General features: G+C 42.7%; 11 protein-coding genes and 5 long non-coding RNA genes across 24 annotated transcripts in view; 9 read left to right on the plus strand and 7 right to left on the minus strand.

Annotated features, from left to right (window-relative positions):
- Positions 1–3,594, plus strand: part of LOC310757850 (uncharacterized protein) — a gene marked incomplete at its 5' end in the record, with an annotated part of 99,063 nt that extends 95,469 nt beyond the window's left edge. The window contains one exon of the mRNA XM_083603599.1: positions 3,149–3,594. Coding sequence (XP_083459725.1) covers positions 3,149–3,217 — 69 coding nt within the window. The 3' untranslated portion in view covers positions 3,218–3,594. The remainder of the gene's footprint in view (positions 1–3,148) is intronic.
- Positions 1–30,436, minus strand: part of MAPKAPK3 (MAPK activated protein kinase 3) — a 68,030-nt gene extending 37,594 nt beyond the window's left edge. The window contains exons 1-2 of the mRNA XM_083603506.1: positions 30,228–30,436; positions 26,882–27,263 (exon numbers count right to left, since the gene is read on the minus strand). Of these exons, the coding sequence (XP_083459632.1) occupies positions 26,882–27,106 (225 nt within the window). The 5' untranslated portion in view covers positions 27,107–27,263; positions 30,228–30,436. The remainder of the gene's footprint in view (positions 1–26,881; positions 27,264–30,227) is intronic.
- Positions 30,437–42,574: 12,138 nt separating this feature from the next.
- LOC310757886 lies at positions 42,575–48,517 on the minus strand. Its single transcript, XR_014545540.1, has 3 exons — positions 48,397–48,517; positions 47,832–47,984; positions 42,575–44,080 (listed from the first exon to the last, which is right to left on the minus strand). It is a non-coding gene; the product is annotated as an uncharacterized lncRNA (long non-coding RNA).
- A 70-nt stretch (positions 48,518–48,587) lies between these two features.
- Positions 48,588–59,958, plus strand: CISH (cytokine inducible SH2 containing protein). The gene is made up of 3 exons (XM_083603572.1): positions 48,588–49,802; positions 56,201–56,427; positions 57,210–59,958. Exons 1-3 carry the CDS (start codon positions 49,756–49,758, stop codon positions 57,704–57,706), a joined length of 771 nt encoding a protein of 256 aa, XP_083459698.1. The 5' UTR covers positions 48,588–49,755; the 3' UTR covers positions 57,707–59,958.
- A 1,051-nt stretch (positions 59,959–61,009) lies between these two features.
- LOC310757889 lies at positions 61,010–74,282 on the minus strand. Its single transcript, XR_014545543.1, has 3 exons — positions 74,062–74,282; positions 67,883–67,949; positions 61,010–61,327 (listed from the first exon to the last, which is right to left on the minus strand). It is a non-coding gene; the product is annotated as an uncharacterized lncRNA (long non-coding RNA).
- Positions 74,283–111,300: 37,018 nt separating this feature from the next.
- HEMK1 (HemK methyltransferase 1, mitochondrial release factors N(5)-glutamine) lies at positions 111,301–166,674 on the minus strand. Of its 2 annotated transcripts, XR_014545482.1 has the most exons (12): positions 166,540–166,674; positions 164,164–164,640; positions 161,789–161,880; positions 154,540–154,633; positions 134,503–134,664; positions 133,990–134,054; positions 128,421–128,470; positions 126,353–126,458; positions 125,798–125,893; positions 119,116–119,229; positions 118,049–118,282; positions 111,301–112,998 (listed from the first exon to the last, which is right to left on the minus strand). XR_014545482.1 is itself a non-coding variant. In XM_083603526.1 (11 exons), the coding sequence occupies exons 2-11, from the start codon at positions 164,413–164,415 to the stop codon at positions 118,228–118,230; spliced, it is 1,086 nt and encodes a 361-aa protein (XP_083459652.1). In that variant the 5' UTR covers positions 164,416–164,640; positions 166,540–166,674; the 3' UTR covers positions 117,989–118,227. The 2 variants fall into 2 exon arrangements, 1 of the variants encoding a protein (XP_083459652.1); XM_083603526.1 differs by lacking the exon at positions 111,301–112,998 and having other exon boundaries at positions 117,989–118,282.
- LOC310757884 lies at positions 143,054–145,576 on the plus strand. The gene is made up of 2 exons (XR_014545539.1): positions 143,054–145,242; positions 145,282–145,576. It is a non-coding gene; the product is annotated as an uncharacterized lncRNA (long non-coding RNA).
- A 2,515-nt stretch (positions 166,675–169,189) lies between the features above and the next one.
- On the plus strand, positions 169,190–180,716 carry LOC310757848 (uncharacterized protein C3orf18). Its single transcript, XM_083603595.1, has 5 exons — positions 169,190–169,342; positions 171,846–172,251; positions 173,054–173,079; positions 173,439–173,568; positions 176,863–180,716. The coding sequence occupies exons 2-5, from the start codon at positions 172,018–172,020 to the stop codon at positions 176,932–176,934; spliced, it is 462 nt and encodes a 153-aa protein (XP_083459721.1). The 5' UTR covers positions 169,190–169,342; positions 171,846–172,017; the 3' UTR covers positions 176,935–180,716.
- A 3,169-nt stretch (positions 180,717–183,885) lies between these two features.
- On the minus strand, positions 183,886–194,422 carry LOC310757849 (uncharacterized protein). 3 transcript variants are annotated; one of them, XM_083603596.1, is made up of 6 exons: positions 194,352–194,422; positions 193,559–193,709; positions 189,985–190,068; positions 187,989–188,036; positions 185,729–185,816; positions 183,886–184,160 (listed from the first exon to the last, which is right to left on the minus strand). In XM_083603596.1, the coding sequence occupies exons 2-6, from the start codon at positions 193,649–193,651 to the stop codon at positions 184,060–184,062; spliced, it is 414 nt and encodes a 137-aa protein (XP_083459722.1). In that variant the 5' UTR covers positions 193,652–193,709; positions 194,352–194,422; the 3' UTR covers positions 183,886–184,059. The 3 variants fall into 3 exon arrangements, with proteins under 3 accessions (XP_083459722.1, XP_083459723.1, XP_083459724.1); XM_083603597.1 differs by having other exon boundaries at positions 193,559–193,768; positions 194,352–194,401; XM_083603598.1 differs by lacking the exon at positions 194,352–194,422 and adding an exon at positions 194,013–194,236.
- Positions 194,423–400,013: 205,591 nt separating this feature from the next.
- On the plus strand, positions 400,014–913,464 carry CACNA2D2 (calcium voltage-gated channel auxiliary subunit alpha2delta 2). 4 transcript variants are annotated; one of them, XM_083603285.1, is made up of 40 exons: positions 400,014–400,654; positions 423,579–423,632; positions 441,167–441,248; positions 524,676–524,792; positions 675,671–675,730; positions 734,900–734,944; positions 765,796–765,934; positions 793,657–793,788; positions 794,781–794,838; positions 808,889–808,939; positions 809,211–809,310; positions 819,288–819,446; positions 821,212–821,319; positions 828,905–828,983; positions 841,013–841,062; positions 856,055–856,144; positions 856,624–856,695; positions 859,417–859,491; positions 859,895–859,969; positions 863,567–863,641; positions 864,292–864,363; positions 866,299–866,360; positions 868,542–868,618; positions 871,935–871,952; positions 880,107–880,167; positions 888,244–888,341; positions 890,338–890,428; positions 891,365–891,427; positions 893,261–893,364; positions 894,026–894,124; positions 894,652–894,746; positions 896,093–896,140; positions 896,653–896,724; positions 897,832–897,984; positions 898,619–898,671; positions 899,811–899,866; positions 900,528–900,651; positions 901,861–901,970; positions 904,863–904,951; positions 906,137–913,464. In XM_083603285.1, exons 1-40 carry the CDS (start codon positions 400,530–400,532, stop codon positions 906,263–906,265), a joined length of 3,420 nt encoding a protein of 1,139 aa, XP_083459411.1. In that variant the 5' UTR covers positions 400,014–400,529; the 3' UTR covers positions 906,266–913,464. The 4 variants fall into 4 exon arrangements, with proteins under 4 accessions (XP_083459411.1, XP_083459412.1, XP_083459413.1 ...); XM_083603286.1 differs by lacking the exon at positions 871,935–871,952; XM_083603287.1 differs by lacking the exon at positions 423,579–423,632.
- Positions 913,465–922,094: 8,630 nt separating this feature from the next.
- Positions 922,095–929,671, plus strand: TMEM115 (transmembrane protein 115). The gene is made up of 2 exons (XM_083603527.1): positions 922,095–923,638; positions 928,136–929,671. The coding sequence occupies exons 1-2, from the start codon at positions 922,785–922,787 to the stop codon at positions 928,341–928,343; spliced, it is 1,062 nt and encodes a 353-aa protein (XP_083459653.1). The 5' UTR covers positions 922,095–922,784; the 3' UTR covers positions 928,344–929,671.
- Positions 925,194–928,129, plus strand: LOC310757873. The gene is made up of 3 exons (XR_014545528.1): positions 925,194–925,375; positions 925,713–926,752; positions 927,691–928,129. It is a non-coding gene; the product is annotated as an uncharacterized lncRNA (long non-coding RNA).
- Positions 929,672–933,218: 3,547 nt separating the features above from the next.
- CYB561D2 (cytochrome b561 family member D2) lies at positions 933,219–942,520 on the minus strand. 3 transcript variants are annotated; one of them, XM_083603576.1, is made up of 5 exons: positions 942,155–942,520; positions 941,451–941,612; positions 939,475–939,769; positions 937,413–937,450; positions 933,219–936,824 (listed from the first exon to the last, which is right to left on the minus strand). In XM_083603576.1, exons 3-5 carry the CDS (start codon positions 939,599–939,601, stop codon positions 936,321–936,323), a joined length of 669 nt encoding a protein of 222 aa, XP_083459702.1. In that variant the 5' UTR covers positions 939,602–939,769; positions 941,451–941,612; positions 942,155–942,520; the 3' UTR covers positions 933,219–936,320. The 3 variants fall into 3 exon arrangements, with proteins under 3 accessions (XP_083459702.1, XP_083459701.1, XP_083459703.1); XM_083603575.1 differs by lacking the exon at positions 941,451–941,612 and having other exon boundaries at positions 942,155–942,490; XM_083603577.1 differs by lacking the exon at positions 941,451–941,612 and having other exon boundaries at positions 939,475–939,687; positions 942,155–942,297.
- An 82-nt stretch (positions 942,521–942,602) lies between these two features.
- NPRL2 (NPR2 like, GATOR1 complex subunit) lies at positions 942,603–951,518 on the plus strand. Its single transcript, XM_083603511.1, has 12 exons — positions 942,603–942,656; positions 943,255–943,340; positions 943,619–943,710; positions 943,839–944,007; positions 944,836–944,944; positions 945,907–946,040; positions 947,549–947,646; positions 948,339–948,375; positions 948,868–948,961; positions 949,123–949,240; positions 949,975–950,117; positions 950,931–951,518. The coding sequence occupies exons 2-12, from the start codon at positions 943,263–943,265 to the stop codon at positions 950,996–950,998; spliced, it is 1,140 nt and encodes a 379-aa protein (XP_083459637.1). The 5' UTR covers positions 942,603–942,656; positions 943,255–943,262; the 3' UTR covers positions 950,999–951,518.
- A 1,356-nt stretch (positions 951,519–952,874) lies between these two features.
- ZMYND10 (zinc finger MYND-type containing 10) lies at positions 952,875–971,046 on the plus strand. The gene is made up of 12 exons (XM_083603475.1): positions 952,875–953,295; positions 954,585–954,693; positions 956,597–956,713; positions 957,344–957,397; positions 958,242–958,394; positions 959,672–959,760; positions 960,450–960,550; positions 961,772–961,944; positions 963,236–963,361; positions 965,834–965,955; positions 967,432–967,557; positions 969,384–971,046. The coding sequence occupies exons 1-12, from the start codon at positions 953,198–953,200 to the stop codon at positions 969,493–969,495; spliced, it is 1,380 nt and encodes a 459-aa protein (XP_083459601.1). The 5' UTR covers positions 952,875–953,197; the 3' UTR covers positions 969,496–971,046.
- LOC310757865 lies at positions 969,033–974,043 on the minus strand. Its single transcript, XR_014545512.1, has 2 exons — positions 971,713–974,043; positions 969,033–971,614 (listed from the first exon to the last, which is right to left on the minus strand). It is a non-coding gene; the product is annotated as an uncharacterized lncRNA (long non-coding RNA).
- Between the last annotated feature and the right edge of the window lie 1,132 nt (positions 974,044–975,175).

Raw genomic sequence — 975,175 nt, forward strand, 5'->3', positions numbered from 1 at the left:
GGAGTCCAGACCCACATCTGAAAGGGGGCTGGTGCACAGCAATGATCAAGAACAACGTTCTCCTTAAAGGCTTCGTGCCTTTGGGGCCCACTATACTTCAAAATTGTACACAGAAAAGAAAACAGCAGAACAGCTTTTCACATAATTCAATTAAAAAATACTGAATGGAGAATTATGTAACCCAATATTATTTTTATTTTATTTTAAATTTTCTTCCAGTTACTTTTGACACATCCTATTCCCATCACATATAGGGGGAATCACCTCTCCCTTTTCGGCATTTCCAGCGTGTGATTGAATAATTTTAATTAATCTTCTGTATCTGGTCCGGAGTGATATATCTTGGAACATTTCCCCCTTATTCTCATATTTAAGGAGAACTTGTGTGGCTCTTGCAAAAACTTTCCCCAGATATCTAATTGTATGTCTTCTCTAATACTTTGAACTCGTTTTATCATGTAACCTTTCATTTGTTCTGGCTCTGTATCATACCTATTAAGCAGATGATATATTTCTGTCATCATGTGTTTCATAGTTCTCATAATAAGCTGTTCAAGATCTGTCGTATCTCCTACTTGCTGATTTAATCTTAAATATCACTGTATACAAGCTTTAATCTGGAAATACGCAAACCAAGGGGGATTTCTTCCCAGTAATCAATTCTGTATTGCAGTGCAAGAAATCATGGCACCATGTCAGATCTTCAGTCTTGAAAAGATGATTATTACTCTACAGCTGAAGAACAGGAGTTATGTCTCCTTTTATCTTATCCTGCATAGACTCCAAGGGAGAACAATCTGGGCTGTTGGTTTATAAAGCCCTGAACAGTTTGGGACCAGCCAACTTAAAGGACTGCCTTTCTCTATACATTCCTATCCATTCTTGGAGATCTGATGGAGGTGCATTGCTAACTTCCTCTTATGACATCTGTCCAGTGGCCACAAAGAATCGGATGTTTAGCACCACAGCACATATATCATAGAATTTATTGCCTTTGTATATTAGGCAAGCATCCTCCGTGCTTAGTTTTATACACCAGCTGAAAACATTTTCATTTCCACAAGCTTATCTTGCCACGCAACCAGTTTTATGTTCTTCTGATCTTTGCCTTTTTATATTTTTACTTTTGATTTTATAGAGCTTTTTATGTATAGCGTTTTGAGAAGATTTATTTTTCTTGATTTAGCAGTTTAGAAATTTATGTCTGTATGTATAAATATTGGTCCTTTATTCCAGTATATCACAGTATATTCCAGGTGGGATGACGACCATGTTACTCTTTGCTGCAAAAGCACCTTTAGAGCCTTATAGAATCTTAAAACTAAAGACATCTCAAAGAATTACTAATTTGTTATGGCACAAGCTTTTGTGGACTATAGGAATGAAAGTACAGTGGTACCTCGGTTTAAGAACAGTCAGGTTTAAGAATGATTTGGTTTACAAATTCTGCAAAACTGGAAATAGTGTCTTGGTTTAAGAACTTTACCTTGGTCTAAGAATGAAATCCGAACAGCGGAAGGGCACCAGAGGCGAGAGGCCTCATTAGGGAAAGTGTGCCTCAGTTTAAGAACAGTTTTGGTTTAAGAACGGACTTCCAGAACAGATTAAGTTTGTAAACCAAGGTGCCACTGTATGTTCTACAGGAAACAGGGATTAGGAAACTAGTGTGTATCACTCTACTTCAAGGGCAGTCAATGTGGTCCCCTCTAGATGTTGTTGAATTGCCACAGGGATGGCTAACCTCTGAAGGGCCACAAGTCAGCTGCCCCTAGACTACAACTCACATAATCCTTGACAACTGGATATGGTCAGCAACATCTGAAGAGCAACACATTGGTTACCTCTGCTTTTGAGTTACAGATAGGTAGCCGTGTTGGTCTGCCATAGTCAAAACAAAAAAACAAATTTTCTTCCAGTAGCACCTTAAAGACCAACTAAGTTAGTTCTTGGTATGAGCTTTCGTGTGCATGCACACTTCTTCAGATACACTGAAACAGAAGTTGCCAGATCCTTCTATATAGTGAGAAGGTGGGGAGGGGTATTACTCAGAAGGGTGGTGGGAATGGGTGATTGGGAGATGAGCCTGTTGACGACTCTTAATGACTGCAATAGGTCTTACAGAGACCTGGTCTGAACAAAGACATTGGATTCTTATCTCATTATACATGACAAAGCCATTTTTCACCTTCTCACCCCTTGCTTTTTCCTGTAAGACCTATTGCAGTCGTTAAGAGTCGTCAACAGGCTCATCTGCCAATCACCCATTCCCACCACCCTTCTGAGTAATACCCCTCCCCACCTTCTCACTATATAGAAGGATCTGGCAACTTCTGTTTCAGTGTATCTGAAGAAGTGTGCATGCACACGAAAGCTCATACCAAGAACTAACTTAGTTGGTCTTTAAGGTGCTACTGGAAGAAAATTTGTTTTTTTGTTCTGCTTTTGAGATTAGACTCATCAACTGTCTATCCACCTATCCACCATTCTAAATACAGTAAGCCCACAGCTTTACTTACAAGACCACAACCTTTCATGAGTGGGGGTGGGGGGGCAATAAATAAATGGAGAGCCAGGGAAGCCCACCACTCTCTGCTCTCCATTTATTTATTCCCCCACCCCACCCATGTACCCAGCAGGCTTTTCTCACTTACTAGGCTTTAAGAAGGTAGTGGGAGGGTTCTGACAGCATCCCAGAGCCCTCGCATGGCCTTCCCAAAGCCCAGGAAGCATGGAACCTTCCTTGCCAGCCTCTGGGAAAGAGGTGTGAGGGCTCCTGGGGCGTCCCAAGGGCTGGTAAGGAAGGAGTCTCCTTGCCTATCTGGGCCTTGGAAGGTCACAGGAAGGCACTGGGAATCTCTAACACAGCCATTCCTCTGGAAAATATTTAAGGAACACTCTCATGGATCATTTTAGAGATTGTGATGGCCTATAGAACCAAGGTATTTCAAGGGAGGATATAAATGTGTTAAATGTCTCAACTTCTCAGCCTGCTGAGCATTGCCCATAAAACAGCAAAGTCAGCAGCAAGGATTCAGGAATCCTCATTATCTATTTTTTCTGAGCACCCACCCACCCTGTTAAGAATTGTAAACCTACCATCTTTGTGACCTTGCTAAGATGCCTGTTTTCCTCCCCCATTCCATTCAAGGTTTTTCCATCTATGTGGAGGAGGGAAAAGACAAAAGCCATTTCCGCTTCTTCCAGGAGTCACAATTGATCCAATTTTCCAAGCATTAGTGGCAAGGCAATCTGCTTCCTTCCTCACATCTATTGGATTACAGGGGTACTGAAGGACATGCACAACATGTGGGAGGAAAGCATCAAAGCTTTTGTACAGGTGGAACAGTCCTTGTTCTGCATAAGAGAAATCATACTATAACCAAGCATTTCCTTAACAGGTAAGATACTGGAGAAAATCTAGTTATGTGAGGGATATGCGTGCACAGGAGAAGCAGATGCTTGCTTAAATATTGACTGAGAAACATCTGATTGAAAGCCGTCACTAAAGTCAATGTTTGAGATCAGTGGATTTTTATTAGAATTCAGATATCTTCAGCCTTCATTTTTTAAAAAATAAACCCTGAACAATTCTAACCTTAATGGCTGAAGAGAAAATCTACATTTCTTATATTCCTACTATTCCTAACGAGAATACACACTTTTCACTGTACAGTGGTGCCTCGCAAGACGAAATTAATTCGTTCCGCGAGTCTTTTCGCCTTGCGATGTTTTTCGTCTTGCGAAGCACGGTCCGTCGCAACTGCGCCTCTTCAAGCAGCTTTTTTTTCGTCTTGCGAAGCAAGCCCATAGGGAAAATCGTCTAGCGAAGCAATGCAAAAACCGAAAAACCCTTTCGTCTTGCGCGTTTTTCGTTTTGCGAGGCATTCGTCTTGCGGGGCACCACTGTAGTTGTTATTATGTAAAATATACATACAGTTATGAGTTTGAGGGTCTCAGACATACAACCCCACCCTCTAAACAGTACTTTTGCAGAAGATATCCCTAAACTTTAGGCTTCCAAAGCTAGCAGCATTAAATGGAAATGCGCCGTTAGCACCCTTATGCTGTTCTCCATTTCAGCTAAAGTCCCAAAACATGGACATGAGCTTATCAGGAAAAAGATAATGGGCTAGCCAACTCCTGATGTGATTCAGCAAATGCATTCTTCCAAGTCTTGGAAAGCAAAGAGAACATAACATATTTGCTTTCATCATTTCTAAGCATTTCCTGCCACCGAAAGGCTGACTCATCAGTTTTTCCAGCATTAGGGGCCATCAGTAAAAGAGCTTTCAGTTACGCCAGGAGACTGGAATGCTCAACTGATGGAAGACTTATATTTCAGAAAAATGCCAGCACTTTCCATGCTAAAAATGAAATGCCACAGAAGCCAGAGAATCATATAGCCTTTAAGGAGAAAAAGCAACCCGGACGCTGATCATCCCCCGACATCCCACTGAGAATCGAATTGTGCCAATTTGATTCAAATGGTGTTAATTAAATAAAAATGAGAAGTAGCTGCAGGTCTCAGGCTCATGAGCTCAAAACCCATGTGAAATTTAGCACATCACAAAACTGATGCAACAATGCAAGGGTAGCCAACAGACGGCCATCCAGATGTTGTTGGATTACAAAGGTAAAGGTAAAGGGACCCCTGACCATTAGGTCCAGTTGTGGCCGACTCTGGGGTTGCGGCGCTCATCTCGCTTTATTGGCCAAGGGAGCCGGCGTACAGCTTCCAGGTCATGTGGCCAGCATGATTAAGCCACTTCTGGCAAACCAGAGCAGTGCATGGAAACGCCGTTTACCTTCCCGCCGGAGCGGTACCTATTTATCTACTTGCACTTTGACGTGCTTTCAAACTGCTAGGTTGCCAGTTGTTGGATTACAACTGGCTGTTAATTATCTACCTGGCTAGGTTCAAGGTGCTGGTTTTGGTGAATAAAGCCCTATACAGCTTGGGACTAGAATACCTGAAACATCACCCCTCATATACCCAATCAATCACTGTGCTCTGCAGGTGAGGGCCTCCTGCAGTTACCATCTTATCAGGAAGTCCGTACCCTTTGAAATTCTCTCGCTTTGAATATTAGACAGAGGCCATCTCTGTTATCTTTTGGGTGCTTACTTATGATGACCTTCCTCTTTCAACAAACCCTTTAAGTAGATATCTTCCCCAGTCACAAGTGTCCATAGTAATCAATAAATTGTGAAGTTTCCCACTGGTCGAATCCTGAAAGAGAATTACAGCTGCATGGCTCCTTTTGGGTAAATATGAGTTAACGTGGCAATGTTTCATAACATGCTATCTGTATTCTCAGGTCACAGCAACCGCTTTAACAATATGTTTTTGAATCTGCAAACTTCCACAGCTACAGAGTGACATACCATGCCACCTTTCATCATTGTTCAGAACATGATGTGCTACAGAACTGGTAAACACGTTTCCATGTTAACTTGTGCTTATACAAAGGAAGCTTGACCAAGCCATGCAGCTGCAGTTCTCTAGAGGGGTTCAGCTGCCAATTTCAAGTGACAATAGCGATGGAGAAACGAAGTCCATGACATTATATTCTGTAACTGTGTAGAGAAGCGGTAGCCCATATGGTGCCCTCAAATTGTTGAGGACATCAACTATTACTTACTACTTAGCGACCCACATCCTACCGAAGTCACTGCTGGATTATGCTCATGTTACTGACTACGAGTAAAACAAAAGCTTACCAAAGAGTATGATAGTGTGAAATCAGTACTTGCCAGCACACTGCATAATAGAGACTAATTCTGAATAGCAGAAGCAAGATATGGCTATGCAGCCTGTGTTCCAGCATTCTACTGTTATCTGTGTGAAAATATTTTTTTTATTCAAGTAAATATCAACAGCTGAATCTAAAAGGGACCAACTATAACCTTAGATGGAGGCAGTTTCTCTTCCAGCTCTGTGGAGGGTACAAGGTTGATATGCCTTCTCTCCAGCCTCTGCCTTTTATTGCCTTTTAAATTAAATTTATACTCCCTGTAGTGACTATGCCCACCTACAGACTTCCATAAATATTAAGAACACACAGTGCCAATGTTAACAGTGCCATCATTATTACCTTTCCACCATCTCATCACTGCCAAACACACCTGGATTCAGGGTGTCTCTGAAACAAGCTTTGCTTTTTTGGAGTGGGGGAGGTACACATGCTATTATAGTTCTTTTGTTTTTTTAATTAGATTTTGAACTCCAGTTTACCCACTGCCAGGAAACATCTCTAGTAACTCAGGAGTTGAAAGGCCAAAGCTATTTTAATTCCAAAATAAGAAAAAACATAATCAACTCCTCAAAAATATCTTGAAAGAAGTCTGTCACAGAATAAAATGCATACTTTAAACCCCAGCTTTTGGTTAAATATTCCTCTGAAGTGGTAGAACTACAGAATTATTTTTCACTCTGCTCATTTTGTGGATTTGTATGGATTTATAGCAATTATTTTACAAACAAACACACACTTTCCTTTATGTCTCTTGGTTTTGTTTAAAAAAAACAACAAAACTCTGGTCATGCTTTCTGTTCAAAAGGCCACCCCATATCTTTGTTGTCTTACTGTTCTTTATACAAAATGGTTCCCATAATTGATGCTAAAATGTAAGTATAAGCATCCTTGGGCTGATTAGCTGCAATGAAAAATTGCATACAAACTCAACTAAGGCAGCAGTAGCATATGAAGCTAATTAAGTTAAGTTTTTTACCCTGACTTGTCTAACTATACAGTGATTCCTACCACTGAATACATAATTAAAAAAACAAAAAACAACAACCTTGTTCTAAATTTTATAACAAATGCAAAATGTGGTTTCACCAATGGCTTCACCACAATCCTGTACGTGTTTATTCAGAAGTATGTATCATTGAATTGAATGGGACTTCCTCCCTGTTAAACGTGTATCACAGCCCGAGTCTATGTATGTTAAAGATGTAAGAGCATAGGAACAGCCCAGTCACCATCTACTAGTCCAGCATCTTCTTCCTGGTGTGGCCAACCAAATGGAGTTAGGAGGGATGGTGGGAGTTGTAGTCCAACAACTCCTGGAGGGCTACAGGTTCCACATCCCAAATGGTGGAGGTTCTAGGTGGAATTAAAGTTTTTTAAAAATCAAATATAATTTTAAAATGCTGCTATAATTAATATTTGCAATACTTATTTTATCTCATGTTGTAATATTGCTACTTATAGTCTTTATTTTCCAAACAGGTTTAAAGTTTAAGTTTATAATAAGCTTAAGAGATATGATGAACTAGATTTCTGTGGCACAATTTTATAAGCATTAATAGATAAGTATTTTTTATGTTTATGATTATCTGTTTATGTCAGAGTTTCTTTAGGAAACTTGAAGTATATGCCCATAGTAGTATATGTATTGTGATCCAAATAACATAAGAAAACCAGCAAGGGAAAAAAGCTTGCTTCTCATCAAGATCAATTAGACACAAACTGAAAATAATCTGTTTTGATGACACTGATGTTTTCAGAAAATCCTGCCCAGAATTGCTAACTCTGAATACTAACTGCTGGAAACTGCAGGAAGGAAGAATGCTTGTGTGCTCAGGTCTTGCTTGACGATTTCCCACAGACATTTAGTTGGCCACTGTGACAATAGGAATGCTGGACTAGATGGAGCCATTAGCCCAATCCAGTAGGCTTATGGTATGCATACTTAGGGATAGGCATTGAACTAGAAGTTGTGGCACCCTCTGAAAATGGTGGCCATGTGTCTAGTTTCCCCTCCACCATCATACCAAGCACAAGTAACCTCCTGCCTGCATTTCTCTCCCCCTCATCAATTAAAATGTGTAGTGCAGGTAGAAAAAGGGTACACAGTGATGCCACGACATGAGGTCAGTTGTACTAAGTTATGCATTTAGTGTATGTTTGGCCCTTATTTCATAATATGTTCCACTCCAAGTAGGGCTTCCTGCAAAATAGACACACGTGGAGTTAAGCTGTTAACTTGCTTCCACTTCAATAAAGGAAGGTTCAGGATCTAAAATCAGGGCTTTTGTTTTCTTCCTCTATCTAGTATTTGAGATGAAAGAAATCTGAATTCTCCAAAAGGTTGAAGAAAAATAGATTTTGGGAAAACAAGCAAATCAAGACAAGTACAAAAGGATGGTTCAGATGACTTGAAGCTGCTTCTTCCAAGCAATGATGTGTGGTGCTTACATGCAGTTATAAACATGGGGTGAAATACAATGTGAACTCTAATAACCTATGTTTAAAATACTGGAATGCTGTAGTACACATTTGCTGTAACTATTATGTCAGTTTACATCAGCAGCACCATGTCTTGAGTTGTATTCACTTTCAAAGAATTATACTTTCTAGAACATCACTTTTTATTTTAAAAAGTCCAGTTATCCTACTCCTGTAGGATTGCTGATTCAAGACTTTTTCTACTTTATTAATCATGCATTTAATAAATTAAACAAATTTCTGTATCACCAAAAGCACATGTGCCTTTTTGAAAATGGTGGAATAAAGTCAATGTTAACATACAGCATTTTCTTTTTCAGTTTCCTATCACAGTTTGATGTTAGAGCCAGAATAGTTTAAACAAAGTATGCTTCTTTTCAATCTCCTCCCCATCGCCAGATTTACATTTGTCTGAACTGATGAATCAACCCAAGCATTGGTTGATTAATCTACTGATCCACTGAAGAGTTCATCCTTAAATCATTACTAAATATGGTTGTTCCACCAAATGTGCTTCAGCTTCTCATAATGTGGAAACAGAGATGGCCGAGGTGCTCTGACTTCCAGATATACTCCTCTACAACTGTTCCCCCCACGACAAAGGAACAGTCTGACATACAGGGCTGGCAATTCACAAAGACCGGGCACAGCATTGCACCGGAGCGAGCTTCAGGCTTATCTACCCTCTGTGGCTATACCTTAATTCTGGAATGAGAACCAGAGCCTAGACAGATTTCAATTGGTCCTACTCACATTATATGTGTACACACACAGAGGACTAAATATAATCCTTTTCTTGGCCATAATAACCACTTCGATATTGATTTCAAAATGTTCATTTTCATTTTGGTATGAATCTGTAGCAATACCCTCAGAGCATAATTTCCATTATTTTGCATTTGCCCCAAACAATTTTATTTCTCAGCACCAAAAATATCCCCCTCATTGAATGCATCCCTCATATTTCTATTCTCTCTCCCCCTCCCCCCGCCCCTCCCCACACGCTTTCAGCATTCTGTACAACAACTGCAGTGAACGCTTATAGATACCAGTCGGTTATCTGTATTGGAACTTGAAATTGTTTCCATGTGTGTGTATTTTTTAAAACTGTTGCTATATATGTAACTGTTCAAATTGCTTTTATATATGCAATGGTGTTACATAAGTTTTGAGATTTTTGCAAAGATGCTTCCTAGGAAGTGTTTCATAAATAAAGAAACCTTTTAAAGAATGTATACTTTTCTCAAATGAATACATGTTGACAACATGTAATTCTAAGGCATAAAGTTGAGTATGAGCAAAAAAAAATAGAGTATTGCTACTAAAATATATAAAAAATAGAATTAAGCTTTAATCTTGTCACATATATAACCATACATACAGCATATAAATGATATTTCTAAAATGTCTTCATTGTGAACAGAACAATGCAAGGTACTGCCTAAACATCAAGCCCATGTGACCAACAATTAGAAAATGGATGCTGAAGACCAGACGCATTTCAACCCACCCAAGGTCTTCCTGGGAGGTCAATAAATCATGAAATTGTCACCAGAAGTAAACAGTATGGCCACTTAATATAGATAGGGTAAGCTAACCAAATCATATCCATAGCAATACTGTGCACATATGGTAAGCCTGGATATGTATAGGTTAATACAGAAAGTGGTATTTTTCTAAGGTATTCTCCAGGTTTCTGGTTCCCAAAAATCAACCATCCCCCTGGAGATGCCATAAGTTTTGAATACGGGTGGTGACCATTTTTGCATGCATCAAATTGACACACGACCACCAACATGCAGGTCATTTTGGATCCAGAAGAGGGTGAAACAGGGGAAGAATGGGATGGGACAGGCTTATGTGCACTCCACTGACATGCATGAATGCCCAGAACGCAACCCTCGTACAGAGAGTTGTCTGTACTTGAAATGTCCTAATTAAAACACGCTACACTGAGTTTCTTAGGGGATGTGAAGAACAAGAGTTGCACATTTGCTTATAAGCCTTTAATCAATAAAATCAGTTTATAATACTGAACTTTTTTTCCATTGGTGACAAGTCAGTTATGCTTCTCAGATATTCAACCCAAAATGTTTTTAATAGTAATAGGCATGTAGCTTCAGGAGCATCTGTCAAATTCTGAAGCATAGCTGTCTTTCAAGCTACTCCAAATCTTTTCCTTGCTCATCCCACTCCTTTCACACTCAGTAAGCCACTGAGCACCTTAGCAACAAGAAGATAATACAGCATTGAGACCGGAGGAAATTTCCACTCCATATCAATCCATCATAATTGCAGCAGTTTCTAAATGAATTGACCTTCTCATCAATCCTTTTCTATCTATCTGTCTTTTCTCAGGCTGCTTTTGGAAATCCTGTGGGATGACATTTTGTCACTTTCCAAATTTAGCAAGCCTCCACTGAAACCCAACCCAGTTAATCCTTCAGCAAGCTTACCTGGTACAATAAATTTCAGAAGTACAGGCAGCTAACAGTTTTGTCCCTTTGTGCTTCACTAATTATTTGTGTACTGTAAATAATTGGAGGGCTCTGACAGAATGTAAGGCGCCTGTCTGAAGTGATTAACCAATACGCAGATAAATCCAACTTCAGAAGCGGCTGCCTTTCCAGAATCTGAAGCTCTTACAGCTGTTTATATTACTGTGAAAAACTAAAAGGGGATTATTTTAATTGTGCGTACATCTGACAATGTTTTATGCGTCCGAAACAAATGATATAAAAAAGAGCAAACTGTTTCTCACAAGTTTAGAACTAGGATTGTTGAGTTAGGGGGGGAAAACATAGCAGGAACTGTATGCAAGTAGCTTCTTCTAAAAGCTCAGATCAATTGCACAAAGTGCTCCAATATCAAGATTTTCAATTAACAAGAGCAATTAGTACTCTGCTGTGCCTGTCTTCAGAACAGATACGGGAACAGAAATGCACCCATACAGTCATACCTCAGGTTGAAGTAGCTTCAAGTTAAGTATTTTCGGGTTGCGCTCCACAGCGACCCGGAAGTAACGGAGCACCTTACTTCCGGGTTTCGCCGCTCGTGCATGCACAGACGCTGAAAATGACATCACACGCATGTGCAAAACAGCGTATCTGAACTGTGATTAACACATTAATTTCTTTAATTAAAAAAAACCTCCTCAAGTTTTATTTCACAGGTTTATAACATTGGGTATGAAATTTGAACTTCCTTTCTTTTCAACAATACTCTTCATTCCTAGTACTCTTTATTCCGAATGTTTCCCCATTTTAGTAAGTTTCTTGAAACCTTATATTAACTTTACAAAAAATAAGAATCCAATTTTCAAAAATATTACTCAAAGTGGTTTACTGGGCCTTCTTCCTGACAATATGCATGGAACTGTAATGTAAATAGATGTAAAATAATACACTATATATCCACAACCAACGCACTATTGTTTCATTAGTGATCTTCAGAATACACCCACAAAAAGCACCAGTATAGATGGGCCCTTCTTCTGCCCCATTTTCTTCCAGATGTATGTGCTCAACGGGACAATCTTAACAATGTTTCCTCAAAAGTAAGTCCTATTGAATTCAGTGGGGATTACTCTCAGGTAAGTAGGGTTACAATTACAGCCTGTGCCCCTCCATATGTTGTTAGACTCCAACTCCCATGAGCCCTGCCCCCATGGCCAATGGTAGGGGGTGATGAGATTTGCAGTACAAGAACATCAGGAGGACCTCAGTTCAGCTATATGTTCCCTTGCTCCCACAATAAACCATTTGCCAACAAACTCTGAACAGGACTGGATTGCTCAACAATACAGCTGCAATCAGAAACATAGCTTCTTGAAAACTGTCCCAGAAGAATACTTGTCATTTACTGCAGTTTAACATTTGTTAGGATTGTGCTTTGACTGAAGTCCTATACAATACATGTGAGAGTAAGCGCCCAATAAACCCACAGAATTGCAGAGTTTGCAGGTACCCCCAAAGGCCATCTAGTCCAACCCTTGAAACAAGAATCTCAACTAGTGTATCCATGGCAGAAGGCCATCCAGCCTCTGCTGAAAAACTTCCAAGGAAGTAGAGTCGACAACCTCTGGTCCACTGTTCAAATATCTGTTCTAGGACATTTCCTGGTATTTATGACAAGCTCACCATGAGTAGTTAGTTGCCCATGGGACTTAAATATTCACAGGACTGGGCTGAAATTTTAAATAATAAATTTATAATTCCCCCAATAATTCCTAAATATCACTGATACATCTATATTTAATATCCCAATTACAAATACAACAACTTTCCTAAAAGGCTATATGCTTTGATTTTGGGGAGTTTTCAAATATTACTTCAAGCTCTTTAACACCATTTATATTATCTCTGAGCTCTTCCTCCCGATGAATACCATCATAGTATTCTCTTTTGGACTGTAATTAATTGCTGTAGACTTAAATTGAACATGCTCTAAGCCTTCCCCATGGTTTACTGCCATCATTTATCTTGTGCACATATCTTCAGCGTTCCAAATACCGTCAACTTTATTTATCCCTCTATGCAAATTAAGAAATGTGGACATGTGAGCTCGTGAGTCCTTCCACCCCTCTCTCCTTTTTAAATACCAACAAAGGATTTAGAAAATGTTGATCAATTATAATCCATATAAGCTCGGGCTGCAATTCCTGGGGATGCTTTTCCTCTTATCCTGCATCTGCGCTCCTTGTGCCTGGCCACTGCCTTCAACTGCTGCTGCTTATTGTTCAGAATTCCCAAAGTGCAGCTAAACTTTCTTCTGTTGGAGGGGGCACAGGTGGTTGGGAGAAACAGGTTCCCCACCCCCCGCAAATCAAGAGGGGTTGCTCAATGTTCTTCTGATTGTCCCATCACCACAAGCATTTTGGCTTCTCAGGCAGAACAATCCCCCTTCTTTTCCCCTAGTGTGCTGTTCTGAGGGCTCTCTTGGTCCCTCCAGAGCCAGCTTGGTGGGTAGCAGGGCAAGCACAAATCCTTCTGCTCATAGGTGAATTCTGCCCAAGGTTTTCCTGCATATTCTTCCCCTACAGCATACTTACTGGTAGTTAACTATCAGAAGGAGGTGTGCATTTGACATCATACCTATTTTGGCCCTCGGTGCCAAAGCACATGCTTCACATGCAGAAGGTCCCAGGTTCAATCCCTGGCAGCATCTCCAGCTAAAAGGAACAGGTAGCAGGTGATGGGAAGGACCTCTGCCTGAGACTATGAATAACTGCTGCCAAGCACAGCAGACAATAGTGGGCTAGATGGACAGGTAGTCTGGCCTTGTATGTTCCTAAACCAGAAACTTATTCAGCTGACGTTATGAACAAGTTCATCTAGGTAATAAGGATGGTTTGCCAGGGCCCTTGGCAGTCCCCCATTGGCATTGACAGGTGGTGGTGGCAGCAACAGGAACTTGCCCAAGTGGCAGTGCTAGAAGTAGAGGAACGAGCACAGTTGCCCCAAGGCAGCAGCTCTCATCCAGCTCCCCTTACCTTGAGGCAGGTGGCACCAGCCCAACAGCAGTTCTTAAAAGGGTGGCAATCTTTTAAGGTGCCACAAAATGCTCTGTTGTTTGGATTATTGCCCGGTGAATTCATGGGTCAGGTAAACTTTGAACCAGGGACTCTCAGATTCACAGATCATTTTCCTGGTCACTACTCTAGTGTAAAGCAGCAAGGGGGGGGCGTGACCATAGCTGTTAACTTTCCCCTATTCGGAATAAGGGAATTTCCCTTTAAAAAAGGGAAAAGTTGACAGCTATGCCAATGACTTTTGCGGTTATACTCTACACACTACAAAGATTGCCAAGACAAACCCACTGGCTGCAGGTCAAGGCCTTTGAGCGTGCTCTGCTTTACACACGAACTCCCCATTTGGTCAGAAAGCAGGCCTGGCGAAGAGAATAGAGAGCTTCACCAGATCAAGCACCTTCCCAAGTGTCAAAGTGTGACTGTAACTAGATCTAAAAGGGAAAGGGGAGGAGGAACATTATAAAAAGGCTTTTGCTCATCAGACACAATAGGGCCCTTGTACTCTAATGTGGCTGCAATAGGGGTTTCTGCTGTAGAGACACAGCTGAGCCAGAGAAACCCATCCCCCCTTCTCCCTACCTTCAAGCAATGACATCTTTAGTGTTAACAGCTCTGTTGCTGTGGCAACCAGACTGCTTTTGACAAAGCCACATTGACTGAAAGCAACATGTGGGAAACTGGAATCGCTAAAGCCCTGTGAGAAATGGATTCTAAAAGAAAAATTAGAATTGAAATTTTGGGGGTGGTTAAAACACAAACACACAACAGCTCAGTCGGTAGAGCATGAGGCTCTTAATCTCAGAGCCATAGGTTCAAGCCCCAACATTGGGCAACAGTCTTCTGCACTGCAGGGGGTTGGACTAGATGGCCCTTGTGGTCCCTTCCAACTCTATGATTCTTTGCAGCATGCATGAGAGGGGACCATCTGTGCACCATCCAGAAGATAGAATTAATCCTAGTAATATTTTGAACAAGTTCAGAACAGGCCCCACAGTGCCAGCACTAAGATGATCTCTTGCATCTTCTGGGTCTGTGTAGGTAGAATAGCACAAGTGCCTATCACTAGCTGTTTACTCCAAAATATCTTCTTGTGTCAGCTATGCCTGGGGAAAAAACAAAACCATCACCTGGGAACTGGTGAGCTGGAATCATAATTCCTCTTGCCAGTAATAGCCAACCCACTGTTTTCCAGTGTTTTAATGTGTCATTTGTTTCATTCATGCCGTTCATAATTTCACCATAATATGGGTTAAGACTCATTGGGATGATACAAAAACATTATCTGGTCAGCTGGATTTTAATTCCAAAAGATTACTGGATGACCAATATTTAATATTCTTATTCCAAATATAAGAAATTACCTACAAGAATATGGTTAGCCACAGAGTGATTTGCTTTGAGCCACTTTCCTTTTCATATTATTTTGGTAAAAAGCAATGAATTCAGAGGTGCACAGCATCATAGCTGCAAAGAAAAGGCTTGACTCACAATTCACCAGCGAGCAAAAAAATAAATCAGGAGCTTTTTTAGCTCCTCCAAGAGTAGTGTCCGTTCTTTTTTTGTATTTTAAACAGTACACACTAATGATCATCTTTATCCCTGGATAAATGTAAACCAAAGATTAAAAATGACTCAAATGTCAAGCCCTGCATTCTCTCTCATGAATATCTTGAAATATGGACTCAGAAGAAATCATTTCTCGGGGGAAGCTTGAAACTATCAGGCAGAGTTTAAAGGTGATGACTATGAACTTGCTCCAGCTATCCTGGATTTGAATCAGCTCTCTGGAAGTTAGGAACCCCCACCCCTTCTATTTCTGAACTATACATATATTCTGTGGATTAGTCAGACAATGAACAAGAGAGGCCCTCTTTAATTAGATATTCTTGCCTTGCTTCCATTCCAAGGTAACTAATTGTCTAAATTATAGCAGAGGTTTCATCTTGAATATGTAAGGTAGAAACTCATTGCAAGCAAACATCTTGGAAGTGACTGAGGTAGCAAGCATGTGCTATTTAAAATGCTCAAGTATTGCATATCCATTTAAACAAGGGCTGTTAATTCTGTATAATCAACAACTGCAGAGGGGAAATGTATCAGGTATGCCATATTTATGGAAAGGGATTCAGAAGAGACATGGCTAGCTCGCATAATACTATTCATTGTTGCTTTAAATGTAACACTTTCAAATTGGTTTGTGGGCATTCTTCCACAGCAGTTTTTAAAAACAAATATTACATATATATTTGCCACTTCTTGTTATCTCTCCCTAAGAATAATTTGTTTAACATCCCTGCATGAGCTGCCACATTGTAAAGAGTCATATTATAGGAAGTGCAGAGCTAATTTGCATGCTGAACTACACTTCTTTCCCTCTGCATTTACAATGTATTAAAATGCAAGAGAGTTATAGCTTAATCTCATTGAGAAAGCTTTGAATCATCTTAAACACTTAGGGTGTCTTGTATAAAATACCACCAGCCAGATAATTTGTGTGCTTCCATAGAGAAAGGCAGCACCCCAGGTTTCTACTGATTGCAAAAAGGAAGTTCTCATTATTTTCCAACTCATTAAAGAGGCCATCTACTCTATTCCATCTTCATTGGATGGAGCACAGCTTGCAGTGGATCTAGAACCAGGAAATGTAGCCAGTAAGGGCTGGTTGAAACATCCCATCCCAACACATCACTGCCAGTGTTCCATGCATAATGCTTAAAATGATATTATCCGATATCCTATGTGTGAGGAGTGTCTGACCACAGGCATTTTACATCCCTGGCGGTGGTTACTTTGGTGTTCAGACAAAGCACATATACAGGCTCTTTCAATGGTGGAGAGCATTCTACCACACTGAGATAGTTCAGTTGGTAGACTCGTAATCTCAGAGTTGTGGGTTTGAGCCCCATGCTGCGCAAAAGATTCCTGCATTGCAGGGGATTGGACTAGATGGCCCTCATGGTTCCTTCCAACTCTACAATTCTATGATTCATAAAACTATAACCTGTGGCCATCCAATGACACTGAATGGTACAAAATTCAGGGAAGACAAAAGGAAGTAGCTTTTCAAGCAGCACCTAATTGCTAAGGAATTTGCTCCATAAACTGACAACCACCAGTTTGGATGCCTTTTTATTTTTAATGGGATTAGACAAATTCATGGAATATAAAACCATCAATGGCTACTAGGCATGTTGCCACAGGCTTTCCACATGCACCTGGTTGGCCACTATGAAAACAGGATGCTGGACTAGATGTTCTTATGGTAGAGCTGTAACAGTGGACACCCTCCTCATAGAAGTTTGGCTGGTGTCAGCATAAAACTTGCTTATTTTCCCAAGCATTGAAGCACTGGCAGTTTATGGAAGTATCCACAGCATTGCTGGTTCTCCAACCTTATTTGCGTATTTGTTTTAATTTCACTTCCCATGTATTACTATGATTTAATGCATAGAACATGGTGTTTTAATACGTTTGTAAACCACCCCGGGGCCAAGAAAGACGATGGACGGAATAAAATGCTCCTTTAAAAATGCCCCATTTGGCTTCTTTTCTACTGTTAAGTATAATCATAAACAATTACAGCAAAACAAACATCATCTAGGCAGACAAGGAATCTTCTGTTGCTTATTGCAACAGATACGCCAACATGAACTCCGTTTTCTGAGTGCAGGTTCTTATGTAGCTAAAAGGGCACCATCTACAAACAAGAGGGAGGAATGAGCAGGTTCGGGGTATCCCCAAGGTTTGCAGAAGAACAGAAAGTCTTTATGGAAAACACACTAAAGGGGTGGGTTGAGGGAGAAGCAAAATGATCATGTTCTGTGGACATGAAATGCTGGGAATGGAATGGAAAACTCTGAACAAGGACATTCCACATTGCAACACTTTGTTGCAAGTTCCACTTGTAACTTGCCCAAAAGTTGGTTGCCAACACCCAGTTATCAGTGATGATAATTTCAGGATTCCAGCTTGTGCAAGTTACAGAGGAAGTATGATTCATTCAGGTTTCCTTTGCTGTTACTTGTCTATAATGTGTGGTGCTGCCTAAAGTCACCTTCTAAAAGTCATGTGGCCTGCTAGTTTGATAAGGGAAGTGGCAAAAGGGTGGAGGGTGTTCACTGGTGACTGGTTGCCACTGGGACTTATAGGCAAGCTGTTGCTACAGCTAGTGGAGCTATGGTCAATGATAGGCAGAGCCGACCAATCCTAGTTTTCTCCCCATCCTCTCCCCTGCTGCATTCTAGAAAGGCAACACTGAGACTAAGAAGGAGGAAGCTAACAATTACTACCTCCCTTGGGTTTCTTGTAAGTAAGAAGGCAGGTAAGTGAGGCTGGACTTCCAGAAGACAAAAGTTAGTGGGGCACTGACCAAATGGACCAACCTCCATAGGCCTGGTCTTTAACTTTCCCCACATACCATACCAAGAAAAACCACAAACATAAGGTGGTGGGGAGAATTAAAACACACCAGCTCCTGCAATTCTTCCCTGAATGAATTACCTTAGGTCTAACACATGAATGAATGATACACACCCAACACACACATAGTGTGGTGCGATAGTTCAACATCCTATGACAGATCTTCAAATGTGCTGAAGCTGTAGAAAGGTACCTTGATCTTCCTAAGGCTCCAGCTAAGCTGTAAATCTGGGTAAACTTGTTTCAGTTTGTTGGCAGATTGGAAAATAACATAATAAAGGGAACAGCCGCATGGCCTGTTTTACAAAGACACGTTATGGTTTATACAGACTCTCCACCTCCCCCAATTCCTGCGTTTCCACTTTGATGAGTTAGAATCAACTTGCTTGAACTCTCTTAAGCAATTCTTCTTTTCTTTTCTTTTTACAAGGCAGCCAACGTCATAACTTTAAACATTTAACAATGCAAAACAGTTAATCAGTTAACTTGGGGTTATATCCAATGCTAGTCCTACTCACAGTAAACCCACTGAAATTAATGACCATGACCAACTTAGGTCCATTATTTCCAGTGTGTTTACTCTGAGTAGGACTAGCACCAGGCACAATCCTTCGACTCCAAACTATCTGGTTACTAATAGGATCGGATAGCTCCATTGGTTAGAGTGCGGTTCTGATACCACCAAGGTTGCAGGTTCGATCTCCATATGGGACAGCTGCATATTCCTGTATTGCAGTGGGCTGCTCTAGATCAGCCTTTCTCAACCTGTGGGTCCCCAGATGTTGTTGAACTACAACTCCCATCACCCCTATCTAGCAAGGCCAGAGCTCAGGGATGATGGGAGTTGTAGTCCAACAACATCTGGGAACCCACAGATTGAGAACCGCTGCTCTAGATGATCCTCAGGGTTCCTTCCAACTCTACAATTCTATGATTCTAAGGTAATTTAACCCTCACACCACCATCTGCAAGCACCCACAGCATCACCAGAATGTAGCATAATTAATAACATATCAAAGCCACAGGTTTAGGTGCTGCACCAAAATCATAATGAACTGCAGTGGCGTAGCGTGGGTTGTCAGCACCCGGGGCAAGGCAAGTAATTTGTGCCCCCTAACCCGTGGATTTGCGCCCCGTAACCCGTGGATTTGCGCCCCCTAACCCTAACCCCCAGATGTTGCGCCCGGTGCGGCTGGCCCCCGCTGCACCCCCCACGCTACGCCACTGATGAACTGACATAAGAAATAAGCTTTAACAGAAATGTATGTTGTCAGCCTTTGTAAGATACATTTTTAAAATACACCTAGGCAACTCCCCTGGAAGCCTTGTAAAGACTGGGATTTACTACATTAATATCTCTATGGGAATTATCACCTAGCTGTAAGATACATGTTTAGCATAATGAGAAATGAGGAGTGTTTTGCAAATCATACATTATAGGAAACAAGCATTTCTTACACATATATTATTTCCTTGCAGCCAAACTCTAATGTGCATTTGTAGCCTTTAGTAGATTGCCTGGGATCTTGGACAGGGCATAGAAGAGTTCAGTCAATCAGGGTTAGTCACACTACACTTCCTCCGCCATTTAAACTGGATTTCACCATGTTCATACCCATATGAAAGCTGTGGGAAGTTTTGTACTGTTAAGCATTTGAAATGTTTCACTCTAGATTTGACTGTTATTCCTTTGGCAGGAGAGGCCATGCGGATCAGTATCAGACCAGCTATAACAAAATTTCTTGTTCTGCAACAAGTCATTAGCTCATGATATATTAGCTCCCTGAAAGGAAGAGTTTTGATCTCTCATAATCAAAGGAGACTTCAAATATTCCATGAAACTACTGTTGAACTCATTATCGAGGGGCTGACTTCACCTGTACTAATCATTATTAGTGCCAAAATATGACCTTTTTTAAAGAAATGCTTATCCATATTTTATTTCTTAGGTGTTTAACCATCAATTACATATTGAGCAAAGCTAAATAAAAACATATGAATATATTCTTCAAAGGAGCTATTTCAAGATCCGCAATATAGCTTTCTGCAATACATATTGCTGAGTCTCTAACCTCTGCAATATGCTACTTTCATGTGTCCTGGAGTAATAGTCTGGATTTCATTGATAATTAAAAAGAAGATTGCCTATTATGTGTATGATTCAGTTTAATGATTTGTTTTCTTTCCTGCAAATCAAATCCTTTAATGTTGCTTTAGGGAACCACTGACAGGGCTAAAAATGCAACTGTTTGCTTGGTCCCAACAAATAATGTCATTTGGAGCAATAGAAAGACCCACTGCCCCAGCTTGCTAAATCTGGTTAATATGTCCCTTTGATTATTTATATTATTTTATCAGAACCAATAAGGGGGACCCCCTGCACACCATGCAATGAAACACACCTTACTCTAATGCACCTCTGCCTTAATCATTAAATACTGTGAATTATAATTCAGTGTATTCCATATCTGATAGACATTGTATTTTCCAAATAAGGAGAGAGTGGGAAAAGAAGGAGATTTTATATGCACATGAAAGTGCTAACCACACAAAAGCAGCCTGCTCTGAGCTGTCACTGAGTCATGTTAAAGCAATGAACAGGAAGAGGCCACATAAGAAGCAGTATGAGCCCTTGGCCATCATGTTGGCCTGGATGGCATGAACTAGCCATGCTTATCCTTCTGTCCTTTTAATTCCATGCATTCCTTCCACTTGGAAATGCTGCCCTTAAGTAGTTTGGCTTTCGAGCAAGAAAACCAGTTTGGGTTTTCTAGACTAAGCCAGCAGTGTGTGTGGCATTTCATTCGAAGGGAAACAAAGTTGACAGCACTTCTAAGAAGTGCATAGATAATTGCTATGCCAAGCGGGGCAAATCAAACCACTTAACACTTTAGGAAAATAACCAAAGCCACGGTTAAAGCTCCTGCAATGTCTTTGGGGAAGCCACATTTTATATTCCCAGACTCAAATTATTAGTGAGCATTTTGAAGCGGTTCCTCTAACAGGAACTATACGAAACAACATGGACCTCTCAATCACAATGTCCAGTGGTTGAGTGACATGTGGCTCTGTGGTTGTGTGTTTCAGTCCATTAAAAACCTTTTGCATCAAGTACTTAAGTAAAAAAAAATCTTTCTATTGAGTAGTCTGTCCAGATACAGACTGTTCTGATTTGGTTCCCACAGTGAAAGAAAGCTTTTTGGCAAAGAGAAGCCATCTGCCAAGTCCAGAAAAGCCTTGATGGGGAGAGTTTGGTGATGTCGGAAGCCTACTGTGAAACAGCATTCCCAGCAACAGAAACCACCTTGGATCTCAGAGCATCGGTTGTGTGTGCCCATGTATCTCTGCAAATAATGGATTTTCCCCACTCCTACTTTCTGAATACAAAGATGAAAACACAAAATGAAAGCATTTGTATTTTACTGTGTATTGAGTATTCCTTCCTACTTATAATTATCTGGGATTGTTAAGATGAGCTCAAATGATAGCGTTGGGACTATTTTAAAGTTGTGATTTTTTTAAAAAGAAAATAATTGCATATATAATCCTTTCAAGAGAGTGTGAATAAGACATTGAGAAAAGCTACTTGCTCTCCCAGCAATGCCATTCTTCTTGGCTTCTCTTTTTAGTCATTAAAGATTGAAATTTAGTAGGTCTAGACAAGTCATTTTGTGACCCTGGCCAGAACCCAAGGTCAGCAAGGTCCCACATCTGCTAAGGTGTCACATCCCATCAGGGAGACCACCGACAACAGCCTGCTGCCCCTGTTTGTCCATCCACCTTTCACTCTGCCCCAGACAATAGTGGTGGTGAGAAAGTAGAACAGTAGATACCACACTGCCTGCTTGCTGGTCTCTGCCTGGCAGGCAAGCAAGCAGACAGAAGTTATGGTGAGAAAGAGGACCAGCAGCTGGTGCTAAGGGCAGTGAGGAGGCAGATTCACCAAGGAAGTGGGGTGTGGGGTGTGTCTTATTTAGTTTAAAATATCTATCAAACACTCACATTATCAGACTAGTGCACAGAAAACCAAAGATAAGTGTAAAATATACACAAAAAGTTATAGTACAACACCAGAAGATGGTCACTGGGCAATAATCTAATATTTCATCCAGAAAAGCTTTAGGTAAATAAAAAGGCCTGGAGCATGCATCTGAAAGAGTAGATGGTTGGAATGTGCCTCATCTTGGATGTTAATGAATACCACATTTAAGGGGCTACAATACTCAAAGCTCTACCAGTGGTGGACTGCAAAATGAACAGTAGGAACTCTTGGTGCCACCAGAAAGTCCTCTCTACCATGGAACATAGTGGCTAGGGAGGGATGTAAGGGGAGAGGTGGCTTCTTAAGTAGCCTGGACCCAAGTTGTTCAGGGAGTTGAAAATAAGTAACAGCACCTTGAACCTGGCCTAGTAACCTATAGGCAGCCAGTGCAGCTGGTTTGATAAAGGTGTACAGCGTTGATGATAGCATCCTTAAAACAACGTTTTGCACTAACTGCAGCTTCCAGACCAACTTCAAGGGCAGTCACACAGAAACTGCATTGGAGTCAAGCCTTGAGTAGACAAATGCATGGCCACTGTGGCCAGGTTATCACTGTCGAAGAACGGCTACAGCTGGGGTTCCAGCTGGAACCAATGGAGCCTTTAGCGACAGAGATGAAATCGATGAGTACCCCCACACTATGAACCTGTGTCTTCAAAGGGAGTGCAATACTGTCCAGACAAGGTGAGTGCCAAATTTCCCAGACCCAGGAACCACCCAGTAAGGTCTGCATCTTGCCAGGATTCTGCCTCAGTTTATTGGCCCTTATCCAGCCTGCCACCACATCCAGGCACCAGTTCAGGACTTATTCCCAATTCAATTGTTACAGAGAAATAGTGGTAAGTGTCAGCAGCATGCTGAAGACATCATGCTCCAAATCTCCCAATGGCTTCATAGATGTTCAATAGCACTGGGAACAAAATAGTGCCCTGTGACATCTCACAACTTAACAGTCAGGGTGCTGACACACAGTCACTCACACTACTCTCTGCAACCAGCCCTACAGGTGAGAGAAGAACCACTGAAAAATGGTGCCTCCAACCCCCAACTCACAGAACTGATCCAGGAGAATACCATGGTCAACAGCATCTGAAGGGCCTTACAAAACCTGGAGTGAACCCTGAATTTCAGCATTCTGTATGCCAGAGGAAACAACTGCAATTAGGATATAGATTAACAGGATTGTCGTTTGCTCTCCCAACCCTGCTGCTAACTGTAGATATCAACATTGAGTTGGAGTTAGTGCCATGAAAGCACATTTCTCTTCCAATATTATTGTTGATACACAATTAGAATCAACATCAATATGTATAGACAAGGCTCCCAGGTGAGACAGAAATTGATCAGAAACAAGACCTTTGCTATGCCAAGACACAGTTTTCAGAAATCATGAGCATCTTAAGTTTTGAATATGCAAACTGAATGACACTGACTAGAATACACATTTTGAAACAAATCTTATTTTAACATAACCACTATTAAACACACCCAATTGACTTATTCCATGCTAAAGATGCTCTTAATGTCACTTGTGAAAAAATGTCCCCAAAATTCTAGTTTGTTTAATACAGAGAGGGATCTATAACAACCAGTTAGGAGAATGAATGAATATGTGAACGTTTATGGTTAACGGCAAATCAACTGAGGCCAAATAAGAGTATGGGCAGTCAGCTTCTTGCTGTAATAAACATAAAGAAAGTAATTGATCAGCATTTCTCTGTGAAAAATAATGATACTATCACATTTTATATAATACGAAATATGGGAAGGAAGGAGAGGGAGAGGGAGAGAGGATTGCACTACAAATCACTGAAGGGTGCGTGGCAGAAGGAATGTGCTTTGCTTAATACTTAACACACTGAGTGCAGGGAATTGCTTTGTGTGTAGCATCCCATTGTGTAAAACTCTCCCCTCCAGTTGACAGTATGAAGTGGTACAGTTCAGGTACAGAGTTACCTCATCTGCTGTCTGAGAACCAGGCTTCCACCTCTCTGTAGAGATCCAGCTCAACAGTCTCTCAACACTGCAATCTTACTCTCAAGATCCCCTGAGCAACAGTATTTATTCCAAATAAGTTTATATGCTACATGGGATCACAGCCTAGATGTTACAGTTGCATGCAGAGCCTTGCAAACAGAGCAGCATTTCTAATTATGAAATTGTGACTGAATGAGCTTGCAAAGAGCCCAAAAATAAATATAGGGCAGGGGTAACCAACATGGCGCAAGAACATCTTGATGCCCTCACACTGGCATATTCATTCAGGTGAAAATAATACTTGTGTCACCCATGCTTGTGTGTTCTTATGCATGTGCTTTCAGAAGAAAGCCCAACTGAGTTCAGCTTGACATGCTTCCTGGTGAAGGTGTCTAAATGGCAATGTTAGTGAACACTCACCTTATACATGTTTCCTCAAAAGCAAGACCCACTGTGTTCAAAAGGTCTTATTCCCAAGTATAAGATCGAAGCCTTAAATTTGCTTCTTTGGGTACAAAAGGGCAGATTATGTACTACAGATGTCTATACCAATCTGCAGTAGTATTTGTCTGAAGAATGAGGAGCTTTAAAAACATCAAGAAAACACATATGAAAAGGTGCCTCAGCACGCATGGAGACTTGGTTAACATCTTTCTTTGCACATCAAGTCCAGCCTACAGCATAATCAGGTAACACAATATTGATGTGACATTCAAGTGCATCAACATGCACATACAATGGGCTAAGCGCATATATAAAAAAAGCACACTACTACACTTGAGACAGATCTTAAGAGACTTACCCTACAAACCTATACATGTCTACTGAGAAAAATGTTTCATTTTTTCAGTGGTGCTTCCTTCCAGATAGGTGTGCAAAAAACCCAGCAGTTTCAGGCTGCAACCATATTCAAACCTACTAGGGAGTAAGCTGCATTGATCTCAAAGGTAATTCTGGGTAAGGATTGCACTGTGAATATATCCGCTACTTACTCTTGATTTAGCATAGACAAGGCAGTGCCAAGTATGATGGTGTCCTGGGCAAGATGCCCTCCAATGGCCCTTTGGTGGCCACCTGACCCAAGCTTACTAGAGGATGGATGGGGAGAAATGACAGAAGAGATGGCAGCCAGCAACAATGAGAGTAGCATAGATCCTACCACCTGACAATCCCTTAGCCCAGTGCTGTAAAGAGAAGCACTAGGCAAGGCAACTCCAGATGGTACTGCCACTGGCACCATCTTCCTAACAGCCGACAGGCTTCTTTCCCACCACCTCATATCCTCCAAAACATTGCTCATGAAATATTGGGGACACCTGCAGAGGAGTGTGCAATTTCATGCCTCCCCTCCAGGCCTAGAAGAGTCTTATTTGATCAGGCCGATGTCCTACCTAGTCCAGCATTCAGTTCTCACAGCAGCCAACAAGATGGCAAGTGGAAGTCTACAAGCAAGACACGAGCACAACAGTACTCTGCCAGTCATGAGCACTCTTCCACTCATGATCTGGTATTTAGAGGCATATTGCCTTGGATAAGGGAGAAAACATACAGCTATCATTACTAGGAGCCATCTAGGCAAACCAGTATATTCCACGGCAGTTACACTTCTTGTTTGCTTGCTTACATATATATGGCAACTTAGCCATATAATTTATTCAAGGTTATATCAGGCTAGAGTATATGCTACCCTCTGATTTCATTCTCAGCATCCTTAACTGCCCGGAAGGTTCTGGCCTAGCCTGTTAGTCACGACCTTGTTTTGTCACCAGTGTCAGTTCCATAAGTATAATAAGTGCACCATATAATTGGATGTTTACTCTTTCAATAATTAATGCAACTTAATTATTCTAATCATCTGTTGAAAACATTTTTGGCAAATTAAAAAAACAACAACAAAACTCTGTTAAACATTCCAACAGTGCTCCCCCAAAAGTGCTTTAAAGTATAGCAGTGGATTAACACTCATCCCTGCAGTGGAAATTACCACAATATTAACTATGTATGAAATATATATAGTTATATATCTTGAAGCAGCATTTGTTACACTGCACCAATGAAAATGACTAAGTTCTAACAGAATAAAAATGTAACATGCCGTTAAATGAAACAGGGTGCTAATAGACAGGGGTCATTGAGTCTCAGTACTATTGGTCTTGTTGTCAAATCCACATTAAAGTGTTGTTGGAAATGCATTTTTTGAGTTTCCATCTCAGATCTCTTGCACTGCTAAACTCAGTAACTCAGGCAATATTTTCCTGGTTCACCACAGTGTAGCATCATCAGCATTCAAATCACTATCTGACTCACTGGCCGGGGGGAGGGGGGAATAGAGAGAGAAGAGAAGGAAGCATATTTCAGCCCACGCAAAGGAGCAAAAGAATTTTACAATTAGTAATTTAAAAGACTAATTCAGGGACTACTTCAAAAGCCTTAAAGGTTTGGAACAACTAGGCCCTCAATAACATAAGGTTTCCATGCGATTTAGAGAATTTCTAATTCAAATTCTTCAGGAGCATCTAGACCGCCGCAGCAGAGAGCACAACACTTGTCTTTAGCCTCCAAATAAGGAGAAACAACAGCTTGTTGTCGTTGTTTAGTCATTTAGTCATGTCCGACTTTTCATGACCCCATGGACCAGAGCACGCCAGGCACTCTTGTCTGGAAACAACAGCTACTTACCTTTAAAGCACATTTCCTCCCTGTCGCCTTGTGAAAGCACTCCATTACTTTGCCATTAATGCCAAGGCCCAGCACCCGCTTAGAGATTTTGTAGTCATCTGTGACTGCATGTTTCTTTATTTCCCCCTTAACAGGGACAGCTCCAGCAGGCAAAGGTCTTGTGTTGCTTTTGCTGTCCTCCTGGCCCTCGGGTGGGGGTCCCTGCTGACTCTCGCCTTGTTCCATGGTAGGCAGAAGTAACAAATTCAGAAAAATAAGTGGCCAGCCCAGCCCAGTTCCGCCTCACATTCACCGTCTTCTGCAAGGTACCTCCATCAAGTAGGTCAAGACAAACATTTCAAGGAGCCTGGATCCATTTCCTAGGATTCCACTAAGGGATCACCTTAAAAAAAAAAGTGAACAGGCATTTTTGTTGATTATAAAAAGCATGAGAACATTAGCCCTGCTATGTTAGATCAAAGTCCCGCTTAGTCCAGCATCCTGTTTCTCAGAGCGGCCAGCCAGATGTTTATGGGAAGCCCTCAGGGAGGACATGAGTACAGCAATACTCTCTCACTGTTATTCTCCACCAGCTGGTATCCAGAAACAAGCTGCTTCCAATCAAGAGTGGCCAGGAGTAGAAAAGGATAGGGCTCTTGCACCTTTAATCATAGCTGTCAACTTTTCCCTTTTCTTGCGAGGAATCCTATTTGGAATAAGGGAATTTCCCTTTAAAAAAAGGGAAAAACTGACAGCTATGCCTTTTATGGTTGTATAAAAGAGTGAATTTTAGTATGTGTGGCTTACTAGACATAGCTTCTGCTAAGCAAATAAACTGCACTAACTGTAACCCTGGTGTGGCTTACTAGGCGTACCTTCAACTTACCAAATAAACTGCAGTAACCCTGCCCTCTTTTTCACCTTATCACCCTACACTGATCCTGGCGGTAGTTTGTATCAGGACTAGTAACCATCAATAGGAGAACAATGGACAGTTTTCCACACCAGTTCCTCTCCAGGTTCTGTAGTAGGCCATGTGGCTTATAGAAAGCAAGCAAAACAATTCACATAGTAACTTCATGGCATAACATGACTGCAGCAATCAGTTTGACCTGGAGCTCCAACGTTTTACAACGTTACAACATTTTGGCTATAACTATTCTGAAGGGATGCGGGTGGTGCTGCTGTGGGGTTGCGGCGCTCATCTCACTTTATTGGCCGAGGGAGCCGGCGTATAGCTTCCAGGTCATGTGGCCAGTATGACTAAGCCACTTCTGGCGAACCAGAGCAGCGCACGGAAACGCCGTTTACCTTCCCACCAGAGCAGTACCTATTTATCTACTTGCACTTTGATGTGCTTTCGAACTGCTAGGTTGGCAGGAGCAGGGACCGAGCAACAGGAGCTCACTCCGTCGTGGGGATTTGAACCACCAATCTTCTGATCGGCAAGCCCTAGGCTCTGTGGTTTAACCCACAGCGCCACCCGCATCCTGGGCTAGACAACCCCAAATCCACCCACTCTCTGACAACAAACGAGGCAGAAGGTTACATTGTTTGTCTAAGTAAGCAAATGTGTAGGAGGCTTCAATAAGTTGCCAGGTTTAAAGCTGGAAAACTCTCCTCATCTCTTTTCAGAGGTGTGTAGTGGAGAGTTTTCCCAAGTGCTGCTTTCCATTATCTCAGATCACACTGTTGGAAAAAGCTTCACTTGATTAATTTTTTTGTTTCTAGGCAGCTCCCATTTAAAGAAATGGAAACCCCTTCAAGGTCTAAACTGACAACACTCAACTTCACAGCTATACAGTAGGTGAATAATTCCAGTACAGGAATGGTAGGATGCCAAGCAGCTCACCTGTGCGTGAAGGAAGGTCAGGGAACAGTGCTGGCTCAACAAGGAGATGAGGGGAACCATCTGGATTAGTTAACACATTGAAAGAGTGGTGGGACAGGCAATAGCTTTCCTTGCCTATCCTCCTTTGAAGACAGAGCCAGGAAAGCTGTGCTAGGGAGGTAGCACGGATGACAGTAGCAGCACAGCATACACACATATGTGTCACATATCCAGAGGAGGGCAACATGTTTGGGATCTGACTGTTCATTCATCCGCATGTCTTGGCTGGGTAAGTTACTGGCAGCTGTTGAGACATCTATCTGCCTGCCCACCCCAGTATGCCAGCCACCTAGAGTGCCCACCCACCAGGAGGCAGCAGCAGAATAATGTGACGCCTTATCCGAATTGTTCCCCACATCGGATGGTCAGGCCAGCATTGCTCTTTGACCTGTCTCTACCCACAGGTGAGCTACCTGGTATGGTACACCCCCTTTCCAGGGAGGCAGCATTGAGGACTGCAACCCCAGTGGGTCACCTTGGGCCAGTCACAAGGGGGTTAAATGGGAAGAGGGAAAGCCATGTATGCTGCCATATGCTCCTTGAAGGAAAGGTGGGATACAAACGTCATCATTACACCTCAGTGGCCTTATCTACTGAGTTCATTCTGTGCCTTGAAGCTACCTGAAGGAAGGCAGAAAGAAAAGTGGGGAGGGGGGAAGAGATTAAGGCTGCAAGCCTGACTCCACCTACCTGGGAGCAAGCACTTCTGATTAGTCATTGCTAGGACTGCAGCCTTAAATAGTAAAGTTTCCAGGACTAGATGATTAAAGTATATGAGGAGGAGTTATTTTAAAATTTTAGTATGAGTTTAGTATGGAGTTGAGACTGTGTTCAAGATTCTGCTCCTTCCTTGGGGTTTCTAAGTCAAATCTCCAGTGTGCGTGCATGTAAATGGGGGCAAACAGTTTAGGCACCATGCAATGAACAGGTGGCCATTTTACATCCTTACTTTGAGCTGCTTATAAACATAATACCATTTACTATGTTGTTTATTTGTTCCTAGGGCCTTACATTTATTCCACACGAAACCCAAGGCAGTACACACGTGGTTCCCACACAGTCTTCCACCCGGGTAACGACCAGACCCAGCAAAGTTGTGTCCTCCTCATGTGCCCGCAGACCATACAGGAGAAAAAACGCGGTGGTGGACAAGATTTCCCCAATTTTATTTCTCACAATATCCACACGATGTTAGGTTTAGGCTGAGAGGAGGCGGCCCGGTGGAGAAAGCGGGAGGGGACCATCTACTGGGAAGCCGCAGGTACAAATATGCCCTGGCCTGCCTGGCACTGCCAGGGAGAAAAGTAGTTCTCGAGGCAAAGAGTCCTCCAACCCACCGAAGTCGCAAAGCCCAAGGAAAGGAGGTTTCCTCAGGTGAGCGGCCAAGGTGGGGGCGGAGGAAGAGAGAACAAAAGCGTGGGAGCGGAGCGCAAGGCGAGAGATGCCGGTGGCGGGAGGGTGGGGGGGTTGTATTACCTGCGTTAAGCGCATGCTCCTCACAGGTGGTCGCTCTGTTGCTGCTCCATCAAACGAGCGGAACGGAAGGAGGGGCGGGGATGGGGGCCAGCAGCAGCGCAGCGCCTCGCCACCTCCGCGGCCCAGCCGAGGCTTTTCCTCGAGCCGCGTAGGGCAGACTTGGGCGGCCGCTCATGTGACTCCCCGGCCCAACCCGGTCCCGGCAGAGGCACCCGCCGGGGAGGAGGAAGGGAGGGGCATGCGGGAGTGGTGCGGAGCAGGGGGGGGGGAGGAGAGCACGTGCTCCGGGACACCTGGCGGGGGCGGGCGGAGGGGGCTCCTCTGGTGGTGGTGGCGGCGGCAGGTGGGCGGGAGGACGGAGCCCGGGCAGCGCGAGCCGAGGCAAGGAGCGGAGGAGAGCAACCTTCGCTCACTGCAAAAAGGGGCAGCCGAGGAAACGGCGGCTCGGCCGGGGCTCGCCAGCTTCGTGGAAGCGACTCCCTGAAGCAAAGAGCCAGGAGTTCCCCGTTGACCCAAATGGACGGTTCGGCGGGGGCGGGGGCGGGGGCTGCGTTCAAAAGAAGGCGCGCGAAATGGGGCCGATGCTGTTCCCACCCCTTTTTTTTTCTTCCTTTAAGCACATGTCTGAAAAGGGCTTGGCCTGGGAGAAAGCTCCCCTTTGCTCTTCACGCTGTCGTGGTGAATCGCGCTACTGTCTCCGGCGGCTTTGTTTCGCGGTGACGCTTCTTCTCCGTGGCGGAGTTTGCACTGAGAACAAAGAGCCTGGCGGGAGGGAGAGGGAGCAGCGGCACCCTCGAGAGCAAAGTCTGCAACTGCATCGCCACGCTCCGAGGGCTTATCTTTTTATTTGTTTTAAAGGGGACAACTGGAAAGCGGCCGGGGGCGGGGGGGGGGGAGAGAGAAGGCAACCGCGAAGCGATTTCATGGGCCATGAGACTGCTCAGCGAAGAAGAAGCAGGGGGCGGGCTATTTACAACAACCCTCTTATTATTCTGTAGCTTTGGGTTCGCGCAAACAACACGAATTGTCTACAGCGCGCTGCGCCGATGGTAGCAGAGCAGCACCTGCTGGTCGGAAGTGGGCACGGCCAGGAAGATGCCGGAAGGCAAGCAAGCAAGATGGTGACACTTGCACATTTCAAAGCTGTGTCGACTGTGTGTCTTTCTCTTCCGTTATTTTGGAAAGCGAAAAAAAGAGCGGTGTGCTCTGGACACAATAGTTGACATCCTACGGACGTCCAAGGTTGGCTTTCCTTAGCGCCCCCAGGGCTGGGGGTGGGCTGGGCTGGATAGTCATTTGCCCCCTGCTGCTTCAAACTCAAGGTAAAAAGGTAAAGGGACCCCTGACCATTAGGTCCAGTCGTGACCGACTCTGGGGTCATCTCGCTTTATTGGCCGAGGGAGCCGGCGTACAGCTTCCGGGTCATGTGGCCAGCACGACTAAGCCGCTTCTGGCAAAACCAGAGCAGCGCACGGAAACGCCGTTTACCTTCCCGCCGGAGTGGTACCTATTTATCTACTTGCACTTTGACGTGCTTTCGAACTGCTAGGTTGGCAGGAGCAGGGACCGAGCAACGGGAGCTCACCCCGTCGCAGGGATTCGAACCACCGACCTTCTGATCGGCAAGTCTGTGGTTTAACCCACAGCGCCACCCGGGAGCCTCAAATCCAGACACTTGTTAATGTTTTGGCGTTTGACAAGTTTCTCAACTAGTTTTGATGTGCATGGAACTGAATTGTGAAAGACTCAGACAGGGGTGGCCTGGGCTAGTGCACTGCCTGTGGTGAAATGGGAAAGTGATACCTCGCCCTGCAGCTGCCATCTCCCAACACCCCACCATAGAAGGAAGGAGAAGCAGAGGCAGTGTCTACTTCCAGGTTCCAGCAAGATCAAACTGGAAGCTGCTTCTCCCATGGAGGGGTGGCACTGCCACTTCTCACATCTCTGGGAGCAGGGGGCAGGCAGGCGGTGAGGTGCCTGTGGTGGTGCCAGAGAGCATCTACAGCAGCACTGTGGGTGCCCCTCTGCCAGAGAAATGAGAAGAGATGGCAGCACTGACTTTTGGGTTCTGAAATGTTGCTGGAAGCTCCTTCTCTGGTGGTGGCCTTGATGGCATTGCTTCTCCAGCAATGCGGGGCGGGGGTGGGGCGGCATCCACAGTGGTGCCAGAGAAGTGGTGGCAGCAGTGAGAGCTCCCCAAGACTCCCTGCCACTGCTGCTTCTCTGGTCACAGTGCCGATGAGTGAAGCATCCATGGGGAGCTGCCCCAGTGGGGTTTCGCTGCCTGAGGCAGCTGCCTCAGTGCACCTCATGGATTTGCTGGCCCGGCACTCAGAGTGGCAAAGTTAACAATATATATATTGTTGTTATTAACTAATAAAGGCTTTGTCTTAATATCAGCTGTGTCAAAAGCGACGCCAAGGAGCTCTACAAGCTAATTAAGGCGTAGTATGCCTTTCCATTTTATAGTATTTTATTGTCATAGTGGTGTTTTAGCGATTGCTTTTTTTCTCCTTACGGCACAAGCTGTTATTTATGTGTTGTTTTTACCTGTATGGGCCTATGGCCGTAATAAATGATATTCTATTCTATTCTTCTATCAGCTGTGACATTCTCCCTCAATAATTCGTGCATTTGATAACTAAATTAATAATCACATTATGTCTCATCTTTTCAGCAGGCAAATATAGACATGATTCACCTTCATGTAAAGTCCAAACGTTGTAATTCTGAATGACCTGGTTGTGTCCTATATTTTTTCACGATTTCAAACCTGCTCCCCTACCTCAATTTCAAAATTTGGGATAAGCAGGTTTAGTGACTGGCCCAAGGCCACACAGAATGCATAATGGCAGATTAGGGCTAATAATCCTCAATCTCCCAGCTCCTGGTATATTTTCATTTTATCCACATTCTGGAAAGAAGGCATGGAAATGAATAAACTGGGAAGGAAATAAATCTTTTCACATAGGTCTGGAAGTGTAGGGAGCGTTTGTTAACAGTCCTGTGTGACAAGACTAACCAATTCAGGCTACAATTCCATACATCAGGGAACAATCCTTCTGGAATTCAGAGGGACTTGCTTCTGAGTTATTTATGGTTATTGTGGCATGAGCCCATGCTAGAAACTGTGACAGCAAGGACCCCTCAAGTATTAATGAAACTGCAATGTTAAAAGTTCCCACTACAGTCGTACCTCCGCTTACATATCCCTCTGGATACGTAAACTTCGGGGTGTGAACACAGCAAACCCGAAGTATTTTTCTGGGTTTCGCCGTGTGCACATGCGCAGAAGCGGTCCTCCAGTTGCAAATTCCTTGGGATGAGGTCAGACCTCTGGAATGGATCCCGTTCGCAACCAGAGGTACCTCTTTGTAAAGAAGAGGATGGGGAGAAAACCAGAACAGGTGGAGACCACACAATTTTTCTCCCAGCAGAAAAGCAGCTTTGACAGCAGGGACCACTTTTGAACCAAAGTGACACTTTTCAAATGCAAATCAACTTGTTCAAGCTCCTGTGACCTCATTGGCTACATCCCTGTGAACTAGCAGCCATACTGGGTCACCACAGGCTAGGGTCCTGAAAAGTTACAAGTGGCCTGAGCCTCTGAGAAGGCCTGAGCACAACAGCTCCTAATCCCACTTGGGTTGGGATCACTTGTCAAGTTATGAGGTACGTTATTAACTCTCTGCTATGCTCAGTTGCTCTTTGCATTTGCAATACAGGATACAAATCTTGCTAAGCCCCAGCTTCTTTTGTATTGTGTTAGGGTACAAAATGTTTGTATCCTTATACTGTTATTTAAAAGCAACACTTCATCCGTTTAACTGACTTTTGGACTGGCTTGGCATGCTACTTGGTTAATGGAAAAAGATGGACAGATTTGAGATATTTAACTGTGCTCTGTCAACCAGTTGATTGAACCAGTAACTGATCCTAAAAGCCACTGTTGCAGAATATCGATACATCCCCAGAGAGCCTTTCTGTGCCTCCCCCACCCCAGCAGAATCCTCTCTGCTTGTCTAGACCTGCTGGTAACCTCTGCCCTGGAACCAAGTTCCTCCCTAGATGCAGAAAAGGCCTCTGGAGATTAATTGGAGTGTTGTTTTTCCTCTCTAACGAAGCCATTAACCAGTTAGTTATACTGATTAATCAAGACATGCTTTCAGATTGAGGCAAAAATAATGTGCAGAAATTTGTTGGGGGGGGGGGTTAAATGCTCAGTGAAGACATAAAAGTTACCGTTTCCACAGCAACTGTCCATCAGCGCTGATAAGATTTTTACATCGTAGTAAAATTTTCAGCTTCTAATGTTCAGCATGTTAAACTTCACAAGGGAACAAATGATGCTACATTTTTATCAGAACAAGGAGGGCCAGCGAAGATGTATGTAGTCTCATGCACATGAATGTGTGTTTATATTAGGGCATTTCCCCAGTACTCATAATTCCACTTCAATGGGGAGGAGATGAGAGGAAAAGCAAACTATGTGTGACAGATGTTAATGTTGCTTAATGCACTAATGGGAGAGGCACTAAGACACTGATAATGAGAGCAGCATAAAACCCCATCGGGAATTCAATTAAATGCCTTGGGGATCAAACCGGATTTTGCATTCTGCACATCAGCAGCTATATGGGTTAGGACAGAAGTTACAAGTACTAATGAATCCTCTTTCCTTAAAATACAAGATGAGCACTCGCTTAGGTTACTAGAATCATTCTGTTGAAACTGGAAAAAAATAAAAACCCTGTACAGATGAAGGAAAGGTTGGTATGTCCAGGCTGTGAGAGGATCCCTATTAAATCTGTAATCTTTGCACAAAAGGAAGAAAGTGAGATGTGGGTTTTTCTGTTGGAATGCTGCAGCAATAGGAGAAACTGAATGGTGGACTTATCTATTTCGAGGCAACTCTTGATACTAGAGCCTTCTCACATCATTTGTGAATATGAGGTGTTAATACTTAGGTCAGTGATTTACTTTGATCAATAATTCAAAATTATTATTAATAGCTTCATTTTTATACCGCTTTATATTTTTAAGAAAAAAATCTCATTGGTTTACAACACATTAAAACATCAAATAAAAAGATCCAGAATAAAACATTACTAAAGAAAATCAAATATAAAGTATACGTTGAAAGCAACATAATTAACAGAAAACTAACATAAGATCTTAAAGATTTCAAAACATTACAAAGGATGTAAACGACAGAATGCACATTTATTGCATGATGATGAGGAACCATTAGTGAGCACGGTTTGGGTTTGATTAACCAGCTACAAATCCACCTAACTAACCTCATCCAGCCCACATTTTACCAGTTTCTCCACATAAATATGGGGAACTTTGTAAAGAAAAGAAAAAAAACTGATTGAAATCAAGATACACTACTCCCACAGCATTCCCCTGATCCACCAAGCTTATAACTTGAATCAAAAAAAGAAATAAGATTCATCTGGCATGGCTTGCTTTTGAGAAACCCATTCTGGGCCTTAGTAATCACAGCATCCTTTTCTAAGTGCTCACACATCAACTTTAATTATCTGTTCCATGACCTTTATTGGTATTGACATCAAGTTGACTGCTTAGTAGTTATCTGGGTCTTCTTTCCCCCCTTTTTGAAGATGGAGACAACATTTGCCAAGCTCCAGTCTGCAGGGACCTCACCTGTTCTTCAAGAATTCTCAAGGATTATAGACAGAGGCTCTGAGATTGCATCTGCAAACTTATTTAGTACCCTTGAGTGCAGCTCATCAGACCCTGGAGATTTGAATTCATTTAAAGTAGCTAGGTGTTCCCTTACCACCTCTTTTCCTATCTTTGGCTGCTGCTCCCTTCTTCCATCATATATTCTGTGATCACCAGGTTGGGCACTCCTTTCCTTTTGGGTGAAGACAGGCAAAGAAAGTGTTAAGCAGTTCTGCCTTCTGTCTGTCGCCCAATAGCATTTTTCTGCCTTCTCCATGCAGAGGACTTACTACTTGCTTGTTCTTCCTCTTGCTTCAAACATAGCCAAATAAACCTTATTATTTTTAACCTCTCTTGCAAGCCTGAGCTCATTCTGAGCTTTAGTCTGCCTGACCTGCAACTGTTAGCTAATGACTAGTGTATTTAGGATATAAGGTTTTTATTTACACACACATATGTATATAAAGAGGGATGCGGGTGGCGCTGTGGGTAAAACCTCAGTGCCTAGGACTTGCCGATCGCATGGTCGGCGGTTCGAATCCCCGCGGCGGGGTGAGCTCCTGTCTTTCGGTCCCAGCTCCTGCTCACCTAGCAGTTCGACTGCACCCCTAAGTGCAAGTAGATAAATAGGTACCGCTTTATAGCGGGAAGGTAAACGGCGTTTCCGTGTGCTGCGCTGGTGCTGGCTCGCCAGAGCAGCTTCGTCACGCTGGCCACGTGACCCGGAAGTGTCTCCGGACAGCGCTGGCCCCCGGCCTCTTAAGTGAGATGGGCGCACAACCCTAGAGTCGGACACGACTGGCCCGTACGGGCAGGGGTACCTTTACCTTTACCTATGTATATAAAACTCGATCATAGGATGCATGGGCTTACGGCATCAACATCTTTGAAGCTCAATCAGAGCAAATGGCAATCTGAAGAAAAACTAAATTGTCATTTGCTCCAATTGAGCTTTAAAGGGCGGGTTTTCGTGGGGAAAACTCAGACATGGAGCTTGGAAGCATGGACCTGTAACTGGAAAGAGCAAGGCAAAAGGCAAGTACAGATAACCCCTAGTTAAACTATGGAATTCACTTCCACCAGATGTGATGGCCGCCAGCTTAGACAGCTTTAAAAGAGGATTAGACAAATTCATGGAGAACAAGGTTCTCAATTCCTAGTCAAGATAGCTGTATATTCCACAATCAGAAGAACCATGTCTCTGAATACCAGTTGCTGGAGAGCAATAGGAGTAAAGAGCAATTGAACTGGTGTCCTGCTTGTGGTCTTCCCGAAGGCACCTGGTTAGCCACTGTGAGGAACAAGATGTTGGACTAAATAAGTCTTTGTTCTGATCCAGCAGCACTCTTTTTATGTTAATATATTCATTTTAACATGGGATGAAGCCCAGATATTCCTGCTGTTGCTCTTGTACCAGAGAACTCACAGAAAAACCTTTGAGATAAATGTGAGATTGAAGTCAATTCTTCTCAGTAAAATATATTCCTCAGGTGAGCACAAAGTCCTTACAGCATATTGCAAGGGTAGTACATTTTTCTTATCTCTGTTAAGGTCAAAGATCCAGTTTCTAATACTTCACCTATTACTACTGGCTTTTTATACTGGTGAATAATATTGTACATTTAGTATATAATAAATAGGTGGTATACAAATGTAAATGAGTATTACCAGTTGCTTGTATAATTTTGGTCTGCTCATATGAAGTCCTGCCCCTTAAAACTGATGCTGTTAATTTTCTTTCCACTGCCATATTGAATTCAAACTTGCTTCTTATATGTCCCTTGCTGACTTCTTGCGGGCGGCAGTGGGGGGGGGGGAGTTCAATCTGCACATCAGGTTTCGATTGCAAGAGCATATAACAGGATCAGCTAACATGTGACCTACTAGATGTTGTTGGATTCTAGCCCCAATGATCAGGCAAGATGGGGCTGTAGTCCATTTAGTCCATTCCAGGATACATGGATGTTCTCAGTAGCCGAGTTGCAGACCTGCTTATTAAGCCCCCCCCCAGCTCTGCAGGGGGGAACTGCTGCAAAATCTTACCAGAAAACGGATAAACAGTGCTAACTTTGGATTTCAACTAGGGGAAGTTTCTTTGGTGGTGTGGCCAACCTTCAGCCCTCCCCCTGCATCATAGGAGCCAATTCCTAGGGACCAAAGTCCCTTCACCTCCCCTCTAAAATATTTGAGGGGCAATGTTGATAGGCATTGCCATTCAAATGGTGTGTATGTGCTACGTATTGTGATCGATTATGGGGGGTGGGGCTTACCTGGTTTCCCCAATATTTTATTCAAGTTGGCACCTCCATCCCCAATCCATCTATCCATTGTTTTCTTTTGTGCAGATGCTCTATTCTCTGAGCCAGTTAACATTTTACCATTTTCCTGCCCAGCTTGTTCTTGCAGCAACAAAAGTGCTAGGTCATAAATTCCTTTGAGTTAGCAATGAACCATTGCCACTTGGGAACAGAGAGAAGACTAGCCTGGTTCCTTCGGCTGTATTTGTTTGCACCTCATAGGAGTATTCCCCAAATAGTGCTGTGACCTCAAATCCAGATCTCAGGTCTTCCTTTAGATATATATTTATTGTGATAAAAATCAAACCCTTTGTAATTTCCTTTGTGCTCATAGTGATTCAAAGAGCTAAGGATTCCTGTGAGACAGGGATGAAGGATATGTTGATGGGCCCATAGGAGTTGCGAGTGCCATAGGATCTTTTCACTCATTTGAATTATAGTTATTGATGTTCGCTTTTTATTTTTTTGAAGATTTGGAAAGTAGAAGTGCCCAGAAGGCGAAAGTTCCCTTTCTTCTTTAATCTTTCATGAGTCTGGAAATTAAATATTAATTTAAAGTTTATTTTGCTAAAGGCCCTTATTTGACAACTTCCAAACTTTAAATCAGTTCCTCTCAACTGTGTTAGTAGCTTATCACATTCTAGCTTTTGTAGCACAGTTCTTTGAGTCTTGATTTACAGGTAACCATGATATGTAATCTGTTTGTTTGAATGTCTGGCCCTAGCCCAGTAGCCCATTTCTCTGGCAGCAAACCACATTTTGAAGCCTTGGTTTGCTGTTGGCTAATGATCAAAGGCTTGTGTGAACTTTTGTCTGAACCCAACAGCCTTGTGTATCATTGGTTTGTTTGGCCAGCCCACTCCAGACGCTTGCCAAGCTTCAAAGCCAGCTAGAAATTAAACCAAGCTTTGGTGGAACAAGCAGAAGACAGAATCAGGATTCAAGATGACCTTAACAGATTGGAGAACTGGTCCCATACTAACAAAATGAATTTCAGTAGGGACAATGTAAGGTTCTACACTTAGGCAGGAAGAACTAGCTGTACAAATATAAGATGGGGGAGGACACCTGGCTTGCTAGTAGTACATGTGAAAACGATCTAGGGGTCTTAGTGGACCACAAGCTTAACATTCAACAGTGCAATGCAGCAACAGAAAAGCTAATGCTATTATAGGCTGCATCAACAGAGGTATATTACGTCAAGAGAAGTAATAGTACCACTGTATTCTGCCTTGCTTGGACCATACCTATAGTACTGTGTCCACTTCTGGGCACAACAATTTTAAAAGGATATTGCCAAGCTGGTATATGTGCAGAGGAGGGTAAACAAGATGACAAAGTTGGGAAATAATGGGAGATGAGGAGCAGGCAGAGCCGGAGCAGCTGGCTGACACATTACCACTAGAAAGCATTCCAGATCCACCATCCCCCAGAACCCGGTGAGCCTTAAAAGTAGGAGAGCGAAGAGCTCAGACAGGGGGCACTTAGCGGCACCCATAGAGGAGGTGATGATGTTGACAAATGAGGAAGTGGAACAGCAAGGGGGTGGATATTCATTCAGGAGAATGCCATTATCCAAGAGGCTGGGTTCTATAGCCACTCTCTGTAAAGTCTGAAATAAAGGAGGACTGTAATAAATTTTTGTCTTTATACTTTCCTGGGAGCCAGTGACAGCATCCTGACAATGACATGCACAATGCAGCAGCAGTCACCGACATACCTGAAGCCCTGTAACTATTGGAGAACCTCGGACTTAACCCTCCACCAGAATGGCAACCATCAGACCCACCGAACAACAACCAAGACGAAAATACAGCAAATGATTGGACGACAGTCAACAAGAGAAAGAAGAAACAACATGACAATGCAAACCAAGACAGTCAAGTACCGCTCACAGAACAGCCCTGCCAAACACACAACACAAGATTATGAACTAACCTCAGCTAAAGCCACACATCACAGATTGACAACCCTGCAGCATCAACTACTGCCAAACAAAACACCCAGAAACTACCTCAAAGCAATGGACTGGTGAACCCCCCTTTTTTATTTCCTCTCCTCCCCCTTGCTATCCACAGAGGCCCCTCCCACACCAACACCAACCCAGATGACACTCACCATTGCCACCCCTCCCACCCCATGCCTCCATAGGCCAACCCAGATGACACTCCTCCATTCTTTCCACCTCCACCCACCCCAACAACCCATCCCCCAACCACACGCACCCCTCGCTCCAATGACTATACACAAAAAATAAGCACACAAACAAAAATAGAGCCCACCTCCGCCCCCAACCTCTCCGTCCCCTTCCTCACACATGAAAAAAGCCAAATAGACAGGTAAAAGAAGGAAAACAGAAATAGGTGAACTCATACTAACTAAATCAACACCTCAACCCCAATTAAACAACCAGCAAACAGGCTAAAATCTGACAAATAACTAACATAATGGTGGCCCCTGAGCATGCCCATACTCACACCCCTAACCTAATACCCCAGCAAACCAATAATGTTGTTAACAATACTGACATTGTTTATAAACTTTATACCTAACACAAGCGCCCCAAAGGAGCTTGGCACTGTCTCACTGATCCACCCCTATCACAAGCGAAAGGGAGGATGGTCTGTTCTCAGACAAGGCCATCCATGTCAGCTGGGACACAGGACCAACCGGCTGGGAGCCAAATGATCCAAGCTACCCCAAACAAACACCTAGACTAACCTATAGGCTAGTCTCTATAACCTACCCCCAATATTCATCCCATCCCTAATTTTAACCCCCCCTTCCCCCACCCACCACACTATATGTCGGCACGACACACTAGGTTTGATAGACAATATAAGGTGAGAAACACAGGAGAACCCAGACGGGTTGGCAGGGAATCATCCTATAAAATAGACATACAGAATGGCTAGCTTAAAAGCAATTACACTAAATGTGAGGGGATTGATAAACCAAGACTACAAGATATTCACATCAATCCTTACTAACTGCCTAAAAATCTTCCTACGCAAACTAATCACCCCAGACCAGGCAGGCTTTGTCCCTGGTCGCAACATAACAGACCCCATTAGGAAACTACTGCATCTGAGAGAACACAGCAAAACGACCAAACTCCCTCTGATGATCATGTCCCTAGACATCCTTAAAGCCTTTGATTGCTTAGGATGGAAAGGAGTATTACCTAACATGAAATTTGGCCCCAGCTTCTTACAAATCCTCAAACAAATTTACTCCCAAGCCTTGACAAAATGCAGAATTAACAATATGGACTCCAGTACCATAGCAATCCAAAGATGCACAAAACAAGGATGCCCACTGTCTCCCTTTCTATTAATCTTGGCCCTGGAACCCCTAGCAGTCCGACTCCAAGCAGCCCCAGATATCAAGGGTGTGGAAATAAAAGGTAAAACCTACAAACGAGGGCTCTTTACAGATGACCTGATGGTCACAACACCAGACCCCATAAGCACAGCAACCACCCTAACTAAAGAACTCAACACATTTGCAATGGCGTCAGGTGTACAAGTAAACTTTGCAAAATCTGAGGCTATGTGCTTCAACATCCCCCACCTCCCGCATACCCAAAAGGAATTCACCAACACCACAGAGATAAAACTGCTGCACCGAATTCAGGTACCTAGCGGTTCAAACTACCAGAAACCTCAACAAACTATACTTCCACAATTACAAGCCCCTGTGGCGACAAATCAACAGAGACTTGAGGAAACGGAACAACACTAACTTCACCCTTTCAGACAAAATAGCCATGATCAAAATGATCATCCTCCCAAAACTAACCTATTTATTCTAAACCCTCCCAATCTGGATTCCCTCAACCCAACTCCAGAAGTGGCAGATGGTATCAAATTGTATGGGAAACGCCCTTATTAGAAAAGCTAAGCAATATTAGTATATGTGCTGCCGAAATAAAAGAGGGCACCTTCAACCCAGTATGTCTCCCCTTTATCACATACCTGAAGGAGCATCTCCACCCCCATCATTCAGCCTGGACACTGAGATCCAGCACTGAGGCCTTCTGGCGGCTCCCTCACTGCGAGAAGTGAGGTTACAGGGAAACAGACAGAGGGCCTTCTCGGTAGTGGTGCCTGCCCTGTGGAAAGCCCTCCCTTCAGATGTAAAGGAAATAAGCAGCTATCTTATCTTTAAAAGACATCTGAAGGCAGCCCTGTTTAGGGAAGTTTTTAATATTTAATGCTGTATTGTTTTTAACACTCGACTGGAAGCCGCCCAGAATGGCTGGGGAAACTCAGCCAGATGGGTGGGGTATAAATAATAATAATAATAATAATAATAATAATAATAATAATAATAATTATTATTATTATTACATCAACAAGACAACAACAAGAACCCACTGACAGCATACAAACCAATATGGCTTACCTGATCCAACAAACCCTCCCCCCTCACAAATGCAAACAAACCCCACTGCAGTCAACCACAGACAACCAACCCCACCCTGCCTCCCAATACCTCCCACTACCAAGGAAATGTAACAGATAGAAAGAGAACCTACCCAGTTGACGCTGACACAAAACCACACACGTACTCTATACAAAAGAATATAAACTCACCACCTCACCTCTTGTCGCCCCCCTCTTCTTCCCCAACCTTATCCTATACTCAACACTAATGCCTCACAACAAATGTCACTGATTTGTAAGAAAGACTGTACAACCTGAAAAAAGAGACAAGGCATGTGCTTTTGTAAACCAATAAAATCTTTAATAAAAATAGTTTTTTTAAAAAAAATAGTTATTGTGGAGCTGGAAAATGTCATCCAAGAAGAGTCAACCAAAATGATCAAGGGGCTGGAACAACTCCCTTATGAGAACAGGTTATATAGCATATGGTGCTTTAGAGAAAAGGCAAGTAAGGGGTGGGGGGACACAATAAGAGATGTATAAAATCTGGTGCGTAGAAAGTGGGTAGGTGATCATTATTCTCCCTCTCTCGTAATACTACAACCTGTGGTCATCCCATGAAGCTGAATGTTGAGAGATTCAGGGCAGATGAAAGAAAATACTTCACACAGTGCATAGTTAAACTATGGCATTCGCTCCCACAGAATGTAGTAATGGCCACCAACTTTGATAGCTTTACAAGGTAATTAGAAAAATTCATGGAAGGTATCAATGGCTACTAGTATTGATCCCTGCTGGGGATCACAAAAGGGGAAGGTGCTGTTGCACATGCATCTGACTGGCCACTATGAAAATAGAATACTGGATTAGATGAGATTTTGGTCTTAGCCAGTAGGGCTGTTCTTATAGTTATTTCTGGCTGGATGCCTGACATTCCTAGACATTCCATGTGCTTTGGTGCCTCAGAACAAAACAATCTTTAAATGTTGTACTTAACCTAGGGTTGAAGCGTGTTCATCGAACAAAGCCTGCTCCATCAGAATTAGTTGGATGTTCCCTATTGACATCAATAGATGCCCACTAAATATCCTGCACTACACACATAAGTACTGCAAATATAAATGAAAGTTGACCATGCCATATATATTATCTATATGCACTCACGTCCCAACTGATGTTCTAGTTCCCTAACACATATGTACTATTTGTTTTCACATTGAGATACTTTTACCAGCAGATGGTAGTATTGTAGTGTTGAAACCTAGAATGCAATGTGCAGGAATTATTTTTAGCTCTCTCTTTTTGGAACTTTCCAGTAATGTTGCTCCAAGATTTTCTCAGAATGTTTGCAATAGAGTTCTTTCTAAGTGTGTTTATCTGGTGAATCAACACGTCTTTCATTCACGACCTTGTATGCAATTGGATTGTTCACCGATCATCTATGATGTCAGCAGCAATATACCAGCAGACATTTAACCTGGAGGTAATTTGCAGAAATTAGAAGCCTGATGCATTAAACATACATGTGGTACAAACAATATGACTGCAAGTAATTCCTAGAAAATAGTTTTTGAGGTATGAACATAATAGATACTGGACTAAAAACTAGATTCATGAAAATATGACCAGACAATCCTTTCATTATGTCTGACAAATGCAAAAGCTTTCATACTTTCCTCCCACCAACAGGCAGAGAAATAACATGTATTTCTGAACCAATTAGAGAACTAGTCTGTAAAAGCTACCCAACTTGAGTATACACACATACTGCTGTCACAATTCACTCCCTTAAAAGGTTAATCAAAGCTACTGAGCTATTAACTATATTTTTAAAGAGAATGAGCATGAAACCTCACCGTGTAGAGCTGGAAGTCATTTGTCAGATTCTGACTACTAGACTGCGCTTTGCTAACAAGTCTAGGAAGTTTGCAGACACCAAGAGAAAGCGCCTCTGCTATACTTTTAGGTTCAAAATCAGCTGGAGTGATCATAGCATTTATGTGTCTATAATTTCAGAGAACTCCACTTTGAAATGGGAACAGTATGACTTTATGAAAGGTTAATTGGGGCTGCGGGAAACAACAGCCTTCACACAGCTCATTTCAAAATGTGATCTGGCTAATTGGCTGCTTTTCTTTCACTGAAACGAGACCTATTTATGAGTGTGAAAGAACAGGCTAGCTACAAACTGGCTCCCACAGCAGCAAGACTCTGCTGCCTTACCTCCTGTGCTAAAGGTAAAGGGACCCCTGACTGTTAAGTCCAGTCACGGACGACTCTGGGGTTGAGGCACTCATCTCGCTTTACTGGCTGAGGGAGCTGACGTTTGTCTAGGTCATGGGGCCAGCATGACAAAGCTGCTTCTGGCGAACCAGAGCAGCACATGGAAACGCCATTTGCCTTCCTACCAGAGCAGTACCTATTTACTTGCACTTTGATGTGCTTTCAAACTGCTAGGTTGGCAGGAGCAGGGACCGAGCAACGGGAGCTCACCCCATCGCAGGGATTTGAACCACCGACCTTCTGATTGGCAAGCCCTAGGCTCTGTGGTTTAGACCACAGTGCCACCTGCGTCCCTGTGCTACTAGGGCCTAATTCCTGGCACGTGCTTCCAGTCTAAGCTCTGTTTCTCAAGGGTACCATCTAGGCTTCAATAGCAAGCTGGCAAGGATCAGTCTGGCTCCACCAACCAGCCTCAGAATGTGATTTTCAGTCACAGCAGGGCCTTGTCCTCCTCTCTCATGCTAAGCCTCCCTATCCTGAACAATGTTGTCCACTAGACCTGGACTGTGCCACTGGTCCCATTAGACTGACTGCTACTTTCCATCCCCTAAACCCTGAAACCTGATTACTTGGGGCCTGAGACCTCTTGAATCAGGAGCGTACTAGCACATACACACCCACCCTCTGTAAGGGTTTCTGCACACAGGTTATTATGCTGGTGCTGTTACATTATTGATATGTCTTGGAGTCAAGAAACTTGATCTCCCAAAGGCCTTTGATGGTATCTTCCTGGACCAACTTAGTGGGATGGGTAATGGAGGCACTGTATTATGGTGGTTCCACTCATAACTTCAGGGCTGTGTCCAGACAGTAGCACTGGATGAGTGTTCCTTGGCCCCCTGGCACTTCTGCTATGCGGTTCCACAGAGTGCTATTCTCCCTCAGTGCTATTTAATATTTTCAAAGCCATTGGGCGCGGTCATTAGGAGTTTTGGAGCAAGGTGTCATCAGTACACTGATGATACACAGCTCTACTTCTCCATAACATCGGAATCAGAGGCATTTCAGTTCTTTTGCTACCAATTCTAAAAGATCCAGGTAGCTGTCAGCCTGGATATATAGCAGATAATTCCTTCCTATAGCAAAATCAGACTGAGGGCCAACAGGAATGTAAGTGGAAAGCACAGAGGAAATATATATATAATTTAATTTTCATAAGGTCAAGTGTATTGTCACTCTGTAGCAAGATTGTGCCTTGCTACACACACACACACACACACACACACACACGTTGTTGTTGTTGTTTAGTCGTTTAGTCATGTCCAACTCTTCGTGACCCCATGGACCAGAGCACGCCAGGCACTCCTGTCTTCCACTGCCTCCCGCAGTTTAGTCAGACTCGTGTTTGTAGCTTCGAGAACACTGTCCAACCACACACACACACACACAGCCCATATTCAGGTGAACCTCATAGTATACAGAAATACAAAACATTTTCTTTTCTTTTCTTTCAAATAAAAGGCACTGTAGAATGAAGTCCATTGTGGAACAGACAAACAAACATGTTCAGTGGATTCCAGGAGCTATGGAGCATTGAGTGACAGAAAATAAAACCGATGGCAAGGGAATGAATTTGTCTGTTTGTAAGGCACAATCTTGCTACAGAGTGATGATACATTTGACCTTATGAAAATTAAATATGAAAGAGATGTTTTAAAAATATTCTTCTCTCAAGGAGGAAATTCCTCTCAGAATGGATTTCCAGATTTCTCAGAATGTGCAGGATCAATTCACATGGAAAAAGCAGCAATGTCTTCCTGGGAACCTTGAAATGCAATCTGGCAGTGGTTGTTCCACATGTTGTCTGCAGCAGCATGCTGACCAACTCTGGTTATTTTCACTACTCCACTGCAAGCCACGCACCAATGAAAACATGTACTTCAAGATGGGAGGGATTCAACTAGCAAGCCTTGCCAGCAGAAGCCAGCACAATGGCTTTTGCTAGTGCAGTGAGGCCTATCTCGCCTCAAGGCTCCAGTTAACTCGGTGGCCAGGGAGGGGGGGGATCAGGAACAGTGCATAGTGAGAGGAGTAGACAGATAATATCATCAGGCTAGCAGAAATGCCTGTGCTGATGGAGTGATCTGCCTAGTGCTATACAGTGGTACCTCGGGTTAAGAACTTAATTTGTTCTGGAAGTCCATTCTTAACCTGAAACTGTTCTTAACCTGAGGTACCACTTTAGCTAATGGGGCCTCCCACTGCTGCTGCACCGATGCCTCGCAATTTCTGTTCTCATCCTGAAGTAAAATTCTAAACCTGAGGTACTATTTCTGGGTTAGCGGCGTCTGTAACCTGAAGCATCTGTAACCCAAGGTACCACTGTACTGAATTTCTTCCCCTACATCTGAAACTTGTGCTTTGACACTGGACTATGACCCTGCCCTTTAATAAAATGAGAAAACCTTGCTATATATGCACTCTTGAAAATACACCATTGTAGCCCAGTGTTGCCTGTTCTGAGTTGTAATGACTCCAGTCTATGGTCTCAGGAATGGGTGTTCTCCTGCGTTGCCACTGAGATCTTTTAAGTGGAAAGTCTAGGAATTCAATTTAAGGAAAGTCTAAGCTCCCTCTCAGCCAGGACGGTTTGAAACCACAACCCCATAGACAACAAGCAAACAAGCGTGCCACAATTTGTCCAGTGAGTCATGGGTGGAATAGCCTCCACATTGTGGCATTTCAAGCAGCCAGCACATGGCTGCTTATTCTTTGAACTGGGCCCGGGATGACATTCTCATTCAACTCTAACGAAAGCATGTGAAGAATCATGGCCTTTGGCCTTGACTCTCAAAGCAGCATCATGGTGCAAGTCTCATGGGCTGCCAGCAGAGTGCTTGTGGGGAAATAATAGACCTTGTGCTGCCTGGAACTAGGCAAGACAGTTTATTATTTTATGGGTGACTATACTATATACCCATCTAGATCTAAGACAAGCGACTCACTCTCATTCAGAAGTGACAGGGTGGGATGCTCCCTGCTGAGTAGTTTGCTGTCAAGGGCACCTTAAGGTGTGATCTTCGGGGCTTATTACGACCTAGTTCTACGTGGAGCACCATACTGGATATTTAGGATGTCTTGAAAATAAGGATTTCAGGCTGTTAAATAAAAAAAAAAATCAGGTTATGGTTTGGAATGGATTAATTAAAAAATTGCGAGTCGTCCCCCCCTTAAAAAAGGGTAAAGGTAAAGGACCCCTGACAGTTAAGTCCAGTCGCAAAAGACTCTGGGGTTGTGGCGCTCATCTCGCTTTACCCCCCCCTTAGGCATCTCAAACACACCCCACAATTCTTGTTCTTTTTTGGGTGGCTTGTAACTATTTCAGGTATGACATTTGTTGTGGCCATGTTCGATTCACTCCCAAGCTTTATGAAATTGAACTTGAAAGGGGTGAAATCACATGAGAGTATTTTTTTTAGTGGGGTGAGAGTATTTTTTTAGTGGGGTGTGTGATTCGATTGATCTACTCTTGAATTAAAAGAAGAGCGAAATTCCAGGAAGAGGACGTGCCTTATCTTTCAGCAGCAATGACTCCACTTTCTGCAGAGCGTTATAAAATTGCTGTCGTCCAACTATTATTTATTTCCCAATGCAGCGCCAGGAACAAACGTGGGGTGTAAAGCATAGGCTTTTTCAAAACTTCGGCGGAAGGAAACCATCAGCCTAATAAAAGAGACGGCCGGCAGCTGCCCCACTACTCAAGGCAGGGAAACGTGCTGCTGCTCCTCCGCCCTGTCTGGGAGCCTCAAGAAAGAAGCGGCAGGCGCTTGGCCCCTCTTGCCAAATGGCTACTAGCAACGCCCGCCAGGCTTCCCGCTGCTGCTCCCCGCCTCTACCGCCCTTCCTTTTCCGCCTCCGCGTTGGCGTGCGGGTTTCTCCGCGTGTCTACTGGGATAGGATCATTACAGCATCCGACGTCATCCGCCCCTGATTGGCAGGGCTCCGAGGCCCGGCCCTGCCCTCCTTCGCTCTGATTGGCAGAAGGACGCGGTCCGGCCCCGCTTTCCTGGAAAGTTCTTGGAAATCTATCAAAGGTATTTCCTTGAACGCAGAGAGCGGCGGCAGGCAATGCTGGATAAGCCTGAAAACAACCAGCAACTTTTTCAGCCGGATCCCTTGAAAAACCCTCTCCCTTTCCAGCTGGGGGATATTTTGGTGATCTGTTGGGGGGATTATTTTAACTCCAGGAGAGCAAGCCTGACAGCAAGGTCTCTGCTACGGACGCATCTATTTATATATTTCTTTCTTTTTTCTTGTTAATGTCGGCACAGTGATGTGAATACAATACAATTCCAGGAATCCACCACTTCCTGGAACAGATTAAAAGGGAGCAAACAAAAGATTACTTAGTAGTGGCTTCCCCCCTCCCAGAGCTTCAAGATTACTTCAAGAGGCAGCGTCGAGGCGAGCTGCAACTCTCTCTGCTCACTTCTTCCACGCGTTTAAGACAAGAGAGAGATTTATTTATTGAGACGTATTTATTGATTTTTCTTTCCAGTTGTTGCTGGTGATTTTATACGCCACCGGGAAGGAGATTTCTTTCCTTCTCTCATATTCTTTTCTTTTCCCCGTGTAATTTTTTAAAAAACAATTCACCTCTGCAAGAGTTCAGTGGAAAACTGCTAAGGTTACGTACCTTTTCTTACTCGTAACTTGCTGAGCAAAGACTTTCTGGATACCTCAAACTGTCTGCTTTTCAGCGAGTGATCTCCAAGGTGCTTTTGAGAAGGCTTCTGGGTCTTCATCCAGCCTTCTTTTTCCGAGTCACTTACTGGCCGATTGTGGTACCTCCTGTTTGGGAACAAAGACCGACCATAAAGAAGAAACCCAAAAGAGGGAGAGCTTTTCCCCCAGTTCCCCGAAGACTTGATGCTCTTTCCTTGGTCCTGGAGTGACATGATCCTCTGTGTTCAAGGGTAAGATCCCTCAAAGACTTTGCAATTTTCTTATCCCACTTTAAAAAGTACTGAAAAGGTATTGTGGAACAAGTCCTCAAACCCCCTTTTCTTTAAATAAGGGATTTCAATTCAAATCAGTGTGTGTGTTTAAGTTACTTTATTTCAGTTGAAGGTCACCCTTTGTGCAGGTTCCCATTTTTAAAAAGGTAAACATGCAGCACATCAAGTTAACAAAATTCAATACGCTTTTAAAAGAAGTGGAAGGAAGAGAGTTGCTGTTTCTATTGTGCGTGTTTGATTAAAGATGAACAGTGCAATCTTGTACATGTCCACTCAGAAAAAAAGTCCCACTGAGTTCAGTAGGCCTGACTTCTAGATAAGTGGGCATGCAATTGCAGCAAAGAGGCTTTATAATCTTACTTAAACTGAGGAGCGGTGTGTGGGGATCAGCTGGAAGAGAATTCCAAACATACAGAAAATACTCTTGAACAGTTTGTTGTGAGTAGTGAAGGGCTACTGTTTTAACCATCTTCAGATAATTAAAAAAAACCCAACACCACTGCAAAAATATACATAGATTGCTGTAACTGATAATAGCTTATCTACCCAAGACTCTGTGTGTGTGATGTATACATGGCACGCTGGTCACGCAACCATCTACATGTTACTGCATTTGTGAAACTTAAGGACAGCACAATTTTTCAGTTTGACTAGATGTATCCCACTGTTCTTACTATCACACCAGAGAGTCCCAACTAGAACTCATACTCGTGCCGCCAGACTAACATTTACAGTTACTTCAGATATCAAGGGGTGGTACCTGTACACTAAGACTGCATGTTGTCTGACATTCCACACTCAAGCAATGTAAAATACTTACCTAGTTATATAGTCATTAAGAGCTATGCCATTTAAAACTATTCCAAAAGAGAATCTAGAAGTTTTTGCCCCTTTCCACTCTGGCAGAGGTGGGGGTTTCCACCTCCTCTATTGCTTCTATGTATTGCTGGCTAGACACCACAACGATTTTCCAGTTTCTTTGTTTTCATTGCTAATACTTTCTGTTTGTGTGATGAGTCTCAAAACACATCTGCTCTAATTTAGTCTTTGTCCTCATTCACACCATACATTTAAAGCACTACAAGACCACTTCAGTCATGGCTTCCCCCAAAGAATTCTGGGAGTTGTAGTTTGTTAAGGGTGCTCCTCCCCCCCCCCAAAAAAAACAATTCCCTGAGTGATTTTACAATCAATCCGTCTTCACAGGGAACTCTGGGATGGGATGGGAATAGGGGTCTCCTAACAACTCCCAGAATTCTTTGGAGGAAGCCATGACTGTTTAAAGCGGTATCATATTGCTTTAAGTGTAAAGCATTTAAAATGTAACACATTTTAAAATTGCTATAATGGTGTGAATCGTTCCTCTTCCTCTGTTGGTTTACAGTTCATTTGCTTCCTGTGCTGGCTTTTAACCTGGGGCTCTCTAGAATTTTGTGCAGGTTAGAAGCCACTTGTCTCCTGCTCACTTAAGCAGAATTCCGAAGGGAGAATAGAAAAGCACTCAATAAAGCACAGGGCTGGAGAATTTCCTGAATCTTCCTATCTTGCCATTTAACTTTGGTTTGCTGGGGAAGTAAGCAACTCCAGAACTTTCAGCTTTAGTTTCGGGGCTGCTAATTTATTTTTTATTCCCTAGAACTAATAATTCTTTGGAGAAGGTTTGCAACCTTTCTTTAAAACTGTGGAATGCCTTTCATATTTTCCTAAGTAGCTCAGCTTGAGAAGTATACTGGTTGTTGTGTTAATTTCTGATTAAACCTTTGTTGCTATTTTGATAGGTTCACCATTCCGTAATTTAAAACTAGCTAATAGACCACATGGCTCATATCTCTTTAATCCTAGAAAGACTGACATTCCTCCAAAGGGCCCAGGTGATAGACATGAGGTTTGTCCTCAGAACAAACCTGCAAAGTACATAGATCCATTGGGCTTCATGGATATAAGCAGAGATGTGAACCAGTCCAGAATGATCAACTACAGCACACTGGTTCTCAGTCTGTGTCCTTCCTCTGAGCAATCACACTTTGATGATGTAGATGCTTTTCTGATACTCCCTAAAAGAGATACCTCTTTTTGCAGGGAGGGTACAATTTCATTTTTATTATTGTCCTGTCTGCCCTATGTTTATGCCCAGTCTGCTTCAGTTTATGTTCCTCTCAGATCATATTTAGAAAGCTACTACCTCATTTGGCATGAACATTTTTATCTTCTTATCTTCTTGCACACCCACTCAGAGATATTCCCCGGCGTACTACTCACACCAGCCTTTCTCGTATTCCCAGTTGCACTGGCAGAGGAAGGCGGGTGCGGTGCGCACCAGGTGTCAGCTGTGAGGGCGGGTGACATCGCTGTACCACACCCCCCCCCATGCTCATTGTGCGGGCGGCATGCCACATGGGATGATGCTGCGGTGGCAGCTCTCATGCGTCTTCATCGTTCCTTCTTTGCTGCAAATGCCTTTCTGTCACAGCCTAGAGCCCTTCACTTGGTTGAAGCACAAAATTTCACTCTTGTCTCCCTTTCATACCCTAGTTAAGCAGCCAGGATGCATGGACTGCAAGGACTGTTTCTCTAGGGACACCAAATGCAGGGAAAGACCTAGCAAAAAATGGTATTAACATCACAGAGCACAGCATCACTCCCCCTGCTGCAAAAACAAAACAAAACAAAACAAGGGGCAGACTAGAATGCTTTTAAAACGTTATTTTAAAGAAGGGACATGTGTTGCAAACTCCAGGAATAAGATTTAAAGGACTGGGATAAGGTTATTTATTTCTACAAACAATAGAGGTTTGGGTTCAGTTACAGAGGAGACCGTTTCCACCATGCCAGGCCCTTTGCCCTCTCTGCCTAGTATTTGTAATCCCAGCAAGCAGACCTATGGTTCAAAGAAGCCCATGCCAAGTATCCAGTTCAGAAAATAAGATGGGTTACAGGGCCTCATGCCCTCTTCTCCTTTTGGCCAAGAAACTCTGAGGCCTTTAGAGCCTGCCAGCTGGAGTGGCTGTTTTGTTAGCTACTATTTGGGGTTGGTGCGTAAGGCTAGCTCATTGTCCGTTTGCTCACATGAGTGGTAAACATCCATCTCTAGGAGGGTGAGAGGAAAGGACGACGACATTACATCTTGTGCAAGATGAAACCACGCAACAAAAGCAGAAGCTGATATTATTAGGATTTCCCTCCACCCTTACTATCAGAAGCATATATACGTCAGCTTATTAGGAATTGATTTGGCCATTCTGTTCCTATAATATATGGGACAGGGTTTCCTAAGAATCTGTGGATTTTGTTTTGTTTTTTAATCTTTTAAATTACTTATTATTTACATGTGAGCCATTAAAATATATGTAGCTCTACTGAGTTTCATAAGCAATGCAAAGCAATGCAGAAACAAAACCCAGACTGAGGGCTTACAGTCTAAAGTAGGCAAGGAAGAAGACAGAGGAATGGGTGGCAGAGACAAGGGCTGCAAGGGATTTATGGGCAGAGATGCTTAAACTTGATTCCAGTTGGGAATGAGAATTACCGGTAAAGGTTATGCCGAAGATTTAAATATTTAGATTCCTACGCATGCATCAGAATTCCCAGGACAGCTCAATATTTCCCTCATGAATCAGATATTTCCAAAAACAGACGGGCACTTTCATTTGTGAGCATGAACCCTCCCACCTCATTATCTCTAATTCTGTGGGACTCCACATCTCCCCTCCCACAGAAAAGTATTAAGAACAAAGCAGATTCAGGTAATTGTGACATTCAATGACATTTCTCTCTTCCCCGTATGGGTGGAAGCAAAAATGAGGGCATCGCAACAGAGAAAAGATCAGTCCAAAGTGTACAGTATTCCCTATTACAGGTACCGTAATCTTTATGGACTGCCCATTATAGTAACATTCAGGTACAGTGATGGACCTGAACCAACTGAATTTGGAACTGAGAACTCCTGTAACGAAGCCTTGCTGGTAATTACAGCTACTTCCTGCCTTTTCACTTTGTTAGTCATTTACTACCATGCAAATTACTGATACGTTCAGATTTGCCGGTTGCTATCACACCCACTTTGGAGAGTAAAGTGGTTACACAAGGTACAAAGAAACTAAGATCCCGGGCCAACATGCGTAGGTGCTTTTGAAAGGCGGCATTAGAAAAGCTATGGAGTGGAACAGAATTGAGAAACTGAGCTGGCAAATGGTTCTTGGCCATGGTTTGCCTGAGAAGGACTTTGTCTCATGGTTATGGAGGAAAGGTGTGGCCCACTGCAAAGCTTTAGCACTGTGAATTTCTAGCAATGTCTAAATTTAGCACACAAATCATATTTGTTACTGTACTGCCTGCCGCCTTGCAGTGGGTGTGTTCCAGATAAGGTTTTTGTGTTTTAGTGCATTTCCCCTTTTTGGGGAGGTGGAAAAGCTTGCAGCTCAGAAAACAATTGCTTAGAAGAAGAAAAAGATGATGATCTCGGTATTCACATCCCTTGTGGGTGATACATGCACTTTTCTCTGTGCTTTTTTTGTTGACTCATCTTTAGACTTCCATATTCAACTGGGTTAATTGAAGGGAGCCAAGCAGCAAGACCACCAGGCTATGTGGAGGGAAAAAATAACAACCAGCAGAATACAGTGGTACCTCGGGTTACAGACGCTTCAGGTTACATACGCTTCACGTTACAGACTCCGCTAACCCAAAAATAGTACCTCGGGTTAAGAACTTTGCTTGAGGATGAGAACAGAAATTGTGCTCTGGCGGCGCGGCGGCAGCAGGAAGCCCCATTAGCTAAAGTGGTGCTTCAGGTTAAGAACAGTTTCTGGTTAAGAACGGACCTCCGGAACGAATTAAGTACTTAACCTGAGCTACCACTGTACCGATGGGATAGGATGGATATGTAACCTTATCCCTTGTTTTCATCAAGGTGTCGTTGACACTGCATGCAATGTCTGCCATACGTTGGGGTGGGTTTTTTTAACCAAAAAAGTGGCAGGCTGTACAACCAAAGCAGAAAGGCCTTTTGCAAATGGAACTCAAACACTTTGACTTTGCTGCCTGTGTACCTCACCAGCAGAGCTGGATTTAGGTCAATGCAGGCCATTGCCCTGCGCAAGAATGCCAGGCAAAATCATTCTTCTTTAACCAGGCCTTTGGCCAATGCCCTTTTAAAATGTGTTGTGGAAGCGGTGTGTGTGTGTGTGTGTGTGTGTTTATTGGGTTGTCTTTGTTTTTATTACCCATTATTACCCTGTTTTTTATATTGTAAATTTATGTCCTGAGATCTATGGGTATAGGGCAGTATACTACTACTACTACTACTACTACTACTACTAATAATAATAATACTCAGAGTGAAAGAGGGGAGGGCACCCAATTTTGTCCTCACTCAGGGCGCCATATTACCAGAGTCCACCCCTGTTGCCAGTTCCACAGGTTTTCAGACAAGTTCACTTGGGGCTAATGAACGAGCTTCCAGTTTGTATTTCCTGATGGGTGCAGTCTTGGTGGGTAGCTGGAAAAGAGTGGTGGGACATGGAACTGGCAGAGGAGGAGGAGAGGGGCCAGACGATAAGTGTAGCAAGAACAGATCCGACTGTAGGCTGCCTGTAAGCGTATATGCTATTCTTTGACTCTTCAGCTCTTAGAGACGTTGCGTAAGACGCGTGTACACCCAAAATCGCTTCAACACTTTCCCCTGCGTATGTGTTGGTAATTATTATTCAGGCACAGTAATGTTTGAGATGCAGTAGAAAATAGAGCACTATATTTGAAAAGCATAAGAGTGAATTTTAAAACTTATTCCAAATTTCTCTTTTAGTGCATTTGATTTTTAATGGGATATAGTCAGGGAATCAAGTGAAGTTCTGTATGCATCTACTCAGAAGTAAGTGGATTCAGTGAGACTTGTTCCCAGCTAAAAGTTTATGGGTTGCAATCAAAGAGAAAGAAAAAGACTGGGTCTGTAGGACCGAAAAGCCACAGGCATGGAAAGAGTATTTGAGGCTGCAATCCTATATACAGTAATCTGGGAGCAGTTCCACCAAACTCAATAGGACTCTTTCTGAATAGGCATGCATAGGATTGTGCTGTCAGTTATCTTCTGTCTGGGGACAAGCCTGCACGACCCCATTTATGTTTATTGAAAAGCATATCCCACTCACTTCAGTGGGTCTTAGTCCTTTGTGTGCTTATTATCACAGTTAAGTGGTGTGCATTTCTTCCCTTTCTTCTTCCTCTGTTTATCTGCTTGTGCAGTGTAAGAGGCTGTCACATAGTGGGTTAGTACAGTAGGAAGCAATGCATTGATGCAACCTGGTTGCCAGGCAAGGTTAAAAACCCCCAAAACTAATTCTAAATGCCCTTCCTTTCAGATCCCATCCTTTGCTGGCAGAGGAGAAGATCAGAAGCCTATCGCTTGGGGGCCTTGCAGCGAATCTGTCAGAGCAAGTCATGCAGCCTCTGTCAGTCACACCTTTCCAAGAAGAGCCTGCTCCACCCTTTGTGGCGCCCACACCGGACAACAGCCCGCCTCAAGCACGAGACCCAGAAGAGGATCTGCTATGCATTGCCAAAACATTTTCATATCTGCGGGAATCTGGTAAGAGCCCTCAGAGACTTGGTAGTGGAGCGTGCCATGTGTGCTAGAGGTGCAAATAACAAGGAAGTGGAAGCATTCATGCGGTTGATGGGCAACAATGACTGTTGAAAGCTGCTTGCAGTGGAGATATGGATGACACACCATTGGGTGGCAATGGCGACAGTTCAGAAGGGCATTATGGGCCTTGAGAACTGGTTGGCTTTTCATTAGATCTCAGTGCAGCCAGGCAAATGGCGCCATGTTCTTCTGAAAAGCTGGCTTGGGGAGACTGGACCTGCAGCACTACACCATGAAACCCTGCTTAGCTCATTGGGACTTACCATGTGGGCTAGTGGGTAGAGGGTCCAGCTTGGGAAAATGGGATCTGGATTCAAATCCATATTCAGCCACAAGGCTGCCTTAGACTGTCAGCCTGGATAAGTGGGGAAATCCCATAGAAGCCACCGTGAACGTACTGCAGTGTGCAGTAGTAAACAAATACATCTCCTTTCCCTGTATTACTTTCCGTTATGATTGTAGATCAGGTTTTCTAAACTTGGGTCTCCAGCTGGTTTTGGACTACAATTCCCATCATCCCTGACCACTGGTCCTGCTACCTAGGGATGATGGGAGTTGTTGTCCAAAAGCAGCTGAAAACCCAAGTTTGGGAAACCCTGTTGTAGATCCTGCACTGAGCAGAGGGTTGGAATAGAGGACCTCCAGGTCCCTTCCAACCCTATTATTCTTTGACTAGTTTGTACTTTTTCTTCTATGTGTTTCTTATCTCTCTGCCTCTCTTCTAGGCTGGTACTGGGGCTCTATCACAGCCAGCGAAGCCAAGCAGCAGCTCCAGAAGATGCCCGAGGGGACTTTCCTGGTACGGGACAGCACTCACCCCAGCTACTTGTTCACCCTCTCAGTCAAGACCAACCGAGGCCCCACCAACGTGCGCATCGAATATGCCGACAGCAAGTTCCGGCTAGACTCAAACTGCCTCTCCAAGCCTCGCATTCTGACCTTCCCGGATGTGGTCAGCCTGATCCAGCATTACGTTCTTTCCTGCACCGTGGAGAGCAAAACGGACGCACCTTACCCACCTCCCATGCCTTTGCCTCCTATGCAGAAGGAGGTCTCGGCCGTGCACCTGAAACTCATCCAGCCTCTCAAGCGCAGGGACAGCCCTCCTAGCCTCCAGCACTTCTGCAGGCTACGGATCAACCGGTCGACTGCCGAGACAGACCAGTTGCCTCTACCAAAGAGAATGAATGACTATTTGAAACAGTACCCTTTCCAGCTTTGAGGGCGCTGCTGGTTTGCCTCAAGACAGACTATAGAAGCAATTTTTTTAAAAAAAACAAAAAACTATATACATAAAATAAAAATTTAAAACCTGATGGGACAGTGATGGGGCTTTTCCCCACCGACATGGTGTGGTATTATTTTAAGTGGGCACAGTAAGTTAACGGCCAGCAGAAGAGATGGCGTCCATTATACCCTCCCCGTATTTTCTCCCCAGCTATCCTAATTCCATTCCTGTGCCAAGGAGGAGGTGCTGGAATTGTGGTCATTCCAGTGCCCAAACCTCAGAGCTTCTCTTTATTTTCTGACTTTGTCTTTGAGGAAAACACACTTGGCATGTGCACACTACTTGAATTTCAGAGTCACCATCACACCAGGAATGTCGAAACATTGTTACTGTCGTTATTTATATCCATGGTAGCTTTTATTCTTTTTCACTACTACTAAGTATAATATAGATTACTACTACTACTATTATTATTACTACGTTTGCTTCTTTTTCAAACAAACCTGTAGCTATCCATAGTAACCCTTGGGGGACTTTGAATATCGACCAGTTAAGTTGTCTTGCTGTAGCCTTCTCCTTAATCTATGATAGTGCATTCGTACCCAGATGCCATTGGAAGCCCATGAAAGGTTGACCCTAGTCAGCTGTCAACATCTAGACTTCAGGTCCCATCATCGTAGCACACAGAATCCTTCCTTCCCTCCCAAACAAGCCTATTGGGCTCGGACAATTGAGCGTATTTTTGACTCTATCTTCCCCTCTTGAAGAGGACACACCCATTCTGAAGTAGCCAATTATATACTAATGATTTGCTTTTAAAAAAAATAACACAGTGAAGGCTCCTCTGCATGGAGCTGAAGCATTTGTCTTGGTGGGATGATCCCATCTTCAGTACTCAGACATAGCAAACTTCTATACATATATTTATATATTTATTCCCTCCTTCCTTCCTTCCTTCCTTCGGGGGAAGGAGCCCAGCAGAAAACAGGTTACCTTTCTTCCACCATCCCAATAACACCGCCAACCAGTTGGTTCTTAAGTTTTTATGTCACTGCTTTGTTTAGCACTATGTGGCTTCAGAAAGAGCTGGATTCTGTTGTTATTCACTACCTCATTGGCTAGGGGTAGCTTGACTTGTAGGTTGAAGCGGATAGTTGCTTTTTGAATAACATAATGAAATCAAAAAATTTAAAACTTTAATGTACCTTATTTTTTTTATTTTATTTTTTTTGCTTTCCTAAAGTTTGCCTGTGGACACTTAATCCACTTTTATTTTGATCCTTGTATATGGGGAAGGGAGAGGGAGAAAGAAGCAATCAAGTGATACCCCAGCTTCCATCTGGGGTACCATATCCAGGCAACTCTAGCACACTTTGTATTTCTTAAGGAGCTGGTGGTGCCCAAGACCCCAGAATTTGCTGTGCCTGGGCCAAGATAACAAGCTTGGCATTCATTCTGCCTTCCTCAGCCTTGTGACCTGATCACTGGGGGCAGAGGATTTGTACATTCAAACTAGAATGGTTGGTCTCCCATTATATATCTAAATCCTCAGGACAATGATGAATACACTTTCCCCATAAGCCTAGAGCTGAGCTGGAGACGAGAGATTTCTGCTATGTCAAGAGACTGAGATTCAGGTAGGGCTAAGGCCCCTTTGCATCAGAGATGGGGAACCTGGAGCCTTCCATGTATTGTTGAACCACAGTTCCCATAATCCTTGACTGTCGGGCCATTTCTGTTGGGGCTGGTATCCAACAACACATTGGAGAGCCACAATTTCCCTATCCCCACCTTAAAACAGGCTTGACCAACCAAAAGCTTTCCAAAGGATTTTGGCACACATCCACCGTCAGTGAACAGCCATGCTGGCTGGGGCTGATGTATGCTGTGGTCCAAAATGGCTGAAGGGCACCATGTGGACAAGTTCTACAGAGTAATTTGAAAGATATATCAAACCTTCTGCTCCCATTGCCAATCCAACATGACCTGGGATATTTAGCTAATGTCTGTTTCTTTTTGTGTCCCCCTAACCCCTCTGCCTGGATTTCTTTTGTATTTCTGGTTTTATTTTGGATACTTTGATGACTGACAGAGAATGTGTGCCTGTGTGATGTCTGGTTTGTTGCTCACTGAGCTCTCCCCTGTTCACTGTGACAGAGTGAGCAAGGGCAAATGAATGAGAACAGAGAATATATTTAAAAACAACAACAAAATACAATAAATGATATTTTTAAATATAAACAAAACACTGCAATGTTTTCTTTCTTCAGTGTAGCCTGTTGCAGAAGCCTTTTAAGCATGTTTCACTTTGCTCTACTAAAAGTATTGTAGTTACTTCAGGAAACTCACCTGCTAATATTGCAGTCCTAAATCCTGGCACCAGTGTGTCAGTTTTGGCAGTGCCCTCATATTGCTACAGTACAGGGATGGGGAACCAGTGACTGTCTAGGCTTGGCTGGACTGCAACTCCCATAATCCCTGACCATTGGCCATGCAGGCTGAGGCTGATGGGAGCTGGAGGGCCACAGGTTCCTCATCTCTGCTGTGTAATTGCCTATTGTGACATTGCAAGGTATTAGTCAAGGTGCCATAATGATTATAGTATAAACCTAAGGTCACTTTTCATTGAAGAAGGTTTTGCATCTGTCGTGTACAGGTTGGAAGCAGAGGAATGGTGGAACCAGCTGGGGAACCATCAAGGGAAGAAGGCTCAGAACCCAGGGAGTGGTGGTGGGATGACAGGGGTCAGAGGGAGAAGATGGAGAAGGCTGGGAAGAGGAGCTGAAGAAGTAACAGGGCTTGGTGAGGTGGGAGAGGCTGTGGCATAGAGAAGTCAAGAATCAAAGGCAGAAGCTGAAGCAGGTGTGTGGGAGGAGGGAGGCCAAGAGGCAGAAATGAATCAAGCTGGTGAAGAGTCACGAGTCTTGCCCCCTCCTGCTGCAACAAGCTCCCCTCCCACATTGTCTCCCAGAACGAGAAGAGGCATGAAAAGGAGAGAGGAGAAGTTAGCTATGTGAAGGCACAGTCTCTGATTGCTTGGGGAAAGCACTAAGGAGGCAGGGACTTTCAGTCTTGGCAACTGATTTTCATGCAGGAAGACCAGAAACGAACTGCTCTGCTCATTAGGCCCGACAATCAAGTCTGTAGAGATCATGTTTTTGCTAATAAAAAGTTAACTCCATCTTTGAACGGTGTGAATACTGGCCTGCACACTCCTGTGACAGCATCCCTACATCTACATATTTAGACCCTCTGCATGTTTAGAAGCTGAGGACAATTGACAACAGTCTCAGGCTCTTTGATGCAAAGAGATCTTATTTCTTTGGTGTTCCAATGGCACAGGGAGATCCAGTGCCTTAGTTAAATGGTGTAGAATTTACACATTTTCAGGGGCACTCTTGAGTCATATCAAAGGAAGTCATCTTGTTAGCACAAAGTCTTCTGCCTGTACAATGTGACTTCCTCTCCCTGTTCTTTTGCCTGAGAGACATTGCTGTAGCATCCAGGGGCTGCTGGAATCCTCATAGGGTGGGATTAGATGACAGACCCTCTGTCTCAGCACTGGTGGACTGGAGACCATGCATTGCCTGATGGTGGATCCTGCACAAGTAGATCCTGCTAACATGAAAAGCCACATCACCATAATAGCACAATTTCTTACAACAATAAAACAGGACAACCCCCAAGAGTTTTATTACATCTTTACATTATTATAGTAGATCTTCAGAGCTAAAGCAGCCTGTCTGGTCCTGCCTCCCTAGCTGATCTCCTATAGGAATATACCCCACATACCTTTGTGGGCAAACATCCAGGGGCCACATGCCACTTGATGGGTGTGGGTGGAGCCACAGGCAAAACAGATGGAGCAATAGATGTGATTCTTGCATTTGTGCAGTAGGCTATGCAGCAAACAGCCATGCAAAACCCAGACACACACGCACACCCAACTTCCAATCAGACAAGCAAGAGGGATAATCATAGTCAGTGGCGTAGCGTGGGTTGTCAGCACCCGGGGCAAGGCAAGTAATTTGCGCCCCCTAACCCGTGGATTTGCGCCCCCTAACCCGTGGATTTGCGCCCCCTAACCCATGGATTTGCCCTAACCCCAGATGTTGCGCCCGGTGCGGCCGGCCCCCCCTGCACCCCCCACGCTACGCCACTGATCATAGTTCAAGGGTACATTCCAATCAGACAAAAGCATTCAATGAGGGCATAGAGAAGGCTAGTGTGACAGCGGAATGATCCCAGGAGTGTCCCAGAAGCTAACTAAAGATGACTGGAGAGTCACATTTTACATCTAGGCCAGGTGCAGGTGGTTCTTCCTGCTTAAGTATAGAACCTTACATATGTCCCTAGTGAAATTCATTCTGTTAGTTTTGCCCCAGTTTTCCATTCTGTTAGGGTCATCTTGGACCCCAATTCTACCTTCTGCAGCACTAGCTACCCCTCCCAATTTGGTGTTATCTGCATATTTGATTAACATCCCCTCAATTCCTTAATCCAAGTTATTTATAAAGACATTGAACAACAATGGGCACAGGACAGTATCCCGCAGCAGTGGCGGAGGAATGGGGGGGCAGTGGGGGCAGTCCGCCCCGGATGTCCTCCCTGAGGGGGGGTGACATCGCCACGCCTCCCCCCTGGGACGCTTGCCATGGGTGGCACCCCCATGGGTGGCTAGCCCCGCCCCTGGGTGCACAGCATGTGCGCCGCTCCAGGTGTCGGAGTAGCTAGCTCCACCTCTGTCCTGCAGCACCCTACTTGTCACTTTTCCCCAGGATGACGAGGAACCATTAATGTCAGTCAACAAGCTGACCTAACTAGCCCACATTTTACCAGCTTCTTTGCAAGAATATCATAGGGGACTTTGTCAAAAGCGTTTCTGAAATCAAGATACACTATGTCCACAGCATCCCCATGATCCACCAAGCTTGTAACTCTATCAAAAAAGGAAATGAATTTTGTCTGGCAGGACTTGCTTTTGAGAAACCCATCCTGGGTCTTAGTAATCACAGCATCCTTTTCTAGGTGCTCACAGATTGTTTAATTATTTGTCCTAGGACCTTTCCTGGCATTGATGTCAAGCTCCCCAGTCGGTAGTAAACTGGGTCTTCTTCCCCACCCTATTTAAAAATAGGGACATTTGCCTGTCTTCAGTCTGCAGGGACCTCACCTGTTTTCCAAGAATTTTCAACGACTGCAGACAGAGGCTCTGAGATTTCTTTAGTACCCTTGGGTGAAGCTCATAAATGCGGGTATCAGGACCACACCTTGCTGCATGCACAGTTTTTACTCCCTGCCTTTTAGCCTTGGCCATGTTCCATTGCTCTCCTTTGAAGGCAAAGGAGTGGGGAGAGACTGAAGTGTGCCAGTTGGCTACTAGTAAAGGAAGAAACTCCCTCAACAGCAATTTCTGGCTTAGAAGGCAGTGTGCTCATCATACTTTTTCATATGGTGAATAGAAATCCAGAGACAGAATGCTGGCTTAAAGCCACAAGAGCCCTAGAAGGTTTGGCCAATATTATACTCCACACCAGAGGGGCCATGTTTGTGAGGGTGCTGAAGCATTGATGGTAAGGTGAGTCAGGGAAAAGCACACTGGGTCCAGGAGACCTGGCTTTGAATTCTAGCTAAGACAAGGACCTGAAGCCTACATGTGACCTTGGACCAGCCTCGGTCTTGCAGACTAACTTATTTCATGGGGTTGTAGTAAGGATAAAATGGGATGATCCCATGCAGGCCACTGCCCTGAGCTCCTTGGAGGAAGAGAGGAATCCATGTAATAAACAGATGCCATACTCTACTGGCTTCCAACATTTCACCAGGAAAAACAAAGGCATTCTTGTGTGCACATAATACAAAGTCTCATTTACCTGGGAGTAAATCCCATTAGACTCAGTTGTGCTGTAAACATCCACACCAAAATAAGAATGATTCCAACCGACAATAGAACTTGACATTGCATCGTTTCCCTCCAGCCTTTTCAATAAACATTAATAACAAACAGGGTGGTGCAGATTCTTACTCTTCAGCTGAAGGGCCTCATTAATTTTAATTTTCAAAGAAGTGCTATTAGGATCACAGCTTTAGCCACAATATGAATGTGGCCCCAGGGAAAACTGTATTGTGTTACATTGGTATAAATTTGGAGTAATTCAGAACAAAATTTGGGATCAAAACATGTAACCCACTCAGCTGCCCCACTTCTAAACATGTTGCTGCAATGTAGCAGAAACTGCAAAAAAGAAGCTTTGTTCTAATTACAGTATAGGCCCCTATTTTTCTAGATGCCAAAGGCTTCACATGAACACATTGCCTTGCTTGCTGTCACAATAAGTTGTAGAGGTCAGGGATGTATCTCTCTCGCTGACTCCAACTTATTTTATCTTTAATGACCATTTCCCATTCCTGCATTTGGGAAGTTCTTCCAAAGCAGGCATGCTCTGGATCAAAGAACACCAATTTTCAGTACAGACTGAATTTATTTGTACAGCTAAGTTATAAATCCCTGCAAACAGAGGTGTGAATGGCTATGCAAGCAGGCCTTTAATTATACCAGCATGAGATTCCCTGCTACAATATGCCTTTCACTGCGATAAGCTATTCATGTGATGTTTGCACAATGAAGCACACAAATTAGATTAGAGCAGCAGATTTCGCACAAGCAGTATATTGAATAAAGATTATAGGCATGTGGGGAGTGCATACAAAGCACAACTCAGGTTAGTTCATTGGGGGAGGAAGTAGGGGTAGAGGGGAGGCAGAGGTCACCGGGGGTGGTAGATGCAGCCCGACTGTCACTGTGCAATGTGTCTGAGTGGAGTCAGTTGATTTTCCTGCCAAATGGTAAAGGAGACTCACACCACTTTTCTTCACCTGATCAGAAACCTCTTGTACATGAACTCTAGAGGCTCATAGCGTGAGGTGACTGCTAAATATAACACAGAAATAAATAGTAAAAGAAATTGGTAGGCCCAATACAGATAACCAGTCTACTGCAAAGCAATTACTTGCACTCTGCAGCAAGCCACTACTAGGGAATTGCCTCTTTTATCAGGCCTGAGCCACATCTGTCCATGTGCTCATCCACCACTACCACCAAATTCTAAAGTGTCTAAAACTATTAGGGCTCGCCCACACTTCTTCTTTTCCCTAGAAAGCACAGGTCTGAGTGGTTTTGCGTTTGCCTTGCCGCTTCCCCTTGGGAAATCCACTCTTTAGTGCTAAATCGGAGCAAACATCAATCCAGAGAAAACCCTACTGACGTTTGCTCCAATTCAGCGGTAAAGAGCAGGTTTTCCCAGAGGAAAGTGGCAGGGCAGGTGGAGCGCTTTAAAAAGTAATGATTCCCTGCCCTTAGGTTTACACTCTAAAATCAGCAAAAACCAGTGCCAGCAGAATGAGGCCATCTCAGCATCAGCATCAGCATCAGCTGCATGTGGCCTGCCCTGCAGCCTAGTCAGCTGCCTTCAGGTGCACAAGAGAATGCTGCTGTCCTGTCTCCAGTACTGAAGAAAGACCAGTTGGCTCCTGAATATAGAACTGGGGGTGGGACACACGCCATCTTATCCTTTGCCTCAGGCAGCAAAGTGTATTGAGCCATTCCTGAACAATGCAATAAACTAAGAGGATTAAGAGACTAGGCGGGAGGGATGAGTAAACATGAGCTTATAGAAGACAATGCAGTGCAGAATACACAGGTGTTTTGTTTTTTGTTGAAATGTTGAAAAGAAGAAAGAGAGGAGAAAAGATGATAGATACCCTACTAAGTTCATATGCACAGTGTCAAGGCTGGAGTCAGATGCAGGTCAGAAATCCTTACTGTGCAGTTCAGCCACCAACGCACCAAGAAATCAAAGGGTTAACTCATCCTTACTTTGGTCTCATCTAGATTACATGCAACTCACATCCTTACTTCCCTCTGGGACATTCAACACTCAACTGACTAGTTACCACTTGCCATCAAAAGATAGGACTGGCTTTTTTTATAAGTGGCTTAGAGGTTTCATTACAATAGATTCATCATACCCACTTGCACAGTTCGGGATTAATTTCTGGGTTCATCTGACCTGCTGGGTAAGGAATGCCATGTGGTGTTTATGTTACTGGTGGAAAACTTGCTGGAGAGTATCATGTGTCAGTTGACACTGACAGGGTAACCCTATGCATATTCTCTCAGAAGCAAGTCCCAACTAGTTTGAGAGGGTGAAGTGGACATTGAATTGGGCTGTGAAAGCCATTTCCCAATCCCCCACAGTTCTTGAGCCTTGTGGAGGAGGAGCTCATAACTACATAGGAAGAGGCTGTTGGATCAGGCCAACAGCCCATTTAGTCCAGCATCTTGTTCTCACAGTGGCCAACGTGTGTGAAGACAGATGTGTTATTTTTTAAATGGTGATTATAAAACTGAAAAAAATAGATCAAAGGATTATTCAACACAACTTTTTAAAATGTACACTGCTGGCTACAAATAACTCGGAGAAAATACGACGTGTTAAGCCAAATCAAAGTCAATGGTGACTTGACTGACAGGAGTGCTCTGGACTTGCTCTTCCTCCTTCACTATTTTGGTCTTATTGTTCCTCGATCACTTGCTCTGGCCCAGATGGGCAAGCAAACAACGACTGTGGTGAGGTGGAGGAAGGGAAACAGCTGCAACTGCTGGCTTGCTTATTGGTTCTGGCAAGCGAGAAGGTGGCACAGCTGTGATGAGGCCAAGGAGCAGGAACATCTGCCAGCAATGGCAGTGGGAAGGTAGGCTCCCTGCAGGAGGAAGGGCCTATGGAGAATGTCTTGCCCAAGGGCCCCTCAAGACCTGGAGCTGGCACTGGCTTTTTTCCAACAGCAATTAAATTCCTCGCAGAGCTCCTTATTGCTGCATTCAGTTTAACCCGTTTTTCCAGACCACCTTGCAATTCTTGCTGCTTGCCTTAATTAAACCGAGATCCTCACAGCAAAGACTCTAATAGCAACAGAAAGTACTATTAAGTCATTCCTTGACTTAAGGAGATTATGCAGTTTCACCCAGGAGGCTTTCGTATTTGGTCCATTAATTTGTCACAGCTTCAGGCTTAGACCGAAGGTAATGTCTGCAGACGGTACGTTCCCCAACACCTGTCTCCATCTGACACGGAGGTCCTCCTGACTCTGAAGCTTCTGGGCCATCACAAGAAGTTCAAACTCACCCCCATTCCCACCTGCTGCGGCAGATGTCGAAATATATCGACAATTATTTCAGCTGAGCACTGTTGCCAGAAAGCAAGCTATCCATTTTTTGCTCCGAAATACAAAATGTCTGTTAGCTTTCAGTACAAAATGGAAGGAAAGCGGTCTTTAAGGAAGAGACCTATAGGCTGGGTAGCCTGCATCTGGTGTGGTGGGTGGGCCTCAGTCATAGTCCCACAAATTTACAGCGAAGATGGGAACAAGTTCAGCTGTGACCTGAAGCTTTAGTTAGTTCATTGTTCCAGAACCAGTGGCAATACCATGGTGGGGCAGCTGCGGACAGCCCACTGACACTTGAACGAGGCCTATTGCCTGGTCCCGAATTTACCAAATGGCTGCAGTGGTTTGGTAGTTCACTATAAAACAACCTTTTGATATCACCACAATGTCCCAGAATGATGCTGCACCAGGGTGTTAGGGGAGGGGTTGTGAAAAGAGTGGGTTGCTTGCAGGCACCTACTGCAGATCATAGTGATGCAGTGCTTCTGCAGACACTTACTGCAGATGTCGGTGTTTCAGGAGTTGGGACCTGCAGGATTTCACTTGGGGGTTGAAATTGCACCTGGAGCTGGCTTTGAATTGGACTATCAATTAAAACTTGAAGTTCTCCCTTCAGCTTTAAATGCACTGCACCCACAGTTATTTTGCACAACTAAAGAAGAACCAAACTACATGGCTACTCTGTCAAATGTGATCTATGACAGCAGCTCCTCAGTCATTAAACGACTTTACTATACGAATGATAACCAATGAAAAATAAGCAAGTAAGGGGGAGAGAGGGAGAGAAATGCTCAGTTTCCCGCAATTGGTTCTTGTGTCAGAATTTTTCACCTCATTGTAGTTTTATTTGGTAATAATTTCTAAAGCATTTGCACTGAGGTGGGTTGGGGGGGGGAATAGGTGTGGCTGGCATGGTGGTACAGAGCTGCCCTACAAACCACTTACCTGAAGGGTGAAGAGGTGCAGCGGGCAGGTGGAAAGATCAAGGCTGGGCATGGACACCTTTTTCAGCCTGAAGGCAACATTTAACACTATCAGCAATATTTATAAAGATCTTCTTATGGCTTTTCATTCTTATCTAACAACAGCCCAGTTCTCAAGGAGCCCTGTGGGTACAAGCCTGATTGCACTGAATTTCGTGCTCCTCCAGGTGGCCTTTTTCATCCCAATTTGCTTGCTCAAAACAGGGAGTTTATATGACAACAAGCATTCATCCTAATTTGCTTGCAGGATATTCCCAGTGCTGTTTTTCCAGAGAAAGAGGTGCTGGATCTTACCATGAATGTCTCCCTCGTTCTCTAATGATGGCAATGGCACCCACTTGAGAGGTGCAGGTCCCAGCTGAAAAAAAGGCCCTGCATCTTCCCATTAATTGTTTGTTCGCTGCATTTTCAATGACTTTCCCCATCACTTTCCTAACTGCAAAATTTGTGTTTCTTTTTCCAAAAGCAGATTTCCTGTGCTAGGGCAACAAAGCACTTTAATCCATTTTGAATGCACCAACTTCAGTTTCCCAATATGTGCTTGAATCCCTTCTGCCAAATATGGACAGTCTGGAGGCATCCTCAGTCATCTGAGGATAGTTTGCACAACAATCCTTCTAGCAATCATGAGAGAACCTGCTGCTATTGAACTCCTTTGTTAATCTTCGAAACTTTTGCAATCTAGATAAACTTCAAGACACCTCAAATCAGCATAAGTCTATAATCTGTCTATCTATATTTTGTTTCATTGTTCCATGGTTGCTTGTTGTCCTGATTGGTAGGTCATGATTGTGACACACTGTTTACAAAGTTTCAGCCTTCTTTAGCCCCTTTCTGCAGGCACATCTGGAGAACACAATGTGAAATGCCATGTCACACATTAAATTTTCTTTTTTAAAAAAATAATTTTTATTAAATTTTCCATTTAACAATCCAATAATATCACATTAGTTATTCCAAATTATACCAATACATATCATTAAGTCCAAAATATTTTGCCAAATTTTAAATTTTTGTTGGGGGTTCCCATGCTTCGAGTTCAGTAAGGGTCCAATCATCTCATATTTCTGCTGCTTTTGGTGTTCACAAGTCCCATCTTCTGATCTTCTTGTTGTTATCGTTTTTCTTTTTAATAACCTCTGAGTTATTTCCACAGGCGAGTTAAAGCAAGCATTATTATGTTTCTGTGTGAACTTTGTGAGGCTCTCTCTTTCTTTTCTTTTCAAAGCTGGTAAGTCTTTTGTTTGCAGTAAATCATCACACGCTGATCCAAAAGTCCTGCTCCGGCGGCAGGTGCCATTTTTGTCAGTTCCGATGAAATAAATTCTAAGCGTCTGCTCATTAATTTTCCCAGACCAGTTGCACCATAAATCAGTCTTTCCAGGGGAGATTTTGCCAAATCAAACTTACAATCCAAACATCAAAGCAGTGGCTCACCTCCCCCTTTGACTGTTAATCTCGCAATATAGTCTGTCTCATAATGGCGGATCCCGATTAAGATCTGCGTCACAGGAGAGCCTTTCATTTTTCTTTCCAGATCTTCCGAAAAACAAAGCCTTTAGTTATTATTTTTATTTCCACACAGTTTATTTTCTAATCTCACTTGCTATCAGTCATGTGACGGTTCTTCTAGGGGAGGGGTTATTAGGTAATACTGTAAAGAGAAGAAGAAGCTTCCCCCCCCTTTCCGTTCCGTTTCAACATACCAACATAGTTGTTATTCTTTGATGTTATCTTCTGTGCAGTCCATTCCATCACTCTTAACTTCTCAGTGGCAGGCTTAATTAGCAGCTGATAAACCCTTTTCTTCGCTTGAAGCATGTGCAATTACTTTTATATCGAATATTTTATCTTAAGTAATGCAACTAGAATCGCTCTCAGAAGCAGCGTCCGGGAGATCCAAAGCTCACTCAAGGCTTTTCCGTCCAGTGCCCTCACCCCCTCCTTCTTTCGAACTCAGGGGTGATTTATGGGCAACTACGGACGAGGCTGCATCTTCCCTTCCCCGGGAAGAATTTTGGGAGGTTGATTTACTTCCATATCAGCCTCTTAATTACCTCGTGTGAGCTGGAGAGATGGTATTGTCAGCCATCTTCCAAGGCGCCCCTAGCGGGCCCGTCACACATTAAATTTTCAGCACGCACACACACACACACACACACACACACAAAGTAAAATGGGAGTGCTGAAAACACATGGATCATATGGGATCTCTTATTACTGCTGTGATAGCTCAGCAGTCGATAGGGCATGAGACTCTTAATCTCAGGGTTGTGAGTTTGAGCCCCACATTGGGCAAAATATTCCTGCATTGTAGGAGGCTGGATTAGATGATCCTCATGGTCCCTTCCAACTCTACAGTGTTGGACTGGCTGCAGGTTCCTGGGTTTGCTCCCATGCAAGGTGTGAAGGGGATCTGAATTCATTTCTCAAAAGAAAGAGGGCAAGCAAGCAAGCAAGCAAGCAAGCAAGCAGGAAAGAAAGAAAGAAAGAAAGAAAGAAAGAAAGAAAGAAAGAAAGAAAGAAAGAAAGGCTAAGAAGTGAGTGGTAGCACAAGCACATTCATAAACAACCTCCGTGATTATTTTTTAGACCTTGATTTAAGCACCAGCCATGAAATCTGTTGTCACTTGGGAGCTTAGCTGTGCCAGGTCAGTAATGCCCACACTATTTTGTACTACCTGTTCCCACTGCAATTTGTCCATTAGTGCACAAGCCGTTCTCTCCTTTTTTTAACTGTGTGAGTAACTTCTTGTTAAATAAGCCACCTGCCCCCCCCCCTACGCTATCTGCTGCAGTCATTCATAGGCACTATGTACTCAATAACTCGCAGAAGTTGTAGCCATTCCAGCTTGCTGGTATCTTCAATGGTGCTCTAGCTATTCATTAGTGTAGCTCGGAAGAAAACTGGGCCAGAGACTGTAGGCCTAAGACAGCCTTACGCAACAGCCTTTGACTTCCTGAGAAAAGGATGAGGTCTGCTTGCCAACCAGAAAGTTCATGTAAAACATGAGGAGGAGGAGGAGGAGGACGAGGAGGAGGAGGACGACGAGGAGGAGGAGGTGGTGGAGACAATGTGACTATTAAGTATTTTACAGGCTGTTGCAATCAGACCTGGAATCTTATTCAGAAAAGAGCAATCAAAATGATCAAGGGGATGGAGCATCTCCCCTATGAGGAAAGTTATGACATTTGGGGCTTGTTAGTTTAAGAAATGGCGAGTGAGAGGCAGCATGACAGACATTTATAAAATTATGCATGACATGAAGGAAGTGGAGAGAGAGAGAGAGAGAGAGAGAGAGAGAGAGAGAGAATTATTGGATATCCAATGAAGCTGAATATTGGAAAATTTAAAAGAAAAGCACTTCTTCACACAGTGTGTAGCTAAACCAAGCATCCCCAACCTGTGGCCCTCCAGATGTTTTGGCCTACAACTCCCATGATCCCTAGCTAACAGGACCAGTGGTCAGGGATGATGGGAATTGTAGTCCAAAACATCTGGAGGGCCGAAGGTTGGGGGTGCCTGAGCTAAACCATAGAATTTGTTCCTACAGGATGCAGTGGTGGCCACCAAAAGAGGATTACATACTGTTACACAGGTGGTGCGCCAGCCCCTCAACTTCTGTTGAGTGGTAGCAAGAGTCCTTGGGGTTCCAGGTCCTCACCCTTGGGTCGTGTTGAGAATCAAGACACAGTGGAGGCTGTTGTAGCTTTAAGAAACAGAATCACAGAATGGTAGAACGGCAGAGACCAATCCCCTGCAATGCAGCCATTTCAATATGCAGTCTCCCATTCAATTTGAAACCATACTGGAACCTGCTTAGCTCTTCAGATGTGCTAACAGTTTTATTGCTGCACCGCTATTTGACATATTTAGACGGCTGGAGTTCAGCTCTTACAGAATGGTTATCTCAAGAGGGCCTTGTTCATGGGCGTAGCCAGGATTTTTGTTAGGGGGAGCAGGCCTTTTGTTGGGGGGGGGACAGAAGCTCAGTTTGCCATGTATTTTTATTGATTTTTTATTGATTTTTTGGGGGGGGCAGCTGCCCCTCCCTACCCACCTGGCTACACCCATGGGCTTATTCCCCACAGCAGTGCAGTCAAAGGCATTTCTCCAAGCCAGCCTTCTGCCAGCCTGCCAAGATCATTCTGGCCTTTGTTCCCCTTCTTCTTCCCAAGCAACTCCTCCTCATCCATCAATTATCCCAAGCCTTTTTTTAAAGAGGCACATTTTCCCTCTGAACACAGCCTGCCCCCTCCCCCTTGACAACCCCTGTCTGCCCAGGCCCAAGGATTCCTCTCTGATGTGGATCATCAACACCTTTTGTCATGTTAAGGCTTGGAAAGGAAGCTTAGCTTGTACTTTTCCACTGGCCTGGAATCTCCCCTTCAATTCTCCAAATATTAACTAGATTCTGACATTCATTAAATTCTTGGGTTTAGGGGGTCTTCCCTGCAAACCTACAATACATTCGTGAAAGGTAATGCTAACTATGGCTACTAGCCACGATGTCTATGCTCTGCCTCTTGTGTTCGGGTCCTGCTTATCATAGAACTGTAGAATTGGAAGGGACCTTAAAGGTCATCTAGTCCAACCCCCTGCAATGCAGGAATCTCAGCTAAAGCTTGCTGGTTTCCCATGGGCATCTGGTTAGCAACTGTGTGAACACAATGCAGGACTAGATAGATCCGGCAGTGCTATTTTTTTCGAGAAAAAGAGGTGCCAGAACTCACCATGAACGCCTCCCCTGTTCTCTTATAATGGCAATGGCACCCACCTGAGAGCGTCAGCGAGTTCTGGCTGAAGAAAAAAAAGCCCTGGCTGTTCCTATCTTCTTATGATTCTAATCTCCTCTGGCACATAAATAAAAAATGAACAGAGTGACATTTAGCAACACCGAGAGATGAAACAAATCCGTGGTGTTATATAAAGGCAGCAGGAAGATCGACGTTATGCTGTTGTGTAACTAGCTTTTCCAAGAATACTATCTTAGTCAGACGTCAGTTAAGTGGAGGCAGGGTGGAATAGGACTTGCCTTTGTAATATTATGAAAAGGGAGTGGCTCATTAATAATAGAGCTGGCTTTCCATGAGAAGCCCATTAGCTACCAAAAGCAATCCATCTGTGCAAGCATTTTGAGCACTGCAAAATAGTGACAGCTATGGCTGGAGGAATTCCCACAACACTTCTCCACATTCGGTTATGGATTTCCAAACTGCTGTCTCTTGCAGTTTTCCCTTTGAGTGATGTGGGGCTGGCTTTACAAGCCCAAGCAAGTGGGGGGGGGGGAACCCTATTAGATTTTAGAACTACAGCAGCTCAGTTGCCACTGGAAGGAAAGGAATAGACTTCCTAACAGGATGAATAAATAGGGGGTGGGCTGGCTCAGAAACAGATTTGTCTAGAGCTTCAGGACATGCTTGTTGATTTTTGTTAAGCAATTTCTAACAGGAAACTCACCAAGCAAAGGCAGGAAATTGTTTTGTTCCATTGTAGTGGGGATTCCCCAATGGAACTTTTTTTTTTTAAAAAAATGTTTTTATTATGTTTTCTGCAAAATTTTACAGACAAACCACACAAGAGAAACACTAACAACTTTATGAAAAAATAAAGGCAGAACAAAAAGCGAGTGCCTGCTATTTATATCCTGCTCTACAGGGGAAAGTTTGTTTGGAAAGCATCGACAAAATACATAATAAAATTAACAACAACAACAATAATAAAAGTTCAAGCTGGAAACCAACACATGAACGATCAGTTGGTACCCTGTACTGCCAAGGGTTCGTTTTTATTTTACTCATCTCAATAGTCCGTTACGTTATGTTAATTTATCTGCCATGGTCAAAAAACATACTTTCCTCAAATGGAACGTAAGAGAATATATGACGGGTGTTTGGAGAGTTTCCAGAAAATTGGGATGATGCCAGAGTCCTGAAACCCCACTGTGTTGTTTTCCTGGGAACAGAAAGTTGGATAGGACCATGGAGGTTATCTTTTCCAACCTACTGCTCAGTGCAGGAGATCCAGAGCTAGAATATACCAAAAAATGAATAGTTACTCAGTCTCTACCTGAAGACCTCCAATGGCAGAGACAGCTTCTCCCTGAATTGCTGGTATGTTGGGCTGGACTCCTTGCATACCTTACACAGCAGTCTTCTGAATGTTCAGTCATGTAGCTACCACACCATCTGTGCTCTCCTACTGGATAACTACGGTAGTAGCTTTGCTGGGAGTCACTTGATGAGGAAAATGGAGATCAGAGCAGGGTTTAAGCCCTCCTCTAACACCCACTTAGCACAGTGCACCCCAATCATATTTAAGCCCACCATTTATGATTTCTTCATGGATCTTCCAGTGTCTCTTTTCGTGGCTTCCACAGTGCGAAGACCTGTGGAATTCCCCCCCCCCCTTATATTGGTGTCACAGGCTCTGTGAAATAGCCAAAGACCCACAGGACAACAGCCCTTTGCCTCTTGCTCTTCAGTTTGTGCCGCAAATAAAAATAAAGCAAATCATTTGCTTGTGAGCTCTTAAATCTCTTTTAATAGTAGCCTTTCTGATTATCTGCCTTGCACAGATCACTGGCCATGTACTCTACTCTCATAAGCAGAGTAAAGTTGCAGTGGAAACCCCACATGAGCCTCTTCCATGAAGGGGTGGAGACCTCAACATGTAATATCTATCCATCAAAGTGATATTGTGATCTTACCTCAGCTCCGTCATCCTCATGTGAATATAACACTTGCATTGGCTGTAATTTGCTTTTGCAAGACAGCAGCTGATGATCATAGGAGCAGATCCTTCCATTATATTTTTGTTTCCCAACCTTATCCCATACCTGAGGTAATACGCACCTGGGATAGCTGTGGAAGATGTGTACCATCTTTTATCCATCCCACCCAAGTAATTTCTAATCCAGCAGGCTGTATTCTACTAGGAAGGACAAGGAGCGCAGACCATTAGCTCCTGAAGCTGGCCTGAGAAGATGTTTATAGCATTTGTAGTCCATGTATTCAATAAATACCGGTAAATAAATAAATTTGGCTTCAACAGCATTACCCCAGGTCATTGTGAATTCAGTTACTCCTAATTTTCAGGGCTCCCACTGCCTTGGCATATGAATGGTTTCCACTCCATCTAATACTATTTTCTTATGGTTATAGCATCCCTCTGATACTTTCTGCCATTTTATGTGGCTTGTATTTCTCTTGTTCAGGATATGAGATCAGGGCCTTTTGTTATGGTATGGAATTCCCTCCCCACAGAGTTCCAGCTGTCCTTTACATGAATTGCTTCTGAGTTCTAGCTCAAGACATAGCTGGTCTCTTGGGCCTATGGAATTGGTTGAAAGGTTTGTTTGTTTTTGACTGGCTGGAGGACTGCTTTAAATGTCTTGTTTTTGTTTTAATATTTGGCTTATGTTGCTGCTTTATGGCATTTCTACATTTTATATATTCTGTCCTGTACTACCCTGAGAACCTTTGAACGGAAGGGTGGAATATGAATTTACTAAATGATCATCATCATACAAAGTAGAGTGATTATATTCTCCATTGCTGGACCTGTGCCAGTACTCATGTCCATAGAATGGCTCCTTTCTGCTACACAAATCGGTGTGTTTGAAAAAATATGCCAAATGAAAAGCAAAGCTCTATTGGGATTCTGCTAATGCCATCTCTTCAGTGAAGTACAGGAGTGTTAGAAAGGTAATTCGCTGTGACATAGCTAGCAAACACTCAGTTGACAAAAGGAAAAACAGAATGAGTTTCTCGTTTCCTGCATAGACTTATACCTTTTACAAGAACCAGGACTCTAATTCCCAGAGTCAATTATACTTTCATCATTCATGCTTTTCCAGGAATTCTAACCAGATTACCGAAGGAACCTAATTAAGTATGTTTTATTGCAACAATGCCTTTGTTACTTCTTGGGAGTTTGTTTTGTGAGCCAATACCCTGTAGCAGCACAGCTACAAAAGAGAAGGGACTGTCCTGTTCTTGGCTTAGGTGCAGATGGGAAAGTCAAGCATAGTCGATAAAACATTGGTGCCCAAAGGTGTAAATGTGCACACACCTGTATAACCTCCCACAGCAGAATGCAGCAACTATTCATCAAGTCACAGTACCTTTAGGAGAGCCAAAGAAGAAATTAATAGCAGAATAATAATATAGAATGCAATCCCTTGAAGGCACACCCATTCAATAAGCAAAAGCAAAAAAGCAGTGACTATACCTATTTCCCCTAAGGGAGTTAATTAAAAATATCCTAAAGCTTAGGTTATTAACACTTCATCTGAATGACATTTTTAATTACACCTGCAGTTACACGGCAATGACCTGCCAGTAAGGACTCTGCTTCTTACTGAATAATAATTAGCCATTTCTAGAAAGTCTCTTATTTACATTACTCATAACCCTGCCTAATCTTGCCTAGTTGGATTGTGAGAAGGTTCACACCATGACCTGTCATGGCTGCAGGATGCACTGACTTGATTTTGGTCTTTTTTTCTAATATTCTCGGTTTGTCCAGACAAGCGACCTTGTCCCATGAGTGTGTATGTTGTGAATTTTGTAATCCAACCTTTGTATGTTTATTATCACATTTCTTATTTCGAGAATGGCATGCCTGAGGTTGTTACCCCACCACCATTCCTAATCAATGCTTGTTTTGCTGCATTTTCCAGAAATAAAGACAGATGACATATTGGCTAGGAAAAAGGGAAGCACGAGACATCTGTGCGCGTGGTGACAAAGTAGTGATGCTGGCGAGACCCTGACATACTTCCCCCTCAAAATGGCAGCCAAAGTACACTTTCCTTCTGGAGTTAGAGTGGAAACACACTTCACTTTATCTCCTGAACGAGTTTGCTTTCAAATTGTCAGAGAGCAAGGATCACTGAGAGGAACCCATTCCCATGTCACTGAGTCACTGATGTCGGTGTGCTTCCTTTAGTAACAACATCAAAAAGCAACAACACTAAAAGCAGTGGGGGAAAAACAACAAGAAAAGAGGTAGTGTAAAAATATTGGCAGTCTCATCCACAGTATACACAAGAATTCTGTTGCCACCTGCAAATCTGCCAGGCTTCAGGAAATCTGATCCCACCCACCCACGGCAGGCTGCCAGTAACAAATAGACAAGAAGATCTTACCAATGTATTTTTTTCAATATTCACAGAGAGAGACTTAGAAATGCTGCCTCTTGGAGTAATGGTGTTGATCCGAGTAAGCTCTACCCCCTTGCCTTCTCAATTGTCAGCAGCACCACCACCCTTACAGTAGCTGCTTAAGGCCATTTGCCTCTTAGCTCTCTGCTCTCCTACTTTCACTGCTCGCCAGGTTCTGGGAGAAGGGGGGTCTGGAATGGTTTCTAGTGATAACGTGTCAGCCAGCTGCTCTGGCTCTGCTTCTCCCCCCTCCTCTTCTCCCATTATCTCCCAGCTTTGCCCCTCTGAGCCGTGACCTTCTGCAAACCACTGTTGTAACTCTATACTGTCTTCCTCTTCTCCAGAAGGTTGAGGAGGAGTGGGAGGCGGTCTCCACCATTTCTCCTCAGTCTAGTCCCTGACAAAATCACAACACCACTCACTAAATGACACCCTGCATTATCCCTGCATAGAAATCACCAGTCAGCAGGAGGCAGTGACATGAATGCCAATATGACCATGCATTTCACACCCTCCCTCACACATTGTCCCGCCAGGAAGAAACCATGCCTCCCTAAATATACCATAACTAACACCCTAATCCCGTGGAAAGCCATATAATTAGATTTTAATTTGATCCTGACTTGCTTTTAGGAGGTAATTTAATTATTGTTTGATTTTATATCAGTGTTATATATTTGATGTTAGCTGCCCTGAGCCTGGTTTCGGCCGGGGAGGGCGGGATACAAATAAAAGTTGTTGTTGTTGTTGTTATTGTTGTTATTGTTATTGTTATCGTTATCATCCAGGGATTAGGTGAGAAGCAACCTACACCTTCAGTGGCAAGTCCCCAACCTCTGACAGGAGTGCCAATCTTCTAGTAGCCTAACCTCCACCTTTGCCAGTGACTAGAAAGAGATAGACTCTGATCATCACAGTCAGCAAACAAGAGAGCCCAGTATCATAGAATCAGAGAATTGAAGAGTTGCCAGTGTAAGGGGTTTAGTAGCCATCCTACTGTCAGCCAGCAAGTGTCACTTGAAGGTAGGACTGCACCATTCAAAACCATTGAAAGAAAGCTGTGAAACAGAACCATTTCCTGTGAGAACTGTGCATAAGAATTGATAGTGTAAAAACCATGTTACCGCTGCAAATTGCAGCTTGTCCTAATGAACTTCCTGCCATGTCACCCGCAGTGATTCAGTGGAATGGCAATCAATTGCACTGTCTTTCCTGTGTAGAAATCCACCACAGATTATATGCTTAGTGTTTGAGCCTTCACTGTTGTTTTAACATGAAGTACCTTTGGTGTAAAATGTGCAGCATGTTATGTAGTAGCCCGCTTACTTTTGGATGAGTTGTTTATTGTATTGATTTTTCCTCATTACTCTGTTGCAGATTTCAGATTGTTCCAAGGAAGATAACAGGGTATCTATCTCAGCTCATAGGAAATGTCCTAGCATTCTGAGAAATACGTTCCTTTCTCCATAAACCAGGGAGGGGGACTCTGTACTGCTCTCTGAACTGCTGGAGAGCAAATGACAACTGAAAGCGCCTTAGTGGATATATTACCTTAATTGCTTTTCAGTTTTTATGCCATTTCCTGCTCTGAAGAAAAAGAGCATGTGACAGTTGCCTGAATGTGGGGAAATGGTTGTAAAATTAACAGAGGGAGACAACATCAAAAAACAACACTTGCTTGAAGAACCTTCATCATGAAACACCCAGGTTCTCTTCACGTATTACATTTGTTGAGCTGCCTTCCTAAGCTGCTTCAGTGTACAGCTGTGAGAGGAGTGCATGAAATGGCTCTCAGATCACTTTTTGCAGATGAGACTTAAATACATCTTGTTGAAAATCTGCCCCTAATTTATTTTTTTTTTTTTATAATATATTTATTAAAGTTTTCAAATAAAGCATATATTAGATAAGCACTTATCATTGTCCATTTAACATCTCTCAATTGTTACATGGGACTCCCCCACACCTCCCGCATACACTTACATCATTATTAAATTAGTTTCAAACAAATTATCATTTAATTCATCTTAATTAATAATCTTAATTTGGTTTGACATATAATTCAACCTTAAATCTAATTTAATGGTAGACAATTGTCTGCACTGGCATCCAATTCAGCACTCAGCCAAATTACAATATTTTTGTAAATAAATCTTAAATTTCCTCCAGTCTTCTTCCATCCTTTCTTCTCCCTGGTCTCGAATTCTGCCGGTCATCTCGGCTAGTTGCATATAGTCCATCAGTTGCATCTGCCATTCTTCCACAGTGGGTAGCTCCTGAGTTTTCCAATTCTTGGCAATTAATATTCTTGCTGCTGTTGTTGCGTACAAAAAGAATGTTCTGTCCTCTTTTAACACACTCTGGCCGACAATACCCAGGAGAAAGGCCTCTGATTTCTTAGTGAAGGTGTATTTAAACACCTTTTTTAATTCATTATATATCTTCTCCCAAAAGGCCTTCACTCTAGGGCAGGTCCACCAGAGGTGAAAAAATGTTCCTTCATTTTCCTTACATTTCCAACATTTGCTATCAGACGAATGGTATATTTTAGCCAGTTTAACAGGGGTCATGTACCATCTATACATCATTTTCATCACATTTTCCTTCAACGCATTACATGCAGTGAAGTTCAGCCCAGAGGTGAAAATCTGCCCCTAATTTAAAAGCAAAACAGTGGCCAAGATGTACATTCCCATTTCCTCTTCAAATTTCTTTCTTGCATCAACAGCACCACAAACACCACAACTGGAGGTTCAAAAGTGCTTCTCATTGTCATGCATGAAATTATTTTGATTTTATATATATATATATATATATATATATATATATATATATATATACACAGTAGCTTTTATGTTGATCTTGTTCTGTGAACTGCCCTGAGACCTCTGGGTATAGGGTGGTATAGTTAGTTAGTTAGTTAGTTAGTTAGTTAGTAAGTAAGTAAGTAAGTAAGTAAATAAGGTTACACACACACCTATGATCCTGGGATAAAGACACATCAGTCCAACAACTCGAATGAAACACACAGGATGGATCAGCAGAGAGCAAAAGCAAGGAGAACTTCAACTGTCTTTGATTTAGCAAAGCCAGACATTAATTTTGGTGGTGTACAAGGTAAAAAAAAGTCAACTAGAGTTTAATTGTACAGTATTACTTAGTGGTTGGAAGGGAAATAGCCCTTCCAATGCAAATTCCATATTCAAGGAGAGAAAAAGCATCTTCCTTTGGCTGTAGTTTCGGCCCTGAACAAGCTAGATTCAGAATTTATTTTGATGTCGTTTCTGAAATGTGTGAGTAGCATGCGGACATGTTCCCTTCCGCTTCAAAACCCACCTCACTCCTAAATTTATTAGGTGGATTTAAATATCTCTCAGGCCTACCCTACATGCCTTGTCCTCATTTGCAATGCAGTAATACTGATCAGCTTTGCCGTATTGATGTGAGGATCACTGAGATAATAATGTAAGGGGAACACAATGTAATTGTGGCTATTATTATTTCTTTTTGCAACAATTGTGGCCACTACTTGATTTTTTGAAGGGGAAAGTGTGTATCTGCATGTTCCAGCATGCTCAGAGCACTGTTGACTGCTTAGAGTCTGCCACCCTGGCTAACCTCTCAGGAAGCTATAATCAATAGCTGAAAACCTTTACCCGTTAACCCGATATCCTCTTTCCAAAGTCCTGCACCCCTCGGGGGTTAAATCTTCCTTCTCCGTTTCCACAGTCTCTCAGAGTTTCAGAGCTAAATGAAGTAAGAACATACCCACACACACATCACCCCCGCCACTGCTTGGCCCTGGTTTTATAATTAAGCCAGCCAGACAACCAAAACAAAATAAACTATTCTGCCTCTTTTATCCCTCCCCTCCACTATAGGCTCTTAAAACTGCTTAAGGTCACTGTGACAGCTCTTTTGCATCTGCGTTCCATGGAATGGCAGAGAGGATTCCAGGAAGTTTCTCTTCAAGACCAGCAGCCACGATTCCTAGAACTGGAATTCACAGCTGCTGACTCCACAAAGCTCTTCCTAGAAAAACTGGCCTTTTAATTGCCTTAGGGAGGAGGCGGAGGGTGGGGTGGGGGAGCGGAGGAGAAAATAGACACGTCATGAGGGAATGGGAGGTCATTGGCTCCCAAATTGGAGGGGCCCCCTCCTTTTCAATCAAAACACAGTGGACATTCCTATATTATTTCCTTCTGTGTTTACTCCAGTCTCAGTAGAAATGTTTTTCATTGTATTCCCTAAAGCCTGAAATCTCTCAAGGCATGTCTTGGCCCTCAACTCTCCACTGGAACTTTAACACAGCATTATGGCATGCTTTTCGACAGGGTTCCTGTGTCTTTAATAGCTGCAAAACAGGCAGACATTCAGGAGGTGAAGCTTTTCCCCCTGAATTACATTGATTGGACTTGAGACTTCCAAATGTTCTGGGCCCTTGAATTTTCTGAAACAGAAAATGAAACAGTAGTGACAGTGTGTGGTTTCTAAGCCTGATTTTGAATTATGAGGCCCAGAATGGTCTGATATAAATCCTTCACTTATCAGTCACGCAGTGCCACAAGTGCTGTGTTTAATGCTCTGCTTAAATGTTTCCTGTGGAGGACAACAAATGGCTGATTCTGTGTGGCATAATCATAAGTTTGGCCTCAAATATAAAGGTTGCAAAAAGCTAATACTCCAATTCTAAACATATTTTCATTGATATGTGCAGTGGATTTTAGTGGAATTTACTTCCACGCAACTGACTTCAGGATCATTGTCTGAAACTGCTTTCACATATGGCACCGAAATGACATACCCTCCAATATTTCTGATGGAAATAGGGACGTCCCATTCCATAATGATAATTTAACCCTTCATATGTCACACATCTTACTGTGTTGCCCCAGCCACTCTGGGCCACTTCCAACATATATAAAAACATTATGAAGCATTAAACATTTTAAAAAAACTTTCCTGTACAGTGGCACCTTGGTTTACAAACTTAATCCGTTCCAGAAGTCCGTTCTTAAACCAAAACCGTTCTTAAACTGAGGTACGCTTTCCCTAATGAGGCCTCACACTGCCGGTGCCCTTCCACTATTTGGATTCTGTTCTTAGATCGAGGTAAAGTTTGCAAACCGGGACACTACTTCTGGTTTTGCGGAGTTCATAAACTGAATAGTTCTTAAACAGGGCTGTTCTTAAACTGAGGTACCACTGTACAGGATTGCCTTCAGACAGCTCAGGGTCACATAACTCCATACCCTCCAACATTTCTCCAATGAAAATAGGGACATCCTAAGGAAAAGTGGGACATTCCAGGATCAAATCAGAAACCGGGACAGTTTCTCTAAATCAGGATGTCCCTGGAAAATAGGGACACTTGGAGGGTCTGAAATTCTGCTTGCTTACCTTGCACCTGCAGTTTGCATGTAAATTTCACACAGACTAGAATGTAGATTTTATTTTTTAAAAATTTCTCTTCAGTCTTATTCACTGTCATGTACATGTACAAACAATATAATGAAGTCTGAAAGGCATATTTAGCATTGTGTGTGAAAATCAGGGCTGTGGAAGCTCCACCCAACATTTGGAGATTTGGATTGGAACCTGACTTGGTACAGATAGATTCAGATATGATCTATCTCAATTCAGACCCCAAATCTGAATCAATTTTGGAACCCAAAACAGCCACATTTTTTTTTGGATTTTAACAGAGGTGCATGGGATTCAGAGATGTGGCAGCCCCCTTAAGAGGGGATTGATCCTGACAAATTTCATGCAGGTGAATCCAGGGAGCTTTCTGTAAGTAATCTTTAAGCCACCCCCAAGCAACCTGTTTATTGAGAACTTCCGATTTTTTAGCACAAAATCATGCAACCTTGGCTGCTCATTGAGACCTCCCTTTTTTTTGCAGAGAGTGCATATTCCTGTCACTTTCCTTACTGCAAAAAAATCTGGGGATTTTTGCAGGGAAGTGTGTTTGTTGCACAAGAGCTCCAAATCCACTTTAATTGCGCAGCCTGAATTCACCGATATGCCACAGAATCCTAGAGATTAATCTGGAAGCTCCCAAGGTGAGGCAGTAGCAAAAGGTCTGGGAATCATTTAACAGAAGTGGGGAAAACAAATAATGATGATAAAACTCCTCAGCTCTCTTTATACAGAGGTTGGAATTTCATCAGTTGCCTGTGATATAGTGCCTTGTAAAAACTAGTATTCACTGAGAGGAAGTGCCTTGATCAGCGGACAGTAAACTCAGATAGCAGGCCTTGTCTAACCCTTTCATCTACCCATGCCAGTTTACACACATTCTTTTGCTTGCCCACTTGGAGCAGCTGCGAGGATTAGCAACCTGAGAGTGTTCTGTCCTCAATCACTTTAGGGGAGGAGGGATTACAAACCGTCCTGGGAGGTACTGTGTCTTAAACTATGCACATGGAGCAAGTCTTCCACCCCAACCCCTCCCACCCACAAATGGAATCTAGATGAAAAAACGACACCATTCCAATCTCCAATGAGTGAAATCTTTGTTCTTTACAGTGAGTAAAGAGAAGGGTATCAGGGGCAGCTGAAACAAGAGTGGAGAAAGGGAGGGCATCACTGATGAATCACAGCGACATTCTGTTTTTTGAAAAAATGGTGCATGGGTTTTATTCAGAGCTGAAGCTAATATTTACAGATTTTCAAAATTTGTCTTTTTTTTTAAAAAAAATAAAAGTTAAATACTGTATGCAATTTTGGGACCTGGACTTTTTACAGTGCAGTCCTATCTAGTTTTACTCAGAAGTGAGTCTCACTGGGTTCAGTAGGGATTACTCCTCCAAGTGGGTTTTCTTAGGATTTTTTTAGCCATAATATAAACATTTGCTTCCACAGCAGAATTTATAGTGTTTTAAATCACGTGGAATCTCTTGGATTGTATTGTAAACGATATCAAACACGTGGTGAACATTCAACATAAACAATTACTGAGGAGACTGTCAGGGAGCAAATATACTTGACCTCTGGTTTTGCTCATGCATAAGGGCCTTTTGCCAAACTGATGCTACCGATGTGACAAGTCAGACCTGCTACAAAATGTCGCAGTGTAGAGGATTACAGGCATTCCTTGGGGAGGGGGTTGTCCCTCCTTTTTGCATACTTCTGCAAACTCAAGATTCCCCCAAGGCTGCTGAAACATCCCTCTTGTGTGAGGGTGGTGCCAGTTTGGATTTATAGGTATCAGCACTCAATTACTGAGAATATGAAATAGATGAAACTACTATAGGCTTGCCATATGTCAGGAAAATTCCTGCCATGTCCTGGTTTTCGGGTGTAAAAATGGTGTGTGGGTGGGAGCTCAACAATTTGGGTTCGTTCCCTTAAAAAGGTCAAGAATCTTGGTGGTTTCCTTAGAAAAGCTCAACAATTTTGGGGTCTTCCTAAAAAAAAAGCTTTGCGGGTGTCAGGAACTTTACTTTTTGAAATATGGCAGCCCTGAGATAACCATGCACACATGCCATGCACATGTCTGTAGCACTATGTGATCTGGAATGAATCATTTGTGGCAATTATTGGGAGTGTTCCTTCCTTCTGGCGAGGGGTTGGACTCAACACTTTTTTTTGCTCCTTTCACACAATATGATTTATGAGCAGGCACCAGAATTTGATCTCTCATCTCTGGTTAGGTTTCGCTCTGCAGCCTCATTTTACACAGATGCCAGAGTCTGTAGGCAGTAAAGGATGCATAAAGCGCTACCCCATTTCCCCCGGTCAAGTTCGCAGTACAAAGTACAAGTATCAAGAAGAGTTGTCTTAACAACAGTTACCTCCCATGGCCATAAACACAGAGGGGCAGGTTGATGAAATTCCTAACTTTAGATCTAGGAGTTAAGGTTGCCTCATCCTACCACCACACCAGTCATTTTGGGAAGCTATAATCACTAGAAACTCAGTGAATCAACTTGGAAAAAATGCTGCTGGCTGCCAGAAGAGGAGAAAGCAAGGGATCTCATCCATGGCAGGCAAGGGAAAGGGATGTCCAACTACTTCAGAAAACCAGAAAAAGGGATGGGTCCCATGACTGGGCCTGTTTTGCAAAAGAAAAAAAGTCCCCCACTAACAAATGCTCTCACAAAACAAACACCCATTGTGGTGTACATTTCATTATCCAGATTACCTCTGTATTTACGAGATCTTCTGTGGCTGACATTCCGTTTCATCAGAAGGCGGAGCTTTTATTAAAGGAGATCTGGATATCTCCTAGTGTGAGTCAGTGCTGGATATAAGTAGGAGGCAAAAGGGGGCATAAGCACTGGGCTGTAGGTTGGGGTGGCACAGCAAAATTACTGAAATGTGCTTTACGTGGGGCTACCTTTGAAGGTGACCTGGAAACTACAATTAATCCAGAATGCGGCAGCTAGACTGGTGACTGGGAGTGGCTGCTGAGACTATATAACACTGGTCCTGAAAGACCTACCGTACATTGGCTCCCGGTACATTTCCAAGCACAATTCAAAGTGTTAGTGCTGACCTTTAAAGCCTCAAACGGCCTTGGCCCAGTATGCCTGAAGGAGTGTCTCCACCCCCATCGTTCAGCCCGGACACTGAGGTCCAGTGCCAAGGGCCTTCTGGTGGTTCCCTCCCTGCAAGAAGTGAGGTTACAGGGAACCTCCCTGTGGAATGCCCTCCCATCAGATGTCAAGGAAATAAACAACTATCTAACTTTTAGAAGACAGCCCTGTTTAGGGAAGTTTTTAATGTTGGATGTTTTTAATATTCTGTTGGGAGCCGCCCAGAGTGGCTGGGAAAACCACTGGGGTATAAATATATTATTATTACTATTATTATTAGCCTGCTAAAAATTGCAATTATCACTTTATTTATTGGGCATCGCACAGGAGGAGGGGAGGTGAAAGAGAAAGGAGATGGATGTGTGGGAGCACTCAGATAAATTATCAGGAGAAGGACGGAAAGCAATAGAACGTGGCAATATTGAGGCAGGTGTTTGGAAGTGGCATGGTGGGAAAAGCAGTAGGCACAGGGGGAGTCTCCATCTCTTCTAATCTGGCACAAACAAACTCCAGGTCTCATTGACTGGCTCCCTCTCTGTCTGTCTAAAGAATATGTCATAGGCCTGTTTCATGTTGTGGTTTTGCTGCCCTATTACCTTCTGAGAAAAACACTCGTTTACAACTTAAGGAAGTTCCAGTAAAGCAAGCCATATTCTGGCCACCAAACATACCGGATGAAGACAATTTAAAGAAATAATGAATGTTTGAGTAAGAATAATAATTTTAAAAACATATTTCCTTTGGCACAAGTGTTGGCATTTCGAGGCCAGCAGTAAGAAGCTCAAAAATGCAGAACAATTTCTTTTTCATACGATTCAGGCCGCAGGAGGAAAATCAAATTCCAATCTGCTATAAGGCATGTATGGAAATGGAACACGTGGCCTGGTACTATTGCTCATGTTTGCCCTGTAAGTACAGGTTGTTTTTTTAAAATGGCAACTCTCTAGAATCATTTTTAAAAACTCTGTCAGTATTCTTTTTACACACTTGATTATGGGTATTTGCTTATCCAGAGGCTGAAAAGGAAAGCAGCACTTACTGTGTCAAAAAACAGCCGGGGAGCAAATTCTGCTCTATTCTAACTGCTGAACTTGGCCAAGGAGCAAAGTTTGCCTGATTATGATTACTTACCCTTTTTGCCATTTGTGTACTGCCAAAGAGCCCACTCTTAGCATTATTGGGATAGGCAGAAATAAATAGCCTGAGATAGAAAGAGCTGGCCATAACAGGTTTCTAGAAAATCCTGTAATGCTATTAGCAAAAAGTTCCATTTAGGAGAGCTAAGTCTTGGAGCAACATTCCACAAGCCTGCCAAATTCAGCTTGAATGCTGGTAGGAACTTTTGGACCTATTTTAAGGTCAAAGTGACCCAGCACACATTACACAACTGGCATCTTTCAAGAAAATTTCTAGACACTTCCAAAGCATGTAAGACACAGAAAATCAAAACCATGGCATTACGCACTAGCTTAAGTAGGCCCTGGGGAACTGCTGCAATATGCCAATCCTCAGCTGAAACCTGTCATTACCTCCAACAGGCGTCAGGTGTTTTCTCTTGCTTTCATTTTACTCTCCCATGGGTCGCCAATTTTTGCTTAAAATGTATTGGCTCTTCTATTTTATAGTCCTATTTAGCTCCCCTCCTCATGTGACAGAATCCTGTTAGTATCATAGAATTGTAGAGTTGGAAGGGACACCAGGGGTCCTCTAGTCCAGCTCCTGCAATGCAGGAATCTCCACTAAAGCATCCATGACAGATGGCCATACAAGCTCTCCTAAAAAAAGCCCCACCCATTGAAGGTGAGTCCACCACCTTCCGAGGGACTCTGTTCCACCGTCAAATAGCTCTGTTTAGTCAGAATTTTCTTTCTTGTAATTCGAATCCATTGGTTCGGGCCCTACCCTCCAGAATAGCTTGCTCCATCTTCCATAATGAGGGGCCTTTAGATATTTAAAGATAGCTATCTTATCTCCTCCCAGTCTTCGCCTCTTTTCCAGGCTAAATATACCCAACTCCCTCAACCATTCCTTAGAAGGCTTGGTTTCCAGACCTTTGATCATCTTGTTTGCCCTTTTCTGTGCATGTTTTGTCATGTCAATATCCTTCTTATGTTTTGTCAATATCCTTCTTAAATTGTGGCGCCCAGAACTGGACACAGTACTCCAAGTGTGTTCTGAGCAAGGCAGAATAGAGTGGTACTATTACTTCTCTTGACTGGGGTACTATACTTCTGTTGATGCAGCCTAGAATAGCATTAGCTGTTTTGCTACTGTATCATGCTATGAACTCATGTTAAGCCTATGGTCTACTAAGACCCTTAGATCCTTTTCACATGTACTGCTGGCAAGCCAGATGTCCTCCCCCATATTATATTTGTACAACTGGTTCTTCCTGCCTACGTGTAGAATGTTACATTTGTCCCTAGTGAAATTCATCTTGTTAGCTTGCACCCAGTTCTCCAATCTGTGAAGGTCATCTTGAACCCTAATTCTGTCTTCTGCAGCATTAGTTATCCCTCCCAGTTTGGTGTCATCTACAAATTTGATGAGCATCCCCTCAATTCCTTCATCCAAGTCAACAACAACAAGTTGAACAACAAAGGGCCCAGGACAGAACCCTGGGCATCCCACTAGTCACTTTTTCCCAGGATGACAAAGAACCATTAATGAGTACTGTTTGGGTTCAATCAGTCAACCAGCGACAAATCTACATAATAGCTCCTCATCCAGCCCACATTTTACCAGCTTCTCCACAAGAATATCATGGGGGACTTTGTCAAAGCCTTTTAGAAATCAAGATACATTATGTCCACAGCATTCCCCTTATCCATCAAGCTTGAAAAGCTATCAAAAGAAAGAAAGAAATGTGTTTCATCTTGCATGACTTGTTTTTCAGAAACCCATACCAGGTCTTAGTAATCACAGCATCCTTTTCTAAGGGTGCATAGATCAACTGTTTAATTATCTGTTCTAGGATTGTTCCTAGTATCAATGTCAAGGTTGGTAGTTACTTGGGTCTTCTCTCCCCTCTTTTTGAAGTTGGGGACAATATTTGCCTGGCTCCAGTCTGCAGGAACCTCACCTGTTCTCCAAGAATTCTCAAAGATTATAGACAGAGGCTCTGAGATTACATCTGCATGATCTTTATTTAGTACCCTTGGTTGCTCGTCAGGTCCTGGAGATTTGAATTCATTTAAAGTACATAGGTGTTCCTTTACCACCTGTTTTCCTATTTTGGGCTGCAGCTCCCTCCTTGCATCATTTATTATGTTGGGCACTGCTTTCCTTTTGGGTGAAAACAGAGGCAAAGTAGGTGTTGAGCAGTTCTGCCTTCTGTCTGTCACGCAATAGCGTTTCTCCCTCTTCTCCATGCAAAGGACCTACTACTTGCTTGTTTTTCCTCTTGCTTCAAACATAGCTGAAGAAACCTTTTAGTATTATTATTTTTAACCTCTCTTGCAGTCTGAGTTCAAGGCTGCCTGACTTTCTCCTTGCAACTGTTGGCTACTCATGCATACTCTTCTTTCATGATTTTCCTTTTCTTCTCTGTCTTATATATTCCCTTTGTGAATCTCGGCTTATCTGTAAGCTAAGCATAAGGATGCAGGCACACTGGTTTCATTAGATGCCTTCCATTTTTCTTGTTAGAATTGTTTGCATTTGTGCCTTCAATATTTCACCTTTAAGAAACTCCCATCCACCTTGGACTCCCTTCTCTCTGGCCAAGGGATCTCACCCAGTAGTTCCTTAAGCTTTTTGAAATTAGCCTTCTTAAAGTCCAGAGTGCATGTTTGACTACACTCAGCTTTCCCTTGCCTCTGTATAATGAAACCCAAGAGCACTCAATCACTTCCTCCCAAGGTTCTCAGCACTTCCACTTCACTGATCAGAATTTAGGAATTTGTTGAACTTACATTTTTTGACAGTGTTTGAGTTCCAACAGATATGAAAAGCTTCATCAAGAGGAGATCAGGGACCTAGTATGCATGTACTCCTCAGCAGTAACAAATATCACCTTTTGCCAACAACCACTTTCCCATAATGCTGATCATTGCTGCTCCTTATTCTGAGACTGAAGTCATGAAATATCCATCACTTAATGAGCAGGTTAAATCAGCATTTGGTTGAATTTGTCAAGGTGGGCTTATAAAGTTCCTGGTCATCATCATGTTAAGCTCAAGGCTGTTATTCATTAGATATGAGGTTCAAAAAGCTCCTGGTTATGGAAGAAGGTTAGCCTTCACTTGAACAAGCCATGAAATCCCTTCCAAATTTGTTTTTAAGATTCTGGGAAAAATGCACCAGGCTGACTGCCAGGTACATACAAAGACATCCCACATGTCTGAGGTTCATTTGTATATTTATTTATTTGGGGTACTTCTATACTGCTGTTCATCAACAAATGATAACAGAGCATTATGTTAGGCCTGCATAAAACCACAATTGCAGGCCCCAGCTTAGGTTGAAAAACTCATGCTATAAATGGCATAAACTGCAGTGCCATTATGCCATGTTGCCACTGACATAACAGAATAACTTTTTATTTTAATGGATCTGGATTGCTCTGCATGTGAGACATGCAATATTTATTAGTGCTTGCATTTCTCCCATATTGAGATTAGCATGCATATATATATATATATATATATATATATATATATATATACACACACACACTAGAAAGCTTGGAACTGTTTAGCTGGTGCCCATTTAGAAATGCTATGGAGACCCTTTATATTGCAGGGATGAGTCTCCTGACAGCAGCTGTTTGCAAAGGCTGTACAGGAATGCCGCGCTCCAAGAAGTTTCTCAGCCAAAGCCCTTCTGCCATCAGCTTCCCTCAGAACAGTCCGTCCTTCTCCTTTTCGCTTGTGGCTCAAATCTTCCAGGAAACCTGGCAAGGCGAGAGCCAAACCACTCCTTGGACAGCTGTCCAATCAGACAGGACGGAGCAAGATTCTAAGAGGAACCTAAATCTCTGCAAAGAAATTGCCACTTGCTGCTTCTCAGGATTCAGCTTCGGTGTAGTGATAGCATTAACCTGCAGGATTGCAAGTAAAGTAAGGCCTGAGATAAGGAGGGGGGCACCTGTCAAATTTGGTTTCTCTGATTCTCATTTTTCCACTCTTATGTCCAGTTCTGTACATTTCCACATCAGGTTGTTTTTTTAAATACAGTGGTACCTCAGGTTAAGTACTTACAGTGGCGTAGCGTGGGTTGTCAGCACCCGGGGCAAGGTAAGTAATTTGCGCCCCCTAACCCGTGGATTTGCGCCCCCTAACCCTAACCCCCAGATGTTGCGCCCGGTGCGGCCGGCACCCCCTGCACCCCCCACGCTACGCCACTGAGTACTTAATTCGTTCCGGAGGTCTGTACTTAACCTGAAACTGTTCTTAACCTGAAGCACCACTTTAGCTAATGGGGCCTCCTGCTGCTGCGCCGCCAGAGCACGATTTCTGTTCTCAACCTGAAGCAAAGTTCTTAACCTGAAGAACTATTTCTGGGTTAGTGGAGTATGTAAACTGAGGTACCACTGTACTGTTACTACTACGACTACTATTTTATTTAATAGTCCTCATAAAATTCTTCAGCGTTTTAGTGTGCATCTCTCCTAATATATACAGTTTTGAAGTGCTTTTTTTCTGAGGGTACTCAAGGGTACGCAGTACTGGCACCTGCCCCCCCCCATTTTAAAAGTGTGACACTTACTGTAATAACTTCATGGTGAGTACCGGCACATTTTTTTCTTTAAAAAGCGCTACATTTTTGTATGCAATTCTGCCTAATAGACACTTTTGCAAAGCAATTTTCCCTAATAAAATACATTTTTGTATGCTATTTTCATCAAAATGCATTTTTATGCACACTTTAATATATACATTTCTGTACACAGTAGTTTGCTGGGGAACTTCACCGAAAAAGTCAGAGAAATGTGAATTTTAAAGGATGGCTGTGAATCAGGGGGAGAAGGAAATGTTTCAAACAGTGCTGTTGAGAAGCGCTTTAAGGTGGCTCCTGCCCTCGCCACCCCTATTTTGGCTGTGTGGAACTGCCTTAAATCACTTCACAAAAGATCTGTTTGCAGCAGCTCTCATGTTTCTCCTACCCTCTTACAGGAGAAGTTTGACTCTAAGGCTGGGAGTTCCACGTCTCTGCTATAAACATTTCCTCACAGAACAATTGCTCCAGCCCCTTGATCATTTTGGTTGTCCTTTTTCTGAAACTTTTCCAGCCCCATAAGATCTCTTTTGAGGTGAGGTGATCTGAATGATACGTAGTATTCCAGGTGTAGTTGCACCATAGATTTTCTAAGCAGCATTACTTATTTATTTCACAAAATTTTTTATACCATTTGATTGTTAAAAAATACGTATCTCAAAGCAGGTTACAAAAAGAATAAAATGATGGGATGATCAGTAAAAACAGAAAACTTTCAAAAAATAATAAGTAAAACAATAATGATACGGACAGTTTTATTTCCAATCCATTTCCTAATGATCCCTAATATGGAATTCACAAACTGGGTGACATTTTCATTGGGCAGTCTCCTGGGACCAAGGTCAGACACCTCCAGTTCAGACTTCATGACCTTCTAGATGTTGCTGGACCACAACTCCTATCACCCCTGACCATTGGCCATGTTGACTGGGGTTAATGGGAGTTGAAGGGCTACAATTTCCCCACCACTGCATTGTAAACCTTCCTCCTCCTCCCTGCTGTAATGTATTAAAACAGAAGCACTAGAAGATGCAGACATGCTCTAAGCATTGCTGCAAGTGTTTTGGGTAGAATGTATTATCAACTCCATGCTATTTTGGGACGTGAGGCAGATAATTTGTGAAGCAAATTCACAAAGCTTGCAGACACATCAGTGGATGCTTATGATGGGGATGTGAGAAACCTGGCAAGTTATTTAAACATATCTCTTGAGAACCTTGCGCCACACTATGTAAAGTGTGGGAGGCGGTGGGAAATCTAGGTGGTAGTCCAAACAGAAGTTTTTGAGTGACTTTCTAATGTCCTGAGCATCCAGATTATCACCCCAGTGGCCCTAATGCTCAACTGAGCTCCCAGGCTGGGGAAGAACACCTGCATCTCAAGATAGCTGTTATGACAGATATTGCTCAAAACGGTAGAAATCCCAGGGAGTGGAATGAGGGAGAAGAGAATAAACGCTCTGTTAACCATTTTATAAAAAACCAGCTGCTTCAATGCATCTTAGACTGGATGGTGAAGTTCCACAAAGGTATTTGGCTAGAATATTTTGCAAAATTGCTTCACTCTGTTGGGTTACTCTTACGCTGGTATAGTGTGCTAACAACAGCTTTAGCTGAGTGTGTTAGTAAAGAAGTATAAGCTTGCCAGCTTCCTTCAAAATAGTAGGGAAGAGGGGGCATTTAGCCATGGTAAGAACTAAGTGTGGGATCACTGTCGTGAAGGAATTTGACTACACCATTTTACACAGCTCCTTGTGGATTCAGACGAAAATGTCCTCCTCTCGGTTATATCAGAGAAATAGTTAGAACCCACAAAGAGCTATTATTTCTACTCCAAGGTAGGAGTAGAAATTGCTAAGAAGGGCATATGCTGAATACAAACTTTATTACTACTACTCTCTGTGTTTGTGGTCTCACTCAAGACTCACTGCAGGCCAAGTCATGTTACTTGATTTAAACCAGTCTAGAACCTTTAAGTCAAAAAGAGTATTCTTTTTGACAAACCATACAGAGAAAAAGACATGAATAAGTACATCACAGTTCTAAATTCTGTACTTGAGCTTCAAGACACAGAAAATTACTTTCTATGGGATTAGAGCTATAGGTTGGGGCAACCCAGCCACATGAATGGGGAATGAATGCATGAATAAATGGAAATAATAATCAGCACTGCCCCTAGTGATTTTCTACACCCCCCCATACACTCCCAAAGAGAACCCTCTCGCTTGCCCAACTCAAAGAGTACTTTGTGAGGTAGAACTTTAATTTGGGAATGTTAGCGAATGAAATATTGGAAGCCAGGCTTAGTGTCACATGCTATTTTAGGCCCAGGTAATGTGGTCTTTGTAGCTCTAGGAATTAATTAAATCACAGGAAAAGGAACAATTGCTTAATGGATAGCAATGGTTGGTAAAGATGGCCATTTCTTAATTATTTTTTTTTTAAAAATATGCCTCTTGCTTGCAATAAAACCTCAAAGTGGCTTACAAAAAGAATAAAACAGACTGTTTCTGGGAGTGTGAGTGATGGAGCCTTGCTCCCCTGAGGGAGCAGATACATCGTCTGGGGGATCCACAACTGCCATTGGAGGCCCAGGGAGTGCCTGTTGCCAGGTATGGTTGGTTTGCCAGCTATGGACATTCCTGGTCTGGAACAGCCTGTTAACAGCATTGCTCACTCTGGTAACCTCTCATCTCGATTACTATAATGTGTTCTGTGTAGAGCTTACCTTGGAAGACAGTGCAGAAACTGCAACTCATGAAGAATGCCACTGCTAAAGTACGGACGGGTGTCTCTAGATATGGTCACAGAATCATAGAATTGTAAAACTGGATGGGACCACGAGGGTCATCTATGTAGTACCTGTCTTCTGAGATCTGGACAGGCTGCTTATAGGCTCAATTTAAGATGTAGATGTTATTACACAAAGCCTTGAATGACCTGGGATCTCTGCGTGACATGCTGTGTTATTTTACGGGTTGTGTTGGAAACTGCATTGTCACAGTGGTGAAAAGTGTCTACAGATGCTGGAAATAAGCAAAGAACTCAATGCTACTTACTTTTGCATACTGTTATAAGATTGTAAGTGGCACAAATGTGCAAAGCATTATTTAGATGCTTCAATAAACCAGCTCAGAATTGTGGTTCCAAGGTTCCAGTGACTGAGGGAGAGGCGGGCAAGTTGAAACCTGACCTTGGTAACACAAGCCAGAGAGAATAAAATAGAAATAAACACTATTATTCCTGGAAAGAAGCTCTCCTGCCCCCTTGCTAAAGCACACTGCCATCCAGATCAGATTAGTCTCAGATTCCTTTCTCTGCTCCACCTCTCATTGTCAGGGCAATGTTCCCAGACCTGGACAACAAAACTGCCATTTTATTCAGACCTCTTTTCTACAGATTTGTCAAGTGAGAGAAACATCTGCACACAGGGCACTCTCTTTTGCTGAGCCAAGTGTTTGGGACACAAGCCTGCTGATCTTCTTATTTAAAAGGATAAAACAATATTTGACCCTACTAAATCATCAGGCCATGTCACTTGCCTTGCCATGGGTTTCCACACTGTTTTACTCTGGTAGTATTTTAGCACATTAAGAGCAGCACACATACCACACTGTACTTTTCAGCAGCTGTGCTTAACAAGCTTGGAGGTAACTGTAACGTAAACGTAGCTTTTGTTTTTGTTTCAAATCCTGATCCCAAAGTCTCAATAACCCTCTCAGAACACGCCACTTGTTTATGAACCTACGGTTGCCGTAGAAATTCTCTGCCATTTCCCTACTTACACAGAAATTCTCTGCCATTTCCCTACTTACACAGAAATTCTCTGCCATTTCCCTACTTACTGCAAGAAAGCATGGACATGTACACATGTAACCCCCTATCCCCATCAACACTTTCTGTCCTGTCCCAGGAGGATATTAAAATGTTCTGACAGCATAATTCAACGCAGAAGTAAGTTCCACAGACTTCAGTGGGTCTTACACCCAAGTAAATAGGTCCAGGATTGCAGCTTGAATCCTTGAACTCAATACATTATCCCAGGGGTCACCAACTTTTTTAGACCAGCAGGCACGCCTTGAATTTTGACAAAGTGCTGTGGGCACCACTCACAAAATGGCTGCCTTGGCTGCATGGCGTAACACAAAATGGCTACCATGGGGCATGGCATAACACAAAATGAGAGTGCGGTCCTTGTTGCTTCCTCCCCTCTACAGTGGTGTCTGCACTGTGGAACAGACCCAGCAGGCAGCTTCAGTAATGTGCTTCTTCCAGCAATTAAAAACACTTCTGTTTATCCCAGCATATGTGAATTGCTGATCACTGGATCATTTACTGTTTAATTGTGTTTACTGTACAGTTTCTTTTTGTGAGTGTACATTTTTATTTGCTTTAATGAAATTCATAATATTGTTTTAATTATGCTTTGTTACCCAGTGTAAAAGAAAGGAAAAAACCCAATAAATAAAACATTCAGTCAGCAGCCTGCTAATGAGATGCTTTTCAGTGGCCATGTGCTATCTGTCATCTCTCAAAACAATAGTTGACCCAAAACTTCTGGGTGGGCGGATGTGGGCTGATTCTTTCATTATAAGTCAAATGAGGTGACACAAAAAGGATTGTTTTGAAGGTGATTAGCTTTTCCTTTCAGGTTTAGAGGACAAGGCTGCCTGTTACCCCCCCTCCCCCGGTCTGTACTGAGCTTTGTGACAATATCCTTTTATTCTGCTGAGCCATAATGAAACAAGCATAGCTAGAAGGAAGTGAGTCAGGAACCCCGATCTGCTTCAAGGGAAAGTGTGATTCAATGCTTGCGACATCGGCCTTGTTCCCCAACAGGATGCTGCAAAATGAAATGAAATTGTGTAATCCACAGAGACAACTCACTGTACATCCTAAATCTTCTGATCTTCCCATAGGAGGGGTGCTTCTGCTGAGTACTGTATGTTAGCTGATTTCTTAGAATGAAAACACCCAAAAACTCTGTGAGCGAACTGAGCCGAAGGCGTTGGTGCTGGGCTGCCTGCCCACACTGACAGCTGAGCTAGGAACCACAGGCGTATCAAATTTAAGAAGAGCTCAGCAATGATTTGGCAGAGAACTCCTGAGTCCTGTTTAGTCTATGCTTTCCTCCTCTGCAATGTGCCAGGGCTAAAGGTATCAGTAAAGGAGATGGACTGACTGGTGGTACTTATAGGCCACTTTTCCACAACAAGCTGGGCTCAGTGTGGCTTGCAGCAAACAAACAAAACCTTCAAAATAGGGAAAACTGGAAATACAGAATACAGTGGTATCTTGGTTTTCGAACATTTCCATTGACGAACGTTTTGGTTTTCAAACGCTGTAAACCATGAAGGAAATGCTTCGGTTTTCGAACACACCTCGGAAATCGAACATGAAACATGACTTCCGCTGAGTGCAAGATCCTGAGACCTAGCTGTTGGCTATTGAGTTTTCAGTTTTCGAACGTTTCATTACTTGAACCATCTTCTGGAACAGATTATGTTAGAAAACCGAGGTACCACTGTATACAAAATACATAATAGTAAATTTAAAATAGCAGGAACCAACAATTTAGCAAGAACAGAATAAATTCAATATGACAAAGAAAAAAAAAACAATCTAGGTATTATAAATACACACAGAGAAAAAAGTTAAGCAACAAAACAGTTGGTACAGCTCTTTCTGTACTCCAAGGAGCCTGGCTTAAATGCTGCTGAGAGGCAAGGGGTAGAAGACATACAGCTGGCATGATGACAGGGGAGGAGAAAGTGAGGCTGAAAGGTGGATAAGGCAGCTCCAGAAGACATGTAGTGAAAGCAAGGCAGCTCTATAATACAATGCAGGGGGAATGGTAGTATCTCAGCGGCCGAGTTTCTGCTTTGCATGCAGAAATCCCCGCAAGGCAGCTCTATAATACAATGCAGGGGGAATGGTAGTATCTCAGCGGCCGAGTTTCTGCTTTGCATGCAGAATCCCCGGCATCTTCAGGTAGGGCTGGGAGAGACCCCAGTCTGAAACCTTGGAGAGCTGCTACCAGTCAGTGCATGCAATATTAAGCTAAATGGACCAGCAGTCTAATTCAGTATAAAGCAGCTTTCTATAATCTTATATTTCATTGGAATTTGTCAATCCATCAACTGACATGGGTGCAACACTTTTCTTAGTGTTATTTATTTAATGCCTTCCTCTGCATTGTCTCTAATATCATACCAGCTACTTAGTAAAATAACTACCATTTTGGAATTACTGAGATGGAGCAAAAGGAAAACAAGGAGTCAGGTAGCACCTTAAAGAAAAAAATGAATTTGTGATTGCATCTGATGGAAGCAGAGTCTAGTCCACAAAAGCTTACGCCATTAAAAATGGTTATTGTTTAAGGTTCCACAAGGCTGTAGCTTTTGCTGCAACAGGGAGGAAAAACAGACATGGACACACCTCTTGAAATTGAGATGGAGAATGTTGCCGAAAGGGTAGGGAAGGAAAGAAAGATCATGAGGAAGAATCATGGGTCCTGAAAGAAGAAGGAAAATAGAGATGTGAAAGTGCATTAAAGGGTCAAAGGGTAAATGCAGCAGAGGCACTGTGCGTGCTTCAACCAGACTTTTAGCAGGCAAAGGAGGGGCAAGTGCTATCTTGAGGTTGCCCTTTCAAGCCATGGCCATTTTCTGTCCTGATATTTGTGTGCGTGTATAATTCACCTTGACAAATACCAGATCAAGAAGACTTTATGAGGGTGCACTGCAATGGCATGCTTATTCCTAAGTAGACCCACCCAGTACAAAAGGTAGGGGAGTTTGGTTTTTCCTTAAAGCTGCTCTCCTTCTCCTCACCACCCCCACTGGGGATCTTTAGAGGGTAGCATTATTACTAAGCGTACAAATATCATTGGAAAGTATTGTCTTGGGCACAGAATTACTGAGAACCAGCAGCACCTTCAGCCAAACTTTGGATTCAGGCCCCTGTGATCAGCCATGAATTTCTGAGTTGCTTTGGGCTAATCACTCTCCTACCTTTTGAGCTTCAGGGTACCATGTGAAGAATTATAATGTGGTAAGTTTGGGTGGTTGGACGGGAGAGGATGAGTGGAGACTGTAAGGAATGCTGGGAAGTCCCTTAATGGTCTTGGCAAAGCTGCCAAGTACCTCTTTTGCTAGGGAGACTACAGGTAATATGTTTCTGTAGAAACTAGTTGTTAGAAAACCTTCCTGAAGTCTTCTAAAAGAGCAGAAGCAGAACTTTGCTCCTCCACCTCCATCTAGATGTAAAGGTAGATAGGGTTGCTGTGCCTTTAGTAGTTGTGTAGAAGGGGGTAGGATTTCATCAGTTGAAGCTCGTCCTGTGCCTTTCACACCTGACCGGATTCCCTCCATCCTCAACTAAGGATGATGCAATCTATGTGTCTCTGTGTGAAGAGACACAATAGAATACTGAGGTTTTGGATAGACTGAGACACAAGAACCATCTTCAGGTGTTCAAAGCGAATGTATGAAGGGGCAAGGAGGAATCTGCAGGATGAGCCCCACCACCTTGATGATGCTATGCGTGCCAGACACATGTGATCATTGTTGGTCTGAAGGGAACCGTTTTCATCAGGTCAGCTAGGGTTCCTGTCCCCTTTTTGGAAACCCTGTATTTGAGTAAGGCAGCCCCTTCAGTCTAACACCAATCCTGCATGAGCTGGGAAGCAGGTCTGGCATTTGAAACATTATGGGAGCAGGGCTTGCATCTTCATGTGTTCAAATGAAATTCCCGAAGAGAGCCAGAGACAGCCAAGCATTTGTAGGTACTGGCTTTCTGTATCTGGAGATCTGATGTGGAAGCAGTCATCTCTGGCTGTCTGGTAGAGTGCTTAAGCTGTCTTTCCACCATATTTAACTTCTATATTTTTAAATAAATGCAAACATTGCAAAACTCCAATAAAACTCCACAGACTTTCCAAACGAAGTGCTGCACCCCTGGAACTTCTCATCCTTTGGAGAAGCAGGGTGAAGCTATAATGGCTTGTTTTGCAGTGTTGTTGTTATGGCGAGCAACACTAAAACAATTTGTACAGAACAGTGCTGCTCCTGCATGGTAGATCCCCGAAGAGCAGGCAGGGCCTGCACCCTGCCCATTTTTCTGAAGAGCCACGGCTGCAACCCAACACAAGATTTGCATGTGTTTCTCTCAATGTCGAAAAAGAAAGGGTGGGTGAACAGAAAAAGCAGATTGAAGCCAAACCCCAGTTTGGAATATAGCCACCCGCAAACATCCTAAGGAGTAAAGAGTGGGCTCACAGTGGAAAGAACTAATCGCTCACTTTGAATACAATAGTATCACTCAACTGTCAAGAATGCAAATGTATTTTAATATGGTACTTTCCAGCTGCTTCTTCACACCTCCCACACAAAAGGAAACCCTGAGTTATGCATCACCCAAAGTGGTTCTGAGTGTCTGCCTAGGAAGTAATACTTTGTATAGGCCACACTGTAACTGCCACGTAACACAAGCAAACAGAATGGACTTTCCCTTCCCAGCAGTGCTGCTGGTTTGTGTGTTTGTGCTGCTGAAGGAAGGAGGGCTCTGCCCAATGTGTGGCAGTGGGGTTGATGGCAGAGGGAGAAAAGGAAGAGGCCTGGCAAGGAAACTTTGCAGTAGCAGGAGTGAAGGATCTGCTGGATAACCCACGCCACCCTGGGGTCGGGACCCACTGAAAGCTAAGGAAGGAAATGGTAGAAGAGGTCATGAAAGACTTAGTTAAACCCAAAGGAAATCCCACTACGCAGCAGGCCTGCACTGAACCGCCAACACAATCCTGACCACAGAGTATCTTCAGCAGAAATAAAGTACACTACGGGGGAGGAGGAGGGAAATGAGATCACTGAAGAACAAAGAGTTTGTCGTTGACTCAAATACAAAAAGGCAAGTCATGTGTTGCAGCAGAAAACCACCATCCATCTAGTAAGGTAGCAATGCCCCTTGCAGATTCTTAAATTTGATTCAGAGGAAAATATCTTTTGACCAGAGATATTGGACAGACTGAGCATAGCCGTTGATCAAAGATCACCAGTGTTGAAGCAATGATTCTTCAACATCAACTTTATTGGACTGGTCATGTTGTGTGGATGCCTGATGATCGTCTTCCAAAGCAACTACTCTATTCCAAACTTAAAAATGGAAAGCGTAATGCTGGTGGTCAACAAAAGAGGTTTAAAGCCTGTCTGAAGGCAAATCTAAAAAAATGTAGTATGAACACTGACAACTGGAGAACACTGGCCTGCGAGCGCTCCAGTTGGAGAGCAGCCTTTACCAAAGGTGTCATGGGCTTTGAAGACACTCAAAGGGACGCAAGGGAGAAACATGCTAAGAGGAAGGCATGCTTGGCAAATCCACACCATGATCAACTCCTGCCCGGAAACCAATGTCCCCACTGTGGAAGGATGTGTAGATCCAGAATTGGCCTCCACAGTCACTTAAGGACTCTTTGTTAAAACTGTGTTAATGGAAGACAATCTTACTCGGCTACGAGTGATCACCAAAGAAGAAGAGCCGTTGATCAAGGCCATCAGAATCAGCATCACAGACAGTATCATATCAGACTGCAGGCGAGGATTTGTTTGACTGAATGCTCTCCCGTGCAAAAATAATTCCCTGCACATAGAAAACTAGATGTGAAGAGGGAAAGAGTTTTAGCCCACCCTACTCTTGGACCTGCTGGTTTTAACAAACATTGTACCTTGACGTTTCATGACTGGCATGGTTACCTCACACAATTCTCCTTAGGGTGGATACGTTTGCACTGGCAAAAAGGAGAAAATGCATCACCAAAAAGGAAAGTAGAGGTTTGCACAAAACTGCACACATGCTATTTTGTATGTATAGATGCAAATTTAGAAATCATTACTTTAATATAAATAAATAAAGAAATCTCACATTATATTGGGAGGAGCCTATTGGGACCAAGTGACCTTTGTGTGGTAGGGATAGATGCGTCCATTTCATTTCTCCCAATTCTTCATTTTCCCAATGTTAAATTCAGTTATCCACATTTCTTCAGCAATTTTTTTTTAAAAAAACCTTCTGAAAAATTGTCAGCAATTTGGTGCAAAATTCCCCCAATAATGCACATTTTTGTATGCAGCTTTCTCTAATGTACACATTTCTGCAAAGCAATTCCCACCAATGTAATGCATTTTTAATGCACACTTTATTATATGCCCTTTTGCACACATTGCTTGCTGGAGAACTGCATTGCAAAATTCAGGGACATGTGAATTTCGAAGGCTGGCTGCTTTTCCGTTGGCGTATTGTTTCAGAAAGTGCAGATTTGGTAGGTTCACCTTTAAATGTGAACTTAACATCAAATTGCTTCCCCATCCCCAGGGCTTTTTTTCAGCTAGAACTCACCGGAACTCAATTCTGGCACTCTTAATTAAAATATTAGGAACCATGTTATACATTAGGGTAAAGAGATTCTGTCCCTCCCTCTAGTTATAAACCTACATTTAAAAAAAGACGAAGTAAGTATTTTATCCAATCATGCTCACTGCAGGTAGGTTCTGAAGGGGTTATTCATATGGAGCTTTCAAGCTTAAGGAGTCGTTAGTACACTTTACACTAATTATAGAGAAAAATAAACACCATCTCATAAAGAGAAACAAAGGATATAAGGTTTCTGAGAGGCCTGAAAATAGGCTGCGGAAAAATAGGCTTATTTGGTTTCTTTCTTTCTTTCGAACCAAAACACCCGAACTTTCTCGGTTCAGACTGACATAACCCAGAAAAACTGGGGAAAGGACAGTGGGAAGGGAGATGTCAGAGCCACTCGTTTTTTTCCGCCCAACAACCGTTGGCTACAGAGAATGCCTGTTTCTCACTTTAAGTCCCACGGACTTCCAGGAAGGAGTAGTGAGCTAAGCTGAACTGCTATTCCCAGGAAGAACTGAGGGGGTGGCAGGGATAGAACATGACTATGTTCTTGGAAAACCCGGGAGGAGGGGACCTATCACAGAGCTGTACAAATTCCCTTTCCCCTCCCTAAACAAACTGGACTGAAACCTCAAGCCTGCTCAATTTGACCAAATAAACACACACATTTTGGAGCTGATAGTGGAGATAAGCCGATGAAATAAAAATGCTCGGGAAGCTTTATCCAAAGCCATGTCAGACCTACAGACCCCTTGAGAAATACATTAAATGTATATAAATATATATATATTTTAGGAAACAGCTTGTGGTGGCTTTTTATTGGGCTCATCTGTTAAGTAAACCACGACTTAGGCTGCAATCCTAACCCCACTTCTGAGTAGACATGGTTAGGATTGCACTGTTGGTAATTAACTCTTGATTATATATATATATATATATGTCTTTTTTTTAACCTTTAAATCAGAAACAAAAAGTCAGGAGGCCATGGATCATGATGTTTATTAACACACTTAACTACAAAAATATATAATCATAGGTCACTTTTCCAGTCTTAAATTCAGTTCTGCACATTTCCACATCAGTATGGTTTTAAAAAGGCCCTCCTGAAAATCCACCAGTATTTTAGGGCAAATTTATCCCAATACACACATTTTATATGCAATTTTTTCTAATATAAACATTTTTCCTAAGCATATTTTATCTAATATAATGCATTTTATGTTCCGCCCCCCAATACATTATATACACTTTTTTTTTGTACACTTTAACTTAGTATATGCATTTTGTACAGATTACTTGGCTGGAGAAGTGTATTGCAAAATTCCAGGGAATGCAAATTTTGAAATGTGAACTGAACTGAATTTCTCCCCTTCCACATATATTTCGGAAAGTACAAAAGTTTGTACTATTGTAGTTTGCTTGCCATGCATTTGGGCACCTCTTTAGTTATCATAACCAAATGATGGTTCCTGAAAGCAAGCAGCAGGTTTTTGTCTTTGCTTGGATACAAGTCAGTAGCATTTTGAATCAAGATGGCGGACAGAACCTTTTAAATCTGTTCAGTACTGTTTTTTCATTTGTTGCTTAGAATTCCCAAAGCAATACTGCAGTCATTCTTTCAATGCTAGCTATTTTCCATTGTTCCAGTATTAAGTACATACTGATCTAGCACTGCTAGCACAGTGTTCTTCTGAGTTCACTATCTGATTTACTGTGAATGGGCCTAGCACAGAAAGCAATGCCAGATCAGAGACTGGGATCTTGCATGAGAAGATTTCTTTCTTTCTTCCTTCCTTTTTAAAAAGAAAAAAAATGTTTTAAGTCCTTGTAGATTTACAGAGAAGTACAGGGAAAAATAAAATAGCAAGTAAGTTCACAAATTCTTCTTGTTACATATTGAACCTACATGCATTTCAAAAGGGCCAAACAATGACCCAGCAAGAAAGATGAGCAAATGAGAGATTTTTAACACACTAGGAACTCAGAATAAAAAAGGAATAATGAAAAACAAGGAACTACAAAAAGGAAAGGAAAGCTGTTGCCATAAATTATCATGTAAGGGCTACTCTTTCTCCCTCTTCACTTTGCCCCAATTGATTTAGGTGTCCCAGGACATGAGAACAGAAATTCGGTAGAATGCACATAATTTAAAAAAGAATCATCAAATTTCAGTTTAGTGGATCCCTTGATTTGTGAGGAAATCTTATTTTGTATTAACACTTACCGGTCTTTATCCTCTGGTGTGGCCCCTACCAGCAACGCAACAGGGGACAGTCCTATGCTGGAGGCCTTCAGCAATGTGTAATATTGGGGTGGGGTGATAGGAGACAGGCAGGCAGTGATCTTTAGTGTAAGCTTAAAGGAGTTAGAAGGTTAAATATACTCGGAGCCGAGAGTGGATTTCATGCTCTTTATTCAGCTAATAGTGGTGAGGAGGAATGGAAGTTCCCCCAGAATGTCTGCTTTATATACATTATTTACACAATGGGCTCCACGTGATTGGCTAATTATGGGATTCACTTGTAGGCCAGTCCGGTTGTGGATTCACTTCCACCTGGAGCTGGATTGGGTGGCTCCTGTGGACCAATCTGACTGCTGCATTCTGGATCCGATTGTTCTAGGGCCAATCAGACTGCTGCATTCTGAATCCTCCTGTTCTAGGACCAATCAGACTGCTGCATTTTGGATCCTATTCAACTCAGTACATAACAGAAGGCCCCATGGGTGCCCCTAAAATGAGCTGTGACCTGTTGGATGGCAAAGAGAAGTCTTGGGGTTTGGGAGGCGTAGTGGAGAGAGGGCCTAGTTTCCTCAGGACACTCTGATCTGCAGAAGGGCTGAGAAGCAGATGGTGCCAGGGATGCTTAAAGGTTCTCACCTCATCTCTCTGCAGAGGCTGATGACAGCAGAACCAGCAGCTAATCTTCTGCAGATCACCGAAATGTCCTGAAATAGCTCAACCCCAAAAGTGACAACAACCAAGGCTATCAACCTCTGATTGGCCAGACCTTTTGGCTGCTGTAAATTGTCATTACTTCACTGACACGACAAAGTGATAATAAATTTAACCAGCAGAGATATCTGAGCCATTAACTTTAATTAGAACAGGCTGGCTAGAACTCAAGTCTACATAAATATTCTTGCCATTCAAAAGCTTAGGTTTGCATTGACACAGGTCTCTATATTTAATGTACAGTACTCTAAGTGAAGCAATCAAAATAGATCCCCAAATAGACATGCAACTCTGCAGTTAACGAAGGATATAGATGGCTTTCTTAGAATCGCAGGCAGAAAGATTTATGGGAAGAAGCCACAGAAGGGAAGCAAGCAAGTCACTGTGCTTACTTTTTTCAAGCCACACACATATGAACCATGTCCCAAAAGTTTGGATGAAATACTGGAGAGCGATCAAAACATAAAGCTTCAGAGATTATGGGTAATGCTGGAGGAATTAGTGACCACATAGATATTCAGGGAAACAACTGTACTTGGCAGAATTACCGTCAGTATGGAGGACACTTATCTGTATCTAGAGGCCTGGGTCAGTAGCTCCCCCAATAGGTTTGCAAGATAATTGCAAAAGCTGGAAGTTCTCTAAATTTCCAAGATCTACCCTCACAGTTTTGTGACACTTTGGATGGCCTGATAAAGACATTGCACTAATATGGATTTTGGAGATTTTCTCATGGGCCAACCGAGTTACATTTATATTTACATTCACAGTTCTGTCCCAGTGTGTTGAACCAAAGGTGAACTCCTTGCTGCAGTGTCTGTCCCGCACATGTAAAAGGCTAGGAGACCCAGCAGGCTGGTAAGTCTACACCTTTCTTAATAAAGCACTAGAATTGATCACTCTGTTGTCTTTGGCACCCCCCTTTTTTTTGGCATACCTGCACCCAGCCACTCCCATGAACCTTCCTCTTGGTCTATGGTTTAGAACACCCAGACAGTAGAATACAGAGTCTCTCTTAGCCTTCTTTGTAAAATTGCCATGTAGGTCACATCAAAGCTTAGATCCTCTAGAGAAGGGCTGGGGGACATGTGGCCCTCCAGATGTTGCTGAGACTCCATCAGCCCCAGCCAGCATGGATAATAGTCAGGGATGGTACGAATTACAGTCTAACATCTGGAGGGCCACAGGTTCCCCATTCCTGCTCAGGACAAAGGCTAAAGTAAGGGTAGCCAAAGCGGTGTCTTTTACTTTTATTTACTAGATGTGTGTAGTACAGCCCCCATCAACCCCAGCAAGCAAGGCATTGGCTCAGGGATAATACTAGTTGTAGTCCACAATATCAGGAGGAAACGACATGCTGTGAAGTCACTTGTTGTTACACATCACCATTTAAGCCATGCAGGGTGAATTTGCTGGGCATTGGGGCTGGCTGTGCCAGAAGAGGAACAGACAAGTTAAGAGTTGCAGCTGCTGGCCAAACATGTATGAAACCGAACAATCACAATTAAGGGGCTGCAACCCTAACTCCTAGCAGCACAAATGCTTTAATATTTCTGAGTCCTTAAATTAATCTGTTATTTCATGTGGATAGTGATGCATAGTTGCCTGCCCTGGGGGCAAGACCAGAACCTGCCTAGAGCTGCTGCCTGGCTGATCTCCCATCTCTCCATAACTGCTGGACCTATGGCCTCTTGGGGGACTTCCAGACCAGGACCTGCCTGCGGTTGTGCAAGTAGGGCAGGGAGCAGACCCCTGGGTGGGCAGGCGGCATTGGAAACACCTGCTGCCCTAGCTAGGCATGCACTAGTTGCTGGGGCAGCTCTATAAAGCCTACCTGCCTTTTATTGTCCCTTTGGGGGCAGCACTTTGGAGAGTGTTAAGCACTGAGAAGAGATTAGTACTATACAACAAATCTTGGAAAGTGGTCCTACGTGTTGTACCACTATCTTCTCTCTCTCTTTATTGTATGGAAATTTATGCATTTTACTAAAACAGCATGGCCAAATGTTCCTTTAAATTAAGGTGTGTAGGCACCGTGATCTTAGCTTTCCATGAAGGATGAATCATATCATTTCCAGGGATTACTTCATTGCACATCCACCCTACTTAATGCCCTTGTGGGAGGTGTCTGGAATCTGACTGATTTATCGCTTTTCTTTCCTTTGATGCAAGGAAATGCTGGGGGAATGTTACCATGCAAAATGGCTTTTATTTAGTTCATTTCCTATTTATATGGGTCAGTTCCCAATAGTTCCTATGTTTCCCGTCTTTGAGGAATACCTGAACGTAGCAGCTGTGGGAGATTGCACGTGTCCTGCATGTAGAAACCAGATCACCGATAAATGATCCATACAGCTTGAGAGGAATTGTGGAATTAATAAAAAAAGTGAGAAGTAAATGGAGGTCAAAACCAAGACCTCTTCAACCGCAAGTTGAAAATGGCTGCAGGGCCATATCTTTGAGCCTGTCCCTTGTCACATGGTTTTTGCTGGGATAGGGAACTTTAGGTTTGAGGGTCAATCAAGATATAGTACCAACCTCTGCCTACCAAACTACTTATCATGACTCACTGCCAGTCACTTTCACTAACCAGAAGCTACCAAAAGCCTGTATACACGAAAACTTTTACTGCCCTCTTAAAACCATACAGCAGTGATGGGGGAACTGTGGCCCACCAGATGTTTCTGAACTACAACTCCCATCATCCCTGATCACAGGCCCTGCTGACTGAGGACAATGGGAGTTGGAGTGCCACAGGTTCTCCATCTCTACCAAGAGGAAGTGCATCCAGCAGATTGATTTGGGGAGTACTTCTCAATATTCAGATCCAAGTAAATATTTGTGAGACGATGATGATCAGCAGTTAATTCACTAAGACTATATTCATCTCATTGTAACTGCTTACAGCACAACCGCACATTAGCCATTTTCTCGCAGCACATGGATTGAAAATGATTGTGTTAAGGTTTCATGCTACCCAGAGACATGCTGGGGCAAAGAAACATTCAAACTATTGCTGTTGCTAACTCTGAAGGTATGTTGCCTACACAGCAGGTTTCTAAGAAAAGGTGTGGATGCTAACGCATCATTTGCAAAGTGCTATTTTACCCCGTGTTCCTACATGCTCTAGAAACCTATTTCTCCATTTAAAGGAAGCCTTTACCCCTGGAAGTATAGCGACACAGAAATGATTGCTGTGGGTTCCATCATATAGAGTAATTCCTTTAAAACTATGCTAGGAATAGAAGTTCCTAATAGGAACCCGAAGTTCACAGCAGTTAGGCTTGGGACTGGGAGCTTTTGTAAATTTTCCCTCTTGGTGCTGCTTTCTCACTGATGCAGGGACAATAAAAGGAGTATTTATAATCCCTCCAGGCTGGCTTGTCTTTCACATGAAGCCCCTGTGACTTGTCCTTCCATGTTTTACAAAGGAGAAGAGAAACCAAAGAGAGGGAGGCACTGACTGCAATTTCAAGCTTTTCTATTAGGGATCAAGTTTAACTGGATCGCTGCCCATAACCTGTTCTCTAAAATGGTAAAGCGATTGCTTTAGCACATAGAAATACCTTGCATTCCCAACCTCCGCCCAGAAACATCTAGCCTGCTGGAGTAGTTTCTAGCAAGTATGAAGGTTATCAGAAAATAGGTATGTTAGGCTAGAGCTGTTCCTTCTATTATTATCCTGGTCAAGGGACGGAGCAGGCATTTTAGCAGGCCATTTTCTCCGAGCATGGCTGAGGTTGGAAAGCCCACAACCAAACCCAGGGGACATTGTGGAGAACAGCAGCAACCATCTTGCTCCATTATTTAGATGGGGATGGGAAGAAGGCAGACAGGGATGTACTGAAAGGGAGCCAGTCTCCCCCAAGATTGGTGGCAGCAGCAAGAGAGATAATAATAAAAAAGTAGCAGCTGTCATAGTCAAAGCTAACTGACGAAAGGATCCAGCTATCAACTGCACTGTCTTGCTGGATGTGTCTTGGGAGCAGAGCTTTGCTATGGCGGAAGGAGCTGAGCCAAGAGCTTCTGTCTGAAGTGTGAGGAACATCTGGCCCTCCAGATGTTGCCAACAAGCATGGCCAATGGATAGGGGTGATGGGAGTTGTAGTTCAACATCTGGAGGGCCAAAGGTTCATCACACCAGCTCTAGTTCTACCATTTTATAGTATTTATGAATGGTGCTCTTCACAGCGCAGGTGGCATTCCTTCCGGATCTTACAATATTAATTACATATTGGACTGTTTTGACATCCTGCCATGTTCTGCGCCTTGAAAAATATTTCTGGAACCCTTGAGAACAGATATGGCTGTACCCTTTCCATAAACAATTCAAGAAAAAAACCCAAGATTATTTGTTTAAAATATTTATATCCCATTGAAGCAAGTAACACCACTTCGTAAAATAGTACCTCAGTGAAATAAGAACGATGCTTAAAAATTGCAACACAGACGGCATCTGGCAGCAGCACCTCAGAGGCAAATCATCAAAAGTGTGCCATTATCCAGATGTCTGTGATTTAATCTAGACCGGCCAGGTTAATTACATACCAGCCCCTGCACATCGCAGATGACATAAATGGTGGTGTGTGGCTTAGAGGCCTCTGCAGATGCTATGCCTTTCCTGGGATGTGTCAGCTTCTTCCCACCCTAAATCAGTAGGTAGGGGAGGGAGTAGTCCAGAGGAAACGATTTGCACGCGAAAGGACACACAAGGTGATGGCAGATGTGGCAACTTCCAGCCACCTTAAAATGCCCATTGCACCTGGTCATGGTATATGTGACTTGTGCCTAGGCTGTTGCCTATTTGTGGCTATAATTATGGAAAAAACAAACAAAACAAAAACCCCACCTACCCACACACCCTCATTTCAAACATCAACTTTCATACCTCCTCATTACAAAGAATACAACAGCAAACAAGGGTTAAGGGCTAAGCCAGCTCTCACCGAAACATTATTCATGGCTAGGGCTGCTGAAAAGTCGGTACCAGTGGAATTGATGTGCCAGCCCCACAGCCCAGGTACATGTATTGTCTGGTACTGACATGTACTGTATGTGCCATACAGCTCATCACTGGCTTCACCCAGGGAATCTGCTTCCTAATATTCCTATGCTTTCTTGATTCAAACTTTCCATACAGAGGATTTCCCTTTAATGAGAGCTGCCCCACATAGCACCCCTTCCACACAAAAAGCAGATTATCCTGGGTGTTGGAACCTGGACCATTGTTTTTTCTTTAGAATATGCTGTCCTTTTCTGTAGGGCCACAATCTTCCCCCAAACACCGACTGGCATAGATCCCCTGCTTCTTTCAGCCTTTGCGAGCTGAAGTACATTTCCAAGCAGATTTGTTTCTATTCTCAGAAACGTTGGCTGTTGTGTAAACAGGGGTTGCTTAAGGTTGTAGAGAGAAAAAGGTTCTGTTGCTCAAGAGCTCTCACTCTTGCATCTGCATGGGAGATGGAAGCGTTGGCTGATTGATATTATACAGCCTTTTAAATGTGTTTGTGGAAGGGGGGGCTATTGTTTCATTGTTTTTAACTGTTTATTTGTCTGTTTTCTCTTGTATTTTTTTATCTTGTGAGATCTTTTGATGAAGGGCAATGTATAAATTTATTAAAATAAATAGATAGATAAATAAAAATTTCTGTTATCTTGCATTCAACTGAAAGCCAGCGAGGAAGGGCTCCAAAAAGTCAAGATGAAAGCAACAGACATATTGCTACTGCTGGGGCAAACAGTTCTAGTTCCACAATTACGCATGTCTAAGAAACAAATAGAGAGGAGTCTGAGGAAGGCTGCATGCCTGTTCTGTACTTCTTGCAAGAATCCGCTCTCTCCAAAGCCCAGGGCTACTGGGGCCTAGCACAGTGGAGTATACTGCACACTGAATAACTGTTTAAGTTGCACATAGCAACTGCAACATTTGCAGAATACTCAGTCAGGCACTGGTGTGAACCAATCAATCAACATGCTAACAGGCAGATCACTCTTCTCTGCCAATTACAAATATATCAGGCTATTTGGACGTATAGAACAATGGATGCCGACCTTTTTGGGCCCAGGGGCACATTTGGAATTTTGAGAGAATGTCACAAAATGGCTGCCATAAACTGGACATAAAGCTGGGATTTCTGGTAGGCCTATATAACAAAGCATCAACTGATTGGTTGACCTGAGAGAGGAGGGTTCAGATCCACACTTAATCATGATGTTCATTGGGTGTTTTGGTGCCAGTCATCACCTCTCAGCCTAATGTACCCCACAGGATTGAATGTGAGGGTGTAATGGGGAGAGGCATAACCATTATGCCACCTTGAGCTGCTTGGAGGGCTATTATTATTATAAATACAAAGCAATACAATACTCAGCATCTCAGATTACACATTTTCTAAGTTTAAATATCATGAGTTCTTCCTAGACTCCCACTTCTTTCTCTCACACACTGCTGGGCTGGGGCTTTCTCGGTTCCTCATTTATGCTTGGCTGCTGACCTTTTGATCTCTTCAGTGATAGCTGCTGCCTTTCCTGATCCATCATCCAGTCCGTTTCACAGACATATGCTGCCACACGGCTGTGCACAGCTAAGGGGAGGACGGAATGGGGAGAACATGGCACTCCTTTCCACAAATATTTTCTGTTTTTAATTATTCTGCTGCCAAAACACTTTCTGTTTTAATTATTGATTTGCTAAACTAGCTTTTATTTAATGATGCTCTGTGGTGATGTGCTGTATCAGAGGAAATAACAAACAGAATATCTCATACCATAAAATGGTTTTGCCACAAGGTCAACACTGGCTTCAGGTAGAATGTGTGAGTGAGTGAGAGAACTGGGGTGAATATTGGGTGAACGAGTGGATCAGACGATAAAGTAGGCTCTGAAAGCTTGACCAACATCCACCATCTACCCAATGTTGGTTGTAGTTGTTGGGGCTCTATTGAAAAGAGACCATTGTAACTTAGTGATAAACACACACTTTGCATTCGTAAGGTCTTGGCTTCAGTTGGTCACTGGGCTACACCATCATAGTCTGCACCACATCACTGCCATCCCTGCCAGGATTCCCCCTGTTCAACCTTTTCAACCTGAGGACCACATGTCTTTGTAGACAACCTTCCAGGAACCATAGGGCAGTGGTAGGTGGGGCCAATGCCAAAGGGAAGTGAGGCCAAAGCCACATACAGACCCTATTCACACACTCTAATCTCTCTCTCCCCACCCTCTCTGTGACAGCTTGTAATGTGACGGCTGAAGCAAGGATTCCCCAAAACTAAAATTAGTGTGTAGCAACATCTCTAGACAACAGGCTAGTATCAGACAATACCAGTCTATGTAACAGTTTTGAATAGTAAAGACTGATGCAATGCCTTAGAGACACACATTGCAAGTAGGCTACCACCAGCAGCTGCCGCCAACCTAGCAGTTTGAAAGTATACCAGTGCAAGTAGAAAAACAGGTACCGCTGTGGTGGGAAGGTAAATGGCGTTTCTGTGCGCTCTGGCACTTGTCACGGTCCTCCATGCACCAGTAGTGGTTTAGTCATGCTGGCCACATGACCCGGAAAACTGTCTGTGGACAAACGCTGGCTCCCTCGGCTTGAAAGCGAGATGAGCGCCGTATATAGTAGCTGGCAGGACAGACATGGATTCAAATCCTTAGTTGACCATAAAGCCCACTGGATATTATCTGGTCACTTCCCAACTCTTAACCTACCTTACTTCAGAGGATTGCTGCAAGAATGAAATTAGACACTTTTCCCTAAGGAAGGGGAAGAGAGTGATTTAAGGTAGAAATATAATTTTTGTAGCCGTATTTTATCGTGTGCAGCATAAAAAAAGCTAAAAGGCCCCTAAAGCCTGTGACACGACTGACAAGGTTTGTTGGTGCTTGTATTCCAACTGCAATGCATGCCTTGTTTGTGTTTGTTTATATGATTCATATAAGCAGGAGGTACCTCTGTTTTCGAGCGTCTCGGAAGCCAAACGTTTCAGTTTTCGAACACCGAAAACCTGGAAGTAATTGCTTCCGTTTTCGAACGTGCCTCAGAAATTGAATGGCTTCTGCTGTGTGTTTTTCAGTTTTTCCAATTGAACTTGCAACCAGCCCTTTGTGCCTTGGTTTTCGAACAATTCAGAAGTCAAACGGTCTTCTGGAACGGATTACGTTCGAGAACCAAGGTACCACTATATCGGAAAAGGATGTAGACATTCTCAGTATTGTGTGTAGACATTCTCAGTATTGTGAGATGCAATGATTTGCATTTTCCTGTTGTGGTCTTCTCACTGCTGTCAAGAGAGAGAGAAAATGCTTTAAAAAGTTGTGGCAAGAGGGCCACTCTAAATTCCCCTTTTGGTTTTATCTTAATGTCAAAAACAACACTGGAAGCCAACACAGGCTAAGAATATTTTGCTAAAGGTTGTGTTTTTAGCACTGGCAGGAACAAAATCTGAACAGCTGACAATGATTCATGCAGTAATTGTTAAAACTACATGTGGTTGTGTGGAGGGTTTCAGAATAAGTTTGAATCACAATTGCTCTTAGGGCAGTGGAAAAGTATTTGGTCCAAATAACAGGAGAAATCAGTCTGTCCTGGACAACTTTTTGTTATGGAGCAGCAAACAATAATTGTTGTTAAAAACAGTTACCCACAGTTTACCTGTCATATTGCATCAGGCCTACTTACCCATCACATGTAGCCTAAGGTAGGTAGTGAGAGTCATAACCCAACTCCCTCCTCTAAAAAAGGAAATCTAATACAAATCAGTCAACAGTTTAGTGCACCATGATACTTGACAAAGAGCAAAACTATCAACCTCAATTAAAAAACCTCAAACTGAAGTCAAGGTATTTGCTGAAGCACATCCATTCACTTCTTTGGAGGAAGTGTCAATTTCACTTCTGGGAAAGAAACTTGCCTCACATAGAATGCAGAAGGATCAGAGAAATATTTCTTGGAAAATAAAACACAGATGTCTAGTTTGCTCCCCCCCCCTTGGAAAAACAAACAAACAGCAGACGATCTTATGATTCACTACTTATGGCCCATTATCGCAATCACCTCAGCACTGTATGGAAAGAAAGTCTGCCCAGGACTGCAGCAATTCACAGCCTATGGAAGATAGCTAAGCCCACCTGCAGCTCTGCTCACACTTAACCAGCTTTCATACATTGAACCGTGTGGAACAGGTTGCCTCTCAACTACTTTAGCATATGGCAGCTAGATGAAAAAGCTTGCCCATGTTGGCTGCCAATCCATGCCAAGCAGATGATGCATACAGGCTTCAGATTTGGCACATTTATCTTTGGAGTGGCAGAAAAAAAAGCTTAATCCTGTGCATAGTGATATGTGCCCACAACTCGGTCTCTCCCCTTATCACCAACCATGTGGTGAGGTGGCAAGGAGAAGAGGCCCTTATTCAACATGTGCAGTTCATGTTGGCTACTATTACTGATCTTGTTTGTTACACTGGCCATCTTCCAAGGAGCTCAAGGGAAAAGGCCCAGTATTATTCCCCTTTCACTCTCAGCAATTATGTGAGGTAGGTCAAGGTGACAAGCAGTGGACTTATTGGCTGAAGGAGGATTTGACTCTCTGGTCCAACCAAATGCTCTATCCACTCCACCAAATTGGTTGGCTATGTCTATCTGTGCCTGAAAGCTGTGCTCCCAAGACGACTTCACATATACAGAGATTTAAGACTTTTTCTCTTACTCAGCCTGCAAACAGAGTTTGGTGATCCGTGTTGTGAGTCTCCACCATTTTTGGGGGAGATGGAAGGTAATGGCAAAGGCAATCACAAACATTGCACGGGTTTCAATCAGGTTGTGGTTTCAGTGTGGTGTAGTGGTTAAGAGCGGTAGTCTCGTAATCTGGGGAACCAGGTTCGCGTCTCCGCTCCTCCACATGCAGCTGCTAGGTGACCTTGGGCTAGTCACACTTCTTGAAGTCTCTCAGCCCCACTCACCTCACAGGGTGTTTGTTGTGGGGGAGGAAGGGAAAGGAGAATGTTAGCCACTTTGAGACTCCTTAAAGGGAGTGAAAGGCGGGATATCAAATCCAAACTCTTCTTCTTCTTCTATTTCTAGTTTCATTTCATTTCAGAATGGATGGCTCTGTAACAGATCACAGAGCAGCCCCGTCTCCACATCAGGGTCTTCCTGGAGAGGATCACCATGGGCCTGTAGTTGGAATTGCTGCGCCACCTCCTGGTACTCTGGCAAAGCCCATGTTATTTCCAGACACTTTTCCAGGAAAGCTCAAATTGTCAGATGCAGTGCGTTGTCCCCAAAGAAACCTAACCACCAGCAGCCTCAGGGGGGAAAACAAAACCCAGCCCTCTGCAAATTTCATTTAAGGAAAACACTCCCACCCCCTCCTTGCTGAGGCTCCAAGGAATTGAAAACATGTGCCAACTGACTAGGAATGAGTTCTATTAAATTATGATACAATTATGTAAAATGAGGAAAGCAGTAATATTACCTGCCCGCAGCTTTATGAAGCAATTAGAAACTCTCTAGTGAACTGGTTGTCAAATTGCAGACTTTCCATGGTGGAAGCTCCCCTCTTGGGAGAAGTCTTTGGCCTGGGGTGTCACTGGCCCCTTGGAGCCTGCCACGTTAATATGTTCTCAGAGGCTTCTGAGATGAAGTGTTTTGCTAAACGTGTATTAGATGCTGTGGCACACACAGTGCCGAAGAAGGCACGCTTCCTCTACCAGGACACTTTGGCAAAGAAACTCATGCAAAAGAAAATGGCAATTTTCTCCCCTCGTGTCCTAAAGAGGAGGTCAGCACATGCCATGTGAACTTAAAGATCATTGGCTCAAAAACTGTAACACAAACTTTTATAAAAGGAGACAAAATGGGAAGGTAAGTATAGGCATATAGCAGCATGGACCAGTTGGACTTGGGTTCAATTTCCCTCTTAGCCATGAGCTTGCTGGGCAGCCTTAGGCCAGTTTCTTCCGCATTGTGCCCAACTGTAAATTAGGACTAAATGGTCATCGACCTCTGAAGACTGTTGCCAGGAAAGAATGAGATTAATAATCGCAATTCAGGTTGCTTTCTCAAAATGCTTAAGAAGTTAGGAACGCTGATATAATGCTGGGATAGCTCAGCCAGTACAGCAGGAGACTCTGAAATCACAGTGTTGTGGATTCAAGCCCTGCATTGGTCAAATAATTCCTGCATTGCAGGGGGTGGAGTAGATGACCCTCATGGTCCCTTTCAACTGTACAATCCTATGCTGAGTCAGTCCAGCCGAGTACCATTTTGCACAACGTAGCCTAAAAGGCACACTGAAAAATACAGCAGTAACATGTTTAATGACTACATCAGAGTGTGAAATTATAAAGCTGATGGACAGAATAGTTAGCATACCTCTCAACAATCCTACAGGAGCATGTCATGTTTAGTGTGTGCTCCCTAGTTGTGTAGCCTGAAAATCCTCTCTAAAAAACCTGAACAAGTTTGTGTGTGTGTGTGTGTGTGTGTGTGTGTGTGTGTATCAGGGTTACAGCTAATAAGAGCCTGTCCTCAAGAATATTCACTGAAATGTTGCCTCTTAGTCCACTTCAGCCATTCTAATTGTGTGAATAAGATAGGTAAGGCGGCAGTATCTACCTGCTCTTTCAAAGAGCTTATAAGATGACTGGAAAGGAATTCCTGTCTGTGCTCAGAGGCTGCAAAAAGACTCGAACTTACCCCATACAAAAGATGTAGGGAAACAGTAGAGTTCCTGCTTGTATACACATGGAAGCAAGAGGTATCCTATCCCTTACCAAACTTTAGCCCACAGTAGGGTGGTATAGCATAAGAGGCACTTAACCAGTCACATGACCTTTAAAATGCACACTGGAGGGCAGTTTTTATGGATGCAAGGATGTAACCAGCATTTACTAAATCCAGAATAACCAGGATGATCTTATGACTGCCCTCCTTTAAGTTTCTGTCCAGATGTTTAGTCAAACCAGAGTAAACTGCAAAACCTAACTTTTGAGTAGAAGCCACAGGACATTTCTTTTTGTCCCATTTGTGCCTTCTGTTCGTATTCGGTCCGAAATCTTCTAGCTGGTTCCATTTAGGGAAGAAGCTTGACTATTGATACATGCACTTTTGTCCTTTCCTTCAGCAAATTCATCTCCTGTTTCTCCAGACATTCCTCCTGGATGAGTAATTTTCCCCTACCAAAAACCCTGGATAAACAAGTCTGGACTTGGATCTGAACTAGAGGCAGAGGTCTAAATTTGGTTCAAATTCACTGAGGTCAAAATCTCGTAAGTTAACACACCAGCTCATTCAGGGCTGGGTCAGACATTTTGCTGCAAACCCAAATGTTTTGCCCCGGCGTCTGCTGCCACATTCCAGTGGAACCTGGGGGCAAGCACACTTCTTGCATCACACACAGCATAATGTTTGCCTGCCAAGTAATTGCTTTGGTTGTCTTGCCCCGCATGGTTGGGCTTGCTCTGTACTTATATATTTCTGGTAGACTCCAGATTAAAAGATCAAGAGGAACAGGAGCAAGTTTTCACCCAGTCTTCATAAGCAACCTGTGTGCTTCACTCCCCAAAGATGCAGTGATGGGCCACCAACCTGGATGTCTTAAAATGAGATTTCCACAAATTCATGGAGGATAAGGAGGTTAGAAGGGTATGTTCTGCATCTGCTGTTGCAGGTAGTATGCCTCTGCACACTAGTTGCTGGGAATTCTAAGTGGGGAGAGTCCTGTTTCACTCACGCCCTGCTTGCGAGTTTCCCATAGGCATCAAGCTGGCCACCTTGAGAACAGGGGGCTGGACTAGATGGGCCTTTGACTTGGCCCAGCAAGGTTCTTCTTACATTCATTGGAAGGTTCAATCAATTTAAGGTCTTCACATATGAAAACTTGCCCCCTTGACTTTTGTTAATGCAAAGTTGAACCCTATCATATTTTACCAATATAAACTTCTATTTGTTTTTGTGAGGCTTATGCAAGCACAGTGTGGGCTTTACTTTCAATGATCTGCTTAACCATATTTGGAAAGTGGAACTATTCCACTTGTTGAAAACCAATTGCTGGCAAAAATCATGGCAGAAAGAAAGAAAGAGAGAGAAAATGCATCTAGGTTGGATGCAGAGCACACACCTCTCATGTGAGAACAGCAACAATCGTGTGACAGTTTGAATCATAGAATCATAGAATCAGAGTTGGAAGAGACCACAAGGGCCATCGAGTCCAACCCCCTGCCAAGCAGGAAACACCACCAGAGCACTCCTGACATAATAGAATCATAGTTTGACAGTTTAAAACTTTCTTTACATAACATCTATCACACAACGGGGCCTGCTGATCACCTGAATGAAGTGTCCACCAGCATGGAGTGTTCTTACTGGCTGTTTGAGAATATACCGTCAGAGTTCACTGATACAGGTTCCAGACACCCATCCCTATTGCAGCACTGAGGTCTAACAGAAGGATTCTTTTCTGTGTTGACTAACACTAAAGGCAGCTGTGCTGGGATGACAGAACTCATTCAGTATCTTCTGTTGTTTTCTCCCCCATGTTTCTGGATATGCAGGAACCTTGGCCTATATAGGAAGACAACAAAACACAGCATTGACCCCCATAGAGAGACCACAAGGGCTACAATGAAGAAGAACATATCTCATGGGAAAACCTCTTTTCCCATGAATCCACTTCATCAGATACAGGAAGTGTTTAAAGCACATTCATGATATGCCTGAGTTATTTTGGCGGAGAGCTGAAGGTGACAAGTGGTGTTCACCTTCAGTTACTTAGGCATGATGCCCAAAATGCATTAGGACAGAAAGAGAATAGAGTTTTTTCATGTGATTAATGGATTTCAAAACTGTTATTTCTTTTCCAAAGGCCGTCCTGCCATGGCATGCATGCCATGGAAGGAGAAAAACATGTGGCTCAAACTTTTGTAGCAGAATACGCATCAGCTGGAGCAGGGGTCAGCAACCTTTTTCAGCTGTGGGCTGGTCCACTGTCCCTCAGACCATGTGGTGGGCCAGACTATATTTTTTGGGGGGAGAACAAATTCCTATGCCCCACAAATATCCCAGAGATGCATTTTAAATAAAAGGACACATTCTATTCATGTAAAAACACCAGGCAGGCCCCGCAAATAACCCAGAGATGCATTTTAAATGAAAGGACACATTTTACTCATGTAAAAACACGCTGATTCCCGGACCGTCCGCTGGCCGGATTGAGAGGGCAATTGGGCCGCATCCGGACCCCGGGTCTTAGGTTGCCTACCCCTGAGCTGGAGCATCTTTCCACTGAGACTCACAGCATTCCAAGCAGGGGGCAACACTTGCCAGTGCTCATTACGCTTCTGTGAAACTACTCTAGTAGACAGTAGAACAAGAATGAATGTAAAACAGGCTCTTACTTTCCACAAAAGTCGTTATGGGTGGCAGACACAAAGAGAAGCAAGTCGGGGTGACTGCACAGCCAGTTCTCCACCATCTCTGGATGCCTGGGGTCAACTTCTAGAAACACACTCCTGAAAGCAGAGAAGCAAGAGAATGAGCCAACTTGATCAAAACTTCCTAATAGACAGGGCACTTCACATGATCAAATTGGCATGTTGAGAATGTGGGTTTAGTGGATCTGCACAGAGTTTTAAGCACACACTGAAGTGATTTGTGCAACTGCTCAAATACACTGAGCTTCCAAATGTTTTTGGCAACTTTGAGGCTGCAAGTTGAGCATGGATTAAATTAAGAGCTGGGTGAATCGTGATGAAATCACATGCCCAGTTCAATTAGGTCATGATAGTTGGGAGCCTCAAGCTACCATAAAGTCCAATACAGACTAGTCCAATTGATGCAGGCTCCTCATCTGAATACTCACTTCTTATTTCTGCACTTCAGTTCCTAACCTGACAGCATATAATTAATAGTGATTGAGAAAGAATGCTATGACTCCTTTAAACTGAAGCAATCAATGGTGTTGAAGGAATGGTGGCGCAAGCAGTATCAGATGGATTCTTTTGGTGGAGCAGGGGGTAAAAACCTGTTACTTGGGACCAGAAAATAGAATTCTATGAACCTAAGAAGTGCTGGTGCTGAATCTGACCAATGGTATATTAAGTTCAACACACCATCTCCAAACAGGGGCCAAGATCAAGCAAAGCAAGATTGAGAAAGACACTGTCTGCTTTTGCCCTAAGCACTTAAAACTATATTCAGCAGCTATGGCTGATAATCAGTACTTTTGGGTGGGTGTGTAACACTCCGTGCTAGCCTGAAGCACATTCTTTTTTCCACACAAAAAAGCACTGCCGATAGCCATTGGTGGACCTGCCTGACCTCCCCCAAGTTGGAGGCTATCAGAATCTCTGGTTGCAATTAATCCGCTACGGCAGGCACGTCCAACCTCAAGTTGCCTGCAATCTACCAACAAGTATCAAAAACTGGCAGTGATCTACCACCCTCCATAGTCATCTCAGTTTATTAAATAAATAAATAAACAAACAAATAAATAAATAAACTTTATTTCACAGATACAGTAGTTATGTTTGGATATCATTATGACAGATCCAAATAGTTACTAGATGGAAAAGTAACTAAACAAGTGAGAAAAGTCAAACTATATATTTATATTAGTTCACATGGAGTCAGCCTCTCTCTCTCTCTCTCTCTCTCTCTCTCTCTCTCCTGTCAAAGGGAGTCTTGCAGCTGATGGGGATACCAATAGTGCCTTGTGCCTCCCTCTGTCTCCACTCGCCCTCGTGCTGCTCAGTGTTGCATCGCTGTGGAGACTGGCAGTGGCAGCGGCTGCTGCTGCATCTGAGGTTGCAAAGAAAGGCCCCACGACTGAGCAGAGACAACCCGGCAGTCGACCGCGGGCTCGCGATTGACGTGTTGTACATGGCTGCTCTACGGTATGCATATTGTGAAAAAGTATTTTCTTTCATCAGTCCTGAGCCTACTGCCACTCATTGTCATGGAATCATCTGAGTTCTAGTATTATGAAAGAATCCTGGGGGCATCATTCATACATGCCTAACAATCATAATCCCCTCCTTATCTGCCAAATCAGTTATTTGTTCATGCTGAGCATTAAGCATTAATCTGTCCTTGAGTGCAACAAGGGCTAGAACACACAGTATTTTATCTGTGTATTATTGCATTTAATGCGTCCTTCTGCTGTTGTTAATTAGCAGTTGTGGTTGGGAAGGCATTCAGGATTGGGACTGCAGTGGAATGGAAGAGGGTTTTTTGTTTTTAAGAAACAAACAAACCAGGAGAGAATTTCTCCAAGAAAAAACAAGTGCTTCGGGGAAATAATAGGATTTTCCTCAGGACAGTGAAAGGACAAAGCACTACAAACCTTTCCTCTTGCGCCAAGGGTCCAGATTCGCATTCCACCTCTGCTGTGGTTGCTGTTTAACAAGAACTAACCCAGATACATGAAATGCAGGGCTGAAGTTAACATATCATGTAGTTTGGTTCCCAGAGGACATTTTCTATTCAGAGATTCAGGATTCCACACCTGTCACCAGAACTAATTATTTTCTGCTACTGGACTAGGAATCTTACAATCTAAGTTTCTAGTGCACCCTGATAGACATCTTAATGACTATACCCAAACCCATCCCTAATGATTCTCAGCTTGAACACAGCCAATGGCAGTTTTGCAGGCTAAATAATAAACTGATGGAGAATGAGCCAAGCCTAGGCAGTGAGTTCTTTCAGAGCTTTCCCACACGGAACATTCCCTCTGAATCAACCAGGCCCAGTTACACACACAAAATGGGCACGTGTGACCTTCAAAATGTTTTTCCTTCAATTCCTCCTCCACCTTTTTTGAGGGGGGAGTTAATAAATAACTAAAATAAAGCAAAAACTCCACAGATTCTAGGAAACACTGGTTATGCTTTGAGGTTAACAATGAAAAATGATATTATAAACCCTGGAGTATGAGATGGCAAGATTTGCGCTCCAACTTTGCAGGAGGGATTTCAAGTTGCTTTTCTTTGGCTGTTAAATCATCAGTGCCTTTTTAAAACCCACAAGAATGTAGCAATATAAGTGCTACCAGTTTTCATTTTCTCATGCTCTGGGAAAAACACTGCCATCCCAGCTCTCTCCCTCCCCATCCCAAGAAACTGCTTGGAAATATTTAGCCACCTTCCAATTATTCATCTAAGCTTAACAAACTTTGTTTATTATTAAACAAAATAAAAATACTAAGTTCTAAAAGACTTTAAACACTTTTCTCTCTTTTTGGTTAGTGCTTTATTGAAGTCTGCTGTTTGAAGAATTCTCTATGCCCAGAGATGATCAACTTCTTCAATACAGTCACTGCCACCATTACATCACTGCTAACCCTCCCTTCGGTTAGAGTAAAAGGTAAAGGGACCTGTCAGGGAACTGACATCGGAGCCCAGAGTGGAGGTAGGGCTCTCCGATGATGCAGAAGGGACCAGCAGGGAGAGGGAGAATACTTCCATTGGGGAAGGAAATCGGCGTGACACCAGGAAAGAAGGGGAGGAGGGAAGGTCTTCGGAGAGAGGGCTCCAAGACCCTTCCACAGGGTCCAGCGGGGAGAGCCCAGGACCTCCGCTGGCCACGCCCACTCTGCGCAGGAGACTTCCGCGCAGGTAGGCTAGGAGGAGACTTGGCGTCAAACAGCTTTTATGTTGGAAGAAGTTTAGGGAACGCCCACTGACGGATTCTGCCAGTGACTGAGACAGTCGCCTTGTAAGGGCTGTCAAATCGGGGAAAGGTTTAGCTACCCCAACAGCTGGGAGCAGTTTGGAATTTACGCACAAGCAACCCCAATTCCCATTACAGGACCCCTGACCATTAGGTCCAGTCGTGACCGACTCTGGGGTTGCGGCGCTCATCTCGCTTTATTGGCCGAGGGAGCCGGCGTACAGCTTCCGGGTCATGTGGCCAGCATGACTAAGCTGCTTCTGGCAAACCAGAGCAGCGTACGGAAACGCCGTTTACCTTCCTGCCGGAGCAGTACCTATTTATCTACTTGCATTTTGACGTGCTTTCGAATTGCTAGGTTGGCAGGAGCAGGGACCAAGCAATGGGAGCTCACCCCGTCGCGGGGATTTGAACCGCTGACCTTCTGATAGGCAAATTAACCCACAGCGCCACCCGCATCCCTTCGGTTAGAGTACTCTGAGCCAATAAAGCAGCCTTTCCCTTAAGCTCGGACAGGGACAGCAGGGAAGGAGGTGCCAGAACAAAGTTGACTTTGATCAGGACAATGTAGTATCCAGTTTCCCCAAAGTACAGTATATTCATCAGGAACAGCAAACACATATTAGACACAGCATGCAAAAATTAAATTAATTTAAAATGCATAAAATAAAATGAAAACCCTTCCTAACACAACAATAAAGTGTTTGTTACATGACAATCCAATGAGACCTAGTTACTGTAATAGTGATGAGAAGGACGGTAGCTCAGAGCAACTGCAGATTGAACCCCAGCTTCAATCCCCAGAATTGACAATTTCGGCTGAAACCCCAGAGAACTTTTGCCAGTCAGTGTAGAAAACACTGAGCTAGACGGATCAGCTGTCTGACTCAGCATAAGGCAGCTTTCTATGTATGTTCCTATTGTGTAAAATTGGTATTTAAATAGTTCCCAACTTCTTGTTTCAGTGCTATGTGGTCAAGGATTATTTCCCCCTTTTTTGCTTTTGTACTGAGTTTTCCTCTCTCGGCACCATTCTTCATCTAGTGCTGGGACTGGAAGGCCAAGGCATGGCCCAGCTCAGAAGGGACATGACTCTCAGGAACCCTGCACTGAGAAGCACAGCCTAGGTGCTGTGCACCTGGGAGCTGCATGAGATTTCTAAGCTACCCCTCCACTTTCCAGCACTAAAGGGCAAGATAGCACAGGGAAGTGATGCAGAGGCCTCTGGGGTATTACTTCCTATAGTGCTGCGAAGGCAAAGGGCTGGCTGGCTGAGAAATGCTTCCTCGCCCACCACTGCTGGTCCAAGTAGCACTGCCTGACGACACTTTTGACCTGTAAGGTGCCAGGAGTTAAGTAAAGGAAGATTGGACCCTGCCACTAAGGGCTTTAGGCTAGTTAAGGGGGCACACACAGTTTCCCTCTCCCAGTAGGAAAACAGCCAGGGGAGCTGCCACTGCTGCCCACCTCCCAGCATTTGTCTGAGCCAAGTGCGTCACACTTACATAATGGTAGGGACAGCCCTGGCATTGCTGCTGTTTACCGCAGATCAGATCTCTACATGTATCGTTCAATTCGCTTCCACTGGTGGCTGTTCCACTAACCATCCTTTGTACAGTGGTACCTCAGGTTAAGAACTTAACTCGTTCTGGAGGTCTGTTCTTAACCTGAAACTGTTCTTAACCTGAGGTACCACTTTAGCTAATGGGGCCTCCTGCTGCCGCCGCGCGATTTCTGTTCTCATCCTGAAGCAAAGTTCTTAACCCGAGGTACTATTTCTGGGTTAGCGGAGTCTGTTACCTGAAGCGTCTGCAACCTGAAGCGTCTGTAACCCGAGGTACCACTGTAGTAGCTGTGCTCCACTGAGAGAGCACAGAGCTGACTGCTATACCCCAATTCTCCCTGATCTGGTACACTAAAAGTAACTGGAGGCACTGAGAGAACTCTCAGCCTCCAGAGAGGTGTCCAAGTTTTCCACAACCACTACCCAGAAATATTATCTGACATTTTCAATTATTTGTGATTTGTGGGGTTTTCTTCAAGTATTTTGAAATCCACTGAAACATCGTAGTTGCGAAAGGAAGCTGTGGGTGGTTTCCTAGGATTGAGTTAAAACTGGACTTGTAATAATCTGGCTAATGAAGCAAACATTAAAGAGATCTTTCTCACGCTTGTTTATTACACGTACTGTGGTTTCTCTCCTCCCAATCTATCTTAATGGAGATCTTTGCCAGCAACGCTACGTTTTCTGGTGGATGGGTGTGTTCTTAAAACTACAGAGCCACAAATTGGAACATCTCAGCCACAGCAGGGTATTTTGAGATGCAGCTGGCTGCTGGCCTTTAAGTTCCCAAATGAACTTCCCCAAATGATCGCAATATAATATCTTAGGATCACTTCCCAAGTGCCACCTAATATAACTTCCTCAGCTCCAGTGATTCCTTCAACTATTTTTTAAATTATATTTTTGTAACTCCATCTCTCTCTCTCTCTCTCTCTCTCTCTCCATACCAGCTCAGGCGCCAAATAATAGATATAAGGTGCTGATATCTTTATGGTTTGTTGAAAATAACCAATGAATTAATGACACAGGTAGGATGGTCGAATGGTTAGGCAGGGGGCTGTAGACCACATGGGGGTTTAATTCCTCCTCCTATCAGTAAAACGGAGTCCCGTGGTGTTTCCACACCAAAATGCAAATTTGGAGGTGTACTTTAAAGGTGCTGGGCTAGGGCTTGGAGGTGCCCCTGTTTCACCCCTGCTGGCCTCTACCACCCACTCTCTGTGGAGTGAATGCTGAGCCTAGCTCCCCCTCCCACCTGCCAAACATGTGGGCATGCCAAAGCACTCCTGACAAGATCTGCACTGGCGGCAACAGAAGAAACCCTCTAAATTGCACTTTCTAGGTATAGGGATGAGCCAGCCTGGCTGCTGTCATGGGATGACACCAGGCCTGATCTGGACCTGACTGCTGCTCCTGCTCCAGGCGGACATAGCAGTCTGTCTGCCTCCCCTCTCTTCTGCCCTGGTCACTGTGTGCAACAGGGCAGTGGATGTTGTATTTGTGCCATGCCATGAATGTTTTTTTAAAAAAAACTTGGTGACTTTCAGACATACTAATGGTGGTTATACTGATTTTTAAGCAAGGGGAATAGGTAACAAGGGACGATTTCTCACCTCAGTTGTGGAGTTTTTCTCAATCCCCAATCTCTGAACCTGAGACAGAAAAGGAAGAGAACTGGGAAAGACAGAAACTGCTCTCATTTGCACACTCCTGTCATTCTCTTCCTCCAAATTATTTTAGCTGTGGTGGCAGATGGTGTCCCTCAGGAAGTCTTATTCCCGGTTCCCTGCAACAAAGCTCCCTTATTGTCGGAAAAGAAGCAGCCAGCATTAGCCAGAACTTACCTGCCATCCTTGAGGACGTATGAAGCCAATTTCAGAATCTGTTTTATTACACTCATCCCATCCTTTCCTCCATCCAGTGCACCAAGATCCTCATATCTAGAAACCAAAGACAAGGTCTAAAAACGAAAGCACTACCTAGCTTTACACACAGCAGCAAAACAAACAAGGCCGTCTGAAATATATGTTTGCTACTGACAGGCAGTGGCAGCTCTCCAAGGTTTCATTCAGGCAATATCTTTTCTGGCCCTACCTGGAGATGTCAGGGATTGATTCTGGAACCTCATGAATGCAAATCACGTGCTCTATCACTCAGCTATGGCCCATTCTTTCAAGGGAAATGGAAAAGGTCATGACACCTCAGAACCATGCCAGGGAGATGGGGAAGGGGTCCAGCAGCTGCTGCTATCTCTTCAAAAAATGGCGAGAGCCCCTTTGAACTCAAAGATCTCCCCACATCATAGATTTAGAATGCCAGCAGTCCTCACCAAAGAGCAAAAGGCGGGCGGGGGGGCAGAAATGTAGTGAGGAACAAAGAGGGGAGAGGTTTCTGGCTACCTGAGGATTTCTGCCGCCAACTGAGTCATGTCTTCATGGAAAATGTATGGTGGATTACTGATCATAGTATCTATCAAACCCCAGGGCAGTAGGCATTCCCAAGAACCTACATTGAAGAAAGAATAAGAACAAATGTTAGGTTGACAGAAATGATAAATATCACCAAAATTAATGCTACTGAATATTTTTGATGCAACCAATGTATACATATTGTCAAAAGAAATGATATTATATACAATCTTAGCAACACAAATTGCAACTCAGTGGAAAACAGCCAAAAAACTTGCACTGGACGCTTGGTACTGCTCACTCTGGAATATAGCTATAATGGAGAAAATCACATATAATTTGAGATTTCAGCAAGGACTAGAACTCCCAGACACTTTTTATATGGTTTGGCATTCCTTTATGACATATATAGCAGCAACATCATTTTCAAGACAAGCCTGGCAAATCTGGAACTAGAGTTGACAGTCCTAACTTGGGGTCTGTTGTTTTTAAATCCTGTGCAACTACTCATTCTATGTGCCTATTTTATAATTTTGTTTTTCACCATTTAATTTTTGCTTGCTCTTATAATTGTACATTATAGAATGAAATAAAAATTATAAAAAGCTTTACCAAAAAACAAAAGCAAAGCAAAACAAACTTTAGGTCTAATAACAGGCTCAAAGGTAACTTGCGAAATTGTATTTGTTTATCCCTCCCGACCTGCCAGAATAACTAGCAGGTTGGTCTGGATCACATGTGTAATCCAGCCTTCATAAACCATGGTTCATATATCAAGGGTGTCAAGCACTCCTTCCTCACTCCTCCCCTCCTCTGACAAAGAGAAGATGAAGGAGAAGTACTTGGTCCAGAGACTGAACAGCAGCTTATAAGGCCTACACTGATCATCTAAATGACACCACGGTCCCCCCCACAATAAAAAAAAAATTAGAAAACCCTTCCAAACTTATAAACTGCAAAACAATGCTTAAGGGAACTGTATACTGTTAAAACAGTGGTGTGAAAAGCAGCAGTAGTGCTCTCCCAATAAGTGTGTCCTGCTTGTCAGGACTGGGAAAGATGGTGGCAAGTTTGAGGGAAGCTACAGGTTGGTGGAAGCCCTGCAGAGGCCTCTACCACCAACTTGGAACTCCCTGGCCTCACTGCCTTGCCCCTCTATTCCTGTCCACTGGGAGGGCACTGCTGCCTCTCTGCTCCCCGCATGGGCTGCTGCTGTACCTGGCCAGATTATAAAGAACAACATATGAAGCTGTGGCAATTTTGGAATAAAGAATACCTGAAGGGAGCTATAGCAGCACAGGTTTCATAGCACTATATTGGGTGCTGAAACATGCCAATGGTTATATAATGGCAGCCTTATAACACAAAGTGTTTCCCAGCATCATGAATGCCAATGCCCTATAGTTCTCAAAAGCCAAATTCTGGTTATTTTTATGTCTATTCACATCCTGCCTTTTTCCCTGACAGGGACTCGTACCTGTTAAGTTTTAAAAATCTGGCAAAATGGCCGCTTCAGAATTTTGTGAAGACATTTAAAGTGACATATTTGAAAAAGGGACTTTTTCTTCAGGGGAGGAAAAAGGTTACTGAAGTGCAGCCAGGTTTGCTTACCTCAGCATTCAAATTGTTTACAAAAATCAGCAAGCCACTGCATTGCAAGTACTGTACTGCCATATAAGGCCTCAGCTCAACACATTTAACTCATTCTTCAACTGAAAATAATAATATACAGTACAGGGCTATTTTTTTTTACAAAAGCTCATGACACATTAAAAAAAAGCAATAAATCAATAAAATAATTGAAAAAAGAGAGCACTAAAAGGAATAATAAGCAGAATACAAAATATGACGGAGGTAACTGGGCAAATTATTGATGCATTTTGGGTACCACATACTGATAGAGTGTTGAATGTACAGAAATGGCAAAGGGCAACTGTGTTCTGCAGGTCACTTCTGACATGTGAGAATTAGCACTCCTGCATTTTAATACACAATGGCTCTTGTCTTTGACCTTCCCCTGGTACCAATTAACATGAGCAACTGCATATATGAAACTTACTTGAAGACACATCATGGTGAAGGATCTTAACCCTGTCCTGCAGATGTAACCTTTTAGAGAAGAGATCATACATGAGATACAGATCATCTTTTAATGTAACAATTGAAAATGGCATTAAAACCCATCACATCCAATCTAATGAAGAAAACAATTGCAACAATCAACAGCACAGTTTTTCAGTCTGAAAACTGTGAAGTAATTATTATGGTTCTGTTTGGCACAAGCTCAAAAGAAAAAGAGAGAGATGTTATTAGTGTAACCATCAATTATGCAAAACTTTGATTAAGCAAGGAATTTTGCACTCCTCACTGCAGTCCTCCTCTGTAGGAAGTCATTAGAAAACTAAAGACTATCAGTCTCCGTGGCTGGCAATTACCGTATTTTTCGCCCTATAGGACGCACTTTTCCCCCTCCAAAAATGAAGGGGGAATGCGTGTGCGTCCTATGGGGCGAATGCAGGCTTTCGCTGAAGCCTGGAGAGCGAGCCCCACAAGCTCGGGGGACAGCGGGGAGGCGGAACGCCGCCATTCCACTGTTCCCCAACCTGGTTTGGAGGCTGGCGGCGGGGAGAAGCCCACTTCTCCCTGCTGCCAGCCCCGCAAGGTCGGGGGACAGCGGGGAGGCGCAGCGCGCCATCCTGCTGTCTCCCGACGTGGTTTGGAGGCTGGTGGCAGGCTTCCCCTGCCCCCAGCCCCGCAAGCTCCCAGAGCGATCGCGAAGCTGCACGCAGCTTTGGGATCGCTCTGGGACCCGTTCTAGGGGCGGGGGAAGCTCGGGCTTCCCCTGCCCCCAGCCCCGCAAGCTCCCAGAGCAGGCTTCGCACAGCTGTCCGCAAGCTGTGGGAACCTGGAGCGACTTCGCGCTGGCCTCCAAAGGCTTGCGGAGAGCTGCCTGTTCTGGGGGCTGGGGTGGGGGAAGTTCAGACTTCCCCCTCCCCAGCCCCGTGCCTGGGGGGGGGTAATTTTTTTCCCTTTTATTCCCCCCCCCAAAAAAAATCTAGGTGCGTCCTATGGACCGGTGCGTCCTATAGGGCGAAAAATACGGTACCTTCTTTCTCCCCATCTCCTTTCCAACATCATAATATACCACTAAATCACCAAGTTTAGCTGGCAGTATATTATGATGTTAGAAAGCAGAAATCGCCACACCCTGGCTGCTGCTGTGGTATGTTCAACACCACCGTGTGTCTGCAACATTGCTATAGTGGGGTTTGTATATATTGTATATATTGTTTATAGTGGGGCATAGCAGCGGTTGTGGAGAAGGTGACCATGGGTTGAGTAAATGGCCTCACAGACCAAATTAGGACCCCTGCCAGGGAAATTTAGCCACAGAAATGTTTGCCTACCTCTGCCATTGAAGATGGGCAAAACAGAAATGTGATTAAACAAAACGAAATTTTGCAGCTGTATAACATTCTGCAGAATAGTTATTACGTAAGTGGAAGCTGAGAGAACAGTTGCTTGACAAGTCCTTACGTGGGTAAGCAACAACAGTTGGTGGTGGAATTTCGGAACTGAAAGAAAGGGATGCCAAGTCCCATGGCTCTGGCCAAGTTTCTCAGTACAGGGATCATAAGCACATGGCAAATCCTGACTAGGAATAAAGGGGCCCCTAAAAAGAAAATAAAATCCACCAGTCTGCAATCACATGCCTTTGGGAGATATGGGCGTGGGACTCATTAGCAGAGAATGGGTCTTACCCAAGATTTGCCCACAGGGGAGCACTAACATTATAACATGCCGCTTAAAAGGTGTAGCAAGCCCACAACTGGCTTAGATGGGAAGATAACGTGGCTTAATACGGTGGCCTTGTGGAAAACCGCTGCAGGGGGACAGGCCTTGACAGCCTCTCAAGATTAAAATGTAAAAATGAAAAGGTGAATTTGCAAAGCTCCATGTTTGCTTCCTACTCGCATCTCCTTATCAGATTCTCCAGCACTAGCAGATTGGGAGATAGTTCACCTGACATAACATCTAGAAGTCTGAAAATCCTGTGGCTGGTGCCTCTTTCACCAGCAGCCTGTAAGAAAACAGCCACGTGTGGGAAACAGGTGGCTCCGCTCTGCTACAGGCAGCTCGTATCTACTCTGTGGGCTAATTTAGACCCACAAGCTTCAGTGGTGGTGTTCATTTTCTCAGGGTTATTATCCTGAGACAACGAAATGTGTATACAAACTAAGGACACGTGCTTTAGCCACCTCAACTTATACTACAGATCACCATTCCTCCCCAAAGTGTAAACAGAGAACCAGGATGGGTGACTCTTTTTCAACTCATTTCTGGGTTGGCCTGATTTACCAGGGCAATGAACAAAAATGACTCAGAATCTGAAAACACCATTCCAAGACTATGCAAACAAATTTGTAGTCCTTTAGGACTCATTTACTCCACCAAATATTACTAATAGTCTTAATTTGCAAAACTATTTGCAGAGGGCATATCTTTTCTAGAAATAGAGGGATAATCTACAGTAGGATAAGGGAGTCCCTTCTGATAATTAACTCATCAACAGGCTGCAGTCATCTCTATTACTGCAAGTGCTCCTGGATGACACTGATTATTTGGATCCACTTCAGTCTTGGTTTAGGCCTGATTTCGGGACTGAATCAGTCTTAGTCACCCTGATGGATGAACTGTATCGGGAAAGTGGCAGGGGAAGTGCAACCCTGTTACTCTTACTTGATCACTCAGCAGCTTTTGATATCATTGAATATGGTCTCTTCCTAGATCAACTGTCTGGGATGCAGTTTGGAGGCACTGGACTACAGCGGTTCTGTTCCTACCTGCCCGGTCACCTGTCTAATTGTCCTCTTCAAGTATGCAAGTAGGGAAGTGATGGAGCAGAACCCTCCACTTGCCCTGTATGGGGCAGATGAGAGCCCCAAAACATCTGAAATGCCATTGGCTCCCTACCACTGCTCTAGGAAATTGTGCAGACTGGGTCAGAGGTAGAGGGCAAGTGAATAGATGGTGGTGAGGAGCTGACAGGCCCCCAAGACTTACAACTTGCACCAATAGCTGTGACATGCCTAGCTGGGCATATTCAATCTCAAGGATGAGAGAGAAAGCTGTCTCCATTACTGAAGCAGAGGGGCTGTGCTCTTCTCCAACCACTCACCCCTTATCTGATCCCTTGAATTTTTTTTGTGAAGACTTGTAAATAATAGCCGAAGTGGGAAGGGGACCTTTTTAGAGGGCAAAAATGCTTGTGACTAGCTCAGCAATAATTGGAGCAGAATGTGGTGGCCTAAAAGAGGCCCAGCAGTCTAACTCAGAATATCGGAGATTCCACCTTCAAGCTGCACTTTTCATGATCTTAAACTAAACTAATGCAACTGTCTCCTGTTAGTTGGTTCAACTTTCCCCCAACTCTGCTGCCATTCTGAATGGATTCCTCTCCCCCCACCCCCACCAGCACAGCGGAAAAGTAGTCATGCTTGTTAATCAGAAATTCACAGGTATCAAAATACTCCTCCTGTGAGATAGCTCTACTGTGTTGCACCCATTGTTATCTACTGATATTACAACACAATCTCTGAATTACTGTGTAAACATCCCAAATGGGTCTGGGTGCTACAGGAAGGGGAATAAAGTAAAGTCTCTAGCTGTCAGAAGAGAACAAAGCCATAATTAAGAAAGGGTAACGCTTATGAAATAAAAGGAAGGCATATGTTTATTGTTCCTTTCTTCACTCTTCACTCTGCAGTAATTAATGTAACTTGATCATGATGATAGAGCGAGCCCATGTCTTATACTGTAAAGCTTGTTTATATTTAAAAACCTGGGTAAAATTAAACAATGTATTAATAAGAATAAGAATAAGAATTTGTATACTGCTCTTCTTCTGAAGATCACATGGTGGTTCACAACATAAAAATACAAAATGAGAACACAAAATACATAATAAAACAAAAACAAACCAATAACCCACCGCCCACAATCAGATTTGTAGAATGTTAATCGGCCAAAGGCCTGGTTATAGAGAAATGTTTTTGCCTGGTGCCTAAAGATATGTAATGAAGGTACCAGGTGAGCCACTGCAGAAAAGGCCCTGGGGAGAGCATTCAACAGAAGGGGAGCCACTGCAGAAAAGGCCTGGACCTCTCATGGAGAAGACACACAAAGAAGGACCTTAAGGACGCCTCTCCCTGTATAAACCATGACAGATTCTGCGTCCATCATCTGAGGCCCTTTTTCATGCGCTAATTTCCCCCTCTGCGGAGGGGGAAAGGTGCTGAAAGCCTAAATTTCAACAGAAAGTAATCTGACCGTGACAAGGGACTGGTGTCAATATCATTCACTTTCAGATCACCCTTTTTCTGCTCAGTTGAGAGAATAAGGTCCAGAGTGTGGCTTGCCTTATCTGTTGGTCTAATGACATGTTGGGACAGCTCCATGATAATCATGGCAGCAATGATGTCCTGAGCCAGTTGCCTTGGCATGAATGTTGAAGTCCTCCAAAACCAGTGGTCCTGGGAGTCCTCAACACAGCTTCCAAGACCAGTTCTGTCACCTTAGGCAAGGAAACAGCTGGGAAATGGTGGTAAACTAGCAGACTCTCTAATCTGTCCTGACTGCCCAATGCCAGGAACTCAATTCTAGTTTCCCCAAACTGGACAGAGAGCCTGGAGAGAGAGAGAGAGATGGGATCTCTATGGATGACAGCAACTTGCCCTCCCTGTCCCTCAAGTCTGCCCTGATGCTTGAGAACCCAGGTGGGCACAGCTGGGTGGGACCACCTCCATCCTGCTCACACACCCAGGTCTCAGTGATACAGACCAGATCAGCCTCCTCATCCATTATCAGACCATGGATGAGAGGGGTCTTACTCAGAGCACCCCAGGCATTCATCAACAGGAGCCACAGAGCCAGGGGCTGACTGATAGGACAACCGCAACCTGCCAGGTTGGAGGAGGAGCTGGCACAGAGTACAGCCACTAACTGCCTGTGGTATTTGCCCTTTACCTGGCCTGCCCTTCTACCCTGAATCACTGTGATTGGGGTCACCCCTGTTATTCCCCGCTCTTCTCTTCCTAGGCATGTCTTACTCCCTTATTTTAAAAACAACGAAACCCCCAAATTTAAAAGGTAAAAACCAGTTAAAAACAATTTAAAACATTGTAAACAACTGGGGCAACACCAACAGCAACAAAATCCACTAAGCTATACACCAACCCAAGAGTTTGTTCAGCTGCCTCAGCTTTTGTAGCTGGAGTCAGTCAGGGAGCAGGTTCTCACAACCAAGCTCTTAATCTTGCCTTATTTTTTTAAAAAAATCTGATCGAGTTTCTCCAGTAATTATAGGTTGGTTGTATGATAGTTGATTTAGTAATGCTTTCTAATATACAAGTGCAATAGCGCTTGGAGAGTTACGGCAGAGTTGTTTACACTGCATCCCACGGTTTTAAATCCTGACCATTAAAAATGTTTGGTTATACAACCCAGATGCTTTGTTTAAACTGCCTGAAATTAGGAACAGAGCACCAGTAAACTGACCAAATGTCAGACACATTGGTAAAGAAAAAGAAAATGTTGGCTATTAGTATATATAGGGAGGGTGCTCTTACCTTGCTGCATTTTCCCTGGCGAGATTCACAGCAGCTTGTGATTTATCTGTGGCAATGACTCTGCTCTAAGAAAGAAAGGGAACAAGCACAACAGAAGCAAACATGAAATAATTTCTTGGGCACAGCTGGTGGAAAAAAAAGTCCTTTGGAGCAACTGAGATGAGCAAGGCCACTGTAATGCTTTGGAACAGAGCTCTTTCTAAGCCCCCTTCTGCACTATACATTCAAAACAGTTTCATACTACTTTTATATGGCTTCTCCCAAAGAATCATGGGAAGTGTAGTTTATTGGGCATGCTGAGAGCTGGTAGGAGATCCCCTATTCCCCTCACAGAGCTACAAGGCTGCTGGTGCAAAAAATTAATAAATGAATATGATGTTTGTTCTTGACTTTTAGACCTCAGGTGGCAAACTTTTGGAAGCAGTGGCTCGTCTTTCCATCCCTTGTTTCCTAGTGAAGCAGGGCAGGGGCAGGTCTTTCAACATTATTGTCATAAACGAAAATTTCACTCACATGAGGCAGCTTCTTCAGAAGACTCAGAGCAATCGCCCCTGAGCCACAGCCAACCTCCAGGATCACAAGCCCACTGTTCTCTGGAGACAGCTGGGGATGCTTGCAGTTTGCTGAGGTCGATCGCTTCCTGCATTCTTCATCCACAATAAGGGAGACCAGTTCCTACCAGGTAAGAAACAGGTTCTGTGATGAGTCCACAGAAGTCTGACCCTAATTTCTGAGTTTACTGTCTGAATGCAGAGCTTTCTGTATGATACTTTAGAATTAGCTGGTGTGTTGAGGCATGTGCTGAACACAATATATTATATATGATAAAGCCAAGTGCTCTAAAAAGGGTCCTCGTTTATTTCTTTAAAAAGGATACGTAGGAACCCTTAATAACATTAGCACAATAGTTTTGTATGCAGTGAAAACCTGTACAAAACCCCTTCAGCATGCAGAAACAAAGCCTGTAAGAACAACACAAATGCTCCAAAGTGCAAAGGCAAAAAAATGATAGGGCTTTAATAATGTTGAGTTATTGTTAGTATTTTTGTTGTGTTCATTAATGCCTGTGTTAGTGTGGAATGGAGACTTTTCAGAAGGGCAGCTTTCTTCACCTGAGTGGCTTTAGACCAAAAAGTTTTCCCCAGGATAGGCGCCTGTTTGCCTGTTACACCTGTGTATTTGCATACCTCCTCCTCTGGAAATTGAGCAACCAGAAAGTGGGTCATAATAGTACATCTGAGGCTACAGAAGCCTAGAAGGAATCCCATCTGTCTCTTCCAGTTTTCTCCCACGTGTTTGCAGCATGGCTGGTTGCTGTGGGAACTATTAGGATGTTGAAAACTGGTAATGAAATGTAGTAATTGGGGCAGAGGAGTCCTTCAGGGTTTGCTGCAAAACATTTACCCGTGGGGAGTGGGTGACTAGAGATATTCACACTGACATGGGGAAAAGGGAGGGATGATGCTCAGCATAGGACTCTTAGCCGGCAGGTTGCTCAATTCTATGAATGCTCTAGGACTACAGCTCCCATCAGCCCCACCTTGTCCAAAACATCTGGAGGGCACCAGGTTGGTGAAGGCCGTTCTAGGAGGCCCTCAATGCCTGAGGCCATGTTCATATGCATTCCAGAATTAAATTAATTTTCCTAATCTAAAAGTGAGAATAATGGATTACAAAGCAAGGGGAGAGGGGGACAGATGACAGTATGCAACAAGAAACTCTTCCTGGGCTACATTCTCACAAATGCAAAGCTGTAGTGATGAAAAGAAAAGGATTAGTATTTTTGGTGTAGGAGAGTTTCAACCTTTTTTTTTTCCTTCACAAGCAGCCTATGCTCACGCACAGAATATTCTTAGAGCTCCCACAAGAAGGCTGGAGATTACACAGAAACTCAGGAAACACAGGTCTCTAGTACTCTCTACTTTCATTTGTTTTGCTCTCTCTTTTTCAACTAAGAGATGGGAATTGTGCTGCCGGCAGCGGTCATAAAAGGGGCACTTCCATGAATTTGCAGGTGAAGTTTGTACCCATACTTAGAAAGCTTTGTCAGCAAAAGCACCCTTGAACGCGCTGGCCTTCTGGTACTTTGCAGCAATGTGTGTTGTACATACAAAGGCCTCAGCACTTCAGGAAAAATTTCAAGCACCAGGATGGAATGCTGAGATGTATAACATGAGCATACAATACAGGAGCTTATATTCACGGTGGTGTTTATATAACAGTTGCATAAGGAAAGGCCCTGCTTCTGCCCTTTTCCTTGTTAGCTTACCGCCTTAAGGATCAAAATTCCATATAAACAGAGGCAGATCCATGCAAACCTGGATCTGTGCCCAGTAAAAAATGGGTGGGAGAAAAAGGAGCACAGGGGGGAAAGAAGACTGCTAGATCTTCCACACTAGCCCTACCCATGTCTTAAACCTCCCATAGTTGGTCCTCCCAGAGGCTTTCCTCATCAGTTGGCTCTTTGGTTGGCTTATATGTGCTCAACATAGAGCCAGGCCTGCCATCACCAGGCCTAGTTTCATCCTTAACCAATGGACCGGTGAATGCCATTAATTTATGGGTATATAAGAGAGTGGGTTTAACTGGATTTCCCATTCAGTGTGCAGGGTATTTTGATTCACATTGCGCTGAATTTAGTGGGACTTCCAACTAGGTAAATGCAGACAGGACTCTAGAACTTGTGGACATCCAATGAAGCTGAACGTCGGAGGAATTCAGGACGTATCAAAGAAACTACTTCTTCGCATGGCACATTGTTAAACTATGGAACTCACTCCCATAGGAGGCAGTGATGGCTTTGAAATTCATGGGGCACAAGGCTATCAGCAGCTACCAGCCACAATGACTATGTCCTACCTTTGCTCTTAGAGCCAATGGGCCTCTGAATATCAGTTGCTGGTACACACACACACCATCTTGAATTTGAACCACTACATCTATGCATATTAGTAATTCTGAATTATAATTTCTTCTAGGAAAAGCTAAATCTTGCTGCATCATTATCTCAGAAACTGGTTACTCTCACTATCTCCATTAAAGGCTCCCCTCCCACATATATTTTTTTAAAAAGCAGACTGCATCGTATTTCTACTAGGGTGCAAATGGATCAATGTCAGAGATGCAGCATTTATCAAGAAATACTACTACTACTACAAATAAAACTATGCTGGTAATCCCAGGAGAACAAGGAGCTAGCGTAGGGCAAAATGTTCCAAGATTAGAAAAATTATGAGGTTAGAGGAATCAGTAGCACATTGGTCACAGTTTCTTCCATGTTGTCTGCAGCCTTTCCCACATGGCATGCTAAAACACTGAAGAGGCATCTGACCTAGTTTCATGTATACCCCGCAGCAACTGGATAGATGAGTCATCAGCGTGGTGGTAACAGACTCGACCTATGGGAATATCACAATGCACGTAACTGCTTAAGAGCACTACCTACTAGTCATTCACTATGAGCACATCCCACATGCTAGACACCCTGCCAGTCTGAGTCACTGGCACAGGTTACGAAAAGCAGTTTGAGGATTTTAGTACCTCTTTCCTAGAACTGGAGGCTGAGCAAAAGCATTTCAAAATGAAACCTCCCTCCCTCCCTCCCTTCCGGCCTTGAAAACAGCAGCACCAGCTTTTTCAACAGCTTTGCTCTGGTATATATTGAACTATCATTGGGAGAGACATTGAGGGAAGGGCAGGGGAGAGAGAGAAACCAAAAAAAGAGGACTACTTGGTTTTCATTTGCTTTAAACGGTGATCAAGAAAAACAACAGCATAAAATGCTGTAAGAGGAATGGGGCAGGATGCTGCTATAATAAAACAACAACAACTTCTTCTTCTTCTTACAGTGGTACCTCAGGTTAAGTACATCAACAAATTTATCAACAAATTTAAAGTGCTGGTTTGGGCCTTCAAAGCCTTTAAGACTTAAAATTGATTGTGACCAGCAGGGCCCTATCTTCTTTCAGATAAACCTCCTTGGTTAAAACTATTCAGTATGTGGAACAATATGTAAGAAAAGCCCAGTGATCAATTTCCTTCCTCTAAAGAAGCCTTGGAAAGGATACCCTGAAGTGGAAAAGGCAGTTACTGTGAAAGAGAAAGGGGGTTGCTTAACACTTTTCCAACTGAAATCTAGATTCGCATAATCAGGAAACAATATTTGTGATGTGCAAGGCAGGCCATCTGAATCAGAACAACTAGAATATGACAGCCCTATTTAAGCTGTGAATTTCTCTTCTTTTAAACTTCTCCCTGGCCTATTTGACGTGTGTGTGTGTGTATATAAAATCAATCATCATCTCCTCATTTCCATTTACTTCCCTGGCTGATTCAATTTGATTTCTTTAGTCTTTCCTACTCTTAGGTTAGATGGTTAACTCTTTCCCCTTATTTTACTGTCTCTTCCATCTAGTGCAAGGTTTCCACTTTTCTTCCCTTCTTTAGCCACAGATCTGTGTTTGTCTATTATTGTATTGTTAAGGGTTTAGTAGGCCATTACAATAGCAGGTGATGATTATGTTTTACTAGATATTTTTTTGATTATTGTGCTGATGCACAAAATATTTTACTGCCTTATACAAACATGTCTACAGTTTTAGTTTTAAATTTTTAGTTGTGGTAAACATGTATGTGTGTGCACCACTGTGTAACCTGCTTTTAGTGGAACACTGGCATATGAATATTCAAAGTAGAATACAGGAACAATGCTGAAGGCGAGAGGGCTGGAGCAGACTCTCTTAGTTCCATGAACTTTGTGGGTGCCTTCACCAGAAGATACATTCCTGGAAGTACAAGTTTCTAATCTGGAAAAATTTCCCCAGAAAGTTAATTCTGGGAGTTTTGTAAGGGAAGATCACCTCACCTGAACATACAATCTATGTGTCTCCAGATGTCGTGCCAACAACTTGCAAAGGCTTGACTGGGCCAGAAATTATTTAGAAACAACCCAGTAAAGCATTCTGAAATTTTTGCAAGTAGTATGTTGGCACTGTATGACAACATACAGTGGTACCTCGGGTTACATACGCTTCAGGTTACATACACTTCAGGTTACAGACTCTGCTAACCCAGAAATAGTACCTCGGGTTAAGAACTTTGCTTCAGGATGAGAACAGAAATCGTGCTCCGGCGGCGTGGCGGCAGTGGGAGCCCCCATTAGCTAAAGTGGTGCTTCAGGTTAAGAACAGTTTCAGGTTAAGAATGGACCTCCGGAACGAATTAAGTACTAAACCTGAGGTACCACTGTACACGAAAACATTATTTTCCCTGACTAAATTATTGACAAAGTGCAGTTCAATGAGATAATGCAAACTTATTTCATCATATACCTTAACTCTGCTGCTCAGGGGGTCAATATAGCATGAGCTATATATGAGCTATATAGTATGGTTTCATTTCATACCTCTGAAGGAATACTAAACAGTTTCTGCATATTCCAATTTGCTTCCCAGAAATACCAAGGCATTCCTCCTGTCCAGTTATTGGGGGGAGGGAGGGGAGGCAGCGGTCACACACAAAATCAATATCTCCTAGCTGTCTTATAGCTGGGTAAAAGGTAAGATGAAAAAAGGAAGTCTCTCGGTTCTCTAGGATGTAAAGGATGTTATGATGCAAAGCTAACATCCTAAACTCTTAAGACACCATTGTAAGAAACAAGAAGTGACAGAATAGCCATGCAATCTTTACTAAGAAAGAATAGTTGCATTAGGAAGGACCTTCACTGCTGTAAGAATTCCCCCATGAGAAAAGGCCACAACGTTTGGGACTTTTTAGCTCAGAAAGGTAGTTAAGGAGGAACATGAGAGATGCATAAAATCATGCATAGTGTGGTGAAAGGGATGTTACCTCCCTGCAAACTCCAGAAGTAAAATAGTTTGGCCAGAAAGCAATGAAATGTATTAGTTCCATAGTATGTAATGGTGCAGAACGGGACTGACACAGAAAAAGGACAGGTCCAAAACAGGACTACAGGAATGAAAACCGCTAACAGTTCCCAAGACATAGCTATACACAGGTAGGAATGGTTGATGGGGAAGAGCCATGGAACTGGCACCACTGCTTACTGGGATGGCAAGCGGCAGCAGCAAGGTTGGGGCAGTGTGGGCACATTGCCCAGTGGTGGCTGGTGCCCATTAGGAATGGCAGGGCAGAAATCAGGGAGGCTAAGGGTAGGTAAAGCCAGAACCCATGGAACAGAGAGACAGAGCCTACGACTGACCATGCCAACTAATACTAGTTTGGGTCTCTGATTAGTTATACAAAGACAACCCTAGGACTAAATAGGAGGAAGCTGAGAGCCAGTGCCACCCCCTGGACTGGCTGTAAGAAAGCAGGTAGGTGGGGGCAATTGAGGTTGGCGGATCAGTTCCCTGTTTGCCCTAATAGACAAGCCTCCACGGCCACTGACAGAGCCAATTCAGTGCTACTGCTGGTGCCTGCTATTAATGGCGGAATACTGATCTCTGGAAGTGGATAGATTCAAGCCTTTTAAATTCATGGAGAAGTTATTCAGGGGGGAAAACCTATGATTTTCTTTCATGTGAGGAGAAGGCATTTGGGTTGTATCCAGCTAAAGTCGTACTCAGAGAAGACCCACTGAAATCAACAGACTTAAGGTACCCATATCTGTTGAGTTTTAATGGGTTTCCTCTGAGTATTGCTTAGTGGGAGACCGCGTGCCGGGGCCCTTTTAAGTGCAACAGTGCTGTGCAAAGAAGTCCTTCATTTCATCTGCTCTAAATTTTCCAACATTCAGCTACATTAGATGATCCCAGGGTTCTAGTAGAGATATAAGAAAAGCCCTACTGGATCAGGCCAAAGGCCCTCAGCATCCTGTTCCCACAGCAGCCAGATGCTCCGTGAGAGCTTGCAAGCCACACCCAAGTGTAACAGCATTCCCCACACTTGTGAATCTCTAGCCACTGGTACTGAGAGGTGTGGCCTGTGTCTGACCCTGAAGGCAGTGCCCCCATTAATTGATCATTTTGGTTGCCTTTTTCAAGTGAAAAAGTAGGGCAGTCTATCCCATATTAAGAACATAAGAAGAGTCCATCTGGAGCAGGCTAATGGCCCATCTACTCCAGCACCATGTTCTCACCAGCTGCCTATGTGAAGTCCACATGTACAACCCGAGTGCAACTGCACTCTCCCCTTTCTCAGCAACTGGCATTCAGAGGCGTATTGCCTGCAACAGCAGCGGTAGCACATAACAGTTGTGGACAGCAGCCATGGATAGTTTTTGGCAGTGTGAACTAACATGCTGCTTCTTCAGATTAAACCAGGGTGGGTTTAAAACCATGGTTTAAACATGTGATGTGTGAACTAAGTCACTGTATGCCATAACAGTGCTCTGGTTCCAATGTCATCTCCAGCATAAACACTTGCTGATAGAAGAAGGCATTGCATGACACAGAGTCACCTCTTATCCTGGCAATCCCTACAGAAAACTTCCTTCAGTTTGCACACAAGATACAGAGCAAGGAAGAGCAGTTGTTGTTTTCTCCTGCTTCGGAAGGTAGGAACTGGACCAATGGATTCAAGTTACAAGAAAGGAGATTTGTGAAGGTAAGAGCTGTTTGACAGCTTAAAACATGACTGCCCTCTGGTGGCTTAACAAAAACCCGTAAACAGAAGACAGTTGGATAGCGTGTGCTGCAGAAAATCCTAGAAATATAAACAGCAAAGCTTAATTTAGCTCATAGATTCAAATCGTATACACAAATCCTTTGAGGCAGCTGAGGATTGACACCCTCTCCCCCAGCTCGGAAACCGAACAAATCGTAAGTAACAAGGATTGTTTTGGATTGTTCCAGGGGTCTTGACCTTGCCCTGATGCCCAAGAAAAAGCAGCTGCTGCAGCAGAAAGTGCTTACCGTGCCAAGCCGCTTGACCAGATCCAAATCTAAACAACTAAGTCTGACTGACTTCTCCGACTGGATAACTCCTGAAACAGCACAAGAGGCTACTGAAGGACTAGGATCAAGGTCGGAAGAGCAAACAGAGGAGGGGGATAATCTCCATAGCGTGACGAACAGTCCCCAGATAGTTCAAATTCTCAGCAGTTAGACAGGGTCTGGGAAGATCCCCCCCAAGCAGCCAAAAGGCCCTAGATCAAAAGGTTTAAAGAAAACAGACCTACAGGAAAGCTCTCAAAGATCAAAGCAACCCAAGCAGCTCAAGCAGCAGCCCATGCCACCGCCCAAATAACATCTCAAAAGCTACCTAAACTGCCTGAAGCGACAGAGGAGTTATTTACTGAAGAATTGCTAAGCTTGATTGGAGAGCAAAGCCTACTCACTGGAAGGTCTCTGGCGTTGATCTTCTGGAAGTTGGAGAGCGTTGGGGATCGTGTGGCGAGGGGTCAGAAGGAGGAGAGCCTGGTGTGATCCCCCGAGCCCCAGGGGAAGAATGCTGAGAATACTCAACCAAGCAAGCTGGAGCCCTTCAATCCTTCAAGGAAGAGCACCCAAGAAGCTCAGATTAAATTCTGTCCCCGGAATAAGACCAATGGCCCACATCCCACTGGAAGGTGTTTGCAGTTGGATCAGATAGCTTTGATCATCCGAAATAATTGGGAGAACAAAGGGCACTGGATTACCAGACCAAGAGTTTGCTCCTCCTTATCTGAACTACTGTGATTAAACATAGGTTCTTTGGACGTAAAAACAATAGAAAAATTGCCAAGCCATCAAATGTAATAAGACTGCTTCTCAAATTTCATAGCCATGCCATTCCCCTGCTGCTTCCTAAAATGTGTGACTTTTTAAGTAGATTTCACATTTCATTCAGAGGGGTGTTTGCAGACTTGGATGCTGTGCCTTTATTATCAGGCAGTCAAAAGCCTGCTAGTCGGCTAACTCCTGAGCTAAGAATAACATCACTCTCAAGGTTAAACCTTCCCAGAAATCAGCCAGCCCCTCTGGCTGATTCTGCTACAGCTCCGGTTAATCCAGAGAGGCCTCAATTAGTGCCTCTGAAGAAATCATGGCTCCAAATACTGAGGAAACAACAGTGATAATTAAAGCACCAACTAACACTATTCTAGCAGAATTAGAGGATTTAACAAACCGGGTGGCGCTGTGGGTAAAACCTCAGCACCTAGGGCTTGCCGATCGCATGGTCGGCGGTTCGAATCCCCGCGGCGGGGTGAGCTCCCGTCTTTCAGTCCCAGCTCCTGCCCACCTAGCAGTTCGAAAGCACCCTTAAGTGCAAGTAGATAAATAGGTACCACTTTATAGCGGAAAGGTAAACGGCGTTTCCGTGTGCTGCGCTGGTGCTGGCTCGCCAGAGCAGCTTCGTCACGCTGGCCACGTGACCCAGAAGTGTCTCCGGACAGCGCTGGCCCCCGGCCTCTTAAGTGAGATGGGCGCACAACCCTAGAGTCGGACACGACTGGCCCGTATGGGCAGGGGTACCTTTACCTTTATCCAAGTCTTGCTGTGTGATTTCAACAAGACCAAGGCAAAACCTCTGGATCCGGCCAATGTGGGCTGCACGAATATGAACACTAAAAGGTCTGTTAGAGAGGATATAGATATGGATGACAAGCAAGCTAGATTAGAAGTTACTCAGAAGCAAGGGGGATATTCTAAAAACAAACAAGAGACATCTCTCGGGATACTGGACGTCCTGGGCTCTGAGCCTCAACCGAACTCAGCCGAAGCCCAACTAGAAATTCCCCAGGAAGGAATCACAATGCCAAACTTGCTGAATTCAGTACATATCACTAATCAACTCTCTCTCCCCCAGTGTTCCAGGACTGTCCCAAAGTCCATCTACAGGAAATTGACATTTTAATACATCAATCCATGCCCCGACCCATAAATGCTGGCTTGGTCACCAGAGGTCATTTTAACAGAGGAAATCCCTCCAGGAGAAACTACAAGGGAGTACAATTCTGGCATTGCTCCAAGTTCTAGTGAACTTACCCTCCAAATTGACAACTCGAGTACGATCAGTTGCTAGTTCAAGAAGTGATGACACCAGGGTCCACGGACTAATAACCGCGGCCCCAGAGGTAGTGGAGGAAATACATCAGGAACCGTCTGGGGCTCCAAGCGATAGCCAACCTTTCGACATGCACCTAGATTGACTTTATGCCATGGCTGGGAACCTGGTGCAATATTCCTCTTTGAAGTTGTTATCGTGGAAGCTGTGTCTCCCTGACTTTACAAAGTTAATAAGAGCACATGATATTTAGGGGAAAATATGATGAGCCAATGGGAACTCCTCCTATACGCAGATGATATGATTTTGCTCTCATGGACAAGAATTGGCTTAAAATGATTGTTAAACTCCTGTATTGACTATCTGTCCAGAATGAAATTGTGTATGAACTTTGATAAAAGCAAAATAATGGTTTTTGGGAATTCACGCAAGAGCTATAGCTGGGCATTTGGTGGGAAATCCATTCAGCAGGTATTCAAATTTAACTATCTGGGAATTACATTCCATCATAGGCTTATATGGTCCTCACACCATGCAACGGCAGTGAATGCCAGTAAGATGTCTATGCAGGCCATAATGCGTTTCTTCAAAACAAGAGGTAATCCGAACATCCCCTCTGCCTTCAACGCCAAAATTATAGGTCAACTGCTCTATGGAATTCCAGTCTGGCTGCCAGGGTTTACCCAGCTGGTAGAATGAGTGCAGGCAGCTTTCCTTTTTAAGATTTTTGCTGTCCCACATTGTGTACCCTATGCAGCCTTGTGTCTAGAGGGAGGTCAACACAAGGTAGAGACCATTGCCTGGGCGAGATTTCTTCTATGCTGGTTAAACATCTGCCTCACAACAGATAAAGATCCTCTCCTCAGTGAAGTTTTTTTAGACCCCTTTCCTTCCCCAGGGCTACAACGGTTTAACATAAAGGTACAGCAATTTGGGTTGTCAGTGGAACTTTTGTGAGCGATGTCCCCGCCATCTGCCAAGGCTACAATAAAAACAAGGTTGTGGGACACTGAACGTCAGGAACTAACAGCAGCAGCAGCAGCAGAAAAAATATGTTCCCCTCTTCACTTTCAACTTTCTTGGGCACATGAAATTAACCATAATTATCTTGACGTTTTGCTTAACCCTCAAGAAAGAAGGGCATTTTCGCTGGCCAGGTTAAATTCAAATCCATCAAACCTCCTTTGGGGAAGGTTCTCTGGAATGGTGGAAGGAGACAGAATTTCCCCATGTGAAGATCATCAGGTGGAAACTCTTACACACATGGTCCTTAAATGTAAATTATATGCTGATCTTACACACATGGTCCTTAAATGTAAATTATATGCTGATCTCCGCCAGCAGTTCCTAGATCAACTCTGCATCCCCAAATAGAAACAAGAGTTGGAGGTCATACATTTACTATTACTGGGGAATGATTAGGAGCTCACCAAGTTAGTAGCTAAATAGCTTTATCTGGTTTTTTAATTGTTGAAACACATTGCTGATGTCTGATCTCCCAGGAGACCTAGAGATGTAATGTTAGACTGCTTTGCCTCTTCATTTGACAAATATTTTGTGTCACTGGGGAGGTGGTAATTCTGTATCGATTTGCTATGGATGTTTGTATGTGATGCCAATAAAAGGTTTGATGATGGTATACCGTATTTTTCGCTCTATAGGACACACTTTCCCCCCCTCCAAAAATTAAGGGGAAATGTGTGTGCGTCCTATGGAGCGAATGCAGGCTCCTTGGCTTCAGCGATAGCAACACGAAGCCTCCAAAGGGCAGAGGGAGCGCTCCCTCCGCGCTGCTTTTGCTGAAGCCTGGAGAGCGAGAGGGGTTGGTGCGCACTGACCCCTCTCGCTCTCCAGGCTTCAGGGATAGCCGCCTGAAGCCTTTGGAGCGCAGTGGGAACCCGCGCTGCGCTCCGAAGGCTTCGGGTTCCTTTTGCTGAAGCTGGGAGAGCAAGACTCTCCTGGCTTCAGCAAAAGGAACCTGAAGCCTTTGGAGCGCAGTGGGAACTCGCGCTGCACTCCGAAGGCTTCAGGGATCTTTGAGGCTGGCGGTGGGGGAAAGCAGCGCTTCCCCCCAGCCCCACAAGCTCGGGGGGCAGCGGCAAGGCTGCGCACAGACCTGCGCTCTAGAGGCTTTGGGTGAATGCACCTTGAACACACCTTGTTTTAGAGGGGGAGAACAAGAAAAAAAATTCTCCGTTTCTCCCGCCGCTTCGCTGAAGGGGCGCTGAGCAGAGAGGGGGAGAATTTTTTTTTCTTGTTCTCCCCCTCTAAAACAAGGTGCGTCCTATAGAGCGAAAAATACGGTGCATGTCTTCTCCCACAGAAAATTACTTCTGATTTTTTTTTTATTTGCCTGGACCATGTGTTAAAAATATTTGTGAAAAGAAAAGGATTCAACAATATAAGATTAGGCAAGTGAAACCTGCAACAAAATATTGGAGTGTATTCTCCACCTAAAATCTAATCATATGAAGGCTGTAATCCTGGGCACAGTCACTACAAAGCAAGTCCCACTGAAATCAGTAGGACTGACTTCCTAGTAGCCATGTATAAAATTGCATGCTTATTTCCAAACTTCTTCAGCTACCCAAAGCAAAACATAAGAAGAGCCCTGCTGGTTTAGGTCAAAGGTCCATCTGGCCCAACATTCTGTACAGTCAACCAGACACCTATGGGAAGCCTAAGGTAAAGGTACCTCTGCCCGTACGGGCCAGTCGTGTCCGACTCTGGGGTTGCGCGCCCATCTCGCTTAAGAGTCCGGGGGCCAGCGCTGTCCGAAGACACTTCCGGGTCACGTGGCCAGCGTGACAAGCTGCATCTGGTGAGCCAGTGCAGCACACGGAAACGCCGTTTACCTTCCCGCTAGTAAGCGGTCCCTATTTATCTACTTGCACCCGAGGGTGCTTTTGAACTGCTAGGTTGGCAGGCGCTGGGACCGAGCAACGGGAGCGCACCCCGCCGCGGGGATTCAAACCGCCGACCTGACGATCGGCAAGTCCTAGGCGCTGAGGTTTTACCCACAGCGCCACACGCGTCCCTAATGGGAAGCCTACAATATTCCAATTCTCTCCCCCGCTCAAGTAAAACATTATTTACACACATGCACCTACTCACACATACAGAGGTAGATCTGTATTGTGGCAGGCACTGAACAAATGGGTTTGCCCCCTCCCCTTATATCAATTTATCAACAAAGATCATCGTAGGAAAGTTTGTGGCAAATGGCCAATTATCACTCAAGTATTAATAAGAAAGTTTTCTAAGTATTTCACAGATGAAAACTCAGCTACCTGGGTAACAAAAATATGCTATATGATCCTTGAAATGCAATTTTTTAATCATCCAGAGTTCAAATGAAATTCCGGGGCAAGTACCTGCAAGAGAAATCCTATTGTTTTCAAATGCTACATAATGGCCTTGCAGCCCACGATCTTTGCTTAAAGAAATTGGTCAAGTACATAGCCTGAGCAACAGGTTTATATGTATAAATGAAATGCTGGCAATTACAGGACGTCACACATTCATACGGCATTATCTCACTGCTTGAACACTCACTCTCCCTCTATTCATATCCAAGTATCCATCTCTTAATTTGACCTTAAATCCATGTGGTTATTGTGCGGAAGATGTGGACATTCTTTCCACCAGACCTGTGCATCTATTTTTTTTTTTTAAATAATATTTATTAAAATTTTTCAAAAATACAAAAAATATCACTTTACGGGACTCCCCCCTTCCCCCACCCCTACCATATTCCCCTTTCATATTGTTGGCCAAACAAGTTCCCCATTCAAATTGAAACTTAATTTGTTTTACAGTAAAAAAAAGAAAAAAAAAAAAACCCAGTGTTCTTTCCCCAAGACCCACCCCATGTCATTCCACAATTTCCATTTTTTAATAAAAGAAGCACCCCAGATAATAGAAACAGAAAAGGTAGAGAATAAAAAAAATATAATGAATAATAGACCAATTCAGCAAAAAATAACCAAGTTGGCAAGCCTTTGGAGTTTTAGTTCTCCCCCCCCTGTCCCCGGTTTAATTTCCCCCTGACCATCAACCCCTGGTGTCTGCCTGGAATTCTTAAGACCATAAATCACAACTTTTCCCCAACTCCTTGCTGGCTTTTTCTTTTTTAAAATTAAAAATAAATTTTTTTGAAAATCAAAATTATTATTATTATCATTATTTTTCAAAACTTTAACTTCAGTCTTTAATAAAACTGTAATAGAACTCCCTCCATTGTTCTTTCCAGGTTGTAGTCTGATTTCCCTTTGTTCCGCTGCTAAAACGTTGTAGTTCGAAAGTTTGGTAAGTCTGCAGGGATGGTTGTTATTCAGGGGCAAAACCTTACGTTCAGTCCCTTCCTTTCTTCAATAGAAAAATCTATTGTCTCCTTTTAAAAAAACAAAAAAGAAAACACCCTGAAGACGAGATGTTATTTCCGTTTTGCAGCTTTCCCAGAAGATAACCAGTCCTGTAAAGTTCCATTGGTGTTTTTCCACTTTCCCAATCCTTGTAATGTCCCGAAACTCCTCAAGGGGGATTGTTGTATCTTTGTTTCCTCTAATCCAAAAGTCAATTTGTTATCCATATTCGCCATTTTGTATCCAAATTTTAACAAGTTGTAGCAAATTGTATCAAATTTAACCAGCCAAGTTCTCATAATAAAATCCACTCCGCTTTTCGACTTTGACAGCTATTTTGACAGCTGTCAAGATCTCCGACTCCTTTCACCAGGCTCTCTCTTCAGTCACCCCGGTTCCCAGGGGGGGGGGTTGCGTTTCCCTTCTCCAGTTCCTCCTCCAGCACAGTTCTTGTAGTTCCCCATCGTGAAATTTTGGATTTTTATCAGCAATGCAAGCCTTTTTGGGTCTTGGTTTCCCCGTCCTTGTTTTGGAAAGTTTACAATAGGGAGGGGACTGACTTCCTTTTTGGATCCCCCCCGCTCGTATCCAATTCGAAAAAAAAATTTTTTTTTTTCCTCCTTTTGAACCCGATTTCCAAATTTACTCACGGGTTGTTGTTGAAAAGTCCGAATTTTCAATGGAAGAAGTCAGCGCTCTCCGCCGAATGGCATGCGGCTTCGCTCAGCAGGGGAAGCAGAGAACTCAAGGCACCACGCTTCTCCCCGGCACCCGATCCGTAGCCTTTAAAAAGGCTCCTTTGGTTTTGGCACGAAGATTTAAGAAAGTTTTAAGTGAGATAATCCATAAAGACCAGGCAGGCTTTCTCCCGGGCAGACATATGTTTACTAACACAAGGAACATCATAGACATATTGGAACTTTTACAAACAAACATAAACACTAAAGCAGTTTTAATTTTTATAGACGCGGAGAAAGCCTTTGACAACATTTCTTGGAAATTTATGAAGGGGAATTTAAAAGAAATGGGAGTGGGACGGGGGTTTGAGAACGGGATTGAGGCAATATATTCAGAACAAAAGGCTAAACTGATAGTTAACAATGTGGTTACAGAAGAGTTTAAAATTGAAAAAGGTACACGACAAGGCTGCCCGATTTCCCCATTACTGTTTATTTCGGTTCTGGAAGTGCTCCTGAATATGATTAGGGGGGACCGGTTGGTGGAAGGGATTCAGGTCGGAGCGAAACAATATAAACTTAAAGCTTTTGCAGATGACCTAGTTCTGACATTACAGGAGCCGGAGTCTAGTTTGAAAAGAGTACTACAACTGATTCAAAACTTTGGTCGAGTGGCAGGATTTAAGTTAAATAAGCAAAAAACTAAAGTTTTGGGGAAAAACGTGACAGATATTGAGTTGGAACAGCTTCAGAAAGAGACAGAACTAAATGTGGATAAAAAAGTTAAATACCTAGGGGTAAATATAACAGCAAAAAATCTGAGTTTATTTAAAGATAATTATGAAAAATGTTGGTCAGAGATTAAGAGAGACTTGGATAGTTGGTCAAGACTAAAACTTTCTTTGTTAGGCCGAATAGCTGCCATCAAGATGAATGTATTGCCAAAAATGTTATTTTTGTTTCAGACACTGCAGATTGTAGACAAGACAGAGTGCTTCCGGAAGTGGCAGAAAGATATTTCTAAATTTGTCTGGCAGGGCAAAAAGCCCAGAATCAAATTTAAAATATTAACAGATGCGAAAGAAAGAGGGGGCTTTGCCCTGCCAGATTTAAAGTTGTATTATGAAGCTGCAGCTTTCTGCTGGTTAAAAGATTGGTTACTTCTTGAAGATACGGATGTTTTGGATTTGGAAGGTTTTAATAATGCGTTTGGATGGCATGCATATTTATGGTATGATAAAGCTAAGATAAATAAGGCCTTCAAGAACCATATTGTCAGAAAATCAGTCTTTAATGTCTGGACAAAATATAAAGACTTACTGGAGAATAAAACTCCGAGGTGGCTGTCACCCCTGGAGGCTAAGGCTCGGAAAAGAGCCAATATGGAGGCCAACTGGCCAAAATATTGGGAGATAATAGAAAAGGATGGTGACAACTGGAAATTGCAGAGTTTAGAAAAGATGAGAGACAAAGTGCGAGACTGGTTACACTATGCTCAGATTAAAGAAGTGTTTAAAAATGACAAAAAGCTAGGATTCCAAGTGGAAAAGTCAAAGTTAGAAACTGAACTGTTAGAACCTAAGACTAAGGTACTTTCAAGAATGTATAACTTGCTGCTGAAATGGAACACACATGACGAAATGGTAAAATCAACAATGATAAAATGGGCGCAGGATATTGGGTATAATATTATGTTTGAAGATTGGGAAAGGTTGTGGACCTCTGGGCTGAACTTCACTGCATGTAATGCGTTGAAGGAAAATGTGATGAAAATGATGTATAGATGGTACATGACCCCTGTTAAACTGGCTAAAATATACCATTCGTCTGATAGCAAATGTTGGAAATGTAAGGAAAATGAAGGAACATTTTTTCACCTCTGGTGGACCTGCCCTAGAGTGAAGGCCTTTTGGGAGAAGATATATAATGAATTAAAAAAGGTGTTTAAATACACCTTCACTAAGAAATCAGAGGCCTTTCTCCTGGGTATTGTCGGCCAGAGTGTGTTAAAAGAGGACAGAACATTCTTTTTGTACGCAACAACAGCAGCAAGAATATTAATTGCCAAGAATTGGAAAACTCAGGAGCTACCCACTGTGGAAGAATGGCAGATGCAACTGATGGACTATATGCAATTAGCCGAGATGACCGGCAGAATTCGAGACCAGGGAGAAGAAAGGATGGAAGAAGACTGGAGGAAATTTAAGATTTATTTACAAAAATATTGTAATTTGGCTGAGTGCTGAATTGGATGCCAGTGCAGACAATTGTCTACCATTAAATTAGATTTAAGGTTGAATTATATGTCAAACCAAATTAAGATTACTAATTAAGATGAATTAAATGATAATTTGTTTGAAACTAATTTAATAATGATGTAAGTGTATGCGGGAGGTGTGGGGGAGTCCTATGTAACAATTGAGAGATGTTAAATGGACAATGATAAGTGCTTATCTAATATATGCTTTATTTGAAAACTTTAATAAATATATTATAAAAAAAAAAATAAAAAGGCTCCTTCACGAGTCGGGAGGGCGCTAACGGTGCAAGCCGAGTCTCCATGTCCACGGCCTCCGTGGCCGTGGTTTCTAAGGGTCCCCGCATCGCCGGTGCGGTAGAACCCAGCCCCTGCCGAGCAGACTCCCTCCGGAGCTCGGAGGGAGTCCGCCATTCGGCGATGGCGCCAACCCGGAAGTCCCAGACCTGTGCATCTAAAGCACCAGTAAATGCATGAGAGCAAGCATTCCTAATAACAACAAAACAACAACAATATTTATTTTTAAATTTAAAGTGTTCAAAGTGTTTCAGATAAAGCCTCACAACGTTCCTGGAAGGTAGACTAAATTAGATATTGCTAGAGGGATGGAGCGCTGAGGCTACATGCAACTACAGCTGAGGTAAGATTTCAATTGAAGACTTCCCTGTTGATAGCTTGCACTATGTCTAGAAGCAGCAGAATAGAAAATGATCCAAAAGCAGATGGAAGTGGATTTGCTCTGCCTTCCAAATTTAGATCTGTGTTATTGCTTTGGTGCTTGGCAACCTGCAAATATAGCAAAGTCCAAGAGTTCAAAAACTGATGGTTTGGTCAGCAACTAAGCATGCCGTGATCTCTTCCCTGGGTGATGAGAGGACAACACGGAAAATAAAGAGGTGATGCAACAACCAATCATGTAGAAGTGTAGAAGCAGCTCTGTGATGGTGACACTGCTCTTTTTAAATTTTGAATCTCGCATGTAGTTATTTTGGAGGAAACACTTCCCTATTTATTTATTCTCTCCTCCACCACGATCATTTACACAGCTGCTGTTTTTTGTTAGCAAGTTACACCCCCTCCCCAACTCTCTCTAAAATTGGCAGCCCCAACTTCTGGCAAATTCCAGGTGTTCTCGTTAATCTGTGAAATATTCCTGGAAGGTCAACTGGCATCAGTCCCATACTGCTAGGTGGAAAAGAAGACCTTCAGCCATTCTACACAATCTGGTTCTAAAATGATGCCTTCAAACTACTGTTCCTAAGTCCCAAGGGGCTTAATGTGAATTACTGGCAAGCAGATCAGATATAACCCCTTACAAACTGTGCAGCCAGTTGAGAAACACTGACAAACTCCACAGGTTCAGATCAGGCCAAACCAGCATTTACGTGCTTTAGCAAAGAGAAGGATCAGGGAAGAAGTTCAAGGGCTTTGGGGCTTGAAAAGGAGGTCACATTACAAATACTTTTTTGCTTTTTTTTTAAAGTACAGAGGTTAGCACTTAGTCAATGGTTCACATCAAACACAGCATTGAATTGCAAACTAGGCTGGCACGGGCAAACATCGATCATGCAAGCATATGGGCAGAATAAGCAACACACTCTTGTGTTTACTATCAACACTTGCATCACACACAGCAGGCATTTGTTTAATGATTGTGCGGAGCGATATTGCGTGAAGATAGTGACAACACAGCATGGAAAACAGCGATATCACCAGATAGACTTGTGTTGGGCCATCCACTATCTTGTAAGTTCCATTTGGCACAGAAGGATTTGGCACCCAAAATATTAACATATACTTTGAACCTGGGATGTCTTTGTTAGAATAGTAGATATCTATGCAAAGGATTCCAAGGTTCCTGCTTTTGTATAGGACATGGGCATTCATTTTGTCTAATTAATAAACTTCAACTTCCAGTCCTGAGGACACAGAACCTTGGAAACTTCAGTGAACTTTCCATAGGTTGAACTTCAGGTTTCTAGGTCTTGTGATTTTAAGGAACAGCAAAATGCAAAAGGAACAATCAGAAGAGAAAAAAGCACATTAGAGACCACTTGGATAGAGCAGAGGAGAATACAGAAAATAACTAAAGAGGAGCCAGAAAATTATGAGATGATACTCCTACCTTCTTGAATGGCTCAAACCATATTTTGTGATCCCTGGGACCTTTGCTTCTGGAATATAATTTGCCTCATGGTTAGGCAAAACTGAGAAATAATTTGGACTTTAGAGGCATATGGTGCCTCTTTCATGCACCCAAGTTTTTGTTCTTTAGTCTAACCTCTCTGTTTAAGCTCTACCCAATAATGTTGTTTTGTTTTTATATTGTTTCAGAGGTAGCTTATACCTCAAAAGAGATATATACATTTTTGAAACAAAAAGCAGAATTTCACAATTGACAACTATTAGAAGAGCACCATCTTTACATATGTAAAGACCACCACATATGTAAAGATCACTGGACACCGGAATCCTGAAGGGTTGGAGGTTAGCAGGGAAGGGACTCTAACTTTGCAATTCTTAGGCTGTGCCAAGTTACTGCTGAAATTGTCCTGCCCTACTTTCTATTCCGCTCTTGGAGCAGAGGAATGTCAGTTTGGAAAAGGAGCATGAAACCCAGGCCAAAATCACATGTGATGCTCAGTCACATGCATTTCCAACCTCCCACCCCCTTCTAATTCTTTAAAAAAAAAAAAAAAGCACAACCCAAAAATAACAGGAGTGGCTGCAATCTTGAGTGGAAGACCAGTGGGAGGGGAGGAGCTGCTTGTTTTACTCGTTAACACACAAGCTGCAGCCAAGGTCTGTTCTTGGTTTACAGCTCATGGTTTGTCTGGAGCAAGACAAACTATGAACCAGGGTTTGGACAATACTTCAAGCCAAACCATGTCTTAGCTCACAGCAGCCAAAGCAAGACTGGAGAAGCAAAGTGGTCATGATCTTGTCTCCAGCAGCCTGGACATTCAGGGTCTGGCTTAACATTACACGAGTTGGGTCATTGCATACATACTTTGCCATTGTGTGTGTGTGTGTAAATCAACTACATATATTCTAAAGATTTTCTATCTGAGATTTGCTGCAGCCGACCAAGGTAAAAATATGTACCTCATCATATGTGCTTATGATAGTGCTCACCTCTCCCACTCTCCCCAGGCAGCAAAGACTACCCATAAGAAAGGAGGCAGGGGAGGAATGTCCTTATGGCGGCCTAATATTGTGCTTCCTGTAAGTGGAGGTGGGCGTACGTGTGTAGCAATGCAGCACTCTGGAGAAGAGCTGAGGTTTGTCCCTTATGATGACTTGCCTCTGTCTCTGGTCGAGGAATGAAGACCGGAGGTTTCATCTTGAGTGTCAGATCCTGGAAATCCCACTCACCCAGAACATATTGCACTGGCATCCTGGAACAGAGGACGTGAATTACACTGTGCACTTGGCCAAGAATCCACTTGCTTACAGTAACTCATCATCATGCTCAAATATACCACCCTCTTCCAAAGCACAAACAACTGGACAGGCAGTACCTTCCCTAATGGGTGGAGTGGGAAGGAAAAAGAACATTCAGTCCTATGACAGAGAAATTTCAAATGTTCCCTAATGCGAAGTTTGAAGCACTGTACTACTGAAGCTAAAACTGATACCACTGGTTTTCCATGACAGACTATCTGCAACTCTGCAAGCTACTGACCAGGAGCCAGATGAGAACGTAAGAGCCCTCCCGGATTAGAGCAAACACCTATCTTTATCCAGCATTCTGTTTACTACAATGGTCAACTAGATGCCTGTGGAAAGCCTGCAAGCAGGAACGAGTGTGACAGCAGTGACCTCTTTGTGCTCCCCACATCTGGAATTCAGAAGTCTCATCCACTGGAAGTAACACAGCCATCATGACTATTAGCCACGCATAGCCTTATCTCCCCTGAATTTGTCTAATCTCCTTTTGAAGCCATTCAAAGTTGGTGGCCAACACCACACCTGGTGGAAGCTATTTCCACAGTATCGTGCTGCATGAAGAAGCGTTTCCCTTTGTCTTTACTGAATCTCCCAACATTCGGCTTCACTGGATTATCTCGGGTTCTAGTATTATGAGAGATGGCCTATTTTTTTCACACTGTGCATAATTTGGCACTTCTATCATGTCCTCTCTTGATACGTTGCCCGCTGATCATGTCCCCACACAAATCCCCAAACTTTGCAGCCTTTCCTTACAGGGGAGTTGGTTCCACGCCCTTGAGCGCTTTGGTTGCCCTTTCCTGCAGCTCAGGTTCAGTTCTCTTCTCCGACCATTCACTGAGCAATGAAAACATTCATAATTCTGGATAGAAAGTCCCTTAATAACCACTTTGAGCAAACTGATCCAACCAAGCATTCCTCTTTGTTACACTTCCTTTTGTGGGTGCTGAATCCCCAGTTCCATGCATCGGAAAAAGTCACCACTGGCATATCACATGGTAGATTCCATCCAGCAGGACAAAACTTATTCTAGATTCCTGACTCTAAAGTCTGTCATTTCTGATGGTGCCTAGTATAAAGCTAAAATATGACAATCAGGCTCGTAAGGCTACAGTAGGGATGGGAAATCTGTCTCCCACCAAGCCCTCCTGGCTCTGTTACAACTCCCCACCATATCCCTCCTGCTAAGCTGCAGCCACGCTAGTGACCAGGTGTGTGTTGCTGCCCCTCCTTGACAGCCACTCCTGGAAGCTGGAGTGCAACATCTAGAAGGGCAGTCTCCTCACCCCTGTACTATAGGAAGGCCAGGCAGCTGTTATGTTACCATAAGCTTCTTGGTCAGGTATTCTTGCCATCTCCCCACAAAAAGCAAGCCACACATTCTACTCTGAGGAATCATAAACTAACCAAGGTACTATTCTCACTCCCCACCCCCTTTATCTCTCAATATGCACTCTTACTAGCGTCAAGATAAGGATCCAGCATGTTTAATTTAGAATCCAATAAGGTTATATATTTTAGCTTCCAGGTATGTACAGATCCAAGAAATGTAGATAAGAAATCTACTGGCATCTTTATTAGATAGGCAACACACTCTCTGGAAGTTAAATCATTCTTCATGGTTGAAAGGCATTGCGAATGGCCACTTGTCTTAAAGATATCCGCATTGCTTAACAGATCTGATGTGTACCTAAACTCAATCATGTGCATTTTTTTATTCTGTAATCTTTTCTTATAGGGAAAAAAGAAAAAGAAAAACTTAGAAGGCTGCATTGCCTTTCAGCTTCTGAAGCTGAACCACTGAAAGAAATATCCATGCTACCCACTTCTCTCTCGCTCTCACTCTCTCTCATTCTCTTGTAACATTAGATGGTTCAAGAACAACCAGGAACTGAAGCTTGGTGAGTTGGTTGCTTAGCTTGGCCTACAACTACAACTGCAACAATTATTGTTGGGGTTTGCATAGTTTATTCATACTTTGAATACCTGAGTCTCCTTCATGATTTCTGAGCAACTAGAGAACAAAGACAGAGACAGGAACTGATGACTTATATGCATTTCCGCCTACAGCAACATAACCTTGAACTGTTTTTGGTTCCAAAGGCTCACAGCATCTTTGTATCTCAACATCTGCTTTTTTAACTGCTTACTGAACTGGGAGAAAAGCTTGTGTTAACTTAACAATGGACTTTCCCATGTTGTCATTGTTGTCTTCTTTCCCAACTTTGCTGACAGGGTTGTTCTTTCTTTTGTAAGCCTCCACATATACAATTCACTTACATATTAAATGTGCTGTAAATGCAATCTTAACAACACTAAGTTTCATTGAACTCACTAATTAAGCATAAATAGAATTGGGCTGCATGTACTACTTTTGTGGGACTCTTAACTTTACATGCACTAATGATTGGGGCACAAATGAGCACCTGAAATGCACCAAGAATAGCACTAGGAGCCAGAACTTCTGGGAGGCTGGAGAAAAAGATGTAACCTCACTGTCTTCTCCTGCACATCCATTTTGCAGCTGCAAGTCTCCTCTGCAGGAGTCAGCTGTGAACCATTTAGCTTTGTGAGAAGGCAGTGCCCTCTCTGACCTGTTGGTCAGGCTGCTCTCTGCAGCAACACTAGCAATGTGCATTAACTTTATTTGTATATATTTACTTTTTGGTCACTTAATTTTGGTTCAGCTCTTGTTATATATTAAGTCTAGATTATTTCATTGTAGTAATGAACTAATCTTGTGCTTATTGCATTGCTGATTGTCTTATTTCAATTTTTTATGTCCTACAATACATTTTTCCAAATGTTATGTATCTTAATAATAAGTAAATATTTATTGTGAGCCCCTTTGGGAATAGTTAACTAAGGAAAAGCAGAATGCAAACAAACTAAAACCTAAGTACAGTATCTGGCTTTCATATCTTAATTTTGCCTTCATGGGAAGCAATCTGCTTACTATAATTAATAGCTGTGGCAACATGTACCTGGGCTAATAAATATTGATAGAGAGATCAAGGGTAAAGCTCTCCTCCATTTGTATATTTCCTTGGTAAGCAAATGCTTAATTCCCCTGAATGGGCAGAAAGAAGAGGCTGTCTCTTCTCACTTTGACCCAAATCTAAATGGAAGGTATAAATACTCAAAAGCTGCGATCTGCACATATCAGGAAGTATCCAGTGGCTATGCAAGAGGAAGATCCCAGATGCCTAAAGAGGCAGGTGATACTCAATTCAGATAACCATGCCAGAACTGGTGGTAGCAAATGCCAGCAAAAATATGTGTTTGTGTTACAGCGGTTAAGAGGGTTTAACTGCAATTGAGGAGACACAGGTCAAATCCCCACCCAGCCATGAAGCTCAGTGGGTGAGGTTGGGCCAGCAACTATCTCTGCCTAACCTATCACACAGGATTGCTCTGCCGATAAAATAGCAGGGAGAGCTATGTAAATGACCTGGAGCTCACTGAAGAAAATGTATGATACAAATGTAGTCAATAAATTATAATATCACTAGCTGCTTTGCATACATGGTTGGAAAAAACATTAATAGCTAGATGGCTAAAACACTCTAGCATGGAAAGCAATGCCTGAAGGGAAGCACAGGTTCAGAGTAGGCTGTACCTGCTGTATCTCTCCCATGTTTCCAGAAGTGCCTTGCTATGGAACAGAAGCATAACTCATGGGTGGGGAACCTTTTCTGGGCAGAGGGCCACACTACTGCAGTGGAAAGCTGTCAGGGGCCACATTCCAGAAGTGGGAATAGTGAGCACAGTGGGCTAAATCCAATCACATATGATTAACACATGCACACAGTGCTATTTCCCATGAATACAAGAGCGCTGAATTCTTAGTAACCCCACACAAGTTTCACCTTCCATTTTCTCCATAGGTTTCCTCCACCCCACTCCTCTGCAAAGATAATTGTAGGTTGTTGTGTTTTTTTAAGGAAGCTGAAGCTTTCCTCTGTCCTGAGTATTCAAAAAAGAACTCATTAATTCATACACAATGCAAATAATACCCAATGCACAGCTGAACAGCAAGTCTTGCCTTTCAGCTATAAAAAGCACCAAACTTAAAATATTTATTTCAAAAGAAAGCACCAAACTTCAGAATGCAATTGCACTCCAAAACTTGCACATCAGGTGGAAAATGCATCTGGTCTGGTACCCTGTCACTGTTTCTACCAGAAAGTAGACAAGAATAGCAGAGGAAAACAGCAAAGGAAACTACACAGACAGATTTCCTAAGCCCAACATGAAACAAACCATAGTGGTCAAGTATGGACTACGGCTACCTATATAAGACTGTAATCCTATGCCTACTTACTCAGGAGTAGACCCTGCTGGACTCAATGGGGCTTACATCTGAATAAGCAAACACACAGGTTTGCATTGAAAAGTTTCATGAACTGTGCAAATACAGCCTCTAGTGGTGGCCGAGTCAAAGCGCATATATTTCCATAACCAAAGATGAAGTGCAGCAGCTGAAAAATCAACTTCCAAACTGAGGCACACAATGTAAAAAGACACAGAGAGAAATGGGGAAGTTTGAGATCAAAAAGCTCTTCTTTTACCAATCTTCTACTGCACCTGAGGGAGGCTAGTTAAGGTCCCAGGGTAGGCTGTGTGGCATACATAGCTCACAACAGAGACAAAGGGCCTGGGAGGGTGGAGAAGACCTCAGGAGCAACAGCCAGGCAACCGCCCCCGATTACTGAAGTGGCTGCTTCTCTCTAACGGTGGTGAGTAACCTCCAAGCCACAAAGCCATTTCCCCCAAACCATTCCCACGCATCAACTGATGTCATTGGTGACATGAGCTGGTGGGCAAGAGGACAGAGCTAAATCCTGCACTGACTGTGCACACCTGCTTCCAGCAGGGAATAGATTTTCACAGCCAAAGCAGCAGGATTTAAACCCTACTCAAGAACTGATGAGCGGGGGTTAACTCCTGCTCAGTTTAAACAGCCCACATTCCTGTTTGCACCTCTGATTTTCTGAGGCTCATAGTGTGTGAGCGCTCTGCAAAAGAACTGCTCTTGCCTGGGGTGGGGGAAGGAGCCTTGTGTGATTTCATAGGTGGGTGGCTTTGCTCACCTGTCAAATGAGGCCCGCAAGTCTGATCCTGATAAGGATCTGACCTGCAGAGCCAAGAAGGTTCTCTACATGCTGCTCTAGACCTCATATAGGACATCAGGTGGTGGTGGTGGGGACAGGTAAAAATGTGACTGAGCCAAAAGGGGTTTTCCAACCACTGCCAATCAACTGATTGGTGACACCTGCAAAGTGCTTTGTGAAGCACTATGTGCAAGTTTCAGAAATCAGCTGATCATCAGGGCTCTGTGCACAGCGCTGTGCAAAAAGAGGTCACTTGACATCACCGTGACACTGGATGATTGACATGTGGGCAAACCTGTCCAACATGGCCCACCAGGGTAGGTGGGGAGAGATAAAGATTCAGCCCACTTTAGAAGTCTATTGATTGCTAAGCTTTCAGCAGCTATTGCTACAGCTGGCCCACCCATGAAACAAGGTGAAGCAACTGGCTCATGTGGCAGGATTCACAGGGGCAGCAGATCACACTGTCAATCCTACTTCCTCACCTTTTGGACCTTCCCTCACCCCTTCTTCTCTGGCAGGGAGGGAAGCACCATTCTGGGGTCCAACTCAGGTGTCAAAATGTCTTGGGCCAGCCCTGGCTATTGCCCTTCATCTTCAAAACTTTTACTCAGTACCCTCAAGAGCTAGATGCTATTATTGTCTTAGTGGGGTTAGAGTACAATAAGGGATGCAGGTGGCGCTGTGGTCTAAACCACTGAGCTTCTTGGGCTTGCCGATCAGAAGGTTGGCGGTTTGAATCCCCGTGATGGGGTGAGCTCCTGTTGCTCATTCCAAGCTCCTGCCAACCTAGCAGTTCAAAAGCATGCCAGTGCAAGTATACAAATAGGTACCACTGCGGCAGGAAGGTAAACGGTGTTTCCGTGTGCTCTTGTTTCCGTCACAGTATCCTGTTGTGCCAGAAGTGGTTTAGTCATGCTGGCCACAGGACCTGGAAAGCTGTCTGCAGACAAAACACCGGTTCCCTTGGCCTGAAAAGCGAGATGAGTGCCACAACCCCATAGTCGCCTTTGACTGGACTTAAACGTTCAGGGGTCCTTTACCTTTAGAGTACAATAAAACAGACCCCAGATTCAAAGAAGTCCAGTTTTCTGTCCGATTCTATATTGTGAAAAATATGGAACATTAACAGTGGGGCTATTTGTATTTCTCCTAAGTTTTAAAGCATAAACATATTAACACAGCAATAACAGCTTATTTGTTTCAACAGGAGGATTAATTAGTATGCAGATTGCTATAAAATCAGAACCAAAGAGACAGTGGGCAATTCGATTCACTATCCAAGACAATGAGTTCCAATACTGTACTGTCATTTTCTTAACCCTAATTGTTCTAAACTCACAAATAATTTAAGAAATTGTGGCTTTAAAATGCATGCAAAATTGTCGTTATGAGTGCTAAGAAATCTACAGAACTGATTCAGCCACCATAGATGAACACATTTCAGCGATCCAAGCCTTAAATATTCTCCATCTACCCTGGACATCTCTTTGCTGGAAATGCCTCATTTATTTAAATTATTTAAAGCCGCTTAATTGTTGAATGGCATTATGTAAGCCTAGCAGCCCAGCTTTTTACTTGCACCTCTCTGCTGGCTCAGTTCTTGCAAAGGCCCTATGGATTTAAAAAGGGATTTGCTCATGATTTATTAAAGTGCTAAATGGACGACTAAATGTTTGCTACTATACTGCAGAGTGGTAGCGATAGCTCAGCAGCTACTTCTAGCACTAGTACCTACTGGTTTGTCTTGCATTTTATTTTTATTACTAAGTAATATGTAAGGGTGCATATTTCTAAGCTAAACTGAGGTCAATTCCCAGTAAAAGAAATGAATTTAAACGTATCCCTCCAACCTTGAAGACAGGACTTGACCCCTGTCTTCATTTTAAAACTACTTTAGCTGCCTGACATTCCACAGGCATCCTAATAGAACAGTTTTTTTCTGCAAAGTCCTTGAGAAAGTGAAACAAATCAGCGTTAAGGACCCACCTTTGTAGCCGTTTTGCACATAGCTGCTGGATCTGTTCTTGTTGCTTTGCGGAGAGGGGAGTAGAGATGCTGCTGGCATTCAAGCTCTGGAACTGAAAAGTTATTTACAGGCATTTAGACTAAATTCTGGTAGCCCACAAAACTGAACTCAGCACCCAGGAGGGTTAAATGCTTCTCTTGATGGTCAGCCCACCTACCCTCTCCATTGTACTGTGATAAGAGCTCTGCTGGGTGAGACCAAAGGTCTACCTAATACAGCATTCTGTTTCCCAATAAACAATTAGATCTGGAGTGGAGAACTTGCAGCTCTCCGGACGTTAAAGGTAAAGGGACCCCTGACCATTAGGTCCAGTAGCGAAAAACTCTGGGGTTGCGGCGCTCATCTCACTTTACTGGCTGAGGGAGCCGGCGTACAGCTTCCGGGTCATGTGGCCAGCATGACTAAGCTGCTTCTGGTGAACCAGAGCAGCGCACGGAAATGCTGTTTACCTTCCCGCCAGAGCGGTACCTATTTATCTACTTGCACTTTGAGGTGCTTTCGAACTGCTAGGTTGGCAGGAGCAGGGACCAAGCAACGGGAGCTCACCCCGTTGCGAGGATTCAAATCGCCACCCTTCTGATTGGCAAGCCCTAGGCTCTGTGGTTTAGACCACAGTGCCACCCACGTTGCTAGACTACAACTCCCACCTTCCCTGACCATTGGCCATGCTGGCTGGGCCTAAAGAGAGCTGAAATCCATCAACCTCTGGAAGGCCACAGAACCCACTAAACTTGATTAATATGGAAAACCAACAAGCAGGGAATGAAGGAAATAGTCCCACAACCATTCACTGGCATACTGCCTCATGAACAAAGGTTCCTAATAGCTATTATGACCAAAAGCTGTTAATAGGCCCATTCTACATGATTTTGTCCCTTTTAAAGTAGCCTCACATTTAACAACTGTAGCCATGCAGAGGAGCAATTGAGCTGTAGAGGATGGTTTGTTCACAGAAGTGAACAAGGATGGTGGCTGAGGGATGGAGTTGTTACGAAAAAGGAGCAATGCTGCTGAGTGCTCCAGATGGCTGGAAAGCCAAACAGGATGTTGATGTTTTGGGACTGTACCGTGGGAACAAGGGACAGTCTATTGTGTGCACTGAGCACCGGATGTTAGCTCAGAGTGGCACATGACCCTGTACTGGAAGTACATGGGAGGAGTTATTCACTCTCTGCTATTGCTGTTGAAAGAGTGCAGACATGTTTTCTCTGCACTGCTGGAAAGACAGAAATAAAGGCATGTAAAGACATTTCTGTCTGTCTCTTTCCCCTCCCTGGGGATGGCAGGGAAGAGGGGAGGAGTGGTTGTGTTCTTCTCACGTTCGTGAGAAGGATCGGCCGATAGAGATCTGGCCTTGTCTTGCCGGGAGCCGAGACGGGGGAGATCAACAAGGAATCCAAGCCGGGCACCTGGAGAGTGGCCAATTCCTCTGACTGAAGGCTTTAGATTCCGACAGGAGTGTTGTGATTTCCCTCCACCATTCTGCCTTGCCATGCAGAAAGGAAAGACCCTTCCACCAAGACTAGCACAGAAACCAAGCGGGCCGGCACAGAATGAACTAAATGCTCCATCCCTACTTTTTTAGTTCACTTAATGGAAGGCACGTTTATACACTAGACTGCTAAGAGGCTACTAGCCTGCATTTCCATGCTGACCACAGAGGATTTCCACCAAGGAAATGCAGGCTACTAATCTCTTATTAAGCTAGAAAGGTTAGCTATTGTTTATTGGTTTCTTAATAGATTCATTCCTTTCTCTCTCTTTTTTTGCTGGCTAGTAACTGTGTGGGCTCATTTGCCAGTCTTGTAAAAAGTCTTCTGAGCAGTCTCTCCCTTTCTGATGGCATAGCAGTAAAAAATCTAAGTCCCCTGCAGTACTTCAAACCAAAAATTATGGGCTTATGAAAATTGGGGCAAACTTAAATGTCAGACATTTTGACCAAATAGCATGCTGCCAAACATCCACAGTGGTACAACTTATTTCCAGTTGTGGAACTGTTTAAGCAGTTATTTAGCCATTACAATTTATGGCAAACAGATATAAATAGCAATCCAGAAAAAGGATCAATGATGTAAACAGGATAAACTGTACTTGGATGCTACTGCAAACAGCCGACGTGCTTGGTGAACCTTGATCAGAGCAGAGCAAAGTTATTTAAAAGGAGGTCAAGGCTTAGCCTCTCTGTCTACAAGAAGCACTATTTACTTCATTGGAGAAGCTTGTGATATATTAGAGCGCAGAATTGCTGGCTAGTGAATCAGACATGAGGCAGATCTTCCAACATTCATTTTGGTGCTCTGCACAGACAACCACTATTTTACCCACATCACTTAACTGTTTTTGCTCCCAGGACATGAGAAACAATGTATTCGGAAGATGCCTGTGCTTCGGGGATCTCATTCACTTCAAACACGCCTTGCCAGTAGTTGACCAAGTCAGCAGCTGTAACCACACCTGCCTTATAACAGAAATACTTTCTTAGCAGTCTGTGACAGGGATTTAGATTGGAGCCTTTGGCAGGACTCTTCCCAAGATGAGGGAACAAATGCAAAAGCTTCCTGTACAAAGAGCTAGTAAGAACTTTCATGGCTCCAGAAGGTTATGGTTTCCAAGAATGAGAACAGGCTCAACTTTTTATAGGCCACCAAAGTACACCACGAGTCTCTAACACCAGCAGTCTGGTTTCAGAAAATATATCAACACAGGACACTCCAGTCTCATCAGTGCTTATACAGCAGAATGTCAACAGGAGATTCCATGTGTCCTCTTGTCCTTGCAGAGCACACAGGTGACTCATTCATCCAGTAGTAACCTAGAGAAAAAGAGACAACCAAAGGAAATCATCTCAAATTCAGGATAAGCTCACTTACCATTTAGGCTGAAGTAATTTTTAAAGAGGTCATTATAGACGCAGCATAAATGATGAACTCATATGACACATGAAAATGAAGAAGGCATAATGCATTTCACTTTCCATAATTGTGATTCTAACCACATTTGAATAAAATTAAGCAGTACTGAAACTGCCCAGATTTGCTTTTCACCAACACTCAAGCTACAGGCTAGTTCACAATCAGGAGGGTGCTAGTATGCTCATGTCCTGTTTGTGGGTTTCCAAAGCGCATCTTATTGACCACTGGGGGAACTGAATGCAAATTACAAGGGCTCTTGTTCAGGTGTTACATAATTCCTACACACCTTGTTTGTCACACATATACTATACACCAAGGGTACACAGACTATAAGCTTGTGGGATCTGGTTTGTTTTTTACTTGAACTCTGAGATCTACCAACCGGAGCTTAGCACAAAAGACTTAGAATGAAAGAAGTCTGAGCCCGGGAATTTACTCTGAGCCCGGGAATTTGTTTTGAGTAGCAGAACGGAATGGAACTCACAATATACAACTATGTCCTCTGTGGCTTTTCAAATAATTCAGAGAGCTACCAGTAGGTCTGGATCTTTCTTCTGCTAATCCCAGCTATATACATGATGCAATGGTGATATTGTCAATTATGGCTTCCCAACACAGTTATGCAGAGTATGTTTGTTGTGTATGATTGTCTTGACTACATGTGGATTTCCTTTTAGCAGTGCCTTCCGTGATCTGTGGCCTGGGACATTCACCCTAAATATGTCTACATAGGAGATTAGGCCCAATAAAATGAATCTAAGTGAGGTGTGGGTTCCAACCATGTGCAGTGGTAGGACTGATATTTGGCCAGCTTTAGACTGATTAGACTATAAAATATAAAAAAACACCTTTTTTAATTCATGCTTGACCAGTTCACAAATTGCCCACATGGGGAAAAATTATAATGGACAGCTGATGCAGGCAACAAAGCATAGTAATATAGAATAGGAGGTGCGGACAAAAAGAGCCAAGGCTCCTCTATAATAAAGCATATAAAAGGTATCTGTGCTATTTTGCATTTTTAAAAATGTCTTCCTGTCATGATCCAAGCAGATCAGAATGTTATCCCTTTTCTCCAAATAATCAGGAAGTAGCCACAGACAATGAGAGTTGACAAAATAGTCTGAAATAGTTGAAAGTAGTATGATACAGCTGTTTCCTATAACACACACACACTTATTTTGTTCTGGTGTCATTTCTGATCAAACAGGTAGCAACGACAGGAACTTGTACACATAGATGATAGTGGAATAAGCACAAATGCCTCTGGCAACAATCCCTGCCTCCATCATCCCATCACCTTCTTCTGTGAAGATACTATCCTCTGTGAGCAGTGAGAGTGTCACATACACTCAACAGGAGAAATAGGAACTTCCTTTCCCATAGTATTCCAAGCCCAGTAGGGCGCTCCTACGCATGCCTGCATGAGTTTAACGGGATTTACTTCTAGGTTAGTGTGCAAACCTTATGCTGCAAACGACTGCAGTTTAAAATACATTATTCGTTGGGTGGAAGAAGGCGAAACCATTTTGAGCTAAACCTTCACACAGCCGTTTCCGCCGCCCGATCAATGCAACTGAACAGCAGATAGATGAAGTCAGAGAGAAATTATGAATAAAGCGCGGGAACGAAGCTTGGCTTCTGAACGGTTTCCTATTTAAAGGCGGGGAGAATGAGGGAGACCAATTCGCAGGTCCTTCCTTCTATGTGAGAAGCCTTACGGAAGGCTTTTATGGACGCGTACAAAAAACATTATACCAAAATGTGGCGGCAATGAGATATTTTGTTCCTTTATTTACCTGCAAATTGACAAAGCACCAATGCAACTACCGCGCTTCTTTCCCAAGAGCAGGATGCGAGACTCTTAAGCAAATTACGAGACTGGCAAGCGACGCGCTTCCGGTTGGGGCCGCAAGCAACACGGCCTTACTCGCTAACAGCGACGGCGGCGTACAGTTCCGCCTGAAAGGGAAAGCCTCAAAGCGCCAATCTTCCGTAAAAGGCAGAGCGAACGAGGCAAGGGGGGCCCCGCATGGAAGCCTTAGCCCATTGCAGCAGTTCCACAGGAGTGGCTGCGGCAGAAAACTGCACGAAAGAGAGAAATAGAGTAGAGTCTTCCTTGCAAGTTCACTTGGAAGGAAGTCCTGCCGTGTTCACTGTTTCTTAGGATTTAAGGCTTAAATTTAGCACGGGGGCGGCGGGGGGGGGGGGGGAGAGAAAGCCTGATTGTGTTCATGGGGCTTCTTTCCAAACAACTGCGTATAAGTTACAGATAGGTAGCCGTGTTGGTCTGCCATAGTCAAAACAAAAATTTTTTTTTCCTTCCAGTAGCACCTTAAAGACCAACTAAGTTAGTTCTTGGTATGAGCTTTCGTGTGTATCTGAAGAAGTGTGCATGCACACGAAAGCTCATACCAAGAACTAACTTAGTTGGTCTTTAAGGTGCTACTGGAAGGAATTTTTTTTTTTTTGTTTTAACTGCGTATAAGATAGCCCACAGGTGCTGTTCTGCTGTTGTCTCAGCACCTGTCTCTTTCTGGAGACAATGGAGGAGTGTGTCAGGGACTGGCTGGAGGAAGAGGAGTAGGGGGAGGCATCTGCCAGGGAACCCCCAAGGGGGAGCCCAGGAGGAGGAAGGCTCAGAGCCAGGAGATCAGTGGTGGGACACTGAGGAGAGGACAAAGGGAGAAGATTGGGAAGAAGTGCCGAATGCCAAAGGGGAAACAGGGTTTAGTGAGCAGGGAGAGCCTGTGCCAGAGAGTAGTTCACATTCAGCAGCTGAAGCAGAGGAGGGGAGTGAGGAGGCTGCTGAAGAATCCCAGGAATCTTCCTGTCCTGCTTCAACAAGCTCCTCTCCCCTCCTCCCCCATCTCCCAGAACAAGCAAAATAATGAGGAGGGAAGGACAGAGACCAGAGGTATGCACACGCAATTTGAGATTGCTGGGGAAGAGCCTTAGAGAGGCATGGAAGACAGGGACCTTCAGTCCTGGCAACTGCTCCATAGGGGCAAGACCACTAGTTTGCTGAGATCACTAGGTCGAGATGTGTGTTTGTTTCCTTGAATAAAGAGATAATGGAGATCTGCTTCCTTTATTGCTGACCTGTGTCTAACTCCAACCCTGATAGAGTGTGCCTTTGTGAGTGAAGTCAAACTGTTGTAAGGTTACAGCGCCTGCTGTGGCAGTAGAGACCAATCCAGGAGATAGTTATATATATTGTAGCTGGGGCAGATGAAGGTGTCAGATTGTGCTGCTACAGATGCATCATGGTGTTTCTTCTCTCTGTGCTCCTCCCAGTGGTCATTCCCCTTTGGCCACTGCTGTGGATTCACAACCTGACTGTTTCCAGGTACTGCAGGGATTCCCAAATGGCAGGGTTGATGTTGCTAGCCTTCATGTCACATTTGCATACATCTTCGTAATCCAGAGTTGTTCTGCCAGCAGGCCTGATGCCTGAAGCCAGCTCCCTGTAGGGGATCCTTTGGGATCCTGTCATCTTCCATTCTGTGGACATGACCAGCGTAGATATCTGCAAACATGCTGGGAATGTGGGCTTGAGAGAGCACTTTTTCTTTGATATTCTGTCCTAAGTAGATTTAATTTGAGAACTGTTAACTATTTCATAATACTACTACTAATAATCACATACTGGTTTTCATAAAAATATCTAGAAAAACTAATGCAGGTTAGTAGCATCACTTTGCTAACTGAACTGGGCCTCAAGCCACTTTCTTGTCACCCTCATTGGGGTCTCAAAGGTAGAGGTTTGTCAATAAATAAATAAATAACTGAAGTGGTTTTGATAATGGACTACATGCATGCTGAGTGGAAGCGCAGATCCAGCAGGGGGGTTCAGACAACAATGAGTGCTGCGTTTTGGGTGGGGAGGAAGCATCCCACTCCCAGCATTTGATATCTTGCAAGAGACAACTGTAAGAATCATGAGATGGAGCCTCTGAGCATGGGCAGAGCACCCACCTCTCAAAGGTAGTTAAAACAACAGCAAATGTATGTTGCACACGTTAAAGAACCCGCCACCCCCCCAATTCCACACATACGCGTTTTCTTCATTGCTTTATTGTTAGGGAATTCGAGGATGGGTTTGGAGGCGCGCAGGCGGTAAAATACAGTCCTGTTGAGTAGGCAGTCTGACTAGTCGAGGACCACTTTGCACTAGACGATGGATTTGTCCCGGTCAAGGGCACAGCAATAAGGGGCAGCTGCCGAGAAGAAAAACCCTAGTAGAGTTTTCACCGGCTCAAGCGCCTGCTCCCTCGCCCTGCCGGGCACGCGAGCTTCCTTCGGCCGACCGCGAGACGCGCCCGGATCCAGGCTTCTCGCCGTTCATCTCCAGGGCTCGCATTGCAGCCCATCTCTTCGCGGTGGCATCTCCCCGCTGTGAGTGACATCCCGGCCGGCCAATCCCGAGCCACAGCGCTGTCCTCTACAGGCCAATCCCAGGGAGAAGGGGAGATCAAAGCGGAGCATCAAGAGGGCCGGTGACAGGAGGGAGGGAGGAAGGGCTTCACCCAGCATCTCGGGAAAAACAATGGCAAGTAAGACCATGGCAGCAGCAGCAGCAGCTCCTGCTTTCCTGTGCAGGTAATCCGAATAGCAGCAAAGCCCCCGGAGCCACCCAGTCTCCCAGCAACCAAAGCGATGTGCTGAGGTCCCCAGCCTAGGCGGCCATTGCATGGGAAGCGGAGAGGGGGGCAAGAGTCTTCCACGTCCAGCACAAGCGCCCCTGGCTGGTCCTCATCTCTTTGCCCTCCTCGCCAGGGCCACTCTCACAAGTTGCAGACGGGGCTCCGCCAGAGTGTCAAAAGAAGGGGGCGTGGGGGGGCTAACGTCTCCCTCCCTCTTTGGCCTCCGCGATCCTGGGCTGGGCGGGGGGCTGCATTCCCAACCCAGGCAGGTCAGCGTCTCCGGGACTTGCAAGGGACCCGGGTCCTCCTTGCCCGGCGATCGCCTCCGTAAGTGCTGGTGTCATCATCATGGTTTTGTTTAGGCTGCTGCTAACGGGGCCCGGCACGGCCACGCGCGCCCGGCAGGGAGCGAGGAGGTCGGCGCTGACCTCTTAAGCAGGCCACGGAGATGGGTGGAGGCGGTCGGGAGGAGCGCCAGGCCAGCCAGCCACCCCAGGAAAAAAACCCCAAAATCATTCTCGGTTCCCTGACATCCATCATGTGTTGCACCTTTCCCTCGAAGGCTTCCTTTCGCTGTCCTGGTCTGTCACATTGGAAATTGGGGAAGTGGGACGGGGAGCTGGATTTAGTTCAGAAGTGGCTGGGAACCGACTCATCCCTTGCAATAAGCAGAGCTCTGCCCGGACAAAGTTTCTCTTTGACTGTCTTTCTCTCTCTCTCTCTCTCTCAGTGCTTAAGCGCACTTCCATGCAAGGCCCCAGCCAAGCGGGCAATTCTTCTTGAGGTTCAACAGGGCCTTTGGGAATAGGGGTAAATAGCTCCCCACCCACCTCCACCCAAAAAACCCAGGCTGGTCTTGTATAACAATGATAATCAATATTGGGAAATGAAAATCCGTTTGCATGTTTGAGCCACACAGTTCTCACTACAGAGCAATTAAATAAGTGAATGAAAAGTCGGGGTGGAGTTTGCTTTAGAAAATAGACTTCTATATAAAAAAGTGTCCCAATGTTCTTTCCTGGTTTCCTTCATTCTCATGAGCATGCTCCTCTCCTGGGAAAAGAAGGACACCTGAAGTGATGGGGAAAGAGTCCTAACCACATATGAACTATGATGGGTGAGGTTCAAAGTGGTTAGGGCTACTTAGGGATGTGATATTGTGGTCACGGTTGAAAGTTCTTTAAAAATGTCAGCTCTGATGACAACTCAGCTGTAGCAATATTAAGGTAATAATAGTGTCTGGTTAAAAACAACAACCCTCAAGGGTTAAAATAAAATTGAGGCTGTTGCAATGCGCTGCACATTTACGAGAGAGTAAGTCCAATTGAACACAGTGGGACTGCTGAATAAACATGCATAGCACCTGAATGCTGGCATATATGTGCAGGGTGAGTTTCTAGTTTTCTCATTTAAAAGAAAAGCATGGTGTGGCAGGAGGAGGAAATGTAAAAAAGGGGGCAAGTGCATTCTAGGAGCTGGAAAAGAAGAAAGGTTTAATCATTAGGAACTTTTAGCACAGGGAAAAAAGGCATTTCAACGGCATTTTTTTTTAAAAAAAATGTAGTAATAAATACTATGGAGTGCCCAGGGATAAAATATAACTGCAGTCTTATGCCCACTACCTCCTGTTGGGAGAAGATGCCATTGAACTCAGTGAGACTTGCATACGAGTAAAGATGCCTAGGGTTGTACAGTCATTCTCTTAAAATTCAAGAATTCGTGCTCTTTCATTAAAACTAACTTAGCAACAAAAGGAAGTGCTTCACACAATGCATGCATGTAGTTTGTTTTTTGAACTTAACATCACAGGATATTGTTATAGTGAGAATATGTTTAAATGACTTGATTCAATTCAGGAGAACCGATCTGTTGTTAACTAAGTTTCATTGCCAAAAGTGCAGTAGTAAGGATTAATAACAGGCATGGGATATTGCTATTGAGTCTTGCCTTGAAGGCACCTCAAGAACTGTGCCCTTGTTGCTTGTCCACACTCAAGTCCACTCACATGATACTTCTGTAGGTCACCTGACTAGGCCATGTGAGATTTCAGAAGGTCAGCTGGCCACCTGGTGAGTTACTTGATACTCAGCTAAACTTATTTCTACTTTATTGACTCACATCTATGTTTATAGCACATGCCACCATCCAGAAGGCTTGAGCTGAGTAACTATAGTATAGCCTTCCTAACAAAACAGAATGTTCAAATTAAAAGAGGAATTCATTGAGACTAGCTTCTGGGGAGATGTGCCTAGGATTGCAGTATTAGTGTTTTAAGGTGGTTAAGAGTTTGGTTCAGGTTTCAGCTCAACCATGAATGAACTGGGCTGGTCTTAGGCAGCTCTCCCTCCTCAGCTCTTCATCTATAATATGGTCCTAAGAATACCAGCCTAATTTATAGGGTTGCTGTAAGGATACCTTGGAAGGTAACGACTGATTTATCCTTTCCCCTCTATTGCTAGAGATTAGCCAATAGGACTTCAGAAGAGCAAGGGAAGAAAATGCAAGGAAAGAGCTTTCCCATCAGGCTTCTTGACTGAAGAGGAAAGGAAATGCACTTTGCAGCAGAAAAGTAAGAACTTGGTTGTTCAAGACATCAACCAAGGAGAAGACAACCAAAAGCTCTGGCCCAAAATGAATTATAGCACATCCACTGCAAACACTTTGTACCACAGTGGTACTCGCACTTCCGAGCCAGACCATGGGATGACTGTGGACGGGGCTGGATCAGAAACTGCTACGCTGACCCCTGAAACCAGCAGCTTTAACAGCACCAAAATTCCAGATGTGGCTGGCAATGGTTCTGGCATGGGGACCATGCTGCTGTCCTTCGGCATCATCACTGTGATTGGGTTGGCTGTTGCTATGGTAAGACGGTGTCTACCATGTGGTTCCTACGGGAGGGCTGCAGATTGCTTAGTTCAGGAGCTCCACTATAATATTTCAAGGAGGGTACAAAAATGCCTAAGGCTGGGCTAGTCCTTGGGTGCCAGTCTACCTTGATCATATATCAGTTTAAATGGCATGGCTTTTCACCGAAGGACCCTGGGAATTATTTTCTCATTTGGGTGTTTAAAATCCTCTGTTAGAGATCCCAAGACACCCCCTCTCTCCAAAAGCACAGAACTACCATTTCCTAGGAAAAGGGAATAATTATTAAGTCTAGCTATAGGGTTGGCTTCAGAGAGGAAGTGCAAGCCAGTGCATGTCTACTCAGAAGTAAGTCATGTTGCGCTCAATGGGGCTTGCTCCAAGGTAAGCATGTGTATAGGGTTGCAGCCTAAGGTTGCAACCCCATTCATATTTTCCTGAGAGTAAGGCCCGTTGAACACAGTGTGACTTACTTCCAAGGGTTGCACTGAAAATTAAGCTGCAATCCAATATGGGCTTATTTGGGAGTGAGGTTTCTTTTGATTATGCATGTCTAGGATTGCTCTCTTAGTTACTGAGTTACCTCTTACTGAGGTAAAGTAAACTGGGTTTCCAACTAGTTCTTCCTAGTATGCATGAGTGTACATGAATGCCCCAATCCTACACCTGCTTTCCTAGGAGTAAGCCCCATTGCACTCAATGTAATTTTGCACTCCAAAGAGTATACAGTACTTGTTTTTCCTAGGAATTGGTGTGAAAAGGTTTCTCCAGTACTTACAACAACTTTCTGCTTTTCTAGGTTTTATATATCAGGAAGAGAAAACGGTAAGTGCTCCTTGCTGTTGGTAAAGCAATGTTTAGAGACTGATTGTTTCTGTATTTGAAAATCTCCTGTAATGACCTCTGCACTTAGGCAGCAGATACTGAACCAAGCCAAAGACTGTACCATTAAAGCAATCTTATACATGCCTCCTCAGAAATAAGTCCCTTTAAGTTCAATGAGATTTTTCTCCCAAGTACATACGTATAGGATTTCAGCCTAAATGCAACTTTGGTGATGTGGTCCCTGCTCAGAGTACTTAAATTCTAAACGGTTGCTGAGCAAAAACTGGAACGTTGATGTTCCTGCGCAGTCCGATAACTTCACAGTGGTGGAATTTTCACTGTCTGTTTCCCCTCTGTAGACTAGAGAAGTTGCGACATCAGCTCATGCCCATGTACAACTTTGATCCTGCTGAAGAACAGGATGAGCTGGAACAAGAGCTGTTGGAGCATGGCAGAGATGCTGCTTCTTTGCAGGCTTCACAGAATAAGGTAACCCCCCCCCCCGACCAAGGCATTGATAGTTTGGTATCTTAAAGGGATATTGTGATCATCTCTGCTTGCATGGCTCCAGGCTAGACCCACATCAGGTTAGAAGATTTTCTGTGCTGCTTTTCCTTCTGAAGCCATGACTCTTTTTTTTACATAAATTTTTATTAATTTTCCAACATGTATTAAGACACAATACAACTGACAATACATAAACATATAAACACGTATAATTTCATAACCTCTTTTTCTTAAACCTTGTTTCAACAACTTCCCCATACCTCCCTTTTCTGCATCCCTGTTTTAAAATTTTCCAGCAACCCCTAATTTCAATTACTTATAATTCACTTTCTTTAATCCTTTTTCTCTTACCCAATTATTTGTCACTGCAATTCTGTTTTACATTACCCATAACATTTTAGCACTCATTAATTTTACAACAGTTCTTAAGATAAACTTTAAATTTCTTCCAATCTTCTTCCACCGTCTCTTTTCCTTGGTCGCGGATTCTGCCAGTCATCTCGGCTAGTCCCATATAGTCTATCACCTTTGTCTGCCACTCTTCCAGCGTGGGTAGTTCTTGTGTCTTCCAGTACTTTGCTAAAAGAACTCTTGCTGCTGTTGTAGCATACATAAAGAACGTCCTATCTTTCCTTGCCACCAACTGGCCCACCATGCCCAGGAGAAAGGCCTCTGGTTTCTTATGAAAGGTACACTTAAGGACCTTCTTAATTTCATTATAGATCATTTCCCAGAAGGCCTTGATCCTTGGGCACGTCCACCAAAGGTGGTAGAAAGTACCTTCAGTTTCATTACATTTCCAGCATTTATTATTGGGCGTATGATAGATTTTTGCAAGCTTGACTGGGGTCATGTACCACCTATAAATCATTTTCATAATGTTCTCTCTTAAGGCATTACATGCCGTAAACTTTATACCAGTAGTCCATAACTGTTCCCAGTCAGCAAACATAATATCATGACCAATGTCTTGTGCCCATTTAATCATAGCTGATTTAACCATCTCATCCTGTGTATTCCATTTCAACAGCAAGTTATACATTCTTGACAAATTCTTAGTATTGGGTTCCAACAATTCTGTTTCTAATTTTGATCTCTCCACCTGGAAGCCAATTTTCCTGTCCTGTTTGAAAACTTCATTTATCTGGTAATAATGAAGCCAGTCTCTTACTTTAGACTTCAATTTCTCATAATTCTGTAGTTTCACTTTTCCCTCCTCTTGTTCTATAATTTCCCAATATTTTGGCCATTTAGACTCTTTCCCCCTTTTTCAAAGTACATATATGGGATTGGAATTTGTGATCAATTTTAGTGCCAAAATTAAAAGGTTTCTGTAAGTGATTATGAAGGATTAGCTGAAGTTATTGAAACAATATGTGTGTGCGCACATACACACAACTTTCTGATTTCAATGGGAGCTGCTCTGAGTAAGTGCACAAAGGATCGCAACCTCTAATGCTAATAAAATGAACTGAGTGGAACCTGAATGCAGGAGACACCTGGAAGATTCATTTGTTCAGCTGAACTGTTTAGATGGTAGTTGTAATGGCCCTATAATCCTTGTCCTAAATGTGTGAAACTGCTTTTATACTGCATCAGACCATTGGTCCACATAAGCCAGTATTGCCTACTCTTGACTGGCAGTGGATCTCCAAGGCTTAAGATACAATTCTTCAGACATAAGTTCTTTAAGTAGAGTTTCTGGGATTGAACCTGGCATTTCATGCATGTAAAGCAGGGGTGATCAGGCCTGCAGGATCTCCTTTGGGGGGGGTTGTGTGTGTGTGATTTTTTTTTTTAATTACCAGCACTCTGAGGTTTCCCAATGACAGTTGGGTGTAAAATAGTAACTCAGGCCGGCTGGATGCTCAGCCCAGGAATTTGCGATCAGCACCAGAACCAAACTTGCAAGTTCTTTCACTCAAAAATACATGCCTGGTTCCCCTCCCCCCCCACAAACATTTGCAGCAACATAATTTGTGGGAGTAAAGAGTTTTTGTTGTTGTTGCTGCTGTTTCACCCTTGAGAGTACTAAAACCTTGCTAATCTACTGCAAATAGGCAGCAATCATCCATTAGATCCTGACCTACCTTCTGCCTTCATTTAATGTAAAGCATGTATTGAAGTCAAGATGATATAGAGTGGAACCTATATTGGCTGCAACTCTCAGAGTTCTGTAAAAATAATGTTGTGTTAAAAAGTGACAAGGGAGAAATGCTTCACAAATGCTCAGAAGAAATCTTTACTATTGCTCTGCATGCTTCAAATTACCATAAGCTTTTGCATAGAAACAAGTTCCAGAACTGAGCCATGGCTTCCGTAAAGAAGGAGACGAGAGGAGAAGCGTTAGCTGATCTCACAATGTGTGTTTGTTTTCTCTTCACATTTTCTCTAAAAGCTTAGCCAGCGGGAACAGGAGGATCCGGTATGTTTCTGTGCAGGTGGCGGGAATGGAATAGAGTAGACACTTCTCTTGTACCTGAACCTATCCTGTAATAGATCAGTAGAGAAATCCTGGTAGCTTTGAGAAATTTATCTTGGCCGTGATCAGAGCGACAATCTCATGCCAGCAAAGAACCTGTTCACATTCACATTGATAACTAAGGAGATTACGAGCTACTGGTTCAGTGTGATGAAATCAGTTCTGCAATATTATAATTAAAAAAACAAACAAACAGCTTTTGAGGCAGTTTAGCGGGATTTTAAGCCAAAGTGGAACATGCTTAGAAATAGCAAATGGCTCTGGTAGGCTTGGAGCTGCCCCTGGCTATAGGGTGGTAGTGATTGGGTGCCACCAAGTGGGGGTTCTGAAAAGTCAGAGGAGGGTAAGGCTACCTCCTTACCCACCTGGCAGTGCCAGCTCCTTGGGTCCCCTTCCTGACAACACTCTAGCGAGGCGGGTACTACAGGGGCCTCTCCTAGTGTGATTTCCTCCCTATTCCAAGCCCAGGGCCATGACAGTAGCAGTTACAACACCTGCATTCAATTTTTGCTTCATTTCTCCCTCCCTGCCCACCTGGCGTTTTTCTTCCCCTAACAATATTTGTTTGTGGACAACCACTTCCTGCCACCCAGGCCACCAGAGAGCAAGAGATTAGTTGTGTGTTTATTTTTACGATACATGGAATCTGGCTCACTATTACTTCTGTCATAGGATTGCCTATGAGGGCAACATTTTACAGGTCCCAGAGAAGCAAATGAGGGTAAAGTACACACAAACTCCTTCTTAAATCTGTTTCCATCACTGTCTCTTTCTGATTTCTTTTTTTGTTACAGACAAATCAAGGGGTGCTCCAGAGACCTAGTCGCCTTGTGTTCACAGATGTTGCGAACGCCATCAATGCATGAGCAGTGCTTCCTCAGTCCGAGAGGCAGGAGGGTGACACCAGCCAGCTAGCAACTTGCCACGGACAGTGACCATTGATTCCAGCTGGGGGAGAAGGTGCCAGGAACCAAGGTGAAGCCTGTCGGGAATCTGTTGCCATCAAGAAGCTACTTCACTCAGAGCTTGATTGGTAATGTCAATACCGAGCTGTGTGTGCTGAAAAGTGCAAGGTTATTTGAGATAAATTGATAAGAACATGCATTGTGACAGGCTAGAGTTAGGAACGAGAGCATCAGTTTCTAAGGCCTTCCTCCATTGGGTTGTTGTCAGAGTATCCTAATGTCAGAATCTTGCAGGTTAACCCAATCCACTCCATGCAATAGACTCCCATTCTCAGATATGTGGGTGCATCTTTCTGGCACTGGAAGCCTGGGCAGTTGTCTCTGTTATCTGGACTGAAGCCTATATTATGATGTGCACCTGGTTGTCCCATCTCATGTTTCATGCGCATAAGAGGCTGACCTTAAGCATGAGCACAAGGTCCAGAATTTTCCTTGCGACCTTCTATTAGATTTCTCCAGCCCAGGTACTCTAGCTAGCTCACCTTGAGGACCATTTGCAAGCTGATGCTGTAGAGTGTGGCTTCTAGAAGCTGGGGACTCTCCCATATCAGAAGGGCTACCTCTCATGAGCACTTAACTAAAGGGAGAGTCTTAGAAGTAGGAGCAGCAATATGTAACTCATGGATTTTGAGATGATTTATCCCATCCTTCTTCAGCCAAAGACAGTAAGCCTTAGCTGAAGACCTTTGTGTGCACATGCATATTCTTGCATATACTTAATCAGATATGGGTTCATGTCCATACAGAACTGTTAAAAGCCTGATCTGTGTCTGCCACAGGATCTGCATTCAAGGTTCTTTTTGCATTCTTTTGAAAATATTCAAGAACATTACAAGAAAAGCAAAAGGCGCAGGACAGTTTTGTACATTAGGTTCTTGTTCTGACCTGGCTCTGTGTTCCATGCTGAAGATATTCCAAATTTTCTGATAGTTACTAAATCGAATAAATCCTACAATGCAGGCAAACCTCAGTACATGTAAGTTAACACAGTTTTATTTTATACTCCTGGTCGAGTGGGGAGGAGAATGTTGTTATTTATTTATATATATTAAGATAATTTATATCCCAGCTTTCGACTAAAAATAGAATGCTCGAAGGGCTCGGGGTGTAGAATGCAGATTTTGTTTTGCCCCCCCCCCCTATTTTCAGCATAGGACCAAGGAAGAGAGGGGATTACCATTCCTCTGGAACAGCCTTTTCCAATCAGATGCCCTCCATATGTCTTGGACTACACCTCCCATCAGCCCCAGCCAGCCTGAGGGCTGATGGGAGTTGTAGTGTGAAACATCTGCAAAGCACCAGGCTGGCAAATGCTGATGTAGAACACAAGGGAACAATAGTGATGCTGATGTAAAGGGTCGTGTGCTGAGCAAAGAAGCCCCACACTGTCTCTGCTGGGAGCTCAGGTTCCTTATGAGTTAACAGGGATATTTTGGGACACTGAAATTTTCTTTTAGAATTGTGAATATGATAGTTTTGTTCTCCTCCCCAGTGGTGGCTTACATACTCAGGAATTTGCAGTAGCAGCCAGGTGCTGCGTTAGGTCAGTCTTTGTGGTCTGATGATGTCTATGCCTGTTTCCGAAATCCTCTTGATATTTACGTATTTATTAGATTCCTATCCTGTCTTTCCACCTCCACGTTCGAGGAGACAAACCAAATAGCCATTACACGAAACTGCTGTAACAAATCAGTCAAGAAGCATCAAAGTAAAGTACAATCAAAGGGACAGTGTTTCTTGATGGAAAATGGGAGAGCCTGGTTTGGACCCTCCTGCTGCTGGCGGCTGGTTGTGCCCTACAATGTCATTAGTGTACAAAGAGAAAAGCCGAAGCGTGGGCAGGTAAAAAGCCCTTCTGCCATCCACAATCACTGTGCAGTTCAGCATCATAGCTCCTTGTACTCCTCCAGATGTTTTTGACGACAACTCCATCAGTCCCAACCAGGATGACTAATGGTCAGGGAGGATGGGAGATGGAGTGAAGCATAGAAGGGCCACTGTGCAAGTATTGACATTTGTGGGCATCTGTGCACTTTAGCGCAGGTTCCGAAGCTAACCACAAACTACTTATTTATGTGTGTGCTGCTTATCAGGGCAAAGGAAAGTGTAGTGCAGTATAAGTAGGATTTCATATTGAAGTGTTTGTGGGGGATGAGAGTATCCTGGCTGTTCTCTTCTGTGCTCCCAAGGGAGCTACAGCATCCGAAACGCACTTCTGTCACCTTCTTCGGTTTCCATTGGGAACAAAATGGGAAGCTGGGGGGAAAACGTTAGAGAAACCTCATTCCAATCCTTTAACCTTCTAACCCCAGTTTCTCTTTCCTCCCTTGATAGAATTTTTTTGCTTGGCACACTTGTTTCATGCAAGAGGCAGGTTGTGATCATGTAAAGCTGGATCCATATGATAGATTTGAGATGCTCTGCTGTCATGCAGATGAGTAAGTGGCCTGACATATGCAGAGCGGTACTGTTGATGTGTTGTCACTGAATGTGCCCCCCACCCCTGGCCTGTGCATGCAAGTTTGCCACTCAGGTCTTTTCTAGACCTGTAAAACGTGTGTGTAGAGGTGTATAATGCATATGACTGGCGACGTGAGTATATAGTGTCAAACTCCATGAATTAGAACTTTGCAATCAGTGTTAAGTCTCCCTACTCCCTATGTATCTTCTTCACTTTTGGGGTGTATAATCACATTGGATCATGAAAACTTTCTCATTCAATGATCATTTCCCGAGGGCATTCACACAAACACCAGTAACACAATTCCCTCCGCCAGTCCTACTTGACACTCCTTTTGAAAGAAAGAAAGACTCTCAAAAGATTCCAAGGGCTCAGCTGAATCTACAGTTCACAGATAGCTTTCACTGTGACTTCAATTTCCATTGCAACCCAGATCTATAAGACAGCAACCCTGGCTGGCATTGATGGCATTCAATAAGGCTGTAGCTTATAAAGTGAAGTATCTTGAGGCATTGGAGGTTGGCAGTAAGGCCTCCAGCACTGAATTATCAGGTGGTTCGTTAGCAGGCAGCAGCTGCTACTCAGAAGTTGTGCACCACCCTTTGCCAACCATAAGTTTTGGACTACAATGCTCACCTACCCAGGACAGTATATCCCCAAAACATTTGGAGGGCACCTGGTTGGCAAAGGCTGCTCTATTCTTTGCAGTGCTGGGTTTCTTTTTCTCACTGACAGCATTGGCTCTTTAGCATTCTCATCACTGAAGCAAAAAAATAAAATAAAAAATGACTGGAAAATGAAATTTGTTTCCAAAGGCAACAATATGCTCCATGAAGTGCCATTAACTGAAATCCTTGCAATTCTCAGGCACTTGAAAACATAGAGGCTGAGTGATTAACTTACTGCATATTTGGTAGAAACGTGCACTTTGATCATAGGCTGTTTCTGAAGGGCATGCTATATATAGTATGAATGGTTCTGGAAAGGAAATGGGATATTATTACCAGTTCCTTTCTGCCCTGCATCTGGAAGGCTTTCAGTAATGTAGTGCTGATGGCTTCACTGAAAGGGCAGTGCAGGTATTTGTTAGGCTTGTGTACCATCGTATTCTTCGAATGCAATAGCCCTTTCTTACATGGTACTTGGAAGTCTCTGCGTAATGTAGGATAACCATTGCAATATGTTCCTGTATTTGAAACCTTATTAAAATATTTATGTGAAACCAAGCGTGTGTTTTACTTGCTCTGCTTGCTGATCCTGAAGAGTATTACTTGGTAAATGGCTGTCAATGTTTTGTCTGGTATGTGACCGCTTTCGGTAGTAAACTCATAGGGTGAAAAACAGTTGGTGTCCTTGTGCTTATGGGAGGACTTTTGATTCAGCAGAGATGTATGCTGATAGGAGGGGAGATAATTCTTGCTCTATTTGGGACCCACCAGGATGGCGTGGAAGGTGGCCCCACAACCATCTGGAGGAAATTTTGAGGTGCACTAGTAGCAAGCATGTTTTTAGTCAAATTCAAAGTGCTGGCTATAAGGTCTACACCAGCAGATCTCCTAACCTGCCCCACTACTTAGATCAGCAAGGTTTGGGGAAACACAAGAGAGAGAGTCTTTTCTGTGGCGGCTCCATGGCTCTGGAACACCTGACCAGCTGCTCTCCAGAAGGCTACCTTACTTCAGACATTTTGGAAGGCCTTGGAGTCCTGCCTGTTTTATATGGCCTATTCATAATCAATGAATTTTGGGGGCTGGTATTTTTTATTTGAACTCCCAGACTTACAGAAAATATGTTTTGGATTTCGGCCTGAGTGTTCTTTTATTGCTTTGGGAGAGAGTCTGTAGAAATGTTTATTCTGAGTTCTTAAGAATACAAGCTTGAAGAAGGCAGTCTATATACATAATTTAAAACAAACAAATAACACTCAACAGGAAGCCTCAGCCAATCCCAGAGTCCTGCCATGTGTCCCTCTTTGATACTGTTTGCTACAGTCATGTTTTTACATTTTAAGGTGTACATCTAAAATTGTAAGGCTGCAAGTCACCTCTACATATTTCACGGGAACCATTGACTCTGTGCTGCCATAGTCATTCCTGTCTTTTGCATCCCATCTTCATCATACGTTGCCAATTCAAATAGGCAAAGCTCAGCTACTTTATGATGTGCAAATGTCCCACACTCCCACTGTGCTTATCACATCTTGTACGAAAGCACAAAGTCCAAGAGAATTAGGAACCAAAAGGTGGTGTTGGAGATACAGGCTTATTAACGGAGAAATCAAAGACCCCCGCCCCACTTCCCACATCTAAAGGCATAATCTTTCCCCTCTTTTTTGCTCTATCAGTAGATCAGTATCAGCTGTCAAAAGCTCCCCAAAATTTTTTAGACCTCAGATGAAACAGATCCTAGCTTTTCTTCTGCATCATCTCAAGCAGTGATCTTCTGAATAAACATAAACTCAATTTTCTCAGCTGTTTCTGGCCTGCTGCATTTCAAAGACCTTATCTTCATAAGAAAGTCCAGGGATCTTTGAGGTCTATGCCCATCTGAAAATGCGGCACATCAATGAGGATAAGGCATTCAGGATTTTACAAACAGCAGTGTGTTAGGGCCATGCTGGCTGGGGATGATGTGAGTCCACAACATCTGAAGAGCAACAGCTTCTCCCACCCTGCTATAAAACTGTACAATAAACAAAAGCCTATGTATTTGGATTTCTGTTTCTTTAACCAAAGGGTGGGGAAATCTGTTGCCCACTGCATATTGTTGGACTACATTTCCACCATCCCTGATAATTGTCCTTGCTGACTGGGGCTGATGGGAGTTGGAGTCCAACATCTGGAGGGCTATAAGTTAGTGACCCAGATCACCTAGCTGGTTCAGTTGGGCTGAAGAATTGCAGTGCCCCTCTCTAGATGGCGCTGCAGCACAGAAAACAATACATTAGCTGTCTCCTGAGAGTTGCGCTGGTGCTGTAGGACCTAGGCAACCCAAGTCACTTTTTCGGATCCCCCTACAGTGTGATAAATATGTAAAAATGACCTGTTCTTACAGATCAAGGACTAATCCATTTCTTGAGGAGGAGTCTTCTTACAGCATGATGCACCATCCCAAAGCTACATTTGCTCACAGAAGGGTACACTAGCAGGTACACTAGACTTGCATGGCAATCTTTGCAGTCCAAGCCATTTATGCTGAAAAGGTGAACAACAGCCCTTTATTGGACCAAAGGGATGAGAAGAACCCAAACCCAAGGGCAACTCCTGGGTTACTTTATTCCAGATCTTCTTTGAAAAGGGGCATGTTTACCTCTTGCTTCCCTCCACATGCAGACATAAACTATGTAAGGCCTTGCATTGACAATCATTTCTCTGGAATAACAGAAACAACTTTTTCCTTGTGGCTACTGTGATATTAACCTTGCTCCAACACCAGTAGCTTAATAACTGTTGGAAGTGAATGGAGATGGGTGAAATCTGTATGAACTAGACTCAGAGAAGCTTGGATTAAAATCCTGGCTTCCCTCCCACTCCCCTGCCAATCATCCCAGCCTCCAAATCATCCTTCCCATCACTCACCAGTTGTCCATAACACTTACCTCCTCCTTTATTTACTGTACCTGGCCAGTGCGAGTGGTGGGAGGAGCAATGGTGGTATCTAAGAAGGACAGAGGTCTGTCCCCACTGCCCCTTGCTGTATTACTAAGTTGAGTACCAGTAGGAAAGCTGTGGTGGTCCTTGGGATTTGTAGTTTTCCCAAGGCTACTTCCAGGTGGTGGCGGGTGGCCTCCCTCTTCTTCTTTCTCTGAACATCTCTACTAGCTAGGCAAGAAGAGGAAAGCTGAGGCTGATGGAGCAGGTGTTTAGTAGATGGGGAAAGGTGGCAAGTCAGCATTTCCTATGGGCAAAACCCAAAATTCTATAATAAAGCATCAAGCCTCTAAGAAGTGATTCTCTACTCAACTCAGGCCTACAGATTTAAGTTTATGTTCCTAGGACACAAACCCCAATGGACTTTTGAGTGATTGCACATAAGAACCTGCTGTTATTTGCCATTCAATTTTTTCTCATTTATTAAACTTATTAAATTTATTAAACACTTTGGGAGTGTGAGCATTCATCCTGACACAGTACAAAACGGTTTTTAAAGAGCATAATGTTACTTTCATTCCAGGCAAACCCTGATGAGCTCTAATCAACCTCCTTCAGCCCAAATGTACCATTTTAAAAGTGAATATCTGAATCTTGTGAGAGATGGCCATTGGACTGGGCAAAAATTGATATCAACAGCATGGGGGAAGAACAAGCACTGGGATTTGCTTGACACAGTTGGCCCAGAGAAGGAATTTAATATATTAGAACAAAGAGTTGGAAGGTCAAGAGTTGGATGGCAAGAGCAGTTGGACAATATAAACCAATTCCCTGGAGGGGTGATGGGCTCTTCATCACTGGAGGTCTTCAAACAGAGGCCATCTGTTGGGGATGGTCTAGCTCTGGATTTCCCACATCAAACAATGAGTCCCCTTCCAACTCTATGATGGTAATATATTTTACTTTAGAGACACATCAACAAGCCGTCTGCTGCTGAACCACAGCTGGAGAGGTGTCCAACGATCTACTGGGTTCTGTATTTCTGTTGATCCTGTGACATCCTTTTCCAGATGTGCCTAAATAAAGCATGAGACAAAGAGTACATTAAAACCATAGCTTTCCCCATAAAACTTTCCTCCTTCAGGCAACCCTTTCAACATTGAAATGTCTGCTAAGGAGGAACTCCTGTGAATGACAGAAGATTCTGGAGCAGCGGTGCATGTTATTAGGAGCACAGCCAGTTCTGATGGAATATTGCCAATAGGGCTGTGGGGCATTGCCACACTTGAACCAAACGTGTATCCCAGCACAATGTAGTAGAGAGAAATCGGCAAAGGGACTAAAGGTCACCTTCCAGGGAAACTTTCCCACTCTTTCTGACCTCACTGCATAGGCTGCAACACCTGCACAGTTTGGCTGGCTAATCTCCGTTTATTTCAGTGGGGAAGTGAGCAGGGGATTACAGCTACAGCCCAAGGCAACACTCAGCATTGTCAGGCAACTGCTTTGGACCAAATGTCCTGAAGCTATTTGGCTGGTACTTGGCCCTCTGACCCATCCATGTTCAATGACAGGAAGGTATTGGTTGCCAGCCAGGAGCTGCAGTGCCTGCAATGGGGGGAGGGGGAGGGATGTGAGTGTTGAAAGGGCCCCTCGAGTTGGCCTTGACCACCTGGTTAAAAACAGATCTGTGCTGGATCGGTTGGGTTATATTGGGTGCTGGATCAGTTGCGTTATATATCTCACTTACAGACTATCAGCCTTTTGGCATACATCTCTCAGCCATCTGGGTAGATGCTGGAGATATGTCCATTATAAAGTGCACCTTCCTAACCCCCCAAGAAAGCAGGTGCATTGCGAGCAAGCAACAGCACTGAGGTGCTCTTGCACAACAAACCTGTTTTCAACCCTCTACCCCCAACAGGATTTGTCTGTGGTAAGAAAAGTACTAATAGGAAAAGCACTGGCAGCTGCCACTTGATGATGACACTGTATAAACCCTGTGCAAAACAATCAGGGCAAATGCTCAAAAAATGGGCCCATCTGGCACGGGTCATCTTTTCGCAATGCACACTCTGTTGCTTCACCCTTTTGCATCTATGTTTTATCAAATGGCACAGGACAGGAGGTGCCGCATGAATGCGGCTATCCTAAGCAGAAGGGGAAAGCGCAACCCGCTGCAGCCGTGGTTTGAAGTGGCACGAAGGAGCTGCCTACCATGCAAACCTGACGCAGAACTGGGCAGGAAGTGAGGCCATCACAAAGGAGTCTGTGGCTCTAGCTGACATCACCGTGCGCCTTAGAGGCGGGAAATGATACGACAGCAGAAGTCGGAGAGGAAATGGACTCAAACAAGTGAGGTTAAACACCCTGGCATTTATCAGGTGGCATCTACATCAACTTTCTTAGAAATCAAGGCAGTGCTTGTCAGTCACCAGCTTACTTCATATGTCACATGATTAAACAAACCTAACAGGCAGCAGGGTGACACCTCTTCTGTCTCTTCCTTTTAACTTCAAGCCTTAACAACAACAACAAAACTTGATGAGTGGCTTCCTGCAATGCACTATGGTGCCTCCACCCCCGTTTATGCGAGGGCTGATTCTCATGTTATCTGCAGAAGCCCCACTTGAATGCCACAAACCTTCTGTGGCAGGGCACGATGTATTAGAACTTGGGTTGCTCCTCCCTTGAATGCTAGCTTTCTGAAATTCTTCCTCCTGGACAACAAGCTGCAAGAGAAATGTAAGCATCCGACATGAATGATAAAGCTATTGGCAGTTACTAGTCATGATGGCTCTTTCTGCCCCCATTATGCCGCTTAGTAACAGTTGCTGAGAATGACACATGGAGAGAGGGCTGTTGCACCCAGGTTCTGCTTCTGGCTTCCCATAGCAGCCCCAAGAGGCTCGACGAGGTGGGCCTTTGGTCTGATCCGCTAGGGGCTCTTCTGATGGCCCTGTGACACTGATAGGGCTGTGACCCTGCTTGCTTTGCTTGCCAACCATCTCTACACATTGCCAAACCCTCACTCCTCCCCACTAAGCTCTTTGCTCACCAAACCCACCTACCCCCCTCGCCAAAACACCACTTTCCACACCATAGGTGCCAACTCCCTGAGACCCTGAGCATCCACAAAATTCCCCATGAATGGGCTGGGCAGCCACAAATTTTGGTACCAGGGTCATGCATGCTGCATGGCACCCATGGCCCCGGGCACCCACACTTTGGGGCCAAGTTGGCACTCCTGTTCTGCACCCCTTTGCTTACCTGTCCTGCCAACCCCTCCTGTTATGTACTGAGTTGAATAGGATCCAAACTGCAGCAGTCTGATTGGTCCTAGAACAATAGGATCCAAAAGGCAGCAGTCTGATTGGTCCTAGAACAATAGGATTCAGAATGCAGCAGTCTGATTGGTCCTAGAACAATGCAGCAGTATGATTGGTTGGCAGGAACCACCCAATCATGCTCCAGATAGAAGTGAATCCACAACTTGATTGGCTTACAGTAGAATTCCGGAATTAGCCAGTCATGTGCAGCCCATTGTGTAAATAATGTATATAAAGCAGATACTTTGAGGGGACTTTCATTCATTCATTCCTCCTCACCACTATGAGCTGAATAAAGAGCATGAAATCACTTTGCGACTCTGAGTATATTTCACCTCCTATGTTGTGCTTTAAATGCACGGTGTGGACATGACCTAGGCTTAGGTATTACGGTAACAAACCTCTCCTTCTGCTTCAGATTCCACATTGTCTCCAGCAGTGTATCAGATATACAGTTGCAAAGCTATGTTGTGTGAGTCATGACGGAGCCTTTCCCCCTCTCTGTGTTGCTGGCAGTTTAACCACAGGCCAGCCTATGGCAGCAGGTGTCTTATTGCTAGTCACTGTGACGGTTCTGAATACTTAGCAAACAGCCTCCTCCTGTTTGTATTTTTAGTATGGGGTATTGTTTATGATTTTTAAAACTGCAAGTTGCCTTGACCATTCTGGAACGTGGGTAATAAGAGAGCTCTATGCACAGTTGATAGGAGCTAACTAATTTACTAAAATACTAGAAATGCGGGGGGGGGGGGGAGGTGATACAATTTTAAACAGATTATTAGGTTCTGTTGTTGAGAAACATCTCCTATCTCTATAGATTAATTGTCACAAAGCCCGAAGTAAAAGGACTAACGCAATTAGGGCACCAACTGATGAAGAATCTTAGGGCAAGCCTGTTCATATTTACTTGGAAGCAAGTTCTACTATGTTCAGTGGAGCCTACTCCCAAATAAGTGTGTTTCGGACTGCAGCTGTCCTCTTGGTTGCTAAGGGGTGATGGTAAAAAATGGAATTTAAACCACATGTAGATCAACACTGGAGAACCTGTGCCTTTCCAGATGTACTGGACTCTCCTTCCTTGGAGGTTTTTAAGCAGAGGTTGGATGGCCACCTGTCATGGATGCTTTAGTTGAGATTCTTTCCTTGCAGGGGATTGGACTAGATGACCCCTGGGGTCCCTTCCAACTCTACAATTCTATGATTCTATGAACATCTGGGGGACAACATTTTCCATTAGGCTATTGGAATAGACTGGCTGCTGGTCCATCCATCAGTAGCACAGTGGCTTGCCTCAAGATTTCAGGCTCATTCTTTTCGCTGGTTGATACGAAAGTTTGTTCTCAATCTCTTGCATGCAAGCTGATCTCGCACATTTCATGGCATTATTGATGAGGAGCAATTTCAAATGTCCCAAATATGCCGTGTGAATGGATGTGCAAGCTTGTCCTCTCCCCAGAATTTGGTCACTCCCCAGATGTAACGTGATCCCAGGCTTATGTGATCAGTCTTTAGGAACATCAGGTGCCTCTTTTTTTTTTTTTTAAAAAAAGGCACTTTTGATTCCATTTAACTTACCCATTTCCGTGGTCGACCCCTGGGCCTTTTTTCAACCGAGGTGTGTACCTGCAATAATGGAGAAACAAAAAGAACCTTCTGATTAGTCAACAGGTGGTCACAGAAGCAAAGGAATGAGAAACTCTATATTTTTTCCTCAAAGTGCAGTGCCTAAACGACTCTCCCTCTCTCTCTCTCTCTCTCTCTCTCTCTCTGTGTGTGTGTGTGTGTGTGTGAGAGAGAGAGATTTCTTTGGAAAGGGGCCACAGTGAAAGATAAACAGTGATACATGATAGCATGAGCATTAAGAAGATGACTGGGAAACCACTGACAGAACAAAGAAATTGAGGAAGCTGCCATATATAGAGGCCTGCCACTGGTCTATCTAGTTCAGTATTATTGTCTATGCTGACCGGCAGCAGCTCTTGAGATTTTCCAATCAGAGGCTCCCTAGGCTCCCTTACATCCTTGGCAAGGAGCTGTATCACCGCCCCCTGCCCTTTGTGGCCTTGGCAAGCAATGTTGGCTGCCCTAAGCAGCAGAGGAGCAGCTCAGGGAGCGCACAGGCAGGCGTTCCAGCTCCTAGTCACTCCAAGCCAGAATGGAGAGGTATGGTTTTTGTGTCCCTCTGTGCTTGCGCCCTTGGTGGGGCCAACCTGGCTAGCTCCTAGGTACACACCTGTTTCAGGGTCTTTGCCAGCCTTCCCTGGAAATTGAATCTATAACCCTCTACGTGCAAAGCAGATGCTCTACCCATGAGCTATGGGTCCTTCTCTAAGTAAGCTATTGGCAACAGAGAGGAAGGTGCTGAAGATGCTTAGGTCGATGCAGGTGCTGCAGTGCATTTTGCCTCAAGCACCAAAACGAGACATGTCGTCCCTAGCAGAGGCTAGCCTATGTCGGGTCTTTACTGAGCATTCATTCTGAATTCATCTTGGTTTGCTTGCACAGTGATTATGTGGCTTCCCCTTCATCATTCATTCATCCCACACTTTTCTGTGCATTTCCCTGTCACTTTCCTAACTGCAAACCCACACCTCTTTTAAAAAGTGGATTTGTTACACAATGGCAACTGAGCTCTTTAATGCAATTTAATCCACTAGGGGGCAGCTCATAAGAACCTGGCAGTGATTTATATTACAGAAGTGGAGAATTATGAAAAACAACTGGACAACAGCAGCTGCCCAAGGGAGACGATGTTGAGTTTGCAGCTGGTGAAATATATTTATGCAGAGGTGGTAGATAATTAAAGGAGGCTTCTACGCTGCATGGAATTTGCATGTGAATTTAATCATTTCTAAAGCTATAGGAATGAGAGGATGCCAAATACTTAAAGATGGGCACATATTATATCACAATTAATGCAGCATTGCTGGTGAGGTTATTCTTCAATCTTTGGCAGGAATGCCCTTGGGTTTCATTATTCTGGTCCCAAGCACACCAAAAAATAACTAAAATAATTAAATCACCTGTTCAGGCTTCCTAGTAACTGTTATTATTGAATATGTAGATGGACAACATGAGAGCTTGTTGCTCTAAAGAGCTCCTGACTTGGATGTTAGCTGCAGCTGGGATTTCAATAGCTTAGCAATGGAAAACCTTGAAAAATCTGCATTTGGCTGTGTGGTATAAGAACCTATAGAATTTGGCTATGGGGGGGGGGGAATCACACACAAATTGTGAGTTTCCAGGAGGTTGGAGGATCCAGAACATTTCTGTGCCATCTGGTGGAATTTTATTTCTTATGCTCGATAGTCGCCATCTACGTCCGCTCGGGAATTATCTATTTCTTGATTTATATTGGTGTGTTACCATTTCCTTTTCTTACAATTTATTGCTTATCAGCTTTTTATATGGTATGATGCAATGCCCAGCTAATAATGAGGTGCTAATAATGTCAATAAAATTTTGAAAATAATAATAATAATAAAGATGGACACCTTCCTTCTCTCCCTTCTCGGGGGATATGGGTTGAGTGCCAATCAGCATGAAAGCTCTTTCTGTCACTGGTTCTTACCATCTGTCCACTCCCAGCACTCAGCTTTTTGCTTCCTTTTGGCCTTCCACGAGGTTTCTTTGGTGGCAATGGCCCAACAGGCTCCTGTTCGGATAGGGAAGGGGCATTTACTTGTACAGTGCAGAGCAAAGATCGTGTATTTCACACACATTAAAAGGGCAGCAGCACCAGCACAAAACAAAAGCAACCAGAAATCGAACAGGAATTTTATTAACCCAGGTGCTTTTGAGCAACAAGCTCTTTATCAGGACAAACAGTAAGGAGCAGCTCATATCCACTGCAATTTCTTAGATGGATAGCTGCAAAAGGAGGGACAGTCCTAACCTACAGTAAGTCTCACTGACTTCAGTGGGGCTTATTCCCCAGTTAAGTGGGGTTATGGTTGCAGCCTAAGTCACACTCAGAGTAGAAATCATTTAAGTTCGCTGAGTTAATTGATTGCAATAGGCCTACCCCAAGTATAAGGGTGCCAACTTGAGTAAAATATTGGGGGGTGGGTAGGTAAGCCCTGCCCCACACAATTGATCAAATATTTTATTGGGCCCCCTGAAGGGACATTGGCCCCTAGGAGTTGGCTTCTATGCTCAAGTATGACTTGGATGCAGCCCTTGCATTGTGTTTGTCAGAATTCAAATCGGGCCATGCCTTAATCCAAGACAAAATGTTAAGAGTTTTTATCATATAAGCTTAAATAAAATAAAATAGGTATGCGATTATGCAAGTGTTTTCATTCTGTGGGAGAATGATGAATGCCCTCCAATGAGAAGAGAGATCTTAACATTATTATTTTTCTTTAAAAAAGGAAGTAGTGGATAAATAAAGCTAGTACAAACATCATTAAAGGAGAGGGAGAAAGAATAGCTGTAAATGAACATGGAGTAAAGGTGAAACGAATATTTACAAAGATTAGCAATTGTTCCACTTAAATCATGTATAATTTTGAATAAAGATATTTCAAAGTAAAATATTTTGCATATGCCTTTGAATATGTGACATTTGTAACTCATCATGCAAAACCCAAATGATTAAGAACTCTCGAGTGTTTCAGTTTTGGCAATCCAAAATCTCATAAGCAACCAACTGTCAGCTATTCATTACCATTTCATGTAATCCATACAATTCTATGAGATAAAAAGTGACATGCACAGTGACTATAAAACACAAGTACTCATTCTTCGCCAACCATCAAATACTGTCAACCAAAGCAGTGAATTGCAAGCCAAGTTCTTGCAATGGTGAGGTGCTTTGGAAGCCTATTAAGAATTTGCTGGTGTGGACTGAGGGCAAATGATATAGCCATGATACTGATGCTAAGCATCTTTGGATCTGGTTAGTGCCTGGATGGGAGATTTCAAGGGAAACTGCTGTATACTGCCTTAAGTTTCATGGATATAAAGCATGGTATAAATGTTCTAGATAAAGATTTCCCAATGAGAAAAACAACACCTCGTCCATCATCAGTGTTGGATTTACATATAAGCTAAACAAGCTATAGCTTAGGGCCCCACTATCTTGGCCCCCCCCCCAAATAATTAAAGTAAAAACAACAACACCTGGATGTACATTTCCAAAATATAAGATAAAAAACAAATAAAATAAAACCTACATACAGAAAATGGCTTTAGATACCTATTAGGTCCATAAATTGCCATATAGCATATATTCAACACAAAAAACAGTGACAATTTGTTGTTGACAAAGGACAGCTGGACATATAAACGGCCCCATTACCTTCAGTAGCTTAGGGCCTCATCAACCCTAAATCCGGCCCTGTATTGATATTCTACTGTGCGGTACAGCAATAGGGGGACACTATGTATATCGGGGTCAGCAAGGTTTATTTTGCCTGGGCCGGATTGGTCCTGCGGAGGTCCCTCCATGGGCTGGATCATGCGCACGACTGCGATTTTTGGCATCTACGTACGCGATTTTTGACGCCCCAGAAGCGAGTCCCTGCACCACGCTGCGGCGACTTAGCGCAGTGCATGAGCAGGCGGCTTGGTTCGGGGGTGGCTTGTGGGCTGGTCAAACGACCTCTGCGGGCCTCTTCTGGCCCATGGGCCTTAGGTTGCTGACCCATGGTATATATTCTAGGATGTTCTAACAGTGCATGACAGTTAGGTGAATTGTGCTCCATTTGGAGTATGAACTCTAGAGCATGCCCCAGAATCCTTTGCAACATGGAGCAGTTCCTTGGCAGGTATAGAAAGTGTTCCCTGAAAAAAAATAATGAAAACCCCTGCTATATACTAAGTGTAGCAATGCTGTCAGATATTTAAAGACTACTATCCAAATGCTTCAGTGTATCAACTCACAAATATCGAGAGAACATTTGAGTGACCAGGAAACTTCAAGAGAGTATTTGACATGGATATTTGCAAAAGAGAATTCTGAGGAGAATGTTGTGAGAACAACTTCATTTTCATTCCAAGATGGGGCAAGAGCAGTGCAAATGTTGTTGAGCATCACTGGTAAATTTCAGTTCCCTTTAAAAACAGGTTTATGGTGAGAAAAGAAATTTCCCAGGGCATACAGGTCAGCAGATAAACAAACATATGTCACCCTCCACCTAGAATTGAGTCATTGATGTTGCACATCAAAATGTTTAGGGTCATTTTGGCAGTCCAGTATTATTCAGAATTCAATCCCTAATTTTGTCTCACCGTGTTAACCCTCACAGTCTCCTCCCTCCTCAAAGTGCACCAGCATTGGCAAGCCTGAAGAAACCCAGGGAGACCAGGGAGCTGGGATATAGTCCCACTCTTGCTGGTGGCACTGGCAGGGTCTTGCAGACCTGGAGTTCCTGACTGGGAGTTGCTCTGACTGCTCAGGCCAGGGACAAACAGCACCAAAAATTGGTGGCACTACAGCTGCCATTCATATGTTAAACTGTACAAGTTTGCTCACAAAGCAATTGCCCTGCCAACTGAGATGCATTTATGTGCATTTCAATCTGACTGCAAGCCAGGTTAAGATGCCACCCAGACTTCCCCAACCTGGTGCCCTCTAGATGCTTTCAACTACAACTTGCACCAACCCCAGTCGCACAAAGTCCAATTCCTGGTTTCAAGAAGGAATGGGGGTTGGAGACATCTCCAGACCTTTTGGCCTTCCCTTTCTAATCTTCAGCCAATCTCTCAAGGTAAGGAGACCCCCTTTTTACATAAGATGTGCCCCTTCACATGCTTGTGAAGGTGGCCCCAGCTGTCTCAACCATACTCAGTATTAGCAGCTGATCCTGAAGAAATGAATCATGCTCCTCTTTGAAGCTGTAAGATATTCTGCTAGATATGCCTTTCCCAGTTTAGCGAAGGTGAACAATCAACCAGTCACTCACTTAACAGTAGACAGGTTAATTTCTTGCCTAGTAGAATGTCTTGCCTAGTAGAAAAAAGAGCCCTTGAACCCAAACATTAGAGCTTTCTGGACATGCTGAACTGTTTTGAGGTGGGTCACACCTAAGTTTAGTCATTCTAATAATACCACTTTCTTTATGTCTAAAAAACTGTCACCAGCTTCCTTCTTATAAATCTTAACATGGTGAGAAGGCAAAGCGCCGAGGCTGAACACTTACCTGCGGCTGCTTCCTCGGCCGTCCCCTCTTTCGTTTGGGCAGCTCGGTCGGAACAGTGGACCCTGGTCCTGCCTGCTTCCCAGTGTTGCTCATAGCGGCACTTCAGCAGTCTCTGGAGATGATCAGCCAATGGTTTTTCCCACGCTGCAGCCTTTTAAAGGAACAGGAGTGAACAATCCCACTTCTACCCTGCTTGTTCTCAGCTGTACGCTGCAGAAGGAGGAATGCAGGCACATCTGACAGAGCACTCCCCTCGAGGCTTTTAATACCCCACCGGAAGAATCTTAGGACAAAGTATCATCATGTTCTCCCACCTTTTCCTTCCATCCTCAGCGAGTCCCAAAGTCTTTATGGAGGCCCTCAACAGCTCCTATCTGTGGGTTGTGTTAGCTCCAAAGGGCTCAGGGATGTTCTCCTGCACGGCTCCCACGGAAGGCTCCACACAGCAACTTACCATAAATGATGGAGGAACCAACTGGAGGTAGCCAATTCAGTGGGGTTTATGCAGAAGAACTTTTCAGCTCTGTGCAACTCAGGCTAGTGGCCAAATATTCAACAAAAATAAGCTTCCTCCCCAAGGAAGATAGAGAAAAGCATCTGAAAGAGGAGGGTATACTAGGCAGGATCACCTGCAGCATTTTAACACTATTTCTTGTCCCTCCCTCTGTACCAAAGATTCATTAAGAGAATCATCTGAGCAGCAAAGGTGACTTCCCAGTTTCTTTTAACAGGCAATCCACATGTGCATTTTAGATACAGACCCAGAAAGGTGATGAAGAAAGAGGAAGCTTACCTGTCAAGAACTTAGATAGCACAACTTGCTCTGGCCGCAGTACACTCAGACACCTAAGGAAGGGAGCGGGGAGTAGAGAAAGAGTGGTTCAGTGAGTCACCCTTTTCCTGCTCGGGGTGGGGAGGGGTGGGGAGGTGGATCGCTAGTTTTGAGAGCTACGTATGTTCATTTCAGGAGCCTCACTCTTCACAATGCCTGTCTGCAGTTCACTCCTGGTTAGTGATTTGGAAAGCAGGTTGAGTGCTGCTGCCTATGTTCTAGTGATGGCAGTCTTGAGCTGTGGCAGCAAGTGAAACTTGAAAACGTTCACTTTTTAACTCAGCTAGACTCAGACAGGGAGGGAAACCCCACCAACCCAACCAGAAAGCACTGGTTCTCTCAGCTTCCCCATTTACTACAAATAAAACCAATTTCCTAAAGAGCGAGCAAGAGGGATCTGAACAGAGAGGACATAACGTTTTTACGCAGCAGCAGCGAAAAGAGGGTGATTCCAAGCATCGTGACCTTGTTTCTCTAAAACTTCTTTCTCATATGAAGAAATGAAACGTACACTGGGTTTGAGATGAGGCAGAGTGGTTCTAGGTCTGCATGCAAAACTCTTTGGGGCTTTTGTCATACGTCAGCCTTCACAGTGACACACAGGACTGGAAACTTACCCAGATTAGAATTAAGTAGGCACAGCTAGGGATTTAAACTAAGGTCAGGCCTGCAACACAGATGCCTGAGTTTCTAGTCGGCCACTGATGTGAGCAAGTAGAAGCACAAGAAAGAGAGCACTCGCTTCTCCCCAAAGAGCATGTGAAGCTGTCTTATACTGAGTAAGACTAGTTAAACCTGCAGTCCTGTTTTCCTATCTCTCCAGGGACTCAATCAGAGGTCATTTGCTACAGGAGGCTTTCCACTGTAGAAGCCAGGAATTGAACCTGGGAACTTCTAATACAAAGCTTGTGCTCTTCCACTGAGCCATGAAAGGTCATTCCATAAGAGAAAAGTCCTGCCTTTTAGTTTTTTGGATGGACCTGCTTACAAAGTGCAAGGACAACATCTGTTATCCTAGGTAAAGGTAGTCTTACTCAGTATAAGACAGCTTCACATGCTCTTTGGGGAGAAGCGAGTGCTCTCTTTCTTGTAAAGGGATCCCTGACCATTAGGTCCAGTTGTGACCGACTCTGGGGTTGCGGCGCTCATCTCGCTTTATTGGCCGAGGGAGCCGGCATACAGCTTCTGGGTCATGTGACCAGCACGACTAAGCCACTTCTGACGAACCAGAGCAGTGCATGGAAATGCCGTTTACCTTCCCTCCGGAGCGGTACCTATTTATCTACTTGCTCTTTGACATGCTTTCGAACTGCTAGGTTGGTAGGAGCAGGGGCCGAGCAACAGCAGCTCACCCTGTCGCGGGGATTCGAACTGCCGACATTCTGATCAGCAAGCCCAAGGCTCAGTGGTTTAACCCACAGCACCACCCACCTTATCCCAGCATGTACCAAATAGCTACACATCACTGCTAATATTTCACCCCTAAGTCTATTGATGATGTTTTACTCTGTTAAAGAGTGAGGCCGTAAGTAGACTTGCTTCCCCCTAAGAGAGGAAATAGATGCCCTGCTTAGGATCCGCTGGATCCAGATGCAGACAAAAAGAAAGAGTCAGTAAGTGTGTGTGAAACATATGAATTCTTCACCCCAAAGCAGAAAGATCTGCCTTATAGATCTGGGGTTCTCGGCAACAGCTGGGGAGTGAGTCTGGTTTAAGCGTTAACAGCATATAAAAACCTACAGTGTTGTAAAAATAGTCTCACCCAGCAGGAGCTGAGGAGGGTGGGAAAGCCGCTCAAAGTCACACAGGCGGGAAGTCATCTATCTTTGTGAAATACAACAGTTAAGACACTTAGATGGGTCCTTCCAAACTCAGTGTGGTCTTTATTTCATTCCACATCCTCAGCAAAAACCAACAACCCTGTGGCCTGTGGTAGTAGGATTTCCAGTCTTTGCAGACTGTACTGGAAACAATGACGGCTTCCTGATTTCACTCACACCAAGTGATTTATGGCTGCACACCACATTTTGCAGAAGAGAATGTTTTCAAGTTATTACTCTCTGAACCTGTGCAGATAAGGAATGCAAAGAGGACCTCTCCAGAACACAGAAAGCCAGGTGCAGAGGCTAGATTAGCTAGGCTAGATGAATATATGTATCTGGAGATGCTGGTAGACAGGGTGAACATGGAGCCAGAGGCAGCGCTACTCATGTACCCAGTTACCCCAGGTTCTCATGGGATTAATATTCTCTCTCTCTCTCCACTCATATCGAGACTTATTTGGTCACTCAAATGAAATTAATCTTGTGATGTGAATCAGAATCCCTGTATCAGCACTCATCATATCACAAACATCTTTTCAAAATACACTAAGATTATTCTGGGAGATCCCAGATCAAGAACGGGGAACACACACACTATAATATGAATCCTTGCCTTGCTGAGGTCCCACGGCAAAGCTCACAAAACTCTTTGCAAAGAATCATTGAGGGGCTGTAAGGGTATGGGAGCCCCCTTCTTTATTAAATAGACCTTCTGTTACATCCACATGACCAAATTAAACACCCTCTCCCTCAACATTAACAAACCAAGTAAGAAATCTAAATTAGAAGAAATCATTTGAATCACTTTCTGCAGACAGTTTTGGGGGACTGATTACGACTTGCAACAGCTCTGTTTCATGGAACACAGATTTCTTTTGAGCTTTAGACATTTTCTAGATTGCACGTTTGCCAGATTCAACTAACCGGTCCTGCGGGTGGAAGCCAACTGGCACAATGGGGAGTCTGCCCCTCTTCCCTAATTGCTCCCTCGCCAATTGGCTCAGGGGGTCAGGAGAATCCCCAGAGCAGTATGCAAAGAGAGGAGAAGGGAGATTGTTCCATCGGGCTGTTCTCAAATGGCTGAATAGGTATAATACAGAATAGGGTTCCTGTCTCTGTTGACAGCTGTGTAGATAGAAGAAGGTTAGATATGTCAGGAGTGCTGAATTTCCCCTTTCTACATAACTTTTAAAGGTGCAGCAATCCTGACCTCCTTTGCATCCTATTCTTTCTTCTTCTGGGATGTGATGGGACATACCCCACAACTCCCTTGTCTTAAATGAGCTGGCAAAGGCACCATTTCCCTCTTGGGAAGCACCTGGTCGGGCATGCTGCCCTTTACGTCCCCCCAAATCCCTGCCTTTCATATGCTATACAGTGATACCTCAGGTTAAGTACTTAATTCGTTCTGGAGGTTCATTCTTAACCTGAAGCACCACTTTAGCTAATGGGGCCTCCTGCTGCTGCCGTGCCGCCGGAGCATGATTTCTGTTCTCATCCTGAAGCAAAGTTCTTAACCTGAGGTACTATTTCTGGGTTAGCGGAGTCTGTAACCTGAAGCGTATGTAACCTGAAGCGTATGTAACCCGAGGTACCACTGTAATGTTTTTGCTTATCTGTTCAGAATGTTTTGGGACAAACTGATCAGAGCAAAAAGTTGACAAGATATTTCTTTGCTATCTGCATTTGCAACTATGAGAATGGGCACATCAAAAATTAAATGGTTACGTTCTAAGGTGCAGGAGTGGGGAAACTCTGGTGTTGGGACTCGAGTTCCCATCAGCCCTAGCCAGCACTGCCAATGATCATGTATGATGGGAGCCAGAGTCCAGCAACAGATGGAGGGTTAAAGGTCTCCCATCCTTCCTCTGTGGGTTTAAACTGTTTTGTGGCATCTGACTTGAGGGCCCAGATGAAGGTGAATTTTCCAATTAAGTACTGAATGAGGTTTGCAGGAAAAGTTAATTCCATTGTAGAAAATGGAAATAAGGAATAAATTCCTGATAGCTGAAGAGATTCCAGATAGCTTGTGGCAGCAATTATGGTAGGCATATATGAAATCATCCTTGTGTATCAATTTGTTGGGGAATTACTATACATTGTTAACATGCTGGTTTGTAAGACGAAGGAGATGAAAGTAGAGCTGTCTTGGTGCTGGCTCTTCTTGTGGGTGACATAATCAAGAAAGTGGGAATCAGGTTTTCTAGATGAGAATTATTGCAAAACATTCCAAGACAGCAAGGATCTTTGCTCCATTACACCCTCAAAATATAATTTTTGGATGTTTTAATGAGTTAGGTATGAAACAGGAAACAGTTTCACTTAGTAACAGCAGCAATATGTTTAATTGCTCATTACTGGGGAAGAAAGAGGTGCCATCTATTCATGTGTGTGGAAATAAGTGGTGGCGCATGATTAGTTGTTTCAAGTTAACTCATTATGTTTGGTATAGAGAAAAATAAAGAAGATTAGAAATTGGCATTTGCTTAACAAGTTTTTTCCGTATTGGAGTAAAAATAGTGGTAATGTGGATAATGAAGATGAACTAAATGTACTGAATTGAATTATATTGAGGAAATAAGAGTTGAATATTTGCCAAACTGATATATTTATTACTGACACTGTATATTCATTATTTTGCATGCAATATACCATTTTCCCCAGTACATTTATTAAAGAAAAATGAAGGTTTGGGGATGGAAGATCTGATCCCTATCTTTAGGGTAAGATGGAATAGTTCACCTCCAAATGATGTGATTTTCAAATGGGAATTTGTTCTGTTGAGGTATGAGGAAAGGGAAAATTGGGGTATTGTTGTTTATTTTAAGCATTTTTCAACCCTCATTTTCAGTCAACCAACTTTACAGATGAAATCCACCAAATTAGAATAAATAATGAAATTCCAAGGAACTAAAATAACATGATGCTGGATTCTGTGGACATGACTAAGTCAGCACAGATGTTGCTGACACAAATAGAAGCCAACTCCTAGAGTCCAAGGCCCCTTCGGCCCTTGCAATAAAATATTTTGAAAGGGTACCCCCTCCCCAGTTAATAGGCATTGCCGTTCAAATGGTGTGCGTGTGCCACATCTTGTGTGGAAGAACACATCCATGAGTGAGACTCTATCCTGCTGTTTAATACCCAAATTCTTCCCCATGCAGCACGTTGAGGCGTCACTCCTGATGGTTGTTAAGTTGCCCACAACTCACTTCCACAAAGCAGTGTGCTCAACACACAAGCCCGGTAGACTTTTATCATGAAACGTAGTGTAAAATTGACTTACAAAAATCTTAAATGCAAGAGTGACTCATGGAAGAAGAAAACAAAAGTAAAAGGCAAACAAAATACTGATTTCTGATTTTTTTTAAATTCGGGATGAGGGGGTGGATGGAATAGCCAACAAACATTATAGCAGTGAATGAAATACTCCAATTGTCCATGGGGTGGTGCCCTTCCATCACATATATTAGAGGGGTTTTCTGTCTCTGCACTTTCCACTCGAATAGTGACAAATATAAACACAACCACGTCATCTTTACATTCCCCTGGTGAAAGCGGCTGCATTTTGCAATGGGGTTAATTTATTCCTAGGGTTCCTGTCTGGCTGAGTTTTAAAATGGCATAGCTTTTATTATTATTTTAATTATGTACAATCCACATCTGGGTGATGGTGGTGATTTGGTATATATTTAGTGACCGAGCACATACAAATGGGTAATAGTCTTCTTTTTTATATGATGACCCTAGCTGAAATATTCACAGAATATCCTGAGCACAGATAATTGGCTGCTGGGGGATGGTTAGTATTCACAGGTATTTCTCATATCTTGACCACAGCATCCATTGACAAGATACATAGAACATGTGCTCTCTATAATATTGGACGTGCACCCTGAATGTTCCCCCTATCCCAGGAGGGGGGAAGGCAGCAGGAGCAGAAGAAAGTTGATTCACAAAACCGCTCCCACACCTGTGTTCACCTGACTGTGTGTGAAGTGCAGGGGCTGCGGCGCGGAATCACACTGCAATTCAAAGGAAGGATACATACCTTTTTGTAAGGGGATGCAATGTGTGATGCAGAGCCAAACACCTCCTATGGTAACTCCTAGGACTACTGTCAGATCTAGTCCCTAGCCTTCAGAAACTGTCCAAATACTCAGTACCTTCAGACTGTTACCCATCATGCTTGGGCACTGCCAATGGTTAGAAGCAACTGCAGCATGTTCATCAGCCTTTTGATAGCAATAGCCTAGGGGATTTCACTTCCAGCATCTTCCCTGGCTCTTCATCCTCCTGGGCAAATTGTTTGCACAGTAAAGGTTTGGCCTGAAGATGCAGTCTGACCCCACCTTCCTTGCTGGTCTACCCCCCAGTACTACCTTGATGGCCATGTGTGGGCCAATTTCACATGCACCCATTTGAAGGAGGAGATAGGAGGAGACGTTTGTGCATACCAGCCAATCAGGGACAGCGGTGCTTATTGAAGGTAGATAATCCCTCTCCTAAAACTCAGCTACAGGGCCGGATTTAGGTTTGATGAGGCCCTAAGCTACTGAAGGTAATGGGGCCCTTTCTATGTCCAGCTGTCCTTTGTCAACAACAATTTGTTGCTGTGTTGAATATATGCTACATGGTAGTTTATGGCCCTAATAGGTATCTAAAGCCATTTGCACATAACAAAATATGTATTTTATCAAAGTAATTGTTGAACTGAAATGCAATTAAGAAGAAGTATATTAATAGTGAAATACAATTAAGAAGAAGTATATTTTTGGGGGGCCTCCAAGAGAGTGGCGCCCTAAGCTATAGCTTGTTTAGCTTGTACGTAAATCCAGCACTGCTCAGCTCTCAGTGCAGTGACAGCCCACCTGCCCACCTGACCTCTTTCATGTCCTCTGCTCTGTCACGTAGCATGAGTTTGCTAATGGGTTCTATTTGGCCTTGCCATTAAATAAATTACAAGTGGCAGGTTCAGTGCAGGTCGGGGGAAAATACAGAAGCATCAGAGTGGTGAAAGGATATTTACACACTGTTTACTGACTTGGGGGGGGGATTTGGGGGCAGGGAGCTAGTCCTCAAAGCTTATTGGCATGGGACTGATGACTGAGAAGCAGGTGGCGCTGTGGTCTAAACCACAGAGCCTAGGGCTTGCCGATCAGAAGGTGGGTGGTTCAAATCCCCGCGACGGGGTGAGCTCCCATTGCTCGGTCCCTGCTCCTGCCAAACTAGCAGTTCGAAAGCACGTCAAAGTGCACGTAGATAAATAGATACCACCTGGGCGGGAAGGTAAACGGTGTTTCCGTGTGCTGCTCTGGTTCACCAGAAACGACTTATTCATGCTGGCCACGTGACCCGGAAGCTGTACGCCGGCTCCCTCGACCAGTAAAGCAAGATGAGCGTCACAACCCCAGAGTTGTCCGCGACTGAACCTAATGGTCAGGGATCCCTTTACCTTTACTGGCTTGGGGGGGATTTGAGGGCAGGGAGCTAGTCCTCAAAGCTTATTGGCATGGGACTGATGACAGTGGTGGACTTCGGGCTTCAGTAGTGCCCTGTGCAACACCAAAATTCTGTCACTCAACTTCTGTTGTTCATCATTTTTGTGGCATCCCCTGTAATATCCTCTTGGCTTGGTGCCCAGTGCAGGTGAACCAGTCATGCTCCCCTAAATCTGCATCTGCTACTGATGCTGGTGGGACACCCTCCCACCCCTTTAGGTGCTGTGATCCAGTGCTTGAAGGCAGGGTGGATTTGAGAAACAAGGAGAGATGGCCTAGCTCTCACCTTCATGATAAGTTGTCTGCTTTGACTAGTAGTTAAGCTGCAAATCAGACAAGCAATACAACGAAGTTGTGAATCCAATTCCACCTTCATTCCAAGGACAAGCCTTGCCTCACCTTTTGAATAGTCCACTGGTGTACAACCTGCTCCCTGTCTTCTGGATTAAGCCTTGGTCACACCTTTAGCCTCTTAGAGTTGACACCTTGCCCTGGAAAAGAAAATATATATACTCATTTACACAGGCTTGCGATGCCCCTGAGATGAGGCATGCTAGTATGGGATTTGCTGCAGCTGCAGGTGTTGATCTGGCTTGGCCCCAAGGTGCTTGGCCCAGCATCCTGTTCACGCAGGGTTTGTGGAGGAGGTTTTGCAGCCAATGGTGTGTGCTTAATCCCCAATGAAGGCTTCCAGCTGGGGCCCAGTGGAATGATGCTTCTAAGCAGTGCTGGGATATAATCCTTCTCCATGTCACTCCTTCTGCATACTAGTTTGCACAGAGTCCAGCAACAGAATGAAGATTTTATGCTTGCTGCATAAAAGCTGTGCGAACAAGTCTAGCACCTGCACAGATGGTGGATCTTGTATATATAGCTTATTTGAAAACAGCTGCATTGGCCATCCATGTACAATTCAAGATGCTGGCTTTCACTTATAAAACCTTGCAGAGACTGGGGCCTGAATTCTATTTTTAAAATGTTGATCATGGGTTGTTGTTTTTTGTGGGGACGGGCAACTTTCAATAACTCCTGAACCACCATAACAAACACTTTATTTTGAGCTGTACGTTTTAAAGAATAAAATAAAACTAGGGAAAGAGAGCCACAAACTGTCTTTGTGTATTCATAATACAGTGGTACCTTGGTTCTCAAGCGCCTTGGTACTCAAATGCCTTGGTTCCCAAACGCTGAAAACCCGGAAGTTAGTCTTCCGGTTTTCAAATGTTTTTCGGAAGCTGAACATCCGATGCTGTTGTGAGCTATTGTTTCTGGGGTGCCTGCACCAATCAGAGGTTGTGCCTTGGTTTTTGAACATTTCAGAAGTCAAACAGACTGCTGGAACAGATTAAGTTTGGCGCTTTTGTTTTTGCTATTTATTTTGCGTTTGTGTTTTTGAGGCTTAATTTGTTTTTGTGACTGTGTGGAACCCAGTTCAGCTACTGATTGATTGATTGTGTGACTGTGGAAATGGATAAAAGCCTCCCATCCAAACAATGACTACCATCAGTGCAGGTAAGAAAAAAATAATAATTTATTTTTTATCATCTACGATATTGTCTTATTTATTTTATAGTACAGTACATTGATTTCATTTTATGGATCAATGGTCTCGTTAGATAGTAAAATTCATGTTAAATTGCTGTTTTAGGGTTTTTTTAAAAAAGTATGGAACGGATTAATCCATTTTGCATTACTTTCTATGGGAAAACACACCTTCGTTTTAGAACGCTTTGGTTTTGGAACGGACTTCTGGAATGGATTAAGTTTGAAAACCAAGGTGCCACTGTACCTTGGCAAGTAGGATAGTTTAGGCTGAAGCTTCCTTCAGGTGGGGGTGAGGTTGACTGTGAAAAGGAGAGGAATATTTTTCCTTTTTTTAAAGTCGTGCAGTTAGCAGCAAGTTGACATGCAGACATTTACAAGGTGAAACTGCTCCTGGCACGGCAAATCAGCACTGGATTAAAGCTTTGCCTAGTAGATGTCCATCAAGTCACTGTTTAAGAAACAGGAGCAGGGCCATTAAAAATGTAAGGCGACCTTCTTCTATGCACCTTGGGATGCCAGAGATGCTGCAGAGCTGCTCTGAAGAGTATTTTGCCTCAGCATGTTCCAAGAGGACCCCTGGAGACAGAGCAGATCCCTCTGGAGATTGGCAGAACAACCCCATACTCGCTTTGCATGTGACTGGGAGTGGGGTGGAGAAGTGCCATCCAGGGCCAGATTAAGACATTTAGAGGCCCCCAGCTCTGGAAATATGATGGTACCAGCCATACGTAATGCAAAATAAAGATGACACTAAACCATAAAATAAAAAATATATTTTTTTGAACTGACACCAAGCTTACATGTATGCTGAAAATACAAAAGCTTCTTTTGAAATTTTCTGATTGCAAAATTCTGGATAAGTTCATCAAACCGACTTGATGAAGCATTTCCGCTTCCATGAACAGGAGGAAAAGTGAATCAAGTCTGTCCTGACACATTGTTGTTCTCCGAGGATTATTATTTCTACTTCTACTTCTACTTCTACTTCTACTTCTACTTCTACTTCTACTTCTACTTCTACTTCTACTTCTACTTCTTCTTTTCAGCTCAGAAAAAAGAGGGCTGTGTGGAATATTTAGTAAGCATCAACGCTAGGAAAGTATGTAGTGTGGTCTCTGCATATGGACATACACATTGTATTCTGTCTTTCACAATTGTGTCATATAGCTCAATGTGACTGCATTTTTCTCTATTTCATTAGATTTTGGGCACATGTAACAGCAGAACTGCTATACTGCTCTACAGAGATTCCTGTTCAAGACAAGAGCGTATGAGTCAGCTAGCTTTTGAGGACCTTGTGCATATTGTTCATCAGATAAGTCTATATTGTTTAGAAAAGAATCTACTTGATACTTCTTCGTATGCTTCACCATATTATCCATACTTTAGCTTCAGGTGTGTCAAATATGGTGTAGTCAGTATACACATAATTTATCTCTGAGATTCAGTGCTGTTTCTGGTGCGCTGCCATCATTTGCATTTTTTTCCTGATTCGCTTGTAGGACTGGGCTTCTTTGTAGTCAATATCAGGAAGATTGCTTTTTGATATGTCTTCAAATCTTTTGAGATCGTTCCTCAAAGTGTGCAAGTGCTCTGCTAATGACTGGCAGAGGTCTGCACATGTTTGCAAGTCCAATTCTTCTTCTCGGAGAGCTTGTCTTGTGCAATAAAAGCACTGCAGAATTTCAGTCCATGGGGTCAACATGAACACAAACTAGCTCTTGCATCTTGTTTGCAGTGCTTTCCGCCTCTCATACAGTTTCTCCCTCTTGTAATTGATCTTCAGCTATACTATCTAATGCACCCACAATCTTTGAGCAGGACTGCACTTGTTGCCATGTGCCTCCCAGAGAGAGATTTCAACCCTGAAGTAGAGTGTAAGGAAATTTAACAAACTCTTTATTTTCCCTGTGGTGGCTTCTTCAGTGCTTTTCAAATGAAATCCTTTCACATCTATCACATCACATCTCTTTCTTCCATTGAAGTCAATAGGGAGGGTTTTTGGTGTGCTGGGTCTGGGGACAGCTGTGCTATCCACACTTCCTGTGTTGCCTATGCCCTGTGCATGACTCTGCCCCATTCCAGCCATTCTGTCATGTTGCTTGGCCAGTGGAACATCTACACTGGCATCAGCATGTTCTGACAGCATAGCTGTTTTGGTGGCAGAGTACCTGGTGTTGCACTCATGTGGCAGCGGTTTCACTGAATGCTATGGCATCTCAGCTAGGTCATCTAGAATACAGGACTGTGCCTTATGCCTTCTAGTTGCTGAAGGACAAAATACACTAGGGACTTACACTCTATAATTCATCAGATTATGCTAATACCTTGGAGGCCAAAGTCCGTGAATTGATGTTGTTGTTCATGCCTGCTAATAGTTTAGGGAGCTGCTGCATCTCTGCCAAAGAGAAGGGATCTGTGACTCTTCTTGGTTCTTGTTTGCTAGTGAAGCCAGTGGATGCATCTGGAATTCTGAATTGCCACAGTTAGCGCATTGACCTTGCCTGACAAGGTTCTACCATAATCTCCTGTTTGATGGGCATCAGCTGTACTGGATTGAATGGCTTTAGAGTAGGAGTCCTAAAACTTTTTAAACAGGGGGCCAGTTCACTGTCCCTCAGACACTGTTGGGGGCTGGACTATAGTTTGAAAAAATATATGAACAAATTCCTATGCACACTGCACATATTTTATTTGTGGTGCACAAAAAACAGGAAAAACAATACAATATTTAAAATGAAGAACGATTTTGCCCCAAGCAAGCTTGCTTGCAAGGGGTGTGTATGTGTTGCTCTCTGTCCTCTTCTTTATAATGTAATAAATGATTTAGTTGCCCCTTTCCAGTATATATTGAGGAATCCGCTCTCAGGGAAATCTCTTCCTATACCCCAGGTATTCCCCCAGGTTGGATTTCTCCAAAAACCCCACATAATCCCAAGGATCCCTCTGCATTTCTGGACTAGTGAGCTCTCCTTAAAAATAGAACATCAGCCAGGAGCATCGTGGAAAAGGAATGAATTTCACCAGAATGAGATCTGAGGGTCTCTTTTGACAAGCATTCCCTGCAGGGAGCCGGCACTCCTCGCGTGACAGCGCGCACCACTGCCGCCCCATTTACTGAAGTGGCTGGGGGGGGGCAGGCGCGACATCTGGCTTGCGCTTTAAGGAGAAAGGGATGAGGATGCATGATCGCTTAGGGCCAACCACTCAATCAACCCCTTACCTGCTCCTGTGAGATCAACGAGGCCTGCAAGAGGGGTGGGGAACTGTCTCTGCCCGGTTTCCCACCTTGGGATCGTAGCATGGAAGGGGCGCCATGGAGGGATGAGCCTCTGGTCCTTCGCCTCCCCTGCTGGCAAAGTAGTGAGTGGGCGGGGGGTAGGATGTCTTCTCCCACCACCCTCCCACCACACCAGGCAAGGAGGAGCTCTCCTCTCCCCTCATCCCAACGGCCTGTCTGCCCAGGAGATGGAGGCACCAGGCAGGTTTGCTTCAGCGATGAATGGCTAGGTCACTGTTGGGATCCCTCCGCTTGGAGCTGCTCATTGGCGCAGTTAATGGGTCTTGGCATAGCTCGGTTGCAGCAGGCACGATGGCTGGGGCGCTGCTGCTCCCTCTTTTCCCTATGGGTGAAGCCATAAACGCTGTACTTCCTTTCACCATGGACCTGTTAGACAGCGGCGGGTTCTGCAATTGCCGGGCGGGCTGGGTTCAGGACCCTGGTGGGCCGGATGTGGACTGCGGTCCATAGTTTGAGGACCCCTGCTTTAGAGTAATGGACGAGAGAGGCACTAGGGAGATTCCCCCCTTTTCCTTGCAGTGGGCTGAGGAGGGGGAGGGAAAGAAAGGAAAAGATTATGTTATGGAAGGATGAGCAGGAATCATGTTCTAAGGTCTGTGTCCTACAATGGGCTGGAAGGAGAATAACAGCACGCCGGTAAAAGAATGCATGGGTGAACTTTAGCAGTGCTGTGAAGGCTTTGTTTGCTCTGGGCTGACAATGGCTGCCGCCGATGCTATCATAATAAGCAAGCCAAGGTTACTGTCTTAAAATAAATTGCCAAAGTTATTACTGCAACAACCGCAGTTAAATATAGAAGAGCCATAAAAAGTTGCAATTAAATAAAATTACCTTTAAACAGCTATTTCAGAGCTAGTCACATGAAGGCAGGATGAGAGACAGGCGTGCTGTTGTCTTCAACATAGATCTTCTCAGTGGGGAATTTCCACCAGATCCGTTGACAGCACTAGGCAACAAACATATTATTGTTTTTAAAATGCCATCCAGTTCTTGAGAACAAACACTCTCAGGGTGGCTAAGAATAGTACAAAAAACAAAAAAACAAACCTGGTTCAAATGATAAGACGACCAAGGTTAAATTAAAACAGTAGAAGTTGTAAAACACAACTATGTTATCACCAAATTCAGTGAATATTTAAAAATGCCTTGCGGGTGGGAACTATTTGCCAAGCACTAGAAAGACATAAGTAGAAGCATCAGACCCTCCCTGGAGAAAGCATCCAATAAAGAGGGCACCTCTCTTGAGAACACGGACATTTTGGATCTGGAAGGTTTTAATAATGTTTTTGGGTGGCATGCATACTTGTGGTATGACAAGGTCAAAGCGCATAAATCGTTTAAAAACCATATTGTCAGGAAAGCACTGTTTAATGTGTGGATAAGATATAAGGATTTGCTTGAAAACAAAACCCCAAGGTGGTTGTCACCAATGGAAGTTAAGGCCCTAAAAAAACTCAATATGGAGGCAAATTGGCTGAAGTATTGGGAAATTTTGGAACAAGAAGGAGACAGATTAAAACTGCAGAGCTTTGACAAATTAAAAAACAAAGTACGAGACTGGCTTCATTATTATCAAATAAGGGAGATATATAATTTGGAAAAAAAAATTGGTTTCCAGGTGGAAAAATCAAAATTGGAAACAGAATTGTTAGAACCTAAAACTAAGAATTTGTCAAGAATGTATAACTTGCTGTTGAAATGGAACACACAGGATGAAACGGTGAAATCTGTTATGATTAAATGGGCACAGAATGTTGGACACAACATTATGTTTGCTGACTGGGAACAGTTATGGACCACAGGTATGAAGTTTACGGCATGTAATACCTTAAGAGAGAATATAATGAAAATGATTTACAGGTGGTACATGACTCCAGTCAAGCTTGCAAAAATTTATCACCTGCCCGATAATAAATGTTGGAAATGTAAAGAGATTGAAGGTACCTTTTTTCACCTTTGGTGGACATGCCCAAAGATTAAGACCTTTTGGGAGATGATTTATAATGAAATGAAGAAGGTATTTAAATATACCTTCCAGAAGAAACCAGAGGCCTTTCTCTTGGGCATGGTCGGCCAGTTGGTGTTAAAAGAGGATAGAACTTTCTTTATGTATGCCATAACAGCAGCAAGAATACTTATCGCAAAGTACTGGAAAACACAAGATCTGCCCACCCGGGAAGAATGGCAGATGAAGGTGATGGATTACATGGAATTGACTGAGATGACTGGCAGAATCTGAGACCAAGGAGAAGAGTCGGTGGAAGAAGAGTGGAAGAAATTTAAAGTTTATCTACAGAAATATTGTAAAATTAAGGAATGTTAGAAAGATGTTGGAATAAAACTATGTGGTTTTAGCAGAAAAGATATAAAGGATTAAGTAAAAATGAATTGTTAACAGGTGGAAATGTAAAGTTACAATATATTAAGATAAAATATTAAGATAAAAGCAAAAAGGGTAAGGACTTGCTGAAACAACTACTGAACTAGAATACAAAAAAGGGAGGTGTGAGGAGGTCAGGGAAACAAGCAAATGAAAGATAAGACATGGAAAGACTGATTTGTTTTTAATTGTTTTTCATTTTTCTGTATTTTGTATTTTTTGTATTTTGTATTTTTTCTTTTCTTTTTTCTATTTTTGTAATTTCTTTGAAACTTTAATAAATATTATTCAAAAAAAAGAAGGAAAAAAAAGAGGGCACCTCTCACCAGTCACTAAATTTAAGAAGAGATGAAGCTCCTTGGCAGCTTACTTGCTCTGCAGGTAGAAGGTCCTATTTTCAGCTCCTAGTATCTCCAGGTATGGCAAGGAAGACTTCCATCTGAAACCCTAGAGAGCTGCCACTACCAGTGAATATAGACAACAATGAGCTAGATAGATCAGTATAAAACAGACCCCAATGATCCTAAGGAATAAAGTTTTCCATCTTCTGAAATCCACCAGAGTTCTAAGCTGCTCATGGAGCCTCTGCAAGGACAGCAGTCTCCCCGCTGTAGCCGTTCTTCCTCCAGTGCACCTAGAGAGGTGGGGTTGGGCACAGACATGCAACAGAGAGGGTAGAGCCAGCCAGTGTGACCCCTCTCTTACCCCGCACAATTCTGACGAGTGCCCAAACCAAACATTGCCAGCATACCCATAAGAAGACTTGTGGCAACATGTGCTGAATATAAGGTTCTATTTATTAAATGCAACAGTCTGAAAGGTCTGCAACCATTCAAACCGATTAATCAAATCCCAGCAGCCCAGGGAGGAGAGGTTAAGTGTCTCCCCTCTGCTGGGCGTCAGTCTGTGGCCATTCACCAAATGGTTGGAAGTAAATTCTCACTCCTTGCTATGTGAACCTTGGGTATGCAAACCTGACATGCACCCTGTGGCCTTGTTGTCTGAGGTTCACCAAAGTGCTCATGCAAAGCCTAAAGGGCACCCCCAAGCACCCCCAAGCCAAAGGCTGTGGGAGGGGATGGAGAAGGGTTTTTAACTCAACATTGCCTTCTCGGTAGTGGTGCCCACCCTGTGGAATGCCCTCCCATCAGATGTCAAGGAAATAAACAACCATCTGACTTTTAGAAGACATCTGAAGGCAGCCCTGTTTAGGGAAGTTTTTAATGTTTGATCTTTTACCGTGTTTTTAATATTCTGTTGGGAGCTGTACAGAGAGGCTGGGGAAACTCAGCCAGATGGGCGGGGTATGTATGTATGTATGTATGTATGTATGTATGTATAAATAAATAAATATAACAGTGCCTCAGGTTTAACCAACTGGTTTGTCCAAATTACCTCACTTGCCTAGACTAAACCAATTCAACACCAGGTATGCTATTCCAAAGCCAGTTAGACAATGTGAAGTAGGAGAGAAAGAGGAGTCCTTTAAAAACCCTGTAAAAGACAACCAGCAAAGCCCACATTAAACAGGGAAGGAGGGCGCTTCAAATGAAGAAAGAGGTAGAAGTTGAGATGGAACCAACTTACGAAGCCAATCTACTGCCCAGTCGCCGTTGGGAGCATGAGCCCCTGCACCTCCCAGTAACTCCACCCCTGGGCAAAACCACACAAGGTTTCCCAATGGGTGCTGGGTGAGGGTGCTTGTGGCAAATTTTAAAGGCAATCAAGCACTGTGAGGTAGGCTTCCCACTCGTTTTTAGGACAAGAATGCAGTCTTGTGAATGCGCCTCCTTGTGTTGCTAAAACACACAAAACAGTATGAAGGTACTTTTCACAAGACCTCTTTATCCTGCAAACACATAAGGGGGAAATTCACCTCTAGGTGGCTTTCTGACTAGGAACATGGTTGTGTGAATCAGTACATACTGACTTTTTTTTTAAAAGAAAAGAAAGCTCAGACATTTCTTCCCTCCTTGTGAGGGAGGCTCAGAGAGGAAAAATGTATAAAACTGCCCATTTTAGCACATTTCATAGCAGTGCTAATTACACAGTTTGAAAGCCTTTGCTCTGGCGCATTCCAAAGCCTAATTACAGCATGTGTGGAAAAGCACTTTTCATCAGAGTTGATTTTTGCCACCTTTAAATCTGGGACAAAACTCAACCTCTTGCCCACAGATTCCCGCGACTTCAGACAATCCCCCCTCGTATGCCCTTCATTCCATAATGACAGCTGTGTTAAACTTGCTGATATCGCCATTGTTAATGCTCCGTATATACGGATCTGACATCTCCTGCAGGGCCCAAGTCCTGCTGCTGGTTACCCCTCATTACAAAGCTGAATTCCCCTTTACCCTGTGCAGCCTGTTTTGTTATGAGACGTTCTGTGCCTGGGAAAGGGAGCTCAATCTTGAGGGGGTTTCATTTTTTTATCCCCCCCCCATTGTCTCTTTATTAGACTGACCCCTTGTGAACTCAGCTGCTCTTGCTCTCCTGTGGTGCCAAGTGTAAAATTAATATTGACTTGAAAATCTGGGCACCACTTTCTGGATTTAGAGCTGCTGTTTGGAGTTAATAGGAATGCAACAGTGTTTCACACCCTCCGCCAGCTATTCAGTGACTTTAAATGCTTGCAGATCATTTATAACTGCAGTGATTAACTCTTAATAGGCTCCAGGGTTTTAGGATGCACAGGCGCTTCCCCCAGAGAGCTCTTTCCAGAGACTCTCAGGTTCAAGGTCAGGATCCTGTTGACGTTCCTTAAAGAGGTTCTGGCAGTTACTCTTGCCATCATTCCTTGGCAAGGCTCTGTGGAGATGCCTTTTGTGAAGCCTGCCAGGGGGGAAAAGAGAGGTATCAGGCAATCTTTGGGGATACTAGGGTCTGAGAAGCCCTAGTCGCATCGAGCTACCATTTGGCTTTGCCACCTCCTTTGGGCCAGATTGTAAGAGGCCTTGCACTACCCAGAAAAGCTCTGCTGGATGGCATAGAAAGGATGCAATGGAGGCAGCAAAGTATGCCTCCTTTGATGGCTTCACTGCCACTAGGTAGGATCGACGATGAGCCCTCACCAGTGTTCAATTGCATTTGTCTGACATTTTCCTCCACTCATGTTTGAGCCATCTATTTCCTCACCCTAAACTCTGGAGTACACCAGGGAGCTAAGCAGGCCCCACAAAGCAGGCAAGGATGCTCAGGGAAGATCGTGTCAGTGGCCCAAGCCATTCAGATGTTCCAGAGATGAGCCAGGGCTTTGACAGGGGACCAGTCATATCAGCCAGAAAACGCCCCAGAGCCTTCTGGAAATGCATTGGATAAACCAGCCTGTGAGGGTCCAACAAAAACCCTGAATTTAAAAAACACACAAGTTAAAAACAATTTAAACCATTTTAATCAATTGGGGCAATAATAACAAAACCCGCTAACCAATACCCCAACCCAAGCGTCTGTTCGGCAGCTTCCGCTTTTGTAGCTGAGGTTAGTCAGGGCCCCACCCTCCCAGGCCAGCTGGAAAAGGCCTGCAAGGCAGGGAGCAGGTCCCCCAGACTCACAGCCAAGATGGACTTACGCCATAAGCTCTCATGGACTACGGTCCACCTTACCAGATGCATGAAGCGTTATCTTGACTTGCAGGTATGGATATACATAGCTGGGTGAGGGGGACTGCACAGTTTGAGGCCAGAGGGTTATCCTGACAGTTATTCTGATGCTGGTTCTTCGTAAATATTCATCAGTATTACAAGCTGCACTCTTCAGCCTTTCAATGTGACATTCAAAGAGTACAAGGCAAGGGGACTGTTTTGTGAATAGTCAGCTTTAATCCCAACATGTGACCTGTCCCACACCCTAGGTCTTATTCTCATTTAGTAACCAACTTTTAATTAAATGACTATGTATCCTATATACTCAACATTACCCATCTTAAGTTCAAAACCATTAAATATATTTTAAATACTTGTGAGACATTGCTGCTGGGATGACACGTGAGATTGGGTCAAGGGGTGTTGACTACCACATTAAGTGGTCATATCTTTTCTGGTTGGTATCTGATGAATACAATCAGCCTTAATTCACATTTCATGTAGATTTTTTTCTTCTTCTGTTAATTTAGATACAGCACGTCTGTATTTGCTGATAGTTTTCTAATTGTGGGGCTTGGAATCTTAATGAAGAATGGTCACTGATTGCTTCCATTTATCATGTTTTCCATCTAATCAGAAGTGTAAGGAGAGCATATTATTCAGGAGACTCTCTATGGCAGAAACCAAGGTGGAACCCAATGTGAGATACTTAAAAGAATTTTATTGTCTGTGAGAAGATGGGATTGATTCCTTAAAAGACTACTGAGGTGATTGGGGCTATTTCTTTCTCTTCATGATGCCTCTCCAGGTAAAATGCCTGAATATCACTTAAGCAGAACCTTAGCTTTGAAATTATTCTTCAGTTCCTAATGTGATCATTGAGAGGCATTTCACAACTCTTCTTTTGTCATTGAAACCATCATTTACAAAGCGCCTACAATCTCCTAAGTGTTGTACTAAGGGATAACAACATCGGCTCAGCTAACAGGCTTATGGCGCAAAAGGAATAGAGGAAGAGGAAAAACAAGCAAGTACTGGTACTCATTGTTAAAGTTGCATAAAGTCACAATTGTTGTTGCAAGCGGGACCCACAGCAACATGTTGCAGGGTGGTTGGATCCTGTTCAGGATGCCAGCCAGCCAACCATGCCTTCTTTCAGGCTACTCCATTCCATTCCACAGTCAAGTTAGCATCCCCTGGCCACTAAGCGCACAGTCTTCACTGGGTGTTTTGTGGTTATTTCCCCTAAAGCTTTTTTTTTTTTTTTTGCACTCCTTGTTTCTTGGTAGCCCTATTTTGGCTACACAGCCACCAGCCATTCTATGCTACCAGCTCTCTATTGATGCATTGCCTGTGCTCTCCATCTCACTCTGGAGCACCACGTTTGTGTTTACTGCTTGCTGATGGTGTGCAGCGTTCTAAAAAATTCAGTTTGTTTAATTGTAGCAGATTCACCAACACACTTGTAAGTGCAAGGTATCCAAAAAGCCTTAGCTATTTCAACTGAGCAAACAGCTGTGCCACATAAAGGGAATGGCTTCAAAGAGACAAAGGTACAATTTCCTGCCCCATTAGTCAATTTAACATTAATGATGTTGCAGAAGTGACTATTTTTGTAAAGAGCATTGTCCAAGGGAAAGGTAGGAGTCTCAGTCTAACCTGTGAGCTTTCCTCGCTTTTGCACCCATGGAAGAATTCAGGCCTTTTTCACAGCACTTTCACAAATGCAACAGGAAAATGGAGACAGCTGCATCAATAGGAGACTTCCAGGAACCAAACCTCAAACCACAAAAGCATATTAAAGAAATGAAGGAGGGATCAGGTAACCTGCTTTGTCAGAAGTCTTGATTTGAATTTGATGGGGTTGGCAGAGCTATTGGTGAAATTAGAACAAAGAGCCATGAGGTGGTTGAACATTTTCTATTTCCTTCCCTAGCTTTTCCTTCCTTGTGCATGTTATGTTGGCAATCTATTAACAGTCCAATGGTCACAGTTATATTCTGTGCATATCGCTCCCATGATGAGCAGAAAGCCAGCAGATCCTTTATGTCTCAAAGGCACATAAATCGGAAATCATTTCACTAGGGTTTAAATCTTCTGATTTATTTATTGCTTTACCTCCTTGTCAATGAGTGATCACAAATTTAAATGTTGGAAATGAATTAATGGGTGCAAGTGTGCCATAAATATCTCACCTCCCTCAACCAGAGATGTGGCAACTTTATCTGTGGAACTGTCATACCAAGAGAGCCTAGATATATGAGTGTTTTATCTCCCAATAAAGGCCGTGCAAATGGTAGCCTCCTGTTATCTCTAAGCAGCCTGTTGACTCACTATTATTTATTTATAAAACATTTCCGATTGCCTTGCTACCCAATAGGAAATCAAGGTCACAATTCTTAATAAGAACACAATTAAAAAATGAATGAATAAATAAATAGATAAAAAATATACTAAACTACAAAGCCAGTGGATTTTAGCAATAGCTACTGTGTTAACATATGAATCCTGGATGTGATAACAAAAAAAATCAGTCCTTTAAAAACATTAGGATACCTATCTCCCTAGCTTCTCTAGACTCCATCTCTGGTTCCCCCATCTTTAGTCTTCATGTTTGTTCTGTTATTCAGATAACCCCTTATCTCAGGTGAGGGGAACCTTTTGCTCTCCAGATGTTGCTTAAATTCTTACCATCCCTGGTCATTGGCCATGCTTGCTAGGATTGATGGGAGTTCTACTTCAGCAACATCTAGACAACCAAAAGTTCCCTGACCCCTGCCTTATCTCTACTGAATTCTGTGACAAATGCGCATAAGGTTTTTACTCTCCAATGAATTCACACCAGAGGTGGACCAGTTGTCAGTAGACCACATAGCATGGCTAGCTGGCTTCAGGGGGGGGGGGGGATGTGTGGCAACTCCACCATGTGCCTCTGAATCCATAGAGAAGATCAGCAATGCGGGAGGACTGATGCAGACAAGCTCCAGTTCTGACTTTTATCTTTCATCAGCTTGGGTGGACTTTATGATGTTCAACGATATGGGAAAAGGTCATGCAAACAATGTAGTTCTTGCAAGGGGACACCAAGTGGCAAGCTGGAAGCATGACCTTCAGGCCTAATGTTGTCCAGGGAACTCATTTACACATGCAGCAAATACTAACAGTTGGTGGTTAACGTAGCCAGGTTCCCTTTTAGCCAGGGGTTGATGCAAACACATTTCAAGCCCTGGTTTCTAAACTTGATTGCGACAGCAATCCTGGATATGTTAAGCATGCTTGCAGCACTGTGTATGTCAGGGGTTGGGGACCTTTTTCAGGCCAAGGACCGCCTTCCCTTGTGGGTCATTTTCTGGAGGTTGCATGTCAGTGTTGGGTTGGTGCCAGAGGCCAAAGTGGGTGGAGCAGCAAAGGCAACTATTGCTTTGTACAGTAGAGATCGATCCAGCTACACAAAAGTCAGCTTCAATATACTCCTCCCACTCACAGCACTTCATCGTCCATCTGCATAAGCAAGAGGCATTATATCAGTGCAAGGACACATTTAAGCCAGGCAACAGCACTTAAGGAGAGATCAGAGCAGGGCTAGGGAAGGATGTAGAGTTGGGGAAGGAGCTGGGGCCTGGGAAGAGTCTCCAGGGCTGGATAGGGAGCTTGTGGGGGACACATTTTGCCTGCAGGTCTGAGGTTCCCTGTATCTGGCATACATAATGCTTAATCCAGGCTAAGATGAACAAGGGAATTTATACTGTGATGTGAGGGGGCATGCATTCCAGGGCTATTGCTCCTATGGTAAAAGAATATCAAACAGTACTGTTGGGTAACGGAGGATTAATATTTGGAGAAGGAGCCATCTGCATCCTAGTTCACCTGCTAGTTTGCAAACCATGGTTTGCAAGGAACAACAGCAATGCCTGCACTGGACTTTTAGTTTCTTTTCCATAACTCAAACCATGCTGGTAGCAAGTCTGAACCTCAACAGCAATGCGGGGCTAACCTTGTTTCACTTTAGTTCTTCCCTATATTCATAATCTGCTTTCCACTGATAGTTAATGAATGTTTTCCTTTATTCCAGTGTATGCCAATTTAAAACTGCCTATTTGTGAAGCTAAGCTATACACACAAACAAATACAATCTGACTGGGAGGCAGGAAGCCTGGGTTTCAAACTAACCAAGCAGCACCCTAGATGACGCCGACTTTCAAGTAATTTGAGCTAAATTCTGAGCCTGTAGCTTTAAGACACTGTTGCACAATACTAATTTTCAATTTATGGTAAATAAATTGAGCAACAATTTCCTCTCCAGCTCCCAGGCTGCATCGTGCTGTAACCAGGATTTGACAGGTTTCACGGAGTCACGTAGCCCTCGGAATTTGCATCTTATTCCCTGAAAGATTCAAGCCTAACAAAAATAAATGCTAATGCAGGAGCCCGTGTTTGGATTGGTGAAGCAGATAATCTAAGATTAATTACATCTGACAATTAGAAAAAGCAACCGTACAATTCCAGTGTCAAACTCTGGTGCAGGGCTAGTAGCTCTGAGCTAAACTGGAGATGGAACTTAATGTCTGTGCCTCTATGAACACACATGTTCCTTGGCACCTCCAAGCATCTGCCCAGGGGAGCACCAGTTCCAGACAGAGGAGCAGGACCATGGACAGCTCAGGGTGATGAGCAGGAATTCCATGCTACAGTGCAGAGCAGTCAAGCTAGGAAATTGCTCTGGATTTAACTGCGGTCTTAACTCAGCCTTCCCTGACCTGGTGTCCTCCAAATTAAAGCCAGATTTGGCCAATTGCGGCAATGGTGGAGATGGTGGGAAGAATCTGGGCTTCAACCAGGTCAGGTTGGGCTTCCTGGAGCCATCCCTAAGGGTGTGTGAATAGGGGTGAATGCCTCAAGTCTCATGCTGTGCACCTGCCACCAAGAAAATATGGCCAGCAGTCCCTCAGTTTGGCTGGCCCTGCCACCTCCTGCTAACCAGAGAGGCTGTCCACCTCCACCCTCCAGTAAGGAAAACAGGGAGAGAGAAGGCAGAGGACAAGAAGCAAAAGCAAAATGAAAGGGGGGAGGAGAGAGGTCACATCTGCTAAAGTACAGCAAAATGACAAGAGGGGAGGAGCTACCATCATAATCCTGTAGAACAGGGAGAACGGCAGAGGCAAGGAGGATTTTAGCTGCATACACACAACATGTGTGCATTTAAAGCACACTTCCCTCCCAAAGAATCCTGGGAACTGTAGTTCACCCCTCACAGAGATTTGATTCTGAGCAACCTGAACAAAATACAGTTCCCAGAATTCTTTTGGGCAGGGGAAGTGTGCTTTAAATGTGTGGTATGTATGGAATCACAAAGGTAATGGGATGGTGGGGGGCACACAGAGTGGTTTGCCCCAGGCCCCTTACTACTCTAGGGAAGCCCTGATTGTGGATCAGGCACAGTTGAAGATCATGGCTTGGAAATCTTGGAGGAAAGGATCTACATTTGTTCCTTCTCCCCCCTGCAAAAAACAAACAACCCCCTCCCTCAAAAAAACCCTGCCTTTAGAAGTGACCCACAAATGAAAAATTGATGTTGGAGCCTGATAGAGATACTTGTCCTTCCCATGTTTAACTTCAGTGTCACATTAGCTCAGCTCGCTGTCAAAACAAGTTCCGTTTTGCTGCTGTCAGCACAGTGGGTTTAACGTAGCTTAAGAAAAACATCTCACAGTATTCTTTATACTTCATACATCATCTCCAACAAGCCTGATAGCAGAAAACAAGCTGCTACTGTGCAGATCATTACTGGTGATCATGTACACAGGCAGGCCTGATGATGGAAGAATAATGCCTGATTTCTTAAGGTCCATTTTTACCTGCACAAATAAGCAATGAAAAACTGTTATTGGGTTGGGTGTAAGAGGCATATGTGAAATGTACAGAACTCACGTCTGTGGGGGGGGGGGGAATGAGCCCAGAATTTCAGCGTTGAGAAGAAAATTGTACCAGAAAAGCAGCTTTTGAACGTTGCCACTTCTCTGCTCAGCAGAATGGATTTCAGGCCACACAAGTCAGCTTCCTATTGGACAGATTAGTGATGCACACAGTATCTTTTTCTGTAAGATTTTATTTTGTAAAAAACAACAACACACACACTGTTTACATCAGTTCTGGAACTGAGATGTCACAAACAGTATGCTGAGAACTCCTGTAGAAGCAATCCCATTTTATGCTCAGATCCAGAGACTTAAGGGAGAGTGAGTGCAAGAGAGAGGGAGAGAGAATCAACATAGGTTCTGAATCATTTTTATAATGTAGGGACATCTCTATTGAAATAACAAAGAAAAATAAAACTTACTTTCATGCAAAGAATAATAATTGCATAAGAGGACGTGGGTGGCGCTGTGATTTAAACCACTGTGCTGCTTGGGCTTGCTGATTGGAAGGTTGGCGGTTTGAGGCACTGCGATGTGGTGAGCTCCCATTGTTCAGTCCCAGCTCCTGCCAACCTAGCCAGTTCGAAAGCACGTCAAAGTACAAGTAGATAATTAGGTACCACTCCGGCGGGAAGGTAAATGGCATTTCCGTGTGCTGCTCTGGCTTTGCCAGAAGTGGCTTAGTCATGCTGGCCACATGACCCGGAAAAACTGTCTGTGGAGCAGACAAACGCTGGCTCCCTCTGCCTGTAAAGCGAGATGAGCCTTGCAACCCCAGAGTCGTTCACGACTGGACTTAAATGCCAGGGGTCCCTTTACCTTTAACATACTGGCACTGCTGCAGGTGCCACGCAATACTCATTCCACATTTGTAAGAAATCAAACTTTCACTGTGGCAGCTCCCATGCTTTGGAACTCCCTTCTTATTGACACCAGCCAAATAAGTGCCTTCCCTGTAGTCCTAGGCTTTATTCCACCTGGTTCAAAGACCCAGTTTGGCACCCTCCCCATGTGCATTTACATACACACACACACACACACACACACACAGGCTGGGAGCCTTAATGGCACCCCTCTGGAGGCTTCACCTAGGACATATAAAACCCCAGCTAGCCACCCTCCGCACCCTCGTAGCTGCAGCTCTGCTTTGACGCACCTAAAGCAAGCTTGAGTGCAAAATCCAAGGACAGAATTCTATTTTGACACTCAAGCGATGGGCGTCTATGAAAAAATCCAGCCCCTCTCCCTTTTAATACACAGCCATAGATCCTTCTGTTAGGCATGAGGGTATAAACCATAGTTCTGACATTACACTTTCATGAGCCAACGATGCTAAATGAATACTAAGTATTAGCTGTATGTGCAGTTCTAGAGTGTGTAAGCCATAGATTTTGAAAGTAATATAAGGAGCAGTCCCTGGATGGAACAAAAAGAGAAAGCCGTTGGCTTAACACTGCACAGGTTATTATAAAGTAGAGGATTGCTAATAAACATGAATGATTTATCATATCAGCTCATCTCAATCAATTTGTATTTCCCTCTGAAACTTGGTGGTTAAATAGAGGCAATAAATCATTCCATTTGACTCTATTCTTCTGCTCTGATCAAGCCCCATTTCTATAAACTTTATTTCTTTCTGCAATCATTTGTGCCAGTGGAGTGCTTTGAGGAACTAGCAGTTAAGTTCATTTCAAAGGAATGGCCTTGTCCTAAATGATTGCTTGGATGAAAGGCCCTTGATTGCCCATTCCCCAGAACACCTTTGTTGGCTTCAGCTTTGACCATTAGATATAACGGCTGCAGACAATAGCATCTCAACTCAGGAGAATTGTCCAAGGCCATGGTTCCACAATGCAGGAGAACGGTCTGGGACCATAAAGAACTGCCCAAGACTGTAGGCAGGACAGCTATTTCCAGTAACCCATGCCTCCATCTTCTTATATCCATTTTCCAATCTTAATGGCACAGTGCAAAACAATTAGAAGATCTGGGTGGGAGAAATAACAAAACATCTTCTGGCAAGCTATCTAGGAAAGACGTTTCAGCTGGGCCTTCTCAGAATTTTACCTTTTTGTTCTCCCCTGCCATTGGTTATTTCCAAACCTATCTCATAACTTCACCCGCATGGAAAACTGTATCTAGCCATTTGTTAGTGTTGAACAATTGATTGTACGGTTCTTGTCACTCTCAACCCCTCCTTATGCGTTATCTCCCAGAAAAAAGCTGCCACTGAAACTTAGGTGGCATTTTACACATTGTCAACCTGACAAGGGTGCGCACTAATCTATACAACCAGCCTCTAAAGAAATGCTAATTTATCCAGCGGAACAGACAAGGGCAACTCCATTCAGTTCTCACCTCTTAGCAGCACATACAACTATTTCTTAATGGATTTCCTGTACTCACCTCTTGCCAAACATGCTCCTGTTCCGTCTAAGCAAAACACACACAGCGGCTGCGGTGTTTTCCTCAGATACTCATCAGCAGGCATTTTCCCACCTTTATTTTAAACTGTTAAATCTGTGCCTTGGTCTGTTTTGATCACTTCAGGAAGCATTTAAAAAGAGTTAGAAGGATGCTGAAGATGCTGCAGAGTGCAATTTACACCCACATATGTGGCCGCTCTCTGCAACACTCAGGTTTCAGGGAGGGGTTTTAATGAAGGGCTAATTACACACACACACACACACACACACACACACACACACACACTGCTAGAACTAAAACATGTTCTGTAGTCCCCAACTCTCTGTCTCTTCATGCACCTTCCTTAGTACGATATGCAGTTATCCATGTTCCTTCCCACTCCATTAGTAAGTCCCGCAGCCATCCCACTCCATTAGATCTTCACAAAGCATATAGTTAATCTGCAGAATCCATAGCTGATGTGATGATGGCCTCTAGCTTAGGTGTGTTTACAATTCATGGAGGATGGGTGTGTCTATGGCTACCATTCATGATGGCTTCACTATACGCAATCTCCAGGTTCCATTCCTCTCGGTACCAGTTGCTGGGGAGGGGCACCAAACTGAGGAGGGCTGTTGCTTTCACAGCCTGGGTGGTGGAACGCCTCCCCTTTCAGCAACTCAGCAGCAGGGCAGGCATTCTGCAGAGCTTTGCCGCAGTGGAGCGGGGCAGTGGAACAGGGGTGCCACCCCTTGCAGGGTGCCAGCTGAGGCAGTCAACTCACCCCACCTCATGGGCGTGCCAGTTCTGCTCCTGCTCCTTTATGCCCACAGGCATTTCAGCTCTTCTGAAAAGCGCCTTTGCATGAAGAAGGATGAACTTCTATCAAGCTTAGGTTGCCAGCCCACGAGTGGAAGTGGAGCCTCCATTTTTCAGTGCAGGAAGGCCTCTGAACCCATTCTGAACCTTAGTGGCCACAGTAAGTGAGGGAGGAAGACTGTGAAATGACACAGAGGTCCAGGACACGAGGTACAGAAGCAGCAGCCTTACTTGTTTTCTTGGTTTAAAGAATAGTATGATGAACTTCATCTCTGGGCAAAGACCTGACAACCCTACTTAAAGATGAAAAGGGTAGACTGAATATAATTTTTCCTGAAGCCAGCTTTTCTGCAGCTCATTTCCCAAGCACCTCAGATCAGATTTGTTTCACTGTTTGGATTTCTGAGGTTGTGTGTGTGTGAGAGAGAGACAATCTCTGGAGGCATCAGAGATGGCAAATGTTCTGCATTACTAAAACTAACAGTGTGATTAGATGTATTAACACAAGTTAAAAACCACCATACTTACCCAACCGTTTGGATGTTTCTCTAAATTTTGCTTTTCCGATACTGTAAAAGCTTGCCGTCTTCTCCCTCAAGCCTTTCCGCTATCCATTGTAGAATTGCTCCCATGCCTTCTTTGAATGAATGTCCTGATCAACACTGGCTGTGCTTCAGAATCTGTTGATCTTCTCAGAAAACAAAAGTTCTGGAGCACCATGGATTTCCTCCACTAACAAACTTCTCAATACAGTGGTACCTCGGGCTAAGAACTTAATTCGTTCTGGAGGTCCGTTCTTAACCTGAAACTGTTCTTAAAGGTACCACTTTAGCTTAATGGGGCCTCCTGCTGCCGCTGCACCGCCAGAGCACAATTTCTGTTCTCATCCTGAAGCAAAGTTCTTAACCCGAGGTACTATTTCTAGGTTAGCAGAGTCTGTAACCTGAAGCATCTGCAACCTGAAGCGTCTGTAACCCAAGGTACCACTGTATTAGGATCAGGATTAGTTTCATCAGCATATCAGTACGGTAGAGATTGCTTAAGTAGTTTGATGATGATGACCCTCAGCTCAGTCTATATGAGGTAAAATCAGAAACGTGTCTTGGATTTTCTAAAAAAGAAAGAAAGAAAAGAAAAGAAAACAGCAAGCTGATCTCATCCACTTGGTACTTCGATATGAGAAATAATGTCTTACAGCACAATTCTAACCATGCATACTCAGAAGTAAGTTCTACTTACTTCAGTGGGGCTTGCTCCCAGGTAAGTAGGTTTGGGATTGCAGCCTTGCTGTGTGAGCATACAACGGCTATCGCTGTACATAAACTCCCCTGACAAAGAAGTCAGCATGGGGTCAGTTTACTGGCTATGCACTAATTTACCCACTTCTCTATTTTTCAGCTACTTGAGACAGAACCTCTTAAAAAAATAGCCCAATTACATAGACATGTTCTGGATGCATAGGAACAAAATGTGAAAGTAGGGAGGACATGCCTCTTTTGTTTAATAATGTCCAGCTAAGGTGTGGGGAAGTGGGGAACGGGCGGCCTTTAAAAAATACCCGAGAACCCTTCGTTCTACTTCCTTATCTCCTCCTCTTGCTCAGGAACATGGACTCTGAGCAGGCAACCTGGCAGGAGCCGCAGAAGGAAAGGGAGGTCCCTTGCCTCCACTATCAGTCTCTCTCTGTGACCCTGGAGGAACCGGTTGCTGCAGTGGAGAGGCTGGAGGCAGCCGATAAGCCTCGGCAGGGCGATAGGCATCGGCTGCCTGGTTATCAAGGGAGAACAAATACCAAATAGATTTTGATTTGCTCGTTACAGCTTTTTCATTTATCCAAGGAAAAAGAAAAGATGGAAAGGGAGGTGGTGTGGGAGAGTTTTATCCTACACACACACACACACACACACACACACACACACACAGGTTTGTGACGTCAGATCTCTTTGGTGATAGACTCTTAGGGCGAGTGGTTATCCCACATGAAGGCTTTCAAGGAGGCCGCTGCCGCTGCCACCACCAATGAAGGTGTTTGTGGCAGGCAGCAGCTGCCCAGAGCTTTCATTCTAAAGCCAAAGCTGCTTGTGAGGAGGCTGTCAGGCCGAGGAGTGTGGCAGTGGGAAGGCAAGAGGCACGTTTGCAACCCAACACACACTGTATGCTGCATCCAAGTTACATAGCAGGGTTGGCTAATGTGTGCCCCTCCCCCCGATTTGCTGAACTCCAGTTTCCCTGAAAGTTGGCTATGCTGACTGGAGATGAAGGGAGCTGGAGTACAACTGGAAGGCACTAGGTCTCCCACTCCTGTTAGACATGGTGGAGTAGCGGGCAACTTGCTGCACTTCAACTATGCCAGAAAACCAGATTCAAAGGCTGCTGAGCCATGAAGCTCATTGAGTGACTCTGAGTTAATCTCCATCTCATAGCCTGGCCTACCTCCCAAGGTTGTTGTGATTATACTGTTGTTGTTGTTGTTGTTGTTGTGGATCTATCTGCCTTGCCATAAGCTCCTTATGGGCCCTGAGCTCATTGCAGGAATGGTGGGGTAAAATTATGCATCAATGTAAGCAAATCAGAGCAAATAGATAGGATTCTAAGAATTGATTTGCTTTAGCTGAGATTTCTACATTGCAGGGGGTTGGACTAGATGACCCTTCCAACTCCAAGATTCTATGATCATAACAGGAGGAACTTTGCCAACTTCCATTGAAAATACTGAAGCAGGCAGACAGTGGCTTCTAACTGCTATGGAAATCAGAACAATTCAGGGGGAGAAATACTATTAAGACAAAGCTATCTGTAACTGATTGCCTTTGGATACTAAATTCCGTCCCAGAAGACTGAGCTGTCCTTATCTGACACTTTTCTTAAAAGACTTGAACTCACTTATTAATTTAGTGAAAGCGCTTTCATTTTGATGCATTGTCTGAGTTAATTGATTTGCTATCAATAACTTGCATTGATTAGGCCTCCAGATCTGGCAGCTGCTAAAGACCAAATGATGCGCATGCACACTCATGCTTGCTTTCAGAGCAGGAGTTCAAAAGACCAAAATAATTTAAAAACCAGAGGGCAACTTCAAAATGACTGCAAAAAGGTAGATGTCAATTTGTTCCCAGGTGAGGAGGATAAAAGAGCTATGCATAATTATCTCTGAATACAAATAGGTTGACCCAGCATTGTTAGATAAACTGAAAATTTATTTTGTTATACCAACGTCACTTCACTTCTTTTACAAAATGAATCCTTCTGTTCCTAGGGTTGCATACCAGAAATTTACATTCACACAATATTTGGATTAAAGCACTCTGTCACCCTAGCTCAACAAATCCACTTTAAAAAATGACTCTTTGTAGTTAGGAAAATGATAGGCCGATGCATTGAGAAGCGTGGGATAAATGGGTGATTAATAGGAAGACAAGCATCTCATAAACAAATCAGAATGAATAGTCAGTGCCATGAAACCGCCATACAATCAAATCAGAACAATTACTTGATAAAGTCCAGACATTAGGCTGCATACACAACTTACATTTAAAGCACATGACTTCCTCCAAATGACAATGGGAACTGTAGTTTACCCTTCATAGAGCTGCAGTTCCCAGCAGCCTTAACAAACTACAGTTCCCAGGATTCTTTGGAGGGGCACCATGTGCTTTCAATGCACCGTGTCAGTGTGTAAGCAACATGTGCGCTTTGCAGAAGCAAATCAGGACAAACGCTGAATAAATTGGTCATCTGGAAGAGCCCTGCGTCTTTAATAGCAGTCTGACAAGCAGAGATTTAGTGGGTACAGCTCAGTAAAAACAAAAAGTGGTGGCAAAAGCTTTGCCGGCTAAAATCCTACATCAGATTGCTGTTAAATGCACTGGAACATAGCCACCATGGTAAGTGACACACACAGCTTTATCAAGCACTGCTGATGTGAAGTGTTAACTGCGGTCGGTGGAAGGGCAGAGCTCAGGCGTAGAGCACATGCTTTGCAGGCAAAAAGACCCAGGTTTAATCCCCAGCCCCAAATCCCTGAAAGCCGCTACAAGGGCGCATCCACACTTCCGCTTGTCCCACCGCTTTGCCTCAGGCAAACCCGCTCTTTACCACCAAATTGGAGCAAACGTCAATTTGGTTTCCTGCAGCGGGGTCAAACAGAAAACCACTCAGACCCATGCCTAGAAAGCAGAAAACCTTCCAGACCCATGCCTTCTAGGCAAAGTATGGACAAGTCCCAAGTCAACGTAATGCTTAGCTAGATAAACCAATGGCCTAAGGCAGTCTTGTATGTTTAAAAGGAGAGGGCTAAGGGCAGTTTCAAACACGGCTAGTGAAAAACCCTGCTGTGCAGTTGCGCTTCACTTACCATTGTGCATCCATGTCAACCTCAAGAATCAAGATTGCCAGGTTTTCAACCAGAGATAGCACGTGTCCCTTTAAACGAGGGGTGGAGAACCCTGTAGCTCTCCATGTATTTCTGAAGTACAACATCAGCCGTTCTTCACCATTGGCCATGCTGGCTGGAACTGATGGAAGTTGCAGTCCCACAATATCTGGAAGGCTACAGGTTCAAAACTCTGTGGTCACAAGGAAGCAGCAGGAAGGAAATGTGGTCACAAGGAAGCACAAGGAAGCAACTTCATTTATTCTTTTGCATCTTTTTTACCTGTTGTTAGTCGCTCTGAGCCCGGCTTTGGCTGGGGAGGGCGGGATACAAATAAATAATAATAATAATTATTATTATTATTATTATTATTATTATTATTATTATCCGTTGGTTGGATAATAACAAGGAATAATACTGTCCCCCTGTCCTCTGCTGGGCTGCAACCTTCTCAGAGCAGTTTATAGCAACAAAAGATGTGTACAATAAAATGTAGGGAGGTTACCTTTCCTAACAGGGCTCCTGACAGCTCCATGACAAGAAGTAACTAACTGAGGGGATGGAGAGCAGGGCTCCACTAGCTCAGCTGAGAGACCAGTGCTATTTGGTTTCTCCTTTCCTTGAACCATTTCCATTCAGACAGGTCATTGTAAGAACTTTGCAACATTAGAATCTTCCCTCATCATCCATTTTTCCTTTTATTTCCTTATTTCATTTCTTTAAGATCATAAGCTTGTGGATGGGGAGTGTCTAGCTTGTTGCTGATGTTATGCAAGACCCCTTTGGGCTGAAATGTGGAGTAATAATGCATAACATAAATAATGAACTCAAATAGGTGCAACATTGAAATGCTGACTTCACACCCCCCTACAGTGTTACCTCGGGTTAAGAACTTAATTCATTCTGGAGGTCTGTTCTTAACCTGAAACTGTTCTTAACCTGAGGTACCACTTTAGCTAATGGGGCCTCCAGCTGCTGCTGTGCCTCCGGAGCACGATTTCTGTTCTCATCCTGAAGCAAAGTTCTTAACCTGAGGTACCATTTCTGGGTTAGCGGAGTCTGTAACCTGAAGCGTATGTAACCTGAAGCGTATGTAACCTGAGGTACCACTGTATTAGACACCTGGGGAAAAGGAAGGATATGCAATAGACAGGACTTATCTTAGATCTTGAAAATTGTGGATATGAAATGGTATTTTCTGTGTTCCACACCTTGCATAAGCCCTGCTGGCACAGACATTTAGCTGACCTTTGCAGGAGCATGTTCCTAGAGAGAGGACAAGCTAAGTGCGTGTTAAGTTCTTATTTAATATAAGACAAGCTGACTCACTTTGTATGCCCAGAACAACAGGCTGTTTATTGATGAACAGGCCGAACACACAACTATATCGGAAAATGAAAGCAGTCAGGCTGCAGCCATCACAGGCACTGTTTTATTCTTTATAAACAGTCCTCTCTTGTGAGGATGAAAGGATTCCCATACAGATACTGGTGAAACTCCTTTAGGCTGAATAGTTAGGCTTTCCCTTTCCAGCTGACAATAGGCCCATTCTGCTTTATTTAGAGCTCATCCATACTTACCTTTCCTCCACTCTTTTCAGGCACAGTCTGCTCCATTTAAAGCTCCATGTCTAAAGTGCCCCTGTATTGCTCCAGAGCTTTCCCCATGAAAACCTGCTCTTTAAAGCTCAATCGGAGCTAAGATCAATCTATGGAAAACCTGAATTAATGTTTGCTCCAGTTCAGCTTTAAAAAGCAGGTTTTTGAGGGGAAAGCTTGGGCCACCCCCACAAAAGACTAAAACCCTGCTCAGACATGGAGCGTTTAAGCACAGACCTCTGTGGGGCAAAAGGTAAGTGTGGATAACCTCTTAGTGTCCTGGGGGCAGAACCAATAGACTCTTCTTTGGCTGGATATATTTTACAGGACAGAACAGGCCCCAGTCCACAGGATGAAGCGTCACAAAGGTCAAAGTGGACCAACAATTCTGTGGATCTGAGTTGCTTCTTAGATTCTTGGAAAGTCTCTCCAGGATTTCCTATAAGATGTTTTCTGTGTCCCTTTGGAATCTGCCTGGTGCCGACAAATCTCCATGGGACAACCTGTTACACTGGCACAACCCTTTGTGTGTATCAATTGAAGTATTTCATGCAGTCCTCCTCAAGTTCCATCTTCTAGTAAGCCTGGGACATGTCCAGCTTGCAAAAATGTCTGCCTCCTCCAAGCACTGCTCAGTTTGTGGAATGGGCTAGTTGTCTTGTTCAGAAACTTGCTTGCTTGTGACTTTGTAGTCCTCACAGATGCAGACACTCCCATCAGGCTTAGCCACAGGCACTAGGGGTGTTGCACTGCCCATTCTGAAAACAGCACAGAGGAAATGATGCCTTCTCATTCCAATCTATCCAGTTTGATTCATTTCTCTCTCAGAACATAGGGTACCATTCTGGCTTTTCAGTATTTTGGCTGGCTGCCCTCCTAGATATAAATCCTGACCCTTATTCCTTTTGCTGTACCTAACCCTTCTTGAAATATTTTAGGTCCTTGTAGGTCTGACATTTTACGTACCTCTACTTTCCAGATTTGGTCCCAGTCTAGTTTTTAGTTCCTTCGGCCATTTTTAGCCAAACAACTTTCTCCCTTTATGACTAACACCTACAAGATTTTATGCTGTCCTTTTTGTGTGACTGAAATAATCATTGATCCTTGGACTGGGGTACTTTCCTCAGTTTAAAACCTTAATTAATCATTCTTGTCTTAGCCAATGGATTCAAGCCTCCTTTATATTGTTGGTAAGTCTCTTCATTGTCTATTTTAACAACAGCTCTTGTATCCATTTCCAGGCCTACTGGATGATTGGACTGTAGTTATTTTAGAAGGCTCCACTTTCCCCCTTGTTAAACAGAGCTTACTGATCTACCTTCTTCCCACTCTCCTCCAGTAAATGACAAGCATTTTGTTTTCTTGACTATCCCTTGGCCCGTCTCAGTTGTGCAGCCCTTTGCAATTTATTGCTAAGTGCCCAGTTTTCCTGCATATATAGCACTGAGGACATTCTGAGTCTTTAAGCAGACAGTGACTGCATTCTTCCACAAATGACAACACCTCTCCAGACCTCTAAGTCTCTGTTGTGGGCTGTGCACTTTATAGACTCATTTTGAATGTCTTAATTACCAAGATGCAAATCCTGCAGATTTCTCACTGCTTCTTCCCACGGCTGTTGCAGCCTTTGCAGATTTGTTGCAGGTCAGCTCCCCATCAGCCAGTAATTGCTTTGGGATTTTAATATCACCAGCTCCACACACAAATCTAACTCTTCACATCTTCTCCAGAACATTTCCAAAAGAAAAAGGTCCAGTCAGCTTTTTGAGATCAGCTCTACTCTGTGCTATAGATTAGCCTTCTTTCCTTCTCCTACTATGGAATTCAAAATGTTCCACAATTATGCTTGGCCTTGGAATATAGTGGTCAGACAAGATCTTTTGCAATTCTGCCAAACTTTTGTCCCTTGGCTGTTGTGGTTGCACCAAACTCCTTTAAAGGAAGTAAGTTCTACTGCTACAAGCACTGAGAAACATTGCCTTTTGCCACCCTCTGTGATTTCATTGGCAGGGAAATAGTGGTCTAGTCTTTCCGCTTATTGCTGCCATTTTTTAACAAGTTGTTCTCTCCTGTTAGTACTCTGAGAATACTCTCCTGTCAGTATTTTTAGTTGCAGCACGGCAGGCAGAAATCCAATTAGTGTGGCCTCTCCCAGCAATGAAGTACAATCCAGGGGGAAAGCTACTGTTGTTGAATTCTTCCTGTCATGCATCTGTTAAAAATGCAGGTCCATCAATCAGAAGAAGAAAAATCCTGCTAATCACCAAATGGGGTTCCTGCTTTCTGAATTGCTCCTCTTCCTGTGCATTCTAAAGTAATGCTATAGGCAGAAATTTAGTTTGCAAACCTTTTCTTGGCAATGGAGAAAAGTCATTGAAAAACCTTTGCCTGCCAAATTTCTTCATGCCCAGCTGCTGTTAGAAGACCAGCTTCAGAGCCAATAGAGGAGGTGTCAAATCTAAGGTTTGTATTGGGCTACTAATACACAGCAGGCAACAATTGATCAGTTGGCCTCCAGGCTGCCGTCTTGCTGCTACAGATTGAATGGCTGCTGTCCTGAAACTGTCCCACACCAGGAAAAAGCTGAAAATGAGCAAATGGGACTTTCTGAAATAGATCAAAGGAGACTGGAATACACTTTGACAGTTGCATTTAGTATTGGCCACTGTCAGAGGAAATGATCCAGATGGTTGTGTCACATATTGGAGGGCTCTTAAGAATTTCCCCTTTCATCAGTGAATCCATCCATGAACTAAGGGGAGGTGTGTGTTGTTTCTTTGTTTTTTTAGCAAATTGTAAACTTGGGGCTGGATTCAACTAATGGGTCCTGCTAGCAGATGCCAGGGCAAGGACTTCTGCCACCTGAAGCAGGGCTTCCCCTCTCTCTTCCCACCATGTACCCCAAATTTTCTCAGGGTGTGTGTGAAGCAGGGGAACTCCCAGGACAGTATGGGGGGGGGAGGAGCTTGCACTGGCAGAACAATATCCTTAGCACTATGTTGAATTTCTCCCACAGTGTAGGAGTAGCTGGAAGAAAGCTGCATGGGAAAATGTCTGGGGCGTTCACCTCTCAACACAGTTATAGCCAGGAACAGGAGACCGGGCCAAAAAGGACTACTGATCTGACTCAGGAAGGTTGCTCCAATGTTAAGAGTCAAGCTGTCCCAGCTATTGTACATAATAACAAAAAGATACAAGTAAGATCCTGTATCTATTCAGGGGATTTACTTCCAGCTGCAATAAGAAATTCAATAATGCTTCAAGGTCTCCAATGTCATAATGCGAAGGGAACATGAAACAACTGAAGACAGTCACATATCATAAGCACTGCACAGATGCTTCATTTCCAAGCAATTATATACAGACATATATATTATTCTGCAGAATATATTCATTAACTCTAAGTTCGATTAGCTCAGATGTTCTTCCCATTAACAAAACTGCTAACAGTGAAAGACCTGTGAGTTAATACTAGCATAAGCCAACAACTTTTGTAGATTTAGCATCCTGCCAACATTCTAGATGCTAACTCCAATGCTTCCATTTCATTTCCACCATAGTCATTCACATGACGGTTTTATAAAATTATGTTCAAACCCCAAACCATGCTGTTTGGCAAGATTTAAGATATAACATGACACTGGCTGTACGTGGGCACAGCCATCCATTTGTTGTTGTTGCTTAGTCGTTTAGTCGTATCCAACTCCTTGTGACCCCATGGACCAGAGCACGCCAGGCACTCCTGTCTTCCATTGCCTCCCGCAGTTTGGTCAAACTCATGCTGGTAGCTTTGAGAGCTGGGCATGTTTAGCCTGGAGAAGAGGAGGTTAAGGGGTGATATGATAGCCATGTTCAAATATATAAAAGGATGTCACATAGAGGAGGGAGAAAGGTTGTTTTCTGCTGCTCCAGAGAAGCGGACACGGAGCAATGGATCCAAACTACAAGAAAGAAGATTCCACCTAAACATTAGGAAGAACTTCCTGACAGTAAGAGCTGTTCGACAGTGGAATTTGCTGCCAAGGAGTGTGGTGGAGTCTCCTTCTTTGGAGGTCTTTAAGCAGAGGCTTGACAACCATATGTCAGGAGTGCTCTGATGGTGTTTCCTGCTTGGCAGGGGGTTGGACTCGATGGCCCTTGTGGTCTCTTCCAACTCTATGATTCTATGATTCTATGCATGTCCAATTCTTGCTGCCACATTGCACACCTTATCCTTTAAGGTGGATCAAATCATAGGAATTTAGTGTACCTTCATATGCCCTGAATCTCAAATTATATCATATATCTAGGTGGCAGGCATGTGCACACTTACCTGGAAGTAGGCTTCATCAGATGCATTGAGACTTACCTCTGAGTAAACAGGCACAGGATTGTGCTGTCAGTGGGATTCTGCATGCCCGCCCACCACCTAATCAGGCACTGACTGAGAGCAATTTTCTGCTGCAGGAGGTTTGTAGAATATAGATGTAATAAATAAATAGAATCAGACATATATAGCCTTGTCACTGTGACTCATGCATCGGCAACTTCAGGACTGAACTATTGTAATGTGTTCTGTGTGAGGCTGCCCTCAAGGCTGCCCTAGAATCCAGTGCAGAATGCTATGTTGCTGAGTGGGCACATGTTACACCATTCTTAGAAGTGGTTCAGCAGCTACCTGTATGCTACTGGGCCAGGCTTATGGCTTTAGTTCTGACTTACCTGAACATCTTGGGGCGAGGATTCCTGAGAGAGCACCTTTTCCCGTCTCAACCTGCCTGGTCATGTAAGATTGTCAGTGGTACCTCGGGTTAAGAACTTAATTCGTTCCGGAGGTCTGTTCTTAACCTGAAGCACCACTTTAGCTAATGGGGCCTCCTGCTGCTGCTGTGCTGCCAGAGCATGATTTCTGTTCATATCCTGAAGCAAAGTTCTATTTCTGGGTTAGCGGAGTCTGTAACCTGAAGCATATGTAACCTGAAGCGTATGTAACCTGAGGTACCACTGTGTATACTGAGAGAGAGAGAGAGAGAGAGAGAGAGAGATTATTTGATGAATTACCTCTGACCACTCTGCAACCTGTAGAAATTTATCTTGCAGCAACCAAGGGAAGAACCTTTTCAGCTGTGGCACCCTTTTTAACACTTGTTGAAAACTCATTTGTTTTTCTCAGGCCTTTCTAGGCCACGAGTACCTGTCAGTTGTATTGATTCATTTTATGTCTGCTCTGGCCTGTTAGGTGCTGTTTTATTTTATTTTGCATTGTATTTTTTTAAAAAACCGGTACGCTGCCTTGTAATTCCAAATGAAAAGTGGTAGAGAAACATTTTAAATAAATCAATAAAAACATTTGCAGTTTTATACACTTTTCCGTTGCCAGCCTTAAGCCGTTGTTATCACCCTATGCTTCCTTGGCTACAGGCGTAAAAACAAAAATGAAAAACAATAGTGACATTTCCTTCTCTGAAAAGCAATTTGCTACAAAGAAGACCTGTAAAAAGGCCGGTGTTTCTGACAATGCAACATCTTGAGATTCTAGAATGTGTAAGGCTCCATCAACCTTATTAATAGGAGAGACATGTTTTCCTAAGACATGTTTCCCTCCCACACCAAAGGTCCAGGCAAATCATGAAGCATTGGGTTTTCTAACCCTAAAATGATGACGATGATGCTCCTGCTCTGTTCTGTATTTTCACTTTCCATACTTCCTGCTGCAGAGACATTGTTAAGAGCCTCCTGTGGCTCTGTGTGCACCGAAGCGCTTCAATGCGCTCGGCAGGGTGCTGTTGCATTGCTGTTGCAGCTGCGGTCCAAGAGGCTCAGAGAGCATAGGCAGACAGAGAGTGCCTTGGTGCAAATCAGTGATCAAACTCCATTTGGAGAAAAGGGAAATAAAGTGCACATTGCATGCTACCTTACATTTCAATTACTGCTTTATCTCCTGATCGTTGTGCAATTAACTTGTGTCACCAAGCACTGCGGGTGTCAGGCATGCCCGGAATGAGAATTGGAGGTTATCTTTGCATGAGTGTCGCAGGAGGTCACCTCTCTTGTGCCGTGCTCTTCATATTTAATAAATATGACTCTGCTGGGATAATTCTTTCCTGCGTTCCCTTTTATTGACTGCGAGGGAGAAGTGTCTCTTTCTCTTGAAAAAGAAGAGGACCACCTGTCCTTGTTTTCACACTTTCCCCACACAGTGGCATGGAACATGGAAAGGTTTGTCCGCATGAGGCATTTGCAGTGTAAGCCAATGTGTGCTTACTCAGAAGTAAACCTAAGTAAATGTGCATCAGATTTCACTGCGAAGTATGTAAGGGCTGTAAATGCTCTCCATTGGGACATGCAGTTGGCTGACTACGTGTCATACTTGGGACTTGACCTGATTGCCAGAAAGTGTAGACACCATTGATATATGTATTTTTAAATATTAATATTCAGTATGAAACGTCTTTCTTCCTCTTCAAGGGAAGGACTGTAACTTGCATATAGAAAGTCCCAGCTTCAATATCTGGCAACTCCACATAGGGCTTTGAGAGAATCCTGTCTGATACCCTGGAGAGCCAATGTCAGTCATTGTGGACATCACCCAGGAAGATGGACCAGTGGTCTGACGTAGTATAATGCACTTCCAACATTGAAAGGTACTCAGCTGGGAATTGATAGTGATGCTTGCTTCTCTTTGGTGACTCCTAGCCAACCATCTGCTTTTTCGCAAAACTGTCTCGTGACTTATAGTGGAAAGTGGCCTATCAATATCTTAATAAATTAATCCGTAAATGCCAACGAGTTGAAGCCATGTTACTTCATGGCAGCTCTATGGCATTGTATCATTTGCCCCCATGCTAGTGGAATTATGATCTAGAGCCCTGCTGGATCAGGCTGACAGTCCAGCATTCTCTTCTGACAGTGACCAACCAGATGGCACCAGAAGATTGCTAAAGAAATGTCACGGCTGGTTCAGCTGCAGGTCAGCATGGAGACACAGAGATGAGCAATGAAGTTAATTCTTTATTCAAGGAAACAGAATGCAAACAGAGAAACCTATGGGCAAGACTTGCTCCCAGTTAAGCAGTTGTCAGAACTGACAATCTGTGCCCCCCATTTCCCTCTATATCTCCTCCTTGGCCGGATGTTTTCCAAGCAGTCTTAAACTGCATCAGGGAGTCCCCTGTGCTTTTGGTTCTGCTTCATGCAAGGCCCTCCGTGCCCTTGGAGACAAGGGACAAGAGGAGCTTAATACAGTGGGACCGGCAGGCTCCCATGAAGCTGCTACAGCCTCTGCCCCGTCCTCCTCCTCAGCTGCCTGTCCTGCATCTGCAGTGCTTTCTGCCTTTGGTTCCTCTTTCTCACTCAAGCTTGTTACTTGTTCATCTTCCAACCATTCTGCCGCCCCTTATCCTCTGACCTGTCTTCCGGGCCCCACCACCACTCCCTGGCTCAGATCCTTCTTCCTTTTATGCTTCCCATGCAGGTTCTCCAGCTGGAGCCTCCCACCAACCCTCATCATCCAGCCAGTCCCTGACAAGGAATCCTTGAAAGAATGTTGAACCCGGAGCAGTTGCAGCAGATTCCACCCACCCTTCTGTGGTGTCACACTCTAGAACTCGCTTTCTACGTATTATCTAAATATTGGCAGTGCTGAAAGGAGGATTAGAGTCAAATACCATTGCCTGATATGTTGAAAAGGGAACTGACAATGCGATAAACCTAAAGTGACAGGCTGAGAACGTTCGTTCTTTTCTCTCCACAAGGGATACTAATTTTCTTCACAAATGGAAAGTGTCTGACTTTTGAAGGCTCCTGTAGTGTTGGAAATGCATTTGTTCTAAATTTTGTGCAGTTTAATTTGCTTTGCTGAGCTATCTGTGCATTAGCTCACAAGGCCAACAAGCTGACCCTTTACCTCATAATTGTAGCGGCTCCAGATGCCGCCCAGGATAAATGCACAAACGTCTCTTGGCAACTCTGGCTTCACATGGCCCAGTCATGTGAAGAAGATGTCTAAAGCACAGTCCCCATCTTAAGGGAGCTACCACTTGCATGTGTTAAAAGCTACCACAGAGAAAGTAAACATTCTGACAGCAGGCTTCAAAAGAAGTGCTATTACAGTATGTGCATACACAGACAGACAGACAGACAGACAGACAGACACACACACACACACACACACACACACACACACACGTGTGAAGCTGCCTGTAGAGAAAAGCAGGCACTGTCTTTAAAACATCAATTTCAGTGACCTCCAAATGGTGGGACTCAATACTTTTCAGGTATTGCTGGGCTGCAGATGGGGAACACTGGGAAACAAGAGACTAAGAAGGGGCTGGAGTGTGTGCAACTCAAATGGAGTCCTAAACTAAGACTATGTTATCCAGTGATAACAGGATAGAGCTTGTGTTGCTTTCATAGCTGTATATATGTGAACTTTTTGGTTGGATGAGACTTGTTGATTCTTTCAGTACTATGGCATCATCAGCTTCACTTGCTGAAATTTTTAGCTTCTGTACCACATGTATAAAACTACAGGAGCATTTCCCTCTGTTAACTCTGGGTGGCCATGAGTAAAAGAAGAAACGACTCCTGCACCTTTAATGGTTGTGTAGAAGAGAAGATTTTGCCATGCATACCTTGTCAGAAGCCCTATCCCCTTTCACATCTGGTCACCCTATTTTGACTAGACATGTATGAACCCCGTGGGCTGCTAGTAAGTTTAGAATAGCAGTTTAACATCCATCACCTCTGCCAACAGGAATCCTGGTGTCCAGATGTGGATCTAAAGGGTTTGGATACATAAATGATCCTGTGGTATCGGAAATGCTAACGACCTTGGTTGTTATGAAGCAGAAGCTCATATTATCAGATGGAAGCAGAACTTTCCCTCTTCTTACAGGCAGAAATTGGGAGCCTAGAAGAGCCAGAAATCAGTCAGTGAAGTTTTCCCCATCATCCAGGTGCACCTTGGTACCTGGAAAAATCTTCACCTGCTGACTTCTTCCTGCTGTGTAGCTCCTAAGGGCACAGGGTATCTTCTCACAAAAAGAGGACAACCTTAGATAAAGGCTCTTGCTGATGGTAGGAGAGGGGGCTGTTTGTTAGTTTGTTTATTATTTTTCCTGGCCCGCAAATGTTCGGGAATCGAGTGCTTTGGTTGGATACCACATGCACCCACCTCACATTTAGTAAGCTAAAGTATATAATAAGAGCCGTGGAAAATAATGTTTTGCTCCGTGTTTCTGAAACAAATACGGCACCACACTCCCCCTTGAAAGAGAAATCAGCAGATCAATGAAGTTTTCATTTGGCTGTCATGTGCAGCGGGTATGAAAGGGATTGGTCCTTACCATAACAGAGACAGGATGCTGAGATTGTGCTATCAGCTGGAGAATGGAGCATCTGACTGGCGTACTGTTTTATCCCTTCCAGAGAGATGACTGCAACAAATGAAGTGCTTTTGTTATATTTTTGTTCACAGGCAAGAAAACTGATGAGCCACCTGAAGCCAGACAGGAGGGGTTGGAATAGTTGGCAGGCAGCACATAGAGAGCAAAAGAGAGAGATTACCTACCCAACCCCTTGCTAGCATAAATGAACAGGAAACCCAGCATGAGATTCTTCCGGCATCTTATCTGGAATGGGTATTTAGTGACTTGTAACCAAAGTGTGTGTGTGTGTGTGTGTGTGTGTGTGTGTGTGCGCACGTGTGTGTGGAGGAATGTGTACACTTTTCCCCAGGTGCTGTGGCTGCTACTAGAGAAAGAAACAAAACCCTCAGTCTCAGACAATATCCTCCCAAGACTTCTCAGTCAGGGGATTCAGAACGTGTCCCCCTGACTGATATGGCCATCTGCTCATCTTCAGAAATCACACACATCAGATTTCATTATCAGGGAAGCTGACTGGAGGTTTTAAAGAGATGGGGCTGGACTTTTTCCAAGCAGGGAAAACATCCACATCTTTTGTGGAGGAATTTACCTAGAATATACCTGAATCCTTTCCACCAGAGGGCTGGGAGGGATTGGGTACAGTCAACCAAACATTTATGATGCTGTCTTCCTGTGTACAGTCATACCTCATGTTACAGATGCTTCAGGTTGCACATTTTCGGGTTATGGACACGCCGAAACCCGGAAGTACCGGGTTGCTGCGGGTTGCAGATGCTGCAGGTTGCGAACGTGCCTCCCGCATGGATCACATTTGCAACCCAAGCGTCCACTGTACTTAATAAGCTGAGACAGGTGTAAACCTGACTGTCATTATCGCTCCATGAAGAGAAGACTCATCCCATCCCAAACTCCTTTCAATTCAACCATGTGACCCAACAACCCAACCCAGTAGAAGTTACCTTGGCAAAAAGTTTGGTGTAAGTCACACCTGCTTTGGCAAGCATTGCTCTGAATTGGGGAACTGTTTTATTATTTTAACTGATTTAAATGTCGTGCTTTTACATTATTTGTTTAATTGTGTATTTTAATAAATGATGCTTTAAAGTTATTGTGTGTTTTAATTGTATCTTGACTTAATAGTTGTTAAATGCTTAGAAGCCATTTTGACATCTAACCAGTATGGAAAATTAATATGATGATGATGATGATGAAAGCAGCCTTACTTCTGTGTCCTAGTATATGTGAGTTTGACCAATTACATTATTAACCCAAGCAGTTGTACACATTTAATATACGATATGGCTTAAACTTAATTTTGAAAGCAGCATGCGTGGATCCGATGCATTTGCATATAAGTTCAGCCAGTTGTGAACACTGAAATTTCAGGCTGAAATAATGATCGCATTTCTTTCTAAAAGGCTCATGGTCCAGCACTTGGGACTAAGAATTTGGGAGTTACAGTCAGATTTTACAGGTTATAATCTAAAAGTAATGTATATGCCGAGGTTCATACATGAATAAAAAGAGCTGAATGTGTGTCTTCAAAAAAGAAAGACCAGTTTCCTTTGTTAGCTTTGCAGGCCTCAAGGAGTCTGATTGAATGTCATTTCAGGACAGTAGCGCCTATTTCCCTGCCTGTACTTCAAGGAGAACCATCTGACATTTTCTTCTTCTATTACTGACTTACGGCATGATGCACGCTTCCTTAGCTGCTCAGGTAGCATGGGGATTTAGTGTGTGGTGCTGTTTCTCCTTTCTAATTACATTTTTCTAAGAGCTGTGACTGTGGTGAAGAACTTAGGAAATACACTCAACTTTCCATTATTGGAAGAATCATTACCAAGACACACACCGAGAACCTCCTGGTTCGTGAAAATTTGGGGAAACAGAGTGTTGTTGTTTGAGGGAAAGCGAAAAAGAAATAGCTTTGTTGTCCTGAAATAACCTGTAATAATTCTCCTCTGAGACAAAAGAAAAATAGAATAAATTACACAAGTAGACTTGAAGGAATTAGGGGTGCTCATGAAATTCTCCCCAACCAAATTTCTCCCTGGATTTTGGAGCTATAAATTGCCTGATCTTAGCAACATGCCATTTTTTATTTTCAGACTTCATTCAGATGGATGAACAGAGAAGCAGTGTGGAGCTCACATATTCCACCCCTCCTTACTATACAGGTAACCAACATGCACAAACCTACTGTACATTGATTAAAACACTGCAAAAAAGGAAGCTTTATACATTGGACAATAGCATCAAAAGTCTTTGTTCCATTGTGATTTAATAAATGCAGAGATGTGCATGTGTGCATCAGGACCCTGTAAGGGGGCGGGAAGAGATAAGACTTGAAAAGTGTGGCAAGATGAGTATTGTTCCAATGCTGAAGTTAATTTTAGAAAATCTCCAAATTAAATCAGAGAACAGGTAGAGCAGAACATGGAGAGGAATCCAACCACAGAACAATAACAAAACTGAACAGTAAGCATCCGCTCATCCCTAGAAGGAATCTGTAAACAGAAGAGAGCAAGTAGAAACTGCAAGAAAATGTTGCACTGTGGAGCCTGCCTTCACCCAATCTTTCCCCACCCCCTCCTCCACAACAGTCAGCCAGCATTCTGCAGCCACTGGATATACTCAATCCATAGTGGGCTGTCCCACTACCACACACACTTGGGGTGAATTCCTCTTAATTATTTTGTGCAAACCTCAAGAGTTTCCCCAAAACTACTGATACCTCCCACTTGGTAATGATTGGTGAGTTATGGTTACACAAGCAACAGAATTATGCTTGAACTTGGAAATAGAAGAAATGGTGGCTAGAAACCTCTGTACACAAAAGTATTGCATACACAAGCACAAGCACAAAAAGGAGCTTGTATTCATTGAATGAATGCATGGAATCTGTTTTTGGTGATTCCGTCACAAACTGCTCAAGAGTTTGTTAGTGAAGATCACAACTAGGTACATGGGGCTGATTGTGTGACTCTTTCTCACATGACCCATTTCCCCCTTGGGATCACACTATTCCTTAAAAAAAAACCTATGATTAGCAAACAAGTACAGTACTGCACCCCCCCCAAACTGTAAAATAAATTAAAGGATCTCCCCTACTAGAAGACAAATTTCCCACAAGGATTTTTGACACAGAAAACGAGCACAGAGAGGGATGGGGGGAAAAAGATTGTGTGATCAAGTTGCTTGTTTTTCCCACAGGAAGAGGGCTCCATCTAAAAATGCCCCTTAAATTGTTCAGTAATTAGTTGGCCATTGTTTTCAATGAACTGATATCTCCAGATTACCCAGACTTCCATCAATTTCAGGAAAGAAATCTTAGACAAGCATTTTGCAAAGGGAATGTATATATATAAATAGCTATGCTTTCTCTATTAGCAGAAAAAACGTAAGTACGGTCTTGGATTTGCATTTTTAATATTATTTATGCTTTATACATAATATAATATACAGCCTATATTGTGTGTTAGGGGAGGGTAGAACCTTAGGTAGTTTGTCCACTTTTGGTCCCCACCCTGCACTCAGGTCTCACCTGTGGCTCCTAGAAGCTATCAGCATGCAACAGTGGCCACACCCTGGGAAACAGTTGGACTGGCTAGCTAAACCAGGTGAGGGTAGCCAATGGGTCTCACACCCTCAGTGAGTTAGGGACTTCCCCAGCATGCAAAGACAGGCTCCAGTGGATTGAGTGGACAAGACCAATAGTGGACCCAATGGTCAAGAAGGTGATTACTGCACGTGCTGTAGAGGGAGATGAGGGGCAGATGGGAATTCTCAACTTGGGAAGTTGGCCATATAGGAGAAGGAAAACTCTAAACCTTCACTGCCTTGCAACTATCCTCGTTCATGAGAAAGGTTTGGGGAGTAAACCCTGGAGAAAATCTTTACCTGCTTCCTTGTGGGAGAAGAAAAGGCTAAGGAATTAACCCTACATAAATCTGGACTGGAGTCCCTAAGACAGTTGGATGGTGTCTTGTACGTCGCCTCCCAGCAACTCCTGTAGCCAAGCTGATGTCAAATGCATTGCTCTGCTTTCCGTTGGACAACACCAGCAAGGCTGAGATGAGGGTCTTGTTATCTTACACCTCAGAGAGGAGACACACTCTACTGTCTCTCAAGACAGATGGATAGCAACAACTGCACTATTCCTATGCAATCACTAATGATGTGAATATGCAGCTAGGGTCAGTTGCTCCACACCAGGCTTCCTCAACCTCAGCCCTACAGATGTTTTTGGTCTACAACTCCCATGATTCCTAGCTAGCAGGACCAATGGCCAGGAATGATGGGAATTGTAGTCTCAAAACATCTGGAGGGCCGAGGTTGAGGAAGCCTGCTCCACACTGTTCTATGTGCATGAAGGGACTCTAGATCTGTGCTAAATTGGTGCAACTCCCCAGGTATTAGTCAACTGTGTCAGTTCAGACTTTTTATAGGGGATGAAAGATGGACTGCGCAAGTTAATTGTGGTATTTCCATGTACAAATCATGTCAACGCTCGCTGGTGCAGATATACACAAAGAGCATTAGTCACATATGCAGCAAGGAACCGGGCATGTTTTGAAAGGCACATAGTTTCATTCTTCATCTTTGCCCGTGGCTTGTAGTCTAGTTGGAGAGTGTTATGCAGGTGTGTTAAGGCAGGTGAGCAAGTTAATCACTTCAACCCTGCAGAAATATAACTACCTAAATCAGTCTAATGGACAAGCTGCTCCCTGCAATCAATTTCCTAGGATTCTCTTTGTACTGAACTAGGCAGACTAAGAAACCTTCTCTTTGATACATCTGTAATTTGACTTAATCGGAAGTTGACCATCGTGGAAGAACATGCCTCTGTAAAAGATATATCTCCGTTGTAGGCAAGACAAATCCATCAGCGAAGGATTCATTTAAGGTTAAATATAATCAGGAAAAGACACCTGTTTTTGAAGGCTTAACCAGAGTTTTACTTCTCCCCCTAAGGTCTGAGAGATCACACACAGACACAGACGTGAACACACACATCAGCAAAACCAGCAATGCTGCAGGCAGTTCATTCTAAAAGTCGTAGCATGGGCTCAGCTCTACACTAACAAATCCCAGGCAGCAAGTCTGATATAATGACAGGATAGGATGACAACTTAAGAGGAACATGTGCGTGGGCAGGAATTAAACTTATTCCCAGACATACAGACTTGGCACTTAAGTCATATGAGAAGAAGTTGGTGAAACAGTATAAAATTATCTAATTGTATTAGGAAAAGAGAACAAGTTATCTAATTCTTGTGTTGTGCTGCCAGAGATCCAGATCAGAGCTTACGGTGTCAGAATTTGTCAGATGCTGAACAAGGTGGAAGAGAAACACAATTAGCTTGTGCCAAAAATAACAGAGTGAGGCAGATTTCTTCTTCTTCCTTTAATTCTTCTAATAAACAAGATTTCACCTTTTTCCAATCTGGGCATACATTGGTAGAAATATTCTAAAGAGAAATGGAAGCAGTCAGGGTCATTCAACACCTGCAAAAAGAAGAAAATGCAACTGAAATGGCCCTACCTTTTCCATTTATAGGAGCAATGATGGCTGTTACAGCCTACCTGGGATCCCAGGCTTTGCCTTTGACCACATACTTTCCCTTTGACAAGTTCACTGACTGCTGGTTCATTAAGGGAACTTACCAGGTTCTGTATTGATGATATGGGAGGTTATCCCTCAGAGGATATAATAGATGACTCCACTTATTAGCCTGCAGCCACAAACCAGCCACCTACCTCTTTACAGCTGCTTTATTCCCTCTTCTGCACAATCCTAGTACCAAAGGATATGCACCCATGTACATCTATTGTCTAATTGCCTTGCCCTCTTCAGTGCCTTTGCAAGAAAGGCAGGCAGGGAGGCACTATGGGAGCTCGGATCCCCTCTTTTCCACCCAGAACCTGAGGACACACTCTTTGGCATTCTAACAGAAAGCTTTTTCCAAGGAGTGAGGAGAACTACTGTGACCAATGATTGTACATTTTCCTTGTAGGATATACACTCAACACTTAATTTCTAAAATGAGGGATGCAGAGACACACAGCGACACCTTCTGCCTTGGAAACCCTTCCTCCTAGTCCCAGGTGTGTGGGGCCATTAGTAAAGATCATACTCTAGCATCTTCCTATATGGAGAAATAGGCTGTGGGCCATTCTTCTGCCAGGGTGGATATTGATCATATGTTCTCCAACAGCACTTGGCGAGTTGAGTGAGAAAACTTTTCATCATCAGACATGTCACTTTTGAATGTTGCTAATGTAATATAGCCAGCAAAAGGAAATCATTTCTAAATAATCCTGGCCTGTGTGTCTCCTTCGTCCAACACATAAATGTGGGGAATTTGCATACCAACTATAGTCTGCAATCCTATACCTATGTATTTCTTTGAAGTATTTTTATCCCACCCTTCCATTGTGCTCCCAGGATTCAGTGGGACTTACTGCTATGAAAACATGTGCGTATTGCACTGTGCTGTTAGTGTCCTTTGTGAAAGCTATGCATCTCCGCTTGGATCCTACAACTGCTGAATATGGGCAGCATATTGTGCTGCAGCAACACCTGGTAAGGCAACTAGTAAGTAACCGGTTTCTGTACACTACAAAGATGAAAGCTATTTACTTCTAAGGAAATGCATAAGTAGCAAATGCTTTGCTTTACAGGCCATTCTCACTTAAACAAAATAAAATTCCTTTCCAGAAGTGTTTCTGGCAGGAGGAAATCTTTAAGGTGACAGGGCTGCATTATTATGTGTTAAACTTTTCATGAGAGTTTTATACCATTCAATGCTCTATGCAGTGTAATAATCTATGCCAAGATGTATTGGCTCTGGTATAAGTTATTTATGTTATCTCTATATGAAGTTGAGTGTGTATACATTTTTATGTTATCTTTTTCTTTGAACATGATTGATTGTTTACCCCCCTTCTCCTCTCTGTTTGTAGAATTAATGTAATTTAGTTTATGTTTATACATTGATAAAATTTGTTGCTAAGAGAGCACATTCCCTTGCTATATTGAGTGGTTTCCCTCCCAGAACCTAGACTAAAAAAAAAATAAAAATCATTATGTGAAATATACTCAGAGTCGCAAAGTGATTTCATGCTCTTTATTCAGCTCATAGTGGTGAGGAGGAATGAATGAATGTCCCCTCAAAGTATCTGCTTTATATACATTATTTACACAATGGGCTGCACATGATTGGCTAATTCCGGAATTCTACTGTAAGCCAATCAGGTTGTGGATTCACTTCTATCTGGAGCATGATTGGGTGGTTCCTGCCAACCAAGCATATTGCTGCATTGTTCTAGGACCAATCAGACTGCTGCATTCTGAATCCTATTGTTCTAGGACCAATCAGACTGCTGCCTTTTGGATCCTATTGTTCTAGGACCAATCAGACTGCTGCAGTTTGGATCCTATTCAACTCAGTACATAACATTATTATTTAGTTTAGTCTGGATACGAGGAAATGGAGAGGAGATATGATAGCCCCCTTCAAATATCTAAAGGGTTGCCACATGGGTAGGACTCAAACCAATGACTTCAAGTTACAAGAAAGGAGATTCCAACTAAACATCAGGAAGACCTTTCTGATGGTAAGAGCTGTTTGACCGTGGAACAGACTCCCTTCTTCCTTGGAGGTTTTTAAGCAGAGGTTGGATGGCCATCTGACATGGATACTTTAGCTGAGATTCTTGCATTGCAAGGGGTTGGACTAGATGACCCTCAGGGTTCCTTCCAACTCTATAATTCTCTATTATTTTTAAACTGTTGCCTCCAATGTCCCTTAGCACACAGACTGTTATTTTTATTTATTAAATTGATTAGTTGCTTTTTCTTGCAAAAGGCAACTCAAAGCGATTTACAAACAACCAAACAGCCTCAAAAAGAACTCCACATAGATACATTAAAATCAGTGCCTTGAGGCCTTTTTCTGTGTTACAAGAGACTAACATGCTCAAATGGTGATGACGATTTAAAGCAATATGTCCTAAGCAAGCATGGTAGCAAATTATACCAAAAAAAAAAAAGGCAATGCTCTATTATTTTGGAAGTAATCACGGATAGTAATCGCAGATATTTGGCACAAGTTGCCAAAGTGCAATCACTTTTAGGTCTCCCTGGTTTAAATGAGAAAATGAACTCTCCTGCCTACATCAGTTGGAACTTACAATTGTTCTGTTTTAGAAGAACCCTGCCCACTCTTAGTTCTGGTCCATCCAGGTTCTGATGGTAGTAAGTCTAATAAGAAAGCAATGCACACAGCCAATAAAAGAACACTAACCCTGCTTGCCAAGGGACACGTCTATACCCAGATTAATTTACCCGGTGTGAATACAAATGATAGAAAAATGCCACTGGGAAATAAATGCAGTTTTATCATTGCTCCTGGGCCAACAAGCTCTTTTTGTGTGTAATTGCTTTATGATGGCACTTGCAATCTAAAAAAAAGCAACCCTAGAAGGCAATGGTCATTAGTGGAATACTACTGAAGGTCCAGACCAATAGGTCATGGGTAAATTGACAGTCATTCAAATTAGGAACCAAATAGCTCCACAAATGCTAGTATGTAAGGAAGGAAACACAAACCAAGAAGTAGAAAGAAGTCTAGAGAAGCCTTTTAATATATTGTTGCAAGAAGCACACAGGGCTAAGTAAAACCCCATGTTACATACTCCAGTTTCCCAGTAAATATGATTATTTTCTCTTCTGAACGTCACATAAAGAACTTTTGCCTCATTCCATGTTGATGGCCCTTGGAAAGTTTGTCTTACTAGGCTAGGCTAGCAGTAGCCTCGTGGTGATTTTAGTTTCACTCTTCCACCTGAAACATAAAGCACACACTTCTCTGAGCCATTCCTCACTGAACATGAACCTTATTCCTTTCAGTGTACAGCAGGCAAACACAGCAAAAAGAGTCTCGCTGTCTCTGGAGACCTGAACTGGTAATGGAAGGTGAGAAGCTGACAATAGCACACTTGTTTCAGTGGTTCTCCAGGGAACCTACAGAGAAAGCAGCTGCCAGAGGGCACCATCACTATATGTTGGCAACAGAGGGAATGTCACCAACTTACTGAAAGGTCCCCTAACTTACAAGGATTCGGGTTAGCAGCAGATCAGCTGTCCTGTTGAAGGGAGCTGTGACTGCAGAGGAGTTATGCAAGTTCCCACTTTGGATGTCACAGAAACCCAAGTCACTTGCCATTTCTGTCTCCCCTTGTTCACTTCTGTGGCTCCCTTGGGATATGAACTTCCCTTGAACTGAGAACCACAAGCTTGTTCATTTGTTGTTGTTTGTTGCAGCAGCAGCAGGCAAACAGGGCTACCTCCCTGGAAACATGTGTCAAGTGATGCACACATTGGGGCAAAACCTCTGAGCTTCATATATACACCAGTTGTCAGGCTTGAGGAATCCTCTCCCTCCCCCTCATGGCACCAAGCGGCAGGGAGGAACAAGAAAGTTATTACGTATGATTTATTCAGCCATCATGGTATGAGACAAAGAATTCTGGTCATTCCTCCATAATGGAGTTGCTCGCACTGAACTCCTCCCCCTTCCCCCTTTAGCAGCAACACTTGCTTCTACGGCGTCTGTCCATGGACCATTGTCTTTGTGCTCTTTCTTCTTGCACCCTTAACGAACGCCGCGTTTTGGGAGAAGGGTGTGTGTGTTGGTTATGTTGTCCAATGACGTGTCAGCTAGCTGCTCTGCCTCCCCTCCTCCTTCTCCTAACACTGCATAACTGTGCTGTTCTCCTGTCTCAGAGTTGCTATCTTCCTCAAAGCCCTGCTGTAATTCGATGCTACCTTTCTCCTCTCTGGAAGCTACAGGAGAAGGGGGGAGAGACCTCCACCATTCCTCCTCTTCTCCAGTCCAATCCTTGACACCATTGAGGACTGAGATGCTGGTGAGAGAGCTTGGGGGTCAATGGTGATTTGGTGCAGATATGGAACAAAGCCTTATCTCAGGTGCTTGACTGGAGAGAAGTGTGTGTGCAATTGTCCTCATATCCTTGAGGTTTCAGTGGCCAACCAGTGTGGATTTCGGATAGGTGTTTCTTTTCTTCAAAATCAGGAGGCTGATATTGTTCTACAAGAATTGGACCTTCACTCAAACAACTCAGCAGCAATTGTTGTCCCCACATGTCTCTGTAAAATGGCATACCTGCTAAGTGCCCCGTTTGAAGCGGGACAGCCCTGCTTTCTTTCAAGGTGCCCTGGACTCTGCCTTCAACCCAGGGAGCCTGGATTTTGTGGGGTGGTCAAGGGCAAGAGCAAGAAGAGGTGGGATGGGTGGGTGGTTGAGGGTGTGAGGGAAGCAGCAGGGCAGGCGGGTGGGCAACGAGGGTGATGGGATGGTGGGGAGTTGGTGGTCTCCTGCTTTGCCCTCCTGAAATGTTGGTGGATATGAGATGGATATTTGACAATAATCTGTGTGGGTTTTACATGGTGACTTGCTTCTTGATGCCTAAGGGCCTAGGGCAGTTTTCAACCATTAAAACACAATATTAAGAAGCTTTAAACAATTTATAATCACAAAAATAAGGTGGTACCCTAAAAAAATATACATCTCAGCACTGCATATGGGTATGTCTATTCAAGCTGTCTGAACACTGATATGCCTTCATCAACCCTGAACATGATCTCTAACACATCCAGTTCAAAAGGTGGATAGCCAGTTCACCTCTGGGCTCAGCCTAATCCTGAGCTACTGGAGAAACTGTATGTCTGGTTCAATTACAAGCAGGCCATTTGCTGGGGTGGAGAGCAAATAGCTCTGCTATTTGCCTATGAAGCACCCATTATAGTTGGTGCCAAAAGCTGACTAAAGTCAGTGTACAGAAGGCTCTCTTGATGGAACAAGATGAGAACTTATTAAACTCCCTGTTTGCGGCTGTCAAATGTATTGTAATTAGGTGCAGGGAATCAGATAAATACATCATCCCAGACAAGCAGTTAAGATAGCACAATGAGGCAGAATGCTTTTAATCTGCAACAGGAAAGGGTTACAGAGTGTTCCCTCAATAGGCTACAAGGTGTTAAATATGTGAGAGAAGAGGATTTCTGACACATGGCAGCATGATGGCCTAAGCTGGTTCAGGAAGGCTTGTTTAAACCTGTGATACAAATGATACAATTGGTTTAAACAAACCCAATATACATTTCATGAGATGATAGTGCTTAACATGTATTATATGCCTTCTACAAAACTGTCTCAAGGTGACAGTGCTAAAACATGCAAAGAATTAAAAACACAACCAATAGACAATAGTTCCAGAAACCTAGCAGTGTTAAAACCACACCATCATCCCCCATTATCTGCCCCTCAAAACTGTTACTGGAAAAATCTGAGGGCTCCCTTGGACAAAAACAAAGACACCAACCAGGATAACTTGGAGCAAAACAGCAGCCTGTAGGCTTGGCCTTTATTGAACTGTTGCAACAGGGTATTCCCCTCACTTGCAGGAGAGAGGAAAGACACAGAAAAATGGTGTGCAAGACCTTATAAAAACTTTTGAAATTCCCATCCTGTAGGTCAAGCCCACCCCCAGAAACATCATGCATACATTACAGAAAGGAGGGGTTGAGGGAGGAGTTGTGGTGATAACCTGAGAGTCCTGTCACCTGGCTGATTCCCTTCTCCCCCTCCCCATGAGTCATTTTCAAAAGACAAAAGGTATTCGCAGTTTCCTGCCCCCTGAGGGAAGATCTGATCATTGTCCTTTGTTCCAGTCCATGCTGAATCCACTCCCATATGGAAGTTCTTTGTGATCTTGATTGTCTTCTGTCTAGGACCATCAGGGTTGGCATAGCAACTGGGCAGGGCTCCTGTGGATGTGCTGGGATGTTCAAGGGATTATGGCTGGCCTGTATCAAACCTTTCCCATTTTGTAGTCCTTCCTTCATGGAGTAAAATAAAAGTGGAACAGTGCAAATCCAATGTATGGTTGATTTTCTATGAATTTATAACAGAAGCATAGTGTATGTAGTGTGTGAGTGTGAGTGTGTGTGAAGTTTGTACAAACTGAATGATGGGGGGGGGGTTTCCTGCTACAAAACGTTTCCTGGGCCACACTCTTCCCTGCAGTCCCACCCACCACTGCCATGCAACTTTCTAAACTTTGTCCATAAGTGAATGTGACCCTCAGTCTGAAAAAGATTCTCCCACCCCTGCATTCGAATGTTGGACTAGAACCATGGAAACTGGTGTCAAAATCCCCACCCAGCTAAGAGGTTCACTGGGAGACACTGGACCAGCCACTGTCTCTCAACCTAAATCTACTGGTAGATGAAGGGAACGCAGTGGATGTAGCCTACCTTGATTTCAGCAAGCCATTTGACAAGGTGCCCCATGATATTCTTGTAAAGAAGCTGGTAAAATGCGGTCTTGACTATGCTACCACTCAGTGGATTTGTAACTGGCTGACTGACCGAACCCAAAGGGTGCTCATCAATGGTTCCTCTTCATCCTGGAGAAGAGTGACTAGTGGGGTGCCACAGGGTTCTGTCTTGGGCCCGGTCTTATTCAACATCTTTATCAACGACTTGGATGATGGACTCAAGGGCATCCTGATCAAATTTGCAGATGACACCAAGCTGGGAGGGGTGGCTAACACCCCAGAGGACAGGATCACACTTCAAAACGACCTTGACAGATTAGAGAACTGGGCCAAAACAAACAAGATGAATTTTAACAGGGAGAAATGTAAAGTATTGCACTTGGGCAAAAAAAATGAGAGGCACAAATACAAGATGGGTGACACCTGGCTTGAGAGCAGTACATGTGAAAAGGATCTAGGAGTCTTGGTTGACCACAAACTTGACATGAGCCAACAGTGTGACGCAGCAGCTAAAAAAGCCAATGCAATTCTGGGCTGCATCAATAGGAGTATAGCATCTAGATCAAGGGAAGTAATAGTGCCACTGTATTCTGCTCGGGTCAGACCGCACCTGGAGTACTGTGTCCAGTTCTGGGCACCACAGTTCAAGAAGGACACTGACAAACTGGAACGTGTCCAGAGGAGGGAACCAAAATGGTCAAAGGCCTGGAAACGATGCCTTACGAGGAACGGCTAAGGGAGCTGGGCATGTTTAGCCTGGAGAAGAGCAGGTTAAGGGGTGATATGATAGCCATGTTCAAATATATAAAAGGATGTCACATAGAGGAGGGAGAAAGGTTGTTTTCTGCTGCTCCAGAGAAGCGGACACGGAGCAATGGATCCAAACTACAAGAAAGAAGATTCCACCTAAACATTAGGAAGAACTTCCTGACAGTAAGAGCTTTTCGACAGTGGAATTTGCTGCCAAGGAGTGTGGTGGAGTCTCCTTCTTTGGAGGTCTTTAAGCAGAGGCTTGACAACCATATGTCAGGAGTGCTCTGATGGTGTTTCCTGCTTGGCAGGGGGTTGGACTCGATGGCCCTTGTGGTCTCTTCCAACTCTATGATTCTATGATTCTATGATTCTACTTCAAAGGGTTGTTGTGTGGATAAAATAGGGAGGGGAAAACCATATAAGCCAGCTTGCTCTCCTTGGAAGAATGGTGTGGTATAAATGTAAATAACAAATAAATACATTGCCCAGTGGTTCAAATCATATTCATATACCCCTTAACTGCCTCAATTAAATCAGGACATCCTGTTTTGGGGCTCCATACTCTCTTATGGGTCACATAAGTGTGGTCCAAAAGACACGCATCCCAGTTTAGTAGTTCGAAAGCACATCAAAGTGCAAGTAGATAAATAGGTACCGCTCCGGCAGGAAGGTAAACGGCGTTTCCGTGTGCTGCTCTGGTTCGCCAGAAGCGGCTTAGTCATGCTGGCCACATGACCTGGAAGCTGTCTGCGGACAAACGCTGGCTCCCTTGGCCTATAGAGCGAGATGAGTGAGCAACCACAGAGTCAGGGGTCCCTTTACCTTTACCTTCTTATGGGTCATGTGACTCACCTGGAAGTGTGGTCCAAAAGTCACGCATCCTGGACATGTTGGAGAGTTTGTATTAATGGCTTGGTCCTCAATGTTCAAGGCTAAGTTGGAAGCTGCATGTCAGCAGCTGTATACATTTTACATAAATGAACCCTGCTTGTTTGTTTTTAAATCATGTGTCTAAGAGGAATATGCATCCTTCATAAAAGCTAGCCTTAAATACCCAATGATGATAACGACAGGGTGGTAGAAGAATGCAGGGTATTTGCATAGCAGGGTGTTGGACTAGATGACACTTTGGATCCCTCCCAACTGTACAATACTTTGATTCTAAGAAGAGTCAAGGCGTCCAAATATATAATAAGGAAAGAAGCAAAGGAATTAGAGACAACATGAGAAGAGGAGGAGGAGGAGGAGAGCGAGAGACATAGCTTACTGGGTGAGTTATTTCTCCCTTCATCAGAGAAATATCTGAAAAATTAAGAAGTATTTTTAGTGTGCTGTAAAATTACTCTGGCTTTGCTGGAAATAATGGAAACAAAATCCAGTGAAAAGATTTGTGTATCTGAATAAGCAGATCAATTTTATTTTATTTTTTAAAAAACAATGTTGATACACTCTAGAATTAGCCACAAACCAAACCCGCAGAGCTCCTTTTCATGATCTATGGCATATACTCAAAAGCCAATGGAGCAAGAAATCCAGCAATGGGGGAAAGGCACTTTCTCTCCCCCCTCTGCCCACCCTCTCTCTCACTCTCACACATGCATCAGGAATGCCTAAATCCATATTCATTTAGCATGGTAGCAAATCCCATCAGCAGGACACTGCAGTGGAGAAATGAGATGGTTGCATAGAAGCAATCAGGGCACAACTGAGCAGCTCCCATGTGGCCCAAAGCAGGCAGGAAAACCTTCCCTGTGCTTGCCTTGAGGTCCCAGGAATCAGCACGGCTGTGACTGTACGACGGAATGAGGTGGCATCTATAATGTGGCTACTTGAGCAAGATCTTGAAGAAACCCAATGTTCCTTGTTCTTCCTTGCTCCTTTTAAATCTAGGTCGCACAGTTGCAAATGTAAACCAATCCTCAGGGAAGAAACGGCTATTGGTTGGCTGCAAGCCATGATGGACTGTGTACGACCCACAATATTGTAAGTGGCATGCCTCTGAATATCATTTGCTGTGGAATATGAGTTTTGTATCTAAAAGAGGGGAGTTTGTAGCAGAAACAACTGCTGAACTGGTCAAGCCAGTTTCTTCACTGAGCTAATGGCGTAGCTGGGATTGTAAGCATACTCATCTGCATGACAGTGAAGCTTTGCCATAGAGACAATTGGGTGATGATACTTTCCAGGAGCAGATAGGCTTCCACCAATACCCACCTGGCTGGAGGCAACATCATCTTGTAGGTAGGAGAACCATAGGCCACATTTGTGTGTGTGTGTGTGTGTGTGTGTGTGTGTGTGTGGCTGGTTGTGGACGCTGGGTACAGAGAGACTTGACTGTGCTGGAACCAAAGCTATGGCTTGCCCCCTCCCTCCAGAAACCTAATGGGGAGGCAAGATTGGGTGGAGTGTTTCTGCTGTGAGACCTTCCATCTTGTGCTCAGGTTGCATATATATGTGTACTAGGGACTGCCGCTCCTGCTCACGTTGCTTGCCAATCCGCCCGAATCCTCCCCTTACAGTTCACCCAATCTGCACAGCTACTTTACTCCCCCCCCTATCCATCTCAGAAACCCCATTCCTTCACAGCTCCTTTAACCACCATTTCCCTCTCAGTTCCTTTACTCAAGCTTCTGCTGTTGTTTTAAACCACCACTTTTGCCCTCTCACTTTTCCCCACCCTGACTTCATGCAAATCCAGAATTGTGATGAAGCACTATAGATCCATCAATGGAGGCTGTGTGATTGTCCTGCTCCACAGGCCCCAAGGCGGGCCTGTGCAAGTGGTTTGGTGCAGGAGATCCAAAGAAGGATGTCCAAAATGCCAGAATGATCAATTCTAGTGCTTTAGTATAAGAAGGTGGAAACTTACAAGACGATACTAGAGACCTTGCAATTACAGCTCAGGGCTGGATCTAGACAAATCAAAGAAGATGTTTCAGTTAAAAGTGTTGTAAACTTTATATGAGAAATCAGGTTGGCAAAAACATATACAGCACTTTTTCTTTGCCAGTGTAGCTGAGTCCCAGGATGGACAACTGAAACAGCAAGCATTTGTCATGAATGTCAACACCCAGGAAGGATTTTATATGTCACTTATACAGAAAACATCATACATCAGCTGGCCAATTAAGTCCACCTGACTATGAATACATGGGTGGCAGGCCTCCAAAGTACACTGATAACTCCTCTCCCATGGCCAATAGCCAAGTGTCCCAAGCCAACAGATAAGCATAATATCAAAGCAAACCAATAAGCATATATCAAAGCAAGTGAATAAACATAAGTGAGCTCATTCTTGCAGCAAATAACAATATACTGACTACCAAGATGGTGTTTTCAGGCCTTCTGGGGCATTTTCAGTTTGGTTTTACACAATGAAATCTATGTCTGTCTGTCTGTCTGTCTGTCTATATCATCTATCTATCATCTATCTATCTATCTATCTATCAATCATCATCTATCTATATCTATCTATCATCTATCTATCACCATCTATGTATCATCTATCTATCATCTATCATCTATCTATCTATCTATCTATCTATCTATCTATCTATCATCTATCTATCATCTATCTATCATCTATCACCATGTATCTTAAAGTCAGTCTCTATTGACCATTGCAAGGAAACTGAACCCTGGGTAAGTACTGGCACCTGTGAGTCTCCTGTTGCTTGGAGACTCGGTGGTGGTGGTGAGGGTGCACACAACAATATTTTTTTAAGTGGAATGGGAAGTGGGTCTTGGCAGTGTCTGGTGTCCTCAGGTGCCATGTTGAAGACCCCTGGCCTAGACCCAGCTCTCTCTCTCTCTCTTGCTCTCTCTCATGGGCAGTACTTTTTTTTCTTCTTAAAAAATGTTTAGGGGTATTCTCATTTTCCTACTCATATTGAAATACTGCCCCTCAATGAGGCCAAATTTATATTCACAATATGTTTAGGGGTATGTGTACCCCTGCGTCCCCCCAGAAAAAAGCACTGGGAGTCTCTCTTCAGATACATATCCTTAGATCACAACATCCTTAATTGGAGCTGGGTGGGGGTGGGAGCTTTGTCTTTTGCCCCTTTCAGGTATTTCCTAGTCATTTAGAAAACTAAAGGAAACTCTTTAACAATTAGTTCCCATGGAAACACATCACCCAGCTATTAACACTCATTTGTCAGGTCAGAGGTGCTGACCAGATATTGCCTCAGAGCAACACCAAATGGAGTCCTACTCACACAAGCCTGACAGGAAACCCGTATCAAGGCTTGGGAGATGGCTGCACAACTACAGGGCTGTGTAAGGTTAGCCACCAGGCTCTCCATACCTACAGAGCAGTTACCATTTCTAAAAAATCAGTCGTTTGAGGTCCAACATGCTTAGCACAGTATGAGGTAATTATTCCACAGGAAAATATTAAACTCCTCTGTAAATGCATAAATATTAAAAGGGAACACTATTTTGTGTGCGTGAATGATGGTGTCATGCTTACAGATCTGGTTGTTCAAATAGGCAAAGAGCAGTTGGGGGGGGGATTAGCTTTAGGGAATTGCCATGAGGGGAGGGTTAATGTCGCTGTCTGCATCCACTGTGCCTCTGCCCCAGTATAAATTGGGAGCCCTTTTATGGCTGCTTTTTGAGAAGAAAAAGGGAGCACCTACAAAATGTCTAGTTTACTCTTCCCCACACCATAGTCCTAAATCCCTCGCTGTAAATAATTTACCACAAGATCATTGCTCTGTGAAAGGGTTCTCTTGGGATATTAAAGCCTTTCGACAAAGGAATCTAAAGCAAGGTAAAGCAAGATAGACCGGCCACCCCCCTTATTTTGTCACCATTTCCTGATGAGACCCATAATGTGGGCTTCTGAGGCAGAAGCAATTTGGAATGAACTGGAAGGGGGCCATGTGTCTTGTTAGAGCCTTCATGCGTTCCAGCCAGCCGGTTTGTTTTGCTGCCATGGAAAATAGACACATCCATTCCCCCCCCCCCCCGAATGCTGGGAGCTGACCAAGGGAGACAGCGCACATTGCCGAGCACAGGTGTTGCTGGCAGGTGTCCTGCTTCTGCGGAAGCTGCAGTCTGGCTACGCTGCTGCTGCTGCTGCTACCTCCTTGCTGCACCTCCCATTCTCTCCTGCCCAGAAAGAAATACAAGCAGGGCTATTTACAAACAGCAAGCAGAGCAATGAACACATCAGGTAATTAAATGGCAGATCAACTCGACTCGACTCCTCCTGGGAAAGCAGCCCTTGGGAGAAGGAAGAATGAAGTAACAGGAGACAAAAACTAATGCAGCAGGAGCACAGCAGTGACAAAAACCCGCAAAGCGAAGAAGAATAAGCTTTCGGCAAAAGCAGTGCCAACAGTTGCAGCCCACAGGAGGTGTGCCGTGTGCTCTGAGCTGCCAGTGCTGCAGGGCTGGCATAAGGAGGTTATGGAGGGAGGCCGCTGTATACTCCATGTAAGTGCAAGCACACACGTTGCTGAATGTGAAGAGGGAACGGCAGGTGTTTGCACCACCGAAGATCAGCGGCACGTGTAGGAAGTCACTTTTTATCTATCTATTTTTATTTATTAAATTTCCCTACTGCCCTTCATCCAAGAACCACAGAGCAGTTTACAATATAAAAACACAAAGATACATAATGTAGTAACAAACGAAAACAATACCCCACCCCCAATACTTCCCCAATAAATAAATAAAGCAAGTGCTAGCGCTTTCTTGGTCAGTAGTGGGTGACCCAGTGGCGTAGCGTGGGGGGTGCAGGGGGGGCCGGCCGCACCGGGCGCAACATCTGGGGTTAGGGCAAATCCATGGGTTAGGGGGCGCAAATCCACGGGTTAGGGGGCACAAATTACTTGCCTTGCCCCGGGTGCTGACAACCCACGCTACGCCACTGGGGTGACCTGTGGCACTACACCCACATACATACATTGCAACTGGATGCCTGCATGAGCAAAATGAAAATAAGCAAAGGGAAGGTGTCGGAGCCCTCTAACTTGAGGCCTAGTCAAGGCACCTCAAAAGTCCTTGCATGGAAGAAGCTAGCAAGACTTCTGCTCCTTCTAGCATCTGCATCCTACCTTCCAACAAACCAAAGGTAAAAACTTGGACGCCATCTTCCCATTTTCCCCCATGAGAGAGCAGTGGCCTTTTAGGGTGCTGTGGTCTTGTGTGATTTCAAGCTGTGATTTCCCCCTGGAAAAAGCACTCTTTTTCAGGCATGGGACCTGAAACATGTGTTTCGGGGCACCAAGCAAAAGTGTGGCCCCTAAAAAGTGCTTTGTTCAGAGGGAAATCACGGTGCGAAATTGCGTTGGATAATGGCACCCAAAATGGCCACCGTCCTCTCATCAGAAAAAAAAATGAGATGTCCCAGTTTTTCCAGGACACTTGCATACCCTCCAACATTTCTCCAGTGAAAATAGGGACATCCTAAGGAAAAGCAGGGCATTCCGGGATCAAATCAGAAACTGGGACGGCTTCTCTAAATCAGGGCCACCCCTGGAAAATAGGGACACTTGGAGGGTCTGCACTTGTGGGTGGGTTTCAGTCCTGCTTCCTGCAGCCACATCTCCGCCTAATCTACATGCAACATCACATATGACATCAGGTGTGGGGCAGTTGGGAATGGTTTCAGCAAAATGGCTTGGCAGGCCAAATGGGGAGGTTCTTTTTCTCTGGAACATAAGCGGTAACCCTAGATTTTGAGCACAGCATGTCTCTAAAACCTGAGTATAAAGAATGCACCATTTAGTTGCACATAGGCCAGGCATCCCCAAACTCGGCCCTCCAGCTGTTTTGGGACTACAACTCCCATCATCCCTAGCTAACAGGACCAGTGGTCAGGGTTGATGGGAATTGTAGTCCCAAAACAGCTGGAGGGCCGAGTTTGGGGATGCCTGACATAGCTCTGAAGCACATTCAAAACACATTCTTTCCCCTCAAAGGATTATGGGCACTGTAGTTCACTCCTCCTAGAGTTAGAATTTCCAGCAACCCTTAACAAACTATAGTGCCCAGACTTCTTTCAGGGGGGAAACGTGCTTTAAAGATATGGTATGCATGTGGTGTTTGACTCCTGTTGAAATCAAAGTCCTGGACTTGAACTTTGGAACTCCTGCGCTGCAGCTGCTTGCTCCTGCCCTCCCGAATGTGCTTTATGACTGATGCCTTGTAGTGGTACAGGCCATTGTCATTCTTCAGGCAGCTACTTGCAGCTGGCATCCTGAGCTCAAGAAATAACTTCTTGAAGGGAAAAGCATGAGCGACGCAGCTAAAGATAAAAATAGCGATCATTTCCCGAGATGAAACTTCATGTTAAACACTTAAAAAGCAATCAGAAGTCAGATTTCCCCCTTTCAATTATTGTGTTTATTCCATTCTAAAAAGTTCCAGCCTTGTGAAATGCATTTGCTCCCCCCCCCCACTGCAACAGCTCCCATCAATAACGGCTCACCTCCCTTCCCCATTCTCATACCCCCACCTTATTCCTGCTGGCTCATCCTCTGGGCTGGCCAGGGTGTAACTATTCTTCTGGGAGCAGGCAAGGAAAGAAGATGTTGTGATATGTCCCTAGAAGGGAACCCAAGAAGAGTTAATGAGGGAGCCCTGTGCTACCTGACTTGGCACAGAAGCACCTTTTCAGAGGAAGAAAGATAAAAGACGAACAAAGGCAGGAATTAATATTCTAGTACAAAATATGGCAGGTTCACAAGAGCAGCATTTAACACTTAATCAAAATGGCCCGACAATGCAAAAATTAGGTTTTCGAATGTCATTAGTGTTTTATAATAGGTTCAATTAATATCATTCCCATCCCTGTTTCATTCTTTGCTAATTGTTTTCATTCGGTTCCTTTCATTTTTTATGCTGTTGTCTTGTTGGTTTTAATATTTAATTATAATAGCCAAGGTCTCCCCCTCCCAACACATTGTAATTGGTCTAGGTTTTCAAAACTAGTCTTGTCATTCTTGTTCTCTTTCTTTCCATTGCAGAAAGTTACAGAGCAAAGCTTGGCTCCCATTCTGAGTGAAATCCAAGTCACTTCCAGGCTTTTAGGGTGTCCCCCCCCCATTATTTTTATTTATTTACTTCTTACTTATTGAATTTATATACCGCCCTATACCTGGAGGTCTCAGGGCAGTTCACAGAACAAAAACAAAATATAAAATATATAATCGAAATAAAAACAACAACCCAATAACCCTACTCAGAGTAGACATATTGAAATTACGTAATGGGCCTTAGCCTTGCCACCTTTTGTATTTTGTGGAAGGGGTTTAAGTTCATTCTGGAAATTTAGGGTGGCATTCAACTAAGTGTTAACTCAGAGTAGATCCATTGAAATTCAGGGACCTGACTTAGTTGTGTTCATTAATTTTGGTGGGTTTAAGTAGAATTTAGTTGAACAGCACCCAATGTGTGTGCAATTAAAGATAACTCATGGATTAAAGTTTGTTGTCTCTTGCAACAAACCCTTAAAAACAAACCCTTAAAAAAAATTCCAGATATTTTGTGGTTAGAAAAGTGATGAAGGAAATGCACTAAAAAGTGTGAAATGAATAATGGGAAGATGGATAACCACTGCTCAAGTGAATCAGGATAAACGCAGCACGAATACTCACTGCCATATAACCTTTCTGCAAACAGATCAGAATGAACTCAGTAAAAACTGGACATAGTCTAACTTTTGTGTGAGCTTTGTGCAAGCAAATGGTCAATAAATAGGCCATTTGGAGCAACCCTCAGTGCATGGGAGCCACACTGTCCATGTCCTTCCAGAAGCCAGCACTGTTGCCACATGGTGAAAGAGTTATGTTCATGGCACAGTCACCTGCACAACAGTGTGAAATGACAAGCTCTCCAACATCTCTTCTTGTGACAGAAAAAGGCCACTTTGTGCCAACCTGAGCTTGTGTATTTGCATGCAACAAAGCCCATTCAACCCCCAGCAGAGCAATTCAGCACAGCTTGATTCAAAGCTACAGTGGCTGTGGTGTTGTTCAGGGCTGGGAGCATGGAGTCTCACTTTTGCTTCAGCAAGATGAACAGTTCAATTTCTGGGTTAACATGGAAAAGATTTGTGCAGGCAGAATGCATAGGGGAGATCTCCCCCTCGCTCGTGGATATTTTTATTCCTCTACTCTGGGTTCTTGCTCTGTTGAAATGCCACATAATCCCTGAGCTGAAACACAGAAGGTAGACTTCAGACACATATTCTAAATTAGAAATATCCGGGACAAATCAGTTAATAGAGAGATCGTCGGAGAATTGAGCACTAGGAGCTACTTTGGAGACTTGTGATGCGGTTGCTCTGTATACACACTTTAAAAAAAAAGTGTTCCAGGCATAGGTCTGTGACTAACCCTCCTATGGAAAATTTATTGCTCAAATCAAATTTTGGCCTGTCCTAGATGGACTTCCATTATCTGCTTCCTCCATGGGTTCACTCTAATCAAAGTTTCTAGGAACTATTCTTGTATGGATGTTTTGCCTACAGTTTCAATGCATTATGGGCTTGCATTATCCAAACAGCCATTTCCACATATGTAAACAGTGGTACCTCGGGTTAAGAACTTAATTTGTTCTGGAGGTCCGTTCTTAACCTGAAACTATTCTTAACCTGAGGCACCACTTTAGGTAATGGGGCCTCCCACTGCCGCCGCACAATTTCTGTTCTCATCCTGAGGTAAAGTTCTTAACCTGAGGTACTATTTCTGGGTTAGCAGAGTCTGTAACCTGAAGTGTCTGTAACCCGAGTTACCACTGTATTTCAATTGAAGTTGTTACAGACTATAACTGTTATAGTCTTAAATGAATTCAAAACACTAATGGAATAAAAACATACACAAGGTTAAATGGGCTTAGTCAAACATGCAGCATCATGAGACAAGACAGAACCATAGGAGGTGTTTTGGCATCCTTCTTAAAATATCACAAAGAACTGTGCAACTCTTAAAAGTTCTTTCATTTTGCTCCATGAAAATGCAGATACAAGTTACGAACCTTGGTAAACTTGCAGTCCCTATTGCTCTCCTTTATCAGACTTGCTACTGATGTGGTATCATCAAGGCATCCCTTCACCAGGGGAGAAGAGGGGAGTGAAGACCTACATCAAGAACAAGGGGAGGAATAAATAGCAATATGGGGAATAGTGGGTGGAAGAAGATCAGCAGTGCCTCCTATTCACCAGGAGGCTGCAGCAGAGGCAGCAATGGAGGTGAGGTGGGCAGGGGCTACAGATAGGTGACAGATCCAGCCTTCGGGGGCATGCTCCTTGGAGGCCAGATCTGCTATCCCTGCCTCACCTGGGTGTTACAGCTGAGGTGACAGATCACCATCTCTTTCTTCCTTTCATTTCAGACCACGGCGATGCTTTTACTCACATCTTCTTTATAGCAGAACGTTGTGACCTATTTATTTGCACACACTGCCCGTGGTTCATCACCACTTATAGATCTAAACTAGCGTGCCCAAGCAAAGGAACAGTCATAATTGTGATTCTGACAGCTTTGGGGTTTATTGGTATTCATCACCATGTGGGTGCAATTGGTAGAAGAGGTGGATTTAGGGGAGCGCACTGGGTGTGGGGTCTTGGGGGCGCCACAACTATGGTGTAGAATGGAAGGTGAGAGGCAGGGGGTGCTGAATTTTGGCATCACACAAAATAGCCCTAACAAAAACACCCTAGCCCTAATAATTAGTCTGTCTGGTTAGTTTCTGAACCAACTACCAAGCATAGATGCTTTCAAACAACTCCACTAGCAAATTGCTGCCGGTGAAATCTGTATGGTGCTTCTCTATAGAGAAGCTTTGGGTGTGTGTCCACCCCCTTTCCTACCCTGGAGTCTCCCTGCCTTTACCCTCTCTCTCCCGCCTGCATCTCTCCTTATAGGCATTATTCAGAAAGACCCAAGATAGCTCAGTAAATAACACAGAGCAGCTCCCAAATCACACCTTCTGAGGCTAGGAACATGTTGATGTGCAGAACTCTACCTTGACAAATTGCCAGAGAGTGTGCTGCTTTGGCCCTGGGAGACTTCTCATTCGGGTTAATCTATTGCTGGCTCTGCTCTAGGAAAAACTTGTTTGGCTTTGTCAGAAGTTCATTAGAGCCTTAAATCAGGAGCAAAATGCTACTTTTTAATGATGGGTTGGCAAGACTCTGCTATACTGCTAGCAGGAAGGCCTCTGCCTGATGTTTTGTTATATTGACTGGAATGGATAGAGGTGTTTATGGAATTTAGCGAATGCCATGTTACTGTGGTCCATATTCCTATCACTGCCACCAACGGACAGGGAAGATTTTGTAGTAGAATGATCAGAATGGGGATTGTGCTGTAGAAATGTTCTATAAAGTCAACAGCCATTATGGGCAAAAGCACATTGCTCCTTGCTCCATAAGCCACACAAATATAAACATAAGCCAAAACATCCCAGGAATCACAAGCTCTCCTTCTGGAGGCCTTCAAACGAAAAGCAAAATATTGTTGCAATGCTGGCCTTTGATTCCCCACCCACCCACCGAAAGCACAAGATCAGAGGATGCTTCCCATCTATACAAAGCACACCACCCATCAGAATTAGAGCCAATTTGAAAATCAGGACTCAAAGATGGAGACAGGGAAAATAAGGTTGCTTTTGGAATTCGCTGCCCACAGCCGACTGTTTACGTCACTTCGTGCTAAGACTGGCTCTGAGTTTTATTAAGGGATATCAGCTCACATGCCCATTTGGAAAAAAAAAATTGGCAAGTCATCCCCATGAATAGCTACAATGCACTGGAGGAGCTGCTGTGTCCCGATAAATAGTGATTGAAAGCTAAGGCAGGAAGCCACAGCCAGACCACCCAGGGTTGTGAACTTGTCAGATCCTATAAGTTAATTAGCATCAGATCCATGCTTTACATAGATGGGAAATTACAGTAGAAGGCATTTGCTGCAGGAAATAGGCACTTTCCCATTTTCAAGTGAGTAGTGACTGGATTCTTTCAAATGGCGTTTAAGCAAGATCCAATTCCAGGCGCTGTTTTATGCTAATGGGGCAGGGGCAGGGCTGGCCCACCCATGAGGCAAGGTGAGGTGACTGCTTCGGGCAGCAAGATATGCAGGGACATGAGACCCAGCATCCAAGGAATGCATTGCCTGCTGTTGCTGTGATGGCAGTGACAGTTGCAGCATGCCCCTTGCAGCCCGGGTCTGCCACCTCCTGAGCAGCTCCCCCATGCCACCTCCACAGTCAGTGTGGCCTCTTGGCAAATAGAAGGCACTGCTGGTCTCCTCACACCCCTAGGGAAAAAATGGTGGGGGCTGCCCTCTGGGGTCTCTTGGGCTCTGTACCCACACAGAATGATTCAGAGAGGGGGGGAAACACCATTTTGTGGTTCACTTCAGCTGCCAAAATGTCTTGGGCTGGCCTTGTCAGAGGACAACTGACACAGCCCACCATTCCAATGTTTGTGCAATTAAGGTCTGTGCTTGTCAGGCTGGACACTGACGAGTAATATATGGATTCTCATGCGTGGGCACTGGGAGAAGTGGGGTTGGAGATGTGGGTCTTGGAAGAAGGGTACAGTGATCTGGGGAAAACTGTGTGTTATGTACTGAGCTTGGATCCTAGAACAACAGGCAGGTAGGATCCTAGAAGGCAGCAACCTGATTGGTCTGCAGGAGCCGCCTAATCCGGCTCCAGGAGGAAGTGAATCAGCAACCTGATTGGCCTGCAGGAACAGTCCAATCAGGCTCCAGGAGGGGAGTTGAATCAGCCAATCACACGAGACCTATTGTGCAAATAGATTTTTGGGGAAAGCACTCACTCACTGTTTACTATGAGCTGAAATAAAGAACATGAAATCAACACTCAACTCTGAGTATATTTCACTGTAACAGCCAGGAGATGGCCAACAGGTGCAGGAGGAGGAATAGATAGGTCAGGCTGGTGTACAGTCAAGGGCTTCCACACCACACCACACCACACCTCCTCCTCCTGACCCCACTTCTGCTGCTCCATCATCTCCCAGGACCAGAAGAGGACTGAAGAGGGAGGAGCAGAAGCAGGTTACACACAGGTGGAGTCTGCATTTGTTTGTGCACAGCTCAGGCGGGGGAGATACATAAGCCTAGGTTGAGGGCGGGTCCTCTCTGTTGCTGCACCTGCCTTATCAGGTGCACAGCTAGGAGTAGCTGAGAGACCTAGGACCAATGGACATGCCTTTCCCTAACTTGTAACTTGACAATAAAGAACTACTTCCTCACCCTGGACATTCCTTGCCTGACAGTGCCTTAAAATGCATGTTGTGCTTCCAGGCCATCATGGAGTGCTGTTTACTGGCTGCTATTGCGAAATGGAGGTCAAGTTATGGGGCGGGGTCTCATTCACAAAGTTTGAGCGCAGTGGTGAACATGTGAAGAGCTGGTATCATTGGTGCATGCTACCAGAGGACTCTACACGGGTAAGAGACACCCATTATATGCAGACTGTGCTGTTCCAACCTCCTTGACCATAGTGCAGCAGTGGTAGCCTGGAAGATCAGCATACACCCCTACATGGGCTGTTGTTGGCTCTAGGCTGCATTCTAATTTAGCCATTGTGCAGAGCCTTCCTTCAAATTTCCACCCTGCTGTGTCAATTGGACACAATGTCTTGCCTTGACTACCTGCCTTAACCTATTAATGGCATCACCAGGAGTTTTTAAAACCTGCCTAGTTCAATTTAACCCAGGGACTCCTGAGGTTTTGTGATCCTATTCTAGCCTGGAAGAATTCCTTCTCTCTTTGGAGTGAAATGACCAAACATAATGTAAGAAACGAACACATTTTCCTCTAGCTATCTTGCGCTAGGGTGATGTAGGCTTGATGCAATTCAAGCTACCTAGTCAAACTAAGACTAGAGGAGATAATAGTATAAAAGTAGAGCCAGATAAGGTAAATACAAATCACAGGCAAACAGAAGTGTCTTCTAAAATAATAATGCATTGCACTCTGGATAGGATTCTCAGAAGCACACAGTGATGCACTGATTGTATCCATTGAAGTCAATGGAAGACTTATTGATTAAATTTCAGTCAGAGGCTAGGTTGCCAGAGTGCTTCTGAAAAATCTTCATCTGTATACAAATAGCAGGGACAACTTAAAGGTTCAGTGTAGCTTTTCCAGTTTAATTCAATTTTTCTTCACAACCTTTCAAAATTTACCTTCTCCCTCCCTCCTCCCCCTCCTTCTTCCTGCCTCAACATGGCTGGCTTAAAGAGCCAGGGAGCAGGCCAGAGAGAAGGCTTCGTCTCTCTGGTCCACTCCAAAGCTACTTGCACAAGAACGCTTCCCAGCTTCCAGTGTGGTTTCTCCCACCTCACTGCAGCTGGAAGGTGGAAGAGTCCCATCCATCCATGGCCACGCTAAGCCACTATCTCTGCTTTCCATGATTTTGGAGGCAACAGCCATTACTATCTCTGTTATTAGAATTTATTAGTTGTTTGGCACATAAGAAGTCTCCAACAAGTGACTTACAAAATTTTAAAAGCATAGAGCAGGGGTGCCCAAACTTTTTTCAAAGAGGGCCAGATTTGATGAAGTGAACATGCGTGAGGGCCAACCGAAGTTGAGCTTTTCTGGGAATTTTACCCCAGGAAATAAACTGCCACAGGGGCTGGATTAGGCCCCCAAAACCGACTTTGAAAATGCCTGGCATAGAGCATAACTGGGGAGCTGCTCAGAGTGGCTGGGGCAATGCAGCCAGATGGGCAGGGTATATAAAATAATAACAACAACAAATCAGAAAAAAGAACATTAAGGGTGGAGGAAGTCATGGGTAGCTTTACAATCTCCCAGTTGATGTTTGGATGTTGCTGGTACAACGTCTCCTTCTAGCCTTCTAACCAATCTTTCACACAATTAATGTTGCCTCTTGCTCGCGTCCTCCCGTGCAATAAATGGCACAGAATTTTACATTAAATTGTCGAGATTCCTCTGACAGTGGCAGAAAGAAAGCACAGCTGTTACAATTTGCTGAGAATCGCAGCAAGTGTGTGTAGCACGAGAAGCATGCACTTCTGATTCACACAGTATTTCCAATCCCGTCTCTATCCACAGCGAGCAGATCTGTGGCCTGGCCTTTAGCATCTGTCAAACACTTTCCCCTTTACATGAATGCAGTCATATAGGAGCCTGAGGACATGCGCACGCCAGAAATTCAGCATAGTTGTCACAAATGATTGTGAACTAACCGTTTCAAATGCAATGAAGAGATATCTGCAGTAGCGTGGAATTAAAATAGGCCATAACTTTTATTTAAAAAGCCGTAACTATAGAAGGCTTATGACTTTACAAACACTTGCAAATGCTGCAGTAATTAAATTTGGCCAGTGATGGAGCATGGCCCAAATTCTCCCTGTGCCTCTGGGGCAAGGTTGGCACTTCCAGTGAAGCAATTTCCCTCAGGCAGCAGAACCAACTGACTCCCTGTTCCTATCGCCCCACTGCCTGCCCCCATGTAGCAGTACTGCTGCCACAGCACTCTTGCTCTCACCACTAACACTACACCTTTGCTTCTGCATCGTTGTAGCAACGTGAGTGCAGCTGCGGGTGCAGTTGTGGTGCTGAGCAGTGCTGACATGACAGCAGAGGCAGCGAGGGGGTCCAGATCTGTGGGGGTGGTTGGGAGGCAGCGGTGAGGTGCGTGTGGCGACAGGGCATATTGCTTACAATGGCAAGACATCCAGGGCCACCCCTCCTCTGAGGCCTGGGCTTTCTGTTCCTCCAGCAACAATTCTCTGAGATGCCCCTGACTTTTTTGCTTGAGGCAGGAGAACCAGCCGCCCTACCATCTTTGCTCCCCACCTCGCAACCTCTGTAATCCATGGTTGCTCATCTAGAAGTGCTAAACGTTCCTAACTGCTCTCACAAGCTCTGGCTAGGAATGAATCGATCACTCTTATTTCTGGGCTGAGTCAATTTTACATGTATGTATTCAGGTCCATGTCAATTTTATATGTGTTCATTTATAGGTCCACCCCATTTCCACATTATTCTGAGGACTTAATTTTTTATATATAAAAGCCCATACTCAAACCCATATTCTATCACAATATACTATATAAATATATATTTTATCCTTTACAATGCACACTTCTTTTTTAAAAAAAAACATTTTGATATGTGAACTAGATTGCAAAATTTGGAATATTCCAACGAATAACGTGGACCGAACAAAATTCTCCTTCATCCCTCTTTTTGAATGGCTTTTCTTTCACTCAGTGGAACTACCAAGTTGGGATAAGGGGGAAAAAAATCAAGTGGGAATTGCCAGACCCCTGCCCTGGAGAAGGACTAAAGCAGGTCTCACCCAGGGAAAAAGCAAAACATGGAAAAAGTTATTCCTGGTTTTTCTGATGACCCAAGATGTTGGGGGCAAGAGATGCAAACCCAGTAGGAATGGTGTATGTGTGCAACATGGGACCCCAGCTGCAGATCCACTAGAACAGATTCAAGAATAAATGCCAATGCATTTCCCCCCCAATAGGGAGCAGCCATGTCTGATCTAACTGTGAGAGCTGCCTCCTCACACATCACAAATAATACCCACCCTGTCAGCTATGCAGCTCAGGTGAAAGGCCCTGTGTTTGGTCCTTTTTGACAGCAGAATATTCTCTGTGAACTGTATACTAAATAAAGGATATGTTGACCTAGTGAAGCATGGGACCTCGGGGAAAGAAGATTGAAAAATCAAACTAACAGAGATCCTTAATGAAAAGGGTTTTGTGACCTTGAAGGGATATTATCTTTTAATAGAGTAGAGCAGGAAGATATTTTTAGAGCTTTTTCAGCTTGAAAGAGAGGTCTCAAGTACGTGCGTCAGGTAATGAAACCACTACCTGCTCAACTTTTTGCCATTGCCACCACCTGTTTAATCGTCCTGTCTTGCGGTTGTGACTATGATTCCAACTTCTGCTAGGCAAATCATTGGGAGAAGAAGGTGTTACCCTTACTCAGGTTTAGCTTCAGACAGTATCATGTGACATAAGCATGAAGTCAAATTAGAGTGAAGGTAATGGGTGAAAAGGATGCGGGTGGCGCTGTGGGTTAAACCACAGAGCCTAGGACTTGCTGATCAGAAGGTCGGCGGTTCGAATCCCCGCGACAGGGTGAGTTCCCGTTGCTCGGTCCCTGCTCCTGCCAACCTAGCAGTTCAAAAGCACGTCAAAGTGCAAGTAGATAAATAGGTACCGCTCCAGCGGGAAGGTAAATGGCATTTCCGTGCGCTGCTCTGGTTTGCCAGAAGCGGCTTAGTCTTGCTGGCCACATGACCCGGAAGCTGTATGCTGGCTCCCTCGGCCAATAAAGCGAGATGAGTGCCGCAACCCCAGAGTTGGCCACGACTGGACCTAATGGTCAGGGGTCCCTTTACCTTTGTTAATGGGTGAAAAATAGAGGAGATAATTACAGTGCCCCCCCAATGTCTAGGGGTACTCTCATTTTGACTCAAGAAAACCACCATTTTATAGTTCAAATCGGGGGGAAAAATACAGTAAATGGACAAAATTACAAAGAACATGCATTACCTCATATCACACAGCTGACAGCTCACAGTTACTTCCACATTGGCATGAGGTGGCGTGCACTAACATCTTGCTGATTCCACACATCCACATTCTACACTGCTTCACACATTAAACGCTCACTTCCGTCTGAGACTCAGGAAACACCGGAAAAGGAAATGAGGCCACCATCGTGGGTAGTAACGGAACTGACGATTCACCATGCTAGAAAACAAACTTTTTTTTTTAAGTTTCTTCTTCCGTTAGATTTACAAAATGTTTAGGGGTATGCATACCCCTGTGTCCCCCCAGAAAAAAACCACACACTGGATAAATATATACATCGAAGCAGTCAGGATCACAATTAACCACCACTAGTAAAAGCTGAGGCTCCAATACTTTGGCCACCTCATGAGAAGAGAAGACTCCCTGGAAAAGACCCTGATGTTGGGAAAGATGGAGGGCACAAGGAGTAGGGGATGATAGTGGATAAGATGGTTGGACAGTGTTCTTGAAGCTACCAACATGAGTTTGACCAAACTGCGGAAGGCAGTAGAAGACAGGAGTGCCTGGTGTGCTCTGGTCCATGGGGTCACAAAAAGTCGGACACGACTAAAGGACTAAGCAACAACAAGTGCATCTGTTCATGCCCCAACCCAATTATTAAAATACTCCTGAACTTTGCCACCTGTGAACAGTGTGTGCGTGAAGTTAAGCTGTGGGGATTTCAGGTCAGACCTATGTTGTATAACCTGTTAAACTGTGCCCATCTTTAACAGACATCTAGTGGTTAACCTTTATCAGCCAGAGCTGCCATCATCAGCACCCACCACAGCCCCGGACTCAATGTGTGGCCAAACCATCATCTCTCAGCCTGCATCCTCCACCTGCAAAATGTAGATAATAATGGCCTACAACACAAAGTTGCAAGATAAAATACTGCTACACATTTTATGCATTGTGGTGGTATAGAAATTTTAAAAAGCCGTCGTACGATTTACTGCCCATTATTCCCACATGGGCACTTAGAATCATGTGTTCCCAAGCAATTGTCAGACTATGTTATTATGATTTCCACCCCTCTCAGGCAAGCAGGGTGCTTTTTCTTTTTCTTTTAAACAAACCCTAAAAACACAGGCAGCTGCAGAAGAGAAAGGGTTAAGTTAGTCATTTTTGCTGCAGTCCCTGCCGGGCGGAGAAAAATGAATCACATTTCATTCTGCTCTCAGTCAGCCAAAATTGCTCTATAATTTTGTTTTTAGTCATTCGTGACTGAGACCTTCTCTGGGAAATTTAGTCACCCAGCATTTTTGCAGTTTGGCCCCAGTTGGTTTAAGTCTTGGGAGAAATGGCTTCATATTGCAGCAGCTGAGAGAGGAGCAGAAGGGAGAGCTGATGGATGTTGATGGCTCAATCTGCTGACATTTGCTATTGTTTCTCTATCCCACCTGGCCACCCAGGGTCATCCAATGCACTCCTTTATGACCTTCTGCAAAAGATTCCAGTCTTTAATGTCATAATAGCTTATGGCCTCAGACAGTCAAGTAGTTTAGGACCTCAGTTTGACCTGTTTTAGAAGCCATTATAAACTAATGTGAATAAAAACAACGCGTTTCCCCCAGTGCCCTCTTAATGCTTTGTAAAAATATTTATGAACACCCAGCAAAGAAAATAAAATCCAGACCACTTTTCTTGTCTATCATCACCACATCCAATGATCTGAAATCCTTTAATGTATGTATGTGCATGTGCATCAGCCCTGGTGTGTGGGGACGGTCTCACATATATATTATTGTGCCCAATTAATTAGGCGAGAATTGGTCATTGCTGCCCAGATAGGCTATATTATTTACATGCGTAAATGGTCTACAACTTTTTAAACAATTTAGTTTTTGGGAAGTGAAGTGTGTATGTGTGAATGCAAAGACAAGTGTTTGAGGATGTGCTACTGGCCCTGATCCTGTGCCTTACAGTGAACACCTTGCGGAGACAGGGAGGCTTCTCTCACCACTTGTCTCAATGACAGGCTGCTGGTTAAAGGCACAGGAACAAAGTCAGGGAAAAGCTGGCAATCAAGACCTGGAACCAGGGCTGGATTTAGGTGTGAAGAGGCCCTAAACTACTGAAGCTAATGGGGGTGCTGTCCTTTGTATGTCTAGCTGTCCTTTGTCAACAACAAATTGTCGTTGCTTTTTGTGTTGGATATATGCCAAATGGTAATTTATGGACCTAATAGGTATCTAAAGCCATTTGCACATGCAGAATGTAGGCACCCTATATATAGAAATGAGCAAACCAGTGATATTGTAGGGAGCAGGCTAGCAGGCAGGGCACATTACTTACATCACAGGAGCCTACACAACACAAAACACTGTTGCTGTATGTAGGTTTTATTTTATTTGTTTTTAATCTTATATTTTGGAAATGTACATCCAGTTTTTCCCCCTTTAATTTTTTTTGGGCCCCCCAAGAGAGTGGGGCCCTAAGCTATGGCTTCTTTAGGTTATACGTAAATCTGGCACTGCCTGGAACCACTGGGCAAGGGAACAAATGCAAGAGGACAGAGAGTAGCCATTTCCTTATTGGCTCAATTCTTGTCCCTGGCATGGAGAAATGAAGCAGGTAACATTCCCCACCCCAACTTAACTCTAAGCTTAAACCCCTGCTTAATTTCTGGATGTCAGGCTTCCCAAAATGTCATTGATGGAAGCAAGGACACTTCCTTCATTTTAAAATACATTTTATTTAAAAAATACATTCATATCTTACAGACAACTGCGACAAAAAAAGAATCATATAACCACAGACCAGCAGAGAAAAAAAAAGTCTGTTTACATGTCAGCAGAGATGATTCAGATGTCATATCAGCCAGTGGCCCCCAGGAAGGCAAAATAAAAAATTGCAAGGTAAGTAAGTACATCCACCTGTCCAAAATAATTTGTGGGCAATTCTTGTGTGCCATTCCTAGTCTCCCAGCAGCACCCCCTCCCTCTCCCTCCACTATTACGCCCAGCTAATAGGTCTCTTCCATCTGCTGTACACTGAACCAGGTAGGGGTCAGATGTTGGGGAGGTTTTCCTCCTCAAGCAAACAGCAGATAGGTGGGATTAATTCTCTTTAAAAGACTATGTGCACAATGCTGTTGGATCAGAACCATTTTCTCTACAGCTGCCAACCGCCTCCTAAAGCAGGTGTCTTAGTAACCTAATCATAAGTTTCGTTTTATACAAACAACCACGAAGCATCATATTTACTAAAGAATAGCTGGAACTCAAACATATCCAGCAACATTTAGTATCTTGAAAGGCAATTATGCGGGGGATAGCAGAGATACGGCACACTGTCATTTTGTGTTTAGACAAGCAAGCAAGAATTAACGTAGTCACCGTCTGGGTCTGCCCACATGATTTAAAAGCAAAAAAGTGTACAGTACTATATAGCAGGAGGGGCAGGTGGGATAAATCGCAGCGCAGCATATTGCCATGTCTGATAGTTTAAACAAAAGGCAAACCAGACAAGCTGCTAAACACATCATTGGCAACCACATTAATTGGAAAGGGTAAGTCCGTGGGCCCCTGATTTTGGGTGGGGCCACAGAGCAAGGAGGAGAGCTTTCCCCTTTCCTCCCCTGCTGCAGGCCTGACCAACATCATCCCCACATCTCCTACTAGGCCCATGTGGGTAGCACTGTGGTCTAAACTACTGAGCCTCTTGGGCTTGTCAATCAGAAGGTTGGCAGTTCGAATCCCCGCAATGGGGTGAGCTCCCATTGCTCGGTCTCAGCTCTTGCCAACCTAGCAGTTCGAAGGCATGCCAAAAAGTGCAAGTAGATAAATAGGTACCGCTCTGGCGGGAAGGTAAACAGCATTTCTGTGTGTTCTGGTTTCTGTCACTGTGTCCCGTTGCGCCAGAAGAGGTTTGGTCATGCTGACCACATGTCCCAGAAAGCTGTCTGTGGACAAATGCTGGCTCCTTTGGCCTGAAAGGAGATGAACGCCACAGCCTCATAGTTGCCTTTGACTGGCCTTAACCATATGGGGGTCCTTTACTAGGCCCACAAGGGAATCCTACATTAACTTCCCCTACATTAACTTTCCCACACACTACAGTCCCAACAGAAATCTCCCCTGCCACTGCACACTGGCTGTGTCCAACTAATGCATGTGGGTGTGGCTTTTAAAAGGCACCCCCAGTCCTGCCTTGGAAAGCAAAAAGAGCACCAGGGACTCCTGCAGGCTTCCTCTAGAATACACCGCCCTCATATGGAGGGATGCCATAGGATATGAACTCTTTTCAGGTGTTACTCAGGGGACGGGGAAAAGCAAGATGAAAAGGACCACGAGGCTACTGGGGGCAGCATACATTCAAAGTGGGAGTCTGCTCTAGGCGTAGAGGTTCCCAGCATGATTTAGAATGAAAACAGTGCAGGGGGTCTCCAAGTTGTGGGATAGCTCAGTTGGTAGAGGACGAGACTCTTGATCTCAGGGTCGTGGGTTCGAGCTGCATGTTGGTCAAAAAGATCCCTGCATCACCGGAGTTTGGACTAGATGATCCCATGTGTTCCCTTCCAACTCTACAGTTCTATGACTATGTGGAGAGCAACAGATGGGACAGCCCCTTGCACAGCATGTGAAAGCAGAAAGTCACCTTAGGTTCTCCAACATTTTTACGATGCTCTTCATCCCCTGGCATTTTCTGCCTGAGGCAGTCTCCTCACATTGCCCAATGCTAGGGCCCGGTCACCATGCTTGCCCCTTTCACATAACTAATCACTGAAGAGGGCTGTGGCCAATAAGAATGCTGATGATGGCAACGTTGACCATAACGGCCTTGATAAGGTTTGACAACCCTTCTTTACTGGCCCTGCTCCTGTGCATTTCAAAGCCACACGAGGTGCTTTTTCTGGGCATGAAGTTCAGGGATGGGAGAACGTAAGACATTTCAGACAGGGGTGTCTCCCAGTCCTGCTTGCAGATGCTGGGAACCAAACCTGAGACCTTCTGCGCGCACAGCCAGATGCTCTGTCACTGGGCTGCAGTCCTTTTAAAGCTCCAGCTGTTTCTTTTCTGTGCCTCGGGCTGGTGATCAAGGCAGTGGGGCCAGGCCAGTGGGGCTGTCTTAGCTCATCATTGGAATTCTCCGATGTGTTTGTACGGACCCCCTCCGCCCCCACCCCTGCTTCCCAGTGGTTGCTCATGTAATGATGCTCTCGGTGAGAGCAGCAAGCTCCAGTGATTTCGGTGGAGACGGCATGCTTCCTAGATTGGGCTGTTAAGTCAGCATTTCCAGGCAGTTAGTGACTGACTGACAGAGGCAAGAACCTGAGGCCATGATTGCCATTATAAACCTCAGAAATATATAAAAATTCAGAGGGTGGGGGAGGATAAAGGAAATTGCCTTTTTATGTGCTGGAGAATTTAAAGTTGAACGGCATGTTGCCATGGCTACAGTATTTGGTTTGCTGTGTTATTGCTTAAGACTGGGGTGGGGTGGGGGGTGGCACGGATCCTGCTCCCTGCAAAACTTTCTGAGTTTCGTGGAGCCTGTTTCAAGCTCTGTGAAGTTTGTAATGGGTGGCTCTTAGCATCCAGCTCAGTTTGCTGTATAGACCAAGGAATCGCCCACATGGTGTAGGGAACCACACTGCACCTGCCTCAAATCACTTTTTAAGATTGGGCCATTGTCCTGTTTGGCACCATGAGGCCATTGCGGGGGGGAGAGACTGCCGAATTGTTCCATGCGTTTCAGAGAGGGTGCCTTTTTCCTTAACCCCCTGCCTGATTCTTTTACATTCTCCTTCTTTACCCCCTGCAAAAAAAGGACTGATGTGTCTCACTGAGGAATCTGCTTCATCCCTTCTGTGGTCTCTGGCCTTTCTTTCACAGCCAGGGGTGGGAGGAGAGCTTGCCAAATCAGTGCCGGCCAGAGAACTTCTGCTACCTTGAAGTGAGACTAGATAAGCAGGCCCCCATATGGAGACCGAGCTGGGAGGGTGTTTTATCAGGGAGGAACACAAGCTCAACGGAGGCCTTGCAGTTTTACTTCAAAGGGGGTCAGGACAATAGACACCCCTGCGCTCCTGGAGACAGGGTGGGCAGGCAGGTATTAACATCCCAAATAAAGAACAAGGAGCCTTTCTAACATATGTCACTTGGCCAGTTGTGGAGACTGCATGACAGAGTGGAGAGGACAAGGGAGGATATCTGTGAAAACAACTAACTTGTCTCCCGCAACCACTCTGGAAACACAGAAACACAGCACACCTCCAACATTTTCTTTCAATAGGCAAATAATCACAAGTGTGCATCTACTAACTGTTTGCATCTGAATGGGAAAGGCCCTTAGGTAGATATGTGAGCCTGCAAAGGACTCCCTTTGTGCCCACAGAGCACCCCCCCCCCCGAAATCAGTCTTGAAAAAAGCATTCATAACTTATTGAATATGTTCCACAGTGTGTGCTTGGTTGCCACGCAGGTGAGGTGCTCACAACAGTGTCTCCAGCTTGCAAATGTACCCACAGGCCCCAGAAGAACTGTTTTCAGCCCTTGGGTCACATTCCCTTGTGGAGGGGAGGGGATATGCAAGTGGCAGGCGGGGGCACAGCCAAAAGTAGGTGGAGACATGGCAAAAGTGGACAGGGCTGTGACAAACACACACATACACACACACACACACACACACACACACACACACAGACCCACAAATAAACTCTTTTTCTCTCTCACACACCATTTTGCTCTCACACACACCATTCCTACCACATAGAACGATTGGGAGAGGGGTGGGCAGGACACTAGCCAACTTCCTTAGGAAATGTATGTAACAAAGTTACAACGTATGCTGTATTTTGAAAATCCAAAGGCAATATTTATTTTATTTATTTTTATACTACCCTTCAATCGTATTCCCATGGCAGTTTACCAAACAAACAAACAAACAAACAATTAAAATCCAAATTCAAACAAATGAGACGAAAAGGCCACAAAATCAGACGGACAGCACAAAAGAGCCAGCAAGATTAAAACTGATTTTAAAAAGCTTGGAGAAACCACATTGTCATTTTCCCCCCTGATGAGAGGCGAGAACTCTGCTTGTCTTGAGGAGACTCGGAACAGGTAAGAAGGGCAGAGAGACTGGTGGATGAGGCCTTCAGGAACATTATGGCTGTGCCCTACTCCAACGATGACAGCTCCCTGGCTGTCTGGGAGGATGAGTGTCTCAGGAAGGGAAGCATCACTTTGAGGCAGAGGAAAACATTCCCTTAGGAAAAGTCCTTTCTTTGTGGGGCAAACCACTATCCTCTCATGCCGAGGACAACTTCTTTGAGGGGTGGAATGATCATGGCAGTGGGCGAGTCAGTCATTAAGAACACAGATCGTTGGGTGTATGGGTGTATAGATAGAGAGTTGCCCATTGCCTAGATACTTTAGCCTGTTAGATGGTATTGAAGAGGAGTCATGGCACATGCTGGCACTGATGACATGGGGAAATGTTGTCAATTTGTCAGTTTTTATTTTGTCCATTAGGCCTAGAACTTAATCTGTTGCTACTACGGCCTGCCTTAGCTCCTCTGTATTTTTTATTCTAGTGTTCTTCTCATGTTTTTGTCGGTTTAATGATGTCTTATCGTTGTTTTACTCATTCTTTGTTGTTAGCAGTTCTGTGCTCCAGACTCCAGGAAGTACCCAATAAATAAATAAATGCACAAAATAAATGTCTCCCCCTAGCATTGTGTATGTATTCTTATCATTACATCACAGAGAGGGTCGTTGCTGCTTGTAATACGATGAAAACTCACTTTACCGAAATGAATGTATGTGGGGATCCTCAATGTGCTCCTGTGACCCAGAGTAAGAGCTCTGAGACATTTTTCTTATCTATCCATCATCCTCTTTTATTCTTCAAGGAATATTTCCAGGTTCCCAGCCCTTATGCTAACATTTCTTTGAACAAAAATAAGGGATCTGCTTTAACAAATAAGAGATGCTTGGGAGTCTAGAAAGAATGATTTCCCCCATTCATCAAATCAAAACAGCCTGTATCGGGAAATATTGAATTTTTACTTAAGATGGATAGTGCAATTGAATTTCTTTTTATAAATGAGTTATATTTTGCTTACTCCTTCTGCATTTGTGTGAGAACATTGGAGCTTATGAACTGATGCAGGGCTGTTCAAAGTCTTTAAATCTATCTGGGTTCAGCACTGAGACCACAAAGGATAGGTTCCACAACTTAATTTGCTAGAGGTACTCTAAAGTAATACACAGGGCTTATTTTCAGTTTAGATTCACCAAGACTCACTCCTGGAACCCATTTAAATACCCTGATCCCTATCATACATGAGCTGGGACTTTTGTGTTTTGCAAAGTGGACCTGAGCATGTACAGAATGCCTTACCCTCATCACTGGGTATCTACAGCCAGGGGTGGAGCAAGGTGGGGGCGGACTGACCCGGGTGTCATTGCAAGGGGGGTGGTGACATTTGGCGTGTTGCCTGCACGTGACTCCCGGCTACCCCGATCCATCTGGGGAACGGCGGGAGCTGCACTGTTCCCCCCTTCTGCCTTTGTTTTTACAGCCCTGTGCTCGTGGTCTGGTGGAGGAGGCATGCAGGGAGAGGACGCGAAGGAGGTAGGCGAACGGAGGGTGGAGGGAACTCTGGACCCAAACCGTGGAAACTCTGGACTCCCAAAAAAAGCTCAACAAAAAGATTTCAATGTGTGTGGGGGGGTGACAAGAAATCTTCTGCACCGGGTACCACCTGACCTTGCTATGCCTCTGTCTACAGCTAATCTCTGGCATCTGGAATTAGTGTGTCAACATTAGTGTGTCACTTGGCTATCCGGACTCTGCTTAAATGCCTCGAGTGAAGGCATTTATTTCCAAGGGCTTCAAATTCCAGTCATGATGGTGACTAGGACTGGATCTACAATGACCTGCTTAATGTTATTAGACTGATATTAGATATATCATTCTAAAATGTCACAGGGCATACTTGTAAAATACAGTGGTACCTTGGTTTTAAGAACAGCTTAGTTTATGAATAACTTGGATTAAGAATGCTGCAAACCCGGAAGTAGGTGTTTTGGTTTGTGAACTTTGCCTTGGAATAAGGCAAAGTTCCACTTCCTGTTGAGTGTTCCACTTCCTGTTGAGTGTGTTCCATTTGTTCCACTTCCTGTTGAGTGTTCCACTTCCTGTTGAGTGTGTTCCATTTGTAAACTGAGTCCCCCGCTGCTATGGGAAAGCACGCCTTGATTTAAGAACGGACTTCCGGAACGGATTAAGTTTGTAAACCAAGGTAACACTGTAAAATGTTTCTTACCTTTGTTCTTTCTGTCAAAACAGCTATCTCCCTACTGCTGGTGGCCGGTTGCTCTGTGGCACCCTCTGGTGTCACATTTTTATAACACATTATGAACATTAAAAGTAGAACATCATGTGTCTATAAGGTCTTCAAAACCATCCCTTATCCCTTACTTAACGTTTAAAACCATGACTGTAGATTTGCCCTAGGTCAGTTTGAGGTTCCCTATAGTCCTTTTATTTTAGCTTTAGCCCTGCCCACCCCTCAGAGGTACACGGCTCCTCTGCCTCCTTCACACATTCACGGTGAATGTCTGCAACAGGGAGTGCAGTGTGGAAGCTCCCCCGAAAATGGGAGGTACCATCTTCAGTTTGCATGGGGAACCTCTATGAATACACAAAGCTCCCTCCATGTTGCCAAAATTCTCCGTGAGGGCAAAGGGGCTTGTGGACTTCTACTCTTCCCAGGGATGAACACAGCCCTACTCTACCTGGGTTCCTCCTTCAGGTGATAATGCCTGAAGAGGTCTTGCATAGGACTGGGTTTTCAAGACATCTCACTTCCAGTGGTTCCATGTGATCATGGTGCAGTTTAACAAAACATGCAAATTCTATGTCAGCATTAGGTACAATTGGATTTCTATTTTACGTGAAACACCCACCAGTTCCTGTTTTGTCTCCTCTCCCTTCAAAGAGCTGAGAATGCTGAGTAAACAGGAGCTGAGCCTTTTCTTCTGAAAATGTGAGCTTTGGCTTAGTGCTAACATCTTTCCCCAAATGATCACCCTTAAATGAATCCTTTGACAGCGAGCTCCAATGCTTTGCAGAGATACATGCATATACATTTAGATGATTAGGCACAAGCTCCTGAAAGTCAAATGAACAGCATTGCAAGCAGCATGTTGGTAAGTGCCTGGACTCAACCATGAAACCAAGTGAGTTTCAGCTCAAAAAAGCATTTCCTGTTTGCCAGGAGACTAAGCTAGAACCTATTTGCTCTGTCCAAGCAGCAGGTAAACCCAGCCTTTGGCCGCTAATCAAAAGCAAGCGCATTACTAGCTTCTAATCTAATCTATCCTACACAAGCCACGAATAATAGAATCACAGTGATGGGATGGGCCAATCTGTCAAGTTGGGTTTCTCTGAGTTTCTTATTATTCCAGTCTTAAGTTCAGTCTCTACGTTTCCTCAATTGGCAATTAAAAACAAAAAAATCCTCATGAAAATTCTTCAGAACTATAGTGCAAATTTGTCCTTTTAGTTTGCAATTTTGCCTACTATGCACATTTTTGCAAAGCAGGCTTCCCCTGATATAATGCTGTTTTGAATGTTTTTTCACTAATATATGCCTTTTATGCACACTTTACCCTAGAATGTGCATTTTTGTACTCATTACTTGGCTGAAGAATTGCATTTCAGAATACAAAGAAATGTAAATGTTAAGGAATGACTGTTTTGGTTTGGGTATTCTTTCAGAATGTGTGGATTAGGCAGGTTCACCTTCAAATATGAACTGAATCAAATTCTTCCCCCATCGCTAAAAGGGAATCTGTTCCAACCTCTGTCAATTTGGGAAATCTGCTCTTTCAATAACCCTTATAGCTGAGCTTTCCAAACTGTGCGTTGCAACACATTAGTGTGTCGGCTGCAGTGTGTAGGTGTGTAACACAAACTCTCCCCACGTTCCTCCCGGGGCTGGAAAGGTTTCGTTTAACCTCTGGTTTGCTAGTAAAACTGAATTACTGTGTCACAAAATGATGCGTGTCCAAAAAGTGTGTCACCAACTTCAAAAGTTTGGAAATCTCTGCCTTATAATATCCAAAGTAAGTGCAAGAAAAAGACTGGACAAGGAAAATCTAAATTATTCTTCCATGTTAGCAGAGTGTTACAATAATGGATGGACTGGGGAAGAAACAAACATACCAGTGCCCTAGTTATACTTTCTTAGGCAACCTCACCTGTGGTCACTCACTGTTTGATTGGCCCCCATGCAGCACATCCTCTCCAAAGAGCAAAAGTGGAACACAGCCCACTGCAAGGGCCCTTTTATACCAGCATGAATTTCCATCTTCATTAATTTTAATTTGCAGCTCACCTACAAAGTAAACATTTCTACTAGGGCTCCTACCTGGAGACCCAGGGAAGCTCCTCCCCCCAACTGTGTATAATGGGAGCAATTAATCACAGTGCAAGAATGGCCATGCATTCCCCAACAACGGCTGTGAGAGGAGATATGCAGTACCCACTCAAAACGGTCAAGATGCAGAGTCCAGAGAGGGACTAACACTCTGGAATATGTACACTTCTGTTTTCTCACTTGGCAAAAATGTTTCCATCTAAAAGTGCATTATCTATAGAGAAGGCAACCACTCGCTGCTGACTGCTGCTCATTCAAACACATAATAATAATAATAATAATAATAATAATAATAATAATAATGTATTATTTATTATTTATACCCTGCCCACCTGACTGGGTTTCCCCAACCACTCTGGGCAGCTCCCAATAGAAAATGAAAAACACAATAAAACATTAAACATTTAAAAAAACTTCCCTAAACAGGCCCTCTGCCTGGTTCCCTGTAACCTCACTTCTCACAGTGAGGGAACCGCCAGAAGGCCCTCGGAGCTGGAGCTCACAAACACACACATACTTCAGTAAACAAATAGCCTTAAATTAAGTTATGACTTCATTATCTTTCAGCTAATATAGTCTTCAAAATAACTTTATGCAGTTATTGTGAGCTAATATTATATATCAGGAATAGGGGAAGCTATGGTCCTCCCGTTGTTGTTGGACTCAAATTCCCATCAGCTCCAGCCAGAATGGCAATGGCCGTGGATGATGGGAGTTGTACTCTAGAAGACAACAGCTTAGCCACCCTCATGTTGAGCCCTGAAAAATGTTAAAATACAACAGGTGTCTAGATGAGAAGGAAAGCTTATGAATCAATTAGTGTACTCCAGAATCACACAGTTGCTGGGTGAGCTAAGGTCATATCTATCTAAAACAAGTCTCCATAACTAAACATGGGCAGGATGTTAGCTTTCAACTGGATGAGCTTCCAAGTAGGGTGAGCCAATCCGGGTCTGGGTCACTCAGTTGCTACTCCTTCCCCAGGGGCAAACATCTTTCATGGAGTTGCGGAAGGCCTGAGCCACTCCTTCTCTCCAGGGAGGTGACCCAAGTTGGTTGCTAAGGGCATCCATACCCTTTATCTCCATAGCCTAAGGGGCACCCCCCTTCACCTCAGACACGCTTCTTAATGCTCATCAAATTCTGACATTTATTATTATTATATATTATGCTCCTAGCAAAATAGTAAAAACACGACAAAACTTTGAACATTAAAAAAACTTCTCTAAACAGGGCTGCCTTCAGGTGTATTCCTAAAGTCAGATACTTGTTTATTTCCTTGAAATCTAAAGGGCGGGTGTTCCACAGGGAGAGAGCCACTACCTAAAAGGCCCTCTGCCTGGTTTTGATGTTTTCCCCAACATAACCTTGCCAGTTATGGCCAGAGAGGGTGAATGAGGTTGGTTCGCCTTTAAATGCAAACTGAACTGAATTTCTACCTCAGCCCTCCCTTCAACTCAATATCTTGAGTTGAAAGGGAGGGTTGGAAATTTTCCCAGTCATAACAGCATTAGTCCCTCTGATATTTCAAAGAGTGGGGATGGGTTGTGGGGCTGTTCTGGGGTGGTGGTTGTTGTTTTGAAAGCAGGAAGCAAAACAACTGTGGGTAAGAGCACGATTTATCTGAGTGGAAGTCTTAGCAGCAAGCCTTCTCTTCTCCCACTCTGTCTTTTACTCACAGGACTTTCCTGTAGCATTTCCACTTTCCCCACTATTGCTCAGAAAGGTCAAAGTAAATTAGCAGAAGTGGGAGGTTAGGGATAGCAGAAGGAGGTCTCAGCTGGGTGCCAATTAGCAAGAAGTGCAATTGACTGCGTTTGGAATGTAGGAAAGAGTTTTGGCTTCATTTCCTAATCCTTAGGGTGAGAGAGAGCAGCAAGCGACTGGGTTCCTACCATTGTTCCGATTGAGGATCCATGCCTATCAGTAGCATGGCAGGCAGAAGAGCAGGGAGCACAGCTCTCTCCCTAACGGAGAATTTTCGTGCATCATACAGTTTGTGTATCATATGGGCCACCTACAAAGAAGGAAATATAGATAATGGTGATAATTTATATCCCTCCCTTCCTCCTAAAGGAGCCCAGAGTTGCATCTACAACATTTTTTAAAAAAAAGCCTTCTAGAAAGTTACAATTTAGAATAGCTACAGTTAAAACATTCTAAAAACAGTCGAACATGTTCTCTCATCCATCTCAAAGATACATGGAGGACGTTTCTCCTCCACACACCTGGCTGCTCAGTTGTTGGATCTGGTGCTGCAGCTGTTTAACTCCAGATGGATTCATAATAAGATCCCACTCATACTTGACAAGTTGGCTGGCCATCCATCATGGATGCTTTAGCTGAGATTCCTGCATCACTGGGGCTTGGGCTAGATGACCCTTGGGATCCCTTCCAACTCTACAATTCTATGATTGTAGGTACGCTGTACAGATCTAACCTAAGTTAGAGGGCTGGGAAATCAGCCTTGGCTGCTCTGCTTTGATAGATGAAATTGCAATGGTTATCTGGAGAGGGACTATCAGCCGCTGAGAGAGTAGAGAGCACATTTGGAAAGAAGTGTGTGTTTGCTGTTTTCTTACCTGTAGTGTTTTGGTATCAATTCTAGTGCTTCTAAACCTGTACTCGCTGGAGCCCTCGCCTCATTCAGTTCACGGACAATGCAAGACAATTTAGTTCTTGCAGCTCTGACAAAGCGATGCAGCCGATAAGAGAACTTCAAGGTTAAATCCACAATTTTCTAGATGAAGGAGAGCTGGAAGGCTTCTCCAGACAGCAGGGTGGGCAGAGTTCAGGTAAGGCATAGATGCAGGACTAAGCAGGTAAGGGGACTAAAGAGGGCTTGTATATCCTCCTCACGTGGTGTTTTATTTATGGTCATTTTGGCACATTTTTCTTCTTCCAGGCCTGTTACGATACCTGTGTTTTTAGTATTCTGAATCATTATTTACCTGCTTTTATTCTTCAGTATGCAGGAAGTCTCCCCCCACCCCTTTTGCAGGAAGTTTTCCTTTCAAGTGTATTTTACTCTGTGAACTGCCCAAAGAAAAATGCCATTGGTCACCCACACATAAGTATAACAAGTAAGTATAACAACAACAATAACAACAGCAACAACAAATTGCACAGGAAGTTTGGTAACAGAGGCTTTATAAAATTCCTGCAGCATTATGATATGATTGGTAGCACCTAATGAAATTCCTTCTTTAACCCAACTATTAAATACATGCTTGCCCTGCCCTCTATGACATCAAGTCACTCTCTACAGACAGCTTTATCTTTCTCAGCGGGCCAAAGAGTGTTTTAAGATATGAAAGTTCTATGAATGTCCAAATACCAGTCATGAGATTCAACTTAGAAAATATATGGGCAACTTCCTTTGTTCCTGAGCAATTAGCAACCCTGAGATGCAGGCTAGCCTGCCTTTTCTAGAGTCGAAATACATTTGGTAATGCATATGAAGAAGTAGCCTTGAAACAGGCACTTTGGGAGAGGTGGGGTTTCCAAGCTGAACACACATGCTGAGATGAATTAGTTTTTGGTGCTTTATTTGGTGATTGTTTATCAAGATAAAATAAAACAAAATTCTGAGCAATCAGCTTGGGATATGCCTGCTTGCCTGACTCCAGGGTAAGTGTGTATGGCACTTAGATCATAGATCCTAGAGTTGGAAGGTACCCTGAGGGTTATCTAGTTCTACCCCCTGCAATGCAGGAATATGCAGCTGTCCCATACAGGGATTGAACCTGTAACCTTGGCGTTATCAGCACCATGCTCTAATCGACTGAGCTTCAAAATTACTTTATCATCCAAATGCCACTGTGACCAAGAGTGTTTTCAGTTAGATAGCCTGGGCCAGTGACATGTAAATACAAACACAAATTAATGTGGGTGCACCCAGGATGCACAATACCTCCCCAGAGATGACAAGAACAGATGCCTTTCAGTAGATTATAATTTACAGGTGCAGGAGATGAGTTTTATCATCCAGGCTTTTTTGGACATCATAAAGGAAGTCATAAACTTACCTTGTTCTTTCTTCCCTCACCCCCTTCTACTTTCTGGGCCAGGGCTGCTGCTTGGCAGCCCAGGAGAGCTGTAATGCTGTCACCCCTCAGTGACTGCGGCATGAGTAATTGTGTTCTCTGTTTGCCTAGTATTCTTCCACTGAGGAAGAGGCATGCAAACTCAAACAGAAGAAGAGAGATTGAGAGAAAGCAAAACAGATCCATCTCCGTGGCCTTTTTCAAAATCTTTCTGAGGAGAGAAGACCCACCTGGGTCATTTGGAAAGGGTTCCAGCTCAGACCCACAGACGCTCCAAGTGTCCCTGTTTTCCAGGGACAGTCCCAGATTTAGAGAGGCTGTCCCAGATTCTGATTTGTAGCTTTGAGATGAATAGAATCTAAAGAGCAAGTCCATCAGTTAGCTTGTTCAGATAAAGAAGGTTCAGTTCAATTGATGGGTGCTGTACATATATGGATGTTAGCTTGTCAATAACGTATTTTTAATCTTTTGTTGGAAGCCGCCCAGAGTGGCTGGGGTAACCCAGCCAGATGGGTGGGGTATAAATAATAAATTATTATTATTAAAATTATTATCTGCTCGAAATGACTGCATTGAACCCGGAACTTCAGGTTGAAGACAACGCATGGTACCAGGAGTAAGACACATTTGTGGGAAAGTACTGCGGGATGTTAAAGGTGTTAATTAAAGTGGAAATGGGTGGAAAGGTTGATGGAAGAAGTATTTGGGACTTTCTCTTAATGGCGTGGTGTTGTGGTTAGAGTGTTGGACTAGGACCTGGGAGACCAGGGTTCAAACCCCCACTCAGCTGGGCAGTCACTCACTCTCAGACTAATCTGCCACACAGGGTTGTCTTGCTGGGATTAAATCAAGCCCCCACCCCCACCCCATAAACAGCACCTTGAGCTCCTTAGGGAAAAGGTGGGATATAAATGCAATAGAATAAATAAACAAATGTTTCTATGATTCACAAATGACACAAAAAGGCAGCTCTTGTATGCCACAGATGCTTGCCTGCTGTTTCCATGTCAGCCACTGCTGCCATCCCCATAGAGCAAATATCAGTAGGACATGGAAGCTAAGGGAAGATGCCATTTTCTTGCCCATTCCCACTACCCCATTGCTTGTTTTTGTGTTGATATACATGTCCAAACAATAGAATTAGGAGACAGAAAGAAGCATGGTGTCTCCCTATGCCACCTTTGGTCCTCAGGATCCTCCCCAGGTCACACACCCCCCAGCCATGTCTTCCCTGAAGGATTTTACCTAGCTAGAATGTGCCCTTGATCTGTTGCTTTCCTGGATGGAAGATACTGTCACTTGTGCATGATTGGAATGCAAATAACTGTACCAAAGGTCTGAGACACATAGGTTGCCCTGCCCACTTTTTCATCTGGTCATGCCCACCTCTGGTATATGGTCCCTAGGGGGTTGCCAAAAGGGAATATATCCCTTGAGCTGAATAAGGTTCCTCACCCCTCCTCCACACAAATGCTTGCTAAGGTTGAGCTTGGTGGTCAGAGGAGAGTATGTTGGTTGTCACCTTGTTTTGGAGACAATCACCTGTCATTTCCTTCTCCCTAACACATTGCTCATTTTAATGGAATCCCTTTGCTTACCTTCAGTGTGCCTGGTAATGTTGGCATAAGTCACTTTGAGCAGGCCAATTGTGCAAATAGAACACATGCCTATCAGTGCTTGAGCATGCAGTAATGCCCATACTCTCACTGCAGTCGAACCATAATTTTTTGGCCTTCTGTTTCAGGTCTCCCTGCTGCCCCACTTGTTAAGGTTGACAGATCTCAGCTATCTACTCAGTGATGATTCCTAGCACAGCAGGGGCAGTCCTGGTTCTGTGAAAGGACCAGTGGAATTCAAATTGCACCTTCACAAAACTATAATTCCCAGAATTAGGGCTTCAGTCTTAACTATGTCTATTCAGAAGTAAGATCCATTGTATTCAAATGGGTAAGTGGGATTAGGATTGCAGCTTTCATTAGATGAAGTAATTTTCAATTTGTAGGTTAGGCAGATGCATTGTGTAAGCATTTCCTTCATTAGTGATAGGTTTTTGATTTTAAAAAAAGTTTCATTAGAAGACCAGTACTGTAGGCTGGTAGGTACCACACAAACCCCATAAATTAAATTATTATGCAGTGAAAGATTACTCACAAGGTATACTTTTGTTGGGATGCAAGTTGGGGTTAAACTATGCCTTCCTTAGCTGCTGTGGTCCCTGTGAAACTGCTCTCCCCCAGCCTAGTCAAAAATGAAAATACCCACTGGCATAGTTAACATAAGAATGTCAGAGTAGCCCTGCCAGATCAGAGCAAAGGCCCACCCAGTCCAGTCTCCAGTTCCCCACAGTGGCCCACCATATGCCTTTGAGAAGCCAACAAGCAAGGCATGAGCTTCATAACTGGCACCCCAAGGAATTCTGGCCTCTGACAATGGAGACAGTAGAGAATGATTCTGACTGCCAGTCATTGAGAGCTTTGTCCTCCATGTATTTGGCTAATTCCCTTTTCAATAAGCTGGGGGCTGTTGCCACATCTAGTGGTGCTTCCTTTAGTCTGTCCAGTTATTTAAATACGTGCACAATTACCGGTAGTCTTTTGAAACACTACCTTGGAGGAAGGTAGAGTTTGTGTGCACTTGTTTGTACCCAACTGCCCACACTGATCTTTGCACATTTGCGGAGGACAGTATTAGTAGTTCCATGGAAACTTTGAGAGTTTTAGCACTTTTCAATCGTTCATACTTTTCACCCCTTCTTCAAGTTGCCGACAGCTAAGGGGAACAGATTAACTTTAAGGACCTGTGAAAAGATACATAAATCACATAGGGAAACCTCTGGGCCCTATGACTAACTAGACATCAAAAATAAATCTTAGGAAAAGCTTCATGATGTTTTGTTGGTTTTATTTTTAATAGAAGCGAGAGAGGTGAAAATCCATTATCCATCAAACTTGGTGGCAAGAATGGTGGCATGCAATCCTGTTTGACTGGCGAAATCCCACTGCAGTCAATGTCAGTTAAGCAGTCACACTGTTCATAGGACCTCAGACATGCGCCAGTCAAACCCAAAGCATGCTTTGGGCATTGAAAACCCCACACACTGTATTAATGACATAAACTCATGACTGCTTGTTATAGACCTTTATGATATGCATAGTGCATTTTCTAGAAATTAAAAAGCACAGCTTGCTAGTGTTGCCCTTATGTGCAGAAAGTGAATGGCCTGTTGTTTAAAACAGGACTGGGCCAGCTTCAGATTTGACAGATCCATTTTGCTTTTTTACTAACAAAAATTTTTTTCCCCTTCCAGTAGCACCTTAAAGACCAACTAAGTCTTTGTATCTGAAGAAGTGTGCATGCCCGCGAAAGCTCATACCAAGAACTAACTTAGTTGGTCTTTAAGGTGCTACTGGAAGGAAAAAAAAAAATTATTTTGACTATGGCAGACCAACACGGCTACCTATCTGTAACTGGAACTATGGAAGGCACCACATTGAGCCGCATGAAATGGAAGTCCATCAACCTCACCAAGAAACTTGCACAGGTACAGACTGATATCTTCTTTCTTACTAAATGCAAGAACCTGGACATTATACCCAAGGGTCTTAGAATTAAGAACCCTCTACAATCCACGTATCCCACTGAATATGCAAGAGGTGTATCTGAAGAAGAGTGCATGCACACGAAAGCTCATACCAAGAACTAACTTAGTTGGTCTTTAAGGTGCTACTGGAAGGAAAAAAAAGCTTTTTTACTAGAATCCCAAGATATAGTAACCAGAGCCTGCTGCAAAATATATATTGTTGTTGCCATTGCTGTTGCTGTTATTATAATAATATTTATATTTATACCCCACCTTTTCCCCTGATGGGACTCAAGGCAGAAAACAGAATAAAAGAACAGGGGGCCTCTGGTCGCATTCAGACCATGTACACACTTCCATTTACTCTGCTTCCATTACTCTTACTGCTGGTTTGAGAAGAAGTGTGCACATGTAGTTAGCCACAATCCAGATCTACTCTGTACCTATCCTGTTGTTTCTTATGGAATACTGCATTTTGATGCATTCCCCCCCCCCAAAAAAACCCCCAGCTTTGATCTGAAATGAGAAAAAGAATGACTTGTGTTTTAAGCTGATGGTGTGTACACAGCTCAAGCCTCAGAATCAGAACTGAATGGCTCTTGCAGCCCTTTCACCCCAAGTCCACTAAGCTTTCTTCATTTTGGCAGCCTGATTTAGGTGAAAAGAATCATTTTGTTGCTGTTGTTAATCAACTTGGTGATCTGCTACAAATTACCCAGAGATCTGCCAGCAGACCCTGATCTACCTTCTGACCACCTCTGAGTTAAAATATATTTCTGATGCATTGTGAATAGGGCATCAGTATCCTGTTGCTATCAGTAGAATACTTGAGGCAATAAACCTGGGTCTGGGCTATACCACATCCACATTGCAGGTGGCAGCTCACATGATTCCATGTTAACTCTTATATGCTCACCTCCCTCCTGAAGTAGTATCACCCAATGACAACTAGACTATGGAAACCATCATGGGTCCTTTTGCCCCAGAACCCTGCAGATGCACTGGGGAATTTTTATTCACACAGGGAGCATCTGCCAGTGGGAGATGGAAATATTCCAGAGGGTTTTGTGCCAAAAATGTCAGCACAGTTAACAGTGCCAGAGATGGGGTGCTGGATGAACCAGATGATCCCTACAGGGACCAAAGGTAAGAGTTGCCCTCCTGCAGCTAATGAGCTTTCCAAGGCTTTGTGCTTCCACTTCACTGCCCACTCGACATAGATAAAGAAGGAAGGTTAACGAAATTTACCTGCTGCCTTTGCCAAAGGAACAAGCAACAAGGAGCCTAGCCCTGGAGTGAGAATGGAGAGAGGGAATTGGATGTCTGTGTCTAATTAATAAATTCCCCTCTGGTAGTTTTTAGATCACCTGAAGCTGATCAATACCTACTGGGGAGACTTCCAGCAAGACCCACTTTTAATTTATCACCCAATTTCATCTAACCAGCAGATCTAATTACATTGTTGGTTTATTGGTTTTGCCTTTTGTGTTTTCTCCCTGTCTTCCAGGTATGGGAATGGTATTGCAGTATCTAGCGGAGAAGCAAAGTTATCACAATGCCAAAAGGAAGTGCTTAGCCCAGGTGCTTTGGACGACTCATGCAGAATAACACACTGTTAGCCACAGTGCCTCTGAATCCTATAATTACTTGGTCTAGAATAATGCACAGTTGATTTACTAATCAGGCACCATTTCCTCCCAAAGCCCTCCAGCAGCCTGGAATGGTTGGCGGGCTGCTGCATGCCCACAGTCTATCAGTGTTCACCAAATCACTGGTGCCCCAAAGCCAGCTGCTCTGGTCAGCATATGCTGCTTGCCCTGGAGCTCCCAGGAGCTGATGAAATGGGCATTGATGCTGCAGTCCTACACACACCTGTGAATAAGCCCTGTTGAACTCAGGGATGCCGACTTCTGAGCAGACCTGCAAAGGATTGCATTGTTCATCGGAAAAGCAATGTAAACGCTACCTATCTTGCCTGATTGAATGGCATCACCCTTGCATGTTAAAGAAATCTCATGTTCAAAATAATGTTCTGGCAGTTCTCTCTCATGGAATTGCAGAGCTCTGACTGGAACAGTATATAGTTGGCCAAGAAATGTCCACTCTTTTTGAACATGCTTGTTGTAAATCTTTACAATCCCACTCTCTGCCTTATGGCTGTCATAAGGACGTTTTCCCTTAGAAACAGTGGCAAAAACACTGCCTCATTTACAGGAGGCAAGCAGAATGAATAGCAGTGCAGCATCTATAGTATTCACTGTGTGACTATTAATTGTTACTGCCTGGTTGCTGCATTGATTGGGACTTTAGGAACACAGATAGAGAGATATTTGTAACAGAAGCTTTTAAGTGGCTAAGTGATGGACACTGCAATTTACAGCACAGCTCAATGTTGCCTTTTTTGTGCTGTAAAACAGCATCCCTTATCAGAAGGCCAGTATTGCCCCAAATGGTTATTACTTGAATGTTATGTGCTGTGCTTCCTTTCCTGGGGAAGTGCCAGTCAGTAAAATAAATAAAAAGTCACTGATATATAGGAAAGACCTCCAAATAATCCCTGACCCATCTCAGAACGGTGAGGAATATCTGAGATGCAGCTGGATGGATTCTGTCAGCGCAAGGAGTGTTTACTGAAGAAATACACCAGGGTTTTGGGCTCTTGAAAACTTATTGCAGACCCACATCCATATGGTTTGGAACTAGCTGAAAATGTCAGACTTTAGATGCCAACATCTACCTCAGCTTTCCTTCCTTCCCCCCACCCAAAAAACCCACTGAAGACTGTTCTATTTCTTGGAACTCTCAGACAAGGCTTCTAGTACAGACTCCCTATTTCTCTGTGGATTCCAAGCATAAGAACTCTGTGTAGAGGCTTAATTGTAAAAGATAAATTCACCAGAAGCACCCACTTCTGCTGCTCAGCTTGAAATATCCTAGAAACACTGGGTAGTAGGTCAACCGAGACCTCTCCAAAGTGACAGTGCACATCCACTCAGCCAGGACCTTCCAGATAAGAAGCGTATTCAATTGGTAAAAAGTATGGAGTGTGTTTCGTGTTTCTGAAATTCTAGTAGAAGCTGTAAGAACATAAGGATTGCCCTGCTGGGTGAGACGAAAGGCCCCTCTAGCCCAGCATTCTGTTCTCCTGGTCATTAACTTGGTGCCTCTGGGAAGCTCATGAGCAGATTATGAGCACAAGTGCACCCTCCTGCTTGTATTTCCCAGCAACTGATATTCAAAACTATGCTGCCTCAGATACTGGAGGTAGTATGTATTGCCATTAAGGCTAGTAGGTATTGCTACCAATTGCTCCACCAGAAAACTCCATGCATTAATGCACCTTGGCATAGGATGTTGGTTATTTGTTTCCCACCCAGTGAATGACCCAGTAAACGTTGACCAACATACACAACGAACAGCTGAGTTAGGTCTGTAGGATTTAGCCAAGCATTTGAATGAGCCCTCTATTTCCAGTTTTTCTGTTCTTTCCCTAATTCAAGTACTTACTCTATTTCTGCATGGACTATTTCTTCAGCCTTTGCCCCTACATTGGGTACCCTGTAAACAGCAGATGTGAGTCCATTCAGGCTAACAGGGCACTGCCCTATCAATTTCACTTGACCCCAGCCAGTCCCCACCTCTTGCCTTCCTAGTTACCAGTCAAAGAGGTGGCAGTGCCCGTTGGCTTCCTCCTCCCTGGTTTCAGTTTTGCCCTGGGGGAACTTAGCTGGGAGGAGGATGGTGGCAAAACCAGAATTAGCGGGCTCTGGCTCCCCTTGCTGTGGGCCTCCCTGCCTTCCACCCTCCCAACCCCAATGGCCACCAGCCACCACAGCGTGCAAATACATGTGTCTTCTTAAAACAACAGGCAAGAAAATACCTGAGGATTCCCAGTTTCCTGGACTGTGAAATATTCTTTCAACAGGCTCCAGCCATTTTTGACCTACATCTTTAGCCACCCTCCTCTGTTCATGTCCTGATTACAGAGCCTCCCCACCCCACTCCCCACCCCATAGTGTTGCTGTCGAGGTAAACGTTTGGAGGTACCAAAGGGCAGATCATAATACACCCAGGGAAAGAGAAGCATTGCAGAGGGGAAAAAAATAAGTGACCGTGAAAGAGGGACATGGTGCCAAATCACCAAGTGGGCTTGTGCACATCATCAACTGAAGAAGAAGCTTCTGTCATTAAATGTTCAAGCTGTGAATACAACCCAAAGGTGTTTAATAAAGCCATGTGGCTTACTGCCTGTATAATGACAGTGCTTGGCAATAATGCATGAAGGAAGGGGACAGAGTGCTGCTGCCCACTCGGAGGGAGAGAACAGGGACTTGACCTACATTGAATCCAGAAGGCTTCGTGTATTGAATTCCAGGTTCTGTTCAACCTGAATATTCAGTTAAATAGGAGAAGTCTAAATAGTGGGTGTGGGGGCGTTATGAACGGTATCCCCCCCACCAACTGCTTTCAAAACTGATTTCTGCCAGTTGCATGCTGTAATTTTATAGCATCTTCCTGCTGAAAATTCCCCAGTACAATTCAGGTGCATTTGATTAACTTCCCCCATTTCTCTCCATGTTTGGCACACATCCCTCTGTGCCTGTTTCGCAGATGGAAACTGGCACAACACAACGCAGGGGGTTGCAACTTGGGGGAGTGGGGAGAGAAATAATATTTTCATTCCACCTCACTAATATGAATGAACTCTTAGGCAGTGGGACACATCTGGATATTCTACTTAGTTGCACAATGAAGCCAAACAAAAGAGTTGCGTTCAATGTGCATACTGGTTACACATACAGATAATGATGATGATGATAGACTCAAGTCAAAAATATCTCATTTTTTATTTTGTATGCATGTATATTGCAGCCAGATTTAATTTTAACGGGGGTGGGGGGTGGAATCAGCCAGGGGAATTGAGATTTACGAATATTAAAGAGCTTCTTAAAGGTCATGTGGAAATCTAAGACAAAGCACACACACACAATGTTTATGTAAATATCTTACTTTGATCCATGATTCAAAGTTTGGAGAGGGGGATCACTGATGTGTAAATGGGGTTCTATGAGATAAGAGGTATCTTCATTTTCCTGAGTGGATGCCACCCCATTCTGCACACAAAGCAGTTCTCACTGATGAGAATAGAGAAGCTTCCACTCAAGCTGTGCTGGGGAGATTGTCAGGAGTGATAAAGGAAGAGTCAGGAAAAAATACATGGCAGTATTATAATGCACCTCTATAAACTGAGTATGTACATCTCAAATATTGGCTAGTGTTTTGATCAATGCGTGCAAAAAATTGTATAGATGAATGGAAAAAAGTTCAAAGAGGAATATCAAGTGAATCAGAGATTGACTGAAAATATGAAGAAGAAGAAGACTACAGAGAGATCAGTATGGGGCTGGAGAAAATAAAATGCAGAAGGAAAACATTGTTTACCTTGCTTTATATCGTCTAGTAAGGGGCACCCAATGAGACCAGCAAACATCAGTCTCAGAAGAAAAATGCATTTTAATATAAGGCAGCCAATATGGTTTCTCTCACAGGAAGAGAAAGTGGTTAGTTTCATGAAAGTTTCTTTTCCTTTCCGTCTTTAAAAAGAGATGGTAAAATTAATAGAAGATAAGAATATTTGTAATTAGGGACACCTGAAATTTAGAGCAGGGGTTGCTAGCCCCTGCTCTAAATTTCAGCTCCATTTGCAAGCCGGAGAAACTGTTGTAGGAACCATGCTTGTGCCACAAACTGCACACATGTGCCTTGCCAGCCACACATGCACATTCACCCCCCACTCCAACATTTAGGCTTGAAAAGGGTGGGGACAGGACTCTCTAGGCACCAGGGAAGCCCTTTGTGGATGCATGTGTGCCGGGAGGCACTACACTGGCAGGCTATGGTTTCTAGCACCTGCTGCTAAAAAGAGCAGGATTACGGTCCTCTCTCACAACCCTGTGCTACATCACCATGGGTTGGAGGCTCCTAAGCCACTGTGGGCAGGGAATGGCTTCCACAAAGACAACAAAACTTCCCCTCCCTCTCCACTGCATCACAGGTCTCCTAGATATGCTCTTCGGAATTCCCCAACCCTCCAGAGCAGATTTGAGGGTGGTGCAGAGGAGGGAAATTTCTGTCATACTTCTGATTATTTCATGCATGCGATAATTTAGCTGGATATAAATCAATTTCTAAAACACCTTGATCTAACCCAGGGCTCAGCAACCTTTTCCAGCCGTGGGCCGGTCCACTGTCCCTCAGACCATGTGGGGGGCCGGACTATATTTTGAAAAAAATATATGAATGAATTCCTATGCCCCACAAATACCCCAGAGATGCATTTTAAATAAAAGCACATATTCTACTCACGTAAAAACACCAGGCAGGTCCCACAAATAACCCAGAGATGTATTTTAAATAAAAGGACACATTCTACTCACGTAAAAACACGCTGATTCCTGGACCATCCACGGGCCAGATTGAGAAGGCGATTGGGCCGCATCCAGCCCCCGGACCTTAGGTTGCCTACCCCTGATCTAACCGTTGTCTGAGATCAGGGTACTAATGGACTGCTTTGACCAGATCTTGTAGGACTATTCTTTTAATACTCATGCAGCCTGGTCCTTTACTCAGAAACAAGCCCCTTGGTGTGGATAGGATTTTAGCCTTATTATTCATGGACAGCCCGACCCCACCTCATTGAAGTGTTTTTTGAACAATGATGTCACCGGTGGCATAGATTCCCCCGAGGGTGGGAAATCTCTCTGATATGATTCCATACCATTCAGTTAGGAAAGAAAAAGAAAAACCAAGCAACAGTAGAATGAATATAGGGAGTGAGATGAACAGGGAATGAAATGGACTTAGATTCAGACCATATCCTTCAATGGGTCCCAAAGGCTGGGTATGCAAGTGTTTGTGCTTTTTTTCCAAGAGAGAATGAATAAGAGAGAACTCTCAAGTGGAAATGCAGTCAGTCAGCAATGAGCAATTTTCAGTTTGTCATGAAGGTATTCTGCTATGGATAGGCTGAGAAATCAGAATACTGCTACACACCACCCCAAGCTCTGAGCGGTGCGAGATTGCAGGGGGTCCAGTTTCCTTGGGATGGGGGACAGCAGAAACTGTGGTGTCTTTATGATCTATGGTTTATTTACACATGTATACTACCAGAGCAACAACTTTGGTTATACTAACGACGGTACTGAGATGGTACTTAGGTGGCAACTAAGGCCATTATCTCACAAGCTTGCCTGGCTATTACAGCAATGGAGCCCTCCATTAGATTTTAACCCTTTCTGGATCCAGGACCCCAGGAATTAGAAGGAGCTTGGGCATCGTGCAGACTAACACACCCACCCCAATTTGTTGGCTGCTTTCATGAGATGCAGCTGCCCTACACCTAGGTGGTTGGGTGAGGAGGTGGGTCCCTATCCATCTCTTCCTGTCCCTTGAAGCCCCAGAGGCTCCCTTCAACCCATTTCTCCATTTCTGCTCTCTAATATGCCTATGGTGTAGATTTTTTTTCCTAGCTGGAAGAGCAGCAGAAGGAGTGTCACCTGTGCCAATATGTTAACTATAGGCACAAATATTGTAAATGCCGTATCCTCCCTGCCCCCCACATGTGCTCCTCCTTTTTGTCCTGTATAATTGCATGCTATTCATGAAATTTTGGGGCGCACTCGATATGAGCTCAGCTTCGACTTCCGGTTAGCGCCGGCGCTTAATGGCGGATCTCACCCGGAGCTCCGGGAGAGATCTGCTTCGTGGGTTCGGGTCCTGTCAGCTACGGCGAAGCGGGGACCCTTAAAAATCACAGGCGCGTTGCCTGTGAACTGGAGACTCGGCGGGCACCTTTGCGCCCCCCCGACGTTGCGAAATAGCCTTTTTAAAGGCTGCGGAGCAGCGGAGGGGTTTTGGAGCGGTGCTGAGAGTCGTCTTCACCCAGCCTGCGAAGCGAAGCCGCGTCGCCATTAGCGGAGAGCGCTGATTTCTTCCAGTGAAATTGGATTAAAAGGACAACTATCCGTGAGTAGGATTGATAGCTAAAATATAATTGGACTTCAAAATAAAGAAATTGGGCACCGAGACGGACAAGCACTAAAAAGGAAGTCTGCTTTCCGTTCTGTAGCAAGATCAAAGCAAAAGGCACTCTAGCTGTAACTGCTTGAGAGGAAACTTGCGGAATTAAGAAATCCACCACCAAAGCAAAGAACTCCCTCCCCGAAGGCAGGAGGGGGGGGGAAGAAGTTTTTAAAGTGTTTCCCTGCCAATTTAAAAGAATTAAAATAAGTATCACTGCTCTTTTTACCTGGGATCGGACTGCCGGAGAAAAGGAACCGGCTAAGGACTGTTGATATAAGAAGGCTAAAAAGTATCTTTAATTTGACTTTGGCTACTTCCAACCTGAAACATTGATATTGTTGCATTTTAAAGTTACTTATAGGACACTATTGATTGGGATCCCCCTGAAAGAGAAAAGAAAAATTGGAAGGGACTAGGAAAACTTTTGTTATTTTTTTTTCTGAAGAGTGTGGGACTATTTTAAGAAGTAAAGAACTGACTCTACGCCCTCTAGAGGACTTACAAATTGTTTCAGCAACAAGTGGAATTTAAAATCTGGGAACTTTGTTTGACAGCTTCAAAGTGTGGGAATGACCTTGACTAAAAGACTTTGTTATGGCAGATGGTAAAGAGAAAGGGGATTTACAAGAAACAACCTTGAGATCTGGCAGACAATACAAAACTGACCCTTCCATGCAAAGAAGGGCTTCTGTAACAGGAGCCTCTGGAACTACAATTGTTGCAAAGTCAAAAGTGAAAGCAATGTCTACAGAAGAATCATTTGCTAAGGTACTGGAGAAGATAAGTGACTCTTTGGAGGAATTAAAAAAGCAAGGTGCAGAGACTAAATTACAAGTTGCTGAAACTAAAGTACAAGTTGCTGAAACAAATAAAAAAATTGAAGAAATCTCTGGGAAAATTGACTTAAATACAAAAAGTATAACTGACCTCGGGAACAAAGTGAACTCAAATGCAGAATCAATTGGGAAACTATTGGAAGATTCATCTACAATACGAAAGATAGCTGAGGAAGCTAAGGAAATTGCAACTGCTGCGGAGGAAAAATTTCCACCAGTGTATAAGAAACTGGATGAGTATGAGTTGGCACTCTCTATGCAGGATATGCAACGCAAGGAGAGGAATTTAAGGATCAGACTTGTGCCGGAAAAGGAAGGAGACAACTTGGTGGACTATTTGACAAAAGAATTTTCTGATTTCTGGAAGCAGGAGTTGGAGAAAGAAGACTTTAAGATAGAAGGTGCATTTAGATTGGGAATAAGACAGAAGAAGAATCGACCCAGAGATTGTCTTATTACTCTAAGATCAAAGGAGGAGCGAGATAAAATACTGAACCTGCATTACCAAACAACCCTTCGAATTGAAGATTCTTACATTGAGATCTTTAAAGACATCCCTAAGAGTATCTTGGACGCAAGAGGACACTATAAGGACTTGGTGATACTGCTGAAAAGGAACTACATACCATTCAGGTGGGAATTTCCCCAAGGCTTGTCTTTTAAATACAAGGGAAAGAAGAGAAGAATAAAGACTGTGAGTGATAAAGACAAGTTCCTGGGAGAACACGAAGAAGACCTACAGAAAGAGACATTTCCAGGACAAGGGCATCCGTCATTGGATACGAACACGGTACCACCGACAGACGAGGAACAAAAACAGGGAGCTGTAGGAGGAAGGAGTAAATAATCCCATCATGGCTTTGCAACTTCTAACTTGGAATTGTAACGGTTTGAACATTCCCAGAAAGAGAAAAAATATATTTCATGCTCTAAAGAAAGACCAATTGGACTTGATTTGTTTACAAGAGACTCATGTGACAAGAGCACATAGAAAATTACTAATAAATAAAAGATTGGGACAGGAATTTATATCCTCAGACAGAGTAAAAAAGAGAGGAGTGGTGATCTATGCAAAAGAAAAGTTGCAACCGAAACAAATTTTTAAAGATGATCAAGGAAGATATTTGGCAATTGAAATCCAATCTCAAGGAGAGAAGTATTTGATAGTGGGAATTTATGCACCAAATGAAGGGAAAGCCGAATTCTTTAAGAAGTTGCATGAAATCTTGATGGACCATATGGATTACAACTTAATTTTGATGGGAGATATGAATGGAGTAGTTTCAACAAATATGGACAAAGCACAAAGACAGGTAATAACAAAAGATGGAAGACTACCAAAGACTTTTTTTGAAATGACTGACAATATGGACTTGATTGATATTTGGAGAACAAAACACCCACTAGAAAGAGAGGGAACCTTCTTTTCTGAAGCCAAAATGACATGGACAAGGATTGACCAAATTTGGGTGACTAGCAGTATGGCGCCGAACATAAAAAAAGTAGAAATCTGCCCAAAAACTTTCTCCGACCACAATGCTGTAAAGATGGTGATGAGGCAAACAACAACTGGTTCCTTCAGATGGAGAATGAATGACACCTTATTCAGAGATGAGGAGATCTGCAAGAAGGCCCAAAAAACTTTGAAGGATTATTTTGAAATTAACTTAAGTTCTAAAGTAGAAAAAAGAATAGTATGGGACGCAAGCAAAGCCGTGATGAGAGGGTTCTTGATTCAGCAAAATACTTTAAAGAAAAGAAAGCAAAATGAGAAGAAGGAGAGAATTTTGGAAAAGATAAAAGAAGGGGAAAAACAATTAAGATCGAAGCCAAAATCCCAAGAGATTTTAAGAGAAATTAAATTCCATCAAACACAATATATGGAACTGATGAATCAGGAATTAGAGTGGAAAATTAAACAAATGAGACAAAAGACCTTTGAATCTGCTGACAAATGTGGTAAGTTATTGGCTTGGCAAATAAAGAAGAGACAAAAACTCAACACGGTGACAAATATAGAGGTGGAAGGAAAGAATATAAGCAACCCAGTGGAAATTAGGAACTGTTTTCAGAACTACTTTAGACAACTCTACACACAAGGGCCGCAGAATGAAATGGATATACAACAATTCCTCGAGAAAAACGGGCTGAAAAAGGTTTCGCAGGAAAGTAAAACAATTTTGAATCAGGAGATATCAGCACAAGAAATAGAAGATGCCATTCAAGGCATGACGCTGGGCAAATCCCCGGGGCCGGATGGATTGACTTCTAAATATTATAAAGTTTTGAAGGAAGGACTGATACAGCCTTTGAAGGAAGTCTGTAATGAGATTATGGAGGGGAAAAGGGCACCTGATACGTGGAGTGAGGCCTATATCACACTTATACCAAAGACAGAGACTGAAAAGACTCAACTTAAAAACTACCGACCCATCTCGTTATTGAATGTGGATTACAAAATCTTTGCTGATATTTTAGCAAAGAGACTGAAAAGAGTTTTGATGGAGGAGATTCATGGGGACCAAGCGGGCTTTCTCCCAAAAAGGCATTTGTCGAACAATGTAAGGAATATAATTGACATTTTGGAAAAGCTGGAAGTGAATATAAACACTAAGGCGGTTTTGATATTTGTGGATGCCGAGAAAGCCTTTGACAACATTTCTTGGAGTTTTATGTTGAAGAACCTCCGGGGGATGGGGGTAGGCCAAGGGTTTGAGAATGGTATAGGTGCAATATACTCTGAACAGAAAGCGAAACTTATTGTAAATAATGTGGTTACAGAAGAGTTCAAGATTCAAAAAGGGACACGTCAGGGGTGCCCTATCTCCCCACTACTTTTTATATCGGTCCTGGAGGTTTTGCTTAATATGATTAGGAGGGACCAGTTGGTTAAAGGGATTCAGGTCGGAGCTAAACAATATAAACTGAGAGCATCTGCAGATGATTTAGTACTTACATTGCAAGAGCCAGAAGCTAGCACGAAAAGAGTTTTGGAAATAATTCAAGAGTTTGGTCAAATGGCAGGATTTAAATTGAATAAGTCTAAGACAAAGGTTTTGGAGAAAAATTTGACACAGATAGAAAAAGAAAGGTTTCAGAACGAGACAGGGTTGACTGTGGTTAAAAAAGTGAAATATTTGGGTATAAATATGACAGCTAAAAATGTGAATTTGTTTAAAGATAATTATGAAAAAACTTGGAGAGAAGTGAAAAAAGATTTGGAGATTTGGTCTAACTTAAAGCTTTCCTTGTTAGGCCGTATTGCAGTTATAAAAATGAATGTATTGCCAAGAATGTTGTTTTTGTTCCAAGCATTGCAAATAATTGATAAAATGGACTGTTTCAAGAAGTGGCAAAAAGACATATCTAAATTTGTCTGGCAGGGCAAAAAGCCCAGAATTAAATTTAAGATATTAACGGATTCAAAGGAAAGAGGGGGGTTTGCCCTGCCAGACTTTAAATTGTACTATGAAGCGGCAGCTTTCTGCTGGCTGAAAGAATGGCTGCTTCTTGAAAACACAGACATTTTGGATTTGGAAGGTTTTAACAATATTTTTGGGTGGCATGCATATTTGTGGTATGACAAGGTTAAAGCACATAAAAGTTTTAAAAATCATATTGTCAGAAAAGCACTATTAAATGTCTGGGTTAGATATAAAGATTTGCTGGAAAATAAAACTCCAAGGTGGCTGTCGCCAATGGAAGCTAAGGCAGTTAAAAAGTTAAATATGGAGTCCAAGTGGCCAAGATACTGGGAAATTTTGGAAAAGGAAGGGGACAAACTGAGATTGCAGAGCTTTGAGAAATTAAAAGGGAAGGTGAGAGATTGGCTGCACTATCATCAAATAAATGAAGCGTTTAAACTGGACAGTAAAATTGGCTTCCAGGTGGAAAAATCAAAACTGGAGACAGAACTGTTAGAACCCAGTACTAAGAATTTGTCAAAAATGTACAATTTGCTGCTGAAATGGAATACACAAGATGAAACGGTTAAATCAGCTATGATTAAGTGGGCTCAGGACATTGGTTATAATATTTTGTTTGCTGATTGGGAAAAGTTGTGGACCACCGGGATGAAATTTACGGCATGTAATGCCTTAAGAGAAAATATTATGAAAATGATATATAGGTGGTACATAACCCCAGTCAAGCTTGCAAAGATTTACCATTTGCCTGACAATAAATGTTGGAAATGTAAAGAAACTGAAGGTACATTTTTTCATCTCTGGTGGACTTGCCCGAAGATTAAGGCATTCTGGGAAATGATCTATAATGAACTTAAAAAGGTATTTAAATATACTTTCCCCAAGAAACCAGAGGCCTTTCTCTTGGGTATTGTCGGCCAAGGGGTGTTAAAGACGGATATAACTTTTTTTATGTATGCTACAACAGCAGCTAGAATACTCATCGCGAAGTACTGGAAGACGCAAGAGCTACCCACACTGGAAGAATGGCAGATGAAGGTGATAGACTACATGGGCTTGGCAGAAATGACGAGCAGAATCCGAAACCAGGGAAGAGAAGCAGTGCAAGAAGAATGGAAAAAATTCAAGGACTATTTAAAGAAATACTACAAAATTAATGAAAGTTAGAATGATGTTGGACTGGAAAGCAAATGGTTACTATTAGCAATGGTTAAGACAAGGAGAATAAGGAAGATTAGTTTAAATTTAAATTAAAATAAGGGAAGATTTGCTGAGTAATTGATAAGAAATTGGAATACAGAAATGGGAGGCATGAGGAAGTCGGGGAAGAAAGGTATAAGAAATCAGGATATGAAATGGTACATGTTTTTTTTGTTTTGTTTTTGTTTTTGTATGTTTATGTATGTTATGTCTATTTGGAAAAAAATAAAAATATGATATGAGCTCAGCTTCTCACATATACTTCCCAGATGAAGTGTGAAGGAAACAGCAAAAGGAAAGAGTATAACATTTGGTTGCTCTCATCTAATTGTCAGGTCTATTGATCCATTTGCTCTGCACTCAGGTAGCAGCTGCTCTATGTGGGCTTGAAATGACTCCTAAAACAGCTTGAGTCCTTCTACAGCTTGTGCAGAGTATCAGGCTCATACACATCTCCTTTGGGTCCAGCATTGGATAAGGCAGCTTATAAAAGAAAAAGGAATTTGAGGCTACAGTAGTGTGTTGGCCTGCAGAGACAATAAGAGAAGTACTGATCCAAATCTTCTGCTACCTAGCTCCAAACCCTTCCTGCTCTCACCATTGCTGTGCCAGATGCCTCTCCTCACTCCTTTTACCTGTGGCAGAAGTAGTTCTGAGGAGTACTGGCTGCCCTCTGGGGAAAGAGAAGTGGTATCTGTCCACCATCAGAGAACCATTAAAGGACAGCAGACCCCAGTTTTGAAGGCCTTGTAATCACTGCCTCCATTCATCATGCTTTAACCTTGTTTTGTTTTAGGTTGGGAATTCCTGAATGAAGACAGCATTTGGCCGAAGACTACGAGTGGGTGCTGTAGTCACTGTGGCTCTCCCTCCACTTCTGGAAAGGTGGGTATTCGGGATAATCTAATAAACTCCCTTCTAGATAAATAGCTGTTTGGCTTGTATTAATGGTTAGTGTCTGCAAAATCACCAGTTGTGCACAGTGCCAGTGGGAGTAAGGTGGGGCGATGAATCCAAGAACCTAGTCATCAGAACTCTGATGATGGAGTCACCAAATATAGTCCCCCCAGTTAGAGATATGCTATTAGAAAGTGGAGCTGTCACCTCAAGGGCAGAGCTGTATGTTACATAGACACACAAATATATATTTTTTCTAGGGAAAAGAACCTTTTGGAGGGGGGGGTTTCTACTGCGGTGGGTGGGAAGCAAGTGTTTAACTCATTCACAGAGAAGCAAAGGGAAGGCAGAGTCTCACAGCGGGTACTAAGCAATATTTATTCAGGGGGCAGTTCTGGGGAATGCATTTGATAAAGTTGATAACCAATTTAGGGTTCTGCCTTTTTCTTTCTTTCTTTTTCTTGCCCCCTTTTTCTTCACTTCTGTTGGTTTATCATGCCACCCCTCACATTTACCTCCAAGCCATTATTGGCTCACTACTTATTCACTCTAGTTTCCCCCGCACCAAATGCTGGTTTTCTATAGGAAAAGCATCCATTGGGCTTTGTGATGCACAAGCTAATGTGGCATTAAAAGGTAAAGGGACCCCTGACCGTTAGGTCCAGTCGTGGCCAACTCTGGGGTTGTGGTGCTCATCTCGCTTTACTGGTTGAGGGAGCCGGCGTACAGCTTCTGAGTCATGTGGCCAGCATGGCGAACCAGAGCAGCGCACGGAAATGCCGTTCCCCTTCCCACCGGAGCGGTACCTATTTATCTACTTGCACCTCATGCTTTTGAACTGCTAGGTTGTTAGGAGCAGGGACCGAGCAATGGGAGCTCACCCTGTCGCGGGGATTCGAACCACCGACCTTCTGATTGGCAAGCCCTAGGCTCTGTGGTTTAACCTACAGCACCAACCCGCATCCCTAATCCCGCATTAGTTAGGTCCTAAGAGCTGGAAGTTGCCATCTTGACTGGTAGAGAGGAAACAGGCTGTTGCAGGTGAAGGCCATTCAATCAAGTTTAGCTGCATGTTACATCATCTTGTGCTCGTATCTGAAAATAGCTAATGGTGTCTGAGTGCTTATTCATAAGTGATGGCATAGTAATTTACAGAATGAAGCCAGTATTCTACAATACTCAGATGTATTATCTCCCGGTTGGGAAAACTATAATCAGCAATTGAAAAACTTCAAAAGAAAAGCATAATTCATAGCAGAATTTTATTTCTTTATAGTAATAATAATAATAATAATAATAATAATAATAATAATAATAGTAGTAATAATATTGTAGGTATTTCCTTTATATAAAATATCAGGATATTGTCCTTGAGGCCATATGATATTCACACTTAAAGCTGAAAAGTTACTAATAATTCCAAATAGTAGCACATTTGACAGGAAGCTTGAACACTGTTATTCTTGACTATTGGCGGGGGCGGGGCAGCTTGCTTCTATTCTTGTAATAGAAAAGTGTATGATAAAAAGGGAGTAAGTGGGGACTGGATAGGACAGAAATATTGTTAAGCACCTGAGTCCAATATGCCATATTCATGGAGCAAGGGACAATCTTCCCAAGCCTGTCAATGAAGGCATTATCCTCTTCCTTGCAAAGCCAACTAGCCAATTGGAGCACATTTTCTTCTATCTTTGTCCTTCTAAAAATAAGAACATTAGAAATTTCCATTTCCCAATACAAATAATGCATAATTCTGCATAATTCACCACACGGACATATCAGAGTATGTACCCCATAACCACCTTTAGCTTAGCTCAGTTGGTTACAGCGTGGTGCCAAAGTTGCAGGTTCAATCCCCATAGCAACCTGCATGTTCCTGCATTGCAGGACTAGATAACCCTCATGGTCCCTTCCAACACTTCCATTTTTTGATTCTATGAACCACATATTACTTTACCAGCACTACTTTTTAAATATAATAATATTTATTAAAATTTCAGAGGAAATACAAAAATATGAAAAAGGAAAAAAAGGAAAAAAAGAAGAAAAAAATGAAGAAAAAGAAGACAAAAAGATACAAAATACAGAAAAATAAAAATCGTTAAAAATAAATCAGTCATTCCATATCCTATCTTTCATCTGCCTATTTCCCCGACTTCCTCACATCTCCCTTTTCTTGTATCCTGATTCAATCATTGTTTCAGCAAATCCTTTCTATATTTTAGCTTATAACCAATTAATTAACTCTATATATCCTATCCATCTTTCACCATATTCTGTTATTCAATTTACCTTACTTTATTTAACCTTATCTTACCATAAAATACCTTGACCTTATCTTACCATAAAATACCATAAAATACCTTAAAACTTAAAAAACTTAATACTTATTTATCCTTATATCATTTCTGCTAAAGCCAGACAATTTCATTCCAACATTCTCCCTAATATTCATTAATTGTACACTAATTCCCAAAATAAAAATTTTTCTTTATAGACTCTTCCAATTTTCATCCAACGTCCCTTCTTTCTGGTCTCGGGTTATGCCAGTCCTTGCTATCCATTCCATCTAGTCCATCAACCTGGTAGTCTGATATCCGAGGCTCTTAAGTCTCTTCCATGCCCCTTCTGCAGATCTTTTTCTTCTTGTTTATTTTTGCACTTTTCCTTGTCTTTTGTTGGTCTCTTTCTTAGTTTCTTTCCTTTCTCCTTAGGGAGTAGGTCTCCGGGGAATTTCCACCCATACTCATGTCCATCTCCCCGCATCAGACCAGCCCATTCCCCATAGTCCCACTCCCCACAGTCATCAATATAATCCAAAAGATCTTTAACAGCATATTTCAAAATCTCTCCAAAGTTGAGAGCCTCCTCAGCTCCCAACTCCCTCTGGCCTAGTTCAAGTTCATTCTTCCAAAACAGCGACTTATGCTCCTGCAGGGCCTCGGGTCTCTCCATTTGTGTTGCTTGAAATAGCACCGTAGCTTCTTTTATTATTGTCTGCCCTTGCATTTGCCCAGTCGAACCAGTTTCCTGAATTGGTCCCTGTATGATTTCTATGTCAATATTCCCTACTTGTCCACATTCACTGTTTACAACAGTCATCAAATCCAACTTCTCATTCATCAAATCCACCTTCTCATGCAACTGCTCCAACAAAGCACTTGTCTTGCAAAAAGCAAGCACCAGGACTTCTTCCAAACACATTTTTATTCAAGGTCACAGTCTGGTCCCACGATGTTAATCTCGCAGCTGTGAAATCTCCAAGTGAACTGCAGCAACAATTTGACAAGCTCCCTCTAGAGGATACAATTTCTATTTGTGTCCATCTTTTTTAAATCATGTCCAACAAAAGAAAGTTACTTTCAATTTTCAAATATTTTGTTTCTTTAAAATGCAACAGGCAACATTAGAATCAATTTGTTTCTCTTTTTTCTTACTATCTGTCAAAATATTCCATTCACAGTCAATGGACGTCTCCGATAATTTCTGTCTCTGACACCCCATTCCCAGGTTTGAGACGGTGGAAACTTATTCTCCTTTACTCCCTCTCCAGCAGGCTTAAACAATTTAGTTTCCCCCCCTTTTCTCCTGCTTCCAAGGGGGTTTTAATGGTTATAAATGAAGGAAATTTCGACCTTTGTAAAGCGACTTTCCAGGCTATTAGCTTACAAGATTTTTGCTTCAATCTATTTACAGAAAGTGGAAGGCGGACTTCCTGTTTTGAACCTTCCCGCTTCGGTGCCAGATTAAGATATTTCTTGATCCAATTTTCCGTTTCTACTCACGGGTATTTGTTTAGAGTCCAATTGTCGACAGGAAAAAGTCAGCGCTCTCCAGCAATGGCAATGCGGCTTCCCTCCGTGAAAATAGCAGTCCGTTCGCAGCACCGTGCCGATCACCTCACTTCACTCCGGAGTCCCAAAAAGGGGTCCCCCGCGAGTAGGGGAGGCGCTCCTGGTGCTCTGCCGAACCCCACGTTCCCAGGCTTCTTCCACCTGGGATTTCTAGCGGGTCCCCACCTTCGCCGTGGCGGGTAGACCCAGTTTCCACGGAGCCAGTTCCTCCGACCGGAGGAACTCCGCCATTACGCTGATGGTGCTAACCCGGAAGTCACTTTACCAGCACTACTATGCAGTTTGCCCCCCACCCCCTTGCCACCTTCCCAGTAAACCTTAGAGGCATGCTTTGCAGCTCATATTGCACAAAGGCCAGATGGAGTCCATTAAAGTCATTACATGAAAAGTGAAATAATGCCCAGCTTTTGCTATATTCATTCATGTTGATTAAACATTATATTCTGTGAATTGTACTCCCACAAAAGTCACTGGGATTTTTCACAGAAGAAGCTAATTCCCATCACTGGTAAACTTCGCACAATGAACATATTGCGTATTATGGACATGGGATGATTATCTTATCATTCATACTGGGTAAAATAGTTGCTCGATGGAATCATATTAATGTCAGACTTTTAAGAATGGGCTTGCACAATACTTTTCTTCCCGTCCCTAGGGACTATTTCTCCAATTTCTTGGTTGTAGTAGACCTAGTGAGAAACAGTGATTCAGAAGCGGGGAAAAGCGGGGAGAACACTGTGAAATTGACATGACATTTTGAGAAGAAACAGTTTAATGAAATTGACCCACTTTGTTTTACCAAATCGTATTACCAATTTGTCAATTTGGGGATAAATCCCTGTGAGCTCAATGGAGCTTCCTTCTGATTAGACATGCATTGGTAATTGATCCTCGCCCTCCTACCATTTTTTTAAATAAAAAAAATACAGCATGGGACACTTTGAAAACCTTTGGGTCTGTTTTCAAATAAGGTATACAGTAGTACCTCTGGATGCGAACGGGATCCGTTCCGGAGCCCCGTTCGCATCCTGAAGTGAACGCAACCCGCGCCTGCGGGTCACAATTTGCTGCTTCCGCGCATGTGCGTGATGTCATTTTGAGCGCATGCACGAGCGGCAAGACCCGGAAGTAACGTGCTCGATTACTTCCGGGTCGCCACAGAGCGCAACCTGAAAATATTCATCCCGAAGCTACTTCAACCCGAGGTATGACTGTATTTGGGTTTTTGTAAGACAATATTTATAAAAGTAAGACATCCCAAAGTAAAAACAAAGTTTTTCTTAGTATTTCCGGTTTAAAAGTATGGTTGCATGGAATGACACACTGTGACTTCATATTTTTAACAAGCCTCCTTCAATCACTGCCCTTTCTTTGGAGGGGAATTTAACACAGTGCCTCTCATAGAAGATGAAATTCTGGGGGAAGAATCAACTGACTGAATAAAAGTGTGTGCTTTTTTTGTATATAGCCAACTGCTGTCTGCTATAATGGCAAGCCCAGTGGGTGACAAATGAGTCAACATTATTTTTTTAGTGGTGGCAGAAATTTTTAATTCCTCCAAATTCAAAAAGCACCTCAGAATGGAGCTCTCTCAGAAAAAACAACAACAAAATAGTGGCTGCTCCAATTCTCTTCCCTGCAATTTTTCCCCACTTCCTCCCCCTACGTATTCAAAGAGCCAAATTTGAGGTGGATGAAACAACAGAAAAATATTATTCATTTCATTTCTATAACACTTTATATTTTTAAGAAATAAAAACTCAAAATGGTTTGCAACACATGAAAAAAAAATACAGGGGTACCTTGGGTTAAGAACTTAATTCATTCTGGAGGTTCATTCTTAAAATGAAACTGTTCTTAACCTGAGGTACCACTTTAGCTAATGGGGCCTCCTGCTGCCATCATGCCGCCACCACAGGTACTATTTCTGGTACTATTTAACCTGAAGCATCTGTAACCTGAAGCATATGTAACCCGAGGTACCACTGTATTAAAATTTAAGCAGGCAGCAATGCCTACAACCCATCCACCCACCCTTTGATCTGAAGAGTGAAAGTTTCCGAAAGTATTTTTTTAAAGCCCACAGAAATGTGGGCATGACAATTTTGCCATAAACCCACACTAGAGGTGGGGGGAGGAGGTGCAGAAAGTACACCTGTCCTTAAAGTGAAACAGAAGTATGCGGAGTCCTGGGGAGTGCTAGCTAAGTTCTGACCAGTTAGAGCTAGAAAAGCTACTGACTACAGGAAAATCCTTTGTTTTACAGTGGTACCTCGGGTTACATACGCTTCAGGTTACAAATGCTTCATGTTACAGACTCCGCTAACCCAGAAATAGTACCTGAGACAAGGCTTGTACCAAGGTCAAGATGGAGAATCTCATGTCGTGTTTAAGCTGTGTCAGTCTTACACTTTTGCCACGATTTACAGAGACAAAGCCATGGTTTTCCCAGTAGTGATGTATGGAAGTGAGAGCTGGACCATAAAGAAGGCTGATCGCTGAAGAATTGATCCTTTTGAATTATGGTGCTGGAGGAGACTCTTGAGAGTTCCATGGACTGCAAGAAGATCAAACCTATCCATTCTGAAGGAAATCAGCCCTGAGTGCTCACTGGAAGGACAGATCGTGAAGCTGAGGCTCCAATACTTTGGCCACCTCATGAGAAGAGAAGACTCCCTGGAAAAGACCCTGATGTTGGGAAAGATGGAGGGCACAAGAAGAAGGGGATGACAGAGGACAAGATGGTTGGATAGTGTTCTTGAAGCTACAAACATGAGTCTGACCAAACTGCGGGAGGCAGCGGAAGACAGGAGTGCCTGGCGTGCTCTGGTCCATGGGGTCACGAAGAGTCGGACACGACTAAACGACTAAACAACACAGAGACAAACCATATCATAAGTTCAGATTCACACACTTGTTCACAAAGTGTTTGGGAATCCCACTCCCAACAGCAGAACAGCATGAATCTGTTGAGCTGCAGGAATAGATGAGTGACTCTCTGCTCACCCCGCTATGCACATCATCTAATTCTGCAACACAATTGCTGTAGATCACTGATGGCCAAGGTTTGGGGCTATATGTAAGCTGCGCTGCTTCGCTGCCTTACTGATAGGCACTGGATCACCAAGTTGGCTATTTGTATAGAGATGATGATGATGATATATAATGTAATGTTCATTGCCAAAATTCTAACAGTGTCATGCTAGATCTAATGCTCAGCTTCTTGGCTGGAGTTTGACTGGTGTTATGATGAAGGATGATCTGACCCCTCTTGTACATGCACTGCTAACTTTGCATTTCGATTACTGCAGTGCACTTTAGAAAGGGTTGTCCATAAAGACCATCTGGAAGCTGCGGCTAAAGTGTGACATCCCAGTTGGCTGCGGGGAACTCATTACACCATTATGGATTATCGTCATCTGGGCATTATTTCAAGGTGAGCTTCCAGGCTGGTTCTTGTCCCCCCAGTCCTGCTAAATTACCCACTACAAAGAGACACCAGGATCTCTCCTTTTGAATATGAACCCTTTCCTCCCACAATCAACACACCAGTCTGTTAAGATCAATTTGTGAGACGCTCTTCCTTGTCCAGCCTATGGAAGATAGGCTATTGGCTAAAAGGAGTGGAGCTTTCTGAGTACTGGCACCCATCTTTGGCTGCTCCCTCCCTAAGAAGGCATGTGGGGCCTATTTTGCGGCTACTTTTTGACGTATGGGGAAGACCCAGGCATTTTTTTCAGCTGGAGCACACTGGAGTTCAGCTCCTGCACTTCTCAAGTGGGTGCTAAGAGAACAAGGGTGAGCTCTGGCATCTCTTTTTCTAGAAAAATAGCACTGACTAGAGGTGCTGCTATTGCACGACTGCCATAGATGTTGTCAGGGAGCTGCCATCGGAGCTTGAGGCGGAGGCAAGGCTCCACAGCGATGCTGGAGAAGGGCCCAGCAGGGAGAGAGGCAGCTCTTCGGCTGGGGAAGGAAATCAGCGTAACACCAGGGATAAAAGGGGGGGGCGATGGGGGAAGCGGAGAGGGGGCTCCAGGACTCCTCGCAGGAGACCAGCGAGGAGAGCACGGGTCCTCCGCTGCCCACACCCACCCTGCGCAGAAGACGTCCGCGCAGGGAGAGTAGGCGGCGACTTGGCATCAAAGAACTTCTTTGCTGGAAGAGGTTCAAGAAACACCCACTGACGGATTCTGCTAGCGACTGAAACAGCCACGAAGTGAAGGGCTGTCCAGACAGAAAAGGTTTAACCAGGCAACCTAGCCAGGAGTGGTGGCAACTTACGCACGAGCAACCCCTATAACCATTACAGATGTGTAGATGGCTTTTGTGACTGTCAAAGCCACCAATATTAAACAGCGCTCATGATGTGTGTGACACTCTCCTCTCCTATTTTCTCGCTCAGAACAATTCTGGAACTTCTTATGGGCACGTTTTGTAAATGTTTCCCAATCTCATGCTGTATTTTGATATTTATTTCATGATCATTTTGAGTTGTTTGGCATGGCCTTCCTTGAAAAAGTAGTGTATGTGTAAGCTATAGGGGTTCTCCTTTTTTTTTTTTTAAAGTGAAACCATGGGTTCCTGTCCACATGCCTGCAGGAATTCATGGTTTTATCACCATTTTCTACAAGGTCCTGACATTCAAGGGCAGGATTTATTATTGCTGTTCCTTATGACTGAAATTGACTAGCACAGAAGCTGCTTACTCTCCCGTCTACTTAGTTTAATGACTCCCTTGGTTTATATAGATTCTAGGGAAAGTAGCTGCAATAAGGAATTAGGAAAGCAGAGTAGATAGGATTCCCTCTAGCAATGCCTGGCTCCCCTCACTATTAAGCTACTAGTCTACATAAAAGAGTATATGAAATGGAAATGCACTTCCCACTTTATGGTTTGTATGTAGCCTGAGTAAAGGCCACTGGAGCAGAGTCAGTAGCACAGCCTGTTCCTGCATACACACAATGGATAGCTCAGTGGGTAGAGCATGAGACTCTTAAATCTCATGGTCATGAGTTTGAACCCCACATAGGGCGGAAGATTCCTGCATTGCAGGGAGTTGGACTAGATGACCCTTGTTGTCCCTTCTATGATATGCATGGCAGCCATAACAGAGCGTAGGGTGCCACTTTAGCTGTGGTGGCACAAACCACTGTTTGGTGCCACCACACCAGCAGATAAAGAGGGTGTTTAGGGCTAGGCTGTAAGCTGCATATGTAATGGGCAGAGTGGAGAACAACAACCCACACTTTTCTGAGTGCTTCTGAATACCCTCAAACCAGTTTAACAGAATGCAATATTGCATATCAGTGACCGGTTGCTTCTATTGCAGGATACCTCTAGGAGCACTATGAAAATCAACAAAACCAGAGAACATGGCTGGGTAGGAACCTTGAAAAATTCAATGCCATCCCTTTGAAAAGCTATTGCTAACGTCATTATACATAGCTATAGACTGCTGCTGCCTAAGGGGGGCATTGAATAACCATTGTGGACTGCTGCTGAGCTGAAGCTATGGTTGAGTCTCTGCAGTCTTGGAAGTAAAGTTTAAGACAATCTTAGCCAAAACTGAAATTGTGCAGGAGTTTTCCCTGCTTCATTTGCATTTCCTGCATTTTGATTTTCTCTCTCACTTCCTCTCTCTCTTCCTGCCCCCAAAAGCAAAGTGGAGGGAAGCCTTAAACCTGGAACTTGTAGATTAAAAAGCAAAAAGAAAAAAAAAGGGGGGGGGGGAGCCAAACTGAAGGCAAACCACCAATTCCTCATTTACTGCTGATGGTGAGTCAATCAAATCCTGCTTTCCCACTGTTTCCTGGCTTTCCCATCTGTGTGAATTCATGACCCGGTTTTTGATATGTTCCACGCTGTTACATTTCCCCCTCAGAGTTTAATTGTTTCTGTTTCACATTTGGGTGCTGAAAACTTGACAGAAGCTGCACAATTCCCTCCAGCTACAGCTCCTATTTATATTGCTGTAAACTATGTTTGCAGTGATATGATTAGTAATAAAGGGGAGAAAATTAAACAGGAATTAGCAGCTCTTTATATAGAATCTGGTTGCCTCCCAAGTTTTTCTTCCAGTATCATGGGAGACAAAAATGTTGGAGAAACCCCATTACACTATCCATCTCTTTCTCTTGTGAGGGCAGAATCTAGTTGGCTTACAGAGGAGATATTAGGTTTTCATCCAGTAGCATGACTGACACTGGCCAAAGGACTTTGCCAAGTCTTCACTCAGGCCAAAAACGTCAGGATGGAGCATTCTTCCTGTGCCACCACCATCCTAGTAAAAGTTGGGAAAACAGAAGGACATACTGTTTGCACCTTTACTCCATGAAATGTCCCTGCCTGTACGCATAAAATGAATCCACCTAGCCTTGTAAAATCTCTCCCCCACCCAGCTGCAGCTGTTCTCAAGGACACATTGAGGACCTTTGCAGAAAGATGCCCAGGGTCCTTTTCAGTGCATCTAGTAGTAAAAGGGAGCACAGAAACTGCTTGCCATGTTGAATTTGCCCTGCTCAATGTGGTAATTCATGTGCTTTAAGTGGGATACTACCAAATATATCTGACATCTAGGGCTATGTCCAGTGTTCCTTGCTGTATTGGGTTCATACGTGCATGGTTAATGCTTTGACAATATCCAATACATCCTTGGGAAACAAGGGGGAGATAGATGCAGGCCCCTCATTCTCCCCTCCACACCTCCAAGAAATCATTTATAGGTGCTTTCACACTCAATATTATGGGGGGGGACATGTGGCCCTTTGGGTCTCTATTTGGCCCTCAGGAGTCTTCCCAGGCCACACCCTTCCTGAGTGACTGGAATGTGTCCTTGGACTGTGATATTATTGTAGAGTTGGAAGGGATCCCGAGAACCATCTAGTCCAACCCCCTGCAATGCAGGAATCTCAACTAGATCATCCATGACAGATTGTCATCCACCCTCTGCTTAAAAACCTACAAGGAAGGCGAGTCCACAACTTCCTGAGGGAGACCGTTCCACTGACAGTTCTTACTGTCAGAAAGGTTTTCTTGATGTTTAGTTGGAATCCCCTTTCTTTGAACTTGAAACCATAGTTTCGGGTCCTAGCCTCCAGAGCAGGAGAAAACAAGCTTGCCCCATCCTTCATGTGGCAGTACAAACCTCTGACTTTTGCATGGCTACAGTCTTCTGTAGAAAAGTAAGAGTCGCATCCATTGCTCCGCCCACTTTCACAGAATGGCCTCCAGGAACAGCCCTCAGGCTGAAAAGGGGTTCCCTATTCCTGCCACAGAACCTCTGTTTAATAGTTGTGCATTAAGTTCACTGTACTGCATGGCAACATTGTAGAAACCATGACAGATATCCGATAGATGTGGTTGAGAAGGGTTCATCAATATGAGCTAGACAGAGCTAAATAGCGCAGGGGACTTGGCTCACACAGTCCCAAATGGGAATCCCATGAAGGCACACTGTTTCCCTACCTCATTTGGTATGGCACTTGTCTTCAGTGGTGCTTAATTCCTGTGATTCTTCCACTCCTTTTTTTTAAAGACAGAAGGATAAAACATCTGATACAAATTCAAGAACTGATATAACCGAATCACGTGTCTAGTAGGGATGTTTGTGTTTTAGCTTGTTTGTGTTTCTGGTTCTCATCATCCTGGCTCTGTTCATACCAATACTTAGCCCACGTTTGCAGTATGGGTGCAGCCCCGTGAACTCAGCTCTGCTGTTGAGTTGAAAATGTTGAGTTCAAGCTCTCTAAAAGGTGACTGATGTTGACTCCCATGCAAATAGTTTGCCACCTGGACACACAAGTAAGCCACAGAAAAGAACGGCATGTGTTTTAACTTTATATATTGGATATTCTATAATATGTCCCCACCACAAAATAAATAGTCCTGCTTTGCCATTCCTCCCTCCCTTGATGTTATGCATTATTGTTTACATTTCCCCTCCAGTTCCTTTTGCCTCAACTAGCCACCTCACCATTGGATCCTTTCTTTGCTTGCAAGGCACACACATATAAACAAACAACAGTACAGTGGTACCTCGGGTTACAAACACCTCGTGTTACAAACACCTCGGGTTACAAACACTTCGGGTTACAGACTCTGCTAACCTGGAAGTAGTACCTCGGGTTAAGAAGTTTACCTCAGGATGAAAACAGAAATTCCATGGCAACAGTGGAGGCCCTGTTAGCTAAAGTGGTACCTCAGGTTAAGAACAGTTTCAGGTTAAGAACGGACCTCCAGAACAAATTAAGTTCTTAACCTGAGGTACCACTGTACAGTTCTTCAACTTAGCCTTTTCTTTTTTGTGAGGATCACCAAAGGAACAACCCCACACACTGCTCCTGCCCTTTCCCTGTGCTCAGAGAGACAGACACTTAATCTTTTAACTGCTAAATAGGAATCTAAACAAAGGTCAATGACCTTTGTCAGCCAAATCTAATGTTAGTCACTCTAACATCAGGCATGTCCAAAGTCCGTTTTGGGGGTCCAATCCAGCCCGCTGGTCGGTTTAATCCAGTCCCTGCAGCAGTTTATTTCCTGGGGTAAAATCCTAAGAAAACCTCAACAACTTCAATCCTAAAAAAAGCTCAACAACTTTGGGGAAAAATATAATAAAAGCTCAACAACTTCAACTTTGGTCGGCCCTCACAGCCCTTCACTTCATCAAATCTGACCCTCTTGAAAAAAGTTTGGACACCACTGCTCTAATTGTTAGTTTACCATGCTGCACTCAAAAAGAAAATAATAGTACAATAACAAACATTTGGCCACCTTCACATTTTATTTACAAATACAAAATATTTAATATTAGTAATAAAATGTTAAAAGTATGTAAGCATTTAATTATCCTTGACTTTTATTGAACAAACACCTGCTTCCTAAAAACAAAGTATATTCAATTAGTAAATGAATATTTTCTGAAGATGATTTTGAACATTTAAACTAATACAAAACATTTCTTCTTCAGAAGATTAAAGAAGAAAAATAATGTGCATGGTTCTAAATGAAATAAATATATGATACCATGATCATCAGCAGTAAAATATTGCTTATTTTTTTCTCTCTTTCTGCTTTGGGCAATACATGCTGCTGATTGCTGACACATAAGGAGTGAAGAGAATGTGCATTTAAAAGGGGGGTTTCTGTAACTTAAATTTGTTGTGTAATGCCAACACAGACCACAGAGCACACAGACAGTTCAGATATACATTTAACCACATTGGACCAGACAGGGACCACAAAAACCATGGCAATGGGTCAAGCAAAATTATGAGCTTAAGCCTGGAGATCAAGAACAGTGATAAGAATTTTAGGGTGAAATTTTATCAGAAGATTGGGATCAGAAACTGATAATGAGCTCTCACATGTAAAGATTGATTTCTGGCCATCAAAGCTCACCCTTCCACTCAGTTTTAATAAACTTCACCGTGATACCTGTAACCCCCAGTTTGATATCAGTTATTCAGTTGGGGGGCACGCTGCAAAGTATGGGGTTTTCGCTGCAAAATGCTGCAAAATGCTAGCAAAACTTTGGCACCAGTTTGGAGTGAATTGAATAATGTTGGGTTTCTGGGTGCTAACTACACTCCCTGGTTTGATGTATCAGTTACTCAGTTTGGGGGTTGCTATAAAACATTGCAAAATGAATGCAAAACTTTGGCACCGGTTGGAGGGGATCCCATATTTTGTGATTCGTAGTTAATGAAGTTTCAAAAGCTTCATTTTGAGTTAGGCAGTACCTTAAAATTGACTTCACACACTTCTTATAGAAAGCACCTTGCAGTCAAGCTAGGAGATTTCAAAGGCATGTGTGGCTTTGAGGGAGATATATTTGAAACAGGCTCCGCGACAGTATATTGACTATAAATGCAGAAGATTAAAGGGACTATGTCACAGGTCCCTCAAGACCCAGGGGGGAAAGGATGGCTCCTTAAGACTTTGAGGATGCTGGGACATATCTCCTGTCTCAACCCTCACTCCCACCTTTAAACATGTCTCTTCAATGGCAAGAAATGTTTCTGTTTGTTTTCCTGGGTGAGCTGTGGAGAGGACACCTCATTCATGCCTCTCTCATTTCAGATGGTGGGATTGATGATCACACTCTAAAGGCAAGAGGTGAAAATAAGTTATTAGCAATATTATCCTGCTCCTTCTCCCCACTGGTGGAAGTTGCAAGAAGATGCTGTGTCCAGACCCAGATGAGGGGTTCAATATCACATCTTATAAAAGTCCACCATCACAAAAGAAACTGAACCTACAGCTCCTGCCAGGGATTAATGTTCACCCGGGATCAATTAGCATGCAATGCCCTGTTGTTCCTTATCCCCAGCCAATAAGATATGCCAAATTGTTTTCCCATCTATGGATTGGAAAGTATTCAGCTGCCATTCTGCTTCTAATGCTGGGGTGGGAGTTTTTATCACTCTAATCAGTTTATTAAACATCATTGTCCACAATCCCTCTGCTAATAATTTGCACTGCAATGCTAATATGCTGCCAAGAGTTTTTCAGACTGGCTTCTGTTCCCAGAGGGAACAAAGTAAAGAAAACGAGTCCCCACATTCACTGCTCATCCCAGCAGGAAATCAACATTTTGTTATCACTCAGCCACTATCTTTTGTTCAATGCTCTTTGTGGGGGATACATTTTGCAGTCCCTGTGTGCATGCACACATATCCATGCTTGCATAGCTACCCATCACATGTGAACTGTGTTCAGCCCAACACTTTAGTTATTTAAAATCATTTACCAGAACCAATATTTCTATATGTCCAAAACACAGGCCATGTGGGTCACGCACAGGGCCCTTTTTCCCTGGGGGTACAAGGGGTGTGGGGCACCCGGGCGCTGAATTCTGGGGGACGCCAGGCACCCACCACTGAAACCGCCTAAGCACTTAACTATCTACCTGTTATGAAATAATAAATAATTTTCATCAAGCTAGAAAAACAAAATTCATATATACATACCGTATTTTTCGCACCATAGGGCGCACCGGACCATAGGGCGCACCCAGTTTTTAGGGGGGGAAATCAAGAAAAAAATTTCCCCCCCCAGCCCCAAAGAGCAGCGTACAGGCTGCACACAACCTCTCCTTGCGGAGGGGTTGCGCGCAGCTATGGAAGAAGGCAAGGCAGCGAGCGGGATGGATCCCGCTCGCTGTTTTGTCTTCCCCTTTAGCCCCGTGCAGCCTCTCCTTGCCGGGAGACGCTGTGCAGGGCTAAAGAAGCCATAGCCCCGTGCAGCCTCTCCCTGCCGGAGGGGTTGTGCGCGGCTATGGCACAAGCCTGCATTCGCTCCATAGGACGCACACACATCTCCCCTCAATTTTTGGAGGGGAAAAACTGCGTCCAATAGAGCGAAAAATACGGTAGGTATTACTGAAATGTATATCTACTGTTTCACTAAAGGACTTTCAACTTTGTGCACTCTACAAAAGATGCACCACGCAAGCGGCGGTGCTTGTCATTCACAACGGCAGCGCTTGTCAGACTCAACGGTGCCATGCACGCAAAATTAACTCTTACAAAATATTATGTTATGTTATGTATTGTATTGAGCTGCTATGTGGCAGTGGGGTCAGCGGCACCTTTGACACAACTGATGTTTCTCCTAAGTAGGTTCCTAAACCATACAGTGGTGCCCCGCAAGATGAATGCCTCACAAAACGCGCAAGACGAAAGGGTTTTTCGGTTTTTGCGTCGCTTCGCAAGACGATTTTCCCTATGGGCTTGCTTCGCAAGACGAAAACGTCTTGCGAGTTTGTTCGCTTTTTTCCTAAAGCCGCTTGAAGAGGTGCAGTTGCAACGGACCGTGCTTCGCAAGACGAAAAACATCGCAAGACGAAAAGACTCGCGGAACAAATTAATTTCGTCTTGCGAGGCACCACTGTACTTATAAGTTTAAGTGTGGTGGTGTTGTATACTTAAGTATAAGTGCATTGTAAATAAATGAGCAAATAAAACAGTTTGTTTCTTTTTCCTCCCTTCTTTTGTAAACAAGAGATAAGGCGTAAGCGTGGTGTCTGACATAAGCATAATAAAAGTTAATTTGGGGGCTAAACTAAATTTGGGGGCACTGGGCAGATCTTTGCACCCCAGTGGCGCATATGCTAATGACAGCCCTGGTCACACATATTTCATTTTTCCATGTAGTTCTTTCAATTGAGCTCTGCCTCAGTGTTTCTCATCCACATTAGTGGGTGGTGCTTGATAAGAGGCATTTGCACTGTGTGTTGTTGTCCTCCTGTCCCTGCTAGTATTTGCCCCCACCTTCCTGAACTCCAGAAGCCTGAGGTCAATTGTGGACATGTGCACTAGCACAAAACAAAGAGGTGAGCATTGTGCCTGGTTCCGCCAGCATCTCACTGCCTCACCAACAGAAGCAGGGGGCATGGTGATAAATAGCACCCAGCAAAGCATCGCCACACATGTTTAAAAAAACCACCCATCCACACAATGTGCTTCAGTATTTTCACAGTTGGGTATTATGCAATTTTATGTTGGATTTCCCTCCATTATCACATTATCCATGAATTGGGAAAATCTGGATTAAATCAGTGGAATTCTGGGCTGCCACTTGAATGAGGACCACATTTTGTGGGTGAAGTGAAAAACACGCACACCTGAGATGCATCAAGTCCACTCTGAACTGCCGTGTGTGTGCACGAGCATCATAGCTTTTTTAAAAAAATTGATTTAAGAGCATTTAAATGCCACTTAATATTTCAAAAATCTGTAAGTGGTGTGCAGTCTAAAAAAACCCAACATATTATTACACGATTAAAGCAGCAATAGACATATAACCTAAAGCCAGTAAAACAGCATCATAAAAACACATAAAAGTGCAATTCAGATGATTTTGTGCTTTTATACTGTATCTTTTTGTTGTGAACCGTCCTGAGATCTGTGGATTAAGGGTGGTATACAAATTTAATAAATTAACAATTAAAATTAAAATATGCAAAATTACACATTCTTTGCTGTATCAGTACATTTGGCAGCTATTTATTTATTTATTATTAAGTGACTTAACACAAACTACCTCTAAGCAGCATAGAAATACATGATAATGTATATCAAATACAACAGGATTACACAGCCAGATGGGCAGGGTATAAATTGTTGTTGTTGTTGTTAAAACATATTTTAAAAACCAAACAATCCACTGTGACCACAGCAAAAACCTTAGTAAGCTCAAAAACAACAACAATAAAATCCTCTAACCCAGTGACGTGCTTCATTATATTGTATTGAGCTACTAAACTAAACAATTATTTAAGAAACAGCAAAAGAAATTTCACCAGTAAAATGCCTGGGAGTAAAAACAAAACCCCAACGACAACACCTTTTTGTCTGGTGACAGAAAGGTGTCAATGTTGGCATTAGGTGAGCCTTCCTGGGGAAAGCACCCCACAAATGCAAGGTGTGGGGCATCACTGATAAGGCCATTTCTCTTGTTGTCATCTTCAGGACTACTGCCAGAGAGGGCACTCAGAAGAGTTTCACCAGTGGTGACTGGTGTATGGTCTACATAGGCTCATATGGGAAAATGTATTCCTCAAGGTATTTAGGTTCTAAGTTGTGTAAAGTTTATAGGTTTAGATCAGTATTGTAAATTGGACCACGATATATATTCAAAGCCAGTGCAGCCAGGATGGAATTGGTGTAATATATTCGAGTCACGTGGTTCCAGTTAACTCTTGGCCCACTAAGTTCTACACCAGTTGCAATTTCCAGACCATCTTCGAATGCCCGTCATAGCATGATTTCTTGTGATCTTGTATCTCTATCCTGTCTAAACATAGATTTTGGGGTGTTGTTATAGTCATATTGCTTAGCAGATAATGGAATACTTTATATTTGACCATATAGAAATGCACATGCCATAAAAGTGATACCGTTGCCAAGTGGCTTTGGAAGGTGTTGAGAGACAACAAAGTCCATATTTTTGAATAAACTTGGCCAAATAAAAACATCACCTCACAGCTTACATAACATCTTTTGTCAATTTGCTGTGTCAATCCTTCTTAACGTGCTGTTTCAGATTGATGCACATAATAACTTCAGTGAATAAAATGTCATATTTGATGATATTAACTAATTTGATGGATATCTGCTTTAAATAACACTTTTTACTGGAAGGATTATCTGATTCCCCCTGCCCCCCCTTGGGCAACAGCCCAAGAGTGGACTTAGCTGTCGTGTCTTTTATGAATGGTTGGCAAAAATCCATTCCCAGTTTGCTCCTGTGATGTTTTAACTGGTTGATATTATCCTTTAAAAAATAAAAAAGGGGGGAACCTCATACTTAACAAATCTATGGGTAATATACATTGGGAGGGATTGGAAAATGTCTTAAGGGGATATGCTAAAAGTTCTAAGTGATGTAAAGGTCTTTTTTTTAGTAAACAAAACAAAGACAAACGTTAAAACCTAATGTTCAAGTATGAAGTAGGACTGTTTAACTATACATCCAACAGTGGGTAATGTGTAGCAGCACTTAACAACTGATGTGACATTATCACATCTGACATTTTCTCACCCTCATGGGCAGCAGCCAGAAATATAGAGCAGGGCATGGAAATGCATGATGTGGTGATATTAGCAAATGCTAACCCACTAAATAAGGGATTGGGAAAGAGCACAACAATTGAAGCAGTAATCTCATGTCTATAGCAGTACCACCCTCACTATTCCAGCCCAGCCAAAGAACCTGCTAGGTGTATTACGTTCAACTCTGAGGGAAATAATGGCTAAAAATAGAAGCTCTCAAGCTGAGGGGGCTGGTGATGAGCTATCCATGGTACTGAAACTGAGATCTGTGTAAAATCAAGAGAGTCTTGTGGCACTTTAAAGACTTTTGGTATTATTATTATTATTATGGCACAAAAATGGCTGCTGATTTTATTATTATACCACTTGAAGCCAAATTAGACTTCTAGTCAATGGACTGGAATCCACAACAGCCGATGCCTCTAGTCCAGGTCATACTAAAACCACCTTCTGTTGGTTGTGCTGCAATTCTGCAATATGGGTGAGGCGTTAAACACTCCCAAATTGTTTCCTGCCAAAAGCTGCTTTAGGTTTTGTTTTTAAACAGCTACTGTGGTAATGGATAGAACGTCTAATCTGGTGATGACAATTGTCAGTTTGGGGTTTCTAAAGTGAAGATTGATGGCAGTTACCTTATGAGATCAATGTGCTTTTATTAAAGAGGGTGCATCCTCACTGAAACACTGTTACGCCTAGGGTGTCTTTAACATGGAAAGGGGGAAGACCCCTCTGGAGCAGTTGCTGGAACTATGACAGGTTCCTACAACAGGAAAGCAGCTGCTGGTGGAGCACTTTTCGACCTCAGAATGGATGCGGCCATATGTCTTGACTGCCAGATTTCTAAAACAGGTGCTCTAAAAAGTGAGGCATCACTGTAATCAATCCTTGGTTGCAGCTCTATGATTGACAGTTTCACACCATCATTGTAATTGCACCACTGAGCCCATAACAAGGAGTTTATAACTTAATTCCCATCAATACATTCTAATCTGCCTGTATAGACCTTTGTAAAATGGAAGGAGGGATATTTTTAAACACCATCTTACCTGAGAAATCAATATTAGAGGTTTCTGTGGCTGATGAAAGGCCTTGACACCTACTCTGTGCTTGACCTTGGGTAACCTACTAATCTGCTTGGTGTTCTAGTGCCCTGTGTAACACCACAGAATGACACGAGCCTTAATTAATATTTATTTTTAAAGTGATCAAGCTCCTTACATGAAAGGCACCCCAAGAGTGTGAGTAATTATTAAAACAAATCAACCAGTCTGTTGCCAAGAAATTATTAAACTCTGAAGGCTGACGCATGAACAGGCTATGTCACCGACCCCTATTTCTGCGTTTATGTGCCAAACACCTGAGCACATCAGCTGCAGAAGTAAACATAATCAAAGGTTATTAGCGAGTAAGGACTAATCTCCTAAAAACACGCTCTCTGAAACATGTTCTCAGAAATGTCGGCTTCCTCATTATTATGCATAATGTCTGCAGCTCTTTTCAATGTGCAAAGTGCTTTACTGCTATTCTTTATTTTGTGAGTCATTGCAGCCCAACTCAGTGCATATTTACTCAGATATAAGTTCCTCTGAGTTCAATGGGGCTCCTCCTAAGTAAACATATGTGCAATATAGCCTAGAATAAATAAACATTGCCGCTGTTATGAATGTCTTGCAAATCTTGGCGCACCACACGAAATACACCAAATACATGGATGAATATGATCGCACCATTGATGGAGATAATTATGATGGTTTTTTAAAGGGGTGGTGGCCCTAACCATGTCTACTTGAAAGTAATTCCCATTGTTTTGAATGGACTCATTTCCAAGTTAAGACTTTGAGGTTTGCAGCCCAACTCAATATTCCTTGCTCTCAAAAGCAGAGAACTGCATACAGCTCTTACATGGCTTCATGTCACAAAATCAACAGCTTTAATACCTGTCTAATGCATTTACCATTCCTCCCCAGAACAGAAAAGTGTGGGGAAGCTGTGTGCACAATTCCAATTCTCCCCTTCTGGCCCAACAAGCTAGAAATAAATCTAATAGACTGTCTGGTTAACTGCCTTGCCTTGTTAACTGACATTATCTATTACACGAAAGTGTCTACCTGGAAAAAAACCATATACTGGATTGGGAGTTGAGCAGTCCATGGTCACATCATACCCTTGAGATGCTAACAGTAGGCTAGGTCCCCCAAGGTCACTTAGCCAGGGATGCCAAATCAGACAGGACAGAAGATGCACCAAGATCCAACCATGAGAAACGAGTCAAGACAGGGATTAGGAAAGCAAAGCTAAGTGAGGCCATGATAATGTGAGGCAATGCAGAGGCGGGACAAGCCGTGTTCTCTTCCTTTGATGAAACATACAGCATCGTAGATATCTACTGTAGCTTCTATTCCCCTGGATTCGCTTCTGTGTTTCCCAGGCATGCTGCCATGATCTATATCCTGGAGATAAAAATCCCCTCCCTTCTGGAAAAGCATTTAGACCTGTGTATGAGAAGTATTATTAACTTATTTATCATCAGGTTTAAACTGCCGCTCCTCACCTTCCAGCTCTACATAAACTCTCAGCTTCTTTAGGAAGAGCAATTTCATTTTTATTATAGCTTTCACATAAAAATGGCTTTAAAATGATATTTCCTGGGAAATTCTTCTGTACAACTCTGGTTGCTAGGTAAGCTGTGGGAATGAAGGTGCCTGGCTTTATTTCAAGCTTACTGGTTCATTGTTCGCTGCTCCTAATTCCTCAGTAGAGAACCAAGAGCTGCCCCCCTTTTTTCTGCATGATCCGGGGGCTTCTGTTTGTGTGAGTATTAACAAACATTTGTTTAGGTTATGTGATTTTGGATCGCCGGCTCATTGAAACCCTCTAGGCAGCTAGCTAACTTTAGAACCTGGATAATGGCTTTATGGGAGGGTGAGGGGGTGCTTGAAATGCCCACCTGCATTACTTAGTTGGGAAACATATATTGGCATTTCTCATTTCTCCCTTCCCACCCTGCCCACACTATTCCATGCTCTGCAACAGCTTCTACATTCCTGATCTCTCACAGATGGGGTGAAGAGGCTTTCTCAGCCCAAGCCTCACATTCCCTCATGGAGAGGTTCTCATCCACAGGCCACACCCTTCAGTAAAGGGTGGAGCCAGAGGGGGAAGTGGAGGAACAATGGATTTAAATATTACCTTTGTACAGCAGGCTACTTTATACACATTCTGTCACATCCCTCTGTATCCACAACCACCCAAAAGCTTGAGGGTACACCCACACCTTTTCCCCCCATTCTCCATCTAGGCATGCAAGAGGCATTGTCACAGGGGAAGGGCACATTCCAGTCAGCTGAAAGGGTGTGGATTAGGGTTGGTGAGAGTACTGAGGGCTGGATAGAGGGACCTGTAGGGGTGCATTTGACCCTTGGGCCTAAGGTTCCCCATCGCTCTCTCAGAGCACCAAGCAAACAGTTTGCCAGACCTTATAAAACAAAAGAGAGAGAAATGCTCTGAGCACATGCAGGTTCATGTTTTAAGCTCACTTAAATCATACAGCTATCGGGATACAGGAGGGTTTGTTTCTGCCACCCTGGTGCTCAGCACCAGGGGGCACCAGCCTTTTAGAATTTTGAGAAAGAGCCATGGTCACTAGTCACAAAAATGGGTATGTAGCAAAGCACAAGGTGACATCTGAAAGAACAGAAAAAGAGACAGGATATCAAAATGGTATGGTCACGACCCTCCCCACAAGCCCCCCTTCAACGAGAAAGGGGACGTTGTCAGCAACCACTGCATTCACTCACAGAGAGAGGCTCCAGGCACCTCTCCTCTGTTCAGAACAGATGGGAAGATGGGTGTCCTATCCTGGCATCCAATGAAATTTGGGCATGTTTGAGGGCATGGGGGCTGTGAGAGGATGTTTACTGAGCCATTTTGTGGGCACTATAGGAGGTAGTGGCAGGCACACTGGTGCCTGTGGGCGCTATGTTGGTGACCCCGGCAAAATACATTTACTTGGGAAAATGCACCATTTTCTTGTGGAAGAGGGATATTTTTAAAGTAATTTTTTTTCCCCTTCCAGTAGCACCTTAAAGACCAACTAAGTTAGTTCTTGGTATGAGCTTTCATGTGCATGCACACTTCTTCAGATACACAGTAAAAAACAATAATAAATCAACCATCTGTAACCATGTGCTGGCCCAGGTGGCTGCTCCTGACTATAACAAGAAGAGGAAGAGGAAGAGGAAGAGGAAGAGGAAGAGGAAGAGGAAGAAGAAGAAGAAGAAGAAGAAGAAGAAGAAGAAGAAGAAGAAGAAGAAGAAGAAGAAGAGGAAGCAGCAGCAGCAGCAGCAGCAGCAGCAGCAGCAGCAGCAGCAGCTGATCTGGGGCATGTTTATTTGGACTTTCATAATCTGCTGCTCCCTGAGTAGTCATTTTCAGGAGACATGTGGGAGGGGAATTTGTAAAACTCCCCTCGCTGCCCCCTTTCTTGCTGCTCGAGTGCAACTCTGGAGCCAGCCCTCTTCATGCCTGCAGCAGAAGACTCTCAGAGCTGTGCTTTGGGTTTCTGATCACAGCTCTGCCTTCTTGCACTGGGTAAATAGAAGATGATTAGTCATGTAGCGCCTATTGATTTAGTAGTCTTCATTTTAAAAATTATGTTTCCCAGTATTGTTCTTTTTTTTATACTATTACTCAAGCAAATTGTATCACAGTCAGCTAGAAATTGGTTAACTCCTTCTTGCCGTTGCTGCGCCGTGTATGCCGTGCTTATAGCTCAGTCTCGCCCTGATGGAATAGCAGCCATAAAGTGAAAACTGTTTTCTTTTTAATGTATGAAATAAAAAAAGAGCTGGAGGTAAAATTCTTATAGGACATATATTAGTTTAAGAAACCTGTGGCTCAGAGGCTTCAAAGCCTATACGTGCCGCTGGAACCCAAGGGAAGGCAGCAGGCCATAGTGCTCAGCCTTAGTGAGCTCCCATGGAGTCAAAGAAAGCCCTTCTGTGGGAGAGTCTCCAGGAGTCACCTGGGTCTCTGAGCAATGAACTGTTGCCAACAGAGCTAAAGAAAATATCGCCCTTACATTTAAAATAATAATAATGCTATGAAAAATATGTCAGGGTTTTGTTTTGTTTTTAATGTAGGGTTGGAGCCAGACCATAGAAGCCAACTACTGGGGCCGAGGCCCCTTTGCCCCCACCCCTGCCATAAAATATTTGAGGAAGCCAACCCCCTCCCCCAAAAAAGTTATTGAACATTGCCATTCAAATGGTGTGTGGGTGTGTGGTTGATTATTTGGGGCAGGGCTTACCTGCCCCCCCCCATTCTCTTCAAGTTGGCACCCCTGAGCCAGACTTAGTCCTACATGGAACTTCAGTCTCATTTATTTCAATGGTTTTATTCTGAATAAAACCAATACATGAGCTCTCTTTCAGCAACTGTGCTGCTCCTAGAAAACGTAAGGAGATGCACAGAACAGCAAAGGGTTTATCCAGACTTACCTTTTGCCCCACTCTTTCCAGGCACAGGTTCACATATTAAAGCTCTGTGTCCAAGCATGTTTCCCCTTAAAAAACCTACTCCTTAAAGCTGAATCAGAGCAAATGTCAGTTCTGGTTTTCTGCTCCGATTCAGCTTTAAAGAGTGGATTTTTTGTGGGGAAAGGTCGGTGTGTGGGGGGGGAGGGGAAGGTGCTCGGATGTGGAGCTTTAAAGCAGGTCCAGCCTACTCACAGGGGTGTTTGTTTGCTTGCTCAGTCCTGAAGCACGGGACGACAACCAGGCGACTGACTGTGCCCACCTTGCTCTTCAGGAGGGGAGATCATGGGGCATGTCAAGCGTTGGGGTAACAGATGAGCTTATGCCAGAAATGCTAGAGCTCTGCTCTGAACGTGTGAATTGTGTAAGCTGTATCCTGATGTATCTTTGAGCCTTGTAGTGAATTTTGGAATAAAGCCTTTAGCAACAATCACACTGTGAGTCTGATAGCTGCATCTTCAAGTGGGAGCCAGGACACTGTCAAGTTGTGAGTTAGTGAGAAAGGCAGGAAGCAACTTGATAGGAAGTAACTCTGAAAAGGGGTGGGCTATTTCCCTTTTCCCATCCACAAACCGCACTACCTCCTGAGCAACCTTCTAGCAGGGAGCACAGTTGAGGTTCCCCACCTATGCAATCAGCCCCACACGCATGGTGCTGAGACTTTAAGCATTGCTACAGTGGCTAATGACCCAACCGTTGGATGAAGCCAGCAAGAAATGGATCTTGCAACACTTTCCTAATGTCAGGAGGGATCCCCAGGAGAGGTGAAATCTATATACATGCTCTGCCAATAATTATTGGCACCAGTGCAGGACTGAGTAGATAAAAATCTGTGACTGATGTCTTAGAACATCTGACTCAGTGATCATAACAGTACTTCCTGATCTTTCAGTCTATAAAATATAAATCCACTATATCAAGCAGATTCCCCCCTTTTTTTTCCAGAACTCAAGACAGGAAGCCAATCTGTAGTTCATTACCTCATTTGGCACAATTCTTTGCTTGTTAGAAAAATTATCCTCAAAACACAAAGAATAATCAGGACACTGAAGTAACAAAATAAAAACACAGCAAATAAAATAATCGGTGGTTAAAAAAACGAATAGATCCTTTTGTTTCCCAGCAGCAGCACAGTAGCATCAGTTGTGCGCAGACACAAAAGCAGTCCTGTGTGAAGAGTTCATTTGAAGGCATATGCTGATGGTGCTACACCACTCGTACTAGGGAAGACATTCCAAAGTGCTGGTGCCAACACTGAAAAGGTCCTGCTCCTTGTCTCCACATGACACATTTCATTTAATAGGGGAACCTAAAGCAGGAGCTTAGCCATTGAAGGAAAGGATGGGAGAAAAAGGTAGTGGAAGTGAATCGGCATGTGGTGGGAAACCTTTGCCCCAGTGGGCCACATCCTAATCATCCCAACCCCAATGGGCTAACTTTGACACCTGATCACACCTATGACACAAGGTGCAGGGCAGGTGGGTGTGGCTTCCCTGAAATCACCTTGCAGGCCAAATACGGAAGCCTGCTAGGCTTTATTTGGCCTGCAGGCCAGAGGTTCCCCACCCCCAGCCCTAGACAACAATCTGGCAGCAGCTTTAGGAGACATGCCTTGCTGCTGAGCCTGGGAGCCTGGGTGCTACATTAGTTCCATCCTGTCTAAGATTCTGTAGCCCCCGATCGTTTATTATTGCCTCTTTAGCCTCCAAATGCATTTGATGGCCTGCGTCATTCCTGCATTTGGGGGAAATGGTAGTTTACAAGCCTGGTTAAAGGATATGTTCTCCCTTGTGGGAGAACTTGGTAGATTTAATCATTCTGGACAATGCAAACTGAGGACTCAGTTCTTGAGGTCAAACCGACACTACAAAAATGACCCCATTCTGGTAGATCAGATCTCATAGTAGCATCCTTGAGTTGTTGCTTGTTTCTTCCTGTAAATACAGATGGTGCTTTATGGCCAAATCCTCTGAGCTTCTGTGCTGACAAATAAGAAGACAGTCTTGGGCACCAGGACTGCTGTGCTGACAAAGTGCCACAGCTTGCAGCATTGCACTGCCATTGCAGGCCCTCTCAGTGTCCCTTGCTGGCACAAACGTTGAGGCTTGCGTTACCCCTCTGGCAGCAGCAAACCTTGCCAGGTGTGGCACAGTGACTGCCGGTAGTGCTGATACCTGGCACAGATGTGCGGGGGGGGAATGGCAAAGTGAGCTGGGGATGAACCACTTATGCTGAATCTTAAAACACCTCTCAGCAGTCACAGAGCTTGTATTACTGTATATCTTGCACAGAAGTGATGCAATTGAGTTAATTTGATTTAATGGGATTGCAACTTAAAAGGCAGCACAGTAGACCGAACTTGGGTTCAGTCTTGGGTGAAGCTGCTATCCAAACACATGCAAGTCTCTCTCCTTTTGCTCCATCACAGCTAAGGGGCTATGCAGGTTTTGGGTTGATGCCTACCAATGGATCATCTTTGAGTGTCATGGCCAACACCATTTGCACAGCCCACCTCCTCGACATTATTTCCATTATTCGCTCAAGAAAAAGAGGATAGAAATCTTTTTTCCTTGCCCCTCCCTCTTGCCTTTACCAAAAGGGTTGCTCTGTTTGTTTTTTTAAAGCTTCTAACTTAACCAAGCAATTGTTTCCTCTATCTCCAGCATCATTTTCTATCTATTTCTTTTGACATTTTATTTTATTTTACATGCGGCCTCCAAAAGGGTATAATTTCACACAGTTAATACTATGCAATCAGAGACAATGGCAGGATTCCTGTGAGTTGAGCAATCCCTTCTCTTAATCATGATTCTCCTGTGCTGTGAAAGAATCAGTCCAAAGCTAAAACAGGAGAAGTCTACAAGGAAAAAGCATCTCCTGTGTGGCAACTAAAGTGCCATTTGTAAAAGCCTGTGGCAAATGGAGTCCTCTGTCTCACAAAAAGCATTGCACCCCCCACTCATTCTAGAAAGCTCACCTTGCATGCAAAGCACACAAAGTGTTTTCAGGTAGAAAAGATGGCTTTGAAATGTATGAGCTGAGGAGATACTTGCCACCATAGTGGCAGAGGGAAATGTCTGTGGTCAAATTGCTCAAAGTCCAAGTCAAGCTCAGATCCCTCATTCACACAGTCACTTGTCACATAGCTCATTGCTTCACAAATCCTCATTCTGTGAGCAGTTACATTGGGGAGATTTCTGGGAATCATTTTAGAAAAATATGAATCACTGCCTCTTTTAAGAGGATGCACCCAAAAGTCAAATTACTCCAACCTCTTTCCACAGTATTCAAAGGGCAGACAGGGGAATGTTTGTAGCCGAGATCATAGTCATCGTGCAACATATCTTCTGTGGAATCTCACCAAGTGATTTCAAGAAAAAACCTCAGAGGTAATGTTTTGTTTATAGCAGACAGTGAGCAGGAGACACTGTATGGACACACACCTTCACATGTGACATTCAACAGGCCACATTTTAAACAATATGGATCACATTATTTCCCCTTACAAAAAAAGGCAGGGATTAGCTCAGTGTAGGAAAAATATAATGTATAAAGCACTCTGAAGATATAAGAAAGATTTTCAGGAATGCTCCCTTGTCATAAAAGCATAATGTGGGAAGTGTTCAGAGTCAGAACCCATACAGAACGCTGCTAGAAATTATTACACAAAGCCCTTTTCTATAGTGTTTAGATGTGTGAGTTTATATTATTCACCAACAGGTAACAATCAACAGGACTGGGAGATTCATTTATTCTGTCCTGTGTAGATTGTTTCTAGCGATGGGTTGGGCTTTCTTTAAAATAAAATAAAAACTTCAATATATAGCATTGTTATTCTGTGGCAGTGATTTAAATGTGACGGTCGTGCCAGTGACAGCTTAAATGGCTCCAGCCCCCAGCCTCCCCTTCCCATTCTCTCAGCCTGCAGTTAATCTCTGTAACGGATGGGAAGCTGACAAATTCTATTCAGAAACAATGGGAAGTCACAGAGTAGCTGGGGAGCCTTGTAATTTGGAGGAGTGGGAGGCTGGTAGATGTAGCTGGTTTAAGAAACAGAACCATTTCTCTTTCGCTGGGGCCAGGGTCAGCTTTCAGGAGAGGCAAAAGGGCAAAACATCAGAATTTCCTGCACTGTTCAGAAGCTGTCCGTTTCCGATGCCTTGAAGAAATAAGGAACTTGATCTGAATTCCCAAGGAGGTTGATTGCATGGCTGGTTGCCCAGTTGCACCTGTTTTTCAGATTAGAGGGAGGCCTGAAGGCTGCTTTTCATCTCTTCCTTCTTGCTCTGCAGCAACAACCTTCAGAGAGCAGAGAGACATCCATTGCTGTCTGATCTCTTGCTCCCCATTCCCTAGATTCCTACGGCAAAACATCTCCTATTGGTAAAACTGTACTTCAGATTTTAGCTCAGAACCCCCTCCTTTTTTATTTTATTTTTTACTGAAGGTTAGTCAGATATGTAGCTCTGTCTGTAGACCTGCAACAAGCCTTTCAGGACAGGGGCTTCTGGAGCAGAGAGGTAGCAAATGATGGGTGGCTAGTGGCACAAAGGACCAGGTTAAACACTGCAGAGCAATTCCATGCTGGATTGATGAAAAATTTACTATCAATCCTGCTATAAGACAGGCTGAGTAAAAACTGTCAATCAAACATCAGAGAAGCAGAATAAAGGCAAGGTGGGTTGGGGGGGGGGGAAATCAGGTGCATTATTGAAAAGATACAGAAGTGTACTGAAGGCTGGAAAAATTCAGGGCCCATCAGAAAATAAAGCTGCAAAGCATAGACCTCTTCCCCACCCTGCAGTGGAAAGGTCTAAATCACAAAGGAAGACAGAAAGAGCTGAAATATAATTCTGATTTATGATCTACAGAGATACCTTCCAATGCATGCCGCTCACTTCAGAAAAACAGGACCATGCCTAATTGTGAGTGTGTGTGAGAGGAAGAGAAACAGAAAATATTATATCACCCTGCAGTTGGTTAATTGTATTGATCACAGAATTTTAGAGATGAAAGAGACCCAAACGGTCATTTTGTCCAACCCCATGCAATGCAGGAATCACTGCTAAAGTGACTCCTTACAGTGATTCCTTTACAGCTAAATGATGCCTTGATTGCTTCTGTCAGGAATAGATGAAGTAGTGGAAGTGACATAAGGCAATGTGGTCGGGTGTGGCACAATGGCAAAACACTGACTGACTGAGTTCAGGAATTGCATGCTGGTTACCTAACCCAAAGAGCCATAGCATGTTGATGTATCCAATTCCCTTTGAGTTTTTCCTAAGCCCCTGAGATGCAGCCTGGGTCTATGACCAGCCACAGCAAGGGCTATAAGGTAATTTAATGGGCTATTACCGGCATAGGTTCAACAGCACATTGGGACACCTGTAGTATCCTCCTGTTCACACATGAAAGATTGCTGTCAGGCATAGGTCAGCAATAAAAAAAACCCACAGTGTCAATGATGTTAGCTCTTTATTCAAAGAAACCAAAACAGTGCAGGCCTAGTAATCTCAGCAACTCTTCGCTGTCAGTCTTGCCCCAATGAGGCAGTTGCGAGGACTGAAGGTCCTCATCTTCCCACTGCTCTCTAAGGCTCCTCCTCTCCAGGGTCTTTCCCAAGCAGTCGCAAACTGTGTATGCACACAACCAATCTCTGCTCTGGCCTTTTCATTTGTCTGTGTGTTCTGAGAGACTGGGGGAAGAGAGCTGGGTCGTGGCTGGTGGGGGAGACTACCTAGATTCTTCAGCAGCCTGTCTCAACTCTGCCTCTTGGCCAGCCTCTTTTCCAGCTTCCGCTTCAGCCTTGGAGTCTGAACTGCTCTCTGCCACAGCTTCTTCCTGCTCACTAAACCCTCTTCTGCTTTTGACACTTCTTCCTCCCAGTCTGCTCCTTCTTCTCCCTCTGACAACTCATTGTCGTCACACCACCAATTCCCTGGCTCTGAACCTTCTTCCCCTGGGGGTTCCCTAACTGGTACCTCCCACTGTTCCTCTGCATACAGCCAATCCAGGACGGTTGGGTTGTGTCCCTCATTTGTTATTTATCTAAGACCATAACATATGAAAATGTTCTAAGAGGAATATATTCAACTGTTATGGAAAAGGTAATGTCCTAGGTTAGCATAATCAGTGGTTGTTCAGTGGTTGAAGAATGCCTTGGACAATGGTCAACAGTTGGTGCTTATTGTGGTAGGTGCCATCATAGGACCTTATCATCTTAGGACCTGAGTTTAGATCCTGACCATATTAGGTGGCCTTTCGTGAATTATCAATGATTGGCTTTTCCAGCAACAAACAAGGAAGTGTGGGCATCATTTCTTACTGTTGTAATCTTTAATTTTATTACATATTATGCAGCTACTGGAAGAAATACATTTTGTACTCAAACAGAGGTCTTACTATTAATTTAAAAAATACTAAATAAACATGGGCCTGATCTTTTTCCCATCTCCACTTCTATGTTAATTGTATGTGTATGTGCTTTGGGTTTATTCTGCCCTTTAAACCTGGTTTCTTTAAGAGTGTGCGTGCACACACACACACACACACACACACACACCATGAATCAGCTTTAGGAAGTTGACCAGTGTTCCAAGTCATTGGTTTGGCAGTTGGAAGGCAACATGTGACCATTGCTGCTTCCAGGTTGCAGAAAGAACTCTGCAAAGGGAATTCTGCCAAAGCACTTTCAGGGAGAGGCAAAATGAGTGAGTGATACTCCTGGCTGCTTATGTTTCAGATCACAATGTGCTTTATTAGGGAAGAGGAAGAAGTGTGATGTAAGCCGTGTGCTGGCTTTTGTGCATGCCACTGTGCGTATGATCTCAACACCAGCTGCCAGCTCTCCGGATAAGAGAAAATAATGCAGTCCTGGAGAATCCAATGTGCACGAGAGCAGGCAGAGCACTTAATGCAGGGAAAGCAGCTGGCAAAGAACCTTCGCTATCAGCATGCAAGCACCATGGGAAGGAACCCAAAAAACTTCATCAGTGCACTCAAAATGTTACTCTGCCCCCGCTCTCTCTCTCTGTGTATGTGTCTGTGTGTGTATAAAATTTGGATGCACTAGACACAGGCATATCTAATTATAGTCACTTCAATAGTTTTCAACCATTTGTCCCATTTCCCCCCAGGGAAAACTGTAAAGAAAGCGAGGACTGTTTTTGTCCTGATTGTTTGGCTATGTTAGAAACTGCCAAGTCCTTCAAAACAGGAGAAGCATTTCAAAGGACTGATGAAAGAACAGGAAAATCCAAATCATCACATAGGAACACAGGAAGCTGCCTTCTACTGAGCTTGATCCATTGGCCTATCTAGACCAGCACTGTTCACAGTGTCTGGCAGTGGATCTCTGGGGATCCAGGCAGAGAAAATTCTCAGTCCTACTTGGAGATGCCGAGGATTGAACCTGGGATATTCTGCATGCAATGCAGATACTCAGCAATTGAGCTACAGCCCTTTCCTTCACTTAGCTCCCTCTCTAACAAAAACCATTTAGCTCTAATTGCAGCAGCAACAGCAGCAGCAGCATCTCACGCTATTATGAGGCACAGAATACTTCCAAAAGAATCCAATGGATGGGGCACTAGTCTGTAACTTGGAAAATCTGGGCTCTTTCTCCCCTCCTGCCACTGATTTGCAGTGCCACCCAAGGTCATCTCAGTTTGCCTGACATGACAGGGATTAATCCTCTTGTTCCATTTGCTACTGGAAGGTGAGAAAGACCCTCCGGATAAGAGTGAAGATTATGGAAACTGATCCTACACAATATCAGGCATATCCTTACATCTGTGAAACTATTTGCTTCTTGATCCATCTTCTCATTTGGAGGCTAAGTTGGCTCAGCTACCAGCAGAATCAGGACTTGTTCTGACAAGCAAATCTCCTCACCGGAGCGTACGAGTAGGCAAGATTTATTTATTAATTTTGCTGTTTCATGACTCCATTCATTTTCATTTTAAAGACTTCTTTGAGTTACTTATTGATTTGTTAAAATCACATTTGTTTTACTCTTGATTTGGTATAATCCCATTCATTTTGTTACATACATTTTGTTGGCACCCCCCCCCCACTTTGTCTATTTATGGTAAAACTGTCTGCGGACAAACGTCGGCTCCCTCGGCCAGTAAAGCGAGATGAGCACCACAACCCCAGAGTCATCTGCGACTGGACTTAACTGTCAGGGGTCCTTTACCTTTACCTTTTTATGCCAGTGGCAGCAGAGTTGATCTGAGCAGCAGCCATGCTTGATGGCCACCATGTTCTTTTCTCACAATGCCTGGTAGACTGCACTACTCTGGGCAATTTGTGAGGGAACAGAGGCTTCCCACTGACACATCCACCATTTTTCTCTGAAATGATCTAATGACTAGACCATTCTAGAAAAATAAGATGCCAGAAAAATAAGAGCCACCAGCAGCCTGCTCTGAAATCAGCTTTGCTGCTGCCTTTGCTACTCAAACAAGACAATGCATGATAAATGGATTGCCAAAACCAGTAACTACTCATAACCATTTGTTACCTATTGCATTTATTTAAAAAAAAGGAAAAGTTGATCAAGTCAGATTGCTAGGAAGAACAAAAGAATACAGGAAACTGCTGTCAGACCATTGATCCATCTAGCTCAATACAGTCTACACAGATGGCAACAGCTCTCCAGGTTTCAGATGGGAAGTTTCTTCCAGCCTTACCTGGAGATGCTGCAGATGGACCTGGGACCTTTTGCATGCAAGACAGATGCTGTGCTGCTGAGCTATGGCCGTTCCCCATTGAACATTGGTTCAATTTTCATTAGTCTCTAAACAAATGAACACCCCTACTAGGGAGGCTCAGTTAGTCCTATCATTTTTCTTATTTTGGAAACATTATTTTTCAGAGTTTCTTTTTCACGATTTTTATTACGAGGATTAAAGTTTAAAATGATTTGGCATTTCTTTCTGTCCCCCAAACTTGTGTTTTAGAATATTTTTATTTTTTGCCTTATGCATTTGTATTATACTGTAAACTGCTTTGGGCATCCATCAGGAGGAAATGACACCATCTACATTTTTAAGTGGCAAACTTAACTGAAAGCCTATACATGCTTACCTGTGAGTAAGCCCTGATTTACACAGTGGGACTAACTTCTGAGTAAATATGCATAGGATTATGTTGCACTTAATATACCAAGCAAGCCAGAAAATAAATAGTAAACAAATAAAATATTTTAAAAGTAAGGTGTAAGGGGAAAAAAAGTTTTCCTTTTATTGAAATGAATGACACCAAAAGTACAAGCATAGCTCCAGAAAATGTCAGTGAAAGCTCAGGGATAATTAAACAACTGATATGATTTCAGAAAGAGAACTATGGGCATGCAGAAGGTTATCTATGTCATTTAATTAACCGGTGTACTGAAGAGGGATTCTTTGCCCTTATCTGTTGATCCCAGTTATATGATGTCTGTGTGTTGTCTTTTAAAGCTAGGTCTCCCGTCCCTCCCTCCGCCGAAACTGGATAAAGCTAAAAGAATGTTGACAAATCTGATCAGACTTTAAAAAGAAAACCATCCTTTAGGAATGGAAAAAAGTGGTGTAAGTCACTTTCCTGATCATTCCCCACATCAGAGACAATGGAAGAAAAAGGCGGGCAGAAACGCAAGGAGTTCTTTAATGCACCTTCTGGGGCACCAATCAAACTTGACTTTTCTGCAAGCTTGTTTCCTTCCTCCCAGTTGTGTTATACACAACAGTGCCCATTTCAAAGTTACATTTTTTCCGTGCGGTTTGACTCAGCCATTTGCACACAGTCAGATGCTGATGCAGAAGAGGGGAGAACACCATATAAGGCCCGCTGAACAGATCCAGATAGTGATCTGGGAAACATGGCATTAGCGAAACCACATAGCCCTGATGAACTTGCAAGCCTGGTCCAGAGAAAAGCAGACGAAGGAGGGTATTTTCTTTGCCCACACAGGAAATGTAACTCCTTGAATCGCCCTTTAAAAAGTTGCATCCTCCAGGTTAGAGCTTTAGGTATCTTCTGAATCTAAAATGGACTACCAGAGCATGTTCTCAGGAAGATTACCAGGGAAATATACGTATGAAGTTGCCTTGTAATTGATCACTGGTTCATCTGGTCCAGTACTACATATCCTTCAAAATCATAGCGACAGGGTAACAGGATTTGTAATAATACAGTCAAGAATGTATCCCTGTTTAATGGATCTGTGCCAGTATAATAAATGGTTGATTGCAAGTGATATCAAACAAAAGGTGTTATGCTCCCAATTCTGACCAAACAAGTTCTGCAGATTGACAAAATTCCAACAGGGCTAGTGCTTGACTTCAGGGGGCACATTGTTGCCAATAGGCTTTCCTCTCCCAGCATACACACATCACTCCTCTATTGTGGCCAAGATTTCATAGATCTATTGACTGGGGGGTTGGGGGTAATTAAGGTGGTGGGTAGCCACTGTGGGCGGAAGCTGAGGTTGGCCCCCATTCCAAAATAGCACCACCCACCTGCCCACACAGCTATCTGAGAACTCAGTGGGGAAGGTGATGAATAGTGACACAACCAGGTTGGGCCAGTGAAAGACCATTCTGATCCCCTGGGATTGTCAGCAGTGCCTGACCCAGCCAACCCCTGGTGATAGACCAGAATTCAGAGGTTGTACCTTTCTCCTGGGTCTAATTTTTCCAGTTATAAATGAAATAAGGCAGGAATCTATGGTGATGAAGATCAGGTGCCAGTCTCACCCACTATTTCATCCATCCAGGTATTTTAAAAATCACTCCAAGCCATGCATATCCTGATTTTTATTTAAATAGAGGCTGCAAAATGACAATATAAATCATGAGAGCAATGAGTCTATATATAGCAGGCAAGGAAGTGCTAGGATAGAGAGGAAGAAAAGGAAGGAGATCGACAGATAGATGCAGAGGCACGGAAATGGTTCTTAGAACCATTTGACAGTGCTCCTCTGTCTTTGTCAAGAAAAATGGGAGAATGTCTGAATGCTTTGGCATAAAAAGGCGACCGCTTTAGCAAAAAGTGCTATCTATGTGTTCTCTCTTTAGTGCTCAGAATGCAACTTGGATCATTTAGCGCATTCATGTACTGAATACACTCCCACAGGAAGATTGCAGAAATCTGCACTGGCACTGAGAGCACAAGTTGGCTCTAGTTAAATTGAAGTAAGCCAGGAGAATGCAGGGAGAAGAAGTTTGAAGGTGACAGGTTAATTGGATGCAAACGTAGGGAGCTGGGCTGGATTCCTTCCCTTAACAGAAACAAAGAAGGAAAGGTTATTCAGCCAAAGGAAGTTTGTTAGTACAAGCTTTCTTCTCCAGTGCATCCTTAAAGGTGTCACAATCTAATGAGTATTAAAGAGATGGCCAAAGGGGGCCATGGTGCCAATTTCATTTCCATATATTAGCTTAAGGAAGTTGCCCAGCCTCAGATCTGATGATCTATGGGGAATTTCTTGTAGATTACTGTGGCAGTTGCAGCATGGAGGTAAAAATAGAATGTTGAGCTATGTCTGAAAATGAGAGTTCAGGGCCAGAACAGTTCAGCATAATTCAAGGCCAGAACATGGGGTAACTGGCCTATCTGTTAAATATAGAGTGGTTTCAGGCATAGGACTTTGTGGATTGTTAGTGCTCTGAACCAGCTGAGAGACTGAGCACAGTTCGTACAATTTATAGCAAGGATTCCCGAAATGATCTATGATAGTTCACATGGGCTAGCAGTTCCGTACAGGGCAGCACAGCTACTGCTCTGCTACCCCCAAGCAACAATGGCAACTCCCAAATTCCAAGTGCAGCAGGAAGTACTTCTTCTTGAATAGGAATTGCTCCTAAATCTTAGAATTCAGTCCCACAGTTACATCCATGACAACATGGGTGCTCTTCAGATATCACTCCAGGCATTCCTGACCATTGGCCAAGGATAACAGGGCAGTTTATGGTATAAAATACACAGTATAATAATAAACATTGGCTACCACTGAGACAGACAACGGACGGAGGAACAAGAACACAAATGTACCTACACAGGCACACATTTATTTTGGACTTCTCACAGAACATCCTATGAGCCAGGCCTCAATCCTCCTATGGGAAGGAGAAGACCCAAGCTAGTATTCCTCCTCCTCCTCCTCCTCCAGAGGCATATATCTGCAGTTTGACTGCTTGGTGTTGTCTACAATCTGACTGCTGGCAGAAACTGCTGGCAGAAATCATGCTAAAATTATGACAAGGAAGAGAAGTGGAAATGCAAATGGCTGTGCATCTGTATTCTGCAGTTTCTATGTGATGCTTCTCTTCTCTTCTCTTCTCTTCTCTTCTCTTCCTCTTTCTCTTTTTTTACATAGTGAACTGGTCCTCTGCAATGACTGTGCTAAGTCTGTTGTGATGGAAAGACCCCAAAAAGCAATAAGTGTTATGTAGTACCATGGTGAATGAAGAAATCAAAAAGTGCTCCTTATAAAGTGCTCATAAATGTGTCAAGAGACACTAAACACGGATAAAGGCTATAAGAAGAATGGGGAAATCAGTGACAAATCATAGCAGCTTTAGCAAAGATGTTTTCTCTCTTGCCTATGATACATGAAGCATGCCTGTTTTCAGCCAATGGGGGACATTTTCCATCCCTCTGCAGGACTATAGTTTTCAGGTGCAATGGGGCAGGAGGTGGGGCAGGCTTCAGGACCAGAGGCTGCTGTGAAATCTTGTGGAATACCGGTACTTTGTACATGTCTGGCTGTGCATGAGTTATGTTCCAGGCTCACCGTGGCTGTCCATCTCTCCCATCACAACGTGTCCATGAAATATGGGTTGAAATGAATGGCAAGCAAAACATCTCTCAAACAGAGCATCAGGAGAAAGCAGACGCAGGAAGAGTGTGTGACAGGTTAATAAAAGTTAATTTGCTGCAGGAAGATATTTTCAGAAATAGAATGACTACAAGGCCCTGGCTCTGGTTGTATCCCCCACAATGCTTTGCCCCTGACAGAAGTGACAAAGTGTCAGATTCCATATTTTACATCAAAGTGACACCTTCCATGCAAAACACAGATGAGAATTAAAATGGAACTGACAATAGATCTGCATTTTGCTGTCATTAATCTTGGGGTGCCAAGTCTCATGTTGATGGGGTCTTTAGGAAACAGGCAAGCAAATGAGCTAGCTTTTGACCCTCTTTTCAAAAAAGAAAAAAAATCTAAAATAACTGTTGTTTCTATGCAGCAAAAATGTGTTAAATTCTATGTAACTGTGGCAAAGTGTATACCTCCATGCTATCAGATGGTATGAATTAAAACCATTAATTTCTATATAAATAAATGTGTCTTTACCAAAAGTGTCCTCTTGTTTGGGTTTTAGTCCTGTTCTAAACATATTTGTTGTTCTTGTGTTTCTAACTGTTTTAATGTGTGAATTACCCTGAGAAAGTGTTTTAGAAGAAGAAGATGATAAAATAATAATAATAATAATAATAATAATAATAATAATAATAATACTATAATTCATTGTATATGCAGGGTGGGGGAAATGAAACAGATGGGAAAAGGTAGCCTAAGTGACAGAGTAACGAAAGGATAGGACATAGGGATGGACGGAAATGCCTGTTCTGTCATTTGTTCATTGCAAAGCAAGCTGGTTTCATTTTTGTGCCATTTCATTTCTGTCTAATAGTTTGGTAGCCGTCCCGCTGTTTGTTATGGTGGAACAATACATATTTATTGCCATCATTGTGTTGTGATCAATGTGTATTTTTAACAGGCAGTGGAATTATACATATTTATTTGCATGGTTTATTTCATTGAAGTCCCCCCCCTCCCTATGTCTATCACATTAGCTTCTCCATATTTTTCCTTGTGTGTTCTCTTTCAAAGTAATGAAGCAGCTAATGACCCACCAAGCAGCCATCTCCCTGCGGTGCATTAGTGGTTTCCCATGTATAAAAACCTTTAAAACGATCATGGTTTTGTAATGCCTCCTTCCATCCCTGGCATGTGATCTTCACACAACAGTCCTGCAAGTTAGATCACGGGCATATGCCAAGTCCAGGAGAAGGGGCAAATCTTCTCAACCTTTGCAAGGCAATCCTGGGCAAACTTACTAGGAAGTAAGTCCAATTGAATTCAATGATGCCTACTCCCAAGAAAGTGTGCATATACCATCACACTGTTAGTTCAGCGATCATCTGCATATGCTTAAAACAAAGAGCCTATTTTTCAGGTGAGAAACTGGAATGACATTTGCCAGGGTCTGACTCAGATAATGGGAACTGTGAAAGGTAAACTCCCAGAAACCATTTGAAAGCCAAACCGAAGCCTAGATAAAATGTATCCCTCCAGCACAAATATGGTTAATACACCATGAAGAGGAGAATTTATTCCACCAGAAATAAGCTAAACCCACTCTCAAGGTAAGAGAGGAGAATTTATTTTTATGTGAAAGGCTAAATCCCGCATCCCAGTCTTAAAGAGTGCTGCAGGGAAGCACAAACCAGTTTGCAAGTGCTGGGCAGAAAGATGACTAAGAGGCTCAGAAAAGTATTACAAAGGCTGACCAGCTACTAACTCCCTAACAACTAACTAGGTCCCACAACAAGCAGGAATCTGGTTAGTCTTCTTTCTCCCTGCTAATAAAGTCCAGGTTCAGTGGGACTTAAGCACATTTCTAATTTTGTTTGTACCATTTCACTACTGAGATATTCTTTGAGAGATGTTTTGCTTTCAAGATTTTGCAGGGCCCTTGTTATTACTCATTTCATACAGACAACAGAGACAAGCATTCAAACTCAGATCTGTCCATGGTATGTAAAGTAAAAAAGTAAATGACCCCTGGATGGTTAAGTCCAGTCAGAGGCGACTATGGGGTGCAGCGCTCATCTTGCTTCAGACCTAGGAGCCCAGAGCCGGCATTTGTCCACAGACAGCTTTCCGGCTCATGTGGCCAGCATGACTAAACTGGCCATCATGACTAAACAGAAGTCAGAGTGCACAGAAATGCCGTTTACCTTCCACCACAGCAGTACCTATTTATCTACTTGCACTGGTGTGCTTTCAAACTGCTAGGTTGGCAGAAGCTGGGACAAAGCAATGGGAGCTTACCACCACCACACTCCCTGTAATAAGCAGCCTCCATACCACTTAGTGGGATCATGCGAATGATCAGATCACCCCAGGATCATTTGCTTTGTGGCAATCTGGTAATGCTTATAAGTTCATAACATCCACCACATGATAAAAAATGTCCATATAGGATGTTAGAGCTTAGAGTGATTCTGGAAGGAGATTTAACAACAACTAGTACTACAGCAGAGCTGGAGAACATTACCTCCAAGCCCCAGGAGCTGTCTTCTCTTGGAGGTAAGTGGTCAGAGGGGTCATACTGCTGATGGTTCACAACCCATAACCACACACACATACATAGGGGGAATGGGGTGTCTCGGCAGCCACTCCCAGTCACCAGTCTATTTGCCGTGTATGTGATTTTGACTGAGAAAGTAGCCCATGACTACTTTCAGTTAAAACCTTACATCTAACCTTAGCTGTTCACCTGTGAAGCAGCCCTGCCTATGGATCTTCTCACAGAGAACTTTCCCACGTTAGCAGCATATACATGGCAGGCAAATGTTATTCTCTCTGCAAGTGTCTTGGCACATCAAGACTTTGGGAGAAGGAAGGAAGGAGAATGCTTCTGCTGCCTGTACCGCTGAAGATAACATTTAGGTAGTGCTATATAGAAGAGGCCCATTAAGCTTTTATGACCTTGAGCAGGAACTGCAGCTTGGGTCCATCTCCTAAAGACTTTAATAAAGTGAAAAATTGTTTCAATACAAAATGTGATATTGGGACATTGTTCGTGAATATATTGAGCTTAAGTCAAATACTCTGCGTCCTCAAATCCAACTGATTAATAATTAGGAGCAGAAATTCTGTCTTTACTCTAATGTGTTTAGGAAAACTGATGGATTTAATTTTTTTATCAGCCTAAAGTAAGAAAATGTAATCTTTCTTAAAGTATCTAATACAACAATGCAGAATAATTAGTTTCTCTGGAAACAGGCATAATGGTACAGAATAATAAATCATGTTCCATTTTGTGTCGGTTCATCTGATGGAGAGGGCACAGGGCCTAATGCTGGGGAGAACAAGGGGCTGGAAATAAATTAAATTGGTGAAGGCTGTGCCCAGCTATACATTTTAAAGGGATTGTTCATTTTGATAGACGTGCATACCCTCCAACATTTCTCCAATGAAAATAGGGAAGTCCTATTCCATAATGATAATTTTAATCACATCTTACTGGGTTGCCCCAGCCACTCTGGAGAGCTTTTGAAATATATAAAACCACAATAAAACATTAAACATTTTTTTAAAAACTTCCCTATACAGGATTACCTTCAGAAGGCTCAGGGGTCGGATAATTCCATACCCTCCAACATTTCTCCAATGAAAATAGGGACAGCCTACCATACCCTCTGGGATGCGGGTAGTGCTGTGGGTTAAACCACAGAGCCTAGGACTTGCCGATCAGAAGGTTGGCGGTTCGAATCCCCGCGACGGGGTGAGCTCCCGTTGCTTGGGCCCTGCTCCTGCCAACCTAGCAGTTCGAAAGGACGTAAAAGTGCAAGTTGATAAATAGGGACCGCTCCGGCGGGAAGGTAAATGGCGTTTCCGTGCGCTGCTCTGGTTTGCCAGAAGCAGCTTAGTCATGCTGGCCACATGACCCGGAAGCTGTCTGCGGACCAACGCCGGCTCCGTCGGCCTATAGAGCGAGATGAACGCGCAACCCCAGAATCTGTCATGACTGGACCTAATGGTCAGGGGTCCCTTTACCTTTACCTTTACCATACCCTCCAACATTTCTGCAATGAAAATAGGGACGTTCTAAGGAAAAGCAGAACATTCTGGGATCAAAGCAGAAACCAGGATGGCTTCTCTAAATCAAGGATGTCCCTGGAAAACAGGGACACTTGGAGGGTCTGGATACGTGTGTTTCTGATCACCACATATTCCCAGTGGAGAATATACATGTGTGCATTCTTAACACAAGAATCCTGCTGGGTCAGATCAAAGGGCCATCTAGTCCCGCATTTGGTTTCTCACAACAGAGAAACCAATGCCTCTGGGAAGCCCATGAGCATGAGTATAAAAGCACTGCTGGTGTGCAGCGGGTTCTTAAAAACTGGTTTATGATTGGTATTGCAGATAGGTCCTGAGAGTGTGATTTTGCCCCGCTCCTATCAGTTCTTTAATTTCATCCTGTCACTTATTTCAGTACACATCTGTAATCCCGTTGGGGAGGGAAGCAGCTGTGGGAGCAGACTTTGAGCAGCAAAATGGCTGGAAGGGAAAGGATTAAGTGATGCCTGCCTGCCTCTGCTCTTCCTCTGAAGATCACAGCCTCCTGTGGCTGCTTTTCATTACCAAAAAAACCCCCCTTCCGAATCTGGAATTTCATTATACAGATTTGCATGTAATGTGCAATATGGCATATACTCTTCAGTTGTTCATATACATTTAATACATGAAAATACCCCATCCCACCCCCACAAAAAAAAACCCTGGACTGAAAGCCTAACTGCTGGGGGGGGGGGTAGAAGGGTATAATATTCATGGAGAATGCGGCTGGGGTAGAAGAGTGAATTTCCCCCTAGAAGCTGTAACCTCCAGGAATATCACCCACCTCACAATTAGGCTTCCAAAAAGCTAACCTTCAGTTTCTAACCCTCATTACTCAGTGGGTGGATGTGGAAGTGGGGGCGGTGTATTAATGGGTGTGAACTGTGTGTGTATGTATGCATATGCTCACGTGTATGTATGTATGTATCCCATGGACTGCAAGAAGATCAAACCTATCCATTCTGAAGGAAAACAGCCCTGAGTGCTCACTGGAAGGACAGATCCTGAAGCTGAGGCTCCAATTCTTTGGCCACCTCATGAGAAGAGAAGACTCCCTGGAAAAGACCCTGATGTTGGGAAAGATGGAGGGCACAAGGAGAAGGGGACGACAGAGGACGAGATGGTTGGACAGTGTTCTCGAAGCTACTAACATGAGTTTGACCAAACTGCAGGAGGCGGTGGAAGACAGGAGTGCCTGGCACGCTCTGGTCCTTGGGATCATGAAGAGTCAGATACGACTAAACAACCAAACAATGCATGTAAGCACATGTGCGGCCATATACCCACTGCTGGCACGTGGCCCTCAGAGGACTGGCCAAGAGGGGATGGAAAAAATCCCCCAACCCAGATCTATACAGTGGCCTGCACTGCATCTATGAATGCACCTAGATGCTACAGTGAAGATACAGTATTGGGTGTTGTTGTAGTGGCAGTAAGGCATTGACTTGCAGTGATGTGAAAGCACCTCAGGGGGAATTGAGGGATTCAGTGAAGGTTACCACTTCATTTAAAAAGGTCTATCTAGAATATATCCTATGCTTATATTTTCCCTTACTTTCCATTCTGACCATTCCAAACACACTGAGGCAGACTCTTCAAAAGGGGGAAAGGAGAGGACAAAAGTTCAAATGAACTTTCAGTGTCTGCAAATAGGAGAGTGAAGGGAACATCTATTACAATAGGGCAAAGCAGTTACTTCACTGCTCCCCCGGTGCTGTTTACTGCATAAAGTGCCCTGCAGTGGTGAAGCAAGCAAGAGGGAAGTGCGGTAGCTCGGTTTTGAAGGGCATGGTTTGTGTGCAAAAGTTCCCAGGTTCAGTTCCTGGAAATACTATCTGCAGCATAGGGACTGGGAACTTACAGTTCTTGCGATTTAGGCAGAGCTGCAGAAATATTTTTTAAAACTTCCTACACAATAGGAGTGTTAGAAGTCTGATTTATTTTTTATTTTTAAAAAAGGTTGAGGTTGTCGCACACATTCATAACATCTCATAGTGTTATGCTTTAAGAAACCATCCGGCACCACGAAAGCTGCGTTAAAACTGCAAGAGTCAGCAGCTCTGCGGAATATTTAGTTTTTACATATTTCTGGTGGAACAGCAGGCGGGCTCTGGGTGGGGGTTTGCTCAGTGTTATCAGGTAACAGCACAGCTCCTTAGAGGGTAGTTACCATCTGCTCACACTTTGGTCTTTGACATCAAGACAATGATAGAGTTGGATCAGCAGGCCAGAGCTTAGAGAGGAGGGGAAAATGCCTTTCCTATGGTCCTTGTCAGAGGCGTATTACACAGCGCTGGTGACCTAAAATAAGGTCACATGGTGGCAGCTGAGCTGCTAGACTCAAACTCCCCCCCCCAGTTGATTTGACTCAATTCATATGGAAAGTCCTCGGGTCCACATAATTCTTGCTGACTTCTCTGGAGAATGAGTCAAGGTATGTTTATTTTTTGCAGGGTGATGGTAAATGGTAAGCATTTCTGTCTCTCTTTTTCCTCTCCCTCACCCCTCTCTCTTTCTACGGCAGAACAGCTTTAAGCACTCTTGTTCTCCCCAAATCATCAGGCCACTTCTGTGGAGCAAAATTTTTATCTTAAAAAAAACAACAACCAACCTAGGTTGTACAAGTTCAAAAACATCAGGACAGAGAAGTTTTACGGAGTACTCTACTCTTGCAATCATGCATGCGTGCACCCCAGGACTGTAACATTTGCAGCAAGAATTATGTGCAAGGATAACAACTAATCTGGCCTGCCATCACAGTAGTAGTAGGGAAATATCTTGGACGTATGATGCAACGGGAGCAGGAAACCTGATTTTAAGAAATTGTATTAAATTAAAGTAATTTGGTTCGATTGGAAAACAATATAAAAAACTTTTTAATCCTGTTGCATGGCAACAGCATTGAAATGTGCATCCAACTGCAGGTGGTGGTGTGTTCTGCTGCAACTTCTCTCCTGCCTCCCCAATTCATTTTCTGAACAGTAGCATCTTAAGAGAACTATACCATGCCTGTAATCTGAAATCATATCAGCTCAAACTCAGCTCCACTAAAGCTAAAGTATTAAAAGTATGAAAGTGCCCTCAGGTTAAAATAATTAGCGTGACATATAATGTTCCTTACTATGTTGTCCCATCAGGGTGCAGTCCCAAGATAATTCTAGCACTGGGCTTGTTTTCCATTTTAGTGGCTACCATCTCTTTCTGCATGCTCTTAGTTTGTCGAAATCAGTGTCACTGGAAAATAATCTCATGGCATATGTGAAAAGTCGCGCCTACGCAACGTTAAAGGCAAAATTATGCAGCAATGTGTCAAGCAGATCAAATCCATCTCTCTCACCCAATAGGTGTAGTTCATTAAAAAAAGAGGGGGGAAACTTGACATCTCTGTAGCAGCCAAGCAAAAATATAAATTACACTGGAAATTGTCAGGTTGATTTTACCAGCTATGCCAGGGCACTTCAATAAGACTAACAGAAGAAAAGATATGAGTAAAAGCCTTAGTAAGAAGGCTAGAAGGAAGCTTTAACCAGATTAGTGAAAAATGACCATTGCTTTAATATTTGGACTGCGTCCATATTTGTAAGGTTAGCTGGACCAAAAGGCCATTCGGTTCAACTCCAGCCATTAAGCAGGACTGTGCATTTATTGGGTTCTTCCAGATCGGGCTACACAATTTAGATCACATCATGCAACAAAGCCAGTGCAGGGGTGTACCCCCCCAAACCCCTGAGAGCATTTCTTTTCTCCAATCAGTAATGTATATGAATACATAACAGCAAAGAGAAATGTTGCTGTGAATACCATCATTGTTGGTTCTGCTTCCTGCATCTAATGCTTTCATTCCCAACAGTGTTGGTGTTCTGAGCTCTTCTTGAGTACACTGCCAGTGTGTAACATGGTCTACTTTCAGTGTGGCCTTGTGTCTTAAAGATGGAAGCTGTTTAAAAATGGCCAATGTCAAGAGCCTTCATCACGTCACAAAGGTCAGGTGCAAGCAGGGCCGTCTTCACCCAGGGGTGCAAGGGGTGCAGGGCATCTGGGCGCTGAATTCTATGGGGCACCAGGCGCCCACCACTGAAGCTACCTAAGCTCTTAACTACCTGTTATGAAATAGTAAATAATTTTGATCAAGCTAGAAAAACAAAATACATATATACCTGGGTATTACCGAAATGTATACCTACTGTTTCACTAAAGGACTTTCGACTTTGTGCGCTCATTTACCAAAGACATGCCGTGCCAGCAGCGGTGCTTGTCATTCACAATGGCAGTGCTTGACTCAATAACGGCGCTTGTCATTCTCAACGGCATCCTGCATGCGAAATTAACTCTTGCATCATAATAAAAGCTAGTTTGGGGGCTAAACTAATTTTGGGGGCTCTGGGCGGATCTTTGCACCCTGGAGGCACATATGCTAAAGACTGCACTGTGTGCGAGTCAAAAGTCTGGGACCTGTGACAGGTGAAGCAGCTCTCTCTGTTCTCAGTGCACCTGCCTTTTTCAATGCGATTGAGGTTCTTAACTTTCGTTACTCTTATTTCCTACATGCAGAATTTATCATGCGAAAGGCTGGGCTGGATGAATCCCAAGCTGGAATTAAGATCGGCGGAAGAAATATCAACAACCTCAGATATGCAGATGACACAACCTTGGTGGCAGAAAGTGAGGAGGAATTAAAGAACCTTTTAATGAGGGTGAAAGAGGAGAGCGCAAAATATGGTCTGAAGCTCAACATCAAAAAAACAAAGATCACGGCCACTGGGCCCATCACCTCCTGGAAAATAGAAGGGGAAGAAAAGGAGGCAGTAAGAGATTTTACTTTCTTGGGCTCCATGACCACTGCAGATGGCGACAGCAGCCACGAAATTAAAAGACGCCTGCTTCTTGGGAGAAAAGCAATGACAAACCTAGAAAGCATCTTAAAAAGCAGAGCCATCACCTTGGCAACAAAGGTCCATATAGTAAAAGCTATGGTTTTCCCAGTAGTGATGTATGGAAGTGAGAGCTGGACCATAAAGAAGGCTGATCGCCGAAGAATTGATGCTTTTGAATTATGGTGCTGGAGGAGACTCTTGAGGGTCCCATGGACTGCAAGAAGATCAAACCTATCCATTCTTAAGGAAATCAGCCCTGAGTGCTCACTGGAAGGACAGATCGTGAAGCTGAGGCTCCAATACTTTGGCCACATCATGAGAAGAGAAGACTCCCTGGAAAAGACCCTGATGTTGGGAAAGATGGAGGGCACAAGGAGAAGGGGACAACAGAGGACGAGATGGTTGGACAGTGTTCTCAAAGCTACCAGCATGAGTTTGACCAAACTGCGGGAGGCAGTGGAAGACAGGAGTGCCTGGCGTGCTCTGGTCCATGGGGTCACGAAGAGTCGGACACAACTAAACGACTAAAAAACAACAACACACTACTCATATCCTTTGAAGGCATGTTCTGAGGTTAAAGAACTTTGGGTTCATTAGATTCTCACCCCACCTACATTCGGGCCAAAATAAACCAAAGATGTGTTTTAATTCGCAGGATCCTTTATCTCTATGGGCTCGTTCAGAGTGCCTTTTATGCCATGTTTCTAGGCATAAGTCTGGGCTTTAAGCTTCATGTCCAAGTGTCTCTGTGTGGGTTTTTTTGTCCCAGCACTTTCCCCAGCAAACACCACATTTTACTGCTGAATCAGAGCAAACGGCAATCAGGTTTCCATTTGTGGAAGCCAGATGCAGCTCTTCTTTGGTACCTAAGCAAGTGCTAGATGGCCTTGTGTCAGAGATGTTGCAGCTGCAGCTTGCATTGCAGATCCTGCATTGAGCAGCCTCCTGGACTGGTTGACTTCAAGTGTCCTTTCTACACCAGATACAGTACTGCCTTTGTCATGGTATTAGAGGGAAAGTTTGAGTTTACCTCATTCTTTTTGTTGCTTCCTTCATCCCAGAAGTCTTTCCCCCTCACTCCAGCAAAACTCCCTCAGAAGCAATCTCAAAATCTTTTGATTTTGGGATTTCCTTCCTTCCTTCCTTCCTTCCTTCCTTCCTTCTTTCCTTCCTTCCTTCCTTCCTTCCTCTCTTAGAATTAAAATGCTTCAGTAACAATAGATCCAGTGGTTGACCTGGTTAGCTAGTAAAGTTAGCATTGCATTCATTTTTTCTTATGATGCTGAAATGAATGAAGATCAGAGGAAATATTATTCCTTGGACTTTTGAAAATTTAAACAGCCACATTGTTTAAGTGATAAGCAGAGATTCTTTTTGAAGTTGGTGATTCCTTGCAAGATCACAACAATTCAGTTATAAATATGAAACTTTAATGCCCATTGAGCAGGACACTATCAGCTACTTCTCCACCTGGACTTCTCCTTTGGGACATCTAGAAAGATTTTTTATTTAAAGCCATGCACCTTAGCAATCCTTAGAAAGCTTTTGAGATGTTTTTCCTTGTTAGCACCACTAGTATTGTATTGTTGTCTATGTTATGCTCTCACATCATATCCTCCATCGTGTAAATATTCTGTTTGATTTTTTTAGAAGCAAAGTTTGTGTTCATAAAGACTTACTTTCAGGCTGCTTTTCAACATTTTTTAAGTACCAAGACCCATTGTATCCACACAGAAAAGACAGTGAGGTGGTGCTCCCTTCAAGAGAGATTTCATTTTGGCCTAGTTGGCTGAGTAACTTAGTTTTCTAGAAATACTGGTGGTAGGAATGTTTTTTTTCCGAAAGGGGTGAAACATGATATATTGTTTTGGCCAGAATTATCAGTTAGCTTTCTTGTAATGCTGCTCCTCTTCTGTCACAGTCTTCACCTTTCTTCCATTGCTTCTTATCTTGTCTTTCTGATACACATTTTGTAATATATAACACATCTATAATAATAGAAGACACAGTAATTGTGGTTGTCACAGAGGTGGTAGTCATAGCAGAGTAATAATAGTAGTAGCTCCTTGCAGTAACAGTAAAAACTTTAAGCATCCATTTGCAAATTGCTCTTTGCAAGTTATATGCCAACTTTACAAACATTTATGGCAAAGGTGCTAATAATGTGACATTGTTATCTTTCCTTGGTAGTGGCACTTACTGCATGTAATAAACCAGTAAAACTCTTAGCATTTACAGCGCTCCAGATGTTTATGTGTATAATTTCAAACACTATTTCAAAAATAAGACCCTCATGCCTAAGTGAAAAAGTTCACTGCCATTTTGCCTCTGCCTGGATGACATTAACTTTTTCTGTGCTGGTCTCAAATTGCTGTGCTGGCAGATTTGTGCTGAACCCAGAGGAAAGCAACATTATGCACTTTCCCTACTGCTAATAAGGAAGATGTATTTTGCCATAGCACCCAAGGGACAGGTTTTGTGCACATACGAATAAAGACAATACCCATGGAGGGATGTCATTTATGATTCTGGGAAATGGGATAATGATGATGATGATGATGGACCTAGTTAAGGCAGTTTTCAGGCCTAACTAAGGCAGTGATCATTCAGTGGTATATATAAAAAAGCTACCACCAGGCCCACAACCTGTTCAGGGTTGTGTGAAGTCACACTTAACAACCTAAGAAGAGACCTGCTAGATATGCACAGAGGTCTATCCCATCCAGCATTCCTTCCCCACAGTGGCCAACCAGATGCTTATGGGAAGCCAACAAGCAGGACATAGCCCTCTTCAGCTGTTGTCTGCCAGCAGTTGGCATTCAGAGGCATTCTGCTGTTATGGTATGTATCCAGAATACCTGAGAGGATTCTGAGAGTGAGTCCTTTGTAAGGCTTGCACTTAATTCAGAGAGAGCAGGGTGGAGCACCCAGTCCTGTCGGATGGTTTGCAGCAATGCATCCTATGCTTTGCAGTGGTGCTGAAAGGAAAGCAGGTGTTTTCATCCCAATGTTTGCACGCGTGCCAAGCATCCTTGATGCCATCATGGTCCTGAGCCTGCTGCTTCAGCTGAAACTACGGGGGATTTTTGCCATCCCCTTAAATAAAAGGAGGGATGAATCAGGGCTGGCAAGAGACAACCTCCTTGGCATCAGCATTTCTCTCTTTCTGAAGCTGATAACAAGGAAACCCCAGGATGAGTCTTTGCGGCTAATGAGAACAGATGCTGGGCTTAACTCTCAATTAGAACTCTCACATCTTCTCCAAAGGCATGATCTCCTGCAGCTGGGAGGGGAAATCCTGACTTTTAGAAACATTTTCCACTGGCCTTTTCCACTTTGCAAACACTCTCCCTTGATGACCACTTATATCCAGAAGACAGTGGATTGCTCAGATCCATAAGAGCTGGGGCTTATTTCCAGCTCACCTATCAGCCACTGTGCTGTGCAATAATGGGGAAGCCATGTTCTGCATTTTACTTTCTTCCTTTGACTCTCTCCTGGATTGTAAATTCTCAGGGGCTTATCAGCATATCCCCAGGGTGTGCTCTACTTCTGCAGGCATAATGCAAGAGGAAGTGGAAGCATCATGCAAACGGAGGTATTGTCATCTAGAAAACTTTATTTCATTATATGTGCACAGCTATTGGAGGTAAGCCAAAGGTGTGTAGTTTCACCTGCCACATTATTCTTTGGTGCCCTTAACATCCTCATTTATGTGTCTCTTTGGCAGGGGAGAATAAGAAGAAGAATTAAGCTTGCGCTTCCTAGGGAATAAATCCCACTGAACTCAGTGGGTTCTATATATTTATTGGTGGATTTTATGAGCTACCCTCCAGCATAAACTCCTATGCACTGCACAGTGTACAGTTAAAAGTGTACAGTGTACAGTTAAAACAATGTGCTTGGTTATATTTCTATACCACATTTCATTCAGATGAATCCCAAAGCAGCTTACAAACAATAAATAATATAATAGAACAACACAAATACAGCAGAAATCATATAAAATAATTAACAAATCATCAGTGAAATAATTCTATAATTGTTAACTAAACAATAACTAAAGTGTTAACTAAACAACAGCTAAACAATAAGCTAAACATCACAATTAAAGTAAAAAATCATATTATATGATATGATATAAACACAGAAATAGCATCCATTCAATAAATCAGGCTTAGCCATAAAATAGCAAACAAAACTAAGATGCTGAAGTGCCTGGGCAAATTAGGAAGCCTGTTTGGCATCAAGAGACATCAGAATAGGCACCAAGCAACCCTGAGCACAGCAAGTGCAACATGTAACATCTGGGAAGACTCCTCCCTCTTGTCACCACCTGTACAACCACAGTTGGCAGTGGGAATCAGAGGAGGACCTCTGAGGATGCTTGTAAGGTTCAGGCAGGCTCATGTGATAGAAGGTGGTCCTTCAAGGAACTAAGCCATTAAGGGATTTACACTTCGAAGTATGACCAGAAACCAGAAGTCAGTGCAGTCATTGAAGAAGTGGTGAGATATACTATCTTCCAAATTAGGATACACTTTGGAAGATTTAAAAACAACAATTTTCATGAGTGATCTATTCTGGAGGATGCTCTTTCATGGAAATATCCACAAGAATCAAAAGCTTAATTTCCCCCTTGTGGTTATCAACATTCCACTAAGTGTGGCCTGTTATTTCTGGGAAAACTGGGGTGATTCTTAATCCAGCTCTTGAGTGCACAAAATGAGGGAGCAGGAATTTGACTCACTGCCATTCAATAAATGGTAGTGTGGGGGTGGGGGTGGGGATTTGATTCATTGCCATGACAACAGCAGTTGTATTGGTGGGGTATTATTGCTCCTTGTCATTGAATTACATAAAACTGAATGCTTCAGGGTTTCCTCAGGAAATTGCCTGGAGGAAGCTTTTTGAGGGAGATACCACTCTGTAAGCTCATCAGAGCAAGCCTTCCATTTATTATGCCCGGTATAATAAGGGCTTGATCTCATTTGGAGTCCCTGAGCCCCCTGCTACAATAATAAATGAGTGACATAACTTTGGCTTGATGTCATTGCACAAGCTTTCCTCCCATCAACCCACCCACCCCCTCACGAATACCAGCATTTTACAAGTCCTAATTCCTTTCTCTTTATGATTGTTATTATTTATATTTCCCTGCTGGAGCTCCAAGCCATTGCAATGGAGCATTGGGTAATGACAGGATAATTGTTTGTTTTATTGATCATCACAAACCCGTCTGCATCTCCGTATGATTTATCATTTTCCCAGCCTCTTACTCCTCCTCCTCTTACTTCCTTAGCTATGGGAGCAGCAGAGCAGAGCTAATCCCTACTGGCTACAAACGAGCCAATTAATGACATGGAGGGAGAGAAGTTTCAGAAAGAATGAGTCCTTGTGCTACTTCCTAATGATTCCTCATTGATTCTGCTGAGCCACAGCAACTGAGTACAAGTCACCAGACAGAAATGGGAAGCTGTGAAGGAATTTGTGATTACTTTAAGTGAGCAAAAGCTCAATCTTAAAACACAATAGGATAGAGAAACCAAACACTACAAGTTTTTGGAGAGTGATCAAAGTACTCCTGTAACATAGTGGTTAAGAGAACAACCTGAGAGCCCCCCATAAGCCTTAGAACAATCCTATAATTTAGCCCATTATTATGAGATGCCACCGAAGTTCTCCTGAGCCAGGCCTGGAAAAGAATTTAGGAGACTTTGCAGAAACCACTGTGCGATACAGCATGCCACATAAAGACATAAGGGAAAGGGAACAACCTTTCTATTTCCTCTCCTTTCCTGGTGCTCCAACATTACTGCTGGCCAGAGAGATGAAAGGAAGTGAGGTGTTTGGGGTGGCAGAGTGGGTTGGTCATAGGAATTTTTCCAGGTGTTGGACTGGCTTGGAAAATGTGGTGACGTCCAAATCTGCTCCCCTGCACTGCCCCAAAGAAGACATTCATGAGTTATAGAGACATACTCCCGCCCCAGACACACATTATGGAAGAAACTTTCATCCCCTGCTCTTACGCCATCCCAGTCTGTAAATGTGGCCTTTCCACCTTCCTTGAAGTCAAAGAACGAGTCTCCCACACTGTCTCATAGATACCAGTAGCTGCCAAACCAGACAAGGGCCCTTTAAAAAGTACAGCCAGCTCCTCCAAAGGGGTGGAGTCAGCTGCAAAACAGGCCTTGCCAGTCTTCAGATAACTTCCCTCTCCATTGTCTCAGCAGAGACTACAGCTAGCCCGGCTCTCTGGAGAGCTTTCCATGGTCCTGATTTCCATGGGTTCCCCAGGTAGGGAGAAATCTCCCATCTACCATTATCATAATTCCTGTTACAGTTTGCAGCGGGGAGGAGCCAAGTTTTAGAAGATGGTGCCTTAAGGCACCTTCTAGATTCATTGAGGTGAGATTCAGTGTGGGGCGTCTTGGCCACCGTCAGGACCATAAATAAAAGAAGCTGTCTTATACTAAGTCAGACCATTAGTCAATGTAGCTCAGTGTTGTCTACCCTGGCTAGCATTTCAGACAGAGTTCTCTCCCAGCTCTATTGGAAGATGCTGAGGATTGAACCTGGGACTTTGGTATGCAAAATGTATACTGTCCTTTTACTACTGTCAGCTGTTAAGTTTCACAAATTGTTTCCATGTATTACAACTGCCTGACATGTTATCAAACTCGGCTGTGGAAGTCATTGCCATCAGTTGGTCCCAATCATGTGAGACACTATGTGTACTCCATGTTGTACACATACAGGTGTGTAATTAACACAGCTGGAATACTGGAGTTCCAAGAAGGACCTCGTGTAGAAATGTGTGAATAAATCTCTGAAAGAGTAAACTTTTAGAAAGGTGATCTATTCTATTCTATTCTATTCTATTCTATTCTATTCTAAATTTCGATATCACACTTCATCTGAAGATAACAGGGTGCTTTACAATATGAATTGTAATATATGAATTTTGGTATATGAACCTACTTATCTGGGGATTCCACTTAACACAGTGGGGCTTACTTCTAAGGACATCACAGTTGGCCCTCTAGGAATAATTGCAGGGAGCAAAATGCTTCAGTCTCCTCCATATGCCTACTAATTCAGCAACTTCTAACTGGGGGACAGTATGATGTATTGAACCCTAAGATCTTCATCCCGCATAATGGGATTTTTCTATAATTTGATCCATAACAATGTTCCAGTTGTCTAACACTATAATAACAGTATTATTGTCTTAACACTTCTGGGATGTTCGCTGTACTAGAAAATATGATTAGCAATTTCCAAAATAAAGAGTGTGTTCCCACCACCTGCATTCTAACCATACCTAGAAGGCATCTTTTTCTATTGAAAATAACTTCCTGTCATCTAGTATATATCTGCACTCTGAATCACAATAAGATTGTAATCACTGAAATAGAAGGTTCTTATTATTAATACTGATGCTGTGTGTTTCTGGATTTGAAAGTAAACTTTGTTATCGACTCCAAGTTTCTTAATCTTATTTTTGTGATGCCATGTTTTGCTGTAGCAAATCCATCTGAGCATTCTTCAGCTTTAATTGACTAACCTTTTTATTTTGACTATGGCTTTCTTTGTCACACTCCCTTGTTTGTCCGCCTGCCTCTTTCCCTTCTTATATATTGAATCTACAGAGTCTCCATCCAAATCACAATCATTCTCTTTATACCTTCTAGTGTCTGTTGATGCTCAAATCTCTGCTCCCCGCCTTTTACCATTTTAACCCATTGCCATCCTGGTGCCCGCCAGATGATTTGGAATATATATATATATATATATAGTAACCGACCATAAGATCTTATAGTTAAGGGTGGCTTAGAAATCTATTATATTACTAATAATAATAATAATAATAATAATAATAATAATACAGTTCCTATCAGCCGCAGCCAGTACAACAGTGGAACTGACTGATGGGAACTGTATCCAGAAGGCACCAAGTTGGTAAAGACTGCTTTAAATAATAACATTTTGCAGAAGATCATATACTGGACAATTGTATAACAGAAATGAAACTATTACAGTAAGTCATTATAGCATCAAGGCATGCTATTGAGAAATGTTTTCGTACACACAAAACAAGTGAAGAGAAAACTAGAATAAAATATATTGTTTGTATTATAGCAGCCTGTTACAAATGAAGTGGAAGTCAGCACGGTATGTTATTTTAGCCCAGTCTTAACTTGTCTTTCTGGGTGACTCATAGCAGTATGTAGGTTCTTTTCAGGTGCTGGCAGAACATTTGAAAAGTAAAGTATGCCGACATAAAGGCTAGACTAGTCGTGCCATGTATCACCATTTATCACTAACCATTTATTATCATTTATCACTCTCAGGTTTTACCTGCTTGGAATAGGAACCACTTATTATTTGGCCAGTAAACTGACAAAACCACTAAAGCAATCATCTTTACCATTCTGTTTTCCGGGTGACCCTATGGAAGGGAAAGAGGATTTTCCTAGAACAACCTTCCTCATCTTGAAACCCTCCCAAACACTCCAGAGTTTTTGAGTGATGACAACTTCCATCAACTCTGACCATTGGGCTAGCTGAGTCTGATGGGGAAGACCATTTGAAGAGGCAGAGATTGTGTGGGTCAGGGTGAAAGCTTATGGAACCAGAGGCCTGGCAAAAACAAGTGTGTTCTGAGTTTGTAAGATTATGGATCTGCACGGTTTCTGAACTAGGACTAGCATGACTTGATCCTCTTATTTCTTTCCAACCTGGGCTTGTCAATGGCCAGATAAAACACAGGTCTCTCCTCCAGGAGAACCTCATTCTTCCAAGACTTCCCTGTACGTCACACTACTAAAGGTTCCCAATAAATGCAAACAAGTATGTTATGAGCAAACACTATGTTCATCTCTTGAGGATCATTCTAGAGAATATTGTACCATTGGTGTCACAATCTAGTCAATACAATTGAAACACCCTTTCAGTATGGAACTGAATGGGATATGTTAGATAGCTTAGCATTGGGTAGTTGTTTTAAAATACATGATTTCCCTAGAGGTAAATCCAAAATCCTTTCAATACAGATTTCTGAGATCACAAGATGAATTTTGAATCCTAGATTTGCCTCTTGAAAACTATGCATGCTACTCTTGAGCTCCCAGCTTCTTTTCCAGCAATTTTATTCCATTTTCTCTTTAAAATTTGGACAAATTATCTTCTTTGGTTTGTTGGCAGTGAGTGCTTTGACAAATTAAATCCAGTGGGAAGATGGAAAAATGCCATGTTTGAATAGGGTTCCAAGAAGCTAGGGCCTCAAGATACAAAACCACAAGAAGTTTAGCAATTACATTTTGCAGCAATTACCTTGATTGTCTCTTGGAATCTTAGCCATAAATGTGCCATGAAAAAGTATAGCTTTTAAAATAATGATTTTCCCCCCTTTCTCTTCATCACTTTCATCATACCAGGGGATAGTATTTAACAGAATTTATATACCGCTTGATTATAAAAAGCTCTAAACAACAACAAAAAAAAAAACTAAGATAAAATTATCAATTAACAACAATTAAAAACAGATAATTAAAAATATTTAAAAAGATAGTTAAAATCTGCAGTAAGCTAAACAGACATAAAAACACATGCCAACATCTTACATGACTGTATAGGCTACCTAAATGAAAATGTTTTTAGGTGCCAAAAAGTGTACAGCAAAGGCACCTGCCTGATAATCGATAGGCAGGAAGTTCCAAAATACTGGTTCTATGCTAAAAAAATCGTCTTCTTACAAGCATGGAATGAATATTATGTGCCACCTGTAACAGTGCCCATGCCACAGATCAAAGGGTTGTGTTGGCATCCGTCTGTCTCAAGAGACAATGGAGGAGTGTGCCTTTTGGGTGAAGTCAATCCATTGGAGAATTACAGCGCCTGATGTTGCTGTAGAGACCAATGTGGGAGAGACATGTTTTATTGCAGCTGGGGCAGATGAAGGTGTCTGGTTGTGCTGGTGAAGAAGCACCATGGTGTTTCTTCTCTCTGTGCTCCTCCCAGCAGTAATTTCTCCTCTGGTCACTGCTGTGGATACATGGCCTGACTGTCTGTCTCCAGGCATTGCAGTCATCTGCAAGGGATTCCCTCGTGGCATTGATGTTGTCAGTCCTCATTGATGTTGCCAGCCTTCATGTCACATTTGCAGACATCTTTGTAACACAGAGTTGGTCCGCCACCGGACCTGGTGCCTGAAGCCATCTTCCTGTAAAGCACTTCCTTGGGGAACTTTCCATCTTCTATTTTCTAAATTTCTCTGTGTTTAATTTGTGGGTACAAGTTTTCCTATCTGAAAAAAAGTATTCAGCACTGTAAACATCTTAGTTTTTTAAAAAAAGGCAGCATCCATATTTTCTAGTCCTCATGATTATGATAATTTTAAAAAAGCAAAACAGAAATGACTTCCCCTATTGCATAGCCCTTTCTCACCAACATCCTTGTTCCAAGGTCTAATTAAATCACAACAAATTAAGTAATGTTAAATATTGTTGTTGTTGTTGTTTAGTCGTTTAGTCGTGTCCGACTCTTCGTGACCCCATGGACCAGAGAACGCCAGGCACCTCTGTCCTCCACTGCCTCCCGCAGTTTGGTCAAACTCGTGTTGGTAACCTCGAAAACACTATCCAACCATCTCGTCCTCTGTCGCCCCCTTCTCCTTGTGCCCTCCATCTTTCCCAACATCAGGGTCTTCTCCAGGGAGTCTTCTCTTCTCATGAGGTGGCCAAAGTACTGGAGCCTCAGCTTCACATTCTGTCCTTCCAGTGAGCACTCAGTTAAATATATACAGCTATAACTAATTTTCATATGCCTGTTGTCTTTGTCCATGGAGTTTTCTTGGCAGGGATACTGGAGTGGCTTGCTGATTCCTGCTCCAGGTGGATCACGCTGGGTCAAAACTCTCCACTATGACCTATTCATCTTGGGTGGCCCTGCACGGCATAGCTCATAGCTTCTCTGAGTTATTCAAGCCCCTTAGCCATGACAAGGCAGCAATCCATAAAGACAGGCGTGCCTGGCGTGCTCTGGTCCATGGGGTCATGAAGAGTCGGACACGACTAAACGACTAAACAACAGCAACATAACTAATTTAAATAATTTACTCACCACAAATTTTGTAGCGGTTTTGCTTAAGGCTCTCCAAACCATAACACTTTTAAACTGGGTAAACCAAAGCACGCTACTGCATCCTAGGGAAGACCTGCACTCTGTTCCAATGATCTACATATGATGATTATTTTTTACAAGTGTTGAACACTTTGCAAGTCTCTACCAGGCAAAAGGACAAATTATCTCTTCTGCTAGCCCACTCATTGTTATGGCCTCTCACAGCTCCCATGTGGCAAATATTTCCCATCTAGAATCTGTTTCCTTCTCTGTGGCCAGGAGCAAAAAGAAAGACAGCAAATGCTTTGGACATCTTACAGCACTGACATATTTTGCTAAATCTGTCTGTTGACTCGACACACTGCTTCCCAGCAAATGAGCTGGTGCCATCAACCTGGAAGAGGCATTTGAACAAATGCTCTGGCTTTACAGAAAGCCCTTCCGCTCCATTCAGCCAGGCCACTTAGCACAGTGCTCAGGTCAGGGACAAGGATCTCGGAACTGTGTGAATTAAGCTCTGATGGTTTGTATGTAGCAGAATGGAAATTTCGGTTTCTTGAAGAGTTTTCATAATGCATCAGGGCACATCGGAGGCAAAGGAAACAGTCTGGCAGAATTGCATTAATTTTCATGAATCCGACGGCTTTGGAAAATCATGAAAACTGCAACATAATGAAAGCCTGGAAGGGAAAAACCTGCCCTCTTTCTCACTGCTGGAGAATCTGCATGTGGATTTCATCAAAGGAGAGCGCTGATGAGATTCAGCGCAGGGGGGTGGGAATTAACCCATTGGAGCACAAGTCCGGGTGTAGAATTGACAGGGCACCAGCAGCTCCCATCCTCCTGTAGGGACAAAGAAATGCCTCAGAGAAGGTCTGGGCACCATCGCTGCAAACTCATTGTGTGACATGGCACAATGCTACCAGCAGAAATTAAGAGATGTGTTTCTTTCTTTCTGCTCTCCGAGGTGTTTGCCCAGGGCTATGCTTGGCCCGTAGCTCTAATGCCATGCATGGTGAAGGCAGTGCAATGGGGTGGGTTACAGTGGTTGCTGGAAAATCCTGTACACCCTTTTGTTTTAGCAAGGTTTTAGTTTGCTTCTCTGTTGCTAATATGTGAAATTGAAAAAACCTCATTCAAATATCTCACCTTTCCTGGAATAGGGACATTATTTAGATTTGTGTATTTAACTCTCTCTGCATTGGAATATCAAGACAGCAAAGAACAGGATTAAAAGCCAAGTCAAAGCCACTCAAGTTCCTGAAAATATTTGCCTCTCAGTGTTAATTTTTTGGAGGTTCATGCCCAGCCTCAGTAACCAAGTTTCTTTCTGGGAGTTGGGGCCAGCTTATAAATAGGGGGTGGAGCCGACAATAGCCAGGCGGTCGGCTCTGGAGATTCAACATCCCTACCCTCCCTTTGCTTAATGTTTCTTGTTTGCAGGTTAACTTTTTCTTCCTGTTTAGAGGGTGCTGCTATGGTCTTTGACCGGTTGCTGTTGAAGGACCGGGAAGAAATTTTCCTGCATTGGCAAGTTTTGTCTTCCCCATAACAATTTGTCACAACTTTGGCGGTTATGACCTTGGGTGGAATCCTTTAGTCTCTTCTTCCCTATATGGTGTGTGTGTGTGTGTGTGTGTGTGTGTGTGTGTGTGTGTGAAGTGGTGATTCACCCCCCTGTGGCAGTGATTCCATGGTCCTCCTCTTAAAGGGGTTATATATATGGGTGTCACTGGCCATACACTGAAAGGTCGTCAGTGAACTACCCTGCATGCGGGGATATGGGCTGGGCTGCCTGCTACACTTACATCTCGCAGAGCACCCCCATATCCCATTTACCCTGATAAGCCCCAGTCCTCCCCAGCTGGGGGGCTGGGAGGGATACACGCCCAAGGCCTAAGGCAAGGTCTTCCTACACTCAGAAGTTTAATAAAGTTGTGGCCTAATTTTAATTCCATATAACGTTGTCAGAGTCTTTATTCCTTCCTTATGATCCCTGGGGGCTGGGGCTGTTGCTGCCTGGTCATGCAACAGAAACCCTGCATCACCTCTCTTATTTCTTCATTACATGGGGCTTTCTGAAGTATGCACAGCCTCTAGGGGACCCTACATTGAACCAAGGGACAGATACCCTAACATTGACATCAAGAATAGGTGAGGTGATGTAAGGTTTCTAAACACTTTACTGCAGTGATGGCCTTCTGGCATGGCATAGCGTGAACTAATTCATACCCCTTGTTTCACTCATTGTGATTTGCAGAAGTTACAGGCACTTCCCAAGGACATGATATTTCTATTTTTTAAAAGGCATGAGATCAGATACAAAAGTCTTATAACATCTAGCTTGGAAAAGCATGCTGGGTGGATCTGCGTTTTTTGTGGAGGTCTCATGCTTCCTCTCACTGTACTTCTAGGGTTCATGCAAATGGGGGGGGATGCTTCTTCCCCTGCCTAAAAATTTACATTCTCCTGGACAAAATTCAACATTTCTCCAGAGCAGATATACTAATTTTCCCACAGCCTTTTGCATGAGCCTCAGAAGCGAGGAAGTCTGAGTCACATAGAGGTGCGAAGTCACACAACAGCCACAGGGCAGGGCAGGGCCTTTGTGCACCCAACACACTCTGCTACCACTTGTTCAGGCTGACCATAGGATCCTATAATAAGGCAGATTTTTTTCCCTTAAATAAACCCAAACCTGAAACCTTTTTGAGGGTATTTTTATAGGGTGTACAAATGAGCATCGTTTTGTTACTGCTCTTGCTGACTGTGAAGCAGCCAGCAATTAACAGCCACTCTTCCGGGAGCTTTGCTGACATCATCACTGATGCCGAGAACAAACAAAGCTGGGAGTTGAGGATTTTTTTGTTTTTTGTTTTGTTTCTTTGCAGGATAAAAGCACCATATACATGGAGTTTGTTGTTGTTAAATAAAAATAACCAAGCTAATTTCAGCTTCATTTAAAAGACATGGGGAATAATGATTGCTTACTGAAAAGAAAAGAACAAAATCAGTAAGTGGGGGAATCATTTTTCAGGCTTCTGGAATACTTTTTGCGAACAATGGCACAATAAACTATATTCAAAAGTGCTACTCAGTTCCCTTTCAACTCATACTTTCATGTAATTGAAAAAAAGCAACTTTTGGGTCAAAATCTTCTTCTCCCTCTGCCCTTTATTTATGAGGTGGTTGGTTGCATTGCTTTATCAGGCTATTTGGGTTTTTTAAGGCTAGTAATAAGAAGTAAGTTCCACTTAACTATTAAAAATGTTAAGGATGGAGATTTAAGTGCTCTCCCCAACTCCTTAAGGTGCCTATTTCATCAGTCAGAGCCATCACTTTCGACAAATTGAGACATTACAGAAGACATGGGTCTACATAGAAAACAGCATTCTCAGGCAGGCCTAGGTCTCCCCTCCCCCCCCCCCCGCCTTGATGGGACATCATAATGCTGTCAGTTTCACAGCAAGAAACAGAATCTTGGGCTACTTGGTCTGATCCAACAAGGCTCTTCTCTATTGTTCTCTTGGAAGGGCAGCAGCTGCTCATCAAAAATTTCAAACTGTGTGCATCACACATCCCATCCACAAACGTCTTTGTTGCTTTTTCCGTAGGTGACAAAGCACCAACAAGGTCTCCTGCAGAAGTCCAATGAATTGTAATTTGCCCTGTGATCTTCAAATGAAGGGCAGTATAGAAATTAATCATTAATCATTAATTAATTAATTAATTTCTATACGGCCCTTAATTAATTAATTAATTAATTAATTAATTAATTAATTGAAATGAATGGGAGCTGGACACAAGCACTGTTCTGCATGATAGTTTCCCAGCAGATTCTGCCCACTGCTCATTGCATTCCTGGCAAAGTCATTAGAGAAGCTATCAAATGACCATCTCAGACAAAGTTGCTGTGGTTCCCGGAAAGAAAGTAGGTGATTTCAAAAAGATGTCCAACTAATATTCTGCTGTAGTTTTCCACAGAGTGACAGATTTTACAAGCATTTGGCCCAGTATGCACGATGCAATTTCGGTATTTTGCCTACCTAGTGAAACCTTCCCAGTTGGTTTACTGAGCGATTAAGCCTATTCCTCTGTGTTACCCAGAACCATTATGCAATGTTAAACAACTGTCACCACCTCGGAAACAGTTGCACGCTCCTAGATAGGACAGAAGAGTCTCATTATGGAAGCAAGATTAATCCTGCGAGCTAGGGGGCGTGTGGGGAACAGACATTCTCTGTCTCTTCTATGGAAGTAAAGAGAACAGGAATGCCACATAGCTGACGACACACTGCATTTGCATTTTGTTCAGTGCAGAGCCACGAAGGTTTCGATGCTAGCACAATCCAAAAACTCAGGTCCCTTTGTGGAAATGCATGTTGCTACTGTAACTTTGACACAAAGGACAGTACGTGTATATATGAATGTTGGAAAGACAAATTAGATTGCTTGGTTTTGCAAGTAAAGTTCCATGATGGGAAGCAGCAAGGGAGAACTGGGCTAAGAATTTGAGCCACTCATAGTTCTTCTGACCTTAGGCTTGGGACAAATGGTGACATTTTGGTAGAACAGAGTGGGTAGTGTCATATATAAACAAAATATATTTTGGGCTGTATGTGATCAGGCTTCAAGAGTGCCTATAAGATTGTTCTCACCTGATCTCCGCATGCAGACCAAGTACAATGCTGTAAATCACTATTAGCCAGGATGGCAATATATTGCCTCTTTTATAAGGAGCATTGAAAATCAGGTATGAGTCGGAGAGTGCTATTGAACTCAAATTCTGCTTGTTATGTTACCAAAGACATGTGATTAGTTGCTGTGAGGAGAGGATTCTGGAAGAGATGGAGTTTTGCTTGATCCAACAGACCTCTTCTTATATCTTTATGTATTTTTGTAGGCTCTCTATGCAACTTAGAACAGTTGTATATGCACACCTTGCAACAACCCCCAGTCCCACGCTTCAGATTATTCCTCCACTGCCCCTATATATTTGATCAATTTAGTATTCCTGGAACTGGTATTGAGGCTTCCTGCCTCCAATCGGAATGAATGCTCAATAAATAGCCAACATAATTGAATCTCTCCTGAAAACAAATCAGGATCAATGCTCAATAAACAGATCATCTGGAAGCGCCCAAGTCTCCAAATGGCCACTTAATCCAGTCCTTCACCCAAGTCTCCCACCCTTTGGTTGTTTATGTATTTCTTGGCTCCATCACAAGGAGGCTATTTCATTTGTTTAACCATCTCACCTCAATGAACTTATCCCTCAAGCTGCTACTCTGCTGTATCAAGCTCTTACAGACGTGCAGAACCTTGCAGAAAACTCCGCAAATCACACTAATGTTCTCTTAGCAGTATAGCTGCTGCTGCAGCTCCTCTGGATGGAACAGAGAATGTCTAAAACCAGCTACTCTTGGCTTTATCTCACATTTAATGAGAATCTAAATTGTAACTATTCCAAATTCTGAAGGTTCCCTGCTGATAGCAAAGGAGGGGTCTGTGATATCATCTCACCAGGGAAGATTAGCTGAGTGAGACAACCAGAAACTTTAATAGAAACTAAAAAACCTGCTGACCAGCAACACCTCCTTACCCCCTAAATATGACTGCAAGGCCAGCCTCTCTGGCTTTCCCCAACTTTTGTAAAGGAGGTGAAGTAGAAAGAACTTTCAGAAATCTGAACATACAGCAACACTGCGGTGGCTGTAATGTGTAGTCAAGATCTACTACTCCATCAAACCCTCTATTACAGTAAAGAAACGCTTCATATTTTAATTTTTGACCTGATTTTACACAAGCATGTCTTATTTTAGATGATTTCACAGAACACAATTAATGTCCTATTTTCAGAAACACGCCTCTTCCCAGGCACATTGCTCAACAGTGTCCTCCATTTTGGAAATGCTGATTTGATGGTCTTTTCCGCATAACTCTGACAACTACCACATGGGAACTGGACAGTAAATTTTCAGTTACCACCCAGAATCCAGACAATGGGATTTGCAAAGTCCACAGACGACACTATATTTGGAAATAGCACAGGACCCAAAGGTAGCTATTTGTCTAGGCAGCAAATCCCATGTGGAGAAGAAAGCAAATTGAACTGGAAAACCTTATTAAGCATTTTACCTGATTTTGATCTCATTTGCATCAAATAAATCCAGAAGCAACTGATACGAGCAAAGGAAAATCAAGCCCACTGGTGATATAGTACAGCATTAATGTAATTCCAGCAAGATTTACTCTTAAGCTGCGCCCTAATTATTAATAGCTTTAGGACACCTTAAAATTCTCCAAGATATGATTGACATATCCTATACTTGATGTGGCATCTTATATGTTCCTGTGAAATTCACTTGATCACACATTCATTTCTTGATCAGAAATGTCAAATGCTATGCCTTATATCTTGAGTGTATGCTGTCCTACTCCACTAAACTCCACTGCTGTTGAAATGGTGGTTAACTTTATGCCCCATCTGTTGCTCACCATGGCAAAGCCTGGTGAATTTTTTTATGATCTCACAGTACTTCTTAAACAATACACGACAGAATCCCCAAGGTCTGCCCCTGACCCATATAATACATTTTTTTCTATACATAATTGTTACAGTACTAGGCAAATATTTAGTCTCTTGGAAATCAGTACCAACCAACTCGTATTTAGTCAAGGATTACACTGTAGTTTAACAATGCTACATTTTTGTCTGGTATTAAAGCAACAAATCTTGATACTATTAATTGCCATATTCATTTTTTCAGGATATTTAAGGAACAGGGATTAAAAACGCCAATGGATATGATGAACACAACCCATTATGTTCTGCATTTTCTTCCTGCACTGCCCCAACATTGCAATCAAATGCCCTATCCTGTTTTACAGTACCATAACCTGTACTAACTGCCAATTTCCATAAATCACACACATTAGGAGAAAAGAACCAGCCCCTCAGACATATGGGGGGGGGGAATCTAATTTGGCTCACCATTTGATCAACCTATGTCAGTACTGTGTACCTGAGGTGAGAGAGTAGGTGATGAGAAAACTACAATTGGCTGATGGGAAACACGGGCATGACTGGTGGATACAGCCTTAAATAAGTCATCTGAATCCCTACCTCAACATCAACTGTGCATGTATATAGCATGGAGTTTAGTTTGACCCAACCATAAAGTCATTATGGGGCTTGAGGGGAAGGGCTGGGGCAAGTGGCATTAAAATAGTCGTGGCTAGTTCCTCTTCCTTTCATCCCTTCCTCCCTTTCATGGATGAACGTAACAATATTTTATTACGTTTTCCTGCCCAATTTCTGGGGAAACATTATTTCTGTCACTGTGTTTCAGCAGGTGGTAACTTCTTGTTTCTGCTGGTCCCTTCTGGAATATGTTCAAGGAGCTACAGCTGCAGGATTTTCCAGAGTTCTTTTATTGAAACATTTAGAAAACCCTTTGGGAAGTGTGTATCTCTTGTACTTGCAGCATGGGAAAAACCAGTCACTGATAGGTTCTGGAACAGAAATACCAGGGGCATTACATCAGATTTCAGTGGTGGGGTAGAAAGAGGGGGTTGGGAATCAATAGGGGAAAACAAGATTCACAACAATGCTCAGAAGCCTTCTCTTGGATATATTCAATACTAAGTTGCAAAAACAAAACCTCAGTATGTTTGGGGGGCATGCATTCTGCTTTCTTTTGTGTTTCATTATAAGTATAGATTCACATAAGGGACATAATTTCAGATAACAATGTATGTTCATTTTTCTTTTAAAAAAATTTGCAAAAAGAAAGAAAAGACAATAAAATAAAAAGAATAACAGCAGATATATACATAGACCCCTTTGTCCTAAAAGTAACTATTTATCTGATTCTTAAATCACAACCAAGTAGACTCTCTTCTGTTTTCCCACTAATCAGACTGCCTCTTTTACCCTCCGTGTATTTTAATTAATAGAAGTTGCTGCCTGGGAGAAAGCTGTGTGGGGCGGGCCAAAGCTCAGTGGTAGAGCATCTACTCTGCGTGCAGAAGGTCCCAGATTCAGTCTCCAGGTAGGCCTGGGAATGGCCCCTGCTTGAAACCCTGGAGATCTGCTGTGTATATGATACTGAGTTAAATGGTATGGCGTGACTTGGTATAGGGCAACTTCCCATGTTCCTTCTGTGTTCCTAAGTTCCCTCTCACCAAATAAATGACCATACTCATGACCTGCACTATCAGGTCAGTCTTGAGGGTTATCTCCAGTATTTTGTCTCCAGTCATGGTCGGCAAGACCAGCATGATAGAATACGTTCATGTGGAGTTATGAGTAACAGTCAGAACAGATCACCAGAATTCTGCCGTGTTCTTTATTCTGGCATTTGCTTCATAAGCATGAAAAAAAATGACTTTTCTTTTCAATGCCCTGCTCTTGTCTGTTAAAGTAGGGACATTATTACTTATTTGCCTACCTACCAGCAAGGGTATGAGTTTTAATTTATCCCTGTTTGTAAAGTGCATACAGATCCTCAGGTGATGAAAATGATTGACATGTATATGACTCACGAATAATATTTATCCCAGCAGAACAGCTGTCAGGAAAAAAGTGAGGCTTGCTTTTTGCACTTTAGGAAAGTCAGTGTAATTACCAAACCTTGATCTATATTTTGAAGCCATGCATATCAAGCACACTCAAGCATTATTATATTTTTAGCTTTTCTTACATCAGTATCTTTTTTTAACTAATCGGCTTTGAATGAGTTAAATACAATAACCTGAAGTGATGGGTGGGGTTGTTGTTGTTGTTGTTGTTGTTGTTGTTGTTGTTGTTGTTATTATTATTATTATTATTATTATTATTATTATTATTATGTAACATATAAGAGAGGGAGAAGGTGCTTGAACCAAGAGACAAGAATATGCAGTCTGCATTATTCCAAAGAACTGTCAGGATTTTATGAGAAGAGCTATTTTGGAGCCTTGAGACTTTCACATAGATTTCCTTGTATATATTCTGCTAGTGACAACTCCTAGTAACAACTGTGTCCAAGATAGGGCAGATTTCACTGGCCGAAGCAGCCTGTATGGGCCAAAATGAAGCAGAAAACGGAATGTCTCTTCACCTGAGGAATATGGTTTCAAAAACATTTCAATATATACTGGTGATTCTGACATTGTTATCCCACAAAATGGCCAACTATTTTCTTATGTCATCTACATACGTAACTTGTGGTCAATGTTTTGAATTGGTTTTTTAAAAGAGAGAGAGAGAGAGAGAGAGAGAGGGGCATCCACATGGTTTCTGCTTAGAATGAATTCTGTAGTCCTAGACTCTTACAGGGGTAAGATTTATTTCTGGGATATTTTGGAGTGAACCAGCGATACAAAGAATGCTTAACAACAACAACAATCATACTTAAATATTTAATAACTGCAACTTAATAATGACAGAATAATATGCTATAAGTAAAATTATATAACTCCGTAGTCACTCTTTCGTAAATCCCTTCTAAGTTCTCAAATGTTCATAACTCCAGCACTTCAGCTGTAATTTCTCTCCCTCTTTAATGTACTCTCCTGTTTCCCTGCTAATCAGTCACACTCAGCCACTCACTCATTGCCCAACTGGTCATGCCCTATATAAGGTTCACTACACATGTAGATCCCCTTCATGGATCACTGACTTGTCATGGCAAAGGGGCTTGAGTAACTCAGAGAAGCTATGAGCTATGCTGTGCAGGGCCACCCAAGACGGACAGGTCATAGCTGAGAGTTTAGACTAAATGTGATCCACCTGGAGAAGGAACTGGCAAACCACTCCAGTATTTTGCCAAGAAAACTCCATGGACATAAAAAAAGGAGAAGCTTTGAGAAGAAAGTGAGAGTTTCCAAGGCATCCTCTGGTTCACGGGGTCACAGAGAGTTGAACACAACTAAGATGACTAAACAACAACAACATATGTAGATGTCATATGAAAGGTCAAGTATGAGGCTTTTGGAAAGATGCTGTGCTTCCCCAGGTTGTGAGAGCATTCTAACCTTCAATGAAAAATTGCAATGAAAGACATGGATGGGCATCGATTAGGCTGCAACAGCCTTCAGTTCATTTTCATGCCCATGAAGTTCAATTTACAGTGACACCTTGTTCACTCTTGAGTGATCTGCCATCTATCAGGATATTATCACAAGTGAACTTGGCAATGCAGATAGGGCAAAATTGAAACTATTTTACAAATATATGCATAAAATAATTGTCTCCAGAGGCAGAAGGGTAACATTGAAAGGAACACACAATGCCTTTTGCCAGGGCCATAGATGGGGACAAGCAGGTGAATGTAGTCGGTGTGAACCCTTCTCCCCATGAACTGCAATGGTAGTTGAAATGGTAGCTATTTCAACTGAAGCGGCCACAACTTCTAAAATATATAGGATGCATGCTACAAGCTGCTGAAATGTGACTGCAAAAAGTCTAAGACTGCAAGCAATCTCAAGAACACCCTTTTTACCATGATGTGTGCAAATTTCAAAAGCAACTGTCAGTTTTGATGTGTGCATATATTCCTCATATGAAAGCACAAAGTTTCAGAAAATTCTATTGGGTACTAAGTATTAAACTAAGTTTTACTTGGCATAGACCAGGCATCGGCAAACTCCGTCCCTCAAGATATTTGGGACTACAATTCCCATCATCCCTGACCCCTGGTCCTGTTAGCTAGGGATGATGGAAATTGTAGTCCCAAACATCTGGAGGGCCGGAGTTTGCCTATGCCTGGCATAGACCTACTGAAATTAATAAACATGACTAAGTTAGGCCATTAATTTCAATAGGTCTACTCTGAGTAAAACACAGTTGGATACCACCCATTGATTTGAAGTTATATCTGCATGTTATATCCTAATGTAGTAAATGACATTTTTACATGTATTCTTCATGCATTTTCATAATTCTAGATAACATATATTATGTAAAAGAAGTGAAATAAGGAAAACAATACAGTTAAAAAGATAAGGAAGAAGTAAGAAGCAGCAATAAGGTGGAGGGAAGTCACTTGTGAAGAAGTATTGATTTATTTTGGTTTACATTCATGTATAAGTTAACATATTTTGAAGAAAGAATGGAAAATGTATATAATTAATCAATGTAAAACTCAATAAAGAATATTTAAAAAAGCTAGTTCACCTTTAACAAGTGCAACAGGTTTGAGTTTTCCCATTACTTTTTTTGAGTTGAAACAAACAGTATCTTATTATGATTGTTTGACTGTTTTATTTTAAATGTACATGATTAAATATTTATTTCTGTTATTTAAAATATTTCTGTACCAGCTTTCTAGAAAACATATTCAACATACCAAAAACAGCATATATGATATAGATTGGTATGCAATCATAAATAAACCCTCATCTGTTTTTACTTTAAACTTATCTCTGTCCCCCCGTCAATGCACTTCTTTGTTTTATTTTCTATTGGGTTTTATAAACAAGAATAATGTTACACAAACAAGTATACCAAGTTTTCTGATGTCATCTGTATATCACAAAAAATTAAACAACAACGACAACGGCGACAACAGAGAAACAGCATTGTGTGCTTTCTAGTCTCAGGAATGAACCCATTATGTAGGCAGGTGAGCTGTTGCAGCACCATGGAGAGCTCAAAGTGACCCATTTGCTTCAGCAAGGGCTGGAGATGAACCATGTGTTTGTGAGTCTCTGCCTTCAGTCCACCTCTCTTCTACTCTGCCTTCTTTGTTGGACAATGGTTCTGCCTTGGAGATGGGTGACTCTCCTTCACTTCATGGCCTCCCATAGAATCTACGGCCTAGAATAGAATCCGGATAGAATAGAATCTGGATAGATAGAATAGGATAGAATCTGGTGTGCTGCCTGCACCATTGTACTGGCAAGGTAGTGGAACCCTTTGCCACTTAATGATATCAACAAAATTAAGTGCCTGCTGTCTAGCACGGCTATGTCTGTTATGATCAACACAGCTAAGTTTTCTCTTAACGCTTCCCAGCACAGGAAAGCATGAGAGATTAACCATGTGACCTGGAATATGGGCATGTATGTTTTATGTATTATGTGTGTTTTATTATGCTGTTTTTATTATCATCACTTGGTTGCATACACCAAACAGACAAATAATATACACCTATGCATTATGAGTCAAACCAGGCTTCTCAGGGCAGGGCTTGTCTCAGGATCCTAGCGAGGAAGGGGCATTAGCCGGGGGAAATCAGTGTATAGAAAGGTGTGTTTTGCTATTCTCTCCGCTACCAATTCTGCCCTGCAAATGCCACCCTCCCCATCTGTTTTTAAAAGTTTCAAAGACAAGAAATAGCCAGCCATGGCAAAAACTGCCAAGAGGGCATTTTCAGGAGAGGATCAGTAGATGTGGGAAGAGTTAAGTGCACGCACACACATCCCGCAGTGTGTGTTCGCTGAGGGGAAGAAATACAAGAGAGGGGACAGTTTTCAGCTGATGCCCCCAGCCTTCATTGTCATCACAAACTGTCACAGCTTTGCCACCCTCTCCCTCAAGTCCTGACATCCTTGATGAATGACATGTCCAGTATGTGTCAGCCCTTCAGCCACTCTCTCCGCACTCGTTTCAAAGCCATTTAACACCACTTTAACTCATCATGTACATTAGGGACAAGCAAACAAGTGTACTGATACTGGCCCATTTTGTGTAACGATTCTTTTGTCATGTGGATATGTTACTTTGATTTACAAAACAGTGAGGAACACTTTGGGAGAAAGAGCTACAGTGGGAGGACAGATCTGAAAAGGGTTTGTGAAACAGGTGGGGGAATGTTTGGAAGGGGGGTTCTGATAATTAAAATTATATGCAAATTATTTTTATGCTTTATGGTTAATCCAGTCCTAGTTACTTAGGGATAAAGCCTGCACTTAATTCTTGAAGGAAGTCTTATTATGCATTCATTTGTCTCTATTCACTATTAATTCCTCCATTTATTATTAATACACTATGCGTAAGTCATTAAGAAAAACTCAGTCAGGACTTTGGATTCCTCTTGATTTGCATGCAGCATAATTTGCATGCAGAATAATTTTTGTTAACATTTGAAATCTCAGGGGTTTCTCTAAAAAATTACTTTTCTGGTGATTTCAAACATACCTCTCAAAGGAAATCTGAATATAAAAAGATGGGGATTTGTATTCACAAGAGTTCTGACTCCCATGATTTTATCACACACTAAAACCCTGAAAATTATGAGACTCACTGGAATCATGAGAAATGTGCCTGGCAGCACTTCTTGTAATCACTACGACTGTGTAGGATAACAAGGAGAAATATGTTTCTTTACTACTTCTTTATATGGATCGACATGGGATATGATGAGCCACAAATATATTAGAAAAAGGTAATCATAATTTATTTATACAGTTCATAAATTTACTAAGGACAGTAAATATTGAGCATAGGAGCTTAGCCATTTTTCAGAAGGCAATGTCTTCCTTACAAGTTCACATTGGTCAACCGTTTTTTCTGATAGAATGTCAGTGGTAAGTGATCTGCACAAATTTAGCAGATGAAACTTTCATCATTCCTTCCATCTCCATGCTAGGGAAAACATTCACCTGCTAACTTTCTCTGTGATACTACTGTCACAGGAATCCTGCTGGGCAAACCTACTGGCAAAGCATCTTGCTCTTGTATTGGTGCAAGTCCAATTTCTAGGAGTGCTGAGGAAGAGACATGACTAAGGCTTGATCTACAGATGCAGCAGAATGAGAAGCTAGAAGAGCACTATTTCACACTGCAGTACAATGTGTGCTGTAACATTTCTGAATACTCCTCCTTGTCACAATCCCCTGCATTTAGAAAACAAGCATACCAGGCAGAGAGATTTATGGTGTTGTGGATTGGTTGGACACAGAAGAATGGTGGGAGGAACCAGCTGTGGAACCACCAATGGAAGAAGGCGCAGAGTCATTGTGGGATAGCAATGAGTAGACACAGGGAGAAGAGGGAGAGGACTGGGAAGAGGAGGTGTCGGAAGCTGAAGGGGTAACAGGGCTCAGTGAGTAGGGAGCTTCTGTGGCAGAGAGAAGTCAAGAATCAGAGGCAAAAGCTGAAGCAGGTGAGTGAAGAGGTTAAGAAGCAGAGATGAGTCAGGCTGGTGAAGACCCACAGGTGTCTCCCCTCCCCCCACCTGCTGTGCAAGCACTACCCCCGACTCCTAGAACCAGGAGAGGTATGAATCAGGCTGCACACATGTGCGGTCTCTGATTGCATGCAAGAAACCCTGGAGAGATATAGATGGCTGTAGGGAGGTGGGGACTTTTAAGTCTTGGCAACTGATTTCCTGGAGCCTATTCCAGAAAGAACTTACAGGGCATAAGCTACTGTGCTCATTAGGCCTGACACTCAGCCAAATCTGGGAAGATTTAAATCCGCTAATAAAGAGTTAACTCCGTTTTTGAACTGTGTGATTTACTGACTGGCTTGCTCTGTGGCAGCTGGCCCAGAAAGGTTCTCTATCAAGCTGGCTTTCTATTTCCGGGGACTATTTCAGGTATTTTGGAAAGTGTGGGACTGTACTTTATGTCACTTTTATGCTGTTTATTTATGTTTTATTATTTGCACACAGCCTTGGGATTTTTAAATGTTAAGATGACTTCAAAACCCAAACACTCTCGCCAGCTGGGATTTGCAGAACAGTGAAACCGCTGCCACATCTGCAGCCTGTCACTCCTGGGGCTCACAGCAGAAGGTGGGCAGAAGGGCAGGGAACAGGACAATTGGGCCCAGTCCCTGAGCCAGCTCCAAGCTGGCACAATGATTCAATCTGGCCTTGATGCTGTAAAGCAACAGCAGTGAGAGAGCCACTAAGGATCTAGCAATTGGGGGTTTTCTGCTAGACTCTGCCAGTAGAGAACACACCAGCAAGAAGAATCCATCAATACTAATTTAAACATACTGTACATATTAATATAGATAGTCCATATGTCCAAATGGATATCCAGATGAGATTGATGATCATAAGATATATGCTCAGATGTGGAAAGGACAGTAAGATCTTCAAACTATTGAGCAATGGATGGTGGGCATTTATCCTTGAGGCATAAGTCTCTTTGCAAACATAAGGGCTTATAGGATCCACTTTCATTGTCCATCTGTTAGTCCCCACATCACAGGAATATAATTTAAAAGCACGAGAACATCCACAAATATAAAATCATGTGAAAAGCCATATAAAACTATGAAAGAAAGAAGGACAACAGCAGGAAGATTTAAAGAAGAAACTATTGGAAACTCAAGGCAATAGAACCATAAGATGATTGGACCCCACTGAACTTGAAGCATGGGAAGCCCCAACAAAAATTTATAATTTGGCAAAATATGATATGATATGTATTTGTATAATTTGGAATATTTAATGTGATTTGATTGGATTGTTAAAATGGAAAACTGAATAAAAATTATTCTAAAAAAAGAAAAAAAGAAAAGCCATATAAAACTGTACAGTGGAAATATTTTTAATATTTGTAATAAATAAAATAAATGTAGAGGGACATTCAAAAAATGCGATTCCCCGCCTGCAGTGTAGCAGCAGGTGAAACAGACACCTTCTGTTTGTCACCCCATTCACAGGTGACAAGTGGTGCCCTCATTGTTCTGCCACCTCCTTAAGTTAGGTATTTAGATTCCCACCCAAGGCTCAGTCTACACATGCAGAACAATGAAGTGACAGAAGCACAAAGTGGTGGATTGGACCACTTCAGACTGCAGGAGAGAGATAACATTTGATTCCACATGTAAAAAGATTCCTGCAAGTAAAAAGAATACATGGCACATTAAAGAGAAATGCTCTAACCTGTTGTGCTAGATTTCTGTTTTCGTGAAGTTTTTCATATAGGGAAGCAATCCAAAAAGTGGCGTCCCACCTGCAATCTAAAGTAGTACAAACCATCCTATCGCCTCAGTGTTCTACCACCTCATTCTGCTGCGTGAGGTGTGACAAGGCCCAAATCGGCAAGCTTTTCAGAAAGTGTCTCCTATGGGCAAAATCAGCAGTTGTAAGAGCTGTGGTTCTGTGAACAGAAGCTGTTCAGCATGCAGCCTCAGCTGTAATAGCTGATTAATAGCAAGTCAAGTGATAGGATTTGGGAAGTCGCTGGAGTAATTAATAAGATAAGTGCAGGTTGCTTTGTGCCTCACATTCATTGATAACAAAAGCTTTCTCCCTGCAGGCTCCCTGTGATAAATAAGGGAAATAATAATAATAATAGAGCAGGTTATAATGGCAGGTATGCAATGTTCATTTAATGGAAAGAGAGATCAGAAAGGTTGATTTGAGTGCACTGTGCTGATGGCATCTGACTTTCTTGCCATATAAAACAAAGTGAAAAAATGGAGTCAGAGGGAGAAAACGGGAGAAGGGAAGGTTAGAAGATGAGGGAAAGGTTTTTATTGCCAGATATGATTTCTTAAGGCTTCTTCTAAGATTTTGTGTTAATGGATTTACTTTTTAAAGGAGAGTTGTGTGTGGGAAGGTGCTGTTGGAATTGGTTACCCATATAATTTTAAAATAATCAATTGATGAACATGATACAGCAGCAATCTAGGATACTAGCCAGAGAGGTTTCTGAAAATATGTATCCAGCAAAGTAGTTAGAGGGGAAGGGCTATAGCTCAGGGGAGGAGCACTTTGCATGTAGAAGGTTTCAGGTTTGATCCCTGGCATTTCCAGGTAGGAGTGGGAGAGACTCTCCATCTGAAACCTTGGAGAGCCCCTGCCACTCAATGTAGACAATATGGAGCTAGATGGACCAATGGTCCAACTCAATAAAATGTAGCTTCCTATGTTCCTAGTTCTGTTCATTGAAAATACTCTTTTTGGCTGTGAAATGGAGCATCCCCCACTTTTCTCTCTCTGAGTGCTCCTGTGTTTGCTCCAGAGAGTTGGGGGGGGGACCCAGAGAGATTTAGGAGACACACAGGGAGAGAAGGGAGAGGAGCTTCCATTGTGCAGGCAGAAGTCTTTGCACTAACACCCTATAATTCCAAATTAATATTGACTGGGTCCAGACATCATAATCTCATAAATCATGTCTTATTGGACTGGGAATGAGCTTTCTAACAAGGTGGCTCACTCTTCTGTGTACACTGCCAGTATTAATGTCAATCTCCTGACTTGTTGCACCACAATTTCCAGGGACTTTTGAACTGGGGAAATGTGGTTTGAATGCTGCTTACAAGCCAGAATATCACAACAGATGTGATGGCCTAGTTTGGAGGAAACCCTTAAACCACAGCTTGCTAAGTTGGGTGTTTCCTGTGACATGGTTTTACCGGAAACTGTGGTTCAGCAAGTCAGGATATTAATGCTGAAACTAAACATGTGCAGCGAGAAGGGAAAGGAAGGAGCACGGTTGAGAGAGGAGAACACAGACATAAGGCTCATTCCAAGTCTGATGAAAGAACTCAAATGGTCACCTCAGACTCAAATTTTGGGTATGCAAAAATAATTTTAAAATTGTGGACTCTTCCCTTACATTTGAAGTGGGCTTTTAGGTAGTCCAACCCTACAAGGTTTGAAAATGTGCCAATTTGCAGGAACTGAAAGATAACAAATTTGGTGCTATATATATTCCTTTTTTGTTCTGATTACTTAGAAGCCTGTGATTAATTACCTTTGGTTATTCATATTGGCAACTGCATCTATTCCAGCTGCTGGCTCTCTAACAAGCCTTGAGATTTCATAGCTTGATGGTTAGAGAACCCCTGATCACAGAGAGCTTGGCACCATAATTGACAATTGTGACAGCACATCTAAAGCACTTGCAGCATCAATTCAGCAGTTTTGTCTTCTGGGTGGCTGTGTCGACATAAATGCTTTTAGGACACCTTCCTGAGAGGCCAAGCTGTGTGTACAATAGGCGGGAAGCTCTTGAGTCCCCCTGAATGTTTTGTAAAACAGTGAACAAATCTTGTCACTTAACAAAACGTCTTTAAAAGAATGCAAGGCTTCAATTGAAGGACATCTGGAGTGTGGTGACTCTACTGGCTGCGACAGGATGCAGTGCAGTCTACATTCTAACACAGTTAATGGCAAATCTGCTCTGGCTGATTCAGATTTTCTAAAAAGGCTTTTTGCATTCTCCTATGCAGAATCCCCACTTGATAATGTACTTCTGGCTGATAATGCCAGAGAGAAAGAGAGAAGCTCTTCCATTTGTTGGTGTTTGGTATATATATTGCAGTGAAGTGCAGTAATAAATAGTCTGGTCAGACTTCTGGTTAAAAGAATAAATACCAGTAAACCCAAGGTTTATTACTCCTCCTGGTAAACAAAGCTGATCTGAGTATAAGTTTACATGCGGTCATCATGAGATTGAAAATTAGCACTGACCGACTTGGAGAAGGAGCAGGACAGACGAGAAAAACCCAAAAAACAACGAGCTACAGGTAGTTACTGAAGGAGGAGTAACTTTCTGTCTATCACTCCTGACTGGTTCAGATAATCTTAACTACAGTGGTACCTCGGGTTAAGAACTTAATTCGTTCCGGAGGTCCATTCTTAACCTGAAACTGTTCTTAACTTGAGATACCACTTTAGCTAATGGGGACTCCCGCTGCCGCTGCACCACCACCACGCGATTTCTGTTCTTATCCTGAAGCAAAGTTCTTAACCCGAGGTACTATTTCTGGATTGGCGGAGTCTGTAGTCTGGTACCACTGTAATCTTTCTTCATCTGTCTACTCAGGAGGGTCCTCCAGATCAGGCAGGAGGGTAACCACCAACCATAACCATTCCATCCCTCTCACCAGGAAATCAGTCCATCTGGGAGTCAGAGGCAAGTGGTGTTGGGCCAGAGAAGCAGAAGATGGGTCTTGTTGGTGTGCCACCCATGTCATTGTCCAACAACCTATCTGAAAGATATAGCAGAGGCAGTCTCAAACATGACTTTGCAGAACCTGAACTTTGCAGTATACCCGCACAGTATACCAGAACTTTGCAGTATACTTGAAGGAACGTCTCCACCCCCATTGTTCAGCCCAGACACTGAAGTCCAGCTCCGAGGGCCTTCTGGTGGTTCCCTCATGGCAAGAAGTGAGGTTACAGGGAACCAGGCAGAGGGCCTTCTTGGTAGTGGTGCCAACCCTGTGGAATGCCCTCCCATCAGATGTCAAGGAAATAAACAACTACCTGACTTTTAGAAGACATCTGAAGGCAGCCTTGTTTAGGGAGGTTTTTGATGTTTTATCGTGTTTTTAATATTCTGTTGGGACCCTGCCAGAGTTGCTGTGGAGGTCCAGCCAGATGGGCAGGGTATAAATAATAAAATTATTATTATTATTAACCCCCAGGTGTTAGTTTTAGGACTGTGGGAGCAGCTCAAAGGCCACAGAACTTTGAAGCTCTTAAGCCTAGAGAAGCTCTATGGAAACAGTCTTAATGTGATTGGAGCTCCTTCTGTGTAGACATGTAATTTTAATTTCTTCAGAAGTGATAAGGCTATCGATGGCTGTTAGCTGTGAGGGTTATGCTCCACTTCCATGGTCAGAGGCAGCAATGCTTCTGAATACCAGATCCTGGAAGCCACAGGAAGGAAGAGTGCTCTTGTGCTCCCACCTGCTTGCAGAATTCTCACTGGCATCTGGTTGACCTCTGAGGATATGATGCTGGACTAGATGAACCATAGGCTCTTCTTACGTTTTTAAAAATAAGTAAATAAATATTTGAAATATTCATTTCTATTTATTTTTTTACATTTATATCCCACCTTTCTTCTGTCATTGAACCCAATGAGTTATGCATGTGGTTTCAGGGACTGACAAGACCTGCTTAGCTTCAGCAAAGTGTGCCTCTACACCATACAGGGACGACTTTACTCAACAATTAACCAGGCAAATATTTCCCTGTGTGAATGAGGAATGATGATTGAGTTGTGACTTTGGATTTTGGCACACACAGAATAAGTGACCAAGTACAAAATGGAATTTTTAAAAGGGAGAGGGAGTAATATGATACAAATGGTGCTGTTTGACAGCTGCTCATTTACTGAGAATGTTTGATAACATTACAAGTGCTTTTAAAATAATCTCATTTATATGGAATATTTCTTACTAATTGAACCTGTCTCCTTTTTTATTAAATAGAAAGGGTCTCTCTCCCCCCGCCCCCCGAATTACATTTGACAGTTCAGGAGTTATTCCTCTTAGGAGCTATTTAACTGTTAGGCACAGGGCTTTTCATAAGGCAAATTCCTATTATCGTGCAGAAATATGGTACTGGGAAACTCAAAAAATTATTTGTCATGGTACTAGGCATTGCTTTGGACTGTTGCTTCTCCTTTTGAAATGGTCCCTCTTCAAAACTCCAAGGTTTGTTTAGCCTGCAGTGTTTTCATTTATTTCCCCAGCTTTCTCTGGAAGCAGAAAGTTGGAAAAATGAAAGTCTTTCAAGAACAATTGTTCTCTAAGCACTTAATGCTACTGTGACAGCACTCTATGTCACTGAAGATTTAACTTTGGAAATCTACATAAGTTAGGGGAATAAACCTTATTTCCAATTAGGAAGGGCTGGAGACAGATTAAATGGAGAATTTGGGAGCGAGGCCCGACAATGCACTTGTTTCCTTACTTATTTAAAGCATTTATTTACTTGAGGCATAATTAAGGCTCCCCAAACATAACAAGTGCTTAGACGGATGTCACTTCTCTGCTTATACGTGCCATCTTATGTAGAAAAATTCACATACATCTGTTTGCCCATATGAACAACCAACATAGATGCACTGCCAAGTAGGGATTCCAGTGAGATGTATTCACAGCTTAATAGACGTTGTGTGTACTCATAATTTGTGACACTGTATATACAGCACATAAATAATTTTCTGTAAGGAAGTGACACCTGTACAATAAATCATTCATGTGTAAATATCAGTATTAGAGGTGCCTACACTTACTACCATACAAAATAAGTAGATAGAATCAGGTGGCACTAGAATGTGCCAGCATATTTGCAACGTATCTGAGATATTCCACTCACTCAGTTCAGCAGTTGAAGACACTGAGAACCCTCCCCCTCTCATCCTCTGCAGATTGACAACTTAAGTATATCAAGAGATGTATCCAAAGATGGCGAAGGTGGTTTCTTCGTGGTTTTTTGAACAGATTTTTTTATTAAAAAAAGAAAAGAAAAAAGGTTTGCGTGGTAAGGCTCCACACATAATTCTTATTTATAATAAGAATGATAATAACGGAATAAAAATCCTTATTTATCAGACTGCCAGTCAAACAGCATAGATTGCTATTCTCTTAGGATACGTTGATGAGTTGTCCAACATCTGGGTGATCCTGGATCACCTCACCTTTCCTGGCTCAGATTCACAGTCGACACATCTCAGGGATGTGTAGAGTGAAGCCTGGCCACACCATGGATCCTTGGGTAGATGATCTGGTCACTTTGGTGTCACCCATGTTTCCAGAAAGCTATGAGTTGTCAGGAGAAGACCTCTTCATTTTTTACATGCTTCTTAATCCTTCTATCCCATATCCTACCATGCCTCTGCCTGTTGTAGTCTATTCAAGTTGACCACAGACATGAAACCCAACACCCTAGGTATTTTCCTATACATTACACTGCAGGAGGTGGGGGACTACTACTTTCTGATTCAGGACAATATTTTAAACACGTTTGACAAATCTAAATAGGAATGGAAAGGAGATATTTCTGCTCCCTGCCCCCGGTGTGTGTGTGTGTGTGTGTATGTGTGTGTGTGTGACTAACTAACTAACTAACCAGTCTTTCCCTGCAATGTCAATGGAGATGGCAAATGGGTGCCCCACAGAGTAGCAAGAGCTTAGAAAGGCCTCAGATTGGCTTGTCCACATAAGGCAAAGGCTGCCATCCATGCCCTGCCCTCAGTTACTTGCATCTCCACTCTCTTCAAAGCTCACCACCATCACTTGCAACATGGTGGAAGGAGAAGGGAACGATAGTCTTTCTCCAAAAATTAGGTCCCATTTTGTTCAGACTGTTTTGAAAGAAATTTTCATATATCAAAAGCAATCTCAAAACAGCAATCTCATTTGGTTTACATGGTGGTTATTTTGTACATTTAGCACTTTCTTATATTACTTTCTCGGATTTTATCTTTTGCATTCTGAGCTCCTGATCCTTTCAACTTTTTTGTATGTGGAATTCTTTTATGTATTCTGAAGATTAACTAGAGCATTTAATTTGCTGGAGCAATATCAAATGGGTTTTAAATAGGGGGAAGAGGCAAGTTGATCCCAACTTTGAGGAGGAAATGTTGGGCTCCTAAAATGGGATTCCAAGCAAAAAGGAAGAACAAGAAATGGAATGCTCCTATGGCATTCCATAAAGCAAAACAGTAGTGAGCATAGTTTTTGTAGCCTCTACATTTGTCCCAAATGCAGAGAGCCTTGCCACCATGTATGCAGGAACATGCATGCACATAGTGGGTGCTATTGAACAGCATACTTATAAATGCATGAATCATAGAATGAGGTTTCGCAATGGGATTTCCCCCTCTCCTTCCTCCATCCTGTCCCCAAATCTGCTCTAGAGGGTAGGGGGAAACCCCGGAACATATTTGGAAAGGGCACAGGGAGAGGAGATGGGGAGCATGTTCTGTTGCACAATTGTAAATCCTTGCACCGATGAAACATTCTCCTTAGTACTAAGTTGAATACATCCCAATGGTATTTTTACTGCTTTCTCTGAAGAGCAGAAGGGAAAGTCCATTATAGTCATTTTTAGTAATTTGTTTTAACTGATTTTAATATTACCGTATATTGTTATATTGTAACCCACCCGGGGACCTTATTGTTAACGGTGTGTAAGACAACCAAGTAGCAACAATAATAGTAAGTGTAATGCACTCAACACAGCCCCTACCATTCCAACTCATCCTAGGTGACTGCACCCCAGCACTGCAGAGAGGAAAATAAAGATATTGCTAAAAATTGCAGGATGCAATCCCCAGCAATATTTGCTTAGGGCATTAGCATGAAAAGACTGTGGGTAGGAGGAGGAGGCAGGGAAACACCAGTTCCTTAACCCATAATAGATTTCTGATTGAGAAATCATTAAGTACGTTTGAGTAATGGGCTGAAAAATTGGAGGCCCTTTGGGTAAACAAAACTCTGTGGCACTTTTTTATATTGAGTGTTAAATATAAGGAAAAATGCTTTGGCTTCGTCTAATTACAACTAGCAAATTTTCACCCTATGTGGAACTTTCTCCAGTTCAGTTTCTCTGTGCATTTCAGTAAATTTGTAATAATGCTTAGAGCAAAAGAATGCAACTCCAAGCATTCAAAAAAGAATCCCATATAGTCTGGTTTTAAATGGACATAAGTCATAAGATCTTTGCTAAACTACAGATGAAGCAGTTGAAATCCTCACCCTGCAGTGGTTTTAAAGCGGGGGGTCTCCAATCTTCTTACGCATGGGGGGGGGCATATTGGAGTGCTCCAAGCCTAAGGAGGGCTGCACCTTGAATAAAAAGGTGACTTAATGTTAATTTACACTTCCTACCCTGTGCACATGGCCAGATTTTGTTCCTGGGTTTGCCTCTTAATTTAGGACCTGATATGTCAGGCCCTGCAACTGGAAACAGTGGCATGCTGGGGTTAACTCTTCCATTTCCTGATGCATTCCCAATGAACCATCACCCATTTGAAATTAGCAATCTTCTCCCCCTGCCCCCAATATTTAGTAAAATTTGCACCTCATCTGAGTAGTTATGCTGACTTTTTCTGGCCATGCTTAACGTTTTTGCTGAGGGAGCTGTGCCTGCCATTCTCCACACCCCAAAGCTCTGTGAATGCGATGACTGCAAATCACAAAGGGGTTTCATTCACCACTTCCCAAATTCCCAAGATGTGTGTTGCAGGTCTATAGGATGCCCCTTCACTTCTTTTGTGCCTCAAGGTGCTCATCCATTATGGTTCACTCTCTTCTTCTTCTTCTATCTCCCAACCCCTGCAGTTCCCAGCCTAACCTATCCAACAGGCACCACCCCTACTTTTGTTAACTGCCTTGCCTGCAACTGGAGGCTACAGAGTAGGGGGGGGGGGAAAACAACAACAACCAAACAAACAACAAACGCAGATTAATGGGAGAAATTGCAACTTGGCCCAAGGCTAACGTTGCACTGCATCCAGGGTTGGTGGAGAAGTGCAAAATGAAATGTAAACTGTGCCAACAGGGAACAGGTGGGCATGAGGCTTATATAGCTCCATTTATCTCTCTCACATCTGTGTCTGGCTGTTGGTCCTGTGCATGGACCTTAGCCTCTGCACAATGCTGGATGCAATGTCACCACCTCCACCTGCTTCAAAGATGCATGGGAATAACGGAGCAATAATCTGTGAGCACAATGCAAAGTGATGACAATGTACATTGGTATACAATAAACAAATGGTATTTTGTTGAAGACACAGACGTAGTTCCTCAGCTGCAGGCATACATATACTCTTGTTGATCCTTAACTGGTTGTTTGTCTCCAGAGAAGAGGGATTATAGCAGGCATAGGCAAACTCGGCCCTCCAGATGTTTTGGAACTACAACTCCCATCATCCCTAGCTAACAGGACCAGTAGTCAGGGATGATGGGAGTTGTAGTCCCAAAAACATCTGGAGGGCTGAGTTTGCCTATGCCTGGATTATAGTTTTCGGGTGATATCCAGCTAAGATACTCAGAGGAGACCCACTAAAGTCCACTAATTTAATTAGATCTACTCTTAGTTGGGTAACAACTAAGGGCTACCACTAGCTCAGCAGGGCTTCCCTTCCTCTCCTCCCTTGTGTGTCCCCTGAGCCCCCCCCCCCAATCTCCTCTAGAAGATCAGGAGCAGCCCCAGAACACCACTTGGGGGGAGAAAAGTAGAGATTGTACTGCCTGGCAGGCAGAAATGCTTGCACTGAAATTACAACCAGAAGAATGCAGTGTTTAATTCCTCCCAACAATTTTAAAGATCCAGCTGGTGGCTACATGGAAGTAACTATCAAGTCTTCTTACCAAAACTGATTGCAGATGGCTGAGTTAAGCACAAGATCCCTTGTTTGATACTTTTGCACTTAAACCTCTGGCCCATCCAACAACTAGTTACTTGCTAGAGCAACACTGGTTTGGGGAATTCATTCCTACTTCTCAGTCCAGTATATTAAAAAAATATGCCGTCTTAGTTACTGAGCAGGCTTTGAAACAGCCAGTTCACTGCATTGCTATCATTTCTACACACACTCCTTGTTCATTTATGCAAGGGGTTTATACAGTTTGCTGTTAAAAAAAAAGTTGTTTCTCTTGTATGATGTCTCTGTTTTCTCATTCTCTTAATGGGCTCCTTGTGAAACTGATGTTTCAGCAACATTTCTGTTATTAGTTATGATGCTGGTAAGCGGAAGTCTCAGCAGTGGATGAAATTTAAATTGGGTTTGAAGAGTGCTCAGATAATTCAACATCTTATTTTTTACCCTGCAGTTTGGTTTGTGCAGTCTATGATCCAGTTATTCACTTTAAAACTATTAGGCTGATTTTGTTTAACACAGATCTTGTTTTGCCTGAATCGTGACTAAGGAGTAACATAAGGTCATTTATAGTCACTAGTATGAAATTAGTTGTGCTTTATGAACTCCACTGAGGGTTATAAAGTTAGTTACACTGGGCCATGCTGCAGCAACACCCATTTTTAAAAAAATTATTCAGCAAAAGCAACCTCCTTTTTATGCATAGATATGTTTTGCTCTGCAGGAATTTGAAAAGAGAAGGAATCAGCTTCTCAAAAGATCCCTTAACCAAATGTTAAAGTCTTCAGGCATAACTTTAATTAGTAGGAGGATTTTCTGAAGTCCAGTATTCACTATATACCTAGACAAAGTAACATTTTCACTGGGCCTCAAATTATTAAAACCTTAAATACATGCTGTGCAATCCTATACTCAAAGGTAAGCCCCACTGTGTTGAGTGAGACTACTTCACTTGTTTATAGGACTGCAGTCTTAGGCCTGGATTAAACTAAGCAGCTGCACTAGTAGGAGCCCATGCAATGGGTCTTACTAGTACAACAGGGCCTCCCTGCCTCTCCTCAGCTGTGCCCCTCAGTCAGTGCTTGCAGGTGTGTGTGTGAAGAGAACCCCCAGAACAGCACATAGGGAAGATAGGGGAGGTTGTTCCATCTGGCAAGCTGAAATGTTTGCGCTGATGGAACATTCATAACAACGCAATGTTGAATTCCTCCCTTAGTGTGAAATGTAGTTAATGCACGGTGGTATTCAACTACATTTTACTCAGTGTATATCCACTGAAATTAATGGACCTTAGTCGTGTTCATTAATTTCAGTGGGTCTGCTCTGAGTAAAATGTAGTTGAATACCACCCACAGTGTTGGACTTCGGGCTTATCCACATTTCCTCTTCTTCCGCTGCTCCCACCCCCCAGAAAACTGCTCTTTAGTGCTCGGTTAGAGCAAACAGAAGTTTGGGGTTTCTCTGTATTGAGGTTTGTTCTGATTTAGCACTGAAGAGTGGGTTATCCCAGAGCAGGTCAAGTGGGAAAGAAGCCTGCACCCATGCTTTCTAGGCACGAGACATGCAACAGTGTGGATGAGCCCTTAGACTGGGAAATCTTCAGTTTGAGATTGGGGAGAACGTAAGTCTCTGCTGAACCATGAAACTCAAGGTAGGACATTGGGGGCAGTTGCTTTGCTTCAATCTAATCTACCACCTAGAGATTCTTTTTGGGTCTAGCCGACCAGACCTTTTTAGCCTTTATCCCGCAGGCTAATAATGACATCAGGTGGCTGATAATTGGGTAATCTTGCCAGCTAGTTAAAATTGGCTCACAAGGTGTGTGTAGAGGGGTCACCATCATGTTCCCTGCAGGGATCTAAGCAGGATTTAACGCCCAGTTCATTGACTGGTGAGTGGGGGGTTAAATCTTACTGCTTTGGTTGTGCATGCCAGTTCCCTTTGGGGAACTGCAGGCTGCAACCATTGGAGAATTGATACCTGCTCTCTGTACCCATTATCTGAGGAAAACACCCACTCACAGGTGGGTGTGGTTTGGGTGAAAATGTCTTGCAGGCCAAATCAGATACCCCGGTGGGCCAAGATTTGGCATGCAGACTGAAGGTTCCCCACCCCAACTTTAGAATTATTGTAAAAATAAAATGGGATAGCACACCTGAATGCTGCCCTAAGTTTCTTAGAGAAAAGATGGAGTAATTAACATTATCATAAAAAGTCATAATGTTATTAATACCTTTCAAGTGTTCCCATTGTGATGGGATATTTATCCTGCAGCCACAGAAAAAGGTAGCAAGGTTTCCTTTGTTCCTCAGCTTTTCATAGAGCCTTTAACTCCAGACCTGAAATGCTAATGTTCTTATCTCACTCTGTCTAACAGGCAGAATGGCTGTCATTCAGATGGCCAAACAAGAGCATGGCAACAGCTTAAAACAAAATACAGTTGCTGGGTACTTAATATAAATTGTGTCCTACAAGCTGTACATCTCATGATGATGATGATGATGATGATGATGATGATGATAATAATAATAATAATAATAATAATAATAATAATAATAATTTTGTATCCCGCCCATCTGGCTGGGTTTCCCCAGCCACTCTGGGCGACTTCCAACAAAGATTTAAAATACATTATAATGTCACACATTAAAAACTTCCCTAAATAGGGCTGCCTTCAGATGTCTTCTAAATGTCGGGTAGTTGTTTATCTTTTTGACATCTGATGGGAGGGCGTTCCACAGGGCAGGCGCCACTACCGAGTTCTATATTGATGCTTTGGCTAATACAAGTTTTGCAGGCAACTTAGAATACCACCTGAGGCAGTGAGCTTCTCTGGAGTGGAAGAGGATGAGCAAAGCATGAACAGAGTGTGCTCCACTCTTAAGTACACTAAAGCCTCTAGCCTGGAGGCAGACTTCATCTATTTATGTATATAAAGACACCACATGCATTTTCTAAGTGAATATCTGCTCTGAAACCATCCAGTGAAGGAACTGATAAAACCAAATCTTGTACGGGTAATGAGGAAACGAGAGGTCCGTTTTCTGCACTACAGTTTAATCTTAGTGCTCCTGCAAGTTACTTCGGTGAAAAATAAAATAAAATGGTTTATATCAGTGCCTATTCATACCAGACACAGATAGACTAAGGAATTTCCTGATTCTCAGTGTGGCCATGCATGTCTTGTAAGTAGATGGAGATATAAATGACTCCCCACTTGACAGTTTTCATCACGGGAATAACTTGCCAAAGTACAGTCCTGTGGATGAAAATTGCAATATGGTGGCATTCTCCATAGCTTTCTCTGCCCTGCCGAGAACTTGAATGCTGGTGGCAGGAGCCTCTGCTAACCTGTACTCATGGGAAGCAGGAGAAAGTAATGGGAGTTACTAGGGTCAAACCATTGAGAATGAGGCTAAAATTGGGTCCCTGATGGACTTGCATGAGACAAATGATTTAGCCTTTATACTCACAAAAGATATTCCAACCTATTAATAAGATGCATTTCATTTTAACTGGAAATTTTGTCCAATGGCCTAATTATGAGCTAATTTATACTTGAGAGAAAAGGGGGAGTTTTGATTTATACAGTTTTCATATGTGATTAAATCACCAGAGGAGGAAAGGACAATTTTCAGACCTTTCTTTCCTTTGTATTTTTTTGAAGCCAGTATTTTTTTCCTCCTAAGAAATTCTTCCCACCTTCACTTACTGCATTTTTTTCTAGTTAAAATGGACTGCTGTGTTTTTATTTATCTGCTTAAAATGCTGATATTTTTTGCTTGCAGGGTGGTGTCAAAATCCAGTATGAACTTTCTGAAGCACCTAATGATCCATTCTGTTATCCCCCAGGACAAATCTAGTTTCAGTGATTTCATGGGGAACTGATTCAGAAAATACCCTTTTTCTCTCTGGCAGTCTCCTAGGCCTTTGAATCATTTTGCTGCTTAGAGACTTCTTTTCTTCATAACAGTATGGTGGAGTAAATAGCTGGAGAATGTCAGAAAGACCTGAGGTGAGGGGGAAGAAAAAAACATATTCACTGTATGTAACCTATCAAATGGATGCAGTTTTTTTATTGCATTTCAATAAAAACACTCTATTTAGATGCTATCTTATTGTCAGACAGTTTTTAAAATTAGATTTTTTTTAGTTTACAGGCTTTATATCTTTCTGGCAATTTAATATTATACAGTATTTATTAATTTTCCTTGTACAGTGTATATTTACAGGCAAATCATGTAATTGTATGATCCAGCTGCCAATAAAGGTTGGGGCAACCCAGTCAGATGTGCTAGGTACAAGAAATTACCTATTATTATTATTATTATTATTATTATTATTATTATTATTATTAAACTATAGAGCCTTAGGAGCCTAGTAGCAAAATCCTAACCACATCTATGCAGAAGTAAGTCCTATCAGATTCAGTAGGATTTAATCCTAGGTAACGAGGGTTAAGAATGCAGTGTTATTCACTGCACTGGAGATGGTACATTGGCGTCAGGGTTTTACTAGTGTGAATAGTGACATGTTCACATCTTGCCTTATCATATGTAATTTCAGGGTGGATGCTTTTATTCTCAGAACCTTTTCAGGTACTCTTCCTCAGATGTCCAGACTCAGGATATTGCAGAAACACCCACTTCTCTCCAGCAGCTTAAACTGCTTAAACATGGATGGCACTGTGGTCTAAACCGCTGAGCCTCTTGGACTTGCTGATCAGAAGGTTGGCAGTTCAAATGCCCATGACAGTAGTGAGCTCCCGTTGCTCTGTCTCAGCTCCTGCCAACCTAGCAGTTCAAAAGCACACCAGTGCAAGTAGATAGGTACCACTGTGGCGGGAAGGTAAACAGCGTTTCCGTGTGCTCTGGTTTCCATCACGGTGTTCCCTTGTGCCAGAAGCGGTTTAGTCCTGCTGGCCACATGACCCTGAAAGCTGTCTGTGGACAAACACTGGCTCCCTCAGCCTGAAAGCGAGATGAGTGCCACAAGCCCACAGTCGCCTTTGACTGGACTTAACCATCCAAGGGTCCTTAATCTTTACCTTTTTACCTAAACTGCATTGACATCTGTATTACTGGCCCCACTCTCTTCACCAACAGGTAGATCCCCCGATGTGAACAGCAGAAGTTCCACCAATGGTGGAAGGAAGCTGAGGCAACAGCACCTAGGCATGGACACCACTTTCACTCCCTCGCTTGCTCTGTTGCAACTCCTGACAATGACTTATTACTGTCCCTGTGCATCTTCCATGACTCTTTCCAGGCAGCCCTCCAAGAGTTGCAAAAGCAAGATAATTCCTCATACCCAGCAAAATGCAGACCACAAATGAGACCTACAGCAGGGATATCAGCAGTGACTAGCATGCATCTAGCTATTATTGCTGTTGTTTTAGTGGAACCTTTGTAACTTGCTCGGTGGACAATTATACATTTATGAAGCCAATATCGCAGCAGTGAGAATGCAGCAGTGGGGAACTGCCAATTTGTTGTTCATCTGTTCTGCTTTCCAAACCACCTCTATCACCAATGCTGTTCAGTAAAAGCTTTGGCATTGGCATCTGAGTCATTGCTTGACAATATGGGGTAGGTAGCAGATGAGGACCCACCTTCTCTTCCATGCTAACTCCTCAGTTGTCTTCAGGATGGATCTTTGGAGGCGGCCAAGGCTTGATTCACCATTATCACCACAATGACGACAACCCAAGGCCTGCTTCTTCCCCACATGCTTCTTTTGTCCACCTGAGCAAGGGCTGAAAGTCAGTGCCTATCACTGGATAAGCTCTGGACAAGCAGTAGGTATTGACAATCAAACAAATAACCAAGGGGAACTATGGTCACTAATCTTGTGGTAGCAAAATCCATAGGTTAACTATGGAGTATGCATAGAATCATAGAGTTGGAAGAGACCACAAGGGCCATCGAGTCCAACCCCCTGCCAAGCAGGAAACACCATCAGAGCACTCCTGACATATGGTTTTCAAGCCTCTGCTTAAAGACCTCCAAAGAAGGAGACTCCACCACACTCCTTGGCAGCAAATTCCACTGTCGAACAGCTCTTACTGTCAGGAAGTTCTTCCTAATGTTTAGGTGGAATCTTCTTTCTTGTAGTTTGGATCCATTGCTCCGTGTCCGCTTCTCTGGAGCAACAGAAAACAACCTTTCTCCCTCCTCTATGTGACATCCTTTTATATATTTGAACATGACTATCATATCACCCCTTAACCTCCTCTTCTCCAGGCTAAACATGCCCAGCTCCCTTAGCTGTTCCTCATAAGGCATCGTTTCCAGGCCTTTGACCATTTTGGTTGATGGTGATGTATGCATATGAGCATACATCACCAGCTGAGCCTTTCAAGCTGAAGAATACTTGGATAAAGACGAGGAAGCTTCCAAAGTCACATTATGCATTAGCCATTATCATCTGTTTTCTCTTAATTACCTCCTGTTCTTATTTGTCTCACTTTAGTGGTATGTCAGCCACCATTTCCCATACTCTCACTCAGTAGCTGAACTTGCATAAGAGATTGTGGTAGGTATACTTGCAAGCGCTGGAAGCTATACAAAACCTTATTTTGAGGGCATTTCATCTTATGGCTGCAATTGGGTAGAACTGGGAGTTTTTAGTAGCAAATTTTTTATTTATTTAAAAAAGTACATATTATTATACATGCAAGTATTTTAGCTGCTTGTTTCTAATTGGTATCGCTCACCCTGAGCCTTTGGAAATAGGACAGGTTAAAAATCCAAATAAACACATAATTAAATCTTAGCCACAGGGGCAAATCCTGTTCTAAATCTAGGACACCTCAATAAAGTTACTCTAGTGTTACATATAACAACTTAAAGCTCAGTCCTTGAGAGGCAGTTTTGGAAATAAGTCCCACTGAGTCTGCCAATGGGTGTACCAGAATAGGCATGCAGGTTCTGCACATGAGTGGGTGGCACACTTGGTACAATGCATGCGGTGTTATCACTTACACGAACAGATCTGCCACAATGCAATGTTTAATCAATGAATTGATTAGATGAATTAATAAACATTGTTTAAATTTGCTAAAAAGGTGAGCTGATTAGAAATTCTTATTTTTAAAAATAAAAGTACTAATATTAATATTTATAAATACCGCAAGTGGTGTGCCTCTTCTTCAGAGTGACATTACAAAGGATGGGGTTATTATTATTGTATTACTTATTTATAGCCCACCTTTTTCCCTGACAGGGACTCAAAGCAGCTTACAGGTAAGAAGGGCTACCTCTTCTGAGATGATGCCTACCCTAAAGCATGCATGTATAATTTTAAAACATTAGCAAAGGTCTCTTGCTTCAGAACCATACGCATATTTATGCATATTTAATTGCTAGATTAAAAAGGTAAGCTTACATTATTTATGAACTAAGGGGTTGCCAGCCTTGGGCACCTGGACATAGTGGCAATTTGGAGAAAGTTTAATGGGCACCACACACACTCCAAACACTGCAACCTGCTCTATGGGCGTCAACCGGATGCTCCTTTCCAGCCTAATTTCAGGATAGGGAGAAGGGGATGGAGCAGACCCTGTCCCGTCCCCAGCTACTAGAGAAGGCCTCCTTGGATTCATGTGTACCTGCAGGTCTCACACCGGAGACCTCTGGCTCAAGTTTTCTTTTGTTGTGTTGTGTGACAACCTAATCCCATGCAGGAGTTTCTGCAAGCAACCAAGGGTAAAAAGGAACATTTGAATCGGCCCTTAATTTCTGATACGCTCTTAGCTCAGAAGTGCAACATGTGCTGGAGCCACCCTGCAGACCCTGGACTGTCACTTGCCTGGACAGAGCTGGGGCAGGCTGGAATTGACACTGAGGCTGTATGGTTGCTGCACAGGCCCCTCTACTACCACCACATGGCCATGACCTTGCCACTGCCCCATCCCTGTTCAGGTAAGCAGCAGCGATGCAAGTGTCAGAAGAGTGGCTCTGCAGCTCCACCTCACTGCAGGTGCCACTTCTGCCTTAGTTCTGCTCTTAGATAAGCCCAGATACACATGGATGGAGATACCTTTGTGACAATTACCAGTGCTCTGGTAACCTCTTGGTTAGATTGTTGTAATATAGATCAACCTTTAAAAATGGTCCAGAAACTACAGTTGTTCCAGCAAACTGCCTAATTTCTCTCTCAGGCAGTTCTGCCTTCCTTGGTGTTATGTACTGAGTTGAATAGGATCCAAATGCAGCAGTCTGATTGGTCCTAGAACAATAGGATTCAGAATGCAGCAGTCTGATTTGTCCTAGAACAATGCAGCAGTATGATTGTTCCGCAGGAGCCACCCAATCCAGCTCCAGGTGGAAGTGAATCCGCAACCTGATTGGCCTACAGGAGAATCCAGGAATTAGCCAATCACATGCGGCCCATTGTGTAAATAATGTATATAAAGCATATATTTTGGGGAAACTTCCATTCCTCACCACTATGAGCTGAATAAAGAGCATGAAATCCACACTCGACTCCGAGTATATTTCGCTTCGTTCCCTATCCTTCTCTAGAATGTTATGCCCCCCTTTCACTTATCCTGCACCACCCAAGAAGGATTCGCCAAACAGGCATTAACCAACCTCCGTAGAAGTGTTTTCTGTCTTCCACTCCACATACTCAATGGAAACCATGAAAGATGGATCTTCTGGAGAAACAGAAATAAATGCCAGTACTTCCTTAGCCCTGTGTAAGAAGAGCCTCAAGGTGTTTGTGTGTGCGTGTGTGTCAGTAACATGCCTCTATCCAGTATAGTTTTTATGCTGGTAACGGATGTGTGCACTGATTGGCCATAAATTTACAAAGTTTGCATGTATAGCTGTCTGGGTAAAGATGATAGTATATGAAACCCTCTGATGCATTAATTCACATTTGCAGCCTGGGCAATGGATTCTGGCTGCGTGCAATGTCAGGGCTAATCTAGAAACAAGCAGGTGTAAACCAGCATGTTCCCTGTCATATATTCTAACTAATCCCTTCAGTCCTCCCTCCAACATATTTTTGATTACTTTCAAACAGTTCCTTTTCTGCAGATTGTCTGCTCCTAGACTGCCAAGTTCAAAATAAACAAAGTGTAACCCAGTTAGCAACATTGACAACCACAAGTGCAAAAGGCTGAATGATTAACTGGGGGGTGGGGCAGGGCGGGAGAGGAGGGTGACTGACATAAGAAAATACTGAAATAAATATACAAGTGAAGTATGCAGCAAGATTTCTAAGAGAAACCTCCCAAATCTGGTGTAGTCTCAGCAAGCAGCAACAATAAATGTAGAAAGATTCTAATGCAGGCAAAAGTGCCTCTTAAACAATTTGTCCCTTGAGTTGGTGAGGCTCGTTTGACAGCAATAAACCAAGCCTTTGATGTCATTGACCCAGTCCTGTGGAACACCCCTCCAACAGAAATTCAGCGGGCACCTTCTGTGCCAACTTTTAAATGCCTGCTGAAAACTTTTCTATTCCGCCAGGTAGAATGCAAGTAATGAAGAGCACATCCCCTACAGTGACCTGCTGATGTTTGTTTTTAATTATTTTGCTTTTAACATGTTTTAGATTTTTATGGTTTTCCTTTATGGTTTTGATATTGGTAAGCTGCTATGATACACAGTATCTCTATGATACAGTGGTATATAAACATTTTTATGAACAAACAAGCAAACAAACAACCAACTAAGCCCCAGAGCTGGCTTCTCTGCTCTGTCTTACCTACACATTACCTCTGTATTACTCTGATGCAGAGCAATTGCTAGTAGTACACCCCATGGGCAAACTTTGTGCTGGTATTCTAGTGTTGTTTCGTGGCAAAATGTTTGATATGGTTTCATAAATAGTAATTTGGTTGCAATGTTTCACCAAGGACTGTTCTGCCTTTCCTTCATGTACAGTCGTACCTTGGTTGTCGAACGCCTTGGTACTCGTATGTTTTGGCTCCTGAATACCACAAACCCAGAAGCGATTGTTCTGGTTTGCAAACGTTCTTTGGAAGCCGAGTGTCCGATGGGGCTTCTGTGGTTTCTAATTGGCTGCAGGAGTTTCCTGCAGCCAATTGGAAGCTGCACCTTGGTTTTCGAATGTTTTGGAAGTCGAACGGACTTCTGGAACGGATTTCGTTCGACTTCCGAGGTACCACTGTATTTCTGAAAGTTACTTCAAAACGCAAGACATTGGCCTAGTTTTTTTATTAAATAAATAAGTAAAAGTATCTGGTAACAGTGGCATATGGTGAATCTGACCCATGGGAATGCCAGAGCAGACTTTGAACACTTTTGCATTCTGTCATCACTGTATTTTTATTCCCGAGGACAAGAAGCAGAGATTAATTGCCAAATCTTGTCCTTATTTACCTGGTAATATGTCACATTGTATTCAGTGGGTCAAAGTCACAGGTAAGAATGCAAATTTGGAAGTAAGCCCCATTGAATTCAATGGGATGCACACCAAATAAATACTGTTTCTAACAATAAATAACTATGAAATGGTGCTCAATTTTATTCACACATAGATTAAGATGGTGAGGCCAACTGCTGGAATGGACAAATGTCCTTTATAAAAGAACACTTGTGAGTCCATAGGACAACCTTTCTGCATATCAATGATTATGCTATTTTCCCCTCTGGTCATGGTTCAGTCTTAGTTAAGTGCTTAACTCTCATTTAAATTAATGGGTCTTTTTCAGATTGATCCCATGCATGTTTACTTGGCAGTTAAGTTCCACTGAGTTTAACGGGATTTACTCTCAAGAAAGTGAACACTGGTTGCTAGCAAAAACAAAACAAAAAAGTAAATAAATTTAAGAGCAAAATTCTATGTGCTGAAGCATGACTTGATCATGACCTTTGTGTTTGGAAGTCCTGTTTAGAATTCTCAGTTCATCCTAATCATGGATAGGTTAGATGTGAAGTAATTAGAAACAGACTGCTGAAGAACAGTAGGAGAAGAGGCAATGAAATAGCAAATGAAATGCAAGGTTGATAAATTAAAGTGATGCATAACCAGAAAATAACACTAGTTGAGCCTATAAAGTGAATTAAAAACATTTCTGCTCAAGAAAATAGATATTGGAATCTTTTAAATAGCTCATTGGGGGAAGGGGAACAGCTCGGTATGTTGCAGCCTTCAAATGGATAAATACAATTGTAGGATTTATTAGGCAACAGGTAGAAAATAATGCAGACAATAGCATTTGTCCACAGTATTAGATCTTTGAGCAATTCTGCTCAGGCCATCCCAAATAAGATTACTAAATGTCCAGAGAAGAGCAGTAAAACGGAGCAGGACTATGGAATGTATTTCATGTACAGAACAAAAGGTTTATAAGGACAGTTTAGCTTAAGAAAAAGTCAGTCAAGAAAGGCTATGTCTATAGGATATAAAATCATGTCTGCATGATTATTTATCTGCCTTTCAGACTACAGTGGTACCTCGGGTTACATACGTTTCAGGTTACATACACTTCAGATTACAGACTCCGCTAACCCAGAAATAGTACCTTGGGTTAAGAACTTTGATTCAGGATGAGAACAGAAATCATGTTCCGGCGGCGTGGTAGCAGCAGGAGGCCCCATTAGCTAAAGTGGTGCTTCAGGTTAAGAACAGTTTCAGGTTAAGAACAGACCTCCAGAATGAATTAAGTTCTTAACCCGAGGTACCACTGTACAGGAACGCAGGAAGCTTCTCCTACTCAGAGCACATCCTTTGAAATTAATGGACTAAAGTTAGCCATCATCATTAATTTAATGCATGGGTAGGCAAACTAAGGCCTAGGGGCCAGATCCAGCCCAATCGCCTTCTAAATCCAGCCCGTGGACGGTTTGGGAATCAGCATATTTTTACATGAGTAGAATGTGTGCTTTTATTTAAAATGCATCTCTGGGTTATTTTTGGGGCATAGGAATTTGTTCATTCCCCCCTCCCCAAAAAAATATAGTCTGGCCCCCCACAAGATCTGAGGGACAGTGGACCGGCCCCCTGCTGAAAAAGTTTGCTGACCCCTGATTTAAGTGGTCCACTCCGACTAGGACTTACCGTAGATTGGATTTAGTTCTTTGTCCCCCTGGCCCAGTACTGTTCATTCTCACAGAAATTCTTGAGGGTCCTAGAGCTAGGACCTTTTGCATATAAAACATGATGCTTGTCAACATTTATTAAGTAGCCCAGGCTAAGGATAACAGAGCCATTGAAGGGATCAGCAGCCGCCTGAGAGAACTGTTGGGCAGCCCCACTGTCATCTTCCCTGAGGCTACTTTAGACCTGTGTCCCCTGAAGAAAGGCCGAAGCCAGGCCAGGGAACAATTACCATCAGCCCCTGAAGCAATTCTTGGTGGGCTGAGGTAACTGTTAAGGCAGCCCTACCCTCCAATTTCCCCAGAGCTGCTTGAGACCTGTATACCTTAGTCAGAAGACAAGGAGCCCATGCCATAGAGCTACTGCCAGCTGCTCCTAAAATTGTCCAAATAATATTTTGTATGATTTGTGTTAATATTTCAAGTTGCAAATGGTCTTGGGTTCTTTGGCAGATGGTATATAAAAGCAATAAATAAATAGGTCCACAAGGCATCTAAACAGCTCTTATAAACATTTTTCCTTACATGAAATCCTTCTCCTGAATGAAGCCAACTATGAGGCATAGAGAAGGGACTCAGCAGATCTTAGACAGCAGGCAGAGTGGTAAGGGAGGAGGTCATCACTAACACTTTGATATCTATTCCAGGGTTCATCTCTCTCCTGAACAGGGCCACCTCAGTTTTTTTCTGGATTAAGTCTCAATTTATTAGCACACATCCAACCCTTTACAGCCTCCAAAGGCTGTAAGGCAGGCAAGGGCCCACAGCCCAGCTCCCGAGGTGGCCAGGTGGGGTTTGCTAGCTCTTTGAGGATGTATGTGATTCCTCAGCTGGAGTAGGCTCAGAACAGGTGAGGGTCACATGCCTCATCTAGCTCAGATGCTACAGTCAGCATGGGTGGTATAAAAGGGAAGCACAGCTGTGTCTGATTAATTGCCCACATTGATGGACCTTGGTTTGAATGTTCTAGGACCTCTGCAGGGCAGTTCCTTGGGTTTGACTCTGGAGTGTGTTTCCTAACCTTTGGAATTTGGGCTTCAAATACATGCATTGACCCTGGACCGTGTTTCCTGGCTGTAGAACTTGGGACTTGACATACTGACTTGCAAGGAAGTAGGCAAAGGAGTTCAGGACAATATAATACTCAGGTACTCTAGACTACACAGGTTACAAAGAGAAAAGTCTTCCAAATAACTTTAAAGTACTTAAAAATACACATGAACACATACTGATGTTAAAATTATTTGAAGCATTATAATGGCCCCCATATGCCGCACTATATTATGGAATATGTTTCCAGTTTTAGTATATGAAGTGGTTGTTATCCCAGTGGTCTATGAAAATAAGACTGGCAAAGAAGGTAATGTGTTAGTTTAATTTGTTTGATTTCTAGCCTTGCTCCCACCTCAATGGCTTGGGTCAGGTAACAATTTAAAAGCAATGCATATAAAAGTATCTAATCATATAAATAACAAGCAACAAAGCCTGATTTAAAGTCCTAATGTATTCCAGGACACTCTTGAATCATGGCAACTATAGTTTTCATGCGCAGAGTGACTAGTATAAGATGTACATGCACAGAAGCATTAGGAGCTGCTGTGGAGCCTGCGTAGAGCAGTGGTAGTCAATGTACTGCTCTCTAGGGTATTTTGGACCACAGCTTCCTTCAGCTTCAGCAAGTGGTCAGCTTCTGTAGTGGTCAGAACAGGTGATAGTAGACTCCAGTAATAGAAGAACCCATGATGAGAATTTGGGGTAGCTTACTTTGTTAGATACTTGGAACAAAGGGTTCTCCTGTTGTAGGGAGTACAAAAGTTTCAAAAAACTTCTACAAATGTTTGACATGATGACATCACATGGAGCCCAAATGACGAGTAGAAACAATACCTTTCACATTGTCTTCATACAAGCTACCTTCCACTGTGGAAGAAGCCTATGGTGTTTATATACTCAGTATACAATGCAGTGTGACAAGTGAAGCTCAGGATACTGCAAGATTTAACACTCTAAACAGAAGTTATGTTTAAGGCAGCCCAGCACAAAAGTATTTTGAAAGTGCCACCCAATGCGATTTTTTTTGTCACTCATTTTGTTGACTCACACAAACAGCATTAATTTGTAGATAGAGCATTGTCATGCTTCTACTCATTCAGCTGAGCTCCCGCAAAAAAAAAAAAAAGGAAAAGAAAATTAAGAAATTACACATATATTTCCAGAAGCAACACTTGACTCTGGCAATATGTAGGGCAGACTCTTGAGGCTGCACCATTTAAGGGGAATCCCTTAGAGTACTGGGTTTGTTTGGTAGGCCACAGTGAAATGACTCTTATATCCTCCAACTATACCTATTAAATAGGTACATTGCTATTTCCCCCTCTCTCTATGGGATTAATTTGCACTGAGTCTTCTAAGTTACTTTTCGTGCTGGAAACACTAATGGTCCTGAAGAGTTTGTATTTGTCCGGTTTTAAATGTGTGCTAAATGGCTATATATTCAGCTTGGGTAACCCCTTTTCTTGTTCCCTCCCATCTCTACCACGGAGTCCTAAAATTATGAATCCAGCAGAGAAAATCTCATCAAAGTAGCCAGTCTGTCGTGTTAATAAATGCAGCATTTCAGGACTAGAAAATCAGCAAGATATGTAGGATATATGTGCTTCTTACTGTGAAGCTATGTGTCTTTGCCCATTTACATTGTTTATTGGTTAAAATAACAAGGCTTTTAGATCAGTTGCAGCATTACACATGTGTAATTGGTGAAAATAACAAAGCTTTTAAATCAGCATTACAGCCTGATCCTATGTATATCTATTTGGAAGTGAGGGAACTTCCATTTTGGGGTGGGATTCAATCACATACTGGCAAATTGACATCACACAATTATAGCTGGTTGGGTAGTCTTTCACAACAAACTCCCTTTGCCAAAAGATTGAACTTTTTGGGATGATGGGAAAATGCAGTGGAAAGTGGGGGATAATTCTTGCTTTGATGCAATGTCACCTAGTCTCGCAAAGATGAATGCACTATAAGCAGGTCTAGAAGCACCTTCAGTCACACATACTTCAATGTAAACTACTCTCAGGTAAGTATTCATAGGACTGCAGCTGAACAGCACAACTTGAAGCAGTCTTATTTGGAAGTAAATTCCACTGTGTTCAGTGGAACTTACTCTCCACTCAGTGTGTTTAGGATTGCAGTGGCCTACAGTAGGGAATAAGCCCTATTGGGAGCTATTTAAGCAGAATCATGCATAGAACTGTTGTCCTACGTTGGGTACATTGAAAATCATGTACCACTAAATCAGCGGGATTATGCACTCTTTGTGCATAGTTGCTAGACTGTATGGAATAGAACGTTCACTGTGTTCCTTCTACCTGTTTGCCCACTAAAATCAACTCCTACCTTTCACAACATTTTCCCCATATTCCATTTTAAAATTCCGGGGGGGGGGGGGTGTCACATTTGAGAATGGTATTTTTAACAAGGTACATCGGAAAATAGGCAAATTTGCAGTATATTTCAAAATACAAATTTGAGATGGTAGAAGAATACACTTCTCAAAGTTAAGGTGTACATGCAGCCTTTGGAGCATTATGTCGCCAGTTGCTGTGGAAGCAGGTAACCTGGTATTTTCTCACTAATGCATTATGAGGGGAGCTGCCAAAAGTACACCCAGGAACATATTTGAGATTGGTCACCATGAGGTCTGGAGGATTCTGTCTGTCCATGTTTGGTTAAAATTCAATTCGTAACCAGTTTCAAAAATCAAAACTAGCCAAACCAAACTCTAGGCTTCAGGAATCTCGTCGAATTCTAAATTTGGTGAGGGTTATCTGAAAAAGTGTGCATGCACACGAAAGCTCATACCAAGAACTAACTTAGTTGGTCTTTAAGGTGCTACTGGAAGAAAAACTTTTTTTTTGTTTTTACTCCTAAAATGGTATAGCTCCGACGAATTGCTGAGTTGTACCTTCTCAGGGATCGGCCTCAAATTATGTACAGTGGTACCTCGGGTTAAGAACTTAATTCGTTCTGGAGGTCCGTTCTTAACGTGAAACTTTTCTTAACCTGAAGCACCACTTTAGCAAGTGGGGCCTCCCGCTGCTGCCGCACCGCTGCCTCGCAATTTCTGTTCTCATCCTGAAGCAAAGTTCTTAACTTGAGGTACTATTTCTGGGTTAGTGGTGTCTGTAACCCGAGGTACCACTGTACAGAATTTCTCCTGCCCCCGCCCCAATTTAATTTCCTATAATAGCAGCCTAGAGGAACTCGCAGCTGATGAGTCAGTTTGATTGGCAGGTGTTAACTTTCACGGTCCAAAACAGTGGATGTACTCCTGGGGTAATAATAATAATAATAATAATAATAATAATAATAATAATAATAATTTATTTATACCGCGCCCTCCCCAGCCAAGACCGGGCTCAGGGCGGCTAACAACCAATAATTGTTGTTGCGCTACCTGCGTTAGAGAGGTGGGGGAGAAGAGCTGGGCGCAGATTCAAGCGGAGTGACCTGCATTAAACTGCCTACACACCGAGAGAGTTTGCCAGGCTGGGGTAACTGGTACGCACCAGTTGTAGAAGGGGGAAGCGGTGGGGGCGGGGGACAGAAATCCGCTTCGCTAGCACATGCGGGGTCAAGAGGAGCGCAAGTTTAATAGGACCCGGCCAATGTGGCTGCACCGACTGCCTCGCACGTGCCCTGGCGGCAAAGGCACGCGAGCGCGCCAGCCCCCCTGCTGCCACGAGCAGGCGAGGGCGAGTGCGTGACGCTTGGCGGGGGGCGCGCGCAGCAGCTCGGGCCGCCTGGGCCCAGCGAAAGGTCCAGAGGCTGAGAGGACGCTGGTTCGCCAGGCGCCGGCTGTCTCGGGAGCATGCGCCGTGGTGGCTGCCGAGGATGGAGAGCGTTCCGAAGCGAGGGGAGGGCGGCGGGAAGAGAGGGATGCGGAGAGGAGGGGGAGGAGGAGGAGGGATGCGAGGGGAGGAGGCTGGGCAGGTTGGCCGCCTATTTGAGGGAAAGTAGCAGTTTGTATTCGCTCAGTGTTTGCCACAACGGAGCCGAGCCCGCCGCGTGAGGGCCGGAGCGAGCAGCAGCAGCAGCCACCGCCGCCGCCACCCGCCTGGCTGGCTGTGTAGGGAGCCCCAGCCGCGCTATCCCGACCCCCTCCTCTCTCGCCTCAGCCTCCCGAGAGCTGCCCCGCTCGTGGCATTTGAGTGTGGGGACGGAGGGCGGGAAGGAGGCTGCGGCCGCCACCACTTGCTTATAGCTGACTGACTGGACTCTTGCGCCTCTCTGGAGTAGCCGGAGGAGATCCAGCGGCGCCGGTCCCTCAGAGAAACCCCTCGCAGGTTCCCAGCCCGAGCGGGGAGGGTGTCTTTGGCAGCCCAGCGCCACCGCCGCCGGGGAGAGGGTGAAGAGTTGGTGCCGCCGCTGAATTTTTAATGGAAAAATGGCGTTCTCCGCTCAGACCTGCGGCGCATCTTGCATCGTCCCGGCTCTGTGCAGCCAAATAATCCTGTGCCTCGTCCTCTCGGCTCCCGCCGCGGATGGCTACAGCTTTCCCCAGCAGTACACGTAAGTGAGAGCCCCTCACCCATGTAGGCTGCCAGGGCAGGCAGGCAGGCAGGCAGGCAGGCACCTGGCAGTCGTAGCAGCAGCAGCAGCAGCCTCCGCCGCGGGCGAGTGCAGCCTCTGGCTGGCTGGCTGACGGGAGCTCGCCTCGCAACTTGATTCGGATTGCCTGCCGGGGGGCGACTGCTTTGGCACTTGTCCCACTCCAAGTACCTGCAGCGATACTACTTCAGTTGTTCTTAGGGTTTTTTGTTTATTTATTTATTTATTTATTAAAGAAATAGTGCAGCCGATCTGCATTGCCCAGGGCTACTCAGATGTCGAGGGGACGTTTGGGGGGAGGGGGGTCCCATTTTAGTTGGGGCGGATGGGAGAAGTTGGCCAGCGCGCAGGTTCTCTCTTCCCTCGACTCCCGCTCGCCCAGAGGCTTAGGCACAAATCAAGCGCTGTTCCGGATCCTAGCCAACTACCCCTTCCGAAGTGGTGGGGTGAAGTTGTGTGTGTACCATATCTCTATGTGTTCCAAAATGCCTGACCGAGATAACTCCTTTATCATTTTTTAAACAATACCTAAGAAACCCTTTCCTTAAGTGCTGAAGAAGCACTTAAGCAACTGTAAACAAGCAAAAGACCAACAGGACAATATATTAGCGTTAACACTTCGCTGGAGAACTGTTAATATGTGCAAAGTTTCGAAATATCACACGAAGTAGTGAGGAACATATTTAGTTGTGCTCCATTGTTTACACCTATATCTGTGTTTGAAATAGCTACGACTTCAGTACGAATGTTGGCAGCAGCAAATTTCTATTTTTAAACTCCTCTTTGCTGTGGCTTCATCAGTTTCTGCATTCTCTCCCCCCACCCTCCAACACTTCTTTATATAAAACTGTTGGCGTGAGGGTCCTAACATAATCTTCTTAGGAGTGGAATGAAGGTTGCTGAAGTTCTTAAGGTTTTTGGTTTCTAAGTGGGATTTTTTTTTAAAAAAAAAGAAAAATACATATTGAAATTTTAATTTGAGTCATGGAAGAAACAGATGTCTTTTATGGCTTACAGGTGCACCCACACAAACTCTCCAGCCCAGGTATATATAGCGGAGTTTTAAATGACTAATGTATTGATAGTTGCATTGCATGCAGCATCTATGGCTCTATTGTTGTTGTTATGCCTGAACTGAGACAAATTGATTCCAGTCTGCTGAGACCAAAGATTGGAAAGCATCCTACTATGAGATTGGGAGGTGAGAGGCAACATATCAAATGTCTTTCAGTAGCAAATGGTTTGCCGCTGAGGAGATTGCCACATTCATTGGGAGCCTATTCTCCTAGACATTTCTGATCATGGTAGCTGCAGGAAATGCAGCATTTTGAGGCACAAAACATCACTGTTCTTGGGGCTTGGAAGTTGTCAGTGTGTCCATTTGTCACCTGCTTCTTTCAGCGAAGAAATGTTTTCATGACACAAATCAATAATAATGGTCACATTGACCTTAACATCCCATTGGTATTTCGGGTACAATAGTTTAGATTGAATCCTTCAGAGGGCTTCAATTATAATAAATTGGTACAACTATGATAACATATTTTAGCAATATTACTTGGAAAAATATTTTTAATGTGTGTGACCTGCTGAAGGACATACTTGGCATTGAATGCTTGCTTAAAGACCCATGTAAAGATGCAATGTGGGTTCTTTCCATAGTGAAACACTTTTCAGTCCTTATTTTCAATCATTATGGCTTGCTACAATGGTTTGCAGCCCCTAATGGTGCCCTCCTCCCCTTTTAAGTTTCCTGCATTATTTCTTTGCCCACCACAACTCTCTCTCTCTCCCCCCTCCCTCTCCCTCTCCTCTGGAGGTTCCATGTTACATTCCTTCTTTCCTTTGGAGCTGAGCCTCCACACACTACTGACCCCTGAGACTTAGCGGCAGGGCTCCCTTTCTGTCACTTTCCCTGCCAAACATGCATACAAATTCCACTGGGATATAAAGTTCAGAGAGGTTTCTGCCTGGAGTGAGGGAGACAAAACACTTGTTCATTGCTAAATGTTTAGGGTTTGAACTTGCAGCCTTCCTGTTTGAATGAGTAGTCCTTACTCATGCAAGGAGTCTCTTTAGAAATAACCAGTTTCCCTCTCTGTGTGAACGATCACTAAAACAGCCCAACCTCTCAATCATTCTGTGTCAGTGTTTTCCTAGAAAATGAATTCGGAACATAACACGGTTAATTAAAAATGAATTACTTTGTTGTACTTATACAAGTTGTAGTTCCTATTCAGATTTCTTTAACTTAATATAGTTTATAAATAACTTTCTCATACACAAGAAGTTAGAATTATTGCAAGATCTGTTCTCAACCTTTAGCATGAATTAATTATTGGGGAAATGGGCGTCGTGGTTCCAGTACGCACGTACTTCACCTGGGAGTAAAACCAAGTGAGCTCATCAGGACTCATTTCTGAATAGACATAAATAGAACTGAATGGCACAAGATGTGTTTCCTTATCTGCTCTCCTTTAGCAGTGTCAGTTGTAGAAGTCACTGACTGTCAGGTGTGCTATACAGTAATTCATTTTTGCCAAGTAAGAATACTCAAGTAATTTATAACTATTTTAGACAGGGGGGAGAGGGATTTATCCAGACTGTGCAGTATAACATGAGGCCACATACGTTTTGGGGGAGCTGTGTTAGCTGATATTACAAATCAATACAAATAAGCAGATTTTAATTTGCCCATTTGGTGCTTGGATGTTCCTTAAAAACCTCTCTTCTTGTATCTACAAACCTCATTGTAATGACCCTTGAATTTTTTTTTTTTAAACTGTATTGATAAAACAGGTCAAATTTTGCAGAGATTCTTGGTCTTCTGAGTATAAGGTAATTTTTTGTTATTTTGTACATTGCTCTCTCTATGTTGGAGTTGACAATGAAGATTATGGGGTTAAGCCAAAGGCCTTGTGGAAAAGGTGGGTTTTGAAGAGAGGTTTGAAGGAATATTTGAGGGGATATTGTATCACAGCTGAGAATGATACTGAGCTTTTAAAATTAGAAACACTCTTAACTTTTAGAGATTGTTCCTGCTGAATTACTACCTCTCTCTCTTTCTCTCTCCACACGGATGTAATACATATATATATAAAATTATCAAGTATAAGGGCTTAGCCTTCATAACTATTTCTAGAGCTGCCTCCCATTACAGCAGGCTGTCTTGCCTGCAGCATGCAGAATGATTAGAGTATTTGCACTTGGATTGCTGCGACTCAGATATGATTTAAACATTCACAGTGGTTTTGCATATCAGTTCCTAGTTCTGTCCCCTAGTAAACCTCTGGTGTTTCATATTATCTCTCTCTTCCTGGGTAGCATGGTTTTAATCATCTTATGCTGAGCTAAGGAAGGCTTGGCTCAGCCTGTTGTCTAACGTAGAATTTCTCATCGAGATTTAAAAAGCAAAATCCGAGATTGGAACAGGCCCATTCACTTGGGCATGTTGGGTGGTATGCACTTGATTGACAAGTTGCTTTTGGTGACTGGGTATGCCTGTGTACACAGATGGGATTAAGGGCTTTGCTCTTTGATGCTGATTCTTCTTTTAAATACTTTTCAGCATTGGCTAACTGGTACTAAATAGAAGCAGGATCTTGTGGAGGCTGATGTGGAGTGAAAGAGGATCCTGTATAACAATTGATCACTTAAGAAGCTATTCTCATGTTTGAGTCCACATTTAACTTATACAAGACATTACTAGGAATTAAACTATGCGGGAGCAGAGCGGAGTAATCCAAATCCAAATTCCAAAGCTGCAGTTATGTTGGTCTGTTTCAATCAAAACAATATAGATTCCTGTTGCACCTTAAAGGCTGACAAATATATTCAGACATAAGCTTTCATGGGTTAGAGTCCACTTCACCAGAGACAGAAAATATAAATTGTTATCAGCATTGTAACCTTTAAACAAGTTGGTTATCTTTTGTATTTGAAATAAATTTTCCAAAGGCTGGAGAGCTATTTCTGATTAAGGAAATGAATATGCTTTGTACCTACCGCTTTCCATAAATGTGAGATCTTTATTAGTTTATCCTATTGTCTGGCAGTATGGCTTATTTGTTGCTTTGCTTCAATTCCCACCCCAGATATAGTTATTTATTCCTATAGGATGCATAGTATTCATTTTTTTAAAAAAATGGCAGTTAGAAATGTTGTGTGAGGTTTTGTCTGATATTAGGCATCACACATTTGAAAACGGGTGATATAATATAAACGTGTAAAACAAAGATCACTGTGAGATCAGGATGCTGGACTAGGGCTCTTCTCATGTTCATTGACTACCTTTAAGACCCACTGAGAAATGTCCAGTCTTGCTGCTTGCAGCAAACCAGATGGTTAAGGGTCAAGCATATACTGTATGTACTTGGTCTAACTTCTCCATGCACTCTGTCTACATCTTCAGGACCAGCAACCTGAAAGGGATCCATGAAAGCTTGGTGAGACAGCACAATAGCACCATCTGTCTCCAATCTTGCTTCAAAAGTAGAATCAAAGTCTGAACTGATGCAAGTGATTTTACCTGTGAAAACTTTCAAAACAGTCACAGTGGTTCATGAGTTGTTCCTTCACTTCCCTGACTTTACCAAGTTGTAGAAAGCCTTTTACCACTGGAGAGGCTCCACTAGATGACACTGAGCAGATGTAATGGTGTCAGAGAAGTGAGATTTGGTAGCTGTCACCACTGACAAAGAATAGATGATGATGATGATGATGATGATGATGATGGTGATGATTTATTTATATGCTGTCCATCTTGCCCCAGCCCCAGCCACTTTGGGCAGATCCCAACAAAATATTAAAAACACAATGAAACATCAAACATTAAAAACTTCAGTATACAGCACTGCCTTCAGATGTCTTCCAAAAGTTGTGTAGTTCTTTATCAATTTGACACCTGATGGGCAGGTGTTCCACAGGGCAGGTGCCACTACTGAGAAGACCCTCTGCCTGGTTTCTTGTAACTTCACTTCTCCTAAGAAGGCCCTTAGAGCTGGATCACGGTGTCTGCGAGACACTCCTTCAGGTATCCAGGGTTGAGGCAGTTTAGGGTTTTAAAGGTCAGCACAACACTTTGAATTGTGCTCAGAAATGTACTGGGAGTCAATGTAGATCCTTTAGGATTGGTGTTATATGGTCCCGGCGGCCACTCACAGCCACCAGTCTAACTGCCACATTCTGGATTAGTTGTAGTTTCCAAATCACCTTCAAAGGTAGCCCCATGTAGAACGCCTTGCAGTAGTCCAAGCAGGAGATAACTACAGCATGTAACACTCTGGTGAGACAGTGCACAGGCAGGTAGGGTCTCAGCCATCATTCCAGGTGGAGCTGGTAGACAGCCGTCCTGGACACAGAATTAACCTGTGCCTCCATGGACAGCTGTGCCCCCAATTGACCCCAAGGATGCACACGTGGTCCTTTGGTGGCACAGTTACCCCATTCAGGACCAGGGAGTCCCCCACACCTGCCTGCCCTCTGTCGCCTAGAATAGTACTTCTGTCTTGTTGGGATTCAACCTCAATCTGTTAACTACAATCCATCCTCCAACCTCCTCCAGACACTCACACAGGACATTCACCAGCCTCACTGGTTCCAAGTTAAACAATAGATAGAACTGGGTATCATCTGCATATTGATGAACACCCAGCTGAAACCCCCTGATGATTTCTCTCAGTGGCTTCATATAGATATTGAAAAGCATAGGATAGAGCCGTGAGGCATCCCACAAGTGAGCGCCCAGGGGTCCGAACACTCATCCCCCAACACCACTTTCTGGACACCCCCAGAAGGAGCGGAAGCACTGCATAACAGTGCCTCTAGGTCCCAACCCCCCAAATGGTCCTGAAGGATAAGATGGCAGATATTTATACTGCTCCTGGAACCTTGATGAGCACAGCTAGGATGGGTTAAATCCATCCTCTACCTAGGTTGGAATTCTCACCCAGGATTAAATCCTGGACTGTGGTGATGATACCATTCAACCATCTAGCATCGAGGAGCAGCACATTAAGGCTTAACAAATTACTTAGAAGTCTTCCAGGAACTGTAGATCTAGAGTAAGGATTGGACCTCAATAGTAGGCCTCTGTCTAAACCACATTCTATGTTTATGCAGATTTTCTTTCACAACAGAGTGTATGGAAAATGCAGCACCATGGCTAGCACCCCCTTTGTGAATGGTCTGCAGAGATCTATCTCAGAATTTGTGGAACACAGTATGTTCCTAGTCTATACTGAACACAGTTTGGAAGGACATTGTATTTAATAAAGGCATGTCCTCCCTGAAGCACTCTGAGACTCCTATGAGTATTATCTGTGAGAATCTTGGCTCTGCCTGAAGGAGCATTTTGTGGAAACCTGAAAGGTTGTAAACTCTTATCAACTGAAGTTGAAGATGGTCCACTAAAAGCTATTATCCTATCTGCTTGCTGAAAGTCTTGGCAGTCAGTTATGCAGCACAAACAGAAAGAAGATAGACAGGAAAAATGGTAGGCAATATTTTACCTTGCCATTAAATCTCCTTTCTTTTAACTTCCATCCAAGCTTGTTTTAGATGTGACTCGTTCGGAAAATTAAATCAATACAGAAATAACTGATGAATCAAATTACTGCCAAAATCTTAAATAGTTCTAATGATACTTTAGTTTCCCCTCATTTTAAATTATCCACACAGTTCTTTGCTTAATATAAAAATGCTTCCTTCTCTGGCAGGTGAGAAGAGGATTGCGATTTTATTCATGGAGTTCAGAATGTATCAAAATGGTCGGCACCTGGAGCAAATAACCAAGAAAAGTTGGTTGGTTATCTATGGTGTGTTCTGCAGGAACACATTGAACCATGCATCCGCTCACCATCAATTAGCTCCTGCAGCCTGGCATCTTGGAAAATCAGCATAGGTTCTTCAATGAACACTAATCAATCAATCAATCAATCTTTTGTCTCTTAGTTTAGGCTGTTAGGCTCATAAATATATTTGAAGGTGAACTTTGAAAGCAAAAAAGGAATAATTGAGTCTAATGGTGGTTTATATTTATGGATCTATTAGATTAATTAATAAATTAGATAAATAAATTAATTAGATAAATTAATTAATATTTTTCAGTGTTCAATATTTTTGCACACAACTTGCATGAGTTGACAGCTAATGAAGCAATAAGATTTCCTCCCCTCCTGCAGCTCTCTGCAGCCCCCCCCCCAAAAAAAATCAGCTCCAGGTATCTGGGAGATCCTTCAGAGCAGATTTTGGTAGGATGAGGGGAATGCAAGGCAGGAGGAGAGGAGAAGCATGTCCATTTCACTCACTTGGATAGCACTGGATGCAATCCCTGTTCAATACCAGTGTGTATTTTTTGTAATCTTTTTTGTAAACTTCTTGAAGGTTTTATGACAAACAAGCAATATAGAAATTGTTGTGAAATAAATAAATAATAAAATAGGATTGAAGAGGTATGCCAGGGTAGGCAGTGTAGGGTTGTGATAATAATTTTGAGAACTGGGATATAGTAGGGACTAAAAACATGAGTTGTGAGCCAAAAAGCTCCTGCTTTAGGTCCCACCTCAACCACAAATCTCTCACAGCTTCATCTTCAACTACTGTTTGCAGATAGAATAGTGGCCTGTCTTACAGGGCTGCTGGAGAGAACAAAAAAGCTTCATTTGCTGCTCATGCAGCCATGTATTCTGACTGTAAAGGTAAAGGGACCACTGACTGTTAGGTCCACTTTCGGATGACTCTGGGGTTGCAGCAGGGACTGAGCAACGGGAGCTCACCCCATCACAGGGATTCGAACTGCTGACCTTCTGATCGGCAAGCCCTAGGCTCTGTGGTTTAACCCACAGCGCCACCCACGTCCTATTCGGACTGTAGTGAGCCACAATAAAACAGACTGAAACATACAGTTGAAAGTAGTATGTAAATACATCCTCACATATTTAAAGCCAAATCACTCCACTACCTCAGAGGCTTTTTTCCTAAGATCTATGCCGAGCTGGAAATGATTAATGGAATATTCATTCTGATTTGATTTTTTTCCTGTTTGTTTTCAAATCTGGGAACTAGTCATGCAGTACACTACAAAGTTTTGCTTACTTGGTGTTTAGTATGTGCCTTCCATTGTTGATCATACTGCTCCATGTACTGGAAAATGTTCACCACAGTACCTTTAATAAAAACTCCTGGTGAACTGAGTCTTCTCATTCCCTTTCTGTGCTACAAGCACTTTGATAAGAAATGGCGGGTGAAGAAGAATGAACCTTGGTTCACAATGTTTTGTAATGAAATAAGGTCCAAAGAAACATTATGTTGAACGTCAAACCTTTGCAAAGGTGTGGGTGTGCGTGCACACACACACACAAGTTGTGATGATTTAAAAGCAGACCTTCACAATTTGTGGCCAGCCGAGCTGGACAACCCAATCTATTTTGGCCTGTCATTTGCTTGATAATCCTTCCCTGCCCCCAGGCACATACAGCTGAGCTGAGCTGAGCTTTGGATACCTTGATGGCAAGCTAGCCCTTCAATACAGCTCCTTGAGTGACCTTAAGAGTTTAAATGAAACTCAATGGAATCCCACATCAGGTGAGTAAAGAATCAGTTCTGTTGTGCCAAGTGGACACACAGTATTTCAGTGTCTTGAAGCCTTTGGAACTGGCTGTGGATTCACCCACATGAGTAGAAAGGAAAATGCTAAGTGGCACACATTGTATCTTAAGAAGACTCTTCAGTGAAGAGAATTCAGACTTCAGATAAAGCAGAATGCTTGCCATCAAATCTTTGGATCTCCCATATATAGTAACAAATAAATACAGTTCACAACCCCCAAAATGAGTTGTCTGATACTTTTTAAGGCATTTCTGGATTTCAGACACAGCCATTATTAGTCTTTACACGCATTTTAGAATTTTTGGCATTGATACTGCTTTCATGAATGACTCCAGAACTCCCCCCCCCATTTTCTTAGCAATATATATTATATCTCAAGAAAACACAGATACAACAATCAATGCTATAAGAAAGAGAGGAAGTTCAGGTATCCCGAGTGCTACCCCACCAGCCCCATAGAAAGGAGAGCAATATAATACTTCCTGCTGTTTTGAGAGTATGGGTCTTTTGTTTTCTAGAAGTTGAGTTCTTCTGCTTACCCATCTCCATATATTATGTTTATATAAATTTTTTATTGATTTTCCAACATATATTAAAAAGCCAATACAAGACAATACATAAACAAACAAACATATAAACATGTATAATTTCTTAACCTCTTTTTCTTAAACCTTGTTTCAACGACTTCCCCATACCTCCCTTTTCTGCATCCCTGTTTTAAATTTTCCCAGCAACCCCTAATTTAAATACTTATAATACAATTTCTGATCTCATCTCCATATATTATGTATGGGGCACTGGCTAGTTATTCTGGGATGCTTGGATGAGAACCAAAGAAATGGACCTCAGGGCTGGGAACAACCAGGAACACAGACTGCATATCTAGGCTCTCAAGTTGCTTTCCCAGTGTGATATACTGTTGTAGATTCACAGGTGTTCATGTTATAGGGAAAATGAAAAATCCAAGTGTCTCCAGTCAGTCCAAATTGGGAGAAAACTATTCCATGACCTCAATATGTCTTTCACTGTGGAAAACATTTGTTGAACACTACTGCTTATCAAGAATGTTCTTTAATACCCACTCCATTCAATTCCAGTACCCCCAATGTGGTGTCTCAGTAGGGAAGTGAGGAAGTTTTGGGTAAAAGATTTATTTCCAGATACATACAGGCTGCTAGTGTGACCATCTGTCACTTGTACTATTTATCCAGTTTTAAAAGTATTTCACTTACTAATTAAGAGATCTGAAGGTGGCTCATGACCAATATCCTCTGCTGTGACTGAGGCATATTTACAGTGGAGTAATGATGTGTGGACATGGGTGGCGCTGTGGGTTAAACCACAGAGCCTAGGACTTGCTGATCAGAAGGTTGGTGGTTCGAATCCCTGCGATGGGGTGAGCTCCCGTTGCTCGGTCCCTACTCCTGCCAACCTAGCAGTTCAAAAGCACATCAAAGTGCAAGTAGATAAATAGGTACTGCTCTGGCGGGAAGGTAAATGGTGTTTCCATGCGCTGCTCTGGTTCGCCAGAAGCGGCTTAGTCATGCTGGTCACATGACCCGGAAGCTGTATGCCGGCTTCCTCGGCCAATAAAGCGAGATGTGCGCCGCAACCCCAGAGTTGGTCACAACTGGACCTAATGGTCATGGGTCCCTTTACCTTTACCTTTTTAATGATGTCATAATCAGCCTTTCCCGGCTGAGAACTACAAATTTGTTGTGCAGCAGGACAGGACAGGTTTGACTGATACCAAAATTTCATACACAGAGGCTTCTTTAGATCTGTGGCCTTCTCAAGCAAAGATAAATCCCTTCTCTAAGAAATCAGGAGAGTTTAAGTTTTTGTTTTTAGTGTGTTCAAATATCACATGAGAAAAGGGTTCTTGCTCAGTGGTAGAGCATCTGATTTGCATGCAGAAGTTCACAGGTATGGTTTCTGACACAGCCAGGTACAGCTCAGAGAAAACCCTGTCTGAAATACTGGAGAGTTGCTGCTAGTCAGTCTAGACATTACTAAGCTAGGTGGACCAATGACCTGACTTAGTATAAGGCAGCTTCCTATGTTCCTATAAAATTACTCTTTAACTATGGACTTTAATTTTTCTTGGCCCAAGAACATCTCTAAGAAATGAAGTTAATAGGGCAACAGACTTTTTGTTCAGGGGTGGGCTTCTTTCCCTTCAGAATTGATTTTGGATGTGCAGTCTCTACCCCACCCCCTGCAAATCAAAGGAGAGGAAGTTTCTGAAAGAAACTAAAGTTTGAAGCATGAAATAACTAAACCTGAATTAAATACAATTTGGATTAAATAAATTTAATCCAAAAAATGAAATAAAGAAAAAATTCTTCCCCAATGTTCATCATTACTTCTTCTTCTTCTTCTTCTTCTTCTTCTTCTTCTTCTTCTTCTTCTTCTTCTTCTTCTTGTACTATTGCATTGTTGCTCTGGAATGAACTCTGTAGTGTAGATGAATACAGCCCAAATACCATACTGACACATTGGAGCAAAATATCCTGAGTACATGCAGTCAACACTGCATTTATTATGCCGGAAGAAAAGATAAAATCATATGTGTTTGAACTGGGGGAGGGTGGCTGGTTCCATTCTCTGGAGAAGGGCTTCATCTCACTGCAAAGGTAAACCTAATGCAGCTGCTCACCATGTACAACAGCATAGGAAACCACATTTAATTATTGAAGGCATGGAAGCCAGTGAGTGCTGCAGGATTCTGAACCTGAAGCCAGTTAGATCTGGATTGTAGCTTCACTGAGTGCACCACCCCCACCCTCAACTGCAGGGCCAGATAAGACACAGTGCTGTACTCTTTGGAAAATACTTAACCAAATTCTGTTTTTAAGAATTTTGTGAGCTTGATTGCATTTTATAATGACAGTAAAATATATAGTGATGTTACAGGTTTAGAGGGTCAGTCAGGTGGTGCCCTGAGTCCCTTCCTGTTCTTGGGGCCCACTACCCAGTAAGGGTTAAAAGCTGAGTGGAGGATTCCATTGCTAACTAGGCCTTAGCTTGCCACTTAAGCACCATCCTTAGTACAACCAAAGAAGTTGCTCTCTGTGTAGGGTAAATGGGTGGGGCTTTCTCCTTCCCACCTGGCTGGTAGTTAGAAGAATAATAGTAGTTGTATGTGAGCTAAGCAGAGAGGCAGACGAGAAGTTGGTGAGATAGTTTTGATTTGTGTGGAATCCAAGCTGTGACTAATGGAGAAGCAAGACCTGTTACTACTGTGAGCCCTTCCATCTTAGGCTCAGTGTAAATAAATCACACTCTGTGCTGACCCTCATTCCAAGGAACCTGAACCCTCGGTAAGTGCCTGGAACCCCTGGAATCTCTCACCGCTCAAAGATTGGGCTGGTGTGTAGCAGTATTATCTTTCTTACCAATGAATGTGAATGTGAAGCCTCAGGAGAGTCAACATGAACTCAACAGAAAGAAGTGTGTATCTGCCTACACATGAATGAGTGTGCAGTCTGTGAGGTATTGCTGTAGAAAATAATTTTTCTCCAGTCTCTCATGTTCTTAAATGAAAAAGTTCAGTGTTTGGTAAGTAATCATCAGGATGTTTTAGAAAGCTGATGTTGAATGTGACTCTTGTTTGTCTTGATCAATTTGTACTTAAGATGAGTAAAGCATTGTCTCTCTTTATAGCCAAAGACCACAGAAATCCCAGGGTCTTTTGCAAGGCACACTTTTAGTCTGTACCTATGACTTACACTTACAATCCTCATAAATCAACCCACAGACACATTATTTAAGCTTCAACAGCCATCACACATCTCCATCTATGAATGCTCTGTGACTGTCTTAAATTTCACAGTGTTCCCAGGAGGATTTTCGTGTTGGGCTTGTGTTAATTTCCTTCTATAAGGGGAAATATAATCCACTTTCTGTATGGAGGTCTTAACTTTGGTGTGTATGTGCATGGGATAGTAGATGGGTGAGTGGGTAGCCTTTATCTTGGAGGGATGACATCTCACAGGTATTCAAATATACTCCTCTATATACTGAGTACTTCTGAAGTTTCACTACTCCAATGCAGATTTAGGATTTATAGTTGTAAGAAAAGTGGGATTGCTGAATGTGAGCAGTGCCAAATCAGGGAGAGGATAGATCAGAATATGCAGAGATTGGGCTTCAGTGCTCTCAATAGTTTTTTGTGCCTCTTTCATTGAGTAAAAGAACTATAATTATGAAAAAGCAGTAAATGTAGTCATATTTCGCTTATTTGCATGACATATTCATATGGCTGTGTTCGATGCTTTTTGGAACAGAAGTTGAATCTTCTTTTATGAGGGTGCATATAACCCACATGGAGTTCATCTGTGGTCCTCCTGCTTGCTTTTCTCATGTTGCATTGTTGAGGTAAAGTAGAACTGTAAATCATTTATAAAAGGGACAGAACGAAGTGTCTAGATTTCACCACTACTCTTTTACTTGGCTAAAAGGATTTATTCTGCTCTTTGCTCTGTGGTATCTTGTGTACAGTGCCATCTTTATGTGTTTCATTTCCTGTGGAAGGTGAGATACTATCTACTTTGAATTAGAATGCACCTGTGGGTGAGGGGTATGCTCTAAGGGTGTGTATCAGCTTCGTGTGGGAGCCAATAGCAAGGCCACCCAGAGCCATTTGAGGGTGTTCTCCCCTGTTGCATTAAATGTCAATGTCAAAAACACCCTCTGAGTCAGTTTAGCCCCAAAGCCACAGATAACTCGGGTCACTGTTGCTCTGTTTTTAATTACAGAATTGCTGTGTTTTCTATTATTCCTATGTTTCTTGAAATACATAGGCTCTGGAAGAAGTGAGACTGTCCAGAACGTTGCCTGCAAAGCAGTGAAGAGCTCTAGATATTAAGCACAGTAGTATATGATATGTAAAAAGTTAAAAGCTTCATTAAAATATATATCATATATTGCTCTTCTTTAATAAAGTTATAAAGAAAAGTTAATTCTCTTTACTCCCCCACCAAAAGGTCCTGGACCTATTTATCTGCAATTTCACATGCTTAATCAACTCCAGAGTAGTTTCCATGTCTCTAAATTCCATCCACTTTGGCCCAAAGTGGGAAATGCGGTAACACTTTTTATATTTTCCGCTATAGTAACAGGGTGGGTTAGGAGCCAAATTATAGACTGAAGCACAGGACAACTTAGAAACATCAGAAGTTTTAAAAGCAAGATGAATTTGGGGGGTGGTGTGGGGCATGCACACCCTAAGTATGTGCATAGCATCCATACGTACATATTTTGGAGCGGAATCTTTGACTTAATACTCTCTACCAGTTTTTGGCAGTGCATGAACCTGATTATTTGCATTGAATTCATCTTTTAAAAATAAAATAAAAAGCCAGTTAACAAATCTGCTCTTTAGCAGCTTTTGGGAAAGTAAGCATATGGCCTTCTCACTGGAAAGTGGGTCTGCCATGTCATATGGGAATCACAGATGAGTGGAGGATGTGCCTGCAGCCAAGATGAGCATGTGAACAATTTAATCTACTTACTTCCATCTATAATTATATCCATCTTTTCACCAGCAGCCCTACCTTATGTTGCAGCATTGACTTTTTTTGTCTTATCTCCAGGTTTTGAGGGGCTCTTGGGCAGGGATATCTCAGTAGGGTTGTCTCATGGAGTGGGCAATCTCCTTGGCACTGTCAGCTCTACATTGCCTTCTCCCTGCAGACCTGTACACTTAGAAGGCAGGTGAAAAAGCAGCAAAAGTTAGGAGGCGGGCCAGGGGGGGTTAAGTAGTGGGGGACCTGTTGAAACGTGGGCCTTGGAAGGTGCTGTATGATGTCAACCCCGGACACTGTTCTTTTTTAGATGGAGTATAAACCCTGATCTTGACTGCTTAGTTTTAGAGCTTCTGTCCATGCCTTGTTTTTGCCTTATGTTATAAAGGATTTTTGTCAGTACTTTGGTTTAGAGGTATATTGTTGCTTGGTGTCATGACCCATGAAAGCTACCTGCATTGTGTTAGTGATTTTATATAGTTGTCAACTGATTAAATACTTTTTCAGGAAAAATGCCTATGCAGGAATGGAATATTCCTGATTATAGTCAGAACACCAGAGCCAAGATACCCATCAATATTATGGAAGGCCCAGGCTTAAAACATGCATTGTTGATATTGACTTGAACTGAACTGAACTTTGGCACCTTTGTGGTGTAAACTCCTATGCATGTTTACTCAGGGTGGAATGTCCCACTGAGTTCATCACTCAAAGTGACAGTGATCCTATGCTTCCAAGTAAGGGTGCACAGGATAATGATGGCTTTTGATGATGGAGGAAAAGCCGTGAATTTCACACTGCACTGTAACTACTAAATTTGACTAAGGGGAGTAGGAAAAGATCACCAAAAGTGGATGTTTGGAAATTCAGAAGTCCTGAAGAATTTTTGCTTGTTAGCAAAACAACTGACTGAACAGTTTATATATTTTAGCCTGTTACAGCTCTAATTTTTAAGGTGCTTTGTTTGCAGCACTCTGAAGGTTGCAAGAGTTAGTAATCCAAATATAGAAAGTGCACAATTTACATGTTTAGTATTTGGAATAAAGCCAATGTACCTTGCATATAGTTTCTTTATTTGTGGTTCCTTCCACTGCAATTCTTAACTGCTTGAAAAACTGCACTTAAAACAACAAATTTCCACAATGACAACCATTTCAGCATCTGCTGTTACCTTGAACCTGTACATATTCTAAAAGTGAGATTGTATGTAGTGTTTTAATCTGAACATGAAATGCAAAGCTTTAGTTTATGTTGCCGTTGTTACCATAATTATAATCCAGTGTTAGAAACTGAGATATGAAAGCTAGGATCTAAGTGGCACCTTAAACCTAGGTTATGGGTTCAGCAATGGAATGTCTAGGCACACTTTTTTATAAGAAGGATACAATGCTGAAAATGAATAAACTGCAGCTACAATATTATGTTCATTTTTCATATGGTCTAATGCTTCCCCTGCCCACCCCCCTAATATTCTTAAGAGGGTCTCTTCTCCAGTCTTCAGAGAATAGCTGGAAGTGGGGAGGCAGAAAAATGTCCTCCTTTCCTTCCACTCTGCAGTTTTAATCTGAAATCTTAGGCGCAGTACTGCGCCCAGAGCTCAGAAACTCCTCACACTAATGAAATTCCTTGTCATAAAATGTGCCTAGAACAATGGGAGTTTGAACACTGTCACAATCTAGTTAATGGAATTCTAAACTGAGATAGTTTGGACATTTTCTGGATTAACTCCATATCATTCCAATTTGATTTCTTATTTGGGTCAAAACCCAGTCTGCTAAATATGAACCTCTGTTTCATCTTCATTGACTATCACCGGGAATCTAAAACCAACCTTTTCATGTAAGTGGATGAAATTTGCAGACAATTGAACCCCCTCCCCGCAGTGGATTAAGCCTACCAAATTTCAGGCAGATCCATCTGGAGTATTCATGCAGTTTATTTATTTTTTAAAGAAAAAAAATCTACCTTAAAGAAAATTCTGCCCAAATTAGATGCAACTTGCAGGCATGGCTGCCCCCTTTAAATGGATGAAGGCTGCCAAATTTCAGTGAGCTGATTTTTAACTGTTGGGGGGAAAACAATTGGAGAAGAAAAAGGCCACCCCAGTAGTCTAAGTCAGCCACCTGCACCCTGCTCTCACAGTCAAATGTGGGGAAGAATTATGACCTATGTGAAGAAGAAAAAAATAATTCTTTTTTTTTTTACTTGAGTATCTCTCCCCCAAATCGCCATGAGTGGAGTAACTTCAGAAAATGATTCACTGTGATTACAAACTGGACATAGCCATCAAAATTCCCCCTCCCCTCAACACTCAACCTATGGGCCTTTTCCCAGTCAGTTTGGTTTTGTTTCTTAGAAAAGAAAGGAGCCAACTTTTTGGAAAAACTGAGATCACAGAGCAATGTGAAAGCTTGGGAGGTTCCCAGTGTGCCTCAAGCTGCCTTGTTAGGTGCAATCAACTCTGGAACATGAGATCATGATTCAAATCACTCCAATTCACCATATTATTGGGGTACACACAGAGCGTCCCTACTAATCACCAAATTAAAATGGCCCATGGAGTTCAGCACAATCTCTTTCATTATGCAGCTAAGAAGATCGAGGCTACATATTGTGTTATTTAACATTCTGTAATATTAGGAGCATGTAAATTAAATGAATTGTGCAACATAAGCTATTTACATTTGGCTATTTACCCCTCCCCACCTTCTCACTATATAGAAGGATCTGGCAACTTCTGTTTCAGTGTATCTGAAGAAGTGTGCATGCACACGAAAGCTCATACCAAGAACTAACTTAGTTGGTCTTTAAAGTGCTACTGGAAGGAAAAAAATTTTTTTGTTTTGACTATGGCAGACCAACACGGCTACCTATCTGTAACTACATTTGGCTGTTTGTGTTAGGATATTTCCGTTCCACCTTATTTTGTACACCGTGTAAAATATGGCTAGCCCTACACACCCCTCAGGAAGTGTGTTTATCTTAGCCTCGAAGGGAGCCAGAGTTTTCCTGGGGAAACTTGAGTCTCACAACTGTTATCCCCCATCAAATACTCACCTGGTTCTTAGCATGGATCCTATGATATTTTCTGAACATATCTGATTTGTGTGAGAATGTGTGACTGAGAGAGGAAGAGAGAGAGGCAGAAATTCCAGAGGCCATTAAGCTGGGTAATTTACATGCTTCTTGAGCCTGTGCCTAGGGAAATATATTTCACAGGTAATTTCAAATCTCTTGGCGTGTGGAAGAAGTCATTATTCTAAATAGAAAGGGTTGATGATGTCATACGAACCATCATGAAAAGACCATATTAAGAATCTGTTTTGTCTTCTCGAAAACAAAGAGAAACCTCAGAATATTATCTGAACAAGGTGTTTGGGCTCTCTAAAAAGAAAGGTTTGTTTGGTTTTATTAGTTTAAGAAAGTGTTAGCGCTAAAAATAGAAACAAATTATCCTTGTTTTGTCTGTGTATGCGTGTTTAATCTACTAGGATAGCAGATAGCAAAGAGCTATATTTTAAGAATCTGTCTTCAAAGAAAATCAGTTTGCTCCTAATAGATACATTGAACCTAGAGTCTTTAATAAATTTGCAGAACATATGGGGGTTCTGAGTTTTTTTCTCAGATTATCACACGAATTAGCTGATACCTTTCCCTCACAGTTTTCCAAATTATGTAGCTTTAACTCTGCATTACCTGGCTCACAGTGTGATTGTATCATCAACTGAGACCCACTAGGAAAGGTTATCCCCACTCCCTCAACCAGCAGAGGCCAAAATACACCACCCACCCTCCAGTCCCAAATTCAAAGCTTCCCATAGCACAAATGACACAAGCTACATGAGTGTGGCTAATGGTTATTGTTCATCACAGTGCAGCATTGCCACCTCTCTCCTCGGCTGGGCAGCGCCACCCAAAGCTTCTGCTGAGGCAGCATTCTCATGGCCACCCCCCACCCTAGAGTGCGTGACCCCGACACAAACCTTTCTGGGTGCCCAGCCCTGTCATGGGGAATGTTGTGAGGGGTGGAACAGCCATGGCCCCCTGTGCATGGGCCCCTCTGCAGAATTTCTTGCCTTTTCTCAACTCTCTGTCTGGATTCCACTGCCTGAATCATGGTTCTGGTTTTGGATCATCTCACTTTGCTCCTGATCCTGTAGTCTTTCACATTTAACATCCAGTTACTTTCATAATCATTTATACATCTGATAGGTACAACATAGTCACTTTTCCCTTTCTCCTCTCCCTTTTCTGGTCCTTGATTGCAGCCAATTACTCACCCTAGCTGATGGAAGGAGGAGTCTGAATCACTGGCTTGGAGGGGGAGGAGTCTGAGTCACTGTTGGCTGCAAGGGAGGAGAGCAGGGGGAGCAGAACACGCTCTCTCCTTCCTCCAAAACCCCATTCTCATTTTACTTAAATGGCAGCATTGATCATTCAGCTTCTGGCACAATCAATTCCAGAACAGATAGTGCCAATATAAGCTAATGTTTTCAGACTGAAATGGTCTTTATAAAAGTGGGTTCGTGTTAACTTCCCAGTTTTAAGAAGTCATGATATTATTCAGAATCTGGTAAAGCTTTTATTTTATTTTTAGAAAAATGTGATGATCTGAAAGGGAGTGAAGTTCCGTAATTTAAGTCAAATCACGTATCCTTACGGTTCTAAATTCTGTGGCATTAAGAGCTTTTCCCCCCATGGGAGTGATTTATGAGTCAAGAAAACAGCAGTTCTGTACACGTAGCACATTGACCAGACTTCTTTTCTTTTCTTTATAATGCTCTTATGTGACTGTACAAACCAGGCCTTCTTTCTGTCTGCAGCCATTTCCCCATTGACTTCCCTGTGCTTGTAGCATTAATAAATGTACTGGGGAAGTGAGGAGGGAAAGATGTCAAACTAGAAAAGAGCTATAAGAGAGAGAAAGGGAGAAGCAAAGCAGTGGTGTGATGAAGAACAACAAAAAGCTCTTGGATCTTTTGGAAAACATGAATGTGGTATGAGGACTACCAGCTTCTCCAGAGGATTGAAGGGGCCCAATGTGACATTGCATGCACAACTGTGCAAGGAGCCAGGGGGCAGAGCTGAACATCCTCTGAAAATTGAAGGGGCCTGGGCCCCTCCAAAAATACATGGGGGGGGGACTGCCTCAGCCCCTAGGAGTTATGCCTATGAGGACTACTATGATTAAAAACTAGTAGATGTCAATTTTGAAAGACACCAGCAGTCACGTGGAGACTAGGTAGAAGGGGCAGTTGTTCAGTGAAGCAAATTGATGCATTCTGCATAATCGAAGAGAGACTGCAGATCTTCCTTTCCTTTCCTTTCTTGACATCTCACTACTTCTTGAGCTGCAGAGTAAGTTGGCAATGGGGAGGGGATGTGACACTGGCAGCAGCTAGTACTGCTGAATGACATATCCTCAGTACCTCAAGAGGAATCCATGGGTCTTCTGTTCAGCCTCTCATTCCTTTCCATGGGAACATAGTGCCCTGTTTGTGGCCATCACTACCTCTTGTGCAAATGAATTCCATATACTTTCCCAGATATCTGTCCCAAAACAGCTGGTAACATCCAAATAAGTATACATGTATCGCTTACTGAATCAGGAAATACTTGTGTACATCAGATGTGCATCCACACATGCATGTTGGGGTATTGATATTGTATATCCACATTGCATTGCTTGAATCCACCTTCTGGCACAATAAGTCACTTATAAATAGCTTTTCAAAAAGTGTGACTCGAGCAGATTGAAGCAGTCAGGTTTTTGAAAACAAATAGCTATGGCCATTATCCAAATTCTACTATCTCCACCACTCACAAAGAGGGGGAGGATGCAGCAGACAGGAAGCTAGGAGTGGAAATGTGGCTGGAGTTGGAGCAAAAGTCTGGGAAAAGGAAACTCTGCGCTTGCCAATCCCCTTTTCTCCTTGATTGAGTTCATGCCTGCGGAGCATTTGGTGTGTGTGTGTGTGGTGTGTGCATATGCATATGCATATATGCATGGGGGGGGGAGGCGGGTCTGTATGAGGGTGAGTGATAGTGGGGTGGACCAGTGGCCAATAAAAGGAAGAAATTTCCTTTTCTAGAAGTTCTTTTCCTTTCCAGTTTTCTTTCCCCAGCTGGTAGGGCTGCTTGGAGACTCCACAGCTTCATAAGTCCGAGGAATGGTTAGATTGTGGTAAGCATTTGTCACTGTGGCCATTTACTACCTTCATCTTAAGCAATACTGAGATTGTGTGTGTGTGTGTGTGTGTGTGTGTGTGTGTGAGAGAGAGAGAGAGAGAGAGAGAGAGAGAGTGAGTGAGTTTTGAAATAATTATATCTAACAGTAAAGATTTGCAAATCGTACTCTACTTTTTTGGTCATGCTGGCTGGGGCTGATGGGTGTTACCCAACATCTGGAGGGGCACCACTTTTCAATAGATTATTCTCCCCCCCCTTTATTTGCACAACAGAAGTGCGTGTCTCACTTACACGTAGTGTTGAGTTAACAACTTATATCTAACTTATGCAGAAAGTCTACTTTTTGTCTTCTGAAGTGTCTGTTGGCATTGATTGGATCCAAGGAAGACATGTCATGATTGCAAGGTAGTGATCAGCAGGGTTTTGTTTTTGTTTTTTTCATTATGAAAAAGAGCAAGGTCCCCTTTCCTTCCAAGAAGTGGGGGTTCTCAAAGATAAATATATATATATGAAAGGGTCACATTCTCAGATCATTTGGACCTACAAAAACCAAAACCATACAAGCATTGTTGGAGATACAACAGGAAGCAACTTGGTTCATCTGTAAGTTTTCCTTAAGCATGTTTTGTAACCTCACATCATTTATGCAACTGTCTGTTGGTCTCATTTTTAGAGACTGTTTTAATGTAAGCAATTTTGCTAGAAGACCAACAAGAGATGCAGCTGGAATGATCCTTTAGCCTGTTCTTGCCAGCTTCAAATCAATTTACCCATGCTGGCCTGATGTCAAGAATGAATAGTGAGCAGGTGCATCCTGGCAATCCACATAACATTTGGCTTAAGCTGTCTTTAGAGGTGCTGTTTCTCATAGAGTTTGAATCAGTCTTATAGGTGGCTTTTACTACAAAGTATGTTTCCCCTCACATCTATGGCAACTGTGCAATATTCATGGTTTTGCGCCTGAGAAACTTTATAGTTTCATATTTAGAGCACTGGCTTCTCTTTTATGCATTCTCGTTCTATCTTGTTCCCATTTTGATGGCTTTCCGTCATGTTATTCTGTACATATACCGTATTGGCCCGAATATAAGGCACACCCAAATATAAGCTGCACCTTTAAAATTCAAAGGGGGGGGGAGAGAGAAAAAAAAGACAATGCCCCAATATAAGCCACTCCCTTAAAATTCCACAGGCACTATTTTGAATAAACACTCACAAACTTTTTATTGATAACAACCAGTTAGACAAATTAAGGATTCATACAACTTTGTAACATGCGGAGAATAGCTTTTATAGAGAAACCAGAGATTGGAACTGAGGGAAGTCAGGGGTGGGGTGGGGAGGGTGGGTTGTTGTATGGGAGGGAGGGGACGGGGGAAATGGGGGGGAATTAAGGATGATATGTGTTTAAGATAATATGTTTTGTTTAAATTCCTAATAAAAATTTAATAAAATAAAATAAAATTCCACAGGCACTCACACCCATTCCGTTTTATTGTATGTCTGTTTTAGCAGCGATATCGTAAAAGTCAGTTTTTGTAAGGTTGCGAATTTAAGCCACACTTAAAGTTTTCACAGTCAATATTTGGAAAAATAGTGAGACCTATATTCAGGCCAGTATGGTGCACACCTACCACAAACTCAACCTGATTAATGTATCTGATGCAATACACCTCAGTTCTTTATGCCACTGTAACAGTGCAATCCTAAGCAAAAGTTAGTCCCACTGGGTTCAATGGGAATTTCTCCTCAAATTAGCTTAAATCAGATAGTTTCCAAGGTGCCATAGCACTCTTTATTTTAGTGTTTGGTCTTCCCAAAAATGGGAGTGACCATTCTAACGTTGAGATTGTTGAGCACCACGCATAGCAAGCACTTATATTTCCATAGTGAATGGATTCTGGAAAAGAGCCATCTGTATCCATGAGATCCTCATCCTGTTATCTATGTACAACATCAGCATTCCTCTGTGACAAAAGGAGAAGAATCATGTCTCTCCATTGTTGGCTATTGTGGGAAGCAAGAAAATGGTTTAGATGGAAGAGTGTGCTATTCTTGTTTGGCATGTTCCATTTGGATATAGGCACCAAATTATGTGGGCCCGCTTTGGCTAAAATCCACCCATATGGAGGACAGGCTGTTCTCTAAGCTGCCTGATCCTTGTAAGCCCTTTAAAAATTAGCATTCTGGGCTTCTGTGTATTTGGTTTTGTCCAGTTATTTGCCAGGTATGATGGGCTAAGCTTGGTTTCTGTTGTGCTCACAGTCCTACTTGGGGACAGGCCATTTTTGTTTGTTTGTTTGCATTTACTTTGAAGGTGAGAAACTTGCCCAAGTTGAGGGCAAAGTAAACTGAAAATTTTAACAACCCACCCCCACCACCTTTTACCATGCTGGAGGATGATGAGGTGATAAACACTCATTTCTCTAAATTGATACTAAATGCTATCTTACATAATGCAGACATTCCATAGTCTTGACATAAATGGCAATGATCTAATAGCAAAATATTCAGCAAGTTGTTTTTCTCTCCCCCCCCCCCCCCATTCTCTCTCTCCACAGTCACTTTCTGGAAAGTAGCAATCCTACAGTCTTCTCCTTGGAACAAAGTACCCTGTATGTAAAATGACAGGGTTCTGCATGCTTGGCTATCGAGAGAACTGAGTGAACATTGCTAAGTGCTTTATAATAACTATGATTATACCACCCTCTCTTAATGATGCTGTTCTTAGGAGCCAGAAACTTTTTTCAGGGAAGCAGTAGTGGGGAGAGCAGTTGGTAGATTAACAAAGGACACATCAAGCAGGTTGGCACTCAGTATCCCAGGAATATATGATATGTAAGCGGGGAGGGGGGAGAAGCAAACTAGCACAACACAGCCAGTGGATTAATGTAACTGGAAGCTTATACAACCCAGTCACTTAAAATGGCCAGAAGACTGCTAAAACCATATACTGAACCCATGCAAGAAGCCACTGCTTTGAAATTTGTACTTAAATGTCTTCTTTAGTTCTCTCTTGCTGCTAGCCTTTTTACACACAGAATATCTTTCGGCCTTTGGAGGAGATTTGCATTTTGAAGTCTAAGTAACTACTTGAGATACTCCATGCCAAGTTAGCTGAAGTATGTCTACCTCCATGTGTCCTTGCACATGGCCAATTTTGTGCCTAAAAAGCGGAAGTTGGCAGGAGATATCTTTCCCCCTCCATATAAAAAGTGTTTGAAAGACTGCCACCATAGAGTGATGCTAGCCTGAAAAGCACTTGGGTCCTGGCAAGATGGAGGCACTGTGGATGAGTCGTTCCCATGTCGAGTAAACTGCTCAGCTGCCAACCCTAGGTGGAATTGTACTTTCTCTGAAGGAGCAGGCTCACAGTTTGGGTGTGCTTCTGGATCCAGCTTTGTCGCTGGAGGCTCAGGTAGTCTCACTGGCTGGAAGTGCTACTGAGTTGTTTCTTATGTGTTTGTGTGTGAAGCTTGTTTCTTGTATAGTCACCAAGTTTAGAATTCTGTAGTAGAATTCCCTAGTTCTGCAATCAGCATCAGTTATGCTAATTTTTCAAAAGCTGCATAATATCATATCAATGAAATATCCTTCTTACTCTTTTGCCCATGTTATTCCAGATCCTTGAAATATTTTCCTAACTTTACAAAAGCTGGATCTGCAGTAATAAAGGCAAAGGAGGAAGAGAAGTTTTTAGAGCACCAGTGCCTGGGACTGGCAGGGCTCTGACAGGTGTGTGACAGAGGCAGGGGAGCTGGAGGCTGACACAGGAAAGAGGGCCAGGTACTTATGTGGGTTTGGTGCTACCCACAAGGCAGGAGCCAGGGTGGAGGGAGCAGGAAAGATCCGAGCAGTCAGAGATGAAGGTGGGGGGCACAGGATGTGTCTGAAGTGGAGGAAGAGGCTGTTCGGGTGAGGAGCAGGTCAGTCAAATCCCCACTGTACCCTACTCAGCTGTCTCCTAGAACCAGCAGGGGCTTGAAGAGGGAAGCACAGGGTAGGTACAGGAGAAGTGTCAGGTTGCATGCATGTACTCCATCAGACAGGGGTACAAAAGCCCTGGGGGTGGGCATGGTCCTGCTGCTGCATCAACTCTGCCATGCACAAACCAGAAAAAGTTAAAGCCAGCTATGTAGATGCTGGAAGTGTGCTTGTGTGTTTGTATCTGGTATACTTTAGGAGTTGCTGTAAGGGTGTGCTTTTTTCAATAAAGAATTAATTTTCAGTCATTTGCCTTCCTTGGCTGGGTGTGTTCAGAACAGCAAGGGACTGCTGGACAGGGGCTATCAGTATTGCAGAAGTCCCATTCTGTACACCAGAAACTCCTTCTGTGCCCAAGATCTATTTTGTATCTTTATCAAACTGACACCTAAACATTTGTATAGGTTTCACTGCACTTTAAAATGTAAGAATTAATTAATTAGTTAAACATTAAACTTGACTTTGTTTGTTTGTTTGTTTGTTTGTTTGTTTGTTTGTTTGTTTGTTTTAATGAAAACCATCTCATGCTTTGGTAAGTTCTGTGCTGTGATATTCCATTTCCATCTTGCAACTATCCTTTCCCTCTTTTGCTCCTCAAGAAGAAACACAGACTCTCTTCTTCTTCTTCTTCTTCTTCTTCTTCTTCTTCTTCTTCTTCTTCTTCTTCTTCTTCTTCTTCTTCTTCTTGGTATCACCTCCAGTTTATGTGCTGCATTCCCAGTTTTTCTCTCTGTTGACTGCATCATGCAAGCAGCCAGGTTGTCTTTTATAACAATTGCATCACCATGTAACTTTTTGTTGCCACAGTTACAGACATCATTATAGATGTGCAAAAGAGCTGACCAGCAGAATGATTAAGAAAGTAGTATCATCTGCCAGGCATTGCCATGACTTCTGAGCTTTTGCCAGCTCTTTCAGTGCCAGCTCTGTCTCTTGGCTAGCTCTGCAAGAAGCGGCTTCTGTGTTCCTATCTTGTCTGAGACAATAAATTCCCAGGCCCTATCTTAGTAGTAACTGGGCTGTTCTTCCGGATTACTTAGCTTTCTCATGCTGTTCCTTTCTGTGATGACCCTTCTGTTTCTCTTCCACCTCCCGAGAGAATTACAGATTATACACAGAACAAACAAACAGTCTAGTGCCTTAATAATTCAAACATCTTGCTGAGCTTCCATTAGATGTGTTATCCTGGAGCCCTCAGTCTTTCTTATCCTGAGAGTTCAGAGGAGATGGCATCTTTTCAACCACTCTGTCCTCATAAGAATACAAAATAATGCATAGATGGAAGCTTTGAAATAAACTTCTGCCACTGACTCACATTGAGGCATGCAAAGGTTCTGAGTGAGTTGCCACTGAAATGGATAGAGAATTCTGTTCAGATAGTAAGTACTATACAGTTGTGCCCTCCTCACTTATTAGTTCAGATGGGCAGACTCGCCTGGTCCTACTTATTTGTGGTCTATGCTTACTGAGTTCATTTCCCAGGAAACTTGGGAAAGCTTCATGGTTCATCATGTTGGTACATACACACTGATGGTGCTTCACCCATGCTCACAATCTCATTGCTTTTGTGGATTTATAGAACTGATGCATTGAATTTATAGCGTGGTATACAATGATAGACTTGCTTCACACTACACCTTGTGACTGGTTCCGTGTCTGTGTTATATGGGACAAAATGAAGCAATTAAAAAAGGCCAAACCAACTTCAGCTTTGACCTTGTTGCCTAAACAGCATGATGATGCTGGGAAGGAACATTGAAGTGGATATCCCATTTGCTGAATTATAATGCAATAGTAGTGAATTGTGTGAATATTGAAAAAAGTTTTCCTTCATAGAAATGGGTTAAATAAAAAGCAAGGCTGCAACACTATGCAAACCTGCTGGGGAATAAGCCCCATTGAACACAGTGGGACTTTCCCTTTAGGATTGGCCAACACATATCAGCTTAGTGAATTACTGTCTGCATGCATCTTTGCCCCAATCATACACAGCATGAGTCAGGGAGGAGGCACTGGAAACAGAAATGAATTAGAATGCCTTCTGCATCTTATTCTGCAACACTGAGTAAAATGGAATGTCATGGCAAATCTCCCATGCTGCATGTAGGGATGCTTGAAGAATTCAGTCTTTGAAAAAACTGATATGAACTGACCTTATTCTCACCTCACAGACTAATATGCAGATCAGAATGTAGTTACCTGCCAGCTTATACACTTCTGGAATGTTCTGAAGCAGTTCCTGACAGAAAAGCTGAGATAAAATATGTTTAAAAATGAGTATTTTGAGAAAACACATGCCTATAAATCTTTTTTTTTTCATATTTAAACAAGTATTTTCATGAATTAATGTGGAAATGGGACAGAACAAAGTTATCAATGCACACCTTAGAAAGTAGCATGGACACCAATTCACCCCCCCCCCTAGTTGCATCCCATTATTGCTTTGCATCTTTGCAACCGGTTTAATTGCACATGTTCACTGTGATTACACTGTGAATTTGTTACTCCTTTGAGGGTGTGAGTGTACACTTTGCATTAGGATGGCAATAGTTGTGATCTAATAAAAAACCGCAAACTCAGATGTGTGATATGATGCGCCTGCATGTGCTCAGCATACACATACACATGAACAGTTAATGTGAAGTACAGTATGCTAGTGTGCAGAAGGTTGTTTAGCTTGGTTTTGGCCATTGAATGAAATAGAATCCTATGTCACAGCCAATGCTATTGGTCATTCAGTGCAGGTGTGATTGTTAGCTTGTTGTCTTTCAAGGTACCTGGGAGCCCTGGCTATTGGGTTTCTCTTTCTTTGCCTGGATATGTCACTATTAACAGAAGAAGCTGAGGATGGCAGACTTCTAAATATGTCTGACCCCAATTTCCTTGTTTTCATCCAGCTATAATTCCATAGATGATTCAAGCGATTAATGAGATGCCCTCCTTGGCACGCACACACACACACACACACACACACACACACACACACACACACACACCACTTCTCTCTCTCCCTGTTCCCACTATTATGATTGGGTGGAAGAAGTGCACCTTCTTCAGTTCTCCCCCTTTTTGCTTAGATTCCAGGAACCACAGAAGCTGCTGAGCAAAAAGAGAGAGGCAATAATGAAGAATACCACGTGGAACTTCTTCAAATGCTGAATAAGCTGTTGCTGGCTTGCACATTTGGAATAAGAGTGTTCCCCGACATTAAGCCTGCATCGGAATACACTTTCTTTTGGCTGCATTTTACAAAACAGTACAGTATGTGCATAATAGAAGAAGTTGAGTTGCATGTGACGTGGGGAAGGGTTAACCCAGATTTTGGGCAGGACTGTTTGTTTAAAATATTGTTATACTGCCTTTAAAGACAAAAGTCCTCTCAATTTGACTTATGAATGACATATGTAGAGCAATGGTTGGCATCCATCTGTCTCAGGAGACAATGGAAGAAACACAGAACAAGAAGAGCATAATATACATTTAACTTAAGGTGGCAGCATAAATATCACAGACACAAATGTCTGTCCTAACCTGAGAATAGTAGTGTACACCTGAGAATAGTAGTGTATGCCCCCTTCACTTCAATTTGTTTCTCAGGTTAACTGCAGCATCAAGAAGTTCTCTTCCCTGCTGTAAACTACCTGCCACCTTCTGAGATGTTTGCCACTGCCTCATGGAGTCAGATTAGTGTCATCAGCTGGGTGACCCAACCTTTTATTTGCCTCACTGTGTACCATGAATCACTCAACCTTCTGAAGTGCCAGCCACAGCTCTCTAGACCAGGAGCAAACTCTGGTTCAATTTTGGACTGTTTTCTGCTTGCTTTCATCTACTAACCATTATTCCCACTCCTTTTGAATTCATGGAGCATCATTTTAATGTTCTCTGAGAGTACTGCACCACCACACAGTTGCCCCTATTTCCCTTGATCTTGGAACTACCCGGGAGGGCCCAGAGCACAGCAGCAAACCACTAGAAAGCATTGCATAAGGTTTTCAGACTATTATGTGCTCTCTCTGCCATTTCACTTTTTAAAAAAATATTCCACATTCCTCTGCTTTTACATCTGTGTTTCACAGTTCCAGCAGCATTCTGAGTCTTCAAAATTGGACCTTTCAAACAGTAATTCTTTATCCTTTGCCAGATTGCAAACGGCATTTCTAAATTTTTAATAGAATTTGTAATCGTTGTTCCAGAAATGCTGTCTCTTCTTTCCCTTCAAAGTCCGCCAGTCATGTGGACTTCCTGCCAAGAGAGAGAGAGAGAGAAATTGGTAGTGAAAAAGAGTCATCAAGTGATGACTAGGGATGGGTGAATCTATCAGTTTCATTTTCTCTCGTTTTCTCACTTTCCCCAATCTTAACTTTTGTTCTCCATCTTTTCACATCAGTTTGTAATTTATTTATTTTTTGACACAAAGAAACCCCTAATGAAAAATTCATCAGCATTTTAGTGAGGCCAGCACCAGCAGCTGGAACTTCCTGGACACTGGAGAAGAGGATTCATTCTCACAACACTTTCCTTTTCTTGATGTCTGCCTTCTCTGGGGTAGAGGTGAGGAAACCAGTTGTAAATCATCTAGCCTGCTGAGAAGACCTCTCTCCCTCCAGTTTTATTCATTTATGGCCTGCAAATTTTCATTTTGTCCAATGCTTGTGTATTTGTAATGTTGAATTTATTTTTAAGCTCATTCTGAAAAGGTGGCATATACATTAACTTGACTAACTAAAAAAATGGAAAATCCAAACTGGAATATGGATACCTATATTCTTCCTCTGGACTGGGAGGCAGTGTGCCTCTACCATTGTGGAGTAACAACTGTGGGAGAGTGCTGTTGCCCTCATGTCCTGCCTGCGGGCTTTCTAGAGGCATCTGGTTGACCATAGTTGGAGATGGGATGCTGGACTGGACAAGACTTTGGCTTGGTCCAGGGGGCTATTCTTGTATTCTTAAATATCCACTGTATGGTAATACTGGACATTTTTTTAAAAAATAATTTTTATTAAGTTTCCATTTACCAAATTAAGCATATCATACTAATTAGTCCATACTAATTAGAGCTGGACCATAAAGAAGGCTGATCGCCGAAGAATTGATGCTTTTGAATTATGGTGCTGGAGGAGACTCTTGAGAGTCCCATGGACTGCAAGAAGATCCAACCTCTCCATTCTGAAGGAAATCAGCCCTGAGTACTCACTGGAAGGACAGATCATGAAGCTGAGGCTCCAATACTTTGGCCACCTCATGAGAAGAGAAGACTCCCTGGAAAAGACCCTGATGTTGGGAAGGATGGAGGGCACAAGGAGAAGGGGACGACAGAGGACGAGATGGTTGGATAGTGTCTTCGAAGCTACAAACATGAGTCTGACCAAACTGCGGGAGGCAGTGGAAGACAGAAGTGCCTGGCGTGCTCTGGTCCATGGGGTCACAAAGAGTCGGACACGACTAAACGACTAAACAACAACAAACTAATTAGTCCAAATTGTATCAATACACATAATAAAGTCAAAATAATAATAATACTGGACATTTTTTAAATATGTACCTATTATATGGTATTTTTGGTCCTTCTTAGCAAAATCATCAGTTTTCCGGCTTGAAATTTGTTTTCCATGAACCCTCTCGCTTGCTTCCCTAAAATTGGCTCTCTATCAGAGTGCATTGCATATTCATGGTAAACAAATGTAAATGAAATTGTACATGGCTAAAGTTAGCTACAGAATGTGAAAGTGTATTCACCCAGCTTTGGGAGGCTGGACTTAATGTTGTTTTGCTTACCGTCATCTCATTGTTCTTAGAGAGACAACAGAAGTTCACAGCCAGTACCAGTGCTATTTTGCTAGATGCTTTTCCATTGAGAGGTCCAGGTGAAATTGTGATTATGAGTGGGGCAGGAAGAACGATGGGGAGGGTGCAAGCATGGGGCTGCATACTGGCATCACTGCTTGGGGACATCCTCTTTAGTCTCCAGTTGTCACCCAACCTGCCCTCCTTTTGATATAAGTACGGGATTTGCTGGTTGCCTTTACACGGACAAACAGTAATTTTTGCCTTGCACTGAAATTTGCTGGATAGTGCAGGGTGAAGAACAGGGAGGTTATAGGCAGTAGGTGTTGGTGTTTAAAACAGCTGGTTGGTTATTTGGTCACTTGGCAGGAATCTGTGGTGAAAGGGAATGGGAATAGGAAAGAGGAATAAGTGAGCATCCTGTGGCACTTTTCCAGGTGAATGGTGATTATCAAGACTTGCACACAAACCTTGGTGACTCATGGACAGGGTACAGACCACTGTTGTGGCTTTTAACACTCGCTCAGTGTTATGGGTCACCAAGGATATAATAATTAAGAAGTTTTCCTCACCTGAAGAGGTGTGGCATGGGAAAGGTGAGACATCTTCAGCAAGCAGAATGGCTCGCCTATAATATTGGGCTTTGTATTCTATTCCTGCACATGTTCAGTTCAAGCAGAGCCATTAGATTATTAAAATTTATCCCAACTAGTGGCTCTTTATTGCCCTCCTTCACTTTCAGACTGCATGGTAATTTAGGCTGCAGTCTTCATTCCACTTACCTATGAGTAAGCCATTTGAGTATTAGTTTAGGAAATCAAGGAGTATCAAAATCAAATAAAATGGCATAAGACTGTAGAAATGCCACTGGACAGATTAAAAAGAAGAAGCAGCCCTAGAAGAAACTTGTTCACATTCTTCCTTTCTGTGGGAATGGGAAGGAGTAGTAAGAGGAAAATGCATTAATGGAAATCTTCAACTGAAAGAAGGTAAAGATTCATGGAGGTAAATGTTCACCCCAGAGACGAATGGAGTCTGATGGATTCCAGAGAGCTTTGATGTTGTTTTGGGTTGGTTTTTTTACCAACCGGCATGGCTGGTGCTCCTACCAAAGTCCTGGTCAATTGGTAGAATATGGAGATGGCCCTGGTGGTTGGCATGGTTACTCCTGAGCATTCGCTTCTATTTAGTAGAGCTTTAGCATTTCCATGGGGTACATCTGAGCTGAGGATGAGGCAAGTTGAAAGATGATAGGGAATGAAGCCGACAAATCCAGCTCAACACAAGTAAGAGTTCATTATTGAGCTGACTCTGTGGTGGTGAAGGTGAAGAAGTACCAAACGGTGGTGGAGGAGGGCCATAGTTTCATACCATTGTTGTGTGTTTCCTAGAAGCATTTGATTGATAATTGTGGGAAGCAGGATGCTGGGCTAGATGGACATTCTGGTAATGTACAGGGTTATGAGTCCTACGTGGGCCTCACATTATATTTGACTTTACAAGCTTGTTCGGTGGGCTTTCAAGACAAATTTGGTGGTATATTTCACCCAAAAGGTTGCAGATCTATTTAAATTTGGGGAAATGCTTCTATAATCTAGACACAGCTGAAGCTTTCTAACTGGTCTTTATGGTATTTGTCTAAAAGTTGCCAGCAAACCTTGGCACTAAATACACTATCAAAGGTTGTACCCATTGCTGCTGTTCCACGAGCTCAGATGACTTCCACTTGCACAACATAACTATCCCTCCCCCTCCCCCCTCCCCCATATACCTTCAGAATCTGCTCCAGAGAGCGGGAGGACCATCTGCCTGGTTGGAACTCTGCATGCACAGCATTGCATGGAATCCCAAGAAAATTTTAAAAAAACCTTAAAACCACAAGACCTGCATCTGTGTCAATGGCCTGCTGTGGAAAGTGCCCCACTCTGGATAATTTTCTTCATATATTTGATACTTTGCAAAAATGGTAAGAAATTTCAAGGAATGGTGGTTTCTTCAGCCCTGTAAAACCACCCGAGGCATACTCCTAAAATGCAGTGATTGCCATGTATTATATTCTCTGTACAGATTTGTCATAGAGTGAAAACCACACATACATAATGACATATCTGCTGCTTCTGTCCTTTTCCTCTTGACTATTCACTTTCCATAAAATGTAAAGTACATTAAATAGGTATAGAGTTAGGTGACAGGTCAGATAAGACTGAACAGAAATAATAACTAAAATAATAGTAATCTTGTCAGTGTGTTGCTACTGCTATGTAAAGTGATAATATCTGAATCCTGGTCATGAGATTCACTGTTCTCTACATCATATGTCATTCAATATTTGCAGAAATGCCTCATGGTGCAGTAGTTAATAAACTACTCAAATTGATTACAGATTCCCCCCCTCCCATCCACATATTCAAAACATGTTCCCATTTCACTTTTTCATAAGCCTTTCTTTTCTCATTTGCGTGTTCAGACCCAGAGACCCCCCCCTAAATAAATTCACACTTGACTCAAATTTTAGTTTGGTTTTTGGCAGAATTTAGGCCACAGCTTTATTGATTACAGAAGGTGCTCTGGTTCGACTAGCTCCCTGAACCATTGCAGGGAGCGCTGACCCAGGGCACCAGCATAGATCAGCCAAGGGTGAACACCTGGGTAAGTAAAAAGCCGGGAACAGACTATGTTCACCACCCAGATGCCCCCCTGGACTCAGGCATGGGCACAACCCGCTCTCAAGGGTTGACCAAACCATTTGAATCCCTGGATTCCTTTAACGGAATACCCTTCACATAGGGATGGTGAGAGCGTTCCCCCATCCCCCATCCCTGAACCAGGGCCGATCTGCCACACGAACACCCACGCTCACCGCCAACCACTCACACCTACAACCAATCCCTTAACACAGAGGTCAGCCACAGATCATTCCCAGTCACAGACAGATGAACCCCATCAAGCCTGTAAAGGGATGCATCACAGAAGGTAATGCCTGAGTGACAGATCACCGTCCCGCCCAAGGCCAGAACCTTCTTGGCCACTGCGCTCTGGACGCACTTCCTGGCCCTCTCGGTGGCAGCTGGGCATCGGCTACCATGACACACATGTCGCTGCAACAGCTGCGACCAAAAAATTTTGAGTCTGGGAAGAGCTGCCTTCAACTCATCAAAGTCCTCCTGCATGCGGGTCGGCAGGCTCAAGCTGGGAACTTCCGGCAAATCATTCTTGCCCAGCTGCACCACCACCACCGCAGGCATGCCTTCCACAGACATCTTTGCCTGCACCATTGGGAGAAGCTCCTCCCAACGCATTTCTTGTCTGGACACCCAGGAGACACACGTGGTTGGGGAGTCCGAGCCTGCGTCCGAATCCAGACTCCACCTCCCTCCTGCCGGCCCAGTGGACAACGCTGTGCCTGACTATCCAGATGTGCAGGGTAGGCGGACCTAGGAATGAACAAAACAACATTAATATCTGCACCTTAGTTCCAGTTACAGATAGGTAGCCGTGTTGGTCTGCCATAGTCAAAACAAAACAAATTTTTTTCTTTCCAGTAGCACCTTAAAGACCAACTAAGTTAGTTCTTGGTATGAGCTTTCGTGTGCATGCACACTTGGTATCTGACGAAGTGTGCATGCACACGAAAGCTCATACCAAGAACTAACTTAGTTGGTCTTTAAGGTGCTACTGGAAAGAAAAATTTTTGTTTTGATCTGCACCTTAGTGCGGCATCCAGACATAACCCCTATATGCATCAGATTTCCAGCAGCCCAGATCCTTGATCCTGTCAACGGACAAGCCCTAGTGTGCAGCGGTAGTAGCTGTACCAATGCAGAAAGAATGAGGTGCAAACTCACTGACCAGCAGGCCACATGCTGCCAGTGCCTTGCGCATTACTGCAGCAAATTGATGCCTCTTTAACAGGGACCCATCCTCGTGATCCAGGAAGGGACCACCCCCAGGCGGGCGAAGTGATAAATATCTCTCGGCATCTTTCACTGGACAAGGGCCGGGCTTACCAGTGGCAGGCAGCCTCATCAAGGCACCTCTGCCCAACTGGTCCTTTTTGGAATTTCGAATAGTGAGCACCAGCTCAGCATCAGAAAGCTGAATGTCCTGCAAAAGCAAACCCCTGGGAGCCCTTCCCTGTGCTGACTCCCGCACCACTTCGCCCACACGCAGTGCACCGAAAAAGGCTATTGAAAAAGCTGCCGCAAAGAGTCTCGCCTCATAAATTGACCAGCAGACAAGTCTTAACTTGCTGCACACCAAGAACAAAATGTCAGATGTGACCAGCCTCCTACCTGGTGACTTTGGTGGCTGCAACCTGGCCCAACCCTCAAGAGCCTTGCACACTACAAACTTTGCACAAGGATCTCTGGAACAGAGGGATTTACAGAAAAATGAAATGGCAGAAGACTGAATTCTGATGGTCTTTACAGCATGACCCATATATCGCAGGTGAGCCAAATACTGCAACACCTGATGTGTGGATGGTGACACTGTACTGTCAATCATCAAGTGCTGTGCTCTGAAAGCTAAAAAGTCCACCCATGCCTTCTTATAAGACCTCAAAGTGGAAGGAGAAACAGAAGCTATTACTCCCTGAAGGACTAGCTGCTGCCAAGGTTCAAAAGCTGAACCAGGAAATTTTCCGGAAGCTGCTGGGCATCCGGAGCCAGGGATCTGAAGTGCTCCACCTGAAAATGGGATAGGGCGTCAGCAATATCATTAGTAGCGCCAGGAATAAAATGGGCAGAAAACACAATATTAAACTTGAGGCACCGCAGCACAAATGAGCGCAATAGGACAGAGACTCTGCTGGAGCGTGACAACTGCCTTGCCAAAACACTCATTACGGCCTGGGTATCGGACCAGAAACAGACCTGCTGGTCCTTGAACTCCATGGTCCAGATGTGCACTGCTACTACAATGGGAAAAAACTCAAGAAACGCTAAATCATAGGTAATGGCTGTACCCTGCCAGTGCACACCAACTGAGCACACCAACAGCCACGGAAATAAAGCCCAAAACCCAAGGATCCAGCAGCGTCTGAACTGATCTGGAAATCAAATTGCAGATTCAAAGTATCCTGCCACAAGGATACACCATTGAACTCCTTCAGGAATTCAAGCCACACCTCGAGGTCCGACCTGACCTCACTGGGCAAACAAACCCGATGATGGGGTGACCACAAGCCTGCAGAAGGTTTTGCTAAGCATGCGCAGAAAAGGGTGACCAGGGGCAACCACCCTGCAAGCGAAATTCAAATGGCCCAACAGAGACTGAATCTGCCTCAAGGTAACCTTTTCCCATGGCAAAAATTCCATAATGATGTCACGCAGGGCCACCTATTTTCCTTCAGGCAAAGAGGAAGTTTGTGCCACAGTATCCAACTGGATCCAAAGTAAGACGACCTCATGACTGGGCCCTCAGTTTTATCGGCCGCCAAGGGAACACTCAACTCCTTGGTTAGGTTGTTAAATGAATGCAGTAATAGCAAGCATTCTTCAGAATTGGCTGCAGAATGTAGCAAAAAGTCATCGAGGTAATGGGTCACCTCCCTTAAACCTGTCTTGGTACGCAAAGACCAGTCCAAAAATGTACTAAAGGCTTTAAAAGCTGCACAAGATATAGCAGCCCATTGGCATGGCCTTATCCACATAATATGCTCCATCCAACAAGCAACTTAAAATCAAGTAGATGGACAGGAAATAAGCAGAACGCAGATTCCACATCACACTTTGCCAAAAGTGCACCCTTCCCAAAGCTCCTAATCGACTTGACTGCTTGGTCAAAGGTGGCATACTTGACAGAACAAAACTCAGGAGGGATAGCATCGTTTACTGATGAACCCTGTGGGTAAGATAAATTGTGAATTAAGCGAAATTCCCCAGGGACCTTCTTGGGCACCACACCCAAAGGGGAAAGGTGCAAATCCGGGTAAGGAGGGCACTCAAATTGTCCAGCCATCCTTCCCAACACTAATTCCTTCCTGATCTTTTTCCTGGCATATTATTATTATTATTATTATTATTATTATTATTATTAACAACAACAACAACTACAACAATAAATTTATTTATATCCTGCCCTCCCCAGCCAAGACCGGGCTCAGGGCAGCTAAACACCAGGTATAAAAACAATTGATTAAAATACAACTTAAAAACAAGGTTAAAATACAACATTAAAATGCAGCCTCATTTCAGTAGAAACTCAAATCAAAAACTTTTTGGGGATGAAAACATCATGTCTTCACCAAGGCCAACTATCCAGACTGGTCCTACGTGGGCCAGAAAAAAGCCAGGGAAGTCCCCAAGTAGGAGTTCCATCACAGAAGGAGAAAGGAAAAAGGAAAGAGGGGAAGGGGATCAAGTTGATTCCAAGCCAAGGCCAGGCAGAACAGCTCTGTCTTACAGACCCTGGGGAAAGAAATCAGATCCTGCAGGGCATCTGAGGGACCATGAGGCTCATAAACAGTGGAAGACATGGAGGGGCCAGGCTGAGAATCAGGCTGCCTCCCAAATTGCTGGGCCAGCGACTCAAGTTCTGAATTGAACCTAGCCATGGCAGCAGGGTCTGGACCATAATTGCACTCAAGCGATACAGCGTAAGCTGAGGGACCGCAGGGGCTGGAGCTGAATGCAGTGACTGAGATGGACCTCTAATCACCCTCTTAGAAAGGAGAGCATGACTGGGATTCCTTTTAATAGGCATCTCAATCCCTTCCTTACTGGATGGGGGGCACAAAATCAACGTTCTCACAAAACCAATGGGACCCAGGCTGACTAAGATGGCGCTCCCGCCAAAACTAGGCAGGGTTGAACTTCTCCTTGCAAAAGGAACCCAAATTGGCGGCCAGAATGAAAAGTAGGGGGTTTTCTGCCCTTAGGCAATACTCAACCAGCCTTTCCTCAAAAGGGGCATACAGAAATGATTTTTGCAATGTAGAGGGAACTCTCAATACAGCGAAACTACTCAAAGCACTGAACGAAAGTGCCCAGAGAGTGACAATTGCAAATTGCCCAAGTTGCGTTAGCTAAGAAACCCCAAATCTGCAAACGCAGCCAAATTACAGGGACACCAGCCACTGCAAGGGGAGCCGAGTGGGCAGAGATCAACAGGCAGCGACAAGCTCCGCAACCGGGAGCGCTCAGGGGCTGAAGCCCCAGTGGGGCAAAGCCCCGCTAGAAAAGGGAAGGAGAAGGAAGGGGGGGGAGAAGACAACTGAAAAGGGTGAAATTAACGAAAGGATTAACAAAAGGGAAAGAATAACGGAAAGAAATTACCAAGACAATCTGTCGAAGGTAAGTCTCACGGCTGCACAGAGGACACGCTGTTAGCTTGTTCTGAATGCACGAGCCGAAAGAGGAAGCTCTGGGTATATATAGGTCTCTCAATCCGTTTAGACTGAGCCCCATTGGTCAGATTGAACCCAACATCAAGGGACCTACCAGTTGGGTGTTCTGGCTAACCAATCCAACCCACCCACAACACGGGAGGTCGGTCTCCAGGTCTCACCGCAACACATGCCCTCTTTTTGGGAGGACATGATTTCTCTTTGAAATATAATTTTGATGGGCATTTGTCTTGTTCCATGAAGCTGTCACAGAACACATCAGGATGGATTTTTAGGGACCCACCTATTGCTTAAGTTATGGCGAAGAAACTGCTAGATCTGCTGCTTACTCATGAATAGCCCAATCAATGATCAGCCAGGATGGGCTACATGTGAGTAAGGGTGAGGTTTATAAGAGGCTGCAAGCCTCAAGACTCCTCTTGATGGATTACAAGCCTCAGTAATAGAAAAGAGGGAGAAGGCTGTGGCTGCATCTACATCTTGCGGGAGGAGAAAGCAGGTGAGGAGTGATAATCCTGCCTAACTAATTCCACCCCACCACCATTAGGAATACCTCTCAGGTGTGTTCTGGAAACAGAGAAGTGAGTATAGTTTCCCCCCCTAAATAAAGCAAGGACTGGCTGTCCTAAACTCTGTGGGGCCTGGAATTTAAAATTAGCAAGGAGTGGACCTAGTAATATAGGTATCATTAAAAAAAACAAACCAAAAAAACTGAGTCAGCCTAATCCTCTGAAAAAGCTGCCTCTTTTGTGGTCTTCCATATAATTAGATACAATAAACTATCATGCATTGGGTAGTCTAGAAGTCATTTTCAAGGACAAAGGGATACTAGGAAAGGTGAACCAACGACCTGATCGGACATCACAATCTGTGTTCTTAGAAAGGCAAGAGATAGACATATGTTGATATGTACATAGATTCTACAGGTAGATAAATCTCAGTGGAAATACCAGATGTTCAATCCTGCTACAGGCAGCCCAAAATCTGTTGCTGTCTACTGCAGTGCAATGGATTGTGAAGCCTTCTTTTCCTGCATCTCAAGGAAATTGTACACGGGTGCATTTTAACGCCCCCAAATCAGCATATTAAAAACAACATGCTTCTACTCTGTATATTTTAATTGTATGCCACACACCAGATCAGCTTTTTAAAATAGCCACCCCTCCCAACATTGTTACAAATGATTAAAGAAAACAAAAATCACTCTCAAGAAACATGGGTCGCTGTCACCCTTGACAAATCTAAGATAAATTGCAACCTTTTATGGCAAGTCCCAGTGGACTAAACCTAAGTCTGAATTAATTATGTGCAACTATATATGGCATGTTGTGGTATCCACATTCACTAAGAACAGTACTCTTCTTAATGGCTCAGACTTCTCTAGAGGGATGTAGAAGGGATATCAAACACTTCTCCTTGCCCTTCAAGACTTTCTTCCTGTGTGGTATAGTTCTAGCCAAACTGGACCATTTTTATAGCAATAAAAGGACTGAACACAGAATACTCAGGTCTGCAGAATGAGAAAGGGGAAGACATTTAATAAAGATTATTTTATAAAGGGTGAAAGGTAAAGGTAAAGGACCCCTGGATGGTTAAGTCCAGTGAAAGGTGACTATGGGGTGCGGCGCTCATCTCACTTCAGGCTGAGCGAGCCGGTGTTTGTCCACAGACAGCTTTCTGGGTCATGTGGCCAGCATGACTAAACCGCTTCTGGCACAATGGAACATCGTGACAGAAGCCAGAGAGCACGGAAACACTGTTTACAGTCCTGCCACAGTGGTACCTATTTATCTACTTGCACTGGTGTGCTTTCGAACTGCTAGATTGGGAGAAGCTGGGACAGAGCAATGGGTGCTCACTCCGTTGCGGGGATTCGAACCTCCAACCTTCCCATCAGCAAGCCCAAGAGGCTCAGTGGTTCAGACCACAGCACCACCTGCGTCCCAAAGATTCTTTAATAGGTCAAGGCCAACCAGCAACTTTTCTTTTCCTGTCCTCTGTTTTCCTTCTCCCCTGCCCCACCACTGACACACAAACATTTAGTGATTAGGCTGCTCTCAGTCATCGACTTGATAGACTCACACAGGCGGCCTAACTTGTGGGTTCTTATGTCCAACCTCCCTCCCCCTGCCAATGGCTCAGCTACCATCATCACTCTGCAAGCTCACAAGTTCCTGTCAGACAGCTTTCTTTCTTTCTTATAATTCAGAAGCATATCATACCCTCCAAATTTCTCTGATGAAAATAGGGACGTCCCATTCCATAATGATAATTTTACTATTTATACCCCACACATCTTATTGGGTTGCGCCAGCACTCTGGGTAGCTTCCAACATATATAAAAATATCATTAAACATTAAATATATATAAAAAAACTTCTCTATATAGGATTGCCTTTAGACAGCTCAGGGATTGTGTAACTCCATACTCTACAACCTTTCTCTAATGAAAATAGGGACATCCTAATGAAAAGCAGGACATTCCGGGATGAAATCAGAAACTGGGATGGCTTCTCTAAACCAGGGACATCCCTGGAAAATAGGGACACTTGGAGGGTCTGGCATATGTATTGTTGCACACATGGGCATCTTAAATTTTTGTGTGGCTCTGCTTGCTTCCGAACTGATAGGCCATCAGCCAACTTAGTTTGCTATTTGAAGGAAGGATATTGGGAGTGTTGGGCACAGAAGACAAGGTGTTATTGTGAGGAGCTGGACCAGCTTGCCCCTCCTAATCTGTGTTAAGTTTTTGTTACCAGAGAAGAAAGGCAGCTTGCAGCTTTTATGTTGACTTTATTTTTTGTTCTGTGTGTGTACATTTACAATTTTGGAAGCTGGTCATCTGATAAGCTTTATCATTCTAAGCTTATCATCCTTATCTTGGAGGTCAGGCATGCTTGGTATTCTGCCCACAGCTGGAATGTCAGGAGGCGAGTGTACAAGCTAAGCCCTGGGCACTGATTTGTAACCATCTCCCTTTTTGTACCTCTTTAAATGACTCAGTGTGCCCTCTTTCCCCCTGTCTTGTAGAATGCAGTATTGGGCCAGAAGACTGGAGCAAGAGATTGATGGCGTGATGAGGATATTTGGTGGTGTTGATCAGCTGAAACGGGTAAGTTTTGCCTCGTTCCTGCCTACTCTTTCCTTTCTTTGTGACAATATTTCTGGATAAAGCTGGTTACATCCAGAGAAATAATGGACATTCATTGGCGTCTGGGTTCTCATGTTCATATAGCACCACAGTCTTGGGGTGATGCTGTGTTTGACTCACTCTTGCAACCAGGGCACACCTCACAGTGCTTGCTTTCAATCTGTAAGCTATTAAGAGACTTCAATCACATATGCCTGACACCATCATCACTGTTCTAATATATATAGTCACTGACAGCAGCCTCTTGCCCACTCCAACCTCACCCAGTGATTCACTTCAGATGTAATGGGGGAACATGGTATCCTGTTACATTATTGAACCTTTGGCTCCTTCTCCTCTCCTCTTTTACACTTGCAAGGAGGAGAGTGAAAGTAAAAGCTTATGAATTTGTTATTATTATTTCTAATTTATTTTTATTTATCACCTGAGGATCACAGGAAGGGTTACAATATAAAAACACAAAGTACCTGTCAGGGGAGTGCCATTGAAAGGGGGGAGGGAGGCAGAATCGCATGAACTTTGGACTTCTGCACTGTATATATAGTTTGCACCCAATAAAACCAGTAAAAAGGCAAGTTGGAGTCCTGGCTGTTTACTTGTGAGCAACCATACACATCCCTGACAGTACCTAACATATATAAACACAAAGGACATAACATAGTCATAAACTAAAACAATAATCTCTCTCTCCCCCACCCCCCATTTAAAGGCCTGGTAGAAGAAGAATGTTTTTGCCTGCCACCTAAAGGTATGTGACGAAGGTGTCAGGTGAGCCTCCCTGGGGAGAGCATTCCACAAATGAGGAGCCACTGCAAAAAAGAAGAAGTCTATTCTCCTGTTATCACCCTCTGAACCTCTCATGATCGTAGGGTCTGGGTCTTTCATAGGCAGAGGCAGTTCTTGGGGTAACTGCAGTATTTTAAACTTAACTGCCATCCCTCATGATGTCTGAACTTGGAGAATTATACTATGGTTTGTGAAAACAAGCCAGAATCTGAAACCATGATTGCCTCAGCTAAATGTTGAACTTGATATACTGACATTCAGCCAAGATGAGGGCCGCGTTTAGCAAATCTGACAGGGTGAGCGGCAGTGTTGTTTTCCTGTTCTTGGTCCTGATGCTCCGCTTAGAGAATTGCTAATACAAATAGAAGTTGAGACAAACAGAAATCTGAATACTAATAATAGCTCCTAAGCAAAGCCCTAATAGGAATCTCTTTCCTTGTGCATCTGAATGACGCTTAGCACAGTCAGAGCCATGATACCTGCTTGGGTTCTCTGGGGCTCTGTCCTTCCTTAATTTTGTGACTCAGTCTTCTGTGTCTTGGTGATTAAAAATAGAACTAAGCATGTCAGAGGAGATAAAAGTCTCAGACCTACAGATCTGTCACACACCATCATCTGCAAGTTCTAAATTCAGTTTTTGTTTCTCATAGCTTTTGTATGTGAGACACACAGACACACACACACACACACAGAGAGAGAGAGAGAGAGAGAGAGAGATGTACAGTCTGAGAGGCAGAGCTGCTTCTTTTCCCTTTTAATTCAGGTCTAACTATAAGCAGTGGCATGTTAGTAAATAAAAATTATAATACCTCCTTCATTATTATTTTTTAGATTTTGTTTCTTAATTTCTTCCTCTTTTCTGGGTGAGGATATGGACCTGCGCATTGGTTATTGACTGAAATCTCATAAATGCTTTGCCACATGAGGCATGAAATTTATTGTCAAGAATATAGTGTCAGAAAATGTAATGGTGCTGATATTTTCTCTGACAGCTGGCATATTAAAAACATTATTTTTAACACTTTCTTTGTTTCCAGAAACATGGGCTGTTGCTTACTACAACAGAGCTATTCCTGTTTTCAGGAATCATAAAAAGGCATTTTTTCTGCCAGTCTTATTGACCATCTATTTATTTTCACTTTCAACAAAGCAAGTGAGATTCTGATTATGTCAAGAAATATGGACCAGATGTAACTGGTTCTGAGAAAGGTATATCCAATTTCATAGGGAACATATCTGTTAAAGGCCTGTGAAGTATCTATACTGTGAAGGCTGCAATTCACTGACCAATGCCAGTGATCCTTGACCAATAGATTTTGAAATATCAAGATAAATGAAGCAAAACTCAACAGATATTGGCAAACTAGAGCATCAGTGTCCACCTCTGTGAAGATGTACATAGGATTCTTACTAATAAGATTATAATAATTCTAACATTCCTTCTTTGTGTAATAAGGTGAGGTAGTTTGGATATGCATACACTATATTCAGTAACAAAGGATGCTTCAGATCATGTCTGCTTGGGAGACAGCCAGTGTTAGTTTTACACAGAGCTGATCCATTAAAATCAATTTCAATAGGTCTACTGTGAGTGTGACTTAGATGGGTATCAACCCACGCCTCCCCTCCACTCCCCCATGTAGTAGCAGCATACACTTCCATGGGGAAGAGTTGCTCTCAGACTTTCAGTTTCACACAAAACTGTCAAATGGCAGAACAACCTCATGTGGCTAAACCTCTAAGGGTATTGCTACTGTTTGCCTTGTTAAAATGGCTTAAAGGAAACCACCAGATCCCATGAACTCCAACGTAACAAAGAAGGGACCAAGCTGAATTGACATGAGGGATTGTTTACTCATCAAATTGTCCATATAACTTAGGGGTGTGCACAGAAAAAGAAATGGCTTTGGAGCCTGTTTCATGTAGGGGGCCATTTCACTTTGGATTAATTCAGACAACACCTCGTTTGCTTTGGTTTTGCTTCAGATTTCTGAAGGACTCCCCATTGATTATACTGGGGAAATAAATAATGGGTATAACTTTTCTATTTGTTGGCAGAATTAGCTAAAATTTGCAGGCATAAAAGCCTATTATCAGAGGATGGAACAGTTGAATTCCAGACAAATAAAATACAGAGGAATTTGTGCAAGGAGCCTTTAAAGTTAAAGGCTTTAAAAAAATAATAATAAAACATGACAGGTATCCAAAATCTTTCGGGGCCCATGGACAAAATTTGGAATTTGTCAAACATGTTGTCGATGCTACCACTGAATAGCAGTTGTAGTAGAATAGCCACTCAGATTGAGTAAATAAATAAATGAATCTGGATGTGGCTCTCTACTCTGTTCCCACTAATGCCATAGTCCAATAGGAAGTCTGCTCCTGCATGCTTCTGACCAACCAGAATGAAAAGGAGGTAGGACATGTGTTGGACATTGAAGAAGAAGAAGAGAAGAGTTTGGATTTGATATCCCGCTTTATCACTACCCTAAGGAGTCTCAAAGTGGCTAACATTCTCCTTTCCCTTCCTCCCCCACAACAAACACTCTGTGAGGTAAGTGGGGCTGAGAGACTTCAAAGAAGTGTGACTGGCCCAAGGTCACCCAGCAGCTGCATGTGGAGGAGCGGAGACGCGAACCCGGTTCCCCAGATAACGAGACTACCGCTCTTAACCACTACACCACTCTGGCTCTACTACACCACTACACCACACTGGTGGGGATATTTACAGAATCAGCTGACCAACTAAAAAAACAATGAGGAATCGGAGATGTGAAGGAAGATCTTGTTGAAGTAGTGAAGGCACACTGCCTGGAGAGAGAGGAAAGTGAGTTAGTGATAAAGAGAGAGATAAGAAGGGTTCCATGTATTTGTGAGCTCAATTCAGTTTTTTTGTGAACCTGAATTTTTGGAGGGGCCTTAACACTTCAAAGTTATGCATGCTTATTCAGGAACAAGTCTCCTGAGTTCAATGTGGGAGAGAGCTGCTGCACTCAAGTCTTGTTTGCAGGTTTCTCAAAGGCATCTGGTTGGCTACTGTGAGAATAGGATGCTGGGCTTATCCAGCAGGTTTCTTCTTGTGCTCTTAAACCATTCCTGATTACTATAAGCCATTTTCTGGATTGAATGAGCATTTTGGTTTACTACCATTGAAAGATGTTCTGATATTGTCCTATGGTATCTTTGGTAGTCAGTTCTATATAGCTAGTTATTGAAACAATTTCAAGAAACATGTTCCTCATGAAAGTTGTAGAACACCTGGAGGCATTTGAGAAGATTCCAGATTTGTATAATGAGTTAAGAATCTAGAGGCTGACTTAGATGAAGAATCTTTTTGCAAAGTACTTCTGATAATGTATCATAAATATTTGTAATATGGCACGACAGTAAGGTTCAATATAGTGTTTTGCTGGTGGGTGTGTGCATGTATATCTAAATTTTATATGCAAATTTTAACAAAAGAAAGGGGGGAATTTATCAAATTAAAAATAGGACTAATACTAATAGCAACAAAAAAGCACCATCAATTCACATTACGGATATATTGCTAGTATTTCCTAAGCTCCTACATCTTGATGCAGCTAAATCTTATAATACTGTCTCTTGAACTTGATAACACAAGAGGCACATTATATCATGTCATGTTAACCCTCTCCAATTGTGGCAACAATAATCAGTAGTTGTTGCAACCAACCATCTGCTGTTGTGGACTTCAGCATGCCTCTGATGCTAACAAATGTGTTGATGGAAAACTAAACATGTCTTACTTGTTACAAACAAAAATTATATGTTATGTATAAACCTTACCCCGTTTGGACCTTTTTTTATATAAAAAAGAAGGAGATTCTGTTTGTCTTTAATTAGTACTGTAGAACAGCTCACAGTCATTAATTCCAATTATGTACAAACAGAGAATTGAGGCATAAAAGGACTGATCAAGTAGGGAGCTGATCAGTGAAGGAACAAGAAATTTAACCCATCCTACTAAACTCAAATTCCTATACGGCAGCCCCAGGGGCCATTCTTTACCTGCCTTTTCAAATCAATTGGAGTGTTTCTTAGCAGCCATTGAAACAGTAATTGAAAATGGAGTAATCAAAATGGGATGGAAAATGGCTCTTTTATTCTTTATTGCATCTTACCTTGCTTTTCACAGTCAGCCAAAGGATATGCTCAAGGGTTTAATATCAGACTAGGGATGGGATTGAATCCTTAAAAAGAGGTTTGGGAATACTAGATTTCTGATGTTTGCCTTCCTGCTCCTGGAGACAACTGGGATTGGCTCTAGATTCCTCTGAAGTCCTATGATCCAACTGGATTATTGTCATATTACACACACACACACACACACACACACACACCCTGGCCACACCACAAGTATGTGCCTTTAATGCCACACATTTTACCCTAGTTTCCTCAGCTGGAAGTAGAGAGGGATGCCAAACACTGTAGGTCCAATCAACTCTGGACCCAATTAGATAGACAGATTTATTTTTCCAAGTGAGCTCCAGAGATTTGGAAAAGTTATCCAGCTTTTCCTAATTATCTTCATAGTGGGCTTGGTTGTGTGTATCCACTGATCACTATGTAAGATCTCTATGTAATAATGACCATTCTATGTAAGTAAGAGTCTGCCAGAAGGTGGTTTACAGGGAGACATTAAGAAAAAAAAGGTGTAGCAACTGCAAAGAGTTTCCTCTTTGTCCATGCCAACAGTTCAGTGTAATGTGTGTATCTGACAGCCCTCTGCTGAATTTAACAGACCTGATCTCTTGTCTTTATTTCCTCCACCCCCCTCCCTGTCATTTTCAATACTAGGGGCATAAACAATGCTGCTATTTGGCTTGGCCCCATGTCCTTATCATCCAATGATGGTATGCTGAGTAATGGACAGTATTGGCACATTCTCATACATTTTGAAGAGGAAAACACCCAGTCCATTAAAAGGTCCAGATGGCCTGAAAGCTTGTGCCATTGGTTGGGAGTGGTGCACAGCTTGTTGGCAGTGCTCAACAGCCGACTAGCCTGCAGCTGAGCAGCATTTGATCCTCCTCAACAGGTGTCACTGCGACTCAAAGAAAATCGCATGGAGAGGGCAGGAAAAAACAGTCGCTAGCCAGGACTGCTCAAGCTCTTCCAAAGAGAGGCTCCCTTCTCTTCTTTTAAAAACAAGGTTTTTATGCTGTAGAGCCATGCACTTCTACCCTTTCCCGGGAGGCTTCTGTGGCAAATGCAAGAGATTGGACAGAGCTGGTTTGGAGTGCCTCTCTAACTGACTTGACATTTCATTTTTCTTAAGTGGCTTTTCACAAGCATTCACTGCATCAGTACTTTTATTCTCTATTGTGGTTTCTGTTCCTTGGCTAATTACCTCATGCTGACAGTCTGGCATGTCTACTTGCCACGTAGTTCTGCTCTTTATTAATTTTGTTGCCTATGAAAGTGAAGAAGGACTAAAAGCATTGGCCAGGGGTTCAGCAATCATGTGTATGCTTCCCTGGCACTGTCTTGACCTACAGCTCCATCTGCTGTTTTAATCTCAGATATCTTGCCAATGTGCTGCAGTCTTGCCTACTTTCCCTTTGTTTAAGGGCACATCTGCACAATGCACATTTGGATGGATGAACAAGATGTGGTCAGAAACCACATTGGATTCCTGCAGGGTACATGCATCTGAACTTGGCCAGTGATCAACCACACCGCCTGTTCGGAAGATGGAAGAGAATTACAAGCCGGGCTGGCCAAAGTGATATTGTCTGCACAAGCCACTTAGCAATGTCAGCCCTGTGTTCTATGGAGTCATACAGAACCTGAAGTTTAGGGTGATTCTTGGCTTTTCAGTTTGGGGCTACAGTACTGACCTGATTCTGTCAGAATCTGTTCCTGTCAGAAGGGAGTGGGGGAAGGTAACCATAGACAGAAGCTAGCTAGAAGCAGAATCCCCTTGCTGGTTTTATAGGGGTCAGGCAATATTCTCTGATCTGATCTGGCCTATTGCGGTTGAGCAGCTTCTTTCCTGGTGTGATCATCCCAGCAGTTTCCTCCCTTTGCCAGAGCTGCATGCGGTACACATGCTGAATCTCCCTTGCCCACATACTTGGTGTTCTAAGTACACAGATTAATGTGGGCTCAAGCCCTGGCAAAACACGGTAATCTGCCATTTAAATCCACCTCGGTTTGTCTAACCACCCTCCCCTACATTCTTTGCATTCTCATCTTTCTGAACATTTCTCGAAGTGTAACTTTAAATTAGGGAGGTGAAACCTGTGGTAAAATGGGTGATGGATTCTGGACAGTTTACATTTTGTCACTGCATGAAGATTAAAACTTGGCTCGGCAGAGCTGAAAGTCAAGTGCATCAGCCCAATGTCACTAGAGCTCCTGTAAGGATATTGATAAAAAAAGAAGGAACATATTTTTTCACATGATAAAGCTGCTTTTGAAGCTGAAGACAGACACCCAGTTTTTCAGGGATGATAATTCAGGGTAATAACTGTGAGATTTGTGTAGCAGGAGACTTTATCTGGAGCCAGGCATTGCTTTACTTGTGACCCTGAATCTTGGAGCAAGAGATTCTAAGGGGTATTAAGAGCTGGTGAAAATTTTGCTCTTGCTATGTATACAGTGGAGCTTTGAATACGCTAGTGGAGGGGGTGCTGGGCGTTTGATTTATGCAGATTGAGTGACGGTCTTTGCCCTTGTCCTTTCTCTTGTGTGTTCTTATACAATCAGTGCTGCACCAAACACTGATCACACTCGCTCCCAGCCACCTGACTGACTGAGCCACCTGAAAAAATAGCTCCCAAGTCTTCATAGATTTGAAAGAAACACTGCAATGGTGTCTTGTGAACTCTTCCTGAGTCACCTCTATTGACCAATTAATACAGGCAACATAATTGCAGAGCAACTGTTGTCCACAAGTGTGCAGTGGGGTTGGGTGGGTTTGCTTGAATTTAACCTCATGGAAAACTGAACATGGAAAACTAACATGTCGGGGGGGGGGCACTAGGGCAGACCCACTTCCATAATATATTAGTTTTCTGTGTGCAGATTTGCCCCCCCCCTCCGTAGAAACATTCAGACCTACAGTACAAGCTCCTACCTGTAGCAGAAAGTGGTATAGTATAGGAAAATAGGCTTTTCCATGTTTCCGTTGATTCTTTTATAGTGTTGATCTGAGTCTTCTGTTCAGAATTTTCCTGGTCCATTTTAATGGCACAGTTACAACATGTCACACACCTGCTTTAACTTAAGTGTTACCAGGAGATACAAGAAGAAGATATAGGTTGATGTCAACTCAACATAAAGGTGACATGGTCCCAAAAAGGTGAACAGCAAATCCAGATCACTGTTGTGAAACTCTCCCTTCCCCATCCCAGCCCTGGAGTTGGAACTTAATCTTAGATTTTCTTCTCCTATATCAGGCAAGTCCTCCTAACCAACGGTGGGTAACCTGTTGTTGCTTCTGTAGGCTTGACATAATCTGTTTTGATAGGAGGGTGGTTTTGATGCCAGTATATGTGATCCAGCCCATTTCTCCCCTGAATTTCTGTGTCCAGTCTGTTTCTGAGTGGAAGATCCTAATTGTTCCCTTTCTTTCAGTGGCTTGATTAGAAACATGGGTGGCTCTTGTTGTCCCACTCTACAAAAGAAGCTGTGGAGGATTCTCACCTTTTCCTCTTTGTCCTTTCCTTCCACTTGCCATCCATCCTAGGAAATGTCAGGAAAGCATATGCTCCAGTGTTTTGGTCGTTTGCATAATGAGGCTAATGTGTATGCATAATATATAAAGAATATCTGCATGGAGAGGTTCACTGTGTGGTGTTTGTGTCCCTTATTAAATTCTTTCCAGTCAGGAATGCACATCCTGAGATATTGCATATGATATTTGCCAACAGAAAGGAACAACAGCGGTTCAGCAGCAAACATATCTGGATATGGTATAGCATTGGTTATTGTTAGTAGCATTAGCAGTATTAACAGATACATCTGTATCCAGACATTCTTCCAATGTGCTCAGTATGACATATGTGGGTTATCACATTTTTTAAACAAATCTTTACAACTCTAGGATCTCGGCTAGGCCAGTGTGGTATGAGAGCCAGTGTGGTGTAGTGGGTAGGAGTGGTAGACTCCTAATCTGGTGAACTGGGTTCACTTCTCCGCTCCTCCACATGCAGCTGCTGGGTGACATTGGGCTAGTCACACTACTCTGAAGTCTCTCAGCCCCACTCACCTCACAGAATGTTTGTTGTGGGGGAGGGAGGGAAAGGAGAATGTTAGTCACTTTGAGACTCCTTCAGGTAGTGATAAAGCGGGATATCAAATCCAAACTCTTCAAACTCTTCTAGGCTTTTAGAGATCAGTGACTAACTCATTATGACCCACTGAACTTCACGGCTGAGTGGGGATTTTAACCCAGCTCCCATAGTCAACATCATGCCCCAGGGACTTAGGGGTAAGGGCAGGTGGTAACGGTGGTGACAATAAACAGATGGGCGGGGTACAAATAATAAATTATTATTATTATTATTATTATTATTATTATTATTATTATTATTAAACAGCAATAATAAAAAGCATTCTTTTAAAAAAATTCCAGTTCAAGATAGATTTGTGACCTTGCCTCATTCACTTCCAATCCAGCTTTTCACCAGAAGCAAAAGGTTTATCTCACTTGCACTCTCACATTCTCCTCCCCCACACTTTGCTATTTACTGAAGCTCATTTTAAACCAGCCAGAAATGAAAAGTGGTACTTCTGAAGCAGCTAGTCCACATCACTTCATGGTAAAGGCAACTCTGCAGACATGATGGCTCTTCTTGCGGCAAGATTCATATTGGGAGATGCATTTTTCCTGCATTTTGTTTTTACTCTTAAAAACAAAGCATAACTCCCACTTGTACTCCAATTCCATGAAGACCCAATGGATGCATACTGTATCATTAGCAAAGCTTGCCTCCTTAAAAACACAGATATATTATTATTTAATGGATATTTAATTGTCTTATTATTCTCTCCATATGGTTCTTTTCCTTTGAGCACAGCATGGGAGCTGATGTAGCTTGGGATGCAAATTCCTATGAGCACTATTGATAACTAAAAATGTAGCTTTATCACTGGCAAGAATCAGAATGAATAAGAATTTTAAAATTCTAGCATGGCTACAGTATCTCTATTTTCCTCCCCAGTGCCAGAATTCTACTTGGTAGGAAATTTGTCTTTACTGCCCTTGGTAGGTTTCCTCTTTTCCAGGTGTAAGGAACCTGTTCTCAAAATGGGAGATACTTACTCTTCTGTTCTCTCAGAAAATATAGGCTAGCTGCAGAGCTTTTTTTTCCCAGCAGAAACTCGCCAGAGCTCAGTTCTGACACCTCTCAGGTGGATGCCATTGCCATTATTAGAGAACAAGGGAGGCGTTCATTGTAAGTTCCGGCACCTACTTTTCTACAAAAATAAAACTGGCTAGCTGTTAGTTGACTTGAGCTGAAATATGTAGCAATTGATTTCTAATGGTATAGAGAGGAAATGCTGCCACTTTGACAGAAAGTGCAAAGGTTTATTAGGGCAACCGGCCATTCTCCACCTGCACTGATCACTAACTGTCTTAGGACTGCAGTCTTGTACTTGCTTAACATTGAGTACGGGCTTACCCACAATTACCTTTTGCTCCTCTCTTTACAGACAAAGCTCCACGCTTTAAAGCTCTATGTCTGAGACTTCCGGGGTGGCGCCATCGGCAATGGCGGACTCCCTCTGAACCGGAGGGACCAGCTCCGCGCGAAACGGGTCTTTTCCGCTACGGCGAAGTGGGGACCCTGTAAAAAATCACAGGCGGATGAAGCCTGTGACCATGGGACTCAGCGGGCACCTTTAGCACCCCCCCAACCCGCAAAGGAACCCATAAACAGGCTCCGAAGCGAAGAGGGGGAAGTGGCGCGGTGCTGTGAGTCTACTGCTTTTTCCGTGGAGCGAAGCCGCATAGCCGTTGCCGGAGAGCGCTGCCTTTTTCCTGGGACAATTTGGCATCTAAAGAATCACCCATGAGTACTTAAAACTCGAACAATTGGACTTTAAATAAGGATTGGCCAGTAGAGAGGAATTGGACTTAAAATTTACTTCAATTTGGTACTGAAACGGGAAGGTCTAAACAGGAAGTCAGCCTTCCGTTTCTTTGTAGTCAGAATAAAGCAAAGACAACGTAACTAGAGCATAGAAATTCACTTTTAAAGGATTGGCTTTCATCATTTAAAATCATGGAACCCCCCTTCGGTAGCAGGATAAGAAGGGGGACCTCTTTTTGGATTGTTTAAACCTACAGAAGTGAGTTTAAAGTAAAGTAACTTTCCACCGTCCTGATCCTGGAGCGCAATGTCAGGACTGACGTTTGAAGCTCATTGACCAGAGACAAATGTTTCTGACAGATAGTTAAAAGAAAAGTAACATATTGACTCCATTGTTTCCTTTCACATTTCAAAGGAATAAATATTGACTGAATATTTTAAAAAAGAAACTTTGTTGCCATTGTTCTTAAAAGAAAGAATAAACAGAAGTTTTCCCCCTAGAGGGAGACTGTGAAATTGTAACCAACTTCAGGAGCTGGCAGCTGTTACAGATTACAATCATGAGAAAGGACTTCTGACCTTGCAGGGCAATGTTTTCAGAAGCTCTGTTGGGTGCTTTCTGTAAAATAAATGCCCTATTGGATCAGCTAAGCCAGAAGACGGACTTGATGACTAATGCGACCAGAAATTTTGAACAGGCAGTAGGAAACTACATGGAGCCAACCCAGGAACTAAAACAGGAGTGTGCTATGACAGCACAGATGAGAGAAGAGGATACTGCTGAATCCTGGGTGTCAGAAATGGAGGGAGCTGCGGCCCTGCAGGATCATGAGCCTTTGGATTTGATAAATGAATCTGGTAAAAACCAGATTTGGAAAGATAAAGTTAGGTTTGGTTTGGAAATGGGGGGTTGGAATGACCCTCCCATGCGGGGATGTTTGGGCTTTCTGAGTCTGGTAATGGGCCGTCAGAGGTTTGGAGCTGTGGGGGCTTTTAATTTTGGAGGGAATCTGAAACAGGTGTTTAAATATCACATGGAGTTTAGTCTGGACTATGGAAATGGGGCTGATCTGTTGAAAAGGGTCAAAAATATTACTAAGCTGGAGTTCCTACGAGTGGAAGGAAAATATGAAGAAGAGCCGCGGAAGGGACATGGAAGAGACTTGAGGGCCTCGGATATAAGGACACCAGGTTAATGCGCTAGATAAATGGGACAAAAAGGACTGACAAAATCCGGAACCAGGAGGAAGGGACGCTGGATGAAGATTGGATTGTTTTATTTGTTTTTCATTTATCATTAGGACTGCTTTAAAATAATTGATGAATGCTAGAAAAATGTTGAAATGGGGGGCCACTAGGTGGCACATCGGAAGATGGCTGACAATAACATCTCTCCGACCCACATGAGGTAATTTGGAGGCTATGATGGGGGTAATTAGCCTCCTTAACCCCCCCAGGATTGTGGGGGGGACGGCCCTTGCCTGCTGTGCCCTATACCACCCCCGAATTTGTGGGGGTGGGGCACTAGGCACAAAGCCCTCCTGTGGGATTCCGGCACTCCTGGACGCCGCCCCTGATTCGCGCCGCTAGTTGCAAGCATCTTCAAAAGAAACAATTTGGACGAGATAAATTGCACATGCTTCAAGGAAAAAGGGGAGTAAAGACTGCTGACAGAAGAGATCTCTGATAACAAGACAAGAATAAAATATGAGAAGATACGTCAAGATACGGTATGACAAATGACTGAGGGGGGAGGGGGAAAAAACCTGCCTTCCTTTTTCTTACGTGATTTAACAAGAATCCCCTCCCCTAATGAGTCAGAAACTAAGGACTTCAGCTGTGGATTTAAGGCTGTGTGGAGATAAACTTTCGAACCAAAGCAATGTTTCAAGATGAAGCTGGAAAGCTAAGAGTTTTGGAATGACGCAGTTAAAAATGCCGTCGCCATTTTGGGAGGCATTGTTGGCGCTCTTGGGTCTGGGAGGAGAAAGAGAGAAATAGAGTTGTTTACATATCGTGGATCAACTTCTCGGCGGGACTTAAGAGCGACAAATGCCAAATTTATGATGGAAAGAGCGATGCTATCTACGAAGGAGATATATGGAAACCATCTGGACTTAGTGGAGGAACGGGAAATCCACACAGGATTATTATTTTGCTTATCGGCTTAAGGAGACTAACAGAAGAGATTGTAAAGGAAAAATAGAAATTATATGAACAAGATATGATGTGGAAACACCAAGATAAGACTGGATAGAATTATGAATTTTGTTTGGACCGATTGGGACTGATTTGGACATTAACGCAGTAATAAGAAGATGACCTGAATCCCCCTTTGGATCTTGAAGTATGGGTTCCCCCAACAAAATTTAAAAATTTGATTTAAAAAAAAAGAAAAGAAAAATGTTGAAATGGAACTACTTGGTTCTAGTAAAAATGTTTAAAGAATTAGGTTAATGGTATGGTTATGAGAAGTCGGTAAAAATAAGATTTAAGTTTTAAGTTTCAAGGTTTGCTATAAGACAAGATGAAAATAGATTAAGATAATGTAAGGACAAAATATTATGAACTATGGATAGGATTTGCTGTGATAATTATTAACCAGGATACAAGAAAGGGGAGGGGGAGGAGGTCAAAGAAAGAAGGTAATGAAAGTTTAAACTTGAGAATGATGGATGTATTTTTTCTTTCTATTTTTCTGTTTTGTCTTTTTTTCTGTTTTTTCTTTTTTATAATTTTAAAAAATCTTTAATAAATATTATTATTTTTTAAAAAAATAAAGCTCTATGTGTGAGCCCTCTTTTTTTTCTTTTTTCTTTTTTGCCCTGGAACATTCTCCTTGAAAACCCACTCTTTAAAGCTGAAACACAACAAAGGGCAATTTGGGTTTTCTGCAGATTGCCCTTTGTTCCGATTGAGCTTTAAAGAGTGGGCTTTGCAGGCATAGCTCTGGAGCAAAAAAAAGAAAAGGACACTTAGACACAGTTATATTTATTTATCTGCTTATTTTTTTGTTTATTTAGTATACCGCTCATCATCTGTAGATCTCAGGTCTCTTCACAATATAAAAATACAGGACTAATAGCACAAAATACATAATAAAAACAATAACAAAAACAAACCAATACCCCCCCATCCCACAAATACATTTAAAGTGCAAACTGTGCCTGGAAAGCGCAGAGGGAAGGTAAATGTGGAAAAGCCCTAACTCCAATTGGGCTGAATGGAGATTACTTCTGAGCAGCCATGGACAGTGACTTTTTAGACAGTGATTTTTCAAGAGGACCTCCTTTTCATTTGAAAAGTAAATTAGGTGGCCATGGCAGATTAAGAAATAATGGGCCCAGGGAACAAAGTCCTCTGCTCTGCCAGACAGCAGCTACAGTGCTAGGGATAACATGGAGGCATCGACTGGAGGAGAAAGAGGAGCTTGATCTCTTGTCATCATCAGTTCTTACAGACTTTCTGCTAGGTAGGTCTAGTAAGGTCATTATAGATACTAGGGCAGCCTATGCCAAAGAAAACAGGAATCCTGCACTTTTAATTGTTGTGTAAAAGAGACAGTCTTGCAAATGTGCAAGATCTCATTTACATTTGGCCACTCAAATTTTAGCCAGGTCAGAGTGTGGGTCCATATATAGAGAAAAGACTCTGTGGATGTGTGGCAGAAGGCAAAAGGGTCCTCTAGCTTCCTGATTTTCTTAATGTCATAGTAACATTTTTTTTTGTAAGCGCACTTATCAGAGCTCAAGCTGTGTTTCAATTTCATATCCATTTTGAAATGTGGCTTCAAACAAGGCAGCAAATAACCTTATTACCATTATAAATCATTTGTACAGCGTTTGTAATTTGCAGTGTGCTTCACAGTTTCGTACCTTGTTCTTCTCCCCAAATTCCAGTAAGATAGAACTGTATCCTTCTGATTTGGGAGGGAGGGGGAGACATGGGAAGGCAACTTCCAAGTGGGGATTCCCTTATTGGATCCAAAATCACATGTGCAGAATGGATACAATTGTACACCCAGATAACCATTTTTGTTGTGCTGTACATTCATATACGAGGCATCTAATGTTGGGATAACGTGGTGTGGCTGAATGTGCTCCTCTCCATCCATGGTGCAATACAAATGAGTGTATACATCCCCAGTCACAGTCTTGGGTGGCACATGTTGCATAGCACTCAACTATATCTTGATTGGGGACTGTTGTGGTAGAAACATAAGAGGCATAACAGCCAAGATCATTCAGCTATCTATCGGTTCCCAAGACTCATTTGCCAATATTAATTTGTGCAATCCAGTAGGACCGGTGCATCCTGTTCCACCGCTTGATGCAAAGTCAGAAGTGCCACCTTGCTCTGCCATGCAACCCACCCTGCCACTCCCGCCTCCACTGGCACTGCTGTGTGCTGATTAACCTCATGAGATTTTGACAAGCTCTCATGAGATCTTGCCAGAAATTGGCAGCAGGGTGCCCACAGGGAAACTACCTCATTGACTGCCTGAGGTAGCTGCTTTACATGAACCTCATGAGTGGGCAGGCCTGCAGTGCAATCCAGACTACATAGTGCTACAAGGAGGGAGAGTTGTACCACCAAAGGGCCCGTTAGATTTCTAGGTAAGCTGTGAATCTTGTTGAGACTAAGATATGTTAACATGCCCAACGCTGTCGAGCGTGTGTCCATTGCTGTGCTGGCATTTAAGCATAGGCTTCTATGTCCACACTTATGCACATTGTATCATGTTGTTTGTTATCAGTTCCTTGGCAAATCTGGAAGCCATTGAAGTGCTAAATTTGAGTTTCTTGTGCTGTATTTGGTACAGTTGCAAGTTGAAAGAAAGTTATTCCCCCTCATCTTTATAGGTGGAGTGAAGCCTAGACATTAGGCAAGCATGTTTTTTAGGCAGCTACTTAACCACAAGCAAGTTAATGTGAACTTGTGAAAGCATACCTCTTGGTACTAACAGCCAAAAAGAAATACCATTACAAAATATGACATTTGAATGTGAAAGAGTTGCATTGTGATTTTTATTTTATTTTTATGATTTCTGCAAGGCCACACAGAGGGAAGAAAATGTGGCTTCTGCTTGCTATGCAACAGCCTAGCACTCTTCTAAAGGGAGTCTTCTAAAAATGTGTATATAACCTACATGGCAATTTGAATCAATGCACGAGGCTATTGATATATTCTCTGCGTGTGGAGACATGTAACCTCTACCTCCACTACCATCATCACTAAAGTTAGTTTAATTTTGTTCCCTTCCATACCAGGTTAACAGCTTCATCCTGATTATGTTTACTCAGAAGTTCATTCTATTGATTTCAATAGGATTTACTTCCTAAAGAAGTGTTTGTAGGATTTAAACCTTAATTATTTTGTGATCTCTTATCAGCTTAATGCAGGCCAACTATTTTTTTAAAAAAATTAGAACACAGTTACAAGGCAAATAGAATATAAACCTATATGTAGGCAATCTTTGATAGCAGGGGTGGGGGTGAGGTGTGTTACTGAATTCTAGAAAAGATGGTTTGCAAACTGTAATTAGGGAAACTGTAATTAGGGAAACTCAGAAAACTATGAATGTCAAAGTGGAGACACATAATGGACTTTGAGGAAGCAAATTCTCCCCTCCATTCCTCACATGTTGCATGCTTTTCATTTGGAAGCAGATGAATGTTATTGCTAATCTTGATATGGGGAAAATGGTCGATGAATGTTATTTGTCTTGGTTTTGATGGTATTAGCCATGCAAATTAGTTCTTAACAGCAACATCTGTGAATGTGTGTGTGTGGAGGGAAATACTTTGAAAGATTCTGGCCTTGTTAGGTTATTCAGGTAGAGCAAGGAACGTTAGAGGCACTAAGTGAAGGGGAGCAATAGATGCTGATAGCTCTGTGTCACAGATATTGGGGGGGGACTACTTAAGTAATTAATTAGAGGCGCTATGAAGTCTTGATCTCTGTGGCAACAGTCACTGCAAATGCACACAGGCGCTCCCACGAGCCCAAGTGCAGGATAAATATTACCCAGCGGACTGATGGGCTACCTCAACATTGTTAGATATTAATGCAAACAAAACTGATACAGTATCCTCTCAATTTCCCCTGTCATTGGCATCCGTTATGCATGTGTGAAGCCTGATGCATATGTTTCTCAGTGTTTGCTTATTTAAAGAGTGGGTGGCACGCAGCATAACAACATGCCACTTCAGAGGGTTCCCTGTTGGAGGGAATATCTCGAAAATTTGAACACATTTGCCACTGAAGCTGATGAAAAGTAGATGTTTTTGTCCCCACAAGCCTTGCCCATCTTGTAAAGCCAACAGTTTGCAAACTATTGATTCCTGGCCAATAGGTGGCTGATGCTGTGACATGTGCCAGAAGCCTTTTGACTGGCTGTGATCATTTGTTTGGTTTGCATGTTTCCAGAGTGCTGCATGCAAGTCTGACATTATCATTATGCAGCTTAAATGGCAGTAATACCACATGCTCATGCTCAAGCAAAAAGATAGAGTAGCACAGATAAGGAGAAAGTGGGAGTGGAGACAGATCTAGAAAAACAAACACATGTAGAAAAATGAAGAGTGGTGCCTATGGTGGTGTGTGTGTGGCCTGTCTCTTTAAGTGACATGCCCGATCCGTAATTAAAACTCCCCTGCCCTCCTTATGTGTGATTCCCTTCATAGCTCAGTGGGAACCAGTCTTGTCTTTGGAGCAAGCCCTAGCTTCTATGCTGAGTGTTGATCCATTGGTCACCAATAAATACAACTGTTGAAGTTATCCTGACTCCTGCTGCTTTCCTGGTATTAGAGCAGACCCATTGCAAGGTCTCTTCGCACAGTAAGCACCTTTCCCACAGCATGCACCATGGGATGCTACATATGGTGAAACTAAGGTAAATGTTGGGTCTGGGTAAGAAAAGGGCAAAGACTGCTCATCTAATGTACCAAAACTGTTCCTGACACTCTTGAAACCTACTTGAACATTTAATATTTGGGGTGTATGCAGTGCTTTCCCCCCTAGAAAAATAGGTGTTGGTACACACCATGAAGTTGTTACAGAAAGTACCACACTTTTTGAAAACAAAAAAAGAGGTGCCATTACTACATGCCCTTGAGAACTCCCTGAAAAAAGTACTGAGTATATGCACATATCCATAGTCTTCAATCCACACACACACATGGTGTTCCAGCCAGTATATATCCTCTGCTTCTCATTATTGCTTATGAGGATGGCAGCACAAGACCAAATGACCCCCACCCCGGTTAGAGCATGTCCTTTGATGCATCCAACTGGGCAGTCTAGACAACTGTAAGGCAGACATGCCCTCAGTAAAGTGTGTTTGCACATCATTTAAAGGCACAAACAAGAGTCTTAGGTCTCCTTCCAAACTTGACATGATGGATATTGGGATCGCCCCAGTAGGCTCATTGACAGCAGGTATATCCTCTCCCCAAGTCTGAGCAGGATGTTCCACAGAAAGTAGATGTAGCTGATGGTTTCAATGTCAGTGAACTGCTTTGGGTGCAAGATTCCCAACCTCTACACTCATGTTTCTTATAGGTTGTGGCAGTACTTTAATACATTTCTAGAAAATCTGAAAACGATACAAGGCCTGACTGGCTCAAGGCAACCAAGGAACAGATGGCAGGATATTAGTTTGTAGGAGTTTCAAGCTTGGGGTTGGAGTAAGAGGACTTCGAAGGTTCAGTCTAAAATGTAAATGTAAATAAATATGGGGAAAGTTATGCATATCTGGGGCTTTCCCCTTCAGTTTACCAATCTTCTAAATGGGAGAGAAGGGGTTTTCATGGCAGGAAGAAATGGTCTATGCTTGCAGAATGCAAGCTGATTATAAGGCTTATGAGCACCTGGAGTTGCATTTAGAGCCCAGTCAGTTAGATGGCCAGTGTGGGCGGAATTATGTCTCGTAATTAGCAAAGGCATAACTCTAGGCACTGCAGAAGCATCTCATGTATTTGAAAGAGCTTTCATTCTGCAGCATCACAGTTGGTAAGCTAGATGAAAGATCAGGTAGTTGGTGCATGGTGTCCTCAGTTTGACATCATTTAATACAGATGGAATAACGGTGCCAACATTTACATGTAAATATTAGGATGTGTTGTACCGTATTGGCCTGAATATAAGCCTCACTTTCCCCCCAAATTCCGACCATGAAAAGTTAATGTGCGGCTTATATTCGCCACCTTACGGCATGCAGCCAGGAGCGCAGGGTAAACAGCACCAGGAGCGTGGCAAAGCGGCGCCCGCCCTGCTTGTAGTCCCCTATCCTCTCCCCCAAGGCCAAAGTGAGAGATTGAGGAAAGGGAAAGGCTGCTGGCAAACACAGTGCCCCCTCCCTCAGTATGCAGCCAGGAGCAGGGAGGAATGGAGTGGCTTATATTCGGGTATTTTTCTCTTTTTTTTTTCTTTCCCCCCCTCCAATTTTAAAGGTGTGGCTTATATTTGGGCCAATACAATAATATAGGAGAGAGAGAAAGGATGGAAAGCAGGGCTCTGTGTATTCATGCCCAGAGTGAGCATAAAAGGTAAAGGTAAAGGGACCCCTGACCATTAGGTCCAGTAGTGACCGACTCTGGGGTTGCCGGTGTACAGCTTCTAGGTCATGTGGCCAGCATGACTAAGCCGCTTCTGGCAAACCAGAACAGCGCACGGAAACACTGTTTACCTTCCCCCCGGAGCGGTACCTATTTATCTACTTGCACTTCGACGTGCTTTTGAACTGCTAGGTTGGCAGGAGCAGGGACCGAGCAACAGGAGCTCACCCCGTCGCAGGGATTTGAACCATCAACCTTCTGATCGGCGAGTCCTAGGCTCTGTGGTTTAACCCACAACACCACCTGCGAGCATACCTACCCCCAGTAGTTTCTGCTGGAGAAAAGCTATATGAAAGACACTGAAGTTCTGGCCCCAACAGCTATAAATCTTACTCAATCCCTTCTCTTGCTTCTAAGGATCTTCTGAGTGGTTAGAGTATCAGGCTAGAACAAGGAAGACCCAGGTTCAAATACCCCCTTAACCACAATACATCTCACTGCATGACCTTGGACTTGTCACAGTTTCTTACTTCAGAGGGGTGCTGAGAAAATTGTGTGTGTGTGTGTGTTTATATGCTGCTCTGAACCGTTTGGAGGAAGAATAGGTTGAAAATGTATTAAGAATAAGATCTCACCATGCATTTCCCACAGTTTTTGAAATCATTTTTTTGTAGCCACAGACAATATTTTTTAAAAAATAAAGCTAAGGTTGTCAATTTCTATACTCACCACACAAATTTTCAACTTTTTTGTGAATTCGGGAAATTTGATGCACTGAATTTGAACCTGTGCTAGGCTGTATGCAAGAGAAAGTAAATGTTTATTCCTTCTAAACGTCCTGCTCAACTTTCCCTGGACACAGAAGGCACAAAACCATTTTCTGTTTGTTTTTTTAAATGGATATCATATCTGAGTATGATACTCTGCTTTGGATGATAGCTGTAGCCAAGAACTAATGCATTCTTATTCTCCAGTGATAGTATAGTTATGGCAATTCAGCTAAAAAGCAGGTGGGGGAGGTGGAAGATGTACATGTTCTAAACCACTGGGGAGTGGTGATCTCTCTCTTCCAAAGAAATATTCTTAAGTTTCTGTGTCCTGCAGCAAACCACCTTTTTGGCTCAGTGAAAGATATAAAACTCTAGCTAAAAGGAGCAGCTTGAACTATAGATTAGAAGCTGTCTCCTTCTTTCTGTCTCTTGGGCTGCTACTGTGTATTGTAACTCTTGCCACTAGGTCTTGCTAGGAGCAGAGCCCTTCCTATAGCCCTGTGTGCCAGCATTGTTGAGGTTCCTGCTATTTTGCATTAGAGCACCGTGTCAAGAAAACCCAACTCCTGAGTTCAAGTGCTACCTATTTGTTCTTTTTTTATCAGATATTTACTTAGGAGGATTTCATTATGCTGAATCTACAAGCTGTGAATAAATTGGCATGCAGTAAATTTATTCCTTTTGAAAGAGAGACTTCCACCCTGGGTAGAACTATTTAATAAAAAAGGAACGTTTATACAAAAAGCAATTACTTTGTCAGTAATTTTTTATATATATTCTCATACCTGCTACTGTAGATACATTCTGTTTGTATTTCAATATGAGCTTTATCCAACTTGCTGCTGCACTGCTTACAAGCTGCAAGTTTGAATTTGTGATGTCAACCATGCAACTAACTTTTTAAAATGGATTGTGAAGTACATTCAGGTAGATTGGCTGACTCTAATCCTTTTGATGTGGACATTTATTGGCTACAGTGGACTGTTCTCCTCTGGTAGATCCCAATGCTACCCTCAACACTCTCTCAGTTTAAAATTGGATTAGATTGGTGGTTCTCCAAGGGTGTGGTGTGCCACATTGGTGTGGCAGGAGAGGAGGGCACCTGGGGTGGGAAGATTCAAGGACAAAGTATCAAAATAATTATATATACAACCAGAAACAGTATCCACACTTCCCTTCTTCTACAGTTCTCCACAACATATTGTTGTGAATAGGGATTTTCAACCCTGACAAATATAAAAACTCAGAGAAGAGAAAGGCTTCTTTGTGTTGATGAGATGAGTGTATCAAATCAGACCTCTAATATAAATGGGATTTTTATACGTACTTAAGGTACATACGTAAGAGGCTCATTTATAATTATATTTTGGGAATGATTCATGTTCTTATGTAGCTGCATTGTTTTATACTTTCTGACTGTCCTATGATCTTATTGTAAAATAGTTGTGTTCTATGTTAGAAATCAAGAACTGCTAGGAGTTGTTTCTTTTTGTTTTCCAATGTATTTCTTATCAATAATATAATAAATTGGCATGGTGCAAGCAAATTTTTATTGTGAAAGAGTGGCCCAGAGAAAAAAGTTTGAGAACTACTGGATTAGAGGGTTGGCGGTTCAAAAAAGGGAGAGAAGTATGATAAACTGCGATGTGTGCACGCTATGGCTTCCTTGCAGGCTCAACATCTCCAGATAGAGGCACTATCAACTATACTCAGTTGTTAATATGATTCCTTGTATATCATGTAAAAACAAAAAACTGACCTGAATGCTGAAAAGCTCATATTCTTTCTCACATACATGCACTCCTACCCATCCACCTACCTATCTGCAAACCCACTCACCCCAGTTCGATTGGGAGGACGCAGTTGCCTCATGAGGTAAAATAATGGTGACAGTGCATGAGTACTTTGTGAAGGTGAAAAGTGTTGGCACAATGTGAGTTCAAAAATCAGCAATGAGCAATGAGTAAAAGTAGTTGTTGTAACACTGAGTCAGAAAGACTCTTCTGCCCACCATTTACTATATACTGGAATGCACATGCATACACAGTAGTTAGGGAGATTTGATTTTCACCGCCTGTGTACTACTATATTATTGAACAGCTGGCAACACAGAAGCCAATGCAACAACAGAAAGCTATCCATTATGAGAGGTTTTTGGTTTTTGGTTTTTTTAAAAAAAAACGTGGATGAGGACACGTTGTGTTTTTATTTATTTATTGATATTCATATCCTATCCTTTCTTCCAAAGGAGCCCAGAGCTGCAAAAACATGAGCGTTAAAACATCTAAAAACAACCCCAATACAGATGCAGACTTAATTACACAACATTGTAGTTATACAACAGTGTAGACTTAATTACATGACATTTCAGAAGAAGTCACAGTTGGATCTGTTTGTCTTATTTTTGTCATCTTGGCAAAGCTCTCCTGGAGTTTTAGGCGACCTCTCTGGGGTCCTGTAACAGATGCCATCCTTTTATTGCTAACTTGCTTACACTTCGCTTCTATTGTGTCTCCTACAGTTACTGCGCCTGCACTCCTTGTTATCAAGTGCATTTCTGTTTATCTCAGAGTAATTTATGGCACAGTATTTCTTCTCCTGTTCATTCTTTCCGCTGCAGAACTTCTGTATAATTGGTGTTCTTAAAATCACAGAATTGGAAAGGATCCCAAGGGTAATCTAGCCCAGCCCCCTTCAAGGCAGGAATCACAGCTAAAGAGTCCCTGGCAGATGGCCATCCAACGCTTGTTTAAAAACTGCCAGTGAAGGAGATTCCATCACCTTCCAATGTAATCCATTCAAGGGTGTTGGCCCCCTCCAAGGGTGCAGGCCCAGGAGGGGGGCACAAAATTGTGCCTCGCCACTCTGGTTCAGAGTGGCTAGGACCCTGCCTGCCCATGCACTCTCCTTGCCAAGGGCACAAGGGATGGGGAGGTGCTGGTACAGCTTCTTGCCAAGGGCTCAAGGGAGCCTAGGTACAGCTCTGACTCCATTCCACTGTTAAACAGCACACTGTCAGAAAGTTCTTCCTAATGTTTAGTCAGAGTCTTGTTTCTTGTTCCTTCTTCCATGTGATAGGCTTTTAGATATTTGAACACAGCTAGCATATCACCTCTCAGTTTTCTCTTCTTCAGGATAAACATACCCAAGTCCCTCAACCATTCCTCAACAGCGTGATGCAGCAGCAGAAAAAAACTAATGCTATTCTAGGCTGCATCAACCTAGTCCTAGAGTGTCCAGATCAAGGGAAGTAACAGTATCGCTCTATTCTGCCTTGGTCAGACTACACCTGGAATACTGTCCCCATTTCTGGGCACCACTCAGTCATGTATGAAATGCAAACTCACATGAAAGATTCAGCCCCCCAAGGCATATTTTCACAAGTCCCCTGGACTCCACCATTTTTTTGCGGTGGCAGCAAAACAAAAATTAAACTAGACACAGTGTTAGGGGGTTTGAAACCCAGCACCTTCATGGAAATGCAAATTGTCCCCCTCCCCAATCACTGGGCTAGTCGTCTGATGACCAGAGAGGGGGCAAAAATCCCCTTCTCAGTTGATCTGCACATATTGACTGAGGAAGGGGCCAGGTGCTTGTGTGTGTGTGTGCATGTGAGATTGGGGTAGCCACACTCACTGTTGGAATGTGACCCCTGAAGGCTTGGCCTAGAGTGAACATGGCCCTAGAATCAAACAAAGGCTAGTCACCACTGATATCAGACATATCGGTACCAGTGTAGAGCTTGCCTCTGGGTTGGCATTGCTGACATCAGAACCCCCCTTGTGCTTTGGGTATCTTATATGTTAATAGAATAGTGTGATTATAAGGAAGTGGCTGCCATGCAGAGGTTCACAAATGTGCTCATGCGAAGCCTTGGAGAGACTAAAAAAGGAATAGGACATGTCACTGCTTTTCGAACCTCTCTGAGGCATAGCATCACAGGGACAACTGCCCCCTCTACCGTACTCTGGCTTCTGTAACAGTGTTCCACTGCACCAGAGGTGATTTAGTCATGCTGGCCACATGACCCAGAAAGCTGTCTGTGGACAAACACTGGCTCCCAGCTCCTCGACCTGAAACGAGATCAGCGCCACACCCCATAGTTGCCTTTGACTGGACTTAACCATCTAGGAGTACCTTACAGTCACTCAATCAGCATGATACATTAGTTAAGACCCCCAAACCCCCCTGCTCACCGGAATGTAAACATTTTGGCTGGTTACCAAGCCGAATCAAAATTTGTAGACCTCTATAGCCATATATTTGAAGCCACCCGTGAACCTCATTAAACGCTGCCAGGTTGTGTGCATGAGTGAGTGAGAGAGACTGCCAGCAGATGTGTGTGCTGAGTGTGTGTGACTGTTTTGTTGATTGCTCCTTTTGCTCTCAAGGAGATTAAGCTATTTTTAGACCCAACTATTGGTGTGAAGCCAGCAGAAACGTTACATCTTTTAGATTTATGAAAGTTGCTGGGCAGATCTCTAACACTTTCATGGAGCTGCATTTATTTGTGTTTCCCCAATCTTTCTTTAATTTATTTTTATCTGAGCACCAATTTGCATAGGAACCCCTCAGCACTGATAGAAACCCTAGTAGGGATGGGAGTTTGTCAGTAATCTAATTCATTTGACGTTTGGTGGTAATGCTGTGCTTTTTTTCCCTTAAAAAAGTAATTTATTTTCTAATTATTCCTTGTCTAGTACACCCGTGCATTGCTGAAGTGTCGCTATTTAAAATATTTATCTCTCTGCGCTGTGTGATCTGCTTGAAGGCCATAGCAGAGCAATGAAATAAAAGCACTCGTTCCCAATGCAGGCACATTACTTTGACTTGTCTTGGGCTGTTTTGACGTCTCCCTGTAAATACATTTGTTTTTCGTTAGGATGTTTTGGGGTTTGTGGAAAAGCCAGAACCATTATGCTATTTATACATTACACACAGAATGAAGGAAGATAAACAAGTGTAATGAACTCTTGCAGAAGCGATTCCTCTGCTTTTCCTACTTATCAAATGTGTTTCTCTGTGTGCTCCACCTCTCTCTTCTGTGCAGTTTCATTCTGTTTGGACTGCCATCAGCACATGTGTTATTTGTGATTCCAGTTCAGCTCTCTTCTGCTGGAAGATCTTGATGCCCTTTACAAACATTAATGAAGTTAACCTCGCAGCACTCACCCTCTGTGTTATCCTCAGTTACATAGCCTGGGAGAGTGGCTTGTTAAAGACAGCATGGTGACCTTGAATTGGAAACTAGTTTTCCTTCTTATCATGCTCTCAACACTTCCCTTGTTTTCCAGATGCAGAAGGGCTGCCCTTTCCATAAAACAAGGTGACGTAGTCATGGGAAGCAGCCCAGAGGGACGGTACTGTTTCCCTCTGTCTGTCCTCCAAGAAATGTCATTCTGAAAAATAAAGAAGAGGGGTGTCATTTTGACTTCAGGTTTCAGAAGATCTAAGGCCAGCTTTGACAAGTCAGGCATTGGGTAGATTGGCATTACCGGAAGAATGTTCTGCAATATGAAGAGGCTGCAGGAAAGCTGCTATATGGTCTTCCATGTCCTTCTGCATGAATATCTCTTTAAGGACCTTGATGTGCTGAATCAGTATAAAATTATCATGTTTGGCACAACATTGTTTAGACCAAGGACAATTGGACATGTTCCAATTTGGGAACTTCGCAGATGTTTGGAAGATAACAATTCCACTCTAGAGGAATATGAAAAGGAGGATAAAAATGTTAAATAAGTGTGTTCATTTTTCTAAACTGGCAGATTCAATGATCTTTCTCTTTCCACCCATACTTTCTCCTTTTATTTGGGCCCTTACAAACTGATGCCTTCTCAATCATTCTTTTTAAGCTCATTGAGTCTGAGAGTTTTAAAATAACTTCTCTTTTCTTCATCTTTGAACTGCTAATCTCCTGAGCTGAAGGATGCTGGGACAAAGAGGAGTCCTCAGAGTGCAACGTCATAAAATTAGCTTTTGCTGTATTAGTGTTTGCTCACTTATAGATTGATGACTAGCATTTTACTGCATTGACTGGCAGTACACCTTTCTTTTGGGCAGGAGATGCATGCGGTGGGCACCTCCCCGTCTGCTGCAGCCAGCTTGGCTACACTAGAAGGATGCAGACAGAAATGTTTGTTATCATTTGCAAGTGAAGTGATTTCATCAGTGCTTCTGATGTAGTGCAGTTTTATCAGAATTGCTAACATTCTCCATATTGCATTTGGATGCAAGCTATTTAAGTGCTTTCACTTCTGTAGAAAATTCATATTTGTGAATCATCTTATGTATTGAGTTCTTTCATGTAAGCCACAATGAGTGTATAAGTGCAAAGGGACTCTGCAGTTTGCAGCAAGTGCTGCAAATTGGGACTCAGATAAATGTTTGTGCTTGGAATTTTTTTTTTTTTGCAATTATTAGTATTATTTTATTATATTTATATCCCATCTTTCCTCTAAGGAGATCAAGGTGGTTTACATAGTTCTCCTCCTCCCCTTTTATCCTCACAGCAACCCTGTGAGATAGGTTAGGCAGAGAGTGAATGACTGGCCCAAGGTCACTCAAGGAGCTTCATGGGTAAGTGGGGATTTGAACCCTACTCAGATAAATACTGTAACCCTTTTCTCTTACCCTTTCTTAGGTTCACTGATGTATTTGCAGATCAAAAGAGATCTAAGTTGTAAATAAGCACAATCTCGGTCATCAATGAACACAAATATACAATAAAGATTATTTTATTTATTTTGTCCTGTCTATGACCCAGTAGTCAAAGAGTTGTGGACAAGGAGTTTCCTCTTCTTTGTATAAGACAGTAAATTTAACAAGTCACCTGCCAAAGAATGAAGCATAAGCTCTGCAATTTCTTCCAGATTTTGTCTTCTTTTGGAGTTGGTAGTAAGGGGACTTGGATGGCTATAATTATTTATTCATTATATTTGTATACTTCCCTTATAAATAGCTTCTCTGGGTGCTTCACAGAGAAATTAAAAGCTACGAAGATTTGCATAATAGAAACACTAATACCAGTTATAGAAGCCACAGAAACAAAATCCATCTAAAATAAGCATTGTAAACAGCAGCTGAAAACAATTTGAAACCAGTATAAAACCTGCAAGGAGATAGCTTGGTGCAAGAATCTAATGCACCAGACTGATGTATGCATTTCAGTTAAAAGACCATAGTGTGAGCTTCAATTTGCTCTGGGAAGCATATTCCATAAACGGGATGCCACAACTGAAACAGTGCCCACTTCATTAGGTGGGGCACCATGGTAAGGTGGGGGAACATGGTGAGGAACCTCAAGATGATGATCCAAGGCAAAACATAAATGTATGTATGGGAGAAAGTGATCCTTCCAGTATCTTGGTCACAATAATTTAGAATTTTAAAGGTTAAAACCAACATTTTGAATTGGGCCAGGAATGGACTGGAAGCCAGCTCAGCATAATATGATCATGTTTACCAGTCCCCAGCCTGGCCAGCTGACATTTCTGGACCATTGACAAAGGCAGCCTGACAAAGGTAGCTCAGTTGGTAGAAAGTGAGACTCTTAATCTCAGGGTTGTGGATTCGAGCTCCACGTTGGGCAACCCCCTGCATTGTAGTCCTCACCCTGTACTCCCATTTATCTGAGGCAACCCAGCAGGGTACCATATTGTGAGCATCAGCCTGGACAAAGGTTTCACCAGGTAGTAACCTCTCCCAGACATCTTGCACTCTTTGCATGGGAATGTGAAGTGGGGTGAAGCCTGCCACCACCTCACTGGTGTTTTGCTTTGTCCCAGAGTGGAACAGCAGGTCTTTAATGAAGCTGGAGAAGAGGATGCTAAGCTGCTTGCACTCCTCAGCCACTTCCTTGAATTCCCTCCCTGACTTCTTCTCATTCTACTTGCTGCTGTTTAGACCCTGTTCCTTTCCTCTTTCCTCAAACAAATACCCCCTGCTAACTTTCTCTGTTTCACATCTTTAATCTATTTGTATCATCTGATTTTATTCTTCCCTGCTTTAATTTTGGTCTTGTCTTGCCAATTATTTAAAAACAAAACAAAAAACCCATTCCCACAGCCCTCTTTTTCTCTTGTTAACCATCATCCCATCTCTTTGGTTCTTTTCCCTCTAAGATTCATTATCAAGCTTTAAAATATGTTCTCTGATAATTTTCTCCTTGATCCCTATCAGTCTGTTTTTTGTATCCCTATCTGGTTTTTTATCTGCTCAAGCGACTGAAACTTCTCTAATCCAGATCTCAAAAGATCTTCCCTGTGCTAAATCTCATTTGTTTCTTTTCTCCTCTTCTATCTGTCTTTTGCTTCAGACACCATAGTGTCATGGATATTAATTGAAAATATAGGTTTAATTCACCTTTTCACTCTTGCCTGATACACCTTTCTACTAGTTAACTTTGGCCACACACACCCTTGCTCTCCTAGCAACCTATTGCCCTAGCAACCTGCTTACCTATTTCACACTGTTGACACAGTGGGATCAAAAGGAAGGAAAGAGTTTTAGATGAGATGGAATTCAGTAGAGGATGCTAGTTAAGAAGAAACAATTCATTTCAAGATGGGGGAAAAATAGTCATAAATTTGTTTTATAAATACCACACATCAAAGTGGAGGGTGCAAATTAGGGGTGTGCATCGGGTTTGGACAAACCCTAAGCTAAGGTAGAGTGTCTTGGAGGGATATTTTGTTTGCTTGAGCTAAAGTGGAATCTGTGCGAAGCATCCCAAGTTAAAGAGGGATCTCTTTGTTGTTCCTCATTGACTCAAATGCAACAAAACAAAACAACACACTGAGGACACGTTTGTGAAAAGCAAAACTAATTTCTCCAAGCTTAGTACCATATAAAGAAAATGCCAGAATGGGAAGAGGGTCTGACTATTTTGACTGGCAGGTGTAGCTTGTCATAAGAGGGATTGATTTCACCAGGGCTATCCGATCTCAGTGCTTTGAGAGAGGAATGCTTATGACAATAAAAAGTCTTGCAATGAATGTGTCCCTTGCTGTTTTGCAAGGCTGGCATGTGTTAAGAGTTCTGAACTGGTGGACTTGGAGGCATCCATCCAATACATCCTTTCCGATTGTGTTACCAACTTCTTTTCATACCATTTTCTCCCCATTTATTTTATTTTGAGTCATTTGTTATCATTAGCAGTCACTGACACTGTTTCAGTCTGAGTTTGTTTTAGCAGTATACAGCACTATCCCCCTTTCTCTAGTTCTGAGTCTGGGACTTCTGTCTGTGAATGCTTGCAAATTTAGTCAACTTCTTTCAAAAGGAAACAAAGTTAAAGCTGTTTTTGATTCCCCACAATGGATGAAAAACTAAGCCGAATCAGGCAGCCTCTGAAGTGCTGCAGATCAAATAGGACTACCTTCTGAAGTTCTTTTTAAAGTACCAGTTCAGGTTCTGAACCAAATGTTATAGTCTGTGCACATCCCAAACTCAAACATTACCCCTAAGTTATGACTTTTTTTTTTAATCTTAGGAAGTAATGTTGCTGAAAATTCTATGTAGGATTCTCTTTAGTTTTATCATTTCTACTTAAGTTTAATATAAATAATTTGTGAGTCCAGTAAGGGATCGGATGCTTTCAGTACCTCACCTGCAGTTTCTAGTAGCTGTCATAATATTCTGAAATTAAGACTAGCTCCTTAAATGCATCTTTTTCTTTGCTAAACTCCTTGAAATTACTTCCTTGGGTAGTGTGTAATGCTTCTCATATTATGTATTATTCTGTTTGATTTTATGAAAGTGAAATAGTTGTCTCCTGAGTTCTTGATAGAAATTAGTGTCAAATAAAAACTTCTGCAAAAACTACAGGAATGATGTCTTTTCCTCATTTTCCAGCACCAGGGAAAATAAAAACACTCATCCCTGCCACTTGGACTCTTTACACCCTTCCATTGGTGCATTTTTATGCCTGATAAATACTTGCTGCTTCATACTGTCTTGTTCTTACCTTATACTTCTTACCTTTGCCCTGCATTCTCCTCCTCTTTCTTGTCTTGTTTTTTTCCGCTTGTAAGCCTGAGGTCGTAACCTGTGCCTTATTTTTCTTTTATGTAAAGTACCTAGCCTTTGTAAACAAGTTAAAAATAATTTTAATAGTATTAATACATTTATTAATACATTGTGGAACAAGATTCGCTCCATGAGTGAGTGGATCACCACTGTCAATACATGCAGTGGTATCCTATTTGTGGCAAGAAACACACATCTAACTACTATACTGTGTTCATCGCCATATTTGGGGACCTTTTTCTGGCAGCTTCCTTGCCCCATGGAGTCCACACGCTTCCGTGGCGTGACTCTGTTGAACCCTCCGGGCACCAGCTCCAGTTAGCAGAGATTAACACAGCGTCAGAAGCAAGCAGCCTTGGGTGCAGCAATAATTCAGGCAGACGCTCGGTTTCTTCCTTATCTTACAAGTAGCTTTAATCTCGTACAGATCAACAAATCGTAAATCTTCCCGGTGAAACGCAACTCATGTCGCCCCTCTCCGTATGCGACTAGGCTCACACTGCGTGTGTCTTTTCCTCTCTCTCTCTCAGAGATACTGACCACTCCCAGTGTTCTAAACACGCCTCTGAAGAATGTGAGGCGTCACTCAGAACTTCTTAACCCTGTAAGTTCTGACTCTCTCAACACCCCCTCTCGCATCACATTCTGAGAGGACTTGTGAGCACACCCTTACAGATCTCAGTGTGTCCCACACCTTCCCACCTGCCTGTTGAGTCTCCTCACAAATCTCTGGTTCGCACTGTGCGAGACCAACCCACGCATTTGTGACTTGAAACCTCTCAGGTGGAATTCCCTTTGTTGCCCGTGAAGACCGCCTGGGCACAAACTGGGGTTCTTCTCCTGACCCACTGGGGCCAGCAAGTGCGTCTTCTTCATCAGACTCCCCCTCTGACTTGACCCGTCTGTGAGCTTTCTCCATCACTCTAACAGGAGATGAGGGCTCACTCTTGGACACTCCTTTCACAAACTGTGGAGACGCCTCCCCCTGGTGCTGATCCTGATCATCGACCAGATCACCATTACCTGGCTCTCCCTCCTGCTCAGATTCGGACAAACAATCTGAGACAATGTCATGGCTGACTTTGCGCCTTGAACTATTTCCCTGCTGCTCTTTGAACTCAGCATGCTTACTGACCAGAAGCTTGGTCTGATCACCTTCTGGGTACGCAAATCTCCACCCCTTTGTCGCGGGTTCATACCCACAGAAGATCATTTCCTGGTACCTTGGACCACCCTCTTGCTGCAACCACTTTGGTACAGGCACCATGGCCCTGCAACCAAACGAACGGAAGAAATGCACCTGTGGCTTCTGTCCGTTGAGCAAGAAATATGGGGTGTCACCTACCACTGCATTGTAGCACCTGTTCATCGTGAAATTGGCCGTTTTTACTGCCTCCCCCCAGAAACTGTGAGGCAACCCAGAGTCACTCAATAGGACTTCTGAAACTTGAACCAGAACCCTACTCCTCAGCTCTGCCACGCCACTTTCCTGAGGCGAAGTCACCTTGTGACGTATCCCCCTCTGGCGAAAGAAACTCTTTAGAGCAGACCCAGTGACCTCTGAACCACGGTCAAACTGGAAACCTTGCACCTTGGTGGAGAACCTCTGTTCCACCGCCGCAACCCAATCTTTGATCAGTTGCGTTGCTTCCTCCTGCGATTTCAGCGTAAAAGCCCAGGAGTTCCTAGTATAATCATCGATCAAAATCAGCAGATGCCTGGCTTTGCCCAGACCTGGCTGAGGCATAGGCCCAAACAGGTCTGCGTGCACAAGCTCAAAAGGCTTCGTGGTTACCCTCTCCACCCTGGGATAACTGCATCCCTTGCTCTTGGCTTTCCTGCAAGCCCTGCAATTTAGGGTTTCACCACATTCTCTTACCTTGCACCCTTTGGTGCATTCTGATAACATCTGCAAGTCATCACAAGACCCATGTGCAATCCTCTTGTGCCACACGCATGCACATGAAACATGAGTGTTCCCCACTCCCTTTCCCTCCAGAGGTGATTCCAGAACAAAGAGGTTGTTCTGATTTTTCTCAACACGTACCAGTTGCTTCCCCCCTCTGGAAATTGTACAGACATTGTTCTCAAAACAAACCATGTACCCCTCCTGTAAAAGACATGGTACAGACAAAAGACAACAATTCAGTCCCGGCGTCACGTAGACTTCCAGCTGCGCCTGCAGGAAAAAAAGATAAATATTCCCAGACTTTTGTACAAGCCTTTGTGACCCATCAGCAAAACACACTGATTTCCCAGCTGAAACAGCTCTGCAGTTTTTTAACTGGACACCAGGTGACTCAGGCACGAGATGTCTATTAGCAGCAGAGTCAATGACCCAACGTAACACATTGTCCTTCGTTGCCTTTGCAACAGAGTTCCTTCTGCCCCCCTCCTTAGGGCCTTTGCAGGCGTCTTTCAAAACAGCCATAGACGCAAACATCTGATAAGCCCCTCCTTCCCCTTCCGGCCGACCCTGGGACTTTCCACGCTGGCCTCTTCTCCCGGGCTGGTTCCCATGGGAAATGTCCTTGGGACTTTCCTGCCCTTTCTCTCTTTGTGGGCAGCTTCGGCGCAGGTGCTCCGGAGAACCGCAAACAAAACAGCGACGAGTGGAAAAAGCCTGAACTGAGCACTCTGCTGGTCTGGCCCCTCTGGATCCTGAAGAGCCGCCCGTACCAGCTTTGCCCTCTCTGATACGTCGTTCTTCTTCATCCCCCAAACGCCCTGCGATGTACTCCATCGTCAGCTGTTGTGGGTCCATCGACTCCAGAGTTAGACACAGATTGTCGTAACTCTTGTCCAGAGAGCTGAGCAAAATATACACTTTCAGCTCCTCTGAAAAGTCCACGTGCAGCAATCTCAGCTGGTTGAACACAGAAATCATCTCGGTTACATGCTTCCTGATGCTGACCCCAGGACGCAGCTTCATCTCAAACAAGCGTCTGGTGGTGTGAATCTTTGCCCCAGCTGTTGTTCTATGATGCACTCTCTCCAGTGCTTGGTAGGCCTCCTGCGCAGTCTCAAGCCCCTCAACCAATGGCAGTTGCGACCCCTCCAAACTGAGCACTATAGCTCCCAGGGCCTTTTGATTCTTTCTCTGCGATGCATGTGCGTTCGCAATTTCTGCTGCCGTAGCTCCGGCTCCTGGCTGGGGTAACGGAGGCTGTTGGACGGCTTCCCACAGACCCTTGGCGACCAGCCAGGCCTTGAGCTTCCTACTCCACTCCTCCCAATTCTTGCCGTCCAGCTTTTCAAAAGGGACGGAGTACGATTCATGGCTGTCTGCCATCTTCTCCCCCGGGGCCCAGCTTACTTACGACCAGTAGTAGCTCCCAGCACCCGGTATCAGCACAGCTCCTCCCAGCGAGCTCCTTGCCTCACGATCAAAGGCACAGCTCCCAAGCTAGCTCCAGCTGGCTTGGCTTCACAGCGTCAGCTGACACCCATAACCTTTGGGGACCTTTTTCTGGCAGCTTCCTTGCCCCATGGAGTCCACACGCTTCCGTGGCGTGACTCTGTTGAACCCTCCGGGCACCAGCTCCAGTTAGCAGAGATTAACACAGCGTCAGAAGCAAGCAGCCTTGGGTGCAGCAATAATTCAGGCAGACGCTCGGTTTCTTCCTTATCTTACAAGTAGCTTTAATCTCGTACAGATCAACAAATCGTAAATCTTCCCGGTGAAACGCAACTCATGTCGCCCCTCTCCGTGTGCGACTAGGCTCACACTGCGTGTGTCTTTTCCTCTCTCTCTCTCAGAGATACTGACCACTCCCAGTGTTCTAAACACGCCTCTGAAGAATGTGAGGCGTCACTCAGAACTTCTTAACCCTGTAAGTTCTGACTCTCTTTGCTATATGAAGATTATCTTAATAACATAAGAAGAACCATCCTGGATCAGTCCAAAGGTCCATCTAATTCAGCATCCTGATCTCATAATGTCCAACCCCAAATCAGATCCTGAGCAGAACAGCACTCTCCCCATTTGTGATACCCAGCAACTGGTATTGTCTCCGACTGGAAGTAGAGTACTATCCTATAAGAAAAAGTGAATGAAGGTCTCTGCCATCAATACTAGCAATGCTCAGTTCTTTTCTGAATCTTCCACAATTATCTGAGGGAGATTTATCGACAGGAGTCTCAAGATGCTGGTGCTTCAGATTTCTAGGCCGGGTCAGAAAAAGCTTACGCAAGTTTCGATATTTTGTTCTAAATTTGTTACACTGATTACTTATGGGATGGGGACTGAAAATTATTTGATTGGAGATGGCATTGTAATATAGGTGGCATGGAGAGAGATAGGATAGAACCATCCCAGCACCTGGACCTGGTATTTTCTGTGTCATGTGTTCAATTTTTCATTGTTAATGGTTTGTTTTCTTTTTCTTTTTTTGCAAATGAGACATGTGGTTTCAGTTTGACTTTGCCCTCTGTGGCCTTTACAGCTTCTCTTTGTGTCTGAGCTGCCTTCTATATCTGCTCTTTCAATAGAATTACTCTTTGGCAAAAGAAGCGTGGCCTTCAAGAGGCCATGTAATACCTGATCCAAATTGAAATGTTGAGTCTTGAAGAAATTTACCATACTCAGACTGCTTTTGTGACAACATCATACCCAAGAGGTGGGTTTAAACTTTGGTCTGCCAGCACTGATTCCTAGTTGCAATAGACTCAACAAAAGATATGAATATTGATCCTCAGAAATTTCACCTTCTCCTGTTTTGCATCATTGTGGCACATGGACAGTTAGGGAGTTTTGCCATTGACTTCTGCCAAGTCTGGCAGAAAGAAGCCAGCATTTGTTCAACCTAGTGGGTACCCAACATAAGTCACTCGGCCTTTTCTGTGCTCTGGTCAGTTCTTTCTGTTGATGGTGCTGCTTTTTTCTTGTCTCTGGTGCTGCCACCTCCAGCTCAGTGCTGTTATTGCCTATGGCAATAAATGTGCTGATTTAAAACTGCATTTCTCCTTTAACTGGGCTTCTTCTTGCCTGTGTGCTCTGCCATTGCAAGCCACAAACCGGCTTTTTAGTCCCAGATCACTCTTGGCTTTGACTTCAACTACCAATGTCTTGTCCATGAATTGTCTTCTGCAACAGTCTCCAAGCTGTGTTGGAGATGCGTGACATTAAGACAACTAATTCCAGGAGGCACTTCCTACTAGGGATGCAATGTTTATCTAAATAGATTGATTAAAAACCATTTGATTGACTGAAAACTTCTTCCTGATTAATTAGGTGACAGACTTTTGTTTTGTTTTTTAAAGGAAAGTATTTTAGTATGACTGCACAGAGAATGCTATGATGTGGGTGTGCAGGAAATGCAGATATAATTAATTAATTAATTAATTAGTCTGTTGATTGAAACGTGTGATGAAGTAAGCTTTCTTTTAAACAGGTGACAGCCCTACTTCTTACAAACAGAATAAAAATGAGGCACCGGATAGCAAATACGTTATTCTCAGCTCCAGTTCATTTATGCTGTAGTTAATTGTGAGATGGTCGTAACCGACTAACAGGTGCTTGGTAACCCATGCAAGATTAGTACCTCTTTCTGCCTAGCTCTTCTTTTTCCATTCCACAGCATGGTGGCAATCATACCAGTACCAAAGCAGACTGAAAATGAATTCCTTTCTCCTTCATAGCTGAACTATTGTACAGAGAAGAAGCTTGATGGACAAGGTTTATGCAGAGAGAAACAAGTTACTAAAGATTATTTGGAACACATTATCCATTTTTAGTTTGGGTTGTAAATCTGAAGAATGTTTAGGCTGAGAGTCTGGTCTGCCCAGACCAATATGGTGTACTATATCTTGAAATGTTTCCTCTTTGTAACCCACATAGCGAAATATTGAGAGACTTATTCCTATATAAAGTGAAAGGCTTATTCCTATATAAAGTGTTTTTATTTTGAGTTAAAAACTCCTGTTGTTGTTTTTTTAATTCCAGTTTGTTTTATCTTCCCTTTAAATTATTAAGTTTTTAACAACTTTTAACATGGAAACACAAATAAGGTGTCACTTTTTAAAAAGCACTTTGTTGTTGAGCAAATCTTCAGATACTGAGATTTTGACTAATGTGTAATGTGAAAAAATAGGTTACAGTGAAATACAGAACTATCACTTGTTGTTTGTCCTCTTTTAAGTTAATATCCTAATTGAAAAATGTATTTGTCCAACACAGTTCCACCAAATGCCCCTGGAATTTCAGATGCGCTAGCTGGGAACTAAACAACATTGAAACTCCAGTTTTGATAGAAATCTATTTTAGTGCTTTATACATTTGTTGTGTGTCAGTTGATTTTGTAAAGCTGTTTTGAATACTCAGAAGTAGAGTGGAAGTTAATAAAAACAAACAGGCTGTAGGAAATACCAGGAAATACTGGATTTGTATGTCATAGCCAAGTTTGCAGAATTGCAGAGCTGCAGGTGGCAGCCTTCTCTGTAAAGAACCATCATGCACTAGACTCTTTCCACCCAAGCTGGCCATTGGTTTTCCTTGACAGGAAAGAATGCAAAACAAACTTCCTGTTGCAGTCAAGGGTGTGAAGGAGTAAAGAGGGAAGAGTTGCCTTCAACTCATCCAAGTCCTCCTGCATGCAGGTCCGCAGGCTCAAGCTGGGAGCTTCCGGCAAATCATTCTCACCCAGCTGCCGCAGGCGTGCCTTCCGCAGACACCTTTGCCTGCACTGTTGGGAGAAGCTCCTCCCAACGCATTCCTCATCTAGATATCCAAGATACGCACACATGGTTGGGGAGTCTGAGCCTGCATCTGAATCCAGACTTTGCCACCCTCATACTGGCCCAGTGGACAGCCTCATCAAGGGGCCTCTGCCCAACTGGTCCGTTTTGGAATTTCGGGCAGCGGCACGCTCCGCAACAGGGGCAAAAGACCCGTGGGCGAAGGCCCTTTAAATGAGCAGCGGGGAGCTCCGTAAGCAGGAGCACTCAGGGATCGAAGGCCCCGTGGGGTGAAAGCCCCCTTAAAGGAAAGGGAAGGGAAAGGACTAAAAATCAACAAAGGAGGGGAAAGGAAATTAATTTAAAAAATGGATTTGGGAAAGGAAGGAATAATGGAAATAAATCACCAGGACAATCCGTCGAAGGTAAATCGCTCTCTCTCGGCTGCACAGAGGACACACTGTTCCTGTTCCGAATGCATGCTCCAAAAAAGAAAGCTCTGGGTCATGTGTATATATAGGTCCCTCGATCTGTTTGGACTGCGCCCCATTGGTCAGATTGAACCAAACATTGAGGGACCTACCAATCGGGTGTTGTGGCTGACCAATCTTACCCACCCACAACACAGGGGATTGGTCTCCAGGTCTCACCGCAACATGTGCCCTCTTTTAGGGAGGACACAATTTGTCAACCTTAGCTGAGGCTTTCAGTGCATGGTACCCTCAAAAGGAGATGAAAGGCTGTTGAAGATGGGGCAAGGGGGAGGATGTAAAGAGAAGTTGGTGGAGGAAACTATGAACTGAAGGGGTCCCAGAAGGTTGGTAACAACCACTTCATTTGCAATTTTGACAAGGATAGGGGCCCCCAGCTACTATATGAACAAATTGCAGACGTGAAACTAGTAAACCTTTACTAAAAGAGAAATACAACTACTTAATGGAAGTGGAAAGGCTCAAAAGCAGTGATTAAGAACTGGGGGAACTGGCTATTGTTGCATTGAGGGATAGATTATTATTATTTTTTTATTAAAGCTGCTAGTTGCAAGCCATTGCATCTACCATTTTGTTGAAATTGTTTTTTCAACCTGGCTGGAGAGAGGTTTAATCTTCTCTGTTGGCTGTAGGTATAGCAGAGTGGCAGAGATCTCTCCCTGATCCAAGTCTCATGCCCAGTACCTCATTAAACCCAAATTGATGATGGCTTCCCTCCCCTCATCCCCCTTTTCTCTTTAAGTATTTATGAACCACCTTGGAGATGAAACCTGCTATTTAATGTGCCAATCTTTTCTAAAAAAGAAAATTGGTATAGAAACACATCATTTGACTACAGTAGCAGTCTTAATATACTGTAATATCAAGCTGTGCCTACCCTGCCCCCTGCGTACACTATTGCCCTTCCGCATTGCTTTTTTCCCATTGTAGTCTGGATGCAAAAGCTAACTGTGAGAAACAAATTTAATGAGAAACACATAAAAGGCCTGTGCAGGCATTTTATATGATATGTCCCCCCCCTCCTTCTTTAAACATAATTCACATCACTAGAATTCTCAGAGACTGAAGACCCCATTGTTCCAGGGAACAATAAATGAAAAGGAAAAAATAATGAAGCATGCAAACAGATAAACCTAGCAGAGGATGGGAGTAGATGCAGAGAAAGAGAAAGACAGGGCCGTGGTCACACAATAGGTCATTAAAGTGACATGGAAATGTCACTTAGCTGTCCTGAGAACTGAGGGCAGTCCCCTCCTAACATATCCCGACAGCACAATAATTTCTCCTTGCGCAAGAGGACTTCCCTCTCTCCTTCCCCCTGCAAGTACCTCATGATCTACCACAATCTGCTCTGGCAGGTTGTGGGAAACCCCAGAACAGATTTAAGAAGTTGCTCTGGGCAAGGAGAGGAGGAGTACTGTTGTGCAAGTGGAAATCCTAGCACTGACAAGAGGCTTAGCACTGCATTGGATGGACCAATACAAAAGTCTCTTGAAATGTTTCAAGAAATACGATGGAGGCAACATGAGCTCCGGGAGCAGGCTGAGTTTTCTTGAAAATGTTTAGCCTCCCATGGGATGCCAAGGAAGATATAGGGGCTGCTAAAGACAGCATTGGTAGTGGAATAGTTATTTCTAAAATCATACACTTTGGGTTAAAAGTACAGTATGAAACTTGGCACAAATACACAGTGAACTACACTAAACTATTTTTTGGTAAGAATCCCAGTAAACTGCCTCTTGGATGGAGGGGCAGCAGCAGGAGAGTGGCAAATATGTATTTCCATCTTTAAGTTTTATACCTGGAATCAGCAGGGACTCTCCTTTCAATTGTTGAGGAGTCATGCTCATTTTATGTGCATTCGAAGGCCTCCATGCTCACAGAAAGCCATATGGGAGCAGCTGCAGTATGTGTGTGTGAGAGAGAGAATAGCTTGACCACATACACAGAACTGACTGCATGGATCTTTCCAATCTAGTCATCATGCATCTTCCCAGTGGTTCATCTAAGCAGCCCTGGCCATGCGCCTGTGATATTATCTCTCTCTGCCTCTCTTTCTCACATACAGCTGCATGAGATAGCTGTTTGCCTGTGAGTGTGTGTGTGTGTGTGAGAGAGAGAGAGAGAGAGAGAGATTGGCTCTTGGTTTAAGTTTGGCGATTTTTCAGAACAAGTAGGGAAGCATTATTGTATGGGGGCTAAGTTTTAAGTGAGCACAGTTAAGTGGGAATATGTAAGGTATTTATTGCTTACAGAAGATAAGATGGGCATCTAAATGGACAATTTCCATGCTCTGGTCATGAGTGAATTTGTAAGCTCATTAACTCTTCTCTTAAACTGAAGGCTTTTGATTCTAGAATATAGATAGAATATGTCAAACATTACACGCCAGCTCCCGGGGAAACATCACCAATTGTTTCTGCATGCACATAAAGTATAGGGAAGGGATAAATAGATGGAAAATGCTATTTACTGTGCTTGCCTCTCATTTCCCAGTTAAATTTCCATGAAACAGCTTACTTATCCATTCACTTTTATGGAGCTCAGAAAACAATATGCCACAATCAGCAGCAAGACAGTTGCTTGTATGCTCTATTTTGTTTTAAAATCACGAACTCTAAAGGGGTGTGTGTGTGCTCAGCATACTGCATATCAGACCTCTTACAGCAGGCTTAATTTGAAAAGCTAATTTGAAAATGCAAGGGATGCACATATAAATATAGAAACCAGCAAGGAGAATTTTTATTGCAGTCTCTAGTTTCACACTGCATCAATAGGGGATATGGTGCCCTGAGTAGAGACATGTTTTAGAGAGTAGGCCTGGCACTTTATGAGCAAAGTTCTCACATGGCAGGTGAGGACTAGATGGAAAAGGAACTGGGAGTTGCAAGGTAGCACACATGACCGTGCAGTTTGTTCGATGAAGTGATGTTGGAGCTTGAAGGGATCAAAGATGTTTTGATGGTTATTCACATGAGTAAAGAGGAGAAAAAAGATAGGGAATACTGCCCAAAGTAATATTTCTCACATCAGCTGTGTAAAAGAAACCAGTCAGAAATCAAGCCCTAGTTACAGGCTCTTGGGACTGTATAGCTTAATGGGGTAGTATTTTCATTAAGTATTTTTACAGAGAAACACAGGAGCATCCAGAATTTAACCTTGTCTCCAGGCAGCCTTGATATGGTGTTGTAGGAAGAAAGTAAGGCAGTTGGTGGTCTAGTCATTTTTTAAAAGGAGCATTTCTTTTCTTGCTAGTGGACATGGTTCTATAGAACAGGGGCCTCTAATCAAGTGGGAAACTCAAGGGGTGTGTGGGAAGAAAGCAGGGAACATGAAAACCTCCTTACCTGATAAGAGGTCTGTAAGCCGTAAAGGCTTGGACTTTTTTCCCATTGTGGATCAATGAAAGGGAAGAGTAAGGCTGTAGCTCACTGTCTGTTGGCAATTGAAGTGTTGTAGGAGACCGGGATGTGTTGAACCTAGGGGAAGTTGTGTGGGCTGGCTGGGTTCTTGGCAGAGGAGTGAAATGGCACAGAGGGGGTGCTCAAACTGGGCCAGAGAGGTTTCTAGAATGCAGCTGCCTGTGACCAGTTTTCAGAGCCTGTTTCTTATTTTGGTGACTAAATGGAATCTGTCTCTCCACCCCCCCCCACCCCAGCTGAGATTGTTTTAGGCAATGGCATTCAGCTTTGTGAGCACATTCTAAACCATTTCTGAACAATAAGGTAAGTGGGGCTGATGCCACTGGGTTAGGAGTGGGAGCAGTTTCAGAAATGCAAAGATGTAAACATGTAAACACCTCTGCCATAATACAATAGCATGAATGTAAGTTGTGGAGGGATTTCGGTTGCCTTTATTGGTTACTTTTCCAAAGCTTTTGGCTTGTACCTGCCTCTACTGCCAGAATACCTTTAAAACAACAACCCCACTCTTTGTTAACCCCTTCAGCTCCCAGTCAATGCCCAAGAACCACTATATGGCTCTATTAAGGCAGCTGCTAATCATTATAATTTTCTAGATGTGAGAGAGACTCCAGTAATAGGAGGAATGGCAAGATTTGAACTGTAGCATTTGTATTCTCTCTAGTTGCATCAGTACTATAAATGCAGGGGTGAGTAGAGTACAGTGGAGTCTGCTAATAGATCTCTAGGTGATTGCAGCAGGTTTCAACTCTGAATTGTCTAAGAACAGCAACAACAAAATGACACCATTCATCTAAGCTGCTGAACTGAAGAAAGCCAACTACTAATGGACTTTTGGGTGAAAGGACTGTGACTCCTGGTACTAAAAACAAATTCCTGAAGTCTTATTTGTCTTCTCATTGGCAGACCTGGGTACTATGGCACCCTGTGCGAAGCCAAAATTTGGAGCCCCCACTGCCAGGTCCTCACAGGCAGGTAAGGAGGCGCTCCTCTTTGTTAAGGAGGAGCAAGGGCTCTGGCAGGGTCCTAGAGCCCTCCCACCTCCTCCTCCAAAGTGGGAAAGTGCTAACCTGGCTTTGAGACGGAGGATTCTAGGACCCTCAGAGCCTCATGCCTCCTTCCAAGCACCTTGCTTACTAGATCTGCCTCTGCTCTTCTTTAGAATGTAATATTAGATGCCAGAGGTGCCAACATGATTAAACTATTGGGGGGGCAGGTAAGCCCTGCCCCACATAATTGATCACATGATGTGGTGCATGCACACCACTTGAATGACAGTGCCTATCAACTTGGGAGGAGTTCAAAGACCCCTCAGCCCCTAGGAGTTGGCTCCAGGTTAAATGCTGAGAGCATCAGATTGGGGAAGGCTGGTTTACATACTCAAGTTGATGACCTTCCATTAATTTTTGTTTGCCAGCCTTTCTTTCTTTCTTTCTTTCTTTCTTTCTTTCTTTCTTTCTTTCTTTCTTTCTTCTCCTCCCCTTCCTCTACCTTCATTCTGCTTGCTGTTACTTTATTTCTGTCCCTTTCTTTGCTATAACTTTTTTTGTTAGCTATTGGGGAAAGTTGGGGGGGGCAGGTTCGGATAGGTAAGATTGATGGTTGTTCTTGTTGTTGTTTTATTAGGCACATTTGGAATAAATTAAAAGTAATCACATTTGCCGATAAAGGACATATTGTTGACTTGGCTTTCCTTCTGCATGTGCCCTTGCCTCCTTTCTGTTCCACGCTTCACTGGCATTTATTCAGCTGTGCCCTCTCTTTTGCTACACTCTGGCACTGTGTTGTTTGCAAGGAACGGAGAAGGGTAGAGAGAATCAAGAGGGGGATGTTCTGTTGGACTTCATGCTGCAGAGCTGCCAGCTCCAATTTTGTCATCCCTGCTGTTTTCTGCGCCCCTAAGCCAGAGTTCAGCAAAGGGTATATTCAGAGACATTTACTGTAGATGCTGTCATGGAATGCAAAGGTAACAGTGGGCAAAGGGAAGCCTGGAAGGAGAGAGAAGGGTAAAATGCTCCTGGCTGAGGAGCACCCAGTGTGTAGGTCAGAGCTGGGGGCTGTGAATACTGTCATCACTTGTTTGAGTTTGCTTTTTTAAAAAATTCTATTAGTGTGTTTCTGTATGTATGTAGGTGCTCAACACAAGGGCTATCAAAGAGTCCAACATAAGTTAAAAACTATTAGAAACAAAACAAAAAATATAACTACCATGCAAAAAGATAAAAACTGACAGATTAAAAACAATAATAGCACAAGTAGTCATATCCTACAGCAAGCCAAATGCTTTCCTGATAATAGAAAGCCTTACAAAATACATGAGAGACCCTGAAGATATACCTCCACAGGAAGGGCGTTCCACAGGTAAGGAGAATTTATTGAGCTCTGGCTACTCTTGCACATACTTAAGAGGACTTTAAGTAGGTACTTTGAGGATGAGCTCAGAGGCCCAGAGGGAACATCAGTAATATAGGTTGGAATCATTCAGTGTTACCTATAATGCTGGAATTATTCATATGTGCAGTGCTTTTTTTTCTGGGGGTATTCAAGGTATGCAGTACCAGGACCTTTTGTCCAGAAGGTGCTTAGATTACTGAGCCTAAGAAGACAATACTTGCTAATGAACTATGTTGACTAAGTATTCTGAAACCAATCCCACTTTTGGTAAAGAATGCAGAAGCATCTTTTACGAAGTGCTGAAATATTCAGTTCTACCAGATTCTTTCTTTCTTTCTTTCTTTCTTTCTTTCTTTCTTTCTTTCTTTCTTTCTTTCACACACACACACACACACACACACACACACACTGGCAAAATGGAGCACAAATCTTAGAAACATCTAGTTACATTTAATAAAACATTTTGTCTCTGCTGTTTGTAGAATGGTTGGGCATCTAATATTTACTTTTTTTTAGTGACAATTGAAGGAACATTCCCTGCATTTTGAAAGTGAGTTTGTATACTGGGTTGTTCCTGGTAAGTAAAGTGGTGACCTCTCCATGTATTTCAGAGGCTGTGCCAGAAGTCTGTCTTCTTTGTGATTTTCAGAATGCTCACAACACACACCTCCCAAAACGTGTAAGCTGAGAAGAGCTGCTGAATGAAAAGTTTACACACATTATACATGAGGAAATGGGATTGAGAAATTAAGAAGCATGAAATTAATAGCTCCTACACTCTACTGCAAAGTAAATGGTGTTGCAAAAACCTGCCTGGTTATTTAATTTAGTTGCATTTCCCTTTGCACATGTTAGTGCAATTATCAGATGAAAATTAACTAGCATGGGTGAGGACAATGGACAGGACTCTCACAACTTGCTGAATCACAATGTTTACTCTGGTCTAAAACTTTAAATTCTAAAATTCAAATGCAAAAAGACTGGAAATCTGGACAACTGTGTTTAAACTAACACACAACACCTGAATTTCAGTTCCAAACTCCAGTAATAAAACCTCTAAGAGTGGTCTTTCATGGCTCCAGCCTTTTCCCCACAATCATTTATTTATCCCTCCCCTCCTTTGAATTTGGCATCATTGTTATTGTCCAATTCTCCAGAAACACTGATAAAGAGGATTATGATTCAGCATCCATAGGTGTAACTGGGGCGGGGGGCAGGGAGGGGCAGCTGCACCCCCCTAAATCAAGTAAATCAATACAAAATTCTTAACTAACTCAGATTCTCCCCCCCCCCAGCATAAAGCCTGTCCCCTAACACAAATCCTGCTATGCCCATGCCAGCATCCAATCTTCTTTCCCTAGATTCAGCTGCTTAGGTTAAAAAGTAGGGAGACAAAGTGACACAATCAAGGTACATGGAAAATATTCTTAATTTTTATATAGGATGTGGTTTTGGCACCTTTGTTAAGGATAATTCATGATGGCTGAGCTCTCCTAGGCTCAAAATGAAAAGCACATTTCCCAGAGGCATTTTGTTCCTGGCGTGTGAGGCATCCAATGGGGAAGAGGCTTTATTCACTATCCTTTTGCTTGCCCCCCTCTGAGTAAATAGGTGGAGGACAGAGTTTGGAGGATTGTTGGTGGCTGAGGAGACAAAAAGTGGAAATGCATGTTGGGAGCGGGTATCAGGAGCAGGGTATCAGCAGTAAATGGTGTCAGTGAATTTAACTCTTTATTCAAGGAAGCAAGGTCTGCTCAGGAGGCCAGGCCTGGTGAGCGTAGCAATTCGTTCTGATCTATCTTGCCTCTATGAGGCAGTTGTGGGGACTGAAGTTCCCTGTTTTCTCACCATAAAGTCTCCTCTTCCTCCAGGTCCTTCCCAAGCAATCTGAGATCCCATCACTGTGCCTGTCTCTGGTTTTTGGTGTAGTGGTTAAGAGCGGTGGACTCGTAATCTGGTGAACCGGGTTCGCATCTCCGCTCCTCCACATGCAGCTGCTGGGTGACCTTGGGCTAGTCACACTTCTTTGAAGTCTCTCAGCCCCACTCACCTCACAGAGTGTTTGTTGTGGGGGAGGAAGGGAAAGTAGATTGTTAGCCGCTTTGAGATTCCTTAGGGTAGTCATAAAGCGGGATATCAAATCCAAACTCCTCCTCTTCTTCTTCTTCTTCTTCTGGTTCTGGGAGACCAGTGGGGATGGGATCTGGTCTCAGCAGGAGGGGGAGACACCCTGGCTTCTTCACCAGCCTCTTGACCTCCCTCCTCTCCAGCCTTTGACTCTGGACTGCTCTCTGCTGCAAACTCTTTGTGCTCAGTAAATCCTGTTACCTCATCAGCTTCCAATACCTCCTCCTCCTCCCAGTCTTCTCCCTCTTACCACCCATCACCATCTCACCACCCCTCTCCTGGCTCTGAGCCTTCTTCCCTTGAAGAAGATTCCCCAGCTGGTTCCTCCAACCACTCTTCTGCAACCAGCCAGTCCATGACAGTGCATCACCAAAAAAAGATGGTACTTACTAGCACAGCATTTGCATATGTGTCAGAGCTGCCCAAGGTCCCAGCTCACAAAGGACCAACGCTGCTTTGTTGTTAAATACAAAAGTCTTTATTGAAGTTCAGTTTCACTTCCAGAGCTGCAGCGCGCAGCCCCACGTCTCAAGCTTTAGACCGCTGATGACCCTTCTGAATCTCCTCCCCCTGTACACCAATTTAAGACCCTCGCCTTGCTCCACCTTTTCCGCTGCTCCTTCCTCCTCTGGGTCCGCCTGCCCGCCGGGGTCTCGCCCTTCCTAGCCTCTTCTGACGCTGATTCCCCTGAGCCTTCTCCCTCCCTCCGGCGGGCTTTAGGAGCTGGTTCCCCATCCGGGTCTCCTGCTGTCCCGCGCGCCTTTACGTTTGAACTTGGCGCGCGCGCCCAGCCAGCAGTTTTCCTCCTAACCGTTTCACTGCTGCTGTCACTGCTTCCCCCTTCGGGTGGGCTAGCTGCAACTGACCTCCCCTCCATTCCCCCACTCTCTGATGGAGGCGTGGTCAGCCCTGACTCACTCTCCCTCCCCTCCGGAGGAGACGCTGGCCCTGACACATGTGACTCTTCCCCCCCACTACGCTCTGGTGGGGAAACTGGTCCCGATCCTCCACTGCTGCTTTGGGGTTCCCCTCTGGCTCCTTGTTTCTGGTGCATCCCCCCTGGGACCCCCCTTGCCCTGACCATCGGAGCCCCCTTCTGGGAATCTTCTGATTCGCTGGAGAAGCTCATAGAATCTCTCGGGCCACTGTCATACTCCCCTACGCTTCCCTCGGATTCTTCCCCTTCGCTCTCCAATTCCTCTCTCCCCAGTGCTCCTGCTCCTGATTCCCTGACAATATGCTAATTTCCATCTATTTATACAAATATAAAAATAATCACCAGAATTTAAACAGACACACAATTCACCTCCCCATAGTGGGAAAGAATGTAGATTACCCCTAACAGTGGTACTGTTTCCAGCAACACTTAACCCTACTGTGCCCAGAATTTTGATGGTGTGTGTGTGTGTGTGTGTGGTCTGAATTTTCCTTAAAGTTATAGTGTGAATACAGCCTCTATAATACTAGGGCATTTACTGCATATATTTTTTTAATTAAAAGAGAATCCACAATCACAGTATCAAGATGTTCCCTTAGGCAGCAAAGGCAAAGCACACAGCACTTTAGCTTCTCATCCGTGCTCAGCCTTTCAGTCACACACAAATAACTCCAGCAGTTATAATAAACTTAGGACTCAGCTATACAGCTGCAAATAAACTGCTTTAAATGTGTTTTAAGTGCAGTATACAATGTTGGCAATGGCAAGCCTTATGGAAAATTCGATGTATTTTTAAAAACACTTTTTAAAAAAAGCATTTTCAGAACGTTTTTTTATACGTGTGTAGATTCCATCTTGATTCTTTCGGCTGTAACTCAGGTTGCTTTCTGTTTTTTGCAGTTATCGCTGTAGTTCCCCATTCACTTTTGGAATGATTTGAAACCTCTTGCTTTAATGTTTCCTGGGTTTTCCCAGCTGCCAGGAGAGGAGTAAGCCAAACAGCCACTGCTGGTAATACTTGAGTAACTCAATTGCCAAGTGGTTATTTTTTTCAGTTGGGAGAGGAATGAAAATGTTAATTGAAATCAATTGCCAGCAATAGAGTAAAACAGAACAAAAAACAGGATTACGGTAGCTCAAGGCTCAGCTGCCTAAAAAGCACTACAGAGAACGGAAAGTAGCACAAAGCTGGACTCATGGTGTGTTGGGGTTTTTTGCACAAAAATCTGCACCGTGAGTCCAACTTTGTGGTGATTTCTCTGTCTACTTGATATGAATCTCTCTCTCTCTCTCTCTCTCACACACACACACACACTTCTCTCTTCAGTTGATTAGGAAAAGAAAGGTGGTAAGGGAAGTCATTCGTTTTAATGTTGAGGTCTTTGCTTGGATAGAACTACATCCAATATTGCTGTGAGTGTGTCTGTGTGCACATGCACACATATTAAGGCTCTTATAAAGTTAGTCTGTTCCATCTCTTGGGGAAGATTATTGAAAAACCACTAACTTAGTTAATTTGAACTAGAAAAGACTGACAGAGGTGTAGTCATTTTGACTTGTCTTTTGCACTTGGAACCATTAGCCCACTCTTTTAAAATTACAAGAGGGAGAAAGAGAGGCGAATTGCAGTTTTGTATTCTGCAGGTTGGTAATTAATCAGCCATTTAGAAACAAAAGGACCTGCTGGCTTATAAACCAATTAGAGGGGAGCTGGTTTCTGGTGTAACTAATTTAGTGGGGTTGCTAGGAAGTTAAAGATCCGTTACAGAGGAAGCAGCTAGTCGCCGCAGGAATATGTCTATATTACAAGGATTTAAAAGAATGTATTGGACCTACTGGAGCATGAGGAACATCATTAGCAAGAAGTCCTACTTTGTAGATGAATGTTCTATAGTGAGATTTGCACATAATGCTAAGCCAGACCATTGCAAAGGGTGTGTCTGGGTACCCACTCACAAAGAAGAAACCTTGGCTATAGCTTGTGGATTGTTCTGGAGACAAATTATGACCCTATGTTCAGGCATTGTGTAGTAACAGCAGCAGGACCTGAGGAGACTGTGATTTGACACACACACACCCCGTCAGTATGCACTCACTAGTTCACCAGAAGTCCACATTTTAGCAGGCTTGCCTTGACATTGTTGGATGTCAGATCTGGAGACATAATCCACTTCTATGTCAGACTGATGGACACCTCGATCCTAAACAGTTGAAATCAATAGAACTTAACGTGTTTAGGGTCAGGGGGAAATAGGAAATAAGGCTTCCACAATGTTTTTCAATTTTTTCTTCTGTAGATGGTGTTTGGGAGCAAGAAGATAATCTGTGTCTGTTCAGGTGCAGCAGATGTCAATGTGCCAGGTGCTTTCTAAAGGAGTTGAATCAAGTTTATCTTGTGATCCTTGAGTCAGTGTATGTGAACATGAGGAGTTGGATACATTGGACTCCAAGTGGTTTTCTCCCCCCCCCCCACCTGAAGCCTTTAAATCTTACCTGATGATAAACATGTTCCACTGAAGTTGGATGAAACTTTTTTCTGAATAATGTGTTGATAGCTGGCATACTAATAACATTTATAGCAAAACCTGATATGTGTCTACTCAGAAATAAGTATCATCTGGTGGTATTCAACTAAGCTTAACTTGGAGTAGACCCACTGAAATTAATGAACAAAACTAAGATGGGTCCAATAATTTAAATGGGTGCACTCGGAGTTATAATTAGTTGAATGCCACCCATTGATTTCAGTGGGTATAGCATTGCAGGCTTATTGTGTAAACGTAACATTGTGTGCTATGCAGAGGGCAGTTTAAAGTACTTAAGCTGAAATGTGAATCTGAGGTGTGTGTGTTTGTGTGTTGATGAAACATGTTGTCTCCTAAGAAAAGCCCCCTCAATCCTAGCAGTTCTCTCATTGTACCTATCCACCAACCCATCAAGTGGCAGTCAGATCCATTTACCACGAAAGGCCTGCCCCTTTACCGTTCAGCTAAGACCAAATAATAAAAGGGCCTTTGCTTCCCAGTACAGCTGTACCCCATGTACCCCATGTACAGTTCTACCTGGAGCTCAGCTGAAACAAGGATGTATGGGGGAGGGATACCTATCAATTCCTATCAATAGAGAAGCAGTGTATGGGAAACAGTCAAAACTTTATTGATCAGCATCCAGAATGGGCCCAGATTCCTGTTAGGAATACCATTACCATTATATAGTCCTTTGTCATTGAGGATTCATGTCTAGTCAAGTTGGGAGACAGAGGCAAAGTAATGAGTTCCATATAGTTAGTTATTTATCTGTTAGATTTTCACCCCTACTCTCCTCAAGGAGCTCTCCATTTTATCCTTACAACAACCAGGTGAGGTAGGTTAGACTGAGAGTGAGTGAATGGCCCAGGGTCAGCCAGTGAGCTTCATGGCTGAGTGGGGATTTGAACCCATGTCTCCCAGGTCATAGTCTTAACACTCTAACCACATTGCCAATGGAATAGGAGTGTTGGATTTGCTCTGCTACCATGCCCACACCGTGCTGAGGTCCCTGAACCTCACACCTCCCCTTTTAGTAAGCGGCAATGACACTCAAGTGTTCGGAAACTAGATGTGCAGTGCTGTCCTTTCCTACTGGTCCTGCTGGTGGTCATAACAAATTTGCCTTTTTCACAGCTGCTGCGCATTGCGGTGGCATCTTCGTTGAGTTAGCCCTGCAGAACCTTAATCTCATTTCTAGTCAGTCACCACCAGTTCAGACCCCACTAACATATATACTCATCAAATTTGCAGATGGCACCAAACTAGGAGAGTTAGCTATTGCCGCAAAAGACAGAATTGGGATTCAAAATGACCATAACAGATCGTAACTAGGCCCCAACTAACAACATGAATTTCAATAGGGACAAAAGTAAGGTTCTGCACTTAGAATCATAGAATCATAGAGTTGGAAGAGACCACAAGGGCCATCGAGTCCAACCCCCTGCCAAACAGGAAACACCATCAGAGCACTCCTGACATATGGTTGTCAAGCCTCTGCTTAAAGACCTCCAAATAAAGAGACTCCACCACACTCCTTGGCAGCAAATTCCACTGTCGAACAGCTCTTACTGTCAGGAAGTTCTTCCTAATGTTTAGGTGGAATCTTCTTTCTTATAGTTTGGAACCATTGCTCCATGTCTGCTTCTCTGGAGCAGCAGAAAACAACCTTTCTCCCTCCTCTATGTGACATCCTTTTATATATTTGAACATGGCTATCATATCACCCCTTAACCTCCTCTTCTCTTAGGCAGGAAGAGCCAGCTGCACAAATATAAGATGGGGGACACCTGGCTTACTAGTAGTACATGTGAAAAGGATCTGGGGCTCTTAGTGGACCACAAGGTTAACATGAGTCAACAGCTTGTTTTCTCCTGCTCCAGAGGATAGGACTTGAATCAATGGCTTCAAGTAACAAGAAAGCAGATTCTGACTAAACATCAAGAACAGGCATAGGCAAACTTGGCCCTCCAGATGTTTTGGGACTACAACTCCCATCACCCCTAGCTAACAGGATCAGTGGTCAGGGATGATGGGAGTTGTAGTCCCAAAACATCTGGAGGGCCGAGTTTGCGCAAGCCTGATCAAGAAGAACCTTTTGAAAGTAAGAGTTGTTACACAGTGTAATGGACTCCCTTAGGAGGTTGTGGATTCTCCTTCACTGGAGGTTTTTAAACAGAGGTTGGATGGTTGTCTGTCTTGCTTTAGCTGAGTTTCCTGCATTGCAAGGGGCTGGATGAAATGACTCTTGGGTCCCTTCCAACTCTACAGTTCTATGATTCTGTGTGAAGTCAGGATTTTTTGTCCCAATGTGCATGACTGCACTGAATCACATTTACTATTTCAAAGCTTACTCATCCAACCCAGAGATATCATTTTGGAGCTCCTAGCCCCTCCAGTTGGAGTGGAGTGCTGAGTGTTGGTGCTGGAGGCAGGGATACTTGTTTGTATTCTGGGCACAGAAATGTTAACAATGTACGCAAAGTTACATTTTTCATAGTATCCTATCACCAAGATCACCCTTTGGAAGCTTGAGACCAGACAGAAATAGTTCAACTCATCTGAGGGCTTATGCACACTTCTTTTTGTTCCACAGCTTTCCCCCAGGGAAAAGCACTCTTTAGTGCTCAGTCAGAACAAATGGCAATTTGGGTTTTCTCCAGTTTAGCACTAAAGAGCAGGTTTTCCCTGGGAAAGAAGCAGGCCTTGGGGCCTATGTCTAGAAAATGTGGGGCAAGGGGGAAATCTATCAGACCCTTGTTTTCTATGTACAGTACAAACAGCAGTGTGGACGAGCTCTGAGTTGGGGTGTTTTGTGATTAGGTGCTGAGTTTACTATGTTGATGGCATGTTGGTTGACCTAGGAGTTGCTTTTTTAAAAATTCCATGCGGTAGGCCTGAGGCTGGTGCAAAGTTTCACTGTTGAAACCACAGGTATGGCCATGGATGGAAAAGGGTATAGTGTATGACACAAGTGTGCTGCTCTGCGGAATGTGTAGGACTCTGCCCTCTTTCAGCTGCTTGGTCACTGGATCTTCACCAGTGAAATGGCTCCAGTGTTGGGCTTTCTGCCAGGAGATCTGAGAAATCCTGTTGTGCTAGTTGCGTATCTCATGTTCTGCCAGCACAGCAGGGCTTCCACCAAACCATAAAGCTACTCAGAAATATGAAGCATGATCCTTTCTCCCTCACATGGAATTGATACAAGAGTGTGTTGTGTTTCATACAAAGTTCAAATATTTCCTGTTTTCCATCTTCACCAATTTTCACTACTGATTTATTTAATAGTCTTCTCATCTAGTTTGTAGGTGTTTAATTTAGCAAAGCATCAGAGTAAATTGCCAAACTAATTCAAGCACAGGTTGGGGTCACATGATAGTGAGCGGATTTTAAGCACATTCAAGCATTTTGCTGAATCCAATAACAGTTACTGTAGCAGGCAAATAGTGTAGGTTTTGTGGTGTGGCTAAAGACAGAGCTTGTTGAACTCTCTTCATTTGTACCTTGTATGCCAGACCTTCAGAGACAAAAGGCCAGTGAATTAACCTGCTGAGTGAAACATTCAAATTGAGTTTGAAGTTGTTAAGTGGAAAAGAAAATTTCCATGACAAGTGATTTCCCTGATCAGATGACAAGCTATAATGAAGCAGGGCAGTTTGGCTAAGAAGGTTTATGATGGCAGCTGTGTGCAAGGCAGTCTCGGTCTCCTTCAAGAGATATGAAAGGGGGAGGAATCAATAGAAATCTTTAGCTACTCAGACTGTATTATATCTTGTTATACCTTTTGGCCGTCATAATATTTTCCACAAGTATTGCTATAGGTTCTTTATAGCCCATTATGGATTTGCAGTCTAATAAAAGCCATTGTCTTATTTCCTAGTAGGTTCCCCCTCCCCCTCCATAAAAGCAGTGCTTGTTGCAATTTCTGGTGTAGGATTTTCTCACTAGACTGGGGCTTTGGCACTGATGTGCATATATTAATCAAGACTGGTTTATCTGAGGTATCATTTGTCCATCAGTCACACATGGCTACTCTGGTGTGCAATATGGCTGTATGTATGATTTGTATGAGGGAGTTTCTGAGCCTCGCTGCTGAATTCTGCTCTGGTTTCAACTTCTGAACCATCTTACAGGGCAGGCCTACATATACAGCAGATTGCAAACAGTCCAGTTTAGGAATGTGTGTTTTTTAAATGTATAAAGGAGCCCTACCACTGCTCACCTCTGTCCATCAGTAGATGTGAGTGTAAGATGCGGCTGTCCTTGAAAAGTTAAACAGGGACACAAACCCTTTCCCCAGGAACTCCCCCCCCCCCCGAGCACTCATGTTGTGGCCTCTGGCTTTGTCTGTTTATTTGTGCTTTCTGCTCCTCACAGAGAAGAATCTTCATGTCCCTGCCCCCTTCAGCATGCAGATCACTGAGTAGCTGGAACTGCTTTCCACACTCATCTTCGTGCCACAACAAGCAAAATCCAACACAGACATAAACACTAATATGTTTAAAAGTGGACAATTATAATTAAAAACACAAAATGAATTTAATTAATTACAGCAAATTAAATTTGTAATTAACTACAAATAAAGTTTAAAATCAATTTTGAGGTACAGGTTAACTGAAGCATATGTATATAGTAATTGTGGGCCTCTATGGAGAAAGAATTTGAGAGAGCTGAGCTTTCAGAGAAATACCGTAGTTAGCGGAAGACTTGATTCCACATATCCCTTCATTAATAGGACAACATACTAAACCACTGTTAATGGATACCATTGAACCAGAGGAGCTTGCAGCTCTCCTGTCTATTTTTCTACTCTTTTTCTGCTCCATATTTTAAATGTACAAAGAAAGCTAGAGTCAACTCTCATTTTTCTTCCCCGTGCACCAAGCTCTGTCAGATTTCTTTTTGTGATGCTTTGAACTACAGACCATGTAACATTGTTCCTAATACACTGTGATCTTATCTTACTACCTGCTTAATGTGATTCCTTCTGCAGAAGGTGACAATGAATCATCTTGTCTGGACACTGTTCTGTCTGGGACAACCAGCAACTGACCTTCAGGGTGGCCAGATTTATCTCTTTCCCCAAGCAAGCATAGGGAGGTACTGACTAGCAGCTGCTTCAGCTTACTTCCCCACTTCCCAAATTTAAACAGTATTAGATTTATTCACTGCCCCTTAGTTTCAAAATGTACTTGGCTCTGCTGTGCTACGCATAGGTTTTCTCATAGGGAATAACCCAACCTAAAGAATATATTCCCTGACCAAGTAGTAGATGCCGAAAAATAAGGTCAGGGTGCTAAATGAACATTGTATATTACAACAAAATGTCAATGAAACATATGATTATTAACAAAAACCTTGTTCAGCCTCACAGTAATAAGATACTAAAACTGTGTGTAATTACACAAAAATATATTCTAAATTACCTGACTATGCTGACTAAATATGTAATTCAAATAAATAACTACACTACAGCAATGAAATATAATGGTAGAGGGAGGAATTCAACATAGTGCTAAGGCGGTCACCCCATCCATACAAGCATATTTGCTCACCTGGTGGAACAATATCCCCTCTCCTTCCCCTGCATGCTGTTCCAGGAGTTCTTAAAACAACAACCCAGACCCAATTTGGGGGCACAGGGCAAGGAGAGGGGAAGAGCCCTGTTGTGCTAGCAGAAGTCCTTGCACAGGCTTCCACTAGAAGGACTCGTTAGTTGAATGTAGCCAATGGTTGCCCAAAAGAATGTTATCCTACCTGCTATGTTGGTACTGCTCATTGCAGTATCAACCCTTGAATTTCTGCTTCCATTAATGGGATTCAAGGAAGACTAGGGAGCTATATCTTTCTCAAGGTTGGAGCCATCCTACTCCAGCAGACTCTCAAGCATCTAGTGGCGTCACATGCTCCCTCCCCTTCTCTCTGGTTTTTGCTTTTTTATTTTTCATGTTTAAGAAGGCGGCTGGTGTCCACAGGCAAGGGGCCTGCACATTCAGTTAGAACGCATGCCACACAGGCTTTCTTCTTTTTACATAGAGAGGCTGACTAAATCATGTGACGGCAACAATGGCTGATGAGAGCAATGGCACATGGGAGCTGCTAGGTGTATGGGCAGTTTGGCTCTTTCCTTCTTGTCCTTTCTAAATAGTTCATTGATCATTAAGAGAGGGCTTTGGAAGTGTCTAAACACAATTCCCCAGAGTAGATGTTAGGAGGAAGAGTCTGTATGGCACACATCCAATAAGGGGATTCTTTCGAATGATGCTGTTTCATTATTGTGCGTGGATGCAATGGGGCAACATGTATATGTTATCTGAAGAGGAGTTTTTTAATTAAAAAAAACACATTCCTTTTGCAGGATATTTACAAAATCTATGCTGGTATAATTCTGCTTTTGCACATAAGCAACACTCACTTATACATTTTTCAGAGCAGGCTAAAGTTGTTCTAATTAAGGAAAGAGCTGAATGTTACACACTGAAATGGATAAAAGACTTAGAGCCTAGTAAATTACAAAGTGAAAATAAATAAATCACCCAGTGTTCTCCTCCCTGCCATTCAACATACAGAAGTGATCTTGCACATTGGGTAGGTGAGGGGAGGGGATACCAATTACTATGTATACATGTATCCAAGGGCAATGCATTTGCATTTACTAGGCATATTTCCATAGAAAATAGAGTGGCTGTGTTGTCAGTCAATGGTAACTTTTCTGAAAGGTGGTTTATTAATTCATTTGGAGTAGTCAATATTGTCTGATGAGAGAAAATAGGGTTCAAGTCACGCTCAGCTATAAAGCTCACTCATTCAATGACTGTGAGCAAATCTCTCTCTCATCTATTTGACCTGATGGCGGTAGTGTGAAGATGAGTTGGGATAACTGCATGTAACCTTCCTGAATTGCTTAGATGATGTAAATGTAATAAATAAATTTCAGGTGCTAAATGCTCATTCATCTTCAGTTGCTTTGGAACCAGAGATTTGTTTTCATACTGGCAGTTCTAAGAAAAAGCATCTGTCTAACTTAAAACCCCTCTTCTCCTTCTCCAGACATGGAGGCTATTAATACAGCTGCTGTGTTGCTGCCTCCTACCACCCCTTCAACACGACAGGAAAGGACAAGGAAGGAAGCAATATGAGGTCACTTTTGCCTCACAAATCAGAGACCATGTGGTGACGCTGTGCAGATTTAATGACAGTGATTAAAGCAGGCTGCAGTTGGGATCCTTTTGAGGCACAATGATGTGCAGCTGACGTTCACTGCTGAGGACGTATTGGGTGTGCAGTTGCTAAACTGGCCAGTGGTTTTTTAGCAAAGGCAAAAAAATTGTGTGAATGTGTATGTCATCTTCATGTAAGTCAAATGGTGTAAGGCAGAGAAACATTATCTCTGTTTTTACAATGGTACCTCGGGTTACAGACGCTTCAGGTTACAGACGCTTCAGGTTACAGACTCCGCTAACCCAGAAATAGTACCTCAGGTTAAGAACTTTGCTTCAGGATGAGAACAGAAATCGCACGGTGGTGGCACGGCGGCAGCGGGAGCCCCATTAGCTAAAGTGGTACCTCAGGTTAAGAACAGACCTCCGGAACGAATTAAGTTCTTAACCCGAGGTACCACTGTATTTCAGTTTTTATAATAGCATTGAATAACAGGGCAAAATACAATACAATACAATTCATACCAATACTAGTAACAATATTATGAAGCCCACCTATTCTAACAATCTGGTTTCTGGAATTCTGAGAGACAGCATCATAAGATATCAAAGGTTTTTGTGACTCTAGCTTTCATGTTCTTGCCTGGGAGTCAGAAAATAAATACATCGGTCTGTAGTGTTTTCTTTAAGTAGATATATTTTTATTTAAGAACTTCAGTTCAAAAAGCCTAACTCAAAAATTTTCAGAGAATTCAATTGGCCTGTAATGTTGTGTTTGGTTTATGCGACGTTATTAGTAAAATTTTCCATAACAATTCAATCAATTAGAACAATACATTTCAATCTTAGGTTAGCCCCCTGTGCGTAGCAGCTTCTTGTCAAAACAGGTAGGATGTTATTGACTGATTTAATAAGTCTTTGAAATAACACCTCATTTCAATGTCCTTAGAAGCATGGCTTTTTCCGAGTTTTTCACCAATATGATTGCTTCTTGTCATCCATCTTGAAGATTATTTTACCTGCAAACCTTAATACTTTGAAATGGTTCCCTTTAGATGTCTTTGCTGGTGGAGGTTGTAAGGTTTGTTTTCTACTGCTGTTTCTGTTCACTTGATATGTACCACACAATTTAAGTTCACATGTATAATGCCTGCCAAACCATGAAGGATTAGGAGAACTGATTTGAATAAACTGCAATCTAACATCAAAGCTCTTTGTCTTGTATATGTGAGGTGTACTTTCCATATTATATTAGGTGAGGGGATGTAGCTGAAGGGAAAAGGGTCTAGTTCAATGGTATTATACTCTAGTTCAATGGTATCATACTCAAAATGCATTATACTCAGAAATCCCCAGGTTCAATCTCCAGGTGGGGCTTAGAATGAGCCCTGCCTGAAACACTGAAGAGCTACTGTCAGTCAGGTTCTGGCCTGGTTTGGGGGCCTGTGGCTGGGTCTAACACCTATGAGGATTCCATCAGGGATGGATTTTGGGGAGCACGACTGGTTTGGTCACACTGGGCATGGAGCCTTGGGAGTGTCACAACTATAATGTAGAATGGAATGCAAGGGGTGGGGAGGGTGCTGAATTTTGGTGTTGCACAGGGTGCATTAAGCCACCTGTGTGAAGGACTTCTCCATTTCAGCATCTGTTGCCTCCAACTCTACCATTTCACCCTCTTGTTCTCTGATGTCTCTGCTTCCTCTTTAATTCAACTTTCTATTTCATCTGTCTCTGGTCTGCCCTCATTCATCATTTCATCAATATCCACTCTAATCACTTTTAATTGTTCATTGAAAAATTGCTGAAGGATGGCAACAGTGAATGGAATGTCCAACGATGTATTTTCCATATTGAATGCTCTTGTTCTTTTAAACAATTCAGTATCCACCTTAAGATCTTCAATCTCCCGTCTCCACTTTAAGATCTTTATAGTGTTATGTCTTATCAGAACACATTTCTTTCTCACAAAGGCAATATGAAGTAGCAAAATTACTTTCAATTTTCAAGGCAGCATTTTGCTAGGAAAACAAAGAATAAAAAATAAAGGAAATAAAAACACATAGCATTCAGAACTCCCTTAACCATTTAAAACTTTCTGGGTTCAAAAAGTTCACTCTTACCTCCAGAGTGAATATGATAGCCAAGATTCATGTTCCTCCCCTGAAAGTCCGAGTAGATCTTACATTTCTGACCAGGCTCACAGTCAATACCCTAAGAACTGACAGTGAATGCAGAGGTGAAATTAGCCCTACCAGTCACAAACTTTTTTTCTTTTCTTTTTTGTAATATCTAATATTATAGGGTGTATAAAATCCTATGGTTTTATAGAAGGGTTCTGACTCACTGGCAATATCATGGAAATAAGAATCATGATAACTTTGACATGTTATGGTGATGTCTCTCAGATTTCCAGAATCCAGATTTATTAGATTTATTAGAAAAGGTTGCATTGTTTTTATAAAAGAATGTGGAAACCTGGAAAAAGAAAGTGATGCCCATTTTTCATATGATCCAGATGTGGGCCTAATTTCACGTAGGCCTGCATTACAATGTGTAACTTTATTTCTGTTTATGCTTTTACTGCAAGAAGACTTCAAGGGAATGCAGCCTTAAAAGCAAAAAGCAAAAACAAAAAAAGGAGTGTAGTGGACCATTTCCACAAGCATTATAAGCAAAGCCTTCAATGTAGTATGACATTTTGAGTAGGAAACTGGCATGTTTTTCTAATCATATGAATGAGCAAAGTGGATGTAAGTCTACCTCATAAGATTCAGGTCACAAACCAGTGAAGTGCTCAGCTTTTCTCTTCCTCTTAGCTGCTACATGTTTGTTACTAGATAGAGAGTGCTGGCAAAGAGATAAGGTGAAAAAGTTGTTGCTACTGCTAGTTGGGAAATGGGCTTTCTCTGTTCTGTTGAAATGTTTTTCCATGCTGTGTTGGAATACCTTTTTTTACGGAGTCACAATTTGTATGAACACTTTATGAATCTATGCTGTTGCTCACATGAGCTAGTATTTTTAATGTTTATTTACATGGCATTTTTTCATGATACATGCTGCTAAAGATATTTTGAAAGCAAAGACTCTAGGATGAAAAATACCAATGTGGGGATATATGCCCATGCTTTATGAATCCACATAAATTTGTACAGTAAACCTGCAGTTTACTTGGGGGTTATGTTTTGGGGGTTGTTCCTAAAGTTAATGAAAGGCAGGTCCCGTCAGTTCAACATCTCTCAGCTACTCCTAGGTGTGCACCTAGTTGCCACAACAGAGAGGCCCCACCCCCAACCTCAGCTTATGTTATCTCTCCTATCCAAGCTACGTGCAAGCAGGTGAGGACTCTGCCTATGTGTAACTTTCTACTCTTCCTACTTCAATCCTCTTCTGGTCCTGGGAGACAGCTGAGCAGGAAAGGTGTGGAAGCCCTTGACTCTATACCAGCCTGACCTATCTCTCTGTCCTCCCACAGCTTCTCCTTCCCCTGCCTCTCACCTCCTGGCTATTACAGTTTCTCCCAGTTCACTGATCCTTTCTTCCAAGTTAGCCTCCGGCTTCCTTTCTCTCAGTGCCCACTCATAAGAATCCAGCCACCACTCTTCAGTGTCCAGCAAAACCCTGATGGTGAACAGTACTGAAGAACATATTCTGTCTATCAGGAATGGGGAAGAAGCTTCCTGGTGTAGCAAACAATTTTTATATAGCAAATTATGTTTCCTCTAAAGCAGAAGCAGGGAATATACAGCTTACACGTATTTTTAAAGCACTGCATTAGAACATTTAAAATATTATGGTTATCAACTGGGTTGATAATTACAAAAACAAATTGGTTAACTGTTACTGAAAATAAATAAATCAGCTTTAAAAAGATGAAATGAATTTATTATAGATTTTAGCAATGTTAGGTGCTCTGTTCAATGAAAATCTCTTCTCTTAGGCTGAACCTGGTGTTCCTGGATGAAAGCCAAACAGTTAACATTTTAAAAATTAAGTGTAGCTTTTAAAATTAATTAAAATATAATTACAGAAATAACAAACTATTTTAATTATTTAGAAAAATCTGTAAACCACTTAATATAAAAATTAGGCAGTATACATTAAACAACATAAAACAATTTTAAAACACTAGTTTATTCAGCACAATTGTGCTGAATAGGAAGGAGGCCAATGCATCACCAGCATAATGACAATATTTGACTGTGGTCAAATAGCAGGAGGTCTAATCTAGCATTGGTTGGTCAATAGGCTATCATACCAAACCTAGATGAGCCACATTTAGAAGGATCTTCCTGTGGCCTGTACAGTCCATGCTACTGCTTTCAGGTGGGGAAATATTATTTCTAAATTGATCCTGTTTACTGAGTGGTTGTGAACATAAGTAAAGTGTTTATTTCAAACTAACCTGGCATTTAACAACAGTGCAACCAGGCAGGCCATGGAAACTAATGGAAAGGCAATGAGGTGCTGCCACATGGTGAGAAAAACCAGAGAGGGGAATGGTGAGCAAACACCTGTGTGTACCACATCTCACAGTATGTTTTTCTGCCTGTATCTACTGTGATGGTGATAGCATCATTGGAACATGTTCCTATCAACTCAAACGTATCATTCGCTCACCTAACAACTTCACTGCTCAACATTACAATTCACCCAACAAATCAACAACTAGGACATACAAGCCTGCTTAGCACCCACTCAGATCTCTGACCCAGCAATATCAAGACTTTCAAGATAAGTAGATATTTTTAAACGGAAATATAATCAGCCACAATCCACAGGATCTGCCTGCCAATAAAAGTTAAGTGAATATATTTATTGCAAACAAATCTGTTTCAAATCTTGTATGCACAACAAAATCCTCTTAGGTGAACATCTTTCTGATAAAAGATTAAAGCTGTTAAATGATTAAAATTGTTCTCTGCCAACTGGCAGAATGTGCAAATTTATGCCATGCTTTCTTACTTTGCTTTCCAGTTTGCCTTTTCAATCTTCTTCCCCAGTCATGAAGCCTTTCTTCTGCATGATGGACAGAAGTCACGGGTGTGTTCTTGTTACAATGAACTCCTGACCCTCAGGGAATGGGTTATTTCCCTTCAGGCCAAGATGGCTGACCAGGAAAAGCTGAGAGAGGCAGAGAGGTTGGTGGAAGAGGCTGTTGGGGACATGATATTTGTATACCTTTTCCAGGGTGACAGTTTGCCTGCTGTCTTGGAGAATGAGTTATCTAGGAATGAGACTTTGTTATTCTAGTGGGTAGCCTGATGATGATATTGCCCCGGTAGCTGTGGAAAAAGCAAATTCCATGTTAGGGATCGTTAGGAAAAGTGATTCAAAATAAACCTGCCAATATCACGATCCTGTTATACATATCTGTGGTGAGACCACATTTGGAATACTATGTTTAGTTCTGGTCCCTATAGGTTTTTTTAAAACACACACAACCAGAATTAACAAGGTTATGGGGCAACACTCCTTTGAGGAAGGATTACAACATTGGAGGCTTTCAGTTTAGAAAAAAAGCAAGCAAGGAGGGACATTGTAGAAGTGTATAAAAGTATGACACTGTATGGAGAAAGTTTTTCTCCCTTATAATACAAGAACTTAGAGCTATCCAATGAATCTGAATTGAGGACAGACAAAAGGAGTACCTCACACAATGAATCATTAAACGATGGAATTCGCAGTTTCAGGATGTAGTTATGTTTACCAACCTGGACATCTTCAAAAGGAGATTAGACACATTCTTGGACAATAAGGCTATATATATTGATAGTTACTAGTCACAAAGGCTATATTACCTCCAGTACTGAGGGCAGTATGCTGAGAAAATGAGCACAGGAGAGTGTGAGTGTGCTAATTTCCATCTTGTGAGTTATCTTGTCGGGATTAGATGAGTCAAAAATGGACAAAAAAAATGTTTTGACTTCTGAAAGTAATGTCTGTGTTAAGGTGTGTTTTTCTTTCTTTAATTGCATTCTTCACAGCTGTTAAATAATCAGAAAGCACTCGAAACACTTGCAAGTGACGAACTTGGAACTTTAGAAATGAAAACAGTATTTCCCCCTCTCAATGAAATCTTTCAACATCTTGAAATCTGCATACTTCACAGTTTTCAAATACTGATTGTTTTTCAGCTGTTGAATGTTTGAAAATTGTTCATAAGTGAGAAAATATTGTGGGTACAAATATTTCATTCTTTGTTATATTCCTATTGGATAACTTTAAGGATAGAAAGTATATTTTTCCACATTCAACTGCTCCTCATTTTTGCTTCTTCCATGTTTATTAACCCACACACATCTATGATTGTTTTCTCTCCCCCCCCCTCCTTAACACGACTTTCTTTGTTGCAATGTGGGGAAAGCTACAGTTTTTGTTTGCGTGCCTGTAGTCTAGTGTCATCAATTCCCCTCTTGAAGAAGGGACCCAGGGTCAAATCGGACTTGATAGCTTCTTGTTTAGCATAACCCTGATTAGACAGTCAGAGGTTATAACTGACTCTGAGTCATTAGTAGCTGTCAGCAATGAAGCATTCAAGTGGAAGGACTACAAGTGGAAGGAGAAAAGGAGATGCAGTAAGAGCTAAAGGCTGCTACAGCAAGAGCAGCTTACTATTTATGAGGGAAGTAAGACTGACTGTGGCCCGTAAGATCCTGTCCCTCCACCTCCTGGCCTAGTTGATTAGATGTTATTGTCTCAGGGGTCCAATGGTGCATCATTTATGGCAGCTAGCTTTCTTCAGGATGTTTGAAAGTCCAGGTCAATACCGTCATCGTGCTAATGATAGGAAGCATACATCCTGTGCTGTGGGCGCAGGTAGCATGAATGGAGTGGTCCATTTATATACATTGTTTAATGGCTCCATTCAGATTTTCAACTGCCCCTCCCCAAACTCTCTAAATACATTTCCCTCCATCATTTAAAATACTTGTTCCTGCAAGGTAACATTCTCTCAAACCCAAGCTGTGGTAGATAGAGAATTCAGCATGTAAACAGGGGTTTCTTCAGCCAAAACTCAGTTCACAAGATAACATTTCTAGTCGATCACTTCTCGTTTCAGGGATTTTCACGGTATTTCATTTGTTTTGTGCAGAAACTCAGTTCTGGCAGCTCTCAGGTGGGCACCATTGCCATTCTAAGAGAATGAGGGAGGTGTTCATGGTGACTTCCAGCACCTCTTTTTCTATAAAAAATAGCACTGGGTATAAACTATAACAGCTCCAGGAGGGAGAGTCTAAATGTAAGGATTCTATCACTGGAAATTGTTATGGGTTATATTTAGAATAAGAAATTGCACAAAAACCATCAATCTATCACTGGTGCCCATACAATACTGTTGATTTTAACATGCTCTCAAGGTGCTATGTGGCTATAATGTCATTTGTTGGACCAGAATTAACTGCCCTGAGTTAATTCTGCTCATTTTGGGCTGCTCAGGGCAAGGGCAAGAAACATGCCTTTGGTTTTTTTTTAAAAAACTAAGAGTGTTGGAAAGGCAAACTCCAGCAAAAAGTGTTGAGAGAGTGTTTCGGAGCTTCAAAACATCTGGGGTTAGAACCAGAGTAAGAAGAGATCTTGAGCTTGAGGGCAAGGGTGGAGAGAGAAGCAGTGGTGAACAGCATTTTGTTCAGTGTTGTCATAAATAACCATCTTCTCTTTGCTTCTGTGCCTTGTTTGCCATGGGGAATTTGTCAATCAACCCCCTTGCCACCTCCATGCAGGCTGCTGGTGGTTTATCTGAGCAGGATAAGCCAGTTGGCCTGATGGCTGCTGGCATATGCAGGCAGAGGGGGCTGTCTACTGGGGTGACATGGCCATGCCAGCAGCACCTCTAGGCACTGCTAATAAAGTTCACTGATTCCATGTTCCACTTGGCATAACATAGCTAATGAACTTAACAAGCTCAAGGGGCAATAAAACCCTCTCTGCTCTTGTTAGCAGGCACCATCTGGGAGCATGACAAAAGGGGAGGTGGGAACTGGCAGAGTCTGGAAGTTCAGTTTATGAAGAGAGAGGGAAGAATGGTGATGATCCCATAATGCTAAGTGAAAGTCTGGACTGCATTGGAAATGGGAGAGTACTCATAGCACTGCAAAGTAGATATGGGCTGCAGACTTGTGGCAAGTGTGTACTGGTGATAGGAGATTCCTCTTGTGTGTTTATAAGGAGAAAATGGAAGTAGATTCAGGGGTGTCCTGGTTGCAATGCAGGCTACAGTTGTGCAGGCAGCAGAGCATGGATGAGGGGGAAGAAGGAAACCGAGGGAGCTGTTGCAATGCTGCAGTGCAGTTCTGAGCCCAGGGAGTGAGGAGCATTCAGAACACAAGACTAAGCCCTGCAGAACAGGTCTGATCTGACACTTGAATTACTGTCCTTCACTTGGAAATTGCATTCTCTTTAACTTCCTATTTCATTCCTTCTCTTCCCCCTCCCTCTTCCTGGAAACCTTTGAAGCCTCTTTTCTTCACTCATGTGAAGCAGTAAAGCTGTTTCTTTCTAATTCAGGGGGAAGTGCTGGCATTCAGCTCCTGCTGGGAAGAAAATGCTGGAGACCAGCTTCTGCCAGCTCCTGATCTTTCTGTGCCCTGATTAGTGACTTGTGCTGCATCACATGAGGTGAGGACCCTCAGGGAGTAGGGAAAGCAAGCGCTCCTATCACAAAGCCCTCACCTTTAAGACACTACTAGCCTCTTTTACAAAAGCTAGCACAGCATTTGGCCTGCAGCGCCTCTTTGTGTCATCTCTTCGTAGTGACAGCCCCAAGTCTTGCTTGGGACTCGGTTTGCCCTCGTGGCAAATTGGCCAGGTTTAGTGGGTTGCTTCTGACTGCTAATGTCTCCTCTGTGTGTCATTAATTCTAAGGCACAGGTGGTTTAGGTATATATTCTTAAGAGAAGCCTGTGGGTTTGTAGAATATTTAGGAGTGGGTTATGGGCCCGTGCAGGACCTACTTAATTTTGGTAGGTAATAAAATATTGAAGAATCTGTCGAGGCAAGTTCGAAGGCAGGTGTTAACACAGAATTAGTTTCAGAGCCTTTCAAAGGAATGTCTTCCCCATGTACATTGTAATTGTGCAGCTGTGTCCATCTCTAATAAAAACTTATTTCCAACATAGCTCTCCTTCCCTATTGGCTACAGATGGGTCATCATATAGGAGGTGTAGTTCTCATAATGCTCAGCTACTCTGTATGTACCATACATGTGTGAATGCTCAGCAATATCCAAGGAGTGTGCACAGGCACACTCACTGTCCCACTTGAGATGGATGAGACCCTTTCCATGGTAATCCAGTAAGTAGCATAAAGCAGAAAATGCAGGGGAAGTCCTGCTCATGCTGGCAGGCATGGTGGCTGTGCCGAGGTCCTGTGGGCCCTACCACACAACGCATTATGCTGCCAAGAGTATGCAGCAGGGCCAGTGAAAATCGCCTCTCCTTCTCCCTTTTCACTGGGAAGAATATATCTTGAGCAGAAGTACCCTATAGAGACTTACCCTCTAGAGCCTTGAACCTTCTCCCCTGGTCTGCTTATAGTTGTTAACCGAAAGCATGGATGACATTCTGTTAGATGAGAAGTAGGTGTTTCCTTCTACCTTTATATGGTCTGAGCAGATGACACTACCATCTTTGAGAAATCTTTCCTTGGGGCATAGGAAGGGGGGGCGAGGACTGCCCCGGGTGCCCTCACTAAGGGGGGTGACATTCGGTGCGCCGCCTGCCCGCGACTCCCAAACCTACCCCAAGCCATCAGGGTAAGTGGGGGTGCTTTGCCTCTTTGCCGACGGCATTCCCCCCTTCCCCCTTTGTTTTGACAGCTTGGGGGAGGCTTGGGAGTCACGGGCGGGCGGTGCACTGAATGTCCACCATGGGCAGCTCGCTCCACCCCTGGCTGCAGGATGTGCGTGCCGCTCCGGCCACCTGAGTGGTTATCCCGTGCCTGGGAGGGCACCCTCCATGCCACACACCCTTCAGGAGCACACCTGCCCTGGGCAGCACTGGCATATGCTCCACCTTTGATCTTTCCCCCTTTAACTTGTGAGGGATGAGGTTGTTTTGGTGGAGATGGGGTTGTTTTGCTCCTTGTAATGCTAGTTCTAGATTAGGACAGTTCTAGAATCAACTGCAGGGTCTTTCTTGCTCCTTGATGACTTAATCTACTCTGGGTGAGGCAGCTGTTGCTGTTGTATGAGGGTAATACTTTAAATGCCAATATTAAGATCCCAAGGGTACTTATACGTCTGCCATACACAACTTCTCTGCTTACTCAGGTTCACCAAATTACAAATTTGAGCCCAATTTTCAAATGTTTCTGCCTTTTCCATGCAACTTTTGATTTTCCTCACCCCGCCCCATGAAGCCAGTATGCTATGGCAGATAGATTATTGGGAGACTGGGATATCAGTGTCAAAACCCAGTTTAGCCATATACCTATTCTTTCTCATCCCAATCTGCACTGCAGGGCTGGTGGTGAGGTTAATCTGGGATGGCCCCATGTATGCTGTCCTGAGTGCTTGGAGGAAAGGCAACAGCATAACGCAGTGTGTGATAAATGAAACTTGCAATCCTTTGAACCCACCAACTTTTTCATTTAAACCTCTTGGCAATATTTCCCTGCTACAGAATCCACCAAAAGAATTGTGCTGATCCTCATAACTTCCTTCTCATCCTCTTGGGATTATGATTTTGCTGCCCTATAAACAGTAGTCTGTATTTGCCATGCTACACACCCATCTTGGGCCAGCAGTGGCAAATTATGCAGATTTCTCTCCTCCCTCCCCTCCCTCACCCTTTCAGTTTCCATTATCTGGTTTGGTAGAGGCTGTAATTTATTACAATTGGCAGCCTTGTAATTTTGGGCTCTCTTTTTTATTATTTAAAGCTTTCAGAGACAGCATCTTTGTGTATTCAGTGCATTTCACCATAGCGTCTCGGGTCTCCCCAACCTAGCTCTGCTCCCTTTTTTTTGTGAGTTGCTCATACACTAGCGCAATTATTATTGTGCACTCAATAAAAATGCATTTAAAAAGTGATAACTGAAATGACATTTAACATGGAAAGCACTTAAGCATAATTATACTATATGCATTACATCATTTAGTGTCACAGTTATTAAAAAATATCTTAGCCGTTTTGTTGTTGGAGACTCTGGAGGGAATAGAAGGCATGTGTTTGGCATTTCAACATTTCAAGGAAAGTATTTTGCATTTCTACCTTTTTTGTCATTATAATTCCAACCTGCCTTTTTCCATTTCTAAGAGCTGCTCTGCTAGTAGCACTCCTGACTGTTTTTAGGGTGTGTGTGTTTTGTGGTATGTGTGTGTCTGTTTAATTTTAAAAAGCTTTATGGGAAGAAAGATGGGTTTGGGGTTAAAACTAACTTCTCCTTTTTAACTCCAGTGATCTTGCAGCACCATGTCTTTCTTCTGGGGAACTGTTGCCATGACTCAACCTCTCTCTCTCTTCCTGCCTCACTCAGAGGAAATGCCAACACATGGGCAATAAGAACTTTGCCGTATCAAACCCAAGGCTCATATAGTCCAGTATTTTCTCTATAGCAGTGCTCAGGAAGATGCCTCTAGAAACTTGCAGGCAGGCCATAAAGGTAGTCATCCCCACTGATTTTTCCACAGGTATCTACTTCTTGGATATTTATGGAATTGTAGATTTGGAATCTGGGGGCAATCTAGTCCAACCCCCTGCCCAATGCAGGATCTGCAAAAAAATGATGCATCAGCAGCATCCCTGACAGATGGCTCAGTGGCCCCACTTTCTGAACTCCACCAAAGAAGAGCCTGCCCCTTCCTGAGTAGGGCTGCCATACGCCCAGACAGAGCCAGAATACAGCAGTCGGAAACAGTATCTGGGTGGAAATCACAGACATATGGCAACCCATGTCAGAAGTTAACAAGTTTTGTGTCCAGATTTCCACTTTTTGAAATATAGCAGCTCTGCTCCTGAGGCAATCCAAAACAGCTCCTATTGTTAGGAAAATTCTCCTAATGTTTAGCCAGACTCTGCTTCCTTCCAGTTTGCACTCATTGGCTCTAGTTGTACCCTCTGGAGCAGGACTTAGTTTGCTCCATCACTGTTTCTGAACTCATTTAGCTCTTCTGAGAAAAGGAGATTGCAGCCACACCCTCTTTTCCTTGCTGGTCAACTGGAGGGGACATAAGTTGTTTAAAAGTAGGCAGTGGATTGCATGCAGCTTGAGGCAACAGGCTGCCCAACTCTGAATGAAAGAAACAAAGAATGTTTGCCTAAAAGGTAAAGGTAAAGGTACCCCTGCCCGTACGGGCCAGTCTTGACAGACTCTAGGGTTGTGCGCTCATCTCACTCTAGAGGCCGGGAGCCAGCGCTGTCCGCAGACACTTCCGGGTCACGTGGCCAGCGTGACAAGCTGCATCTGGTGAGCCAGCGCAGCACACGGAACGCCGTTTACCTTCCCGCTAGTAAGCGGTCCCTATTTATCTACTTGCACCCGGGGGTGCTTTCGAACTGCTAGGTTGGCAGGCGCTGGGACCGAGCGACAGGAGCGCACCCCGCCGCGGGGATTCAAACCGCCGACCTTTCGATTGGCAAGTCCTAGGCGCTGAGGCTTTTACCCACAGCGCCACCCGCGTCCCAGATTGCCTATTTCCCAGATAATGTGCACATTGGCTGGAGAATGTGCAAAATGTCAAGATATGCACATTCCTGCCAGGCAAGGCCTGCCGGAGAGTTTGCATCTTGACTGGGAAATGTGCATAATTTGTGCTTCATTGGCAGATTATGTGCACATTTTCCATGAGGAATGTTCACAGTGGCAGTTGTTATGCACAATAGTTAGCTGCCCAGCTTACATCACCCCTAACATATATACTATTACATTTCTGCTATGAGGCAGGAACTTTTGCTGGGGGGAAATGGAAGAAAAACAAAGATTGTGAAGAGTCAGGTGGATTCCATTCCAATCAAGTCAAACTCCCTGGCTCTTGGAGAGAACTGCTTTCCTCTACTATTCCATTTTAATTTTATTTCTTCAATGCAGCTTGCTCTTTGAGTTAATAAACACTTAATCACTTAAAGGTTTCTGGGTCATTTAATTCAAAATGTTCAGAGGCATCTCAGGGCCTAGATACAAGCATGGCATGAGTTTGGGCATTTTTCTGTTTCCCTTCTCTTCCAATGCTCACATAACTAGAAACCATGCAGAGGCAATAATAGCAAACATAGCTAGGAAAGGCATCTCCTGCCTGGAGAGATTATTCTGTTTTTAAAGGGGGAGGGGGAGTGGTGAATTCATGTTAGATGGTTTTGTGCATCTTTGCAATAAGGATTCTAAAGAAAAGGGGGGAAGTATGTGTGGTGTGCTGCGGGGAAAGAGATTCTTTTTTTTCTGACGCAACTATAAAATTCTCATCAGCTTTATGATCAGTCTCTGCTGGGAATTATCTGGCATTATGTTGGCTTAGTTCATTAGTAAGGCTATAAAGACTGGAGGAGGAAAAAAATGGACATCTCTGTCAATAGCTTTTTTAATTGTGGAAGCTAAAGTCACTTTTATAATAGCAAGCACTGGGAGAAGAAGCCTGTAGACTAATTTTGCTTTGAATCTCTCACTGGAAATCGTGTAACTTTGGGTCAGGGTCAAGGACTGAGATGCAATAAAATAATTGTCCAGTTTATGTCAGCAGAGGCCACGCTGAAGGGAAAAACTTGGACGAATGGTAACTGTCCAAAGACCTCAGCCAAATTGTCCTAAAGCTGTAATATATTGCTAGTATCCAGCGGTAACCCAGTGATGGGGAGGAAAACAGGTAAAAAATAATAATAAATTTAATGCAAAGCATGGTGCTATTTCTTTCTTTGCAGCTACAAACTAGAAGGAAGCAGATTTCATCTCCTCTAGTGCTTCTTAAGCATTTGAATTTCTGACGCTCCTCTCTACATTATTTCTTTTCAAATAATGCTCCCTCTGACGCTCCTCTCTACATTATTTCCTTTTAGCATTAACGATAACAGCGAAAAGCTCACAGTATGTACTCTTGCTTGGAATGCAGCTAATCTATGCATATCATGCTTTCGAGGAGATAGGAGTATAACACAGGAATTTGGCTGCATTATCTCTGCTTTGTTAAACTGCATTTCTGGACAGCACAAAACACTGAAGCACATTTTTAGTCCATCTGTCACCCCACCACCGCCAATTTTATTTTTGTAGGTTTCATCACCATAGCTCCTGGCCACCTTACCTTTCTCTAAAGTAGTCCAGGTTATCCATGTTGCCCTGTGGCATGTAAATGTCCTGTCCTGTTAAATTTAAAGGATCAGTGTTTGTGGTGTGCAGTGAAACTGAGGGAGGGATTATCTGTTAATCACAGAGCCACAGAACTGTAGAGTTGGAGGGACCCCAAGGGTAATCTAGTCTACCCCCTGCAATTCAGGATTCTTAACTAAAGCATTCATGATGGATGGCCATTCAACCTCTGCTTTAAAACCTCCAATGAAGCAGAGTCCACAACCTTTTGAGGGAGTCCGTTCCACAACTGAACAGCTCTTACTGTCAGAAAGTTTTTCCTGATGTTTAGTTGGAATCTCATTTGAATCAATACTGGTTCAAGTCCTACCCTCCACAATGACAGCCCTTGAGATATTTGAAGATGGCTATCAATTTCCTCTCAGTTTCCTCTTTTCCAGGCTAAACATACTCAACTCCCTCAACCACTCCTCATAAGGCTTGGCTCCCATACCCTTGATCCTCTTGGTTGCCCTCCTCTGCACATGTTCCAGCTTGTCAATATCCTTCTTAAATTGTGGCACCCAGAACTGGGCACAGTATTCCAGATGCGGTCCAACCAAGGCAAAATAGAATGGTACTATTACTTCCCTTGATCTGAATACTATACTACTGTTGATGGAGCCTAGAAAAGCATTAGCTATTTTTTGCTACTACACCACATTGTAGAGTTAAGCTTGTGGTCTACTATGACCCCCAGGTCCTTTTCACATGTACTGCTAGTAAGCCAGGTTTCCTCCATCTTATTTTTGTGCAGCTGTTTCTTCCTATCTAAGTGTAGAACCTAACGTTTGTCCCTACTGAAATTCATTTTATTTGTATGGGCCCAGTAATCCAATCATCTTGAATCCTGATTCTGTCTTCAGTGGCATTGGCCACTCTGCCCAGTTTGATGTCATCTGCAAATTTGATGAGCATCCCCTTAATACCTTCATACAAGTTGTTTATAAAGACATTAAACCACAACAGGCTCAAGAAAGAACCCTGCAGCACCCCACTTGTCAGTTTTTTCCAGGATGATGAGGAACAATTAGTGAGCACCCTTCGGGTTCAGTCAGTAAACCAGCTACAAATCCACCTGATAGTTACCTTGTCCAGCCCACATTTTATCAGCTTCTCCTCAAGAATATCATGGGGGACTTTGTCAAAAGCCTTACTGAAATAAAGATATACTCCATCCACAGCATTCCCCTGATCCACCAAGCTTGTAACAATATCAAAAAAAGAAATGAGATTAATCAGATATGACTTGTTTTTGAGAAACCCAAGCTGGGTCTTAGTAATCACAGTATCCCTTTCTCAGTGTTTACAGACCAATTGTTGAATTATCTGTTCTAGGACCTTTCCTGGTATCAATGTCAAGCTCACCGGTCAGTAGTTACCAGGGTCTTCTTTTTCCTCTTTTTGAAGATGGAGACAATGTAATTATTCTCTTTCTCAATTGCATTCACCTGTAGTCTGATCTTTTACTGCTTTCACATTTCCTCAGTTTTTAACATTGATTTTAAGGAAATGTGGTTTTTAAAACCCTATTTGCACATTGGTTTCTTAAAAATAAAAACAAAAACAAAAATTTATCCTCTATAAAGAACAAAGAACCATAGATTCATTTAAAATTGCCAGCCTTTACCAATCCATTGCCCTCCATATGTTTTGGACGACAACATATGTATGTCTGTGACTGTATATGTATACATGTATTTGCATCCTTCAGCCATCGTGTGGGGTGAGCTGACATAGGGATCTATTGTTCTCTGTACTTTTTCTTTCCTTTTCTTTTTGATAAAGTATTAAGCTAAGAGGGTCCATGTCACACATTTCTCATTCCCTTGGCAAAAAAGATCAAGGCAAGAAAGGATGAAATCGGAGACAAGCAACATGCTGTCAGAAAGGATTAATTTCTGCCACTGATTAACTTCGTTCTAGAACTGTGGGAGAGTAATGCCAAAACATGGGTATGGGTTTTTTCCACATCTGCAACCTTAAGCAACATTACTCTCAATTGCTTTAGATTCTGTTCTATACAGTACTGGAGCAAGAAGCGCTAGATACATGTTTAATTGGATTAGGTCATTAAAGAAATCTGGTCCTGCTTAGGACACATGAGGGTATTTTATAATGCTTATTGTAACTTAAGTGCTTAGGCTTCATCCTTATAGCTCTAGAGATTTACACCAGAATATTAACAGCACATTTACAGAGAAATTATGGGCATGTTTGCTCAGAGGCAAGTCCTGCTACATACAAGGAAGCTTACTCCCAGGGATGTCTGCATGGGGCTGTATTGTCTTTTGACTTCTTTCTTGTGGGGTGAGGGGGATGGGACTCTAATGCTAATGACACTTTAGGAAGGATAATCACTTTATGCTCATTTCCAAAATGAGGAAGTTGACCTATATAGAGGTCATGAGCTGGCAAAGAACAGTGTCAAGCTCAGAAATAATAATCCACAAATCCTGGCTTTCTGATACATGTGACCCTGGGCTGCTAACACTTGCTTTTGGAGTCTGGCAAAGCATAAGTGAAATAAGTGTAGCAATTTCAGCATCTTGTAGTGGTAATTCACTGGAAGACACAGGTGCAGAACCGAAATAGAATTTGTCATATGTCAGTGTTAAAAAAACCTTTGGCAGAGTTTTGAGGAACAGGGAAGCCCATTATTTACTACAGTAGCAGGAAGAACTGCAGGTCAGGGTTTATGCATATCGTCAGAGTTGTGGGAAACCCTAAGAAAGAAGTCTATGCTGCAATTAAAAATGAAGATAATTATTTTTCTCCCCTTTGAACTGTTTAAAAAGTTGATGGTGTTCATGGTGGATGCATTTAGAGCCTAGGTGAATTTGGTACCCATTCCATTACCACACCCATCATTCCGTTTTTTCCCTCGGCACGATTCATGCAGATCATCAGAGCTGCTATTGTACTGTCTGCCTTAATGACTGCCTTATCCTTAGCTCCTGCACAACAGGATACATACCCAAGCCTTTTTGCATAGTTTTCACATTTTGCATAGCCACCTGCACTTATTGTGTAGTAGTATTTGCAGGGTGAAACTTTGAGGGAGTACCTAATCTCAGACAAAACTATCATGGGAAAGTTACAGTCCCTCCTGTACCTGCCTCTCAGCAGCTCTGAGACCATGGTGAGCTGCAGAGTAAGAATGGTCAATGTTGGGCTAATTACACCTGTGGGGTGACTCAGTAAGGCAACTTCATGTTTAGGGACCGTAATAACTGCAGCACCTGAGACTTCTGAGCTCATTGCTGCCATGTAGTATGTTGTCATAACCTCTCAACTTGTAGTGAACTAAATCTTTTTTTGGGGGGAGGGAACCCTTCCTAGTCCTTACCATTCCAGCTTTGGAATCTCACATCCCTGTTGCATGTGATCTATTCCTTCATTTTAATGCCAAATCTGTCATAAATACCTCTTATAGCCGTGCTGCTGTACACACATTACACATAATTTTTGTAATCTAAGTAGACCTGTACTCTTTCTGGCTATTTCATGATCTACAGCACACAGGAAATGAAATTGCATTTGTAAATTCATGTACTTGCTTTCCACCCTGTGCCAAGTGCACAAAGTTCATTTCCTTCATAGATTTTTATTTGCTTTCAGGTAATTTTTACTTTGCAGCTTGGGTTACATTAGTGCTTTTTGTCACTTTATCAGATAACCCTTTGTAGTCAGCCACCAACCTCCAGAATAAAATGAGTGGATTAGGAAAATGGTACTTAACTAATAAATGTATAGTAGTCTCCAAAGCTCATTTGTTTTTTCAGTTTCATAACCCTCCTTTTTACAATGGTTTTGAAACATCTGGAACACTGTTAAATGTGTGGAATTCAGTGGTGGCTTTGGGTTTTTAATTTCGGCTCCAATCAAAACTTAGTCATGCACTGGCTAATTTGGGAGTGCTTCCAAACGAGGTCTAGAAAGGAATACACCCACTCAATTTACTACTTGTGGCCTTGATCAAGTAGAACCCAAAGCAATGCTTCCTTGCTGGAGGGAGTGTGTTCTCTCATTTTCCCCAGACTTGTGGAATGCATTTCATAATTTCAGAGGGCGGCTTCTCTCCTTGAGCTGGGGGCAGTTGCTATGGTAACCTCTAGGCTAGATTGCTGCAACATGTTATATGTAGGGCTGCCTCTGAAGATGGTTCAGAAACTTCAGCTAGTGCTGAATTCAGCGGCCAGGTTGATCACCAGGGCAAGACAGTTTAAGCATACAACACTGATCCTGGCTAGACTTCACTGGCTGCCAGTTAGTTTACAGGCCCAATACACAGTGCTGGTTTTGACCTTTAAAGCCTTAAATGGCTCAGGACTACAATACCTCAAGGATTGCCTCTCCCCATATGAGCCTACCTGGATCCTGTGATCATCATCAGAGCCCTTCTTTGTGTGCCTCCTCCATGTAAGACCCAGCAGGTGGCAACACAAGAATGGGCTTTTTCTGCAGTGGCTCCCTGTTTGTGGAATGCTCTCCCTGGCACCTTCATTGTACACCTTTAGATTTGTTTTATTATTGTTTTTATTATGTATTTTGTGTTTTGATCTAATGTATTTTTATGCTGTGGAACACCCTGAGATCTTCAGATGACATGTGGTATACAAATTTAAATAAATAAATGCTTTCACAAAGCTCTCAAAGAGTGTTCATCTACTCATCAATATGACATTTTTTAAAAAATTAATGTGTTTGTCATTCTGATGTTATTTCACATTGAGGAAACTAGTAAATCTCGCAATTTAAACCAAAGAGTATAGACAAAAAAGCAAGGACTGCTTGGAGATAATGAGGAAATGACAAGAGCTGCTCACCAATGACAGTTGTGATGTTCCTGATATACTTTTAGGTGCAATAATAATAATATTACTAAGTGTACCATTTGTAGAATTTCCATACACACACTTTTTATGAAGCATGATGAATTGCCTTTCAGACTGCTACAATTTACGGCATGTTGAATCTATGTCTGCACAGATTTGTATATATATATATATATATTATGAATACTGCAAGCAATGCGGGAATAGATGCACAAATTGTGTGTTCGATTTGTCACTGACCAACAGTTGAAAATCCACGCTAAATGGATGAACAACACTAGCAGTACCATCAGTGACACAATGCAAATATTTATTACACTAATTAAATTACTCCGTTTACTTGCTCATTAAAAGGGAAGACAAATGAAATAAGGTATCATAAAATCAATAAATTAACCCAGGCATAGGCAAACTTGGCCCTCCAGATATTTTGGGACTACAACTCCCATCATCCCATCATCCCACCAGTCCTGTTAGCTAGGGTTGATGGGAGTTATAGTCCCAAAACATCTGGAGGGCTGAGTTTGCCTATGCCTGAATTAACCCTATTCTGAATTGGCAGCTTTTGATGTCATCAGTCATGAGGTCCTTCTGGTTTTGACAATTCATCTCCAAAAAGACTGATTCTAGATGGTGTTGTTGGGAGGAGGGGCAGAGGGCTATAGTTTGGTATCATAGTATTTGGACCCCATGGAATCAAGATTGCATTGGTGGGCACTGCTTCATAACATCTACCTGAAATTAATGAGCAAGGTTAGGAGCTGGGTGTCACTGATATGTAGATAGCACTGTCACCTCTCTTTTATATGAGATCCTGAAGAGACTGCGGAATTGCTAACAAACTGAAGCTCAGTTCTGACAAGATGGAAGTGCTGTTGATAGGTGGTTCATATTGTCAAGGTGGTGATGTTCAACCCATTCTGGATGTGGCTGTATTCCACCTAAAGATATCCTTGAAGTTTAGGAGATTGTGGCAGCTGGATAGAGCTTAGTGGTTGCCAGTGAAGGGCCGTGAAGGCTGGTGGATACTCATTGTTAATTTATGTCCTCTTGCTGATGCTGAAATGAAGTGATGCATGTGTTTATGAATATCTCAGAGCATCAGAGGAATGCACATGTTGGTTGGAGGCCAAAAACATAGTAAAGTCTCCCTTGAGGATGCTTTGTTTACTATATAGATATATGATTTCTCAGCCCAGAAGAATAAAGTCTTCAAAGAAATAGATATGAAACAAAATGATCTAATTCTGTGAAAGGCCAAGAAACTTAAGCAACTTCTTTTTTATCACTAGAGCCAACATATATACAATGGGATCTGCAGCAAAACCTTCCACTTTAGAGTTCAGGATTCCAGCCAGCCACTCATGCTGCCTTTGAAGATACTCCATTCCATTCCCCTCCCATGTGGTTTTCCATTTTCCCTCTTCCAACTATCAGTTGGCATTGTGTGGCCACTGAGCACTCTTAGTCCTCCTTTGGCTGGTTTTGAGTCCCTGTCCCCCAGAAGAAATGACAAGTCTTATTAACTTGCATCAGGCAGTTTTCTGGGCAAGTGTATGGAGGGGGAGAAAACAGTAAGAAGGTTTTATTATTATTATTTCTGCGAACATTGGAGTTGCCCAAGCATTCCAATAATTTCCATCTTATGCATGGATGGTACCATTTTGGCTAAGGAGTAGCACTTGAAGAATTAGAATATATTTTGTTCTCTATAAAAAACCACACAGGTGTGTATATTGGTAATGGTATGGTTGGAAGATAGTTCGTGTTTATCTCTACCTTTGTAAGCAACCATCCAGATTCATGAATGCGCGAGGCGTGTCAGGTTCATTATGAATGAATCAGTTACAGGATCCAAATCTTTACATCTCAACATTGTGTCCTTAATTCTCACCCTCCAGATTCCTCCTCTTGACATGATAATTGACTCTTTCCCCTCATTTCTTCCACTCCCAGTATCATTGTTTCTTTACACAGAGCCTCAGTAACCAAACTACCGGTACCTTCTTGTTGTTTGATTCTAAACATCATTTTTCACAGAATCTCTCTTCCTTGCCAACAGCATTGTTCTGTGCTGCCAGCTTACAATTAACCCTTCCTCTGCTACTCCCTATTGTCCGTTTCTCAAATCCTGTCCTCTTTTCTCTCTTTTTAAAAAGTTATTTAGATTGCAAGGCCATGTGGCTGGAACATCACTGCCTCTCTTCTGGCTCTGGCACCTAGCCCACTGTTAGGGCTGAACAAAATGTTTAATAATTATTCAAACTAATTAGTTCAGGTATTGGTAGCTGTCGTTTTGATATGCACAGGCAGTGCTTGCTTGTCATAGGATTGTCATCTGGTGACATTTTAAATTGGCCTAGCTGCATCTTTTGTAATCTGGCTGGTGCTTTCAGGTCAGCCCTATGGTAAGAAGTGAGGAAATGCTCATTTGTATATATTCAGATACATATGTAAATGAGCAGTGGTCCTTTCCTCTCATCCCTCAGGATAGAAATGACAACTCTTATTAACTTGCTTCAGGCAGTTCTTTGGGCAGGAATATGGGGAGCTAGTAAAAGGTAAGAACATGGATTTGTATAGGAAAAAGCACAATTGCTTTAGGTAAGCTAAACTCCTAGCATCTTCTCTTTCTCCTGTTACGGCTTTATACAGTGTTGCATGATTTTTTGTTCATTGGGTTTCTTGTCCCTGAGGATCAGTTTAACTATACACTTCTTTCCACAACACTCTCCCTGTTTCTCTCTCATTTATTTATTTTGCAAAGAACTGCTAGAACATTCTTTTTATTGTTCAGTAGGTAGGAGGAAAACTGCTTGCAAGGTGAGTGAAAAGAAAGCATTTTCTTTAATGTCAGCCTCCCCCCATCTTTTCTTTTAATCTCTCATGAACATTCTAGCTCTCCAGGATCAGGTTTCTTATTTAAAGGATGTACTACTGCAGGATGCAGTGGCAGTAGGTTCATTCTCCAGGCCTGTTTACGTGGCAGTAGTTTGGTCCCTGAATCATGTGCATCCTGTCTAAAATTGGCTTATACTCCCCTCTGAGAGTGGAGAGCAACCAGCATCTTGGACTGGCATGACTGAGGCTGCGGGAAGACTTGGAGTGCTGCTGCAGCTTGGACTGATGTCACATGATGCAAGAAGGGGGGATATGCATTTTCCGAGCAACACAGACTGCAGCAGCCTAAATCTGCCACCGTTTTGTCTCTTCTTCAGCATTTGTTCTCCAGAATGCATGTGTTTGCTTATTTCCCATTCCTGCTGTTGTTGCCCCCTTCCAAATAGCTACTTCTTTCCTAATTCCTCCCCACCTGCATATGTCTCAGTCTCCATCTCAGCTGTGCTGAATTCAAGGTAGTTTTACACCAAGCGCCCCCAGACTTGGCCCTGCAGCTGTTTTGGGACTACAACTCCCATCATCCCTAGCTAACAGGACCAGTGGTCAGGGATGATGGGAATTGTAGTCCCAAAACATCTGGAGGGCTGAGTTTGGGGGTGCCTGTTTTACACCTTCAACTTCCTAGTCTCTCGGGTACCCCCTTTGGGCAGCCTTGTGCATTACTTCTTTTCCACCACCATTCCATGCTTTACAACTAACTGCTTTTGCATCCCTAATATGTCAGAGTAAAAAACAAAAAAACCCATATAGTTTGTCAGTTCTGTGTTAAAAAAACAACAACACTCTGAGCATGTGACTTTTGCATTTTAAACTCACTTAATTTATAGCACCATCATGGCTGCAGGAATCAATGTGGTTTGCTTCTGCTGCCCTGGTGGTGAACATATCTACTTGGGAATAAGCACCATTTGCTGTATTAAAAATATAGTGCATTTTTATATTAAAAATAAAACAGTGAGCATCTGTGATCATTTATATGTCTGGCCAGTTGTCTCCCCACCCCCTGCCAAAAATATATATAATACATTTAAAAATAAGGTTTCTGCAGTGACCACTATCAGCCCCAATAGACACTGGCATATCCTTGCTGACCTTTTTGTCACTGTCCCCTTCATTTGCTGCTATTTGCTCATGGGGGAGATGCTGGCTGTGGCCCAGCCCTAGCTGCACCACTCCCCAATTTGCCACTACAGTGGTATGTGGCGATTTCCACATAACAGGCTACCAGCAGCAGAAACTGTTCCGGTATGCTGGCAATGAAGCCTGCTGTCACTCTTGCCACTTCCTGCTTCATTATCTCTGATGTTACACAGAACCTGACATCCTGTTAGCATAATATAGATGGCACTATGCTTGTGATCACACCTTGAGATACAAGTATCAGCTGATGAAATTTAAGAACACTATGGTTATGGGGCAACCATGAGATGGGAATCATGTTATTTCTGACATTGGCTCAAGTACTGAACACTGCTTGCATGTGGGAATAGTCTGGTGTGTGACCTCATTCACCCATTGCTAAGTTGATTCACTGGTAGTGAAATAGTAGGATAGAAGAATCTCCAAACTGGACCACCCAGATCCATCCAGTCCAGCATTCTGTTTCCAGCAGTGATCAGTTTCCAATAGTGATCTATTTTTAATAGTGTGTCTAGCAGCTGATATACCAGGGCAAGGGGTTGATGGCCTTCCCTGATAGTTGGCTCTCAGCATCTGGTAACCAGATACAGTACTTCTGAATATGGAGGATCCATTTAGCTATCCATTTGGCTAATAGCTGTAGATAGACTGATCATTTATTAACTTGTCTGATTATTCTAAAGACATGTAGGCTAATGGGCATCACTGCCTGTTGTGGCAGAGGTCTCCAGTGTCTGTAAGGAAGATAATTTCTGTCATGCAGAGATTTTTTTTTTTTTAGAACAGTTGGAAGCATACAACGTTGGCAGCATAGTTTTGTTATGTTGTAACTGAGGCTACAATGGGCTAAGATTACATACTGAGGCAATCTTGACAAAGCCCATTGTTTCATGATGTGATATTTAATTTTTTTTTAAAATCTCACCCAGGCTTTCAGAAGATATAGTATTTCTATACTACTATGCATGTTAGCAACCATTATGGTGCAAGCATTCTTACAGTAAAACCTAATGCCAAAATGGCTTATTTAAAACCATGCTTCCAAGATGACGTTGTTGGACTACAACTCCCATCATCCCTGAGCCAGCCTGGATGAGGGTAGTAGGAGTTGTAGTTCAACAACATTTGGGGACACAAGGTCAAAGAATACTGCTTTAAGGGATATTGTGTCCGCTGCAGGGGTCAAGCTTGAAATTCTCAAGACATGCAAACAAGGGTACATATTTTAATTAGAGTGAGTTGTGCTTTCTGGAGGAAATCCATTGATCACAAGGCATAATTAATAGCCAGGTTAGAGACCTCACCTGCATTAGATATGTCACTGGTTTGGGGGCGTTTAATTAGGCATGCGTATACATGATTCATTATGCATATCGGTTACTGTAGGAAAATTCCTAACTACAGCAGGAACTTCTAAATAAATGATACTGGGCTTAAGCATCACTTATACTTGGCTTTGGCTTCCTCCAATTACTTTCTCTAACACCACGCTCCTTGCTTAGAGTGAAACAAAAATAAACACATGGTCTTGGGTTTTGTGGAGAGTTCCAGTTGAACTGGCCTTCTTGGTACCTCTAATACTCCTCCATTGAGAGAACTGTCCATTTATTCCTACTTTCTGCTTCATGCTCTTTAACCAGTTGTCTGTCCATTACAAGACCCTTGGTCTTATCCCTTGGCTGCTAAGTTTACTTGGGAGTCATTGGTGAGGGACTTTGTCAAAAGCTTATTGGAAGTCCCAAGTATACAATATCTACCAGTTCCACTTTTCAGTAGTTAGAGGGGCATGTAATACTAAGGACAAGGATTAGGGATAAGCTCAGTGATAATAGTCACTGGCAACATAAGCGTCATTTTCTCTGTATGAGCATCCATACTGCTGGCTGTTTAACAAGAGCAATCTGTTCTGCAATAATGAGCACACTCCACTATGTTATTATAATAGTTCAACGTGCCCTCTATAAAAAATGCATACAATATTTGGTTACTGTCACCTTACTGAAATGTTCCAGTAAACCCTACTGAATTAATAGACTTACCTCACCATTTAAGACAGACAGCATTAGGGCACAATGTCATAAAAGCACAACACACCCTCATCATTTTTCATGGGCAAGGCTAGCTACAACCAATGGGAGCAGATTTGCCATTTCATAATAGGAAAATACTGATGTCAGGATGCCCTCTGCATCTGAAGCTTTCTCCTTGAAGATTGCTCCATTTCTTTTGCTTCCCTAATTGCTACTGCTCAGCTGGAGCCAGTGTGCCTTCAAAACACATTATTTTGTTATGCTGTTGTTTACCCAAGGAATAATAGGGCATGGGAAGAGAAAGGAAGTAAGAGAGACTATGAGAATCAGTTATGTTCAGTTCTGTTGTTTAACAGCTTCTGCAAAGTATTCCCCCACCTTGCATGCATGCACGCATACACACACACGTCTGGCATGCAGAAGGACTAAGGTTTGTTATTTAGACACATCAATTCACTTCCAGCTGCCTTTACATTATCAGGATGGAGCTTGCTGTTTGCTGAGCAGCCATTTCACACAGCAGGTCAAAGGCAGTTTCAAGAACTGTATGGAAGGGGCAACTAGCGATAAACAACATCTGAAAAAACAAAACATTGCCATGTTGGGTGTTCGTAGCCCTTCATAAGCAGCTTGGATTGCAAACTTCAAAAATCTATTTCTGTAATTGATTCTCAAAGCTTTCCTTTATTTTGATAGCAGTAGCCCTATTCACATGCTGAGCACACTTTGTAAAATAGATGCACAGTTGTGAAATGGGATTGCGCTCACCTGGTTTGTCTCTGCCTGATTGCCCCTAGGCAAGCTGACCTCTACAGATTGAATGTAATGTATCAGTGACGCATGTGTGTGTAGAGTGCAATGTGTATTGGCTACACATTTTATCCTAAACACACACACACACACACATTTTGCCAGGTAAAGATTGTAAGTTATCAGGTTTACTTTATTCACACTGAACTCCTGCACACATTTGTTTCACTTGCTATGGCCAAGGCATCGCAGTGAACTGGGTCTAAAAGTGAGGACAATCCTGCTGCCACACCATGTATTGATTCTATTATTTCCCAACCTTTCTGTTGGCCACTATTTACACCATTTGTATAAGTGGTATGTAGTGTGGATGTTGGTGAAGAGAAGCTTTAATTCTGAAGCTTAGTAATAACACTGTGAGAGGAGTCCGTTAGGTTGTTGAATTAGTTGGTTGCTCTGGTGCAAAATGCCAATCTATCCCCATTGCTGAATTTGATCCAAACATATTTCACGTCACCATCAAATATAACCCAAGGGGTATGACAGTTCTTGTGTTCTATGTAATCTATCTATCTATCTATCTATCTATCTATCTATCCATACAGACTAATGTTGCACTGTTTTGTATTTATTTACCTGAATATTTCCTTCCCTTCTTGCAGGCCTTTTATCATACCAACCTGTTTCCGTCTGTTTTAAGCTCTGCTTACTCTTCCTACCACCTTCAGCCATGTACCATCTGCTGCTAGTCTCCATCCCCACTAAATTATATGCACAGTGGGAGGGATGAGGGCAGTATGCTAGTTTTTACAAAGTGGGTTGGGCATACGTGGCATTTCATGAAGTGCTTTTCTGATTGAGGCTTGGGGGCAATCTGACTATCCCAAGAAAATGAGAAACTCTGTTTCAAAGGCTTCTGGCTGTGTGGCATGCTCAGTCTGTGACAGTGAAAGAATATTCAGAAAAGAGGGGGGAAAGTGGGAAATCTCACGGAGGTTAGCAAGCTGAACTGGGCATTCAGGCACAACCTCCTGTTTCAGAGAATTATTACTAGTCTCCTTTGCACCTTCAGTGCTACCCACCCCACCCCCTGCTGGTTGGTTGGTTATTTAAGGCTGCCTTAGCATTGGGATGCCAAATATCATTTCATTTGTCTTCTCTCCCACAGTAATTCATGATGGCTCCCACCGTAGTGGTCTGAACATCTGACAGCCATTCATTTCTTTACTTTTTTTGCCTTGTTTCTGGGACAGGGATATGGTGGATTTTTGTCTGTCTGTCTGTCTGTCTGTCTGTCTGTCTGTCTTTCTCTCTCTCTTAATCCATGGAAAGGCATGACATTTCTAACAGTATTTGCAGGTCTTGGGCATATGATTGCTATTTGTATGAACACTTCATAGTCTATAGTTCCTAAAATACATTTTCTTAAAGCTGGTGCGTATGTGTGTATATGCTGTTTCTCAAAATATCCATTTCTCTTCTCTCCCTCCCCCCATCTTAATATCTTTAAACAGATCTACGATGAAAAAAAGAGCCTGTTTGATGTAAGAGAAAATGTCCCAGAGAAAATAGTGGAAAAGGTGGCAGAGGACATTGAGAGTCTGTTGGCCAAGAAAGTCCAGGCATTGAAGGTAAGGTGGCTTCTTGGAGCATTAGCCTTGATTGGTGTGTCTGGTGGAAGAGGGAGTGAGCAATATGGAACTGGTATGTATGACAACATTCCAATATTTGCATAGTCTCCAGCTGATGAATCCTTTATTCAGAATGATTTAAACAATGTTTGTGAGCCATAGAGTTGGGGAATTTTATGAAATTCCAAGGATAACTGCTATTCAGCCCAAGTGCCTTTTTTGTTCTTGGTATCTCTGTCATGCAAGGGGTTGCAATTAGAGATCATTTTTAACATGACTAATGAAACACTCTTCCCTGACATGTCTGAATCTCAGTTTCCTGCCTACCCTGAGTTCTTCAGAGAAGTGACCTTTTATTCTCCTTTGGGAGCTGTAATCCATTGTGCTCACATGCAAACAACTCATGGGGGTGAGGGGCAGAAAGTATTCTGAGTCCTTTGATAAGATGTGCAGTTCATTCTCATCTTGGGGTTTGGGGTACATTTTCAGTCTAACTTTCCACAGTATCACTTCCTTCCTAAATGAAGGAATAAATGTTATATTACTGCTGAAGCAAGCAAGCAAGATTAAGCTATAATGATAGGTGAAGCTGACCCTTTATGTGATGATGGGCAGGTATCTGGCATTTCTACTTAACTTTTTCTGATTAGAAATCATCACATCGAGGACTTTTGGGTTTAGCAAAGGGCTTTTATATTTATGTGGTCCTATGCATTATCTGTTTCATTTGCTCTAACTGAAGCTTCTGCATATATAGTTTTCAACTTATAAGTATCATAAAGGTGGTTTGTTATCATCATTATTATTACAACTTCCATGCTGCTTTCCCACAAAATTCAAAGCAATTCAGAAAATAGAACAGCAAGCATAAAACAGTACATATCAGTTTACTTTTTAAATAAATGTTTCAATGGTGATAGCAAAACAGCAATAGGCCATGAAATAAAAAACTGTGAAGCCTCAGCAGCAAAAGTTTGTAGGTGGGAAAAAAACAATCAGTACTGCCAAAACAGATCAGCCAGATCCTCAAAAGCAGCAGCAGTAAGATAAAGTACCTACATATTAAGGTGCAATTATGCAAAAGTGTGGTCAGCACCAATAATCTCAGCAATGGAAGTTTTCAAAGCCCAGCAGTAGCACATGCTACTTCCTTCTCACTCATATATATATATATATATATATATATAGAGAGAGAGAGAGAGAGAGAGAGAGAGAGAGAGAGAGAGAGAGAGAGAGTATACATATAAATATATATAGAGAAAGAGTATATATATCCAGGCTATATATATATATATATATATATATTTCAGTTGGTGTAATCTTTTCACACCATTCCCTCTTTCACACCTAACATTCTTAATCACAGCCTGTATTCTGTGCACAGCAGCTGAGTTGATTAGTATGAGTTAGCCAAGGTAGGCAAAGCTTAACTGACCAGACAGTGTAAGAATTAATGACGGTGACTACTGATATTGATACCAGTAGACCTAAGCCTTGTATTCCTGTCACCTCTTCTGTTCTTTATACCTAGTTTTTAGTTCACATGGATGTTTCAAAGGAGACAAATACATCATGTGTTCCTAATAATTACTACAGCTGCTACTAACATTTAGTGTCAACGGTATGCCTGGCACCATGCAAGACACAGTAGTGACACCATTCTCCAAGCCAAAATGGCCCATGTTACAACAATGACATGTGTCAAATGGATTTTGCCCTGGTAAGTTTCCATGCAACACTGTCCCACTGCAGAGAAAGAAAAATATTAAATTTCCAGTTACCAAGCATGGCGCTAGGAAAGCCTTTGCCAGCAACTAGTGTGAGGAGAAGACAGAGAATGGTCAAATATCTCTCCTCCTCCCACCTTCCGATCCACCCAAAGACTGCTAGGAACTTCTGATGCAAAAGCTACCATTCATAGAATCACAGAACTGTAGAATTGGAAGGGACCCCAAGTGCCCTGCAATGCAGGGATCTCAACTAAAGCATCCATGACGGATCACCGTTATTTCTACAATGATTCTCTTGCCCCTAGAACTTGAGGGAGTCAGGAGATACTTTGGGGAAGCTGGAATTTACTCTAGCTTCTGATTTCTAGGCCAGGCTTTCCACGTGTGAAGAGCAAACAGGCTTGTGCATCTTTAACCGCTATAGAAGCGGAAATTTTAGTGAAGGTAGCTCGTCATGCAGCATGTGGAGAAAGCTGTACCAGCCAAAATTCTCTCTTCTACACAACTATTAACAGTACAGAAATCCTGTCCTCCTTTAGAATTGGGCACTACAGGGTTACCTTGGGTTAAGTACTTAATTCGTTCCGGAGGTCCGCTCTTAACATGAAACTGTTCTTAACCTGAAGCACCACTTTAGCTAATGGGGCCTCCCGCTGCTGCCGCGCCACCGAAGCACGATTTCTGTTCTCATCCTGAAGCAAAGTGTAACCTGAAGCGTCTGTAACTCGAGGTACCACTGTATATATGTGAGTGAACTACCGTATTTTCCGCTCTATAAGACGCACCAGACCACAAGACACACCTAGTTTTTGGAAGAGGAAAACAAGGGGGGAAAATATTCTGAATCTCAGAAACCAGAACAGCAAGAGGGATCGCTGCACAGTGAAAGCAACAATCCCTCTTGCTGTTCTGGCTTCTGGGATAGCTGCGCAGCCTGCATTCGCTCCATAAGACGCACACACATTTCCCCTTACTTTTTAGAAGGGGAAAAGTGAGTCTTATAGAGCAAAAAATACGGTATGTAGTTTGCAAAGCTTATCTTCCAAAATGGCCCCAAGGCTTTGAGAACATCCCAGTTCAGTTAGGAATACGTCAAGACGAAAACCTGCTTCACCTTGGGAGAGTCCCAAGACTCTTTGAATCTGCCCAACTTGGCTCAGAATTCATTTGAACTGAATGCACACCCCTAGTTGTTATAGCCATACTTTACTTCCAACACAGCAGCACAGCAAGTTGCTAAGGAATGCAACTGATTGGGTTTTTCTTAGATTTATAAATAGCAAGGATCAGGGTCTTGTTTCTATGGCACTGTCTCCCTCCCAAGCGAGAATATATCTTGACCTCACTCATTCTGCTTATTATATCCATGACTCATGAAAGTGGTAATTAAAAAAATAAAGTTATATTCATTGAGTCAAGTTGGGATGATGAGCAGGAGTGAATGCAGGGCAAGTAGTTTTGGCAAAGGTCTTGGGACATCCGTTTCACCTCATCCAATGCAAGCATTCTTCGCTCTTTTCCATTGTTCTGGTGTAGGAACTGGAGGGCTATATTACTGTGGGGTGTGCTTCTGATAAGCAGTAGCAGCCAAAACAGGAGCTATAATCCAAATTTATTGACGATTCAGTGCATTCAAGTCCAGAGTGCATCCGGATTAAAAGTATTTTAATGACTGGTTTTTCTATGTTTTAGCAGTACTTCTGCAAGCCACCTTGAGCCTAGTCAAGGAAAAAGGAAGGGTATAAATAAATTAATAGTAGTACGGTAAAATTAGCATACCATAGCATAGCATAGTATAGTATAGATAAGCTGCATTCTTAGAATTTTATTAATATTTGCTATCTTTCCCTCTCCAAAGGGTAGATTGCTTCTAGTTACACCTGAAAATGCTGGTGTAACAGTGCAATGTCTACTTACAAGTAAGCCCCTGATTCCTATAGGACTTACTCCAGTGCATTCAATGTGTTGCGTAAAAGTTGTGCAGAAGAATGTGGGATGGGCATTTGAAGTTCTGAATTAAATATGTGCTGATTTGAATATAATTCTCTCCCCCTTCCCCCATGTCTTGTTTGACAGCTGATGCTTATTAATTTTTCACGTAATGTGTTGGGCCGCAGACAATTTACTTTGCCTTATGAATTCTGCATATTCCATAGTTTACTGGAGGTTATGCCTTGAAGTGTACAATTTCTGTTCTGTGACCTGAATAAAGACTGCTGTCTAAGTTGATGTTTTTATCACCGGCTTCATCTTGTCCAGTAATATGAGACAGAGGAATTTGGGACTGCAGAGAGGGGCAATAACAAAAAGGCCCCAAGGTGTTTTGTGCTCTCTTCAAGATTCCCGCTCTGTCCTTAATCCAGTTTGGCAGCTGAGCAGAGTCACTCTGGCTTTATCTCTTTGATAGCAGAACCTCTGATACAAGTCCCTCTATAGTTGGAGCTCAGCTCTGAATTTGGATTCTCTTTCCCTCTTGCACTGTGGTTCAAGAGAAGGTGAAGTCTGACTCTCACATTTTCCCAATAACAAAATATCTAGGAAAATGTGATATCCCAGAAAGAAATGGGAGAAGAATCTTAAGCAACCAGTTAGTAATCCTTGTCCCTGTACTGACCAATCACGGGAAAGTTCTGAAATCATCAAAATTGGTAGTCTGTTTCTGCTTCCTGTATGCTTTGGGTGCAGTTGAAGAATGTTTGGGACATGTTCAGTCCAGGAGTTCTTATGTGGTCAGCTCAGGATTCTCTTTGTGGCAAAAACAACCAAATTAAAGTGCATGAATTGTTACCCCATCAAAATGGATGTTGTAACTGGAGCACTCTGAGATGCAATTTCACACTTCAGCAAGAGGTAAATGTGTTGTCTAAAAGCATCCTTGCTTTGTTTTTAAAATGCAGAAAATGTGTGATGTTATATTTGGAGTGCAGTTTTAGGAGGAAACTTGTTTTTACCTCATATTTACATCGACTGTGACTCTGAATAGCTTACTTAATCATGCTGTGCCTCAGCATTGTGTTGGCAGTAGTTATCTAGATTATGGTATGGAGAAGGATGAGTGCGAACAATAAAAAGCATCTATACCTTTACCTTCTGTTGGGGGGAGGATTGGAGTTTATGAGTATGTGTGTTCGTAAGGTGGAGAAGGGAGGGTGATATGTCTTGAACCTGTGCTTATTTCTGTGTTTCTAGTCTGCCAACACCAAATGCTCAAAGCTTGGCCGGTTTATGCAGTCATTAGTATCAAGTAGTGCAGTTTTTTATTTTTGTTTTTGGACTATACACAGACTGGGTGCAGAGAGCTGTATGTATGGATGCTCTCCCTCAAAGAACCCTTCGCATAGAAAAATGATAGATATCCAACCTTCCTACCTGGTGTAGTTAGGAATGGATCTGTTAGTTTTGTTTTGCGTGACCAAGTGGTGAAAGCCCCAGCCCCCAGGGATCATAAGGAAGGAATAAAGACTCTGACAATGTTATATGGAATTAAAATTAGGCCACAACTTTATTAAACTTCTGAATGTAGGAAGACCTTGCCTTAGGCCTTGGGCGTGTATCCCTCCCAGCCCCCCAGCCAGGAGGAACTGGGGCTCATCAGGGTAAATGAGATATGGGGGTGCTCTGCGAGATGTAAGTGTAGCAGGCTGCCAAGCCCATATCCCCACACACGGGGTAGTTCACGGACAGCCTTTCAGTGTGTGGCCAGTGACACCCATATATATAAACCTTTTAAGAGGGGGACCCTGGAATCACTGCCGCATCCAACCTTCCTACCTGATGTAGTTAGGGATGGATCTGTTAGTTTTGCTTTATTTCAGTTTCTTGTTTTTTCCCCAAACCGAATTTCTCAACCAGCAGAAATCTGCTGCCTCTTCAGTCTGTTTTAGTTCAGTTGGAAGTTTTCAATCTCAAGCTCAACTGTTGCTTCTCTTGTGCATTTAGTGTGGGCAGGTGCATCCTTTTAACAGCACTTATAATTCTATTATTTTCCTTACATGTATTAAGTGACGTCTTTCTCAGTCCTTCAACTCTCTGACAGGAAATTGTTTTTAATGCCATGAAAAAACTGGCGTGTCACAGAATAGGACTTGTCTCGCTCTTAAGAGTGCCTTGTCGCCCTATCATGGTTAGCAGCTAAGAACAGGCTGGCTCATTACAGAGATGGTTGTGCTGCTGAATTGGGGGTGAAAGCCTGCTCCAAGCTGGTGTGGGTAGCTTGGTGTTGTACTTTTCAAATGTAATTTGCTGAGGTTTTGTTTTGCTTATATTCTGGAGGAGTAAGATAGAGAGGCCGTGCAGTAGAGGGGCTCTAAGCTACTCGCCCAAAAGCTCGAAATGAACCCAGCCTAGGTTCTTTGCACTGTGCCTTTGCACCTTTTAAGCTACATAGAGAAGCTGTACAAGAAGAAGAAATAATCTGCAAGAGCCTGTGCAGTGGTTAGCGTGTCCAGCTAGGACGGGGAAGACCCAGATTCAAATCCTCACTCATCCATGAAGTTGATTAGGTGACTTTGGGCCAGTCATTCTGAGCTCTGCCTCACAGAACTGTTTTGCAAATTAAAGGTGTGAACCACGTTCACTGCCTTGAACTAAAATTCAGGTTATGGATAAAACAAACATGTTTTCTTTTTCAGTTGCTCCACACTTGAGGGCCAACTGGTTTTGCACATCATATAGAATGTGAGAGGCAGCAAAGTACAGCCAAACAGGTCAAACACAAATACAGTACAGATAACTGGGAGCACTGGAAGTGACTTTTTTCAAAATTACATAGGAGGCCAGTGGCAGGCTTAGGTGAAAACTCTAGCTTTCAGAATTACGCCATAGAATTTAGACCATGTATAAGATTCAGATGGAGTAGCAAAAAAAGTTTGTCTTCTCATCACATTTCTCCTGAAACTTAGGAGGCAGAGGTTCTATTGACACAATACACAGATGCAGTCTCTGGAAGCACATAAGCCTACCCAACAATAGAAATGGAAATTAGTCTCTTCTGCTGAGCACTTGTCTTAAAAACCCACACAGCCTAAATTGGAGAAAAACAACATTTAAAGGTATAATCTCCTTGTTTTGTTAATTAATAGTGACAATTCATCCCTTTTCCCACTTCTTCTTTAATTGCTGGTTGGTTGGGGTTTTTTGTTTTAATTATATTTTTAATTTACTCCTAATCAAATCCTGGCTTGTTGTCTCTGTCTGTGTGTTTATTTTGTTAGCGTATGTGTTCAAGTGTGTGTGGCTGCATACTTCCCTCTGTTTTCTCCAAATTGTTTTTCCCCCACCCTTCCCAACCTGGACCAGATCCAGTAATCCAATTTGAATCCAATCTCTGAGGTCTGGAATTCTAATTTACAGATTGCAGAGTGGGAGTTGAACAATGCAAACACCAAGACAGGAGTTTATTGTCTAATCTAATCAGGGGCAATCAGATGTTTGTAACAAGTCTATCAAAACTGCATTGGGCCCTTTCACTGAACAGTGTAACCAGTCCTTTAATAATACTAAAGTGATTTAGGGTTTCATGTACTTTCATACAGATTAGCATGTGTATTTTCCTTTCTTTTTCAGGGCAGGCTTGGCAAAAGCCCAGCCCACTATGTTTTTGGAATGTCATAAGCGGCTTCATGCTCTGTGAGGGTTTATCAACATGCTTGGGGTTTGGGCATGATTCCTGCAGTGTGTGTGTATATGTGTAACAAAATAAAAAAAAAATTCTTCCAGTAGCACCTTAGAGACCAACTAAGTTTGTTATTGGTATGAGCTTTCGTGTCTGAAGAAGTATGCATGCACACGAAAGCTCATACCAATAACAAACTTAGTTGGTCTCTAAGGTACTACTGGAAGAAAACAAATTATTTTGTTTCGACTATGGCAGACCAACACGGCTACCTACCCACCTGTATATGTGTGTTATATTTATTTATTTTGTTAACAATTAGTAATTAAATTATTGTGTGGAATTCAACATAGTGCTACGGAGAGTGTTCTGTCAGAACAAATTCTTCGGCTTTTCCCATGGAATGATACTCACCCTCCTCCCCTGTATGATATTCAGGGGGTTCTCCCAATCATTCAGAGTGGATTGGGGGAAGGTGTGGGGGTCACACAAGAGGGAGGGAAGGACGAAGTTTGCTGCACTAGCAGAAGTCCTTGCACTGGCTTCTATCAGCAGAATGAGTTAGTCAAATCCAGCCCATTACATTTGAATTTATTCCTTCATACACAAAAAGAAGACGGTGTACAACAAAAGAGAAGTAAAATAAAATTACAATTTAGAATAGAATGGCATCCATTAGGTCAATGGCAAAATAAGCTTAAAAGAAAACATCTTGTTGTTTAGTGCCTTGGAAAGACCTCGGAAAATAGATTACTTTTCAGCAACTGCTTCCCAGCCACACTCCTTCCTTCCTTCCTTGGTGATTCAAAATGCTAGGTGGATGGGAAATTTCATTTCTCCAGCAGTCATAAATATAGGTGCCTTGCAACTGCTGCTCTGGATGTCTGGGCAAAGAGGGAGATAGGAGTTCAGATCCTCCACAACAGTTTCATAGTAATTGCACATTTTTGCACAGTAATCCAGAAAGGTAAACTGCTAAAAAAGTTCTATACTATCCGTCCCTTGGATCTCAGTTCTTCTTCTTACACTGTTAGGGCCCTTTTTTCTGGGTCAGTGCCCCATTTGCCCAAATGGACCAGCCCGCACAGTTCCCAGGCTCTCTTCTGTGCCCCACTTCCTATGCAACAGGATCCTCCATTGCTTCAGGATGGAGAGCAAATGCACATGTATCAGGGAATCTTGCAGAACTATCAGGCTAAGCCAGGCTTCCTCAACCTCGGCCCTCCAGATGTTTTTGGCCTACAACTCCCATGATCCCTAGCTAGCAGGACCAGTGGTCAGGGATGATGAGAATTGTAGTCTCAAAACATCTGGAGGGCCGAGGTTGAGGAAGCCTGGGCTAAGCAGCTGGTTTGGTCCTTCTCCCAGTCTGTGCACACAATGTGCTCCTATTGCTGTCCCTATCTCCATTGGGAAAAGGAGGTTCCAGCAGCAAGCAGTTCAACTAGGCTGGCGCTTCTTTTGGGTGCAGGCAACAACCAGGACTAGACTCCTTGCTGCTACTGTTCCTACTTGAAGGAAACTTCTGGTGCCAAGCAGAAGCATATAAAGTCTAGAGCAGCCTTTCTCAACCTTGGGTCCCCTAACGTTGTTGGACTACAGCTCCCATCATCCCTAGCTAGCGGGAGCAGTGGCCTGGGATGAGGGGAGTTGTAGTCCAACAACATCCTGGGACCCAAGGTTGAGAAAGCATGTCTGGGATATCTGATTTTTATGTCTGACTCTGCAAGATTCTTAGACTATTAATGGGCCCCAAACATGCATGTAAACATGTATTTAAGAGGTTTACATGCTTGCTGAGCCTGGACTTCTGCAATTCTACCTCTCTGTACAGTCTTAGATTACTGTTTTCTAGGTCACTAAGGATGCATTTCAGTTTCAGCCCTGGAGAGAAGAGTTGAAGCCATTACCCTCCGAAGGAGACACCTGATAAATATTTGAAAGATATATTTTACTATGAGCCCTAAGATACTATGCAGTAAGGAAAGATGTTGCTGGGGAATAAATAAGTAAATATATAGTATCTAGAGTGTGTGTGTTCTGTTTTGCTATGGGCAACATTAAACTCGGTGCACCGTATCTATATATCTTTCAACAGTCTCTTTCTAGACCTAGGAGTCTGTTTAGGAGCTGGACTATCTATTAAGGAAATACTCTGCTCACTGCTTTTCCTAGTGAGTAGAATCGAGTGTGTGTTCATCAACAAAATCCTGCTTCCCTATATGGATTAAAGGCCTAATTTAGCAAATTAAATGTAGGTGACAGACTGGAGGTGGGCAAATATTATTCACATCTTCAAAAAGAGGGGAAAGGAGGACCCAGGTAACAACCAACGGATGAACTTGACATCAATACCAGAGAAGGTCCTATAACAGATAATTCAACAGTTGGTCTGTGAGCATTTAGAAAAGGATGCTGTGATTACTAAAGCCCAGCATGAGTTTCTCAGAAATAAGTCTTGCCAGACCAATCTGAGTTCTTCTTTTGATGGAATTACAAACCTGGTGGATCAGGGAAATGCTGTGGACATAGTGTATCTTGATTTAAGTAAGGCTTTTGATAAAGTCCCCCACAATATTCTCAAGAGGAAGCTGGTAAAATGTGAGTTGAACGAGGTAACTGTTAAATAATTTGTAGCTGGTTGACTGACTAAACCCAGAGGGTTCTCTCCTGGGCCCACTGTTGTTCAACGTCTTTATAAACAACTTGAATGAAGGAATTGAAGGGATGTGCATCAAATTTGCAGATGACATGAAACTGGGAGGGGTAGCTGATGTTGCAGAAGACAGAATCAAAATTCGAAATGTCTTAACAGATTGGAGAACTGGGCCCAATCTAACAAAATGAATTTCAATAGGGACAAATGTAAAGTCCTGCACTTAGGCAAGAAGAACCAGATGCACTTGGCTTACCAGCAGTACATGTGAAAAGGATTTAGGGGTCTTGGTTGGCCACCAGGCTTAACATGAGTCAACAGTGTGATGCAGTAGCAAAAAAGGGAATGCTCTTCTAGGCTGCATCAACAGAAGAATAGTGCCCAGATCAAGGGAAGCAATAGTACAGCTCTATTCTGCCTTGGTCAGACCACACCTGGAATACTGTGCCTAGTTTTGGGTGTCACAATTTAAGAAGAATGTTGACAAGCTGGAACGTGTTCAGAGGAGGGCAACCAAGATGATCAAGAGTCTAGAAACCAAGCCTTATGAAGAATGGTTGCGGGAGCTGGGTATGTTTAGCCTGGAAAAGAGGAGACTGAGAGGAGATATGATAGCCATCTTCAAATATCTAAAGGACTGTCACATGGAAGATGGAGCAAGCTTGTTTTCTCCTGCTCAGGAAGGTAGAACTCAAACCAATGGCTGCAAGCTACAAGAAAGGAGATTTCAACTAAACATTTGGAAAAACTTTCTGACAGTAAGAGCTATTTGGCAAAGGAACAGACTCCCTCTGGAGGTGGTGGACTCTTCTTCCTTGGAGGTTTTTAAGCAGAGTTTGGATGGCCATCTGTTAGCCGAGATTCCTGCATTGCAGGGGGTCAGACTAGATGGGTCCCTTCCAACTCTAAGATTCTGTGATTCTGTAATTCTAGGCACATATTGAGTCACTTCACACATAATACTAAACCAGGGATTCCACATTCTTGTGCCAAACCATGACAATGCTAATGTTCATGAGCTGGACTGAGCCCAAGAGATATTCGGCCCTGTTTTCTCCCTTCCCCTCTTCCCCAACAGCTGGGAAAATGACTTTGTCAGTGTTTATGACAGGTTGTCATGTCATTTGAATCAAGGACAGGTATTTATAACAAGAAGACAGGAGTGCCTGGCATGCTCTGGTCCATGGGGTCACAAAGAGTCGGACACTACTAAACGACTAAACAACAACAATTTATAACAAACTCTGATTAGTTTAAGAAACCAACTTCAAAATCCATAGCTTAAGGTTTGCTTGTTTTGAAATTGACAATTTGTTAAAACCACAGTCAGTGTGGTGTAGTGGTTAAGAGCAGTGGACTTGTAATCTGGTGAACCGGGTTCGATTCCCTGCTCCTCCACATGCAGCTGCTGGGTGACCTTGGGCTAGTCACACTTCTCTGAAGTCTCTCAGCCCCACTCACCTCACAGGGTGTTTGTTGTGGGGGAGGAAGGGAAAGGAGAATGTTAGCCGCTTTGAGACTCCTTAGGGTAGTGATAAAGCGGGATATCAAATCCAAACTCTTCTCACAGTCCCACATAACAAGCTGACATTCAAGGAAGCTGAAAGCAAATGTCAGTTTTACAGTGGGAAGAGAGGGAAAGGTGGAGTGTGTGCCTCTATCAGACTCATGCATGTAGCACAAACTAATGTTTAGCATGACACATTACTGTGACCATAGTTGCTCTTCTGTTTTGTCTTGAATTTCCCTAAATGAACAAGCTAGCTATTGCTAATGCCAGCAACTAACAACAGAAAACCTTCTCACTACTCGAGTGGCAGTCACACATGTACAGTGGTACCTCAGGTTAAGAACTTAATTCGTTCTGGAGGTCCATTCTTAATCTGAAACTGTTCTTAACCCGAGGTACCACTTTAGCTAATGGGGCCTCCCACCGCGTCGCCACCACTCAATTTCTGTTCCTATCCTGAAGCAAAGTTCTTAACCCAAGGTACTATTTCTGGGTTAGCAGAGTCTGCAACCTGAAGCGTCTGTAACCTGAAGCGTCTGTAACCCGAGGTACCACTGTACTTTCCTATTATGGTTTTTTTTTTAATGCTTTCTCCAGTATAATATGTTGGCTGCCCTGTTAGGAAGAGTTCATGAATGAGGAGACAGTGGTTCTGACCTGCTCTTGCTATTTCCATGTTTCTTTTGTGGTTTCCTCCTCTCAGAGTTCCAGTTTAGTTATTCTGCTCTATTTGCCCATCCATCCCATGCTTCCTTATTTGTTGCAAGGTGACCTCTGTGGTTCAGCACATTCCTGTGCTCCTAACGGATCTTGAATCTTGCTTTTGATACACATTGACAGCCATTGCAAAAGCAGTACATTTGCAATCACCCATTGTTGCTTAATTGCATATAGAAGTTTTGTGTTCCACAGGTCTCAATTAGTTGAAAGGTACATTAGAGCCGTTTTTTGTTTAAACTAGGGAACTTGTTTTCATTTATGGTAAATCTTTTTAATTGCTCTAACTATAAAAGCTCATACACTTTATTGAAATTGCTGTTCTTCCTTGATGCAGTTGCATGAAGAGCCCTTTGTAAGATATGGAGTTGCTAAGTTGTAGCTGTTTAAAAAACAATGATGATCAAGTTATCTCCCTGTTCTCAGCATGTAATGTCATCACCAACATTCATGAGCTCCTAACTCTGGGAGCTCAAATCAGGTAGAACATCTCTGAGGGAGGAGAAATTGTAAGGATCCTCACACCTAGGCAGGAGCAAATTTGGGGAGGGGGTGGGGCAAGAAGGGGGTGAGGTACCATCAGGCAAGCGGAAGTATCTGCACAAATGGATCACATTAGTAGAATACTGCCCTGTATATTTACCGTAACCTCTGGCACCTCAGCAGATACAACAAAATGAAAAATAGCAAGAAAAGTCCTATTATTCTTGGGGGGAAAGACGACTTATTATTGCCTACTTCCCATCATATCTGCTATCCCCATTATCTGCCACTGGGCCTTATGCTAGGCAGACAAAGAAGACCAATTTGAGTATGCATTTATCTTAATAAAGATACTATTTAATGACCAGTAAGCATACTTTTTCTTGCATATGATGCAATCTAAAATACATGAGCCTGAAACATGATTGCATTTACCCTATTCCCACAGAAGAGCTTTTCTTTCTTCCTTTAGCAGTTGATGTCCATTAAATCTTTTGAGTGATGCTGGAACAATGTATGGAATATCTCAGTTTGGTATCTCTTAAATCTTAATAATAATAAAAAGCCCAGAGCCGACAAGAATGTAAATTGCACATACAATTGTGATAAAAAGCTGCAGATAACATTAAAGAGATTGTATCAGTTTAATGCAAGTTTAGTGCCAAACTCTGTGATCCGTTCTTTAAAGAGCAATCCTTGTTAGCCGGCAGAAAGTATTTAAATTGCCTAAGCTTGCTCTACAAACCATCTGTAAATCCACAGCCCTTAGTTCAAAACACTCTTTGCTTCCTAGGGATTAGTGAAAAACCTGTCTGACTGTCATATATCACAATAATAACCTACTTTTTCTATTTATTTACTGGTTGCCTGTGTCTGTAGACCTTTGAGTGCCTAACAAAAAAACATACCATAATTTTCTGTGTATAACACGACCCCATGCATAATTTTGGGAGCCCAGAATTAAGAAATTTAAAAATTAAGAAAGTTGTTGAGCTTGTAAGTTCGCTGAGCTGTTGAGCAGTTTTTCGACGATCCCCCTGCTCTGGCTGACGGAACTGGTGCCGTAACTCACCGCATACTGGCACTCACAGCATACTCTTCCTAAGCCAGGAAGAACAAGTAAGCAACCTCCTCACCAACATTCCCTGCTACCACCGCAGCTCCAGCCTCACTTACTTACTGTATTAACCCATTTATAAGACGATGACCCCCAATTTATCACTAACATTTTTCAGAGGAAAATGTCATCTTACACATGGAAAAATACTGTAATTAAAAGCATAATTTTAACAGAGAGGCAGCACAGCCTAGTAAATTCCAAAATGCATGAGCAAAATTACTAAGAGTGTATCTGCCAACCTGTATTGAAGATACTGCCTATAAAGTAGATTAAACTGATGTGAGAAAGGCTCTTAGGTGAACATGCATATTATACAGTATTTATGTAACAAAACTTTTAATCCAACAAAATCTAAACAGGGGTGCCAGTGTCTTTGGATCTCAAGCTTTGGGGTGCTGATTCTGGTGAATCATTTTAAATCACTGTGGATCAAGAAGGTCAGACTCTCTGTAGCATCAGCAATAAGATGCCATTTTAAAGTTGATCAATATGTGCTGCACGAGATCTGTGGTTGTATGTCGAAACTTGTGTTTTTAATAGGAAGTCACTGTGTGAGGTAAATGTAAAATGGACTGAAGGAGCAGTGATGTTGGAGGGGGCTAACCCTCCCCGCCATGTTGTGTGTTTTGCACTTATTGGTCCTTTGCAATATAAACATGGGTGTTCCTCAGAAGCCAATTGTCTCTGCAGCAGAGTTCCTCATTCCTACGTTGGACCAGATCAATCAGCCGCAGCCTCCCGAACCATACCTTCTACCTAATCTCCCTTCTGTTCCCAGCTCTCCTCTACCTGTTCCTGGCTCTTATTTCCAGCCTTCCTCCTTCTGCCAATGACTGCACCTTTTCAACCAAATGAAGGTGATGATCACATTGCTCTCTTGTCCTTATCTCACTGTGCTGTCTGCTAGAAATATGAATTCCGAATCTCTTGTTTTTCATGATTTGGGGGGCTACTGAACTACAAATGCCAATGAATTTCTCCCCAGACCTGCCTCAAAATGAGACTTAAGTTTTACAAGCCCCAACCTTTCACTCCTATTGGGATCAAAATCTGAATCACAGAGGATTTACTTCAGTGATCCTGTCCTTCTTCTCCTTCATTGGCCAGACTGATGAGGCACAGTGGGTTATGATAGACTCCTTGATTTAGGAGGAACTAAAGCTATAACAGTCTTTTTCAGAGGGGGTAATGGAGGGAAGTTGGGGGAGAATTCCCTTTTACTCCTGCTGCTTCCACAGCTGCTTTATATTGCCAGTGACAAAGAATGGGGAAAGGTATATTTTGGGCATGGGCAGAGGTTGTGTATCACTTAATCCATGGTGATTACTCCTAACTAAATGTGTGCTCTATCTCTGTTGAAAGGTATTATGCTTGTGTTGGCACTGAATTACACTGATTTTTTTGCCTGTGGGGATTAAACTGTGTAAAAGTTGATTCACATAATGAATGATCCCCATGCATGTGTGAATTGGACCTTTAGAAATTGTGTGGGCACTGTTTATCCAACTTTTGCCTGGAAAAAACCACAATATAATTCAGTAAAATGTTGATAGAAGGGATGAACTTTATTCTCTCGTTGCTTTGTAAACTTACAGGGATCTGGATGTGTATGTGTTTAATTCAAGAACAATGGAACATGTGAAAATTAGTAAGACCACTCAAGGTCATCTGTACCTTGAATTCTCCATTTAATTGTACCCCCCACAAACAAACAAACAATACCTTCCCTCTGCCCTGAACATCTAAATTCAACCATAATAAACCCTTTCTAAGTGTGCTTTATTCCGTATATACCCAGCAATTGTAAAACCTGAACCATAACACTATTCCTGCTAATTGTATCACTTCAGATTTATTTCTTGGCAACATTATCACTAGCCTCAGGCACCACCACAATCATCAGGAAACACGGAATGAGTATAACTCCTTCGCTGTTTCCATTAAACCTGAGCTAAGCGTCTGGTCCTGTTTTGATGAGAGCCAAGACTGATGAGCCTTTGTGGCTTGCAGAATACTCCCTTCAGGGATTCTTGTTTCGATAAAGCTATGTACAGATGGAAGGATCATTAGCTGAATGTGTCTGGATTTGTGAGTGGAGGGGAAGAGATTATTCTTGTGTTTCTATCCTTTTAACTTGTTTGGTCAGTTCCTGGCCTCTCCTTTCCGCATTTTCCTTCTGCAAATCCAGTTGTGCGGTTCACTCACTTGTGCACATGTCAGATGTTGCAAAGTAGTCTAGCTGGAAGTCTTGGGAGCTGATAAATGGAACTGCTTTAGCTCAAAGCCAGAGATGATGTTTCTACTGTGACGAGTTTGCCACTTTGCAGGAATATCATTAGTATTGACAGGCTGTGGAAGCTGCTAACTTAACTATTGAGCCTGAACTCAATATATATTCAGTGTAGGGATCATTTCAGGTTGAACTGGACTGAAGCAGAATGGCAAGTTGTGTGCATGTGTAATGAACAACTTTTTGTTCGTTTGATCCATTCCTGCCTTGGCATTTGGTGTCCAACAAAGAGAAGCTACAATAGTGATTATCTCTGTTGTCTTCATCCCCCTTGAAGAGTGCATTGTACCTGGCAGCTTATAGGCTGCTGGAAGGAAGGAAGGAAGGAAGGAAGGAAGGAAGGAAGGAAGGAAGGAAAAGACACCATTGCCCCCCTCCCCCAGAATTAAGAATAGCAATTCCCCTACTGTCTCTTCTTACTTGTTAGTAATCAGGCACATTTAGACTAGGGCGCCAACTCTAAGGGCCCCAGGTCCCTTCAGCCCCCCCCCAAATATTTGGGGGGCATCCCAATGAATACGGTAATAAGAAATGACTAAAAAAAGTGCAGAACACACTCAATGGCTCCGCAGCTGTACCGCACTTTATTTTTTGGGGGGGAGGGAGTAAACTAAAGAAAATATTCACGTGTGAAATGGGAAGTTTTCTTTGTTCTGCTTTTGGAGCCAGCTACATTCCACGCTATTATACATTTGGAGCCAGCTACATTCCACGCTACATTCCACTATCTCTCTCTTCAACACATATCCCCCCACCCACACCACAGAGGAAAGAGGGAGAAGGCAGAGGGAGCAATGGGGAGAGAGGAAAAGCCTATGAAGAGTGTTTGTGCAGTGTGGGAGGGGGGGAGATCACAGTCTCTGCCACATGTACTTCCAGCAGCAAGATAAGCTCCCATTGACAGTTGCAGCTGCATGGTCCTCTCATTTAAATCCCCCAAACTTGCAATTTAAACTACATAAGACACGCTGTAAGAGTCAAGAGAGGAGGGAGGGACATTGTCCAGAGCTTCACCATTTATTATCAAGTTTCTTTTCTGCTGCCCCTTCTTCCTCCCTGTGCCCCACCCTCCCTCCCATATCAGTGTCTACCTGCTCCCCCCAATATTTTCTTCAAGTTGGCACCCCTGCATCTAGGTAATGTCAGACACACCCACACACACCCAGCGTGCAAAACACCAAAGTCAATCTGGTTTCAAATTCAGTATAGTACTAAATCATCATTTGTTGTTATCACAAGTGACTATGACCTGGAGGTATATAGGGACTCTAATGCCCTTTGGGGGCCCTTCAGATGCTGCATGACTGGTTCTCATTGGTTTTATCCATTTTTTAGTATAGAAGTATCAAGGTGCTGGTGATCAGGTGCTTATTGATTCTGTGGGACCTTCCCAACTGATCTATCTTAGGGTTGGCATTTTCCGGACAGATACAGGATTTGGCCATCGGAAACAGTGTCTGGGTGAAAACCACTGAAATATCTGGGAAAATCCAGACGTATGGCAACCCGTGTCAAACTTCCTTAAAAATAGCTCAAAAACTTCTTTTTTGAGATTTTGCAACAACTTTGGGCACAACTAAAACAAAGCTTAACAACTTTGCCCAACGAAAAGCTCAACAACTTATTTTGTGTCTGGATTTTTTCAAATATGGCAACCCTAATCCATCTTGTTCCCTGTTCCTCCTCTGAGCACAGGTACGATTTGCTACCGGCAAACATCATGTTATGGATCACAAAAAATTGATTATAAATGCCCATTCATCCATTAGCAAAGCAAGACATGTAGTTTAATAAACATAATCTACCGGGATGTGTTCATTATATTTATTTATATATAAAAATATCTGCCCCACCTTTTTAGTGCCCACATGCACTACTCAGGACGGCTTACAAAATTTAAAATCTCAATGCAATAAAAAAAATTAATATACAAAGAATAGAACAACACATAAAACACTCTTCATTTAAAAATTATTTAAAAGCTACAATGGCAGCAATCACAGGTGTGTTTTTTTTAAAAAAACCCACCTGCTATTTGTTTTAGTAGTCAAAACCCTGCTGGAATGAAAATGCTTTTACTAGCCAGTGAAAAAAATATTCGGAAAAGGCGGGCATCTGCACTTCACAGCACAAGGTATACCACAGTATTGGTGCAGCCACTGAGAAGCCTCAATTGCTTCTAGTCATCACTTGGGACTGACACATTATAAAATATTTAGCTAAGTCTAGTGACAAAAGGGTCTAACATTTTCACCAAGATATAGAGAGAATTGGGAACTGACCTATCAGTCAATAGTTCCTGCCAGAATCCATAAAAATAGCTGCGTTGCTTTTGATTTTACTATCTATGGCTATTTATTTATTTTTTTAAACCCCTCTCGTATGACTGTGTAAAAAAAAACAACACACAGACAGTGGGATGGACATGCCAAGAAGCTCGACTGATTGAAATGGGATCAATAAATTATATGCAGACGAAAAGGTACTTATGCTTTAGGCAGTGTTGAATCTCCTTGTGATTTCAGCAACATACCAAGAGCAGAAATATGCTGATAATTATTTAAATTAGACTGAGATCCTTGAATTCTCTCCCCCTCCCCCAAGTAGCAGCATTTCAGTACTTGTCCAGATGAGTGGTGATTTTCTCAAATGGAAAGGTTTATTAAACATGCCAGGCAGTGCTTTAGTAATATTTAGAACACCAATTAACTTTATTACAGTTTTCAACAAAAGATGCTTCAACAAGGGTGCTCAGGTCAGATCAGAAGGGCTGATTCACCTTTCCCCCATTCTCTTGGAGGTTTCAGGCTATAGTTACCTCCTTTTATCTCTATTCACTCTCCTCCTGACAATGCCAGCTTGGGCAGTGGTAAAGGCCTCAACATTGCCAGGGAGGGGCAATGATGGTCTCTCAACTGCTACTGCTAAGAAGGAGGGTTAGGCATCACTGCGTGCTCATTTGCCTTCCCTCTTGTCTCTGCATGATTGGGAAAGGGGGTATTTAGTCAAGGAGGTGACACTACCTTGTCCCTCTGGATGGCAGATCGAACAATTAGAAAGAGGAGGTGCTGCCATAGGTAGTTGTAGTACACAGAAGGGATGGAACACAGAGGGACTCAAAGGAGGATATTTTGCCAGCCTCCCCACCCCTTTCCCCACTCCCCAAAAAAGAACCTGGAGCGACTCTTCTTGACTAAGGGGTCATCCTAAGCAGAGCTGAAGACACAATCTCTGTATCTCTGATCAACCAGTTTAATACTGCTTCTGTAGTCTTGCACAACTGCTTCATTTTTTGCCTTAAGCTTGCCGTAATGAATTGGCTAACTCATTTAATATACTTTCCACTACAGTACTATGCTTCTACTTCCATCTGCTTCCCTATCACTATAAAAAAGCCCACTTTGCCCCACCAACATCACTGGCACTCATCCCAAATATGTGTGAATAGGTGTATAAATGTAGCATGCTTATACACGTGAATACATGTGTTTGAGCATGTGTGTGTGTGAGAGAGGGGTTGTTTTCAAAAAGGGCAAATTCTCCCAACTCCATCTGGCTGCCATGTCTCTTTTGTGTGTATGTGTTAATTTGCCTGAATTCATGTGAACATTTGTATGCATTGATTTGTACGAGAGAGAGAGAGAGAGAGAGAGAGAGAGAGAGAGAGAGAGAGAGAGAGAAACAGACAGACAGACAGAATATGCATGAAAGGAAGTGGATGATTGAGGAAGCAGGAGGGAAATGGAGTTTTGGAGGTATTTCTGCACAAGAGGGACAAAAGTTCGCAGGTGTCAGGGTGCTGTCAGAGGCTCCCTGGAAAGTATAAAGACAAGGAAAAGTTTCTTACCGTCCTTTTTTATTTCAATATTACAGAGAGGCTCTTGGATAATGGCGTTGTCCCAAGTGAATATCCACACCGATCTCTCCCACTTCCTCATTTGTCACTTCTACAGGTGCTGCTACATGCCCTCTGTCTTTGAGATCTTTGAGCTCTTTGCTCCTGCTTTCAAGGGTTGCTTGGTTCTGGGAGGGGGAGTCTGGAATGCCTTCTAAAGACACTGTGTCTGTCCCCCCTGCCCCCTGCTTCCTCCTCCTCTCCCATTATTTCCCAACTTTCCCCCTCATCTGCCCCTGAGCTGTGACCTCCCTCAAACCCGTTGTAAATCTAAATTGTCTTCCTCTTCCTCCTCCCTGAAATGGTCAGGCTGGGGAGGGGCCTCTACCATTCCTCCTTTGCCCAGTCCCTGACATCAGGAAGGATTAAGGTATATAGCAGAAAGTTTTGCACAGGAGGGTCAAAGGTTCAGCCCTAGGAATCTGGTGATTGAGGGAGAAATAAAACTTACCCAGGACTCTGCTCTCCCGATTGGATAACTATATAAAATATGCCTAACTATGCATGTTTACCCCTTCATTTTTATTTGATTTTATGGGTAATTGCTCAAACTACAAAGTTAGGTTCCACCCCTCAATCTTTTTCTCAAAAAAATCTACCTTGCTGCCTTACTAAAACTACAATGCTACCTCAGGTTAAGAACTTAATTCGTTCTGGAGGTCCGTTCTTAACCTGAAACTGTTCTTAACCTGAGGTGCCACTTTAGCTAATGGGGCCTCCCTCTGCCACAGCAGCGCAATTTCTGTTCTCATCCTGAAGCAAAGTTCTTAACCCGAGGTACTATTTCTGGGTTAGTGGAGTCTGTAACCTGAAGCGTATGTAACTTGAAGCATCTGTAACCTGAGGTACCACTGTATAAGTAAAAGAGTGTTTGTTTTGAAAACAGTCTGGGACTTTATTTACCCCACACTTAAGTGCTATTTGCTCCACACCATTGCATTCTACCTAGCGTAGGGACTGCCTCTTTTCCTTCTCAAGGAGCAAACTACAGTCCATGCCATCACAGAGTTTTCCCCACATTGTGCAATATTGTTGTATGCCATATGCCTGCTACATATGGATGGCCCTGCATAGTTTGTCATAGTCCTGCCCTGACAGATGATTTCTGTCACTGGGTAGGAGAGGGTGGTGGAGACAAAAGATCACAGCTGCCCTTCCATATTATGCATCATGCACAAACGTTTAGCGATCGTGGTCTTGTAAACCAAAAACAAACCTTTAGTCCAGATGACTGTGCAGAAGTGATGCTGTGTTTTCTGTTTTTTGCATTGTGACAAATGGTTGCAAATATAAACATGGCTGCTGACATTGTTTCAAGGCATGAACATCTCTGATGCTATTGATTTCACATTGTGCAGTCCCATGGCTATTTATTGTGTCTGTCAGTTATTTGAAAGAAATATGAAATTTTCAGAATACGAAGCATAAAGCAAAAAACCAACAAAAACAATTGAGAGAAACACACAGCAGCTTATTGTGGATAAGGCTTGTGCTGCATTGTGGCAGCAGAGACTGTCGTATGCAAGCTATAGTGTGATTACAACTTGAACTTGTGATATATGGGCAGATTCTCATCATTCCATTCAGTCATTATTTCATGTAAAGTGTGCAAATTGGCCCTTTAATGGTCTGGGTTTCTAATATTCCATTTTTTAGGACAGGCATGATGGCATCCGAAGACTTTTATTTTGACCCCACTTCTGCCATGTAACTTCTTGATGGATGCTGAAAATGAGAGGAAAAGCAAAAGGACTGATTGAATGCATTATTGCAGAAGGCTGCTAGCTAATTTACTTAATCCTCAGCACTGAGGAAACTAAAGTGCCTTCTCTCATCATACTGCAGCTGCAATTTATATTGGAAGAGAAAGTGGGTGAGTGCACACGAGAGGAAGAGGCAGACTTGATTTTTGTGCAGCTTGATTCACCACACATCCCGCCCCTCCAAAACTCACCTTCTCTCCCTTTGGGTTTAGGCTTTAAAATGTTTTCTTCTTGCATGTGATTCTGTTCTTCCCACCGCAAATGAGACAGTATGTGCGCTGCAGGTTTATTTGTCACAACAGGAAAACTACAAGGAATAATAATAAAAAATGGCTCCTCCTATTACTAGGTAACATTTTACTTCAAGGGAAAATCTCCATAATGAAAAGCTGCAATATCTGCTCTCCTTCTTTTGGTATTCTTAACAGGATTAGCAGAATTAAAACCTGCACTTTAAAAGGGCCCCAAGATATTTGCAAATAAAATGAATTGAAAACAACACTTTTTGTTGTTGTTGAAGAGCTGAAGTTATTCGTTCTTCTTGCAGAGTCTTACTGTGCAGACTGAAGATCCGCAGTTTAAATGTTTGATGCATGGAAATATGGCATGCAGTTATTTCCAGCTGGAATATCCTGTGCAGTTCCATATAAGCTAGCTTTCTCTACATTATTCAGTAATAATGCTTACTTTAATAGCACAGTGTTGCGGAACGGGACTGGCCCACTGCCATGGCATCTGTATCACCGAGTCTCCCCGTTGGAGGGAGATGTATCAGCCGTCTCCCTCCAACTAGAAAAATTTGAATCTGGTCCACCTGCAAGATTGACCTATGGCAGGTGGGCTAAGGGGCAGGCTAACTCTGTAGGACAAACCTGACCAAGTCCCCTTGAGGACTTCAGATAGGTTCACTCCCTAGGGATAAAAGCAGGCCCACCTTTCACCTGACACCGCAAACCATTGGTTTGCTTCCTCTACCTTTTTCATTAACCCTGTTGCACTCTCCTTCGTCTGCCTGCATGCACCCGTTCCTTTATACATGATCCAAGAGTGTTGATGCCCATGATTTGGACAGAAAATTCCCCATGGGAAAAGAATCTGGTGCTTTATTTTTCTGTGGAAATGTCTCTGTTCCATAAGTTTATTAATAGCAATCAATAGATACAGATATTAGACAAGCTTGGCAGTTTCAAAGTTTTTAGTGTTGCTTACATGTAAAATAAACATGCTAAATCAGATCACTCTCTGGGACATAAGAAAAGTTTCTCTATGCAAATGACAGAAATTTACATAGGAAAATTTCCCAATTCAACACCTCCATTAAACCCACATCACTGCTTAGTGCCTGAGAGTGTTCCATAAATTTCAGTCAGCACAACTGATGGTGAGAACAGAATTATCATTTCTATACTATGAACTGAATTATTTAGGGGAAAGATAGATTGCAGTAGTTAAGTTCAGCACTAAAAGGTTCTTAAGTAGGTGTCAACAATACCTACTTTGCACATTCCTTTCCCTTATGCATTAATTGGTGTGGAGTTCATGTTTCTTGCACACAGTCTTTAAATGTGTTATTTTTCTTTTATCTTCTTGGACAGAACACCTAGCAACCTGTGCCAGCTTAATTAAGTTAGTCTGAGGCATCTCTCAGTGCATGAGAATGGGGAGATCTAGTGGAAAGCCTGGTATAGCTATTATTTGCTGGACTGAGCCCTCAGTGGAACAATTGGGCATTAGGTAGAATGCAGTGGAACTAAATGGGGCCACAGGTAATGCCAAACAGTCATCAGCAATGCATTCAGAGCACTCTTACAAACACAGTATTGCTGAAAAGGGTGGCAGAATCCATCATGGGGAGTGCTGATGGGATTGCAACAACCTGTGGAGAATATTGACTGGGGAGGCAGTGACCTTGAAATGTTTCCTAGTAGGACAAAAGGAACTTCGGTGATGCCCTTCTACCACCAGCAAAATGACTGGGTATGCAGCAATTATTTTCTTTTGTAGCACTGTGAAGACAGTGGTTGTGCTGACCAGGTCAAGGTGAGAAAATGGCTAAATGAATTCAATACATAAGAGCAGGCCTGTGCTGAACTTGTCGGAGCATCCAGGGCAGGAGTCTTATTAGAATTTAGTTACAAACTCAGACAAAAGAAGCAGTTGGTCCCTGCAGCCCCACCCCCACCCCCTGGCCAGCTTAGTCCTTTGAGGTCTGGGGCAAGTGTACCCAGCATTCACCACCCTCTGCCTGCTTAAGAGAGGTACATACCATATAAGTACTACATATCTTTTAAGTATTGACAGGTCAGATCCACTAGATAGCAGAGTTGCTAAGGAAGCTGATCTTAACAGCTGCCTTGTTTAAGCTTTCTCAGAAACTGCATTCAATTAAATGATGGGATTTTGTTGCATTCTGGATAAGGTTAGAGTCTTTATAGGCTAAAACAGCGGTGGGTTCAGTTGCAGTGGGCACAGAGCCTCAGAGGTGCTGCAGGAGGCACCACAACTATGATTTAAAATGGAGCACGAAAGGTGAGGGGTACTGAATTTTGGCGTTGCACAGGTGCCGCTGAAATTTGAGACTGTAAGATTCGGTCTCATGTCAGCATTGGTCAAGAATAGATTCACAAATGCATGACAAATTGTTATCTTGCCAGCCATGGCATCATCAGCATCATCACATTGATATGCTGCTTATTATAATATTTTATATTATGCCACAATGTAGTCTCCAGGCAGCCTTCAATCTAGCCACTCACCTGACTCAAACCTGCTCAGCAAGGTGAATGCATGATTTACCTTCAGACCATATCCTAAGTTTGTACCTCTATCTCTCCCCTTCTCCACCCTCTTTTTTACTTGCAGTGTCATGTGGGTTTCTGAAGAATAGTGCCAAAATGGAATGAATTGAGGGCAATACATTTTTTTAAAGTTGCTCTAATTGGTTTTTAGGCTTTCCCTCCGTGGCTCACTTTTATTTTTCATCTTTTCGCTCTGAAATTAAAGATAGTTTTGTGAGTGTGCATTTTATCCATTTTCTGCATTTAAAGATCTTGACCTAGCCGTTCCCTTTCCCTGGAAGAAAAAGTAATACATTGTGCCAATTAGTATAGGAAATTAGGTGTCTGTGAAGACATTTTCTCTCTGATTGCTTGCATTTAAGTCTGATTATGCTTAAATCAGCCAAACACCACAGAGTACTATGCATAGTTTAGTAATTTCTTGTCTGCAGCAGGCACTGACAGGAAGGGGCACCTTCCAAGTTTGATAAGAAAACCTGAAAGCATTTGTTGTTGTATGTAGAGGTTGAGGTATGTTGCACATTCACTTGTGCAATCTAACACCTGAAGGGGGATCTATTAGACGCTTAATCGCTCAGCGCTTATTCATCAATGGGAAATAAATCAAGACTTCCAATACACTTAAAAGTTATTAAAATTAAAGAATACAAGTTAAAAAAATGATTCTAAACTGGAAATGTTAGAGTTAAAACAATCTTAATGATGCCATACCAGTGTTTCTCAAACTTGGGTCTCCAGCTGCTGTTGGACTACAACTCCCATCATCCCTGGCCACTGGTCCTGCTAGCTAGGGATGATGGGAGTTGTAGCCCAACAACAGCTGTGGACCCACGTTTGAGAAACACTGCACATTATCAAGTCACTTCAGCTGGTAAAATATTGTTATGTACTAGTGTAATAAACTCAGGAAAATGCAGAACCTATATATTACTGGGTTATATATAACATTATATAATGGTTAGATTGTCAGACAAAGACCTGGGAGACCAGGGTTCAAATCCCAACTTGGCCGTGAAGCTCACTGGGCCAATCAGAATCTTTCAATCTAACCTACTTCACAGGGTTGTTCTGGTATTTAAATGAGGAGGGGGAGAACCATGTAAACCACCTTGACTCAATTTGCATTTAAAGGTGAACCCACTTATTTCACACTTTCCAAAACAACATGCAGACCAGAACACAGCCATCCTTTGAAATTCACGCTTCTCTGAATTTTGCACTGCAATTATCCAGCCAAGAAAAGTTTGCAAAGTAGCAAGGCAAAGTGTACATAAAATACATATATTGGTAAAAAATAATGAAAATGCATCATATTAGGGGGAATTGGTTTGCAAAAATGGGTGCTTTAGGCAAAATTGCATAGACTAATGTGTAAATTAGGAGAAATGTGCACTAAAATACAGATTAATTTTCATGAGGACTTTTTTAAAAGTTGCAAATCAATGTTTAAATGTGGATAACTGAACTTAAGACTGAAACAATGAGAAACAGAGAAAAACTGAAAGTGACAGATCTGCTCAACTCTAGTTCAGTGTCTTTTAAGGGCAGAAATGCCTCTCTCTGCTGGCACTCTAAGCAGAACAGGAAACAAAAATTCTTAGGCTAGTGAAGACAGTGCACCAATGTGAAGAGAATACATTACTCCTTGCAACTAGTAAGCACTGAGTGGCATTCATGGGCCTTCTGTGGGCTGTTCTGTACTTCTTTTGTGCACATTTAACAGCGTAAAGGTGCTTGGAGAAGCTTTAAACTGTGGTACCTCTGCCATGTAGGGTGAAAATGCTCTTGCAAATGGTAAAGGAGTGTTCCTGTGCTACACAAAGAGCCAAAATGGCTGGAAGTATGTACAACATGGAGACCACATCCCGCCCATGAATGGCTGAGTGTAACTGTCAGGCACCTGAACTCTCTCTCCTTATTCAGATAGAACAAAGAGCTGGAGCCAGATAGACACTATAGTGGCTGTAGCACCATCACTCCTAAATGTCCTCCCAACTGAAGAGTTATCACTGCTTCATGGTATTTTCCAGAGCTGAGATGATAAAATGTCTAGAGCTCACAGAGCACAGAAGGCAGAAAACTCAGAAGACACACTTGACTACAAGTCTGGAATTCAGGTTCCATGGTCTTCATCATTTATACTTGATTAAAGGCCTTACCATGAGCCATAACTTCATTTGACCTGTGAGATTCTCAGATACTATAGTAGGCACAAAGCAGTATTGCTAGACTGCTGCTTTCTTAGCAGATACTCCAGGAGGCAGTTGCCTACTTAACAAATGGCTTCTTCGTTCAGATCAGCTTCCTTTGGAGGCTGAGTGAAAGATGAGACAATTAGTTGTGAATGTTTGCATTACTATCATATGTTCCAAGACAGAATTTAGCACTTTGTTGTTTTTTTAAAAGGAAGATGGTATTTTGCAACTATACACACACACACACACACACACACACACAAACTCATATTTCACCCACCCATTTATATCCAAGAAAGCAAGGAAGTGATTAACTTGTCTATGTTTGCCATCTCCCTCCCATGGTGCTGGGATTATTTCTAGCCAAACATGTACAATTGCACACTGATTTCGAGATCCCAAAGAGTTTCTAAGCCTCAAGGGAAAAGAAGAGGCTGAAGTGGCAACCACAGCTTCAAATTTTCTTCCTCTCTATGTTGCTGGCGGTGATTTAAAACTGTCAGCTTGATGCATTCATTCATTAATCTGTCCCCCCAAAATATGATATTTTTAAAGGAGGGGGAGGGAAAATATCACACTATGAAATACAGTGATAAGCTGTGAAAATCACCGCCTTATTGTTTTCCTTGTGAAAAGGCCTAACAGCCCTTTGATACCGCCTGTGTGAGTTTGAGTTATAGGCCTTTCAACCCCTTGAAAGAAAGTATTGCCATCATTCTTCAACTAAGCAAGATTCCTTGTGTGTGTTCAAAAAGCAAAATGTATCCTGGAGTCAACAGCGGGCTACAGTTGTATAAACAACACTTTTACAACTCCCACTGAGCATTGCTTTCCTGTTCCTTTAATGATGGAAGGCAACACAGCACTCAGTGACAAATGCCCTCTGGTGGCCTTCTCCAAGTCCTGGTTTTTGGATTTCAGTTCTGTGCTCATTGGCCACACTGCTTAGGGCTGGGAACTGTAGTCCAAAACATCTGGAGGGCGCCATGTTGGGGAAAGAAATTGTACCATTGTAACAGACCATTCCCTGTGCTGCCAGAAAGTGGAGTAAGTATATTGCCAATGCATTAACCCTGCCATAGGTAGTTCATTTTTAATTAGCAAAACACTTGGATGCTATCAAGAACTAATCACCCTTACTGGCAGGGCTTTTCCCCCAGCCGGAACTCACTGGAACTCAGTTCTGGCACCTCTCAGGTGGGCACCATTGCCATTCTAAGAGAACAAGGGAGGCGTTCATGGTGAGTTCCAGAACCTCTTTTTCCAGAAAAATAGCACTGCTTACTGGTAACATTCTCTGGCTTGAATGACTTCATTTCCTGACTCATTTTCCTCCCAAAGGATCCCAGGGTGGCACACATCAAAACGTTAATACAGTTTAAAACAAAGCATACAAAATGTATTTTAAAACAACTAAAAACCAACTAAAAACATTTAGATAATCTTTAAAACATTTAAAAGTGATCGCATACCCTAACAGTGGGAAATGGGTTACCACCACTGAAAAGGCCTTGTCATGGTTCAGTTCTAGTGGTATTTACTAATAAATTGGCAAAAAATTGGAAATGTTTACTAATGGTAGAAACTCTGTTACTGTTGGTGGTTGACATATGTTTTTAAATATAGCACAACATATAACATGTTGGAAGAACACACACACAAATGCACACGCACACAATGCACACAATGACGGAGAAGGGTCTAGCTCCTTTCTGCTGCCCGTTTCCCCTGTGACATCACTACTGCTGTTTCCAGAATGCCTTTCCCCTTCGTGTTAAAGAAGGCCAATTCATGATGATAACTGCCATGTTGAAAATGTAGATTTAGATAGCAATCTAAACCCAAGATCTTCAATGATGAGTGACTTATGATCCAGTGGGTCTCTGACGTAGCTAGGCTATGTCAACTCCTTGATCCTGACTGAGCCAGATATATACTGCCATAACTCCCTCAACCTGTCTTAGATGGGATTAAGCCAGCTGAGCTGGGGCTGGCAGAATTTACACCAGCATAAGCCCTAAAAAAATAGGTGTTCCAGGGGAGTGGTTGGGGCAGGACTGGGCAGGAGAACACTTAGGCTAGATCCTATGCTTAGCTCAGTCATGTGACCTGCAGTGGGTTGGAAATTATGCTGGTGAAAAGGGTGGTGTCAGTCAAACTCTATTTTGAATGTTTGTTTTCCCTTTTCCAGACTTCACTTGGCTCAGTCAGCAGTGGCCCCACTTCTCAACAGAGTTTGTATCTGACATACTTTACACTGGCATAACTTAAGCTAACACAAATTATGCTGTCTTCTCATACTTAGCAACTGGTATAGCAATTTGTCCAGTGCTATACCAGTTGCATTGGCTCCCGGTGGAGTACAGGATCAGGTTTAAGGTACTGGTTTTAACCTTTAAAGACCTATACGGCCTAGGACCCTCGTACCTATGGGACCGCCTCTCCTGGTATGCCCCACGGAGGACCTTATGGTCCGCAAATAGTAACATTTTGGCCTCAAGGAAATTAGACTGGCTTCGACCAGGGCCAAGGCCTTTTCGGCTGTGGCCCCAGCCTGGTGGAATGCTCTGTCACAAGAGACCAGGGCCCTGCAGGATTTGACATCTTTCCGCAGGGCCTGCAAGATGAAGCTATTCTGCCAGACCTTTGGTCAGGGTCCAGTTTGACTTCCCCTCTCTCCAATTTGCATGAAAGTGGCCCCCCAAGCTTTCTCACAGACTTATATAAGATCAGTATAAACCAGGCTTCCTCAACCTCGGCCCTCCAGACATTTTTGGCCTACAACTCCCATGATCCCTAGTTAGCAGGACCAGTGGTCAGGGATGATGGGAATTGTAGTCTCAAAACATCTGGAATGCCGAGGCTGAGGAAGCCTGGTATAAACAGTTAGGCCTGGTGAGCATTTAAGGTCCTCATTCCTACTTTGCGGTTTGCCATCTGATTGGATTTCACTTTGATTCTGACTTGATTTTAAGATGTATTTTAATTGATTGCTTGATTTTATGGTAATGTGTCATATATTTGATGCTAGCCTCTCTGAGCCTGGTTTTGGCCGGGGAGGGCGGGGTATAAATAAAATTTTATTACTACTACTACTATTATTATTATTATTATTATCATTATTAATGTTCCATAAGTAGATCATTGCCTTGGCTTGCATATCAACTTGTATTTACCGTGCCATTGATCAACATTCATTAACTGGGTTGCAAGTTGGGCACGCTGCACTGGAACACTTTAATTACCATTTCAAACCATAAAGAAATCTCTGTCAATTCAGCATGGTAATTTGGTTGTGCTGCTTCACTATCCTGCTGGCTTTGACCTGGGTGATTTTCACATTAGCTGGTGTTATATATAGGTTTTATTTCTCCCATGGTTCATGTTAAGATATGCCTTTGTTTTTATACTACTACCGCCTATGTGAATCTATGAGTCAAAACTTTGGATTATAGAATATTTCTAACTGAAAGTGCTAAGAAAACCTAATACCTATAAAACACTAATCCCATCATGTGTGGGTTTGTTTTGATTTAGTTCATTATGGGAACCCACGTTCTGCCACTGTAGCTCTATAGTACAAGGATGGCAGTGTTTTCACCACGAGCAATTTATCTTGCAAAGTAAGTGTCCTGAGGTTAAAAGCTTTGCTGAGGAGGTGTGTGCATTGTCATTTGTTTTGGAATAAATGAAATCCATGTGTAATTTTAGCATCAGCTACTGATTGTAAGACACAATCTTTTCCCCCCCTTACTCAAAGGATTCTTACAGATAGTCATTTTATATCTTGCCATAAATAGGCAAATTTGTTTGTGTTTTAAGGTTTGTGGAGATTTCTTAAATTAAAGACTAGGCCCACAATATATAATTGCAGATTGGAAACAGTGGGAATGCTTAATGGCTATAGCTATCATCTATTCAGTAATCATTTGATTATTCTGATATGACAATTCAAATTTTTCTACAACATTTGTCTGTGAAGAAATTTCTCTCTCTTTAGCTTCTACTGGCCCCAGTGATCATGCCTTAAAGCCTTAAAGATTCAAATTGCCTACCATTTCCCTGGGCACTGAAATATTACTTACTCATTTTTGTTATGTCTTTTAAAAGCCTCTGAAGAATCTTATTTATTCTGATTCAGTACATTGGCAGGGACTCTGATTGGCATGGACTCTGATGCAAACACAGTGGCGTAGCGTGGGTTGTCAGCACCCGGGGCAAGGCAAGTAATTTGCGCCCCTTAACCCGTGGATTTGCGCCCCCTAACCCATGGATTTGCACCCCCTAACCCTAACCCCAGATGTTGCACCCGGTGCGGCCGGCCCTCCCTGCACCCCCCACGCTACGCCACTGTGCAAACATGGAGCTTCCCAACCCACATAAATTTCTGTATTTAATTTCAGTGGCCAGGGAAGCTCTTTATATGCAAAAGGAGCTTCATCCATTATTGTAGTAAGTGGAAAAACCCGCAGTGCTGTGTACACATGAACCTTTGGACTGGAATAAGATAGAGTATAAGGTAGCCAGCTTGAGTTGCTGTGTCTGTGAGACATAATTGTCCCTAATGTGGAAGGCTGATGCAGATGAAAGCTCCCACACTTTTATTTTGAAACAGGGACAGGGGAGTTTCAGGAAATATCTGGATGTCATAATATCCACTGGTGACTAATTCATAGTACAGACATGTTCCATTAATACTCTGACAGTGCTCTCATGTCACAATAAATCAAGGGTTACCATGATTGCAAAGATGAGCTCTAGTTTGCTTCTCCCCTAAGTGTAAGCAACAAACTATGAACCTGAGCTTAGGGCTATATGGCCGTGAATTGTTTTGCTCCGAACAAACTATAATGTTAAGTTTCCCTAGGGTTCTAATGCATTTGTGGTCTGTTGCTTCTGCTCATGTTAGGAGAGGAGAAGAGGAGGAACAATCTCTACATTCATGGGAAACTATTAACTATGATTTACCATAATGTGTGAACTGGGCCCCTAAGAGATAACAGACTGACTTGGGAATATAAACATTGTTCAGAGTTGGCATCCCTTAGAAGCACCACCAAATTGTATGTGGTAGATGGGCTGTGAGGCTTTATGACCGTGTAAGAGGCTGTTTGGTTTCCCAGATGTAGTCTTTCAAAGTGTTAAGAGTTTTCTCATTGCTGAAAAGGTTATGTACCAAATTAAAGTGAGCATAGTAGAACGAAACCTTGGGGACTTTTTTGTTTACTTGGGTCCATTAATTGAGTATGTCAGGGACCTTGGCCAATAAGCAGCACAGCCCCAAAATGTACAGGAGAATATTGCATAAAGTCTGAAATTACAAGGCATATGTGTGTGCGTGCACAAGTCTTGCAATTTCAGTCTCTGGCTTAGGTTTGTGGTTTATTTTAACTGTCAAATTTCTTAGCCTGGCCATGCTTTATTAATCATTGGTCCATCTTCCTTTATTTACACCCAGGTTTTATTATGTGTACTGTAGGGTTCATTTCCTGGTTCTTGTGCGTATAAACTCTAATTATTTTATTTTTGTTAATATCTACACACTATCTACAAAACCCATGAAAAGCAAATAATCAAATTCTTTACAAATTAAGATGTAACTGTATAATGTTGATACAGTGGAAGGAAATACATTTGAAAAATAGCGTCTCAGAAAATTTTCTGTAGTATGGGAGTTAGAGCGGCAGTGCACATGTGTGGCACATGGTGATGACTTGCACAATGAAGCAGGCACCCCAGTGTGAAGAAAAGCTTCAGAGGATATCTGGTGGAATAACTCTAGATGCATCAAAGGTGGGATGCATTTGTTATACAAGGTGATGGTGGTGCGGAAATGTCTTGCATTTGAGTTGGCTCAAAGTGTTAGCAGAAGAAAAGAGAGCACCTGCACAATTGTTGTTTTTGTTTATCTTAAAGGCAGTCACATTTACAGTGATTATATCATAGGGACAGACTCCACATATAAAGAAGGCAGAAAGTTTCAGTAGCATCGTGACCCTACTTGCCCCTTTAGCACCCTCTGTAAACATGAGGAAAGGATGTTAGTCCTAGTGAAGGATGGAGATCAGAATGCTACAGGTGACAGAAGGAAACTGTCTGGGTTGCTGCTGACCTTCTAGATCAGCACTTTTCTGGATAATGAGGACCTTGGAGTAAATAATGACTATGCCGCCACTTCCACAGGAAGCAACTGAAATCTAACAGGCCAGACCATTTGAAAATTGTCAAAGTGTCTCAAGTATGTTTTCTCCCTTTTCATTTTGCAAACCTCTTTCATACTTCCTCTTCATAATAGCAATCTTGGGAGTGCTTGATTTCACTGCCCCTCTTTTTTTCCTTAGAATTTTCAAGCATATAAAAGGTAAATAGTTCAATTAGTAAAAGAGGAAAGCATTGTAAGAGGAATATGTTGGAAGAAAATACTGAAAACAGGCGTAGAGGGGGCTTTCTACATTTATGTTTTAAATTTATCTCCAAGAGTTCAGATCCCTCTCCATATAAATGGATTGGCTACAACAGCAATCCCTTGTGGACTCGACAAAACTTCTGGTTGCCCTATTTGATTGTAAGGTTGCAGGAGTTTTGACATGTACACTCTGGCTGCCAGAGCCAGGTCCCAGAATGTGATCTGATGGCATATGATACAGCTGCTTTGCAGAAGCTAAGCAGATCTGGTGCTGGTCAGTGCTTGTGGCAGACTGCCTGGGAGGTCCATGTACTGTATCTTGAGTTCCATGATGGAAGAAAGGTAGGATATAAAATCTATTTAAATTAATAAGACAAATGAATTACTCTTTGCACCATGATGTTAGCTTGTCAGAAGAGGGAGCTGTTGGCCTTGCTGTCTGCTGTGCTTAGCCACCATTATTGCAGATGGCCAGGAGGCAATGCCGCAATTACTATCTCAGAAGGATCAGACTCAGCCTGAGGAACATGTCTTCTGGGATAAAGATCAAGCTATAATCAAACTGCTTTCATTCACTTCTTTGCCTACCTGTTTTCTTGCCTCTCACCTCTCTGATCATCGGCTTTTCGGCTCATCCGAATGACCTTTCTGGCTTGCCTCACCTTCCCCTGAGCAGCCTGATTCACTAGCCCTAGTCACATGATATATCTGTGTTCAGTGAATACATGGAGGGGGAAATGAGAACGTGTTCAGTTGCTCTGCCAGTACAAGCACACAGTATTGCAGATATTGTGCAGCATGAAGTATTGGTTACATAAAAGCTGACTCCTTTTTGAATAAAAATAGTCCAGACCCATAGGTATTATTCAAAGCTTTACTAACAGAGCTTCTTCAAAACAGGTACAAAAACATCAATGGTACATCCAGAAAGTTGTATAAAGCATATGCACATTTGGGCATAGGTTCTTCTTCTTAAATATATAAAATAATAACTCAGTCTCCCCCATAGCTTTCATTACCCTGCATCCATCTTAAGGCTTTGCAGCTCCTAGAGAGGCTCATTTTCACACCCTTCTCCCACTGTGTCCGGGAACAAAAGATAAAGGCAACTCATTTTCAAAATGAAGATTTGCAATTGAATACCCTCACATGATCTAAACACCATGTGAGTGCTAGCAGAGACTATCAACAGTTAATTATCAACTCAGTTAGAAGCTTTGAGAGCTTTTTCTTGCTTAGTATACTGCAGCGGAATTTTTCAATGTTAAAACCTTCAGCAATATACATATAGGCATTTTCTACTTCAGTGTGCAATTAAACAATTATACTTAACACACTCTTTATTCAGACCTTCAGCTGAATGCATGGAGTCCAGGAGCAGGGACAAATGTGTGAATGCTCTTTCTTCATTTAACTTGTGAAAAGGTCTACTTGCAGGGGTGGTGGACATTTGACCCGCAGAGCTTGCTAGACTAGCATCCCTGACTATTGACTATTGTGGCTGGAACTGATGAGAGCTGGAGTCCAGCAGCATGAAACGGGAGCTGCAGCTAATGCATCTGTCTTGGGACTCAATCTATGACACTCCCTTTTCAGAGACATTTAGTGGGGCCGATCAGTTTGAAGAGAAGGGTGTGTCAAAGTATAGTAGTATATGCATGGAGCTGTGGACTGATATAATGGAAATGCAAATCAGAAATTGTTCTGAAAGCTGTGTGCGCCTTTGTTAAGAACATATGCTTTTTGTTTAAAGCATAGATTTTGAACAGCTTTTGATTTGTCTTTATTGAAAAACATATTAGCTAATTAAAATCTTAATCTCTGTTCTGACATGCAGAATATGCACTCCCTTTGTGGAGCATCTCAGCACATTGTTAATAATTAAACTAGTCTTACAAATCCTCACATGTGTTTAAATTCAAGCATACGACTGACTCCCTTGTTTTGCGGCATCCAGACTTCGGTTCATCTTTCAGAAATGAAACTTCAGAGAAACCCTTCTGAACCATTAAATATGCTATGCTGTTTTTATGAAAAGACATCAAATACACTTGGAGAGATGCTCAGTTATGAACACAAAAATGCCATTGTATCAGCGATTGCTGCAACACTCAAAACATTGTTAATGTTGTTCAAGCTTCTTCTAGTGAGTATTCTTGCATTCTAGGTTGCAATCAGGCTGTTGCATCCTTTTTTGCATCTGTCATGCTTGTAAAACAGATAACTTGAAGAAAGGTCAATAGATTTTTCTGCCCAATGTTGGGAATTGGACTAGATGGCCTTTGAGATACCTTCTATCACCATAATACGGTTCTCTGTTATATTCTCCGTATTTTGTTATTTTAGTGTGTATGAAACCACACACTCACACTTAATGTGCTTGCCTTTATATTCTCCAGTGGGAAAGATGAAGTAAATCCCATATCCCCCTTTTATAGCCAGGGAAATAAAGGGCAGCAAGATTAAGAGAAAGATTTTTCAAAGGTTAAAAGGGCATGTATAGTCACATAGCTCCAGCAAATTTTCATGAAAATCAGATGCCCAAGGGCCCTTTGTAGTTTCAAAATATCTACCTCTGATTGAATTGAAAGGTCACACGTTAAGACTGTGGCAAAACAGAAATGAATCTAGGCATCCTAGAATGACCTCACACTATGTTTTAAAAGTACTTTAAAAGTGTAGCATTTAACTATTTAAGCAGTGTTTATATGCTGAATGCTTTTGGAAGCTCTGCATGAGGCTATCTTACCATGCTCATTTAGAACAGTCCTGAGAGTTTTACTCCCTGCCATTAAAATAGGCGTAACAGAAGGAAAGAAGGAAAGAAAAAGAAGAAGAACTAAAATAAGCAGGGTGATAGCTAAATCACAGATAGGAAATCTGTGGCTCAGGTGTTGTTCAACTACAGTTCTCATAGTTCCTCCACCTTCTGATGGCGGTTGGGAGTCCAGCAACATAGAATCATAGAATTGTATAGTTGGGAAGAACCCAAAGTGTCTTCTAGTCCTGCAGTGCAGGAATTTCAGATAAAGCATCCATGCTAAAGCATATGGAAGGCCACTTGATCTAAATCTTTCTCAAGGGGAAAAAGCAAAATGATTGGGACTTTCGGGATGGGAAAACTACTTGGGCTTCACTCTTCTCTGACTTAAGTTTCCTTTCCCCAGTAAGCTAAGGTGCCCAGCAGCAGCTGATGCTAAGAAAATACAATTTGTTGAGGCAGTATGGTTTGCTTGAAATTCTTGTTTTGTTTTGTTACTGGGTATATAAAATAGAGAGTGCTTATCCCAGGACCACTGATGGTTGGATGGTGTTCTCGAAGCTACCAGCATGAGTTTGACCAAACTGCGGGAGGCAGTGGAAGACAGCAGTGCCTGGTGTGCTCTGGTCCATGGGGTCACGAAGAGTCGGACACGACTAAACGACTAAACAACAACAACAACATCCTAGGACCAGCTCTTGAGTTAGATGTCATTCCAAATACTTTAATAAAATGTTGTTGTTGTTGTTGTTGTTGTTGTTGTATTTCTACTCTACCTTTCCTCCAGGGAGCTCAAGGCACACAGTTCTCTCCCCTCCATTTTGTCTTCCCAAAAACCTTCTGAGGTAGGTTAGGCTGAGAGACAGTGGCAGGCCCCAGGTCCATGGGACTTCATACAGATTCAAATAGTGATTTCCCAGTTCAATACTCTTAACCACTGAACTATGCTGTGTGTGTAGAAAACTTTGCACATGTGCACATACACACTTAGACATATCTGATTAGGTCCTTGTCAATGAGGCATCTAGAATTGGAGGTAGGAGTTAATGAAGCTATTTGTTTATATGAATAAATGAAGCAAGTAAGTGGATGGAATCAATGAGATGGGTTCAGTTAGTTAAATTTATTTCCTAAAAATCATTAACCATCACAAAACTACAATCAAGTTAAGAGATGCATTTGGTCCCTGGTACACTAAATCTCATTTTGTGTGATACATTTTAATCTCATCATTTGAGCTGCTAGAGCAAAAGCACTGTATATATTACATAGTTAACCCTATCAGATTCATTTTATTTTATTTTATTTATTATTTATTTATATCATGCTTTTTCCCTTGATGGCACTCAAGGTAGCTTCCAGATAAAACCAAGAATCACTAAAAACAAAAACAAAAAAAATCGTTAAAAACAATTAAACATTAATAGAATTGAAACGATATACATATTATTATTATATACTTGTTTATAGGCTTTATCAATACTGTTCAAAAAGGAAACAGAAGGATATACCATATTTTTCCATGTATAAGACTAGGGTTTTTTCCTTTAAAATAATGTCAAAAATTATGGGGCATCCTATACACAGATAGTGACTCCCCCATTTTCTTAAATCTGAGTCCCCCAAAATAGGGGGTGTCTTATACATGGGGGCGTTTTAAAGACAGAAAAATACGGTATTTCAAAAATTCCCCTCTTGGGGAATTATACAGGGAACATTGTGATACATATTGGGAGTCTGGATAGTTCAGTCAGTAGAGTTTGAGACTCTTAATCTCCACGTTGTGGGTTCGAGCCCCACATTGGGCAATAGATTCCTGCATTGCAGGGGGTTGGACTAGATGACTCACATGGTCCCTTCCAACTCAACAATTATTTGATTCTATGATCTTCCAACAGCCTAAGCCTGTTGCTTAGGCTAGACGTCATAACTCAGTGGTAGAGAACATATTTTGGATGCATAACATCCCAGATTCAATCCCCGGAATCTCCAGTTAAAAGTTCAGGTAGTACAGTAGGTGATAGGAAACACAGCTGCCTGAAACCTTGGAGAGTGACTGACAGTCAGAGTAGTTGACAGTACTGGGCTAGTTGGACAAATAGTGTCACCTGGAATGAGACACCTTCCTCTGTCCCTGATTACTCCCACTAGCTGTCATGGATGCTTGAATGGCATAGCCCCATCCTGAAATCTTTTTTCACCCTTTTTTGGTCATACTACAATATAATGGACAATTAGGAGAGTGGGGCAGAATGTTAGGAACTGTCTTTTATAAATATAGATGACTGATATAGAGAAAATGTGCAAGGGAAAAGTTCATATAACATTCAAGTTCCAAACCGTATTCCTTGCCTGAAACTGACAGACTGTAGGCTTATGAAAAATGAAAAGATGAATCACTCCACAAAATGCTCAAATGATTATTTTATGACATTTATTGCTACAGAATGCTATGATGGCAACTAGCATAAATTGCTTTTTTAAACGTTGGCTAAACCACTCTTTTAGCTTCAGCTCTCTTGGTTTCCTTTGGTCCTGGTTGAGGAGCTCAGATTGTCCAGAAATTATTAAAGATTTAAGAACAGTATATGAATATTACCATCGTGTTTTGCTTTTGATCCCCTCCATCCTCACATAATCTGGATCACCATAGTCAAAGGATGTGAGCTAAATGGACCTTGGCTATGACCCAGCAACAATATTTATTAAAATCTTCAAGGAACCATAATACACTTGTTGGTGTAGTGTAGCATAGTGGTTAAAGTATTAGATTAGGAAAGAGTAGAGCCAAGTTCAAATCCTTATACAGTCATGAAGTTCACTGGGTGACCTTGTGTTAGTTCCTCCCTCAGCCTAACTTTTACAGTGTTGTTGCAAGGAGAAAATGGATGGAGGGGAGAACAGTGTATGCTATACAGTATTTCATTCCTTGCATGAAATATGGGATGTAATTGTAACAAGATGTAATAATAAACAGGAATTCTTTAGTGATTTCTCCTCTAAGTTTATTGAAGCATTGGCACTATAGCCTAATCTTTATTGAAGAAGTAAGCCTTTGTCCTGTCTGTACCACTTTGGACTGCATGTTGTGGGTAGGAACTCACATGACTGGCTGTTCCTTCACAGAAAAAGCAATGTCTTCATAGAGAAAACTAGCATATCAGGGAAATAGCTAGGCTAGAACTTTTTCTCCCAGTGTTTAGTTCTCTGTGTGAAGAAAATATTTTGTACGGAGGAGCATTCGGTTACGTTTGCTATCCAAGTATGAAACTAGCATGGAGTGGGGAAAACTAAAAATTAATTTTTGTTTGTCAAACTACTTTAAGGCATTTGTGTCACATCAGTCACAAAGCCAACATATTTATTGTGCCATGTGGAAGCTACCTTGTAGGCACAAGTACTATCTTTTTCCATTGCAAGTACTCACCAAATTCATTTTTTAAAAAAACTAAAAGGTTTTTGGTTTTTCTAATAGCTTACAGAAGTAATGGGGGGGGAATACTCACTACTTCATGAGGTTGGAGACTTTTAATAGGTTTATATTGCTCTGCTGGCTCATGTGTCTACAACAGGAGAGTACTCTGTTTCATCGGTAAACAAATTTGGGTATAAAACCAATGCTTGCTAAAGTGACAGGTTTACCCTTCTGAGGCACTTTCATTTTGCAAGTTTGAGTCCATGTGTCAGGTAGCTCCTTGGATTGTAACATGGATGAGTGTTCACAGCGATGTTCTCCTGGTGACATTTCTAATCTTTCATCTTTTCCAGTTAGTGCTTTCCCCCTGATCGCTTTGCCAGGCAGAGGATTGAGTTTTCCTCTTTTCTCTCTCATTTTATATGCGCTGCCACATGGCTTAACAATTTGCAGGGAGGTTGTGAATAATTTGTTCCCTTCACGTCAAACAGACTTTGTGTCACTCCACTGCAGTCAGCTTTGCAGAGGAAAACAGTCAAATGGACAGAATGGTTAGTGACACAGATTATATGCAAGAGCTATCTATCTCTCTGTACACCTCTCTTCAATGTATGTCTGTGTGTGTTTGTGTATCACACCCACACACAATCACTGTGTGTAAAGGCTCATTCAGTTTTTGTTCTCAAGATAGTATTCCTCAGGTGTCATTTTTGTTGGCAGTGGTCAGTGTACGCTATGTGTACACCTCCATTGAATCCTCATAATGATATTCTCTAACATTACCTGTGAAATCCCGTTTTGCAAATGTTCATATAACTTTGGTGTTCCAGCACCTCAGTTAATGTTGATGGTATGGCTGTCATGCAATTTGCAGTGCTGAAAGTTTTATTTCCTGAAATCTTGAGACTTTATAATTGGTTTAATAAATGGATTGATTAATTGATTGATTATTTAAGTAACTGTGTGCAGGATCCAAATGTGGGCTCAACGCATTAATCATCAAAGTGACTGATTCTGAAGGTCAACTTTAAGTTTATTTATTTATTGCCTACCCTTCACCCTAAGGTCCCATGGCAGGTTACAACATTAAAAAGTAAAGGGATCCCTGACCATTAGGTCCAGTCATGACCTACTCTGGGGTTGCGGCACTCATCTTGCTTTATTGGCCGAGGGAGCCAGCGTACAGCTTCCAGGTCATGTGGCCAGCATGACTAAGCCGCTTCTGGCAAAGCAGAGCAGCGCATGGAAACGCCGTTTACCTTCCCGCTGGAGCGGTACCTATTTATCTACTTGCACTTTGACGTGCTTTCGAACTGCTAGGTTGGCAGGAGCAGGGATGAAGCAACGGGAGCTCACCCCGTCGTGGGGATTCGAACCGCCGACCTTCTGATTGGCAAGTCCTAGGCTCTGTGGTTTAACCCACAGTGATGAGCCACACATAGTAAATAATCACATGAGTGATTGACCTTTTCATGTGTTTTCACTATATGTTTTCAGATAGCAAAAGGAATGGTTTGCAATTGTTTAGGAAAACTACAAAATAGCCCCAATTTGCTGGATTTTATTGGCTTTGAATGGCATTGAGCTTCCTGAATTGCAATAGCATCCTTCTCTCTTTTCTTGTTGCAGCTTCTTTGTGGCACAATAGTTAAAGTGCAGTGAGTGCGTCTTGGGTATCAAATGTTGTTATTCCAGCCTGCTGAACAGACAATGTCAGTTGTTTGTTTCGCTGGGCTCCACGGGCTCCCTTGTTTGTATCAGCTCAGATTCTTTCATCTCACTCTTCCTTTCTCTTTTTGTGGGCAACCATTGTTGTCCTGATGAAGCCAGTCCCTTCTGATCAGCGCACTATTCATCTGGCACCCCCTGTGGAAACTATGAGGGTCCATGTAATTGCTTTCGATTGCCTTTTCTCTCCACCGGGCTGGCGAGTGGGTGTGATTTCCACTCCCCTCTCCAACACATCCCACCACACTCATCTTCCCGTGTTGACTTGATTTCCAGTGAGCAGTGGAGCATCAGTCCATTAGGTTGTTTTCTTGCCTCTTGCCCCTCCTCTCTGCTTCTGCTGTTTATACTGTGGGAAGTTTATCTACTCTGGGTTTTTCCCTGAGTCCACAAGTGCAAGGATAACTAGCATTGACAGGAAGGTCACTACACATAGAGAATGAAAACAAGGAAACATGTCCATCCCTCCTATGTGCCTCCACCCCCCCCACCTGCTCAGTATCTCTGTCCAATGTGATCTCATCAGGACACCAGGGACAGCAATGAGCCCGCCCCCCCTTGAGGCTGCTTCAGGCTGCTCCCAATTACATTTCCCCAAGGGGGGTGGGTCGTCTTGTTTCACATCAAGCACTCTTTAAAGATACTTTAAGGTCCTTTATTTATTTAGTCATTCATTTTGTTTTATTTATATGTGTCTCTTTGAGCATATCATTTCTGGCAGATGTGATGGGCGTGTGTGAAATTTTAGGGACAGACTCTATGCCAATAATTGGGAAGAATTTTATTCTTTCCCCTCATCCTTCCTTCAGAGCCCAGTCCTGTTCCAGCAGCACCTGGCAGACACAAATACGTGTGTGTGTGTGTGTGTGTGTGTGTGTGTGTGTGTGTTTTAAAAAGTGGGGATCTCTTTTAATATGGTGGACAGAAGGACTCTACAGTTCTATTAACTGGTTTTGATCTATTTGCTCGCTTGTTTTTGGGAATTGGAGACGTTCATTGCAGCTAATCCTTATAAACTGACAATCAATTGGCAATCCTTACCTCCACTCAGATGTTCTAATCCCCCAAAGCCTAGAAAGAGTTATACTATGCTCTCATATAGTGATACTACGAAGCAAGCACTTAAATGTTTTGCTGCATTGAGGATTTGGCAGCATCAAGGCAGAGCACTCGAGCTGGGAGGGAGGTGGTTCCATAACAAGTAGTAGCAGTAGTTGTAGTGGTAACCAGTGCTTTCTTTCTGGGAGGATGGGGACGCAGGGTTACACATACCCCTAAACATTTTGTGAATCTTTCTACTTTTGTCCATTTACTGTATTTATTTTTCCCGATTTGCACTATAAAATGGCGATTTTCTTGAGTCACATTGAGAGTACCCCTAAACATTTTTTAAGAAAGAAAAAAAAAGCATTGGTGGTAACCACAATCAAACCTGCAGACAGAATTTTCTGTATGTGGATAGGTGGAGTGATGCTGGCCCACTTGCAAAAGAAAACACAGATTGGCACAAATTTGCATGTTTTGTGTCATATTTTGCAGGTGGAGTGGAGGGTCCAAAAATGAAACAGTAGCCACAAACATTATAAAATGGTTGATAGACAGAATGCAAACACATGAAGCTTTCTCCATAACTGAATGTCCATGCTTGAAAGATCTGAATCTTGTTGAATGTCTGCCTTCCACACAGCTGTTAAAGGCACAATAACCCTGCTTTACCTTAGTGCCAACCTTAAACCAAAGCCTAGCCTATAATCCTTTACTCGCTTACCTGAGAGTAAGCAGGTCCCATAAAAGACGCAGAGACTTACTTTTGAATAGGTGGGTTCCTAATGAGTGCCTGGTCTTTAGCTCCCGCCCAGCAAGAGCCATACCTAAAGCTCTTTGCAAAGTTTTCCCATTTTGCACTTCCCAATTGGGGATGGGATTATTTAACAACCACCCACAGTTATATTGCAGTAGTATTTGCAGACAATCGCAGCCAAAGCCACCACAGGAAGAATGCCAGAAAATAAGACAGACAGAAACTGGAAAAGTGCACTGGAAAAGAAGAGGGGAAAACAGCAGCTCTTTAGGACCCTAGAGATTCCTATCACAGTGTCCAAACAACTCACTCATCAATCACAACTCTAACTTCACTCATTGGCTTGAAACACTGAATGGTGGGAGCAGCCAGGTTTGCTCATTTTGCATAAATTACTTCGAAGGGGACATGCACATTTCCTTTCATAGCTTCCCCCCCCCCCCTAGGAGGGCTATAGACCTACAAAGCAAGCAAGCAAGCAAGCAAGCAAGCAAGGAAGGAAGGAAGGAAGGAAGGAAGGAAGGAAGGAGAGAATCTGGTGGCGCTGCTGGTTCTAAGGCCCAGTAAATCAGTGCTTGCTGTACTTGTTGGTGGCCCTGACCACAATTGAACTCCAACTTTTGTTGCAGAGAGCATAAAAGGGCTTAATAAATTTTATCCTGTTAGATGAGTTAAAAAGAAATATAGACAGTGGTCCAAGATTATCAAGTTCACTCTGCATAGACTGCTGACGTGTTTACACAATACCCTCAAGAAAAAAAGGTGGGCGGGTGGGTGGGTGACACTTAGAGCATAATTTGATTTACTTTTTGCATTGTAACATAATGTGTTCTAGCTTTGCTTTACATTACTGTACAAAGAGTGAGCCCACACGCACATTTCCTCTATTTTTCCTAATATAAACTCAAGAAGTGCATTGGGAGCTCCAGGTCAGACTTGTAGAACCCATCTGACTCCTGTCATCCTCTCTCCAGCACTAAGCTTTGGGCGAGGTGCCACATGTTATTGATGAACTTCTTTAGTGTAATGCATGGTCTGTGGATGAGGGCAGTGTGCGTAAAACAGAGCAACATCCTCTTAGAAATGAAAAGTGAAGGGGAAGGGGGAAAAACCCTGCTGTATCTTCTGATCCATTCTGCTTCCTGATGGGCTGATCTGACTGGAGCTGTTCCTTGCCCTTTTGCAGTCTTGCTGCAAGAATTTATGAGCATTGCTCTCAACATATATATTCTTGCTCAGAATCTATATCTAATCTGAAAATAAATCACTATATATTTTATTAAACCACCAAGTGCTTTTCTTTTAGCAACAAAACAATTGAATTGGGGGATGGCTTGTTTTATTTTAACCTCCAATTGCTTAGCAACCCCCATTCCTGCCTTTGTAAAGACTCCCAGGAATCATGCAGCCTCAAGGAATGCTTCTGTTGTGAACTTGCCAACATAAGTTTATTAGGGTGGATAAACACAGTTGTTTGAAATATATAGATAGGCAAGATCCGAACGTGTTTGCATTGCTGTTGTGGGCAACCATTGTGGCAGCTTTCCAGCCATGAGTTCAGCTGAGCTTCACCGTAAGTGCTAGAAGCTATTTACCCAATTCCTGTGCACTGCTACAGTCAGTTGTGTGACTCTACTATTTGTAGGCAGAAATGTAGCGCAGTCAGGCTGAAATTTGTAGTTTTCAATCCATCACATGTTGCTTGCTGGAGAGGAGAAATTATAGATGTAACCAATTCTCTAAGGCAGAGCTGTAGCCTTTTGTTCCAGTTTCATTGAGGGCAAATATTTCCAGCAGCTATCAGGATTTTGTACTTTGGAATGTGAAGTTCTCAATAGTGGAAACAGGTAGATGACAAAGTCCAAAAGGTGAAGCTTTAGAATAATATTTTAATGTCCACTTCAGTACCCCAAAATGTCAGCTGCAAACCTGAAAAGCAGAAAGGAAGTAAATCTTGTCACAGTGAATGTTCAGGATGAAGTCGATCACTGGGGTCCCGGTTTCTATGTCTTATCAGCTGTATTAGGAATATGAAGATATTGCCTACTATGTACTATCTTTATATGTTAAATATATCTGGCATCACATGACCGAAGGAGGCAGGGTGGACCTTGATGAAGCTACAGTCTCATATCTATGAGAAATGTATGTCCATATGGTACAGGACCAAAATATTGTTATGCTTAAGCTTGCAGTGCTATGTTTTGTACATACTGTGGAAATGTGAATATAACAAATACTAGCTATGGGCAGGCATTCTGTTCTGTCTGTATATGAGAGCTAGTAATCTTGTTTTGTTTTGGTGGTGGGTGTTACTGATATACCCCTGAACCAACTCTGGCCAACACTTATCAGAGCTGTTCTGAAATAAGTGGAAAGGAGGGCTTTGTTTCTCCTCCTCATTTTCCAGCCTCTGGTTATTGTGTAAGCTCTCCTCAGGTATTACAGCAGGTCATATGGCTCTCTGCCCTGCATTTCTTGCTTGTTGTGAGAAAACTAATTTGAGGTCACGATGGAACTTGGTGATGCTGCCAAGCAACAAATAGCGGCAGACAGCAGCCCAGAGACCTGTCCGTCTCTGCTCTCAAAAGCGCTGAAATACCTACTGAACATCAGGGTTGCCACCTGTCCCTAGCCTCAAAGGACAGGAGAAATGTTAACAGCTCTTTCCCCTTGTCATGCAGTATGAGTCTGCAGAAATATCAATCTTAGGATCACTGCTGACATTACTGTTTACTTGAGTGTGGCTGCTTTTGAAAAGAAAATGAGTACAGGTGAGCCGATCTCATTTTGTCAGAGGGCTTACATTGGGAACTCTGAGATTCAGACCAACCAAGCCTTGTGATCATCCTGAGACTGTTTGTGTTCAGGCCTCGGAACTGGCTATAAGGGCACCTAACATTAGCCCCTGTGACAGGCAGACAATAATTAGGCCTTATGTATATCCTGGGACTCAGCTATACAGCTGCAAATAAAATAAAACATAAGCAAATAAGCAAATAAAACATTTTAAGTGTGTTTTAAGTGCAATATACAATGTCACACTAGATGATAATGGTGAGCCTTATGGAAAATTCAAAGTATTTTTAAAAATGATTTTTAAAAAAGCATTTTCAGAATGGTTTTTATACGTGTGTAGATTCCACCTTGGTTAGCAGAACAGGTCTTCCTGTTTGCTATAGTTACAGAGAGGGCTCTTATCTAATGTCTAGCTCCTCCTCACTTTTTTTTTTTTTGCACTCACCCTGGCCTGGATATCACTGATTTCAGACCTAGTCATTATTCTGCACTTAATTTAAGTCCAATTCCTGCACAATCACTATGATTAAAACATTCAAGCTCTTGCTGCAGCAGCAGAACACTTGCAAGTGTTCCTGTTTTCTTTCTTTATTCATCCAGTTTTCTCCCATGAGGAAATGAATTGGACTGCTTCAGCTGCTTTAGTAATGTGGGCCGAGCAGTGCTCTTTGTTAAGCAGTATACTGTCCAAAATATGCATGCTAATGAATTATTTCAGAGTAATGGTTAACCCTCCCCAGGTTCCTTCTCTTCTCTGTTCCCCTTGAAACGAAACCTCTAGAGCTTGAATATACACATCATGTAGTCTGCCCTCAATTAAACTGAATATGCCTGTTGGTGCTTCAATGTGTTACACTGGATATAAATGACCAGAAACCAGGCTGTGTTTAAATTAATAACTTCTATATGGCAATGTGCTGTCACTTATCTGCTAGAGGCAGTTACAGCACATTGCCAGGATTCCAGAGTTAACCATTCAGAGCTTCAGTGGAGGGAAATCTATTCTCCTTCTAAGTATGTAAATGTTTACTGAAAAGGAAGCCATTTGTAGTATGTCTTGGGTCTGTGTGATTGACATATTTTAACCTTATATGCTCATAACAGAGAATATAATTAAACATTAATGTAAGTCAGGGTTTTTTGGGGGGTGGGGCAGGTGATTCCAGGTGGGGCAGGAGGAACTTCAGGGAATGGAGCAGGAGGGGAAGGTGCATGTTAAACTTTAAATGACAATTATTGGATTGGATTGGAACCATATGCCTTTTGCTCTCCATATCCTCTGGTCACCCAGATGATTACTGCATTGCAATCATACAGAACAAATTATGCAAAACTGAGCCTATTTTTTTATTGAAGAAGTTGATGTTGGCTTTCTTTCTTTCTTTCTTTCTTTCTTTCTTTCTTTCTTTCTTTCTTTCTTTCTTTTTGTCCAGGACTATTGATACCCTTTAGTGCATTTATTTGACAGAAGTGATAAGGGCAGGTCTGTTCTATTTGCAGCTCAGTTGCAGGTTTGCTAGATAATCTTGGGCAACTCACTCTGCATAGCTGTCTCTTGATGTGTCCTCCCTATTAGACATCTTGCCTGCTCCTGTCTGTGATGTGTTATCATCTGGAAAGTATGGGGTAATCTCTAGTGAGAATGGTGACATTTAATATGTGAAGGCTTTATTTTTTAAATGGGGATTGCACTGATGGCCTTTCAAGCCATGCTAGCAATTATCATTCAATAAAATGCTTCGAGATCAGTTGCAGAAAAGTTTTAACTAATAATTCTTTTTAGTTATAACAGTAATTCTAAACACAGAGACAAGTCTTTATATGATACCAAACTTCTCATACATATATATTTGAGACAGAGTTTTCTTTTAAGTCAGGCTTGGTCAAAGCAGGTAACGATGATGCCTTGAAACCAATGAGGTTTGTCCCTGAGGAGTGTAGGATTGATGTTGTGATTGCCCTTCACTCACCGGAGGCCTAGCTACCAATCCTGCAAATGTCAAGGTTGTATAGTACCCTTTCTGACTCTTTTGGGTGGCCTTCCATACATCTCTTGAAAACTATCGAATGTCACTTGTTGTCATTATTTGTTTTCTGCTTCCACAGGTCAGAAAAAAAAGAAAAGAAAAAGTCTACACCACTCAAACGCAGCGAGTTTGCCCTTCATCACCCACCCTCCACCCTCCAGACACAAAGCTATTATGTACTAGGAATTCACTCATACAGATGTTCTATACTGTTCTTTCAGTTAGGGCTACTATTTAGGATGGGCTTAATAGGGTTTGGTGTAACTGAAAATTCCATATCAAGTAATGCCTATATACTGGGAGATTCTGAGACTCTATGGGCTTAAAGTATAGTCCCAGGTCCTATAGCACTCAATGTGGATTTCCTCCAAGATAAGTATGCTAGGAATTTGCTGCCATGTGAAGATGAGTTACTTAGAACTTATTTTTGATCCCACATGGGCAAGGAAAATCTATTTGGCATGGTTTGGGGGAGTGGGTTGGGAAGAGCTTTCTGTATTAAACTTAGCTTCCTCCTGCTAAACATGCGTCTCAGCTGAGAAGCGTGTTTTTGCAAGGGGAAAACCAGTTGGAATAAATGGGAAGTTTACTCTCATCGCTTGTAATAGACACGTCATATCTTCTAGTATCATCTTTTGGAGTGCCAGTTGCCTGAAAGGTGCCTGTTGTAATGAAGCAAGGAGGGGTGATAATGGGATTGGGGAATAACTAGTGGTCTGTTTTCTGGGCCCCACAAATACCAGGACTTTGTCCTGATTGACCTTGTTTTTATCCTGCTTTTTGCTTCCTGTGCTTCTTCTGGTGGGTGACTTCACATTCTCTGTTTGGTTATGAAGTTTTTGATTCTTCTTACCAAAGGACCTTTGAGAAGGCCAGATGAAAAACTTCTAAGAGCTGGATGCAATTAGCAGAAGCAAATTGTAAACAGTTCTTTCATCCATCGCAGAATATAGGACAAAGATAGGTTTGCCTTTTGCCTAAGGGCACTGCAGCGGTACATTTTTCATTACTTGTTACTACAGTTCGTGTCTGGCAGGACACTATGTTATGTGAGGGATAAGAACCATTGCTATGACTTTTTAAAAAATAAACCTTATCTCTTTAAACCTAAGAGGCATCTTTCACTCCAAACTAGAGTCGCCTTTACTTGGAGAATGATGATATGTGGATGCTCACTAGTCATACTCATGAAGAAGAAAATCAGTAGCAGACAAGGTGATGCTCTCACTTCTTCTGGAGATAGTTGGATTCCAACCCCTTCACTATTTCATTGTTCCATTAACCAAACTCAGTGGTGTTTAAGTCCCTAACTTGGCCTAAGATCCTGGCTTGAGCTGAACAGACTGACTTATTTAAGTTATTTTCATGGTGTTCTTACTAAGTTGTAGAACTTGGATCATTTATGTTAGGTGTTGGAAAGCAGAAGGCTGCTTGGCCTGAAAATGAACTCAGCCAAAGGGAGCCCCAGTCTTCAAGCACTTATTCGGGGTTCAAAAAAAATGCCGGAAGTGTACTGATTCCCCCTGCCAGCTGGCATTGTCCTCACATTCAAAGACATCTCATTGCAGACTGGCTTGCATGGGGCAGCCTGTGAGCCCAGAATGGAGCAGCTGGCTGACTTTGAAGGTACAGTTATTGCTCCACTTCCTGTCCTTTCCCCTCACACATTAAACCTAATTTAATTATTTAAAGTATTTATAATTTCCCCTAACCTGAAGGCCTCAGGGCAGGTAACTACACAGTCCAAATGAAGAATGAAATAACAACATTTTAACAGTGTCTAAAAATATAGAATTCAGTTAGAAATAAAACTATTACCAGCAACAAAAATTTGCATGCCCAGTACATCTCATCCTTCTCCCAAACGATGAGCAAAGAAGTATGCCTTCACCTGCTTGTGAAATGACACCAGCGTCATAATGAGACATAGCTCCGTGGTGAGGTTGTTCAAAGGCACGGAGGCCCCCTCAGAAAAGGGCCACCCATAGGCTCTTGCCATTTATCTGGACAAATGATTATTAACATCTCCCTCCTGCTCCGCGGGTGGCGCTGTGGGTTAAACCATGGAGCCTAGGACTTGCCAATCAGAAGGTCGGTGGTTCGAAACCCCGCGACGGGGTGAGCTCCCGTTGCTCGGTCCCTGCTCCTGCCAACCTAGCAGTTCAAAAGCATGTCAAAGTGCAAGTAGATAAATAGGTACCGCTCCGGCGGGAAGGTAAACGGCGTTTCCGTGCGCTGCTCTGGTTCGCCAGAAGCGGCTCAGTCATGCTGGCCACATGACCCGGAAACTGTACGCCAGCTCCCTCAGCCAATAAAGCGAGATAAGGGTCGCAACCCCAGAGTCGGCCATGACTGGACCTAATGGTCAGGGGTCCCTTTACCTTTACCTTTACCTTTACCTTTACCTGCTCCGCAATCTATGCTTGCTCTTTTGTTATCTGCGTTCATTGCTTTTGGAACAACAAAATTAAGCCCATACTTCTGAGAGCAGGAAGTGTATATGCATATGAATTACACTAAGTTTTATTGTAACACATGACAGGGAAAGGGTGGGCAAACAACCTGGTTGCAGCCACAGAAATGAAACAGAGGCACTCTCATTATCAGCTCATCTTGTCACTGGTGGCAGACTCTGCATTTTTAACTAGAGTTTGCATAAAATGTATATACTAGGCACTCTCCAGATATGACACAAGCTTCCCCCCAAAAAATCATGTCCCAGCAGAGACTAATAAATTTCACATTGTTATTTTGAATTGGGTCAGCAGAAACTTCAAAATATTCTGCAGATCGTTTGATACAGGTTACTTAACAAGGGAGATAAACTAGCACTTGAACACAATTGTAGGAAGAAATGGATTTGCAAAGCCTGAGGCTGTCTCCAGCACGGTAGAATCCATTCTGATATGTGCTCTTCAAAGCTTTATATATTTTGCCAGCCTTAGCATTTTTAATCATTTCACTGGTTACACTATCAAAGCATTTTTTTAAAAAAATGAGCAAAATATTTGGAACATTTTATCACAACTATTTACCCTGTTCGTATTTTGCATTTTAAATTGAAGGTCCAAACTATCAGCATTTGTGTACTTTCAATGGTCTGCTATACAGCTCCCAAGAGGTTAAAATAAAATGCAGTTTTCCGTTGTTTTTCAGTTTTAAGGTTTTGTTTTTTAAAATTAGCCTTGAAACCAAGAACTGAAAATTCCTGGCTCTGACTGCTGAGCATTCTCACAAGGATACATTAAAGAGTAGATAAGTCAAAGTGTTAATGGTGCCCAAAGGGAAACATGGCTAACTAGAAGAGACTTGTAGATAGCAACCCTTCAGTCTTTTTCTTTTTTTTTAACCTAGTAGAATCCTTGCTCACAAAGAAACACCCTGTTCTGCTAATACATTGCAAATTCAACAAAAATGGATCTCTTATGGCATATCTCTGCAGTAATAATAATAATAATTTATTATTTGTACCCCGCACATCTGGCTGGGTTTCCCAAGCCACTCTGGGCAGCATCCAACAAAAGATTAAAAATACATTAAAGTGATACTTCCAACCCCTTATAGAACAAACCAGGTTGGATAAATTACCATTTTTTTATTTTTTTATTTTTCTGTATGACCGGCTACACTTCTCCCATAACTTCCAACATCCTGTTGATCAAAATCAAGCGTCTTTTGGTCCAGCACCAAAAAAAGTGTGTCTTTTGATTCAGCACTCAAAAAATGAGCGTCTTTTCATCTGGTTCTCTGGCACCAGCCTGCTGACTCACGCCAGAGTGCTGGACTAAAAAACGGGACAATCCAGGATTGAATCAGAGGCTGGATGGCTTCTGCGATTTTGGAATGTCTCACTGAAATTGGGTCTATTGAGAGGCATGTACTCCCATGTTTTCTGCATTTTCGGTTCACAAAAGTGGACACAAATGTTTTTCCACCAAGAAAATTCAACTTTACATTAGGGGATCTGAGTGACAGGATGGTCCATAATTAACATTGCACCTTGACCTGGGGAACTACTGCTTTGTAGATGTGAGGGTGGGAATTTGGTGAGGGAAAGTATCCAGTTAAGTGATTGGCAGCGTGTTCAAGAAAGTTTTTTTTCCAGACTTGTATACCATTTTTCATGGCTTTTAATAATACAAAATGTGGTGCTGGCATTCAGCATAGACTGTTTTAAAGATTCTGTCAACAGCTCTTGGTGTTTAGTAATGTCTCACGCTATGTGTGTCACCATTGTGTTTTACTTTAGAACAGGCCTGGGGACCCGTCAGCCCTCCAGATGTTGTTGGACTACAACTCCCATAATGTCTTGCCATTCACCATGCTTGTGGGGGTTGATTGGAGTTGGAGTCCCCCAACGTCTGGGGGGGGGGTCCAGGTTCCCCCAGCCTTTAGAACTCCCCAAGGATATCCACTTTATTCAATCCTGGGCAAGAAGGATATTGGCATTATTTGCATTTTAATTGTTTTTGTGTTTTCTTCTAAATTCTAACTGCCCTGGGAAAGCTATTGAGGGGAAGTACGCAAATAATGAATCTTGAGGATGGCGGCGTTGGGGTTGCCAGCATTGGGGTTGAAGCTGTCTGGTTATGACAGGGTAGATCAGGGTAGATAGGGGTGTGGCCCTCAAGCCCTTTTTGGCAGCCCTCAGAAAACATTTGATGCACCCCTGTTGAAGCCCTCACACTGCTTTCCCAAAACTGTGAGGGCTCTTCCTGCCTCCTCCCCAAAGCCTAAGTTGGCACTTTCCTAACTTTGCGAAGGAGCTTGCAGGCCTCTAGGGCCCTGCCACAGCCTCGGGCCTCCCTCCCAAAGCTGGTTTGAGAAGGCAGCACGAGGGCTGGCAAGGCATCAGATCCCCCCCCCCCCCCCGCTCCATGCAACAAGGCAATGAGCTGCTTGCGGGTTCTGTGTTGAAGTATTCCTGCAGCCCACTTGCTATGGAAAGTTGGGCTGTCCTGGGGTAGATGATAACAGTGCTGAAATGGTTAAAAAAAATCATATTGCAGTGGATTACAGGCATCCGCAGAACTGAAGTGCATGCTGCTGCAGAGAAGAAAGCCAGACTGTGGGGTGCTTGAGTTTTATTTTTTTACTCAACTGTAAACTACCTGTTTACGGGCTGAGTAACAAATCACTCTCTCTGCTGAAATGGGTTTGCTATTCCCTGTACTTTTCAGTGCATAGAGGTTTCATTTATTAATATATGTAAAGCACTCTGGGATCCTTGGAGGGAAGCAGGAGAAGAACTGCATCTGAAAAACCTGCTGTGTGCATATCAAATCTGCACTGCGGACCAGAGAGCAGGATCTTGTGCCAAATATGTCTGAACAAATTCATTCCTCTTTGAGTGCACATCATGGTTGCCTGCGAAACACGTGCTGCCCCCTTGAGGTCTCTCATTTCAGTGCACCCTTGGGAGCTTAAAAAAAAAATCAAAAGGATAGATGCTTCTTAGACTTCTATTAGTAGGTGGGAAGCAGGGCCACCAAACAACTGCAAATTAGAATCCCCTATCGTGATCTTTTTAAAGTTGCTGGAAGAAGATTATATCTGAAATAGTTTTCTGCATGTAACCCAGTAGCAAGCTCCTTATAGAGAATTCATACATGTTCAGATTCACTTCTGATATTGGTTGTTAGGGTTGCCAGTTTGCCAGTTATATAGGCCCAATCTGAATACTATTTAGGCCAGGAGGAGGGAAACACTAGATTTTATTTTATTTTTATTTTGCAAATAATGAATGTGTAAGAAACAACAGGGCACACAATTGCAATTCTGGTGGTAGTAGAGCGAGTGCACATCTGTGTGCATCATAACATGGAATAAAAGTAAAGAGACCCCTGACTGTTAGGTCCAATCACGGACGACTCTGGCTGAGGGAGCCGGTGTACAGCTTACTGGTCGAGGAAGCTGGTGTACAGCTTCCGGGTCATGTGGCCAGCATGACTAAGCCGCTTCTGGCGAACCAGAGCAGCGCACGGAAATGCCATTTACCTTCCCTCCAGAGCAGTACCTATTTATCTACTTGCACTTTGACATGCTTTCGAACTGCTAGGTTGGTAGGAGCTGGGACCGAGCAACGGGAGCTCACCCCGTCACTGGGATTCAAACCACCGACCTTCTGATCGGCAAGCCCTAGGCTCTGTGGTTTAGACCACAGCGCACCCTTAACATGGAATATTCACACCTTAATAAGTGGTAAGATGGTCCTCTCCCCTAGAATATCATTCTATATCCCCTGATATATAGTCAAAGGTGGCAGCAAAGCCCACTGGCATCAGAGGACCCTTAGTGTAAGAGAGTCCCCCCTTTTGTTTGTTTAGTTTGTTTTTGTTTTTATTGCATTTTTGAAAATTTTAGAGAGAGAGAAATAAATTAAAAATTACACCCAAAACTACAAAAAGAAAAGAAAAAGAGAGAAAAATAATAAAAGAAAAATTACAAGAGAGAGAGAGAGAATTAAAAATATACACACAATTGTTCAAAGGATACAAGCCATAATTTGAATATTCTGTGCAAAAAGCTCCCAGAAAGAAATTACATTAATATTTCTTCTTTTCTTTATTTCCTTACAATCACTTTCTTTCTGTTCCACTAAACTTGTTTGAATCCTTGATATGTTAATTGACTTCCCTCTATCTCTTTGCGGCTTCAACACTTCTCATCAGCTATCAATAATCTGTATTCCTTTATTCAAATCAATTTTTTCCATTATATCTGTGAAATTAATCTAAGCACAACCAAGTATTATTTTTGGAACCATATTTAGTCAGATAGTTTTTGAAGCAAACCCATTCCTTTTTTACCTTGTCGCCTGAGTGGTTTCTTATTAGTTCTGTCATTTTGGCTAGTTCGAGGTACTCACACAACTTCAATTGCCACTCGTCTTTTGTTAGTATTAGCTCACTTTTCCAGGATTTTGCTATTAATATTCTAGCCGCTGTTGTTGTGAAAGAAACACTCCTTTATATTCATTTGGGATGCTTATCGTTAAAATGCCTAATAGGAAAGCTTCAGGTTTCTTTAAAAATGTATATTTTTGCATTTTCTTTAGTTATTCATAAATCATGTCCCAATTTTTTTTGATTTGGGGACATGACCACCACATGTGGAATAAGGTTCCTTCATTTTGTCTACATCTCCAACACTTATTACTGTTATTTTTATTTATTTTGGCTAGTTTGCTTGGGGTCAGGTACCATCTGTAGATCATTTTCATAAAGTTTTCTTTTATCAGATAGCACACGGTGAATTTTAAATCTGTTTTTCATAGTTTTTTTCATTTTTCCATCTCGATTGGATAACCAAAACCATGTGCCCATTTCACCATCACTTCCTTCACCTCCTCGTCCTTAAGGTTCCAATCCAATAGTAATCTATATGTTTTTGATAATATCTTTTTATTATTTAATAAAAGTTATTTTTCCAAATCTGATATCTTTGTGTCAAATCCATTTATTTTTTTGTCTGACTTGAAAATTTCATTTAACTGGTGATATTGTAGCCAGTTCACGCCTACCTGCTTGAGTTCCTCGTATTTTTTAAATTTTCAATTGATTATTTTCTTCTTCTAATATTTCCTTATAAGTTGGCCAATTAATGTCCATGTTTTTCTTTTTCACTGCTGTTGCCTCTACCAGTGACAACCACTAAGGGTTTGGGGTTCCAGTAATTTTTTATTTCTTTCCCATACTGTGAATAAAGATTTCCTAATTGCGCAGTCAGGCGGAGACCCCCCCCCCCAACCCCAGACGACACCTTAATGGAATAATGACTCAAGACAACATGCTATGGGATTAAAATTTGGCCACAACTTTATTAAAGCTTCAGATGTAGGGAGACCTTGGCTTAGGCATTGGACATTTATCCCCCCCCCAGTCCCCTGTCAGGGATTTGGGGAACATCAGGGTTATCCAGAATGTGTGGGGATTGGGCTGGCTCTGGAGAATGTCTGTTCAAGCAGAGAGCCCGCCCCCCATTTTGCCACCGTTGCAGTGGAGAGCAATGTCAAACTATTGGCATATGGCCAATCCCCTCAAAACAAACCCTTTAAGGGGGAACCCTGGGATCGCCACCGCAGGGGTGGCGTGGGTCACCGCTTCACCCCCCCCCAATTTAGGGAAGATAGACTAAAGGATTCCGCCCAAGACCTGAAACTGCCAAAGTTGTGACGTTTTGCTACGGGGAAGGCAAAACCTGCCAATGCAGGAAAATTCCTTTCCAGCCCTTCAACAGTGACCATGATGTGGAGAAGAGTTTATCCTGCAAAAGAAGGCTTAACTGAGGGAGGGCAGGGTGGGAGAAGCTCTGAAGCCAACTGAGAACTCGCAGGTAAGTTCTGCCCACTGTTGTGTCGGCAGGGCAGTCCCTCCCCTTACCTGGCCAACTCTTTCCTGGCAACGCCTCCCCAGCTGGGATTGGGTAACTGGCAGAGGTAGGCGGCTACCTTCAGGTGTCCAGCCTGGGGGGGGGGCGAATCCAGGCTGTACTGCCAGGAGCCTCATGGGATTGGGGGGGCTGTGTGCAACCACGCAAAAGGCGCCCCCCATTTGATGTAGGGAGCGGTCATTATGTGATTGAGGAATCCTCTATGGACTTTAACTTTATGATATCCCAGATAACTGTGCCAGCCGAATCTGTTGTCCCAGCCTACAATGTCTAATATGAGAGTCCTCCCCTTTTGGATTTTGCCTCTGCAGCCTTTAACATGTGCAGATATTACAGACTGAGGATGGGTTCATTTTCCCAGACCTTAACTTAGTTTGAGGAAATAATCCAAGTCATTCAAAGGGGAGTTTGCAAAGTGGTTCTCCAGCTAGATCCCTCGTCTGTCCCCAAAGTCAATTCACTATTTCATAGGTCCCAAGAGGTCAGCCTGCCTTCATATTTTCCAGATCCCTCATCTCCCAAGGAAAAGACCTGGCACACATTGGATGTCTATAGGGCAGGCGCACAAAAGCTTATACCCAGAACAAACTTAGTTGGTCTCTAAGGTACTACTGGACAATTTTTTAATTTTGAGTGACTAAGATGGTTGTAGTCACTGAATGTCAAAAGGTAACAAGAAGAAATATTCTTTGTAGCTTCTCTCTTCTTCTTCTTCTTCTTCTTCTTCTTGCGTTTACATTACAGGTTCATATTTGCATCAGTAGCAAAAAAAAATCCCAATTTACGGGTCAGATCCTTCTTTGTGTCCTTTGGCAATATTGAGAGTGGAATGGCAAATGTATTTTGAATGCAGTCCTGCATCTGAATTAACGTAGTTGTATTTGTGGGTGGAAAGTTGTGTGTGAGTCAGAGAGAGAGAGATACATCTGTACAAAATAATCCTATTATTTGCGTTTGCAATAACAATAGAATTATTGCAAGTATTGAAGGCTGTGTAGGTCATAAGCATTTTGTTTCATAATCTCATGAAGATGGTGATGATGATGACCTTTCCTTTGTCTGGGTTTTCATGTACCTGTGTCTCGTTCTTATTAAATGTCCTTGTGTTGAAATCTCTTACTAATCTAATCTCCACATGCGGCTGCTATATAATTATCTCATTTTGCAAAATATTGCATCTGTCATCTCCTCTTCCCTCCTCCCCCCTGCTTTCCCTAGAAAGGAAGGTAGAGAGAGAAAGAAAAAGGGAAGCAGAGAGACTGCTGGGAGAAGGAGCAATAATTGCACTTAAGGAACAATTCGTACAATATCAATTTATGCTTCAGCACTGCCAATTGGGTCAGGTAGATTGCCAATTTCTTTATGCTGCACCAAGTTTTCAGCAGGGAACGACACAAAAAGGATCTCCTCGGGAACAGCATCTCAGGATCAGTGCATTTTGTGCCCGTTATCATTGTGCTGAAATGAAAAGGAAGATGTCGGGGGTGGGGAAGGTGTTCTTAGCTGAAAGTACGTTATTCGGTGGTTTGGTATAGGTCTCCAAATATTACAGATTATTATTAACAAAACGATGCCATTTTAATCATTTGTAATACTCAATGTGGTTTGTTGTTGTTTTTTGCTGTATAGTAGCAGAGAATGTGCTTCCTTATTTGTTGAAACATCAGGAAGGCATGCACAGCTATTCTGAATTATATCTTGGTGTTGGTGATATACAGTTACGCTTACGGCACTTCCCAAGAGGTGATAAGGAGCATAGTGCTTACCCAGGCTTAGGTCCCTTCAGAAGGAGGTTGCTGGAGGTTATTGGTATTGCATTATATTGGTCTTTATTTACAAATACCCAGATTGAGCACTGGTAGAGCCCAAGCTGAAAAGAGTCAAATGATAGCGAAAGTTTGCTGCTTCCACATCATCTTCAGGAAGAAAGCCAACACCCTAAGATACTTACAAAGCTCAAATTGAGCTCCCATCTCTTCCTCTGGGTCTTACTTCAACTGCAGTGTATTGTTCTTTTCGCATGCAAGATACCTTCATTACAAACTTAGCTGGGGGCAGGAGAAATGCCAAAACAACTCTTACTTTCTATAGGAGCCTCAAGCTGTTTCCCAGTCATTCTGGACCATTTACTTGTGGCATCTTAAAGCACCCTATTGTACACAACCCCAAATTTCAATATAACTATTTGCAGGTAGATAACAGAAAACACTGTTTTCTTTTCAACTTGTGGCAACAGAGATAGAAGACGCATTGACGCCTGGAGATAAAATTGAAGCATTAAAAAAAAATTCATATATTCCATTTACTACTATGAATTAAGGTTATGTTGGTCAAGGGCATTTTCTCATCATCTGTGGGGCTGCATTAGTGCAGTGTGAATAAAGACTAGGGGTTTAAAATGTAAGTACTACCTGACTATAGTCCACTCCTGATTTTTTACTACTTATAATGGGAGTAGCTTATTTCTGCATTATGTAAAAAATAGGAATTTTGAATCACACAGTCAAGCCACAGTTTAAACAACAACTTCTGTGAAGAAGAAGAAGAAGAAGAAGAAGAAGAAGAAGAAGAAGAAGAGTTAATGGTCATGACCTAGAAAAAGTTAGGTATCTTCAAACTCCATTCAAACCAATGAGATTTGAATTTGTGGCAGCCATGTTATCCTATTGATGGGACACATCCAACTAACTTTTTCTGGCCTGATGCCAACATGTGAAAATACTTAAATTTCTATCAAGAGACTGCTACTGGAGTAGAGGATTGGATCTCTTTTGCAAGTATTCACCCTTTTGAGATGTTTACACACACACACACACACAACCCCCTGCCTTAAATATAAGTTTAAGCATAACCCATCTTCAAAACTGAAAATATTATAAGCTGATCCATGGTTTTATTTTTTAAAAAATAAATAAACTGGCTTTTTAAGAACTGTAACTCTTACCAGAGATCTACTTTCCATTACATGTGTTCATTGCTCCTGACTAGATTGTGCCTTTTGTCTTTGAACACATTCCGCTTCTGTGTTCTGGCATGATATGAAAATTTCATCTGCAGTGAGAAATGATAATCAGACAAAACATTCTTAGGCTCTGGAAGATGTCAGTTACATGCCAGGATATTTTCCCACTTATCTTTTAATTCTAAAGCATCTTTGTGTGACAGTTTATAAATTAAAAATGTTTCCTACATGACACTTAGCTTCTGTTTCCTATGCATTTCATATAAAGAATTTTCATGTGTGGAATTCAAGATGAATTATGCAAAACCAGAATATCTGGTTTTATGTTCTCCTGAATACTTTTTTATGCATTTTGTGTAGCTAAAATTAGGCACTGTATATGTGCATTAAGAATACAGAAATGTGTTCTTCACTACAGATGTCTGTCAACTCAAAAACACTGGTAGGAAATTATGCCAGCTTTAACACATTCACAAATAAATGTTTGGCTAAATCGGTATAGGCTGAATTTCAGCTCCAGATCTAATGGATGTTTCTTCATGAAGCCAAATAGCTATCCCACCATCACCAGATATCCTGGCTTCAAACCATTTTTGGCTTTATAAATAAGAAACAGCACCTTGAATTTCACCCAGGAACAAATGGAAATCAAGTACATTTTGTGCAAGACTGGTGTAATATAGTCAACAAAGGGCACACCGGAAAGCAATTTGGCTGCTGCATTTTGCCCTAGCTGCAGCTTCCAAGCACTCTTCAAGGGCAGCCCATCATAGAGTGCATTGCAGTAATCAAAATGGGAGGTGATTAAGGATCAAATCATAGCAAAAACTGGACAAAGATGCTGCTGGCCACTGCAGTTACCTGACCTTTCAGGAACAATGTTGAGGCATGAAACAGCCCAAAGGTGCAAACCTGATCCTTCAGAGAGAGAGAGAGAACAGGCTGAACCCCAAAACCAGGAATAGCTTGTGTAGTGACCAACAGTACGACTGAGCCTCAAGTTGTTAGCCCACACCACTGTTACCAGACAACAGTTCAAGACTTCAACTCTCTCCTTGACATACAGTGTATGGAGGGCATAAACATGGGTGTGTGCACCTGGGTATATACACACGTGTATATGCCATTCAGGCTTGACAAGCTTTCTTCAAGAAACACTAAAACGTATTCAAAAATTTTTTTGCCATGCAATGTGTTTTTTTCTAAAGCTGTATTGAAATCTGCAAGTATGTTATCTGTGATGACTGCTGGGAATGATTAATGCAGGTCCATGTTTCCCATTTGAGAAAAATAAGATGGATTATATATTTACAGTAAATATAGCTGATTCTTTAGCAGTAATCTCAGTTTCTGTATGGCTAAGAGAATACTCTGGAAAAATTCACATTGGAAATGTGGTACTGTGTTGAGGGTGTACACATTTGATGTCTCATGAATATGGGGAGAACATCTGTTTGACTGATCTCTGTATCCTGTTTCTGTGCCCATTCCCTATTGCCTGCAGGGGTTTCTCAATGATACTTAATCTCTTTTTAAAGAACATATGGGCTGAGAAATGGAGCGTTTTGGCAGCTTTGCAATCTTTTTGTATAATCTGTTGCTGAGAAACAGAATTCTTCCCATTTTCCTTTTCCTGCAGCTTCTTCCAGTATCACCATTAAAAGGTTCTAAACTAGATGGAGAAGTTCCGTGTTTGCTAATACTCAGGATGAATTGCTTTTATTTGCCTATACAGTGGTACCTCAGGTTACAGACGCTTCAGGTTACAGACACTTCAGGTTACAGACTCCTCTAACCTAGAAATATTACCTCGGGTTAAGAACTTTGCTTCAGGATGAGAACAGAAATCGTGCAGCGGCAGCAGGAGGCCCCATTAACTAAAGTGGTGCTTCAGGTTAAGAACAGTTTCAGGTTAAGAACAGACCTCCGGAACGAATTAAGTTCTTAACCCGAGGTACCACTGTAACTGCTAAACAGCATGGCTAGTATGATTCTAGAATAGATAACACACATTATTCTTAGGTGCAAGAACTGCACAGCAAAGGTGTCTTGGAAGGAAGGACATGAGAAATGAATGTTTGGTGGAAATGCAGATGGAGCATTAGTATAGTTAAACAGGAGAGGATTGTGGTACTTCCAAAGGACTTTGCAGATCTCTTAACAAGAATTGTGCTATGATGGAGCAATGGCCAGGTACAACTTTTCAGGGTTCAGCCCTTCTCAAACCAGAAGTCTAGTCAGCTGAGGAGGAAGTGGAGCAGGTCCCTTTACCCCCAACAGATGGGTCATTCACATCCCTGTACCAAAACTAAAGGTAGTACACACCAACTGCCTAGTTTCCTGGGCAGGTCTCAAACTCCCCTTCCTCTCCTCCAGTGCCAGGGGAGCAGAGGAGATAGTGAGCCAGGCAGGAATTTCAGAGTCCCTGCTGAAGTGCCCAAATAACTATATGTGTATAGTTACACACAGTGCTTTTTTTCTTCTTTAAAAATGTTTAGAGGTACTCTCATTTTGACTCAAGAAAATCACCATTTTATAGTTCAAATCGGAAAAAATAAATACAGTAAATGGACAAAAGTACAAATATTCACAAAAGGGGTATGCGTACCCCTGCGTCCCCCCAGGAAAAAAAAACACTGGTTACCCATAAAACCATATGTGTGTGAAGGAGAAAATGCATGGGCAAAACCACTCATCTTAGGACCAGACAAATTTATGGATGATAAGGCTATCAGTGGCTACTAGCCATGATGGGTATGCTCTGCCTCCATGATCAGAGGCAGCAGTGCTTCTTGAATACCAGGGATCTGGTTGACCACTGTGAAAGCAGCATGCTGGACTCAATGGTCCATTGCCCTGAGCCAGCAAGCTGTTCCTATGTCCCACATTGCTGAAATAGCTGCTGTTTCCCAGCCTCTGTGCTTCTGAGTGCCAGTTGCTGGGAATCACAAGTGGGGAAAATGTTGTGCTCAGGTCCGGTTTGCGGGTATCTAGGGTGTCCTGCTAGACTATATGGGTCACTGGCCTGATCCAGCAATCTCTTCTTATATTCTCTAGCCTTCCTGAGCCAAGGAAATGGACATGCACTCATCTTTCCTATAAGAATTTCAGATGGCTTGTCCAACAAGAAAAACCAAATAAAAAACCCAAACACCTAACTTGTAAAGTAGAATTTTTGCTTGGTTCAAAATGAGCTTGAAATTATCTACTCTAGAGGGCAGAGAAATTCATGGGGTTGTTTTGTTGAATTCCTGCAGAGGCAGAAGAATGTCTCCAACAATTTCTTGGGAGTGGGGCATACCATTAGGAGTGGTGCTAGCACAGTCCCCTGCCTCCCAAGTGACAGCAGCAACAACTATGTTGGCTACCTGTTCTCTGTATTGCATTCTCCACAATGCCCTGGAATTGGTGCCATTCCAGGGAATTGTTAGGAAAGAAATGGCAGCCAACCTCCCCCCCCCCCCCAAAAAAAGGTGGAGAATGGTTGGAAAAATTCTGCAAAGTCACCTTCTTGTTCTAAGAGGGTGAGAAAAAGAAAAATCTCCTCCTTACAAAAATACCTGCTGAGAAATTTTGGCTCTGCTCTAGGTATAGAAATCTGTGCATTGCTTTTGAGCACAATTGTTTTTCTTTTTCCCTGCTTTATCAGCTTTTTGTGTCTGTCAGCTACAAATATCCTTGCCAAGGGAAAATATTAATGGCCTTTTCAGCTTTGTCCTCTGGTCAGTGGTTCTGGTAGAACCGCCAGGGCTGAATTTGATTGAATATGGGACTTTGGGTAGTCAGGGATACAAGAACAAGTGCACTAATCTCAACTTCATTAGCAATTTAAACAAATTTGTGTGGCATAAAAGGGGGGAATAGAATAAACAACACACCCATCTGAAATCTCTAGGAGTGTGCAGTGTTTTGTGACTAATGTGAACATAATTACTGTCATGCTTTTAACAAAACTCTTTCATCTTGGAGACAGACACATTCCTTTGGCCATTAATCTCCACAATTGAAGGTAGCAGCTATTCAAAAGATACAGCCTTCACAGTTGAGTATCAATCCGAAGTGTGCATTAGGTGGAATGGTGTGGAAAGGGCAAAGCAAACTTGCTGCATCAATTACCACAAGTGTGATACACATTCTGCTCTTATTCCCACTTCTTGATGTAGGTTCTGAGAACTACACTTTGTCCTATTGTCTAGCTAAGGAATCCTATAGAGATGCAGGTGGATATTTATAATCAGCCATTTGGCCAGAAGATTAAAACCTGAGAGCTGTAGGCAACTAACCTTTACTCACAGCAGACCCATTGAAATGAATGGATTAATGCATTTCCACTACACTGACATCCCTGCCACCTCATCCCAGGTGCTGTTGGGACGTGTTTGCAGGAGGTAAGGAAGTTAAGAGCTAAGCGGCGCTTGATAACTTCCTCCCCATTACCCAGCAAAAATTATCTTGGTTTGTTTTGCCTGTTGCTGGCATTCACCTGTTGAGGAAAAAAAATGGGAAGGAAGAGGTGGTGGCCAAGATAGGAGCAGCTGGTTCCCATCAGACCGATTGGCCTATGGCCTTATAAAAGACACAGCACCAAGGTGTTGTGGGTTGCTGATGCTTGGCTGCCCTGGCTAGGGCAACACTGAAGTAGAAGACACCAAAGGGAATTTTCACTCTGAGTCACTCCTTCAGGGAGTAACAAGTTCACGGGCACAACCTTCTGTGATTTCTGAGAGAATAGGTGATTCCTGAGTTCAAGACAGGAGTGACAGTTGGGAACAGCTGCTGCACTTTGTTGACAGCCTGAATAAGCTGTTAGTAGAGGACAAGTGTGGTGGAATGTGGTTGAGTAAGCATAGGAGAGGTTGGAGGAGTATGAGCATCCTGCTTCAAGTCAGGAAAGTGTGATGTGGTCAAGAATACAGATCAGAAAAGAAGAAGAAGGGGACAAAGGCTTCTGGCTGTCTCCTTTAATGATCCTATCTGGCAGGGAGCTGGTGACTGGACTGCTGATACCCCTAACTTGGTGGTGCTGTTGTTCAGTGACAGTTTTGTGCATTATAAGACCACCCTTATCTATGATTTGATTATTATGGATGAGGCAGCTGGCCTGGTTTGTATATCTGAGACCTGGGTGGTTGATTCCACTCAGTTCTGCCCCCCCTACTTGGCTACTCAGTACAGCACCATCCAAGCCCAAAAGCAGGATCCAAGTACAACAGACTTTACTCACCTGCCACTCCTAGCAACTGGTATTGAAAGGCATAGTGCCTTCAACATTAAAGGTTTGATTTTCTTGAAATATATTGTCATAACTGACAGTATTTGTAATGAGGAGACCTGTCACTATATCTTTCTCTGATCTGCTCTTCTTACTTACCAGTCTTTCTCCCCGGTACTAGCTGCTTAACTTGAGAAGATACCCAGAATTGGTGTCACACAGTGGCCAAGAGATTGAGTTGTGAGCCAGAAAACCCGCCACATTTTTTCAGTGGGCTGTGAGAGAACCTCAAGCAGCCACTAGGTCAAATAATTGTCTCTAGAATGCTGCTGCTGCTGCTGCTGCTGTTGTGTGATAATTTTGGCTGATTGGTCAGAGAAAGGGGAGACCAGGCCGTAGGTGGATGGCTGCAGGAATCTGGTATGCCTGCTCTCCCTCTGCAAGGCAGTGTCATTCATGGTGCCCAGAGCTAACTCTCAGAGCAAAAGGATATCCCTTGCTCTGTTTTACTCTATTTTTGTTAAAATGACTTGATTTGACAAATGAAAAGGAAAGCCATTGTGGAAGGAAATAGTCAAATATGCCTTCCTTTCTCCACTCCTCTCCTTAAGTAATGATAGACATACTGTCAGTTCAAGCTGTACTCTTCAGTGGTGTCCTGGGGCTCATTCCATGGACAGATACTGGAAGGCGTTTTCCTTTGCTGATGAAATGCTTCTGCTCACGCAGTCATAACAATTTTGACACTTTGGGCAAGGAGAGAAATTTTGCCCAGCATTGCCCATGGTTGGCAAAAATACAGTTGACAATATAAAGGAAGAGGAACAACTTTGCTTTGGTTCTAATGCTGGCACATATTTATTGTCTGCAAATGACAAATTTCCAATGCATCACTTGTCTGTCTGTTTTGTTTTCAAGTTTCTCAAGTTTTGAGATTCTCTCTCCCCTCTTGTAGCTTTGTAGAAACTGTAATCATAATACAGATCTGAAGTAGTGCAGCAGACTTGGGCTCTTGTAATTTTGTAAATGTTCACATTTACCAGCAATTCTTAAGATTTCAGGAAAGTAGTGTAAATGCCTGGAATATTTCTGTCATCAGACGATTAGTCATTTACCATTTCTGCAGTGAGGAATAGACGATTCCTCGCCCTTTCCCTTATTGTACACAATTTGTGAAGCTAAAGAAATACGATGATCTACTGTAATGTTTTGGACTTCTAAGATATCCCACCGCCTCCTGTTGGAAATCAGATGGCTGTCTTCTCTCTCTTGTCTTAATATCTTTTCATTTTAATGAATCACTGAACCAGCTCATTAATCAGGGATCAATCAGTGGATTTTTAATTTGATTTACCTGTGGAAAATTGTGCAGTGGTGACTGTAGTATTGGAGACGATGTTGTATTCAACATAGCACTAAGCAGATGATTCCATCAGCACAGGGATTTCTTCTTGTGCAGCAGACTGATCTCTCAAAAATCTGATTTGGGGGTTGCATGGGGCACATGTAGTGGGAGGCAGGGAAATTCCTGTTGCACTAGCACTCTTCCTAGTGTAGCTGTTTAGCTGAATACCATTTTCATTTTAAAAAAGGAAAACCATGCCTTGGAGAGATGTAAACTGCCACATTCATCTTAACATTCCTATGATTTCCTTTGACAACATCACCCAGTGATGTGTCACAGTGCAGGCTGTGACTATAAAGGTGTATCCTGTATTATAAGATTTCAATGTTGCAAGGTTTTAGGCTGTGTAGGCATGCTCTTGCAACTCATGTTATGTGTTTAAAATGAGAATGTAGAAACATAGACTATAGTGTGAACTGAGAGAAAACTGGACTCATTGCTTTGGGGTTTCTTTCTGCCCTTCGGCAACTGAATTGCTTTTCTTTCCAGGCAGCCATTTTTTTAAAAAATAAAATAAAGTATTGGCACTCTTAATCTGACAGGTGCAGGATGGTGGAGGGGAGACATTTAAAAGATCTTTCCATGGCTGCCAGATGAGAAGTTCTAATTTAAAACGTGGGAAATCAACAATATTTTCTAAAGGGCATTTTTTTAAAAGCACCTCTCCACCATTTTAAAGCCTCCATCGCATCTCTAGAATGTTTAAAGAGATGTGTAGCCAGTGGCATTTCTTTTGCTCCCACTCTCTGCCTTTCTCTGCACCCAAACTGCCTTCTTTAGGAGAAGTTAGGTTGGTGACCACTAAAAGCCTTTTTCGGTCATGATGCTCTCTCTCTCTCTCTGGAACTTGCTTCATTCAGGTGTTTGCTCCCTTGTTGATTTTCAGGAAGAATGTCAGGGCATTTTTTCTCTTCATCTTCCCTAAACCATCTTCTACAGGGGTAGATTAGCACTGGTCACTGCTAATTCCTCACCCCTGCAATTCATGGTTGCTTTGCTGATCTTTTCCACATCTCCTGATGCTAATTCCTATGGGCAACCTGTGTTGCTTCTGAGGAAGGGCTGCATTTAGTTTTTTAAAAAGCTTCTCTGGTTTACAGTGTCATATGGGGCCACGTCATCAGTCAATTACAAATTCTTCCCCTATCTAAATTAAATGATTTGTTAATTTGGGTGAGTGATCGCTCCATGGCTGGGGAGCTTTGTCTGTGAACAGCTTGCATCCTTTCAGAGACGTATAGTGATTTGGTGCCACTGGATACTTTCCGGGGTTGTTTTCAATTTAGATGCGAATTGAATGAGGAGAAAAATGTTTCTCTTGGCAATTTGATAGGCACTTGCTTTTCTGACAGATGCTGGAGTTTATTATCCCACTGGGACAATGTTTTGTAGTTCAGAATTGCTAATTATTTCAAGAGCCCAGCTATGAATGAGGAGTGGGATGTGTCTGTTGCCAGATAGTGTTTCTGGTCTCATCTGTTTGTTTGTTTGTTTGTTTGTTTGTTTGTTTGTTTGTTTGTTTTCTCCGGTGCTTGCAGCACATGTAGTCTCTGCTTTCTTGTGTACATTGGGGACACACTGGCTAATTTATACTTGAGTGTTCGGCTCACTCTTTCCTTCTGCTTGGTGGGTGATTCCAGATCTGTGGATGGGAACTGTCTTGATGGTGAATTTTTATTTATTTAATTACAAACTCTCAAGGTTTTTTCTTGCTATTTGTAAGCTGGGTGGTCCACACCTTTGCATTGAAGCTATTTTTTAATTTCAGTTTACCATAACTTCGGTGGCTCTACATCTAAAATGGATGGCTAAGCACAGTGCACAAGCACAAGTTCCCTTCAGTTTTCCTTAGTCTAATCCTTAAAGCTTTGCAAGGCCTCTTAAAATTCCTGGAACTTAGGCAGGTGGAGCTTAGGCTTGAGAGTAGTGGTTTGTCTGCTTGATTGTGTGATGTACAGAGGCATCATAGGATCCAAGCCACAGGGTCTAAATGCAAGTACAACTGAATCCCATTGTACCAGTGATGGGACCCGGCTCAAGCCCAGTATTGGCACAGCAATAGAAACGGGTGCTGCTGCGTCAGCATTCTCTTCCAACCTTATTCATGACACACTTTCCCTCTGAATAAACATTTCCACTCTATAGTGTGATAACAGGCTATGGCTGTGTTAGTTTTTTTTTAGTTTTTTGCCAATCACTTATGCCTGGTATATACTGAAAGGGAACTTGGCAGTGCAATCACTGATATTGCTGAAGTCTGCCACTTCCGCAGATTTTAAAAACCTGTCTCAGAAGTTTTGCTGATTTAGCGTGTTTGCTTCTATGTGTATTACACATCTTAATCATCATTAATTTACTTGTTGCCTTTTACACAATCATCTCAATATGATATACAATAAAAACAGCAAAAAATTAAAAAGAGGTAAAAAAAACCACAACAAGCAAGCAGATACATTTAAAACAGGCACAGGCAAACTTGGCCCTCCAGATGTTTTGGGACTACAACTCCCATCATCCCTAGCTAACAGGACCAGGATCAGAGATTATGGGAATTGTAGTCCCAAAACATCTGGAGGGCCGAGTTTGCCTATGCCTGATTTAAAACAATGCAAAACGGACACTTGTGGCAAGGACCCATTTTTCCAACTGGGAAGGCCTGTCTGAACAAAGATGTCTTAAATTGGTTTCAGGAAAGTGCAGATAGTGGGCACCTGTCATATCACAACAGGAATGCTATTCCATGGAACAGAGGCTGCCACACAAAAAGCCTTGCTCCAAGTTACTGCTGGATCCACGATTAAGAGAAAAAGCTGTGCACAAATTGTCTATCGAAATTATCCACCCTGTTTGTGGACTGAGAAATTGGTGGGACCAGTTAAACCCCCAGAGACAAGAGTAATTCTTCAACTGTTTCTTATAAGTGGGTTTCACCATTAGCTGTAGTAGAAGCCTACAGCCTGTTTGAGGTAGGAGTGGATCTACTCTGAAACTAATGAAGCTTAAGTTTCAGAGCTGCTAATCCTGGAGGAGCCCCAGAAGTGACTTTAGTCTACATTGCTTAAAAATGTTGGGTCTAGTAGGCCCAATTTGAGCCACATGATTGTTGTATATATTTCAACAATCCCGAAGTCTGAGAGTCAGTAGCACAGATGTTGTAAAGTTGTGGTGATCTTGTGAAGGGCACTGTATGACAATTCAAGCTTCAGGACCCCAAGAATTTAGGTCTGCCACTGGTTGGGGGAGTTTTGGTGGCTTCTACACAAATAATATTTAGAAGAATATTTAGAGAATATTCTGAAAAGTTGGCTCTTTTCTAGAGGAGTGAGAAAAAGAAAAATAGAAATTTCTTCAAGAAAAATATACTTGCCTTCTGAGAAATGTTGTCTCTATTTCACATGGCAGTTTATTTGACCTTTGAGCTGCTGCATTAGGTTAGGCATCTGGGTTATGATAGGAACCTATATTTAGGAATTGTCGTATTTTCCCCTTTGAGCATAGAAAATGCTGTGCCTCTGCATTTCTACATGCTCTACCTTTTCTGTGATCCCCTAAGGCAAGGAGCTACAACAGTGCTCAAATTATGACAGCAGGGCTCTAATGCTGGACTGCATATGCCAACTCCTGGATGTGGTTGATGCTTGAAAGCAAAGTTTGTAACCACTCCTGACACGATGGGAGCCAATGCACTTACTTCTGTGGAATAAAATTAAGCATGCTGTGTGCACAATAAGAGAGTGAGTGCTATGAACATCTTACAACAGAGTAAAAGCTACATAAATTCTCTAGCCTTTTTTTCCTGGAGCAGTGATTGAGCTCACCTGTATACATGTCTTGCTCTCCTTTTGCTTTTGGGTGAATAGCCATGCTAAGTCTGCTACAGCAAAAAAGAAAAGAAAAAAGAAGGGGGGAAAGCCAAACCAAACCAACCAACAATTTAAGAGTCCTCCTGCCCCTTAAAATTACAAATGTCATGGCATAAGCTTTTGTGAAGTCTGCTTCTGAAGTGGACTCCAATCCACAGCAAAATAAATTAGCTTTTAAGATGCCATGGCCCCTTTTTTCTTTCCCTTAGTTCTTAATATATTTCTCTGCACAACAGGATTTGTGTAGGCACACATACACACGTATTGTGCATGCAGCTACCTATGCACAAATTCCTGATTTGGTTTTTCAAGCCATAGCATAAAGTATTTGTTCATCAGGCTTCTCATCATCCATTCTGTATTTATTCCCCCCACTCTAGCCAGAAGCTGGATTTTTTAAAAAAAATTGTTTGTGATGTCCAAAAGCTGACACAGTGCTGAACAACAAATAAATCCCTTTAACATATATTATTCCCTACCAATATACAAACCAAGGCAGGCCTGGACCTCTGGGCAAAGATGGCTCTTTGAATAAGTAGTTGGCAAATATCAAAGTAATGAATTCTGCATTCTCTCTTCCACGGAATACTGCTTTTAATCACTATTGTAACATGCAGTATTATTTTGTTACCAGTTCTATATGGAAGCTCAGAGAGGTTACTAAGAATTTTGAAAAGGACAGAATGATGTGAACAGATCTGGTGGGGTCTGGACTCCTTACTAGTGATGGGATAACCAATGCAGCTATTATTTGCAAATTGCTCACTGAGTTTTGAATGCAATGTTATAAACTGAGATGAAAGTGCTGTGTTCTTATAAGTTTCTAAAGATATCTTTGAACTTATACTTAACATTACCGTTGGGTTGTCCAGAGACATTTTATCCAATTTCCTCAAAATAGCTCCTCAGTTCAATTTCCTATAACAGGACACCCTATATGTGATATAAACTTGATGTTATTACATGTGTTGGTATATGCCTGTGCATGTACTTCACACACGACCTTAAAACACACTTATGAGAGGCAGGAACTTTTGCAAGAGAAACAATCAAGCGCTCTTCCAATGTGTGTTTACCCAGTCTTTATTACCCTCAAGAGAATGTGCTCACATAAGAGTGCTCAAAAGGAGGTTGTTTATTACAAGAAAGATAGGATACATTTATGAAATGTGCCATAAATATCATGGGCAGCATAAAGCATACATATAAAATCAATAGTTCCTAGCACATTCACACTCCTAATCTAAAGAAATGAAAGACTCTAATCTACAAGGAAACAAAGTGGGCGAGTGTAATGTTTGTTATGAACTCTGAAAATAGAGATAGGAGCAAAATTACATCTTTCTCAGCTCTCATTAGAGCGATTCTGCGTTTGGAGGAATGAAAGGTGATCAGGAACCAAGGTCTGGATTCCGGATTCCGGTAAGAGTTAATCTCTCATCTTTTAAAACCACCAGCAACCCTTCCATGGTCTGAGGCACTAAATGTTGAGAGAGATGTGAAAGGGTGTGGAATTTTTTGGAGCCATAATGTGCTGCTTAATCCATGGAAAACCTCAATCTTAAAAGGGATTTTGGTTCTAATAGATCAGGGGTCAGTTTTTCAGCAGGGGGCCAGTCCACTGCCCCTCAGACCTTGTTGGGGGGCCAGACTATATGTTGCCATGATTATGACCCGCATTTTTGGCAAAAACCCTTATTGGGACCAACCCCAACGTTGCCCAAATGTGATTTTTTTGGGGGGGGTGTTTCTCTCATACACCCTCGCTGCTTCCTTTGCATTTTACGCATTGACAGTTATTATTTCTCTCGTAAGGTGGGGTAGAGGGTGGGGGGCTGAGGTAAGCGCAACATTCCTGTCAGCCCTGGAGAGCATTTGCGCATGCGTGGGTAAAGGGGAAAGCTGTTGGCCATGCTAAGTCAGGCCGGCACCACTCAAGCAAAAACATTCTTTTCCCCACGTGAGGGAAGACGAGGCGGCAGCTATTTACCTTTCCTTGGCTCACACCATGTAGCTAATGAGCGGCCTCCCCAGCAGAGCGCAGAACTGCTTTAGAGTGCAGCCACCCAGGCGCTCCCCGCTTCCTTCGGTGGGGAGCACCGCTGCCACAGACACCGGCAGGCATCACTCCCAAGGCACCTCCGAGCCCCTGCCGCCACAATGGCCCTTCCTGAGGTCAGTCGCTGGCAGCTCCATGGTGGAAATCCTGTGGCTCCTTTTCTCTCTTTCCCACCCCGGAAGAAAAGATTGCTGCACACGACAGATGGAGAAGGGGCTTGTCTTGAGCAGCCGCCCGTCTCACTTTTGACCCCCAAGCCTAGCTGAGTCGCAAAAACCATCGCGTGCACGCACTATGCCAGCTGCCTGGATTCCCGGATCGTCCGCGGGCCGGATCTAGAAGGCAATCGAGCCTTAGTTTGCTGAACCATATCATAGATTCACATATAAAATGGTAGTGGGAATCACAGAATCACAGAGTGGTGATGTGAAACAGGAAAATAAAAATATTATTTTGAAGCAGGAGTTGGTGACTTTCCTCAAGATTGTCATCTTGTGAATGTGAAGTACCTGGTGTAAATTCTAGCATTTAAAGGAAACAAGGTTTGCCTAATATGTCATAAATTATGACTGGGACTGGTTGACACTTGTTTCTGTTTGGAGGAAATCTGTTCCCTGAGAGGCTGATAAATTACTGGTTTAGAAGCCTTTCCCAGTCACATTCCTGATTTGTCAGCAATTATCAGTGCTCGCCTCATTGCAGTTTCTGGTGTCGGGAACCCTGACCATGCATTCTACCGGTATGTCACAAACAGGAGTAAGTGCCACAGAGACTATTCCCATGATGCAACGCAAACAGGCTAATATAGTGGCTCACTGATATGAACCAAATTAAGTTAAGTCAGGCATTCTCCCATTACATTGTTACACATACAAACTGTTTTCCATGACAGAAAACTGTGTCTCTAAGGCAGGCTTGCATTGTGGCAGCATTGTGTGCTTTTCTCCCTTAATCTGTGATGTTCTCTCTCATCCATTCTTAATGTCTGCTATATCTCATTTCCACTCACTTTGGCATGTCACTTCACACTGATTTCTCTCCCTGCATTCTCTTGTGCCCCTTTTCTTCCTCTTTCCTTGCTCTCCCACCTACATGTACTTCCCTTCACAGCTCTAATTTTAGAACAGATTTCACCAAGTTACTATGTGTGAGAGTAGGGAGCGAGAAGGTGTTACTCCAGTATTTTTTAAAGCATGTCTATTAAGCTAGTTGTCTTAGCAGATACAATAATTGCACGGCCACACGTGTCTGACAGATATCACACCAAAGGTTCCAGAGTAAAATTGACAATTGGAAATATCTTCCAGCATTAGGCATGAATGAATAATGAATACAAGACTGCAGTCTTCTAGAATTACCAGTACTGGCAAATGCATATTTTTGTTTTTTACTAATTTTGGTTTCACCAGAATGGTCTTATTGCTACCAGAATAGGCAGCATATTCTATATGTACTCTCTCTGTTTGTGTGTGTGTCTTTCTCTTTCACAAAATAACATGTTTTGAATATTGGAGTTTCTAGTCCTGCACAGCAGGGGTGTTGAACATTAAGAATGGTGGTCTCCTTATGTATCCAGGTGTAAACCCTGGAGAGTACATAGTTGCATTTGAGTCCTGCCAGTTCCTGGGCACATTGGTTGATATTTTAATGAAGTGGGATTTGGTGTGGGCAAATTTCCGTTCAAATTTGAATAAATAGCAAGAAGGCTTTCCATTCCATTCTAGTGTCTGTAGCTTGTAATTTATGTTACAAGTGCTAATCCAATCCTGCTGACGTTTTAAAATGTTTGGAGTGCTCCTTCATATATGTTATTAAATTAATCTATTCATTTCTATTTTTTTATCTTCTTGGTGACTAATCTTCCCAGTCAATTTCGCCATTTCTGCATAATCCATCAGCTTCAATATCCATTCTTCTTTCGATGCCATTCTTTCTTCCTTCCAATCCTGGGCATGTTTAGCTTACCTTTTGGTGGGCCTACAGAACAAGGACAAGGAGGGGAGAGTAAAGAATGCTAGGATAGTAGGATATCCTAAGTGGCTACAGGAGAGATATGGGGAAATGGGGAAATACATAATACAGAAGTCTTTGACCATATAATCATTTTGTGGTTCTCCTTACATCTCCCTAGGATAAAGCTTTACCGTGACATCCATTCCATTAAATAGGGCATGTTCAAAAGAGAAAATTGCTACTATTTCCCCCTTTTACTTTACTGCCATAAAAAATTGATCCCACATCACATCTTTATTTCAAAGAGTGCTACAAAAAAATTCTCATTTTGCAGTGACAGCTTTATAAAACATCTTTTTTTTAGAAAAAGAAACATGAAACATGTAAAAGGATCATTTAATAAACAGGTTTTCTTGCAAGATGGCCCCCTTTTGGGCAGAGGAGGAGAAAATCACAACATAAACTGTTTTAAATTGCTTTGTTTCCCTTTTGCACATTGGGCAGACAGGGGAAAGGGATTCGTTGGTTGTGACGGCAGTTGAGGAGCTCAGAGAAGGCTCCCTCTAATACTTAAGTTACTGAGTTCGTAAGGCAGTTCTTCATCAGAGTGCTGGAGGGGTAACTAGAGTACACAAAAAACAGAATTGCATATTGAACACTGCAAGAAGTGCAGGTTTAGTCAAATATATGACTCTGAGTCTGTATGGATGGTATATTTTAGCTGCAAGCCGCCTTGAGTCCCTGTCAGAGAAAAATGTGAGATATAAGTAGTAGGAATGATGCAACCTGGTGCCTCTTGATATTTTGGGTTATAATTCTCATCAGGCACAGAGGATGCCGGACTGAGGAAGCTTGATCTAGGAAGGGGATCTGGGTAGATCAGCATTCTTCAAGGCCGCCCCCTCCACTGAGTAGCACTTGGATTTTTATTCCACACAGATTCTGCCCCATTTCTTCACCTATTAAAGGTAAAGGTAAAGGGACCCCTGATCATTAGGTCCAGTCGTGCCCGACTCTGGGGTTGTGGCGCTCATCTCGCTTTATTGGCCGGATGTGGAGCACTAGGCTGCAGCGGAGCAATGACAGACCTGTGGGTGCAAGAAAAATTGGGTTTTTAATAGGAATGTGAGGTGGAATGCATCATGGTACAATGTGGGATCTTGGGGGAACGCAGACCTGTAAAGGCAACAGAAGCATCTAATGGTGGAAACAGGTAGCATGGTGCGGAAAGAAATGTGGCTGTGGGCTGCCTGAATGCTATTGTACAAAGCAATGCCACAGAAATCTTATAATCATAGAATTGCAGAGTTGGAAGGGACCATGAGTGTCATCTATGGCAGCGCACTGCAATGCAGGAATCTTTTGCCCAATGTGGGGGCTCAAACCCACAACCCTGAGATTAAGAGTCTCATGCTCTACCAGCCGAACTATATGTGTAGATGCTAAGTAATATGAACAATCCTCTTCAAATAAGAAGTCCTTTAAATCAATAGTATTCCACACCAAGTGTCTGTAGCCCCAGAGCTGGCAAAGTGAGAGGAAGGGCTTCTGAGTAAGGCAGAGATCCTGGAAGACAGCAAGCTGAAAGGAGAGAAAGGGTGCAGAAGACAAGGCTGCTCCTTCTTCTCAACCACTTTTTTCCTGATTTCTTAGTGCACTATTACTACAAGAATCATGCTGGCAGTGACTCACCAGGAAAGAGAACTTGGGGTCATGGTGGATAGTGCAATGAAAACGTCAGCACAGCATGTTGCAGCGTTGAAAAAGGCAAACTCTATACAAGGGACTATTTGGGAAAGGAACAAAAATAAAACTCCCAGTACTGTAATAAATCTGCAGCTGCATACAGTGCTGGTTGCCTCATCTCAAAAACGGAAAAAGGTGTAGGAAGGGCTGGCTGAAACGATTAAGGGGTTAAGCAACAGCATTTGTTTATCTATCAATTTGAGACATTTATACACCACTTAATTGTTTGCATTTCTTAGCTGTGTACATAAAAATAATCCACAGAAAATGGGACAAAAAAAATTATCATATTTGGAGTCAACCAGCAAAAATGTTTGGCAGTAGTTCTAAAACAGACAAATTTCAGAGCAGACCAAAGAAATTACCACTCCATATATGTGTGTGTGTGTGTGTGTGTGTGTGTGTGTGTATCCCAGCTGTCAGTGTCAAGTGATCTCAGGGAGGATACAGCTGTAGAAATGCAGCGTAAACTCAAGTCAGTAAAAACTGAAACAAGAGATAACCAGTTCACTACATAAAGTGTTTCCCCTGTCCCTCTCACTCCAGTACAGGCCAGCCACTAGGTGACTCTCTCTCCAAAAGCCAGGAGGAAGGCGTTCAGCTAGCACTGAAAATCAAGCAGCTGTGCTTAGATGTGAGGGGTGGAAGGAGGATGTTCCGTAGCCAGGGTGCCTCTATAGCAAGTCCCAGCACAATGTGCTTTGATTAGTGGCCACCCTTCGTACAATATATATTTAACTTATGGAATTCATTACCAAGATATGTGGTGATGACCGCATGTCTTTTAAAAGTGATTAGATGAATTCATGGAGTATAGGTCAATCAGTGGCTTTTAAGCATGATGGCTAAAGGCTAAAGATTACACTTAACACCAGCGGTAGGGAAGGACAGTTGCCTTTGTGTGCTCCTTGAGGGCTTCACTGAGTCACTTATTTGGCCACCTTAAGGAGCAGGATGCTGCAGTGGAGAGACTTTCTATTTGATCCTGCAGTGCTCTTCTTTTTTTCACCCTTTTACACAAACGTACAGACACACTTATTTTAAATTTAATGACTGCAAATCAGTCATTGTGTTCTGTAGGTCCTTTTATGCTGGTATGGACACCTTTAATAGATTCCCATTTTTTTCAGAGCAGTTAATCCTCAAGAGATTTCTTGGGGGAAACCCTGCAGCAATGGTAACATTTTCTTAAATAAATAAATATGGACACATTTTAATGATTGATGCCTGCCTAGAATTCAAGCAAGCTTGAATATGGGAAGAACCATAGCACCAGAAACAGTCCAAAGTGTCATTTCTGATTAATTTTCTCATAAAACCTTTCACCGAGGTATGCAGCTGTCCTTCTTTGCCATGTTTCTGGAAAGAACAACAGTCCGAAGCACACAAATATGCCTTACTAATTTGTGATATATTTATGGTAACCGGAAAGATAGGGAGAGCTTATAGGGGTTATGGGCTCAGAACATCACTCTAATGACCTTTACTTTATTCTTCTATACACTGCATGCAGGGACGGGTTAGTGGACAAGTAAAGGATGCTTAGGGTGGCATCTACAGGGGGAGGGGTTGCTGGGGGATTTTCGGCTTCCCATTTCCATCTCTATATGTTATGCAGGAAAAAGAAGAAAAGCTTTGGTCCAAAGGAGTGATAAAGAGTGGGTGTCAGTTTGGCACTCTGCCAGCTTCATTTGTGGACTTTTGCCTCCATCCATTCTCTGCTTTGATTCTACACTAGCTTTTATTGTCTGGGAGCAAGAACCTACACCTTCTGGGAGCTCAGGAAGATTTGTGGGGAAAGGTTTTCACAGGAAAGAACTCTACATTCCATGTATATTGACAAGTTTTCATTTACTGTAATCCTGTTTTGTCCCACTCAGACATGCATTAGAATGCAGCATGCTGTGGCATTGTACATACTGCTGAAAATAGTCTCCTGTCTTATAGGTAGATGCTAAATCATTTGAGAAAAGAACTATGCATTTTTCTCTCTTTGTACAGTGCCTAGCATAATGGGCCCCTGGTGTGTGTTTAGTGCTATGGCATCTGGGATTCACATAATAGTTTGATTTAAAATCCCAAATGTAAACAGCCTATGCTTTAGTTAGTAAGCTGGGGTCATGTTTGTACCTTTTATGTGCTTTAGCTAAATTTGGATTAAAGCTGATTTGCATAATAGCAATTCCACAGTTGTGTACAGCAATACTGCACCCAAACAGAGACTGTGGCTGATAGCAGCCATATAGTCCATTTTCTTTATTATGGATTAATGCATCTGGTAGAAGAAACTGGGGTTAGTGCTGGCATAGCTAAGTACACAGTTCCAGCTTCTTTCCAGGCTGCTCCATCTCAGGAACTATTTACAATATGTGAATAATAATGTGTGGATCAGTGCCTGGAACCAGTGATGGACTGGATGATAGCCAGTGAACTGAAGCTGAATCCCAGTAAGAACGAAGCCCTGTGGGTGAGCAGTTCCCAAGTTCAGAAAATTGGAAGATTGCCTGTTCTTGACAAGGTTGTCTTCTCCCTAAAGGTGCAGCTAAGTATCTTGGACCTACTCTTGGATCCATCACTGTCAGTGAAGGCATAGGTGCTTTGGGTGGCCAAGAGTGCTTTTTTCAAACTTTGGCTGCTGTGCCAACTACAGTTGCTCCTCTACAGGTATAGCTTAGCCACAGTAGAATAGGCATTGGTGCGCTACACCAGACTGTTGCAATGCACTCTACATGGGACTCCCCTGGAGAAAGGTTTGGAATTTGCAGCTAGTGCAGAATGTTGCAGCCCAACTTTTGTCCGCAATAGCTCTTTGCAATGATTCATCAAGGTAGAAGTGTTTTAATTAATAAAATTTAAAAATCACTATTCTGTGCACTTGATCACAGGCCAGTCAGATTGTATCCGAATGATAGTCCTTTAACACCAACCTTGCAGCCCTTTCTCTCCTTTTTTTAGGACAGCCCACACAGAAGAAGCACATGGTGAGTCTTCAGAACTGTCCTTGAAGCTGCCTGCTTGTGACAGGCTGATGGGGGTGGGGAGAGAGAGAGACTGCATATCAGATGACTTTCCTGTACTCTTGGAGGACTAATCCTCCATGACAGTTCCTGTGCTAGAGGTTTCATGACCTGGCATAGAAATTCGGTAGACTTGCCTTTTAAAGAGAAAGATTAAATCCAGTTTGAGGCGTGCAGCTCTGCACCATATCAGAAGTAAAAGGAATGAGAGAAATTGCATAGAATGTAACCGCAGTATCATGATGCTGGAGGCAGTTGAGTTATACAAAGCTTGTTGAATATAGGTATGGCTTTCAGAAGCTCTAGAATATGCAGGCAGTACTTACTTCCACACCACAGGCCACAATATGGCCCTGTACATTATTCCTGGCAACATGGAATAAAAGAGCCTGATATGTCTTCATGAGCATGGGGGGTGTATTTTACACCTTACCTTAGGGTTGGACATACAAGAAAGAAATCATACCTATCAAAAGCATTTCACTAGGCATCCAGTGTCTGTTCTGTAAGAAGTAACCCATGCCCTCTTCTTCTGATTTCTTTCTTTGTGCGTAGAACTGCTTATTTGCAACAGCTCAATGCTTTGGCTTCAGAATAAGATGAATTCATTTACTAGAAGAACTTTGCCCTTATAAACAGGAATAAGAGATACCACAAACTTGGGGTGGTATAAAAAATATTTAGATCTTTATTCTATACCATCCTAAGGAGCAGGCAGTTATTAGGACTGCAACTTCAAGTAACTTATTAGGTTAATTGATCAAAGCACCATTTTAATTGACAAGAAATACACCTTCATTTAATTGGGAAACATACGTGGGGTTTTTTTTAAAAAAAAGTTAATTAGAGCTAGAACAGGAGTCCTCATTAGCAAGTATTTGCTCATTTGTTGAGCCACAGTAATAGTTTGAAATGAGAATATCTATAGAAAACATGAATATTAAGTCAGGAAATCTGTAAGCGTATAAGCCAACTCCTAGGGTCCAAGGCCCCTTTGCCCCCCCAATAAAATATTAGAGGGAGCTGCCCCCCAAAGTTGATGGGCATTGCCATTCAAATGGTGTGTGTGCACCGCCAATATTTTATTCAAGTTGTTATCCCTGTCAGGAAAGGCTTTACAGTGGTACCTTGGTTTAAGAACAGTTTAGTTTATGAACAACTTGGATTAAGAACGCTGCAAACCCAGAAGTAGATGTTTTGGTTTGTGAACTTTGCCTTGGAATAAGAACATGTTCCACTTCCTGTTGAGTGTGTTCCATTTGTAAATTGAGTCCCCCGCTGCTATGGGAAAGCACGCCTTGGTTTAAGAACACTTTGGTTTAAGAACGGACTTCCAGGATGGATTAGGTTCGTAAACCAAGGTACCACTGTATTTACTGTCAGTCTTGGGGGAAACAGTGGGGACTTCTTAGAGCCAAGAGTTGGGATTTGACCAGTGATGAAGTAATATTTTTAAAGTCCAGGAGCTCAGCATGACAGCCACCATGCACACATCCCGAAAAGTCCATAGTCAGGCAGGTTTGGGGCTTTCCCTGCAAGCCCCAAAATGCATGCAGCTGTGTTGAGCCTTATTTATATATTCAATGAAGCAACAGTAGATAGCATAACTGAAATTTTATTAATATCACTTACCAGAGGGAACTGGTAAAAGGTGGTGTAGTGGTTGGTATGTTGGAATTTGCACGGTGAGATCTGGTTCATATCGCTGATCAGCCTTGGAAGTTCGCCAGGTGGTTTTGGGTCAGTCACTGAGCCTAGCCCACCTAATGAAAGGGACCATGTGCCAGGGCAGGCCTTGCCTCCAACACCCCCAAATACTGCTCCAACAGATGGCATAATTGCTTTTACTGTGAAAAAAGTACTGGGCACAGCCAACAGTGAATGTCCTAGGAAGTAATATGACTGGTGTTGAAGTGCCAAGGCTGTTACTAGTTCAGCTCAGCAAAGGAGCCAGAGGCTGGATGAACAAATATTTCTACAGGGGTATATGGACTGGGAAGCCTGCCGAAAAAGAAAGGAGCATTCAGTGGCAACAAGCATAGCAATATATAGCAGGGGGATTCTGAGGGAAGTATAACTCAGAGCCAGAAGGGGAAATTGTGGTTAAGGGAGAGAAGGGTTGAATCAACCCAAACCCAGACTTTGTAACTGTAGAACTACCTACAGTTGTGTTGGAACTCAGAGTACCTCATCTTTTTTTTTTTTTCAATATACTTTTTATTAGTTTACAGCAAAAATCATATATTTCTAACCAAATTTTCACAAATTATACTTTTGAGACTTCCTTCGATTTTTCTGGTAATCATCCATATATACTCCTAACTATAACGCATTTCTTTTTTTGCATTGTCTTTTAACTTTCACCTTTACCAATATATATTTTCCCAAACAATACATCTTAACCTTTACAGTGCTTCTTGAAACCCCACTAGCGTTGTTTGTGAATCACATAGATTTTTCAGATAATCTACAAAATTCCCCCAGTGTTCGATGAACTTTCGATTTTTATAGTATCTTATTTTTCCAGTCAGTTTATCTAGCTCCGCATAGTCTATTAGTTTCGTTCTCCACTCTTGAATTGTCGGCGTTTCTTCCTGTTTCCACTTCTGGGCTAGTAAAATTCTTGCTGCCGTAACTGCATACTGGAATAGCTTACAGTCTTTCCTTCTTATCTCTTTTCCTGTGATACCTAAAAGAAAAGCTTCTGGTTTCTTGACAAAAGTATATTTTAACATTTTTTTTAGTTCGTTATATATCCCTTCCCAGAAGTTCTTAACTTTCTTGCATTCCCACCACATGTGATAAAAGGAGAGAGAGAGGGTTGAATCAACCCAAGGTTAAGGGAGAGAAGGGTTGAATCAACCCAAACCCAGACTTTGTAACTGTAGAACTACCAACAGTTGTGTTGGAACTCAGAGTACCTCATCTTGTCCTGCTTTTCTTTGATGTACTTTGATGTTGACCTGCTCCCAGCAATCCCAGATGTTGTCGTACTACATCTAGAAACATCTTCTTATGTTACTCTTCCTTACATGTATTTTTCAGACATTTGTATGATAACAGAATAAGATATGGAACTTGGGTATATTTCTGCCTCTGAAAAAAATTAACAAAAAAGTGCTTGACAGTTGGAAACTACTTTTTGAAAGAAGTATGTCATTGTTTCTAAGTTTCAGTGATGCACATCTTAATATTTGGAGTGTCCCTAACAAATGGACCTCTGTGGAACTTCAATGTAGTGCATAATCATTGAAATGACCCCATTGGTGCCATGCTTTGCTCAATCAATGATGAGAACAAATAATGAAAACTGCTATAATACATTTACATTTTAGAAATCATAATCTTACTGAACACATATCTGGAACTATTGAAGCTTCTTTTCCTTTGTTATCAGTCTTCCAGTTCCATACCATTTCACATCTTTTTGTAGAGTTTCAGGATCAGAGATCTCTAGTCATCTGAATTATATTATTTGACAGTGGCAGATGCTGATCAAAATGTAATTGGGGGGTATGTTAAACTCTTGATTTAGAAGTTGTGACCTGTGCTGAAATGTGATGTGTAACTGGGATTTGTAATAAGTAGGCAAGGAGGAGAAATTCAATTTAGTAAGCTTTTAAAGACAAAATAACAAATCTGCACTCTCCAAAGCTACATGTGAACTGAAATACAGCTATCTTTTGAAACTGATACTTTCCCCAAAAATTTTAATGCTGTTTTCCAACTAGTGTTGACAAAAAAATGCATATATTAAGGAGAAGTGTGCATAAAAATGAAGAAGGTAGGAGCCAAACTAATGACTTTAAATTACAACAAATGAGATTCCAACTAAACATCAGGAAGAACTTTCTAAGAGTAAGTTCTGTTCAACAGTGGAACGGTCTCCCTCAGGAGGTTGTGGAGTCTCCTCCCTTGGAGTGTTTTAATTAGAGGTTGGATGGCCATCTGTCATGGATGCTTTAGCTGAGATTCCTGCATTGCTGGGTTGGACTAGATGACCCTCGGAGTCCCGTCCAACTTCTGCGATTCTTGTTTCTTGTCTTGTGGGTTTGTTTGTTTTCAATGGTAGAAAAACTGGATGGCATTCAACTACGTGTTACTCACAGTAGACTCATTGAAATTAATGACCAGGTTTATTAAATTCAGTGGCTTTAGTCTGAGTTAAAACTTTGTTGATTTCCACCCAAAGACTCATTGGTGCAGGCTAGGGCAGCAACTGATATGAAGAGGTGTGGCTGAGTGGTAGAAGGCATGCTTTGCACTGCTCTAGGTTCCATCACTGGCATCTGTAGAAATTTGTGTTTGCTGGTACCCTGGAGAGTTAATGCCAGTCTGTACAGACCAGCCTTCCACAACCTGGTGCCCTCCAGATGTTGTTGGACTACAGCTCTTATATTCCTAACACCCATAATCTAATTATCTACTCCATGGTTCTTGTTAGTTCAGTTCCATTGTGTGTTTCAGAGAAATCCAGCAGAAGTGCTATATCTGTGCAGCAAAGTCTACATTCAAGACATCTAAAGGAAGGAAGGGGTGTTTGTTGCAGGTTAGAAGAGAAATGGTGGGGGGAAGGTTGCCTTTCTGCATCTTGTGTTTGGTTGTATATGGCAAACAAGCCAGCAATGATCAAACATCCCATAAAGAAGAAAGTTGTTGAAAACATCTGCCTATAAGAATTCAGCTATAAAACACAACAATGCAAGTACTTTCCTCCTGCAAGTACCCCCACCAATCTTTTCTCCAGTAATGTATTTCTACTGGAGTTTTACAGGCTGCAATGCATTACATCCGAGGAACATTTTCAAGCACGGCCGGAAATAAATAAATATATAAATAAAATCCCCAGACCTATCCAAGGCAACAGTTTAATTCTATTTCCTTGGCTTTGACATTATATCAACTGACACCTGAGAATTCATGATATAAAGCCACAGAGCTAAAAAGGGAGAAATTGTGCTGCTTAGTACAGCTCTCTGCATTCTTGCCATCTCTATCTTTAGTTATCTCTAGATGGTGATGTTGAATACCTCTCTTTTTTTAAAAGAAGGAAAATAAAGCACAAGTCAGCCTCATGTGCTGCCTGTAAGTGTTCATAAAAATATACACTTACACTGACTTTGAAAGAGAGGAATTTACTCTCAGTGTTGTTTGCCATAGGGGCATGACCTTTAAAAAAAGCTCTGATGGTGAGTGTAGTGTTGTCCAGCTGCCTAAGAAAATCATCTCTTTATTCCCCAAAGTAAGATTCAAGGAGCTTCCCATGCAGGTTCAGACTGTGAAGATTGACAGCAAGAGAATAGAGGTTCCCTTTCCATGACCCACTGCTTGACAGTGAAGAATCCTCCTGTATGTATACAGACAGCAGGCATAGGATCCTTGGTTGGTTCTTTGTTGTCTCATAGGTCATGATCAGTTTTGAAACTTTTATCATAAAGAAGGCTATCCCTAATTATGGATCATGTTAATGTGTTTTAATGCAAGCATATTCATTTTTATTCATTGCCTAATTTTTAAACCGCTATTATATTGACCTCTGTCTTGATAGCAAAAATCCTATCCAGTGTTGTTTAAAATTGTGCCGAATGGTGCAGAGTGAAAATGGGAGTGGATTTCTTTACCCTGATGAAAATTACTGAGAAACGTGCAATAGCATCTGGATTCTACCTTTAAATACCTTGCCTCTAGGAGTAGGGGAAATCCAAACCTTATATTTCATTGGCACTCCTGAACTTGGAGACCAATGTCCAGAGTATCTTATGGACAAAAATGGTGAAGAGTTTCAGAACACCAGCAAGGGAATTGTGCTGATTTTATTGGTGGCAGTCAGGCAGCTGGTAGGGATGAAGGGGTGTCTGCCACTGGCAAACAGAGTCATTTATGACAGCACTACAGTCTCATAAAGAGAAGAGACACAGTAGGTTCTATTAGCACATATCCAAAATCTCATTTTAGAGACTCAGAAGTCAATACCAGAACAAGCTAATGCCCTGTTTATTCAATTACCCTGAGTTTCCAACAGTGCCCAAAGCCAGATGCCAAGGAAATAAGTTTGAACTCTCACCATGTGTTGTTCTATACTGATTGATTTGAAAGGAAATTTCCCTTACCCTTCGAAGGCAACAAAGTAGGAACATGTATATGCCTGTGAATATGTCAGAGTTACCCACTGGATTACACTTTGTCTCCCTTTTCTTCCCATAAAGTTCAGCCAAACTCATATTGTCCAATTAGCATTTTACCTCTGTGCTCAGTGACAGATATATATGGCTCAAAGGAAGCAGGAAGTAGAGTAATTAATGGAGAAATTGTTTTAAACTGTCAGAGATATATGATGTGAAGATATTTTCATTGTAATTCCTCCTTGAAATAGAAAATGGATAACACACAATTAGAACATAAGAAGAACCTAGTGGATCAGGACAATGGCCCTGTAAGTAACCTGTAAGGCAGGGGTAGCTAATGTGGTTCCTTCTGGATGTTGTTGGACTCCCATCATTCCTGACCATTGGCCATGCTGGCTGGGCTGATAAGGTAAAGGTAAAGGTACCCCTGCCCGTTCGGGCCAGTCTTGCCAGACTCTAGGGTTGTGCGCTCATCTCACTCTATAGGCCGGGAGCCAGCGCTGTCCGCAGACACTTCCGGGTCACGTGGCCAGCGTGACGAGCTGCATCTGGCGAGCCAGCGCAGCACACGGAACGCCGTTTACCTTCCCGCTGGTAAGCGGTCCCTATTTATCTACTTGCACCCGGAGGTGCTTTCGAACTGCTAGGTTGGCAGGCGCTGGGACCGAACGACGGGAGTGCACCCCGCCGCGAGGATTCGAACCGCCGACCATGCGATCGGCAAGTCCTAGGCACTGAGGTTTTACCCACAGCGCCACCCGCGTCCCTAATAAGAGACGCGGGCTGATAAGAGTTAGAGTCTAATCATAACTGGAGGGCACCATGTTAGCTACCCTTAATCTAAGGCCACAAGAGTTAAGTTTTTGGTTGACTATAGTTAACTGCTCATCTGTAAAGATCTGCCAGGTGGACATTAGTTTAGAGCACATACTTTGCATGTTGAAGGTTTCAGGTTCAATAATCCTTGACTTCTCCCTTCCTGATCCCTTAAAAGGGCTGCTATCAGTCAAAGTAGGCTGTACTGGACCAATATGCACACACATGTAGTAAAGAGAATTTCCCACACACATCTGCATCCAATAAGTAGCAAAGTTTTCTTCACTATTTACAGATAACCAGCCTCACTTCTTATGTTCATTTTGAAACAGTACAGGAGTAGCTTTCTTGCAAAAGATCTACTGGGGAGTTACAAATGCAGTGGTACCTCGGGTTACAGATGCTTCAGGTTACAGACACTTCAGGGTACAGACTCCACTAACCCAGAAATAGTACCTCGGGTTAAGAACTTTGCTTCAGGATGGGAACAGAAATCGCGCAGCGGCAGCAGCAGGATGCCCCATTAGCTAATGTTTAATAGGTTTTGTATTTTAAAATTCTATTGGAAGCCGCCCAGAGTGGCTGGGGAAACCCAGCCAGATGGGCAGGGTATAAATAATAAATTATTATCATTATTATTATTACCTTAGGTTAAGAACAGTTTCAGGTTAAGAACGGACTTCCAGAACGAATTAAGTTCTTAACCCGAGGTACCACTGTACAGATAAAAAGGGGCTTACATACATACTGTAACATGATAACTATTTACTGTTTGGAAAATGTTCACTGGTATTCACCATCTGGGTCCTTTCGCTGAAGTTTCTGAGGAGATTACAAGTGCCAAGGAACTCCACTCCAGCAGAAACTCCTGTCTTTCAGGAAAGCTTCTAGGAACAGGTTATTTCAAACTCTCTTAATGTAGTTTGACATGTTCTCTTGAGCTCTTTCCACTTTCTCACCTCACCACCCCTCACCATATTAAAAAGGCTGAATATAAGATTCAGCATTTTCAGAATTCTTTAAATACTGTTTCTTTACTGATCCACAGTTACTTTCTGTGTCCAGTCTCTCTGTAACCTTGTTTGAGTTTGTGACATTTCTTGGGAAGAGTACAGGCTCTTCCCACTCCCTCATGTCCCAATGCTGTCTAGATATGGAGGGCCTGCTCTTTATTTTGGCTGCCATATGTATGATATGTCTACTTATGCTCTACCAACACTATTTTCTTGCACTTCCCCTCTTTCTGGTTACTTCTCTTTCAATGTGTAACAACACCTGTTTAGAAGAAGTGAGAATTTGAATCTGGAATATATCCTGGGTTCTTTCAGAGTATCCTTATCTTTCTGATTTAACCTGTACGTCCAGGAGGCTACTATGTAAGCCCATGTAAAAAGGGAGTTTGAGTTGCCTGATCTTTATGACTGGGACTAAACCTATACTTAACTATCCCAAGAAATTAGTAGCAGATTTGCTTATTGAATCTGACTGGGATACTGAGACACCACTCTGCCAGTTCCCAGTATGTGTCCACCCCACACCCGGAAGGGTCAACCTTTACCTGTTCAGCAGTTTTCCTGAGAAGCCCAAGGTAGTAATGTGGAATGAGACATATTCATTCTGAACAGAGCACTTTGGATTATTTAAACCAGAAAATGCATGTTTATTAAGTAAAACACAGGGTTAACATTGTGACTCATTCAATAAACAGAATAATATACCTAAAACTTGTACATTTAGGATTGGAATATACTCTACCTGATATAACAGACAGGTACTTTCCTTTCTTACACATTGCAGAAGAGCCAACATATGAATCAAATTTTAAAGTCTCTGTATATCTTCCTGGCAGAAGAACAGCTTAGACTTCAGAAACAGTGACTGACAGGATCCAGGTGGAAACTGGGGACCAGAGGCTAGGTAACCCCCTAGATCTTAAAGTTTAAAAGACTTGGTTCTTTATTTATAGGAACTTGCCTTTTGAAATTGACTCAATACTAAGCCACAGGTCAGATTATTCAGGAGGGTGAAACAAAGGTCAACCCTGTTTGCAACATCTTGCCTCTCAGAGGCAAGATTACAGATCACATTTTGTTTGTATTTTCTGCAATTTAACTTTTCAAATCTCCAAGACAAAGATCAATAGGTTTGAGTTGTATGTACCCATAGCTACCTAAATGCCTGTGTTCCTCACAGTTGCTTCCCCTGTAGGCAGAGCAAATAGAGCAGTGACCTCATTACCCACCAACTTCCAGTCCCAAGTCTAAGCCCCACACACACACACACACACAGAGAGAGAGAGAGAGAGAGAGAGAGAGAGCGAGCGCTGGGGAGGGCAGTTTCGCCTCCAGTGGAGCCACTGACCAAAATCTACTTGCAGGCCAAATTAGGTCCACCTGTTAGAGGTTCCATACTGCTGCAATAGATTTAAGGTGGTGTAAGGTGCCACATTGATTGGCTGTGATATTTAGTGGTTGTCCTAGAAAAGACCACCTACAATAGGCATTATATCATTGAACATCACACTTCAGTGCTTGCTACAGTGTGCTTTTGCAGCACATACTGAGGCCATTGTTATTCTGATAACACGGCGGCTTCATTCAGGTGAACTGATGAAGCAAAAGTGCGGGGCCACAGCAGACAGGTTCCCTGGTAGATGAATGCTCCCTCCTCCGCTGCATTCACCTGCCAGCATTATTATTGGTTGCTCTTCCTATTTTTAGGAGGCCAGGACTAGAAGCCTCTACCAGAAATGACAGAGTGCTTGGGGAAAACCTTATTCACAATCATTTGTTCATATGTTCTACTGTCACTATTTATGTCCTTCCCAATGCCTTTCTGAGGCACTTACTGCTGTAATATAATGTCAGCTACAATTTGGCCAAACACTTTGCATGAGCAGTTGATGGAATTTTAAACCTATGCTTTGTGAGCTTGGTTCTACAGAAGGATAAGCAAACAGAACTATTTGAAAATAATGTGACCTGCAAATGGCAAGGATTGAATTCCCCCTCCCTCTCACTCTGCATTGAGGGTAAAAGTACAGTATGTGACACTGGCAGTCAAGATGCCAAGGAACACAATTTGTTTCCCAACTATATAGCACATGTGTCAGCCAGAGTCTGGCACAGACATAGCTGCAGCATCAGCCTCCTCCCTCCCCTAACTTCATCCCTTGTTCCTTGGAGAAATCAATATCATTCACCCAAACAATAGCACAAGGCTCTAAGGAGATATTGATCTATAGCAGAGTTGGAGAGGGGAGTGTTTGTAACATAGAGATGCTCTTTTGTAAGTGAAAGATAATTACCAGATCATAGGAACACTTGCTGAATAGGACAACATTAAATGGACATCAAGGTGAAGGCCACCAGTGCCCGTGAATGAAGCACTGAAATAACACTTTTCTCCTGGGTCACTGCCTGAACAAAAGCCCCTCCTCCTCCTTCATCTCTGTCCTTGCCAATTTTTACCCTGTATGTCTGATAAGCTCTCCCCCCCCATCTTAATTTTGCATTGTTATATCCCTGTCTTTTTGCCTTCTGCTCTCCTGTATTTTATCTCCTGCAGTTTGTAGAGCTGTTATACTCATAGATTTTTGCATCAGTAGAAATAAACTAGTTTAGAAACTGACCTAGCCCACCTAAGGCTCAGCACTTTTTACCAATAAGCATCCAATAAAGGAAAAGTTGTAGCGCACCATATTTTGAGAGGAGGACATCAATAACTCTTTGCATTACAAAGAGTCAGACTAGAGTAATCATTCTTTTAAATTGAGGTAACCTTCCTAGGGAGCCTCAACAAATGTTTATCCATTTCATTTTTCAAGGCAAACACAGAGCTTTTGTAGTGCCAAAGTATTTCCCAAAGTATCCTCCTTGTTTTCTTTGTGTGCTGTCTCTGTTCACTGTAATCTCTCCACCTTCCCAATATGCTGCTGCTTCAAACCGCCCCCCTTTTTTTAACAAATGCTACTGCTTTTTGGGAACAGTCATCTCAATTTTCTTTATTTACTTAGATTGTCCGAAAAGAAGCATAGAACCAAATGACCTTCCAAAGCAGATTGGGGGGGGGGGGTATTCAATACATTTTAAAAACACAGTAAAGCAACAAAGCAGAGCAATAGAAAAACTAAAAGCAGATGGAACACACAGTAAAACGAAACACATAAAAAGTTATACAGTATTGCATGCTCGGGGCAGTGAGCCCACTGCCTGGTGTCTTGCATAACTGTATAAAGAAACACAGGACAATGCCCTTGGATCAAAACTTTATTGATTACAGATATAAATTAATTTGGCACAGGCATTGAGTGGTTTCTCACTCACTCAGTCTGCCTGCCTGCTGACTGCTGTCCAGGGGGGGGGGCTCAAATCTGGGATAGGATTGCCCTATGACATACATCAGTTAGGAGCAGCCCATCAGAATCACCAGCTTGGGGAGTGCTATGGCCCTCAGCCCCCACCTGGGTTTATGGCAAAAACATCTCCCCTAGTATCCCTTTAATAGGGCACCCCACTTTCCAGGAAGTGTAAGGCAAAGCCAGACAAACCCCTTTCCCTAAAATTACTGTGGATCCTACCCAATATCTTAAACCACCAAAGTTGTGACAGTGACTATGAGGGAGGCAAAAATCTCCAGACCACCCTATTAGTCTGGATGCAAAATTCCTTTCTGGCCCCGAATATGGCAACTGCTAGTTCCATAGCAAAGTCTTAACCATACAATAATCCAAGAAAATTAGGGAAGGAGAGTGGGAGATCAGAAAGCTGATTGTGGTGCCAGGCTAGGAGATAGATCCCTTTTTATGCAGGGAGAGTAGGCCCAAGTGGAAACCAAGACAAGTTTTCCTATTGGCTCTGCCCTTCCCAGCAGCCTCCTAATATCTGCCTGTGATTGGCCAATATCACAGGCAGCCAAATTTAATTCCCGGGGCCAGAAGGAGAGGAGAACATCTCCCAGGCAGTTGTTGGGAAAGCCAAAACAAGCCAAAACAAGCCGGTCAGGTGAACAGAATTTAGAAATCACATGTGCAATATGATGATGCCATGACACAATATAGCTAGTTGCATTTGCCTAAGTGACAGTATTACAAAGCTGCTTGAGAGTGAAGGCAGTACTTCCAGGATCAACTTTGTTCTCACTCTAGTGAATCCATTCAACCTGTTTTGGGTCAGTATCTGAAAAATTACTGTGATGACATTAACAACTTTTGCCATTGCCATAAGTCTTGCAAAAAAGCACCTCCCCTTTGACTGAGTTCTAATCAAGGTAACGAAAAGTTGCTTGGGAAATTATGCTCTCCTTTGTAATCTCATTGATAAATGACTGGATTAGTAGAGAAGATTGCTCTCCAGTCTTTCCCCTCTCCAAATTAGTATAATGAAAAGTTTGTGGTCTGCTCTTTGATATGAGTACTGGCAGCTAATGAGTCACATCTTCATTTGTTGTAAGAGTTTAGCTTTCTCTGAGGTCACTTCTTCGTGAATTTCTTTGTTGACTTCTAATCGGAGAACATCATATACTGAAATAGCATTCCACAGAAAAGCTCGTGATGAAAGAGGAACAAACTAGCAGTTGATTTCTGGATAAATCTTTAGAAAACTGTGTTGTTGGGGGGACAGCCCTGCCTTTCCCCAAGTTCAGATCATCTGTTCAGCAGATTTTTGACAGCATATTGTCCTTGGCATTATTCAGAAATGGTGCCATCTTAAAGCCCTTTATTTAAGGAACATTTAAATCATCACGGGTATCATCTCCATGTAGCACCCCACACTGGATATTGACTGCTCTGCAGTCTTGAATCTATGCAAAGAAGACTCCTGGGCATACCTTTGCAGAGTGATGAGCACCTGGTCTTTGTAAAGAGCTTCAGATTAGCTACATGGCTGAATAACAACACATGTCCCAACAACTATCTGTGTCCCAATAAGAAGAGGTAATTATGGGAGTTCTGGAGTCATTCCCTTGCTTGCTAGTTTGTCCTTTTGATTACAGGTATAAATGAATTCCTTGTCAGTAGCAGTACTTATCACTCAGTCTGCTTTTTTTATTTAAAGATCCACTAACAAGGTTCGGCAAGTGTCATAATGTTAATCTTCAAATGGTTAACGTAGCATTTAAGTGCCGCCTCTAGTGCATTTATGTCAGCTCATTATTAATGACCTCTTGAGTTGCTCCTAAGTAGCTTCAGAGCAAGGAGAACATTCTCAGAATGAAATGTCTCCTAGCAAGACAATTCAGTATTTCTGGCCAACCTCCCAGTTGTATCATATAATGAAAGGGCGTTGTGGTGGCTTTGAGAGCTTACATGGGACATACAAAGATATGGTTCACTATCAGTAGGCACAAATACAGAATCTTATGGTAGTAGCTTTCTCCCCTTCGCTACATTTTTCTGCTTATCCAGGTATCAAAGGAAGCTAGAGCTATCACAGTGCTAAGGGAGAAATTGCTAAGAAAATGTTATGCCTATTTATGCAGCTTATGCCTAGTACATTTAGGCTTAGAGATAACTGAATTACTATGCAATAAAACCTCATGGCTACTAGGTCCAGGTTGATCATTGATTTTGCCACATATGAAAATTACATCCATGTTTAAAAAAAGAGAATTAGTAAACTAAACATTTTTGTTGTCCAGATGTTGTTATATTTTTGTAATACATAGACTACCTTCCTTAAAGGCCTGCTTCACAAGGTTTGTTCTTGGTTACACAGCTCATGGTTAGTCTGCAGAGAACTCAGCCACAGACCTGGGTTGATTATGCTAAGCCGAAACATACCTTAGCTCCAGAAGCACCCGGGGAGGAACAATGCTGCTGCGAGCTCCTCCTTGAGAGCCTGCAGGTTCAGGATTGGTTTGTGTACCGAGCAAACTAGGGCCATTGCCTAAGACCATTTATTAAAAGTTTTTCATGCAACTATCATGAAATATATCAAATATATGTGTCTCATGTTGGTTATAAATAATGTACATTTTGTAATGTCTGCTTTTCTTGATGAAATACATAGAGCAACAATCGAGAAAGAACTTGGCCTCTGCTTATGCACATTTTTCTGAAAACAGCATCAGCTGAAACATGCCAAATCCATTCACAACTGGCATGCGGGTGTTTCGTAAACATGAATCTGTGCAGAAAGTATCCGAAAAAGCAACCCAAAGGTTAGAAAGCATCCTCCATTAGGAATAGGTATTATCATCTGTTTTTATTTCTTTCCCATCATAAACAGTAGGTATCTTCCATCATGACAATATGCTGCTTGTACTGCTAGATTTTGTTATTTTCAACCAGTACGTTTCCTTGATAACGAGCTTCCTAAGGATTTGGGTCAAGTCTTATTTTAGTCATAAGTTCTGGAGTTGCAGTTCTTTGTAACTCCTGGCACACTTCATAGCAATTTGTGATTTCCTCTAGCCTATGGCCAAATTCTTGAAAGGAAATGTAACTAGGGAGAAAGGAGGGAGCCTAAAGAATAAGTTATAATGTCTGTGTGTCACTGCCAAGTCCTTATATGCATGCAGTTTCCAAAAGGCCTCTTGCACTGGCGTTAAGTGCCTGCCATCTCCAGGCAAGCGCTGGCTTCACAGCCCGATCAGCATGACGTGAAAATAACAGCAAAAAAGAGAACAATGTATCTTAAATAGGCCATTACTGTTGTTGAATACAATCTTGACTTTTTTTATATTAAAAAAAACTCTTTTAAATATTGTCGCTGTGTTTCCAGCTGTTAAAATCAGCCATATTTAGTTATCATAATAACCAAATGCAGCGGTTGATTTGAGCAGCAGGGAGGTGGCCCCATTACTCAGAAGGGTTTTTAAATGATCACGTTTTCTTCATCACAGTGGTGTTTGGTTGCCTATTAAAAATCTCTTTATAGTCTTGGCACCTCTAGCCTGGATGACTGATGTGGCATCTTCCTATTGGCTCCAGGCCACGGGAGGTGCTTAGCAACGCTCAACTTCTACGCTGCTTGAACAAGATGCTAAAGAAAAATGCTTTACAGGCATCTTGTAAGGAACAAAATGGGGGGGGTGAAAAGGGGGGGGGAGAGAGAGAGAGAGAGAGAGCCTGCCACCTCCCCAGAACTTCTGAAAGGAAGTTTAAAAATTATAAAAGAGTGGAAATTTGTTCAATTGCTTTTAAGCTGGATTTTGTAACAGGGGGGAACCAGAAGTGAACAAGTGGGAAAGATGTGGGGTAGACAGAAAATGTGGGCAGAGGAAAAAACAACAACAGGATGGAGGCCCAACTTAAATAAAATTGGCCAAATAGGTTAGAAGTAGCTAGGTATGAAACTCCTGGAATAAATGGATTCACAGTGTAGACTTTGTATGGATGATGCCTCCACGGTTGCCCTAAATTGGATTTGGATCGCTCTTGAATGTCTTTTGGCATCTAGTGTTTCAGGAATTGGCAGTTCATTTAGATACTATAATCTCTTATTTGTGTGTGCGCGCGTGTGTGCGTGCAAGTGTTTTTATAACGTTTCTCCATAAAGTTCAAAACATTAAAATGACATATTAAAATTCCTACTGGTAGTAATCCAACTCTTGTGCAGCTATCAATAGGTGACTTTGAAACTACAGCTGGTAGTGTCAGGTATTGGGCTCTTGTGTAGTTGAGCCAAACCGGCTCCTGGGGCTCCAAGAGCATTGTTTAGTTGCAGTGCCACAACTCATTGACACCCTCCCACTTACACTCCTAGCTACTGGAACAGTCCTCTTCTCTGTACTTTTTTTTTTGTTTGCTTCTTTGTATTCTTGCCATTGTTTATGGCAACAGGCACGTTCTTTACCCATTCTTAACAGCCTAATTTAAATTGTTGGCTGTCTCAAATCCAGCCTTATGTGTTGATAACAACAACTGATTCTATTTCCAATGGCTGCTTCCTTTGTGCAAAAACTAGTCAGTTTTAGATATAACTTTATTCTGAATCTGCGATTCTAATTCTTGCTGGAGAGGAATGGCTTGACCTAATTTTTAAATCCAGTATTCTCTGCATTATTTACTGCTTTCAATTCAGCTTTCTCTGCCAGTATGGTGCTGGCAATAGTAGCAGCTGAAGAATCCTGGACAAAATAAAATGTCAGTTGAAGACATTTTGCAGCAATGTTTTCGTGTTTTCTTTTTTGCATTTCTTTTAGCATTTGGCATCATGCACAGACCTCACTCAAGCAGCTTTGCTACAGATTTAGTCTCAAACTGGGACCTCCTTGCCTCTCACATAGAGATAGGGTACACAAAGGTGCCTGCTTGCACTCCAGTTAGTTCTTTGCATTCCAGTAAAATCTCCCTCTTAGCCTTAAAGGCTGGTTATTAAGGGGGGGCAGATCAGTTTGCAACAGGATAGGAAGTTACATAATGGACCACTCCATAATGTATAGCCGGGGATGGGGAGAGGGTGAAAGGGGCATACCCTACTCCCCCATTCCTGTAGTACTGGGAACAATAGAAATGACTGGGTATAGGACAATTTTATTGATTCTGCCCACTTCCTATTCTAAGATAGAAATTTATTCAAGTGGGCAGTTAATAGCTCATCGATTTTTCATCATGTTTAACTTTTGAGCTTGCATTCATTTCCAGTGGAGCTTTGTCGTGTCATTTGGTATTTGCTGTTCCATTATCTCCAGTGGGCCTCTGGATAAGATCCCATTGTTTTCAATTAGCATTCTTGCCATTTGTTTTAATAATAATAATAATAATAATAATAATAATAATAATAATAATATTTATTATTTATACCCTGCCCATCTGGCTGAGTTTCCCCAGCCACTCTGGGTGGCTTCCAATCAAGTGTTAAAAACAATACAGCATTAAATATTAAAAACTTCCCTAAACAGGGCTGCCTTCAGATGTCTTTTAAAGAGAAGATAGCTGCTTATTTCCTTCACATCTGAAGGGAGGGCGTTCCACAGGGCAGGCGCCACTACCGAGAAGGCCCTCTGTCTGGTTCCCTGTAACCTCACTTCTCACAATGAGGGAACCTCCAGAAGGCCCTCGGCGCTGGATCTCAGTGTCTGGGCTGAACGATGGGGGTGGAGATGCTCCTTCAGGTATACAGGACCGAGGCCATTTAGGGCTTTAAAGGTCAGCACCAACACTTTGAATTGTGCTCAGAAATGTACTGGGAGCCAATGCAGATGTCTGAGGACCAGTGTTATGTGGTCCCGGCGACCACTCCCAGTCACCAGTGTAGCTGCCGCATTCTGGATTAATTGCAGATTCCGGGTCACCTTCGAAGGTAGCCCCATGTAGAGCACATTGCAGTAGTCCAAGTGGGAGATAACTAGAGCATGCACCACTCTGGCAAGACAGTCTGCAGGAAGGTAGGGTCTCAGCCTGCGTACCAGGTGGAGCTGGTAGACAGCTGCCCTGGACACAGAATTGACCTGCGCCTCCATGGACAGCTGTGAGTCCAAAATGACTCCCAGGCTGTGCACCTGTTCCTTCAGGGGTACAGTTACCCCATTCAGGACCAGGGAGTCCCCCACCCCCGCCCACCCCCTGTCCCCCGAAAACAGTACTTCTGTCTTGTCAGGATTCAACCTCAATCTGTTAGCCGCCATCCATTCTCCAACAGCCTCCAGGCACTCACACAGGACCTTCACCGCCTTCACTGGTTCTGATGTAAAAGAGAGGTAGAGCTGGGTGTCATCTGCATACTGATGAACATCCAGCCTAAACCCCCTGTTGATCTCTCCCAGTGGCTTCATATAGATATTAAAAAGCATGGGGGAGAGGACGGAACCCTGAGGCACCCCACCCTCTGCTCTTGTGGTGCTCTGAACAATACATTTTGGAGGGGCAATTTGAGCTTACTGATATAATAATAATCATCATCATCATCATCATCATCATCTTTATTGCAGTCCAACGACCCATAACATGGATTCAGAATAAAATACAGATTCATACAGACAACCCCCCAGGGAAGGGAGACTGAAGCGTTATTTATTTAGTCATGGGTATGTTGATCTTTGATTTGTATGACTGCTGAAAGAAACTTTGCCACAGCCACTGTGATATCATTGGACTTGTCGTCCAGAAGATATCTGGTATAGTAGGCTTCAGATTGACCCGGCCGATTTGCAAATACTGGTTTAATCAATAGTTCCCTAGCTTGATCATATTGTCCGCAATGCAATAAAATATGCCTCATCCAGTCGACGTCCTGAGAGCATACACAGATCCTATTTTGATAAGGGATGCCTCTCAGTCTTATTATATTTATAATGTGGGGGTGCTAATACAGTTGTACCTTGATATTCGAACACCTTGTGAGTCGAACGTTTGGCTTCCAAATGCCACAAACCCAGAAGTGAGTGTTCCAGTTTGCAAACTTTTTTGGGAAGCCAAACATCTGGCGCAGCTTCCGCGGCTTCCGATTGAGTGCAAGAAGCCAATCAGAAGCTGAGCCTTGGTTTTCAAACGTTTTCAGAAGTCAAATGGACTTCCAGAAAGGATTCCGTTCAAAAACCAAGGTACGACTGTACTAGCATAAATTGGAAGGATTATGAAATAATGTGTGCCAACTACTTTCTGTGTGGCTAGGTTAAACACTTCCTAAACAGAACAGCTTGATAACTAAATGCTTACTCTGAAGTAAGTAACTGGGTTCAGTGAGTCTTTCCCCCAGGTGTCATGGATTGCTGCCCAATTATGATGCAGCCTTAGCCTAAATCCACAGGTCTGATACATCAGTACATCAGATCTGTGACATTATGCTTCATATCATGCTCCCAACCTAGAAGTAGATAAATCTTTCCTGTGCACTGCCAATAAAATGCATTATGTATACAAATTAGCATGGAATTGTTGCATGCCACACTTTGGACAGAAATGGCCTATTTTATTCCTTCAGGAAGCTGTATTGGCTCTTATGATGCCAATTATCCCAAGTCTGAGCATCTTAGTTGTGAGGCTAAAGAGAAAAACTAAACTGTGGCTGCAGCCAGCATCGTAGATCATTAGGGCTGGAGCCTCCTTCAGGAAGGTGGTTGTTTTAATGCAAGGATATTGACCTACCATGCAGCAGTAGCTTAAAACCATAAAATAAAGAACTCCACTGCAGGACTAGATGGCAAATGATTGGGAAGGAGCATCACAGGCACTGGCAGCTGTGATATGCACATAGAAACTTGTAGGCCTGTTGTAGAAATCACAGTATAGGCTCCAACATGACGTAGGTCTGATTTTGCATTTGGCATCAGTGGAGCCAAAAAAGTTTGAAAACTCAATGGATAAAAAAGGGGAAAAATACATCTACTTCATAGTTGTGCTCTAGAGTTAAGTCTCCAGGCATATCTCAGCCACTTCCATGGACCAAGGAGATCTGAAAATAGGCCTTTTCAAGGGTTTCACTATGTTAAATTCATGTCAGCTCCTGTAACCATATTAGTCCAAGCCCCCACTCTGCTGTAGTGTGCTCCCCAAAAGGTTACATTCAAAGAGTAGAGGATTGTGGGTAATTAGATGCAAATTGAGAAAGACAATATGCCCATATTGCAAGTGCTTGTGATGGGGGCTAGCTTTTAAAAAGTCAGCCTGATTGCCTCTCTGACAATTTGCATAGCATTAACCAGATATATTTTCTTTTTAAATTTGAACTTTTTTTCTTCCAGAGGTCACCTCAAACTAATTACATCCCCAATGCTGCTTCACAAAAGAGGCTCCATGGATGTGATTGCAGGGTTTGAAGTGCAACCAGGAGATTTCCCAGTACTGAGGAGGGGAGGGGGTAAAAGGCCACTATCTCTGTGAACTCGGCTAGCTTTTAATGCATAAATTCAGGTACTTTAATTATAGGATCCTTGCATGTGGTTTTGTTTGTGTAGGCTTTGGAATGTGGCACTTGTGATGAGTGCAACAACAACAACAAAGTTCATGCCTCATTGAAAATAAACAAAAGAGTCCATCCACTAATCATACATTTGACTCATGCCAAATTCCAATTTCCAGCTGGGAGCAATTTTACACTGGAATTAATGTAGCCAGGTTGAAATGAATCGGTCATTATTGGATGTATGAGGATAATCCAACTTCTAACCAGTCTGGTGTTTTCTTCTCATGCTTGACTCCATCCACACACACACACACACACACATGCACACACAATCCCTTCCTCAGTGTTCATCAAGGGAGCTTAAATTTTGCCGAAATGGTAGCAAGTATAATGGAAGAGGATTAATCCACACCTGAGGCATTTCTTACTGAATAATACCTGGAAATGCATACCTATGAGAAATCTTATTCTAAAATTCAAAATCCTTAAGTAGACTAGGATCCCTGCCTTCTCTGCTTCAAATAGATGTTGCATTCCAATCTTGCATTTTTCAAATAATACTGGCTCCCATAGTTATCAGCATATAGCTGAAAAATTATTCTTGAGCTATAGAACTTCAACCACCTAACTCCACAACACATTTTTGCCTTGTGCCATGGAGAAATTATATTTCAAACTACACTGTTTGGAAGCTGGCGTTTAAAAAGCATTTTAGCTAATATTGAAGAACCACAGCATGGTAGTGCCTTGCATAGGACCAAGCAAAATGTCGCAGTCATGAGCAAGCTTTGGAGTTCTCCAGAACCATTCCTCAGATTGTATGCTAGAAAAAAATATATACAGTGGTGCCTCAGGTTACATACGCTTCAGGTTACAGACTCCGCTAACCCAGAAATATTACCTCGGGTTAAGAACTTTGCTTCAGGATGAGAACAGAAATTGTGCGGCGGCGGCAGCAGGAGGCCCCATTAGCTAAAGTGGTGCTTCATGTTAAGAACAGTTTCAGGTTAAGAACGGACCTCCAGAACAAATTAAGTACTTAACCCGAGGTACCATTGTAGAGGGAAGAAAACGCAGGACATTACATCAAAGCCCAGTGTCTGCAGTTTCTAAAAGTCTTGAGATGAAGTGCATAAGGAGTTGTGCAGCCCTGATTACATTAGCCTCTGTAAGTAGCTAGAATGGCTGTTCTCCTATTATTATTATTATTAGTAGTAGTAGTAGTAGTATTTTAGTATTAGTATTATAAAGTGTTTAGCCATTATTGCTTCTTTGGCTTGTCACTATGGATAAAATATTGGGTTTGCATGCTTCCCAGCCACTCTTCTCTGATGTGGTCATGAGAAGGGGATAAGAAGTTTTTGCTTCCATTTTTATCCTACCACAAACCTAGATAAACTATGGTTAATAATAATAATAATATTTATACCCCACCCATCTGCCCCCCCAGCCACTCTGGATGGCTACGGTTTACTAAGACAAGCTAGTTTCAAGCCATAGTTTATGCAGATGGACCTGTTTCGATTAAACATATAATGATTAAATACAGTGTAATGCTTGACTATGGCTAACTGAAAATGAAATTGAAAGCTTCCACTCTCTTCCTCAGAGCCATGCCTGAGTATGGAGGGGATGGGGAGTTCATGAGCCCAAGGCTCATAAACATAAGAACAACCGCAAGAGTGTTACTGCTTTCTCCAAACCTTCCCCTTGTGTCAACAGCTGTTGGTGTTTCTAGCCTGCTCTGCATAAGAGTCTGTCATCTGGTCCTCAAGGAATGGAAGGAAAGGTTAGAAAATGCCCATGTCCATACATGGACATTTAGACATTCTACTACAGTGTTCCCCAACCTGGTGCCCTCAAGAATGGAAAAGGCTGTTCTGCTAGTACAAATTATTCTTGCTCTGTGACCAAGTTAATTTATGTCTAGCAGCAATATATCCCTGGAACTGGGTGCCTGGTTGGCTAGGGGTGCAGTTTATAATACCCTTAAAGGAGCAGCAATTTTTCCAAGTAGGCCAAAGTGATGTTTTAATCATGCTTAACTCTCAGTAAAGATAAGCTGTAAAAATGTGAGGGGCACAGCAGGATATATCAGTGCTACTTTTGTAAGAACATAGAGACTTTCAGAAGTTAAAAGCAATATGCATTTATCTGGCAACATCAGTGGTATTGATATTTTACTCATCTGATACTCTCATCATATCCACCTGTGGAAGTGGTTGCCAGAGGAGAGTATAAAATCAGCTGCCCTCATGGCTGACTTTTGAAAGCCATCTGCATAATGTGATGACCATTAACAATGCCTGTACTTATGCAGACCGTGTCTAGATATGAATAATCAAATCTCATGCTTCAATGCAAAAGCATCACTTGCTTCAGTTGGAAATGAATCTGCTATGTATGGCTTTGCAGTGTTGGTTAGGTATATTGTCATTATAATGGTTTTATTATTTTCCAATCCTTTCTCTGGAACATCAGCTACCATATAAGCCATTAGAGCCAGAGGAAACTTATAGACAGAGATGAACCAACAGTGTGATCTAAATTGACTGGAAACAAGATATTTGACTAGGTAGATAGTGGAAGTATCTGCTGGGTAGTTATCAAATCCCCATGATAAGGAACTAAGTAGTTATTTTTCAAAGATCCAGAAGAAATTACAGGACCGAGATACAAAGAAAATGCATAATCTCAAACTAAAGTTTACATATTGGGAAAGAATTTTAATGTTAACGCTCCATTTAGCAAACAGTAGGACCATATCACTTCTGGGTGATTCAGTAGGTTTGTGCAGCAACCATAGGATCTGCCTTGTATCTGTACCATTTGGAAGCAGCCTGATCTGTTTTGGATCCACTACATGCCATTCTGTGTTGATTCATTATGCGGGTCCAAATCTAATCTGTTGAAGCTGAAGCTCTGTTTTCCCCTATGTACTATAATGGGGAATCTAAAGAATGGTCACAAGTCCTTTTCACATAAGTGGCTGAAATTTGCAGACAAATGACCTCTCATCATCTAGAGTGGGTTAGCATACCAAATACCAGGCAGATCTATCTATGTGTTTTCTTGCAAGGAATGTTTTAAAAAACTAAAAGGAAAATGCTGACTTTTTATTTTCTTCCGCAATTGGATGCAAACTGCAATGGTGCTTTCCGTTGTGGCGGGGGGATGACACCCTTCAAAACTTCAGAAAGATAGACACACCAGTTGTCCTGCAAGGACAAACTTTACTATTTACAGGTTGGGAAATAGAGATTATGTTCTCTCTCCTATGTTCTCTTGATGATGTTGGGCAGGGTGGAAGTGGACAGTGATTTTGAAACCTAGAGGCATGAAGGATGTGCCCCTGGCTATAAAACCTACCAAAATTCATACAAATAGGTCAAGGGGCTATCGTGTTGAATAACATTATCTTGTGAGATCTTCGGATGAAGAGCAGTATATAAATTTAAATTTAAAAACTAAAAGAAACCTGAAAAAATCTCCCATCCTAGAAGTATGCTCCATAAAGACAAAAGTGAGAGGTTTTAATTGCATCGTGAGAAAAAGACTAACTGAGAAAGAAGCAGGACACCCCCATAGTCTCAACTCCACTGCTTTCACACTGCTTTCACAATCAAACGATGTAAAACAACTTTGTTTACTTTAACATCAGTCCCACATATCACTGGGATTGGAGTGAATTTGGGAAATAATTCACTGTAATGAAAAGCTAGACTGGCCATGAGAATGAAAGATAATCCCACCTCTCCACCCTCTTGCCCACCCTTTACATGCCCTCCCTCTTGAGCTCTGGACTAGTTCCCTATTTCCCATTTGTTTGTTTCTCAGAAAAGGGGAGGGAAAGGTTGCACATTTATCTTTTGGGGGAAACTGAGGCAACAGAGATTATTAAATGGTTGGAGACACCTGGTACACCTTGACACAACTTGTCAGTGGTGCAATTCCACTTAGGAACATGATATCATGACCCTAATCACCCTGTTTGTCTCTATATTCGAGGAACACAAAGAGCTGATTCACCCCTGTTATTCAGCCACATTGGTTTAATAGGTGACTGTGACATTTTGTCTTCTTGAGTTTCTGAGGGGATTAAAATTGTAAAAAGTACAAGCTTTCTGGGTGTATGTCTTTCTTTCTTTCTCTGTTCTTACTCACTTTTTTTTTCTCCTTTTCCAAAGATTGAGGATAATCAGAGCTAATCAGAAAATTATGAGCTGCCTGATTGCTGATTAGATTCCTAATGTTAATATAGTCAAGAAGCCTCTCTTAGTGTTGTATTTTAACAGAAGTGTAAAAATAATGTCTTGGAAGGTGAAAGAAAACTATGGTAGTAGGAGGAATACATTTGGCCTTGAAAAACAGGGTCAGAAGGAAGTACCAAATATCTCTGGGGTTGGAAGGAACGATGGTATTTGCACATGACTAGGCTATCAACCCCTGTGGGATAAGTGCTTACTGTTTATTAAGAGGCTGGTCTCTCACCAGAAAAAAATACTATAGAAATGAGTGGCTTCAGTGCCCTGAGAAAATAACTAAATGGAAGTGGTTGAGTAGCTCTTGGTGGACAGCATGCAATTCTTCCTTCCAGTTAAACCAGAAGTGGCTAAAATTGTGCCCCTCCAGATGATGTTAGAATACAGCTCCATCATACATGACCATTGGTTATGCAGCTTGCAGCTTGTGGGAGTTGGAGTCTAACAACGTCTGGAGGGCTGCAGATTCTCCAGCCATGAATAACTCAGCCACTCGGGAGAATTGCCCACTAACACTATCTCAGTCTTGTCTGGATTAAGCTTCAGTTCATTGGCCCCCATCCAGTTCATCATCTTGACCAGGCACCAGTTCAGCACATCCACCATCTCACCTGCATGAAAATGATGAAAATGAAGATGAAAGATGAAAATGAGAAATAATGTTATCAGCATACTGATGGTAACACACCATACGACACCTTCCAGGGTTTAACATAAATATTAAAAAGCATGACAGACAAGACCAGTTCCCAGAGGCCCCCATAGCACAGAACCTACAGGGCCAAGCAATATTCTCCAAGCACCACCTTGTGGAGCTGGGTATCCAAGTTGGAGCAGAACCACTGTTATGTGGTATCCCCAACTCAGCTAGTCAACCAGAAAGATGCCATGGTATATGGTATCAACAGGTGCTGAGGGAGCATAGGGTCATATTCCCCCATCTCTCTTCTGACACAGGTCATCATACAGGGCAAGTATGTTGGCATTAGTATGTGAAAATTAGCACTGATTGAGGTCCTGACTGGAAATCTGTAAGATTTTGTGTCAAAGAGAGAATGAACATAATGATTGGGTCCATTTCTCTATTTTTCCTTTGAGAAAACCACAGAAGCTGTGCCTTTTAATTATATTATTTTTGAGTAGTAAGGAACTGTTACCTGGAAGGATAACCAACACTGGAATGGATCACAGGCAGTTTCACTTAACACTGTGTCTCTTAACACTGACACAGAGCTCAGCTCAAATGGGTGGGGTATTTTGCAAACTCCTTTTTGCAAAACTCCTTTCTAGTTATTTTTCCACACTCCTTGACGATAGAGTTCAAGTGTTTGCAAGATGGGAGGAAAAATGGAGATATTGCTGTTGCCAAAGCTGCTGAACCTGCACTTCATCTCCTTAAACCTGTAATGCATAGTTTACTCTTTGGGTTTGGGGTGGAGGGCATACATCCAAAGTGTTCAAAGTAATGCAGAGCGAATGTTCAAAGTAATGCATTGCATCCAGGTGCCTCTTCCCATCTGCATTTTGCCCCAACTAGTCACATGTAACAGTGTGCCACTGCATCAGCCTTCCTGAGAGTTGGAGGAGCCTCCCCTGATGCCTGTCGCCAGATGCAGGTGGGCAGCAGATTATTGTGGTCACTATCATGACCGATGCTGGTGGCCTGGAAACAAGCCCAAGCTGCAGTTGTTGCCTGGTGAGTCAGGGGATGTGTGGCTGCCTCAGCAAAAGGCCTCTCCAGCGGGTCAGATAAATGTGGGCAGAGATGGCCGTGCTTGAAAATGGAGGCAGAGAAGAATGGAGGAAAGAAGAGATGGAGTCCTGCAAACTGGGGATAGGCAGGAAAGAGGTGTGAGGAAGCTGGAGAACACTGAGTAACTGAGGACAGATTGAAGACTAATGAGTGGGGAGTCTTGGCAGGCAACAATGGGTTGGATTGAGGAGAGGGAGCTCGGGAAGAAAGACTGGGGAAGATCTGAAGCTAACCAGAGGGGGAAGGGCTGCTCAGAGGCTGTTACAGAGGCCATACTCCAAATATAAGTTCTACAGGGAAGAGATGGAAGGAGGAGGCTACAACATCTTCAGGGCCAGCAGAAGGAATCAGCCCTCCTTTCAGCCTGCAGCATGAGATGGGTCACAGGAGATGCTTCCACACCACCAGAGGCACACATCAGACCATTTGGCAAATCATATCCAGTATATCATGGCACCAACCTGTCCTGTCACTTGCCAGTGCCTTAAAACTAACAATATAAGATTCTACAGTGCTGTGTGCAAATCTTGACTGGCTAATAGCCAAAGGAGATAGCTCAGTGCTCCCATGCTAACTTCATGTAATTAAGATGCCTGTCCAGTGCCATATTTCAATGATCTTGAAGGGAAGCCCACCAACCCCGCCTCCCAGGCCGCAGCAAAGTTAAAGACAAAAAGGGAAAGACATGTAGTGCAGTGCTGGTGGGCAGTGAAACAGCCACCTCAGCATGGAAACTCAAAGAGCACCAGTTCGATTGCCTGAAGGATATTGACACCTCTATTCCTGCCCCATCCTTTAAGAGTGAGGACAATGGGAGATTTTCATTTGCCCTCAAAGACACCATCACATGGTTGATTCTGGTTGTCTGTATGGAGCTGATTGGTTGTTGCATGATCACTAATTGCCTTGGATCACACAGTGAAGAAAACCTTTAAATTGTGTGGGGTGAGGGTTGTGCTGTAGCAGTATCAAATCTAGGAAACCACAGTTGCCAATGAATGTGAAAAATATGTGGCTGAATGGAAACAGGGGTTGTAGGGTTTTTTTTAATGGGCCTTCCCCATTCTTCTTAACAGGCAAACCTCATGTTGAAAATCAAGTAACAATGTTTTTTTCAGCATGGCTCTACACCTTAACCTTCACTGGAAAGCTGAGCTGGCTGGTGCAATCTATTTGCCTTGTGAGTTGTTCTGCATTGGTTTCCCAGTGTCTGTGATTCTCCTCCTTAGAGAAATAAAACTGAACTCTATTAGTGAAGAAATCCTTTTTATGACTCATTCAGAACCATCACTTAAAATAGTGGCTTAAATCCCAGCTGCCCCGTCCAAAAACTTTTGCTGATACCAGCTATTTCTGCTGATGAGCATGGAGCTCTTTAAAGCTGAGTTGCAGCAACTTGATTTTAACAGCAGGCTTTAAATAGAAGGAAACAATAAGAATCAGTGGAAGATTTATCCAATGTTATTTATTTATTCATTCATTCATTCATTCATTCATTCACACATGCATTCATTTATTTCTAGGATTTCTATACAGCTGTTCCAGGGCAGTTTACAATAACTAGTAAAACTCAGTAAAAGACAATAGTAGTCAGTGCAGAAGGCAAAACAATCACAGCAGCAAAAGGAAAATACATCAGTGGGTAAAAGACATTTTGGAAAACTTATTTGGCACCTAAAATACAATGTGTAAGTGCCAGCCTAGTTTCCTTAGGGTTATAGTTCCACAAGTGAGACATCACAACCAAAGAAAGAAAGATTTCTATCCAGTGAGAGAGCTGGTGGAAGCACTGTGAAGAGCATCTCTGTGCAATAGTAGAGGCTGAGGCTGATGTAGAAAAACACCTGTATGCAGGTATCAAGGCATGTAGGGCTTTAAAGGCAAGCAGGGCACTCTGAATTGTGCTCAGAAACCGGAAGGAAGTTATTTTAAGCACTGGTAAACTATGTTCTCAATGACCAGTCCCAGTTAGCAATGTAGTAGCTGTATTTTGAACTAACTGGCATTTCTGGACAGTCAGAGGCAGTCCCATATACAACACATCACAGTAGTCTAATCATGGTGTTTAACAGTAGCTAGGCTACTTCTTTTCAGGAGGGAACACAGCTGGCACATTGGTCTTACCTGTTGAATGACATTCCATGCCACTGGAGCTCGTGTCTAGAACAAGGGTAGGGACCCTTTTCGCCTCAGGAACCCCATGGACAGACTTGAATGTATGGGTGAGACAAGCCACCTATCAATCGCATGACATCATTATGATAGGTTGGTTGTCTCACCCATCTGTCCAAGTTGGCCTGCTAAGTGCATGGTGAATTTAGGGCACACGTGGAGGGGAGAAAGAAGCCTCATTTTATGAGCCTTGGCTACAAGAAGTCCCTCTCACAGCTGATGACCGCAGGAAAATGGGGCTGCTGGCTGCACCTGTCTGTTCTCCACTCTGTGGTCCTCTTTTTTCTCTTTTCTGTATTCTTTCCAGTGCTATGATATTGTGTTGTATAAGCATCAGACGCAATTGTACATAGTATTCCAAAAATGGCTGCATTGTACATTCATAGGCTTTTACTGATTAATCAAGGCAGTTCATCAGTTATAGTTGCAAGGGAACATTTCCCTTTTGATTAATCAATTCAGCAGATGTAAAAAAAAAACAAAAAACCAACCCTCACCTCCAGGACTCTGGAGTACAGAGCTGTGTTGCTTTCCTGAACCAAGTTCAGTAAAGTGAAACTTAAGGGAAACAAAGCAAAACTGTGGACCTTAACCTCCCCATCACCTTTTTTGCTATCTCCCTCCTTCCCTGTTGCCCTCATCTCACATTTCATTCCTTTCCCTTTATGTTGGTGTCATTTTCTTGATATAAAACAAAGAAAATCTCAGACCACATTTTCTTCCTTAGCTAGTCAATAATGTGCTTTTTGGAGTGAAGCTATTGTGACTTTTCTTTGCAACATTAAGGAAAATGGAAGCTAGATAGTGCTCGGCTGAAATAAACATTGATATGCTGAGCAGATGCATTTGAGAAAGTATGCACTAAGAGAACAGCATGCTTTGTGTCTGCTCCTGATATGTGGCGTTCTAATGCACATTGGGCAAGATCTAAGGCATATTTTCCAGATAAATGGTGGCAGCTGAACCAGCAGGGGGAGCTTTCATTCAGAGACATGATATATCGAGTAGCCTGAGATATGCCAAACCAGAAACGGAAAGAGTTTGCCATTTCACTTTGTTTACAATTCATTTAATTAGCTGTTCCATGCAAACAGAAAAACTCTTGCAATTATTTTGAAAATGTCTCAGAATATTCCCCAACACAGCTTAAACAGATGTAAGATGTCAACAAGCTGACTGGAGCGGCAAAAAGTTTGTTTACTGTGGTTTTTACATCACACAGATCGGAACAAACATTTGCACCTCTTTCCCCATATAATTTGGCTTTAGGAATCAAGGCCCCATCTGCTGAAACCAAAGAACTGACAGCCAGCCTGTCTTTGGTTCAGAGCAGCTTCCTTTGAAGATGAGTGGAACTGTGTTCCTTTAAATCACACAGCGCTTGTAGGGAGGGTTTAGGTGCTGCTTGTTAAGACAAAGGAAGGTTGCTGCACATGACACTTCCTGCTGCTTCTCCTCTTTAGCATTCCAGATTGCTGAGCAAACATTTGCCTCCTTTTACCATCAGTGTACATATTTAGAGCTAGGGCAAAAGTTTCTCACTGAACTTGTTTGTGCATCTTTGAAGAGTATTCAGGTGGTCTAAAAGGCAAGGCATCTTCTTGGAGAGACGGGGTGGAGAAAAAAACAACAATAAAATTGAAATATACTCGGAGTAGAGAGTGGATTTCATGCTCTTTATTCAGCTCATAGTGGTGAGGCGGAATGGAAGTTCCCCCAGAATGTCTGCCTTATATACATTGTTTACACAATGGGCCCGACATGATTGGCTAATTCCGGGATTCTCCTGTAGGCCAATCAGGTTGCGGATTCCCTTCCACCTGGAGCTGGATTGGGTGGCTCCTGTGGACCAATCAGACTGCTGCATTCTGGATCCTATTGTTGTAGGACCAATCAGACTGCTGCATTCTGAATCCTATTGTTCTAGGGCCAATCAACCTGCTGCATTCTGAATCCTATTGTTCTAGGACCAATCAGACTGCTGCCTTTTGGATCCTATTCAACTCAGTACATAACAAAAATATAGGCAGCAGTGACAGGCTTTTCCTTTCCTTTATAAAGACTTGTTTTTTGTGTTTACTGATGCAACAGCAATACTCCTCTAAACAGCCCAGCAGCCACATCTTCCCCACAATGCTTCCTGGAGCAGCACTAATGCAACATAATTCTGGACCCATTGGTGGTGGACGGAAACATGACACCCAAGGACCATTGTTACACAATTTGCCATATGCAGCTGGGGAACTGCGTTTGACTATGTAGGTTAGAAACTGTGTGCAAAGTGCCAAGCATAAATTGTTCTGAGTGGAGTTTTTCAAAAACTCAGCTGCACACACTGAGGTCTGGGACTTAAACAACCCTTCACAAAGTCAGTTTTCTCCACAAACTGCTCAGAGCACATGCTGAAGGTGCATTTGATACAAATCTAGCCATTGTTTGTTGTGTACACACTGAAGCAATCAAGGAGGCGACAGAGCACTGATGTATTTGCGTGCCTTATTTGTTCTAGAGGTTGAAAAAGCCAAGAGCTAAATGTGAAAATAAACAATTGATATGGGAAGTATGAAATTTACAGTTCATTAAGAGTCATACATCTTTTTTTTTTAGAAAAAAGCTATCACAAAGTTAATAGTTAATAGCTGAAAATGAGCAGGGACGTTAAAGTGGAAAGACATGCAAGCATAATTGTGTTCCATTTCTAGTCCACTTCAGCAAAAAGCTCACAATAAAATGTTAATATATCCAGTTGTGGCTTAAATTGCACTTTTTAATTAGAGCATATAATGCTTCCCCTAAAATGGTCAGGCAGAGCAGTGGACCAAATTCAACACATCTACCCCAAAGTTAATGACTTCGAAATCTCATTGCTCTTAGTGAGGAAGATTCAAGCTGGTGCTTAACTCTCCCATGGTTGTCAATGGGGCTTAAGTGTGCCCCACTTCAGCTCTAGAGGGCAGCAACAACAGCATTTGCTTAGGGGGCCTAAGAGCAACAAATGCCCCACCACCCTAACAGGACTGCTATTTCCGCTTTACAATAAGGCAACAATGTGAGAGCTCTTAGTGTGCCTGCCCCACATCTCCCAGGGTAAAGGTGGGAGATGTTGCCTGAGGGCTACCAAAATCTGGAGCATTGGTGCCCTTGAACATATTGCTGCACAGTCTGGATTATGCATGGGACTGCTGAGTTGGCAATATTACAGTGGAGCTTCACTTACTGAAGTCCTGCCAGTAGTTCCTTCAATTTGATCAGCAGCCTTGTGGAGCTAAGTGTTAAGTTGTGGGCGAACATATCAGACGACACAGCGATTCTTCAAACAGCTCTTCTTTATTCTGAGGCCAGAACTGAACTGAGCTGAAGGGCTCAGTCAGCCTGCTTATATAGAGCTCCAGTACCTTGTTACTGTAACAACTTTCTAAAACTATCCAATCACTGAACGTCACTTTCGATCCTTCATTTGCATAACTATCTACAGTATCCCCCTGCTGGCCCAGGGTGAGAACTTCAGTACATAACACTAAGTATTTATCCTTAAATCGTGGAATCGAGTAACTCGTGCAACTTGTAGATCCATCCAGACCTCATCTAATGCTTGTGAACTTTGATGTTGTGAACCACCCTGAGAACTACAGATGAAGGGGTCGGGAGGGAAACTCGAAAATCTGCACCAAATACAAAGACTGATGAACTAGATGTATTTGCAATATCTTTAAAATTGGTTTCTAAGATTTTCAATGCATTTCCCAGTATCTTACTGAATTATAAATCTAATTTTTGTTAAAAGATGGCCTGGGTATTCTTGCATTAGTGGGTCATAAGAATAGCTACAGTATGATGGTACCACTTAGAAGTGAATGCATGTTTCCCAGTGACACTGCACCATGCCCCTTCCCCCTGCCAACTGTATGGAGCATAGAGATGAATACCCAATCCGAATGGCAGGTATTATATTCTGCTACACTAATGTTCTGATTAATGAGTTTTTCCCCATCCATTGTGTGCTTTCAGTTTGATTCATCCTGATGGCTATACTGTATAATAGAGTACGTACTGTAATTCTCTCTCCCCCCCCCCCCCCCCCCGCACACATTGTTATTGCTTAATAGCTTGGCATGATGTTATCGGTAATTTTTGACTAGCATCAATGAATTACATTTTGTTGTAATTCAATAAAAAGCATCCAGAAGGTAGGGTTTAAAAAAAAAAAGTACCGGGTATTCCTTACTTGTCCATCACATCTATGGCTATTATTATTGCTGTTGTTGTTGTTGTTGTTGTTAATTATTATTATTACTTCAAAAAGTACTCTGAGAGGGTAGTCTCTATTCTGTCTGATGGAGACAGACAGAATAGAGTCTTTGGGGGTGGGGGGACTACTAAAAAAATTTCCTTTCAAATCTAGAAATAGCTTTTGAGAAACAGTGAACTGTTCACTTAATTTCAATTATCCAAAGGAGGAGTGGTGGCGAACTACTTTTAAGGATCAGAGGGCTGTTTTTGTATGCTGGGTGGCCATCTGATTTTGTCAGGATTTTCCAGAAAATCGCTATGGTGCTCTTAACATCTAAACTATTCCTTTCTGGACAAAGAAGTCATAATAAAGAGATGGAAATGGACAGTGATGGAACTGTTATGTGTGCCCTTAATGTTATTTTGCAACACGGCTGCATCGATACACCCACTGTATACCTCCACAATTTGTTCAGAAATTCATAGGTGTTCTGAGAAAGCCACAAGTCAAACTGTTTTCAAACTGGCAGCAGAACAATAGCTTACACGCAAAACTACTACGGAAAAATAACTAAATAACTAAGGCATAACATTTGGCATAATGGGTGTGGCTTTCAGAATGATTTCTATGGAGGTATATGTGTAAAAATGTTTATGTCTAAATCCTCACAGTAATCAAATATGCTGCTCACATATATTTTTCCTCAGAAGTATACCTACAGATTCCAAAAGCATTCTCATGGAAAGAGTGTCATGTGGGAGACAGGACTGTTGAGCCAGGACACTTTTTGGAAACATTTTGGCTTCCTGCAAAAGGTTTCTCCTTTCCTCTCTCCTATTTGGACAGTGTTTGCACTTCTTTGTGAAACTAAAGTTGCAGGGGGACACTTCTCCATACAACGAGGTGACATTTCCCCATTTTGAGTCAACTGGTCTGACACTGCCTCTCACTGAGGTGCACAGCCCAGTCTGAAAGAACATAGGTGGGGAATCTGTGTAACCTTGGCAGTGGGAAAGACGTCCCTTATCTTGATCTCAAGCAGTAGCAGATTGGACTATGGCTGTGAACAGGTCCCGAAGATGTGCAAAAGAGTAGACACTAAGATCTTCCCGCCCCTCTTGTAACTTTTGCAATGAAAATTGAGCCATGTGAAGATTCAGTGTAAGCAAAAAACTGGCTTTTTGCGTCAGCTTCCAAGCTCATAATGTTGGATAGAATAGGGAGTCGTAGTCAGAAGGATTCTAATTGCAATCTGCAAGGAAATGTCTGACCCTCCTGCTTTCTTGCTTTACACCCCAGTGTTTGGCGTGGCTACTTGAAAGTAGCTACAATATCTTATTGGGGCGTTCCTAACATACACATTTTGCATGCAATTTCCCCATATAGAATAGATTTTTCTGTGTTATTTTTTGCAAATTACATGTGGTTTTGTGGAAATTTTGAAGGATAGCTGCATTTCGGCCCATGCATTGTTCTGGAAAGTGCAAATTAGACAGGCCTGCATTAAATGCAAACCAGACTTGATTTCCAGCCCATCCTATACTCAGGACATTGGTGAACATGGTTATTGTGGTGCTTGCCAATGCCTCCTGAAAGTTACATCCTGTGTGCGACAGCAGACAGACACAACCAGTATGCTGTGGGTAGAAGCCCAATGCATGTAGGGTTCTCAAGAATATTTCTTGGAGCTGCCTGCCACACATCACCCGATAGTGATGTAAACTGTGCCCCCCTCCCCAGCCTCTGAGGGAATGTGATTATGTAATATATGTTTACCATCCAATAGCCAAAGGGTCCTCTTGAGAAAACGGTTGGCTCCGAGCATGCCCAAGGGCAGTTGTTCTTGGGAAATGTTCCAAGATGGAAGGCAGAGTAAAGAGCTGTGTAACAGAAACCAAGATATAAAACCAGTTCTTGTTCTTCCTGCTGGTGTAGCATACATTTATTCATTATTTGCTGGTTCCCCCTGTGTTCTTCAGCTACATTTCACTAGTTATGGGATGCACCCCAGCATTTATCTGCCACCTCCAAGTGATTAGTAGTGATTATTTAATCAGTATTTGGCTGGTAGGGGGAGAAAATCCCAACCTTCTTCAGGCACTGAGTATGCTGGAAGCAAACAAACAAAAATCGATGACTCAAATCCAGAGACTGCAGAAAGGTTTCCTGGGGAGGAGGGGAGCAGAACTTCTGCTTTTGAGAGGCAGAAGGTAGAAACCTAAATGAGTTTTCCCCTGGAACACATGTCCTGACCTTTTTTAAAAAATGAAATCTATTTTATTAATTTTTTCCTTTTATCAAGTTCACCAGTGAAACATTAAAGATATGACTGTCGAAAAGGTCAGAGAATGTGTAGTTGTAGAAATCTTGTTTCGGTTGATGGCGTTTCCCTGAGGGAAATTCTCTCTCTTTCTCTCATTCTCTCTCTCCCTCTCCCCCCTCCCTTTTAAAATAAAAAGTGTTCCAATTTGTTTGATTTTCCCCCCATGTTAATGCTAACAACTGGATTTTGCTTTTAAGAACCAGGCAGAAAATGGGGGGGGGGGGGGGGAGATACCAGAGAAACTCTGTTTCTGTGGCAGTGGGTTCAGTTGTAAAACTCATTTTTCTTCATGTAAGATGAGGGTACTATATTTACAAATTCTAAATATAGTAGGATTTAGGTTTGTTTGTTTTTTACTCACCTGAACCCTTGAGTTATATACACTGTGCAGGATAGGATCGTGTTAAGTAAAGCCTGCTTGGAAAATTAATTGTTATATGGCAGAGAGAGAGGTCATAAATTCATGAGATTCCTGCTAGCAGAGCCTGGGGGAAGGGATTATGTTCCCTGTACAAATTTGCCACAGATTACAGTCATGTTTATCTTGTCCCCTTAAAACTCAGTGTGAAGCAAAACATTTCAGCCTATCTTGGTCACCCTGACAAACAAAAGAGAACCCAAAAACTAATTGTCTTGTCTGTCTATCTGTCTAAATGGATCAGGCAAGAAACAAAAGCCAGCCTCTACAAATCTAGTGTTTATGCTATTTGGGGGCTTATAAGAAGAAAGCAGGGGAACTAATCAGGAAAAGGAAGTTACTAGAATTTGCCTACCAAGGGATGAAACAAATAAACATGCTACAAAGCAATCTGGGACAGGGCCTATTACTCCAGAAATGTTCTACATATGTAACACAATGCAAATCCTTCAAAGCTGTTTTTCCTCAAGATTCTGATAAATTTCCTTCTGCTGCATAGGACACCTAAACAGCTGCATTTTTACATATCCTAGATTAAGAAAATAATAAGACAAATTCCTTTCCTCCTTCCATTTTGAGGGTGAGAGCACCACATGACACCCTGCTTCTGGACCAAGACAGACCTAGAGTCAATGAATCTTTGTTTAAGGAATCTTTGTTTGCCTTGGAAATAAGTCCATGATGAGATTCCAATATGGAAGCCGCACATTGTTGTGGAAAGGATGGAAGTCTATCTCCCTTGGCTTCTGAATATGGCACAATCAAATGTGCAAAAGAGAAGGAGGCGGCTCTGAATTCTCATTACAGGCTGCTTTATAATTTTTGAGCACTATGTCCGCAGAGTAGGAAATGTTCCTTAAATGAGAAGCACTGAATTCTCAGAGTAGAGGTATTATCTTTTAAAAAAGAAGAAGACAAAAATCAAGTCAAAAATTATCATGCATTCAAACTACCGGGCAACAATTACATGAGGGGAACATTAAGTATCTGTGATAGATGAAGAATTTGTAGTGAAAGCAAAGAGTCCACATTGCATATTCCATCTCTGTGTGAGCCCAGCCTTTTCCTGCTTGGGTCTTTTATGTTGTGAACTGCCCTGAGATCTACAGGTATAGGGTGATATACAAATAAAATAAAATAAAAATAAATAAAATAAAAATTTGATGCACTGAACTAGCTATACCACTATTAGGGAGGCTGGAGCAATCTACTGAAATTAGGATATCAAGCCAATTTCCTTCCATTGGTCCATGCAACCCCCATTACAGCACAAACTCTTCCTGTGAAAGCTTTTCATCTTAGTCCTCTACAATGAACATTGTTTTTTAATATGCACACATTACACACACACACACACACACACACACACACACAAAATTATATCTTCATTGATGTATACAGGTGTCTTTCCCCTCCCCACCCCTTTTCTTTTGTTCCTGAAGTGTTTTATGTTGCCAAAAGCAGCTGATATACAATAAGACTGGGATCCTGTCAGTTTCACATGTTGAAATCCAGTTGAAAGTGTCTTTACTCCACAGCTAGCTCCAATGGCTCACTCTGTTGTGATAGGTACCAGCTATTAAAAATGTGAATGCACATTCTGACACATTGTTTAAGTGTGTGAAACTGATCTGCCAGAAGCACAACACTGTTGACTTTCTAACTTAAAAAGTTCTTACTCCCATCATCATCCATGAAGCCACCAATGGATGTCAGCTATGGCCAAAAAGAAAAGTAAATGTAGATACAAGTCCAGGACAGATTTGTATTGTGTGTATTCGTAATAATGGACTTTCAGAAACAAAGCTCATGATTTGCTTTAGAGTATTTTTGTGTACTTTTAACAAAGAAGTACAGCAATTGTCAGAAATCAAATAGGTCAAACTATATGTGCTTGACATATAGGGTGGCACTGTGGGTTAAACCACAGAGCCTAGGGCTTGCCGATCAGAAGGTTGGTGGTTCAAATCACTGCAACGGGGTGAGCTCCTGTTGCTTGGTCCCTGCTCCTGCCCACCTAGCAGTTCGAAAGCACACAAAAAAATGCAAGTAGATTAATAGGTACCACTCCGGCGGGAAGGTAAACGGCATTCCTGTGCGCTGCTCTGGCTCGCCAGAAGTGGCTTAGTCATGCTGGCCACATGGCCCGGAAGCTGTCTGCAGACAAACACCGGCTCCCTCGGCCTATACAGCGAGATGAGCGTGCAACCCCAGAGTCGTTTGCAACTGGACCTAACGGTCAGGGTACCTTTACCTTTATATGTGCTCCACACCTTGCAGCTCTTGGGAGGCTGTTCCTAGAAACAGGCTGCTCTGCACTTATTATGTCCAACATACTTTTCAGTGTCCCAAATGATGGGATATCTATGCAACCTTCAGGGGACAGTTTCCCTGATCTCACTGCTGCTTTGTGTTGCTTTAAATTGCATAGATGCTGTATTGGCTCTGATAATGTTCTTTCCCCTGATATCTAATAGCATATTGCACATGGTGCACTATAACATCAGTATGCAGTTTAGGATACCCATGGTAGTGGGTATAAGTTGGAGTATGTGCACATATTTATCTAGTATAGCAAGTACTGAAGGCAAGAGGCTGCCCAGGATGTAAGCACGTTCCCCATCTTTTTTCTGGACAATTGGGCTTGGTGAACTTATTTATTTCTCACATTCCTCAACTGCTTCCCAACTATGTTTCCAAAGTGGTTCTGCAACTGCAATCTATAGGAGTTTTGTTCCTGTGAACAGCAGATGCAACGTTTGGCTCCTTCGTCCTTTCACTTACTTGCCATCCGTTGTTTTGTTCCATCATACATTTTTTTAACTCCCACCCAACTCTTTCGGAGGTTACTTCAGGTTGTCTGCTTAAGGAGGTACAGTGATGGGAGATGTATAAAGCATCCCAGCTGGGTCCCCTAAATGGATTCTATAAAGAGCAATTAGACCAGGCCTGCTCTGCGGTGTGTATGTGGCACAGAAGCACAGGCAAAATTCTGTACTTACAGCTGCTCTGTGATTTGTAGAACTGAACCCCTACTGTTCCGCATTGAATTGTGGCTGAGTTTTGTTGCTGAATTTAGTGCAAAACCTCTCGAGGAGACAATAGATTTTCCCCCCTCCCTTGATGTACTTTTGAAAAAATATATTCACCAACTTGGATGGTAGTATTTCAGCAAAATTCAGTCTGAAGCTTGCTTAGCGTTTGACTCTTTAGAGTTCTCTGTTTAGAGACAAACATGTGCACTTCTGTGCATTTCATTTCCTCCTCAGTGGGACACTATCCATTGCACAGGTCCCATTGAAATGAAATGATCTACTGTACTTCTGTGCAGCTCCCAGAGTTGTTGTCAGGGGCAGCATGGTTGGTCACCCACTGAGGCCCATTCTGTAGTAGTGGCCTGACTCTAACCCCTGGGTCCCCCCTGGCCCTGCTGCCACTACCACTCTTCCTCCCTCTGAAACATTCAAGGACAGAATCAAGGAGCAGGAGCCGCTGCTTCTGCTCACCTCACCCTCCCCTTCTGGCAGTCATGAAGTCATGAGTCCAGGAGAAATGAGCAAGTGATTGGGCAGGGGTGACACATGTGAGGAGGAGTAGACCACTGAGAGCCACTTGAGGGAGGACCTTGTAACATTTGGAACCAACACTAATAGCTCCCACTCACTTTAAATAGGCACATGCAGGAGAACATCTGAAGGGGTTTGTGTCCACAGAGAGGTGCTTATGTGCAATCTCGTCTATCTAAGAGAGCAGTCCTAAGTATAGGAGGCCAGTGGCACATAAACTGGCTATTGCAAACTCTGTTCAGGAGTGGGGCTACTTCAGGTGAGCCAACCCAAGCCTGACAAAGGGAAAACTTACACCACCCTTTTTGCTGGCATAAGATCTGTTGAGTGGCAAGGTTAGATGCCTTAGCTGAACAAAGTTAGGATCCAGCATAAGTCTTGCCCTTTCCTGGTATCTCCCCACCACCCTCCCAGAACACCCATTTTTCAGGGCTTACGTTGGTTTAAGATCCACTGGTCTTAGCTGAGCCAGTTGAGCTGAGGTGAAGGAACCATGCCAGCATATCTTCAGCTGAGCAGGGATGTAGGGTTTTTTCAGGCTGAGCACAGCTGAGCTGAGAATGAGCCAGCTGAACTGGAGATCCAATAGATCCCAACTTGCTCTTTCTAGTGGAACTTGGGTTTGGATTGCTCCCCAATACATTTAGAAAACTTTGCCCTTTTTTCTTTTTTCTTTTTTTAGAAGAATGGTACACATTTGCTACATTTAAAAAGAAAATCTTATAGCTTATAGAGCATTTTGTTCAGGATAAAATTTCCTCCTGAAAATGATTAAGCCCCCACCCAATATAGTTATTTCCCCCTTTCAGATAGAAGTAAAAATGGTATATTGGGTGGGATTATTATTATGAAGTACTAAGAAAATGCCATCTGGGAAGAACTTGGTGGATTAGTTCTCCAACAGGTCATCGTATAAGAAAATGGAGAGGCATTTTTAGCATTTTGCAAGAAAGAGAATCCATATATGCTCTATGTGAGCTAGAATAATTTGCATATTGTTTATTGGAATTAGTTTATTAGGATTGGTTTTATTTTTACAGCAATAAAATAAAACACAGGTTTTTAGTGGGATTTTGGATTTGATCAGCCATAACTCTTAACTATTTGTCTTTTTTTAAAGATGCAAATGCTGCCCTTTAGAGTTACCACTCCAGGTCAGATGACATTGGCCAATTAGAACAGCTGAATCACAATTTTAAAGTTTTGGAAAAATAAAAAAGTATTTGCCCAGCACTTAAGTAACCTCAGAGTGGTCCCCAGGTGAGCATCCCTGGTGAGAGTATTATGAAGGCAGAGTACCACAACACAGAATGCCCCCTCACAAATAGCCATGTACCTAGTCTCTAGAAGTTGGGATACCACGATGGTCTGGTATCCTAGCCAGCCATAATTTTTGGCACCATCATTCTCCTCCTTCAAGTTGTTTGGCATGCATCTTGGGCTTGGACTTGGCATTAACATCATTTGAACAGGTTATGGAGAAGGTAAAAAACTAGAAATAAGACATCTTCTATAGGGATCTGTGTCATGTTGGGATTGTTTATCTGTGCAGAAGGTTGGAAAAGCTGGTATTTAATTGATAGAAGCCTTTATTCAATCATTTGAGTTATCACATGATTAAAGAAATATTAGTTGATTAATTGATGGGTTTGGGGTGGTTGACATTTGCATATATATAGGCAAAAATATCGTTTTGAAGCAAAAGACACGTTGTCTTGGTTATTAGATGATGCATATATGTATCATAAGGTCGCGGGTGGTGCTGTGGAAGGTCGCGGTTTGAATCCCTACGACGGGGTGAGCTCCCGTTGCTCGGTCCCAGCTCCCGCCCACCTAGCAGTTCGAAAGCACGTCAAAGTGCATGTAGATAAATAGGCACCGCTCTGGCAGGAAGGTAAACGGTGTTTCCGTGCGCTGCTCTGGTTTCGCTGGCCACATGACCCGGAAAACTGTCTGCAGACAAACGTCGGCTCCCTCAGGCAGTAAAGCGAGATGAGCGCCTCAACCCCAGAGTAGTTCGCGACTAGACTTAACTTTCAGGGGTCCTTTACCTTTATATGTATCATAGAAAGCATCAAGAGACATTAACTCAAAAGGCATTTTTGTGGAAGAAGAGAAAATACTTCTTAAAATAATTTCAATATCTTCCTGATTCACCGAGGCATCTCGTTAGCAGGTTGAAATGCTTGCAATCATTACTCTAACCAATTAATTGATTAGATATTACAGCCTTAATAATGAGGGCATCAAGACTATTTACTTTTTTGCCTTCTAGGTTAATTGCTGGGTTGTGAAAGCCCATTGAGGTTTTGCATTTCATACATGATATTCATTGCAGGGGCCGCACAAAACATTTTGCTGCCTGAGACAAAGGGCAAAATCGTTTCCATCCTCCCATTCCATGTACCGAAGCCGGCAATTGAATCTTACTTCAGCACTGGCAATGGGACAATGCCAAGGTTGCAGGTTCAATCCCTGTATGGACCAGCTGCATATTCCTGCATTGCAGGGGGTTGGACTAGATGATCCTCAGGGTCCCTTCCAACTCTACAGTGCTATGCTATGCTATGATTCCACTAACTACATCAGAGGGAAGTGGTCTAGTTTAGGAGGTGCAGCAAAGGCACACACAAGCTTTGTCCCTCAACAGAGAGCAATGGCTGATAGACTCTTGCCACAGCTGCCTACTGAGGTGATTGCGTAACTCTGGCTAATGGCAGGGCCAGCTCTGATCCATTGTTTAGTAAACTGATCATTTAGAGCTTTCAAGAACCAGCAGTGCTCTTAATATTTAAATACTTAGTGTAGAGGTCTTTTAAAAATATGGCAAAAGCTCACTTTTAGTACTATTCTTGTTTCTGTTGTGAAGCAAAAATCACCAACCCTTTGCTAGGCCATAAGAAAAAAACATTTATAAAGAGGGCACAACACAACAGGCTCCCATGCTTCTATAGTGCACAAGTAAGACGCACTGTACAATCTAAGAAGGAGCTAAACCGTATGGGGCCTTATTTCATTCCCATAACAATGAAGAACCCCATAGTATCACTTATGAGCAAATAGATACTGATTCATTTGCTGCCTAATTTAGCTGGCTGGCCTTATAGTGCTCTTCACCATGCTGTCTTCTATTGGAAGTAAATAGTCCTGTATCCTAATCTAACCTCAGTACTAATTGCTCAGTGGTACCCATGGTGATACGAGTCCACTCTGCCAATTGCCTAACTGTTATTTGCTAATACTTTCCTCTGCAGCCTCTTGGTAATAACAGGCTGTCATCTCAAATGATCATATTCAAAGTTCACACAAGATAAATGACAGTTGCCAGTGTAACCAAGAATTGCCAGTTTGAGATGCACATGCAAATTGGCAATTCATCCATGGAAATTCCAGCCTGGGAGATCAATGACTAGGTAACCTGGTTTGACCTTCCAGGCACATGACATTAATTTTATTTAACTTATTTCACTCTGCTTATGAAAATTAACTTTTTTTAAAAAAAAAGAATCAGTTTATAAAAATATGTATTGTATTACTTTTGAAAAGGGGTGAAATGAATGGTTTCACATGGTACCATATCATAATCTAAAACAATGTATCAGTCTCTTAATCAGATCTACCCAGATGTATTCCTTGCTCTCTTGCCCAAAAGGCAGGCTCTGTGTATCACTTTTTAAAGAACTCTTCCCCTGAGTGCTAAGTAAAATTGATTTTTAAGTGAAACTATCTCTTATAATTGGAGACAAAATGCCTTGTGGTTATTGTAATGGATTTTGAACTGTGACAAGTCCTGCTTGATGATCACAACTAGAGCGCCACAGATTATTTTAATATGATTTAGTAAGTGTTGTTGGATTGAATGGTTTGAGTTTATCTGTGATTTTCCCCCCCTTCTGACTAAGGAGATACGTCTGGAGAAATGGCCCAAAGTGCTGACTAGCTCAGTCTCTGTGCCTGCTTTCTCCGCATGCACCTTCTCCAGATGCTGACTGCTCTGCAAAGACTAGCACTCCAGGTTCTTCCTGCCTTTCAGGTGAACTCTATTAACCTCTCTGAGAGGTGAAGTGTGCTTTCTCTTACCCCTTGATTCATGACATTTCAGAAGGCAATCTGATGTCAGGTGTCTTGCCAAGCAGGACAGCCTTCTCAGCAAGAGAAAAAAACAGGCTTAGCAAATAACTACTGGTGCATATGGCATCCTGTGAGTAAATTTAGAGTCCAGCTTTTGTGAGGATAGACAGTGAGTTTGGGACTTGATCACAGAGCTTGTTTGTGTACATCCCACCCCCAATCTGGATACATTTATTGACAGCCTATCCTAACTGAAGGCCTAAGGATGAGAAATAGCATTGCACAAATATAAGCACCAAACTCTCTTTTGGAGAGTACTCAGGCAATCATTAAACAATATAGAAAGATGGAGGGTGTGTGTGGCTTAGTGTGGGGTTTGCAATCCTGCTACTGATTGTTTTCAATATTTTAAGGCTGTCTGTAAAATACTTGCCTTTTTCCAGGCAGTCCTGCACTTGGGCCCCATACATGTTATTAGGATTTATTGCAGCTTTTTAAAGTACCCAGTTCTTCAAATAGAGCTCAAATAGAGCCAATAATTATTTATCCAAGAGCCACTTTAAAGGGGATAAGAAATGTGGAATTAAGGCATTTGGGGAACTTGGAGAATTATGGCCCTGGAGCCAGACCAATCCCTGACAGTTCACATTTCCTATGATTAGTAAGCTAGTGGCATGGTTTTGTCAGGGAGCACTAGATCAGGACATAGAAATGTTGGTTTGTGGGTCAGCATCCTTTGTTGAGTTGTAATAGTTTAGAAGCCAGGGTTACAATGGGCCAGTGGAAGTGTCACCCTCACTTAACAAGTTATGTTGCTGAAAATCTTTTAAGATATCAACGGAAGCAGCAGGCACTGCAGTTTATTGATGGCATCTCTCTCTCCTTCACACACTCTCACGGGTGTTTGGAAATCTGTGTCACACAGCAAAGAACTGAGATGAGCCACCAAGCTTCTTGTGAATTCCAATTATTCATTTTTTAAACAGAAGCAACCAAAGCCATTAAATACCTCATATAAGTATCTCTTAAGAAAGACTAGGCTGTGAGGAGTAATTTGAGGTGTTACAGAATACACCATGCATAATAGGTCATCAAAGCTAAAAATGAACAGTGGAATGATTATAGCTAGATTACAGTTTGCATTTCTTTCATAAGAATAGGTGACTGTCCTTGATGGAAGTCAGAGGACACCTCTGAATCTCTGCTGCAACACTGAGTTATAGCTGGAGCAGAAATTAACTAATGGTTTCATGTTGGTGTTGCCCTGATCAAACTATTTTCATGGGGGGCACTTTAACAGAAATACTGTGCTAAGCACTATGCAGATGTACAGATACTCTTTTTGGCAGATTGGATGAATGTGTGACAGATCCTTTTGAGGGAAAGCAATGAAAGCAATTGCCTCAGTCCTTAAACATGGAGCAGAACACACCAACACTGGCAGCAGTCTTTCAGTGTTTGATATGATTGGTGCTGGAGGCATCAGCCCAACAAATAGTGGAAACAGATATTGGTACTTACTGGCTGCATTGCATTGCCGACACTACTGCACTGAAAGGGAAGGCCTCCTCCAGGCCAAGAGGCACCCTTGGAAGATGCAAGGAAGAGTTTGCTTTCTCTTGAAACTATCTGAACCTCTCACGTAAGCCTACCTTACACTTGGAGAAATACCAATGAAGCATCTGAGAGTGGACCATTTTAGGTCTTGCGGGTGGTTTAACTGTGTTTAATTTTAAACTTGAACTGTAAGATTACATCAGTATTTACACCATAATCCCAAGTGCAATTGACACAGTCCAGCCGCTTGTAATTCCCAGTGAAGAAAGTGACCTGGTTCAAATGTCACACTAAACCAGAACATGGCTTATTGTGTATGAGAAGACATGAGGATCACTAGTGAAGATCACAGTCACTTGGCTCCTCACCTGGTCCTGCAGCTCTTGTGCTTTCCAAGCTCAGCTTAGCATTACGTGTAAACCTGGGCTTGTGATTTGTCTTGCTCGAGTCCAGACAAACCATGAGCTGTAACCAAGGTTTGTTCTTGGTTTGTCATTTATGGCCTGTATGGAGTGAAACAAACCATGAGCCCAGGTTTAGGTGTAACAGGAAGCCAAGCCATGGTTTAGCCCTGGGTTGAATGACAGCGACAGGACTGGGGGAGTAATGCAGTGGCTGTGATCTTCACTCACAAACCCACATGTTTACTTGTGGTTTGGTTTAGCTTCACATGCAAAGTGGGACAGTGATAGAGAGTTGAGCACACACATAATTCTCCTATTGAAATCAGTGGAACTTAAGTTTGCATAATGTGTATAGGATTGAGTTGTCCTTTTGTAATATTCATGCTTTTCCCTCCAGTAACCCATGCATGAGCATAAGATATCTAGGTGCACTGACTCACATTCCGTGCTGTTGCTGCTAGGGCAATTCCTTAACAGAAATTACTGTTGCTTTAGAGAGGGTGAAAGGTTAAACAGGCTGCGGAGCAGAAATGCATTGTGCTTCAACAATAATCAGCTCTTCATGGCACCATCTGAAATTTTTGCAACAAGGCTTCATGACAGAAGTGCCCCCTTAAACTTAAAACTCAGCAATGTGGAACACTTTCCATTTGAATGTGATCTTTCTATTTACTGAGGGAGAGCAGAGGTGAGCGCAACACTTTGCCAAAGGTAGAGTACTGACTGGTGCGTGTTCCCTTCCAAGTGCCTGCCTCCCAGAACAAGTGGGCTTTGAAGAAAAGAGTGTCTGGTGGTGCTTGTTAAGTTGCATAAGTTATAAAATCTCCCTGGCAGCCTATTTCCAAAAAAAGAGCCGTTTGTGGAAAATTACCCAGAAATAGCAAGATGGGTAATGAAAACCTTTTTGCAGTGCTTGCCCGCCCATAACAAATGAAATGTGCCAGGAGTAGGTTTGAGCAACAATTGATGAAAGGAGGGAGGGTGGAGGCAGGAGACACACAGGGTGTGGCTGCTAGCATATAAATGGCAGCGCACAGGCACTGCTAGATCCCCGTTAGCAAAAGTAATAACTGTAATAAACAAAGGAGCAAGTATGGCCAGGAGGAGCAGGAAACTAGATTAGCACTTGCCAACAAGAGAAGCTGCCACTCAGCTGCTGAGCATGAATAAAGGGCTCCTCTGGACATCCCATTCTACTTCTGCTCAGTAGCAAAAGGAGAGCTATGGCCCAAGAGTTAGAAGCAGTGCTCTACGGTGCAAAGAGCATTTAAGTATTTTGTAATGAGAGCTCAAGTACAGCAGCAGCCACCCCTAAGCTTTTAGCTCACAGTCGGCTCCTGTGCAAACCTTTGGCTGGACTCTCATTAGAAGGCAGGCTTCCAGCCTTAAAGGCATGGGGAGCAGGATGGGGTGGAAGCTTAATGTTTTATCAGCACCATTGTTCTGCATGCTCTTTGCCATGGGTAGGCAAACTAAGGCCTGGGGGCCAGATCCGGCCCAATCGCCTTCTCAATCCGGCCCACGGGATGGTCCAGGAATCAGTATGTTTTTACATGAGTAGAATGTGTCCTTTTATTTAAAATGCATCTCAGTTATTTGTAGGGCATAGGAATTCATTCTTTTTTTTTTATTCCAAAATATAGTCCAGCCTGCCACAAGGTGAGAGGGACAGTGGACCGGCCCCCTGCTGAAAAAGTTTGCTGACCCCTGCTCTTTGCCATTAGAATGTGGGGAGCCACCAAGTGCAAAGCAGGGCTGCTTGAGAGAGGGTAGCTCTTGCATTCTCCTGTTGTGTATCTTGATTGGGTGAGATGGCATGTCAACCTCTCTGCTCTTGTACACACACACACACACACACACACACACACACACACAGAGAGAGAGAGAGAGAGAGAGAGAGAGAGAGAGCACATACATACATTTATACATACTGCCCTAGACTCTTTGCAAGACTCCCTGTGTGCAACAGTGAGTCCTCTGAACATGAGCAAGGTGCCTTTTTCTTCCCCTCTGTTCTTTTCACCACCCCACAAGAGTCTCATTTATTTATTTTTTAACTATTATAACTACTATTTCTTATGTGTACTCCAGTAAATTTGGCTAGGCATCCCTTCAGTAATCTATGTGGCTAACTGGTGTACAGCCCAAGCCTGTGCAGGAAATGGAGGCATGTGAGTGGCCAGCAGTGTTGTGAATTGTAAGACATTAGCTTCTTGGTCTCATCCCAGTTCTTCTTCAGCTTATCTGCTTTTCAAAAATTCCCATGTGTATTGATTCAGACGGTTGGCTTTGTTGAGAATCTCCCTTCTCTGTTGGGCTGCTGCATTTATATCTAGCCCTGGCAGATTTCATACCTAAACATGGAGACATTATGGTTGACAGAAAATCTATTTCAGAAATGTCTGAAAGGCAGGAAGTTATTATTTATCTTCTCTGGGGTCTTGTGTTTCTGGACACCATGTGTTTCTTCACAGGAAGATACTAAATGTGGTTACATTAATACAGCCTCTTCAGCAACAGATGACCTCCAGTGACAAAGATTCACAACTCATCATAACACACGCCCATTTTCAATATTATAGAAATACGCTGGATCCCACTGTTACCAAAGTAGAGTCCAGGGACAGAGTGCAAAGCTGTCAGCATTTGCAGTTTCAGGGAGAAAACCCAGGCAGGTGTGAATTGAGCATATGAAAATTGATTGGTGTGTGGATAGTCACTTGCTCCTTCATAAAATGGTGCCAGGTAGAAGGACAGCCAATATTGGAATTTGGCACTAAAATAGAGTTGCACTTTAAAAATAAAAAAAAAGAATCCGGAGGAAGTCAAGCACCTTTGATTCCCATTTATTTCAACAGGGAGAGAGAAAATGCTTATATTTGGCCAGTGTAAACCTGTAAGTGGCAGTTCCCAAGATTAGCTTTTTCTTTCCACACCTGGAGACAATACAGGCTTCGCTTCATATATGTTTTATATGGGTATATATTTATATTTTGCTTCCTAAAATACTACCAAGTAGTTATGTCTTTATATATCTCACAGTTTACCCCCACTGCACGCTGCCATGCGTACAGCCTCCTTGCAGAACCAGGTGGCCAGCATTATACACGTTATAAATACCATATAATCAACAGATGAGAATCAACAGAGAAATACGTATGGTACTGGGGAGGATAAGACAGCTATGAAGAACGCACTGTAGCAATCTGCATGCCTGAGCATTGTGAGAGGGGTGAAATGGGAACAATTTGAAATTGTGATGCTTGGATTTATCATACACAAGGCAACCTTTGAAAATCCATTTATGCTGAAGCGCTAACCGTACTCAGAAGTTACTACTTCATGCAGCAGGAGAAAGCATGGAAAAATGAATTAGACCTTTGATTCTGTATCACAGATGCAAAGCACAGCACCTGAGACTAGCTCTTTGCCACCTGTACCTGTCTGCTGCTCTGTTCTCAAATACGTTCTCCTGTTTAAACTGGGGATCTGTAGTGCTCTGTGTCTCTGTATTCTCTATACTCTGTAGGGGATGAAAGTTAAGATACAGCGGTGAGAAAGGATTTTGTCGTTTCTGTTTCTTCTTTCTTTAGTTCCTTTCTTTATTCCTTGTAGATTAATTTGTTCTTTTAATTGTATTGTGAAAACTTCAAAAAAAATCCTAAAGTAATAATGAGATAAAAATTGTATTTTGACCTGCTCCTTGTCCCTTTTAGATTTTCACCCATTTGCAGGGTTGGTCCAAGACTACTTGAGGACAAACCTGCACATCTCTGTCCCCCATTCCACATATGGAAGCCAAGCAGACTAGCCACTGAAATCTCACTTCAATGTGATGGGACAGCATTCTTCATCACACCTGAAGGCAACAGGCTAGTTTAGGGAGTGAAGGTCAGGTCAAATGGCACACATAGTGCTGTCTTCCAATTCCTTGCTGCTGCCTCCTGCCCTCTGTCATGTGCTGCTTTCCACTTGACTTGGATATTAGGTTGAAGAGACAGCTAGGTGGTTGCATGTTTTCTCTCCAGACACCCACGCACAACACACAGTTGTTACAGGAAGAACACCCAACAGCAGGGATGGGGATAAAACGGTGGTTCCAAATAAGTACTCTGGTGTTAGCACAGATATGTCCTGTATACAAGTGACGCACAAATAGGCAGCTTGTGGTCCCCGGTTGAAAGCTGAGCCCCACCCTGTGGAGTTTGGAGTTTACAGGGTTAAAACTCCTTGGTGTCCTGTATCTGGGGAGTGGCCTGACGCAGGGCCCTACCTGACAGACAAAGACGGACGGCACAGGCTTTGTCCATCTTTGTCTGTGACTACGGCCCTGCGTCTGCATTTGAATTGTTTTTAAGTGTTTTAATTGTTTTATTATTTGTGTGTTTGTTCTCTGAGGCTCCGTTTGGGAAGGGTGGGGAATAAATTTAATAATAATAGTGATTTCTTAATTTTGCTGCTGATACCTCAAATAAATGCTCCAAGTCTATCCCACATGCAACAGTGCTGGGCCAAAGAAAATAAAATGCTTTTTCCCAATTCTATGAGCAGGTCATCTAATCTTTTCCCATACGTTTTACATTTTCTCTTGCAATTGTCAGTCACACTCTTCTACTCCAGGAAGGGAACAACCAATGAAAATAGAAATATTTCCGTACTTATCTTAGGAAAAATGTGACCTCCAGATAAGCCTCACAAGCATGAAATGCACTGCTGGATCAAGACATCTTGCCTGACATTGGTATTTCCCCCTATGGGATAATATAAGGTCCATTCTGGAAGACAGATATTTTTAGAATATGGGAAATTTTTTGGGCAGATGTCATTCCTTATCCATGTTTAAAGTCAGGTACCCTGCAGATGCACACACACGGCCATCTGCGAAGCAACCGTTTCTATTCCAAGGGACAGAGCATTGCCTTCATGGAATGTCACAGCCATCACACACCCACTCCCTGTTCTATCTTATACATAGCAGCAGCATATTTATGGACTCAGATTCCAGGCTCCTTCAGTGCCAGCTATTATCTAATCAGGTAATAAAGGTTTCTTCAGATCTTCCAAACAGCCACACCCAGAGCATAAGCAAGAGGGTGTTTTGTTTGCAAGTCAGCTAAACACAAGAGAGCACTTTTTATTTTACTTTTCATTCGAAATAACCAATGCTATTTTTTCTATATATAAAAAAGAGGCACTGGAACTCACCATGAATACCTCCCTCGTTCTCTTAGAAGGCCATAGTGCTCACCTGAGTTCTGGCTGAAAGAAGCCCTGCAAATAACATATATGTGATCTAACCCCCATTTCACTAGTACTTTACAGAACAATCTCTATACATGTCACTTTACTCTCAGGAAAGTTCTGTGGGGCTTATTCCCAGGAATGTAGGTAAGAAATAGTCTTAATCTCACATTGTTGTTGTTGCTGCTGCTGCTGATAATAGTTATTATCTGTATTCTGTTTTGCAGCTCGATTACCACAGCAAAGCAACTCCCTTTTTTCATTTCATTTTTTATTCTGATGCTAAAAACAGGATACATTACCACTGTGCTTTCAGGTTGAGGCCCGGAAGATCACAGGCCTTTAATATCATAATATGCAGTGCTTTTGGGGTGCCAGTAGTCACAAATATCAGATTGAAGCCCAAGTAGCATGAAAAGACTTTCATGCATAGAACCACTCCACTGCTTCCATAAAGTGGCTCTGTCCAATTTTCAGTTATTCCCTCTTGCCCCACCCTGCCCCACATCCCCTTTCTTGCTGTTCTGGCGCTTTGGAGAGACTTTTAAGGGTCTCAGGGGTGCACAAGCTCCTTTTCATCTCTCACTCCTTGGGAGCCGAGCCAACATAAATATACAGCAAAGACATACAAATCCGGATCTAAAAATTTACATCTTCTTCTTAAACTCAGCTCCCGCCATGCAAAAGAGAGAGTTATTGACAAACAAGTTAGTGCCTTGAAAGAAAAATGTGGCAGTGTTTTGTGAAGCTGCCTCCTTGATCAATATTTAGCCATGGCTCAACCTGCTGTCTAGTGGATTTCAGATGAGGGCTGCATGCGTAATACGAGCCCTGGGATCAGCTGTCTCAGAGATTAGCACAGGACAAGATTGTTGGTTGCTTTACAGTGTTTACTGGTGATTTATGTTCCCTATGTGTACAGAAGGGGGTTGTCCCTCTTGTTTCTGATTGATATTATTTTTTTTATTTTGTTGTACTTACTAGTGTTCATTTTGGTTTTCTACGAGTATTTTCTTTTGGGTCAGGGGGCTGGAATGCCCATGCAGGACCCTGTCAGATGCAGAAATCAAGGGATTGTGCACTATCACTGTCCTTTTCTTATTCTGTGAAAATATCAGGACCAAACTGCCTTCCTTTTGCCCATGGTAAGGTATTGTCAGCAGCTGCTGCGCCTGTATGTAGAGCCCTTGTGTACAGTATGTAGAGCCATTGAACTACAAGTTACAGTTCATCAAGTGACTGACTCCACTCAGTCAGGCTGACTATTGGATCCTTCTGGGCAGGAAGAATATAAGGAACGTCTTGTTCTAGCAGGGCTTTGGTTGAGCAGCAAGGTCTGGTTGCTATGCTTCAGTGCTGCCTCCTGGTTTGGCCTCTGGTCCTGACTTGCTCTTTGACTCTGCCTTTTAGTTAGCCTTTTGCTCCTGGCTAATATCATGTGCCCTAGCTCCTGACTTAACTCATCCTGCTGGTCATGATCAAGCCCTGACAAATATTTTGAGGCAATACCATTATTTCCTTAGCTGGTGGGGCTCCACCTATTTGGAATGCTGTGTGGAACATATTCAGACGAGCATTATCCTAAGAACCTGGTGCCCATGACATCACTGATAAATGATACCACTCAATTCTGTTATAAGAGCATCTTCTCTCTTACCTTCAGCTCCCTTGTTGTTTTCACGGTAAGCCAGATATTTCAGGACACACACATCTAGCCTGAAGCCATATCTGTGCTGCTTTCTCTCAGTGCTTGAGGACATTTAAAATCATAAAAGTTATTGGGACCTTCAGAATGCAATTTGGCAAGGAGTGGTGGTTTTTCAGGAGAAGAATTCTGGGGGATTACCAGCCACCTTGGCAAGCCATCCCAGCCTCTCCATAGAGGGTTTTATATATGGATTATGGGCCAGACTAGCAAATAATGCCAAAGGCATATTATTTGTTATAGTCCCTTCATAACACCTGGTAATGCCTTCTCTGGAGGGCCTCCTGCATTATACCAGAAGGGTTCATAATCCGTCCATAATGATCTCTTGTGTGAGATAGTTGCTGTTGTTTTATACTGGAAATCATCTTGGTTGTTTCATTGAAAGAGGGACTTGCCTCCTTGCCAAGAACACAATGCTTTATCTCATTTAAGCACAAATCAATTATCCAGCCACTTGTTTAATTAATTTTCTTACCAGCTACTTTCCCTGAAAAGGGAAGAGACAGAAGGCACCCCTGTCCCCTTGATCCTAGGAGGGATGAAGGTCACTTCAAAGTAATTGGGGTTAATATTTTATTTGTGGCCTTGCATTGCTGCTGTCATGGAACGTGTGATGTCTCAGATGGAAGATAATGGTCAGATCCATAAACATATGTGAATGTTTTAAAGGTCCACTGATTTAAATTGTACTTTGTAACTTTATGGCAGGAGCTCTGTCTCTAGAGGGACTGTCTTGCAGTTTGGTTTTCAGCTAGAAAAGAGAAATCTCTTTATTCATACCCAGTAGAAGGGGTGACACACACAGCCCAAGCTTTTACCATCAAAGATGCCTCTATATTAAAGTATTCACTTTTAAAAGTAACTTCTAATACAAAGTGATGAACTGTCCTTTTTGGCAGCCCAACTCTTTAGAACTACAGGACCCTAAAGAACAGCAGATAATGCCCACTGACACTGTAGTCCAATTCTTTAGAACTACAGGACCCTAAAGAACAGCAGATAATGCCCACTGACAATCTCCAATGTCAAACAAGCTTTTCCATCTCTTACAGATATTGCTATGTTCATTCACTTCACTAGTTTGTAATGGCAATACACACAGGTCCTGCTATGCAAACGTAATATGTTCCCGAGATATGGTTTGTAAGGTGAGTGTTTGCATGGTGAACTGACCATTTCAGTTATTTCCTATGGGGAAAATCCCAATGTGTTATCAACCAAGAAGAAATGATTTAAAAATCCATCTCCCTCCCTCCCCCCCCCCCCCATCTGAAAATGTTGTTCCTTAGAGCTGTTGTGTTATTTTCGCTGAGATTGCATTTGACTGTAGCAGCTGCTCAAGATCGGGGGGGGGGATTTATTAGCTCAGGTTCATTGGGAGTGTGGTGCAGTGGTTAGAGTGTCAGACTAGGGCCTGGGACACCGGGGTTCAAATGCCCACTCAGCCCTGAAGCTCACTGGGTGGCCTTGGGCCAGTCACTGCCTCTCAGCCTAACCTACCTCACAGGGTTTGTTGTGGGGATAAAACGAGGAGGGGGAGAACCATGGATGCCGCCTTGAGTTTCTTGGAGAAAAAGGTGGGATAGAAATGCAATGAATAACATTTAAAAATAAAAGATATTTGCTACTCTTCTGTGCAGAGAAGCTGCTCATGAAGGAGCAGAACTCATGAAGGAGCAGGTCCTCCCATCGATCTGATTCTTTGCCTCTGAAAAATATCATGTATGCATGCTGACAATGCTATATAAATAAATAAATAAATAAATAAACGGAGGGCCAGCTTAATACACTCTTATTTTTGATCAATGGAATAAAAATTAGTACACGGCATGTACAAGTGACGAAGGCACGCAGCCTATTATAATGTACACAAGTTGGGTTACTGCAGAGGAGAGTGGGAAGGGTTTTTCTACACCACTTGACAAGCATGAGTCCTATTATGACTAGCCAATTGCTGGCTTTCTTGCAACTCTCACTTTTGTCTAGAAAACCCTTGTACAGCCCAACGCTATACATAGATATTCAGAAGTAAGCCCCATTGAGTTCAATAGGACTTTTTCCATGCAAGTGTTTCAACTTGTTCCTACTTAAGTGAACATATGATTGCAGCTTTATCCTTTTCAGCCACTGCTAAAAGAAAAGAAGGGAGGAGGCAGAGGCAGAACAAACAGGCAACTTGGCTTTCAGTGTTGCAGAACAGCATCCCATTAAGACGTTTATTACTTTCCTTACCAAGTTTTCCCACAAGGGTGACCAAACTGAAATGTGCCTCTCACTTTCTCATAGCCCAGCTGAAATGTTTACCAGCCAATGCTTGAACTCCTCAGTGAAGCAAAGAAATGAGTGTCATGTAATCGCATATGGGCATTAGACTGTAGGGGCAGTTCCTCTTCAAGGGAAGGGTAGTTTGTATTGCAAATTGAAGCAGGGGCATGCAGAGAACTGTAACTGGCTTGATTTGGCATGCGTTTTGATAGGCAGTTAAGATACTGTTCCAGATGTATGAACTAGAGTAACCAGGTAATCGACTATGTGTGGCATCTGGTTAGGTGGTGTGGAGACAATTGCAAAGCCTTTGCTACTGGATAGCATTTTGCAATAGGGGGCTTGACACTGTCGGCATCGCTTGGCAGCAGTGGAGTCAGGAATGGGTGATGATATCATCATCCCATGCTGGGCACTTCTGGCCATTGGGTATGAGTATGCCTGCACAGGGCTGCTTTGGCCTCTCAGCTGCCACTATACAACACATTCCTAAGACCATGGGATCCCCCTCCCTCTTGATTGCCACTTGGTGGTGGTGGCGGCAGCCTCATTCTGCCCTCTGTCCCACCTCCCCAGCCACTACTTGCATGCTTCAATGGATTAAGGAACATTGAATGAGTTAATGTGTGAACTAAAGATAGCAGGAATACCATAACTCCACCTGATAAATAAATGCAACGTATGGCCCAAGGGGAGATAACTTACCTTTTGTAATATGTTATTGTTCATGTCCAACTCTGGTTTGTGGCAGGCCCTGTGCAGTGAAGGCCCACCATCTTGTCATGTAGGTGCACACAGACATTTCTCCTTTTATTCACTTCTCCTTTACTTCTCTGTTGTTTGTCTTAGTTCTAGAAACTTAGCTTCTTCCATTTGTCCTAGCCTGAGTTCTGAATCAGCACTGAGATTCTTTAATCCTGGACTTGGAACTCTGAATAGAAAGCTCAAACTGGATTTGCCCAAGTGATGAATGAAATCAAGAAGGTGTGAGAAGAATATTAAAGCAGACAAATAAAATATAGTAACCAGCTGCATGTCCCCCCACCCTCAATCAAGCCTGTCTAAGCTGGCTGCTGACTTTGAAGAACTGGCCACCCTCTGGTCTGTGATTGGCCTTTTCTGATCTGCTGGCTCATGTAAATTCATTGTTCTCAGTCTCTAAATCTCTCCTACTTAGCCTTCAGGGATGCTCTTGGTGAGAGGGGAGGTAGAATTCTGGAGGGAGGTCATGGAATGTGTTGCACATTAGCATACACTATTTAGTCCTTTCTGACTTGGCAGATATTTCATTCTTTTGCTTTGCCTTCTTTAAAGCCTCTAATAGCCCCTTGGTTTTTCTTTGATCATTGCAATCAAGATATTTGCTACATGAAGTCTGGACATGACAATTTGCCTGTATGTTGCCATGGAGATAATTAAAGCACCACACACAAACCATCCAAGATGCAGAAGGAGCAATGTGTGAGTCAGACTTACAAGGGAACAGTTGACTTCTCAAGAGCTGTTGTAAGAATGGAAAGAGCAGTGGTGGCCCATTTCAATCTCCACCTTCCTTTCCTCTAAGTGCTAGTGTGACATGTTCTCCAAGGCCAATTCCATATGTGTTTTTGAGCTTCTCTCATTCTGTGGGTCTACAGATGTGAAGGGCAGATATGCAGTTTTATAATATATACAGATATATAGATATGCAGGTTTATAAACTAACTGATAGCCATGCTAGAACGTGGATTTACAATTGCATTTCAAGCTTCCTGTATTCTTCTGTGTGACCTGGGAACATAGCTTTAGCCCTCCACCCACTATTTTCTCCTCCATAGAACAGAAAACTTTTAGAAATGTTTTTTTTCCGTGTTTTAACTTATCCCCATAAAATTGTGGCTCTTTTTTCATTATTGAAAAGTGAAATGCAGCTCTTTTACTGAATTCCTCTTTCTTTTCCATGTCTGTGGGCATTTTTTATATGGCTGCGGTTTTTTACCACCATAGCCAAGAGAAGCTGGCTTCAGTGAAACTGAAACTTGACCATGTGGGATAGATCAGTTGGGACTCTTAATCTCAGGCTTGTGGGTTCAAGCCCCACGTTGGGCAAAAGATTCCTGCATTGCAGGGGGTTGGACTAGATGATCCTCATGATCCCTTCCAACACTACAACTCTATGATTCTATAACACAATAAGGGGACATTTTAGTCTATCTCACTAATGTCTCATGAGTGGTTCCCCAAACTTGGGTCTCCAACTGTTTTGAACTGCAACTCCCATCATCCCGAGCTAGCAGGACCAGTGGTCAGGGATGATGGGACTCGTAATCCAAAAACAGCCAGAGACCCAAGTTTGGGAAACATTCCATGAGCTTATTTTTTAGTTAAAGTATTACTCCATGCACTAATGCTGTGGGCATATACGTGCCCTTCCATAGAAAAAGGCATAGTTAAATCAGTTTCCTTGCTCTAGCCTTTACCAGCTGCACCAGGAAACAGAAGCTTGAGGTGGTGGTGGTTTAAAAGAAGGTGAGGTGGATATTGACATGGCTTTCCTACAATTTGTTAATTTCATTAGAGACAGTGACAGTGAAGGAAATTATACTGTGGGCGGGTGGCGCTGTGGGTTAAACCACAGAGCCTAGGACTTGCCGATCAGAAGGTTGGCGGTTCGAATCCCTGCAATGGGGTGAGCTCCCATTGTTCAGTCCCAGCTCCTGCCCACCTAGCAGTTCAAAAGCATACAGTGCAAGTAGATAAATAGGGACCGCTCCGGCGGGAAAGTAAACGGCGTTTCCTTGTGCTGCTCTGGCTCGCCAGAAGAGGCTTAGTCATCCTGGCCACATGACCCGGAAGCTGTATGCCGGCTCCCTCAGCCAATAAAGCGAGATGAGCACTGCAACCCCAGAGTCAGTCACGACTGGACCGAATGGTCAGGGGTCCCTTTACCTTTTACATACAGAAAGGGGGCATTGCTCACTGCCAGGTTGTCACCAATCAGGTCACAAGGTAGCATGCGCTCCTCTGCAGCATGGGCAGTCAAACAGTACCTTCTCCCATGCTAGAAGGGGATATTCTGACAGTTAAAGTGGGGAAAGCATAACATGTGAATTGCGCTTAAGCCCATTAAATGAAGGTTAATGAGAAGCTTTCAACTTGCATTCACGTGTTATTTGGGGGAAATATGTGCTGATTGCTTTTTTTATTTTTCCCGAGGAAACAAATGTTTGTTTTAAAAATAGTAAACCTAAGGATGGAGTATATAAAGCACTTATCCCCCTGAATTCAAACTCAAAGTGGCATACCACATTGACTATATATATGCAAATTTGAACCTGATCAGCGCTTAATGCAGCATTTATTGCCAAAGATTGCATTTATTTATTTAATGTATTTAGACCATGTCCTTGAATACATATATTTCAAAGGAGCGTACTAAGAGCATGATAAAATAGTAAAACAGAATTAAAACAATGGCAAAAGGGCAAATGTAAAGTGGCATAAAAGCACTGGTTTCAGATATCAGCTGGCCTGCCTACATTTCCAATAACCAAAGCAATCTTCTTGATGAGAAGAGGATCTTTCTTCCATTGGCCTGTGCAGCCTGTAAATTGTTTAGTGGATTCAATATGTTTGGGGGTGGGGTTTTTTTTCTTCACACCAAGCTTAGGAAATGGTGGTATTTATCATGAATATCATGTGCCCGCAAATGTGTTGGCATCTGCATACAAATATTTTGTCAGTGTGTTTGCTTCCTCCTGGCACATGCTGGCTCTGTTTATATTCAGAGCCATATGGTTATTAGGGATGTATTTTTATGATGTGCCCAAAAGTAGGATAATGTTAACTTCCCCAAGAGGAGAAAATCTGGATTCCCCTGCCTTGGGAATGAGATGTTATTGCAACAGGAAAGGAAAAGGCGTGTGTTTAGGGTAAATTCTTCCACTCCTCCAAAGAGGCTGCAGGTGATTTTCCTCTCCTCCTGAAAGTATGACAGTAAAGTATGGGTCTTGGCTGATCCATGCAGTGCATATCATATCATTGGTACTAGATAAGAACCTAGGAGGAACAGGTGAAGTAGATTCATGTACCTCTTGCAATACGCTTTGGGTGCTCCCAACTAGGACAGTCAAGTGATTAACTAGATTCCCGTACACTCCCCAAAATTGGTATTTCTGTATTCCTTTAGAATTGAACTCTGCATATTATCTGTAGTGGAAATATGGAAGAATTGTAATCGAGAAGGTGTAGGTGGGCTTGTGCAATTAACCCTTCATTTAATACTGACTGAAGAGCTTGCAGGAGCACTACTGTTCTTGGAAATGACTCATGGGAGCCGCAGACCAGGTGTGGGTAGTAACAATCAAGCCAGGTGGAAATAGCTGGGCCATTTAGCCTCATCCCTGGAGCAGCTAAAAACCATAGGGCTTCAGCCAGGAAGGCCGGGGGAGCTTTGATGCACCTATGTTGCTGTAGGTGCTGCAAAAACTGGCCAGACTGAGATCCACTTTCCTGCTACATATGGGGCTCCCTGCAGCTGGAAGGAAAGATTCAGGTGGCTGTCCAGTATTGTATGCTTTGTGGGCTTACTGTCTGTTTTTGTTTGTATCTTTATGAAGAGGGAGGGGTTGTTGGTTGTTTAGTTATTCTGCATGAAGGTTTGTGTATTATTTGTGCATCCTTGTACAAAGCAGGAACTGTTATTTGAACCTGGGTGAGGGGTGTGTGTATGTGTTTAAAGTTAGGTAAAGGAAAAGTGACCCTTGACCATTAGGTCCAGTCGTGGCCGACTCTGGGGTTGTGGTGCTCATCTCACTTTACTGGCCGAGGGAGCCGGCGTACAGCTTCCGGGTCATGTGGCCAGCATGACTAAGCTGCTTCTGGCGAACCAGAGCAGCGCACAGAAACGCTGTTTAGCTTCCCGCCGGAACGGTACCTAGTTATCTACTTGCACTTTGACCTGCTTTCGAACTGCTAGGTTGGCAGGAGCAGGGACCTAGCAATGGGAGTTCACTCCGTTGTGGGGATTTGAACCGCTGACCTTCTGATCGGCAAGCCCTAGGCTCTGTGGTTTAGACCACAGCGCCATCCGCGTCCCTTGTTTAAAGTTAGTTTGCTCAAAAATTCAGCCTTTCTACCCCACTAGTGATCTGTCTTTGCTTCAAAGACCCTTTAACAAAGAACACTTTTGCCTTTGGCAAAAATTACTAAAGGTGTTTCTATTTAATTCTGCAGTCTCTTTTGTTCTGTCCTTATTTAGTCAGTTCCCTGCGCCACACCTTTCTTCAGGACAGCTGCCCTGGAGCAGCATTTTTCTTCCTCCTCTTCTTGCAGTCAGCCTCCAGTTAAGGAAGCAGGAGGGCTGCTTTTCTTTTCTGCCATGCGTTTGGCTGCCTGGCTCCAGTACATCTTGCAGTCTGTGCACGCGGTGCACCTTGAAATGAACCGATTGATCTGCCACACTTTAAAAAGTAATGGTTTAATCATTGTTAGAGCTTAAAAGTAATCCTTTGGCGCTATTGATCATGATAAGATTATTCATGATGAATTCATTTGGCATTAGAATGGCTGTCCTCAAGCACCACCTGCAGTTCCCCTCTTCTTGTTTACCAACTGCTGCCTCCTAAGTGAAGGGGAGAGGAAAGAGTGGCAGCTCAGGAGCATAGCAGCTCAGATTGCTGGCAAAGCTGAACTGGGCCATCTCGTTCTAGTCCTATTGGGATTGGATTATTAAAAGCCCACCACCCATTACAACCACATTGGAAGGCTTTGCTAAAGAATTATGCTGTTAAGGCTAGACTATGATATTGCAAATGAATGGTATGGCAGAAGAGTAGATGAAATGTGCAATGTAACTGAGCATTTGAAAGGATCAGTGGAGGTGAGGGCTGGCTTTATAGCTGCTCTGAATTTAACCATGGACTATCTTAATTCCTGTGTGGGACATGGGTGGCGCTGTGGGTTAAACCACAGAGCCTAGGACTTGCCGATCAGAAGGTCGGCGGTTCGAATCCCCACGACGGGGTGAGCTCCCGTTGCTCAGTCCCTGCTCCTGCCAACCTAGCAGTTCAAAAGCACGTCAAAGTGCAAGTAGATAAATAGGTACCGCTCCAGCAGGAAGGTAAACGGCGTTTCCGTGCGCTGCTCTGGTTCGCCAGAAGTGGCTTAGTCATGCTGGCCACATGACCTGGAAGCTGTACGCCGGCTCCCTCGGCCAATAAAGCCAGATGAGTGCCAGAACCCCAGAGTCGGCCACGACTGGACCTAATGGTCAGGGGTCCCTTTACCTTTATCTTAATTCCTCAGTAAATGACCTGGGCATGCTCAACCTTGATATCCCAACCACTCAAGAAGCCCTCCCTGGACCCAGAGATTTGTAATAACCACTATCCAGGCCCAAACAACCCCTTTCAAAGCTATTGTGGATATTGAGTTTGATGTCTTAATTATGAGAGCTATTCTATTCTTTCGCTTTAATAACTTGTTAAGATGTAGCCGGCACTAAGATCAATGCAATGAAAGAAGGGCAGGATTAAAACTGAATGAATAAATAAACAAAACTCTATTCAAATCACTTCCTTCCTGCAGTCTTCTGTTCAGCCCCTTCCTTATTATTCCATAACAGAAGAGATTGGATCTCAAGCACTTAAACAGTAAAGAACCAGCCGGCTGCTCTTCCCTATTATCCATACTTAAGACTTATTTCCCCACCCCACTTTAACAGCTTAATGAGTAGTAAAAATGTAATGGCGAAGGGGTTGGGATCTGCATGTCTTGCATCTTTGACCAGAAATTACATGCCTGTTGAATATGTGCTTGTTACATAGCTTCCCATAGTCCTCACACATTTTTTCCTTCACCTGCTATTGTAACTTTAACCCAGGTGTACACATAGTCTTGGAATCTTAATGAGGTTGACCAGGAGTGGCGCAATGGTAGGGTGAGCTGCAGATGGAAGGAAGAGGCGGCAGAAATCAGGCCTGCTCCATGTGAATAGTGGATACCTTAGAATCCAAGCCTATGTATTTACATGCAATAAATCCCCCATATTAAAATATTCCATTTCATGATCTTTGTTCTGTTCATGAAAGGGAAGCAATAATGCATATTTACACATCTTCCATGAATGTAAGAGATGTACATGGCAGGACAATATGACAGATAACAAAGAATACAGCAACTGCATGTTAAATCATTGAGAGAGGTTGAAAGCTAGGGAAGAATAAGTGATGGGGAGAAAATTCAGGTTGTGGGAGAAAGTCTTTCAGTTGGTGTTTTAATGTGAGCCAACCTAATTTGCACTTTCTAACCAATACACAAAGCAGAACACAGCTATCCTTTGAAATATGCACTTCTCTGAATTGTGTGATAAAGTTCCTCAACCCAAAAACATGTGTGTGAAATGTTCAGGGACATTTTAGTGTGTGACATTTTAGTGTATTTTTGGTCTCTGTGGAAGTCGTCCAGAGTGGCTGGGGAAACCCAGCCAGATGGGTGGGGTACAAATAATAAATTATTATTATTGTTGTTGTTGTTGGAAAGTATCTGCAAAAATACATATATTAGTGAAATTAAAGTAGAAAAAATGAATTATATTTGGGGAAATTGCTTGCAAATATTACATACAAAAATATGTTTTAAAAAGGAATGTGCTTGAAGATGCAAAGTAAATTGCAAGCTATAGAAATGTGGGAAACTGAATTTAAGTTTGAAAAAAAATGCATAACTGAGAAAAATAGATTTATCTGCCCCTAGTCCCTGTCCTTAACTGCTACAGATTATTACCCAGGGATAGCTCAGTTGGTAAAACATGAGACTCCTAATCCTCAGTGTCATGAGTTTGTGGCCCACATTTGGTGAAAGATTCCTGCATTGCAGGGAATTGAACTAGATGACCCTCGTAGTCCCTTCAAACTTTACAAGTCTGTGATCCAGTGACATTCAGTAGAATGTGAATATGCTGAAAACATGCCAAGCCATGAGCAGCTAACTCATGGCCCATGAGTTTCATTCATCCCCCAAAAGGTTTTTTTGTGGTCCCTCTCTCTCTTCCAAACTGTCATTTTTAAACGTGTGTGTGTGCGTGTGTGTTACAAAAAAAACCTGAAGCTTTTCCTTAAACAATTTTTGAATTGACCACTTCATACTTAATAAGGAGCTCCTGGAGGGTTAATCATGCTACCCTTGGCCTGGAAAAGTTTAGCGCCACTTGTGCTAAGCTGAGAGAACATGGCTCTGTTGTGTTACTGCTCCATCCTGTCCTACTCCATTCTTATGTTCAATGACCCTGGATATGAAGATGAGAATAGGATAAAAGAGGTAGTTTCTGGGGAGACAGTGTGCATGTGCCTTCTCAATAGCATCACCTTCCTGCTGAGGATTCTGCAGCTGGAAGTTGCAGTCCCACCTCTGCAGGGAAATGTGCTGCACTGGAGTCTGAGAAGCACCTACCACTGCCTTCTCATGAACTGCCTCAGTTGAGCTGCTAGTTCAGGCTTCCTCAAACTCTGCCCTCCAGATGTTTTTGGCCTACAACTCCCATGATCCCTAGCAAGCGGACCAGTGGTCAGGGATGATGGGAATTGTAGTCTCAAAACATCTGGAGGGCCGAGGTTGAGGAAGCCTGTGCTAGTTCCTAGCACAGGTGGTAGCACTTGCAGGAATGAGGCAATTGGAGCTCCCCCTCTCCTCCTTGATCATGCTTGCAAACATTTGAACATGGAAGCTCAAGTCGGTGGGAGGCTCATGTTCAAATACCTGTGACCTCCATTTCAAGTCCCCAGGCTGGTCATTTCCCAACATAACAACTCAATTCATTGCTTTATTCAGTCTGCTGAGGAAATCCCATGGTTTATGCACCACTATTTTTGAATGTGCTATATTTGAGGGGGTTTTCTATCGCACTAGAAAGGTGCCTACCCACTTCAAAGACCAACTGGTCAGAAAATGTGGCCCGACAAAATGTAAGCATCTTGTGAGCCAGATGTTCAGCCCAGCCCCCTGCAAATATAAAGCTCTGAAGTATAAGTTCTTTTAAAGCAGCAGGTACAATTTCATTGCAAATTAATTTGTTTCACACCATGGGAAATGTTAAGTGTCTTCTCAGCTATATCTCAAGGGAATGACTGGGAAAGCGCATCTGTTTATTTTTAGAGTTTACTCTAGTTAATCAAAAGAATGCTTAAATAATTTCTGAAATCATGTAGCTTTAGTTCTTGTCAGGAGTACCTGTAAGATTGAGAACAAGAGGCTGCTAACCAAGGCGAACCAAATTATTATTGTTTATAATAGTTTTTATTAAATTTCACATCTTAAAATAAACATTTTACATACTGTTAGGTATCCAATGACTTACCTCCTCCTCTTTCCATGGTTCATTTTATCTTTAATTCCTGCATATTTTGCTATAACCATTTTCGTCAGTTCTCCACTTTTACATCCCTCAAACATTAATTACACTGTTGAATTTATATTAATGCTGCCAGCGTCTTGAGCTGTGTACAATTATTTTCCATATGCCCAATAAATATTTTCCACTCTTCTTTGGATATATGTTCTTCTTGCTCTCTTATTATGTTAAACCTGCAAGCTCTGCATAGTCTAACATCTTAAGTTGCCAGTCCTCTTTGCCTGGGACCTCCCTCACTTTCCATATGGGGGCTAACAAAACTCAGGCCATCATTGTTGCATACATAAATAAATTTTGCTGACACTGAGGGACTTCAGTCTGAATTATTCCCTACAAAAAGGACTCCAGTCTTTTTGGGAAAGTTATCTTAAACATTATTTTTCAACTCATTATAGATCATTTCCCAAGGTGCTATGTGTATTTCCCAAATAAGCTATGTGTATTTCAGAATGAATAGATTGAATTTACACAGCACCCGCAAGTTTCAGCAAAAGGTATGGATTCTGAACACATGAACAGGGATGAGTATACAGTGGTACCTCGGGTTAAGTACTTAATTCATTCTGGAGGTCTGTTCTTAACCTGAAACTGTTCTTAACCTGAAGCACCACTTTAGCTAATGGGGCCTCCTGCTGCCACCGCGCCGTCGGAGCACAATTTTGTTCTTATCCTGAAGCAAAGTTCTTAACCTGAAGCACTATTTCTGGGTTAGCGGAGTCTGTAACCTGAAGCGTATGTAACCCGAGGTACCACTGTACTAAGCTTCATCTCCATTGCCTTCTTTGTCTCCTCCATAAGTTGGTGGACAAACTTCTGAAGCATTGAGCCTTGTATACTTGAGGAGGCTCCCTGCATGCATTAAAATCCTGGTCTACAACCATGTAACAGTGAAGGCCAAATGCTTTGGTCACTGCAGAAGTATACACACAAAAACTAGAAATCCAAAGCAGTTCCCAGTACTACCACCCCAAGAAACAACAACAATCCAGGGGCTGTAGAATGTGAGCATCAGATGGAAAAGAAAAGAGGCAGGTTGGAGAGTGGAATGACCTGCTTAGAAGTAATGTCTGGCTGAAACCCTGAACAGCAGCCCACTCTTAGGTTGCGATGATACACTGCCACTAGTACTCCTGTTTCACCAACAGTAGTTGGTGAGAAACTGTAACAGAAGTCCTGATCTTCTCCCTCTATATTGCACAACAGAGCACGCGATTCCTCTGCCTCGAAAAAATCCATAAGAAAATACAAACACCTGCAGACACTAGAAATACAACAACTAAAGCCTTTGCACAACTGTAATGCATACACATTTGGCCCACAAATCAATAGTTAGATTCCTTTTTCCTATTAAACCGCTTGCTGTAGACAACATTATTTTCCCAGAAAGCATAAGTACTTATTGCCCCCAAACTTGCTGTCAATTGATAATATATTAACTAATATTTTTCCAGCTTAACAGTAACTCTGGAAGAAAAATATACTTTGGATACTAAAAAAAAATAGCAAAATAAAACCATTAAACAACAAAAAAACCCTCTGTAACTCACATTTGAAGATGAAATATGCATTTCTTTTTCCTTGATAAGAATGAAGTGCACTTTATATGTAGGGAATGTGAGAGTTATAGCGTCCTTAGCTTATTTTTGCCCATTGAGCTATCCTGACTATTCAGCTCACACAAGAGTGCTAGGCTGAAGTATTATTTAATAAATCTGGAGTGTGGTGTGGCAAAAACAGCCTTCCAACAATGGATTAGTCTTAGAAGAATTATCTTTAAATGTGACATGATCAAGGATTTTTTATTTCATTCTTTATCACCTCACCCCACCCTGGGCTTTTAAAAAAACAATAAAAAAGCCTTGCTGCCACTTTTGGCAGAATCTTGGCTGCTCCAGCCTCATTGCTTGGACGAAGAATCCTGCAAAAATGCTACTACATCATGGAGTAGCATTTTCCCAGGGTTACCTTAAGAACCCATTGTTCCCCATTGGCTACCTAGTATTTTAGGTAAGATTGAAATTCTTGAAATGTGACTGCCCCCAGTAGTCATTGAATTATTCCCTTCCCCTCCACCTGGGATGAATGGCCCCACAAACGTGGGAAGGGCATATTTGTCACAGCTTTAATCAGGCTGACAGTGAGAAGTGGGCTTCTCTAGGAGAATAATTGCATGATGTAGGCATGGAAAGGATGGCTTGGGGTGAATTATGCCAAGAAACCAATTATGTGGGAAGAATGATGTTCATGGAGATTGGTGTGGGAGCTAAGGTGGCTGCTTGCCTATGATTAAGCCAGTGTCTAGAGAGAGAGAGAGAGAAGGTGGTTTTGCTCCACTCCTAAATGTCTTGACTTATGCTCACATACTTATGGTACATATAACTCCAGAGGAGCCATTAAGAATTAAGCCAGATGCTGCCCTGGTTTTTGTCTCTTGGTCATGCCAGAGCATGACAAGATTGTTAATAACTTGAATTGGTGTCAATACAGATCAGTTCCCAAAGAGTCCTGAATTCAGTAGCACTGAACTCAGCTGGCACCCATACTACTATTTATTGCCCCATTATTTATTTATTTTGTTTAGTAATTGCTTAGAAAAAATAATTCAAAGTGGCTTACAAAAGTAAAATCGGCAAATAATAAAAATGTAAAAATATAATCAAGAAAATTGAAAAGTAAAGCAGTAAAAAAAAAAAAATACCCCAACATATCTAGTATTACTTACAAGCACTCAGTACAGAAAAGTGTTTTTAAAAAACAACAAAACACACTAAAAAAAAATCACCATTTTCAGCTGGCTGTAAACTATTTTGCTTATTAACACTATCAATTACTAATTCAACAGTAATTTTATAACTACCCTCATATCTAGTGTTAATTGTTAATTCGTGGCAGTTATAATTACTTTTTTTGTTTGACTTGCATGGCTCTGTTATTATATCTGAATAAAATTTCCCTCATGAGAGGGAACCATGGGTGGCTTTCCTCTGTGGGGAAAAATGTAAAAATGAACTTTGCTATGTACAGATTCGCAAGCTGCTTAGTCCCAGGAACCTCTATCCCTTTAAAAGATGGTGGTACATCTCTGGCGAGAGATCCAGTCGTTTTGGGTAATTATTTGACAATATAGAGACAGGATGTCATTTCCCACCCCCATTAAAGGCGCAAGAGGCAGTCACTTTTCTTGACCCTATTTAGGTGTGGGTCTGATTAGTTTCTACATGTGAGATCTCCTGCAAACCACATTATGTCACCTTGAATTACATGATGGGTGGGGGGAAAACCAGAATATAAATATAATGAAATAAATTTTATCAGTAAGATTCATCTCCAAAATATTCCTTTTGGGTGGCACTGTGAATAATTTTGCTCATACAGAGGCTCTAACTGATCAGTTGGGAATCAGGAAATGGATTGTCTTATGTTACTATTGTGCAAGAACCTTTCTACAGTACGGCGCACCACTTTGCTGGCAGTGGTGTACACTGTGGTCTCGATTGCATGGGTAGAAGGAGGTAGGGTTGGTATGTGGGCAAGCTGTCCTGTCCAGAGAGAGGAATTGCCCAGAGCATATCTGCACAGCTTAATCCACCAAGCCAAAAACAACCCCACCTATGTCAGATACTCAGTAAACCTCTACTTGGCACTGGAAAAACAGTATTTGACAGATCACAATAAGGTTAGTAGGGCACATTTGGTTTTGTTGGTCACAAATTGTGTGGAGTCTCTGTAATTGGTGAGATATTAAAGTAAATAAATGAATACATTTTGTTTATGTTAGAATGGTGTGTGCTTTTTTTGTCATTGCTAGCAGTCAGGGTGCCTACTGTGTTCAAAGCCTGCAATAAATGTTGCCTTGATGGATTTCAGGGAGGTCTGATGCAGTAATGTGTTAAATAGGTTCCTTGAAAGGTGTTTATCTTAGTAGATTCACAGCTATTTTCCTGCTCATTGTCTGGATTAGCCATAGAGCACTGGATAAAGCACTGTGCAAGATGTTCATTCCATAGCATGTGTGAGTGAGTGAGTGTGTGTGTGTGTGTGTGTAAAAGCAAGATGTTCCCAGTTTTTGTAAGGTTTGCAGTGAAACGCACTTGTGATTATACTTCGTGCAGATTCCTGCCCTGAGCTAAGGGCAGGCAACAGGATATTCATGAGAAATACAGTCCTTGTTATTCTTTAGTCCTACTTAAGAAAACAATACAGTGGTACCTCGGGTTAAGAACTTAATTCGTTCTGGAGGTCCGTTCTTAACCTGAAACTGTTCTTAACCTGAGGTACCACTTTAGCTAATGGGGCCTCCCACTGCCACCGCACCGCCACCGTGTGATTTCTGTTCTCATCCTGAAGCAAAGTTCTTAACCTGAGGAACTATTTTTGGGTTAGCGGAGTCTGTAACCTGAAGCGTCTGTAACCTGAGGTACCACTGTAATCAAATTCAGCCATGCTCCTGTGTGGTATTGGTGAGAAATACGTGCTGATGCTAAAACCAGGCCCTGCAATTAGAAACATGCTATGGAACTTAAATAAGGGATTGTTGGGTGGGTGAGGGGACACCAAAAGCAAAGAGCAGCTACTACTGCATTTCTTAAACTGTTCTTTATGCTGTGAAGAATTCAGCACATTGGAGAAACTGAAATGAATGATGTGTGTGCCCACATGTATAATTTTAATACTGAATTGTAATAAGTGCTGGACAAAATAAAGATCTAACCCTACAGCCATCCACATTCCCTTCCACCCTTAGGCTGTACAAAATGGGCCATAAAGTAAACAATGCTTTCATGTTCTTCTTCCCTAATCTACATCCTTGTGACAAATGGTTTTGCCTTCCTGATTGACACCTGAACCCTCCCAGGTCAAGGCTGGCTCCATAAGCACAGTTGCAATTATTCTCCTTACCTGGCAGCATTCCCTTTCCTGAACTGAAGCAAAGACTGACTAGTGCCAGAAGGGGGCTGTCATTTAGTTTGCTTTCTGTTTTTAATTTACTTGCTGGTGCAAAATTGATCCCCCTGGAAGTCTCTGGCCTCTGTATATTCACACCTATCGGCTTAATAAAAATAAGAAAGAAAACAAACCCCATCCACTGCTACTTCTCAGCAATTTCATTATACAAATCAATTCTCTGCACTTTAATTTCTTTATCCCCCACTTCCCAGCTTTTATTTTGTTGAGCTGTTGGGCACGGGATTGTGGGAAACTTTCCTATCTGCCATAGGCTGCCTCTGAAACGCTTCCATATACATTTGCATTCAGCTGAGCAACAGACAACAAAATGGCAGTACTTGGAGAGAATTAAAATAAATTGTGTTTGGGTGGCAAAGAAAGATTCTGATGCATTTCACACAGCTCTGTAAAGCTTTAGCACAACAAACTAGAGGCAGTGTGTATTTTGCTGGATAGCAGAGAAGGAAAAGGCATTTTCTAGATGACACCAATTTAAATCATTCCATCCCTGCCCCATGATTTATAAATGCTTATGTATTTTATTTTATTTTAAATCCCCTTTCTTGAAATGTTTTCCAGGATAGTCCTCCAGAAAAAGCTGTGGTGCCATGGCTAGGAGAAAACTCCTATATGGAACTGCAGGTGGTATACTCTGATGTAGAGCAACTTATCACCACTTAGGATCTCCCCACTCATGCCTACTGTGTCTTGCTGTAGGCGCTTGGGCTGCATTATAGCTGCAGCAGCTGAGAGCTGTACACCCCTGGTACTTGTGAGCAGGCTCAAGGACAAAGATATACCAAAACCTTCCTTTAGACATAAGCTGATTTAAAATTATGAGCAGCACGACTGACATACAGGTCTGGTGCTCTCATCTTGCACTCTCAAGAAACAAAACCCTTAACATTACACAGCCCCCACCCCAACCTCTGCACAATAAACCATAACCCCAAAAATTCATTTTAAAAAAAGACTTGCTTGCTTGCATTTGTAAGAATCTGTGGTATGAGGCAAAATATACTGGCACCCTTTCTCTTCTTTCAATGAAAAGCTAACCTATGCCTCATTTTAAGTGTGGTACTCTCCCCTGCTGCCCTAGAGAGAAAAAGTAATGCAGAGGCCCATGGTACAAATCCCTTGTACTGCAGTGAATCTTATACTATGTGCCAAAAAGCTCAGAATGTTAGGACTTGGGCTTTGTACACTTGTAGTAACGCCTTGAATTGAGCCCAGTAGCGCACAGGCAGACAGCAATGTGCTTTTAGAATGGGTGGTATATGGTCACATTTCACTGTCCCCTTAACAGCTGGGCAGCATCATTCTGCACCCACTGCAGCTTCCAGATTGTCTTCAAGGGTAGCCCCATACAGAGTACACTGGGATAGTTCAATCATTAGGTTATGGTACCATAGGTTACTATCCCGGTCCTGGAAACAAGCAGTTCATACCACTAAGGCCACCTGAGCCTCCACTGATGGCATTGGATAAAGGAGTATCTCCAAGCTTTGTACCTCTCCGGTCAGATGCACTTCCACCAATAATATATTGTGTTTCTTCCTTTGGAACACATACTAGAGAACCAAATGTTTTGCAACTGTGGGACGGGTAGGGAATATCATGGCAACAATTGAGCAGATGAAAGCACTTCTCATGTAACTCTTAAGAGCTTGGCAAAGGGCTGGGGAGAGTGGAAAATCTGGAAGGGTGCTGTCCTGGAAACAATCCCCATCTTTCTTGGAAGGCATCTCTCACACCCCAGAAACCTTTCAACAAGAGTTTTTAAAGAGTAAGTGCTGATAATTCCCCCCCCCCCAATGAGCCTTCATTGGAATAGCTGCTGTCAGGCACAAAACATCTTGCCCAGGCCTTGGATATTTGAATTTTCTGTTTGAAAGATAAATAAAACAACACACATATTTCCCATGCCATTAGCTGCTTTGAAGCAAACCCAGGTTTTGTTTGTGTTTTCTTATCTGATTGCGATGGAACTGTTTTCATCACTGATTTTCAGCTGGCTCCTGTATATTTTGGAAATAGGCATTAAATAGATAAAGCCATAGGAGAAGAGTGCTGCATCCCTGGGAGGAGAACCGTTTATTGTCCCTAACCTCCTTGAAGAACTTTTGAGCCTCCTGCCCTTTTAAGCTCCTGATGGCCAAAGGGGCTGGGATGATGAGGCTTGGCGGACAGATGATGCACTGCTCTTGACAGTGCTGAAATCCTGCCCCATGGCTTCCTGCTAAGTAATGAGGCATGCTTCTGCAATCACTTCAACGGCAAACTCTACAAAATCACTTCGGGTTTTTCTTTCCTTCCCTCCCTCCCTTTTGCCCCCTTTTTAAATCTCATACATTTTAAGCAAAGAAGATGGCTCTTGCATCTGCATTTAACATCCCGCTTGATTAGATCTTGTCAGGCTGTCTTTAAATGCTATCTCAGCCTGGAGGTTCTTGCTGCAGCCTGTAATTAAAGGAAGAGCTTGTTCAGATATCTTACCTGATTCCTCAGCCCCTTCACAGCTTCACAGGAATGGCTGGCGCATTGCGACTGGTTGGATTCTATGCATACATACACTGGCTTTCCTCGGAGATTGAATTGGCAGTGTAAAAATAATCTGTCAAAGTGAAGGGAAAGTAAATAGGCCTCGGACAAAAATCACCACTCTGGTAAATCCTGTAACCAGCAAATTAGAATGAGTGATCCTCTGTAGACAAAGACTTTTATTTTCACCAATAACTCAGCATGTTGGCTTGGTTCTAGCTACATGGGTGTCCTATAACTTCCTGCTAAGCAATGAAATCTGCTCAGCAATTGATAGCACTGTAAATTCTGCAAAAATCACTGTGAGCCTTCAGGCTGGCAAGAATGTTATTCCACCTCTGCAATAAACAGAAGCTCAGTTTGCAAGTAATACCAAACCATGGTTTAACATGATGTGCACTAGCTGGAATGAACCTGACTTTACTCTCTTCCTCCCAGGCAGCTGGGAGAAGGACTTCACCAGCACTGTCATGTCATACAAACTAGAGATAGTGGTATAAAATGAGGATGTTTCGTCCCAATGGGCTTCATCAGCTGTGCATGGTACTGTATATAACAGCTACATGGATCTTATTCATGATAGATTCTCAGTTGGGGCAAAACGGGGGAATATCCAGGAATTCTTGTCTTTGTTTACCTGTGCTAGCATCTACCAGTGCCAGTTTCTTATGTCTACCAACCTTATCATCCTCATTAGACACTTACAAGACTATTTCATGGTACTCTTCTAAGGAATATGTCAGATAGAAAAATACAAGAGAAGATGAAGAAAATAGAAATGAATGTACTATGGGACTGACAAAATAGGAATTGCATTTTGTACATACTGGATTCGGTGGTTAACTGAATAAGCTACATTTTAATATGTTATGTTACGATGTTGATTTTGAAGTTAGGAGAAGCTGTATCTAATTTTGAGAAGTAGTTTCTAGTAAATAACTTTACAATTGTTATTATACAGCCTATTATGTTTACGTGTTTTTTCAAGTGGATTTGCGTAATATAGGCATTCTGGCAGAACCTAGTTCCCATGCACAGTTCTGGGGCTTCCCCTGCCCAACCCCCTAGAAGGGAAATCAGGGGGGAGAGTGAAAGGAAAGCTTTGTAGTGCCAATAGGAGTCATTGTGCTACCTTCCAGTAACAGAATGGGCTACTTGAACCCAGCCCCGTGTGTGTGAATAAATGCCTGGATAGGATTACTATTGTTAATGTATCTGTTGTGAACCACTTGAAGTATAGTGTTTGCAGAAACCTGACTTGACTAATACTCTGTTTCTCCCAGGGAATAAAATGGTTTGCATTGACTTCTATAGGCAAGAACGCATTTGAGATAGGAGCAAATTAGGGTCATTCCTAAACTACAGGCAGGTTGAATTATGCTATAGATTGTATCCCACCCCACCCCCTGCATTTTATCTTTTGCGAGTCACTCAGACCTTCTTGGTGGTGGGAAGCGATGCATGGATTCAATTAACTAACTAACCAAATTAACTTAAATGTGGGAGAAATGAAGTTGCTTCCATTGCAGGCATTACTGAGGTGAAGGCAAATCCTAGATCCCATGAGCAGCTCTCGCATTAGGGACAGAGGATAGATTTTGCCCTAACTTCAACATCATCACAGATTGCAGCCCATTTTTGCCCACAAATGCCAATGGAAGCCAACCTCCCTTATGAAGGAAAGTAAATTCACCTCATAAAAGACTTTGAAGCACAAGGCTTCTCACAGGTTTGCTCCTTTAATTAAACAAGATCAGATTTGCATACAGAAGATGGTCATGGGAACCCATAAACCTTTAATTAATCTCTTTTCATAACAAGAACTGCTTTAGTAAGGGTGCTGAAAATGCTTTGTTACCTTGTAAGCCCCAGGAATGATGTAGCTGGTTCCATATGTGCTAGAACAGCTTTAAAATAACTCCTCTTTCATTATTGCAGTTCACATTACCTCTCTGTGGACTTACCCTCTCTCTTTTCCATTTTCAGAGACTGGCTGATGCGGCTGAGAAATTTCAGAAAGCCCATCGTTGGCAAGACAACATCAAGGTAAACCTCTTTTTTGTGGCCTCTAATCATATCAAGGATTGAACACACACACACCACACCACACCACACCACACCACACCACACCACACACCCTGCCTGTCTCTTTGTCTGTCACACACAAACACAGACACATACACACTTACACTTCAGTGTTACATGTGCTGTCAAACCCCTCCTTGCAAGTGAACTTTTTTGAAACCCAGATGCAACGGGTGTTTGTTTGTGTGTCCAACACAAAAGAAGCACAACTGATGTAAGTGCTTCTATAAATACATATGTCTGGTAAAAGAAAGGCCTTCACATTCCAGCTGCTGCTCTGCAGTTCACAGGTCTTCTCTCACTATGTTTACAGCAGGGTTTGTATTACATTCCAGGCACTTTAGAGGTGGGTGTGGCTCTATCAATGTGCTTGCTCCTTTTGAAATTCATTGTAGGTCAATATAAATATGAAGTGACCAAATTAAAATAAATTCTTGAATACAATGAGGTCCTTAAAATAAATCTTTTCCCCTCTGCTTCTCATTCTCAGAATACTTCACAAAGCCATTGTGTCTTCATTCTCTCTATTTTCCACTTCCTTTTTCTTCCTCTGCCCCATCACTCCTTCTTTCCAGCTCCTTGGTTTTCCAGAAAGCTCTGTATTTACAGGTGCCCTGCTATTTGCTTGTTAGTATCCCTGTGCTGGCCAGCCAAAATGAAAGTGAATTCAGTCATTTTGAGCTCACTTTCTGTATCGCCTCTATCTGCATGTGCAGGTAATAAGACGAGGCAGACAGCAGGAGATGGAGGTAAAACTAACAGTTAAAAGCTTTGTTTTTGAGTTGCTGTGGAGAGCTCTGTTATGAACGTGCCATCTTAATAGCGCAAGAGGCCTGATGTGCTAAGAGGTGGCCCTACAGGCAAGGGTTTGCTCAGTCCAGTTGTGGGGGGCAGGGCGGTTGGGTTCTCGCATATAAGAATACAATGGCATTCACATTTTAATAATATTTGATGCAACTCATTCCAGTTGGAGTTTGTTCAGGAGGAGGTGAAGAGCAATCTAAGATGGTGACAAGCAAATGTTGCTGTTTTAATGATTGCATTTGACTTTGTAATTATGGCGGCGCTAAAGCTCAGCAAGAAATCGTGGCATTCTGCTCGGAAATGCATTTAAATTGTTACAGGAAGACAAAAGAGAGGGAAAACTCCCTTCCTTTCAGAGACAGCATTAGGACAAATAAGTTTCTTAAAGAGCCAGTGTGGTGTAGTGGTTAAGAGCGGTAGACTCATAATCTGGTGACCCGGATTTGCGCCTCCGCTCCTCCACATGCAGCTGCTGTGTGACCTTGGGCCAGTCACACTTCTTTGAAGTCTCTCAGCCCCCCTCACCTCACAGAGTGTTTGTTGTGGGGGAGGAAGAGAAAGGAGAATGTTAGCCGCTTTGAGACTCCTTCGGGTAGTGATAAAGTGGGATATTAAATCCAAACTACTACTACTACTCCTCTTCTTCTTCTTCTTCTTCTTCTTCTTCTTCTTCTGTCTCGTTTCATATTCTAGCTGATAGATGCTACAGGAGAGCAGTTCTCCGCTTCGGGGGGCATCAGAGTGTCCCCACTAGACACCGTCTTCATTCTTCTTCTCTGCTTATAGCACAGTGTTATGCAGAATATGTAGGGTAATCTGGTGGGACAGGCAATGAGAGAGCCTTAAGGAGGTTAGGCTTGATAAAGCTTGGGATCCCTTTCCACTTTCTTTTTCAGCTTCCTCTCCTAATATAAATGAGCACCTTCGTCACCAGAATCAACATCCAAACCTGCTATCTGTGAAAGGATATAATGCTTTTCCTTTTGCTGTCTCTTAATAAAAGGAATCCATATTCTGATAAACTTATTTAGAAGAATGAGATGGTGGTTGTGGGGAGCAAAAAGCTCCCTGCAGTGAAGTTCACTAAAAACAACAACAACATTGAAATGCTGAGTCCCACCCCCTTGCCAAAACAATAGTTCTCCCACAGCAAAGGGCACATTCCACAGCTTGCCATTCTGCTTGCTCCAGTGAGATAGATTATTTTTTATAGAGGTAACTTGACATTCCTTTTACTTCTTTAAAGGATCAAAGGGCAAGCACTCTGAGCACTGCTAAAGTCTGTGGTTATAACTTTACACCTGAGTGAGTTCGAGACCTGAGAGTCAACCAGAGCATCATTTGTGAAAAGACAAAGGGGTGAAACACACACTGAATGGCAATGTGCAACCCACTGAGACCTCTTGTGGCACAATGGAAATTTCTATTAAGGAAGGAGGAAGGAGGAAAGAGGAAAGAAGAAGGCAAGGACATTAGGGCCTGTGGTGAATGGGAAAATATGGAGTGTACATATGTGGAAAACAGGGAAGTCAGGCAGGAATGGAACCTGGAAGGACCCCAAAGAACATGTGAACATACTCATGATTCTGGGTATTCATAGAACCCTGCACTGTGCTTTGAAGCCCCAACAATCAGCAGATAGTCAGGATTTTGAATAGCCTTGCAAAACCCCTCTTTGGCCCATCCATGACTTTACCTTCCCCTCACCAGATGTCATGTGTGATGTCAGGTGGAGGACAGGAAGGCGTGTCTTGACTAAAATTGGCCTGGCAGTCCAAAAGCAGAGGACTGGTGGACCTAATTAGGCTCACAAGCCAGAAATTCCCCATTCCTGCTATAGAGGCTGCCTTAACAAGTAAGCCTTGATTTCTCAATAAATCAGAAGCTAAAACCTATTTAGGGAAGGGAAGAGGTTCATTTCTTATGAGAAATATAAAGTGGTTGGTCATTCATGCACAGGATCCAAGGGCCTTTCCTGAAAAAATGTGTTTCTGTCCTGCATTTCCCAGCACCGAAAATAGTTCTTCCATTGCCCTTATAAGCACTGAGTGCAAGGTGGTTGCACCAGTGACATGGGCATGGTGACTCTTACACTACTGCACACTTTATCAACATAATCCTGCAACTTTAACATGTCTAGCAATAACAGCAGTTTGTGGTAGGCAAGGTTTGCTACCCATGTGTTTGACTTCTCTGCATTTTGTTTCATAAGCCTAGATTTATTCAGTGTTTTGCTGGCATGCCAAAGGCACAAATTGCTCTGCTTCACAAGTTATTTTCCCGTGTTGGGTAATTTTACTGTTAGTATGAATTATTGAAATATACAAAATGTCCATAACATGTGCTGCTAAAGCAAACTGGCTTCCAGATTTTAGGCTTTGAAAAATTAGCTGGCTCTTTATAGGAATTGCATCCCACCCATCACCTCTTCCTCTGCAATCTTTAATGGTATCTGTAGGGGAAGCAGCTTTTAAAAATAGATCCATGCATCACAATGAGGAATACTTAAAATACCTGCTTCTTCTCATTCAATCAGACATGGGGTAAGATGCCTGTGAAGAGTAGGTGTGAAATTCACTTTTTTTTCTATTCAGGTATCGTTCAGATTTGTTATAACCCTAATGTAAGAGATTCTATGTCACTATTCAAAACTGAGTAGGTTTGATTTATTTAACTCTCGTTAACTTTGGTGGCACTATTTCCAAAAGCTATGCTGAGAATGAGAAACCTCTGGCCCATGCACCTAACCAAGCCCAATCTTTGGTAAAATCTTATGTAAAATCTTTGGTTCATGCCAGAATATTCTCCCCAGTTTCTAAAATTAGGCATTGTGTGGAGAACATACATGGGAAGAACCCAGGGTCAACTTAGGAAACCTAAGGGTCATTAATTCAGGAAAGACAAAAGAATGTAGTACTTCACATGGTGCTTAGTTAAACTATGGACTTTGATACTATAATATGCAATAATTACCACCTACTTGGATGGTAGGTGGTAAGGTTGGATCCTTAAAAGAGGATTTGACATGGAGGATAAGGCTGTTGATGGCTGCCAGTCATGATGGGTGCAGCTTTTGGGTTCAGAGTCAATAGGCTTCTGAATGCCAGTTGCTGGAGAACATAATCAAGATAATGCTATTGTACTGATATCCTACTGGTGGGCTTCACATGAGCATCTAGTTGGCCACTTTGGAAACAGAGGGCTAGACTAGGTAATCCTTTGGTATGATCCACCAGGGCTTTTCCTATGTTCTTAACTAACCCAGTGTTACAATAGACACCATAGTTTCCCTCTCCCCCTCCCCCTCTGCTGTATGTAGCAGTGTGCATACCATGGCAACTATAGCTGACTTACTAGGATATATTAGGAGCAAAGGTGGCCTTGAGCCTCTTCTGCCTGTAGCAATAATAGAGCACGATTCTTTCCACTTGGGTTATGCTTTCATCATTCCAGCTTCCATTTCCTTAAACCAAAGCCCACAACCAAGTGGGTTTTATTGTTTCAGTTTACAAGAGAAATGCCCTCAGATGCCCGTTTTCTCCTTGGAAGGCAGACAATATCTCTGGGCTTCAAGGTCGCCTCACTGACAACTCCAAATTGCTAGCTCTGAGCCTGATTCCCATAGGAGCATCTCCACTCCCATCAAGATATTATTAACATCACTGGAGCACAAGCACAGGGAGCCAGAGGGCAGCCTCTATGCTTTTCTGCATTTCAAAACAGCAAGACTAGCAGGCAATGGTTGACTCATGCAAGCAGACATGAAGTGAGCAGCTAAAGTTATTGTTCCAGGAAAGACAGATGAGCCCCCACAGCACTGAGGTTAGCATGCTCCACCTTGACCTGTCCCTTGATTTGGGTGCCTTGGAGCCTAGCCCCTCTTGACAACATCAGCATCAAAGAAGGATTTTCAGCTTTACAATTTGGCACTTGTAATGGGCACCTGTCTGGTAAAATCTTTGGAACAGCATAGCAAATAGATTTTAAATGTATCTGTATTCTCTCTTTATCCACTTGCCACCATGCTGAGTGGCTTAGATGCCAGCCTGCCCTTGCCTGGTGTTTTCTTTGATGTAGCGACCTGAAGGATGTTCCATATTAGTCAGCTACAAACTTCCATTTCTGTGGATTATAATCAGTGCTGTATAGACTTTGGATCTTCAGGGCAATGCAAAGGTGGCACTTATCCAGAAGGAAAAAGCTGCCAGTCAAAATAATAATTATAAAACCATACAGTAGAAGAAACAAAAGCCTGAGTGATTCTGAGATTTGTGTAAAGTTTAAATAGAATTTACAATTCCATATTCTTGGGATTTCCACAAATATTTCAGCATGTAGCAGCACAAGTTCCTCCTCCTCAATTTCTCCAAGAGCTATTAAGGATTTTGCATGGCTTTTTAAACAGGAAGGGTAGATTCAAGGTATGGGATTTGCATCTTAATAGATTGGTACTAGAAATATGACATAAACTTGTAAACAATCAAATTGATTAACAATTGCACCAGGCTACCTAGAAAAAAAGATAGATAGATAAATTAGGACTGAGCATTTCTATCAAATTGTAATCTAATCATTAGTCATATAATTGATTCAAGAGTCTTAATTAATATCTTGACATACACAAGGCAGGCTAGATTATCATAAGGCTTTCACATGAATGTGCAAATCTTCTGCTCAAAGCAGTCTCACTGCTATGAAGTTAGTTTATGTACCTGGCACAGGAATAATTTGAAAGATTTTGAGACCCCACTGTCTGTGTGCAGCAGAGTCTAATCAAAGTGTCACAGGCTACTGCTGCGGGGTTGGGGGCACACTTGCTGTGGGAGTGAACAAAAGCCGTCTTTGTGGGGTGACACCATGCTGGCTGTTGTTATCTGCCATTGGCAGGAACATAACCTTCCTCCTGGGCTGGTGACAGCAAGAAGCGCTGACCTTAGTGAACAATGCAAAGGCCTCTGTATGTGACTTCCTTCCCCCCTCCCCCCAAAAGCCATAGATGTTTTCTTGCCTGTTGTTTGTGACCCATGGGGCATTGTGCCATCATGCAAACATTAGCGAATCATATTTCATCTCTGTTATCTCAGGCATTCAGAACCCCCAGTATAAAGAAGAGCTTAAAGACTCTACTCCCGCTCTCCTTCATCATCTCTGCTATGCCTGGTTAATTCATCTCCTACACCACTTCTAATCTATTTTTCTCTCTTTCTCTCTCTCTCGCTTTTCCTTCCTTATTCTTCCTCAAAATTATTGGGAGCTTAGGAAATTTACAAGGAAATAGCACCTGACCCCTATAAGATACAGGAAAAAGAAAGTAAGGGAATCCACTTGTCTTTGAAAACAGGGGCCAAACAAGAGGCCAAGCAGTTGACCAAGGTTTGTTTGGAAGCGTGAGGGTAATTTCAATATCTTTGCAACCCTGATTTCCCACCTTTGCCCTGAGAGCTTGTGTACCCGCTCTTGGTGCATTTTGGAAGGTGATCGAGCTGAAAGCATCTTCCCCAGACTTAACCTCCATTTTCCCCATTTTATTTTATTTTTGTCTATAAATGGGGGAAGCTGCAGGTAAGAAGCTGCAGGTAAACAGAGACCGCTCTGCCTTTGAGCCTACTCTCCCCCTTTCTCACATTTCAGGGGCTTTGTGCTCCTTTTGTCCTTCTGTTTCAGTAAATCCTGGTGATGTTCTTTTGGCATCAATGGATTCATTGAGCCCAAGCCTATCACCGGCAAAGTAAATATGGGGTTAACTGCAATGCATGTGGCTCCTCTCCATTGTAGCAGACCTATGGGCAAAACAGAAAATAAAAGAGCAAGAAAAATGAACAGGAAAGAGAGATTCTCGTGGATCTTTTTCTCTTCTCGAGGATCTCTTTCTCTTCTCTAACTGCACCATTGATTCCCTTAATCTTCCTTCTTCCCCAGCCCACTCTGAATACTCATTCCAACTTAAAAAGAAAAAAACCTAAATGATTTTAAAATCCTCTTACTGCAGTTGCTGCCGCTGCAGCTGCTCTCTGCTGCTAGCACATCCTGTGGTCCCTTTGCTCCTCTGAGTGTGTCCTACGAGCTGCCTGCCCTGATTAGCAGGAGATGGTGCTGATTCTGCAGAATTACAGATAAGCAGCAGTGAAAGAAAATTTCCTCTGGTACTGGAAAGCAACATTTGGATGATGGCTACAAAATCCGTCCTCTGACTGTGCTCCCTGAGTCATTGTCAGGCAGGCTCATTTCACCACCAGTCCAGGAAAAGGGGTTTGCTCTTCTCTTCAGGCCATGCAGATCAATAAGCAAGCATTTCATCGTTATCATCACCAGTCGCACCTGGCTTTTGTGGTTGCTATAAACATTTATATCCAGCTCATTTAAAAATAAAAAATCAGGTTGTCTTACAACAAAAAATCATAAAGAATTAAACAATAAAATTGTAAAATAAATAAACAACAAACAGCGACACCAGAACATTTAGCAGCATCTGGAAAGAGGGAGTGCAAAACTGCAAATAACAATCTTCAGTCATTAAACATCACTGAGTTCATAGTAAGAAATATTTACAATGTTATGTAAAAACTTGGACTCAGAATGAGCAGTGGGGAATGACTTTGTAGTGAGTTTTGTATTACTGGGGCCACCACTGAGAACCTCCTGCTACAATGATGGAGTCTTAAGCAGCATCACCTTAAATGTAAAGGGAGGGACCCCTGACCATTAGGTCCCATCACGGACGACTCTGGGGTTGTGGCGCTCATCTCGCTTTACTGGCCGAGGGAGCCGGTGTACAGCTTCCGGGTCATGTGGCCAGCATGACTAAGCCGCTTCTGGCGAACCAGAGCAGCACATGGAAACTGCGTTTACCTTCCCGCCAGAACAGTACCCATTTATCTACTTGCACTTTGACCTGCTGTCGAACTGCTAGGTTGGCAGGAGCAGGGACCGAGCAACAGGAGCTCACCCCGTCACAGGGATTCGAACTGCCAACCTTCTGATCGGCAAGCCCTAGGCTCTGTGGTTTAGACCACAGCGCCACCCGTGTACATCTAGTAGGTCTCAAAAGGCTGAGGAGAAGAAGAGAAGAGAGGCAGTTACTGCCTCCTAAAAGTCTTTCCTCTATATTTCCTTCTCATACAGAACCCGAGCTCTCCTCCCTTTAGCTATCTTTGATCTTCCTTCCATTCCCTCTGTGCTCTGGACCATGCCAACCTCTCTTATCCATGCACTGTGCCAGGAGAGAAATGCCAGCTATGACTGGTGGAAAATGCCACAATTTTCCAGACTGTTACTTGCTGAGACATTGATCCTTTGGCATACTTTTCAACAGCAGTCCATTTTCTGTTACATCTGCCTGTCAAATCTCTGTCCCTATTTTGCCTTTTGTACACTATTTAGAGTTGTGTGTTTTAAATATTTTTGAAAAATCACTATATATGCAGCAGACTGTATGCAGTTTCTTTCCATCCTTCTCCGCCACCGCCCCCCCAAAAAAACCCTAGCTGCCTATCTAAACAATAAATATTGCTGAATGCATTTGAGTTCCAGTGGGCCTTCTATAGCAAGGACAGACGGAGATCCATTGTAAGATTAAATATTCCATCAAGTTACTGGAGATTTTTTTTAAAAAAGCAAACTATTGCACTCTGTTTACTATCACAGCTGCTTCAGACGCTAATATGGGACAGGCTGTTAAAGAGTAAATGAGTGCAACATACAGCAGGGAGAAAAGAGCCTTCAGCAATAGTGGATATGTGTGACAGTGGAGTGCAGGCACTCAAGCAGGGAGCCCTTGATGTGAGATGTACACAGGTGTCCCTATTTTCATCTGTGCAATGTTGGGGAGTATAGTGCGAATCCTTTTTATTATCCTGTATTGACTTTTACTGGTTTCCCTCACATCCTTTTCGGTGGTTCCCAATGCAAAGGACTGAGGTGTCCTGAATGCCTTGCATGCTATTAGGTACTTTCAGTGAAGTGCCTTTTTATTGTTTTTATTCTATTTTATTGCTATACGTTTCTGTAAAGATGCAGAGCGCCGCTAATCTCCATTCCCTAGCTGAAGAACAGGGATGCGGGTTATCTTGAAGCATATCTGTATTGGTTCCTTTGCTGAACAGAGGGAGAGAATTAAAACATTCAATCCTTTCTTTGGGGCATGGCTGCAATTGTTTTTGTTCAAAGTCCTGAGAAAAGGGAGACGGCATTAGGGACAGCAGTCTTGTTACAAAAAGGAAACTGTCTAAATAGCTAAAACTAACTGTTATGCTCTCTGAGGATACATAATAATGGTTTTTTTAAAAAACACAACCAGCCTTTGCTACAGTATCAGAACACCTCACCAATTTTAGTGTATACAGTGGTACCTGGGTTAAGTACTTAAATCGTTCCGGAGGTCCATACTTAACCTGAAACTGTTCTTAACCTGAAGCACCACTTTAGCTAATGGGGCCTCCCACTGCTGCTGCGCCATCGGAGCACGATTTCTGTTCTCATCCTGAAGCAAAGTTCTTAACCTGAAGCACTATTTCTGGGTTAGCGGAGTCTGTAACCTGAAGCATATGTAATCTGAGGTACCACTGTAAATAGAAAGTATTAGAATTGAGCTTTCTAAACTCTTCATGTTGGTGACACACTTTTTTTACACATACGTCATTTCGCAACACAGTAATTGTTAGTTTTACTAGCAAACCAGAGGTTAAACTAACCCCTTTCCAGCCCCGGGAGGAGCACGGGGAGTGTTCACATGACACACCGCGATGTCATGACACACAGTTTGGAAAGTTCTGTGTCAGAATGGCCCTGCACTCAAGAAGGACCCTGTTCTCTATAACCAAGGTATTGACAAACCCACAACACATTCCTATGCTTATCTTCATTTCATACATTTCCAAACTAGCGTTCGTAGGACTGGAGCTGCAAGGACTTACTTTTCCTAGAATTGCATACAGAGCAGACAAGAGAGAACTAGTCAGAGTTTTTGGAACTGGAACTTATAACTCTAAGGCTGGGCATCTTTCTGTATAAGCCATAACTGCATGCCAGCAGGGCATGTTGTATTAATAGTGAGCAAGTGGCAAGATGCTTCCTAAGGAGCATCCCCCATGGGCCTTATTTTCTCATTTGGACACATGCCTTCTCCCTTGGGCTGGTAACAGCTGTTCTCTTGCTGGTATGAGAAAAGGTTTGATTTTATGCCTCCGTTCTTAAAGCTGTTTCTCAACAAGGAAGAACAGGAATGGCCTCCGCTCAGAATCAATGTAGTTCATAACACTGTCCTGAAAAACACACGTTTCCTGCTGTTTCTCTTGTTGGGTCATTATTCTTCTCCTTTTCCTTGCTAATGCCCCATTGATGTTATCATTTCCATCAACATTTTACCTTGGTACTTCTGTTTTTTTGTTTTTTTTTTATAAAATTTTTATTAGGTTTTAAACACATAATAAAAGACAATACAAGACAATACATAAACAAACAAACATATAAACACGTATACTTTCTTAACATTTTTTCCTTAACCTTCTTTCGGCGACTTCCCCATACCTCCCCTTTCTGCATCCCTGTTATCAATCTTTTCAGCATCCCCTAATTTCCATATAAGACTTTCTTTAGATCTTATTTCTCATATCCAATTGCTAGTCGCTGCAATTCTGTTTTGCATTACCCAAAACATTTTAGCATTCATTAATTTTACAACAGTTCTTAAGATAGATTTTAAACTTCTTCCAATCTTCTTCCACCGTCTCTTTCCCTTGGTCGCGGATTCTGCCGGTCATCTCAGCCAGTCCCATATAGTCTATTACCTTAGTCTGCCATTCTTCCAGTGTGGGTAGTTCTTGTGTCTTCCAATACTTTGCTAATAATACTCTTGCTGCTGTTGTAGCGTACATAAAAAACGTCCTGTCTTTCCTTGACACCAATTGGCCTACCATACCCAGGAGGAAGGCTTCTGGTTTCTTCACGAACGTGCATTTAAGCACCTTTTTCATTTCATTATAAATCATTTCCCAGAAAACCTTGATCCTTGGGCACGTCCACCAAAGGTGGTAGAAAGTACCTTCAGTTTCCTTACATTTCCAACATTTATTATCGGGCATGTGATAAATTTTTGCTAGCTTGACTGGGGTCATGTACCACCTATAGATCATTTTCATGATGTTCTCTCTTAAGGCATTACATGCCGTAAACTTTATACCGGTAGTCCATAACCGTTCCCAGTCAGCAAGCATAATGTCATGGCCAATGTCTTGTGCCCATTTAATCATAGCTGATTTAACCATCTCATCCTGTGTATTCCATTTCAACAGCAAGTTATACATTCTTGACAAATTCTTAGTATTGGGTTCCAAAAGCTCTGTTTCTAATTTTGACCTCTCCACCTGGAAGCCAATTTTCCTGTCCTGTTTAAAAACTTCATTTATCTGGTGGTAATGTAGCCAGTCTCTTACTTTAGACTTCAACTTCTCATAACTCTGTAATCTCACTTTCCCCTCCTCATGTTCTATAATTTCCCAATACTTTGGCCATTTAGATTCCATATTAAGTTTTTTCACTTCCTTAGCTTCCATTGGTGACAACCACCTGGGGGTTTTGTTTTCCAGCAAATCTTTGTATCGAGTCCAAACCTTATACAATGCTTTCCTAACAATATGGTTCTTAAAACCTTGATGGATTTTTACCTTGTCATACCATATGTATGCATGCCAACCAAATCTGTTGTTAAACCCTTCCAAATCCAAAGTGTCTGTGTCTTCAAGAAGCAGCCAACTTTTCAGCCAGCAAAACGCCGCTGATTCATAGTACAGCTTTAAGTCCGGCAGGGCAAACCCCCCTCTTTCTTTTGCATCAGTTAATATCTTAAACTTTATTCTGGGCTTTTTGCCCTGCCAGACAAATCTAGATATGTCTTTTTGCCACTTCTTGAAACAATCCATTTTGTCTAAAATCTGCAATGTTTGAAACAAAAACAACATTCTAGGCAAGACATTCATCTTAATAACAGCAATACGGCCTAACAAGGAAAGTCTCAAATTTGACCATACTTCTAGGTCTTTCTTAATTTCTGTCCAGCATTTCTCATAGTTATCTTTAAAAAGATTCACATTCTTAGATGTCAAATTAATCCCCAGGTATTTCACCTTCTTTGCTATTATTAAACCAGTTTCACTCTGGAACTTTTCCCTTTCAACAGCTGTTAGATTTTTGTCTAGTACTTTCGTTTTCTGTTTGTTCAACTTAAAACCTGCTACTTGACCAAATACTTGTATTAGTTCTAAAACTCTTTTCGTACTAGTGTCTGGCTCTTGTAAGGTTAAAACTAAGTCATCTGCAAATGCTCTCAGTTTGTACTGTTTAGCTCCGACCTGAATCCCTTTAACCAGCTGGTCCTCTCTAATCATATTTAATAGAACCTCCAGGACAGATATGAAAAGTAGTGGGGATATTGGGCATCCCTGTCGTGTCCCTTTTTCAATAGCAAATTCTTCAGTGACCACATTATTTACAATCAGTTTTGCTTTTTGCTCAGAATAAATTGCACTTATACCATTTTCAAAACCTTGGCCTACCCCCATCCCTTGGAGATTCTTTTTCATAAAATTCCAAGAAATGTTGTCAAAGGCTTTCTCCGCATCCACAAATATTAATACTGCCTTAGTATTAATATTAACTTCCAATAACTCCATAATGTCTATTATATTTCTCACATTATCTGACAAATGTCTTCCTGGAAGAAAGCCCGCTTGGTCTTTATGAGTCTCCCCCACCAAAACTCTTTTCAGTCTTTTTGCCAAAATATCTGCAAAGATTTTGTAATCCACATTGAGTAATGATATAGGGCGGTAGTTCTTGACCTGGTTCTTCTCCGTCTCTGTCTTTGGTATAAGCGTAATATATGCTTCTTTCCACGAATCAGGTGCCTTTTTCCCCTCCAAAATTTCGTTACAGACCTCCTTCAACGGTTGCATAAGCCATTCTTTCAAAGCTTTGTAGTATCTGGAGGTCAGTCCATCCGGTCCTGGAGATTTTCCCAATTGCATATTTTGAATGGCTCCCTCAATTTCTTGATCAGTTATCTTCTGATTCAAAATCACTTTGTCTTGTTCCGAAATTTTTTGTAATCCATATTTTTAAAGAAATTCTTCAATTTCTTTGTCGTTCACTGGCCCTTGTGCATAAAGTCTCCTGAAATAGCTCTGAAAACAGTTTCTAATCTCATTAGGTTTATAAATGTTTTTTCCTTCAACTTCTAAGTTGGTAACCGTATTCTGCTTTTGTCTCTTCTTCAGCTGCCATGCCAAAAGTTTCCCACATTTGTCTGCCGATTCGAATGTCTTTTGTCTCATTTGTTTTATTTTCCATTCAATCTCTTGATTCATCAATTCCATATATTGTCTCTGATAAAACTTGATTTCCCTCAGGATTTCATGAGACTTTGGTTTAGATCTCAGTCTTTTTTCTCCTTCTTTTATCTTATCCATGATCTTGTCCTTTCTCTCATTCTGTCTCTTCCTTTTTACGGCATTCTGTTGTATTAAAAATCCTCTCATGACAGCTTTACTTGCGTCCCAAACCACTCTTTTTTCCACTTCTGTTCTCAGATTTATCTCAAAGTAGTCTTTAACTGCCTTCTGGGCCTTTTTATATACCTCTTCATCTCTAAATAGGGAGTCATTCATCCTCCATCTAAAGGAACCAGCTGTTGTTGAGTTCATTTCCATCTTTACAGCGTTATGGTCGGAGCAAGTCTTTGGGCAGATTTCCACTTTCTTGACCTTTGATGCCATCCCACTAGTTATCCATATTTGGTCAATTCTTGTCCATGTCATTTTTGCTTCAGAGAAGAAGGTTCCCTCTCTCTCTAGAGGGTTCCTTGTTCTCCAAATGTCAATCAGATTTATATTGTCAGTCATTTCAAAAAATGTCTTAGGTAATCTCCCGTCCTTGGAGATCACCTGTTTTTGTGCTTTGTCCATATTTGTAGAGACCACTCCATTCATATCTCCCATTAAAATTACATTGTAATCCAGAAAGTCTGTTAATGTCTCATGCAATTTCTTAAAAAATTCCGACTTCCCTTCGTTTGGTGCATAGACTCCTATTATCAATAATTTTTCTCCTTGTATTCGAATTTCAATTGCTATATACCTTCCTTGTTCATCTTTGAATATTAATTTCGGGGCCAACTTCTCCTTTGCATAAATCACCACTCCTCTTTTCTTCACTTTATCCGATGAGATAAATTCTTGTCCTAATCTTTTGTTGATAAGTAATTTTCGATGTAACCTAGTCACATGGGTTTCCTGTAAACAAATCAAGTCCAATTGTTCTTTTTTCAAAATGTGGAAGACTTCTCGTCTCTTTCTAGGAAGGTTTAAGCCATTACAATTCCAACTTAAGAATTTCAAAGACATCTTGTTATTTATTCAGTTGCCCCTCCAACGGCTCCAAGGAGATCTTCTGTTGATTTTCTAGCTCCAAAAGATAAATTCGAAATGTCTGGTAGGTTTTCTAGGTCCGTAGGTTCCGCCGTTTCCTTAAGAAGGTCCTCCTCGTTTCTTGTCAGGAACTGTTCTTTGTCTTGCACTGTCTTTATCTTAATTTTCTTTCCTTTGTAGTTAAACGACAGACCTTGTGGGAACTCCCATCTAAATAGTATGTTGTTCTTTCTCAATAGGGTGACCAAGTCCTTATAGTGGGTCCTCGCTTCCAAAATATTTTTAGGAATGTCTTTAAAAATCTGCACACGTGAGTCTCCAATTTCAAGGGCTGTATGGAAATGCAGATTCAATATCTTATCTCTCTCCTCCTGAGATCTCAGAGTTATAAGGCAATCTCTTGGGCTCTTTCTGTTCTGTCTCCTTCCCAGTCTGAAAGCAGTTGTTATCTTAAATTCCTCCTCTTTCAAGCTGTCCTGCCAAAATTCCAGAAATTCTTTTGTCAAATATTCTATCAAGTTGTCCTTTTCATTTTCTGGAATCGATCTCAGTCTTAAATTTTTATTTTTTCTCTGTAGTTCCAGTAGAGACAGAGCAGCCTCATGTTCTTCCAGCTTTTTACAGACTGGTACTATCTGTTCCTGTGTATTTCCTGCAGAAAGTTTTGCTTCCTCTGCCGAAACTTTTGCCTCCTCTGCAATCTTTCTAGTTATCTCATTCTCTTGAACTAATTTATTTATAGTCTCTGTATTCAAATCCAATTTTGTTGACAATTGATTCAGCTGTTTGGAGTTTTCAGTGCTCTGCTTTGTTAGCACTTCTAGGGTTTCATTTATTTTGACTAATGCTTTGGTTATTGTTACTGTATCCATGGAAGGAGCTGCAGGTGGTACAATTGAGCCTCTTCTTTTTTGTTCAGCTTTGCTTTTGGCCCTTGTTGTTCTCTCCTCTATTGGGCCACTCATATCCCAAGGTCTTTCCCACGGGAATCACTTTCAGGTGGAAAATTCCACAAGTCTGTTTCTTACAGTAAATAGTAGTAGTTATTTCCCTTTAGCCTCTAGATGGAGCAGTTCAAAATTTCCAGTGTAAAGTAACAAAGTTCCCTTCCCAAGCAAACAAAGGTAGCAACCAAATGTCCTATATTCTTCTAAGTAGCCAAGTTGTATCTTTCCAAAGTATCTTTCCAAAATTCCAAACTTCTGTCAAATCAAGTCTTTAGTTGTAATCCAGCAGAACACCTACTTTGTAGCAAGTCTCAAATGACAGCTCTCAGTCCCGGTAGCTCACTCCCAGGCAGTCCTCCCCAAGGGTTTAAAGCGGCAGAACTTTCCCTTCCAAGCCTCTCTCGTGCAGGCAAAACAGTTCATAAATCTTCCCCCCCTGCCCCTGCTTGCTAAGGGGGGAGCTGGGTCCGATGCCTGGGTCCTTCACTTTTAAAGCCTTTCTGACAATTGCAGCTTCCTATTTCGATGCTTTATTTACATGCAGTCCGGAGAAGGCAGACTTCCTTATTTTAAACCTTCTCCGCTTTCAGCCAATTTACGATTATTTCCTTGTAAATTTGTTGCTCAATCTTACTCACGGTAGTCCAATTTGTAATCCAAATGTCAGGAAGAAGTCGGCGCTCTCCGTCAATGGCGACGCGGCTTCACTTCACGGGCTGGGTAGCGGCTCTCAGCCCAGCGCTCCCCCGCTGCCACTCCGGAGCCTTTAAAAAGGCTCCCTTGCGATAAAGAGGGGCGCTTTAGGTGCCCACCGAGCCTCCTTGCTCTCAGGCTTCTGCGCCTGAGATTTTAGGGGTCCCCGCTTCGCCGTAGCGGTCGGACCCGAACCCGTGAAGAGCCTCCCTGAGCGAAGCTCAGCGAGAGGCGGCCATTAGCGCTGGCGCCAACCGGAAGTCTCCTTACCTTGGTACTTCTGGCCTTGGTAGCTTAGGCAGCATTTTAGATTTGTCATTTTGCAGCAGTCTCTCAAAACCAAGCTGCACCGAGTCCTGATGATATAGAAATGCAGAAGCGTTTGAGTCAAGGTGTTAGCACAGGCTTCCTCAACCTTGGCCCTCCAGATGTTTTTGGCCTACAACTCCCATAATCCCTAGCTAGCAGGACCAGTGGTCAGCGATGATGGGAATTGTAGTCTCAAAACATCTGGAGGGCCGAGGTTGAGGAAGCCTGTGTGCCCAGCTCTCCTCAGGAGGAAATAGATGTGTGCAGAAGTCCACAGATGCACTCACACAGAGAGAAGGTATTTGAAATCCTGCACACTTGAGGCACTCCAATGGCATCAGAAGGTCTGAGGGCAACCCCCAGGCTCCATCCCAGCATCAAGCTTGAGAGGAGGCTTGGGGCTTGCCCACATCATGCTATGTTTCTGTGGCACTTGGGGTTTCTTTAACTGATAGGCTAGCCTGTGTTCTAGAGCTGTTCAAAGTGCCTAGGCAGAGCATTGTAGATAAAGTGGTACCTCAGATTAAGAACTTAATTTGTTCCGGATGTCCGTTCTTAGCCTGAAACTGTTCTTAACCTGAAGCACCACTTTAGCTAATGGGGCCTCCCGCTGCTGCCACCGCCGCAAGATTTCTGTTCTTATCCTGAGGTAAAGTTCTTAACCCGAGGTACTACTTTCAGGTTAGTGGAGTCTGTAACCTGAAGCGTTTGTAACCCGAGGTACCACTGTATAGCCCTTGTCTGAAGCTTGATGCTGTGAGAAATAGTAATACATATAAATACTGAGATCCTGGTCTTCTGTTCTTGCCTGCTCAGTACAATCTGCTAGTTCTGCTCCTGGCCCCAGCCCCAGAGACAAATGTGCAGTGGCGTAGCGTGGGGGTGCAGGGGGGGCCAGCCGCACCAGGCGCAACACCTGGGGGTTAGGGGGCGCAAATCCACGGATTAGGGGGCGCAAATCCATGGGTTAGGGGGCGCAAATTACTTGCCTTGCCCCGGGTGCTGACAACCCACGCTACGCCACTGCAAATGTGACATTGCAGATCTGTATCCGGAATGCTCATTGTTTCAGTGCAGTGGCAGCACAAATCCTCTATTGTACAGGTGAGGCTTCCTGTGCTCCCAAATAAAGGGGGGGGGTTCCTTGACAACATAAGATTCTGTGTCAATCCCCAGAATGGGAAGGTATGTTGGTGCATTCCTTCTCCCCCCTCCCCTTAAGAGGCACCTTAGATGTCAGTGCTGGATTTTCCTCTCAGATCTCCTTCAAGTAGATCAACCAGCACTCAGCATTTGTTTCAATAGGACTACAGTCCTGTGCATATTGACTTGGGAGAGGCCTCCACTGAACTCACTAGGATTTCTGAGTAAACTCACTTTGTAGATGGACTGTAAGATCCATGGGACTCACATGTGAGCAAGAATTACTATAGGTTAAGCTGAAGAGGTGCAGGTTTTATCAGGGCCACCAAGAAGTGGCTACAAAAGTACTGATGTACATGTCCCAGAGCCAGTTTTTATCTTTTAAATATGTCTCTAGCCCACCTTTAAAAACAATGTTATGAAGCAAAATGAACAGATACACTTTTGCAACTTCTGTGAGATGAACCAGCCTGACTACTTCTACCCTCTACCAGCAAATGAGGACATGAATTTGCAAATGGCACAAAGAATATGGAAACTTGATGGTGGTGGTGGTGATTATAATGATACTTTTATTATTTATATGCTGACCATCTGACTGGGTTGCCCCAGCCTCTCTGGGCAGCTCCCAACAAACTATTTAAAAAACAACGATAAAACCTCAAACATTAAAAACTTCCCCGTATGGGGCTGCCTTTAGAGGTCTTCTAAAAGACATGTAGTTTTTTTATCTATTTGGCATCTTATGGGACAATGTCCCACAGGGTAGGCGTGACTACCAAGAAAGCCCTCTGCCTGGTTCCCTGTAACTTCACTTCTCACAGTTAGGGAACTGCCAGAAGGCCCTTGGAGCTGGACCTCAGTGTCCGGGCTGAATAATGGGAATGGAGATGCTCCTTGAGGAATGTAAAGATGTGTCCTCTTTTGTGAGTGGGTTGGAGAGCCTAATCTGCATACTGTGTTCCAGCTCTCATAAAGTCCTGCTGGCATCCCTGGGCTTTATAGCTGATTTCTATTGTATTTCTCCTTTTCTATGGAACAGGCACAAAGAAAGAGGAATATGTAATATCTTGACCAGCAGGCTAGAAACCGTTCCTTGCTCCATTGGTAGCCATCGCCTCATTCCACACAGACCACTAAGCATCACACAGATGGAAGGGGGTATTTGGTCACTGCCAGCATCAACCGTATCTGATTCAGTGTCTATGAGGGGCATAAAGAGGTTAATTACCTTCTTTAAAATGATTTTTCATGCCTGTGGGCCACTAGCTGCAAACTGTTCAGAAATCCTCTGGAAAATATTTTTAATGGTACCAATCGTACCAGTTAATCAGGATGCAGGTAATTAGGAACAAGCCACCCAAATCGGATATGCTCTGGCACCTCTCTGCAAAATGCAGAGCTGCTTTATCAGGATAGCCCAGAGCTGCTCACTTGCATACCTGGGTCGCTCTTCACAGAACACCCCATCCATTGAACCCAGCCCCCAAACTGGTGCAGCAGAATAATTTCTAGCTCAGGAAAGGAAAGACTGGCAGCTTCTTTATTATGGAACTGCAAAATACATAGGAGAGAGGAAAACTATGCGTAGCTATATAGATGATCCAAGCATTCATCACAATGTTTGCAATCACATATTCCTATATCACAGTCTACCGGGGGTGGAGGAAAATGTATTATTTAGGTTGAATATATTTTTGGAGAGATTTTAAGCTTCACATAATCTCATCTACCAACTCATGGAGTTGCTATCAATCTCATAATTTTATAGCTGAAGCATGTGCATATTTGCTCAGTCCCACTGTGTTCAATGGAACCTATTCCCTGGTAATTATGTTTCGGATGTCAATCTAAGTCAATTCTTAGCCCTACATAAATAAATCAAGAATCTCTGATAGCAGCATTACCTGCATGCCAAATATCCCCCCCCTCCTTTTCGTCAGAACAGTTGTTGAGTAGCAGTTGTTGGGATGGCACTGCTTACCTGGCCTCCTGTCATTGCTTCCATTGCTGTGGCATGCCAAAAAGGGGGAGGCCAAATTGAGGACTGCCAGCATATTTGTACTGCGCTGGCCTCACCTTCCTCCTCTCCCCCCATGGCACACCACAGCAAATGCAGTGGCAGGAAGTCAGGTAAGCAGTGCCACACCTCCAACCACTGCTGCATTTGTCCCTGTGAAAATAGGGTGGGGGGGATATTCAGTGACTTTCAGGGGTGTGCAAATGTAAAAAATTCTTACTGTACCTTTATCTAACAAAATTTGTAGACTGCCAACTGTGGGGGGGGGGAATCCTCTAAGTTGTTTATGAGGGTTTTTCTTTTTTTTCTTTTTTACACACACACACACACACACACACACACACACACACACACACAGCTTCCAGCTATGGCAGCCCACCCATGTTCCTAAGACAGAATTTCCCTGCTTAGGATGCTGCAACATCACATAGCATCATTCCAAGAAAGGCATTGTTATGTGAGAAATGACACTGCCTTCCCAGGGACATTCCACACCAGCAACATGACCAGGCTGCTACTAGCAGCTAAGGCATCACTTTCACCATGCCCAGTTCATACCTACTCCCAAATTTACAAAATGCAGATGGGCTGAATAGTTCAGCTGAGAGCTAGTTCAAAGCATTAAAAGCAATAACAGGAAGCCTTGTTGGAAGAGACTCCGAACAACTTGTTTTGTTTGACCCATTTCATCTAAGTTGAGAAGCAGAAGTTCTTCCATTTTGCAGGCAGCTTCTCTTCACATGCCTAATTAAAGCTGAGCATAATTTAAATGTTTGAGATAAATAAATGCAGTTTTTGTATTTGGTTGTGTTTTTCTTTTAATATATTTTCTCTCTCTTTGGACAACATCTAAAAAGCAATACTGAATGTATTAATAAATTTAGTAAATGAGTACATATTTTAGCACTTACGTGTTAATAGCATTGAAACTCAATGCATAACCTTGGGCCAGTCACAGTTTTTCAGCCTAACCTACCTCACAGGGTTGTGTGAAGATAAAATAGGAAGGAGGAAAACCATGCACACCACCTTGAGCAACTTGGAAGATGTAGATGAGATATAAAAGCAATAAACAAACAGGCCATTCCCTATTTTATTTTGCCCACAGCAAAACACTCCCACTCCCACTAATAGAGACCAGATTTCCTCATGTGTGTCGTCTTTAACATGTTTGCTGAATATAAGATATTTTTTCTGTTCCTAAGGTATAAAAATCCTATTCAAACCAGCCTCAAGTCACCTTAATTCTAAGTGCAATTTGCAGGCCCAGTAGTGGCAATTCTGCATGCAAGTTCCTTGATCTTCAGCAATTTTATAAGAGGTGACTATGTCAGAATCCTTCTTATCTGAACCTATTTATGCCACAAGAGTTTATTTCTGAATAATTGTGTCCTCTATTTGTATTCTGAGTTCTGTTCACATTTAACCAACGTGCCCAGCAAATATTAACTCAGCACCTTGGAGAGCAACCATGTCTCTGCTGTTTCTCTGGACGGCTCTGGGTGGATATATCCAACCCTGTTCTTTTCCAGATGTCCCTTTGCATCATGCATCTTCCTTATTTATCGATTGTGTATTTACATTCCTCTCTCTTTCATTCTTCCTTTTGTTTTTTAACCAAGTGACTTGTTAATTTTGGCCATTTCTCTCTTTCCATCTCCCAGTATGTCATTTTATAACCTCAAGCTGGAATTTATGACAGATTGCGCCGAACGTGGTTATTTTTGTGTTTCCATCTGAATGCGCGACAGCAGATGCTGAGTGTTTGGAATGCATTAGTGCTAATGGCAGGACCATTAAACATTAGAGTCACTCACTGCAGATGGGTTGCTATGGAAGTTCAGGGGGAAATGAAACAAGAGCTGGAGTGAAAGCGACTGGTAGGCTGTTTCCAGCAATCATCGGCTGGGCAATCAGTCAGAACTGTGATCCCTACATGGAAAGTTTCTTGCTTTTTCTTTTTCTCACCCCCCCTTTGTTTCTCCCCTGTATTAACCATACACCAGCATATTCTGTTTTCAAGGTTCTGATTACAGCAACACCCTTTCAAGTGACCTTCAGTTGTCTACTTAGGAAAGGAAGACAGGCATTCCCTGCACTCTGGCTGTATTCTGTTCTAAATTCTAACCCACAGGCCTGTGTTTTATTTTTATTTTATTCTTCAAAATTTCTGCAGTTAAGAAGATAAGCTAAAAAATAAATAAAAAGCCAGCACATTTGGGTAGTTAAAAGACCATCTTCTGCAGTGCTGTAAAGGCCAGTTGCCTCTTTGAGGGTATACGTTATTGTGGAAAGGTAGGCAAGAGTAATTGACTTTCCCTTCACCTTGAATATGCATGCACTCTAGGCTGGAAGTCCAAAGGTTCCACAAGCAGCCCTGCATCTCCTCTGCCTCTCCTGCATAACATGTAAAAATACACAACATTGGAGGCAATGTCTCTGTGTGGCACAATAGCCCCTGCTCCTGCTCCAGTCCTTCATCTGCAGCTTACAGGAGTGAGTAAACAGGCAACAGGATTGCTTCAAATCATGCATTTTGTGTTATTAGATGTTCCCAAGGAAAGGAGGAGAAAATGACCTGGAGCTGTCAGTGGCGGTGGCAGCAGCACACATTCTCTTTAATTCACGTTCCAGCTTCAGTGGCCAGAAAACCGGGTCAAGTCTTTCACTACTAAAAAGCAACACATTTAAAAAATATTTCATCTCCTCCCCACAACCCTGTAAATTTCCTTGGATATGTTAAGCACAGAACAATTCCCCACATAGGGGAACTCTAGCTTTCATCAATTTCAGGTACTTATTCTTTTTTGTTACTTTAAAAGGGTTGTTCCTATATAGTTCTGGCACTGTTAGCTAGATTATTTTTACTCATATACACAATTAGCATCACTGATGCTCATAGATGATGTGTTTTGTTTCTACAAACTAATTATGTAGCAGCAAAACAGTATGAAATGCTGGGGGGGGAGGAGGTTAAGAGAGGCCAGGTCATCAGTAAAACTCTCCTCTCCTCTTGGATATTCCTGGACAGCTGGCAAATTAGATGTTTTTGATCTGGAATGAGTGCTACAGTGTTGTTCTCCAGATTTCGACCATCCATTTACCACTTCTTTTAGATGAGAAACAGGTGCAAAATGTACCTATAAAAATTACAGAAGGTGGCTTTTTTGTTTGCAATTTTCTTTTATGTGCCCCTTGCAAATGAGGGAACACTGCAGAGCTGAAGAGCCATCTCTCTTTTTTTGGTAGTTTCCAGCCAACATCTGCAGATCAAAAGTATCTGTTCAAAAGGCTATTCTGTGTGCTTCTTAGTACAACTAAACCTACTAAAATCAATGAGTGGGGGACAAATGTCTGTGCTGTATCCCCTCAAATGTATTCTGCACTTTGGGGGCAGAATACAGTTTTCCTTCACATGAATGCAATTGCATGTAGATGTGTGACTAGGTTCCCAGTCTGCCAGTTCCAGGTTTGCATATGGGGCAGATTCACATGTATGTGCATGAGCTAGTGAATGAGACTCCTTTGGGGTTTGACCCTGCAGGAAAGAGTGCTGAGCATCATCCTTGGTGGGAGACGGGGTGTCAAACATTATATGCATTTGCACCAGAGGGCGCTAAGACACAGGAACCGAACACAACTGATGCTGTGCCCTCTTTTTGAATGTTGTCTTAGCTGCCCAGTGTGGGGCAGCAGAGTTTTGAGTGCCTGAGAAAGGAGCCTACAGCTGGTCAACCAATTGCTAAGGTTCTTTCCAACCCTTAAATGATGTTGTGGTTCTGGATATTAGGTTGGACAACACGGGAAGACCATGGAATCAAAAAATCCATATTATCATATTTTCCATTCCCTTCATCTAAGACCTTATCCCTAAGGTCCATATGTTTCTGTCCTGCTGTGCTATGGATTATTATTTTTTTAAAAAAAGATTCTGCATTCATCCTTTGCTGAATTCTGTTTGATTGTTAGCACGTCTTTCCTTATCTTAAAAAAAACCCAACCAAAAACACCCCACAACATTTTACCTATTTACAGTCTTCATAGGCAGAAAGCAAATTTGAAACCACAAAATGAATGTATGTTCAAGTTCAAGACATAATGGAAGGCATCGTAGACTCAACAACCAAACATTAACCTCATACATTCAAAATGCATTTAAAGCATGAGGATCCTCCAAAGAATCATTGGAACTGTAGCTTGTTCAGAGTGCAGGGAACTCTCCTTGTAACAGCAGAATGTGCCCAATTTCAGCATAATCTGACATATGCCTTGCTTCTTTTTACATTTGGTCATTTCAGGGTTTCCTTGTTCAAATTCACAGAGATAAAAGCTGTGCCTTTCAAAGTACTAAAACATTACTTAAAACCTCAAATTCAGCTCTCTAGCACCTCCGTGCAAAATGGCACATTACAAGTGCCCTGATTTTATTTCTGTTTTTAAAGATTTATTTATTACATTTCTATCCCACCTTTCCTCCAAGGAGCTCAGTGCATGGTTCTCCGCTGCCACCATTACTTCATGAGTTATTGAGAGAAATCTGGCCTTTTTATTAGTTTTATTATTTGCAACTGCTGCTTGCAAATCTTGATAGCAAGGGCCATCCTCCAGGCTCTCCAAGACAGAAGGAAGAAGTGATGTCCTAGGAATCCAAAAGGGAGGCATGAAGATAGCAATTGCGGTTATTAGCTTAACATGTTTTTCTTTTGGCTTTGCTAGCCACTCTCTGTCTCACTCAGCCCAACAAAGAAGGTAGAAAATGGGGATGGAGCACTTAGCTGAGTGCTAGAAATCTTCATATGCCTTCAGTGGATACATTCTTCATTTCTCCAGATGCCACACTTCTCTGCTGAAAGTGGGTTGCCTATCATTATCAGCATTCTTTTTAGTAGCTTGGTTTGGTCATTCAAAACCCTTTGCTGAAGCTATTTGTCCCATTTAAAGAAATGCTTAGTGGTTGCAGAGAGAGCTATTTCCCAATTTATGTGCACTTGGCAGGATTATATAAATTGCCTTTAAAAGTTGACTTCTTTATAACCCATTTTCTGCTTCATAAAATGTTTATTACTGTTGTTTCTCTCCTGCCTTTTTTCCACTGCCTTCTTCATTTTCAGTCTCCCATCTTTTCGCTCCTGCTGCCCTTTCAGTCTCTCTTGTCCCAGATCATACCCATGAAGAAATATATTGTGTGAGTGTCCTATTTGGAGCGAAACAATGCATTTTTGCAAGTTGCTCACTTCTCTGATATACTGATGAGCAGCATTCACCTCCACGTTTGTTCTCCTCATTAAGCAAGGTGCTCATATAGAGGAAGTTTATACATAGTAAGAGCTCCATGGTAACACACACACAGCGGTATTTTGTGATATATGCATTGCCTCCAGAACTAGAATACTCCATTTGCTGAGTTGTGTCATGATGCCTACCAGAAACTGACTGATTTCCCCAATCGAAATGGACATAACATCCCACAATACACAAGTTGGTTCCGTTAAGTATCATCTAGAGCAGGCATAGGCAAACTCGGCCCTCCAGATGTTTTGGGACTACAACTCCCATCATCCCTAGCTAACAGGACCAGTGGTCAGGGATGATGGGAATTGTTGTCTCAAAGCATCTGGAGGGCCGAGTTTGCCTATGCCTGCTCTAGACCACAACTTAACGTTCCAGTAGGTAATGGTTGGAAATATAAGTGGGAAGGGATTTCAGAGAATCAGAACAACACCGTTGTTTTGTGATTGCAAGTTGTTTTAAACTGTTTTTAACATTGCGTTTTTATTGTTGTAACCCACCCTGGAACCTTAGAGTGAAGGGCAGGTAATAAATTATAATTATAGAATCCAATCATTTATTCTGCTTTTTCAGAAGAAAATCCCATTTCATTCAATGGGATTTACTCCCAAGTAAGGGTGTATAGGATCAGAGCTTCAATTCCACAAGCAATAGCTATCTAGTTTAGAGGAGGCAGAGAATGAGATGGATATTAAACCTGCAGTCTTGAGGTTTTTCATAGAATCGTAGAATCACAGAATTGTGGAGTTTGAAGGGATCACAAGGGTCATCTAGTCCAATCTCCTGCAATGCAGGAATCTCAACTAGATCATACATGACAGATGGTCATCCAATCTGTCCATAAAAACCTCCAAGGAAAGAGTGTTCACCACCTCTCAAAGGAGTCTGTTCCACTATCAAGCAGCTTTTAATGTCAGAATGTTATTCCTGATGTTTAATCTCCTTTCTTGTAACTTGTAGCCATTGGTTCAGATCCTAGTCCTCTGGAGCAGGAGAAAACAAGCTTGCTCCATCCTCCATGTGACAGGCCTTCCTTTAGATATTTGAAGATGTCTATAATTTCTTCTCTCAGTCTCCTCTTTTCCAAGATAAAGGTAAAGGTAAAGGTACCCCTGCCCGTACAGGCCAGTCGTGTCCGACTCTAGGGTTGTGCGCCCATCTCACTTAAGAGGCCGGGGGCCAGCGCTGTCCAGAGACACTTCCGGGTCATGTGGCCAGCGTGATGAAGCTGCTCTGGCGAGCCAGCACCAGCGCAGCACATGGAAACGCCGTTTACCTTCCCGCTATAAAGCGGTACCTATTTATCTACTTGCACTTAGGGGTGCTTTCGAACTGCTAGGTGGGCAGGAGCTGGGACCGAAAGATGGGAGCTCACCCCGCCGCGGGGATTCGAACTGCCGACCATACGATTGGCAAGTCCTAGGCACTGAGGTTTTACCCACAGCGCCACCCGCGTCCCTAGCTTTTCCAGGATAAACATACCTAATTCTCTCACCCATTCCTCATAATATGGCTTGGCTTCCAGTCCCTTGATCATCTTGGTTGCCCTCCTCTGCACACATTCCAGCTTTTCAATGTCCTTCTTGAATTGTGGTGCCCATAACTGGACACAGTACTGCAGATGTGGCCTGACCAAAGCAGAATAGAGTGGGATTCTTACATCTCTTGATAAAGACACTATACTTCTTTTGATGCAGCCTAGAATAGCATTAGCCTTTTTTTGCTGCTGCACCACACTGCTGACTCGTGTTAGGTTTTTGGCCTACTAAGACCCCCTCAATCCTTTTCACATGTACTACTGACAATCCAGGTAACCCCCATCATATATTTGTGCAGCTAGTTTTTCTCCAATGTGTCAATGTCATATTGAATCCCGAATCTGTCTTCAGAGGCATTGGCTCCCCCTCCCAGTTTGGTGTCATTTGCAAATTTGATGAGCATCCCCTCTATACCTTCCTCCAAGTTATTTATGAAGATGTTGAACAACAAAGGACCCAGGACAGAAGTCTGTGGCACCCCCACTTGTCCCTTTTTTCCAGGATGATGAGGAATCATTAATGAGCATTCTTTGGGTTGGGTCAGCCAACAAGCTATAAATCCACCTAACAGTTGCCCTGTCCAACCCATATTTTACCAGCTTGTCTGCAAGGATATCATGGAGGAATTTGTCAAAAGCCTTTCTGAAATCAAGATATACTATATCCTCAGCATTCCCCTGATCCACCAAGCTTGTAACTCTATCAAAAAAAAAGAAATGAGATTTGTCTGGCATGACTTGATTTTGAGAAACCTAGGCTGGCTCTTAGCTATTATAACATCCTTTTCTAAGTACTCACAGACTAATTGTTGAATTATCTGTTCTAGGACCTTTCCTGGTATCAATGTCAAGCTGACTAGGGACAGCATTTGCCCACCTCCTGTCCTCAGGGACCTCACCTGTTCAGTTCACCACAGCACAGGAGGGTGTGTGTTTGAAACATTTAAATTTGCACATTTACAAATTACATTTGAGGGTTCTATGGGATGAAGCTCTGAAATGATACAGACCGCTTGCTTGGTCCTTGGAACTAAAAAGAAACAGTTGCATGTATGCTGGTGTACAGATTATAAAGATGAAGGGTACAGCAAGTTAAAATGTAAAACATTTTGATCAAATGCCACTTTATTGTCTTGTACATGTGTGATTGCTAAGCGTGCCTTTGCACCAAAAGAGGGAAGCAATAATATATTCCCATATATGCCTTGTGAAAATCCAGAGTATTTCTCATTAAGCTATTTTAGATTAATATTGGATGTAAAACCGGGAATAGAGTACAGCTTTGTGTATACAGTAGAACAGTACTTTAAATGTCTTATGTAACAGGTCAGTCTAATGGGTCTCTCAAGGACTTCACATTCTTTCTACTCACATTCGCTCTGCAAGGAGGAATCCCTTTCCCCTATAATGGAACACAGCAACTGTTAAACAATACATCACACAACAGTCCAGGAGATGAAGTGACAAATTGCATCTCATCCATCTGATACTGCTGGGAGAAATTAGGTTGGCACTATAATTAGACAAACTGGAATTTTACCAGGACAGTTATCAACAGAAGTACCTAGGGAATCTTACATAAATGATTGACTAAAGCTACACCCAGACCTGAACTCCATTCTGAATGTGATTTTGTGAAAAGTGATAAAAAGGTTGAAGCTTTAACAGATCGAAAAGTTTGAACAGTCTCAGAAATGTCAGACTACTTTCTTTCAATAACAGTGGTGATTTAGGAAAAAGATATTTGAACATCCCTAAAGCAAAGACAGAGGGGTTTTTTTTCCTTGAGTCTGACATGAAAATTGGCAGATCCCCTTAAGCAGCTTCATTTCCTTGTAAGTGTTGAATGCAGAAGATGTCCTAGCTACCTGCTAACCCCCTGGGACTTTCAGACCTCATCATCCCTGAGGCCTGGTGGAAACTCAAAGCAATCATAGTTTTTCATGAGTGCTTCCATTTGGAAGTGGTGAATTGTTCCTTCTCTGACAAGAGGAGCTTGATATATTTCTAGCCATCTTTAGTCAGTCCTTATAAAGCTAGGGATCCTTGTTGTCAAGTTACTCTGCATTAAAAGCTGTGGCAGATATGGTGTTCTGTGAGGTATCTATCCCTCTCTTTCCCCATGGAATTTTCACTATATACTTGTATCACAACTTTTCAGAATTTGGGTTTGTGTATGCATTTTGCCACCTGTACCTTGGGTGCCTTGATTTTTAAACATCATTAAAACTAAAAAATTTTATCAGAGGGCATAAAAATATAAAGCAGCAGAGATTGGATGGCCATGCGTCAGGGATTATTTAGCTGTGATTCTTGCATTGGAGGGGTTGCCTTGAGGCCCATTCCAACCCTACTGTCCTTTGTAGAGTGACATCAGCACGCCCCATAGCATGCACAAGTGATGTCTGCACGCAGCAGGGTGTGCACACATGGTGTGCTGATGTGGTGCTGCCCCAGCCCTGGCCTCCTCAATCATGGGGGCAAGGCAGCACGCTTGCCCTGAGCCATTTTGGGGGAGCATGGGGGCAGGAGGGAGGACTTGATAGGTGAATCCCGCCCATTGTAGTGTTACTTTTATTATCTCTCTCATTTTATTCATTTGGATGAAGTTTGTCGGAGAGTTTTGTAGGAGCAATTGTGCTCCAATTTCCTTTTGTGGTGGTGTTCCTCAAACCATGGGGCAATGTACCACCACCATCTTGGGCTCAGCGAAAGATATTGGACGGGAGAGGCATGCAGGATTGCCAGCTTGACCATCATTGACTGAACAATTGCAGTTTTCCTTAACTGAGTGACCGACTGGGGGCATCCCACCAGTTTCTTTAGAACCCACTCTGTATTGGTGGCCCCAGAGAGTAGAGTACATTTAGAACTGAATTCCACCTTGCAATGAATATTGAAGTTCAACTTCATGAAATTACTAGAAGATAACATTTGTCCTATATGTTCTTCATCCTCAGCAGCATCTATATATCAGGTCAAATCATGGGTTCTACTAAGTGATTATGTTGTTGTTTTTTAACAACAATTAAATGTGTCTCCCAATTTGGTGCCCTCTGGAAATTGCTTGGCTCCAACTCCCGTCAGCCCCTAAAACAGCCAATAATGTTTACTTGAGGGTATCATCATTTTGCACAAGTGCAGTAAACAATTCCTGCTTTTACAGGCTGCTCGGCAGTGTATTCCAGCCCTCTTTCCTGTCTCTGGTACCCCAGACCTTCAAGATAACAAAGAATAGAAGTGTAGATAAACTCCACACATATGAGAACACTGATGATTAATTCATGCTGTGATCAGTGTGCATCCCTTCCCATCACTATATTAGCCAAAGGCTAATGCTAACAGGTTACCTAATAATTACGGTATTATTTTGGTGTTTTCTTTAGGGATATGGGTACAGTTCAGGTTTAGCAGAGATCTTCAAATGATGGTTCAGGGTCTGTTCTAGTTCTGAAGTGGTGTGGGGTTGGGAATAACATTTTTGGTTTAATTTTCAGTGTTGTCTTGGCCCAATATATACAGCAGCTGCAAAAGGTTGTCATTTTCATAAAATGCCTGGAAGATATGCACACCATATATATTGGGCGTATGTGGTATGTACAATAATTTATGTATACACATGATGCCTATCATCTCGTTATTTTCAGAGCTGCATTACTGAAGTCTGTCCTTTGTGTTCAAAGCATGTTAAGAAGGGCAAATGCAGCTCAGCACCCCATTCCATTTTTTATTCTCCCTTAATTACGGAGCCCACTTATCGGCATAGAACAGAAAGATCGTCTCTTTAACCTTCTACTTGCCCTTGTGGAAGGTTTACCTAAAAAGCTAGAAAATAAAACCAAATGCTCTAATTTGCAATCATCTTGCCATTTCAAACCCAGTTTTCATTACAGCACAAAAAGTGCATTGAAGCTGTGTTTATAACTCCCTTTTAGATAACAAATCACATTTTCTTTTGGCTGGCGAGTGTGTAGAATTGATATTTTTTCTTCGGTTTAATAGGTTTGTGTGTTCAGGAATGATCTTCATCAACTGAGACTCTTTATTGTGTTTGATATAATGTCAGCTTTCATTATCCTGTGAGAGCGCACTGCAAATTTCTGTGTTAAAGCACCAACCTTGCTGTAGAACCATTCTGAAAGAAAGTAAAACAAGAAAAACCATTCAGCAGGAAAAAGCACACACACACGTCTTTGGAACCACTTTTAACAGAAAATGAAATACCATCAGGGAAGGGGCTTTTCTTTCTCCTTTTGATACAACAGAAAAATCTACTTTATAATGTTATTGGCATAATAATATGGTCTGGGAGGCTCCACATTTCTGGCCATAAGAACAGTTTTATGCAAAGGGCAAAATGAGATCTGCCTGTCTGTCTGCTATCTATAAAAGACCTGGTTCCTTTTAAAATTACTGTTTTATGGCAATTAATCTCTAAATATGATTATTTTCAAAAACTCGTCCACACCTACATATGCATTTTTTTCTCTCTCTCTCTGTCTCTCTCTGTTTCAATGACTCACCGCTGGATGTGTGAACTTGATCATTTGAAAAACATTATTCTTTTCGTTGAATCTGAAAGTTCTGTCTGTAGTGTTTTATCTGTGATGCTCCAGTCACATGTTCATGTTGTCACTTGATAGTGCTTACAGTCATTCAGGGATGAACCTGCATCTGTGAACAAGATCTACTGTAAGTGGTGTGAGATGAACCCCACAATTCCCCACCCATCCAGCTTTTTCTGCTGTCTCTATGCTACATAGGACGTTTGTCACTTGGGAGTATAACGTTGCTTTTCTTTCTTCTGCCTTTTAAAAAAATCTTGTTTCTCATAAATTATTTGCATGCACTATTGAATTTTCAGTACAGTTGTTAGCAGTAGCAATCTTTGCTGCCTACACAACATAGGGCCTCAGTCTTCTGCAGGGAAGATTGCTGGCTTTCTTCTATAGCAGTGTGAACCCAGACAAATTGGGCTGACTTTGAATAGAACCCCTTGCTTTATTGGCAGACGGCTAAGACAAGATGTGTTGCATAATATGGAGAAGAGAGCTCCATAAAGGGAATTACCCAGTTTTCATCTTAGCAAGTCTTAAGCTGATGCAGGTAGAGAAAGGCTCTATCAAAAGAAAAAGTAGACAGGAACGCAAGATCAGATAAAATGTCCTCTCCAAGGGAAGAAAAAGCCTGTTGATGGGTCACTTAAATATTTCTCCAGCTCTGTCAGAGAGGCAGAAAGAGAAAATTGCTTTTTGGGGGGTGGGGAGAGAGATGCCAAAGTGGATTATGCCAGCTGTTTCCACCTGTGTGCGGTAATACATTTTGCATTTCAGGTTGTTGAATGCAGCAGAAAGGAAATATTAGGCATGAGTTTGTGGGAGAGGCAGGATGATTTTAGACCTCACTCATGCAGTGCTCAAATTTCCATTAGCCAAAGTACTGTGACATGTCAGGCAACAGACCAGCCTAGCTTTGAATGTTATCATATTCTGCTAGAAACAGATTTGTATTACATGGTATTGTGCATCTGCTGCATCTGCATATCTCAGACACTGAAATTTGGTCCTCCAGTGTTCAACCAGATACCCACCTTGATGAGGGGGGCTTCACCCTCACTGGCAATCACAACTCACACCCTGACTGATCCTTTTGCTAAAGGATCTACAAAAAAGGGAACCTTCACGTTACCTACTTGACTATGAAGCAAGCCAAGCTCCTAGCCAAGCTGTCTGTGTTATCAGGACCTGGGCAGGTCCATCAGGATGCTAGGGAGGGGAATGAAATCTGCCTCCTGCCCCACCTTAACATTCTGCACTTTAAACCCTTTCCCCCAGAGATGTCTCCAGTACCACATGAGCTGAACAAGGAAGACATTTCTTAAGTGCGAAGGGGAAGGGAGAGCAAAACAGGGGAGGGAGGAGTTTCTGCTCATCTGTCCCATTGTACTTCTTTTCAGAAAAGGAGTAGATTCCCCCATCCTCCTTCTATATGGGGCTGGCATGTGCATGAGTATATACCTCATGACATCTAGGCTGGCCCTTAGTAGCTCATCAAATTAGGTTTCAGTTCATGTTTCTGGGTAAGTCATCCAGCAACTAGCTTTAGCAGACTCTTAATGGAGCCTCACATCCTGTTTGACCTTCCCACACTTGTCTTGCTCCACTCCTGCTGATGCTTCTTTTCCTGAATGCCCAACCTCCAAGTCTTACCTTCTCTGTTCTTGCTGCTTTGCCATTCAGCCTTTCATTTCCTCCTTACTATGCTCTCTGGTTTATCAGCCTAAAAGAACACCCCATCATTCTGTCTGTCTCAACTAGTTTGGATGAATTCAGAACCCTGGGCTGAATTGGGGTCAGTGCAGAGAAATTTGAAGCAAAGCAGGTGGTCTCCAAGTTGTTTCAAACCAAATTGGGCAGCTCCCGAAACCTCAGGGATACTTCAGAGATTCAGACTGTCTGTAAGTCATTATATTTCACCAAGCTCTTCATATAAGTACAAGGAAGAATAGGGGAAGAAAAAAGTGGTGTCGTTTACTGACTGACAGCTCTAGCTGCCAACCAGGGAATAAGAGCATATTGAAAAGGTTGTAGAAGTAACTCAACTTATTCAGGTCTTGCAAACTGAGCAAAAAGAAAAACAAAACAGCAAAGTATTTTTTATTCACTATACCTCTCTTACCCCTGTGCCTAACCATCTGAAATATTAAATAGTATGTACCTTTAGGAACCAATACAGTGCATGATAGTTTTATAAAAAAATTCTTGAACCTAATGGGGTGTAAAAAAATCCCTTTTTACATCTTCAGCTTTAAGATTCCCCCTTGCACAAACCTCTCTACCTATCTGTCTAAAATCTGTCAGCCTTTACTCCCTCTCAAGAGGGTACTAGGCCTACAATATTCATCCAGTTCCCCAATAAATCAATAGGCACCTCCCTTTTAAAAATATATTTTTTAAAATTTACCTAACACAAAATCCCTGCACCTATAACTCTGAAATATGGTAAGTGTAATTTGGAAGGGACTAAAAATGTATTACATTTCTATCAAAAAGTATCCTGATACCTCCATTATAAGTCAATGGGATTGCACTAAGCTTCAGATTTTCTGAGGCAAGGCTTTGGATCTGAGCCAAAATGGGTTATGAAACATTAAACATTACTGCATAGTTAGCTGATGGCAAATTTGGATTTGTTTCAGTGGTGGCCAGTATAACTTCTAGGAAAGATAGCCATTACTGTTCAAACTTGGCATTGTGCAGCCTGAGTAAACAGTTTAAAGTGAAAACATCAGAGGCAAACAAATATAATTCCTTAGATGTTCTCTATAAGTTTTCAAAGACTGAGAGCAAATCTATGAAATGCGTCTTGTGAACTGCAACACATGAAGCAGATTATTAAACAGAATTGGAACTTCTGCAGCAAACAAATACAATTGAGAATAAATTGACTCTCTCAAGACATACATTTGAAGAGAGCATTATGAAGAGTAGTCAGTGGAGCTCAACCACACTCCTGAAGTCTCTGGCAAAACTGACAGAAACAATGACCTAAAGTCTGCATTCCTCAGCTGTGATGTACAAAATTTAACACAATGTGATAAAATAGGGCAGATAAACAACTAATATTTTAAAATGGAACTTCAAGAACTGAAAACTCTAACAACAGAAAGGGGACATTCAGCTGACTGGAAAAATTGTGCAGGTCCTAATGTTTGTAATCATTACAGAAGAAATTACATTCAGTGTAGAAAAACTTTGCTTGCTTGCTGATCAGTAGACCTATGTAATGCAAAGCCACACACAAAAGTTAAATGTGTTTCCAAAGAAACTAGCACCATGGACAGCTCACAACTTGCACCCACAAGAGTTGGGAGCAAGCTGGTCATTTTGAATGATCAGTCTATCTAGGTTCCACCTAGAACTACCGTAGTCTCTTAAAAGTTGACCATCTGGCCTGAAGACAGGTGCTTCTCCTGCCTTCCATGTCCTCCAATCCAGGGCACTCCCTACACCACTGGACTGGTAAGGTGCTGTAGGAGGCATTCTGTTTGCTCAGATCCAGGGGGAGGTGTTGATGAGGGTCCTCCCTCTAACTCTTTGGGCCTTGGTGCTGTGACACCTGCTTTGTTGTGCTCCTGCCTGCAAGCCTCAGGTTCAGTGGTCCCTAATCACAAGCATCAGTTTCAGAGCCAGGAAGCCACCCTGGCTCCTTAGCTGGGCAGCACTGTAGCCTCTTACTCTGTGTCCAAGTCACTGCAGGACTCCAGGGTCATGACAGACAGTTGCTTTTTAGCATTCAATTTGCATGAAATGTTCTGAACCTATAAACAACCATACCATATATGGAGTTTTAAGTAACTTTTTTCTAAATTCTCTTAGGGGGGGAGTAATTGAGGTTGCAATCAGAAGCAGAAGAAGGACAAGTCAGAAGGGGATTGTTAAATCTTCCCAGCTGTTTCCCCACTCTCAAAATCACCCTTGTAAAAGACATCAGAACCTGTAATGTTCAGTTTGGTTTTGATATACTGAAATTTCAGCTTTCATAAGAGCTGGAAGCTTCAAAACAACAAAGAAGGTCCATGTGGCCCAGGGACTAAGGTTGAAAGACAGCCCACTTTATAACTTACACATCTTACACATGCCTCATTGTTGATATATCATAGGTAATTTTAAATTACCACTTTCCTCAGTGAAAGAAAATGAATTGGGGTTACTTTTCTATCCTCTTTCAACCAATATGAAGTACATGTACACGGCATTCAGGTAATAAAAGCCATGTAGACTGAGAAGCATCCCTTAGGGCAGCTTTGCTCCCTGTGTTGCCACAGCATCATTTGCTGCCTATGTGAAGTTCCTTAGGGACAGGGGTTTTTTTAGGTTCCCTGCTTCAAATTATACATTTTCCCACTACTTTGAAACCAGTCTTTACATGGCTGCCTAATTCTGTTAATATCATAGGGCACTTGACACAAGGATCAGATCCCTTGGTGCCACTTGCCACCATTCTTTTTACTTACTCTGCCTAGAATATATGAGTACTTCACCTCTCTGTGCAGCTGTCCCTCTGGAAATTGTGCACAGCAGATGTCAATTTCTCCCATCAACTGATCAAACTAAAGACTGAGCATTTCAAGAGATTATTGTAATGCCCTCTGCACCCTTTCTTATGTCCAGACTTCAGTCCCATGGACCATTCATGGAGTTTTGACCTTTGCATATAATTCAAAGCTATCAAACAAGAGTGTGTGTGTGTGTCATTTCCTAGCACTTGGGCAAAGACTTTGGAACAACCATTGATTTCCCAGGGGCCATGTGATAACTGCTTTCAGTCACTCCTGCCATGAGTCAGTGACTCTCTCACTGAAATGCTGTGTGACATGGCACGTTTATCAGCATTTGGGGGGCCAGTTGCCACTTTGTTTCACCCTCCCTTTTTTATTTTTAAAGCTTTTAATGCCTGAGGCAACACGAGAGTTACAGCTGTGCAAATAGCAGCCGCATTGTTTGCCCACGCAGTATATCACTATCAAACACATAATTTTGCAAAGCGTCTTGCATAGTGAATACGCTGCCATATACTAAATTCTGCCCTGCTCCTTATTCAGTCCCAGGGGGGCATAACTATTATCTAGGAGGCAAACACCTCCGTATTTACCTTTTCACAATCAATTCCTGTGAAAGTAAAAAAAGGCCTGGTTGGGAGGAAGCCAGGTTATGCCTTGCAGGCATGCCAGAACCCATCAGATGTCTCTGCTGACTGAGGAATGGGGCAGGTGAGATCCTCAATGTGCTGGATGTCCATCTTCATTTCAGTCCTGACATCCAGACATGAAAGTTAGCTCCATAGGCTGGTTAAGATTAAACAGACTGTTTTGCTGAATGGATACAAATTCAGGTCTGTGGGTTTATGTTAATCATGAAGCACATATTTGGATTTGAGAATGCTATATTTAATTTCATTTTATCATTACTACCTCCACGTAAAACAGACCTGAGGAAATGTACAGCTTCATGTAAAAATTAATAATTTAAAAACAATGAAATAATATGGTCCCAGCTCATCTAAAATTCCTCATCAAATGGGGAATCTCATTGGAAAGAGTGGGGCATCAGTCATGACTTTTACATTTCAGTGGAAGTTAGTCACAAATAACTTTAGCTCAACTGCATGTCTCAAGATATGAAATTTGCGCTGACCAAAACACAGACACATACAGCATGCAAAAATAAATACAATATCCTTGGAAGCACTAGAAACATTTTGGTGGAAGTGTGACAGATTTCAGATATATTAGATGCATCCTGTATCATCTCAGAGAGAAAAAGCAACATCTCAAAGATGGTTACGCGTAGTCAGCTTGTTCATATGCATTATATACCATGCTTTTTGTAGGAAATCCTTGATAGCCTACTTGGATAAAACTACATTGGGATTCTGAGGAAAGCAAAACAAGTTAAGACTGGCAGTGTTTCTCGGTGAGTTTTTCCTTACTGCGTTTCACACAAAGTAAAATTCTATACAATTTTTATTTTGTCCACTTAATATTTGCAGCTATAGCCTTCCACCAAACAGCCCCAGGATAGGTTACAAAAATATCACAATAAAAATAAATACAATGTACAATTACAATCATAAACTAATACCACAAAAAAGAAAATCCTGTTTGGAAAAGCGAAGTGCCTTTCAAATAATCTGAAATCTCACATTTCCATGCCTTTAATATCTTTATATATGTAACAGTTTTACAGAGAGAGAAAGAGTTGGGGGGAATTTAAAAACCCAAACTGCAAGAAAGAAGCGGACACGGAGCAATGGTTCCAAACTACAAGAAAGAAGATTCCACCTAAACATTAGGAAGAACTTCCTGACAGTAAGAGCTGTTCAACAGTGGAATTTGCTGCCAAGGAGTGTGGTGGAGTCTCCTTCTTTGGAGGTCTTTAAGCAGAGGCTTGGCAACCATATGTCAGGAGTGCTCTGATGGCGTTTCCTGCTTGGCAGGGGGTTGGACTCGATGGCCCTTGTGGTCTCTTCCAACTCTATGATTCTATGATTCTATGATTCTATGATTCTATGTACATGCATCCCAGAAAGTGATTCTAAAGCAATGGTTTAGGTGACTTAAGCAAGGCAGCCAAGCTACATGCTACCCTCATTATGTTTAGTTGCATGCCATTTTTTCCTTGGTAAACTCAAAGCAGCTTAAAATAAACTAATAAGACATAATAAAATATTGCATCAATGTTCTTAAACAATAAACAAACAAGTGAAAACATATCAGCAAAATAGAAGAATAGAAATAACATTTCAAAAGACCATCAAAACATCACATATTAATAAAATTAGTATTAAATTACAACTGCCCAATCCACTAATTAGTGCAGAAATAAAAACACAATACAAATTAAGAGCAAAATAATATATATTGACTCATACTACATAATTACAACAATAAAATAGTAAGAAGCAAAACAAAATATTTTATTTCTAACCATTTCAAAAAGAATATGTGACTCTATAGTTAACATGCCAGACAGGAAGATTCTTCCTTAAGTCCACTAACCAGTCTGACATGGTCAAAAGTTCTTTCCAGTTCTGATATTTCCTCTCCACACACCCCCACACCCCACAATCCTGAGTGCAAGCTAAGCTTTCTTGGAAGGAACTTCGAAGGAGGGCAGGTAACTGCATCACCCAGCATTGTTCTTCTATTTGTAGCCTTGATACCCAAGAGAAGCAGGGCAGGTGGGGGGGGAGGGAATCATGCTATAGGTTTTCAAAGGACTGTGAAACTCTCTGCTGTCTCTTTATGACTTTGATGTCAGTATCCTTTGTAAAGGTGTAGAGAGTGATGGGAGTTACCAATGTGAGACTAAGACGGAGCTGAGCTGTAGTAGCCAGAGCTTTGTTTACTCTGTTCTTTTTATCCAGGACAAGAGAACACAAAATTAAGACTCCCTCTGTAAGCCAATTAAACCTCCAGAGAGATTTTGTACAGACTGGGGCCATGCTGCTTGGGCGAATGAAACTCACAGCTGGGGATTATGAGACAGACCCAAATCAATACAACACAGCAGGAATTGGTGGAACTGTCCAGATCAGTTGCTAAAATGACTGATTAGCAGGATGACCCTTGCAGGACTTTGGGGGGAGGGACTTCCCTGAAGATATATTGACCCGAAGCAAAGGATTATCTCGTTTGATTGGCCTTTCAGAAGAACAGATAATAGAAAAAATATGTGGATTCTAGATCCTGCCAGCAAAGAGAATGGTACAGTGGTACTTAAATGTACACAAGATCAGCACTGCAGTAAATTCAGACTAGGTATCTGGGACAGCATCTTAATTCTAAACCACCTCTCCAAGGTGTTTAGAATGGTTCTCAGCATCTGAGCATCTTACAGACCTTAATGGATTTATCCCAACACAAAATTAACTTATGATAGCATTTCATCCCTTCCTCATTTTACATGAACTTGTACAGTTAAGAATTGATTAATTCTTGACACACACCTGAGCCTTAGATCAATATGAAATTGGAGTCCAATATGTGGATGTTACTCCCATAGAATTTGCTAGTTTTGCTCTGATATCCAGCACACACACACACACACACACACACACACACACACACACACAGAAAATGCCCCTGTTTGTACACAAAGCTAAGCTAACCCAAACCATGGCTTGGTGTGAACAAGCAAATGCACAAGCTCCCAGACAAGTGATGGCAGATTCTGTGCTTCTCCCTGGCAATTTTGCTGTTGCATTGCACTGAGCTAAGGTGTGCTTTGCCTTAGTGTGTTGCCCAAACCCAAGTTCATAGTTTAGCGCTCCCAGATAAGCCATGAGCAGTAAACCATAGGGAAACCTTTAGTTATAGCTTGTGGTTTGTTTGAAGAGAGCTAAACCCAAGTCCAGGTAACATGCTAAGCCAAACCATGGCTTAAAACAGTACAGTGTAGCAATAGAATAACTGGTAAGGAGAAAAGCAGCCAGGGACCTGCATGTTTGCTCCTTCAGCCATGTTTTGTCTTAGCATTATGTGAAGACCGGCTATAAAAGAGATTATTCAGATTATAACAATAAACTTGCCCCTACTGAGTGACACTTCACTAATTCCTCTGGATATCATTGCTTGGGGGGTTGTTGTTGTTTTTACCACTGTCTTTCTCTTCCCTTCGTTTTGGGCTGCTTCATATCAGCAGATACTCTTTCCAGGAACATTTTCCTAGGCAGCTGCTCACCACATGGGTCAGTCCAATTGCTTGAGAAGTCTCCTTCCCAGCACCAGATCCTGCCAGGTTCAGTCACAGCCTCTCTTCCACACAGTTCAGGCTGAAATAGGAGGCTCACCTGAGCAGAAAAGGGGGGTGGCCCATACTCCAGTTTCCAGGGAGATCTCTCATTTATTTTTAACTAATCATTTATTGGCACTTTAGGGTCTGTCGTGAAGGGCAGGACAGAAATTGAAATGTAGAATCAGAGTTACTGTGGCTTGAGAGGCTCTCTGTGTGTGCGTGTGTGTGCGTGTGTGTGTGTGTGTGCGTGTGTGTGTGCATATCAAAGACACAGGAAATAAATAGGGAGGGAAGATGGCCTCATCATTGCATACCACCCACAGCAAGTATCATTGCTACAGGCTGTGGCTAATGGCTTTTCCTCAAAAGGCTCTGAAACCATTCAGTGAATTTGCACGAACCAGGTGTAATTCAGAACCCTGTGGTAGGAATAGCAGACATGGGGGCCCTCCAGATTTGTTGGATTACAAATTCCGTCATCCCTGACCATTTGCCATGCTGGCTGGGAATGATAGAAATTCAATTCCAAGGACGTAGCTTCTTAGTCCTCCATTGCTCTGGTCCACTGTAATGTGTATCAGACCAAACCAGCTACCTGTTGATAGAAAATACAACATGTGGTCTGTGAAAATACTAGTTGGTCCAAAGGTGGCTGTTACCTTTCTTTCTCTTACAAGCCTTCATCCCCAGATAATAGGCTAAGCTTCTGTGATGACAACGAATGCTCATGAGAACATATTTTATATGACAAAGAAATTAAAAGCTCATGCGCTATTTATTTGACTGCCAGCTTTCAATGAACCCTCTACAGCTTCATAAGACAGTTTTGTGTAATGCTTATAAAGCCACCACACTTTAGTATCTTCTCATTAAGAGTTAGCCCCATCTCTCATACTTTTTTTGGCCTTGCCTAGTATGACAGTAAATGTGAATAAGGGAGAAGGACTTGCCTGAGACTTTCATTTCACTCAGGAGGCCAATTAATCTGTTAGACTGCACTGAGTAATCCATCTCTTCTCATATCTACACCCCCTATAACATAGTAGGTCTCATTCTTAAATATCTTGCTGGCCCCATTTCCCTCTGTAAAGTGGATGTATCCACTTTCAATTTCTCACTACCGACACCCTGGAACCAGCAAGGGTCACAAAGCCCAACTGCTTCCGTTAGTTCTGCTGATGGTAGCAGCTGCTGCTTCCAGGATATCTTGGATGGCTGGCTGGTTGGCCGGCTGCAGTCAGTGGGCCCTGCGGGGCTGGCTGCAGCTCGTACTATCAAGCATCTCGGGCAGAGTGTGCGAGAGTGATTCCAACTATCAGATGGTTGCTTTACTGCATATTTAACCACAGCCCTCACACCTTTCTTGTCACAGTGGGAGCAATACACACACACCAACAGATGGACATTAATTGGATGGGTTTGCTTACGAACAGCTGAAATGGAAACAAAAAGGGAAAGCCGAGTGGAAGAAGATGATGAGGGGAGAAAAGTAGCAAGAAAATAGTAATGAGGCTGTGGTTATTTTTATTAACAATGTGAGTTTCCTGGTCTTACAGAGGCTTCTAACACAGTTAGACGCTCCCTTTGTGCTCAACACACAAAGGTCAGCTATGGAAATCAGGGTGTTTGGGACAGGGCTTGCAAACATTTTATGTGCTCACTTTGAATGTCTGAAGATAACCGCATTGACTAGGGATTCTGGAGTCATTTCTCTTTTCCTGTATAGTATGGTTTAGAACACTTGCTTGAAATGTCTTCAGCCAAATCTTTGGCAGGTGTACCAGTTTACTTGTGCTCTCTTCAACTGCCCCCAGGGCTCACTTCCCTTTCAGCCCTTGGTCATAAGAGGAGGTGGAGTTAAATCTCTCTGAGCCTCCCCTCACCTCGTGTTCTCAGCTTGGCCCTCTCCTGTTTTCTCTGGTGCATCATGGCATTTCTTCTCTCTGTGATCCTCTGAGCCCTCATTCTTCAGAAGGCCTCAGAAGGCTTCAGCCTGCTGCTGGCAGTCGTTCTCCATGTGTGCCTTCCTAGTCAGTCCTGGCATTGTAAATTCTGCAAGGTTAGAATTTGGAGCACTGACTTTGACCCAACTACTGCACTTTCCTTGCCTTGACCCTGTTGCTGCTGTTGATATCATTTTGATTTCCTACCTGCCCTTCACTGTAAGGTCTCAGGGCACAATGCAGAAGTTCAAAAATACAATATTATGTAAATTTAGAAATTTACAGAATAGCATGGGGTGGGTGGGTGGTGTCAAAGGCCAAGGTTTTGAGATGTGACCTGCAACCTGTAGTAACCTGGCCTGCCCTGGGGCTCTAAGTTGGAAGAAGACAGGAAAATCACCCTTCCTGGCGTGTAGGGGGCATTGATATACTTTGTGCCTCGTATATATGTGTGGAAAATAGACATGGGTTGATGTATGTGTCACCAGGGAGATATTTTAAGACAACAGATTTAACTTTATTCACTTTGACTACCTTCAAACTATAGCTAGAAACTAAGTAAAACACAAAAGATGCAGGGCCAGGTTCACATGGGAAATGACAGAGCTGCAAGGTTTCATCAACACTTGAATTATATGTGTAATCTTATCTCAGGACCTCATATGTTCATTAAGCTTTCAGTAATTTATACATTTTGAATTTTTTTTGAAACCACATGCTTTTAAAACTGAATTAGAAAAGGCAATTTTTTCTTTAACATCGACATGTTCTTTCAAACTCTCAGTCAAAGAGATGTGTTGTGACTCAGAAACTAAAATCAAAATGAAGCATTTCAGTTTGGCATGTCAAAATGTTTTATTTTTTAAGTTTTAAAAATGAACATTTTAAGCTTTGGCAATTTTTTTTTTTTTTTAGTTTAATGTTGTTTCGCTCCTGCTGAATTTTTGATGCTATAACTCCCCCACCCCACCCCCTCTAAGCATTTAACTATGTCTGTGGACCACAGTTCTGATTATCACATGAAATGTAAAATCCATTTTTGAAAGCGCTGCGCCCAGACATCTTTATGGTGCATCAGTAGGTAGCAAATTCCAAGGATTCTTGGCAACTGAGCATAGCTGGGATTGTGCAGCAAGGGAACCATAGCCATTCCTGGACACCTGTGCGGTGCTATGTCAGTAGATGGCGATTACTCTTGGAAGGGTGCAGCAGGCAGGAGGCATAGCCCAAGCTACCCTTGCTTTCTTTTAATTCGTTGCTCTTTTAAAGGGAAAAAGGGAGGGATTTCTATGGAAACCAAGTACTTAGCCAGAAAGTAGGAGGTAATGGATGTTCCCTGGTGGTTAGCATTATAGCTCTGAAATGGATTGCAGAAGAAAGGAAGGAATACAAACTCCCTCGGCTGCCTTTCCTCCTTCCCTTCGGTCCTGTCTATTAATCTGCGCTCCCATCCCTTGTGCTGATGTTTATATGTATCTAGAGACAGGCTGGAGGGGGGGATAGAAAGAGAAATGTGTCAAAGGGCATCCCACTGCTGCCGGAGAGATAACAGGCGGGGAGTGTCACTGTCTGCCAGGTCCTCTGATAACCAGCTGCAAATGGATGGTAGTGATATTTAGCAGAGGAGAGCTCGGCTTTGCACCGCTGCTTGTTCTTCTCCCACCTCATTACTCTGCTATAGGCACAAGCGTGCAGTCACCTGCTGTCACTGGCACAGACGCCAAGGCACAGGGCTTGGCCACAGCGCTCACCACGCTGGCTGAACATGACATCACTGGAGCAAAGACAAAAGACTCTTGTTTTCTCACCTCTGTGCTGATGCTCTGTGCAAGTCACCTCTGTGAGACCTTCATTAACAGGGCAATGCTCACAATTCTTGCCAAGCAAGTACATACACACACCCCCCCTTCAACCAGGATAGATACTTATGGAGTGGACCAATTTACTATTAAACCTTTTCTCCTTTCTTCCTCAGTTGGATACTTTTTTTTCCCCCTTACTAAAAATAGGATCTTATTCCTGAACTTATTATGGAAATCTCTTTCATTATGTACTTCTAATATTAGAGCAGCCATATTAGAGCTCTACGTAAGTCTTCTGTCATATCTCCTGGGGCTGAACGGTCCTCTACTTCCTAATTTTAAACACTGGGATTGTTCTGGAGAGAGTATGTTCAAATCAGACTTCACTACAGGCTTTCAAGTTGTTTGATGGCCATTCTCTTTTTCCATGAAACTCTGCGGCTAGGGATAGAGATGATATTAGTTTGTAGTTAATGTGCATTTCCTGGCTTTGGGTGAGTCTGCCTTGTTTTCACAGGCTGCACTACCACTGTGGTAGTTTGCTGATATTCTCAGTGCTTGCAGAACCAGGAACCCAGAGTGCTGGTTTCAAATCAGGACTAAAATGTTATTAATCATATCACACAGGAGAAGCACAAAAATCTTCTTGTCCTGTGGCTACTTCCCCCGTCTGCAGCATTGGGGGTGGGGGAGGAAGGAGCGATATTTTGTACCGGTATCCATTGCATCCTGGCTTGTTACTATTTTAAAATTTCTTTCATTATGTATTATTTTCCTTGTCCGTGTTTTACATAGGGCCTAAACTACATGTGACATTAATCACATCATTTGTCCTAGACTGTAGGATTTTTCTTGCATAAATAGCCAACGGCAGCTTTTGAATCATGCAGATTTCAGGTTCAGAGGGCCCAATCTGCATTGGGTCCACCTTGGGAATTAAAAGTGTGAAGCCAAATTCGTTTTTAAAAAACATATCCCCTACACCAGGGTCCTAATCTGGATTGGAGGGCCCATGCTGGCCGCCCCTGGAACAAAAATCTCACACTCACCAAATGATATAATTAATGTCATGTGGCCCTAAGAGTGTTTTGGTTTTGCCTCTTCCATTCAGTGTATTTGAATGGTTGTTTCCAGGAAAACATAACAGAGAAAAGTGGTCAGCAGTTTTATTGGGGGAAAATTGCAGTACACACTGCTTTCCTACCACCAACGCATCCACGATCAAAGATGGATCCAGAACCATCCCCCAAATTTGCTGTGTCTTGTGTTTAGCAACCCTCCACTTTTGCAATTTCAGGTAGCAAGAACATGGCAAAGCCCCTGAAGGTTGCATACAATTCAGAGATCAAAAATCATTTCCAGTCAAAAGGACCACAAGTAGCAGAGCTGGGAGCCAACCTCTGCCTGAGACTAGAGAGATCAACTTCCAATCAGAGTATATTATAATTAGGCTGTGTAGACCAATGGTCTTGATGGAATAGGGCATGTTCACAGAAATTCAGTTTGCAACCCTGCTTTGTAGAGTCATTCAGTCAACTGAAATCACATTGGAAGCAGCAAGAGAGTGGTATTTTACACAGCCTGCTCTTGGATATTCTCAGCCTGCTTGGCATTGCTCATCTCTTTAATCTTCACTTCATTTTGTGGCTGCACTGCTACCGGCTTTATTCTGTGCCTCTGTAGGAGCTGGGTCCTCACATGTCAAAGCAGAATTTAGGGTTTTTGGAGGGAACGATGGAAGATAAAATGAACAACAAAGCACCTTCTGGATGACTGTTGTTAGTCACACTCACTTCTGATTAAAGATCATTAAACATGAAATTAGCTCGTTTGTGTTACGGGTCCCCTGGGGATTCTTTTAATTATGAAGTGCAGATGGCCGAGAACCTGAGGAAACTCAGCTTTGGAAAAAGGGGGCAAAGCTTTGTGCAGGGCTGGGGGAGGCATGGAAAAGGACTCGGGAATTGGAGAGAATATAAATTAATTTATTTTTACTTTCCTTGTTGTTTTAAACCCCTCAGCATTTCACAACAAATCACAGATAATTAATAAGTACACTTGCCTTAATGACTAGGATTTTTAAGTAGCAGAAATTGGAAGATGCCACATCAGTTTATTTCCACACACGCCCTTCTTCCCTTTAGGTTAAAAAAAGAAAAAGAAAAATATCACCATTCTAATTTGAGTCTCATTGGCTGCCGAACAACCCAGACCCATTGCAGGGCTTCCTTTTCCCAGCCCCCATTTTTGTATTGGCTTGTCTATTGTACTGAATCAGCAGAGAAAACTCCCAGCCAACTGATTCTTATTCAAATAGGAAATACTCCATTTGAGGAAGCAGGTCTCCCTCTGGCTTGGACCTACCAAGCATAATGGAAAAGTGACAGCAGCAGCGCTTTAAGGTCTCTTTTGTGTGAATGGCTGGGCTAATGTGAGGGCTACTTCTTTTGATGGCTGCCAGCACCTGGCAAGCCAGTTGTGAGGCATTACCATTCAGAGAAACGTTCTGTTGCTACACTACTCCTTGTGGCTGGTTCAGGAATAGGAACCTTCTCCATGTGACAGGTCACTCTAGGGCAGGGTTGGGGAACTGGACCCAGGTGGTGAGCCAGATCTTGATTTTCCCAGCTCCTTATAGGCCAGATTTGGGTGGGTGAAGCCAACCACTTGTAAATGACCCATCATCACTATTATGTCTGGTGACGAGCACTTTGAACCCCCAACAAAATCAGCTGATTGATGGGACTACAAAGCATCACGCAGGACTCTTTCAAAAGGGATTTGAAATTCTAACACTCAGCTGACCATTGGTGCTTCAAAAGCCAGATGCACATAACTGGTGAAGTTCTGACCAGCAGGACTTCATCACACCTGGCCCTCTGAAGCACTGTCAGCTGAATGGTAGCACTCCAGAAGCCCCCTTTTTACCTGCCCACAGTTGACATCATATATGGTGTCAGGTGACTGGCAAGTGGGTGTGGCTTGGCCAAGATGGGCTTGCGAGCCAAATTGACAGGCCTGGTGGAACTAATCAAGTCCCCTAGCTACAGGTTCCCCACCCCTTCTCTAGAGCATCCTTCCCCAACCTGGTTCCCTCCAGATGTTGTTGGGCTGCAACTCCCATCATTGATAACCTTGCATCATACTTGCTTGGGCTGATAGGAGTATGCTCTTGGTTACAGCTCAAAGTGAGGAGAGAGCTTAACCGTGAGTCCCAGTAACCCAACATTGACTCAGTTCAATGTAACACAAGAGCAAAAAAGGACTAGGGGGGGAGAATAGTGGCTCTTAGGGAGCTTACATGTTTGTGCAGACTTGCAAAGCCAATGTGTGGCTTAGCATGTCATGCGAACTAGGCTGATATATTAATTCATGCCAGGATATCAGTGGCAGTTCTGATATAGTAATATGGTTTTGTGAGAAGCAGGATTCCACCCACCCAATGTTAATATTCTGGCTTTTTAGTGTAAACTGCGCCACTCAGTGTGGTCACCAACACATAAAAATAATGTTTTTATGATTTTTGTAAATGTTTTGAGCTGTTTAGTATTAACCTCATAAAACATAAGGCTGAAGAAATAAAAAGGCAAAACCTTGGCGGCAAAAAAAAGGTGATAAATGTGGCCAACTACACTTCACAGGGCAAGGTCTGGGTAAGTGGTGGGATGGCCCTGTCTTGTGCTCCCATCCAACTGTGGCTCCACATTATGTAGGACACAGAGAAGGTGCTGTGTTAAGGAGTGAGAAACCAGATTCAACTAACCAGTCTTGCTAGCAAAAGCCCGCATTAGCCATCTCATCCTACCATGTACCCCCTGAGCCTCCACAAATTGGGTGGTGGGGGTTAGGAGAACTTCCCAGAACAGTATGCAGGGGGAGGAGAGGGGCGATCATCCCATTAGGGAAGCAAAGATGCTTGTGTCAGTGGGGCAATCTCCCAACGCTACACTGAATTCCTCCCACAGTGCTATGTGCATGGCTCTCTGCCTTTCTGTATGCAGCGTTATGTGAGCCATGTTGGGGGAGGGGGATGGATAATTTATTACTGAAGAGGCTCCTCTTTTTTTTTATTACTCACTGGTGCTTGCAATGACTCCCCTGTGCCTCACTGGGTTCCTTTGCCTCTCAGTGTGGAGCTCCAGCATTCACTTGTGTAATTAGAAGCAGATGCCCCCACTTAGCAGCAAAGTTGCAGTTTGTCATTCTGCTCCATCATGATGACAGGTGAGCCCCCCACGCAGGCGAGTTGGTAATGTGCTGCAGGGAAGCTAAAAGTAGCACAGAGGCTCCTGAAGGTTCCACCTGCTGCAGTTTAAATAGGTACAAAAGATATCCTTTCATTTCCATTTATTAGCTGGGCTTCAGTTACCAGAGCTGTGGCCCCAGGGGCAAAAAAGGACCACGTGACACAGAGTTATGGGAGGTGAAAAGGGGTGATTTGATATAGCAGAAAGTGTGACTTCCCCATTAAGGTGGCATTGTGTCATGACAGCAAGGTTTCATCAAGCCCAGACTGTCAAAAATTTGCTTAGAGGTTTTAATCAGGAATGGAAATCTCCATCCTACTATGTCATCAGACAGGAGAGTGGAAGATCTATAGTACCCAATGTGATTGCAGTGCTGCTGGTTTTCTTTCCATGTCAGAACCTTAGTGGTGTTTGCGTGTCATGGTCCTCATAGCCCACTCCCCCACCCCCATGAAGAGAGCCTCACCTATATTTTCTCTCTCTCTCTCTCTCTATATATATATATATGAGATGCTATAAATCCCACACCAGATTTTGGGAACCAGCTTCTCTTTATATTACCATTGCTTGTGCTTAACTTGGATTTACAAAGAGGTGATTTGACAGAACACTGTGCACAGTGCAGTCTAGATCTATTATCAAGGAGCTTAATAAGTTCTACATACTGTGTGTGCCAAAAGCTACAAGCATGGGATAGATTAAGGTCTTGCTCTGCATTGTATAATTTGAATGGTGTGATAGCACCAAAGCATAGAACACAATCTACCACAGTTTAATAGAACACTGTCAATTTCAAAAGGGAGTCAGGAAACACTAGCGGAAGGATGTTATCTGCCAGTAGGTTAAATCCTCACAAACCAGGAAGACAACAACTTTAAAATCTTCCTGGGTAACTTTGCCTTTGCATTCTGCAGCAAATATTCTCATCTCATGTTACTTCCCAGACAATCTAATAAGTTTTGTTAATTTTGCTCTCATTTCCATAAGCTTTTGCCACTATCAGCTGTTACATCCTGACTGGCCCAAGACTGGTGATTTCCAGAAGTTTTAGACCACAATTCCCATCAGCCCCAGCCAACACAACCAATGGTCAGGGGTGATGGGTGTTGTAGTCTGGAGACATCAATAGAGCACCATATTGCCTTCCCCTGGCTTAAAGACACATCCTAGGTGAAATATTAAGCTGACCTAAACTAGGCAATGCTTTAAAAAATTGCCTACAGGAAGTGATGCAGTCGGAATTCTAAAGGTTTCCTAGAATCATATGTGTCAAATATTCTAGGAACAGCCAATATACCAGTAGCAAAAGGTCTTAGTTTCTCCTGCTGCAAATTATTTAACTACTTCTGAGGTTTGGTTTCAGAATGTGCTTGTATGAACATATATATTCTATACTGATACAGGTGCTGGGGGAGGATATCAGTTTAGCAATGAGAACCCAGTCAGTTGCAAAGTCTCCAGACATTTCTGCACAAATGCAGTTACCTTCCACCCAGGTTCCTTTAGATCTGATCTCACAGCTTGACAACATTGCACAACTTTCAGTTGTTGAGGGATTAGCACATCACAAAGGCACAGAGGCAGTCAATAAAAGATTATCATGTACCATACAACCAAGAAATATTAAAGTCAAGCTGAGGATTAGGAGAGAGGAAGTGTTTGCACCATGTGAAAAGGGTCTTTGGCATGCCTTCTCCATGAACCACAGATGGGAAGGTTCACAGATGGAAACAAATTGGAAAACTGCAGGTTTTTAATGTGCTGTGAGGGAAAACATAATGCCCAGAACTGGGTCACAAAATCAAGGCCATTTTGAAATTATGTGATTTGAATGGGAGAACGTTCTTAATATTTAAATGTCCAACCAAGAAAATAAAACATGTTGACAATGACACCTTTTCTTCACTCTAACTGCAGCACAAGCAACCTTCCCTCAATTTGAGAGTGCTGTCTCTCCCAGTTTCATATACATTCCTTAAAAATTATCTTCTGTTAGCTCTTATTATCGTGCACTTGTTGAGTGAGATTGAACTCACCCATTGATCACCACAGCATAGAAAAATTCCATCTGAAATGCCCCCAGGCATATTTCTGCACATTAAATTAGTGGTTGGCTGACTTAAGTTTTACATTGTTTACTCTCCCCCGTCCCTTCTGGAATACCCCCAAGTCCATCAATGAGTCCTCAAAATCAACAAAGTAAGTGTTCATACTCAGGATCCCTTAACAGTAAAGACATATTAATGTGTTAAGTGGTGCTTAGTATATACACTTGCTTAAGAACATTAAGGGACAGAGCAAGACACACCTAGGTCAATGTTCTTGGAATAATCCCATACAACAGTAATAATAATAATTTATTATTTGTACCCCGCCCATCTGGCTGGGTTTCCCCAGCCACTCTGGGCGGCTTCCATAGAAACCAAAAATACACTAAAATATCACAGATTAAAAACTTCCCTGAACAGGGCTGCCTTAAGATGTCTTCTGAATGTCAGGTAGTTATTTATCGCTTTGACATCTGATGGGAGGGCGTTCCACAGGGCGGGCGCCACTACCGAGAAGGCCCTCTGCCTGGTTCCCTGTAGCTTTGCTTCTCGCAATGAGGGAACCGCCAGAAGGCCCTTGGCGCTGGACTTCAGCGTCCGGGCAGAACGATGGGGGTGGAGACGCTCCTTCAGGTATACTGGGCCGAGGCCGTTTAGAGCTTTAAAGGTCAACACCAGCACTTTGAATTGTGCTCGGAAACGTACTGGGAGCCAATGTAAGTCTTTCAAGACCGGTGTTATGTGGTCTCGGCGGCCGCCCCCAGTCACCAGTCTAGCTGCCGCATTCTGGATTAGTTGTAGTTTCCGAGTCACCTTCAAAGGTAGCCCCACGTAGAGCGCATTGCAGTAGTCCAAGCGGGAGATAACTAGAGCATGCACCACTCTGGCGGGACAGTCCGCGGGCAGGTAGGGTCTCAGCCTGCGTACCAGGTGGAGTTGGTAGACAGCTGCCCTTAATAGTCCACTGAACATTGGCCAATGGACTACTAATGTGTGAGGGGTCAGGTCGGTGCAGCGTGGAAGCATCTACTATCCAATGCATTCCCTCCTCTACGCACCCACCCACCAGTGGTTTTGTAAATATTTTATATTGCAACCCATCATAAATGAATAAAGGGTAGGCACAGCCAGTGGGGGGAAAGGGGGGCAACCCAGAGAAGGTAGCACTAGACCTCTTCCACAGCAGAGGCAAAGACTGGGATAGAGGGTACTGCTTGGTGAGGAACAAGATGGAGGGAAATCCAGAGGGTCTGAACCTGGAGGTAAAATAGTTTATGGAAAACAGCCATGAGGATATGAGGGAGCCCTGACGGCATGGTTTACTGGAGGAGGTTCTCATTACTGGAGCTGCTGTGATGAATTTGGTTCCTAAAGTGAATTTTCTCTTTAATCCAGCCCTTCCCCAAGGATTTGAAACCAAAGTTGATCTGCCCACCCATGATTCCATTGGTAGGGATAGATTGACTCTTGCAGTTTAATTTTTTTCTATGCATTTACACCAAACCTGCATTTAGAGATTAGGGATTGAGAGCATGGTGCAAAATCAGGCAAGTCTGTCCCCTCTGCCTCACCTCATTTAGAGATCTTGAATTTCTCCTCAACACATACCTGTAATTATCAGAACTCATATTAAAATGAAACTAGGTATGCTTCTAAACTTATTTTAAGCATCTACGTTTAGCCAGTGTTATCACTTGATTCATATCACCCTCACTGACAGCCATGTAAGTTGGGTAATTTTAGACTCCATGTTGTATTCAGTGTAGTGCTACGTAAATCCTTGTGTGAGTAGAGTGGCTTCTACTTGCACAAAAGGACTTCCCTCCCTCTCCTCCACTTATGTGCCCCTAAATTTATTCCAGGGTTTCCCCTTATCCTCCAGAGCAAATTTAGGGACAGTGCAGGGGGAAGGAGAGAATGAAAGTCTAATTGCACAAGCCAATGTTGTTCTGCTCGCACAAGGATTTAGTTGAATTTGGCTCTCTGGTTTTATTGGCAGAGGAGTGTTTAGATGCAGTGCTTCAAAATGTATTAAACCAGCATTGCAGTGTTTGGGGTTCCTCCTCATTCTAATAAATGGAGGTCTGCCCTATCATGAAGACACCATTCTGCAGTCCCCCATCAAGTCTCTTTCTTTGCTACTCTTGGATTTTGGTGCTGGCTCACTTCCCCCCTCTAGTCTCCATGTTTCTCAAGTCCCTGCTTTTCACCTCTCCCCTCTCTCCAAAAAGAATCTAATATCACCCACATAAAGTCCATCCTGCATTGATGAACAAGTCTGTTGTCTTCCATAAGAGAAATAATGCAAAAAGGAGAAACTTGTTTTCAAAAGTGAAGCAGCTTATATAAAAACCTATCTGGCCCCGCAAGGAAGCCCCATATTAGCTGACCACTTCTGAGCATCAGTTTCTATGTTCTGCTTTCTTTAGGGTTTATGTGCTTCCCTCCTCTTTTTTCCGTTCTTTGTATCCCTTATCCACATTGGTTGAAGGGGTCAGTTTGATCTAAATACCAATAATATCCTTTCCAAACTATAACTAGGCCAGGCTAAACTGGTGAATGCATTTATAAGTTGTCATGAGAGGCACATACATCTGAAAACATGGTAATCTCTGCTGAGGAGGGTGAATTTCATGCCAAATGTTAAATATAAGCTTATGCCTAGTCCTTTATATCCAGCTAGCAAACATCTTCCCATTGATGATTTTCTTGCTCTCTGCCTAAGTAATTGGCACAGATCTCCCTAAGCTGAAGCATTTTGTCAGCTTGAGTTTTAGCAGTCTGGGGAAGGAAGAGGAAATCGCTTTAGCTGAGCAGGTTTTGTCTCCATGATAACTCCAAAGAGGAGTTAGTCTCTCTCAGCTCATTGTGTAAGTTCCTCAGCATGACAGAACCGGTAATACAGACAAAATACAGAGTTCTATGTTGGAGAGTTTGTAGTTTAAGTCTTAAGTGTACAATAAAAGTTAAACTTGTGGTCAATAATGTAAATCAGCTAATATTTTTGTGAAGTTATAAGGGAGTTATGCTTAATGCGATGCTAGAATTGTGTGTGTGTTAAAGGGAATGTAAATTAAGTGGTTAATGTACATAACAGCCATTGTGCACATTCACCAGGTCTCATGCAGAATCTACACATAATTTTCCCATGAAGAGGGAATTGTGCACATTTCCCAGTCAATACATGTAAATCTCCAGCAGATTTTGAGATACATGTTTATATCAACTGAATTTTGTACATTCTGTAGGCAGTATACACAATCACCATCAAACCTTGGGCATATCTCATCTGAATTTTGTACATGCTGGTTGAGGTACTTCACATTCTTTCTCATCCAGCCCTTTTTTACCTGCTGGGCAACCCTTCATCAGCTGGTTAGCTCTCTCTTCTGCTGTAATTCCCATGAAGATTGACCAAATGCTTCTATTAAGCTTCTTCCTGAGCTTCATAGCATTTCCATCAGAATCAGGAGAGTGGAGTGGGGATTTAAAATTTCCCCCTCTCTGCAATTCTCTTTGTGCTATTTAACTGACTGATGAGCAACTGAAAGGAGGTTGAGCTGCGGGCGGGGTGGGGGAGAAATGATCCTGATCTGGAGCCCCCTTCCTTCTTCCTGATGCTTGGCTCATCATTGGGAGAGGATGTTGAGGGCCATATAAGATTAGGTAGGGGGCCAGATGCAACCCAAGGAGCGCAGATAGCACACTTCTGAAAAGGAAATGGGGAGGGGGAGGCAGGTTTATTGGAGGCTATGTATACTCACCGGAGAATGTGCATATTGCCCAGACAATGTACAAAATCCAGTCGAGATATATGCATTCCCCAAGTCCTGTTGAGGATTATGTGTATCGACCAGGAATTCTTTATTATTGTTTTTATTTATCACATTTGTTAGTTGCTTTATCTAGCCCAGGTCAACCCAAAGCAACTGACAAGGAACAAAAATGTGCATAGTTCATGAAGCTTGGCGAATGTGCACAATGCCAAGCGCTGTGAGGTACCACCTATCTCTGGCTAGAAATCCTTCCTCAAGGCAGTGGTGATCATGGTCCACTTGATTTACATTTCCTTTAACCATCCATTTTTAGTGCAGATGAACAGTCAAAGCAGAAAATTAGTAAACTTTATAGTGTAATTTAAAAAAAATAAAACAGCAATTAAAATATTATAACAAACAACTAACAAACCTTGATCATCTAAGCATAAAGGCAAAAACCAGAGTCCAATCCTACCACATTTAGTGATGAAAAGCTTCTCTAAAAAGAAATGTCTTTATTGCTGTGAGCAGACTCTGGGGGAATCACTCAGCCAAACCACTCCGGCCATGTGGCAAAACACTGCATTAGGAGAGCAGCAAGAGACAGCATCCAGCGAAGATGGGAGCTGGACATGCTGCTTTCTTGCTAGCCCACCCAATGCGACTGACAAGCTGCAGCTGCAGTCAGTGCAACAGAAAGAGGCTGTAGAAAAGAAAACCAAGGCAGTCATCGAAGGGTTCTCAGTTGAATGCCATTGGGAGAAGTGGAGAACAGAAAGATGGGGTAGGGCAGTGCATGCAGGAGCAGGTTGGAAGGGAGGAACTGAGGCAAGAGGGAGAGGCATGAGAAGAAAGAGAGGAGACAGGAGTGCTATCAGTAAAGTCACCCACTGCCTTGAAGAGAAGCTGGCAGAGTAACTTCAATGTGCTTGTGGGAGAGAGTGCTTTATGTGTGGTATCTGCACATATCTGTGTGTGGTGTAGGCAGGGGGAGTGTGGTATTTGTGTGTGCGTGCGGCAGCTTCGGTCACAACCGCTGATGGCATGTGAGTGTCCCAGGGTCAGCCCACAGGCCAATAAACACCTATAAGCATCAAGCATATTTGCATGCTTCCACCAACCTTTTTATTTCCCTTAGGTGTGACTAGCCATGTGTATTTCAGTTGACTGAACATTTTTTGCATATGTTTTAATTTTATTCTCCTTTATGTAAAACGTATGTTTTTCCCCACTTAGATTTTTTTTTTATTAAGCAATATGCATACTTGTTTAATAAACAAATAAACAGGTTAGCCACCCCTCCTTTAAAGTATGCTGGAGAAATGAAGCCATCTCTCTCTCTCTCTTTGTAACAGCAATTCACAATGCCATCTTATTTTTTAATTTGCCTTTGACCAGCTTCACTTTGCCAAACTGGCCGCGCTATTTTAAAGATATCTTAGGCTGTTTGTAGATTTGTTTCACCCTCCTCTGGTGTCATTCTTCTAGTTACCATGTCATTTAAAGCAACACCCCTTTGAGAGTTTAACACTTCAGTCAGCTGTGAGAAAGTGTGTGGCTTAGCAGCTTAGTTTAGAGATAGAGTTGTGAACCGTGACATCTCTGATTCATGAACTGAACCAGTCGTCTTGGAGCTGTTCTCTCATAGCCCCCTTAGTAGTGACACAAAGCTCAGCCCACCAGGCACTACGACTGTTCAGTTTTGATTCATTCAATGGGATTTGTTTAGGGCTCCCTGAGCAAACCTCATTAAATTAATGGGAGCTGTTGAGCATTAGGACTTGGTGGGTTGCATCCAGAAAGGGGTCTTTTACACATTCATTATTGATGCACAGTTATTTAGATCCTTCTGCTGCTATGACTGATAATAATACGGACACATGGGGCCATTCCTTGCAGCACTCCATCTGTTAACAGATACATCCTCTTGGAACAGAACAGCATCCAAGTAAACAAAAAGATGTACCCAGCTCCTTCTGCCTGCTTCCAGCTGTCTTCACATCTGCATTGATGTGTCCCTCACTATCAACTGATTTGTAGAGCTCTTGATACTGATATCGTGGTGCATGGGTAAAGGGCAGAAACTAAATTGAGAAGCACCTTCAAGTAGAGGAAGCACCTGTGCTGCACTTCTGAGAAAAGATGATTTCCCACCCACAGCAGGGATAATAACTGTCGTTCCACAAAAATGTTCATGGTCTTTGCAGGGGTGCAAATCTAAATGCACATTCAAACATGAATGGACTTCTTTTTTATGGAATATCCACTTGCATGTACACCTGAGCAGGGTTTCCATCAAAAGCAAAGCATTGCCAATGTTAGTGGTGTCACTCAGGTGTGTACTGAATACATATCAGAATGCATTTACTGTCTGCACTACATTGCCTTCAGTGAATGCACATCCAAGTGTGCAGTTCCACTTAAATCAATGCAGTGTGGATAAGCGATTTCTGTGCTTGGATGCCCACTTCAGTGGGCATTCCATTTATTATGGCTCTTGTTCTAAACAATACAACCTCCAGAGCCAATCAATACAACCTCCAGAGCTGAATCTTTTCAGCTATGAGGAGATTATCTCCCTCACCTAGGCTCAAGGGGGCTCCTGCCCTCACCCTTCAAACTAAGAAAAGGCAATTCCCTTTGCAGCTTAAAATATTATTTTTGGGTGGCGGGAGGAATCTGGGTAACCCACTTCTGCTCCTCTTTTAGTTCGCAGGCAGAAGAGAAGCAAGTGGCACACTGCTTGCTTCCCCTCAGCCTAACCTATATTCAGAGCAGCGTGACAACAGCAGATACAGTAAGTGTGCCTCTTAGTCTGCACAGAGTCAGGCAGTTTGGGGCATGTGGCTTGTTTCTTTAAAAAGACATTTTTTCCTGCATACCTTGGGGGTCCTCTAAGAATTGAAGAAACCCCTCCTGGTCTGGCCTGACTCCATAGCAAGTTCCATATGCAGGATACCCGCAGTAGTGAGAGTAATTTGAGAATACTGTTTGAGAATAGCATTCCAGAATTTCAGGTCCCTAGAAAGACGTTCTTCTGGTGAATGGCAGAACTGGTGATGTTGAGCTTGCTTCAGGAGGAGAATGTACTGCCATGACTTCTGCATCCCCACTCCCATTTTTTGCATGCAGAATGGAGAGTCCAACTGCCCTTTAATTATCCCTTTTGATGGAATGTGAACTTCTATTTTGACAGTATTACTGCTCTCTGAATTGCCTGTCCCTTTATGAATTTTATCAGCTGCTGCATGTCCTAGCACAGGAGGAAGAGGGATTGGAAGAGACCTTTCTATGTAAATAGTTTCTAAATACTGCAAATTAATGACATACAGTTCTTCACTGGAATGATGAAATCACTCTCTAATTTTTCATTGCCTGTTTTGTGGTTTTGAGTAGAAGAGGTTATTAGCATCTCAGATCTCCACCATTAGCACACATTCCCCTCCAGCAAATGATAATGTATTTCTTGTTCCCATAGATTCAGAGACTTCAGAGTCGGGAGAGAGAGTATTATAAACCTCCAATGTGACCTTCCATAGAATAGCACAGATTTGGAAATGTTAACACTTGGATTCCTGTACCCATTCTTAGATTACTTGTAACTGAGCTAGTGTGACCTTCTACTGAGGTATGCCATAGTTTGTTTCATGATGAAACATTGGATGAATGCAGATGCCTATTTATCATGGGTGGAGGTAAAAGGTAAAGGAAAAGGACCCCTGGACAGTTAAGTCCAGTTAAAGGCTACTATGCAGCACTCATCTCGCTTTCAGGCCGAGAGAGCCGGCATTTGTCCACAGACAGCTTTCCAGGTCATGTGGCCAGCATGACTAAACCACTTCTGGTGCAACAGAACACTGTGACGGAAACCAGAGCACCCAAAAATGCTGTTACCTTCCTACCACAGCAGTACCTATTTATCTACTTGCACTGGCGTGCTTTTGAACTGCTAGGTAGGCAGGAGCTGGGACAGAGCAACAGGAGCTCACCCCATTGTGCAGATTTGAACTGCCAACCTTCTGATTGGCAAGCCCAAGAGGCTCAGTGGTTTCCTACATGTTTCAGCCCCATAGCTTTGAAGTTTGCCTGCTTCTTCTTTGCAAAGCAAGTTAAGGGCAGACAACATGTCCATGATTCAATCTCTAGGTAGGGCTGAAAAAGACTCCTGTTTGAAACCTTAGAGAGCCAACCCTGTCTGGCTTATGAGTGATAAGGAAAATGTTGCTGGCTTTCTCAACTGATCAGAAGTCTAGGGAAACTGAGTTTCTTGACCTAGGGAAACTGAGAAGTGGATTCTGCTGATCAGTTGGCAGGATGATGCAGACAACTTCCTTATCAAATGATGGTACACTGTACTAAGTTTCCAACTAGTAAATGGTTTCTGTATTCTGGTACAGGAAACAGGCTCTACAGTCTACCCAATGTAAAAATATGGGGTGCTTGAGGAATTCTATCTTCATGGATCCCTAATCAAAATGTCATCCAATTAGATTAATGTGTTGATTGGAACATCACTATCAGTAGGATTTTGTGGTTCTCCAAATATTGTGATACAGTTTTCTGTCATTGAAATATATCAAGGCATGCATTTCAATACTGTTTTGAGGAAGAATATACATTTACATCTTAATTATGAAGAGTATTTTTAAAATAATTTTGACGATCAATGTGGAGACAACAAAATTGAATTATGGGCAAACAAGTGTGAGAGTGGAAGAGAAATAGATCCATTTCACCAGTGGCATAGTGGGGGGGGCAGGAGTGGCTGCCCCAGGTGCAAAATTGATAGGGGGTGCAAATTTTCAATAGCCAGTGCTGCCTCAGTACAGCTGTGTGCTTCCATCACTGGGCTCTGTTGAAAATGGCTTCCCCGTGCAAACCAGGAAGTGACCTCTCTAGATAGCAGAACAACTCTTCTTTCCTTATCTCTGTGACTGCAATCTCCTCCGTGATGTGGATGCCGCTAGGCAGTTGAATGTGTGTGCCCTTACTCCCACCCACCCCTCTGCATGGCTCCAGGCGCTGGCAACCCTTGCTGTGCTACTGCATTTCACCCCAGTAAAAATGCCCTAGTCTAAAGGAGAAAAGGAAAAAGAGTTACTGATATCATTGACATCAATGTGGTTCAAACTCAGAAAAGAATTTATTTTTAAAGTAATGATTTTTAAAATACCTGTAGAGTCGGACACGACTAAACAACAACAACAATTTTTAAAATAAGGAGTTACTTCTGCCATGGGGGGGGCGGAATCAGGTCATGCCATCCCTTAGTTCCCAGGAATCCTTTCTGTATGCCAGCCTTAGCATTTGTCTGAGTGTTTGGGTTGATAATAATAATAATAATACCCAAACATTCTCGGCAAGATTCAGGTAGGTAGCCATGTTGGTTTGACGCAGTTGAAATATATAAAAATAAATAAAAATTGTCCAATAGCACCTTAGAGACCAACTAAGTTTGTTCTTGGTATAAGCTTTTGTGTGCATGCACACTTCTTCAGATACCTTCAGATATCCTCTGCAAGCTCTTTTGAGCCAAGGTAAACAGAACACCCAAAGACAGAGAATGTGGCCAACTTGCAGTGGCCCCTGTGGGGGCTGCTCTCCCATCATGGTTCTTTAACCCTTCAGTGGAATCCAAGCACAGAGTTAACCCAGTGTGCCTCCCCATACCAACATCATAAGTGCCCCAAAACATTTTGCAATGAACTTTGCCTTTAACATGCTAGAACTCACCAGAAACCCCAGCCCCCAGACAAGTCACAGTCTTGTTAAAATGAAATGCTGGCAAGCCTACTGATGACATTGAAAAACCTCTTTCCTGTGGCCTGGGACTGTGTACTGTACTAATCACACCTTTTCCCTTTTATTCTGTAGGAGGAGGATATTGAATACTATGACTCCAAGGCTGACACAGAATATGTAAGTGTCTTCCAGTTGTCCTTCACTTATATTTTATGCACTGAATGAGTTTCACATGTTATTTCCTTCAAGTTAGAATTCCACTGCCTACTTTGCCACCTTTGTTTAGAGCTCAGAGTAATTTGACTGGCTCCAAAGCACAGGATCTACACTTAAGGCAGTGAACAAAATGGGGTTTTGTTATAGAATTGCAAGTTCTAATATTTCCTCATTGGGTGGTAATAGAAAGAAGCAATAATGGTTAAATTCAGGAGAATTCAGAACTCCTTTTACTTATGACAAATATTTTCCAGCAAGGAGGCACTTAGAGAATAGAAAGTGGGATAAAGTTGTTTTTATTGATCTTGGGAACTGAATTGGGGGAGGGAATCACAGCAGGCATACATTTTTGTGTTTGCTTCATTTCATAAAAGATTTGGCAGCGTTATTTGACTATTTTAAACTCCTTTTTTCTCTTTAAATTGTGTTCATCTTAGACACATTCCCATGAAGCCTTGTGAAAAATACAATAACACATGTAAGGGAACATGTTTCAGTCAAATATAGGCATGGAATACCACAGTAAAATCTGCAGAGATGGGCAGTGTAATTCTGCTCTGGGTATTGAAGCAAAATGAAGATTTCAGATCTTTCCACCTCTTTTCATAGAATCATAAAACTGTATAGTTTGACCCCAAAGGTCATCTGGTCCAACTCCCTGCAATGCAGGAATCTCAGCTAAAGCATTGATGACAGGTGGTCATCCAACCTCTGCTTAAAAACCTCCAAGGAAGGAGAGTCCACCACCTTTCAAGGGACTCTGTTCCACTGCTGAACAGCTCTTACTGTCAGAAAGTTATTCCTGATGTTTAGTTGGAATCTCCTTTCTTGTGACTTGAAGCCGTTGTTTTGAGTCCTACCCTCCAGAGCAGGAGGAAACAATGTGACAGCCCTTTAGATATATGAAGATGGCTATCACATCTCCTCTCAGTCTCCTCTTATCCAGGCTAAACATACCCAGATCCTTCAACCATTCAGCATAAGGCTTGGTTTCCAGACTCTTAATCATCTTGTTTGCCTTCCTCTGAACACATTCCAGCTTGTCAATATCCTTCTTAAATTGTGGTGCCCAGAACTAGACACAGTATTCCAGGTGTGGTCTGACCAAGGCAGAATAGAGTGGTACTATTACTTCCCTTGACCTGGACACTATACTTCTGTTGATGCAGCCTAGAATAACATTATCTTTTTTTTTTTTTTTTTTGCTGCTGCATTACACTGTTAACTCATGTTAAGCTTATAGTCTACTAAGACCTCTAGATCATTTTCACATGTACTACTGGCAAGCCACATGTCCCCCATCTTATATCTGTGTAGCTTATATTTGTGTGTAACATGTCGTTTTATTGCAAACATATAATGACAATGGGACCTTGCAGCAAACACTGGAATCACACAGGAGCTCTTAAATTAAGAAACAACACTTTCATCCAAATACATGAGACTTCTGATGAAAATGTGTGCTTTTCCTTTCAAATCCCTATTTCAGAGTGAATTGTGGAGAGAAAACCCACCCCCTTGCCAACTGAATGCTGGGGGGGGGTCTCTTTGAATGCTGCTTGAAACTCTAAACTGTAGAGTCTACGAGATTACATTTGATCTCATGAAATGATGACTACATTGCCAATCAAACATAATGAAACATATGACTGATGCATATTCCCTCTCTTGACTGATTATTCTGAAAGGAATATCTTTCTTTCCAGAAGAGAGATCTCTGTTTGTCAGACCCTTTCACATAGCATGGAGCAAGTCATATGTTGGCTCAGAAAAGCAAGGCCAAAGAGATCTACTGCAATCACGTTTGAAAGCATACCTGTCCACCATTGTGATCTTCTGTAAGTTTAACTGGGAGTAAGTTCCCTGACAACAAGGGACGCGGGTGGCGCTGTGGGTTAAACCACAGAGCCTAGGACTTGCAGATCAGAAGGTTGGCGGTTCGAATCCCCGCAACAGGGTGAGCTCCCGTTGCTCGGTCCCTGCTCCTGCCAACCTAGCAGTTCAAAAGCACGTCAAAGTGCAAGTAGATAAATAGGTACCGCTCCGGCAGGAAGGTAAACGGCGTTTCTGTGCACTGCTCTGGTTCGCCAGAAGCAGCTTAGTCATGCTGGCCACATGACCCAGAAGCTGTACACCGGCTCCCTCGGCCACTAAAGTGAGGTGAGCGCCGCAACCCCAGAGTCGGCCACGACTGGACCTAATGGTCAGGGGTCCCTTTACCTTTACCTAAGTTCCCTGAAGTCAGTGGTGCTTCCGTCTAAGTAGATATACATAGGAAGATTTCCTTTACCTGAATGATACTTCCAGAAATCTGACAGGCAGTAGGTCTGCCCCTTGGACCTAGAGAAGGAGTGACAGTGGTTGGCTCCACTCTGTGCTTATTTTGTGACAGCCCATCAGACAAAGCCTGAAGGAGCCAGGTGCACTTTTGCTAGAGAAAGTCACTATGCTTCCTGGGAAAGTTTCTAAAATTAAAGCTGGCATCTGAAATTCAAATGAAGAGCAAACATCTAATTAGAGACAGAATCTAATTCTCTACCCTCCTCCTGGCACAGCCATCCTGTAATTCTGGCAATCAGCATGTTAAGTACAAACCAAAGAGCTTCAGTTCCCCAAGGAAATAGGCCTTTGCTAGTGACTGTGTGCAATGTGAATAGAGCTCTGTTCAAAACAACTCCCAGGCATTGGCCACTGGGCTTAACTCATCCCAGAAATGGCTGCATTTTATAGAGCTTTCTGGAGTGCTTTGGAGTCTTCCTGGGTGGCCTAAATGCTGAAGCAAGGTGTGCCCTTGGGCCCTCTCCTGTGGCCAAGAAAAGGAAGCACAGATATTAAGCTGCCTCAGCTTGCTGAGAGGACACAAAGCCTTTGGTGCCTGCTTTTGACAAAGCTGTTCTCCTTAAACTTCATAGCATTATAAATCAAAGACTGAGGGGTCCGGTGTAGTTGATGTTACATAGCCTTTAAAAAGTAGTAACACAGGACCACCACTGTACTAGATAAGTCAGTACCTGTTGGAATGGAGTAGATACCAGCTCTTGGCAGTAAGTGCCTGAAGAGCCATTTCTAATACCCTTTTCAAACCTAATTATATGAACAGTGGCCAGCTAAAACCCAAATGGGCAGCAAACAGAATATGAGAGAGAACAATCTGTGTTCTACATCAAAGTAACCCAATATCTGAGGCTATGGTTTTTGGCACTTGAGATGTATATTTTTAGGACCCACCTTATTTCTGTAATTTTCAGTTGTTTAAAACTGTATTTCATATTTCATTGTATTTGTTGTAACCTGCCCTGGAACCTTAGGGTGAAGGGCAGGTAATTAATTTATAATAATAAGCCAAAATATGGAGAAAGACCACAGGCCCAACCAAGAGCATTTCCCTATCACATTCAGATATGTGTATAATCATTCATACTTCTGAGCACAAGGTGGTAAATCTTTAACTCTGGCATGCCTGTTCCTTTGCTTTTGAGAATTTATGGTGCTGTAAAGAGCAGAAATGTAAGATTTCCTACAGACACATAGTGTACAGGTGATTAGTTTAATAATAGATGGATTTTTAAGGTCAACCAGGAGCACGCACATCATTTAGCTCAACTTCCTTAGGATGTCCCTATTTTCATTGGAGAAATGTTGGAGGGTATGGAGTTATCTGACCCACCCCCCAAGCCATATGAAGGCAGCCCTGTATAGGGTAGTTTTTTAATGCTTAATGTTTTATTATGTTTTTATATGTGTTGGAAGCTGCCCAGAATGGCTGGGGCAACCCAGACAGATGGGCAGGGTGGGTAAGTAAGTAAGTAAGTAAGTAAGTAAGTAAGTAAGTAAGTAAGTAAATAGGAAGGACATCCTTATTTTCATTGGAGAAATGTTGGAGGGTATGATGCACCAGCACACTTCATAACTCCTCAGCAGTTAACTAACCTCACTGATAGTAATAGCAGTGATCGGCTCACTGCTATCTGCTTTTGAGGCTGCCACAAAATTCCATCCTCACAGCAAGCAGAAGGCCTCACATCCACGTTTGATAGTGCTGAGAATGCTGGATCAGTACAATGCTGGTAGGGTTATATTGCATGAAGAAGCTGCAACATGAACATTATTTTTATTCAGGAAGCTTTGTGTTGAAGGTATAGAATACAAGCTTAGACTGCGTTGGAAGAAACCTTTGGGCGCACATAACAAGATCACATAGATTAGAAGCCCCCAACTAGGGCTGGGTAATATTTCATTGTAATTGTTGTAACCTGCCCTGGAACTTTATATATCATCCAAATCCAGTTTGAAGTCCATATCGTTATATCAGTTTCATAAATTTTAACCCGACAATATATTGCAAATCATGGTGTGTGTGTGCGTGCGTGTGTGTGTGTGTGTGTGTGTGTTATGTAAAAATCACAATGTGGGGAAAACTGTGAAGCCAGCCAATGCTTCTCTCGATTCCTGAAGCCTCTGTTAGCTCTGCTGGCTCAGCTCTCCCCTGCCTCCTGTGGGGGGCAGCAAATTACATGAGCAGGCGCCGGCAAAAATCACAATGCAGAAAAAACTGTGAAGCCAGCCAATGCCTCTACATAGCTCCATCCTTATTGCAAACATTGAGATATATCAATATATTGCAATGTTTAGCTGGTGATGTATTGTCATGTTGAAAACCAGGAATCACCCAGCCCTAGCCCCAACCTCATGAACCTAACTACTCTACTCCAGGAGACAATGCAGAATTAAGACAGGAGGCTTAAGAAAATGAGACTGACTTGGTACTTTCATCAGGGAACCATCACTGGCAGACCTATGGTGTCTATCAACTTCCACGGTCAGGTTTGGTTTTTTTCCTGCATAGCTCTCATGAATACTAGAGCATGAAATCTCTCAATGTTTAAAAATTAATCAACCTTCAGACAATCTGTGAACTCTGAAACTGTAAGAAGGTGGAAAGGGGATAGGAAATCAGTTTCCAGGACTATTAATATCTCAGAGCAGTATATTTTATGCTTGGTGGTGGTGGTGTCTGATATTATTACAGATTCAGATAGGTTTTTGTTGGTTTTTGTAAAATGATGGTCCTTCACCTATTGAAAACACATGTAGCGTTCTCTGCCTAAGCCTATTGCTTCACACTCAGCAATATTCCAGCTAATTTTCTTCCAACAAATAAAGAAAAGATAATGGTGAAAGTGATGATGGTGATGATGAAATTAAAAAGATACCGAATTGTCTGCAGTAGAACTAAATAGAAAGAAACCACAGATCCTCCATTTTTGTTAACATTCATTTTAAAATTTAAATTGAGCATGATCTCCCTCAAATGAAGTTAGTTCAGACAGACAAAGCCTATTCAGTAAAACTGTGACTTTATTCAAGAAGCTTATGCCAGATATAAATGCAGAAAGAAATAGAAATGAGGTTCCTATTCACTGCACCTTTAGTTCGCCCCAATGTAATTCTGATTGTGGACCTCTAAAAAATAATAATTTAATTTTAAAAGGTACTGGGGATGCCAGATTGTGTGTAAATGGGAGCTCGAGATATACAATATTTGTAAAAAGAAAGAAAAGGGAGAGGAGAGGAGAGGAGAGTTTAAAATTCCTCTTTACTCATTCTTCCAGCAGGAGAGGGTTTCAATGTTTATTCACAAAGAAGTGTTTAAATTAACTAACATTCGCTATAGGATGCCACTAGCAAAACGGGAGAAAATTACAGTTATTTTTGCAAGTCTTATTATTATGTTTATGGTTGGAAGACAATGTTTAAATCATAGAGGCCAAAATTCTCCAGCCAGATCCCCAGCTCTATTAAGTTGCCACTATTCTGCTGCTGTCACTAGAACTTTGTGGATTTCTACCGCACCATATGCAATAGCTTTCATTTTCTCTACCTGACTCTGGTGACTGATAAATTGTTGATTTCCTAGTTGTTGTTGTTGTTTAGTCGTTTAGTCGTGTCCGACTCTTCTTTTTTTAATTAAAAAAATAACAGGTGGGCTTTTTTTTCTTCCTGGGCTGATCCAGGATGCATGTGTGTGTGTGTGCTAAAACAATGTGCTCTATGGTATAAATGAGGGGAACCTTTGTATCTGCCATTCCAAAGGGTCTGATCCTTTAAATCACAGAATAGCCCGGTTCCATACTTTAGCGAAATATGAGTACGTTTGTATTTGATTCATTTCTCTGTCATTTTTTGTGGCCTCACTGTGCTGGTACAAATGGCCAACTGATGTGAGAAATTGCAGGCAAAAGCCTGAAAGCTTGACCCTTCATGCAGAAGCTGCTGAAGTTGAAAGTAATGGCTAGAGGCCTCTTTAATTCCACTGCATCCAAAGACGTTTCTCTATCTATTTTCCTTGCTATTTGAGACTATGGAGAAAAATTCCCTCCTAGGGAAGAGGGACCTCGCTAAAGTCAGATTGATCTTTGCAATCAAATAGGATCCGTATAATCTGGATTTCTTTCTCCTTCTTAACTGGCTAGCTGTTCTTGCTATCATCATCAGCTTCATGGGGGGGGGAGGAATCTTACATGTCATGTAATACTTTTTTGATAGGCTTTTGTCTTTTAGACAAATCAGATGCTGAAGCTGAAATCAGAAGTAGAGGACTGGTGCCGAAGAGAAAAGGAGGCTTTTAAACCCTTCTCCCTTGCATTGCTTTTTCTGCTGAAAATTATTCCCATAGGGAGAAAAGCCACCCACCCACCCCACGCACAAGAATAACAGCAGCTTAGGGTAGGGTGGGAAAACAACATTGGGGAAAGTGTTTTAAGAGCCCCTCTTCTTCCACAGCAGTATTCAGACTGCAGCCTTAGCCTCATCTTGGAAAGAGTCATGGACGTACATGTCATGTAGTTTCCTAAAGGCTGCTGCAATCCTAAGCATATTTAAAGGTGAAGGTAAAGGGGACCCCTGACATCCAGTCGCAAACGACTCTGGGGTTGCAGCGCTCATCTCGCTTTACAGGCCGAGGGAGATGGCGTTTGTCCGCTCTGTGGACAGTTTTTCTGGGTCATGTGGCCAGCATGACTAAGCCGCTTCTGGCACAATGGAACACCAACACCAGAGCAGCGCACGGAAATGCCGTTTACCTTCCCGCCGGAGCAGTACCTATTAATCTACTTGCACTTTTTGGTGTGCTTTCGAACTGCTAGGTTGGCAGGAGCAGGGACCGAGCAACAGGAGCTCACCCCGTAATGGGGATTCGAACCACCAACCTTTTGATCGGCAAGCCCAAGGCTCAGTGGTATACACCACAGCGCCACCCGCGTATTTGCCTGGAAGTCAATACCACTAAACATGTTTAGGATTGGGCAGTCCAGGTATGGTACAAACAGTGGCGAAGCTGCATCCTCCGCTACCGGGAGCGGAGAGCAGGTGGGGGCATGGTATGCCGCCCGCAGGGGTGTTAGGTGCGTTTTGGGGGCATGATGCGCCACCTGTGGCACGCGGGGAGCGCAGCGCATGTCTGGGGGGGGGCGCAGCGATGGCACCCTACCAGAATAGTGGTGCTGGGGGAGGTCCGCTCCCTCCGCACTCCCGTTCCTCCGCCAGTGGGTACAAATAGAATAACTTTCCACATATTACCATTGCAAAGGGCATGGGACAAGAGAAATTGCTGGAAAGTTGAGCAAATGGACGTTACTATATAGCTTCCCCTCACCCCCACCCCACCCCCGTTTTCGTTTCTTATAAAGGAAGTTGAAATTCAAGTCACAAGGAAAGTGATTGATGCATTGGAGGCGGCCACATCAATGGGTGTGTTAAGCAATGCAAATGGATGCGTTTCCATACAATCAGCAGGAGTTTGTGAACTGCACTGCTGAGGACTCCAGAGAATGGGAGGCACTGGAGCTGTCAATGCTTGCCTGAAAATGGAGTTCATAAATGTGATCAATTTCATGGCAGCCAGACGGTCTCCTTAGAATCATGAATTGATGCTGTCGGTGTAATTATTATAAATATCAGATATTTATACCAGGCCAGCAGGAAATATATAAAAAAGCACTTTACCAATAAATCATAATATTTCCGCCACTCTGCTTAATAGCATATCAAACACAGATAGAACAACATGCCAGGCAGGATATAAATAATGCTTCGTACGTTTGGGAACCCTGTGAGTCACAGCTAGTCTTCTCACACACTCAGGGGACATAAACAATCCCAGATCTGTTAATGGAGATCAAGGCACTATTTTGGAAAGAAAAATGAAGATCAGTGCGGGGCCAGCTTTGCCATGAAGTGACTTGAAGCAGCCTGCTTCAGTAAGCAAATTCCCATGACTGTCCCTTTCTTGCTTCCAATTCTATCCTAGTGTATCGGTTGTGGTTGTTGTTGTTTAAAGTGAAGCCAAATTGAGATGAGGACTGGGCGGTTGTGGTTATTTCAGACAACACCAGCATGCCTCCACTCTCTTTTTGGTGAATTTCTGATGCGGTAAAAATGGCCACAATAGCACAAGAAGCTTATTCTCTCAAGCACCATTTCCCACTAAGAGTTATTACCTGAGTTATATTCTTGGGGGGAGGGGGGAAGGCTACCACTTTGCAGATAACTGGCCATGCTGAGAAACAAGACCTAGTTTTGATTTCAACAGCATCAGTTTTGTACTTCAAAAACAACTGCACACAGAGTGGACCCTTTTTCATCACCAAAAAAGACGACAAAAGAGGATACATGTTTGTGTATGTTAATGCATAGGTATAAATGCAAACCTAGAAATAACTGCAATGATTTAAATGGACATGCATTGCATCTCGACACAGTGTGGAAGACTGTGATCAAGTGATCTGCATGCTTTCTCAAGTCTACTATCCAGGTGCTCACTCTTGGTGGGAACCTTAAAAGCCGATGCACTCCCTTCTTATGGTTATTTATCTTTAAACCATACTTACGACCAGATAGCTCAAGGCTGGAGACCCTATGGCCCTCCAGATGTTGTTGGAAACCCAGCTCTCATCACCCCTAGTATGGCAAATAGTAAGGGATAATGTGAGTTTTAGTGCAACATCTGGAGGACCACAGGGACACATTAGAGGACTGCTGATGAAGATATTGGCTGGTGGTGCAGCTCATAAGAGAAAAGGTGATCTTTCAAATGTCCTGGTCCCAGACCCTGAAACACCAGCACTTTGAATCGTACCTGATTAAAAGTCACTGCACTTTTAATAAGGGAGCCAAATGTTTCTGATAGGCACCATCATTCATGCTGCTTCCCCCTTTTTGCTGCAGCCTCCAGGTTGGTATGGTACATGATGCTCCAGGAGGGTGGTATGTTCAGATATGATGGAACAGAATGATTGGCATGGAGCTGTAGGTAGATTTGCATTAACAGGATATGGGCCATTCTCAGAAACTGTTAATAACTGACAACTTGGGGAGAGCATGCTGAAGTGTTCGTCTGCATCTCACTGCATTCCAGGCATGGGAGAGGATTGAGAGAAATGGCTGCATGCTCAGTGGTGGATTTGACAGGACTCTAAACAAAAGCAGCCATCACTTGCCAAGCGCTCTCTCCCAGTCTCTGCAAATCCATGAATAATTAGCTAATTATAGGAGAGTTATCCAGAGAAGGCAAGTGTGTTGATAGTAACACTGTGCTGAAAGTTCCAATTGGATTTTTTTATTCTTACTATTATTACTACTATTTTGCACATGGGTGGGTGGTTGTGGAGGACACAAAAGAAGGTGGGGAAATCCATAATCTTATGCAGGTAACAAATTCTGAGGGTGAGGGATATGCATTTGTAATACCCAGCAAACAGCATATATATATTTTTTCTTCCTCAACTGTGTTTGCCAATGTGGGAATGCGGTGGCAGCACCCCTGGTGCTGTCCAGGGTCAAATACACAGAGGTACTGGAAATCAAGTGTCATTGTAGTTTTGAAGCAAAAAAGGACAACAGAAATCTGCTTCCACAAAATTAAGGCTGTTGGGATCTGGCATGGCAGGAGTTAATTCTAAAATAGCATACCATTATTGCATGGAATTTGCAATAGATGTGATAAAGTGTTATTACCCTTTGGCAGCCTGACACAGCTAGCAATGCTGATTTTGTTGTGAGATTGATTGTGGGTGAGGCTTTTTTCCTTTATTGTTGTTTTTTTTAATCAAGCTACTGCTTGGAATCACAAAATGGTATTAGAATGTCAGTGTTCCTTTGCAAAATTATTTCCTGCCCTTTACGGTAGAAGGGAAAGCTTGACTGACTGACTCCATCACCTGAAACAGGGAGGCCAAAACAAAACAAACCCCACTTGTTGCTTTTCTTCTTAAATTCTTCTTACTGTAAACCAACCTGATTAAAATAAAAATCTGATGAGGTATAGGCTGAAGATGGTTTTCGTAGTGTTGTGTTTAATAATACTGTGGCTCTTCAACAGATGGAGGAAAACATGCTGAAAGCAAAGAACCACAGGCCATAAGCCAGCAAACATTCATTAAATGATAATAACAGTGGACCTGCTTAAATTAATGACTTTTTTTAAAAAGCAAGGTTTCCAGTCAAAATCTTATCCCACAAAGCTTACAAGTACCTTGCATGCGCAGTCACAGAGCCAGATGCAATCCTCAGGTCAAAACTAAAGCCTACCAAAAAAGACCACTTCTAAGAAGCTTTCTAACATTCAAGTCTGCAGAGCCATCTCTCTTGTGCAGGGTTTGTTTGGGTTTTGTGTGTGTGTGTGTCTGTGTGTGTGTTTAAGATATTAAGGCTGAAAAGCAGGCGCTAGAGGGAGGGAGGGGGGAGCAAAGCTCCCAAAATGTCAACAGCAGATGAAGGGCATTGGAAAATTTAATCTCCCAACTTTCTCAACTAATGTGACATTTGGATTTCATTCTGATAAGCAATTGGTCTGAGATTCCCCCCCCCTTTTTTTTTCCTCCTCTCCTCTGGCTGGTAATTTAAAAATAAATGGTCTAGAAAGATCTCTAAACAGTACCTTTGGCAAAGTGTGTGTTTTTCCCCTTAAAAAAAGAGAAGCAAACAAGCGAAAGAGACTGATTGTTATTTATAACCAGTGCAACTATAAAAGCAGAGATGCGGCAGTCTAATAGCAGGCTCTTGTTCATTTGTTTCTGCATATTGTTCCAACTACCTGAAATTCCAATGCAGTACACACTTCTGAAACTAGGTGCAGCCTTCTCCAACCTGGTGCCCTCCAGATGTTTTGGATTTCAGCTCCCACTATCCCAGCCAGCACAGTTTATAGGAGTTGCCGTCCAAAACATCTGGATGGCAGTAGGTTGAGGAAGACTGTGTTGGAGGAAATGGAGGGGAGGCATTCCACAGAGTTTGTTTCTGCTAACATAACCCTCAACCAGTTGTCTTCAGTGCTGATACTTAAGGAGGCACCATTTTCTCTGATTTAATACCCCATGGAGATGAACTGGAGCACTCTTCGGCCCTTAGGCACAGAGCTGGCTCAGCCATGAGGCAGGTTGAGGCGGCTGCCTCAGGTGACAGAAGCCTCCAAGGTGGCAGCTCTGCAGAAGTGGCACTGGGATCAGCCAAAGTCACATGAGATCTTGCAGAATAAGCAAGACTCCCACCAAAGTTGGACAAGATCTCACCCAAAATTGGTGCCAACGCCAGTGCTGGTGCTCCGCTTGCGGCAGAAGCGGCAGGGTGAGTGGAGGAACTGCAGTGGCAGGAGCGGCAGGGCATGGTGGTACTTCCCGTTTCACCTCAAGCGGAGAAATGGGCTGCAATGCCCCTGATTAGCCACTGTGATTTCAGACCCGATGGCTGTAATTAGGACAATACAGGCCACAAACGTTGTTATTAGAATTGCAAACAGGGTGGCCATGTAGGCCTGTACAGTGTTACTGAAGTGTACAACAGCACATAATCAGTTGCCCTGCATGCATGGATAGCATAGCAAGTTGATGGGCTAGACACAAGTTGATTTCATGTGCCTAAACCAGCATGAGCCTTAGCATTTCATCAGCTTTCTTACTAAAGGTTGATCAGGGCTCACCATATAAGAGTGCATGGACCAATCACCTCCCTATCCACCCACCCCATGTGTTTATGCACACATTAACTCTCGCCCACCGACACCTGTTTTTCTGTATCAATTTATCATCTTGTATAACTCAAAAACAACAAATGTGACAAATTAGATATTATATAAACAAACAAACACCCCTCCGCCCTGCCTTAAAATCGCTTGCATATGCAAGGAACACAGAGGCAAGGAGGTATAGTGAGGGAGAGGTGAAGAGACCCAAAAATGAAGACCCAAGTCCTTGGCAGACTGCAAACTGGTGCACACGTTCCTGGGAGTAAGCGCCACTGGGCTCAATTGGGCTTTCTTCTGTGTAGACATGCATGCGGTCACACAGCCAGGCATTCAGTCCTCCTGGCACCCCATCCTTGCATCATGGGCAGCAACAGCAATAGGGTTTTGCTCTTAGAGCTAAGCTAACAGCCTTTAACACTTGCAGCAAAGGAAATCCCTGTTAATTATGCATTGTGGAAATAGGTACTTCCTTTGACCTCCTGAATCTACCACCAGTCATTTTTATAGGGTAGTCTTATTTTATTCCATTTCTGATTCCCCTAGCAAAATATATTCTCTTGGCTGCATACATAATAAAAGCAACAAAATACAACTTAATAAAACCATAAATCCGTAGAAGTAACCCAGAAACAGATTAAATCCAGCTGTAAAATCCAACAGAGAGTGACGCAAATTAAAAACCCAGCAATGAATCCAATAAAGTTCAGTTAAGCTACAAAAGCTATTTAAAAAAAAGAAGAACCAGCCAAACTGTCGTTATTCTGCAGAGGTGGGAAATTATAATATCAATGATATTAAAGGATATTAAGAGATGCTTAAAAAATGTTTAAAAGACTGAGGGGGGAAGAAGTCTTTTGACTGATAGTGAAAAGACATTAAAGTGGGTACCAGGCAAGCTTCTCTAGGGAGAGCATTCCACATATTGGGGGGGGGGGGGCTTCTAAAAAGATATAATGAGAGAATGAGAAAAATGTATCTTTGTCCACTTCCTCCGTGCTGTGCAACGTGTGACTGAGCCCTCTGAGCAATCTTCAATTTACACATGGCAAATTTCAGCCTTGTTTCGTTTCTCACTTGGAATTCAGTTCCTCGTTACTAGCTTAAATTAATTCTTATAATAACATCAGTGCCTCTCTGTGGGGATTCCCATGGCAATACAGTTGTGATAGAAGAGACAGGTGATTTCTGTAAAGCCTGTTCTGATGTCAAAATCAAAGGCAGCGTCAAGACAAATTAGAACGCTTTTAGGATCAGGACTAATTCATTAGTGAAGAGGATGCTCATCACTTAGTAGAAATCTATACATGACAAAGACCAGGTAGTTTGCAAAGCATCAGAGAAATACAACTTTTCAGTGATGCTGCTGTCAAACATCTTACAACTGTACTGCCAGCAGCCTAATTAGGCTTGGTAGAATTGTGTGTGTGTGTATGCACGTGCGCACATGTGTGTGTTTAGTAATTCAGATGGATATTGTGGCTTCATGGTTTTCGAGAAGTATGCTTGGTTGCAAAGACATTAGAACAGCATTTTTTTTAAAAGGATACTGAGATTCAGAAACATAAAATTGCATTGCCAAATATCACCCTTATAAATCTCATATATCAAATATCTCATATATCAAAATATATACATTTCAGGGAGAAGGGCTATCAGACTATCACCATTCCCTCTATTTATTTTTTAAGAGAAAATTATTGTTGGACTCCAACTCCTATTAGCCCCAGCCTGCAAGGCTAATAGTTAGGGATGCTAGGAACTGTAGTCCAGCAACATCTGCAGGGTCACTGATTCCTGTCTGTGCAGTAAAGGCTGCTCTAGAAGGTGAGAAATGATACAGTGCAGGGCTTCCTGAGCTGTACTGCTATAGATGTTGGAGAGATAGTCCAAAACAGTCACTGTGGAGGAGAGCATAAACTGTCTTAGATCAATTGGGAATTTGAGTGGCTGTTTCCCCTTCCCTTGAAGTACCACGATTCCACTTGGAAACCAAGATTCTTGGTGCTTCAGCTGAGCTCCACCAGTGTTTTCCTTCAGCTTGTATGCGTAACTATATTCACATATGAATGGAGACAGCCAGATTGTACCAAGTCCTAAAGAATACAAATTAACCACTCACAAGTGAATGTTGCAACAGAATAATGATAAACGGGGGGGGGGGGCGGTCTGTAATTGCACACACTGGTTCCGGCACTTTGAAGTAGTGAATAAAAACGATAACGTTGGGTGGAAATTAATGAACATTTTCTTCTTAGAGCTGAAAGCAAGAGCAATGGCACATTCCGCCATGAAAGAGGCAGGATGGTAAAAAGAAACAGTGGGAAAGGGGTGTCAGTGCATGGGTGCTAGAAGCAACACAGGCAGCTGGGGAGGCGACTTTTTTTCATGCACCACACAAAAATTACTTGGGGTCTCAGCAGGCTACTTAGTAAACTTTTTATGTTGTTGTTCTACAGGTCATACCTAATTCAAATACTTCATTATATGCCCAGTTTTCCCAAGCTAGTGTCCTTCAGATATTTTGATAGAGTTCAATAGATGTCACAACACATTTCCAATGTGAAAGATGTGCCTGTTTCTGTAGACTTTGGGGGGGTTTTTTTGTTTGTTTCTTTATGTTTCTGTAAGCCTTGTACTATGAAGCTCACGGGCACTAGGCCAGGGCCAGGACCTGAATGGCCTGTTAGAGAAATCTGTCCCTGTTCTAAACTTTCTCAGTCTTCATCATCAGAAAAAATAAAGAGTAAGGCCAAATAAAGATACTCTCAACTGTTCCACAACCTGGTTGAAGGCACCCTGCTTTACTTGTGTTGTGTGTGTTTTTCAGAGGGTCCTGTTCATACAATTATAAATGTATGTTACCATTAAAATCGGGGGGGGAGAGCTTAGCTCAAGGGGGACAGTGCACCCCACTCTGGCTACAGGGCTGGCTGGAGCTGATGGGAGTTGGAATCCAACAACATTTGGAGAACACCAGGCTCTTTATCACTGCTTTAAAGCAAAAAAAAAAAAGGTATCTCCCTTTGTAAATAAAAATGCTGCCGGTACCGCATGTAAAAGTGCACCCAACAGAGTTATGCTCAACAAAACTGAACATACAGAAACAAATAAAATTGTGTCTTAAAATCAGACTACATTTAACAAATAATTACACATGGCTAGAACTGAATCATACCATAAGAAATATTGAATATCAAAGTGAATGAAAAGGTTGCAAGCTTCTAAGACGGCAATAGCATTATAGATGATCCAGTATTTTCAAATACATACTGCATTGCCTTTCCAGGACAATAATAAAATGTTGCAAGAAAAATAGTAAAACGTTCTAAAATATGCTATCCTTCCTGACTCTGGTAAAATGTAAATAGTAGTTTGCTTTTAAGGAGTTGCTCTTTTGTTAACCAGTGATTTGCTTTTGAATCTTTAGCTTTTGAGTGTGTACTTTTGTTGAGTACTGCTCAGCTCCTTTCCTTTCTCTCTCTTTGGCTTGTTATCAACTCAAGCTGGAAATGACAGAATACAGTGGTGTAACCTCTGATATGGAGGACAGCAAATTAGATAAACCTAGGGGTTCCTTTGCCCATGAAATCTCAAGTTGTTCTCGTCTCTAAATATGCAATGCAATAATATAGAAAAGATGAGAATCTAGCTCTGTGTTATTACATTGTCAGATTTAGCTTACTGAGTTGCCCCTTAAGGGGAATTGCAGCTGTGTTGTATACTGGTAGAGGCTCCTGAAAACATAATTGGGCTCTGAATCTTTCCATGCCACTAGAGCTGCTCCATTAAGACCCTTGTATATGGTGCGTTTACACTGAGTACATCTGCTGGAATTAAAAAGTAAACATTGCATAGCCAACCTATTATTCTCCCTTACTGTGGAAAAAGCTATTGCTAGGCTTGTAGTGCTGGGAGAGCATTATTTCTACACTTTCTTGTGCATGCTATAATGCAAGAAGAGAGTTTTTCCCCCTCTCCTATTCATCCACCCGGAGCAAAAGTGACTAGTTGCAGAGTCCTAGTGGAATCTGAGGGTGATCATCTGAAGTGAAGTAAGAAAGCAGCCTTAAAAAGACAGCCAAGAGACCTAAACATAAACAAGATGAGTTCAAGTCCCCAAGAATGATTCTTTTGTGGCCCCATTGATGTTAAATGGAGCAGTGCTTGATGGATTGTGCCTGATAAATTTTATTGACTGAAGTCAGCCTAGAAGTGTTTAGGCTGTCAATCTGCACAAGGCCCCTTCTCAGACAAAGGTCTTAAGAACAAAAATAAAATAAGATGGGAGGGAGGGAGAGAGAGAGGCCTCTTAACGTATCTTGACTTGACTACAGATATCCAGCATTTTCTTTCCTTTAAAATGGTTTCATTTAAGGTTGAACCAATCAGCTTCCCCTCTTTAACAGTTTTCCAGCACTCCCTATATATTTTTTAACTTCAGTTTCTATCACACTTTCAGCAGTCTTCTCAAACAGCCAGATCTGATCAGCTACATAGTGTTGTGATGACATTTCCCTGTTCACAACCTGGTTCCTGATTAGCTGCAAACAGCCATGTGCCAAACCCAGGAAAAGGAAAGCGGCAGTGAGGTACAAAGTGGTATTAAAAAAGCAGTAGTCAAGGGAAGCAAGGAAGCAATGGACACACATTTCAGACCAGTGTTTTTCAGGAGAAATTTCCATGGTTATTGAAACTACAATAAAAAACAAACAAACAGAAAATACCCCAAAGTGCAAAATATCTGGCACTTCTCCCTAAATCTTAAATATCGGATTGTAGTCAATGCTAGTATTACTCAAAGGAGACCCATTGAAATTAATAGAGATGACTAATTTCGATCCATTAATCTTAATAGGACTAGCATTGGATACAAACCATGGTACAGAAATTGGTTGCTTCTTCAGTACAGAATACAAAATTCTGGACAAACAATTCCTGCTCTCCTTTCATATTAATATCAGTCAGTGGAAAGACGACTTTCCCTCCTTCCTGAACAAGTAGGAAGAGATAGGCAAAAATATTCCTACCATATTTGTTCACTGTCTGTCTGCATACATACCATCATCCAAAGCACACATCCATGTACACACACACACACACAGAGAGAGAGAGAGAGAGAGAGAGAGAGCTTCCTGGGAACTGCAGTTTACCCTCACAAAGTTGCAGTTTCCAACACAATTAACAAACTACAGTTTGCCGGTTTCTTTGTCGATCAGGAAATGTGCTTTCAATGTCTGGTGTGTACACAGTCTCTGTATCACAATCTATTGCTTCAATGCTTCAAAGAGTACCTGCCAGTTAACAGAAAAGCTTGAAAATGCCATAGAGCTGAAGCACATATGTGCCTGCCAAGCCAAGAATCCTCCTATAACTTGGCTGCAGGCCACAAAACAGTGACTGAGAATCACTGACCTAGAGAATATTGAGTCCCTGACATCTAGGGTTTGTTAAGTTTGAGAGTCAATGATCTGATAGGACTTCACAAGCCGCCTGCTGCAGCATCTGCTTTGAGATCCTGCGCTGTTCAGAGCATTGACCCAAAGAGGCCCATCATTTTTCAGAATTACCAAAGAGATCAGTCCCTGTTATAACGGCCCCCCAACGAAAAAATATGTTGCGAGGGAAATTTGGTCTGTGTCTCCCTCATTGCAACAAGGAGTTGTGAGGAAGCATTTGCGCTGGAAAACAGCGTTTTCTGTCTGAGTGCGGGTGGACATTTATTCGTACATTTTATTATGTGCAGTTTAAAGAGAAATTAACGTTGATTGGTCCCTTCTCTCTGCAAATGATGCTAGAAATACACCAGTGATTGTGCAAAGGAATCTTCTGCCCTTGGCCGAAAACTTCTTGCTTCCCACCCCTAACATTTCAGACTCTGTTAGATGGAAAGGTCCTGAATAAAAACATCAGTTCCTATAAATGAGTGCACATGTGTTTTGGTAAGAGCAAATCCTAAGTGTTCACAGCTCTAATGTGCCAGTTCCAAACTCAGTCCAAAAGAGATTGCAAGTATTTCATGTGTGCTTTCTGTTCATGATTAAAACAACAAAGAGTCTTGTGGTACCTCAAAGACTTAACAAATTGTAGCACAATCTTCTGTGAGCTAGAGTGCACTTCATCATGCACGAAGTGTAACTCTCAGTTCTAGGTATGGAGCTGGGGGTTGGAAACTGTGAGGTCAGAGGGAAATGCAGAAAGCACAAATAGTGACAATTCAACAAAAGCTAGAACATAGGCAAAATAAATACAGTGTCCATTTACAACAATAGTGATAGGTGATAAAACTGTCAACTTGGCAATTGTAAGTTAATTGATCTCTGTAATGGGAAAGGTAGCATTCACAATAATCATTTTGCTTTCCTTGATTTCACCCATTCACAACGTAAAGAACTAAGGGTTATTCAGTGTTATTGGGCCAGGCTCTGGCCCATTTCTACTCTAAGCAAAATAACATGCAACTTCTTTATGAAATGACAATTTCAACAAGAGGCAGTGTGATCATTGCAAGGCATGTTACTAAGTTGAATCATTTTCAGCAGCACAGCCCTGGCAGTGTATTGGACAGACTCCAGTGGGTCACTCATCTTGTTGACTTACAGGAATGCCCAGTAACAGCTGAGAAGTGGTGCAGAGATAAGGAAGACAACAGCTTCAGAACTCATCTGTGCAGGTCATACGTGCAGACTAAAACTAGCTTTTTTTACTTTGTGGTGTAGTGGTTAAGAGCGGTAGACTCGTAATCTGGTGAACTGGGTTCACGTCTCCGCTCCTCCACATGCTGCTGCTGGGTGACCTTGGGCTAGTCACACTTCTCTGAAGTCTCTCAGTCCCACTCACCTCACAGAGTGTTTGCTGTGAGGGAGGAAGGGAAAGGAGAATGTTAGCCGCTTTGAGACTCCTTTGGGTAGTGATAAAATGGGATATCAAATCCAAACTCCTCCTCTTCTTCTTCCTGACCAATCTTCCCTGTTGGCAAGCTGGATTTTACAACTGGAGAAGAAGTGTCTGTGGACTCTTTGCAGCTAGAGTCTGTGGACTCTTTAGGAGTGCTGAGTGTAGATGAAAGGTAAAGATCTAGAGCAAAGAATGATATAAAATACTCTCTTTCATTTCAGGATTTGGGTAGCTGGGTCTTTTTTTCAGCTTCACAGAATGAGCAAATTTAAGAAGTTCCTTCCCCTCTCTTCAGAATGTTCGGCATTTTAAGCAATCTCTCATTTCACACTAAATTCCCATTCTTTTCTTTGTGGGAGAGAAGCAGAACCCTACATTTACTTGGAAATAATTTGATTTCAGTGGGAACTGCTTCCAAAAGAGTGTTACTGTATAATTGGAAGCTTAGACCAGAGAGGATTAATGGAGCCAGAATCACTGCTAAAACTCCATTAGTAGTTGGTGACAAAATCGCCAGGTACATATTTTGTTAGGGAGATTGCTCTTTGCTCTTGATTCAAATGGGGCTAAATATTCCCCCACCTCAATTTTCTTTTTTCATTCTTTTTCTGTCTGGAATGGGATTTCGGGAGCTGTCTTTTACCAGGTCAGACCATCTGTCGCCCAACAAAACTGGGTGAGAATTTTTGGCAACTTTTCAGGGTGACTCTTGGTGAAGCATTTTTATTTTCCTTTCTTTCCTTTTCTTAATAATAATAAAAAAGGCTTTCCAACACGGCAAGCAGCAACCTGGTGCCTCTAGCAGTCCTGCTGCATTTCTGGGACAGAACACCCCTGGGAACGATGCTGTGTCACCATACAATATCATTCCCAGGGGCATTCTTGGCTGGCCCCATGATGCCCAGTGGTGGTAGTCACCTCCCCCTCAACCAATAATGTGCCTGGACATAGTGTTATGTCACAACTTGAAATGCTAGCAGGTCTTGAAGCTCTGCAGAGTCACTCCATCTGTTTGGCGAAATGAGATGATCACTTCAGGGAACTAATGGCCAATTAAACAATTGATGGCCCTTTAAACTGTAGAGGGGCTATTGTTTTTTGTTTGTTGCTATGCTACATATTCTGTGTTTTTATATTGTAAACTGTCCTGTGATCTTCGGATGAAGGGCAGTACAGTGGTACCTCGGGTTACATATGCTTCAGGTTACATACGCTTCAGGTTACAGACTCCACCAACCCAGAAATAGTACCTCAGATTAAGAACTTTGCTTCAGGATGAGAACAGAAATCGGGCAGCGGCAGTGGGAGGCCCCATTAGGTAAAGTGGTGCTTCAGGTTAAGAACAGTTTCAGGTTAAGAACGGACCTCCGGAATGAATTAAGTACATAATCAGAGGTACCACTGTACAGAAATTTAATAAATAAAGAAGCTAATGTTAAAAAAGAACAACAGATGAGCATAACATATGCTTAACGATTGAAACTTTAGTCTTTTCTTCTAAAGGTAATTTCACATATTATTCAACAGAAAAAAACTGGTTTATCCTTGGCAGGGAGCCACAGCCAATCAGCTCTCTGAAAAGTTTGCCTCTATGGTGCATGTATTTGCAAAGAGATCTGAAAACCCCAAAGGACACAGGAGATTTTTGATCTGATATGCAAAAATTCTGAAATGGATTCCCCACCATCACCACTTCAGAGCAGGGAGTCAGTTTTTTAGGTTTTTGTTTTTTTGGCAGTAACACTGGAGGATGGGTATAATTAACCCTTTAATCCTGTGCCATTTTCCCGATCTAAATCACCCCCTTCTACCAAGCTGCTGTTAGCTCTGCTGGGGATTGCTGGGGATATAAGACACGATACAGACTCTTGAATGTTCCCCCATCAAAGCTAATAGCTGCATGGGGATGAGATGATTTTGACTGGGAAAACGGCAAGGCTGAGAAGGACTGATCTTCCATCCTAGTGCTGAGGCTCTGATGAAGGTTGAAGTACGTTGTGACTGCTTTTTTTTAATTATTATTATTATTTTTAAAAAAATAATATTTATTACTTTTCCAACAATTTAAGCAAAACAAAATAAACAATACAATACAATACAAAACACTACATAATATAACATAAAAACACTACATAACACTAACACATTGAACTATGCTTTTTTATTATTATTATTGATCACCAATGAAAAATCTTCCACATTATGCCTATTGTGGCCCTGATTTCCACCTTAAAAATGTAACATGTTAGGAAGTCGAGACGTACATAGTTCCAGCCCAGTGATGCTTTTAAGCAGGGATGCGCAAATCTGTCAACTTTGGTTTCTCTCTTGTTTCTCATTTTTCCAGACTTAAGTTAAGTTCTCCCCATCAGTCAGTGATTATTCTTAGAAGAAGAAGAAAATCCTCATAGAAGTTCATCAACATTTTGGTGCAGATTTTTCCTAATATATACAATTGTGCATGCAATTTTGTCCATTATAATGCAGTTTTCTCCATTCTAATACAGTTTATCCATTTACACAAATATATGCATTTTTATGCACACATTATGCACATTACACAGATAGAGTAACCCACATTTTCTGGGTTTCGGTTTGCTTATAGTTTTGGAAAGTGCAGATTGGACAAATTCCCCTTTAAATGTGAACTGAATGAAATTTCTCCCCCATCCATTCTTCAGAAACAGGGCCATGCAAGCTGCAGTCCACTGAGCCACCTCTAATGCCTGATCTCACCTTGCTTGTAGTCACAGCTGGCCTCAGATATGGCCACTGCCAATTATGGGGTGCAGAGTGGCAGCACTGAGTGTCTGTGCATTTTTCTCTGTAGCCCAGAAACAATGTACAGAAATACTTATCCTCTTTACCTCTCCCCACACTCTCCCTTTTACACACCTGCAGGATTAAATTGCTGCCTCTTATCTTTCTGCTCTCCTCCTCAACATCACTCCAATTATATCGTTAGGCTCTGTCATTTGAGACGAACTGCAGAGTGGGCGGTTTGCTCCCTTGCTTGTGTCTACAGTGGTGCGATGCCATAATTGGCACCTGTCAGGGGCAGGCATGACGTGGCAGGGAGGGCAGGGGCTGATTTTAGAAATGTAACTCTTTCACTCCTTCTGATGTAAGTGGCAACCTCTTACCTAAGGAAGTGTCCTCTGCTATAAATAAGCTGCCTGCAAGCGTGGAGGTGCTTTAGCTGTGGATCCACACAGGTAGCAGGGGAGGGGCAGGTGTGCAGGATCATTTGGCCTGTTTCTGGAGGCTGCGTTGACCAAGGCTTCTTCTTCGGATGTTATGTGCATGCTAGAGGAGCAGGACAGAAGAAAGAAGCTGTAGGCTTGCATGACTGGATTACCACCTCTTGGCTCCAATTTGTATTCTCACCAGTCCACTTCTGGTTCCCCTCATACATCCCTACCAGTGTTTCCGTAGATTCAGGTCACCACTGTGTAGCTCTTTTGCACGTATGGAGCAAGGAGGAAACTGATGTGGAAATGTGAGAGAACTGTACTTGAAACTGGGGTGGGGGGATGAGAAACTGAGAGAAACCAAAGCTGACCTATTTGTCCATCCCTAGGTTTAGTGTTTTGGGACTATCCCTGATCAGGGATGCAAGAATCATTCACTTTTTCCCCAAATCATTTTGCAAACTGAATGCGCAAGTAAGGATGAATTCTTTATTATGAGCAACAAGAGGACCTACCTGACACAGAAATACTCTGCAGTCTAGAATAGCTAACCAATCGCAGAAGCTTGTGCAGGTGGCATTGTTCAGAGGAACATGTATTTAATGAATTCATACAATCCTATTTCAGCTCTTTTCACACACAAAAATAACCTTCTGTACTTTTACTATGCAGCTTTTATACTTAGTGTGTACCAGTTTCAAGGCCGTAAATTATCTTCCATTTCATTACATTCATTGATTCAAAAGGGAAGCTTTCAGTTTGAAACTGACTTTATACATAGTTTCATAAACTATACCATTGTGTGTTTTATGGGAAACCAAGCCAGATGGGTGGGGTATAAATAATAAATTTATTATTATTATTATTATTATTATTATTATTATTATTATTATTATTATCATTATCATTATCATCATCATCATTACTAAATATAACTCGATTTTACTAGATTGGAAACTTTTAAAAACTCCCTACACCTTCCAGCTCATAAATGTCCTCTTGCTGATTACCACTGCACGATACAAATGCATTGCCCTAGAGCATGAGGTCCCTAATGAAGTCTCTGTTGCCAAAGAGTAATAGTGTATTTGATCCCCAAAGCAGTTAGTGCTTGTCCTTTCAGAAATGCTGAGCTGTGCCTTTAACAGCCCTGGACTTGTCTATATGAGAGTAGGGTTCTGTAGGGTCTTTTGCTCTGTGGAGCACCTTTGCTACACCTGCTGCTCAGTGGGAGTCCAGAGGATTCTATGTTACATCTCTAATATTGAGGGCAGCAGTCTTGCGTTGCTCACCTGATTGCCCTTTGGCTAAGTCACTGCTGCATGCTAGGATGGAGGGAGAGATGAGGGAGAAAAGGTGGTCAGGTTGGCAAGGTGCAGATGCACTGGGAGAGCCTATCTGCTGCTCCTGCTGGCATGTTTTCTGTCAGGAGCTCGTCCTACACTTGAGTAGGACCCTTGTAGAGACACATGCCCGACTGGCATGTTCCCTCCCTCCTGGTCAATTGTTCGGGTGCTTCAAAAGCTTTCTTCTGCCCGAATATCACAGTGATTGATGCCAATAGACATCGGCACACTTAGGGATCCGCAGAGTCTTCGCAGCTTGCATGGCAGACCTCAGCAACTCAGCAGTTTGGCTAATCTACTTTATTTACATATAAACACACACGGAGCACTGCAACATTGCTCCCTCTCTGTCTAGCATCAGACAGCAAAGAGAAAGAACAAAGGACAATAGTCCCACTTCACGGAACACAGTAACACAAACATCCTGTCTCTGTCACTTCCCACTTTGTGGAGTCAAAACATATACCGTCATGTGATAGACAACAACTCCATGACTGCAACCACGGAGCAGGAATTCTAACATTTTCACCATGCCCACCTCACTGCCCCCTCACCCTTGCCAACCTGTTTTGCAGCTGCGACTCAGACAGAAGGAGGCCAGCTGAGGGTACAGCCCCAACACACCATCCACAACTGATTTTGCATACTTTTGTCCAAATCTTATCCCCCTTTACCACGGGGATAGTGCTGGTTCTGGCCACTGTAGTAAAGGAACATTTTGTTTGCTTCTGTCTGTCATGCTTCTGAGAGGCATCGCCATCAGAATGCAGAACAAGTATTACTGTATAGCCTTGGAGGTCTCTGAGCTTTCTGCTTCCTGCCCTGTTACGCAGCATCAGTCTGAGATGTCATCTGTCCAGCCGCCACAGAAGACTAGATGGGCTTTATGCCAGATCAAACAAAGCAGTACTTCTCTTGAAGACCTGACCTGAGGCCTGCTTCTGTTGTCTCAAATGCATCTGATTGTTGCAGCTGCAATCAAAAAGAACCATCAGGTGTGAAATACGCTTGGAGAAGATTGAGAGCAGAAGCTGTATTATCTGGACTTTTCTTTCTAAAGCCCCTCTTGGCGTTTCTACTTGACTGCAAAGATTCAGTGGTTAGAATCAATGGAAAAACTTTTTTGAGATCAGATGAGCATTTTAGTTCATAGTAATTACTTGTGTGTCTTTTTCTTTCTTTTTTTCCTTTATGGCACCTTTGGCTGGGTCTCTGGCAGTAGCCAACCTGTTGGGAGGCTAACTCTCAAACAGTTAGAATTTGCAGATCATATAGCACACTCCAGTTTTTCAAGAGCTGTTCCAGAACAGAAAAGAAGCATCATACATACATCACAGAAGGGGTGTAACCTAAGACCACCCCTCAGATACATCATACCTACATTACAGAAAAGGCGGTCTTAAAACAGAAATTTGAATGTTGTTTTTCTCCTGTCGTTGTTTATCTCCTGTCTGGCAGGTTACTTGATTGGATTGCCTGGGTAGCCTGGCCAGTCTTTTGTAATGATAAATACTTAGTTCCTGGGCCATGTCACAGGCTCACACCCTATTCGAACACAGACATGCCCTTAAGACAGGATTTGTGAAGGAAAAGACAATGGGGAGGCTTTTCCATTTTGCTTTGACCTTGCAGAGAAAACATTTGGTCAGTTTGGGACAGTTTAGGAATCAAAATGGTTCCAGGTCGGTCTTCCTGTGCTGATCTATGTATGTGCTTGGTTGGTACACTTTTGAACATTTAACATATATCTAAGACCTCAAAATTCCTATCACAGTATGGACTACTCCAGTCTGATTCAAATGGAGGAAATGTGGATTGGCAGCTAATGAATGCTCAAGTGTGGACAAGCCTGCAGTCTCATACAGCAGATTGCTATAAAGCAGAAGCTATGCACAGGGAAATGGATCATGCAATGAGTGCTTTCTTTTCTCACAGCAAAGGGTCAGAACTAAAGAAAGCTTAGCTCTTCTTACAATTTGACTGTTCTGCTCTGTGCCACAGAGTCCAGAATAACTTAATTTAACCTTTCTCTTTTTAACAAATTCTTTCATTCTGACACAAAGCATGAAAAAATAAGTTTGTTCTAACCTGCTGTTTGTGAGGATGGCATCCAGGAAGGAGGTCTTTGCTGGTAGCTACACGGTTATACTTCAGTGGGCTAAAATTAGCCTTTCCTCCAATGCTTTCAATGTCATTTATGATTCCAGTCTGTGTCCAGAGCATCAGTAGAGAGATGATGACAGAATACAACAGAATATTAGCCTGGCTTTCTGCCAGCAAAGAAAGCTTGAACATCTTGTTGCTAAACAGTTATGATACAATATTTGCAAAAGTGTATAATACTTAACTAGGCACTGTGCATAGATAAAACAGGTCCTAGCCCTGACGTCTCAGAATCTAAATTAGGCTTGGACAATTTATGGCTTGCCAAACTGAAAGTGATCCGTTGGCCACATATTGAGCTCCTGCAAGTTCCAGAGCTTTCTAACAAATAGTAGGGGAAGGGCTATAGCTTGGTGGTAGAACACATGTTTGGCATACAAAAGGTCCTCAGTTCAATCCCCAGCATCTCCAGGAAGAGTTGGTAAATAATCTAGTCATGAACCCTGGAGAGTCACTGCCAGATAGTGTAGAACAGGGGTCAGGAAACTTTTTCTTTCTTTCTTTTTAAGAAATATTTATTAAGATTTTACAAAAACAGATATACAAAAACACATAATAAAAAAACCAAAAAAAAAATAAGAATAAACACACAGAAAAAATACAAAAAATTAAAAACAATTCTTTTCCATAACTTAAAACTCATTTGCTTGTTTCTTTGACTTCCTCACACCTCCCCTTCTTGTATTCCCATTTAAATAATCAAATCAGCAAATCCTTACCCTCTTTCGTTTATCTTATCTCTATAACTTAACATTTTATAACTCAGTATTTTCATCCATTATCAATTCATTTTTGCATATTCTTATTAACTTTGTTACAAATACCACTTATTTCCAATCCAACCCTTTTTCCATATTCTTGAAGCATTACAGCTGGAAACCACTTAATTTCTATCCAACATCATTCTAACATTCATTAATTTTACAATATTTCTGTAGATAGTCTTTAAATTTCTTCCAATCTTCTTCCACTGCCTCTTCTCCCTGGTCCCGGATTCTGCCAGTCATTTCTGCCAATCCCATATAGTCCATCACCTTCATCTGCCATTCTTCAAAAGTGGGTAGATCTTGTGTCTTCCAATACTTTGCAATAAGTATTCTTGCTGCTGTTGTAGCATACATAAAGAAAGTTCTGTCCTTCTTTGGCATTGTCCCATTGTATTTCTCCAACCCAAATCTTGAAGCTATGAATTGGCATGCAGAAGCAGAAAACAAGCTTATAAACAGGGACATTTTCCTCCCCATTAGTTATTTCAGTTGCTGTCTTTAAAGTCCTAGAGAAATGCTAGTCTTCTGCAAACAATGTCTCCATTTTTTACTTGGCAGAGAAGTACTCTTTTTCTAAGAAGGTTTTGGCTATTAATTGTTTAGAAAATATATCTAGCTTTCAGTGTCACAGATGAAGCCTTTTGTTACAAATTATCAGAGAGTTTCCATGTAAGTAGGTGTGGCACATGAGATGAGGCACTGCCGCAGCACTTGGCCTCACACGTGGCAGCTGCATGGGGAAGAGGGGACTGAAAGGAATGCATAGCAGATGCAAAATGAATAAAAGTAGCATGGGAGCTATACATATATACCATAACCCTGGATTTAAATAAGCGTTCACTTCCAATTTTAAGGAAGGCTGCAAACAATCGGAAAGAACCCCAGCAGGAATCGATGGTAGTGAAATGAGGCTGCTGAAGGAAATGCTATGCATAAATAAGAACAGCCAAAAGGACAAATTTTGGCAGTGTGTATCTGTAGTAAGGGAAATCAGCCAAGCACATTTCAAGAGTAGCTGCTAAAAAAAACCTTTATGTGCTCCCTTCCCAACCCAGAAAAAATATTCCCAAGGCAGATCAAAAAAACTGAACGTCTGCTAGGAAATGGCTAGACCCATTAGGGTAAAAGCACATTAAAGAAAGTTATGGTCAGTGCAGCGAACCTCTGGTGCAGGAAATCTTTGCATCAATCTTCACTGCAGATGACATCAGGGAGATACCAGCAGCAAAAGAAATTGTCACAAATTGACATGTCAGAAGAGCAAATAAATGAAAGAGTAATATGTCACCAGGACCAGATGGCATTCATCTGAGAGTTCTGAAGGAACTCAAATATGAAATTGCAAAATAGCTAACTGCAATATGTAGCTTTCTTACTAAACTCAGCAACTGCATGAGAAGACTATGAGAGGAAGCTAAGATAACAACAGGCTTTTGAAAGGGATAGGCCTACAGGCCTATATAGTGGTACCTTGGGCTAAGTACTTAATTCGTTCCATAGGTCCGTTCTTAACCTGAAACTGTTCTTAACCTGAAGCACCACTTTAGCTAATGGGGCCTCCTGCTGCCGCCGTGCCACCAGAGCACGATTTCTGTTCTCATCCTGAAGCAAAGTTCTTAACCCAAGGTACTATTTCTGGGTTAGCAGAGTCTGTAACCTGAAGCGTATGTAACCCGAGGTACCACTGTATACTATACCCAGATAAATGAGTAAAGTTTCTAATAAATGATAGGTGATGCAAACTCTTAAGTTAAATGCCATATGCTAGGGAGGAGGCATGCTTTTTGTAAATAGAAAGCATTCCTCTTAGAATTGTTTGAAGGTGACAATGAACATACAGCTAAACCTATTACAGTAAACACACATGCTCCTTCACCAGCAGCCCACAGCCATGACATGAGTGGAATGGGGCATAGAAGCCAAGGAAGAAATGAATGAAAGGGATAAATAGTTAAGAAAATCAATGCAGGATCAGTCCAAATGCCTATCTAGCCCAGCATCCTGGGTTGTATTCTTTTACTCAGAATAGACTCTGATGTTAATGGTCTTAACTAACTGAAACCCGCTAATTTTAATGGGTATAATCTGTGTAACAGTTACTTAAATACCACCCCCTACTGCCTATGGGAAGCAAGCAAGCAAGGGCAATAACTTTCTTCAGCTGTTGTTCCCAAGTGACTGGTGATCACAAGCGTGCCTCCCTTCATCCTGGAGATAGCCTGCAGCCATTGTGACTAGTAGCCAGGTTCATTTTTATTGCATTTTTATTTTCCCCCCCCCTACTTATAATACGAGGAGGGAAACATTGGATAGCAAGGTGGCATAATTGCTAGGGACAGAAATTTATTCAGGGTTAAAATTAATTTCACACCTACAGAAATTCCTGTAATATATTTTCTGAGTAAGAAAAGTCACAGTAGAAGGGCTTTCTTGCAAATGCCCACTGTGGGTAGTATGAGAACATCTAGACCAGTGTCTGATTTGGCCAAGTAGTCAGGCGGGAGTCCAAAAGTGTGCCTTAAATGCAGCAGCTTTCCTCTGTTACCTATCCCCAGCCAGCATCTAGTATTCAGAAGTATGGTATACTGAACTTGGAGGTTCTATTTAGGTATCAAAGCTAATGGCTTTTGACAGAACTGTCCTTTACAATGCTTGAATTATTGGCGTAGGAGGAGGAGGAGGAGCCTCTTAATAGCATCTTAAAGCTCCATCTCTTGTTCCATAGAATCATAGCCAAACCATGGCTTTCCTCTAGCCCACTAAAAACATTGACTAGAGTAAAGGTGAGGACCCTGTGACCTTCTTGACCCTGCCACAATGAATTATTAAGTTTTATTCTCTCTTTTTTTAACCCACCTCTGTGTCTAACACACCAAACATGTGTAACAAACAAACCGTTGCTTAGAAGAAAGCATCTTTCAGAGGGGAAGTGTTTGGATAAGAGGGGTTCTTAGCTCTCACTGCCAGTCACTTCCCCACTGCAGCTCCTCCCATGAGCCACTTCCCCCCATACCCTGTCCAAACAAGCTGAAGTTGGGAAAGGCTGGATTCGGAAGTGCCATGTCCTACACATCTTCTTCTTGCCTGCACTGGCTGATCAAGATTTCTCAGTTCTAATGCTCCAGGAAGAAAGCATGTTTGCTTTTCCAAACAGGTTAAATCTCCTCATACAAAGAACAAAAGAGCCCTCAGTTTGTTCGATTTGACTGCCAAAGCTGTGGCAATCTGTACAGGGAAGGGAGAGAGAAGCGGAGTGTGAAAGAGCCTGCGCATATTCCAGCCTCAGCAGCAGGGAGTTTGCCATCTCTCTCTACCATAATTAAATATTGTTTGCATTGCTTATTGACAAAGCACTAAGCTCCACTCAGTTTTAATTTGTTCTTTGATAGTCGCCTTTTGCTGCTAATTGATTTTCAAGGGGTTTTTGTCTGATTTAATACCTGCCATGCTACTGAAAACAGAGAGGCAAGGTTAAACAGAGCCAAGAAATGAGCCAGGAATCAGTGCATCTTCTCAACCAGTTTGCTTTACAAGCCACCTCCACCTGATGCACAAAGGCTGCATTTAAAAAAGATTTAGCAGCTCTTCCACTCCCAGCCCCTTCCAGGCACAGCTCCTGCTGCTCCTGCTGTTGCTATGGAGTTTACTTGAAGAGGGCTCAGAAGTATAAATGTCCTGGTTTCCCAGCAACACACACTCCAGGGAATGGGCCAGGACCATTGGCTGCAAGGGAAAAACTGCTAGCAGCAGTGTCCTGTGGTGATCAAGGCCATGAGCTATAAGCTGAGTGTGTCCCATTCAGAACTGAACTAAAGAACCAGATTTCTCATGCTCAAGAGAAGACTGCACTAAAAATAATATCTACCTGCTGAACAAGGAGAGTTAGCTGTGGATCTTCCTGCACAGCTGCCATGTTCAAATGGAAGTTACTGAAAATACTAGCATTTTCTTTTTAAACATGGAAGGCATCTGTAACCAACCACGGGGGTGTCCAGAACTGTGGTGGGACCTATTTCAATACCACAAGCAGCAGCCAGTAAGGTGTTGTGGCAGGTAGCATATATATTGCTACCTCTGCTGAGCTGCTGTCAAGTGAGATGAAGCCCTTGCTCTTATGGGAAGTATAAGGTCAGCACTGAGCAAGCAGGTAGCTGCTGAATGGCCAGTTACATCCCATGCAGGCATGAGCCAATGATGTCAGCAGCCTATGTAGGGTGATGATGATGGTCAATCAACAGCTGTGTGCCCACAAAAAGCAGTCTGATCCGTCCTGTTCCTCCTAGATTACAAAGCAACTCCAGCAGATAAAATGGGGACTCTTCATATTGGTTGCCACTTAGCCGCAGATGCCACATACAATCTGCCGCACCAGCTTGCTGGCTGCTTCTGTATAAAACTGACCTGAACTTTGTCTCCTTTTTTTCCTCTCCAGGAAGATCCAGATGGAGAAGAGATTGAAAAAGAAAAGTCCAACTCCCTGAAACTGGAGTTCACAGAAGATGCCAACTTCAAAACGAAGGTTAACTACTCTTATGCAGCTGTGCAGATACCTACAGACATCTACAAAGGCTGTGAGTTGCCCCTTTTCACAGAACTCTTCGTTTTAAGTCTGGAGACAACCCCTATAGATCAGGAGTGAGGAACGCTTGGCCTGTGGGCCAAATGCAACTGGAGAGTTGGCCTTCTAGAGCCCCTTCCACCCACCAGTTGTTCAGCAGGAAGCAGCTGAGAGGGAAATGAGGTTCTGATGTTGGGCAAAGTGTGTTTGATTGCAGCTCCTCTCTCTGCAAGAAGGGAGAAGTGCCTCAGCAGAGAGGCAGACTTTTTGCATATTTCCAGGAGTGCAAGCATCCATGCAATACGCAGTTGCACGCATGCAATTTTGGGGAAGCAATTGCAGTTTGGAGTTTGAGTCTTTGACTGACTGTAAGGCAGGGCTTGCAGTTCAGCTGTGCATAGGTGTTATTTGCAGTCTTCTGTTGGGATTACCAAGTTCTTTTTGCCTTTTGTATAGTCAGCAGAGACGAAGGCTGTTAGCTTTTCCTTTTCAAACTTTTTTCTAAGAGTCTGAGGAATTTGAATCATTTTTTCTCTTAAATTTACTTATTTTTTAAAAAAAGGTTTTGACTGTTTTTACTGATAAATTTAATATTTATTGTAAACAGCTCAGAGGTTTTACTGCAACCAAGTGGTACATACATTTTATGAAATACATGAAATTAAGAGAAAATGAAAGGTGAGGCTAGAGTTACTGCAAATTAAATATATGCTTTTGTTTCCATGAAAAGTAACTGTTTGTGTGTCTATGTGAATGTGCATATTAAGGGTATGTGATTTTGTGTGCATCTCACCCCACCCCTTTTGGATCTGAGCCAGCCACTGCTGGAATGTGGCCCATGAAAGCTTTCCCCCAGGGCAATGCCACCTGTAGACCCCCAAAAAGTCCCCCACCTCTACCATAGATTAACTATTAAAGCTTCATAATACACAATATAGTTGGGTTAATTTATCCTTGCACATAGATGCTAGATAAACTATAGCTGAGCTTAACCAGATCTGCCCTTCCCCAAACAATAGCCCAGCCTCCACTGAAAAATGAGCACACATCCACACACACAAAATCAAAGTATTTTTGCCTCGCTCTACACTAGAGTAATCTGGGATTGTTTCATTACTGCTGCCTTAGTATGGTAAGGTCAGGGGCGGACTTTGGTAATATGGTGCCATGAGCGAGGACAAAATTTGGGGCGCACACCCCAACTTTGAGTAGCTACTCATCTAAATACAGTGGGACCTTGGTTCTCAAACGTAATCCATTCCAGAAGTCTGTTCGACTTCTGAAACGTTCGAAAACCAGGGTGTGGCTTCCGATGGGCGCAGGCACCCCGGAAACAATAGCCGACAGCCGCATCAGACGTTTGGCTTCCGAAAAACGTTCAAAAACCGGAACACTTACTTCTGGGTTTTCGGCATTTGGGAGACAAAATGTTTGAGTACTAAGGCATTTGAGAACCAAGGTTCCATGGTATAGGTATTATTATTATTATTATTATTATTATTATTATTATTATTATTATTATTTATTATGCACCTCCTTTGCTTGGTGCCCTGTGTGAGGGAACTGCCTAAACCTGGTGCAGGTATGGTGCCAGTTTGCTGTGTAGCTGCACTGCACCAAAACCACCTGTTGCTTTTTATTCTGCTGCTGTTGCCTGCATCGCTTTTGTGATGGGCTACATGCCCTTTGGCAAGCTCTGCAGCTTGATCCTCTCTGAGAGTTGGTATTGATCAGCCTCGCCTTTATAGTCGCACTCTCATGGTGAGCCTTCCTTCCCGTGGACGTTACAGAGAACAGCTTTCGCCTGGGCAGTTGTTTTCCAAATAATGGTTTCTGGCTTTTGAAAAGTGCAATTGCCATTCTAATTAAGGTGGGGGCACGGGCAGTTTCTCTAGCACCATACTGAAGATGCCTCTCCTGCGTGTCACAGCGCTGCACCTGATGGCTTGTCATGGTGCGCATGCCCATCAGGCTTGTTACGCTGCATCTGAGACTGCCTTGCCCTTGTCTCTGTCATTCCCTCTGGCTTTTGCTTCCTTTTTGCAGAAGAGAAGACGTCAAGTTCGTCTTTGCAAATGCTCAGTCACAGAACAGTTTGCTGTGTGCATAATTTGCACGACAGGCTATCAAATTTCTATTTGATACACTATTTATTTGCATTGCTTTTTTGCATTTATTTCTGATTTTCTGCTGTTATAACACACCCACTCCCACTCCCCCCCCATGTAACTGTAAAGTAAGTGGCCTATCCCAGAATAGCCACAGCTTTTGAATCAGGGGAGCAGAAAAAAAGAAGGGTGAAGAATGACAACTCCCATCTGTAGGTAGAGATGAGGAAGAAATTAATTAGGCAGGTTACATGAAATACAAACCTGATTCTCACTTCCCAAACCAGTAAACAAAATGAAATATTTTCCATTCTTCAAAATTTGCACTTCTCCAACCAAAAAGTGGGCACAAAAATGCATTGAGAACATTGTGCAAAATTATAATAGGAATAATTTCTTACAAAGATGTGTGTGTAAGGCGAACTTGCATACAAAATTGTATATTTTAAGAAAAATGCAACAAGAATGCATACAGGTTTTCACATGAACTTTTAAAGAAAAAATCACAAATTGACGTGAAAATGGGGTGAGCTGAAAAAATGAAAAACCAAGAGAAGCTGAAATAGCCAGATTCATTCATCCCTACCTGCATATGATTTCTGTAACATCCAACAAATAGGAGTCCAGTCCGAATGTATTTTTTAGAGGGATAAGTTGAAAGGAAGTGTTTTCATATGCACCTTTCTAAATTACAGTGGTACCTCGGGTTAAGTACTTAATTCATTCTGGAGGTCCGTTCTTAACCTGAAACTGTTCTTAACCTGAAGCACCACTTTAGCTAATGGGGCCTCCGGCTGCCACTGCGCCACCGGAGCCCGATTTCTGTTCTCATCCTGAAGCAAAGTTCTTAACCCGAGGTACTATTTCTGGGTTAGTGGAGTCTGTAACCTGAAGCGTCTGTAAATGAAAGAGAGATTTGTTGATCATAACATAGGATCATATGGGATCGTAACATGGGATCATATGGGATCGTAACATGGGATCATATGGGATCATAACATGGGATCATAACATTCCTGCACAATCCCGTGAGATTACAATATGCATCTAGTCTCGCCCATCATAAAGGTTTTTATTCTGGAAAACCTTCACTGTGTAAATGCTTCCAACAGATTTGCGGTCTGGTGGGAAAAGGCCCTAGGTGTTTTCAAAAGCTCTTAGTGATGCTGCCTATTTGCAGTCCAATTAGTGCTTTGTCCCTGCATGGCTCATCACTGGGTAGAAAACTCATTCTTTCTCACTAGCTCTGAAGCAGCCACAGCAAAGCCTCGAATCTTCACCAGGAGCTCTGAGTTCTTTGTTACCCCCCTAAGGACTAGTCTCTCTGTTGCCACAGGAAGATGGGAGGGGATAGCTGTTCTTAAGACTTGGCTTTACTCAGCTGAATTGTAGCTGAGGGCTCACGAAGGCTTTTTCTGCCTCTGCACTTGCTTCTGTTTGAGGGAGCTTTGCTGGCAGACAAAAGGAGGTCTCAGAGCATCCACTGAAACGCAATATAAAAGCCTAGCACTATGCTTAGATTTTTGAAAGCTACTTTAATTTACATTCTCCGTGGACAGCAACAAATGTGAATGAAAGCAGGGTAGGATCCAGGCACTTTGACAAGTGGACACTTGCCTCCACAAGCCCATCTAAGAGGAGGGAAAGCACTGTGCCCAGATATGCGCACTCCTATGTATGGCAATGTGGAGTGGTGGTTCAAATGCAGAAGCTTCTTTTTCCAGGTGAAATCTGGAATGGAGAATATGCCATGCATTCATAGTGTTAAAAAATATAATAGAAAGATGCAACCTAATTCCAGGCCTCTTCAAAAAAAAGGCCAATGTTTGTTTAAACCCATTCACAACAACGATCAAAGAGGAATGCAAGCAGCCCTCTTCCACAGATAAGATGTGAATCTGAGCTGGTCTGTGCTGTTGTTTATATACACTGGAAGTCCTACATTGAAAGAAATGCAACCTCTTTCCTCAGCCCTGCAGCTGACCTCTCCAGCAGCCACAGCATAGTTTGCATTGACTATATCTCTATGCTGCTGGTCCTTATATTCAGGCATAGAGCAGGTAAGTGGAACAAGGAGCAGCAAGGAGCAGTGTTTGCACAGACTATGAGCAGGGTGGAATTGTGCTCCCCTGCCATTTATGCTCTAAAGACTTTTTGTGCACAAATACTCCCTGAGCCCACATGGCCCCTCCTTATTCCAACCATTTTGTGGCCGTATATTGGGGAGAGCTCAGAGGGGCTCCCATGCCTTGTACATATAACACATACTAGAAAGTACAGCTCTCGGTCTCCCTTTAGTGGCCGCTCTGAATATCCACATTGTTAAGTCTCTGGCACCTGCTTGCTTTGAGACTTTAATATGCTTTGAAAATTTCTCCATTAAGTCACTTAGGAATCTAATCAAAAGCGACATAGAAGCTTAACTTTTACTGCCTTTCAGCCAGACTGTGAGCTAGGAAAGGTGTGTTTTCGCTTGAAACACTCGTTAATATCCTTGTGTAGAGAGACTAATTCCACCTAACTTAACAGCAAAATAGGAAGCATGGCGTTAACCTTAGAAAGCTGAGTCAAACTAGCTGCCTATCCTCACGGTATAGTGTGTGATAGCTCACTGGAATGTGAAAGTCTGTCTCCTGATGTAACATGCATGTTCTAAATGTTTTGATTGCTGCCACATTAAAGAATGCCGCTAATCCTTATGAATCTACCTCACCCACATTTGTGACTTTCCCCAGAATAGGAAACCACACACAATATCTCACTGGCTCTTTGGGTCACATTTTTGGGGGGTTTCAACAATGGTTGCCTCTGTGCCACCCAACATCTAGCTTGCATTGTTCCTTTGGCAGTGTATTCCAACATGCACTTATGTTGGCTCGTTAATGTGTGGAGAACGACATCAGTAGAATGATTTCACTGCACCGGCATCAGTGGATTAGAAATGGCAATTAGTTTTATTACCTACCTAGTCCAGGCCGAGCAGCTAATGAACCAAATCATGAGATGGGGGGAGGAGACCTTGGGGTGGGTGAGCAGGATGAAATATTCATGATTTCCAACCTCCTGCTTCTAATGCAGAACAAGCACTGGTGCCCTGCCAAAGCCACATAAATCAACACACAGTGCCATGAAACAAAATCAAATTGGAGATTAACTCACTCTAGGGTGTTATGCCCTGCTTAATAATAATAATAATATGATGGAGGAAAACAAGGGTGTGGGGTGGATTTTCTATAGGGAAAGCATCTTACTATATGGAAACAATGGTTTCAAAATGCTTTAAAATAAATATTACTTCCACCACATGACGTATGGGTAATCTTTGAAATGTGGTCTCCACTCCACTGTCAGACATTTCCTGCTGGTAACTTGAAAATGATGCCTACTATGGGATGAATTTGCATGGAAAGGCAGCTGATATCTTATGGTCACCACAGGTGGTTTTTTTGGTGAATGTATTTGGCTCAATGGGTATCTTGGGTAAAAACATAGTAATAAGACGACCCCTCATCCCCAAGGGTGGCAAGGTATGTTTCATTTCTTATTGTCAAACCCAGAGACTGTTAATAAGGCTAGCTACCTCTAAGGCACCTGTATTGCTTTCTATTGCTTCTTCAGCATCATTAGTGTTTGCAGTTCCTCCCAAGTTGTTACTATCGGTGAATCACAGTATAAGTTATCTGCCAGCTTGCTAATGCAGTTGTTATCTCATCAGCTAGAATCACCCATGATTCCAACAAGCCTTTGTCACCTAGCAAAGGTTTGTGTGCTTCTCTGATATATCACTTAAATTTTTCGTTTCATACAATAATGCTGATATTATGCCAGGCTGAATTAATTTTGAGAAGATCTCCTGAGAATTATATCAGATGCTTCGTCAAGCTACCTAATTACCTTCATGTCTACCTTAATGTGAACCCATAGTATTCACATCCTGACTTTGCAGCGCCCTCTTGCTCCTCTGCTGGTTTAAACAATAATGTATTGTATAAAATGCTTTGTACAATAACCATTAGCCAGGTGGAACCTAAAAACTGCTAGGTTCCACTTGGCTAATGTTTTCTCCAATACTCAAAAAGAGAGAGAGAAAGAGAGAGATCAAATAAACAGGGTGATTGTATCTCCAGCTGGAGAAAAGTACCATCTTGAAGTGAATAAAAGGTAAAGGTGAAGGACCCTTGGACGGTGAAGTCCAGTCGAATTCGACTGTGGGGCTCAGTACTCATCACGCTTCAGGCTGAGGGAGCCGGCATTTGTCCACAGACAGCTTTCTGGGTCATGTGGCCAGCATGACTAAACCGCTTCTGGTGCACGGAACACCATGACAAATGCCAAAGCACACAGAAACACTGTTTACCTTCTCGCCACAGTGGTACCTGTTTATCTACTCACACTGGTATGCTTTCGAATTGCTAGGTTCGAAGCTGGGACAAAGCAACAGGAGCTCTCCACCGTCAAGCAGATTCAAACCACTGACCTTACGATCAGCAAGCCCAAGAGGTTCGGTGGTTTAGGCCACAGCGCCCTCCACATTACCTTTTACCTTGAAGTTAATATGCAGGAGTGGGACCTGCAGTTGCCAGTATGCTTCTGTTAGGGATAGGGCAAATATTCAGTTCATTTCACCCCAACCCCTACTTTTGCTTTTATGGATGAAAATGTAATGGCCAGCCTAGTATTGGTATTACTGTTCCGCTGTGTGCATCCTAAGATCAGGATGTACACTTTCAATCACTCAGTTTTAGGAGCAGTAAGAAAGCTTTTATGCTTCCTACTGACTGTTTCAGGCAGAATCTTCTGTATCTTGTAGACCTCACTTTGAGAACTTCCAACCAAAGTTTCCAAACCCTCATTGGTTATATGATTATTCCATACATTAGTTAAGGATGCAAGAATGAAGTGCCCTAAACAAGTACTATTGTTTCTAGTGCTATGTGTGTCACTCTATTGTAATCCTCTCCTCAGCAGGGAACTGTCAGAGGAATAAGGCTATTACAAGAATTGATTGTTCATGCCCTGCTTTTCCATGTATATTAATTTTTCTGGGCCTCAAGATCCCATGAATACAGTTGTTGTTGTTGTTAATAACATTTTCTTGTGCATATAACTTTACATAGTGTTTGATTAGTGCCCTAAAGCAGGAGTGTGGACCCTGAGAGGCAGATAGCCTATTACATTGGGAAATCCTGGAATGAAAAATAAGGAAGTGAGCAAGGAAATTGGTAAGAAAATATAATTGAAGAAGGAAAGGAAGCATTACATTACCGGTATGTGTTATGGGGTGTTGTCTATTATTTTTGAATAATAATCCAGAACAATCATAATAATAATACATTATCACAATTTCAGGAAATGCCCTAGTCCTCTATTAAATGCACTAGCCCTATGCATAAGAGAACTGTAGACATCAGCCGTCTCCTTTGCCAATGCACAATCAGCATCAGTCTGAAAGGGGGCCTATGGGTGCAAAGATGTACACAAAGCTCACTCAATGGGGATGGGAACCTTGACTGTCAAGGGTTTGCATCCTCATAGGCCAGGCTTCCTCAACCTCGGCCCTCCAGATGTTTTTGGCCTACAACTCCCATGATCCCTAGCTAGCAGGACCAGTGGTCAGGGAAGATGGGAATTGTAGTCTCAAAAGCATCTGGAGGGCTGAGTTTGAGGAACCCTGTCATATACTCATTGGGACCATTCAGACCGATGCCATTGATGTGACTGATGTGCATGTCAGTGTCTAAGGCTATCTACTTATTCATGAGAGCTCCTTCAATTCGAAACCCCTGTAGAGCTGATTGCTATGAGCTAACTGGGGTTTTGGCTTTTGCCACCCTGCGTTTTCTTCATTGGTTGGCCCAAAAAAGCAGCGCATCATAGTAACTTAGGGAACCTTCACGCAGTAAGTGAAGAAAGGAAGGCGCAAAACCCACTTCATCGGTAGAGGTTAAGATATAAACAACTACCAAGATGGATGGTGAAGGTTCTGCAGTGTGTGTACTGTGTTTATTTTCTCACCTGAAACCATCATAGATCACACCTGCAGCAGGTATAAGCTAGAAGGCAAAGTAAGAGGTCTGAAGGTGTAGCTTTCCATACTTCGTGTCATGGGAGAATATAATGATTTTTTTTGTACAGTATACAGGGCTTGCTACAGCAAGGACTAAAGAAGAAGAGGCTTGGAGCTGTGGCAGGGAACAAACTGCACAAAAGACAGCCATTAAATTTTCTGAGGGTGGGGGGAAGCATATAACTGATTCATTTGTCTATAATATAACCATATCCCATTCAGCACACTGCAAGCCATAAGCAGTCTCTAAAACAAGAGGTACTGCAACACAAGGCTACTTGGCTCAGAACAGGGTAATAATAATAATAATAATAATAATAATAATAATAATAAATTTATTATTTGTACCCCACCCATCTGACTCAGTTGCCCTGGGTAGGCAGAGTGAGGTGGCCACCTTAGGCAGCAGGGCTTTGATATCATGAAAAGGCAGCAAATGGTTAGATATTGTTGTTAAGATTACCAGGGGGTTGGGGATTTTTTTGTTGCCATGGAGAGAGACAGTTGTGAGATTTTCTACTCCAAGTGCCAATATATTCTGGCTGGGCTTGGGTACTGTATGGAAAGAAAGAAAGAAAGAAAGAAAGAAAGAAAGAAAGAAAGAAAGAAAGAAAGAAAGAAAGAAAGATGGTTGGTGGGCCAGTTCTGCCTGAAGCTTGTGTCCTCTTCCTTGGAAGCCTGTCTCTCTAAAATAAAAAATGGTGAGGTCTAGTTATTGTTACTCAGTGGATAAAACAAAAGCATTCTGAACATGCTTCCAAGCACACTCTTCTTTATGGCTGCTTCCATGTTTCAGAGCTAAGAGTTGGCAAGTTGTAGCTCAAAGAAGTGGAAGTTGTGGGAGTGATGGAAGTGGTGGTGAAGAGGAGATTCAAGAGCAATCAGTGGAGAACCATCATTTGACTGTCAGCTGATTTGGGGGTCCAAAGATGGATTGAGTTTTGGAGGCCAAGTGGCAACTGATGCAAGATGAACTATCATATGAAAAGACTTGGGTGTAGCTTGTTCCCAGCACTAACTTCCTTTTATAGTAGTTTGGAATTAGATTTGTAAGAAATCACAAGCAAGACTTACAGAAGTGACAAGTTTGTGTGACCTTTTAATTGGATAGATCCTCAGCAACTGCTCTTCAAAGTAGCTCCACTGGTTTCAGTAGAACTATATCAACTGAAAATAGGCAGCGGCTGTGTTTCTGGCTTTGTTCCCAGGCAAAAGGTACCAAATTCTCAAGGGGCAATGGAGAATAACAAGGTAACCTGTCACTTTCGTCACATCTGGCAAATGCACTTAAGAAGGGGGAGGAGTGGGCAATTTGCTGGTATTTTTAAAGTGAAAAATGTGCTGCCTGTAAGAAGCCTAGGCAATAACTATGATCTGCATTCCAGAGCAAGCAAATTAAGTGATCAGGTATCTTTCAGAAAAGAATGAGGCACAGCAGAAGCGAAGGTTTTAAGGAAGCATTTACAGTACAGTGAGGTGGCTTGATGAGTAGGAGAAAATCCTCATTTCCAAGGAGGCTGCGTGTGTATATGCAATAATGAGGGTGATTCACACATGCATATTCCTTATTTGATAACTGCTAGTGATGACTCGCATGCATGAAAGAGCTCTCCCAAAACAAACACTATAGAGTGCTTATGTTATCAATTATCACACAACTTTTTTAAACGGAGGCTGTTCACATGCTGAACTATGAAGTATCAAGGAGGGAGAATCACTTAGGCAGTAGTAAGAGACAAAATAGACTTTAGCTGCAGCAACGAAATCAACATGTGGCAACTAAACTGCTTAGTAAACTAAACGACATAGCAAATCAGAAAGGAGGACTGGTTGCAAAAATGCAAAGAGTCAGATACAAATGTGTTCATTGCTAATTTCTCATCGCAGCCAAAAGTCTTTGTTATATGCTGAATCTACTTTACCTAGCATACTGTTGGGGTAACTAGCATGGGGGCTGGGGGTGCATGTTGTGATGCCATTTTATCCCTCATGATTTTGGACATCTATATGAAGTTGCTGTGTGGGTTTCCTCTGGGAATGTGGAGTGACACACCATCAGCAGGCTGTTAGCATTTGGCTCTATTTTTCCTTGTTCTCTCAGTCTGGTGAAGCTGGGAGGAGCTGAACCAGTGCCTGGATGCTGTAATGGGCTGGATGAGGGCTAATAAACTGAACCCTGACAAGACAGGGGCACAGTGTGGAGATTATTCCTACATTATTCCTATTTGACCTGCTTTGGATGGGGCTATACCACCCCTGAAAGCTGATAGCACAGTCTAGGGCAGCCTTTCTCAACCTGTGGGTCCCCAGATGTTGTTGGACTACAACTCCCATCACCCCTAGCTAGCAAGGCCAGAGCTCAAGGATGATGGGAGTTGTAGTCCGACAACATCAGGGGACCCACAGGTTGAGAACTGCCGGTCTAGGGAATCTTAGGAGCCCAGGTGGCAGCTGTGATATGGAATGTCTTTCATCAGTTTTGTCTGACTCATCAGCTGCAGCCATTTCTGGACAGATGCTACAGCAGTGATGGACTCTCAAATTTCAGCAACACCCCTTGTAACACTAAAATTTGGTGTCCCCTGCCTCTCACATTCTGTTCTACAGCATTGTTTTGGCACCCTCTGCAGCATGGCCCCCAGTGTAACCGCACCGGTCGTGTCACCCTAAAACTGCCTCTGGCCGTAGTCTATCACAGTGATCCAAGCTCTGATAACTTAGATGCTTTAGCTGTGAATCCTGCACTGCAGGGAGTTGGACTAAATGACCCTTTGGTCCCTTCCAGCTCTAAGATTATGTTAACTTCCCAGCTGGTTTGTGTTATACATGGGGCTGCTTCTGAAAGCAACTTAGAAGCTTCAACTGGTACAGGAGATGGCCACTAAAAACTGACCAGTACAGCCAGGTACTGAATATGGATGTCATGCCAGTTTTTTTAAAAGCACACAATTCAGTGTGACTTTATGTCCTCAATAGCCTAGGTCCCACAAGCCTGAAGAAGAAGTGCTTCTGACAATATCAGTCTTCCTGTGTTCTGAGATCATCTGCAAGTCTCTTTTCTCTTTGTCAGAGGTGGTTTTCCCAGTAGTGGCTCACCAGTTGTGGAATGCCTTCCTTGAAGAGGCTTGCTTGGCACTTATGCATCAGTCTATTCAACACAAGACATTGCTCTTCATGTTGGCATTTTAACTTGTAATTTTAGCTCTTTGGGGGCATTTTAGCTGTTTTAAAGTTCTTACCCTGCTGCTTTATTGCAGTATTCGTATTGCAGTACAAATGGTTGCATAGCGTCCTGAAATACTAAATAGGATGAAGGTCTCTGTGCATGTGTGTGTGTGTACAAACACTACACACACACACACACACACACACACACACACACACACACACACTGCACTGCAGTAAAAGAAAGGTAAACAACTATAAAATGTGGAAAGACCACCTCAACACTTGCAAAACCACTCAAAGGCACCCAAGATAACATAATGATATTCAAAATCCACAAATTTAAAAGTCACAGTGCAATACAATGGATTTAATACATTAGAACTAAATAGCTTCCAATCAAAGCAGTACACATGAACGACAAAGTAGCTAAACCATTTGGGGATGATAGTTTTCAATCTGTCTCTTAAAACATGAGATTTAAAAATACTTGGGGTTTTTATGAAAATGCTAAGCTTGTGCTCTAGAGCAGTGTTCCCCAACCTTGGGCCTCCAGCTGTTTTTGGACTACAATTCCCATCATCCTTGACCACTGGTCTTGCTAGCGAGGGATGATGGGAGTTGGGCCAGCTGGAGGCCCAAGGTTGGGGAACACTGCTCTAGAGGACAACCTGCAAGCATGGAAGATGATGGGCAAAAATCTCAGCTCAGTGGGAATGGTGGTCCAGTGAGGCAAGGGGGGAATTGGGGACAGTGCCTGAGATGATCTCTACTGCCAAGGCCAGGCCCTGTTTACCTATCGGACCAGCCCAAGAGAGATGAAGAAAGAGCTGCATGTCCCCGAGGGTCTTCGAATAACTGTGTTGAGGGGGAGAGCATCTTACTCCATCTAACTCCTCCTTTCCAGCTTCCCGAAACCCCGTGTTAAGTGATGGTGTCTTGTATGGGCTGCATAAACTTTTTGTGTTGTTCTTCCCCTCACGGTTTGATCTGGCAGAGGGTGGGGTGCACCTCCAGAGCTGTGTTAACTCATAGAGATAATTGAAAATAACTTTCAAAGAGAGCTCCACTTAAGAAGTTAACTACTTGCTCATGATCAATTCAGTATACATCCATAATGGCATTTAAAGCAGAGCATTAGGAGCAGCATAATTTACTTCTAATAGACTCATTATTTGTAAATGTATTTATTTTTAAGATAAAAATACCATTTTAAAAAAGCAAGTTGTGCAAAATGTTAATATCCTTGTGGGGAAGAGAGGAATTAATGAGAACAATGAATCTCTTGCCATTTCATCATTTGATTCATTAGCATTCAATTTCCTACCCCCAGAACCTGGCATTACTGCAGTCATCAGGGTTTCTTTTTGCAGGAGACCAGAGGAGATTGATTCCATTTTCTGCTTCACCCTCTTATGGGAACTGGCAACTGTGACCCGTATAATAGCTGGTTTTGAAACTTGTTGAGTTGTGAGCTGCTTCTTTTGTAGCCTCTGACCACACAGTAAGGCCAGAACTGTTCAACCACTTGTCACTTCTCTACATTTCTGAAGGAGGGGGGTGCTGAATCAGAGGCTACAGATTATACTCTCTTCCATGCAGCCAAAGTCACCACAGCAGTAAATTTTAAGCTGCTACCACATGGTATCCACTCAAAGAATAATGCCATAGAAACTATTCATAGAAAAGATCTGAAGAACATGCACCGTTGTTTTCAGCAAATGCCCATAATTGACATTTGGGGCAATTTAAAATCCATTTAAGCCACCTGTATATTAAGCTATTGCAATAAAGCTCCTGTGAAGCAGATTGAGAGTTTTCTTTAAGTGTTTTGCAAAAATATGCTTCAAAGAGAGTTGGGACACATTTCTCATTTTTTTTTTAAAAAAAGAAACCCAACACATGCCCCTTAACATTCAAGTGCTGTAAACCATAACTGTTTAGAAAATTGAAAAGTCCTTGGAACTAACCCCCTAGAAAGTTTCATTAAGATTGATCGTGTATTTTTTGAGATATTAAATGTTTTAGCCCCCATTATATTCCTGATGCAACCTTAATTATTCTGGTACTACTGTGCCTGAATAATAATGTGAAATTTATACATTTTGAAGGCAACACATATTGAATGATAGTCTTACGCAGAAGCAACCTACTTTTTCTTCTTCAGCAAGAACAGGAAAATACAGAATGCTGTTATGGTCCTTTATAGATAATTGTGCAAGAAAATGTTATATATGAGAATGGTAATTGGAATATATTTAGCACTGTGGCAAATTGTTCCTCTCAGATGTTTTGGAGGCAAAGGAGGGGTTTTCAGAGGGGTACAAAAACTTCCTTCCTAAACTCCAAAAAGGTAGCTTTTAAGTGGAAGCAAGTTGCTTCTCCCCCCCCCCCCCATTCCCAGTGTTCTTCTTTTCCTCTTTTTAACCCCAGCATTCTTCTTTCCCAAGTGGTCTGAGCCCATCAGGGAGCATGGAGAAAATTCAGTGACCTCACAACAGCATTATGCAGCTAATCAGATTGGGTTGCATAATCACGTTACTGAGGGCAAATGAAGTCAATTATGTTGCCCCTCACTCTCCATGGGTGAGGAAGGAACTATGTCCTAGTTGTCAAATACATCCATGCTGGACTGGGCTGGGCTATTGTGTGGTTTTTCCATTGCCCACATTTACAGTGCAGTACAACAAAACAAGGAGCATTGACATGGAAGTCTTGGCAATGGGGATGCCCTTCACAAACATTTATATGAGCTCTTGAACCCCTATGCCCCAAAAATTATGAAAGGAGCCCCCCTTGTTGGGCGAACAAAAGTGTTTTTCCCATGTTCCCCCAGCTCCATAATTTATGCAAGTTTCAGATGAGGTTTCCTCCATGTTGAGATAGCTAGTTTGCTTCTACTGAACACCTGAAAGCTGCTGGTTTTCTAGCCCTTGGGAATTGGGTCACCGGCCAGACGACATTAAGTTTGTGTGGGCCGTATTCAGCATTTATCCACAAAGACATTCTAAGTAGTGGGGTTAAATGAGCCTGAAAATTGTGAGTATATTAGCCTGTGACAGAGCTCTTCCTCATTAAACTTCATCTTATTTGAAAAGGAAAGTGCTTTTCCGTCTACAGGCTGTAGCTGTCTTTTCAGCACCAAGGACAGCCCCTGCCTATTTAATCTTCCTCTACCTTTTTCACCACAATTGCAAAGAAGGAATGTCCCTTCTTTTGTGTTGTACTCTAACCTGTCCCGGAAAAGAGTTATGAAAGGTGCAACTAGGCAAGGATTTATTTATTTTTTTTGCAAATATGCTAGGTTCTCCATAGTGCTGCACAGAATGTACTATAAAAGAATGTGGCATGAAGTATTAACTACATGCAGCCATATCAGTGATGCTATCTCTCATGCATGTCCAATCCCCCTGATGCTGCTGAATTAACATAAAGGAGAGAAGTGATACATGCAAGCTAACCACTTAGTTGGTGCTGGGAGAGGGGCAGGGAATGTGAGCCCACAACACAGACAGGAAGACAGGGCTATAAGATCTGGGGTAGCATAGTGGCTAAGAAACTGAGCTGCAACTCAAGAAGCACTCGGGTTTGAAATGGAACTTCAAATCAAGTTTGAATCTTGTCTCTGCCATGCACTCACTGGATGGCCTTTTGCAAGTCGCTCTCTCTCTCATCCTCAGTCCTTATCAACCCCATCCCCTCATTTGCAATATGGGGTATGAAAATACTGACATTGTCGAAGCTTGATAAAGATTTCAGCTACATTTTTTAACATGTGAACAGTTGAAAGTTATTACTTTTTGTGAAATAGAAGTGATGATTTGTAAGCAAATGCATTAAATATTTGATTGGCAGATAGAGACTTTGTAAATAAAGTTTCGGAATCTGTAGCAATGAAACATGAAAAATACATTTCATATTGGCCATAGTAAACAAATATAATATGCTGTGCATATTATATTTTGATTTCACTTCTGTAAAGACAAGCTACCTTACACAGAGAATGGAGTTTTCAAAACTCTCATTGCTGTGTGTAAAGCAAAATATCCCTAATATCTATCCGTTGATTCGCCGTTATGGGTGGTAGGAAGCAGCAGTGGTTTTTGCAAGAGACACAAGCAGAGGTTGTAATGGGATTGAAATGAACAAACTGTTCCTCTTGACTTGCCAACCCAGAGCTTGTATGCCACATTCCTAGTCCTCCACCCTTGTCTGAGGATTTCAGCACTGAAGCAATCGAGGGGCACTATCGCGAGCTGGCATGCTAATTAAAACATTTAATAATACACCCTCCATAGTCACCCGTCGCTACACACACAAATTGCATTTTATATGTTTTTTATTTACTGCGCCAGTTTTAATTAAATCTGTAATCACTTGCCAGGGAAGGGTGGGGAGAGGGCGTGGCCTGGACTCTTGTTCTCCTTGCCTGGCTGGAGGGGCTGGTTTGAGCCTTCCAGGTTAGGCCCACAATGGGGTCCCTTCCAAGGGAAAGAGCACAAGATGGATGGGGGGGGGAATCAAGTCCAAGTTGCAAAAACATTCAGAAAGAGGAAAACCTGGGATATGTCTGGATGAGAAAGGGGCTGCAAGAAACAAGGTTCTCGAGCGACATCTCAGGCTGGAGAGTTTATTATCTTGCTGTTCAGATGAGTTTTTAGTGATATTAGATTAGAGGCAGCCAATGATGATTACTGAGCATGATAGCTCTTAGCCTGAAGGATGACTTTGTTTAAAAGGAGTTTCCCAAGAGACAGATTGTAACATTTAAAGCGGGGAGGTTTCTTGGGGGGAGGGGAAGTGTAAAGAGTCACGTAGCTGTGCTCCCAGTGCAGCTGTGCAAGGCTATGGTATCTCCCCACACCGGCATTATCCCCACCCACCATTTGTCTAGCTAACGTGTGTCTGTGTGTTGCACGGTTAGCAACTTGCATGAGTTACGGGGGAAATGTACTGATCACACTCATTGGGCAATTAGAGCTAGATTTTTCACATGATTTTACTCTCCTTAGAAGGGACTTTCCTTTGGATTATTTTTTAAACGTGTTTTTTGCACAGGTATATCTGGGCTCTTCTGAAAGGTTGCCTCTATGCATTACTAACAGTACAATCCTGTACATGTCTATTCAGACATGAGCTCCACTGACTTCAGTTTGCCTTACCCCAGGTTGGTTGTTCTTGTTTTTTACTGTGGCCTAAGAGTATGCTCAGCATCGAGTATGAATGCCAGAGTTGTTTGCTCCGCTATGCTGTCAGAATAGTATTAGTCACATAATGCTGGGTCGATAAGCCAAGAGTAAATGTCAATTCGTTATGTGTTTCTTCAGTTTTGGCGTTATAAATAGTCTGACATACTATAAAGCCATGTTGCTTTGATATCTGTCTGTAAACTGTTAATACATTTAATCTTTTCTCATGAAACCAGCCATTTTGTTTCATGAAAACTTACACAAAATAAGATAAACAGGAAATCATAGGCTGATAACATAGGGAAGGGTGTGTTTTTCTCTAAGAAACATCTACTGAGATAGTGACTCAATAAGCTACTGATCAGAGGTGCATCTGTCAGCAGAAATACAATAGCCTCTTCCCACTGTAATACATTAATAGTTTTTTAAAGAAGAAAAAGATTCAGGAGCAGATCTGAAAGAAATGTGAACAGACTGTTTAAGTAAACTCTGTGTCAGTATGGGTTTCATCTCTGAGTCAATAAAAATATATGATGGTCATTAGGTAAAGAATAAAACAGTAAGTAAAGACATGATCGATCACATTTTTAAAGCTGTAGAAAAAGAGTGTGGTGTTCAGTGCACTTCACTTAGGGTTGTCCATATTTTGCCACCCCAAACCAGGCAGTGTATGTCTACAAATGTCCATTTGGAACTCCCACCTGTGTAGGCTTCCCCATTCATTGGGCAGAGCTGTCCGCTCCATGGAAATGACTTAGACTGTATATGCAGCTAAGGTGTTCCCTGCAATAAGCAGCTGTGTTAAGAAAATATATTGGCTCTGATCCAAAGCCACAGGTACATGGCCTACATTGCTTACTATGGCAGATATAAATCCCCAAATGTACAATAATAATCATCATCATTTATTATTTATACCCCGCCCATCTGGCTGGGTTTCCCCAGCCACTCTGGGCGGCTTCCAACAGAATATTAAAATACAATAATCTATTAAACAGTAAAAGCTTCCCTAAACAGGGCTGCCTTCAGATGTCTTCTAAAAGTCTGGTAGTTGTTTTTCTCTTTGACATCTGGTGGGAGGGTGCCACTACTGAGAAGGCCCTCTGCCTGGTTCCCTGTAACTTGGCTTCTCGCAAGGAGGGAACCGCCAGAAGGCTCTCGGCACTGGACTTCAGTATCCAGGCAAAACAATGGGGGTGGAGACGCTCCTTCAGGTATACTGGACCGGGGCCGTTTAGGGCTTTAAAGGTCAGCACCAACACTTTGAATTGTGCTCGGAAATGTACAAACCCCAATCATTAATACATCGATTTAACAGATTCAATTTAACACAGGCGGCCCTGCATTTCCTTCTTCATTATTATTTTCCTGTTCTGGATCTGATACAGAAGGCCCATGTGCCACCTTTTTCTCAAATCTACCTAAATGTCAGTTATGGCCATTCCTAGTGACAGGTGAGCTGGTGGCTACTGCTGTCCATTATGTCCAGCCTTGAAGTGTTGTAATGTGCTCTCTGTGGGGCTACTGTTTAAAATAGGGAAGGCTAACCTATAGTATTCTTGATGCTGTTGTACTATAACTCCCATCAGCCCTGGCCATCTACCATGCTAGCTGGGGCTAATGGAAGTCAGAGTCCATCAACGTCTGGAAAGGGCTGCAGGTTCCCTGCCCCTGTTTTAAGAACTGCCAAGTCTCTAGTTTTGTGATGACATTCCATGCTATCGAAGCCAGTGAATTTGGGGGTCTTTGTGTGTGAGTCAATATGCACAGCCGCCTTCCAGCACACTGCCGTCATGCATGCATGTGGGTAGGGACTACCAGCATGATCACACAGGTCCATTAGAAAGCTGAAACAAGGCTGACACTATGTGTTGCTTCGCTGGAGAAAAGCCACAGTGGTTACTGCCCATTCTAACTGGATGCAATGAGAGAGAGGCTGCTGGAGATTTTGGAAAGATTAATATTTTGCTTTCCCTTCTCCACTCCATTGTATAAAATGATTGAAGGAAATCGATACATGAAGCATTTTTCTCAGCCTTGGTAATGCAGAATCTTATACCATGTAATGTTTCATTGATTGACTGCAAGGAGGCAGGAAAATCAAAAAAGGGGGAAAGAGAAGGTGTGCTAAGAAGGCAAAGGGCGAAGGAGCCTGGCGGAACGCCACACCTCTGCAGAGGCCTTTGAGCTTACCCAGTCGGGGATCTTAGGAAGTCCTCTTTCTATTAAGCATGCATTTGTTTTATTTATGGATCGCTTTCCATGAGGCATCCTGAAGCAATTCACAATATAATAAAGCACACATAAAAGCATTTGCATATATAAAAAACAGTTAAAGCATGTCACACTCAAGAGGGGAAGCGCCTGTGTATTTTTCTCTAGGGACTGATTTGTACAAGCCACAAAGTGGACAAGAGCATTTACTGACGCAGGGTTCAAGCATGCCAAAAACTCACTTGGCCCCAAACTAGCTATGATACTAAACTTGTCATTAGCGAATCATGTCTTTGTGGCTTTTAAAGCCTTTTGAGTAGGTATTCAGAGAGGCTGTTTCATTGGAAATGGACCTTTCCCCCACTACCATAGCCCCGGTCACTCACATGCCCTGAGAAGCTGCTGTTAGCCCCAGGAGGAAAACTCCCGTTGACATCGTTTCTGTTGTTCACCAGCTCTTTAACATGTGGCATCCACACACAATAGTGGCCTCCTTCTTGGCATAAATCACTCACCTGCAAACATTGCAGATGAAGAGGATAACAGTACTCAGGGTTAGAAATGCTTTTGAATGAGATGCTGGGGCATATGAAACCTGAATGAATGAGTAGTTTCTCTTGGCCCATACTTGCAGATAAATCAGCATTAGAAAGGAAGGATAAGGGGGGGAGAGAGAGAATAAATGCTCTATGTGCATGTGTATTGCATGCCTGAACAAACTTGAATTAAATAGTGATTATTTTAAAATTTTACTATGCCAGTAGCAAGAAATGTGCCTATGGAGTTATTTAAATGGAAGAATTTCCTTTATTTATTTGTAGGAGTTTTGTAAAGTGCTTGACACTGTAAGGGCTGCGAACCTAACATTAACAGGTTTATCATCAAATCCTGCCTATGAGGCAAAACACTATAGTCATTAGGGGAAATGAGGCACAAAAGGCCACTAATATTTGAGGATGCAGCATGAGATATGTTAAGGCTCATTTCAGAAATTCTGAACACCTGCAGACGCTCTTAGATTTCAGCTGCTATTATGGATGCTCTGTAGGCCCAAAGCGAAATTCACCAGGGAATTGCACAGAACTCTTACAACTCCCAAACATTTAAAAGAGATTTTTACAGAACAAGTTCTCAACAGACTGTGTCTGAAGTGCCTCTTTAAAACAAAACAAGCCCCCTTAAATTTAAAGAACATTTTGCTGCACTAGTTTTCAAACAGAAATCAGGTGTGATTCATTTAGATGGGGAAATGATGTACCTGTCCCTTGTGCCCCCAAATCAGAAATTCATAGATTTTTCAGATGTACGGGTAGGTGCAAGATCAGTGGAATACTTGATCCTTCCTCTAAAGTTACTGATACGTGGCAACTGAAATTGCCTAACCTTTGATAGGCTGCAAAACCTATATGAATTTCCTATTAGGTCATTGGTCAATCCTCAGCATTCTGATCAGAGAATGCTGACTTCTGAGGTTCCTTCTTCTATACTACCAAGCAACTTGTGGGCACACATGCACACCAGTCCTTTGCCCTAGTTCACCTTTGCTCGAGCCCCTACCTCAGGGCCGGATTTAGGTTTGATGAGGCCCTAAGCTACTGAACATAATGGGGCCCTTTATATGTCCAGCTGTCCTTGTTAACAACAAATTGTTGCTGTTTTTTGTGTTGAATATATGCTGTATGGTAATTTATGTACCTAATAGGTATCTAAGGCCATTTGCCACTGTTGCTGTATGTAGGTTTTATTTTATTTGTTTTTTATCTTATATTTTGGAAATGTACATACATTTTTTTTTCCTTTAATTTTTTTGGGGGTCCTAAGCTATAGCTTGTTTAGCTTATACGTAAATCCGGCACTGCCCTACCTTATACCTGCTCTCCCAATGCTTGCTTAGCTGTTTGGCTTCAGTAATTGTGTAGCTGAGAGTGATTCTGGACTCTAACTAGCACTTGGCTGTGACAGCCAGGTGTTTGATAGGCATTATGCTGCATTATGGGAGGGCCTTCTACAACTCATCAAATTTGGAGATTTGTATTCAAAAGTCCAAATAAGGAGGCATCAACCTTATCTTTGTTACTATTGTAAAATGTTTTCCGACAATGTGCAACAAAAACCCAAACCCTAAAGAGAGATCTGCAAACAGTATCACCAGGAACGTAGCCCTGATACTATCCTGATCATGAAAGCAAAAATGCCCAGCACATCAGGATTGTCAGAACTGTTGTGGTAATCAGAATAAAGTTATTTGAGTAAAGAAGCAGAATTCAGTAAAAGTATCTGAAGTGTGATTCATCTGTCTGTAATGATCCTTAGGGGTTTGATCAAAGGGTAGCAAGAATAATGAAGTTCAAGGGAGGAGAGGCTGCTGCAGGAAGAATTTCTGGAAGTGCTAAATATAGGCTGTTTCTAAAAAAACACACACACACACACACAAACAAAAAAACCCATGATGCAATAGCATGTCCTTTTGCTAACCAGCTGTCAAAGAAACAATTTCACATGGGTTTTTCAGGGTTTTGAGAGAAGAATGACATGATGATGGTGATGATGGTGATGGTGATGTTGATGATTGGCTGCCCCCAATCCAAGGTTCTGTGTGTGCTCTGATGGAGGCTTCTGATGTATGTGCAATGAAGATGCGCTTGCAGAGCTCCACCACCACTTTGAAGTAAGGGGAGGATCCGTTGTGCCAAGAGGCTAAGCCCTCCAAGTGTCAGATTTCAAAGAAGCCAGATAGAATTGATGCTATTCGCTACATGAGATGCTTTCAACCTCATGCACTCAAACTCCTGCAGCAAGCAAGCTGTGTGAAAGAATCGCATTGGGCAATTGTCACCCTCTCCATAAATCCATCCTCTTGACAGCGCTGACATTTGAAAGTGACTGGCCCTAAGAGCATTTTCATTATTCACTGTGATACTAGCTGCTTTTGTTTGGAAGCTGCTTTATTGTTGATATGGTTTCACCAACAGCCTGTGAGGTCAGTATCTTTTGGAACAACTCTATGACACCATATTCTTCATTAATAGTTAGATTAGGAATCTGTAGCTCATATCACCAAAGGAATTATACTTGGACGGATTTGCTCCTATCTCCTCAGGGTCCCCAAAGCCTTCTCTTCCTGTATGGGCTCTGTGTCCCACTCAGTGTCCAAGCTGGAAAAAAAATAGAATAATCTTGCTGGTGCTGCCTTGTTCTGAATCCAAATCATACAGGACAGTGTGCTTATTAATCAGCCAGCCAACAAACCAGTGGGTCTTTCTGCAGGTTACTCCGTGCTGAATCAGCCAAATTGCAGCTTTATCTTTAGTTTGGAAAACTGGGTATTTATTCATAGCAATATTTATATGTTGCTTTTCAGTCCTATACAGCACCCACAAAACGGCTCATTAAAAAAAACTAATAATAGTAAAAGTAAAAGGAATTTAAAAGGAATAACTAATTCAGTAAAAAAACAGCATTATAAACTCTGGGAATCAGACAAAAATCAAAGGTACATCTAAATGGTTGGCATACATATGTCTCAGGAGACAATTGAGCAGTGTACCTTTGGGGGTGAAATCAGACCATGGGAGAGTTACAGTGCCTCTATGGTGGCTGTAGAGACCGATAAGAGAGAGACATGTTTTGTTGCAGCAGGGGCAGATGAAGGTGTCTGGTTGTGCTACTGCAGATACACCATGGTGTTTCTTCTCTCTGCAGTCCTCCCAGCGGTCATTCCTCCTCTGGCTATTGCTATGGATACACAACCTGACTGTCTTCAGGCACTGCAGTCATCTGCAAGGAATTCCCACATGGTGGGATTGATGTTGCCAGCCTTCATGTCACATTTGCCAACATCTTTATAATGGGCCTGGTGACTGAAGCCAGCTCCCCGTAGAGAATTACTGTTTCAATTATTGTTTTGAAATTTGGGAGAGAAAAGGTTTTCTGGGAGGCATTTAGACACTGGAGGGAAATTTTCACCATAAATGGAAAAGATGTAGCCAATAGATTGTCTCTATGTGTGCCTGATACACAAGCAAAGAACGTCTAATATCACTCCTAGGTTCATGGCTCAAAACTATGTGCAGTTGTATAGCATCAGTCTAGCATCTGATGTGTCAACCAAGACTGTAGCTGTTGGATTAAAATGGGGGGATATGCAGTTCTGCATTTTTGAGCATTGTGGGGCCGGGGCGCAAGATAGCAGCAGTCGCTGCAGTGCTGCAGGCGGCGTCTCATCAGATCTTCCGCATACCATGTGTTGGACAAGTAAGGGGTTTTTACGTTGACTGGAGGATGGTACGTGACGTTAAGAGAAGGAAGGCAAGTTATATAACTTGAGGCATGTAAGGAGTGGGGGAGAGATAGACCTATTGGTAGAAGACTCTTAGCTAGAAGGGGACAACCTTGTTTAATTTTGTCAAACCTTCCACACTTGCTCCTCTTGCATATTTAAAATTGACATGGAAAAATAAAGCAGTCCCACACTTGGGGGGGGTGTATGTTTTTGTAACCCATTCAAGAACTGCTTTTCGCAATGAAGAATGGGCTAAAAATAGTTCAGATAACATAAAATTCTCTGAATCCCAAGTGATCAGTTACGACATAGTTTCTAATTGCTGCATTTTCATGTTTCAATTGAGATGTCATTTGTAAGAAACAAATTATGATCTCCCCTAATTTTTCAGTAAAGTTTTCCTGATTATATAGATATAAATTAACTACACATATAAACTACACATTAAAACACAGCCACATGTAGCACTAGCCTGAGGGACGCTTCTCTGCTTTGAAAGCATTCTCATCAAGGAGTGATTTGCAACTGCAAAGTCCTGGCCATGTGCAACATTTATCCTAAGACTCCTCATACCACTTTTCTCTAGCAGGATTCCAGGCTCAAGCTTGGGAGATAAACACAGCCTTGGAACCTTTAAGGGCATAAAAGAAAGGAGAGCAGGAGATTGCAAAACAGCCAAACTGAGAGTAGTCTAAAACTATTCTAGCAATAAATGTGAAAATACCAAATGGTCCTCAAGCTATCAGAACTCTCCACACATATCCCCCCCCCCCGGTTCATAGCACTGCCTCACAATGGAATTGTAGAATGAAAATTAGCCATACTGCTTTGCACAAGGAAGGAGTCAGAAGGCAGGAGATGATAGACATGTTGTTAGCAGCTAGTTGTGGTCTAAACCACTGAACCTCTTGAGCTTGCCAGTTGGAAGGCCGGTGGTTCGAATCCGCACGAAGGGGTGAGCTCCCATTGCTCTGTCCCAGCTTCTCCCAACCTAGCAGTTTGAAAGCATGCCAGTGCAAGTAGATAAATAGGTACCGCTGTGGTGGGAAGGTAAATGGCATTTCCGTGCACTCCGGTTTCTGTTACAGTGTTCCATTGTGCCAGAAACGGTTTAGTCATGCTGGCCACATGACCCAGAAAGCTGTCTGTTGGGCAAACAGCGGCTCCCTCGGCCTGAAGCGAGATGAGTGTCGCAACCCCATAGTTGCCTTTGACTGGACTTAACCGTCCAGGGATCCTTTACTTTTTTCTTTTTAACCAGTAAAAGATGGGCATGAAGCCAGTAGTTCACCTTTGAAGTGGAAGCTGAGCAGAGTGAGCTGAGCAACAACATTGGCAAGTTGTAACTAGCTACGTTTGATCTTGGCTTTACACTCTGATCCACCATGCTGGCAGTTGCTCTACATTTTGAAGTGTGCTGTCTTCTTTTCCATTGACCTCAGAAACAACAGCATGTTACTTAAGTAGTGGCTGCATTAGAGAACACCTGAAATAACCATTTAGCCTGCCTTTGCATACAAATAAAAATGATTAGTTTCCCACTCATCTCATTCCATTTCTCCAGCAGTGTGTTGTTTGTGGTTTTTGCCACTGTCTGTTTAGAAGGCAGTTCTTAAGCCATTGCTTAAAGCCCTCTTCAGAGCTGGACGGTGTGGCATGCTTGCCCATGTTCATGTGTCACCACACTACAGCTCTATAGATAAACTCTTTGACACTAGCTAGAGAAAGGAGTATCTCTTATGTTTTATTTTAACATTCTGGCATGGTTGTTAGCTTTATGAAATCCCTTCTGAGTCATCGTCCAAGCACTGAAGAGAGAAAGTCAAAGCCATTTCCCCTTCTTTAGGGAGTGTGATCTCAAAGGTGCATGCAAAGGGAATGCCTTTACAGCTCCAGAAATGCATGTGCATAATAATGGATACAGCGGCTGGACGTACATGAGTACATCTAGGAAATCAGGCCAGAGCTCACACCTAATAAACTCCAGTATTCCCCCACAGGAACTGCATCAGGAAGCAGGAAAGGAGTTATTTTACCTGTGCTTTGAACCTTTCCAAAAGTGTAGTTGGAAAAAAGAGCTTTAAGTGTGAACTGATGAAGTCATAGCATAAGTCTTGCATCTATCACCTTGACCATGACTCTTGTTGTTGTTTAGTCGTTTAGTCGTGTCCGACTCTTCGTGACCCCATGGACCAGAGCACGCCAGGCACTTCTGTCTTCCACTGCCTCCCGCAGTTTGGTCAGACTCATGTTTGTAGCTTCGAAGACACTATCCAACCATCTTGTCCTCTGTCGTCCCCTTCTCCTTGTGCCCTCCATCTTTCCCAACATCAGGGTCTTTTCCAGGGAGTCTTCTCTTCTCATGAGGTGGCCAAAGTACTGGAGCCTCAGCTTCACGATCTGTCCTTCCAGTGAGCACTCAGGGCTGATTTCCTTCAGAATGGATAGGTTTGATCTTCTTGCAGTCCATGGGTCTCTCAAGAGTCTCCTCCAGCACCATAATTCAAAAGCATCAATTCTTCGGCGATCAGCCTTCTTTATGGTCCAGCTCTCACTTCCATACATCACTACTGGGAAAACCATAGCTTTTACTATACGGACCTTTGTTGGCAAGATGCTGTCTAGGTTGGTCATTGCTTTCCTCCCAAGAAGCAGGCGTCTCTTAATTTTGTGGCTGCTGTCACCATCTGCAGTGATCGACCATGACTCTAGCGATTGCTAATGCATGCTGGGGTGCTTGTCTGTGATACTTTGAGCCCTTCTCAGAGCCTGCCTGTATGCCCCGATTTCTTGGCTGTGAAATGCCACAAACTCAGCTGCCCTCAGGTGTGTTTCCTGATTGTTCACAGAAAGCTCTGAAATCCTCTGCTGCAGAAGAATGTGTGATCTTCGAAGAATGAATATGAGAGGATGACTAGAATGATGATGATTGGTGGGGCTCACACCTCTTTTTCATCTTGCCAACCTGTGCTCAAAAAACTGCTTCTCCCACCTCAGCTCTGACTGCAGCTCTCTAGGAAATTCTCCACTTGATTTTCTCCCCTTGAGTGCTGTTAATAGAGGCATGTTGGAGGGGAGAGAGGGTTTTTTTAAAAAATGAAAGAAAGAACAGGCTGGCAGCGACAAGTAACCAAGTGCCTGTTCTTTTGCACATTCCTTAAATCCTGGCCCCAGCTGATTAATCACAGAGTCAGGCTGCTCTGAGCTTATCACTTTCCTTAATAGCTGAATAATTTAAAACCTCTGTTTGCTGGCGTCTTAATTGCTTTTGCATTAGACACGAGGGCCACCATGAATGCAGAATGGGACCAACCCCAGTAGGGTCTTTCTCCCCCCCCCCACTTCATTCAATGTCTCTTTGGAACTGGCTTAGAGGGGAGAAACTGGGATGTGGTTCCTAAAGGGGATGCAGGCAATTTATTTCCCATCTGCTGTGGGTGGCCAGAGGGACAAATGCACTTCATGGTGCACTGACTCTTATTCTTCAGAAGGCTTTGATATTCTTCATGCCTGGAATATAATTTTCATCCAGTCAGGGGGAGGGTGGATGTTTTACTTGTGGATTTGTGGAGTGGCTTCACATGAGCAGGGTATGACAGTGTGCATATCTGCAAGGTGCTATGGGACAACCCAAAGCTAATCTTCAGTCTCAATAGTACAACTGAGTTCATATTCCTAATAACTGGCGCGAGTGGCACGAGGAGTTCACCGTTCCGTTTGCTTATCTGTGTGTATCACATGCTACAAATAAGGCAAAAGAAGGCAAAAAAAAAAAAAAAAACCCCTGCCACTGATCTAATTGTGTAAACACTACTGGGACTGGGTTTGTCTCCATTTTTGAGGAAGAAATGACAAAATATTGTCAATTTAGTCTTATTCTAGTCCTATTTGGGGATTTTTCTGTGCTATTTATTGAATCTGATGGGACAGATAATGTCATGATTTACACCAGGGGTCAGCAAACTTTTTCAGCAGGGGGCCGGTCTGCTGTCCCTCAGACCTTGGGGGGGGGGCCAGGCTATATTTTGAAGGGGGGAGAATGAACGAATTCCTATGCCCCACAAATAACCCAGAGATGCATTTTAAATAAAAGGACACATTCTACTCATGTAAAAACACACTGATTCGTGGACCATCCATGGGCTGGATTTAGAGGGTGATTGGCCTGGATCCGGCCCCCAGGCCTTAGTTTGCCTACCCGTGATTTACACCACCTGTGACACATTAAAACCAACACCGAAGTATCAGCTAGTTCCCAGTACTACATATAAATACATTTGATGGTGTTTAGTGATGTAGACACATTCATAGGTGTTACTCATGAAGTTATTAACATGGCTGGTCTTCCTACTACTGCAGTTGTAGCACTGGTAGTAATGGCAAGGTGTGGTCATGAATACACTTGATGCAATTCCTGTGCAGCCGCTTCTTGTGAAAGGACTGTTGACAGTTAGCCCAACAATCAGGGATAATGAGCATTGTCAATCATAATTCTTCAACTGGAATTATCAACAACTCAGCAAATTATTACCATCTCAACAACTCCATCAATTGGGCTGTGTAGAAAGAAGTTCCGCACCTCTGTGGCCATATAGCTTTGTGGAAGCATCTTGTGTGTTTTTCTTTCTAAATTACAGAGAAGGGATACACCTGCCCTTTGGTGTCCAAATTCTAGGCACACTGATCTTGTTTTCTTTTTGTTTCTTGCAGCCACAGTAATCCTTAACGAACTCAACTGGACTGATGCCTTGGAGGATGTATTCGTTGAAAACCGAAAAGAAGATCCATCTCTGCTATGGCAAGTCTTTGGGAGTGCCACAGGCGTGACTCGCTTCTACCCAGGTTTGTGACATTCTAAAGTGAAAGAGGAAGAAACCTACTGATATGGGCCTGAGCAATGACACCACAATTATACATGTAATGTGTCTGGTGTAGTTGGAGTAGAGGAAGTGGGGGGGAACAGCTTTTCCCATTGTGTCTTTGTCCTTGAATATTAGTCCTGTTTGGATTTCATTATTGGGTTCAGTACTAACAGGAGCTGCTTAAGATGGAGGCTAGTGATAGCTACACATCCCTTCCTTTCCTGTCTTCCCATTCCATCCAGGATTTCACAATATGAGCCAATGGCTAGACGTGATTAGTGTGATTTGTGGACCACAATCCTCTGCCCCTACAACTGCATGTACCCCTCTCCTTAATAGCACCCATATGAATTCATACTCACTGGCTGTAGTATTGTTTCTTGTTGCCAGATAACACCAGGGGCGGACTTTGGTAATCTTTCATAATATGCAGGGGCAGAGGAAGGGGGGTGCGGGGGTCCTGAGAGAGACATGGTGGCTTGGGCACGTGCAGGCTCCGCACTGCCCAAATGGTCTGCCCGCTGCCTCCCCCCCCCCAACTGTAGGGCGGCTGAGTGGGAAGAGGCAGACAGACTCCAGAGGCCCCCGCAGTGCACCCCACCCCTATGGGAGGCTCACCCTGCCCCTGGGCATGCCGCCCCAGGCACCCAAGCAGTTTCCTCCGCCGCTGATAATATGGCACCCTGTGCAAGGCCAAATTTTGGCTCCCCTAAATGGATCTTCTTGATTATGGATCTTCTCAATTTTGTGTCCCCTCAGCTGGGTGCCCTATGCAGAGAAACCACCTGCACCAGCCTAAATTAGCCACTGATAACACTTTTTGCATAATCAGCTCTGTTGCCATTGACTTGTAGCAGGTGGGCTTCCACATGTACCCTTTGCTGCCTTCCTTCCCCACTGTTTGTATTTCCCTGTATAGGCATCAGCTGTGCTACTTCTAATGTTACTTCTAATTGTCTCTTCCAATTGAAGCCACTCCTTGGAGGATGCCCAATAAGATTGACCTGTATGATGTCCGACGAAGACCTTGGTAAGTGAAGCATAAAAGAGTTGCACTGAAGTAGGTGGATCCTGGGTTGCATACCACAGGAACAATAGTCTCAGAGTTGATAACAGGGGGCCTCTCATTAAAAATGTAGAGTTAAGCACACCTAAGCACATTCAACTAACTTTTACTCACCATAGTCCCATTAAAATTTATGATCATAACTAATTTAGGTCCATTAATTATAAAGGGTTTACTCTGAGTAAATCTTAGTTGACTACACCCAGGCATGTTTTTCAAATTACAGTTGCACCTGTTCTTCCACCTCTTACTCTGGTGCTAGCTGATCTTTAAAAGTGCTTCACTCTAGCAAACTGTATTCAGTGTTAAGCCTTAACCAAAGTGGAACAGCTGAGCCACCATGACTCATATCAGCAGAGCAGTGCATACACACACATGATACCTGCTGAATTGCACGGTCCAGGCTAGAATTCTCTCAGCCTGCTCACTTGGTCCAAGGGACCATCTATGGAAAAAGGTGGCAGTGCGTAGAACCAAATGATAAAAATGTTTTGGAAGGCCTGTAAACACCATCTTGGTAGTCAAGATAACCCTGAGACTAATTGTTCATTGCTGCAAGAATGGCCGCACATGCTTTGATATATTGCTTTGATATATGCTGATTGGCTTTGATGGTATATTTATCTGCGGGTTTGGGATGCATAGGCGAGGGGCGGCTTCGCATACTGGCTGACTGTCAGCTACTCCCTTTTCTGGGAGATGGATGGGAGTTGGAAAGGGCTATTGATGCCAGCTTCCATAGCTTGCTTTATGTATAAGTAATGCTTAAATGCTTTCCTGTGTGTGGGAAAGTCATGAGAACTGCTTGCTGCTTCGGCATCCATCCTGAGCCTATAAGGGCAGCAGGGCACTGCAGGTAAGTTTACACATTTCTTTAATAAAGCACTAGAACTGGCACTTTTGACATGTTTCTTTAGTATCCCTGCATCAGACTAGTTGTGCAGGCATTCCTTTGGACCTGCAGATCAAGACAGTCAAGCAGCCATTCCTGCGAAAACCAAGAATCCCCACCCCACCCTCAGGTACCAGCTCTGGAGGAATGGCTCAGAAAGCTGACACTGATGCTTCCCAGCAAAGGCAGCCTTCTCCCTCTGCCTAATGGTAGGGCTGAATAGCATAGTATTCATCCATAGTTGTGATATTGGAATGCACAGCTTCTGGGAGAAGCAATAGACTCACAGTGGAGAGAAGGCTTTGTCATGGAAGGACATTTTCTTCTCACTGGGCAAAAACGTGTAAGCAGAGCTGAGGGGAAATGCTGTAAAGAACTGGAAATGCTGGAAGCGCTTGAAGGGAGGGAAGGCGGAAACACACAGCACCTCGTGGCAGAGATGCAGATGAGGACTCTGATTTGTGAAATGCCAAAACAGCAAAGAACGGAGGGGGGAAAGCCACAAAAAAAAAAAAGTAATGCACCCACCCAAAGCTAGTGCTGTTATTGCTGTGCAATTACTGTGTTAAAGGTGATTGCCTGCGTGTTGCAGACAGCTATTTGAGGCCACGTAATTCCCCCAACCCACACATTCCATTTCCCGGCAACAACATTAAGTGCTAGAAAAGTGCAACATCTTCCTCACCTTAAAAGTGCCACCTGGAGTGAATGCATCTACATCCCCTTCAACAAGGGAGCGTCAAGTGTGCATTTATTCGTTGTGCAAATAAACGAGCATCTGAACAGGCCTTTGGAGCAGCTGTCTCAGAAAAGGGCCAGACCCTATTGGCTCTGGGTGGCACCTGGGTGGCAGATTATCCCATACTTGGTGGTTAAATGGTGGAGACCATATACGAGCACAGAACCTCAATCCTATGTGGCGGCCTTTAGAAGTGTGCTTGCAGGAGGTGGCACAGAGCCTCAGCGTTCTGCTTAGCAAAAGGCATTGCGGGTGGGGAGGGGATAACTCCTGAGTGCCTTCAAGTTTGTCTTCAACCTTTCTGCCCCTGTAAATTGTCTCAGCTACCAGAAACTAACAGAGCGTTCTGAGTAATGAAATGTAAATGAGCACAGTATGTTCAGCACTGCCACTACGAGGGTCTATTAAACTGGAGCGGGATTTACCCAGACCATGGGTGCATGGAGCCATCCAGCAGGCTCTCCCTTTCCCTCCCATCTCCGATATCTTCTCTGTGTCTCTGCTCCCTCCTTCCCTCAACTAGTCTGTATGAAATTCCAGGTCTGTGAGCAGCCAGCTCTGTCCAATTTTCATTTCACACATCGTTGCCATTGGAAAATGGATACAATAACACAGGCAGAGGCATCCAAGCTGCGGTTCTCATCAGCTTCCTCCCCCTCCCTCCCTTTGTATATCTTTGGAGAGGAGAGGCAGAGGGGGTTAGATAGATAGATTATAACCTTAGATACAGATAAATGGGGCAGGGTTCTTCCGCCCTCCCCACTGAAGTTGCAATTGTAAATTTAGCCCTTATTCACAGACAGCTTTAGGTAGGGCTCTCATCTTCTGTAAGGGGGAGGGAGGAGAGAGAGAAATGGAAAAGGAAAAACAAATAACTCTCAAGGAGCAGAGCCAGAAGGACAGGAAGATAAATGTGGCACACGGCGACAGACTACATTTAAGTGAAAGCTGCAAGCGTCAATTTAGCCACACACCAAGTTAAGCATGATTGAATCAGTTACGATTAGCCCAGGTAAAAGGCACTAGCTTGGCAGCACTAATTACGCCTGTGCAAGTGCAGGGTGCTTAGGATTTAATTTTCCTCCATTTATTTTGGAGCTCTTGTATATGAGCAGAACAGGTATGGCTTTGGTTCGTACAGAATATTCATGTGTGCGCACGCTCTTAACATACACCGGGGGGTGGAATAGAAATTACGGTGCCTTTGTTTTGTAGCATGCTACTTTTAGATTGTAGGTAAACATTGTTCTTATTTTACATTGATTTTGCCCATGTCCTAGACGGGTCTTTCTCTCTCTTTTTCCCATGGAGTGAATGACATTCCTTTTGTTGCCAGCATTTTCTCTCGCCCAAAAGGCTGCTCAAACAAGTTCAAACAAGTATTTACCAGCCACGCAGAGACAGTGGGGTGGGAATGGGGGATCTTGAGCAGGAAGCCCTGGCTGGGCAACAAAGAGAGAGAAAATATCTGAGTCGGAGGCAGTTTTCTTTTTTCCCTTTAGCCTTCATATACATAAACAGCAGCAGCTCCTTTCAAGTCTGTCCTTTAAACTTCAGGTCCCCGCTTATCGGGAGACGGACAAAGCACAGTCGCCACAGGGCTGCCTGCAGGATGGATAAGGCTCTCTCTGTGTGTGCAATGTGGGTCTGATCTTTTCCATTCTGCACATGCATTAATGCAACTGCATGGTGGTAGAGTTGAAAGCACAGGCACCTGGCAGAGAGGTCTCAAGAAGGGACTTATTTTGGTTCTTCTGCACATCACCTATGAAGAAAATGTTTTCTTTTAGCAGGTGGATCTTTGCACCTGCCACTCAAAAGAGATGGATCTGAGTTTTTGAAACAGCTTAGCTTCATTCCATTTAAGCTCCAATGAAAGCTATGGAGAGGGCCTTCTTGGTGCCTGCTCCCAGACTGAGGAACTCCTTCTCACAGGAGGCTAGGTTGCCCCCCCCTGCTTTCCCTTTAAAGAGTAAAGAGACCCCTGACCATTAGGTCCAGTCGCGACCAACTCTGGGGTTGCAGCGCTTATCTCGTTTTATTGGCCGTGGGAGCCGGTGTACAGCTTCCGAGTCATGTGGCCAGCATGACTAAGCCGCTTCTGGCGAACCAGAGCAGTGCACGGAAACGCCGTTTACCTTCCCGCCAGAGCGGTACCTATTTATCTACTTGCACTTTGATGTGCTTTCAAACTGCTAGGTTGGCAGGAGCAGGGACCTGGCAACGGGAGCTCACCCCGTCGTAGGGATTTGAACTGCCGACCTTCTGATCGGCAAGCCCTAGGCTCTGTGGTTTAGACCACAGTGCCACCCGCGTCCCGCTTTCCCTTTACCATCAGGCAACTAACTTTCTGTAGACAGACCTTGGGCCTCTAACTGGTTGTTGTGGCAGGATATTTTACTGGTGGGATTGTTGTTGTTGTTGTTGTTTTCCTCTTGCTATGCTTTTAAATGTTTTGGTGTTTTGATTCAGTGCTGTTTAAGAGATGGTAACTTGTTTGTTTGTTCGTTTGTTTGTTTAACAAATATAACTGATCAGTGTGGGTTTTTAAAAACTATATCTGCTTTTCGTTCATGCTGCGAGCCTCCATGAGTCCTGCACTGGGATGTAAATAAATAAATGAGTACCCCAAGTTCTTGGACCTGTAGAACATCTGTCCCAGCACTGCAGGCCTTGACCAGCCATAAATATCTGTGGTCTTGAGCAGGAATCTCTCATAACTACTCTCCATAAGGAAATGTGGGCTAGGCCCTATTACAAGGATGGGAAACCCATGGCCTTCCCAGATGTTGCTAGACACCAACTCCCATCCACCCCAGCCAGCCAGCAAAGCCAGTGATGATGTGAGTTGTAGTCCAACAACAGCTGGAGGGCCACAGGTTCTCCATCTGTGTCATATGGGGTAGGCTGTCACCTTCCACCTGTAGTTATATAATTTGTTGGAAGCCACCCAGAATGGCTGGGGCAGCCCAGTCAGATGGGAGGCATATAAATTAGTAGTAGTAGTAGTAGTAGTATCTTGTGCATGTGAACATGTAATTTGTCTGCATTTGTGTTTATATTTGCTTAGAAGACAAATGACCGCAGAAGATCTATAGGCAGCCACATGAATGGAGCACTTGGCATATACCACACATTGTAAGGCACCAAACTAGATGCTTCCTCTTTTCTAAAAAGTGAAAACCGCTTTTAAAAAAAACATTCCTTCTTTTAAGAGCACACTAAAGAAATTGCCTTTTCTGAGAAACTGCTGCCTAGGAGCCATAAATAAATACCTCCCCAGTTTACCTTTCACTGTGGTCTGTTTCATTTTATGTGCCGTTCTAACAGAAAGACATCTAATGCAGTTATTTGTGGAGCGGCAGCTTCCTGCAGATTTTGTTAAAGAACCTTGACAAAGATGGCATATTGCAGCCTCTGTTCTGAAGGCCTCCACTCTGGCACAGTGCAACACAGATATTTTAAGCCAAGGCTAGCTTTATCAACACCATCCTTGGAGGTGCCGCAAAACAGGTTCTAGGAGACAGCAGATCATTTTCTCTGCCACATCCTGTTGCTCAGCTTCTCTAGGGGAGGGGGTGTACATAGTTATTGGTTGAAGGAAAAAATAAGTACGGGGCTGAGGTGATTATTTGACTTTGAGACCAAGTAGAATATGGCTTGGTTCAGATTTATTGTGCAGCTGCAGGCTACTCTCATGGGATCTCTGGCAACCTCATCCTGTGTGGAAAATCAAGGAAGGGCTCTTAGGACCTCTTTTCTACTGAGCGTGTGAATGGGATGTGTGAATCACATTGTTGCATGAATGATGTGTGAATGGACCAAGAGCGTGTGAACAGTGGGGAGGGGGGAGTTGTGTAAATGGATTTGTCTTGAGCGGAGAGCGCATGTGAAATGATACATAAATTTACAAATAATAGGCACCAGCAAAAACAGAAAACAATTATTCAACTGTTTATTTTCACTGTATATTCACTTGTCTTACAATCCCAGACATCAGCTGACCAAACGGGCAATTTTACTTTAAGCCATGCTGTGTCACCTCCTTGACAAATAGCGTTGAGTGCTTGCAGTGATTGGACTTCCTTTGTCAGAAAATTAATGACTCTGCCACTCTGGTTAATTGTTGATGAGTGTTCCACATTAATTATTAACTTTCCTCAAGTTATTAGGGATAGAGCAGAGAGAAGACTGACAGGCCTTGCATTCCATTATGATACTAAGGCCTTCATTGAATCTCGGTGGACCGGGATTAGCTGGGCCATAAGAGCAAAAGGGACAGTAACAAACCAGCAGCAGACAGCTGCCACCCTGCCCCTAACCTCATTCTCAGCTCCTGTTTCAAGTGGTGTTAGTTATCATTAATAATCAAGTTTCTCTCCCTGCCTGCTGTCCTAACCTTCTTACCTTATATTCCTGCATTGCATGGGGTTGGACTAGATGATCCTCACGGACCCTTCCAACTCTAAAATTCTACGATTCTGTCATATACCACCAACCCCAGAGGTTGGGCTCACTCTCGTTCTCTGCAATCTCTGGCCAACCGTCAACACTCTACACATTCTGGTGCTAGCCTACTGTGTGACTTATTTACAGTCTTAAGCGTTTTAAGCAGAAATATTTCTAGTGCATTGTATATTTTCACACCAGTGACGCTGGGATAACAGCAAGGAGAAGTCACACAACATCAGATTTATGGATTTGATAGAGTGCAAAATGATCTGGATCTGTCTCTAATTGAAATGGGATTGGCTCAGTCACATGAAACTGAATTAAGGTCTGATCTGATGTGGACAACCTTAATTCCTTTGCGCTGTTTAATGGAGGTTCTCTGTGGTAAATAAGACAGAAATAACTTCCTCTTCCCCTGAAGCATAATATACACACAGGGGAACATAATCCAGTTTTTCTGTTCCTGTTTAAACTACATTTATTTTTCATCTGGTTTTATCTTCCCCAGATACAACAGAAGAGCCAATTCTGCTAACTCCAGAATCAGCCTAATGTTACAGGGCAGGGCAGAGTTAAATTACGGCAGTACCAGAAACAGAGTTGGTCTCTCCAAGCCAGACTTGCTGTGCTGATATCCTAACTTCCATCTCTAATCTGGGCAGGAGGACATTTGGTGTCAGTGCTGTGTCTGTCCGTTATAATAACTTGGGAACATCCTTTTATACAAAATTATAAACATAGCTTTGAACTCCTGGTTTCAGGTGTTGCCATTGTTCTTTTTCTTGCTTAAATTCAACAGGCAGGACAAATTATTTCTCCAGATCAAACATTTCCTAGAGCATTCGCATGATGAAGGAGTTGCTTGCTGCCACCCCCACCCCCCTTCATCTTCGTTAAGCAGTATGAGCCAGGCCTCCACACAAACTGCCTGATCATGCAGAAGCCCTGCTAATGGAATTTCTCTCCCTCAGAAAAATGAAGGAAAGAAATCATGCAAAGGTGGTGCAGAGGTTTCCATGCAATCAGGCAGCTGCATGAAGGCCATACATTGTCTCAGGGTCGCTATTCTTCTACCATGAAAGCAGCCCAGGTTACACATGTCCTTTGGGGCTACGTCAAAAACCTCGGGCAGCCTTTGCTTCTATGATTCTAGATGAATTCCCACATGGTCTGTGGCACTGCAGTCTGGTCCCAGAAGGGGACAAACACAGGGAAGGCATGGTGGGGAGGTCTGTTTCATATACATGAAGAGAGTGCAATGTGTTTCTTTGCCGCACATGAAGCATAAAGCCCCGCATCACACCGAAAGAAAATATAATCACTCCCAATTAGATAACATTAGTAATTGGGATTAGCAATCAAAGGCTGTCCATTTGCAAGCAATTCCCAGTAATGCTGAGTAATTGACAGTAATTAAGCACTAATTAATTCATGCTGGGACTGATCCTGTTTGAGCCAGCCAGTGCCACCAAATCTCCCTCTAGCTTCTTTGAAGGAGGGATCAGGCTCTGTGTAGACATCGGAGGAAACATCAGCCAGTTATGTCTCAAGCTTTACTTATAATTTAACAGCGTAATGAATTTTTAACACAGCTAAGTGGAGTTTTCCTTACCCTAACCCTCCTCTAATGCACTCACATTAGATAATAAGTAAATGAGGTAATTTTAATCCCTTTTAAAGTATTTTAACTTTTGTATGTTTTAAAGGAGGGTTGTAAATTTTTCTTGATTTTATTGTCTTTTTGTAAACCTCTTTGGGGTTTTCTACAGTCAAGCAGTATAGAAATGTTATGAAATTAATAAATGAACTATTGATGGTCAGTGCTCAGGCAACTGTAGTTCCTAGGAAATAAATAACACATAGTAATAGACTAAGCACTGCAAGGGTGGGTACCACCTGTCCCTCAAAGCTACTCTTCTCCCTTGCTTCTAGCATTTCTCAATATTCATTTCTGAATATTCATGACACTGACGCTCTTCCAAATATTAGGAGGAAGTCCATTTGTCCTCCTCCTTCCTCTTTGCAAAGATGAAGACATGTGGAAATGTGGCCCTGTGTGTGTCACCAACGCTCAGCATGTGGTCAAAAAGATGCACATGTTCATAAGGTGGCACCACTCTAAAGGAAGTCTCTTCAGCTCAGGTGTGGCAACTCACCCACCTGCCCTGTAGGAAGTATGGGATTAGCCAGTCACTCCATTAGAAACTGAGCAGATTTGGGAGGGGGAGGGGGCTTCTAAGAACTGGCTATAAGATAGCCTTGTTCTCACCTAGTCCATATTATATGAATGGTGTGAATAAAGTTTATTTGATTTAATTGACTTTACCTGTGGTCATAGCTGTCAGGTGTTGAAAGTAACTAAGTTGGTAAGTTAGGCTACTGTCAGGCTTCGGGAAATTGGCTTCCTCCCATGGCAGTAAACAAAGGATCAAACGAAAGTAACATCTTGCCAGTTAGAATCTTTAATAATTGCAGTGAGAGAACAAAGAACACATCTCCTAGAATGGCGATGCTCCCAATTAAGGGTCACTACCCCCTCCATCCCTATTAATCTATGTCACTCCTACATTTTGTAATCTGAGTTTGTAACCTCTGCGCTTTCTGTTCTGACACTTTCTGAGCTCTCCATGACTTTGGAGAAGGAGGGTGAATACTATCCAGAGAGTGAATCTGTTAACTCTCTCTCTCTTCTAGTATTTCTTCTGCTAGCTGTTCCCTTTCCAGTATTTCTCAGCTTCTGCTTTCTGAACTATGCCCTTCTGCAAACCACTGTTCCAAATCTATACTGTCCTCCTGCTCCTGGGAAGATTCAGGATCAGGATCAAGAGGAGGGGGTGGCTCCCACTATTCTTTCTCAGTGCAGCCCTCCTCAGCATGGTCTCTGACAGCTAGCCTGGTGAACACCCTGAGATGTCCAGTGGATTTAGGAGTGATGTTCCAACATATATCTCATTGCTGCCAAGTTGAAGAGAATGGGCTCGGCCACACTTCCCATGCCTAAAAAAGCACAGCTCCAAGCGGTTTTTCACTTCACGTGCACTTTCTAGGTATGGGTCTGGGTGGTTTTCCCTTTGCCCCACTCCTTTCCCAGGGAAAACCCACTCTTTAGTGCTAAATTGGAGCAAACGTCAATCTGGATGAAACCTAAATTGCCAGTTGCTCCAACTGACAGCTAAAGAGAGAATATTTAAGTATTGCTAGTATCTAGTGGTACCAACCAAACAATATTTTTTCCCATATGGCAAATAGTAGATTCAGGAATGATTTAGATCAGAAAACTGACACTTGGTCCCCTAGTGCAGCTTCCCTGATCAACTCAGCCTCCTGCCAGTTGCTTTAGACTAAGGAAGAAACATTGGAGATCTTACAGATTGCTCTATCCCTTGTCTAGTCTGACTCTCAGTGTAGCTTTGAGTATGTTCCACATATTTTAGGAGGAATTCAACTAGTGAGTCTTATCAATGGAGGAAGCCCAGCAGAATGACTTCCACTTGCATGATGCTCCCCCCCCCCAAACTGGCTAAGCATCAAGTCAGTAAAACCCCTGAAAAAGTACTGGGGGCAAGGAAAGTGGGGACCATTCCATCTAGAAAGCTGAAATGCTTGTCCTGATGGAATGATCGCCTTAGCGTGACGTCAAAATCCTCCCTTTGACTTTCTGTGCACACATTGCTTTGTGCATGTTGTGTGCCATTTCTGGCTGGGTTTTTTCCTCCGTCTCCATGCATTTCTGCACTCTGATGGAGAGTGCTCTAATGGAAGGTAACTCAGCTTGGCAGGCAAGCAGTACTACTGTATGCTTCTCGGTCCATGAGCAACTTTCCAGAGGGTGTCTTCTGTCACGTAAAAACGAGGAAGCTGTAGAAAGAGGGATGAGCTGAGTGTAAGAGCGAACCAGAGAGTGTGAAAAAGAATACACATTCTTGGACTGTCAGTTACTTTTGAGCATCAAAAGGAAAAATGTGTCCCCTAGAGCCACTGTTCCTGATTGTCACCCCACTCCACTGAATTTGCACACATTCACCCCTTATTACCCTGAGGAAGTGGTTAAGCTGGAGAGCATGTTACAGGATCAGCTGAAAGGAAATCTACCAGACAGGCTACAACGTGTGTGGAAACTGGAGCAGCCTTTTAAATGGAGCTCAGTAGAATGATGGTCCCACGTTGTTCTTTGGAGCAGAAATCAGGCCACATTGTTAGCATGTGGAAAAGATATATACTAATAACTTGGCTAACAAGTGGCCATGCTGCTGTATTCTCCCCATCCTGCTTCCTATTAATCTTCCCAACCCCATCCACCTTTATTGGTTCCTTAGGGCCTGCTCATGGTGTTCCATTATTATACTAACTCTTCTTACTATCACCCAGTCACGGCTCTGGTTTTGAGGTGGCCCTCAGCAAAGTGACTTCAGGTGGGTGCCCAGTCTGGTGGCAGCAGTGAGAGACATCCATTTTGGGAAAACTTGAGTGTGAGGTTATGCTGGAAAAACACAATAAAATTGAATAGTGAGGGAGTGAGAATCAATAACTATTATCTGAGTAAGCTGGTTCCCCTATAGTTAATTCCCCTATCGTTAAAAATAATAGTTAATTTTTATATTGTTCACGACATTTCACAGCAGAACTGCTCACAATACATTGTCCTCACTACAGAAATACACACACACACACACACACACACACACACACACCATAAAACCCCAGGCAAGTTCCTAAATAGTTTACACTTTTATATATAGATAAAGCCCGGAACATGTGTGTGCATAGGGCTCCAATTCACACAACAGCTTTTTCCACATAGCTTGCCATCATAGATAGCTTAGGCAAGGGGTTCTCAACCTTTTTATGGCCCAGTGGACATGGATAGAAATCTAAGAAACTAGATTGGGGACCACCCATTTCACAGTAGAAAAACTGTTGATGCTCAGAACCACCCCCAAAAAAACAGGGCAAACACCTACAAACACACACACCAAAGAAACCCAACTAAAACACAGCAGGCAACACTTTGTCACCAACATTGAAAGACCATGTTGAGTGCCAAAGGGTTAATGCCATGGTACCCTCTGGGGACCCCAGGGTTAGACTTAGAAACTAATTACTGGTGCAAAGTGGGTCAGTGAGACTCTTGGTTGAACTCAGGTCTCTCATGTTTGTATGTGTATTCATTTCCATATTTTCACATGACATAACAAAATGGGGAAAAGGTCAAAACAAACAAGGAAAAACCATAACATATAGGCAGATTTAATGTACACTGTTTTAAAAATGGATGTCATTTTAAAAGATTTCATTTGCTGTTTACAAAGGAAGGTGCTCTTTTCTCCTACCAATTGCTAAAAATATCCTAATCAGGTTTGGCCTTTGAAAGCATCAGGGGTTGGGGGAATAAAATCATAACATATACGCCTGTGTCAGCACAATCACCGCTACTAAAAAGGGATTGTGATTATGGAAGAGTTTTGCATTTAGAACTCGTTAAGCTGACACAGTGTTGAGTGGCAGTCAGGTCACTATCGGTGTCTTTGGAGAGCTGAGCCAAAAATACCCTCTCACTTTCATAGGCCCAGGTGCAGGTCACTAAAGGAGGGGCAGGGAAAACATTCTCTGCATTTTACAGAGGGGGCAGGAGGAAACAATGAAATTTTCAGAAAGGTGAAGTGCATCATTGAAAAGTGACAACAGAGGTTTCCCCTCTCCATCTTTCCTTCCTTCCTTCCTTCCTTCCTTCCTTCCTTCCTTTTTTTTTACTTTTGCTTTTCTTTTTTGCTGTAGCAGAGTTTGCAGCACTGTTTCCCACAATACTTCCTCTGAATGGTGTTACGTCATGATCAAATGCCATTTTGGTACATTGTTTTGAGGGAGCAGATGTTTCCCCTTCAACACCACACCAAGTACATTCCCACCCCACCAACACCAATTCACCTCTCAGGACTCCCCTCAAAGTTCCACGGAGAAAAGCTTTTGAGGAATACTTTGGCTCAATCTCCACTTTCCCTTCTTCTCCTTTGCTTGCTTTATCTGGTTCATATATGTTCTTTATTTGTGTGTCTGTAATTATTAAAACATTGGCTATAACAATATACACTTACGTTAATCATATTGAATGCTCTGCCCTCATAGCTCATGCCTCGCCCTGCTCTAGAAGTTTGTGGTCAGAATACATTGCTTTTCCCTCTCTCTCTCTGCTCAAATTCTTGGGATAAAGCTTGGGGACCATTAATGAAATCCCCAAGGCCTACCTCTGATTCAGCTAAATCTTCTGCCTCATGTGCCTGTGGCACTGCTTCAGAACCAGTTGTATGGGCCTTGAATGGGCTTCTCTTCAGCCAGAAGAATGACCATAGAACAACACTCTTCTTCTAACTGGTGCCTTGTATCTAGAATGTAAGAAGTCCCCTGCTGGATCCAGCCAATGGCCCAGCATCCTGTTCTCACGGTGGTCAACCAGCTGTCTATGGGAAACCCTCAAACAGAACCTGGACACAAGAACACTCTCCCCTCCTGTGGTTTCCAGCAGCTGGTATTCAGAACCATGCTGCCTCTGACAACCTCATTCTCCTCTTTGCTTATTCCTATTTTAAAGGCATCCATGTTGATGGCTATCATGATGCATTGTGGAGTGAATTCCATAGTTTAATTATGCAATTCATGGAGGGGTACTTCATGCTAGAACATGCCTGCATACTTTGTTCCCCACCAAGCTGAACACAGCTGACCATCTATGTACGGCAATGCACCGGAGACTCTGTAAACCTTCTGTTTTTGATGCTTGATTGTAGGTACAAAAGAGGGTGGGGGCTGCCATGTACCCAGCAGACCATAATATATTGTTCATGGGCTGCATTTAGCTTGGCAGGTCACAAGTCGTGCAAGCCTGATTAGAATCAGTGCAGCATACTTCATTCTGATTTCAATTGTCAGGATGAAGTTCTGGAAGTACTAGGATGATGAACCCAGTATCCATTTCTGCATAATTTGCTCACATGCTGTATGCTGGTCTTAATAGGTGTGCCATGTTAAAGATTGGCCTTGTTGAAGCAAAATGCTTCTCCTCCCTTTCCCTTCATTTCTGCGAATTTCCTGAATGCTTTCTGCAGACTGCCAGGGCATTGAATGCAGGAGGTTACCATGCAGGAGGTTCTCATCCTGAAGCAAAGTACTTAACCTGAGGTACTATTTCTGGGTTAGCGGAGTCTGTAACCTGAAGCGTATGTAACCCGAGGTACCACTGTACTAACATTAGATGTACTTCAGTAGTGCATTTCTTTTTGTCATCTCTGAAGAATCTGAATGTTTCGTGATGGAAAACAAAGCCTGTAGTTTAATAATCTCACAGACACTTTATTGTACATTATGTATAACTTTGATTTCACAGTAATATTTTATAGATGTAGAGAACATGTCAATCTCTGACCACAAAAAACCCCAGCAAGTACATTTATTGAATTAACTTCACAGGTATTATAGAAAATGTGTGTTTCGGAGTTAGAGCTGATAGATTGTTATTAAAAGAAATACATGGATTTATCTGCCAAATGTTAACATAGCAATTAAATGATCAAATCATTTTTACATTACGTGTGGGGTTTTTTTCAAATGCCACAGGCTTTACCTGCGACTGAACTATACTCATGGTTACATAATAAGAAAAATATTCATTTATTAAGTACAGTATTTAAATGTTTACAAAATTGCTTAATAGCTAACACAGTTGTTTGTGAGGCAGAAATTCTAGTGGTAAATATTGAATAATAAATGAAAGAACACTGGTAGCTAACTTGCCTTTAACCATATGCCAAAACTGGCCCCCTAGATGTGCTGCCTCAGCCTGCCAAATGGTGTGCCTGCCATTTTTGTGGTGCTCTGTGGGATCATCAAGGCTGTTGGATGCCTGGTTCTCACTTTATCTGTGTCTTTCCTTAATGCAGGTACATTCAAGGCGCCTCATCCCCAAAGGACATGGTGATCATCGTGGATGTGTGAGTGTCTTTCCTCAAAATCAGCCACTTTCAGTGGCATTTGTACCTGCTCAGTCCAAAGGCCACGATTTATCCTATAATTCTATGTCTTACTGTAAAGTCTGCTACACTTCAAAGACATGTGGGGACCCGGGGGTTGTCATGGGGCCCAGCTCAGAAACCAGGGAGGGGTTCTTCAAAATGGGAGGGCAGTGGGTTTTAATTTTTAAAAAATGTTTTCCCCTGTAGTCATAAAGTGGCGGCATGAGCTGTTTCTTCCTTTTATTGACAGGAGTGGCAGCGTTAGTGGCCTGACACTGAAACTGATGAAGACGTCAGTCCATGACATGCTCAACACTCTCTCAGATGACGACTATGTCAATGTGGCTTCAGTGAGTGTCTAATTAGTGGTTGGCAGAACAAGAGGCAGGTGGTGGAGGTAGAATGAAAGATGTAGGAAATGAAAGTGGTGAAGGCTTCATGGCACCTAATATCCCCCATGGATATCAGTGGTGATACACTCTAGAATGTATACCTCTAGGTTCCCAGTTGTTTCAGTTCCAGTCAGTGGTCTTTAGGATAAAGATGAAAAATTCAGAAGAAACAATTACTATTTTTGAAAGGAAAATGCATGTAAAGTAAGAGCCTTTGCAGATCTGCATCCTGTGATCCAAGACTGGTTTTCATGATGTAGAATCTATTATATTTAGGAACAAAATTCCAGTCTGTACCCTCACTTGAGGATAGCTTAGAGCTGTAAAAATCAGATTCAGCACCTAATACACTTATCTTGGGGACTTTGTTGTGTGCACACTCTATTAGTTATGTCTCGTAGTATATATTGTTGTTTAGGAAAGAGATAAATCGAGTGGCACTAATTATATTGTAGCCTTTCTTTCTTGCTAACCAGCACACCATAATTGTTATGCAGATAGATCTGCGGTATAGACAACTAACCTCAGTGCTCCTCTGTGCTATGAGACAGTGGATTGCTGAGCTACTAAATAACTGTAACGAAGATGAGAGCTGTGTGTACAAGTCTATAAGGTATCGTTACATGGTAATTTCTATGTACCATAGTTTAAGTGCCCTCTAATTGCAGTCTATTTCCTCACTGCAAAAGAACCGAGTGTGGCAGTAAAGATGCATGGGTCCGTTGTCGTTGTGAAGGTGCTACATGATAATCAGTGAGTAAGTTGCTTTGCCATTTCTACAGGGCACCATTATGCCAAATAATTGGCATGGGGGTGTCAGGACACATGTAACTGAGTGAGAGAGGCTGGTGTAGGTATCAACTCACTCTCTCCTTCTCTTCTTCTTACTTAGAAAGAGACAGAAGGGTCTACTTCTGCCACATCCTTGGCATGTTGTCCATGTGTCATCTTTCATCTTCTTTAGTGATCAGGACTAGGTTCAAAGTTGTCCAACACTTCTTGATATCCTTATGGCCACAAGACGATATGCATATCTGTCCTGATGGCTGGAGGGTATTGTCCAGTGACATTCTAATTTGATTGCCAAATCTATTGAAAGATTGACTATGGCTGCCTGGCCTGCAGACTTGCACTTTAATATAGCCTTAGGGAACTACCAGGTAGACATTCTGTCCCAGATCTTTAGTCCAGTGATTCAAAGAACTCAACTACATTGCCATGTAAGGAAGACAGCTTTTGAGTTATTTTGGCCTGAGGAATGTTTGCTACCACATCCTGTCAATAGTTGGTCCAATTAAATGTATAATTGAACCTTTTTGTTATATTTTCCTTGCTTCCCTGATCTGATATAAACCAGAGCATAATATAAACCTAATCCAAGCATTCTTAAACATTTGATAGAACTAAAGCAAAAGTTCTACATAGAAATAATCTAATGCACAGAGTACTTATTATTATTATTATTATTATTATTATTATTATTATTATTATTGTCGTCGTCGTCGTCGTCGTCGTCATCCTATAAATGGCTGAGAATCTACTGCTTTTCCTAGACAAAGTGTTTCATTAATTAATTTTCCTTTGTATTAATAATGAGCACCGTTTTGAATAATCTGAATATGCATGGTACTTGCTCAAGACTTTTTAAAGCCAATTTCATCATGGGCAAGTATGATGGTGCTGGGCAAGGGGCAGGTAAGAGTGGAATGACAGCCACTCAGGAGTGAAGAAAGTGTATCACCAGTAAGTGAACTGCATAATGAGCAAAGCTGTTCTCCAGGGTTTATATGGAGTTTTCAATCCATGTTCTTGCACTTACCAGCCTCCAGGAGTTAAACAACAGGTTCTCTAGGAAATGAGTTCTGAAAGCATCTCAAAACAAAATGCCACATCAGCCCTGTGAAAACAAGTGTGCTCTTTATTCTGCTGTATTTATTGCTTCGTATAATGGGAAAGAAGAGGGAAACGCCCGTCAGAGGCGTTGGCCTCTGCCTCGTGCAGCTCCTGCAGCCCAATTTACCATTTCTGTCACCTTTCCTTTTCCTGCACTCCCGACTGCTCTCTGCCTTTGATCGATTGCAAATGACAAAACACACCTGCAAGAAATAAATTACATCCTTCCACTGCCATTTCCCCCATGCCAGCTTTGATGGACTATTCTGTTTGCATGAGGTGTTTATTGTGGGGGCAGGTTGATGGTGAGGGGAAGGAAAGCTTTGGCAAAGAGGCATACAGCCACAGAAGACCAGTTAGCTTTGGAGAGCATGTTTCTCAGTGGGCCTGAGCTGTAGCAAGCTTAGACTAAACACAGGTAAGATTCTTGGGGGTTTTTAAGCATGCAAGATGATGCATGAAATAGGCATCATTAGCAGAACTGGGCTCCATTCAGAGTGATATATTTTTAGGTACAAGTAATGATATTGCAATGTAGTCCTTCAGTATATTAGTATATTAGTATATTTAAGTAATCCAGAGTAGTCAGTGACCATGTGGGTTGTTGTGGAAATTTTTTGCTGTACAGCTAATAAAGCATATTCTGTTCAGTGTCTTAAGGAATAGCACCAAAATTCACACTTCCTTCCATGGACTTAAATGGCTCAAGAAATCCGCACAGGTTTCTAATCTCTCACCTTTGCCTCGCTAAGGCCCTTGATGGATACACTTGCCCATGGTATATACCAGGTTCAATGATTACAAGGAGAATCACTGTTGTGCATAGTGGATAGAGAATTGGTCTAGGTTGGCTGGGCTAAGCCATGAAGTAGAACCCTGAAGGATCAGACCAAAGGCCTATCGAGTCCAGAAGCCTGTTACCACAGTAGCCAACCAAATGCCTATGGCAAGCCTACAAGCAGGACATAAGCACAAAACCACTCTCTCCCCTTGTGATTCCCAAGGAATCTTCTGGTGAATACAGCCCCTTATCTGGCAGCCTCACTCTACCCAACCATATTTCCATCCCTCACATAAGATTGAGGCCATATGGGTGAAGCGTTTACACACCCATAAGGCAGTCTGTTTCCATTATTCTTCCCAGGCCAGGAAAATGGAGGCAAAGTTCAGTCTTCCCTATCTGCTCTGCCGAAGTGGCATAGAGAGGTAATACTATAATCAGCTGTCAAATTGCATCACATCAACTGCTCAAATGCTTCCAGAATAAAACCTCAAACCTCAGGGGGACAGATAGAAGGAACACAAGGCCTGCTGCACGCATGAGTGAAAAGTCTTGAGGCAGGCTGGGCAGAAGGGTCAGGGACATTAAGCACAGAGAGGCTTGAGCATTATTCATAATGTGTCTTGGGGAGGATAGAAACATAGGAAACTGCCTTGTGTCCAAGTTAAGGCCACTGATCCACCCAGCTCAGTATTGTCTACATTGACTGTCAATGGCTCTCTAGGGCTTCAGATGGGAGTCTTTCCCAGCTCTGCCAGAAGATGCCAGGAACTGAACCTGTGACTTTTTGCATTCAAAGCACGTGCTCTGCCTCTGAAGTTTGCCATTTCCCTTCTGAAGGTGTATACCTGCTCTAGAAAAGAGGCATACCCCATCTTTCCGCCAAAAGTCTTCTAGACAGCTTGCATGGAAAACTAAAACAATTCAAGAGCAAAATACAAACCAAGGCAAGCCTAGAATCAACAATAGAAATGGCATCAGCATTAATAATGGGTAAACATACCACAAACTGCCAAAGAGTGTACAGAAGCTTATCTCTTATGTGGCTAAGCACCACAGCGCTGAAACTGGATATAAGCTTCTGTCCTATCTTAGCGCTGTGAAATTTAGAACTAAGATTGGAGCTAAGCGATTGCATTTCTTTCATCTTGGGCCTTAGTGGTTAGTCAGAAGATAACCAGATCCCTGTGGCATTATAGAACATCAGGTGACTGACAGGTGGTTGTGGTTTGCTCAAAATGGCCTCAGGACAAATTCAGGGACCTGGTGGGCCTAATTAGTCCCATTGGCCACAGAAGTTCCCTACTACTGTTTTAAGAGTTTTAAAGCTGCCAGCTTTCCCAGCAGCTCCATTGATTGCATCACAAGCTGAGCTCTGACTGTCATCATACTTCCTTCCCAGGTGCCCCCCCCCATCAAATGCACCATGGGGAAGGAAGCACTTTTGCAGCCAGAATACCACTCTTTTTGTTTCCCCGAAGCCACAGGTAGAGCCAGCAGCTTTAAACCATTAAATCATTTAAACCATTCAAATAAAGAACATTTTGAGGATATCATGTTCAGCAGCATGGTTAGTGGCCTGTTCCCCTCTCTGGTATTTTGATTCCCAACCACCCTTTGAAATTGTAGACCCTGATTCAGGATGGGTTAAAATACCTCTGAAACCAGTTTTTTTTTGGTGGTGGGGGGGGGAGAGTCCATAGCCCTAGTAATAATAAGAAGAAGAGTTTGGATTTGATATCCCACTTTATCACTACCCGGAGGAGTCTCAAAACGGCTAACATTCTCCTTTCCCTTCCTCCCCCACAACAAACACTCTGTGAGGTGAGTGGGGCTGAGAGACTTCAAAGAAGTGTGACTAGCCCAAGGTCACCCAGCAGCTGCATGTGGAGGAGCAGGGAATCGAACCCGGTTCCCCAGATAACGAGTCTACCACTCTTAACCACTACACCACACTGGCTCCCCTGCTACTTCTATCCTTATCCATAATGCTGTGCTAGTGAGATCCTGTGGGGCTGCTGAGAGCCCTTCTCATCAGGAGACAAGGGGCACTCGCCACCAGTGAGGTAGCAAGTGAAATGGTTGATGCCTGCATGTCTCCCTTTCAAATGCTAAAGAAATAGCTGCTGTGTTGTAAAAATGCCTGGAACTCACTCTCTCTTCCTGCAAGGTGTGAAGCCATCCTAGAATTCTATATAACCCACTACATTCTGCCCAACTAAAATAAAAATCAAAAATATTTTTAGAGTTTTCAGGGACATCTGGAAGTCCTGCAAGGGGAAGAACCTTTGAAAAAAAAAACCAAAAAATATAATTACAGAAATACAACACGTATTTGCTGCAAAGATCAGACAAATGCCCCCCAAATGGCTTGTGAAGATCTTGCAATCTGGTTACGAATCAGTATTATCATTAATGCATTTGGCCAGTTAGATATCAAGATAGATGCCTGGGGGGAAATATTCTCTTCCTCACTCCACTCATAAGACCATTTTGTTAAACTGTTGGCAGCTGTTGTGTCGGGAAAGGTGGGCACATAACTCCTATCTTCCTCACTTCTGCATACCCGAGAGAGTCCGATATGAGCCATTGCTGGATTGCTGCCATCATTGTTATTGATTGGTTTATCTTGCACCAGGGACGGGGTGTGCTGGGCTTTAAACAGGCAGGTAAAATTGGCAATATTTAGATAAGGGAGAAAGGAGACAGAAGACAAGAGAAACAGACTGTGACATGGTGAGGGGCTTATCATCAATTTCAATTGATTGTTAGGACTGTGTTGAGAACATATTCATTTGTTGGAAAAGTATCATAGTATAATAGAATTGTAGAGTTGGGAAGGATCCTGAGGGACCCTCAGGAAGGGGCCCTGACTAGAGTCCAACCCCCTGCAATGCAGGAATCTCCACTAAAGCATCCATGACAGATGGCCATCCAACCTCTGCTTAAAAACTTCAAATGAAGGAGAGTCCACCACCACCTGAAAGTATCCATTCCACTGTCAGAATCTACTTTCTTGTAACTTGAATCCATTGGAGAAAAGGAGCTTGCTCCATCTTCCATGTGACAGCCCTTTAGATATTTGGAGGTGGCTATCATAGTAGGCTCATACTGTACATTTCATTGCACAGGAGTCATTTGTTGAAAGTTCTCTGTGCTTAACTTTCTGGAAAAAGCTTTTAGTTGTGAGAGGCCTTGTTTTGTTTCTCTTTTGAGGCTAATTAATAAAGGAGTTGGATAGAATTCTGGAATAAAGAGAAGGAGACCTTTGGGCATGTGCGGGTGGCAGAGTTGGAGGAATAGGCGCCAGAGGCAGTGACATATCCAGATGCACGGACAGAGAAATTTGGGTGGGATGGAGAGTCTGTGAAGGGCTTTTAAAACCACAGCCAAAGAGTTGAGAATGAACAGGTAGCCAGCGCAAGAATTGAAAGAGGGCTGTCACAAGAACTGAGAACCGAGAAAGATGAATGACTATGGCAGCTAAGGTGCAACAACAGAAGGCTGGGGAAAAGAAGGTTGCGGTTAATAGGGTGGGAGGTGATTAGAGCATGAACAGGTGTTTTAGCTGAGGGGATGGAAAGGGAAGGTGTTCTGTGCATTGCAGTACAAGGGAAAGTGATGTAGCTTATCAACAAATTGAATTAACCAGAAATTGTGTTGGACCTTCTTTGCCCACCTTGGCTTTTGAGTAGTAAGAGTGTATAGGCTTGAACTGGCCCCATCTGTATTGGCATTCTACTGGCTTTTGCAAATTCACCTGTTTACGCAGACATTTCCTTGATCTCTTGACCCGAGTTTCCCATTTTGATTGCTGTAATGCTTCAATGGGATTGCTTTATTGCATATTTTAAGTACAGATATTTCCATGTTGGTGGTTTATTATTATGTATTTTAATCATGATGTGTTTTTAATTGTTCTGTATCCTAATAGCGTTGGGTGGTTGATTTTTATGTTTTGTAAACCATTTTTAAGCTATCATGACATTAAGCCATGGGTAGGCAACTTAAGGCCCGGGGGCCAGATCCGGCCCAATTGCCTTCTAAATCCAGCCCGTGGATGGTCCGGGAATAGCGTGTTTTTGCATGAGTAGAATGTGTCTTTTTATTTAAAATGCATCTCTGGGTTATTTGTGGGGCATAGCAATTCGTTCATTCCCCCCCCCCAAAAAAAATTATTATTTATACCCCGCCCATCTGGCTGGGTTTCACCAGCCACTCTGGGCGGCTTTCAACAAAATATTAAAATACAATAGTCTGTCAAACATTAAAAGCTTCCCTAAACAGGGCTGCCTTCAGATGTCTTCTAAAAGTCTGGTAGTTGTTTAATAACTGCCGCCCACAAGGTCTGAGGGCAGTGGACTGACCCCCTGCTGAAAAAGTTTGCTGACCCCTGCATTAAGCGGTTAACTAATTAATCAATAGCACAGGCGGCAGCGGCAGCTACAGCATTTTTGTTTCCTACAATTGTCTATGCCTGGTTCTGCTCTAGAACACAGAGGTCGCCTTTAGGTTTGGGCCCCCAAGCCCCAGGGAGCCCTGACCACTTTACCCCACTGAACAGCCGGGCAGCCATATACCGAGCAGCAGGGGTAAGGCTACTGTTCCTGCAGTGCTACACAGCAAAGAGACACTGGGATGGGCTGCCGTGGGGGAGATTTTAAGCACATGCAGTCAAAATCTCTGTCCCCACAATGCTAATAGCAGCATAGGGGACAGTGTTATTTTACTAAGGGAGTGCATAACCTCCCTGCTCCTCTTCCCCACCCTGCCCTCCTCATGCAGCTTCTGTGTGTGTGTGTGTGTGTGTGTGTGTGTGTGTGTGTTTAACATTTGCTGGGAATGGAAGGAGGGGGTTAAGGTGTCAGAGAGAGAGCAGGCCAAGTGTGGATGGATGAATGGGTGCATGCATATGTGACTGTGAGCCCTTGATCAGCCTCCACATACAGCCCTTGGCCCAAAAAGGTTGCCCACTTGTGCTCTAGATAGTGATCCCACAGGCTGAGAATAAACTTTGTGTACTGCCTGCCTCAGATGAGTTTTTCAAGGGTAGAATGTCAAAAGAACAGGTCAGGACAACCCTTATCTTTGATGCTTCCTCCTATGCTCTGGAGCCACTATTTGCTTTCTATAATGCTAGAGTTAATGCCTGCTTGGAAACCATCCCCTTTGCCCTGGAAAGGGTTGTGGTTAGTGGTAAGGCAATTTTCGTAAACACAAAGGTATGTCTTCTTTACTGCTGCTTCATGTTATAGGGCAGACGTCTATATAGCATTGCTGCTAAGCCCTGATCAGCTGTAGCCTTGGCCCAAATTAAGTCTGCTCACTGAAAAAAGTTCTGCAACTTTATTTCTCTGTGAGCCTAAAGAAAGTCATATCGGGAAGAAAATGAAGAGCTCTTGTCATTCTCTGCGTCACGTGCCTGCTGTCTGGCATGGAACATGCCTGTGCTAGGGCTCTGCTAATTAACGAGTCTAGCCTCGTTACTTTTGCTGGCTCACTGCCTCCTAAATGAATGTTCCATATTTCCAGCAAACTAAGCCATAAGCAAAAACGAATGCCTTCTCGCTTCACCCGCCTGGCCAAACTCTGAGTGGGAAGTCAGCCCTCTCCTAGCAGGAGCTTAGCACAGGGCATGCTCTTAACTGGGCCTGTGACCTTGTGATAAGCCACCGAAATGTCCTGCAGAAAACACGCCTGAAGGTGTTCAGGTAATCACAGCTTTCTCTCTCAGCAAATTCATTCTGTTCTCAGTTGCGCATTGAGTGGTGGTTGGTGTGTGTGTGTGTGTGTGTGTGTGTGTGTGTGTGTGTAAATCACATCATACCATTAACGCCAAAGAATTCCTCCACAATCTAAACCTATAGAAGGGGGGGGCAATGTGGCCCTCATTATTAGAAGACCCTGTCCTTTAGCAGAGGGGCTGAAGAGCATGTTTATGCCCATTGTTTATTTCCCTCTTCTCCTCACACCTTTTTATTCAAACTCCTTGATTCGCTTTCTCGCCTTGTGCATTTGGGACAACAGACTGTGAATATTGCATTCACAGAGGGGGCAGATGCATAGGAGGGCTGCCCAAAATATCTTCCATAAATCCTTTGTTCTTTTGGAACCATCAGAAGGTTCGTGGTCATGCCAAGGCAACTTGTTCAAATTTCTACTTGACCATAACGCTTACTGGATACCTTTGAGTCAGTCACCATCTCTCAGAGTAACAAACTTTACAGGATTTTTGAGAAGATAAAAGGATGGGGGTCACCCATCTTTGCCACCCTAACTTCTTGGAAGAAGTACAGGATAACTATTAGATAGTTGGAGGCTGTGTACATTTAAAGCACACCCACTCACATCCAAAAATCACGGAAACTGTAGTTTACCCCTCATATAGCTTTGATCCCCTGCACCTTTAACAAACTACAGTTCCCAGGCTTCTTTGGGGGGGAGCCATGTGCTTTGAATGTATGGTGTGTATTCAGGCAGAATCTTGGTTCCCTTTGAGTCTCTCATTGTGGTCATATCTACATTACAAACATATCCATTTTATATACTCTCTCAGTTGCCTTTCCCCAAAGGGGGAATCCTGTGAACTGCAGCTGACAAGACAAAGAGAAATTTCTGTTTGATGTGCCCAGCTTTCCTTCCATCCCACAAAAGAGCTACAACTGCTAAGGTTATCTGCTTTAATTCTGCTTAAATCTGCAGTTTGGATATGTCCAGTGATGCAAAAATATGCGGCAGATCTTGGAGGAGCAAAACCATTGTCCAGTCCCCAAAACAGGATGGCAAAAAATCAACACCAGTTGAGCTGCAGTTGAGCTACAGTTTCAAGGCACCTCCTCTCACAGATGTGCTAAATGCAGCTTATCACCACTCCCAAATGTTTTGGGAAGGAAGAGCAGACCTCTGCTTGACACCGCTCAGACCCAAACCCAAAGTTAGCACATCTGCAATTGCCTTGTCACTAGGAAAAGTCCCAATGAACTGAGCTAGAATGTATGTGAGAAGGTAGCAAGTGTCTACTGACAGTAGCATCTGACTCTTGACCTTGCTTGCCTCCCAACTAACTTCCTCAGCAGTCCACGTAGGTTGCTGAGATTGCTAACAGAATAAAAGATAGCCTTGCATCTGTATTGCTGAAAACATCCATGGTTCCATTGTTAACTAAACAAGACATGGCTTTATGGGGTGGGGTGGATGCGGTTCACAACTTTTGCATTGCCTCCTTTAATGCACTGCACCTCTCTTACCTCTTGTCTTCCAGTTCAACCAAAATGCACAGCCTGTATCTTGCTTCAAGCATTTAGTCCAGGCAAATATTCGCAACAAGAAGGTCTTTAAAGAAAAGGTGGATTTAATGGAGGCCCAAGGAACCACGGACTACAAGGCCGGCTTTGAATATGCCTTTGAACAGTTGCAAAATGTAAGCACAGGGTGTGAACTCAGAGTGGGGCAGGGGAAGGACTACAAAGAGAGGAAATCTGGAATTCAAATAAGATGTGTGTGCCGGAGAATATGGGGCTGTGAAGGTGAGGATCAAACTAGGCGTGAAGGTGCATAAACAGGGCTAAGATCATTAACGTCATGGGATGGGGAGGGGCTTTAGTTTCTCCAGAGCCCCTATCCAAATTGCTCCCCTGGCAGGTGCTTGGGGTGGGGGAAGACGTTGGACATGCATTCGCATCACTCCTCTAGTTTGGCCCTGAGGTGCATGAGTAGCAGAGAAGCTTCCCAGGTGTGTCTCAGACTTGCACATACTATTGCAACATTACCACATCACCCACCTTCCAAATTCTTCTTCACACATCATGAGAAATGGCCTTTATGGCTCATCCACTAATTCATGGCTCCTTTGTTCACACAGCGAGTGGGTGTCTGTCAGGCTAGGACCAGGGAGAGACCCAGATTCAAATCCCCACTCAGCTGCAAAGGTCACAGGGGATCTTTGTGCTAATCACTGGCTGTCATCTTAACCTATACCTCTTTGGATAGTTGTGAGAATAAAATGGGAAGAGGAAGAGGAAGAGCAAGGCAAAAAAAAATGGGATGAATAACATTCTGAGGCATTGGCATAAGCAAAGAAAAAGAAACAGTTGTTTATGAGTCTAATTTGGAGTAGCGGATGCTGTTGGAATTGGAGGAAATTCCTCTGTAACCAACAATCCATCTCTGGAGATTGTTCTTACAGCACTGGATTCCCAATGACACAGCAGCTGCAAAGTGGTGAGCTGGGCTGGGAGCATCCATGTTATTCTCCCTGACATTGTAGGGGGGGGAGGTCTATGTGCCTTAAGAATAGAGCTATACTGGGACAGGGCATTGGCGTTGCCTGCTTCTCCCCAGATAAATGAAAAGCATCAGTGGCTGACACTTAAGTTTTAATGGCGGCAGCAGCTGCCTCTTCCATTTCATTAGAAAGGTAGCATGGCCTATCTGAGAGGGCTCGGCTCAGGCAGGCTACGGTGACGTTGGGCAAAATAAAGACGGATAGCCCTATTAATCGCTGAGCGGTAATAGCCACAACATAATTTCCGTCCAGACAACCCCTCCTTCTCCCTGTTCATCTGCACCACCTTCACCCCTGGAGAAGCAGCTAAAGAAAACAGATCCCTCACTGCCAGTTTCTTGGGCTGAAGACGCAGCTGGGAAAGGGCAGGAAACTGTAGTCCCAGCATTTACTCTGCGTACGCCACTGTGTTTGCAAGCACATCTATGTCTAGCGTCTGCCATTCTCTTTTGCAAGTAAAGAACCACGTGCTTGTGCATACAAAAGCCTGTGTGTATCTGCTGCCACTAATTTACTGCAGATTTGAATCCTACTTTTCCCTTCACTAGCCCTGACATGCCTGTAAACCCAGTAACTGTGGGGATTTATCTACTGTAGAGATTGCTTCCATGTTTAAAGATTGTGAGAGGAGAACTGCATTTTTACATATACACATACCTCACTCATTCATATTCTCTGTCTCTCTCACTCACACACTCATCAGCCATCCATCCAACCAGATCGTTTCTCTGAAAAAAATGCAATCACGATGCTGATGCTGCCCCTCTACGCTTTATTTTAAGCAAAGGGTATTAAACATACATATATACATATTTGGCATTCTCTTCCCACAATCCTCTCTAGGGCATTGCCTTTGGTTCTGAGTTGTGCACTCACTCAAATGTTTGCTTCCCATTTGCAGTCCAACATCACGAGAGCCAATTGCAATAAGATGATCATGATGTTCACTGACGGAGGAGAAGATCGAGTGCAAGATGTGTTTGAGAAGTACAACTGGCCTAACAAGACAGTGAGTGTTTAAACTGGAGGGGACCTAGTCTAATCTCAGTTGGAAGGGGGTTTCACAGAATTGTACTAATTCTGAATGCACAGCTTCTGGTGGATCGGGGGGGGGGGAGATAAACAAAGACTACCCCAAAGACCTCATTGATTGGGTGGGGATATAAAGGATTAGGCAGTCCTTAAGGTATCCTGGATCCAAGTTGTTAAAAGCCTTGTAAATTAAAACAAGAATCTTAAAATTGACCCAATAACATATGAGCAGCCAGTCCAAGCTTTTAATCACCAGTATTATGAGCAGGCAGTAGTCTGTCCCTATCAACAGTCTAGCCAGAGCATTTTGCATCAGCTGGAGCTTTCAAATCAGGCCCAATTGTAGCCCCACATAGAACACACTACAATAATCAAGTCCTGGGTTACCAGTGAATGAATCTATTGCTGTCCAGAAAGAGCTGTAGTTGGCATAGCACCCATAGCTGAAAGACACTCCTGAACAAATGCTACCTGAACCTCAAGGGACAGAAACAGATCCAGGATTATTCCCAAACTATGGACTTGCTCTTTCAGAGGGAGTGAACCCCTGTCCAGAACAGGCAAATGGCCCATCTCTCGGACATGGGAAGCACCCACACACTGTGCCTTCCTTTCCCCAGGGCCCAAACTCAGTTTATTTGCCCTCCTCCAGTTCACCACTGTGCCTAGACCATGGTCCAGATCACATTCTGCCTCTTCTGACTCATGTCCATGTTATGGACAGAAAAAGCTCTGTGTCATCAGTGTACTGATGGCACTTTGCCCAAAACTCCTAATAACCACTCCCGAATGCTTCATGTAGATGTTGAATAGCATTGGTAGCAGGATCATGCTCTGCAGAACACCACAGCACAAGGATCATAGGGCTGAGACATTCTCCCAGTGCTGTTGTCTGGACATGGTCCTGCAGCTGGAGTGGAACCACTGTGAAACAGTGCTCCCAATACCATCCTACAGAGCCGATCCCTGTGGATACCATTATCAATGGTCTCAAAAGATGTAGAACATAGAATCTTAGAATTGGAAGGGACTCATGGGTCACCTGGTCCAACCCCCAGCAATGCAAGAATCTCAGCTAAAGCATCCATGACAGATGGCCATCTAACCTTTGCTTAAAAACCTCCAAGGAAGGAGAGTCCACCACCTTTCAAGGGAGCCTGTTCCACTGCTGAACAGCTCTTAATGTAATAGTCACATTCCCCCTGTCCTGCTCTTGATACAGGTCATCCAGCAGGGTGACCAAGGCTGATTGAATCCCAAAACCATGCCTGAGGCCAAAATGAAATGGCTCCAGATAATCTGCATTCTTCAGGAACTTCTGTAGCTGCTCTGCCACCACTCTCCATCATCTTGCCCAAGAAGGGGGAGATTGTCACTAGACAGTAGTTGTTATAAACTACAGGGTCCAGGATGGATTTATTTAGGAATCTATGCACTACTGCCTGTTTAAAGACAGCAGGCACCACTCCATTGCATGTTTACCACAGCCTGGACTCACCTTGCCAATCCATTTCCCCCAACTGGCTTTCACCAGCCAGGATGGACATGGGTAAAGAGAGCAAGAAGCAGGTCACATCATTGCAAAGGTCCTATCTACATTATTGGGTCTCAAAAACTGAAGCAGATCCCATAAATTCTGTACTGGACAACCCCAACAGTATTCGCAAGAACTACTGCATTGAAAATGCTATGGAGCTGAGCAAATGTATCCTTGAAATGCCACGAAAACTAGTCTGACTTTGACAACAGGATTACGACCACCACTCCATATCAAGATCCCGCTCTTACCATTACAAGAAAACCTAAGTCAAGTGTAATTGTCAAGGAGTGGCTGGATGAAGAGGAGCAGTGGGAGGCGCCAGCCAAAGAGCCCCCTAGGGAACCAGGAGAGAAAGAAGGCTTACAGCCAGAATTGTGGTGGTGGGACTCTGAAGACATGTCAGAGGAGGAGGGAGGCAGGGAGGCAGAAGAAGCAACAGGCTTGAGGGAAAGAAAAGAGCTAGAGGCAGAAAGCCTTTCAAGGGCAGAACAGGTTGCAGACTGAGACAGGCTGAGACCTGAAAGAGAGGAGGAGGAAGTCACAAAAGCTGCACCAGCTTCTCAGCAGCTGCCTGGTCCCACTTTAGTAAGCTCCCCTCCCCCTTTGACTCCAAGGTCACACAGGGCTTTGCATGTAGCTGAACAGAAAGCTCAGAAAGCCCATGGGGGCACCCTCCCCACTGGAGTTTACACCAGTTTGAGAGACATCCAGAGGAGGAGGTTTAGGAAGAAGCAGCAAGGCCCAAGAGCCAATATTGGCAACATCGCCACTGAGGAAAGCTGTGCCTCCCTGCTCCCTGCTCCCAATGCTCTCTGCTTGTATACTATTTTCTTGAATAAAAAACTGGGTTTACTTTGAGTCTCTGTGTCTCCATTCTGATCTGCCAATGAGTCAGCCCTGAGAGTACGCCTCACCCTGTGCTTTGGGGTGATAACTATCTGAATTAGTCCCATGGCTGCCATGGATGCCATGCAAACTCAAGCTAGCCCTGAGGCAGCCTCAGCATGATGTTGATGCCACCCAAAACAATAGTGTCCAATTTGACCCCGGAGACAACCTTGGTCAGGCAGGCCTTTGGACATCAGGGTGGGTCCTGCAGTATGTGCAGTTTGACCTTGAGGCTCCACCATAGCATTTCTTCTGGCTACTCCCGGTTGCCTCAGTTCCAGCTTCTCTGTCAGGAGTTGCTCATTACAGGGGCAAGTAGCTTGGCAAGGCCAAGGATGCTGTTCACTTCAGAGTTTGCTTGCAATTGTTGTTCCACCCCCAGCCCCCATGCCTAGCAATATACTGTGATTCACCATTTAAAGATACTATAAATATATCCCGTTATTATCGTCAGTTATCAGGCAAGAGCTAATTTTCAGGCTTCTCTCTGGTCCCAAGAGTGTTTCTCTGAGCTATAGGCTGCAGGCCTGAGTTTTGACCCACTTAACAGTTGTGCACAGAGAGACCTCATTCTCTATGGATCTACAGTAGTGATAGCAGTAGCCAACAATGTGCCTTCCAGATAATAGTTGGACTATAGCTCCCATCATCACTGTTGCTTGGTCATGAAGGCTGGGGCCAATGGCAGCTGTAGGCCCATAATGCCCAGAGGGTGTTATTAGCTATCCCTGATCTGCAGCAAAGCTTGGAGGGGGATCACATGCCATTATTTTTTTTGTCACTAGCCGACTCTAGGCTTTAATGTATCTAGATGGAGTCAGGGATTTTCTGTTTCTGTGTCTGTTCTCTTCTTGTTGAAGGGAGACAACTAAGGGAGACAGTTAAGTCTTCTAAGCCTTCCATCACAGCGTTGAACCTGTCTGCAGAGCAATGAGACCCTTCCCCACTGGAACCCCTGATTTCCAAATTCTCCCCTCACACACAATATGCACAGGCCTTAATCCAAATGTTTGTGTTTTTGAATATCACAGGACACAAGTTTAAGCAAGCAGGTTCATCTAGGTAAAACCAGAATATAAAGTACTGCATAAGAAAATGAATGCAAAAATAGCACTCTGCCTTAGCTAAAATTCTGACAGGGCTGTTAAATGCATTACAGTTTTCCAGCATGTAATGTCATAATGTGTGAAGCAGCTCTTAGCTAGAGATGGAAAACGCTGTTGATTCCGATTAAGGTAACTTGTTAGTTATGAAGTAAATTACCATGCCATTGTAGATAAGTGTTGCTGGCTCTCAATCAGTCAGAGAGCAAAACAAGCATCTGGCAAGCTAGATTCTCGAATGGTCTCACTCATGTTGCTGCCTACAAGGGATGGGGGGGGGAGTGGGATCCACTCGCCTTTATGGGAAAGAAATTCCCAATTTCAAGTTTCAGGTATAGAAGGGTTCGTCATTGTTGTGTTGCCAATGCAAAAGCATTGTAAATTTGATTTCTACCTGGGAGCAGGAAAGGGAAAGAGATTTTTCTGCTGTCTGTTAGGAAAGAGCTACTTATGAGTAGCTTCCCATACATATTCCATAGAAGTCTTTGTGGGGGATTTAATGGTGTGCTATTACAGACGCTCCATCTGCACAAGAATAGCAGCTTGCCATATGGAACAATCCCCCTTCCCCTGTGCAATGTTCTGGGAGTCCCCCCAAGCCTACTTGGGGGGTGGGTGCAGAAGGAAAACCCCATTGTACAAGTGGAAGTCCTTGTGTCAGGCTTCTGCTGGCAGGGTTTGTTAGACGAATTTGTCTTTCTCTGAAAGTTTAAGCTTTGCCTCTGACAGACCTTTGTTACACAAAATGGCTGTATTGCAGCCAAAACATATACCAGACAATACAATAGTGTGCACTGTGCCTCCCTTATTCTATGCTTCTTCATTTGGCACGAATGTACCATATGGAGGCTTGAACTATGCCAGGGAAGGGGGCAGGTGGAGTCATACTGTGCTTCTTCTTCACCTGCTCAAACTGTTATTAGCTTTTCCAGATAGAATCTGTGCATGAGCCAATGAGGGGTGGAAGACAGCACCAACCTGCCCACATCTTTGCATATGGAACCTTATAAATGAGTCAAGACACAGCACCGAATAGCTGAGGAACCAGCTGTGTGACCTGGATCAGCTCAGTCACGGGAACAAGGGGAAGTGGCTAACTCATGCTTTATTGCAGGATTCCGCCTCATTTGATGTGAGCTATTTAGACAGTTGATCTTCCTGCCTGTCTGCTCCCGCACTGAGCCACTGCCCCTTTAATGGGGCGTCTAACATGCTGGCACTGTTTTTATTACCTGCACCGACCTTGAAGTGCCAAAAAAGGTGGACAGAACTTCCTTTGAAACTTTGCACAGGCTGTTGCTACAGGAAAAGGTGCATCTTTGTCAACACTCCTGAGTTTGGGAGATATTCCATCACATGGGTGGGTGGGTGGGTGGGTGGGTGGGTGTGTACACACACACACACACACACACACACACATATGCCTGCTGGGTGGAAGTACTCAAATGGCTTGGGCTTATTTTCTCCCTCCCTCCCTATATACAAGAGGGAAAGGAAATGGGTATGATCTCTAACATCTGCTGCTTTTAAACCAGATGAGAGATCTCAATTGTGAGAAATGGGATACTGTACTGAAACATCATCTTCCTCGTCCAGCAGTTTGCAGAAGAGTAAAGATCAGTGAAATGCTACACCAAAGCAAAATCCAGTTTCTGGCTCATAAACGTCTTCCCTACTTTCACTAGTATTTCATAGCAATCCCGATGCTTTTCAGCAGCTGCACAGTTCCTTCGAAGCATCTACACCTTCTGATTCATGGGTTGCACACAGAAAATCACCTTTTCCATATTTTTATTCTGTTTCCAAACTCATTGTACCTGCATGCAGGCAACAAAGGAAAGAAATTGAGGGAGTGGGTACTGCTTACAACAGTAGCAACTCTTACCAATAGTAGTCAAATTTATTCCCTCTTGATCCCATTTGATGGAGAGTCCAGTCCTCTAGCACTTGTGTGATAAGACCCTTCCCAGATAATCTATAAATAATATGCACAAATTTTCCTGTGGGCCTGTTGATTCAGGGGATAGAGGTCTCTCCACCCACATAACGGGTTCAGGAATGGCAGTCCATTTAGCTTGCAACTCATCTCACAATGATAAATGTGTGCTTGGCTTGGACTCAGAAATCTCTGCTGAGCCCAAACTCTGCATAAGACTTAAGACTGGATACAACCATATGTATTTAAAACCGAACAGTTGGACCTAGATCCCAAACGCATTTCATTCAGGAATGTGGTTTTGTCAACTTGTTGCTTTTCAATCTGCTTACTTCATTTTGCTTGAAAACTGAGGTTTCTTCATTGTGCCATTGGGAAACGAGTAGCTCCTGGCTTTGACAACCAGACAGAATAGTTCTTTCTGTGACATGCATCTGTGCAAAGGTGTTGCTGAAGAGCAGCACAATGATGTCCAGCATAATTTAAGCACTTTATGTTAGTGATGCAAATTGTTAAGTGATAAACATGAACTGCTAAGTGATGAACAGCCATATTCACTTGCACCAGGTACTTGATCTTAGGACAAATCCAGGTGGCCAATGGGTTGGCGGCAGCTGCTTGAAAATTCATGGGCAGTTGCCATGACACACAGGGTTATGTTTCTGCCATACCACTGCAAGAAAGGGTTTAGAGTGGCACCTGCTTGCTTGTGCCGAAGGGTGGGCACATCACAGTATCTGGTACACACAGCTGATGGGAGCCATCATGTGTTAGCATTTCTTCTACAAGTGCTGCCCATCCAGTGGTTGTAGGAACAGACCCCCTAGTGTGAGAGCCAGTGTGGTGTAGTGGTTAAGAGCGGTAGTCTCATAATCTGGGGAACCGGGTTCGCGTCTCCGCTCCTCCACATGCAGCTGCTGGGTGACCTTGGGCCAGTCACACTTCTCTGAAGTCTCTCAGCCCCACTCACCTCACAGAGTGTTTGTTGTGGGGGAGGAAGGGAAAGGAGAATGTTAGCCGCTTTGAGACTCCTGAAGGGGAGTGAAAGGCGGGATATCAAATCCAAACTCTTCTTCTTCTTCTTCTAGTTAAGTACATCAAGGGCTTAACATTGTTGATGGGTTTTATAGTGTTGTGAGCCACCTTGGTCCTTCTGGAGAATTTGTATTTACAAATAAATAATTTCCATTTTACTATTTAACACGGTGTAAGCCGGACACGGGTGGCGCTGTGGGTTAAACCACAAAGCCTAGGGCTTGCCGATCAGAAGGTCGGTGGTTCAAATCCCTGCGATGGGGTAAGCTCCCGTTGCCCGGTCCCAGCTCCTGCCAACCTAGCAGTTCGAAAGCACATCAAAGTGCAAGTAGATAAATAGGTGCCGCTCTAGTGGGAAGGTAAATGGCATTTCCGTGCCTTGCTCTGCACATGGCCCGGAAGCTGTACGCAGCTCCCTCGGCCAATAAAGCGAGATGAGCGCCACAACCCCAGAGTCAGCCACAACTGGACCCTAATGGTCAGGGGTCCCTTTACCTTTATGCTTTGGCTGATTTGCTGGTTTTCTAGTTATCACTACAATAGGAGCAATGATCAAGAACTGTGCTTCCAAGCAGCAGGCTATAAATTATAGAGTACATGAAGCCACCCAGCTGCAGAGCATGTACTGCACCATTCAAGCATTTATCTTAGCACAGGGAAACTGGAAGGCATGGTAGCTGCTTGAACATTCCTTTTTTGTGTTTGATTCCTCAGCTAGTTGGGTGCAGCCAGCTGCCACCATGTGCAAGATCAAACTTTTTGCCACACCTTAGAAAATGTATTTTTTAAAAATTATATTTGGTGCAGGAGATGCATGGCCAGAGGGAGGGAGGTGCCATGCAGCTACCATGCAGCTAGTGGTCATACAGATAAGTCCCTAGGAAGTACTTACCTGTAGAATCTCTATCTGCCATTTTCCTTTACAGGTGCTTGCATTTCAGATGCAAAATGTGTGCATTTATGGGCTTGGGTGTTGGCAAACCCTCCACGGTTATTGAAGGATGCTACTAATCTTATTTTCTTTATTAAAAAGAAATCACTCTTTTTTTCCTTTTCACAGGTGCGAGTGTTCACCTTTTCTGTTGGACAGCATAACTATGATGTCACTCCTCTGCAGTGGATGGCGTGTGCTAACAAAGGTAGGGAGAGTGGCTGAAGTACAGAATTACCTCTTGTTAGCCTGTCAAGCAGAATGTGAGAGGGGAGAAACTATCCTCTGCTGTCAGAAGAGTGGAGGCGAAAGTTAGCTTTCTGTTTTCCAGAGTAGACCAGTGTAAGCAACTCGCTCCACTGAGCCAGTGATGCTCAGCTATTATTCATAGTTTAATTGGTTTAGTTTTACATAATCAGCATGATTAGTGTGATGAAGACAGTGAAGGCCAAGCAACATTTCTTATTCAAGAACCGGTAATCTCTGATGTGAACAATCTTGAGTCAGCCCACCCGGCATCCAGAATCAAGAAATGGTCTGGCACGTGTTCTAAGTATAGTTTTTAAAGGAATGTTGCATGTGGAACATGGTACTGATAACTGATGTTTGCATACCCTGTATCTTGCATAAATTGACCCTAATAGTTCCACATTCCAAGGCCCTTGTCTGAACTTACTTATTCCACTTCACCTTCAGTCACCTGTAGTTATGCATAGCCATTTGCATCAGAAAGTGGATGGAAATCCACATTCAGATTCACATCCAGGTGTTGATAGACAACATCTCCGTCCACCGTTCCTGATCCTAAAGTGAGGCCAACATCTCTCTCCAAGGGAGCATCACCTTGTCCGGATTGGGACAACCATTTTTATAGCCCCTATTTGTTTAACTTTATACTTACTTCAGCTGGATCTCCTGGTCTCTAAGCCATCAGATTAATCTAGTGAATAGTCTTCAGCTATTACATCAGACCTTTTTCAGTCACCTCTCCTAATTGTACAAAAACTATTCAGGTACCCAGTACCTGAGAACACATCTTCGCAACATAGGTAGCAGGGGTTGTGAATTAAATCACTTTCATTCATACCTTCTTAGATCTATAACCTGCCCTGTCCCATCATTCAGGACAACTTACATGCATTAATGAGACTTCCATCCTCACTGTCTGTTCTCCCTTTTCTCTCCTTCCAGAACACTTAACAGGGTTTTTTTCCTGATAACCCAAAAGCTGAATTTTAGGGGAACATTATAATGAAACTCTGGGGTATATTTTTGGTGGACATGTACTTATGTGCACAATCAACTTGTGTTTTCTAGTTCAAAAGAATCACTTCGTTGTCTAAATACTATTTTGATGGAGTCCCCCCCCCCATCCACTTTAAAAATAGTTTGTGAAAATAGATCATAGATGCTCTTGTCTTCACTCGCCATTCAGATATGCCTACGGAGAGCTTCTCTCCACTGGGCTAACTCTTTCCATGGCTACCAAGAGCTCAGCCAAGAGAACCAGCTGCTGTCTGTCTGCTCACCTAAGGAATATCTCAGCAGCAAAGTATATAAACAGTTTGGGCAAAGCACTTTGCTCTTTGGCAAAGAAAGGAAGCCTACGAGAAACAGGGAGGACGTTTCCGTAACAGCAAGCATTCTGTCACAGTATGTACTGCTTGGCTGAATATTCTGCACAGCTGCAGCACAGAGAAAACAAGAGCCTTCCCAGCACGCTGCCACTAATTATAGCTGCAGATAAATATAATATTTTTGTTTGTTTATATATTTTAGCATTTACAGGCCATATTTCTACTGAGAGGTGGCACCCAAAACAGTGTATGAAAGAGAGGTGGGGGAACCTCTGGCCCATGGGCTAGAGGCAGTCTTATGGGGACTTCCCCATCCAACTCCCTGCGTCCCCTTGTTGCCTCATGCACTTGTTTGCATTAGCCCTACCTAAGACTGGGATGTGGCCTCTAGAAGGGTAGCTACGCGGGTGGCGCTTTGGGTTAAACCACAGAGCCTAGGACTTGCAGATCAGAAGGTTGGCGGTTCGAATCCCTGCGATGGGGTAAGCTCCCGTTGCCCAGTCCCAGCTCCTGCCCACCTAGCAGTTAGAAAGCACGTCAAAGTGCAAGTAGATAAATAGGTACCGCTCCGGCGGGAAGGTAAACGGCATTTCCGTGCGCTGCTCTGGTTTGCCAGAAGCGGCTTAGTCATGCTGGCCACATGACCCGGAAGCTGTACGCCGGCTCCCTCGGCCAGTAAAGCAAGATGAGCGCCGCAACCCCAGAGTCGGTCATGACTGGACCAAATGGTCAGGGGTCCTTTTACCTTTACCTTTTAAGACTGGGATGTGGCCTCTAGAAGGGTAGCTACAAGGGAATGCCTCCCCTTGTTGTAAAACAGTCAAAATTTTGGACTCTAAGCCGCAAACATAAAGAAATCATTCATCGACATCATCAAGAAACCAGACACGCAATAAGAATCATGGAGCATCACTTGATAAAATAATTCATAATCGGGGGGAAACAGCAGCTGTTAAAAACATCCAGGTAATCCTGTGGGGAACATACCAAGTTTTCCCTTGTCAATGAAAGGTAAACAGGGTAAGGGTCAAATAAAGACCAAGTGTTCCATTGTGTAGGTGCCACAGCTCCATAGCTGCATCTCCTCACAGCTCTCATGCCTGAAAAGGAAGGGGGAATAGCAAGGTGCGGATCTGTGTTGGAGGGGGAAATGGCACATGTCCCATGGGCTAGAGGCTTGTTCGTCATCATGCATGAAGCATCTAGTGTTCTGCAGTTTACCTCTTGCATTTAAATTTGTACAGGACAATCATTTGCCATTTATACTTTTCCCTCAGGGAGAAAAATGGGATAAAGCACCGTGTGTGTGCGCGTTCAAAACATTTTTTGGCTTCCTTTCTAAATAAATTCAAAAATCCACAGTAGGGCAACGCCTTTATTAGGCAAACCAAAATGTCACAAAGTAACATGCAAGCTTTTTGAGTTCTGCAGAACTCTTCGTCAAGCTAGATGGTGAACAAAGCAATGGAGGGAAGAGAGGAGCAAAAAGGTGTGCAGGGTTTGAGGTTGGAGCCATGCAGTCTGCATCAGGCCACAATTATAAAGCACAAAACTGAAAGATACAGTGTTGTTTAAACTTTTTAAAATTACAAAATTCAGAGATAAGCAACATCTTAAAATATAAAACAGCCAGCAAAAACAAATGATCAAAACCCCAACGAAGCAACAGTAAATCAAAAGATCAGCAGCATATTGAATAAAATAAGACCACGCCAGTTAAAAGCCATTTGGATCAGTGGTAATTTATTATACTGGATCTCTTTCTGCTTCTTTAAAAGTATGCAAGGTCATATGTTACACAGATGAAAGGTTCTATGTAACTTAAAAGCTTGCATGTTGTTATGCTAACAGATTAGGATATCACTTTCCATATTCTGTCTCTTATTCTGCAAGACCAGTATGGCAGCATCTGCCTATGCTTTACAAATGCCTCCCTCTTGTTCCCTGCTGTCCACCCCTCCCATTCCCTGCCGTCTGAAGTTCCCTTTGTTCATCACATTCAGTCCCCTTTAATCTCCTTCACCTTCCTCTGTATCTGAAGCCTCCTGTCTCTGCCTCTCATTTATCCAAGATTGCCTCATCTGCCCTTTTGTTCAGCAGCTCTGGCTTTCCTTTCACACCTCCTGTATCTGTCAGCAGATGGTGGAGGCCTGTGAACCTTTGGGCTTGCAGTAATCCATCTTCCCATTGTCCTGTCCCATGAGAATACCTCTGGTCATTCATGCTCAAATTCTTATTTCTCTTCTTCTCTCCTTCGGTTCCTGGCCTTTTCAGCCTCACCTGAGTTGTGGTGACTTTCTATCAGCTGTACATGTAGTAGCTAATTCTCATTGGGGTTCGAATTATTTTTATTTATTTATTTATTTTTATTTACAACATGGTCCACAACAACTCATACATACAAACAAACCCACCACTATTGACAATTTAACTATCAAAATTAAACTCCTATCCCCTTACACACACAAAATAAAATAGAAATAAGAGACTTCCTTTATCCTGTAAATAGCCTCCTTATTTACTTCTTGTATACTGTTTCTTTTATATGTGATTATTACATTTTTTCCAAATTATGACTTTAAAAACCGCAAAGTCTCCTATAGAAATTAATCAAAACAAGTCCAGGTGTATATTTTGGGGCACTGTTTGGTAAAGTATTCTTCATTTTCCCCATTCTTTTTAGAATTCTTGTCTCAGTTGTCCCCTAATTGTCGCTATTAATCTGGCCAATTCAGTATAATCTGTTAATTTACCCTGCCATTCCTTTTTTGTTGGCACAAATTCTATTTTCCAATTTCTGGCAATTAAGGTCCTTGCCGCTCCTGTGGCATACAGGAATATTTTCCAATCCTCTTTTGCTATACCTGTGTCTGTTATTCTTAATAGGAAAGCTTCGGTATTTTTCACAAAGTTATATTTAAACTTTTTTTTAAATCATCATATACTATATTCCAGATTTATTACTGTTATGTACTGAGTTGAATAGGGTCCAAAATGCAGCAGTCTGATTGGTCCTAGAACAATAGGATTCAGAATGCAGCAGCCTGATTGGTCCTAGAATAATAGGCTCCAGAATGCAGCAGTCTGATTGGTCCACAGGAGCCACCCAATCCAGCTCTAGGTAGAAGTGAATCCGCGACCTGATTGGCTTACAGGAGAATCCCAGAATTAGCCAATCACGTGAGGCCCATTGTGTAAATAATGTATATAAAGCAGACATTCTGGGGGAACTTCCATTCCTCCTCACCACTATGAGCTGAATAAAGAGCATGAAATCCACTCTTGATTCCAAGTATATTTCAATTACAATGCTTTTTCAGGATGCCTTCGTGTGTATGTATCAGGGCATCTTACTTAGCAGCCTTTATTGCATGTCTTTGTATGCATGGAAGTGCTTTGGTTTCTTCTGCATCCCAGCACAGGAGCTTGCCAAGAGAGGCATCCCAGAGCTTTGATGCGTGCACTCATATCAGGCAGACATGTGGCTGCTGCCATTTTCTGACCACTTCCTTGCACATTTCCCCCACTCCCACATCATCACATCAAGTGAAATAATGTCAGCAGCAATTGTCATAATCTGTTTTCAGCGTTTCGTTGATCAGGCTTGAGGAGCTCTTCACCAGAGGCACAACTGTTTCCTGCCTCAACTGCTTAACTTGATTAATTAATTTGTACTAAGACAGAGCTTGCTAGGGTTTAGCCCCAGAAACTGTTGTCAGTGTCATGGCTCAACTCCAGGGCATTTGAAGAAATGATGAAGAATAAGGGGCTTTTGATGATGAATGCTTGTGCCAAAATAGATTTCTTAGTCTTTAAGGTGCTACAGGACTTTGTCACAGAGCAGCACAGAAATTATCTCCCTTGTGCTTGTGAGGGCCGCCTTTTCACCGAGTAAACAAACCCTTCTGCACCCAACTGGCATTAATCGGGAGGCCCTTGTAATCTGTTTTAACTGTTTTTAATATTGCCTAATGATGTAAGCCACACTGGGGCATCATGATGAAAGCCAGCAAGAAATCTAGCAAATAATAATCAGAGTGATTTCCTAGAAGACATCATTGCCAACACCTTCATCTTAGAAAGCAAGGTCATTTTGGACCAGTGGCCACATATTGAATTTTTAGAGAGTGCTGTAGGCACTAGTCACAAAAGGCCTGCTGTGCAGGCATGGCAAAATAAAAAAGTAAAGTAACAACCCCCTCAAGCAACCTTATACATACAGTATGAAGTCAGCTATGTTCTGCTGACCCTGACTGTGGTGATCACACAATTTTGGCCATATACAAACCCAGTTATGTTGTTGATTTCTAATAACAACAGGGAGCATTCCTCAGCACCTGCCCAGAGGCGCCAGTGAAAGCCTTTGTGGGCACCAAGATGCCTTTGGGTGCTGAGTTGATGACCTCTGAACTAGACGTCACATATGCATATCATAAAACACCAGTGGGTTTTGTGTGGGTTTTTTAAAACAAAAAGCAGCCCCAGGCATCTATTTGGATTGAAGGGGTTGGGGCAGGAGCTGCTTAACACTTAACTCTGCCAACCACATTTCTGCTCCAAATTGTTCCTTAGCCACATTCCACCCCACATTTCCTTGGAAATGCTACTTGTCTTCTCAAGATTTTGGTCTTCCAAGGCTGATTTCCATTTTTTACAGCCGCAACTTCTTCATTGTATATAATTGCATGTAGCATCTACTTTACCACTGCTAAAGGTAAAGGTAAAGGACCCCCGACAGTTAAGTCCAGTCGCGAACGACTCTGGGGTTGCGGTTCTCATCTCGCTTTACTGGCCAAGGGAGCCAACATTTGTCCACAGACAGTTTTTCCAGGTCATGTGGCCAGCATGATTAAGCCGCTTTTGGTGAAACCAGAGCAGCGCACAGAAACGCCGTTTACCTTCCCGCCGGAGCGGTACCTATTTATCTACTTGCACTTTGTGCTTTCGAACTGCTAGGTTGGCAGGAGCAGGGACCGAGCAACGGGAGCTCACCCCGTCGCGGGGATTCAAACCGCCAACCTTCCAATTGGCAAGCCCTAGGCTCAGTGGTTTAGACCACAGCAAAGGAATAGATTTTGGCAGCCATTTATGTTATCAAGGTCCTACTGTTGGCTTTGGTTTCCTTTCGTTATTTTCCTCCCTGACAACTATATGACTATCCCAACTGTGGCTTTCACTTGCCTCCCTGTATTTTCTCGGTGACCTTTCAGAAACCTATTTAGTGCCCTCCCCTATGGATGAAGGCTCTGTTCTCCCCTTTTCTCTCCCTGTGCCCTTTGTTCTGAGTGGCATGAGGAGGAGGAGCTGAGCCTTTGCTTCTTGAGAGCTTTGTCATCTCCTGCTGCTAGTGCCCCCAGGCCTCTGGTTCTGACATCAAAGGCATTTTGAGAGCAATAGTGACATCACATGCAGGAAGGAGCTGCACTGAAAACAGCAGGTGCTCCTGAACCAGAAAGAAATGAGTTTAGGCAGATAAAGCAAGAGGGATGTCCAACTGTTTGTTACTGGCTACCACTTTAAGTTTACTTACCAACAAGAATAAAAGGGGCATATAATTTAAGAATATGAGGACAAGGGAGTCCACTCTCATTGTATTCCAGCAATTGAATAGGACGCAAAAATGATACAGTTAGCAAGAAGAAGCTGTAGGTCTAGGAGGAAAATTTGTATTGAGGGGAAATTCAATTCGTTAAAGCACCATAATATGAATCTGGCCTTCTTGATTGCCCCCAATAGTAACTTTTTCAACCATTACAACTATGGCCTACTTCATATTATGTAATGCTTCAGTTACATTACCAAACAGGAGTAAGTTCCAGGAGCAGCTTTCTATGTGAGCAGTAAATATTGAGACTTTGGGAAGTTTTGCAGTATCGTTTAATTTACATTTATACACACTGGGCATGGTAGATTAGCATACCCCCCAAAAAAAAATTTGGGAGAAAACTTTGGGGCACTCCACACCATCCCACTGACCCCATTGCTCGCCACCTTGCCCCCTCCCTGCCGCCGACCCCTTGTAGGTTCCAAGCCTTTACCCAAGGTTCTGTTTCCGTGGAATGAAGGATGGTGGAGCCTGTTGTGTCCTTACGATATATGCTTTATTTACAGAGCATTGACACCCCAGAAAGGTCTTGCTTCTCCCATAGCCACAGCTATGGGAATCAAACAGGAATCCAGCATAGCTCTGTCTCCCCCAGATGTCCAGCCTGCCGCTTCTCACTTCTAGCTCTAACACATAACTCCCAACTCTGGCCTTTGTCTTTCTAACTACCAGGAGTTTTTTTCTAGCCGGAAATCGCTTCCGGCACCTCTAAGGTGGGCACCATTGCCAATATAAGAGAACAATGGTGAGTTCCAGCACCTCTTTTTCTAGAAAAATAGCACTGCTAACTATCATTTTTCATCTGGCACAGAGCCACTTCCTTTGTTCCTTTAATGGCCCAAACTTAGAGGGCCTGGCTATTCCAGGAATTAAATCCATGCTGGATCCAGAAATTAGAAGGGGGCTCAGGTATACAATCTACCTCCCACAAACTCATAGCAATAATGTATTGCAGTGGTACCTTGAGTTACAAACGCCTCAGGTTACAAACGCTTCAGGTCACAAACTCTGATAACCTGGAAGAGTTACCTCGAGTTGAGAACTTTGCCCCAGGATGAGAACGGAAATTGTGTGCTGGCGGCGCAGCAGTAGCAAGAGGCCCCATTAGCGAAAGCACGTCTCTAGTTAAGAACAGTTTTAAGTAAAGAACGGACCTCCAGAACAAATTAAGTTCGTAACTAGAGGTACCACTGTAGATCCAAGAGAAGTACTAGCCTTTACTTGCATGCAGTGCAGCTTGAATGTTTGTATTACTATTTCCCCATATAGCCACTTAATTGCTGGGGTAGACAGCCTTAGAGCAGCATTTTTGTAGATCGAGTAGTACATTGGGGTCTGGGATGATAGATAGTCCTGTGCTACTTATAGCCAAATGCACATCTCAAGGATGTACTAACATATTTAAGCATTATTGTTCCTCCACTCAGCCAAAAAAGTCTCCAGAGTGACTTATGGGTCAGTCTTTTTAAAAATCAAGGCAATCCCAGTCCTCAGGTTTACACAATGAAAGTAGAAAATACTGTATAAAACAACTTTTATTGGAAAAGTTCTGCCTAACAGCAACTATTTCCAAGAACATTAAACTTGAAAAGCAACAGAAACCAGACAAACTTTAACAAGAAACTAATGACCTTCTATGTGAATAAATAAAACAAAATAAATTACACATTCAAGTTTTGTGCAATGCCTTTGTGTACAAAGAGGGAAAATCATAGTTCTACAAGCTCATCATGTCAGTAAATATTTTATACAATTAAGTTCCTCAAGGATTATTAAAACATGTGAACAGAAAATGTGTGTGAGAAATGGCCATTGTATCTTATTCATTCTTCCATCATTTGGCACTTGTTTTCTGTCAGTACCTCTATTTCCCTGTCTACAGAAAATAATGGCACAGTGTCCTTCATTTATTGTGGATGAATTTACCATAAATGAGGGAAGTCGTAGAGAAATAGATAAAGATGTCATATACAGAGTTCATAAAGGGGCTGCTAAACAGATATGGTAACTAAATAGGCAGATGCTTCAGAGTGATGGGCAGCACTGTGGACAGCTAGGTTCACAGATGCTATAGATGGGCCAATAGTTGCACTGGGTAGAGTAGTCCACTAATGTGCTTGATGGACAGATGCCATAGACCAGTAGATAGAGCAACAGACATTTGCTGTAAAAGCCTCGGATGCTAAATGGACTGTAGTTATTATTATTATTATTGCTGCTGCTCTCAAGTTGGCCTCGTGCTCTTTCCATCATGTGGCATTCCCCTTGGAAAGACGTGGAAGGTTTTAGCTACAACCATCCCGGGCAGCAGCTGCAGAGCAAGCAATGCAGGTTCAGCGCCCGCTATTTGATGTGCATTTTGTTTGTGTTTGCAAAAGGCATCAGGCTGCTGGCCAGCTCTTCCATGAGATCAGTTAACTCAGGGAGAAACAAGCTGGAGGTGTTTTTCCCCCTGCCTTAAAGGAAAATCTCCCTCTGCTGGGTAACTCTCCTTAGACGCTTTTTTCAAAGCTACAATGAAATGCAAGCTATATTTCTTTCTGCCGCTGTTGTGAACCTTTTACTGGCTTCAGAAATGCTGGAGTGACATTACTGAGGTTGCAACAACAAACCTAAAAGCAGGAATTGGACTTCTTCATCTCAGTGTTTGCTTGACCTGTACGTTCATGGTGGGTGCAAGCAGGCATTAGCTACGTGGTTGGGGACTGTAAAACAATTTGAACTATTGCAGGAGTAGCTGAAGCTGCTGTTTTCCAAGGGCTGTTTGCTTGTTGTTCACTCAGTATTTATAGGCTCTTTTGTAACAAAAAGTTATCAGGTCAGGGTATACTCTGGTTTCTCTTCAGATTGTAAAAAGCTATCAGGGCAACTTATGGAATAAAAACAAACATGTTAAAAACAACACGTTAAGGAGTATGATAATAAAATGTACAGAAAGGTCAATCCTCCGGGTACCATGAGTCCAAGCTATGAAGGGCCTTGAAGTGAAAAAGCAGCACTTTGAATTGGGCTCAGAAATGGAATGGGAACCAGTTAAGATGACAATGGCATATTTGTAAGCTCTGGCCCTAATTGTTCCCCTACGAAAAATTTCACCTCACGTCACTCTTCTGGGGACATTGTTGTGGGGGCCTGGTTGCCTTATCAAGCATATATACATTTTCCCTCAAGGGAAAAGATTCCCTAAAAGGAAGCTACATTGTAAGGTAATGTCCTTACCCGGAGCCATTTCATCTCACAATGCCTTTGGGGATCACTGTAAGTGGCACCAATTACAGTGGTACCTCAGTTTTCGAACGTAATCTGTTCTGGAAGACTGTTCGAGTTCTGAAATGTTCAAAAACCGAAAACTCAATAGCCGACAGCTAGGCCTCAGGGTCTTCCACTCAGTGGAGGCCGTGTGGCATGTTCGACTTCCGAGGCATGTTCGAAAACCAAAGCATCTACTTCCAGGTTTACGGCATTTGAAACCCAAAATGTTTGTCAACGTAGACGTTCGGAAACCGAGGTACCACTGTATTTCCTACAACGGGAAAATCTGTTTTTAAAAGGGAACTAGGTGAAAGATAAAACTTTGCTACCAAAATCCCTTAAGCGTGACTGGAAAGCCCTCTTTAGCCATAGATGTGGTGGAATCTTCTGAAAATCCCGATGTCTAATTTATCTACACAGATTTTTTTTCCCCAATTCCTGTATCTCACCTTCATCTTATCAGCCAACTTTTTTTCTCTGGTTCTGCTAAGACCACGAACAATTCCTCCATATTATATCCATATGTACTCCAGGTTTCCTAAAATAACCAGCACATAAACAGATACATATTACGATGCAAATAACGATATAAAAATCATATGTATCATAATCATACAGTTGGAAGGAACCACGTGGGTCCTCTGATCCAACCGCTTGCAATGCAGGAATCTTTTTGCCCCGTGTGGGGCTCAAACCCACGACCTTGAGATGAAGAGACTCATGCTCTTACTGACTGTGCTATCTTGCTGTGGCTAAAATTATGCTGCAGAAATATAGTATAGCATGAAGCCTGACCCTTTTATATATATTATGCATATAATACACACTTCTTACATATAATTTTGCATAAATGCAGTTGGTTTAAAAAACAACAACAACCCTGACAATGCATGAACAACTGAGACATAGGCAGGATCTCAATACAAGAGGTGTTCTGATGTGAACAAAGTTTGATCGGTTTGGAACCACCAAATTATGAGTATAGATTTGTTTAAAATGGGCTCCTCCTCCATCCCTGCCTGTGTGCCAAGTATGTTTCCAGTCCCCTGTGACCTTTGTTCCTCCAACACTGTGACCCCCAGACACCTGAGAGACTCCTTTTGTCTTCAGTGCCTTAACCCATTCTCCCTCACTGCCCCAATGCCTGGAAATCCTGTGCAGAACACCCTCATGGTTTCATCTTATTTTCCTCGGATCCCAAAGGGATACTTACCTCAAGCTGAAGTGGAACCCAAGTGTGCATAATTGAATTTGCCCCCCACTCCTCCTTTGCTTATCTCAAATCCCATTTCTCTCTTTTGTTTGTTATCTGAACCTCTCCCCTCCACACCGCTGCTGAAAGTTAGATTTTGAGTTCCTCACAGCAGAAATCTATTTTTCTCGCTTTTGGGTATGAATGGTGTCTCATATATATATATATATATATATATATATATATATATTCAATTCTTCACTTTCCACTTATTTGTGAAGGATAGGAATTACATCTCCACACCTTTTTCTGGTCCTTTAATATACACAATACATATCTCTTAGATCCAGTTGTAACAGCATGCAATGTGGCTTACCTGTGATGTGGCAAGCTCTGAGATCTGAAACAGGAGGCTGCTTTGGCCACAATCTAATCCATACTTTAGACTAATTAAAAACAATAAGATTATTCACAACTTGCTTGATTGTGGGGCTGGTGTGCTGAAATTGATGGGACACACAAGAGGGTTTCTTGATGAGTGAAGAGGTGCCATGCTAAAATGCACTTCTAAAGTTCTTTGTGTCATGCCTTTCTTGTCTCTTTTTTTTAAGGATATTATTTTGAAATTCCCTCCATTGGGGCCATCCGAATCAACACACAGGTAAGGAAACGAAACACAATTTGTCCAAATATATAATTTAAAGTACCTTTACTGGCATCTAACCTGATCTTTTGCCTAGCATAGGGCAAAAAATGTAATCCATATTATTCTTTCTGATTAGGTTGGGATGTATATTGTATGCCCATTTTTCAAGACTGCATTCACTACAGAGCCTGTAATGGCTAATAATAGCAGACTCAACTACCGTCTTGCTAAACATCTGCTCTATCTGTTAGGGAAAACCCAGTCTCTACTCCTTGGGTAGTCTGAAGGAATTACAGAACATGAGGGGGATAAGAGCGGATGAGAGAAAATTGCGTGCCTTTTCAAATCTGGCTCTTGAGAAAAAGCGAAAAATGTTGCTTACAGCCTTGTACCTTCTCTTAGGAGACATTTTCATGTCCCTCTCGAAATGGCTCAACATTCCACTTAATGCAGTTCTGAGTTCAGCATCCAACAAAAACTCAAGTGCTGACATTGCACCCTCACATGTCCCAAGGGAGAGTGTCAGCCTAGTTATCAGTGTGCATTCTGCCAAATATGTGACTGGCTTTATTCTATCAAACCAGGGGGGGAAAGGATATACTGCCTTATAAAAATAAAGAGATATCTTTCAGCCAGTCAGAAATTATTAGTCCATGTAGCAGCAGCCTTGAGGTCTTCGGGAGACGTCTTTCCTAGCTCTGCTACCAGGAATCTTTTAACTGGAGAGGCTGCAGAAGACTGAACCTGGGATTTTGTCCATTCACACCATCTGTGCTCTCCAACTGAGCTGGAGCCTCTTCCAGTGCACTGCCCATGCTTCCAGATTAGCCTAATATCACCAAGTTAATAAAAGGACGAACAGCTGAACATAAATTCAAGTACAGTGGTACCTCAGGTTACATACGCTTCAGGTTACATACGCTTCAGGTTACAGACTCCACTAACCCAGAAACAGTGCTTCAGGTTAAGAACTTTGCTTCAGGATGAGAACAGAAATCGTGCTCCAGCAGCACAGCGGCAGAAGGCCCCATTAGCTAAAGTGGTGCTTCAGGTTAAGAACAGTTTCAGGTTAAGAACGGACCTCCGGAACGAATTAAGTACTTAACCCAAGGTACCACTGTATTCACTACTAACCCGCAAGCCACTGTTATTCCAGCACTGGGTCCTCCGGGCTCACAAAGCCTTAGTTACTTACCCCACAATGCTCTGTGTTAGCACAGCCCCCTGTTATTTCGGTCTTAGAAACACAGCCTCCTCACACAAAGCTCTGCTAATATCATAACTTGAAAGGCCCCCTGCTGTCGCAGCACAGCCTCATCCATGGAGAAAACTCTCGCATCCTTGTTATATGGACTTGTATTTATGTGGCTAATTATTAAAACTTCGTGCTTGAATCAGCACGCAGAGGAGCAAGCCAAACTGCCCGATCTATCAAGCTATTAGAGTCGACATGCGGCGTGTGAGAGAGGGAGCTTGGGATGAGTTATTAGTGCCCTGGAAATGGGGTGACGAGGCAAAGCTAATAGCTTTCCATTCAAATGATGCCTAAATCTTCAGGCCAAAAGCCAAGGGGAAAATGGGGAGTAGGGTGGGGTGGAGAGAGGCAGAGACAGGAAGCGGGGGAAGATTGAGAAAAGGGAAATGCTATTCTTTTTTTTCTCAGCTTGACACTAGCTAACTGTAGGTAGGCTGGATGCTTGGCTATAGTAGCTCTAGAAGCTTTCAGCACTAAAAATCGTCGGCATATTAGCCCCACTGACAGACACTGTATGCTTCTTTTTCCAGCCATTAGATTCTTGGCAACGGATGCATGCAGCATTCTAATAAAAGTCAGCAAAAGCAGACGAATGACAAAATAAATGTTAAGTTGTGACAGTCTCCTATCTCAGGAAGCAGGAATTTATTTATTTATTTAATTTGTGCCCCACCCTTTCTCCCAAACGAGCCCAGAGCGGTAAACATATCCACATTTTTTTTTGTAAATAAAAGGCATTCTAAAACAGTTTAAGACTTCTAAAAATAGTTGCAGTTAAAAACAGAACTGAAAGCAGAACACTTCCTTTCTACCTCCCCCATCATAATGTAAGATATTTTTGCAGGAGTGAGGTGAATGGCACCCAGGGCATAATTTCTGCATGCTAAACCCAATCCAAACTAGGATTAGGGGTTGTGGAGAAAGCTAACTGAAATGCCACTATCCCTCAAAATTCTCACTTCCCTGCAGTTCTCCAACCTCAAAATATATGCAAAAATTTGTATTTTAAGGGAAGAGTGGCTAAAATACATTTTTAGGGAAAACAACATACAAAAATACATTATATTAGAGGAAATTGCTTGCAAAAATACTTGTATTAGTCAAAATTGGCTACAAATATGTGCATATTAGGATAAATACACAGTAAAATATGGAGGAAATTGTGAGGTTGTTCTTTTTTTTAATGACAAACTGAATTTAGGAATGGAAAAATGAGAAACTACTAGAAAACAAAATGTACTTATTTGTACATCCTGAACTGGTTTAGGACTAGGGTGCTCCTCTCTTTCATTTTTCCAAAGCAAGACCAAGGCATCACGCTGCTCTGGTTTCAATTCAGTGAAGAGTGGGGGGGGGGAATTACCCTATAAATTAATAAGGAACTCATTCTCTGAGTGTGGGTTCTTATGTAGCCAAAATGGAACCATCCACACATAAGAGGGAGAGATGTGATGAACAGACTTGGGGGAACCTCAGTGTTCACAAAGTACAAATATATTTAAAGAAAGAAAACTAAGGCCAGGCTGGGTGTGGTGGAAGACTCATAGCAGCCCACTGAAGACTGAGCATGTTCAGCAGGCATGGACTGCTGGTTTAGAATTTCAAATCCCTGGTGTTCACTGGGAATTGTACCACTGTGAAGGAGAAACTACAGTTCCCAGGATTCTGTTGGAGGGGAGGGAGAGTCCCCTAGCCTACCAACCAAGGCTGTAGTGAGGATTAAAGGACTGAGCTCACTGGAGAAAAATGTAGATGCAGATTAAACAAATAAATCCAACAGAAAAATTGAGGAGTGCTGGACTCGCCTCAATTTGTTCCCCAGGGGGCAGACCCAAGCAAGGGCCATTGGCTGGTTGAGCCCGCACCCGGGGGAATCCCTGGACCCAGGCTGGCCTGCCATAGGCCCATCTGCAGCCAGGCCTCCAAGCCTCCCCAGCTGACTGCCCAATCACTGGCCAGGCCCGTGGCCAGGCCTCAATGCCGCCTGACAATTTAAGGTAAACAGATTTAGATGCAGATGAAACAGATAAATCAGTATCGTAAAGTATTTAAAGATTGTTTTTTAAAATGTGTGGTGGTGAGAAAACCTCTGGCAGAGATTGGCTGAGCTGCTGTAATGCTTAGGAAGGAGGAATAGAAGCAGAAGGTATTTGCAAAGGGGGAAATGTCTGTGTCTCATGAAGCAGCAGGTTAAGGGAAGGCAGGGTTGGAAAATAAAGCAGAGGGGAAGTAATGGCTAAGACATAGCTGTCAACATTTCCCATTTTTAAAGGGAAATTCCCTTATTCCGAATAGGATTCCTCGCAAGAAAAGGGAAAAGTTGACAGCTATGGGCTAAGAAAATCCAAGGAAAGAGGAGGAGGATTCTGAGACAGGAAGGGTGGGCTGGTGGGAAAGATGTGCATGGCCAGGAACTTCAGCAACAAGGAAAGCAGAAATTCACCTCGACTGATTTGAAATACCCAGCCAGATCTTTGGCTCCAGGGCTCCAGAAAATCTAAAGTGTCAGAAAATGTAGATACTGCATATGAAGGACTCCAAAAGGGAATGAGGATGGGTAGTATGTTTTGTGGGCATCGTTCATTGTGTTTACTTTTGCTTCGAGCAAAGTGAAAAGGGAGTGTGTGATTCAGGTTTGAGAAGTGAGAGGCTGGTAGGCAGATAGTGTTGCCCTGTGATGGTGTGATAGTGTTTTGGTGCTTTCAAATTCTATGGCTGTTTTCACACTGAGCATTTACTGTAAAATAGTCTTGCTTTGTTTTCTCACTTTTTATGGAGCAACTGCATGACATCATGAACAAAACACACTGCTCTTAATGGTTTTTTTTCAGAGCTAAGAAAATCCCAAGTATTTTAACTTCATGGGACAGCTCCATAATTTCCCCAGATGTAGAATAAATCAGGCAGCTGTTCAGTAAATTTTGGGTCTGGTTATGACTTGTATAGATTGCTTTTGCCATTTTCTTCTCTGTGGTTCATCTCTCCTTTCTAGAAATCAACTCTGTCTCTCTAAACCTTGCATTCCCTCCCCCCTGGCAAACAATGCTTTTATTTCACACAAACACACAATATGGTCCTTCTAAAAATTATCCCCAACATTTATGACTGGGGAAAGAAGGACTGCCCACTTGGCTGCAGAATGCTTTTTGAATTCCAGAAGTCTGGAAGCGCAGTCTTTGCTATTCCTCTTGAAGCTCAGAGCAAAACAGCAATGCTTGGCCGCTGCTAAATCATCCGTGTCTGGAAGCATCATATGATTCCTGATGTGGATAGAGTATAAATGAAGAGGGAGCTGAGGAGCTGAAATCAAGACATGAGCATTGCTATAGAGAACAGAAAAGAAGGGAGTGGGGGGTCGGTCATCCTGGTCCAGTATGGGTCCTCTTCCTTTTCCTCTGCAATGATGCCTGAAGCTTATCTGAATCATTCAGATCTTCTTTCTCTTGTTGTTCTTTCACACTAATCACAGGCTTGAAAGCCCTATGCAAGCAGGCTTTGTCTATCTCATGCTTTTACCCAAGCCCACACTGGAGTTTGATGCTGAGGAGCCTCTGGCCTGGAAGCATCCTGCAAAGGTGCGCTTGTGCGCAGCTAAGCAGGATCCCGTGCAGCTTTGTAGTATCGTATTTAGCATGTCCCCTCCCCATGCCCCCTTAGGGAACCATAAAGGTTAATAGCTCATTACTGAATATTTATTTCTAGTGACGTGAGTCAGGATTTTGACAGGAGCTTCCCCTCTGGGTTGCTGATTCATTTTTCACTCTGTATTGCGCAGAGAGCACAGAACAGTGTGTCAGTGCCATCTGGTGGGTTTCTCCCAACACTGTAGGAGCCCATTATCTCTCAAAAGTCCCTGATGTCACCTTGAGAATCTTACCTGACTATTTCTTTATATGTGACACGCAATCACATCTATCTTTCCCCCATGGGTTATTTGTGTCTGTGTGCGCATGATTGTTTTCCTTTGTATGGAGGCTGCGGATTTAAGCAAAAGGACAGCAAAGAGAGATGTTTCTTAACCCTTTCCCCTTTAGCTGTTTTTCCCATTCAAAATCTCCCCACTGCCTCCCCCGCCCCCCACTTGCTGAGAGAAGCCAGCTGGAGGGGAAAGGGTGGTCTGCAATCCCTTCCACCCCCATGCCTGTTTCTTAGGTTAAAAACAGAAGGAAAATATACATTCCAGTAGGATCTCTCTCAGCCTTCAGTTCATGAAACACAGGAGCTCATTTTAAAAAGATCTTAGGTCTTCCTCTCCACCCTGTGGGTCCATAGGTGGTTGATGAGAGGGGCAGCTTTAGTGTTGTTGCTGCTGCTGCTGCTGTTGTTAACATGATCCTAAACCTCCGCTGCCTTGTGGGATATCTTCAGGAGAAGAAAAGGCTAAGGAGTAAACCCTACGCAAGTGGAGTCCCTACAACAGTAGGATGGCACCTTGTATGCTTCCTTCTGGCAACTCCTGCAACCAAGCTGGTGACAAACATATTGCTCTGCTTTCTTTTGGACCACATCAGTGAGACAGAGAAGGGGATCTTGTCCTATGGGCAGCTCAGGACCTCCATGCACATATTGTCGGCTCAGTCTGCCGGAGCCTGTATTCACATGCTGGGGAAGTCCCTAACTCACTGAGGGTTTGAGACCCATTGGCTACCCTCACCTGGTTTAGCCAGCCAGTCAAAGCCATTCTGAAGGTGTGGCTACTGCCACAGGCTGACATCTTCCAGGAACCATAGGGGAGAGCTGAGCACAGGGTGGGGACCAAAGGTGGACAAGCTACCCCAGAACGAGCATGATGTGTGCAACAGTTTCACTTCACCCCCTGGAGGCACACTCCATTGTCTTTCAAAAGCAGACGGATGCCAGCAACAACAACAATATCCCTGACTGCAATGGCACATCATTACATGCTGTTGCTCACAGAGCCATCTCCACTTCCACTCTCAATGCATGTGGCTGCAGTAGTGCATTCTGCCTTAAGCAGCTAGTGCCAGTTTAAAAAGAAAGAAGCAAAGGCAGACCAAAATCATGAAATTCAGTGGAAGTGGATTTCGAAGCAGACCATGTCCCAAACTGCATGCTAACCTGGGAGGTGTTGACCAGATGAGTCCACTTTGAGATTCAGGCCCACCAAATTCCACAAGCATCCCTGGCTGCCTCTACTAAAAAGTGATGCTTTAAGTTCCCAATTAGCTAAATAATGTGGACCCACTGTTTTCCAAAAGCCAAGCCCTGGACCTTTGAAGATTTTGATATCTCACTGGTATTTTTTGTTATGTAAATAATGCCACAGACTCCCCCCCCCCCGGCTGCGTTATGTGGACCCCCCGAGGTCCGCGGACCACCAATTTGGAACCACTGCTTTAAGTGATGTCTTGTTGCATGAAAACTCTTTCTGAACTGGTGCTTCATCTGTGACAGCTGCTTTACACATGCAAGTCGTTATGTGTTGTTGCAGTTGTCCAATGATGAGGAGGGTATGAAGTTACTCTGTTGCAATAGGTGGGTATCAAGTTTCTCTCTCTCTCTCTCTCTCTCTCTCTCTCTCTCTCTCTCTCTCTCTAGCTAGTACTGCTGTTCATAACAGCATTGGGGAATAAATGATGTCTGTTTTTATCTTGACAGATAGTAGTAGTGCAACAATCAATATGTTTGGAAGGCAGCTGTCAGTCTTGATATGGATTCTCGTACGGGTGGATACAGCGTGTCAGCTGTAAGCACCTGCATGAAGGTTTATGATCCCTTAAATGTCTGGGCAGCCATGCATCTTAGCATGTTATTTATATGAATGCCCACCTATCATTAAAATACAAGAGTTGGAAGGGATCCCAGGGGTCATCTAATCCAACCCCTGCAATGCAGGGATCTCAAGTAAGCAGCCATGACAGATGGACATCCAACCTCTGCTTAAAAACCTCCAAGGAAGGAGAGTCCACAACCTCCCAAGTGCCTTCAGTATTGGAAGCCCATTTTTTGACAAGTCTAATTGCCAGGGAGGGGGCAGATTCTCATTAGAATTGTGTGCAGTTCTGACAAGAATCCTCCCTGCAGTGGGACAAGGGAGGGAGGGCTTGTTCAGCACCTAGGAGAGGGCCGGGAATGAGGAGAGGCAGATCGGCTGAATGGAAAGATCCTGCAGGACACCCATTCCTCCCTCGCTATCAACATGTATGTAAATATGTTTGCTCCTTTATGAATACCAATATAGCCATGCAGATGAGTGTGCACATTAAATGATAAAGGTGGTGTACATATGCCTGGACGTAGGCATGCATGCACACAAAAAACATGGCTCTATGTGTGTCCATTGCTGACTTCGGGTACTCATTTGTGCAGATGCCCCATCAGCATCGCTCCTAAATCAGCTAAGTAAATGTCCTTTTCTCTCAGTTAAGCTTCAAATCACCAAGGCCATCGTACAGCTTTGAAACCCTGCCACCCTCACTTCTTTTCCTGGCTGCACACTGCTCTGTTTAAAGATGAAAGCATCTTTGGAAGGAGAAGGAAAAAGTGTGGGGAGCTGCAGGGCATAGCAGATAATTATGTGTACAGTTGGAGCTTGTTCTAATGAAGCCTTCATCCTGCGTAGAACATCTGCTGTCCCCCACAGAGAGCACCACCTAGAGACCTGTGAGAGACTGTGCATCAGGCCAACATGCGCACTCCCCCTTGGCTTGCTTCTAAAGCTCCGGTGGGAATTGCCAGCAAATTGACCAGCTGATTCCTCTTTGTGCTCTGTGGCATGCTGCCCTCTTTCATTCAGCAGCATCCTTAAGTACCTATTCATCTCTTTGTAGGGCCAGGCAGCCCGTTTGAAACCTTCTCCGACAAAATGTGGAGGAACGGAACCTGTGATTCTTCAGAATGAACCACAGTTAGAAATTCCATGCCAAGCTCACCCCACCCCCAAACACACACACACACACAGAGAGAGAGAGAGAGAGAGAGAGAGAGAGAGAGAGAGAGAGAGAGAGTTCTTAAAGTAAATGTAGATGGCAACATGCAGCAGGAAAAGTATGGTTTGGGGTTTTTATTTTAAAAATCTGGATATGTAAGAAAATGGATGGCTACCAAAATACTTGTTTCCCCCAGCCCAAAGGCTTAAACTTTTTGCAAAGATGGTTTCAGCCAGTTGTAGATACATTACATCTCATTTGCACACCAACATGAAAGCCTCTGTAAATCCAACCTTTAAGACATTACAGATTTAAAGAAAGGCAGGAGGAGTTTTAGATAGGAGTAGGGATGGGTGAATATGCCCTTTTTAGCTTCTCTCTGTTTCTCATTTTTTTTCAGTTTTAAGTTCTGTTCTCCATATTTCTGCATATCATTTTGCAATTTAAAAAGTCATGAAAATTCACTTTCAGTGTGATTTTCTCCTATTGTACACATTTCATACTCAATTTTGCCTAGGGCACACATTTTTGCAAAGCAATTTCCCGTAATGTAACATTGTGTATATGTTATTTCCACTAATATATACATTTATGTGCACATTTTACACAAGTGAATGAATTTTTGTGCACATTGCTTGGCTGATGAACTGCATTGCAAAATTTGGAAATGTTCAAATTTCAAACCAAATTTCAAATTTGGTCCACATCTTGTTTCAGAAAGTGCAAGTTAGGTAAGTGAATATTTAAATGCAAACTGAATCGACATTTCTTCACCATCCCTAGATAAATGTTATTTGGTGTTCAAGAGGGCTGCATTATAAACCCCGAAGTACAGTGGCTAACACTAAAATGAGTTTGTTTATGAAGAGAAACTAACCAGATGAACAAAGGGCCATAGGAAAGCATGGAGGTGGTCCTGCTCTGTTAACAATCTTATGAACATGCAGTCCATCCTGCTCATTCCATTTCCTACACAGGCAGAGCAATTCTAATCCTGCCCAGGGAGCCACCAGGCAGACTTAAGTGGCAGCTTTATTGCTGCAACCAACCGCTGCCACTCATGCCAGGCAAGGCAGAAGGTGAGGACACCCACACCCACCCTGCTTCAGCTTCTTGCCCTCACCCCTGTGCCAAAATGCCCCATTTAAAAGATTTCCACTGGCTACTGCCCACAGGAGAACTTCTGCAGGTAACACAAACCTTGGGGTCTCAAATTTCAGCAGTGGCCTGTGCAATGCCAAAATCCCCCCCCCTTCTTGCACTCCAGTCTAAATCAAGATTTCAGCATCCTCTGCAGCATCCCTGACGCTTGGTTCCCACTGCGACAGATCCAGTCTGCCTCTGTTCTCAGCCATCAGGTTGAAGCTCAGGGCCTCCAATTCAGCTGAGCCTCCTCCTTCCAAAATGGTGTTCCCCAGAAGTCAGCAGAGAGTCAACTACTTGCCAGCCTAACACCCCACCCCCCACCCCTGCCTGCCAACAGTATTGGGGATTAGTATTGCGCTGTCACTCTCATTTCATTGGCAACAAAATGCTAAGTTCATATGAGCTTAATTCGGTTTCATACAAAGCTGCCGTAGTCATGTATTGCACATTTAAGCCAATCTCAATGCGGTTTAAATGCTGTGCAGTGCAGCCCTGTGCACATCTGATAAAAAGTAAGCCCCACTGTATGCTCAACACAGCTTACAACAGGAACGTTGATGCAAGACTGCAGCTTAACATTCAACCTAGGAGCCCTGGAAATGGCAACTGCTTAAAGAACTAGGGATCCCTAATAATACTTTCACAGCACTCTTAGTAAAATAAATATTTCATAGTTTTCTGAGGTAAATGATGGTGGGTACAAATAGTTGGATATCTGTCTACAACAGGCATGTCCAACTCCCAAGAGACTGCGATCTACTCCCACTATTAAAAAAAAACTGGCAGTGATCTACCCATTGGATTGACCAAAGCTGTTGAGCTTTTTTGGGACAGGAATACCCAAAGTAGATCTCAATCGACCTGTTGGACATGCCTGGTCTACAATTATAATGCAGATATATATCCTTAATCATAGGTGTTGTCAATGCTTATTTTATTTAAAAACAAATGAGGTGCCAGTAATTATATCTTGATAAATGTCCTGTGGGTGCCAGCACAAAATGTCTGCCATGGGCAGGAAAATAAAAGAGGTGACAATACTTGGTATCAGTGAGTACTGAGTACTGTCACCAAAAAGCACTGGGTGTAGCCATTAACTGGTAATGCACAGATTATTCACTGATGAAAGAAAAGGCGTCAGTGCTAATTTATATGAGCAGACAATCTGGCAGGAGCGGTAAATAGTTTTACACAGCCTTAGAAAATATCTCTTGGCTACTGTCACCCAGCCAATTGTGACAATTTTATTGTACAATATTAGTTGCTTAATTCTTACCACCTTTAACACCTATTAGCGCAGATTTGCTCAAAGACATACCACAGCAGAAACAAACATTGATGGCATTTAATCATCCTGTCTCTCAGCGGAGCCTTATATTAGCAAGAAGCCATTTGTGTTTCTTTCATTGATGCACAAACGGGACAACAAGTATGCCCATCAAATAATCACACTTAACTGGACTCTCAGCTGCCTTAAGTCTCTAGTCCAATTATGGGAGCCTATGATTAAACTGCCTGTCATCAAAAACGTCAGATTTCATCTGCCTGAGGTCTCCGAGAGAAGCAGATCAGGCAGAGTAATGGAGCCATTTATATCCCAGATCCGAAGCATTTGCTACAACATAGAAATTAGTGTAGTAAAGCCAGGCTGCCATGAAGCAGTGCCAGATGTTAAGTTATTGGCCTCATTTGTGCCTACGATTAAGTATGGTTTTTAAGAGCTGTATGCATCTACTTGTCCGTCTGGAATAACCAAAAATACAATATGTGCCTGGCTAACCACAGCCTCGGATGCACCACACAGGCACTTTATGCTGTTAAGTTTTAAAATAAACACCCCGACTGCATGCAGGGAGAGTTTGGAAAGTTATTTGTGTAAAACCAAAGACAAATTGTTATAACCACAGTGTTTAATTTTTAAAATGTCCCAATAACTGGCTGACTAAAAGCATAAGTGTGGGATTAGTAAACTGGTCACTTATAATTATTTATTTTTACTTAATTATTTAATACATTTATATCACACCTTTTCTCCAGTGAGCTCAAGGTAATGTACATGGTTCCTCATTTAATCCTCATAACAACCCAGTTGTGGTAGGTTAGGCTAACTCTATGTGTGCACCACCCTGAGCTCCTTGGAGGAAGGGGAAGATATCAAAATGTAAATTAAGTGAATTTTGGAGCCCAGTATTGAACTAAGTTATGGTCAGAGAAGACCCATTAGAATTAATGGACCTAAGTTAAGTCAGACCAGGGCTATCATTGGATAGAACCCCAGGTCTTCTGATGGCCTCAGAAACTAGGTTCAGCCCTTTACCTTCATAAATATCTCAGTTTACTAGCAGTTAGTAAGAATTTCCTGTTACGTGGCCAGCCACAGTGGCCACCTATGAAGGACTCTTTACAGTAGGGGTAGGGAACGTGTGGCCCTCCAAATGTTTGCTAGACTCCAACTTCCATCAGCCCCAATCAGCATTATGGGAGTTGTAGTCCAGCAACATTCCCCACCCCACTTTATTATTTGCCTCTGAAGAACAACAATCACAGGTAACCAACTGTGTTGCTGTGTTTACAGGAGCAAGAAAGGTAGGATGTTAGTTTTCCAAGAATAGCAATCAACCCACAGTTCAAGTGTGTGATCTTGAAAGTGTGACATGACTTTCCCTTTACTCCCCCTCTCCCCTCTCTTTTCTGTTTGTATCTCTGCTTTTGTTCCGCTTTCCCCTTCTGCTGCCTATATCTCTGCCTCCTCTCTGTGATGCTGTTTTCCCTTTACATCTCTCTCCCCCTGTATTAAATCATCCGGAAATAATACATTCCCCATGCGCTTCAGGGCTGAAGCTCTTGCCTGCCACAGCGCCACACTTCACCATGGCAACCTGCAGGGAGGGTTAATCGATTTGGGGAAAGGGCGTGTTTCCTTCATGCTGACAGCGAGGGCTGATTGGCACATACTGTCCCTTAACATGCTTACAGAAGACAAACAGGTGGCAGATACAGCTCTCAGCACAATGAACCGCTGTCACCATTCGTTCCCCCAGCCCTCCCCACGCCTTACATGGCATTCCTGTAGGGATAAAGGGAGCAGGACCCCATGCATGTTGGTACAGGGCTCCCCTACATCTTGTTCATTTCCCCTTCTTCCCTCACCTTTGTGGTTTTCAACACTAAATGTGCTCAGTGGCTTAAATCTTCCTCCTCAAGCTGAAGAAGTTATGGAATGAAGCAAAAAAGAACTCTGTCATTACGTAGTTCTGCCCTTGCTGAAATCAGTCTAATATTGGAAATGGCAGAGTATTGAGATTGTGTGTGTGTGTGTGTGTGTGTGTCCTGCATTTCTGTGTAGGAATTTAAACTGAAGCATCCATATGTGTGTGTCCCTATGAGTACACTCACTAGAAAGTCACATGTGGCAGCTGCTTCCCAGCATGTTGGGTGTGTACACCATGAAATTTGTGAATATGCATTTGTCACACATCGCAGTCTATGAGCATGGATTGCATGCTAATTCCTGTGCACACATACCTTCACCGTCAAACACAGATGAATGAAATGCTTTTGCCGGTGGAATTTTCCAATATTTGTCTATTCAGTGCTGCAGATGAGAAGGAGCCAATTACTAGAGTCTCACGCTTCCTGCCCCTGCCCCCCCCCCCCACAGAGTATTTCAAGGATGGGATAACATTTTTGACAAAGCATCTAGCAAATGTTTGCTGTCCTTCTGACATTTGTTGAAGCCCAATCTCACACAACAAGGGCCTCAGTTATTTTAGAAACTTTTGCTCTGTTGAAGTATCTTTTGTGAAACACACAAAAGAAAAGGGGGGGGGAACATACATACGTACATACATACATACATAATTTTATTTGTATGCCATCTTTCCATTCTCAAGGCGACTTACAACATAAAAAATACTTAATTGCAACATAACAAAAGTAGTCATAAATAATAAATAAAACATCAAAAAATACACAATCAGACTGAACCATTTCCACATAAATAAGATCTAAATAAAGATACAAAACATAATAGAAAAAATAGCAACAGCTCCCCTCCCAACCAAAAATGACCCCAGCCCAAGAGTCTGTTCAGCAACCTCAGCCTTTGTTGCTGAAGTCAGTCAGGGCCCCCCAAGTAGAAAAAGGTGGGCAAGGCAGGGAGCAGGACTTCCAGGACTCTCAGCCAAAACCTTACCTGTTGCTTTTGAAAGGTTACACATGTGTGCTGGTCAAAGCTGGATGTTGAAATTCAGCTTCTGCATGACACCATGCAAGAAATTTATGACTTAAGAGTTATCTTTTATCTCCCTGAATCAGATATTAGTTCTTTGTAATGATGCTGCTTCCTTTTCTGCCTGTATAGTAGCATACTGTGTGCATATTAGTCTATAGCAGGGCATTCAAGTTGTGGTGCAATGTTCCCTCTAGTGGTGGAGATTGTCTACACAGAGATCCGTAATTAGAGAATGGAACTCATGAAGCTGAATACCACCTTCAAAGTGCCAGATGTCCCTGTTAAATACTCAGGAGATACTTGACCCACTCTCAAGTCAGCACTGCAGTGGAGATGATTGGGAATAGATTTGTATTAGGGACGTGTTATATCCACTCAAGGATTTGTTTTGGAGTAATGGTAGAAATAGTATTTTGCAGCTGACCTGCATTTTCTGAATAGAAGCCAGCCTCTACAATTAAAATCTCAGTTTTCATAACACACAGGGAACAGGTTTTCTCAGTCTCCTGGGAATATATAGAATCCAGCAGCTCTTGACAGAGTTCTGGGTTCAACTGAGAGTTCCATTGCGAAGCCGGTGTTTCCATTTGCATCTTTCATTATATCCACATACAAGATTACTTTCTCCAAGGTTTCTTCTCAGCCTACAGCTCTCATTTTTACTACTTAACCTAATACGTCTTTACAGACTGACCTTGTCCTGAAAGAGTTCTCTTCTTCTGGGCTTCTGTCTTTAGAGGGCTTAGCCTTGCCTGTCTGAGCAACATCTCAACTATGATTCAATAGCTTTCCAGTCAGGGCCGGATCAAGATATTTGGCTGCCTGAGGCAACGGACAAGACGACCTCTCCCTCAATTCCTGGAAGCGGAATCTCAGGTCAACCGTGGCAGCATCCTCCACTGCTCCTGAGGGAAACACACTAGATGAGGCGGTGCATGGCAGGCCACGTGTCACTCACAGCTCTGTTCTTCAACAGCTTGCCACTGCTTCCTCATCACCACCACCAACCTGCATCAGCCACCTGAGATGGCAGCCTCGCTTTGCCAGCCCTGTTTCAGTCCAGTCTCATAACATCTATCTTAGGAAAGAGATCTATGTTCAGTTTTGGGATGAGGCAAGTATTGGATAGGAGGAAGCTCAAAATGCAAACTGCCCTTGAACAGGGCGGCTTAATTCAAGTTGGATCCATCTCTCTTCCAGCATAGCCTGACTCAAGTCAGGGCTCACATCCCACCTCCACCAGGCTCTACTCTGCACACGTGGCCTCTCCTAGTGGGACAGAATCCCTCCTCTGCCTGTAACCCTTTCCTCAAGGGAGTTTTGTTGGTTTGTTTGGGGAGCAGGATGAGCAACTGAACTGAACATGACAAGCATCATTCTACTTCAGTCAAGAATAATGTTGCGGTATACATCTGTTACTGTATATCACATACTTCCACAAGTGAATTAATCTGCGTGCTTTTCTCCTTCTGTTCTCTGCAGGAATATCTGGATGTTCTAGGAAGACCCATGGTCTTGGCAGGGAACAAAGCAAAACAGGTTCAGTGGACCAATGTCTATCGGGATGCTTTGGTAAGTGAAATAACTTTATGAGTTCCCACAACTGGTCTTTTGCTTTTCATTTCTTTTCTCCTGTTTGTAAGGTCTACCCATCCACTGCAGTGTAATTTGTCCTACTTAATTTATTTTATGTCACATACCTCTTCAGTGTCCCAAGTCTGACATTCCCAAGTTGGTATCTTCTCCAGTTTCCTTCAGGAAACAGGCTCTGCGGATTCCACTGTACAGTGGTATACACAAGACATAATAATTTACACCTCCCAGCATGGCCCGTCTCCGTGTTTCAAGGCCATTGGTTTGCACAATATAATTGACAGTGGGCAATGGAATAAAAATCAAAGCTCCCTGTGACTTGTTTCAAGTTTTTTTGGGGGGTTTTAAAGAGAGATTTGATCATAGATCTCCTATGTCACACCTATTTGACCCTTAGGAGTATGGAGCTATTTAGATAACTGTGTTTATCATATTTTCTTGCTTTTGACATTTGATAGGGTCTGGGCTTGGTCATAACAGGCACTCTGCCAGTGTTCAACCTCACTGAAGATGGCAGCAGTGAAAGGAAGGTATGTTTTCTTCCTGCAATATCCCCCACCCTGATTTTGACCTACTGCTGATACTCTTCTTGCTCATATCCACAACAGTTAGCCTGCTGTGAAGTATGTGTTTGTGTGACAGAGAGAGGCTCTAGCATCCAAACAAAGGTTTGTTTTGTTCTTTGCCTTCCATGTAGATGTCACTGATACCTTTAAACAAAAAATGGTAGTCAATTGTGGAGTCAATTCAAAATCAGTCAATCTGAATCAGCCAAGTATAGCATCTCCCTGCCAAATTTTATGACATTCAAAAGACGTAAACATGGGCTAAGATTATAAATGATGAAGGGGCAGTTGGCTGGGATTTTTCCAGAGCAAATGCAAGACAGTCAGCCCACCAGCTGACCACCTTCTTGTCCTGTGTTTATTGTTTATGTACATCAGCATCATACCTTTATGACCAGGGCTGCGTGCCAAACCAATATAGTGTTTATTTATTAAAATTTGTTAACTGGGAAGGTACCTGAAGTTAGGAGTGGCATAAATTCCTCCTTCAAATGACAGGTGAGCAGTAAGCATTTTAAAACATACTAGTGTGCGTATAATCTACAATACTGCACAAAGCAGAACTTCACCCAGTTATTTCTGTATTCAATACCGTGTACTGTGTCAAAGTCCTGGGGTGGATAGTGCCCTGTAAAATCACTGGTTTGGGTGCAGCTGTATCACTGGAGGAAAAGAAAAGCTGCATCTTCTATGGGTCAACCGGAAGGAATGCTGTGCTATTGTTTATAGAAGAACACCTTAGAGAGTGATGGGTCAGAAACAGACATGGACACTAACTACGTATGAGATACAGAAGTGTGAATAGTGTAGGAGCTCCCTATGCTGCAGCATTGCTAAAGCTAGGTAGGGCACCGACCTAGAGGAGAGATCACTGAAATCTCCTTTCTGCATTCCCAGAGAAGAGCAGTTGGTGATGGTGGTAGTAGTAACAGTAACAGGAGGAACAATAATAACAATCTGCTAATGTAATTGGCAGAGCCACAGAACCACCCTGATGCCTGCGTCGCTGTAGCTTCCCTGGGCAGGACTCGGGTGGCAGAAAGGAGAGGACTGCACAGGCATGCTGGGGGAGTCCAGCAGCAACAGCAGTCTTGGAAAGTCAGCTCCAACACACTACACTGTGTGTTGTGTGTGTGTTCCCCTGTTTGGAGAAGTTTTCAATGTTTAAGGCTGTATTGTGTTTTTAATATTCGACTGGGAGCTGCCCATAGTGGCTGGGAAAACACAGCCAGATGAGCGGAGTATAAATAAATTATTATTATTATTATTATTATTATTATTATTATTATTATTATGCCTATCAGCTTAAGTATTTCTGTTGGATTTTCTCACCCTGCAATGGCACCTGAATTCCAAAACAAACAAGCCCCACTAGACTGAGCACTAATGCCTCCCTTCTCCCCAGTGAGTAGAATCCCAGCATGTGTCAGCAGCCTGTCTCATTTGCCTTATGCTTCCCAATTCATGTTTGTTTAGATTTATTAGCAGTAATAGACCTGCCATGGCATTCTATAGCTGCTTTCTGTTAAACAGCCAACGATCTGTTTCTCAACTAGGTAAGCGACAAGGCCAAAGACCAAGCCATTTATTCTCCGGGGAGCCCAGTTACTGCCTCATAAAGCAGCATGGCAACTCCATTGCAGTCATTATCCCATGGCGTGCAGTGTAGCAGTTGGTATTGTGGCTTTTTGCAGGTGCAGGCATCGGTGTCTCTTTAAGAGGAGAATGTACTTGTCTTAAAGAAGCATGTGGTTAGGGTAGAAGAGCCTGATAAGGGACTGATACTGATTTCAGGGCCCTTGTCAGTCACTGGATTCTGTTTACTGTTGCAATTAGTTTGCTTTTAGCAGTTTACAGCTCCCTCATGGGCTGAACCACTGAGCTGCTGGGGGGAGCTTCAGTTCTCAGTGAGCTTCCATCCTCCAGCTGAAACCACCTGGGCGGGCCATTGGATCCTGCTGGACAGGAAAGAATATAAGATGGCTTCCAGCTCCAGTTGAGCTTTGCTCAGTTGAATGTGTCCCACATCCAGCCAGCCAGCCATCCTGTTTACCTAATACCATGAGAGAGAAACTGTAAGGGTAGGTCCAAATGACACCGTGATTTGTCTACATTGTAATGCTTGCACAGTACATAAGCTGAGTTAGTCTTGGAAATGCTCAAGCATTTTGTGGATCGCCATGCCATCATTTTACTTCATTTGGGAAGGCTGTGCAATCCAGATGCGTGCATGTGAAAATTAAAAGGAAATCATATTGATTTTCCCATGTAAAAAGGGGGCTGCTGAGTCTTCTTATCATACACTCCATGTGATTATTTTAAATATTAGTTTAAAAATGAGTATATGTGTTTGTGAAAGAGAGAGAGAGAGAGAGAGAGAGAGAGACATATTATTGAGTCTAGGTGTATAAGTGGGATGTCAGAGAAAGGAGGTTCAAATGTGAAACATTTGGAATAGTGAAGTGTCATCCCACCATCCTCTTCAACCGGGGATCTCCCTCATCTTGCACAAGTATTACACTTTTCCCCTGTATGGCTTGGCTATGACAAGTTATCTCCTGTCCTTCTCTTTATATCAAGGACATGGGGGCAAATAAAAAACTACATCACTATTGGATGGCATCTACGTTGTCCACGACTTCAGTCTCTTGAATATAACTGCTTTTGCTGCTTGTGTTTTTTCAGAACCAGCTCATCCTCGGTGTTGTGGGGATTGACGTGACTCTGAACGACATCAAGAAGCTGACGCAGCGATACAATGTGCGTAAGGAATGGATTCCTTCCCTCAGAGTGGCATTCTTCCACCCGCCAGTCCCTGCAAAGTCTCAGCCGTGATAAAGAGCAAGCAGGCGGGGAAGAGAGGCATCTTTGGGAATTAGCATGAGGTTCACATTTGCACAGAATTCTCCTAATTGCTTCCTGCACTCCAGTTCCAAATCAGCCCCACCTATCTGATAGTCATTGCTTCTTCTGCAATGAGAGAATTGGAAAAAAACAAACCCGTTTAGAAGGTCTTAGGTGTCTGTTCTGTGCTTGGGTTGATTAATGGAGGAGGGACAGAGGTCTGTAGAGATTATCTGTGGCAGTGGCATGGGAACTTTGATGCAATTCCGCTCTTTCATCTTGAGCTGTAATTTGTTTCTCTTGTTGTCCTCCCATCCAGTTAGGGGCCAACGGCTATATATTTGCTATTGATCTGAATGGATATCTATTGCTACACCCAAATCTGAGACCACAGGTAAGTGCAGTTTTCCCCTCCTTTGAATAACCATTGCCACCCACCACCCCCAAAAGATAAGGTGACTTTCCATCCCATTTACCCCACAAAATGAAAGTGTGTCTGTTTGGCATCATCTGCTCTCTGTCGCCGCTTTTCACCACACCATTCACTCAAATAACATTTCCATAGGTCATTGCCATGTTTTCCTTCAAACATCAATGTAATAAGCAGTGACTTGGTGCAAAATTCTCTTGCTATTATGCAGAGGGTCGATATACCTGCCTACAGCTGGATTGCTGTCTAGCTGCGAACAAATGATTAGGTGGGAATATTAGTGATGACAATTTGACACCAGATTGAAAGTAGTTCCAAACAGCTATCACAAACAAGTGAACTGTCCATATTCAGCCACAGATTTGCCACCAAAAAGCAAACATGTGCTTTCTCTCTGTTGATGGTTGTTGTTGTTATTGAACAACAGTCAACTATTTGCCTAATTATTTAAAATCAATATGTTGAATTCAGCCTTTTGCACTTATCCAGCTCCTGCCCTTTCTATTTCTATGGCCCTTCTTTTTCCTACATCTTTTGTGAAGTTTCTTCTCTTCCATCCATCTCTTTTGGTACCTGCCCTCATGATTCCTAGCTCTTAACATCCCTAGATCACTACCTTTCCAGCCTCCCTGCAGCACACACCTTTTTTCTATTCTCCCATCTAATGTGGATGCTTTTCTGATCTTGAACTATATTCACAGTCATGGCATAGACTCACAAAGCCTTCCCCTAAAGTCTGAACTAAGAGCAGAAACATGCTGTGATGTCACAGAATGTTCACTAATATTTTAACTGCTGAGAGGTTTGACTAGCTATTTCCAATCAAAATGTGAAATTCAGCCATTCTCATCTCCACTTTTCTTAGCAACATAAAAGAATCCTTTTTGCTTTAGACCCTGCTAAAGGGATTTCCACATTATTCTGCCTCCATGTCTTTCTCCTCATCCATCCTGGGTTTCTCTCCAGAGCTCATACCTGTGCACAGCTCTTCCTGTCTCCAGCAACACTCTGTGGTTTTATGTTTTTATTAACCTTTCACATATACATTTTGCACTTACTTTCATTTCCATTTTATAGCACTTCCTCATCAGTAGCTTAATGATACAGGTTGGACTGCAAAAAGCTGAATTGCCCATATGTGGCAAGAGTGGCAAGATGCCAAACAGGATGGGATTCCTGTGCCTTTAAAAGTTTTGTGGAATAGAATGTTTCACTTTTCTCACCCTTGCATGATGACTATTAAAGATTAAAGATAATTTTATTAGGCCCACTCATTTTAAAAGTATGTTTTCTTACAAATATTTTATTTTATGTAAACCACTTAGAGGTGTTTTCTTTTATTAAGCAACATATACCGTATTTTTCTGTGTATAAGACTATATTTCCCCCCAATTTTTTAAAGTTTAAAATTGGGGGTCATCTTACAAACGGAATGTTTAAAATATTTATTTCTTAATTTGGGGCTCAAAAAATAGGAGTCATCTTATACATGGGGGCATCTTATACACGGAAAAATATGGTAAATCTTGTTAAATAAAATAAAATAAATAAATACACAGCAGCACTATTCTCTTTTGCACTTGGTCACTATGTCCTAAAAAATAAGGTTACTAGGAAGTCTGGGTAAGGACTGGGATCTGGGCCTCCCTGCATTATCTGCCGCACCAAGAAAGTCTCCAGTTAGCTGTGTAAGCAGGAAGCCCTTCTGTATCTGATAGTTCATCAGAATTATAGGCTGATACAAGCAAGCCATTAAAGGGCAAATCGAATGTTTTCAAAAAGTGGGAGATTAAGACTAGGAGAAAACCCCATTGAACTCAGTGGGATGTGGGCAAGGAAAATCAGAGAGTGATTAGACATGCAAAGGATTGTCCTGTAAGGGTGTGCCAACAGATGGAGCATTTCCATCTGCCAATTCTCTGAGGCTAAATGTAGACCATCAACAGATTTCTCTGTGGCTGCATGTCTCACTCCTACCAGCTGCCTCCATGTGTGCCAAACACTCCGACCCAAGAGCCGGTGAGTACCTTGGGTGTCAGCCAGTCTGTTAGCAGAGGGGGAGGATCTCATCATCTCCCTCAACAACAAATTGCCCAGACTGATGGAAGGCAGCAGCAATAAGAGATTTCATATCAGCCAGAGGCATGAGTTGGCCCTGGAGCGGCTCTTGTCTTCTCAGGAGAGGAGGATTATGGTCTGTGATGTTCAGCAAACAGAGAATCAGTATATGATCTGCAGGACTCCCATTGTGCAGTGTGTGTAGATGGGTACAGTCTGCTTCTCGCAACTGTGACTTCTCTGCTTGTTCGTTCTTTGCTTGTATTTGCACAACCTATTTGTTTTAACATGGCGGATGAATGATGACTGGGGAAACTGGGCAGGGCTGGTCCTAGGTGCTTGGGAATTAAATTAATCTAGAGTTCAGCTAATTATTCACCACTCCAACGCTGGGAGCCATTTGCTGTACTTAATGAGGAGCAGGAAATGGTGTTCTTGTCAGCCACAGAGCGCTAATTGCCACCTCTCAGGGACGTGATATATGGACTTCCCTTCTACTCCTGGCAGGTGTAGACAGGAATTAGCTGGCCCCTTTTTATGAAATATTACTTCCTTGGGATATTAAACACGCACACAAGAAGGAGTGAGTGAGGAGCCCCAGGCTAATTTATCTCAGGGGACGCTCTACATCTATCAGGGTGGGGCAAGGAAAACAGGCTTCCAGCTCAGATACCGTTCAGATAAATCTATCATTAAGAGGCCAGCCAGGAATTAGGGCACTGAGAAATGGCAGCGATCAGAGTGAGATATGTTTCATTGGCATAAACTTCCAACTCAGTTCATCAGTGTTATTAATGGGCAAGTGATGTGGCAGAGACGGACAGAAAGAGCCCCAATTTATTCACTTGCCTCAGTCTCACTCTGATCAATAACCATTTAAATTGCTCAGCAGAGTAGCACCACCACCACCACCCAAGACTCGATGCATTTTCTGTTCTTGGCCTGAACTCAGTCAACTTTTGCACAAGTATCTCTCTTCAGGTAGAACCACCATTTCATCTTGGCACACTCAGCCCTAGTTAAATTACCTTTTTGTTGAATTTCTATACTGCCCTTCATCCAAGGATTGCAGGGTTGTTCACAATATAAAAACACAAAACTATATAGCATAGTAACAAACAAAAACAATACCCCCCCCGACACACAAGCAGTTTAAAAGACCATAGATAATTTAATTCGCCAAAGGCCTGGGAGGAGGAGTGTTTTTTCCTGATGCTTAAATATAGGTAACGAAGGCACCAGGTAGGTCTCCCTGGGGAGAGCATTCCACAAACTGAGCTACCGCAAAAAAAGGTCCACTCTCATATTGCCACCCTCCAGATTTCTCATGAGGGAGGCCCATGAAAAAGGGCCTCAGATTATGATTGCAGAGTCCAGGTTAGTTCATTAACTTTGTATGTCCTTGCTATCAATGGGGGAGGGGGGGAGGGGAGGCGCTTGAGGATGAGAGAGACCTTTTTTGGTGAATTCTGTGCTTCTATTTTCTCAACTGCAAAATGTAAGGAGGGGGGAGAATTCCAGGAACCTGTGACCCTGGACTTCCTTGATGCTGAACTAGAGGACGAGAACAAAGAGGAGGTAAGTGAAACCTTGGAGGTGGGGTCTGTTCTGTTTTAGGAAGTCCATTGTTTTGGAAAGTGTGAATTATGTGGGTTCACCTTTAAATGTGAACTGAATCGAAGGTTTACCCCATCCTTATCAAATATTTTCATGTCTGTTTTGCCTCATACCATAGTAATCAGTGATCAAAGAGGGCTTCTTGCCCCATGTACACATGATGTGTATATAGGGAGTGTGCAAGCTGCTACATGAAAGTGTTATCTGCATAGGAATTGCCACACATGAAACAGCCCTTAGAGGCCTGGCCATGTATCCCAGGTTACAATCCTGATGCATTTTCACAGAACTTGCATATGGGATCTGTTCCTTGGCCAATGAAAAATGGTGCCCTGTGTTTATGCCATAACTGAGAGATTGCACAGGGAGAAGGGTAGGGAGCATCTTGGGGTATAAATCCCATCTCCATCCTTGAGACTAGCATTCTGGACTTTCTCAGCATCCAGTTGGAAAACATGGGTAGAGAACTCTCATTTTAATTACCTATCTTAGAATATTAAAACAGTTTTCTAGAGAGGTAAGAAATATGTCCTATTGCTATGTGCAACTTCTGGCACTCAGCCATGTGCAATGCCTCCTTTCACATCCTTCCCCCCCGCCCCCCACTCCAGATCCGGAGAAGCATGATAGATGGATTTAAGGATCAGCGATACATCAAGACTCTGGTCAAGTCCCAAGATGAGGTAAAAACTTGTGGTGAACTTTCAGATTGTTTAGCAAAGATAAGAGTGAATTGGTCTGTGTAACTAGGAGTTTTAAAAGACAGGATCAGTTTGCCTGGTCCTTAGTAGAGAAGGAATGCATGAAGGTTGGGAGTAAGCATAAAAACCCTTGAAGTTGACTTATATTGAGTTAACCCATTAGCCCATGTAGACCATTCAACTAGTGGGCCACAGCCTGATCCACTGTAGGTTGCAACAGAACCACTACAACCATTCAGATATATGGGGAAAGTTTAAGAAATGAGTCCCCAATTGCATGTTTGGGTTAAAAGTGGGTCCCAGGTCTGAAAAGGTTGAAGGTGGTTTTCTTCTCTGCCTGGTAATGGCTTTCCAAGTTCTATAGAAGAGGCTTTACCATTCTCTTTAATGGCTAGCTTAAAGGCACAAAATGACAAAAAACAGCTGTCGTTCAGGACTTGATCTTGGGTGAGAACACCAATCTGACTTGTATTTGCAAAACGTGAATGGAACAAGCTGGGAGATTATGACCTCCTTGGCTTTGTGCACCTTTTTTTTGGTACAGTGCCAACCAAGTTTGGAAAGCTTGGAAAGGTGTTACTGGAGTCTATATACATTCCATCTTCCTCTCCAGGGTGGTGGTTAAGTTGGATCTGGCTCCTGAATGCTTATACCTGGTTTTGGTTAATCAGGACCTGTTAGTGCTCAGCCGTTATGGAAGCATTTTCCTTGCCTGAGATGATTGCAGTGATTTGGGGCATTTTGTCATTGTTCTGGAAGACTGCAGTATATAGACGAAGTCTGCCTTGTCAGATGCAGTTCAGGATTTCATGGCAGCCATGGCGTTGCCCCAACATACCATTATCCCAACACTTGTGGTAAGCCATACTCTGGGCCTGGTGCTCTTGATTCAGCAGGATAGTGATCTGGATTTGGATAGGATTCTGTTGGCTCATTTGTCATGGTTAGACCAGTTCCTTATAAGATTTAGACTTTCACTGACTATGTATTTCCACAAGGATTGGGAATCTAGTAGGATGGCTCTCTCTCAGAGGTTGATGGATCCAGATGGATTCCTGAGACCACTGGGGCAGTTTCCAGTCTGCATTCCTGGAGCTTCTATATAGATTCTAATCACCCAATGGGATACAGAGATGAGAGTAGTAGTAAATTTAGAAGGGCAGGCACACATCATGACAGTCTCCATAGCCATCTCCCATAGCTGGAGTCTGCAGCTCTGCTGCCAAGTTGATTCACTGCAGGACTGCATGATTTGAAACCTCAAATGACACCTTGAAACAATAGTTTCTGCTTCAGCTTCTGGGGACTTTGTACTGAAAAAGAAATTGCTGCCCTTGTGGTACAATCAGCGTTGCTGGAAACAGTAGTGGAAGCCATCATTTTTCAGCATTGTTTGAGGCTTCAGTTTCATGCAATGTGGCAGTGAGCTAGCAGCACAGCTGCTGGCTTGCCAATTTACTAGTAGAGAGAGAGAGAGAGAGAGAGAGAGAGAGAGAGAGTGCAAAAGCTGTTCTGGATTATTACATCATCATTCTGGGTTTTGATATCGATCCAGAGTGGCACCATGTTCATGCAGTTTCCACAATTGCTCCTAGGCAGGCTCTTACATTGACTTGAACCCAACCAGCTCCTTTGTTTTCTGAGTAGCCTAAGAGCTATGAAGCAATTGGGAAGACTTCTAGAATGCAGGTTTTGGAAGACTCAGTGTCAATCTAAATGAAAGAACGTAAAGGACTGGTTACAATGAATATTCTTTAATTTTTATTTTGAATTAATATTGGTGTTTTTACTATTTTGCAATAGTTTTATTAAAGCATGGAAGAAATAATAATAATAATAATAATAATAATAATAATAATAATAATAATAATAATAATAAATGCTCTCACTCTTATTTCTTCACCTTTGACCTTCCAGAGATACATAGATAAAGTCTATAGGACCTATACCTGGGCTCCTATCAAAAGCACAAACTACAGGTAAGGAGCTAACAAGAAGCAGCATGGAGTAATAGCTTCCCTCGTCCTATTCAGCTGAACCTCCACCATGAATGGTGATCCGAAAGAGTGCTTCAGAATCTCAAGAGAGCTATTTAGGAGGAAGTAGGGATCTCTGCCTCCAACAGTGGAGGTAGAATATAGCCAGTGTGGCTAGTGGCTGATGTAGATCCAATGGATCTGGCTCGCATCTCTTCATCAGCACCAGGATGCTGCTCAGGATGGTGTCTAGACAGATACAGTTTATTGATTGATTGATTGATTGATTGATTGCATTTATATTCCACCTTTCCTCCAAGGAGCTCAAGGTGGCATCCATCGTTCTCCTCCTTCCCCATTTTATCTTCACAACAAGCCTGAGCCAGTAATGATGGGTTGTTCCTTAGCTGTCCAGTCCATGGCTGCAACACCTGTAATATCAAGAATCTTGATTTACATCTTAACTTTCATTATTCGCACCTAAAAATAGTAAGATTTGTAAAGAAATGATTTGCGGAGGGGGGTACACTTTCTCAGCCTGTATGACACATACAGCTTTCACATTTTACAGCTTTACTATTCAACTAGGAAAAACAAAATGAATATAGTCAGCTTTTTAAAAAATGTAAGGCTTGCTTTTTCTGTTCTTGCCATTTGATTGTGCTTCTCATAATCCTATGTGATGCTTATATTTGTGACAAAAACCCAGCAGTTGGCAATAATATCCGTTATTAAGCTGGTATAAAGTTTTAGGCAAAGGAGCTTTATTCAAAGTGGAGTCATAGTGGGGCAATGATATAATGACTTTCTGAATAATTTTGAAGAGTTACTCCCACATGTAAAAAGATCCATGAGGCTGCATGGATAGATAAATAGATAACTAGGATTTAGTAGCAAATTGCCTTATAGTATTTTCCATACCCCTCATTTAATAATAAACTCTAGTGCTGGCAGAGTAGAATACAACACACGATTAGCAGAACCTATCCAAAACCAATGGGGTGTCAGACAATTGGGCAAAAATAGCTATTCAATGACAGTAAGTGAATAATGGCAGTCCTGAGAAGAAGTACTGCAGAATCCTTATCTTGATGGATCCACTGAAAAGGTTTAAGCATCTTTGTTCTTGAGGAGCTGTGCATTGCACTGCATTGTATGCACACCCATTGTTATAAGATGTGTGGAAATGCAATATGGGGAAAGGTAAAATGCAGCTATTTCTAATGCACAGTGCCCTTCTCAGTTAATAATAATGCATTTTAAAAGAAACATGCTTATTTTTGTGCATTTAAATTGTGACGAAAATTAGAGAGCTGCCCTACTTTAATGGTAGCTCGAGGCATCGTTTTGAGTACTGAAGCCTGAAAGTGTTTGGTGAGGCTGCCACCTAGTGCACAGTTGTTTGTTTCAAATACGCATATTCCCCAGGGATTTCCTAGTGCAGTTGATGTTGACATTATAAAGCGCAATAACTTCTTGGCCTATTTGAGACAGAAGAACCTGTCCAGCCCAGCTACATAAGCAAGTGTCCTTCTTATCCTAGAGTTGCTTTAAGACTCCCACACTCCCTTCAGCCCCAGCCATCATGCCCAACGGTCAGCGGTGATGAGTGTTGTTGTTCAAAAACACATGAAGGGCACCAGATTGGGGAAAGCTGCCCTGAAGAATAGATGTACAGAATTAGAAATGTGCCTTGTTTGTTGTGCATCTCCATATATTTTCTTAATAACTGTTGCATAAAAGCTTTGCTGGTCTCAGGCCGGGTTCTGTACCTGCTGTGGCTGAGGGACCCCATTATGAGGAAGTGCTTGTAAGCCCTGGCTCCTTGGAAACCCCAGACAGAAGTCGATGCCTGTTCTCATCTCCTCTAATCTGTGTTATTATCTCTTTGGCTCCACTGCACCCCCATGCCTCAGTTTGTGCCGCAAATAAAGGTCCAGTTTATCCGCCCCTTGAGAAGGTGATAGTTAAAATACACTATGCTCCATTCCTGACAGATCCAAAGGTCATCCTGTGTCAATAGCTCACTAAAGTACTATACTGGGTGGTCAATATATTACATCCCTGCTCTTGTTTTTGCCCATGTCTTCATCCATCAATTGCTAGCAACTGTACAAACCATTTTGTGCTTAACTATCACAGCAATTTCAGAAACACTCTTTTTCTCTCTCTCCCCTTTACCAGCCTTGGTTTGGTCTTGCCGCACTACAACACGTATTACATTCAAGCTATCCTCAACGACCAGATTCTCCAGGTGAAGTGTAAGTAGATACTTCCCGTTTGCTGTTGGCCTGTCGCGTGCTCTGTGACCCTGAACCCACCAGCTAGCCTAAGGATGGCTAATAAGAGAAAACAAAGCGCCAGAGTCACTTTTTACAACGTTTATCAAATGAAAAATAAGAGCAACCCTACACATAGAAGAAGAGGAGGTTTCGTTTTATTCCTGGAAGAATAACGCAGGCTTCCCGGGGATGTGAAGATTTCCCGTGACACTTTGCATAAAACAAACTAAAACCTTTAAAAAACATCCAGGGGAGATGAGGTTGAGTTGCTGCTTTAAATGCTTTTTATGTACCAGGTGATAACTCTGTAGCAGCCAGTTAATTTGAAAGCTGGGAAAGTTTGCATGTTTTGTTTTGTTTGTTTCAAGCCATTATTATTTTTATTTAAATTTTGGATTTATTTTTTCCTAACTAATTTACAATTAATCTGTGTACTTGTGTGTTAGCCTACCCTTGTGTGTGATCCTGGGCCCTACTCTCTCATCGCAGGGTGGGATGGACTTCCAAGGGCGTCTCTAACATCCTGCTCTGAGTGATTCTGGCTGTGTCTCTTTTTCTTCCTGTGTTTATCCCTCTGTCTCTGTAATCTCTCTCCTTTCTCATCTTTTTCTCTCTTTCTTTTCCTTTACCTTCTGTAAGTCCCATACTACACGCATGCACACACTGCATTACTTGTAGTTGCTCAAAATTTCATTCTTAAAGGAGTTCCTTACCACTTGAATAGCAGATTTTATGTCAAATAGTGCCAATATCTTCCAAAGTGCTTCACTTGATAACTCTGATCTGGTTATCAACATGTTAGCTTTTATTTAAATAAAGTGTAACCCATCTTCAAAAAAGACATTGAGGCTGTGATTCTGGGTGCACTTACCTAAGAATAAGTCCCACTGAACTCAGTGAGGTTTACTTCTGCATAGTATTGCACTGTAAAACATTTTTTTAAAATCCATAGGTGGTTTTCAAATAAGTTTTACTCAGAGTAGAACCACTGAAATTGATGAACATGAGTAATATAGGTCACTGGGTCTAGCAGAGTAAAACGTACTCCTATGTTGGCTGTATTTGTCTCTGAAGGAGATTCAACACAGCGATCATCCTAGATTCTGGACTTTACACTCATGTTAAACTCAAAACATGGACTGAAAGTTAATTCAACAATTCATGATAGTCTTCCTGAATAATGTTGTATATTCTTTTAATATACCCATGTCTTACTTTCCATCCACATAAAAAAGCTACTGTTTTAGGGGAAAATATCCTAGCAATCCTATTTCCTCGTATGATAGATATTAAAACATAGAACATTTCTAAGTGATAGGTACTTTCAAATAAATAAATGCTCCCATATATTTTCTTTGGTGGTACAGTACCATGAGAGGACAGTACCAGCATGTATGAATCAAATAAGGTTCCCTGCATGTTCTAATCAGTCATTTTCTTCCTGCCTGCTCATGCCTCCATGAGTATACTATATGATCTCAGCGAGACAGCATCTCCCACAAACACCTAGAACAGAGGGTGCCTTTTCTCCCTGGTGGTTCCCTGGAAGATCCTGCTCTGGCCACTGTGTTCTGGGTTTTATGTCCAGAAGTTACATCATCTCCTTCAGAGAAGGGCTTGCATTCTAAATAGCACAGTGGTTGTTCAGTCCCTGAAATCCACTGTTGTCTGATTCAAGCTCAGTAATGAAACTGGAGAGAAGGGATCTGTCAATATCACAGCCAGACCAGGATGGTGGCTCACAGAATTATTCTGCAGCATTGGTGCCCAGGACTTAATGTGCAGCTTTAGGCACTTTTTATGTTTCCTTTCTCAACAGCACTGGTTAAGGCATGATCCCACCTTATCTGGGGCAGCCTAGAGTAGCTACTCACTGGCTCCCTTAGAAAGGTAGGACTCTGCTTTACACTAAGTCAGGCTGTTTGTCCATCTGACTCAGTACTGTTGACACTGGCTGGCAGTGGCTCTCTGCGGTCTTGGACAGGGGTGTTTCCCAGACATATCTGCAGGTGCCAGGGATTAAACCTGGAGCCTTTCACTTCCAAGGCATGCGCTCTACCACTGAGACACAGCCGCACCCCTGAATGTTGTGTTGAGTTTAATATACAGATGTGGTGACATTTTCCACCATCGCTATCACCTTTGGTCCTTCCAGAACCACTGCTAGTGGCTACTCCTGCTGCACCCACACCTTCTTAGCAAGTTTCCCATTTCTTTTTAAAGTGGTCATATAGTTTCCTTCCATGCAGCATAATCTGAGGAGGAAGGGTGGGGCTCAGACTTTTTGGTTGTGTTTGCAAAAGAAAATTAAGAAATAATAATAGAAAAAGGACCCCTGGACGGTTAAGTCCGGTCAAATTCAACTATGGGGTACGGCGCCCATCTCGCTTCAGGCCAAGGGAGCTGCCGTTTGTCCACAGACAGGTTTCTGGGTCATGTGGCCAGCATGATTAAACCTCTTCTGGCACAAGAGAACACCATGACAAGTGCCAGAGTGCACAGAAATGACATTTACCTTCCTGCTGCAGTGGTACATTTTTATCTACTTGCACTGGTGTGCTTTCGAACTGCTAGGTTGGCAGAAGCTGAGACCGAGCAACGGGAGCTCACCCCATTGTGGAGATTCGAACCACCAACCTTACGATCAGCAAGTTCAAGAGGCTCAGTGGTTTAGACCACAGCGCCATCAATAATAATAATAATAATAATAGCCAGACCTTCTCTCCACAAGTGGTCTGTTTCCAAGGTTCCTCCACCTGTAAGGTTCTCTTCCTGAAGACAGGTGCACCCACACACTTCACAAACAGACCCAGGCTCACCACACCCTTGCCCTCTCTTTTGTCCCTTTGTTTCTTTTCCTTTTCCCTCTCTCTTTCTCTCTCTCTCTGTATGTATCCTTTGTTAATCTTGAATTTTGCATGGTCTGCTAACTCAGTAAGAACATTTCTATATCAAGACTGTTGCAAACTGTTTGCTACTGAATTTCATTTTTTCTGTTGGTTATATAATATATATCTATTTATCTAGTTATATCTATACATTTTTTATTATTTTATTACTGTGGCCTTTTTATTGGTACTTTTATTATTCTTTTTTTAATTTTTGGTTTCTTTTTCATGTCGTTTTTTGCAAGAGGTTTCCTTTCGGTATGATTATGATACACAATATTTTTATTCAAACAGCCATTGAATAAAATATTGTTTGTACCCCTTCCCCTTTCCACCCAACCCCCCTTTTTTGTTTTCTGTTTTTTGTTTGTTTTTTCTTGCTTTCTCTCTCTGATGGATTCACACAGTACCAAGCAAATTGAAGGGCAAGTATTTTCAGTCTTAGACCACTCCCCTTCCACCACCCCCTTCTCCTCACCCGTGTCCAGTACCCCCACCTGTCACTCCAAACCTTCACCGTTCCCCCTCACCACTTACCCGGCCTGCTTGCCCATTACCTTGCCCGTTTGCCACACCTAACCTTGCAAACCACCACCAAACTGTTCCTCCCTGTCTTCTGCTCCTCCACTTCCTCCCCTCAAACTCGTTCACCCTTTTTTTGAAAGCAACATGTCTTGTTATGTTCATAATAGCTTCACCACTACTGATCTCCCCACTCCTTCCCTGTGCATTGCTCAGAGACTCAATCCGTTTAAGACGAGCCAACTTCATATGGAATTGTTATGTTTGAATTCAATAAGGTTTTTTGTAGCTAGTTTTAATATCCTGCTCTTCTTTCTCCCTGCAAAAATGCCTCCCTCACGCCCTTCCTTCCTTTCTCCTCTCCTGTCTCACGCCTACCCTACAAATCTTCTTCCCCTATCCTTGTCCCTGTGCTTTCCTTCCTCTTGAAGACAACTCAACCTGAATGGGACAGGGCTGTGCAGAGACCTTCAGACTGAGAAGTGTTTGGAAATGGAGTCCAATATCACTTCCGCAAGAAAATATTTAGGCTTATTGAGGACTGAAACAGCAGGGAAAGTAGAAATCTCAGGCAGGTCCACAGCGTGTGTAGGGATGGAGGAGGACTTCTTTTGGTCTGCATTTCCAAGCAAACAGACCTAATTCACACCTCCTGGATGGACACACAGATCAGGACATCAGAGTCCTTAGAATTTTGCAGGACAGGTCTCAACTATAAAAAAAATGCACCAGAATGCATTAAAATAAATACTTTAGGATAAAATGCATTTAGAAATGTGTGACTTAAGATAAATAGGGATTTAAAAATGTATTTTGTGATCAAATACTATTTAAGAACATAGTTGAACACTCATTTAAATACCAAGTTTCATACAAACCTTTAAAAATTCACAGATGAATTCACAAATGGGCTGGGCTGGACTAATGAGTAAAGGAATGTGAAATTGTCGTGGGCACATAAATCGACTGATCTGTCCATACCCTAGCTACATGCAGATCAAAGTTGTTTCCCCAAAAGACATAGCCCTCGCAAGTTGCAGCCAGCAACAATACTTCATTAACAATAACTGTCCCTTAGCTTTCCATAGATAAAGGGTACAGTGTGAAGATAATTTACTAAATTTGATGTGGTAAATTTCTCACAAGGGTCTTGATTCAGCACCTTCAGAATCCAGTTGCAGTCTATCTGGCACCTTAAGCTAAAACTGTTTTGCATCCTGTTTTGCATTTTGGGGGTTATAGATAGAGCCTGGGTCTCCATCGATTTCTGTTTCCTCCTTCTCTTGTGGGTCAAGTCCTGAGAATTGCAGAGCAGTTGCACTTCACTTTGAACACAAAATAGGATCTGCTGGTCATCTCCCCCAATTATGAACATGAATATGTGTACATGGGACATTAAGAATACCAGGAGACCTTTCTGGGTCTTGGAAGCTTTCCACGATAAAATTCCAAGGTCACTGTCTTGTTAACCTACACTGAGGCAGATTCTTTAGAATGTGGATCCCACTGTTATCAGGGTTCTGTATTGCTAAATAATGTGCTCAGCAAAGATGGGGAACCTGTGGCCCTCCAGATGCTTTGGAACTACAACATCCATTTATCCCTGACCATGGGCTCCAGCAACATCTGGAGAGCACCATGTTCCCCATCCCTGGTGCAGAGGAAGGTGCAACTTCAGCATCCACTGCAGCATTTCATCCAGCTATGGCATGAGCAGCAGAAGAAAGAGTTATTAAAGACTGCTCCGTAGCAAAAGCAAAATATTGACAATGAGGAACAAAGGCATCCTAGAGCACTCCTTATGTTACGGTCTGAGGCTGTTTGCACATTATCAGTTTAAAATGCAGCAAGGTCTCACTTTCCCCTTTTTGCTACATTTCAATTTGCATTTGCATGTCAGTGCAGTTGGATGAATTTCCAGGTCACCCACTGCCTGTCCACATCAGTGGGCATGGATGTCTTCATATGGTTTACGTTTTCCCAATTGGATTGAAGCTGGTTTGGGAGAAAACACATCCAAATACAGTGTTTCTGAAGAAACGGCAGGATAGATGTAGATCATGGCTAATGCCATGGGTACACAGCTTCATAAATCAGTGGTGGAAGTGCCCTGGGTGCAGAGTAAACAGAAGTGTGTACACAGCCCGGGTTACATGAAAGCCATGATTGGAACTCTGATTTTGGCAAGGGCAAAGCTGAAACAGGGACCAGCTATACTGTCAGTTATTCCCAGGGTTAAAGGTCCTTTAACGTGACCTGAGTTGGCAAAGTCTGTGCGGTGAAGAGTTTACCATTGACACAAAAGCAAAATGAATTGAATATGGAGAGCTATCTTCATGCATATGCTGCCCTCTGATCTTCTCAGTCATCCCTGTCACTACCCAAGGATACACGCATTCTTACAACCTGGACCAGTGGATCCAGAAACACAGAGATGTCCCAGTAAATAGAATTGGGGGGGGGGGATGGGGTTAAGCATACTGACTATTTCATCCATTTATGTTTTATGCCTTAAGGTGCCTAGCAGTTGGGAAGGTGTGTGCAGATAGACATAAAATAAGTGTTTGCCATAAACACAGAGTGGAAGGAAGAGACACTGTTCATGTACGGGTAGCTGGCACATTGTGGCGCCAAAGAGTTATCAGCAGGGACCTGACCTCAAGCACTAAGGTTCTGTCTGTCGTCATCAGCCCTGTTCTATCAGCATTGAGCTGCCTGTTCCCGGTGACCCTGTAATGGCAATGCTGATGGAATAATTACTTAGTGTTTTTGTATTCCTTTCCTCTTCCTCCTTTCATTGGCTTGTATCCAGACCCTGCCTTTTAGTCCTGTTCGAAAATAGCAGTCCAACCTATGGCTGTGCTGCCCTGACAAAGGGCCACGTATGTCTTGTAATGCATTGTGGGAGATATTGGTGGGGGAAGGAGAGGCGTTTTAGTGGTCTCACAATCAATGTCTTGATATGGATATGCTTGAACAGACAATTTGCTGCTAAGACAAATGCATAACTGTGGTAAGGTTGCTTGGACGGTGATTAAAAGTGAATGGGTGTCCTTCAGAGGAAAGCCTGCAACAGCTATCCCTCATTTTGTTTCAGCCACAAGAGTGGGCTATGTAGTCAAACAAAAGATGTTCAGATTGCTGAATGAAGAGCTAAAATACAATGATGCTACACGCTAGGGAGAATATACAAAAATGAGCAATAAATTTGACTGCTACTGTTCCTTCCATAGAACTAAGCAAAAATCCTATAAACTTCTTTAGGGTGATTGGTGTGCTTCATCTGTACCACCTTCTGGTTAAAATGTTGCTGAATTGATAAGATCCCCGATTGCTCTAATCGTCAAAGCAGAGCATTATAAATCTCATTCACTTTCTTGGGGTCTCCAGTGGCGAACACTGTTGAAGTGCAGAATGCTAGGAGAAGAAAGTCAAAGGAATTCATATATGAAATCGTTTTCCCTAGAGACATTAACATCCAGTTGTACAGATTTATTGGAGGCAGTCCTCTAAATATTCCTTCCCCCACCCTTAAGAATAAAAATAGCAAAATAGTTTTTTTGGGGGGGGGATTAAGTGGATTTTTATGTTAGAGATAATGCATATAATTTGCAGCACAGTTAAATAGTGGCTCCAACACTCTGTAGAGCAGTACTTCAGGTGTGGTGAAGGACATAAGCAGACAGGCTCATATAGCATGAAGAGAAGTGTGCTAAACTGTGTCTTGGACCTCAGGCAGCTGCCCATAAGCACACAGTTGCATTGTATTGCTCTAGGCACATTGTCAGCCTCTTTGGCTGCCTGAATCCTTTTGCTGCTCCTTTAGGAAAGCTGTGCAACAGGATGGGGAACCTATGACCCTCCAGATAATATTGGATTATTGGCCATGCTAGTTGGGGCTAATAGAAGTTGGCATCCAGCAGCATCTGGGGGGTTCCCTATTCTTGCTGTCCAGGGCTATTCTGCTTTTTATATATATATGGTTCAGATGCGGAAGAAGCAAAGGTATTAAGCTTTTAGTTGAACTGGGGAGCATTCAGCCCAGTGGAAGCTTCAACAGCATTGATTGTGTGGACCATGGAGGACTCTTACTGGAGCACATTCCAGACCGGCAGAAGAAGAGCAAGAGTGAGAGACTTTAACAGCTACCCACCTCCAGATTCCCATCCAGGGGGCTTCTCTCTCCACCACAGCCCCGTGAGTGACAGCAGAAGTGAGTCAGCTGGGGTGAGTGTCCAAACCCCTCCATTCCTGTGCTCTACAAGGAAGAGCCAGCAGGCACCCCAGGATGCTCTGATGAGGTGCATCTCCAGAAGGGACAATTCAGATCTGAGGGCTTTGCCAGAGGTAACATGCCCAACAGGTTGCCGCTGAAAGAGTGATGTCAAAGGGGATTGTCCCTTTAGGTCTTCCCTTAGGGCTGCTCACTGAGCATGGTATGGCAGTTAGCATATTCATTGGGAATGCTTACATTTTCTCTGATTAAGATAGGCATTCGGCCTTTGTCTGGACTGAGCCCATCCAATGATGGCAGGTGATATTTTAGTCAATCACATGTACCACCAGAAGTTTACCCAGTAAGAGTTGGTTATATTCCCTATTGGTAATATCATTAGTATCTTCCACTACGGTGAGAATAAGGTTCCATTGTTCCTTCGTGGTTACTCTGATTAATTCTGTAGCTCTCCAGCACTTTTTTTTATCCTCACTTGGCATTATGCTATATCCCTTAGAAGGGTTTTTTTTAAGTTAAGCCATTAATTTAGATTAAATTCTGGTGTGCAGTTAATTCTGTGTCCTCTTATGAGCTGTCACTATCCTGCTGCCAAGTGTGGAGTGTTAATTAATTATTGCTAATTGCTACTACGCTGTGGAGATGGTGATTAGAGCTCAGATGTGCCTGGCAGAGGTAGATGTTTGTGGACCAGGGTTAGATATAGGGGAGCTGGGAGATCTGGGAGGAGAGCAGTGAGATCTGCTAGGTTTCCATTAGTTAGAAAAATTCAATAATTTGAGTGGTGTTTTGTTTTTGTTTGTTTTTTAGTTCTCTATTGAGGCCTTTACTTCCAGGGAGCTCAGTCAGCCTTCCAATAATCCTTCATTTGTTTCTTTTAAAATAACAGGTCAGGCCAAAATAATATAGATACCATCCAATATAGATACCAGCCAGTGTGGTGTAGTGGTTAAGAGCGACAGACTCGTAATCTGGGGAACCGGGTTCGCATCTCCGCTCCTCCACATGCAGCTGCTGGGTGACCTTGGGCTAGTCACACTTCTTTGAAGTCTCTCAGCCCCACTCACCTCACAGAGTGTTTGTTGTGGGGGAGGAAGGGAAAGGAGAATGTTAGCCGCTTTGAGACTCCTTTGGGTAGTGATAAAGCGGGATATCAAATCCAAACTCTTCTTCTTCTTCTTCTTCATGCTAGAATAGGGGTGAATTGATAGGGGCGTCCTGGTATTATGTAAGCTTGGTTTGATGAGGCAGTGGGTCCTATTGGTCCAAATTACTTCTAGCTGGGTATTGGAGCAACGTAAGGTTGCTGGATGGGGAGCAATGTTTGCTGTGGTCCATAAGGATTCTATCTCCCTTTCCTGTATCGGTTGTGGCCCATCCCACTACATGCCTGTTGATTTCTCTCTGTCCATTTTGACTGATGAAGTAACATTGGTTGAAATAATTGCATAAGGGTTTAATTCATCAAGGCAAGATGATGATAATATCATTGTTGGAAAAGCATCTCGCTTATATTGGGGAATTACAAATTAATCTCAGAGTTGTGATTCCTGGCAAAGAAGGTCTAGCAGACGGTAGAAAACCAGCTTGGCTTGGCTCATTTTGGTTGAAACTGGCTGTTTCAGACTGACTTCAGGATGTGTTGTGGATGGAAACTGACTCAGTTGCCTGGTAGATGACTCATACCAGGAGCAAGACAGGAAACAATGGCCCTGTTAATTCTCCTAGATCTCTCAGCAGCTGTTGAAAGCAATGGTCATGGTATCAGTCAGGACCATCTGCCAAGGGTTAAGTGGACGAACTAGTTTGCAGTGGTTTTGTTCCTACTTCATAGCATGGTTTCAGGGAGTGATTACTGCACTTCCCTATGGGAATTTTCCTACATGGTCCTGCAGGTTTATTTTCCTTTCCCATCCTTGTTAAGTTCTTCGTGAAACTCCTGGTTGAGGTTGTTCTAGGAACAATAGACCAGGTGATCTATGAAGGATAGTTCAATTCAAAATGAGAATATGCTCTCCCTTAAGAAGCAGGCTATTGAGGAGGCCTGACCCATTTAGCAAGGCTTTATTTTATTTTATTTTATTTCTTTTTTTTTGCAATAGAAAGGCCAGGCATGATGCTTACTTATTTATTTTAAATATATATATATTTAGAAATCTCTATCTTGAAATTCCATCTTCTACACAACTATTAAAGGTGTATGATACCGCTCTTCTGTTGCATCTCACCCCTGAAAATCATCCAGCCCAGTAGAAAAATAAAATACAATTTAACAAAATGGTATACAAGTTATTGCTTTCCTTGAAGACTGGTAAATTGGCTGTTTCTTCAGCAACTGTGCCATTCCAGCTGAGCACCCCTCGCAGCTGCTCTTTTCTGCAGTTTAGACACTTTGCTGAGAATATTTTTGAGTCTTTCCTTTTTCTCTCACCCCCACTCCAAACATTCCTAAGAAAAGCAAGACAATGCAAAATTTTCTCCAAATATTCACCACCATTCTTTTTTTCTTTTCTTTTTTGCAGTGGCTGCCATCTAAACACACACTGCCCCAGAATAACAGTTGGCAAGGTGGCCAACACATTTGTGGCTGCTTTCATTTCTAGCAGCATCAGAAAAAGAACTGGCTGGGAGGGGTGGAGAAGCTGTACCTGCCACTGTGAATGGTGATCTCCATTCTAGAGAAATAAATGGAGGATTTCTCCTCTCACACTGGGAAAAATCAGTGAAATGATCCTTCCAATTTCTCTGTTCAGAAATAGGCTGGAGACTTTCAAGAGGCCCATCTGGGCACAGCTTTAACTTAATCTAGCATACGCCCTGTTTGCACATCTAGTTCTTTGTTTTAATAAAGCCATTTAAGCTGAATGCCTGTTAAGCAGATGAGAGAGAGTACTGGACATATCACAAACTGACAGGCAGGTAGAAAGACAACTTCAAGCAATCAGACAATAGAGCTGGAAATTCAGCACTGGAAGAGCACATATGCTGCTCTGTGCTTGCTATGGTTGCATCTGTTTGCTCCTATGAAATCTGGAGGATGTGTTCTATGGTTTGGACTAGGGAGGGATGGCTATTGCAGTGCTTTGAGACCACTGTCAGCTAGAAGGCAGCTGCTGCACTCTCGACAATGCATTGCATTTTACCTCTATCTGATGGGTAAGTCTTTGGTTGGACTGTCTTCATAAAGGACCCTGGTTTGGCCATGTTGATGCCTGAAAGATAATTTTTCTTACAAAATATTGTTTTGGTAATTCTCTTTCCGTATGAGCAGAGCATGTGGTTTATTTTTGTTGTTAATATCGTAATAAGAGAGAGATGTCCATATAACCTACCAAACATACATATATATATGTATATGTATAAATATGAGGATATATATGTGTGTATATGTGTATATGTAACTGTATAGCCCTAAAGCAATACATATACAATCTATCAAACATATTTAATTTCAATTATATGATTTTTAAATATATATATAAATATATATATATATAGACAATAAAATATCAAAATCCTCCAAATGTTGGCACCATATTGGCTATAACTTTGTATGATGCTAGTTACCAAAGAATCTTCTCTCCTTTCTCTCTTGTTAAAACTAGTCAGTTGTTTTGCCTCTTTTGTTTATTCCTGTCTATTTTCTCTCTTTCTTTCTTTTTCTCTCTTTCTCTCTCTCTCTCTCTCCCCTTACTCCTCTCTCTCTCTTTCTCTTTCTCTTTCTCTTTTTCTCTTTTTCTACCTTCTGTCACATTCTGAGACTGAAGCCTTCTTCTTCCCTCATTTCAAACCCCTGCCGGATAACGTTACCTTTCTGTTGCAGATTTTGAATACCTGCTGCCAAACAGCTTTGAGTCCGAGGGACATGTATTCATTGCTCCAAGGTAGCTTTGCGTGTGAGCTTGCTGAGGTGTCCATTCAACCACTCTCCCCTCAACACTGATCCTGGGACTGACTCAGCTCCCTTTCCCATCCCCACCTCCCTCCCTGCCACACCTTTTAAATATTCTACTTCATCACTCCCACCCTTCTGAGCTGACACCTCCTCATTGTGCCAAAGTCTTGATCATTTTCCTTTCCTTCTTTTTTGTGTCTGTCGTCTGCCTGTGTGCCACTCTGAGACTACAGCTGCCACCTGCACCTTGTTGAGACGCCACTGTGGTTGGCAGCGCAGTGGTCCCACCTTCTGTTCACTCACCTACATAAGAAGAGTATATATGTATGCCTGCGTATGAGATATTATGTGCACATACATATATAGGTATAGTTTCTGAAAATACTCACAAAATAATAAGTCAGTCCTATTTGGATCATGTTGAGATCATGCCATCATGTTAGTTAAATCCGAAATACATTTTTATATATAATACACAGTGTTTGTCTAAGCCAAAAGCCCTCTTTGGAAGGCAGGAGTATCATGTGCAATGCCATCTAGATTTCCCACTCAATGATTTCAGCCAATATTTTCCACCCCAAAGAGTTCTTTGCTCCAAATATCCCATTATTTGATTTAGTTGACTAGGTGCACCTATCACACAGCATTTGTTTGACCCATGATTTATTGACCAAATGATTTTTAACACAAGACTGGTGTTTTGCCAGTTTTTTTCTAAGAAAGAAATTATAGATCTGGGTCACTTTTGTTTATGTTGTTGGATTTCACAAATACCAAAATTTAAAAATACCTAATGATAAACAAACACCACAACAGCATGAATCACTCATTCACTGAGGCCATATTAATACAGTAGGAATGATAAAATATTCTACTGCTATATGTAAAAAAACCACCAAGCCCCTTTCATAAGCCTGCCTTAGTCATGAAGTTCACTGAGTGACTTTGCGTTCTCTTTCAGCCTAACATACCTGACAGAGTTGTTCTGAGGGTAAAATTGGAAGGTTAAATAACGATGGCTGCTGCCATGAACTATCAAAGAAAGCCAAGATAGAAATGCCATAGGGAGACAGAGAAGGGGGTTTATTGGCAAAAGTCAGCCAGAATCCAATAAACTGATGTTACATTTGGCATCTGGGTAAAGTGAAATGGTGAGATCCTATTAGTCCCTCCTATCTTTAATATGGTATTTTTAAAAATGGATGGGTTTGATAACCCTCCACAAATTCAGCTTTGTACAGAAAAGAATAATACTGAAGAGGGTGTGTTGATTTCTAACTTTTATTTATACAACTATTAGATTTACTATTCTAAGATGCTTCTCTTATACAAAGCATAATCAGTGAGAACATAATAGCATAAGAGGTGAACAGATGTTGGACTCCAACCCCCATCAGCCCCTGCCAACATGGTCAGTGGTCAGGGTTGATGGGAGCTATAGTCTAACAACTTCGGGGAACTCACAAGTTCCCCATCTCTGTGCTGTGAGCAGCAGTCCATCACTAGCATCCATACTATAAGTGAAGAGCTTTACATAGTCGGCATCCAAATCAGTGTTCAAAGTCACACTAATGTGAAATGTATACATGAATCTAATGTTGTTGTTTTTTAGGAAATTTTACAATTTTGTTAGACTTTTTCTATAAACCAGAACACTGCAAACAAATTCTTCGGAAAACGTTCGTTACACCACAACGTCTAATCAGGTCTCTTGCTACATCGGAACAAACAGACTCCTGTTCTGTCAAGTCATAATACAGAAGGTCACATGATAGCACTTGAGTTTCAGCTGCACCATCTGTTAGCCCTTTAACACCAATAATACCAAACAGCATACTAATGAGACTGTATGATATCTCATCAATACTAATATGGCCAATAGTCCATGGTAATTTTCAGAAACCATATATCACTAATGATCTATTTGTGGGCGTGCAAGCACATATATCTGTACACATTTGTGTAGATATATTGGTGGATGCAGTGTTGTGTATTTCTAGGTCTTTGAGAAACAAAATTATGTGGACAGCCGAGATGATTTTATACTCACGTAGGAGGATTTGCAATATATTGATGGAAAGTCAGGAAATTAGCAGAGTAAAATAGCTTTGCCTCTCAGCTGCCTCTCCTAAAATGTGATTACAGACATTTACAGGTGAGGCCTGACTCTTATTCAATCTCTTCTTACAAGCATATTTTAAGTGCTATTTGCATTCATTTTCCAGAATCTGGCAGGTAGGAAGTATAAACGGTTAGCTTGAAGCATTTGAGTGCAAAAAAATGTGCCTGTTCAATACAAAGGCCTGTCCATAAAAACATATGGGGTGTATAAGTGGAGTGCACTGTATTGCTGTACATCTACTGCTGTTTTTCTCAGCCCTCATTAGCAAAATGCAGCAAGAATTTGGCTCAACTACAGTGTATTAATGAGATTGAAGTAAGTAACAGAAGCAACATGCACTGATGAAACTAGCACCTCCAGTTATTCACAATGTGAGTGCAACGCAACAGGTAATTGCCCAGTCACTATGATGGATATATAGCTTCCTTGGTTTGACCAGTTAATGACTTCAATTACACAACACCTGATACTTGTTGAGGAATTGATTGTGTGGTCTCCAGAACACTGAAGCACAATTACTTCAGGGTTTAGGCTTTCTGTGAAAGCCAAACTTAACAAGATATGCACACTGATTACCTCCTTGGGAGCAGTATGATACAGCAGGGAATAAAGTGGATTCGCTCTTGCTTTGTGAATTAGAGGCTCTTCCATTTGCCCTATTCTATGATTCTATTCAGCATAGAATCATAGAATCTTAGAGCTGGAAGAGACCCAAGGGTCATCTAGTCCAACCCCCCGCAATGCAGGAATCTCAGCTAAAGCAGCCATGACAGGTGGCCGTCCAACCTCTAATTAAAAACCTCCAAGGAAGGAGAGTCCACCACCTCTCATGGGAGTCTGTTCCACTGTCAAGCAGCTCTTACTGTCAGAAAGTTTTTCTGAATGTTTGGTCGGAATCTCCTTGCTTGTAACTTGAAGCCATTGGTTTGAGTTGTACCCTCCAGTCCAGAGTATCATTTCCGTGAACACAGCTGGTGTGTAGGTTATATATGGTGTTTGCTCTTGATTCAGCATTCATCCTGACTTGCTTGCGTAGAGGTTACACTTCTTTCTGTCAATCAAAAATTACCCCACACTTTCTAATGCATTTTTCTGCAGGGGCAGTGCATCCCATTTCACTGCTTGAGACATAACTGGACGTGCTGCCCAGTCCTGCCCCCACCTCCACCACCAGAAAAGTGGCACCAATTTCTGGTGAGATCTTGCAAGATTTAGGCGCCATGTCAGCGCCAGTGCCAGAGGCGGCGGGGCACCCATAGATGCACTGCCTCGGGGGCTTCTGCCACTTTGTGGTTGGGCCAAGCCTGTGTCTGTGTCATTTTTGTGACTAAATCCCTCCTGCAAAATAGTGGCAGTCTGGAGGTGACCTAGAAACATGGCCCTCACCCACTGGGTAAGCCTTCTTATTAGGTTTATTTTAAGACCTATTTAGCATTACATGAGTTAAGGTGAAGATGGCCTGACTGTTCCCATTGCCTTCTCTGTGTTGGACAAGAGAAGAGGGTCTACAGCAGAAAGCCAGCTGTATTTGTGTAGGCTTCCTGGTATGGAACTTTTCCTCCAATGATGGGAGGGTGGCAGGGCCAGCAAGGGGGAGGCAAAAGGAAGAGCTGGGGTCAACTAGCATGTCCACACTCTCCCCTCACTGCATGAGCCCCTTAATGCCTGAATATTCATTCAGCAGTTTTCTCAAAAGCCCCATATGTAGGGGATTTTTTCTCCCAGTGTTGTCAGCTGTGAGAAACCCTTAAGCCCTCTGGAGCTACCATAAACTGTGATTGGCAAACTCAGTAAATTCTCTTTTTTTCTAGCATCAGAAAATGCAATGGTGTGCTGTCATGAGCCCTCTAAATGAACGTCCGCCTTTACTTTTTACTCCTGAGAGGCAGTGAGGAATGAGGCCAGGCACACTCTCACTCTCTCCATCCTTAGCCATTAGCTACTGGCAATGCAAAGCCAGCAAGTGAAAAATGTTCACAAGAACTTCGCAGCTGCAGCTCTTGGAAAGCTTCCAGAGACAGAAGTATACTGGCATAATGCCAAATACAAAGCTGTTATTTGCAGCAGGATCTGTGTAATAAATAATTCTCCATCTTTTATATACTTGCAGGCATGCAAACACACACTCTGGGGAGGCAATCCTGATAGACAACAACCCATTAGAAGTGTGGGGTCTGTAAGAGCACGAATTATCACCTGGGTAGGGTTGTTTTTAAGAGAGAGAGGATACAAGTCTGTACTGAAAATACATGCCCTTCTACAGTCTAGAGTTAGCCCCTATCAATCTATATGAAGGATGTGCCTTCCTATCCAAAGCATGGCTGTCCACCTTATTCTCTTTTTGCTGTGGGTGAAGAGTGGTTCTCTGTTACTGTCCAGAGAACGCCTGTGCACTATGGAATATTGATTTGTTCCACAAATGAAACAGATCCTCAGGGTTTTCTCTCATGCATTCCTTCTCCACTCACTACTATCATGTCCCCCATTTCCTTGAAGTGCGAAGCTTCATGGGAGAAGCAGCTTTCAAATTCAGTAACATTCAAAAGTGAAGCCAAATGGCGCACCAGAAATTTTGTCCAGGTGAGTATCGTTATTCCTCTCTTGCAAAAGGACGATAACAAAGGGAGTCCCATGTGCAAAGTTACAGTTCAATTCATGCAAGAAACTGAGCCATCTTGCCTCAAAGCTCATTGCCTCCTAAGCACAGCCCTTCATACTCCAGTCACCAAGTGCTTAATCTGCCACTTTCCCCCTTTGCTTTATGGTCCTGCTCACTTTACCAGTGCTCCTGGGTGCACAGTTGAATCAGAAGGCATTTCCTATGTGTTTGCATGTCTGTGTATACATCAACACATGCTGAATGCAATTTGGACAGTTGTTGCTGCTAGTCTGTCTGCCTACTAGATTACAGTGTGCTCCACTTATATTCTTCCTGCTTTGTTCAATAAGCCTGGGAAGGGATGAGGAGAAAGGACACTTTCTAAAGGAAACACAGAGTTCCCAGTCCCATGTCTGCCTCATAAGACTTGTGCAAGGTTGAGGTGCATATTTGCATATAAAAAGTAGTAGTGGGCTTGATCCTTCCCAACAGCTACTCTCACCTGCCTCCTAGGACCACTGAAAGGAGAGAGATTTGGCGATTGGGTAGGTGGATAGAGGGAGCAGATGAAGGAGTAAACATCTCTTCCTTTTGATTCTCTTTTGTAAATGCCCAGCGCTCACATTATTATTAACTGCTAACACATGTTTGGGAAAACTTGGGTGTGCCATGCTAACTTGTAGTTCTTTTCATCATCAGTCCATTGCTCTTTAGGGTTAGAGTCAGAAATAATTATTTGCAGAAAAGTATGGGGTGAAACAGTTAAAGCCAATGTAGGAAGCAGTAAATGTACTGTAGGGAAAGCATACAAAGAAGGAACCTCAGAATGATTGTTCAAAATTAGCATAGCAAGTTGATTGGCTGGACTAGTCTCAATGAAAAAGATTTAGGCCTGCCTGCATAAAGTGGCACATTATATAAGTGACTTGCGCTGTGTATACATCTTTCATTTGTAGACAGCCATGGCTCATCCTTGTATCTTTCTATTTTGTTTATTTGGGGATGCACTTGCTCCTTAGGGAGAACCTAACACAAGCGAGTTAAGGATAGGGATGGGAGATATTCAATTCAGTTCACATTTAAAGGCAAACCTACCTAATTTTGCAGTGCAGTTCCCCAGCCAAGTAATGTGTACAAAAAGGTATATATTAGAGAAAAAGTGTGTCCATAAATACATATATTTGTGAAAATATCACAAAATGCATTCTATTCTGGGAAACTGCTTTGCAAAAATGTAGGCAAAATTGCATACAAAAATGTATATGTATTAGAAATTTGCACTAAAATGCTGATAAATTTTCAATGGAACTTGGGGGGGGCGGGAATCTCAAACAGATGTGGAAATGTGGAGACCCGAACTCAAGATTTGAAAAATGAGAAACTGAAATTGACACATTCACCCATCTCTAGTCAGAGTTAGTTTCATTTAGGAGGCAGGAGTATTATTCTCAAAGACATAAAAAAGTCATGCTTCTTTGACTACAGTGTTGTATCATTCATAATGCCTGTATCCCAGAAACCTAAATTGCATTAGCTTGTAATGGAAGCCAGTGTGGTACGAATACAATCAGACATCATTATCCAGTATTGTGGCTTCATAGGGAGCTATGTGCTTTACAGCCAGAGGGCTTCATCTTCCATCTAGACTCTTATGCAGCCCTTGACTTTAAAAAGGTTGCCCACCACTGCTCTAGAGAGACCTGCTACAACTGGAAATGCTACTAGAATTAATAGAGGCATTAGTTGTATCACCTTTGAATCCTAAGTTTCCCCCTGTGGGATCTCATTACATACATGAAGGAGTCATATTTATTTAGCTGTGTTTAAAAAGAGACCAAAGAAACCAGAGTTAAATGAAGCTGTGACCAAATGTAGATAAAATGATGGATAAGAAGAAAACCTATTGCTAGAACTGCACAGGTGAAACTGCAGTCCCCCATACCTGTTTTCCAAAGCTGTATATAAATCTATAACCATCCTGATTACCAAAGTTTCCATTTTTGTCGAACGGTACCTGTTTATAAACAGAAGCTTTTTTTTTTTCTAACGAGAGCAGTAAAGCTCTGTAAAGCTTCTGTAGAGGCCATATAGAAAATCAGAATAAAGGACAGTTCTGGAACTTCACAAAAATAGAAGAGCTTGAAGGAAAGAAGGCCTTCTTTTGCCACAGTCTTTCTAAACCTAAAGGGGTTCAAGCAAGTATCATGGTTAATTAAGCTACCTTCCCTACAGCAACCTTCCCCAACCTGATACCCTCCAAAGGTTTTAGACTACAACTCCCAACAGCCCCAGCCAGCATGGAGGGCACCAGGTTGGGGAATTAAAGGAATTTAATTAAACAACTGAATTCTTAGAATAGCAGCGCAATTGCTACACAAATCCAGAAGAGAAGCAGTCACAGTATTCATAGTCAAAACAAAAAAAATTTTTTTCTTTCCAGTAGCACCTTAAAGACCAACTAAGTTAGTTCTTGGTATGAGCTTTCGTGTGCATGCACACTTCGTCAGACACGAAAGCTCATACCAAGAACTAACTTAGTTGGTCTTTAAGGTGCTACTGGAAAGAAAAAAAATTTTTTTGTTTTGACTATGGCAGACCAACACGGCTACCTTTCTGTAACTGGAAGTATTCATAGTGTTCTTCTTGTTTCAGATGGTGATGGGTGGCATCAGTCAATAACAGGAATGAGTGAATGCCACAGATTTTTATATGGTCATTAAATTCCCCAGACTGCCCACTATTCCTCCATAGATCAGCCCCACATTATTTACTAGTCTTCTAATATTCTTGAGAGGCACTATAATAGCAGTGTGGGAAACCCAAATGCCACCTTTATTGAGCACAGCACCATCTAATTTATCTGTAAGCCACCTGGGGGGAAAGGCAGGAGATAAATAATGATTACAATCTGTATCCACTTATGTTCCAAATTGAGCCCAAGTCATACAGAACAGCGTATGAGTATCTTCAATATGAAGATCTGTTTTTAAGGTATTTTGGGTTTTTACACATATCCTTTTCCACACTTACTTCCTCCTCCTCACATCCCCACGTTTAAATGCATTTGTACAAATAGATTTCAAGTGCACACAAGTACTGATGTCTCACACAGCCTTGCTCATGGACAGGACAAATATCTTTACAGGAATCCCCTACCACTCCTATCTCAAACATGTATGCAGACAGTATTGAAAGTGTTCTCTTAGGCACAACAGCAACATGACTGGGTAACAGCCTCACCTACGTTGCACACAAAGTCATGATTATAGCAGTTCTGAGAGGAAGAAAACTGACAGTAACTTTTTCATCCTTCCAAACGACAAATCTTTTCATCATAATCCCAGAGAATATTGCAAAGACCTCAGCCAGTCGGATAACAACACTGAATTCCTGGAAAACTTTATCGCCCTCATGGAAAAGGTGACGCCTGACTCCAAGCAATGTAAGTACCCCAGGGCATGCAGTGGAGACTCAGCCTTCTCTCAAGAAACACTCAGCACTGTTTGGGTGAGAGAACCAAGGAAAAACCCAGAAGCAAAAGCGTGCTTCTGCTTTAAAATATATACATTTAAATGTTGTTGTTGTTGTTTTAAAAATGGAGCATAGCTTATGTTTGCCAAAAAAATAAAAATTCTTTGGATCAAGAGTGGGGGGACATTTGGCCCTCCAGATGTTGTTGAACCACAACTCCCATCAGCCCTAGCAAGAATGGCCAATGTCCAGGGAACATGGGAGCAGTAATTCAGCAACACCTGGAGGGGGAAAGTTTTCCCACACCTGATTTAGATGGAGTGCACCCTATGAAGAAAGAATTGGGGTGGGTTACTATTCTCTGAGGAAGGTTGTAGTATCAGTTCTCTGGTGTCATGAAAGGAGGATGCAAATGATGAATGAAACCCCTAAGTTCACAATGAAATACTGGGCATATCCACTTGGAAGCAAACTCCATTGAATTCTATGGGGCTTATTCCCAGGAAAGGGTGTCTCAGATTGCAAGCACAGTCACTGAGTAATGCAGTTTGTCAAGCATAAATGTGACCATCAGCAGGTACTCTGGTTTGAACCAGGTCATATTCCATATAAGGCTGGTGCTCTCTGATTCTAATGTTAGTAGTACACATTTCACGAAAGTACCTCATGTATAAAACCGGTCTGTTCCTGAGACAAATCCCCAACCAAGGCAGACAAATCCATTTCCAGGGATAGCATAAAAATAGTGAGATTGCATTGCAAGAAAACAGCCTGCTATTAAACATCAGTTAAATTTTCCAGTGATAATGCAATTCAGCACTGAAAATAAGGTAAGAAGCCTATGGACTATCACTCCCCTCTGTGTATGAATTATTATTATTTTTAGTCTTTCACCTAAAGTATCCTTAGTTTGGTGACAACAACCTCTAGAAGTCCCCTTCCAATCCTGCCTGTAATTGAAATGCCACATTTAAGCTTTTGTTTCTTTGCTGTACTCAGCGTGACTGAGAAATGGAAGCAGTCTCAAAGTCCATGCCCACATGGCAGAGAACTATGTGGCTTAGCTGGCAGACATCTGTGGCAATCGCATGAAACAAAAGAGGGCCAGGAAAGGCTCAGAGTCTTTTCCCATTGGGCAATGCACAGAGCAAACAACTGGGAAGGAATTGTGCCCCGCATAGTAGCAGTGCTAAGAGATGCTCTAGGATGGGGTGGAGGATGGGAAAACTGTTGCCCCACAGATGTTTGTTGGACTTCTCCCATCAGCCTCAGCAATGCTCAAGGATTATGGGAGCTGTAATCTGAAGGACCCGCAGGTTCTCCATCATACATGACCTAGACTCTCTCTGCCAGTGGTGCCCACCTCCATTAAGTTGAGTAAAAGGGGACATAGACCTACCATGTGGTGGCAGCAGTAATGTGGAGAATTATGCCAGAGGCTGCCTGTCCCACCAGGACAACTTAGGTAAGAGAGTTCTAACTTGAGAGACATCAGCAGAGCTGGAGAAGCCAAGGTGCAACAGGTTACCAGCAGAGTTGGTAGGACTTCCAGGATTGAGAGGAGAGTCGCTGACAACATTGCAAAACTAGCATAACACTAGAAAGTACTGGGATGCACTAGTAGAGCTGGTCATGTACTCTAAGGTTTATTACCTCAGAAGCTTATCAGCTAAAGGCAACCTCAGAAGCTTATCAGCTAAAGGCAACCTCTGCAGGGCATTCTAACCAGTGAGCATTGAAAAGGTCCACTGCACACCTTGCAGTATCCTTGTTTTCCGATGCAGTTTAAGTTGCTGCTGAAACAAGTGAAAAGGCGGCTATGCAAGGAGAGAGGGAAAAAGCAAGCAAGAGTAGAAGGCAAAGAGGATTCTTCACCATCATACTTTAAAATGGAGTGGAGCCCTCCTCAGGGGATATTCAATAAGCAAGACTCTGGATTGGAGACATTTCTCTCTTTCTCTTTCAAGGTGATAACTTCCTCCTTCACAACCTCATCCTGGACACAGGAATCACCCAACAGCTGGTGGAAAGAGTGTGGAAGGACCAAGACCTTAACACGTAAATACAATTTAATTTCATTGCTCTTTCAGACACTGGGAGCATTTTGGTGCCCCAACAAGAGTATTTTCCAGCCAGGAGGAAAGTAGATATATGGCAGTGTTCACCCTGAAACTCTCTTCTGAGAGGCTAGCAGGCCCATACAATTGGTCAGTTCTGGAGAAGGGATAAAAGGAAACCCAACTAATATATAACTCTACACAATACAGACCTAGTCATCTTAGATTTTTGAAAATAGGATTAGCTTTAAGAACAAGCTTAAAGTGGACTTAAGTCGTCCTATGTTAAAAGGGCTAGGTGAGGTTTTAAGTGGAAAAAGCCTCAGCTGAAAGATTCAGCTTTCCATTCAGTATAAAACCAGTGAAAACTAGTCTAGTTTATCAAAGCTAGAGGGTAAATTTAAAACCAGTTAAAGCTGAAGACAAGTTAAAATTTTATCCAAGCTAAACTGCAAGTCACAACTTAAAACTACATGGTAACTTGCCCATTTAGAGGTTCTTTCAGTTCAGTATAAAATCAGGTAAAAGTTTTTCATTTTCAAAAGTTTGTCCACTCCCATTCCCTGGGGGCAATACTAACCTAAATGCACACACACCCTTTTATTATTTATTAATTTTCTATACCGCCCTTCATCTGGAGATCTCAGGGAGGTTCACAACATAAACATACAATATGATTGGTGCTTTTTTCTGGGAATACTCAAGGGTATGGACACTTTTTTTTCAAATATAACAACTTCATGGTTCATATTTTCTTGTAAAAATGCACTGAAGATAATACATAATGAAAACAAAGGGTGGAAAACACAAACCATACCTACCACAGTTATAATGATCAACACATAGGCTAAAGGTGCAGGGCAAAGACAAATTGGTGAGAAGCAGAACTTTGGTATATTGCTTGAGGTTGTAACTTTCTATCTCTGCCTTTCTATAGGTATAGCCTCTTAGCTGTGTTTGTTGCCACAGATGGTGGTATCACCCGCGTCTTCCCTAACAAGTAAGTGACAAGTGCTGTATCATCTGTAGCTGAAGAGAATGTGTTTAGCATTTAGTGGCCCCAATCTACTGTAATCTAGAGTTAGTAATGATTAAGGATACACTCCTAACCACATCTACTCAGAAGTCAGTCCTGTTGACTGAAGTGGAGCTTACTCCCAGGGAACTACAGTTACTTTGCAGCCCAAGTCCCAGTGAAACTAATGCAACAATTTAATTACTTCCTTAAGGGTGCTAATGTTCATGTATTGTCATATCTATATGAAACATGTTTTACGCATTTTTATCCATGTCAAGCTACATTGAAAAAAACATATTTTATAAGTATTTTATGTACATTTTATTGCACTTGTTGTCCTCTTAAGCATTTCTAACATCCGAATTGATTTGATTTTGATCTGATTGATTATACAGTATTTCTATGTCATTTTTAATTCAACTGAATCCCAAGGCAGCCTTCAAACAATAATAGAACATCTCAAATACAGCATAAATCATACCAAATAATTAACAAATTTACAGTGAAACAGTTATAATCTACAAAACACTGTTAACAAATCAAGAAACTAAAAAATAAGCTAAACATCACAATTAAAGCAAAAGTCATAGGATTAACAAATCAATACAGCACTTATAATTCATAAAACACTATTAACAACATTAACAAAATAGCAACCAAAAGATGAACTAAGCACTGTGAAGTTCATGCACGCAGACACTCCACACCCTCTGTTCATCTTATTAAAATACACAAACGCATAATGCCCATGGCAGCAATTCGCTTCTGAAGGTTCCTTGGGCTGGAGGTGAAGCCACACAGGTGAAACCAGCCCCCCCATGGCAAACAGAGTCTCCCTCCCCTCATAGTTCTTCCTCTGGAGGCTCCTTGGGCTGGAGGGTGGGACAAGGCAGATGGGAAAAGCCAAAACTGTTGGCATTGCTAGGTTTCCAAAAATTACTGTTGAGGTAGACAGAATACTAATGGTACCACATTACTTTGGGCATCCAGCAAATGCATTCCTTGATATGTTCTTTTAAGGTGTTGAATGACCTTTTTAGCACAAGGAGCAAAAGGTAATGTCAAAGTGTACCCACTAACAACTTTGCAGCCTGTGTCACTGAAGGACACTTCTGGTTAATAAGACCCTCACAACACTTTTCCTGACGACGAAATAGATTTGTATTCCCAACTACCTCCTTCAGGGGGAAATTATTAGTGGTAATTTACTGGGTTCAGGTGCCCTTGGTGCTCAAAGGAATATAGGCTGCCAACTATTAAGTTTTAATCAGCACTGTGATTCTGTGACTCTTGTGGTTTTAGAGGTTCCTGAAAGTGTGTAATTATCTTTAAAGGCTGACGGTAGACAGTGAATTGTGCCCGCGTAACTTGTGATTCACTAAACCAAATGCAGCTTGAAAGGGGCCTGGTAGACTTCCTGATCCTCTGTTTGCCTGGGGCTGCAAAAAGGGTGGGTTTGCCAAGCACTTGTCTCTGTGCAAAATGAAAACTGTACCACAGCCACAGTAAATGGCTGGTAGTCTTAATAAAAGAACATTTATGGCTCAATACCATCCTATATTTCAGAGGTGAAATATATTATTTGTTTACATATGTCTCTACAATTCTGTGTATATGTATGCATAATGAGCATTTGGACTTTCTCAGCTATCACCTCCCTGTCTCTAAGACTGGTTGTGAAAGTATAAATGTTCATAGTACATATTATTGATGGGTTTACAAAAAAAGGCCAATATTTTATTTGCGGCTATATGGAAAATGAAATCTCTGCCAAAAGCTTGTGACATTCTGTGGGGCTGGTTGATTTCATTAAAGAGCTGCTGAAGACTGGGAAGAAGACCGGGAGCCCTTCAACGCCAGTTTCTATCGGAGAAGCCTGGATAACAAAGGCCACATCTTTAAGACCCCTTACAGGGATTGTAAGTATGCCCTACACGATGCTCCAAGTGGGTGGGACTGGTTTGCCCTGCCCTCAGCTTCGATAGCCTTTATAAGCATGGAACTACAGGAATTGGCACCAGACATCTGGCTACAGGGTGTGAGGCAATAAAATCTGCTTAAAGGCTTACCACAAGGACAGTGATAGTAATATGTAGTATTTACATAGTCTTGATCAAGCCACGGTTCCTGAAGCTCTGTAATAAATGGCAGGCAAAGAACTCCATCATGCCTCCAGGTCCGTAATTTGTAGCTTCTGAGCTTAGGTTTCTTGCACCATAAGGGATCTGCCACTTTGCATTCACAAACTCCACTGAGGACAAGGGGTAATGTAATAAAGCGGTTCACTGCTTGCTGCATATGCTGTGGCTACCCTTTCATATTATATGCAGTGGGTAATTGCTTAAGCAGAAAAGTGTTCTCGTCTTAGATTACTAATTAGAATGTTAATAAAATAAAAAAGTAAGGCACAGCCTTTCATTTTGTCACCACAAGGAAGCAGGGAGGGGGCACTGGCAGGAAGTCAGCCCTGCATGGAACCATAAAGCATTGCCACCCAAGCCAGAGAGTGCTTTGCAGCAGTTATGCTGCCTGTGCCATCCACAGACTGGCAGGTCCTTTTTCTTCTTCTTCCCCCTATAGTCAACTACCGAGGGCTGGAACTGGAAAACAACACAGTTGGGATCCTTGTCAGCACAGCAGTTGAGCTCAACTTTGGTGAGAGGCACCTGAAACCAGCAGGTAAGAATGATGGGGTGTTTGCCTGTATCTTTGTCTGGAATGTCTCTCCTGTCTTCAGGCCTTCTGGTCTACATCAGTTGCAGCTGTGAAGCCTTCCGCAGCCTCTCTAGCAGTCTACATAAATACCAGCTCATTGTCTTCAGTCAGGCTGCAAAAACGCTTGGATTTCTTTGGGCTATTGGGCTCATGTGGCCTTTGTGTAATCCTTCATGCTGTCACGTTAGCAGCTAAGTAGTTTTGTTTCTCAGTTCTGAATGAAGCTGGTTTTAGGGAAAATGCATCAAAATGCAGTATTTAATAAGAAACAACAGGACAGCTGAGTTAGATGCACACCATTCATTTAAAGCACATGACTTCCGCCAAATAATCCTGGGAACTGAAGCTCTGTGGGAGGTAAACTACAGTTCCTATTATCTTTAGGGGGAGCCATGGGCTTTAAATGTGTGATGTCTATGCAGCCCAGGTTTTTAGACAAAAAAAGATGACATTTTTCTAACCTGAATATCTCTTTTGTTTTCCCTTTCCAGTGGTTGGAGTGAAACTTGACCTGGAGGCATGGGCCGAAAAATTTAAAGTCCTTGCAAGTAACCGAACAGAAAGGGATCAGCTGGGGACACGAAGAGTAGGTGGTGAAAAATATCCTCCTGGAAAAGGATCTGGGATTTTGCATTTTGTAGATAACATGGTTGGAGCTGAGGAGCACTTGCAAGTCCACTCTGCATCCCCAGTGCTGTTCTAACACTGCAGCACAGCAGTCACCCTCGCCACTGACATGCCAGGTTCCCTCTGGCAACAGTGAATGAACCCCAAGAGGCAGTGCTTTTTTTCTTTTAAAAAAATGTTTAGGGGTACTCTCATTTTGACTCAAGAAAATCACCATTTTATAGTTCAAATCAGGAAAAATAAATACAGTTAATGGACAAAAGAACAAAGATTCACAAAATGTTTAGGGGTATGCATCCCCCCAGAAGAAAGCACTGCCCAGAGGTTATATATCTATATCTATCTATATCTATATATATCTATCTTACTGTTCCTGAAAGAGGTGGTTTATCATCCTACTTCATAACACTTCTTTGCCCCTCCAGTTCATTTTGAGGATCCTGCATGCTTAAAAAATTAAGATGCTAAAATTAGAGACACTTTAATATATCTGGGGAAGATATTCCATAAAGAAGGGCCCACCAATAAAACAAAGACATTTCTGGTAACTACCAGCCTAGTTCCTAAAAGGTGAGGCTCCCAAAACTGGGGTCTCAGAGAAAGCTAAAGAACAGCAAGGTTCGTATGAGAAACAGAGGTCTGTCAGATCTATTGACCTAAAGTCATTTAGAGCTTTGTAGGACAAAGACAAGACAGCAACTGAATTGTGCCTGAAAACGAGTGAAGACCACCAAGGTATAGTCCAAGCAGTGAATCCCGTTGCCAGTCCATGTTAGTGTTTTTTTCTGCTGCTGCTGCTTCTTGCTGGCACATTTCACTTCTATTCCTTAGAAAGATTTTCAAACCACTTTTAAGACGACTTTTTTACTAGTTACATTTTCTCCCACTATGGATCTCCACGTGAACAATCCATGCGCTGTTACTACTATTCTCAGCAGGAGTGGCTTCAATCCTGCAAAACTGGTCTGGCACCCTTCTTCCCCGCCCTCTTCCCCTGCCCTACCTTTAACCTTGGGTGGACAGAAGCAGATCTGTGAGAGTTGATTATTACACTCCATTTTACTCTGACTGGACAGTCATCATAATTCCCCACGTACAGCACACTGCAGCAATCTAAACATTATTAGAGTATAGATAAATATTGCCAAAGCTGTCTCTATTCTCATTTCCTCACAATTCCCTTCTGACTGTAGAACCTGTTCCTCTTGTGATTAGGAAGGGTGTGGATGTGTGATTTAAGTAAGTCAGTTTTGAGATGTGTTTAGAACTCTCTTGGTGTCATTGCCTTTCTTCTTTCATTTCCAGTGTGACCCCTCCACAGGCTGTGAGATGGACTGTGAGGCTAATTACAAGGTAAACATGGAGGAAACAGATGGAAAATAACTGGGCCTTTTTGCTGATTGTTACATAGCGACTCTTGCTGCTTATTGTAGTGTATCCTTAGCTGCTTCCTAAACCAGAAAACTGTCAGAAATCCTGATGTGGGGTGAAGCAGTCGCCTTGGGCGGCATAAGCCAAAGAGTCAACACCCTCATGGGCACCACCTCCAGTGGATAAATAGTGCCATCAATGGCATCAGTTTGACAAGATCTTGCCTCGGGCGGCAAAACAGGGGGCACTGCCCTGTGCATGTGTGTGTGTATACATACACATACCAAGCTTTGTTTCCACCACCTTTATTCCCTTGCTCTTAGACTACCCTGATCCTTAAACACATGCGAGCACTATAAATGTTTATAGAATGACAAGGAATGCTCAGTTATGGTTGCCTTTGCTCATTATAGAGAAAATCAGGCATGTAGACTAATGTCTAAACCAGAATTTAGAAGCCACTGCAAAACACAAAGTACTGTTCAATCTTTCAGGACCTCCTTTGTGTTCTCATCGATGATGGGGGTTTTCTGGTACTTTCCAACCAGGAGGATTACTGGTTCCAGGTAAGCTGTGCTTTTTCTATAGCAGGGGTAGAGAACCTCCAGTCCACAGGCCAAATTAGGCCCAACAAGGGGTAACAATTTAGCTCATCGTTTTCCCCAAATCACACCTACTTGTCCCACACCCAATGTCATATGCAACGTAAGGTGTGGGGCAGATAGAAATGCATATATGAACAATGTAGAGCTTGGCAAGCAAGGCTTGTTATCAGCCCCAGCCCCTAGGTAAAGGAATGCTTGCTATCAAGCCCACTGAGATCAGCTGCACTACAGAAGTCCTTGCTGAGGGTACCATAGGGCAGCCAATCCCTGGGATTTGCTATAAGCACGGATCAGCTCATATTCCTTTGTCTTACTAGCTTGAATGCAAGTGGCTCAAACCAAACCCACAAAGGGGAGTAATTACTTTGGGTCACCTAACATCATTATGATATCAGACAATTGACCCATGAAGGACCCCAGTTGCCAACATGCATGTTCAGAAGCTTACTACATGTTTAGCAGAGTTTATACATTGCTCCCATTTCTATTGGGCTGGTAGCATTACTGCTAATGCTCACAAGTATTTTTGCAGCACCCAGCCAATGCCATACGCATTATCGAAATGCCAGCCAATACTTTTTTTACATTTAATCCAGATTTCAATGGCTAATAGCCACAATGGCTATGTTCTACCTCCATTTAAAACGAAAAAGAAAAGAAAGAAAACCAAATAGAAGTAGGCATTGTCCTTCCCAAGGAAAGCATAAATTTCCATTTTTCCCATTGTCAAGCATGGTGACTTGGTATAAACACATATACATATAGAGATACATGGTGGGAAAGACAGTGGAGGGTGAGGGAGGAATGATTTAAGAGGAAGGACAAAAATCCACACGGCTGAGATGCATTCCATCAAGCTCTGCCCACTGGTATGGACAGCAATACTAACAAATATAGTAATGGGCGGGGAGATGCATGGAAGCTGAAGCACCAAACTTGCACACAGAAAAATCTGATTTCCCATCTGCAATAAAAGGTCCCTTTCTGGAAGCACCCATGGCTGGAAAATGCATAATCGGCTTGATACAGCTTAAACGAATTATTTCATCCTTTTTTTCCCTTTTCCAGGTAGGGAAGTTCTTCAGTGAGGTCGACGCTCACTTGATGTCTGCTCTCTACAACAACTCGTTCTTCACACGGAAAGAATCCTATGACTTCCAGTCAGTCTGCGCTCCAGAACCTCCAAGCAATACGGGAGGCGCTCCGCGTGGGGTGTACGTGGTGAGTGGGAGCTCCCATGCCATGAAGACTTACCGTACCTGAAGGTTTCAGCATTGTGCATACAAGTGGGGATTTGCTTTACAGGTGGAATTATGTAAACACAGTAACCAATTCATCACCATTTCTTCTCGTAAAGTCATTTCATTTTCTTCTATTCATGGGCCACGATCATGGGTCTGGTAGTTTACTAACCACAATGAGTCACTGAGATGTTTCCAAGCTCCTGATCTTTGTCCAGTACTAGTAAAATCAGTGCTAGGTATCTCAGAAATTGTATTATGAGGAAAGTGATGCCAGGCAAGGCCATCTAATCACAAATTTTGCATGTCTGGGTGTGCTCGCAGTGCTCATGAGTAGGGTTGCTCTGGCTCTTTGTGAACCTCGTCTTCTCTGCATCATGAACCAATGGATACCTCTGTATAATTATTTGTGTATTCTCTATCAATGGCAAAGCACCATTAGATGCAGATAAATGTGGTCAAAAGGTTGGGTTTTTCAAAACATTACAGAATCCTGCCTCTGGGCTTCGTGTTTGATCCTTAGCGTGTGAAAAGCTGCTACAACACATTGAGCTTGAGCTAACAGTGGTATTTTTCTGTTAACAACCACATTTCCCTTATCCCTTTATGTCCAGCCAACAATGGCAGATTTCCTGAACCTGGCCTGGTGGACTTCAGCGGCTGCATGGTAAGCCTTTCTTTTGCCCTTTACTGGATAAGCTCTTAGAGCAGGACAGGAATGTCACACATTGGGCCACTCTGCACTGCACATAATAGTGAGAGAACACACATCAAGAAGTACCTAAGGTTGTCAACATTTCAACAAGTTCTGCAAAGATCTAAGTCAAAGTCCATTTAGGTGGTCTGTAGAATGGTTGCAGAACAATTAAAAATATCTGTACTTTCCCACTGTACTTGATTTATTTTTCCCCATGACAGAAATTGATGCCATCTTAGCCTGAGCTGGATTATCGAACATAATTTTCATTATTTGACTTTTTACCTACCGGATAAAGGAGCCATTTTCAGCAGCTAGGGCCCATTATTTTGATTATATGGTGTAGATTTTCACCATGATGTTTTGTTTTTCTTCATGTTTACTCCAGGAGTGAAATGCTTGTGTTTCCCCCACAAAAAAAATTCGTACCACCCTACCATGCTAGGGTAACATGGTTTTATCAGCTGTGTATGCATGGGTTTCATGAGATGCAATTCAGCTAACCTACACCTGTTGTTTTATTTGACATAGATAGGAAACTGTGTGCTTTTAAGGGTGTCATTGCTTGGAATTAACCATGGAAGGAAAGCTGTGTCTGCTTCTATACAGTACATAATGTAAATATTAATTTGTAGCTGTTAACAAAAAAGAAGCACCCTAAACAAAATTGCAACTATATGTCCAGCCCTGCCTCCGCCCACTTGCACCCCTCTTGTAAACTGATAAACATGACACCAAACTTCAGAGCTCGCATTCATCACATTAGAAAGGGAAGTCTTTTAAATTGCAATTATAAGCCTTGTTTTTTAATTAAAAGACTGAAAACCATTAAAAAGGCAACACTATAGTTATTAAAAGATGAGATAACTAGGCAGAACAAAAACAAGAAAGTTTACTACGTGATCCACCAAGACTTCCAACGATTTTTAAGTGGCCCACAAAAAAGTCTGAGAACTACTGATCTTGAGGTTCCTTGCTTCTTTCTACCCTTTTGGCCTGGAAAAGTGAGACTTCATATCTTTTTGGTCCCATAAGCCAAGGAACTTATTTGGGTTGGTGACCTGCATTTGTTTTCTTCACCTAATAGCTCTGCTGTTTTCTTCTATAAGGTCTCTGTTTCAGCAATTCTTGTATGGACTAACCTACAATAGCTGGTTTCAAACAGGTAAGCTCCCTACTGCATGCATCTGGAAGCAAGTTTTCCTCACATTTAAAAAGTTTTTGTGTAATTGGGGGGGGGGGTTGCAACAGGTGTGTAGGTGTAAACATTACATGAATGCAAAAACTTGGGTCATGTGATATGGTTTAATTTCTAAATAAGAGGTATAGAGTTGATCTTCTCTGAAAACCATACTTGGGTCCTGTTACATGGGAGCTGTTTCCCTGTCCATAGATGTGCAGAGAATAATTATTTGTTTGTTTTTAGAAAGGAGGAGACAATGGCATTCTGCCCATGTGTAATGGCACGCTTTTCTAAATAAGTGCTGTGCAATTCCGATTGTGATAAAAACAGCAAGGTCAAAAACTGTAGCCCTACCAAGTCAAAATGTCACCAGCCACCACTGTGCAGATGCCATACCTATAATTTACACACAGGTTAAAAAACCATCCCCAGGTTCTGCTACTCCCATGGAAATTGGTGGGAACTGCATTTAGGATTTTTTTTTAATCCCCTGACATGTCTGCAAGCCCTATGATTAACATAATGTGTGGTTAAAGCCCTTAGACACAACATTAAAGGAGAACAGCTAATTTAGATGATTCGGGAAGGATAAATGTTTGCCACTTCCATTATTTCCAACTGTATGTATTGTGTGTCCGAACAGAGGATGTCGCAGCTGACAGCATGGAATCCAAGGAGACCAGCTGCATCATGAAGCAGACCCAATACTATTTTAGCACAGTTGACTACACCTACAACACCATCATTGACTGTGGAAATTGCTCCAGGTCAGTGGGAGATGTCCCTGCTATAAAGATTCATATTAGCTGATCAAAACTGTTGGTCCCTAGAAGGTGGTAATCCCTTCTGGCTCAGGTCTCTTTTAAAGTAGGGTTAAAAATTATCACCAGAATTAGTAGTATAGAAACTAGTGAAGGGCAGTGAGTGGTATTTGGCTAAGATACAAGATATCCTGGTGGAGTTATGCAAATAGATTGCTTTCCAGGAACAGGCAATATTGGTCTGAATTGGGGGGTGGGTGTATCTACACTACAGATTGATATCATTTTTATACAGTTTTAACTATCATGGCGCTAAAAAAAATAAAACCCTAGGAGTTGAAGTTTGGCGAAGGTGGACAGATTCCTAGCTGCCCTGCTCAAAGAATTCCAGTTATCTGGTTGCCCTAGGCAGACAGAATGAATACTAAGCCAATTAGAATATTAAACCAAACCAAACATTGTGTCAAATGCCTTATTTTAAAAGCAAAAGTAGATGCCACAGGAGGCTTGGGGGCAATCAGGAGCAGGACCATGACAGGCCCATGTGAGGAGTTTTTACCCTCATATACACACTAACCACCATTCTGATGAAAATCACCCCATTCCAAAACTGTTGTTTACATTGTGAGGGAAGCTCCGGCTGACAGCAACTGGAAATAGGAGCTGGGGTTGGGGGGTGTTCATCAGGACTGCAGTGGGGGAGGAAAAAGTTAAATCCTTTCCCTACAGTCTTGGTCTCTCCCCTGCCCTGTGGTGACTAATTGTTTAAATAAAATAAGCAGTCACATTAGGTGTGAGAACACATTTAAAATAAGCTGTATTTTGGACCTAAATGCATATGATGGATAATGCCTAGATAAGTAAAGAAGCAAGCATAATCATGACCAAAAGTAAATTGTGTATTGCTATATTATTAGTCATGTTTCCCTTCCAAATACACAAGAGTGGGGCCTGATCCTTCTTCCACTGCCAGTTGCATGCATTTAGAAAGGTAAAAAGTGGCAAATTGCACACACATACAGCTCTTATCTGATGCAGTTTGCATATATTTTGTATTTGGGCATGTGTAGTTTTGCCATAAGGCCAAATGTAACTTTAACCTTTATTTTATGAGCTGAATTGTTGTAATAATCTGCAGTAAATAGAAATAGTACTAAATCAGCATGATAGCAGCACTTCCTCCTTTCCCCACGCCCTTTTCTTTTTCTTCCCTAGGCTATTCCATGCACAAAGGCTTGCTCGCACCAACCTTCTGTTTGTTGTAGCAGAAAAGCCAATATGCAGCCAGTGTGAGTCCACCAAGCTTCTCCAAGCGGAGATAAAGGGTATCCTTTGCTTCTCAGCTCTGCTGCATGATGCGGTATCAGGTTCAACATAATGGGCCCAACCACATTGGAACCCTTCCCTCCCCTTCTCCCCCCTGCCTCGGCATTGCAGTGTTGTTTTTGTTGAGAGTGGAATTGCTGCTCTGTTTCTACATGCCAATGAATACTGGACTGTATTCATTGCGCAATTCCATGGCCCGTAGAAACATTTAGAGTGGGAGGTGCATGAAAAGTGGGTGGTGCTTTTCAGGTCACATGGGCTGTTCCAGGGCACACCTCCACCTCCCCATTATCAGTTGGCATGCACATATGAAAATACTTACCTGTGCTAAGTCTTAATGCAAGCGGTGGGGTGTGAAATCCCTTTGGGTGATAGGTAGTTGATAGTTCTTTTCCCCCGAATTGAGATACCTACACACCTTTGTACATGCATGTTTTGCTTCATAACCTTCCTTCCAGGAGAGCTAGAAACTTCTTTTTAAAACGTGTGGCCCCTTTATAGGCATGGTTCCTGGTGCAATCTGTTTATCAAACTGGCTGAGCTCTGGCTGATCAGGACAGGGCAAGGTGGAGTCGAAAAACACTCTACAGTGGTACCTCGGGTTACAGACGCTTCAGGTTACAGACACTTCAGGTTACAGACTCCACCAACCCAGAAATAGTACCTCAGGTTAAGAACTTTGCTTCAAGATGAGAACAGAAATGGCGCACCGACGGCGTGGCGGCAGCGGGAGGCCCATTAGCTAAAGTGGTACCTCAGGTTAAGAACAGTTTCAGTTAAGAACGGACCTCCAGAACGAATTAAGTTCTTAACCTGAGGTACCACTGTAATGTAAAAATTTAAAGCTTTATTAATCAGAATATAGCAGTTAGTGCTCTTAACCCTGCAATATGCTCAAATTATGAATAAAGTCACCTAACATGCATTCATACTTACAAATGCACAACCTGGGTGGCTGGTTTAAGTGTAATGTGTTGATGAAAGACCAATGCCTCTGGGTGTCCGCATGCCTGCCTCAAGAGTCTGCTGTGGATCTCTGACTTGCTTTAGTTTTGGGGTGTTCTTATACCTCAAAGGTATCATTTTTTCACTACACTAGACTGTCACATGGACAGAGAGGCCATAAAACCATAAACCATGTTGCCCCTGGCAGAACCAAAAGAAAAGTTATACTTCCTTCTTATGTGGCAAATAGGCCCTTGGCTCTCTCCAGGGTGGCTGATATTACATTGCACAGTGTTATATATTGCCTGTTAGCTAGGCCCAGACTTGCTTTGGCTGCTGTTATGTTATGGCGATTACTCACTCCAGTTGCTTCTCACTCCCACAGCACTCTCTTCCTTCCCTGTAACAGGAAATCACTCTCACACATTCACACTCTAGGTTCCATTGGATTTATGACTTAATTATACCCAAATAGCAGAAAGACCAGAAAAGTCACAATAGCATTAGACCTTACAAGCCAGGTTAGTTACATTAGAAACATTAAAGTAAGTAATTGGAAGTTCTCTGTTGCATAATACTAGAACCTGGGGCTACCCAACAAAGCAGAATGCTGGAGGATTCAGGACACACAAAATAAAGTAATTCTTCACACAGTTAAACAATTGAATTTGCCACTACAAGATGTTGTGATGGTCATCAATTTTGATGGCTTTAAAAGGAGACTGGACAAATTCATGGATAATATCAATGGCTATCAATTATTATGGCTGTATATTGTCTCCAGTATCAGATCTGGTCTGCCTCTGATAATCAATTGCTGGGGAACATGAGTGGGGAGATTTCTGCTGCACTCATGTCCTACTTGTGGGGTTCCCAAAGGCATCAGGTTAGCTACTCTGAGAACGGAATGCTGGACGAAATGTTCCTTTGGCCTGACACTGAGGTCCAGCGCCGAGGGCCTTCTGGCGGTTCCCTCATTGCGAGAAGTGAGGTTACAGGGAACCAGAGTGGCGCCTGCCGTGTGGAACGCCCTCCCTTCAGATATGAAGGAAATAAGCAGCTATCTTCTCTTTAAAAGACATCTGAAGGCAGCCCTGTTTAGGGAAGTTTTTAATATTTAATGCTGTATTGTTTTTAACACTTGATTGGAAGCTGCCCAGAGTGGCTGGGGAAACTCAGCCAGATGGGCGGGGTATAAATAATAAATTATTATTATTATTATTATTAGGCTCTTCTAATGTACTGTCTACACATGGTTGCATATTTTCCTTCCACACCCTACCAGTAGGTAGGGATCCTTATGGGATTCTGTTCATGTGAATTTAATTTGAAAATAAGAGTTATCATGTATCTTTCTGATGAAGCATTTATAGACGTGTAACAAAAAGCAGTAGATACGAATAAGCTGTTGCCCTCTCTCTGTGAAAAAATTCATGACAGACATTGGCTACATCCACACTGCTGGTTTCTCCCATTACTGTAATGTTTTGTTTACTTGTAAATCCACACAATGCAGTCATGAACCACCAGTGTTTCCATGATTGGTGCCTCTTGAGTCCATCCCCCACCCATGTTTTGCAATGGTTTTCCTGTTTCTTGCACTATAGCTCTGCAAATATTCTGTGCTTGTGCTTGTTGGGTGGAAACATGGCCAGATTATAATGGTGCAAATAGAGCAATTGCTGTGACACTCAGATATTATTTGATACTTTGAAGTTGGGTCACCAGACATCATTGGTCAACCCCCATCAGGCCCAAGGGGAAGGGGGAAGCTCAGGACCTGGCCACCCCTGTGAAAAGACCTTGGTCTGATCCAGCAGGGCAGTTCATATGGTTGCTAGTCTCCATAGTGAAGGCCTCCTTTCTTTGACCCCACTTCTCCCCTCTTCCCTATCACTACACATGTATTTATTGCCTTGTGCTATATTTTCTTTGACACTGCAAAGCTCCACCGGGAGATCCCAATCAGTGTGAACTAGTAGACAAGCCACGGTATCGAAAAGGTCCCCACATCTGTTTTGACTACAATGCAACGGTAAGTAGGAGGACACAAGGAGTGCATGGATATATCTAAAGTGGCTTTGCTCTGCTAGGAGGATAGCCTGGAATTTGAGAAACCCAAGGCTGAAGCTGTAGGCTAGAGCTTTCCTTGTCAAACCATTCTACTGATATGAAGGGCCTTATCAGGGCTGTATGTAGGGGAAGGCTATAGTTCAGTGGGAGAACACCTATTTACATGTAGAAGGTTTGAGGTTTGATACCTGGCATCTCCAAGTAGAGCTGGAGGAAATTCCTGTTTGAAATCCTGGAGAGCTACAGCCAGTCATGGTAGGCAATGCTGAGTCAGATGGACCAATGGTCTGACTTTGTATAAGGCAACTTCCTATGTCCCTAAGGGATTCAGTTAAGAGTACTGCTCTCAATAGGAAGCTGGAGTACCAGGCCACTAGTCCATCTACTCATCCCCTAGCCTGCTAATTCAAATGGCATATTTACTGTGGGGTAACACTTTGTCCCAGTGTAGCAAGATGCACTGCAAAGGGTGGAGATCAGGAACAAGCAGCCCAAAATTAGGGGGCAGAGGAGACCAAGCATGGAGCCAAGCATGGCGTGGCTTCAGTGGCCAGCTCCTTCTCCTCTGTTCACTTGCCATGGAGGGGAAGGAGCGCTGAAGCAGCCCCTCACCGGAGGAGCCACCAGACGTTGAAGCTACACTGCTGCTGCGTTTAGCTGTACTCCCCAGCTCCTCCCGACGGCCTAATGTTGCATGTGAGATGATGGGACATTGTGCATGTGTGATGCGACACACGCAGTGTTGCCCCCCTCTAAATCACCTTCGCAAGATGGCACCTCTGGGAGGATGCGTATCTCTTTAATAAGGCACTCCTTTTCTAATGGCAAAACCACTCTATTTGGGAGGTGGCACTGTTTTTGCCAACTATTCCTTAGATCTGATCAGGAAGTCCTACTAATCTCACTGGGCTCTATCTTAAAAAAAAGAGATAATTTTCCTTTCCCATGCTTATAGGAACTGTGAGAATATGTACAGAGTAATGGACCTAGGATGGGAGATTGAAGTGTCTACTGAATCATAAAGACTATTGTGGTTCATGTTGAACAGCTTTCGAAATCACATTGAAAAACATGCAGGGAAGTAACTTATCCATGCCTATATATGGAATGACCAAAATTATCTATCCTTTTTTTTTTGTTTCCATAGGAAGATACCTCAGACTGTGGAAGAGGGGCCTCCTTTAGACCTTCTTTGAGTATCTTGTTATCTCTGCAGTTCCTCCTCCTCTATTTGACTGCCAGTCGCCATCCGCTGCCCTTGGTGTCTTGCCTTTGAAACATCCATTTAGTCTAGCCCATTCATTTTTGCTTTGTGCACCATCTCCATTCCCTCCAGACTTGCCAGAAGAGGGCAGCTGCCTAGTCCCATCAACTCTGGTTACACCTTGGCACTCACTCATGAGGACCTTCTCTTTCGTCATTCAGAAGTCCAGAAGCTATTCTCATTGTTTTGTTTCTTGTTTCCTGTCATCCTCTCCTTGCCCTTCCAGTGTCTCTGCACAGCAGGTTGTGCAGGTTGAGCTCTGAGCAAGACTTTGGGAAGCACGAACCATTGCGACTTTCTCCACACAGTGAACATCCTTGAGCTTTGATTCATTGCTCCCCTTTCCACCCATTGAGCTGTGGCCAAATAACAAAGAACAGCGGCCTCGTAAGTTTTTTTTCCCCATTGAATCCATGGAATTCTGGGAAGACCTTTGCCAGTTTTCATCAGGATATGTCTTGACATTTTATTGTCTTAAAAGTATTTAATCAACAATGCTGACAAATTGCTATTCTGTTTGAAACAATTTACTTTCCCATCCCAATCATGCAAACAGCAGCAACGACAAAATTATTCAATAGAACAGGAAAAACAATGGTATATTCTTGCCAAATTGGTTCTGTAGTCTAGTTTAACTTTTCAGCCAATTTAAATGGCTTATTAAACTCAAAAGTAATCCTAGGATGTCACCACGGCATCTCCATCCCACCCAGCCCGCTCTGTGTTTTCGAAGGCCATCGCTGCTGAATCTTTCATTAGTTAGATCCCATCTCAAATCAATTTTTAAATTATTATTTTTAGCCTGAGGATTTTAATCTAATCTTTTTACATCCAATTTCCAAGCATTTTATCCTGACAAATTATAGTATTTGTTGTCAGCAACAAAGACACAGAAGAGAAAAAAAAAGAAATTGACTTGAATTTTATGGTCAGTATTATTTATTTAAACTAACTCACACCATACTGAGAGGACTTAGAGAGCAAGCAGGGGAGAAGGAAGTGTGTGAAGATCCTTAGGCATACTAGTAACCCATACATGGTTGAAGGTCACAGTGACTCTCGCTGTCTTTAGCAAAATGAATAGCAAGACAGAGTATTTCTAGTTGGCAAGAAACAGCCAAAACCCAGCAGTCCCTGGCTTCATTTTTTTCCTTGCCGAGCCTGTTCCCTGCGTGGCCCATAAATGTTTAAGTCCATCAAGAAAACAAGATGATCTCTTCTGCTCCCCCAAATCACTGTGAAGACTTCATTTTGGGATTTTTGAAGCATTCTACCCTTGAGGTGGACAAAGGGTGGAGCTGACCAAGATAAAGATGACCTTCTTCCCAGTTCACACTGTCCCTTTTCTTCTAAAGGAAATTGTCCACCATGATTGGCAGCAACAATTTGTGCCAAACCAAGAAGGTGATAGCTAAAGGTTTTCTTCCTGGACTTTGTGCAGAAACCTGACTGCACCTTTAGAGTCCCCTCTATCCATGAAGTAATGGAATCACAGTGGTGGGCATTGGGCCACAACTAGAGCTCTAAATGCAGATGTTTTGCAGACAGCTAATTGTCTCCAGTGTCCATGCAGAGAAAGGTGAAAGAACTCTGCATCGTAGTGAAGGTCATGATGTCACCTGCCATTCACCTCCAACCCACAGATGACTTTGCAGGTACATATTTCATGGCTGGGAGGATTATTACTGAAAGCAGCCATATATACTGTTGGAGGTTTGAAAACAGGAGTAAAACTTGAATTCATCACCCAGTCTCCGCAAAAGCTGCTTGCTGTTGAGGGCAGGTTATCCGATTTTGTGCCTGTTATTTCTGCACATACAGTGATAAGCATACCTTGCCACTTAATGAAAACAGCAAGGCTTTTTCAGTCCCCAGAGAACTCAAAGATTTCTTTCTCTTCAGCCAAATATCCCCTCATGCATTGCCTCTGTACTCAGAGTAGCCAGCAAAGTGGGAAGGATCCTGTCTTGTTTCTGCTGTGTGTGATGTCAGAGCCACAATCACATATTGGGCAATATGAAGAGCAGCAGCACTATGCAACAGTGTAATGCAACTCCATCAGCAGGAAGTGGTTAAGTGCGCTGTCAATAACTCTGATGGCGTTTCCTTACAGCACAATGTGATGTGATAGGAGGATGAAATGTCGTGCATATGTTGGTGCACCTCATTTTGACTTCACATGCTCATTTCCTCAACCAAAATTCTCTTTCCAGTTAATCCAAATCCTGGCATACAACCTATTGTGAGTAATTACAATGTTGTGAATTCCATTTGCCTTGTTAGAAGGAACTCTAGAAAGCAAATAATGGTGGGACGGTTACTTGAACCTGTAAGTTTCTAGGCAAAGAAAGCTTGCTCAACAATGTGTGTGAATGGGAACTTTCTGTAACCCTGGTTTGGTGCTTCAGTACTAAGCCAAAATTTTAGAGAAAGTCTCTTGGAAAGAATGTAGCATGGCAAACTCCTATGCTGGTAACATCACAATTTATTGTGCAGATTCTGGTGGCCCCACTGTTAAGGTGTTTCATTGCAAGGCAAATGGCAGGAACCCCTTTAAAAACCTGATTCGTCTTGGGAGGTTTTGATTCGCCCAAACAGTCCCAAAGAACATGCTGCAATGCACTACAGGTGTATCTTAAGAGAAAGCTGAAAATGGATTTTTGTGCTCCTGGTCTGGTCTGGTTTGAATGGGGGTAAAAAACAGGTCACTGCTGTCATATGCAAGGTACAATGTAAATACATGAAAGAGGTAACTTTGTTGTAGAAAAAAATCATTTGAGAGATCTGGAAGCAAACCTTTAGCACACACATTAAGGTGCATTTGCTTTCTTTTTAGTGATCCTTGTTCTTGAGATCAGAAATAGTTTCTTAACCTTTCAAAAACCAGCTCTGTCCCAAATCCACTGTCTACATTCCACCTCCCCCGTCCTGCACCAAATGCCCTATGTTCCAAATCACCAATACTGTCTGAAAGAACCTTTTCCTCCAAGTCTCCCACTGTTCTTCCCCAAGCTGACATATACACAATGATACCACTGGTGCTAAGGTTAATAGTTTTGCTTCATTGGCCTTGTGTAGATTTCTAGAGAAGCAAACTGGGAAGTTACAAATAGCTCCAACTCTACCAGACACACAGTAGAGAGAGACAGAACCATTACTCCTTGAGTAGACTTCCAGTAATAATCAAGTGTACTAGTTGTGGGTTCAGTCCCAGTATCTTCCTAGTCTCTTCTGAGCAGAGACTGCCAAATTGTGCCAAATTGTGTGATTGTTTTTTGTGATGTGAGCAACTGTCTATGGTGTGCTTGGCTGAAATCCCCCAGGTTCATTCCCACTTTGGTCTGACTAAAAGCATAGTCTTCCCCGACGCCACTTTGTCTGTGACTCTGTTTGGCTAGTGCTCTGGAGCCACCATATGTTCATAGGGTGTACTTCATTAGTAGGAGAGATTCAGGGATGGAGAAAGCTGGAGCATAGATTGGGATATGGCAGTGCCTGTCAGCTGAATGAGAGATGGTTTCATAAAAAGGGCCTTGCCCCACTTTGGAGCACTTCAGACCACAAACAGTATGGCTACCACTTCTCGGTTGGCTGCTATCACAGTCACTCAATACCTGGTTTACTATCCACTGGGATCAAATCAAGGTCTTTGTGTTGGTGTTTGAACTGTGACTGATCCCCTTAGAGAGGTGGTTTTCAAACTTGTACACGGCTAACAGAGCCTCATTACAAATTTTCCAGGCGTATTCCACCGTTCCATTTATATCGGCAGCAGTGCTGGGAAGGTTAGCATTATGCCCAGAACAGCCAATAATGAAAATAAAGAAATAATAATAGCAACAGCTCAGTGTTTTGCATCCATAATTTGTACAGCTATAGCTTAAAATCACCATCATTCCTCCCCTGGTGTGAACCTGTTTCTGGCCACTTTGCTGCAAAAAAGGCATACATACCACTGATTGGACCACAAATTCAATTCTCAGGCCTGCCCCTCCCCCAGAAAGATATGTATCTTTCTGCAGTTAACCCCCCCCCTTTTAAATTTAATGTAGGAACTGTGTTTTAAAGGTTGAAATGTTGACATGATTTTGGAGCATCAGTGGTTCCAGCCAACCAGGGCTATGCACAGCTAGCTTCTGCTCCAACCATGTAGAGATAGTTTCCCTGAGCTCAACCCAGGTAAGAAAACAATATACCTGAACAAAGTACAGTAAGCAGGCAAGGGCAGATTTAGGGCAGTGTGAGCAGTGCGGCCGCACTGGACTCACATCTCAGAAAGGTGCCTTCTCAAAGCCCAGTAAGCACTTGCCCAGCTTCAGGAAAGGCTCTGACAGGGTTCCAAGAGTACTCCTGCCTCCTGCCTCCTTCCCAAAGCCAGGCAAGTGCTTACCATGCTTTGGGAAGGAGGTAGGAGGATTCCAGGACCCTGTCAAAGCCTCGCGCCTCCAGCCTTGCATAGGGACAGAGTGGCTTATTACCTTACACAGGTGGTTCAGCACTCAAATCCTATACATCTGTATGCACCCTAAGGTTTTTGAAAAAGCTGCTCTACTTCTCACATGTGGTTACAACTGGTAGCAAAGTTGTGAGACAGAAAGATGTGTAGGTGCTGCTGGGAGGTGAGCAGGAACAGTTGTGCTGGGTCAGAGCAAAGGACTGTATAGTTGAGCATCCTGTTTCTCATTGGCCAATCAGATGCCTTTGGGAAACCCCCAAGCACATCAATTCAGTAGCACTCTTCCACTGATGTCCCCCGGCGATCGGTATGCCGAGTCATCTTGCATCTAATACTGGAGGTAATACGGAAGAGTTTCTCGAGATCCATTCTAGCCATGAAGTGCTAGCAGTTGTTCAACATTGTCTCAATGTTGTAGTCTCCCAGTGACATAGTCTCCCAGTGACATGCAGTGGTTCTGATGATTGCTACCTAAACTTGTGGAACTCTTGCTTTCCTACTAGCTTAGATTTCAGTGAATCCTTGCTGGTGATGCTGGCATTTGTTCAGCTGAAACTGTGGTGCGTTAAGCCTCCAGTCCACCTTATGGAGATTAGCTTTGCCTCTTTCTGCATTTCCATGCAGCACATCTATCCTTGTTACAGCTTATAGACCTTCCCAACACCTGGCTTTGGTTTGTCAGAGAGGAGTGAAGACTGCTGAACGGAGAATGTTGGAGATGGAAAGGAAGATGTCCAGTAGCCCAACACCAGACAGAGCACAGATTGCAACACAGCACATTTTCCACTTGGAGTACTTACCCACATCACACCTGGATACCAGGGCATTCAGCCTCTTGACTGACTGGTCAGGAGATCAGTACCAGATGTGATGGAGATGCTGCACTGCTCCCACAGCATTCATTTCTATTTGTGGAAGCCATGTCAGATGTCACTGGGTCAGAGCTAAGGCAAAAGGGAACTGGGGTGGAAGACCCTCTTTCCTATCATACAGTCCAACAGCACCCCTCCCTCACATTTTTCACAATGGTTATATGAATGAAACAAAGGCCTTGTTTCTCTAGGTTTCAAAGCCAAAGCAGGCAAGTATTTGGATGGTGAACTTTTCCTAAGATGAGAAAATGTTGCCCTATTTTCAATGCAAGTGGATGATTCCTTTTTATTTTTAAGGTTGTTGTTTGTGCATGAGTTGATGGCATCCCAATATGTGCAAGTCTGAAGATGGGTAGAAGTTGTGCTGGTTTATTCCCCTGCCGCAGTAGTGATATTTGCCATTTTAAGAATGAGATCTCCTGGTGTTATGTATAAATGAGTGTACAAGACTGATCTACGCAACAACCAGCTCTTTCCAAATAGCTTAGAAATATAAATCAGGGCTGGGAAACCCATTCCCAGCACAACTCAGATTATCTGTAGGGTGTTCTAGAGTCCTCCTAGGTCAGAACTATGCCCCACCAGTCAGAATCACCAATGCGTTGCCTGTAAGTCTGTCTCCATTTCAGCTTTGTCTGCTGACAGATGGGGATGGTACAAAGACAAATAGGTTGAGGGAAGCCAAGAGCATGATGGGGTTGCTTGCCTTTTATCTGCAACGTAGAAAAATGGATAACCTCGCAAATCATAGTAACCTATCTTATAATAGGAAAGGAATAGAAATAGCTTCCCAAGCTCTTAGAATGAAGCAATAGTTTATGGGAGCATAAAATTGGAGAGCCTAAAGGAATTTTACCATGAAGTACTATATCTGAAATCGGCACGGAAAGACACAGAGAAACAGCAAGGAGATTGTGTGTGTTATTGTGAACTTGGGTTGACCATCAAGGTGATTTTCCGAATCCTGGAGAGGACCTTGAAGGAGAATGAAGCTGTACAAGATGAGTGTCTGTAGGGAGCAATAGACTTGCCCAGTACAGGAAAGTCTGTAGAATGGAGAAGCCTGTAAAATCTTTTGAGATTGCTGGTCATTCCCAATAAGGCATCCTCCTAGCAGATCTCAAAGGGCTGAGTGAAGGCTAGTTCAGGCTTCCCTATGTCCCAGTCTGTTCTCACATGTGACTAGCAGTACTGGTGAGACATAGCAATGATTCAACCCACCTCACATGCTTTGTCCATTTTAAAATCCATTTGAGCAAAACAATTTGTGGTAGGGTAGGTGGGTGGGAAAGGGAGGGGGGTCCATGAAAACCCTGAACATGGTCTTGGAAGTCTGACTCCAGAGCCAAGCGGGCAGGGAGGAGATTCACTAATAATGACAAGGTTGATTAAAGGTCATTTTGCTTGTAGCTTTTTCAGTGTGTGTTTGGTTATGTCTATGGGAACTGTGCTTTGACCAGATGGCTGGCTCTGTGTTACCAGGAGTGTGTGTAAATCTGTAGTCTAGTCGGGTGCTGCTCATTTGAGAAAAATGGAAAAAAACAAATATACATAATTATAAATATATATATATATTATATTATATTTTAAGTTAAAAAACAAAAGGGAAAAAAGCAAAACATGAAGTAGCTGTCCTTATAGCTGCTGGGATCCAATTCCTAACATTCTTCATCTGAAAGTTTTGTTCCCCCTACTAATTCAAAAAGGGTTGTTTTTTTTAATTATTATTTGAATCTCTTTTTTGTTGTACAGAAGAGTTGGAAAATTTTAAAAAAGACTAAAATCTTTGTAAAATATTGTGTGCGTGATTCCTTGTAAAATATTTTCAAATTGTTTATTACAGAGGATCAGTTATTAAATAATGTTCATATTTTCACTTCAAATGTGGTGGCTCTTTTACTGGTTTACATTTACAACACATTAAGAATGGTTAGATAAGTAGGTACCTTTCTGGTCTCGTGTTCTGACGTTTACTGTTCCGAGTTTCTCACGTTGCAAATCCTAATGAGGAAAATAGAAAAAATAGTAAGGATCAATAGAGTTGAGCTGAAAGTTCTATCTCAAACTGTGACGTAGCTTCAGAACTGGGTGAGGGCGGTGAGAGACTTGATTCCTAACCATACTGCTCTTTCCAGCCCTCTGTAAGCCTCTACTTTTGATCTGGGATAGACCATTTCAGTATTCTTGCTGGTTAAATGAGATATGGTAATTAATCCCCACAGGGGGTTATTCACCCTGCTTGGCACCAGCCAGTGGTACACAGAAGTGCTTTGCCACTAGAAAGCAGCTCGTTTTATAGACGAGAAACTTACCCAAAGAGCTGGCGTTTAAGACACTTCCCACTTCCTCTCTAAGGAAGATCTTAGTGTGCCTTCTTAGTGAATGGATTCAGGATTATGGAAAAATGACCATTAATGGTGGTGATGATGATATCAAGACAAAGAGAAGAACATAAGAGCCCCTTGGATGAGGCCAGTGACCCATCAAGTCCAACACTCATTCTCAAACTGACCGGCCAGATGCCTATGGGCAGCTTATAAGCAAGACCAGAGCACAAAAGCACTATCCCTTCCTGCTGTTTTCCAGCACCTGGTATTCAGAAGCGTACAATGCATGTAGCACATAACCATTAAGAAAGAAGAAAAGTGAATACCGAAGCTGTGGGACTCAGGTTCTTTCTGATTCCGGCCCGACTTACAGGGATCCTGAGCCAGCTGGGCAACTGTATGTTGCTTCCTTCCCCCAACGATGACGACTGCTACTACTACTACTACTACACACACACCAGAAACAGGAGGAGGGGTAAGCAGGTGTCTGTGTTCCTTGGCCCTGGCCTACTAACAGGCCCCTGACACTGGTCTAAGATTTAAAATATTAAAATGGTTGCCTAGAGCTTTCAAACAACCTGGAAATGCTTTTATTTGATGTACCTCCTAAAACACACACAAATTGCATTACTTTCTCAGAAGCTCTGCCATATGCTGGGAGGTAAATAGATAAAGTCTACACCGATTGTTTGTTAGCAGGTCCTCCTGGAGTCACACAAAGCCTTGCCAAGCTTGGCTGGTCACATATACAGGCTGATCACTGGGGATCATACAAAGATATGACTTCAAAATATAAAGGGCCATAGCCAATGCTGCAGCTCCACTGGTACAATGGAGCTTCCATTCAAATTTTTTTGGGGGGGCGGGGAGGAATACAATCAGGATCAGATTTTGGAGTGTGAATTTGGAGGAGAGGAAATGGAAGTCCAATTGCACCAGCACATCTACGCATGCAGAACATTAGATGCCATCCATAATAGCAAAGCCACTTAACACGGGTGGAGTCCAGAGAGAAAAGTCCTGCTAACACTTTCCTGAGGATAACTGAATAAAAACAGTATAATTTTGAGGAGAGGAGAAATAAAGAAGAAGAGTTTGGATTTGATATCCCGCCTTTCACTCCCTTTAAGGAGTCTCAAAGCGGCTAACATTCTCCTTTCCCTTCCTCCCCCACAACAAACACTCTGTGAGGTGAGTGGGGCTGAGAGACTTCAGAGAAGTGTGACTAGCCCAAGGTCACCCAGCAGCTGCATGTGGAGGAGCGGAGATGCGAACCCGGTTCACCAGATTACGAGACTACCGCTCTTAATCACTACACCACACTGGCTCTCAAATAAAGAGGTTTTGTCTTTCTTCAGGCCTTATTTATAGCAGATGACATTTAGCTAACATACAGAGGTAAACTCCTTCAGAACTACACAGCCAATCAGGGCATGTACTATCTCAGTGAGCATCATGCCACTCTGCCTGGTTGCTAAGCAACACTACCCGTTCCCATCTTGGTTAGGTGACTTCAACACTGACATAATTAAACCTTAAGTTAAAACTGAATGGTCCCTGCTGTTGCACTTCCAACAAGTATCATAAAATTGGACACTTTCAATAAACTGTTTCTTTAGAGGAGGTTAATTATTGCCACCAATCTCAAGAGAGGTTATTAGGTGAACAGTGTTGTGTAAGTATTATCAGCTTTGCAGATATGCACACACAAAGAAATATTTACTAGCCTGGTTGTCAAGTGCTGACTCACATCTATATTAGTCATTTCTTGTAACACACTGATGTCCTGAAAGGTGGGGGAAGCTATCTTTCAGCAGGAAGAGGGAAAAATCAGTACGTCTTTGCTCACCTGTGTTTGGCAATCTTTATCATGTTTCTGTTAAAAATTCACAAAGGAAACTGACTCAGCTGTTTTATTAAAAACACCTTTGTCCCCATGTAATAAATAAGGTGTCTACAATTGAGTGCAAGAAAAGGATAAATGAGAATTCCTGAAGTCTAGGACCTATATTTACTTAATGGCAGACAAATCCAAGGAACCAATCCAGCTCCTGCAGAAGCCAGTGGAAAGATTCTCATGCATTCATCCAGATACAGGGTAAGATCCAAATGAGAAGGGATGCAAATGCTTGAAGTTTCAAAAGGGATAAAAGGAGCCCTTCAACCTGACAGTTACCTCATCAATAATACAGTGGTACCTCGGGTTACATACGCTTCAGGTTACAGACTCCGCTAACCCAGAAATAGTGCTTCAGGTTAAGAACTTTGCTTCAGGATGAGAACAGAAATCGTGCTCTGGCAGCGTGGCAGCAGCAGGAGGCCCCATTAGCTAAAGTGGTGCTTCAGGTTAAGAACAGTTTCAGGTTAAGTACAGACCTCCGGAACGAATTAAGTACTTAACCCGAGGTACCACTGTACTCAGAAACAGACTGTAGATCTGGGGTCAAGATAAATTCTACCGGGAGCCTCCACTTCTGGGCCTTTAGCCAGTGTTAGAAACTCAGATGTATAAACTATAGGCCTGGGCAACGTATCAATACAGCTTCAGCCGGTGGTATATCACTGGTAAAACCACCACCGCTCCCGAGTCCCTCTGCTACCAGCACCACTTTCAACATCTGACTGCCGGTAGCAGAGGGACTCGGGAGCAGCGGTAGTTTCACCCGTGATATATTGTCAGGTGAAACTGCTATCACTCTGCCCCTCATACCGTAGAGGGAGGAGCAAGCTGTATCGCTGGGCTGATGCAGCTTAGTCCTCCCTCAGCTTCTTTAAACTGCTCCCCCACCCAGTTGAGCCATGGAAAGGAGCCCCAACACTCCTCCCACTTGCCCACCAGCAAGGGGTGCACTGGGACTGGCTCAGCTGGAGACTGGGAGCCCTTCTGCAGCCAGCCAAGCCATGCAAACAAGTTGTGTTGTCCCAGCCCATGAGGCGCTGGGGTGAAACCGCCTCAGCTCCTGCAGTTTCACCAGCACCTCGAGGGCTGAGGCCAATGTAGCTTGTTTTATTCAGCACTGCAGTATACTGCTTGACCACAATGTTTAGCTGGTGATACACCGCAATGTTAAAAAGCTGATATCGCCCAGCCCTAAAAAGCTAATCGCCAAATGGCACCTTAACCCTAGGTTATGGTTGCGACAATGGAATGTCTAGGCGCCTTTTTTCTGGTGGAATTTACTATTATTCTTGTTCATTTCTATAATACTTTATATTTTAATGAATGAATCTCAAAGCAGTTTATTATGCATTAAAAATAAAATAAAACAATCCAGAAAAAAACAAATTCAAGCTTCAAGGAAAGTATTTCAGATCCTCTCTAAGTGACATTTTGCTTTCCCCAATCACAAACCTGGCATCCAGAGATCTCCATGTGGTCACAATTGGACCCTTGCCTGTCGCAAAATGCATCTGTCGCCTGGCTAGTTTGTAACAGCTCTCTTTAGCTACCCACATTCTCTGTTTGCACAAAACAAATACAGTGGACGATCAGGTTGCGAACGTGATCCGTGCGGGAGGCACGTTCGCAACCCGCAACGCCGCGTCTGCACATGCAATGGTTGCGATTCGGCGCTTCTGCGCATGCACAAAGCGCGATTTAGTGCTTCTGCACATGTGTGAGCACCGAAACCTGGAAGTAACCCGTTCCGGTACTTCCGGGTTCGGCGTGGTGCACAACCCGAAAACACGCAACCTGAAGCGTCTGTAACCCGAGGTATGACTGTACATCATGAATACATAGAGATTGACGATGAAAAGAGAAAGAAACTGCATGGGAATAAAATGAGACAGGAAGTGAATTGACATTGTCAAAGACAGGCCTAGTTAAGAGATCAGAACAAACCACCACAGAATTCAGGTATAAGGAAGCCTAAGAATAACCTATGCACATTGACAGCTCTGTTGATTCATACTACATTGGGCCTTCTTACATAAGTCAAAGCATGCCCCAATTACATTTCAGCCTTGCGTGGTGCTTAATAATAATAATAATAATAATAATAATAATGGCATGATAACTTCTCTGCATATAATAGACAGGACAAACACAATGGAAATAATAGCTGTGCTGCTCTATACCTCCACTCCCTTTTTAAATATACACAGCTGTGTTCTTCTGAGGGTGTGCACAGCTTCCAAAGTGAAAAAACAAACTAGATTAACAGTATAATCCTGTGTATCTTTACTCAGAAGCAATTCCCACTGTGTTCAGTACAGGTTATGTCTAAGCCAGGCATGTCCAAAGTCCGTTTCGGGGGCCTAATCCAGCCCACCAGTCGGTTTAATCCAGCCCCTGTGGCAGTTTATTTCCTGGGGTAAAATCCTTAAAAAAAAACAAAAACCTCAACAACTTTGGTTGGTCCTTTGGTCAGTCCTCACAGCCCTTCACTTCATCAAATCTGGCCCTCTTTGAAAAAAGTTTGGACACCACTGGTCTAAGCAGACAAAACTTTTTTTAAAAAGCTGTTTACTGTTTTGGGTCACTCTGAGTCAAAAAGCAGTATGCAGATAAACAACAATATTATAGGCAAATTAATTAAAATAATAATAAATAAAATTTTATTTATATCCCGCCCTCCCCAGCCGAAGCCGGGCTCAGAGCGGCTAACAACAGTAAAGTAATACAGCATTCTAAAATCAATTCATTCTAAAATCAGTAGTTAATTATAATGGGGTGACAGCAGCTTTGATGGTGTTTGCAAGAATGAAAGAAAAGGGGTATGTGTTTGATTTGTACTAGTGCAATAACTCTTCTACAGAAGACCACAAACCTACAGAAGACTATTCAGAAAAATATAATAAAACTTTGCAAAAGACCAAAATAATGCAGACATGTATTTGTGGAATGGTGTTTGTAGTGTAACTGATACTATTAGTGCTTTGGAATTTCAACTACCCTTCCTGATCCTGCCACACATACACACAAAACATACAGGTTTGAAAACTCTGTGTAATCAATGAAAAACGTACAAAACTGATCTCATCCAAAAACTCCTGGAGACAAGCTTGCTCAAACCATTACTAAGTCAACTGTTTGGGCACACATTACAAAGAAAGATGCATGTCCCATGTGCCTAGACATCTGTGTGCAACTCTGAAGTCTACTGCACTACACAAATAAAAATAAGAGACACGACATTCAATTGCCTACAATATTTTTGTAGATTCAAAGTATGTGGTCAAGAGAGCAGGGTGCCACTGAAACAAGTCCCAGATAAAAGATAATTGCAAAAATATTTTCTCATACCAGCTGTTGAGTATTTCGTTAATGCTAGTAACTGAAGTCTATAGAGAACTTGAGTGGAATTAATCCACAATCAAGTTTGCAACTAATAAGCATTCATAAGTAGGTCCATCGTTTCTTTCATTTCACTGGATCACAATTCCACTTTAAATTAGGACTGTATTGTGATGACTAAAACACTGAAGAGGTGCTAAATCAGAAGGATGTGGACTGCAGAGCTGTTTGCACACCACATAGACTAACAAAGTATCTAAGGGTGGTATCCAATGCTAGTCCTACTCAGAGTAGACCAATTCAAGTTAACAGACATGACTAATGCAGGTTTTTCACTTTTAATGGGTCTATTCTGAGTAGGGCTTCTTTGGATACAACCCTCACTAATATTACTTTATGATTACATGCTGAAGGAAATGCAATTCGAAATGAGAAAAAAAAATATTGAATTCAAGGACACTGTGATAAAACCACATTTTGAAGTCTGCACACTTGTCAGCCACCGTCCCCCTTAACCACGCATGACACTTTACTGAGATAATGAAACAAGGTGTGTTGAACATTCGAAGAGTGCTATGCAAATGTTATGCATTATGACGTCAGCCCCAGTGCACACTTTAAACCTATGAAACACTGGCTGCTGTAGGGTATGTCACACACAAGATAGAAAATATAGCCACTTTTCTCCTGTTGTGTGAGAAGGCATTATCTTCCCATAGAGGAACACGTCAAGAGATATGCAAAGGCCTCGATCTTTGGGGCTGGCTACTTGGTAGCATCCTGGCTTACCCAGTCCTTGGAGAAACAATGAAGAAAAACTGGTTTCTTGGCTGAGTCTTTTGCAGCAAAAACCACAAAGAGTACTGTATTATGGCAGATTAACTTCTGCAGACAAAATGGGCTCTGGCCCACAATTTTGTCCATCTTACACTTTGCTGATTTCTGTTTATGTCACATGTATTGCTGTGTGTTTCCAGACACTAAAAAACAAAGTCATGTATCACTTTTGCTATTGACCAGACTCCATGTTTGTAAGAAAGTAAGCAGGAGGCTTTGTACTTTTGCGCCTATGCCTTTGCATTCTCTACCTAGAGAGCCTTCCATCTCTTCTTACAAGCAACTTTACTAGTTATCTCATAAAGGTGTTTACCTCACACATACTTAGGAAACAAAGTTCTACACTCCATTCTGCATTGTTGGCACACAAACCTTTTAGTAATTATTACATCCACCAGCGAATCCTTCATGAGAAATAGAGGGTGGCATATTGGAATACAAAATAGCTTTATGAAACTTAAACAGAAACTACGTATTGCAAAACAGAAATGGGGTTCCTATGTTTACCTTATAACACTAATACAGGAGAAGGGAGAATCAGAGAGGGTGTTTCACCTTTTCTTCTGTAACCTAATGCTCCATTGCAACCCCCTCCCCCCAAAAATTTCTCCCAGTCAGCTTTGACATCACACATAAACTGAAGGGGGAAGAGTTGCAGGGAGAATTTATAGTTGGGGGAAGGGTTAAGCAACCCTATCCTGTCCACCATTCCTTCCATTCCTATGTTTACTAAGTTAGCTTGTACTTCTGTCCTCAGTTACTTTGCTATAAATAAATGAGCTTTTTTAATTTAAAAAAATAAGTTGTCTAGTTATCCTGAATTGGTAACATTGTTCTAACTACTATGAATGATATGAAATGGAAAATTATAACAGCAAATGCTCCTGAAATTAAACACATACATTGCAGTCATTGTAAAGTGTATATTTTCCTGTTCATTTCTGTAGCAGAAACATGATCAACTGCTTAACTCTCCCACTTGTACAATGTCCAGTCCAAATCTATGCATGTCTACAGAAGCATATCTAAAGGAACAGAGCGTCTATAGGACAGTAGCCCTAACTTGGCTGGATAGTGCCCCGTTTTTTTCAAAATTAAACTCTGAATGTAACAAAGTGCAGGCCGTAACTGTACTTGGCTGAGCCTTGCATAACCACCACAAATTGAAATGTCGCTATAAAGGGCATCTATTTAAAAAGGGGAATATCCCTATGGAAACTTCATCACACAGAGGATGTAACAGCAGAAAATCAATTCTGGGCCTCATTTTCCACACCATTCTGAATCCCTCTCAATTTTCTCATGACAAATAGAAAGGGTGTATCAGAGCTTTGAACTAACCCTCTCTGAAGCCAGAACCTGTACATAGCTTCATCCTCTGCAGGTTTACACTGAAATATGTCTTCGCGAGTTCGGTTCGACTGACTCCCAAGTGTGCACAGCTTTACTTTTTCAGAAGCGCAGACGTGCTAAAGGCAGCATTCACCAGGAAAGCCTTGTAAATTCACAGCTGTAGATGTGCATTTAATATACAGTCCTGCAACCTCTGGCTTCGTTTCTCGTTCTCACCCTTTCCACGAAATGCATGCTGCCTTTTACTCGGCAGGGCGACGCCATTAAAGTGAACGGAATGGATTTCACGTGCGACTAAAAATGCTGAAGCGAGGGCTGCGCCCCTCCGCCAACCCCGCACCCAGGAGGGCGGGCTCCCTATTCCTGCAGGCACGTGCCAATGCTTTCGGTCAAAATTTTTTGCCAAGCACAAGTTACCGTGACGAGGCAAAGCAAACAGGAGGAGAGGAGGAGACCCTGTGGTGACGCCGCCACTCCGCAGAGCGGCCAGACCAGCTTCCTCATCTGCTCGCCAACGACCATTGCGCTTTGGGCCGCAAGAGCCGCGCCCTGCCCGGCCGCGCTCTTTCCTCGCAGCCGGGACACCTCCTAAGCCCCCGCCTCCCAGGTGCCTCTTTGTCCCGCCCCTCCCGCACTCCCGCGATTCCCTGCGCGGATCCCGCATCCCGATGCATGCTGGGATTCGCAGTCCTCTCGCCGCGGGCAGCGCCCGCCGCGCGCGAAAGCCGAGCATCCATTTCCCGGCGTGCCCCGCGCAGCTCATAGAACAGCCACGCGTGCGCAGCTGTGCTGTTTGTTTGCGTCTGAGCGGAGCCCTGCCGAGGAGCGGAGTGCTGGCCTGGAGAGGGAAGTGGCGGCGAGAAGGCTCCTGGGAGTCGGCCTCAACCAGAGCGGCCGAGGCTCCGGCTTCCGGCGGCGAGCAGGCCGAAGCGAGGCCTTCCCTGAGCGGCCCCCGCCCCCGCCGGCGGGCTGAATGGGGCTTGCGAGGGGCTCGGCTGCGGGAGGGAGCGAGCTGCGCCTCCGCTTTGGCCGTCCCGTGAGCTCCGGAGCGCGCGCCTCCCTCGCTCCGCTCCGCTAAGGGGGCCGCCCTCGACTGGGCCGCCCTCGCTGGGTGCTGCAGGGCCGCGCTCGTGCAGCGGTCCCCGCTCGGAAGCAAAGGAAAGTGGGGCGCGGGGGCTGCCGGTGTTTCCCTTTTGGGACGAGGCCGGATAAAAGGAGAACGCCTTTCCTTCCCCTCTTCCTCTATACAGAGCGGCCTGTGGCTTAACCAGCTGTCGCCCCCGTTTGGGCGATCCGTGGAAGGCGGCGATGGAATCGACCGCGAATCCGTGCTAAGGAAAAGAAGGGGTTTTGTGGGCCACCACCAACGCCTTAACGCATCGCCCCTAAAGCGAAGACTCTTGGACCTCGGACCCTGACTCGTGGGGCAGGGCTTGTGGGTATAAAGATGAACAGATACCTCCCAGTAGCTCGGCAACACTTCTTGGCTGCTCTGGCCAGCACCAGTGTCGTGGTGAAGTCCATATGTGCCATCGTCATCTTGCTCTACTTTCTCTCCTTTGCTGTGGACACTGTGTATGGGCTCGGGGTGACACCTGGATTTCTCTTCCCGCCCAACTTTTGGATTTGGACATTAGCAACCCACAGTGTGGTGGAAAAACACATCTGGGATGTAGGTGTGAGCCTGGCTACTATAGTGGTGGCAGGGAGGCTGCTGGAGCCACTATGGGGAGCCCTGGAGCTCTTGATCTTCTTTGCAGTGGTGAATGTATCAGTGGGGCTGTTGGGGGCCTTTGCTTATCTTCTCACCTATATGGCATCATTCAATCTGTCTTACCTGTTTACCGTTCGCATCTATGGCATGTTGGGCTTCCTTGGTGGTGTCTTGGTGGCTCTCAAACAGACCATGGGTGACAGTACTGTCTTGAAGGTACCTCAGGTACGGATGAAGGTTGTTCCCATGCTTTTGCTCCTGATCCTGGCAGTTCTGAGATTGACCACCCTCATCGAAAGCAATGTCTTGGCCTCTTATGGTTTTGGAGTCCTCTCCAGTTGGATATATCTCCGTTTTTACCAGAGGCACAGCCGAGGACGTGGTGATATGTCAGACCACTTTGCATTTGCCACATTTTTCCCTGAGATCCTACAACCAGTGGTTGGCTTGCTAGCCAACCTTGTGCACAGCGTCTTGGTCAAAGTGAAAGTCTGTCGAAAAACAGTGAAACGTTATGATGTTGGTGCCCCTTCATCTATTACTATCAGCTTACCAGGAACAGATCCTCAGGATGCTGAACGGAGAAGGTAATATTCCTGCAATATAAAAAATTTTGGAGACTACTTATGTTCACTGTTGAACATTGGTGAGAAGGAAATGGAGGAAGTCATCTAATTCAATATTTTCAAAGATTCTTCTATATTGCTGGTACTCCATTTGTGCCTATCGGGATCTTTTTTAAAAAAAACAAAACTGAGGATTCAAGATTTTTTGAAGCTCAGTGTGTTTGTTCTGTCTTTGTATAGGAGTAGCCCAGCTGCAGTCAGCAGGCTGATGTACAGTGGTACCTCAGGTTACATACGCTTCAGGTTACAGACGCTTCAGGTTACAGACTCCGCTAACCCAGAAATAGTGCTTCAGGTTAAGAACTTTGCTTCAGGATGAGAACAGAAATCGTGCTCCGGCGGCACGGACGTTCAGGTTAAGAACGGACCTCAGGAACGAATTATGTACTTAACCTGAGGTACCACTGTATAACATCAAACAAAACAATCCAGAATAAAACAAATTCAAGCTTCAAGGAAAATATTTCAGGTCCTTCTCTAAGTGACATTTTGCTTTCCCCAATCACCAACCTGGCATCCAGAGATCTCCACGTGGTCGCAGTTGGACCCAAGCCAAGATGCACCTGTTGCCTGGCTAGTTTCTAACACTGTTTGTGGTGTATTTTCAGATTTTCTAAAATCTGCTACAGACAACCCCTGCATTTCCACAGCACCGTGTTGTTTCTGCAGTATGTAAAAGGGAGACAAGTATGCAAGTACATGGGGGAAACTAAACATGGGGACCTCAAACTATCAACTCCCGTCTTCACGCTTCCCATCTGTTTGCATACATATCTGAAGTGACATGAAGGAATTGTACCAGACAAGTGTTCCCTGCAGGGACAGCCCAGCACGCACTGTTTGCTGAATCACTGGGTGCACAAGGACATCCTAAGTACAGTGGTACCTCGGGTTAAGTACTTAATTCATTCCGGAGGTCCGTTCTTAACCTGAAACTGTTCGTAACCTGAAGCATCATTTTAGCTAATGGGGGCTCCTGCTGCTGCTGCGCCGCCGGAAAATGATTTCTGTTCTCATCCTGAAGCAAAGTTCTTAACCTGAGGTACTATTTCTGGGTTAGCGGAGTCTGTAACCTGAAGCGTATGTTACCCGAGGTACCACTGTATTATTGATGAGGTAATGTGTAGTACACACTGTAATGTGTAGTAAACTCCTTTGAATTTCATTCTTTAGAATATAAAGCAGTATAGAAATTTAAGTAATAATAATAATAATAATTAAATAAATAATTCAACTGGGAAAAGGAGCCTAGACATTCCATTGTGGTGTCCGTAACCTACATTTATATATCAGAAATTCTAACACTGACAGCAAATATACTAACGAGTTAAGACCCATGAAAAGAAGTTGCATTAATTTTTTCTTTGTGCACAGAATCCATACAAAAACATTTAATCCACCCAAATACTTGTTTTTTAAAAAAAGCAAAAATCTTTAAAAAGTCAAGACTATTAATATTTAGTTGTTATAATAAGTATATTAATGAGTATTTAGATGCTCTTCTAGTAAACGTAGGTGTAATTAAGGAGTGTGAGAATAGCACTGCTGCTGAAATAAAAACAATAAAATTTACTCCTGTCAAACTGAAGAGCTTAGCAGTGCAGTTCTGAGTTTCTACATTTACCTAGGAGTAAGTCCTGCCATAGGATTGCAGCCAGCTTGTCCTTTGCCAGTGGTGCTGTGTATTGACACTTAAGGGTAAAGGTAAAGGTACCCCTGCCCGTACGGGACAGTCGTGTCCGACTCTAGGGTTGTGCGCCCATCTCACTTAAGAGGCCAGGGCCCAGCGCTGTCCGGAGACACTTCCGGGTCACGTGACTAGTGTGACGAAGCTGCTCTGGCGAGCCAGCACCAGCGCAGCACACGAAAACGCCGTTTACCTTCCCGCTAGTAAGCGGTACCTATTTATCTACTTGCACTTAGGGGTGCTTTCGAACTGCTAGGTGGACAGGAGCTGGGACCGAAAGACGTCGGCAAGTCCTAGGCACTGAGGTTTTACCCACAGCGCCATCCGTGTCCCAATTGACACTTAAAGCTTAGTTCAATTGTAGAGTAGTCATGTTTTTGTAGTCACACTAACTCCAAGAACGTTTCTTTAAAAAAGAAATTCTAAGATTTGTTTTTGGTTCATAAACAACCAAAAACTCTTCTTTACAAACTATCTTGTTAAACCCTGCCAACTTAAAATCTTATTGTGCTTTTCACAGATTACTGGCATAAATTTTTAAGAATGCAAAAGTGTATGTATACTTTTTCTTGCTTTACTCCTGTTTGAAGATTGTAGTAATCTGGAAATTTAGTTGTCTAAAGCAAGTCAGCAATTTCAGTAATTGCCACACCTATATATGTCTCTTGCTTTTAACTTAGTTTCGCATTTCCAAATGAAAGAGCTGAAAGAATCTGATGATGAAAGTCATTATTGTGCACTTTACACCATCAAAATGCAGAACTCTGAATGTCTGGAGCAAATTGAATGATTAAGTCAAGTTGTCAGGCAGTTAATAGCACTGTGTAGATATAACTGTGCAGTGTGTTCCACTAATACAGCTTTCAGCAGTGTTCAGCTCTGAAGCATTTTTAACAAAGCTAGGTGTGATTTTTAACTGTATTGCCTAAAATATAGGTGTTAAAATCACCTAGTACAACATTGTGCTAATGCTTTGAGCCAAGTATTGTCCCAATTACATATGCAGAAGATCTATTGTGTCTGTTAAAGGCTTGCCAGCTTTCTTCAGCTTAGGAGAAGCTTATCCCACATGTCCCAGTGGCATGCTTGGAGCTCTGCTTGGCACAAAGGAAGCCTTGCTCGCCCAGGAGCTCCAGGCAGAATGGATATGACAAATCCCTTACTATTTTCTTCTAGGAAGGCAAAGACTCCACATGTATTCACTTTGTGCTAGTAAAATATTCACCTCATGAATGGGAATATTCTGTAAGATAGGGATGCTCCAAATATTGTTGGCCTCAAACTCTCCATCAGCGCCCCCAGCCAGCATGGCCAGTGCTCAGGAATGATGGACACTGCAGGTCAGCAATCCCTGGAGGGCCCAAGGTTAGCCACCCCTGTTTTTTTAGGTGTTCAGCATGCATATTGGAACAATTGAATGATGACTATCTGATTATGATGAGCAATTTGGTGCAGATCTAAATAATTATTTGATTGTATCAAAGGCAGAAGTAGATAGGACCCAGCAACAGACTACCTCTTCTCTGAATATCAAGGTTATCTCTGAATATCAAGGTTAAGTGCTGGTACACCTGAGAACTTGTAGCTGTACATATACTGGTAGAATCCAGCTCCTGTCAGCCCCAAACAGCATGACTAATGGACAGGGGTGACAGAATTTAGAGGCCAGTGACATCTGGAGGTCACAGGTTCCCCATGCCGTTGAAGGTTATCAAAATAGCTGAATGTAGCCTTGACTGCTGTTTTTAGGTGAAAATGAGGAAATACAACATTTCTAAAATGGTTGTTGTTGGCATCCGTCTGTATCGAGAAACAATGGAATGGACCTCCAGGGGTGAAGTAAAACCACTGCGTTAGCAGCACCGAAGTGACCTCCCCAGGCCTCAAGCCTGGAAAGTGTGTGTGGTGGTCCTGGGCTGCTCAGATAACAAGACCCCCCTCTTGGCCTCGCTGATGTGGTCCAAAATGACGCAGAGCAATGTTTGGTGCCAGCATGGCTGCAGGAGTTGCAAGAAAGAGGCATACGAGGAACCATCCAACAGTCTTAGGGACTTCCTCCAGATTTGTGTAGGGTTTACTCCTGAGCTTTTTCATCTCCTGGAGATAGCCCACAAGAGGTTTAGAATCAGAGTTTTCCTTCTCATAGATGTTTTGCCTTCCCAGGTTGACAAGCCCCATCTGCCTATCACTTCCCTCTACAGCATGTGCAGAAACAGCCTTCTTGACCACTCATCTGCTCTATCCGCTGGAGCCTGTCTCTGCATGCAAATGAAGTCCCTAACTCACTAAGGGTTTGAGACCCATCAGCTACCCTCATCTGGTTTAGCCAGCCAGTCAAAGTCATTTCCTGGTGTGTGGCCACTGTTGCATGCTGACAGTTTCTAGGAGCCACAGGTGAGAGTTGAGTGCAGGATGGGGACCAAAGGTGGACCAGCTGCCCCAGAAGGAGCACGATGTGTGTGGCAGTTTGACTTCACCCCAGAGACACATTCCATTGTCTCTCATGACAGACAACAACAACAAAATCCCTGATTGCACATCATTGCATGCTGTTGCTCACAGAGTCCTTTCCACTTCCACTCTCAATGCACATGATTGGGGTTGTGCTTTCTATCCTTGGAGGGTTGGCCAAGGGTGTCTGTGGCCTTCCCAGCCTTAGAGGGTCTCTGGACTCCTTTGGTGACTTGCACTAGAAAATACCCCTCTCTTGAAATATGGCACTTAATATGCAAACTAACCTATTCACTATGGATCATTTTCTCATTCTGTAGACAACTGGCCCTGAAGGCACTGAATGAGCGGTTGAAGCGTGTAGAAGATCAGTCGTCATGGCCCAGCATGGAGGATGAAGAAGAAGAAAACATCAAGGCTGATACTCCATTGCTACCCGAGAAGAGCCGGGACTCTGTCACTGCAGGGAAAGCAGGCAGCCAGGAGTCCAGCCTCATTACCTTTGAGGATGCCCCCTCTCAGTTGTGACCATGAGGCACCTGCCCTTCTCTTCTATGTGTCCCTGTATGCCAGAGCTGCTAATGATCCTTCACATGTCCTTCCTCACAGTGCTGCCTGTTCTGCAGGAAGCAAAACACTGTGCCTGCTGGCCCTGAGGGAGACCACACGTCCCTTCCAACGTTTGTTTGCCACGCTTGGCTGGTGCCAAGTCCCAGGACTCATGGTGAAAACTGTTTGCACAGATCTGGGATTTGGGCTCAGAATTGGCAGGCCAGAGGGAGAGCTGCATCTCTTCAGCCCAATAAGGAGCGTTCATCTGAATAAAGCAACCTGCAAAATCTCCAACAAGTAGTTGCCATTGTGGCTATTATCACATGTATGTGTGTGCGTGTTTGGCTCCTTCTGGCTGGCAGTTCCACTGCTAGACCACTGTATAAGCCCACCAGGGCATTCCAGAGCAAGCTCAGCAAGCAACACAGCACTTTCCCTCTTGATTTTATTTTACCTTGGCAGCATTGGTTGTCAAAACAACTCTGCAACTCCCCCTTTTCTTTCAGAGTTGGCTTTGTTGTTGATTAAATGAGCAAGCACTTTAAACAAATGCTTTGCTGTATTAACCCTCCCTCCTTACAGATTTGGTAGCCCTGGGGAGCTCTGCCAAAACAAGTTGCTGGGCTAGGCATTCACAGAACCAGCAGCTTAAAGCCTTTTTAATAACAGCACAGCCACTTGGTCCACCTCTTGAATTATTCACAGTGATGGCTTTAGGGATAAAGAGCTACTAGTATGTGGACTACCTTGTGGAAAAGCATTATCTCAGATTTTCCATAAGACTCAGAGGGAATTAATTTCATTTCTGTTCTTTAGCCTTTGGTTGTTCTTCATTTTCCTTTTGCAGTGATTCAAATGACAAAGCTGCTTTGTCTTAGGTGGGTTGCCCATACATTCACAGGATGTTGGAATGAACTCCTTGCTACAGTAGAATATATGTTGCTGGTTCTGTTTTATTTTAAAAGGTGCTTTTTGTGGGACCCTTGACATTTCTTCTGATGCCTGCTTTTTCTCTTTGGTTAGATCATTATTAGCCTCTTCCTCTCCTCTGGGATGAGATGCTTTTTCTTCCCTTTCTTTTTTTTGTGGGTTGGCAAGGCCTAAGATGTTTTGCCTTGACACCCAACCCCAAAGTATCCAAAGGGTACACCTCACCCAGCTGGAGGACTGGGTGAGGGGACACTTAGCAGAACAGGAAGAGAGTGTGAGACAATGTTGTGATAATTTTTTTAAAGGACCACAAGGTTTTGTCAACCAGGTAATGAAACACAATTTCAGTATCAATAAACAGTTCTTTTGAAGAATGCTTCTTGATTGGCTTTGTAAACCTTCCTTTGTATATGACCATGTAAGCCTCCTAGTTGGAGACGTTTCCAAATGTTGGGGTCTTGTGTTCTTTTGTGGGCTCACTCAAGACAGCTTTACAGTCGAAGAACACAGACACAAGGCTGAAAAGGCTTTCAACCAATTTAGGGAAGTGATTAGCTTTACTGGCATAAAAGACTGAAGGACAGTCACTTCACTTCTGAAGGCTTGACTTTTGACATCTTTTCAGGTAACTTCTAAGTCTTATTATATTTCTGTCCTGCTTTTGTCTAGGATGTTGTTTTTTTCTCACCCCTTTTCACCCCTGCAGCATCCGTGTAAGGTACCACTATGCAGTAATGAGTGGCCCAGGTTTGCCCAGTGAGCTTCAAGAGACAGACTGGGGATTTCAGGCCTGATTTCTGCAAAACTCTTTAACTGAGTACTTAAACCTGCTCAGTAGGCACTTCTACTAAGAGCTGCTTCACACAATATGAATTTCCTTTACCAAAAGGAAATCTCACCTGGCAAGTTGCTGTGAAAGGCAGTTGTATACTTTTTGTGTGTGTTGCATTGGTAGATTAATAAAAAGACGAAAAATATAATTTTATTGTTACACATTTGGAATACAGGCAGCAACCATTTTAGGCACATCCAATATGTGCGCAACTGTGTCAAACCCAGAAGTGACCTGAAAATATCACAAAAGGGGGCAGGGGTGGAACAGGGTGTTTGGAGGCTTTTTCAATGGTGTTTCAAATATACAAGGTTTCGCCTTGCAACATAACCCCCATGTAAATTGGGAGTTACCTGTACTTTCTCTTTTCATCCCTTCTTTCACTTATTTTTTTCTACATGGAAGCATTTACATGTAGGAAATTCATCTTGTGTGAAGTTATCAGTACTAAACGTGATGCTCATTAAGAAGTGGTCAATTTTATAATTTTTCAAGAAGACGTAAGTGACTTCCTTGGGTAGGTACTTCTAAAAATATCTAATACTAATGCAGCTGTCTGTGAGTTCTAAGCCATTGCAATCTCTTTCTACACAAGACACATGAGAAATACAGTGTTTCAATACTCTTAGGCCAGGTTCTGGTTCTGTTGCAAAATAAGATTTTTGTACTAAATCTCAGAAAGATGTTGGGCATCACTTCGTTTTGACAGGGAAATGTATTGGAATAGCTCAGTCAGTATAGCATGAGACTCTTAATCTCAGGGTTTTGGGTTTGAGCCCCATGTTGAGCGAAAGTTTCCTGCGTTGCAGGGCTTGGATTAAATGACTCTCAGAGTTTCTGGAGAAACCCAGCCAGATGGGCGGGGTATAAATAAAACTCTACAATTTTACGATTCTTTTATTCAACTGGGTGCTTCACAACACCACCCTGATAATCCTAACTGTAAGCCTTGTATCATAAATGTTGGTCGTAACTTGCAAACAACCATGATTTGTAATTTCCAAATCGTGTGTCTCATCCTGGAACAAGGATACAATACCAGGGACCTGTGCCAACAGACAGCATTAACAGTAGCCACTGTTGCACGGAAGCTGATTGATAGCCAGCTACTGGAGACACAGCACTAACCAAGGTTCTAAGGAATCGCTACTTAAATTCATACCCTTGCATTCAGTATGTGGAAAGGTTTTATAGCCTGTGGTGGGTTGTTAATAAGAACTAGAATTCATATACCGCCCTATACCTGGAGATCTCGTTCCTGTTAGGGAGATGTTTTGTGAGTAAATAAGATTGGGTGGGGTTCTAGTACAGCAGAGGATAGTGAATGCAGCATCCTGGGATGTATGTGGAAGGTCGTCTGTGGACTCAGCTGAGCTTTGAGGAAAGGAATCCCATAGGGATAACCTGCAGTCCTTATATACTGGGTCTTCCTTACTTAGGAAGTAAAAGGCATTTTCCTTTTTTTTTTTTTTAAAGGGAGATAGCAGGCTGTCGAAAGCCAGTACAATCAAAGTAAACAATGCTGGGCTAGATGACCCAATAAGGCCAGTTGGATGCTTCAGTGATTTGTGCTAGCCAGGTGCCTTGGCGTAGTACTAAGTCATTCTTCTGAAGAACATACTGGGCCCTTGCAAGTTAGGTAGAGCACTGGTCTAAAGGCCAAATGATTCATGTCAATCACAGATACACAGAGCTAGTTCCTGTAGGATCCTTCTTTATAGCTCTTTTTCTCATTTTCTCTGTTTAAAAGAAATATTGCTGATGCGAAATATCCACCTATAAATTCTCACTATCAGGAGAGGTATACAATAGTTGGAAGTTTTCCTAAAACTGTTGCAACGGGAGTCAAATGTACCTCTTTTCTCTACAGCGTACAATCCTGCCTTGTAGGTGGAATTTAACTTTATACCCATTCATAATATTTGGTCCTATAGAAATTTATGAGAGAATTCTGAACTGCTGGTACTGCATCAGCTTTAGGTGTCACTGTTCTATCCATTATATACTTTTTGGCTGCCAAGACATGCTGTCTAAAATCACAGGAGGGAAGCACTAAGTCCACTAGGCCTTGTTAGTTTCATAACTAAATTCTGGGCTGCTGTGAAAGAATTTTTGGCACCAAGAGGTATTTTCAAGCTGCCCGTTGACTCCTTGCAGTTTACTTCACCCCAGTAACAACTTTAGGAAGTTGAGGAACAGGGAGCTTTACTATTAGCACCGTATTAAAGGAGCAGCTGCAGAATCACTCTGGATTCAATTATGCTTTCAAATAGCAATTAGGCTCTACTTGTTGTTTTACTATCATCCTGGTGCACCTTGAAGGCATTGGATAATTTTGCCAACACCAGAGGCTTCCCATAACAGCTCTTTTCTACCCAGGGGCAGAAATAATTGTTAAATCTCTGCTATCCTTTACTGTTGTAGTGCCACCTATTGGTAATAATCAGTATGACAATTACTGGTAATGAACACATTCATAGAACCGTAAGAGTTGGAGGGAGTCTTGTAGGCCATCTAGGCCAATCCCTGCTCAGCATTGGAAATCCTGAGCTACAGCATCCAAAAGATGATTGCCCAGCCTTTGCCTGAAGACTTCCAATGAGGGAGAGCCCATCAACCTCAGCAACTGATTTCACTGTCATTAAAAGAGCTTTTCTAACATTCGGCTGCAATAAGCCCTCCCCCAACTTGCTTATTAGATCTAGTCCTGTCCTCTGGGATTGCAAGGAACAAGCATTTTCCCTTTTCTGTGTAACTGACCTTTGGGTATTTGAAAAGTGCTATCATTAAAGATGCCAGTTCTTCCATTCCTTCCTCATGAGACTGGCTTTCCACCCCACTAGCCATCTTTGGTATATTCTTCTGAACCTGTTCCAATTTGCCTATGCAGCACCCAGAACTGTAGACAGTACTTTAGATGAGGTCTGACTAGGGCAGAATAAAATTGTTATTAACAGATGTGATGCCAGCAAGAAAAAGCAATGTTATCTGCAGATACCAGGTATCTCATGAACTCTGCTTGAGGATATCTCATCTTAGTGGATCAGAACGGAGCAAAAACAAATAAAAAGGCAACATGCCAGAGCCACTACAGGTGTTCAAAAGCTTTATTTAATAGAGCACTCTTGATTACCTTTCTTTGATCAAGCTCAATGATGGGTACACCTGCCTGGCAGATATACTCATCACAAACAGTCCAGTGCAAACAACGATCTTCGTTGGTGCAGTTTCAGATCTGGCAGAACGCTTGATGTTTCAGTAACAGCAATATATATTTCAGCCAAATCAATCCATGTAACTGGTGAAAATGAAGCATTCCTGCTGACATAATGCCTGTCACAGTTGTCATTGAAAGGACTGGTATCGCATAGACGCAAGAAAAGGTGTGGGGACCATGGGCTCCATAGAAAAGATAACCAGGTACTCTAGTCCATAAAAATGTAGCATTTTTACATAATACATTATGGCAAACTATATGTTGAAGCAAATGATGCTGCACGGGACATCTAAGGTACATACCACTGGAAGATTAAAACAATGGGACTTCAATTAGTCACATTCTTTCATAGGTTTCAAAGAGCTTTAGTCATGATTAACTTTATCTAGGTCGGGGCCAGTGTCTTATCTCCTTGCAACCATGGTGCTTCTTCCAATCCCATTAAACAAGGGGCCTAGCTTTGCCCATTTTCTCATTCTTTGCTAAGGCAGTCATTCTCTCTTCTTCCCAGGCAGCAAAACAAAGACTCCTTTCCTTGATTTAGTCCCACAGCTGGTGGGAACCTTTGTATGCACTTTGGTTGAAGCCACTTAAACATGCTGCAAGCAAACCAAATCTGGAAGTCAGCTGTTAGCTAATGATAAAAAAGCAACTGGGTTTCATCCTTGCCTTGGAACTGCAAGAGATTAAGTACCATCAGCCCATCTAGAAGCTTTTCTGAGTGCCTCAACATTCCTGTGTAGAAAGCATTTCCACACAGAGATTGTATGTAGATCAACACAAGTGTTGATCACACGTTACATTTGTGCAGAACATGTCATGTATCGGCAAACAGTGCCAAGTCTGAAAAAAGAAGAGCGCTTATCTGTATTTCAGTGCTCTGCTTCCATGTTCCTGTTCACAGGATCGTCTCTGTTAAATACTGTGACTCATGAGAAATCAAATGCTGGGAGTTTTGGTCTAAGAGCTACAAAAGAAGACAGCCATGCAGATACTATTCTAACCTCTGTGCTTGGATCAGTGGGAAACCTTTGGAAATCAGGGCTCCCTTTTGCTTACCTAGCCATAAAATGAAGCTACTATTCATCTACCATAACGCAAGAGTGAATGGAAATTCTGTACACCTAGAAGGGAAAGGACTGAGCAGGTTTCTTCTCCACCTTGAGAGGGCATAAATACATTTGCCAGGCTGTAAGCTTCCCTCTATCAGGAATAGTTTCAGGTAATAATGTGGTCTTGTGGTATACCATTCCAGGTATAGGATAAAAGATTATGAGAACCTATACCACTAGGCCAGAAGTTCAAAGAGAAATTCCTAAGCTTACATAGTATTGTGCTTTTGTCCGTGAAGCTTTCCTATGAACAGTGCACGCGTCAACCTGAAAGGAGGAACCCAGAAGTTATCAGTGCAAAGAAGGGAACAGAGACTTGGTTATACCATTCTTGAAAGCCTTTCTCAAGTTCAGTGTACCATATGCTCATGTAACTTTTGCCTGCCTCACATCTTTCCACCAGGGAAGAGGAGGAGGAGAATCCATCACTGTGCTGCCCCTCTTCTTCCTGGTTCTCAGTGTTTGCCTGTTATTTTCTAGGCAGCAGTTGCTCTCAAAATGGCTGCTGTTATAGCAGCTGACCAAAGAAAAGGCCACAGTAACTACTGAGGGCCAGAGTGGCGACAGAAGGGAGGACACAGTAGCAATTTCTTCCTTTCCCCCAACTTCCACACAAACACAAGGCAAGCACAGACCCTGCAATGCAGTCCAGAGTAGCAGGGGACTAAGCCACATTGAACTGAGTGGTGAAGACATGGAATGACAGGACTTCTAAGAGAGTTAAAAAAAAAACCACAGGAGAGAAGGTGGGGTAGTGAAGGAGTTGCAGCCCTCAGAATATTATAACAGTGGAAGGAAATGGCAAGTATCTCCTAATGTTTGTCTAGATCTAAGACAGGTTGTACAAAATGCTCTACATGTCAACCACCATCTCTTCACATCAAATTGTCTCTGGAAAACACCAATGGCTAATGGATCCACATCTGAGCCACTTCACTATTTCAGGAAGTGAAGTTACTCAGCCAGTCTAACACACATAGTTGATCAGGTTTGGTTTTTAAACTGTTTATGTAAATCCCCCTGAGAGCTTCAGCTACAAGGCTATGAACAGATAAAGCAGCAGTAATAATAATTTACACTTACATGCTAACATGCACTTTGAATCCTGCTGGGGAGAAAACCTGCTAGACGGGTGGTCTGGTGTTCTTGAGCATTAAAAAATGAGAAGTCTTAGGCCCTCTGTCCTCCCTTGCCACTTTCTGGTTGTAGAGTCTCCATACAAGACAGCTTTGTTTTTAAAGCACATAATATGTTTAGATCCTGCCTAGCTCAAATTACCTTGTCATTTCTAATACAGCTTAGAGCACTGCACAGTCAGGACAGATTTTTTTAGACAGAAACTCAGGCCGTTACAGCTGTGTTAGAGAGAGATCAGCCCTTCCCTTATTCAGAGTGTTAAAAGGTTCAATCTGATACCCAAACCAGGACATCTGAACCCCAAACAGTTTACCAAGAGAAAGTATATTAAAACAGCTGAGGTGTGTGTGTCTGTATGCAAGAAGGGTGTCAGCAGCTACCTGAATCAAGAACGACCTAAGCAATACTTGGTGTTCTTTCACAGGGAGGCACCAGCAGAGTGCAACTGGGCTACTTAGCACTGGCCATATTTCCAGAGGTATTTTGACAGAGAAGAGAAAATGCTACATGGACACTCTGGCACCAAAAGGAAGCTGGTTCAACAGGATGGGCATCTCCAGGATTTTAACAGGGAAAAGTCAGAAATTACATAAAATACCATATGATGCTATAGGCAAGTAAAAAGAGATTCTTCAGTCCCACTGCCTTGTAAGACCACCTGACTCCTTACTGACAATGCAAGAATTCTTCAGAGATCCCACAAGCTGTCTGTTTCAGAATGGCTTTCAAGGCTGGATTCTTTTGCGATAGAGGTAGGCATTGCTCACTTGGTTCATGATAACCAGGCTGGTGAGGATAGGACACAGCATGGAAAGATACCAGGAGACTCCAGTTACAGATATGGTAAACCACAAGGAACACATACCCAGCATCAAACTGGCACAGCCAAGAATGTAACCGATCAGCCCTGATGTGGCATGATAAAGCTTGAGTTTGCTCAGTGTCCAGTTCTTCATCAGCTTGGGGTAGAGCAGAGCAAGGCCCCCCATGCACTGCATGGTAGCATACAGCACCGTCAGCAAGCCAGTCAAACCGTGCCAGGTGACAAAATGGTCTTTCCCCTTGCGGTACTTGTTATAGCTGATGATGGCCAAGCCCAACACTGCACAGGTGAGTGAGAGCAACTGTAAAGCCCAATGGAAGCGGACCTTGGCCTTCCGGGAGAAGGACTGGAGGAGGGAGCTCTCTGGAGAGAAAGTCAGCAGGGCTTCTGTCATCAGGAAAGAAAACTGGAGAGGCAAAAGAAGACAACACCACTATGGTTTGTTACATTACATTTAGCCAATGGTAAAATTGCACTCATTCCCAGCTTAACAACAACAACAAAAACTTCCTTGCTTTCCCCCAGCATTTAACTTTGTGTAATAACTTGGGAATTCCTGCCAAATACTGGAGAAGAAATTGTTCTGTCATGGAAAGGCTTATCTCTTTTCTAAAGAAGGTGGTAATAATAATAATAATAATAATAATAATAATACCCGCCCACCTGGCTGGTACAAATTTTATAGTGATCCTCATCAGCAAAGGAGAAGATAAAAGCTTTGTGAGCTGCACACAGAGAAGGAAGGGATAATTATCTCATATTTTAATCCTATCTACCAGTAGGGAATTCTGGATTCGAGTCCCACAACAGGCAGGAGCAGCTGCATCTCCTCTGCCTTTTCCAATTCCTTAGCACAGAATTTCCATCTTACTCCACAACAAGCTGCCTCCAGCCCTTTCTCAGACTATTCGGTCCACTAAACAAAGCCCGATATAGATAAGGTAAGTTAGTTATTTAGGAAGATGGTTGTAAAGAATGCCTGTGGCTGGCTTACCGCAAGAGACATTAAGAAAGGATGCCAGGAGAACAAGCCTGGAAAGAAACAAAAGCAAGGTGAGTCCCTGTAGACGATCAGTTAGCATACAGCTGAAAATGTGCTACCTGCTATGGAAATAGGATACATCCATTTAAATCCTATAATTAATCCAATTGTGTGGAAATACTAAGTGTACTAGAATCATTGTTGCTGGAGAGAAGCCATCACACATTTTTGTATACTGTGTACTTCAATTTGGATCCCTTTGTCATTCCTTCTCACGTGAGGTTGAGGGAGGAGCAAAACTTTCCCCAAAATAGACATAACAAAATGACTTCAAAATCCAAAGCGCTGAAAGAAATGCAGTACAGCACTCCAAACACATTGTGGAATTGCATATGAATTCGGGAAAGGTTGCCATTTACTTCGTAGTAGGAAAAAGATAAACAAGCATTGTGGTACCTTAAAGATGGAACAGATCTGCAGTGGTATAAAATTTGTGGCCACAAGTACATGAAACCTTATGCTACACTAAATTGTGGGTTGTAGGTGCAACAGGGATGTTTTTAGAATCTGGCACAACACAGATTATATCCCTCTAAAAAAAATTGAATATTTTGAGCAATGTGGTGTGTTGTTCTGATCTGCAGCCCAAAGGAGGGTCAGTGGAAGTGGTTTGGTGCAGATACCAAAAGAGAAAATCAAAGACACCAGAATGGCCAGTTCTAGTGCTTTATTAAAGAAAAGTATAAACTTACAACACAGCCTGCAAAGCCCCACTGCCATTACAGACATGGGGGGAACACCACAGCAGGAAGCAATCATGACTTGTCCACAAAGTGCTAATAAGTTAAGCATTACTTATACAAAAGACGGCATACTTTTGTTTGACCAGAACTTCTCATCAATCCATCTGAGGGCATAGCTGGAAACTATCTAAGGCAGGCTTCCTCAAACTTGGCCCTCCAGATGTTTTGAGACTACAATTCCCATCATCCCTGACCACTGGTCCTGCTAGCTAGGGATCATGGGAGTTGTAGGCCAAAAACAGCTGGAGGGCCGAGTTTGAGGAAGCCTGATCTAAGGCTTACAGATACTTGCCCTCTGTGGGCCAAGAGCCCAATATCCCAGGCCCCACAGATAAGCATAGCATCAAAGCAATCCAATTAGTTTATAACAAAGCAAGTGCATATAGAGGTGAGCTCATTGTTGCAACAACTACCAATTAGTTTCAGGGTCATCTTGACTATCAAGATGGTGTTCGCAGTCTCACCTTTGGTTCAACACATGTGCTTTGCTGAGACTGCAAGCGGGAATGCAGTGCCCTATGCCAAAATACCTAAGGCATCACTGAAAATGGGCCTAGTGATCTTGTCTAAAGCTTTTGTTATGTTAAAGGATCATATTTCACTAGAAGACTCATTTAACAGAGAGAGGCTCAAAGTTTATTCTCATAAAACATCTAGGACTGCAAAGTTAGTAACAGGAGATGTTGCAAAGGATTGGTTTACTGTGACAGAGCTCATGTGTTGCATTTTGTAATGGAAAAACAGAAATGCTACACTATTCGTCAGTAAAGTGCACTGGCCAAACTCTCTCCAGGCAATAATCAAAGACTGTAGTCACAGACATGTAAACTTCATGTGGATGGTCTTCCTAATTCACATAAGGTTTGGAAAAACACAATGAAGGGGATGAACATTAAAATGTGCATCAGGAGCATGCACAGGTTTCTTGCAGGACTGAGACACCATCCTATGTGTTATGTCAGGCAGAAGCTATTCCTATCAGTTTAGGCCCTGTAAAACAATTATATTTAAGAGCAGAAGCGCCCGAGAGCTTAGATGATTCAGAAGCCTATCATGTTGGCTATATGCAGAGTGAGGCCTAAACCACCTGAAATCAGCTCTACAAAGTGCTGGACTATAAGTCTTACTTTCAAATGACTAACATTCTTTACTCACACTCAAGACAGAATTTTGATTGAGTGTATATCTGTCCACGTCTTAGTTTTTAATCAAACCTATGCACAGGTATTGGAGCACATTTAACAATGCACCTATCATTGCATCCTACTTACTTGATCCAGGTCTAGCCACCACAGCTACGAAGATGGTAAATCCAAGCGAGGCAAGGTGCGCAGTAGCACCAAAGACAGCTCTGAGAGAGTGGTATATTCGCGATTCTGTTTCAACAGTCAGAGCCATGTCTTCTCCAGCACAGTTGACAGGATCTTGACCTTCCACCCTTCACCAGTTACCAGCTTCCTTTTTCTGTATGCAGCATGTATCAGCTTCCCCAGCACATGAGGGGGAAACTATAGAATGTTATTGTGCTGATGGGGAAAACATACTTCTCATACTTCTGTTAGTTATCTGAGAAAAAGACAGGCAAAGCTATTAACACCAAAAAATCTGTCATAAGATGGCACAAGGCCCAGCAATAACTTTCACTGGTGAATCTTAAGGGCAGACTAAAGAAAAATCCTGGCTAGCAAAAGAAGACTTTGTTCCCCACCATCTGCTTGATTTATTAGCAATAGCAATGGGATATTTCAGGAAGTCAGCTGAACTCTCCCCTTCATCATGCCCATTCTTTTTTCTCCCTCCCTCATTGTAACTGCAATACCTGTGACAGTGTGGTACTAAAGGGAAGCATTTGCCCATGCCACATTCTGCCTGGCATGTACACAAAATGTGCTGTCTTAGCACATCTTCTCGCCAGAATTAGTGCAGTAGGAAAAAAGTCTCCCACTCCCATGGTTGCAGCAGGGCAGACGCCTTTCACCAGGGAGAAACTAGGACACACTGACAAACTACAAAGCCAGTATAAAGCACTACAAGAGTTACACCGCTCTTATTATTGGTTTGCTAAGAAAGCCTGTTGAGTCACAGACATATTTCATTTTATGACAGCAAGTATTGATGCTGCAGCTCCATGGAGTAATGCTATTGAAACGTGGAGGCATTTGGCAGGCTAAGGCATAACCACATTTTTCTTTACGTTCCTCATGGAATTCCCAAATTAAGATTAGAGCTCTTGAACAAATCTTCAGCCACCAGCACCAACTGGAACACCTAACAGATTCTCCCTGGTTCATGCAAAGCCTAATATGTAAACTATAGTCCTATTCTGCTTCCTGGATTCTCATTGATCAATCCAATTTATTATTGATTAAACACACCAGAAACCTGTGGCCAACTGGTGAGGGGGGAGGTTCCAGGTTGTTGTTTTTTATGTGGCAATACAAGAGAACTCCAAACATCTTATGTACACATGGGTTGCACATTCATTTCTACCCAGCACTGCTTTCTCTACATGAATTTTGTCCCAGATGAAGCAACCCCGAGTGGAGAGCTGAAGCAAGGTCCAAGCCCTGTTAATCCCTTCTTTGCACCCTCTACAGATCCACCTTCTTACTGGAATGAAATCATAGGGTTAACTAGGGCCATATGCATGGGGGGGGGGTTGCCCCAGTAAAGTCTCCAGAGTGGCACCACTGAGGCTCCCAGCCTGTGTGTGCAAATGCATGTGGCTGCCAAACTGGGTCTTTGACCCAGGTGAAATTAATAATAAATAATAATAATTTATTATTTATTATTTATACCCCGCCCATCTGGCTGGGTTTCCCCAGCCACTCTGGGCAGCTTCCAACAGAATATTAAAATACAATAGTCTATTAAACATTAAAAGCTTCCCTAAAGCCTAGTTTCACCCCTGAATTAACAAAGAAATGAGATTGACACTGAAATTAAACTCAAAGGGACCACAGCCAACTGAGAGATGCATTCACTTCTTTTCAAACACAGAATTATATTGTCAGTCAGAGTGAACATTCCCTTTTAAAAGAGTAAAAGAGAGAGAGAGCTCATTCAGTAGTTTCCAAAGTAGTATAAGTGTTCAAACCCAGGAAGCCATAAATAGTGAAATTACCACCTCTATGCTTGATCTTGTAACCGGGTGGCATTTGTGCTTATCCAGTTTAGCGTACTTTATTTAAGCAGTAATTAAACCACAGCAGACTTCAGGAGGAAAATACAGTATATTCACTCTCACCAGCATCCCTTTCTTTTAAACCTGCTGCCACAGATCAGCTGTCGTGTCAGGACACTGATCCTGTTGTCTTAAGTATGAAAATGTGGTAGAGTCGCCATTGCTCATTCATCTCCCCTCAGCAACCTGTTATTGCAGAGTCTGATCCGGATCTCTTTCTGTGCACTATGAATGGCAGAGCGAGATTTAGTGTGCTTCATGATTCTTCCCCACCCTATTCATTTGTGGAGGGAGGATACCCAGTCTGCCAAATTACAGGGGTGGGGGGAACACCCACAGACCCTTCAGACCCCCGTTTAATATACGGTATACTGTATAGCATATATGCTTATATACATATTTATATATTCGATAGTCATTGGGAGAACCCAATATTGCCTAATCCAGAAGCACATTCTCCTCGGATAAGGCACCCGCCCCTCCTCCTAACTCTTCGCAAAGCGAGATTTTGAGGAGCAGGAGATTTCTGGGTTCAGGTGCCGATTTGCCAAGATCGAAGATGCGGGTCACACAAAGGCATCCCCAGCAAGGCTTCAAGTCACAGGGACAGCCCCACCCACGACAGCTGTGCAAAAGGGGGCAGATCTCGACCCACGCTGCCGCCCACCTTCCCACTTGGGTTCGCATACACACCGAGTTCCTTAGTCCGAACACACACACACACCCGTGTCCAACAGTAGATCCCGGGGAGCGCGGATTTCACCTACCTGCTCGCGGATGATCCTCATCGCAAGGGAGCAGGAACTCCGATAGAAGCCGAGGAAGCAAGCGCCACCTGCTGATTGGGCAAGGCCGAGACTGGCCTTCTAGGGCCCGCCTACCCTGACTGTCACCCTGCGCATCTGAGAGGCTGAGCCTCGCTGTCCATCACGGGCGAAGTTCTGTCAAATGAAGCCTTCAACCTGATAAGACACGTGACCACCTGGGCAAGTTCTCCTCGACGGCTCCTTTGTTTGGAATTGCCATTCGTTTTATCGGGAGTCAGAGAAATCTGTGTGCGCGCATCTCCGGGACAGCAGTCTCGCCACTAGGCCAGATAAAACGGTGATGGCACGCGCATGCGCCATAAGGTTAATCTCTCTCTCGCGCGCGCGTGCCCAGCTGTTTTGCGCCTGCGTCGAAAAGCCAAGCGTTCTCCCCGACTCCGGCCATACTCAGGACTATAGTGTGCGCATGCGTGCTCTTGCTGCTCTCCTCTCTCGGTCGCCGGTGAGTGCGCCTTTCCTTCAGTGCTGTTCTTCGTTCACTTGGGGAGGAGGGAGGGGGCGCTTGCAGGCTGTTTCGCCCGTTTGTGCTGCTTCCCTGGGGAGATGTGTGTGCGAGTGTAGCTCTTACTTGTCTGCGCACTTATCAATGAACCTGGAGTTTCCTACACAGGAACAATTTTTTCCAGTGTCTTTTGCCAGCCGGAAGTGCAACAATTTAGAAGGAAAACTGAGCTAAGGAGAGTGAGGGGTTCAAAGCTCAGCCTGAGCTGAGCCAGGGAAGCCCTCCTGAACTGAGGGGGGAGGGAAAGGAGAGCTTAGCTGCAGCAGGAAATCACACTGCTTGTCAATGTTCCTTTATATGTGGGAAAACTTGCATAACTTAAACTCATGAATAAAAGTCCTCAGAGACTTATAAGAGCTATATGATGGGATGTTGTACATAACTGAGGGAGACATGGTTAACAGCTACAAGAAGTCGTGCCCTTCCTGTGATCTTTCTGGATTTGTGGATTTCCCTCCCTATTACAAATAACAGTTCTTAAAATTATGAGGTATTTTCTTGGGAGTATCATCAGTTGTGTATACCTGATCTCTTGCAGTTATCACTATGGAAGTCAGCAGCAGAATTGAGTGTATCTTTTTCAGTGAATTCCACCCAACACTTGGGCCTAAGATAACATATCAGGTTAGTGGTACCAGACATCATGGTATAAAGAAACTGGTCAGTATATAGTTGTGGGACATTCAGAAAGCTGCCTTATGCTATGTTGGATTATTTGTCCATTGAGCCCAGTACTGTCTAGTCTGAGGGCAGCTACTGTCTGGGGTCTCTCTCTCTGCAGCATAGCTCTTCCTTGACAGTGGAAAACTGATTTATAAAAATGTGTTTAGATGGGTTTCAAAGGAGTCCATAGATCTCATCTTGTGACTACTGATCTGCAGATTTAATTTCTGACCCTGCAGGTACCAGAGGATTTCATTTCCCGAGAACTCTTTGATACAGTTCAGGTCTATATCATCACCAAACCTGAACTGCAAAACAAGCTCATCACTGTGTAAGTAGAAAAAATCCACATGAGTCTTGTAGACCACCCTTCCCCTTTAATCATGCCCATCTGTGGCAAAGTAGCACAAAAATATTATATTCAATAACATTAAAATACATCCTCTTTCTTTCTAACAGTACAGCTATGGGGAAAAAGCTAATTGGTTGCCCAGTTTGCATTGAGCATAAGAAGTACAGCCGGAATGCCTTGCTCTTCAACCTTGGCTTCGTTTGTGATGCTAGAGCTAAGACTTGTGCACTGGAGCCTATAGTGAAGAAACTGGCAGGTTATCTTACCACTCTAGAGGTTAGACATGACACAAATATGCCATTCCACAAGAGGATGTGCAGATCACATATTTTAGCAACATGAAAGCTTAATTTAAAGTCTCCTCTGCTTTGTTTTATTGTTGTGTTTTCTTTGTTCTGCTGAATTGCGCCTGCTGAACTCTGAAATTGACCACCCAAACGTGCAACCAGTGCTACTGTGATAGATGTGTGTGACTGTCACAGATACCTGTTGGATAGTACCTGTGACATCACTGATGACCTGGCAGAGCACTCTCCCTGTTCTTTCTTAGGGTACTGTGCAGCTGCTTTTGAAGAGTTTATATAATCATCTTTAAGGTTGGTAAAGTGTGAATATTTACCTACTTTACCATTTCTGAGAAGAAATGGTGCAATTATCTAATTCTTTGCAACAGTGTTCTGCCATGTTGATGTTCTTTTCTAATTTTTTAAAAAATATCAATGATATATACTTTCTCCCTTCCCACCAGTCTCAAAAGCACACATCTCCTGTTTATTTGCCTATTTGCTTCAAGAAGCATATAGCCTTTTCTCTTGTTTCAGGGTTGCTGCTTCAGCAGCAGGAATATCTTCCTATCCACCTATCACACAACTGCTGCAGGATTGTTACCGATCCTGCAGTTGCACTAATGGCGAAGTTTCTCCCATTACTGTATAAAAAGGTGTGGGTGTGTTTGTTTACACACACATATATACATGCACATTCCCCATGAAAGATTTTTATTTAGTATGGGATACTTTCAGCACACAATACTACCTCTGCTTCTCATAGTATATTTAAAGTTGCATTTTGGTTGGGGCTAATCATTGACTTTGTTCTTTCTAGCTTGAGAGTGGCTTCATTTCCACTGATGAGAGCAAACAGAAGTTGATACCTATCATGACCATCCTACTTGAGGAACTAAATGCCACTGGCAAATGCACTCTTCCTATAGGTAACTGTCAACCAAAAAGTAGCAGCAAATGCTCCTTTTCAAATTGCATGTTAAATTGCAAGCTTTCAAGTGATTCTTGAAGGAAATGCAGGGAAAGATGGAAGTGTGACACTTTCAGAGCAGGAGAGCACTTAGTGTTGTGTTGCTCTCTCTTTTTTCCTCCAGTTATTGAAAGATAGAAATAGTCCAGTTGCTGTAGAATGTGGTGTATTTCAGGAAAGGGTGGTATATGAATATTAAATCCTACATTGATGCCCTTGAGTTTAGTTTTTGTTAGCTTCAAGAGAATGGCACAAATGTCCATTGAAAGTTGGACTTTCAAGCAAGTTCTTCCTGTCATAGATGAATTATTTCTGATGTTCAGACACCTTTATTTTCCTGTCAGCTGTTGTCTGGCTGTCATGACCAAGAGTGCAAAAAAAAGAGAAGTTGTTGGTTGTCATTGTTCAATTAATCTGGATTAGCTCATTGTGCTAATTTCATCAGGCTCCCCCTTCCTGTTTCAGGCATGCAACCCTGTCTGCTTCTAGGGACCCTTTTGTTCCCCCATCTGATAACTTTGCAATTGGGAACCAAGCAACAAACTAAAGTTCAGACTTCAAAAGGTTTAGATAAGATGTTTTGGTTTACATTTCTTAATCATTTATTTCATTACATTTATATTCTGCCATCATCCCAAAAGAGCCCGGAGTGGCTCAGGAACATTGTTCTTATTTGTAAGCTCTTGGGATGGAACCACCCCAGTTGTGCTATATTTAAAAAAGTCACATAATCAAAGTACAGTGCAGAGATCCATGTGTTCCAATTGCAGCTGTCCTATCAACCAGTGTTAAGATTCAGCTGCCAGTTCAATGAACTTCTGTACATAGATTGGCGTGGGTGGAACCATTTTGTACTTTGCTTCAGGCAGCAAAACATCTTCAGAAGTCCCTAGCTCTGTCCTCTTTTGCTCCTTCATACAGATGAATCAAACACCATTCACCTGAAAGTGATTGAGCAACGCCCAGATCCCCCCATTGTGCAGGAATATGACGTTCCTGTCTTCACCCAAGATAAGGATGACTTCAATTCCCAGTGGGATCTTACCACTCAGCAGGTTGGTACCCACAATTGTCTTGTTTAATACAATAGTGTGATGGTAGCAAAGGCATCTTCACAGTCCCCCACCCCCAGCTAATTAACCTTGCCTGGCCATAGAATTTTGTGGGAGAGGCTGGCCATTAAAGTCAATTGGCAAATTATCACAAGAAATATGTGATTTTTAGGCAGCCTGATCCTGTGCAAGTCTTCTGAGAAGAAATGTGTTTCTGTAAGGTGTGCCTGTTTTTCTTTCCCTTTAACATGTTACTCTTATGCTTACTGATTCATTTTTCTCAATGAGCACTGAATGGTACACATGAGAAGATTATTCCCCAGAATTTAATAATGAGAGGAGCCTCCAGTATCAAACTTTGTAGAATCTGAAACACTAGTCACTAGTGACTTCAAATACTGCTGAAGTGTACTTGTATAGTTGGGTTTGTGTTACTGCTACTTTAATAATTGCTTCCTTTTGTCATGTTGCCTGGAGGGTGGACAGAACGCACTTTTCTCGTATAGTACACCTTAGGAAAAAGTCCTCTAAGGGGATGTGGGTGGCATTGTGGTCTAAACCACTGAGCCTCTTGGGCTTGCCGATCAGAAGGTTGGTGGTTCGAATCCCCACGACGGGGTGAGCTTCTGTTGCTTGGTCCCTGTGCGCCAAAAAGTGCAAGTAGATAAATAGGTACTGCTCTGGCGGGAAGGTAAACGGTGTTTCTGTGCGCTGCTCAGGTTTTGGTGTTCCGTTGAAGCAGAAGCTGCTTAGTTATGCTGGCCACATGACCCGGAAAAAACTGTCTGCGGACAAACGCCAGCTCTCTCGGCCTGTAAAGCGAGATGAGTTTTGCAACCCCAGATTCATCTGCGACTGGACTTAACTGTCGGGGTCCTTTATCTTTACCTTTACCTTTGGTCAGTTTAAAGCAGCATTACCCCTATGGTTGATGCGCAGAGGGTGAATGAAGACCTAGGGGTCAAAAAGAACTTTGAGGTATAGTGGGGAGGGGAATAATTAAGAACTCTTAAGATTCAGAAGTAAAGGGCATGGGCATGTACAGAGTGCACCTCCCTTGCCAGTGAGGAATCTCTGTATTTAATCAGAGATTTGTTTTTTTATGATTCCTAGTAGTGGTGACTTATGATTAATAAATGTTGATTTTATATTGCTATTTCACTTACATTCCTAAGAATTAGGGTTGAGGTCAATGACAACTTTATAAGCTCATCATGGTGTCAATAAAGTTTGGGAAATGCTGGTTTATAAAGGAAAAAGGGGTCATGAGATGCAGGCAAACATTATTAAATACTTAATGTTCACACATGTTTAATACTGTTACTGCTTCCCCTGATTCTGACCTGGATACTGAAAGTGAAGATTTTTTGAGTTCAGATATCACTTGAGCCTTCTACATCCATGTCAATTCTGAGATGATCAGGCCTTGTCTTCCTAGTTGTGTGGAAAGTGTGCTTGTGCATGTACATCCCTGCTTAGCCTTGCATTATATGCATATGCTCTCTTCCAAGATCTTGCCGTACATTGATGGTTTTCGGCATGTTCAGAAAATCTCAGCGGAGGCAGACGTGGAGCTCAATTTGGTTCGAATTGCTGTCCAGAACCTCTTGTAAGTACCGGGTGCCAAAGGGAGAACAAGGCATTAGCTTGATTGCAAACCAGTTGGGATTTTTAGATTCAGTAGATTTCAGCCCTGTTGTTTTCCTGTTCTCCATTTCTTTTAGCTCTCTCTTTGCTCTACCACCTCTTACTTTGTCTGCAATTCAAGCACAATCATCTAAAGCAAAAGGCAAACAAACAAACCCTGGATTCAGAGCTAAACTAGACACTAAATGTTTTACTCCGAACTTGAAGCGTGTTAGAGTGTGTGTGTGTGTGTGTGTGTGTGTGTGTGTGTGTCTCATATATTTTTCACACATGCAAGTCACTACTTGTGACTGCACTGTGGAAACTTGTGCCTTTCCCGCTCTTGTCTGTGATGGGGTGGGCGGTGTCTTTCATGTCAAGAAGCATAGTGAAGACCAGCCAAGCAGAAATCCCAGCACCTGTCTTAGAATGTAAGTGTTGTTTATTTTTAGGGTTACAGAAATTTTGCAGGATGCGCTTAACACTATGTTAGCTAAAGCTAACACATTTCCTGCATGTTAAGCATCTATCCTGTCCTAATGTCTTCAGTATTACTATAGGATCTGTATAGAAATTATATCAAGTATATTCTTTACGCTACTGTATACTTTTGCACTCTTTTGGTGTATGAAGTTTTAGCATGGGTTTATTTCTAATGGCTGTCATGTTTTTCAGATACTATGGAGTAGTGACTCTAGTTTCCATACTTCAGGTGAGTTTAATGGGTAAGTGGCTCAACATGATTGAGCTGATTTTAAGCAATGTGATGTCTAGTTCATAAATGCGCATACAGTAGAACCTCTACTTACAACCGCCTCCACTAGCAGACGTTCCAAATTGCGACCACAACAAACCCGGAAGTAACAGGAGCGGCGATCGCTGTTTGTGCATGTGCAGAAGCGGGTGATTGCCGCCTGCGCACAACAGCGCCTCTCCCTGCGACCCGTTTCGCCATAAGGACGGGCCTCCAGAATGGATTGTGGTCGTGAGTAGAGGTTCCATGTATTCTGCATTAGAAAGTTTCCCTTGTTTGCTTTATGCAATTTTCCTCAGTAATCTTAATTTTCACATCCTTCAGCCCAGGCATGTTCATTATTTGACACTGTGTTCTACTGATGGGATGGGTTTGTCAAGCAATCATTATGAATTCCAATGGGAACTGAAATGATTTAAGTGTACTGAGATTTCTCACTTTCTTCCTCAGTACTCAAATGTATATTGTACCACACCTAAAGTCCAGGATCTGGTGGATGACAAATGTCTTCAAGATGAATGCCTCTCTTACGTCACAAAACCAGGTATGAAAGATGCTTGTCATATATTGGTATATATTGATCATGAGTGTCCTCCAGTTGCAAATGATATTTGAAATACATTTAGCTGGGTGTATTTAATTAGGATATACTTAAGTGTGATCACCAGATGTTTCAATACATTTTCTTGTATTATTTTTGGATAGGTCACAAGCGAGCCAGTTTAAGAGACATTTTCCAGCTCTATTGTGGGCTGAGCCCTGGCACAACTGTACGAGACCTCATTTGCCGCTACACCCTACAGCTCCAGAGAGTGGATGAAAGGTTGGAGGGTGGCTTGTTTTATATTATTTTTACGCATGGGAATGACTCTTCAAGTCATACGACCTTGCTGTACCCTCCTTAGCTACTGTTTTCAGATGGCTAAAAGAGGAGACCATGATTTGGCTAAAACTGGAAAGAATCAAGAGGGTAGGGCTCATGAAATACCTTAAGTACCCTCACCTTTTCCCCTATAATCGGAACACTGCTTACTCTGCCAATTACAAAAAGTAATGCTCAGTATAGCAAGTGACAGAATGAGCCACTTACTCATTCTCGGAGACTTTTGTAGCGATCATAGGGATTGTTCCTGAAAAGAACAAATATAATTTTTGCCATCCTAACAGCAAAGTTTTACATTCTTTAAATAGGGCTTAATACTTTTTCTGATACAAATATTGCATCTGCTCTGTTACTTTAATGCCTAAATCGCAAACAGATTTGTTTGCCTATTAGACACAAATCCATTAGTTCTGTTAAGAGTTTAAACTGTATCATCTGCATATTATTTTTTTCTTCATTTCTGATATATATCGCTTTAATATTTTTGTTAATTCTAATTTTGACCACAAGTAACTCCATTGTGAAAGAGCTGAGAGAGATCACTCCTGTTTAGTCCCCAGAGAATTCATGTTTTGGACATCTTGCCATTTACACAAACTTCGACTATATAAAGAACTTTAATTTATGGAATAAATCTGTGTCCTTTCCTTGAATGTTTTAGTTCTCTCTTTCAGGAAGCTTGTCCAGTTTGGCCTGATGAAGGGCCTTATTCGACGGCTCCAGAAGTATCCTGTGAAAGTAGCCCGGGATGAAAGAAGTCATCCAGCCAGACTGTACACAGGTTGTCATAGCTATGATGAAATCTGCTGTAAAACAGGTAAGGAATTATCCGTCTACACTTACCCACCCAGCAGTGAAACTGCACATAGTTTACAATCTACCAAGCAGCAAATCGGATAAAAAAACAACATAACATAGCAATGAAATAGGCAGTAGTAAAAGTGACTAAAGCACCCAAGTGATAAAACTTACAGTGCAAAAGCCTGTTGAAATGCATGGCTTCACAACATGCCTAGAACTATTTATTTCCTTAGAGTACTTATATAGCCCTGAGAGGTTGTCAGTACAGCTTAAAAGGGGTTCTCAGAATAAAATCACACTCACACACACAAACAAAAATTATTTAGCATGCATCTGGAAGAAGGATTATTCAGGCTCTCCTTGTTCTTCCCTGTGGTTGGACAAATGAGGGGTAGAACAACTGGAACAATGTTGCTTAACATGCCTCCAATTCAGATTTGGCACCCTACAGCTCCATGATAAGAGCAAGGTGCACCAAAGAGTGTACCAAAAGAATGAATTAGGGATACCCACAGTATATACGTATACACATATGAAATAGTAATGCCACTAAATCTTGCCCAATTACTATTCCTTATCAGGCTGCCATAGCTGTGTTGTAAATGAACTGGACTCTTCAGAGCCTCCCGCAGGCTATTACTGACAGGCTTGACTCCAAAATTCTTTTAGATTTTAGTTTTGGAGTGGGATCTGTCAGTGGCAGCTGAAAAAATCGTGACTGATAGGGGGTCCCATACCTTCAAAAGCACTTTCATATATCTGTCACCATGGAGTCCTATTAGTAGTACTTTATATCCTCATTCACTAGTATTTTGTGTTTCCTCCTTAGGGATGAGCTATCGGGAGCTGGATGAAAGGCTGGAGAATGACCCCAATATAATTGTTTGCTGGAAATGAGTCTCCAAAAAGGGGGGTGATTATTCATCATGTCCTGTTTACTACTGTGCTGCCTGGGACTGCTCATGATTTCTTCAGAGATCATTAAAAGCAACATAGCTCAAATTGTGTGGCATGATGCACCGTTGGTGCCTGGAACAAGTGAGCTGGATGGACTTGGATTTCTTTGGATTGTTTAGCGAAGATACACGTTTTAGTGAAGATCACATTTGTCTGGGCAAAACACACAGATGTATATCAAGAAGTTTTGGGAGTTCCATTTCCGTTTAAAAAATAATTAAACCAAGTTTTGCAATGCTATGAAGTTGAGCAGTGGGGCAGGTGACTGCTTAAACCTATTCCCAGCTACCCATGGCGTTACGGATGTGTGTTTACAAGGCTGAAATGCTGGTTGTTATTAATCTGGCAGTATTATCCTGTAGTAGCAAGAAATCACATAATTCCTTTCCTTGTGTAAAGTATTGAAGGAAAAAGTTCTGTAACAGACTTGTACAAATAAAACAGAAAGATAATTGCATTACCCTTGTTCCTGTCCCAATTGCTTTGAGTCCTTCCTGTGTATTACAGTGGTACCTCAGGTTACATACGCTTCAGGTTACAGACTCCGCTAACCCAGAAATAGTGCTTCAGGTTAAGAACTTTGCTTCAGGATGAGAACAGAAATCGTACTCTGGCGGCGCAGCGGCAGCAGGAGGCAGTGGCGTAGCGTGGGTTGTCAGCACCCGGGGCAAGGCAAGTAATTTGCGCCCCCTAACCCATGGATTTGCGCCCCCTAACCCTAACCCCCAGATGTTGCGCCCGGTGCGGCCGGCCCCCCCTGCACCCCCCACGCTACGCCACTGGCAGGAGGCCCCATTAGCTAAAGTGGTGCTTCAGATTAAGAACAGTTTCCGGTTAAGAACGGACCTCCGGAACGAATTAAGTACTTAACCTGAGGTACCACTGTACTGGTAATGAGGAGGAACAATGGGCATCTTATAAAGCTAATGTGGAACCAAATCATGTTTGTGTGCAATTAAGAATTTAAGTGTAGAAGCAATAGATAGCGGACGGAAAGATTTGACACTTGCAATGAAATAGAAATGGTTTGGTTACTTGGGTGTCTCCAATTTAATATTTAATTACCTTTCTTATTAAATCATTTGCCACTTGTGTATCCCAAACCTCTGGGTTTATTAGATGACATGTATTTTGATATTGGAGCAGTGAATTCCTTTTACTGAATTCTCTTAACCCAACCGCCATGCCTCTAAGATGGTTGTGGGTAATGATTGATAAAGGCATTCTGTTAACCATCTCCCATATTTACCTTCCCTGATATTTAAGAAAGGGAAAAGGTTATGGATCTAAGTTATACTTTAAATAGAGCCTTACTTTCAGTCTTGGTGCTGCTCACCTGCTTTCTAGAAGTCCATGTGATGGATTAGGTTTAGCCTTCCCTCCCCAACTTAGGTGTGAGTGGAGAAGGGCAGATTCAGCTCTGGCAAGATTTATAATGATCACACAGCAAGCGCCATGGCCAAGTGGGGATCTGAATGTGGTCTCCTTAGGCTAAGACCAATGCTGTCCAGTGTATAGTTTCTTCTAACCGGAGTAGGAAAGGGAACATGCAGCCCTCCAAATGTTATTGGACTCCTAACTCCCACAATCCCCAACCAACATGGCCAATAGTTAGGGGAAACTTCATAAAATCATAGAATTGTGGAGTTGGAAGGGATCCCGGTGGTTATCTTGTCCAACCCCCTGCAATGCAGGAACCTCAACTAGATCAATTAAGTGTTTCAAATTTGTTGTTAGCCGCCCTGAGCCCGGTTTTCTGAACTGGGAAAGGCGGGGTATAAATAAATTATCATCATCATCATCCATATAGAAATCTGTTGGGGTCATATCGAATCCCGATTCTGTCTTCTATGGCACTGCATTCCCACGGCATGAGGGTTAGATGCCAGGTCTGTCTTTCTCCTTTGGCGATCACTCGTGGCCGACTAAGATGGTCTTCCATGAACGCGGTGGTCTTAACGGTGTGTCCTCAAGTGACTGCGGAGGCCCATTCTGGATCCGTAGCAGAGATATGTCGGTGGACCGCAGTGCCAAGTCCTTCCACTAGAGGTCGCTGGTGGTGGTGCTACTGCTGCAGCGGCAGCCCGCGCTCATTTCCATGGCGACGGCGTGGGGCCTGGCGTCTCCCTCGAAGCCACGATGGAGGAGGCGCTTCCCACCGTCCTGCTGCCCGGCGAAACCGAAGCGTTGGTGGAGTCGCTAAGGAACTTCCAGCTGCGGGATATCGGAAACTACGGGTACGAGGAGGAGGCCGAGCCGGAGGGAAGGGGGTGTCCATGGGTGATAGGAAATAGCGCCTCGCTGAGGGAAGGAGCCTCAGAGTCGAGCAGGCCGAAGCAGGGAGGCTGAGCCCCTTTGTGGGGACGAGTGTCTGTAGCAGTTGGATGGCAGACAGGAATCTCACAGGCAAAGCCACCGCACTTCGCTTCACCTGTGGGATTTCTGCCTGCCCCATCTGTTTTTAAAAAGGTCTGGATCCCTTATCTCCTGTTATCCTGCCACAGGTGGGGAAATAATGGCACAGGCAGTGCCACATTTCCGTATAAGCTAAACAAGCTATAGCTTAGGGCCCCACTCTCTTGGGGCCCCCCAAAAAAAATGTAAAGGAAAAAACCACTGCATGTACATTTCCAAAATGTGAGATAACAATCAAGTAAAATAAAACCTACATACAGCAACAGTGTTTTGTGTTGTGTTGGCTTCTGTGATGTAAGTCATGGGCCCCGCCTAGTAGCCTGCTCCCTAAAATATCACTGGTTTGCTCATTTCTATTTTTAGGGTACCCACATTCTGCATGGACTGATTGCATGGCAATATGTGCAAATGGCTTCAGATACCTATTAGGTCCATAAATTACCATATAGCATATATTCAACACAAAAAACAGTAACAATTTGTTGTTGACAAAGGACAGCTGGACATATAAAGGGCCCCATTACCTTCAGTAGCTTAGGGCCTCATCAAACTGAAATCCGGCCCTGGGCACAGGAGCCACGGGGGCAGCAAGAGATTATTTATCTCTATATTATTGCATTTGCATTTCACCTTTTCTCTCCAAGGAGCTCAAGGTGGCCTACATGGTTATCCCCCACCTCACTTTACCCCTCACAACAACCCTGCAAGGTAGGTTAGGCTGACAGAGAGGGTGAGGTTGCCCAGTGAGCTTCAAGGCTGAGTGAGGATTTGAACCCTCTTCTCCCAACACCGTAACCCCCCTGCCACACTGCCTATGTAGAACTGCCACTGCACCCTGAAGTGCCCTGAAGTTGGGATGGGGAGAAGAGGGGAGGCACATGCTATCCCATCAGCTGAAGACTGAAAGGATAAGAGGCAGTTAATTCTTCTCAAGGACACTAAATGCTAACAGCATTTTCAAATTAGGGATGTCATCAGATCAGAGACACTTGTGAAGTATAATCCAGTGCAATAAAATGTGAAAAGAGTGGCTGATAGCCAGAAGAAATTGTTGTTAGCGGCGGTTGCAGAGAAGAAATGGGGACTAACTACTCTCACCCTACTCTCCTAGGTGGATAAGGCAACATGAGCACATTGAGAAGCTTAACATGCAGGCAATACTGAGTGCTTCTGCTGGGCATGAGCAACTCCTTACTGAGCTTCTGGTGAACAATGGCAAGGTATGATGCATTCAACTGTGGACCAATAAGAGAAGCATTGGATTTGACAGAATCTATGTTCCCGTGAGGGACGTGGGTGGCGCTGTGGGTAAAACCTCAGCGCCTAGGACTTGCCGATCGCATGGTCGGCGGTTCGAATCCCCGCGGCGGGGTGCGCTCCCGTTGTTCGGTCCCAGCGCCTGCCAACCTAGCAGTTCGAAAGCACCCTCGGGTGCAAGTAGATAAATAGGGACCGCTTACCAGCGGGAAGGTAAACGGCGTTCCGTGTGCTGCGCTGGCTCGCCAGATGCAGCTTGTCACGCTGGCCACGTGACCCGGAAGTGTCTGCGGACAGCGCTGGCTCCTGGCCTATAGAGTGAGATGAGCGCACAACCCTAGAGTCTGGCAAGACTGGCCCGTACGGGCAGGGGTACCTTTACCTTTACCTTTTATGTTCCCGTGAACAAAGTTGAACTGTGTTTTATTTGGTACTTACATAAGGTTGCTCAAAGAGCTACTCAAGTTTATACACTTATATCCCACATAAAGTAACTACTAGCCCCACCGTGGTCACAACCATAAATGATGATTATTATAGTTTCTCTCCAAATTTACTTGACAGGGTAGAAAAAATTACTTCTTCAGCACTCTTTGTGACTACATGATGGTGGTTATGGTATTAGGAGCTAACTCAAGCTGCATTTAATGATTTTGACTATGCACTCTAAGGCCACAATCCTAAGTGAGATTTTTAACAAATTAATTATTGCATTTATATTCTGCCCTTGCTCCCAGAGGAGCCCAGGGAGGCAAACACATCAACAATTTTAAATGAAAAACATTCTAAACAACTAAAAATTCTTTTTAAAAACCCAATTACAGTTAAACTATCTAAGAGCAGTTACAGGTTTAAAATGCTCTAAGAGCTATTACAGATAAAAGCATTAGTTCATTCAGTGATCTTATGGTTGCCTGGAATCATATTCTTCAGCAAGCAAATGCCTGGGTAAATAGGAATGTTTTCAAATTATTCCTGAAAGTTAATAACAATAGAGAGAGAGAGAGACATCCCCACAAATGGGGAAACCAATAATGACAAGGTTCTGTCATGAGTCATTGACAACTGAGCAGACAACCAATTGTTGAGTCTGAGATGGGACTTAAAGGTAAAGGGACCCCTGACCATTAGGTCCAGTTGCGGACAACTCCGGCGTACAGCTCCCGGGTCATGTGGCCAGCATGACTAAGCCACTTCTGGTGAACCAGAGCAGGGCACAGAAACGCCTTTTACCTTCTCGCCGGAGCGGTACCTATTTATCTGCTTGCACTTTGACGTGCTTTCGAACTGCTAGGTTGGCAGGAGCAGGGACAGAGCAACAGGAGCTCACCCCATCACAGGGATTTGAACCACCAACCTTCTGATCAGCAAGCCCTAGGCTCTGTGGTTTAGACCACAATGCCACCCATGTCCCTTGAGATGGGACTTAGTGCCAGGTAAATATGTTTTCAACAACCCTGTGAGGTTGGTTAGGCTGAGAGTGAATGACTGGCCCAAGATCACCCAGTGAGCTTCATGGCTGAGTGGGGATTTGAACTGTGGTCTGCCAGGTCCTGGTCCGACACTAATTATTATTATTTATTAGATTTATATAGATTTATATATGTCAGGGCAGTTCTAACTGCTACACCACACTGGCTTTCAGTGTTCCATAAGAAAGACTGTGTGCACCTTCTTTCATAGTCACAGCTAATGGTTTTTTGTCTGCCCTGTGAACAGCAGTGTGTAAAGTGAGAGAATCTATTCTGCCTGCAGTAAGCTGTTTGAACATCAGAGAGACATATCACAAGCCCTGAAATTGTTTGATTCAGGCCTTACAGACCTCATATCTCACTCATTCCTGATTATTTGTTTTTTCCTGTTTAGATCCCAGTTCTGATTGAGGAATTAATCACTGTGGAAATCTGGAAGCATAAGGTATTCCCTATACTTTGCAGACTGGAGGATTTCAGACCAAAAAGCACATTTCCCATATACTTAGTGGTAAGTTTTAAAAGGGTTTTAGGTAGAATATTTCATAATACTATGCTACTTATACTGCACAATACCTGTAAGAAAGTATCACACAATGATGCTTCAGCTAGCTAAATTAGTCTGACACATCCCAGAATTATCACTATTAGGAGATTATATGTACTATTAACGTACAATAAATTTTAAGCTAAATTTCTGAGAAAGCTAATTATTTCGTTAAAGCTAGAGCTTCCAAAACATCAAAATAAATTGTCCCTTTCAAGATGGTATCACCTCACTTTAGTACCTATTATCCTGAATACAGAAAATCAGTTTTTATTTCAGTATGTAATACCCTGTTCTGATCATAACAATCCTACAGGCCAAGGTTCAGTGTAATCAACTGCAGTTTCTAAAGATGGTTTCACCACCACCACCACACACACACACGCGCACACACACACACACACACACACACATTAAATCTTTTAAATCTTAATCTGATATGTGGCAATTGTCCCACAGACTACGTTCTCACATCACTAAGATGACACAAAAGTGGAATTCTATTTCTTACAACATATTCTCTTGTTTTTTGACATTACTAATGTCTCCAGTAAATGGCATTTTGTTAATTTATGCTTTATTCTTCCACCTCAGCTACGTCATGAAGCTTCAATTATTAACCTGTTGGAGACAGTGTTTTTTCACAAGGTAGGCAGCAAATTTAGACTGTTACGAGCAAAGATTATGGACAAAAATTTCATCATGATAATTTAGGTCACTGCAGATGAATCATGATAATTCACTAAGTGGAGATTTCTCAGTGTGGTAATATGGTCCAGGGGATAATTGTTGATCTGGGCTTTTTTATTCTTTCTTATTCCTCTACTACAGATTATTTTAAAGTGGAGTAGGGTCACCTAGGGCTTCTGCATGAGCTACAAGTAACAATGTCACTGATTTGCCAATCTGTGTAAGATTTTATGTGACTTCACGTTGCAGGTCTGCTGCTCCCCAGATTGGCAGAAGTAAATTTCCACTGGCCTATCGGGGACCAGACATTACAACCTTTACCCCTACCAATCTGAAGTGCAGGCAAGTGCCCCTCAGAAACCAAATATTTGCCCCAGACTTTTTACTTCATCCCTGGTCAAGTATCCTATCTTTTCTTACCTGACCTATTGTGGAATATCCCTTTGACTCTCTTCTAGTACATTTCTTTTGCTAAACTGGTTGCAACAGTATTCAGTATTCTCTTGCTTTTCACTAAACAACATTTTAGCTCCCAACAGAATAAACCAGATGGCTTCTTATCCTAGCTATTAGACATGCATGGTCAGGCAAGAAGGTATATTGGATAAGGAAGAAACTCATTTAATCCAGGTACTGGAAATTAGGCCTAACTCATTGACAGCTATGTTTTTTCAGAGACACACTGTAGAGAACTTATACACTAGAGTGTAACCAAAGCCACTTTTTAAGTGATGAGTTGCCTTCATTTTGGAATATTGTTTCCATTCTTTCTGCAGAATTTAGCATTTCTATTATTGTGCAGGAAATCTGTGAATCAGCAGAGGATACCATTCTGGACTTGATAGATTACAGCCATAGGAAGCTGACCCTATTAGCAGCTCGAAGTGCCTGTGGGAAGATCCCAGTTGAACAAAAGCTTCAGTCAGAGGATCTTGTCAATCCTTCATCAATGCAGGTTGGTAAAAGTTGCAACCTCCCACTTCTAGATAGCCTCTTTGGGTAAAAGAAAAACTTTTTGATGGGATTTTGGTGCAATTCACCTAACCAGCTCCATCAGCGGAAACCCTATGAAAAGAATTCTGCTTGTGCAATGGGGTTTTCACCCCTCTCCCTTGCATACCTCTTGCCGGGGGGGGGGGGTCAGAGAACCACTAGAACAGCTCATGGGGGAGGGGGGATCATTCCATGTGTCAAGCTGAAATGCTTGCACAAACTGAATGTTCATCATAAGGCAATGTGGAATTCTACCCTTTAATTCCCAAGATGGAAAATTCATGTGGTGCCTCCACACCATAAAATATTTAATAAAAAAACAGATCATTTGCTACCCTTTGATCTCACAAATGTGCTTTCTGAAGTGCCTGTCTCAGTTTGCATCATGGTAGGACCAGGGGAAAAAATAATGTCTGCAAAGCTCTGAAACATTCTGTGTTAGTTTCCATAACCACATCTGCTCTCTGCAGTTATTCCCACTACTTTTTTTTTTTACTTGCTGTGAGTTAATAGTCTCTCAGACACTAAGTAAAGGAATATGCAATCATCTCCCTGCAAACCCTTCACCTTCTGATTTTGGACACAACTACCTCATAAACTGTCCAGTCCTGGTAAGGCTGTACTCACTGAAGAGTTGTAAGGAAGCAGGACCAGCTTGAGATTATGTAGCATAGGTAATAGCCGCATTTCCAATGCAGTATCAAGAAGCCGGACCAGAGAAGAGGTGCAATTAGATACAGGTTCTTTAGTACCCTGGACAGATCAGAGTGCAGGCAGCTTGTTCCCACAGGCTCCTAGCTCCCAACCCTTATCCCCCTCCCTTTGTGTTTAGCTACCCATCCTAGGCTCCACCTCAAGGGGTAGAAAGCTTTAAAGATGTAGTTTTCTAGCCTCAAACTTAACACTCCAACATTTCTCTCTTGATTCCTGTCTGGTGTATTGCCTGAATGAGGGAGCAGGTACTATGGAGCAGTCTTTCAGAAAGATTGGGGCCAGGGAATGTTATCTCTGGGAATTATGATGCAGGGAGCTAAGGTTCACTGCTGGGGCCTGGGTCCAGCACCTCTGCAACTTCACCTCTGGCCCAGGTACTGCTTGAGATGGTGCCATGACTAAGTGTCATTTGTTGAATATGGAGAGACCTTAAAAAGGTTCAGATTTCCCCACCAGCACCTGGCAGCATCACTATAGTGTTTGAGCCTTAGATATAGCTCTTTGTGTGAATTTTGCTGCTTCCAGGAACTAAAGAAACAAGCTGAGGAGATGGAGTTTGAGATCTCACTGAAAACGCTTTCTGTGTTCCGTTTCATTACCGGTCTACTAGAGAGGTATGTTCAGTTTTCATGGAAGAACTGAGGTAAACGCCTGGGAGAAGGAGTAAAGATTTTCTATATTCCCATGTCTGCTAGTTTCAATTTTGGAAGGTTCATTTATGGGTTAGTTCAGGAGTGCCACCTTGGCCCCATGGGTGCCTGGGGCTGTGCGTGCCATGCAGTGTGCATGGCCCTGGCACCAAATTTTGTGGGTGCCCAGTCCCTTCATGGGGAATTTTGTGGGTGCTCGGGCACCCAGGGCCCCAGGGAGTTGGTACCTATGGGTTAGTTCATAACTTGTAATATAATGAGAAGCTGAATTTTGATTTAAGTTGAATATTGACTTAAATTGCTATGAATACAACCATTGAAGTCTTGATGACATCCTTACCTGAATAGGAGTAAACATTTATATATGTTCATTGTGTAGTGCTGTTAATCACTTACAGTATTACTCACTGAAGTGTTGGAGTATATTCATTTTGCTATAAGTATGGTGATAGGATTTTAGCACTGCTTGCTGGTGTGTATTCTTCACTGCTGATGATTCACTGTAAGCATCCTAGCATGATTACCAACTGAGGTCTTAATTTTTGTCACTTAAATTTTTCATATTAATTTTAGTTTTGTGAACCTTGACGAAAACACTTAGCTGCTCGATTGCATAAAACTGGCATCTTCAATATATCCTTATGTTTTGTCAGTTTGCCAGTGAGTGCTGCGACAAGAATTCTGAATACCCACAACTTTCCATGTCTCTTAGTAGAGTTGGTAGAGCATTCTCCATGGAGCTGCCGTGAAGAAGGTGTGTATTATGGGCTAGGGATTGTTCCTATCAAAAAAAGAATCACATGACCTTGTTCCTTTTGATAATATCTTCTGTAGGCTTGGGTATTAAGGGTTCCTCTTGGTTGGGTCCTCTGTTGTTTGTAAATTGAGACTGGAACATCAGGATAGACTAACACTCTTCTCCATAAAACTCAGGGTTCCCCCTTTTATAGCTCTTCTGCCCAGTAAATGTATTTGTAGCTTATCATCCATTACTTCTGATGGCTATGTCTTCAACTAATTTTTGCATGATTCATCATTTTTTGTAATTAATATACGGTACAGGCTGCACCTCAACCCATGCTCTGTAACCAGTTGTGGAAATTCAAAACTATCCTTACCATAGTCCCTCTGTTTTAGTTTCTTTGTTTGTTTCCTTTTTATTTGAGCCTAGCTATTTCTTGTTGTCCCTTTCTGTTCCTGTACTGCTTTTTCTACCTCTAAAGATAAGTAGAACTGTGAAGAACAAATGTGACAGTTCACTGAACAAGCTAGGGTGCCTACTCACCCTTGTGTATCTATGAGCAGGCACCTCAGTCTGTCATTCCAAGAAGCAGACAATCACCTGAATATTCAGCTAACCAGGCAGTAGACCACAGTCATGATAGAAGGAAGCATGTATGTACAAGAGATGTATAAGGATACCACTAGGGTACTGATTTAGAAGAAATCTCATGGTGTAGCTGTAGCAGCAAAACCAGATTCCTTCATCTGCCCCAGCTGCAACAAAACATGTCTCTCCTGCGTTGGTCTCTGCAGCCATGGCAGGCTCTGTAAATCTCCAACAGATTGACTTTACTCTTGAAGGCTCACTCTTCCATTGTCTCCTGAGACAGACAGATGCAAACCATAGTTAAGGAAAAATAATTCTGTAGCTTCAGTTCTGCAAAAAGAACCCTAATAGAGAGGCTTCTTGCTGTCTGGTCCTAATAGGGTTCCAGGACCAGAAAAACAGCCTGCTCGTTATGCCCCTGAAGGACTAAATGAAGGGATAAAGAAACAAACTGGACATAAGGAAGTGTGCAAATTATACACTCCTCCCGCCCCCAAAGTTTCAGTCACATTTGCATAAGCAGCTTTTCATCCATCTTGGCCTGGAGATTTTTGCCTACTAGATCTATATTTATCATATTTAAATGTTACTTGTGATTTTAAAAATGTCCTTTTCTTTATTATCACTATTTATCATTTTCCCCAGGGAAGCTGAAAAAGTATGAGAATGGTGCATGGTATGAGGTGCCCTATGAAGACCATGTGAAGATGACTAAGTTGGATGGGCAAGTCTGGATTGCTCTCTATAACCTGCTCCTTAGCTCAGAATGTCAGCGCAAGTACAACTTCAATAATTTTAACAAAGGCCAGCTCCTGAAGGTACAGGACTACAGAGGACACAGACTGCAAGTGCATGATTCTCATAATGTTTAGTCTGGCATATTTAGATATACTATTCTAGCTTTAATCAATGTAGCAGGAACCAGGATTAAAAATTATTGATTTTTCATCAGCTAATCCATCACAACTGGGAGTAAAGTAGGGCCTATAGGCCTTAATTGAGCTAACTGGCAAATTAATATTAGTTAATTTTAAATTAATTAGTCAACAGAGGACAAATTTTATCTGTGGGACATTTATTTTGGGAGTGGGATGTTTTTGTTCTAAAGGAAACATTGAAAATGCCCTTTTCTTCTAACAGTATGTGGTAGCTTTTGTTTGGTAAATTTAAATGCCTTTATTATCTAAAAATATTGAGAATTTGGTGACACACAAATTTTGTTACAACACTGCCTTTTTCATGTGTTGGGGGGGATATTGCTTTGTTTTTGTTTTATTATGTATTTTGTGTTATCATTTTGGTTTTATTGTGAACAGCCCTGTGATCTTTGGATGAAGGGTGGTATACAAATTTTGTTGTTGTTGTTGTTGTTGTTGTTCCATCACATTCCATCTGCTGCAACAGAGGATGCAGGGCCACTCCATCCATGCAGCTGAGAGACCAGCAACTTTTGATGCCTTCTTTCCTTGAACATTTCCACCCTGGCTGATCATTATAAAAACTTGTAACTTAGTTTGCTTCATCCTCCCACATATTTTCCTTCTTTTTAGTGATCTGTAAGTCACTTTCAGAGCCTTTTTAGGCAAAGAGTGGGTTTTAAAAAATCAATTGAAGAGTAAGAAGATAAATTTGCTTAGGACAGTGGTACTGCATTCTGTATAGAAATTATATTGGTATGGACTTTTAAAGTCCTAAACGGCCTCAGTCCTGTATACCTGAAGGAGTGTCTCCGCCCCCATCCTTCAGCCTAGACACTGAGATCTAGCTCCAAGGGCCTTCTGGTGGCTCCTTCACACCTGCTTAATATGGGAGCTGGAGGGCTACTTGTTTATATCTTTCTCTGCAGTAATTATAATAGTTGCAACTGATGGCCTCTTTGCTGTTCCAAGTGTAGCAAATTTCTGCCTCCTTGTATTGTTGCTTCCAGTTTTTTGTTGAGCAGTGGAGATTGGGTAATTTGAAATGCATTGTTTTACTTAACCAGCTCTGAGATCTGAGACAGATCTGAGAGAGAAAGTATAAAAGTGTCCGTTGTTCATACAGATCCTTTTACTTAGCATATGGCTTATTCTTAACATTTTTTTAAATCTTGTGATCATCTCTGTTTAGCTCCGTGCCTTCCTGACCGAAGTCCTCATTGACCAATTCCCCAATCTTCTCGAGCTGCAAAGATTCCTGAGCCATCTTGCTGTGACAGACCCTGCTCCACCCAGGAAGGACCTCATACTAGAGCAGGTATATCCAAAACTGTCTCCTTCTAGCCAACTTTTTTATTCCTGCACTTCAATTTTCCTTCATTATCACTGGATTTTCGAAGGCATTTGCAGCTTTGATATTTCAGATTTATGCCCACAGCATATTTCAATGGAAAATATGCCACAATACTTGTCAATTATTGTTTGTGTATCTGTGGCAAGGAAGGGGTGGAAAACATTGTTCAATATGTGCTCTGTTGCTCTCTTCATAATTCTCCCAGAGATAGATTTATTAAAGGAATTATTCAGAGAGTTTCCTTTTTGAATAATAAGAAAAACTGTTATTTGTTGGTGGATGGGGATAAATATACAACATATAAGGTTTCTGTGTTTGCCTTAGCAACCTACTTCTATACTGTTTGTATTTTCCTATTTTCGTGTTGATGGTTTCCAACAAATAAGTTTGACTGTAGAGTTTACCAATCCCAAAGTATGTTGCAGGTTGATTAGGTGAAATATACCAATTCAGTAAAATACAGGTTAAGCCCCAGGCATGGTCATATGGAACTCCTATGCTGAAAGGAGAAATGCAAGAAAAACTATACTACTTAACTTTGTTTTATGTTAGCTGCATACAGTTCAGACAAGGTTTGCTGCACACAGGAGAACCCATCTATATACACAGCAGCAAAATAAAAAGTCATGTTTAGAGAACTCTGGAATTAGATGATTTGGCATTAGAGCTTATTCTAAGGATAACTTAAGAGCAATCAAATATCAAAGGCAGATATGAATTTAGGAACATGATTGTTTTAACATCATCAGAATTACAGCATTTGAGCATAGAAATTCCTTAAGCAAGGATATTGATAGTCAGCAGGTAACATTATTCTAAATAGGCAAACACGTAGGAAATTAATCTAGGAGAAAGCCACAGAAAAAGAGAGCATGAAAGCATGTGAAGTTACTCCTCAAGAATATAAAGGTGTGCAATGGATCCCAGAAAAGCTGAATCCAGTGTGCTTGTGTCTAAATTCTTAATTATTGAGCTGTTCTAGTCTACTGATTCTCAGGAACATAGGAAGCTACCTTAGTCACACCATTGGCCCATTTAGCTCAGTGCTGTCTACACTGATCGGCAGCAGCTCTTCAGGGTTTCAGGCAGAAAAGCTTTTCCAGCCCTATCCTGGAGATGCTGGGAGTTGAGCCTGTGACCTTCTGCATGCAAAGCAAATGCGCTACCAATGAGCTACAGCCCTGCCCTTCTCTTAGTTTACATTGGTACCAGTAACTGAGAATTGGCATTCTGAGAGACTTTTGGTGGTGGCGGGGGTGGACGAGACTGCAGCTATGCTGTACACACCCTGGCAAGGCAAACTTCCCAATGAGCCATGAACTCACCCACTGTCTTTATGCCAAGCAATGATGAAGAGGCTTTTTTCCATCTCTGTCTCTCCACAGAGCAGTCTTTGACTCTCAGTCCCTGCGCTGCTATTTTTACTCGATAGGGGCATCAACTCTATTGAAACATCAGCTTTTCCTGTAGAGCTGAACTTCATCACACTTGCCCTTTGCCAGATTTTTCTCTCATATTTGAAAGCCCACGCCTGGGTGTTTCTTTTCAGGGAACTGACAGATTACAGAAAGTTCTATTTTAAGTAAGCTTTTAGCCATGTGGCAGATTTTTTGAAAACTACTACCGGTAGTTCCGCATTCTAGGCTCATGCCTCAATATCCACCTTCAACTTATAGTATTTGGGGCCTCCTACTGAATCCTGGAGCGTTCTGGTATTGTATTTTCTGAAGACCTGAACACTACAAATTATATTATAAATATGTAATCATCAGTGGGACAGACAGGGTTCACTCCCCTCCAAAATAATAACAACATCAGATACACACAGAGAGAGTTTAATAGCTAAATGGAACAAGTCTGTTTTTTCCATCAATGCTTCTTTTCTAAGCAAGACGTCCCTCATTTCTAGTTCATGTAACCAACATGCAGGAAACTGATTGCTAGTTGTGCCCTAGCAGTAAAGCGGATTCTAGCATGGGGAAGCAAGGATTTGGGAGATAATCAAACAGAAATATTTTTTTATTAAAAAAACAAATAGGTAGAGGACAAGCAGGCCAGGAATTGCTCATGCTGTTAAGCTTAATTCAAATCTGTCTAGAAGAGGCTGCAATTTCTTAAAAGAATTATACTGAAATTTCTTCTATTTGGCGTTTGTCCACTGTTACATAAAACTGTTCAATATTCCTTCAGAAGTCTCCCCATTCAACTCTATTGTTAGACTTTCCCTTTAGTCAGTTAAACCTAGACAGAAATCCTGCTTTTTTATTTTATATAAATAGATGCTTATCGCTTCCAAATGTGCTTGCACTCTACTGAGCTTCAGGAATTATTACTGCTCTCGAATCCCTTGCTTTAGATGGATTCACCTTTCTTTCTTTCTTTCTTTCTTTCTTTCTTTCTTTCTTTCTTTCTTTCTTTTTTTCGCTGTCCTAACAGGTTCCTGTAATATGGGAAAACATTGTCAGTAAGAACTCTGGAAAATGGCAAGCAATTGCCAAGCACCAGGTAAACAACATGTTTAGCCCTTCAGAGGAGGAACTGAAAAGCCAGGCTTGCAGGTAAAATTTTACTATGCTCAGATTCATACTATATCAAAGCTTATGTTATGGCAAGTCTTTATTTTAGCCAGCTGGATGCACAGAATCTGAAAGCTCACATGCTGAATAACAAACATTCAGCTTTCCCAATTCAACTAGGTTTAGGAACCCCCGGATGAAATTTGACTTCCTATAGTAAAATTAGAAGGTCTTTGATGTGTGAAATGTGAACTTATATTCATGTAACATAATGTCATGAAAAAAGCGTCCTTTAGTGTTCGGTTTGGAGTTGTTCAGAACTTAAAGGTAAAGGACCCCTGGACGCTTAAGTCCAGTCAAAGGCAACTATGGGGTGCGGCACTCATCTCGCTTTCAGGCCAAAGGAGCCAGAGTTTGTCCACAGACAGCTTTCCGGGTTATGCGGTCAGCATGACTAAACCGCTTCTGGTGCAATGGAACACCGTGACGGAAGCCAGAGCACACGGAAATGCCACTTACCTTCCTCCCACAGCGGTACCTCTTTATCTACTTGCACTGGTATGTTTTCGAACTGCTAGGTTGGCAGAAGCTAGGACAAAGCAATGGAAGCTCACCCCGTCGCTGTACTGATTCGAACTGCTGACCTTCTGATCGGCAAGCCCAAGAGGCTCAGTGGTTTAGACCGCAGTACCACCCGTGTCCCTGTTCAGAACTTACATCCACCTCAGGTGGGTATTCAGGCCTTTGGAGTTGCCAAGCAGGAATTGAAGCTGTGCATCATCCAAGGAAACCAAAGCAAAAACAGCTGGAGTTCAAACCTATAAAAGCCTCTTGCATGTTAACAGGCCATAGCAGATCATGTGAAACACTTCTGAGTCAGATTTGGTTTTTTGCCAAAGGGATTTGGCTCCCTGCCACATATTCGCCTTACAGGACCCAGGCACCACATCTAAGTACTGTTGCTCTAGGACTGTGTTATAGTTATCTTTTATATTGCCTTTTTCAGTTAGCAGTGTCCAAAGCACAAGAAAGCTTTCTTAGAATTAGGAAATGGGTCCACAAGTATGACCCATCAAAACTTTCCTAAATTTATTTCATTCCATTTCTGAACGTGTTTAAGTATTTCTAATTATCTCTAACTTGCTAGTGTTTGAATTCTAGTTCTGTCCTCCAGGTGTAAGGAAGTCTTTGGGAAAAGGCTTTTCCATTATGTGGTGATGTCATTGTGTGTCCAGCCTGCAGTTGTATGAAGTGTTTATAACACTGTTTTAAATCAAGATTGTGAATTTATGTATGTATGTATGTATGTATGTATGTATGTATGTATGTTCTCATATTGCACTAAATTCAACTAGCTGTCAGCTACCTTACAATACCACTTGACATTCCGCTGAATGTGATATCAGTCTTGGATGTAAAGGCTCTATCCTGTAGCACATGACGAAGACTAAGTAACTGTTGGAATTATCTGCTGTTGCTTGAAGGACTTTCTGAAGCCTGCTTTCTGTCTTAAACCAGATGGGCAAAAACATACAACCTGGATGTGATGGAAGCCCTGATCCCAGAGAAACCCAAGTGTGGGATGTGTGGCTCCGAGGCAGCAAAACGCTGCTCTCGTTGCCGGAATGAATGGTATTGCAAAAGGTAAGTACACCTAACATAAGACAGTTGCTGTGCTATACTGAGCCCTTTTTTGGGGTAGCTCATATGTAGGCAAAAGCTTCAGAGATACCCCTCAGAGCAAAAGCTATTCATTTTAAAGCCTGTATTTTGAATACTATAGGACACCTTACTGGCTTTTACCTAGACTACAATCTTGCTTTTCTGGCTCATTTGTTGTGAAATCTAGTAGTATTTACTAACATTACTGCAATCTGAGCTCTGCAACTTAGTGATTATACTGTTCCATATGAGTCTTTGCATCTTCCTTTGTAAGCATTTTCTTATGCAAAAAATACACAGTATTAATCAATCTTTAAATCATAGTTCCAAAATTAAATAAACTTTTTTCTTATAGCCTTGATTAATCTTATTAATAGGAACACTGACTATCTCAAACAATCTTTCTTTAGCAGACATTTGCTATTCTGAGGTATTTTACTACTCCTACTGAGTCCACAGTGCAGACTCTTAAACTTCCATTAGAAGAATATCCCTCCATTGCAGTTCTGTTTTCCTTACAGAAATATATGAAATTATATGAAATATATTTCAGATCCATGCTTCGACGTTCCTCATTTTATATCCACTCTCTCTTATCTAATAGACCTTTAACAATAAGACAGTCATTAGATTAGGCATATCCTAAATGACATGAGCTAACCATTCCTCACATCTTATAGGGCTGATCAAACCTCTTGCAATATACCATAGCAACTCTCATGTGTATCATTCATGCCCATTATAAAGAGGAGTTGTGCAGACTGAGGCTGCCCTTTGCTTTCTTAACTGAGTAAGAAGATACGTTTTTCTCGATGTCATATTTCAAGGTTACCTCTCATTGCTCTGACACTTAATTTCCAAACAAGGGTTAGTGGAAAACACAGCTCAGATGGAGGAAATTATTCTGTATGAATCTGCATTGGATTTCTCCCAGCCAGTTTTGTCCATAAAGCAAAATAGGGGAAGAATTATTAGTAATATTAAAACTTGAAATTTATATAGTGCTTTTCCCTAAGAACCCAAAGCACTTTTCATGATATTATCTAAGTTGTTTTTCCCAACAACCTTGTAAGCTATGGACAGTATTATTATTTACATATTGCATATGAAGATGAGAAGCTGAGCAATAGTAGCTTGTTTAAGGCTACCCAGAGAGTTTAAAGCTGATGAGAGATTTGAATCCAGGACTAATAAACTCATCATAGCCTGTATTTTTAGCCACAATGCTATACTTTCTTTAAAAATATAGAAATAAAAAATACACATTGTGCTGGCTACAGAAGGATATATAGGGGATAATAGAATTCCTGTTTATCCATACGTAGGTAAGAAAGCACAAATCAGTGTCCCACTCTCAAATATATGGGTAAAAATCACAAATTGGTGCCCCACTCCAAAGTGAACTTGTTTTACAGTATATAGTTTATACAACACCAATTCCAGTTTCCGCATCCAAATCACTGTTTAAAAATAGATTTTTAATCACTGCGTGATATAAACACTCGAGGCAAAATACTGTTTTAAGACATATACAGTACAACTTTTCTCAAGTTCATACTAGTATACCCATACAAACAAAATTAAAATAACAAAACACAATAATGAACATTTCAGTTTACTAAAATTCCACAAAGGAGATCATAGAAATCAAGAGGCAGTACCTCAAGTAGAATGGCAATCTGCTAAAGGTATCAGGGAGGCTTCAATCTTGCAGTTAACAAATTTATATATCCATATTCCATTCTGACTCCTGAGCTACCTATTATTTTTTTCTAAAATCCTTTCTTTTTTCACTCTCCCCTTTGCAGAGAGTGTCAGGTACAGCACTGGCAGAAGCACAAGAAAGCTTGCAACTTGATGGCTGATACCTTGAAGAAAATACAGGAAGATGTACAAGTGCAGACAACTCCTTCCAAGTAATTCTGATGGGTAGAGGAGTTTGCTCCAGTTCCTCCTTTGACAAATAGGCTAAATTTTAGAGTTTGAGATTAGAAAATACCCTCCTATTAACAGCATACACAGGAAGCCACTTAATGTCAGATTTAACAAACTTTTCAAACAAATACAAATTCTCATACACTAGAAGAGATTGCACAAGAAAACACTGAGCCCACTGAGTCCCTATTGGTTTAGGTTCTCTCCCCTATGCCAATTTAATCTTAAAATACCACGGCTGCTTGTCTCCTGGACTGTGAATGTGATGCATGCATATTGGACTGTTCCTGTACTAGTGACAGAGAGCTAGAGTGACTCCCTAGGAATTTGGAAGGGCTGAATTTTAGTTGTGCTAGAATTGCTTCTTTACTTTGTCATTTAGAATTTTTAAGTCTATGGAATCGTTTTGCATACTGGCTTAGATGAAGAGCCTGCCCAGTCCCATGGCACTGAAATTAACCAGATTCCCTGCTACAGTTAACAGCAGAAATGATGAAGCTGACTCACAATTGTTTTCTTTCCATGAACCGATGCAGACACTGATACCTATATACCTGATTTGAGAATGAAAACCTGAGCCTATTTTTTAAAGCCTTTATGGAAAATCATCATTAAACCCAGAAGGCACTCATCTTTTCTGGATTGTTTTTCATATGCCATTCTATAATGTTGGACACTCTCCTTATCTGACTTCCCTATGCTGCTTTTCAGAGAGAAGTAAAACAATCTAAAGAGCATGAAATATCTTGTTCAAATTCATCCCATTTTTCAGCACTGTGGAGTGTATAGACACATTCACACACAGAGAGAGCATTCTTACAATTTACAAAGTTCCTCTTAGATCTCAGTAATTTAAATTTACTTTTGAAATTATAGCTATATCCTGAATACTTGAATCTCAGTCCAGAGACAGTTCATTCTACATCTTGTTCGAAACAACTAAATTTAATTGTTTTGCAAAATGTACATTACATACAAACTGTAGCCCAAGGGCTGTTTTTGGATAAAAGCTGCTTCTGAAGGGGGTAATGAGAAGCAACAGATCAGAATGGGTGCTTGACTATATTACCCTGTTTGAAATTCCTGCCCCTGCTTGTAGCTTTCACCTCATGGGGTAGTGTTTGTAAGGACTACCGGTAAGTTATACCATTTATATATAACATGTTGTTTGATCCCAATTTATGTCAATTACTTTAATAGCTGCACTCTATATGGACCAGGATCCCAGCATTTAGAAATATTTTGATGTCTCAAAATAGCATATGTGTCTTTTGTACTGTGGGACGAAAAGAATGGAGAGGGTCAACAGGCAGTGTTACCAACTGTCCCATCTGGTTGCTTCAGAAGCATTGAGTGCTAAACCAAGGGAGGAGACAGGGAAAGGATGTGGTTAATTAAACAATTTCAGTTTTGCTGAGCTGCACGGTTTCAGAATTGAGAGCACAACACATTACATCTTTACTGAGAAAGTTGATTCTGTTATTTAATCCTTGTTTTGTTGTTAAAAATTAAACTCATGTCTGCCATGTGAGAACATTTAGGAGTGTGATGCTATGTGTAATTGATACCCTCAGGCAAGAAGTCCCAAGGGAGTGAATGAAAGTCTTGTTTAAAAGTATCAAGGAAGTCTTGGCTTTGATATTTTCAATATTTAAAGTTATTCAGAGCTTGCCAAAGAATCCTATCAATACCCACCATCACTGTTGTCCTTTCCCCTTGGAAACTGATCCTTTTATCCATTTTGCTTATATTCACCAGGGGCTTCAGGGCTAAATTAGACATGAAGGAGTAGTTGTGCAAGTGTTTGTCCTTTATGCAAATAAAAAGGTGGCTGGGGCCTATTGTTACAGAAAAAAGAGCACAGAGTGTGGGCAGCAGAAACGGCCCCTACCATGTGTTACCTTGCTGCCCTCCACTGCTTTAAACAGCTTTCCTTAATCCTGTTCTGATACCAGAGGTGAGCCATGCCGGAAGAAAATTGCTTCAGGAAGTGGATCAAAGCTAGGTAAGGTGGAAGAGGGTGGGTTTCAAACTTCCTCTGCCCATTCCTTTTAGTGTAAAGAGTGGATCCAGTCAAACCCTTATATGTGAAATGAGCTGGCATCTGCATAAAATACATATATTTATTGTATTGTTCATTTGGAAGTTCTTTGGAAGGAGCAATTACACACATACACTGATTGACTAGGGACACTGTCTTACCTCATAGTGTGTGGCTTGGCTCTGTTTGCTTGCGTCATGCTTGCTCTGCAAACATCACACATATAATTCTAGCACACTGGGACTACAGATGGATTGTAGTCTGGGAAGGACTGAGGAGTTTATAGTTTCAGGTCAGCGGTTGGACTAGATGATATTTTGGGTTATTAACTCTGATTCTGTGCATTCAGCTGTGCTCTTTGCCCATGAAGATGAAGACTAGCATCATGGTATAACACACATATGGCAAACAAGTACTGTTTCATGGTTCCTTGACCACAGTGCCCATTTTGCCTGGTTTTCATTATGTCAGTCATCCTGCCTAGATAATTGTACCTTCAAAAAGAAGATGAAAGGTTTTTTTTAATGAAGGCTTATTAGTGACAAGATTGATCTTGTCAGATGCAGTTTAACATTGGAGGTGAATTACTGGTTTAGCTAAACTTAAAAGAGATACTAAGAATAATGTTTAAATGACCTTTTACAATTTTAGGCCATCCAGTCCAGATAAATAAATGATATGAATTCAGGTATGCTTCTTGATAGTTGGTCTTGTAAGGAAAAATCAAGCTGAAATGATAATAAAGGTTGCTGCTCAAGATTTATAAAATTCTTACAGCGCTTGTTATCTCTGAGAAGATACTTCTTTTACACCAGGCACTATGGAAGTTGATGTTCATTGTTCTAATCAGCCATGAGTTCAAGAACCAGACCTATGACCAACATGATGTTTTTATTTCAACATTTCTTTGATGTCTTCCAGTGACAAAAATAAACAGGAGCCAGCTGTGTCTCAGCTAGCTTTTGCAGAAATAATAATATATCTTAATTTCCCACATTTCTAGTACTGTTCTCACCATTAGCTGTCCATAAGTATCCCAGCTGTCCCTGATTTTATAAGGCTGCAGTCCTAGACCATCTAAGCTGGGAGTAAGCACCACTAAACTCAGTGAGGCTTACTTCTGAGCAGACATGTAAAGTTTTGCATTTTAAAAATGGTTTACTTCTTGAGCTAGGCAGGCTGTGCACAGGCATTTCCTAAACCTAAGGCTTACTTTAGAAATTCCTGACTATCTAATTCTAGATTTTAGTTGAAGTGGGATTGTGGGGAGCAAAGTTGTTGACCATTAAACTCCTCCCTGCCTTCATTCTATAGTCCAAGACTCAGCTGCTTTTTGTGTGTGGTAAAAATCAAAGCATATGGAGAAAGTAAAGTTAAAAGAAGGCTGGAACAACTGCTCTTCCTTCACAAGCACATACACACACACACAACTACATTCTTCAGAGAAACAGCAGAGGAGAATGTACTCATTTGGTACTGTAATTGTAAGGTTATAGATTTGACCTTGGGGAATTGGCTAATTGTTTTTCCGGGCCTTGGTTTTCTACATTAAAATAACCAGGATAACCACTCATTGTACAATTATGAAACAATCTCTGGTCTTTAGAGGATATCATCTGTGTAAACAACAAGCGCAGTTTTCTGGCAAGGAAATATGCAGCAGCATATGTGCATGTACATAATATTATGTATAACATAAATCTATTCCTTTATCAATTTCCGCTTCACTTCCACATCACATATCCTGCAAACATTTCTTGTTCTAGGAAACTAAAGAATAGCAAATCAGAGGTTATTGTCTTGTAAATGAGCTTTTAACTGATTAACCAGCTAGAAGGAAGGAAGGAGACAATCTACAAGAGGGGGAAATGTTCCATCAGTTTTGTTCATGTTTAAAGTCTAGGTCCTTCCTAGCTGAGATATGGGAGTGGGTTGGCTTGGCAGATGTTGGAATGGAAATAACAAAAGATTTCACATATCACTTTTTATTCTTGGAACAGTGGCTATATCACTGCTGTCAACATAGTTGATTTGTACACCTTTTCCTCAAAGTGAAAAGGTTTGTGTTATCTATGATGTACATACAAACAAAAGGCTCAGAGGTGAATTTTAAGCAATGAAGTAAGAAAAACATGAAAGGCAGAAAGTACAGTGACATAATCAGTTACATAATTGATAGTGGTAATTCACGAAATAGCCGTTGATAATACAGACATCCTGGTATTAGTAGGCCAATTAACACATGTTAACATATTGGCCCTGAATTTTCAAGTTGCAGTCTCCCTGGCCATGACTGAATAAACAAGAGTAGCACTCACATATGGAATCAAGGCCTCAATGTGAATTCAGCTACTAGCAACCCAATTTGTCTGGGGAGTCCGAACACAAGAAAAGTCTTGCTGGATCAAGCATCCTGTTCTCACAGTAGCCCACAAATTGCCTATAGGAAGCCTGCAGCACTGACCTGAGTACAACAGCACTCTCCCTGCTTGTTATACTGCCTCCAGCAATGGAGGCAAAACAGAGCCTTATCCTCCGTGCATTTGTCTAATACACTTTTAAAGCTATCTAACTTGATGGCCATTATATTATTAGTGGGAGCAATTTTTATAGATTAATTATGGGCTGTGCAAATAAATACTATAGTTTGTCTTTTCTGAATCTTCCAACGCTCAACTTTAATGGATGGCCCCAAATTTCTATTTTGGAGCTCTGAAAGTGTATTTAAACTCAAATATTGTGATAAGATGACAGAAGTGGGAACTCGGGAGAGAAAACATATCTGCATATTGGATTTACATCCATTTCCTATGTTTATGCAATGTAGTAAAAGAAGGATTGCTATTCCTTTTAAGTTCACAACTTTAAGTTGCAATTTTAATTAATACACCATGTAACATAAGTCATTCAATTGCCTATTATTACAATCAAGACAACTGTTTTGATTATGGGCAGATCTCTGGACTTCAAAAAAAATGTAGCGTGAATGTGAGCGACAAAGATGGATGGATGGATGTTTTAAAAGAAAATAATCCCAACTATAAGAGGTAGCAAGAAAAAGACTGGATCTTCCAAGGTTAAAAAAAAACCAGCCAAATTACTACAAAGTCTGCTGCTTACATCCTTCCAAATTTAACATTTCTCTGGCAGATGTTTACTCCCAGGAAATGACAAAAATAGACCCATTTCTAGACTCTTTTCAATAATATTTTTGGATTTATTCCCATGGATATTTCTTGCTAAAGTTCAAGATCCAGCTCCCTAGAGCAAGCAAGAGGCCTGTAATGTTCTCCTTGACTTGTTTTTTCCATTCCAAACTGAGATGATTTTAGGAAAATAAGCAAACCAAACAATATGGTTCCACAGCAACCACTAGCAACAATCTACTATGGACTTTGGATGCAGCCAACCTTCAGCAATAGGGCCTTGCAGGAAACCTGCCAAGGGCTTTGTGTCAGCAGTATAAAGATCAACTAGTGATTTCATCCATCAAGAGGCCACTCAGGAAAAGCCATGCCATCATTTACACCTGGTAACAAGGCTGCAGTGCATTGCTGCAACAGCCCTTCAGCCATTCAGTGCTATGTAGGTGCCTTGCTGCTTTTGAGCACTCCAGAGGTTCAA

The sequence above is a fragment of the Podarcis filfolensis genome (genome assembly GCF_964270895.1).
Source record: "Podarcis filfolensis genome assembly, chromosome: 2".
In the NCBI taxonomy this organism is placed as follows: domain Eukaryota; kingdom Metazoa; phylum Chordata; class Lepidosauria; order Squamata; family Lacertidae; genus Podarcis; species Podarcis filfolensis.

Excerpts from the sequence above, each read along its gene's own strand:
- TMEM115 (XM_083603527.1), top strand. The coding sequence starts at position 922,785 with ATGAACAGATACCTCCCAGTAGCTCGGCAACACTTCTTGGCTGCTCTG. Across the intron at positions 923,639-928,135 it reads CAGGATGCTGAACGGAGAAG|ACAACTGGCCCTGAAGGCAC; the intron begins GTAATATTCCTG and ends CTCATTCTGTAG.
- NPRL2 (XM_083603511.1), top strand. The coding sequence starts at position 943,263 with ATGGAAGTCAGCAGCAGAATTGAGTGTATCTTTTTCAGTGAATTCCAC. Across the intron at positions 943,341-943,618 it reads GGCCTAAGATAACATATCAG|GTACCAGAGGATTTCATTTC; the intron begins GTTAGTGGTACC and ends CTGACCCTGCAG. Across the intron at positions 946,041-947,548 it reads GGGATCTTACCACTCAGCAG|ATCTTGCCGTACATTGATGG; the intron begins GTTGGTACCCAC and ends CTCTCTTCCAAG.
- ZMYND10 (XM_083603475.1), top strand. The coding sequence starts at position 953,198 with ATGGAGGAGGCGCTTCCCACCGTCCTGCTGCCCGGCGAAACCGAAGCG. Across the intron at positions 954,694-956,596 it reads TTCTGGTGAACAATGGCAAG|ATCCCAGTTCTGATTGAGGA; the intron begins GTATGATGCATT and ends TTTCCTGTTTAG. Across the intron at positions 963,362-965,833 it reads AGGACCTCATACTAGAGCAG|GTTCCTGTAATATGGGAAAA; the intron begins GTATATCCAAAA and ends CTGTCCTAACAG.
- LOC310757848 (XM_083603595.1), top strand. The coding sequence starts at position 172,018 with ATGAATTATAGCACATCCACTGCAAACACTTTGTACCACAGTGGTACT. Across the intron at positions 173,080-173,438 it reads TATATCAGGAAGAGAAAACG|ACTAGAGAAGTTGCGACATC; the intron begins GTAAGTGCTCCT and ends TCCCCTCTGTAG. Across the intron at positions 173,569-176,862 it reads TGCAGGCTTCACAGAATAAG|ACAAATCAAGGGGTGCTCCA; the intron begins GTAACCCCCCCC and ends TTTTTGTTACAG.
- LOC310757849 (XM_083603596.1), bottom strand. The coding sequence starts at position 193,651 with ATGAGCAACACTGGGAAGCAGGCAGGACCAGGGTCCACTGTTCCGACC. Across the intron at positions 185,817-187,988 it reads GGGGTCGACCACGGAAATGG|CTTGTTGTCCAGGAGGAAGA; the intron begins GTAAGTTAAATG and ends TTTCTCTTGCAG. Across the intron at positions 184,161-185,728 it reads ATCGTGCCCTGCCACAGAAG|GCACATCTGGAAAAGGATGT; the intron begins GTTTGTGGCATT and ends TGCTTTATTTAG.
- CACNA2D2 (XM_083603285.1), top strand. The coding sequence starts at position 400,530 with ATGGCGTTCTCCGCTCAGACCTGCGGCGCATCTTGCATCGTCCCGGCT. Across the intron at positions 863,642-864,291 it reads AGGACGAGAACAAAGAGGAG|ATCCGGAGAAGCATGATAGA; the intron begins GTAAGTGAAACC and ends CCCCCACTCCAG. Across the intron at positions 899,867-900,527 it reads CAATAGCTGGTTTCAAACAG|AGGATGTCGCAGCTGACAGC; the intron begins GTAAGCTCCCTA and ends GTGTCCGAACAG.
- HEMK1 (XM_083603526.1), bottom strand. The coding sequence starts at position 164,415 with ATGAAAGTTCTTACTAGCTCTTTGTACAGGAAGCTTTTGCATTTGTTC. Across the intron at positions 125,894-126,352 it reads TTGGCGGCAGAAATCCTCAG|ATATGAGGATCTTGGTGCAC; the intron begins GTAGCCAGAAAC and ends TTTGGTTTCTAG. Across the intron at positions 119,230-125,797 it reads TACGTCCTCAAGGATGGCAG|GAGTGTGTTTCTAGAAGTTG; the intron begins GTAAGTTCTGGC and ends CTCTGCTTTCAG.
- CYB561D2 (XM_083603576.1), bottom strand. The coding sequence starts at position 939,601 with ATGGCTCTGACTGTTGAAACAGAATCGCGAATATACCACTCTCTCAGA. Across the intron at positions 937,451-939,474 it reads GGTGGCTAGACCTGGATCAA|GCTTGTTCTCCTGGCATCCT; the intron begins GTAAGTAGGATG and ends GTTTCTTTCCAG. Across the intron at positions 936,825-937,412 it reads CTTTCTTAATGTCTCTTGCG|TTTTCTTTCCTGATGACAGA; the intron begins GTAAGCCAGCCA and ends TTGCCTCTCCAG.
- CISH (XM_083603572.1), top strand. The coding sequence starts at position 49,756 with ATGCTCTTTCCTTGGTCCTGGAGTGACATGATCCTCTGTGTTCAAGG. Across the intron at positions 49,803-56,200 it reads ATGATCCTCTGTGTTCAAGG|ATCCCATCCTTTGCTGGCAG; the intron begins GTAAGATCCCTC and ends CCTTCCTTTCAG. Across the intron at positions 56,428-57,209 it reads TTCATATCTGCGGGAATCTG|GCTGGTACTGGGGCTCTATC; the intron begins GTAAGAGCCCTC and ends CCTCTCTTCTAG.